Genomic DNA, 1086232 nt, shown 5'->3' with positions numbered 1-1086232 from the left:
TGGTGTTGCACAGCTGTGCATGGATCTCAGGTTGTTTCCTCTGAACTTTCCTAAGGACAGGGGATGCTGGGCCTCTCTTCATCTGCTCATATCTCTGGTGAAGAGCCTGTTCTGTCCTGCTGTCTGCTCTCCCTCATCTGAGTTGTTCATTTTCTTATTGTTGAGCTTTGGAAGTTCTTTGTGCACTTTGAGTTTATCACAGGTGTGCTTTGAAAGTATTTTATCCTAAGTTTCGGTTGTCTCCTCATTCTCTTGGATGTCTTTGGAAGAACACGACAAAACCATCCACCTTCAGTAGACCTATTGAAACAAAATTCCACTTTTATACCACTCTATCAGAAATCTCACCTGGAAATGTCTTCATAACCTATAAAAACAGGTTTTGTTTTCTTTTGTTTTGTTGGTTTTCCTTTGGATACAGGGTCTCATATAGCCCAGATTATCCTGGAACTCACTATATAGCTGAAGATGACCTTGAATGTCTAATTCAAAAATCCTGAGATAACTGCCATGTGTCACCATTCCTGGTTTTATGCTAGGGATCAAACCCAAGACTCCCCGGATGCAGCAGCTAAGTACTCTTCCAGCTGAACCATGTCTCTAGCCCTTGTTTTGTTTTATTTAGAGACGGAGTTTTGCTCTGTAGCTCAGGCTTGCTTCAAACATAGCTCAAGGGGGCCATGACTTCACTGTAATTCTACTTTGGCCTCCTGGATGCTAGGACTACAGGCTTGAGCCAACACTCCTAGTAAAAGTAGCTATGTTTGATTTGTATTTCCTTGACTTAAGGACTAGAAGACATAAAATAAATCACTTTTGATCCAATTTAATTATGATTTATAATGTGTCTCAAAAGTTTTTTGAGAATCAGATATCTTGGGGATGGCAGACTTCAAATCAGATTCTGAAATATTTTGCTGTATATGATGTCATAGGCCAAAGGATCTCAACTGATGGTTCATAAAGCAACAAGGGAAAATGCATTTCTTAGTGAGTGTGTATACTGTACCGTGTCTATCAGCCGTGGTGTGACTGCCGAGACAGTGAGAAGCTATGTGAGTGAGGAACACTGTTCTGAGAAGAGCTGGGACACAAAGACACGCTGGTTCCTGGAAGAGGAGAGGAGTTTGCCTCTCCTTTGAGAGTACTCGAGAGGAAGTAGTCATGGCGATCATAGGGTCAGTGCTGGGAAGAGGGTGAGCGAGGTGTGAACTGCAGATCTTTTTATAGCTGTGTGTTCTTTTACAGCTGCTGAGACATGGTGATAGGAGTGGAGTGATAGTTATTGTTGATTTGCTTGGTAATGTTTCAGGTCTATGAATTCCTTTGAACTGTGGGTTGTCTCCAAATCCTAGACTTTCCAAGCTCTCTAAGAACTTTCAGAGGCTATGGAGCCAGAGCAGGCCAACCACAAAAGTCAATGGCAATGTTGGCCATCTTCAAAGAAAGACTGCATTATGCATTCTTTGCTGGACTGTGAAATCAGAAACTGAGATCCATTTCAATAACAAATCTATCTTTTTGGAGTCTAAGCTAATTGGAAATTATCATATTCTATTATGGTGATGGAGAAGAAATATTGAAAATGAAGGTCATATTCTGGTGACTGATAATTTTAGACACTTGTCATGTGAGAAAAAGCCCAAAGAACCAGACACATACACTCAGAGAAGACCTGGAGGTGCTGGGGATATGAGAACCTACAGGAATTCTTCAAATATTTGATGAATCATCATATATATGGAAGGAATTAATTTCTTTCAAGAAAAAAAATGTAACTGTCAAGAACTGACTAAAAGAAAACAGCTGACTGATTAAGAGCACTCACTGCTCTTCCAGATGTTCTAAGTCCAATTCCCAGCAACCATGTGGTGGCTCACAACCATCTGTAATGGGATTTGATGCCCTATTCTGGTGTGCAGGTGTACATGCAAATGAAGCTCTCATACATAAAATACATAATTAAATAAACATAGGAAGGAAGGAAAGAAGAAAGGAAGGAGGGAAGGAAGGAAGGAAGGAGGGAAGGACTGGCAGGCAGTGATGGCACATGTCTTTAATCCCAGCATGCAGGAGGCAGAGGCAGATGGATCTCTGAGTTTGAGGCCAGCCCGGTCTACAGATCGAGTTCCAAGACAGCCAGGACAATACAAAGAAACCCTGTCTCGAAGAAAAAAAATGAAAAGAAAAAAGAAAGAACAAAACCTGGAGCCGGTAAGTGTAGAGTAGCAGATGAGTTCATTTTATTTCTGTGTAAAAGACACATTTTAGCCGGGCGTTGGTGGCGCACGCCTTTAATCCCAGCACTCGGGAGGCAGAGCCAGGCGGATCTCTGTGAGTTCGAGGCCAGCCTGGGCTACCAAGTGAGCTCCAGGAAAGGCGCAAAGCTACACAGAGAAACCCTGTCTCGAAAAACCAAAAAAAAAAAAAAAAAAAAAAAGACACATTTTAAGCTATTTTCAGGGTAACTTTGTTTTCCACTCTGTAAGAGTGATAGAAAATGAAACATATCTTACAGTGCACTCTGAGAGAGCAGTACTGTGACTCCCACCTGTGTGAGGTGAAAGAATGGATAACTTGGCAACCTGTAACCCATTGCAGCAGTGAAATTAGAAAGACCTACTTAAGGGGGGATCTGTGACCTCCAAAAGCAGTGAATCCTTCATCACAGGAAACTTTCATGTAAGGTCTGGCAACAACACAGACACAGCATGATACAGTAATTAAAAAAATATATCTAGCAGCATATGCTTTGTGATGTATTGTTTTATGAGTTCAAATGAATGCATAGACTCAAATGACTACCACCCCTGCTGTGATAGTTAACTTCGGTCATTAACTTGACTAGATCTAGAATCACCTAAAACATAAGCTGTGGAAACATTGGTGAGGAAGTTTCTAGATCAGATTATTTGTAGTGAGAAGACTCACCCCAAATATGGGTGGTCCCTTCTGCCAGATAAAAGGGAGATGGAACCAGAAAACTTTGCTTTTTGCCTGTTGGTCTTCCTTCACTCTTGCTGGCAGCTTCCTCCATCCTGTTGGCTGCCACTGTCACATTCTTTTACTGATATTATTAGAATATTATATTATAATAAAGACCAGTAGCTCTCCAAGAAGTTTCTAAGCCTTCAGCACCAGATTGAGTCCTGAGGCAGCTTTGTCGACTGAGAAACTGCTGGATTCTTGGTCTCTCCAGAGCGAGACAGTCATTTTTGGATGTCCCAGACCATTGTCATTAAGCCACTCTAATAAACCCTCCTTGAATATGGACGTGTATTCTATCAGGTCCGTTCCTCTAATGAACCACGACTAATACAACCCCAGATTGTCCTGCACCCTCTTCCACAGTCACATTTGCTTTTGATCCTAATCACCTGTAACCACTAATCTGTTCTTCATCCCAAACGTTTGCCCTTTCCAGACATCATATGAATCAAATCACACAACAGGCTGGCCTTTGGAGTCAGATTTTTTTCCCACTGAAGAAAGTGCATCTGAGATTGCATGCTATTGACTCACCCACAGCTTCTTACTGCTGAGAAGGCTATATCGTGTGGGTCTACCACAGCCATAGTGCATGGCTGTTGGTCTTCTACCCTGACATTTAAGGAACTTGGAAGTTAACACTCCATCTTAACACCATATAAAAAACTGGGCAACTTGAATTAAACATCTTGTTTTCCATCCTTCAGAGAACTGAGATCACAGGAAATGCTCCTACCTCCAATTAGAGAAACAGATAGGTAGATTAAAATAACACCACAATTTAGACAAATAAAAAAACCCATGAGTAAAAACTCCCATGGAAATCAGAATGCAATTATTTTACCAGAATACATCGAATTTGCATTGTAACAAACAAAAAAGCAAGGCATATTATATTCTTAGGCTAAACAGACTTGAAGAGAATGAGCAAGCAAGCATCAGACCCCCACTGGAATACAGCAAGTGTCTTGGGCTGAGTAGACTAGTAATTTTAAATAATTTTCATTCATATGGAAGGGGAGCATAGACAACATGCAGGAGTGGGTAGGCAATGTGATCAGAGAGATGGAAACTCTAAGTAGAAAAAAGAGATAAGTCCCATAAAGAAATGCAGATTGCCTTTGGTGGGACCACTAGTCCATAAGACGCAGGTGAGAAAGATTCAGTGAGCTTCAGCATGTGGTTACAGACTCCCCAGACTCAAAGCAAAGAGGAACAAATCTGGGAATCAGTGGGATAGAAGAGTTGAACACTGTGGGTCAGCCAGGAGAGATGCTAATCCACAAAATGAGAACACCAGATAGAAGAGAGGAAGGGATGAGAGAAATGTTTGAAATACTGATGACTGAAAATCCCCCCAACTTAATATCAGACACCACAGGACACACCAACCATAGTAAGTGAACAGACACTTGATTTTCTTTTTCTAGTTGGGGACAGTTATGAATAAATGTACCATGACTACAGGGTCTTATAAATTGTCTTTTAAAAATGCCTAACTCTTGGCCGGGCAGTGGTGGCGCACGCCTTTAATCCCAGCACTTGGGAGGCAGAGGCAGGCGGATTTCTGTGAGTTCGAGGCCAGCCTGGGCTACCAAGTGAGTTCCAGGAAAGGTGCAAAGCTACACAAGAGAAACCCTGTCTCGAAAAACCAAAAAAAAAAAAAAAAAATGCCTAACTCTTTACTTTTAAAGGTAATGTCTGAGTAGATATCCTGAGTGTTTCAGTAAATCAGTGTTGAGCTTCACAAGAAACAGCCAAGATGCTTTCCAGTGGCTTTATACTGTGTGATCAATTGATCCAGCTGTGGGCATCCCCATCAGCACTGTGTGAGTGAAGAGTGGTCCAGCTGTGGACATCGTCATCAGCACTGTGTGAGTGAAGAGTGGTCCAGCTGTGAACATCCTCATCAGCACTGTATGAGTGGCCCAGCTGTGGGCATCCCCCACTAGCGCTGTGTGAGTGGTAAGTGGCCCAACTGTGGGCATCCCTACCAGTGCTTGGTAGGTCAGTTTGTCTGTTTCCTGAGTGTTAATTATTCTGATAGTAATACAACAGTGTTTTAGCATAATTTTAGCCTGCAATTTCCCAATAAATAGTGACATGGCACCTCTGTTCTGTTTTTTCTTTTTCATATATTTATCGTCATAGCATTTCTTCTGTAATAAATCAACTGTTCAAATATGTTGCCTATTTTAATGTATTGGAATTGTTTTCTTTTTCTTTTTCTTTTTTCTTTTTTCTTTTTTTGGTTTTTCGAGACAGGGTTTCTCTGTGTAGCTTTGCACCTTTACCTAGAACTCACTTCGTAGCACAGGCTGGCCTCGAACTCACAGAGATCCGCCTGGCTCTGCCTCCCAAGTGCTGGGATTAAAGGCGTGCGCCACCACCGCCCAGCTGGAATTGTTTTCTTATTCTTAACTTTGAGAGGGTTTTTTTTTTTTTAATTTTGTTTTGGTTTGGTTTTTTGTTTTTGTCTGAATGCAGGTCCTTTGCCAGATGTGTGATTTGTAAATATTTTTCTCAAAGACTAGCATTTCACTTTTAAATAGTATCTTTCATGGACATTCTTTTTCATTTTAAAATCCAGTTGAGCAGTCTTCTTCTTTCATAGGTTATATTTTAGGGGTTGTACACGAATGGTTTTTATTTAACCCAAGGTAACATTTCTTCTAAATATTTGATAAGTTTCTATTTTATACTTAGGCCTGTATCTACATGGAATAGATTTTTGCAAGGTGTAAGGTGTAGACTGGGGGTCATATTTTCATGTGTGGCTACTTGATGAAAAACACTGTCCTTCTTCTCCAAAGCACAACACCAACTGACCAACTGGCCACAGTTACTGTGTGTTTATTTTTGGACTCTCTAGTCCATTCTATTGGCTCTGGGCCTAACAAAAATTTCTGGAAAGTAAGGCATTATGCCTGCTTGTCCAGTTGAGACAATCCAGTGAATGTCTTCCTTTCAGGTGTATTTTAAGGTCTAGAATTCCCACTGTTCTTTCCTTAGAGTTTCTATTATTCTGGTGAGAGCCTATGTTGCCACTCATTTCCAGAGAATCCATCTTTGTTCACGAAGGCATCACCATAGCAGTCACTTAAGTTTTGTTTTGTTTTTTTTTTTTAATTGTCTGCTGCCAGTTGATTCTCTTCCCTTCCCTTTAGGGCTGGCCAGACTTTCCTTTCCTTTTGCTTTCTTTCTCTTTTACCTTTATATTGGTCAACTAGTTTCCAAATATGCCCTACAACTTTGGCTATTATGTATGAAATACATGACCCCTGTTAAAATCTTCTAGTGGCCATTTTTGTTTGTTGTTTGTTTGGGCAGCGATCTACCTGATGTGTCACCTTCTGAGGGTGGAGGTTACAGTGTCCCAGGGGAGAGATCAGGGAGAAAGCAAGAGCCCAGCTCACTGTGGCGTGGCTCGCTTTTCCAGGTGACTGCATTTGCACTCCGTCAGTGGAGTCTGTGATGGGTTACTCTGACTTGACTAATGTCAGAAGTCTTCAAATGACAATTTGGATACTGGAAGATCTCCCCTAGATTATTAATCTTCAGAGTTAGCAACTACAAAACACAGGCTCAAGAACCCTACCTTATGCTAGCCTCGGGAAATAGAAACCCCAAAATCTGTGGGCCACATGTTACTGATGCCTTCTGGGTGCTTTTGATACACCCAACCTAGCACTGGTTTGGTGGCCCAATGTTAAGGGTGAAATTGGAAGCCTGTGAACTTAAGGTAAGCTCTCCAAGGTCCTTTAAGGTTCCACATGTTCCAGGATGACTCACTCACACAGCTCCTCCTCAGCTAGGTGCCATTCTACCGACTCCCTCCAATCTCGATCACAAGCAAACTCTAGATCACATGGGTCATAACACAAAAGATGTTCTAAAGAGGACAGAACAGTTCTGGAACTAAGAAGCAAAGTTAAGGCATTAAACCCAACTCGAGAATGAGGGAGATCCCAGTGTGTAAGATTCCTTTCGTGGAAGCAGCCACTTCCTGAAATAGCAGCAGCGGTCAACTCCAAATGTGCTTTAGGTGGCATTAGTCGAGAGGAACGCCCTGTGTGTTGAAGTCTGAGGATTAGTGGAGGCCCGGCAACCTTCCTTCCCTCCTAAGGACCAGGCCTTCCCCGTATGCTTGTCAACATTGGCAGAACGCCCTTCCTGCTTATGCACCCCGAATCATTAGTGAGTTTGAATGAGTTTGCTTTTCATAAGGGAGCTCAAAAACAACCCCCTGAGATAGGTTTTTTTTTTTAAAGGTAATATAATTTCTTTTCATTTTCCAAAACTTTTGTAAGCACATATTAATCATGCATAATAGTGAGTTTTGTTCTATTTTCATACATGTCTATAATTATGTTTTTGCCTTACCCAGCACCCCAACCACACTCTCTTGTCCTCCTGCTCCACTGATGCCCTTCCTCTTCCTAACTAGTCACCCTTATACCGTCACGTCTTTTGTGGGGGCCAGTGAACTTCACTGGGGTTGCTCACAGAGGAGACAATGGGTTCTGAGAGGTTGAGGACCTTATCTAGAGCACCGGAGAGGCACTAGAAACCAGACTCCAGCTCCTAGGCCATGCAGTTTCTACCTCAGTGAACTGAGTGAGCGCTTGGACGCAGTAGCTCCAGGCGTTTTAACCAGCTGAGTCAGAGGCTGCTGGGAGGTGGCTGACCTCTAGGTGATGCATTTATAAAGGGCGCTTTGATCTAAGAACACTTCAGCTCTTGATTTGCAGCTTTGAAAGTACTGGCCAGTAAAATGGCCCACAGCTTGCCAAGTTGTGACTTGGTACATCCTATTCTCTGGGCTTTGGGATGGCCTCTGGTTATCTCCCCCCCACCCCCACCCCATTTCCTTTATAAGTCCCACATGATATATTGGGGTTTAAGAAGGAGAGCAGAACCACTGTGAGTTAGAAATAACTTTTAAAGGAAGTAGACTTTAACACATTTGGGGGAGGAGAGGGAAGTGAAGGTTTGAAATGGCAGGTTGCTTGATCCGTGAGGCTGAGAAGCCAATGTCTCGGCACTGAACAGAGCTGCAGAGATAGCCAGGAAAGAACAAAGTTTCTGGTGATAGGCTGCAGCCACCACTCAGAGCAGAACCTGGCACCTTGAGGAAGTGAAAAACATGAAGGTGGAGCCCACAGGCACCTGTGTGTCACTGCAGTAAATGTCAGTGACCTTCAGAGAGTAATGGTAGCTTTGTTTCTGCTTCCAACCCCTTGTGCAAATTCCTACTTGGACCAACTCAAACCACAGCATCACAAAATCTTATGCAATGTTCTGGAGTAAGCTACTTGATAACAGAGTCAGTCGACTCTTGATATGGAGCCTGAGATAGCAGCTGCCACACATTGGGATTAATACAAGTGCTGTTCTCATTTGTCATGAGCAACTTGGAGTCAGCTTGTTTCTCCACAGTGGGAAAGTGTGTGACAGACAGAGGAAGCCTCACCTCTGGAGTGTGAGAGGGTGGGATCAGTGCAGGTGTTGTTACCGGGCACATCTGCACTTACACTCTGGCTCTGCAGGCCTACTGTGTGGGGAGACTCTCAAAGGGGGTTTGATAATAATTCTTTTGTAATGCTGCTTTCAGGTTGGCTAACAGAAGCCCAACAACCTTTATTTCTTACAGCTTCCAAGCCTTACCACTTTCCCCAAGGGCTTCTAGAAAATTGTTTTCCAGAATATCTCCATGTAGAAATGACTGTCCTGTCCAAGGGTTGAACAGATAGTGAATATAGACACAAAATTTATATTTGGCATACTTCCAGTACTATTGTGGTTTATATAGCGCTCTGGTGTTCATACATTTGGGCCTGAGGAGATAGTGAGGAAAAACACTAATTGTCGGGGGCGGGGGGGGGGGGGGGGCGGGGATCTGACCTAAGCTATGGCCCTGTACCCCACCAGAGAGGAAAGAAGCCTCACTAAGTGGTCAGAAAGAAATATACTGATTTGGAATGGTTTATAAAGGCAAGCGTGGAGACATGAGTTCCCTTGGAAGGCTTCAGATTTTCTGGGTCAAGAAAGCTATCCATCATGAGGGAAGACAGACAAAGCAAGTAGAAGCCGATGTCAAAGCTGGGGGCCAAGAACTATGAAACAGACTAAGGGACCAGGAGATGGCTCAGCAGGTAGAGACACTTGTCACCAAGCCCGGTAACCTGAGGTCAATCCCTAGGTCCCACAGGGTGGAAGGAGAGAACTGACTCTGCAAGTTGTCCTCTGACCTCAAGTCACAGTAAATAAATGAATTAATTAGTAAGTAAAGACACATAATAAAAACTTAACATAACTAGGAACATGAAATTCTGGGCCATTGATCTCAGAAAGATGTTGATTTGCCCAATTAATAACTTTTGAAACACTACTGTATCTTCAGTCACCTAAGTGTTGTTCATTGCGTTTGTGTTCAGAAAGAGAAGTCAGGAACCTAGGAACCATGAAGAGGAGTTTAAACTGTGGAACACTCCTGTTTAGGAGTCCAGGAACCACTGTCATTTTAGGTAGGTCCTAACCTATTGTATATGAAACAAAGAATGTTACTTTTTCCTTTCTTTCTCATTAACTGAAGGTCTTGAGTTCACTATATAGCCTTGAGCTTCTGATCCTCTTGTCTCTACTTAAGTGTTGGAGTTACAGGCATATACCTCCATGTCTTTCTAAAGGAGGACTGGGGTCAAACCCAGAGCTTTGTGCATATCAGCTAAGCATACTACTAAGGTACATCCCAGCCCTAAAAATATTTTCATTCAGGATAAAATTTGAGAAGATTTTCACACAGAGAATATTGTATGAAACAGGATAAAAGACATTGCTTCATACAACAGACCAAACTGTCTATGTGTGAAGTTGAATGTATACTTTAAAAATAGTTGCACACACATATGCCTCTGATAAGGATGGGATTCCATCCTGGTAGATCATCCTATCCTAAGATGAAAACAAATAGTATGTTTATTCTCCTAAAAGCATCATAGATCAGCAGTACAATGCTCTGTGGAAAAACATCTGGTTTCCCTCACAATCCCATGAGCCTGAGAGCTGCAGCGAGAGTCTATTGCAATGCATATCACTAGCCCAGGACATGATCAAAATTGAAAATCCAAAGCCCTGTTTCTGATGAATGCCTATAACTTTTATACTATAATAAAGCACCATAGTCATAAAGCGAAGCACAAACCAGGGACCTTCTGCAGAATCTAAGCATGTTGCAAATGGTTTGGCTGAAAGATGATCATAGTATTTCCTATCTGCTTTTCTACAAGTTGACCATTGTGACAAGTCCTCATTTACTGTCTGGTCTTGTCAACAATTCCTTGTAGCTTACCAAAGTAGAACACGGAGGTGTGAAATCTCTTCTTTAAGTGGATTAGGATTGATAAATTTTAAACCTAAAATGATGTTTCCTTTGAGAATTACATGGCCATCGGCCATGAGTATGGAGCCTCTACAGTCAGCTCCCACTGTCATGCAGGTAACTGGTTAGCTCTGCCGTAAGTTCTAAGTCTCTTTCTCCTTCATCTTGAGAACCCTAATCACTTGAAAAAGGCAAGGTTGAGGAAACTGGCTTTATAGCTAGTTTTAAGTGGGTGTTTGTGGTTGTAGTAGTTTGTTTTGTTGTTATTGTTTGTTTTCTTGCATCAAATGTATTGCTCTGGTTTCCTCGATCTCAGACCTCACATTTCAACTGTCTTTGAGTTGGCATTTGTACCCGAGTGAGCCACTTATATCTTCTGGTGAGACAGGAATTCTGAAGGCCTTGGCTGTGGTTTCTCTGCATGATCTGGTGACTGGCTGCTCTGAGCAAGAGAAACTGGAGAAGTAACCAAGGCTCAGGGGACCTGCAGATGGCTGCAGCTCAGGTTTACACATAGGTGGATGCTTGTGCAGAGGCTGAGAAACTAGAGCCATGCTGCAAAAAAGGAGACAGAATGGCCAGGGGACTGTTGGAAGGAAGTACAGCACCGGACTCCAGGAGTTCAGGTGAGGCTGGATGTCTGATCCACTCTTTGTAGGCATGAAGTGGCCTCCAGTTGCGGCCCACTGGGCTCCATCCCCATGGAAATAAAATTCCGTAAGAAATGAGCTGAGGACACAGTTCAGTGGGTAGAGTGCTGGTTTAGCACACACAAGGCCCTGGTTCGATCCCTAGCGCTGCATAAACTGGGAGTGCAGACACAGGCCTGTAATCACAGCACTCCAAACTAGAAATAGGAGGATCATAGTTCAAGGTCATCGTCCTCTGCGTAGTGAGTTTGAGACCAGCATAGGCTACATTAAACCATCTCAAAAAAAGGGGCACAGGGAGGGAGAGAGGAGGGCAGTTTGGGAAAGGAAATTGTTGTTTGGATAAGTATTCACTACTGTAGTGCCTAGCATCTTGAAAGCTGATCCCAGGTGAGGAAATGGAGTACATTCCCTAAGTCTGTGGAGTCACGTTTCTTCCTGTGAATACTATCACACAATGAAGGAAGAGAATATTTATGAACACTGGTGGGCTGTGTGGCTGCACATGTCTACTGCTGTTCAACAGAATTATCACAAGTTAGTGTCTTAAAATGGCACCTATGTGCTGCTATCTACTTCAGTGTGCCAGGCGCCTGGTATGGCCCAGGGTCCTCTGCTAGGTGTTCAAGGCTTCAGCCAAGGTAGCAGCTGGGGTTGTGATCTGTTTGAGGAATAATCTTGTCAGCCTTCTATTGCTGTGACAAAATATCTCAGAAAAAAATAGAGAGGTATTGTGACTAGCAGCTTCAGAGGTCCCCCATACATGGCCATTTGACCGTTGTTTGGGGTTGTGTGATGCAAAGCTGCTTACTGCATTGTAGCCCTGAAGCAAGAACTTTAAAGGGGCCAGGACCAGACATACCTTTCAAGGACTGCATTTCCCCCAGGGAACTATTTTCTCTAACTAGGCCCCACCTCCTAAGGTTCCTTGTATTTCATCAAATTATGAATTTGTCAATGGTCTAATCATTCATACTCTAGCCCACCTGCTAGAGATCCCTACCTCTGAACACTGCTGCACTGGGGACCAAACCTGCATTCAACACACGAGCCTTTGGGGACCCTTCCTATTCTCATCTCCAGCCAGGTTGTTGGCAGAATTCAGAATTCTTTGTGACTGGCTACAGGTAGAACTAGAGCTGTTTCTGGTTGTGCTAGTTGTCGGCTACCTTTAGTTCCAGGAGGCTGCCCACACTTCCTTGCAGTGCTGGACTCTTGTAGATAAGTCCTCCAACCCAGCAAGTGGAAGTTTCAAGATGTGAGCTAATCTGATAGAATCATCTAAACAATTAGACACCCCATTCTTTTACAGTGTCTTATCAGTGGGAAGCAAGGCACAGGACCTACCCAGACTCAAGAAGGGTGTAGACACCACGAGGGGGTGGTCAAGGGGGTAGCTCCACAATTCCATGAGTGACACAACTGGGAGACTCAGTTCCCAGCTTCCCAGCGCGGTCTTGACATCTAACGTACCTCTTTTCTTCCTGGGTATCTGATTTTTCCAGGGAGGTTCTTCACATGGACGGTTGATAACAAGAACAGAACACAACATTGCTTTGCACCCTGTCCACATGGGCTGCCAACGGCAATTTAAGGAGCCCCATCTCCTAAGAGCTCTTGTCTGTCTGGGTTGGTGTCTGTGCTGTGTTAAGTCTAGTGGCTTCTGTACAACTGTTTCCTCCATATCTACCAGTGGGAACTCTAGTGCATGGAAATGTTTTATGGATTTATATCAAGTATGTACTCAAGTACTTTAAAATTTGCAAGCTCTGCAGATATAAAAACAAAGATGAAGTTTCTTAGAGGAAATTCCTTACATTGGTTCTCTAGTGCAGAGGAAGAAGGCTAAGACAACAGGAAAATCTGCCATCTTGCCTATCTGTGCTTAGCCACACAAACAGAAAGGGGGTGACCTTATGAATGTTCAGAGCAGCTCAGAGCCTCCCCAGCTGGATGGTTTTACCCACTGGTGGATGGGAAGGTTGAGTCCTAGCAGTGATTGCGGACTGGTTGCCTTAAATTCTGTTTCAGTGGTCTTGTGGTCCTGGCTCATAACATGCAATTCAAGTGTCCTGTAGTTCCTGACATCAGCACATAGGAAGAAGATACGATATTCCTGAAAGACCCTGGCCAGAGGAGGCTCTTATCTTCTCAACATGCAGCTTGTCCCTTACTGGCTCAAGAAGATGCACACTGAACACACCACAGCTTATTCTTTCTCCTGGAATTCACTGGGGGTGTAGTGATTGGCAGTTCCCTGCCTAGAGGAAAGCAGCAGCCATTGTCCTGCACCTCCCCTAGAGCTGGACCAGAGAAGGTGTAGGACAATGGCTGCCGCTCCTCTCTGTAGAGTAGGCCTGGGATGGGTGCTGGACAGAGCCAGGGTTGCCTCAGCTCCCCCTGCCTTCCATTTGCTCTCTCAGCCTCTCCACGTCGTGTTGTTCACGACTCTAGCAATGCTCAGGACCATGGTAGGGCAAAGAGCTGAGAGAAGGTGGAAACTTCCTATGAACTCCGAGTACCCAAGAAAGCTCTTCCCAAGAAACTGCCTCTGAGATTAGGTAAGTTGTCATTTCCACCCAACAGTGAGTGCCCTCAGTGGCCCAATGAAAATATTAACTACATTTTAGAAGAGTTTTAATTTCAACAACTTATGATTAAAAATCAATTTTATAAATAATTTTTTTCATAGACTTGATTGAGGAGGGTTGTAAACTCTACAAAAAGACAGACTGCAACAGCAAAGGATTAAAGAAATTACAAAAAATAGAGCTATGGCCTCCTTATGTAAAAATACATTATACACCACACAGCATTTCCTTTGTGCAAAAACTTTGAGCAGGTGCTGTGTTAGGTAAGTCAAACATTTACTGAAAGGGAAGTAAACTGTAATAAAGTTACTTTGCATAATAATACAGGCACAGGTGAAAAAAATTAATCTTTCCCCCCCTAGAAGTTAAGGTACCTTAGTTCAACATTTTACTTTATAGTCCTGAAGGCTGAATTTAGCCTTGTACAAATGTGTGTGCATGTATTTGTGTATGTGTGCGTGTGTGTGTGTGTGTGTGTGTGTGTGTGTGTGTGTGTGTGTGTGTGTGACATGTAAGCATGACAAATATCTGCTATGATATTGAGTAAAACCCCAAAGTATTTACAGTATTTTCAAAGGTGGTGGTCTCTCAATCTGTGTGTGTACATTGTCTCATTAAATAGCTCTTTAGAAAATTAAATTACACCACCATCTTCTGTCAATCAGTGGACATCCTCAGTCGAGACTTCCAGTTTACGCTGTGGGACAAAGAGGGTTCCTAGGGAGGTTTTGTTAGCACCATCGAAATCCATGTAGGGTGAGCTGGTAGGCTTGGTTGGTCCACCCGGCGTACGGAAGAAACTTTCAGCCACCAACTGGGAGCCTTTGGGTGTCACAGGAACAGGCTGATTGGAGAGAGCAAAAAAGGTATCAGACCTATGGCCACCCATGCCCCCTAGCAGACTCAAGACAGGGCTGGGTGACTGATATGTGGCATGTTGGGAGACTAATATATCTTGATACCAGCAAGGGGAGCCTCAAGTCCCTTTGAACTCTCAACTGTTGTTGCTAAAAGGAGACAAAACCTCATGACAACCCAGTAGTGTGGATTCCTTGACCATTCTTCTAGGGTCTGGAAGGAAGGTTTGCCTTCAGTCATTCACCCTGTCATACTTCCCTCTCCAAAGAAGGAAACAAGAGCCTCCTATGATACAGATGATTCAATATTTAAAATAAATAACAATGCCAGCACTTGGGAGGCAGAAGCAGGAGGATCAAAACGTCAAGGTCATCATCTTCAAGTGTTAGGCCTATCTTTAAGTTAAATGTAAATACTCTTACCTGTTGCGGTCCTGTCCCAGCAGCTGATTGTCCATTTAGTTGGCTCTGGCCCAAGACTGGCGAGTCATGGTTGGTGGCCCTCCCTTGCCGAGAGCTCAAGTTATCTGGTATGACACTAGCTGCTTCAACACGTGGGGACACAGGGACTGTGCCAGCTCCAGGCCCGGGGCTGGCAGACATCTGCACACTGGGGGAGATGAGTCCCAAGTGCTGCAGGGTAAAGTTTACAATGGCTGAGCTCGGGTTCTGGGCAGGAACAGGGTGGCTCGAGTTGAGAGCCGGGCTGTTCCCAACAGGTACGGCTGCCACAGACGTTGGGGAGACCATAAGTTTCAGAGGTGTCACATGAAAAGAGGGAAAATTCACAGCGGTGAGTTCAGACGATGCCATTGGGATAACACCTGGAAAAAAAAGGGACGGGGCTAAGTCTTCAAAGCAGCCATTTGTTCAGGAAACTAGCGAACTGCAGGCCAGCTCATGTCTGGCTGTGTCTGAATGGCATTTGGGGTATACTCACCTGCAATTGGGGAGCCGTAGATCCTGTGGTTTGGGGAAAGTGTACCTGAGTTTTCTGTGCTAGACAACACGGATTCTGCCCCCAGGGGCGAGCACTGGGTGAGAGGGATAAGGTACCCTGATGGGAACAGGGTCTACAAAATAAGGAGAAAGCATTTATTTCACACACATACCGAAAGAAGAACAGGGTCAGGTACCCCTTCCAGAACCACCTCTTGCTCACTTTTCAAGAACCATTTAGGCCAGAGCAGTCCAGCCACTCAAGATAGCCCAGGCTGGCCTTGAATTCTGGGTCCTCCTGCTTCAGTCTCCCTAGTGCTGAGACGACCTGTGTGGACCACCATTTTTGACTCAGAATATACGACTGAGTTGTATACAGAATATGCATACTGAGGCTGCATTAAGGGTAGGCTCAGCCAGCACATCATCCTCACACTGATATCCAAATTCCCCGCAATCAGATTTCCTGATGTGATGGAGAACTACCCGGAGCAAAGTTTAACAGTGATAAACACTGTATATGACCCTATTGGGTCATTACTGGATTGATCTTTATTTAATTCTGAAGGCTGGTATTCCCCTAAGAGTATTCAGAGAGAGTGCTGTTTCTTGGGGGATTGTAAACAGGCACTTCTTGAATCACGGTCAAACAGGCTTTGGAAAAACTTACACAAAATGTCTTTTCTGAAGAACTCTGAAACTTCAATGATGGATCTTGTTAGTAACCTGATGGGGGAACACTGCATGTAGCCTTTCTAGTTGATTTGGCAACCAAGTTTTTAGTGGGCCATTAAGGGGGACTAATATGCAAAGAAAAAGTTTCAAGCGATACTGACTGATTTAGTAAAAAGAGCCCTAGACCATGCCCAACCTTCTTCTTCTTCTCTCTCTCTCTCTCTTTTTTTTTTTTTTTTGTTTCCAAAGGCTTCATCGGAATGGGCCCTACCCTTTGCATAGGGATAATTGTATCTCAAAAGGGTCAGAGCTGCGTGGGTGCAGCAGAGACCCTATGGCCTTGGAAACCAAACACATTTGCTAGCTGGCCGTCCGGGTTTCTGACTCCCGATTTAGAACTAAGGAAGTGCACAAGCAGGCCGTTTCCTTGGACTTTTTGTTCTGACGAAACACAGCAGTCTGTTCACATTCAAAGCAAGCTGACAGGCAGCAAAGAGCACTGATTGGTTCCTATTAGAGACCCAGATGCCAAAAGGCACAAGCTTCCACTGCGGTCAGGTTGATGCAGATCCCACCCCATCAGATCACCGCTCTTTCCCAAACACAAAGGGTGTGTGGGTGGCTGGAGAGCCCCCGGAAGTCTGCTCTCCCCTCCCCGTGCTGGGACTGGGGAATCTAAAAGCAGCTCTTAGAAGCTGGGGGCCTCCTTTCATCCTCCTTTTCTCTCCGTTGTCAAAACAACAGCCCACACTTTGATCCCTAGCTCTTGGTTGGTCTTTTCCTGGGGAGCCAGCGAACTCAGAACCCATAGACTGACACATTTAAACTGTTTCTCAGGTGCCTGGTACTGTTCAAAGTCGTTGGGAGTTGGCACCTTGGAAGCTGCAGGGATAGAGAACTTTTAACCGCTGGGCTTGGGTGTTTTACACGGGGCTGCTAATACGATAGTCATCCTCTCTGATGGGACAAGTCGCTGTGATTGCTGGCTTGACTCATTCCAATCTTTAGTAAAGCCTGTATTACCCTGAAATAATTAAGCGCCAATTTCAACAAATTACATCTACTACAATTCCTTTAGCCCATAGTTTTCTCCCTTGAATACCATCTCTTCTAGCCTCTGAGCCCTCTATCTACTGATCATTTATCTCGTTTCCTCTGCCCTTATGACCCACTCTCAGATACCTTTGCATTTATTTGAATACTGCCGTCTCTTCATCCCTACAGGCCTGGGGTCTCAGAATATATTTATTGAATGAATTAAGGACATGAATCATTTTCTTTGTACTGTTTAGCCCATGCTGAAGTAGAGTCAAAACAAACTACAGAGATGGGAACTCGGGGACACAGAAAACCTAAAACCTCTGATCTGGGTTAACCAGGGAACACCAGGAAACCATTGCAAAATTACATACACTGGCCCAGAGACGTTATGGCCCTTCCAGAATATGGAATCAAGCCAGGGCCTTGCAATTTCCTCCCAGCATGTACATGAAGTGCAGAAGAAGAGCACACGAGACCGTGGATAATATGAATGGCTTCCATGAGGCCGTCCTCAGGGAAGATTCCACAGATTCAAGCTGCCTTAACAAACACAGTGCCAGATAATGCCATTCGGATGATATGGTGTCCTAAAGGGATCACAAAGCCCTTTGTATATATCCTCATGTAATAAATTCACTTAATCCCACAAAAACTGTAATATGGCCATGGGGTAAGCACACAGAATCAACTGCCATCAAAGGTGGGTGCTGGGTTAGACTTGATCTGGGTCAATTTTTTTCTAACCTAGTAGATGGCAGGCAGAGTGGGGGGGGGGTGCGGTTATGGAGGAATAAATTCATGACAGACAAAGAAAAGCAAGATGTGGAGAAATAAAATAACTTAATAGCAGGGGCAAAGGAGAGATTAACTTCTGCGTCTGTGTTTAGATGTATCTGTTAATAATACTGTACTTCATGCACCCTGTCCTGCAAGTGAAGTGAGACTTCTGTGTCTATGATACCGATGTGCGGGTAGGTGTCCAATAAACACTCATTCTTACCTGATCTAATCTTACCTAAGGGGGGAAAAAATCACCTAGAGGGCCAACATCTTTAGAAGCCAATGTATCCACTGTACCTTCGAGCTGGTAACATCAGCTTGACTTTTCCACTTACACAGAAAAGATTGTGTTAAGTCTGAGGTAGATGCTAAAAAGGGGGATGGGCAAATGCTCTTCTAGGCAACAGATGCCAGGTACATGACATCAAGCAAACGCTGAGGAATGACTCAGAAGGCACGAGTTACAGGAGGCCCACGTAGCCCTCCGGTGACAACTGCTTTTAAACTATTTATGACTCTCATGACAGGTGTCTGTGTTCCAGTATGGGACAGCCACCTGTGAGGCTTTAAAAAGAGACCAAGTCAGCCCCTCCTCGGTAGGTTTAAAAATGTCCCTGCCGTCATCCCTATGTGAGGATTAGCTGTCTGGGGCCTCGTTTGGATATGGGATGTTAAGGGACAATTCTTTGTCTTCTGAGAGACGGCTCTGTGCTTCGGCAAACGTCACAAGCCACCAGCTCTTGCGGAGTCAGCCACGGGATGGCTGAAACTTCAAAGCACCGTCCGAGGCTGTACTCACCGTGGGGACATTCTCAAGCGCTTTCAGGTCCTCTTTAGGTTTCTTCACAGAGCCACTGTCCTCCAAGGCGCTTGTCCTCTTTGTGCCTCGCTCTCCAGCTGCCTCCTTGCTGCGGTTCTTTGCACTTGGCCTTTCCGGTGCTGGCTGCAGGCTTCCGGGTCTGCAGGAGGCACCGGCCTTCGTGGCGTCTGTGGCGGTCCTCTCAGTGGGGCCATCTGTAGGGTCTTTGGATCCAGTAGCATTAGAGGAGTGGGCGGGGCAGACGGCTGGGTTCAGGCCGTGGGGCGGTGTCAGCATGTGGGCTTGGGAGGGTTGCAAGTAGATGGCATAGGACGGGCCCGAAGGGGCCTGAGGTAGGATCACAGGCACGGCAGATGACAGCGGGCTCGGGATCAGGGGGACCACCCCCAGGGGCTGGATGAGGGAGGGTGCGGGCAGCTCCAGCTCAGGGTTCACTGCAGGGTCCAGGGGGGCCAGCGGTTTGTAGTGCCCAGATCTTGCTAGCTTCACTTTCACTTTCTTCCTGGGTTCACTAGAAGAAGAGATTTATGGAAACGTCATAGAATATTCTGTGTGTGTGTGTGTGTGTGTGTGTGTGTGTGTGTGTGTGTGTGTGAACATGCACGTGTATAGAGGCCAGAGGCTGACAATGAGATGTCTCCGTCGGTGCATTTCACCTTTTCAGTGAGGCTGGAGTTCATCCATTTAGCTGGGCCAGTCAGCCAGGGAGCTACAGGGATCCTTCAGGGGGTGTAAGGCCCCACTGGGATTAAAGACTGGGTGCTGCTATCAATTTAGCTGAGGCGGCCAGCCAGTGAGCTCCAGGGAGGAGCCCCCAGTGGCCATACCTTCACTTTGCAGTTAAAAATGGGTGCTGCCATAGCTGGCCTTCTGTGTGGGCATTAGGGATCTAAGCCCAGGTCCTCATGTTTGAGCAGTAGGCACCTTACCCACCAATCCATCTCCCAACCCCTGCATTCTACCACTTTTGCCCCAGGTTAAAGCCACACTTTTATGAAAATCGCGGCAGCCTTCTGTTTTTAATGACAGAGGACAGATATTTTAAAGACCAGCTCTCCAGTTTCCAAGGGCGATGCTCCTCTTTGCATAAAGTGACCGGTTCTAACACAGCACACCGAGACAGCGACCCATCCTGCTTCTGGCCGTGGTGCCAGCCTACCTCGACTGCTCTTCCAGTTGCATCTTGCAAATCGCAGCGAGCTGAGCCATCTTGTTTGGGAAGGGTGGAGAACTTTGAGAACTCTCAGCTGGCGAAACAGAAAGTAGAGGGAGGGAGGGTGGTCAAGGCTGGGATAAAGTACTCCCGTGGAAGAGCACGCCGCAGGTGCCAAGGCAACAGATCATACAACCCATCTGCTCCCCTAGCTGCACAGCAGTTAAGCATTAAGCCCCCCAAAACTGCTTTTGACCCTCAACTCATATATAAGTTAGGCTTCTGAGGGATCAGACAGGGGAAAAGAAAGCAGACCAAAAGTAATCCTGAGCAGAGCCCCGGCTTGCCAGGAAAACATACCTTTGGTGCTCTTGACAGGGCTGCTGGGAGCCGAACTGATCTTTCTCCGATCACTTTCTATGCTTTTGACCAATTTGATCAGGGATGGGTGTCGAGTAAAGCTGGGCTTCCCCCGCGTGGAAAACAGGTTTTTGGCACAGTTCTCTTTCGCAGACTGCTCCACCTCTAGGAAGGAGGCGGTAAGCGGTGTGACTGGGCTGGAGCCTGAAATGGAAAAGGCCAGAGTGTTAAAGCCCAGTTGCTCTTGCTTCCTTCTAACAGAGGAAATCAAAACGCAGCTCTAAAACCATGTCAGGGGCAAAAGGCAACAGCATAGAGCACCCACTGTGTACACCTGCTCTAAACCCTATGAATCTGGAACCTCAATCTTTTTCAGTGACTTTAGAGACAGTGTTTCAATGCCGCATCTCTGACGCCGCGGTGCACAGTTGGCCCTCCACATCTGAGGAGGACTCGTTCCAGAATCCCTCCTACATGCCAAAAGCTGCCAAAGCTCAAGTCCCTTACATGCAATGGCATATGCATGCATCGAAGCTAGCCACATCCTCCTGTCTACGCTAAACCATCTCTTAGTCACTTGAAATACCTACTATAACGCCCATGGCTGTCACATGACATTGTTTAGGGGACAGTGACCAGGAATCATTTGTACATGTCTGGTACAGACCAAAAAATATTTCCATTCCACAGATGACCCCTTCAATATGAAACTTGTGGATATGGAGAGTGGACTGTATCTCATAACCAGAGAAATGCCAGTGTGCATTCACTATTGACTGTCCTCTCTTGGTGATGTATAAATCCTTGTTGATTTTCTCATCAGGGGAGGGTTGGGGCTGGTGGAAGGTGGTGACTTTCACGCCTGCTCCACTTGGGCAGTCCCTCTCAAGAAACGCCCTCCCTGGTGAATTTGAGAGCAGGGTCACAGAAGACACCGGCTAAGGATACACTCGTACAAAAATGGTGGGCCAAGGTTATGCAGCTGTCACTATGGCTCCAGAGCCTCCATTCCAAATTCCTGCACCTAAGGACCTCTCTCCGAGAGTGTCCAAAGTCAGAGCAGCCAACTTCTTTATGAGTGAACTGCTTTTCCAATCATCTATATATGATCTTCCCATGGGTGGGGATGGTAGGAAGGAGAGGAGAGAATCCTCTAAATTAAAAAAAGAAACAACAAATGAAAGGAAAGAAAAAAACAAAACCCCCATACACACCACTAGCATTTGGGCTGATTTCTGGGCCTGTCCATTTAAAAGCTGGCTTCCGACCTCTTTCTTCTGTGACATGGACTTTCTTGATGAGATCCAGGCTACTCAGAACATTAGCAATATCATACAACCTCCTAATTTTTGCTGGGGAAAAAAAAAAGAGGCATGAATAGCATTAAATAGAATAATGAAAGATCACAAAGATTTTTGCTTCCTCAGTAAGTCAGGTGTATTCAAGAGCTATCCTGGCAGCACCAGGCAGGGACCCCCTCCCAACTTCTTTCGAGTTTTTCTAACACCGCTTGAATTAAAACAAAAAAAGGAGTTTTAAATATTTCAGCAGTCACTGCTGGTCCTGAATTTTGAAAGGACAGTGGTACAGGTTACAGTTGGAAGTGACTCAATGAGATGACCTGTTTATAAAAAGTCACGTTCCTATGTGTTTTCTAATGTGTCAGAATAGGTAGAAACAGAAACAGGGCAGCACTGGACAAAGTATGGCTCGTCTACCCACAGCAGTTCATAATAAGAGTCACACAGTGTCATAAACTTGCAAAGTTCTGTATCACCACAAACATACACACTATCCTTGCAAATACGCAAAGCACAGATCTATTCACTCTACACACCTCACTTATCTTGAAAAGCTTTGCATTAACAAGTCTGCCTTTATGTCAATGTTCACAGGACAGAGTTACGAGCTGACTCTCCTGCTTCACAGCCCTGCCAGAAGATTCTGCTTTCCCCAAGGATTCGGCAAGTGACACATGAATATGTCCAGGGCTATGACCGACCAATGGCAGTGTCGATCGGAAAAGCACCTGGCGACTCAAGAGAAGCATCAACCTGTTGGCAGTAGTGCCAGGATGTGTTTCCTCAAACTGTACTTTTCCCGAGCGCTGCCAGAGTGCTGCCCTACTCTCTCCTCAATTCTGTCTTGTAGATGCACTATCAACCCAGGGATATCGGGACTTAACTTCTACAGGCTAGTGCCGCTTTACAGAATGTGGCATCTCCAGCCAACTGTGCCTTATGGACAGCCAGTTCCCCCCATTAGTTCATATCTGGGTTAGCCTCCAAGGGAGACATGCGTGTGGAAGGTTGCTCTTGTCTGCTCGGCTCTTTCCTCCACACCTTTTTCCTGTGCCAGTTTCTCCAATGTCTGCATAACCATAGGGACAGAGCTGGTTAGGAACCAGCTAAATTCAGAGAAGCCATCTGGCCAGAGCTGTTTCAAGCCATCTGCACTACAGCACCATCGGGGGACAATTTAGTGGGAATTATTGATGCCATCACTTATCAGTATTAGTGGAGAGATGAGATCTAGGAGCTGGACCTATTTTACAACTGATTGCTCGTTTAGGGCCTGGGAGTATCTACCGTGTAAAATGGGGACAGAGTTACAGCATCAGATGGCGCCGTAGTGTCGGACCAGTAAGAAGGTTATTCGTCTTGCTGAATCCCACCAGTTAGCAGAGGCGACAGCATCACCACTGGGGCGGGGAGAGTGAACACAGACGCGGACCCAGAGATCTGCTCGGTAGGTGAAGCTCTGTTGTTCACGAATGGATCCCAAACCTCCCGGGCAGTTATGACACTTACTTTTAAACTTGCTTTTATCCAGATCTTCCACATGGTCCTCCCCAATTAAAATCTTGGCAGCGATTTCCAGGCTTACTATCTGAGGCGTCGACACCAAGAACAGCATCACAAACTTCTGGCTCATCACTCGTAAGGACTTGTCTTTGCGGCTGTTTACGGAAGCTTCAGAGAAGGACGAGGGATTAGAGAATTAACAGTCAAGGGGAAGCAACAAGCCTTAAAAATAGCATCACTGGGCCATCCAGCCAACAGCCGTGGCATTCCCAGCAGGAAAATCTGCAGTGGTGGCTGGGCATGGTGGTATACGCCCAAAACCGAAGCACTAGGAAAGTAGGGACAAGTGGACCATCAGAAAGGCAAGTCCAGACTGGGCTCCAGAGACCCAACCCCAAAACAAGTCACAGTAGCTGCAGAGGAGCAGTCTTCACGGCATTTTTTTAGAAGCACCATGGGACATCGCCTCTCACCTGCCCGGAATTCCACTCCAGGGAGTTCTACAAAACACACGTCTGAATGCCCATTCTGGCCAGTGTTTGACTTGATCACGTGGTCCTCTATGCCACAGCTCTTAATAAAGTCAAACTCTTGTTCGTATTCTTTCCTTTTGATCATCATGATCTGCTCAGCATACTTGTTCTCTTCCCCGACGCTCTTCAGAGTCCCCAGAGTTTTGGTGAGATTGTGTCGGCCGTGCCAAGTGTACCTGTTTTTGGCAAGGCGGCTCACCATGTGCAAGCTCTCTAGTACATTCACAATGTCATAAATCCGTCGGCGTTCAACATCTGCAAAGAATGTATGATGGTGTGTTACCGGGATCAGACTTTCATTGTGTGTCTGTCACAGGTGCATCTGAATAACACAGTAATATAATACACACAACAAGCACCATGGAGGCAAAAAAAAAAAAAAAGACATGGCTCAGGTAGAAATGAGCTTGTTTAAATTACAGTTACCATCTACTGAGGGGTGTACATTGCATCATTCAGGACAATTATATTCTAATGTGTGTGGTGGCCATTGTCCACCAGCCCTTTACTGTGAGGATACAGAAGCTCGGGTCTGCCTCAGTGATAGCAAGGAAGCAGCAAGGCCAGGCCTCTAGTAGTCTAACTGCCACAATTGTGAACCCATTCCTTTATTCCCCTCGTTGTACCCACACCTGCCTGCCACAGTCATTCACAGGCAGAAAGCGCTGAGACTTGGGGCTGGAGAGACGGCGCAGTGGTTAAGAGTGCTTGCTGTTCTATCAGAAGACCAGAGTTCAGTTCCCAGCACCATTCTTTTCTGGTCTCCAAGACCACAAACACACACACACACACACACACACACACACACACCTTTTTAAAGTGCTGAGATTTCAGAAAAGTATAAAATCCATGATGTCATTTCTTAAAAACGTACATTAAAAAGCAGAAAGGTACATCTCTTTGGGGTCTAATTTGGCCAGTGTTCTGCCTACCACCAGTGATGGTAAGACTAGCAATTCTGTGCCTTTTATAAATCCACAGGGGGTTGCAGTGTTCTGCATGGTGGGATTCTCCTTATTTCAGAAATTTACCTTCACTGTTGGTTTCAACTTCAATACTGGACAGAATCTATCCTTGCTGGATAGAGCACCCCCTAGTGGCCCCTTGCTGTTCCTGGTGACTGCCAGGTGAGAGTGAGCATAAAGGGTCCTGGGCTGTTCCTTCCCCAGGAACCGTTCTCCCTGATGTCCTCACAGGCCTCTCTTCTTTCAAGCCCCGGACATCAGCTCCCCAGCAAGGCTTGATCTGAGCCCTTGGTTTATTGTCAGGAAGCACCGCTCCCACACACCTGGTCCTTTCACGATGTTCTGGATATCCCCCTCCTTTTCCGTAACATGCATTGCCTGACACACACCGTCAGTTTCTACCAGTTGCTCTGTAACCACTGTTTCACTGAAAAGGGAATTTTGCCCTTTTTGTTCATGGATCTGTACCAGCTCCTATTGCTAGGTCAAAAGAGTACACACACACAGACACACACACATACACACACATACACACACACACACACACACACACACACACACACACACACACCACATGCATGCCAGATGGAGTGTAGTGAAGAGCAGATGGATCCAAACAGCACAGTCTTAAATCATGAATTAATGTTCCTGCTTAGAAAGGTAATCTTTTCATCACGGGGTGATAGCTAGCTACACATTAAAACACTGTCCTTATTAAGATACTTTCAGGCTGGGGAGATGGCTCCACTGGGAAAGTGCTAGCCTGAGTTTGACCCCCCCCAGCACCCAACAGAAAAGCCAACCTCCTTTAATTGGTGAGTCCCAGCTCCCAGTGAGACCCATTCTCAGAAACCAAAGTGGATGGCTCCTGAGACACCCAATGCTGACCTCTGGCCCTGTGCACACAGGGACACACATGCACACCCATATTCACCCATGCCCGCACACACACAGAAAGATTTTAATGACATCAAGGATACCCTATATCTGTCAGACTCCTTTTTAGCTCCAGAACCAGGTCTACACACTGCAGTAAAGAGGGAAGAACACCCATAGCTTTTGCCAAAGAAAAACAAAATAACCCCAAACCACTCCATCCCCAGTCTCAAATGGCTGAGAGTCAGAGTCACAGAAGCCATCTCTCTGTGTGGTTATGGATACGCTGGGTCCTCAAGGACAGGGCCAAGGTGAAGGTCGGTCACAGCTATTTGTGAAACAAATCATAAAACACTACTTCCTTCCTGTACAGCTTCAGAGACCACCTGAACCCAGAAACAGTGTCCATCGCCGTTTGTGAGACTTCTAACTTCCACATGGCCTGAATCTGTGATAATGTGACTACGTGAGCTCAGATCCAAAAGAGATAAGTCCACAGGGCTGCTCTAATTATTAGCCATCCTGGCAACCAGCATACTTACTGAGCTCTTCGGCCACCTCATCCAGGCAGATGTCGTTATTCACAGCAGGGTTGGGGTACTTGGGGTACCGCGCTAGGAATTTGTGGCACAGCAAACCCAAGCTTTTCTCTTTTCGACTTGGCTGGGATTTCTCAAATTCGTCTCCAGATAAGTGTTCCTACAGAGGAAAAGGTAAAGAATGTCTCATCCCGAAATAAAGTTTGACAGAGTTATCAGGGACATCTGGGCTAGGTGACTAACTAACACCTCTTACCCACACACACACAGCTTGGACCACTGCAAGGTCAGGGATGGAATAAGGATGGTCTTAAAGAGAAGCCTGGAATGAAGTTCACTCATAAGGTCCAAAATTCCCAATGCTGGCACAAACTCTTTCTGTGCTCAGCAGGTCAACAGCAGCCTTCCCGTGGCTCTTGACTGCTTGACCCTCCATATTCACCTCCCCTCTCCCAACAAGCCCCCAGCTGACATTCAATCCCTTGCAAACCTACATGCAAACAGTCTCTAGCTTCAGGTAATCCACAGTTGTCAGACAGCCCCCTTTTCTGATCTCGGCTTCTGATCTCTGGGCTCACGGCACTGATAAGCATTTTCAGGTTGGCTGTGGGTGTCCATGGCTCTCCTTGGCAAACTTCCTTGGGCTTGGTTGGCGTGGTTAAAGGGCCCACATCAGGTTGGATCTCAGCCAATACTATGTTGGCCTTCGAGGACTCCTGCAAGGGGCTTTTCATCAGTCCCCTTTTATGTGGCTCAGAAAAGAGGTTTTCCTGGTTTGGAAGGAAGGAAGAGCTGAATTCATTGTAAAATAGAACCTACCAGAGAGCCTCCTGACTTTGAAATTGACTCAAGTAGGTTAAACTAAGTATATTCCAATCATCACTTGACAGCAATTTCCTTTTTCGTTTGAGACAAAGGCTCATGCCCAACCAGTCCGGAACTTACTATACAGCAATAAGCTGACCCTGAATTTATAATCCTCCTGCCTCAGCCTCTAGTGTGTTGTGACTAAAGCAGTACCACTATACCTCATTGCTACTGTCCATTTTAATAATTAAACTTCCCACTTTTAATTTGGCAGAAGCCACGTATCCCTGTGATCCAAGAATTAAATAAATAACTTTAACTACAGGCTTTGCTTTTAAATTTTATTTTGAAACAGGAGAATTGTAAAGATAGCTTAGCACTCACACCCTTTCCTTAATAGAACTGTGATCCCTCTAAGTGACCTAAATTCCTAGAAGCAGCCTCTACTCATGTCAAGTAAAGGCCTTCAGGACCAAAACCATTCTCCACCCAGTGGAGTGGCTATACACAGTGAGTGCTCACTAACACGTCACTGACCAGGAACAGAACCAAGCAGTGAAGGTGAGGGTGCCCTTATGGCTGTACTTATCAGGAAGGGCCTCATGCCTACCAGCAAGACTTTTGACCAGGAAAAAAAAAATCTGCTTTCAACATCGACTCTTGAGGCATACAGATACAGAAAATGGGGCCAAGGTAAGGAAAATTAGCCATAAAGGCCTCAGAGTTAGTTCCTGCTTGGGAGACACAGGGGTAAGTTACTAGCAGTTCATAAGGCTAGTGGAGACTGAGTTTTGTTTTTTTTTTTTTCACTGTGGGGACTGCACCATTTTTAAAAAAGAAAATACTTGGAAGGCAATGACTCAGAGAACAGAAACACCCACTGTTCCCTCTGGAACGTTAGGAACATGGGTTAACAACCCTGCATTACATGACTGAGACTATCAAACGCTTTCCAGTGTGTATTTCTGCTGAATCTGGCATTGCTCCTTAGCAGAGGAGGACACCAGGGGTCAGAGGTCACACGGGGCTAGTACCTGAATTTTCTCAGTTCAGCATGGTGCCATCAGGAGAGGCTGACCCAAGGGTGGGAGTTTCAGTGAACACTGCCAGGAACAGGGTTTAACTAACATCTTAAAATCTTCGGGGAAATTTATGTAAGTTCACTTAAAAAAAAAAAAAAAAAAAAGGACCACCAATCCACACGACCCTACTGTCAAAGTCTTCTGTAATTTTACAGAACATTTGTTGTAAGCAGCATTTTCAGGCCCAGCAATTTAAAAGACTGACAATTTAGAATGTTATCTTACAAAGAAAGTCAGTATCAAATTATGTCCTTTCCAAGTTCCAATGGTTCACGCAAAGGCTGTAATACAACATATACATGCTATTTTCTTAAAGTATTAAAAAATGCCTCCCCCTGTGTATGTGAAACTTCCACTAAACTATCGAAACAGAAAGATTAATTTAACCCTACTCCTCTTCAAAAAGTAAAATTTCCTCCTGGATTTCTGTAACAGTCAACCAAAAAGGGACAACATTCAGGGCACTATTAAAGGAAAAACTAAAGGGTGACACCGCAACAGTGTGGACTGAACTTTGAAAATACCTTTTGGTTCTCCATTTTGTCAATTTCTCATACATTTAGTGTGTCTTTAGAAACGAAAAATCTGAAGTTCCTCCCCAAATTCGAATGTTTCAAGTAGTCCAATCGATCCTGTTAAAGTTTTTTAATATCCTTAAAGGAAAAAAGGAAAGAAAGAAATAAGATCTGCTGAAAATGCATTCACGCACACAAGAGGCCCCGGAAACAAAGAAACGAAAAATGACAAACCAGGTTTATATGTGCCCCCTCGAGCAAAGACCGCACCTCTAGGCAGACCGCGCCAACAGACAGCAGTAAATTCCTCCATCAAACCCATCTCCTGTCACGAGACTTCAAGCAAACACAGAATCTGCAGTGACAGTCCTCTCTCACGCTCAAAAATAGCTGTAGCAAGCACCCACCTGTGCACTGATCCGGGCTGCAGACGGAGCGTGCGAGCCCGGGTACCGACTGAGCACACACCGAGCCTGCATCGGGGGATATGCTGAAGTTTTTCGTCTGACACACACGTGCACAGGCTCAGAGAGGAGGACTTCGTGAATGGACTGAGAGCAATCCTCCAATTCAGCCTTTGCGCTCTATTCGCACGATGGGGCATGTACAGAGAGCTTTGGGATTTGGATCCCCTTTTTCAAACTTCTTTCAATACGCGGGAGTTGGCGGAGGTGGTCTCCCTAGATGCCTAGATCACCGCGATGCACAGGCGCACAGTAGGTTGCGCTCCCAGCCAGGTACAGTCCCCTGCAGTCCTCCGCTTCCCGCCGGGCGCACACACTAGCTCCTCCTCCCCGAAACTACACCGCCCCCGGGAGCCGCCAGACAGCATCTCACGGTTTCCAGGACGACGGCTCCCAGCCAATCAGAAAGCCCACTACAGGCTTGCGATTGGCTAGAGGCCCCCAGGGCGGGGCCGGACCTTCCGCCTTCGATTTAAAAATTTGGCGCGGAAAGCAGAACCGTGGCTGGCGCCGCCCCCGAGTGCGCGGGGCTGGAGCGCGGACGAGCCCCTCCCCCGCCCTCTGCGCGGGAGCTCGGCTCCTCCCCACGAGCCCCGGCTGGGCGGGAGGCGGGAAACGGCCGCCTTCACCCTACCCTGCCCGGGATCCCGCAATCCCGCCGCGCCAGTCAGCTCCCCGCTCACCTGTCAATCCTCCTCCGGGGCTGGCGGCTCGGGGCGGCCCGGGCTCCTGGCTACGCGTCCCCGCCGGTTCCGGGAGCCCGCGCGTCTCAGGGTGACTCGCTCAGCCCCACCGCTCAGAGGTGGGTGCCCGGGGGTGGCACCGGGACCGGGGCTGGGGGGGGGCGGCGGGCGGGCCGTGGGAGCGTGGCCGTCCCGGAGCAGTCCAGCCCCCGATTTGAAATTAACCCGCTCCCGGCGCGAGCCGCTCCCGCGGGCGCGGAGCCTCCCCTCCCCCCACGCCCGCTCTCCCGGCCCGGGGCCCCGCGCGCCAATCGGCGCCTCTGCACCGCCGCCGTGGCGAATCAGACTGTAGTTACCGCCCTACGACCCCGCCTCCAGCCAGACTTGGGGAAAAAGTCCTCAAAAACTTTTCCTTTTTTTTTTTTTTTTTTTTTTTTTTTTTGTCTTTTTGCAAACACCCTTTATCCGAGATCGAAGTTGGGGGATGAAATTTGGCTTGTCCAGGGTTGGCTGGCAAGGGCACGCGGGATCCCTGCCATCCTCTTCTTAGGGCCATGTCAACCGGTGCGCAGCCTGGGGTCTGCTCACCTGCCCTCTAATCCCCAGCGGAACCCTTCCCACTGCCACCCTGTGCGTGACTGTGCTCCACTTCTGCCCCGTGGCTTCCAGAACGTGTGAGGAGGAAGGAGCTTCGATGTCCGAAGCTGACGGGCGCGGGGCGCTGGCAGATCTCTGAACACGCAGGTGTGGAAGAAGGCGGAGTGACGCGGAAAACCCGTTAAGCCTGTCCCCAGCGTCCCGCGTCCTCCTTTCCCTTCTCTTTGCTCTTCCCTAGCTTTTCCCGCTTTTCCCCCTTTCCCATAACGATCCTGATGTGTCGAGCCTGGTGTGTCGTACAAGTCTAGGGAACTTCAAAGGAGACCCTCTTGCCCAAAATCCTCATTTTGCAAAAGTGGAAACCAAAGTCCCGTGCCCCAGCGCTGTCCGTGCCCGAGTTTTTTTTTTTTTTTTTTCACCCGCCTTTGCCTCACAACATTTCCCCTTGTCTGATCACTCCTGGGGTCGCCTGGGCCGCATGCCGCCTAACCCGCTTCCATCTAAGACTGTGGTTTGGGCTCTTCACACTTTTCACTTCGTGTCTTCGGGACCATTCTGTCTAAGTTCCATCACTGAGCTTGGCTATCAGCGAAAACCATTGCTGACTCCAAGCGAAATGCTGTGTTTTCCTCCTGGTGGGTAGGGCGGCATCCCGATTTGGGATCCCGGTGCGTAGGAAATGCACACCGGGCCAGGGTTCCTGAGGAAGGTAAACACAGGGTGGCCTCCAAGACACGGTTACATCTTTGTGTCTCCGTTCAATTCTAGTAGCTGTCAGAAGTGCAGGCGCCAGGGGTCACCCAAGTAACCCCAAGATCAGGATTGCCCCCAAATGCTCCGATGCTGTGCAGAAGGGGCAGAATGCCTGTAGCCTCAGATGTGGATGTCAAGTAAAGCCCCGTTGTGGGGCAGGGCAGGATGCTCACAGAGCAAATACATCTTCCTAAGCCCAGGTACACTTTTTTAGAGCAGAGTCGAAGTTTAAACCTATCACTTTCTGCCCGAGCCACTGTCTGCCAGGTTACCTCTCAAACCTCTCAAACCTCTCACCCGTCAGTGCTTAGAGCCCCAAAGGATTAAGTGATGTCCAATTTATATCAAGAGCCAGAATTAAAACTCAGGTCCCCTGTGTCACTTCATATATCCCAGTGCACTACCTCAGAAAATTCTCAGGACAGAGAAGTCAGTGACTTGTAGGCCAGGCCACAGCCATTTTAAGTCCTCCCTCAACACAGGAGGAAAGGCAAGATAATGTAATTTTTGTTTAATGGTGGCTGCCACGTCAGTTATAATCAAGCTCATGAAGCAGGATGAAGAGAGGTTTGAAGTCTTGATGACCCTGTCTGTCATGAGACTTTGAAAAGGAAGCAAGAATCTGAGGCTGTAGCTCACGGCAGAGTGATTAGTTAACACGCCCAAGGCCCTAGGGTCCACCTCCAGCATCATGCACACAAATCTAGCGTGTCAATTTGAAGTAAGGCATGGATTATAAAGGAGAGATGACTGCAGAAAACCTTCATGCTTACTGCTCCAACATGAAGGGTCGGAGGACAAACTTGAAGTCATCCTTCCTACTTTCCCTTCAAATATGTTTTCCAGTTATTATATAATGCAAGATTTCCGTGCTTTTGTGTCTGGTCATTGGGTTACATAACAGACCATACCTCACTGAGTTAGGCCAGTTTTTCCGCTTTGCTGTCATCCTTCTGGATTGCACAACTGAGAGAGTTGGGTAACATATTCAACAATAAATCAGGTATTATGAAAAAAGATATCAAAGGTGGGGGGATGATGGATGTCATCTGAGGTCCCTAGATTCAAAGGTAACCTTTGGGGTTTCTGAATGATGTCCCTTTCTGATCATCGATGGGTGTGAAAGGAGCAGGCCAGCCCTCTCCCCCTGGCCGGGAGTGGGGGGAGGTGGGGGCAAGGAAATGCTTTTTTCTATTGGTGGGCTCTGAGACTTTTCCATCTCTCACAGCCCCCCACCTCCCCGTTTGCTTTTGTGACTAGCTGGCTCAGTGTGGAGATTGGGATTTAGACTTTGTCATATGCATTGGCATATCCACCCCAAACCAGCTGTTGGGAACAAATCACCACAGCTGTTCACAACCAGCTCTCAGCCCTCCCCTGTCCCTTGAGCAAGGTGGTTATTCTGTGAGTAAATGGTGTCAGGACCCAAACAGAAAGTGTTTCAGAGAATCAACGGGAGCAAGGGACCCAGGAGGTGGGAGAGCTGGCACTGGTCTGGCCTTGCTGGCTGGCTTGGCCAGAGCTTGGCCTAGCTAGGGCTGAAATCCTGCCTGTTATACTTGCTACCTGGGCACAATTCTGCAGCTAGAGACTCAGTTGCAGCAGCTGCCATGGCTGCTGTTCATTGAGTAATTACTGCCCCCTACATTTTTAAAATACCTCCAGGGAACAAGATAAAATACCAAGGCCCCCTTTACAGAACTGGAGTCTGTATTCTGTCACTGTGTGAGAGTGTGCATAGAATCTGAAACTCTTACAGAACTGAGGTCACGTCCTCTTGTGCTCATCGGGAGGTTGGAAGGACAGAGTTCTCCCAGTTCCAGGACACTGCAGAAGTATGTGTACAGGTTGTAGGGAGTAGAGGTCACTACTGGCCACACACAAAACGTCCCAGTCAAAGCTGAACCCTGTAGCCTCCCGGATGAACCGTGGCTGCTTTTCCTCAAAGCCTGGTGGGAAGGAACATCTGTGTGGATCGCTTCTGGGCAGATGCCTCACATCCTGTCGAGTGAGAATCCCTAACCCTGTGCTTGCCTTTCTGCTATGGACTCCTCTCTCTGACCCCACTGTCCTCCCAGGGAGCAAGGAAGAGGACTCTGTCCTCGCTTGGTCTCCCCAGCATCTAGCCAGGAGCCAGACCCAAGGGAGGGGCTTGGTGAATGTTGGTTGGTTAAGGTTCTACCTTAGAATGTTATCCCACCAAGTAGGGCGGGAGCTTTCTTTTCCATCTCATAACCTGCTGTGTCAAGTCCAATTGTGAACACACACTGAGCGCTCTATAACGTGAGAAATGTGACTCTTGTAGTGACCCCCTAATTAAAAATAACAGAAGGCACATGCGCTCGCACGCACCTTAGCTAGGTGCTTCTTACTCGGTCCCTAAAATGTATCTGAATGTGTGCCCCTTGCTCTGGAGCTGGGAGCCTGTGTTCAGTACCAGCTTCCGGATGAACTGGCTTTCCTGGGATCCCAGCACTAAAGCCAGCTCCACTTACTCATCGCCCTCTCTTTCTCTTTTCCTTACCAGGGTTATGAATCTATTTTGTACAAACCGACTGCTTGTTTGAGTTCTTCAAAATCGAGGCTTCTGAGTCATTGAAGGTGGCTCTGCCCCTACCCCTCCTGAAGTGGTTGCTGACATTGGTATAAATGGAACTGTCGAGATTGGGCGTGTTCTCTCTGGCCTTGGAGCTGGGTCCTGCAGAGGGAGAGCAGGCTCGGATGATCTTGGCCCTTCCCAAATGAGATTATGGGCAGTCCCCAAAAGCTTCAACAACTCACTCCTGAACCCTGGGCGGGTCTCTGCTCACTCCCAAGCTCTTCTGAATACCCCTTTAGGTGTGAATTTGAAGATCTGATTTGACTATCAGCCCCAAAATGCTCAGGTCTGTTGTGGGGTTTTAGTCTTCATCATATCCCTTTGTCATATGGTAAGCAGAACAGGATCTACCTTACCTCTGGAGACAGAACACTCAAGGTCTTTCTAGCTGAAAAGGTTCAGAGAAAGCTCACAGTGTTTGTCAATGTGGAAACTGGTTGGAGTACATTGATGGTCTCATGGCCACAGTCAGGGATGAACAAACAGCATCTGGGTTTGCCCATGTGCTTTTGGAATAGGCTGCACTTCATCACACATTCAATCTTTGGAATAAACTGTCACCATTTTAGTGTTAGTTGAAGTATATACAGCAACACACTGGACTAGGATAGAGCTCAGAGGCGGAGTGTTTGCCTGGCATACATGAGGCTGTCTGTGGGTTCAGTCACCAGCACCAAAATAATCATAATTTTATTGATAGAGAAAGATGTTTGCTGGGCTGGCTTCCTGTCACTGTGCTAGCTGTGGTCCACCTGTGCCAGCCAGACTGTGGGTGGCTGCTTTAGGAGGGACTCACATTTGGAAACCAAGCATCTTCTAGTCAGTCATCTCTCTTTGAGAGTTGAAAGTTAGGATGTGGGTCTGGAGTGATGACTCCACAGTTAAGAGCACATACTGCTCTTGAGGATCTGAGTTCAATTCCCAACAACTCCAGCTCCAGGGGATCAAATGCTTCTGCTTCCGAGGGCACTTGCACTAGCATGGGCATACTCCCCCCACACGTACACACACACATACACTAAAAGGGGAATTAAAATATACCCCTGGCGGGGCCTCGTGAGGAATAGATGAGTTAATCCCTGAAAAACAGTGGTGTTTAACACATACAAAGTACTTAAAGAAAGTTATTATGTATCAATATATGATATCAACATATGATATCGAAAGTTATTATGTATCGACATATGATTACCTAACAAACCAATCCATACACATGCATATCTGGGCTTGTTTTTGTTTCTGTGTGTTCTAATTACCACAGTGAGATTCCTGGTAGCTAGATAGATCATGTCCATGGAGCTTTGGCCAGGAATTGGCTTCTTCTGATCGACTGTCTCTGCATCCTCTGTCCCTTCCCCACCTCTCTGTTTTGTCTGCTGCAGGTGCCCTGAGCTCAGTGCTCATTGTAGGAGGGACGTCCAGTGTCTCAAAGCCTTACAACCGGAGGCTTTAGGACACTGTGGGTCTTAAAGACTTAAGACACGCCTGAGCAAGGCACCCTGAAGAGCACTTGGAGATAATGTGTTCTGACTGGAGTCAGTGAGTGGGTTGTGACTGGCCTGTCTCATTTGTGTGTTGGTCAGTGTCCTCCTCTCCGGGGTTTTCTTCTGTCTGCCCTTGCTCCCAGAACACAGACACTTCCATGCTTCAAGTTGAAGTCTGGCCGTTGAGTTGGAGTCGGTGATGGCTTAGGATCCAGAGATCTCCTGTTCTCCCCCTTACTTCAGTCCCTACCAGGCCTAGGACCTCAGGAAAGCTCATCACTCTGCACCCCAGCATCCTCCTCTGTGAAAGGGGCTTCATTGGCAGTGTAGGAGCCAGGCTGACACCTGGGGAAAATCACTGTTTGGAAGACTTAGTTGCTGTTTGATGATAAGGAAATAACCTCAGCACTCTGGTCAAGTTCCTTCCTAGCTCATTAGCGCCACAGAAGAAGTTGGTGTTCATGTGGTCTTAGATTCCTCTGAGCTGCGCCTGTCTCCTTGTGACATGAGGAGGCCTCCTGATGACTTGAATCCCTGGACCCTGTTCAGTTCTGTGCTGGTGTCAGGCTCCCTTGGAAACCAGAACCCACTCGGCTTTGAAGCCTAGCGACCGGGGCCTATCCCTGCTTTGTAGGTGGACAGCTTTCTGGCTCTTAGAGAAATGCCTCAGAGCATTCATGACATTTCTTTTTTGTTTATTTTTGAGATTATGATTTGATTTCTTCCCTCTAAGCCTTCCCATATAACTACTCCCTGCTCTCCTTCAAATTCATGTTCTCTTTTTCCATCAACTGTTATTACATGTATATTTGTATTTGTTAATACATATACATTCCCCAAATAACCTGTTGAGTCCACCTAATGTGACTTGTATGCATGTTTTAGGGCTGACCATTTGGCGGACAACCAATTGGTGTGCTCTTCCCTGAGGAGGGCCATATCTCCCTCTCCCTCTCTCTCTCTCTCTCTCTCTCTCTCTCTCTCTCTCTCTCTCTCTCTCTCTCTCTCCTCACTTTACTCAGTTGCCTGTACTTCTTTGTGTAGGGTTGAGGCCTCCTGGGCTTTTCCCCATGCAGATTGGCATGTCCATTGCTGTCATGACATTTTTTTTTAACTAGCAGCTGTTTGTCTCAAGTGGGTAATGGCCTGCGATGAGACCTCCGCTGGGAGCAGACATCTCCAGTGACAAAGGTCGGGGGGGAGGATCTGGTCAAGATTTTTCTCTGTAATTTCCAAATTCCAGTGTCCTGTGAGGTAGGTTGCTTGTATGGAATTCCTGGTGACTAAACCATAGTGCTTTGAGAGCTGGGGTAGAGCACTGGTCCCCTTGGGTGGGCTCTCGGGGAGTGGCAGCAGCCACCTTTCAGGCTGTTCTGGGCCCAGGCTCAGGAGCGTGCAGCTGTGTCAACAGACCTTTGAAGTTCACATACACCGGATGACTGGTCAGCAGCCCCTGGGACTGTGGCCACAAACTCGGTTACAAGAAATTATAGAAGGCATGTGGGGGGGAAGCTTTGCCAGAGGGAGGGGGGAAGAGGACCCGACCCACACTCGCAGATTCGTTCATTCCACAGGGGTGGCTGTCAACTCTGCCTGCAGGTCCAGGCTGTGATCTGGCTTATTTCATTCTGACCGGAGGAAGCGCTTCAGTAAGTCTCGAGCGGGTGGTAGGATCCGGGAAAAACCTTGAGTCATCAACACATGAACAGACACGAGCAGGGGAGCTTTTTAAGGCGTTCTCTGATGTTTCCTGAGCTGTCTCCCATGTGTCAGGCCCTGCCACAGGCACTTCCCATCAGCGCCGGCTGGGTCACTCATTTGTTCTGGAGAAGGTGGAGGTTCAGTCCCCATTTTTACAGAGGCGACAGAAGTGCCTGGAGGTTAGAACCTGGGGAGGGAGCAGCTAGCCTCCTCCTCTAGGAAGAAAAGAGGGCTAAGTTCAAAACCACAGAGTCATTTCTTTTTTTTTTTTTTCCCTTTTCTCTCTTTTTTAGACAGGGTCTTGCTGTAGCCCCCTCCCCCGACAGGGAGTAGCTAGAGTTTCTCACAGTCCCCGGGGTTTCCTTCTGTGTGGTTCAGACTGGGCTCAAACTCACAGCAAACCTTCCTCAGATTCCTGAAAACTGGAATTATAGGTACGCACGGCCACACTGGGGCTGGCCATCTTTCTTGCTCTGTACAGCCATCTGGTTACTGAGTCACATCCGCTTGTCTCAGTGTCCCTGCATCCTGTCTTCATTCTTAACCCTCAGTAGCACACTTTTGGACCAGTGCAGCAGCCTGTCTGCTGCCTTTGTCACCAGCCTCTCCATCCTGGCCAGATCCATCTCACTGTAACCCTGGGTACCTGGGCCACACACACTGCACAGGATGAAGTCTTGACATGGACTCTCCCTTCCCAGTCCTCATATTCTCTGAGCTCTTTTTCCAGGCTTGCCCACCCCTATCTGTGATCATTAAAGTTGTCTTGATTTTGTTGTTGTTGTTGTTGTAACTTTGTAATCTTTGTATATGAAGTATCCGTTCCTAAAATGTTACGCACACCCCTACTCTACATCTTTCTCTGCTTAGACTCTCCCAGCCAGTTTTTAGAGCGATGATTCTCAACACTTGGGTCACGACCCCTTTGGGGTGGAAGGACTCTTTCACAGGGGTTGCATATCAGCTATCCTGCATATCAGATATTGACATTGCCATTCATAACAGTAGTAAAATTACAGTTATGAAGTAGCAGTGGAAATAATGTTACAGTTGGGGGTCACCACAACATGAACTGTATTAAAGGATCGCAGCATTAGGCAGGTTGAGAACCACTGCTGTAGAGAAGCTTCTTCTAGCTGCCTTGCTGGAATGATCTTCCTCCAACACTTTGTAACATTTAAGCAGTACACCTCACATGCTGCTTCAATGTAATTATTTGTATGCCAGAGTTTATCTCAAAGTGAATATGAAGTGTGGTGTGTCCTCTCTGTATGTCCCAGTGTATATGTGTTCTCCAGTCTCTCTCTCTCTCTCTCTCTCTCTCTCTCTCTCTCTCTCTCTCTCTCTCTCTCTCTCTCTCTCTCTCTCTCTTTCTTTGTGTGTGTGGTGTGTCCTCTCTGTGTGTCCCAGTGTATATGTGTTCTCTCTCTGTCTCTGTCTCTGTCTCTCTCTGTGTGTGTGTGTGTGTGTTGTGTCCTCTCTGTGTGTCCCAGTGCATATGTATTCTCCAGTCTCTCTCTGTCTCTCTCTCTGTGTGTGTGTGTGTGTGTGTGTGTGTGTGTGTGTGTCCCAGTATATGTGTGTACCAGTTTGATCACTGGCATGGTGTAATGCGCATGGTGGGCCCTTTTGAAGGGGTCGGACTAGTGACTGGAGGAAACGCAGTCCTGAGGAACAGTCACAATGCCATGAGTGTTTATGCGGCTGACAGTTTCCTTAGCCCGAGTAACGCGTCACTCCTTTAAGCTCCGCAGCAGCCTTGACAGGTAGGTGGCCCTGTGTCTTGGTGGCAGAAATAGGAAACAAACTTGTCAAAGAACTGATGGTGGCTTTGGGATTCAAGTCTCCAGAGCCCCGGCTCCCACTGTAACCATCTCTGTTGCTTTTCTCATTCCTGCAACCAAGCACCTAACAAGAGAAAACTCCAGGGAGGAAGGCATTATTTTGGAAACAGTTTGAGGTAACAGTCCAAGGCAGGCATGGCAGGGGAACATGAGCAGCTAGTCACATGTGTGCATAGTGAGGGAGCAGAGAGGATGAGTATGTGCTTTCTCCCTTTTCTTCCCCATGGGGCCTCAGTCCATGAATGTGCTGCCCACATTCAGAGTGAGTTTTCCCTTCACAAACCAAACACCCAGAGGTGTGTCTCCTAGGTGATTCCAAACCTAGTGACGTTGCCTGTGAAGATTAAACATCTCACCATCTTTCCTGGGGCTCTTTGCCTCTGCATAAAAGGGCCTGGCAGGTTACTAGGCATGCACTCAAAACAGCTGCTTCACAGACTCGGTAACCAACATGCACTTGCCAACTTGGGACATTGTAACAAATGGACAAGATCAAGGACAAGCACCGAACAGGAATAACGACCACCAGATGTCTGCAAAATTGAACTTGGGTAAGAAGGGAAGAAAGGAAGTGTGCTGATCAACATGAGATGTGCTCTTTTTGTGTGTGGAAGTTGGTGAGCCAATATAGCCAGCTTGCAAGTACTGATGCTCCTGGGTGGCAGGTGCTGTGTGAAAATGAAGTCTGTTTTTCACATCCCATGAAATGTGGTATCTTCATTATGCAGTAGTCTGCGGGCTTGGGACTTCTATAATTCTCCACCTTTGGCGTGAGATGATTGCTCGGGTTAATAGTCCTAATCTGCCCAGTGCACGTACGTACCCTGTGCTTATCGCTCCTGTCTTATAATTAACTTTTATATTTTCCCTAACTTTACAACTCAATCCGCGCACCAGAGTGACTGCAACCCAGTCTTTATCTAATTTAGCAAGCATTTGCCTGCACTGCAATTAGACTCACATGTTGTATGATCAACGTCCTTTGCTAATTGCATAATTCCTTTTGAGCTTAATCATCACATGACAGCCTTCATTTTTTTTTTAAACTGTCTTATGTGGTTTGCTGTCGGTTGCGAGCCGCATGCAATGTAGAATCTCAGTCGGAGGCGTCTGCAGTCACACAACTAAAGGTCTTCTAGAGTCAAAGATAAGGGAGGGACTGTCTTCCTGTGCAGTGAAGAAACAGGGATGTCAGAGGGCCTTGCCTCTCCAAACGGCTGGCTCATCATTAGCAGGTCCTGAAGCTGTGGAGGGATGAACACATCTGCAGAGAACGGCACTCACACCACCCCAGTGTGGGGACTCATGAATAATTCAAATGGGGCCTGACAATTAACGCAGAGCCCGAGTCTGGACAAAATTAATCTGGGTCTGAAAGACATCAGGTGACAGGCCAGGAAGGGTCCCAGGATAGCCTGAAATTGTATCCTTCAGTAACTGTCCAAGGCTCCAGGCTGCTCATTGCCAGCAGATGTGCTGCTGTCGGGGAGGTAGGCTGCTGTGGTCTCTCCCCTTCCTTCCCGCCTCCGTGCGAGTGTTTGTTATTCCATGAAGGTAGAAGCGAGTAGACGCTGCACTCATCGTGCTGAAGTGAGTCTAAGATTCGGCTTCCTGAGCCCCCTTGTTTGTTGGGCCCTTTCATAATAGGCTCAGAAGGGCCTCTCCAAAATTACAGAGCTGTTGAGCTACAGTCCCTGGACTGGGGTCCATGCCTCAACTCCAGGCTGGGGTCACCACAGTGACCTAATGGACAGGCCAGTGGCCCAGGTTTTCCCTGACTTCTGTGATTCAGCACCTTGCCGGGGTTTAGGACTGAGCCAGGAGTGAAGAGATGCAGAGGCTCAAACCTTGATCTTGGCTGAGATACAAGAGTCAGGGAAGAGGGTCAGATGGAGAAGGTACCACTCCCTGGGGAGGACCTTCTGAACTCAGGTTTTAAGAAAGCACCGTGGACCCTGCTGTAGAACCTGGCCTATTGTAGGGACATTACCTGCTTGGTGAACATGGTGCACTAGCCAGGGAGGGCATTGTTAGGCCAAAATGATGTAATATTTAAAGTTTTTTTGTTTTGTTTTGTTTTGTTTTTTGTCTGCCCAGAAAGATCTGGTCAGCAAGGGAAACATTAAGAACCACTGTGACTAGAAAACACAATCCAGAGGTGTGCTCAGGAAGAAAGGGTGCAGAGGCTGGGGAGACAGTAAAGTGCTTGCTTACCTTGCAGGCTCGAGGACCCAAGTTGGATCCCCAGAACTCCTGGAAAAAAGCTAGGCAGGGTAGCAAGCATTTATAATCCCAGTGTTGGGTGGGTGGAGCCTGACAGATCCTCAAGGCTTGCTGACCAGCCAACTTAGCATACTTGTCAAGTTCCAGGCCAATGAGATACATTGGCTTAAAAAGACAAGATGGACCACATCTGAGGAATGATATCCAAGGAGCCTCTGGCCCTGTGCAGATGCAGTTTTGCATGCACACAAACACATGTACACACATATACAAGCAAACAAAGGGGATTTCAGCCTCCGACACACCTGAGCTGGCAAGGCTATTTGCTTGCTACTTTGTATGCATTCTGCACTCATATTAGCAGTCAGGGCATGCCTCTGTCAAGGTACTTACCACTCTCTGTCAGACAGACACACCTCCAGTATCTCCTGACTTCTAACACAGCATCCAGGCCAAAGTGTGGTAACTTTGACATATAGGAATACATCCTCAGTAGGTTGGATGCTATTGAGTTGCTCAGACCTCACTATATCTGCAGGGTGAGATGATACATGGACTGGGCAAAGAAGCTTTGTGATGTTTTATAGCTGGGTGTGTATCCTAACACACCTGGAAGACAGGCAGGAAGATGGACGAAAGTTCAAGGCCAGCCTGGTCTACAGTGTTACATAGTGAAACTACCACATAAAAAAAAGGAGAAAATATGTATAGATAGCAAACAAAACAAAGTCTAGTGGAAATGCAACCTAAAGTCTACATTTAAGCTAAAAATAAATCAAAGAATGGATAAAACGTGAAGGGGTGGGCCTGTTCAAAAAGACAATGAAATGAATTCATGACTGAATTCTTCACACAACTGCAGAATGGGGTTGTATTCCATAAGGAAGCAGGTGCACGCCCATACAGGCTACATATACCCTGTAGCCTTTGTGTGGGGTCAGGTCACACCCCAGCATGGTGCTTGCTTGGGGGAACTGGTAACTATATCTTATGCTGAATCCCAAGCTTTATTTCACAAAGGATTTTCATGGTCATTTTCTTGTTACATCATCCTAATGAAATGGTTTGTGTATAGTCAAGGGCAAGGTGACTTGTCCAGGGTCACCGAGGCAGCGAGTGACAGAGCTCAGCCTTCTGACCCCATGGTGGCACTCCTCTTCCACGTCATGCTGCCTTTATGCAGACCACAGCTCCTGCTGGCAGCATCCAAAAGCAAAGCTGCTTGACACTTGTCAAGAGCCATCAACAATGGACACGCTCAGATGGACACCTCACCGTCAGCCTGGCTGACAGTCATGGTTCAAAAACCACTTTTTCTAACTCGGGGCCAGGGTGTGTGGTGGGCCAGCTCACATCCCAGACTCTCTCATTTCAGAACTGACAGCAGGCACTGCTTATCACTTTCCCTCGGAGTGAGCTCAGGGGAGGCACATCTCTATGCTTTAGATAGTGGGAAGGATCTGTGAGTAGAGCTGAAGTGAGAGGAAGGCGGGGGACCTGTCCATTCCCAGATGCCTGCTAAAAACATGGATGGACATTTGGTACATTTGTCTAGGTTTCTTATAAAACTTCTCTGGGTAGCTTTATGCTTGTCCTGCCCATTTGACTCTGGTACATACTCACATTGTTTTGTCATAATATTATGTCATAACATAAGGTCTCTACCAGTGGTAAACACTCATTCCTCCTGGAACACCTGTAAAACAGGGAGGGCAAACCCGAGCAGTGGTGGCGCATGCCTTTAATTCCAGCACTCAGGAGGCAGAGCCAAGTGAATCTCTGTGAGATCGAGGCCAGCCTGATCTACAGAGCGAGGTCCAGGACAGGCACCAAAACTACACAGAGAAACCCTGTCTCGTAAAACCAAAACAAACAAGCAAAAACCCAAAACAACAACAACAACAACAACAAAAAAAACGGAGAGCAAGAATTATTCCCTTATTTTCCATGAGGAACAATGATGTCCATCCATCCATCCATCCATCCATCCACACATTTTGCTTTCACTCAGCTAACCTTTATTAGTGCACTCCTGTGTCCTAGGAACTGTGAAATGCAGTGGAAACAGGAGGGTTTGGAAAGCTCCTGAGTGAGTATACAAATTCATTCAGGAAAAGGGGCCACTGTGTCCAGCAGGGCTTATAGAAAGGCAGACCACAGAGTGGGAAGGTGGCATGTCATGGCACACAGTGGCCAGTAGGTGGCACTCGGAGGCCCAGGAGGTTCCAGAGTATACAGGCCAAAGCTTTCCTTTCATATCCATTACTGTGCTTAAAATCAAATTCTAAGACATATTGAAAGACTGCATTCAATTTGATTTTAATTCCATTTATTTGCCGTTAATTGTTCCATGCTTTTCTAAAAAAAAAAAATGGTCAAATTAAATCTGGTTGTGTTATAGCTTCCCGGTAAGTGAAAGGCATGGCCAAGGAAATTAGCTTCCTAAATACATTAGCACCTCTAGTGAATGGTATTAGCAAATGCTTGTGAAGAGCCCATGCTGTCAGGGAAAGATCTGGAAGGATGTACACAAAAATGTTAGATATCGCTCAGGGTAGAACTCCTCCAGATGGTTTTAAATTTTCACACTCATCTAATTTAGGCCAAAAAAAAAAAAAAAGTGCACTCTAGTACTTTATTTTGCCTGTGTGTTTGCCTGCCTGCATGTCTATGTGTCCACAGAGGGTGGGAAAGGGCATCAGATCCCCTGGAACTGGAGTTACACTGTTGTGGGCCACCATGTGGAAGCTAGGGATCTCACCCGGGGCCTCTGAAAGAGCAGCCAGGGTTCTCAAGCACTGAACCATTGCTCTACCCTTGCAAGCCAGCATTTCTATAAAGAGAAGTACTAAAGTGACTGGATATGTGCAAAGTCCTTCCTGGATGGAGGCCAGGGGACACTTCATAACCAGACAGCACTCAGGATGTGGGACTATCGCCACGGCGGATTGGCTCAGGCGCGGCCGCACAGGGCCTTTGAGAAAGGAACAGAATGGTGAGGGGCAGCATGCTGACACACACGCTTTGAGTCCATTGCTCAGCAGCGGGCAGGACTTGTCCACACTCTCCGGTTGTGCTTTGGGGGCCTCCTTCCCTGATTGTGCTTTGGGGCAGATTTGGGGTTTTTGTGTTGTTGTTTTTGTTGTTCCCAGTGGCCCAGTTTTCTTCTCTTAAAACTCAGGGTTGCCAGAATTGGAGAAAATAGGGAAGAGGGGAAAAAAAGCAAAAGACTCCAATCCCTTTGGATTTCAGACAAGCAACTGATTGATTCCTCCTCTGCGTAACTCAGAATGCCAGTTGGTCCCTTCCACGTCCGACTCCTCTGCATCTCCCTGGCAACCTTAGGAGCAGGTGTCATCCCGCCCACATGGTGGCACAGCCATTCGAGAGTGTTTGTGGATGGGAAAGTGCGCAGGGGACAAGAAAGGGCTGGAAGGCAGGGAGGACCAGCTGTGTCTGCAGTTGAACCCTGGGACCCACCAGTGGGGAGGAGCTTTCTCCATCCACCCAGGCACCAGCTTGGCAGCCGAGTAGAGGAAGAAGTGCTCACCACATCTGCCCAGGGGCTGAATGATTCGGTGTCCAGGATGGGCCCTTTGCTGTGCTGATCTCAGGCCAGTGCCCTTTACTCCTCAGCCTCCTCACTGCATTCTTCCAGTCCTGCAGAAATTCAACGTGGTCCCCTACATCAGAAGAGGAGACACAATGAGTGCGGAAGAGAGTTGGCACGGAGAAACCAATAGGAGTATCCTTACCTGGGATGCAGCTCAGCAGCACAGAGCTCACCTAGCACATGAGGGGCCCTGCAATTGCTGTCCATGCTCACACACACACACACACACACACACACACACACACACACACGTTTCCGTTTCTGGTAGTGATGAGTGACATGGTGGTAACAGGCTGACAATGTCATTTGATAGGCTGTTGTGGGGGAGCAGTCACTGTAAGGAGAAGACCCCACAGCTGACTAGGAGTCACTCCATGAGGTGCCCAGGAAACCACATTCTAGACTGAGGAAAAGCACATTTTCTTACCGCAAAATGAAGAGAGGAGACCTACCTACTTCCTAGAGCAGTAAGAGTCAGGCAAAGGAATTTCAAGTTCTCCCAGACTTTCCTCGTGGCTCATTGTCTCCAATCCCAGATGACCTAGGACAACTTGATGCTTGAGGTTTAGGGTGGAGCTACTCCACAAAGCCTGTGCCCCTAGTCGCTCCCACCTGTTTGGGGCAGTCAGACCAGACTCCTGTTCAAACACTGTGATGTTGCTATAACAGCTGAGCATGCATCTTGTTCTGGAATGTTCTGCTGTGGGATTGTCTGTATGTCAAATTACTCTGATTGGTCAATAAATAAAACACTGATTGGCCAGTGGCTAGGCAGGGAGTATAGGCGGGACTAACAGAGAGGAGAAAAGAAAGAACAGGAAGGCGGAAAGAGTCACTGCCAGCTGCCACCATGACAAGCAGCATGTGAAGATGCCGGTAAGCCATGAGCCACATGGCAAGGTATAGATTTATGGAAATGGATTAATTTAAGCTATAAGAACAGTTAGCAAGAAGCCTGCCACGGCCATACAGTTTGTAAGCAATATCAGTCTCTATGTTTACTCGGTTGGGTCTGAGCGGCTGTGGGATTGGCGGGCGACAAAGATTTGTCCTGACTGTGAGCAAGGCAGGAAAACTCTACCTACAATGTTCCTCCTCTTTATTTTTCTTTCACCAATCTCAATTGCCAGAGGAGGAGGAAGAAAAGAAAGAGGAAGAGAAGAGGGGTGAAGAGGAAATGGAGAATGAGAAAGAGAAGACACCTTACATTCATCACAATAAAGAACTGGGGTTGTGGCTTTCGAGCGAGAAAAGGCTGAGGTGGGCTAAAGTTCAATGTCCTTAAAGTGCTGACCATAAGTTGCCCTGGACCCTGGTCTCTTCACCTGCAGAGGACAAGGCAGCTCTACCTATTAGGGGCTTTGAGAATTCACTGAAGTGAGAGCACCAGACACGGGAACTGTGGGGAAAAAAAACAGTTTTCACTTATTATTTCTAGTTTTCAAGCTTCATCCATTTCATCAGTATTTATTGAGAGCCTAGTGTGTGCTTCTAGGGCTAGGGGAACCAACACAAAGCCCCCCCCATTTGGATGGGGGAGACAGTAAATGAACAAAGTGGTTCTAAAGCAGGAGGTAATAACTGCTATGAAGACAAAACAGGGAAGAGAGAGATGTGAGTGAGGGTGGGGTGGAGAGGAAAGGAGCCAACAGTCCATACGTGCTCTTGGCAGAGCAGACAGCAGGTGCAAAGGCCCTGAGGTGGGGTCGTCTTTGCTTGGGGTGTTCCAAGGAACAGCAAGGAAATCCGCATGTCAGAAGCAAGCCAGAGGGGAAGAGCGGCAGAGATGAGGTAGAACACAGGGGACATTGGCTTCTCAGCTGCCTCCAGAGCCGGGCTCAGCAGACATTTGAGAAGAGCTTGGTGGTACTTCCTCCCGGTGGCTGGCAGGACACCAGCTGAGGCCCAGGGATGATTTCCACCCAAGTCCAAGCATGGGGCCTTTAACTCTCCTTCCCACAGTGCTCAGCATGAGATGTACAGCAGCTCTAAGAGTCAGGCCCCATTCTGGGTCTCAGATGTGGCATTTCCAGTGAAAACAGAATTCATTCAGTCTTACGAAACCAACTCCTCTCTTTCAACATGAGTGACTGTCGAGGGCTCTACACTTTATACAGTGGACTCTCGTTTGCTCTGGCTTCCAAATCTGTGAGTTTACTCACTTGCTAGAGTGAATTTGTAACCCATAAGTCAATGCTCATTGTGCTTTCTGGCCAGTTTTAGGCATGTATACAACAGCAGAGAACTCGAGTCACTCTTCAGGCGTGTTCCCAGGGGGGAGGGAAGCCAGACGATGGCTTCCTTTGTGCTTCAGTTGTTGCAAACAAGTGCCTTTTGTGTGATCTACTTAGTGCAATGCTTTTGGGATTGTTTCTTTTCATACTTGCACATTCACGATTCTGCTGTTTGAAACGTTCCCGAGCAGGCTGCATGCTCTCCAGCGTTCTTAAGTGCAACAAGCCGTAGTGTGCTTTACGGAGGACTCTTGTGTTTGACAGGTTTTGTTCAGCTCCGTGCTACAATGCTGTTGGTGGAGGATCGATGTTAATGAATAAGTATGTGGGATAAGGTGTCTTGAACAGAAACACATCCAACAGGGTTATTTATTGATTGACAGGTGAAAATATGACCAGCGGCTGAGGATATGACAAGATCCTAACCCTGCACTTCAGCAGGGTTCTGAATCACAGCTGGTGATTTATAGAAAACAGGTACCCGGAATCACAAAGATTGACCACATAGGGCCAAATGCTTCCCCGCAGAAGTACACTGGGAAAGGCTGTATAAGAATATTAGTTTCACTCCACACCTGTCCGCATCAGACACCAGGATTTGAAAGAGTCCTTTCTACTTTGGTAGACAAGAGTCCTTTCTAATTTGGTAGACCAAAGGGCTATCTCACTCTGTCAGGTGTTTCTGGACTGCAGGTGAGGGTGGATGTGTGTGGCGGTTTTAGTGAGACTGTCCCCCTTAAACTCAGGCATTTGAACACATGCTTACAGTTGCTGGTGCTCTTTGAGGGCCTTTAGGAGATGCCACCTTTCCCAGACATCATGAGGGATAGAGTTGAGATTAAAAAAATCTTGCTCCACTTCCAGTTTGCTCTCTCTGCGTCATGCTGTGGTTGAAGCTATGGGCTCTCAGCTTCTTGTCTCTGCCACCGTGCATACAGCTTGCTGCCATGCCTCTGCCCCACCCACGGTGCATTGGAATCCCTCCGGAACAGTAATTCAAAACAAACCCATCCTTCTGCAAGTTGCCTTGGTCATGGCATTTCATCACAACAGAAAAGTAACTAGTACAATGTGTCTTCTCGTTTCTAGGACAAAATTTGGTGGATCTTTTGATGAGGAAGAAAGGATCAAAGTGCTATTGGATGACAAAATAGATCACAGGATTTGCTTCAAACCAACAGAAACCACGCTATGTGTAAGCAGAGGCCAAGCTTCCTCTTCACCCAGGAAGGTGACTTCTTCCCTGGGGAAACATAGCCAGCTCTGTCTGCTGCCACTGTCTTAGAATAGTTAGAGCACAGTTCTCAACCAGACGTTTTCCATCAGGAGACAGCAGCTGCTCACTGGATGTATGGGCTCAGGCAGCTTTCATAACCTTTGCCTCAGTGTCCTCCTTTGTAGAGATTGGGATAGCAACCTCATTTCCTTGCCTCATCGACCTGCCACGTGGGTAAACCATGTTAGTACCCGATGAGAACTGAGCACAAAGTTTGGCAGAGTCTACTAGCTTTGTATGTCTTCCCAGCATCCACACAACACCCCTACTGGCTGCTGTTCTGAATGCCACTAAGACTTTCAACCCGAGAAATACTCAGTGCTCTTCCCAAGTGGGTAGCATGGCTTAGCCCACAAAACTCAGAACAAGGAGTCAGGAATTCTAGTTCTGTTTCCCATTTGCTGGTTGTTGGACTTTTGGGACCTCATCTTTACCTGTTAAAAATAGAAGCAACAGCTGGGCGGTGGTGGCGCACGCCTTTAATCTCAGCACTTGGGAGGCAGAGACAGGTGGATCTCTGTGAGTTCGAGGCTAGCCTGGTCTACAGAGTGAGTTCCAGGACAGCCAGGGCTACACAGAGAAACCATCTCTCAAAAACCAAAACAAACAAACAAACAAAAAATAGAAGCAACTGTGACATCCTCCACTGCATGCTCGCATCTCTTATTAGCCTTCTAAATATCATGCGACATCCCTATGGGCTGTTGTCATTAAGTGCAAGATTCACACCCAAGAAATCCTCAAGTTCTTCCCGTACATGCTGCAATGGCTTAAAGGAGAATACCCAAGTTGAGGACGATTGGAATGCCCACAGTACAGAGAAGGAAAAAGCAGCTTGGAGGGCAAGGGCGTTTTTCTGAGGTCCTGGAGCTTCTGAGAGGATGACCCTTTGGACAGACAGTGTCCTTCCTGTCCTATAGGAGGGATTTGGTTTGGGGTCTCTACCTCCTGTCTGTAGGAAGTCTATGATCACTGTGGAGGGTGGCTATGATTATTGTGGTTTGGGGAACCCAACTTACTTTGTAGGTGCAACTGTGGTTCATCTTGATGTCTGCTGATGCTGTCTACAGTGCTACAATGCACAGTCCTACAGTGCTACAATGAACATTCCCACAGTACTACAATGGAGGTTCCTACAGAGCTATAATGGACTTTCCCACAGTGCTACAACGAACATTCCTATAGTGCTACAATGGACATTCTCACAGTGCTACAATGGACATTCTCACAGTGCTACAATGAACATTCCTACAGTGCTACAATGGACTTGCCTACAGTGCTACAATGGACTTGCCTACAGTGCAACATTGTACTTACCACTTTTCTTTGTTTTAAAGTACTACCCATCCAGTGGGGGCCTCAACACATGCTACACAGTTGCCCTAATTGGGAGTATCTTCTCTGCTTCCCTCCCCATTATTATTACTTCCTGTTTTTTGAGACAGGGTTTGCTGAGTTTCTCAGGGTGTTCTTGAACGTACTCTGCAGCCCAGGATTTGTCATGCTCCTTAAGTAGATGAGATCATGGGTGTACACCACTAGGCTCATATACTTTGCCTCTTCTGAACATCACCTCTCAGGTCTCATGAAGTAAATGACCGAGTCACCACCTCTACCATCATGTCTCCCGAGGAGGCTCCTCTGGGCTGAGAATGTGCACAGAATCCATGCCTGCCTCCTCTTCTTTCTGTCTCTTTTTCTGCTGAAGCCAGAGTAAAGGAGTCTCCCTTGGGAGTGGAATGCTCTTTGTACAGTTGTGCAAATCTGATCTTTTTATTCACAGCTACCTGGGCAACTGGCTGGTAAATGTGCTGCCCAACCCCCAGGCATGGCTGGACAGAAAGCTCTAAGCCCTTTCCTTCCCCTGTGCTTCCCATCCTGAGCACAGCAAGCTCACTGTGACCACTTTCTTACAGCACGGCTCTCGGCTATTTGACAGACACGTGGAGATTCAATGCTCCGTTGCCTTTCCGATGCAGTACAGGTGTGATATTAAGACTTCAGGTTTTTGTTTTCCCTCAGTTCTGGCTGTTTGACTGTCAAGGACCCTGGGCCTGTCCATTCAGAATCTGAAATGAGCTTCATTTACTCAGTGTCACTACCAGTTCGGTAAAAATGGCGTCCCCAGGTCTGTACTGTCACTGGAGCCTGTTCCAGGGCCTTGGTCTGTCCGGGGGGGAAGGGTTGTATGAGAAATTAGTGCTGCCTTTGTGCCCTGTTTATCTATTTAGTTTAGCAGTGAACCAGGCATGGTTAATAACAGTGTGTGTGTGTGTGTGTGTGTGTGTGTGTGTGTGTGTGTGTGTGTGTACACCCACATCCACATGCAGAAATAAATATATCTACCAGTAAACAAAACAGACTGAGAATGCTGTAAGAGTCCCCATGAAGGTAATTCCTTCAGGGAGCTGTCCTAGCATGCACTGCTGCTGAGGCTCCGTCCTCCTGCTCCTGGCATAGCCTTGACCGTCATCGCTCTTCGTATTGTGATACAGCTCTCTGCACGCACGCGTTTCTCACTGGACCATGGGCTTCGTGAGATCACATGCTACACTACCTGACACAAACTAGAGTCGCCAGGGCAGAGTGAGGCTCTGCTGAGAAACTGCCTCCATCAGATTGACCTCTGGCACGTCCATGAGGCATTTTCTTGATTGCTGATTAATATGGGAGAGCCCCGTCCACTGTGGGTAATGCCAGCCCTGGGCAGGTGGTCTTGGGGTGCATGAGAAAACAGGCTGAGCATGAGCCCAAACATGAAAGCCCCTACGCGGGCTGCCCTGTGGTTTCTGTTTCACTTCCTTCTGGGTTCCTGCCCTGCCTTCCTTCAGCGAAGGACAGTGACCTTAGAAGTGTAAGTCAGATAAACGCTTGCCTCCCCAACTTGCTCTTTGTCTCTATGCACTCCCACCCCGCCACATCTCTGGGCCTAGATGAGTGCCCTTAAGTGCATGTTGAGGACCCAAACTCAGGTCCTCACCCTTGCCCAACAAGCAGTTTACTGACCCGGTTCCATTCTGTGGCTGCTATGGCCGGTGCTGCGACGAGCATGAGCTGAGGTGTCTCTGGTACACTGCTTTCATTTCCTTCGGCTGCACAGTGGTTGGGTATCAGAGTCATATGGCCAGCTTCCTTTTCAGTGTTCTGAGGAATGTCCACACTGCCCCCTGTATGGGTGCACTGACTCATCTCCCACCAAGAGCACACGAGAGTTTGCCACTCCCCATGTCCTTGCCAGCATTTGCCATTTTCTCTTCAGGTTTCCTCAGAGCTATTCTAGCTGCTGAGGGAGGAGGATGTCCACACTGTGGAGGCGAGTTCTGATGGGCTCTGGGGGAGCATCCATGGCCTAGAAAGACTGGCCACCACTCCCAATGTTTCTCTTTAGTTCTGTTTCTCAACACACACACACACACACACACACACACACACACACACACACACACACACACACACACACACACACACACACACCTCTAAAGAGAAGCACACTAGGTATCAGAGTCAGCTCTCACACTGAGAAGAAAGGATACGTTCTAGTCCCAGGAGTGGGAGGTAGAGATGGGAAAATCTCCCTCCCGCTCCACCAGCCTTCTTTGTGACACTGATTCAGGGTGAAAAAAGTAATTTTAAACTATCAGTGTTCGTTTATGACTCCTATTAATCACACTTTAATAGCCTCCCAATTATTAAAATATAGAGACATGTATTCCCTCACCCAAACAGAATAATTATTTACCAAAATAAATTAACATATAGAAAAGCCTTCATTCTATGGAGGCTGAAACTTAACATAATGAGTTTATCAGGCTTAAAAGAAACCCAGTCAGGCTTTTGGGGGTGAAATAAATACAGTGATCATAGTGAGGCTTATCCCTGAAAGCCCAAAGCCACTTGCTGTTCCTTTAATAAACACAGCTTAAGTTGTTTATCTGTTCCATATAATTTATCCAGAGGCTCTGCTTCACAATTAAAAGCCTGGGTCGGGGTGGGAGAAGGATGTGTTCATACAGTTTCCCCTTTTGGTCCCCAAAGTTGCTCATTTTGGGTGCTCTTTGTTTTTTAATAGACCTGCCAATCAGCGTGCTACAGTGCACAGATCTGATCTACACTGACAATATACTTGTCAATGGGAAATGCATTTCTAGGACATCAGACTTAGCAGGGCAGGGGGAGCCAGTCAAGGGGAAACAATTATGCAAATTTAAATTTTAAACTCTCTGGAGCCCCTGCCACAGCCCGGGAGAGGATAAAGGTCTACTTTCTATCTCTTTCTCCAGGGACAGTAGTCTCTCTTGTCACAGACAGACCTTCCAGGGGGATTCCTGAGTTATTCAAAATGACCCCTGGACACAGGGTTGGGAAACAGGACTTGAGGGTAAGTTGCTTAAATGCTCTTGTTTTTTGTGGCACTCACAAAGCCACTGAGCCACCTAAATGCATCAACGTTCACCGAAGGATGTTCATTCATTCAACAAGCATCTGATAATGTATGTACTTCGAAACCTCTAAGAAACCGGCTGGAGAAATAAATGGCTCAGCTGTTAGGAGTGTATACTGCTCTTGCAGAAGATCCTAGTTCAATTCCCAGCACTCACATAGGGTGGCTCCCAACTGCCTGGAACTTCAGCTCTGGGGGCCCCAACACTCCCTTTCTGGCCTCTGTGGGCCCCACATTTACATGCATATACCCACACACAGGCACACGCATTTACCAATAATTAAACACATTTACATATAATTAAAAATAAAACAGTTTTTAAAAGATAAGGAAGATTCTAAATGTTTTCACTTCCCCAAAAGTGTGGAGTATGTGAGGTTATGGACATGTTAATTATCTTTATTTAATAATTCCATGATGTATACATATATTAAAACACAACATTTACCCCCAGAAGTATATTTGATTATTTCTCAGCTAAAGGTAAAAATAAAGTAAAGAAGCCAAACATGTATTTTAGGGACAATACGAGGATCTTATAGTTTACTTTGTTCCCTTAAATATGTATGTCAGACATATACTGCACCAGGCACTAGAGTAGGAAACTGAGGGAGACATCACGAACTCATGGCAGCCTTTGTTTGCATGGCAGGTTCTTCTGTTGCTTGAAAGTGTCATCAGAGAGCTTGAATTTGGGGATGATGGGTAAAGGAGCGTGCAGATGCTCATACCCTGGCTAGTGGAGAGCCATGGGTGTGTTGTGACCACAGCCTTCTGTAATTCTCTGCTCTCCTGACTCATTAGGCACAGAGCAAGGGGATGCCACTTCTGATGAGGTGACATGGGGTATATCTTTTCCTCTTGCTAGCTTCCTTTGACTCTGACTTGTTTTGACGAAGCAGCTGGCATGCTGGAGGACACTCTGGGAGAAAGTGATGCACAAGCAGCCAATGGCAGCCTCTGGCTAGCAGCCTGTGGCACAGTACAGGCTCATTGCAACAACCACCGGAATAGACCATGAAGCAGGTCCTCCTAGGTAGCTTTGGGGGCACAGTGGCCCCAGTGGCCCCAGTGGCCCCAGACTCTCCAGTGCAGCCTGTGAGACCCAGGTAGCTTCTCCTGGGCTCTTGCTCCAGACACTGAGCCACCGAATGTCCTCAATAGCCAGTTTGGGTTGCGGAAGCAGAATGCCATAGTTGGCTCAACAAAAGCAATAATATCTATGTTCTAGATGCTGAGAAGTCCGAGGTCACTCTGCTAGGTCAAGTGTTGCCTTCTGGCTTCCTCATATAAGGGGAAAACATGAGCCTGACTTTCCTTCTCTTCTCAGGACACCAGTCCCACCATTGGGGCTCTCCCTATGATCACAAAGCCCTACCTCCACATGCCATCACATAGGAATTAGGACTTCCACATGTGAATCTGGGGAGGACACAGCACAGTGTCCATGCAGTCTGTTTTTGTGGCAATAGATATTAATATGGGGGAGGGGAAGGAGGGAGAGATTATGAACCAATACACAAAGAAGGAAATAACTGTTGGTGTCAAGGTGCTACTGATTCTTTTCTTATTTATTTATTTATTTTACATCCCAACCATAGTTTCCCCTTCCTCCTCTCCTCTCATTCCTTCCCCGACCCCCTCCACCCTGCTCCATCCACTCTTCTTCTGTTTCTGTTCAGAAAAGGGCAGGCCTCCCATGGACATCAACAAAGCATGGCACATCAAGTTATGGTAAGACTAAGCACCTCCCCTTGTATTTAGACTGGGCAAGGCAATCCAATATGAGGAATAGGTTTCCAAGAGTCAGCCAAAGCATTAGGGACAGCCCCGCTCCCATTGTTAGGAGCCCCCCAAATAGACCAAGCCACACAACTGTCACATATACGTTGATGGCCTAGGTGGGTCCCGTGCAGGCTCTGTGAGCTCCTGTGAACCAGGTTTAGTTGATTCTGTGGGTTTTCTTGTGATGTCCTTAACCCCCTGGCTCCTGCAATCCTTCTTCCCGCTCTTCAGCAGGATTCTCTAAGCTCGGCCTAATGTTTGGCTGTGGGTCTCTGTATCTGTTTCTATCAGTTACTGGATGAAAGCCCTCTGATGACAATTAGGGTAGTCACCAATCTGGTTACAAAGGATGGCCAGTTCAGGCCACATATTGCTAGGAGTCTTAGCGGGGTCATCTTTGTAGCTTCATGGGAGTTTCCCTTACATCAGGTTTCTACCTGACCCTGAAAAGCACCCCCTTTCCAGTCACTTCTTTCAGTACTCTCCCTCTCCACTCACCCCTTCAACCCGATCCCTCAAGGTCCCATCCTCACCCGTCCCCAGTCCACCCAGGAGATCTCTTCTATGTCCCCTTCCCAGGGAGATCTACGCATCTGGAACCGTTCTTTCTTCTCTACACAATTCTGTCATCTAGTCCTCCCTGGGCCCTCCTTGTTACCTGTGCTACTGATAGTTAATGGAGGGTGATAGATAACAAGAGTCAGAGTGGCTGGTGAGGGAGCATGTCAGAGGACATTTTGCTGAGATCAGCACTTCTCTCCCAGGTGGAAGATTGTTGGTGATAGCAAATCCATGTCTCTGTTACTTCGTCCTATATTTAGAAGAAAATATTTGCTGCTGGCCTGCCAACTGTATCCCTATGGCTGTATATCTGGTCCTGGCTCTTCCTTCTGGGCTGCTGAGCATCTATCTATATACCCAGCCAGATGCCCTATCTTAACCCTTTCCATGCTAATGTTCCCACTGCACCATGCCACATCCTTCACTCACATGGCAAGCCCCTCTGTTACCTGAAAGTGACTGTTAGACGTCTCCTGAGCATCTTCATCCCCAGGCTAAACATGCCCACCTCCCCAGCATCCTACCCCACTCTGGGGATTTCCTCCCTCTCCACTGGCCTCAATTATCACCTTTGTAAAGGGATCCCCAGAGGATGGCTCATGTAGCTGCTGCTAGACGTTGTCTGTGACAATGCTGTTAGCCCCTTGAGTACATCATGCCTCCCACTTTCCTGCCTTTCATCTGTATTCCTGCCCCTGCTTTCCATCATGCTGAGACTAGCTAGGTCTGGGCCATTTCCAGACACCATCTTCTTTTCTCTATCTGATGGGTCAGACGCTACTGTAGACCTAACCTCAGGCCCATCTGGAACCGTTCTTTCTTCTCTACACAATTCTGCCATCTAGTCCACCAAAGTTTTTTTCTCAGGGTATCTTTTCTCCTGCCACGTTCCAGCACCATGGTCTCATCAGATCACCCTTAATAGTCCATCCCAGGGGACGGGCAACGTCTCCACCAGACAATGTCTAGAGGTAGCTAAACAGGGAGCCATCCTCTGGGGACCTCTCTGCAGAGGTGATAATTGAGGCCAGTGGAGAGAGGAGCAGAAATCCCCAGAGCAGGCTGGGATGCTGGGGAGAGAAGAAAATGCTGCTTAGCTGGCATCCAGTGCCTACTTTCAGCCAACAGAGGGACTTGCCCTGGGAGTGGGAGATGTGGCGTGATGCACTAGGGATGTTAGCGACACAGGAGCAAGCAGAGACTAGGGAGAGGATCCAAGAAGGAAGGGAAGGGGGTATTACACAAGCATTTCAACAATGCCAGGCATCACGAGTACAGTGACAGGAAACTCAGACCTGGTCCTTCCTCACAGAACGCATAGTTTACCTAGGGCATGCACACCTGCACCCATGGGCTTGCCCTAACACCCCCAGTGTTACCTTGTCTGGTTAGGTTAGATCCATGACAGTTGGAGATAAGGTCTTCCCAGATGAACCGAGGCAGAAGGTTTGGCAATTGCTTTGATAATTAGCAGCAGTAAATGAGAAGTGTGTCTAGGAAATCACACTCTCTCTCACACTATCTGCCTTAGGAACTAGAAAGCTTCTGGGCTGGACTCTTACCTGTGGGTCTAACTCAAGACCAGAAGCACCAGAGTAAGGCCAGAGCTGGGGTGGTAGCCTTGCCAGGGCTTGCCTCTGTGCCTTTTGGATGCTGGAAATTCTCTCATTGTGGCCTGTCTTATTCTTGTTACCTGTAGCTGATCCACTTCAAGTATCTGCATTGTCCTGGCCTTTGGGAGTGGGGATGTCCTGGCTGTTTGTGCAGGGAGCTAAGGTCACGTAGGCAGCACCCTAGAGGTCTGTGACAGGACAACTATCTGAAAGCTCTTGAGAAAGACCCTGGGCCAGACAGAAGTAGAGTGAACATGGTGGGGGAGTAGGTGCACATGCTCACTGGGACGTGTTTGTAACAAAACGAAGTGGAGAATGTTCTGAGAAAGCTGGATGTCAGATATGCTTGTAATCATAACACTTGGGAGGACCAGGAGTTCTAGGTCAACTTTGGCTACATAGAGAGTTTAAGGACAGCCTGAGCTACACAAGAACCCATCTCAACACACACACACACACACACACACACCACACACACACACACACACACAATGTGCTTGTTTTAGTGTTTTTACCATCAGTTTGTTGATGTCCTTCATCTAATGATCTCCTTTCTCTAAGTAGCATCTGTTCTTTGTCTTGAGCAGAACCAATAATTCCAACTTCAGAGACTTTACACGAGATAATGTAGGACATGTCTGGCATGGCTGATGGATGATTGTTATGTGGTAGCTGCTTATTGCTGTAATAGTCGAGTTGAGTTAAGGTCAGTTACAAGGAACTACCAGATGGCAAACCAGAGGGAAGCCTCTGAGAACACTGCAGCTCAGGCTGAGACAACCTGAAGATACAAAGAGCAGATCTGGGATGGCTGGAGGCAAAGCTCAGGTAAGAGAGGTGTGGAATCAGAGATACAGGTAGCATCCCTAGGCTGTGGCCTGGAATTTTTCTGGATTTTTAGCAGCTGTCTTGGTGAGCTGTCTTGTAGGAGGTTGGAGTAGGCAGAAATTGGATCACTGGGCCAGGATGGTTTCCAGAGCAAAGAAGAAACTCCAGATGACTCTAAGTAGCCCCCAGACAGTGGATGCTGGTCTGTGAGGCCCAGAGAAGGCAGCCACATACATATCTGATCCTTGGCATGAGGGGCTCACAGGCAAAGTGCCCTGTGGGCTCGCTCACTGGCATCCAGCACTCCTTCTCTGTGGTCTAGGCTGGCCGAAAACAGGCTCATCTATCTCATTGTTTCAAGAATGCTTATCTAACAACTTGAGTGCTCATAAATGACCAGAGTGTCCCCAGGCTACCCACAGCAACTTCTGTTTCCGTAGCTCTGGCCTTATTGCCTAATACACAGGTGTGGCAATTTTTCCTAAAGCAACCATGTGAGGTTTATGTTGTTCCTACTCCACAGAAAGGAAAAGTGAGGCTTATGCAGGTTAAGCAACACTGTTAGGACCTTACATCCGGGAAATGGCAGGGCCAGGATTTAAAAACTGGTCTTTGAACTGTACAATGCCACATTCTGTTCAAGAACCAAGATATTCCAGCTCCTGTTGCTGATAACAAATTACCCCACAACTTAAGGGCATAGGGTATTCCCTGGTTAGGTTCACAGACTCCATGGGTCACAGACAGGGCACAGGAAGAATGATCTGTGTCCAGTTTCCAAAGTCCAGAGTCTCTCCAGTGTCTAGGACACCTAACAGCTCATTTACTCCCATGTCCAGTGTCTGAGGCTGTTCCTCTCTATGCAGGCCTTTCCAAGAGGCCTGTCTGCGTGGACTTATTTGTGCTTCCTCCCCACCTGTGGGTGAGGCGATCCCTAAAGGAAAGCAGGAGGGAGTAGTCCTGTCGTCTTCTATCTCTCAGCTCCAGAAGATAGGAAGCATCGGTTCCGTGGAGTTCCACTCATCAAGGTTGTCTGGAGCCAAAATGAGGGGAACAGATTCCATGTTTGGACAGAAGATTAGCAAAGCTTTGAAAGAAGATCTATGGCCAGAACTATTACTATAGCTGGCTACTTCTGGGAACTCTGATACACCACACAAAGGAACCTGAAGCTTGGAGAGTCAGCCCACGAGGCCAGACTGGTACTAACGTGATTTAGCACTCAGCTTACTGAACCCATGTAGCGTTTGCTGGGTAGATGTAGCATACTCGAGTCTAACAGATCTGAGGGCTCCATGATTATTCTTCTGATTTCTTACTTACTGTTTTCTCTTTTACCCTTACAGATAGAACATCCCGTCTTGGGTAAGAAGGGGGTTTGGTTCTCAGCTTTACCAAACAGGAATGGCATCCCATCATCAGCGTCTGCTTCTTACTTGGGATGAGTCTGTGAGAACACGCTAGAAAGGCTCTCAGGCTTGGAACCTCCGTCAGAGCCAGAAGTTCTTAGGACCCTGTTGCCTTCTCTTTGCTTTGTCTAGCTATGCTCAAAGCTTGGTTTTTAAATTTTTCTGGAACTTTCCAAGGTCTCTTCCTATAGGCTCAGGGGATCCTGAAACTGGATGATGATGATGATGATGATGATGATGATGATGATGATTTTAGTGAGACAGATCTCACTATGTAACCCTGGGTGGCTTCAAACTCACAGAGATCTGCCTACCTCTGCCTTCCAAATGCTCAGATTAAAGGCCTGCACCACCATGCTGTCCTTAAACACTGTTCTTGAGGCTTAACTTCAGGATTACTTTCAGCTCCAAATCATATAGGAAAACATGGGCAGAGCCTCAATAGTGTGCTTTGGATTGTGCGTTTTCTATTTCCTTCTTTTTCTTCCACCTGCCCACTCCCCCTCACCCCCCTCCCCACCTTCCCTACTCCCCCACCCCCACCTCCTTCACTCACAGCTCTGTTCTTTATAGCTCAGCACTCCCCTCCTGATCCCCAGTTGTGAGAGAAATTACAGTTTTGACCTTGTTTCCTGCTCGGATTGCCGCTTCAGGAACTCTGACCTCAGCCCAGCTTGAGGGAGGAGCCTGTATCGTGCTGCAGCAGAGTTAGGTGAAAGACCTGCTCTTCACCCCTCTGAGCCTCACTTGACATCACTCATGTGTAGAAGGCAGGGACATCTCTTGCTGCCTCTCACCGAGGGCCGCTGTGAAGACAGAATGAGATCCAGATAGGACGGGGTTTCTGCAACTCTTACCAGCCATGTGGTGCTCCGCGATGTCAGCAAAGTGGAGGGTGAAAATAAGCAGCCAGGCAACCTTCACCTTGATACATCGCCTAACTGACCACAGGGCCTTGAGAATGAAGAGGAGGCTGGCGTGGAGGGAGAGGAGAGAGGAAAGAGAGACGGAGAGAAGGGAGTGGAGAGGTGTGGGGAGAAGAAGAAAGAGAAAGTATCACAGGCAGTACTCTGCACTGATGATGGCATATGGCAGCCAACATCAGGACCACATTCCAGCACAGGGGGAGAATGCTGTTGCTGGAAGGATGCTGTAGGGAGTTTCTCAAGCTTCCTGTGTCTTCTTCACTGGCCAGGAGAATCCTGAAGACAGAGGTTGAGGCCAGGCAAGGAACACCCACATAAAGCGGGCCTGGTGAAGACAGCCACTGCCTGCCCCTTTCAGAAGTGCTCAGGCCTCTTTCAGCAACACTCATGTGTTGAAAACCAAATGTTGGTTCTCAAACCACAAAGACTTCTCATTACAAGGAAATTCAAAAGTGTACAGTAAAGGGAAAACCACACAAACAAAGAACTAGACAACTAAAGAACAAAACAAACACTCCCCTTCCAGGGTGTTTTGTCTGTATATATGTACAGGTAGAAAATACCTCATAAGATCAATGTGAGTTGAGTTTTGGAAGCTGGAAGCTGGTAGCTGGCTGCCCCTCCCTCTTTAACCACAAAGAACACATTTCGCCAGTAAGCACCCCAGTTTGGCAGTGATGTGAGGAGCAGTTGCTCGCTGTCTGGGTGCACTATGATGTGTTTTGCCCTGTCCCATGTAGGGCACTTGGATGGTTTCCTGGCTTCAGTTAGAGCCAGTAGGTAATATGGTAAACATCCTTGTGGCTTGATCTCTTCATGCATCTGTTTTTATTTCTTCAGTGTGTATTTCTAAAAACATAAGGAATTTTTTAAAAGAAAACTTCTGGAAAAACTTTAAAATGTTTTCAAAATATCTAATTTCTTCAACTGCAGCCGGGTTTGATGGTACATAACGATCGCCAGGCGGTGTTTGCAATGTTGCGGAGGAGGTGTGGCTGACTCCGCCCCATCTCTCCACTGACTGACACCATGAGAGGGCGCTGTCATTCCTATTTTAGATATGGGCAGCTGGGGAGGGGGGGTGTCAGTTGATAAGGTGCTCTTCTCATGGGACCAAATACATGAGGGAAGCAACTTAGAGAAGGATTTGTTTTCACTTGCAGCTCAAGGGCGTACAAGCCCGTCACGGTGGAGGAGATGGTGGCAGGAGCCGAAGGCGGATGGTCACGTTGCATCTGCAGTTAGGAGGCAGAGAGATCCAAGCTGGTGCTCAGTTCCCTTTCTCCTGTTTATTCAGTCCTAGAACTCCGTGGGACAGTGTTGCCTGCATTCAGGGCAACTCCTCCCACCTTTGTTAAAGCTCTCTGGAAACACCCTCACAGACATATCCAGATGTGTTCCCATGGTGATTCTAAACCCAATCAACTGACTAAGGAGATTAATCACCAAAGATGGGCAACCTGACTTGGTTAAAGTCATGCAGCCAGGCATCACCAACTTGATACTCCAACCCATCTTGGGCAAGCTCAGGATGCCCTCTTCTCTGTAAGCTGCTCTGCCTATACTGAGCATCCTGGGCAACTGGTATCCTAGGACACACCTGATTCATCTTCCTTTTCTGTCAAGCTACATGTTCCCTTTTGGCTTCTGCTTCCACAGGCTAAAGAGGCTCCAAATGACTGAGAACCAGCTTTGATTAATTAGATTTTTGTTGCCAAGGAATTAATTTGCTTCTCCACCCCCTCCTCCTGCTCAAAAAGCACACAACAAAATGATTTTAGCAGCGGGGATAATTAGAAAAAATATGGCATTCATTTGAATGGAATGCAAATATTTTGGATTTTTTTTTATTGTTCTTAGGACCACCAGTGTGGAAAGAAAAGAGGATAAGGCCTAGCGAACCTCAGGGGAGCAGACACCAAGCTGGCCGCTCAGGGCTACTTCTGTCTTTACCCTTTGGAAATCTAAGAGGGACAGCCTTGAGATTGAACCTGAGACTAGCTGAAGCCCTTTGGAATTGCTGAGCCTCATGCACTAGGGAGGGTTCCTCAGAGGCGGAGGCAGAGTGTGCACAGGCAAAGGCAGTTGGGGCTCTTCCTGATATCCTGCTCACAGGGCCGTCTTGACTTCTCTGAGCCTCGGCACGGGTTCACACTTGTGGCTTTGGAGGGAGGCTGCACCGATGAAAGGCAGATGTGCTGGGGGCAAGGCTGACCTCACCTGCAGCTTAGGCTGCAGACCTGGGCGCTGGACTCCTCCATTCACTCACCCCCCGTGGATCTGTGCTTGTGGTCGACTTTTGATTTTCCCCTGTATTGTGCTGGAATACCCCTTAGTTGCTTCCTGAGAGAGGAGTCAAGAAGATGTGTGGCTCACAGTATTTTAAGACTCAGCACGCTTTCCTTCTGCTCTGACCAATTCAAACCACAATTTCAGTCCAGAATTGTGGGTGGAGAACTAGAATCTTGAAAGCATCTTTGCAGATGTTTCTGCTACCACATGCTGCTCAGTGTGGCCCAGGCTCACTCTGTAAGCTGTGTGCCATCCATCTGCTGTGGGGAGCACAGAAGAGAAACGTTTGAAATTTTTATGTTAATTTGATTGAGTCCTTTTTTTGTCTATTGAGGCTGATAGTCAAACTGTGGGTTTTTAATTTATGCATCTTCCCCGAATTTATTTTTGCTCGTAATCCTTTGGTGTTGGTCGTTAGTCTGTATTCTGTTTTGTAGCGCTCTCTGGCAGACTGAGAACAAAGTCCGGTCCTTGGCCATATCTTAGGATGGCGCTTGAGAAATAATGTCCCAAGATGCAACTTGGTCCTGAGAGTCTTTGCCCATCTGGGCTTGGTTTATAAGTAGTTTCCTTTCAGGCTTTTTGGTGTTTGGTTGTGAATACAGGGCTTCAAAACCTTAATGGGATCTTCTGCGATCCCAGTAATGGGCCCATGCAGCTCCTTCAGCCAAGTGGTTCATTCATTCAGTCACTTGTTCATCCTGGTCTTAGGGCTCTTCTTTAGGAATTCTCTCTGGCCGCTGCTCCTCCTCACTCCCAGTGAGTCTTCTGCTTTACCCTCATATGTTTAGTCATTTCTTTTCTTCTTAGACTTTTCCAGCTTTATCCCCAACTCTTTGAATATATAGGCTGTCCTGTTTTTAATTTAAACATCTCTCTCTTATCCTTTCTCACAGTTGTCTGTTCCTTTGGGTGTGCAATAGCTGCTTTTTTATTTGTTTGTTTCACTGATTGTTTGAGGCAGCATCTCACCGTGTAGACGAGGCTGGCCTTGGACTAACAGAAATCTGCCTGCCTCTGCCTCCTGGTGCTGGGATTAGAAGTGTGTGCCTGGCTGCACAATTATCCTTTTAAAAGGAAAATTACCCCACGTCTTTGCCTCCTTGGCTGTATCTGTTTCCTTCACCTTCCTTGCTGTTGGTCAACAGCCACCTCTTCTCACATTGACTCTTTCCAAAGAGTGTTCAGGTCATCCTTCATATCTGATAACATGGCATTACAGTTCGGATGGATGGTTTTCTGTATCACCACGGTTTGTCTTCTAGCAGGCCTTGGTCTGGGGCAGTTGGTGAGGAGGCTGGTATTCAGGAAATCCAACTTTCACCGTGAGTCTCTTGTTTGGGATTGTTCAGTTTCTTCAGAAAAGGATTTCCCCAGAGGAAGGATGGTGATGGGTGGGGCAGCAGAGGTAGTTAGCTGATGCTCTCTGCATGACCAGTGAGAAAGCCAAGCCAGGGCTCCTGGGTTGACTCAAATGGTCTTCAGCTTTGCCTGCCCTTCCTCATGGCTGCTTTGATTGAATCTTAAATTTCCCCAAGATTCCGGGGCTGGACAGGTAAACATTTATTGAAATCTCACACCCATGGACATCCCTTTCTAATTCTCTTTACCTCAGAAGAAAAAAAGGTCAGCATCTGTGGTCAGTTGCCTATTTGTTTATTTTTTCCGAAAAGGTCTCACTATGTATCGCTAGCTAGCTTGGAATTCACTATGTAGATCAGGCTGTCCTCAATGCATAGAGAATTGCCTGCCTCTGCCTCTCAGGAGTGCTAGGATCAAAAGTATGTACTAGTCCAACTATTTTTTTAAATTTTCTTTGTATTTATTCTTTGTGTCTTTCACATCGTGTGTCTTCATCCCATCCATCTCCCCATCCCTTTGTATCTACCCTCTGCTCTTGCAATGCCCCCAAATAAAATGAAATTGAAAAGAAATTTTAAAAAAGGAAAAAAAAAATCTTCTCATGGAAGCTGTAGTGTGACCCAGTGAGTCACGCCCGCAGTAAACCCTTTGTCCATATATCTTTACTTGCAAAGTGTTCACTGGGAAGAATGAAGGTCTGGTTCTAGGCCTCTGGTTTCTGCTACACTATCAATGCTGGGCCCTCACCAGGACTCCTCTGGGATATCCTGTTGCTGTCCTGTGTCATTGGAGATCCTGCAGTTTTGGGTTTGCAGGACAGGCCCCTTCATGTGCTCCTGAAGATCATAGACCGGGCGGATGTCGAGGAGGGCCAACTCATAACCCTGATTCTGGGCCTGGGTAGCTGCAGGGTTGTTCAGCCAGCCAGCTCTCTCCCCTGTCCTCACCCCTAGGGTGAGCTCTCCAGCATAGCCCCAGCTAGTTCAACCCTTGTAGCAATGAGCGAGGGGCAGGCCCAGTTCTCCTGCCTTCACACCCTCAGGGTCGGTTCTCCTACACAGACACCTTCAGGGGCAGCTCTACTGTGTTGGCCAGGCAAGGTACAGGGGCCACTCTCCTGAATGCTGTAGCAGCTGGTGAGGGATGGGGACAGCTCTCCTGCTCTTATGGCCTCAGGACCAGCTCTCCCACCCGCCACGGGTAGTTGGGGGGGGCCTCTCTCCACACCATCATATGGCAGATGAGGGGTGGGGTCAGATCTCCCATGCTCACATCCTTGGGCTGGTTCACCCACACCCCTGCCAATAGGGTCAGCTCTGCTCTGCTGCCCAGAGAAGGTACAGGGCCCACTTTCCTGAGTGTTGCAGCTGGTAAGGGGGAGGGTCAACTTCCTTGCCCACCATAGGTAAGCTCAGCTATTTTTAAGCACTTATACGTTCAGAGCTAACTTTTGCAACAGTGAATGCTTATGTATCCATTAGTTTCAGACAAATAAGGACTTCATCACACAATGTATAATTGGATGGGGATGTCTCCCAGATCTTCATCCAACTCACTGGTGAAGATGGGGGAAAGATAGGATTGAGCAAGATCAAGGAGAGAGCTGGTGGTGTGTTACTAAGGTTTCTTCCTGCACTAATGAAGACGGACATGGTGGCTGCCTCACGCAGTGGGTAACCTGGTGTTCAAGTTCAACACTGGGATAGTCAACTGCGGTTGAGTGTGACATCCTTCAAAAGGGTGAGAGGGTAACCTGGTGAGTTTTGTCTCCATGAGTCACACTGCTTGCTGTGATTGCTTCTTCCCTATTGCTCATTAAAATGGAATTTGGAGAAAAAAAAAGAAATCACCCAGTACTTTCCGACTTGTCTGGAGATTGGTGCTCAACTTGTTAGTGGTGGTTTTGGAAATACGGGTCATTATCCTTTTTGAAAACAGCATCTCCTGTTTGGGACCCCTCTTCTGTTCTCACAGTTCTAACAAGGATGCTGAAGATGTTCTCTCTGCCTGTGGTTATCTGCAGTGTGGACCTGACCTGTTAATCTCATTTACACAACCTTAGACTATCTTATCTAGGTTTCGGTGTCTCCTTAACCTGCATATTATGTGATTTCTGCTTTGAAAATCATTGATTTGGCAGTGAAAATAGAAACTGAAGGAGATGGCAGCTTTTGCTTTCTCTTTTTCATTCTGTGAACATGACCCTGAACCAGGCAGCTGGTTTCTTCTGTGTCTCAACATTGATTTTCATCAAGGAAGACAATAAGATCACACTTGGTTGGAGCTTCAAATCTTACCCCGGGATCAATTTCTTTTACTTAACTCCATCTTCAACTACCTGGAGAGAAAGCTCTTGTGTTGACTTGACAGCATGTGCCCTGGTAATTGCCCAGCCCCAGGACTAACCACATCTAATGCAGAAACCCTCCAGCAAGAGCCAGAGCCTCCAAGTGCCCCAGGTGAGGGTCCTGTGGGAGCCAGCTGAGGTCAAAGAGATGTCATCTGACTTGGAAGGTGCTGTCAGCAGTAGCCTTGACCACATCTCCTTGTTTGTTATGGTCTTCATTCCAGCTCCACTGGTTTTCTGTCCTGCGGAGGTACTCCACCTGTCCCTGCCCGAGGCTCTGTCTTTGGGTTCTTGACACTTGATAACCCATGCTTTGCCTAAATATCCTCATTTGCAGCAACTTTTCTTCACTGTCATGTGAATGGGTAGTTTGCATAGCAGTGGACCCTGACCATGCTAGGCAAACTGTCCCACCACCACCACCACTGCATTAATCTGTCACCTTTATGTCACATATCTTTAGTAGAAATGTTCTTTTGCTTGCTTCCTATGCCCTCCTCTCTCCAGTATAAACTCCAGGGACTTCACTTAGTGCTCAGACCAGAGCCGGGCTTACAGGATGCAGTGCCTTCATGGAAGAAGCCAATGAGGACAGCTTTGCCAACCTGCCAGTTTTCCTCAAGGTCATCCCTGAGTACCACAGGGACACCCCGGGGATCCCATCCTACACTCTAGAGAAAGCTCACCCAGTGACTGCCCACGGACCACATTTGGCATTGTCTGTTTTCATAAATAAAGTTTCACCAGAACATGGTCATGATCACTCCTTCTTACATAGCATCCGTGGCAGAGCTGAGTGGTTCTGGCAAAGCCCACACATTCTGCAAAGCTGGAGTATTCCGTGTCTGGCGTTTAACAAAACAAGGTTGCAGACAATTGCTCAGAGGGAAGATTCTCGGACTCCCTTTCTTCTGTGTGAGTTGGCGTGGTGGCGGCAAGCTGCTTTGTGGCTTCTTGTGCGGAACAGTCTCCTTTGTCCCAGTATTCGGTGTGGGGCCGGATCTGTTCACCGAAGTGCTGGCCTTCTCAGGCTGCTTCATTCCACTTTGACCTGTGTTACCCAGAGAAGAGAGAACAGTGTGTTTTCTCTAATTAGTAATTATCTGGGTGAGTCACAGTGTGAGCCACTGTGCCTGCCTGTCCTCTTATCCAGAGGACGAGGTTAGTGAAATACCTTGGTGGCACGAAAACTACACTTTCAAGTGTGAGATTTTATTATTTTTATTATTTCTCTTTGCTTAGATCTCTGTAAGAATCATGATGTTTCCAAGGCAACACATTGCTTGGGGGAAATCGGAGAATATTCCCGATGCAGAGGATAACATCCAGCTAGCAGACACTGGTATCCACACACAGATGTCGGTGTTCAGAGGGACCCAGCTGTCTTGATTAGGATTGGGAAGGCTTGGGTTTCATAGTACAATGGTCATGTTCCCATCCAGCAAGTCTGAACACCCTACTTCACATGCAGAGAAGGAACAGGCTGACAGCAGGGTGCAGGCGGTGGCTCCTGGTTTACCTGTGTGTGTGTGTGTGGGGGGGGGTGACTGTCAGTTGCCGCTCATTGTCTCGCTCAGGCGAAGCACACACTTTTGAGTCTCATTTCTGTTGTGCATGTCTACTGGGGACACAAGCTTCCTCTGTTTTTCATCCCAAATATTACAGAGTTGTTCTAAGTGCCAGACTGTTTTCTCAAGAAGACTCGTTTCTTTAAAAATCTTTAAAATGTCGTTACAAAGACATTAGTGTAGAAAACCATGTTGTTACTTAAAAATATCCAATCACCTGACTGAGCTAACCTTTACTCGCATTTCAAGCCTTCCCAGACTTTGCTCCAAGGACTGAAAATAAACATGTATTCACACTGGATGCACAAGGTACAATACATACACTGTTTTACAAACTGCTTCCTTAATGACCGAACAGGACGCCATGAGGGTTTTCTCACTCTCCTGGAGTGAGGTGGTACAGTGGGTAGTGCATGCTCTGGGCCCTGTGACGCTGTGCCAGATGGGATCCTGTCAGTGAGCAACTCTTTGACCTGGAGTTATAGAGCTTCTCTGGTGCCTTGGCATCCTCCTCTGTGAAGTGATGTGTCAGGGAGGAGACCCATGGTGTTAGGTTGCTATGACAGTAAAACATGTAAAGACACACTAGACCTCAGCGCAGTGCCCAGCACACGGACCTCCCAAGATGTGCATTGCTGGCATCTTCCAGGTATCACATCTACCTACAGCACAGTCGTATTGGCTGTGTCGTGTACGACTGCACTGGTTTGGAGCCCTCCTCTCTGCTTTCCCTTTGGTGGTGTGGTGTGTAATGTGGTGCAGCTCTGTCCTGTGTTTTGATGAACCGCAGACCTAGAGTTATTCACTGCACATGGGTGGACAATGGAGAGGAACCCAAAGGTCTCAGGGGAGGGGGTCACGGGAGTGTGGGAAGGGAGAGCAGATACTGTAGCTGTGGTGCTTAGCAGATAAGAGGGGTTGCTGGGCCCATGCATGAGCTCTATGGGGCCTGATCTTGAGTCTCCTACTCTGAACATTAAAAGCAACCTCCTCAACATCTGGAGAGCTTACTACTCAGATATGAAATGAAAATCCTCTGTCTACCTCCTTGGGTCCTCATGAGGGATGGATTAGGTCATTTGTCTAAATAAATATTACATGTGATTAGAAATTGGGAGCTAGCATTTTACACACACACACACACACACACACACACACACACACACACACACACACTGTTTACACATGGCTATACATGTTCCTAGCCTATTGCTTCAACAATCACTTGGTAAATTGTAAGTTTATGTCTCTTCTCTTTCTATTTCCATTGCCCCTTGCAGGGTAATAAGCTTCTGACTCACAAGCTGTTGTTTTATTTTTAATCTTATTTTTCTTGCAGACAGGGCTCACTGTACAGCCTATTCTAGCCTTAGACTTGCTATGCAGCTCAGATCAGCCTACCAGTACTTCTGCCTCCCTTTCCTGAGCTCGGGGATGACAGGCACATCTGGTCTCAAACACCCTTTCGTACCCTGCTTATCCGTCCCTCCTTTGCCGGCTGGAGCCACAGTGGGCTCTACCTACTATGGAAGCAGGAGGCGGGAAAGGGTACGGCTTCGTCCTGTTTGTTTCTGGGCACTACCACCCATCATCCCAGCCGCCCAGCACCCCATCCCTCCACCACACCTGCCCTCTGTCACTCCAGTCACCTGTCACTCCAACCACGCTGCTTCCTTCACCGTGGCAGCGGCAGCTCATTTCAGTAGAGCAGTTGGCCCTGGTTTTATTTTCCCCACATTCTCACAGCGTCCTCATCAAACCACCCCGGGCTGTGAGCCTCCCTCCTCACGTGTGTGGCTCCATCTCTGAGGGCCTCCCTTCTGTTCCTGGGCTCCTGAGGGGTGACAGTGCTTCCTGATACCTGTCTCCAGGCAGCGTCAGCAGTCCCTTTGTCTTGCAGTTCTCTGATTCCTGGTGAAAAACTATTCATGTCTCCTGATGTGGTTTCCATTTCCTGGCTGGACTTTCTTTGGTATCCTGTCCAAACTTCACTCTGTCCAAATGAGCCAGTCGAGAAAGGAATGTTATTTTCAGGAGCAAACTTTGCTCTAAAGGAAGGATGTGGGGTGGTAGCAAGCCCTGGATTCGGTCCTCAGCTCTTTAAAAAAAAAAAAAAAAAAAAAAAAAAAAAAGGAAGGATGTGGGTGCTGTGCCTGTCCCCTGGCTCTGGACAGACTCCCTGTTGCACTTGACATGACCTAGCATGCCCCAGGCCCAGAAGATGCCCTGGAGGCCTGGCACCTAGTGGCTGTGCTTTGGGGCTGCCACCAGGGACACAGGCAGAGCTAAAGCCTCCAGTGACTGATCGCAATTTGGAAGCAGAATGGTCAGTCATTCCCATGAGAATGAGAGAAAAAAAGTCCCGTGTGGGAAGGGTTAATGCCTAGCAGAGAAAGATGGGGCTCTGGGAGAATGGTGAAGTAAAAACTAAGAAGCTCAGTGTGCAAATGTCACCAACAGGATGGAGCAGGGGGAGGCAGGAGTCACAGAGACTATTAGCCTGGGGACTGAAGGAGGATTCAGTCCCCCTTACCTGCTGGTAATAAAAGGGCAAGCACAGTAGGTGGGGCAGCACCACTTCCCTGCCCTGCTGGGGTGTTTCCAGAGCCTGTTTGAGACCACTCACCATGGCCTCCTCAATCAGATTCAGGCCAGCCCCCCCTCCCCCACCTCCACAGCCTTCTGTCTGTTTGTCCTTCTCTTCTTCCTCCTTTCACCCCTTCCCTCCCCCACCACCCCACCACCCATCTCTCTCTCTCTCTCTCTCTCTCTCTCTCTCTCTCTCTCTCTCTCACACACACACACACACACACACACACACACACACACACACACACCTTTACGCATGAGGCACACTTGGCCTCAGATGAGACACGCCTTTGCAATCTACCCTAAAGCCATGATCCAAGCAGATCCAGCCAGTCAGGCTTTATGAGCACAGAAGAGAAAGTGGCCCTTGCCCTCTGAACTTCAGTGGGTGGATCCCAATGTGAGCATTTGGTTTTATTGATTCAAGGAGCCAGGTGGTGCTGCTAGCCTGGGAGAAGGCAGGCAGGGCCTCTGGTGAGAGGAGCTGGTGTGTCACCATTGGGATGGATGCCTTGTGTGGGCATCTGTGAGTTCCTGCCCTTGACCCAAAAATAGATTATCCTGATTGAAAAGAAGGCATATCCTTTGCTTTTTGGGAAGGGAGCATCTCCTGCCTCCACGGAGATTCTTTGAACTAGACAACTGTGTCATAATTTCTGTGTCATGGTCAGCCCTACGGGTAGCCAGGTCCTCACTTCCCCTTGTATAAAATCTTTGTCATTATGGTACCTTCAACACCTTGAAGAAACAGATATTAACATGCTACTGTTAGCAAACTCCAGCCTCCATTCCTATTTCCCCATGCTCTCCGTTAAAGACCTCTTCTGTCCCAGGATCCTATCAGGGATGGCACACAGCACTAGGGAGCTGAGTCTCAGTTTCTATCTTTCCCTGGTTATGATACCATGAGGAATCCTGGCCAGGGATTCACAGGCATCCCTTAATTTGAGTCTGGTGATGTTTGTCGTAATTAGAGTGTGGATTATGGATCTGGGATTACCGGGGCACCTTTAGCTCAGCTGTGAGACACACTGACACCATTAGCTCAGTTCATCAGCGATTCTGTGAGCAGAGCTCAGGGTCCAGCTCCAAGGACCCTCCTCCAGGATGGAGCCTGGATGCCAAGATTGTGGATTGCCATCAGGAAGAACGCTGTGAAGGGGTGGGCTAGGGATGGGCAGTGTGTGTATTGGGAAGACAGCCTAGAAGCCATGTGGCTGACAAACTGGAATGCTACTTTCTTCTCTGACCCTACTGAACTTACATCCAAACTCTCACCATGTTCTGTTACTTGTGTGGCAATGCCTCTGACTATGGTGAGGCACTAGAGGCTTCTTGGGGTTGGTACTAGATTTGATGAAGTTATTCTTAGGTTTCTATTTACTCGGAGTCTTTCTTTTCCTTATCTGTGAGTTTAAGACGGTGACATGGTACCTCCCACAGGATTAATTTGGTTTATTCCCATAAAGCACTTGGAAAAGAATCTTAATGGTAAATACTTCACAAATGCCATCCACCTTCATTAGCATGGTTATTACTGAAAGGACTTTAAAGGGCAAAAATTATAACCATCCCTGTAGTCCTGTGGCTCTGATGTCTAGCATGCTGGGCATAGGGAAGGAACCCAGGTATTTGTGGAAGTTTTGATCCAGGGACCCTTCAGCAAATCAAAGGTTCCGGTGAACACTTCACGCATTGCATTCTTGCTTGTGATGGCTGGGCTGTTAGACAAAATAAAAACAAACCAAGACAAATCTCCATACAAAAAGCCACAACTCCATTGGGAAAACGTGGTCATGGTAAGTCTGTTCCCATGAATTGCAATATCATCAACTGAAATCTTTAGAAAACTGAGCAGAATCTGCCAACTGTAGAGTGTGTGTTGTTCATCTTTAATATGGCACTGGCTTCAGAGGCAGGCAGCTGGGCTCCACACTGGGAGGGTACCATACTGGCACAGGGAAGGCTGGAAATGACCTGTCAGTGGACATCTACCTCAGGGAAGAAATCTACCAGCTTGTGGCAGCTGATTAGTAAATTTTCAAGATTTTTGCAAGCCAGATATTAAACACCAAAATTATATAAAAAATTATATAAAAATCAATTTATATAAACATAAATTTAAAAGAAAGGTTACTAGATCAGGAAGGTGGCTCAGTTCATAAAGTGATTGCTGTGTCAGCATTGGGACCAGAGTTCACATTCTCAGGGCCCACATAACAAGTCCAGAACAGAAGTGCACATCTGTAATCCCAGCACTGGAGAGGCAGAGTAGGGGGAACTCTGGTGCTTGCTGGCCAGCCAGTCTAGCCAACGCAAGAGTTCAGGTTCAATGAGAAACCTTGTCTAAGAGGACAAGGTGGAGAGCAAGAAAGGAAGATAACTGACCAACCTCTGGCCCCCACATACATGTACACACATACATGTTCATCTACACACACACACACACACACACACACACACACACACACACACACACACACACACGATAAAAGTCAATACAAAGTCAACTATACCCAGACTGACTATAGATAGTCAACTATGGAGTAAAAAAAATGCTAGGTAATAGTGTGTTCTTTTTGCTCCTTCATGTTTAATGAATGCTATGTTGGAAGTTGGAAGTTGGCCCTGGGGCAATATTTACATCACAGATACAGGTTTTTAAGTGACAGGTGAGTATTCAATACAGAGCAATGTGCAGAATCATATTGGGATTGTAGAACATTTAAGATAAAATCCTTTGTAACTGTGCATTAATTTCTGGAAACTGAGACAGCAAACTAACATAGATCTTAAGGTATAATGCAACAAGAATCCATTCTCAGTTCTGAATCTAGAAGTACAAACTACAGTGGGTTCTTGAGGAGAATGCATTTGCTCCCATCTGCTTACAGCGACTGCCCTGGAGTTCCTGACTTTGTGACCGTACCCCTTCCATCTCGGCCTGCATATATCCTTTTGTGGGCCTTCCAGCCTGGGTCTATCATATTAGGATACTTGGGATGGCCTAACAGACTACTCAGAAAACGAATATAGTGTCGTTTGAAGAGTCTTGACTTATTCCTGTCTTCAAAGACCATTTCCCCAGACAAGGTATCATTCCAGGGATTAATAAAAAAATTAGTATAGTGCAAATGCTGTAATTAATAACATATACAAACTCGTCTTAAAATGAATGAGTGGATGTTTGCCAGGCACACAGGAAGGGAAGACTGTACACAGGAGAATTCTTGCTGTGGGGTCCTCTGGGGATTGTAATGTGTTCCCTTGTGTGCTCGCCCCCTGGCTCTTTGACCTTTGGTTGGATGAATGCATGTGTTCACATACACATACCCTGCTATTGTTTGAGCTGCATTTGGGGCTAATGTTGGCTTTCCCAGAGCCACTCTGTAGCCCGCCATTCCCAAACCAAGTGGGAACCACCAAAGAGAAAGCACTTTTTAACCTATTGTGGACAAGTTTGGCTTCTCAAACAAAAGTGCATTGTGTGTAACAGACACAAAAATGGCTGCTTCTCCCAGAGTCCCCTTCTGCTCCCTTTGACTCCTGTCCCCTCCTCCAGGAAGCTCATTTAAAAACTATTATTGTCTTAGCTCAGAGCTTGGCAAACATTCCTAGGAAGGGGGCAAAAAGTAAATATTTAGGACTTGTCAGTTTACATGTCTGCTGCTGCAGACACCCAGCTCTGCTCTTGTAGTACAGGGTAGCTTCGAACAGTGCCAAGTGAGAGGCATGGCCGGGTCCTAGTAAAATTATATGAACACTGAATTTTGAATCTCATATAATTTTCACATCATAAAATCTTTTATTCCCCACCCCGACCACATAAAGACATACAAATGACTGTTAGCTTTAGGGGTAAGCAGGCACCAAAAATGGCCTCGACTGGGCCTGTAACTTACTTAGGCAATAGCACCTAACCTGTGGAAGTTTACTGCAAGATTTAAAATCCCAGACCTTCTGGCTCTCAGAAAGCACCTTACAGGCAACGAGTCCATAACTCCCGCCATCATCTCTAATTACCATTCAGTGTCCTTCGGGGTTGCTCTCCCACAGTCCTGGAGCCCCTGTGGGTGCAGCAACACTGCCCTGTGTCTGCAGACCCAATCATCTCGCCTCCCCATCCAGCCCCTGCTGATGGCTGGAGTTCTTCTCCACACAGGATAGATAGCACCTGTCTCCAGCAACAGGAGTCTACAGGACACAGTTGGAACTAGGAAGCACAATATCAACATATCAGGGTAATTTCATGCTCTACTTGTCTTGGGCTGATATTAACGAAAATTAAATTTTGTGCTAATCAGCCTTAGCATTTGGTGTGCACGGCACTCAGGTTTCTGGTCTCCGGAAATGGTGGTTAAATTGTATTTACGCTATTTGTATGGTATTCAAGTAACAGGGACACGCTTTTACCAACAATTAAACTCCCTGGCTGACAGATGTCACCAGGAGCAGACATGGCTGAAGGCATGAAGAGGTGTTCCTTAGCAAATCGAGGCAGAAGAACACAACTCAAGGAGCACAGGTCATTTTGTTTTCCTGCTTTCCTTTGGATGGCTGTCTGGAGGTTCAACCAAAGCAAATGATTTTTCTTTATGCTTTCCTTTGGTTCTTCTTCTTTTTTTCCCTACTAGCTGTGGCAGATATGTTTGCAGAAACAAGCAAGGAAGGATCTTCTTCTTTCCTGGGTGTGAAAAAAGGAGGTGCTTGGGAGTGTGGAAACAGTATCTCTTGCATATTAGATAAGAGCAGTTGACTGGGATGTTAGGGTGGGCAAAACAGTTCCAAAGAAAGGAAGGTGCTGGGTGACTGAGACTTGCCTGATTCCCAGTGTGTCCCTGTGAGTAACCAGCAGAGGTGCCATGTGGACCGTCTCACGGATCTCATTTCCGGCAGCAGGTAAGAGCTGCTAAGTACCAGGCTCCAGATGGCTGTCTCCACCATCTTCCTGCTTCAGCCTCAATTGAAAAAATGCCTCTATAAGATCTGGCTATAGAGCGTTTTTTAAATTAGTGACTGATATGAGAGGGCCCAGCCCACTGTGGGTGGTGCCATCCCTGGGCTGGTGGACCTGGGTTCTCTAATAAAGCAAGTTGAGCAAGCGATGAGGAACAAGCCAGTAAGCAGTATCCCTCATGGCCTCTATATCAGCTTCTGTCTCCAGGTTCTTGCTCTGTTTGAGTTCCTGTCCTGACTTCCTTCAGTGATGAATAGCAACATGGAAGTGGAAGCCAAAGAAACCCTTTTCTGTCCAAATTGCTTTTGGTCATAATGTTTCATCGAAGCAATAGAAACCCAAACTAAGACACTTTGCAGAGTCAAGCCAAATGTCTGGTGCTGTTGGTGTTCAAGCCTGCAGCCTCTCTTTACCTGGTGACATGGCTGAACATCAGCCAAGGAACAGCCCAGCAGAGGCCTCCTACAAACAACTGCTCTTCCTGCTCTCTATGTTGGGGGATAGCCTCATGCCGGGACACTCTTGTGGGCATTCCTTGGGACCAGGGAGGAGAGGCAACACCAGCTGTTAAAAGACCAAAATGGAACAGGGTGTGATGCCTACTGGTACCTAGCCTTCTTTTTCCACCTGCTCTATCCAACTGATAGGGCCATGGCTGGCATAGATGTGGCCTCTAGGACTGCTCTGAGAGATCTGGCATCAGCACATCCCCGTGTTATGTCCCACCCCCAGTGTCCCAGCTATAACCTTTCTCTTTCCCTCCCGATCAGGAAGCGTAGCAGAAGGTTTGTGCTAAACAGGAAATGCCTGGACTTTGCCTGCGGAGCCTTTCTCACATTCACCCTGCAGAGAGCAAAGAATGGGAATGACAGGCACTTCTGCAGTGTTCTGGGTGATTCGTCTTCATCAGCTCACTCAGTTTCCAAGGCAACCCTGTGACACAAGTACTCTTGCTGTGCCCCTTATGCAGGAGAGGCAGTTGAGTCAAGGAGAGAGCATATAGGGATTTTCCTGGGCTTATACTGCCTGTGAGTTAGCATCAGGTCCCAGGTGATCCAATGCGGGAGCATGTGCGTGCGAGTGTACACACACACACACACACACACACACACACACACACAATGAAAATTAATAGAAACTCCCATACTCCTGACTGAAGATGGAGATTCTTAATCCACAGTCACTGGAGCAGATATCTGTGGACTGGACCCAGAGACTAGATGAGGAACAGCTCTGTAGACGACAACAGGATAAGTGATAATTAAAAACAGACTCCTCTCTGCCTGCCTGGGTGCCCCCACGCAGATTAAACAGCACCAATACCACAGAGGAGAAGAGTGACAATATCCCAGGCTCTACAAAATCTCTCTGAGCTGAATGAGGTTAGGTTCTTGCCTCTCTGGTATTAAAAATGTTGCATTTCTTGCCATAGTATCTACTGGTCTTTATTTGTCTGCTAGGTTCCAGAGGGAGAATTCAGCCAGATTTCCACTTGCCCAGGCTTTGCCTGGAAATCACTCTGAAGTCATCTCCAGGGTTGCCCAGCTCACCTGGCATGGCCTGGGTGCATATGGACCAGGTTCCTGCCCAGGGAAATTCTCTCCTCTGCTCACCACTGCATGCCACATCTGAGTGGGTTAGAAGAGAGGTGAGGAGTGGTTCAGACTGGTCCCAGTTTCTTTCAGGTCTACCATTAAGGGCATGAGCTCTATGCAGACAGCTGCAGGGGCAGACGCCCCCAAGTCCAGGCCTGGCAAGGAGAACCTTGAAAGATTTTGTGCCTTTAGCTCATGGATTGGGTTCTCTGTTTCTTCTCTGTTCTGCTGTCATCTCTGGAACGTCAGAGTCCAGTTCAGCTGCTCTAATGTGGCCTCAGGGAACACTGGAATAAAGGACATGAGTTGTGCTGGCTAGTTTTATGGCAACTCGACACCAGCTAGAGTCATTTTGGAAGAGATAACTTTGATTGAGAAATGCCCCTGTCAGATTGGCCTGTGGTGCACTTTCTTGACTGATGACTGATACGGGAAGATGCAGCAGATGCTACGGGCAGTGTCACCCCTGGACTGGTGGTCCTGGTGCTATGAGAAAGTGGGTTGAGCAAGCCATGGGGAACAAGCCAGTAAGCAACGCTCCCTGTGACCTCTGCTTCAGTTCCTGCCTCCAGGTTCCTGCCTTGCTTGAGTTTCTGCTCTGACTCTCCTTGGTGATGGACTGTGATGTGGAAATGTAAGATGAAATAAATCCTTTTCTCTCCAAGCTGTTTTTTTTTTTTTTGGCATTTTTTTAAATCAACAGAAACCCTAACGAAGATACCAGTTAATGTTATCCCTATCCCCACTTATCTGCTGCCCCCTGGCTAATTAGCCTGGCATAAGTCCTTTGTATCATCAATATTCACATCTTAAGAAAACCCCCAAACATCTGGTGACTTAGGGATGATTCTGAGCAATGATTCCTGCTCTTTATGAAACTCCATAAACAGGCTAGCTCATATATTTCAAGGAGTGAAACCCACACTTTGACTTATCCATTGCAACTAGGATGTACCCCATATCGGTTACTTTTCTATTGCTGTGATAACACACCACAGCCAAGGCAACTTAGAGAGGAAAAAGTTTATTTGGGGCTTATGGTTTCAGAGGGTGAGTCCATGATGGCCTAACGGAGGCATGGCGGCAGGAATAGCTGAGAGCTGACATCTCAAAACCCCAGGCAGGAGGCAGAGAGAGCACTGGGGATGCTGGGGGGCTTTTGAAGCCTCAAAATTTGACCCTAGTGACACCTCCTTCAACAAGACCTCACTTTCTAATCCTTCCCAAATAGTTCTTCCTGCTAGGGACCAAGTATTCAAATATCTGAGCGTTTTGGTGTGTGTGTATTTGGGGGGGGTATTCTCACTCAAACCATCACATACCTAGACCTCTAGAAGAGATCTGACACAGGATTGGGTTTAGAGCAAGACACTGATGTCCATAGCCCCTCTCTGGCTGCAGGTCCCAGAGCAATGTGTTTCAAACCCCTAGAGAAGAAACAGGTCTATGTTGGGCAGGACATTTATGAGAGACTAGGAGTCTCTTTGTGGAGCAGGCTTTGTGGAGAAGGATTCTGGGGGTGGACTGTGCTCACTGGGAAGAGTGAGTAACATGGGCCCGGGGGTCAGGAAAGGGCGGGCTCCTGCCTGTTCAAATCCATTTAAAATGCATCATGGTTAATCTTGACAGTCAATATGAAGAGGTCTGCTGTCAACTGGGAGACACACCTCTGGGCAGGTCTCTGGGGGGTATTTCTAGGGAAGAGTAACTGAACAAAGACCCTACTTTGGAGCAGGCACCACCGTCCAGCCGGTGTCCAGAAGTGAAGGGGTCTGGAGGAAAAGAATGTGGCCTGCCTGCCTTCTCCTTGCTGGTGAGTGTGTCTATCGGCTGCAGCAGCTCTGTTGATACTGGACTCTGGCTTCTTCTGTCTCTCGTCGACACCTCCCAAAGCTGGATTTGGGAGCCTGATTTTCCAGTTTGGATGGAGCCTTACACCACAGGGGCACCTGATCTGTTAGCACCCCAAAGCAGACAGCATGACAGGGTGGCGCGGGCGCTGGGACCTCTACAGATCCCACTTTGAGCTACCTCTGTGACCTCACTTCCACAACAGGCACAATAAACAACAAAGTAGCTGTTCAGGCTCTGCACCAACAGGGGGCGGCAGAGAGCAGAGATGAGTCAGGCCCCAACAGATTTCATTCCCGTCATTCCTGTGTGTCTTTCCACCTTGTCTGGACCTTCACCAGGGCTGGGCAGCCTGTGACTCCTGTAGGCCTACACTCCTGACACTACTGTCCTCACAGCAGGGTGGTCTCAGAGTGCAGAAAAACACCAGACTGACAGACAAAGACTTTCACGGGGGGTCAGGAGAAGAAAGGCCTTTGTTGGGTAGTTCACTGCATTAAGAAGAGAAATAGGGAGAGAGAGTGTGATAACAGCAGAAAGCCTATAGGATCCCAGATTTTGTGGATGTTCTTTCTGTCCATCTTTCAAAGGATCAGGGGAAGAAATAGGTCTCAGAGTGCTTAAATGCCTTGCCTAAGATCTTATAATGAGGAAGGGCAGAGCCAGACTTTTGGCTCCTGTCTTCTGGGCTTAGACCCTGAAGCCCTTTCAGGAAGGAAGTGGGAAAGTGGATCTGGTATTAGGATATTCCTAGGGGGAGTTCTGTGCATGGAGGAGGAGGCAATGGCCTTTCTAGTACAGCTTCATCTCTCCTGATCACTACAGACGCCCTTCTGTGCTGACCAAACTCACAGGACATATCTGCCCAGCTAGGTGGATGAGGAGTGCAGTGGGATGCCTGGCCCTGCGCCAACCTTTCTTAGTACCCCAATTCATTCTTTTCTTTTCTTTTCTTTTCTTTTCTTTTCTTTTCTTTTCTTTTCTTTTCTTTTCTTTTCTTTTCTTTTCTTTTCTTTTCTTTTCTTTCTTTTCTCTTCTCTTCTCCTCTCCTCTCCTCTCCTCTCTTCTCCTCTCCTCTCCTCTTCTCTCTCTTTCCTTCCTTCTTTCCTCCCTCCCTCCCTCCTTCCTTCCTTCCTTTCCCTACTTTTATTGATTCTTTGTGGATTTTGCATCATGCATCTCAATCCCACACATCTCCCTGCCCCTGCCCTGCCCTCCACCCTTGCAACATCCCCAAATTTAAAAGAAAAACCAAAACCCAAACAAACAAAACAAACAAACAGATGGGCCCTCACTGGGGCTCCTCTTGGATATCCTGTTGTTGTCCTGTGTTGTGGGGATCCTGCAGCTTTGAATCTGTAGGGTTCGTCCCCTTCACATGCTCCAGCAGTCATAGATGAGGTGGATGTTGGGGTGGGCCAACTCAGTCTTGGTTCTGAGCCTGGGTGGTAGCTGGCCTGGTCAGCCTGCCAGCTTTCCCTCATCATCACCACCTCAGTGAACTCTCCAGCACTGCCTCGGCTAGCTCACCCAATGTAGCCTGCAGCAAGGAGAGGGGGCCAGTTCTCCTGCTCTCGGGACCTTGAGTCCTGCTCACCCATGCTCACACCACCAGGGCCAGCTCCACTGTCTTGCCTGGGCAAGGCACAGGGCACTCACCCTCCCTCCCTCCCTCCCTCCCTCCCTCCCTCCCTCCCTCCCTCCCTCCCTCTTTCTCTCAATTGCTATAGAGCGCTGTAGTGTGCTACAGCTGGTGAGGGGCAGGCCTAGTTCTTCCATTCTAGTGACCCTGGGTCCAGATCTCTCACCTGCCACAGGTAGCAAGGGTCCCTTACCCATGCCATCACATGGCAGACAAGGGGTGGGGGATGGTGTCAGTTCTGCTGTTCTAACACCCTCAGGGCCAGTTCACCTGCACCACCATCAACAGGGTCTGCCCTGTTGGGGTAGAGGGCCTGCTCTCCCATGTGTGGCTGCCAGTGAGGAGACAGGGCTGGTTCTCTAACTCTCATGATCCTGGGACCAGCCCTCTCACCTACCATGGGTAGCAAGGGTTGGGAGAGGGAGGGCATCTTTTCCTCACCCATGCCACCACATGGCAGACGAGGTGGGGTGGGGTCAGTTCTGCTGTTCTCATGCCCTCAGGGCTGGTTCACCTGCACTCCCAACAACTGGGTCAGTTCTAGTGTGCTGCCCAGGTGAGGTGCATGCCTGACATGAGGGGTGTGGCCTTTGGTGGCAACATGGGCCACAGACATCAATACAGACCCTGGCTGTGGTAGGACCTCAGACCCAGACATGGTCTTGGGCCACAGTCAGGGCTCAGACATCACAATGGCCCCAGGTGGCAGTGCAGGCCACTGGTTCAACATGGCCCCTACAGCACCATAGTCCTAGGACACCAATGTGGCCCCAGGTGGCAGTCCAGACTCCTGGCATTGTCATGACCGTCAGTGGTCTCGGAGCTATGGACATCAACTCAAACCCTGGCTGCTATAGGGCCGAGGACCCAGGCATGGCTCTCAGCAGCAGCCCTGGCAGTGATGACATTCTGGCCCCAGTAGACAGTGCTGACCACTCAACTCGGCATGGCCCTGGTGGCAGCACAGTCCTCGGGCACCAATATGGTCACAGGCTGTGGTCTAGACCCTGTGCATCCATGTGGCCTTTGGTGGCACCGTGGGCTACTACTGGACATCAACACAGACCCTGGCTGTCGTAGGACCACAGACCAGACATGGTCCTTGGAAGCAGCTGGGGCCAGATGTCACCATGGCCCCAGCTATCAGTGCAGGCCACTCAGACTGGCATGACCCACTGCTGTAGCATGGCCTTTGGACACCAACCTGACCCCAGGTGGTCACCCAGACCCCAGGCCTCTGCATCAGGAGCCACAGACATCAACTCATGCCTCCTCATCTGCTTCAGGACCTTGGGCCAAGATTGGCCCTTGGCAATAGCCCAGACATCACCTTAGACTCAGGCGGCAAGCAGGCCATTCGCATTAGCCTGTTTCTCACCCCCCTCACCTCTTCAGACCTCTCTCCCCACCCCATGGACCATTCCACCAGTCTCTCTCTTCAGCCTCCTCACTCTATACTCGATCACCATAATGGTGTCTGACTGCCCCACACCATAGGCGCCAGGTGGCACTGAGTTCAGTCGTGCCCCCAGCAGTCATAGTTGAGTCCTGCCCCATGCCAGCGACATGGCATGGAGCTATTGCTGTATCCTGGCCCAAGGCTGGAGTCCCCGGGCAGCTGCTGGTTGAGTCCTGTCTCCGCCAGCCACATGTCATGGCACAGAGCTCTTGCTGTGTCTCAGCTTGGCTCTGCCCATTTTTTCCTGTGCCCCATGAGGCTCTTATTAGCTCTCATACCCTTCACCCCAACATCTATTTCTTCTATTCTTAATTTTCTGAGCCATCTATCTATTAGGTGAAGAACAAGGTTATGGCAAAGGACAGACCAGAAAACACTAAAAAGAAACACATAGGAATGTCCCAGTGCTCATGGAAGTCACTGATATAACTGCCCACCCTAGGAGGGAGTTGTTACTGTGGAAGGTCACACCAGGAACAGGCTGATGATGTTGGAAAAATACACTAAAATTTAAAGGAGAGACCGGTCTTCCCGCCTTCCTCCCTTGACTCACATTCCCGGTCTGCACTGTTATGGCTTCACATAGGGTCTTCTCCTGAACTGTTGGGGTTTTTCACCGGGGAATTTTTATTTTTTTAAAGACAGGATCGTATGCAGTCCAGGCTGGCCTCCAATTTGCAACTAAGCATAACTTTGAGCTACTGATCCTCCTGCTTCCACCTCCTTAGTATTGGCATTCCAGGTGTGCACCAACACACCCAACTTACACGGTGCTGGGAACCGAACCCAGAGCCTCATGCACACTGGGCAAGCACTGTCCCAATGGAGGCACATCTGTAGACACTCACTGGTGATTCATTAGTGCCCAGGATAGTTAGTCCAGCATGACATTAGTTCATGTTGTGAATTCAGAGTGAGTGTATTAATTTGTAATGTTGTAAATGCATGTACGATGTTATGTAACATTATAGAGGGAGCTGTTATGGTTGATATGGCTTATCTGTTGAGTAGCTTGCGTGCCGAAGCCTTTGTCTGCTGGTGGTGCTATTTCGGGAGGTTCTGGAAACTTTATAAGTTGGGGCCTATTTAGAGGAAGTAGATCTTTGGGGGAAATATCCTTGGTGGCTTTATCTTGTCCCGGGCCTCTCCCTCTCTTTCTCTTTTTGCTTCCTGGCTGTGGTGAGTTGACCAGTTGTTGTTTTTTTTTTTTTTCCCATAATAAATTGCCTCCTTACAGGACTAGGAACATGGGCCCCTCTTGTCATGGATGGCAATCCCCAAAGCTATGTGTTGAAATTAATCCTGCCTCTTTAAGTTGTTTTCTTGGGAATTTCTGCGACATTAATAAAAAAGTCTAACCAACGAACATAACTGTAGTGAAAATTCTTCAAAAGCTTCATTTTAAATGCCAGATAATAAACTCTGCAGGGCAACAAAGCACGTGGCGGCTATTCCTTGCAGTTTGGGACACTGGAGGATTATAGAGACTAAATTGATTTTCCATTTATCAAGCTATGACAGGGCCCAGATCTGCTTTGTTTGGTTTCTTAGTTCCTTGCTCCTGGTCAAATGAACAGATTTGAATGTCCAGTGGCCCATGGAGAATATGTCATGCATTGCCCTCTCTGGTCTGGACGGAGGGCTGGGATTCCTCAATTCAAATTGCTGAGTGAGCCAGCTGGCCAGCTCTGTCCTGAAAGGCAGGTTGCCTGGAGTCCTCACAATTGGTGAGAGATTGCTTCCATGGTGCCCACCTGTGTGACAGGAGGCAGGGGCCTTTTCTTGTCTCTCTCCTCTATAACACGGCTACTTTTCTTTTGTCCTCCTCCCGAAGGTGAATCCCCAGGAAGTGTTTCAAAGTATTGTGTAAACAGTCTGTTACGGTTCTTTAGACACCCATCCGCCATCCCGTTCCACCTCCAGGTCCAACTGCAGGATGGTCCCTTTACCAGAACAAAGAATTAAGGGCAAAATAAGGAACACTGTTAAGTAGCCCCAGAGCATGCAGGAGCCCTCCCCTGCATGCAGTTTGAAGCTGATTTAGCCTTCATTTGTAGACCCTGAGAGCTCAAGTCCTGTGTCCCAGTAGGGTCTGGCGCCTCTAGATCTCTACTCAAGCTGCTCTCTGGCAGGGGTACCCTCCCTCTCCCCGATGCCTCTACAGGCTCTGCTGCCTTCAGGCCCCAACTTCCAAGCAGCTTTTCTGGAATCCTCCCCAGGTTGGAATTATGCTTTTTCTTGGGCACTGTGCATATGCACGTGTATTCAACACCAACTGTTTCGGATAGTGTACTTTCCTTCTTAAGGGACTTGAGCTCAGGGTGCGGTGCCTAGGAGATGGTTCTCTGCTTATCAGCCACACCTGGGGAGCATAGGTACCCCCAGGGGAAAACAACATAGTTTAATCTCCCCTGGTGACTCTAAGGCAGCCATTGTTAGAACCCTTCGGCACCACCCCCCTTTCGTGGGGACTCTCTTGCAGTTCATTCTTGCCATTCTTTCCCTGCCCCCAACCCCAAGGGGGAGACGAGTGCTCTCTAAGACAAGTCCTCAGCTCTGACTTGATGTGGTAAGCAGAAGGTGGCCATCCCAATTCAAATGTCAGCAGGGTCTGCGTTTTTGTTCCAACCCTTGAGGCCACCTGGCAGCTTGGACTGGAATTGGTGACAGATGTCTCCTGGGCAGGATGTACAGGTAAGCATATGGGTCTCTATTCCAGAGACTGGAAAAGCAGCTCGTGTCTAAATGTGGAGCTCTCATTTGCTGGGAGTCCAGTGAGATGGCAGTGCTCAGCCTCTGCTGCAGACCTGCTCGGGTCCTTCTCCCAGGACACCAGGCCATTGTGTCATTTTCGGTAGATCTGGCTTCTGTGTGTATTCTGGGCGTCGACTAGGTTTATTTGCTCCCAGGATCTCAAGGAGGAAGACAGAATTTGAGTCAGTGAGTATCTCCAACACATAACCCTTTGGCCATCCACCTTCTGTGGCTTTCCACACCCAACTGGAGCCCGTTGCCTACAATCTCCTGTAGACGAAACCTCTCCTACCTGTCCAGATTGAAAATGATGCTTAGAAATCTTTTAACCTGAGGTTGTTCTCTGAGGCCTCTGGCACACAGGGAAGGATAGGGCAGTGAGTGGTAATGGAAATAGCTTATTTTGGGCTAAACATGGATACCTTTTTTTTTCCTCAAGGAAACTCACAGCCTTTGGTTACTAAAGGGGTCTATGTCCCTCGGAAGGATAAAGACACTGGTATCCTCTACATCCTTTCTTCTACAAGGGATACAGCTGAAAGGCAGAGAGGCAGTGACTTTGTCTAAGATCACACTGAGGTATAGAGGTATAGCTGAGGCCTCTGGCCACCCAGCTGTCCTCTCAGGCCCTGCTGGTTCTGCCTCAGTTCTCCACTCCATCTGAGCCCTGTGTGGACCTGTTGGAGCAGGTTGTGGCTGGAACAGCTCTGCAGCCTTTGCAGACCTCCAGCCAAGGTGTCAGCAGCCAAGGCTTGCAGACACACATTATTCTGGTGTTTGCTCTTCCCCGGGGTGTTTAGGAGCCCCTACGTTTATGCCTATGCCCTGGTTTATTCTGACCGGACATTTCCCCCACTGTTGGTGCATTCTGATCCTACCTGGACAGGGCTGTTACAGGTCCATTCTCTTCAAACACTGTCAGCCATCTTCAGCCCTTGGTGTGCAATTCACCTTCGTTTGGAAGGTCAGATCAGCTTTCAAGCATTTTTACTTCAAAATTCTACGTTTTAAGGGTTTCTGGATATAGCTTACCATCTCTTGATCAACAACAGGGCACTCGGCAACCTGAGGCTTCCTTTCTGTTTGAAGCTCTAATGACAGGTGAACTAGTTAGTGTTATGGTAGTTGTGTTTCAACACAAAACCCTGAGCCATGCCTTCCCAGTGACTGTCTCTGCTGTCTTGTTTTAATGGCAGATGAAACAACGTGGACTAATGGTGACAGATGGGCACCAATAGAAGAGACATTGTGTATGTATGTGTGTTTGTACGTGGGTGCACAGGCGTTCGGGTGCATGTGTGTGCGTGCATATGGGGGCCAGAGGGCACCCTTGGGTGTTGTTCCTCAGGGCCTGCCTACTCTGCCTGTTGAAACATGGTGTCTCACGGACCCGCGGCTCACCCATTAGGCTGGCTGGCCAGTGAGCCCTGGAGAGCCACCTCTCTCTGCCTCCACAGTCGTGGGCTTGCAGGCAGGTGCCTCCGTGCCTGTCCTTGGCATGGTGCTAGGGATTAAACTCCTGTCCCTAAGCTTATGTGGGAAGCACTTTACCAACTGAACTATCTCCCCGGCCTCCAGAGGCATTGTTTCTTGTTGGGCTCCTGTGGTTTTTGTTCTTGTTGAGATTTGTAAATTTCCCCAAGGCAGGAATCAGGTGTTCAGTGTCCCTGCAGTGGGCACTTCCAAGCTGCTTCATCTGTCACCCTGTGCAGATCCTCAATGGGCTTTGCACCAGGTAATGACTAGAGAGGAATCGTGTGTGGGAAATGCTTAAGGGAGCACTTCCAAGCTGGTCAGAGGAGGTCTGCATCAGCTCCGAGAAAGGTGGCGGGGGAGGAGAAGAAGAAGGAGAGGAGAAGAAGAAGGGACTCCTCGCTGGTGAACAGCCTTTCTTTGGAAAGCACAAAGCTCATTTTCTTCTTGGACCCAGAGGCAAAAGTGGATGTGGCTTGCTCAAGGCCACATCTCAGAGCTGCAATTGTGTGATCAGAGGAGAGGAGGAGCCACAGGTCCCACCAGGACAGGCCCTCTGACCAGTGACGCCCTCAGTGTGCCTCTACCATCACCCCTAAATGGTACCTTTGAAGAGGAACAGACCCTGGGTTTATGGCATATATTCAGGCTGGGGCTGGAAGTTTGGACTTCTAGGGTCTTTTGATCTGGTGCCTGCTGCTGGAACGCGGAACACAAAAGTGACTTGGTGATACTGAGTCCTCACCCAGGCCCAGCCGCCCTGGCTATGTGTTTAAGATCTCCTGCCCCAAGCAGTTTTCTTAGATCTCCTGTTTCTCATTCTTTCCCTCCAATCAAAGGCACTGGGTGACCTCTCATGGAACCACACCCCTTCCAATACTGTGTCCCCTCCTGCTCCCCACCTCTCCCCACTCCTGGCCTGGATGCCCTCACTCCTCCTTCCTGAGTTCTTTTCATTCACTCACCCACAAGCTTGGCAGTAGTGACCCAGGTCTGTAGGGACATACGTATGGGGCAAAGGTGAATTTGGAGCCAAACTTCTCAGCAGTTTTCAGACTGGGATGACAGACACACCGACACCTGAGATCAGAATCGAGTTCTTCCACTCGCTGCTCAGAAGGCAGCAACTTCATCTTTTCTGCAAAATGAGGCTAACAGCGCTCCCATAGGGCCGTGAGAGGCTGAAGCGATACCGAGTATAAATTAACATCTCCATCCACAGATGGCAAGGGGAGCCATTGGAGCACAACTTTACTAGCCAGAGTTCAAGAGCCTGCATGTCCAGGCCTCCCATCAGTTCAGGAAATCCAGGGATGGGTGGGGGGAGCGTCATAGACATCCCTGCTTTCCTCTTTCTCACGCTGTCTCATAGATGTATCTAGGGACTATGGTGTGACACTTGGCCAGAATACTGCCCTCTGTATCTCCATTTCAAGTGAGACCAGGAGGGGAGGCCATGTGTGTGAAGAGGTAGAATGACCGTAGATGTGATACAGGGCTGGCTTCCTCTCTGAGTCCGAGGTCCAAGATTTAAACCTCATGTCCTTGCTATATCTACTGTCTGAGAGGGAAGCTTAACATTTAGAAGGCTTTCTGCCTTTGACACAGATGCCAGTACTGTGGCACAGTTCTTGCAAATAGGAGGAGCTTTATGGAAGGGCAGGTGACAAGGTGACAGGAGGCATGCTCACATCTGTCTCTCTGGCTGGCACAGGACAATGCAAGTGGCCCCGGGTGAAGGGCACTGCACAGTGAGTGGTCTCAGCAGGAGATCTTGCTGAAGCAGTTTGTACCCTGCAGTCTGGGTCAGGCGGGACTTGTGACTACTTCTTATGTTATGTCCCCAACTGTTGATGGCCTCCCTCACCTCTATTCCAGATTGGTGACACCCTTTTCACATTCCTCAGGTTCTATTCATGAGGACGTTTGGTTTCACTGGACTATCACGGTCTCTTTAGGCCATATCTAAGGGATTGGTCATGTTAAAAAAAAAAAAAAAAAGGAAAAAACTCAAATTGGTTTCTAAGAGCAAGGTGATTGCCACTTAATGGCTGGGTTTTAATCGTGTGCCTTGGGTGAGCCTCATTCTGCTTCAGCTTCTGCTCCTTCTGCTTCTACTTCTGATTCTTCTGCTTCTGCTCCTTCTGCTCCTTCTGCTGCTTCTGCTTCTGCTGCTGTTTCTACTGGTTCTGCTCCTGCTTCTCTTGCTGCTTCTGCTTCAGCCTCCTCTCCTTCTCCTTCTGCTGCTTCTGTTTCTGCTGCTGCTGCTTCTGCTGCATACCCTAACACTTGAACCCTGGTTACAGCCTCAAACTGCCTGGGTTCAAATCTAGCTCTGCCACTTTACAAGCTCTGCAGTGTTGAACCAGGGAGTTTACCTTTTATGGAAAGTAAGCACCCGTCCCCACCTCAGTTCTTTCGGTACAGCTTCATATATACAGTATTACTTATCAGTATGGAAACATCTTTGATGCTAGAGATAGCACCTGGTACAGTGCCTGGCACACTGTAAATTCCTTTTCCTATTCTTCCTGACTCCAGGACTATTATGGTATGTAAGCATTTGGTGCCAATGGGGTCTAGAGAGACACAGGACAAGGACAGAGATGTTCCTTTTGAGTGATACTGGAGCTGAATCCACATGGGAGATGGTTGAGCCTGGGCATGGGAGTGAGCAGCAGTGGAGATGGGAAGGGCTGAGCAACATCACATTTGAATAGCAGCCTGGGTGCTTGGAAGTATGCGGAAAGTGCTGGGATGAGTACCTTAGTACCAGATGGAACCTTTGTTCTTCTAAGGCCCATAGTCTGGAGGAAAACATACCCAGGTGTTCTGGCCAGATAGATATCAGAGCATCTTCCTATTCCTTCCCCAAGCTGTCAGCACATGTGGTCCACTCATGAAAAATCCACCCAGAAAATTCAGGCTGTTAGGTGTGGGAGCTGGGGAGTGAGGGTCCTGTAGTGCAGTAAGACCAGTGCAGTGAAAGAACTCTGGAGGTTTCTCAACCTCATCTAGAGATTCAGAACGTAACATTTCTCCCGGGCTGCAGGAGGCGTGAATGCCTAGCTTGTTTGGATATTTGCTGATACCATGCATGACCCTGAAGGGGACCATGTGTACCCTATCCTGTATAAGGCATGTAGATCCAAAGAGAGGGCCCCTCAAACCCACTCCTTGTAACAATACAGCCAGCTTTGTAGGTGTGTGCAGAGTGATCTCTGGTGAAGCTAATTCGATCATTGTCCCATCGGCACAGGTCTTAGGACCACAGAGAGGCCAGGATACACCGTGGCTGTGAGGAGAGCCAGCAGCTCACGGCAGGGGACAGTGAGGATGCAGAGCAAGTACATCCAACTGCAGGGAGCTAGTGCAGGGAACAGAGGAAGAGAATTAAATGCCTAACGAAAAGTCCGAGGTAATCTAAAGATACCAAACCAAAAAAGCAAGAGAAAGAGGGGCAACCAGGCAACAGGAACCAGTCTGATGAAGAAAATCAAACAAACAAACAAAAAATGAAGATATAGTAACTCTTAGAAAGAGCATATAGATGAAATTAGGATCGATGAATTAGAAGAATTCCCCAGAATATAGAACAAAAACAAACAAACAAACAAAAAACAAGGTCAAAGGAGTAGAAATTATGAGGATAATAACAATAGTAAAAACCTATAAAACAGAGCTTCCTGTCCAAGATCATTGGAAGGAAGACAAGCAGAAAATGGAATGAATAAAGAAATAGCAGTCAAGGGGAAACTATTAAACAGTCTTCAATAAAAGAAGTATGTGAATGTGAATGTGAAAGTCTCATTATATATAGACTTATAATAAACACATATGTATATGTAGCTTGATAACATTTATGTAAAATTAATAAAAATGATATTAGTAACTATATAAAATTGAGACTTTCACATTCACATAGTTCTTTTGTTAAAGGCTGTTTAATATTTTCCCCATAAAGTCTTAGGCTTTAAACCAATAGAAAAATCCAGCACCACCTTTAACAAGGAAAATAAACCAGTCACAAGGAGAAAGAGAAGCTTTCTTTGGCATCAAATTTACCTGCAACACCAACCCTAGAATGTGACAAAGGAAGACTTATGCATGCAGAGGAGCAAAAACAGAGACTACCTTCAGAAAATAACTCCATAAGGAACTTCTTCAGCCAGCTAAAGAGAAATTAGCACAAGATGTGCCACCAAGAGGAAGCTAAACATCCTGAAGCCTGCAGAGAACAAAACCCACAAAGTATTCCCAGGGTCTGATGTGGGCTGTGGGTAAGGCACGCCTGTGCATCCGTCTTGCTTCTGTTCTGTTGTGGTTAGAGATGTGGGGTTCCTTAGCTGGAGCGTGAACAATTCTCATGCAATTGGGGGCACGTGTGCTGTTCAGAAGCCGAAGCATGAGAATCCCAATACCCTCATTAACACTTGTGCAAGGGCTCTGCGTGAGAGGAAGCCTCGCAACAGCTGCAGGTAGCATCTGGCTTGGGTCCTGAAGTGGGCCTTTTCCACTGTTTTCCCTAACGAAATCTAAATCTTGAGAAGAGCAACTCCACTTGAGTCGGAGGTGAGTCAGAGGTGTAGACTCTCTCAAGGGTCTCTCAGTATCAAGAGCTGCAGAGATCGTGAAATCACGTCCTGCTCGCTACCCTCCTGCCTCCTGTGAGCACAGAGTTGGTGGAGCAAAAGTCAGCCAGGGGCATTTTTGTGAAGGAATTTGCACTTGGAGGTGAGAAGCCATCAGGCAGCATTGTGTAAATAGGGACTGACCTTTGAAGACAATATTAGAGAGAAGCCAGGCTAGTGAGTACAAGGGCTAAGCATTCCCTGGCTCTGCATTGCCTTCCCGTGGTTTGCGCTGTCTTCCTTCTCTGGCTGCAGCAGCAAGCCCAGGCCATTGGAAAGGCTCTGAACACACTGATGAGGGGCTGCTCACCTGAAACTCTCTGCTGTCCCCTGGGACTGGTGACTGTCAGGCAGTTCTTAGCCAGAAGTCACTCTATCCCCATGGTTCTCAACCTTCCTAATGCTGTAACCCTTTAATACAGTTCCTGGTGTTGTGGTGACCCCTAACCATAAAATTATTTTCATTGCTACTTCATAACTGTAGTTTTGCTACTGTTATGAATCATAACATAAATATCTGTATTTTCCAATGGCCTTAGGTGACCCCTGTGACAGGATCATTCAACTCTCAGGTTGAGATCCACTGCTCTATCCTAATAACATGCTGGGAAATTGCATGTCTGTCAACCTTATCTTTTATATTTTCCATCTCAAGTGATGCTCTACAAAATCTCCTATTCTCATGCAAAAAATGCAAGGAGCTTATACGAATTACTTTTCATGAAGAGCAGCTTAGGAAAGGAAGACTGAACTGTCCCTGAGAGTTCAGTGTAATGGTGGAAATATAGCCAGCTGGTCACATGGCAGCGGCACTCGAAAGGAGAGGACAGACAGGAAGTGGGGCAGGGCTATCAAGCCTTAAGGCTGGCCCAGTGACCCACTTCCTTCAGTAAGTCTCCAGAGGTTCTGCAACCTTCCTAAACAGTGCCCCCTGATGGGGACCAAATGTTCAAACATGTGAACAGAACATTAAAGTCACAGCATGACCAGAAGTAGTCTAAATTACAGTATGAACTCTTTCCCTTTGTGCAGATGCTACTGAGAATTCAAACATTGGGGTTCTCTGTTTGCAAAACCCAAGTAAAAATACCCGAAATATCTTCCTTTTTTGTTTCATTTTCTGCCTATTTGGAGCCAGAGAGTTCTCACCCAGATACTCAGGTATAATTTGTGATTTTAGCTTCTATTACCTTTCATTAAAATGACTGAAACCTCTTCAGCATTAGCACCTTCTAAGTTCAATTCAACAAAGCTCAAATCACCCCTATGTTCCGGTCCAGTTTACTTTCCTTCTCTCTCTCTCTCTCTCTCTCTCTCTCTCTCTCTCTCTCTCTCTCTCTCTCTCTCTCTCTCTCTCTCTCTCCCTCCAGGGTCTCACCATTTGCTCTGGCTGTCATGGAACTCACTATGTGGACCAGGCTTGCCTTGAACTCACAGAGACCCAGCCGCCTTTGCCTTCTGAGTGTTGTGATATTAAAGGCATGTTTCACCACGCCAGGCCCCATTTAAAAAATTTTTGGATTATTTTAAATACAGCTTTATTCTGATTCTAAACAAAAGAAAAGGGGATGACAGTAACAAACAAGATCTCACCACTGAAGATTTCGCTGTGACTGTAGCAGCAACCTTATCTTTGAATTCAGGAAGGAAACAACTGCGTTCCAGACAGTTAAATACACAAGTCTAAACTAAACTAAGGTATGTTTAACTGCCACATTGACTCAGAAGCCCATTCATCTCCTTCAGCATCCCATAGGAGCACATGCTCTCCATAGCTGAATGAGGAGGCTCCCACACTGACACCACAGGACTGTCGCCTGTAAAGCTGGACTTCCGATGCAGGTGTCCATCTGCACTTGCTCACAGGTCATCATCTTCATCCTGCAGGACAGTCATTTGAGCAACCTCTCCATCATGTGCCTACTCTGCTGCCAAAGCTGGGTCCATGACCACCTCATGTGGGGTGGGGCAAGAGCAGGCATGGCAACAAACTGCAAGTTAGGATCTCCAATGAGCTCTCTGGCAAGCCAGAGGAAAGGCTTTTCATGTTGTCGTTACGTTCGGCAGAAATGCCACAGTGCTGAAGATTCTTCTTTCGGTGGAAGACAATAGATTTTGCCTTCATTTCCCTCTTTAATACCCACTTTGTTGCCACACAACAGGATGGGAGTGTTTTCACACACACATACCAAATCTCTATGCCAGTTAGCTATGTTCTCATAAGTAACTCTAACGTTATAGCAAACTTTATAACGTAACACTAGTGTTATGTGTTTTGGGTCTTTTGAGGGGTCTGCCACCCAGGCCCCAAATAAATCACACATGGAGGCTTATTCTTAATTATCAATGCCCGGCCTTAGCTTAGCTTGTTGCTAGTCAGCTTTCCTTAGCTTTAAATTATCCCAGCTGTCTTTTGCCTCTAGGCTTTTCCCATTCTCTTACTTCTGTAGATCTTACTCTTACTCCATGGCTTGCTGTGTAGCTGGGTGGCTGGGCCCCTGATGTCCTCCTCTTTCTCTGCTACTACTTTTTTCCTCCCAGATTTCTCTTTTTATATATTCTGTTTGCCTGGCAGCCCCACCTATCTTTTCTCTTGCCTTGCTATTGGCTGTTCACTTCTTTATTAGACCATCAGGTGTTTTAGACAGGCGCAGCAACATAGCTTCACAGAGTTAAACAAATGCAACATAAACAATAGTAACATACCTTAAAATAATATTCTATAACACACTAGGCTTGGATGTAGTAGCCATCGTGCAGGCCCCCAAGTTTCTCCTGGCCGACTGTGTCTCACACATTGAACTTGATAGGTCCTCTGTTGGTGTGGAACATGAGGGTGCACCTCCACACCCAGGGCGACTACATACTCCACACTCAAGTGGCGCTCCATGAATGTTGTCTTCCTGGTGCAGCCGTCACTCACCAGGATGAGCTTCAATGGGACCTGAGCCTCTCCCTGTGCCCCAGTTTTCATTTTTGGCTCTAGAAGATTGAAAGGATTCAGGGATGCCTATAAAGTTAGCAAGTAGATTAGCATCAGAAGGCTTGGCCACTAGCTTTAGATACACCTCAGAAGTCTGTTCCCTTATTCTATGTTTCTTTTCAGTTAGCCACTTAGTTCATGAAGATCCATAACTTTCCACATCATGTTTTCAGGATATTCCAAAAGATTTCAGAATATTCCTGGCCTTGAACACCAACCATACAATTATGAATGTGGTTGAAAAGAAATTCCGTACAAAACAGCAAATATGATCCAGAAAAGCATTGCAAGAACAACAGACCACGAGGAAGTAAGGCTTTGTCCCATGAAAGTGAGTGTGGTCTGGCCTTTGGAAATCTGTTAATGATTCCACTCTATTAATAGGTTAAAGGAGAAAACCCACGTGACTGCCTCTGTGGATGTTGAATGCACATTTTTACAAAACTAAGCATCGCTTCCCAGTCAAAACTTACTTAGTGAGTTCTGAAAGCTATAAAGCACAAAGGACATGAGACAGGAAGGGCAACCTTGAATTTAATGGTATAATTATAGAGGCCTCTCCAGTAAAGATAACACAAAATGGACACGGTCCCTGAGGTCGGCTAGGATGAGACTAGATTCCTCGTCTAAGCAGTAAGATAAGATAAAGTAAAAGATTCAAATATTTGAGGGAAAGAGGCAAACATCCTGGTTATCTGAGGATGATAGAATTGTTTGGACTGTGTAACAAGATTAACTATTAAGAGGTTTCTGTCTTTTTATTATTATTATTATTATTAAGGCTTTGGGCACAAGGAAATATGCAGAACAATAACCCTCTGGTATGTAAATCACCACTGGTTAGGTAATGGTATTGAACTTTTGTTACTCTAACAAGCTCCAGAGACAGTCAAGGATAACGAGAAGGGTTTTACTTTAGTTTCCAGTTTTATAGGCTTTGGCTCCGATTGGTTGGGTTCACTGCTTTGGGCCTGGGGTGAGGCAGTCCCTTGTGATGCCAGTACATGACAAACCCTTCACCTCACAGTCAGGACAGGAGAGAGAAGAGGAAGACTGTTTCTGAAGGTACACCAGCTCCCGACAGCACCGTGGTCTGCAGACCAATCCTTCAACACGGGCGTCTTTTTGGGATATTCTAGATGCAAACCACCGCAGCAGCCAACAGCTGGAATTCGGACAACAGCAAGCTCTTTAACACACCTGGGGATAATGGCAGACAGGAGCTGTCAAGGCCAGTGCTGTGGTTTCCCCCGACCAAAGCACAGTGTCGGAAGCCGTGCCTTAGGGAAGGATGCAGGGACTGGATTGCTTATCTGGAGAGCAGGTTGATACAAAGTTGTTCCAGCCTCCCAACTGGCTCTCCTGCTTCCTCATTTGCCTTGTGATCTCCCACCCAAGCATTCCTGCCACCGATGCAGCTGGCTGCCAGAATGCACCAGAAGGGCCACATGACAGGCCAAGCAATTGAAGTTGCCCAGTCTTGGGCTTTTACCCTCAAACTGTGACCTAAACAAACCTCTTCTTATAAATTATTCAGCCTTGGGTGTTTTGTTATAGCAGCATGAAGCAAACTAAGACAGCCAATGTAAGGAAAACCACATCTTTATTATGTAAGCAAAAGAAGAATAAGAACTAAATACATTGTATCTCTAAGGTAGGCTCAATATTGTAAAGGGGGTATTTCTCAAATTAGTTCATAAATGTAACTTTAGTAAATAAAACACTGAGATAGTTTTGGTGAAAGGATAATTTGTTCTAGAATTAATCTGGAAGAATAAATGGAAAGAAACAGTCAAAAACTGAGGAATAAAAACATAATGTAGGGACTGGAGAGATGGCTCAGTGCTTAAGATCCAGAGGTCCTGAGTTTAATTTTCACCATCCACCCGTGATGAGATATGGTGCCCTCATCTGGCCTGCAAGGACACATGCAGGCAGAACACTCTATACATAATAAATAAATAAACCTTTAAAACATGTAAGGACAGTTCATTATTAGCACAAACTATAAAGCTCCAGAGACCCCTCCCCTTCTCAAAGTGACCCTGGGGTAGGTAAAGCTATCTCAGAGAATGGAGTAGAGAATGCATAGGAACACAGCAGAAAGGAGCCTTTTACACCACCAGCAACAATAGGCAATGGAAATATTGTGACAATTAACGATCCACTTAGAAGAAAAAAAAAAGAATGGCAAAGAAATATTAGAGCATGTTGTTTTGTAATCCTGGGATAGAGGAGTTCTTTCTTAGTGTATAACAAAGCCTCAGGCTGACATATTTGACTAGGTACAAATTCTGAATGTCTGTGGAACAAAAGACAGCTACAGAGAGTTAAAAAATGAGCGACAGACCCAGAGGAAGTATCTGTGATGCCTGTAGCAGACAGCGATTCATACCTAGACTGCAAGGACTTGGTAGAAAATGGACCAAAGGTAATGAGTTTGTTAAGGAAATAGTTGCTGACATAATAGGCAGACCTCAGACCTCACTGGGAACCTTAGCTAGATGATCACCCAGTAGCTTTCCTCCAGGCACTGATACAGGAACCTGGATTTTGTGTCTTTGCTATGTGGCTCCCAAGACTGAAGTAGGATACACAGCAGCACCATATTGCCATGACAACAGTCTTCATCCTTGGCCCAGCTGGAATGCCTCTGATTTCCAAATAAATGTCGTGCCAAGGGCCCCACAATGATGAACAGCCACAGTGTGTGTAAAAATGTGGTCAAAACAGAGAAACTCTTCACCCTTCATCCTTTCAGTTATTGCAAGATATTGACTGAGTGGGTGTTGTGGGTGTCAGGGACAGGGTCTCTACTCTCATGGAGTGTGTCCAGAGCATGCTGGGAAAAAGCCCTAGATAACCCATGCATACATTCTTCAGTATACTTTATGATGGACTTGGGAGATAAAACACGAGCCTTTTGCTAGGTGATGCTTTTATTTTAGTAAGGAAGACAGAGGAGGAAGCAGAAGACCAAGCAGATCTCAGAGCAAGAGCATTCCACAGTGCTACAGGTTGGGAAACCTTAAGCAACCAGCCCAAACCACCTCTCTTGGGAGGTGATGTCTGAATTGTGGCATTAGAGAGGGGTGCCAGCCAGTCATGTGAGCATCGGAAGGAACAGCATGTGATGCAGGGGAATAGTAGGAGTAAAGACTCTCAAGTGGGAGTGAACTTAGCATTCTTGAGTTACACAGAGAAGGTTGGCTTGGAGAAGTGAGCCACAGGGAGTTTGGGTAGTATCTACAATTGTTCTACAGGAGGAAAAAAGATAACAGGAGGCAAAGGAGACTCTTTTAAAAATGCTTCTGAAGTCTGTTGGGAAGCACTCTGTCTCCTGGCTAGCCTTTATGCCACAATTTGCTGACTAGTCATTTGACAGTTTTCAGTGCAGTAGAGTAAGTCAATATGCAGAACAAATCACAGGTCTGTGGACATTTCATCACCCTTGATTCAATTAGCAAAGTTCATGCCCACACATGATTTATCCTGGGCTGGCTTCACGAGAAACATTTCAAATCCAATAAAGACTTAAGTGGTTGTTGATATTGTTAAGTGCTGTCTGTTTTGGTCACTAGGTCTAGTTGTAATTTGGAGATGTGTCTTCAGTTTCCCATTAAAGCCCAGAGAGACCATTCAACAGAGCCCCTCACACAGGATCTGGCTGGCCCCTAGCCCCATGCAGTATAGACCAAAATATGCACACATGGTCTGTCTAAGACTTCTCCCCAGCATGCTCTAGACACACCTCACAAGGATGGTGTCCACGTTCCTGACACCCATGACATCAGCTCAGGCAATATCTTGCAATAATTGAATGGGTGAAGGGTGTGAAAGGCAAGGTTTTCTGTATTTTGACCACATTTTATATATTCTGTGACTATTCATCATCAAGACATTTCTTTGGGAACTGGAGGCCTTCCAGCTGGCCCAAGAATAGACTATCGTCATGGAAATCTGACTGTTGCTTTCCCATCTCACCACCTACCTCTCATCATACCTTCCTCTACCCTACCCACAGTGTGAACCACTGGTGGCTTCCCCAGGTCTTTCCTCCAGGCTTTTGCAAACACGAGTCCTCTGTGTGGAAAGGGCCACAGTGCCAGAGCTCAGCTTACAGACTAGCCGAGTAAACTGCTTACCCAGAGAGTCGTAGTTCAAATGTCACGGAAGAGCATTGCCTGACTGTCTCTCCTTCCATCCCTGGACACATCAAATTTCCCTGCCATCCTGTCTCCCTGCCTTTTTCACAGTGCTAGAGAAGTTCACAGTTTTATCCTGGAACAGTTTGTGCACAGTGTATTGTTGTGAGTACAGAGACAAGCCCTTGCTGGGTTTAATTTCAGCTCGGCCACTCACAAACTCGGGGGAAGCATTTCCTCTTTCTATTTCTACTTTTTCACGTAGAAAGTGCAGGGGGAGGGTGCTAGGATTGCTTCAAGTAGAGTTATGAACATTAAGAGAATAAATGACAAGTCAGAGCATTAGCTCATACCATTTGATGAACCCGTTTCCTCTATCACACCGTGCTCTTTATGAGACCCTTCCCTTTTTGCCTCCTTATGTGCTGGTCCCTGTTCTCTGTCAGATTCTCAATAAGTGTGTGTGTGTGTGTGTGTGTGTGTGTGTGTGTGTGTGTGTGTGTGTGCGCGCGCGCGCACCAGAGATGTTTCACTGAACCTGGACTGCACCAATTTGACTAGATTGGCTGCCTAGAAAACCCCAGGGTTTTTCCTGTCTCTATTAACCAGCTGCAAGAATTATAGGCATGCACCACTGGCCCTGGGTTTAAGAAAATATTTATTGTTGTTATTTTTAATTATGTCTGTGTGTATGTCTGTAGGTATATAAGTATGTGTATCCTGGGAAACAGGGCATTGGGTAATAGAGATAGACCTACAGGTGGTTGAAAGTCAACCAACCTGGGTGCTAGGAATTGAACTCAGGTCTTCTGCAAAATGAATACATACTCTTAACTGCTGAGCCATCTCTCCAACCCTGGCCCTGACCTCTTATTTTGTGGGTGCTGCAGATCAAACTCAGGTCTTCATGCCTGCACAACAAGCACATTGCAGACTGAGCCATCTCTCCCAACCCTTTTGACTCTTCCCCTACCCACTTCTTATTCTGCTATCGGATCAGATCCAGAGGGGTTTGTAGTTGGAATTTTCTTTGGGCCGACAATCAGCTCCCAAACAAAGACATGGAGACTTATTATTAGTTATGAATGCTCAGCCTTAGCATAGGCTTGTCCCACTAGCTCTTTTTAATTTAATTTAACCTGCTTCTCTTCATCTACCTTTTGCCTTGGGGCTTTTTACCTTTCATTCTGTATGTCCTACTTTCCTGCTTCCTCTGTGTCTAGCTGGCCCCTGGTGTCTCCCTTCTTTCTTCCCCTGAGCCTAAATTCCTCCTCCTACTTACTCTTCCTGCCTGGAAGTTCTGCCTATACCTCCTCCCTCACTATTGGCCATTCAGCTTTTTATTAGACCAATCAGGTGCCTTAGGCAGGCAGGTAAAACAACAACACATCTTTACATAATTTAACAAATGCCACACACACTTCCATAGTTAAACAAATACTCTGCAACAGGGATAGGCGGTGCAATTTTGTGGCCCCTCAAACTTCCCAGCAAAGGGACTCAGCATGATTGGAGGTATTCTTTGAAATACTGGAATTGGGGACGCCTACTCAGATGAACTGATATTTGTAGAGAGAAAGGAGAAAGCCATGCAAGAAAAATAAAACAAGCAAAAACAAAATATTGCTAAAGGAAATGTGTGTGTGTGTGTGTGTGTGTGAGAGAGAGAGAGAGAGACAGAGACAGAGACAGAGAGAGAGACACAGAGACACAGAGACAGAGACAGAGAGAGTGCCACATGGCCACAAAGTAGTGAAATAAGGGGAGACTCTTCTTAAGGAGTCCCAGGCAGGTATTTTTCTGGATTAGGAAAAACCAGCCATTGTTGGACCTAGTACAGCTGGAATAAGGAATTAACTGCTTCTGCTAGAAGCCCTCAGGCTATTGTTCTGACTTACTCAAAAGTTTCCCCAACCTCTGCTGAGTGTCAGGACTCCCCATGAGTGCCAGGACCCAGAAACATGTGCCAACAACCCAGACTGGAAGGTGTGTGGTGTCTCGAGAGAGATTGGCTGGGAGGCAAGACGCACAAGATAGCAAACAGAGGTGACTCTCGGTCGAGAGACTCCAGCCTAGCCGGGTGATTGATTGCCAAGAACCCGCCTTGATTTTGTTCTCTAATTATGGTGTTTATTTGGTGCATTATAGCGGACCTGAAACCCCTCGTAGCAGCCGGTACTGATTCTTGTTACAATGTCCTAATTAAGCTTTGATTTATATGCTAATTTTATTCCAAGTGTGTTCAAAAGGGGGAAAGTTATTAGACTTTATTTTGAGATTACATTCTAATCCCGAGGTCTGCCTGAAAGCCGCTTGCTTGTTCTGTCACCTTTTGTTTCTAGGATGTTGGTGGCAATTGTGATGATTTCCTCTGAGGGGAGAGATGATGAAGCGGTGAGGGGCTGTTTGGAGTCGGTGGGGCTTCTGCTAATTGGAATTATGTAACCTCTCGCCTTTGTCTTGACAGCTTTGCAGTGAGGCTTGGCTTGACTGCCCAGCTGGTTATGAGGGACGGGACGACTGGGGTGTGCCTTAGGGATGTCACAGGCTGGCGAACGCTGGGTAGGAAGGCCATTCCAGGAGGGAGGGATTGGATTTGGGAAGGTGATCGGAAGTGGGGCTTTAGCACATGAGCCCCTGGAATTGGTGAGGGTCACGCTACAGCAGCAAGGGAGGAGGCAGCTGGGCTTCGCTGCAGAAAGGATGCGGCTTTTTGTTTGTTTGTGGTTCCAACAAACAGTTATCCTATGTGGCTAACTTGAACTTTTTCCGTTCATGGGCTCAAAAGTTTTGTCATGAAGCAAATTACCTCAGATTAGAAGATTCATGCAGGTTCACAAAAGCCCTGAGATGGGACACAAACTAGAGGATGTATCTGCATGGGGGCATTTTTCCCCCTGGAGAAAACACTCAAGTTCACAGCAGATTTTTTAGTACTGGCCTTTGGCAGTGTTGAAAAATCCTAGGATGAGTCATGAGATGGAGGCATCAGGTTTGCGTCTGTCCTTTCGTCTGCTGCATCTGGCTGTGCAGTCCCTGCCTCTCTGCCTAGCCAAATCTCTGGGTGCAGTCTGAAGGAGGAGGGCCTGGGGAGCGAGGTGGCACTCTTCCCTGAGCTGGTCCTCCTGAACCAGCATGGGCAAGAGCACAGAGTCTCTGCTCTAAGCTGGCGGAGAGCACTATTGGCTTTCATGTTATGGGAAAGTAGCTTCTGACCTAAGGGAGGCTCAACTGGGAAACCCTGGAGACCCATGGTATCCCATGTCCTCCCTAACACAGCATAGCTCTGTACCTGACACCATCCTTGGCCCTACTGTTCCTGGCTCTAGAGATCCTCCCTCTAAACACCAGTGAGAATATAGGTGGTTTAACATGGTCAATTAATTTCACCTTCTCCTTTTGTGTTTAATATAGGCTCTGCATCCCACTGTGTTGCCTTCAACATCTTTAGTTTATTCTAGAAAAAAAAAATCTTAAGGATTGAATTCTGTAAAATCAGTTATTCACACTGTTAGGTGACCAGCATCATCTTGTTCACTGTCCTCACAGATTCTCTAGGGGAGCCTCTTGTCACCCCTATATATAGATGGAGAGACAAAGGCCCCAAACCATTGAGGCCACATAGCTTCTGCGTAATTAGTGATGATAAAACTGATATGTCAGTCAGGCTCCGAGTCTGGGCTCAGCGCTGTCTCTGGCTGGTTCCTTTTTTCATGCTTGTTCTTTCTGTGTATATAGAACAGGGTCCCCGGTGTAGCCCAAGTTAGCCCAGAACTGGTGATTCTCCCACCCCAGCTGTCCAAGAGCTTGGATTACAGATACAAACCCTGCTCAACTCCATCATTTCCTAAATGTCTCCTTTGTAGTCTTCGCTGTAACAACCATGCACCTCTTCCCTGGGTGTGTAGACATGAGGTATGTGTTGGCCCTTCTAATCCAAGATTATATTGCTCAAGGGGATTCTAAGAACTGTTCTCTGACAAATCAGGACCATGCCACTTAACCCCAGCTGGTGACCTCAAGTTGAACAAGCCCTACTCATTTCTTGGTGCACCTAGGGAGGGTCTGCACTGCTGCATACCCCTGTGCAGCCAGAGTTTTGCATCTGACCCAGTTGGGTTGTGCTGTGGCTTCGGGAAAGTTCAGCACTTGCTTCAGATGCAGTGTGTTAACACCTCTGCTAGTCTTTCCTGCCTCCCTGTATTTTTAGCTTTACACCTTGGGTTCTGTGAACTCTTCCGTACTGTTAAAATGTTAGGTGGTGGCTGCACAGAGGAAGGGTATTCGATCTTGCCTCCGTCTTTGACGCTAAAGCAGAGGAGGTGGCTGCTCCACTAAGACTTGGGTGACCCATATGAGTTAGTCTATCACAAAAATGCATGTTTAAAAGGGCATTGGGTAGGTACAGGTGTATCTGTTGGTAGAGTGGTTGCCTAGCGTTCACAAAGCCCTGAGTTTGATCCCCAGCACCACATAATCCGGACATTGATGGTGGACATCTGTAATCTCAGCATTTAGGAGGTGGGGAGGCAGGAGGATAAGAAGTTTAAGATAATCCTCAGTGACATTGAGAGTTTGAGGCCAGCCTGAGCTACATAAGACCCTCATCCTATCTCACTTAAGACTGCTGTTTTTCAATCCTCTTTATCGACATTCAGACTGTTTAGTCAAAATGACCGCACATATCACTTAACATTTATACTTAGTGTGGTGGGTAGGACTTACACAACAGAATATCCAAGCACACTACCGCCATCTTAGTTTTCTTTAACTCTGACTCTAGTTTTAACTGCCTAAATCTGATGGTCAAAACAAAAGCATTGCAAACAAATGAACAGAAATATCCAACCTACTTTAATCAATTCTATAGACTACAATCAGCTGAGTTTTCAAGGCCTCCATTAGTTAGGATGCTCTAACCTCCCAGCCCCAGGTCTGTGGTAGACTTGATGCATCTCACCTGGCATGAAGCTCTCAGGTTGGGGCTGGGGTCATCTGGTCCTGCCTAGTCCCAGTCTAGTGAAAGAACCAGAAGCCCAGTGCAGTGTGGGGGATTGGATCTGCCCAAGGAGGGACTGAGAAGCCCGAAGGGACAGCAGCTGGTGTCGCTGCCATGAGGGCCCCAGGGGCATTGGGAGCTGGAGGTTGTGCAGAACCCATCTTGACCTCTAGTGAGATTGAAGCAAAGGCCACAAGTCTGTGCTACAAGACCAGGATCCCAAAGGATGCAGGGCCCAAGAAGAACAGGAGCTGGGCATTCCTCTCACACACTGCTTGGTGCTCTGTCCTTGGTCAGCCCTGCCTAGACACAAGCATACAAGGAAGTCTGGGAGACAATGGAGTTCCCTGTGTGGAGAGCAGAGGCAGGGTTCCTTACAAGTTATGAACAGATCTGGGACTAGACAAGAATCTGGAGAATTGGTGTCACCTGGCTGTGCAGACATGTGACAAGGAGAAGCCAGGTCTGCTCTCACCTTCGGGATTGTGCATGTTAACACTGGCCTCTGACACATCCCTGGGCCATGTGGGAGAAGCTGGCCCTTGCTCTACATACTGTGTGTTTACCTTCACCCTGATTCCTCTTTAGATTAGAAGATCACTTCTCCTTCATATACTTCCCTCAGCTGTCACCACAGAGTCTGGATTGCTCATCATGCTCTGTGGGCTGGGGTGACGAGATTCAAGGAGTCCCTTCAGGCTGGCTCTGTGAAGCCATGCTGGGGTCCAGTCAGTGGGGACAGGTCACTCAATGTTCTACAAGGAGAAATGGGTCTCATCACCTTCCCTTCACCCTGTCTTAGAAGATCATTTCCACCTGCTCCGGGATATGGCCATGGAGGTGGATGCCAGGACCTGGGTCACCTTCTCTGCCTTTCCATCCAAGAGTCTGAGGAAGGATGAGGAAGAAAATGAAGTGTAAGCTAGCATCTTGAGGTTTGATCTTCATGACATCTACAGATAAGCAGGAAGAGGCGTGTTAACTCACTCATCGCCTTACTTTATGTTGACTTGGCCTTAGCATTTCAGTATTCATCAGGGGGCTGGTAGGCTCAAGAAGGTGGAGGAAAGTTCTCATGGCCCTGTGTCTTTGCCTCTTGCTGACCTCATTCCCTTGGGAGACTCTGGGAAGGGCTGACAGACTTCAGTTCCATGCTACAAAGCTGGGTCTCACCTTGTTAGCCATTTCCCTCTCCCCTTCCTGGCCCTGGCCGGGGCCTTTTACCTGCTTCCCCCTCAGGCCTGCCTGGATTTGTGGCCTCTGCTAGTCAATCCAGGTCATGGCTAATGTTCTGCAACTCTTGCTCACTGGCACCACTTCTTCTAAGTGTAGAGGACATTGAGTGACTAATGGCAGCCAGCAAGTCCCAGCAATTCTCCTGTCTCTGACTCCACAGTTCTTGGGTCATAGGCATGTGTATGACCATGTCTGGCTTTTTAATGTGGGCTCTGGAGATTTGAACTTACGTCCTCAGGCTTACACAGCAAGCACCCTGATCCACTGAACCATTTCCTCAGCACTGTCTTGACCTTTCATTTTGTTTTTGGGAAAGTGAATGGCTTCTGCAGCTCAGACTGGCTTCAAATTTGCCTTGATCTTACTGCCTCTGCATCCCCAGGGCTGGGATTACAGGCATGTGCTACGTCATTCAGCTAGAATAGATTTATTTTTATTATTTTAGATTTTGGGTATCTGTGTGGAAGTATGTGCACGCTATTGCAGGAGCCCCTGGAGGCTGAGTTACATGCAGTTCAAGCTGCTTAATGTGGGTGCTGGGAATAGAAGTTGGGTCCTGTGCAAAAGAAGCACATGCTTCCAATGCCCAGTCTCTCTCTTCAGCTCCAGAATGGGAGCCTGCTGTGGGATGGTCTGTATGTCAAATTGCTCTGATTGGTCAATAAATAAAACACTGATTGGCCAGTGGCCAGGCAGGAAGTAGGTGGGACAAGGAGAGAGAATTCTGGGAAGCGGAAGGCTGAGGCGGAGAGACACTGCAGCCACCGCCATGACCAGCAGCATGTAAAGATGCCAGTAAGCCACCATCCACATGGCAAGGTATAGATTTATAGAAATGGGTTAATTTAAGCTATAAGAACAGTTAGCAAGAAGCCTGCCACGGCCATACAGTTTGTAAGCAATATAAGTTTCTGTTTACTTGTTTGGGTCTGAGTGACTGTGGGACTGGTGGGTGACAAAGATTTGTCCTGACTGTGGACAAGGCAAAAAAACTCTAGCTACAGGAGCCTCCTCCTCCTCTCTTCCTCCTTCTTCATCTCCTCCTTCTGCTCCTCCTCTATCTCCTTCTCTTTTTGTGGTTGTAAAGTAGGAACTTTTTAATGTTTTTATTTATTTTTTTGAGAATGCCATAGAATACATCTGTTCACATTCTTCCCCAGATCCTGAACTCCAGATTCCTCCACCCACCTAACTTCACATTTTTTTCCTCTCAAAATAAAAACAAAGACAAAACAAAATAAAAAAAATGGAGTGTGATCGATGTTAGTCAACTACTCCTGAGCATGGGGCCTGCCCTGGGTGTGCTTTATTATATACCCAGTGTCACTCCACAGGAGAAAGCTGACTTTCCCAGGAGCTGTCAATTGCAAATAGCTTCTTGGTGAGGGGTGAGACTTTGCGCCAAGATCCCCCAATCATACATCTTTGGTTATTTTACACAAAGCTAAACCAGCGACCTGGAAGAAGACAGTGTTTTGAAATGTTCTTTGAAGCCCATCATGGTAGTACACGCCTTTAATCCCAGCACTGGGGAGGCAGAGCCAGGCAGATCTCTGTGAGTTTGAGGCCAGCCTGGTCTACACAGTGAGATCCAGGACAGGCACCAAAACTATACAGAGAAACCCTGTCTCAAAAAACCAAAAAGAAAAAGAAAAAAGAAAAAAAAAGAAAGAAAAGAAAAAGAAAAAAGAAAAGCATTGATGGAGAGGTGTGAGCAAAGATTCCAAGTGAGTCTACTCATTGTCATTTTCAGTGATACCACTCTTGAGAAATGCTGGCCTGCTAGAATGCCTACTGCCTCTGTGGTCCTGCCTCTAAAAATGCATCTGACTCTCCCACCCACCCTAGAGGTGAGCAAAGATGAGCAGAGATGAGATGGTCCCTTTCAGTGCCTGGATGAGGTAGACCCAGTTAGCAGTGGGTACTGTGCCCAAAGGTGCCCAGGATAGGAGACAAGCCCCTGTGGTAGTTCAGTGTGTGAATGCAGGAGCCTAGACAGGGAAGGACAGGATGCTGTGTTTGGTGTTTGGACAAAGGCCAAGTAGACGGGGCAGGCAGTTCCTACTGCCACCCAGGCCCCTCTGGCATTCCCTCCCACCCTTGCTGATGCCTCATTCCAAATGGCCTGAACTTGCCTTCCCATCTTCACTGCTCTCCAAGCCTGTTGAGGTCTATGACTCTCTAACTGGGGGTCCCTGCTTCCTTTCAGCAACGCGGCCAAGGGAACCTCTAGAAACGCCCTTTGCAAACCTCCCTGGCTGACGGGCCTCCCGCTCTTGTCATCTCGGCACACCCTGGCTCTACTTGTTTCCTGACTACTCCTAACTCACTGTGGCCCCGGGGTCGTGGCACGTGTTATTTAAAAATTGTTTTCTCCCCAAGGACTTTCCCATGGCCAGATCCTTCAGGTCTGATTTGGATTGCTACCCTTCCAGAGCAGCCTTTCCTTGTCATCCTACCTATAGGGTGTCAGTCTCTCTACCTGCAGTCCCTGTGTATCACAACATCATACTTCATATTGGATGACCCAGAGTGTGCATCTGGTTCCCTGATTGGCTCCACTGTGAGGTGGGGGTGGGGGATGGAGCACTCTACCACAGTCACAGTAGCATTTCCAGTAGCAGAAACAGTCCTTGTGTGGAACTTGGTACATATTCATCCAGTCTGCTGGCAATGTGTACCCCATTTCCATTACATTTACACCCACCCTTTCTTAAGATATCTTGAAAACCAAAACACCCTCTACAATGCATGTAGAGATGGTGTCGGTACCCACCCCAGCCTCCCCAGAATGCTCCCCTTGGAGGAGCATCTTTCCTGTGATTCTACTCCTCTGCAGCCAGCGGGATGTGGGTGTTTCTCGGCAGGCTGTGTTTACAGTGTCCTCCCATGCTTGTAGAAGTTCCAGAGTCAAGGCCACGTAGCTGTCCACCCTCTGCTCCCACCCTTGGCAGCTGACAGAAAACTCCCACAGCACTGTCTGTTTCTGACACTGCTATATTGTTTCAATTCAGTGTGAGCTGGGTAAACATCTCCTCATGCCTACCCTACCTGCTCAGGTCAGCGTTGGGAGTGAACAGTGTGCGGAGTGAAGATCGTGAGATGTGTATTTGAGCAGAACCCACTTGGGGGAGGGCAGAAAGACCCAGAGTGTCACAGCCACCTCCCCTCCCATCACTCTGCCTGTGTGCTCTGCTGATGAAGATGTTGGGACCCAGAGAGAAACTAGAGGCGACATCCACTTGGTCACCTTCAGCAAAGCTGTAGAAGAATGGCATCTAAGCACCGGTACTGTGGGCTCCCTGGTGACAATGGAGGTGGGGTGTTGACTTTCCCTCACAGCCAGTCTCTGACTTCACTATCATCCAGCATTTATTCTTTCAAGAGTGAAACTCCAGCTGATTCCCAAAGGTCCAGAATTGCAATCTCATGTCATCGCAGTAAACATAGTGGGGTTTTCAAAGCTCGGAGCAGATCCACCAGTGTTGCTCCTGGAGGACAGGCTCATTAGCTTCCTCTCAGATGCATCTCCAGTGCCTGCATAGTTGCCCAGACTAGGGTTTGAGGTGCTAACCCCTGAGCCTTCCTTTGAAGACATCCTTGATACCCAGATCTCTGCTATACATTCTGAGGAATAAAACATAGGAATATAGTTTGTGCCCTACTCAGTGTTTGATTGGGTTACAAACGATCTGCCATCAACAAGTGTTGTGACCAAAGGCAGGCTAGTCAACTCCTCTGAGTCTCCTCTTTGCTCCTGTAGAGCATGATGATAAATGGAGCCTATTTATAGTTACAGAGGGTTTAGGTGGGGTCAAGTATTTAGATTGACTGGCATGCCTTAGAGTTCTCTCTTAAATTCAGAGGAGTTCTGTTAGCATAAAAGTGTTGCTGTCCAGAATTTGAGACATTTTAGACAGTTGAACTTTTTGGTAGCCCTGGGCCTGTCCATTCAAACCCACTTAGCTGATTCACAGGACAGGCTAGCATACTAACCTCTCCCCTGTTCTGTGAGACTGTCACTGACTTCCAAGTCAGCATTCTGACGAGCTGCAGCAGTGTATTTAATGAGAGGATTAGGTGTGCAAAATGGATAGCCAACTCATTAAGGAGATGTTCCTCAACTCGGGAATCATCTTCTCTTTCCTGTGACTGGTTCCCAGCAAGTCAGCAAGAAATGCCACACCTTGTTCTGTCTGAGCTCAGACCATCCATGCTGCTGCTTCTCATGGGTTTATGGTCTCTAGTCGAGCCACCGGATTGTGGTTTCTTACAATGATGGCTGTCAGTTCAAATGTATAACTGCACTCCTTTGATTTGTCATGGGTTTACAAACTCAAGAACCAGCTTTACTAAAGGTGTGAGGGGTGGACATGCAGGCTGAGAACAAAGACCAGAGGGAGGCCAATCTCTCAGCCATGTCTTTTGACTTCTCAGGACTCTAATTCTTTTGAAATTCTTGCCATTGAAATCATTGAGAACAGACCTCCACATATGGAGGCACTCCTAAAATGCATCAGAAAAGTGACTGATGGCACAGGATCAAGCTGGTGGGTCTGAAATCTCAAAGAGGGAAAGGGTGAAGTGAAGGAGTGCTGAGTGGGGGTACACTGGCAGCTGGAGGGGAAAAGAAGGGGGGATAAGAAAGGAGAGGAGAGGAGGGGAGGAGAGAGGAGAGGAGAGAGGAGAGGAGGGGAGGAGAGAGGAGAGGAGAGAGGAGAGGAGAGGAGAGGGGTGGAGAGGGGAGGGACGGGAGAAGGGAGGGAAGGGGAGGGAAGAAAGGAAAGAAAGGAAAAGAGGCCTGGGATGGTAAAGTTGGTATCATGTAGGGGTTTGAAAAAGAGAAGTCTTGTGATCCCACAGGCTTGGTTCCTCAGGTTTTCCCTAGGCTGACGTGAACAAGGTGGATCTGTTCTTTTGTTTCCTCTAAAAAAAAAAGATTCATTTATTTTTAAATTTTGTGTGTGTGTGTGTGTGTGTGTGTGTGTGTGTGTGTGTGTGTGTGTGTGTGCATGTGAGCATTGGTATTCTTGGAAGACAGAGGTGGGACTCTCTGGAGCTGGAGTTTCAGGTAGTTGTGATCCACCTAATGTGGTTGCTGGGAACAGAACTCTGGTCTTTTGCAAAAGCAGTATATACTCTTAATCACTGAGCAAGGAGGCATTTTTTAAGATATATTTATTAAGTTTTAAGGTATATTTTTAAAGTTTTTTTTAAAGATATATTTATTTATTTATTTATTATTTATTTATTCTGGTGTTCTGTCTGCACACCAGAAGAGGGCACTAGATCTCATTATAGATGGTTGTGAGCCACCAAGTGGTTGCTGGGAATTGAACTCATGACCTCCAGAAGAACAGCCAGTGCTCTTAACCTCTGAGCCATCTCTCTAGCTCCCGCAAAGAGGCATTTCTAAAAGACCCATCCATACACCCACAACCACCCCCACACCTACCCCATCCATCAACTCACCCACCCACCCATCAATCCCATCCCATCAATATCCATCCACCCACCCACTTACCCATCCATCTATTCATTCACCCACCTACCCACCTATCCAAATGTCCTCTGAACATTCATGTACTCCCTTCATTTCTAAGTACAGAGCCTAGGAAAGAAGAATACGAGAAAATCCTTGGAATACCCCCTTGTAATTCAAGTAAAGAAAAATCTGGACATACATGATTTTTTTTTTTTTTGGCTGCACAAACCTTCAGAAAGTCTTATTGCTTCCAACTCCAAAGTCTTCCTTAATTCCATCCATTTATCTTGATCCCAGTTGCCGCTGTCCTCAAGGTTACTACCTGCTTCCTTTCTTGTCATTTCTCAAGGAAGCAGCTAACAAGGTCCACTGCATCATAAATGCTTGTTTCCAAACTTGAAGTGCTCCATGGATTCCAGCTGTACTTGCAGTAAAATCTGATCTACTTCTGTGGACTCACAAGCCCCCCACGATGGGGCTCTTCGAATCTCCCCAGTGCCACTCTCGTGATCTGTCCTCTGCCGTGGTTGTGTGGACCTCTCTCTTGCTAATGGGCATGCGATCTTGTTCTACTACCCACCTCATGGACTTCACACTCGCAGCTGCCTCTGCCTGAGTGTTTCCCTTTGATCCTTGCATGGGCAGGTCTTGCTCATCACTAAGACCCTCCTTTGAACTTGGTCTTAAAGAAAGCTCTCCTACAGTTACCATCCTATTTTTATTCCCCACACAGCTTTTGTTCCTCTCTCAAATTATCTGCAGGAGCTATTAGTCTATTTTCCATTTGTTTATTTTCTCCCCCAAACCCCATGAGAACAGGAACTTCCCTGCTCTGTCTCAGAATGCTTGCTGAGCCACACAGTTCTCAGCTGAATTGAGTGAGGATCTGAATATATGAACTGAAGATACGAGCAGGAAGAGATTTGGTTATGATATGGGATGGAAGATGCTAGAAAAATATGCAATGAGAGTCTATGACATTTATTCTTGGTTGTCAACTTGATTACATCTGGAATTAACTAAAATCCAAATGACTGGACATACCTGTAAAGGATGTTTTCTTAATTAAATCATTAGGAGTGGGAAGACACACTTCTAACCTTGATCTTTAAGGAGGAGGGAAATGATACACCTTTAATCCAGATCTTTTGAGGTTGGCAATTCCACCTTTAATCTGGACCACACCTTTTGCCAGCAGCCTATATAAAGGACATGGAAGAAGGAAGCTTGCTCTCTCTTTGCCCGCTTGTTCTTGCTTTCACTAGCAAGCTCATCCCTTCTATGGCCTTAGAGCCTGCTTTTTCAGGATTTCTGCATACACTGAAGACCAGCTGAGACAGCCAGCCTCATGGACGGAACAGCTACTGGATTCTTGGGACCTGAAGATTGGGTCCTCAAGGGTAATACAAGGGTTCCCATCTTACTGCTAGCTTGCATTAATTATTGCAGAGTGCAAGGTTCCGCTGACATTTTCATGTATGCATATAATGTACTCTGATCCGTTATACCCACCCCTCTATTAGTTTTAAAGGCATGTGGAGGCGTGAGAGCCTTGGGTTCAGGTGTGAGAAACTGAACCAGGTGCCTCTGCTTGTCCTCTTTCCACTTCCCATGTGAAGGTCCCTCTCTTAATTACTATCCCTGATTGGTACCTCACCTGACTCCAGGGTCACTAACCAATCATATTCTTTGAGAATTTTAACCGTTCCAGAAGCACTCGGCAGTCTGTATGGGACTCTGGTGCTGAGGCCAACGTGGACAGTCTGGGGGTAAAGTGGCGTTTCGAGTGCTGCTGCAATCTCCCAGCTGTCAGTCTTAGGACCTGGGAGACTTAGGCATGCCCTGCTCCAGATTTTCCATGTCTGGGAAATTTCAGCATTCCATCTTGGCTGACATGGGCAGATTGAGGGTTGGGATTCAAATGATAGTTGGATGTAAATTTTTAGCAGATATTAGTCAATTTTTGATGGTGGAAACCAAAATGGTCTTTTGATAGACATCTTCAGCTCTCACTTGAAATCACAGAGTGTGTGTTTGAGTGGGGGAGGTGAAGAGGAAGGGGAAGAGGAACAGAGATGAGAAAAGAGATATATGAATGAATGAATGAATGAATGAATGAGCATGCCTACTCCATTCCTGTATCTGGACATGTCTGGTCTCTCTCTCTTAATTCGTGTCCTGGGATCTTAGGTAAGGAGATGAGAAAAATTTTGTTTCAATCAATTCGAGTTTTATCCTCCCACTTGGGCTGTTAGATACCAAACCACTCTGTGAAAAGGAGACAGCTGGGCAATCCACTCCAGTTTCAAGATGATACTGGAGAAAACACGGCAATAGAATCACCCCCAGATGGGTGACCCGAGAAGGACATGTCCTCTTCTAGTTTCCGAAGGTCTGGCTGTTAAATGGCTCGTACACCCCTGTTCTGTGGGTCCAAGAAAGCAGACGCGGGTCTTGGCGTGGAGATTTGAGTTTGGTGTTGGGAAGCACTCTCCAGACCTCGGATTTGCTCAGGAAGGTGCTAAACACTCTCTGTGGAGATCGAGGTGTCCGCCAAGGAGGCGACTTCACACAGTCTGGACAGCTCCCTGGCGGTGGGATTCTGTCCCGGGGAATTTTCGATTTTGGAGGGAGCTCTGAGAGGTCGTTCCCTCCTCCGGTTCTCTAGTTGCTCTCTCTAGAATTGTCAAGTGCATCTGTCTGCCTACATACAGGTGCTAGCAGAAGACCCCACCCAACTCCCGAAGAAACGGCCGCTCCGGAGGGGCCTTGTCTATCTCTCCAGTCCCCGGGCGGGCGGGGGAGAGATTCCGGACCCTGAAAGGGGGTGGGGGGACCAGAATGGCGAGGCTGCCCATTGGTTGGGAGGTACCATGTGAACTACACTGGTTGGCTGGGGGAAGGGAGGGGGAGGCGGTTTCCCGGGCAACGGGAGGGCAAGGAGCGGCTGTAGTGGCAGAGCCCGGGCTGAGGAGCGCTGGTCAGAGTACAGAGCGAGACTGGCGGAAGGCTGTGGCTCCAGAAGCCGGCGTGGGCGCAGGTAGGACCTTCCTGGGTTCAAGCCTGGTCAGGCTGGCCACTAGGACCAGGTTGGGGAAAGTTTGCCACCCAATTGGATTGACAAAAAGAAGAGGACTTAAAGATGCTCTGGGTGGGCTTGGAGGTCCAGGCAGGGTGGGGTTGCAGAGGGGACGGGGCTAGGCTGGGAGACCGCACCCTTACTCCCGGACCTTGAAGTAGGACCAGGAGCCTGCGAAGCCACCAGGTTGCATTACAGAAACCTCACGGACGAACCCTCAGCTACCCGCATAAGCAGGCCGGCGAGTCCATCCACCCTTGTTCAGAGATGATCTGAGAAACTTCCCTAGCAGATGCCGGGCTAGCTGCCCTGCGTCCTGAGACTGTCGCTGTGAGCCCCGCTGTGTACTTTCTCAGGCCTCGCGGGAAACTGCGCACGCCCCCATTCGGAGTGGGCGTGTGCCCCGCTCAGTGTATGCGTCCAAGGCTGCCCATCTCCTTGCGCGCGTTCTTGTGTTTTTGAGTGCTCTGTTTTGCGTTTCTCTGGCCCCACTCTGTGATTGTGCCTATGGGTTGTTCAGGCGTCCGTGTCCCTGTGAATTTGTTGTCATGGGCGTCTGTGAACACTCTCTGGGATGCCGAGGGCTGGTTACCACTGTTTCTGGCTTTTTCTGTCAGGGTCTGTATTTTCTCTCTCTGTGTGTCCTTTCTGTGCTGGTTTCTCGATATGTTTACGTGTGGTTTTATGTTGGTGCCTCTGTTTCTGGCCACATTAGCCTCCAAATATAGGTCTGGCACTCATCTGTGTGTGTGTGTGTCTCTCTCTCTCTGCGTGTGTGTGTGTCCGTGTCCCTGTGTGTGATCCGAGTAGCTATAGGTGTGTGTGTGTATGTGTGTGCTTGTGCGTGTGTCTGTTATTGCCTGTGTATGTCTTGTCTCTAGCCCACCTTCTCACTGGGTCTTCCCATGTCAGCAAGAGGATGGGGCTAGGTTGATGGGAGCCTGAGCTGGGGCACCAGGCCAGGCCCGGTTCTGTGGTTCGCGCTCTCTCTCATACTTCCACTCCTGGCAGCTGTGGGCCCCAGGCAGAGCTGGAGAAGAGGCACCCAAGCACCGGCCCTCCCTGGTGAGGGGTGCGTCCGCCCAGCCAGCTCTTTTCTTGCCGGCAAAGGGACTTCAGAGGCAGCAGCAGAGGCTGCGTGCACCGCCCAGCTGGGGCCCTAGTGACTTATTTTTGTGTGCGATCCTTTCTTTTCTTGAGGAAGAGGCGGGAGCATGCTCGGCTCGCTGGTGTGCTCAGATAAAGGCGCTGGGGTTGGCGACTGGGTCAATCCTCCTGGCAGAAGTGCCTGGTTCACAGACTCCTTTGGGAGCATCCCGCCCTGCACCCTAAGTCCCCAGCCCACCATACCTCCTTGGTACTCTTTCATACACCTTGTGCAACTTGCCTATCACTCTGTTGATAAAAGGTTAGGTCTGTAAGACGCGCCCCTGGCTCTCCTGTTGGCCCCAGGAAGCAAATGCTGAATTAGGGACGCACTCCTCTTACAAAACAGCACGGGTCAGGCTTCCCTTTCACATCTCTCCACCTTCAATCCAGGCTGGAAAACCAGGAGTGGGAGCTGCTCCAGAGAGGAGGGAGAAGACCAAACGGACAGTGCCTAATTTTGAAAACTTAGGAGAATTAAGCAAAATGTAGAAAACAGGCTCAGGCTTCGAGCATCTCAGCAGGAGTGGGTCCAGCTCAGAAGCTTAGACTGCTGTTGTTCAGCGTTGGAATCCCATTGGCCAATTCAGGGGGACTGACTGGGGCTCCCTACAGTAAAGGAGAGCCTCAGTAACACTCTGGGGGAATCTCTGCCTTGAAGACTAGACTCTGTCCTGGTACCCTGTGGCCTGAATCTGCAAACTGGTCCTCTATACTCCCGTTGTGATTGTCCAGAGGCAGGAGTAGGATTGGGTGCAGAATGGGAAGTTGAAGCCCTGTGGGATCTGTGTTTGGTTCAGGACCCCTGGCAGTGTGTTTAAATAGCTGTAATATGGCTAGGCTTCTCTTCTGAACTTCTAGATCATGGAGCTTGCTCATAAGGCTCCCCAGCTCACCTGATGGTGACTGCCCCAAGCTGACTGGCTGACATCTGGCTAACTTATGGCACAGAGGACAAGCTGGTGCTGAGCAGCTGCATTTGGGGATCAATCCAACAGGCATGTCTACTTTCTAATGATCTAATTAACGTTCTCTTAGTCTTGTCTCCTCCCCTCCTCCACCTCCAAGCACACTTCAACTTCTGGAGATGTCTCTGGCAGTAAGAAAGCAGGGCATTTGCTCTTACAAAGTTTCCACCCCTTGCCAGTCGGAACACACCTCAGAGATGGCACTGAGAGCGGCATCCTGGAGACTCCCCAAACATGGCACAGGACAACAGTGGCCCTGGAACTGGTGCAGGCTGCCTTCTAGAGAAAACAAAAGGCTTGCAGGAGGTGTGGTACATCTGCCCACTCCCTGCTGGCGGGGAAGATATTTCTGCGGGGAAGGCGGCTGTCCTCATGTGCTTTCAGGGTGTGTGCGTCTGTTGGTGTGATGGGATGTGACAGGGACTCACCCGAGAGAAGGCTGACTCAAGCCTGGTGGAGGAGCCAGAACTGTTCTCAGACACAGGCAGAGCCCAGGGCTGGAGAAGTCCTCCCAGGATGAGACCCTTCTGGGCTGTGCTTTTTTTTCCATTATTATTCATGAGCACAGCCAGGAGCTCCAGGAAGTATAGGATCTGAACTAGACAAATGGCAGTGATAGTTCCAGAGCAGTTTGGACATAGGTGAGAATTTTAAAGCCAAACCTGGGTTCAAATTTCTAGACACGTGGCTTCTTAACTGTCTTTTGTTTTGGGGAACTTGCTTGACTGCTCTTGTCCAGTCTTCAAAAGAGGCAAGATGACAGGCAGATGACAAAGGGATTTGTTGAATACATGGATGTGTGTATCAGTAGAGAGCACAGAGACACAGCAGGCATTCAGTGACCTTAGCAGGTCACATAGTAAATGGATGGCATCCTTCAGTTGTTAGCAGTACCTGCACTTTCTAGATGAGCGAACTTAAGATACTTGACCAAGGTCACACAGTGAGGCTGTTGCAGAGTTGAGACTCAAACCTACCCAAACCCAGCACCATCTCCCTGAGTCTTCTATTTAGGTCTCAGCTCAGCATCTAGAAAAGGCAGTACTTGGAGGTGGTTTGGTAGTTTTCTTGCATTGTGCCCTGCAACTAACTTTCCTAGAGAGTTCTTGGAGCGGTGATGTCCACAGTGCTGGGTGGGCAGCTCAAGGGTGCTTAGCTATTTCCTGGGCCCATAGAGAACTTCTGAAATTTTGCCCTCAGCTTGCCCTTTTCTGGACTTTCAGCTCCTTGTTGATATTCTTAATCCAAATCAAAAGGGCCAGTGTGACTTGCCGAACTCTGTTCTGACCAAGTGTGTAGCATAAGACAAGGCACCCTTCTCAGGGGTGCACCTGGGAAGCCACATTTCCTTCTGCGGCATCTCTCCCAAGTACCACCCGGCTCTGGTCTTTCTCTTCTCCCGAGTCCTCTGCTGCCAACTCTCACGTCTGCCGTTCAACCTGCTTTGGCAGTGAGCTGCATCGAAGCCTGACAGAGGGTGACTTCAGCCTCATTTCAAAGTGGCTGCTGGTCCGGCCAGCTGCAAGGAAGGATCTGGGGGCTCCTGTCTTTGCTAACTCTGGCTGGATCTGGTCACAGCTCTCCCAGAGGCTGGCACTGACTGAATTGCTAGGAGGCTAGTGTTTGGTTCAAAATATTGGCGAGAAGCTAGTGCTTTTTAATAAGCCCTCACCACCCCTTTGGCCTCTGTCTCCTGAGATGCTGGTGTTGAGAGGAGAGACATTTGATGTTGCTGACTGATGGATCCTTATGGTGCACTCAGATCGCCTCTCAAACCACCCAGGGAAGTTGCACTCGGTGATAGTGTTGTTCTGGGGTGCTCTCTGCTCTCCCCTCCTCCCTGGATTTCAGGGCCTCTGTGACGTCAGGTAGGAGGTAACTGGTGTCTACTCTGCCTGCAGGTTCCAGCAGGGAATGCAGCTCTGTTGCATAGTTGCTTTCCAGCTGTTTGTCAGATTCATGCTGCACTTTTCCCTCCCTGTGGCCAGGGCGGGAATGCTGCCGCTTCCGGCTTTGCTGAGCATTTTCCTTCCCTTTTCTCACCATCCCGTGATGCCTTATTGCTGCCTTGACAGTGAACCCCACATGGGGTCGAAAGATAACTCCTTTCCAGGACTGCCCTGCTATTTCAAGAGCAGGAGACACGGGGAGTCCATGAGCCACCCCCCAGGTTGCTCGCCCATGGATGTGATCAGTGTTGGATTCAGAGAAAGACTTGCTGGCCACGGCTGGGCCCGGGCCTTGCTGTGCGGCTCCAGATGGCAGGCAAGACAGCTCGACTACCACACTTCACCAAAGACAAATCTGACCGTTGAACATTTTCTCTTCAGGTCTGGGTCTCTCTGCATGAAGGAAGATGACTGCCAGGAGGGGAGCCACCGTGGAGACAAGCACTCACAAGAGCTGTGAGGAGCGGCTGGCAGAGAGGCGTTTGTGGTGATTTATAGGAGCCAAAGGCTGCTGAGAGGGATGTGGATGTTATCAGCTCGGTGGATTAAATGCCCATTTACATTGTTATTGACATATAAATTATCCGTGCCAAGCAGACAGTGAGGCAGAGAATTCCTGGGGCAGGAATGTGGCACACGCCCCAGGATATGGACTCTTCTTTGCCCAAAGCTGTCCTTTGGGCTCTTGTAAAGTGAATTGCAGACCTGAAGTGAAACCCTGGTCCTCATCCTCAAGATGTCAGCAGCAGCCTCCTTCATCCTTCATCCATCTTTGGTGGCCAGCCAGGTTCCCAAGTGGCTTTCAAGGAGATGGCAAGACCTGTGAAGAGATAACGCAATCTCCCTTCTGGTGGGACCTTGTCTGGTGTGCACGGGTCACTGCCCTGTGGGTCACTTGGATCTGCTGTGGATTTAGAGTATCGCTGAAGGAGATTTTATGCCTGGGAAATGGAATCGGTTTCTGAGTCAAGCCAACAGCAGAGGAGAAAGCCAGTCACTCACGGACTGGAAGATCAGAAGAGGGTAAGTGGCGGAACTCGGCTTGTCGGCTTGTCGTTTGCTGCCTGGAGGTGGAGTTGCTAGGTGTCGCTTAGAGCTGGATGGCCAGCGGAACCTTAGTCATTGATTAGACCTGTCTGTCTTCCTCTGCTGAGGAGATGATGTGGTTGCTCCTGACTTGGATGTCCTGGTGTTATGCTTTTTGCTTTGGGTTGTTGGTGGTTAAGTCTTGAGATAAATTAGGGAAAAAGAGGAATAATTTAATGCCAGGAGCTAGGAAGGCAAAGACTTATACACACTTAACAGAAGTTGGCAAGAAGTCCTGGTGTTCTCAAAGCTAAACTGGTTCCTTTGCCCTGTAGTCTGGGCATGTGCATACTTAGCCTTTCTGGGCATGGTGCTCCTGACTGACCTGGTTTTGTTTAAGGAATTTTTGTGTTGTCTGCTGGCTTTTGTGTATATGGATCAAATATGCACCCTGTAGACTCTCTGCTCCCATTTGTGAGAATATCACAGTCATTTAAAGTGGCCCACTGAGTGCAGGTCACCGGCTGTGATTGGTCTGAAAGCTACAGTCACCCAGGACTTGGGTCTGCCAGTTCACTTTCACCTCTTCCACAAAAGCCAGGCAAACTGGGGGAGACACACTGGCATGCTGTAGCTGATTGTTCAGGAAGGAAGCTGAGGCTGGGTATGGCCAGGAGCTATCAAGGGTTAGACTTGTTGATATAGAAGCAGAGCCTGTGCTTATCTGCACATGGGCCCTGTGTTTCCGTTGCAATGTTGGGATGGTACCCAAACGCGTGGTGTTCTATCCAGGTGATGAGGTATCATGTTCCCTCCCCTTGTGAGTTCAAAGGTCGACTCTCCTAGTGTGAAATACCCATGGCTTTTTAACTCGTCCTATTATATTTTAACTGTGGTGTGTGTGTGTGTGTGTGTGTGTGTGTGTGTGTGTGTGTGTGTGTGTGTGTGTGGCTTTTGTATTGGGATTTACTCCATCTTTCAAAGGATAAAAGTAAATTGAAATTCATTTTAAAACACAGACACTGACTCTGTTCCTTAAAAAAAAAAAAAAAGAATCACTCCTGAGACTGGGCCCCCTGTGATTCAGGAAGAATGCCCCATCTCAGGCACCTAGATACGTGGGATTTGTTTTGTGGTGTTTGCTTTGCCAAGTACAAAGCCTGCTAGACCTTCTGCTCCAATATCGGTAGGAGATTTCCCAGAGCTAGAAGGAACATTGATTGCACTGAGCAGCCTGAAGAATGCCTGCATTTAACTGAGTGTCAGCCAAGTTTGGGATCCAGACACTTAGCAGAGGAACATTTGATACCTCGGACACTGAAGAAAATTTTAATTGGGCTGGTACACTAAGATAATATGCAATTATGATGGCTCCTCCTTGGCTAGGTGTAGCTGTTTGCATTTCCCATCTGTTCTTGGCTTGGGCTAGGTTGGGTCCACATGTACCACAGAGCCTCTGGAAGGAGAATACAACCCCAAGTGAGGCTTGGCGGCAGCTGGGGTAACATCAATTGGTCATGCTCAGCTGACATTCATTTTAACTTGAACTCTAGCCGTCATGGTGATTATTAAATTTATAATGATATATGTAAGATCCATTTTAATGGCTCTCCATGCTCGGGTGAGCCCTCGCTTGTGCTGGGAAAATAAAGCTTAATAGAGTATTACATTTCATTTTCTACTGAATTTTCTGGGCAGAGGTTGAAACTTGGCTTAGGAGGAATTAGATTGTTTTCTCTGATAGTCGTTGTGAGGGAGTTCCACGTTTCGGAGTAAGCCTGGGCTTCCAGAATACTGCCACTGCAGCCGCTTCCATTGGAGGCAGCAGCTTCTGTTGTGTGCATGTGTGTGTTTGTGGGTAAACACACGCCCCATTTGCGTCAAGTGTGAAGCTAAACAAGCCTCACAGCATGCAACCTGGAATGTCCTGTCCACAGAGCTGAAAGGCGACTCTGCAGTGTTTGGCAGATAAGCTGAGAGCGCCTCTTTTGAGGGGACTGGCTGAAAATCCCACAAAGACTAGGCATCTGTTGGGGAGCTGGGGAGCAGGGGAGCCTCCACCAGCATGCCTGAGTTACTGTGGGCCTTTGCAGGATGAATGACGGCCACAGCAGAGGGCTCGGCTAGCAAGCTTAACTTTTGCTGCATTTCCTACTCTCTTGAGCAACAAAAGATGCTTCTCCTGTGCTTGGTGGTGGCTTCATTCTGCTTGCAGCTCCCCTGGGGACGGAGGGGCTGGTTCAGGGACATCTGGGATTTGGTCTTTGGAGACCCACATCTGTGGTTGAAGAATGCCATGGACTGCAGAAGGAGAAAGCTAGACTCACATGCTAATGCTGCCGTCCCCTCACTCTGTGACTCTCTCTGACTCTCTCTGATCTAACAGAAGACAGTAATACCTAAAGGAGGACAAGGATAGGGTTGAGATTAAATGACATAAACTAATAAGGAGTTTGTACTTGGTAGACATTTAAAAAGTGTGCTGTATATCTTTGGGACAGGTTGAAATGTTGTGTTCTTTTTGTTTTAGAGAACTGCATGAGGTTGGATTTTAAATACTCAAGCTATACTTACGTATCTAAATTCAAATATTGCAGAAGCATATAGAGTAGAGAGTTCTTTCCCCCAGTTCTAGCCAGCAGTGATGACTGTCAGCAGTTTGTTCTGTTCAGGTGTCCTACCTGGAGCTGGTGGATCACATGTGTCCCAAGGTAGCTATGATGCAGCCCAGCACAGCTGTAGACCTTAATGTCACATCACAATCTCACAATGTTGGACACCCTGGATCATGCCTGGGGTTTAAAAACATTTCTTTTTAAACTGTTGGTTTGTTCTCCTTAATAAGATGAAATCATATTACATGACATCCAGGAAGCTTGCTTTTTTACTTAGCATAGTGTGTGTATTTGACCCACTGCACACACACCTGCCCTGCCTTTACTGATGGCTGTTGGCATAACAGCACTTCATGGCTGTTCCTATACAGATGTACCTGTAGGAACTTTCTGGCTCTGGGATTTTGTTTGGTATTACTTTGTTCCATCACTCATGTATTCTTCAAAGATCAAAGAGGGATCTCCACATAGCAGGCATGACTCTGGGTTTAGGAAAAGCTAGACAGCCATGACCTCCTCCTCTCTGAAGATTGCATGTGGGACCTGTGCTCTCCGATGTCACCTTCTGACATGATGGGAGTGTCCTTCTATCCTGTTATCAGTGGCTAGTGGCCACAGCTGACTGTGGAACACTAGAAATGTGACCTGTGGGGCTGAAGAACTGGGATTTCTGTTTTATTTGTTTTGGTCAACATAAATCTAAACAGCCGCATGGAGTTAGTGGCTACCATGTTGGGAAGTGGCTTTCTGAGCAGTAAACAACAGGCAAATAATGTCATCTGTTTGTAGACCATGATCTGTGCTAAAAAGGGGGGCGGCAGGCAAAGGAGTGACGTGAGGGAACAGTAGATTTCATTTTGGGGATCAATTTTAAACTTTCTTTTCACTGAAGGTATGTTAGATCCAGTAAAGCACAGGCTTCTAATGTTTCAGACTGTTGGATTTTTATGCATCTTATATACCTGTGCAGACACCCCACAAATCAAGATATATAATATCTCTCTTTTTAAAAAAATCAACTAATTTTGTAAATGTGTTTTGCCTGCATGTGTTTATGTGTACCATGTGCATGCCTGATACCCATGGAGTTCAGAAGAGGATGTTGGATCCCTTGGAACTGGAGGAATTGATGGCTGAGGGCTACCATGTGGGGCTGGAAACCGAACCCAGGTCCTCTTGTAAGAGCAACAAGTGCTCTTAACCGCTGAGCCGTCTCCCCAGCCCAGATATGTAACTTCTCTTGCTCTGAGAGTACGGGTGAGCAGAGTTGGGATTAAGGGGATGTCACCCCGAGGTAGGTTCTTTGGGACGGAGACCTAATGGTGAGCAGCAGCTGGTCATGAGAAGATCTGGAGGAAGCTGCAGTCACTAAGTTTCAGCTGGACTCTGTAGTGGGGGCCGGTGTCTTTCAGAGCTCACAAAGCTCATCCCTCCTGCTTTGGGGACATCCCTTGGTGCCACCTATGAATAACAGATCCCTCTGCCTCTCTGTCAAAATCAAATCCTGTGCTGAGTCAGGAGTGAGGCAAAGAGGCCCCGGGGCTGCAAATCACCACAGGCAGAAATCCAGTCGGTGAGTGTGGCTGTGTGCTGAGAGCATTTATCCAGCACAGACGGGAGAAATCAGACTTCCTGACAGACAGCTATTGATCTGTCATGGGAAGGACTTTTGGATTGATTTTTTTTCCCCTTCTACTTCTGCACAGAACTGTGTCCTCCATAGCAAGCTTTCCCATGAAGGGTGAATGCTAGAAATAAGCATCATTTGGGGCACTTCAAAGATGCTTGATGACTGAGCAGTGACAAGGATAGTTTAGTCTGAATATTCTCCAGGCTGTCACCTTCTCAGCATGAAAGCTTCCTAGAGCCAGTTTTTAAAATGGCTTTGGAGAGAGTCGACTCGGGCTTTATGTAATTAAAATTTGTAGAGTTGGCTGAGCTGCTCTAGATTGTAGGAAGCAGTGTCCCATTAAGAGGCACACATCACTCGGCTTGCCTTACCAGCCTTTCCTTGTCATTTGTATACTCACATCCCTGACTGCCCTGTTACCTGTGGCCTCAGCTTACAATTGTTTGCCCCAACAAGGCCACCTCTTTTCACCTACTTACCCATTCTAAACCTAGTTGGCCTGGCATCTGTGTCTCCTCTGACCTCTCTTCCCTTCCATCCCTAATTTCATATCAAAGACGTCTTGCTTGGAGGGTGGCATAACATTCTGGCTAGTTCTTTACTTCACTGTCCACTCCTTCCCAGATGACTACACAGTCTAGCTGCTTTCATTCTGATCAGTGATTTCTCACTTTTTCCTCCACAGAGGCCACCCTCCTCAGTCCTGACCACTTAATGGCATGTCTAGCTTTTAGGGTCCCATGAGTGATGCTGAAGTCCTGCTGGGATCTTTTCAACTTCAGTCTAAACCTGGAAGTACTTAGTGACACTCCATGGCTATGTCCCTTAGGTTATTTGTGCATAGTTTACAAGATGTCGACACTACATCTTAGGAGTGTAGTGGGTAGGAGTTGCTAAGACCAAGCTCTCCCATTCCCTGTACCCCACATCTCTCCTTTCTAAACCCTGATGACTCTCCTCAACAGGTGACCCCCATTTCTGAGTCTTTACTTACATGTTATAGTCCCCCCAAAGGACTTCACTCCCAGGCCATCCTCCATTCCTCAAAAAGACTGGATCATCCTGATGGTTCTACACCTCACTCAGGAGCAGCAAGGTAGCCGCTCACTGCACCCTCTCATGTCCTGGGTACTTTTTCATACCATATCCTCTGACTAGACCATTGACCCTTTAAGGGAGGAAGCTGGTCTTGTCCATCACTCACCTCCTGGAACACAGGAGGCTCCTATACAACTTATTGAAAAGAATGAAGGTTATACATTTGAATCCTCTTTCTCTTTGATGAAGAAGCTGGGTTTGGTCCTTTTATATTTAATCTGTTTCCACTAATGGAGAAAGGAGGGGAAAGTATGATTCAAGCAGACATTCAAGGGTTCTGTGGAGGACTTGAAACATTTGATAAAGAAGGACCAGACAGGGTCTAGACAGAGAGTGGATTCCAAGCAGATGAGGTGACAATTGGAGTTAGTGCAGACCTGGTGACATGGTGGGTAGGGTGAATCTTAGGTACAGACTAGCGCCGTTTCTTCTATGGCTGGAGGGAGCAGTGGTGTAGGACAGAGCAGCTGAGCTGTGGGTGGAACGTCTCGGAACAGTGGTGTCTTCTCACACTTCTCATGGTGCAAGTGCCCTTATGTTCGGTTTGCACCCATGAAAGCAGGGCAGTGGTTATTTCTTCTAGTCACAGCGAAAACAAGACTCACAAATGTCCTAATCTTCATGAGAATGGATGCCACCCTTGATGAACTTCGTTGAAAGTATTAAAAACTTTTATCAATAGGCTAAGAATAAGGAATGTGACTAACATGTATCAGGTAATGCCCTGTGCCTAGGAGCTCCCAGGAGTGCCTTTACTTCAGTTCTTCCTCAGACATTTGTGTAGATTTTTGTTTATCTGTTTGTTTGTTTCATTGTTTTTCAAACACCAAGCTTTGTGCATGATAGATACCCTAGCACTGAGCTGTTTGCCCAGTCTCCTTTATACACTTTTCATAATCCTTTTCATAGAAGCAAAAACCAGGTTAAGGGTTGAATAGCTTGCAATGTCTGCTGGGCTCCAGGACTTCACTGAAATCTTACCTCTCCATAAAGTTTCTATGTCTAAACTTTTAAAATGATCTTTTGAACTCTTTTGCTGTTGTGCATAAGTGTGTGTGTGTGTGTGTGTGTGTGTGTGTGTGTGTGTGCGTGCGCGCGCGCGCGCGCGTGCATGTGTGCTTGCCCAGGCATGCATGCATACATATACACTCTGTAGTGGGACTGGCCCATATGATATCATACAGGTATCACTCACCCAGGATTGTGCCCATGGCGGTCTGTAAATCAGGCTCATTTGACACAGCCCTCCCGAGATGAGTTGCAGGGGGCTGGCAACACATATCTTCTATAGAGGAATCTTCCTCCATCCAGTGGACTGAGTTCTGAGGTGCTATTGGTGAGGTTGAGTCTAGGGAGACAGATCCTAATGCATCTGGTGAGGATGAGGCCACAGCCCACCTTTCAAGTCTCTGCACAAGCTTTCCTGGATTCTTGGTCCAGCTGCCATGCTGGTGCCTCCTGTGGCTGGGGATGTAGCTGTTGCAGCTTGATCTGCCTTCTGGCTGGCCCACCTGTCTTGCTGGCATGAACGGAAGATGTGTCAACCAGGTGATGGGGTTGGATGCTGAGGCTGTACAACAGTGCATTTCACACATCAATGAAAAGGGAGATGGAAAGAGACTGGAGCCATATGTGATTTGATCAGTGGACTGTGAGCCATCATTCAGGTGCAAGGCAGTGGGAGAGGACTGAAGAGGGGCAGGCTTGGTACCTGCCCTCATCCCTAGTCATCACAACCCATCCATCCAACATTTACTCATGAGAGGATGATGGGTTTAGGTTCTCATGTCATAGAGGTAGTGTCAGTTCAAGCAGTAGTGTCAGAGATACTAGGCAGGTGTCCTTCTGGTTTGGAGAAGCCATAGAAGTCTCCTTGGAGGATAAGTAACCCAAAATCTACGTGGAAGGGACAGAATGAAAAGCACAGTAGAGGCAGGGGAGGGGGCTGAGCAAACATGGTTGCTCTCTGGTGGGGCTGCAGCCGGGGCTGCTGCCATTATAGACTGAATCTGTCCTTCCAGAGCTCAAGTGTTGGAACCCTAACCACCTCCCATTCCCACCCAAGGTGACAGTTATTGGAGATAAGACTTTGAAGAAGGTAGTTAAGGTTCAACAAGGTCCTAAGGCTGTGGACGTACTCCAGTAGGATTTGAGTCCTTATAAGGAGGAAGACTCCCCAGGGATGGAAGCACGGAGCAAGGCCATGTGAGGGAGGATGAGAAGGCTGCTGTCTGCACACCAAGGGGAGAGGCTGGAGAGCATGAGCTCTATGACATCCAGCTGCAGACCTTTGAGGCACTGTTCCTGTGTAAGCTGTCTAGCCTGTGGGGCTTTGTTGTGGCAGCTAATGCCAGCTGAAGAGAAAGAGAGCAACTTACAGGTAGTCTGCCCACAGCTGCCTGATCTGGATGTCCCCGATGACACTTAACCAGGTCTGATGTCCCCCCGACACATGGAGTCCCAGGGATGCAGTATGAAGTCACTGGGGTCCAGCAACAAGTTTCTAATGTCAGGGAGGACAGAGGGGACAGGAGAATAGGCCCAGATACAAGGGGACCACCTGAGGAAGAGGATATGCAGGGTCTAGATGTGGTCTACTCATGTACCGGGTGATAGGGTCCAGAACTTACCTCTGCAATCAAGGAGGATAATGGCTGGTAGCCTGGTGGCTTTTTGTATTGTGTCCTGTGGGTGTGTATGTGCGTTTGAGTGTATGTGTGCATGCACATGTGTGTGCATGTGTATGGCGGTGGTTATTTGTGCATTTGTGTATGTGTGGAGACCAGAGGACAACCTTAGATAACATCCTCAAAAACAACTCCCACCACCACCTTTGAGACAGGATCCTTCACTGGCCTAGAACCCACTGATCAGGTCAGGTTTGCTGGCCAATGAACCCCAAAGAACCTCCTGTGTCTGCCCCCTCAGTGCTAAGATTGCAAGGATGTGCCGACTAGGTCTAGTTTTGTGTGTGTGTGTGTGTGTGTGTGTGTGTGTGTTCTGGGGGGTCGAACCCAAGTTCTTATGCTTGCAAGGCAAGCCCTTTACTGCTTATTTCTCCAGGCCCTGGGTTGTGTTTTCCCACTGCCTTTGGGTACACTGTGACCTGCACCTGCCACAGGGAAGCAACTGATGCGACCTCCTTTTGGTGGTTGAGGTACAAGAGCTGCAGGCAGACACACGACTGGCCAAAGAGCACATGGCACATTAGGAATCGAAAGTGGGTGGTGCTGCCCCTTCCTTCCTTCCCCACTGACTGTTACTCTTCAGAGAGTAAAACAGCTTCCCTCAATCAGCAGACATGAGTGTTGGCATCTTACCGCTTTAGCTAAATTTTCACTGGGGAGGAAGATTTGGTAGATTTTTTGGAGATCTCATTTGGAAGACACTAGAAAATGTGGGTAAAATTTGCTTTGCGCTAAAAGTTGAAGTATAAGGCAGGCACCTCATGCGTGGCCACTCCTTTATTTACAGCTCCCAGAAGTCCCATGAGGACCCCTTAGCACATCAGTGTTGGGTTCCCTCTTGCCTTCCTGCTCTGCCCACATGGGCTTCCAGAAACCTGGTTACAGAGCCCTCAGACTGGAAGAGGGTCCGGTGATGAGAAGTAGTGAGCGGAGCTGTGCCACCTGCATCTTTAGTTGGCATTTGGGGCAGGCACGCTTGTCAAAGCCTCTGTCAGTCACTGATGTCTGAGAACTCGCTTCCCCTCTTGGTCAGTGCTGTTTCCATTTGCTTCTGCTTTAAACTAGCATCGGTGCGGTTTTCAACGAGAAGGGGACATGTGGCAAAGCCACTTCAGTTGTTTGGTATTGTTACCCATGTATCCGTGGGACTGTTTAATGTTAGGTAATTTATCTAACCTTTCTAGCATTCATCTTCAAGATGAAATCTAGGAAGCTAGTAATGGCACCCTGGGGAGGACCCCAGACACTGCACTGCCCATACTTAGCACAGCACTGAACTATTGAATGAAAGCTGTCAGAACTTCCCTGAACTTAGCAGACACCCTATCTGTGTCCTATTTGGGGAGTAACCGGATTGACTTCTGGTACTGGGGATTGCTTTTGGTTAAGTGTGGCCACACAAAATTCCCTCTGGTTTAAACCTCTGCTGCTGTGCAGCTTCTGGACGGTAAGTTCATGGCCAAGCCCTCTTTTGTGTGCCACTGCTATAGGGACGCCCTTGACCCCATCATTCTGCATGCCTCTTTGCATGGGGGACTGTAGGCTTCTGTGCAGGTCTGAGATGCCCCTTGCAATCTGAACTTTTGCTGCAGTATGGCTTTATGAGTATCATCTGTTGTGCTTTGTGGCATCTCCTAAAAGCTAAGCACCAGAGGGAAGTCTGGTTACCTGGAGGTGCATTTCAATTCATCAAGGTTCTCCAGAGCCACCCAGGTTCTGTTCGCTGCAGCTTAGATCAGATTCTAGCATGCCTGGGGTTTGAATCAAAATAATGACATCTCTGACTCCCATCCTCGGGGCATTAAATTTTAATCTTCCTTCTCTTTGGGATAATTAGAAAGAGAGAGAGGGAGATGTGGGGGCTGGGAAGCAAACCGGGAGTAGATGTGGATGGCAGAGGCCAAGTTGGGGGGGGGGGCGTGTAAGGCAGCATCTTCTTCTTCTGAAGCTAGTCAGCAAGTCTGAGGCCTTGTGGCTGCATGCTGAAGCCATTTGCAGGGACAAAGGACTGGGCCTGGGACAGATGGCAAGGAGGTCAGGCCAGGGTGGCTCCTGACAGGGACCTGGGGCCAGAGCTGTGCATGTGTGCTAGAGAGGGAGATTCTAGGGTGACCATGGGACTATTGCTTTTGCTAAACTGAGTGAGCAAAAACCAGGCTCCTCAAAGCCTTGCTTGTTCTCAGGATCCATACTCCTCGGAGGACTGGGCAGAGGACCTCGTGAGGTTAATAGTCTGCATCTTGATTATAGCTAGTTCAGTCCTTTGACCCTTATCCCTTGTAATTCCATCACAGAGACAACAGCCTGGCCTTCTAGGAATGCCAGAATCCAGGCTTCTGTTGACTTCAGAGGTAGGAGGGGGAGGCTTCTTGTGGACTCCTCAAAGGGTGGGCTGGGATGAGATGAGAGGCTTCCTAGGAGATCTAAGTGCCTATCAAAATTTTTCTCTTTATTTCCTCCTGTGGTTATAGTTTAAAATTTCAATAAGCAAAAGTCCTCAATGGCATGAACCATCCTCATGGGAAGCTACAAAATAGAACAAAGCACTGTAGCTTCCAGACTCCATGCGTCATAACATGTATAGCCTGCCTGCCATGGGTTGCTTAGGCTTGCTCTTGCCTGGGTCATTCAGTTTCATGGTGGGTTCTATATCAGGACATGCAGTACAGTATTTGTCTCATGGCAGAGGATCAGTAAATGCTTGTTGAAAGAATGGGTGACAGACAATAGGCACTCTGAATGTGAATGGGCACAAAGAGGAGTTAGGACTGCACTTTGCTTATGATCTAGAGTTGGTGTCAAAACAATAGCAGCTTAAAATGGAAAAGGGTTTAGCTGTCTAAGTGTATGAATGGAGAGAGGCGTCTGGTCTGGGCGCACTGCTTAGGTGTGGCTGTCTCGAATTCACGAGTCTTTGCACATGTGAGAATTCTGAACTGCCTCGTGATTATGAATCTGGTATTGCTCTGCTTCTGCTGCAGATGTCCCTATCTCTCTGAGCTTCCATATGTCTGTGGTGATGGCGGCCTAGGAGGTCATTCTAAGGATGTCTATTTAGGGGGGCAATAAGAGGGAGGGCAGTGGCTCATGTGCACTCCAAAGGGGGAACACTAAAGGGATAGGTATAGAATGTCCCCTTCCACGTTGTAGCACAGTGGAGCAAACTGAGAGACTTGGTAGAGGGGACTCTCTGTTTCCTTGGGGGAGGGGCCATCCCACCAAAGCCCATAGAATGTCAGAAATGGAGACAGACAACAGAATCATCGGTAGAGAAATGCCTAAACTCTCCTAGAAGGGAAAGTCTGTGGAACTGAGTTTGTGGTGCCCTTCATCCCAGAAATTCTGAGAAAATGAGAATGGCCTTCAAGAGAAATATTCTGAGCATAGAGACAGATTCAGGTGGGTACTATATTAGACATGCCCCAGGAAGTGCCTGAAATCAGGCAGCTTAAGGTTCTGGCTGCTCATACCTCTGCGCTATGGGGTCCACTTTCTGCATTTCTTACCACTTCCATCACCATCCCACCCTGTCCTTTTTCCGCAACGTTTTTTCTCTGCTGATCTTCAGGGCTGACCCTCAACAGCCCACCAGCCCTCCCTCATCGGCTCCACCCTCACTGTCTGCTCCATAGCGGAGTCCTTAGACGATCTTGTTAACTCATCTCTTCCGAGTACGCCTGGTGGCCGACTTCCTCCTTTACCCTAGTCAGGCTCTGTCTGTTGGTTCAGTCTTGACACCTATCCTGACTCAACCCAACCTTAGCAAGAATCCCTCTTTCAAAGCAAAGCATGGTAGTGTATGACTGTAATCCTAGCACTTAAGAGGCAGAGGCAGGTAGATTGAGGCTAGCCTAGGCTATTTAGTGAGACCCTGTCTCAGAAAACAAGACAATGAGTAAAAAGAAAAAGCCTGTTGTCAGTTTAGTAAGACTCTCCTCTCCCCCAATATCTGATCAGGTTTTTTTTTTTTTTTTTTTTTTTTTTTTTTTTGCCATTCCTTGATGAATGGACCTGCCTTCAACAAGAGTCCTGTTAGGTCAGTTTAGCAAGAAGCCCCCACCTCTGATGTTACCCAACTTTCCTTGGTCCATGTAGGTTCCCAAGCTGTCTTTAATATGTTCAGAGCTGAACCCTGTCTCTGTTCCTATTTCAATTTCTCTCCTGCCCTAGTCTCGAATGAACTCTTTTTTGTTGTTGTTTTAACAAGCACCAGGAAGTTTACATTTTTTAAACAAGATTTATTTATATTTATTTTGAGCGTTTGTCTGTGTATATGTCTGGGTACCACATGCATGCTTGGTATCCTTGGAGGCCAGAAGAAGGTGCTGAATGCCCTGCAATTGGAGTTGCAGACAGTTAGGAGCTGTCAGGTAGATGCTGAACACAGGTCCTCTGCAAGAGCAGCCAGTGCTCTTAACTGCTGAACCATCTTGCCAGCTCAGAATATTCACATTTTAAAAACAAAGCCAAGCTAGAGAAGTGTCAGCTTTTGGATGCACTACTTACTAAGTTCTGTGTCTGTGTCCTGCTTAGTCAGTTGTGGCTAATGTCAGGCAGTCACATGGTGTAGAACCTCACCTTTAAGGGTGAATCACTCCCAGGAGGCATAACTGGATAGGCAGTGATGGGCATCTCTATTTAATTGGGTAAGATTTAACATAAGAGGGGCAGAAGAGGGTGAGGGGCAGGAGGCATGCTTGGTAGTAAGTGGTCCAGAAATTGTCTTGTGAATGTCTTCTCACTGGACCATCCCTAATCTCACACATCTCACAGTGGGACATCGCACGAATGAATGACATCACATGAATTAACATCAACCCAACATCTGCTTAGGTTTCATGAGCTGAGAAGAGGCACATAGCAGACAAGGCAAAGCTTTCCATAGCGGAGAACAGGAAGCAGGATGGTGAGTGGGAAGAACTTTGGCAGTCAGAAGTTCGGGTTTGGATCGCATCTTAGCAGTCTTTTTTAACCTTAGGGAAGTCTCTTGATCTCCCAGAAGCTTGCTACCTCACCTACAAAATGGAAATCCTGACAGTTTCATTTATTAAGGACTTGATAGATGTAAAGTACTTGGTGCAGCGCCTGGTGAGCTCGCTTGCATGTGTGTCTCAGCTCACATGGAGCTCCGACAAGCTGCACTTTGCTACTGAGGTCCTTGTGGGTCCCTTGTCTTCAGGAGTCTGGAAAAGTCCACTGGGTTCTACTCTCAGCCCGCGAGCTCCCAGAGGTACAGCTCTGACTTGGCAGTCACTTTGTGCCCGTGTTCCTTCTCATTCTGTTCTGTCATTGGTTTAGCTTTTTGCTGGAATTTGGGATATAGATCACTTTTAGGGGGGATCTTCTGCTTGGGAGGCAGGGCTGGTTACAGTCTGAGTGTTTTGTTTTTTTTTGTTTTTTTTTTTTTTTTTGTTTTGTTTTTTTGTCCTGGACGCCTTCCGTGATCTTGAGTCATTGCAGCAAGCTGAAGGAGCCAACTCACTCTGTAGATAGAAATCGAGGGGGCTTGACAAGGTGAGTGGCGGATGCACGCTTTCTCCCCTCCTGTGGTCATCAATCATTGGCAGGGACCAGATAGGGCAGCGAGAAGGAAACAGCAAATAAGCAGTTTGCATTACTAAAACCACGTGAAGCCCGTTGCCTGTGGTAATTGAAAAATATCTAATCTCTGCTGCCTCCCTGGAGCATCTTCCCCATCGGATTCCTGTGGTGTCTCCAAATCTTATCAACACATCTGAGGAGGTGGCAGGAGGTGCCTGCTGGAGCTGCACTGTGAGGAAAATGGGCTGCTCTAAGACTCATGCACAGAGATCCCGGTTGCCATGGTTCAGGGGAGGAGGCAGAGGCAGTGTGGACTGGGTTAGGGGTGGGCTGGGGGTGGATGGGCAGTGCTGAGGGGGTGCTATTATACCCACTTTACAGATAGGGAATCATGCTGAATACTGCAATTCCTGAATCCCCTTTTATTACACCCTGTCACCAGGCATTAGTCCATCAGTGACCTGACTTCTGGTCCATCATTACTCTCTGTCTTTACATTGGTTCACTTTTTAGAAAATTGGGCTGGTCACAAGGATCATCTCAATGGCGTTATGGATTTGATGTGCAACTTGTCCTTTCTAATACATATTTAAATAAAATTATGGTCATAAACATTTTAAAGGGTCTCTAGTGTACCTCTTAAAATGATGGTGAATGACGTGAGGTGTACATGGATTCCAGTGTGGGAAACATGCTCCATGGCATGAAGAATAAGATGGCAGACAGCAACTATGGTAGCTGTTATTATTGAGTCCTTCTATATGCCAAGCACTGTGAGAAGCCTCAGAGGGCACATGAGCTTCAAATCTGCTTCTTTTTTGATGTGTGATCTGAACAGCTTGGCTACCTCCTCTGAGCCTCAGTTTCCTTCACTGGTAAAATGGAGTAATAGTGGTGTTTCCTTTCTGGACATTTTTGAGCCTAAAATAAGCCAGCAACACTTGGGAATGTGTCTGGCACATGTAAGCATGATGTGGGCGTAACAACACAGAGCCTAGAGCTGCTGCACTTTGTCAGAAGTCAGGCTACACTCCCCGCCACCCCACAGCTCTCTCTGTGGGACAGACTACTGATAAAGTGTGCTGTGGCCTTGGATTCTCTCCATTCTCAGAACTGCAGCTCTGATCCCCTCCCTGTCCCCAGATCCCAAACAACTTTGAGTTATAGCTTGTCTTTATCAGTGTCCTTTTGACATCCAGCTCATAGACTGGGTTGTGTTATGGAACGTGCCCTTCCCTCCCCTGCTCTGAGAAAACCTAGAGTCAGACATTCCCTTTGTTCTCAGAATATGGAGGAAATGACTAAACTCAAGACGTGTGATCTGAACAGCTTGGCTACCTCCTCTGAGCCTAAGCTCCCTTCACTGGTAAAATGGAGTAATAGTGGTATTTCCCTTTTGGACTTTGTGTCCACTTAGGGCCCTGTCATGGTTACCTATGTCCATAATGCTGTCTCTCTTAATGCTCTCCGACCTCCAGGCTATGTCATAGACATGGCCATGAGCTTATAAAACTCCTAATACAGCCATTCTGGAGGTAAATTTCATCTCATTTTCTACAGACCCACCATTTCCTTCTACCCAATAGTAAGCATTGGCATTTATTCACCTGTCTATCCATCTGTCCATTTATCCATCCAGTTCTCCTATCATCTGACAGTTAGTTAATAATGAAACACAATGTAACAGCCCCTGTTTTATCATTGCAACAGTCGTATGAGGTGGTCACCTTCATTTAGAGTAACTATGTAGAGCTTGCCCTGAAGCTGGCAAGTGGACACAAGATTAAACATATTCAAACCCAGGTGCTCTGTTTACAATGTTTTCTACCCACAGAGCCCTGGGACACCCACCATCCAGACTGCCACATCTCCCTATCCTGGCCAATCCTCTGGAGTCGCTGTCTTGAGGGTCAATTTAATTCTGGCATTTTTCTACCAGGAACTTTCATTAGATCCCACAAGATAATGAATCAGCTCTACAAGACTGCCTATGTTTCAGGTGTCAATCCCAGGGCCTGGCTACCCCATCTTTCTGACTAGCTGCCTCTCAATCAGGGGTTTCCATGACCACCACCTCTTGGGGTTTTATCCCACCCTAGAATGGCTTACAGAACTCTGGAAGAAGTACAGAGAGTGAGGGGGGTGGGATGGATCATAGCACTCTGCAGGTGCACAACCCTGTCAGTACCTTGGAATGGTCACCACCCTGGGCTCTCCTCTCCACTGTTTGTGGTTTTGATGGAAGTCCCATGTTAGAAGCATGGCTGGTTAAATCATTGGCCATTGGTCATTCATTCTATCTCTAGCCTTTTTACCTTCTTTAGAGCTTGGAAAGTGATCATGTGATTGGGCACTCTGGCAGCCAGCCTCTGTCCCAGAGGCATCTAGGGGCTCACTGATAGTCACCTATTAAATATCAAAATATAAATAAAGAAATAGCAAAAAACAAAAGTACAAACAGCAGTTACCAAAAGATAAATGACAGTAGATACTCTTTTCCCCCCATCACCTAGGAAGTGGCCAGCCATGTTAGATCCTCTGTGCCAGGAAGCAGGGACACCACAAGAGTCATGGCTGGTGCCCTTACTGCCCCCTCATGGAAGGAAGGCTGCTTCCTGACAGAGACCCCACTGCCACTTAACCTCTCAGGCATGTGGCCCAGGCTTAATTGTCTTCTGGGCCCCCCTGAGCTTTGCCTGGCTAACAGAGAGCAGCCAGTGCCCCTCTACCTGCCCCCCTCCTCCCAGTTTGATTCGTTATGTGTGAGCTGATGTTCAGCTCTTGTAGCTGGTCATAATATGTGTGTCCCCCATACTGACTTCCCAGAGCTCAGGAGCTCCTGCATGTAGACGGAGGTCAATATTTACTGGAGCAGAGACCCACAAGGAGTCCATGGTAACCTCAAGCAGACAGACATCCCCTAGTGCTCAAGTCTCAGGAACTGAGGACTTGTTTTCAATCATATAAAATAGTTGCTTGTATTATAGGTGATGTCACCATGGAATTCTTTCAAATAGCTTCACTAATATCACTACTTGGATACTTTTTATGAAGTTGTCCTCTGTGGGAAGCTAGGTTTCCCTACATAACAACAGTTTGGTTTTTGTTTGCCATCTTCCAAGGATGGTATTTGGGTAACATGTTATAATTTGTGGCCATGGAGCTTTCTTCTTAGGGCAAGAAACACATCTATTTCTCTTTGGGAGAGAACTTGGGACAAATGAGCCTAACTGGGGTGATGTTCCAGGAATGTTCAGGGCCTTCAGGGGATGGCCATAGCTGTACTTGGGTATCTGTGAAGGGAGAATCCACAGCTCATCCTTTACCAGCCCCCTCTCCTCCAGCCAGCTGCCCCGGCCACTCTTCAAGATGCAGCTCACACTTTTGCTTGAAGCTGCTCTCTCTTCTCTGTCCTTTCTTCTCTGGTTCTCTTCAGTATCTCCTTTGTACTGTATTTTTTTTCTACCTGCAGCAGGGTTTTACTGAATCCCTTGCAGGCTAAGCATGTCAGCTCCAGAGTGCAAATGACAGAAATCCCAGCTCAGTGATCCGGCTCAGCAATCTTCAGAAGGTCACCCTTCCTCTGTGTGACTCGGCTTCCCTCTTTGTTAAGTGAGAATAGCAATACCTGTTCCGTTCGGAGCTTAATTGGAGGGTCAATGTGAACACTGAGGGAAAGCCAGCAGATGATAACCATGTAGTAGAGAGGATGATCGTGAATGGTAGCAATGGCAGACACAGTGTTGGTGCTTCTGGGAACTTTATAAGGTGCTGTCAGGCAGAAACCTGCTTAGGGATAGTTTCCTCCCCCAGAGTTGATCTTATGCTAAAGGGCAGCAGTGTCCTGTAGTTATTCCATGGGTTTAAGCAGGATTCAGAAGGATGCTTCCATCCTCCATCTGCTTTATCCAGATGACATTTAAATACATTTAGCTTCGGACTGGTACTTAAACCCATTTTAGAGGGAATGGTCAGTGACTAACAAACAGCTGATTCATGTTTGTCTTCCTGGAGAACACAGCTTCTATGCAAGGCCTTGTGTACTTCCAGCCCCCACACTTGGCCAACTAATAACCTCCCAGAATGAATGGGGGTGTCGTCAATCACTAATCAGTAGGAAGCAATAGTAGCCGGGTTCGCCAGGGATGGGGAACTAGGGGCAGCTGAGGGTGGGAGATATCAGTCATCAAAATTATCTCTTCTTTCACAGCCACTCCAAAGAGCTCCAGCTGCCCCTTCCCCTGGGGGTGACCTTTGGCCTGAGCCAGCATGATGGTCCCAGCTGGGAGAAGAGGGAGCTGTCATCAAGGGTCAGGTTACCAGTCTAGTCAGCATGACGTCAGGGTGGCTCATAAGAGCCCCATGCTGCTGAAGGGCACAGAGAGGCACAGCTGTGCCCAAGGAGGGCCCCCTTCCTTCCTGCAGAGCCCTCCCCGGTCCTGAATCCAGGTAGATGGAATCGGGGCTAGAGATGGTTTCCCCCGACTGCCTCTTTCCTGCCTGGCTTTTCAGCTTGCCCAGGAGAACAGTTTATAGCTCAGGTGTGTCAGAAGCCCCTGGCAGGAGAAAATTATGGGATTGGGAGGCTAGTGGACTTTAGTATCCTAAAGTATTTCAGAGGAGAGAGACAGAGGGATGTCCTGCAAGAGCTAAATGGAATCAAACCCAACTGAAAACCCATGTATCTTACAGTGCAACCAGGCTCACACGCTTCCCAGCTCATCTGTAAAGCAAGGGACAGTAACAATTTCCAGGGAACTTGGCAGTCTTTCTCTAGGAGCAGGCTCTGGGGCCATCTGAGAGCCAAAGAGAGAACCCTGGGAATGGACGGCAGAGAGGAGAGCTGGGGGTAAGAACTCCTGGGGCTGGGGATTTAGCTTAGTGGTAGAGCGCTTGCCTAGCAAGTGCAAGGCCCTGTGTTCGGTCCTCAGCTCCAGGAAAAAAGAAAGAGAGAGAGAGAGAGAGAGAGAGAGAGAGAGAGAGAGAGAGAGAGAGAGAGAGAGAGAGATCTCCTCTCCCTTTCCTCTTCAGGGTAACTAGACAGGTAGCTGAGGCTGCTAGCTGCCATCCAGCATCAGCTGCGACGTTGCTCCCGTGTTTATGACTGCTCTTCACTTTGCCTGGGGACTGTCTGTGCATCTTCCCTTTGATCCAAAGATCTTTAAATTCACAGTCATCGTCTTACAGACAAAGCACCATTGTTTCTGGAGGCATTGAACCGGGACCTGGCCAAGACCCACAAGACCTTTGTCATTCTCTTGGGCCCTCCGGATGCTCTCTCATCTAAAGTACTCTTCCTTCTGCCAGGAATCCCATCTGCCATCCTGACCTGTTCACCTACCCAAGTTGACCTCTGTGGTGGCACTTGCCACATGGTTGTGTGACAATGAGTATGTCAAGATTGCAAGCTAAGTCTTAATCATTTTTGTGTTTCTATGGTCATGTCTGGCACATTGTGAGTTCTCCAAGAAGTATTCACCAGAGAATAAAAGGATGCATGAACATAAAGAGCATAAGATGCTTATGGTGGTGGCCTTTTCAGAGAGGCTGCCCTAGCTCTGCTTACAGGTCAGCAGAGCCCGCCCATGGCTCTCAGAAATGTTTGCCTTTTCCATTGCTATGGTCTCACTGTCTCAGGACTCCACACAGCAACCGGCACCATCCCAGCTATATGTCCACCCTTGAGGGCAGAAGGACTAGGAAGTCTTCCTCAGTGACACCCCAGAGCCTGAGACTGGGGGATCTGTAGGAAGACAACTTCTGCAGTTTTCTTTTCTCTGTCCTTGTCTGACATCCTTACAAGGGTCTAAGCCCTCAGAGGTACTTTAATGAAGACATCACCGCATCGCCCCCAGAGCCCTGAATAAATAACCCCAGTGTGTGTTCATTCATTCACTCATGCATTCATTCAGTAGCTTCCCTTCCATTAGGGCCCATAATCACAAAGTGACTGTCTACAACTTTATCACTCTCACGGCTCCAGTGTCACTCAGAGCAGGCAATTAGATTTTCCCAAAGGCCATATTTGGGGGTCAGGAGGGCAGGCTGATGGGGCATTGACAAGTACTCTGACGCTGGCTTTAAAATAGGCAGCAGAATCCTAAAGTAATAGACCACCACTCCATACACACATGGGTCCCCAATATCCGGTGGCAGGTTTGGCAGTATGGCTGCTCTTTCTCCCACCCCCGTAGGCAGAGAACAGCTGGCCAGACCAAAAGGCTCTGCGGGAGTCAGAGCCTTAGGCATGGCACTCATACTAATTTGCTCTTGTGTAGAAAAAAAAAAAACAACAAGCTTTCTCCAGCCTCCCCGTTCAGTGCTGGATAAAATAAAGCAAGATGGCAGGACAACGAGGGGATCCAAGCTCCCTTATACCTGAGCAGGACTGAGAGGAGCTGGAGCTGGGCCACATGTCCCAAGGAGTCCCTTGACGCCGACAGCCTGCCTTTTCACCTATTTGAGAAGGCTGTGGTCTTAGTCCTTTCCTCCTGTCAAGAGAGTTGGATCAGGTCATGTCTTCGAAGAAGGAAACTTCATCAGTACCTATGGCACGCCAGGTGCTCTTGCACTTCACGTTGTATAGATACAGGGGCCTTGTGGCCGGGCAGGGAAGCACTTGGCACAAGTCATATAGCAAATGAATAATGGTGCGTGGATTGGTTGATAGCCCAAGAGCCTAAACTTCTCATCACTGTCACTCATATGATTTTAGTTTTTAGCTGCGTGGCATCAAACAAGCCCTCTCCTCTCTGGTGTTTAATGGTATTGTCTGAAAAGGAGAAGTGTGGAGTTTTGCTAAAGTCCCTTTCTCCTCTAAGTTCCCGGTCCTATTTTAACCGTGGATCCACACAGCACCTTACAAATCTCACTTCCTCCAGCCTGGAAGTTCCTGAGAATGGACGGTAGGACCATTTACAGGCTGAAGCTGAGCAAGTGTGCTGGAGGGGTGAGTGGATCGAGACACAAACCTCCACCACTGAGCTGCACCTCCTGAGTGGGAAATGGATGCCGAAACACAAAGGCAGTTAGCAGCCTCCTTGGTGGGTTCAGCAGGATGCAATTATGGTTCTTAAAAAGGACTTGCATATGTCTTGGAGCAAACTTAACAGATGCCTGGATGTCATGTCTGTATTCTTCAGGGAGTGTGGGATAACTGGCTTGTCTATGGCAACTTTGTACACCACATTGCAACGACTCATTGCAAATCAATTCCTAGGGTGCAGTTTAATGAAACTTGCATCGATGATTCAGATTAATAATCTAAAAACCCTTATAAAATGACCACAACTTCATCTCTGCCTAGTCTACACAGTTGGATAAACAAGATGGATAGTTCTCTCTGTAGTTAGGGCCTAATGCGATTCTCTTTAAAAAGAAACTCTTGGCCAGGCCTGTCACAGGAATTGAGGGTTTGATGCTGTGTGGTCTGTGTGCGGCACAATATTCTTTGCAGACTTTTGTGACTTCTGGGAGATTTTCTTTGAGCTATGTGATGTAGAGATTGTCCTAGAAGCCATCTAGCACATGTTGATCTAGGCAATCAGTGACCACTTAAGGCAGTTGGGGGCTTTTGCTTACTCAGCACCCTGTGTTCCAGAACAGCGTCTGGGAATCCTGGACCTCCTCAGACCTTTGAGTGGACTGAGCAACTATGCCAGAAAGTCAAAAGATAACAAGTCTAATTTTCTTTGGTGCACACCTGGACATCTCTCCTTACTGGAGTTTCAACCAGTCTGGAAAACGTCCCATTGAATCTACAGCATTGAGTAGTGGCTCTGTTTTCTAAGACAATGGGCAGGCTCCTGGGTTTGTGTCTCTGCACTGAGTGCTTCAGCACCAAGGAGAGCTAAAGATAGAAGAAGCCTTGGACATGTTGGATTTGGGAGAAACATCAGCCTTCTGGTTACCTCCAATGGTTCACAACCCTTCATGATTTCATAGCCATCGATCGCCCCTCTCCCCAACTTGCTCTCTGATTGGCTTGCTTCCCACAACCCATAATTGCACCAGTCACCCCTTGGCCTTTCCCTTGCTAAGCCTGATTAATAACACACTGGATATATTTCCTTGTTGCATCAAAAACCAATTTGGCCCGAATGGGTGAAAGATTGGCTAATGAGGACATGGTAAGATCTTCATGTTGGATAAGCCTTTTTACTGGGCTGGCCTTGGGAGATGGAGGTAGGAGAAAGGGCCATGATGTAAGCTTTGTTCAGCAAGCTTTCCTCTGACTCCACAGCAGAGTCTGATTCCCATGACCTATATTCAGTTATTGTGCAGGTTGGAGTGTCACCTGATGCCTGGGGACTAAGTGGTAAGGATCCCATTGCGACAGGTGTTTGCCCACACCAAAGTTTAGGCTAAATATTTTGGATCATAGTTGTGGTGTGAGGAAGGAATGGAGGAGGGGAAAATGGAAGAGAAGGAGGGAAGGGATTAGTTGTCTCTCTTCTCTCTATGTCCTAAAATGGCCTGGGCACGTGCAAAGTCAGAAGTGGACAGATGCGCCTGGAGTTGCCCAGCCACAGAGAACATGGCACCTGTGCTGACTGCCTCCTCACCATGCACAGGTCCACCATTTACAGTTGCTTTGAAGGCCTGCTTCGCTGACAGTCCGTGTTGAGGACACTCACACCAGGAGACGGAGCTTCCAATCTTGTGTAACGGTAACCAGCCAGGCTTTCCTTGGCATCTTGGGGAGGTTCCACGATGCTCCTGGAAGGGGGTGTTTCCTTGCCTGGTTTCTTTGAGCTGCCCTTCACCTCATACTCACATCACAAGAGACTGATGCTTCCTTAAGACCTTCTAGTCCAGGCTCCCAGTTCACAGATAGAAACTAGGGGGTGCTGACAAAAGCGGCTTGATAGGTGCCACAAGCAGGTTGGCGTCTGTCATCTCTGGTATTGTTGGAAAATACTTTCAGGTAAACAGAATTACAGTAACAAACTTCATCAGGTATTTAACATGTACCAGGACCTGTGTGACATATGTTATTCAATGTATCTCCTGAAAAATCTAACAGGTTAGCACTGTTTTTTTTTTTAATCTCCATTTCTTCAGTGGGAAAACGCAGTTCTGAGAGAAAAACTGGGGGATCCAGCCTTCTAAGCTTTGCTGTCTGCATTTGGAGTCTCCATGATCTTCCAGCTCCAGGCTGATTCTAGTCCCACCCCCACCCCCCCACCCCGCTTCATTTTATGGGTGGTGACACCTGCAGTCCCCAGAGAAGAGCAACTTGCCCAAGGCCACTGCCATCTAATGATCTTTGGGCAATATTATTACTATTATTACTACTATTATTACTACTACTGAGAGCCACTAGCCTGTCCAAGCCTGAATCACATGCTGCATCCTTTACATCCCCCTGTTAGATTTTAACCATGATCCAGGTGGAAGTCAGCACTACTGGAAGAGATAGCCGGGAGCTGGGAAGTGATGAGTAACTCCCCCCCCCCAGAAGTTATGATTTGAGCAGAAGCCACCCAGTTCTAAAACTGATTTGCCTGATTCTGCTCAGCAAATCCAGGCACCTGTCCATGTGCCTTTAATCCTTACACCACACTAACCCTGCAGGTACTAAAGCAAGAGATCTAGGTACAGTTCTGGCTTTCTGTTCAGTAAGTGTCTCCTGCACTCTTAGGTGCCCCCACACCCCTGTGTGCCTCGATTTCATTGCTGGCACCCTTGTTCCTGCCCCAGTATCTTGGGAAGTCGTATGTACGCATGCCTCCCCAGCTGAAAACTGCTGAGTGGATGTTCTTCTCCTTCCTCCCATTAGGTCCCTTTATCCCCGGGTCTGAGAGCTTTCTCCATTGCGCCCTCCACTCGGGAGGCTCGGCACTGGGGATCCACATTTGTTGTGAGTTGGATGACAGCTGGCTTTGCATTTTCTTCAGATGGAGCACGGGCTGGTTATTAAGTGGTTGTCAGCAAGGCCTCTTTTCTGGCCAGCTCAGGAGGACAGCAGAGCCAGGCTGGGGATGCTCCCTCCAGATGCCTGTGGAGGGGAGCACTGAGGCCCCCATTGTAAGTCCTCAGCCCTCTGTGCTTGAGGGGCACCCATAGAGAACACTGGCTCATACAGGCAGGCTCACTCTGGCTTCAAAACCCTGCCCCATGTGCAAGAGACAGGAAAGAAGCAGGCCCAGAGAGGCTATAGAGCAAACTAAGACTGAAAAATAGCCATGGTGGCCGAGGAGACAGATCAGTGGGGAAAGCACCCGTCACACAAGTGTGAGAACTAGAATTCAGACCCCTGGAACCTGCCAGTCATCACATAGGGAGACAGAGACAGGGGTCCGCAGGATAACTAGTCTAGCCAGACTTGGCAAGTTCTGGGTTCAGCAAGTGGCTAAGCCTCATTGAAGTAGAAAGCAATCGAGGAAGATGCCTGATGTCAACTTCACACACACACACACACACACACACACACACACACACACACATGTGCCCCCACTCATGAGAACATGCACATGCAACACATGTACAGTCAATGGCCACAGAGATCAGGTTCCAGGAGGCCAGGCCTCATCAATACAACATACTGATTATTCCAAAGTGTATGGCTGTCAGGACTGCTGGGATTTCCAGAAACAAAGTTAATTTTGACCTTAAACAGTTTTACCCAAGTGGGGGAGTGTTGCTTCTTTCTCTGGCCTGCTCCAGTTTCTCCTTATTTTAAATCCTGCAGGATTTATGATTCCCTGAGGGCTAAGAGAGACAAATACTGCTCCTCACTGTGGAAGGCTGAACCTTCCACAGAAACAGATCTCTCTCCTTACACGCTCACACTCCCTTGCAGTCTCTGAAGATGGCTCTGTCACTGGTGGGTGTCCAGGCTCAGGCTGTAGTCCTGTCTTCTTGGGACTTGAATGCATTGTGTCCCTTTGATTTTTTTCCTTCCACCTCTGCCAAAGAGTCCCAAATTGGATATTCTGGGTGCCACCATTTGCCTGGACTCCGGACTCATACACCACCTGGATGTCTAAAAGGTCACACCAACTTTCTTACTGCTCCTGGAGGCTGCCACCTGTTCCCTCCTCATGGTCATTGCCTCTGCCACTGTCTCCACTTGGGAAATGGTTTTTCCTCGGGTTCTTATGACAGCCCCACTCTTCATCCATGTCTCCTCCTTGGCAAGACCACTGCCAAGTGCATTACCTAAGTCAGTCCCCATGCAGGATCCCACCTCCCACAGTCAATCCCTTTAACCTGCTTTTTCTTGGTTTTGGCCACATCATTCGTCCTGCCTGAGATGACATTGTAGGCTTAGGTACATACATATGATGATTCTGCTCCCCTGAGGCACAGGGGAGAAATGGGCAAGTGATAACGAGAGGCCTGGTAACATGTGGGTGTAATATGATGCTGGCGTCCATCCTTCCTCTATTCCTGCAAAAAGCCTTCCTTCCAGAAATGGCCATTTGACTTATGTTTCACATCTGTGCTTGTCGAGGAGCAGAGCTTGTGCCTTCATCAGCCGAGGTGCCGCTCTCCCAGCCTCTTCTGCCTGACCATCAGTCGGCACTGCTCAGGGCTTGAGGTCTCTGCATCAACTGCTGGGTGCTGTGTCTAGGAGGGACCTGACTTCACGGACAGCAGTACATGAGAGCCTCTTGCCTTCACCCGCAAAGGTGTGCCGGTCTTGTAACATTGCTAATCAGACACTAACCCACCTCAGGTCTCAGCTGGAGAGCCCCACGCTGTTATCACTTGTGATCTGATAGCTTTTTTCATTTTGTATCTTCTGGTGCAGATGGTGTGTGTGTGTGTGTGTGTGTGTGTGTGTGTGTGTGTGTGTGTGTGTACACAATCATTTTTATTAGCTCTCCTCACAATATCCTCTTTTATTAAAAACACAAATATCACTATAAATATCTTGGTAGGGAAGTTGAAGGGGGTTTTGAAAGCGACTAGGCAAAATGATAGACTGTCTATAGATGTAGGCTGCTGTTCAGACAAATGGCTACAATATCATAAGAGCCTTTTTTCTTCAAGGCAGACTTCATCTATTCACTTTCAGATGGGGTGCAACAGCATGCTGGTTTAAACTAAGACATGTCACAGGGGAAAAGGCAAGGTTAGGGAGACTATCAGTGTGGGGCTGTGAAACTCAGGCTGGTCTTAAACTTGTGATCCTCCTGCCTTGGCCTCCCGAGTGCTGCGATTATAGGCATTTGCCATGACTCTTGCCTAATGAGATAATTTTAAGGAAAAAATTGTATTTAATACAATTTGCTTTCTATTTAGCTGTTTCTTGCTCAGCAATTTTATTTCATTTTTCTCATTGAGAATGTGAAGGCCTTTTTGTTTGAGAATATGCATGTACATATGACATGTTCTGATCAACTCTGCCCCATCTCTTCCCTTCCTGTCCCTCCCCTATTGACCCATCCCTTTCCCCTCCCAACTTCACTGCCTTCCCTTAGAGCTGCCTGTGTAGTCTCAGAAGCTGAGACCTTCTGAGGTGGGTTAGTGTCTGATTAGCAATGTTACAAGACCTGCACACCTTTGCGGGTGAAGGCAAGAGGCTAGCCTCATGTACGGCTGTCCATGAAGTCAGGTCCATCCCCGACACAGCACGAGTGCTAGACTGTCTGCTGCCTCTCAGGCCACCCAGGGCCACATCCCTTCTGTAATCCATTCATTCTCCTCAAGCAGCCATCAGTTGACAGTTTTTTTTCCTTATTGTTTTATTTCTGACCCAGAGTTCTCCCTTGCTGCTAAAGTGGGTTTGTCATGGGGTTTCTGCACTTATGAAGCACCCTGACTGGTAAATACACATGTTCTGTCCATATTTGGCAAGGTACAAAACACAATCACATTGACCGTCCCGGGCAACTTCATGAGAACTCTGAGATAGGTACACGGAGACACCCCTGCAGCAGACAACAAGAACAGAGCTCAGAGGGAGCGTGCAACCCAGCTGCTGTCAGACTGGGACCAGAGGACAGGCACTTGCACCCAAGTTCTTCCCTATCAAATCGTTCCTACAGTACATTCATTTTATTGTCCGTTAATCTACCCAGATACCCAGCCACCATCTATCCACCCCCCCCCACACACACACACATCCATTTAAAACTCTTTATTGAGAACATACCATGTACCAGACACTGCCTAGAATTTCTAGTTTGGCAGGGAAGACAGAGGTAAATGGATACTTTGGTTGACTTGTCACTGGTGCTGACATGCCAGCACCCAGTCTTTTGTTTTGTTTTGTTTTGTTTAAGGAGCTCTGGTAAAGTTTTATTAAAGAAAAACTTTCCTGGTTAGCTTTTCACCAGTCTGTTCTGGCATGCTTCTAATAAATATCAGAATCACCTGGGTCAATGATAGCCAGTGTGCATACTCTGTAGTATTTTCCACATGCTGTGCCCAATTCAATGTTATTGCCACTGTAGTGATGGACAACAGTTTTAGCCAACATGGCATAGTATTCTATTTCAGATTTCCTCAAACCTGGACAGTTGTTGGTGAGGATAACCAATTTCGCTTGGCCCTGTCTGATCACCTTCAGAGTCTGTACCCCAGCACGTACTTTCCACTCTTCATAACAACTTGGAGCCTAGAGTTGATCAACTCCAGAGACTTTTTCCTTTTCTTTGCGGCCACCATCTTCCTGCCTTAGGTGTGGGACTGCCGCTAACCAAGACCAGCCACCAAGATGGCCAGGGAACGAGAAAGGCAGCACCCAGTCTTAGTAAAGAAAAGAGGAAGGCTTGGCTTGGCACACTGGTCAGGGAAAGCTTCCTGGAGGAAGTGACACCAGAGGAAAATCTTGACGTGTGTGTGTGTGTGTGTGTGTGTGTGTGTGTGTGTGTGTGTGTGTGTGTGTGTAGCAAGCATTTATTCTTCTGAGTGTTATCAGGGTTTGTTTGTTTTTTTTTTTAATCTGTCACTTTCTGGATGTTCCTTATGCCATTGTCAGCTGAGTCCATTGTCAAGAGCGCAATGGGACAGTGCTTGCTGGAAGAGGAAGCAGGCTTCCAGTGAGGGTGACTGGAATGGCCAGATGACCCGAGAAGCCTGGAAACACCCACCATGTGGACTGTGCTTTGCTTTCTTATTGGCGGTGAGAGAGGCCGTATGCTTTAAAGTATATATTGCTCTGCATTTGTTAAAGTCCTGTGGCTGTTATAAAACACCGTGGCTGAGGCAAAATATAGGAAGGAAGACAGATTTGGACTTATGGTTCCAGGGTTCCAGAGTGTAAGCCCCTGTGATGGCAGCAAGTGCCAGGCATGGTGGCGGGAACAGGAGCAGAGGGTTCACACCTAAGCAGAGAAAGCAGACTAGATACGGCACAAGTCTTTAAACTCTCAGGGCTCACCTTCAGTGGCATACTTCCTCCAGCAAGGCCACGCCTCCCCAAACAGTGCCAGCAACTGGGGACCAAGTATCCAAGTGTCTGAGACAATGGGGGATCTCATTTAAACTACCGCGTGCACGTGCCCTGTCCTAAGGAAGCGGTGGGCCAGACAATAGGACGGTCACCAATGCCCAGGCGCTTGCACCAGCGTCTCTTCCTCTCAGCGTTTGCCTGAGCTGCCCATCGCTCACTCACCTTCCACCTGCTTTTCTGTTCTTTGTCTCTCAGGCTGACACAGAGCCCTGATCAGCTCCCACAGAGGTTCACGTGTCGCCCCAGCTACTGGGCTTGGGTATTTGCAAACCTGATTCATCTCTGAGCCCCGGGCTCCGTGGGAGAGGCATTGTAGCACACAGCACCATGCCTGGCATAATGCAGGTGAATGGATGAAGGGCTGTGCACTTGACTTGACATAGATTATTCAGGATCAACTGTTTTCTTGCCCGTTACACAGATCTCAAAGCCTTGAAAGGTAGAAAGACATGCTAAAAGGACAGGACAGGCCCCATGCTTCCCAGGGCAACAGTTCTGCCATCCCACCAAGAACTGTCATTTCATTCCATTTGTTTGTTTGTTTGTTGACAAGCAGAAGAGGCCTATGTGCTGCTGTCAGGTAGAGAAATGGGAGCGGAGGTGGACTGACCCCTCTCCACTTCGGAGCATGTGATGGGTCACAGGGGCCTCGGCCTTTTGAATGGATTAAGGGGGCAAGGCCAGGAGGCCCTGGCAGGTGGAAGATCAGAGCAGGCAGCATTTGACGAGGTGGAGCTGTCTGGGGCCGTAGCAAACAGCTCCTCTCTGGAGAGAGGATCCAGGCTTCACTGAGCATGTACGAGGAGACAAGCTCCATGTGCGGGGAAGTGATGCGGACCGCAAACACATTTCTCCCCCTTGGCTCAGCAGCGCAGCCCCTTCTGGGCATGCCATTTATCTTTTGATTTCTGAGAAGCAGCGAACTCTTTCTGGCCAGTGGGAAACAGAGGCTGGGCTTTGGGAGTGGGGTGCCTACCTCAGTCTCATTTCTGGTCTTCCCTGGCTTCCAGAGACCGTGTTGGACTCTTTGTTTCCTCGCCTCAGTGTCTCTCCTTGGCAGTGTGCCCCAGGCTTAGTGGGACCCCCAGTGCATTCTCCCGTGACGCTGCTTGTCAAAGCCCCGTATGAGGCACCTTATCAGTTCCCGAGCAGACTCAAGGCGGCTGCGCCCTGCGCACACCCTGAATCACTGATAGGCATGCTGCTGGAATCACAGCACTTTAATGAAGCCCAGAGCCTCCACTGTTCACGATCATAGGACTGGCAGTCAAATTCCCATTGGGAGAGCTGAGTTCAGGGGTGGGATAGCACTCAGCAGATGTCACCTTCTAGGGAACCCACTCTCTCTCAATAAGTGCCTGGTGTCCAGCAGAGGACAGGTTTAAGTTAAAAAAGCAAGGGGAGGGGTGATGACTGTGCCTCCCTGGGTGCTGTTAAAGGAGTCTGGCACCTAAAGGAGTCGGCACCCCAGACACCCATATCCAGAAGGCAGGTGTCTACCTGTCCCAGATTCTAACATGGCCTTGCCCCTTATTTGCTGTGAGATCTTGGGAAAATTGCTCAGCCTCTCTTTGCTCCCTCCCCAGTGACAGCAGAAGCATAAGGCAGAGGCCCTGGAGAGGGTGCTGTGCAGGTAGCACCTAGAGGGAGGGGAGAATTAGAAGAGTCAGGTCGGCTCTGTACGCTTGCAGTTATGGTGAGATGGGCAGCGGTCCCCAGACAGCTCAGGTGGAGTAGATCGATCGGGAAGCGAGGACATGGACCCTGGTAGTCAGGTGTGGAGCCACTCAGGGAAAAGGTACCATGGGAAAGCCAAGGACACCAGGAGAGATTTTTGTTTGTTTGTTTTTGGTTTTGAGTTATTAAAATCTGGTGCAGCCTGGGCTAGCCTTGAATTTGCTGGTAGTTGAGAATGACTGTGAACTTATCCTCCTGCCTCAAAGAGTGTCCGTCCACCACACCTGGCTGAGATTTTTAGAGAGCAAGCATGAGGAAGAGCCTTCTGGTGAGTTTGCCATGGAATAATATCAACCGGAGCCACTTTGGAGGCAGGGGCAGGTGGGGAGGGTGAGAGATGCCATGTCAGGTCCCTAATACTCTCCAGGCTGATCGCCTCAGTTGCTGTGGCTCTTTCCTCCACTCTGAGCTGCCGTAGGGAGAAACCTGTGAACACTTCAGAAGGGTTTTCCCAGTCTTTTGATGTTCAGAATGCTCCTCTTAGACCCACTGGTACCTTAGCCCACATCCTGCCTGTGGCTTCCCTGGCTGCACGCAGATGCCAGCCACGCCACACCCGCGCCCCTGCTGACTACACTTCCATACTGTTTCCTCGTCCACCAGCACTGAGCATCTAATCACCCACGACCACCCACTGCACTGCCAAGTCAGCTAACAAGCTATCCCCAAAGCAGATTGAACAAGGGTCATGGGTAGCTTTCATGTCTCTATTAATGGACACATAATGAAGCTATATAATTAACATCATGTATTACTTTCCAGGATCCTTAAAAAAATATATCCGTTTGTCTTAACATCCCTGCTCCCTACTGTTGCTAGCTGCTGGCAGGTAACCGTATGAGTGGAATCTTTTATGAAAACAAATAAAACCATTGAATTTTAGCATACATCTTCACTTCATTCTGGCGACAGATGAGATTTGAACACAGTGCGGCAAGGTTGCTATCTGTCAAGCTCCTGAGGCGGATTTTTCTCTGTGTTGCATTTCCATAGGTTTCAGCTGTTTCTTGTAAATGTGTCATCTTTGGGGTTCTAAAAATCTGAAAGGCAATGGCTAGGGATTATGCTAATCTAGGAAAGTCATGGCTTGCCAGAGCAGGACTCTCCATGACCTGAAATCTCACAGTTGCCATAGAGTGGGGTACTGTCGAGTAGCCTACTGGGAGGAGGGGTATGCAGAAAGGGAGAGCGCCCATATCTGGGGTGCCTTTAGCAGGAGAGCAGGGTGCAGCAAGACATCAATTACCTGGCAGAGGCATTCTGAGCCCCCTGGGCAGTGTGCTCATGGTGGACACAGGGACTAGGTATTCTGCATACTTTATACATGTAAACTCAATCTTCCACTGACTCTCACCATCTTTGTGCCATGTCAGGGTTCCCTAGCATGACAAAGACTAATTACTATAGGGTGGTCATTCACCCCACCTTGCCCAGAACCAGGAGGGTTCCTGGAACATGGGACTCTCAGTGCTGAGATTGGGAAGTCCGGATATGCTGGTCTCGACTGTCCAGCCCAGTCCCAGTGACACAGCCCAGCTCTCTGCAGCCCACCTGCCCCCCACCTTGATCAATGGCTCCAGGGGCCCATGGTGGAGGCAGAAGGTCCCTGCTGTCACTCACTCCTGTGCTCTCTGTAGTCTAGAAGCCCACCCTGACACCTGAATGTCATGACTGAGGGGTCCCTGCATTTATTGAGGCTCAGCAAGGCACCCCCAACCCCAGGAAGCCTTTGCTCACTCCCTAGATAGGGTAGCATCTCTCCTCCATGCTTACCCCCTTGTAGGCCAGTGATGACTGCACCTTCCATGCCTGTTTCTGGCTCTGTCTTGTTTCTCTCTCCCACTGGAGCTTTGTGAAGGCAGGGATGTGTTTTATTACACTTTGCGTTTCTGGCACAGTGTGTAGCCAGCTTCTATATAATCCAGATATAAGCATGCAGTAAACATTTGAAGATTCACTTGTATAAATATTTCAGTTAATGAGCAGATGGAAGTACAGATAACAAACTACAGGACAGGTGCCGGTGACTCTAAAACGTGCGTGTGTGGTTGAAAAGCAAGAATGGAGTGTCATTCTTGTGAGATTGGGAGGTCAGGGGTCTTTCCTGAGACAAGACAGGAAATGTCACATCTCGATGCTTTGAAATGCCCTGACCATGGAAAGGGACACTGGAGGTAAGGAGGAAACAAAGAGAGAGGCATTGGCAGGCCAAGGCTTGGTAGACACTGGAGTCTGGGGATGTGGGATCCGGAAAGGAATTGGCCCCACCAACCACATTGGGAGTGAGCTAATCAAATACAACATGAAGTTAATGTAGCCTGTTGGCTTTGGTGCCAGGAGACACTTGGAACTCAGTCACTCAAGGGGGGGCTGGGGTTGGGGAAAGGAAGGCAGAGGATGTACGATGATCAGGACCCAGAGCTCAGGAGGCACTTTCAGAAAGGCCCTTCCTGGGCTGCTCAGAGCAGGACAAGATGGGACAGCAGTAAGTAAGACCTAGAGATCTAAGGCTGCTGTGGGCAATGCTTGTGATGCCAGCCTGCTTGGGGTGGCCAGAACTGCCTGGCTGCAGTTGGAAAGAGAAGTACCCGGGCCACCTTCCCAGGGCCCACCTTCTGCACTGGGATCTCTATGGATGGACTCTCCAGAAGGCAGCTGGGAAAGCCAGTGCCTTTTAATCTGCTCTGAATGGAGCCTGAGGGGGAAGGGCACAGTGACCTCGGAGTGAGTAATGTGCATGCGACTCCGTGTCCTGCGCACAATGGGTAGGGGGTGGGTGTGCATGGGAGACCACGCTGCTCATAGAATTCCTTCTCTCTTGGTCCACACCAAATGAGAGGCTGGGATTGTCAGGGTGACCTTCGGTGCCTGTAGCCCAGGGTGAGGCCGACCTTGATGAATTGAACACTGGGGGAAGCCAGCAGCTCAGCTGCTCCAAGCAGCCCCCCTCCAGCCAGATGCTTGGCTTTCTTTAACAACAGCCCTTTGGATAGAATGATCTCCCCCTTTTCATGAGGGCAGAAACTGGCCTCAGGAAGCCGAAGGACTTCAAAGCCGTTAGCACAATGCCTGGCCCAGGATCCCAAGAACAGCTGAAGCAGACCAGGTAGAAAGCCATCTGTAATATGGCTTCCACGATCAGCTTCATTTTATGGAAGAGGAAATTAAAACAGAGACGTTTAAATCGCTTGCCCCAAGTCACGTAACTGGCAAGTGGCAGAGCCAGCATCCCACTGAGGCAGTTTGATGCTCACATTTGAGTGTGTAACTGTGCACCATGCCTCCTCATGAACAGTGCAAACAGTAGCCGTTAGTAGCTTTTGCTCTTACCACACAGCTTGTGACACAAATCCTGGCCCTGAGGTACCTGCATCGGGCCTTTACGTTAAGCTCAGAGATGCTTTTGGGATTTTTCCAGTTACCTGAGGGTCAGAAAGCCCATCTGTCTCCCACCCTGCGGTGGACACTGCTACACTGGCCACCCGGCCCGTGCTGACTCTCAGGCTCCCAGCACGATGTACGCCCGTCTCCCTGTGCATCAGGCTCAGTGGCAGCAGTGCAGTTCAGCCAATGGACTTTGAGTGGAAGGAACACCTGGCTTGCCCTACCCACTCCCCAAATAACCCTCCCACCCATGATTCTATGGCCTTCAAGGAGAGTCATAAAATGAAGAGCCTGGGTGCCTGGGTGACTTCATGGAACTGAGCCTCCTACTCCACTCCAGCATCAGACCATGACGTGTGCAAAAGATGTCACAGCAGCCAGCACCCCACCCTGATCCTAGTACTGCAGACTCTAATTTGCCTGGACCTTGCTTAACACAGAGCCTCTTCTGTGAGATCCAAGGCTGGGTTGTTGGGGAGAAAGCCAGTACAGTTAGCATCCCTCATATATCACCAGTGATGACTACTACTGATCGTCAACTTGGCAGAACCCAAAATCACCTAGAAAACAAATCTGTCGGCATGTCTTAAGGGAGTTTCTAGATTGGGTTAATTGAGATGGGCAGAACCACCCTGATGGTGGGTAGTGCCACCTCATAGGCTAGGGCCCCAAACTGAGTAAAAAAGAGAAGGCGAGCTGAACACCAGCATTAATGTCTCATCTGCCTCCTGATTGTGGGTGAAACATGACCAGCTGCCTCAGGCTCCTGCTGCCAGACTTCCCAGTCACAATGGACTGTGTCCTCACACTGCAAATCCAAATAAACCCTTGCATTGCTTTTGTTCATTGAAAAGCAATAATGCAGCACCACTGAGTATTTGCTCTATAAATGAGAAAGACTTCTCATTGGTTTTTAATTTAGTGGTGCTGAGAGTAGAACCCTGGGCCACCTGCATGGGAGGTAAGGGTTCCGCCATGGAGCCACACCCCAGCTCACTGTTAACTTTTAATGAACACAGCCCTAATGACTGTGTTCCGGGTGACCCAGCAACTCTACTTCCAGTCTATTGGAAGAACTTTGTCTTGGACACCCAGGGCCCCAGTTGAAAAGTTTGCCCTACAGATGCATTTCAGCGAAAGATGGGAAACAAGCTGAATGTTCAGCAGCAGCAAATTGGTTAAATAAACCTCGGTGCAGCTGTCCAATTGAGAAGCAGCCAGCCGTCCAGCATGAGATAGCAGGGGCCTGCACAATGATATAAAAAAGGCTGTCACAGCAAAAGGGGGCAAACAGAGTTATAGGATTATGAAGTCCCACGAGTCCACCTTTAAAACAAAAATAAAAACACAATATCAAAGTGTTTGTTTCTAAGGAGTGGGCTTTATGCATTTTTCTTTCTTCCATATCTGTATTTTCCAGTTTTATAATATGCAAGCACTACATTGGAAAAAGAGAATAACTCAGTCCATAGAAATTCATGTTAGGGCCTTGCCCGCCTTAGTTAGGTATGGCACTGAACAATCCTCCATCACCTTTGCTGTGTGACTCCGGCAGCATGAGCGACAGAGACAAATGTGCATTGGTACAGGGCACCTGTGCATGCCCTCTAGAACAGGGCTGGCTGCAGCCATCTCTGCTTCCACTGAGTGCTGCTTACTGGGTGTTTAGGACAGACGATGGGACCTTCCCTCTCTTCCCCATCAGGTTCCACTCCTAATGTGAATTCCTTCCTGATGGGACCATGGGTACGGAGACACCGTCCTGGTGGACGTGAGCCACTCTAGACAGGCTGAGGACCATGAGAAGAAAGTTGGAAGCTCTCAGCCTTGATCTAAAGTAGCATCTCACGCTGAAGTATTGGGTGGAGTCATCTTCTCTGTCACTCGGACCATGGGCTCTCAAACCCTGGGCTGGGATTTTTGATGGGTGTGCCTGAGTTTGCCTTCAAGCTTACCAAATGGACACTTTGGCAAGAATCAGTGAGCCACAGTCTAGGAGAGAATATTTACAGTGCGCATATACGACAAAGTATCCAAATCCAGAATATGGCAAGACTTCCTCCCGAGTCCCCCAAAAGGACAACTCACTAAGTGAGCAGTGGGCCTGAGCACTTCACGGAGGAGGATGCACAATGACCACTTAGCACATGAAAAGCTCTGTCACATCACAGTGGCCAGGAAAACACAACTCTCGGCCGCAGGAGGAATCTGTCATTCCCACCAGCATGACCGAAAGAAAGTCGACGAATCCCAATGTCCGCCAAGGGTGGGAGCAACCAGGATCACAGGTTGGGGCTGTTTGAAATCTGTTTAGGTTTCTGCTCATGAGAAATGTTCTTTAATGAGAAACCATTTCTGTGTAAATATGATTGTTAATGTATTTACTCAACAATTATGTACTTAGAGTTCATGCTGTATAAGGTTGTCGGTGCCTCTAAGGGACAGGTAGACAGCTTGCAAAGGCCACTGTGCAGTATTTATAGTATTCTCTTAATTCTGAGCTATACATGGTTTTGCAATCCTTTTCAAAACAATCTGAAAAGTTAAAAAAAAAAATGCATGTGTAGCCAAAATAGAGGTGCCTGTGGTTGGGGTTTTTTGTTGTTGTTGTTCTGTGTTTTATGCTAGGCCTGGCTTCCCAGGAAGGAAGGTTTTTAAAGTAGTGTCTTTATTTCATATGAATGTTAATATGTTGGTAATGATCTTGGTCTGTATATTGAAACTTTTTATCTCAGTTTTCCTTATTTTGACTCCTCAATTAAAAAATGTTTAAGTATTATAGTGTTTAAGTTGGTTTGATTTCGACCACAAGGCAACGATAAATCCATTTATCCAACTTTGAACCAGTGGCCGTACTTAGACTCTGACAGAAGAAAGCAGTGTCATTTTAGAAGAAGAGCGTGGGGTCTGAGGCTGGCCGGATTGGCTCGGTTGTGACCCTGCAGCATTTTACCGTGTGATCTCGGGCAAGACCCTTTAATGTCCCAGCTTCTGTCTTCTCCTGAGTAGAATGGATACAATAACACCCCTGTTTTACTAGATGATGTAAGTGAACCACGGTGGTACACACCCACAACCCCAGCACTTGGAAAGTAGAAGCAGGGTGATCAAGAGTTCAAAGCCAGCCTTGCTGACATAGAGAGTTGGGGGTCAGTCCAGGCTACACGAGACCCTCTCTCAAAAACAAACAAAAAAACCAAACCAAACCAAACAAGCAAACAGGGTTGGGAACGTAGTTCAGGGGGTAGAGTCCGTACTCTGCAAACGCGAGGACCTGAGTTTGGTCCCCCAGAACCCAAGGAAAAACTGGGTGTGGTGGCGTGAATTTGTAATCCCAGCCCTGGGAAGGTAGATCCCCCGGGGCTCAATGTCTGGCTACTCTAGCCCACTTGGGTGAGTCACAGGCCAGTGAGAGAATCTGTTTCAAACAAAGCAAGATGGAGAACAGCTGTGGGATGATGGCCAAGGTCGTCTTTCGGCCTCCTCATATACCTGTATACATACAGACACATGTGCACCTGCACACACAATGCATACACATGTATATACACACAAAACAAACTATCAAATAAACTAATAAGTAATAAAAAAAAAAAAGTCCCACATGATCATGAGCTAGATGCTCAGAGGCTGAACCTAAGCTTGAGTGGAGACACAGATTGGACATACCGCTTAAAAAGATTTTCAGAGACAGAGAGTGGAAGCCACCATCATGAAGTACAAATATGAGCTGACACAGCATTTTTGAGTCACTTCTGGTCTGTGATTTTCCAACAGTCTTCACTGAGGTCCAGTACACCAGGAAGTGCCTTGATAACTTTGACCTTGGTTTGATAGACAGAAAGTGTGACTTAGTACAACCAAAGTGAGCTTTGGAAACAGGTTCGATGCTATTATTTCCATGACAGCAGGTATGGGCCGTAGTAGGTAAGGGGTTTTAAAAAATGAGGACAGATATATGCTTCTCAGAAATCCCATCTGGGGAAAGGATCAGAGAGATGCCAGGGCAAACCTAGAGAGAAGGTAAGCGGAGACCCCTCAGCCTCAAGATGGGCAGTGGGTGGGGCTTTCTTTTGGGATAGAGTCTAGGCAAAGGCTCACTGGGGTGGTGAGAGATCCTGTCCGATCCATGATTTCTCAGAGCTCACCCCCCTCTAAATCCTTTTAGGCCCCGTGTCAAGACAAGCTTGTGAGAGCAGCGCACTGCACAGAGAGGTGGCCAGGGCAAGCCAGGCAGGAATAGGGAGGGCATGGAGTCCCGAGACCTGTGATGTGAGAAAAGCAGCCTGCGGCTCGGGCTGCTGCAGTCTGAGCTGGAGGTGGACCGTGGAGAAGCCATGGGACTTTTTCCTCCATGAAATGTTTGGGTTTTTGTTTTTGTTTTTTTTCCCCCTCCTCTGAGTGAAGCAGAAAAACATCTTCTCCCTCGGCAGAGCCTAGTGAGAGGAGCTGGCGAGCTCTGAGGGAGCTGTCCAGGCTCAGAACTGTCTGGCCAGCCTGGAAGGTGTGGCAGGGTCAAGCCTTGAGGCTTATGCCCCACAGCATCCCTGAGACTACAAGGAGAAGGCAGAGGCCTTCCTCACGTCAGCACGCCCAGTTCAGTACAATAATTGCAAAGGGATTGATTTTCTCTAAATCTTCCTCTTTACTGTAATTTGATTTAAATGGCATTCCTTAATTTTCAAGCCTAATTTAAGAGTTCTATTTATAGAAAAATAGCTCAGTGAAGAGGAAATCTCTGCACTTGGTTCCTTTCCATGAACTCTGGGTGTCTGGGTTTCTAGCCACAACTTCCTCATGCTTCTCCAGTTCAGGTGTGCACGGCCCTGGAGCTTTGTAGAAATGCAGGGCCCCAGGCCCTTGGCTCAGCCCTCCTGAGTCAGCCCCTGCCTGCCAGCAAGGGTCCTGGGAAGGTGAGTGCATGTACTCCGACAACCACAGAACAGGAAACTAACTGCTCAGGAAGTCAAGCCCTGTCTGTCCTAAGACTCTGGGGGTGGGGGTGGGGGGAAGGGAAAGGTTCGGGATTTGGGAAACAATGTGGGAATCTGCTGGGGTTCAGAAAATAATGCAGTATGTTTTATATAAGTTGAGGGTTCTAGGGGTGACGGACATCCGTGGCTCTCTTTAAAAGCCTGTCACTCAACTCAGAAAACCAGAAGGAACTGGCTCTGCCCAGCTGTCCCGAAGCCAGAGAAGCCAGCCTTCTGAGCTGCATCGGGCTTCCTCATAGCCAGGCTTCTCTGGGACATGGAGATCTCCTCTGCCATTTTGTCTCCTTGAAGGGTTGGATCGCTAGGTGTTACAAACACAGAAACAATGTCTACCCATCTGAAACACCGTTTTCCTAAACTTCCTGTAAGATAATGTCACAGAAGGATTGTACTAGAAGATGCGTGGAGATTAGGGGCTGAGTGGAAGTCTGGGAGGGCAGAGGGTGCTGATGAAGGACCTGAGGAGGGTAACTTGGAGAATTATGTTCAGCTACACAGAACGTGGCTTATCTGGTGCTTATGAGGAAATAATTAGTGGGAAAATGTGAAGTTGTATTCCATCCTAGATGTCATTCTGAAAATTCACAGCCACTGTTTATGAAATGCCTGCTACGTGGTAGCACAGACGTTCTGTACATCTTCTATAATTCCTACAGGAACCTGATGAGGCAGGCAGTGCTATTCCCATTTATAGGTGAGGACACTGAGGCTCTCCAGCCTAAGCCCAAGGCCACAAAAGCTGGCACTGGAATCCAGGCTGTTTACTCCAGGAGCTTGTGTGAGGAAACAGAAACCTGTCCTGCTCTCCATTCAGTTGGGAAACAGTCAGTCTGCCCAATAGTCAATTAGAACGACATCTAATTAATAGCTGCCCAAGGCAGGGCCCTGAGCCCTGGGAGGTAGAGGTGGTTATGGGGAGGCGGGCTGCAGATCCAGGGAGCTGGGAAACAAGCACAGTGCACTCCTGATGTGTGAGACTGAGCATGTCCTATGAGTCTCAGCATCCCCCTCTGGATCCGGAATATCAAGGATGTGTCTCTCAGAGTGAGCATATGAATTAATTACATGCCTCGGTAAAAGGCCAGTGCAATGCATTGGTCACTGTTTAAGACTGTTTGGGCTATCCTGTGTCTTTTGTGTTTCTGAATGACATTTAAGATTATTTTTCCAATTGTGAAGAATTGTGTTGGAATTTTGATGAGGTTTACACTGAATCTGTAGATGGCCTTTGGGTAGCGTGGCCATTTTCACAATATCAGTCCTAACCCACGAGCGTCGGAGATCATCTCCATTCTAATGTCTTCTTCGATTCCTTTCTTAGCTTGAAGTTTCCATCGTTCAGGTCCTTTGTCTCCTTTGTTAGACTTATCCTAAGATATTTAAATGTTTTTGAGGCCACTGTGACAGTCCTTGCATTTCACAGGATTTGCTGTGACTGAGGCCTCCTTTGGGTTCTGCTGCCTTTCAGGCCTCTGGGCCATAGAGCAAACCTTGCCCATCTCTGGTCTCCAGAAGACACACCTCCCAGGTCTCACCTACCAGAGCTCCCACAGGCTGCCTCTAGCTTGTCCTACTCAACTTTGTTTCTGCTCTGTCATACTCACAGATGTCTCCATCCCCAACCTTGAAGGTATCTTTCTTTCTATGAATTCAGATCCAAAGAGATCAGCTATTGTAAGCCTTTATTCAGGGCTAGTGAAATGGTTCAATGGAGGAAGGTGTTGCCTCCAGCCTGGACAATCAGAATTCAATTCCCAATTTCGAAAAAAGGCAATGGATTCCAAGTTGTCCTTTGACCTCCACACTTGTGTGCCCACACATATACATACGATAAACGACTTTTTCAAAAGAATTACTTCTTCAGTGCTTTTCCAGCTGAGGCAGGAGGAGCATGAGTTAGAGGCTAGCCTGAACTACATAGAGAGCCTGTTTCAAAAAGCCAAAGGGAAGGTTTGTTTTGTTTTGTTTTTTTGTGGTTCCTTTTATATCCTAGACATGAGCTCCTTGTCTGGAGTGTAACTAGTAAGGATTTTCTCCCACTCTGTAGGTTGCGTAAAAAGAATGAACCTTGCGTCTGAGCCCCTGCAAGACATCCACAGAAGCAGAAACAGTGGGGTGTGGTTATGAATTTGGGTGTTGTAAATGGCATCACAGTCAGAAAGAAATAGGCATTTTAACACCTATCTGGGGCAGGGGGAGGGGGCAGGAGCTAGTGGGGGATTCTAGTCCGTGTTTGGCAACAAACTTTAGAGTTAAATCCCAAATAGCAACCAATCGACCTTTCTTTTTCAGTTGTTTTTCCTCAATGCTTCTAGAAAACAAATGACCACCTCAGAGCCCAGCGCTGCATAGGTAGATGGTGCTCTTTGTCCCTTCTGCTGTTCCCACTTCCATCCTCAGAAGGTCTCCTGCTATGAGTTTATTTTAATATTGCTCTCCTTGAGCAAATGATATCTAAATGAAGCTAAAAATAAGTAACGAGCACAAATCATCACCAAGTCAGGACTATATTAAACTCTTGATCGGAATGCCAGGGGGTGGAGTTTGCTTTAGTGTTTCAGAGCTGAGGGTTAAACAACTGATCTGTGCATAAGCCTGCCCCTGGGATGCAGGATGAGACTGGGAAGGTAGTGTGGGGTGGTGGTCAGGAACATAAGCTTTGCCAGCTGGGTTTGCGTCCTGGCGATGCCTCCTGCAAGCTGTGAGGAAAGAGACTTGGTCTTTCTAAGCCTGATGTTCTCCGATGATGACACCTGGCCGAGTGGTACCCTACATAAGGAGCCAACACCGAGACTTCCAGCAGTGACACTGTCTTGATTGTGGCCCCGTGTTCTGGGCAGTTCAGTGGGTGTTTCTTTGTCCACCCGGCACTAACGAGATAACTTGAAGCTTGGCTCTTCTGAACGTTCACTCTCACTGCCTCCCAGTTCCAGGAGTCGACGCTGTTAAAATTCCTGTGACTTTCCTACTAGGTGCCATTGGCAGCACCCCAGCTCGGGTTCCCCATTCCTGCTACTTACAGGTACACATTGTGAATACTCTGCCCTCCCTTATGTCCCCCGCAAATGTCAGGGTGCATTCTTCATGTTAGTCACAAGGTTCAAAAATACCCAATCTCCTTGAGATGCAGACTATCCAAACTCACAGCGTGGGATAGGAGTTCACTTCAGTCTGGGTGATGTCACCCGAGAGGACCGACCATTCCTTCTCATGTGGGAGGGTGCGAGGATTCACCCCAGCAACCATGATCTTCTCAGAAGAGGGTACAGAAAGCTGGCCCATGTAAAAGTGAGAGGTTAGGATCTACTTTCTTCCTTTCTTTCTTTTTCTCCCTTTTCTTTTCATGCTGGGGGTCGAATCCAGGGCCTTGCACATGCAAGACAAGTGCTCTGCCATTGAGGTCTACCCCAGCCTAGGCTCTGCCTTTACAAAGGAGAGTTGACACATAGTCTGCTGCCATATTTAAGTCAGCTCACAGTCCAGTGTGATCTTGCAGTCATGCTGATGTAAGCAGGATGTAAAGCAGCAGCCTTCTGAGGTATTTTAGGTTAGATTTCTGTTCTGCAGTTGAGGAGACAGAAGCTCTGGAGGTCACTTGACTTGCACAGTCCCCTGTGTGCTGAAGGATTTGATTTAGGGGCCACTCCACGATGCTCCCAGCCCGTGTGCCGCCGCCGCTGCCCCCCCCCCCCCCCCGGAAACTACTGCATGTGAGATGCATCAGGCACTGGTAGGTAAAAGAAGTGGTGTCGGGAGTGATCTGACTTGTGCAGCCCACAGGTCCTGCTTTCTCTTGGAAAACGGACTTCAGGTTCTCTAATGAGGCCTGGGATAGTTTGTTTATTTTTCACTTAGACTCATTTTGAACCGACACTGGGTAGTGTGTAGTGCTGTTTTGATACATATGTACGCCATGTAATTTTTAAGTAAGGTTAAAGGTATCGATACCCTCCAAGGCTTCTCATTTCTTCCTGGCAAAGGCTTCCCAAACCCTTCTTTCTGGCTTTTGGAAGTGCTTAGGCCACACCCCCTGCTGTGCTGGAGTAGACCTGCCCTTCTTGCTGTATCTAGCTCTAACTTAGTGCCCAGTGATGGCCATCTCCCTGTTTTTCTCACAGAATATGCACTTTGGCTGTGTCTTGGACACCTAGCTTCTGGAACTTCATTCTTCTCAGGTCGTTGTGCAGAGAGGCCTTTGATGAAGGTGCATTCCAGCCTGAGGGTTGCAGCCTGCTGTGCCCTGTCCTGCTTGCTCCCCGGGAGGCCTCTACAGTCCCCAGGCTTGCTCTGGAACCTTCTGCCCGCCACTTTAGCTGCTGTCTCTATTGGGCTCATCTGTAGCTTTAAAACCCTCCCACTCCCCTATGCTGCGCCCCATTGATTTAGAGGGAAGGTGTGGATCTCTTTGTCTGTTTACAGGGCTTGTAAAATATGAGCTGTATCTGCAGTATGAAATTATATATGTGTCAATAAAATATAAAAAATCTGACAAAATGTGTTTTAATTTTGCAGTGGAGATCATAGCAGCTGTCACATTAAATTTTATTCCTCCTCCTTGAAGGGAAAAAGCACCTTCTGCAGACAAAACGCTGGGGAAGAAGACAGTGTAATTGGGCCGCACCCCCAGGCTGTTTAATCTGGATTCTCCTCTTTTTGCTGCCTTCTCTGCCTGGTTATTTCTTTTCCCAGTAGCAATTTACTTGTTTTAAATACAAGACATACTGGATCTCAGGTCCTTTGGCTCCAATTTATTAGTTGTTTTAAAAGGAGAATTTATAATTAAAACTTTTTTTTTTTTTTAAAGCTGGAGTGTGAACCTGGAACACTTTATGGCAGAATATGTCATGGGTCCCTTCTGGATGCTGAACTGCAAATGGATTCTCACCCCACAGACCACATGACAGTTAGGAAAAGAGCTTCACACTCTAGGTGTTCTGTGCTATAAGGGGCCTTTCAATCTGAATGTTGAGGGAGAACTTTGGGTGTTGAGAAAGAGGATTTTCTCCATTTCTATTTCTTTTTTCTGTAAGGTTTTCGTGGCACTTTTATAATGGGAAAGAAAACCTTTGATTTTCTTTCTTTTCTTGAGAGAAAATCACCTCTCAAATCACTATTTGGAGTGATTGTTCTTTCCCAGGATTGGTAGGTGTTCATTCATTCCATAAATTGGTTTCCTCTAGGGCATCCTCTTGGTCCCAGTATTATGCTAAACTCTGGACATGTACAGCGACCCCATGTGCCCACGGATCCCATCATCCCAGAGCTTACAGTTTGGGGCCAGCTACAGCAGTAATCATAAGGCTCACAGTCAGGGAATGACAAATCAGACAGGGTCACAGAGACCTTGGAGAGGAGATGGATGGCCCAGGAGGGAGCCTAGAGATAAGTGTCCCTTAGTCACTCATGGAAAGGGGAGGGAGGAATGTTCCAGAGAGAGGGACCAGACTGATGAAAGCCTGGTCCTGGGACCTCGAGGTGCAGATGGCCTGGGGATGCTTGGCATGCTGGGAAGGAACTCAGAGATGGGGCAGGCAGTGGGACCACAGAGTGGAGGACTTAAATGGCTCCAGGAAAGCAGCTTTTCTCTGAGACATACTGAAGCCAAGCTGGGTGTGAGCTGCAGCATTGAGGGCTGAGCAGTCCTTAACCCCCAAAGACCCACAGTGCTGCAGCAGCACCCATCTGCTAAGGCCCCTCCAGAGGCAGGACTTTCTCAATCCGGGAAGAGGGAAGAGGGAGGAAAGCCAGTGAAGTCCTGGGTATGGACACTGTGTGTGGGGGTTCTAGGGTGACTTGAAATGGGGCGCTGTGCTTTGGATCAGTGAGGAAGAGTGAAGCTGTGTTTCATGGGCATGCCCCTAAATGTGCATATGAGAGTCCATGTCTGTCCTTGATCCGGCACATGCATGTAGCTTCATGCCTACCCACTGCTCAGCAGACTTTTGAGGGAAGGGAAGGAAGCCTTGTTTCTGCCCCTTATCAACCCTGTGAGAAGGGGAAGGACAACCCACCCAGTAGCAAAAGCACCGTGTCCCTGAGAACAGCTAAGGAAAGTCATTTATAATATTGATTACTAGGGTCTATGCCAGGATATAAAAGTGCTTGCTGTGGAGAGAAAGGCAGGGAGTTCTGCGGTGAACTACAGCCCACCGCCTCACCTTCACTGGTTGATTTCTGTTGACCATTGTGAACAGCTGGTTTGGTGATGTTTTCCTGTCTGTCTGTCTGTCTGTCTAGCTCTTACTGTTTATTCCTTAATGTTAGCTGGCTAATAATACTTAATGAATGCACTTGTTCACAGTTGAAACTATGACTACTGTGATCATTCTCCAGACCATCCAGAACGGAGAACTGGGTTCATATGAGGCCAGGCGCTTTCTGAGAGAACATTGTGCAATGTAATGATTATTTAAACCTCAGGCTCCCGGTCACAGCAGAACTGTCACTCTGTAAAGGAATTCAAAACGCACAGAAGGCCATCCTTCGCTAAATTGGGCAATTCTAGGTGAGCTTGGAGGTCCCGGATTTTCTTAAAGTGGGGCTCACATGCAGTCACTGTGAGTGGTTTCTGAATCTTTTTACAGGAGGAATTGAGGGGTGCAGGGTAAAGTTTGTTTCTCCCCTGAGGTTCTCTGTGACTTGGGATCCTAGTGCAGCCTGTGAGTACTGGGAGAGCCCAAAAGTGCACTTCAGGACAGGCCTGGTGGTCTAGTGAGGAGAAGACTCAGTGTGTGTGTGTGTGTGTGTGTGTGTGTGTGTGTGTGTGTGTGTGTGTTCATGTACACGTCTTGTGTGTATGTAGGTGTGTGTATACATGTGTTTGTGTGCATGTATGTTTGCATGCATGGAGGGTTATGTGTGTGTAAGGTGTGTGTATGACTAGCTACTATGCATAGATACTGAAAGGCCACTATAAACAAGAGGAGACAGATGAGCTTGGATAACAAAATGGATGTTACTTACTTAGATACTCGAGTAAGTGAGGAACTCTGACTTCTGACCTTCTGGCCATTACTCAGCCCTTTAGGAGCACGTGAGTGTGTGTGTGTGTGTGTGTGTGTGTGTGTGTGTGTGTGTGTGTGTACATGTGCATTATGAATACTGTTTTCTTTGTTGTTTTTTTGAGACAGGGTCTCATAGTCCAGGCTAGCCTTAAACTCATGATAATCCTCCTGCCTCAGCCTCCCCAGTGCGAGGACTAGAGGCCGTGAGCCACAGTGTTTGGTGTGAGAGTCCTCCTCCTTCCTGGTCTCCTGAAGTGGGTCTGCAAACACCTGAACCCTACAAAAAAAAATTACAGTGGTCATTTCTGCTGTGTATGTTGGTGGGTGAGTGGGGGTGTTATCTCAACTTTTTATTTTAGTTTTGTGTATTACTTGGTCTGCACTTTTATAACAAGCAAATATTGATTGTACAGTTTTAAAAAACAACAGCTTAAAATCGCATCTTGAACTAACTTGGCCTCTGAACTATATGTCACAGAGGTCTCCCCTTAGCATAGCCGCTCTTTTCATGCGATACAGCTCCATTCTGGGTCTTTGGTTTCCCGGTGTAAAATGGGAGGCCAGGATGGCACATGCTAAGCATGGCCCCAGGCAGCTCTGATTCTGTCCGGGATGCAAGGAGCATGCTGAGGGAGACAGAGAGAAAAGGCAACATCCATGCCTCTGTGATGGGGAGGAGCTGATAACAGCCAAAGGAGGGGTATCAACCCTCACTCTGCTTGACCTCTTCTACCTGGGGCTGAGTAAGGGGTGCTCCAGAACCACACGATGTTGGAGAGTTGCCTCTGAGGAGACAGGCCTGGGAGATGGCATGGCTACCTCCCTCTGACAATCCAGCTCTAGTCCTTCAATTCTAACTGGCTTTCACAGCACAAGCTTTTCCACCAGGAGAACTGGTGTTGTCTGTCATGGTGCTCACAGTGTCTTGTCACTGCACACAGCCACTCTGGGCTCCACTCAGCCCCTCTACATTCCTTCCCCTGAACATCTGATCCCTGTTGCTGTTTTCCACCCAGCAGCCCCTCCTAGCTTATCTAAACTCACGTTTCCTGCTACTCTTAGCTCTGGGTAGACCCACACTTTGAGATTAACAGGGACTCTGCCCAGCTCTTGACAGGCAGACACTACTCCTAAGGATCTCAGCTGTCTGTCCTTCCATGCCAGGCTCCTAGCGGGTGGGTGTCTTTGGATGCAGACCCAGTCCCTGGCAAACACCCATTCTGAACTCCGGGTCACCATTGCTTAAGTCACAGCTGTGTGCTGGCTTCGGAGCACACTGATTTTTCCCAGGACTTTAATAACCCCAAGTTTCAGCTTGCTTATTGGTTCTCCATCCTATATCAGCCTCATAAAATGGTCACTTAGGGTTAAAAGATCTTATTACTGCAAAAAGAGATGTTGAATCACACTTTCAAGGTCGCTGGTGAAATGTGATCTCTGAGACTCATTGGCTGTGTTCCAGGGCACGGGGAAGTGGATATTAGAAAGATAAATTAGAAGTCAAAACACAGCTCTGTTTCCCCCATGTCTTAGGCTGAGTGTCTGTGATTAATTTTGTAAGGAAAAAAAAATATATCAGAACTCCCTCCCCTGTGATGTATGCCTGCCACCTTCAGAAGTGAGGTTCTGATTGCCAGCAGCCCTTCATTTCAGCTCTGACACACCCAGAATGGCAATCTCCCTGGCAGCAACAGGGGTGCCTTCCCAATCAATAGGAGGTTCACAGGCAGGATTGACTCCTTTCATAGCCCTTTGCAATTCCACAGGACTCAGCAAATCCTCAAGCCTAGGTTCTCTCTGCGCAGGCCAAGTGGAAATGGCCAGGGGACAAAGAGGAACAAAATGAGACTCTTCTACCCTCAGGGCCTCCAGACTCCCGTGTGAAGGAAGCAGGCACATGTAGCTCACTTGTTCAAGTGCTGCTGAGATGTCGGGACCCAGTCAAGCATTTTATGTTGGTATTTCACTGAGTCTAAGCAGCAGGCATTATGATCAGTTCCATGTATGATGAGAAAACAGAGGCTTAAGTGCCTGGAGCCTGTGTGTGTGTGTGTGTGTGTGTGTGTGTGTGTGTGTGTGTGTGTGTGTGTGTGTGTGTTGCCACTGATCCTAGAACATGATCTGCCTGACTCCACAGTTAGCTAACACATTACCGTGTACCTAGAGAAGGTTGAGGCCTCGGAGTCAGGAGATGATGCTATGAATGGTTCTTCATAGACTGACATCCAAATCAATAACAAAGCTGGAGATGCTTCAGGAACAAACCATACCATGGGCCAGTTCCAGGGAAGGTGTCAGCCCTACCCGCTCATCACTGGCAGAGGGTGCAGCCAGTGGGCCATTTAGATGTGAGAGCCCTATTTGTATGAACACAGCATCCTGAAGCTGGGGCAAGCTGGTTCCGTGCCCGTTCTCTACAGGTTTATTTGAAGAAAGGTGTGTGGATGCTGCGTGGGTGAGTCCAGTAGCAACAATGAAGGCAGGCAACGTCAGAACTCTGGAAACTGGTGTGGAGCATCCCAAAGGCTACCTGTTCCTGTTTCTCCACACTAGCCTCACCCCCCCCCCCCTTTCTCTGTTACTCTTCCCACTCACCTCTCTATTAAACACAGAGCCAACTGCCCACCTGAAGGAGGAGCCACGGGCTGCCTTGCTCCTTCCCGGTAGTTGTGCTTTATTGGAGGGAGGGTTACTTCTTTCTCGTTGGCCAGGAACGTAAGCCTCAGGCCTCTAGGGTTTTCCCTCTGGACTGTAAACGCCGCAGTGGTGATCCACCATTGTGGCTTTTTACTTCTTCTTACAGAACTCCTCAGAAAAAGAGAGAACTTCCTAATCAAGCTGGAGTTGCCTCAGGGCACATAGTCTCTACCTACAGATCACCTCCAGGGATGGTATCAGGCCCCTCCCACTGTCTCTGACAGAAGGAAAGGAACAGTGGGGTGTGCGTATGAGACCTGTGGGGGCATTTTCAAGGCTGGCGGGACTGCTTCAGTCTGGGAGGTGTCTTTGGTTGGTGGCCCTGGTCTCTCAGCATTTCACCTGCTGTCATCTAGTCACACGTTTATGCATTCAGTGCAAAACAAGTCTCCCTTTGTCTCTTGTGCTCCAGAGATGCTGAGATGCATGCTATACAGCAGACAGCGAGTCCTGCCCTGATGGAGCCAGTGCTCTAGGAGGGAAAAAGGGGGGGCAGTCATCAAGAATAAGGAAGCATAGCATAACAGATGTTTTCCCTCACTGTGGAGGCAGAGAATAGGCATGACAGTGGCAATGGGTTGGTGGTGATGGCACATTCTGCAGACCAGATGGGAAGGCACTGGCCCACAGGTCAGGTCAGAGCTGAACAGGGTCCTGAGGTGGGAGAAAGGCGTGAGGTTCTGGGGCAAAGGGAACAGCCAGTGCCATAGCTGTGCAGGGGGAGGATAACTGCAGGGGACGTGGGGACCACCTTGGCAGACAACCCAGATGACAAAAGGTGTCGGTGGAGAGGACAGATTCTGACGTGCACCGTGAAGAATGAATGCACTTGGGGGCTGTAGTGCAGGGAGGAGGAGAAAGCAGAAGCAGAACAGGTCCCTGCTATGGATGAAGGTGACTGGAATTGTGGTTGTAGTCATGATGGTGGAGGGAAGGGGTTTCACTCTGCAACTGTGTTGAGCACATGAAATAGCGTGTGTGGGATTTACTGGTGCATTGGTCCTGGATTAATATGCAAATGTAAGTTCTGAGGAGTCTCGAAGCTCTGACCTGAGCAAGCTTGAACAGTGGGGCTGGTAATGTGTTTTGGCGGTGAAGTGGCAGCTGTGGGGGCAGCTGTGGAGGTGAGGTCAGGATGCTGGGAGAGGAGTGCACAACCTCCGCCTGGAGACAATGAGCAGGCATGTGGATGCCTGCGGCTGAGGGTCAAGATGGCGGGAGGATGCAGGAGACCAGTGAAGGGTACAGATGGAATGGCCAGGAAGGCGAGCAGAGGCAAGATAGTAGACAGACTCAACTTGTTTGCTGCCTCTCGCTCTCCACCCATTTCAGGCCTCCCACTTCAGACATCCCATACAAAGATGGAGCTTCTCTGGGGCTCACCTAAAATCGCATCCCAGCATGTTCAGAGATGCAGAATGCCAGCCCCAGGAAAGGCCTGAGTGCGTCCCAGGGGGACCCCCAGAAGACCAGGGGAGTCAGAACTAGAATTCAGGTGGCAAGCAGCCTCCTTAGGCCGTCTTAATAGTTAAGGTAATAGAGTTTGCTCATGATTGAGAGGAAAGGCTGAGCGTGTCTACATCTGAACAGCGAAGCAAGAACATATGGGCATCTTTCAGCTTGGAATCTGAGCTAAGGTCTGCTCTCCGCAGAGACATATGTGAAGTCTGCCGATGTTTGGGGAACAGTTAAGGAAGCAGCTCTTTGATGGTGGATGGTGGCTGCTGCTATCAGAACTGCCTTGGCTTCAATAGAAAATACTAGCATAAAGGGGCCCAAACTTGATGTTAGCCTAGGATGCAGTCTGGAACGAGTAAGAGACCTGGTCTGGGTCCAGAACATAGTTATCTGACCATATGCCAATTACTCAAGATCCCTGGGCCTCAGCTACTCATCTCTCAGATGGGTCCAGATTCCCTGTGTTTGTCGAGACTGAGTGAGGATTTCATAGGTACCCTCACCCTTAGTGAGGTTCATCTAGTGCCCTATGCTCTCCTCTGTGAGGGAAAACGGGACCTCTCAGAAGGCTCAGTAGAGACCACCTCTCTGAAAGTATTCTTCTCCAACAAGGAGACCCAGGCTGCATATAGAAGAGGAAGAAGGAGACCCTAGGTTTTTGTCAAGACTAGAGGGGCAGTGTGATGGCTTTTCTCATTGTCAACTTGACAACATCTGCAATGAACTAAAACCCGAGCAGCTGGCTACACCCGTGAGGGATTTTCCTTAACTAAATCATTTGAAGTAGGAAGAACTACCTTTCATCCAGATCTTTTGAGGTGGGAAGAGCCACCTTTAATTTGGGTCACATTTGCTGTGTGCAGCCTGTATAAAGGACATGGAAGAAGAAAGCTCTTTGCTCTTTGCCTGCTTGCTCTCAGCCTTGCTGGCAAGTCCATCCCTTCAATGGCATTAAAGCCTACTTCTTCGGGATTCCAGGGTATACTGAAGACCAGCTGAGCTACCCAGCCTGGTAGATTCCTGGACTTACCATTGATAGACAGCCGTTGTTGGACTAGCAGGACTATAGCCTGTAAGCCACTCTGATAAATCCCATATATGTATTATGTGTTTTCATTCTATCAGTCTGTTCCTCTAGAGAACCTTGACTAATACAGACAGCAGGTAAACAGGTCTTACCTGCCTGTTGACTCCCAGAGGATGAGGGAGATGAATGGAAGACCAGTTAACCCAGAGCTTATTCATTTAAGAGACACTCTTTGACAGCTCTGCTGGAGAATGCAGTCTAAGAGGCCTTCGGGAACACCCTATCTCTACCATTCCAATATTGCCTTCTATGAGTCTGATTTTAAATGCCTCATGGAGTGGAACCAGGCAGTATCTGCTTCTGGGACCAGCTTAATTTGTGTACACAATGTCCAGGGCTCACCCAGGCCATCCCCCATTGCAGCATTTCCTTCTCTTGGGAAGGTCTGATGAACATGTGTCTATAGGTTAATGCTGTATTGTGCATCTGAATGTTTGCTGAGGGGGTTGGTCTTATGTTATGTGTCCTTACCACCAGCAGACAAAACTAAAGAAGAAGTTAAAGGCTCCTAGCAGAGTCCCCCTTGGAGGAAAACAGCTTGTACATGTGAGGATTTGATTCGGTAAGAGGTTTGGAGACTGACACCCATGATGCAGAAGGAGTCATGAGGAAGGGGTAGCTCAGTTATCTTCATCTGTGGACTGGATGTCTGTTTCTCTTTCCTGTTCCAGATGGAGCCTTGATGGAGGTGGGATTCTCCTCCCACCTCCATCAAGGCTCTGTCTGTCTGGAGAGTAAACATTGGTCTCCTGCAGTCCTGTCACTCCCCCTGACTGGCCAGATCAGGGGATATCATGGATCTGAAGCCAAGGCAGATCTCACCTTCACCTTGAATGACAGTGTGGCTTCAGATCAGTCACTCCTGCCTAGATGCATTTCTTCAAATGCAGAGTGGAGATTCTAATTCCTATCCAACCTGACCTGGGAGGATGAGGCAGTCGCCAGATCACAGGAAAAGGCACTCCTCCCTCAGCAGGCTTTACAGCCATCTCTCAGCCTGTGATGTGAGCAGGCCTCTGGGATGATGTAGGATGCACATTCACCATTTTGCAGATGAGGGCAGTTGCTAATGCAATCACAATGATCACCTGGATGTAAATGGCTCTGGCTTGATCCTTAGCTGGGCTGGTTGGACCAGTGTGAGCCTGATTAACTCAGTTCCTCACAGGAGGGTGGTCCCACCAGCTAGCAGGCAATGAGGGTGAGAGGTAGGGCTGTGTCAAAGCCAGCCAGGTTTTCTGATTAGAGCCTCTTTAGCCCTTCGTGTCAGAAGGTGAAGGTCATGGCAAGTTGGCCCTACATTATTCTGCTGTCAGAATATCTCCTACCACAGTGCAGCCTGCCTCCAGCCACTAGAAATCAAAATAGAGCCTAATGGGTCAAGGAAACAATCAATGTTATCAGTACTGCTGATGGCATTTGTGGGCTGTAGCCCATGAAATATTAATTCTTCCTGTTTGTCTTTAAGGATACATTTTATATGTTAATGTACCATTGAAAGATGCTCATAATGTTAAGTAGCTTAAGATGCATGCCTTGAATAGGCAGATCTACTTTCCCTTGGAATAGCAAATGTAAAATATAAAGACAAAAACCCAATCCCACTGACCATGAGTCAACAGCCATGGAATCCTACTGTCTGCTTGTAAAAGGAAGTTCCCCGTTCATGTTTCAATGGGCAAATAAATAACTTATGTATGGCATTCCCCACCTAATAAAATGTTTTACTGTCAGGTTTACTGAGCACATTTATGAAATCACGCTGTGAGGCTCAGCTTTATTTGGCCTTAATGACTCAGGGGCCAGGGAGAGCTGCCTGAATCGTCAACATTCTGAAGGAAGCAGTGGAGGGAGGCGAGCTCACAAATCAAACAGCAAATCCGGAAGATGCAGGGAAAAACCATTTAAGATCAACTCAGAACGTGCCCTCCATTCAGGGAGCACCGTGCATACATTTGTATTCTGAGCGCAAGTACGGTGTGCCCCATAGAAAAGCACACACAATTTGTTTCTTGGTGTCTTTCATGGAACACTAACTTCTAGAAGGAATAATTTACTGCACTTTTGGGGAGGCCACAGGCCTCTCAGGAAAATGTAATTTAAACTGTGGTGTCATACTGAGAAAATGTGAGCGTAGTCATTCACGACCAGAATTCTTCCTGGGATGTCAGAGGAGCCTTTGTTCCCAATGTAAGACGTTAGGGCTCCAGACTGTCCAATCATCTTGCCGAGATTCAGAAGTCCAAAGGAGCACTGGTCCTCTCAGGGTCACTGAGCTCCTGAGACATCATCCCAAGGCCACCTCTCTAGATGGGAGAAAGATATTGCTAGGGAACACGACAATGTGTTTCTATGTATACAGTAATGTGTCTTTAGGACAGGGCATTGGCTCAAATCTACATTTGTTATGCTCTGTGATTGGCCTTGAGCAAGCTATTCACCTTTCTAGGCTGAAACATCCTCGTATGTAAAATGAGGGTGGCAATAGCCCCTCCTTCATAGGACTGGCTTGTGTGATGATGAGTGGGCTGACCCAAGAAGAGCTGGGTGCCCTGGAACATTTTGCGAGCCGCTCCTTTGGATGTGGAGATCAGGGCCTCTGCCATGCCTTGTATATTTCATTCACTACCTCCTTCCCCTCGTTACTTTTACAGTGTGATCTACAGTATTTGAAACCGTTTTGACTGTTTGCTGTTTTATTTTTGTCCATTTGAGAATAAACAGTAGCTGCTTTATCCCTCTCCCCAGGGTGGATCCAGCACACACAGGCACTCGCTGCACAGTCATTGGTGTTCGAGAAATGAGTGAGTAGCCCGTGCTCTGGTTCATCCATGTGTCCCCGTGAGCTGGAGTAGTGTCTCTCTGCCTCTGTCGTCAGCCCCTGTTACCAGCTCCATGCCTGACACAGGTCCCAGCACAGCAGAGGTCCTCAGGCCCTTATTAAATGAATGTGTGAAAGTTTATATGGAGCAAGAATGAGGGAGATCAACAGAGAGGACGCCCTGAAGAGGAGGGAGACCAAGGAAGCAGAATACGAAGTAAGGTCCGACACGAATCCCTCATTCATTCCTTACTAAGGTGATGGGGTGGTTGGACTCCAGACTGGAGAGGTGCAAGCCCTGCTCAGCCACTCACCTGCTGGAGACGTGGGACAGCTTTTCTCACTTCTCTCTGCGTATGCCACATTGCAGTATGGGGTCATATCAGCACCTTATGGGGCATTAAAGTGATGATGGGCTAATCTCTGCAGTTGTGTGAGGCAGATAAGGGGCTGAGGCTCTGGCAGAGTGCTTGCTATATATACTCAGTTCAGATTCCCAACAGCTATGCAATATGCGGGGTATGGCAGTTCACTTGTAAGCCCGCCGCTGGGGAGGTGGAGACAGGAAGACCCCTAGGGCTCCATAGCCAGCCAGTCTAGCCAATCAGTGAGCTCCAGGTTTCAAAAGAGACCTTGCCTTAAAAAAAAAAAAGAAAGAAAGAAAGAATGATAGGGGAATACACTAAACCATCCCATGGCCTCCACATGAGCACACATACATGTGCACATGCACACACACATGCACAGCACCACTACAATAGCTGTTTATTTGCCATTCAACCAACAAACACTTATTATATATACATCTACTGAGCCAGGCCTCTATAGGCTGCTTAAGATCTGTAGAAAAGTTAGCCGCCCACCCTCCCTGGTGGAGAGAGCTGGTGCCTTGTGCAGTGGAAGCTGAGGCTCCTGAGTTGTGGGCCCTCTAAACCCAGGAGAATGTAAGTTAGAAGCCAACCTCCACAGACACAACTGCCACAGCTCGAGCCCAGGTTCAGGGGGAGACATTTTCATGTGCAGACTGCATTGCTAATCAGAACATTTCTTTAAAAAATTAATGACATCTGTCACTTGGACAAACTTTAAAAGTGCCTGTCTCTACTCTTAGAAAATACTAACTCTTAATTTTTATGCTAAATCAAGTGATCATAACCCAAGAACTTAGTGATTTTGCACTTTAAACACTACTCCGTGATTTATTTCCCTCCAGTAGATAGATTCATGATTACATTTTAAACCCATGCTCCTATTCAGGAGGCAGTCACAGAATGAAGGGTAAAATGCTCCCCCCCCCTTTCTTTAATGTGTAAGTTGAGTTTGGAAGAGCTGTCTTCTGGTTCTCAGAGCTCTAGGCAGAGCATCTGGGCTGTGCCCTCCTCCCTCTGCTCCCCACACATTGCAGGGAGCATTTACAGGCTCATGAAGCAGGGAGTGCAGAGTATGGCCCAGGACAGGGGTGACACTGGGTAACTGTCCATCATTAATGTGTCATCCTTTGTCCCTAGAATCTAAGAGTGGTGTCCATTGTCCTGAAAACCCAGAATCCTGGTGCCTCTGAACACTTATGAGTAAGCAGATGTGTTCTCTGAAAGCTGCTTGATTTAGACAAACCAGTACCCACCGCCGCCGCTGCCCCCCCCCCAAGCAGACGCATGGGAGGAGCCTGCCAGCATATTGATGGCCTTCCCCACAAATCCTGACAATGGACTGGCTCTCTCCCCTGCTCTGTTCCCACCTGGCTCTCCTGCTCTCCCCTCCCTTCTGATGTTATTCTTTTCTACTGAGTTCCCTTGGCATTCTGTCATGGCATGAAGGGATGATGTGAAGGCTGTCATAAAGTCCATCTGCCCTGGAAATCCCTCCCTCTGCATGCCACCAGAGCACCCTGACCCCCCTGACTCCTGTCACCCCCTGAGCGGAAGAGACCACAAAGCTGAGTGTCTGTAGGCCAGATAGCTCAGGTTGACAGCTTTGTTCTGCCGCTTTCTGGCTGTGGATTGAAGGACTTAGAGACTCTTCTGGTCCTCAGAGCCCTCTGCCTCTGACAATGGGATTCTATTTTTATATTTACAATTTCTGTGCAAACGCCTAGTGCAGAGTAGAGGTCTGGGATCAGTGTCTGTTCTCATGCCTCTGATTTTATTAGGCTTCAAAGGAAGGTATTGGGCTGCCAAGGAGAACCCCTGAATGTGCCAATGTCACATGACTGTCATCATGTACCAGCCATCCAGAGATGGGCTGATGAGATAAGTTAAGGTCATGGGGTCAGAGTGGGAGGAGCCTGGCCTGGGGGGAGGGGTATGCAGCTTGATGTTAGGTGTAGAGAAACAGATTCAAGGAAAGGGCTACTAGATGCCTGCTATGACAGAGAAGTGCAGCAGCATGTTTCACTAACTTCTGAGGTCAGCTAAGCTGGTTTGACTTCTGTCCAGGCCCAGCCTGATGTTTGGGGCTCAGGGCTGCTGAGCTTGAGGGAACAGTGCAGACTTTGTCTTGTCCTGGGTTTGAAGGGGCGTGGCCACCACTAGCTAAGTCGGCTTAAATTGGACCCTCTCACTGCTGGTCCACAGTCTGCAAAATGGGTCTCCTATCCAATAGACTGTGGGAAGGCTTGGGGATATGAATGGGAAAGCCCCTGAAGAACAGCAAGATGCTAAAGCACCATGGAGGGGAGTATTCTGCAGAAGAGGAAAGAGAAGACAGTAGGTAGATAATCTGGAGTCATGGGGCAGACACTCTGTTGTCCAGGCTGGCCTACTCACAAACTTCCTAATACTTCCTTGGATTCCCCATTCGCCACCTTCCTTGGGATGGGCTCATGTCACCATAGATCTTCTTTTCTTTCTGCCTATCAATCCTTTTCCCATTAGCCCAGCTTTTCATTCTCATGGAGTTTTACTAGTCACACTGCCCTGTGAAGGAGCAAACCTCCTTGCCTCCTGACTTCCCTCTAACTAGGCAGGCCTGCTTTGTTCCTGCCCCAACACCTACCCCGGAAAGTGTCAGCACACATCCCTGATGGACAAGGACATTCCTTGGAATCACTTTCTCCAATCACTCCTTCTATTCATTCTCTTTCCCGTGCTTTGCCTTGACCCAAATTTCTAAGGCACATGACAAACTCCTACCCACATCTTCTCCCCATTAGGGGTTAACTTTCAAACTCCTTTGCAGGGATTTTGTTTTTGAGGTTGTGTGTTTTAACTTCACTAACTCAGTCTCTGTTTCCTGCCTGCCAGATGGAGGCTCATTTGGATGAAGGCAGGGGAGGAGATGGAGGTCTTGACCCTGCTTGGCAGGGTGTGTGCATGTGTGTGTTTCCTGTTAGGAGTGCTATTTCCTACAGGTAGAAAGTGTTCTGCATATTTACTGGGTCATTTCATAAGCAGCTCTGAGCTTCTACTCAGTGGTAAGCATCATGTGAGATGTTGGAAGGACCACCAGCCATTCCTTGCCTCCGTGTATTGCAGAAGAGAAGTGGTTATAGTCTGGACAGGTAATGGAGCACCGATGATCCAGACAAACAGAGATATACCACGAGAAGCTGGGAGGCATACCGGAAACCCACTGGATGGTGGTTCAGGAAGACTTCCTGGAGGAAGCCCATCTCATGTGAGACATGGGTATGTCTGAAGCTTGGATGGAGAAACGTGGAGAGGGTGGCAGGTACAAAGAGCAGCTACCATTAGCTAGGTTTGGGATAGGCTGAAAAACTGCTGGGGAGGAGTGAGGTGGTGTCAGATGGTTCCCAAACACAAAAGCACGGTGAGGAGTTTGACTTCCTCTGTGGACACAGAGGGTTGCCTACTGCTGTGTGGATGCAGAGCCAGCCGCACAGGTGTTGGAACTTACACTCATGAGCCAATGATCCATCCACCTGCAGCCCCGGTACATCTTCCAACTCACTACTTCAGCTTGCTGCCGCTCCTCCTTCCGCTTCTGCGCTTGGCGTTTTTTTTTTTTTTTTTTTTTTTTTTGTATGCCACAGCTTTGTCCAATCAGCATAGTCTGTCTTAGCGAAGCTCCCGGTCTCCGGCTGGGGCATGATAATGCATGCCGTCCTTTGTTTCATTGTTCAAATATGTGTCTGTGATGTGGTGGGGACTGATAAGTAAAGAAAATTGTGTAGGCTCGTAGCAGACATCTCATGACCTCAGGAGTCCCCCAAGATGTGCTCTTCCAGCGAATTGTCGGCAAGCCCATTTATCACCGCACTGACCTGGGACTCTGCACATTTCCCTATGAAAACAGCCTGGTGCCGTCAGCTCCCATCTGCCCCAATGCCACCATAATGAAGCAAGCTTTAACTAACCCTGGTACCCACTGAGCAGCCCCACACAAATGGCTTTCGAGAGCCAGACATCTGCACCAGGGACACAGCCTCTTCCTGATGGTGAATTCAGGGAAAGCCAACACACCCTTGAAGCTTTGTTTATTTTTGGCTTGGGTAATTGGATGGTATTAATTATTTATGTTTCATGTTGCAAGCAGGCAGAAAAAGGGCAGGAGGAAGGGAGGCTGGAAAGGGCTGGTGGACCAATCCAGACTGTGGCAAGCAACTAAAATATTCTGAACCTTGATTAGGTATGGAGAAGTGTGCATCCTTGCTCTGAAGCAATTTGCTGGAGTGTTTCATGTGGTTTCCTATAAACCATTCTGTGTTCCCACAAGATAAAAATAACACTCTGCCCTGTTTGGAAATCCCTTTGCATACTTCAGTTCCTGCTAGCTAAAACTCATTGGTTCTCCATCCTTGAAACTTTAGCAAATTGCATACCCTTCTTGGGTGCCACAGAGCAAATGGTACCTGCTTCTGAATTCCAGAACCCTGGGAAATAATCCAGCTTATCCCCATTTCACAGGAGAAGAAACTGAGACTCAAAGACATTGAGGCTCCTTCCAAAGGAAGGGGAAGAGCAGAGATGGGATTTGAGGCCAGGCTTTGCTGATGCTGGCTCCACTGCTGTGGGATGGCCTTTCTGTGTGCTGTGAATATATGTTGCTGTGATTGGTTAATAAAGAAGCTGCTCTGGCCTATGGTAAGTCAGGGTATAGCCAGACAGGAAATCCGAGAGAGAGACGGGAAGAAGAAAAGCAGAGGCGGGAGAGATGCCAGCCTACCACCCAAGGAGCAAGATGCCAGCAGACTGGTAATGTCACAGCCATGTGGCAAAACATAGATTAATAGAAATGGGTTAGTTTAAGATGATAGAGCTAGCTAGCAAGAAACATAAGCCATTGGCCATACAGTTTGTAATTAATATAAGCCTCTGAGTGATAATTTTATAAGCAGCTGCGGGACCGCAGGTGTGGGTAGGACCAGAGAAACTTCCGGCTACACTCCACAGCCTCTTCTCCGAGAATGTTAATACCCGAAACTGAAGATGAGCATCCACAAAAGCTCCAGTGCCCCTGGGATTTTATGCTGTCTGGTGGGATCTGGTCAGGGATGCGGCTGGGACCGCAGCTCCCTGATTGTCTCTATTTATGCGTTGTGAAGCTAAAGGTTGCTTCGTTAATTACAAGGAGAAAATAAGGGGTTCTTGGAGGATCAGTGGCAAAGTGACTCCAATTAAACCCTTAATGAGTATATTAAGCCATGTAAATCACATGTCTTCCTTTTCCCCTCTGGGACATTGCTTCCCTTGGTGAGCAAATCCTTGGCCCAGCCGATGCAGGCTGAGCCTCTGGGAAGCCTAGAAGGTGGGTTTATTCTGCAAACACACCAGGCCCAAGAGGGCTTGAGAGGTTAAAAAAAAAAGCAAAGGAACAGAACCTGCTGGCAATCTGGTGCTTTCCAACGTACAGCTCCCAGATTTAACAAAGCAGGGAGACCCATGCAGGCCTCGTCACTCTGGAGCTTCATGAGGAGGGACTGGCTTTTCTTTGGTCTCCTCTTCCTCCCCCAGCTTTCAGCCTGGCTCACTGGCGGCTGAAGTCGGGAAGCCTCCACTTATGTCCCTCAGATTTGAGTGGCCCTTGCCTGCCTAGAGGACCTGGGAAGGCTTCAGAGGAGGAGATGAAATGCCCGGCTCCCCACTGTCTACGTGGAATCATGGGAGCTGTGAGCAGCACAGCTCAGAGACCACCTGATTGCCCTTGGGTCCAGGGTAGCCCTCCCCCTCCCTCTCTCACCCACAAGCATATATCCGGAGTCCCTATGGTGTCCTGGGCTCCTGCCTCAGCCCTACTTAATCTACTTCTCTCCAAACCCCGGGAGGAAGAAGCCGAGAGGGACCACTCACTAAAGAGCACATACAGCAGCTGCCACAAGGTCAGACCCCAAATCGACTTGGTGTTTTTATCGAACCGGAGAAGAGGAAGTGATGCGGTGTTCTGGACAGGAGCTGCTCAGGACTCAACTGGGAGTGATATGAGCCCCAGGGAGATGGGAGGAGGGGCTGGCCTCCTCCACGAAGCTCTCCTATTTGGCTGCACAGGAAACAAAAACCCTACTGAGAAAGGGCCCAGGATGCCCATGGGATTCCCTGCCCTAGAACCCTCTGCAGAGGGCTTCTCCCCTATCACTGTCTTGCTTTGGTTCAGAAGCAGTTAACACAAGGGGAATCTCCCTCGGTCCTAGGGAACTTTCCAGAGCTACCGAACAGGTAGGGACAGCCATGGCTGCCTATAAAGGTGGCCACTCCTGTGCCCCTCATCTGGACCCCTTCTCCCTGTCATCTTCCTTTTCATTGGGGACCTCAGAACCTTGACCTGACCCATGAATGAGTTCCATTTCAGCCCTCCCTGTACATGCAACACATTTATCCAGTGTCCAGGTACCAGGCACCACATTAAGCACTTGAAATACACTTTCAATCCATACCAACTCCCTCGGGAGATATTGTTATCCCTATCTTAGCAGTAAGAAAACAGAGTCCCAGGGAGGTTGAGAAACCTGCCCAAGGCCACACAACTCATGCCAGCTAAGCTAGGCTGTAAACCCAAGGATCAAGATCCAGAATCTTATTCTGTCCACAGCCCCATGCCAGTGCTTGCAGTCACCTCCAGGTGGGTGACTTTTCAGTGTTCCTTTTTGTTAAGAAGAAAGGCACATTAAGAGATGCTTAAAGAAGGCCAACAGGAGGAACAATAGGGAGCAGGACTGCTGTTGGGAGGAGAGGACCCTGGACCACTCTCCCCTTCATCTGCAGACTGCAGGATGGGACCTTCCTCAAAGATTCCCAACACAGGAGGCCTCTGCCCATCAATTATCATTGGCCATGTTGTCCTGGGCACTCAATAAAACCACACACTTTACTGGAGTGGGGATTTCAGTGGAGAGACCTCCGAGGAATGTCACAATAGAGAGTAGAGGAGCAAAAGGGGGTCAATGTGTGATAGAAGTTGGGGGCCGTAGAACCTAGTGAAGAAGAGAGCCAGCTTCCACTCCACACTTACCCGAATTCAGTCTGGCTCCATGTACCATCTCAGCCTTGGATTCCTCATCTGTAAAGTGGGGTCATCTCATACCAAGATCTACTTCTCTGTTCCCTTTCTAACCTAGTCCAGCATTGAAAGGCTGCTGCTGCCTCCCTTAGACAGGGTCAGCAATGAATAATTCTGGATGTCCAAAGATGCAGACAGGTGGGCCAGTTCTTAACACTGGTGTGACAGAATGAAAGTGGGTGCCTCACTCAGGCGAGCTCTGTTCTCATTCAGCTGATCAGGAACTCTCTGTCTACAGTTGAGGCTAGCACCCTCTGTCTGAGGAGGACCTGGGTGGGCTCCTTGTGGCCCACAACATTCTGATCCACTCATGTTGCAAGTTCTTTTGTACCAGGTTACTGTTTGGAAACTAGGGCCATTCATTCATCCATGGCCTAGCCACCCCACCATCTCCATCTCCATTTCCAGTTCCACATGGAGTCTTTCAGTGGAGAAGCCTTCCCTGCCTGGCTTGATCAGAGCAGTGTGCCCAGCACATTGTCCCCACAGCCCTGTGCTCACACTGGTTATCAGACTGTATTTTCTGTCCCTAATAAGCTTGGTGAAGCACTCAGGCACCATTTTGTCCAAGGATCAGCTATCACCATTAAATTCAAAAGTTGTCAACTTAAATTAAGAAGCAACTGTACTCCCTTAAGTCTACTTCCTGGAGACATTCAAGAAACTGGTGCCCTCACCATCCTTGGAGAAAGACTTTCTTACTTTCTCTTCCTGTCAAAGTGCTAAAATATCATGAGAACAGGAACTTAGGTAAGGAAAAGGTATATTTGGTTCACAATTCCAGGTTACAGTCTTTCATTGCAGGGGAGTCAAGGCAGCAAGAAACTGAAGCAGCTAGACACATGACATCCAGAGTCAAGAACAGAGAGCAATGAATTAATGCATGTCTGCTGGTGCTCAGCTCAGTTTCTCCACTCCAAGGATCTCAAGCCTAGGGCATGGTGCCGCTCAAGGTGGATGGGGCCACATCTATTAGCATAATGTAGACACTCTCTCATAGTCATCTCAGAAGCTCATCTTCCAGGTGGTTCTAGAATGTGTCAAGTTGATGATTAAAACTAACCATCCCAGACCCTCTGCGCTCCCCTCTAGTTTTCTTGTGTCCCAGAAGGTGCCTCTTTCCTTTCCTATTTTCTCTGCTCCTTTAATTTATAATTGGTCTCTCCCCTGGCAAGCGAGACTCATTTCTCTGTGAGAGGGAGGAGGCCGCAATGAATATAAACATGGAACCTGCCCTAGTATGGGCATGTAGACATAAACACTGGCACACAGATCAACAGCTTTCTGTCCCACACTTATCCTCCTCTCCTCTGTGCTGGGAGATGCAAGAGTGCCCAGCCTATCACAGACATCCCAAAAAAGCTATGAATGTGGAAAGACTGGTCTCTGCAACAAGTAATGAAGAAGGAAAATGTTATGCGGATGTCAGTCTTGTTCGCTCACTGAGCTCTTGTTCTCAGTGCTCTACTTGGCTGCCAGGATACTTGCTTTTTAGCAATGAAAAGAGTCACAAAGGCCTGATGTACAAAGCAACTAGAGATCAAACCCTGCTTCTGTAGGTCTGAAATTCAGGGAGCCCATGTTGGCAATATCCAGGGGCATTGGTATGCCTCAGCTAGACAGGGAAGGTTTAACCTGTCTCCGCTTCCCTGTGCTTATAGGCATAGGGGTTCTCACGTGTGGCTTGTGGATATCACTGGCAGGCTCATAGAAACCCGGACTGCTCAGCCCTTTTTCCAGAGATTCTGACTCACTAAGGCCAGTAAGGCCACCCCAAGTGACGCCACAGTGACGGCTGTGCTGTGACGATCTGCATGAGACCTGTCAGCTAATTTGAACCCTGTAAGCCACTGAAGCTCCTGGGATACCGGAACACAGAGGACTTTCTAGCCTCCCGGAGAGTATTCTCCACTCAGATGCCATCAGGAACACTTCCATCCCCTTCCTGCTGGGATTCAGCCTTCCTGCCTCCTTCGTTAACAGACCCCAGGGATCAAGCAACCAGGAATTTATTTAAATTTTTGTGGCTTGTGTATCTTTCTACTGCTTCCTGTAAGTCTCATCCTGCTTTTTTGTTACGTATTGAGAGACTCTTAGGTCAATGTCAGGGGGCTCTGAGGTTGTCCTAGTGGACAGAAACTGGGGAGAGGGTCCACAGATCCTCCTACCTCCCTTCTGAGTGGAGAAAGAACTGAGGTGGCATTTATTCATGAGCATAGCCTTGTGTTTGGACCTACCTGCCAAGAGCATCTTCACTTGCCAAGCATCCTCATAATTGGGACCCTATTACTTGGTGAGGCGTTTATGAAGCCAAAGGGCAATGACTGTTACTGTGCTTGTAAAGGTGGAGAAACTAAGGGCAGTGAGGAGTCATGTGTCCAAGGTCACTAGGTGATGGCTCCTTCTTAAGCTTGGAAAGGACCCCCATCAGATCCAAGACCTTTCAACTTCCTGGTACTGAGTTCAGTGATGAAAACCAAGCTGTTGCCATATTGCTCACCCGCCTTCTGTCTCTGGGTAAATCATGTGAGCCTCTCACTGGCAGAATTGAAGGTGAACAACAGAAGAGGTGTTTTCAGGGAATTTACAGTCCAGGAAGGGGACTTCCATCAGCGGCACATGAACACTTTCTGAACTTCTGCTATGTATACACCCCAGGGGCTGGGTCATCTCCCTTGCTGCTTAATGGTCATCATTATTCACCTTGTCTTCAAAGCATCTATTTCTAGAATCCACACATCTGTCACTCACTACTTACTGCCGCTGCTGCTAAGCCTGGTCACCCTCCTCTTCCCGTCTTCCAGCCCCCCACAGTGGCCACTCCCCAGCCCAGCAGACACAAATTCCCTGATGGTCTTGAGTGACCCTTCAAAACTGCCCAGCAACTCTCAATGGTCCACCAGGCCTGCAGGGAATCAGCTGCTGCCTCCCTTTTCTGCCTCACCTCTGGCCATTTTTCCCATGGCTATTCATGCCAGCCAACACATTTCCAGCAAAGCCTCGTGAGAGCTGGGAGAAAAACGCAGTCCATATGGTCTAAGCCTCACAGCATCTGCATGTGGTGTGCTCACCCCATCAATGACTCCTGATGGTTTGGGGTCAGTGGCCCTTGGTGACACTGTGCTGGCATTTGGGTACCTTCCCCTTCTTCATGGCCCTGTCTGTAAGCTGCCCCACCCCCTCTGAAGTACTTGCCATTTCCTTGACATGCCATGTTTGGCAATCATTTGCAACTTTATTATCTTTGGAAGCCAGGCACCACAGGTGAGCCTCATCAAAAGCTCTCTGCAGAGAACGCTGTGTACAATTAGTAAATGAAGAAATGTGTCAAACACAGAGGAGTCTCCAATATGGTTCTCCTTGGAGTGTGGACAGGGCTTGTTTCCCAGCTGGGGGCACACATCAGGACCACTGAGAAAGGAGGTCAGCCCAGCAATCACCTGCTCTACCCTCTGCACTCTAGTTGGCAGGAGGAAGGAACCTCAGCAGGTGAAACTCCAGGTCCTTATGCCCAATCCAGCAGGAAAGGAAAAGAATAAAACAGAAAATTCTAGAAAGACAGAGTGTGACTCTTTAGAGTTCTCAGCAATCCAGAGTCTGAACAGTCATAAAATGTAGCTTAGCAATACTTTCCATTTATTCCCGTGTAAGTGCATGGGTGTGTGTTCATGTGGGTGTACATGTGTGTATGGGTACACATATAGGTATGGATGAGTGTATGTGGGCCCAAGGTCAACCTCTGCTGTCATTTCTCAGGAGCCACCCACCTTGATTTGTTATTGAACCAGGGTCCCTGGTTGGTGAGTAGGCTAGGCTGGCTAGCCTTGGAGCCCCAGGGACCCTCTTGCTTGTCCCTCCAAGCACTAGGATTCTGTGCACCCAATGACGCCTCACTTTTTATAAGGTTTCTGGTACTGAATTCAGGTCCCCATGCTTCCACGGCAAGCTCTTTGCTAACTGAGCCACCTCTCCAGCTCCTCTAAGTAATGTTCTGTACCAAACTTAGTCATAGCTACTGGGGGCCTGGGATAGAGCTGTCTGCTAGCCGACAGTATAAAGAGGTGTCTAATAGCCATCCTTGCACTGGTTGAGGTTCTCTTGAGTGCAGGGATTGATTCTGATTAATTTCTGAGCTCTCCCAAGCTTGTGCAGGACTTGCAGAGAAGGGGTTCAATCAATGCTTGCTGAAGGAATGGACAGATTGATGGTCCATGAGTGTGCTGTGTGGACAATGACTGGCTGACATGCTCTAGGTACAGGGAGTCCTGAATGGTAAAACATGTCTATAAAGTTCACTTGTCACAGTCAATCTCATGTCCTCAATTTACCCTGAGTCCCACTGAGACTCCAGCTTCCAACAGTGGAGTCTTCACAAAGATCCTGCCTCACTTTGTATTTGAAATACTGAGTGATCTTGGCTCAGTTTCCTCTTGGACCAGATTGGCTAAGATTTTCCATTTGTCAACACACTTAGTCTTGAAGTTTATTGGTCCAATGCATTTAAAGTAGAATGGGCACCAGAGTCCGTGTACTCCAGCAGTTTCTGCTCAGAATGAGTGCCTTCTTCAGTCTGCTGGAGGGTCAGAGGGATGAGCAAGACCAGGGGAAGGGCTTTGCAGAGGGAGGAAGGCAAGAATAGCCTTCTAAGACACGTCAGAATGGATGAAAGTTTAAAAAAAAAAAAGAAGTCAAGTGCCTGCAGGAGATGGAGACGTTTGTTTCCTTGAGATTGCTCTTGCTTGCCTAGAATTCTCTCTGTAGCCCACAGTGGCTTCAAACTTGTGATGCTCCTGCTTCAGCTTCCTGAGTGCTGGGATTCTATGAGATCACACTTGAGACGGCTGTGATACTTTCCCTGTCTTTCCACTCATTTGTTTTGCAGATATTCATGGCCTGTATTGAGCACAGCAGGGCCAGGGGATAGAGATAGATGAAGCCCAGCCCTTACTTTGAGTAATTTACCACCCAGCAAAGTGTTGGGCAAGAGGCTTGTGAAAGTTTTGTGTTATGAGGGGAAAAGAGTTGAGCAGCTACAGTTTTGGACTGGAACTTTTGACTTTGTCTTAAATGTCAAGAACACTTATTGGGAGTTTGTTCTGTATCAGGCACAGTCCGTGTTCTATCACTTAGCTCTTAGACATCCTTGGAAGCCAGGTCATAGGGTGGGAAGTCACTGGCATCAACTGCTTAGCTCCAGACTTCATCTTCCTGCCATCTTCAGCTGTTCCAGGGAGTAGAAGTGACCAGGAGCAGACAGCTAGGAGTAAGCTTGGATGCCTGGCCAAGCTTCACTCCCCTTGAGTCATCCATGAATCTGCAGAGACATTTGGGGCCAGGGCCAACGTTTGACACTGTTTGCCTGTGATGGACCATTTGTGGTCTATAAACAGCTGAGTGTTTCTGTCGGGACTGAAGTTGGAGCTGACAATGACTGGATAGTGCTATTCCTATTGTGACCTGCTGCCCCTCCAAAGACGTCATGTTGGTGGGTGGTGGTGGGATTCCTAAAGTCCATTCTTTTGCAGGAGGTGACCTGAAATGGGTTGCAGCCCACAATGTGATAGACTAATGCTCTTGAGATCTTAGCTATTCATTCTGAGAGATGCTTTGGTGGTAAATTAGACATGCAGAATCTTGAGCCCTGGTCTTAATTCAATTTTTAATTAATTTTTGCGTAATAAGCTGTAAGCACATTAATATCAATGAGATACTTCCTGCAGTGTGGCTAGCATATGGCTTTCAGGAACCAGGGGTATTGTTTTCCCCTTTATTTGTGTCAAATAAAGATTACTGGTTCCCTAAGTATTATTTTCTGGTTTCTTTGGAGGTGGGGCTAGAAGAGAGCAATTACATTGCCTCGGCTTGGGTTGAAATGTCACAGACACATAGTTGAGAGCAATGAGAAGACTCATCTTCTTTGCATATAGGACTCATCCAAGACTGACCTGCCAGAAAATAAAATTTCCTTCCAGTTCTAAGTGGACAAATGCAGAATCTGTTAGCAAATGCTCAGCAGAATCTGCTGGAGATGAATTTTAAACTGAAGGCATTTAAAATATTTATGTGGCACAATTTGGCTATGCCTAGATACCAGGATCCTGACCCATCCTTTCTTCAGGCAGGTGTGCTTGCGCCGTTTGGGCACCTCTGATGCACAGATATAGTGTAACCCTTGTGTCTGGGAGGCTGCCCTCTGGGATGAAGTGTTTTCACACAAGCACATCGGCAAGTCTCACATAGAGCTACAGATCCACAAAAGACTCATCAGTGAGGGTACCATTCACACAGAGTTACAAAGGGGATGCTTGTGAACTGGATGTTTATGGATGAATGGGATACAGATATAAAGGAAATGGCAGTCATTCCTGGAGACAGACAAAACCAAACCATACTCCAGAAGAGTGCAGGCAGAGTCTCCAAGTCCAAGGAAAGTCACTAGCATGCTTTTGTTTCTTCCCGCCAGTGGGGTGTCTTGTTGCCTGTCACCTCCCTGTCACCTCCCTGCCTTCCAGCCACAGGTGTCCCATGCCAGTTCAGCCAGCATGCCTGACAGTGACAAGACCAGGACCAAGGAACGTCTTCATGGCAGCCAGGCCTCCTTAGGCCTGGTCTTGTGCATTTTTGTATCATGGCTCCCTTATGTCCAGGGCCACTGCTAAGAATTGTGCCTCAGGAATGAAGAGGCGAGGTGCAACCGGCATGGAGTGCTGAAGTCAGCAACAGGCATGAGTGGGATAATGGAAGTTTATCCGGGAAATCTCTTTGACTCAGCCTTGCTCAAGTCTGTGTTATTCTGGACGCTTGGCAGGTGCGGTCCCAGACTCCTGTCAAATCCCTTCGGATGATTGAGGATATTAAGGCACCCCAGGACTGTTTCCCGGTACCTCAGTCCCCGTGACATTGTGGTTGATGTCCAGCTCACGAAGCCCTGGGTGCTTTCTTGTCTTTGGTCTTTTGGTCTCAGAGAGAACAAGGGACCCAGATAGTGTCTCTGTGAAGCCACTGAGGACTTGGACTGAGCTAGGTCTGATGACCTGGAGTAGCTTTATTCCAGAGAAGAGAGCTGTTTTGGTGACTCTAACTCAGAGACTCTGAGTATACTGAGAGGAAGCTCCAGCTTGGGTTTGGATCGCTCCAGCAATGTGGTTTTCAGCAGAATTCACAACTTCCTGTTTGGCCCCGCCCTTCCTCATTGCATCCATCCCATGAGAGCGGGCCGACTGTATCCTGACCTGGATGTAAAGGTTGTTCTTCCCCTGAAGAACACAGAATTCTCAAGAAGGCTAACCCATGGCTAGCTGTGCCCAAAGGACTCCGAAGAAATCAATCAGGATGCTCCTTGATAGAAAAGAAAATTGACCTCTTTGCTCTAATCCCTGACTTCCAACAGTGTTCTTTGCTAAGGACAACAGCATCTACCCACAAGTGGTTCCACTGACAAGTGGGGACCAGTCAGCAGGGTTGTAGCATCTCTCACAGTAAACTGGCCAAGAAAGGTCGGTGATTCAGGAAGAGGAGAGGGGAAGCAGAGGCTGTGAGCAGCCAGAAGCTCTTCACAGCCTTGGCACAGACAGTCTAACCACCTTTGTTTTCTCGTTAATTTGTTCTGTCTCCTCCAACTGTGCTGTCAGCGGGACGCTCATGTCCCTCCTGAGGGCCGCGCCCCTCCCCCCTTATTCACAAATCTGATGATTGACTCGGTGCAAAGGGCCAGCCATCCTTTCTCCTCTAATCAGAGGCAGCAGGGGCATTTGATGAGCTCATCACTGCTTCACACAGAGCATCTGCTTAAGACTGGTTTAGAGCCCCGCACCGAGGCTCATGCCTGTCACCCACCATTCAGGAGCAAGAGTTCAAGGCCAGGCTGGGCTACGTGAGACTAAAGTCAAACTAAAAATCAAAATGATGCAAGGCTGCTTTGGGCATCAGTCTCACTGGATCTGAGGATCGGAGGAAAACACAAATTAAGTCCCTGACAAGAGCCTGTACACTGTTAGTGAGACAGTGGGGTGAGGGTGGGGGTACCACCAGGACACCCCAGCCTCCAGGCTTCCTTTGATACATTCGACACAAATGACCTGAGCCAGAGCAGGCTACGGGGACCCCAGCTGGGCTCCTCTGTTCAGTTCTTCCCCTCCTGTCTGTGGATGAAGTCTTGTTGGGTGGCCCCTCGGATTCCTCCCCTACAAAAAGCGGGTGTCAACTAGGCATGATGGGGCATGCCCACATTCCCAGCTCTCAGATGGAAGCAGTGAGTCCTCTACTTCAAGGCCAGCCTGGGCTATGTATCTAGAGTAGGAAAAAAAGAAAAAAGAAAAAAAGAGAAGAAAGTTATAAAAACGGGCTGGTGGTGTTTAGCCTCAGGGTTGGGCTCCAGTGAGATCCCAGCACTGCAAATAAGGCCCTGTGCAGCTCCTGGTGAAAATGAGCTGCAACGGAGCTGGGCTTACCCTCTCTCCTGCAGCTTCTCCCTGGCCCTTCCTCCTTTAGTAAGAAAACAGGGAGCACATGCAGCTAGGATTGCTAACTAGATCTTTTCCCCAGTCATAGAAGAACAATGTGTTCAGGTTGGATACCAGCTTAGATCTGGACAGAAACCTCTGATTCTTCTGTAGAGTCCAGGTGTTCATGTGGCTGGAGAGGTGGTTCAGTGGTTAAGAGCACTGGCTGCTCTTGCAAAGGACCTGGGTTTGGTTCCCAGCACCCACATAGTAGCTCACAACTATCCATAACTCCAGTTCCGGGGGACCCAATGCCCTTTTCTGGCCTCTGTGAGCACCAGGCACACATATGGTCCGTAAGTATACATATAGGCAAAAACAAAAATACATCTTTAAAAATTCCCAGGTGTTCATCTCAGAGGAATCCTTTCTTCAGGACACATGATTAAACATCAAAGGGTTTCTGGTCTGGGGCACAGGGAACTGTGTTTTAATTTCCTGGGGCAGGGATCAACCCCCCCCCCCCAAACTTGCCAACAGCGCTGGTCTAGGCTTGGGATATTACCATGCTAATGCGGGCAAACGGCATCTTAGTGCGGTTTAATGGTTTACTTTTAGAGTGTGAGTGAAGCTGAGCCTGGCTCTGTTCTTAAAAGCTTCTCCTACTTCACTCTTGGGGACCCGTCGGCTCTTGTCAGTTGCTTTCTTCTCATTGGCTTCTTGACCTTTTTCTTACTGACTTTCTGAACTCATTATATATTTAGGGGATTATCCCTTCCTAGCACAGGCTGTGGTTTCCCCCAAGGTCATTCTTTGCCTTTTCTTACTGTGTCTGGGGTGACTTTGATTCTTTTTGTATAGTCAAGTTTATTAATCATGTCCTTTATAACTTCTAGATCCTGAGCCTGAAGTAAAATGGCCTTCTTTGGGGATAAAAATAGTTCTACGATTTTCCTTTTAATATAAGTTTTTTTTTTCTTTAATACACACTTGGGCTCTTTCAGGTTTTAAAGAAAATCCACAAGTTTGCTTCATTTTTTCTTTTGAGACAGAGTCTCATGTAGCTCAGGCTGCCCTTAAACTCTCTGTGTAGCAGAGGATGACCCTGATATTCTGACCTGGCTGCTTCTGCCTGCCTCCTAAGTGTTAGGAGCCTAGATTACAAGCCTGTGCTGGTTTATGTGGCACCTGAGGACCAAACCCAGGGCTTCATGCAGAGGCAAGTGCTCTACAACTGAGCTACATTCTTGGCTCCAGAAGTCAACTTTATGTAATTGATGTTAAAATGTTTATACTGACAACTAATTCAAATAACACACAAGACTCACACACATAAACACACACTCAGACAGACAGATACACACACACACACACACACACACACACACACACACACACACACTTTTCCCATTTTGTTCCCAATGCTTCATTTCCCTGTCTCTAGGTGGCTTTGGTTTGGAAGGGGCAGCCTGGCTACCAGCCTCAGTGCTGAGTTTTGAGGGCCAACCCTGAGAGTTTTGCCAACTGCAAGATGGGGGCTGACCTAATCACCGGGATTACTTCTCAGACTCATTTTGGCTGCATTTATTTGGCAAGTGCTTGTCCCTTGTACGTGTATAGATACTGAATTCAGATTTCGATGACCTAAGTTAAGAAACAACAGTTTGCTGGCTGGAGAGATGGCTCAGTGGTTAATAGCACTGCTGCTCTTGCAGAGGTCCTGGGTTTGGTTCCTAGCACCCAGATGTCAGCTCACACCTCACCTGTAACTCCAGTTCCAGGGGAACTTGACAGATACTGAAAAGATGGCTCAGTGGTTAAGAACACTTACAGCCCTTGCAGTTTGGTTCACAGCATCCGAACAGCTGGTAACTCCAACTTCTGGGGATCTGGTGCCCTCTTCTGGTCTCCACGGGCACTTGCATTAACATACACATACATACACAGTACACACAGTTAAAAATAAAATACATTTTAAAATGTTTTCTAAGTAGAGTGAGGGGGGAAGGGCTGGCAGGCAGGACTATGAAAGTGTATAAAGAACAAAGAAGTGCAAACTAATCGTGGGAGACCTCTGCCCCTTGAGGTCCCATCCTCTTCTCACTTCCAAGCCTTGACAGGAGCAGAAAAATGGGAAGGCACATGGAGGCAGCAGCCAGGTTAAAATATGTTCTTCTATTGGACTATAGAGCATGGCCTCCAAGCTGGTGTTCTTACAGGGGAGAAGCCACCTAGGACAAAAGAGTCCTGGAAGATATTTTTATGAGCCTCTATTCTTTTCTACCTCTTGCCTGCCATCTGTGAAACCTTTCTAGACTCTTCCAGGCACATTTATTCTTTTGACTGACACTATTGGGAGCCAGATGAGGACAGAGAGGGAGCTTTGGGTCAGATTCCTGCTCTATTCCAAGTTCCTAGCGCAAGGCTTTTTCTGGGTGAGTGAAATGGGGTATGGGCACTAGTGCATTTTTTATCTGGCAGCTCCTGGCACCACCATGGGTGCCACATCCTTGTGTAACAGCCCCTGGTCATTCTTTAGCCAACTTCTCCACAATGACAGTAGTCCCTACACATTGGAGGCCAGAAGATTTAGGTTCCTATTGTGAACCTGTTGTTAGTCCAAACAACTAGACTCCAGTCTTCTGAACCTTGGGTCTGGTTTTGTACTATCTCATGAGGATGCTGGGTCACAACCCTCCAATCTCTTCAGCTCTGCTGTCGTAGAAGCCTCTTAACTCAGAGGTGACAAGCTGGCCTTGCCCAGCGATGGCTCACAGAGGCAGTAGGAATACCATTGGCTGAGCACAGCCACATGCCAGACATCATGTTTTCCAAAACTCCTCCAGGAGGTAGGAATTACACTATCCATTTAACACAGGGGACATCTAAGGTTGGGGAAGATTGGTTTCTGAGCTGGTGTGACCAGGCTCTCAAGTAACCTAAAGTTAGCAGGGTCTGTCAGGAAGGCACACACTACCTTTGCCCAACTCTCTTCTGTAGCAGAGATCTTAAAAGTTCTTATTAATAAAATCTAACCTGAGGCCAGTTATTAGGGTGAACTGGAAGATCAGAGAGACAGAACAAGCCACAACTAACCTCACTTGGCCAACTTCTCAGCTGATCTTGTTTCCTCAGCCTGGAAGCCTCTGTGTCCTCATATCTGAATGGCTCTCATCTGAACTGTGCTGCTCAAAAGCCTAAAAGCTTAATCAGCCAAATGCTTAACCAGCCAAATGTTTCTAGTTTCTGGTCCTCACGCCTTATATACCTTTCTGCTTTCTACCACCACTCCCTGGGATTATTGGCTCACTTTCTGGGATTAAAGGCATGAGTCACCATGCTTGGCTGTATCCTTGAACACATGGATTTCTGCCTCTGGAATGCTAGGATTAAAGGCGTGTGCTACCACTGCCTATCCTCATGTTTAATATTGTGGCTGTTCTGTCTCTAACCCCAGATAAGTTTATTAGGGTGCACAATATTTGGGGGGAACACAATACCACCACACTCTTCCTCGTCTTATGTACCATTTCCAGGCCCTTTCAGGAAAAGCAGCAGCAACAGTCTCATCTTGAGTTACTGGGAGGGCCAGCCCATCCAAACTGAAACTTGAATCTCACATTCACCTCACAGTTTCATCTCTCCAATCATAACACACTCAGTGGGAACTCAGGGTGGCCCACCTGCCCTTTACTTCTGCTCTTCCTACCTCCTACCCACCAGTTCCCTGGGTCCCTAAATTCTGGCTCATTGGGACTGATCACAGAGCAAGGGAAGGAAGAGACTCCTCCCCAGGTGGCTCATTCTAGTGTGGAATATTTAACTATGTAAAGATGTGTTACATTTGTTCATCCTGCAGAATATTACTGTAACTATGTGAAGGTGTGTTACTTTTGTTTATGCTGCCTTTGTTAATGATGTAAAGGTGTGTTGCATTTGTTTCACCTTGCCTGCCTAAGGCACCTGATTGGTCTAATAAGAAGCTGAATGGCCAACAGCTAGGCAGGAGAGGGATAGGTGGGGCTGGCAGGCAGAGAGAATAAGTAGGAGGGGAAATCTAGGCTGGAGAGAAGAAGAAAAAGAGAGAAAGAGGGAGAAAGAGGGGGAGATGCCTGGGGCCAGGCAGGTAGCCACCAGCCAGCTAGACAGAGTAGGACATACAGAAGGAAAGGAAGGTAAAAAAAACAAAAACAAACAAACAAACAAAAAAAAAAACCCTGAGACAAAATGTAGATGAAAAAGAGCAGGTTAAGTTATAAGAGCTAGCAAGAAACAAGCATAAGATAAGCATTCATAGTTAATATTAAGTCTCCATATTATGACTTGGGAGCTGGTTGGTGGTCCAAAGAAAGCCTGTTACATCATTCTCTTCGGATTATGTACTGTACAAGCAGTGTCCCAAGGTCATCCCATCAAATGAGATCATCTGGGACATTCTTTGATGTCCACTGCTCTGCTTCTTCCCTAGAGTGGGTTCCCACCTGCTCTCTCCCTGCTGTTCCCTCTCTCCCAGCCTCCAAAGGCTGAGTTCTTTGACAATAGTTCAAGCCCAGTAATCTTTGCCTGCATCCCTGGTCCAGAGTATAGTTGTGTGCTTGCCCAGCAGTGGCCCCATCCCACTATCCCATCATCGCATGCATGAACAGTCGTGTTTATTTACATATACTCTTAACTCCTGGAGACATCTCAAGTTCCCACACTTTGTGTTTGGTCTGCTTCATCGACAGCAGTGATTGTTTCTATAAATCTCTGGAACTCGTGGCATGTCTTTGCATGTCCTTGTGTGTCTTTACATGTCTTTTCTCCAACTCTGTGTTTCTCACAGTGTGCTCTAAGGCTGGTAAGGGATGGGTATGACATTACCTGTGTCTTTTTCTCATTCTCTACAGATGTCCTCAGAAGGTACTATTCCTACAGCCTCCTCTGATGGGGTCTGAGGATGAGCTTGGCTGTCTTCCAGGACATGCTGTTGGCCTTGCATAGTTACATAAAGCATCTCTCTAGGATTTGCGATCCTGCTACCCATTATCTTTTGCTTGGGGCTCTAGCCAGGATTCAGATGGGACAGGAAAACCCTCTTCATAGCCTGTTAAAGTTTTATAAGGTGTTTCTGCTCGGTTGAGTTTTCTTATAAGCAGCATAAATGAATATGGGCGTCTCACCTTCTGCCCAGAAGCTGCCAGTAGCCAGTGCCCACTACCGTCTCTCAGCCAGGTCTGATGGTGTGGGAGATTACTGCTTCCTCCCTGGAGCCATGCTGGATGTGGCTAGCTGAAGCCTGGCATGGGAAACAGTGAGGGGGCTGTTACTCCCTGGAGCAGGCAGGTCAGTAACCAGTTTCTCCAGCTCTGTGCCACATGTAATGACAGCTGGAGCTGTGATAGGGAGGTGGAGGTGACCACCTCAACCTGCCTGGGAAGGAAGCCCAAGGAACTGTGTAAGATGGGAAATGGGACCAACTGCTGAGCACAGGAGTGGAAAAGAGGCCGGGCGGTTTCCTAATTTTATTTTTGTTCTAGGAGTTCTTGCCTGGAATTACATCGCATTATTCCATTTTTCTGGCCCTAGTGAGTCTAGGGCTGGATGCTGACTTCTGCTTTCTTGGTTAGTTTCCTGTCTTCCTGGTTCTGACAGAGCTGAGAAATCTTTGGGGTTTATTTGACAGAAATGAAGGATGCATATTCAGTGTCATAGATAGAGATGGGAATAAGAATAGACCTGGAGGATCTTCCACGGCCCACCAGCAGGAGTTGCAGCAGGCAAAGAGTTGCACACATTTGCAGTGTGGAAACAGGTTGCCAGCAGTGAGAACTAGAAGCTTACAGTATGGTGTGCCTGTCACCGCGTGGAAGCCTGAATCTGTGAGTGACTGCAGTCAGGGCCCTCTGGCATGCAAGATCAGATCTACTTGCTCAAACCCAGACTGATCCTGGAGGATCTTCCCGTGCCCTGTCCTGTGGCCATCCCCTCACCACTGCGGACTAGGCAGGGGAGGAGCTGAGAATGGATCTGTTGGCTAGCCAGCATCAGTTGGGGCAACTGTCGCCAACCATTGCCTGAATGGGTTGGCGATGATTGAGTGGAGATGGCAGGCTCTTTCTCATAGAAGTTTTCAGTTCAAATAATGAGGAATATTTTGTAAAAATGAGGCCTCGCAAATAGGCAGGAATGCCAAGAGACATCCAGGTGAGTGAGGAGGGTAAGCCTGGAAGAAACAGCTTCTAAGGAGCAGGAGGGTGGGGGATGGACGGGTGATGTCAGAAGCAGCAGAAGCTGAAGTGGGGTGTAGCTGAGGCCCCTGAGGGATAGTTCAAGAACTTGGTAGAGGTTCTTGAATCTCCCTGCAGTTCTCCGGATCTGTTTGCAGGGCTCTGGAGAGACTCATGTTCTTGTGGAGATTTCTCCACAAACCTCAGTGGAGCTGAGGAAAGCCGTTGTTGTCCTCTGAGGCCACTGTTAGGTCGAGTGCCAGCAGTGCCCTGATGATGCTGAGTGTTGGCCTTTCCTGTCCGTACTGTCCACATGTGGCCAGTCTCAGCCACTTCAGCTCTGTGAGGCAGTGACAGGCTGGCGGAGTGTAAGGAAGGCCCCGGGTGGGGACTATGTATTGTGAAAAAGAGGGGACTTTGGGCAGATAAATGAAAAGAAAGACTTGGGGCTCCACTTCTGCTTTGAAATGCTGGGGGATCTGTATGTAGAGAGCCGGTCTATATACAGGGCAGATGTGGGGGGACTAGAGAACAGGATCTTTGTAGAGGTCAGTCAGAGCTTGCTTGTTTTCTTCCTTTCCTTCCTTTTTTCTTTTTTAATGTTTAAAAAATGCGTTTATTGGCTTTTTTTTTTACTTTAATTTATGTGCATTGGTGTGAAGGTGTCAGACTCCCTGGAACTGGAGTTACAGACAGTTGTGAGCTGCCATGTGGATTCTGGAAATTGAACCTGGGTCCTCTGGAAGAGCAACCAGTGCTCTTAACCGCTGAGCCATCTCTCAGCCCCTAGTCTCAGCTTTCTAATTGGCAGCACTCTGAACTAGAATGTGTCTCTTCATAAAGTGCTGAGCCCTTCATCAAACAGGGAAAGCAAGCGCAAGCCAGATGCTCCACAGGAAATGCTGGAGAAGAGGTCACTGCAGTTGAGGGGCCCTGAGCCCCTCCCCTGCCCCGACCCAGTGCCCTGTTCCCAGGCTTTCTAATAGGAAACGGAGGTCTTGTCCGGCTGTTGACCTGCCTAAAGGGGGAAATGGGGTTTGTTGACTGCTGCTTTTTAAAACTGAATTTAGAAGCAGGCAAAACCCAAATCTATTTTCAGAGCAGCACATGCCAGCACAATTTATATCAAAACTCCCATCTGCTCATCTGAAAGGCAGTGGTGTGGACCTAGCATTCGGTGAGCCAGCAGCAGGCTTACTTGTTGAAGTATTCCACAAGAACACTCAGTTAGACCCCTGAATCTAATCAGGGTCTTTAGATGAAGGCCCAGCAGTTGTGGTCTCCATGATCAAATCACAACTGCCCTCCCAACTCTCAACTTAAGGGTAGAGTGCTGCACTTTAAGAAGTCTCAGTACAGTTGAGATATGTAAAATATCACATGTGCAAATAGAGCCTGCAGTAGCAAAAAATATCAAAAGACGTATTCATTATAGTCAGTAATCTTAAGGAAATCTGCTGTGAGAGATGAGTCTTCAACCTTGCATGGGTTGATACAATAAAGGGAGGTTGATTGTTGATGCCCTGGCTTAAAAATGGGTGAGCAGGGGCCCTGCTCCATTTGAACGTTCAGGGACCCAGGCTTCTTCCTCCTCACAACTTTCCTGTCAAATACATCACGTTAGGCCTTAGTCTTTCACGGGATCTTTAGCAGAGCAAAGGAAGAGAGGGGGCCAAATTATGGTGCAGGAAGTCAGGTGCCAGGCTTGGAGGCAATGTTAGTCCTGTTGCCCACACTCTATTACTGCAAACTATTTTGAAGGCTTCTGTGAAATGACAGAGACCTGGAGGATAAGCTGCCCATGAAAGGAGACTCCAGAAATTGGCGAATACAGGAAGCCTCTGTCCTAGGAGACCACTTTGCACAGGTCTCAAGCAATGCCTTCTACAAGTCTCTTGTGAGCTTCAAGTGAAATGTCGGGCTGGCACATGGTCCTTGTCTGAGGCTGTGGGCAACGTGGGCAACTTCGAAGATGTTGCAGCACCCTGGCCCCTGAAGGGAGAGTGCAGCCTTGGGGTGCCATTTTGGGCTACTTGGTAATGGGTGAACGAAGTGCTTTTCAGGGAAAAGTTCGTGTCAGGATAGTTAACAGTGTATTATTTATAGTGAGAAAAAGCCTAATTAAAAACTTGGAAGGAAGAAAAGTGGGGAGCTTGCAGACAACCTTGGGAAGAAGAAAGCTTCTGGAGTCCCTCTGGAAGCAGGAGGCTACAAGCCAACTAAGCATTGCTTTCCAGTGCTCCTGGTAAAGTTACCAAGAATGGATGCATCCTGGTGGTTTGACCCGGGGGTTGGGCCCATTGGTTAATATGATACAACCCACAGCTCCAGAGAAGATAGCTAACAAGGAAGACCCTAAGAGGGACGCATGGATTGCCCCTGGAAAGAGGAAATAGAGGAGATCTCCATGAGTAAACTGGGGGTGGGAGTGGGCAATGAAGGGTAGGGGGTGGGGGATGAGAACCTAAGGAAACGGAATGGTGGAGCTGGAGCAGGGACAGAGTGGGGGAGCAGTGAGGGAGATACCATGGCCACCCATCAGAGCGTGTTTGTGAGTGAATTGCTGCTGTTCAGCCAATCTCAAATGCCACGCGGCCTTGGAATCACTGTGATCTTATGCACCACTCGGGGAAAGGAATTGCTGGCAATGAAGCTATGACATGGTGCCTGCTCACTGCTTAGGATTTTTGCTTGTTTCTCTTACATGAACTTAGATATGCCTTTCTATGATGCAGATAGAGGGCATAGGCCCTGTGAATAGAATAAGGATTCTGAAATGCCCACCTAGAAGCTGACATCTTAGACTCTCTCTCTCTAAGCCATTGATATGTGTGTTTCCCCACATGATATTCTCAGTGCCAGGATAACCACTGGTCACTTAGCATCTCTAAAATTAGGCCATAAAAAAAACCCTAACAAGATGTCCTCAGTGGTGCTCAGCTCCAAGAGACCTCCTTGGCAATTCAATAGGAAAGAAAGCTTTTTATTATTTTTTTTTTTTCTGGGTACTGGAAATGGAAGAACCCAGAGGGTTCTCAGGCAAACTAGGTAAGTGCATTGTGGAGTGACATCACCAGCCTGGGAACTTTTACTCCTGGGAAACTTGTGTTTTCTTCCTTTATTTTAGTGTATGTGTACGTGTCTGTGTGTGTTTGCCACGTGAGTGTATTCACATATGTGTGTGCAAGTTCCTACGGAAGCCAGGAGAGGGTATCCAAACCCTTGGAACTGGACTTACAGGTGTTTGTGAGCCCCCTGGCATAAGTACTGGGATCTGAACTCTGGTCCTCATGATCAACCAGCAAACGCTCTTAACTGCCGAGTCATCTCTTCAGCCCAGCACTTGGTTTTTGACTCACCATTCTCCATCCCTTAGCTGCACAGAAGTCATTTGGTTCTTGGGGTTAAGTGACATGTCACTTTGGTTTCATCATTAGATGCCCTATACGGATTACCTCAGATGCTGACAATAACCCCGTGAGATAGGCACCATTGTTACCCCAGTTTACAGAGGAGGAAAACAGGGGCTTTCAAAGTGAAGTAGAGCCTAGGACACAGTGGTGGGATCAGGGTCTGAACCTGGCTTTCTTTCTGCTCCAGCCTTCAGTGTGTTTCAGTGTGGACATCACTGAACACCCTTCCCAGAGTAACCAGCCACCCTGCGTAGGAAGCATAGGTTCATGCTCCCATCCTCAATACCAACCCAGAGAAAGCAGCCTACGTCTCTGTTTCTCCAGCCACTGTGATTCGATTTTACCCAAACATTTCCGACACCAAATGTGTGTGGGCTTTCCACACCAAAAATCAATCCTCCAGCTCTCCAGATAGCAACTAGGTGTCCAGTGATTCAATTGGATTCTGACACTAACTGCCTGGAGTTAGTGTCACTGACCAACGGCCTATAAATTAGTGGCTCCCACACCGCTTCCCCAGGTTCAATAATCTGCCATGATAATGGTGCTAAGATGCGGGAAGACATTATCCGCGCATTTAGTGGCTCATAGCAAAGGATTGAGATAACTAGCGAGGTACAGTGGTACCCAGGGCAAGGTCTAGAAAGATCCTTGGTGCAGGAGCTTCTGCCCTAGAAATAGAAAGTGCCACTCTCCTGTCACCAACCTGTAGCCTCCTCAAACCCCATAGTTTAGGATGTCTTCTAGGGGCTTCATTAAGCAGGCATGATTGATTAAATAATTATCCATTAGCCCATTGACTCACGCTCCAAGCTGTCTTCCCTCTCTGGAGGTCACAGGGTCAGGATATAAGTGTCAACCCTGTAACCATATGACTGGGTTCTTTGTCAAATAGTCCCTGTTCAGAGCCCCTCAGATGTGCCCTCTATGGTGGAAGTTTGGGTATAGCTAAACTGGCTTCTTACGCACCCCAGAATACATTCCTCTACCCTTAGCATTCAGAAAACCCTGAGAGTTCCTGCAGCCATGTGCCAGGGTCCAGGACAGAGAGAGCTGTAAGAGTGTAGTGATGCTATGGAGCTCACAGATGGTCTGTGAGCTTCGGGCAGCATAACCTGTATAATGGGACCAGTATGGTACCCATGTTTATTCCTCATCCCCCAGAGTGGCCATTCAGACTCCATGATCAAGGCACATCTTTGTGTGAATGGATGCTGTGGTAGATGCAATTTCCTAGGTAACTGGGGGTTAATTATAAATCCTCTTTTGTTCCAACCCTTGTTTAAAAAATCCTTAGGAAGTGTCAGAACTCATTTTTCTTATATGCCATGAGCATGATGTAGTCTTCTGCTTGTTCTGAACACCGCTTCTTGTTACTCGGGGCTGCAAGAGGAGTCAGGAAGGATGTGGGCATTGAGGAAAGCATGCAAATCCATTTCAAAACTTACTTTGAAATACAAACAAATTTTTGAAAGTAGTTTACCTTCCTGTTTGGGTTTTCAGCAAAATTCCCATGTGTTGGAAGATGTAAAATTGAAAGACAGGTAAAGACATTCTTTCCTCAGATGCAGTTGTCCCTCCAATATCCATTCGATCATTTACTTGAAAAATATTCCTTCAGAGCCTGGTACATGCCAGGCAAGGACCTGGAATGCCATGATAATCTTGATTGCCTTCCACATGAAGCTGCTGTGTAGTAGGGAAGAAAAGAATTGCCAGGAATTCTTGGAATTGTGGGAAGCCATGGCAGAAATTTAGACCTGGCCTCAGTCTCAGGACTTGGGGCAATGGCACCCAGGCAGGGAAGTCATTTTGGAGAAAAGGACACAAGACATTGAATGCAAGATAGGTCAGAATCAGGCAAAGAAGAAGGATTTGTGTAGGGATGGCTCTGGGCGAGCGTACCTGGTGTCGTACAAGGTTCTGCGGTTAGTGAGGTTGGGACAGCCAGTAGAAGAGGGGACACACAGAGAAAGGAGAAGAGAGACAGTCACAGCCCTGGCCGGTTGTCTAAGGAGAACTGTACAGCACCAGTCCTTCATTCCTTCAGTGGGCATCTATTTGATACCAGGAATGATGCCGGAGGCACCGACTCCTGGGCACCTCATATGTACAATGAGCAGGTCATGGCCCTGGGTCTTGAGGTCCACACAGTCAGATGGAAGAGACCACCCTAGAAGGATAATCTAGCACAGCAGGTGAGAGAGGGAGAGACACAAAGAGAGAGCTGTCATGTTAATGGTGCATCCTGCGTGCCCAGCCCTCATGCTCCTGGCATGAGGCAGGCAGCCGATGGTGACCCGGCTATTGAGGGTGTGAATGAAGAGAACGTGCCCCACTTTGCCCACTCACCAGCTGCTTAAGTCATTTCCTGCAGTCTGTATTATCGAGCGATTTCAAAACATCCCTGTCTCGTCACAAAGCAAGTGAACCTTCTGACAGAGTGTTCTGGAAACCAGTACGGGACAGATGTGATCTGACCTTGCTGTCACAGAGCTTGCAGCATAATGTGGACGACAGGCATTAAATAACTAGCCACACAAATAATTATGCATCGTAATTTAAAATGATGGCGTGGAATACAAGATGTGTGAGGTGATGTCAGGAAGCATGAAGGGACCCAGGAAGACTTTCTTGGGAAACTGATATTTGAAGGAGGTGCTGAGGGGCAAAACCTGGGGGTGGAGCAGGGAAGAGTGTCCCCATATTCAGAAGGAAGGGCGGCTATGCAGGCTTCACAGGCTCTGGGATTGGCATGGAACACAGTATGTTCGAGGCAAAGACCAGCGTGGCTGGGCCACAGAGGTTAGCTAAGAAGGCTGGAGGGAGTCTGGACTCCTGAGAGACGTCTCTGCCACTTTAGAGACATTCATCTCATGACAAAGAGAAACTGGGAGTCATCAAAGGCCATTTAGATGGGGGAGAAATGTGTTCAGATTACACTGACTTCTGTAAGGAGAGTCCTGGGAGAGAAGCAAGACAACAGGAAGAGACACAAGTGTGCATACACACGCGTACATAGATACATGCACACACATGTACATACACATGCATACATCCATGTACAAATACCTACATACATATATATGTACATGCACTCACATACATACACATTTACACACATACATATATGCACACATATATACACTAACGTGCATATGTGTACACATACATGCACACATACATACTCACACAAGCACACATGTACACACATGTATGTACATATACATACATCCACACATACACATGCATGTACACACATATACATGTGCATAAACACATGTACACAAATGTATACACACACACAGACTCTGATGACTGTCAATGCCCTGTATATAAGCAGCCATGTCAACAGTAAACAAACATAGTTACAAAATGACATTATTTCTTCCAGTCTCTCCAAAATGACCTCTTCTTCCTCCTCCATTAAGATGGGAATTAGAGACGTGCCTTGTGATCTGTTTAACCGATTCTATGAAATAACAAGCACAGCACTTCTCTTGAGGCTGGTGTTCTCTAGAGAGGATGTGGGTCAGCAGATAATTTAGTGGAGTCTGTTCTTTAAGGGGGTTGAGGGGTGCTGGGGCGCACAGTGCGGCAGGAATGGAATCCACCCTCTGTCGGCCTTTGGCTTGAAAGCAAACATTACCACATACTCAGTCCGGCCTGGGAGCTCTGCTTTGGACAGCGACGCTCGTTCTTATCTCATTTTCTCCATTAATGATGAGCTGTTAAATTACATTGTTCGTGCTATCTGCAGAGAGAGTGACGTGCCGGCCGAAGGCCTCACTGTGGCTTCCCTGATGTCTGTCACCTCACCCTCTCCTAGAGAGGAAACAGCGCCGCTTGGGGAAATGCCCACACAGCTGCCACTGCCTCTTCTCAGGGAGTCTCCAGTTTCAGAAACAGGGCTGTCATGGCTGGAACAGTGGCCTTTGAGGGTAAGGGAACACCTGGATGGGGGATTACAGCTCAGGCATCTCTGTTTTCCCCCTCCCCGTCTCCCAAGAGGCCTGGGGAATGCTAATGGTTGAAGAGAGGCTGGCTGATGGGGAGGCTGGGCTCCATTCCTTTTGCCCACCCCGTACAGTGTTTGAGCTTTTCAGGCAGGTCCCCAGCTCTGATCTGGTTTCCGTGGGCAGTCTGGACAAGCTGCTGCTTTCTGGGGGTTAGGCCTGCAGATAATAAGGATAATTACAGCTGTGGGTTTGGACTCACTCAGAGCCACAGGTAAACTAGTACACGGCAGGAAGGCTTTCCCCCAAGCAAGTGGACAGGAGTGGCTGGAAAGGATGAATGAGTCTCAGGTATCTCGGGGTCATTTGGATCTGCTGCTGCCCAGCAAACATAAGCATTGGAAGGGTTCAGGGAGGGGTCCTCTGCAGAAATCTGGAGGGATGGAGGGAGGTGGCCCTATAGAAAGGGCCAAGGACTCTGGGGCCACCCTTCCACCAACTGGCTGTAAGGTCTTTGACGATTCTCTCTTTCATAGTTAGGCACGAGAGTCATGCATTTCCAGTGGTCGTGACAATGAACTAAATGAAACACGCCATATTTCCTCTTGGTGGCCAGCTTCACTCGTGTGTCACAGCTTCTCGGTCACATAAGCAGCCCAAGTGAAGTGTTTGGGGAACAAGGCATGAGCCACAGACATCACATTACACGTGCCGCCTTCTACTCGCTGCTCTGTGTCCCAGCCTGCTTCTCCCTAGAGCACTGCCCTTGCCAGATGTCCCGAGTTGAAGCAATGGGCCATGTTGACCTTCTTGTCCTGGAACTCTTGTTGACTGGCCTGTCTCCTGTGAAACCTGGTTGAAAAACCACGTTGAGACGTGAATGCCAGCCTACTCCAGTGGGTGAAGGGGTTAGCGCTAACTTACAGAATAATAGTACAGTTGGGCCAGTAGAGGAAAGGGATTGGCAAGTCCACCCTCGCTCTCTGTCCTACTGTGGGCAGCTCTGACATGCAAGTTGGCTTTGCGAGTGTCCCCTGAAGAGCCCTACCTGCTGAGCAAACACACCTGCCCAAGAGCCAGCTGCAACCCCCCCCCTCCCCCCCGCCCAGCATGTGCTCAACAGTGGCCAGCACAGCCAGGCGTCCTGTGGTAGCCCTTTGTGCCTCCCCTCAGTATCCTTTATTCCTTGTGTGCACTTCCCACACTGTCTGGACTTCAGTTTCCACCCAAGCTCTGCTTTCAATCAGGCTCTGGCTAAGTCTTCTGACTTTAAATTTGTACCTGCCATTTGCTAGCTGAATGAGACTGCAAATTCCATACACTGCCTCTTAAGAAGTCAATTTTCTTCTCTGTAAAGTAGGCATCACACTCTCTTGGATGTGGAAAATTGAGAAATAATTTGTAGAAAATACTTCGTGCAGCACTGATGAGCATGCAAAGTAGCTGCTGGGCAGCATAGCCCCTTCATCGTGACCTCATCATTGCAGCTAGCATCTGCTAGTACTGTCTGTAACAGCAAAGGCTCTCTATCCCACAAAGATCTGTGCTTCCATGGTGAAGTTATTGCTCAGAAAATCTATCCAACCAGACACTTCATTCTTCAACCTTCCTTGCAGCTAGGGAAAACCGTGTGACACAGTTCTGGCCAATGGAATATGGATAGAAGTAAGGTAATTCCCCCCACCCACACTGGTTATAAAGTGTCCTTGCTGCAATGTAACTGTATGCCAAAGAGGCCAGCGCCCCCACCAGCCTGCATCACATGGTTGTACACAAGAGCTCTCCATTCACCAGATTCTCCTCTCCACACCGGAGATCTCTAGCTAAACAAGAAATTCATCTTTGTGTTTAACCCTAAGAATTTGGATTTGGCGTTATAGCAGTTAGTGTCACTTTAATAATTACAATCTTGTTGCCATTGTTGTTTTAATTTACTGGTATTGGCATTGCCATCGCTAACCAGTCGGGGAGGAATTTCTCTAGGATGCCCTTTTAAGGCTTTTCTAATGTCTAAGCATGGAGGCTCTGGATTTGAATCCCAGCCCCCTCCTGTTAGGAGTTCCATAGCCTCCATACTAAGTCACAGCAACCCTAAAATGGGCCACATGAGTACTGGTAAGGCCATCTATATAAGGACTGTTCCTGGTCCAGAGTGAGTACCAACAAAAGTCAACTGCTATGACAAACATTTTCATCATCACCACTGTCCTCTCCATCCTCTTCATTTTCTCCACCATCACCATCCTCCTCACCTTCATTTCCTCTACTACTCCCACCTTCTCCATCATCTTCGTTATCTCAGTCAACACCTCCTGTGATGTAAACCCAGGGCCCCTGGCCCGACCTCCTGTGACGCAAACCCAGGTTACTGTGCCTCACCACAGTGCATCTTTAATACTTCCCCATCGGAACCTACTCAGTCCCCTCTGTAGAATCCATTTGGGGGTTAGTGCTAAGAAAATGACAGCCTGATTATTTCTCTGTCCACCTCTCCTCTCCTTAGGGGAGAAAATGGAAATGGGTTGAAAAGCCTCCTTGGAAGGACCAGGGATCTGAGCTCTCCCGGCTAAGACACCCTCACATGCCCGAGAACCACAGCTCCTGCTTCCTCAAGTTTTTGAAGGATGGAAGCACAATCTCCATGCTGCTTCTGCCTCTGTCACTGCTTCCCTCTGGGTCTCCTGCTGTGTGTTCTGTGTCATTAGCCAGGGCCCAGCCAGCCCAGGAAGCGGGGCCAGGGTTGTTTCGTTTAAATGAAAGTTGACACAGTCTTGGTTTGTCTGCTTCACCGGGCAACTCTCCAGGTCAGAGTTTGGGGCATTTGAGGGGCGTTTGTCTCTTCGTAAGCTGTTTCCAGCCTGCCAGGTGATAGCCGGGGGTTGCTGAGTGCTTTAAGGGTCTGACGACAAGAACAAGGACTGCATCTCAGACACTGCCCACCAGGGTTGTCATCACTGCAGAAAGCTGAACTGGTAGATGGCTCAGGGATCTGGGAGCCAGAATCTGGAGGGAGAGAGAACCAGGTCACTGTAAGAGTCAGTGTCCTTTTGTCCATATTGTCTCTGGACATGATCTGTATGGTGACCTGACTAAACAGATGTCCCAATAGCCTGGGCCTGATGAAGGTAGATCCCTTATCATCTTGGCCTCCTAAGGACTAGGGGAGCCCTCCAAGTACCTATGAGCCAACTTCTTTCCAAGGAGGGGGCATGATGAGTGAGCAGAGCATGGTGCCCGGCACCCGAGGCAGGTAGTGGGACTGATGCAGGCTGGTCTGATGGAGACCTAGATACCCCTGAATCCAAAAGGGCTGGGTACCACATGCTGTGCAGTTTAGGATACCAAAGGCTGCCCCCACTGAGGAGGCCAATGAAAAAGCACAAGCCTTCCAATCCTAATCTGCTCTGTGTTTCCTACTCCTCTCTCATGGCTGTGAATGGATGCATGAGATGGGAGCTCTGAGTCTAAGCTCTGGAATCTAATAGAGTGGGTCTCAATCCCAACTCCCTAACTTCCTGAGACACACCAAAACAAAAGCACTTAACTTCAGATACCCAATGTGTCAGGTGGGGATAGTAATTCTCCTTATCGGGGTGTGGAGGAAACAAGGACAAACATTGAAGTCCCATTAAATTCTTAGGCACCAGGGTTTCTCCTGGGAAATAGCAAGGGTAGACATTAGGCAATCCTACCTTAGAATGGGAGCTTACCTCACGGGCAGACATCCAATCATCTCTTTCCCTTGCTACCACAGGAAGGCAGGAAGGGCTCTTTCTGGACCACGTAGGAGTTTGGCTGATTGTAAAAACGTCTTCTGTTTTCATTGTCCTTGATGTTCTTTGGACTTCAGTTGGGCTCTTGTGATGAGACATGAGAGATGAGGCACAGGGACCCCACACCTACCCTAGCTCAGATGAGTCATCGTAAGACAAATCTTGAAAGGTCTTATTAATTGAAAAACCCGGAGCCAGATATTGGGGTGAATTCTGAGAGATCAGAGAGACAGAACAAGCAAGCCACAGCCAACCTCACCTCGACAACTCCTCAGCTGATCTTGTTTCCTCAGACTGGAAGCCTCTGAGTCCTCACCCAAATGGATCTCAGCTAAACTGCTCAAAAGCCAGAAAGCTTAAAATGCCTGTAGTTCATGCTTCCTGCCATCACTTCCTGGGATTAAAGGTGTATGTCTTTCCCAAACAAAGACATGAGATCTCAAGTCCTGGGATTAAAGGTGTGTGCCACCATGCCTGGTTCTGTTCCCAGTGTGCCATTGAATTCACAGAGATCTGGATGAATCTCTGCCTCTAGAATGCTAGGATGAAGAGTGTGTCTGGCCTCTATGTCTAATCTAGTGGCTGTTCTGTTCTCTGGCCCCCAGATAAGTTTTACTAGGGTATACAATATATTGGGGAAAACACCATATTACCACAAATCATTCAGAACATAGCTATCCAAACTACCCTGCCTCCCCTTCTTTAAGCCGGCCAAACACCCTGGCACCCAGATTCACCAGCAGGTGAATGGTTAACAATACCTGATATAACTGGGTGTGACTCAAGCACCACCATTGCATGCATCAGAATACATGCAGTACTCTCAGAGGTGGTACACAAAGACAGAAGGTTACTGTAGGAGTCCTAGTGCCGGGACACACTGCAGGCTCTGTCCTCCAGCCCAAATCCACTCTGTGCAAGGGTGCTGGCACATGGATCTCCTTGCGGAGGGCACTTTTTATTTAATTGGCATTTTGTTGTATGGAGTCTGAGCTATGGGTATCAGTTCCATGACCTTGACTGAGTCCAGAGTCCTGCTGATCCTTAGATTCTCCATCTGTAAAATGGCATAATGCCCTTTACTTCATACTGTCAGTGCCAAATGCATAATGTATATAGAACATGTTGCCCCTGGCCTGCCATATAACCAGCACTCAATAAATGACATCATTTTTCCTTTGTTCACATAAAAAATAGTTTTATAAGTAAAGCCTCTTTGGCAGTAAACTCATGGTCTACAAAGGAGGGAGAGAGGGGAGCCAGAGTGACTCTGCTCTCCAAGAGTGATCACTGAGGAAATAGAGCTGTTTAGATTCTGCCTATTTATTTGTAAAATCAGCCACCCAGGACTGTGCACAGTGTGGGGGTGAGTGTGTAAAACTGTGAAATGCGATTTGTATAACATGATCTATGGATTATTAAATTCACTTAGCTCTGAGCAGGCCTGAAATTGAGTGATTACTTTGGGTTTTCCTGCCTCTGTCTTCCAGCCCTGGACCTAATAAGTCATTGGAGAATTTGTCCCCAGTTTGGGGAGCCGGTCCCAGGTGGGCTCTGGGTTGAGGAAAGACATATGGCCTGTCCAAGGGTGGGAATAGAGTGGAAGGCTCTTGAGGCGTCTCCTGAGGGACATCTCTGGGGTCTATGGAGAGCTGGTTTGAAAGGTGGGGGCCGGGAAGTCATGGCTATGTGCAGGATGCCACTCAGGGAAGGCTGGTGAGCTCAGGGAAGCAGCTTCCCCTGAAACTGCCTCCCCTCCCCAGCACGGATAGCCGCTTTCCAGTGCTGACTTGTGGATAAGGAAGAACGGGGAAAGGAAGGTGTGTGTGTGTGTGTGTGTGTGTGTGTGTGTGTGTGTGTGTGTGTGTGTGTAGGAGAGGACACACACAATGGGTGAGTAGGTGCTACTGTAAATCTCTACTATCACGGTCTCTTTCCACATCTGCCTACCGGGTGGCTCTGCACACTTCTGAGGCAAGGGCTGGACATGTGCCTTCTGTGTCCCCAATGCCTGGCCCAGAACATGACCAAGACTGAGATAGGACTAAAGACTGAAAACCGTCCCCTCCTTCCCTCGACAGACCTCTGCCCTGCAGTTTGAAGAGTTGTGCTTTGCTCAGTGATAGAGAGAATTACCCAGAAAGCATAGCAAAGGGCATCAGAGAGCCTCTGGCGTGAAAAGAGGAGATGTGGCCCTGAAAATGATATCATTTCCAGTCACCCACCGGGACCTCATGAAAACCAACACAGCTGCCCATGTGCTGGGGGAGAAAAGAGGCATTCTGGGATGACAGAAATGGTCGGGACAAGGAGCTAGGAAGACCACAGGACTGGTTGTTCGAGTTGTGGGGCCAGCAGCAACAGCCATGAGGTCTTTGCAAAGCCTCTTCCAAGTTCTCACAGTGTCACCCAGGAACTGATTTTTCCATTCAGAAGGTCAGCTGGAGTCCTTAAAAACACAGTAACATGCAGTCAGCAGCACCCCAAACAGCTGGCACCTACCCGTTTCTCCTCTCATTGCCTTGTCTCAGCATCGAAGACCAGACCCCCCAAAGTTACAGCTGAAGGAAACCATTTGGTAGCGAGGAACTGGCTCCATCCATCCTTCTCCGGCCAGAGTGGCTCAGGCAAATCAGGAGTGTTAAGCCCTGAAGTCATTTGTTAAGTCCTGTAGCATAAATGGGGAGCGGGGGGAGTCTTCTAATCCACTAATGGCTTCCTCAAACAGTGCATAATTCAGAACCTTTGCTATTTCCCAGCTGACAAAACGCCCTGTTAATAAAAACATTTGAAACCAGCCCATTCCCGATCTTGTTTTGACTTTGGAATTAATGTCTAGTCTCCCGAGTTTTGAGTTAACAAGATTTCCCTGCATATCCTATGCAGCTCCATCCCTCACAACTAAATCAAGCACTGGCTTGGCTTCGTCTGTGTGGTTGCAGGCAGGGGAGTGGCCACAGACAGTTCTCCTGAAGTGGCATGGCTTCTCCTTTCTCAAGCACAGAGCCCTCTGTGACAGGCAATCACATACCTCATCCTAGGCTGTGGTGGCTGTAATGGGCATGCTCAGTGGGGCGGAGGTTTGGCGTTCAGGTCAAACACCTTGTAGGTTTCTGACACAAGCAGTGATTGTCACTTAGTAAGGTTTTCTCCGGTCACCGTCCTGTGAACAGAGAGCTTCAGCTCTAGCCAGGTTAGCTTGGCCCTGCAGCGCAAAGCATGCCGGAAGCTCACAGGACACAGACCCAGCTCCAGCTGCCTCTTATTCCCACCTGATCCTTTTGTTTCCCTCTGTCCTGGAAATCACAAGTCACAAGGGCCTACTCTGTAGCCCAGGCTGGCCTCAACCTCCCAAGTACTGAGATTACCAGGGAGCGCCACCATGCCCTGCTCATAGGCATGTTTGAACCCTGAGCCCGGAGGTGGGTTGTAACTGCTACATCATATTGTCCGTGCTTATTGCATTAGCCAGTCTGGATTTAGAGAGCAACCACCGGGTGGATCCTTACCCTCCTCTGTCCCTCATGTTTCTATGAGTGGCAATCACGGGTATTCAAAATAAAAGCATGGAGGCTGCCTGGTGATAAAGAAAGGCAAAGTAAGATGTAGGGCAACAGATGCATGGCTGAGGCACAAGACAGCCTTTGGGAATGGAGGCATGAGAAAGCTGGAAGACCTCAAAGAGGGCTATGGGTGGACCCCTAGCCAAGTTCTGGTATGTACTGAGATTTTAAATGAACTCAAGGGAGCTGATCTTTCAACTATATGCTATGCAAATATTACCAGGGCCCCCATCCATGCTAATGCTTTTTGGAATGTGTAAGTCAAACCTGAGACCTCAGACACCCCCCAGGAAACAGCCTGCATCAGTCTGAAATGTGTGTTATCTATGGAAAACCTTAGGCCTTGCCTGAACTAAAAATCAGGCATGCTGACCCCACCAAAGCTTGCTGAGCACTGTCTCTTAATCCAGAAAGCCTCCTCCCCCAGGGCTCTCGTAGATGCTTCCTCCCAGACCTACCAGGAGGACCCAGCCTGAATGTCTGCCATGTTCACATCACTCCCTCATATCAGTGTGAGACACTCCCAAAGTGACATGAGACCCCACTGGGTGTCTCTTGAGCCACCAAGGACTCCTAAAGCCATCTGACTAGCCGGGGGCGGAGGCTGGGGCTTCGTACATCCTCAGATCCCTGTAGATCTCTCTCCTCCAGCAATCCTTTGAGCCACCAATCTGAACCCTTTACTAAGAAACACTTTACCCTTTTAAGTAACGGCCTTACATTGTGTCCCCTGCTCAAGGCCAGGGACAGCCATTCAGAAAAGGCAGGAGAGAGCCCATCTGCAGCCATTGGTTGACTTCCCATTACCATTGTGCCTTAATTGAACTCCTTTATATGGGGCGAGGCCACTGCCATCCGTCTTTGTTATTAATTGCTCATCCACTTAGGCCTCTGAATGGTCTTCCTGGGCAATTTTGGATGTGATTATCTGTTGCTGACTGGGACACAGATTCTTTTCATGGAATATGCAGAGTAGAAAAAAAATAGGGGTGCTGGACTCCGGTTGATCATCTGGAAAAGTAATTTGCTTGCTCCCTAAGCATTGCCATTCAGAACACCAAGAGGCTAAGCGCTGGATGATGCTAGTGCAGGCCCCGAAATGAAGCCAGACAAAGGGTTTGCCCTTCCAGTCCTGCCTCAGCAGCTTGGGGTGATGCAGTGACCTGGAGCAGTAGGCATCTGCAGAAGGAAAACAACCCACCTGGCCTCAAAGGATGAGAGGCAAAGCCAGCTGCAAACAGCTGCCCGAATGCTGGCCCAGGAAGCAGGTCCCAGGTGAGCTCTGAACTCATAGCTCTGAACAGGTAGCTGCTGTTGAAGGAGGCTGGCTGTGTGTGCAGACTACCGCCAGAGGAGTGGATGTTAACTAGTTGTCTTGTTCTGGGCCCTGGGCTGGGCGTCCTGGACTGGAGGGCCGTTAATGTCAGGCACCCTGTTCCTCTGTAGCTCTCCCCACTCCGAGTCTGCTCTTTGCTCGCCATGTACCAGCAGCATGTGGAGTTGGTGGTGAAAGCAGACTTCCCCATTCAATCCCAAGTGAGGCCGGTGATGGGCACAGACCTCCGACAGAGATCCTGCATTAATGGGACACATCACCAACAGCAAAAGAGGAAGATGGGCCGAGAGTAACATTGTTTAGGAAAAGGAAATTAATTTGAAAAGAAGCCAGGCAGAGGAGAGCTAGGAGACAGGGGAATATCCCGACAGAGAGTAGCCTGTACGAGGGTCCTGAGGTAGGACAAAACTTGGCACCTTCAGAGACCAAAAAGAAAGACCTGTTGCTGAACAAGTGGTCTCCAAAGTGAGGCCAGCAGCACCACTGAACCCCGAGAACAGCTGAGAAGTGAGCATGGTGAGGTCCACCCTTGGCTTACTGAGTCAGCCCCTCGGTGTGGGATCAGAGCTGGAGGACCCTGCACTTCCTCCTCATTTGCCTGAGAAGAGATAGAGAACCAAGTAGAGCTAGCAATGCATCCATAACCAGTTCATATTGGGGTGTGTGTGTGTGTGTGTGTGCGCGCGCGCACGCATGCCCGGGCGTTGGGTGCCTGTCTCAGTTCTTTTCCCTCTTATTTTTTGAGACCGGATCTCTTACTGAGGCTGCACCACACTACCTAGGAGGCGGGCTGGCCAGAAAGGCCCAGGAAGCCTCCTGTCTCTGCCATCCCAGTGCTGAGATTACAGGCGTGTGCACCCATGTCAAGCTTTTTACGTGCTTCTGTTTTCCTGCAAACAGTGTAACCTCATTTTTCTTATAGACGAATATCTTCCCTGGTATGCATGTGCCACATTGTACATATGTGCCCCCACTTTCCTCATCTGGTCCCCTGTTGATGGCCATCTAGGTTGGCTCTTCACAGTGAGTGCTGTGCCCAGTGCTGCAGCAAAGGTTGATGTGCGAGCATCTCTGGGACACGTTGAGCCGGACCCTTTGAGTGTGTCCCCAGGAGTGGTGTGGCTTGTCATACTCATTTCCACAGTAGCTGGAGGAGTTTACACTCCCGCCAGCGATGTCTGAGGCTCCCTTTTGTACACACCATGGCCGGTGCTTCCAGTCAGTCTGCTGATGACTGCCATTCTGATCGGGGGAGATGGAATCCAGCAGTCTCTGTGGTCTGGGTTAGGGTTTCGTGATGGCAGAGGAGGCGGAACATCTTTTCACATGTTTGTTTATTGGTTGTTTGTATTTCATCTTTAGCAGACATTTATTTTTTGTCTTAACTTTTCCTCTGCAGTCCAACTCGGACTCTGGCACATGTGAGGCAAGCACTTTGCCACTGAATTGCACCTCCAGCCCGGGTCAATACTGATAGGCAGAAGGACCACATTTCAGGTCATTTGGGGCTCTCCCAGCACCCTGTGGATTTCATTCATAGCAACTGTCAGCATTCTGTACACTCCCAAGAGTGATCTGTGATCTCCATACTTTGAGTGGGCGAGTTTATTAAGTATATAGTAAGCACAAGTAAAACCATGAATAGTGAGTAACCAATAGAGAGAGGCGGTAGAGAGACACTGAGATGACTAATCTTCCTTGTCAACTTTGACCCATCTAGGAAGAGGGAACCTTAATTGAGGAATTACCTCCATCATATTGCTTGTACCATGTCTGTGGGGTATTTTCTTGATTGCCAATTGATAGAGGAGGGTCCAGGCCTCTATCTGTGGAAGGTAACCATCCCTGCAGGAGGGTCTGGGCTCTGTAAGAAAGACTGTGAGGCAGCAAGCAGCATTATTTAGTAGAGGTGTCTACCCCAAGTTCTCTTCTTGAGTTCCTGCCTTGGCGTCCCTTGATGATGGACTGTAACCTGTTGTATCAGTGGTTCTCAACCAGTGGGTCACAACCCCCTTGCAGGGTGTCGAATGACCCTTCCACAGGGGTTGCCTAAGACCATTGGAAAACACAAATATTTACATTATGATTTGTAACAGTAGCAAAATTACAGTTATGAAGTATCAATGAGATAATGTTATGGTTCTGGGTCACCACAACATGAGGAACTGTATTAAAGGGTACAAGCCTTAAGAGGGTTGCGAACCACTGTGTTAGATGAAATAAATATTTTCTTCCCAGATTGCTTTCAGACTTGATGTTTTTCACAGCTGCAGAAAACAAACTAGGACAGATATCAAAGCATCACCAAATCAGGGGCCCAAAACATCGGCAGAGATGATTGGAGTAGCCCAGTAGAAGAGAGCAAACTAAGGAAAAACTTGAATGGGGAGGCTCGTTGGAGGGCAGCCAGCCAGAGTTCTTGCTCCAGAGTCCTGGGCAGAGCCGAGTGTTGCATTGGATGAGGCTTTCGAGTACAAGATCAGATAACAGGAAAGAGAGGTATCGGATGCATCATCAAACTGGTGCTTACAACACCCAGCAGAAACCGCCTGGGAAGCTGAGGCATCGGCTGGAGTTCCGGACTGACAGAGTTCCAGGCAGAGGCACTCTCCATGGATGAGCATCTGGCTTCCTGTCCCCACTAGAGGCATTTTTGTTTTGTGGAATAAGCAACAATAACACCAGTCAAAAATCATTTACCTTCTTGCTGCTCTAGGGGACGTACCAAGATGTTTTTCAATACTGAGCTGTTGCGGGGGGAGGGGTTTGTCTTTCCTTTTTAGTGAGGGCACCAGTTTGTCCCAGGACAGGGAGTTTTGGAGGCAAGGGAAGCCTTCTTCACTCCCAGAATCTACTTTATCAAGTGTAAATAATACCTGATGATTTAGCAATATGATGCACACTACACTCAAATATGAAATGAATTGTGCATAATGATTGCTAAGTCTCTCTGGCCCTTCTCGAACTTCTCCCAGGCAAGAACAGGCACCAGGTGCAATGCCCAGCACGTGGGCCTCAGTGAGCATGCTCAGTTAATGGACAGTGGAGCTCAGCCATAGCATCTGTGTGAGTGGGCACTGTTACCACTGCATCTTACAGAAGACGGACCGACACAAGAGTAAGAAAGTTGTCTCGGGACGCCGAAGCTGGAGTCCTAACCTAGACTCTCCAGGACTCAGATTGCCCCTCTTTTTGTGTCCTGTTCTCTTTGTGCTATTTAAGAAAAACTGTCAGTAGGACTCCAGGGTAACGTCTGCATCAGGAGACAGCCCCTTTGTGTATCGCATCAGAGCCCATTATATCAGAAAGGCAGGAGAGTCTGGCCTGCTCAGTTGCCATGGCATTTGACCTATGGAAGGCAGAGCCATCCTTCCAGGCTGGCTGAGGCCTGAGTGTGCATATTCATGGTGGGGCTCGCCATGCAGCGGGGAGAGAAGGATGCTGGTTGTGTCTGCACCTCAAGGGGTCTGTGACCCTCACAGCATGGTGCCCTGTGTGCAGGTGAGGATCCAGCTCTGAGAGAAAACATCAAAAGGCTTGAATGTTGCAGCCAGCAAGAAAGTTAAAGAGCATGCACTGAAAAGGTACCTGAGCTGGCCCAGGTACTCCCTTGTACCAGCGTAAGGTGTGGCAGCCATCTAAAGAACACCACTGTGAGCCGGGCCACATGCTAGGTCTACACACCATTTCCTTTCTCCCTGAGCACTCTGAGACTAGGATAATGACTGCTCACACAGAACAGCCGTTGTGTGGAACAGCAGCAAAGCAGCCCTGATGGATGGGATCACCAAGGCTTGGGAGCAAACAAACAGCAAATTTCCCAGGTGGAAGTGTCGCAGATCTGCCTGGAACCTGGGTCTCTGTCTCCAGAGCTCCCTGGCTTTGCCCCACTCCATGCTCTTCCCTTGGCTCCATTTCCTAGGCTGGCTGAACTGTCTCTTCTCAGGCTATACTTTATCTTACCAGGACCAGGGAGTCAGAAAAAAGGTCCTGAAGTCCCTTAGCCAAGCCATCCCATAGACCCAGCAAGTAGCGGCCTCTTCCCTTCCCCTCCCCTTAAAGGACTCAGCTCTTCCAGTGTGTCCTTAAGGCAGCTGAGACATCAGCTGACTTATTAGCACCTTTATTTATCCAAAAATTTCAGTCTATTGGGTTTCCACTGTGTACCACCTGTCCAAGGCTCTAGGGTTGGACAGGAAATGAGACACACTGTTTTCTGCTGTCAGCACTGAGGACAACAAAAACCATGAGCAGAGCCGAGGCAAGAAGAGAAGGAAGAGCATGGCATTGCTGTGCAGGGTGATGGAAAGCACTGCTGAGAAGCCAATAGAGGGAAAGACAGAAATGCATGTGTGGCAGCAACTTCCTGCTAGCCTCTCAGGAGACTCACACTGTGTGGGGCCTCTGAGGGCCTGGGGACAGCATGTCAAGCAGAGAAAACAGCAAGTACAAGGTGTTAGGAAGCAGAAGCTGGCCTGGTGAGGTTGAAAGAGAGGAGGCTAGAATGGCTGGAGAAAGAGACCAAGGGGAGGCACCGCACATCCTGCTTTGGACCTGATTGGCTGTAGTAAGGAGTTCCAGCTTACCGCTAATTCAGACACAAAGCTGTGAGCACCCTTTAAGCTGGGAACGGGACCAGTCGCTTTCTATTTTTTATAGGCAGGACAGGAACTCCACCCCTCTATGGTCCTCCCAGCTCCCACCCCCTGCTGCAGGATGATGCTGACCTGGGGTACAACAGACACATGAAGAGAAGCAGAGTTGGTTGCCAGTCCTGAGACAGGGCTGTCCTGGATAGGGAAGGACAGAGCTGTGTGTCAGGAGGAATTTCACAGATTAGCTGCAGACTGGCGTTTACCCTTGGATTATTCAGTCTCATGATCTCGGTGGCCAATATTTTCGCAGAAACAGCTTGAGGGGCAGATACATTTGGGCTCATGGTGTCAGGTTTCACAGTGTCAGGGGTCTCAGTCCATCAAGGCAGGAGAGTGTGGTGGAGCAGGGCACTTCTCACACTGGGTGGCCAGAAAGCAGAGAGAAAGCAACAGGAAAGGGCCAGCATGTCCCTAAGAACCTGCCTCCAGTGACCTACTCCCTTCCGTGAGATCCCACACCCTACAGTTTCTTAGACCTCTCAAATTAGACCACCATCTGGGGACCAAACTTTTAATACACCAGCCTTTGGGGGAGCAGTACTTCTGATCAAAACTGAAACAACCCCAGGAAAGAATCACGAAGGCTTGAAGAGAGTGGGGTCAGGGGAAGGCTGTGGGGCATACACGCTTTGTAGATGCACTTAAAGTCATGGGAGATAATGTGTCCTCCCTTCCAGGCCCGCTGGCCACTGCCTGCATCTTCTCTGGCCTCTCAGCCCCCACCGGCCCCTCTTCCTTGTGCCAGAGCGGCAGCAGGCTGTGCCGTGTGCCAGCACCTGTGTGCTAGGCATTCTGCTCACACGGGTCCCCGAGCCCAGCCAGACAAGAGCATCTGGGAGGCGGCAGCTCCCTCGGCAGAGGGACCTGCGGTGGCCTTTGGACAAGTGCCCAGAGCTGACGACCAGAGTGGCTCACGCTCTGTTGTGAAGGGAGAGGACCACCCAGTGACACAGTGTAGGCAGCACATGAGCTGGGGACCAGCCAGCTGACACCGCCCTCAGGACCCATGCCCCTCATGTCGGAAAGCATTAGGTGGGGATCATCAACAAAACCCTTGGCGCTCACTCAGGAGCATGCATGGCTCGGTGACTCCTACAGATAACAGTTGTAAGAGCATAGATTCAGACCGCACAGGCTGTCTGTAGTAAAGATCTGAGTCTTATCTCTAAATTACGTAATAAAGCCTTCCAAGGACTTTACAATGACCTCCATTTCATAGGTTAGGAGCCCAAGGCACCAAGAGGCCAGCCTGTCCAGTCCCACAGCAGTGGAAGGTAGGGTCAGGATTTGAGCCTGGAGTCCCTGACCATAGGCTCATGACAACCATCTCTGCACCCAAGAACTAGTGTGAAGCCTGACTGACCAGAGGTGCCCCCTTTGTTTTCTAGACCAGCCCCTTCCTACAAGAGGTTGTTGAGGGGCCAGGGGGGTGGCAGTGAGCTCAGCTCTAATCCTGAGATGGGCATGGCAGGGGGAGCACACTTGATCTACTGACCACCAGCTGTGGGACTGTGTAAGACAAGCGGGGAAAGAAAGGAGAGTCCTTCCTGCTCAGGCCTTCAGGAACCCTCGAGACACCAAATTTCACGTTGAAGGTAAGTAAGAGCAACCATGGCTGTAGCTCCCAGTGCTGAAGAGACTTCTAGTCGAAGCCTTGGGAAGAAGCCCAAACAAACTGACTGAAGCATAAAGTATTGACTTTTGACATGGAACATTTAGGGATACCATCTCCCTCCTATCAACTGTGCTGCCCTAGGATGACAGGCATGTCCTTAAGAACTTGTCTGTTTGCCTGTGGCATAATGCTCAGACGCCATCTTCCCTATGAGGCCACAGTGGCTGCCAACAACCCTATGTTTATGTTTCCCATTCCTGTGGAGCAGAGAACTCTTTTATCTGAGCCAGAGCCCCAGGATTGGCTTGGCATGGTTCATTTGCTCATACCTGAGCTCGTTACCATGGCCAGAGTTGTGATGGATGGTCTACTTAACCAAGCCTGAGGTAGACTTACCCCAACATGCAAACAGTCAATTCTATTATCATAGGGTACAATGAATGTGGCCAGTATGATTCGTGGCCTCATCTCCACAGAGCTGTCTAGGATGTTCAAGGCAGGACGTGGCTTAATAGACTACTGTCTTGTAATGGACGCTTTGGTGGGATGTGGACTTTGAGCCAGGAGGCTGTCGGGGGCGGGGGCACACTGGGCATTGGGTGTGATCACTGGAAAGGCTGCTTAGAAGGCAAGCTAAGAGTTTGAGCTTTGGTCTCTCAATGCCTTTCAGTACTTGGGAATATTTTTGAGCAAGAGAGTACCATAGACTGAATTTGATTAGGACAATTAATATTACATTAACAATGAGGCAAGATTGGAAATGCAGAACAAGAAAAATCCATTCCAAGATTTCTTGCCTGGTGTAGGCAAGATAGCTAAGCAGCTGTGGCTGGGAGCAAGCAGCCCTGGGGTGCTGTGGGATGTTCTGTATGTCCTGTGGGAGCCGGTTCTTGGGTTCCTCGTGGCTTTACCCAGCAGGTCCGCATAGAGGATGATGGGCCTGAGTGCAGGTGTCTGAGATGGTCTGCACTTGGCTGTGCTGTGGGATGGTCTGTATGGCAAATATGTTGCTCTGATTGGTCAATAAATAAAACCTGATTGGCCGTGGCTAGGCAGGAAGTATAGGCGGGACTAACAGAGAGGAGAAATAAAAGAACAGGAAGGCAGAAGGATTCACTGCCTGCCAGCCACTGCCAGGACTAGCAGCATGTGAAAATGCCATGAGCCGCGTGGCAAGGTATAGATTTGTAGAAATGGGTTAATTTAAGATATAAGAACAGTTAGCAAGAAGCTTGCCATGGCCATACAGTTTGTAAAGCAATATAAGTCTCTGTGTTTACTTGGTTAGGTCTGAGCGGCTGTGGGACTGGCGGGTGACAAAGATTTGTCCCGACTGTGGGCAAGGCAGGAAAACTCTAGTTACACTGGGGTTCAAAGAGCTTTGGGCTAAAATCCTGGTTTTGGATTGCATGACTCTGGGGAAAACCAGACTTTTAGACAGGGTCTCATGTAACTCAGGTTACTCCTGAACTATATAGCTAAGGATGACCTTGAACTCCTGATGGTCCTGTCCCTACTTCCAAGTGCTGGGGTTACAGGTGTGTGCTACCACACCAGGTTTGGTGTGGTGCTGTGGAATCAGACCCAGGGTTCTGTGCATGCTGGGCAGGCACTCTACTAACTGAGCTACAACTCCAGGCCCAAGCGTTCTTGACCAGGGGTTTTTTTTTTCACCTGGAAAATAGGATGAAAATGAAAATCCATCCTCATGCAAGTGTGGTTAGGGAGCCCCATTGCATGGCATTTTGCATAGCAAATACTTAAGAGGTGTACTTTCCTCTTTGCTTTCTCTTCCTGGAACCAGGGTCTGAGGGACCAGTTTTTGCTGACTTTACAGGAACATGGGGTCAAATTTTGAGCATCTCTGTGATGGAGCACATCGGTTAAACTCTGAGATACTTTTCTTATCTGAAGAATTTCATTTACATTTCTACTTTACCTACTCAGCACGTGGCATAGAATATGTGCCCTCCCCTGAAAAGTAGTTACTAGAAATCATCATTTAAAAATGCTCTTGGGGAAGCCGGGCGGTGGTGGCGCACGCCTTTAATCCCAGCACTCGGGAGGCAGAGGCAGGTGGATCTTTGTGAGTTCGAGGCCAGCCTGGGCTACCAAGTGAGTTCCAGGAAAGGCGCAAAGCTACACAGAGAAACCCTGTCTCGAAAAACCAAAAAAAAAAAAAAAAAAATGCTCTTGGGGGCCAGCAAGATGGCTCACTAGGTACACTCACTTGCTGCAAAGCCTAAAGACCTGAGTTTGATTCCTGGGACCCACATGGTGTAATGAGAGAGCATACTCCTGCAGGTTGCCCTCTGACTTCCATGTGCACACAGTAGCATATGCATAACCCTCCCACACACAATTTTTTAAAAGGGCGAGTCTAGAAAATGTCCTTGGTGTGGAGGGAATCCAATGGGAACCTACCACATAAATGAATACCTTATCTGGCCCTCAGAGAGGCTCCCTTGCCTGGCAAGTGGGTTCCTGGCTTCTCCTTATTTCTCCCCAAGGGGCAGAGAGTGTGGACAATTACAGCACACGAATGACAGGATCCAGAATCTGGGGCCCTTGGCCTTCAGCTCAGGTCTGAGTCCTCAGGAGGGGATGATTAGCACAGTGGCAGAGTTCAGGTGCCATGACTGTGATTTATAACCGGCACCTTCCCATGCTTCCTCTGCGGCCATCTGGTCACCTTCACGGAAAGCTGTGTGTTGGCAACCGTGGTGCTGAGTAAATTCCACAGGAACCTTGAAATTTACCCATCAGAGCTCAGTATCCCTTAGAGAGTCCCTCCTCAGCCCCACAAAACCCTCAGCCCTGACATCAGCCATTGTTAGCACACCTCCAGGAGGGCTTTCCGGTGTGCGGCTGTTTTATTACAGCCATTGGGGAAGATGCACAGAAGTTAGTGCAAGAGCACCCGGCAAAGGGAGGTGTGAGACGTGGGCACACACTTCAGTTACAGCAATAAGCTCCTATCAGCTGCAGAATGTGTTAACAATAACAGTGGCAACAGTGGCAGCCTTTACCTAAGGAAACCTTTCATAGAGGTTAACTAGCTTTCCCCAAGTCATAGAGGTGGCAAACAGTGAAGCTGGAATAATAAGGTAATCGGCTTTCTGAAATACCTTAGGTATGTTACAAACACTGCCCTGGTCAGCCAGCTCATTTAGATTCATGAGTTTTCACATCAGTGATGATGACCCACGAAGGGGTCGTGAAATCATTTGGATGATGTATTTGTTATTTTCTGTTGCTGTGATAAAATACTGTGACCATGGTAACCCTATGACCAAGGTAACTCATAGAAGAGAGTTTATTTGGGCTCACGGTTCTAGAGGGCTAGAGTCCATGATGTCGAAGTGGAGGCAGCAAGACAGGAGGCATGGTGGCTGTCATCTTTAACCACAGCACAAAGTGGACAGAGTGAACGAGAAATGATAGGAGTCTTTAAACTCTCAAAGCCCACACCTCCTCAGCAGGCCACACCTCCTAAACCTATCCAAACAACATCTGGGGACCAGGATGCGGGGGAGTATTTAAATTCAAACCACCACAGATGGGTTGAATCCAGCATCTAAAAAATACAAGTCACAATGGTGTGGGATGCAATCAAAGAGTAAATATCCAAAAGCATTCTGAGAAGCAAGAGGCAGAGATGGGTCTGACTTGAGTCTAAGTATAGTGTGTGTTTGAGTACAAATCTGAGAAAAAAACAACTGATTTAAAAAACTATATGTGGGAGGGGAACGCATGCACATGATGCCTGTGTAGGCCAGAGGAGGGCATTGGATCCTCTGGAGCTGCAGATGGTTGTGAGCCACCCACTGTGGGTGCTGAGAACCAAGTTCAGCTCTCTCGAAGAGCGGTGAGCTCTGTTAACTGCTGAGCCCCCTCTCCAGCACCTAGCTTTTGACTTTTTTTTAACTCTTACTCTGGGAGGTGTTGACAATGGTTTAAAAGCCACTGTGTTAATTCAGGGTTCTCGGAAATGCCCACAAAGCCTGTCAGAGCACAGCGGCTGACTGTCGCCAGCGCTCCTGTAGTGTATTACTTTCTCACTGTGTGGACAAAAGTCTGGCAGAAACGCAAAAGGAAGGGAAGTTTGCTTTTCCTCGTGGCTTCTGGGAGGTCAGTCCATGCTTCCTCAGTCTCACAGGCCTGGGCATCATTGTGGTAGGGAAAGGACTGTAAAGGGCAGAAGAGTCTCCATCCTGGCAGATGGGGAACGGGAGGAAGAGAGAGGAAAGAGTTTGGAGAGGGAGAGGGAGAGACAGAAACAGAGAGAGAGGAGGAGGAGAGGAGGAGGGAAGAGGAGGAGGAGAAGGAAAAAGAAGGAGGAGGAAGAATGAGGAGGAGAAGGAAGAGAAGGGAGAAGAGAAGGAAGGAAGAGAAGGAGAGATACTGAGGCAGAGGCAGCAAGTGTAACCCCCAGGGACCTACTTCTCCTAGAGCCAAACCCCATTTCCTAAGGTTCTCACAGCCTCCCAACACAGTGCTCCAGCTAGAGACTAAGCATGCCACACATGAGCTGGTGGGGGATACTTTGTACTCAAATCATGACAGTCAGTCTCCATAGGGCCCACAAGCATTTAGTGACATTAATGCTGCCAGTCCCAGACCGCATGCTGGCAAACCTCCCAGTGGGTTCCCCTGCCTCAGAGCAGACAAGGCTGAGATTCACCCTGGAACCACAGCTGCTGTGGCTGAGAGCTAGGAGGCAGGCACAGTCTGTCTGACTCCGGCACTCCAAACGTTGCTGCGCTTTCTTTGGTGTCTGGAATAATCTGTCTCTAATGAGTGCATCTGGCAACCATTCCTCGATGTGTAGTTTGTGTGGGGGGGTTCCCCCCCACATTTTGTCTTAAAATTACATACAGACTGAGATAAGAAAAATTGCTACTTACAAGCCAAAGCCCCTTATTTTGATAATACACTAACACTCAGGATGCTGAGTGGGATAAAGATCATAGCACATCTGAGCGGCGCAGACTAGAGGCGGGACCACACAGAGACCTCCTCCATCCCACCGCCTCTTCATTCTCCTCCCTGCAGACACCTCCATGCTTGGATCTCAGCGGACTCTTGTTGCACGTGCGACTTGGTTTCTGGAGGACACTGGGCCTGAGAGAAAGCCCCAATGTTCAGGAATGCATTTGTTCTGTCCCTAAAAGGGCGGCAGTAGAGGCTTCCTAAGCTGGACACTGAATACAGCAGAACAGTGCTTCAGGACAGACAGACCCAGATCACATCTGGGTCCAGGTGTACTGTTCTGTGATCCAAAGCCTTATCCAACTTTCTCAGGTCATGCATGTCACCTTTTTTTTTTTAAATTACATCTATCTATCTATGTCTGTCTATCTATCTATCTATCTATCTATCTATCTATCTATCTATCTATCTATCTATCTATCTATCATCTCTCTATCATATATACATCTATCTATCGATCAATCTATGTGTGATGTATGCACCTGCTATGGATGTATATGGAGGTCAAAATACAACTTGCAAGAGTTGATTTTCTCCTTCTTTTACCATGTTTTCCAGATGTTAAACTTCCAGGTCTTCAGGCTTGATAGCAAGTGCCTTTAAGGCCCGAACACTCTCTTTCATAGAGGACTCAAAATACCTATAATCTCATAGGAGTTTTCTGAGGATTGGGTAATACATATAAAACACTTAGCACGGCACTTGGTACTCAACAAACTCTCAGTCGTCATAGAAATTGTACTGTGCATCCATTCACGCACCGTCTTTCCTAAGTCCTATCATATTTTAATGCCACACTATGTGCACAGCTCATGGCTGACTGCTCTGTGGCATACCTTGTGCAGCTCTCGTCTGAGGCCTGTAACAAACACAACAAGTTGATCCCTGTGCAGTTTTTGCACCAAGCTCATTGCCCCGTGTTATCATCCTCCCCTGTCCAGCAGTTCAGGCAGCACTGCCCTGGGGGAGGACGAAGCCTAACCCACTTCCATCCCTCTTACTTAGAGATTGACACCCAGAAATGGACACTTTCTCTAGTGTGTGGTAAATACCACAACAGGGAACGACAGAGACTCCCGGGAGCCAGAGGATGGTTACTGAATTCCCAGGAGAGGCCCTAGTAAGCAAAGCTTCCAGAAAGAGTTGAACAAACAGGAGTTCACAAGGTTTAAAGGAATGGAGACCAGGTGAAAAACAGCCTAGGTTAGGAAAGAGCACACATATAGAAGATTCCAGAAGCAGGAGGGGGAAGGAACTTTGGAGGGCTGTAAGGAAGACTGTGGGGAGCTGCTGCAAGAGCTGAGGCTGCAGGAGGAAGGGGAGACCAGATTGGTGTGTCCTCCCATGAGTGTGTCCCTGAGAACACACAGAGACGATGTATGTTCTGGCTCTGCAGCACCACAGAGAAGCTCAACAGATGAGAATTAGCCTGGAGAAAAGAGGCCAACAGGCAAGCAGTGTTCCTCCTCTGTGTGAAATGCCTGAGTCTGGAGAAAGATTTGCAGGCTAATGTAGGCTTTTCTCCATTTCAGGTGTACCGTCTGAGTTCCCTAGCACCAAGCCCAGAACATGACTGTAGCTGGGCCAAAGCGGCCCAGAGCACCCATTTCCATCACAGGCTGGCTACTGGCTACATTCTAATGGGATTGTTTGGGAGGTGGGGGATGTCATCCCTGCTTTCGAAGAACATCCCTTTCTCTGAGACTGGGCTCTGATCTGAGGCTACCATAAGAGGTTGGGGCCCCAAACAATATTTAAGGTTACTCTCTTGGGAGTGATTGGCCTTGATTTTTTGTTGTTGTAGGAAATAAGCTTTAGAGTGAAGGGTGATTGAAGGGAATGAAAGCAGATAAAAGAGAGTAGCCGGAGATGGCACAGAATGCAACACACAGTCTGGACCGTCACCTTCAGAGAGCTGAGTGGCTGCACACCCTGGAATGTGGGAAAGGCCCTTCCCCACTTTGGGCCTTGGCTTTCTCATCTGTGGACGGGGAAGTGGAAACTGTCTGTAATATTCCTTGCTCAGATAGCCAGAGTCTGGAATAGTCCTGATCCACTGAATTGGCCTAGAAGAGTCCCACTTTTTGATGGGCTAATATATGATGACCTAAGCGCAAAGGAACCATTTTTGTGTTTTCTCCTCCTTGAGCCTACTTTGGTGGCAAGGCTAATGTGCTGCTGATTGCCCAAAGAAGAGGGAGTCTCCTGATGACAAGGCCTGCTGTGGCAGCTCACAATGTTTCTATTTTAAGATATACCCAAGTACAGTAGAATCAAAGATTTTAAACATTTTTATAGGAGAATATCTTTGGATTAAGTAATCATTATCTCCCTGCCAGATTTTAATCATCCCAATCATTATTAAATAAATCTATTTTAATTAACCAGCTCAAAAAAAACCCCTCTCTATACTCCCGGAATTATTATAAAGTCTAAGAAATGAAATGAGACGTCTGTGTTCTGGGAAGCTGGAAGGAGAAGAGATGGGTGATAGGCTTTGATTAGGAGAGAAGGTGACCAAGCCAAATGTCTAGTTAGAGCCCAAGACTGGACGCTGACATTGCATAAGGCATACTCACCAGAGAGGCTGCTCTGGGCCAACACAGTTTAAACCTGGTGTCCCCAATTGTCACCAAAGCCACCTTGCACAGTAGGTACTTTTCACCTCCATTGTACAGCAAGAGAAGCTGAGACCTCACTAGTTAGTGGCAGAGCCTCGTTTTAAACCTAGTGGTTCAGTTCCTTTCATCTTTCTGATACCTTCAAATTAAAAGTGATCTCATTTGATTGGATGAACCCAGAAGGGCAAGAGTAGAGAGGAGGTGAACAGCATCTGTGGATGAAGGTAATATCTTGTTGGTCCCTGCAGAGTGTGCCGTGTTCTGAGGATAAACCTGCAAGCACACATGGATGTGCTTCATCACAATGCAGCTCCCAACAGAGAGTTATTTAACTGAATTTCTTCTTTTGTGAGAGAGGAGAGAATGGGGGTGATGTTGGCACTGTCTTTGTGGCAATATTCATATTGTCCTTGGTATTTTATACATCTTGTAGCCACACACCAATTGGCAAGGCAGACATCACTGGATGATGGGCCAACATGCCAGGTTCAGATATTTCATTTTGTCTGCCCTTGTGGGGTTTCTTCTCCTGGAACCCCACTGCAGAAATGCCATGCATCTGTCTACAGTCCCCTACTTCTACCAAAACTGCAATTGTGCTAATCTCTGAGATGTGGCTGGTAGAAACACACTCAGGAAGAATCATCTCCAGTGTAGAGTTGAGAATAGACTGCAGTCTCCCCTTGTTCTTCTCTCCAAAAGGCTGGGAAGGGTTACAAGGCATGGAGGTACAGGTGCCAGCAGCTGCTCTGAGCGGACGGGTCTCCCTTGGAACTAGTCCCAGACTATGAACTGCTTATGGAGAGCAGAAATCTGTCCATTCCTCATAACCGCTATTGGACTTCTGAATGCAGCACACTGATGCTTGCTTAGTCTACAACTACACAGAGCCCTGGAGGGAGCTCTGCATGGAGGATGAGCCAGGCATAGAGACTGGAAGAGTCTGAGGACAGGTGTTGGTGATAGACATGGATTGGGAGGGTAAAGGGTGTCTGTGGATGTCTGGCAGGGCAGAGATGGCTCCTCAGCCATGCTTTTCTCCAACTATTAAAGTGTTACTTTAAAGTTACTCTAAAGAGAGCAGAGAACATGGGGAATGTCACTCTGCCAGTTGCTTGCCACATCACTGTGACAAACGCAACATCAGGAAGGATGGGTTCATATTGACTTGTGGTTTAAGAAATAATATAACCTGTCATGGTGGGCAGGGCGTGGAAGTGGGAATGTAAGGCAGGTGGCCACACTGCATCCTAGTCGGGAGGCAAAGAGATAAATGCTAGCACTCACCCTTTCTCCTTGTCACTTAGTCTAGGACCCCAGCCCACAACATGGCACCACTCCCTCCTAGGGTGAGTCTTCACTCCTCCATTAACCTTTCTAGAAATTCTTACAGACATGCCCCAGAGGTGGGTTCCCATGGTAATTCTAATCGAGCCAAGTTGACGATCAAAATCAACCATCGCAGCTCTACCCTTCATCAACCTGATGCTCAAACACATCACCTTAAATCCTAACACTCCACCTTTGACCTATAAAGTCTCATTTTCGTCTCACAATACAAAATGCATTCAGTCCATTTCTGGAAGTCCCCGTAGTCTTTAACAGTCTCAGTACTGTCCAAAGGTCCTGAGTCTCTTTTCAGACACAGGGCAATCTCTTACCTATGAGCCCTTCTACAGTCAGTAATGAGTAAGCTACAGGCTTCCAATATACAATGGCGTGGAAGGAACAGCCCCTTCTTCAAGGGAGGAATGGGGGAAAGTTTCGAGGAGAGAGGAGCCACAGGGAGGCTGAAGCCCCTGTGAACAGGACACACACCAAACTTCGGGGCTCCATAACTGACAGTTATGGCTCCCACAGCCTGGGGAAGCCACGCCCTCCACCTTGGCCACCTGCCGCACACACAGCTGCCTGGGCCAGGTCTACTCCATGCCTGGAGCATCTGTCGTCTTGACATCTCCAGCTTCCCTGGATCTCCACTGTAACCTAGGCGTCACCTTCACAGCTTCACACAATGGCTTCTCACGGTCTCCTTGCAGGGACCCAGACCTTGCTACATGTTGCCTAACCGTAACAGTTTTCTGGAACCTTGACATACATTCCCTTGATCCTTTATTCTCTGGAACTCATCTGGTGACCACAGCTGGTAGTTTCTCGTCTCTGGCCACTTATAGCCTTTTATTGGCTCTTGACTCTCTCCCTCTCCCCCTCTTCTCCCTCCTTCTCTCCCCCCCCCACTCCCACCCCTGGTCTTCTCTCTACTTCTGCAGCATTCTTATTCTGGTTTCTCTCTAATTATTCAACTGCCTCAACTGTCAGGCATTCCTTCCACACCTTAGTGGCTCAGTACTTGCCTGTGTTTGGATGGTGTTTGGGAACTGAGTGCAAGCTGGGGCATTGGCCGCTATTTAAGAACTGGAGTGCCTGGTGGGCACTCAGTTATTCAGAAACAGGATGCTCGATATGGCTAGTATCACTTGAGCATGGGTATCTGCTCTCACTGGCCTGCAGTGGGATTTTGTAGCTCTGTTTTCCCCTTAATATAACATTCATATTCCCCCATTGCATTTTCTTTCTTTTTTTTATATTTACTCATACATATATACATATATGTACACATATATAAAACACAACAATCATTTTTAAAAAGGAAGCCATGTATTTGAGAAGGAGAAGGGGGTGATGATACCAAAGGGATTAGAGAGAGGAGCGGAGGAGTAAGGCAAATACAGTACACATATATGACATGGATTTAAATAATCAGTTGTTAAATAACTTGTTTTATCACTGTGGGAGCATTTTCCTTCGAATGAACACTTTTACTACACCAAGTATTATATTCAAATCAATAAAACCATTATGAATCCAGTCAGTAAGGCATGTTTCCTCCATGGGAGTACTTTAACTTAACTGATAGGCCAGGCTGTTCTCAATCTTTTCATAATAATATTTTAATGGGTTTATATGAACATCTCAGATAAAATTTCTGGTCATTTCCTTAGGGAAGATTTCTAGAAGTGGGCTAAAATCCATGAACTTAAAAAGGAAACATCCACTTATGGTGTTTGTGGCATGCTTGTGTTCTAGAAGTTTCTACTGGTGTAGCTTTCCCTAGATTGGGAACAAGCTTGTTTTCTGGTCAGATACAGATTTTCCATGAGCACAGAATATAGACTAAGTGACGGTAACCACTGCCCGGTGTGTTCGGAGACATCCGGGAAGCACCCTGCTCCATGAGGCCCCTGAGCCAGGAGGGCCAGGCTCTTCCTGAAATTTCTGGGGAATCCCTCTTCCAGTACCCATCCAGTCATCCTGAGCATCTCTGGACTCTTCAATGTCCAGCCAGTCATCCTGAGCATCCCTGGGCTCTTTCAGTGTCCAGCCAGTCATCCTGAGCATCCCTGGGTTCTTCCAATGCCCAGCCAGTCATCTTGAGCATCTCTGAGCTCTTCCAGTGCCTAGCTGGTCATCCTGAGCATCCCTGAGCTTTTCCAAACATCACACCAGCATCACTCCTGTCTCTACTCAATCTTGAGTGGGCCCACATGGCATTCTTCTCTTTCTCTACTCTTATAAGGACACCATTCCTGATGGGTCTGCTCTGATATGACCTTTGTGATAATCACAAATGCCCTCACTTCCAAACAAGGTCACATTCTTAGCCACTTGGGATTGGGTTTCCACATATCTTTTCGAGTTCACAGTTCAACCTTAACATGTTAGGAAGATTAAATAGAAACTCCTAGTCCAGCGGCAGGCTTTCAAATGCTAAGATTTTCAAAGCTATGGCTGATGGTACTGTGTGGCCTGGCTTTTGGTGATAGTATTTTATTTTAGGCAGTGTTTTGTCCTCTCCATTTTAGAAGAGGAAATTGCAGTACAAATGGGGCTGCATAAAAGACAGATCATACATCATGTAAATGTAGAGGTTTGGGAGATAAGGAGCTGAGGTTTGAGTCTCCACATGTTAGGCATTAGACCTGTTAAACAATAAGACTGTCAAATGAGGGATGACCAGTCTTAATGCATAGAATTGCGATACTCATGAGAATTAGATAAAAAAAAAGATTATGTAATCTCCCTGCAATGTGACATGGCATGTAAAAACTACTTATTAACTTGAAGTCATCTTCCCCAAGTGGCTAGGAGCAATCTTCAGATAACTGTGACACCCAGTCCTTTCCAGAAAACCTACTGCCTCCTCCCAAATTGTTGGCTGCTTCCTCAGTTCCAGTTTTGGCCTTATAGATGCCTATATGGAGATGTGAGTCAAAAAAGCAGCCGAGGCAAGGCTCGGGGTGACAGGGAGTGATGGACCAGCCGTCTCTTTGGGGTGTGGTTGCAAAGTCTCCCACCCATCCTGAGGGAGGATGGAGTAAGGTGAGGGATATGGACAGCGTGGGGCTTAGACGCTTGGCCGTGAGCCTCCAGAGGACTAAGTTTTCTCTTTTTCTCCCCAGTGGATTAGAAAACTCACCATTTCTAGGGACATACACCTCTCTCTGCCTGCTGCTCTCTGCCCCATTTTTTACATACCACCCCTGTAAGCTGCCCATATTAGTCTGTGTCAAAGCGTTGCAGGGAGCCCTAACTAAGAAAGGGAGGCTGTAGGGGATAGCAGAGGTAAGAGGATGTGGATACATGCAGTCCCAGTCACTGGCCCGCTTCTCGTATCTGCTCTGAGGAAAGGCTTGCTGATATGCCGAGCGACAGCACAGCCCCACACTGAAGCCTGGCTGGGCTCACAAGTGTGAAAACTGAACACCAGCTGAGCTAAGGTGACACCAAGCTAGACTGACTAAGTCCTGTGTCATCAAGTGTAAAATGCAAATTGTGACACACTGTAATAAACATTTTACTTAAAAAAAAAAGAAAAAGATTGTTTGTGTGTGTGTGTGTGTGTGTGTGTGTGTGTGTGTGTGTGTGTGTGTGTGTGTAGCCATGGGAAACACACAGCTGGTAAACACTTGGCAAGATGGTGGAAGCTGGGATGTGAGCCAGGGCGTTTCAGCCTTCATCGTGTTGGGTTGTTGCTGCCATTGTTTGTGGTGCTAGGTAAGGAACCAAGGCATGGTGCTAGGCGAGCATCCTGCCACTGAGCTATGTCCCTAATCCCTAGTCTAACGTTCTAAAAACAATACATTCATAGATTATTCGCACAGTTCAGCTAGAAATACATTGTCACTCTTGAGACTAAACATCAAAGTCATTGCTTAAGCTTTGATCTCCAGAGAGAACCCTTGTTGCCATTTCTAGAGAGCTAGGGGACTCAGGTAAATCCTCTGCCTCTGAGTTCCAGTTTCCCCATCACTGAAAAGACAGATCCAAACCCCATCCCACATGTTATAAGGGAGACAGGAGGCAGAGCTGACAAAGTTGGTTGCCCAGCGGGCACCGCTCACTCACAAGTTGGGGATGAAGGTGTCCCAGGACGTCACAGCCCAGTTAGTCTCCACAGACTTGTCAGTCAAATGAGCCCCAAAGCCAGGCCAGCAGCTCTGCGGCCAGTCAGCTGGGTCCTGGCTTAGCACAGAGAAGGGAGGTCTGGGTTCCCGGTTACACTTGCATCTTCCAGGATGAGGGAGGGGGGGTCTATCCTGGACCACTCCGGGTACTCTGGGATTGGGTGTGTGCTTCTGGGACATGAGCAGTGAGCATGTGAAGCTGCTGGGAGGTTTTGTGACAAGTGAAATGTCTGGGGGTGGTTTTCTCTCCTCTCCTTTCTTAGAACTGAGAGGACAAAGCTTCCCTTCTCAGTGAAAAGCAGCGGACCAGCAAGGCGGGCAATCATGCAATGCAAATAAAGGCCGCTTTTGAAGGCAGTGAAGGCGGGCCTGCTGAATTAAATTAACATGGCCCATAAATACAGAGGTTAAAAAAATGGGAAGCCAAGTGTTCACAGGCTTTTGTCCAGAGCAGAAATAATCACAGGACAATGGTCTATTTTGTTTGGATTACAGGCCCATGATATCACATTAGCCTGAGCCTGGCAATATTTATGTCAAGAACTGCTGTTTGTGAAACCCTGTTGTCCCAATTTATCCCTGTGGGGAATCCCTCAAAGCAAAGCAGGCTGGCCTGGGGAAAACCTCTGCCCCCTGCTGACCAGCCACGGAGAAGAAAGGCCCAAAGCCTTGCAAGAAGGACGGAAAGTTGTAGTCCAGAGGTGATAGGAGGCACATGGGTGAAATTCAGCCCTAAAACAGAATGGCTCTTCAAGAGGCAGGCTGTCACATCTGTCTGGCCTGCTTCTCTTGAGAAATAAAAATGCTAGCTGCATTCAGTGAGTGTGCTCGCAGAGAGCGAGCCAAGAGGAGGCTGCCCCTTCCAAAGGCGTGCCTGTTAGCCTGGGTCTGGTCTGGACACTCCAGATTGCTGCCTGAGGCCGAGTGCCAGTTGCTGCCTCCATTAAGAGTATAAAGCTCTTACGCTGTTGTTTACTTTGTGGCCAAAAAGTACTGCCACACACACAGCGCTTATAATGGAAGCTCTAAGCTGGGGCATCTAGAGCCCTGCCCACCAACTTCTCCCTTCCCTCCCTTCCCCTCCTCTCCCCTCTGCTTAGCCTTCCACTCTCCCCTCTTCTTCCCTCTCCTTCGCTTTCCCTCCCTCTCTCCTCTATTCCCCTTCCTTCTCCTTCCCTTCCCTTTCTCTTTGTTCTCCACTTCCCTTTCTGGCAGTCTGTAGGTATCCACAGGTATGTGTTCCTTATCGGTATCCATGTGTCCAGTGACTAGCTTCTGCAGGCCTGCATATGGGTCTCATTATTTCATCAACAGATCTGAGTTAACATCCCTCCCTGCTTACCACTTTGGGCCCCACTCCCCAGTGTCCTTATCTGTGAAAAGGAAATACAACATTCCCCCCACGCTACATCCCAAGTGACCATAGCTCTGCAGGACGTGTTAGCTACAGTGAACTTAATAGGAAAGCCTCTTTTCCTGGGCCACTAAGGTTCTATGGCTGCTATATAAGGAATCTGGGGTCACAGTCAAGTTCCTGCCTAGTATGAAGCACCAGTACCCAGGCTGCCTCTCCCAGTCCTTACCCCTAGGTCAGGACATCTTGTCAGCCCCGGCAGGACCAGTGACTGCTACCTTTCCATATAATTTCTTTCTTTCACCCCCTTTTTGACTTTACCTCAAGCCCCTCTGTGAAATCAGGCGGTGCTTGAAGAAGAGAGAGACCATCCCCTCCCATCATGTTGCATTCTTGGCCATCTTTTGTTTTCAAACTAGGTCATGAGGAGATCGATATAGCTGGTCTTGGGATACAATGGAATGGCCACCTTGGAGGAAAATATCAAAGGACATCCTGAAGCTAGCCAGGTGCTCAAACAGACCCAATCCGTACTGGCCAGGGGGCACCAATGAGAGCATTACTATGAGGTCGCTTATGTTCATGGCCCTTTGTGTCTGTCCTACTCTTCTGTCTCCTCCAGTGCTTCTTGGTTTCACAACACCAAAGCCTTCTAGAGGGCCCGGGGCTACATCCACTTCCCTTACATTATTTATTATATCTTACACATTCAAACGGTTGATCAAGAGGAATTTGTTGAGTAGGGTTGCTGCCCGCTGGGGGATGGAGCCCACCTTCCAGTCATATAAATAATAAAATGCCCATCTCATGGCAGAACAGAAGCTTGAACTTCACAGTCAAGACAGAAAATGGTTTACGTGGCCTTGGCCATGTCAGTTCACTCCAAGTCTGTTTCCTCATCTATGACACCAACGGCATACTTTGAAATTCCCTCCTTTGGAATCCCCATTATAGGGTCTGACACCTAGTGGCTCCAGGAAAACTTTTTTCATGTGGTGCCTGAAGGTCAGTCTGGGCTTCTCTTTGAGTCCGTCACCTCAGGACATCTCCCGGCCATTTCCCAGGCAAGGGAAAGCCAGGACTGTACACCGGCACCTTCCTTATGGGAACCCAGAAGCTCAGAGAGCCTGAGGGTCTTGCCTGACATTATCTAACTAAGGCAAGAACTAAGGTTGAGATTTTGAGCCTGGGCTTTTCTGCCATGTGCAGCCTTCAGCACATTGGTGCCTTTCCTGTTCCAGGGTTTTGCCAAGCTGTAACCACGAGTCAGTACCAGCACCAGGCAGCAAGCATCAGGACTAGTTCAGCACTGATCTCTCTAAGCAAGGATCCTTCCTAGAAGGTGTCCTAGACCACCCCAAACGCTGGAGAACCCTGAAGGGCAATCTTCTATGTGTCATTAGGAAAAAGCAAAATCAGAAGAGGTCTAGGGTCAATTAGAGAATGTGAGGGGAGAAGGGTGGAGGAAACTGAGCAAGCATACTCCATATTCACAAGGCCAAGGGGAGCCCTGGATACTCAGGGTAAGCGGGCAGGCAGACCTATAGCTAGAATGGCTGATGGAGAGTATATGTGTGTCTGTGTGTGCGTACACATGTGCCTTGGTGTGCACTGATCGGTCTGAGGACAACCTCACATGTCAGTCCTCATCTTGCACCTTGCCTGAGGTGAAGTCCATTGTTTGGGCTGCTGTGCTCTATACACCTGGCTAGTTGGTCCAGGAACTTCTGGGGATCCTCCTGTCTCCACCTCTGTAGGAGCATTGAGATTGCAATGCATGCTACCATACCTAGCTGTACCTAGCTCTGAGAATTCTAACCCAGTTCTTATGCTTGTGCAATGAGCTCTTCACCCATGGAGCCATGTCCTCAGCCCCAGCGGAGAGTTTTCAATGTGAATGGCACTAGGGGGAAGGGCCAGTCCGGGACAATGTCAAAGCAATGTGCAGAGCGTTCCAGCCCAGAGTGTGATCCAGAAAACAATGAGAGACTTGCAGAGACAATGGAAGAGGGGCATATAATCTCATCATTAATCAGCTTATCAAATATCAGGTCAGTCTATGGACACTCACTGAGTGCTTGCACTTTAAGTAGGGAACAAAGATAAGGACAAGGGGGCACTGCCCAATCAAGTCTTGGCCCATCAAGACAAAGGGCTTTGATTTTGCCCTTGACCCTAACTCCTATGGCCATATGTGCATGGACGTGTCTGTGTGTACGTGCTTCTCCCAAGCTCTTACCTTCTGCAACCTCCAGAGATGTTACCAGCTCTTCTCCCCTGTCTCAAGACTAGTACCCCTTTCTTGTTAGGCCACAAATTCTGAGGCAAATGCAATGTCTACTTTAGAAACGAGAATTTCCTGTAATGAGGTAATTAAAAAGGAGGCTTGCCGGGCATCTCAGAGATGATTTTCATTCACAGAACAGGTGCACATTCTCAGCATGCCTTTAGGTTGCCAAGATCTCAGCTCTTGGAGCCAGGGTGGACATTTACACCAGGTCACCCAGGCTGGCTGGCTGGCTGGGGCTGAGTTTGGGGGATGATTGAGAGTTGAGCCACAATTTATTTGGGGGCCCAGTCACTGTGTCAGGCATCATTACCCCAAAAGAAGGAAGGTTAAAGAAACTTCTATGGCAGAGAGGTTAGGAGATAAACTCTGATGGGAAGTTAATGATGAGAATCTAGAGGCTCTGATAGAGGCTCTGCCAGGGAGCTCTCCTGTGATATCAGGAGCTAGGCCTTCCCACGCTTCAGACTCAAGCCGTGAATGACCTTTGGGAGATTGCTCCTGCTAAGCATTTGAGGGATGTAAGACGGCTGGGCAATAATGTAAATGAAAACCAATCTGCTCCCAATAGGCATGAGTAGCTATTGAGCACTGCAGGCCAAAGGCTGTACTGTGTACCTTATGTGTGGTCTTTCAATAAACTGTTACATTTGGCCCTCACCACTCAGGAAAGTGACAGCACTATGCTGGGAACTGTGACATGGCTTACATTGTCCACCCAAGGATTGACTCACTGACTGTTTGGGCTGGAGTTTGGACCTGTACTCCTTCCTGCTTTGCTGAATAGTCTATGTGCTGGTCTCCCACAAAAGGGAAGGCTGTGGTCAGGGTGGGTGTGGTCTAGGGCAAAGACTGGCAAACTATGGCCAACTCATTGTTCCTTTAAATAAAGCTTTATTGGAAGGCGGGCAATTTACATAATATCCATGGCTGCCTTTGTACTACAACAATAGAGTATGCAAAAGACAGATAGCCTGCCAAGTCAAAGTCTTTCCTATCTGGCCCTAGACAGGACAAGGTGTCCTGTCCCACATGGTGGTGCATGCCTGTAATCTCAGCCTTTGAGAGGCTAAGACAGAAGGATTAAGAGTTTGGGTCCAGCCTGAGCAAGGCTGTGTCTCCGAAAGAACAAAGGAAGGCTGCTGATTCCGATCCAAGGAAACCCAAGGTTAAGTGAGTAAGCTGGTTTCTCCCCTGCATGACTTCTCAGAGGCTTTAAGTCACCCCATGCATTGTCAAGCTCTAGAGAAGGAGATGATGCAGTCCATCTTCTGACCTACTAAATAAGGGCTTCCCTTTTTCTTGAGGCATCCTCAAGACAAGTGGGACATTGCTCAAGGAGACAAATTTAGAGAGGAAAGGTGATGGGCCAAAGGATGCAAAGCTTTAGTGTGGCTGACAACGACCAGATAGGGACCCTGTGGAGCTTTACAAGGCAGTGCTGAGCAGTGCACCTTTGCTGTCTCCAGCCAGAGTAGCTGGCAGGTGCATCCTGGGCAGCCCCCACAGCCCTGGCTTTATTCAGCTGCCTGTTTACAATGGTGTTCAACAACCCTGTCCTTACGTGCTGTGTGTTCCTCAGGTCCAAGAAGAGAAGGGAAAAATCATGATACTAATAACGAGTGTCAGTCTTCATCAGCGTCATCCGACATTATGAGAATTGAATCTCCACCTTTCACCGCACACATTAAACAAGGGGCTTTATCTCTTCCCGCAGAACTGATTTGCCATAATTCCCTCCTTTGGCCCTTGTCATGTAAATCATGGCATTTCTCCCCTACTGGCTGCAGGAGCTCAGATAAGAAGAGAGAGAGTCCAGCCGCCCAGACCTGCAGCTGCTCTGTGCTTTGTCTGTCTGTCTTTCCTCTCTGGAGCTCCTTCTTGGGCTGCTCACTATGCGATTGTGCCTTCTGCAGGTGGATTAGGGATGAGAGAGGGCAGAGCAGATGGCCTTCGTGGGACCTCAGCCACAGGGCCTGCAGCAGCTGCAGTCTGCACAGATGACTATTGAGAGACTCGCAGGGGACAAACCAGATCACTGCCACCCTGGTACACCCCCACAGTACCCTGGGGGAATCTCTAGATGCCCCTGGCATCTGTGCTAGACGGACAGGAGCAGAGGTAGCCATGGGCTGCTACAAGAGCCAAGGACCAGGGGACTGCCTGGGGCTGTAGAGGAGAGGGCTTCTAAACTGTGGGTTGAAGACCAGCCCAAAGGCTCTGCAAGAAGGAGCAAACTCTTGGTAGAGCCATCCCTGACACATAAATGTTGCTCAGTGAGACCAGGTATGGCCATGACATCACTGCTCTGTAAATGCCATAGTCACCATGTAACTGTCTCCTACCAATTATGTGAGCAGAGCTAAGACGTTCTGGAGACAGAAAGATGGGATTCAGTCCTAACTAGAACTGGGTAGATTATCTCATCTATCAGAAACTCTTTCTGAACCCCATCTCTAACCTATGAGATGGGGTTAGAGTCACATGCCGGAGGCTAACACGAAGACTGAATGCTGTAATCCAGGTGAGATCTCTAGAGCAGACCCAGAATATGGTAAATCATCTGTTACATGTGGCTTTCATGCATCACCCTTAGCATGTCCCATGGTGATGCTATCACAAAGCACCTGGAAAATACATAGGAGGTCTGGCTTGAGTGGGAAATCCTTGATGGATCCCATGGGACTGAGTACTGACTGTGTCTATTTGTGATTTTAAATGTATTATCCATCTATAGAAAGTCTGCCCCATATAAGAACTAAGCCCAGAATGATACATTTGTTATAATCAAATTACATTTTCCCAGTAATCTGGGAAGACAAGCTTCATTGTTCTTCCCATTTCACAGACGGAAAACTGAACCCAACTCCATGGAGCTTGGGAAACACAGATCTTCGCTCCAGTGTCAACTCCAAGATCAAGATCCCTGTAACACGAATTGTTAGAAGGTCTTATTAATAAAACCAAACCTGAAACCAGGTATCGGGGTGAATACTGAAAGATCAGAGAAACAGAACCAGCCACAGCTAACCTCACCTCACCAATTCCTCAGCTGATCTTGTTTCCTCAGACTGGAAGCTTCTGTGTCCTCATCCAAATGGATCTCAGCTGAACTGCTGCTCAAAAGTCTAAAAGCTTAACCAGGCTGGTTCCTGGTCCTTATGCCTTATATACCTTGCTGCTTCCTGCCATCACTTCCTGGGATTGAAGGCGTGTGTCACCATACCTGGCTGTTTCCAGTGTGGCTTTTGGAATGCTAGGATTAAAGGTGTGTGTGCCACCATTTTCTGGCCTCTATATCTAGTGGCTGTTTTGTTCTCTGACCCCAGATAAGTTTATTATGGTACACAATATATTGGGGAACACAATATCACTACAGATCCCTCTAGGCCCTCTGCCACATCTGTGTTCAGCTGCCAACCCTGCTCTAAACTAAGAACACCTGCTGAATCATCCCCCAGTGCTAAGGCCTCCCCAGAAAACTCAACTCTCCTGGACCATAATGAGCATCTTTGGAATGCCAGATTATTGTTTCCCATGGGTTGGGGAGCTGCAGTTTTTCTGCAAAAGAGCCAGAGCCAAAACAATACTTGGGAACACATGGAAGTGGAGGCTGCATGTTGATAGTGGTGGATGGGAAAGCTGAGCCTCTGGGAAGTTAGTATGAGCCATGCTGTCCCCTCAACTTTGCCCTCCCCTAAAGGCTTTGCAAGTTACAGATGTAGGAATGGACTGAGCAAGGTCTCCAGAGGACAAGAGGTCAGCCTGACTGGGCAAAGTGGGCAGTGATGGGGAGGGCCACCAGAATAATGGTAGCACACCTTGGTACTGTCACAGGGAGTGAGCAGATATTCTGTCTTTAAGGCAGGTGAGATATATTGCAGAGCCAGCACCCTACCCCCACCCCGTTATAGTAAGCTGGGGAGGTCAGGGTTGGCAGGCAAGTGTGTGTGTGCATGGGAGTGGATGGCGAGCCACTGAGGAGGGAGGCTGAGGAAGCTAGCCTTTCTCTGCTCACTGCCTGGCCTCCCAGTCCTTCCCTAAATCAAACATCAGCTGTGACGTCCATGCCAAGCTTGCCAGACTTTATGCAAAGTCCATAAGCCGGCTCTCGATCACTGGGAGTCTCAATGCAAGGTCACAGGAAAGAGGGTGCCAAGAGTGGGCTTGGTTATCAGAAGCAAAGGCAAAGCACATGGAGGTGTTGTTCAGCCAGAGTACACGCCAAGGCCTCTCAACCTCAAAGACTCAATTTTCCTTCAGTAGAGCCCGTCTGAGTCAACCCGTCCAGAATGTCACAGGCCTTGTGGGCTGAGCGTCACACCCTTGCTGAAATTCAGCCTCCTGGAGTCTTTCTGTGGTGGTCTCTGTAAACTTTCCCATGAGCCACTTCACCAGGGAAAGCTGTTTTCATCTGTGTTTTTCTGGTCTAGTTGAGATAATTTATCTAAGTTGGGGTTCACTCAAAACTTCCCCACCCGTGCTTGGGTGTCACTTTATCGTTCCATGTCTCAGATCACCCTCCTGTAAAGCAGAAAGAGGTAATAACCACCTTCCCAGTAGTTGGGATATGCATTTTTGGCCCATCCCAGTGAGCACCCAGCTCCAAGCTTAGACAGGAGCCTGATCTTACTGCATACAGTTCGCCACTGAGCGAGTTTCTGCACCCCTCTGTGCTTCTTCCTGCCTCTGTATGAGGACAGTGCTATGAGGACTAAGTGAGTTGACTTCTGTGACGTGTGATGTGGCCCTGGCTCTGCACCCAGTGAGTGCTACATAAGTACCATGTGCGGTATCCGTATAGAGAAGGCATTCAATATGGTAGCTCTCTCTCCCTACATCCAAGCTTCTGTCTCCCCATAGAGACTGAGCAACAGAACCTGAGGGAGAAAGCGGCCTCCTCCCCTGGTGCATAGGAGCCTTCCTGGGGTGTTCTGATGATGAGCTCTTCTCTCTCTCTCTCTCTCTCTCTCTCTCTCTTTCTCTCTCTCTCTCTCTCTGTGTGTGTGTGTGTGTGTGTGTGTTTCTGTTTTTTTTTTTTTTTTTCAAGACAGGGTTTCTCTGTGTAACAGCTCTGACTGTCCTGTAACTCACTTTGTAGACCAGGCTGGCTTCCAGGTTGGCTTCACATACTCAGAGATCCACCTACTTCTGCTGCCTGAGTGCTGGGATTAAAGATGTGCACCACCCCCGCCCCCCAGCTCTGATGTATTTTCTAACCCATGGCTTTTTGAAAGCCTCTGACTCCCCAAGAATGTTTCCTGCTTTGAGAGTTTCTTCCTTTTTCCATGATTAGAAAAGCTTCACCCTTAGGTTCACACAGAGATGAGCTTTCAGCCATCCTTAATCATAGGAAGTAATTGCATGCATTTTTCAGACCAAAAGGTGAGCCAGTCACCTGAACATGTGACCCGATTCCCTTTCAGAACATCTTGGCCAACCTCACCGTGTTCTCGTCCACCAAGCATCATTTGGGTGAAAGGTCTCCTAAGGACACCTTTTGCTCAGTGAGATGTTGAACCCAGAGGTCTGTGAGTCTGAAGCTCTGAGCAGCACCCAGGCCAGGGTCAGCAGATGCTGAAAGGAAAGGAGAGCAGGGTCGCATCTTCTGAACTAGACGTGATCAGCATCCACCAGAGGCCATGGAATCCTAGCTCATACTGCAGAGCTGAGCTCAGACACTACCTGGTGGCTCCAGGCTCCCTGGACCACACACATCTACCTGGTGGCTCCCTCAGAGAACAGGACAGCTGTACCCAGCTCACTGTCCTGTCCACACACAATCCCACTCATGTGCTTAAATCACCCTTTCCCCCACCTCCGTTTCTGCACTGTCAGACAAGGATATTCTCTCCAAAAGCGGATGCTCACAGGCCTTAGGGAATTGGAAACCTTTGGTTTGAACCCTGCCTTTTGGCTTGATTCTCTAAGCAATTTCTCCATGTTGTGGTGTCTTTTTCTATAAAGAGAGGATCATTAGGCCAAGTCAAGAAAAGTAGGATTAGATCCAAATGAGAAAATACAGACATAAGCAACAGACGTGAAAACTACATCCTTCTTGTCCTAGTGAGCAAACAAAACAACAGATTCCTTCATTTGTCCAACTAGTTCATCCCCACGTTTATCCCGCTATTTTCTTCATCTCTCCATCTTCCTACCTGTGCATTGCCTCACTCAGATGCTGCTGGAGCAAGCCAAGGTCTTCGCTCTCCGCGAGCTGAGAATCTGAGTCCAGCAAATTCACCAAACTGCTGGAGGTTCCATCCCTTGGGTGACAGCTGTGTTATTAAGGCGGCTTCCCTAAGGTTTGCCCTCCCTCACAGCGAGGCGCCACCATTAAACCATTAGTTTAACCTCTCGTCATGTTCAAGTATGATTTGTTGAAGTAAATCCAGTCAGCATCTGTCTGTGGCTCATTCCTTTCACGTGAGCCACACGGCCAGCCGCCTGGCTCTTGTCTCCTCTGGATTGCTGACTTCTTAGGGGGCAGAGCCAGCACCTTCAGCAGCCTCAGCTGGGGAGGGTGCTGCATGCAGGAGTGCTAACCTCATGTAATTGGCCAGAAGAGTGAGCAGCTAATGACACAGAACCTCTGTGAAGGTAAGTAAAAGGCCGGGGACGCGCGGCTGAAGCGAAGCAGAGGCTGCAGTAATGAAGATGAAGAGCCTAGGAGGTACGAGACTGTTGCTGCCTGCATTGTTTAAAGGAGCTAGTTAGTGTCATCAACTGTAATGACCTCATGCCAGGGCAAAAGTCAGAGGGCATAAGGAGTTGGTGTGTGTGATGGATGCTGACACAGAGGTTTCATGAATCATTTCTAAGATGTGAGCTCTGCCTGGCACATAGGAGACATGTAAACACCAGATGAATCAGAGAATAAATGCAATCTGGTGCTGTGGAATGCACAGGGTTCTGGTGTGAGATCGATGGAGCTTGGCATCTTGAGACCAGACATGCACACAGCTGAGTCCTGCTGGGCCTTCACTTTGTCGTACATTAGCTAGGGCTGTGCATTATGCTTACTGCTGGGCAGAGGGCTACTGTGTGCAGTGGATGCCCCATATGACTTGCTGGTGTCTCCTTAGTACTTGACCAAAATCTGCCCCTTTGGAGGAGAATAGCCCACTCATTGCAGACATCCTGTTAGAAGCAGTTCCTGAGCAAGGTGGGGGATGGTTCACTCCATGTCCTCTGGATGAGATCCAGGTATTCAGTAGGTGCTTAACCAAATGTCCACAGAAGATGCTCTGGTTTCTTATGTTTACTTTTCTGTACTAGGTTAGCTGTCGCCATAACCCTATTATACACACACACACACACACACACACACACACAGTACCTATATTCACAAATACACTCTCACACACATTTGTACGTACACTCACATGCACCCACATTCTCACACACTCATTCTCACTGTCAGCACCTTCAGCCACTGCATTGCATTTACTCCCACTTCAAGATTCACTTGGTCCTAAGTCTGGCCAAGTGACATGTTTTAGCCAGTGGTGTTTCAGGAGACGTGATTCACACTAGAGGCTTAAAAAAGGTCTTGCACATTCCAAGTCACCTCGCTGCTGCTGCCCATGGCCACAGGAAAATGCCAAGCTAGTGTGGTGGACAGAGAGAGGCTAGTGAAGGATAACCAGTCACCTGGTTATCTTCCCACTGGTCAAGCATGAGCAGAGCCCCTGAAAGCTCCACCCAGCCAAGCCTATCCTAATTGCATAGTTACAGGTACGTGAGCAAAGGAAATACCCGTTGCTTTCAGCTGCAGGCTTTAGGACAGTTTGTTCCATGGGATTCTTATGACAAGGAACTGCTGATACATCAGCTACAATTACTGTCTGGGATGAAGCTTGAAAAGATGAGGCACTTTTCCTCATTTCTGCTTTTCTTCTTCCTTGTGATCACATAAAGTATACGTGAAGTGTGTATGTGTGTGTTGAGATCAAGCAGGCATTAATTGCTTAAATGTTAGTTAAGAATCGTGACCCAGGACTGGAGAGCTACCTCAGTCAGTAAAGTGGTTGATGATTCCCAGAAGCCATGTCAAAAGCCAGGAGCAAGTGCCGTGCACCTGTCTTTCTAGTGCTGGGGATGCCGAGGCAGGCAGAATTCTGGGGCTCTTGACAAGCTCCTTTTACTCAATCAATGACCTCTAAGTTCAGTAAAAAACTCTGTCTCAAAAAATGAGATGGGGTGGGATAGAAAACACTGTCCATCTCTGGCCTTGTGCACACCCTCACCCCCCCCCCCCAGAATTGTGATTTGTGACCTGCAAAGTCCTGGCCGCCCCTGCTGGGCTGTCTTTTGTGCAGGTGGGCTTCTATGACAGTTCTACCCAAGGTGCATGTTAGGGTTTGCTGGAAGCCGCTGACGCTTGGTCTGACCTACTCTGGTCCTCCCAGTGAGGTGGCTCACAGGAAGGGCAGACAAGGCATGTTCATTTCCTGTCTGCTGCGAGAAATTGCCTCAGATTTGGAGCTTAAAATGGCGTAAATAGCACCATGGGGATGTGTAGGTCACAGGTCTGATGAACATTATGAGCTGAAATCCGGGTGTGAGGAAAGAAGGTCTCTTTCTGGAGGCTGTGGGACCAATTTATTTCTCAATCATCTTCAGCTTCCAAGGGCTGCCTATCTGCCTCAAGTCATGACCCTGCTGAGGCCTTCATATTTGTGCCCCTCCCAATTCGTATATGGAAACCTGGTACCCAATGCGGTGGAGTTAACAAGTTATGAGTATGCTATGAGTGCTCCCTATCATGAATGAGATCGTGACCTTATAAAGAGTCTCCAGAGAACAGCTCTGTCCCTTCCACTAAGATAAATGTGGCATGAAGCCACCATCTCTCAAGGGGCTACAAGTCCTTTAGACTCTCCAGAGTCCAGAATAGTAAGCAACAGATTTCTGTTGTCTACAAATCCCCTGGTCTAAGGTATCTTGTTACACAGACAAAAACCTTCCTTCTTCTGTCTTTAAAGCTGGCAAAGTGGCATCTCTCTGGTCACAGCTCTTTGCCAACTACAATCTGCAAGCTGTGTGTGTGTGTGTGTGTGTGTGTGTGTGTGTGTGTGTGTGTATTTGTGCATGTATGTGTGCACATGTGTATATGTGTGTATATATGTGCATGTGTATATGTGTATGCATATGTGTGTATATGTGCATATGTGTGTGTACATATGTATGTGTGTGAGTGTGGTGTTTATGTGGGGGCATGTGTATGTGTTTTTGTGTGTTGCACATGGATATGTTTCATCATGTGCTTGGAGGCCAGGGTCAACCTTGTGTGTGGTTCTTCATGAGCCATCACTTTGTCCTTTTTGTGGCTGGCTAGTCAGTGAGCCCAGAGATCTGCTGGTGTTGATCTCCCCACCGATGGGATTCCAAGTGCATATTGCCTTGCCCAGCATTTTTATATATGGGTTCTGGAGCTCAAATCCAGCTCCTCAGATTTGCATGGCAAAGCACTTTATTGAATGATCCCTCTCCCCAGCCCTGGAATCAGCAATGTTTCTTTACTTCCGAGGCATCATGCAATTAGATTTGGCTCACTGGGATAAACCAGTATATCATACCTATCTCAAGGTCATTAATCTTAATTACATTTGAAAAGTCTCTTCTGTTTGTCCCCAGTTCCGTTGGGTGGGGTGAGACATCTTCATAAGAACATTTTTTTTGCCCCAAAGGGTCATGTACATTTCCAATAACCCCTCTAGTGGGGATACAGGAGGCTACTCCCCTTTCTTCTTAGGGCCCCCCTGCCTCCATCTATCCCAGTGAAGCGCACTTCACTGTGTATAAAATCTCAGTGTGGAGCTCAGCAGAAAGGACTTCTCCACATTCCCTAAACAGATACCGCAGCAGAGTTGCATTTGAATATGTTGAAACTAAGACGTTTTAGACTCCTATGAAATCAAGTTCTTGTTAGCGGCAGACAAGTTTCTGATTGAAATGGTCCAGAGGGCGTGTCCCCCAGCACGCGCTGCTTCCTCATCTCTCTTGGTGGAGAGCGCAGATCCTGGAGGAGAAATGGATTTATTTTATGGTGGATTCGCAGCCACAGAAATTGCTTCATGCAAATGAAGCTAGGCAGTGTGACTTCATGAATAAGAAATGAGCTGATGCCTCTTCTCCCCACAGGCAATGTCGCACACTGGGAAATTAATTGTGGCATGCTTTGGGTGGCCCTGGCTGCTCTATGTAGGGATTCAGCAGACGAGAGTGATGATTTCCTTCACCAAATTGGATAGGAGGCATTTATGTCCTTTTCAGCTTTACTGTGTATTATAAGTGACCCATGGGTGGCTCTCCACTCTCCGAGGAGCTTATGGGACCTTTTCAGACTTAAGAGTTCATGGCAGAAGCCACATGTAACACTGAGCCTCACATTGAAGCCAGAGCCTTAGGACCCAAAATGCCTAGGTTCAAATCCCTGTGTTTCTCTTCTCTAGCTGTATGGCTTTGGGAATATTCTTACTAAGTTTTCCTACTTATAAATTAGATACTATTATAGCAGCTACTTTGTTGGGTTGTTAAGAGGATTGAATCTAGCCATGGAGCACTTAGAATAGAGTCTAAGAGCTCTTCTGGCCCCAGGCAATGGCTGGAAGGGCCAGATCATGTCACTGAAGTTAGAATGGAAATTAATAGGGCTAGAAAGCAAGCTCAGCTGATAATTTGTCTACCATGCACAAAGCCCCGGGTTCCATCCTCAGCACTGGGTATAGTGATGTATGTCTGTAATCCCAGTACTCATGAGATGGAGGCAGGAGGACCAGGAATTTAGGGTCATCCTCAGCTACATAGTAAATACAAGGCATCCTGGGCTACATGAAACCCCATGCCACCCCCTGAAAATAATTAAGATTAATAGCTCTCTCTGCTGATGGTTACAAGTTTTCTTAAGTGTTGAAAAAAAAAAAACTAAACTAAGTTGTGGATCCCAGACGCACTGCTCAGCTGTCTGGACAAGTTATTTCCTTTGTTTTAATGATTTCCTTGTCTGTTGCAAGTGGTGACAATTGCTTAATAGCAATTTTATTACATAAGAAGGAGGCACCCTACCCTAAGATATTTATTGCTTAAAATAACCACCATTTGAGAGTTAGCTTAGCAATGTCTACTGCTCTTGCAGAGGACCTGGGTTCCATTCTCAGTACCCGCACTGAGCAGTTTACAATTGAAACCCCAGCTCTAGGGAATCTGTCACCCTCTTCTGGCTTTTTTTAGGGGGTGTAGTAAACTTTATTGATGGTATTCAAGAGAGTAGGGCTCTCTAAGCCCCTCCTGTTATTCTGGGGGTCTGGGATGGAAACTATGAGGGAGATGCTCAGTGTTGGGGGCTGAGATGGGACAGGAACTGCTCAGCAGCTGAGGGCCTCTCTCTTGCTGTCCTTGCTTGGGTGGGTGGTCCAGGGCAGGCTTCTTACTCCTTGGAGGCCACGGAGGCCATGAGGTCCACCACACTGTTACTGTAGCTGTATTCACTGTCATACCAGGAAATGAGCTTCACAAAGTTGTCATTGAGAGCAATGCCAGCCCCAGCATCAAAGGTGGAAGAGTGGGTATCCCTGTTAAAGTCGCAGGGGACAACCTGGTCCTCAGTGTAGCCCAGGATGCCCTTTAGTGGGCCCTCCGATGACTGCTTCACCACCTTCTTGATGTCATCCTACTTGGCAGGTTTCTGCAGACGGCATGTCAGATCCATGACAGACACATTGGAGGTGGGAACACGGAAGGCCATGCCCGTGAGCTTCCCGTTTAGCCCTGGGATGACCTTGCCCAGTCTTGGCAGCATCGGTGGATGCAGGGATGATGTTCTGGGCAGCCCATGGCCATCACACCACAGGTTCCCAGAGGGGCCATGCTTCTGGGTGGCAGTGATGGCACGGAAGTGGTCATGAGTCCTTCCACAATGCCAAAGTTGTCATGGATGACCTTGGCCAGAGGGGTTAAGCAGTTGGTGGTGCAGGAAGCATTGCTGACAATCTTGAGTGAATTGTGGTACTTCTCATGGTTCACACCCATCACAAACATGGAGACATCAGCAGAAGGGGCAAAGATGATGACCCTTTTGGCCCCACTCTTCAAGTAGGCTCCAGCCTTCTCCATGGTGGTGAAGACACCAGTAGACTCCACAGCATACTCAGCAACAGCATCACCCCATTTGATGTTGGTGGGATCTCCCTCCTGGAAGATGGTGATGGCCTTCCTGTTGATGATAAGCTTCCTGTTCTCAGCCTTGACTATACCGTTGAACTTGCCATGGATAGAGTCATCCTGGAACATGCAGACCATGTAGTTGAGGTCAATGAAGGGATCATTGATGGCAACAATTTCAATTTTGCCAGACTGGAAGGCAGACCTGGTAACAAGGAGTTCAATTGTGCCAAATCTGTTCACTCCAACCTTCACCACCGTGTCTCAGGAACGAGGCTGACACTGCATGAAAATATGTGGCTGTCTCTGGGACAGGGAGGAGCAGAGAGCCCCTCTTCTGGCTTCTGTGGACACATGCACTCCCATGCACATGCTCATACCACATGTACATGATTTAAATATATGTATGTGTATATATATCCCCTACTTTATTTATTTATTTGTTTGTTTGTTTGTTTGTTTGTTCATTTTTGGGTTTTCAAGACAGGTTTTCTCTGTGTAGCGGTCCTGACTGTCCTGGAACTCGCTTCATAGACCATTATGTTTTATTATAACTCTCAACCTTGTATGTCAGAATCTCAAGCTCAAGCAAGGCTCAGCAGAATGAATCATAGGTATTGCCTAAGGTCAGTCATGGAGTTCAACTGGTGGTGAGTTCTGGGTTTATTCATATGTAACTCTCCTTGTCTCCTGATGGTGACATGTAAGAGCTGTCAAGGGTTCAATTCTGTTACATAATAGAAACATGGAGCTTACCTGCCAAAGGTTCCAAGCTGTAGAAGAGCAATAAACCAAATGCTCCTTCAAGACAGCTATAGAAAGACGGAATCCTGCCCTTGTAAAGAAGCTAGCTTCCCTTCTAATCATATTCACATCCCAGAGGAATCACACCTTTTTGGAAGGGTCCAAAGTGAATGGCTGATCTATGCCATCTGTAGGTTATCCTTGAAGGATAAGACTTCTTGAAGTTTTGATTTCTGGGGCAGACCTTTTATATTTTATTTTCTTTACACAAGATCTGGGAAGGAGGAGTGAATAGCAGAGCTTTGTAACCAACCAACATGGTGTGGAGCTGAGGGGAAGCCCATCTTTACCATAGTCCTTCCCTCTACGTGAAAGAAGGGGGAAGCAAACCAACCTTTCAGCAACTACTCAGTGTGGAGTCAACGAAGCATCTTGTGCACATGGTCTCATTAAACCCCATGCCTGCCTTGAGAGATGCATTACTTAAATTTCTTAAATAGGACCCTAAGGTTTGAAAGGGTTAAGCTTCTTGCCCTAGTCTGTAGATCAAACATGGCAAAGTTCAGGGTTTGTATCCATGTCTGTCTAGTCTCAAAACCCAGCCTCTGACTGGCCCCCATTCTAGCTCCCCTGGTGGGCATACACTAGGCAAGCTGGGCCTCCTTTGGTTGCAGTTGACTAAAGCATATTAGAACAGGCTAGGCAACCGGGGACATTCTATGGAAGGATACTGGGTTAGCAGATAGAGGAACTAAACCTCAGCTGGGCAGAACAGTCCCTGAGCTTGGGGACAGAAAGCAGACACCATGTTGCTTTCACAGTGTAAAAGCTTTCAGTCTTGGGTCTTCAGACTCCTCCTATTTACCCCTGTCTTTGTGGTGATAGGCCTTTTTTCATGCTGAAAATATCTTTATCCACTTAACAGAAATCATGGCATTGCCCACTCCCAATATTTCTTACTTAGCCATGCATAAATTGGGGTGGGGGCAGGGAAGCAGGATGTCATAGAGAGTGACGGGTGTGAGCCAAGCACAGGAACAGCCTGGACTTAGGAAACAACATCAGTTCCAGTAGAGTGCAGAGCTGGGGCCTAGCAGCCATTTAACACAGAGCAGCCACTGTCTACAGGGAGAGCCTACGCTTGATTCTGGTGACATTGGCATAGCTACATTTCTTAGGGGATGTCTTAGCAACTTCTCACTTGACTGCAACAAAATATCTGACAAAAGGAATTTAAGGAAGAAAGAGTGTATTTTGTCTTGGGATCTCAGAAGGGATACAGTCCACCATGGCAGAGGAGACACAGTAGCAGACACCAGATCATCCTGTATCAGTAATCAGCAGGCAGGAAGTTGGATTGGTCTGTAGATCCTCAAGTCCCTTCTTCCAGCAAGGCTCCACCTCTTAGAGGTTTCACAATCTTCCAAAACAGTACCACCAGCTGGGGACCAAGTATTAGAATGTGTGAAGCTGTGGGAGACCACAATTGGGAAAGAGCATTGAATTTTGAACTGGAGTATTGGGTGACTTAGCAGTGCTCTGAGGGAGAAGAGAAGGAAAGGTGATGTGGCCTAGGAAGCAGAGGCATACATATCCCTTCACTGCCCTCTTCTCACTCAGGACTGGGCATGAATTGTGGGGCTCACTTCAAGGTGGACATGCAAAGCCCCTTGTTCAAATATCATTAACAATTTCAAGATGGCGCCAGTGAGAACTAAATTCAGCCTTTTGTAGCACAAGGCCCAGGTGATCGTTGACACAGGTCATGTGACTGCAAGGCCAGCCTGGCTCCTCACTGGCACACTGACGGAGAGAAGCAGATGGGGCCAGTGTGGGATATTCTCTCTGGCGTGAACTCTCCCTCACTGGACCCAGCTCACTGAGTTCTTTGACACATCTTTGAACCCCAGCAGCTCATCATCAGGAAGTCTATGGGTGTGTAATATTGCAGTTAAGTGTACCTATCGAGCTTGTGTGTATATATAAATGTTTCCCGTTGACTGGAGTCTGTAGTTACTGGAGTGTTGCCATGGAGATTGGCAGGGCCAGCTGTTGTCTCATTTTCCCCCAAAGAATTGTATGCTAATGAAGGTCCCCTGGAGAGTTCTCCAGGGGCAAGATGAGCTACTGAAAAATCTGCAAACCAACCACAGGTAGTGGATGCCAAGCTCATGTTTGTCATTAATAACATGGTTTTAGGGGATTTTGCTGAGAAGTGGATAATTGGGGATAGGAATCTAGAAGTAGGCTCCTTCGAAAGAGAAAGACTGAATCCTCACTCAAACACTGAAGAGCCATGTTGTTAAATTTTTGAGAGCCTGTTTCCTCATTTAAAAAAATGAGGATTGCTACCTCAGATTCATGGGAGCTTAGACATAAAGTGTGTGGAAAGCTTGGCTGAGTTTCTGGATCAGGCGTGTGGGTATGACAGAGTCATAAAAATACTGCTGATATTAAAGACATAAGCACCATTAAGCTCCCAGGCTTCACCCAGGGCCCTACATGTATGTGCATTGGGCCATCTAATCCTTAGACCAACCCACCAGTGAGGAAACTGTTGTCCTCATTTTATAAACAGGACACAGAGTTCAAGAGAGTTGCCTGAGGTCACCCAGCTAAGAGAGGACAATGTCTAGATTAGATTCCGAATCAGGCAACCTGTCTCTGGAGCTCATAACTGTCATGCCCAGAGCTCCTGAGAGGAAGATTAGCAGTGATGCAGAGCCCAAGAGACACAGCCTACTAGACTTCCCAATGGCTCTGGAAGCTCCATCCACAATGAAACAACCAACAGATTCCCCCTGCCAGAGCACTGGGGCAAGCTGGAGGGGCAGGAGTTTTATTTAACAGGCAATACGGATGGGGCTGTTCAAAGGCCAGAGGTCTCATTAAAGCCCATCCCACGGACTCCCCTGAAGTTGCAGTAACTTCTACCTTCATCGATCTGTGGACTGGAATCAGGATCTGTAAACATAGCTTGGGATTAGGGTCTGTATGTCTAGCCTGACTCATTTACTACTTACTGCAATGGTCCCCCCCCCCCCCCCCCCCCGGGCTCTGGGACCACTTACCTTGTCCTCCTGTGAACTAAACAGCTGCAACACATAGGTGCAAAAGCACAATACCAACCCCTTTGACTTCTCATTAATCCTATCTCATTCCTCAAATACGGCAAGCAGCTTGTCCTCGCAGCCTTTGCAAATGGCACCCTTCTGCCCGGGTTGCAAGTCTGCATCCTCACTCTGAGCTCCATGCATCACTGGCCAAATTCTCGATCCTTCTGAGTATAAATGCTCCTCTTTCAGGGAAATCATCCTGCCCACCCCATCCTGGGGGTTAAGTCTGCCTGTTATCAACTCCTATGGACACCTGTCTGCTGGGCTTTAAATGAACTGGTTGTGAACATAGTGAATGTTTTATTCACTCTTGCGTCATCGATGCCTCAATGGCTGGCTAAATTTGTTGAACAAATGAATGAGAAAGGACCTACTCAGCCCCAGCCTGTGCGCTGGGGAGCCCAGGCCCTCTGTGGCCATCCCAGCTTCTTCAGTGTTTGGTAGGGAGCTGTGGTCCCACTAAGTGTTCAGGAGAGCACCAACAAAACAAAAGGATTGCCTGTTGTGGGAAGGATGCAGGGATAGGGTGACTAAACAGTTGGAGTGTCTCAGGCCTAGGATCTCACACGAAGTTCTCAGTAAATGGCCACTGGGAACATTTGACAATGGAGAAAAACAAGAGTCAGGGTGGAGAGAGGTGCAGGTGCCTGTTCGTTACCTCGGGTATCCACGTCTGCTCTGCCAGTGGGAGTGGGGCAAGTGGTTCAGACAACCTTGAGGTCTCTTCCAACTTGGTCATCCTCCTCTTGAGATTTGGACTCCTGTTCATTTGCGCATGTGCGTGCCTGCCTGCCAGTGCTCAGAATCCCCTTGGACGGGAACTATATCATTAGCTGAGGCTGCAGTCTCAAGCTCCGAGACCAAGTACCTGCCCCTGGGTACTGTAAATATCAAGGAGTTTGGGCTCCAAGGTCCTGTCCCACGCACCTGGGGGAGGCTGCACCATCTTGTTCAGCCGCTGTGCCATTCCACAGAAAAGGTTAGGAGGGAACTGGAGGCAAACGTACCTTCTTGGTGGCTGAGCCAGGCTGTCTTCCCAGGGCTGGTTGGGGTATTTATTCAACTCACTATCAGCAGATGCTTTTCCAAGGCAGAGGCAGGGGCTGTGATAAATGATAACACAGTCAGCAGCCACAGGCGAGATGGGAGATAATCGGCAGGCCCACCTCCCTTTGCTGCCTCTCTGTATTTCATCTGTGATTCCCCCGAAGCCTCGGCGTCACTGCGCCTAAAACTCAAAGGCAGAAATGGAATTTCATTCCAGGCACCAGGCAATGGGGTCACTGACATTTGCTGGGATTGCTTTAATCTTGCCTGAAACATCCAACAAGAAAGAAATGTGGTAAGCTAGGTCTTGCAGGCAGATACCCTGGGGAATGGGTCCCTGGTCTTTCCTCATGCTGGGTCTCACCCTTCTCCCGAACATTTGCATTCTACAGGAGGAGCTACACCAGAATGATTTCACATTTTCAAAAAACTTTTTTTTTGGGAGGGGGAGTGCTGCTCTGGGAATGGATCCCAGGGCTTCATGTGCTTTAGGCAAGCATCCTACTTCTGAGCTGTGTCCCGGCTCTCAAGGCTTTAACTTCTGCGGTTGCAATCTGTTGGAGGGAAATGGAAAGCAGGAGGCTAGTTTGTATGTCAGAGAAATAACAGAATGGGGAGCAGGCAAGGAGAGAAAGCAAGAGCAAGATAGCCAGCCATGTTGGTGATCAGGAAGGTTCCAGGAAAACTGCTCAGGGATGGCAGGGGTAGCTCTATGGATCTATGTGTCTCCACTGCTCAGGGATGGCAAGGTGGCTCTATGGTTCTGTGTCTCCACTGCTCAGGGATGGCAGGGGTGGCTCTATGGTTATGTTCCCCACTGCTCAGGGATGGCAGGGTGGTTCTATGGATCTATGTGTCTCCATGGCTCAGGGATAGCAGGGTGGCTCTGTGTATGGTTATGTTCCCCACTGCTCAGGGATGGCAGGCTGGCTCTATGGTTATGTCCAAGCATGAACTCATTTTTCCTCAGCTACACCTTGAACTTGACATTATTTTATGCCTATTTTAAGCATGGGGAAACTGAGGCACAGAGAGGTGTTTGTGCCTGACAGACACCAGTGCTTTTCAGAGAGTCTTTGCACCCCTCTCTGACAACAGTCAATAATATTTTTAAGGCCACAATGGTATACACACCTATAATTCTAACACGGGAGATGGTAGCAGGAAAACCAAAAGTTCAAGGTCATACTCAACCACACAATGAATTTGAAGCCAGCTTGGAGTCCATGTGACCCTGTCTCAAAGTAACAATGATGACATCACTAAGATTTCCTCACAGTAGCTGAAGCATCAATGTTCGTCCAGTATGTGACTCACGGTGCCATCAACTGTTTTCATCATAAATTGATCAGAGAAAGAGACTGATGAACAGGAGGGTTGACTCTGTTAGTGGTGGCCTAACAGAGCCAGCCCGTCACTGAGGACCATCTCCACCCACTAGTTATCAAGTGACAATCCAGGTACCTCAGGGTACATCACGTGGCAGTGAGACACTCTAGATGGCATCGTGCCCAGCCCAGGGTCGATTGGTTTGCTATTTGGTCAGGGACTGTGGGGAGGGACAATGTCCCTCTGGAGATTTATGGTGGTGTCCCTTCAGCTCTGGAGCACCCATGGCAAGATGCTGAGCTAGAGCTGAGCAGAGGGAGGGCTTCAGGTTAGTGCGGTAGGAAGAGGAGCTTTTCCCTGTTTGATAGACTCAAAAGAGCTAGGGTTCTAAGGCGTTAGCCACACGTGGCTGTGTGCTGGCAGTGGGTTCACACGTCTCCCTCGACTGAACCCCATGCAAGGCAAGGAGGAGGACTTCCTGGAGGGATCTTAGTTTGTAGCTGAGAAACAGCTCCACAAGGGTTTAGACACTTGCGGAGGTCCCACAGCAAGGAATCGGCAAAGCCACCCTGGCCTCCATGCCTGTGGATTCTGTTGGTCTAGGGTTTTCAATAGAGAGTGACCAGGAGACTCGGAGAGAAATCAGATTGGTGCAGATGAGGAGGCAGCAGCACTATAGACCTGCGTCCTCATCCAGCTGCCCAGGCATCCCAGCTGCTCCACGGCCCCCAAGGACAGATGCCGAAACCAGACTCTGGGAGTGCTATGGAAGTCCAGCAGGCCGGCCTGTGGAAACAGAAATATGGCAAGGTGCCTGGAGTTGGGGAGCAGAGAGGAGTATAGGCCTGCGAGTGCTCAGGGTATAGATTTGGGGAAGAGTGGGTAATAAATATATTCTAAAATTGATCATGGCCATGGCTACAGACCTCTGAAAATAAAAATAACATTGAATCATATACCTTACATAGAACTGCCTGAGAATTATGCAACATAAAGCTGATAATATAGTTTTTAATGCAAGGTGGTCCTGGGAGGACCGCTGGCTGAGCAGGAAGAGCCTGGCTCTGCAGCTTCCCAGTCAACAAAGCCTTCGAAAGTCAATGCTGTTTCCTTCTCAACAGGGTGGCTGCTGTTCCTTGCCAGGTTCTGTCTCCCGTTCTGTGCAGGTCTGGCATGTGGCACTGGAGGGAAACTCTATCACCAGGGCACCACTGCCCTCTGTCACTTAGCTCTGGGCTTCTTGACGGTGACTCCACTGGTCCTCCTCACCACCATAGATCCTCTGGAGCTGTACAATCCCTCCCTAACCTCGAGCCCTGCCATCTGGCCAGATACCAGCCTTTTGATTCTGACCCAGGGTGCTTTGCACATTAAGCCCAGACTGAAAAACAAAATCTGGTCCAAAGACCACTTGCCAAGTAGGAATGGACGTAGCCAGTAACAACATATTCTGGAGTCTGTGGCCAGAACTGTGCACACCACCCTCTGGGGTCTCTGCCTAATGCCTTTTGTACCCCAGCCCGGTCAATAACGTTGTATCACCTGGGCAGATTCCAAAGGAAATAGACAAACTGTTTGCCTCTCCATCGGCAAGCCACTCTGCTCCCTGGAGAGCTCTGTCCCCACAAGGTTCTACTGGGAGCCTGGGGCGCCCTTCCCAAGGGATGGAGAGGGGAAAGTGCCCTGTCTGCCAAGAGGAGGCTGTGGGCTCCATGGGAAACAGCCTGCTCTGATGCTAGTTGTTAGTGGAACCAAGGCTGTCAGCTTCCTCCCAAAGTGGGGAGACAGCCTGAGAATGAGGCTGGAATGTGCTGTCCCCTGGGCAAGGGGGTACAGTTGGAGCTACAGAGGTGCCTGCTCTGAGCAGCCCAGTGCCAGAGCAGAGAGGGGAGAAAGGGTGAGACTTGGTTTGGGGAGCCAAGGGGAAGGGAAGGCATGCCGGCCTGCGGGAGGCTGAAATCACTGCCTATCCTCACATTTTACTTTAGGAAGCCTGGCTAGTTCCAATGGGGCAATGCAGCTCCTCTGAATTGATAGACAGCTCGGAGGTAGGTGGAAGCCACGCCTGTGTTTCTCCCTTTGCCAGGAAATGAAACACAAAGTCTGCTAGTCATGCCTAGGCTTCCTGGTTCTCCATGCTGAAGATCATTATCCAGTTGTGTGCCTTGGGACCAATGTCCCAAGTCCACACAGTCCTTTATTAGCTGCCACCAAGCTTCTGCCACACTGAGGAGCTCGGTAGCTAGATACAGGTGCCGCAACCCCAGGACAGTGGGACCCACAATAAGTGGAAAAGCCTGGCGTCCATGAGAAGAGAAAGAGTCCCTTCACTTGCCTTGTAACAGGTGACGGGTTTGCTTGAAAACCCAAAGGAGCGCAGAAAGGACCATGAAGAGTTCCACTCACACAGCCACCTGGGTGGGGACCAAAGAGGCGAAGGGTGGGCCATGTGATTTCTGAGGGTGCTCCTACAGACGGCGAATGACAAGTGTGCTAACCACGTGCTTTTATAGGGAAGGTGAGACTCGGTTCTGCCGTGGCAAACAACACGGCTGTCACTGTCACCGACTTCCCCCGTGACTTTCGCACCTCCTTCCACTCTGTCATGTCGTCCGTGGTGTCGTGTCAGAAGGAGTGCTATTCTCACAGAGGAGGCTGAGATCAGAGAGGGTCTTAGAGCCCGAGAAGTGTGTGACAGCTGGAATCATGTCAGGGTGGCTATTTATGTGGAGCGCTTGTGCCCCTAGGGAAGGCCTGCTGGTTGCCCGGTCCCAGAGTGGTGGCACCCTGGGTGGCAGCCGTGCTGGTCTCATTGTCTCCTCCCCCATAGGGTCTCCACAGACAGGACAAGCTGGTGCTCCAGCTCTGGGAGCAGCAGGGGGGCCCTGTGACTAAAGGCAGTCTGGATACGTGGTCTAGATGCCCCTTGTCCGATTTGCATATGACTTGGTAGGTCGGGGTTTATGTTTGCTCACCAATTAATGTGGGTTAATCGAGTGTCCCAAGAGATATATCGAGGTCCCAATCCCTGCTGCTTCAGGCTAGACCTCACCCGGGTACAGGGGTATCGCAACTGTCATCTTTCCACAAGACAGCCAGCCCTGCTTTTAGCCACCTAGCATGGGGCACCTCATTGACACACATCTCAGGAGTGAACACAAGCCTCTTCCTAATCTCAGCTTGGCCTGTATTTTTCCTGAAAGCACTGTGACCTAGCACAGGGGTCTAGACTCTGTTGGGCCCGGCTCTACACTAGTCAGGGTTGAGTTTACCTTCAGAGGGCCTGGAGCAAGAAACCGCTCATTTCTCCATTTTCAGGTGCGCCATGGGACCTCAGCAGGAGAGCAACACACTTCATCTATAGTGTAACCAACGTTTTCTCATGCGACCCTCTCAACAGCTGATAGTTCTTTGCTGCCCCTTCCCGCTGGACTTAGTTTTTCAGGCATCGTAAAGATGAACTGCCACCTCGGATCTGCCACATACATCCTCAGGAGGCCCTAAGCAGTGCCATCCCACCAAGAAGCTGGCAGTATGGCCAGAGGGTACCTCCCCTGTGACTGAGGGGCGCCACTCACTCCCTTTGGTCTTTGTGAGTTTGTGTTGGCCACATGGCTGCAGAGCATGCTTCCTCTCTCAGTTCTGCACATACCATGTTACACGGACTCAAAGAGCAAGAAGGGTTCTGCGTAGCAGGCCGGGCTACCAGGCAAACACCCATCTCCCGGGCTGGTCCTCTGCACAAACCTGATCCAGGTTTGGGGGAAACCTCTTGCCTCCAGGAGCTATCCCTCCTGTGAGGGAGCGCTTTGAGGACAGATTACAAGGGCCTCTAGCACGCGCTTCTTCATTCATTCAGCCATTCCAGTTCCACGCCTGTGCACAGTTAGCGTCCTGTAGCATTGCAACCCATGCTGGGTGTTGAGGATGCACGGGAAGTGAAAAGCAAACACTCCTGTTCTCCCAGGGCTGAGAGAACTCAGGCAGACTGCCAGGGAAGCCAGGCAAGGAGTAACACCGAGGGCAATAAGCGCTCTGAGAGGGGATAGACAGTTGTTAGGGGCCCTGGGCAAGCTTGCAGAATGCAAGCTCACACACACGCCCGGACGTGTTGCACACAGGCTCACCCTAAGCCTTGGGAGGGAGACCTGCTGTCACCCCCACGTGGCTGAGCCCAGAAGGAAGAGCAACCTCCCCCCAGGACCTGCAAGGCTCTCACTATATCCAAGCCTACCCCTACCTGCTGCCCCTACCACTCAAGTACTAGGAACTCACAGCAGCCGGGGACCTGTCTCAGCTCTACCTCCTCACACCCCCTGCCCAGCTGCTCTGACACGCTCACCATTCTCCCGCTCTCCAGCCAGTCACTCCAGGTGGATGACTTCACCTCTGTGGTTCAGGGCTGATCTTGAGATGCTTCTCTGACAAGTCCCTTTCTGATTAAACCCCATGACTCTGGTCTGTGTTGGAGCTGTGTACACCAGTACACCCCTTACACGTGGTCCATCTCACAGTGGTGTGAGTCTGTCGATGTCTGTGGTTGTGACAGAGGCCCCTCCCCTCAGTTGAGCATTTCCTTTGAAGCTATAATTAGTCTTGTAAGTCATTCATTTGTTGGTTCTTTCAACAAACATTTAGTGATTTAACATTCCTCTCCTAATAAATGGAGCATCTGATGAAATCAGAAGTCACGCCTGACTTACCCACCTGTGCATTATTTTGCAGGAAACAGGAGAATCAGTACTGTTTTAACCAACATAATGATAGTGCCACCCCACCCCAAACTAACATGTTCAGACTGGCACTCCCAACCTTTGCGAGGTGATGAGGCGGTGAAAAGGGACTCTGTAGAGTTCTTCTGTTTCCCAACTGTCTCGTGGGAATTCAGTGGAGAAGGCTGTCTCCAAGCCAGAAGAAACCAGGCCCAGAACCTTGCCCATGCCAATGCCCCACTCTTCAGCCTCTAGGATTGTGGGAATAATTCCAGCATCCAGGAGAGAGTCCTCTGGCTGTTCCTGTCCTGTAGGTCATCAGCCCAGCACACTCATACCCTACTGCCCACCCCAACCCCCAACCACCACCATCTCATATTAGCAGACCTGGTCCTGGGGCTGGAGTTTGTAAGCTCAGAAATGACCAGGCCAAGAAAAAAAAAAAATGTTGTGGAGCAGATGGCCCCATGGAGGAATAAGTTAGCTGTGTGGGTACCAGAGGGCTGATGAGTCCACAGGCACTCAGGTACCTCTCAGGGTAGACACTGGGTCCCCTTCAGGAATGCTGAGGCTAGAGTAACTTACACATTGGATCGTTCAGCTGTAGCACAAGCCTGCCAATGAGAGCTGTATTTATTTTGAGCTACATAAAGCACATTTGATTAATTGAGCAGGAGGGAACCTGGCTGAGACCTTCTCTACTCCTCTCTTTGGGCCCGAGGACCTATTATTTTTGCTGCACTGAAGAGCAACAGAAGCTTGGCTCTCCTCTGTGATCCTCCAGGCTTTAGGGATGCTGCAAGCACCAGGCTGCCCCTGTGTGATGTGCTCTTATGCAAGCGGGCACTGACATTTTAGCAGACTATAGCTGAGGGCACCCCCCGCTCCTTTTCAGGGGCATCTTTCTAACTGCGGATGGATTTTAAAGTGCTGCTGCCATCTCACGAAGTGTCCAAAGGCCTCTGGTGCAGAAGGGAAGGAGTCCCACCAGCATGACCCGATCCTGCGCCTCTGGGCTAGCCACTCCATCTGCGCTTTCTACTCCATGCTACCTCCAGAGCTTCAGTGTCCCCCCCTTCTCTCCATCCCCGCCCTTCAGGGCACCTCCCCTATTTCACTCTTCTCTATAGACCATGTCGGGTTCCTATAGACCACATAGGGCATGAGCTTGCCAATAATATCGAGTCCAGAGGGATCTCAGGAAAGCAGAACAGGGAAATGCCTGCTCCCCAGCGGGCCCAGGGGCGTGTCTCCAGGTGCTCTGGGTACCAGGTGCTTGGCTCGTTCGTGTCCCAAGCTGATGCTGGCAGGAGACAGAGGTGTGGGCCTCTGGGGAGCAGGGCCTGCTGCTGCTGCTGTCTCATTAATCATCTGCTAATTGTGGCAAATGGGATTTTACAGCTCCCCAGGCCCTCACTGTGAGCTACTCTGCACCTCAGAAGATGGGGTTGCAGGCCAGCCTTGGGGTCCCTTCAAGACCTGCCTGGCTGGTATATCAGGCCCTCTATGTGACTCGGGGTACCACAGCCATCCGGTTGGTGGAGGGAAGGAAATCTGGAATCTACACTGAGCCTTTCTTCCTCCATTCCCTAGTAACACCCTCAGTGAGTCAATCACACTGGGTGTCAGGGAGCCCATGGGCCAAAAGGATGACTTAGTCACTTAAGCGACCCTCTGAGTGGCACATGCTTCCTTCTGGAGGTTGGGTTCCCAGGGCACAGCCCAGGTCATCCAACTCCATAGGCCAAGGTCCTAAATCTATTGAAAAGAAGGCTCTGGCTCACTAGCTATATATAGCCATTTGGTCTCAGGGTCTCTACTTCCTCACCTGCAATGTTTGAGAATAGTAATTACCTCTCTAGGGAATAGAACAATGAAATTAAACGGCAGCATCTAAGTGCTTCTGGTAGAGCATGCTTCTCAGCACCCATCCTAAGGGCTCCCTCACGTGTCTACCTCTTGTCCACCCTTGCTTTTTATGTGCTGGTGGGCACAGCTCTACAGTAATGAGCAGTGCTTAAAGCAATGAGTGCTTGATGATGTCTGGGTTCCACACTTTACATCTCTGCTGTCTGCTGCACCCTGCAGGCAGGCCCTCCAGAGCAAGCAGGAGCAGGGACCCGGGACGGGAGTACCCTATTTCAAGGTGCCCTAGCAAAGACACAAACCTGGAGCTGTTCTGCTTGGCTTTGCGCCTCAGGGGTCGGCTCAAGCCTTCCTTTCTCTGTGTCGACCACCATCTGGACACTTTTGCAGCTCCCTCTCTCTCTGTCCCCTCTCTCACCCCTGCTATGTGACGCAGACTGGGGCAGGGATAAAGCTGAGGTTCCTGTGTTCATGCTGTAGCCTCCTCACTGAGTGGCTTGGATAGCCATGTGCCCCTCGTGGGACCCCAGGTCCCTGGTCTGGCGAGTGAGGCCTTCCTCACAGAGCAGCCATGAGAGAAGGGAGGAGCTTGAGAGTATGCTGGGATGTGGGAACACGCAGAAGGACAGTGCCATTCAGGCACAGCCACATAGCAGCCTACAGATGGCAGGAAGGTACGAGGCTATTGGTAAAGCCATAGCAGATCCTCACAAAGGTTTGTGTCTCGCCCTGTAGTCTCCACACCCACGCCTCATCCTGGCAATAAAGGGAAGACCGGCTCAGAATGCTTCTGTTTCTGTGGTTAAAGGAGCGTGGCTTCCAGGGGCTTCTAATTGGCTGATGAATGATGGAGAGGATGCAGCTTCCAACCTCACGAAGTTGACAGGGTTCATCAGGAAGGGGGCCAGCCACAGCAGTAACTCCAGCATCTTGCCTTCCACACAGCTGGGAGGGGCACCCCTAGCTGCCCTGGCTCTGGCAGGAGCCCCTGAGGCCCTCAGCTTCCTGTGGTGCAATCCTAGCCTCTGACAAACCACTGTCATCCCCTTGGCATCCGTGACCATCATTTGCAGGCACTGAAAATATCTGCCATTTCTTCAAGGAAATTTCCCTGAATAGGAGAAAAATCATGAAATGTCTGAAGAGGGAGTTACATGTTTGTTTGTTTGTTTGAGAATTGAGGATGTTTATCTGAGTGTTACTACATGGCTCTGCAGAAAAAAACATCCACAGGGACCCCCTGATGGTGACAAGATCAAGGTCACAGCTGACCATGGTGGCTCATACCAGCACCCAGGAGGCTGAGGCAAGAGGACTGCTGTGAGTTTAAGGCCAGTCTGGGACACAGAGTGAGTACCAGGGCAGCCAACGCAAAAATAAAGATCGCATGTCTTCCAGTGACTTAACCATCTCCACGTAAATTAATTCAACCAGCCTACCTCTGGGGTCTCACTGTTTACTATCGGGTGTGAGGACTCGTGAAGGTACAGTGAAGGTCCTAAGCATTTACTCATGCTTATGAATGTAATGCCAGTCACAGAAAGATCACAGGATGCAGTCTTCATGAAAAAACTGAAGCCTGGAAGGGTCAGCCTCTTACCCACAGGCTGCTGGGCTACAAGGCTTAGACCTGTGTCATTCTGACACACCTGAGGTCCCAGTCCTCTGGGAGCCCACACACATACACCTGTCCAGTAGAAACCACCTCATGCCTGCCCTCCCGTTCTCTCAGACATCCTCCTGCCTCATACATACTCAGTCTGTTCCCTCTACCAGGAAGGCTGTAGGAAGCAGCCTCCCATGATGAGTGCATCACAGGCTGAGTCAAGCTCCTGGGGATCCACATCTGAGCTCTGCCCTTTCTCAAACTGCTCAAGTTCCCTTCCCCAGAAAATGGAGAGGTGCCAGCACCTTGTTGCTTGATGATTCAGAGCACCAGCCATGCTCTGCCTGAAGTCGGAGGCCCTGCTCTGGCTCTGAGGCAAGTCTCTCTAACCTGGTGGTCAACACTTCTGCTGCTCTGAGATGCCTCCATGTCCCTTAAGGGCAAGGGCCCCACACTGACCGAACGCTATATCCTATGCTTAGCAAGAGCTTGGCCACAGTTCATGGAGTAATTCTCTGGGGGGCTCCCAGGCTCCCTTGCCTCCTGCAGCCTCTTCACTGTCCACGCTGTGTCTCCTCACTCCATTCTCAGCCTACCACACTCACACCCTGGGCCTCCCAGCAGTCAGTGTGACCCCGTCTGGATCCCTCCGCCCATACCACCCTGCCCTGTTCTTTCCCTGGAGAGCTTCTGCCCTTCACAGACTGTTTGGCGCTTAACTCGGGGCTCCTGTGCTCCCTAGGAAGGTTTTTAGATACCCCAGGCTGACCAGATCCCCACCTCCATGTCTTCGACGGCTCAGAACTGCCTTCTTACCAGAGCCTGTCTCACTGTACTGGCTATACTCATCCAGCTATCTGCTTTCCCTGTTTGGCTGTGACTCCAAAGACTGGGCCGCCTCTGGATGGAGACACTCTCGACATTGGTTCTTTAGAGCATCTGCCCACTGAGACAAGCACCTTCTGTGGCCTGGGTGTGACTTGGCCACTGTTCCCTTTGTGTTCTAGAGGCTGTGTTGGTTGTAAGGGGGCAGGAGACAGTGCTTACCACAGGGCTGTGTCTATATGTGAATGTGCATTTTCTGCTTCAAGTTCAAACCTTGCTCATCAGCACAGCAATTAAGAGCAGCGCCGAGTGACAGATGGCCCGGCACTGAGCCTGAACCCTGGCTCCACAGCAGGCCTGGAGCAGGGCAGACATGTCTGGCATGGTGGATGCTTTCATTGATCTAGAGTCCAGCTCTAAGGCTGCTGCTGTGGAGCCAGCCAGATGACATCAGTGCCAGCAGTGGGGGCTGGGCCTAAAAGGGCCAGGCCATATCACAGTCTCCTGGGACGACTGGGCAAAGTAGCCCATCTCTATTCTAATCTGGGTGCTTTTGTTTTATGTTGTGTTATATTGTTATCTAAAATTTACGGTAGGAGGGTCCAGAATCCCGCCTTCAAAGTTTCTTCAATGTTAAGGACACCTCCCAGGCAATGGAGTTCTGATAGTTCCGCAGGCATTTCTGGATTTTTCAGTTATTACTCAGAATCGTGGTGTCCAGGCCCTTGGGCCTCACTTAGCAGACAGTCAGGGTTTCTTGTCTGGAGTTATGTAAGATCAGTGTTCGTTGACACGATTCTATATAAGAGACTATAGTGGTGCCTTCCCTACTTCCTGTTAGCCCCTGGCGTGACCTGGCTGGATGGTTATTACTCTGTGGATGGTATTGGCTTCTCTATAAAAGAAATACCAAATTAGCATCCACATTGCTGCCTGGGCCATAAATTTAAGGTCAAGTACAGTGCCCAGCACCAGCATGTACACCACAACATTGAGTTCACCAGTGTTAGATTCTACCCTGGCCACACGGGGAACCCCCGAGGGGCATTTGCATGCCCTGGGACATACAGTGGGCAAACAGCCAAGCTGAAACCACGTGCTGGTCTCTAGAGGCCTCTTCCCCTCTGAATGTTTCAGGTCATCAGAAATGTGCAGGCCCTGCCATGTTCCCACCCCAGCCACTCCAGCATACAACCTCTAAGCAGAGTCGGGGCTGATTCTCAACGATCTGCCATCTCCATCCTAGTGAAACAGAAAAGAGAGGTGCAGACCTGGAGGTGAATCCTGCTGTCTGTTGTTAGTGATGTGGAAACCATACATCTTGTTTAAGGAGGTGCTGACAAGTCGTGTACACAGAGAACCACGCTGAAGCCAAGGCCGGGAAGTCCCTCAGGCGAGAGGCAGCCTCAGCGAGGACCACCACAGCAGTGGCACTCCTGGGGTTGCAGACAGAATACCAAGAGGGTCTTGCTCCCTTGGAATTAGTAGCTTTGGAGATCCCCATGCCATCAGGGAATAGCCTGCCCTCACCTGCTCTTCTCATCCAGCAGTGGATGGGGAAGGCCTCCTTGGGACCACCCCTACCCTGTCCTTGCCAGAGATGTCCTCTTCCTTCTCCCTCACCGACACAGAGCACTAGCCTACATCTGATGACCTTCTGAGGCTGCTGCTGGGAGGACCTCAGTCCAAAAAGCATATTCTTGGACTTTGTACCAGCTGAACATTAGAGGTTATAAGGACATGCTAGGTGAGTATTTCTGCTGCTGACATCCCTATCTTGCCATCAGGTATATAGAGGGAATAGTGGGCATCACAAAACATGACCAGAGAAAAGCATTAATTCTCTCCCAGCATCCTGATGACAGTGTCCACACATGACCCTATTCCCACACAAACGGACCCCATGGAATGCCTGTCCTTTCTGTCTTTAATTACCGCATGACCATAACAGCTGGAGGAGACTCCAGGCATCCATTCTCCTCTTGGGAGATAAAAATATGATCAAACTTCATGAAGACTCAAGCATGACTGCCCATCCCTCTTTCAAGACAGCTATCACTGAGACGTACAGATGACAGGCGCTTCAGGGGGAGCTATCCCCCTGGGAGCCCGTCACCTGACGGTGACTCCCCCTCCCAGCCCTTGCAAGCACATGTCTCACATCCTTCTTACCCTTACTATAAATATAAAGTCCTGGTTCTTTATTTGTAAGACTTAAGAATGTTCTGCTAATATGATCTGTTCAGGCATAGAGGAAATCTTTTTTTAAACAAGAAAGTGTGTTTTCTCTCCAAGGAGTTCAGAGATGCTTCCATTTCTAGAATTCATATTATAGGCTCAGTAGCCTCATCAAAATGGTTGAGAAGAGTTTTAGAAATTTTTTTACCAGATTTTGGAATATTTGTATGTGTACAGTGAGATAACTGATGAATAGGATCCCAGATTAATTTATATTTTAAAAGGATGTTATATATGTATATACATATATATGTAGTTTGAAGGTAATTTTATACAGTATTTTTTAATAATTTGTGTATAAAACAAAGTTCCATGGTGTGGAATTTTCCACTCTGTCATGTAAGTGCTCAGAACATCTCAGACCTGGGAACAATCCAGATTTCAATTTTGGGTTGAGAATGCTCAGCCTGTGTTCCTAGTTCTATTCCATGCTAGGAATGTCAACTACTTGTCTTATGACTGTGACTAGTTACCTGACAAGAAGCAAATTAGGGGCAATTTTAGCTCATGGTTTGAGGACACAGCCTATTACCATGGAGAAAGCATGCCAGTGGGAGTATGCGGCTGCTTGCTCACATCATGGTTGTCCTGGAAGCAGAGAAAGATGGATGCTGGTACTCAGATGCCTTTCTCTCTTTTCTCTTTTTATTCATGCTGAGGCCTCAGCTTATGGGATAGTAGCATACATTCTCAGGCATGGGGGGCGGTCTTCTCTGGAGATGACATCATCAATATGTCCAAAGGCATGGTTCACCAATGCCCTAGGCATTTCTTAATGCAATTAAGTTAGCAATCATAACCAAACATCCTGGAATAGAGAGATGGCTTAGCAAATGAAGGTGCTTGCCACCAAACCTGATGGCCTGAGTTTGACTCCTGGGACCCACATGATGGAAGGTTAGGACCAACTCCTCTGACTTCCACACTCACACTGTGGCACTGGTGCTGTCATTCTTAATCTTAGTAGTAGCATCACTGAGTCAGGGTGTGACCCAGCCCGAGTCTCCCCATCAGTAGGATATGTCTACAATGTCCACTTTACCCTCCTCAAATTCCAGAAAACAGTCAGTGTGTTCACTTCTCCAGGCCCCAGTGTGTGCACCTGTGAAATGAAGAAGTTGTTTTGCTGAACTCCAAAGCCCCTTCTTGCCCAGCATCCTCATAGTGAACCTCACAGCAGTATCTCCAGCACTTACTATGTGACTCATACTCTTAATTATAAACAGCCATATAGACGGCTGGCATTCCCAGCTCACAATGAGACAACTGAGGCCAGACAAGGGCAGGTCACTCATGTTGGATGTTGAAGGATGTAGGCACTGCATGCTACCAGCACAGACCTCCCTACTAGGATATAGGAGGTAAATTTAGTAGCACTGTGGCCAGGGCCCAAGGGCACCCGAATCTAGTGATACAAAGTCACTTCGAGGGTTGGCCCACATATGCGTGGAGGGTAGTTTGTCTTGAGGGCTGACATACTTTTGTTGGAATGAAGTGCTCCCTAGAAAGGTCATCAGAAGGGAAACAATGGCATTGGCGTGTCAGAGAACTCACCCACTCTGGGGGATAATCGTTTCATGCCTATGTGTTCAGTGTTGCCCTCACACCAGTGGAATGCTATGATTGATTGGAACATCAGGAGATGCTGAGACGCCTCCCCAGCACCCACCCACCAAGTGTCAGTACTACTTTGACTACCCACCTCCCGTTTATGCCACCTAAAATGTCTTTGCGCATCACCACATGCTCCATCCCCAGGGTAGACACCCATTACTATAAACAGCTGCCTTGTGTGTCAGGCCGGTGGTTCCTGAGACTTCTCCTCTGGGTGGCAGCTGCTCTGGCTGCTAGGGGAGAGCAAGCAGTGAAGCCAGGACCTCCCTGTGACTGCCTCCTGCTAAACTCTACCCTGTCACCACTCTGTCCCTCTGGGCAGGTGACACTTCTCCTTGAACATACCAAGTGTGTCCTACCTCGGGACTTTTTACCTGCCAGGCCCACATCTATGGAGCTGCCCTTGTTCCATCTGGGACTCTTACTCACATGATGTCAGCTATGGGTTCCTTTGCTTGCATGTCCTGTGACTCTCCCATCGCCCTTCTGTTTGGGGCACAGGAGTCCTGGCCACCTTCTGGTATCATCTTCATTTGTCTGCCTGTTGCGTTCATGATTGACTCCCCCAGTCAAGTGCGCATTCCCTAAGAGCAGGGACTCAGTCCAGCCCTGCCTTGCTTGACTTCAGTGTGTGGCTCTTGGTCAAGTGACTTGGGTAAGCATGTCTCAAGCCCCCACTTCAGGTCAGGCACCCTATGAGGAGACAACAATGTCAAGGTGAAGGGCAAAGCCCATGCACCCTAGGAGCTTGCTGTCTCATCTGGGTAGAGGCAAAGCAGGCTATAGGGCAGAGAAGAAAAGGAGTTCAGAGATGGGAGCAAGGAAGGAAGGATGTGGAGAAAACTCAGCCTGAAGTCGGGGATGAAGGGCAGTGTGAAGAAGAGAAGGGGCGTGCCCAGCATCTGATGAAGCAGGGAAGATAGGGAATTATCATGGGGAAGGCACAAGGGCACAAAGCTCAGAGCTGCAGGGGTGTCTGGAGCCTGGGAAGTGAGGATGGAGTAGAAGAGGCCCCCTCTGAGAACACCGCCCCACAGCAGCAACCTAGACATCATCCCTGCAGAAAAGAAGCCATGTAGACAGTCCAGGCTGATGGCTGAGGAAGTAGGCTCCAAAGTGACTCTCAGGCCCACATCAAATGTTCACTCTGCTGCTTTTTTTTTTAATAAAGATGTATTTGTTTGTTTACTTTGTGTGTATGAGTGTTTACCTGCATGCATGTCTGTGTATCGTGTGCTTGCAGTACCCATGGAGGGCAAAGGGGTTAGCTTGCCTAGAACTGGAGTTACAGATGGTTATGAGCTGCCTTGTGTGGGTGCTGGGAACTGAACCTGGGTCCTCTGGAAGAGCAGCCAGTGCTCTTAACTACTGAGCCATCTTTCCAGCCCCTTCACTCTGCTACTTATGCATTGCACAACTGGCCCAGGAATTCTTTGTCCCTGGGCCTCAGTTTCCTCCTTTTGGAAGCAGGTCAACATCTGCTAATGAACGCCGAGTAGTTGAGACTTCTGTCGTTGGTGTGGTTTGTAAGGGGCCAGCAGATGGCATGGGGAAAGGGGACAGACTTGATTTAGGCTGGATCCCTCAGTCATGCTGTGGACCATGGCTTGGCAGTGACTCTGGGGAAGCAGGTGAGACAAGGATAAGAGGAACAGTTAGGAAAGCACTGAAAGACCCAGGAAAACTCGGATTCAGAGGCTCTGTGCTAGAAACTTGATTAGGAGAGGCACAGCCATACTTTACCCTACAGAGTAAGGGGACAGGGGACAGAGGAGTCCCAAGCCCGTCAGGCAATAGCAACTAGGGTGAGGACTAGGGGGAGACACAGTTCACCCTGGCACCAGTTCCTCTGCCAGCTCATTGCTTCTGCACCCTTGGAAGATGGAGCCAGCTCTGCATCTCAGACAGCTCTTGTGCTGGGAAGGAGTGTCCCATCATTTGTACTGAGTGATGCATTCTTAATTAAAATGGTAATCATTGGAGCATTCCCTAAAGTTTTACTTGCCTTCTTGCAGCCTCTACCTTAATTAGCATTCTATTTATCCCTTATTAATAAATGATATCCAAGCAGTTTCTTCTGCCTCCTTTGATCTCAGGGTCTCATCATTCATGAGCCAAACTCTGTTCCTCATTGACAGTCAAGGATTAGTGGGCCCAAGCAGACCTGATTTGGAGTTTGAGAACTAGGATTTTCAGTAAACTCCCAGCAACATGGAGACAATTATTTTGCTGTCCAGGTATAGCAGTCATCATGTGCACCTCCAAGGTTGAGGGTGGCACCTTTAAAAAACACATCTTTTTGATGAAGCTGATAAACTGGACAGATAGACCCTAATTAGTAGCCACAGATCGATCCATCGGGACCCAGCCCCAGAAACTGGATGCCAAGGAGCCTTGGTGCCAGCTGATGGGCTTTTGCCCAAAGTCAATAAGGTTCAGTAACTCCTTCAGGGTCACAGAGCTAGGCGGTAAGTGCCTAAGAACCACAGAAGGCTGGCACTGCCTTAGTACCTGTTGTATACCTCACACTGGGGGCTGACATGCAAGGTCCCGCTAATAAAGCTAAGCCAGCTAATAAAGTAGAGATGGTTTTCCTCCAGCCTGTAGAAGAGAATTTCACCAGCCATAGTGAAATTCATTAACCTTACAGCTCCCCAGCTGTTAAAAAAGCCCATCAGACATTTAAGTCAGGAATTGTGGACTTCAAAGCCCTCAGTTTCGGTTGTTGGCTGTATTCGAACTACTCTTTCCCAGTTTGAACCCTACCACCCTACTAATACACCTTTAGAGGGGACATCAGATCCTTTCTGCTCAGAGTGTGCACACCAAAGACCAGCAGCACCTGACCATGGTTAAGATGTGGAACCTAGACCCCACTACAGACTCATGAACCAAACCCTACACTTGAAGAAGATCCCAGGATGTGCCAACACCTACTGAAGCTTGCAAAACAAACTGGAGATCTGACTTTGGGTTGGCACTTGCTGGCATGTGTCTTCTTAGCAGAGGGCAGGATGCAGATGTGGTCTGAATCCTTGGCCATGAGCCAGATTCTAGAAGCTGTATTCACATGTTGATGCTCTTGGACTTTTGGAAGATGATAAGGGAGCCAGGAACCATTCTTAGAATCCCTTGACATCAGGGTTGGAGAAATGGTTCCAGGGGTCCTGAGTTCAATACCCAGCGACCACACGGTGGCTCTCAACCATCTATAGTGGGATCTGATGCCCTCTTCTGGTATAAAGTTGATAGAGCATGCATGTACATAAAATAAATAAACAAATCTTTAAGAGAGAGAGAGAGCCCCATAACGTCTAGCAAGTGTCTTTAGCTTTAGCATAAGCACACAGTAGGACATGGCATTGGGTATACAGATCTTTGCTTTTGTCAAGAGTTATAATAGGCCCAAAGTATAGCTGGTTATTTAGGACAGTGGAGGTTGGATTAGCAATCACATGTGCCTTTAATAATTAATTAAAACAAACAAACAGCAACAAAAAACCAGAGCTATGCGTTAATTACCTTTCAGATATTGACTTGTCTAGGAAATGCCTTTCAAACTGTGAGGTCCATGGGATGAAGGGGATTAGAAACAGGTCTCTGGGGGAGTGGGGTGAAGAGATGGCTCAAAAGTCAAGAGTGTTCAGTTCCCAGCATCCGTGTCAGGTGGCACACAAATGCCTGTAACTCCAGCCCCAGGGTCTGACACCATCATCTGTACTGTACCTGAATGCACATACACACACACACACACACACACACACAGAGAGAGAGAGAGAGAGAGAGAGAGAGAGAGAGAGAGAGAGAGAGAGAGAGAGAGAGTCCAAAAACCGTGAGAGGCAGCTGATGCCCCGTGCAGTGTTTCAGCAGCCCCGTGGTTACAGGAGCATCAACTGACGCTGGTGACAATGGCCAGCAGGATAAACTGCCCCCTCTGTGTGGTCTGAGCCGACCTCCTGCAGCCTCCAGAGAATGGCCTTTTCCTGTCACCCCCTCCTAACACTGAGGAGAAGTGAAAAGCCTGCCTCTGAGTTTCCTGCTTAAAGAATGACAGGGCCCGGGTTCCCAGCCAAGCCTCTCAAGCCCCCTTCCTTCACATAGTCCCATCCCGCCTGCTACCCGGATTCTGTCTGCTGTCCTGCTGTCCTGCTGAAGCTGCCCAGCCATTTGGCTGAGCCATCTCAGTGACAGGCGCTGGAACTGGCTAGCTCTCAGCAGCTGCCAAGTGGACAGTGTCTCCTCTTCTGTTGGGGACTTTGAGACAGAGTTGCTTCTACTGTCTGTGTTCAGGTTGGCTCTCCTTAGTGCTGAGCACAGGTGCAGCCTTTCTAGCCAAAGTGTGTGTGTGTGTGTGTGTGTGTGTGTGTGTGTGTGTGTGTGTGTGTGTGTGTGTGTTGCACATGCTGCTATTTACATGCATGCTATTAAGCCAGAAGTTAACCTCATTCCTTGGGTGGTGTACATTTTATTTTCTGAGGTAGGGTTGCTCACTGGTCTGGGCCCATTTGCTTAGTCTGGACTGGCAGGCCATGAGGACTGGCCAATAAGCCCCAGATCTGCCTGTCTCTGGCTCCCCCAACTCTGAGATTACAAGTATGTGCCACTGTGCCAGCCTTGTACATATGTGCAGAGCATCATGCATTTTTCAACTAAATTTCATTAGCACTTAAGGTCTCTAGAACCAATGGCTTTATCTTGTTTAATACAGTATTCCCAACATATAGAACAAAGCTTGACATACTGTGGGTGTTTAATAATAAATGCTAGCTGGATAACCTAGGCTATGTAGCGAGGCCCTGTCTGAAATAAAAGCAAAAATTAATAAATAAGCAAACAAATGAATATATAAACATGAATAAACACATAAACCAAGAGCCCTGTGCCACTCTCATGGCCTCCCCTGTGGCTTGTATCTCTGGGGTCCAGTAGCCTTTACTCTGCAAAGTCACAGTGTCCATCAGTCCTGTGGCCTGAGTCTCCTTAAGGTCAGGTAGAGCAGTGGTCGGCAGTCTAGGGATGTACAGCTATGTGTAGGACGTGTGTGCATATAAAAAAGGTATCAGTTTCCGGACACAAAACTTAATTTTCTACTCCTTTCCAAAATTGATCTGACCAAGATCTACCCAAGAGAGGCTTCCAGGGGACCCTCTGCTGGACAGAAAGTAGACCGCTCCTCCATCCTGAAGTTTGCTGGATGACTTGCTCAGGAGTTTCCAACTGCCACAGTGCCAAAGGGCTGAAAGGAAACACTGGTTCCGAGTGAACATCTTCCCTAAGCTGGGGAACCTCAGACACACCGAGCTTCCAGGTTTTACTTCCTGTCAATTCTAGCCACAGGCAAGGCTTTCAGGCTTGTGTTAGGGGGTCCGAGCCCGGCCCAGAGGAAACAGTACATGGAGGGAATGCTGATTCCCCTCAAGGTTTTTTAAACATTTTTGAGTATTTTTTTTAAGCCATGTTGGACAAAATTTATGGATCGATTTGTTTCGTCTTTTTCCAGTGTGGTGTACTCCACTCAATCAAGCTCAGACTTTCTTCTCTCCAGTCACATAAGATCTTTATTCTAATTATATTTCACCTTAATTTTATTTCCTTTATAAACTGTGTGTTCCTTTCTACAGTCTATTGGCATAACTTCAGCACCCAGCTAGTGACAACTTTTAGCTGCCGAGTTTAAAAGACTCTCAGAGCTCAAACATTTCCCGGCATTCTTCTTCGGGGTAAGAGAGCAAAGGGACGGAAGCCCGCAGAGACATGCAGCCGTGTGGAAAGCCATTATCTGCTGCCATTCTGATTCAGGATCAAATGTCATGGCCATTTTGAAGCCCTTGCACTCCATCTGAACGTGATGCAATCAGTGTCTTCCCTGAAAAGTTATCAAGAAGCAGACAGGCTACAAACGCTCAGGCTTGAATGGTTCCCTTGAAAGAGGTCTCCCTGCGTTCAGCTGATAATCAACCCACTGGCCGCATTGAGGCAGCCACTGCCACCGCCACCGAGGGGGACTCACTGTTGCCCTCCCGATAGGAGCACATAATCCCATCAGCGCCCATGGGAGGTATGTGCCTGCTGCACTAGAGACAATAGGCCCACAGAAAGGGGCCCTTGTTCCCAGCAACTGAGGGAGCAAACACGATTGGCTGTTCCCAGCCACCGGCTATGAAGGGCCTTGCTGAGCCCTCAAACGCTTCCTTTGTCGGGCTGCAGAGTGGGGGAGACTCAGCCTGCCTTCTTCTACCACACGGCTGCCACCCACCTTCCCCGAGCAGAATTCTCCCCAAGTCCCACCAAGACTGGCCTCTCACCTCTTGCTTCTTCTCTAGAGATAAGCCCAAGGATCCAGTGCCAAAACTGTGACCTGGGTTTCCATGGCAGGGGGGGAAAGCCAAACTGTTCGTTCTTCACAAAGAACTCACAGCAATAAGAATTATAACCATTTACTGTGCACTGGTCACTTCTGGGCACTAAGCATTTTTAATACACTGTGCATTCCACCACAAAGCAGTTCTGCCAGGCCACTATTGTCACCCCCATGAAGTAAGACAAAACTGGCCAAGCAGCGGGTAGTACATCTGGTGAGCAGCAACATCTGGGCACAAGGGCTGCGTCCCAGGAGGCAGACATATGGGCTGTGGTTTGGGGTTTAGGGTGACTGGTAGGGTATCAGAGCTAAGTCCTCTTCGGGGCCTCACAGCAGCGTTTCATCTACTATACCACACTCTGTACCCCAAAACGTGACTTGAGTTTCCATTGTATAGACAAAGCCAAACTGAAGATGGGGAAGGGGAGATGGAATGGCAGCGTGTACTATTGCCCAGGGTGGGGCTGAAATGCAGGGACCGGAGTGTGAATATAGATTCGGGTGCCAGTCATGTGGCCCATCTTTGAGGAATATGGGGAGCTGATGTCAGGATCTTCTTGGCAAGCTGGATGTCCTTGGGGCTATCTATAGCAGCAGGCTGAGGCCAGGACTCCTCAGCTGTGCCCTTGGGCTCCTCCCCTGCTGAGGGATGGTCTCACAGCTGAGGCCCCAGATCTCCTTGTCCCATTAGAGAAAGGACTGAGGCCTCGGGCATCAGGCTGAATGCAAGGCCCAGACTGACATGGGACATGCTAAAATGACATGTCATGGGGATTTGTGGGCCTCGCTGGAGCTATTTCCTCCAGGGGGTCTTTTTATTTAGTTCCAATTGGACCCTGTGATTGGTCTCAACCCTGGGCCAGCTGGTGTCCAGGCTCCATATGGCAGTGGCTAGGAAAATGCCATGTTCCGACTGAAATACACTCTGCCGTCCTAAGGGTCAGTATATAATTGCCTCTGGCTGGAAAGGGGCTTTGATTTTTAAAATGAAGCTAGGAAGTAATTTCTCCACTTTGGATTTGCTGTAAGATGGGTCAGCATCTTCCCCATTAATTCAGACAGACACAGCATGGAAAAGACAGGCAGGGTCTCAGAAGCCAGCAAGGCTCAAGATGGGCTTAGTGTGGGAATCCTTACAACCTAGCCTTAACATGTGGTCTCAGCTTCTGTCACATTCTGTAGTGGACAGCTTTTAGCAAGTCCATCCCCATGCAGAAGTACTAATAGATGCACTTTAAGGGACATGGTCCATCTGCCACTTACCATTCATAGCATTTTACCATATGGGTACTCTCCAAGAGAGGAATTATGATTGTACCCATTCTATAGATGGAATATAACAAGTCACAGAGAGTAAAAGAATACACTCACAGCTCCATAGGCAATATACTATTGCAAAAAGGGTTACCCCAGAGCCCAAACTCTTTTGCATTTTGCCCTGGGCCTTGTTTAAGAGAGGCCATCACATCTGGGCTGTTCCCTGGAAGGCAAACTCTGCTGAGGGTTCTGCAGATCTTGTCTGCTTTCTGAAACACTTCTTGTTAGAGCCACTTTAGAGATAAGGACCAGACCAAGCAGTCAGAGCTGGGAGTTAGCTGAAGCCCTCATCAAGGTCCCATGGATGAACAGCGTGGGAATTCAGGGTGTGGTCCATCGTGAGCTGGAAAGTGGTTCTGCCAGGAGGTCTACCTGGATCAGACCCCAAGCTCTTCTTTGCTCCCCTGTTCACTCTACGGTTTCCCAGCACCTGGGACGGCCCCTCTGACGTGGAGGAAAGTCATCCCTCTTTAGTAAGCGCTCCCTGTCACTCACCAAGTGTGTGTCTAATCACTCATGAGAACTACTTGACCAGAGAAAGATGTGGTCCACTCCCAGAAGTTTGTGCTTCCTCTAGATCAATAACGGTCCTCAACCTGTGGATCACAACCTCTTTGGGGGTGACATATCAGATATTCTGCATATCAGATATTTAAATTATGATTCATAACAGTAGCAAAATTACAGTTATGAAATAGCAGTGAAAATAATTTTATAGTTGAGGGTCACCACAACATGAGGAACTGTATAAAGGGTTGCCGCATTAGAAAGGTTGAGAACCACATGTTTTCTCCCCTAGTTGCTGGGCCAGGAGCCATGTCTAGAGCTGCTGATGTCAACCAACATTATGTGGTTATAACTGTCTCTGATAATATCCTGTGCTGCTGCTGTTGGTTGTGTGTGTACATGTGGCCTTGCATGTACACAGAGGCAGAGGCAGTCAGATGAGGGAACCCCGCCCCCGTTTTGAAAGAGAGCTACTATGAAAGAGCTCTCTGTAGCTCTTCCCAACTCTCAGTCAGAGTCAGGGTCACTGAGACCCTACAGAGGGTCAAACTGGCTTCTGGGGATCCAGCTGCTGTGTAATGGAGGTCCCCAGGAAGGCCATCCTGGGACCCTAGGTGGGGAACACAGTGGCAGCCACCAGGCAGGAGCTATGCTGGCTGGGGGCAGTGGAGGGGGGGCGGCAGCTCTGCAATAGCCCAGCTCCCCACATCCCCACAGCCACCTGGAGGGTAGTAACTTCATGGAAGTGGAGGGAGGGGATGGTTACCCTGGAAACCAACTCTGGTGTCTAAACTCCAGTGCTAATCACCCTAGGCATTTGGGAGGGGGGCTCTGTTGTTGAAATTGCCTTGAGAGAGTATGTGGAAGGTTTTATTTCCCCAGCTGAGGGTGAATGCTCTCTCTCTCTTTCTCACTAAAAGTTACTGTAACCATCTCCATTGTTTCTGTACCCACTTTCTCTTTCGTCCTCCATCTCTCTCTGCCTAGAAGAAGCTACAACTTAAATATGGCTTACTTTCTGAACCCCAGGCACATCCCTTTCCTCACATGTAAATAAAGACTCTCTAGGTGCTTCTGTCAGGAAAGCTTCTGTCTCACCTTTAGCTCAGGGTCCTAGAGACTAGCTGAGTCAGGCCATAACTGACTCTTGGAATCCCAAAGCTCAGGGGCTTGTGGGAGGTGTAGAATCAGGGGCAATTACACGTGGACAGCATCCTACCGCCTTTCCTATTGACATTAGCCTTAGCGTAGCTGTTTCCAACAGCACCTTCCCCTGCCCTGCCCTGCCCTGCATGCAGTGAAGACAGTTGAAGATGCCACCATCACTCTGGGGCCACCTCTCCAGGTTAACTGAGAGCCATGGCTACCTAAAGCAGTTGCAGAGGCCGGTGGAAGCCAGAAGTAGATCCATGAAAACAGAACTTGGAGGGTGCTGGGACACTTGCCATCCTCTTGTGTCCGCCCCCAAACGGATGTCAGTGTCTGTCACACCAAAGCCAGGCCTGACCGTGACATGCAGAGCTGCTGACAGGAAACAGCTTCTTCCTGGGTTTTCTAATTGCAAACTCTGGACTCATCCCTTGAAGCCAGCCTTTCCTTTTCCTGCTCCCACGCTGCTGTTCTAGGCCTTTCCTTGGTTGCGGGCATCTAGAAGAGTTTTCACGTTGCACACTGGGCGCTCAGGTGCAGAGGGGAGGCCATGGGCTTCCAGCTGCTTTCTGCCTTTCCTGCTTTCTGTCTTGGCCTGCTGAGCTTTGGTTCCTGTTCCCTGTCCTTGGCATCCTTTACTAAGATGGGATGGGGGCTGAAAGCCAGGGAAGAAGTAAGACTCCATCCATTCTTTTTTATTTTTATTTGATTTGTTCAGTTCTAGGGGGGTCAAACCCAGGGTCTTGGGGCTATTAGGCAAGTGCTCTACCACTGAGCCATACCCCTAGATCCTGTACATTTTTATTAGCTCCAATATTTTCACTTTGGAGAAAGATAAAATGTCCTTAAGTGATGGTGGTGGTGGTGGGGTGGTAGTGGTAATATTGGTGATGATGGTGATGGTGGTGGTGATAGAGGTGATGATGGTGATGGTGGTGGTGATAGAGGTGATGATGGTGATGGTGGTGGTGGTGGTGGTGGTGATAGTGGTGATAGTGGTGATAGTGGTGATTGTGGTGATAGTGGTGATGGTGGTGGTACTGATGATGGTTATGGTGGGTTATGGTGATGGTGGTAGACTGCAAATGTACCTTTATACAAGGAAGGGACTGGCTTTTAAGGTATTTCTGAGTACCAGTTCCATGCCTCTTTAAGCAAAGCAATGGTATCCTCGATGATACAAGCTTCTGTGCCTGGAACTTAGTAGGTGTACAAGAAAATTGTGGGGGATGGAGAGAGGGGAGTCAGCATGGGTGTCAACCATCTCTGATTGGCAGATGGGAAGTCAGCCTTGGAGAGCCTGCCAACCTGTTGCAAATGGCCCAGCTGTGGTAGCAAAGGCAGTTAGGTGAGGGAACCCTGACTTTGGACTCAATCTCAGGACCTGGCTCTCCAACTCCTGATTGTCCTCTGAGTAACTCAGTTCACAGAGGACACTTAGCAATGGTGTCTGCTGCTTGCCGGGTTCATCACTTATCCAAGGGCAATGAGAAGGCTGGAGAATGAAGTCACTGCCATTCGCCTCCAACAGCAAGCACTCCTGTGAGCCCTACACCGTGCCTGGCCTCATTCCAGGAGGCCAGCCTATATGCTGGGAGAAAGAACCATCTATTTCCATCCTATAGGTACCATCCCTGTGGCCAAGACACAGCAAATCACTTGCTCTAGGTCATGGTGAACACCACTGTAGGAATGGGCCTTTCTGAACCATGTGAGGCCAGGCAGAGTGGCTCATGCATGGAATATCAGTACCTGAGAGACAAAGGCAGGAGGATCTGTTCTAGCTCCAGGCCAGCCTGAGTTACAGAGAAAGTTTGAGGCCAGTTGGGGCTCTATGTCAAGATCCCTTTTCATACAAATAAAAACAATGAATCCCGTCGTTCTGGCCAGAGTGTGCCCTTACTACCCGCACTATCTACAGGTAATGGAGTCAAAAATGGTCCAGACATGCTCCCTTTTGGTTTGTGGGTTTGTTGTTGCTGGCTTGTGTTGTGTGATTGGTTGTTTTAAGACAGGTTCCAGAATTTTACATTTTTAGCCTAAGGTAAACTCAAATTATTTATTATTCAAATTTATGACATCATCCTCTTAAGTGCTGGATCATGAGTGTGTGTGTGTGTATGTGTGTGTGTGTGTGTGTGTGTGTGTGTGTGAGAGAGAGAGAGAGAGAGAGAGAGAGAGAGAGAGAGAGAGACTATTCCAAACTAAACATTCCAGTTTGTGTAGACTCCTCAAAGACAATGTTGTGGTTTAAGAGAGCAAGTTCCTCCCTTCTCTTCTGCATCTGAGCTGGGGCCACAGATAAGAAAGATAACCTACACCTCATTAAATTGTTTCCCAGAGCGAGAAAAGTCTCACCCTTTGTGGTCAAGAGTCACCCTCTTGTTTCTGAATGACACCAAGAGGGACATTTCCTATGTTCGGGAAGTTTGGGCTAAGTTGCCAACGCTGAGGCCTAATGTCCACCTTCTAAAGACATGGGCGGGGCACCCTCATCAGACTGGCCAAGAGGTGGCCAAGGCTAGTCAGGCTCCTGCCTGCAGGGGGTGGCTATGAGAATGGAGGCTATGCAGATGTTCTAGAACAGCTGAGAGAGACATAGGAGACTTCAGGGAGGGGTGTGATATTGTGTCTGGGAAGTACACATATTTAAGATACATTTAATCTTAGTCTAATCAGGAATGGTGTCGTGCATCTGAAATCCCAGCTGTTTGGGAGGCTTCCTCAGGAGACTCTTGGGGTTGACTTACATGGGCTACAGAGTAAGACCCTGGACTCTGTCTCCTCCTATTCCAGGATGAGTACTTGCTGGACCCTTGGAGATATTTAATACCCCTCCCCAAGCTTGAGCTACCTCTCGGCACTGACAGAGTTTGGGGGGCCACCTAATGAAGATCCTTGACAGAAGGGGATACTCCTAACTCTGGAGCAAAGTAAGCAGGCACCATGAGAGTGATCTGCCAAAGTGTGGAAAGTGAACAGTGACTGGTGGCCAGGCTGAGCCAACTGGAGATGCCCACCTTGGAGGCTTCCTGACAAGTTGAGGGCTCTCTAGACACAGAAGTGCATGCAAGTCATGCAGGCAGTAGCCCAGGCTATCCCGTGATCCTTCCTGAGTCCCAGAAGATGCACTGTAGGTTCCCAGGCACCCAAACTACTGCACAGCCTGAAGCCGGCTGCCTGGCTGGGGGCACCAGAAACCAGCAGGTGTAATAGCATTATGTCTGTGAAGTCTACCTACCCTTCTCTGTAGCCCGCCCCACCCCCCCAGCCACTTCTTCTCAGGACAACAAAAACAGGAGATACAGCATGACATCAGGCCAACCCATTTCTCCCAAGGCTATTTTCTTTTTTGGTTTTTCGAGACAGGGATTCTCTGTGTAGTTTTGATGCCTGTTCTGAAACTTGCTCTATAGACCAGGCTGGTCTCGAACTCACAGAGATCTGCCTGGCTCGGCCTCCCGAGTGCTGGGATTAAAAGGCGTGCACCACCGCTGCCCCAGCTTGGCTCTCTTGTTTTCTAATGTGGAATGGAAACAGAAAGGCTACACATTTATTGAACACTTGCTGTGTGCAGACCAGGCTAGACCCTAATATTCAAATTTCACTCCTTCCTCCTGGTAATCTCATGCGGGTTTGGCTATTCCCTCCCTGATTATGAGAGCAGTAAGACCCATGGAAGTCAAGTGAATGGGCCAAGGTCATGGGTGCATAATAAATTCTGGGACAGAGACTTAAGAACACTGCCCTGACTGCTAGACTACACATCCATTCACTCTCGTCTACAGCCACCCTGTCTTCAAGCACCCCAAAGAAAGCTCCCTTCTTCCGACATGGCCCCATGGCTTCTCGGAGATGAGCATCACCCACTGTATCACTGTTCCTGCTACAATTCCCTTAAGAACAACATGCAGGGAGGGGCTAGCAGGCCTACTTGGAATTGCAATCATACTCTCTGCTCATGTAAACCAGACGGTGAGTACCACTGGGGTAAGGACCACAGGGACCTTCTCAGAGATCTCCAAAACATGCTCCAGAGGTGAGTGTCTGAGGGCCAAACTGGCCTGACTGTGAAGGGCCATGCCCTCGCCACACAAGTTCCCTTTGCTGTGTTGTGGCCCCAGGTGGCTGTCCCTGGCCAGTGCCCAACTGAGTACATTCACACTTCCCCCATCTCCTCATCCCCCCCCCCCCCCCCGTCCCCGGCTTCGGCACCCACCAGGTGTGCACTTTCTCAGCTTCCCAAGTGTCGGCTACTGGAACTCAGAGGTTGCACACAGGCTTTAAGAATAGCAGCTTTAGCAGATGTCTTGTCAAAACAGAACGAGAAGCTGTGAAATAGTCTGTGAAGGCAGCCGCATCCTGCTTCCTGTTCTGCAGGAAGGGGGGGGGGCGGGGGGGACACCCAGCCTTTATCTCTTGAAGCACACTGAACTTCTAGAACTGTTCCAGATTGGAGTCATTGCCTTCCTTACTCTTTTGTCCCTCTTCTCTCTGCTTCCTCCCTCCCCTCCCCTCTCCTCCCCTCCCCTCCCCTCCCCTCCCCTCTCCCCTCCCTTCTCTTCCCTCACCTCCTCTTCTCTATTCCTCTCCTCTCCTCACCTCTCCTCCACTGAGGATGGTGGTCTGGGACTCTGCTCTCCCACATTCTGAAAGCGTCTGGATTCTTCAGGTCCCCTACCCTATGTCTGTGCAAAAAGGGGGGACAGTGAATTACTGATGAGCGGCCATGCTCCTGTGGTTGAGCTGAAGTGCCCCACATCTTGATAAAGGCATCAGACCTTGTTGGGGGTGGGGGCACAGAGCAGAACCAGGGAGCGGGTGGCAAGAAGGGGTTGGACTAAGGGTGGGTGGCCATTTGCCACTCCTGGGGTTGGGCAGGGCAAGAGCCAGAGTGACAGAAATCCAGGGACAGATGGAGCCACCAGAGGGTGCAAGGTGTCCACTGGGAATTCACAGTTCATAGTCACTGAGGGCTCGGGCCCTTCCTTGGCCTCCCTTTGACACAGTCTCTAGAAAACTGGAGCAGTGCCATCCTGCCTGGGAATGCTAAGGGCCCAGCACCTGCCTCAGTGGGCCCTGGGCTGAGACTCTTGACTAGCTCCCCTACTCCCTCTCAGCCTCCCTCCTTCCTCTCAGCCTCTCCCAGCGCCACCCTGGCATAGCAGAGCTGCCTAGCCTGAATCCCATTTGGACCAGAGATCTGTTCATCACAAGGCCGAGAAGGAACTGCTTTGTGCCATGAAGGATAAGCAGAACAGCATATTTTTCAGGCTCACGGATATTATTGGCACTTGGGAGAGAAAATGGGAAGGAAAAAAAAAACGGATTTCATCACTGTGCTTGAGAGAGCCGAAGCTCATTCGTTGGCCAATAGCATTCTGTGAGGCATTTCCCCTGAAAACTGCTGTCTCTGAAGGGCTGTTTCCCGGGCCACAGTTCTGCCCACAGAGGAATTTCCGAGTTCTCTAGTGTTAGCACTACAGCATGAATGTGTGTGTGTGTGTGTGTGTGTGTGTGTGTGTGTGTGTGTGTGTGATGGGGGAGGGAGAGGGGGTATTGGTGTTGAGACCATCCTGCCCCTGACAGTGAAATGAATGTGAACGGGAAATCCTTTCTGTGGTTTATCATGTCCATGGCAAGAAAATGAAGGAGAGGAGAGGATAAGAACAGGAGCAGGAGAGGGAAAGACAGGAGGGGAGGGGAGAAAAGAAGAAAAGAGACATAGGTTTTGAGGCTGCACTGCCTGTGATTCAGCAGGACTGTCACATGCTCTTCATGGACACATTTATACAGGGACATGCCCCTTGGTTTTTTTTTAAAAAAAAAAAAGGCTGTCCCTGCCCGTTGAATGAATGACTGGAAGAGACCCGGGAGGGCCACCTGTCCCATGTGTGACCAGCTCCTGCCCAGTACATGACCCTCCTCTTAGAGTCTCCCCAGAAAGCTCAAAGGAACCCAGGCACCTGGGGTCTGTGATACAAGAGGCCAACAACCCTTCTGCACACGTGAGCCCCAACTGAGGGACCTCGCCTGTCAATTTCACTGCTTGGGAAGAACTTAGTGGTCAGGGGAGACATGAGCAGTCAGCTCCTGGAATTTGTCCCAATCCTTGCACAAGGGAAAAACAGTGGAGAGTGCACCCTAATCCACGGAATCCCCCTTCGCAGAGGTGGACAGCCAGGCTGAGGGCCTGCATCAGACCTGCACACGCACAGGTTCCCCACAGCTCCCAAGGCTGGGAGAGGGAGGAAGGTGTCTTTCAATAGACTGAAGTGTCCAGCAAAGGCTGAGCTGGAGCTGCAGTTAGTCTCCAGCCTGGCAGCTTTAGTTGTAAAAAGCACACTCAACCGCAGAACATTTCCGGTGCGCAAACAGTCTAGCCTGCTGGTCTGGCCATGCCCCTTCTGAGGGTACACACATCTCCAGAGCTTTAAGGCAGGAGCTTGAAAGCAGTGCCCACCTGACCGTGTGATGCCAGTCAGTGGGAAATTATCCGATGAGGGAGGATGCCCTGAACAGCAAAGCCCTGAGGGGATTCCGCAGAGTGGTGCTGCCCCCTGCTGGCAGGTGCAGGCTGAGCCAGTGGGTGTGCAGGGCAGACTCCAAGGCCCAGCTGATAAAAACACAAGGAAGGGCCTGGGTCCAAAGGGTTCCTGTTTTCCAGCAATGAGGAAGGCTGGTGGAGCATTTCATACAGAAAACCTCTGAGAGTTCTCATTCTAAACCATGGTCCTTCAAGGTCAGGAGACAATGTAGGTAAGTGTCGGGACACCAGTGAGAGACTGGAGCCTTCTATAGACTGGAGGCTGCTGTAAAGTCTGCGTGTAGGGGCCTTGCTATGCCTGTAATAAACGTGAACTGATTTATCTTAAATTCTAATTTGACTGGATTTTTTTTTTTTAGGGAATTACAACTAAATTTTGTTTTCCTGCTGAGTTTATTTTATTGTTATTTAAATGTGTTCATTGTGTCCATTCCTTGCACATGGTGCTTGTTATATAAGGACGGACATTTCACACGTATATATAATGTACATTGAGCATATTCCTCCCACACCCACCTTCACCTTTCTTGCTCCTCCAGGAAGGTCCCCTTGTGCCCTAGACAGTTGTACTTTTCCTTTCGTTACATACATGCATGGCTTTGCGTATCTACATTAAATCTAGGAATCGCGTAAGAGAGAAAACAGTCTTTCTGAGACTGGTGCAATTCATTTATTAGAATTATCTCCAGTTGTATCCAGTTGTCCTGTAAATGACAGAACTTTGTCCTTCTCTGTGGCTGAAATCGCTTCCATTGTGTGTATAAGCCACACTTCCCTTATCCACGCCCCTGTTGCCGTTGCCAGGCACCTAGGTTGGCTGCATAACTTCATGTCTGTGCATGGTGCTGAGTAAGCATTGCTGTTCAGGTGTCTAATGTGACGAGTCAGTTTGGATCCTCTGGATACATACCCAGGAGTTCTGTGGCTGTGTCATGTGGTAGATCTACTTTTAGTTTTCTTAAAGACTTTTATTTCTTAAATTGTGTGTCTGTGTGGGGTGTGCATGTATGACTGCATGCACCTGCAGAGTGCTGAAGAGGACAGCAGACCCCGCCTGGAGCTGGAGTCGCAGGCCGTTATGAGCTGCCCAATGTGGATGCCCGGAACAGAACCTGGGTCCTGCACACAATGACGATACACCTTTAATCACTGAGCCATCTCCCTGGCCCCTAATTTGGGTTTTGAAGGCATTTCCACACTGATTTCCATAGAGGCTGGCATAATTTTCATCCCCACCAGCAGGGTTAAGGGGTCCCTTTTACCCACATCCTCATCAGCATTTGTCATCACTAGCATTTGCTTTCTTAATGCCTGCCACCTGATGGGTTCTCCATGTAATTTTCATTTGCATTTCTCTGATGGTGAGTGAGGTTGAACACTCCATCGCATGCCGAGTGGAAATTTGTGCTTCATCTTTTGAGAGCTCCGTTCACTCCACTAGCTCCTTTACTGTTGGCTTATTTGATCCTTGTTTAGTTTCTTGAGGGTTTTTGTTTTTTTAATTTTCTAACTAATTCTCCTCTGTTGGATGTGGAGCTTGCAAATCTATTCTGAAAGCTGTCTCCTTAGCCCATTAAACTGTTTCCTGTGCTGTACAGAAACCTTCCAACGTCAGGAGGTCCCCTTTGTCAGTTGTTGGCATTATGTCCTGAACAACTGGAGTCCTGTTCGGAAAGCCCTAGCCTGTGTGTGTATCTTGAGGTATTTTCCCTATTATATTCCTCTCTGGGTTTTGAAGAAAGATATGTGGTTATTTGGGGTCAGATTCCCCCCCAAAAAAAAATGGCTTCTGTGATAGAGACTAGCACACAGGAAATTGGCACCACCTATGAAGGGTTAGCCAGTGACCCAGGGAAACAGGAGGGGGGCTGTGGTGTATTTGTAACTGGTCCTGGGCAGTGCAGAGCTGGATGGAGATGTCCAGGGTCCTCTGCTTGACAGAGACTGGGCTGGCATACCCCACAACACCTGAGGTGAGAAGGTCCCTTTAGTCAGGCCAGCTGTGGAGAGACTCCCACAAGAGAACACCAGTGAGTGGGGAGGAGGCCCTTGTCCTTCAGGGGTCTGTGTACCACACCACAGCATACACTCCAGTGACTTTGTGTGCTTATGAAGGGACGGATGGCAACGCTCTTCAACCTGCAGGAGGATCCCACAGAAGTCCTCTTGAAGGCAAATGATCCATCGTCATTGGGTGTTAGAGAGGTCAAGATGGCTTTCCAACTGATACTTGCATTTCAGAGTTGAGGTCTTGGAACTCATGGTCAAAATGTGCTTTCTTCTTTCTAACATGCTCACGGGGTGTGGTGTGGCATAGCCTAAGTGCTCAGAGGAGGTGCCACCATCAAGGAACACAGATGTATTCCTCGGCTGTTTGCCTCTTTCCCTGGTGCCTTCTTCTGGCTTGCCCTCCCAACCCAAGCCTGAGGAGCAGAGGCAGAATGAGTTCACCCCACACTCAGCACCCGGTCAGGTGCCCTTGAGCAGTGCATAGCCCTCATGCCTGTCCAGGGACCCTGCTCTCCCATTCCTTCCTCCTCTGCATCTTCCCTCTTTCAAATGCTCCTCTCTCACCCACCCTCCCAAGTATCCATGTATCCAGCTTAGTGGGAGCCAGAAGAGGCGTCAGGCAGAGTCGGGGCAGGATGCACCCTGGGAACACTGCTGAGAAGCTGTAGAAAACCATCTAAAACAAGTGAAACCCCTCAGAGAAGATGCTAATGCCAGGATCAAGTATAAAACCAACTGATGCAGACCATTCTCAGTGGCAAAGCAGAGGGTGTGTGGAGAATGATGGTGTGGGGACCAAATGGACCGCATGCTGCCATTAACAGTGAGGTGTGTAAGAAACAGCATGCAAACATGGTTATGGTGGCTTGACAACAGTCTACAAAGTTATATCACACAACCTGTTTGCAACAGCACGGAGAATAAGAAGTGAACTGGTGACAATTAGCAGCAAAACCTACAGTGTCGGGGCTCATCTGGGGGCCACAACTGTGGTCCTTGATGATAGTCTGTGTCTCTAACCTCTTTTGTTAGTTTGTTGATGTTATTTACATTTCAGTTGGTTTCTTCTTTTAAAGGTTGATTTTATATGCATACATATGTGTGTATCTCTGTGTGCATGTATGCATATACATTTGTGAGTGAGTGTGTGTGTGTGTGTGTGTGTTCATGCAAGTGCCCGAAGAGGCTAGAAAAGGGTATCAGATACCCCTGGAGCTGGGGTTATAGGTGGTCTGAGCCACTGCACATGAGTGCTGGGAACCAAACTCAGGTTCTTCTAAAAGAACAGGAAGTCCTTTTAACCAGTAAGCCCCCTTGGTTTGATATTTTGCACAGCATCTCAGGTAGGGTAGCTCAGGCTGGTCTCAGACTTGCTATATAGACGAGGATGAGCTTGATCTACTGATCCTCATACTTCCACCTCCTCTGGCATCATGGGCAAGGGACACAACACAAGGCATAAAATAAGTAATAGGGGGATTTTCAAAGAAAGCAATGATAATGAAACCCAAGCATCAAGATATTCAAACAAATGTGTGTATGTGTGCTTCTTCTCCATGCCTTAAGTAGAAGGAGGAAGCCGGGCACCCTGCCTGCATGCTTGATGCTTGTGTCAGCCTTCCCGAAGTGTTCTCAGCATGAGCGTCCCTTGCTGGATGAGATGTGGTCTCTGCACATCTCGGGAGATTGATGGCAGTCTGGACTCCATGTGAGAGCAGGACTCTCTGGTTGCCACAGGAATCCTGGGGGATTTGGTGGAGACGTTTTTGCTTCTGAGGATGTTCTGACAGCTCTCTGAGAATCCACTCAGGTGGGATGCTTTCCTCCAGCTCTGGTCAGACCAAGCTTTGCTTCATAGAGATCAGAGTCGAGACCGCAGCTCCTGTTGGGGCTGACAGAGTTCCTGAAGGGAAGAAGACAGGTTTTCAAATGCGAGTCCTGCAGCCCAGGATGAGCCAATTCGAGAGCGTGAGGGTGCTCGCTGTCCAGATGGGGGCAGCACTGAGTCAGTATGCCTGAGGGGGTGAGGTCTGGCCTGAGGGACATTGGGAGGGACTCTGAGGGTGGCTGGTCCTTGGCGAAGGGCCTTCTAACAAGCTTGTAAGTATGCACTCCAGAGCTCACCTACTGTTTAAAACCACTCTGCATTTACTGTGTAGCTCAAGCTTTCTGGGCCTCAGTTTCTCCTAGGATTGATCCGAAGAGCAAATGAATTAACACATGTCCTTTACTGCTGCACAACAAGGTCAGACGGGGTGGGTGAGCAGGAGGCCAACCTCAGGTTCAAGTCCTCAGCTGGGGGGGCGGGCATGGTGTCAGTCTCCCCATTAGGGTGGCGGATGCCTTCCCTGAGGTTCTGAACTCGGAGGAAACAGAAGGAGAAGCTGGGCTGTAACTCCTGTGTTGGCAGCTGGTACAGCTCTCACTCTACCCCATTCTCCAAGTCAAAACAAGCTACCGGGTCAGATCAGTTTCAAGGCCAAGAGAGATGGGTCCCGCTTCAACAGCAATGGCAGGCATTGTTGGGAGTGGTGCTGCAACCAGACTCCCCCAGCAAATCAGAGCTGAGCCTGGCCCCCCAGGGGCCCTCAGTGTGCCCAGCATCATAGCTGAAGGGACCAAGAACCCTCCACTACAGGGATATTCCCTGTGGGGAGCACAAATGGAAAGGAGTGGGCTGTTATGTAAGCTCAATTCTCTCTCAAGCCACAGGCCATTCACTTATCACACGGCGGCGTTACCAGTCATGAGCTCTTGGCCAAGGCACTGAAGCCCCCTGAGCCCCACAGTCCTCCTGTGATAGCAGCAGGTATCATGAAGACAATATGAGACCACTATGCCGATACCAGTGGGGGAAAGACCCATGGTGGCCGCGAGGGAGCGCTGTCTGCACAGTTACCCCGTAACCACCGGGAGTGAGCCAGCTGACCTGGCTAGGCGGTTGTCCCTCCCTCCTTTGTGTCCACCCTGAAGCTGTGGGCCTGGAAGAAAACAGCTTTCCTGACCAGCACAGGATGGCTCTTCACCTAATGCCACATAAGTGGCTGCACTCTCTGCTAGAGCCTCCCAACAGCCCTGGAGGAATCCCCGAGAAGGATTTCCTCTTTCAGTGCTCATGCCTTGCAGAGGTACAGGTTATTTGTACGTTACGGTTTGAATCCAGTTCATTCCGGAGCTGTCTCTTGCTGCAAAGATGTGCATTTGTGTTTACTTCTCTTGGCTCTAGCCAGTCAGCTAGGGTAACTGAGGGGAGCCTCCGGAGGAACCACGGTGCCCCACCCACCAACAAGCCTCCCAATGGCAGCCATTAATGTGAGTGTGTGACGGGTCCTTATCTCCCTGGGCATTAAGGAAGCTCCCAGGGGCCTGGTTGCACAGAGAAGACTCCAGTACTTCCCCTGGGAGCTTCTGGCCCCGCCTCTCCCTTTCTGTTTCCCAAGCCATCTCCTTGGTGAGTCCCCAGGGCCCCTTCCCAGTAAACCGCATGGTGCCTCGAATCCTTCTGTCCCTGGAGGGCAGGTGGCCCGGCCGCTGGAGGTTGCCTGTCACCCCTGGAATCTCCATTCCCACTGGCTCTTCCTCAGCAGTTTTTACTCCTGTTCTGTCCTGGTACTAACAGAATCTGTGTTTTTATTACATTTGTTCCTCATCAAAATTGCGTCCGGCGGTTTCCCATGTTATGACTTCCCGGTTAGCTCTCTGTTGAAGCTGATTTTGTGGCTTTGCTCAGATGTGGCGGTGGTAAAAAGATCCTATGGTGAAATCACCCCTGTGTTCTCACTGTGTTGGCTTCCTTTGCTCCCCAACCCTCACGTCAGGTGGTGGTGGTCGGGGGGTGGGGGACAGAAAGCCAGGGTGTGTTTCTGAAGAAGTCTGAGAACTGATCACAGGCTTTGGAAGCACCCCACAGGTCCCACGGTACCAATTCTACAACAGCCACAGACACCTGCTCCCAGCTTCAGGAAAACATCACCTTTGAGCTGGGGTGGCTGAGACTGGGCTCTGAAGGCAACTTCCTGGGTTCAAAGCAAAGGTTTTCTGAGCCTCAAAGTCTTCGTCTTTATGAGGAGCAAACCAAGTATACGCCTGGAAGGTGACCTGTGTAGCTCAGCTGGGAAAGAATACCTGTCAACACCCAGGTCCCGTGCATCCTCCATAGTGCATCCTCCTCCATGGTGTAATGGCTGCGGTCAGCAAATGACATGCTGGGAAAGCAAATGTGTGTGGAGAGAGCCTGCTACCGCATAAATACCAGTTTCCTTCTGTTAAGAGTAGCTAGCATATGACCTCGGGCCAGTCACTCTGTCTGGGCTTGCACGATCAGGTAACACCAGGAAGTAGGAACAGGCTGCAAATGAGAGACGTGGTCCAGACAGAAGGTGTGTCACACTGATCCTTGCAATGGAGGGACCTCTACAGAGAAGGAGGTTCCCACGTTAAATGAGTTTGGGACTCTGACACAGTTTGAATCTGTGATGTAGAAATGGCCTATCAGACCGATGTTTTAAGAAATTGCTTGTGATAATAGTTTACGTTGTTATTTACGTGTGTGTGTGTGTGTGTGTGTGTGTGTGTGTGTGTGTGTTTGCGTGTTTGCATGCATGTACACACCACAGGTGTTCCGATCCTCCAGAGCTAGAGTTACAGTTGTGAACCATCCAATATGGGTGCCAAGAACTGAACTTGGGTCCTTTGGATTTTTGGTTTTGTTTTTGAGACAAGGTTCCTCTGTGTAGCCCTGGCTAGCCTGAAACTCAGAGATCCACCTGCCTCTGCCTGGTCAGTGCTAGGATTAAAGGTGTGCACCACCACCACCACCACCACCACCAGGCTGACCTTGGGTCCTCTGGAAGAGCAGCAAGCACTCTTACCTGCTGAGCCATGCCAGCCCAGAGGCTGTGGGACTGTTGAGGAGGCCCTGTGAAGGTTATACTCTGACCACACTGCCTACCATGCTCTCTGCTTCCGGTTCCGCTCTGATGTGAGCAGCCTCTACCACTGGGAACTGAATTTCCCTCTCGTGCTGAGACCTTGAGTCAGAATAGCTTCTTCTCTCAGGTTGATTCTGCCAGGTATTGTGGTCACAGGAATGAGAAAGTAACACTGGGTTAAACAAAACAGAACAGAACCCTTCAGTCTAGATGTCTCAGGGAATTTAAAGGGTGCTGCTGCATGGGATGTATTGCAGGCAGGAGAGTTATCTGACCACCAACTCTTCCCCCTGGATGTAACGGGTAGATTCTGGGGAGGTGCCTCACCCACCTTCCCAGCCCAACCTTCAGCATGAGTCTCTAAGATCAGGCCGGGAGGCGTGGCAGATGGATGACCCATGACAGGGAGTTTTCTCCCTTTGTTTTTGACTTTCACAATTATGTCTGGCTCTATTTATGTGATCCATGGCATAGCCTAGTCAGATGTCTGGGTGTAGACACCTCTGCATGGCTGGAGTGTCCCTGGAGCCAGTGGTGGGGAACCAGGCAGGACATTGGGGAAAGGAGGCAATGCTGGGCCCCTCTGTGGTTTAGAAAAAGCAAGGAAATTGCCCTAGCTCCTGTTCACTGAGCCCAACCTTGGTGTAACCCGTGTGGGATCCAGAAACCCAGGGCTTCCAGCAAGTCCACTTGAGGCAAACATCCGCTCGCATCAGCACCAAAGCCTCAGTGACTTTCTCCCTCTGTACTTCAGCCAACGGCTGAAGAGCACCGGCCATTGGCAGGCATCGACAGGCCACTCAAGCATGACCACCCTGTTTCATTTAGATAGATGTTAGAAGAGCCCTGAGATCTGGGCTGAATTGCTGTGACCAATTTCCCCAGCCTAGGGCTTTCCAAAGTCACCTGAGGCTGTACGCCCTCTGCCTACTGCTCACAGGGCTTCTGAGCTGAGAACTCTCCTCTGTACCCTGTCCTGTTGGGGATCAGAGAGGTTAAACTTCTTAGACCCCATGGCCTACCTAACTCCAGGTTGGCATGGGGCTCTCTAACTAGAAATCCTTGGTCACTGCCCAGGTTGTCCTCCCTGAAAGGACAAAGGGGGCTCCTGCACAGGTGATCTGGAGTCTCTAATGTGTCTCTACTCTGGGCTTTCCATGCTACTGCTCTTTCCACTACAGAGAAGAAGGGGGACCATCCCACCCAGAGACACCACCACCCAGCCTCTGAGAGAGCCGTCTGCCTCCTCACTTCATTCATTTGCTCTTCCACCCACTTCCTTGATAGCAGCAATTTTGTACCCATTTTACAGATTACTGTATAGAAGTTTGTCAGTAAAAATAGCAACCCCTCTGTCAAGTGATGGGTAGGAGTCCATGCCAAGACCATCTCTACTGTTCATTCAGCTTCACAGCATCTGTACATAGGAAAAGACCTCACAGCACCCCTTGTGGGGCAAATTATAACAACCCCTAGCTCTCAGGGATGGTGGGAAATCTCGTTGGCAATCATAGTAACTCCTGAGGCCTTCCTACAAGCTTTAGGACATCTTTGGAGGTCCTTCTTTCTTTAGGACAGAGCAGTCTTTAACACAGTCTCTGCCTTTAAGGGCTTTGCTGGACTTCATTTTACCTCTTCAATCCTTGCTTAATACTTTTCTTCTTTATCAACCTCAAGTTCCTGTGGCCCTAGAGCTTGGACGGGGCTTGGATGGCAAATTAGCAAAAGGATAGGCTGTTAACCATGACAAAAGGAGGGACCAACCTCTGGGTTGACCTGAGGAGACTCAGGATTCAGGAAAGATGGGGCCATGCAAAGCTCTGCCCCATATCACATCCCCTTATGGAAGCAGTGAAGGCCCAAACTGGCAAGGATTCATCAGCCTGAGTCCCAAGATGCTGTCCTGTGAAAAACTTGGAGCAAGTCCTACTATGGTGCTTTACATACATAGAGGAGATGCTAACCTGGCATCTGGGCACAGAAGAAAGTGAGATGCTAAACAGCCAAGATGCTAGGAGAGCTCTTAGGAGGCAGGGGAGGAGACAGGAGGGAGGGAAGAGGGGATGGCAGAGGCAGGGCAGGGAGGGGAAAAGAAAGAAGTGAGGGGGAGTGCACAGATCACGGTGTGGGCATGAAGTAGGATCAGAGAAAAGCAACCGGTTCAATTCCGTGATCTGGTCAGGGTCCCCTCTTGCTCGCCATCACTTCCACAGTGCCCTCCTTTCACCTGACACATCTCTGAGCTGCTGCCAGAGGGCCAGTGCAGTCCAGCAGAATTTAGGCACAGGGGGACCCTCCTAGGCCAGAGTCGATTACTTCCTGGCCCTCTGTGCACACCACATCCCAGAGGGACCCTCCTAGGCCAGAGTCAATTACTGCCTGTCCCTCTGTGCACACCACATCCCAGAGGGACCCTCCTAGGCCAAGATCGATTACCTGCCTGTCCCTCTGTGCACACCACATCCCAGAGGGACCCTCCTAGGCCAAGATCGATTACCTGCCTGTCCCTCTGTGCACACCACATCCCAGAAAGACCCTCCTAGGCCAGAGTCAATTACTTCCTGGCCCTCTGTGTACACCACATCCCAGAGGGACCCTTTTAGGCCAGAATCGATTACCCGCCTGGTCCTCTGTGCACACCATATCTGTTGGTATTTGAGCCTTGGATCCTGTCAGGTCCTGTCAGATGCTCTGTGAAGCAACACTGGTGGTCTGAACCACTCCTTCCAGGGATACACCACCTCTGTGCGTGTTATAATGCAGATTCCCACTGGGCTTACTGGAGACCTGGATCACCTGGACCCTGGATCCCGCATTTTCACAAGCATCATCTGCAATTTGCATGTCTTCTGAAGTCACAGAGCCTCCACTGAAATGACACACGGGCCCTAGAGTCAGACTTACCTGGACTCACACTCCAGCCCTGCCCATTGCTGCTGTGTGGCTTTCAGAATGCTTCGGGGCTGTGTTCCATAGTGATACAGGGAAAGTAACACTAACTCGCAGAATTACGACAGAGTTAAGGAAGACAGATCAAGAAAACTCTGTGGCATGGGGAAAATAGACCTTGCCCATGAATATTAAATAAACAAAGAGAAGCAGATACATAAATTGAGCATATATGGTTACCAATCCTGAAATATTAAGCAAATAAATGCTAGCTGGTACTATGCTATTATTTGGAAGCATGCTCAGTTATTAACTGTCTGCATGGAGGCCAACAGGGTCACTGCAATGCAGAGTCTGGGAGTCAACCTTCCACCCCAACATCCACTCCTGAGAGGGAAATGAGCAAACATAGCATCCAAGTCCATCGTCCCCCCCCCCACCAAGGTTAAGGTTGCAGGCATTGGGTGGGTGCAGTGACAATTGGCACCAGCAGAGGGCGACATAAACACAAGTTTCAGAGCAGAGCTTGCTGGGAATCCTGAGGTTGGGAGGCTCTTTTGGGGAGCATTAGGCTAAGACTAGCATTTGTTCTAGAAACACCCCCTCTACACACACACACACACACACACACACACACACACACACACACACACACACACACACACACACAATGTTCTAGATAGTCGTACCGGGGGATGTTCACCAGGCGGAAAGCATTTCCCTGGGGTTGCCCAGAAGCCAACCCTGAGCCAGCTGCATGCCCATCTCTTCCCCGAGGGCTCAGAAAGCACCTCGTTGGCTGTTGATTTTATTTTCACCACCCAGTCTGGCCCTGGCAGGCCGTGGGCACAGTGCTGGCTGCCATGCCTTTCTGAGGAGGCTCTTGGCAGAGCTCCAGAGCCGGCCTCCTGTTCTTCGGTTTGAAGGAGGGCTGTGGCAGGCGCTTCACCCAGCGCTCTCAGCAAACTCTCCTCTCTGAAAGGTTGGAAGGGTGAGAATGGGTGGGACGTTAGGGTGGACACGCCTGCCCTCCGCTCACCAGTTCTGAATTGGAGGATAAGGAAGGCCGTGGCTGGAGTGCGTGCTACGCGCCACTCAGCACCAGACACCCAGAATTTCATGGACCTTCTATAGAGGTGAAACCTGAGGGCTCAGAGAGGTCAGGTGACTTGCCCAGAACCACACAGCTAATAACAGCCAAGATGATGATGATGATGATGATGATGATGATGATGATGATGATGACATTTACCAGCCATTGAGAGCCTAGCATGTTTATGGGCTCAAAGGTGATCACCCCATGTTTGTTTGATCCCATCTGTGAGTTCAACAAGCCCTTCTGTCTGTCCTGAAGTCTATGCCTTCCTTCCGCTCCACATTGCCTCAAACAGCCTGGGAAGCGCTGTTCTCCCTTTCCCTCACCTTCTGAAGTACTAAAACCCCCATTTATTACATACTCAAAGTCTTCTTCTTCACTCAGTAGCAGCCTGGTGAGCTGTGGCCTTGGCTTGCGTACACTTCTGCTGGTAATCGCCAGTCCTGAAGACCTGGCTGGCTGGCTGGCTAGGCTCTGCCCTGAGTGGCCCAACAGGGCAACGGTGAGGAGGGGACACACTGCTCCCGCATCTCACCTGGTTATCTGGGACTCCAAAAAGTGTATTGTCAAAAGTGATGAGGTGATGTCCTCTCTTTTCCACAGAAAGTAGGGCCAGCACAGTGATTACTGTCACCCACCTCTTGTCACCCGCCCCTCGCCCAGAGACACAGTTGTAATAAATGCTTGGTGGTATGCAAATGCTTGTCCTGCCGTACACATGGCACCATGCAGACATGTCGTCCCCATGCAGACATGTCACCATGCAGACATGTCACCATGCAGACATGTCACCGTGCAGACATGTCACCTTCTTTCTGGCTGACTATCCCCCTCCCGAAGAAATATCACCAGTGGCCAGGTGGCCAGCGGTGACGGAGGAAGAACACTGGTAGCTTGTTTTCCTCCCATGAGGGCTGGGTTTGTCCCTCTCCCACCCAGGCTAAACAAGGTGGCCATTTGAACTGACACTTGTTTGGGGCAGGAAAGGGGACTCTGGCCCCGTAAAGAGCTTCCTGCAATAAAATCTAGCTCCGGCTGGATTCCACCTCCACCTTCGGGTTTGACCATAAGCTGGGAGTTCTGTGAGGACTCCATTGCTGAAATTCCACCTGTGGCTTTGGCAGCCACCACCTGGGCATGGTAGGCGGATGGAAATGTTTGAGAACTCCTGGCCGTGTGGAAGTTCGGTTGGTGGAGGGGCGGAGTGGTAAGGGAATGAAAACCCACTTCGATGAACCATGAAGACATTATCCTGGGCTCCATGTCTATGCTCCCTCATGGAGCCAGGGACAGGCCTGAAAAGGAAACTGGCCGTGGTCACCTGAGGGATAATCCTGGCTGCCCCAGCTCAAGCCCGTATGCTCTCACACTCATATTGCACAGGTGCTAGCTTAGCCACTTTTCTTGTTGGGTGACCAAACACCTGGCCAGAAGCAGCTTGAAGGGGGAGGGACTTACTGTGGCTCACAGAATAAGGGGACACAGTCTGCCATGCAGGGAATGCATGCATGGTAGCATGAGCCCCAGGGCAGGTGGTCACATTGCATCCACAGTCAGGAAACAGAGTGGACAGGAAGTGGGGCCAGGCTTCAAACCCTTTAGTTCCACCCCTAGTGACACACTTCCTCCAACAAGTCTCCACCTCTAGAGGCTCCACAGCCTTCCCAAAGAGGAGCACAACTGAGGAACCAAATGTCCAGACACAGCCTGTAAGGGACACTTCACAGTCAAGCTGTCACAGGTATGTTGATTATTTCTTTTGTGAAAAAGCAGCTACAAGCTCTCTTGCCATCATTTTTTCGGCACTGAGGATGCCTTCCTGGTAAGAAAAATCTACATCAGACCAGAGCCTGGAAAACGGAAAGTTTTTTCTGTAATGTTTATCCCTGCAAAATAAATATTTATACCTCCATCCGGGTCCATACTGTATGTCTCCATTGACAGCTTCCCAGATCCTCCTCCTGAACATCCAGTCACTCCAGGGACAGGGGACAGGGGACAGGGTGACCGGGCAACTGGTCCTTTTTCATTTTGACTGGCTTTCTTGCAGCTGGAGAAGAGGCTGCCAAGTGACCCAATTCATTGACATGTCTAGGGAGGGTGGAGCCAGGGCTGGGAAGGGAGAGGAAGCACTGAGTGTGATCCTGGGGAACACCGAACCCCAGAGAGCCAGGCTGGGGCTTTCTACACACGGGTTTGGAGCAATGTAACCTGTTCCCTGGAGTCATCCTGCAGATCCATTCCACATTTCCATAATGGTTCCTTTCCCCTTCAACACTGCTCAGGGGGGTGGATAACGTGCCTGGGTTGAAACTAGTAAGCTCTGAGAGGGCATCAGTTCCACGATCTCTGCCTCCTGGTCCATGGGATGAATTACTGCTCTGTGGCTGGACAGTCCTCTATGAACCAGGCATGACTTTGTCCTTAGCTGTGGCCCTGTGGCCTGTCACTCATCCCTCATGGGGTTTATTTCAGGCCTTACAATGTAGATGCTCTTTCTTGTCTTTAGACTTTGCACAGGCTGTTTCTGCCATCTGTGATCGCTCTCTCCTTCCTTCCTTCCTCCCTCCCTCCCTTCTCCCCTCCCTCCTTCCCTCTCTCCCTCTTTCCCTCCAGGGTCCTACTCACAGAGGATCCCCTCTGCTGAAGGCTGACCCATCACTGACCTCACCACCCACCCCAGCACACACTCTGCCTCACACCTCCTTAGAACCCCATACACCTCCTACTCCCACTGAGCACACTGGCCTATTTCTTGATGTTCATTTTATTTTAAGTGTCCCCCGACCTGCATTCCCTGAGAGTAGGTGCATCAGAGCAGCATCTTAGGTAGTGCCTGGTTCGCAGGATGTGCTCAGTGAACACTTAGTGGTTGAAATTACAGCTGAACAGCATGAATTTGCCCCTGTGTGTCATGGGGTCTGGCACACCCTCCTCCATACTTCAGCACAGGTCACAGCCATGAAAACTCTTTGACCAACTCCTCTCTGAAGGCCAGGAGGCCAAGAGGCTGTAAGTTTAAGACAAGGATGCCATGTAAGGGGAGCATTAGTACAGGCTGTAGTTCTAGGTCCCAGGAGGGCAGCCATGGGAAGTGTCTAGAGCAGAGCTGGATAGGAAGCAGCGGGGGGCTGGGCTGAGCCATGTTTGAGTCCTGGTGCCAGGTCACAGGCAAGGGCCATACAGTGGTGAGCTTGAGCAGAAGTTCAGCACACAGTAGGACTTTTCATCCAGCACTGCCTGTGTGTCCATGATCTGAGCACTTCACAGGCTTGATCACACTGACCTCTCATGGAAACACCTCTTAGGGGAGCCCGGTCACTCTTCCTAAGTCCCCCAGTGAAGGAATGAAAGATCAAGTTGGGAGGGGGCTTGCCCAAAGTCACAGGTTTTGTCAGGCCAACCTAGGGCTTGGGACCCAAGTCTGTGGTGAGACATGGGCTCCCTGTCTCCAGCCACACTCAAAGCTAAGGTTCTTTAACTGCAGCCTAAGTGGTTCTGATCCGGAGGATGAGTTAAGCCGGAGTCACCGAGTTTCATGTGGACATCTGTGCGTCCCCTGAGCACCCTCAGTGGCAGTGGTGGTGGTGAATGAGGCTGTGCCTTCTGTCGAATGCTGAGTGAGGCATGGTGGAGCCAGGGGATCAGGAAAGTCAATGACTCACCTCCCACCCACTCATGAAGTTAGGGGTGATTTCTCTTGGTTTTGCATCTTAAAATCTTCAAGAGTGAAGTATATGTTTGCTTTGTTTTGTTTTAAATGGGAGTAAGGAAGGAAATAATGAGAGATTATCAGCCCTTCTCCTGGGTCTTGTTCTGGAATGTTCTTCTCTTCCTTCTCTGTGTACTGACATCTTCTCTACCTTGCAATTATAGCTCTGGTGCTATCTGCTCACTACCCTTCACTTTAAGATCCATGGGGGCCACGGCTGGGGATGGGGGCATGGCAGGGGATGGGGGGCGTGGCTGGGGATGGGGGGCGTGGCTTCAGTGGGGCATGGCTGGGGATGGGGGGCGTGGCTGGGGATGGGGGCATGGCAGGGGATGGGGGGCGTGGCTGGGGATGGGGGGCGTGGCTGGGGGTGGGGGCCACGGCTGGGGGTAGGGGTACTGCTGGGGATGGGGGGTGTGGCTGGGGGTAGGGGCACGGCTGGGGATGGGGGGCACGGCTGATGCTGGGAGTGGGGGGCACGGCTAGGGATGGGGGCTGTGGCTGGGGATGGGGGCCACGGCTGGGGGTAGGGGCCAAAGTTAGCCTCCTCAGTTGCTTTCTACCCTGCATTTTGAGATAGGGTTTCTTGAGGACCCAGAGCTAGCTGCCTGTCAGCTGAACTGGCCCCTGAACCCCATGGATCCTCCTGTCTCAGCCTCCTGAGCCCTGAGATTACAGGTGAATGGTCCATGCCTGGATTTTTTTTTTTTAATGGGTTCTGGGAACTCACAAGATCCTCAGACTTGCAAGGCAAGTACTTTACTGACTGGGTGTATTGGTTACCACAGCAATAGTGTGTCTTCTGTTGCTGGGATAGAATGCCATGGCCAAAGGCAACTTAATGAAGAGTTAGGCTGTGGTTCCAGAGGGATAGTCTTCATGATGGGGAAGGTATGGTACCCTCTCAGGAACCAGAAGCCGGCTGATCACATTTTCATCTATATGTATGAAGCAGAGAGCAAGAACAGGAAGTAGGAAAAAGGCTAGTGACGCACTTCCTCAGGAAGACTCCACGTCCTAAAGGTTATAACCTCTCCACACAGCACCACCAACTAGGGACCAATATTCAAATATATATAAGCATAAGCATACAGGGGATGTTTCTCACCAAATCACCTGACTGGGCCACATGCCAGCTACTGCAGAGACTTTTTAGTAATCCCGTGTGCATTCTTCTTTGACTTTTAGTCTCCCTTTTGGTCTCTCTCCCTTTGGTCTCTAATGGCTTGGGAGCTGGTCACAAGGCTTAGCTCTACATCCCACAGCACAGAGCCAGCCCCTAACAGGCTTCAGGCTGTGAGCCTTGGTTGTGCGCTTGAGGGCAAAGCTTACCTCAGGGTGCACAGCATTGCATCTCACTGCTTCTCTGGGGTGATTGTAATGCCAGGCTTTATGTGGGGGGGTGTCCCCCAAGTTCCATTGAAGGGAAAGCTAGGGATGAAGAGACTTCCGGAGCTTGCCCCACGGTCACTGCTTTCTAAGGTAGGAAGTTGCAAGAATGCAAGTGGACAGCAGGCTGAGTCGACGGCAAAGGTAACTTTCCGCTTGGAATGAGCCTGACGGCCGTTCTCACCCAACAGCCTACCCCCCCCCTTACACACACACACCAGGATTACCCCACACAAATATCACCTGGAATCTACACTCCGCAATGGCTGGCCCTTTGAGAAAGAGTCATGCTGTAGACAATGAGGGACCAGGGGACAGCAGTAGGCTGGACCTTGGCAGCCGAAGGACAAACATCTCAGGCCCCAAGGGTAGAGGCAAGGGAGCAACCCCTGCCCCTGTTTGACACTAGCTGTGTGTGCTCTTGAAGTCCTGACCTCCACAGAGGCAGCAAGGGTACCTGCTTCTGAAGGGCAGCGGATGTAGTTAAGGGTGTCTCTTGTGGTAAAGAGACACCATGACCACAGCAACTCTTATAAAGGAAAACATTTAACTGGGGTGGCTCGCTTACAGTTCAGAGGGTCAGTCCATTGTCATTATGTTGGGAGCGTGGCAGCGTTCCAGCAGACATGCTGCTGGTGGAGGGGCCGAGAGTTCTACATCCTGCAGGCCACAGGAAATGGCCTGAAAGTCACACTGAGGGAAGCTTGAGCAAAAGGGACCTCAAAGCCCACCTCCACAGCGACACACTTCCTCCAACAAGGCCACACCTACTAATAATGCCATTCTCTATGAGCTTACGTGGACCAATTACATTCAAACTACTACAGAAATTATCTTAATAAGTAGTGTGAGGAAAATGGGTTATCCATGTGCAGAAAATGAAACAAGACCCCAGTGTCTAATCATATGCAAATCAACCCAACACGGTCAAAGGTTGAAATCTATAACCCCAAACTCTGAAACTGCTAGGCAGAAACAGAGGGAAAAGGCTTTAGGACACTGGTCTAGGCAATAATTTGGGAATATAATGCCCTTAGTGCAGGTAACAAAAACAAAAGCAGATGAATAGAGTCTGTCAAATCAGAAGGCTTCTTCATAGTAGAGGAACCAATCAACAGGCTGGAAAGGGAATAGAAGGAGGTACTTGTGAACTATGTGTCTGGTAAGGGGTTAATACCCAGGGCTTATGGGGCTCTTAAAGAACTCAACAGCCAAAAAGTAATCTGATTAACAATGAGAGAATGACCTAAATAGATATTTCTCGAAAGAGGATATACACCAGAAAGAAAAAAAAAATCATGCTCAAAATCACTCAGCAAATGCAAATCGGAACCACGAGAGAAATAGTCTAGCCCCAGCAAAGACGGGTATTGTCAAAAAAGAAGACAATAGCAATGCTGGCATGTTGGCATGCTGGCATGCTGGCATGCTGGCACAGGTACAGGAAGAGTGGGGGACATATATGCCCAAGCCATCCTGCTGCTGGATGTAGCCAAGGAATGGAATTTGTGTGTTGAGGAGACATTTAAACCTGAGAACCGACTCTGGCATGTCTTACTTAGCCTTGTGTAGACACAACCTCAGTTTCTATTGGATAGATAAAGAAAGTGGTTTCTATAAACATGAAATAGTATTCGGGCATAAAGTTGACTGAAATGCTATCGTTTCCAGTAACACAGATGAATCTGGAGGACGATGTATAAAGTAAAATAAGACAGGTCCAGGAAGAAAAATGTGGAAGCCAAACCATTGACCTCAGAGAAGCAGTAGATGGGATGTAGTTACTGCATCCTAGAAAGGCTACTGGGTAGGGACAGGGGAAGGACTGACCGTACAGGGTACAGCTAGCAGGAGGTGAGTTTTAATATTCTATTTCAGAGAAGCGGCATGAGCCCGAAGTGACTGGTACCCTTTGGGCTCACTGCACATTGTGTGAGTGTGTTGATTCCCATTGCATCTCATCACGCACAAATCACCATGTGCTTGCTTTATTTCTTTCTTTATTTTGGTAGTGCTGAGGCTCTATGGATGCCAGGCAAGCGCTCAGCCACCATGCTACTTCTCAGTCCTTTGCCTTTTTGAAAACTATTAATTGGAGCCAGCAAAATGGCTTTAGGAGGTAAAGATGGCTGTTGCCAAGCCTGAGTTCAATATCCAGAACCCACATGGTGGAAGGAGAAAACTCTATAAGCTGTCCTCTGGCCTCCACATGCATGCTGTGGGGTGATGCTCTTGGACACTGTAAAGATTTGTCACTCCTATTGGCTTAGTAAAACACTGACTGGCCAGTAGCCAGCCAGGACGTGTAGGCAGGGTGACCAGACTAGGAGAAAGCTGGGAAGAGGAAAGACATAGATGGGGTCGCCAGCCAGACACAGAGGAAGCAAGATGAGAATGCTGGACTGAGAAAAGGTCCCAAGCCACGTGGCTAAACATAGACAAGAATTACAAGCATAATTATAATTCAATTTAAACATAAGAGCTAGCTAGTTGTAAGCCTGAGCAATAAGCCAAACAGTCTTAGAATTAATAAAAGCCTCTGCATGTTTATTTGTGACTGAACAGCTGTGGAACCGGGCAGGACAGAAGCTTCCATCTGTAGTAGTGTGCACACACTTATGCATACACACAAATAATAAAAAATGTAATTATTTTAAAGATGAACAAAAAACATATGTTAATTAAAAATTGAAATGAATGTTTTAAAAGTTTTGGCCCACAGTTTCTAGCTGGGGGTGGTGATCTTGTGGACCCTTCTTTGGAAGACTTCAGAAAGATTCAATGTAAAACATGGTGCACAAACCTCTTAGGATCAAACATGGAGGCAAACATTCATGACCCAGAATTCAGTAGATTGACAAGATTTTTTAAAATAGATATATTGGATTTCATCAGCAATTAACACTTTTGGGGGGGAAGAATTTATTTCATCTTACATCTTCTAGATGATAATTCATCATTGAGGGAAGTCAGGGCAGGAACTAGAGGCAGGAACCTGAAGGCAGGAACCAAAGCAGAGGCCATGGAGAAAGCTACTCATTGGTTTACTTCCATTGGCTCACTCTGCTTGTTCTTCTACGCCTCCGCACTACCTTGCCCGGGGTGGCACCACCCACAGTGGGCTGGGCCCTCCCACATCCAATCATTAATCATCTCCATGGCCAAGTTGATGGGTTCCTCAATTGGGGTTCCCTCTTCTTAGGTCTCTCTAGTTTGTGTCAAATAAGTAAGAAAAATGAGACATTTTCTATTGTTTGAAATATTTGACAAAATATATTATCATAACTAAAGCTCGCCCTGTGTGGAAGAGAGGAAAAGGAAGGTAAAAGTCTTAGGTTATGAAACAGAGAGTTGGCAGGCAGGTTTGTGAAGCTCGCACTTTACTGCTGGTGGCAGTGCTTTGGTGTGGGCTGTTGTTGTTGTCATTGTTGTTTTTAAGAAATTCATTCATTCTTTTGTTTTACATCACAGCTGCAGTTTCCCCTCCCTCCCCTCCGCCCTGTCCCTTCCTCCCATCCCCCATCTGCTCCCACCCCCCAATCAACTCCTCCTCAGTCTCTGTCCAGGAAAGAGCAGGTCTCCCATGACTATCAACAAAACATGGCATATCAGATTGCAGCAAGACTAAGAATAATTAACACCTTTGAACCCCCAAAGGCTACCCACCAGTCAAAGAAGGAATTTGAAAATCCTATATATGATAAGGGTCTAGTATCTACGATATATAAAGAGCTTCAGTATATGAAAAATCTTAACAATAAAAAGGCCAAATTAAAATAAATAAACCAATCTGAAAGTGGACAAAGAATTTGTATTAGACATTTCTCTAATGTTCAAAATCACTCATCAGGTGCAAATCAAAACCACAAGAGAGATGGTCTAGACCCAGTGAGGATGAGCATTGTCAAAAAGGAAGAGAATGCTGGCAGTCTGGCACTGGTATGGAGAGAGCGAGAGACATGATCACAGAAGAAATTGTATTTCTGAAGTAGAAATACAAATGGCCAAGGAGTATGTGCAGTGATGGATGATGCCATCAGTCAGTTGAGAAAAGCAAATCCAAGCCATAATGAGAAGCCACTGTACATGGACTGGGATGACTGTAGTTTTCTAAGTTGAAAATCACAAATGTTGGTGAGGATTCAGAGAAATGTGAGCCTCTATACAATGCTGGTGGAGATTTAAAGGGGTTCAGCTACTGTGGAAAAGTCTGAGGGTATCTCAAAAAGTTCAACACAGAATTACATGCAACTGTCCAGCAGCTTAATCTTAGCAATGCACCCAAAATATCTGAATGTTTTAAAAATTGAACATGGAAGTACTACTCATAGTAACTAAGAGCTGGAGACTACCCAAATGCCCATCAATAAATGAGGGAATGAGCAAAATATGGTATATCTATTCAATGGAATAGTATTCAGGCATGAAGGAAGTGAAGTACACTATGCATGAATATTAGAAACATCATGCTGGGGGGTGGGGGGGGAAACCAGACACAGAGGATTGTGTAGCATGTGGGCCTGTTTCTATGAAATGAACAGGATGGGCAATAAGATGACAGAGACAAAGACGGGAACTGATTTCTTATTAGGTAGCAGGGTTCCATTTGGAATGATAAAGATGCTTAAGAGGCTGGTGACGTGGCTCTGCTGAGCACTTCCCTAGCATGTACAAGCCCCTGAACTAGATAATGTGGTTGTTGGACAGTATTGTGGATGTTCTGAACATCCTATAATAGCTAGTTTTATGTAGTGTGGACGTTCAATGTATAAAGTAACACATAATACAGAGGTGGCAGCTGGGAAGGTGTGTTCCTTAGAGGTTTTTTTTTTTTTTTTTTTTTTTTTTTTTTTTTTTTTTTTTTTTCTTACTATAGACAAAGACCTTGACAAAAGCTCCTTGAGAGAACAAGAGTTTCTTTGGATTTATAGTCCCAGAGAGATAGTCTATTCTGGCAAGGAAGATGTGGTGGCAGGTACAGGAGGCTGGCTTGATCACATTGCACCCATACTCAAGAGGCAGTGAATGGACATAAAGTGGGGCCTGGCAATAGAACCTTCAGGATCTCTCCCTCAAGACTCCCTTCCTCCGGTGAGATTCCACCTCCCAGGGCTCCATAAACAGCTCCACAAACAGCTGCAAACCAAGTGTGGAAACACAGGAGTCATTTCACATTCAAACCCCAACCGTGTGGCTTTCCCATCATCGGCTCTGTGGCGTACCCTCTCTTCCTTCTGGAAAGGCTGGAGATGGAAAGGCTGTGGGGAGAGCGGATAGCGCTCCCGTTCGGTCTCCCTGACAAGCCCGGGTTGCATCAGGAGCACCCTGTGGGTGAGTAGCCACACAGGTGCAAGGATTTTCCCGGCATGCTTGGAGAGCCACAATGATGACAGACACTAGGAAATGAAGATGGTCCGGAGGCTGTGTTGATCCATCCCCTGGTGCTGTACCTGTCCTCCCACAGTGTGAGAGGCTCCCGGTGTGACTTAGAAAACCTTAGGAGGTGGGGCCTGGCTGGAGGATCCTTGGGGTACATAATCCTGAGGTCACCTCCTGATGAGAAGAGCGGCTTCCACGGCACTCATGTGTTACCCGAGTGTGCACAGGCTGAACGCTCACTCTGACACTGTGAGCCCGAAGGAGTCTACCAGCTCTACGTTGTTTCTGGGGAATCTGGTCTCAGAAATGTCACAGTAACTAACGCGGGTGCGAAGGGATGGACTCACTGAGGTGAGGCCTGAGAGAGAAGAGAGGGAGCAGCTGTGCTGCACAGATGCCTCAGGACCGTGAGGGCTACCTCCCAGGCAAAGGAAAGGACATGTTCACATGTAGAACCCCAGAGCAGCATGACGTCCTCATGAAATCTCAGAGACAAGGCATGCCCCAAACAAGGCCCCGAGGAGACTACATCCTGTCCAGATGCATCTGTGGGCAGTGGTTCCCTTTTAGCTCTACAGTTTGCTGGTTCTGGGAGCCATCCTTGATGAGGGTCAGCCCAGTCGCACAATTAAACCAGCAATAAGAATTCTAATCGTGTAAGACTCCACCATGCTCTACGTTCAATTCTAGAAGCATGTTTTGTATACAAGTACCCTGTTTTACAGACAAGGAGACTGAGGCAGAGAGAAGGTAAGCTTTTAATCAATTATGCAGCTCACATATGAGTCTGAATGTCAGCATCAGCATCAGCGAGAAGGCTGCCTTTGGCCATCTGCGCTACCCCATTCTATCCCAGGAGCCATGGTGTCTTCTCAGAATGCATGTCTCAGAGCACCTGTCTTACCTTTTAAGGAAGTTCAGACATCCACTGAAGGGAAACCAAGCGTTTAGAACTCCAGCATGTAGGGGGCATTTAGATTCAAAGCCTAACAGCACTCCCCTCAAGACCCCAGTTCTCTCCCCCCTCCCCTCCATTTGGATCTTCTTAGCTCCTCATCATATTGTTCGTTTATTTATTTAGTTGCTTACCCATCCCTTTCCAGAAGGTCTCTCAGGGATTGTGGACACTTGATTCCTTACTTCTTCTCTGGGCACAGAACACCCCCAGGCACACAGTAGGTCTCAATGATTGTGTATTCCCCGGGGGAGGGGGGAGATTCGCTGATGGCCCTTGATTTTAGAAGTTACCTGCTGCCGGTGACCTCAGTGGGAGCAACTGACCTGTACAGAGCTGCCCCACCAGCTGCCTGAGAGATTCGGGCAGGCAGGAGGGCTCATTGGCTGGTGCTTGGTATTTCACTTTCATCAGCCTCTGCTTGAGCATCCAGGGCTCAGAGGGGTGAGGAGGCTCACCTGCTCGCCAGCCCACAGGTGACAGAGTCCAAGGACAGAAAGTGACACCTTTGTCCTCCCCTCCTCCAGCCTATCAGGGAGCCTCCCTGGGTGGCTTCTGAGCTGGTATCACGTGGGGCCCAGAAGGCCCATCCATCGCTCCTCACCTGCCTGTGTGCGGGGGTGGCTCTTGGCAAGGGCCCAAGTCAGGCGCTTCACTGCTTTCAGCACCCGGGGGTGGCAGGCTAATTAACCGCCAAGCAGCTGGTGGATGTGCCTGGACTGTCTGAAAGATGCGGGCAGGCGGCAGGGCTCAGTGCACCAGCTCCCTGGGGTGGGGCAGGAGGGGAGACCAGGTTATCCTTGGGACAGCATGAGAGGTGGTTTCCATCAGAGGAGGATGTGGAGTGGGATTGGAAGGTCTTTGGTTCTCGTCTTGGCCTGACCATTGATGGTGTGAGACTGAGAATGTTCCTGAACCCTGGGAGGTCAGCCGCAAATGCTTACCATCCTGCAGAAGTAGGTGAATCAGGCAAACCACTTAGCCTGGCTACAAAATCAACACCGGTGTGTGCTCAAACAGTTCACTCCGCTTGAAGAGGCTCTGCTCAGAGGCCAAGTGCTCAGTAAAGGCTGCATCCTGGCTTCTCCCCTCTCCATCCTGCATTGGTTGCAAATCCGTGTTTGCCTCGGGGGTCCAACAGCCCTAGCCCAGCCTTGGAGCTTTTCTGTGGATTCCATAATGAGCCCTCTTCCCAAGCAACGAGGCTGGGTCTGGAGTGTGGTGCTGGTTACATAGTTAAGCATGTCTCTCCCTGCTCTGCTCCTCCCTAAGAAACAGCAATATCTTGGAACAGACTGTGTTCTTCATCGGAGTGGGGCCCTGCACCCAGGAAGCCCTCCATTCACGTTTTTAAAGGACCAAATGACCAGAATGACATCACGCTGGCACACAGCATGCATGTATTATCTCCATAGCTCCGTGATGCAGGTCTGATGCTGCCCTTCATCGCCTGCAGGAGCAGAGGCTCCTACATGCCACATGCGTCCTTCTGCAGACATGGATCCTAGGGAAAGGGCTTGCAGCTGGCCCTCCTCCCTGTTTCTAAGGCTAGAGAAAAGGCAGAAGCTGGAGGCAGCTGAGATTGGGGTGCAGCGTCCATCTGTCCGTGTGAGCATTCCTGCCACCTGCCTGTGCTGCGCTCCTGCCCTGCCGTGGCCTGGCTACTTCTCCCTGTGTGTCTGTCACCACCTATCTTATTCACAGCTCCGTTTCCCCTCGTGTCAACGGATCGCTCAACAAAATGTTTTCCATCGTTGCCAGCTATTTTTATCCCTTTTATCAGAGTTATTTCCTTTGTAAATAGCTCCCTGGCACGGAGTAGGCAGCCTCACTCAGTCCCAGCAAGCACCGTGGGGACAGGGAGGGTGTGGGCACCTAGGGAGGGAGAGAAGAGCGGAGCAGCCTTGGGCCTGACTGGTCTGGGGACTGCTTCTGCTCTGATGATGGCAGCAGGGGATGCTCATTCCTTCCATTTCCATTGTTGGGACCATTCTTCGAGCAGGCAGCGTGTGCACAGGCCTCGGAAACACACAATTAGCCACAGGCGCCCAAAATAGACCTAAAATCAGCAGCGTTTTGTTTAGCTCAAGGCTTTTCATGCCCACAGGGGAGGGCATTTCTGCCCCCCAAATACACATCTATTTTACAATAAGACAAATGCTTCATACCCCTGCTGTTAAATCCTGCCGCATGCCCTTCCGCGCCAGCCAGCCCTGTTCCCTGTTCCTCGCCAGCATTTCCATTTGTGGCTGTAAGAGATGCTCACAGCAGTATTCTCATCTCGACGCACTGAACGCTCCCAATCTGCAGCGCAATTAGCTCTCATGAGCTGGGATTTTCATCAGCTAACGCTGAGGGCTGCTACAGCTGTCCTAACAGCCCAGTTTCAGAAGATGCTGCTGATGCCAACCTTGCTGGAGAGAAGGAGCCAGCACAGCACTGGTGGAAGTCTCCCTGCCCCGGAGGTTATACCAGGCCACTGCAGAGAGCCAGGGCTGCTCTGAGAGTGGCTGGTTGTCATGAGCTTATAAAAGGTCATGAACTTCCCAAGGAGTGGAGTTGGGGACTGAGTCCAGAGAGATCAGGAAGCCTGAACTTGGAATCCTCACCACTGGGTTTACAGTCTCAGAGTCCGGTGATCCCGCCTACTCTCTTTGCAACATTTTCACATGGAATGTAATATTTGTGAAAATCTGGGGCCCTGTAGATCTGGAGCCAGGGCCCTTAGGCTAGAGGGTCACATCTGGCCAGATGGGTTGCTTTTCACTCTGTCTGTGGCTGCATTGGTTCCTTGGCAGGTGTAGTTAGCAAGCAGAGACTAGATGGCTGCCACATCTGAAATCTGTACTGACTGTAGAGATTTCTGTACTGGCTCTTTTTGGAGCAAGATTGCTAGCCCCAGCCAGGGTAGCAACTATGGTGCGAGTGGAAACCAAGTTCCCTCTGGGAGGCTCAAGGGCATGCTCAGGATTACTCCACCAGTGCCTTGAACACCTGAGACAATAAGATGTGTACCCAGAAAATGAGATTTTTGACAAAATAGAAATTCATCCCAAGAAGAAAAGCCTGGTGTGCATGTAGCTGTGTAAGCTGTCCAGTGTATTTCTATACAAGGACTATGGAGGCAGAGTCACCACCTCCTGTCTGTGAGCCACAGTCATCTCATCTGTCAAATGGGTACAATAACAATGTGGGGCAGGTACAAGGATTTAGCATAGTTAAGTGAAACACCATGATTCTTTTTTACTTTTGTTGAAAATAGATTTCTTTCATACAATATATTCTGATTATGGTTCCCTTCCCTAACTCCCAGCTCCTCCCCTCCTCCCCTCCCATCCAGATCCACATCCTTTCTGTCTCTCCTTAAAAAACAACAGGCATGTAAGGAATAATAATAAAATAAAATAAAATAAAATAAAGTAAACCCAAACAATTCAGAGTAAGACATAAACAACCAAATGAGAAAAAGAACCAGAGTAAAAGCACACACACACACACACACACACACACACAACCCACAGATACAGACACAGGACACATATAGGAATCCCATAAAAACACGAAATAGAAGTCATAATATATACACAAAAGGCCTGTAAAAACTGCTCTGACTTAACATTATGAGACAAAGAAGCTCCAAAGATGCCATTGAGTTCATTCTGTTTTGGCCATCTACAGCTGGTCTGTTTCCCCAGTGAGATTCCCTTGGAGAAACCTGAATTTTCATTTGCAAGTGACTATCAGTTGGAGACAGCTTCAGGTTAGAGATGGATTCCTGTGTCCACTTCTTTCAGCTCTAGGATTCCATCAGGCGCAGACCAGTGCAGGGCCTGTGCATGCTGCCTCGGTCTCCCTGAGTTCATATGTGCGCCAGCCTGGTTGTGTCCAAAAGGCCTCAATTCCCTGAAAACACCATGGTTCTTTCCCAGACCTGGCTCCCCTCCTTGGTCCCTACTGACAGTGGCATATCCTGTGGCACCTCCAGCTGTTTGCCCTTCCCAGGACAGCTCATAGGGCTGCACAGAGTGAGGGCAAGGGTCTTTGGAACACACTGTACACAGGCTGGGGTCTTTCAGAATAGCAGACTTGAGTTTAAATCTTCACCCTTGACCCTGCTACTAATTGAACCACATGCCCTTGAGCATACGGATTCCCCACTCCACACCTTCCTTTCCTTATCCGGAAGGTGGGAGGGAGACGGAGCCTTGTAGGTAGTAACAAAGATTAAATGCAACAATGTATACTGTGTATTTAGGACCAGATCCCACTAGATAACCGGCATAGTAGTCTAACTTGTTCCCTCAGCTGGCCTGATTTGGGTACAGTTTTCTGAATTTGCATGGGAATAGTTCATTTTGACTGACTGCAGGTGGACTCTGACTTGAGCACAGGAAGCCCTGAGCGGCCTCTGCTTTGTTGCACTAATGAAACCCAGGAAGCTAGCCCAGCCATGGCCCTGGCTTGGGGAGCCACCCCTGTCTTCAGGCACCTGCACTTTCCTGGCTCTGGCTCTAACTGGGCAATGGTGGGTCTATGGTTCTTGTGTTGATAGTCCGTCTTTGGAAGCTCTTAAGCTGGAGAATTTATGAATGGACCTTCTTCATTTCTTGTCATGCTGACTTGTGCCTTTGGTCCAACTGGGAGCTGGGTTGCTGCTACCTGCTAATTTCTCCTTGTTAAGTGGGTGTTACTCCACCCATACACAAAAAGCTATGGCTGCTCCACACTGAAACCTCTGTGCCTCAATGAGGGGCTTCTGGCTACCTGGAGGACTGTCCTGTGCCTAGACTGATCTTCTGGGAAGGAGATAACACTTGGGATTTTCTGGAGGAAGTATTGGCTTTCTATCAGATTTGAAAAATTTGTTTTATTTCATCATTTTAGTTCTTCTTAGCAAACCCTTCCATGAAGCTGGGCATAGTGGTACACTCCTGTGTACCCATGCATGTGGGAAGTAGGAGCAGAAGGGTCAGGAGTTCAAGGCCATTCTTAGCTATACAGTGAGTTCAAGATGAGCCAGAGTCATGTGAGATCCTGTCTCAAACATTAAGAAAGGAAGTTGGAAGCATCTGACTTGGAGGTGGGACTAACCCCCAGCTGAAACCAGGTGAAAGGTTCCTTTGGGAACTTGAGTTCAAGAACTTTCAAGAACAGAGTGTGTGTATGTGCATGCATGCATGTATGGAGGCCAGAGTTGATAACAGGTTTCTCCCGCAATTACTCTTGCTCTCTACCTTTATGTTTGAAATGGTCTCACTGACCCTGGAGTTCATTGACTTGGGAAGACCGGCCAGCCAGTGAGCCCCAGGAATCCACCCGTCTGTTTTCCCAGCACGGGGACTCCAGGGAGCATGCCTCCACACCCAGCCTTTTACATGAATGCCGGGGGACAGAACACAGGTCCTCGTGTTCACACAGCACACACTTTACTCACAGCGCTTCCTCCCCAGCCACAAGAACTCCCTCTAAAGGCAGTCAGTGGAGCCATGAAGATGTGCTAGGCAGGCGTGTCAAGGGGCCTGATGTCACATAATATGTGTGTTAGTCAGGTGAATAGGCAGTTCTGTAGCGCAGAAAGCCCGGGGCACATCCAGATTCCAATGCGAAAGAATGTAGTTCTCATTCCCATCATAGTCCAAGACTGACATTTCTTGGTGGATTGCTTTCTCCATCCACTGATTTAGAAATCCAGGCTCCTGTAGTCCTGGACTCCGATACACTAAGGAAGGAGAGCATGGGTTTTGAAGGACTGTTATCTGTAGAAGAACAAATGGACCCAAACTGATGCCGTAGAGGTTAAATGGGGTGGTAGAGAGAGAATGGATGCAGCACCTAGCTGGCAATAAAGGCTGTCAATACCTCTGTCTGTGAACCTCCAGCCCACAGAGGAGTGTTAGGCACACAGTAGGTATGTAAAGACCGAGTGGCTACCCAGCAGCTGAGTTCTATTCCCTGTCTTAGACTGCAGGCCAGTTCCAAGGTGTGCTTGTTGAGAGTCCAAGTTTCCTCCAGATAGCTAGGCGCTTTTGGTTACATGGCCATCGAATAAGTTGCTTTTACTAAAGAGCAATTTAAAAGTTGTAAGTGGGATATGGCGGTGCTTGGGAGATAGAAGCAGGAAGTTGAGGAGTTGAAGACCAGAGTCAGCTACTTGGCAAGTTTGAGGACAGCCTAGGACTACTGAGACCCTAAAACACTGAATGAATCAGTGAATGAAACTCGAGACTATCTACACCATTCTGACATATGGGTTTGGGATACAAGCCTCCATACGATTCTTTATGAGAAGCTCCTCAGAGAACTTCTAGATCTACAACAGCAAAATCAAAGCAAAACAAAAAAAAAGCATCGCATGAGCCAACACACTTGAGCATGGCACCTCGGGGCTGGGTTCCAAAGGGAAGCAGGCTGTGGTTGATTAGCAATGTTGGCCGTGGACAAGACAGGAAATACTGACTAAAGCCACGCAGAACATGCTAGATTATCTTGTGTCTTCATAAACTGCAGTTATGAATGAGGCCCAAGGGAGGAACCTAGCAAGTGACAGCCAGTATAGACAGAGGGTCTTTGGCACTGGGCAGAGCCAGCATGAGAAAGGCCAGGGGATGGCAACCTCCATTGGAGAATTCTCTTGTAGTTAAAGAATTCCTGAGTACAAGGGCCTAGCTAGGCTGTAGCAGCTGTAGGAACTTCTGAGAGGGAAATCCAACAGTGGGGGCAGAACACAGGGTGATGTGAGTTGGAATCCCCGCCCTCCAGGTTGGTCATCTTCCTGCTCAGCTGTGCCAGATAAGACAAGATGAGAGGCCTGCAGTCATGGGGGACAGGCAGGAACCCAGCGGGCAAATGGCAGGTGATAGTGGCTCTCCTTCCCTCTACAGTGCCTCCTATGGAGACTTGGAGATGAAGACTATCGCCCCCGCCCCCACCCCCAGTCCCTAGGTACCAGGACTCACTTCTCAACTGGTCCGCCTCTGAGCGTCCTCTGTGTTGATTGCTTGGGGTCCTGGCTTCCAACCACGGGGACTCACAGTTGGGAGGAAGAGAAGGGGCCTGTATGTCCTGGGCTCTGAGATGAAACTGATTTAAAACACCCCATCAGTTCAAATAGCAGCATCTCCAGAAGCAAGAAATGCTTCCAAATTAGTCAGGAGCCTGATTGAGAGAGCTGACTTGATTTTTATAAAGTAAAAATGCCACCACCTGCACACCAATCAAAGAAGTGGAGTCAGTCAGTGGTTAGCCATCTGTGCCCGACTGTGGAGGATGCTCGGAGGGTGGTGCTGATTCTGCCTTAGAAGGGATGCTAAGGATGTTGGGGCCCTGAGGAGTGTGCCAGGCCCATAAAACAGGAATGCCTGGTCCAGGGAACAGCACAAACAAAGGCTCATGGTATTACTCATCTGTAACAGCAAGTGTACATACAGGTGAGGCTGGACAGACGGGAAGGACAGACTGACGAGCCTCAACCTCCATAGCTGGGGCTTGGAAGTGAGGCTCCAGGCCAAGTGTGTCCCAGCTCCGCAGAGATCAAGAGTCCTGAGCAGAGCAGCCATCACAGCAGTCTCCTGCCGCGCTCAGTGTGGGAGCGCAGATGCTCGGTAACCACGGATTGTCTATTTAAAGACACTGTGACTAGGTTCCAGAAGGCACACTGGAGGATGGGGCAGGGAAGAGAGGGGTAGATCAGGAGGAAGAGGCAGCTGGGGCAGGGTGGGCGGAGTGGGGAGGCTAGATGCCATCCTGGACCCTGCTCAGACCCCACTGTGGGGGCTAGGCAAGTCTATCTTTCTTTAAGATTCCTGTATAGTAAATCACACAGGCTAGGGACTGGCTGGGTTCAAGGCTGGGCTCCATCGCTAGCCATCGGTGTAGAGGATCTGTTCACATCACCCCTGTCCTGCTTCCTCCTCTGTCGAATGGAGATGATAGCAGTGCCTCCCTTTCAGAGTTGCTTGAAGACTAGATGAGATAAACTGCAGGCAACACTTTTAACCCACCTGGCCCATAACAAAGGCTCACAAGCTTCTCATGAAAGGTGTTCTATTGTCATTGTTAATAGTGCTGGATGAGGTACTAGTTACTTTTCTTCTTGCTGACAAAGCAGCCTGAGGAAGGAAGGCTTTATCTTGGCCCGCCGTGTGAAAGTGTACAGACTGTCGTGGGATTCTCTGGCAGTGGGAACTTATGGCTAAGACCCCCGCCACTTTTCACATCTCAGCAGAACAGGAAGCAGAGAAAGGATCAGAAGCCAGCTACATGCCTCAAGGCTCTCCCACTCCCAAAGCCACTTCCTCCAGCAAGGCTCTGCCCCACAAAGGCTCTACAGCCTCCCCAAACAGTGCCACCAACTGAGGACCAAGTGTTCACACACATGACCTATGGGGGACATCTCACACCCACATGGGGACAGTGCTGAACAAGCTTCGTGGGTATTCCTTCTCCTGGGGCACACAGGAACATTCAGAGTTCATTCACAAAGCTCGGGTTTCAAGCAATTATCTCAGAGTGTCTTCAATATCTCTGACAGTTGCTCTTTCTAATCCGATTCTTCCTCTCCAAAGCTTGAGCGCATATCTGGAAAAGCTCTTTTTCGAGGCAAAAATCCACTTTCCTAGCATCAGCTGAGCCAGGCCCGGGGGGGACAGTCAGACAGAAGCAATCCAAAGTGGCCGCAGTGAGGAATCTGCTCAAGTAACGGTCCAGCCTGCAAAAAGCCGGTCCCATCAGATGCCACCTCTGCATTCTTTCAGGTCAATAAATCTTTGAGGAATTATCTGTGTTGTGATTCACTCCACGGCCAATCTTAGCCACATGGTTTCGCCAAAGTTAGAATCAAGGTTGACCTGTATCGCTGCCCTTTCCAAAGGAAGCCATTCTGTGTCCATAGTCGCCTGCTGGATTTTGCCTATGCCTTAACTGCCCTCTGACCTCTCCACCTGGGCATGGAGATACTGGCACCATGCTTTAGAAGCACCCACCTGGAATCCTTGGGTTCTGATTTCTTCAAATTAATTCACTTTAAGACCCTAGAAGTTGAATCTTAGAGAAATTTCATTATTTTGTTGATGTGTTTCAAGTTATAAAGTGGTACCATTGTTGACATTTTACTCATAGACCACATAAACCTATGGGTCTCGAAGTTCCCACTGCAGTGCACTTGCTGTGTATGGCAAAGCATTGCCTGAGATCCAGCTCAACCCAGGAATGATTCCTGGATGGTGCAGTCACTGGAGCCCAAGCTCCTTCAGCATGAGGCTCCACCTCTGCTGTTCTCAAGAGAGGCTGTGCAGATGTGTTGATTGTCTACAATCCAGCTGCCTTCCTTTCCTTCTGTGTCTAGACGGACAGGCTCTGCCCCTGCGCTGTGGGCTGTCCACCAAGGTTGCCTCTTCCCCTACACAGAGGGACTGTGCTTATTACTGTTCCCCCAACCCCCAGGACAGAGTTGAATCTGGCCCCTCTGTGTAGCCAACTCCAAGTCATATTCAACAGTGGCCCAGACAGACCCTGGACCTGACCACACAACCAATAACTGAGGTCTAACAGATCAGGACCTACTGTTGAAAGATGGATGTCCAATGTCCTCAAACCTGCAAACAAAGGTTCTAGGCGAGCCATAGAAAACTGTTCTTAGAGGTCCTGAAATGGAAGATCTTGCTTCTAGGACCCAGGACTCTAAGCACTCTGCTTAGCTCTTCCACACAAACAGGAGGCTGGCCTCTTGCTGCATCCCACCAACTTCACCATGTCTACCTTTCAGATACTCGCTGCTCAGCTTCCAAGGCAGGCACTGAGACTGGCCTGTGTTCTGTACTATAACACAGTACTTGAGGCTCAGCGATCTGTTTTTAAAAAAACAAACAGATGTATCTAGCTCATGATCCTGGAGCCTGGGGAGTCCGAGAGCCTGGCTCTGGGATCTGATCATGCTCTGCTGTGTGTAGTAGGAGGCTGAAGGGCAAGAGTGACAAGATAAGCAGGGGCTGACTTCTCCCAGCAGCTAACCCACCCCTGAGACGCTCCCAGTCCAGGCTCTGTCCTCCTGACCCAATCCCCTCCAGCACCAGCTCCCAGTCCTGTCACACCAAGGCTAAGTTTCTAGCACATGAACTTCAGAGACACACTGAAGCACTAGAATAGCCAGCCCCCCATCACCAACCGCCCCTGCCTTTCCTCCTCTAGGCCTCCCTTCTCCTCACACACCGCTGCCTCAGACACCTTGGTCTTGGCACATCCTCCATCCCACGTCTTCCCTCTTGTGTTCCTGCTGCCAACATCACGGCTACCGTCCAGGGCTGCCAAACTCCACAAGGTCTCCTGACCAAGCCCTAGTGCCCACTCTCTTGACCTGTCCTCTGTCGGAGCTCACACAGCACATGTGACAGTCCCCTGGAATTTGAGCTGGATCTCATATTATCCCAACGCTGTCCTAAAGCTCAGAGGGGGCAAAGGTTTTCAGTTCACTTGTCTCTATAGCACAATGGATGGTGTTTTGATTCCCAAGTCTTCCTGGGTAAGTGAGCTTTGATGGCCTATCTAATCGATCCGTGTCTCCCCCTGGAAAGTGGGAACCAGGCCCCCTTTCTTACAGCCATATTGTGTGACCTGTCTGAAGTAGAAATGGAACTGAACTAGGAACGAGAGCAGATGTTGAGTCAGGGCTCGCAGGGGCACTGCTCTGAGCTCTTTTCGCGCAATTCACTCAGAATGCTTTTGAAAGTGCTGGCAATAATTGTGCAGGAAGCTGCAAAAATAGTTCAGAGAGATGTCACATGCCTCTCTCCTGGGTTTCTCCACAGGCTACATCTCATATAAGTAGAGGCCATACTAAGACCAGGACACTGACATCGGTCTAGCCTGTGGGTACATGTCTATGTTATATTGTCACCTACTAGAATTGTGCCAACAACAATATGACAGAACACCTCCATCCTCACAGGGCTGCCCAGTGCCATCCCTCTAGTACCACACCACCTATTTCGTTCCCCTCTTCCACCACTGGCAACCACTAGTTTGCCTTCTCTCTGAAAATTTTTGTCATTTCCACATGGCTAAGTAGAATGTCAATGTGTGACCTTTCAATACCGACCTTTTCCACTCAGCAGAATGTCTAAGATTCATTCAAGTTGAAGATCAATAATCTGTTCTCCTCCTGTTACTGCTCAATACTGGTCCATAGACATGCAATCATCCCCCGATATCAAAGCCCAGAGGATTGGTGCAGGATCACCCTCAGACGTCAATCACAGCAGATGCTCAAATCCTGTGCTGATCACTTTTTGCTGTCAACTTAATACAACGTATAATCACATGAGAGGGTCTTAATAAGGATTGTGTAGATCAGGTTGGCCTGTGGGCATGTCTGTGAGAGACTGTCTTGTGGGTGGCACCATTCCCTAGACAGGGGGTCCTGAATTTTATAAGAGAAGAAAAGGCTAGCTGAAAGCAATCAAGCAATTAAGTAGGCCCTACATGCATTCGTTTCCCTTTGCTTTTGGCCAAGGGTGTGTTGTGACTAACAGCTTGAGTTCCTACCTTCACACCCCAAAATGAGGGACTGTAACTTGGGATTATAAAATGAATAAACACTTTCTCCCTTAAGGTGCTTTTTGTCAGAATATTTTATCACAGCCACAGAAATGAGATTAGAACAAATCCCTTGTAGAAAATGGTGTAGTAACTACCTATAGCCTGTTGCCATTTCTTTTATACTTTAAATAATCTCTGCATGACTTACAATACCTTATTAATTTAATGTGATTGCTGTGCAAGGAAGTGTTATACTGTACTATTTAAGGAATAATGACAAGAAAAAACCCATACAATGTAAACTTTCCCCCCTACCCCTGAACATTTTCAGCACACAGTTGGCTGAATTTGGGGGTATGGGACCTGCAGATATGGAAGGACTCTGGACCACCCACATACTTTTACCACAGGTCATCTGGCCTGTCTCTGCATTTAGCTATAATATGTAAAGCTGCTATCAACGTTTGTATATATTCTTTATATGAATATAAGTCTTGGTTTCACTAGGATAAATGCCCAGGAGGGCTATTGCTCGGTTACATGCTAACTATATGTTTAGTTTTTAAGGAATAAGGCAACCTGTCTCCCAGAATGATGGTAGCACTTCTTGCCAGCAGTGTGGGAACTTTTAGTTAATTCAGTGTTTCCATGTCTTTGCCTGCATTGATGTGGTCACTAGCTTTTATCTTAGCTGTTCTGACAGGTGTGTAGTGGCATCTTACTGTGGGTCTTATTTCCCTAGGAGCTGTGCCTCTAAACCAATTTTTCTACTTACTGGGCATCTGTGCATTCTCTATGGTGAAATGTCTCTCTGTGACTTTGCTTATCTTCTAAGTGGATTGTTTGTTGTCCTTTTTATGTGCTGTTTGGAAGTCCTCTCTGTATACCAGACAGGAATCCCTTCCCAGTTCAAGCATTGATGCATACACCTCTCTAACCCTGAGATAACCCATAAAGAGGGTTTGAATTAAGATTGCCTCAGTCTGACAGAGGAGGAAGTTTAGGAAGGAAGTGGTGAGTAGCATTTGATTGTCCCCTGGACCTCACCCAGCACTTGAGCTGAGGATATTTGCATACTCAGGAGAGACTTGAGTACACCCTAGTGGCACAGGAAAACTGAGCCTTCCACAGGGCTCAGGCTGGCTCAGGGGACATGGGTACCAGCATCCACTCTACTTCCCAATGTTGTTTACTCTATACACAAACAGACACTATTATTATCCCCAACTTACAGATGAGTAAACTGAGACTCAGAGAACCTGACCACTGGATAAAGGTTCTACATTAAGTATCATTTAAGAGTCTATGCTCCTAGTTCAGGGCTTTCAAGATTGTTTTTTAAACCATAATCCTCTGTAAAAACACATTTGACACTGAAATCCATCTCCTAAACATGATTGCACACACATTAAAGAATTAACACTTCTACAAAACAATATTCACCCTCCCCACGTGCCATGCTCTCTGACATTTCCTTGTTTTGAAATCATGCTATTTTTAAAGTGGCATTAGTCACCCCCTCAGATGTTTCCCTGACCCAGTAATGGACGCAAGCCATGGTGCAGGCAGAGGCAGAGCCCATGCACTGGTTTGTAGGACAATGTTGATGGTGTGGATGGTGTCCTGGGCTGGCATTGGGACTGGGACCTGGCAGGTGCCCAGAGAAGCTGATCTCCTTTGATTGAACTTCTTGGCAAACTGGTGGTCCCAGGCACTGCCTCCTAGGCTCCCATAAGGCCTTGGGCTGGCTCGTGTGTCTCCCATTGTGACCCAGATTTGCCCCAGTGAGATCTACTCTGCCTCTCTCTGGGGACAGGCACCATCTTGGACCATGTCTTTCAGTCCCCAGCACCTCAGAAGCCAGTGCCTCTTTGGAAGGTGGGGTTATGCCCTGTCCCCACGATGCTGTCACTTCCTTCCCCAGAGTCTTTCTGTGTGGGGATTGTTCCCCTAATCAGGATGGAGACTCGGCTCATTACAAGCTGGTGAGGCAACGGCTCTGTGCTCCAAGCCGAGACAGGCTGTCTGGGAGCTTGGCCAGCCTCCCACTGCCCCGGACACCAGGGCAGTGGCCTCTGCATGGAGCCAGCCTGCTGGGTTTGTCTGCCCCTTCCCCAGGGACACAAACTGACAGACACTGTTTGCTGAGGCCTCTCTGTAGCTTTTATTATTGCAAAAACTCAGCCATGACCATACAGTGAAGTCCAAGCCTTAGGACTACCTCTGAGCAGAGCTGAGCAGCTGAACACCTAGAACCAGAGGTAATCTTTACTGTGGACCACATATCATGAGGAAAGCTTCCCAGGCAGCCTGGTGTGTAGTCTTTGACAACACACTCACTAGGTGCTACTGGCTACTCCATTCCACGGATGCAGACACTGAGGCACAGAATGTTTTTGGAACTTGACAAGCTCTCCAGGCAGCTAGGAAGTGCCACCCCGGCGTGGCTGCTGGACCCAATGCTCACCTCCCAGGCCATTACTGCTTGCAGTAGCACGACCCCAAGCCTTCCTTCCTTCGCTAGGTTCAGCAGTCAGGTGAGTCTCCGTGGATGATGTCACACCCCTCACATCTGGGCAGCTAGGGAGAGAAGATGAAATAAGGTATGCAGTGAATCCATTCTTAAGAGTCAGCTGGGCTCTTTCCCCATTGACTTGATAGTGTCCCTTGGGTGTGATGTAGGATCCTGAGAGGAATGGCAACCAGTCCAGAGGCCCGTGAACCTCTGGGGTTCTCATCCAGAGGTCCCGTGTACCCTGGGAGTCTCACACTGTATCTCCTGACTAGCACCAGTCACACGGACTTTTCCACACAGAAATCTCCAACATGACAAATACCTATTGAGGCTGCAAAGATGCCCGCTGCCTCCTTCCTCTAGCCACAGATCCCTCTGAAGGAGATGAGGGGACGGTCCTGTGTCGAATGCAGAGCCTGTGTGGAACTTCTCATTAACTACGGTTTAATTACTGCCTGCAGTAGAGGTTTTTAATAACAGTAAGTCCCAATTAGTCGCTTGTTACTTCAGAAATAATTACTGATAGTGGCCCTTTGTCTTTGTGTGTGTTATTTCCGGTTTCATTCCCAAGCCCCAGAAGTCTACCCAAGCAGACATCTTTAATGGAAAGAATTGGAGTTCCAGGGCATACGAGGAATGTTTGCAGGGTCTGTGGGTTCAGCTGGGGCATGTGTGTCAGCCTGAGATTAGTGGGGGATGGCAGTGGCCATTCTTATGCATGAAGACATTTCTTCAGGGAAGAGCCCTGGTCTTCTGTCCTGAGCTGGGGGTGGAGGTTTGTGAAGACATGCTACTGACCAGGAGGTCACAGGGATGCCAGCCCTCTAGCTACAAACTGGGCGAGGCCCCAGGCACTGACCTATGAAAAGACAGAGTCCCCACCCCTGACAACACCAGGCACAGCCGGATGCAAGGACTGCTCTGGAGGGAGGGGAGAGCGTGTGTAGTTTCCCATGCCAGGGCAGGGTCCCAGCCTTAGCCGCACTGCTGACTGACGGTTCCATGAGGAGTTTCTCCAAGTAAAAGGTAGCTTTGGCATGCCACTCGGGCCTTGGAGCTCACACTGAGCCTGTAGGTCATCTGTGTTCCTCAGAGACCGCCCACAGGTAAGATGGATGGATGCGTGGTTTTGTTGGAAGTAGCAATGGTGTCCTAGCTCCAGTGAGTAACTCTTTGGTCTGACCCACTTTTATCAAACTTTGCTTCTTCTGAACCTTTATTCTGTTCTTGGGCAGGGAAGCTGGTGTGGGTTTGACCAGTTGTCCACTGACATGGTTAGTCATTAGCGCTGGCATGTGTTGGTGATCAGCTATTGGTGAGACGCCCTTTAGGGTGGTTTACATTTATTATTTTTAATTTTATTTTGGGTTTATTGAGACAGGGTTTCTCTGTCCTGTAACTTGCTCTATAGACCAGGCTGGCCTCAAACTCACAGAGACCCACCTGGCTCTGCCTCCTGAGTGCTGGGATTCAAGGCGTGTGCCACCACCACGCAGCTTATTTATTGCTTTTTTTTGTCCCACAGACAACTGTCTAAGTGCTTATTTGCATATAAGGAAATTCAGGTATGCGGAAGAGTTGAGTAATTTACCAAGGTCAATCAGCCTGTGGGTGACAGAGCTCGGCAAAGCCCTCTCAGAATCCCTCCACAGCTGGGCATGTCCTCTAGGGCACCCTGTCGCTCATGGGAAGGACCTGACCACAGCCTCGGTCTGTGTCCTCCTGACTTCATCTGTGGCTTCTGAATGAAATCTTTTATGGGAGCGGGGGGTGGGGGGCAGTTTTTATTTTGCTTAACTGTACTCTCAGAAAGCCTTTCCTGTTTGGACCAGCCGGGTGGTTCTAGCTGGCAGCTTCTGTTCTTCGCAATTCTACATTGAATGGTGTGGCAGGAAAACATTTGAGTCCAGTTTAGAGGTTGTAACTCTGGCTACCTGATTTGGAGGGTGACAAAGTTTTCTTTGCCATCATCCTAGCCAGCTCCTGGTCTTCCCACAGTGCCCTGTTCCCCTCCATCATCCCAGCTGGCTCCTGTTCTTCCCACAGTGCTCTGTTCCCCTCCATCATCCCAGCTGGCTCCTGGTCTTCTCACAGTGCCCTGTTCCCCTCCATCATCCCAGCCAGCTCCTGGTCCTTCCAGAGTGCTCTGTTCCCCTCCATCATCCCAGCCAGCTCCTGGTCCTTCCAGAGTGCCCTGTTCCCTTCCATCATCCCAGCTGGCTCCTGTTCTTTCCACAGTGCTCTGTTCCCCTCCATCATTCCAGCCAGCTCCTGGTCCTTCCAGAGTGCCCTGTTCCCCTCCATCATCCCAGCCGACTCCTGGCCCTCCCACAGTGCCCTGTTCCCTTTCCCTCATGACCAACTTGTTAAAGGAAGAAGCCATCACTGCTAAGCCAATAATTTTATTTTTCCCTCACTGTAGTCTTTGGTTTCTTTCCCCTGAGGATCCTTCCCAGTGAAATCTAAACCATTGGCTAGAAAACCCTACTGAAAAAAATCCATCCTTTCTCTTGTTTTCCTTCTTACCTCCTGTTCATCTCCTCCAATGGGCCATATTGCAATGTTGTCTTGTTCTGAAGCTGAGTTCCTCTGTGTTTGGAAGCTCATTTGGAAAATCACATCTACAAGGCAAAAATGCCCGCCCTCATCCCCCACACAAAGGGTCCTTTGAAGGTGCAAAGGGCTTGAGATTTAAAAAGCAAGTAGACAAGCGTGGCCTTGAGGAGAGGAGCTGACAGGGCAGAAACAGAAACCTGTCTAGTAAAACCGTCCCTGAGTCTCTTTAGACCAGGGCATCCATCGTATTTGTGTTTATTCTGCACCCGTGGCCCAGAGCTGCAGGCGGCACTTGTGTGAGCACTGCAGAGGCCGGGCGCTGGCCAGCCTCCCTTGCCGGCCAGTCTGTTTGAAGCGTCGGGTGAAATATGGGCTGTCTGAGAACAGTGTGGAGATCTGGCTCAGCCCTCCAGTTGCTAAGACTTCCCCCTTTCTCTAAGGCTAGTGCCCACTCCAGCTCTTCACTGGCAAAGCCTCTCCAGAGTCATCTCAATCCTCTGGGCTCTGCCCTTCCTTCCTACATTCTCTAGAGCGAGTGTCTACTGCCTCTGTTTTGAGCTCTCCCACTCAGACCCTGAGTGAATTATCTTCCTGCTTGCTGTGACAAAACACCCCAGACAGAAGCAAACTGAGGGAGGTTTATCTTGACTGGAGGTTTGAGGAGTCCATCTTGGTGGGAAGGCATGGTGACAGCTTGCTTACATTGTGTCTGCAGTCGGGAAGCAGAAAGGTTAATACTAGGGCTCTGCTGGTCCCCTTTTTCTTCTTGCCCAGATGTAGGTTTCCTCGGTGATCCTAAATTGTCAAGTTTACACTGAAGATTAATGGTCACACTGTAGCATAGGGATGCGGGTGTGAGTGGGTTGTTGGGAAGTGCCTGCAGGAAGCATTTAGAAGGAGGGTGAGGCTGGGCAGGAGAAAGCCCGGTAGTGGTGTGCCTTGTTTGGACGAGCATCCCCTCTCTAAGAGGGTGTTGGTGACTACAGCCCCAGGCAACAGGACACTGTCACTGTTAGTGAGTGATATCTAGGTAAGGCTGGTAGGAGACATCAGATGTCACATCATCTGCCAAGGCAACCGACTTCTCTAACATTGCCAACAATGGACCAAATAATCATCAGCAGTACTAACTCAGCCCTCTCCCCAGCTCCGTGGGGACCAGCCTCCTTGCCCCCCAAAACCTTTGAGGGGGGCTGCTGGTCTTATCTACACTAGGGCTGTGTGTGACCTCTGTGGCCAGAAGCACTGGATTCCCAAGTGGCTTTGTGACCTGGCCACACTCCCTAACCCCTCAGAGCTTCAGTTTGCATTCCTGCCAAAATGGGCCACAATATTATGGGGTGGTTCTGAGTGTCCAACAGGTCAGCACCGGGCAGTAGTGTCCTAAGTGACTCCTGGTGAGGAGAGGGTGGGCTGTCATTTACAGGGACGAACTATGGATCTGGAGTGAGAACGTGATTCTAAGAGCTTTGAGTGTGAACTCCTTTGGAATTCCCAGAAACCGTTTGAGGCAGGCACGTTAGCCCCCATTTTACAGGCAAAGAAATCAAGGCCAGCAAAGGAAACCTCTCTCTCAAGTCCAGTAAAGGAACATTCCTGCAACAAGCCTGAAATTCAGTCATTATTTTTAACTCCTTAAGATCATATATACTACAGGGAAAGATGTTTGTATTTATGGACCCCAAATCTGTTCAAAATATTATCTTAGAAAAAGAACAATTTGCTGGATGCAGCAGTTCATACCTATAATTCCAGTGTTTGGGAGGCTAAGGCAGGAGGATTGCTACAAGTTCAACACTAGCTTAGGTTATGGAGTGAGACCCTATCTCAAACACACAGAGAGGGGGTGTGTCCTGAGCAGTTAGCTTAGACTCTGCTTAGCTGAGGGAGGGAGAAGGAGAGGAGGGCGGGAATGGGGGGAAGGAAAGTGTCCTGGTGTTAGCCCAGAAACCCTGCTTCCGCTGCTAGAGAGGACCCATCCCAAAGGCTGCCCTTCCTAAGGCTTCTGTGAAGGTCCCCTCAGACAGGTGTCCTTCCTGGTGTCACCAGATTTAGAGGATTAGAGACATAGGCGAGACTTAAGTGTAGGCTTGCTGATTCAGGGGGATCCTGAATGCTCCCTGAATGTGCAACTCAGGGCGGCCCCTCTTGGGGTCCAGCAGCGGCTGGCGAGAGCTGGCAGAGTGTTCCGGAAGTGCAGAGGCCTGTGGAGTCAGACCAGTGTGGACTGAGGCACAAGATCCATGCGAATTAGCGAGAGGTCTGTATCCAGAGCTGGTTTGGAACGCTATAATTTCATCTGAGTTCCATTGAAGAACTCCGCGTTGCCTGGAGGCAGTAAAGGAGAGATTGCTGGGAGGAGCTTGCTCGATTGCAGAGTTAGAAACAAGCTGTGACTGGGCTGCCTGGCAGCGCAAGCCAGACTCCTTTGTTTGGCTGTCGGGCCCCTGCGTAGCTGGAGCGTATTTGATATTCTTTTCTTTATTTGAAAACACATTGGATCATACACATTGCTGTGTGCCAGGAGCTTGCCACAATATCTCCTATTGCTGCCGTTAACCCTCCTCTGACCCGGAGGCCCAGGAGTCACACAGGCTGAGCAGCCATGATCTGAAACACTTGAATCCCAAAGTGTCTTCAGTTTTGGAGTTTGGGGATTTGGGAGTATTTCTACAGATGATACTGCTTAGGCATCCTTAACCAAAAATTCAAACGTCCGAAATAATCCGAAGTCTGAGACATTTTGAACAATATTGTAACGCTCTCATCTCAGGTTGGAGCATTTTTTTTTTTTAGGCTGTCCATCAGGGCTGCTCAACCAGTGCCAACTTGCTTGTGGGTGAATAAACAGGCCCAGAAAAGTCAACTGGCCCCAAGGATGGGCTCTCAGCATGGTGTCTGTGCTCCTATCTGATCCCATGATGCCTTGCTACATCTATCTCTCTTTTACACTTTTCTCACCTGCGCTCAGGTGCTTCCACGGGACATCCCAAGTCCCAGCCTGTGCTCCCAGTGTGAATCTCACCCAGATCTCCAATCCCTGTCCCAGCCGCCACAGCCTTCCTCCAGAGGAATCCACGGAGGAGAACCCAAAGGCCACAAGGGAGTAAAAACACTAACTTACTCTGCAAGGCTGCTGGGGTAGTTGGGTTGTAGAGAGCTTACCTAGTATGATCGAGGCTCTGGGTCAATCCCCAGCACTAACAAAACGAAAACAAATACCTCTGCTAAGAGATCCAGCTCCCAGAATAGCAATGACGTGGAAAGGTCTCAGCAAGAGCCAAGGCTTGTTCCTGTTTCATTCTTTCTTTTCATGCTTTATCAGGCTAACTGCAGTTCCAAAGGCAGGCTGGCAGTGTGGCCTTCTTACCTGGTCTCGGCACGTGTGCAGAATCTCAGGCCCCATCTCAGGTCTATTGACTCTGTGTCCCTGGGAGAAAAGCACAGGCACAGCTGCACAGGCCCTTCACACCCACCTGCTGAGGCCATGTAGAGGAGAGGAGTGCACCACTAGCCCACTGCGTGGTCAGCCTTCTCCAGCCACACAGCTTCCTCTGGGGGCTTCCGCTGGGGCAGACAGACAGATCCCACCATTATTCCCATCTGGTCTCTCATCTCTTACTCAGCCAGGATCCTGGGCATGGCTGTAACACCAAGTTTTAACCTTCCAGATGGCATCCTGGTCTAACCCAGGAGCCCTCCCCACTCAGAAGAAAGACAGCATGGCTGGCCCTAGCCTCCCCAAGCCTACTCAGCCAGGCCTGAGGACAGTTCTTCTCTCTGACCATCCTGAGCTCTGGGGAGGCAATACCACACTGTGTGCATCGTAGGGAGGCACCCTGGTTCCCAAGGTCATCTGAGATGGCAGCGGGAAGATGAGCAGGCCGTTGGGGCTCCCTGCCCATCTGCTGGCCGAGGTCCTGCCCCAGAGGAAGCATGGCACAGGTACCTCTTGCTGGCTGACTGAGCTCAGCTCTTCCTTGTCAGCCTAAGTGGCTGTGAAATGGGTAGAGCTGGGCTCAGAGTTACTATTGTGGGGAGAAGAAAAACAGCACCGTGGAGCAGGATTTGAGATGCAAACTATCCCAGGTGTCTTGGAAGAGGATCAGTGACAGCCACAGAGATGTTCCACAACTTTGTAAACCCTTCTGGAGAATCTTCTGACCAGGCACGCCAGTCCAGCTGCTCTATTCATCTCATTTTCACCCGACTAGGAGCCAGCATGTGGTACTGGCTTCCTTTGATCCCAGGAGTGTACACACACACACACACACACACACCTTTCATAGCCAGACCTGTGCATTCTCCCATTGGACAGATGGTGAGGAAAACTGTCACAGGTACAGTTGCTCAGCCGATAGCCCTGTATAGCCATAGACACTGCCTTCCTCCACCTGGACATCAGCCCCATTCAGGGTGAGCCTTTCTTCCCTAACATGCAAGTTCCGTGTTGCCGGTTAATCCTCCCTGGTCGTGTATTCCCACCTGCCCCCATGCCCAAACAGCCTGTTTGGGATACCTCAGAGCTCTCTGTTTCATCAAAACCTGGGGTCCTTTGAGCAGGATTCACGTTTGAACTGTTCCCCCATGTGAGTGTTTATGACATGATGCCTTGGGACCACTGCTTCTGCCTCTCCTATCACCAGCGTGCCCTGTCCTGCGCAGGATGCCGGATGCCAGGCAAAGTGCAGTAGGTGGCACTTCAGACAGATGCGCAGCACTCACTGGGGTGCAGTGCTCAGAAGCGCGTGGCCGCAGCGCTACCCCAGTGCTCCCAAAGGGAGGGCGTACAGGCCAAGTCCACCCTGCAGGGCTTCAAGAGAATTGCAAGTGTGTCCCGAGTCAGCATTACTCTGGAGGACAAAGATGTATGGTGGGTCTGGCAGGCAGTTAAGAGCACTTGCTGCTCTTGCAGAGGACTCAGGCTCAGTTCCCAGCACCTGTGTAGTGCCTCACAACCATCTTTAACTCAGTTCCAGGGATCTAATGCCCTCTTCTGACCTCCACGGGCAGCAGGTATGCACTTGGTACACAGATATACATGCAGGCCAAACACCCAAACACAATTAAAATGGCAAATAAATCTTTAAAAATGTTTAAGATGTTGTATATGAGCAAGTCTCCCTCACCTCTTACACACACACACACACACACACACACACACACACACACACACCCTCAAAACACACATGAACTCAAATGCGTGTTCACTCCCAGGAAGCCCAGTGTTATCCACATTAGAAAAATGTCTTCTGTAAGAAACAAGGTTTCCTTCCCACTTCCCCGCAAAGCCTGCTGTATTCATTTTCCTATTGCTATGGTAACAGATTACCACCAACTCTGTGGTGGAAACCATGCAAATGTATTCTCTTTCGGAGGTCAGAGTCCAAAGTCAAGGTGCTAGCAAGCTATATTCCTCCTAAAGGCTTGTGTTGGGTAGACGGACAGAACCAAGAGAAAAACTGTGTCTCTCTGTTAGTCTCTGTCTGTCTGTCTGTCTGTCTGTCTGTCTGTCTCTCTCTCTCTGTCTGTCTCTCTCTCTCTCTCTCTCTCTCTCTCTCTCTCTCTCTCTCACACACACACACACACACACACACACACACTCACACCCCTGTCTCACAGCAGGGGATTCACTTAGTAGCCTTCCTTACACAACAGTGGCCATCTGCACTCTAGAGAAGCTCTGCAATGCTGGAGAACGGTTTCCCTGGAGACCCAGTGGTGTTGGGTTCATGTTGAAAGGTGGAAGAACTGGAGTCTAATGTCAGGGGACAGTGGTGGCTGTGATGCCTCAGTCACTGGGGAAGAACAGCCAGCCTGCATGCGGCTGCCGCTCCTTCCTACACCTTCCTCCATCTTCCTCCCTTCAGACCAGCAGCCCAGCTGTCGGATGTTGCCGCTGTGCGCTGTGGCTATGGAGGGTAGATCATCCCTCCCTGGTCACTGTTCCACATATCAGTCCTGCCTGGACAAAGCCCCTCCCCCGCCCCCCCCCCCCCCCCCCCCCGACACACAGTTGCACAAGTCAAGTTGAAAACCCGGACCAGCCAGCAAGAAGCTCTGAGGAGAATCTGTTTCCTCATCTCTGCCTGTGTCTGGAGCCTCCAGCATTCCTTGGCCCACTGCCCTTGCTACCAGCACTGGGATCTCAGCCCCATCACAGAGACGTCAGCCCATCGTAATCCATTTTCTTCTCCTATTCTTGTGTTCCCCTCTCCCATCTTTAAAGCCACTGTGATTACCGTGGGCCCACCAGTTAATCCAGAACCCTCCCTCCTCTGAAGGTTCTTAATTTTATCAGTGAGATTGCCTTTGTTGTACAAATTGGCCTATTCAATGGGTTTAGGGCATGAGGTCACATACATTTCTAGGGATAGCATTATTTTCCCTACCCACACCATCACAGACCCTTTATAAAGTAGAGAGCACCATGACACATTAAGTAAAGGTAGATGCAGGCATAGTTTAGCTGTTTGCCTTGATACTAAAAGGAAGCCTAAAAAGTCAAATATAAAGATTCAAACCAAGCTTGAAGCTGAGACTTGAGTGTGAATTCAGAAAAGATCGAGAGAGGTGTCCGTAAGAAACAGATTAAGGAGGGAGAGAGGGACAACAGATGAAAAGAGGGAGAGAAGACAGGGATGGAGCAGTCAGAGCACTGTAGTATGTCCTCAACATGGATGAGGCGATGCCATACAGTCATCTCTCAGGGGCTGCAGTAGGTGGCTGCTGGTGGCATCCTTGTTGACATCCTTGGCTGGTGAGGGCAGAGGTGTGTCTTGAGTGCCATGCACACTAGTGCTTTGCAGAACTAAGCACTGCCCTCAGCATGGTGGTGTTGGCTTTCATTGTCTAGGACCAGTTGGACAATCAAGTCTTAGCTGCCACATGAGCCTCTGCTCTCAACGAGTCTGCTGGCACTCACCCTCCATGCCCCAGAGGAAGGGAGAAGAGTTGTGCCCAGTCTGTCTACAAGGGCTCCAGCACTGAGATGTATGCATTGAGCCAGGACAACATGGAGTCAGCAGAGGTACCAGCTTGTTTTTAGTGAACTCTTCCTGCAGTCACAAGTCCCAACCTTGTCCCCATAGTGCTGCAGGTCAGGGACAAGTCAAGTCTCAGTTCACAGTGTGTGTGTGTGTGTGTGTGTGAGAGAGAGAGAGAGAGAGAGAGAGAGAGAGACAGAGACAGAGAGATAGGGAGAGACAGAGATAGAGACAGAGGGGGGAGAAAGAGAGAGACAGAGGAGAGAGACAGAGAGAGAGAGAGAGAGAGCACCAAGACCTGGGGGGGTGGGTGCTTCCCCATCAGTGGGGCCAAACCAGACCCTAGTAGGCTGCTGCCTGAAGTTTTATCACCCAGAGGGCAGAAGGAATGGCAGAAAGCGGTGGCCCTTCCTCTGATAGCTGTCCTGCCCACAGGGATGTGGGTGGGAACTCCGGGGTGTGTTGGATTTGAGTTTGGATGCTAAGTTGGGCTCCTGAAATAAATCTTATTTTATATGCATTAGATCAACTCAATCTTCTCTTTTTTCTCTGTGATATGATTATTCCAAAAACAATTTAAGGAAACTTACAATGTTGAAGTTAATATGAGATGCTGATGTGTGTGGAGAAGAACGTTGAGTAAAGAGGGATCGAAGCAATGGGGAGACAACTTGACAGGATTTAGCGTCATCTGGGAGACACACTTACAGGCTTGTCTATGAGTTTTCAGAGAGCTTTATTGCACAGGGAGGACACATCCTGAATCTGGACAGCACCGTCCCTCAGGCAGAGGTCACTGGCTGAATTAAAAAGCAGAAAATAAACTTCACACCAGCATTATCTGCTTCCTGACCACAGATGCAAGGCAGTCAGCCACCTCACACACCTGCTGCTGTGCCCTCACTGAGACAGACCACACCACACCATCAGATCTTGCACCAAAATAATCAACCCCTCCCCTCTCAGCTTGCTGCTTTGGGAGCAATGAGAAAGCCCTGACACAGGGGCCTTCTACACACTGCCAGGGGCTCAGCCTCACTCAAGCCCATCAGACGTCAGCCAGCAGCAAGCATCATGATAGCTGTAAACACGGCAGCTGGGAAGGCGGCTCCGGGGGACGAGAGCAGACACGAGGATCTGAGTAAGACCCAGCAACCACATAACAAGCCAGGCCTGGCTGTCGTGTGTGGAGTGTGGGAGCAGAGACAGGAGGATCCCTGGGGCTTGCTGGCCATCAGCCCAGCTCCAGGTCTGATGAGAGATCCTGTCTCAAAAGTGTAAGTTGGAAAGTGGCTAGGCAGGACACATCCTCTTTTATTTTCTGCACGTGAACATGGATGCATGCAATCACACACATACACACACATTGCACACAAACACACACAAATGGAAAAATAATGGTAAATATGTGATGTTAGTTATATGTATTTTCTATAACCTATTTAATAATTGTATAATTATTATTTTGGGTAAAGATATTGCTAACAATCCATGGAGTCTGCTTAAGGGCAAGGGAATTTTTTAGGGGGTAACTCACTATATCATAGGTATTTATTGTAGAGTCCGGGAAAGCCGGGCTATGTCCCATGCTGATCTTCCTCCAAGATCTGTCTGGTCAGTCCCAGCATCCAAAACCATGAGGGAGTGAAGAGAGCCGCATGCATGCATCCCAGGTCTTAAAGGTCCCAAGAGGCCACGCTCCAGGGGCATGTACTTCAAGGTCATAGAAAGGTGTAACAGTTACCTGCTATCTCACTAGGGGTGGTGCTTCAAGGTCACAGCTAGAACAGCTACCCACTACATTATTATATAATAAGTGGCTCCACATTCATATTCAAACTCCAACACTGATTAATTATACACTAGCTGACTTGGGGAAACTTAGGTCCACTGGGCCTCTATGTCCCCACGTGTATAATGGGTATAGTCTCACCATGTGATTCCTGTGGAAACCAGCTATGTGAAGCCCTCACAGTGACAAGTTTGTGGCTGCTGTTATTATCCACATTTCATGTGACTATCCTTTGCAACATATTTCTGAGCTATAATGAATCAGCCCCAAAGGGGCAGCTTGGGTGGCAGGAGAGTGGCGTGAGTCCTCTTGGTAAGATTGGAACTAGAAGCTTGATTGTAGCTTCTGGTTCAGGCAGGGCCTGTGGTGTGCTGGCCAGGCCCTTCACTTATTTAGGGGGCAGCCAGTTAGATGGGCTCATTAGGTTTTCAGCATGTGAAAGTCATAAGCCCCTCAGCCACTCAAGCCAGCTACTTGTCTCTGCTCCCTGTCCTGGGGACCTTGTCCTGTCCCAGCCCTAACCCTCATCCCACATGGTGTGTTCTCGTGATCCCCGCTCTACCTAACAAGTTCATGCAGCCTTTCAGTCTGCCATTGCTTCAGGCTGAAGCCTTTTTACAAGCAGCCCAGAGTGGAAAACTTGGCATATTGGCTTTGTTCTTTCTTCCCCAAAATTCGGTCTGGTGGATTGAATATCCACACTTAGGCAAATGTCCAGGCAGAGTCCAGAAGCCTGGGATACATGGAATCAAATTCATGTTTTCATTTTAATGTGGGCCCACTTCTTATCACTGTTCAAAGATAACCAGTTTTGCTATGTGTGTGTCTGTAAGTGTATGTGAGTGTGTGTGTGTACGTGTGTGTGTGTGTGTGTGTGTGTGTGTGTGTGTGTGTGTGTGTGTATGTGTGAGTGAGAGAGAGTATTCGTGTGAGTCTGTATGTGTCTATGAGCTACTTGCCTACTAGTGGCCAAGGGCTTGCTCTTTCCCATTGACATGCTGAGTGTGTATGCATGCCTGGACAACAGCATACACCTCTCCCAAGGGTTTCAGAGATACCTGTAAACTATTCCTTGCCCTGTCACGGGGACTCCTGGAGGACACTTGGTCCTGGTAGAATGTGAGCTGGGTAGGGAATGTTCAGTCTGAGAGGCAAACAGATGGAGGCTCCCTGGGAAGCACCCAGAGAGCTGGACCCAGGCTGGCTTCAAGTGTCTTGAGTGGAGGGAAGGACGGGCCTGTCCCCACATGGCCCTGGACCTGAGTGCACACTGCTCCTGCTTGGCCCTGGACAGCTCCTCTGGCCTAACTGCAGGGAGGGCTCTAGGCCAATGCTGCCCTGTGGGGACTGGCTCGTTATTGTCTTTGTTTTCTGTTCTTGGTTCCTCTCAGCCCTTGGAACAGGTTTCTATGCTGAGTTAAGGACAAAGGGTTGGGACAGAAATGGGAAAAGAGCATGGGTCTCCGCACCAGGCCTATCCGAGGCTGAGTTCTGGTTTACTACATGCTGATCATTAAATCCTGAGTCAGGGGCCCAAGCTGGGTCCTCATCCATAAATCGGGTCTAGCGGTATTCCACAGAAGGCTCCTGTGAGGCACCAACACTGACACTGTGTGGGTGCCCACAGACCCATGTCCTTCTCCCTCCTGTTTCCCTCTGGTCTCTGAGTGGTGCAGCTTTCTGACGGGGGCCCATAGCACACTGTGATGCACTTCTAGGGAACTGCTTGTGTTTATGGTCTGGCTGGGAGGTGGGAATGGGGAGAGAAAGACTCAGCTTTCCACACGTTCTGCTCACCCTAACTTGAGTTTATGTTCAGATTCTGTTTTCCCGAGCACTGCGTGGGAAGGGGGCACTGTAAGATGGTGGGGATGGCTGCAGTAGGGGGGTTTGGGGAGAGAATTCATCTACCTGTCTTCCTAAGAGGCTCAGGCTCGTTCCTTGGAGGTGAGCACACTAGGGTGTGCTGGCAGCCAGGGGACTGTCTGGGAGTTGGGGCACTGCCTGAAAGCTGGGGGTGGGGACCTGCTGCTTGAAGCTTGGCCTCACAGTATTCTGCCCTACACCATACACTGTTCTGGGCTGTGCAAATTCTGTACTAAACAAGATAAACACAGGCTGCTGTCAAGGAACTTCCTGCCTAGTGGCTGAGACAGAGGAGTGACTGGAATGGAGAAACCCTTCTCTATCTGGCTACCAGTGGGTGGGGTGCAGAAGAGGAGACGTGGCTGCTACAACAAGAAGCCCACAGGGAGCAGCTGGGGTGCCACTTAGGAGAAAAGGGTGTAGAAAAGAACCCCTTCAGAGCCAGCTGTGGTTGAGACCTAAACCCAAAGCTGCAGAACAAACATCTGGGAGGGAGACCATGGTAATTTCCCTCCCTGACGAACACACCTTGGGGAAGGAAGGGCTGCTTTGGGGTCACAGTTTGAGGGGGGCATTCTATCCTGGTGGGGAGGCCAGTGGCAGCTGTAGCAGGATTCAGAGGTCCACAAACACTAGCGCTCAGCTCACGTTCTTCTTCTTATTCCGTGCAGGTCTCCTACCTTACTCAATCTAGATAATTCCTCAGAAGCATGCCCACAGGCTTGTCTCCGCATAAGTCTATATCCCTTCAATTGACATCACGGGGACCTTCCCCCCCCCCCCCCCCGCACTGCACCCAAACCCCCAGGCTGGCTTTGGACTCCTGCAGGACCTGGCTTCCTCTCCTGTCACTGCCCCTGCCCCAGCCACTCCCATCCCACCACACTCTCAGTGACTTACCTCAGGGCCTTTGCACCTGCTGTCATCTCGGGATGCTTTTCACTGACATTCCTCTAGCTAACTCTCTCCATCAAGTCTTGACAAATAGTCATCTGTTTGATGGGTTCTCTCTCTCTCTGGTCACTATCTTTCCACTCACCTTGCTATTTATTTATTTATTTATTTATTTATTTATTTATTTATTATCATTTTCTTCTATAAAGGTGGGCATTTTTGTATGATTTTATTTTTCTGTATAAACAACTACCTGGAATGTGGTTTGAACACAGTAGGTGCATAGTAAATATTCAAGTGCTTGCTGGCTACATGGATGGGCTCATCTTTGTCTCCAAGAGCAGCAGTGGTTAGAGCCCCCGTCTGGCCATGTGCTGGGCTGGAGTGTGGCAGAGAGGTGGGGCCAGGGTTAGTCTGGGACATCAGCACTCTTGAAGGAAGCATTAAGTGGCCTCTGGAGACCATAGGATTCTGAGAGGGGGGAACATTTCTATGTGGAAGGGGACAATGAGGAGGATGATCTGGGCCAGCAGAGATGGCTGCTTTATCTAGAGATGAAGGGTCAGTATAGCAGGAAAGGAAGCAGAAAGAACAGCACACACACACACACACATACACACACACACACACACACACACACACACACACACACCTCCACCATGTAGCATTGGGTGTCCACACACATACCCACAGTGACACGCCTGTGCAGCCGACAACTTCATATCCTGCCTCTGCCTTTTAGTATCTGTTCTCAAATGCTCAGTCCTCTGTGCCCTGTCTCCTTCCAGGAAGATTAAGGAGGCTCAAATGTGATCCTGTAATGATTTAGAACCTAGACCCAACGCCAAGCATGGGCTCTGTGTCCCTGGGAAAGTAACTTGAGCCATTTGGTTCTGTTGCCTGAATTGTAAAACGGGAAGAGTGCCAACCTCATAAATGGTTATGGAGGCTCAATGAGATGCTAGATGGAGAGTGTAACATACACCACACGTGGTGTCCAGTGGCTGGCTACATGGCCAGACGTGTAGCAGGCCCTGGGTGTTAATGGAGCATTTAAAGACCATGTGGCTAGCCAGGCATGTAGAAGCCATTGGGTGCCAAAAGATCTGTTTGGGGCTGGAGAGATGGCTCAGTGGTTAAGAGCACTGGCTGCTCTTCCAGAGGACCCGTTTTCAATTCTCAGCACCCACATGGTGGCTCACAACTGTCTGTAATGCTGATTCCAGGGGATCCAACACCCATTTGGAGCCCAAACATACATGCAGATAAAACATCCATACAAATAAAGCAATAATAATAATAACAATGACCATAATAATAACAACAAAATTAAGAAGTATGTGTCTATTGACTTTGGAACTGTGCAAACCTTCAAAGAGGAAGGGTTTTTCTGACTGAAGGTCACTAACTAGCCACTGGCCACAGAAGCTGCAGTCCTGTGCAAAGGGGGACAATTTACACAAAGGCCACCATGCCCTGGCCATTTAAGTGGGGGCATTCCCAAAGTAGGAGACAGGTCACAGGTGTCTCCGCGTCCCTCTCCGCTGCTGTTTCGTTTGCTTGCTTGGGGGGGTGCTGGGATTAGCCTATGGATGCACATTCTAGACTATCGCCCTACTACTGAGTTACATCTCCAGCCCCCTTGCCAGAGCCTCGTGCACCCAGCTTCATGACTTCCTAGAGGACAACTCAAGCGGGCTGGAGAGTGTGGTCCATCCTGAGCCTCGGTTTGTGTCGACTGGGAGTGAAGGGGGAGAGTAGGAGCCCCTCAGATGCTGCTCACCACTAAGCCACTGGGGTGGGACCGGTTCTTAGCCTGAGCCTCAGTTTCCTTGTCTGCCAAAAAGCGCTAATGGTGCCTCCTAGCAGGGGGGGAGGGGCGCGGGGGGGGGCACGAGAGGTCTAAATGGAGGCTGTGCACGTGAGGTCACTGCAAGGGCAAGGACATGGCATACAGTAAGTGACAGTACTTGCCCCGGTCCCAGGGAGAGCCTCTTGGTTGACCCCACCTCCCTTGCTGCCCTGTCCCAGCTCCAGGTCTTGGGTGCTCCCTGTCACAGTCGGGAAGGCCTTCACAACTAGGCAGCAGGAAAGCTGAACTCCCAGGGCAGGGGCAGAGCAAGTGGACATTATGTTCCTCCCCAGGAATAGGAAATGGGGAGGCTGCATCCATCTTCCTTCCAAAGTAGGCTCTCACGCAAAGATCTTGAGGCTACCAGCCTTGGCTGAAATATAAGATGGTAGAGCAGCAGTGTACTCCTAACTGTAGTGGCCATCTTGGTCTGCAGCTCCCAGCGCTACCACAGAGGTCCCCCCCCTCAGCCCTCATCAAAACCCCTTGCTTCACCACCCACCCTGGCCTCAGCCCCCCCCCCCCAAGCCTTCCCTCATCAAGCCTCAGGGAGCTGCCAGGGAATCAAGCCCAGGTCTCCTTTTAGGCAGAGCAACTGAGCTGTCTTATCCCCCCCTCTGCTTCCTGACCAGGGCCCCAGGAGGTGCTTGAAGACATTTTCCTAGACAAAGAATAATAATTATCAAGAAACTATGTAAGAAAGACTCCTCGGAACTGAACCGTGCCTCACAGAAGGCAGAAGTGGCTTCAGACGGTGTTTGATGCCAGTGATTTTTTTTTCCTGACATGCTTACACTTGCACATAGATGCATAAACACACAAGCCATTCAGCCTCAGAGGATTCATTTAATGCCCTCCCTTCTTCTCTCTCTCCCATCCTCAGGACGGTTCTAGAGAGTGGGGGTCTGAGCTCTCAACAAGCGGGGGGAGGGAAGGCAGACAGACAGGTCTGCAGCAAAGTGGGGGGAGAAGGGTCTGGATGCGTCCCTGTGGAGAAGGCACCCCTGTGGCCCTAAATCTTGTCCGCTGTTCTGTGATTCAGCCTGGCCCTCAGCACCTCCCCTGGGATGGCCCCATGACCTTCTCCTTTCCCTGTCTTCAGCCACCCATGCCACCCTTCCCGCAGGCACAGACCCTGTTGTCCACAGCAAGTTTCTCCCATTCTTAGTCTTTGTAGGCTGTCTGTAAGGGGCACTCCACTAAACTCCTCACCTTCTTAGGGGGCAGCCTTGGGGCCACTGCCCACTTCCCGGACTCTATTGTGGTGTTTGTTGGTGTTAAGACAACAACTTACTATGTAGCCTTGGCTGAAGTGGAACTCACTCTGTGTATCGTGGTTGGCTTATCAGCTGATAGGTACAAATGTGGTCCCTAGGAGGTGTCCCATGAGCAGTGACCCCGTGACCACCAGTGTTCCAGGAGACGGCTGTATTACTGGACATCAAGCCTGGCATGTGGCTGAGGTTCACAATCCAAGGGTGAAGATTGTCTATGATTAGAAGATTGCCTTGCATGCTGTGAGACATCTAATTAGCCACCATTTTCCCAGGAGACGGCTCAGTTGTGTAATTTTATTTCCATACTTTACACCCCCTCCATCAGCGCACGGCTCTGAGCCCATCTTTTGCCAGGCTCCTTGTTTGTTTGCATTCCATCCATGCCAGGTGCCCCCTTCTCCTCTTTCCTCAGCTCCCACCCACCAGGGCACATGCCTGCAGGCAGCTGGGGGAGGGCCCAGGGACGAGCTTTTCCACATTGCCTCAGACCTCGCTCCAAGACCTGCACACTATGAACACATGGTTGCATTTCCCCTGATGGCACTGGGCTCTGTGGTGACTCCCCTTCCCTCAGCCCCATCACCATCTGTTTACAGGGAAGGTGACTAGAAGCCAATGGCCGTAGAGTTGGAGATGGGGTCTCTCTATGTAGACCAGGCTAGCCGTGAATTACAGAGATCCACCTGCTTCTGCCTCCAGCGTGCCAGGATTAAAGGCATGCACCACAGCAATTTAATTTACCTCTGAGCCCCGCCCTCGCCAGAGGCGTGGTCAGGACCCTTTGCACAGGCACATTCTTCAACCTTCTCTAACTGGTATGCCCCAGAGGAGACAGGATTTACTGCAGAGCAATGCTGATTCAAAGTGCAATCTAAATAGGCTTGGTCCTCACAATTGCAGGCTGCCTTTCGCTATCCAAGGGCTCTTATGAAGCCTGGATTATCCTGCTTCTTTACTGGGAATTACTAGACAGGGCAAACTCTTTCCCTCTGTTACACAATTTGACCTCTGTCAATTCAAAGAAGCCGGCCTGGAGAGACACTTACCCTGGAGCCACTGTGATGGCCCTTGTTCTTTCTCCTCTGGGTTCATGTTATGCTTCTCTCCTACCTAGAAAAGTTCTTGGCTCTAGGTAAGACACCATGCATGTTCTTTGGAAGCCTGTGTCCCTGACTTCTACCCACTCCACTTAATGGAGGGCAGAGCCCTACATGGAGTTTAACATCAGCCTTTATGATCAGGGCAGATGGCTCAGCACCATCATTTATGTTTCTCTCCAGCCTCTTCTGTAGATACTATTAGTCACATTTCACAGACAAGGAAACTGAGGTTTGAAAATGTGCCGCTTGATTAAGATCCCACAGCCAGTAAGGGTGGAAACTAAGGAAGCTGGCTCAAGGCTTCTGACATTGTCCTAAGCTTGTCTGCCTGTGTCCCCTGCTTCAGCTGTGAATTCCCTGGTGTGTGTGTGGGGAGGGGAGGGGGAGGGGACAGGAGCCACCACGTCCATCCATTCCTGGCAAGGCCCCATTAAAGCCCTTGTGATCAAGAACATGGTTGACGGCAGTGCCTGGCCTCCTCCCGTCTCTCCCCCTGGGCCTCTCCTTCCACACCTCTCTGCCAGCAGCACATTGGGGCCCTCTGCTTGGATGCCAGGCTGCTGAAGCAAGCAAAGGCTTGACCTGGGCCTGGGGCTACTGGCCCGGCTCCTTGCCCTGCCTTGCAGACAGAGTGGGGCCTGGCACCCAGGACCCCCAGCCTTTAGCTGCCAGCAGGGCAGGCAGCTGCTAGACCAGCCAAGAGGCTGCTGTTCGTAGCCACCAGTGGAATCAGAGCCCAGGAGGCCTGGTCAGCAGTTCCTGCAGACTGGGAAATGTTCTGGCCCCAGCCGGGCTTCACCTCAGGCATCAGGGGAACCTGCCGAACAGTCTGGGCTTTGTCTCCACAGTGTGTGGGTTTCACACACCAGGCCTGCCGGTCTGAGCTCAGGCTGTGCAGAACAGCTTCATGGCCCACCATCCACAGCACTGACCACTGCTGGGGTCAGCCTCTATGCATGGGCCTCTGGGGTCTGCTGGGTCTAGGTACCAGAAGCCCTAAGAAAAAAATCCTTTGTCTTTGGAGGTGTATTTGGGGGAGCCACCCCACCCCCTGCGCCCAAGGGACAGATGGGTCTGGATTCCAAGGCCTGCTGGTTACCAGCTGTGTGGGTTTTAGATTGTCACTTGACTTCTCTGAGCTACATCTCTAACTGCCAGAAGGAGATATTCACAGAAAACTTAACACGGCTGTTGTAAAAATAGAGTTCTTTTTTAGTAGTTATCATTTTTCATTAACATGTATTAATTATACATACTAATGAGGCTCAATGTGGTATCTGAACACATGCATACATTATACACTGATCAAATCCAGCCTGCCTTCTCTGCACCCCCCACCCACCCACCCAGGACTCACGATATCAGAATCAGGTCCTTCTGCTATCCACGTAAGAGAGGATGAGCATGTAGTCCTCATCTTGCTCCGTATCAGGCTCATTTTGTTCAATGCACTGTCCTCTGGTCCCATCCATTTTGGTGCACCATAGCTGACGAGTGTCCACCATGTGTATGTGCCATATACTTGTTGTTCCCTCAACCTCTGACTCTATAAGCTTACTCCACACCACAGTGGCTGATAACCGTCCCACAGTAAACATGGGTGTGCAAGTGTCGCTCATGCTGACTGCATTTCCTTCGGGTGCCTATGCAGGAGGTGAGCATCCGAGTCACGTGTGGAAGTTCTATTTTAGTTCTGAGAGGGACCTTCTCGCTGATTTCCGTAGAGGCAGAACTATTTTACATTCCTGCCACAGTAATGAGAGCTTGTTTTCCTTGACTCTTTATCAGTATTCATTTGTTTGGTTTGGTTTTGGTGACTTTTAAATCATGGCCATTGTACCCTGGGTGAGATGTTTTTGCAATTTTGATTGCATTTCTCTGATCGCTAATGATGATGGACATTCATTCATATATTTACATCTATGTTTTCTTGAGACGTATATTCAATCATTTGCCTGTTTTTAATTTCATGACTTGGTTGTGCTGTTGCTGAGATATTTATTAATTTCCTTACACATCCTGATGTTAAATCCTCATCAGATACAACACTGGCAGAGGTAGCCACCACTCTGCTGAGAGTTTTTAGCTCTTGCTCTAACAAACACTGCGGTGGTTTGAATGAGAAATGTCTCTCACAAGCTCATGCACTTGAATACTAGGTCCCCAGCTGATGGTGCTGTTTGGGGAGGTGATGGAACCCTCAGGAAGTGCCATCTTTCTGAGTGAGGTGTGAGTCACTGAGGGAGGCTTTGAGAGTTCATAGCCTTGGCCCTCTTCCGGTTCCTTCTCCCTGCTTCCTTTCTGTGGCTGAGACGTGACTTCTCAGCTTCCTGTTCCTGCCACCATGCCTGCCCGCCCTGATGAACTCTTTGTGCTCTGGAAGTATAAGCCAAGACAAACTCTTTCTTCCATAAGTCACTCCTGGCTACAAGAACTCATCCATGCATGTTAGAACCAAATAAGTGCTTGAACAAACATTCTCCAAGTTTCAGTTATTTTATACCATAAAAGTTGTTTCTCAGTCAGGCTTTGTGGGGTACATCTGTAACCCAAGCTTTTGAGAGGCAGAGATGGGAGGACAAACCCCTCAATGCCCCCAGCCCCCCAGTCCCCCATCCTGACCCCATTCCACAGCTACAGAGTGAAACCATGCCTTTCACAATGGCAGCAGCAGCACAAACACAGGTCCCTGGTCCCGTGCAGTCCAGCGCTGGCAGCCTTGGTCACGGAGCTCTGTGTGGTCTTTTTCCTGACAGCAGTTTCGCCAACCAGGTACTTGAGAGCCTCAGACTCCATCACTCACAGCCACGCCCCCAGAAGAAAAAGGAAATGGCTCTGGATGTGTGCATGGCAATCTCTCCATCTTCTATGTGAAGCTTTTCTAGGAACTGGGGAAGTTGAAGTAAGAGTTATGTGACAGGAAGTGACAAGAGATATGATTGTGCCTGAAGGCAGAGCAGAGCACTGGCCTTGTAAGCCAGGCTGGGCAGCTCCTGTCTTACCCTGAAAATAGCGCGGAATCGTCAGATGTGCTCAGACAGCGGAGTGATGTGATCAGACTTTCCTTACAGTGTGATTGCTCCTCCAGTGTGGAGGAGAGGCTGGAGAGAGAGACTGGAGGCTGCAAAACAGGACAGAGAAGCATCCCTTAGAACAGCAGCTCTTAACCTGTGGGTCTCAAACCCTTTGGGGTCAAACAACCCTTTTGCAGGAGTTGCATATCAAATATCATACATGTCAGATATTTACACTATGATTCATAACAGTCACAAAATTACAGTTATGAAGTAGAAACAAAGTTAATTTTATGGTTGTTAATCACCGCAACATGAGGAACTGTGTTAACTGGTCACAGCATTGGGAGGGTTGAGAACCACGGCTTTAGGAATAAGTGAGCAAGGAGTACTAGGAAGGAGAGGAGAGACGGATGACTGTCCTCACAGGCACTGAAGGTCGGGGGTTGGGGTCTGCACTTCTGTGAAGCCTCAGACGGGACTTGGCCCAGGTCCGTTCACTGTCTAATGGAAACTCACGTTTGTGAAAGCACAATAGGTCCATAGCTTGGAAGCTCTGTACAAGTTTGAATCTCGTTAGTTAGGGTCCATAGGAATCAAAAGACAAGCTTTGTACCTGAGGATGCAGAGTGTTCTGGAAGCAAGTTGGAATCTTATCTATTAGACATTGTTACTGTTCTCTTAATATCCAGGTCTGTGGCTGTGTGCTATGCTGATTTCCATATCCATGTCTCATGTCCTTGTCACTTCCTGGACATGCAAAGGCTTGCCCCTGGACACTAGGGGAAGCTCACCTTACTCTTAAAAGGGACTTGGAGGGGAGGGTGGGGCGAGCACAAGATGGCTCAGCAGATAAATGTACTCACAAGCTTAATAGCCCTGAGTTCCATCCCCCCATTCACTTAAAGGTGGTAAGAGAGACTCATCTCCACACATTGACCTCTGACCAACACACATGTTCTGTGACACACACACACACACACACACACACACACACACACACACACACACACTAATAAATACATTGTCTTAGTTAGGGTTTCTATTGCTGTGAAGAGACACTATGACCATAGCAACTCTTATAAAGGAGAACATTTAATTGGGGTTGGCTTACAGTTTCTGAGGTTTAGTCCATTATCATCATTGTGGAAAGCATGGAGACATGCAGGCAGACACAGTGCTGGAGAAGGAGCTGAGAGTTCTATATCTGGATCCTTAGGCAGCAGGAAGAAAATGCCACATTGGGTATGGCTTGAGCATCTGAGACCTCAAAGCCCGCTCCCAGTGGCTCCTTCCTCCAGTAAGGTCACACCTACTAATAGTACCACTCCCTATGGGCCTATGGGGGCCATTTTCATTCAAACCACCACATCCAAAAGTTGAAAAGTTTTAAAGGGGGCTGGGGTCTGTGGCTCACTTTGCTCAACATATTCCAAAAGGTTCCACTTGTAGCTCATCTGACAGGAGGTATATTAACCAGGAAGAGGCTGCACTGGACACAGGCTGAAGGCTTACCTCTCCCTGAGAGAGATGGTTCAATTTTTGGGAGCAGTTCTATTGGTTTAAGAAAGGAGTTATTCAAGTATCGCCTCCTTCCATGTCTTTGGAGAGTGCTGGGACCCAGGCTGCCTCACAGCTTTCAGGCTAATGCATCAGTAGACTTGGAACCCACCTGAGATAGACCTGTGCCCTGTAAAATGTGATGATATATTTCCTCTAAAAAAGTGGGAGCTTGGATCTCTGTGAGTTCGAGGCCAGCCTGGGCTACCAAGTGAGCTCCAGGAAAGGCGCAAAGCTACGCAGAGAAACCCTGTCTCGAAAAACCAAAAAAAAAAAAAAAAAAAAAAAAAAAAGTGGGAGCTTCAATATTAGAAGCTGAAAAACTTCTTATGGGCCCGATGAGGTGTTCGGTGGTTAATTTCAACTGCCATCTTGACGAGATTTGGGATCACCTAGGACACACATCTCTGGATTTGTCTGTGGAGGGGTTTCCAGGGAGGATGTCAATTGAGATGGGAAGACTCACCCTGAACACTCATCCTGTGGGCTAAGTACTCGCACAGAATATAAAGCAGAAGGCAAGCACAGATTTCCTACAGAGTATTATGCATTGCAATTATTGCACACCTACTATGCGCTAAACGCTCTGTGTTACCCTATTTCATGCTCAGCTAACTCTGGGAGATGTGTGTCCCTGCACCACTTGTGATCAACACTTCACAGCATTGTCTGCTTCGAACCCCCTTTTCTTAGAGTCCCCTCACAAAGCCATCTGCTCTCAACAGTTGGTGCTAGCTTCCTGTGCACTTTCACTCTTGAAGACCATGTGACTGAACTGAGGGTGACCACACTGGTAAAGATTAAGCCTGTCTATCCCTTCCTTAGAGGCTCAGTACTGAGTCTGAAAGCAGAGCAGCCTCACTCAGTGTCACAGAAGTAGTAAAGACATCCCAAGGGACTACAAAACCATGCTTTGTGCTTGAGAAAGCAGCAGAACTCCCTGGAAGCCATAATGTAGTGAAGTAAAGCAGACCAGAGTTTAACACGTTGCCTATAATTAGCCATATGATTTGGACTGACAATCCTAACTAGTAGTCGTATCTAACACTTAAACAAATTCATGCAATGTTCTACATACTCTTCCCAATGCTTCAAATACAGGCAGTTATACATGCTGACTCATTTTCTCATCACTGTGACAGTAGAAGGTGGTTTCTAGGATGGAACCTAAAGAAACCCAGGCCCCAGTGAGGTAGGCATGCTCCCACATGTACGCCAGTGTTTGGAACACATCTGTTGAGGTCAACTTACTGATCTGGACATGGAGAGAATACTTGCTCTTTTATAGAAGCAAACAAACATGGCAGGCTTAAGACTGTTATCCTTGGACCATCCTACTCATAGGGCTGACTCTCAGCCTGCATCTAAGAGCTGGGCCTTCGGGAAATTTCTGCCATTCCGTGATAGGGATGGCTCACAAATGCTGAAACCTTTGCTCAAATAATATGGCTTGTGCTTGAAGACCCTGGGTGCAACTCCTCTCAGCTTCATTGTTGGACTTAGTAAGTGACGCCCACATATTGAAAGAAGTGTGTTGGCCACAGAGTGCTTATGAAGCAGTAAGACCCTCTGGAAGGATCCTCCTTGGAGAGTGTAACCTGAAAGTCCATTTCAGACTCCCCTGGTGTCCTCTCTTCCGATGCCACTGCTATTCTTAGCTTTCTAACCATTGAGCTACAGGACCGGCACCCCATGCAGGATGGTACAATGTTCCTAGGTATTTTAACAACAAAGGGCCTATTTATTCCTAGAAGTTTTCCCACTTTTGAATAAGATGGTACGTGGGAGAGATGCTTTCTGCTGATGTATTTTTAGGTTGATTCTCTGGGGAGCCAACTGTACCAACCCACTGATCAGAGGGAACAAAAATAAACCGTTGCTGGCAGGGGCTCCCAGGGTTATCTGCTTCCATGCTGGATCCCGGGCAGGGGAGAGACTGAGGAGCACGCTTTCCTGGACGTCTTGGCAGCAGCACACTTAGTGACGGCCGAGGCTAGGGTTTGCCTGAGGTGTCCTCCCACGCCTGCCTGGCGAAGCTGGTGCTTTCACCTGAGCTGGTCCTATGTGTGGCAGGGAAGTGAAGAGAGGTGCAGGAAACATGGATGAAGAGGCTACAACCTGAGGCCCATCAAGGAGTTTCCCGCACAGTGTCCTGTGGAACCAGTGCTTCAAGGCCTGCTTTGGGATATAGCTCGGCATGCTGTTACCCATCTCCAACCCTAACAGAGACATTTAGAATACAAAGGTCATTCTGGGAGAAGACAGTGATCCTGCCAGAACAGAATTTAGCAGCCAGTTTTTCTGGGTTGCATGGCTAGACTGGAAGCTAAGGGATATAAATGCTCACCTCAGGAGAGGTGACGTCTCCCTTCAGACTCTCCGGGGACCCTCTAAACCTAAACATGTTGAGATCTAAGACTCACAGCAGACACCACACTGTGCAGAGATATCATGGTACTGGTGCCAAGCATGCACTGGTTCCTGGCCACTATAGATGCTGGGGATGTTTAGCCCAGAAAGCAGATAGCCTGGGTGACATGGACACTGTCTGCCCTTCTCCAAGTCTCCAGCCAGGGAAAGGCTTGCCTTTGCCTCTTAGCCTCTGGGCAAGAGCATCCTGGTACCATGGGTGAGCATTTTGAAGAGGCAGAGGCCTGTCTACCAGAGGAAAATCCCACAGGGACTGTTGTAGTACACTCAGCAGACAGGCCCTGGGACTGGCCAGCTCAGAACGACTCCTGGAAGCAAGGGCTGAAGCCCAGATGGAGAGGGATTAGCCCTGGAACTTTTGATTTTAGGCACCTCGATGTTGTAAAGATACTAACCGCATTCTCCCATCCCTTCCTCTTCTAAATCAACAAGGTTATCACTTCTCCTTAGAGAGTGATACTTCTGCCAATCCATCCCCATTCTCTTCCAGCACCGAGTCTGCCCCGATTCAATTGCCCATCATCTTCAGACTGGAGAGCCAGGAGACTTAGCTGGTCTCTTTGCTTTCCTCTTGCCCTCCTGTAACACAGACAACCAAAGCCTGTGGAATAAGGGCAGCCAGCTTCCCAGGAGACACTGGAACCAGCCAGAGCCCTTACGGCCTGTCTTGGCTCCTCCCACCTTCACATGGCCAGCAGGTGCCATCGGATTTGATACCCAATCCCTCTGATCTCCACATGCTGGCTCCTCTCAACCTTCAGAGTTTCCTGGGGCTCCAGTCATTCCCTAGAGGGACTTCTATGCTGTCTGTGCCCACAGCCTCCACTTACTCTGCCTTTGTTTTTCTAGAACTCTGTATCTTTCCAGAACTTATGGCAATCTGAATATTTATTCACAACATGACCCGTCTTCTCCCATCACTGCCGTTTTTTTTAATGAGCTGCCTAGAAGCAGATTCCATTTTGTCATGACTTAAAACATGGCTTGGCATATAACAAGTCCTTAATAAAGACTGGTGAGTTTCTTAACTAATTACAGCACTATATTTGTTGAGGGATCAAAGGATTCTCTCACCTGAAAACCTTAGTTCAAGAATGTGTGTGAAAACTCTCCCGTGGAGGGCTGGAGATGTAGCTCAGTGTGTAGCATGTTTGAACCCTGGGTTCAACACAGAGCAGCACATAAAACGAGGTGTGGTGGTGCACACCTACGGTCCCTGCACTTAGAAGGTGGTGGAAGATCAGAGCTCATGCTGGGCTTCATAGGAGCCAGCTTCTAAAACAAAGGAACCAACAAAAAGCCCACAGTGTTCCGTACCTTCTCCTGGGTGGTCCCTATGCCCTGCCTCCCCCTTTCCACAGTGGGGCAGTACCCACAACTTCTCCACCACCTACGCTTCAAGTCCTTACCAGCCCCAGCCAGTCACACTCCAAGATAGTTCTGGAGTTTAGACTTCTACCTGAAGGAAAAGCCATTTCCGAAGTGTAAGAATTGCTCCATTAAGCATTGGGAAATTTTCCTCCCTGGAGGGTGTTTTAGCAGAGATTCTCTTTCTGGGGCTCTCCAAGCTGACTTGGGTATAGGGATGGAGAATAAGAAGAGTCAAGAACATAGATGGCCTCCTTTTAGATCCCCTGATCCTGGCCACCGGTTGCTGTGAGACCTTGGACTCAAAGGCTGTATCCCCATCTATGGAATTAATTCTGGACTATTTCCGCACCTGGCTCTCTGAATATGCCAAGGTGCTGTGCACCCAGTCGGCAGCTTTGATTGGGCAGCTTTGATCTCTGCTGAGCATCTCGGAATAATATCTTTGTTCTCAGCATCCTTGCCAGCTCCCGAAATAGCTGAGCCAGAGGGGGGCCTGGATTTCGAGCCTGTTCTATGAGAGGCTTAAAAGGAAAAGGCAGCTGCAAACGGTCAGGGGTGTGTGTGATGATGTATGCTCATGCTTGTGTATACGTATCAAGGAGGCAGCCATGACCCCTGGGAAATGATCACCATGCTATCAGTGTGCACCAACCCTGTATTCAGCATGGCTGCCTGCTGTGGAGAGTGGGCAGCTCTTGGCAGTCAAGTCCCAGAGTCAGGTGGCAGAGCTGCTGGAGCGATAAAAGCTTAGAAGGCCTTGGCTTCTGTCTGTGGCTTCTGCTTGTTTTCAGTGAGTTGCCTGAAGATCGTGCATCAGCTTGCCTTCTGCACGTCTCTCCCTGTGCTGTATGGAGGGAACTTTCCATGCTTTTGAGATGCTGGTCCTCCAAACAATTCTATATATACCACAGATGGAAGTTTCTAGCTCTAAGTAACTATGTTGGATCTGGGCACATGCATCCTGTGACACTGGTGTTTAATAGTCTTTATGGGAGGCAGGTGTGCGCACCTCTGGCAGTGAATCAGGAAGGTTTGTGTGTGTGTACCTGTGATACCTTCCTCTCTGAGTGCCATCTCCTTGAAGACTGTGTTTTCAAGCATCTCGCAATGTTTTGGCTTGCTGAGATGCCACACACATATGCACATTGCGCACACAACTCTTGCAGCCTTTCTGTGGCTGGAGGAAGGGTATGTATGCACATAGCAGGAAAATGCATGTGTTTACATTTGCATGGAGTGAACTCAAAAGCAAACCCTGGAGGAAAGGTGTTTGATGTCAGAACATTTTGAACTGGAAGTCATTATTTGCTCCTCTTTGGTGTACACCCCGGGAGCCCTGTCCTCGATGGGGCTTCTCTGTGTGCACATGTAGAAGAAAAATGTCTCTCTGAGACCCTTTGTTCCTTGCTGCTGAAGCTGCCTTTGTTCCTACCAGTGGCCCCAGACTGGTGGTTATAAATTCATGCTTCTATTCTTACCCCCCGTGGGGAAGGCCTTTTTTTTTTTTCAGAAGCTGAGGGAGTGGGAGATGGGAAGAATTTTTGGTCCAGCAATGCATCTGATCCAGTCGTTCATGGGGGTTCCTTTGCTCAGAGCACACCTCAGCTCTGGGTCACAGGGCCCCTGCCAAAGCCTGGTCCTTGTTGAGACAGGGAGAGAAGCCCCAGGAAGGAGCTGCTCTTAATCCGGCCAGAGGAAGGTCTGAACCTGTAGGAGGCGATGCAGAGAAGGCTTTTTAATACGGACATCATCTTGTTGGGCAGGCAGCAGAGGAGGACTCAGGGACAAGGTCCTAGTTTAGGACAGGAGGACTGCCTCCAGAGCACTATGGTCTAAACAGGCAGATATGCCATCCCTGACCATGGTGAGGCTCTGATTGAAACTGCTCCTGGTGTTTTGCAATAGCTGACTACGCTTGGCTGCCTAGAGCACCATATTGACAAGAATCTCAGACCCACTTCTTTCTCAAGAGAAAGAGAGTAGATGGATTGTTTTCTGTCAATCTCGGTGGTTTAAGATTGCGCAAATCCAACCTCTTAAATTCCCCAAATCAGAAGCCAGTGCAGGTCTCCTAGTTTAAAAACCAGCCCCTTCCTGGGGCTGTAGAGGAAAACCCATTGCTTACTGTAGAGCCTAAAGGCTGATGTAGGCCACTGCCTAGAGACGAGAGCCAGCAAATCTTCCCCATGCTCTGTCACTGAGGCTGACTTTGCTGTCCCCCGCCTCACTGTAAAGACCCCTTCGGTCTCACCGGCCTCATCGAGATACTACAAGATAAGCACCCTATCTCAGGATCTAAACTAATCACGTCCACCAAGTCCCCTTCACCATACCAGGGAACACAGCCATAGGCTTCAGAGATTAAAATGTGACTGTCTTTGGGGTCCATAATTCTGCCTGCCACAGAAGGGATGGATTAGCGATGTCTGCCACAGTGCTCCATGCTGACTGTCTGTCATGGAGACACCTGACAGAAACAACTTCAGGGAGGGAGGATATATTTGGTCAACAGTTTGGGGGGTTTCTGTGCATGGTTGCCTGGACAGCTCTTTCTGGGCACATTAAGACAGAACATCTTGCTAGAAAGATGTGGCCTTTTCTTCTCACGGTGGCCAAGAAGCAGGGTTGGGGGAAGAGTGCCTGACCCATGGACTTCGACCTTCCTCCCCTTCAGTTCCATCCAGGACCACAGCTTTTTGCGCGGTGCTTCCCACATTCAGGGCAGGTCCTTCCCCCTCAGTTGCTGCCCCACATGTCAGTTATCCCTGGAAATGTCCTCATAGACACACCCAGAGTATGCTTTACTAATCTCCTAGGTGTCTCTCAATCCAGTCAGGTTGACAGTAGCCATCAGACCCCGGTAGGGGTGGGAGGTGTTGAGAATAGGATGTGCTCACTATGTCTTAGTCTGGTAACTAACCACCAGTAGAGTCTGGCAAGGAATATCAATGGCTGGTGGTGTAGTAAGAGGAACTAACATTTAGTGATCCCTCACTATGTGTCAGGCACTTGCTGCCGAACTCAAAAGCATGTCTCATGCTTTTGTGATCTGACCACATGTCTGATTAGATGCGGAGGGAGCTAATATTCTACAGATCAGGAAATGGAAGCACAGAGAGGCTATGTGGTGTGTTGGGTCACACAGCTTATAAACAACAGAACAGAAGTAGAAAACCAAAGCTGACTCGAAAGAGCCACTGAGGCTGGGGAGGAGAACATGGGTAGCTCCTTAGATGTACTATGATGATACTGATGGTCTTATGACTGGCAGGACAGTGATTCAGCATTATATTGGAGACAGCACCTGACCCCAAGCTTGTCCTTTGGACCTGAACCCACCCGGATGATTATCCTATGGTTTTGTAAATTGGGTTGAGTGAGAGGCCCAGGCTGGGGGCTTCAGCCCTGTCAGCAGAAATGCTAATGGCCTACCTAGTTGAGGCCAGAAAACGCATCTAAGGGTCACTGGAATTGGACGTGGCTTGCATTCCAATGGTTCACAACTGACCTTGAGGGGCTATGAGAACAACTGGAGGTATGAGGTGGGAATTCTGTTGTTAATACAAATATTCTTATCATTATAACAGGCTGCTTTAGCATGGGCTGGGGAGATCCAGCTGGCTGGTTCCTCTGCTTTGGGAGTTTTGTGCAGATGGGCATTGGGCAACCTCACATGCAAGCAATAAATTGAGATGATGACTCTGTCTGAGCTGTGTCTCTGCAATGCTGGGTACCATGCCCCTTAAACTGCTAGAGGTCAGAGAGCAGGAAGAACCTTAGTTTCCACAGAATTAGAGTCCAGGGCCTGGGGAGCTTCTTAGGATGGATTATGTATGAGAATGTTTTTTTGTTTGTTTGTTTATTTGTTTGTTTGGTTTTGGTTTTGTGAGACAGGGTTTCTCTGTGTAGCTTTGCGCCTTTCCTGGAACTCACTTTGTAGACCAGTCTGGCCTCGAACTCACAGAGATCCGCCTGCCTCTGCCTCCCAAGAGTTGGGATTAAAGGTGTGTGCCACCACCACCACCACCACCACCACCACCACCACCACCACCACCACCACCACCCAGCAAGAATGTTTTTAAAGTGAGGACAGTAGCTAAACAAAAAGCTTGAGAGAGAATCAGTGCAGTTCTCAAACAGCAGCGATGTTGCAAGCACAAACCTCTAATCAAACCCAGAAATATAGAATAACTTTAAAAATCACACAGCTTCAGTGTGGTGGAACCAGGACTTGAACTCAGTTCTGACTTACTCTGTGTCTGCCCGCAGGCACTGCAGACTGCCTGAATGAATGGTCTGCTATAGACAGGTGGCAGGGATTCCTGGAAATGCTGGCTGCTCCTTCACCAGTAGAGGCTGCGTGAGAGGGCACTTACCCTTTGGGGCTCAGTCTTTAGCTGTGATGGCTGCTGTGGTCAGGGACAGTCCCCTTGCCCTGCTGCTAGGAGCACACAGAAGACACAGCCCTGCTGGGGGAAGGGCTGAGCACACACAAACCTGTACACTATATGTATGTTCTCAGAAGATGGGTTCCCAGTGGACATGGAGAAGCTGACACCGATACACAGTTATCACCATGGCAGGCTGTGGAGCAGCCTTCAGATCATGCCGAGGGTTAAATCTCCCCTTTGCTTCCTGTATGGTCCCACCTCCTCCATCCTCCCAAACCTGCAAATCTAAAACCCTGATTGCAGTACAAAGTGAACCCCTGCTGGACAGTTGGCATCTGGGCCCCTCTCCTCCAGCATCAGCATCAATTCTCATCCTTATAGCCCTGTGAGGCAGACAACATGAGTCTTATCTGTCTGAGGGAGGCTCGGTGGCTTGGCCAGTTTCTGCAGCAAGGTATGGGAGCGAGGAGCAGCCTTGTACCTGGATCATTCAGCTTTGACCTTGGACTTGTCTCCACCTCTTACTGTCTGCAGCCAGCCACTTTTGGTGGGGAGCCTGGCCAATGATGCACACAGAATGGGTGGAGAGAGTCCAGCTCCAACCCACCCTTTTCTATTGTTGAAAGGGAGAGAGATCGAAGGGCCCCTCTCATGGGACTTCCATCCAGCTCTTTCTATGCCTCCTCCAGAAGTTTGGAAATGCTCACTGAGCAATGGATAAGGGCCAGATGTGGTGCTAGGACCTTGACATACAGCTTCCCCTGAGTGAGATAACAGTTGTTTCTTCTTGCATAGAATGACAGCCCTGAGGCTCAGGTGGTTTGTTAGCTTCCCTGTGAGTGTGCATGGGGTGGTCTCTCTGCAAGGCACTGTGGCTGATGTGGAGTGGTGTATGGGGACTAGGGCTGGGCTTGCACTCCAGTGCAAAAGCCAACTGCTCATTTTCCAAGAATTCTGTGGGCTACTTTTTAAAGACAGTCATCATTAAAAATTAAATTTTATTGCCTGATGATTAAATGCTTTTACATCAAAAAACGAAGGCAGTAAATCCCCCAGACTCATCCCTCTCAGTGGTTTGGTTGCTGTCTGCGGCACTGGAGTCATTCAGCTCTGCTGCAGCCCATGCTAGGCATGCAGATGAAACAGCACATATTGGTTTGCTATGCGCATCGCTCTTCAGTGTCCTCTTCCACGTGGTCATACATACGGAAGCATGAAATCAGCCACAGCGGGAGCATTTTCACAGCAGCAGCTACAGACCCCTACTGCTCTGTGAGTCCTGGAGACCACGCAGGCTGTGTACTTTGCAGACTGCCCTGCCAGGGAGGCCTTGGGCATGTCTTAGATCAGCACTGGGCCCAGGGACAGGTGTCTGGGTAGTTCACAGGGTCCTTCAGTGGTAGGAGAGGCAAGGATCTCCCATGGCCTCTTTCATACAGTGGATATAAAGTTATGCTGCCCAGATTGGGGCTGGGACAGGGGCTGGGCTGTGGGAAGCTGGAGGAGGTTGGAGAATCCTCCCACAGGGCCCTGGAAGGAGCTTGGCGCTGTGGACTCCTTGACTCCTGGACTCCGAAGCTGTTAGACAGCAAGTTTCTGTTGCCTTAAGCTGTGGTACTCTATCATGGCTGCCTTTAGCAAGCAAAGAGACCTCCATAGGACCGAACCCTCACAAATTGAGGTGTTAGGTAAGCAAAAAGAATACAGGAAGTTACTCAAAGACTTGTTTACCTGTGACTGTGGCAGATTCAGTTGCTATAGGCCAAAACTGAAAATTAGCCAAGGGCCCAGCAATTAATAAGTGGGTATACTAATTATTGTGTCTTCTACTATGGAATACTATCCAGCAATGAAGAGGACTGGCCCGCAGGTCCGTGAGTAACACAAATGAATCTCAAAGACATTATACAGGAGACAGCAGCCAAGGAGAAAAATCTGCATGTAGAATAATCCCATCTGCGCAAAATTCTATAAAAGGGAAATTGAAGCTCTAGGAATGAAAGCTCAGAGAGCTTTTGGGGTAACGGGAACACCTATATCCGGATTGTGGCTGCGACAGAAGCCACACATTTATAGAAACACTTCCAATGGGTGCATCTTATTCCGCGTAAATCAGTGCTCAGCACAGTTGTCCTAAAGAGGAAGAGCTGCCTGCTCTGGTGACAAGGGGCTGAAGTGTCATCACCCAAGTGAGTCATGGGCTCTTGGGAGAAAAATCTATTCCCCTCCGTTCTGCTGAAAGGGGCACACTGTGTGGGCCCACTGGAAACCTTGAAGAGATTTTTCAGAAAGGTGTTCTTCATGGCTGGTCTCCAGGGAGGATGGGTTTCCTCAGGGGGCTCTGGGAAGAGGGAGATTAAGTGAAGGCTAACCTCAGGCACTTCTAGCTTACCAGGCCCCTGTGGGGAGGAGGCCTGAGTGCACACCCTGGGGGACAGGTGACTGGGATGCTGGTACTCCTGGCAGGGCTTATTATGTGCCATATCTACAATGAACATCTTCTGGAGGAAGTGACCTTGGACCATTGCAGGTGGGTCATTTTGCCTAGACTTCAAGAGCCCCCCTTTTACCATATGTCAGGCCTCAGTTTCCACACCTATCAAAGAAGCGCCTGGTGTTGGCTTTGAACTGCCATTGTAAAGAATTAGCTAGGTAAAGTGTGTCAAACACTTAGTGCCTGTAGCAGAGATGAAAGCCTGGTAAAAGGAGCTTATTGGTAACCTGAGTGATTGAAAAGCCCACAGAGGGTCCTTGTGGAAGCAGAACCTGGGAAGATGAACTCGTCACCCACCTTCATCCTTCCAGGAAAGACGGGACAGATGGGAGTCCTGGCAGATACCATCTGTTTCCAAACACCATTTCTGGCAGGGCGTGTCACAAAGCAGAACCAAACCTGCTTATTTTCCCCAACCTTAGAAGGATGGAGTTCTAATTGGGTGGGTCTCGGGGGTCCCAGGTGCCTGAGTGAAGAAGCTGATTCTTCTGGATGGCGAGCCACCAAGCATCCTAAGGCAGAGAAGGATCTTACCTCATACTAACTCAATGTGTGAGCTGAAGGTAACATGTTAGCCTATTAAAAGAAGCCAATTGCAAGATATACTGCCTGTGCCCTTCTGCCCCCAGCTAATGGAAGTCTCCCTTCAGCATCTTCAACAGGCTCTGGAGCTCTGCCAGAGTACTTGGAGGGGTCTTGGCAAGGCAGAGTCCATGAAGGCTGCACTTCCGTGCATTTCTCTGTATGCAGAGAGGAAGAGGGGGTTCACAGACACCAAGAGCCTTGTCTGCCTGGGCATACATGCATGAACAGAAAACCATGCATTTTCCCTTCCTTATTTTGTTTCTTTTTTCTCTCACCTTCTAAAGTAATGCATGTGAAAAACAATCACTAGCAGAGACCTGTGTGTAATGAAAAAGGGAAAGTGGAGTTTCAGCCCCTACTCTGACCAAGTGACAGCTCTGGGTCTGCACCCCTGTCCCGGGGGGGGGGGGGGGGGGACGCATTGCTGTTTGTGATCCTGCTTGTACATCTGTGTGTGTATGTGTGTCCATGCACAACCACAGAACTTTCCAGCACAAAGAGAACCAGACTGTCCCCAGCATCCTCCTTCCCCCTTTCACCAGGTGGCTTCTGTGGCAGCACATGTAAATTCCCTCCTTTCTCCCTCAGGGATGCGACATGCCGGGTAATCTGCACAGACTACAATTTGTTCAACCCATTGAGCTGTTTGGGGTGTTGCTGTCTCCCTTCCGTCTACAAAGCATTGTTTTTCCGGCTTGTGAAAGCTCCAGGGAAGGCGGAGGGCTATCCAGCAACAAGCCTCAGCTCGACACTGCCCTCAGTCACCATCCTCCCTCCACCCCACCCCGCCCCTCGTGGCTCTCCCCTCTCGGCTCAGCCTCTCCTGCCCTCGTCCTTAATAGCATGTGACACTTGGCACAAGAGCCACCCAGCCGCAGCGGAGCTTCGTTCTATCCTTGATGCGTTTCTTTAAGTGCTCTTGTTAATGTTTCATGATAGATGGCGGAGAAACCTGGGAAACGCACCAGCCTGGATTCTGAAAGTCTGTGCACTAACTTAACGTATTCATTTATTCAGTGTGACAGCAGAGAGAGAGAAGTGCCGGAGTGCAGAGACAAGCTTCAGATGCGAGGGGGGGAGGAGGGACAGGACCAGCCTCTAGTAAGCCTCTCCTGCAAGGGCTAGGGGGTCTCACAATGCTCTCACCATGCTCTCGCCATGCTCTCACCATGAAGAACATCCCATCTTGTATATGAGAAAAGAGAGAGGAAGCGACTTACCTAAACCCAGACAGACAGACAGAGCTGAGATTTGAACCTGGTGGCAAAAACCTCACAATATTTCCTATGTGCGGGGCCTATCCTGAGCTTCTTGTGTGTGTGAATATACTTGTACTTGTTTGAGAAAGGTGACCACAACTATACCCATTTCACAGGCCAGGAAGAGAGGCTCAGAGTTGAAGTCACCCCTGTGGTAATGCAGCCCTCGCAGGCAGAGCTGGCAGCTGAGCCCGAGGAGGCCTCTCCTGGGCAGAGCCACTCCCCCACCCCACCTCTTGCCTAGGGACAATTCAAGAGTGACCTAAGACATGGGCCGGCACTCTTGAGCTCCTCTGGGCCCCTGGTGGAGAAGGAAGAGAGCAGCTGCTCCTTGATGCATGTGCCGGCACCGGTGTTTTGAGAGACCTAGCTCGGGGTGGCTTTCCCTGCAGAGCCAGGGCAGTGTCGGCTAGACTTTCCACACTGTGTTTGTCTCACTCCACAGCTCCAGGCCAGGTGTCTCTCTAAATAGCAAACAGAAATGACAAAATGCAGAGCCCTGACAGAGGTTGCGGGGACATCCCCGCTTGGGGAGAATGAGGGCTGCAGGCGCTTTGGGGGCCTGAGTCGGCAATGGAGATGAGATCCCCAGAGGCGCCTCAGGCTGGTTTGTGCTGGGAACTCTCAAGCACAGCCTTTATCAGCAGAACAGCTAGCAAACCAAATGCAAAACCGAGGTGGGTGGCTGGATGTGCTGCCGGAGCGAAAAGGAGGTCACTGTGGCAGTGTGCAGAGAGGAAGAGAGACCGCAGACATGGTTGTGGGGGGAGCCTGGCCAGGGCAAACCAGGGCTGCAAGTACGGGGCCTTCGATGAGTGTGAGCTGATCCCTCTGGCTGCTGACCGGTGAATAAAGGGTGAGAGGGGAAGAGGAGGGACTTAGGGACAGGTCAGCCCGGGGCCGAGACACAAGCAGGGTGTACCGAGCAGGTAGGCCCATCCATCCGTGTTGTGCTTTGACTGTGAGGCAGGACAGAAGGAAGGATCCCGCGTACTGTCCAATTCCACCCCAGCTCCTTGGGCGGATGGCAAATGGCAGAGGTGAAGGCCGTGGGGAAGAAAGGAGAGCTGAGCGTTCTCCTGGCTGTGCTGCAGGTGCCAAGAAGGTCTAGAAGCAGGTGGCACCGTGGAAGGGGAAGTTGGCTCGACAGGTCCAGTGGGTCTCAGGTCCAAGTCGAGAGAGCAGCTGGAGCAGAGCAGAGCCCAGCCTCACTCTGGCCTTCTCACAGAGCGGAAAAGGCAGGCGAGCAGAATGAAGCCACCGGGTGGCTTCTCTCCGAGTGTGCTCTCTGTGAGGGTGTGCGCTTTGTTTCTATGTATACACAGTAGAGCAACCAGAAGTCGTTTCACCCACCTAGTTCACGAAAATCAAGCGAACCAACCATCGCCAGTGCTCCGGAGAGGGTGTGTGGATGCGTGTTCCCGATCTGAGTTCAACTCAGGTTTCCATGCCCGTATAGTCCTCTGATTTTGCCACTCTGGCTGGTTGTTACTAAGGCTGTATGTACCTGGAAACACGCCTCTGTGTGCCCTGTGTCTCATCACCTACTGTCCTCCCACTGCCACTTCTGTGGGCTCTCTGGAAGCATCCCATCCCTGAATCTAAATAGAACGAGGACCACATCCATCAGGGAGGTCAGTGACAGCTGCCAGCGCAGGCCACCTGGGCAAGGCCTCAAGAACAACTCTACTAACACCCCTCGCCTCCCAGGGAAATAGCTGCATTTAAGCACATTCAGCCACCCAAGCAGCCTTAAAATGACCATTATTGTCTCAGTTTGATAGAGGAGGAAAATTAGTTTTCAGAGAGTTATTTGTTCAAAGAGCACAGAGCTGGGGAACAGGGGAGCCAGAATGTTGAAAGGTCTCTCCCTGAAACAAATGCCCAAACATCTAACCATTGGCCATATACCCATACCATGCAAAGCCATACCACCTGGCCAAGCTGGTGAGCCCTCTGACCACAGACGTCAGACTCGTGGAACCTCACACACCCACACTCACACTGCAGATAAGGTTGTTTTGTATTGATCCAGTGGCTGCCATGTGCTGGACCAGGCTCTGGTCAGCTGAGAGCAGCCGTGTGCATCTATTCCCAGTTCTGCAGTCAGGCTCTTCCTTGGGGCTCACTACGTTGTGGAAATCTATAGAGAGGTAATGTATCAGTCACCAGTGATCAGATTTGAACTGATGTTAGAACAAGGGTGTCCATCTGGAATGCGAGGAAGGTGGTAGATCTAGGAAGGAGGAGCTCTTCTTGTGCTGAGGAAATGGAAAGCTCTCGAGCTGGGTTTCTAGCTCAGCTGTACGCTGCCCTCCTAACTCTAGGCTTTAGAGAATTCAATGGACATGCCTAGTACAGTGGGGGAAGATGGATAAGGAGGAATGAAATATGTGCCAGCCATGGTGGCATGGGCCTTTAATCCTAGCACTTGGGAGGCAGAGACAGGCAGATCTCCCTGAGTTTCAGGCAAGGCCAACCTAGTCTACGTAATGAGTTTCAAGCCATGCATGATTACATAGTGAGAACTTTCTCTCTCTCTCTCTCTCTCTCTCTCTCTCTCTCTCTCTCTCTCTCTCTCTCTCTCGCTGTGTGTGTGTGTGTGTGTGTGTGTGTGCGCACACACACACACGCATGAGTGTGTGCGTATGTGTGGTCACACTCACTTTCAAACTGTGATGCTATAGAAGATGCATCAAAGGGCATGATGGGTCAGAGAAGGTGCCTGTGAAGAGCAGACCTGGGTTGTTTTGCTTTTGGGACAGGGTCTTATTGTGTAGCCTAAAATAGTGTACAACCTAAGCTGGTCTTAAACTCAAGATCCTCCTGTCTCAGCCTCCTGAGCACTGGGATTAGAGATACATGCCACTGCACCCAGCTTCAGAGTTGCATAGGTGGGCAGCTGCTAGAAGCCGGAGCAGGCCAAGTGTGCAGCAGCAGTCAAGGGAGAAACAGAGAAGGCGCCAGCCAATGTCAGATGACGTGGTGCCTTGCTGGCCAAAGATGGGAATCGCGGCAGTGGGCAAGCCCCAGGAGTTCGTAGGGTGGTGGGTGGCTGTGTGCTGTGACAGTAGAAGGTGATTTTGACTTGTGGAGGGAAAGTAGGCTGGGAGGAAAGTGGCGAGGGCAGAAGCATGGGCAGGTCGGGAGCTCACATAAGAATGAGAGCGGATAGTACCTGGGCTGTGCCGAGGCCCGGTGGAGATGGATGGAGGACGTAGAAATGCCAGAGCAAGCTGGTGCGTCAGTAGAGGCTTCAAAGGAGACGGGGTGGTGGCGCTGAGGACGAGCTAGTCGTTAGCCAGGATCTGAGATGCTGAAGACAAGAAAGAGGCCCAAACTATATTCCCTTAGTTCAAACTCGGACCCTCTATTTACTACCATTTTGGCCCTAGGCAGGTGACTCAGTCCTTGAGGGCCTCAGAGTCCCCATCAGTAAAATGAAGATCACAACATATTCATAGGGTTGTCTGTGGGGTTTTTACAAGGGACTCTGTGTAAAATGTTTAGACTCACACCTGAGTATAGTAGATGCTACACAGAGGAAGCGTGTGCTCTTAATAGGAGTCTATTGGTAGGTCTCCGCCCCACCATTAAGAGACAAAGACTTTCCAGGCCCATGGCCCTTGTTTGGAAAGAAAATGTTGTGCAGAGCAGGACCCTGGGGAGGATCCTTCTTTCAAAGTGTTTGCATTCCCTTCCCCAGCGTGAACTTGGCAGGCGAAGCTGTTCAAAGTAAACACAGGTTCCGAGCTCCAGCAAATACCAGGTTAGGCAGCGCGGAGGCAGCCACCCCAGCCCCAGGGCCAGCAGAGGAAATGGGCTGGCTATGCTGATCTCACCAGGCCCATGACTGCTGGCTTTCCCCGGAGGCAGGGCCTGGGCACCTGCGCTGTCTGGTCTTTTGACTGGAATGGCTAGCGATGAGTCACCGCTATCCCTCACTGCATCCTAGCCTGGGCTTGGTGAATCACAGTCTCCCAAACTTAACACCAGGTGGCAACAAGAGGTGGAGTCCAGGAGGGAGCAAGTTGGCATGGAGGGACAGGCGTACCCCAGGGTCACAATGTCATGTGAGAATGGAGGTCTACGGAGCACTGGGAGCAGGGTGGCGGGTGGAGGCGAGGCGGTAGGCGTGAGAGGAAGGAAGGAGGGAAAGCTGCAGATCTTAACAGAAGTCAACTCTGATTCAGCATCTTCCAGCTTCTGCTTCAACTCAGGTGTCCCTTGCCCTCCGACTCCACGACCCACCAACCTAGAAACTGACACAAAATGAATTAGAAAGGTAACAGGCTAACCCGCTTTCTTCCATAAACTTAAAATGTTTGTTTTCGTTACTTTTCTCATGCCTGCTACAAACCTCCTGACAAGAAGCAATTTAGGGAATTGCTGGTTTATTCTGGCTTATGGTGTGAGAAGACACATTCCACCATGGTGAGGAAGGCATGGAGGCAGGAGAGGGAGGCCGCCTGGTCTGCATGTGCAGTCAGGAAGCAGAGAGCCTCGGATGCTGGCGCTCAACTCCCTTTGTGTTCAGTCCTGGACCACCCCAGCCCACGGAATAGTCCCACCCACATTTAGCATGGATCTTCCCATCTCTCCTAATCTCGATAGTTACTCACAGACACCCCCAGAAACTTGTCTCCCAGGTGACTCTAGATCCTGTCAGGTTGACAGTCATTATTAACCAACACAATCTTCGATACAATTGCTGAGCTACCTGCATGTGTTACTTACTCTGTAAGATTCTCCTGTGAGCATGAGAGTGGCCAATAGTATGTGGGGAATTGTCCTTTTAACTAGAGGAGCAGAGGTAAGAGAGGGGTGTCTGTAATATTGTATGTGGGTGCCATGGTGCACATGTGGAGGTCAGAGAACAACTCCAGAGCAGATTCTCTCCTTCCACCATGTGGGTTTCAGGCACTAACCTTGGGTCATACTTGTTGGCCCTTGCATGTGTTCTTAACATTAGAGAAAGATGTGATTTTTGTACAGTGCCAGTCTTTATGTGGTAAAATATATACAACATGACATTTACCATCTTATCACTTGGGGGCTTACTGCTCAACGGTGTTAGTTACATTCACTTCATTGTATATCATCACCAACTGTTCATGTCCAGAATGCCCTCAGAGCTGACACTCTGTTCCCACTAAAGATTTTGCCGGATCCCCGACCCCCAGCCTCCGACAACACACTCCTATGCCATATCTCTAACTCTGACTACTTTAGATGTCCACAGGGAATCACGCATGCTGTCTCCCTTCCTGTCTGGTGTATTGTGTTTTGGGGCCCATTCATACTGTGGCACATGTCAGAATCCTCTTCTATGGGCGCACAATGTTTTGCTCATTTACTCAGCCAGCAATGGGCAGCTGCTTTGCCTCTGTTTTTATTATTATTGTTATCATTATTATTAGTATTGTGATGCCTCTTTTAGACTAGGTTTGAAAAAAATGATTAAAGTAAGAAAATTCCTTGACAATAAAGACATGGCTGTCTTTCCTCTATCCTGTGTTTTCACGTATTGCAGGGCATTTGCAAATAAGATTTAAAGGGAAAATGGAAGTTGGGAGACCAAGAAGACTACCGTGTGCTTTAGGAGAAGATCCCCCAGTGTTCCATGTTTCAGAATCCTTAACATGTTGAGAAGTGAGGCTAAGTGTGGACAATGGCTTGTAAGAGAACATAGCAGAAGAAATATCTGTGGAATGCTCTGAACCCTTCCCCTTTCCTTCACTGTCCTGGAATTCACTATGACACCCAGGTTGGCCCTGTGGTGATCATTCTGTCTCAGCTTCCCAGGAGCTGGCATTATGGTGTGAACCACTGTAACTTACTTCTACGCTTACTTCTTATCCTTCTCTGTCAGGTAAGCACAATGCTCCTATTTTCCCCCTCCTTTATTCAAAACAATTCCAGTCTCCTAGCCCTTTACGCTCTACTTCCTTTTCCTTCTTGGATACCATCAAACTGCTCAGCAGAACAGAAAGCCCGCCCATACAGGAACATTTGCACACTTTGGATGTGAGGCATGCAGACTCACCTTCGAATGCACATTCTCTGATATAGGGTGGGGATGACAGCTGTGTGGCATGTGGCTGCCACTCCCCACTCCCAAACCCTAAGGCAGACATCACTAATTAATGGCCACACTCCTTCCTGTTGGAGCAGACTGGCCCAGAGTCAAGAGTGCAGAGCACCATGAAGCCATTCCCTGACCGCCTGGTCTCTCGTAGGAAATGCTACCTGCACTCTCCTTTCCCATAAGGTTCTCTTAACTTTACATATAGGAAGCCCACCCACCCTTGAAGGTAGGAGGCAAACCCAGTCTCAATCATTGGAGGAGACCAGAACTTGGTAAGGAACCTGAGGCTAGAATCAAGTCCTTTCTCTGGCCCTCCATTGCTTTTAAACTAGGCTTTTGGGTCAGGGGGTTCTTTCCCCTGAGTGAGAAGAAAGTGAGGCTCCTGACATGGATACAGTTCCATAGGTGGGCATGGAGGAACCATCGGGGACCCCAAACTGAAAACCCACCAGTTTCATGGGTCTGCCTGTTTTGCCCTGCTGTCTGGGAGCTGTCAGTCATCATGGTTCCTATCTTGACTTGGGTATGACTGGAGCATTGCACATTCATGGAGAGGTCACGGCTTAACTCAGAGCCATTTATGGGAAAGACACTTTCTAAGCCAAAACAATGACAACAGACTTGGCCAGAGGAGTATGTATCCCGGAACAACAGGTTCCCCTAGCTCTTTGCTGAGTCGCTCTGCCATCCTTAAGGCCTTCAGCAAGACCCAAAAGGAGCAGGTGACAGGGTTCCAACTTGCCACAGAAAACAGACATCAGGTGCCACCCACTTCTTGGGCCTCATCCTACCTGTGTCTGGACCATTTGCCACATCCTAAGGGCTTGAGGTAGCCAGAAGGCCTACTGTGGAACATCGTGTCTGCTTGCCAGAAAGGGTGTGTGTGTGAATAAACCCATATAAAGTGCTTAATATGTGCTTATAATTTGTAGCCACCCTCACATTCCATCTTCAGAACAGCTGTGTTAGAAGAGAACCATCACCACCCCAAGGAAAACCTAGAACTCAGAGAAATCAAGGAGCTTCTTAATCACCCAGCTGGTAGGTAGGTAGGTAATCATCCAGAACTAGGATGCAGACCTAGACACTGTGGTACTAGGGATTCTCGGAGCCTATCACTTGGCTGCATTTCCTGTGGGAGTTGCTCATGGAGGGTTAGCCCTGGGCCTGCAAGGCTGAGCAAAGTCTATGGAGAGTAGGCCAGGTTAAAAGAGCAAGCGCAGCCAGTTCAACCCGAGCACACAGAGGCAGGTCACATACATTCAGGGGACAACAGCTCTGGCCCTATGCTTCTCTGGGACCCTCCCCTTCCCCAGCACCCTGTTTCCAGCATTCCTCCTGGGTCTCAGAGCTGATGCTGTTTCCCAGGCAGCCATGCTGAGAAGCAGATGGTGCTGAGGGGGTGGGCACCTGACATCCCTACTCAAGCTTCCCTACAGCTCTGCTCCTCCTTTCCTGGCTCCCTACCCTTTAAGAAGCTCAACCCAGGAAAAACCTGTGGCTCTCCTGCAGAGTGCAGGTATTGGTCTTCAGCTGAAGGGTGTAGGTGGCATTCAGTTCCATGCTTGGGAAAGCCCTGAGGGTTTGAGCTGCTCACCACTGTCACTGGCCCCTTGATTTCTGGCTCATAAGGTGAAGATTCAAGGAGCAGCACATCTGAACTTCCCCCATCCTTAAAGAGATTGGTCATCATCTCTTTGAAGAGCAGAAATGTCTGACTGGATCAATTTAATATAAAGGAAATGTTTGGCTAGCTATTCTTATTCCTTTTTTTTAAACAAATAACTCTTTAAATCAAACTCTCAGACAAGAGTAAGGTGCTTACGATCTGTTACAAGCATAATTGAAGACGATCTCATTCCAGGGTTAGAAATCACAGCACTTCAAAGAAGGAAGTGTCTCTGGCATTCTCCTCACCCCCATCTTGAGACCTTTATCCCAGGCCATGACCTCTCCACACTGCATGGTTAAGTGAGGTATGATACCCTGCAAATAAAGTCAAACTGAGCTTCCCAGAGGTTAAGTAGCTGTGCAGGTTCGGCTGGCACAGTAGCAGTTCCCTCTGACCTTAAAATCACACCCTCCACCCTCCCCTCACTCTGTGCCCAACTTCTAATGCTTCATACAGCACACAGCATGGAGGCCAACACACATCCATCAATACCGAGCACAGTGGAGCGAGGTCACAGTGAGCATTTGCATAGACAGCTGTGTTTTCAGGGGCCGTCATGGTCCCTTCCTATTAGAAGGTTCTGTGTGGTGCCTCCCCCAGTAACCTGGGTGTGCAATGGAGATTAGCCTTTGCTTTTCTGCCATCATCCAGGGAGACCTGAGATGATGGCCTCCAGGATAGGTGGAGCTGAGTAGACTCCTCTCAGATTATACAGTGCAAGGTGTCATAACAGACTATGGGGTGTTGGTGGCTGAGGTCAAGATAATGCCCTTCTATCCTGCCTGTTTGTTTTGTTTTTTAATCTAGATGATACCGAGAAATGTTATACATGCTAGCTAGGCTATTCTTGCTCACCTATCTCCCCTTCCCCCCACCTACACCTTCATCCAGCTTATTGAGCCCCCACCTGACCTTTCCTGGTGGCCAGTTGAACAGCTTTTAAAATGCTGATGCTCAGGTCTCACTCTGGCACAATCAGAATTTGGTGGGGTGAGGCCAACACTGATATTTTTATATCATGCTCCAGGTTATTTTTACATATAACCAGTGGGAAAAGCTGCTGATTCTAGTGAATTCAGAAGCCATTCCCAGCCTCCCTTCCTCCCACCACAGCTCCCCACCCACATATGATGACACCCAGCCCCTCTCAGCTTGTTGGCATTGTTGCTAACTCTCATGAAGATGCCAGTCCCCTGGGCAGAGTGGTGAGGTCCATCTTGCCACAGCCAGGTGCTCAGAGCTAGTCCTTTCTGCAGGGGCCCTGTTCCTGCCCATTGACCAACATGGCAAGACCAAGCTGGTGGGAAAGACAGTGCCATCCACTCAGGGCCAGAGCTAGTACTGGGCTCTCTGCACTCCCCACAGAAAGCTAAGCAGATGTACTCCATGCCCTTGAGATACTTGAGTCAGGCTGGAAAGATAGACAGTGAACAGAGTCGCATTGTAACATCTGACCATACGCACATGTGGCCGATAGCACTGTCTTCAGGCCTGAGGATACTAGCAAGAATGGCCTTCTGTGGGTACCAGGAGGTGGAGAAAGAGCAGATGAGGAGGATTATGGAGTTCAGGGACCAGAAGGGCTAGATCCATCCTGGATCCCCTCTGCCCAGCACAGCACCTAGAACACAATGGGTGCTTATTGGAAACTTGTTAGGAAATGGATGCATGATAAACTAGCAAGCCAATGCTCAGCCTCTAGAGAACAGGAAAACTGACTGGGCAAGTCTCCATGTTCCTGCGGCTAGCAGCATGTACACATTTGAGATTTCTTTGCCATTCTATTAGCTCAAAGCCTGAGCTGGTAAGCAGTGGTCCATGATTAGAAACAGTTCAGAAGCCAACAGAAATTTCAATATAAGTCCTTTTTTGAACTTTTTTCAGTCAGATCTCTCACTGTCTGCCCTTGTAGCTTTCCAATTCCCCTGGAGTGAGGCGTAGCCAGCTCAGGAGCTCCCAAGCCTATGGTCCCAGCATCCCCTCTTCTCCTGCCAGGTCAAGGGGACAGCATTGGCAAAAGAGCTCCCTCCTAGGAGGGGGAAGACGGACATTGAGGGGTGGCAGGTAGCAAAATTAAAGATTTTAGAATATAAAGAGGAATATTTTTTGTGTCATAACATAAAATCAGTGTACTTCTTATGAAACATTTTCATCAGTGGCCTTGGAAAGCAAGCTTGGAATCTACAGAGGTGACTTGAGCGATGTTTATCACTCAGTTGTTATCTTGCATTGTCTCCATCCAGGGTGGGGCCCCTTTTTCCATCCATCCTCATTCAGGCCCTGACTCATCCCTGTTTTGAAGTTGAAGAGGGACGTGGAGCCGCTTTGTCCCAATGACCAAGCTTGGCCACTCAGCATCTTGGCTCTTTCCTATCAGCTCATTTGCTCATGCAGCCAAAGGTGAGCCTGTTGGCTCCCGACTCCCTCATGGGGTCTGACAAAGGCCGCCGTGGGGGCAGACTGCACGCCACTGACAGTACTTTGTTGTTGAATCCTACCGGAGTCACTCCCTCTATGTGACATGCCTGCTGGGGACCACTAGGAAGTTGTCCTGGACTTCAGTCTTTTGCCCATCCTCTTGGGATGCTAGTAAAGTGAAGGACGAGCAGACAGATGATGGACAAGTAACTGCCACATCTGTCAGTCAGAGACGTGGAAGACCCTAGTGGTACATCAGCTACGAAAAGAAAAGGTGCCGCCAGCTCCCAAAGCTAGCCTGTGCTTTTCCTTCTTAGCAAAGGGAATTACTGAGCAAAGACCATTTCACTGTACAAGGTGGCCTCCGCTGGCCACCCCTCCCCAGCTGTAGGCTGCTGCACATCTGCACTTAGGGCCCTCCCTCAGTCTCCACTCCATTTCATTAATTCTTCCCTATGCCTGAGGCTCATGCATTCCTTGTTCTTTCTGCCCTTCACCCATTCATTTCTACTGGCTCCACTATAGGACAGCTGCACGGCCTCAGGCAGGTCACCCCTTCAGGTCTCAGTCCTAATGTTAGCACTGCGCAGGTGACAAGAGCCCATTCTCACAGAGTCTGGGGTGGTTGTGAGCTGGTGTATGTGGGAGACAACAGACTCCATGCAGTGCTGACTACCTATCCCCTGAGTCCAGGCATGGCTGTCTGTACCTTCCTTTGAGGCGCCCGTACAGGGAGCAGCACAGAGAGGGGACAGTGCCTACTCTCCTGTCGCATGTCAGGGAGAAATGGCAGCAGCGCTGCAGCTCCCCACCTGCGGCAGCCCACATCCTGTCCCCAAGAACATACGGAGCTCCTTGGAGGCCAGGCCAGAAGGCGCTGCTGACCCAGCATCTCTGACTCACTGGGCAGGTGAGAGAGGGAGGAGGCGGGTGCTAATTACCTGGTTCTCAGCAACCACAGGAAGGCTCAACCTGTAAAGCTGAAGCTCAGCCACGGAGGAAGCAGGCGTGGCCAGCAAGGTGAGGCCATGGCTTGTGGGCACCGCGGAGCCCACAGGAAACTGTTAATAAAGATATAACCAGGGAGCACTTTGTGTGGATAAATAATGACACCCTGCCTCCCAGCAGCCTAAGCATTTTCCAGCTACGCTGTGGTTCCACCGCCTCTTTGGAATGCTAGCGTAGCTCATGGAAAAGACTCGGGGTCCTCTCCAGCTCCTTTCTCCCAGAGCAGTGTACCCTGAGAGGCCAGACCCCTCCAAGACCCCCTTTCCTGAAGGTCTATCCTCTGCCAAGATGCTGGGGCCTCTGCATACTCGTTTATTTATTTACTTGTTATTATTTATTTTTCAAGACAGCTTCTCTGTGTAGCCTTGGCTGTCCTAGAACTCACTCTATAGACCAGGCTGGCTTCGAACTCACGGAGATCTGCCTGCCTCTACCTCCCGAGTGCTGGGATTAAAGGCATGTGCTACCATGACCCAGCTCTGGGTACTCTAAGGATGGTCATTCAGATGCTTCTGCTATGTGGGTGCTCCAAAAGGTGGGATAGGGTCTGGGCTGAGATTCTTTCAAGGCTGTGTGGAAGCCAGTCCTTCAAGGGGGCTCTGGTCATCTGTGCTGTTGACTGGGTCTCTCTGATCTGCATCTTGGAACTTCATCTGTTTTGAATTTTCTCTTGCTCATGTCACACAAGTGATTGGTAGATGCTTTCCAAATCCTTACACCTGGTGGTCCTGGCACATTGGCACGTGCATCCTTCTGTCTTATATGGTGTGACTTGGCAGAGTGACATCTTCTTACAATGCCCCTCATCTCATTCAGCTTTTATGTCCTGCCCCTCTGCTGGGGTCACCTCCCTGTGGTGTGGCTTTGGAAAGGTTGCTTGCCCTTGGAAATAGGCTCCTACCACAAACTCCCGAAGTCCCCACTTCCTGGCCCCAGCCTAGTGTTGGATCTCAAGTCAGTGCTTAAGGGAATTGTGTCATTTCATCTCTGTGTTTTTATTCTCATAAAGCCACAGGGAAGGCCTCCGTCTGTACACAGCCCTGCTGTAGTCTGGGCCCTGTGTGTCCTCCGAAGGTCTGAGTGTTAATGGATGGTGCTGTTGGGAGGTGGAGATGCCTTTAAGAGCTGAGGCCTAGAGAGAGGTCCCTGCGTCTTGGGGGCATGCCCTTGAAGGCAGCTCTGGGATCCCAGCCCTCTCTCCTCCTTGGATTGTGCTCCCTGGCTACAAAGTAAGTGATCTCTCCCTCCATGATATGCTGATTTGCCAATGGCCCCAAAGCAGGGCTGGGACTCCAGAGACTCTGAGCCCACATCAGTGTTTCCTCTTGCTGGCTAGTGACCCTGTCAGCTTGTTTGGATGGACAATTGGCCAGCACAGCCTCCAGCAGCCAGCCAGGTCTATGTGGGGATCTGTGATGGTCCAGGTGGTGCAGTCAGCACATTTACCTTAACCTTCATTCTAAGTCTGGCTCTGCTGCCTCTCAGTCTTGGTGGAGCATATTTTTCCACTTCCCCGTGTGTTAATTTTCCTCCTAAAGAAGCTGTAATGACAGGACCTGCCTCATTGGAGTGTTCTCAGGAGTCCATGAACACTCGGCAACTGACCCCCAGATGGGGATCAGTGAGGTTCTTCTCCATCTGCTTAGTACAGATCATGGAGGGTAGGAGAGCTATGCTGAGGGGAGTTGGCATAGACTTGGGGGCAGGAGGAGATCATGGGTAGGGACCTAGGGAGAAGCTTAGAGCTACTTCCATGTCAATCAGCTAGGACTCAGAATGGACTGGGGACACGTAGTGCCCACTGTCCAGGAACAAAGGGAGACTAGGGCCAGGGGACCATGAAGCTCCAGGTTGGAAACATGTGGTATCTCTAAACCCAAAGAATGCAAATCTCAGGCAGAGGAACCAGTTCTTCTCATGGTGCAGAGCTAGTTTTTGTTTCTGTATTTGCTCCTAGACTTTCTTCAAAAAGAATATGACATGGGTTACAATGAATCTCATGCATACAACATGCAAAGGGAAACATGGAAAGGGAAGACAAACAGAACTGTAGACAAGACTGGATGAAACGGTGAGTGTAGCCAGGTAGTGGTGACACACACCTTTAATCCCAGCTCTTGGGAAGCAGAGCCAGGCAGATCTCTGAGTTCAAGGCCAGCCTGGTCTACAGAGCTGGTTCAAGGAGAGCTGTGAATGCAGAGAGAAGCCATGTCTCAAAAAACAAAAATGAAACAAACCAACAGTGAGTGTGGCTCTGCTCCCTTGAGTGTCAGGAGCTACAGAGGAAAAGAGAAAACATCACCATCACAGAGGGAGTTTCCCAGCAGGCACCCTGTGGTACCAGTGTTAGAGTCTCCATTCCACACTGTGGAATTCCACCTTAGAGCTGGAGCTTGCACATGCCTGCTTACTGAGCACCTACTTGTGGCAGGCACCTTGCACGCAGGGCTCAAATGTTTCTGTCCCTCCCAGGAAGTGGCACTCATCATTATACTCATGTGACAATGATGGAAGTCATGAAGATCAGGGGAAAAGCGACTTTCTTGGTGACACCAGGTAGTAAGTGTTCAAGCCAAACTAGGAGCCCAGATGAGCTTGTTTATAAGCATTTCCTTTCACTACCCAGTGGATGCACACACATGTTTATGTGCGTATATGGGGAGGCCAGAGGTCGGCATTGGGCATCTTACTTTGTCTCAATACTCTCTCTCTTTTTTTAAATTGTTGTTGCTTTTGTTTTTTCAACACAGAGATCTCTGTATACTCCTGGATGTCCTGGAACTCCCTCTGTAGACCAGGCTGGTCTTGAACTCACAGAGATCTGCCTGTCTCTGCCTCCCAAGTGCTGGGATTAAAGGCATACGCCACCACCACCTGGCCACTTTTTTTTTTTTTTTTTAGGCAGGGTCTCCTCACTAAACCTGGAGCTTATTGACTCAGCTAGGGTAGCTGGTCAAGATCTCCGATCTCCAGAGATCCTTTTGTCTCCACTATCCACCCACCCCACCCCACACACACACACCCAGCATGGGGGGTGACAGACACATGCCACTGAGCCTGGCTTTTAGGTAGGTGCTGGGTCTCTGAAGTTAGGTCCTCATGTTTTCGCAGCAGGCACTTCACTGACAAAAGCTATCTCCACATCAAACAGCGTGTGCTCCAAAATCTTTGGCTTACACCTTTCTCCTCCTGGGGCTAAAATCTTCCCTTTATGAGGAACTAAAGCTAAGTATGGCAGAGGTTGTGAACCACCAGGCCTGATGGGCAGGGCCCCAGGATCCTAGAAGGCTGGAGCGGCCAAAAGCTGCTGTTAGGAGCAGCATACCCAGAGTGTCCCAGGATATGGATTTTTTTTTGCCCTCCTTTCTTCCGGGGCTTTTTTTTTTTTTTTTTTTTTTGACACTTCAGTTTGCTGTTTCTTGGGGCCAGGCACCTCCTCCAAGCTGAGCCAGCCTTTTATGGTGCTGGCTGTAGTAAAGTTAACAGCGAGGCAGAAGTGCTTGGAAGGCAGTTCTGGGCGGCAGGCCTGGTTGTGCAGCCAGCTGCCTTCCCCTACCCTCCTGTTAGCCTTGCATCAGGGACACTTGAAGTCCCTTTCTCCTGAGCTACCTTACGACCTACCAAGAGCAGCCTGAGGATGGCTGTGCCCAAATGCTGGCTTCACTTCTCCCCTGGGTGCTCTCTGCATGAGAGCAATGTGAAGATGGAAGGTTGCAGCCTCAGGGTCAAGGCCACCTCAACAGCCAGGAACGGCAACAATTTTTTGTCGGTAGAAGGTTACAGTCCCCCAGGGTAGAGAAAGTGAATTTCTCAGGCTCTTTCCTGCAACTTTGTGTGAGCCAGGCTTACCTCCTCCAAACAAGGCAGGGGCTAGCCCTGAAAAGGACTCTCTCTGTAGACATGCAGGGCCAGGTGGAGGTTTTGGTGAGTGACATCATCCAGAGAGCAGGTTTCCCGGAGCCCTGGGCTTCTTTCCTGAGTTCCCTGTCCCAATGCTTATGCCCACAAGCTGCCTGGCATAGAGCTAGCAGAAGACCCTGTGAGCCTCACTTTCCACATCTGCAAAGCAGGCAACAGTGGGACCACCTTGTGGAGTGTTTGGGAGGGGTATGTAGGGAATGGAGCTGGAGCTGGGCCTGCACCCCAAGAACAGGGAAAGCCTAGGGGGGACAGCCTCTCTTCCATAAGCCTGGGCCTCTACATGCCTCATGTCACACCTGCACCCGGATAATGGCTCCTTCCTCTTAGAACCTTAGCATAGTGTAACAGGAAATGGCTCTCCCTTCCTCATCTCTCATCCTCCCCTACTGTCTAGCTTTTTCTGACGCCATGCCCTGAATATACGCTACCAATTACAGTTCTCAGAAATGGTGTCTTTATAGGTATTCCCCCCCCCCCCCCCCCCCCCGTCTCACACGCACACACACACACACACACACACACACACACACACACACACACACTTCTCACTTGGTAAAGTCCTAGCTGTCTATTAGGCTTTGTTGGAGCATGCCCTGATGCACACTACACAGTCATACCTGTGCACACTCTCCAAGTAGGGAGTGGGTACTAGTCGCTTGACATGCACTGCACACACTTGTGGTGTGCGCATATGAGGCATCACTCTGTGAGTGAGCAGTGCATGTGAGTGTTCTTGCTCTGTCGAGTCTAGATGGTGAGCTCCTGGAAAGCAGGAAGCATTCTGCCTGCCTCATTAGGTATTCAGTAAACACCTATGGGATAGAGGAATGCATCACTGCTCTAACTGAGCAATATGTGGCAGGAAATTTTTTTTTAACCTATCTCCAATAAGTCAGGGCCACCATGCACAATGAATGAGTTGGAGAGTGTACCATCTATATGGCCATTCCCAGAGCCCTGGGTGTTCATCAGTCACTCCTGCACTGGTTAAGGCCACTGGTATCCAAGGCTTCCTTACTGTAATTAATATTTGCACAATTCATAATTTACAAATCAATTTTCACAATAGCATAATGAGATGGCTCCTATTTTGGGGTCTTTCCCTGGGCTAGCCTTATCTCTTTCAACAAAAGTAGAGGCAGGCTCAGAAAGGACCCTCTGGGTGGACATCAGGTGGAAGCTGGAGACCTCTGTGAGTGAGGTGCACAGAGTTTGCCAGAGTTTCCCGGGTGCCGTTGTTATTTCAATAACAGTTTTCCTGGGTGACCTTGGTATTTCAATGTCCTTGTCACAATCTTCCCGGGCAGCCATGCTTGTTATACCCTCTTCACCAGTGTGGAAACAGATTTTTCACTGAGTGTGGGAAGAGCGGTCCTGACATTTAGGCCCTCTCACTCCAGCACGCCTCCCCCGGAAGCCACCAGAGGCCTCGCGCATTGGTGGTCTGAGCTCTCCCCCAGGCCTTGCTCTCCCAGCACACTCCCTGTTCTGAAGCCCCACAGCAGTAGCACCATGGCTGAGGGATTCCTGACTGGGAAGAGAGGAGGCAGTGCATTATAACCATTGGGGGTCAAACCTGGGTCTTCCGCCTTAGCTGCGTTTCCACAAGCAGGTATCTTGGCCCTTCTGTGCTTCCATACTCTCCTTTGCACGTGGGAGATAGTACCGCCAAAGCCTGAAGGTTTGCTGTGAGGATTGAAGTCTAGGTGGGTGCCCAGTTTAGTACACGTTAAAATCAGTGTCTCTCTCTCCCTTCCTCTTCTGGCAGGCTAGGGGAAACAAAACAGAAATCATTTTTTAAAAAAAAATTTTAGAAAGCAATTTCTATGGCACTACCCTGAAGGAAACCATAGCAACCAGCTTCCTGCAGTTCGATTTCCGGCCTTCCCTGCTGTACAATGGCCCTAGGACACAGCCTTTGTTGTCCCGGTACCCCAGGGAACACAGGGACGTCACAAACTCCGTGGGGTGGAAGCATTGCAGGCAGAACTGCCTGGGCTGTCCAGGCATGTCCTTCTGTGGTCAGGCCACAGAGTTGCTGTGGCCTCCCACTGGCGACTCGACTCATCTTCTAAGGAACTCTCATTGTGGTCAAGCCCAAGAAGCTGGCCTCTCTTTTTTACGGGGATAAAAGCGAGCAGCATTCTATTGGGACCAAAGAGCTTCCTGACTCTCTTTAGATCTTGAAGATGTTTCCTAGGAGGCAAAGGCCGCAGAGTGTCCTGTGATTATGTATTCTTAAGCATGTGTGTGCATGTCAGCAACATCGAAGCAGGGCAATGCGTTTGATGGAAGGATGCCAGCCACAGAGGATGGCCAGCTGGCCCTGTGGAGTGACAACCGCCCCATCCTCAATGGCCTCGGAAGCGAGCTGTGTTCTGATCCAGACCAGGACCTGGCCTAAGCCAAGCTGGGTTCTGTGGTCTGGCTGTGTGTGATTTCCAAGGGGAGTCAGCTCGGGCATCCAAAGGCATGGCTAGATACTGGCCCAATCCAGATCAACTGCTTATAGAGGTCTGGGGCTATAGGGACCAGGGCCATGTGCTACAGGGAAGGGCAAGATGTGCCCAGGTTTGATATCCCTGAGCTTCTGAAATGATCCCTACTGCAAATGGAAGGTCCTCCCCATCCAGTCCTCCTAGGTGCATGGCCAGAGACCACTAATAAATGCATTGCTTTATTTTACAAAGAAGGAAAGTGAGGTACCGGCTTTATGTCACACAGCTTACCAGGTACACAACCAGGGCATTTAGGGAAAGAATCACTCTTGAAAAGTATTATCCCATCTCTTCAACTGAAAGATAACAAAACTGGGGTCCAGGGAGGAAAAGAGGCTTCTTGGGGTCACAGCATGGGGAAGACAGAAGCCTCCTAGGCTCTGACCATGTGAGTTAGTGACTGGCCTATCCAGGGGACAGCAATCTATGGCATGTGGGCCAAACCTGGCTGGCTGTGTTTTGCAAACAAAGCTTGAGTAGAAGCAAGCCGTGACCACTCATTTGCATATTGTATATGGCTGCCTCTGTGCTGTGACAGCAGGCCTGAGTGCCTACAGCTTAAAATACTCACTATGAGGCCCTTTATAGAAAAGGTTTCTGACCCCTGGTCTAGCCCTCTGAAGTTTTTCCAAAGGCCTGAACACTGCTGGCCACACTCCCAGCATCCTTCCTCTCTGAAGGGAGACTCCATCTTCACAATCAGGCTGGGGCCTGACCAGAGAACCTTTCCACAAGGAGAGACTGTGTCAGTAACGGGAAGGAAGCAAGGGGGCAGAGGAAGCCCTCTTCTGAGGGGAGCTTCTTCCCAGCTCATATCTGGAGAAAGCACAAGACAAGAAGAAAGCTGGGAGAGATACAATGGCTTGCATGTGTGACTATGCACTTTTTCTGTTACAAGGTCCTGGAATGTAGGGTTGAGACTTTGTGGTAGCCTGTGTAGCTGGGTTAGCGGTCCCATTTAAAGTGTAAGAAGGTGAGGCTTGGAAAGACTAAATACGTGCCCAAGCCTTGTGTGTTCACCAACTTTCCATTACAACGCCTAAGATAACTGATGTAAAGAGGCTATTTGACTCTGGGTCTTTGACTCAGTATCGCACAGCTGATTGGTCCTTTGCTTTGGGGCCTGGGAAGAGGTCTTCCTCATGGGGAGGCACGAGATAGAGCAGGTGGTTTCCCTGGCAACCTGTGTGTGTTTAAAATGTGAAAAATCCCTCATCGGCTTCTGTGTTTGGTACTTGTCTCTCAGCTGGTGGCACTCACTATATTGGAAGGTTGTGGAATATTTAGGAAGTGGACACTTGGTGAAGGTAGTGGGTCCCTTGGTGTGGGTCTCGTAGCATTTTTGCCCAGCCTGAGTTTTTTCCTGAGCTCAGTTTTTTCCTGAGCACTGTCTGGCCACGGTGTCTTCCCCACCCACCATGGTGGACCATGTCCCTTTGAACTGTGAACCAAAATAAAGGCTTCCTTAAGTTGCTTCTTGTCCAGTGTTTGATCACGGCAATGAAAAAAAGAGACTAATGTGGCCGAGAAGCAAAAGAGGGAGAGACAAAGGCCCCACACACTCCTCAGGGGCATGGCTCCAGCGGGGCTTGCTCCAGTGACCAAAAGCCTGAGCCGGGCCCCACCTCTATAAGTGAAGCTCCAGACTACAACACCTAGCGTGTGTTGACAGTGGGTCTGAGCTCAGGCACAGAACCTGGATGACGGAGGGCATCTCACCCGCCTCCAAGGACCACACTGTGAGCCTGAGGCTTTTTTTGTTCTCCATCAATGTGTACTGAAGTCTCTTTCTTGTGCCCCGTCACTGTGGAGATGTCTGGGCTCTGAGGTGGACAGAAGGGAAGGGAAGACAGAAAGAGACACAGAGGCTGTCTGTGAGAAGCCATCCGTAAGGAGAGGAGGCCATGGCTTCAGGATCACTCACTGTCCATGATGGAAATCGGCAGGGATGGAGGGGAAGCCCTGCTGGGCTGTGTGAGCAGCCTGATCCAGAGCAGACACTAAGGTGTGAGCTTATGCAAGGCCCAGATGCCCAGAGAAGCAAGTCTCACTTGCCAAAGATACAAGACAAGCCTGTGGAGAAGAGCCTGACACAGTCCATAGCATACACAGTGAACCAGCCTCCTTCAGTCCATCAGGAGCCGGGATAAAGTGACCTTTTCTTTGTGTAGACTAACAGTGATTGACATGGAAAGATTCTATAATGAATTGCTGTATACAAAACAAAAGAGTCACAACATGTTTGGGGATTTAAAAAAAACTCTCTCTCTCTGTGTGTGTGTGTGTGTGTGTGTGTGTGTGTGTGTGTGTGTGTTTATCTATGTAGGTATGTATGTACATTGTGTATATGTGAGAACAGGTGCCCATGAAGTCCAGAAGAAGGCATTGGATCCCAGAGTTACAGGTGGTGCTGGGAACTGAACTCAGGTCCTCTGCAAAAGCAGTGCTTGCTCTTAACCACTGAGTCATCTCTCCAGCCCTCTCAAAAGCAAACTTTTAAAAACTGTTTTAAAGTTCAACTCAAACATCACAAGCCCCCGGGCATCCTTCTGGCCGCCTCAGCGCCGCCCTCTACCTGCTACGACCTTCTTTTGCAACCATTGTCCACAGTGACCCAGTGACCCAGACCCTTGATGTGAGCTTCCTGCGGACCGGGGCCTTTTCACATGGAGTGCACAGAGTGAGTGAGCTACACACACCCAGGAGAATGGGACAGAAGGGTGAGAGGCCAGAGAGCTCTCACACCAGGGGCCTAAGGCAGATGAAGAGCGGGAAGTGTCACCTGGAATGAGGGGCGAGGTGATCGTGGCAGGAAGGGGTAGGAAGGTCTTCCCACTTGGCTGGGTCTGAATTCAGAGGTTAGGCTGGAAAGCAGGGGGAATGTGGAGAGGGTCTGGGAGTAGACTGGGGAGCTTAGAAGTCCTGCAGGCCTGAACCTCTTCCAGAATGGCTCCTGCTCAGCTCCCTTCCCCCTCCCTCCCCTCCTCCCCTTCCCTCTCAAGTGCCCCTGGCTGGAGCCTCTTCCTGCCTTCTTGGCACCAGAAGACCTGCTGGCTTCTGGCCTGAGCAGTGTGACCTGCTGCCCATGAGTAACAACTGGGCCATTCCGAAGTGACTAAGCTGTCACTTAGCCCCGTTTCCCGTAACCGCCAAGGGAGGACTCACTCTGAATCACTGTTTATTGTTTTGATTTTTTTTTTTTGTCCTTGGCTTCCCGATTTTTGAATTTTTGAATATCAACCACCCTAAGCTGGCTAACAGAGCTGAATAAATACTAGGAAACTGCCAGACACCCTCCCTACAACCTATTCATGGAAGAGAGACTCCGAGCTCCCTTGCCCTTACAGAGACAGGGCTGACCTGAGTAGGAACCCTGCCTGTTCTCCTAACTGCTCTGTTCCCCTGGGCTGTTCATTTCACTTCTCAGAACTTCCATTTTTCTTCTATAAAAAGGGGTAATAATGTTGTCATGTCTATAAAGCGACTGGCTAGGGCAGGCTTTCCAGTATAGGGAATTAATAAATATAAAGTGTAGCGCCTTAGATCCCACGTGAACACACCTGCCAGAAAGGCGTGTGCCCCAGACCCTGTCCACCTGTCACCCCACAAAGGCAATGGTAGCCTTCTCAAAGCACATGTTGGGAGTGCTGCTAGATAACTTAATTCTGTCCACAGCAGCCACCATTTACGGAGCACTTGCTCTGAGCCAGGTGCCATACAGAGCACTTCCCATTAAGTTATTAAACGGATTAAAGTTAGTTGTGACTGGTATTGGTTGGCTAACTTCCTAATGAGAGACAGAGCCAGGACTTGAACACAGATGGGGTCATGTCATACATGGAGACTAGGTTTTCTTGGGATGTCCCATGGCAAGGGGTAACTGTCAGGCAACGACACCACACTAGGAACTCAAGTATCATTCATGCCCAGCTTAATGTGCACAGCAGTTGTGTAGTTCTACTGTGCCGTGGAGGGAAGCTGAGCTTTTACACAGTGAGGAGACACCCGATCTGAGTGGTGGAGCTGACGTGTCAACCCAAGGATCTTCAAATCCAACATGGTTCCAGCACTGTGTGTGCAGTGTGGGAGCTGGGACGTACTGACCCGGTCTTCTGGAAGCTCATTGGCCTGATTGTTCTGTATCCATGGCTTCAGTCTCTGACTGGAGCGAGCAATGGGATCCCATCATGATGAACCCCTTGTTCCTTCACACCAATGGTCTCTGCTCTCAGGCTCTGGCCAACCTCCAAAATGCCAGAATTTGGGGTCCAGGAAGTAGCTCTGCAGAGATCAGCAGGCTCACCAAGTGGTTTTCCTGTGGGGACAGACCATGTCAGGTGTCTGACAGATACTTCCACATGAAGGAATGTCCCTGCAAGGAAACAGCTGCGGGCCTGGATTGTTTGGGTACCGTGTGTGTGTGTGTGTGTGTGTGTGTGTGTGTGTGTGTGTGTGTGGTGTGTCCGTGCCCCTGATAGCTCATCTCACAAGGGATAGGCTGGGGAATAGACCTGGCCTTATGGACCTCAGGTAGAATGATGCCACACACCGTCATGTGGTCGTCCCCCCCACACATACACACACACAGTCTCACTCACACAGAGTCCCACATGCACAGTCACACACAAAGTCACACACACAGTTTTACTCACACACAGTCACACACATAGTCTCTCTCACACACAGTCACTCACACAGTCTCATACACACACAGTCACATACAGTCTCACACACACACACAGTCTCACACACACACACACACACACACACAGTCACACACACACAGTCTCACACACACACACAGTCTCTCACACACACACACAGTCTCACACACACACAGTCTCACACACACACAGTCTCACACACACACAGTCTCACACATACAGTCTCACACACACATGGCTCAGGACAGGCCTACTTATCTAGATTGAGTGTTGGGAATCTTGGGAGGGAGAAAGGGGACTGGGAGGAAAAGGCTAATGGTGATAATATGCTAATAACAGTTCCTTCCCTGCACTTGCCATGGCTGAGTACTGGGTTAAACTGCTTATACACACGCATTGCCTTGTATAATCTTTCTTTTATCCCCACTTAGTGGATGGGAACCGGGCTCTAGAGGATGAACAGACTGCCAGACAGGAAAAGCTGAGCACCGTGGCAAACATGTCATGTACCAGCATGCTTATGCACATGGTTTGATTAGTCCCATGAGGACCTAGGAACTTGGTATGGTAACCATTTTCTCAGAGAAGTGCAGGTATCCCATCGTCACCCGATGGGGTAAAGAGCCTGGGTAATCTGTGAATCGCTTGTGGTACTCCAAATCCAGCTAGGACTGAGTACTTATGGCCTATAAAAAGGTACAAGGACTCCAGTCCCGAGCTCAGCCAGCCTCCTGTGCCGATGTGCTGGCAAACCTCTTGGCCAAATCTTTAGAGACAATCAAGCAAGGCCCGGCTGCTTCCAGAGTGTCTACAGAACATTGTGGTGGCTCTGAGAGTCTCTACTGCTGTGGCCTCAGGAGAGCAGACATAGCAGTCTTCCTAAAGGGCAAGACTGAGTCAGGTGTGAAGAAAGCCACCTCTCCTCCTGGTTGTTGGCTTCTCTCAGAAGTGGGGTAACTTCTCAGACATGCTCCCTGTATCTGCGGTGCTCGGGCACTATCTAAATCTCGATGGTCATTGTCTTTGCCGCCTTGTAGCAACTACTCTGGCCACAAAGTGGAGCTGAGGGTCCCAGGCGGCTCCCACAAGTCCTAGAGTAGCTCAGCACCTGGGCCCACTGAAGGCTCAGGACAACTCACATTGTATGATGAGGGGGACATTTCTCTCCCATCCCATCCTGATGGTTGTCACATTTCAGACCCTTTCCAAGATTGTCAACAACGGAGACATCTATCGCCCTCAAGGGAGCAGTCCTACCTCATGCTCCAAAGTGGATGACCTTACAGCCCAAAGCCCCAGCTGATACAGCACCAAAAGCTGTATCACTGCAGCTGGGGATCCCCCTGCATGGCATCTGTTCACTCCTAATCCTGAGCTGCCACTCCCTGGGAGCACAGACTCAGGCCAGGCTCTGGGACGCTGAAGGTTCTCTCTGGAGTTCTGGGGAAGGGGGAAGCAAAATGTGGACAAGATGCAAATGCTGACCCTGCTCATAACCCTCCCCGGAGGTCTTAGATGCAATGACAACCATGGGTCTGCTCCCCAGAACCCTTGGCAGCATCTTCCTCCTAGAGGCCTCAGCAGGTGGATTTAGTCATCCTCGGCAGGGGATCGGCCTTGCCTTAGAGTCACCTTCACTGATAAGACATCTGTCATTTGGGACCAGTTGAGCAAGCCTAGGGAATTCCACACCCAAGAGGAGAGGGAGAATGGGGATAGAGAAGTCCAGGCAGTCCCTGATAGAATCGGTGCTTGTGGCCATAGCCTTCCTTGATCTTCTTGAGCAGGGCTGCAAGGTTGCCCAGGCGGGGAGGCAGGCTCAGCATGGCCCAAGTTCATGCCAGGAAAGCGGTGAGAGAAGAAGCAGATGGAGGACAAGCATTCCCACGAGGTGCCCGGATTCCTCCATCTCTCAAGGACATGTGGAGAGTCTGGCAGTCCAGCCAGGGTTGAAAAGCTGGTCCACAAACTTGTGAGACAGTGATGCAGGACAGGGTACAAGGACATGTGTGGCCTGGAGGCCTGGAGAGCAGACCGAATTCTGCCTCTGGTTTGTTGAGTGACATTGGCTAAGGCACTCTTCCTCTTAGATCCTCAGTGTCCCCATCTACAAAATGAAGATGCACCCGTATGTACAGGTCCTGCTGCTCCAGTCCTGGGAGATGTGCGAGGGTTAGGAGCCTTCCACACTGTGCACTAAGTGCCTTTGGGGGGGGGGCACTCAGGGCTGAGAATTTTCTAGAAGGAAAGCCTCTTAGTTTTGTCTCCCAGCCTTTGACTCTCAACAGACTCCTCATCCCTGCAGAATGGCATGCAGTGTTCTTCTTAGCTTGGCTCTGGCTATCTTGCTGGCTTCCTTTGTCAGTGGCAGTGAAGGCTGGAGAGGTCTCAGGTACAGAGACAGCAGACTGAGTTTCTAAGTTCTTCTTATCATCAAAAGGACTCAGTTCTCAGTCAGGAACTGGGGTGGAGTGTTGTTACAGAGCAGAAATACACACTCAAGAGTCACATGGCCATCAGATTTGGGGTTGCCTTATGGGTCCATTTTAATGGAAGGAAATTTTACTCACAAGTCAGGCATGAAAAACTGGGGGAGTCTAAGAACGGGTTGAGATTTTTCTTGGAATAGGGTTTATTCTTCTTCTGTGTCCTGTGAGGCTTGGGGGATTCATGGAGTCAGATGCATGGTAAAAATGTCGGTTCTGAAGGCTAATGCCATGGAAATATCCTTCTAATGAAACAAAGTCAGCTAGTTGGTTGTCTCTGAGGGGTGAGTTGGTCCTAGTGGGTTTGTCTTATCTCTGTTTGAGTAGTCACAGGATGACAGTACTGCTCTGTGGTGGCATCTGCCTCCGGGTCCCATGCAGTCTCTTTCCCCCCATGCCTGTCTAGCCCACCTTGCTAGGCTGCCGTACACCAGCAACATTGCCTCTTCCTGTTCCCCAGTTCCTGAACTACCCCCAGCATCTTCACATGAGACCTTTCTGGCTCTTCCCTTCCCTCGAGTGCCTCCTGCTCAGTTTCATCAGTGCCTTGACCTCCCAGGTTCTTCTGTGAGATGTCATCTTTGCTTCCCCTTTGTCCAGCCTATCACTCATAGTCATCCTTCAACATGGCCCCGGTGACCCCATCCAGGTTGTGAGCTCCAGAGGTGGGGGGGGGGGGTGTCCTGCTCACATGTCACCTAGCCCCTGCACACAATGGAGGTAATCTGCATTGGCTGAATGAGTTTCAGCCTCCTTGTAGCACCAGTGTGAGTCGTGTTGGGGCCTGGGGCCCGGTGGCCACCCCTCCAGCCCTTGCCAGCTTGTGCACAAGGCCTATCAGCAACACTTCATTCAGTTTCTGCTGGGCAATAGAAACCACTTTCCCTGGATGATGCAGGCCTATAGCACCCAATGTGAGGAAAAAGCAAGCTATATGGAAGAACTATAATTCTAAGATACCAAGTGACCTGAATGCTGGCTCTGTAAACTTCAACAAGATACTCCTTCTCTGGTCTAAGTTAACTCACATAAAGTGAGGGGGTGGTGCTCGATTATAACATTCAGTTTTAATGGGTACTTGTATTTTTTTTTTTTTTTTGGCAGGCCCTGGGCTAAAACCTGTATATTCAACACAGGTGATTCCCACAGCATTCATACGAAGCAGGCACTGTTATTAGCCCCATTTTGCAGATGTGGAAACTGAATATTAGAAAGTTTATGTAACTTTCCCAAGGTCACATGGCTAGAATGAGACAGAACCCAGGTCTTAACACAGGTTTGTCTGGCTGCCTCCAGCTGCAGAGTTGTCCAACTTGCCTCCTCTCACAGGATCCCCTGACCCTGTTACCCAGGAACACAAGGCTGTCCAGAGCCTGAAGAAGAGGTAGCTCCGGGTCCACCTCGTTCTTGGGAAGCACGGAACCTGTGTGACTTTCACTCGTTTCCCTGCCCCAGCGGAAGCCCCAGCAGTTCTATGGCAGCTCTGAGCTGCATTGACCCTTAGAAGGCAGAACAGCTGGAGCTGCAGTTGGGGTTCGGGTTTGTCTTTAAAGTTCAGTTCTCACTGATGCATTACAGTCAGAAATCATCTCAAGTGAGCAAGCCTGTGTGGCCGCCACCCTCATCCAGACAGGAGGAGTACTACCTGTGCCGAGTCCCCATCCTGCCCTCCCCATCATTACCTCCCAAGGAACTGTGCATTTCTAGCTAAGAGTCCCTGGGGCCGTGGAGAAAGGCTGGAAGAAGTTAATTTTCAAATTATCTTTTCATCTCCAGGGAAATTGGAAGTCTGAAGGAGTGGGGGAGGGGTGGATTCAGCACAAGATGTGCTAAGCCCTCAGACACAGCAAAGTAGTACAGGTGCAGAGAAAGGAAAGAGCGGATTGGTGTTCTTGGGGCAGACTGTCACTGTGTGTGCATGTGTATGCAATTGTGTGTGTGTGTGTGTGTGTGTGTGTGTGTGTGTCTGTGTGTGTCTGTGTGTGTGTGTGAGCATCAGTGTGTCGTGACAGGCACAGACAGAACCTTGCCAGGGAAGCCCAAGGTCACTGCAGCAACACAGGAGATGAGTGCTTCACCCGCTCTGGCTATGTCAGGTCTTATTGAGAAAACAAGCCTCCACCCAAGGTCTGCCCCCCCTACACTCCAGGTCTCCCCCTACATCCTAGGTCTGCCCCCTACACTCCAAGTCTGCCCCCATACCCCAGGTCTGCCCTCTATACCCCAGGTCTCCCCCCAACATCCTAGGTCTGCTCCCCTACACCCCAGGTGTGCCCCCAGACCTCAGGTCTGCCCCCCAAGCCTCAGGTCTGCCCCCCATGCCTCAGGTCTGCTCCCCAAGCCCCAGGCCTGTCCCCCTACACCCCAGGTCTGCCCCCCAAGCCTCAGGTCTGCCCCCCAAGCCCCAGGTCTGCCCCCCAAGCCCCGGGTCTGCCCCGCTGTAGGACCTGCCTTCTGGTTTCCACTGAGATCACTGAATGGTCTGCAAAGGGGGCATAACAACTACACAAATGCTTCTCATTGTTCCACAGTTCAACTTCCCAAGAGTCAAGGCAAATCAGAGGAGAAAGCTCAAGTGAAGGAAAGCTCAAGAGCAGGTCCAGACCCAGAGCCAGGCCTTGTGCACTGTAGCGAACACCTTGGACGTGGGAGTGTCCACCCTCCACCCTCACAGGTTGCTGTCATACCCTGATCCCCAGGTGTAATGATCAAGAGGACAAACCTATGGTAGGCATCTTCCTGGGCATCGGTGTCAGCTCAAAAATTGAGAAAAAGATATATGGAATAAAATAAAATAGCAAACTTTTATAACTGATGGCGAAAGATATGTCCTTTCACATTTCAAGGCCAAGTCTGCTATGTGGGAATGTGTGCACCAGTCACTAAGGGGTCCACCAGCTTTCCTCTGTTCTTTAGATCCTCTGCGGACACATATGAGTGACTCAGAAGAAGGAGTGAGGACCATGTGCCCCAGAGTTGGACACAGTTGTGGCCAGGCTACTCCCACGTTAGCCTGCACAGCCCCTGTGTGGCCCCTCACCCAGTCATAATCATTAATTAATAGCACCACTGTCCAGAGAGCTCAATTGGGATGAAAAGCTATGTACACCATGTGGCTGTCAAGGGTAAGAGGAGGCAGCCTATAGGTACACTTCCTAACAGGAAGACTCGTCCTCAAGGCTCTGGGACCTTAGAGGAGGGAGGGTCCAGTGTGGCCCTTCTCAGTGTTCCGTTCCAGGTCCTGCTCAAGACAAACTGTGTGTCAGTTCCAGGACAGAGACACAGAGGTCAGACTAAGCCAGCTCCTGTCAGAGATGGACAGTCTATGGGAATGATGCAGGTTATGGACAGCTCTGGAAGCTAAGTGCAAGGACACTATTAGGAAATGGGATCAGAGCCAGGAACCAGGAATGAGGCAAATTCTGGAAGAGGAAGTAGGGGTGCAGAATGAGCCCAGTGGATCAGTGTGTGGGGGCGGTAAGGTGGGGGGTACTGATGTCACTGTAGCATACAGACATACAAAAAGGTGTCTTTCTTCTGGACTTTGAATTTGAGGGCACTGAATCAGAATGGCGAGGTTGCCTGGCAGCCAGACGCATGCTACTGACTGTCATGGCAGAGGACATGTATGTATACAAATGACCTTGTATGCTGACTTGATTTTCTGGGGTCTAGTTGGAGACCTTATGTATGGCTATCCTCATGTCCAGTTATGCCTGAAGTCCTAGGGCCCTGGGCATGGACCACTTATTAGCAATGTAATCTTGGGAGACTTAACAAAAGCTCACTGTGCTTTAATTTATACATATATAAAAATGTTTATTGTGGAGCTGGAGAGAGGGTACAGGAGTTAAGAACACCTCTGGCCTTTGAAGGCACATGCACATAACCACATGCAGATATACACACCTATCACCTATACATAATTAAAATGAATAAAAAAATCTTTAAAAGTTTGTCATGAGCACCCCTTCTCAGAGTCATGTGAGCACTAACATGAGATTATATGTGTAAAGCACTCAGAGTCATTCCAAGACATAGGAACTTGCTAGTATGTTAAAGTGAAGCTCACAGGTCTCAGAGGAGGCCGTGATGATGGAGACATAGACACTGGTTCCCTGCTGTAGGTGACACCTCTGAATTGGAGCAAAGCAAAAAGCAAGCTGAAAGCAAGATACTCTCCCTAGGCTCTTGGCTCTCTTTGTACACCTTGGTAAAGGTGCTGGTTCCGTTGTACCAGCTGATAGAAGAAGCAGCTCCTTGGGGGAACTCTGGAGGCCTTCTGGTCCAGCTTTTCACTTGCAAGGTGGAGAGAATTGGCCCCAGTGACTCAACCTCAGCAATTTCAAAACATAGTTACTCAGAACCAAATCCCACTTTCAAATACAGTCTGCTGCCATAGCATGGTTCAGACTAGCAATCGCTCTGAGGCCTGAGAACTGTGACACCAGGCAAGCCAGGGAATAAGCTGGCCAGGCAACCTCAAATATTCTTTTTCTTCTTTATGCAAGTTTGTTTGGTATCTGATTGTGTTAACACATACTAACCATACAGATGAATGGCTTCACTGGGATATTTCCATGCATGCCTTTAGTGTGCATTAATCACATATCTATAGCCAAAGGAAATGAAGTTAGTGTGCAAAGGGATGCCTTCATGCCCATTTCAATATATAATCAACATAAAATTATCAATGCAACTGACATTCCCCCACACACACACATTTGGTGTCTTTACACTGAGAGGATGTCTCTGTCTGGAATGACAGATGGTCTCCCATCTGCAGTCCCTGTGCCTGGCCAGTGCCTGCAGTTGGGTTCTAGATCATCTCATAGTAGCTCTCCTGCCCTCTGATACCAGTCAAGTCTGACTATCTTCTTGAGGCCTTCCTCACATGGATATCCCCAAATAGTGTGCCCAACATCCTTGCAGTGTGTGTGGCCAGGTGATACAGCCCTAGACCAGGGGTAGTATAGCTAGCCCTATGCTCAGTACCAGAAGACCTTCATGCCCATACTCAGTGTCTGAGGGTACACCTGCCCCATGTTCAGCACAAGAACGGGGCTGAAAATGCCTTCCACGTGGCTCATGGCCTGCCCTCGTCTGGCCACATGTTTGGAAGGGTTTTGTGTGTAACCAGCCATGACCATGAAATATACAGGCTTTGATTCCATGGCCAGGTGCCAGGATGACATGTGTGGGCCCTCTGTGACTTTGGGGATGGCTCTTCTGCTGGAGAGACATCAATAGAATGAATCCACCCCACAACTCTGGCAACACAGGCCGACTCACAGGAGGAAATCCCCTCTGGTCTATGCCAGAACAGAGCCCACATTCATCTTCCCTGACCTGTGACTTGCATGTGACTCAGCAGGCTCTTCTGTTTGTAGGGACCTCCCGAAAGTCTGTGTGCAGAAAACCGGGTCATGTGACTTTTCAGAGCTGTATTTGGTGTTGCTAGCTCTTGTCTGAGAAAGCTCATGTGCATTACTACTTAATGCCAAACACACAATGATCTGGAAAATTCGAATATGCTGTGGCCTGTAGAAAAAGCAGCCACCTCCGTGGGGACGCTCCACAAATGGTATTTGCTGGTCAAGCAAAAACTACTCCTGTTTCGCTCTGTTGTAGTAAAGCCTCCTAAACTTGGGTCACACTTTTCCCTTCCAGAAAGTTCTTTTTTGATGCACTGATCCCTGCCAATGATCGAGGAGCACGACTGGCTTCTACAGCATTTTTGCTTATTGACTAAGAACACAACATTCATTCAGTCAACAAGTATGTATGGAGCACCTGTGCCTCCTGAGACTGTAGCAGAAGAAAGTCCTTGTTTTTACGGAGACTTTGAATATGCGCATGTGTATTAGGGTCAGATGGAGGGGGCAGGGACGAGTAATAAAAAAGCAGCAGCACGTGAATGGCTCCAGGTGGCCACTGTTTGTGGCTGCAGTGTACCTGATGGACTGTAACCCGACACCACCTGGCAGCCAGGCTCCAGCTGCAGTAGTTCCCAGCTCCTGATGGCCTCAACTTCCCAGTTTTTTACCCAAATCCCCCATATTTTCCAATTCTTTTTTTTTTTCTCTTTTGTTTATCTGCTACCAGCCTGCCTCTGCTTGGGCCCTGGGTTTCCTCAGACCTCTGTGCAGGACTCTCCCCCTCTACGGGATCCCCTCGTGATGGGAAAGGAATGGATGGTGTGTTGGGGAGATAGGGGAATGGATTGCCATGTCACTGGAGCGGTGATAGGCAGAGGAAATATAAACAACAAAGTTCCAGGCCCCTTTTATGCCACTGGCCACACCAACACACACTTTTCATCTGCCCGGTGATTAGAACTGAAATGAGCCATAAATACACCACAGCCATCAAAGGGAAGGTTCACAGCAGCTGCCGTTAACAGGCCACAGAATCATCTTTGGAGAAAAGTAAAACACAAATATATTTACAAAACATTGGCCCCGGGGGGACATGGGGCAGCTAACAGTGTGTTTTTCCTATTAATGATCTGACCTTTTCCGCCTGACAGACATGGATTGCTCTTCCCACCCTCACCTCTGCCCTCAACCCAGTTTTAGGTGGGGCCCAAATTTGCACAGTTTTCTGCTTAAATAACAAGTGTTACTGTCCCACCCAGAGCCAGGCAGTAAAACACCAGCTACTAGGACATTAGAGGCCCACACTGTTCTCACGGGGAAGGGAGCAGGGAAGGAGGCTTCTGGTTGGGATCCTGCCACAGCAAGCCAGGGTCTTCACTAGTTTTTGTTTTTTCCCACAGTAGCTGCTAAAAGAATGTTGAGAGACTATACTGTAACATGTCATTGGGAAAATACCATTTTCAGAGTCAAAAGTAGTCATTATTGGCAATTTCTTCTACAAGTAAGTGGCTATGATCATCAGTCACTTCCCGCGTGCCATACATTAACTAGACACATTGCAGGAAGTGTGCCTCTTTACCTTCACCACACAGAGGAGCATCTGAGGTGGACTTCCCAGCTGGAGAGGCTAAGATAAGGACTGTGGTTCCGTAAAGATGTGCTGCTAGGAAAAAAAACAAGCAAGGGAGGACGGGGCAGGCTGGGGCAGGCTGAGGCAGGCAGGACAGGCTGGGGCAGGCTGGGGCAGGCTGGGACAGGCTGGGGCAGGCAGAACAGGCTGGGGCAGGGTGAGGCAGGCTGGGGCAGGATGGGGCAGGATGGGGACAGGCTGGGGCAGGCTGGGGTAGGCTGGGGGCAGGCTGAGGCAGGCTGGGGCAGGGTGGGGCAGGCTGGGGCAGGATGGGGACAGGCTGAGGACAGGCTGAAGACAGGCTGGGGACAAGCTAGGGCAGGAATTAAGCCAAAAAAGTGTGTGGTTTGGTCCCTAATCTCAGCCCCATCTGTGGAGAGTTCCAGAAATTAAGTTTATCCCAGATCAAGGCAAGGGCACTGGGCTTTCATCTACCGGTATTCCATCCTGGGCCTCAGGCTGCCCCAGTCCAGAACTAAAAATGGGCCTTAGTTGGCATGGGGTATGCTGGGGGCAGGGACCACTTGAAGATTGTTCCCTGGGTCCCTGGTCAGAGCATCTTCAAGGCTCACTGGGGTGTCGGTTTAATCACCATCTCATACAACAAATGATCCAGAGCCACTGGGCTACTTTTAGTCTTCAATAAAAGTAGAATAAAAGTAACTCAGCTTTGATTGCAAAGAGGTCAGTGCAGGAGCCCTGTCATGCTCGGCCGGCGCTATGTGGGTCTCCCAAGGTCAGCTCCAAGGTCTCTAGTCAAGCTGATGGTGGCACGATCTTCCTTTCCTCAGAGCCGACTTGGCTCACGAAGATGATGGGGCTGATGCAGCGCCTGTGATTGACAGCCATAGTCTCAGGGATCTGAGACTGTCCCTTTAGCTTCCCCTTGCACCACTCTGGGTCAGGAAGGGGGCCTTTTCACGGGACCCATACGGTCCCTGCAGCCTAGCCTCTGGCTCTAAGTTCCCTGCCTCAAGACACTATACAATGCCACAGCCTTAAAAAAAAATGTCCAGGAATATGCCTGACACCTGGGGATCACCTCAGCTACTGCCTTACCTGCTCTTACTTAGCACCCAGAAATGGGCTTCCCTGGAGGTCTGAATCAGAGCTCTCTGACCCAGGACAAGACAAAGCTTATGGGTAGATCTTGGAGGCTGCAGTCAGAATTTACAAGGGGTTCAGCCACTCTCTAATGAAAGTGCCTGCTTCTTTGCACCTCAGTCTTCCCATCTGTAAACAGGGACAGTGACCCTCTAATTACAAAGACTAAAATCCAGGTAGAGGTACCTTGTGCAGGGAGCATTTGAGAAGTGTCTCTTCCAGCCCTTTCCCCCACTACTGGCCTTCCTGGCATTTCTTCCTGTCACACCAACTCCCTAACATCTCCCAGTTTGTGCATTGTGATACAGTCCATTGTGCTAGTCTTGACTGTGTGAAGAGAATAAGCTGGAGAGGTGTACCCTTTATTAGCATGTGTCTTTAAGAGTTTTGTCCCCTATGGGTTACCATTTGAGTTCTTTCGGAGAACACTGGATGCCCTACTTTATTTCCCATTGATCTTAATGCAAAACTAGCACTCAGCCCTCTCCATTGAACCCTTATGGTCTTTATGGGAAGGGCTCCTTCTATGAGACCATCTAGAACGCCCAGCTGAGAGAAAAGGAAAAACACTGTACGACTCCGAAAGGCCAGGGCATGGCCTGCTCTGCCTTTCCCACACACATACAAATAGTGTCCTAGTTTTTGGCAGCCCGATTGAACATCAGTCACAGAAGATGGGAAAGAGGAAGAGGAGGAGGAGGAGGGAGAAGGAGGAGAAAAAGGAGAGGGAGGAGAAGGAGGGGGAGGAAGAAGAAGAAAAGGAAGAAGGAGAGGGAGGAGAAGGAGGAGGAGGAAGAAGAAGAAAAGGAAGAAGGAGAAGGAGGAGGAGAAGGAGGAGGAGGAGGAGGAAAAGGAGAAATAACAATCATTTCTTCCACCATGCCACTGTGTTCTGACCATTTGTGTCCCAGCAGGAGTAGTAGAACTGTTTTCACCTGGAAAGCGGTGCCAGGCTTCAGGAAGTGCCATCGACTGTAAGTCTGAACCTGGCATGATCTCTGTGCTTGGGCAGACACAAAACTGAAAAACCCAGACTTCCAAATGCTGAGTCACCCCCAATCCTACCCCTGAATGGAGCCCCCTTCTCTTTGTATGTGACCTGACTCGTGTAGTTTGTTTCAGAAGAATTTGGCTCTTCATAGTGGCTGGTGACTAGCTTTAAGGAAGGAAATCACTCACCCCTTAATCCTGCAGATAAATATAATTGTACATTCATTCAAAAGGTAATCCCAGGATGCTGAATTTGCTCCAAGTGTTGTGCTACCTAAGCACCTAGAACCCAGAGCACAAGTCACATTCACATGCATCTCTTAGAGATTGTGTTGACTTGGTGGTTCCTAATCTTGGCTGCACAACAGAACAGCCTGGAAGCTTTTAGGAAAGTACTGTTGATGGGGTCAAAAACTTCTAGCATTGTGACCAATGGGCCCACAGCCCACAGACCACAGGTTGGTCATATCTTTGACCTCACAGTACATTCTTCTGTAAAACTCATACTAATCCTATAAGCAGCAGCTACACCTGTATCTATAGGTGTCTATGGAGAGCTGTACTATACCACTTTCAATGATGAGGAAACTGAGGCACAGGTTGATTGCATCATTGGTCCAAGGTTGTACTACATTGCAGAAATAAAGAAGGACTAGGGAAACCTCTGGCCTCTTCTACCTCTGTGTACATGGAGGCATGAGAGAAAGGTGATGCCTATAGAAAAGGTTGGAGCAAGCAGCCAACAAAAGACCTGGGAGAGAGAGCTAGAGAGGGGCCAAGAAAGGGCAGGAGAGCCTTGGTATCCCAGAACTGAAGAATGGATGTATCCAGTGGGTAGGTGGGGTGGCTCTTACCTGTGACAATTAGAGGGAGACAACATTTCTTAGGGATACGTCTCTACACAGCAAAAAGTAGGTCAGTGTTTTGAGGCATTCAGTGATGACAGTGATCTCTGATAGCAGCTCATCCTTGCCTAGCAGAAGGAATGTGAAGATGGCATGTTCCTTTTCATATAAAATCAACATGTTTGGGGCAACTTCAGGGTCAGCCATGAAGCAGCTGGCTCTATGCTTTCCTCTAGAAGCCACCTTGTCCCTGCTCACCTGTGCCCTTTCTTGTTCATCAGGCCACCAAAACCTTTAACAGCTCAACAAAGCACAGCACAGGGTGAGTCCCAGCAGGGTGGCCACAGAAAAGCTAACAACTGCCTAAGAGGCGGTGTATGTATAATAGTCACCCTTGTGAGCCAGAGTTCAAATCTCAGCTCTTTCACTTACTGTGTGATTGTGGGCAACTCCTTGACTTCCAATGAGTTGTTTTCATGCCTACAGCATGAGATAGCCATTGCTACCTTGCAGGCTTGTTTTAAGAAGAGGGAATGGGCTAACTAGATGGCTCAGTGAGTAAAGGTGCCTGCCACCCAGACCTTATGACCTGAGTTTGATTCCTGGACCCCATATGATAGAAAGAGAGATCCAACTGCCATTATCCTTGACCCCCATACTTACACCATGGCATGTGTGTATATATAAACACATACATACACACAAACACACACACACACACACACACACACACACACACACACACAGAAATGTAAAAAAGTAAAAAGAAAAGATGAGCAGGCATGGTGAATGCCTTTAATCCTAGCACTCAAAAGGCAGAGGCAGGTAAATTTCTATGCATTTGGGGACAGCCTGGTCTACATAGTGAGTTCCAGAAGAGCCAAGCTATGTAGTGAAATGCTGTCTCAGATTGTGATGGCAGAGAATGGTACCCACAGGCATCTAGAAGTGTGTTTAGAGCCCTTAGTAACAACAGCTGCTGCTATTCCTGCTTTGCCGCCATTAGAAGATTGTGTGACAGCTCAGGCTGAGTGAAGGCCACTGACCTCCCTTATGTGTGTGTGTGGGGGGGGGCGTAGGGAATGGGGGATGTCATAGGAACCCCAAGTGTTCCTTAGGTGCCTGCCATAGACCTTTTTTCTGAGATGGGGTCTCTCACTGACCTGGAACTTACAAATTAGGCTAGGGTAGCTAGCTAGTGAGCCCCAAGAGTCCACCAGTTTCCACATCCCCACTCCTGGGATTACAAAGCAGGCACCGCCATGCCGAGGTGGATTCTGGGAATCCAAACTTATGCCGTTATCATTGCCTGCTCAGCACTTTACCAGCAGGGCGCTCTCCTCAGCCCGACCCTGACCCTTTACCTTAGCTTTTTGTTTTTTGAAACAGGGTCTCTCTACATAGCCCTGGCTGTCCTGGAACTCACTGTGTAGACCAGGCTGGCCTTGAACTCACAGAGAGCCATCCACCTGCCTCAGCCTCCCATGCCTGGCTCAATCAACCACCACCCCCTTTTTTTAAACAGGAAAGAAAGCTGAGGCCTGAAAAGGGCTGGTCATTGGCTTTCCCAGGGTTACTGGAATTTGAACAGTGGCATCAAACAGGAGCTACCACTGCTAGGTCTTGTGGTTCCTGACACCCACAGGGGTGACAAGTTCAACTCCAGATTGGCCTTGACCACCCTTGGCCTTTGCTCTAATTTCCTCTCTCGGCAAGCAATGGCATAAGCGTGACCTTTCTGGAAAGGTTGTGTGCGTGAGTAAGCTGTCATTCCCAAAGTGCTGAAAAGCGCACCCCAGGTGCCAAGCTCTGGCTCTCTGTGGATTTCAACACCTCAGTTGGCATGCTTTCCCGACAGCTGCAAGGTGCATGAGGACAGTGTGCATGTGTGCATGCGTATGCATGCACAGGAGGAAGAAAGGGAGGAAGGGGCAGAAGAACACAGGTTTCAGATGTCCTAGAGTCTCTTTCCATAAGGCAGCCTGTGCCTTGGCCCATGAAGAGCACAGATACGCTCTCTTCCTCCAGTCACCTGAGCCCTTCTTGCCATTGGCTGAAGGACAGCCTGAACAAAAGTTGCTGGCCAGGCCCTGCTGAGGCCCTGCTCTGAGCATCAACACCCCTGCTGACAAGGGCAGAGATTTGCTCACTCTTCAGCAAACAGGCAGTGCATAGCTTCAGGCTGTAGATGTCTAGTGCAGCATCAGGAAGAAGCATAGACTTTGGAATCAGACAAGCAAGGCTTTGAATGCCAGTCCTTCTGCTCCCTAACTGTGTGGCTGTCTGTTACGTGATCTCTTTAGCCAGAGTGCCTCTGTTTCTTCATTGTAAAAACAAAAGGAGGGGGAGGATGCTATTTCCAAGCATTGTCTGGAGAGATTCAATGAGAGGAAGGTCTTGACATATAACTGTTTCACTCTCTCCCAAACCCTGCCACTTCCGTTGGTGTGTAGCGTATGGGTCCTGGTGATTTGGTTTTCACTGCTGGAAGCATCAGAAAAACAACAGATAGAGAGACAGTGGTGGAAACAATTCCTGTTTTCCAAGAAGGCAGCTGCTCCCCAAGGTGAGCCTTGGTGACCTTGGGCTTTGGGGACTAAAGCAGCCGTCGGTGGGGGAAGGAATATTAGCGTTTGACACTCTGGTGGAAGGATAGGGCCAGCACCTTGAACTGATTCCCTGGAGAAAACAGCTCTTTTATGAATGGAGTCAGGGAGGAGTGGGCAGATGTATCTGGGGCTGCGAGGGGGGAGGGGGATGTTTTCAGTGCTCTGTCTGACCTGTGGATGTTTATAAAGAGGGTCCTTCACACACACACACACACACACACACACACACACACACACACACACACACACCCTCTTTTCCATGCCTGGATCATTCTGGATATCCCAATTCTGAGAATGCAGATGGCTTCCCCAGAATATTAGATGATGCCCCCAGCCCCTCTCAGAAAGCCAGGGATCCCCAGGTCCAGGGCCTAAAACCCAGTGCAGTAGCTTACACTTGTAATCTCAGCACCTGGGAAGATAAGGCAGGAGGATCACCACAAGGTTAAGTCCAGCCTGGGCTACCAGAGTGAGTTCCAGCTTGTCTCAAAAAAAAAAAAAATTAATTAATTAATTAATTGGCCCTAGACATTCAACTTATTTTCTCAGCCATGGAAATTTCCATACACTCAGAACATACTCTGGTAGATTAAGGCAGGGAAAGAGCTGGGCTTGAAGATGGTGTGCTCGGGAATATGATGACTATGTGATGGTAGCGGAGCTGAACACACAATGCGTTTATTCCTTCTAGCGACTCTAAGAGGGAGATGCTGTTATCGACTTCATTCTACAGAGGAGAAATCTCAGGCACAGAGAGGTTTGGTGACTTTCCAAGGTCACACTGTAACTCAGTGGCGGGGCTCAAACCTGTATAACAAAATGCATGGCGTAGAACCCTCCTTTGTGGACGGTCTTTGTTTAACCTCCCCTCCACAAGCCAGGAAGTGCATCTCACTGGTGATATGGAGAGGAACATAGGCTCAGAGTTGGCTCACCCAAACCTAGAATGCTCTCGGTTGAGGTGATAAAAAAACACTCTAACCAAAAGCAACTTGGGGAGGAAAGGGCCTCTTTCCTCTTCTACGTCCAGGTTAACAGTCCGTGACTGGGAGAAATCAGGGCAGTCACTGAAAGTAGGCACCTGAAGCAAAAAGCACCAGGAAAGCTGCTTTCCTAACTTTAGTGTATAGTCGAGGACCACCTGCATATGGAGAGCACTGCCCATAGAGGGCTGGGCCCTGCTAGAACAATAGCGGTCCATGCAATTGCCCCACAGGGGCAATTGCAGCTGGGCACTCTTCAATTGCTCTTCTCGGGTGACTGTGGATTGGGTCCAGTTGACAATAAGAACCAACAAGCACACATCCCTAGGTCGAGATCACTCCACCAGTTGAACACCCGTGCACACCCGTGCGACTTTCACTCCCCTAACTGACTTCCAGAGAGGTACTCCAGACTCTGGCATCACCCCTAAGTCCATAGGTAAGAGATACAACTGTAGGGCCGGGGACCAAGCTCTCTTCTCTTTCCTGTGCAAACCTCCACCTACCCTCAGCATGCTGGCAGGTGGAAAGGAATGGCCCTTTCTGCCTTCCTGCTTCTGCCTTTCAGTTCTTACCCTGTTTGTCCGTTCTGTAGAGAGGCCTCAGCTGTTTCCATGGTCTGAAGGGGTCTAGGACCTTTATCTGCTGATACAGCATTCCCTCATGTAGTGATTACACAGTCACTAATATGTTCATGCAACTTCTATTTCCCTTCGTGTAAATTCCCCGAGGAAAGAACTTTGTGGGGCTGGAAGAGGAGGCCTCCTTGCTATTCTTGTAGAGGACATGGGTTCAATTCCCAGCACCCACAAGGCAGCTCGAAACCTCCACAACTCCAGTTCCAGGGCATCTGATGCCCTCTTCTGACTTCCTCAGGCACTAGGGATATACATCGTACACTTACATGCAAGCAAAACATGCACACACATAAATTAAATAAATCTAAAATAAATAAAAGAAATTTATTTTACTGCATTATTATATTGACCAGCATGTTGTCTATATTTGCTGGCACTAAATTGTCATTTGAAGTCATGAATCTGTAAGTGTCTGGATTCATCCCTGGCTGTCATCTCGTCATCTCAAATTCTTGGGACAACTCCACTAAACAATGACATTCTTCCCCATTTTATTGATGAAGAAACTGAGACTCATAGAAGTGGGGTGACCTGAATCAAGCCGTGAGAGGTGAAGTCAGGGTTCACCCGGAGCCCTTCCTGACAGCAGCCTTTTATGCCTCCTTTCCTCACTCTGAAGGAAGGAGTAGGTGTAAGGGGGCTGTGCCAGGTTCCTGCAGGGGGCGCCAGACAGGACCAAAAGTGAGGGCAAAGGATCCAAGGGGAGGCAGAAGCTGGGAGGGCCATGCAAAGGGATTCTTGGAGCCTCTTCCAAGGCCCATCTGGAGGTGCATTGCTAGTCAGGTGCTGCCTCTCCAATCCCCTCTTTTGTCACTATATGAGGATGAAACCTGACTGGCAGGAGACTGTGGGGAGTCCATTCCCCATTCTGGTTTGCCAAGATGGTCTTTGGAGGCAGGCTGCTGGAGCTTGCTAGTCTTCCACACAGCCTCAGGGTGTGCCTGGGGGAGAAAACCAATGCAGCTGCGAACTTCTAACATTCTTGGGCCACGTAGAGCTGCTGTTTTTTGGGAAACAACTGAACAGTGTCTTGCCCACCCTGGTTTGTGAACCGATGTCTTTCTAAGCCAAACCGTGAAAGACAATTCTTGTATATTTGTTCTTCTCAGTATCAAGCGCCAGGATTTTATTTGCCTTACATTTGGGAAGGGAAGCGGAAATCAACGCAGCTGTTTGTGATCTTGAATCTTCACACAGCTTGAGCTGATCTTGGAGTGCAAAGATCCTCATGGGTGTCTCTGTTTTGTTGACAAGTTTTAGCCCAGCCTGGAGCTTGGCCAAGGGCGATGGTAATGGATTCCTTTCGGCACGTGCCCTGGTTATCTCTGGCATTCTGGGCTCACCGTCTTTGCTGTCTCTCGTTCTCCTGTAGCCAGCATCCTTGATGTCACAGACTGTTACTTCCAGAGCAACTGGAATTATTTCTAGTGCCTCTCTGTTCAGGGGTAACCCTGGAATGTCTGAAGTGAATGATGCTGTTAGGGGCCAGGCTTGGTGGTACCTACGTGTACCAGCACTGGGGATACTGGGGAGACTGGGGTAGGAAGGCTGGGAGTTTGAGTCAGTTTGAACTTCATAGTGAGACTTTGTTTCAAGAATAAAGATGAGGAGGAGGAAGAAAAGGATAAAGGGAAAGAGGAAGAAAAAAAAGAAAGTTGTTCCCAGAGCCACTTTCAGGCAAGGCCTCTAGAATAAGTCTCCCTGTGTCTTACAGAGACCTTATCAGTGACCTTGTTACATGGACAACTGCCACAGCGTTTTTTGTTGGTTTGGTCAGTTTGGGTTGGGAAAACGACTCCCTAAAAAGGCAGAGGGCAGAGACAAAGCCAACTGTGTCCTCATCACCAAGGCCAACATTGGCACAACGGTTGGCTTAGGATAGGGCTTACTGAGTGTTGCTTAGATAAGTGAAAGTTTCAAACAAATATATTTGAAAAACACAGACAATCCCACTGAGGAGTACTTAAAAATCACCCCATAATGGAGAGCCTTTGGATGAATGATGTGAATAATAATACAGACCCTCAGCTCACATCTCAGAAGAGACCTCTTCATAATGATTGGCGTGAGTGGCCCTTCCTCTCCCTTCTTTTTATAAACAATTATTTCCACATATACAATGGGACAACTTAGGCATATCTAAATACTTCAGGAAACTGTTTTGCATAAGTAAGCTAGTAGAATACAAATAACAAGAGGAGGTCTTCAGGTTTTTCATTAAAGGAAAGAATCAAAAAGTACATTTCAAAACTCTACATTTTTAGCAGTTACACTCAGCAGAGGTCTTTTCACACCAGCAGACCCTTCGATCAGCCTGGAATCCCCCGAGAGTTAAATTACAGCGTTGTCTCTGAGTCCTGCTGCCTGGGCTCCCTCCCCGATCCCTGGAGGTCACACAGTGGCCAGGAACCTCTCCTGACCATGAGATGCAATGCTAGCCAAGCTCCTGCCTGGGGTGCCATCAGAGGGTAGGCACACAGGCTTCCAGGAGGGCAGCAGTAACCAGAGAGGAAGTGTGGTCTAGGGGGTGGAGGAGGAAAGGTGTCTGGGGGCCTCCTGAGCAGTGAGGACCCAGCAACTGCAGGCTGCAGGGTGCCGGGGCGGCTGCCTGGGTTGCATGGGCTCCTTGTGGCTGAGTGTCTTCTCTTTAGAAGCAAATCTAATCAGGAAGTAGCAGAAACCCTGGAGCTTTCCAGATTGGCTTTTAACACTAATTAAAATTATCTAGCTATTGCTTCAGTACCGCCACTCCCCGCCACGAGAATAAAGCCTTTGCGGGTGTCTTCTTTAAGCATATATTAATTGCACAAAGTGATGGATTTCACGGTGACGTTTTCATTCATGTGTAGCACTAGTTACCATCCTCATGGCTGTGACCAAAGGCCTGACAGAAAGCCAATTTAAAGGGGAAGCGTTTACTTAGGCTCACTTAGTTCAAGGGGCATAGTCCATCATGGCGTGGGAGCGGGAGAGCGGGTAGCTGGGCACACTGCATATGGGGTCAGGAAGTAGAGAGAGGGATGGATGCTGGTACTGAGTTCACTTTCTCCTTTTTATGAAGTCCAGGGCTCCAGCCCACACAATGGTTCAGCCCACATTTCGGGTGGGTCTTTCCACTTCAACTAATCTAGTCTAGAAAATGCTTCACAGACATGCCAAGACATTTATAGCCAAGATGAATTCTTAGACATAATTATATAAATAATGAATTCTAGATTCCATCAGGTTGGCAATCAACATAAACCATCACAAGAATACAGTGAAGCAGAATGGTGGTGGTGCACATCTTTAATCCCAGCACTCAGGAGGCAGAGGCAGGTGGATCTCTGTGAGTTCGAGGCCAGCCTGGTCTACAGAGCAAGATCCAGAACAGGCTCCACAGCTACACAGAGAAGCCCTGTGTAAGAAAAAACAAAAAACAAAACCACCAACAACAAAATGTACTTTGCTCACACTCATGCCCTGCTCCCATTACTTGTCCCCATTTTGTTGTTTTGCCTTTGGCAGTACTGGGAACTGAACCCAGGACCTTGGGCATGTTAGCAAGCACTCAGCCCTTGAGCTAAATCCCTGATTCACCACCACTTTTACAGCAGCACTTTCCAGTTTGTCTGCACCAGGAAGACCTTACCATCACGCCACTGTCTGGCCACACTACAGAGTGGCTGCCTTCCTTGGTGCTGCACAGTGGTACTTGGCAGCTTTAATTTTTTTTAACTCTCAGGAGGACTATAAAGTATGGCCAAGGCTTCATATTGAGAGCAAGTTCCAAGCTGGTTCCCAGTAACTTGAGGGCTTGTTTCAAAGGTAGATTCCCAGACTCAGAATTCTAGGCATGCTGGAAAAACATAGGGCCTTTAAGACTCTCCCAGTAACTCTCAAGCTTCATGTTTAAAGAACCCGGGTCCAAGCTAACTTCATCCCTCATTGAATAGTAGCAAGAAGCTCTACCTCAGAGGCTGAGCATCTCTCAAATGCCCCATTGACTGGCATTCATTCTTTGTCTTAACTTTAGGACCTCTGCATTTGGGCTGGAGAGATAGCTTAGCAGTTAAGAGCACTGTCTACTCTTCCAGAGGATTCAAGTTCAATTCACAGCATCCACATAGTGGCAGATTCCATAAATTTCATGGGCTCTGACAACCTCTTCTGGCTTCCATGAACATCAGGCACACAGGTAGTACATACACGCTAGCAAATCACCCAGATACAAAAAATAAAATTAAGTAAAATTAAAAAATAATAAGGCCTCTGCCCTTTACAACCTGTGTGATTACTTGGCCCTCTAGTCTATCTTTCAACTGCGGGGTGCTATGGGAATTGTTCCGTGTCAGGGAGTGGCCTGGGGACTCACATTAGGAGCAGGCAGTTGTGGTATTGCTTTACCATCACTATCAGTGAGGTACCTTAGAGGAGATGCTAGATGCTCTCTGGGCCCTTTTCCTCTTCTATAAATGAAAATGACAATAACCATTCATCCCACGGGGATGCTGGGAGACTCCGAGGCAGTACGAGTACGGTGCTGACCTTGGTCCCTGACACAGAATAAGAAAGGTTCTCAGACTGTACCTCTTATCAATATCAGCATTACTACTGAGGCCACTCTGGTAGTAGAGACTGATGTGTGGGAAGAGTGGGTACTGTAAAAGAAGGAACACTTTGTTAAAGGACCAGTTGGAAGGTCAGGAGCGTGGCTCAGTTGGTCAAGTGCTTGCCTAGCATGCATGAAGCCTTGGGTTTGATGCCCAGTATTACATGAAAATCGGTTATGATGGTGCACCCGTTTTCCAGTACTTTGGAGGTGGAGGCAGGAAGATCAGAAGTTCAAGATCATCCTCAACTACATGGGGAGTTCAAAGCCAACCGGGGCTACATGAGGCCCTATCTCAACAAAACAACAACAGCAAACAAAACAAACAAACAAAAAACTAACCAAACAAACAACAACAAAAAAAGGATATATATACTTATCTGTAAGAGTGATTGTGAAAAGCAGGTGGAGAATTAAAATTTTAAAAGCAACAAAAAAAGCTTGCTGGTGGGATCACCCTAGATCTGGACAGATTAGAAGATTTGTTTTTCACCTTTGCTTCCTGACTTCAAAACAGTGGATGTGCCGCCCTTGAGTGCAACCTCAGCCACAGCCCACTGCCTGGGTCAGAAGACCCATGCAGTCTCTTTGTCTACTTTCCTCATTGTCCTCTCATGCAGTTACCACTCAGCCCTCATCCCAGCCACTGTCAAAAGACAGATCCCCATGATAATCCTGCCCTAAGCCAAACAGGAAACTTGACTCTATATTTCTGCCACTCAGGAGTGGGGGACCAGGCAGGTGGGAAGCAAGCCCAGGTTCATCTCCTGGGCATCCCTGATTTTGAATTCCTGTTCCCATCAGAACCAGGCTGTTCTTGGGTCTGTTTCTTTTTCCCATCTTCATCCTTCTGCTGCTAAACAAACCCAGATTCAACATATGGACCTTTGTTTATAGTTCTCTTTAATTCCTTTTAAAATTAGCTTACAAAATAATAGCTTTCCTTATGGCGCTTACATATATGTGGGTTATAGTTCCCCTCAATTGAGGGGAAAATGTCACTCCGAGTAACAGCTCAGTACAGGGCTTCACTTTGTGGTGTGGTGGGGACAAGCGTCACCCAAAGCATGTGAGTTGCAGGCTTCATCCCCAGCCTGTGTCACCACAGAGAGGGCACAGACCGTCAGAGGTGGGGGTCTGTTGGAAAGAGTCAGGTCACTGAGGAGACTGGGACCTTAACCTCTTCTCTGTCATTGCTTCTTGGCTGTTCTGACCAGCCTTGGCCCTCAGCATGCTGTGTGACGATGTTCTGTGCTACGTGGAGCCCAAAGCAACGGTACCACCGACAGAATCCTTCAGAACCATGAGCTGGAACAAACCTGCCTGATCTTGGGTGTTTGTCAGTGACAGAATACTGTCTTACCACCTTGGGGAGTCTGCACTCTGCTCTGGCTTACTCCATCCCCAAGGGCCCCTCACATGAAATGTCAGGGAATAGAATAATTCCTATTCAGGAGTCACAAGACAACGGCTTGACCCCTGCATTTGGGGCCACTCTTTAGATGACAAGACACTCAGAAGTCACTAAGGCCATGCACCCAGAGGCTCACTCTTGAGCAGCCTGGACCCAGCAAGTGTGAGCTCTTCGTCTCTTGTGGTTTACCAGTGCCAGCATCAGGGAGGAAGTGACAGGTGGCTTATGTTCCCATTGCTGTCGCTGATTGATACAGCCTTCTCTCACTGACAGGAGACGAAAGTAGCCACACTCTTAAGTTTTAAGGAAGACATGTTTTCTATGGTGATTGCACTAATTCTTAATTGTTTTTAGCCACTGTTTCATTGGATGTGCGCTTTATAAAAATCCTCTGTCAAATGAAGCAGGATGCAAGCAAAACAACCAAACAACAAACAAACACCTTCCTAGATGTAGCAAGGCAGCAGAGACCAAGATCTCTTAAGGAAGAAGCAAAAAAAAAAAATATCTGTTACTCTTTTTATTGTCGTTGTCAGAAAACTAATGGGCATGGCAGGTAGCCCCATGACTACATGACCCTCCCTTGTGCCCGGCTCTTCATGCTTTGCTTTGTTCGGCTTCTACTGGAACACTGGTTATGCTCTTTTGTTATTTTTCCATTTCCCCCACCAGACCGACAGGCAGCTCGCTGAGCTTTTTGCTGGGGAGAAAGCAGGTAGAAGGACAGCAGTCACAGCACCCTTGGGACCTGAGAGGAGAACTTTATCTCATTCACTTCCCAAAATACACCCAGAGTCTAGGACCTAGATCATGTTAAAATGTCTGTTCTCTGAGTTGATGACTGAGCCCCTGATGAACCAATGCTTTGCTAGATGTTTGACTTTTAGTCAGGGCCATTGCCTGGGGAGGTGGTGAGCTCACATTCACACAATGCCAAGGCCTGCAGATGGGGGAACCTCAGTTTATGACTCTCAAAAACAACCCAGAGATACCTCCGTGTGCAGTGTGATTTACAATCACACCCCTTGCTGGAAGGACACAAGAGTTTAGAAGTGGAGTAGGGAGGATGGATATTGACAGACTTCTCTCTCTGGGGTGACTAAGCAATGTCTACTACCCCCTCTTTAGAATGTCCCAAAATGGTCCAATTCCACCAAAATTCAACCTGGGGAGCCAGGGATTTTACTTGGCTTACTTGGGGAAAATAGGTGTGAGGTTATGGGCAGGAACATCAAGACCTTAAAGCAGCCTGGACTGTCTACACCCAGTACGTGGTTGTGCAGATGGATCCTCTTCTGTTTCCCAGCTCATATACTCTACCCCCCTCTCCAAGATCCCTGAGACCATATGCAAAGCTGCAAAATTTCAGATAACTAGCTGGGAGGCACGACTGAATATTCAGGAAGGTCCAATGAGTCTCCCCACCCCACCCCCTTCAGTGAGGGAATGTCAACAGTTAACAAGCCCAGCTGTGATGATCGTTTGCAAGCAGATACAGCTGGTCTTACAAGATGGCAGTTACTCCACTGGAGGAGAGTACTGTCTACCTGTAGATAGGCAGGGTTCTGAAGGTCTGCGACTCCACAGTCTAGGATGGGTGAGCTCTTAACTCAGCTACTACTGAAAGTGAGCATTTGTGCCATCCCTGGGACATGTGTCCTAAACTGACAATTTATGCCTTAGGAAACTAGGAACAAGCATGTTTTCCCAAATAAACTGTTGTGCTTTTTTTTTTTTAACTCCCAAATAGTCTCACAAAAAAATGTTTTGCTTTTTATATTCCTTCAGAGCATTGCAGTTTCTTTCTCCTTTATAATTGAGGGTCTGCAGGGGGCAGCTGACTCTCCTTGCATTTTTTTCCCCTGACAGGCTGGAGTTTAAGATGTTTTTGGCTTTTTACAGGACTGTCTTCTTGGGAGGTCAGGCAGATGGGGTCTGTAACTACATGAAGGATGGGTTGATGGGACTGGTCACTTACAGGTCAGCGCTGAAGCCCAATCCCCACTTAGCAAACCACCAGTGGCTGATGTTGAGATTACAGAGGGAGGGGGGCAGTTGGTGCTTCCTGATTGGAGGCTGGCTCTTGCCCCCAGGGGGCATCCAAACACAAGATCATCCAGTGGTCCTGAGCACTTTGGTGTTCCCAATTGGCCTATAGCTGACATTTGGGCGATTTTGAAAGTTTAGAATCCGAGAACCAAAAAAAGAAGTGTTGCCGGTGCCGGGGCTTCACACAGGGCCTGTCTCAGTGTTGCATCTTTGTCTATGCTGCATGTAATCAAAATGGACAAATGTTCTTTAGAACTAAGGAAGGTTCTTCCCAGAACTGCTTGCTCTTCTCTCAATTACCAACTCTTTCAGCTGCCAGTGCTTGCTAACTACATTGATTTAAAGTTCCCCTTTCTCATGTTAACATAATAGCCACGCGGAAGCAATCTACTTAGAGATACTTTTGTAACTGGCCACAATCTGATTTAAATAGAAATGTCTGTAATTATCTGATTTTGCCTCCCGTTTGCTATTTTTCTCCCTCTTCTGGTTTGTGTGATATTTTACTTTAGGTAGGAAAAATAAAGGAGAGAAAAAATGAAGAGGAAACTGTGCAGGGAAGAGCAACGACAATTACTGAAGGGATGAGGAGGCAGAGAAAGACATTCGGAAGTTTGCAGGAAGATGTACATGCCTTCAGTTATCTAAGACCTCATCAGACGTCAGTCATTGGATAACCCTCAGTTAAGACAAATAGTGTGCCTCTGTTTACCAAGAGATAATATTATGAGTGGTTTGGAGTGTGCAAGTGCACAAGTGTGTGCAGATGTGTGTGTCTGCATGTGTGTGCATGTGGAGGGCAGAGGTTAAAAAAATCATACACTATCTTTTTTTTTTTTTTTTTTTTTAAACACAAGAGGGAACTTAGGTCCTTGCACTTGCAGGGCATTTTACCCGAGTGACCCCTTAGCCTACAAATGCATTTAATTCAAAGCAAAGGATTACTATTTTTTTTATATTCATACAGATTTGACTGTCTCAGAACCCCCAAAATGGCTTTGGTAGCAATTTTGATTTACCTGGGAATGTTTTTTTAATGGGCAAACACATATGGTAGCCATCACTACTTTCATGTCTGTGTCCATGGTATACTTCACCGACGGACTAGGCTGCTGTCCCCTGCGAGGTGGATGAACCCTGAGACTCTTCAGAGCAGAGTTACAAAAGCCACTTAACTTCAGCTGGGTCTTGAGCTGTTACACCCCTGTTGACAGTGGTCTGACCTCACAGCCTACAGTGTGGATATCCGGACTCCCAGCAGGGGTATCCATCACCTGGGAGTTTATTTGGCAGACAGAATCTCAGCTTCTTGGAGATCTGCTGAATTGGGATCTGTGGCTCTTATGCATATGAAGGCTTAGGAGGCACCGGAAGTGCACTGAATGCACCCTTCATTTGGCTAGAATTCTTAGCTTTAGCATGCATTAAAATGCCCTCATTAAGAATTTGTTAAAACACAGATTGCCTGCCCCCACTACTTACCCTCTGGGAGTGTTCATTCAATAGCATGGGATGAGGTGGAGTGTGTCAAAGTTTTTCTGCTGCTGCTCCAGAAACCAGATTTTGGACACTCACTGCATCTGAGCTCTGAGGATATTTGGAGATAGTTCCACAGTCTTAACAACTGATGATGGCAGTGTCTTTCTATAACTCTTCATACTAGAGTTCAAGGTGGACTGTAGCATAAGCCTTTTTCATTTTGGTATATTCCTACTAAAAGGCAATCTCACCATGCATTCATATTCAGTAACAATTTGGGTAGCTTTTCAGTCCATAGCATTCTGCTCAGTTCTGACAGAATCTCATGAAAGTCAAAATATGGTTCTTCAAAACATTTATTCCTTTAGAAGAGAATGTATGAAACAATAAATAAGTTAAAGCAAGACACCAGCATAGGAGGTCATTCGGATGGTCGAGGTCAGAGTGCACCGTGTCAGGGACCATTTGTGATTAATTTCAGAGAGTGAGACAAAGAGCTAAAACAGGCTATGTGCATCTCCCTCTAGCTAGGGTCAAAAGTCCCTGCAAACAGAATGGATGGGGGGTGGAGAGTACCATCTCACCTCTCAATGCTGCAGGGGCTGTTTTAAGACTGAACTTTTACTTTGGTCTTAGTTTTCACTTTGGATTTTAATTTAAGCTACAATAGAATTTAAGCTGTAGACAGGACAGTTTAAATGACAAACATTTATTTTTTCCTAGGCGTAGAGGCTGGAGGTCTGGGACCGGGATATAGCCATGGTCAAATTCTTGTCAAGGGCTGTTTCTGTGATCCAGACAGGCTGCCATTTCACTATCAGAAAGCAATCATCTGTCTTCATCCCATCTCCTCTAATATCAGCATTGATCCCATCGTGAGGATTCCTTGTCATGTGCTTACTACCTGCCAAAGGCTCCACTGCCTGATACAAGTTGAGAATCAGGGCGCTTATTTATAGTCCTGGGCACTGAAATCAGACTCTTGCTTATGCTAAGCAAGCAAGCTGTCCACCACTGAGCTACATCTCCAACCGTTTTTTGCTTTTATTTGGACACAAGAGTCTCATAAAATTGCCCTGAGCTTGGGATCCTCTTGCCTCAGCCTCTGTAGTAGCAGAAATTACAGGCTTGCACCACCATTCCTGACCACGTTAGAGTTTTGCCAGGGATACAGTCAATAGCATTGGGACGATAGAAAATTAACTCTATGGATCTTGTAGATCAGGCTATAGGGTAGGAATAAAGTGACAATTTGTATCCTACACTCAGAGAAATGTGGCTTATATGGTGGGACATGCTGGCACATTAATAACAAAGACACAGCCTTTTCTGGTCCCCTACACTGGCAGGCACTACCTCATTTAGCCGGGGCAGTACATTTTAGAAATGTACTCAAACCTCCACTTGACCGCATGAGACACCCGCAGTTTTAGAAGATCTGTGAAGGTGGAGAAACTTCCCAATTCAAATCCAAACCGTTCTCCAGGTTGGCCTCCTCCACGATCAACCCCAAAGCAGCCTGCTTGGATCATCTATCTATTTTTCCTTCAGTACTCAGACTGTGTCAGAGAGGAAGAGATACTCCAGCGATTCCAAGTGGAAGAACCTGTGGTCTTGGCACGTCCCAGGAGCAGCCAGCCAGCCAGCCAGGCCAGAATGAAACCATGAAACCGGGGCAGGTTTGGCCTCAGCCTGCCCGGGTCACCAAGCCGCTCTAATTACAGTCTGTGGTAGGTGGCGGGAGGAGCTGTCTTGGGGCGCGAAGCTTCCCCGGCCATTGTATCAGCCTATAAATACTTCAAATACTTAAGTGCAATGTGCTACATTTGAATGTCCCAGAGGAAACTGTTGGGAGGCCCCTGGGCCCGCCCGGAAAGGAGAAATGGCTGGAGTGTCCTTCAGGCAGGGGACAAGGAGACCTGCCCTGTCAAATCCCGATGAAGGTGCAGGGAGGCTGGGGCGTGTCTTCGAAACCCGCAAACCGTTGAGATGACCCAAGCCATTTTGAAAAAGGGAAACCGATTTCCCCGACACATGCCAGGGCGGGAGGGGTGGGGGGACGGGAAGAGGCGGGAATCTGCGTTCCAACGGCGTTTTCGGGCGGCTCCGGGGACGCGGGGGTGGTGGCCCGCAGGGAGGCGCGCGCCGGGGCCGTGCCGCAGAGCGGCCACCAGCTCGCTTTGTACTTGCGGCCAAGCGCGGCCCCAGAGTTTCGGCGGCGGCCCCGGGAGTTGAGGCCACGCCCCCTTGCAGTGCGAGTCGCGACCTCGGATTGGTCCGCCGCGAACCAATGGGCGCGCGGGAACGGCCCGGGCTGTCAGCGCGCGCCGCAGCCGGTCCTCCCCTGCGTCCAGCCCTGCCTGCAGCCCGCGCTGCCTTCCCCGGAGCTCAGCGCAGCGCAGCGCAGCGCAACCAGCCCGGCCAGCTGCGCGTCCCGGTGCCCGCGCCCCTCCGCCACCGCCGTGCTGCTCTCGAGCGCACGGAGCATGGGCAGATCCGCAGGCGCTCAGGTGCTGTTGTGTTCCAGGGGCTTGTGAACAGCGGTGACCGGCTGTCACGCCCAGACAAGACCTTTCTGGGGAGATCGTCGTGCGTCCGCTTCGGCGCGGGTGACACTGCGGCGTGCTTGCAGGGTGACAGCCGCCCCGCGGTTGAGACCTCCTCTGCTCCGTGAGCCCTCCGTCTCTCCGTTCTCCGCTCATTTGCTCCGCGGTTCACACCCGCAGCCTCCGGAGCGCGACGTGTGCGTCCCTAGCCTGTGTCTTTTCCTAAGGAGCCTCCTCACTTCCGAGATGCAATGACAAGTTAATATGGGCGTCCACGCCACGGTTTCCCAGGAGAAGAATTGCCAAAGGCGGCGGTCCCCGAGCTTCTGAGCAGGCCGCCCGCTGCGACATACGCGCAGGTGGAACCTGCTGAGGGCAGTGACCAGCCCGCCACCCCCGCAGGCGCACTCGCAGGATTTCCCCTGCTCCCCGACCCGGGGATTTTATTTTTTATTTTTTTCTCCACTGTTGGTGGGCGCCTCGCGGGCCGAGGCCCGGCGCCTGCTCGGCTGCCCGCGCTGCCTTTAGCGGTCGCCTCCGCAGCCGCTGCCAGGGACGTGCTGGGAAAACCGAAGCCCCGGGAGAAGATGCCGGCCATCCTGGTAGCCTCCAAAATGAAGTCGGGACTGCCCAAACCGGTGCACAGCGCCGCGCCCATCCTGCACGTGCCCCCGGCCCGGACTGGTCCGCAGCCCTGCTACCTTAAGTTGGGAAGCAAGGTGGAGGTGAGCAAGACGGCCTACACTAGCCAGCTCCCCCTGAAATCGCAGGGGCTGCAGGAGCCGACGGGGGAGGGGCTCCCGTTGCGGAAAAGCAGCTCTCTGGAGAACGGGTTCGATACCCAGGTGAGGGGTGCTGTGTGCCAGGGCACTGTTGGGGGGTGGGATGGTGATGGGTGATCCTTCATGGGGGAGGGAGGGACAGGGCTGCCTGGAGGAGAGGCTACCATAATGTAGTTGGGGAGAGGAAGCATACCCCTTCAGCTGGCAGATTGGAAGGATACACTGGTCAGTGGGTGTGGCCAGGGTGCCAGAGGTTCGCCTAAGGAGCTCCGCAAATCTAAGGGGTGCTGGCAGCCTGCGGCTTCTTTGGGGTTGGAGCAGGTGGTAGAGGTAGTCTCAAAAAGCGCATGCTGACATTGGAAATGTTAGGGCCTGAATGCTGAGTGCTTGGCCCCTAGGAGACAGTATCTCCTGCTGTGATGTGTGTCCGTGCTCGGGTGGTAACCCGTGAAGGAATGGACTGGTGCCTCTTTGGATTGGATACCACCTGGCCCAGCTATGAGATCCAGGACAAGGGATGCTGGGTGGTTGCCCCGAGCCTGCCCTCCTCCTAGCTTGAAGATAGCTTGTTCCCGTTCCATCTTTAGGGGGAAAGGATTCTGGCCAGGTGCTGCTGACTGCTAGCTTGCTGGAGCAGCTAGTGACTGGGCTTGCAGTTGCCATAGGGGTGGCTTGGCTGTCTCAGAATGGCTGCCGAAGCTAAGCCCCTCCTTCCTGGGTAGTCTATGCTACCCGTGTTGGTGGCTCTGGTGATTAGGGAGATGATGGTGTGGGTGAGAGAATGCCTGGAAGAGAAACGGTGACTTGTACCTTTCCGGGCAGAGCAGGCATCCCCCTACTGGGCAGGGTGACAGGCCCTGGCCATGCAATCTCTTTTAAGGAAATCCTTAAGGGCCAATCAGTTTCTCTTGGACTGCTGCCTTCCTCCTCTTCTGGCAGGAGGGAGCAGGGGCATGCTGTATTTTCTTGGCTGCCACTCAGCAGGGACTTTTAGGGACAGGCCGACCTGACGGATGTGACTGTCCCAGTCAGGAGAGGAAGGCAGTTTGGGGTTGGTATGAGAGAAGTAGCAACAGACCAGCTGACCTTTTGGGCACCTACTTCTCCGCTCACAGAGTCTCTACCTTCTGTAGCTTTCTTTGATTGGCGGTTAACACTCAACACATTCCTAGCTTTCTGATGGAGGAACTGGAGCTAGAAACTGGTTGGAGACAGACTGTTGGAACTCAGAGCCAGAGAAAGCCCTCCCCACACAAGCTCCCACACCCGGCCCATCAGCATGTCCCTCTTGATGCCGCACTTGCTAAACGTTTTTGGAAGCTGACAGCTCTGACTGATGGTGTGTGGGAGGAAGGCAAGATTTCCTCCAGTGCTCCTGGGCCCTGGCTCTGCTAGGCTGGGTACTCTGCTCTTTTTCTTAGAGCTTCAGAACTTGTCCAGAGGGCTCTGAAACGAGGGTGAGCACCGGGGTGCCTCCTTCATCGGTGGGGGTGGAGTGGGTGGTATTTTGGAGCAGTGACTGAGAATGTGACACATGCCCTCAAGCCTGATGAGGAGGAACCTAGGAATGAACGGGAAGGCAGATGCTGGGCTCATTCACAGCCAGACTGCTGCCTGCTATTGCCCATTTGACCCTTCATTTAACAAACATTGGCAGAGGACTGCAGTGGGCAGGCTCGGGAAGGTGATTCACCATTTAAAAAAAAAAAATTTTACTCCTGGACTTCTCCATGAGGGGCTAACTTGGCGCTGCTTCCCCTGTGCCCCACTGTCCCCAGCACCCCACATTCCACTTCTCTGGCTCTCCATGGGTCCTCTGCATCACGAGGGTGATCTGGAGAGGTGGCTCAGGAAACTGGCCACTTTCCAATGGACAGTCCTGGTTTCCCAGCTGGCCCCTGCCTGCCAGCCCCTGGGTCTCCTGGGAGCTCTTCTATGTAACATCGCCCCACCCTGACATCAAAGGGGCTTTGGCAAAAGGATTTCTCCGTCTTTGAACAGGGTATCCCCATGGTGACAGACAGTGCACATTCACCTTCCAGAAAAGTCCCTCGATTATGGCTTGAGGACCTTGGCTGACTTGGCACCTGGTAATTTCCTGATCCCAAACTTAATGTTTATCATTAGAAGACACTCAGGAAATGATGAACTCAGTGGCAAATGATATCTTGCCATTGGTTAGGGGATTTTTGGCAGGAGACTGGCTGGGTTGTGTAGTGACTAATAGCACAGGTTTTAAAGCACTGGCTATCAGTGGTGCCTTGCGTATGACATATGTTAGCTGAGTGGCCTAGTCTGCTAACTACTCCCCTGGACCTCATTGCTTCCATCTGTAAAAATGGGCACAAGCAGCCATGGGAATTATGAGTATTAAGAAAAACTTTGTATCCTTTAAGTGAGAAGACAAGGCTCTGGGAAGGTGTCAAACTGTTCACAAGTGTTTACAGGCCTCTCTCCCTGCCTGGCACAGTTCCAGGCTCTGTGGGAGGATGAGGGGTGGGATGACCTGTGGAATGCCTGATGTGTTGGGCTCTTTCCATGGGATCTCATTGGTCTTCACAGGAACACTTAGAGTGGGTGTGGTGCATTTGACCATGTCCTAAGATAACAAGAATGTAAAGAAGGCACCCTTGCCTTGGGCTTCATAGGTGCCAGGAATTGTTCTGGATGTTCTGCATTAAAAAAACAACAACAAAAAACCCTCCTTTTATTCTCTTAATAACCTGATGCAATGAGAATAATTATCCCCGTTTTACACACGAGGAAATCAAGGTTAAATGGCTTTGAGAGCAGCGGAGGAAGTAGCATTAGAACTCAAACCCCTTAACTGTGATGCTGGACAGGGAGAGAGAGCCACAGCAGCTGCTGGCCAATTACAGACCTTGAGTTATCAGACCACAGATGGCACCACTGATCCACGTTGTCCAGGGTGGCAGAACAGGAATCCCAGCTCAGGTGCTGGGCCAGTGACACGCCCACTCTCCATCACTGTCTTCCATGCTGTGGCAGAGCTCAGGACAAATACGGCATGGAAGTCTGGGTCTTGGGGATGAGGTATCCCACTTGGACGGCATGACTTCTGTATCCAGCAGAGGGCAACACTGGGAGAGCGGAAGATGTCCTGGGGCTGAGGAGTCAGGATGCTGGAAGAAAGGCCAGGATCTCAAGGACTGGAGAAGACCAGGGAGGCTCACAGAGGAGGCGGGAGATGGGCTGGGCCCCAGACAGGAGTGCCTGCTGGGGAGGACAGAGGAGGCGAACAAGGACAAAGGAGGGGAGGTTAAGCTGCCCTGCGGTGGTGCAGAGCCCAAGGGGATGTTCCTCTGTTTATGTTCTAGACTGGGTGCTTTCCATTTTAGGAAAACGGTGTGAGGAGGAGCAGAGGCTGGGCAGTTACTGGATGCTCGTGCTGGCCTCTGTTGGGCGGTAACTGCATACAGGCCAGTGTCGAGAAACTGGGGAGATGGTGTCTCCTACAGAACCTGGCTCACAACCGACTCCTGGGATGCAACAACAAATGACCGTTGTTAGCTTGGGTCTCGGAGTGTTTGACATGGTAGTTATAGGGCAAAGCATTCCTGTTATCTTTTTTCATTACAAGGCCTCTCACTCACTCTGTAGACCAGGCTGGCCTTGAGCTTGAAGAGATCCACCTGCCTCTGCCTCCCAAGTGCTGGGATTAATCATGCCAGGCTCCACTCCTGTTTTCTTACCCAGTAATTCCATTTACTCAGTGAGTTTTCACTCCTCTTCCCCACCCCACACATGTTCTCTCCTACCGTGAAAGACTTGTAAGCCAGTGGCTGTTAGAGGCAGCCGGACTGTCAACCTCTGACTCCTCCTGGAGGCCCCTACAGGCCTGCAGTTTGATCTCAGTCTCCTGCAGTCCCCACGCTGCCTCATTCAGGTCCTTCTGGCCCCCTTTGTGCTACTGTGCTACCTGGGCCTCCCCAAGATGGACCATTTATAATATCTGTTCCGCTCTCTCACATGTTGTGAACTATGACCATGTGTAAGGAATCGCTTTTTTAGACACATGCTCTGGGTTAGTGTGCAAGCCTGTGGCCGACCATCAGATCAAGGAGCAGTCCTGGGCTATCTGAGGATGAGGTTAACCTATTATTTTTAAGAAGCAGTTGCAGGCGGAAGAGATGATTCACATCATACTTTGATATTTCCTGTTTTTAGGAGCTAGTGTTCAGCCTGCAACTTATTTCCTAAAAAAAATAATTAGAAGTGATTGAAATCCTGTGTGAGCGTTTTAGATGTTTAAAAAGAAAGCGTGGGTGAGGCCCCTGGGAAGAGCACAGCTCCAAGCTTACAACCTGTTGCTGCTTCGCTCCACTGTTTTGATTAGAATCTTTGCTCCGTCATCAGAGTTGATTATGGATTTGATTAGTGTGTTTTTCTGCCATTGTGTTATTCCCTGTCTTCTCTTTCTCGGTTCTTGGAGGGGAACTCACATTGTGGTTATCTGCCATCATGCAAGATTGTTTACAGTTCACATATTATTGCCTGTCCCCTGGGTTAATTCTCTAGAGACACTTTAAAGGTAGAACTGGGGGCTTATTTGGGCGATCATTCAGTGTGTATACATCTTCGTATAAATACGCCTACATCTATACACACATACACAGCTCTATACACATGGAAAAGCTTCAAGTACGGCGCACGTATAATCACACACATACATCAAAGAGGAGGCTGGGGGAGTTATAGCCCAAATTTTAGCTTTGATAATGGCTAGGTTTACATTTTGCTTTTCACACTTTCTCCTTGACCAAGACTTGAAGCACCGTCTCCCTGCTCATTTTTATTTACTTACACGATGCGAGGGCTGCAGCCTCATGAGGGGCGTTTTCCTCAGACCTCTGTGAATCTCCCAAAGCCAGTCTGCAAAGCCAAGCCACCCAGCAAGATTTTGGCTGAAGGTCAGAAATTCTTATTTCTTAATTCAGCCTTGCCTCTGGGAAAGGGTCATTCACAGAACATTTGCTAGCTGCCAGGTCATCTGTGCCAGTCCTTATACCTTTACCATTTAATTTGAGACACAAGAAACTGGGCAAATGGGAAATGGTTGGCGTGCTTTATGTGAGGAAGCGAACGTCAAGACAGACTATCAGCTGGAAACAGTGTGTGCAGTAACTCAGGCTTTATTGGCAGGCAGATCTGGATTCAAATCCAGGCTTTGGGAAAATAACTTGGTATTGATAAACCGCAGGCTTTTTTTTTTTAAATCTGTGAAACAGAAATGGTGATGCTTATTGTAGGCTATGAGGATTCCATGACATATCGCAGGTAGAATGCAGTATGCATGGTCTGGCCTGTATTGGGCAAGGAACATGTGGTACCGCATATTTTGACAACACAGCATCAAAGCGTGGCTCGTGTCTGCCTCACCTTAAGCTCATCTACCTGATCCCAAGTGCATGGCTGACCACAGGGACAGGCTTTCCCCACCGAGAACCAGTGAACATTGGTACTTTGGTTCACTGACCCAGAAACAGGAGGAAACTCAGGCCAAGGTCATCTGAAGAAGTTGTTTCCAAAGTTGTTCACCGAGACATTCACATTTTAGTCACAGACACACCATCCTTAAAATGCTAACCTGACCAAGGGTTCAGTTCCAAACTAAACTGGCAGAGGGCCTCCTCTGTGTGCCCCTCTTAGCTGCCACTGTTGAGTTGGTGGGATGAAGCCGCCCAGTCTGATGGCCCAGCTCAGGCCAGAACTCAGCAGGTCACAGGCCCATTGCCTAGGCTTCCTGATGGCTGCTTATGGTTCTGGGGGTGGAAGGGAGGCCCTTTTCCCTCCCAGCTTCCACATACGCAGTGGGAATTAAGCCTCATGACCAGTTTGGTCAGTAAGGTGCCCCAAGGCTCGATGGCCAGCTGCCCAAGGGTGTTTTACCAATAGCCACAGGACCGATTTTCAATGGCTACTCTGTCTTGTGGTCACATTGTCCGAGGGGATGGACAGTGTGTTCATAGAACATCTTGAGCATAATGGGTCATGTGATTTAGAAAAAAGAAAACTTGGTCAGGCTTTTGTGCTTCCATCTCTGCTTAGACAATAGCAAGTGACTCGCAGTTTTCACAGGAGCCCTGAGTCACCCGTATAAAACCTCAGGGTGACTTATGACTTAGTGCCCCTTTCCCAAGGCAAACAAACCTTCTCTTGTGCTCTGCAGACAAAGACCCCACAGCGTCACAAGGGTTTGTCCCACCTTCCATGTGAGCGCTCAATACTGTCAGGCATGCACCATATACGGTATTGGCAAATTTGGGGTTATTCTACCCCATTCTGTTCCTATATCCCTGATAGAAAAGAGAAAGTCAGAAATGATTCCTCCTCTACAGGATTCCATGCATTTTGGGAAATCAGCTCCCCACGACAGTGTGACAGAATATGGATAATTATAATGGGCCTGAGGAGATGGCGCAGAGAGCCAAGTTCTGGCTGTGAAGTCATGAGGACTGAGTCTAATTCCTAGAACCCATGTTTAAAAAAAAAAATAAAAAGTCAGACACAAGGATTCTTGGAGTAAGGGTTGGGGGTTGGGAGTGGTCATAGGAATAGCCATAGAGCTTGCTGGCCAGTCAGTTTCAGGCAAATGAGAAGGTCCAAGCTCAGTAAGAGACCTTATCTCCAAAAGTAAGATGGACAGCAATTGAGGATGACAGTGCTCTACACAGGTGTTCACACATGGACAGGCATACGTGAACATATACCCCCAGACACTCCTATCCCCCCCACACACACACACAAGAAAATTACAGAAATCATTGACCCTGATGAGCACAGCCTCTAGACTTCCCTGATATACAGGCTAGACACCTGTTGATGAGCATAACCCCAAAGCATCCCATGAAGGAGATGCTGCTTCCACAAAAGAATGGCCTCTCTGGGATCCAGGAGCTTTGATTCTATTTAGTTAGTTCTTTTGACCCCTGCTGACGATCTTCTAGGAGTCACCTTGCCTTTCTGAGCATCTAGCTCTCATGACCTGCTTAGCCCATGGAAAGTAAGTTACCTTTGCTACCCATTTTAAAGACTCACTGTCAGATCAATAGAGGCAAGTCTAATGGATAAGGTTCTACTCATTTTAGCATCTCGGTTCAGAAAGATTCAGCTCCTGTGCCATGTTGTGCAGCTGGTAAATAGTATACCCAGAATTTGAATCCATGTGTTTTAACCTCCAAAGTCAAGGTCCTTAAACAGCAAGTGTGAAAAATCTCAAAAGACCTTGCTAAGATGGGACCGCAGCAGGTCGCTCTTCGGTTTCCTTTGGCTTAGCAGATGGTAGTTTGAATGAAAATAGACTCATAGGAAGTGGCATTCTTGTTGGAGTAGGTGTGGCCTTGTTGGAGGAAGTATGTCACAGGGGGCGGGCTTTGAGGTTTGAGAAGCTCCAAGGAGGCCCAATGTCTCTCTCTTCCTGCTACCTACCGATCCAGATGTAGAACTCTCAGCTACTTCTGTAGCACCATGTCTGCCAGCCTGCTGCCATGCTTCCCACCATGATGGTAATGGACTAGACTTCTGAAACTATAAGCCAGCTCCAGTTAAATGCTTTCCTTTGTACGAGTTGCCGTGGTCATGGTGTCTCTTCACAGCAATAGAATGCAGACCAAGAGAGTGCGTAATTTTACTCCTCCCTCCCTACCCAGAATCTGAAAATATTCCTTTAATATTAAACAAATGTCGTTGACTAACAATATCAGTTAAGTTTTTCTGGATGTATGGAGTCCCATGTTCTCTGAGGCCCCAGGGCCCTTCAGGGTGGCTAGTGATAAGAACTGTCAGGGCAGGTGTGAGACAGAAGGGAAAGCAGGGAATTTGGTGGAAACTATTTGCCTGCATGAGGAAGCAATCAGTAAGTCCTCATTATGGAGTGGTTTTGGTTTGTTTGTTCATTTGTTCATTTGTTTTGAGACAGAGTCTTGTTAAATAACTTAAGTGTACCTCTAACCCATGATCCCCCTGCCTCTGCTTTCTGTGTGCTAAGATTGCAGGTGTGTGCCACCATGCCCAGTGCAACTTGATCTATAATAATAATAATAATAATAATAATAATAATAATAATAATAATAAAAGATTTATTCAGTTTTATTTTATGTATATGGGTGTTTTGCCTCCATGTATGTCTGTGTACCATGTGCATGCAGTGCCTGCAGAGACCAGAAGAGGGTGCCAGATCCCCTGGAACTGGAGAGATGAATGGTTATAAGCTGGGAACCAAACCCGAGTCCTCTTCAAAATCAACCAGTTTTCTTTACCACTGAGCCATCTCTGCAGATCATTCTTCATGGCAGTAGTAGCCCTGGTATCTCTGAAATAGTCAATGTCATAAAAGACCAAAACAAATAAATAAGATAAGTAAGACTAAAAGGAGAAAGTTGATCAAGGAACCATGGCAAACAAGTCCACCGATAGTTCCCTGACTGGTTCCTGGATGAGCAGAGGTCACACAGGACATTCTGGAGGCAACAGAGGTGCTTGAATGTGGAATGGATGACTAATCATGACATCCTATCAGTGCCATGGCCGTGAGTTATATAAGAGCATGTCCTAGTCTCTGGGGGATACGAGTTAAATACTTAGAAGCAAAGTGTCTTGATGTCAGCAACATTCTCAAATAGAGTGGTGTGTGTGTGAGAGAGAGATACACACAAAGACAGAGATGGCAGAGACAGACAGACAGATACTATCTCCTGAGAGGAGAAAACTAAAGTGGATATGCAGTTCTTTCGATTTTCCTGTAGAATTGACAATTTTCTGAGTAAGATGTTGGTAAACAAAATAAAACAGAGCCCTAGCTGAATGCTGCTTATTGTCAGTGCCTGTGCTGTGGCCTTGCACCTGTGAGAACAGAAATGGAGGAGGAACCGGCGTGGGTGTGTTCCCAGTAGCCTGGCCATGCATGCTTCACCTAGTTTAAATGCTCCCTCTCCTTCCTGGTGCCATGTGAACGCCTCAGCTTCATTCCTTGAAGAGCAAGAAAGTTTCCTAGTGTTTTATGAAACTCATAAGATCCAATTTCACATAGCAGTCTTTTACAAAAATCTTGCACAATTCTACCCATGTGAAAGAATTTTGTGAAAAATTATTTACTTGTTTACTTGTTTGTTTATTCTTGTTTGTGTTGGGAAGAGTCTTTGTGTGCCATAATACATGGGTGGAATTCAGAGGACAGCTTTTAGGGGTTGATGCTCTCTGTCTACCTTGTGGTCTCTGGGGCTGGAGCTTGGGTTGTGGAGCCATCTCCCTGACCCTGGAAATAAAGATTAAGAAAAAAAGTCAAACCTCCCCGATTGGGTCCCGCTGACCAGGCTCTGGCAAGACAATGAATGAGGCCGCCTTTGCTCTTACCCTTTTCTTCACCTTTTTGAGGTCTCTGCTGGCTGCCTACTCCTCCTGGGTGTCAACTATTTGCGTCCATTCTCACTGTCTCTACCTCTAGGAAGCCTTCTGCTTCGGTGATCTGGGCAGTGTCTTCTCCATGGCACCAGGCAGGTTCTGTGGCCTTTCGTGTTCTGTGGCTGCTTGTGTGGATCAGAGGCGTCTGTCCCCTGACCCTTGCTGGAATATCATAGTTTCTTTGCAGAAGGGACAAAGGATGACATGAGCCGGAAGAAAGAATGGGGAAATAGGAGTAAGTGGATACTGACCATGAACTGCACCCACCATGGTTTGCATCTAGGAAGTTCTTCTTTGAGCTATTGGGACAGTGTGGGAAATTGTCAGAGGTGGGCCTATGGGGTGGTCTTCAGGTCACCGAGGGTGTGCCCTAAAGGAGATGGTGAGGTCCCAACCATTTCCTCTTTGTCTCTTTTGCTCTCTGGCTGTGAAGTGGGCAGTTCCACTCCACTCCATGCTGCCACCATGATAAATTGCCACAAGTCTAAAAGCAACAGGGCCATCGGGTCATGGAATCAGACTGTGACCCAAAATAAGCCCTTCCCTTTGATAAGACGTTGTGGGTGTTTGTTATAGTAACAGAGTGACTAACACAAGCTGTGCTCACAAAGCTGTGCCAGAAGCCTATGGATCTTGCATGTGAGCTGAGGTCACATGACAGGGGTGACCAAGTGTAGGGTACATAGAGTTGACAACTTGCATCCTGGTGAGGCCCTTGTCACAGTTCTGCCATGGCATGTTGCCTGCCTGTGTGGAGGTGAAGGCATTTTCCTCACACAGGCTACTCACAATGCACAACCATCACGCTGCTCTGGTGAATAAGCCTTATCAGCATGTGGTGATGGTGGTATGGGCAATTCCCTCTGCCCTACCTAGACAGAAAGATTTGAGAAGAGTTTGGATGTATATTGAAAAGGAGAAGGTTGAAAAAAAAAATCCATGGATAGTACAAAGCTTCCAGAAATGAGAGCCACTCCAACGAGTCACGTGCTGTTTCCAGACTGTGTTTAGTCCATTTTGCAACAACCAAAAAAATGTACCTGAAGTAGCCTGCCCATGGAGAAAGGAGATTTATGTAGTGTATGGCTTTAGAAGTTAAAAATCCAGACAACATGTTGCAAGCTCTTTCAAGTCCCCGCCCCCACCCCCGCCCCCACCCCCACCCCCACCCCCACCCCCATGGCTGTGCCACTCAATAGCAGAGAGCAAAGGCAGTGTTTGAGGAACAAATACTGAGTGGCATTCCCAAACAGGAAGTCACAGAGGGGCCGGGGTCTGGCTCAGGCTTTCATATTATCTATCTCTCACAAGAAATGACTCCAGGAGAAGCTACACTCCAGTGACTCGAGGGCCCTACCCCTTAGAAGTCCCACCACCTTCCACTGCTACCACCTGGAGACCTAGTGTCTGACCCATGAGCCTCAGAGAGGTACAACCAGTATCTAAGCCATGGCATGTAAGAATCCTCTGATCTTCACGATCACTGTCAGAGGCGATGACCCTGCTCCTAATTTACCACAGAAGAGAAGCGGGTCAGCAAGGACGGTTGCCTTAAAGGGTTTGGGGACTCTTGCAGGTCTCTCAGGTGGTTGTTATTCAGCGGGTCACCCCTGTGCGGAGGGCCAGTGGGGCCCATGTGCCTCACAGCTGGCAGGTCCTCCTTCCTGTCCTCCCGCCTCGTGCGGCTGGCTGCTGCTCTGAACACAGTCCTCATTTCATGCAGATTTGCTCTGATTCTTTTCAGACCAGGGAGGGCTGGTTTGTTTGCGTCAAAATGCGTAGGCTGCCAATGTCCCAGAGCACTCAGGCCTTCCGGTGCATGGACTTTGGTGGTTAGCTGTCTAGAGAGACCTAAGAAAGCAAGCCCCAGAGGCCAAGACAGCATTTAGGTGACAAACCAGACTGGGAAGAAGCAGGTTTACTTTGGATAGCTGCATCGTTCGTGATCTATGCCTATAAAGCCTGGAAACTTGGGATACCTGAACCAGGGGAGATCTTAGAGGCCATCTGGTCCCAGTCTCATGGTATAGATGGAGAAAGCCATGTCTGAGGAGGCTCCCAGCCTCCAAGGACCAGAGTGCAAACTGGACCCCAGACCTCCCTCCTCCAGGACCAGATCCACAGATAAGATGTTCTGTTCAGAAGGGTCTGACAGTGTGATGTACCAGAACCAGCCTATGCTGGGGCATTTCTCTGTCTACCAAGTTTTTCAAAGGAATATTAATTTCTTCATCCTAGGAAGCCTTTGCATTTGGCTCACAGAATCAAAGGAACAGGATAACAATTGGCTGAAATCACTGAGATCCCTGGGCCAGCCCCACAGGTGGATAAGACCATCTTGGCATGCATTTTTGTTTATGTGGTTCAGGATCAGCCAGCAATATAGCCAAGCCCATGTAAAGCTAGTACTAGAATGCTTGGACTCTGTTCCATGGTCTTTATCACCAACCTTCTAGATTGTCCCCATCTCCAAGCTGGACATCTGGGAGAGCTGGGGTACTCTCCTGCCTCCCCTGCTATTTACCATGGATCTAATGTGTCTTGTGCTGATGGAGCCTGGGGCATCTGGACATTGAATAAGTAGTCAGCTGCAGATCATTTTCCCCAGGGAAAACCTAGCATTTCAGTAGTCTCTGTGTGGGGAGAGCTGTTCATATCTGTAATAGTCCCTGGCAGGGAGTAGATAAAATCACTCCTCTTTCCAGAATGGTCACTCTGTGCCGGGTGCTCCTCCAGGCCCTTGGTGTGGTGTTTCTCATTTCCCTACCCAAAAGCAGTGTGTCTGGGTGCTTCCACAGTGGTCTCCTGTTGACAGGTGAGGAAAGGCATGGAGACTATAAACAGAATGCCCAAGGTCACACACCTCCTGAGTGGAAGAGCCTGGTTGCAAGCTCAGCCAGCAACTGAAGAGCCTACATCCCCAGCCAATCTACCCTTTGCAAGGAATGAGCCTGAGTGTGGTTGAGGGTGGGAAAAAAAAAGATACAGCAGAGGGTCAAAGCCTGCTTAAGGGCCTCCAGGAGACCAAAGCTAGGACCTGCCTGCTAAGATACCAGAGGGCCTCTCCAAGGCACTCTAACCTGGAAAGAACTAACCTAGAGATGTCTCCAGCAACCTCATGGGCTTGGTGGATGGACTCATTGGCTTTCCCCTTTCAAGACTCTGCTTAATACTGACCTGAACTCCTTTTTCCTTCTAGCTAGCTGAACATAAATCAATATAAATTTGACCTAGTCCCTAAAAATGTTTACCTGCCTAAAAACAAGTCGTGTGTGTGTGTGTGCGTGCGTGTGCGTGTGCATGTGCGTGTGCGTGTGCGTGTGTGTGTATGTGTGTGTTTAGACAGAAGTAGAGTAAAAGTATATGGCTCTCCCACACCCATGTATCAGGCACAAACCGTGGGTACACTCTGTAACAGGAAGCTGCTGGTTTTCCATTCCAGAGAACTGGAACTCACTCAGAAATTTGTCATTTGCTGGGTCCAACCCTCACCACATTCCACTGCTGTTTCTGAGAGTGTCCAGTCACCTGGGCTGTGAGGAAGCAGGCCGTGGGTGAGGCCATGCTGGCAGGACTAGAGGGGTGTGTTCTCCAGGTCTAGTGACTTCTAAGTGACCCCGGCCTGCCTCTGCCCGGCCAGGTCTACTCTGCAGTGTGTTGCCTTTGGATCCACACAGTGCAGACGAGAGCTTATTTTAGAACTGGAAGGAGAGCAGACGTATCAATAAAAGGCCAGGGAAGGAACAATCCATTCAGTGGTTTTAAAATATCTCTCTCTTAACAGAAAAAGATTATTTTTATTTCTTAAAAAACAACTGGCAAGTTTCTCCTCCAAACAGTTGGAAAGAGAAGCATTGAAGACTTTGAAAAATTAAGATTAAAAAAAGGAGGCTGGGAAGATTGCTCAGTGGTTAAGAGCACCAGAGTTTGGTTCCCAGCTCCCATGTGAGGAAACTCATGACCACCACTAACTCAAGCTGCAGGGGATCTGACGCCCTCTTCTGGACTTCTTGGGCATGGCACTCACATACCCACATATTTTCCCAACTAAAATTTTAAAATAAAACCTTTAAAAAAGGTTAGAGTTTTGATGATGGGCTGAAAGTCTGTCTCCTGTTCTTTTCCTTGTCCCTGCCTTTCAGACTCTGAAAGCTTTGAACTGAATCACATGACTTCTTGCCTCTCTTTTAAGGACAAAGAAACTGAGCCTCGGGGTCTCCACACTTGCTGTTCTTCTTACTTAGAGCCTCCACTATATCAACAATGCTCATTCCTCCATCTCCACTATCTGCTCACAGGTCACCTCGTCAAAGGGCTCTTTTTGGACTACACTAGATAAAAACAGCATCATCCATCATCTTTCCTCAGACCTCCCATTGCCTTGCTTTGTTTTTCTCAAGAGCTAGAACAGGTTCCCATCCCATGGTAAACATTTGCTCATTGTGTGTCTTTTCTCTGTTATACAGTCAGCTCCATGGAAGCTCTGCCTGTCTTGGCCACAGCAGTGTCCTCTTCACCTCAAAGACTGGCACACGGGGTTTCTACTATCTCCTGCAGGAGGCACAGGGCTGGTGCATGGCCAAGCTTGAGCCAGCATACCACTCTGACTTCCAGACCCTACCTGGGAGCCCAGAGTGCTTCCCTGACAATGTTGAGGGGTGGGGATGCTGTCCCTTAGAGGGTCATCAGGAGTAGATGAGGCCAGGCACATGAAGGTCATAGCCACCCAGATCGTGCACTTTTACCTGTGGGTCAGGATGGCCTAGAGATGTAATGTGAAGATGGCAGGCCCTTTGCCTACACATACTTTTCTACTCTGACTTCAGATTGCCTCTCTGTGATCACTTCTTTGTGATCTGAATACTTCCCACTGCAAGCATGGCCTTGAATCAGCAGCAATGACTTCACCCGGGAATCTTCTGGAAGTGAAGAACCTCAGGTGTCACCCCAGCTCTCCTGCCCTGAATTTGCAATTTGTTACCATCTCAGATGTCACATGGCCTGATTGTGGTTTACTGCACAGAACTGTGCTTGTCTCTACTCTGCCAGAAGTTCTAGAAACATTGCCTTCCTTCTGCAGTTAGCTGTCATGCTCTCTGGACATGCAGACTCACCTACCCTGAATCCCTTGCCCTTGTGATGGGATTGGATATGGGAGGAAGGGACAGGGCAATGCCAGGAAAAAGTTTCAGGAGAAATTTCGGAGTCAGAGCTGCTCTGCCTTGTGTACACCTCTGATGCTGCTTATTCTTGTGCATTGACATGCAGCTAATGTTTGCCCACCATGACCAGAGGCTGGGAATCACACAGTAGCTGAAGAGAGGAGCCATCATTGAGGACCTCAGCCTCTCTCTCTCTCTGTCTCTCTGTCTCTCTGTCTCTCTGTCTCTCTGTCTCTCTGTCTCTCTCTCTCTCTCTCTCTCTCTCTCTCTCTCTCTCTCTCTCTCTCTCTGACAGGTGGGCCTGAATCAGTACAGGCGGCATATTCTGGGACCTGAATGGAGGCCAGATGTATCTCTGCCCTTAGTTCTGATGGCTGTGACTTCCTTTCTCAGCCTTCAACAAAGATTGGGCAGTCAGGTTTCCCAGAATGCAGCTCAACTCGATCAGACCCTTCTGTGGAGGGTGGTTGTGAAGTAGGCAGAAAACAGCCAGAACAGCATAGGGAGGAGACCATGGCTTCAGTACCCACAGAGGCCTCCCCACGGGATGTACAGATGGCAATATGCCCTGCTTCCTTTCAGCTACTCTGAGATTGGATATTGATTTGAGTGAAGCCTGTTGGTAAAATTCAGAACGTTATTAGTCAAACTCCAGAATCAGGCTGTTTAGTGAATGCATGAGTGTGAATGAATGAGTGTGTATGTGTGTGTGTTTGTACATGCATGTGTTTATGCATGCATATGTGTATATGTGTACATATGTTTTGAATACATCTATTTGTGTTTGCATATGCAGCATGTGTGTGAGTGTCCAGATAGTCCTGGAAAGCAAATGTTAAAAAAAAAAAAATCCATTTGCCCCCAGACAGTTCCACAGTGTGAGAGGTTGAAAGTCTTTGTTCTTTGAATGAAGAACTCTCATTCTCTTTCTGAATCCCATGTTCATAGCTTCATGGTGTGGGCACAGGCTCAGTGGTCCTTCACCAGCAGCTTGTGGGGTTGTTCAGACGTCTCCCTGGCAGAGTACATCGATCCTCTGCATCTGTGCCTCCTAGGGCTTTGCAGGGGATTCTGGAGCTCTTGGGGGGTGTATAATTGAATTTGAGACGGGCTCTAAAGAGGAGTCAGAGAAAGAGCAAGTGTTCACAATCATCCCAACCACAGTTTGAATTTCAGATTTGCCTGCTTGCAGTCACATGGCTTTAGGTGAGCGTCAACCCTACCCCCCACCCCCCCCCCCCCCCCCCGTCCCATCTTCACACAGGATAGCAGTGACTCATAGCTACCAAACTGCCACCACATCTTCCTGGCTCTGTAGACAGATAACAATGACCACTCTCGTGTGTGCAGGACTCATGGAGGGTGCCCAGTGATGAGCTAGACCTGGAAATATGGATATAATTGGCGAGATCGGTCCATGACGGATGCAATCAAGAAATGCAATGTCAGGGCTTAATTGCATTAGTGTGATTTGGCAATAAGGAAACCAATTAATTAGTTCTCAGATAGTTATTAACAGGAAAGGAAAAGTGAGCATGAAGAAAGGTCCTGTGGGGGTAAGAGCGAGCTGGGAAGGATGTGTCTCATCTCTGAAACTGCATGGGGAGCTGCTAAATATGCAGAGGTCTCGGCTCCAGCCACAGAGACTGAATTTTCAAATCTAGAATGAGGTCACGAAATTTTGGAGGTTCCTTTTGTGGAATTAGAGGTGAACCCAGGGCCTCATACCATCCGATTATGCTATATCCCCAGACCCCCAATTTGTGGTTTGGGCAGCTATAACCCGCTGAACATGCAGATGATCTGAAGCCCTTATGCTGTGGAAGACAGCATCCAAAGACTAAGGGAAGAAGGGCCATGTAGGCTCAGGGCACAGAGTGGGATGTGGGGTGGGGGTGGGGTGCTGAAGTTGGATGCCCAGAAGATCCTGAGATGGTGCAGGCTCTGGTGAGCAGGAAGCCCGACTCCTCTCCCTGCATCCAGGGTTTCCAGGTAGGGTGATGTCTCACTGGGATAGCAGCCACTGGGTGGTGTCTCCCCCGAGATCACATTGAAGGAATGAGCCTTTTGAATGGCCTCTGTTTAAGGAGCAGCTTGTCAGCTCTGGCTCTTCTTCCTGCTCAGTCAGGGACTGGGAATCATCAGGGGAGGGGACACGATGGACCCTAGAGGGGCATCTAGGAGAAAGAAAGCCTTGGATGAGACATGAGGTTCTGTGTGAGTGCTGATGGTCCTTACTGAGGCCTCAGGTGCTGTCTCAGGTCTGCTGAAGGCCCTGCGTCTCCCTAAGGAAGCCAAACCAAGATCTGCTGCCTGCAGGGGAGTAGATTTTCTGGTGTCTTTTGTAGGTAAATAAGAGCTAGAGTAAGGGAGGTTAGAAAGGGAGGGAACACTTAGACCTACTGCGTGCTGCATTCTAGATGCCACACTCTTTGTTGTTATTATTGTTGTTGTTTGTTTGTTTTCAAAACAGGGTTTCTCTGTGTAGCTTTGACTGTCCTGGAACTCTCTGTAGGCCAGGTTGACCTCAAACTCACAGAGATCCACCTGCCTCTATCTCCCTCCCGAGTGCCAGGATTTAAAGGCGTGTACTACCACTGTCTGGCTTGGACTCCACACTATGACTTGACGGGTGGGTGCCATCTGTCTGTGTTACAGTTGAAGAAAGAGAAACCCAGAGAGGTGAGGTGACCTGCTTACCCCACACAGCTAAGATCTGGTAAAGGCGGGTCTCACACTTTTCTCTACCCAGCCCCTGCGACTCATAGTCTACTCGATGGCTGTAATAGGAACCTTGTGTGCCATCCACAGCTGCCCTGAGTGGGGTGGGGGCACAGTGTGGGCTGAGTGCCTGAAATCCCAGAACTCATGGGGTATATCTGTGCCCTCTATCAACAATCCACCCTTCAGTAATGTGTGCACTGGCTGCCAGCTGCTGTCACCACAGCCAGACCCCACACCCACACAGGAGAGGGCTTTGGCCAAGGGCATGCTGGAGCAGGAGGAGGAAGTGCCCTCCAGAGGGGCTTGTTGCAAGGGCCCTGAATGGCTCCATTGAGGTACCCAGGCAGGACGACAATGGGTCTGTTGGGGGCCCTGGCCCGCAGAGGTGAGAGGGCCTGGGCTGGGCAGGCCGTGCTGGCTCAGAGGCCAGACGCTGACTTCCAGGGCGGGAAGCCAGCGCCTCTGACGTGCTCCAAAATGCCAGCTCTGCTTAATGGAGAGCAGCTGGGGCAGTTTGAGTTGCTCCCCGTGCCAGGAAGGCATTGTGAACCCAGTACACCGGCCGCAATGATGCCCCTCCTCCCTGCTGCACTCTGATCCCCTTCCTGGGCTCCGTCCTGCACAGTGGCCTCCAGGGACTGTGGACAGCCCTTTCCCGTGTCCCCTTGGTCCTCAGGGGCAGCCTTTCCAGCCCTGTGGAGAAAATAGCATCCATCCTCCCCCCCCCCACCCCCCCCCAAAAAAAACCTCAAACTAAAAACCTTGGAACACCCACAGGTAAAGTGGTCAGGTGAAGTACAAAGCAGCTTGGTAAATTTGAATTAAAATGAAATAATTTAAAAATCATGTTTACGTAGGTTGGCTGCTCGGGAGTCCTTGGGTCACCTAGCTTGTAGAAAAGACTGCTTCTGACTTTTCCTGGACACCTCTCTAGGGCTGTCTCGACTCAGTTATGTTTGGGTCCAGAGACTTGAGCATCCTAGATATCCTGGGCATGCCTGCCTATTGCCAGGCCCATCCCCAACGAGCTTCCTGAGGTCAGAGAAAAGGGTATCTACTGATGGTCTGATTTCCCTCATACCAGCCATTCTGCCATTGTTGGTGGAAATCTGAAGTTTTTATTACCCTTTTAAACCTTTTGTTTACTGAGGTCTGCACAATTATGCTAGTTTTATTGTCCTGAACATAAAAGCAGCTTTGAAATGAGCAAGGATTTTTGGGGAGAGGCTGGGGTGGGCCTCTCTCTAGAGAAGGACAGCTTCAGCCACCTGCAGTCCCTCTAAAGCAGGTGGATGCATACCCCCCTACCAGGGTCATTCTGGTTTCCAACAGCGACCTTGCCTTGCCCTTTCCCAGGGGCTTACTGTGTGTTCCCATGTTTCAGATGAGTGGAGAGAGGCAGGGGCTGAGTGGCTTGACTTGAGTCTTGTGGCTTTAAACTGTAGCACCGGTTTAGAGTGTAAGTCTGCTGGCCCAGAGCCCCTGCCATACTGTCACCCATGTGCCAAGGGCTGCATGCTTTAAGGGACACCAACCAGAAGCAGGCATGGGCCTGCCCTTGAGGTTGCTGCTGGGCACATGAAGTGTTCCACCTTCTGCACGGGTAGATGGGGCAAGACCTGCCCCCTGTCTCACTTCTTTTCTTAAAGGACACACCAAATGAAGAGATAGGGAGGGAGGGAGGGAGGGAGGGAGGGAGGGAGGGAGGGAGGGAGGGAGGGAGGGAGGGAGGAAGGGAGGGAGGGAGGGAGGGAGGGAGGGAGGAGAAAAGAAGGAAAGAAAGAGGAGGACATGACTGTTCCTTGGGCATGGTTGAGGAGGAAAAGGTTTATTGTAGATCTGAGGGAGAGCTCACTCAGAGGCATTTGGAAGGGTCCAGAGTGAACATGACCCTGAGCAGGGCCATGTAAGGAGTGGTAGGGAGAACAAGAGAGGAGCCACCGACCAAGAAGGGTAGCCTAGACCAAGAGACTGGCCATGAGACTGATGTAGCCAAAATGGTTGAGTTATACAGGGGCCAGAGGAGCTGGGGGAAGGTGCAGCCCAACTCATGGGCTGGAGAGTTCAGGGTGGGGCCAGGATATGCCGGCCGGGCGGACCCTGTAACAGGTAGGGGACTGAAGGATGCTGGGAGAATATGGCTCCAAAGTCTACTTTGATATGTAAGTAGACATCTTAGCTATTTGTCCTGGATTTGAGACCTAACACACACCAAAAGGAAAGAAGGGTTCTAGAGACAAGAAGAGCCTGTCCAGGCCAGGAGTGGCCCTGGTCATCATGCAGTGAGGACGTGAGGCAGGCTGGAGAGTGAGCGCCTTGCAAGCCACAAAACAGAGACCTGTGATGGACTTCTGAGCAGAGGAGGGGTAGCCCAGTTGGGAAGGGTGGAGACTGAGGCCCGGCCAGGGTGTCTTAAAGATGCTGGTGGTTCAGGAGACAGGAGCATGGTAGGGTGATCTGGAGCTGTGGAGACAGGATGGTGGCCCTGGAGATGGGTAAGATGGCACTGGGGTGCCACCTGACCCTCACTGAATGATTACTCTGTTCCAGGTGTAAGCCCAAAGATTTCCCACGTCTGCCCCCATCTACTGTTTGCGACGATCTTACAGATGGGGTGAGAGTGGCCTGAAAGAGGGGTGGGCCCTGAGGCAAGCGCACTCGATGGGGCTGGAATGCCTAGACACCGGACACTTGAAGGATAGTGTGCAGCTGTGAGCGCTGTCCCCAGGGCCTCACTGAAGAGTTCCGGAAGAAATGAGGGTGGGGACTGGTCTTGGCAGCTGAGGCGAGGAGAGAGTGAAGGCATGTGAGGCACTATGATGGCTCCGAATGAATAAGCTCCTTGCTCAAGCTCCTTGCTCCCTAATGGGAGCACCATCCTGCAATGATGATGGGGACCCAGCAAAGGCAAGCTAGGGATTTCCTACATGCCTCCGGTAAAGTAGAAGTGTGCTGTTTGAAATGAAAAGAGAACAAACTAACTAAGGTACATGTCTTAGCATGAATGAGGTCATTGGCCTCAGTCTGGGGAGATGGCTGAGGTGCACGGGACATTGAATGAATGGGCTGGCTTTAAAAAGGCCCTTACCTGCGGGTCCCTTTCTCTAGGGTCTCCTGCCCCCCAAACACCCCCGTGTCCTGTCTCTGCAGCCCTCTTCCCTTCTATTCTCGCTCAGTTTGATGTGCAGCTGCCTGGCATCTATGCCAACCATGGATTAAGGTTCCCTTCCTTTGAGGGCTCACATGGCGTTTTAACCACATTTTAGAAGCTTGGCTACCCAGGGGGCACGGGCATGGGCAGGACAGGCTCAGCTCTCTTATGCCGACCCTGCCCAGAATTCACTCTCCTGCCAGATGCACCACAGACGGAATGTGAAGTGGAGGAGAGCAGCCCTCAGCCTTGGTGCCTTGCCTCAGTTCTCTGTTGTCACTGAGCACAGGAGTTCTCCAGCTAGCCAAGCCAGGGTTGGGTGCTGGCCTCAGAGTCACGTGACCTTGGACAAGGCCTTTCACTTCCTGATCTGTAGTCTTCTTACCCGTGAAGTGGGACGATAGCAGCACCTCCCCTGTAGTGTTGGGAGGGGGAAATTTGAGACTTGTAGCGTGCTTTGCCTAGGACCTGGCCCGTCGTGGGTGCTCACTAAACATCCACTGCCGTTGGTGCTCTGATCCGATCTACTCCTTGACACAAAGGCTTCTCTGTGGTTTTGGAACTACTCTTGGGGCCTGGGAGCAGAGCATTGCCTGTTGCAGGCTGTCTGTGAGCTTATCTCGGGCTCCTACGCAAGTTTCTTAGCTCTCCTGGGAGGCACATGGATGGCGGTGGGCTCAGCTGGGCTGCCCGTCATCTTCCAATGCAATTGTGTAGACCTCCATCCCCCAGACACCCGCATGAGGCAGTAAAGAGCACCCGCGAGGTGCCAGGCTTGAGAGTAACGCGTCTAATCCTTGCAGCCACCCCGCAAACGTGCCCATCCTTGACTGCATCTTCCTTGAGAAGATGTGGAGCACTGCGAGACTTCCTTAGAGTGGCATGGCTCAAAAGGAGTCTGATCTTGAACTCCTACCCTCCGAACCATTCTGAAGAACGGGCTTCAAGCCATTGCCCCTGTACACGTCTGAATAGCTTTCTGGCAGCTCATGAGGGTTGCTGCTTCTCTGAGCACCAAGGACCAGAGCCATCTGTCAAGAGGTTTCACACGGGAGCTGGTGTGATGGTTTCAGGGGAAAAACGTGAAGAAATAGCATCACTCTTTCCCCACCCCGTGGTAAAAATAACCTGCAGGGGTGGAGGAACCAATGGTGGTTGGAGGCTGACTTTGTTGGGAGGAAGGAAATGGAATGCCCACCTGGGTGCCACATGCTGCCATCTGCTCCATACAGAACAGTGCCAGCCTGACCCCCAGCACCCGTGAGGCTACCAGCTCCTACCTCCTGAGATCAGGGTGCTTCCTGGTAAAGCTGAAGGTCCATGGAAGCACAGGGAGAAGGGGGGGTCCACAGAGACTAGTGACAGTTCCAAGCCTGTGGTCCACATATAGGATCATCCCTGACTGGGCCTGTCCTCCTCTGTGCCCACCAGCTCTGGACACACACTGGGCAGGGCTTCTTGTCATGAAACACAATTTTAAAAATAAAAACCACTCGCAGTAATCAGAGCAGCTGTGATCATGTTAATGCATGCAGCATCCTCTGGTGCCAGGACTAAAATAGCTTCCTGTCAAGCAAACCAGAGTTTCTTAGTCTTGGTCTGCTTCTAGACCACCTCCTGTTAGGTTTTGTTACTTGTGTGAGCACAGGATAGGGCCAGGGGAACCTCTTTGACAGCCCCAGGGCCTTGGCTCTGCTCATATAGAAGGCTGAGACTCAAGCAGACTCCTCACCAGCATGTGCCATGGACTGCAACCAACCTGCTGAGCCTGGTGACCCCAGAAGTGGGGTCTGGCTCTTCTCAGGGAGTATCATGTGCCAGTCCTGGGACTCCAGAGGCACCCGGCATCTACGACATGTGTGCGAAGCACACACATTAACTGACTTGGAAGTAAATCTCAAGCTTAGTACTGCTCTCTGTGGAGTGCTTAGTGCAGATTACGACTTGCGATCTTGTAATAAGCCGATGGGGAAATGACAGCCATGATTAGATCCACTTTATGGAAGGAATATCTGAGACTTCCTGGGTGTGATGGACATGAGGCACCCAGAACTAATTTGTACAAAGCTGGAATTTGGGCTAGGAGTCTATACTCACAATCATTTTGTCAGCCTGACTTTCCCAGTCAATTGGAGTCAAAATACAAGTAGTTAGGAAAGACTTTTAGGTCTTTAAAACTGTCCCAAGTTCCTAGGCAGAAGTACTCAGGCTGCACTGTGTTGGGGCTGGGCTTGTCCAGTGTCTTCCACTCATAAAATGCAGAGCTGGATTCAGAATCAGATCCAAGCCCTGGCATAGCTCAGGGATCTGACCACCTTGCCTGGTTCTTCCATTGCAGATGCTGATGACAGCTCCCTCAGGTGCCCATGTGAAGCAGATTTTTTTAGGGAACATCCTTGCCCCAGGATGTGGAGGGCACCTGACAAATGCTTTTGAGGGGGTCCCTAGCTATATAAAAATTCTTGCCCCACATCAGTATGCTTAAACCATTTTGGTGGCTGAGTTCATCATCCCATGAAGGAACTCCAGTACCAGCCATGCAGGGCCACCCTCTTGGCCTTTTAGGATCAGCTTGGCCCCGTGAGCCAGAACTACAGCACTGGGACATGTCCTGGAGCTTCTTGGGGTGTTGGCTGACACCTGGAGTGAGTGGACATTCAGAGTGTCCAGAAGGAACAGGTTCTGCAGCTCTGGATCAGAGTTCAGGCACCAGAGGGATTTCAGACTTAGGAAAGAGAAAGACAGCTTTGAGGGAGGCACGTGAAAACCTAGAACAAAAGAGAGAATGCAAGGAAGAGAGTGTGAGAGAGAGAGAGCAAGAAGGAGGGAGGGATGGAGGAGAGAAGGAAAGATAGAGTGGGGGAGAGAGGGAGGGAGGGAGGGAGAGAGGGAGGAAGGGAGGGAGGCAGAGAGAATGTGCATTAAATATTAAACACCTCTGGGCACTAGATACAATGCTGGAGTGGGTGACAGGGAGGAAAAAGTCACACTGTTATGGGTACAGAGTTGAGTCTTGGGACACTGATGAAGTCTCCTGGCTCTTGTGTCCTAGGGCAGTAAATTGGACCAAGGACACATGACTAGGAATGGAGATGGTTTATTCTTGGGAGAATAAACCCACTGAACTGGGGGAAAGCACGTGTTTAAAAGTGCTGGACCACGTGCCTCATGACCATGTAGAGGTCATTTATACAGCACCCACCTCTCTCACATCTGTAACCATGGCTCTTCTTGCGCACAAGCACGTTCTGTTTGTCGTATGAAGTCCAGGCGGAAAAGGGCTTGTTTCCGGTGTTTCTCCGTCAACTGGCGCCTTTTAAATGTTGGTCTCCATGCTGCCTGTCCCCCACCTGTGCTTTACTGTCATAAGATAGTCAAGGCTGATCAGATACAGTGAGAAAGTCAGGTATTAGCTCCCTACTAATACCTGATGAGGACAGGGCAAGAAGAGAGAGTGAGGACCTGACAGAAAACTCCCAAGCCGTGAACCACAGTAGAAATTGGTAAGACCTGGTGATAGAAGTTATAGGCTTTGAGGTGAGAAGGACTGGGTTCAAGAGTCATCTTGCTTCTTAGATGTCTACTCCGCTGTGCAAGACCCTTGCACAGCAAGTCCTCTCCTTATCTAAAAAAAAAAACATGATCCTGCACACACTGCAGTGAGTTCAAAAAATCATGCATTGGAAAGCACTTAGCAAAAAGCCTGATTGGCAGAGTGGCACCGTGAATGAGGCCTATTAGTTAATTCTCATCTGATTTCTGAAACCAAAACAGATCCAGAGTAGCTGATTAGAAGGACCAAGATAAGTTGGCACTCTGACAGCTCAAGCCGTGGCTGATGATGGAGCCACCAGCAATCTGACATCCAAGGAAAAGGTCTCTACTGCCTATACTGCCTGTACTGCCCCAGCAGCCAAGGAGCAATTTAGATGATTACATGGGCATTCGTGTTTGAAGTACTCATGGTTTTGAGTGGGCAGGAATGTATAATATAGAACTTCATAGGTCAGAAGGCTAAAATAAAAGTTCAGGTGCTTTGAACACAAAACTACATATCTGGAAGCTCCTCTGTGGGGGAGAACTCTTCCTGGCAGGCTTGGAGGAACCACTGCCACAGGCTTAGAGAGATCAGCTCCTCTGAGCCCCCTCCTCAGATGCTCTGAGGAGATGCACCTAGTCTGGGTCTCTCTCTGCTCTCTGTGTGAGGTAGGCTTTTTGCACTGTGTGGCACTGTCTGGCCCAGGCAGAGGCCTGGATGCTAGTCTGAGGATCTACCCAGAGCACATCAGCCTTGTCTGGGCTGGATTTTCAGTTTTTTTAGATGTGGATCTTCAATGTGGGCAGCAGATGTGGGAGATGAAAGGTAGCTCCATCTGCTCCGTTTCCCAGCAAATATGGAGACCAGAAGTGGATGGCAGCCTTTCCTAACTGGGAAGTTGGAGAGCTTCGAAGGGAGGAAGCGACGTCCACAGCTGACATAGATTCCCCAAACCTGGGTCCTAACCCCAGGCTCAGAAGGTGAAGTTGGCAGAGGGACCGGAGGATCAGAAGTTAGAGCCGGTTAGAGCAGCCTCACGGGGACCTGTGAGGAGAGCTCAGGCCCTCTCCTGGACGTCCCGCAGACACAGCAGCCTGTGGCCACTCTCCGAGGGACTTTCAACGGCAGCAGGGATGACAGGAAGTTCTTCCTTCTACTGCTTGGATGGCTGAAATCTTGGCTAGGCTTTCCTCAGCCTTTGGCTGTCTGCCAAAGCCCAGGGCCACCCTGGGAGCTTGCTGACTTAGGTTTTGGCCCCTGGTCACCTCCTAGGAGGTAGCTGGAAGAAGAAGGGGGGTAGCTAAGAGCCCTCTCCATTTATTCACACCTAAATGATGAGAGACGGTAGGAAGAGAGAGCTGGGTCTCTCATGGTCACATTGGTAGGAAGCAACCTTGGGGGGACTCATACACAGCCCCCCATTGCTGCTTTAGAAGCCACAGTGAGGCTTCTGTGCCCCTCTGTTTTAGGAGCCAATGACAGGCTTTAGGGTACAGATGGAAGCAAATGGCTAGAGCTTGGACTTTGCTCCTAGTTCATTCCTCTCCCACTTAGCCCCACCCCATGCCCTTTGCCCTCTGTACCCTATCATTAACTGAAAGTTTTCTGAAAACTGGAGTTTGGAAGTCAAATACAGAAGTTGGGTCTCCGTCCATCGGTGACCCCGGCAAGGCTCTTACCCGCTCTCAACTCCAGTTGCCTCCTGTATGAGATAGGATGTTGATAGCATACACGCTCATTGCGGTAACTGAAGGAGGTGAATACAGACACCTGACACAGGGTCCAGCAGTTGCACAGTAAAGGGCCACCTTGGTGACAAGATTCCTCCCACCCTGGTTATTCCCTAGCTCTAGGACTACCAGGATGTGGCTGTGGCTGTCCACAAGGACTTCCAGGAGACCAGTTGTCCTATGTGACCTGGCAGCCCGAAGCTCCTGGTTCCTCACTCTGCCTGGTGCATCCCAGGGAGGTTATTGATGCAGACGGTCCCTTCCTCCACAGCCTGGCCTGCCATCAGCCCTGCCTCTCTCTAGGTAACAGAAGCAGGTAGTTTTGGTATTGCTGCCCAGACAGGCAAGCAGTCCAGAAGCTACCTGACACCGACAGTGTCCTGAGCAGACCACACCTGGGCTAGAAGCTGCCGCCATGCTGAGTGGGACCTGGGGGTATACACCTGAAATCCTAGCGTTCAGGAAGCTGTGATGGGACAATCGGGAATCGGAGGTTATCCTGGGCTACACAGCAAGCTCCAGGACAGCCTGGGCTATAGTGAGACCCTATCTCTAAGAAGAGATGCAGCAGCAAGCATCTCTGAAATGCGGAACCAGATAAGAAGGCAGACAGACAGGCAGACAGGCTCGGGCTCCGGTTGCCTTTGGCAGCTGTCCTGGAATGCTGTGGCTGCTATCGCCACCTGGTGGATGTTTCCAGAAACACATGCATGGAGCCTTCTGGCATCTTAAAGCCTCAGAGCTTGGATTTCAGAACGTTGGGAACTGAAAATCCAATTAGACCACCTCACAGTCAAAGGGCAAAAAGTGAGATCAGAAGTCTAGGGCATAGCTCATAGGTAGGGCACTTGCATAGCATATGTGAGGCCATTGAGTCTATCCTCAGGACTGGGCTGGGATATGAGGGAATGGAGGATGGGACCAGAGCAGGAATGAGGTTCAGCAGAAGTGCCTTGAACAGAGTCATGTGATCTTGCTTCACCATCTCCACCCAATCTTCAATATTAGACAAGTAACTGGCCCTCCACGTGAGACCCCTGCAAGCTGCAGGGGACCCCGTGGTGTGGCAGATGCTGCCCATCATGGCTGCTGAAGTGAAGCAGAGTCAGTGCTTCTAAGACAAAGTCAGGGTCCGGTCTTGAGATCCCCAAAAGCCCAGCGTGAGGCAGGCACAGGCATGGGAGTGGCTCCCCCTCTGCTGCCGAGCATGTCTTCAGGAAGGCCAGGCACTAGGGGTTCACTCTGACTCCTCAATTCCTGCAGCTTGCTCACTAAGGACCACTTCAGGTAGAGACTGTGCTGTGCCTATAACTATCATCTCTAGAGACTGTGTCAGGGTTTCTTTGAAGGACCGTATTCTGGGTCTGAACAAGAGATGAGACTTGTCTCCACCACGAGCGCCGCCAGCCACCTCTGCAGGCCCAGGAATGCCATGATATGGGACCTGGACTCGCAGTATCAGCTTTGGTGGAAGACAAAGGGCCAGCGTGTAGTAGTGGGCATTTATCCCAGTGGCTTCTTGACACTCAGCTGCAGCAGCTGTCCAGATTGGCCCAACTCTCCAGATAGAGTCAGCCTGCCCCACCAGCCACAGCAGGCTTCAGGCAAGCCGGGTCACCTCATCCTCAGGGCCTGGTGCTGAGCTCAGGTGCTGGGAGGCCCTTTGAGGAACGTTCCCTGCCCAGCCACTGGCTGCAGGTGATGTTGGTTTTACTGTGGATCTATTGGACTGCATGTTGGAAGCTGGTCTGGAGGTATTCGCAGAGATCAGCCACCACTTCCACAGAGCAGCCCTGGAAGGGTAGCCTGGTCAGTCACATCACAGATGGAGTAACTAAGTCATGGAGAGGGTCAGACACTCATTGTGAGGGTTTGGTTTTAACCCAAAGTTCTGCCTGTCTCTGTGCAGAACGAGTTCCCAGTAAGAGACCTGGAGGAAGACCCGATGGTGGTGAATCCCAGGCCTTCGCTGAGTGGAGGAGGTGAAAGGCCCTCTCCCAGGGCTGACTGTTAGCTCCGATTTGTCCATCTCCCTGCACTAAACATAAATACCTCCAGGAATTTCCCGATGCACTCACGCTGGATCTGTTTGGACACAGTGAGTTAGAGCAAAGGGCGAGGGAAAGAGCTCAGCTCTTCTAGGAAAGCCACATTTTTCCCCTGATAGTATCTGCAGTTTTAATTCAAAAGCTAACATTTCCAAATAGTTTGTTTCATTTTTATTCATTACTCAAATTTATTTGTACGTGAGTTTGTTGAGTATGTACACCATGTGTGTGCAGGTCCCTGCCGAGATCAGAAGAAGACATTAGATCTTCTGGGACTGGAACTACAGGCAGTCGTAAGCTGCCTGATGTGGGTGCTAGAAACCAAGTCCAGGTCCACTGTAAAAGAGCAAGGCTCCTAACCACTGAGCCATCTCTCCAGCCTTCAGACAATTAACAGACTTATAACACAGGAATAAAATAAAAGGAAGCATTCATTTCCCCCCTTCCCACTGTCCCAGCAATTGCCTCTCGCAACAAGCAATTTATTCCAGAAATGAATACAATACAAACATGTCAATTCACCCTAGCTAGAATAAAGGGATTCCCATTCCACCTTCAGTATGAGAGGGTGTCTTAGCACTCTCTCTCTCTCTCCTCTCTGTGTCTCTGAGGTCTCATGTATCCCAGCTGGCAGAGGATGACTTTGAACTCCTGATCCTCCTGTCTCCCTTTCTTGAACGCTGAGATTACAGGCATCTGCCACCACACCCAATGTATGCAATGCCGGGGAAGGAGCCCACGACCTTGTGCATGTCAGGCAGGCATTCTCCCCACTGAGCTACCGCTCAGGTGTTGACGCAGAGGCAAGTACCTGTCTTTTATCTGTAGCACCAAGCCTGCCGAGTTAAGTGCCATGGCTACTGCCATCTTGAATAGCCTGCTCAGGATCTTTCCACAGTTGTCCTGCAGAGTTGTAAGACGGCGGGCTTCTGAAGGAATCGTTGGTCTCAGTTTGTGCTTTTTACGTTCATTTATTAAATTCTGCCAAATGGCTCTCAGGAGAGATGCGCCGGGCTCTCCTCCCAGCAGCAGAGGGAGTGACTGGTCTCCACCTGTGAGATGAGGCCAGTGGTCAGGTGGGAGGGCCGCATGACAGGCAGAGCTCCAGAAGCTCCTGAAGTTGCATGGAGCCTCCCACTTTAGGAATCTCCCCTTCCAGCTGCCACTGGCTCTGGAATTCTCATTTCCTCCTTGACCTGCACCACTGTCTACAGAAGAGCAGTGATCAGAGCCGCGGAGTCTTGACCCCGGAGCTGTTTGTTGTAGTTAGCCTCCTCAGTCAGGCTCTTTTATGGCTCTTACTCGGCCCCCAGTGCTTTTGCTTTCAGGGGCCTCTTACTTCATCACACACACACACACACACACACACACACACACACACACACACACACACACACACACACACACGCGCGCGCGCTCCATCGGTGGCTTACAAAGATAATCCAGGCTGGGTCTGGGGAGAAGGATTTGCCATGCAGGCGTGAGGACCTGAGTTTGGATATGGCAGAAGCTCAAGTCTATACCCCAGCTCTGAGGACGGAGCAGTGAGAGCTGAGACAGGCGGATCCCGGAAGCTCCAAGGTTCAGTGGGAGACCGCAGAAGCAGTTGAGGAAGACACCCCCCGGCTCTGACCTACACACAGGAGTGCAACTCTGCACACATGAATTCAGATGCACACGCAAAGAGAGAGAGAGAGAGAGAGACAGAGACAGAGACAGAGACAGAGACAGAGACAGACAGACAGAGAGACAGACAGACAGAGTATGAATACCCAGGATGGATTACATTCACCTTTTCTTCTGACTTCAAAACTGAAATTAGAATGTTTTCCCAGCCCTTATGGTGGGCTCTAAGCCTCGTGTCTGTTGACCCCCAACCCCAGGGTAGTCCTGCCCGCCCCCTGCTCCTCTACCCATTTCCTCTTCCTGGCTTTTACACTGGGAACACAGGGAACGCAGACAAAAGGGGGGCAGCTGCTCTGCAGGCCCTGAGCTCACAATCATCATAGGAGGTGCAGCACCCAACGGTCTAAACCAACATGGCTTTCTTACAATATTGTACCTGTTTTACAGATTAGGAAATAAAACATGGAGAGGGTCGGCCCAACTAGTAAGCAGATGCGGAGTCAAATGCAGTCCAGAGCCCTTTGCTGGCTTTTGGCCTGGCTGTCTCTGCCAACCAGGCTCAACAAGATATGATAATACAGCTTCGCTCCTGCTCCTCCTGTCCAGCGAGTGACTTCTTAGAAGACAGGACACACACAGTGCCTGTTGTCAACAGATCTGACGGTGCACAGTTGTCAACAGATTTGGGTGACATATGGAAGCCAGTGGCAGTCATGGCTACCACCTCTCTCCCCAAGTAATTGACTTCAGTTGGTTTTTTTTTTTTTTTTTTCAATTAAAGTAAAATTGATGGCCACATAACACTTGGAACCTTATTTTGATGCAAGTGGAGCATGATTAGAAATTCAGGATTCTGCATTAATTACTTCTTTACTGCAGTTTTTATTTATGGAGCGAGTTCACTGGTGTTAACTTCTTGGGCGCTGGGAGGTCAGGGAAGGAGGTGTGTCTAGTTGGATTTCTTTCTGGTTTATGTTTTCTCTCTGAGTTCTGCTAGTCTGGTTCTTCTAACTCCATTGCTTCCTTTGCCGGAATCTGGCCCCTTTTGATATCTTGTTTCCTGATCCCCATGTTCAGCCATGCCCACTTTTGAGGATGTTTCCAAGACTGTGTCCTGGTTCCTGGGGCCACAGGGTTAAGTTCCACAGAGTTTAGCTTTCCTGCGGTCCCTTCCGCTTTGTGTGCTTTTGCTTGGTTGTACGGTGGGAGGAAAAGCGTGCAGGCATGGGCTGGGGCTCCCATGCGGAGGCCGGGGGTTGGTGTTGGATGCCCTCCTCTAATGCTGCTCCTCGATTATTCTTTGACACAGTCCCTAAAAATCCTCCTGTGGTCCCCTCCCTAGGGCTGGGATTACAGATGCAGAAGCTGCCACCACGTCCGGCTGGGAATCCAAACGCCAGTTCTTGTGCTTGCACACCCAGGATTTTATAGACTGTGTCATCTCCCCAACTTGGTCCTTTACAAAACAGATATGATGACTATGTTTGCCTGTGTTTTATTGAACGCTTAATACATCCCCAGTGCCTTTTCATCTCTTGTTATTTTACCTCCCGGTAGTCATTTGGGGGATGGGGCATAATTATATCCAGCTGATAGATGAAAAGCCTGAGGCTCAGTGAGGCTGAGTCAGTTGGGCGAGGTTACACACACACACACACACACACACACACACACACACACACACACACACACACACACAGCACAGAACTCATGTGTCACCTTTCCGGGACCAGTGAGGGCCCTCACACAGGAGGAAAGAGAGCAGTCAGAAAGGGCTGCCTGAAGCCTGTTCACCAGACAGCAGGAGTGGGAGGACCCGGAACAAGAGCTGAGCCCGGCTGCTTAGCAGCCAACGTCCCGGCAGCCCTTGTGGAGGCAGGTGGACGTTTCCCGGCTCTCAACCTCCTCTGTTCTTCCCTGAGTATCTCCAGGCAGTGGCATGAATTGGTGTTTGAAAACTGCAAATCTGGTGGAGTTGGCCGAGATGGCTCACAAACTGCCACCCAACAGTTGGCTCCCTCCCAGGAAAGACACAGCACTGCTCCCTGTCCTGTCCTGTCACTCACCCACTTGGAACAGAGACCTCCCAGTGAAGAAGACCTGCTGATGCCTGGGAGACTTGTCTGGGTCATCAGGGTCTCTCTGCTGATCATCACTGCTCACGGGGTGGCAGGGAGGTGGTGGGCAGCCCAAGAAGCCTGAGCACGAGAGCATTGAGTGCAGCACTATGGGGTGTGCTGGCCTGTGGCCTCCCCTCCCCCAGGTTCTGCGGGAAGGCTGTGTGATGGGGCAGCAACTCCATTCTGCAGACAGGACTGAGCAGCACAGCAGCAGAGCGTGGAATGGTATTCCCTTCCGGAAGATTGCCCAGAGTCCTGTTTGGTTCCTCCAACTTCTTTTATAGACCCCATAGATATCTTCAGGCCCTGGGGTCTTCATGTCCAGGAGACAGCAGGGTGCACCAATTTACCTGTACTTCACAGGGAAGTGATCTGTAACACACACATACACACCACCACCACCAGAAACACACACACACACACACACACACACACACACACACACACACACACACCACATACCATCCCCCCCACATCACACCCACACCCACACCACACCCATACACTACACATACACTACATACCATCCCCCCACATCACACCCACACCCACACCACACCCATATCCACACACCACACCGCACACACACACATAGACACTACCACCACCACCCACACACCACACACACTACACACATCATATCCCACAAACATACATACCCCCCCTACACACACACACACACACACACACACTGCCTCCACTTCTTGCAGTCTGAAGAGGGGGAAGGAAATAGGTTGGGACACTGGATTGTCACAGCCCGGGCTGGGGTTGAGTCCTCCTTCTGTGACTTCTGTAATCTTTTGGGTGTTTTTATCTGTGTGTTCAATGATAGGTATTGTGACTTCTTCAGGGGAAGGGAGAGCTGTACTGTTTTCTACCCCACTGGTGTCTGCACGAAGCGGTGTAGAATATAGCGTTAGAGTAGTTGGTACATACCTGGGCAATTTATGTAGATACAGTGTTTAGTTGTCGGTTTGTGGGAAGCACCCTGTGAACGGGAACATTCAAATTCACCAAGGGGCTGAGCACCATTTTCACTGGAAGGGTTCTGGGCCTTAGCACATCATCAAGGGGGTATATACTGTAGGAGAGGGTAAGAATAGCTTACAGACCATGATGCTGATGGACAAGGATGGGAGTGATCTTGATGAAGGACATGCATGGGTAGAGATGGTCCAGAACTGGACCCATCTACACGTCTGTAACTTGTGAGATCCAGGTGCAGACTTGGAATGTCTCAATGAGGGAGCATCCTTCCTGGCCAGGCAGAAGGCTTCTCACAGATGAAGTTTCCACCCACAGATTATTTAAGCAGTGCTGTGAGGTGCTCTTGAATTTCAAACAGGCTCCTTTTTTTAGAAGCAGCATCACACTGTGCATTTGGCAGGCATGGATTCATTTCTCAGTTTGTTTTTAATATTCTCAGGGGCTATTGTTGATATTCTTTTATACACACAGTTAACACAGCCTTGACAAGCGTTGACTTCACAAGCCTGCAACATACGAGGCATGGAGCTGGGAAGATCAGGGTGTGAGAAGCAGGTTGGGGTGTCCCCATTCTGTTCCATCCTCACCACTGGAAGGTGCTAGGTCAGCTCCAAGAGCTGGCTGCCAGTGACTCAGTTCCCAGTTTGGATCAAAAGCTATGATTCTACACTGGGGCTCGAACCTGACTCTTTCCGTCCTAAGCTGGATGATGGGGAGTTTGGAAGCAGGCTTAATTACAGCCCTCCTGTCAGTCAGCACTGTGCTCCAAGGGTAATGCAATCAGCTCGCTCACTTCCCCTCTCCCCCTCTCCTGGCACAGCAAGGCGTGAGAATTAAGCTCCTTATGAGGACAATATCTGACCTAAAAATGTTGGAGCAGAGATTACCATGACAGAAGTTGGGATCAGTTACATGCCTGTTGGGACTTAGCAGATCTGTGAGCTCTCGGGCTGCCTGAAAAAGCCACTCCTCGGGAAGGAACCCTCACTTCTAACCCATGAAAGCTGTTAGGCGTATTTTCTAGGATCATGCCGGCTCCATACTCATTTGTTCCCCAAAAGAACTTGAGGCCAGTGCAAAGCCCACCCAATCTTCCCGCCCCATTTGTCATCTGTAGGCTGGCCTCCCTCTGTCTGGGACTTAAGGGAGCCGGGTCACAGTCTAGGCTCCTGCTGAAGGCCTCATGATCCCAAGACCAGCTCATGCTTTGGTCTCGATTCTTAAAAATGAGTCTCCCATGCTTCAAAAGGGGGTGGGAGGACATCTAATAGGTGGGAAGCACAGAGATTTCACCTTTGTGAATTCACTGGTTTTTTGTTTCTTTCTTATTTATTTATTTTGGTTTTCTGAGACAAACTTTCTCTATATGAACTCGCTCTATAGACAAGGCTGGCCTCAAACTCACAGAGATCAGCCTGCCTCTACCTGGTGGGATTAAAGGTGTGAGCCACCACAGCCCAGCTGTGAATTTACTTTTCAGTCCCATTGAGTCAGACCTGAGTTGATTTCTCTTTTGTCCTTTCCTGAGTTGGATGAGGATTGTCCTAGGCCTACAGGATCTTTTTAAAAATTTACTTTATTTGGGGGTGGGGGTGGGCTTAGCCTTTTATTAGTCTGATCCTTTCACCTCACGGAAGGCTTAGGTGGTGGCTCCTCTGGAGATCCCCTAGTTCCTATCTTCTCTCTCAGGAGTTCCCGGTTCCCCTTGCCCTTTAAAAAAAAAGAAGAAAGATTTTTAAAATGTGCGTACGTGTGTGTGTGTGTGTGTGCATGCACACACGTGTGCAGGTGCTTGCAGATTTAAGAGGGTGTTGGATCTGCTAAAGCTGAAGTTATAGGTGGTTGCGAGCCACTCGGCTGGTATGGGTGCTGGGAACCGAACTCTGGTCTTCAGCCAAAGCAGCAAGCACTCTTACCTGCTGAGCCATCTCTCCAGCCCCCTTCCTCCCCACCCCCCTTGCTTATCAATGCTCATCTTGTCCAAAGTCTCATCAGTATCTCCTTTCTCAATTCTGTTCTCTTTGTGTGCAAGGCTCTGCAGGGTGTCCTTCCCTTCTAAAAGGTTTTTAAAGACGTTTTCTGAGAAACTTAACCTGAGCCCTCTCATGTGGACAAATCTTCTTCTCACCCCTGCCTATCCACACCCCACCCCCCAGGTGGTGCCTGACGTGCCTCCATCTTTGCCAGGAAAATTGCTGTCTCCTACTCTGACATACGGGTCATCTCTGTCCACTTGACTTTTAATATAGGTGATTTTTAGGCAACTCCACTCACTTGCATACGACCTGGGCATCCCTCATCCACTCTTGATGCTGCTTCCAGAACATTCCCCGTAGTAAGATGCTGCAGAATGTCTCATCAAGAAGGGTTGTATAAAGAGGTCAGCCCTTCTGTTCAAAGAGAGTAACTGAGACCCAGAGAAGGAAGCAGCTTGCCTGAAGTCACACAGGGAGGTAGAGGTGAGTTAGGATAGAGCTCTAGCCTCCTCTTAGACCCATTGCTCTCTCTTCCTGGAGAATGATTCTGATACAAAGATGTACTTGCTGCCCTCTCTAGTGAGATCTGTATCTTTCAGTTCTGGAACACCAACTTAGCACATCATACTAAGTGCTTATATGTATGACTCACCTGAGTCTCACCAAGTACCCTGTAAGTTAACATCCAACTCACAGATGAAGAAACTGAGATGATAGTGTACTGGTGCTGGCTAGTACCAGCTCCCGAGAGCCCACGGTGGGCATGTGTCCTCAATCCACGTCCTGCGATGTCATGTTGATGGCTGAAGTCAGGCCCAGTGCCAGGATATACACCTTGGAAACTGGCAGATGTTACCTTGCAGGGCTTTTCTCCATCCCTCTTCTGCAGAAGGATCTGGTGTGCAAGCCTGCCCCTGGGCTTCCGTGCATGCTAGCTGACATGCTATTGTGGACTCACAAGAGAGTCTGGCTTCAAACACTGAGCTCTTAACCGACTGAACCGTGCTGGTCAGCAGGTCAAGGTTTTAGTGGCTTGCCCGCTCCTGAGCTGGAGATGGTGTCAGACTGGCACACGGAACCAGGCAGGGTGCAAGGGGCCATACCTGATGTGGAAGAGGAATGAGTGTCCCTAGTGGTCTCCAGACCTCGCCTCCCTCCACCCGCCTAGGTGGTTATGTTGCTTGCTGTTTTCAGTTTTCTCAGCACAGTCCTAACTCAAGGTTAGCGCTGTTCCCAGTGGCTGGAGTGCCTCCCACAGACAGAACAGAGCTAGCCTGTGTACTGCCTGTGCCTGTGTTCTTCCTTGATCAGTCCATCAAAGTTAATGCCCAGTAGTCTCCGTTCGTGTCCACTAGTTTACCGTCATAACCCTATCATGGAACGAAGCCGCATGAGGTCTGGACCCGTGTGAGGCTTTCAGAAGAGGCAGGAATTAAACAGGGTCCAAGTGGCAAGCTGCTCCCCGGCACCCTCCTTAGCCCTGACTTCAGAGCAGGCTGCTGGCTCAGACATTCACCTGAGAGGCAAAGGGTGCTTCTGACCCCTTGGGACCTCCCAAGTCCAAAACCATGGATCTGTTGGCCACAGCCACCTCTGCCAATCACAAATAATTGATCAAACATTTTAGAAAGGGACCTCTGATCCCAGAACTAATGACGCTGCCCATCTTGGAGGGTAAATGTGTTGGCGTTGTTTAAAGTAATTATCAGAAGGATGATTGGGACTGATTAATGTGACCTTTGGGGAAATGAATATGGAAATACCCAGTTCAGCAAGCAGTGGGAATGGACAATGAGTACTTCTGGGTATCTGTTCTTGGTCATGCCTGACAATAAATACATACACATATAACTCCATAGTCCCACAGCCCTCTTCTTTGATTGTGAAAACCTGACATTTTATCTCAGAAAAGCTCAGTTACATAGACAAGGGGAAAAGATAATTAGATCCCCTGCCATCATTACCTCTGAGGTAACAATTGAGAATTTAGTCACTTTCCCTTGACTCTGTGTGTGTGTATGTGTGTGTTTCCCTAATTGACAACTATGCATTTTATAAGCTATATTTCAGAAGACCTCACCTCTCAAGGACACCATTCCACGCTATGAAATATTTTTTAGCACAGTTGCTGTGAGGAGCTGGAGTGTTTTAACTGCTGGACCAGGGGTAGTCCTTTATTGAGCTCACCGCTGACAGCTGGATGTAAATGACATTTCCAGCTGGGGTTGCCACAGACCCACTGTGACTGAGTCTCACACTGCCCTTGTTCTCATGGTCACTAACTCCAGTTAGTGCAGCCTCACTGCTGTGGAGTCGACACCTGCATCCTCCTCACAGCCCACACTGAAGCCCAGACAGGTTCAGGTGAAGCTATGAGGTGGCACCCCATGATAGCGTCACTGCCCCACTGTGGAGGTGAAGGGACTGGAGCACCATCTGCCTAGCAGTGCAAAGACACAATGAGAAAATGGTTGTCTGTATCCAGGATGAGACCTCTTACTCTGCCCTTCTCAGTGCCAGGCCAGCAAAGGTGTTTCCTTGTGTCAGCCTCTGCAGCCCGCTTTCAGGGAGCACTTTGATGGGTTGGCACATCTCACCCGCTCCAGCTCTGAGGGGGCATGTCTGTCTGTTGGGAGGAAGAGCAGAAACTTGGTATGGGAGGTGTCAGTGAGTCCCACCTGCCTGACTACGGAGACCTCCCAGGAAAAGGCACACAGCCAGAGGCTTATGTTTGGTGCTTCCAGGATATCATGCATGAGACCTGCACAAGGAGCTTCGTTCTTGGTGATTCATAATCTACCCAAATCCAGGAAGAACTTGTTTTGACTAATTGCATCTACCAAGACCTTATTTTCAATTCAGGCCATATCTGAGGTCCAGGAGGACATGGGTGAGGGAAAACCATTCACACACACACACACACACACACACACACACACACACACACACAGCCCCCACACACATACACACTGTTGGACAGATGGCGTACACACATCGGATCAGTGTGGGAAGCATGGAGATGGGTCATACTAAGCACCTATTCTGCAGGCAAAAGCAATCATGTAGGTTTAGAAGGGACACCTGGGTCAGACATGAGATCCTCTGTGGGACTGTTTCCATGTTCCTTCTCTCTTGACACAGCCCCCTGGCCTTGTCACTTTACTATGTAAAGAGACAGTGCAGACCTCCTGGCAGAGTGCTTTCGGAGACTGGCAGCCTTTCCCCTCTGCCTGCCCTGGGCTGATAAGCATGCAGCGTGAAACTATTCCGGGCTGATGCGCTAGTCACAATAAAGCTGCTGAGAGCTCGAAACACCAATGGGTTGGGATGGGACGCCTCGTCTCTGGGGAGAGAGCGCAGGCTTGTTTATTTCCCTTCCCCATGTCACACGCATCTGCTTTTTTCCCATTCTGGGTCCCTTTGCTGAGTTGGCCCTGTGCAAGTCTAGCTGATCCACCTACGCAAATCTTTCTGTGGACACTCGCAGCTGTGGGACAAGGCCCTGTCTTCAGGGGGTGCTGGTGCCAGCTGGCCTTCAGGGGAGAGCCAGGTGTTGGGGTAGTGTCCTGTAACAGCCCACTGCGGGTACAAACGCCCTTGGTGGTCTTCAGTGCCCATTACCCCCACACACACACCTCCAGCCACTGACCCACTGCTGGGCCGCTTAAGCTCTTTCTGAGGCTGAGAGCTCACAGGAGCCTTGTGTTGCTCTAAGTGGTGGAAGCCCAGTTTCTGCCTGCCGGTGTGTACTTGCCAAGCCCACTGCAGGCTTGTGAGGGAGCAGGTTTAGTTGAGGCTCAGCTGGTCTCAGTGGGCGTGAAAAGCCCCGGGACTTCAGTCAATTTTAAAGGAGGAAAACTCAAGCAGCATGGGAGTTCTCCTCATTGGCCCGGCAGCGTTGTGCATTCAGGTTTGGGCTGGAGGAAGCAGTAGACAAATTGTGGTGATGAGAAGGGGCTTGGAACACCTGAATTAAAGAAGATGTCGGCTCTGCTGCCTTCCACTAGCTGTGTGGTGTTAGTCACTTGACCTTCTGAAGTAGAGGAATTCCTATCCCCCATGAGATTTTAGAAACACAAACCAAAGAATTTATGTAAAAATAGGCGAGATAAAGTCTGACAGGAGGTATGGAAGGTGTTTAGTCTTTTACTTGGCGCTCTGTGGCAGCAGGAGCGTTGATCTGAATACTGGCCATGGATGTTTTTATATAAGCTGCACAATAGCAATTAGTACTATGAGGGGCTGGAAGGACAGATCAGTGGTTAAGAGCAAGTACTGCTCTTGCAGGGGGCCCGGAGTTTGGTTCCTATCACCTACAAAGGGCAACTCAAAATCTCCTGTGCCTCTAGCTCCAGGGGATCTGATGCCCTCTTATGGCCTCTGTGGGCACTGCATTCATGTGCGTTTCTCTGTTTCTGTGTCTCTCTGTGTCTCTGTGTCTCTCTGTCTCTCTCTGTCACACACACACACACACACACACACACACACACACACACACACACACACACACACTTTAAAAGAGAAACAAGCACTATAATTATCTCTGTCCTGCAAGCAGGTAAGTCAGATGTTTGCTGAAGCCCAGATGGCTGCTTAGGTGCAAAGGTCAGATTCAGACTTGAGGTCCATGAGCTCAGACCCGAGTCTGCACCACCTCTCATAGTACATGCCGGAGTGATTTAGTGTCAGAGAAATCTGAGGGGATCCACAGACCACAAAATCATTTATGTAATGGTGCAGAGGATGTCCCGAGTGCTGGGGTGGAGGGATGCCCCCAGCAGAGGGTCTGTATTTGGTAGAGAGGAAGCATTAGAGTATAATAAAGGAGATGTTTACTCAAGGAGGGGGCAGGTGAGGCTCTGAGGAGTGGCATGGTAGTGGGCACAGGAGCTGAGCAATGGGGAGGGTGGGTTGGGTCGGGGGAGAAGGAGGCAACAGCTGTGGTGAACCTATTGTAAGAAGCAGTGTGGGCTTGAACCCAATCCCACTGCTTGCCGTCCTGTGGGATGAGAAAGGCTGACTGAGGAGAGGTTGGGGCCTGTGCTCGGAATGGTGGCTGGGCACTGCAAGCATGACATGCAGTAGATATGACATCTGTGTGCAAAGGTACCTGCTGATGCCCGAGGAAGGTGACAGATGCCCTGGAGCTGGAGTTACAGGAGGTTGTGAGCCACTTGACACGGATCCTGGGAACTGAATTCATGTCCTCTGCCAGAGCACACTCATGCGGTGCTATCTTTCCAGGCCCCAGACAAGTCTTTTTTGACTTAGGAAAACAGACTTTGTGTTGAAGAGGGGCCTGTGTTATAGGATGTGACCTGCTCCATGCCAGGGGCTGCTTGCTCTGTTTCTTGGACAAGCTCCTGGCCATTTCTGAATCTGCAGTGTCCTGGCTTTAAAACAGATAAGAGGGGCGCCCTCATGGTGAACTATGTACAATGATGAGTATAAAAAGTGCTCATCACACAGTAGATGATGCTGTTACTCTTGGGTCCAGGTGCAGAAGGTACAGGTGAGCGGTGATGTGGAAAAGCTGGGGCAGGGAGCATGGCCTCCACAGCATCCCTCCAAGCAGATCTTGTTTATTCCCAAACATTTTTTTTTATTATTTGCCGCTTTCCTGTTTCCTTATTTCTCTCGGTTCTTGAGAGAAACTCATTGCCTGTGAACTGAGAATTCCCACATGAGCTTGTCTTCTTCTTTTTCCTCATGTCAGGAACCCCGACTCTGTCAGAGTGTGGCTCTGCCAGAGTGTGGCTCTACCACGGTTCCTCCAGAGGCAGCTGGAGAAAGGTGTTCTGTGTAAGTCAGTGGGTTTGTCCCTGGCCCATCTCCATTCCCAGCCGAGCTCTGAGCTCCAGGGTGAGATGATGGCTCCATTGCCGTGGTTTGAGTTCAGTCCGTGAGTTGCAGATGACACGGTGACAGGGTGGTTAATCACTTCCCTTCTACTTTGGGGGAGACCACAAGCCTAGGAAGGAAAAGGAGAGGCTATACACAGCAGCTGGTCCTTGCGCCTCGGAAGCTGACCATTCAATGGCTACTGTGTCTCCATCTGTCCCTTTGGTGGGCTCTTCCAGGCCTGGCTGGTGCTTTCAGTGCCCTGTTATTTCCTGTCAAGAACGCAATCCCTAACTGTGTGTTTTGAAATCCATGCCTTTTTGAAATGAAGCTGGAGTAAGAGGAGAGCCTGCTGCATTTTCCAAAAAGGAACTGAGCCAGAAGGACCAAACCCCATCTTATAGCCCAGGTTAAAAAGAACCAGCCATGAACCACAAACACAGTTGACTTTGGCCCTGAGATCTATAGGGAAAACCAGGGAGCAAAAATAACAAGGAATCTGCGGTGCAAGCAGTATTTGCTTGGGAGCGCTCCTAGTCGTGGGCGTGGATGAGCACTACCCTAGGGGTCCTGTCCCATCTGCGCTGCGTGCCAAGGTTTGGAGTTAGAAATCTGCTCCTGAAGCTGGTTCTGCTTGGCAGGGAGGGCATGGAAACACTGTTTCTTGGGAACCTGTCACTCACCTGAGCCCCTCGTGCAGCTGGAAGCAGAATAAGCCAGGAGTGGCTGCTGAAACCCAACCAAGGGGCCCGCTCAACTCCTGAGTCCAGGGTCTAGGCTGGGGCAGGTACCCACACAGCCCTAGGAGGGGGCTGCAGGAGGCCAGGGTCTAGGCTGGGGCAGGTACCCACATAGCCCTAGGAGGGGGCTGCAGGAGTCCAGGGTCTAGGCTGGGGCAGGTACCCACACAGCCCTAGGAGGGGGCTGCAGGAGTCCAGGGTCTAGGCTGGGGCAGGTACCCACACAGCCCTAGGAGGGGGCTGCAGGAGGCCAGGGTCTAGGCTGGGGCAGGTACCCACACAGCCCTAGGAGGGGGCTGCAGGAGGCCAGGGTCTAGGCTGGGGCAGGTACCCACATAGCCCTAGGAGGGGGCTGCAGGAGGCCTTTGGTCTTCATTCATTTGTCTTTATTCACTGAGTACCTACTATGTATCACACAAACAATGGCAAGGTTTCTGTTGTCTTGGAAGTTATTCTTGGGGAAGGAGGAATATGGACAGTGTGTGTGAATGCACACACACACACACACACACACGAATAAATGAGGTTATGCCAACAAGTGTCAGGTGCCATGAGGAAAGTAGACTGAGGCCCTCAAGAAGGGTTGGGGCAACTTCAGAAGAAGGGCTCTGCAGAGGAAGGCTTAATGTGCGCGATGGTCTGACCTATGCTCTGCAGCACCCAGGGCAGAGGTCCTCAGTGATGTCAGCCTGGTCCAGTGGACACAAAATCGATATCATGGGAGCCTTGGGCACTAGAGCTAATAATGGCTGCTCCATGCCCAGTCTGCTGTCACCCTACCTGTTGTGTTCCCTTCAGAGAGCCAGCTGCTTGAGGAGGAGTAAGCAGGGCCTTTTAGGTCTGCTTTGAGGCCGGCACAGATATCATGCCTAATGGACTGCTCCTACCTCACCATCATCCTACTCTGCAGTTCAGGCTCATGCTGGCTTGCAAGTGACCCCATCATTACCTACCTACAGTCTGGTCCAGACCATCAGAATATGTACACCCACTTCACATGGTGGAGAATTCATCTCACATCCTGTACTGTATTCCTCGCACATCCGTGGACTCTTGCTACCTCTGGGCATCTTCATGCTCTAGTTGAAATGATTTCTTTTAAGAAGATTTATTTTATATGTATGAGCATTTTCTCTCCATATATATCTGTGTATCATGTATGTGCCTGGTGTCTGAGGAGGTCAGAAAAGGGTATTGGATATCCTGGAACTGGAGTTAGAGATGGCATCAGGCACACATGTGGAATTCATACATACACAGGATAAATATGCTTTACACATACAAATAAAAGAATAAGTCTTAAAATATATAAAATTTGGATATGTATATACACACATAAATGAATAAGTAATCTCCAATCTATCACCTCACACACACAGACACACAGACACACAGACATGTAGCTAGAGTTTTCCTGCCTGGCCCACACTCAGGACAAATCTCTGCCAGTCCCAGAGCCACTCAGACCCAACCAAGTAAACACAGAGACTTATATTGCTTACAAACTGTATGGCCGTGGCAGGCTTCTTGCTAACTGTTCTTTTTTTTTTTTTTAATTTTTTTTTTAAGATTTATTTATTTATTATGTATACAGCATATGTGACTGCAGGCCAGAAGAGGGCACCAGATCTCATTACAGATGGTTGTGAGCCACCATGTGGTTGCTGGGAATTGAACTCAGGACCTCTGGAAGAGCAGTCAGTGCTCTTAACCACTGAGCCATCTCTCCAGCCCCGCTAACTGTTCTTATATCTTAAATTAATCCATTTCTATAAACCTTACCACGTGGCTCATGGCTTACGGGCATCTTCACATGCTGCTTGTCATGGCAGCGGCTGGCAGTGTCCCGTCCCGTTCCCCCCCCTTCCTGTTCTCTCAATTCTCCTCTCTGTTAATCCCACCTATACTTCCTGTCTGGCCACTGGCCAATCAGTGTTTTATTTATTGACCAATCAGAGCACGTACAGACCATCCCACAGCACAGACACACACACACACCCCTCATACATCTCCCTGATACTGCCCCATGATTCCCCAGTACTCTCAGGATAAGACTCAAATCTCTGTGATGACATGGGGGGCCTTCCTCAAGCAGGTCCCAGCTTCCTGCCTGTGTTCTAAGATCTTTAGCTTTACTTTTCATTACTCTCAGACTTTCTTGCCTCCCTCTGATGTACTTGACTGACTTTGCACAGCCTCAGTGGCTCTTACCTATTCTCCTTCATACTCCCTGCTCCCCCTAACAAAGCTGTCATCGTCCTCCACACCAAGATAGCAATATGTGGCCTTCGGGTGACATGTTCCCATTAGCATGGCACTCTTGTGTACCTGTGCTGATCCCTTCCCACATTCATCCATAAGCTGCAGGTGGCAGGAACCTGTCCTGTTCCCTATTTTGTCCTCAGTGCAGGTGTGTAGAAAGTACCTCCAGCATAGTGGACACTTGGTGTCTGTGTTGTAGCAAGGAAGGAATGAATGCTGACAAAGACCTGGGTTCCTAAATGTCTCCCTTGAACACAAAACAGTAATAGGAGACTGTATTTTCTCTTCCAGTCTCCACCTATCAAGATGGTGATTGATATCAAAACTCAGGAACACACATAACAAACAGGAATCCTGGCAGAAGAACATGCCAAGGGAGCATGTCCTGCCCCCCCCACTATCAGAGCACAGCTGTTTTCTTTGGCTGCAAGGGGTTGAAGACCTTATATACACACACAAGGAGACAGATAGACCCGTGAAGTGGAGGCAGGGCCAGGGGTGAGGCTCACATAACAACCGAAGAAAGGGGTGCTATGTGAAGCCTGGGCAGGGACCCTGCCTTTCTCAGCAGCTGAGAACCTGGACTGTTCCCCCTGTGGTAGTGAGTGGTAGTGAGTGAACCAAGTTCTGTTTTATGACGTGCCTGGAAAAACCCCAGCACTGTCCTTCCTAGTTTCTGAAAAGAAGGCTTGAATTTACCGAGCACAGCTCTGTGACAGCTGCTGAGGGAAAAGAGCACTCAGAGTCTAGACAAATGTCACAGAGGTGCTTTTGGTGGTTTGTGGATGGGGGTGGGACACACGCATGGCACGGCATGCATTCAGAGGTCAGAGGACAGCTTGAGGCAGCTCACTCTTTCCTTCCACCCTGTGGGTCTTGAGGATGGGTCTCAGGCTGTTGGGCTTAGCGGCAGGTGTCTTTACCTGCTGAGACAATCTGGCAGTGTAACTTTTTCTTGAGACAACATGCTTATTTGGAGGCCCAACAGAACAAATGGATCCTTTCTCCCCTGCCCCCTGTTTCCCTGCCCACTGTGTGCAATAGAATCTTCACCACCAAGATGTCTAAAGGGCTAGAGCATCCAGTTAAGAATCTGTTCAGTGCCCAGCGGTGGTGGTGGTGGTAGTGGTGGTGGTGGTGGAGCACACCTTTAATCCCAATACTGAGGAGGCAGAGGCAGGCAGATCTCTGTGAGTTCAAGGCTAGCCTGGTCTACAGAGAGAGTTCCAGGACAGCCAGGACTACACAGAGAATCCCTATCTCAAAAAAACAAAACAAAGCAAAAAGAGGAATCCAGCAGTGGGTGTGATGGGAATCTGAGCTGAAAGAGGCTAATAAAAGACAAGGATACAAGGCCGAATGAATAAAATAGAAGTAGCATGCTGGAATCAGATACCCCACAAGCTCTCCACCTTCAGAACAAGAGTATTGGTACAGGTGAGCAAACAGGTCAAGTGAAATGAGGCAGACTCTGCCGGATGGCATCAGGGCACTCTGAGTGCCTCCCACACTCGGCATCCACCTATACCATCACTCCAGGGCACACAACATAAGCTCCATCTCTCAGCCTCTGAGCTTTCTAACAATCCTGTGAAGGTCTGCTCAGTGAATGTTCATAGTCTACATGAACAGTTAAATTGCTCCTGGCTGGCTTGCTTTATTCTCTCTTTTTCTCCTTAGCCTTCATCTCAGTTTACCTGGTTCTTTAGTTTTATTTTATCTACTGTCGATCTATTTATCTACCTACCGACTATCAACTAACTGTCGATCTATTTATCTACCTACCGACTATCAACTATCTATCTATCTGTCTGTCTATCTATCTATCTATCTATTGTATGTGGTGTGTGTGAGAGAGAGAGAGAGAGAGAGACAGAGAGAGAAAGAGAGTGATATATGCATGCATGTGTGAACATGTAGAGGTCAGGGGAGAGCATCAGAGCATCAGATGCCTTATCCTATCACTACTGCCTTATTCCTTTAAGACAGGGTCGCTCACCTCCTGTTTCTACTCCCCACAGCACTAAGATTACCAGTACTTACTGTGCCCAGCTTTTTATGTAGGTCTTGGGGATTCAAACTCAGGTCCTCAAGCCTCTGTAGTAAGCACTCTGAACCACTGAGCCATCCCCCTAGCCATATATTTGACTCATTAAAGAAATGTTGATCTAGAGATAGCTCAGCGGGTAAAGGTGCTTGCCGCAGGCCTGAGTTCAGTCTCTGGAATCCGTGTGTATCAGTCACTTTTCTGTTGCCATGATAAAACAAGTGACCGAAGGCAACTTAACGAAGAGAGAGCCTATCCTGGCTTATGGCACTAGAAGGATGAGAGTACATCATGATAGGGTGGAGGCACAGCAGCATGGCGGCATGGCGGCATGGCGGGCAGCATGGCGGTGTGGCAGGTGCAGGAAGCTGAGCGCTCGTCTTTAATGGCAAGCACAAAGTAGAAAGCCTGAACTGGAAGGAGGGCAAGGATATGCACTCTCAAAGCCTGTCCCCAGTGACACACTTCATCAAGAAGGCCATGCCTCCCAAACCTCCCCAACAGGACCACCAGCTGAGGACTAAGTGCTCAAACGCCTGAGACAACAGGGACCTTTCTCACTTAAGTCACCACACACCATGTGAGGGTGGGTGAAAAGAGCTGATCGACAGCTGTCTTCTGACCGGCACATGTCTGCCATGGCATGTGTGTACAGACGCTCACACACAGACACAGACACACACACACACACAGATACACACACACACAGATATACACACACATACCACACACACACACAGACACACACACAGATATACACACACAGATATATACACACATACCACACACACACAGACACAAACAAACACACAGATACACATACACACACAGACACACAGACATACACAGACACACACACACAGATATACACACACATACCACACACACACACAGACACACACACAGATATACACACACATACCACACACATACACACAGACACACACACAGATATACACACACATACCATACACACACAGACACACACACACAGATATACACACACATACCACACACATACACAGACACACACACAGATATACGCACACATACCATACACACACAGACACACACACACAGAAACAAACACACAGATACACATACAGACACAGACACACAGACAGACATACACAGACACACATGCACAAATATACACACACATACCACACACATGCACACACACACACACAGGCAAACAAACACACATAGACAAACAAACACATACAGACAAACACACACACACAGACACACATACAGACACAGACACATAGACATACACAGACACACACAGATATACACACATATCACACACACACAGACATACACAGACACACACACAGATATACATACACCACACACACACACACACACACACACACACACACACACACACACAGTATCTTTTCGCCTTCTGGTGGCCTTTAATTATCCTCTAGGCATCAAATCCACTGAGTTGGAGCTCTCTTCTGGAGTCTACCTCATGTGGGTTACTTCCATGACTCTGGAGCGAAGCAGCTCAGCTTGTTCACTGTAGGAAGAGTCAGACATGGTTGTGTGTCGAGGAGATGGATTACAGTCCTAAGCACGTGATTCTTGCATGCGGTTTTAACAAATGCCACCTCTTTAATTATTAACTGATCCCCGGCCACAGAGGCCATGGTTTGCTGGTGCACCTTCAGTTTCTAGACCCACAGTTCTGAACCTTAAAAACCGATCACTGTTGTCTGTACAGCAGGTAAATGTAGTCTTGGAACAGCCCCACAGTGGTCCATTATGACAATATTTAAGGACAGGGAACAGTCACTTTCTCTTCCTTTCTACTTGTCACTTTAATGAGTTTATTCTTGCATTTATTTTGTGATAGGGAAAATTATTATGATAGAAATTTATTTATTTGACCTTATTAAATTCAGAGGTAAGAAACAAGTACATTTTACTCTCTTGGGCCGTAGAAATCCTTCCGGGAGATGGGAGAACCCAGTTTGTCCAGAGGGTACATTTCAAGTAGACATGTATGATGCAGGCCAAATGTGGAGTGCAGAATGCTGACCACCTGGCTTTGCCTCCCAGATCCAGCACTGTCCAACTTTGAGAAAACCGCTCAACCTGTAAGGTTTGTTTTCCTTATTAATGAAATGGGGGACAAGTGGAAAGCTTTGTCCTTGTAGCTAAGTTAGCCAGTCAAGATTAAATGCTTCCTGTGTAAGAGTCAGCCTTCAGCACATCCCCTCCCCTTCTTCTCAGGCAATATCGAAGGCCTCTTTGTTCTATTTCGTGTGTGCACACTGTGTGTGTGCGCACTGTGTGTGTGTCCAAGTGTCTCTGCTTTCATGTACAATCTCAAACTGACTAACCACCAGCAAAGCACATCTTCTGATCCCCAAAACCTGACCACAAACTGCTTCTCCCTTGGTTTTCTGCATCTCAGCAAAGGGACCAACCTGTGCCTGGTGTGTGCCTGGTGTGTGCCAGGTGTGTGCCAGGTGTGTACCTGGCCATTCCGGTGGAAGTGCCCCACTCCCTTCCCACAGCCCTGGTCAGCTGCTAATATGTCCGAACATCATCTCTGCCTCCCTCACCTGATGTCATCACTCCAGACTGCACTAACTGCCCCTCAGGAGTGTCCCTCCCTGCTGTCACCCACTCAGGACCCTAGTAACACTTTCTCCATGGTGGAGCCAGAGTGTCGACAGGTGCATGTTGGGATATGCTCCCATCTTACTCAGAACCCTCCGGCAACTTCCTATCGGCTTCACAGTTTACTGCCCTTTAGATGGCTATCGTAGGTTGATAAGCATGCTTCCTTGGTCAAAGGCCACATAGTAAGCATGCTAGGTTCTATAGACTCCACAGGAGTCTGGCATATGGTCACCTCCATCTTCTCCACCTCTATCTCTTCCTCCTCCCAAGCTTTCAAAACTGTGAAAATGGTTCTTAACCGATGGATTAACAAAACCACATTTTGAGGACTAGATCTTGCCCAGGTCACTTGGCTGAGCCTTGCTCCTGAAAGATAGCCCCCTCCTCTCTCTTTAGCCCTCTGCCTGGCTTACCCTCCCTTCTGCCATTGGGCACTTTGACCCCTTCTTTTTAGAGCCCGTGGACTACTGCCCAGACCCCTCTTCCCCCAGGTCTCCTTGTGGCTTTCTTGCTGCCGTGGTCAAGTCTCTGCTTGCAGGCACCCTCCTCCAGCAACCCCTCCTGAGCATGCTTCCTCTCGCTCTGGCATGCTAGCCCTAGTTGGCTAGCTTGTCCTCTTAGGGATTCCCATGCCTTCGCCTGCCTGTCGCTCTGCCATTAGCAGCCCTGGCACTTCAGCTTATAGAGGACAGGTGCTTCCTTTGCCTCTGTTGTCACCGTCCCTCCCCAGCACCCAGAACAGTCCCTGACACTCAATGGTCATTGGAGAGATGCTTGTTGTCTATGCAAATTCAGTTAGCAGGATCCTGCCAGGCAGCAGGTTGATTTCAGCCCCCAGGGTGCCTCTTTACTAAAGGCCTCCTTCAGCACTGTGGGCTCTGCCTGAGTGAGGAAGACTCTGCAAGGGCAATGCCTGCAGATGGTCAGAGCTCTGCTTGACTGCTGTCCAGCCTAAAGATTTGTCCATGTGTGCATAGGGCGCTGGGAGAGAAGGCTCCAGGGAACAAGCTTTGAAGTGGGAGGGGATCTGTCCAGCTCTGAGAAAGCCGATGTCGTTGGAACATCTAAGCTGATAAGTGCTTCAGGAAGCCAGTTCCAGTATCTCTGGAAGAGGCGGCATGCTGTTTCTGGAGCCAGAGGAGTGTTGAGATAAACAGCAGTGTTTCCAGAATTGCATAGCCAACCGGCTGCAGAGCTAAGCTGGAAGGCTAGAAGGATGGTGCTTCTCAGGCCTAGGTGGGTCAGTTGGAAAAAACTGATCATTCTAGAAGCTGCTTCAGGAAGCATGGTGCCTCTAACTCCAGGCATGAATCCTGGGGAACTCCTTTTAGAGGCCTCTTGAGGGATGCATCTGGAGCAGGCAAGTATACCCTCTTCCCACCCCGCCTTCCTGTGGTTTAGAAATCCTGGGAGAAATGGGCTTAGACCAAGCCTTCCTACAGAAAATGCAAGGGTGCTTGAAGAAGATGGTTGTGTACCCCAGGAATACTTGGTACCCGACTTGCTGCAGTTCTAGCACTAGGTCAGAGGAGGAACCTCGACTCAACCATCAGGGCACAAAGGATCAGGCAGTAAGTCAGAGTCTATACTGACTCATTCCTCCAGGCATGGACTTGGACCAACCTTCGCAGCAGAGCTAGGTCAGGCCATGCAAAGGTAGACACCCCTTCTTTGGCAGGCACTCAGGCTAAGAGCATGTCTGACTCTGGGTTCAGGAAAGCTGTCTACTGTGTAGATTTAGGGCCCTAGAGCATGCATCTAGATCTGATATTAATAGACAGCTACATGATATGAGAGGAAGTAAGACAAGAGCCCAAGAGCTAAAGACAGGCAGTTTATGGTCGTGCATCAAACCTCAGCTCTTCTCTGTGACTCAGGGTCACTTAGTTGGTCTTCCCAAGCTTTGAAGTTTTCACTTTCACAGTTTCATGGGAAACCTGGACATCACCATCATCATCTTGACTTACTAGGATCAAATGAGAGGATAATGTCCTTGCAAGGCCCAGAACTCTTCATTGATGTATGGCTTGATCCCTCATCCAGTTGTATAAAGCAGAGCTGCCAATAGCAACAATAGATACCCACATACATGCCAGATACTGCCTCCCTTCTCACGAGTGTGCTTCTGCGCTCCTCTGCAGCCTCAAGAGAGGCATTGTAGAAGCCTCATGTGCAAGTGAAGCCTTGCTGAAGGACTTCCCCATGCCCTACAGCACTTGAGGGCCTCTGTCCCAGATCTACAGGCTGCCAGCCCAGCCCCTGGGCTTCCTCTGGAAGATAATAGCCCATCTGTCTAGGGCAAAGGGGAAAACAGACTCATTTCTATACTTCCCTGTAGATAGACTTGGTCCCAGACAACTACAGAGAGCCTGACTGATGTTTACCAACTTCAAGCTAAGGGATCCAACTGAAACAGTGACACATGCCCCACCCATCCCCCAATTCCAGGAACCGAGGAGATGCTAGGAAATGGGTCCCCCCTCCCCCCACATCACAGAGGGCAGGTCTGTGTGGCTTGAACTTCCCCATCTAGCTCAGGCCTCTCTCAAGGCATGTGAGGTGAGTCTGGAAAGTATTTCCTTGAGAAAACAGAAGCAGAGGCACCTGAAGGGCAAGCTGTGTTTCCTAGGTTCTGCCTCTAAGGATAAGGAATGAGAACACCAGAGACATAGCTTCCTTTCCCTGGCTGTTCTGCAGGAAAGGGCTCTTCCCCTCCTTAAACTCTGCCCTGTTTGCTCTGCTTGAATTAAGTGGATTTGGTGAGCTTGGCCAACAGAAAGTGGCAGATGAGTGCTTCTGGGCACTGGCTCATGGAAGCCTCGGGAGCCATCTCAGAGGTGGACAGAGATGGCAAAGAAAGCAGGAAGAGGTAAAGAGGAATTATTGGGGGAAAGCATGGCTTTTATTCTGACAAGAGAAGACCCAGGAAGCACGGCCACTGTCCTCAAGCATCTGAGAGCTGTCCCCATGCAGTCCAATTCTGTGGGGGCCACCAGGGGCTAGAGGAAGGAATAACAGGGACTAGATGGAGATGCATCCAAAGGGGCAGAGGGCGTGGGGTACAGGTGGGGGGATAGCAAGTAGGCAAAAGCCTGGCCGGGGAGGGGAGCTCAGAGCTCTTGCATGTTCATTGTGCTCTGAGCTGGCATGGTTTTGTGAGAGGCAGGAAAATGAGATATTGCGTTGGATGATGGTGGGAATCGTGCAATGCATGTTCAAGGCCAGGCATGGACTGTGGAACTTGGTCCCACAATTCCCATGCTGGACCTCAGGTCCTCCTGCTTGTTCTGTCTTGGCCCTCATCTGGAGTGACCAGCCTTAGCTTTTCTAACTCTGAGACTATCAGGCCTCACGATTATTCTTCCCTCCCGGAATGACTGCCAGCCTCTTCCCTGATCTTAGCAACTTCGGCCTTGCTGGTTACCTGGGACACTGGTAGATGAAGAGGCAGGTGGCTCCTTCTATACTGGTTGTGTTTCCCCTCAATGGCCCTGCCCTGGAGTACCTGCCTTAGACACAGTGTGTGTAAGAGTGTGTGTGTGTGTGTCTGTGTGTGTGTGTGTGTGTGTGTGTGTTAAAGGTAGTTTTGAAGTTTCGAACTGTCTCGTGTGGATGCTGGGGACCAAACTCAGGTTCTCTGCAAAAGCATCATGTTCTCTTAACCTCTGAGCCATCTCTCCAGCTCCAGGAACAATGGCTCTTTAGCAGGTGCTAAAATTGGCTGCTTGGCTTGTTAAAACAAATTGCTAAGACCGACCAAGTTTCTCATTCAGTAGGTATAGAATGGTGTCTAGGAATTTGCATTTGTGATAAAAGGCTGATGTTGATGCTACTGTTGGAAATCCCATTTTGAGGACCTTTGCTCGGGTAGACCTGTAGTGTCCGTGGCTGTCCTGAGGCAGGCTGGCTCTGTGTGGCCTCCACAGGGTGGAAGAAAGAACTTCAAGGACAATGTGCAGATAGGCTCCTCACACTAGGCTCCAGGCTCAGTCACACAAAGCTGCATTGAAACTCTGGCTGTGTTTATGAGCTATGTGCAGATTGGCAGTTTGCTTAACACGGCCACACTTGCAATGCTGGTACAGTCAAAAGCTAAGAGTTCCTAATTTAAAGGGTCATTATGGGATTGAGGATGGTGATTTATAGAAAGATCTTAGACCACTAAGAACACACAGAAACATTCTAGCCGTTCTTACTGTCAGGATGAGATGTGGAGAATTTTGGACACCCCAGACCGTAATACATAGGATGTGGAGTCTGAGTTGAGAGACCCACACTCTCCAGTTGTGCCTGTGTGTGAGCCCTGTCCATTGTTCACTCCCAACCTGACCCTTGTGAGAAGGGGGGGGGCAGCCGTAGTCATCTGGAGAGCCATCCTTCAAACATTGGCTTTGTGTCAGTCAGCGCTGGCCACACATTCTGAGTGACTGGCCTTTGGTGTGACTCTGCAGGAGGCTGCAGATACAAACCAGATTGTGTGTAGGACACAAGGATGGGGGGAAGGGGGTCACCGAAGGTCTGTTGTCATGGTTCTGGTGGAGTCCTATGGCCTCTTTCCCTGCTTGCTTTCTGTGGTCCCTGGATTCACAGCCATAATTGCAGAAGTGCAGGCAGATGTCTGTTGCACTCCAAACGAAGGTGACTGCAGATGGCGTCTGGTGGTTGCTCTGAAGTGGGAAGCCCTCTGGGGAAACATGTGCCAGGTTCTGTCCCTGTGGGGAACATGCCCTGATGTGAGTCTTCTAGAGTGGTACCTTAAGACTCTCTACCCCAGGGGTCCTGAGGTGACTGTAGTCCTGCCTTACCCACACATCTGTCTTCTGCGGTTTCAGCTGACCACCATCCTCTGGGTCCAGTGGTGCATGTTTGTAGTTCCACATCCATGACGCTAAGGCAGGAGGATTGTCTGCACTCACATAGCAAGTTACGAGGTCAGCCAGGGCTCCATTGCAAGACCCCATGTGAAAAAACAATTCAGTTACCATCAACTATGATCTGAAGGTATTTCATGGAGAATTATACATTTTCAGATAGAAAAATGATGCACATCCAAATAAAAGGACTTTTACTTAAGGGTCTCAGAATCCTTCCCTTCTATTATTGGCCATTGTTGTTTATTTCTTGCTGTGCCAAAGTATAACTTTAACTATCATCAATGTATGCTATAGGGAAAACGTAGCATGTATGGGGTCCAGTGCTATCTATAGTTTCAGGCATTTCCTGGGGAGCAGGGTGATAGGAATGTACTCCGTGAATAAGATGGCTACCCCATTCCCCATTTCTTCCATGGAGCCCTCTAACACTCACTCCCAGGTAGACTCCTTGGCTTCCTGCACAGTGAAGACACAGTAAGCTGCTGAATAGGCTAAGCTTTCCCCTCAACCACCTTTGAGGAACCAGGGTTAGGAGTTCATGATTTCTGAGACTCATGGCATTTGGGCTCTCCCTAATTTTTAGAACAGCCTGAGAGGTAAGAATGACCCTGCTTAGCTGGGCAGTGCTGATGCACACCTTCAGTTCCAGCACTCAGGTGGCAGAGGCAGATGGATCTCTGTGAGTCAGAGGCCAGCCTGGTCTACAGAGTGAGATCCAGGACAGCCAGGGCTACACAGAAAAACTTTGTCTCAAAAACAAACAAACAAACAAAAAATAGAATGATCCTGCTTCTGTGGCAGAGGAAACTGAGCCACAGAGAGGCTGGGGACCTTGCCCCAGGTCACACTGCTTAGGACAGGTGGGCATTGCCAAGCCTGAGGAAGAATCTGGGCCCTCTGATGGAATGTCACTATTAGTGTCAATCATTAAAGGCAATGACAGCAAAGCCACCAGACAGGGTGACAGTTTTTACTAACAAAAACCCTGCAGCTGACCACATTTGCATTGTTTATATATTGATCCCGTCCACATGGTGATGGAGGTGTGCGCTGAGGAGAGTTGGAACTTCGGGGGCTAAGAAGAAGGTCCTGCAGCCGGATGCAGCAGGAATCCAAGGGGCTCTCTTTGTAGCTGTGTGACTCTGAGAAAGCTACTCAAGTCATTGTTTTTAAGATTTATTTATTTTCATTTTATGTGTAGAAGTGGATCACATGTGTGCCTGGTGCCTATGCAGGACAGGAGACAGCATCAAATCCTCTGAAACTAGAATTACAGGTGGCTGTGAGCCACAATGTAGGGGCTGAGTTCTGAACTCAGGTCCCCTGGAAGAGCAGCAAGTGCTCTGAACCACCAGGCCATCTCTCCAGCCCTCAAGTTATTTTCTTTTAATTAATAAATTCACTTATTGATTTACTGTGTCCGTGGCAGCAAGTGTACTTACTCCCCGAGCCATCTCCTGGCCCTTGTCCAGCTTTTGGCAGCTGCTTTTCCCCTGTAAATATTTTCCCTCGAGATGCGGTCTGACTGTGTAGCCCTGGCTAGCTTGGAACTTGCTCCTAAGTGCGAGGATTAAAGGCATGCACCACCACACCGAGCCCGTAAAATGTAATTTCTCACTCTCAATTTTGCGTGTCTGTACTCAGCATTCCTGTGGCAAGATGTTAGGGGGGACAGGGGAATTTCCCAGAGGTTCACAGGCCAGCTAGCCTGGCAAACCCAGCAAGGAACAAAAGACCTTATCTAAACCAAGGCAGAAGGCCTCCAACCAACATCCAGGGTGACCCTCTGACCTCCATGTGCTGCTGAGGCACATGCATCCCTGCCTGCACACGTACACATACACACGTATCATGCACACATAAAACCATTAAAAAAAGAATAAAGAATAGTTGCCTGGGTAACCGGACCTGACAGCGCTTTGGCAAACATAAAACCAAGTTGTGGTGAGTTCTTGGTGTTCATGTTCACTGGAACGTGACTAGGAGGAAACTGTTGGGAGGCCTGAGCTGCAGAGAAGGCTGGGTTCACTCTGGGGAGCTCTTCCCTAGCTCTGATGTGGGAACTGAGGACTGCCCAGAAAGGCCCAGGCCAACCCAGCAGCAGTGACAATGACCAGCCCCGCTTCACCGGCCAGTGTGGAAGCCAGAGGCAGACAGCAGCTGCCCTGAGAGGTCTCCTTCACTAAACAATAGCCTCTGTCTGGGATTTCCAGGGTGGTCATTTGTGGACTTTCAAATAGAAAGTGATTTTGCACACGCTGTCTGGGACTGTGTCTCTTTCTTCCTGTTTACCCTCAGCTTGCATCCTGAGGCCCAGACCTGAGTGCCAGCTCCACCTGTCCCTGTAGAGGGCACCTCTCCTGCACTGGGGGAGGAAGAAACCTCAAGAGCAGGTTATATGCACTGCTGTACATGCGTGTGTGTGTGTGTGTGTGTGTGTGTGTGTGTGTGTGTGTGTGTATGTATGTGTGTGGGGTGTGTGTGTGTGTGTATATGTGTGTGAGTGCACAGGTATGTGTACATGCACATGGTTGTATATCTACCCCTGGAAGGAAAGGGTGCCGGGAAAAAACTGTAATTAGTTTATCGACTGCTGTATCCTAGGGGAGGTCTCCCACACCTCCACCAGGCATCAGTTTCTAATTCCTTTCCACTGTGTCCACCTCATTGATCAGTCACAAGCCTTTTGGGTGAGAACTCACTGTGTTCCCTACAGCCAAGGCTTGCAGGGCTGGGCTGGGCTTGTCCCCCAACAGTCCCCAGGAAGTGTTGACCACAAACAGCCCTCTGGGAGAGATGCTGTTTCTTAAACCTCCAACCCTAATCCTTAGGGACCAGACCTGGCCAAGAATGAAAGGGTAGATCCTACAGTGAGTACCAAATCCACAACTACTCCTGTGCCCCTTCTCTCCCCCAATAAACCACAGCCACAGAAAACAGAACCCAGCAACCCAGCATGCCCTGGGGGACTCCTGGAGACCTCCTTTCCATGTAGCTCTCCTGAATCATCCGATACAAACCAAGCTTGGGCTCATGGCAGTTGTGAAGTGGCGGCCTGGGGTGCTTCAGGTGGAGCCGCCCCGGCTTCGGAGCCCACACTGCCATGTCAATCTTTGTCTTTCCTTTAAGCAGCCTCCTTGGACCTTGCCTGAGCCTCTGGCCCACTGAAGTGGGCAGAGAAAGCTCAACCAAGTCCTTAAGCCACACCCCCAAAGGTCCTCACCCTGACACTTGGCTAGGTCAGAGGTAGGAGTTCCACTCCTGGCCAGTGGGGGATGGAGGCCTGGCCACACAGAGGCCCTTCAAAGGAGGGGTCAGAGGTCACCCAGAGATTGCACAACTTCAAGCCTTATCTGCCTCCTAGACGTAATGGGGGAGGAGGGTAGTGGAGGAGCCTTGAGGCCTGAGGTGTTGAATTGAGCAAATAAATACCAGGGGTACCTGGTAACTCCCAGATTGGCTGGGAAGCACACTGCCTGCTCTGGGAAGACTCGTTGGCCTCAAATAAGCCAAACCAAGCTACCTAACCTGGAGCTTCAGTCTCTGTCCCTGTCCCTCCATCCCCAGACTCTTCTGTGGGCAGCATTGCTCTGAAATCTCTAGAGACAGAAGACACAGTGCTTACCCTCCAGCCTCGCCTGTAGCCACAGTGAAAGGAAAAGAATGGGTTCTGGGTGCACGCACAGCACACTCATGAGGATGTGGGGGATTTGAAGTATCTTGCTAGGCCACCCAGGATGCCATCTTGTCCAGCACTTCCAGCCTCCCGATTCACTTGAGTTTATTTCCAGTACCTTTCTTATGATACCATAGAAGGATTTCTGTACAGGGGACCAGGTTCCTCCAGAAAACTCAGGAAATGAAATGGGGTGATCTTTAAACTTCCTTCAGGCTTACCATTTTGGACTCATTAGTCCTGTTTAACTGTGCCAAGGGCAAACTAGGTACTCGTGTGTGCACTGGGATAAGATAGAGAACTTGTTGCTAGGCAATGTATCACCCAGAAGTGATGGGGTCAACACTGGTGTTCATCCCAGGAACAACAATGAAGGGTACCTGCCCCGTCCACAAGACAACTACTGTACAGACCATGGAAGGACAAAGGAAGTATTGAGGATGGCACAGGACGGATGGATAGTTCCAATGGGGAGAAGGACCTGAAGAATTTCACCAACCAAGTTAACTTTGCTCTGGGTCTGAAAGGTCATCACTATACCACTAGGCAGGGCGGTGACTGGCTGGAAGGGACATGGTCACTCAGGCTGAGGGAAAGCCCAAACAGTTTCATGGACACACAAGAACACGCAGCCTGCTTTGGAAGAGAAAGCAGTCCAGGGGCATCAGAAGAGTGTGGGAAACACTGGCCACCTCCAATCTCCCCATCATTGCCTAACTTTCCACTGCTGGCAGGAAAAGAGGGTCTGGGTTGGGTGGCAAGCAGGAAATGACATCACCAGCTCTGCTGAGGAGCATGCTAGGTGGTGGCATTTAACGTGTGTGCTGGAGAGAAGCTTTCATATTAACTTCATCTCAAGAGACAGGCAGAGAGCTGAGGCAGGAGAGTTCCTTGCTGGCACAGTTTATTTATAGGGAGGTGTCATTTATTTGTGGGCCTGTCAGGGTGGCATTCTGTCTGCTCTCCTGAAAGCTTTGAACGTTGCTCTCAAACACTGCCTGTCCTACAGCCTCAGCAGTCCCCATGTCCTCAGGCTGACCTTTTGAAATGAGACACATGTCCCTCAAAGGCTGGTGGAGGGGGAGAAAGCATCCCCTGTGCTCTTGGCCCTCCTTGTCCCCAGGCTGCAGATAAGAGTCCTCCTTCAGGGAGAATCCGAACTTTTTCTTCCAGATGACTCTGGTTCTGAAAGCTGTCAGGCTTCATACTTCCATAAGGCTTCTATTTTCATTCTTATACATTTTCTTCCATGGATATACGGTATCACTCTGTAGCTCAGACTGGGGTGGAAGTTACCATGTAGCCCAGGCTAGCTTCTAACTCTTTGGCAATTGTCCTGCATCAGCCTTTCAAGTGTTGGGATTACATGTGTGAGCTACCATACTCAGTTACCTTCTCTTTCATTCCAAGATCTTGACCCTTCTCCACATGGGAAGGCTGGCTGACTCTTTAATCCACTTGTGGAAATACCTGCACACAAGTTACCTTCATTGTCTCTGGGAGGGCATGTCCTTTCCTGACTGTAATATGGTAGTCACATAGAGGTAGGATACTGGACAGGCAGTCCCTCATTACACTCATTTTTTGTTTTGTTTTAATGGTTTTTTGATACAAATAGGGCTTCCCCATGTAACCCTGAATGTTCTGGTACTTGCTCTATAGACCAGGCTGGCCTCAAACTCACAGAGATTCACCTGCCTCTGTCTCCTGAGAGCAGGGATTAAAGGCTTATGGCTACCACCACCTGGTTCACAGTTTTAAAGAGTTTATAAGCTGAGGGAGGAGAGTCAATCTCTCCCTCTGTGAACCTCAGTCTACAAAATCCTTCTTAGCATTGCTGTGTTGAGTCTCTGTATCTTACTTAGCAGCCACAGATGTCCAGGATGTCCACTGGCAGAGGGTGCAAGCATTTCTGGGTTTTTCCTGTTCAAGTCCAGCCACCCCAGGATGGGAGACAATCTCCTTGCATCATGCCACCGGGCTTATTTCCTCCTCCTTCTTGGATGAGCTCATCAATTCTGTTTCTTCTGAAGTCGTTCTAGACCACATAAAAGATGGCATCCCCCAGCCAGCTTTAGGAGTGACCACAAGTGTATTTGTAACAATCTGAAGAGGCTCCCCAAGCCACCCCTACCTACCCTGTCTGCTCTGTTCCCCATCAGTCACTGCTCTGGCTGAAGGAGTGGGAGACCTCTGTTAAACTGAAGCACGCCTCTGGGAAACACATTAAGCTATTGACAGCTGGACACAAATTAGTTTATCAGGCACAGAGTTGAGGCGCTAGAACGAAGGTGTATCACTTTAGGGTAGAAGAGAGGCAAGCAACTCCACAGATGGGCCTCTCTCCTAAGGAGGGAGCAATGGTATCTTCTGGGGTGCCAGGCCACCAACTGTTTCACTCCTGGCCTTCCTTGTCCCTCTTCCCTGCCTCGAGGATCAAGAGCCCCCAACCCTGCCTCACTCCAGAGTTAATCGTTAGAAGAGCTGGGTAGATGGGCAAATTCAGAGTGAACAGGAGAGAATCAGTGAGTGTTGAGTGATATCGGATGGAAAGGTCTAGAACACAGCACAGAAAAAGCAGGCCCAGGCTCTGAGTCTGCAGGAGTGCAGAGTGACCAGACTGTGCACTGTCATCACAAGAGTTCAGGAGAGGCCAAGCTGGGGGCGGGGAGTGTCACAGCCTGTCAGGGTCAGCACCGAGTTGACAGGCCCAGGGGATGGGTCAGGAGGCCAGGACTGGAAAAGAGGCCACCAGCTGGGAGGAAGTAGAGCACTGTCCCATGTCGTCCAAACAGGCTAATCTCCTCCAGTTTACATCAAAGGCCATGGCTGAGGACTACGGAAGTGAGAGGCAGCTAGCTTGGTGGATGTTGAATCACTCCCCAAGGCAAGGTGTGTCTGCAAATCTGCAGAGACTTGACACCTGCTGGGGTAAACTCACAGCTGTCGCCCTCAGGAGCCACCCGTGGCACACAGCAAGCAGCTGGTCTTGGCCGCACACGTCTTCCATTTAGGTACTCATGCCTTGTCCCCTCATTTCAACTGTCCTCTCCCTCTCTGCAGCCTCCGCCATTTCAAACGTGTCCCATTACTACAAAGGTCTGCCCCAGACAGGAATTTGGACACAGTGCTCTTAGTTTGTGGATTAAAAAAGGGTGACACCCCTCCTTTGCAGGGACCTCACTGGCCTCAGCCAAGTGATGACCCTAACTCCTGCCATCCAGTGGTCTTCATTGTGGCTGCTCCACCCCTGCCATGCCACTTGGTCCCTGCACCTCCTGGTGTGGGTGTCCCCAGATGCCTCTCTGTTTCCCTAGGTAAAGTGTGTCACTTGCGAGCGCTTCTCTGCAGGCTGTGCATGCCTTCTTCCTTGTGGACCAGTTGTCCAGTGTGTGTGCTTGCTTTCCTCCCAGTCACACACCAGACAGGCAATTTTCCTACTTCTCAGTACCCCACCCAAGGCTAGGAATGCACTACACCAGAGGGGCTCAAGAGCCAGCACATCTATCTGCTGTGAATGAGTGTGGAAGGACAAGTCCCCACGTTAGTCCCTGTGTAGAAACCCAGGCAAGTGCGTTTAGTGTCTCCTCTGTTCTCCTTCTTTCTTGCATCATGAACAATTTTTCTGTTTCTGACCAGCAAAGCCTGCATTTGGGACTCTGCAGTGACTTCCTGGAGGACTGTCTCTGTTAGTGTTGCAGCTCTCCTAGGAAGTGTCATGAGCCCACAGCAGCTTCCCCGGTGAATGCATGGGCCCCTGGGCTGGTAGCATCTACAGAGACTCTCTGACTTCTAGTCTTCCTCCCCAGACCATGGGCCCCTAGATAAAATATAAAACAGCAATAGACAGCCTCTGCTTTGCTGTCTTGGCCAATAAGATTTTTGTCAAGCTTTAGTTCTGGAAAATAAAGATATTTTAAGATTTGGCTTCTGACTATATGTCTATTTTAATACAAAACATGCATTTGCAAATGTGTGTGTGGTGTGCTGTCCCCTCCAGGCTGTACCCCTACCCTTGAGCCGCAGAGACCTGGTAACTTCCACCCTGGAGCACATACCATGGCAAGCGCTAGGGGTGGGCAGACACTGGAGGGGGTCACAATAGTTAGGGCTGCAACCTGTCTAGTGGGAAGAGGTAGAAAAGTACAAGTTCACAGAGTTAGCGGTGAGCCCAGCAGTGAGGCGACACCACTGGCAGAAGAGAGGAGTGTGGGGGCGGGGGAGAAAGTCGCTGCATTTACAGAGTCAAAGAAAAGTCCTTCGGAGCAGGTGAGCCTAGAGAGGAGACCCCAGGTGAGTTTAGGGGGACAGTGTTCCAAGGGAAGGAACTGTCAGATGCGAGATGGGGAGGGCCTTGATATACAGTCGCTGGAGCATGGAAAGTCAGGGACGGAGGGTGGAAGGGCAGGGAGCTAAGCCAAAGAAATTAAATTTAAATTAAATTAATTAGTTAACTAATTATATTAATTACATTGATTTAATTAAAATTTTACTTATTTATTATTAACAACGAGAGAAGTCAAATCCTGAAGGATGGAAGTTATAGGGAGACATTTTCATTTGCTTGGTCTGTTTTAAAAATCATTTTTCAAAAGGTTGGGACCCGTCTTCTCACTTCCTCTCATTGTGAACTTTTGGCTGCTGAAAAGAACATATAACACGAAATAACATATAATAGGTTAGTTCCAAGAATCTTAGCTCAACTCTGTCAGTTTGGGGGAGGCAACATTGCTTTCCTCAACTGCTACTGCTGTCCAAGCCAGACTAGGCTTGAGGTCCGGGTGACCAGGGTCGTCTGGGGGAGGAGTGCCAATGCCCAGAGTTTCAGAGAAAGAAAAGCCTAACCCAGCCTGCAGCAGGTAGAGGACACTGGGAAGGAAACAAAGCGTGGAAATGTGTCCTCGCCTGTCCCCTACTCCCCTGGCAGGCTACGGATGTCCTTTCTCCTGCAGCTGCCAGGTGTGTTTGAAAACATCCAAGCTCCATCCTTCACAGAGCAGGAAATAAATATCTCCAGGGGTGTGGACGTGTGTGTGTGTGTGTGTGTGTGTGTGTGTGTGTGTGTGTGTGTGTGTGTGTGTGTTCACGAGCGCGCGCGCAGGCGCTCGCGTGCACACACCTCCCTGCGTGCCTGCGTCTATCATACAACCACAACCCAGATTCCAGCTGCCTCGGGGTGCCAGTGGCTACTATGGGACAATTTGGGTGAGTTTGATGCAGAAAGTGAGATGGAGCTGAGCACATGTTGGGGGAAATACAAGCTGGTGTCCTGGTTAAGAACCAGAATGGTCCTGGAAGCCACAGCCCCCTCTCGGGATCGCAGCCCGCCCTCCTGCCCAAGGCTGTCCCGCCTACCCTCGCCCTCTTCGCAGGAGTTAAGGACCTCCCCGCTGGGCTGGCTGCTCTCCGGTTCCCCCTGCACCGGGCCCTGCGACAGTGGCCGGTGGCCCCCCTCCACCACGCGGAGCCCCAGGGGCCCCAGCGTCTGCGCGCTGGTGCACAGAGGGAGTTAATTGGATCGCGCGGAGGGAGCACCGCACTCCACAAGTGTGGGCGCAGGGCTACTCTTCCCGCCTTGGGTTCCCCCAGGGCTGGGCGAAGTGACCTCCGTAGCCTACCAGGGATGCCCCAAGGGGCTGCAGAAGAGTGGACGACCTGGCGCCGGAGCCAGACCAGGGACTTGGCCGGCAGGTGCTTCGGCTCCTTTTTTCTTCTCCCTTCCTCTTTCCCCTCCCTCCTCACCCTGAAGTAAGATGAGCGTGATGCTGTGGCGCTGGGAACAGAATAATTCCACCATGAAGCTGGTAAGGGCACACGGCAGACTCGCAAGCTCCACTTTGCTCTTTTCCCTGACAGCCTGAATTGTTACTGAAGTGGAAAATCCCCGATTCCACAGTTGGTATTTCTCTTTTTGTTTCGAAGGTAGGTTTCAGTGTGTGTGTGTGTGTGTGTGTGTGTGTGTGTGTGTGTGTGTGTGTGTGTGTGTGTGTGTGTGTGTGTGAAGGGAGCAGAGCTGAGATAGTTATCTCCCCATTCCTTCCACCTCTGTCTCTGTGCCTTGCACCACCTCCAGGGTCATCTCCTTGGTGCAAAGCCGCATTCTCCCAGGCGGCTGTTGGGTCAGCCTGGTCTGCCTCCTGGACCCCTGGCCAGCATTGTGTTGTAGTCCTTTAGAATGCACGTGGCTACTGCTCCCCTGTGGGCTGGCTCATTTGGGGTTGGGGTGGGAATATGTGCCCCCCCCCCCCTTCTTATCCTCCCTCACAGTGTTCTGGTAGTTCTCCTTAAAGCTTGCAAGAAGCCTCCAGGCTTCAGGTACTTTTCCCCTCAGTTTTCAAAAGTAACCGCCGCCGCTTCCCCGGAGAGGTGAGGCCAGTAGTGCTTTCCTTGAGGCTCGGGGAAGTTTGAATTGTTTTCCCATCCCAAGCAGGAAACGTGATCCAATCCAAAGGCTCTTCTCCTGGCTTTGGCTTTGTGAGGTTTTTTTGTTTTTTATCAGATGGTTTCAGCTGACAGGGATAGTGATTCCCCCACTGAAGTTAGAGTGATTCCCCCACTGACTAGAGTGCTACGATCTAGTCAGTGTCCTTAGCATGCAGTGGACAAAGGTTCCCACTTTGCAGATCTAGTACGGAGCTTGGTGTATAATAAAAGCTCAATAAAGAATAGGATGGACAAGCTGGAATTCATACTTTTGGGGGTGAGCTCATTAAAGATGCTGTTTTGAAACAACCCCAGCAAAATAATGGGCACAGAGCCTGAGAGTCTTCACCTAATGAAGTGTGTGTTGGAAAAGCACACCTCAGTGTTCACACTGTGTGTGTGTTATGATTGGCCTGTGTAACCTGAAGCTACGGTTTTACAGCTTGGTTTAAGGTGCAGTAACATTAGCAGACATTCCGCGCCTTTGCTGCTCCAGGTCAGGATGGCAGCTCCTTGCTCCTTTCCTGCAGCCTTCTCCCAGCTTGCTGCAGGAGAGCCAGCGCTCACCTTGCCTCTTCCCCAAGCCGTGCCTGAGCTGCCACCCCGCTATTCAGCACAGGAGGGTCGGGGCCCAGTCTGAATGGCAAAGGTTGCCAGACCTAAGGCTTTTAGGAAGAAAACTGTATGAAGAAAATTCTGTACCAGGCAGGGAAACCATAAAACTGCCCCAGTAGATGGCATCTGGGGACTGGTGACAGGTGCCTGAGGTCAGAACTGGGACGTCCTCGCTGTCTCTTTAGCTATAGAGAGGGCTTTCTTTTGCAGAGGTCAGGGGTCAGTCTTTATTGGGTCTGTCTGAGTCTTTAGACTTGTCTCATTTTCAAATGAACTGTGAGGACCACCTAAGGTGGCTGCACCCCTTTCCCCAAACAGGCAGAGGAGGGGCGGAGGAGCTCAGACAACCTGCTAGCATGCACAAGGCAGTAGTTACTATCCCGAATACCCACAGCCCAGAGCCCAGTCAGGAAAATGCATGGCCGGGTCTTGACATTCAGAGAGAGCCTCGTGTGTCCCCTAAGTGGGCCTCAGCCCTTCCACAGAGTCTGAGAAGCAGCAAATACATTACAAATCAATGTATCAAGCGACCAGCCATCTGCTGGAACTTGCTCTGCCGGGAACGTGACCTTAGTGGACACACCAGCTGCATCACTGAGGGCCTTTTCTCACACCGACTCTGGGTTTTAATTCTAACCTTGCCATTCACTAAATCTGAACCCATTTCCCTTTCTGAAAGACAGGGTTTTGCAGTTCTCTGCCCTTGTGCAAAGATGATACAGGGTGGTCTAGGAACAGGCTCCAGACCAGAGTCTGAAACACTGGTGTGGATTAAGTGGGAAAGCCAATATTCTTGTCACTGTCGTTTTCTTTAGCTATCTGTGTCTCACTTTGCCTGTGATGCTGGGGGAATGGCTTGGAGAAAGCAAACCTTTCTTATCTTTGAATCATTACTGGCTCTCAGCAGGTGGGAGTTCCCTGAGACCGCCTTAGAAGTCAATTGTGTGTGAATAACCGCCCACAATGGGGCCTGGGGCCAGAGGTGGGCGCCTCAACTTTTATCATCGATGCAGTTCAATAAACATGAAGTCGGCTAACCCACAGCTTGAGAATTCATTGTTCTAGTTGAATAGTGGAGCAGAGGTTTTACTTCATGTTTTATTTTGAAGCTAATTGGATTTCAAAAAAAATAAGGTCAAGAATCATTAGAGACAAAGTTTGAATCTCTCTGTGTTATCTCTGCAGGGGAATGTCAGAAATGCACCTGCCCACCTTGGAGAGAAGGCAGTGACTGGTAGATCTTCAATGAAACAAAGTGAGAGGAGGTGACTGCTCAGGCCTGATGCTCCTGCTGGGAGTGGATAAGCTTAGGCACAGCCAGGAGCATACTGTGGGTGACTGGGACATCCTTGTCATCCCTCAGCTCCCTTCTCTTAGATTCTTTGGTGTTAGGCAGGGCATGGAGAGACAAGGAGGTGATGCTGGAGCAGCTGGTATCACAGGAGACGTGGTAGCATCCAACCGACAGAGTGGTGGGAGAAAAGATACCCAGAGAAGCACTGGTCCCCCCCCCCCCCACACTTGCAGTCTGTTCTAGCGCAGAGCCCAGGCTCTGGTCATGTGACTTCTAGACCTTGGCTTCCAGGTCTGAAACCAGGGACCAGAGCATCTCTCAAGACTGCTGTGAAAATTAGGGAGAAGATGCTTGGGGCGGGTAATTAGTTGATGGGAGGTGAAGAGCAGCCATCTGACTAGGAGGTGATCTAGGAGTGTGTGTGTGTGCATGTCTCTGCACACAGAGAAGGGAGCAGTGCCCCTCATGGCCAGCCATGCCAAGCTTGAGGAAATATCACTCAAGACTCTTTCTGTCCAACTTTTCCTTATATCTCAAATCTTACACAGTGACCATACATTTGTGGTCAAGAAGAGATAAAAAGAGTTGCTAAAATAATCTTAATAGCCTGTGTGTAGGGAGACTTTATTTTGCAGATTACATGGATTCTATTTCATCTTCCCACAACTCCAAGAACCAGAAACTATTTGATAATAACCCCTGCTTGTCCAGATGAGGACAAGGAGGCTCAGAGTTCCGTGACTTGCCTCTGGTTTTTCAGTGGCAATGACGGGGCATCACACTGCTCGCTTCCGAGACCTGTGTGCCTCCTAGAGACCAGCAGGGCTGGGGCACAGATAGAGCTGCAAGAGTGTGTGACCTGACCACGCCCTCTGCAGTGTTTCTCTTTGTGGGCCTCTTTGTGAGCTGCTCTGGCCTATTGCCCTGCTTTCACTGGGGGCTGCTGGGAACAAGGTGCAGAGGAAAGTCAGGGTGGGTGAGTAGTCCTGAAAACAAACAAACAAACAAACAAAAACAAAAATCAAAACACTTACAGGGCCCTCCCTCAAAATGATGGAGAAAGCAGCCCTGAATGGGGAATAATGAAAAATAATGATGCTGAATGTGCCACTAACCTTTGACCTTTCCCCAGAGGCACTGGTCAGTCTGCTCCCCACCCCCCACCCCCACCCCCGAGTGCACCCTCCGCCTGCCCTTAGCTAGGCTCATAGGGAAATTAGAAGGAGTCAGGGGCTGTGGCCTCTGTGTGCCTCCTACAGTTGTTCTCCTTAGATTCAAAGCCCAGGAGGCACCAGTACTGCGGAGCCTGCTGCAGTCCCTCAGGTGCCGTCTTCAGAACACGAGCGTGCTTGCTCACTTTGGCAGCACATACAGAGAAGATTAGCATGGTCCCCGTGCAAGGAGGACACTCAAATCTGTGAAGCATTCCGTATTCTTAATATATGAGAGAAAACAACAGTAACAACAACAAACCCAAAAGACGAGGGTGCATCTTGGGGGATGGGTCAGTGGGTAAGGTGATTGCTGAGCCAGCTGGAACCTGAGTTCAGATCCCCAGCAGTCATAAAAATAGCTGAGTGGGGTGGCCTGTGCCTGTAGCCATACCCACTGGGGAGGCGGAGAGAGCAAATCCCAGAGGCGTGCTGAGCAGCTAGCTAGTCTCGCTGAAATGGTGGACTCCAGGCTCAGTGAGAGACTGTGTCTAAAGAAAGAAGATGGGGAGTGGTAGAGGAAGGCACTCAAGTTGACCTCTGGCCTCCACAACATGCATGTGGGCGGGCACATCTGCCCACACACATACACCATGCACGAACAACACACGTGCCTCTTCGGGGTTTTCTTTTTCCAGCTTAGCTTGAAATATAATTGCCACGTAAAGAAAGAAAGAAATATTTAAGGTGCTCCGTGCAATGGTTTTGACGTATGTTCGCACAGTGAAATGATCACTACCATGACACTAACGCACACATCCCTTGCCGCAGTGAGCTCTTCCTCACCTCTACCTGAATAGGCTGTTTCTCATTTCATCAGCTACATTTTTTTTTTCAGAATAAAGTTCACTGGCACTCATTAGAAGTTACTCCCGTCTTTCACTGGGAAATATCAGTTATTTCTGCTCTTGGACATTGTAAGGTTTTTCTCTGCTTTCCACTAATTGTAACTGGCACAGACTTTTCCATCTGCTGGCTACTGGACTCTATCTGTTTTCTGTTAGTCCCTTAATGCTCAAGGGCAAGAAATTCCACCCTTTCTTCAAGAAGCCAGGTTGGGGTAGACAGGAATGCTTCCATATGAATCTCTACTGTGCGTAATAAGCCTTGCTTTCATTTCAGAATCAAAACTGTCGCATATGCAGAAGGTTTAGCTTTGGTTAATTACTGGGGAAGTAAAGACTGGAATATTGAAGAAGAAAGCAAAACCCCTGAAATTAGCAAGTAACTTCTTTGGATGACATTTGGGGCAGTTACCCATTTTCCTTCATTTTTGTGTTAATAGAGGCATAGAGATTTATAATTAGTCCCTCTGGTGACCCAGCTGTGCCTATGTTACCGACATAATTGTTTTTGTATGGAGTTAGTACAAAACAGTTTTCGGTTTCTATTTCTGACCTCTACTATATAATGCCACCCACCCAGAAGACATGTGGCTAACTAAGCTCTTCCTTAGGGTCTCTAATCTATCTAGGACATGTAGGCTGCTGTCATCCCAGCCAGCCACCAGCCCAGGGCTCGTCCCAAGGGTTGTCCTTGTGATTTTCATGTCATTGCAGATGTGCTGGCTGTGATGTGATAAGGGCTACAGGCTGAGAGGTGGTAAGACAGCCAGAGAGCCAAGCCAGCCACCCAGGATGCTGTGGGGCAGGGGGGCAGGATGAGGTGATGCGGGTCTGCTCAGACACGGCAACTAGACATGTGTGCTGGAGAGACTTGGAAAGGCTGGGAGGTGGGAGAGGCTTGTCCTTGCTGCTGAAACTGTTAACTCCATCCTGTCGTGAAACTGTGAGGTGAGACACAGATGCTGTCACCCAGGTGAAGTTTCAGGATTCTGGACTCACAGACAATGGTGCCATCCCGAGTCAGAAGTCTTCAGTGCAGCTGAGCTTGTAAAGGACGAAGTCCCGAATGTCCGTGGCATTCAAGGCCTTCTGTGTGGTTGTGTTTTAGCCGTCTGTCTCTACTTGTCTGTGCTGCTTCCAGGTAGGAGCTGTTCATTCCAGCGGGCAGAGCCAGCAGAGGTCTTCTGTACTCAGGCTTTTTAGTTTTTAACTTGTCTGTATACTTGTCTATTTTCTCTTTTAACATTCATTGGTATTGTTTATGTGTATATATGATGTATATGCAAGTGTGTGCAGAACAGAGGACAATTTTGGGGTGTCAGCTTTCTCCTTGTTGAGGCAGGAGCTGTCTTGTTATTGCTGATCACCCTACTCCAGGCAATTCTCCTGTCTCGGTTTCCTATCTCACAGTAGGAATGCTGGGATTACAGATGGGTGCTACCATCAGGCTTTTGTCTTCCCTCTTCCTCCCAGAGCCGAAGACTGAACTTGGGGCCTGGTGTTTGCTAGGCAAGTGCTCTACTCCTGAACTAAATCCTCACCCCCATAATTTACTTATTTTTAATTTATATGCCTTGATGTTTTGCCTGCATGTATGTCTGTGTAAGGGTGTCAGAGCTAATACACAATCAAGTTAAATCCTGAATCCCACTACCTTAAGCATTGTGACCTTGGACAGGTCATGTATCCTCCACACCTCCTCTGTTATAAGCATCATGGGGATTCTGTAAGAGTTAAATGAGCTATTGCAAACCAAGTCTCAATCCAGGGCCTGAGTTATAAAGTCATCAAGCCGAGGTGAGGAATTGTCCTCTCTGAGCCTGGTGAGGCACTGAGGATAGGCATGTTATTGTTTGGGTTGGAACTTAAGCTGAGCAGTAGACTCAGGAGATGCGCTTATTTGATCTGTCAGTTTCCCCATATGGTCTTGTGGAGGGTAAGAATCACCATGCTTGCATGCTGGACTCAAACTCCATTTGACTGACTTTGAGCTAAGCAGCCACAGCCAGAATGGACAGCAGAGTCCAGGACTGAGAATCCTGGAATGTCATGACTGTCAGACAGGGAGTCCCAGCCATGCACTTCAGAGAGGGACCAGCCTAGGGCTTCTTGTTTATGACCCCTCACCACACACCTGCCATTACTCACCCTTTGAGTCTCTCTAACAGAGGCGCAAAAAGAAGAGCCAGGGCTTAGAACTGCGCCTGGAAAAGCCATGTTTCTTTGGCAATGGGCTGCAGATGACGTAACCCTGTGGTATCTCGTTACCCAGTTCTTGGCTAATCTTTGTATAAAACTTGTTTAGGTGAAATTTGAGTCTGGAGAAGCCAGTTAAAGTACATTACTTTCTCGCTGTTGAATGCCTCCTGTACTTGGGATAACATTTAATCTAAAGAGTAAAGTGATATTTCCTGAGATAGCAATGAGTTCATGTTTGGAAATTAAACCAACTGAGTTTATTGCATCATTTTTTTTTAAAGTGCAAACTGTGGTAGTAGATGTTCTCTCTACCAAGTAATGTCTAGCCTGGCCGCTGCACTGGGAGTGTGGGGAGCCATAGACATAGCAGTTTTCAACTCTTAGAAGCAGACCCACTGCCTCTCTGGCTGTGTATTATTCCAGCTTGAGCCATATTTTGGTCTAAGGGGGCTATTATTTGAATATGTAGTTTTCAGGTCCAGGGAAACTCGGCAGCCAGGCCTGTTTTAGATCATGCTTCCTGACTTTGTGCAACTTGTTCCCTGCCCTTTTACCCTTTGCAAGATGCTTCACCCTCTGTGAAGGATGAATGAGCAGCCACCTTATGTCTGAGAAGGAGACTGCTGCTCGTGGGCACGTGTGGATGGCAAGCTAGCCAAAGAGAGGAAAGAGTGAATGTGGGAAATCAGAGGATGAAACATCTCCCTGTCCCTTTTTTCCCCAAGTTGTGTATATTATAGACATGTGAGGATCCATTATGATTGACCTAAACTCCTAAAAGGCACTTGACAAAGATTGTCTACAGTTCCATCCCATGACATTTAAACTGCAAAATCCTGGGGCTGGAGAGATGGCTCAGTGGTTAAGAGCACTGGCTACCCTTCCAGACGACACAAGTTTGGTTCCCAGCACCCACATGGTGCCTCACAATGTAGAACTGTGAGCCTCACATGGTGCCTCACATGGAGTCACATCTGTAACTCCAGTCCCAGGGGATCAGACACGCCAGGCATGCATGCAACACAGATACACATACAAGCAAAACACCAAACATGTAAAATAAAAATGAAACTGCCAAGTCCTATTGACTGGATCTACATGGGTGTGGATGTGGATAAAGAATGTCATCTCACATGCCTTGATTTTGACTGTGTCATCCGCATCCTTCCTAGCACATGCATTTTCACAGAAGAGCTGATACTTATCTTACTTGGAGAATATGGTTTTGGGCTGAGATCCAGAGCCAGTCACCAATCCCTTTTCATCAGAATCAATGGCAGCCACAGAGGTGCCGTCCTTTCGTTCCCTAGAAGTCACCCAGCACCTGCTACATGCCCAGTGCATAGTCACCACTTTTATTTTTCAGCAGTATGCAGAGTGATTGTATGCAATCCAGGGTTTCTTATTATAAGCCTAATAAAAACAAGTAAGTCCTTGGGGTAGCTAGTGGGAAGAGCTGAATCTCTTGTGGCTCTAAACCTCTTGGTTTTAGCTGCAGCTGGGTCCCAACCCAGCAGCGGTTCACTCCACCATCAACATTGGCTAAGCATTTCCAGGGTTCTGCAGTAACATGTTATGTCCTAGATGTTTGAGGGCAGCTCCAATAATCTTCTGGCATGGCTCCTGGGTAAACCCCAACACACTGGGTCTGGGGAAAATGGAGAATGTAGACATCTACCTTGCACCTGTCATTTGGATGCCGCCTCATATGTGTCCTGCAGGCTTCTTCCCACACCTTTCCTCCTTGGAGAATGTGATCCTGGACTGAGACTGGGGCAAGACACCAGGCCCTTTACATCAGAAGCAAGTTATCACAAGGCCCCGTTACTTCTGGGTTTTACCGTGTGTTCCCAAGAAGGACCCAGTAGGTTCTGGGTCTCAACTTAGTGGATGTAGAGTTAATTAACCTGTTGTATATAATAACAGGCTATCTGATGAAGACATTTAATTCTGATACTTGCAGTCACATTTGGAAGATGGGTTGAGCCTCCTTGAATTTCTGTGGCATCAGACTGTCCATTGGAGTGGTGGCTCTCTAGTTGCTCTGGGTCTTAAATGCTTTGCATGCACCAAATGCTGTGTCCAGTCCAGGAAATAGGAAGGTGAGGAAGATCCCGCTCCCTCCCCCCCCCCCAGCATTTGTGCTCTGGAGGGCTTCTCTTGTAAGCGTGAGCTGGATGCTGGTGTTGCAGGAAAGGCATCCGCTGGTGAGCGTGCCTCTCAGTAGGCTCACAGGCAGGGCTTGCCAACTGGTTGTCAGTGGCAAGCGGAGACAAGGAGAGTTTGAAGAGTCCTGAGGCTTTTAGCCTGGGAAATGCGTACTGCAGTCCTGAGAGATCCGTAAGGCAAGAGGGAGTTGCAGCAGAGAGTAGCCAGCTAGACATGATGGATTGGTTTTGGCAGTACCACGTTGGAAGTTATTCATAGCATTTTTCAAGTTCTGTTGAATATTTATCTACACTGTGGTCCAAATGGTACAAGTGGAATGTGAATCAACGTAAGCAATGCCTGTGCCCCCATCCCTCCTCTCCTCCTGGGGACAGAACCCGTGGCCTTCACTAAGCTGCCTTGTTAGCTCCCTAGCTCCAGGACAGTTGATAAATTGCAGAGACTCTGACTGAATCCAAAGGCAAGCTGCCTTCTTACCTCGCCTGCTTGAGTCCACAGGGTCAGCCTAACCTGTCTCACCCCAGGCTCTAAGGAATGAGGAGAAAGAGGGCCAGAGGTGCCTCTCCTGAGAGTAAAAAGGACTTCATGGAGCCTTGTGCCTGGCTTTAAACACAGCAACACTACCTACTGGTGACCTGGGGTCCCAAGGCATCCTTTGGTATCCAGGTAGAACTGGTACCCAGACTCCTGCCAATAGCACAAGCTGTGATGCTCAGGTACCTGTGTAAAATGGTGTTTTCATATGACCTACACACACCTTTCTGTGTTCTTTAACTCATCTGTGCATCACTTACAGAACTTAATAATTGAATGGCATGTAATTAGTTATTACACACATTGTTTAGGTCTGGACACGTTCAGCAGAAATGCAGTTTTTAAAAAAGATTTTTGATCTGTTTGCTGATGGAATTGCAGATTAGGAATCTGTGGACACACAGAGGGTGCCCTACACTGACCTGTGCCAAGCCAGATTAGGCACAACTCCTCTTGTGGGAAGAGCAACCTGGTTATAGAGAAAATGCCAAATAAATGAGTAGAGAGTCATTTTCCTGGGAACCTAAGTGGGAACTTGGGACAAAGGGCAAAGGGGAAAAGTTCCATTTCTTTCCATGAATGTGGTTGCTTGCTGCCAAGCTTTCCACAGAGAAACTGGGGCAAGCAGACTCATGTGGACAGAACACTTCTACACACTACTCAGCATGAACCTAGAGCTGCCATTTGTGTGTGTGTGTGTGTGTGTGTGTGTGTAAACAGCATGCCAGATGGATGACTGGCTTCTCAGCAGGACATAGAACCCCTGCCCCTCCCCGAGGTGGCTACTGAAGCTGAGGAGGGAGTCTGTGATGCACTGACATTAGCAACAGCATAACTTGGTCCAGATCATCATGATCTTGGACCAATGACAATTCGTCTGGACTTCAGAGTCTCTGGTGGGAACCCTGGAAGATTAGCTGAGTCTTTTCTCATGGGGAGTCAGCACTAGTGCTCAGTAGATGGTAGATGGAGTTAAGAGGGTTCTGGGAATGGCTCAGTGGTTAAGAATACTTAGTCCTCTGGCAAAGGACTCAAGTTCATAGCCCAGCACCCATGTCAGGTGGGCCACAGCCACCTGTAACTTCAGCTCTTGGGAGGTTCAGTGTCTCCCTCTAGCCCTCATGGGCTCTATATGCATGTGCATGCACACATACCCACACACCTCTAATTAAAAATAGTATTTTTTTTTTATTTAAAAAAGGTTCTAGAAATTCGGACTTGTCTGCAGGCTAAGGGACCTTTAGAAAACTTCCCGAAGCTGGGACTTGAGGGCCAGCTGGAGGGAGGTGGGGTGAGAAAGGGGAGATTGCAGGTGGGGTGAATGGTAAGGGGAAAGGCACGGATTTTCGTGACTTTATGAAATCTTTGTGCAGCTAGCAGGAGAGCGACTCGTGCGTCCTAGGTGTTCCTGGCTCAGAGGACTAGGATTGACTCTCTTCTTAGAGAGCCTACATGCCAACCCTGACGTTTACTTGCTCCATTCCAAGCAGTGTGGTGCCAAGGATAATTTAGCGTGAATATTTCAAGGGTAATACGTTCCAGATGTAGTGCTAAATAACGCCCCCATCAGCCCCCCACCTTTGCTCTTTCTACTCCTGCAAGCCAGGGTTTCTCGGCCCATCTCCTGGTTGACATCTGCTTGACAGACAAGTCCCTGAAGCCTGTCCCACAGGTTACAGGATGTCCAGTAGTGCCCTTAGCACCTGCCTTTTGTGATGTATTTGGTGCCAATTCCGTCATCTCAGCTTTTGGGAGGTAAAAGCATAAAGATTGGGAATTCAAGGGTAACCTGGGCTACAGAAGATAATGTCTCAAAAAAAAAAAAGGCATTGTTAAGCCCCTGAAATACTAAGGTCAACTGGGTATGGTGGTGCACAACCTTAGTCCCAGCACTCAGGAGATAGAGGCAGTTGGATCTCTAAGCTTGAGGCCAGTCTGGTCTACAGAGTGAGTTCTAGGACAGCCAAGGCTACACAGAGAAACTCTGCCTCAAAAAATGGAAAGAAGAGAGGGAGAGAGAGAAAGAGAGAGAGAGAGAGAGAGAGAGAGAGAGAGAGAGAGAGAGAGAGAAGGGAAGAGGGAGGGAAGAAACAAAGAAAGGAAGAAAGAAAGAAATTCCAAGGTCCATTCCTTGATGTTCTCAAACCTTTGGTATAGGGAGGTTTGACCTGCCCTCCCCGAGCCCCAAGTAGAAGACATGGATGTGTTTGCAGGCCTCACTGTTACTGGAACTGGTATGAGGTTGGTAGCTTAGCAATGCACAGAGCCTTGGGTTTCATCCCCAGCATGCATAAAACTGGGTGTGACGGTGCATGCCTATAATCCTACACCTAAGAAAGGAGGCAGGAGAATCTGAAGTTCAGGGTCATCCTCCATTACATAGTGAGTTTGAGGCCAGCTTGGGATACACAAGACTCTTTCTCAAAAGCAAGCAAACAGCAAGAATGGGGACAGCCTAAAATGGCTTACTGTTGGGCCCTTTGTGAATATCAGCTAGGCATAGACTGGAATCAAATCAAAGAGAATCATGCAAGTTGGTATAAGAGAAGTGAACCCAGGTCTCATCTTAGAAATGAATCGGTCAGGTCTCGATTAAAGACAGAATCACTCATGCCCTCTGAGTATGGACTGTCCAATGGTGAGATGAAGAATTGGTTGGACAGGATAGACTATAATTGGGCTAAGCATCTTGGCACACTGTTTTGCACATTGCTAGTTGTCTTGCAGTAGCGCTGGGGCCTCTCTGCCCCTCCCTGGAACAGAGCCCCAGCTGTATGAAGCATGGAGAAGTCATGAAGATTCTTTACATTCTCAGACTACTTTCTGGGAATCTTGCAAAGCCCCGACTTCTTCTCTGATTACTCTTCTCATGGCTGAGTTCAACAGCATTTTGCAAACCTGGACTTTGAATCTGGGAAAATGCTTTATGACCATTTTTATGACCTCAAAGCAACCCACAAAGGCAACTAACTTCCTTCTCTCTGCCAAAGGGGAAAAACCAAGGGCCTGGTAAGTTGCCCAGGATCTCCCCGGCTCTGCCGTTCATTGTATGCAGCACTCGTGTACCCAGAAGGGCCATGGCTTGCTCCGGGAAGGAGCCTGTCAGCAGCCTTGGCCCACATTCTTACGGCCCTCATGGTCTTCCCCGGGAAGGAGGATGGCCCAGTTCAGAGAGCCATATACGGTCAGGGCTGTATGTTTTCAATGCGGAGTTCCAGTGCAAACCCATTCTTTTATACTTGAGCCAGCTGACATCCAGAGAGGGAAAGGGATTTGCTTAAGGTCACAGACCAACAACCCTGACTACAGCCCAATGCAGTTTTTACTCTCGGGTGCCCCAGGAGCCATTTTTCCTTCATAGAGGCAGAATAGTCTGATGAGTACATCCAGGGCTTCTCAGGGTGCAAGGTAGTCTAAGAAACAGAACAAGGCTGCTGGAGTCTGGTTTCCTCAGTCCCTGTCCAGCACAGCTACTCACCTGTGCAACCATCCAGACCTCAAATTTTCTCATCTGTGTGGGGGATAACCGTGGTCCCTCTTCTCCTGGGATCTGTGGAAGACTGTGGAGGGCTCATGGCAGTACCTGTCACAGCACAGTATTACTGCTATTCTGGCTATTGTATGAGTTCTCAGCTGCTGCTCACTGGCTCTGTGACCCCAAGAAAGTGATCTAGCATCTCTGAGCCTTGGGTATCCTTTCTGTAGTGATAATTCTGGTGTAGTATGGTAGCTGATCCAAAATCAGAACATGTCCGTTTGGAAGATTCAAGTATACTCACATCTCTCATCCCAAGACGTGAGGATGCCATGGAGGAGTCAGCTATAGCTTTGACTTGGCTCAGCCCCACACAGTTGCTTGGGTCTCTCCTTTCCCAAGAGTTGGACTCAGGGGAGCATCTGCTGACTCTTCGGCATCAGTGACTTGACCACTTAAAGAGAAGACTGCTGTATTTTTCAGGCACAAGGGAGATGGCTCCATCAGTAAAATATTTGCTGAGCAAGGGTGAGGACCTGAGTTGAGTCCTGTCATTTATGAAAAGCCAGGCACTGAGGCATATGTGTGTAATCTCAGCACAGGAGGTTTCTTCTGGCTCCTGGGTCAGTCATTCTTGCTGTATCAGTGAGCTTCAGGTGGAGTGGGAGATTCTATGGAACAATAAGGTGGAGGGTGACAGAAGAAGACACCAGCTATCAAACACACACAGAGAGAGAGAGAGAGAGAGAGAGAGAGAGAGAGAGAGAGAGAGAGAGAGAGAGAGAGAGAGAAAGTACTACCTGCATTTTCAAATTCAAGTCACAGTGATGGGGCACTTGCTGCATAGGCAGAACTGTTCTATCGCCTTACATGGATTATCTCATTTATCTGCACAACAGCCTTGTGGCTTATGTACTATTAGTGTTCCCCTTTGATAGATAGTGAAACCAAGTCTCAAAAGATAGCTGGCCCAAAGTTATAGACTTAGTGAAAAGGAGAACCACAATTTTGAGCTCAGATCAATCTGGCTTAAAGAATCTATACCCATAAGCCCTCATTAGAAACTATGCCTAGCCCCAACTGCAGTCAAGTCTCATATCGAGCAGACATCACTCACAGTAAGAATGCCAAGAAACAGTGGCACTTGGTCCCAGGTTAACCATTACCACCTCACCAGCTGCTGGATGGCAGGAGGACAAGCCTTCCCCTGCCCCACCCACCCTGCACTTCACATCTGCTGGGGCCTGTGAGCAGCCAGCCTGCAGAGCGCCTTTCCTTTTGCCGGGAGCATAGGCTAACAGATCTGTAGGAAGCTGGGCCTGGGAACTGTTCAGAGGAGCTCCTGGCTCCCCAGGAAAGCTCCAGCCCATTGCTGTTGGTGAATTCATATGGCAAAGCGGTTGGGGTGCTGTAGAGTCTTTCTCCCCCACAAAACAGTTCCCAAGGGAGGATATCAACAACGGTTACTTTTCTTAAGCTAGGTAGGAGCTTGGGATGGGCAAGTGGTTGGTTAGTAGGGAGGGCTGTGACCATCCACGTGGCAGCCACCCAGTCTCCCCAAGGAAGACCTGGCCAGGGGAGAGGTAGAAGCAGGTGGAGGTGTTGGAAAAGTTGTAGGACTTGGGACTGACTCCTCCAAACGTCAGCATTATCATCACTGGCTCCATGTTCTGGGCTTCACTTGTGCCTCCTCTATATGGAGATGGTCACCTGTTTCTATCTCATAAGACTGGAGGGAGGGGTAGCAAACATTGAACAGCGGTGCTAATGGGTTGCCCAGCTGCTGTGGACATTTCTCCTGCCCTCTCTGCTCAGCACAGCACTGGGCCTCCAGAGGGAGGGGCCAGAGAGTGCTTACTCCGCATATGTGTGGCAGAGAGGAAACCCATTCTGAGACCTAATGGAGAATGTCTCTGCCTGTTTTCCCAGACACATATGCCTAGGCCAGGTCACAGGCCTCAAAAGTGTCTGTGCCGGGGGCACTTGCTAAAGTTCTGTGGCTATTTCCTCTCCCCACAAAATCCCAGCAGTCAAAACTCTCACTGCCAAAGTGCATGAGTCTCAGCAGTTGGTACATGGCCCCTACTCCTACCCAGAGCAGGACTTGGCTAGTGTCTTGGCTTCTCAGGCCTGGCTGCCCCCTAGGCTGCAGCAAGGGAGACTTTTGGACTCACTATAGAGCCGTGTTCTAGCTGTCTGGATGCCATTGGCACATGAGGCTTGTGGGGGAGCAGAGCTCTGGGCCTATGGGCCTCTGCTGTTCTTTGAGGCAGCTGGAGGCAAAGGCCTTCTCTGGAAATTTCCCAGCAGTTAGGGAGCCCACTGGGCAGGCCTCGCTGCATGCCTGGTTTATGTGTCCCTTCTGAACAGCCCTTCTGCCTTATTTGAGACTTCCGGCTACATTGATTGATAGGTGCCCTTGATACTCCTATCTGGACATGCTTTCTAGGCTCACTGAAGCATAATGCCGTAGCACATTCTTCCTTAGAAGTTACATTTGGTATGTTCTGAGGAGGTTTTGGGTGCTTAACTTTAAAACTGCAGAGTAAGAATTTTGAGAATTGGAGTTGTGAGGAATGGAGGAAGCTGGTGGAAGCCAGGGAGCACCCCACAACTCCGTCTGAGTGGGTCTTTTTCTATAGGACTGTTGGAATGGGTGCCCTGCATTGTCCTGGGTGCAAACATTAAATTTGAAGATGTCTGGTTTTGGATTAGAGCTTTTTGGTGTGTGTCTAATCAGTTCCTCCTTTTATGGTAACTGAATTTAGAAAAGTCAATCAAAGCAGCTGAAATTCCAGCAAAGTTGCAATAGAATGTATTCATGAAGCTTCGTTTCAGATCTCCCTAGAGTATTCGCTCCCCTTCAAAGGCTCTCTTCTCTCCCTCCCCTCGCTGTCACCATCCTCCAGCCTCTTGTACCTGTGGCCTGACCTCCCCGCTTCCTCTCGTGACCCCACCTCTCAGGTTGACCTCCTGAGAACGGAAATGACATTGCGTTGCACACTATTGAAGCCTCTCTGTGGCTGTCCCCTGCATGTAGAAGAGACTCCATCTCACCTCACCCTGGAAGTGGCGGCCTGGGAGATCCTCTGTCATCTTTCCTCTGCTTGCCTCCTATCACCTCCTATTAGTCCCTGGAGAGGATGGATGGCATGCTGAGGTAAGATGTTGTTGCTATTGTGGTTAGATTGCAAAGTTAGGTATCTTTTTTAATCTTTGTGTGATCTAGTTTGTGGCCTACACTTCTGATTGTTTTAACCTCCTAAGGACTGCTGGGGAGGAACTCAGCTCATTTGCCTAACAAAACAGGCAGGACCTCACCCTACAGAAAGCTGGGACCTTATATGCCGCTGTTGCTGGCAATGGATATAACAGCCATTTTCCCAGAAGATGGTTCCTTTATCGAGTACGGTCTAGAATATTCTTTGTGACATCTTGCTAAAACTGGCTATGGCAGGTCTACCAGGGATTTGGCCAAATTTGGCCCCATGAGCAATGAATTACTTTCTTGCCATTGCTGCTGACCTGTGCTCCCCTTAGGACAAGTGTGTACGTTTACAGGCCGGCTGGAGAGAAGATACCAGCCACCTTTCCCTCCTGTGATTGTGAACTTGCACCTAGCGATTTCTTAGTTCTTCCACTTAGGTCTGTGCCCTTTCCCACTTCCCGCTCACGTATTTGGATAATTAATTACAAATTACCCCCTCCTGTAACTCTGCCCTAGTTTCATTCTTAGGGGAGGGAAGGGTTTGCTTGGTTTACACTTCCGGGTCACTGTCCATTGAGGGAAGTCAAGGCAGGATGCTGTAGCAGCAACCACGGAGGAATGCTCCTTGCTCACCTGTCCTCTCCCTCCCTCCCAAGGGCACAGGTAGCTAACTTCCTTTATAGCCCAGGACCACCTCCCCTGGGATGGTGCTGCACACAATAGGCTAGGTCTTCCCGAGTCAGTAATCCTGACAATTCCCCAAAGACAGACTAACCTGGCGAAATTACTCAGTTGAGATTCCTTTCAGGTAATTCTAGGCTGTGTCAAGTTGACAGTTAATGCAAACTAGGGCAAACTGAGATTCTATATGTTGAAAACTGAATTCAAAGAGAATTTTAAATGGGGTGATCATTGAAGTCAGCGGTTTAACTTCAAAGCCATGGGTGCCCTACTTAGTGTCCTGTGATGTGGGCACCACACTAGCTCCTGTCCCCAGCTCCCGACGGAGACCAAACACCCTGCCCAGTGCCCCAGGCTATGCCAGGCTTCTGGCCTGACTCTGGTGGGCCATTTCCCTGTAACCAAATTATTCCCAAGAGCTCACAAAGTGGGGCAGTAAGTTATTTCCAATGAATTGTGAACGTTCTCAGAGACGTCTCATGCTGTTTTGATAAGTCCAATAGATTAGATATTTTAAATTCTCCAGTAAATATATTTGTAATGTTTGACTTAGCACCTTGTCACCAAGTATAGTCATTCTTATATGAGATTTGCCATTTTTGCCTGACTTGTCTACAGCTTGTGTCACTTACTTATTTCCTGTTCTCTTCACATTGACTACTTAATCTGAATAACTTTATGTAAAGAGAAAACTGTTTAACTGCTCTAACTTTTTATACTGCTGGGGATCAAACTCACGGCCTTATGTATGCTCAGCATGCGCTCTGCCACTAGCCCTGCCCACTCTCCAAGCTATCGGTGACCAGTGAGAAATAAAGAGACCTAAGGGGAGGCTCCCATGATGGTCAGGATGTTTTGGTGGGGAACGTAGACACCAGTGAAAAAGCTGATTCACAAGGAGAGTGAAAGTCACCTCCAGGACAGGATTGCTTTTGGCCTTTGCCATAGGACAAATGTGGGCAGTCGCTTCTTTTCCTGGCATAAGACTTTGTAGGTGTTGCAGCCCTCCTTGGCTCTGGGCAGGGCTGGCTGGGCAATGCTCTCCTCTGTCAGTTCCTCAGATGGCGGTGCTGGTGAAAGACCCTGTGAGAAGGTGTCCACTTGAGTTCAGCTGGCTTCGAGGATGGAAATAAATCTGTTCCCCAGTGGTCTTGTGTGGTGAGCAGCTCCTAAGAGCGGGGCTGGACACTGAACTGCACATAGATGGCGGGGGTGGGGGTGGGTGGGATGGAGGTGGAGGGGGTATGAGCCTTAGGAACTGGAGTGCAACTGGAGAACTCATTATTTGGGGTTAGTCTGGAAACTAGCAACGAGGTAACACCAGCAGAAAGAGACATGAACGGGGCGCTCACAGAACTCCCAGTGAACAGAATTCAGACCTTCCCGCAGCTACTTTCCCTTTCCATCACCTCTAGACCTCTAGTATTGTAACCCTGAAACCAAGACTCCAACCACACCTGCCTGACTTCTGTTCTTCCAACAAGAAAGGTGGTCTCCATCTCATTCCTGCCTACCAGAAACGCAAGGCGATCTGGGACTTGTGTTGGTTTCCTGGTTTCTGCAATAGGTAGGAGCGGTTGAAAGAAAGCCTGGGCCCAGGCCAAAGTGGAGTGTCAACAGACAATAAAACTACTAGGAGATGAGGCGGAGATGCAGGGTGAGTGCAGAACCTATGTACATGGTACCAGCCGCGTCAAGGAAGGAGAGTGGAGGGTGGGCTTGACCTGGGCCCTGCGGAATTCTGTCAGGGTATGTGAAAGGCTGTGGTAGGGAGGTTCACGGTGTGGGGAAGTCAGAGGTGAACTTGCAGTGCTAGCTAGCCCTGCCGGCCTGAGGGCTTGAAAAGCCCCAGCTCCCTTTGTCCTCGGCCTTCTCTAGTCCTCACGTCTGTGCTCTTGCTTTATCTGCAGTAGTTTAGCCTCAGAAAGCCTAGTAACACACGGAAGGCCACCCTAGGGTTAGGCATCGGAGCCATGATGCTAAACACCAGCAGGGCTGCGCCTGGAGCTGGCATGCCCACCCCCAAAGCAACACTGCCGTGGTGTGGGTCGAAGGGAGGCAGGCAGGAGGGGAAGAGAAGCCACGTAGCAACGAGGTCTGCATGCAAGGCCACGAATTCTGGGCTCTGCCTTCCACCATAGAAAGGGTCCCAGGAGAGCAGGAGAGGAAGTGTGCAGGCGAGTGCAGCCGGGGATGTGGGCTTGGTTATCACATGGAAAAGGCCGGCCAGAGGCAGGGAGCAAGAGGAGGCAAGGCCAGGAGGCCCCTGTGCGTTCAGTGCTTGTCCTCCTCCTAGGTGGCTTTTCCAAGAGCACAACCTCCTCCCTAACAAAGCCTGAACCTTAGGGAGTGTGAGGCTTTCAGTGTGGGCAATGAAGCAGCACCTTCTGAAAAGCGTGTTTCCTTCACTCAACAGTGGTTTTGATCTTTAAGGTCAAGGGTCAGCTTTCACACACACCACTCCTTCTCCCTTTTTCTCTTCTGTAGGGCTTTTCAATGCCTTGATAGTGACATAAGCAATCTGATCCACACTTCCTCCTTCCCTCCCCCTCTCTCTCTCACCTGAGTTTCCTCCTCCCCCTCCTTACCTTCCTTCTCTTCTTTCTCCTCCTCTGCCACTCTCCCCCCTTCCCCCTCCTCCCCCTCCCCTTCCTGTGCCCCCTTTTCCTGTCTCATGTAGCCAAAGCTGATCGCAAACTCGCTGTGTACCTCAAGGCTGGCCTTGAACTTGTGAACTTCCTGTCTGAGCCTCCCGAGTGCAGTGGTTTACCTTTCCAGCTAATCTACTCTGGTCATGGTGGTGAGTGGGAACAGGTCAGCCCCTGTGTAAACAGACACTGGGAGCTGATGCTTCTGGTGGAAGAGAGCCAGTCCTTGAATTCAGAAATCCCCGCTTCAGCACCATAGCCTGCCACTTTGGGGGCAGGGGCCCCTAGAACTCGGGAACTTAGTGTCCCTGAGCACCTACCTGTCTCCCCCTCTGAGCGACCGAGATAACAGTGACCCTTATCATGTGTTTCGTAATAAGTTGGTGAAGTCAGCAGGGCAAAGCATCGTGGTGGATACGCACAGGCTAGGAGTTCTAGAAATACCTGTCACCTTCTCTTTCAGCCGTGAGCATGTGGGAGTGTGGGGGCTGAAGTCAGCTTGTGTGGCCTTCCTCCTAATGAGTTAGCCTCCAGGGCCTGCATGGCCTGATGGTCCTGGTCCCATCCTCTGCTTCCTGGCACTGTGGACATCAGACATCGACAGATGCATTTCTTCCCACACTTGAAGATGGTTCCCTGAGCTCAGCAGGGTCACGGCTTCCCTGAAGTGACTACTGCACCACAGCCTCACCAGCTGCCGGTCTGTTAGCAGATGCACTGAACCTGCTAACTTGGCTTTGTCACAGCATCTCTTCTGTAATAGACCCCCTCCCGCACCGCCCCCTCAGAGCTCCCTTCCCAGCATTCAGGGAGCTGCGAGCCTGTTGACCACCCAGATGCTGCCACCACCAATGCAGGGCGAGAAGCTTTCGCAAGACTCCAGGCATCTGGCTCATCTTATCCAGATAGCTCTTGGAATGTTAATCTTCCCGTTGTGGGTTTCCATAAATCTGGGTTGGAACTGTCACCCCCAATCTCCTCTGCTGTGGGAAGATGGCTTTGAAAAGCTGTGCGGAGGCAGTGGAGCAGGCCTAAGTGTGGCCAACCAGCAAGGATGCTCTTGGGTTGTTAGAAAGGGGCCACCAGCAGGGAGTCCCCAGGCTTTTTGCTGGACAGCCGGCTCTTTGATTTCACTACTATGGGAGCCCAAATTGGGACTTGGTGATTCAGAGGTAACATTTGCCAAACACTGTGCTCGGTTCAGTTATCTCCTACCTCCCCTGACATATCCATTTTACAGACAAAAACAAACAAACAAACAAACAAACAAACAAAAAAAAAAAAAAAAAAAAAAAAAAAACCAAGGTTCCCAGAGGGCACCTTGCCTAAAACTGCAAGGCAGATGATGGAGGAGACTTATAAATCTCTAACTGGCATCAAAGCCTATAGATTTCCAAGCATGTCTGACTCTGTGTTGGTTAATGTATGGACTCTTGGAGGCAGAAATCCTCAGAACTCCAGCTCTGAGTTGCTGGACTTGCCTAACTGAGCTGTTTTAACCCCTCTAGCACCATTCTGTCCACTCGATGCTGTGCTCTGCAGGATCTCATTGCAAGGGTTTAAGCAGGGTTGGCATGGAAGCACATTAGCACTTCCTGGAGACTGGCCCTGTGACACATGTGCCCATCATTCTCCTCCTCTGGTTGGTTATCAGCATTATTGTGTCTGAGAGAATTCCCAGAGACCCTGTTGCTTTACCTTAGTGACCCAAGGAGACTCCAGGTCACAGGCGGAAGACTAGCAGCATAGGTCATTGATGGGATTTGAGAAGGCGAGAAGAGGGAGGGGACCATGAGAGGGCATAGTTCTTCACTGAGTTAATTCTACAAACACCTGATGTCCCCACTGTCCACACTGGTGAGCAGCCACCACCCCAGTGAACAGAGAGAAACATACAGTAGCTCTTCCTGTGGATACTTTTAGCCTGTGACTTGGCACTAGTTGCTCTGTGTGATAAGTCTGGTAAACGTGGGAGCTGGCCTGCACCTGTCCAGGACTCCTGCCTGGCCAACTGAGGAGAGAATGCTACCTCAGGGAGATGCTTTTGGAGCTCAGAAAGCCTGCCGCCCGCCTCTGACAGCTTTTCCCACAGAGCATCCGCAAACTTAACACATTAAGAGGGAGGTCATCGAGTCCCAAGTGTAGTGACCATGGTTGGAGCAACTGGCTTTCTGAATGCCTTGCCTTCCTTTCTTGGTCTCCTACTAGACTGTGCTTTGAGTGGACTCAAGTGGCTTTCAGTGACTGGAACATTTCTTTTCTCAAGACTGACTGGATGGAGACAGTGTTTTAGCCTACAAGTTTCAGCCCAGGGCCTCAATGTAGCATAGGGTGGCATATCTTGCAGCTTCTTGGAGCCGGAGGAAACCACTGACATTGTAGTGAGTGGATGCACTTGGACGGAGGCAACTTTAACGTTAGTCATGGCTTCCGTGTTTCTCCAAGTCACCCCATGTGCCCTCCTCACCGAGCTTCTGTTCTCTCCCCAGCTAGATGACAGACAGTTCTTATCCCAGGGTGCCGCCCCCTCCTCACTGGCAGTTCAGTGTAGAGAATCTGACAGGGGCTACCTCTGGCCAGCCTTGGGTGTGGTTGGTCCTGTGGACATTTGAGCTCCTGGGGAGAGAGCCCACAATCTCACTGAAGAAGAGAGAGGAACCCCAGCTGGCCTCCAGGAGCTCAGGCAAGGTTGCCCCCATTCTGTGCACATCTACAGGCCCCATTGAGTTCTCAGGTGTCCAGGATTTGAGGAGCAGGAATGACTCCCATTGTCTCTAACACATCATGTGGATCAATTCTTCCCATTGCTAGGTAGATGCCCGGAGACCTGCCTGGAAAATCTACTCTCAACCAAATTGTTTCACTCTGAGAATCCAGATCTGAAACCAACTTGTCCTGAAATGTGAGCTTAGTGAAACTGTGGCTGATAGCTTTGCCATGCTGTGTCCTTTAAAAGAAAGAGGGAAGTGGAGAGAGAGAACGTGTATGTGTGTGTGTGCGCGCGCACACACTTGTTTCTCTGTGTGTATATGTATGTGTCTATGCGTGTGTGTGTCTTTGTATATGTATCTGTGTTTGTATGTTTCTCTCTCTCTCTCTCTCTCTCTCTCTCTCTCTCTCTCTCTCTCTCTCTCTCTCTGTGTGTGTGTGTGTGTGTGTGTGTGTGTGTGTGTGTGTGTGTGTGTTGTGATCCCCATGTGCCACGATTGCATCATGGGTGAGTATAGAACAAAGTAGGACTGTCTGAACACCTGGGACCCCAGTCTGTTCTTAAGCTCCCAGCTTCAGAAAATTTCCCCATAGGAGACGACGTGAGCCAAATGAGCATTAGGGCCTTACCCCAGAACCCAAGCGTGTACTTTAATTAATGTCTGATAATTTTCTTCATGGGTTATTAGGATGGAACATTTCAGAGCACAAAAGATGACTTTGTTTATGGGGAGGTTTTGTTTTTAACCCCTGAAGTAACCCGATAGTTTATTTTTCTGTCTGATCACAATCTTCCCAACTGCTGACAGTTTGCCTTTGAAATGAGTCAGCTTTGATCAGGGATATGGCAGCCAGACAGGTCCTTTGTACTGTCTGTGACTTAGCCCAACCAGTTTGGCAACAGTAAGCTGCATCTCAGGGTGGTGAGTGGAGTATGGTGAGCACTGAGGCAGCCTGTGACAATGTAGCCTCTCTTGGCTGAAGCCAGCAGGCTGGCGCTTCTCCCCCCTGCTCTCAGTGGGCCAGCCATGGGGTGTCTTTCTTTGCTATGTGGGGATGGGCATAGTGCTGTCTCACTTGAGCCTCCTCTTTGGCTGTGCACCCCCCAACACACACGCTACTGCATGTCAAAACCTTCATCTTTATGGCCTTCCTTCTGCTTTGCTTTTCCTGATCCCCCTCTAAGGCTTTTCCCTTCCCCAGACAGACCCTGGGTGGCTGGCCAGGATCTTCGACTTCTTGGTCTTGTGGGGCAGTTTGGGACTCCATCCGTGAAAACACAAGTTCAACACAGGGACCTCCGAGTCCCATGTGTCAAGTGGCAGGGTAGCCACATTGGAGACCACTATAGGAGGATGTGGGGGAGCTGCTGGCTTATGCCCACCTTCTGAAGATAGAGTGGTGATTGTGATGAGAACTGAGGGTTCTTGCTTTTGTTTTAGCCATTGCCTTCAGAGTCAGGCATTGGGGAGCACACCTGAAATCCTAGCACTTGGGAAGCAGAGGCAAGAGGGTTCAGAGTTCAGAACCAACCTGGACTACATAGTGGGACTCTGCTTCAATCAATAAGTGAGTGAATGAATGAATGAATGAATGAATGAATGAACAAATGAATAGATAAATAAAGCAAAACAACCTTCAGCCTTATCCAACATCACTCTCTATTGGAGGCACAGGGGTCTTCACAGGCTCCTGAAATGCCTGTGAAGTGCCTGTACCACAGGCTGATATGGACTCATGACAGAGGCAGCTTGCCACCAGTACACTGAGATCCAAACTCAAGTCAACAGGAGGAAGCTGACCAGCAGGAGCATCAGGCAGCTTATGCACTAGCAAGATTCTTCATGCTTGGGAGAACTTGGCATGGAGCTCAGGCTCGGGATTCTATGACAAAATAAAAAAAAATGGCAGCACTGGGTCTGGGGGCTTGAGAAGCCCCTTCCGAGCTCCAGGGCTTTCTGATCCTGGGTTCAGAGAGGTGCTGTGATGGTCGTCATATGGGAAAGGTCACCTAGCACATTTTGCCACACTGGCACAGAGACTTACGTCATTGCGAGGCCTCCTCTGACCCTGTGGTCAGTGGACTGGCCTTCTGTTGCCACATCTTTTAAAAAAGATGGTGTTCATCTTGGCTTCTTATGAATGATGAATTCAGAAAGCCCAACAAAGCAGTTAGACCTCATCATAGTGATGCTGGGTAGGAGCAGGACGGAGCAGTGTTTGTTCCTCCTGAGAAACGGCTTTGGGCGACAAGGCACCGTTACTGGGGACAGGCCACTGGCAGAATCTTTGCCACACAAACCAGGCTTCAAGAGAAGCCTCAAAGGCATAAATTTAGGATGTCTCCCCATCCTGAGACTCCATTAACCCTAACTGGAGAGCACAGACAGATGTGGCCAGGGGCTTCCTGTCTGCTATAAGCAGCTCTTTAGATCACAGAGACAGGCCATCGCTCTCAAGGCTCACCGTGCCCCCATGCACTGGGCTCTTTTTCCTCCAGCAATGCAGACACTTCTCTTCACTCACAAGATTTCATTAAAGCTCCTCCAGGGAGTTACTGTGGCGGGAGATTGCCAAGGTCAATACTGCTGCAGGGCTTTCCCTTCTGCTCATTCTTGGCACCAAACTATTCCCAGGTGGGCAGATTATGCTGGTGTCATACATCAAAACTATAGAACAGGTTCACTGGGCATCTGCTGAACTCAGATGCAGCCTCTGATTGCAATGTGTGCAGCATTGACCTTGAGGGTACGAGCAGAGCAGGAACTGCCTCCTGGCAAGTGCCAGCTCCCCGGTTAGCCGAGGCAGCCGAGGCCTGCCCTGTCTAGGACCAGGGTACGGGCCAAGAGAAAGATGAACCATGTAAAGCTCTTCCAGGCTCTCTGCTATGCTGGTGGGAGCAAAGCTTCATGATGACTACATGTATGAGTATGGGTCCTCCTTTGTGGTTTATAAGTCACTTATTTATCCCGAGTACCAGTGTCCTCGCTGTGAAATGGGACAGTGGTCTTTTCCTCACAGGATACCGTGAAGTTTCCCTGAGGTGCCACATGTGGTAAACCTAAATCGATCAGAGTTCCGGAGCATGCTGGGAGTGGCCAGACACACAGGAGGCCACTCTCCCACAAGTGAAGGATAACACTGGGGCTGAGAAGGCTCTCACTCTCCTGCTTGGCAGTGGAGAAACTCTCTGAACAACAGAACCAGTTCTACCTGCAAGCATGAAGGAGCCAAGTGAAAAATAACAGCAGCCCAACTGGTTTGGCATGCGCTTTCTCTGCCTTGCCCAATTTGTGGCTTAAAGGATTGGGAAATGGCCAAAAAAACATGGGCCTTGTTTAGGAATGTTTGGCCAGGGTGAAGGGAAACATGGGGGTGCACTAGGATTAAGGCTGAGGTGGTGGTGGATGTAATGTGGTCCATAGCCAGTTGGCTTGGTGACTTTTCCTAGCCACATCCTAAATTCAAGTGTGCTTATTGGGTCAGAGTGGGAGGAGCCAGGCTTCTTTCAATTAGGGGAGGGCATGCCTCCTCTCTGTCTCTACTGATCTGTAGCTTCCTCTGATTGAAAACTTACAGTCTAGTTTATTCATCTAGTTTCATACAACTTCACCAAAGAAGACAATTACAATGAAAAAAGTAGTCATTTTCATTTGTGGTCTCCCCAACACATGCCCAGTTATACTCTTGGAATCTTCCATGGGCACTCAGGAAGCCATCCCTCTTGCCCACTGTGGTGCAATGGTAGCCATGGTTCCCATGCCTCTCTTACAAGACAACATAATTCTTGATGAAACATCAACAAAAGATGATCTTGTTTCACCCTTTTGAAGTGCAAGGTTGATTTTATCCTGAGGTCAGTTATCAGGGATCAGATCTGCAGGTGGTGGTCAGGAGGGTACAATATAAAACAGAGTGCTGTGGTAGCCAGGGCAGTCCATTATCAGCTGTGTTGAACAACAGATAACAGAGTGGATAGTTTTTCCCCTGGCTGGTTTCTTTTTGATTCATCATCCATTCTTCCTTTTTGTCCTTCAGTCCTTCCTTCCTTCCTTCCTTCCTTCCTTCCTTCCTTCCTTCCTTCCTTCCTTCCTTCCTTCCATCCATCCATCTATCCATCCTTCCATCTACCCATCCATCCAGTACTTACTGTTACTTGTGGAGACAATTTCTAAGAAACTAATAGCAATAGTGACTGTGGATCTTAACCTCAGAGACCTTAACGGGTACAATAAGAGTCAAGAAATATGAATATTTTGATGAAAAGTACAGGATTATTTTTTTGGTGGGGCAAAGGAGTACTGTTTTAATCTAGGTCTCTTTGAGAAACCCAGATGACCTCTAATTTGTGAGGCCTGTGCATTCCAGTCATAGAAGTTGGTGCCAGGGGGCTGGAAGAGGCCACTCTCTGAGGAACTGCAGACACCTCACTGAGCTAATGAGGAGGGAAGGAGCAGGAGAAGATCAGGGCACTTGCTAACAGTGTGGGTCTTGAACAAGTCAAGAGCTGGGACTCACATGTACAGGAGCTTGGAAATGCTCTCATGGCAGGTGTGGTCCCCAGAAGACTTTCTGAACTTCATTGGAATCTGGATACATATTCAATTTCCCAGGTTCCATTTCAGCCCAGAGTTGGGGCAGTCTTGGTGAGGGCTGGCGGCTGAGTCCAGGAAGCAAGGCACATGTAGTTCTACCCACTCTCTAGTAGTTCCTGTTTTCACGTACCATGCTTCCCTTGTCTCAGTCATTCCTTTAAGACTGACTTTCCAGCCTCAACACTCCATGTTCTAGGAATATGGGAGCTTGGGGATGGGGGTTCAGCCTCCATGGCCTCTTCTATCTTTGGAATCTCTCCCTTGGCTATAAATAAGGCTGTTGCCTAGTGCCAGGATTGGTGGTATTTGCAGCTGTCCTCTGGGAGATGGACTCAGACGAATAACCCATTTTCAAGAGGACATGGCCATTAGGCAACAGCTATTTATGGTTCCTATTGACCAGAGCCAAACCTGAATTGTCACTGTCATTAAAGTTTCATGGGCTGGGAGCCCCCTTGTCTTATCTGGCTGTCTCTTTCCATTTATTTGAACTATCTGCCATGTTTATCTCAGTTCCTCACTAGGTAGCTACACTGGGTAGCTGTGTAGTCCAGTCGCTTGAGTGTCACTGAATGGACCCCCAGACCCCCGACAGCTCTCTGAACTAGGGTCTGCCTAGCTCCTCCTCACACAGGGGAACACCGAGGGTCAAAAGGTTAACCCCTTTGCCTAGACTCACCCGGTTAAGTGACAGAGGCAGAAGTCAGCCTGAGTTCTGCCGGGAATCAAAGCCTGGGTAATTTCCGTGAAACCATGCGTGTCTGATGTCTGGACCTGGAAGGCCACCTTAGAGGTTTTTATTTATTTATTTTGCCTGATGACAGTTTAGTCACTTGGCATTAATTCATTGATGGAACATGCAATGTTTAACAGCTTGTCCATGCCAACCTCCTGTGTTAGGAGCTGCATTGTCCCATCTTCAGAATTTCTTTTCCATTTCCATCTATGACAATAAATAAAATGCCGGGCCACATTCTTTGTGGCCCTGTAGCCCAATGCATTTTATAGATGACTGAGTCCTTCCAGGAGACTTTTCATCTACCAGATATTCTTCTTTGGTAAGATGTGTTACATCATAAGTGATAATGGTTTTTAGCAGCCTCAACATTGACAGTCTAAGCAGGAAATAGTCCTGCACCAGACACTTCCTCTGTTATCACATCCCTTTCGTCTCTGGTACCTGCACTTCCTCTATTTAAAATGTGCAACATGATCAGGCCTGAGGCCAGAGAGAGAGGACCCCTTGCTCTCTCCCTTCCATGTTGCCTCAGAGGAGGAAGGTGTGCAGTTGAGAACTCGATGTAAGACCTTCCTTGTTTCTTCTTCACTCTTGGACCATCTCTGAATTTCATTTATCTTATTTCAAAGGGGAGGTTTATTTCTGGGGAGGGAGTGGGGGTGTTATTTCAGCGTCCTTATGTTGATGCTGCTGATACTTCACAGGTTAAGAAAAAACAATATTTAAACCATATGTGGTAGCAAATCTCAGCACTTGGGAGGTTAAGGCTAGAGGTTCAAGGAATGGAGGCTAGCCTGGGCTACATGGTACACTCAGCTTGGGCAACACAGTCAGACCTTGTCTAAAAGATAGAAAGAGAAGGTAAATAGAGTAGGAGAGAGGAAGGAAGGGGAGTGGAAGGGAGCTTAGATCCTCTTTGATGGGACACCCTTGAACCATACTGACTCATTCACCCTGTAACAATGTTGTTTGTTTGATATTAAGAAATACCAGTGGGGTTGGGACTATAGCTTAGTTAGTAGAGAGCTTGCCTCGCATTTGTGAAGACCTTAGTGTGGTGCCCAGTGCCACCTAACCAGATGTGGTAGTGCACATCTGTAATCCCAGCACTCTGGAAATGGAGACAGGAGGATCAAGGTCATCCTTGGCTATGTGGTGAATCTGAGGCCATCCTGGGTTACAGGAGATCCTGTCTGAAATAAGAATAAGGAAAAAGGAAGCACCAAGGCTGGGACGGTAGCTCGGTTGGTAACAGCACTCACATAAAAAAGCCGGGTCAGCGGTGACGTGCTCACTTCTAATTCTAGGCCAGGGGGGTAGAGGCAGTGGGATCCCTGGGGCAAGTGGCTCTGATGCCACTGAAATGGACCTTTTTTCTTCTTCCAGAGATAATTAGCCAATGTCTCTATGTAGAATGAGATTGGTAACTGACGTTGCCGCCCATCTGCATTCTCTAGGGAACTTTAGAAAGGAAAAGCAGATGGCTGGGTCATCTAAACCTTACCAATGACCTCACGCTTCCAGCTTGGGCTGAGGCATCTGATGTGCAAGGGGAAGGAGAATGGGGACCAGGAAGTCCCAAGGGTAGTATGGGGTGGCGCACAAGCCCACAGGCTGTGCCTGCTGTGGGATGAAGGCTCTAGCAGCAGTCCGATGACTTTTCTCTTCGTTCATTGGCTAGAATATCCTTCCCTGGAACTAGGGTCAGAACCTGCAGAGGGAAGGAAGATGGGAGCAGTGAGCCTTCTCCCCCTGTCCCCATGGGGGCTGCAGAGAGAGAAAGGCATGTCCTTGGATTATGCTCACTAGAGCTGGTTTTCTGCTCTACCGGAAGCCAGCTATTTCTCTTGATGTAGCCCAGCTCATCTCTCTCTACAGACAAACTTTCCCCCCTATCCCACCGTGAGGGCATTAGCCAATTGCATCCTGTCAGAGTATCCTGGCATTACCCCTGAAGCCATCAGCCATGGTACTCTATCTCCCTCCAGATGCTCGGGACAGGAGTCAGCCCCTAGCACACAGCATCTCTGAGTACAAGAACATTGCTCTCAGCTGTCAGTGGGCAAAGGGTGTGAGGGCAACCCAGTGTTCTGCAGCGAGACGGCCCTTCCCACACTCCTACCTCTTTCCGTGCCTCTATTGCACTTGTGAGGGCAGGAAAAAGCTGTGGGATTCTCCCTCCTGTGTTTGTGGAATGCTGGTTTGCCCCTTTGCCCCATTCTTCAGTCAGTGATACAAGTTGTATGGGTGCTTCAGGTTTAAGCCAACACTCAGACACACCCACTCTGGGATGCTGAGTTTCTTTCATAGTGGCCGATGGTTGCCGAGCCAGACAGTATGGCGCTGGCATAGAATAGGGACCCTTGGTAGATGCCAAACTGAACTTCAGAGTCCCTGTAAGCCAGACAAGACCAGTCACAGAAACTAACTCTAAGATCGGGAGGGTGAGACATGACAAATGCGTACACCTGCTTTAGTGGGTGGCATCTAGGAAGTGCTCCACAGTACCCATCATGCAGTTCAGTTCTGCTAAAGGTCCAGCTATCTTAGCTGCCCTCCTGCAGACTTTATTCACCGGTGGACAGCCAGCTGGAGAGGGGCGGCATCACCATCCCATGTGTCACCCTCCTCCGGCTGAGCAACTCCCTTGTCTGGAAGTCACCAGGGAGATGGTCCCATTGAGAACTAGAACAAAAGCAGAGTAGGAACGCTAACTGAATCAAGCAAGTTACCCGGCAGCAGAAGACGCAGTTCAGTTTGCAGCCACGAAGCAGATGGCCCACACGAGATGATTTCATTAGTTTTATCATGTCGGGGGAAATTAATTTGCCACTTTATTATCTTTTCTTTTGTTTATGAAGCAAGAAAAGAGATGTGATTTTGTTATCTTTGGCGAAAGCAATTTGTAGAAAGAGCCCCCACCTTAATGGAAAACAAAGATACGGCAGGGATTTAAAAAATAATCGTCTTCCAATTGCCTGTTAAGAGTTGGCATAGCCCAGAGAATGAAGTGCTGCCTCCTGGTGTTGGTAAGACTGGCTGTTTCCTCCTTCCATACAAAGCTTATATGGTTAGAGGGGGGTGGGGTCTTTATATGGGGAATCTTTAAATCTTTAGACAATGGGCTGTTGGATGGTTCACTCATTTCAGTGACTTTCACAGCACAGATATCCCTAGGTTCTTGTGTCTGGCAGTATACATTTTTCATTCCAATGTCTAGCATTGAGTTGTGGCCTGGTAAATGTTAGGGAATTCCAGACATCTTGATTTCTGTCTTTTAAAGGTGAGAAAGAACTAAATGCAGATTCTTGACCTAAGAACAAATAAAATCTTTTGAATTTCAGGTTCAGGGCTGTTAACTGGGAGATTCCCCATACTTATTCTTCGGGCACAAATAGTTCTTTCATGGCCCTTTTGAATGGATCAAAGTTAAACCTGGAGTTCTGAATGGCTTCTTTTTTGTTAGTTTCTTTTTATCTTCCTGAACAGTTACTAATGAGCATTCTGGGAAATTCACCCCTGTGGGTGGAGTCTCTGGTACATAATGACCAGGGGGTGTAAACCTGTTTGCATAGACTCATGCACATTGTGTGTTTGTGTGTATACTAACATGAGGCTTTTCTGAAACCCTGTGATCTCAAATCAGACACCCAGCTAGCACTGCACCTTGAAATAACTAAATCCCTTTGCTAATCTTGCTAATGAAGAACTAGGTTTCAAATCTGACTGTACATCATAGCCAATATGGAACTTTGAAGTTTTTTTTTTTAACCTTTTTGTTGTTGTTTTGTTTTGCTTGCTTGTTAGTTTGAAATAGAATCTCGCTGTATAGCTCAGATCTCAACTTGCAGTAGTATTCCTCAGCTGCCTGAGTTCTGGGATTACAGGCATGCACCACCATACCCAGGCCACATTTTAGTTTAAGAATAGATTTAGCTTTTTTGTTGCTATTTTTCTCTGTAATGGATTTTTGAGACAGAGGTTCTCTGTAGCTTTGGAACCTGCCTTGGAACTCACTCTCTACACCAGAGTGGCCTGGAACTCACAGAGATCCACCTGTCTCTGCCTCCTGAGTTCTGGGATTAAAAGCATGTGCCACCACTGCCCAGCCTTTGTTGCCATTTTATTGTTGTTGTTATGATTTTGAGACATAGTATTACTGTGCAGCCCCGACTGCTGGAACTCACTTTGCAAACCAGATGGACTTCGAATTTCAGTCGGTCCTATTTCAGCTTCTCTTGAGTGCTGAAATTTAAGGCATGGACTACCATGCAGAGCTAAATTAACTTGTAAGAATAGATTTGGGGGGGCTGGAGTGGTGGCTTGGCCAGTTATGAATGTTTACAGCTCTTGCAGAGGATGTGAGTTTGGCTCCCAGTATCCTTATCAGGTGGCCCACAACTACCAATAACTCCAGCTTCATAGGATCTGACGCCCTCTTCTGGCCTCCACAGGCACCTATATTCACATGTGCACACCCCCACAACTCCACTCACACACATAGTTAAAAAGAATAGATTTACCTCTATAGAATGGTTGTGAATATGGAACAGAAAACAGAACATGATATAGACCTTACAAATTAATAGTACATTACACTTTTTTAAAAAAATAATTTTCCTGGTTCTAATCTAATGCCCTTTGTCTACTCAGGACTCTCTCCTGGGATACCATGTTAAATTTAGTAGCTAGGTGTTCTTAGGCTCTTTTGGGCTTTGGCAGTTACTTAGACTTCTTTTGGATTTGATAACCTTGATAATGTTTAAGAATATTATGGTTTTTTTGTTTTTGGGTTTTTTTTTTTTTTTTAGTTTAGTTTGTTTGATTCTTATGTAGGATCTCATGTAGCTCAGGCTGGTGTTGACTCCTGATCCTCTTGTCTCCACCTTTGGAGTGAATGCTGGGATTGGAGGCATTCACCACCACCCCATACCCCCCCACCAGATATTCTGTAGAGCAGTGGTTCTCAGCCTTTCTAGTGCTGTGACCCTTTAATACAGCTCCTCATGTTATGGTGACCCCAACCATAAAATTATTTTTGTCAGTCGCTACTTCATACCTGTAATTTTGCTATTGTCATGAATCTTAATGTAAACATCTGTGTTTTCCAGTGGTCTTAGGTACCCTTGTGAACGGGTCATTCGCCCTCCAAAGGGTTTTCATGCCCCACATGTTGAGAACCACTGCTGTAGAGTGCCATCTCCTGCCAACTGTCAACTCGGATATACTAGATTTTCTCATAGTTAGATGAAGGTCATGGGTTTGGGATAAGAAAGCCTCAATCAAAGTGCCCTATGTTCTCACAGAGTGGGGGACATTCTGTTATCTTGACTTGGTGCCTGTGCTGGCCTGGATCACCTGGCTAGGTGGTATTTTGATATTTCCCATAGAAGGTTCTCTTTGTCTTCTTTCCCATGTCATACTCTGTGTAGCCCACATTCATCCTTGACAAAGAATGCTGATTTCCACTAATTTGGAATTCTTCTTACATGAGGTGTTTTCCTGTTCCCATTTATTTGTTTACCCATTTGTAACCCTTGACATAGTATGAACCCTTGACTATTCATTTCTTACTGTACTTTATAATCTCATGCTGCTTTCTTCTTCTAGGAGGTGTGCTGATCGGGCTAGCTCTAACCATTATGAGCTTGCTCATCTGACTTCTGACCCCTGTGGCATGATATGACCCTTCTCTGTGTTTTGGGGTGGAGATAACAGTGTTACCTTTGGGGGTTAAAACAAACCCGAGCTTTTTATGAAAATATCTTGTCCCAGTGTGGGAAATCATCCAAAATTTGCAAGAAGTTCTGATTCCCTCTCTCAGAGCATGGTGTTAGAAACCAAAGTCTGGGTGCTAAAATAGACACATGTTGCTACTGGGATGTCACTGTGTTTAGATCCCTTGAGGTGACAGACAAGGACGTGTGTGTGTGTGTGTGTGTGTGTGTGTGTGTGTGTGTGTGTGTATGTGTGTGTGTGTGTGTCTTCCCTGGGTAAAGACATATATCTATAAATATCTGTATTAAATAAACATTAACTTATAGTGATATACTATGCAGTTCTTACTAACAAACTCTACTATGGTTTAGTTTAGAAATTTATTTTATAGTTTTATGTCTCCAGCTCTAACCCATTGCCTCACAGGTCCCCCAGCTTCTACCTCTGTGTGCTGGTAGCCTCCCACTCTGTGATGGTAACATCCTATGAGGCTTATCAGTACCCCTGAATTTGATGCAGAGGCCCCCTGGGGCTTGGAAGTCTGAATTTTAGAAAGTTCTAGACAGGTCCAGGTCTCCCAGCATAGGCTCTCATGGCACTAAGTACTTCACATTCATAGTCTTTGTCAAGATTGTCCTTGAACGTCTTTCTATAATTTCCATGTTTGACCTCCCTGTTTAATATCTGTCACTCCCTCAAAACAACAAGCTGCCTGTCACCTTTGCATATCATCCTGTCCCCAGTGAAGGTGAAAAGCAAGCATCTAATGAATAAATAAGTATTTCTTGACTGAGTAGAATTACACACAGCAATCAAGAGGAAGAAGAGGAGAAAATAAATGATATTTCTAATTCTTCCTACACACCAATTTTTTTTTAATTGCTTGCAAGATGTCATTCATCCCAACACTTTTAATTGAGACTGGCTGGCCTCAGAATCCATGTCCTTTGTGTTTTAGGGGTCCTTCGGAAGTTTCTCTCTTTCTGCTCTTTACGTTGGGTGGAGACATGTGGGTGGCGCTGGTGGAGGCCAGGGGGCAGAGACGGCAGCACCCATTTAAAGTGTCACTCTGGCCCCATCAGGAAATTGGCTCCAATTTGGCCTGGGGAGGGTAGGTGTTTGTTCTGTCTTTCCTGATCACAATGAAGGCGATGTTGATTTACAAGTCACTGGGTTGGGCCAGGGAAGATTGCTTCCATGAGTGGAAAAGATTAATTAAATGATTATCCCAGCTGCCACACGCTAATGCCTTTCTCATTGGGTTTCAGGACTAGGAAGCAGAAGGCCAACACATTTAGCCTTTTACAGGGAATCTAATTGACAACTTTGAGATGCCAAGTTTTATTAGATTGGGAATAGTCAGTGTTAGCGGCTGGCAGCTTCTCATATTAAAGAGAACTTTCCTCTGGCCACCTGGAATTCTAAATGACATCATTCTCTCTTCCTTTTTTGGTGCCTATGCTGAAGTTTTAAGAATACCATATTTTCACAATTATTATCTTTTGGCGATTTTTATCTGGGCTTGTGAGGACTGGGGCTTCCAGCCTGGCAGACAGGCAAGAAAATGCATTGAATTCCTAGTATATGCTAGGTCCTGGGCTAGTGGCCAGGGACAGCAGAGTTATGTTGTCTGTGGAATTCTCCATCTAGAATGCTCTTCTCACAGCTTAGCTCTTCCCACACACTAGTGCTTAAGAACCACCTGTCTATATCCAGGCTGTGTCCACCCCCTCCCCAGAGTTCTTGATTTAGCAGGCCTGGGATGCTAAAACTTTGCATTTCCAACATGTTGTCAAGCCACACTGCTCTGCTGGCTCCAGAAAAACCACTGCCCAGTCTTGGCATAGTTGTCTCCTTCCTGTTAATCAAATGTCACCTCCATGGAGAAGCTATTCTTTTTCCCCCCTTTTAAAAAAGTTTTAATTTTTAATGTGCATGGATGTGTTTGCCCGCATGAATGTCTGTACCACTTGAGTGCCTGGTACCTAGAAAGGTGCATCGGACCCCCTAGGATTGAAGTTACAAGTGGTTGTGAGCTGCTGTGTGGATTCTGGGAATCAACCCTGGATCTACTGGAAGAACAGCATGTGCTCTTAATCACTGAGCCATCTCTTCATCCCTCTGTTTTTTGGGTTCTTTTTACATTTATTTATTTTTAGTGTGTGTGTATGTGTGTGTATATACCTGCATGAGTTTACATGTACCATATGCATGCAGTTACCTGCAGAGGCCAGAAGGCAGTTGTAAGCCACCTGGAACTGGAGTTATGGGTGGTTGTGAGCCACCTGGTTTAGGTGCTAAGATCCAAACCCAGGTCTTCTGCAAAAGCAATATTTGTTCTTAACCTCTGAGCCATCTCTTGGGCCCTGAATGTATCCCACCACGTCAGCTCTTCGCTCATCACCTTGTACTCTCTATTACATTTCCTTCGTAGCACTGACTCTCTGATACTAGTTTGTGTATTTGCTCTTTGTCGTTTTATTGCTCTTGTACCGATAACACCTTGGGGAAACTCTTTCTTACTCATTATTGATCCTCTAATTGAAGAGGACCTGAGTCTATGCAGGAGGGGTCTAAAGGTGCCCTGGAGAATTACAAGGAGGGCTAAGGCAAGCAAAGACTGCATTGTGCCCGACTTAGTATAGGTTCTGGATGTGGCCTCCATGCCCATCTTAAACATCACAAGTTAGTGGTTTTGTCTACAAGGTATTTGTGTGGAGGTCATAAGAGGCCACTCTAGATTGATGTAATTTTTCCATGTTCTTGTCTACATTGAAACAAAGCCATTTCAAGGAGACCAGCATCCTACTCAGCACAGACTAGGTCAGCAAGCTGCCATGCCCCTGTCTTGGAGTTTGACAGGGTCTGAGAGCTGAAAATACCTGCTTCTGCTGAGTCTCCTCCTGGCGTCTGCTTTTGTCCATTGCTTAAACCTGTGGGGCCAGCACCCATGCTAAGGCTCCCATAGCTTTATCAAAATCCCTGCGAAGACTGAGCCAAGGTGAACTCCCTCTCTTTGCAGGATTGAAGCATGCAGCTGCTTCTCCCCGTGGGCAGTAGAAAGCAATGAAATGAAGGGCAAGGAACAGGGTGCTAGGCAAAAGGGTGAGAGGCGTGGGGGCACCCTGTGATTTGGGAGGGCTTGGAAACCTCCATGCAGGAGCCAGAAGCCTGTAGACTTCAGTGAAGTTTGCTCGGCCTGAGCTTCCAAGGTAGTCTTTGCCAAGCCCGGGCCGAGGGGGAGGGGCTTCCCAGGTTTGTTTGCTTGGTGCAGTCAAAGAAACCGTGATGTATTTCCCCTGAATGTGTCAAGAAAATGTAAGCACAGAGAGCTGGATTATTTTAGAGGGTGAAGAGAATCCGGTGGGGGTAATGGAGGTACAGGAACCGCAGCAGCGAGGAGCCAGGGCAGGGGGCCAGGAGGCCGCCCATGGGTTGGGGTAACATAAGCTGCGGCTGTTCAGGAGGTGGCCCGTGTAAGGAAATCTGACCACAGCTAAAATTAACCTCTGAGGCTTCACACGCCTCCACACTGCTTTGAACTAAACACCCCCAGAGAGGGCACCGGCCGCTGACTACTGAGGATCACACTACTGCCTGCCAGCAGGGGTCCAGTTATGCCTATAAGCATCAACGTATGGGTCCCTGCCCGGGACCAAAGTCGTGACTCCTGTGACCATTATAAAGGGGTGAGCAAGTGAGGGACATTGGCAGGGGCTCTGGGGAGAGCTGGTAAAGCTTGTTTGAATTGAGCTTTTGTTTAGAGATGGTTCTGGTTTATTGTCCATCCTGTGTGAGGCTGTGAGTTCTCTGAGATCTCCCTCTCCCTGCTGCTTCCTGTGTCGTACGTCCTGGTGGCAGGAAGGTTAGGTGTGTATTTTTAGAGCAGATGGAGAAGGGTCTGTCTGGAAGTTATTGGTGGTCAGGGGATGCCGGAGACCAGATGAGCAGGGTCGCCATGGCAGCAGGTGTAGCCATTTCCATCTGGCTTCTTAATGGGGCCTCAGCAGGTGCAAAGGGGAGAAAGATGAGCTTGTGTCAAGGTTTGGAAGTGTCGGGTAGTCCAGAGGGCTTCAGCTGTGGGAAGAATTTGAGGGGGAGCTGGAAGGAGTTCCTGCATCTTCAGACCCTGGCCCTCCTCTCTCTCTCTCTCTCTCTCTCTCTCTCTCTCTCTCTCTCTCTCTCTCTCTCTCTCTCTCTCTCCCCCCCCCCGCCCCCCCCACCTTCCAGGCTTCTCTGTGTAACCCTGGCTGTCCTGGACCTTGCTCTGTAGCCCAGGCTGGCCTCGAACTCAGATCCTCCTGGCTCTGCCTCTTGAGTGCAGGGATTAAAGGCATGCGCCACCACACCTGCCCAGCTGTGATTCTGCTGGGCATATTTCATAAGGGTACTACAACCTCTCCTGCCCCTGGCCAGGACAACCTAGCCTCGCACTTGTGAAGAATCCACATGGGAGTGTGTGTTCACAGAGCAAAGAGGCGAGGTGCACTTTTTTTCTTCAGTACCTCCTTAGCATTCAGATGATTCATGTCACCTAGGGGCTAATGGCCGTCCTGGACACTGGAAGCATGGGAGTGTGATCTAACAATCGGAGTGGTCACTTTGGTATGGTCTGAGAGAGTGGTCACAGGCTCATAGCCTCATGCCTGGGAGCTCCTCCTTAGCTTATTCTTTAGAAGTAATGTAGTGTACTCCTCCGCAAGCTTCTCTTCCCCCCTCCCCATTGAGCCTGTAGTCCAACTTCTGGGGCAGCATTAGCATCCCAAGGTGGCAAGCCTTGTTTGGGGAAGAGTGCTCTTCCTGTGTGCTTAGTGATTACTGTATCTATCTGGACTTACAATGGTGGACTGTGAAATGTTTAACCCCTACAGCGTCTGCCTAGTGAGCAGACACTGTGTTGCAGGAATACGAATGATGTAAGGGAAAACCCCTGTGTAATGATACCTTTGACACAGGTTTGGGACAACCTGCTGTGCTGAGTGGGGGTGGGGGTGGGGCACCCCCACCTCTTCTCATAGAAAACCTCCGTGGAGTCAGCGTCTCTTCTGCCTGTGTGTCTTCCAGGGATTGAACTCCCATCACCAGACTTGCACAGGAAGTGCCTCTACTGGCTAAGGCATCTTGCCAGCCCTTTTCCATCCTGATGTGCTAACTCATCAAAGCAACAAGGTTGCCAGGGAGCTGGGAACAAGTTTCCTTGACTTTAAATGTCTAACGCTGTGTAGGCCCGGCAGTAAACGTCATCTTGGGTTATATTTGTTAACTCCTGAGCTCCAGACTCCTTGCCCTGTGGAATGGATTTCTTTTGAGGTAGAGTTTTAAAAATAGACTTCACAAGGAGGAGGCTATTAATGTGTTTTGAGCCTTGACAAACACAACTAGGGTGCATGGGTGGGGATTTTCATCCCCTGCTGAGCCTGGATAGGCACAAGAGTCAATTTCCCCTTTCTTAGGAACTGCATACTTCCTTAAGTTTCTTCTAGAAAGTTCTCTCTGAGGTCTTGGCTATCAGAATGAAGCAAGCTGACTTCTGTAACTCCCTTGTGATGTGATGGTGTATGGACCAAATTAGAAGACTTAGCCTGTGGTGCTGATGCTGATCTGTGCTGGCACCAGTGGCCTTATATATTCCATGGGACATACACAGGCTTCCCAACTCTGTCTTCCAACCTGGCTAAGGGTAGGTTGTGTGAGTCGTGTAGATGGGAGGCAGACACATCTTTGATGTGAGGACGACATTATTCTTCTTGAGATGACACCATCAGGGCTTCCTTCCAGGACTCTAGAATAAAGAGTAACCTTGTGCAAACTGTCCTTTTGTGTCCAGGCCACACTGTCCACTGGGTAGGGGACAGCCCTTCTTCCTGGTAAAAACCTATTATGAAAACACAAAACATAGCAACCTGGGACGTCCTCCTAGGCCTGGGAGCTCTGACATCTGGCTGGAGAATGGCCCAGGGCACTAGGCACAATGGTCACTTCTATGGAGGCCAAGTCTTTTAGCTGTGGAGTTGCTGAGAAAGGAATGAGGCTCCCATGTGGGGAAGGAGAGTGGAATGTGTTCCTAGGGTAGGGCAGTGCCAGTCACTGCTGGGAACTGCCAGCAGTCCAGCGTTTTTAAAGTTACTTCCACACAACTTTCCCACCCACAGCACAGAAGTATGGCTGTCAGGCAAGTCCTGATTCTCTTCCACAAGTGACATGTGGTGCTTGGGCCCCTTAGGACAGCGTCAGACCTGGAGTCTGGCAGTGCCTTCCTGAGAGGCATGCCCGTCCTTCACTAACCGCCTGCCAGGGGCCATGCTTAGGTGTTGACTTCCAATGCTGTTCGTACCTGTGCTTCAGGAGGAGGCAGAAGGGTGTGTGTGACTTACCTGGCCTGAGTGTATGAAGGGGCTGAAGCCAGGACTTGACTCCAGGTTTCACTTCACACTTCACCTATAGAATTCCCTGCAGATCACTCACACATGCTTGAGAGTTTGTGAATTTCAGAATAACTTCATCATACAATGCTGGCTCTCCTAACCAAATGCCTTGGGGCTGAAACATCTGTACCTGAGCATCTCAAAGTCAATGCTTCATGAATGGCTATTAATGGTTGATACATCACTTGAAGTAAAATGATATGAATCTGTGTGTGTGCCCATACTTAGATATAATGCATATGTATGCATACCATATTCCTGGGCTCTGAGCAATCTAGCTCCTACTTTTTTGTGGGTGCAACCATAGGAGGGCCCTACTAGCTTGCCTTTGCCTTGTGTCCCCGCATCTCTCTGGACTTGCTTTACCTGCAGCAGTCTGGGTGCATCAATCTTTCTTTAAACCACCAGCCACCACTCAGGTTTTTTTCTAAACATGGTTTAGACTGGCTGTTGGAAATTTTAATCAGCTCTGTACACTTGCCTTGTGTCTGTGCGCTCCTTAAAAAACAGTTCCGGGTCTGGAGAAGTGGCTCATCAGATAAGAGCACTGGCTGCTCTTCAGAGGACCTGGGTTTGATTCCCCCCGGACCCACATGGCAGCTCACAACCCCTGCAACTCCAGGTCCAGGGGATCCGATGCACTTTCCTGGCTTCCACACCAAGCACACACATGGTCACAGACACACATTCAACATGAACATCCAAACACACAAGATAATTTTAAAAACTTAAACAACAACAACAACAAACCCCTTTTACAAGACAAAAACTACTCCTGGCAGGCTTTCCAGATCTAATGCATAGATACATCCTCCCTCCCATCCACCCTCCCAACCACCCTCCCAAAGCTAAAGCCCAGACTGAGCTGGAAATGTAAATGCCACTTGGGGAGAGTGACTCATTCTCTTCAATGAGAGAACTCTGTGGCTCCTAAGACCTCTCAGCCCTGATGGAAAGGAACAAGGGTCAGGTGAGTTTGGGTCACCCAGGACAGGCAGAGACAGAGCCAAGGCCAACGGAGGGGATGGGGAGCACCTGAGGAGGTCACTTAGTTGGCAGTGAGTGGCAGTGGGTGCCTCAGTGGGCGGCAGTCAGTTCAGGGGGCAGGGAGAGCAAAGGAGGCCAGTTCCGAGATTGAGACTTGAGAAGCATCAGCCAGGAGGGATTCCTCCCTGAGCCGGGCACAGTGGAGCTGCAGAGGGTTGTTGCAAGCTCACTGTGAACCCAGTGCATCATAGGACCTGAACCAGAAATAACCTAACCACAGCTTTGGCTTGTCCTTTCCAGTCCCTTTACACACTGGGAAGCAGAACTTGACATCTGTCTTTTTCTTCCTGAATCCTCTACTTGCCCTAGAAACCCAGGGAAGATACACAGATTTCATGGAAGATTTTCCAGGAGTGGGAAGATTGGACAGGACTTGACTGATGGGGTGCCCTCCACTTTGCCCCACCCACACAGCCTCCCCTTTCTGCTGGCAGTCCAAAATCCCACCTGCCTCCCCAAATTCTCATGCAAAACTCTTTCTTGTAGTTTCTCCTCCCTTGTATTTGCATATTCATGCTCTTCCTTCTACAAAACAAATCTCCCTCTTGGGACGGGAGGAGGGGGAGCAATAACTCATCCTTCCTTTCCTCTCCCACCTGCGTTCACTCGCGACGGTCCACACCTGGCTTCCTGGGAAATCGCCTGGCAGGCAGCACTTGCCGGGCTCCCTTGGGGTGAATCCTCCCACCCAGCCAGAAGAAAAGCAACTGCTGCTTACCCCAGGAGCTTCAGAAACAGTAAGTTGTGGTGAAATAATTAGGAGACGATGAGTTCCGAGTATTCATTACCACTTTACAATGTAATTTGATTGTAAGCGTTCATGATTTTTAGCATAATGTCTAAGTGAGCCAGTTCCCTAAGTTCTCAGAAAAAATTTTTACAGTCACCTCCGTCTGTCACTGTCCTTTTTAAACTGTGCTTTTGACATCTGTGGTCAGGTGGGTCCTGCAAGCATGAAAAGTGCCTCTCAGCAAAGTGCGCCTTCCAGGCACCTCTTCTGTGACTGGTTTAAGGTACATGAAATAACTTGTTTTCATGGGCTTTAAGATTTAGAAAGTGAAGGGCAACGGAGTCTTCTAACTCACCCATTCATCCAGATCCCCAGTCCACTGATGTCTTTTTCCCACACTCGGATACACCTGCGCATTCCCCAGTGTTCCTCTGCACCCTTTGCACGTCCACCCCCCCACCCCCCCACCCCACCCCCCCCACCCCCCCCCCCCCCCCGCCTCCCCAGCCCCTCACCCTACCCCCACCCTCTTAAGTCACTATGGTTTGCCTGTGGGTTCCGTGGTGCACTGGTCTTTCAGATGCAGATTTGCTTTTTAGGATAGCCGGGCTCCGAGCCGCTGGCCATGTGAATGAAGTACAAAGTTCTCTGTCAGGAGTTGAAAATGGGCTGCTGACGGCTTTCCAGCGAGGGATTTGAGCGGGGTTTTACTCCATATATGGAGTATGCATTTGCAGGAACCGGGCTCCAGAAGGCTCCAGGGGTAGACGGCCCCCTGGACTGCAGGCTTGTTTACGGGATATGCTGGGATTTTAGAGAGAGAAGAGAAAAGGTGGCAGGCTTGCTCTCTGATGTGTTTCCCCCGGTGCAGGGATTGGGAGGGTGTTCCAGCCGAGAACACCTGCTGAGGGACACGTGGAAGGGAACAAGTGACATTTATGGGCCGAAGGATGGCAACTGAGAAGAGGAACTAGTAGTTAAAGGTCCCAGTTCTGTGTTAGGCACCTTCCAGTAGATGAAGCAGCTGTTGCTATGAGTAATTAAGACTATTATCCCACTATACAGACGGGAAGTCTGAGGTCCATGGAGTCGTGATTTACCTAAGGTTCACAAAGCCTCAGCATCAAGCCTCTCGGTTCAAAAAAGTATGTTATAACTTAAACTGAAGGGGCTAGAGAGATGGCTCGGTGGTTAAGAGCTTGCAGAGGACCCGGGTTCAGTTTCCAGAATCCACATGGTGGCTCACAACCATCTGCAGCTCCAGTTCCAAGGGATCTAATGCATTTTTCTGACCGGGACATACACACAGGGTGTGCATACAGGCATGCAGGTAAAAAATGTCTTTACACTTAAAGCGATCTCATTTTTTTTTTCTCAAAATAAGTAACTTAAAATGCAGCTTCCTAGGAAGGAGCTTACCTGAGATTACCCTTCAGAATTACTCCAAAATGGGGCTCTGGTGCAGGAGAGCGGGCCTTCAAATCCAAGGAGCAGCTGTACTGGGATAAATAGCCACCATCTATAGCAAGACAGGGTTTCTGAAGGAAGAAACAAACTCTTCAGTCCCTGGAATATCAGGAGAGACAACAGCATGACCACAGGCAGCTGTAATGCAACCTTATAGGGAAAAAGAGAGCCTTCCCTTCAAATCCACAGAACAAAGGGGGATTCTGCTGTTAGAGGTTTTCAGTATGTGTGTGTGTGGGGGGGGTGCTTAATACCACGTGATCTAGCTTGGCCTGGCCTAGGTGCCAAGGAGCATAGAGGCAGACATTAGACAGAACCATAAGTGTACCTTGCAACTACAAGGAAGAGGGCCTGCAAACCCACGACATGGCAAGCATGCTTTCTTTGTAAAAATTTCTCAAAAATTTTATTTTATGCATATGGATGTTTTATCTGCATGCACTGAGAGCCCATGCAGGCCAGAAGAGGGTGCTGGGTCCCCTGGAACTGGCGTTAAGGGTGGTTGTGAGCTGCCACGTGGGAGCTGGGAACCAAACCTGAGTCCTCTGCGAGAGCAACAAGTACTCTTAACCACTGAGCCGTCTCTAGTAGTGGTGGTCTGGTGGGCTTGGGACTTCTATCTCCTATCCCCGATGGCCTCTCCCACGTGTCTCTTCCAGGTACTTCTAAGTAAAGGGGCATATTCTTCCTGGAAGCCCATTTTGCCTAGAATTCAGCCCAAGTCAGTGTATAAAGGCTAAGGCCCTATCCTATGTAGGGGCTGAAGTGTGCCTGTGGCTGCAAAGTTCCCTAGCGGGAAGCATCGCTCTGCACCTGCTCTCCTGATGAGGAAGGAAGTCTCAGAAGCCAGTGTGAGCTGACCTAGCTGGAGTCCACTGCTGTCTCCTAGTGTTCCTTAGATCTCCTTTTTGGGGTCTCATTGGTCAGTCCCTCCCAGAGCTAGCCTCCTGCCTAACAAGGCTGGGAGCAGCCAAAGAGGTCTGCATGGTGTCTGGGTTCTCACCACCCTTAGGTGTGGCTGCCCTGCCAGATGGGTCCATTGATGTTTGTTGTTAAAGGGAGGATTATGCTGCTGTCTACAGCTGCCCTAGCCACCTGCTGGGAGGACTTGATCCCACCCTTCACATCACAATAGGGGATGAGAAAGAATCTTCCTAACACCTCCGTACCCTGTGGATGTAGGAGGAGAGAGCCGGTACTTGGGAAGTTCTATTTGGTACCAACACCGGCTCTCTTGGAGCTGCTGGAATTTGTTGTTCATATCTGCATCCTAAGGTTGATGAGGGACCTTACTCAGAAATGTCCAGTAAGAATTCCAGTATCCATCTTCGTGGCCTTCTTTGACCTTCCCAGGAGGCCCTTGGGAGACTCAGTCTACTTTAGGACCTCCGGGGTCACCCAGAGTTTTATTTGGGATTGGCTGTGTGACTGGATTGAACGTGACCTTTCAGAGCCTGTTTGTTGTTTTCTTCGGGGTTTATACTGGTTACTTTTCCTATCACTGAGACAAAGTACCTGGCAGAAACAATTTCACAGAGAAAGCGTGTATTTGGGCTCACAATTGGAGGTCCAGCTCATTGACGGGAGCAGGAGGTAGTTGGACACATTGTATCCACAGTCAGGAAGCAGAGAGTAATTGATGCATGCTCAGCTCACAGTCTCTTTAGTATGCAGTCTAGGACCCTAGCCCATGGAATAATGCTGCTCATATTCAGAGCAGTCTTCCCTCTTCATCTAAACCATTCTGAAAACTCCTTCACAGACACACACAAAGGTGTGTTTTCACAGTGATCCCAGCCCCAGTCAAGCTGATGAAGACTGACCACCATAGATGAGATACATGAGCAGTTACTTACTCAACATCAATTTAGGGAGCTCCTGCTGTGTGCCAGGAAGCTGCTGCTGCTGCAGTGGGGAAGGTTGCCTATGAGACCACAGTCATGACCAGCACTCAGTAGACCTTGGGTAGAGGCACGTGCCACCAGCACATGGGTGGGTGGCAGTGCTCAGGTGAGTGAGTGGGGCAGAGCATCATGTGCTGTGGGAGAGCAGGGTGTAGGGAGGATGATCCTGGACATTATGTGTGGATTAGCTGGGGGTGTGGAGGAAGCAGACACCTACATGCTCATCCCTAGGATGTGGCCAGTCCCTTCCAACACCTTCAGCAGCCTGGCTTTTTTTCCCCCTTTCTTTCCAAAGGCAGGGTTTCAAAACTTCTGGCGTTGCTGTGCACACCCACCTGTAGCTTATTCATGTTCCCAGCATACAATGCCGTCATTGTGTGGCTCTGGGCTGTTCCCAGGCCCAACCCCAGCGTTCTCTGCACAGGGTCCCAAGTCAGCCTGGCCCTACAGACTGGAAGAACAAGGGGGACTTTACCCCTGAGCACAACCCTACAAAGGTGACATGTGTTACATTGGCATATTTATTTTTGTTCTCCGAATGCTGTTGTGAAATTTTGTTTGCTTGGTTCCGTGGTGACATGGGAAAGTGTCAGCGTCCCTGTGAAGGTAGGTCTGTCAGTAGCCGGTGACAAGTGTCCAGCCCCTTTCCCAGGGACGGGCGGTGGCACTGTGATGGCTATTGTGCAAACATCCCCTCTCACGGCTTTTCCCACACTGCCGTGACTTGTGACCCTCTGTGGCGCCTTGTGCATTCAGTGTGAGCCCCTCACAAATGGTGCAGTGCCCTTAGGCACCACAGCCACCACTGCCCACTTTCTTCAGCTCTGGGGAAATGCTTTGACTTCTATACTAGTAGTTTTTCTCATCAGTGAAATGAAAGACCCAGACAAAAAGCAGCGTGAAAGAAGGGTCTCTTTTGACCTGTGTTTTCATGGGATGTCGTGATGGTGGGACTGCGAGCGGCTGGTCGCATCATATCCACAGTGAGGAAGCAGAGGGTCACAGATGCAGATGCTCAGCTTGCTTTCTTCTTTCCCCCTTTTCATTTAGTCCAAAACTCCAGTCCGTAGGATGGTGTTGCTCACATTCAGGGTTAATCTTCCTTCCTCAGTTAATTCCCTCTGGAAAGACCTTCACAGGCATCTACTAGGTGATTCCAAATCAGTTGAGTTGACAATGAAGGGTCACTGCCACAAGCTCTTAGAGTCTCAGTTTGGGAGAAATGATACCTTCCTCAAAGGTGAGATGAGAACAAAGGAATCCCTTGCTTGCCCGGTGTCCATATGGTGTCGTCCACTTTCTTCCTGGTCATTATGCTCACAGAGAGCACAGTCAGCCTATACTAGGAACCAGGAACCAGTAAATGGGCTCATGACCTCATAGTAACCCAGATAGGGAGTTGACCCATTTTACTGGTGAGAAAACTCCATAATTATTATGGAGGATCACCCTGCTAGGAAGTCGTTGAGGCATATTTGAAACCTGATGGCAGTTAGCTTGCATATGGCAGTCAGAGCAGCACCCCACACAGTTTAGCGGTTCAGGAAGTGTTTGCTCAATGCACCAAGGCACACGTGCAGCGCTCAGAGGTAGAGCCCAGCTTTGGGGGGAAAGACTAGAGTTGGCATTAGTGAACAGCCATGCCACTCCAGTGCCTTGCTCGATGTGTTCCCATGCAGGTCCCTTGGGAAGTAAGGTATGTGAGGTGGTGGGTGTTGGGGAGCATAAATAAATCTGGTGGTGATGTAGGCAAGATTGCTGCAGGTGAGAAGGGAGGGAGCCAGTGGGTGGCCCCCTATACCTGCTGCCTTCTGAGTCCAGACAGGGTTCCATGCCCATGCTATTTGCTGGCTTGATTCAGAGTGTATCCCAGGAGCAGCGGCTGGCAGTAGGGTGCACCTGTGCTCACATCAGGGGGTACAGAGAACCCAGTCACATCTCAGGGCTTCTGCAGTCCAGCTTTCTGGTAGTGTCCTCTCGCTGGAGGAGCCAAGTCTTTCTAACTTGAAATCAGCACAAAGGTCCAGAAGGTCCCCCCACACCTATGTGTTTTCCTTGAGGCTAAGTCATGTCAAGACATTGAACAATCCCTGCCCTTTTTTTTTGAGATAGGCCACGATATAGCCCAGGCTAGCCTCAAATTGTCTTCTGCTTCTGCCTTCCCACTGCTGGGGTGCTAGGTCTCTACTTACCAGGCTGCTAGAGATGCATGGTGTTCAAAAATCTTTAAAGGAGAGTCCATCTGATGTAGTGGCCCTAGGGGCATCCCTGGGTACATCACAACAGCCTTGTGTTCATAGTGATGCCCTGGGCGGCCAAGAAAAGAGGAAGTTGTAGCAATGAAAAGCAGGCTCTGTTATAGTAATCTCCTTGGAAAGATTGCCAATTGAATAACTTAAAAATGCAAGGCTCTGAAAAGAGTGGCCTCTTTCTGCCACCAGAAATGACATTTCCTCTAAAGCTTGGTGTTTAACTTGAGTATTAACAACAGTTTTATTTTAGTACATTGTGCCAGACACTGACACTGTGTGATCTCATCTCGTATTTAAGGCACCTGTGTGCCAGCTGAACTGTGAGGGACACTGAGGCCCACAGGAGACAAGATCCACTAAACGTAGCTCGGCCTGGTCCACATGTAGACATGAGGCTGCAGGCGTTCCCTTTGAGACTAGAGTGATGTATCCCATGCCAAAGATGGGAGTAGAGATTGGCCATAGGGAACTCTGAGGACCCTGGGCAGAAGCGAACTCTAATGAACAACCGAGGTGCAGAGCTCGTGTTCGGGCCCAGCTCCACTGTGCTGTTCAGCCCCAAACAGAAGATTTTGCTTCTCTGTGCTCAGCCCCTTTCACTGTTTGGCTGGCGATGCAGAAATGCATATGCCACCCTTATCTGGGATAACAAATGTGCATTTTTATCCCCTTCAAGCTGGCATTCACTGAGGAAGCTCTGACCTTGCTATAGTCAAAAACAGTGAGAACACCCCATCAGCTGGTATGGTGTCATTTTTGTAGCACTGGGTAATCAGAGCCAAGACATTTGACTACACAGTGCTCGGGATGTTATCTTGATGGCATGACCCAAGTCTTGACTCAAAGCCAGACGGTAGCATCTCCTTTACAATGAACACAGGAAGCAGCTGCAGATGCCAAATGACTGCTTCATCCCATCACCAATCTCAGTGTTGGCATTTCCTTCCAAGACACCTCTTACCCTAGTTCCCCAGGAATGGCTCTTTTGGTACCCTGCCTTCTGTCTGATGCCCCAGCCTGTATTTCTAGCCTGCTTTCTATGCCTCCATTCTAGCTCTTCTGGGGCAGTTTTTCCCCCCTGTGGGAGTCCTCATTACAGAATGGCCTCCTCTCATTTGAGAGCAAATTGCAGTCCAAACTTGGAGACATTATTAACTCCCCCCCACTTGGTTCAGCACAGTGTCGGTGTTGTCTGGTAATCAGATCCTTACTTCACTGATTGTCAAAAACCTCCCTCCCCTTTGGGTTTCAACTCCAGTGACGGGGAATGATATGGAGCGAGAGGCAACTGAACTTGGCACTCTGGAATCTTGCCAGGGTCTGTAGAAAGCCCCCATTTGCTGCCTGGGCCTTCTTCTTCCCCTTCCCCTCCTATTTACTTTAACAGCGGCTTCTCTAGGAACATCACGTGTGCACACAGAAGCTTTGGGTATAGGGGTCGGGGAAAATGGAGGTCAGTGACACGGGGGAGTGATGCGGGTTCGGGGTGAGACTGTCCTGGAGCCATTTTTACCTTGGACTGGTTTGGTGATTTGAAATCTAACTGGGAATGGTGGTTTTGTCCTTTCTCCATTAAAATTGTGCTGTGTTGAAAACTCACAGTTACCCTCTTGGGGCAAAACAAGGATCATTGAGTGTCTACACAAAGCAGCAGTGGTCTCCAAGTCCCCATAATTGGGAGAATGAGAGCCTTGGAGTCATGCTTTAACTACCCAAGCCTTAGGCTCTCACCCTGCCTTGAAAACTTCCAAAGACACCTTAAACCACCGTTGCAGAATTGCTGAAGCTGAAGAGTGGATCAAGGATGAATGGTTAGGGTCTCTACTGCTATGATTAAACACCGTTACCAAAGGCAAGTTGTGGGGGGAAGGGTTTATTACACTGTCACCCCGACATCACTGTTCATTGAAGGAAGTCAGGGCCAGAACTCAAAGGTCAAAGCCGTGGAGGAGGGGTGTCCCAATCCACAATGCTGGACCTCTCACATCCATCACTAATTAAGAGAATGCTCTAAAGGCTTGCCTGATTTTTGTTTTGTTTTTGAGACAGGGTTTCTCTATGTAGGTCTGGCTGTTCTGGAACTCACTCTGTAGACCAGGCAGGCCTCGAACTCACAGAGATGCCTGCCTTTGCCTCCCTGAGTGCTGGGATTAAAGGCATGCACCACCACGGCCCGACTACAGCCAGATCTTATGGAAGCATTTTGTCAGTTGAGGTCCCCTCCTCTCAGATGACTCTAGCTGTGTCTAGTTGACATAGAAACTAGTGAGCACAGTGTCCCTTGGAAGCCTGTGTCATTTATGTGATTGACAGAGACATCAAGTAAAGGAGATGGGGCTGAGTTTATGGCCACACTTAGCATGGCCTACAGCAGCTGACTTTAAAAATAAATCTGAGTGGTTCGTGTCTTCCAAAGCCAAGAGCTAGGAATGGGAGAGGAAGGGAAATTCCAAATTATCAAGGATCCGTGTTAGATTGTCCTGATGGTTAAGCTTGAATGGGATAGTTAATTTTCCTACTCTATTAGTCAGGGTTCTCTAGAGAAACAGAACTGATAGAATAAATGAAGGAGAACCCCACACAGCGGGGGCTTCCTTCTGGACCCCAGATTAGGCACAAATACACCTTATCACCTGTTTTCACAAACAGATCCTTTATTAAGTAGGGAGGAAAAGTTAAAGTGGCTGCTTTCTGACTCAGGCAGAAAAACAACAGCAAATGACCTCGCAGGTGTACTTTTTTTAAGAGGGGGAGAAGGGGAGGTCTGTGTTAGAATAGGCTGGGGTGCTGTGGTATAGGGGAAGGGGCAAGAGAAAGTAGGAAGGGGTATTTGTCCTAGAGGGCAAAGGACTGCCTCTGGATACAGGGAAGACAGATGTGGCCCATAGGCAAATGGTGGTTTATAAAGGTAAAGGAGGAAACCCTGTGTTAGGATGAGGTGTTTAATTTTAATTGGGCATGTTAATTAGGTGAACCAAAGGGGGTGGGGTGGCGCTTTTGATTGTTGGACTTTGGTAAAGTCAGCCTCAGGAGGAGGAAGGAACCAAGTAAGAGAATAGACCTTAGTGACTATCTTTAGGAATGTAATCTAATGTTTTTAGCAAGGCAGAGGGAATGGGGAGAAGAGCAAGGCCTGCCAGAGCCACATGCTCAAGTGGGCCAGTGTCCCTTCAATAAATCTATCTTTATCTATCTATCTATCTATCTATCTATCTATCTATCTATCTATCTATCTATCTATCTATCTATCTATCTACCCACTCATCCATCTATCTATCTATCTATCTATCTATCTATCTATCTATCTATCTATCTATCTATCTATCATGTATCATCTATCTATACATACAATTTATTTGAGTAGCTTACAGGATATGGCTCAACTATTCCAACAATGGCTGTCTCCTGATAGAAAGTCCAAGAATCACGCAGTTGTTCACTCCAGGAGGAAGGGTGTGCTGGGATCCCAAAGACTAAAAAATAGGCTCTAATGCCACTGATGGAAGGGACTTGCCTGGTGAGTGAGGACAAGCAGGCAAAGAGCAAAGGCATCCTTCTTCCTTGCCCTTATATAGGCTGTCACCAGGAGGTGTGGCCCAAATCAAAGGTGATCTTGTCACCTCAAAAGATTCAGATTTGGGATAGGACTTGCCACTTTAAGTGATTCAATCAAGGAAAATCCCTCACAGGTGTACCCAGCTACTTGGGTTTTGGTCAATTCCAGATGTAGTAAAGTTGACAACCAAGAAAAACCATTATACCCGCTCTCTTCTTTAAAAAAAACAACATTTTTTAATGTTCCTGTGTGCTTTGCCTACATGTATATATATGCACTATTTGCATGCAGAGCCTGCAAAGGCCAGAAGAGAGGACTGGATTCCCTGGAACTGGAGTTGAGTAGCAGATGGTTGTAAGTCACTATGTGGGTGTTGGGAATTGAATGCCCCCTACCCCACTCCATCCTCTGGAAGAGCAGCCAGTGCTCTTAATCTCTGAGCCATCTTTCCAGCCCCCTTATCTCTTTTTAATTTATAAAGAAATTCTGGTTTGAAGACTCACCAAGAACCCTTATCCTTCGTTTTCATGGGTAATCATCTTCCCAAGGCCTGCTCTTTTTCATTCCATTCAGCTTGACCCAGCAGGCACATAATGGCCTCCTGCCATGTGCCAACTTCTCTGAGAGCCTCTGCCAGACATGCGAAGATGGGCCAGATATGGTGGTTGCCCACATCTGGTGCTGGGAACTTGAGGGTTGGATCGGGAAACGAAAAGCGATTTTATGGAAGGGCAGGCCCTGGAGTTGAGCCAGGGAGCCCCCGAGTGGGGGGAAGCAGCAGCAGAGTGGAGGCAGGAGAGCTGATGAGTTTTCCTGGGGCGGATGGCAGTGATTGCCGCTGACCACCTCCTCAGTGCAGGCATGTCAGCTCACTGGCTTGTGGGAGCACAGACTGGCAGACTATTAGGAAGAGTCAGATGCAAATATTTGAGGGTTTGCGGGCCAGAGATCTCTGTCACAACTGCTCAGCATTGCTTTAGTGCCATGAAAGCAGCCAGAGACCACAAAAGGATGTGGCTATGTCCCATGAATTTACTAACAGAAACAGGTGCCCAGCTAGCATTAGTCTGGACCACGACTTGCCAATACCACCTTATAGTATATTTGATATAGTCCCCATTTTATGGGTGACGAAGCTGAGTGTGGTGGTTTGTGTGAGAATAGCCCCCATGGGCTCATATATTTGAATGCTTGGCCCCTAATTGGTAAAACTGTAAACTTTTGGGAAGGATTAGGAGGTGTGTCACTGGGGGTGGGCTTTGAGGTTTCAGAAATGCGGGCCAAGCCTAGTCTCTCTACTTCCACCTGTGGATCAGATGTAAGCCCTCAGCTGCTGCTTCTGTGCCTTACCTGCCTGCCTGCTGCCCTGCCCCTCGTCATGATGGTCATGGGCTTACCCTCTGAAACTGTAAGCAAGCCTCCCATTAAATAAGTTGCCTTGGTCATGGTGTCTCTTTACAGCAATAGGAAAATAACTCAGACACCAAGGAATGAAAGATTATTAGGAATTAACTTGCCTTGAGCCAGACGCAACTTGGTCAGATCCCAAGGGTCTGTATTGTACCTTTCCACACGTACACTGTCCCCCCTTCCTCTTGGAGGGTTGAGGGCGTTCTGGGGAGAGTGGGCGCATGAAATGTCTTGAGTGATAATGTGGAAAGTTTACTTTTGCTGGGAAGTGGGGAGCTGCTTTGAGCAGGCTGGGGTGAACCCAGCACAGCACTGTACTGCCAGGGAGGTTAAAGCTCCCAGGAGAGCTTTGGGTTTGGTTTTACAGGGTTGAGGATCAAAGCCAGGGCTTTACACCTGCTAGGTAAGCGCTCTCCCACTGAACCGTCCCTCTGCCAACCCTTGATATTTTTTTTTTCTTTTTGAGTCAGGGGCTCACTATGCAGCTTGTGTTGGTTAGTTGTTGTTGAGTGAGGTTTTTGTTTGTTGTTTGTTTTTGTTTTTTGCATTGCCTTTTTTCCCATCAATGTGACCCAAGCTAGTGCCACCTGAGAAGAGGGAACTGTAATTGAGAAAGTACTTCCATCAGATTGACCTGTAGGCAAGTTTGGGGGACATAGTCTTGATTAATGATTGATGTGGAAGGGCCCCACCCATGGGGAGCAGTGCTGCCCTGGGTATGTAGTCGTGGATGGTATAAGAGAGCAGGCTAAGCAAGCCATGAGGAGCAAGCCGGTGAGCATCATTTCTCTGTGGTCTCTGCTTCAGTTCCTACCTCCAGATTCCTGCCCTGGCTTCCCTGATGATGATGGACTATGACCCATAAGCTTAAAAAACCCCTTCCTTCCCAAGTTGCTTTTGGTTAATGTTTTTATCACAATAACAGACTAGGACACTGGCCTTGAACTTGCTATGTAGCCCAGACTGGCCTCAAACCCACAGCCTTACTAGGACTTCTGGGATTATATGAGTGGTAAGAATTCTTATTTTGGAGTAGGGAGGGTCATTTTTGTTCACTTTGCCTATTGAAAGGTTCTGTTTACCTGATACCTGCATAGTCTCTCTATGTCTCCACCCTGTGTATGCATGCATGTACATATGCATGTATGTGTGCACATATGTATATACACTCCTGGAAAGAAGGTGGCCTGACCCTGTCTTCCCACTGGAATGTGTGGAGTCACACAAGGGCTTGGCTTTCTAAACAGCATGCCTACTTTGAAGAACTGTAGCCACCTAGGGAGGGACACAGGTGGGCTTCTCACTCAGCTGCATCCTGGGGCACATGACTTTAAATTTCTGTATTTTACAGTGGTCTCTCTCACATGGCTGGCGAGATGCCTCTGAGTTTTGAGAGATTCCTGAAGGTACTGACCTTCTTGGCTGGCAAATGTGCCCATCATCTTTCCATCACTGTGACAAAATGCCTGAGAAAAGTCAACATAAGGAAGGGTTTACCTTGGATCCAGTTCAAGGTTTCAGTTTTGGTAAATAAATGGAAGCTCAGAAAGGTTGGGTGACTTACTCCATGGCATTCAGGTAGCAAGGCAAAGAGCCAGCCTTGGGTCTTGACTTGGTTTTGAATTTGAACTCTTTCGGGGTAACTGACTAGAGGAATGAGCTTATGGGGTGTCATGGGATGAATGACCTCACATAGACTACTCAGTGAAGCAATGTTGACGAATGTGTAGGGGAGGCTAGGACAACTCAGTGTGGGTCCCCTCCTGGCCCTGCCACCTATGATGACCTTAACAAAGTATTTTACCTTTCTACACTTCGGTTTTCTCCACTGACAAGTGGCTCCTGCAATCATGTCGACACCACAGAATGTAGACAATGTAGAGACTTGGCTGAGTTCGTATATGGAGCATGGTTAGGGGAGGCTTCAAGTGTAGCAGGCACTGCGTTGTCTTGGTTGAGATTTGTTAAGCTCCAATTTTTTGGAAAAGAACTTGTCTTCAGCGGGTTCTCATGGTGCACACCTTTAATCCCAGCACTTGAGAGGCAGAGGCAGAGGCAGGCAGATCTCTGTGAAGTCAAGGCCAGCCTGGTCTACAGAGTGAGTTCCAGGACATCCAGGGCTATGTAGAGAGACCCTGTCTTCAAACAAAAAAAACAGAACTTGCCTTCAAATGCATTGATTGGTTGGTTTAGTAGCCACCATAGCCAGGAAGCACAGTACTGGTCTCATCTCACAGACAAGCAAACTTCTCAGATGGGTTTGGTGGCTCCCTGCGGTCATCCTGCTATCCAGCGTTCTGTCTGCCCTGTGCTGTTGTTCTGACTTGTGGAGCATCACTGAATTCAACAGACCCAGGTCTCTTCCTTAGAGTTGTCTTCATAACTGGGACTGGAACCCAGGTCCGTCTCCTTTCCTTTTCATGTTTTTCTTCGTCTCTCCCTCTGAATAATTTCATTTATTAACTGCTCAAATTTTAGTCTGCCCATTTTAACTGCCACTGTGGTATTTCAATCCCTTAGTTTTCTCTGAATTTATTGAATTGAATTATATGAATTGAAGATGAACCTGGAAATGTAGCTCAATTGGTAGACTGCTTGTCTAGCATGTATGAAGTCCTGGGTTTGCTGCCCAGAACTGTATAACAGCATGTATGGTGATGCACACTTGCCATCATACCACTGAGCAGGAGGATTAGAAGTTCCAGGTCATCCTTGGCTACATAGACAGTTTGAGTCCAGCCTTAGCTACGTAAGAGCTAACTGAAAACAAAACAAAAACCAAGAAAGTGAAAGGTCTCCTTCTTTACCAGCTCTCTCTCTGGTCTTGGATAATTTAGCAGTCTGGGGAAAAGTCAAACATGGATGTAAGAGCTGGTACCCAAGCTGTTAAATAGAATGTTCCTGTGAGCCTCTCTCTGTTCTGCATATGGTTCTCCTAATGGAAGATGGAATGTCTAGTGAGCAGTAGAGAAAGAAATGGCTTCTCTCACCTTGAACCAGACTGAGCAGTCTTGTTGCTTCTTGGGACAAGGGTCTCACTGTCTGGGGTTCAGCAGCTGGAGATGCTGCCTCTCCACAAAGGCTGTACCTCAGTTTTCCCCAGAAACCTTAAGGACAGCACCCCCAACAAAGTGAGGCTTCCTTAGGTCAAAGATGGGGGTCAGAGGCCGGGGCCAGTCGAGGTCCTACCCTATAAGCTTTTTGAACTCTTGGTCAGGTCCACTGGTGGAGGGAGAAAGCATCAGACCAGTTGGGAGGGTGTTGTCCTTTCTTTTGGGTAGTCATTCATGTCACCGAGAAAGATGGGGGATCTGCAAGAGCTTGTGTGTCCATCCCCTCCCCACATTCCCATACAAGCTCAGAAATAACCATAGCTCTCTAAATCATTGGGGTAATGGTTGGGGGGTCTTTTCTGGCTTTGGATGAGTTTTCTTTACTTCCCCACTTAGAAGATAATATTCTTTTGCTCTGATGAGTCTGTGACATAGAAAAGCAGGTGTTCTGAGCTCCCCAAGAGATCTGCTTTCCCATGGGTCACCCAGCTTCTGCTTTCTGGACCCCTGTGCACATTGATGTATTTAAAGATGTTGTAGAGTGCTCCCCTGAGCATAACAGCTCTCATCTCTTGGGAGCAGCCTGTGTTACTCACAGGAGCCCCATAAGATCGACTCGACTGTGCTGACATTCGTCTATAGAAGGAGTGGGTAGAGAGAATCTTTGGACCCTCCACTGAGATTCCAGCTGCTCCCCGTCTTATACCTCCTGGCCAGTTGTATATAATTCTGCCATGATTGCCTATGACTCCCAGGCCAAGGGAGGTGCTAAAATGTATAATCTGCAGAAAAGTTAATGCAAGGAGAGATGGCATCTTTGCAGTCATGGAGAAGTGGTCATCATGCTGCGATGAGTCTTATCACACTTGTGACTGCTTTGAGGTCACCAGTGTTCTGTAAGCAAGCCCAATAAATTTGCTGCTTCTCCAAGTTAGAATTGGTACACTCATACTTTTGTGGCTGGTCCTTTGTAAAGTTTGACATTATCTCTCCAGGGAGAAAAGCCCCACAGCAGGTATTGGAATTAGTTGGGTTTTATTTACAGAATCATGACAGTAAAAATGATGGCTGGCTTTTAATTGACCTGGTTAAATCTTCAGTGATGGTGAGGCCATAATTAGCTCCACTTCCACGTGTGTGATGGTAGGACTCTGTGTTTCCCTCTTGGCTGCTTTACAAGGGAGCTAGGCTCCTGAGAACTCTGCTTACTCAATAGCCCTCCTTGCCCTAAAATGGCCCGTTCAGAGATGCCCATTGGGTGGTAACCTCCCCATACGTTTTCTCTATAAAGTGAAAAGTTGAGAAGGGGTGGGAGAGGCCCCACTTGTGTCTCAAAGCCGTCTGGAGCAAACTGTTGGTTCCTTGTCCCCTGGCCTATTCAGGTCTCGGCATGTTTTGACACCCTCTTTAGCTTTTCCCCGGGCCCTGACACAGCTTTCTCAATAGACGAGGACTGTTGCAGCTAGCTGAATGCCTCGCCAGCACAATGCACTGAATGTTAATGGCTCTGGCGACTCTGAAGTTCTCCAGCTCGACAGTGCCAGCAGGACAGTGACTGTGGCACCCAAGCATGGGTCCCAGAAGCTGCCTCAGACCCTGCAGTGGGCTCTGCCCAGATTCCTGACGTTGTCTGTGTGCTTTTTTTTGCAGATCTACACCGATTGGGCCAATCATTACCTCGCCAAATCTGGCCACAAACGCCTCATCAAGGACCTCCAGCAAGATGTGACTGATGGCGTGCTCCTGGCCCAGATCATCCAGGTTGTAGGTAAGTTCATATTTCCCTTTGAGGGCCAGTCCAGAAAGGTCCAGTGGGCTGAGGAAATGGAAACCCTGACCTCTCTGCCCCTGCATGTTGACCATGCCCTTGGTTTTCTTTTGATTCTGATTGTGTGGAGCCCAGCTTGCTGTTTCTTTTCAAACGCAGGGCTAGGGGCATAGCTCATTTGGTAGAATACTCGACTAGCATGCAAGCCCTGGGTTCCATCCCTAGCACTGCATGAACCCAGTGTGGTGATGCATGCCAGTTTGGTGATGCATGCCAGTTTGGTGATGCATGCCAGTATGCCAGTTTGGTGATGCATGCCAGTATGCCAGTTTGGTGATCTAGCACATAGAGGCAGGATCAGACATTCAAGCCCATTCTTGCTACGTAGGAAGTTTTAGGCCAGCCTGTGCTTTCAAAAGAAGAAAACTCACACAGGATCACCTTATCATCTCAGAAAAGAATGCCCAGGGTCAGAGGGGAAAGCTGGGGCTTTGAAAGGGGCACTCTACCTGTTTTTTGCCTCCTGTTTGGCTCTCTTTCCTCAACTCACATGTTCATTTTTGGAAAACTTTGGACATACTTCAAAAAGGAAAAGAAAATACAGTGCTGTTTAATCCTGCCAACTCTAACTAAGGCTGAGAAATCAAAGACTAAAACTCAAGATGGTTAGTGGTCTCTGGTTTTTTAATACTAGGGCAAAGGAGCTTAAGCATTGGAATGTTCACGCCTTGGACCTGAGCTGGTAGGGGCAGGCATATCAGTGGGTGGATGCCGGCCATGGCACTGCCTTGGGCCTCCAGTCCTGCCTGAGAGTCGGAGCTGTGGAGGTCTGTTAGCGAGAATTACTGGTTGATGGTCAGGGAGATCCACAGAAACACAGGCAGTGGGCCTAGGCTGGAAGTGTGGACTGCCACTGACAGAGAAGGGGGGTCCCCTCTGCCTTTGCATTAATTTCTGTGATTGGCTTCTCCTTTCCCCTCTCATTCCTGGACTACTTTTCTCTTGCTGTTTATAGCCAGTCATCACAAAGGCAGCCATTTAAAATGTGTCTAAGCCAGCAGCGGTGGCACATGCTTTAATCCCCAGTGTTCAGGAGGCAGAGGCAAGCAGATCTGAGTTTGAGGCCAGCCTGGACTAAAGAGAGAGTTCCAAGGCATCCAGGACTACACAGAGAAACCCTGTCTTGAAAAATCAATCAAACAAACTACACACCACCACCACCACCACCACCACCACCACCACCACCACCACCACCACCACCACCACCACCACCACCACCAAAACAAGACTAAAACCATGTCTTTATTGTCTCACGGCTTCCATGCATCATTACCTAGGTCCGGCTATGGTCACAGTGTGTTCAGGGCCACATCCTCACGCAGGGACTGGCTGGGAAAGGGTTTGCTTTCAAGCTTACTTGAATTACTGATGGCACTCATTTCCTTGTGACTGTGGGACTCTGGGTCCTGGCTTCTTGCTGACTACCAGCTGGCGATCACCCTCACCTCTAGCAGCTGCTCTTATAGCTTCTTACCACACAGGAGTCTCGCTCCTTCAGTGGTAGCAAGGGAGCCAGTCTCCGGAGCAATTGTCCCAGCGGGATGGACTCTCTTCCATAATGTTGGAGTTACAGGTCCTGCCTGTATGGCTACCACAGCATGCACTGTGGGAGAACACCTAAACTGTGGTGCACTACATTCTTCCAATCCCTCCTCTTCCTCCTGCTCTCCATTATTGCACACACCAAATTCTTTAAGATGATTTTCTCGTGTAGATTCCTCTGCCCCTAGGAAGTAGGTAATAGATTTCCCATTTTACAGATGGGGAAATGGGGGCTCCGTGAGGAGTGGAGCCTGTGTGAGACTTTTTACCTGGTGCAGCCACTGCCTTCACTTCAGTTCACCTCAGCGCACCTCACTGCCTCCCTGGGGGTGGAGATGGATTCCAGGGCTCGCATCACTGGGGGCGCTGGTACCACCTTGTCTGTATCTTTGCTGAAGTTGTGATCTGGGGTTTGAGGTCAGCAGGACTGTGGCTGGCACCTGGCCTCCTTTAGGTCTGTCTAGGGGTGGTGGTGCTGTGTGATTGTGTGCTGTGGGCTGCTGGGAGCCCTCCCAGCTGTCAGCTGTCAGCAAGAGAGAAAATGGAGAAAGGATAATACTGGGGGTCTTTCTCTGCCTTAGTCGGTGCCTCACAGCTGTGGGAACTTACTCTGCTTCTGTTGCCTCTGCTTCCCCCCTTCCCCCTCTCAGTTGTTTTGGCATATACATTTGTTAGCATTGGGTATGTAAATGTGTGCATGAGGTAGGTGTACATGTGTATGTACATGTGTGTGGAGGCTAGAGGTCGATGTAGGGTACCTTACTTACTCACTCTCCACCTTCATTGAAGGTTTATTTTATTTGTGTGTGTGTGTGTGTGTGTGTGTGTGTGTGTGTGTGTAGTTGTAAGCCAACTGACATGATGCTGGGAACCAAACAACTCAGGTCTTCTGTAAGAGCAGCAAGTACTCTTAACCATGGTGATATTGCTCCTGCCTCCTCCACTTCTGTTGTTTTGTTTGTTTCTTTCTTTTTGAGTCAGGGTCATTAATTCAGCTAGATTGGCTGGCCAATGGACTTCAGGGACCCACCTGTCTCTGCCTCTGCAGCGCTGGGGTTGTAGGCATGCACCACTATGCCTGCCTGGCTTTTTTTGTGGGTTCCGGGGATCTGAACTCAGGTCCTCATGTCTGCACAGCAGTTACTTTACTGCCTGAGCCGTCTCCCCAGCTCTGGCTTGAAAGTGGGTCAGCCACCCTTGCTTTCTGTTCTTTGTGGGTGTCTCATGAAATGCAACATAGAGATCAAATAAGAAATATGTGAAATTGATGTGCTCCGGGATAGCACTCGGTAGCAGCTGTCTAGAACAGCAGGCAAAGGAAAGAGGATGTCGAGTGTCAGAGTTGATTAGTCATGCCTACCACAGACTCCAAAGACGCTCATGCTAGGACATGGACTGTCAGTTTGCTAAACACTGCTACGAAGGTGAGCGATCAGTTTTATCATTGCTCAGGAGCATCAGAGGCTTCCCTGAGTTACTCAGATGAATGGCTCATTTGGAACTGGGCTGCTGATCTGTGGTTCTGGAGGCTCAGGTTAGTACCGATAAGGTATCTCATATCCCAAGGCTTGGGTTTACATCTGTTTGGGATTTCCGATTTTTGGACTTTGTTATATTTCCATGTACATGTGATATGTTGGAAATGTTTTAAGTCTAAGCAAGACATCTTATGTTTCATAGGCACTTTGTATATATATACAATGCTTGAAGATAACTTAGTGTTTTAGATAACTTTGTATGTGAAACAAAAGGTTAATAGTGTGGAACTTTCTACATGCAGCATCAGGTTGATGCTTGAAAAGTTTCAGATTTTGGAGCAATTTGGATTTCAGATTCTCAGATGAGGGATGCTCATCACGTAACAGCAGCCTTTGGGGCACCTCAGGCTCCAGAAGAGGGCAGCTCTGCCTGGGAGGCTTCCCAAGGAAGGCCAGGTGCTGGCACACTGCTGCTTCCCTGACTGCTTCATGCCTGGGCTGACTTCTGTGCTCTGCGCATGCACAGAGGTCCACAAGATGGGAACTGGGAAGGCAGCGCCTCTCCGCCAGTGTTAGCAACTCTTAGAACAGTCGGTCTTTGTGACTTTCTCGTTGTCATGATAAAACACTTGACGGAGGCCCCTGAAAGGAGAAGCAGCTTATGTTGGCTTTCAGTTGCAGAAAGATACAGTCCATCATGTCAAGGAAGGTGTGGTGGCAGGAGCAGGAGGCTGGCTGCCCACACTGCAACCATACTTGGGAAGAAAAGGAAAACAGAAGAGCTCAAGTCCCTCCCCCCAGCGACCCTTTCTCCAACAAGGCTCACCTCCTAAGAGTTCTACAACCCTTCCTAACAATGTCCCATCTGGGGACCAAGTGTTCAGACACATGAACCTGTGGGGGAAACTCTTTTTTGTTTTGTTTTGTATGTTGAGACAGGGTCTTACTGTGTAGCACTGGTTGGCCTGGAACTTACTATATAGACCAGGCTGGCCTGAGACTCACAAGAGATCCCCCTGCCTCTGCCTCCAGAGTGCTAGGATTAAAAGTGTACTATCACAGGCTAACATTTCATATGTAAACCACACCACTATCCAATGGTGGCTCTCCTGATGAAGGAGGAGTAACACTTTCTGATCTTGATGTGCACTATCCAGCATCCCTCCTCTTGAATTCTGAATTCAGTGGTCCCCCCCTTTATATGCTCATTATGAGAAAATGTAGAGTGTATTTGTATGTGGACACCAGTGCATTCAAATGTATATCCACACAGCAGTCTTCCAGAATTAGAGTCCTACTGGCCATGCTTGTAATGTGCTGGACTTCAGTAGCTACCCTTGGGCTCTTGTTCATGCTCCAGAGTCCAGTTTTTTCTGATACTTCCCTGGCTGCCCAGCCACACTAGAGGGATCTCCATCACTCCAGCTCCTGTGGTCTTGGGCTTTGTCCTCTCTAGATCTGGAGCTGGCACATAGTGAGGTTCAGAAAAACTGAGAGGAGCAGGGGTAGGAATTTTACTCCCTGCAAGCCTGGCATGGTGGAAGGGTTGGTGGGGGTGAGAAGTCTCTCTGGAGCCTCTCTTTTCAGGGTCTCTCTTATGCCATTCATGAAGGCTTTGTCCTCATGACTAAATCACCCCACATCAGCCCCACTTCCACATACAACCACATGGGAAATTAAGTTTCTGCCTCTGGATTTGGACTCCAGGGATACATGTGTTCACACAGAAGTCCTTTCATTGAACAGAATCTCTCCTTACTGTCTCCTTCCTTCCTTCCTTCCTTCCTTCCTTCCTTCCTTCCTTCCTTCCTTCCTTCCTTCCTTCCTTCCTCTCTCTCTCTCTTTCTCTCTCTCTCTCTCTCTTTTTTTTTTTTTTTTGGTTTTTTGAGACAGGCTTTCTCTGTGTAGCTTTGTACCTTTTCTGGATCTCACTCAGTAAACCAGGCTGGCCTCGAACTCACAAAGATCCGCCTGCCTCTGCCTCCTGAGTGCTGGGATCAAAGGCGTGAGCCACCACCACCCGGCTCCTTACTGTTTCTTAAGGCCCAGTTCTGGTCTCCAGGGATGTAAAGAACAGTCAAATCTAGGGTGTTGGAATGAATTGAGGACACTAGTGAATCTAACAATGGAGTAAAATACGGACTGTACTGATAATAAGTAGGAAATTTAACTATAAGCCCAGCAGTGGAGAAGAGGGGGCTGGACTGTACAGGAGAACTCTGCCTCTGATAAACACTGCTGCATCTTCCTGGTGTCATCCTCGGTGTGGACTGAAGCTGGAGAAGGCTTGGTGAGGGTGGGGCCGGCATCTCTCTCCTCTGCAGCACCTAGATTTTATCTTATAAGGAGCATGCAAACTGAGGATGCATGCAAGATGAACCCTAGTTGCTATGGAGGGGTTATCAGCCCATATCATGGCCACATGATCAGGACTGCAGCCCTGGTGAGGGGTAGATGGGAGTCCTGGCCTTCTGATGTGGTACCCTGGGAAAAAAAGGGTATACCTTTCTTCAGTTCTGTTCCAGTTTGGGATGGAGCACGTGAAACTAATCACAAGAAGTCACAGACAAACCCAAGTTGTGGAACATTCTGTTAAAAAAATAAATAGATATTAAAACAAAACAGGCCTGTGTTTCCCAAAAACATCAACACCTTGACAGACAGAGTGGGAACCGATGCCAGGAAGAAGGAGACTAAGGAGGCGCAACAATGAGGTGGGCTGTGTGGTCTCGGCCTGCAGCCCCCAAAGGGGGATAAAATGCCCTCTCAGACATTTTTCAGTCCGTTGACAAAATTGGAGTGCTGGCATTGTGTCAACGCTAAATTTTCCGAGTTTTGTAATTATACCATGGAAGATGATATCCATGTTCTTTGGAAATCCATACCGAAGTACAAGGGGCTCCAGATGTGATCTGTGTTGCTTACTCTAAAATGATTCAAGCCAGGTGTGTCGGGACGCCTCTGCAATCCCAGCTATGATGGGCTAAGATGTGGAGACTGGCTGAGCCCAGGAGTTCAAGACCACCTAAGCAACCTAACGAGAGTCTGTCCAAAGAAATGGTGATAAAGTAAGATTTCTTTTTTAAAAATGTGCTCCTGTGTAGAGAAAATGAGGCTAGGAGGAGGGAGAGAAAAACGGACCTCAACTTAGGTAGGGGGAGGGTGGTGGCAAGAAGCAGGCGGGAGTGCTGGGCAGTGGTGGTGCATATCCCAGCACTCAGGAGGCAGAGGCAGGCGGGTCTCTGAGTTCGAGGCCAGCCTGGTCTACGGAGCGAGTTCCAGGACAGCCAGGGCTACACAGAGAAACCTTGTCTCAAAAAACCAAAAAAAGAAAGAAAAAGAAAGAAGAGAAGAGAAGAGAAGAGAAGAGAAGAGAAGAGAAGAGAAGAGAAGAGAAGAGAAGAGAAGAGAAGAGAAGAGAAGAGAAGGAAGGAAGGAAGGAAGGAAGGAAGGAAGGAAGGAAGGAAGGAAGGAAGGAAGGAAGGAAATGAGAAGAGAAGCCAGGCAGTCCCGGAGGAGGAACCCATGAGGAAAGGCTGAGGGTGGAGTCAGCAGGGCAGTATCAGGCAAGAACCCCAGATAGGGCACCAGGCATGCTGAGCTTCAGCCTGAGAACCAGTTCATTTCTGAAGCGGCGGCGTTAGATGTGTGACCTCAAGAGGAACCTTCACACTTTCTCCTTGTGTTTCTCAGTCTTTATCTGTCCCAGACACCCCGCCCACCTCGTCTCTCTCTCTCTCTCTCTCTCTCTCTCACACACACACACACACACACACACACACACACACTGAATGCTAGGTTGTCTGTGACCCTTGCTTCCCTGGGTTGCCTTCCGTACAGTAGGTAGAAAACACTGCTGTTGAAGACCTGGCCTTTGGGAGCAGAGAGGTGAGTCTCTATCTGTCCCAGTCTTGCTGGTATGAGCGTCTTGAGTCATGTGCTGCCTATTCCTTACATGCCATACCCGGGTACTGGGAATGGACAGGAAAGCTCTGTGAGTTGAGCGTGGGAGGGGGAGGGGGAGCGAGATTGGGTAGGCAGGCTGTGCATGTGAGCTGTCTCTGGCTGTAAATATCCCAGAGGATCACACTAGTACACATTCCTAAATACTCACACTCGGACCCCTGAGGAAAGCTTTGCCAGCCCTCTTGAGCCTCACTTGGGTAAGACTTTGCCACTGCTGTGGAACTGAGGCATTGGAGCCCTTGATATGGCTGCCTACTCCAGACTTGACTCACTCAGGGCTTCCTCTGCTCCCTCTACCCCAGAAGTTCAGGACAATGTGTAGGACTCCACCCCTTCTGTTAATGACCTGAGGTGTGACTCTGTGTAAGCCATTTGCATCCCTCCCTATTCCTGGGCCATCAGTAGCCAGGGATGTTCAGAACACCAGATCACAAGCTGTTAAAATGTACTGTGTGCTTTGAAGTGGTATAGAAAGGTTCAGAGTTTGGTGTCACTGTCCTGACTGAAGGTATGTGTTGACGCGTTCCAATCACTAACTTGTCACCCTGTGTGCAGACAGGTCACTGCATTAGTAGGGTTGAGAACGCCTTGAACTTGCTGGGATAGGTAACTGCCATAGGTTCTTAGCGATGCCAGTTTAATCATGGCTGAGCACCCTGCAGACAAATGTCTGCTTCTTTGATTATCTGATTTGGGGCTCCAACCAAAGACCCCCTGCCCTAAGTTAATATGTTTGGCTCTGAAGGCCCGACACCACCACTGCTGCTTCTAGCACTGTAAGTATTTATGACAACCATAGAAATACTTGGGGATTTAAGTCAAGAAGTATTTAAATTATATAAAAATAGAAACTAGGTGGCCCAAGACTTAGCCTTGCTCTTTTAAGAATTTGAGTTTGGATTAGCCATCTGACTTCCGTCTTTGTGTGGACTCTCTGAGTGCTGATAAGTAGGCTGCACCCTGCAGGTTTATTTTCACTGTTGTGAATGGCAGTATTAGGTCATAGGAGCTGTGATGTTTGAATTCACAGATGGAATGAGTACATTTATGTGACAGACTGCCAGTAAGAATTAGAGAAGTCGTTAGACCAAACTTGTTCGTTTCTATTGAACAGGATCCTTCCCAAGTGACTCCTTGGCAATCCCAGCTACCCATCCTGCTCTGTGGATAAGGAGCCAGCAACATGGGTCCTGATCAAACCCAGTGAGGTGGACACTGACTGATCAGGTGCATTTATCAGGACAGTGATTCACAACTCAGGCAGTTGCAAGCATGCAGTGGAGATACCTTCACCATCAATTGGCCAGGATGCTGGACGGTGGTGGCACATGCCTTTAATCCCAGCACTCGGGAGGCAGAGACAGGCAGATCTCTGTGAGTTTGAGGCCAGCCTGGTTTACTGAGTGAGATCCAGGAAAGGCACAAAGCTACACAGAGAAACCCTGTCTCGAAAAACAAAAAACAAACAAACAAAAAACAATTGACCAGGACTACACACTAACTCTAACGTAGGAAAGTTGATGGTCAGCCTCTGTGCTTGCTTGTTTCCCGTGTGTGAAGGAATGCCATCTGTTCAGAGTATTCGGTTGTTTTCCTAACTTCAGTATGTCCATCTGTATTTACTAGCAAAGAGGCAGCTGCCTCAAAACCAGCAGCAAAGCCTTGCTTCCTTGAGATGTTCGGAATACTCACTTCTTCATTCCTTTTGACAAATATTTCTTGAATGACGGCTATGCTGGGCACTGCCCGAAGCCCTGAGATTGTTGTAGGAAACAAGGCAGGCGGAAATCTCCGTTCTTGCGGCGTTTATAAGACAGCAGTCTGTTCTGGACACTTGTATCTTCTCGTGAACTAAAGAACAAATGTCATTCCGCTCCCTGACCAGCTCCTCCCCTTTCTCTCTCCCCTCCACGAGTGATTGAACCCAGTGCCTGCGTGTGCTAGGCAAGTCCTCTACTACTGAGCCACGTCTCCGGCCAACTGGGCGCCGTTAATCATCTTTCCTTGATATTCCTTCCGTCTTAGGGATTTCGAAAACTGCTTTCTCTGTGTCCTGACATTGAGTAGAGCTGAAAATCCTCAACTCCATCTCTGAAGATTGAAATTCCCCTGGTGGGTCACCACCCTGTACGGCTAATCATTTTGGCATGCATAAATCAAGCAAATCTGTATTAACCCAGCTGGCTCGTGCCCTGAGCTTGCTTTCCATCTTCGTGATTCTCTCTCAAGATAGAGCACAAGAGAAAATGTAATCATAATCTGAGCTGCTGGAGGGCCGGTATTCTGAACTCTTTGAAGGCTCTGATGCCATTATCCTTTTTAGATGGATTTTCGGCTTTCCTCTCTGTGGAAGTTGTAGCCATTAGAGTCATAATAGTCTGATGAGAAATTTGAGGGAGTGGGGAAGAAGTGGATTTGCAGACATTTTTGAGCTCGGAGGCAATGCAAGACATAGCCTTGGCATGTCTGCCAGGCTCTCAAAGCCTGGGTTGGGGAGACGAGAAGAGGGGGTGTTCCATGTGAGATCCGTAGGTTGGGGTTAGGCGGGAGAGCAGAGACCCCAGTACACGCTGCCCTTCAGTGACACACTTAGGGCCCAGGGATGAAGGCCGATTCCAATATGAAACTCTAGCCAAGTTTCTGAGCCTACCCCACATGGGGTCCTCAAGATGAGACTCTATCATACACAAAGCCCCTACTGTGTGCCGGGCACTGTGCTGTTTTACCAGTGTCCTGCCATCACGTTTTCACTGCTCCTCTTGAAGTCGGTGATATTAGCTCCTGTACATAGAGGAGGAGTATAGGGCCTGGAGAGGTTGAACAACATGGCTGAGGAACTATAGAGCTGATACAAACAAACAGCACTACTAGCTTTCTCCTGTTGCTCCCACTGACCCCTCTCCACAGATACCCTGGTTGTATTTTCCTAGGAATTCTACTTCTACGTGGCAAATTGCTTTCACCATAGGAAGCTGGATCTCTCCTCCTCATTCATGCTTGATTCCTGTTCATTCAATGCACCCCCTTTCTTTCACTTTTCCCAGAAGCAAGGTGCTTAGGCTTCAAGCATGTGTGATTTGCTGTGTGGTCTTGGTCAAGGTGCTTTGGGGTCTTACTCTCTCCATCTTCTCACTTGCCTCCCCTGCGTGATGTTAGGACAGCCAACAGCAGCACTGGTACTTCTGGACACAGCTGCTCTGAGCAGCTTTCATTGGCTTCTGTCCCCACCTGCTGAGTCCGAAGCGGGCCAATCCCCTCAGAACCATCCTGTCCTTGTGGAGAGGCTGCAGTTAAATCTGTGTCTTTGTAGCCTCCTAAGCAATCCTAGCTCACTGTTTCCCAGGTCAGACATTGGCAAGATGATTGTCAGTGCAGTTGTCTCTACTTGAAGTGATGATGACCTTGCCCCAGCTGTCCCTGGAGGATGGCAGCTTGATGAGTAAGTCTTGAAGCTTGCTAGATGCGGCTCAGCATTTCACACACAGCCTTGATCAGACGGACCCCAGTGTGGGCCCTAGGCCTTGTGGACTCAAGCGCTCTGACAATCAGTCCTGAATGTGTCTCCGTGCTATTTGTTTTGCTAACTTGTGTTTCCTTTTACAGCGAACGACAAGATTGAAGACATCAATGGCTGTCCAAAGAACAGATCGCAAATGGTGAGTGCGTCCATTGGTAATGTTTGTGTAAGGTTAGTAAGCTGGGACGCTAAAAGACCTGACCAGCTTGGAAAACATTCACACCAGAAGCTCTGCTCCATGGGGTTACTTAGGTTAATTCCCCATCAGCCACCCCCAAGTAGCTGTTCTTTCTGCTTCTGACACATTTGTTGGCATTCTTTAAGAAATGGGTGTGACATCTGTATAGACTGTCAGGCGGCAAACATCCTTTATGTTGAAAATAAATCATACAGAATGGGCACAAACACATGCATGCTTAGAGCATGGACGCTCTATGCCTCAAAGATCTGTGATCATTTCTGCCTGTGTGGGGTAGAGATTCAGATGGGGTGGTGAGATCTTACTGATCAGTGTGGGACATGTGGTCTGGTTTCCTGCGAGGATGAAAGGGACGTGAAGTTGGCACTGTGGTGGTAAGTGAGAAATGAACAGTGGCGTCCGGACTCTGCTCAGCAACCTTGACAAGTGAGATCCTCACTAGTGCGATGCATTTAAGCTTTTAAAAGGCAAACACTAATCTGTAGTTAGTTTAGTGTGTTCTCTCCTCATGTTGCCAAGTCTTTGAATTCCTATCGATCACTGCGTTGGGGGAAGGGGGCCTGTGATGTGGGAGCATTTACTGCTTCACCCAGAGAATGCATGTTGTCAGAGTCTGGTAGGAAGTTCAAAAACCTGCACATGGAGTCGCTTCCAGAAATCTAAAGAAGGGCATAAAATAGTTTTCCATCCCCACCCCACTCCCCACTGCTTGACAGGTGTCACAGAGATCCCAGAGTGCCTGGCATTTCTCAAGTTCTCTTTCATTTTCTGACAATTTTCTCTTTAATTTCCTGAAGAGTTGGACAGAAGGCAGCCTTTTTAGACAACTCTTTAAAATGCACAAGATGTATTTTTATTATAAAGCGCTAAAGTGCTGTGTGTGTGTGTGTGTGTGTGTGTGTGTGTGTGTGTGTGTGTGTGTGTCATTTTCCAGTTTACTTTTGAAGCAAGTTTCTTCTCTTGGGCGAGCCTCTGGAGGGCTTGTCTCTTCTGCTTTGATCCGCAGACCAGCCATTCCTTACGTAGGAAAATCCCCAGACAGGACTCTGGGAACTGCTCTGACTCTTGGGAAGCCTTGGCTGCTATTTTTACTAGTGCTGCTGCAGCTGTCTGGTGTATTAATAATTGAAAAATTTTGGACACTAGAAGACTTAATTTTAGTACAAGCATTTTTTATACATGGGGTATCTTCATGTAAAAGAGAGGCATTCCTTTCCTCTAGGACAGATACCAATGCATTTGTCCTAGCCCATTGTCGTGAGTATAGAGCTGACATTTGAAGGTAGGCAGCTCTCTATTTTATTTGGTACAAATGTATTTTCTGCACAGTTTATTGGAAATGCTGCTTGTTATTAAAGTCTACTTTCAAGCTTATAAAATATCACCATCTCAGACTCTTCTGTGAAAATTTATTTTTATCTGCAAATGTGTTTGTTATAAATACTATCACAACAGCAAGGCAATCCTGTGGCTTCCCCACAGCTCAGCTATGTTAGTACTTGGAGGAGGCAGTGTGGGGTGTTTTCTTTTTTAGAACAGCAATATAAAAGTCTACAATTGCCTGTGATAATTGGTTGCAGTCTGGGGTGGGGAGGCAGACAAAGTCTCATGGCATACAGAGCAGAGAAGGGTTCAGCAAAGATGATGGGAGTCCCGGAAAATGAAGAATGTGTCTGATAGCCATTCTATTCTGTTGACAATGTCGATGATGGTGATGTGTGCAACAAGGATACTGTCCTTTACAGTGACATAAATCAGTGACAGATGCATGAGGCAGAGCTACCAGGTCATGTAGGAAGTGAGATATTGCTTTGACTGACTGAATAATTATGTGTGTGCATGCATGCCTGTGTGGGGTGCATGGTGTGTGTGTAAACATCCACGCATTAAAATGTCTGTATACCTGTCAAATTGAGTTTGAGATTATGCCAGCCACCATCTCTAGATTTCTAAAAAGCTAATCTCTCTGTTAGGCATTATTATTATTATTGTTATTGTTGTTTTTGTTGCTGTTATTATTATTGTTGTTGTTATTTTGTGAGAGGTTTTTTGTTTTTTGTTTGTTTTTCAAGATGGGATTTCTCTGTGTTTCCCAGGCTGTCCCAGAACTTGCTCTGTAGACCAGGCTGGCCTCTGCCTGCCTCTGCCTCCCAAGTGCTGGCATTAAAGACAGGCACCACCACCGCCCGGCAACATTATTTGGAGTGATCAGTGATGACCCTTTGCTGTTTGAAGGAGAGCATCGTTTGGGTAGAGGGAAGGTGACACACAGTGAGATAAGAACTTGCAATGGCTGGTCCACAGGGAGGGTGAGTGCCTCTCTCAAATACGGAAAAAGGATATCCACCAGGAGCCTCTAGGAGAGGAACTCTTCCAAGCAGGGGCTAAAGCTTCAGCTGAGCAGTGAGCTTCGTAGGAAGAACAAACCTGGAAGAGAGGTCGCTTTCCCTCCCTTCCAATGCCCCGTGCACTGGCTGGCCAGGAGCTCTAGTTTCAGCCCCTGCTGTGAGCCCCACTCTCCTAGAAGCCCCATTCTTTAGAAAAGCGTGGAAAAGTGAGAACACTGGAAATGGGCTGGAATTCCAGGGGTAGAGGCACGTAGACAAGAGGGACATGATATTGCATCCTATCAGCTTGTCAGTCAGCCAACAGAGTGTCTCCGGGTGCCAAGCCCTGAGCGAAGCCAGGTGAGGAGCAAGCAGCAAGAAACGGTCTCTGCCCAAAGGACAGTCGGATGCCTGGGCAGGAGAACAGTTACAACACCAGGACTCTATAGCCCATCCCACCCCAGGGCAATCATTTCTGAGGCAGGTATCTGGGAAGGCTGCAGCTGTGAGTCCCTTCTGGCTGCCCTGCAGTATCTGCCCTCACCCTGTTGTGCCCATGATGAAAAGTGGGGCCTGGGAAAGACCGAGGTATGGCTGGCCTCACAGACATGGAGGCCTGTGTAGACCTGGAATGAACCTGCTTTTCCACCTCCAGATTGCTGCTTCTGGGACAGTTCCAGAGCAAAGCCTTCTCAAGGGTAAGATCCAAGGCCGTCGGCTTGGATGGCAGTTCAGCCATGGGATCTAGGAACTGCAAACCTGCCCAGCTGGAAGGAGTCGTCGATTGCTTATGTCAGTGTTAACATGTGGTGGTGCTGTTTGGTTATAAGCCCTTCTGTGCTAGGATATTCAGTCCTGGTTGGCTGTGGCTGCCACAGCACTGCCCTTTGCAGGGAGAGGCTTGGGTGCCAGATTGTTGAGTACTACCCCCCGGGACTCAGCCTGATGTTCATCCTTCAGCGTCCGTGACCCTCAGTGCCCAGCTCTTCAGAAAGTGAAGCTTGACATAGTTGAAAAAATGAAGGCTTCACTTATCAGAGCAAGCCTGACTTTGGCTTGTTTTTATGAAGTCTGTTAGCCTATTTCAGTCTGACTTTGAATCTTCTGGGGCCAAATCCTTGGACATAGAGCTCTAGAAACATCATTCCCTGCCCCACCTCCACTCCGTTCTCCCCTATCCAACATATTCCATTGACCCTTAAGTAAGTTTGTGTGTGCGTCAAAGCTGGTTGAAATGTTTTGGCTGTATGATGTTGCTATGGTAACCGAGGGGGCATCTCTTTGGCCTTCAAATGATTTGTTCAGCAGAATTAAGTGTTAGTTTGGAAGGAAAACATTGCTTGGAGCTCAGCCAGAGGGTGCTGAGCAGCCACTGGGTCCCTCCTTCTCGCCTATAACTCAATGTCCCATGAGATCTCGGGGTGGAGGGTGGGGGGTGGGGGGACTCTGTTCCCTGTGGAGCCTTGGCGGGCGGTGGTTTTCTCTTTTAATCATTATTTTAAGCAACTTGGCTTTCTGTCCTCATGTGGGGAGGCATGTGGGGGAGGTCTTTTAAAAGGGGACCCACACCTCCCTTTTCCTCCAGCTAGGCCTCCATTCCAATTGCCTGTTGGCCCCTCTGTGGCCCTCTGGGAATCTTCTTGCCTTTTCCCCTGGAATACCTGGACTGAGGACTGCCTGAGTTGCGAGCCAGGCAAGATTCAGCTCCTTTCTGCTGTTCCGGGCCGCAACTAATCATTGAATCTTTGAAGCCTCAAGTTTCCTGTCCTGTGAAGTGGGAATGATAATAATAGCACATAGCTCATGAAGGTTTTTGTGTGTGAACTAAGGGAGCCATGAAAACATTGATAGTTGATAATAATTAAAATGGTGAAGTGCACTAAAGCAGACGGCGTTTGCTCCAGGCGCTGTCAGAGTCCTGGGGAAACATCCTTAGTTCACCTCCTTGTAGGCAGCAGCTGAGCTGAGCTTGCTCCCCGCCTCTCCCTGCTTCCTTGGAAGTTGTCATGGTGATGCTGCTGATGCCATCATTTTAGTGGTTCATGTCTTTAAGGATGTAGACCTCTTGAGAAATTGGAGGGAAAATGCCAGTCCTCTCCTCCTCAAGTGATAGAGACCCAGAATTTTGCATACAGCTTAGCAGATCCCAGAGGTTGACCCATTGCCCCCTGGGGCTCTAGAGACCTCAGGCTAACCCCAAATCCCTCCCCCTGCTTAGACTCTGCCCTCTGGAAAATGCTAATACCCAGGTTGCCAAGACAGAGTCTGCACATAAGTACAGACAAGGGGATGGCAGGACTCCGCAGGCTTTTCTCCAAGTTCCATGGGAAGACACCCTCCCCCCCCCCCCCCGCCCCCGCACGCGCGTGCCAAGGTTATGTGTAGAACCCCGTTCACTAGTGCTAAAAGCTGAATTGCTGCTACAAGAGGGGTGAGCAGCTTAGAGCAGGCCTACCCTGGCCAACCTTTTCCAAGGCCAGCCTCTGAGAAGACACAGGGGTAGAGCTGAGGAAGGAGTGAGGTGGCGTTAGGCCTCGGGCCATGGCAGCAGGTGCCAGCTCTGGTCCTCATTCCTCTCTTCCCTCTGTGATTGGATTATTACAGGGTATGTCATTTCTGTTACCACCAGGATCAGGACAGCACCTGGTAGCATTGCGCTTTACAGTTTCCACAAGATGATCTGTGTGCTGGGCATGGGGTACCACTCAGTATAGTTAGTTCTTCAGATGATGAGTTGTTAGAGAAACACACAGCCCGCATTGTGTCCAGCCTTATCTATTAATCACGCCTGGCCCAGCCCCTTCTTCACATCGTGGCCCTGATAATCCACTTAGTTTCAGCTTTTCACTTCTCTGGAACTCGTGAGAGAGGAAAAACAAAAAATAAAAAACAACAAAACCCTCACAGAGCAAGGGTCGCATTTCCCCCACGGGTACCGAGTGCCAGGAGCGCGCCTGGTTATGTGCAGTTTTCAACACTGTTGGGTAGTTACTTTTCTCACCGCTATGACAGATTCCTGACAAAGGTGGCTAGGAAGGGGGCTTATCTGGCTCGAAGTCTGAGGGTACAGTCCATCGTGGTGGGGAAGGCATGGAGGCGGGAGCTTAAGGCAGCTGGGTCATGCTGTTCCTGAATTCAGGAAGCAGGGAGAGATGGATGCTGGTACTCAGCTCACTGTCTCCTTTTTCTTCAGTCTGGGATCCAGCTCATGCATTAGTGCCTCCTGGACTGGGTTGAGTCTTCCAACTCACTTAACCCAGTGTAGAAGCTCCCACACAGAGATGCCCTTGTTTCCTTGGTGACTCTAAATTCCATCAAGCTGACACTATTAGGGATCATCACGGCTTTAAGAAGGAGGCATGGTTCTTAATCTATATTTGCATATGGGAACTGAGGATTTGGGGGAACAGGTTATTCACCCAGGAGGAGGAAGAGTTGGAGTCTTTGCTGACATGGAGAAGGGACACAGTAAAAATGGTGTATTCCTCCTCACACATCCTTGTTCTCCATGTGTATTGACCTGGGAGACAGCAGCAGTCAGACTTAGCTAGGAGTTAGCAGGAAGGGAGGGGTCTGAATGTTTCTGGGAAAAGCCTGAGGTGACCTGTCACTGGGAACTCATGTGCTGCCATGGGCAGGTGGCCCCTAGTTGAGATGCCTCTGGGCGCCAGGTCTCTCAGCCCCATGCTCTACAGAGCCTCCTGGGCCAGGAGAGGGACATCTGCAACCGGATCAAATTTCTAGGCACAGTGACCAGGAGCCCTCCAGGCAGCTGCCAGCAAGCCAGCAGCTTGCCTCGGGAGTGTTTGCGATCCTCTGGCAGCTGAGTGGCCTCTGCACCAGGCTCCTGGGTCTATTTTTACATGGCCTGAAGGGCACACACATGTTACAGAACCAAGAAGGAATGGGGGAAAGCTCAGAGGCCTCTCAGAGTTTACAGCAAAATAATAGAAAGAAGCCAGGACCAAGAGTGGCAGGGAGCACCCAGAGTTTCCTACCCAGTGGCCATTCCACCGTCCTGGTTTGTTTGAGCTGTTATATTTTAAAGTGGTAGCAGTCCATGTCTGTCTCGTACCTTAGGCCTCTGTTTTGTTTTATTTCACTAAGGTTTGTTTTTATTTATGTGTGTATATGTCTGTGTATGGATTTGTTGATGAGTGAGTGCAGGTGCCCAAGGAGCCCAGAAGTGTCAAATTGCCTAGAGCTAAAGTTACAGGTGGCTGTGAGCCGCCGGACTTGGGTGCTGGGAACTGAACTCGGGTCTGTTGAAGCCCACTGCTGGCTCTCCATTCCTCTTCTGCACACTCAAGAATAGCTAGAAGGCCTTTCAGGATCCAGTCTCTGTCCTCTTTAGCCCCACTGCTGGACACCGTAAGGTGCATGAGGAAGGCTGGGTGTGTTCAGGTTTTGTACCTTGATATGTATTGTCTGGTCTCCTAGGGTGACCTTCTGCATGTCCCCTCTGGGCCAGCGAGGCCGTTAATGATCAGGTCAATTGTTTCCAGAAGAGCTGACATAACTAGGTGCCTGTTTGTGTGTGTGTGTGTGTGTGTGTGTGTGTGTGTGTGTGTGTGTGTGTGTGTTCACCAGAGTCATCCTTATAGGGAATACCTATCTCACCTGAGCTGCACAGGCCTCTGCCAGAGAAATGACTGACACACAACAGGTGACTGGTGCTTGTCTGGTAGACAAACAAAGGAAGGAGCTGGCACAGGTGTGTTTGTGGTAGAAGGTCTGCAATGCGAGTTATTCCTATTTCATCACCTCCAGCTAGGCCGCAACTGGCACCCTGGGTAGCAGCGTGGAAGCTGTTTGCAGGAGTTCAGGAAAATTTTGCAATGATCTAGAAAGTTCTTTCCTTCTCTTAATTCTTTGAGTTCAGAAAAATTTTGCAATGATCTAGAAAGTTCTTTCCTTCTCTTAATTCTTCCTAGATCGATCTAGGAGAGTTGCATAGGAAATGGCACTTGTCAGGACATGTAGCTCATTTTCAGTTTGAGTTCTTTTGTTGCTGTTTTAAGCGACATGCTGAAGCATCCCATGGGATGCTACCAGAGATTAACACCGAGCGGACAGGGATGACAAGCCACCATTCCGAGTGCTTCAGATGCTATGGTTCATTTTAGTCTCCTCACAGCTCGCAGGGTGAGGCGTCAGGAGCTCTGCAGGGCTGACGGGGGTCACTGTAAGGAGCACGCCCCCTCTTCTCTCCCTCCTCAGAGCCGATGTTCCTAGTGTTCCCCGACTGTTTACATACAGTATTGTACGGGAAACACACCTTGCACACACTGTGTGCCGAACACTGTGCCTTGACGCCTCATGTTAACTGTTTTCCCGATATCCTGTGGAGGATGGCAGAGGTACAGGGTGAAGAAAGATGGGCATGGGCTGTAACGGGGCACGGCCGTTTGATTGTGAGCTGAGCAAAGCCCAGATCTCTCTGAGGCAGCTTCTCTCTTGTAAAAGGGGGAGAATGGAAGCTGCCCCTAGGCAGGCTGTGAGGCTAGAGGGGGGCGGTATAAGGGGCTCATGTCAAGTGTACATGAGATGGAAGTTTCCATTGGGTGCCACCCACCCACTCCCTATTGATCTGTGCAACCAGGGTGAGCACAAGGATTTTTTAAGGGGCAGGAAATAATAGAGCCTGATGGATACTATACTGCCAGCTTTGGGGACAGAGGCGGGGGCCATGAGCCATGGGATACAGGGGCACTAGAAATATAGGGGTACATCCTGCTGTAGAGGCTGCCCAATGGACACAGCTCTGAAGCACAAATGGACAGAGCTTGTGAACTTAGCTCTCTGAGGCCTATATGGGATGTCCGACCCTTGTAAATTAATGTGTTGTTCAAATCTGTTAAGCTTGTGGCGATTGCTCGTAGGAGCATCAGGAAGCTAACACACTCTAGGATTCAAGCACAGTGACTTACCAGATGAGAAGGGCAGTTCTGGGGGTTCCTGGCCACAGCTAGCCAGGCTCTTTCCTGTAAGGCTGACTTTCCTGGGAGGTACCTCCATTGTTTGCATACATGAAGGAAAGCAAGGAGCTCTCCATGCCTGCACCCTCTGAGCAGGTACAGGTAGGAGGTCTATAGAGTAGTTTCAGTTCGTTTTTGGCACATTCTCCTCCCTCATCCCCTACCCCTGTATCACAGGTACCCCAGACTCTGAGCAGCCATGAAAGGCTGCGCCGTTTCATCGGAACTCCCAGAGCTGATGCTGACGGATACAGTTCTTCTGCAAATGTAAACTTGAGTGGGTCATGCTCCCCGACTCACGTGTGTTTGTCTTGTAATTGACATGATGTTTAAGCCATTTTTACGAGAGACTGATCATATTTTATGTGTTATTAAATAACGCCAAAGCTCTGTCTTGCAAGTGGCCTGTTTTCCATCTCTTTGCCTTGCTCCTGGCATTGGGCTATCCAGGTTACACGTGTTCAGCTCTTGTTTCTCCGATGGAAGAGCTAAACTGTATGTGATCTGACCACTCAGGGACTTATCAGGGGCAGAAGCAATACTGCTCTTCAGATTTTTTAATAAGTGTAATACTTTAAAATGCTTGAAGATTTGTCCAAGTTGTTCTAGGCCAAGAAATTCTCCCATTCTGTATCTTCTCTTACAGTGTCACTTAGTTTTATTTATTTTTTTTAAATTAATTTTTCTAGACAAGTTTTCACCAGGTAGCCAGGCTGGTGGGGAACCCACAAGCCACTCCAGCATCATAGCTGGGCACCGCCATTCCCGGCTCACGTCACAGTTATGAAGGGGTTTGAGAAGACACCAATGTAGCAGCAGGTCGTTTGGGTTTGGCAAAGCCTCTTAAGCAGGGCTTCTCAAACTTCAGTGAGCACGAGGAACATGGTAAATGGGATGTTCTGGGCCGGGGCCTGCGGCTTTTTCACCCTAGCCTTTTTCACCCAAAAAAAATTTGTTTTTAAAACAGAAAAGAAAAAAGAACCCCCCCCCCAGGGATATACCTGTTCAGATATGCTTTTAAGCACAGTATCTAGTCATCAGGGTGTTGAAATGTTTTAAGTTGACAGTATTTACAAAGTGTCTCCTGAGGCTGACATAGGACCTAATCTGGTGCTCTTCTGGGAGACAGTCTTTAAGAACATTGCTCATTCTTTTTGTTTTTTTTCCAAGACAGGGTTTCTCTGTGTAGTTTTGGAGCCTGTCCTGGAACTCACTCTGTAGCCCAAGCTGCCCTTGAACTCACAGAGATCCGCCTGCCTCTGCCTCCTGAGTGCTGGGATTAAAGGCGTGCACCACCGCTGCCTGGCTAAGAACACTGCTCATTCTAAGCAGATGGGGTTTGCCTTGTTCCTGTCAGTGGCTGTGGTCTCATGGAAGTGACTTCCCCACAGTCCTAGTTCCTTGGTCTCTATGACCCTTCGTTTGCTATGTGGATATATTCTAGGGTCCTAATGTATGTTTGTCTTGTAATTCCCATGACATTTAAGCAAATTTTACAAGAGACTGATCACATTTTATATGCTATTTGTTTTTCTTTCTCCCCCAAGTTTGTTTGTTTTGTGTGTGTGTGTGTGTGTGTGTGTGTGTGTGTGTGTGTGTATGTGTATGTGTGTGTGTGCAGGTGCATGCATGCACATATGAACAGATACATGCATGTCCATGGAGACCAGAAAAGAGCATCTGATCCTCTGCGCACACACTCCATGATGCGTGTATGGAGTCAGAGGATAAACTTGCAGAATCTAGTCTCTCCTTCCACTGTGTAGATTCCAGGCATCAAACTCAGGGTTTCCAGACTTAGCGGTAGTCACCTTTACCTGCTGAGCCATCTCACTGGCCCCTGGGCTGTATGATGATAACAAAGCTCTGTAATATAAACAATGCTTTAATCTCTTTAGCTCACTGTATTCCCTACTAGACATGAGTGGTTTGCAGGCAGAGGTCTTATCCCTGGTAAGTGCTCAGTGGAAATCTGAAGGGGATATTCCTCTCACACCCATGCCAGGCCTGAGGTGTCCGGAGTGGTAGCTGGCAACCTGGTGCTCAGGGAGGTACTTGGTGTATGCCAGGGTGATGGCATGGGGAGAGGGTGGGTTTGCAGCATGCCTCAGACCTTCCTGAGCAGAACAAGAAATCCAATGATGATTTATAAGCATTTGGATCATGGTTTGTATAAAAGCCATCTGGGCCCCGTGCTTGGGCCCACCTCCCCGCACATGTCCTCATGGAGTTCTTATGTTCAGCCTAGCATCAAAGGACTGGTTTTTCTATGTGTGGTTTTTAAATTTTTTTTATTTTCTTTTTATATCTCCATGAAAGAGAACTTAGCGTGGGATGCCTGTTCACATTTGAAGGCGTTCGTCGCAGTCTATGTGTGCACACAAGAGCTGGGAGCCCTGTGCTCGCTTGAGCGGAGGTGGAGGGTGGTGGCCTACGAGTCTCAAGTGCAGGGTCAGAAAGACTTTAAAAACAACAACAACAAAAAGCCCGGCTGATGTTCTCCATTTAATGAGAGTGGCAAAAATTGATTTACTGCTTTGGTGGAAAGATAATCAGGCAAGGATGAGTTAGCTCTTTATGGGAAAAATTGGCTAAAACGGGGCAGCAGCTGCTCCCTCTGGGCAGGTATGGACTGGATTTGTGACTATTCGCATCTCCACCTACCTTTTTTTCCCCCTTGCACTGTTAGGGATCAAACCCAGGGTCTTATCCATCTCAGGCCGGTGTTCTGCTACTGAACTGCACTTGTGGCTCCTCCTACCCTCTGGTACCCAGCCTCTTCTATTGGCTTGTTGCCGGTCTATCCCCCGACACTCATTTTGACTCCACTAAACGATTATATGCTTGGGAGTATTACGAACTTCTTAGGAAATCCCGTGCCTGGCCCTGTGGTAGTCTGAAAGATTCTCGTTCCAGAAGCATCTTGATTTGGGAGGAACACCATGCGAGTTTAATTGCTATGGCTGTAATAGGATACCCTGACCAAGAGCTTAGGGAGGGAGGGGTTTGCTTTGCCTTTGAGTTCATGATGGGGAAGCCATAGCAGCAGGGACAGGAGACTCATCTGGCAGACAGGAAGCAGAGAAATCACATTTCATCCCTCATAGGAAGCAGAGAAGTGGGGGAGACAGGAAGTGGGGCTGAGCTATAAAACCTCAAAGCCCACCCCTAGGGACACACTTCCTGCAGGAAGGCCCCACCTCCTAAAAGTCCCATGACCTCCCCTAACAGCACCACTAACCTCGGACCAAGTGTTCGAATACATGAGCCTGTAGGGGACATGTCTCATTCAAACCACAGCGAGTGCTTATAAATGTTTTTTTCAGGGATTTAAACTGTCTCTGCTTCTGAAGGGTGAAAATACTTCAAATGAACTTCAGACCCTCTTAGAAGGAAGCTACCTTCCTCTGTGAGGTGTCCTTTCAGGGGACAGGATTGGATGTGGCCTGGATGGATAAAGCCCTCGTGAGTTGCCTTATCACATTGCTGAAGACTCAGACTGGGAAAACGACCCAAGGAAATGCTCAGTGCTCAGCTTGGAGAAGCGCTTGCTGTTTGGTTGTTTACACAGGGAAGCACAGTTTACAAAACACTTCTGTTTATTTTCTTCTCTTTTTCTTATTAAAATTTTAATTTATTTTACATACCATCCACAGTTTCCCCTCCCTCCCCTTTCTTTCTGAGAAAGTGTTTGCATAAGCAAATCAAAAGGCTCTTCTGTGTGTGTGTGTGTGTGTGTGTGTGTGTGTGTGTGTGTGTGTGTGTGTTTGTGTGTGTGTGTGTATGCATGTGGAGGCCGGAGGGCCATCTAATATGAGAGAACAGCCAGAGGCATCTGGAAGAGTCCAGAATAAAGAGAGAAAGACATAAACTGGATATGGCCAGCAGACTGGCCAGGGTCAGGGCTCTCTGTGAGAGATGGGAGACAGAGAACACATAGTGAGAGAAGCAGGAACGGAGAGAGCGAGAGAACATAGCAGGAATAGCAGGGCTATAAGGAGAATGAATAGCTGTGGGGAGGGAAGCCTGTGAGCTGAGGGGAGTGTGAGGTAGGGGAGGAGATGAGAAGGCCTAGGATGCTAGCATGGACTTTGAAATGTGTAACAGGTACCTGAGATGCTGAGGCAGGCTAGAGGCCAGCATGAGCTTTAATATTCTAACAGGCACCACCGACAGCCATTTGTCCCTTCTGTCAGAAGTAAGGGAAATGACGCATTCCACAAGTTCCTGGGGAATGCTGGCTTTTATCTAACCACCAGAAATTGTCCTACAGTCCAGCTTGAGCCCATTTCTGGATATTTGGACTGCCTTTTGGGGTTTGGGGAATTGGAGTTTCCTTTGGACCGTAGAGCTGACTGACCAGCAAGGCCCAGGGGTCCACTGGCCTTCGCCTCACTAGTGCTGAGATTTCAAGGGCATGCCACAGGGTCTGGCTTTTTTCTGGTTTCTGGGATTGAACTCAGGTCTTCACACGTACAAAGCAAACCCTTTACCAACTGAGCCATGTCCCCATCCCTGGATCTCCGTCTGTATGTGTTATGTGTAACTGTTCTTAGGAGACTCCTTTGAGAAGGACTTTGGGCATTTGGGATTTGGTTCTTTCACATTCTACCAGTTGCTTCATTTATTAGTTGGTGTGGAATGGCCTATTTCACCATCACCCAGCAGGTAACCTTAGTCTTTGGAGTAGACGGGTGCTGTCTTCTTAGCACACTGAGAAGGAGGTGACAGCACATGAAATGGTCAGTATTCATGTTTTGTTTTTTTAGTAAACATGAATTTTTTTAACAGTAAGTGGAAGTTTTATTTGGTTCAACTGAATGCTTGCACAAAGATTTAAATAGTAACAGAGATTAGCATTGTATGACAAGCCAAACGCTGTCACTGTTTCCGCACAGGTGCACCAGGGATCATGTAGCCTTGGGAAGCTCAAGGGTGTCCTGCAGTGGAGACACCTCCCATGTCCAGTATATTTTCCTCATTCATGACCACAACATGTCTCGGACACTCTAGCTCTCCAGTAAGCTGAGTCGATTATTAATACTATTTAAATTATTTTTGTTCTCAGTTTCTGACTGAGTGGTAGGTGTCCTTACTCATACTGTAGAGTTTAGAAGTATTGGACAAATCTAGTTCCTCAGTATGAGGCATCTTGCATGTGACTTGCAAAATTCCCAACCACCTGTTAGTGATTGGTGGTGGTATATAATTCCAGTCCAACCCCTCAGCTCTCCCTGCAAACAGCTTTGGGGATAAAATGTGGATGTGCCTTCTGTTTGCTTTATTGTTTGGACTTGTGGTGGCCTCAGGTGTGGGATTATAAACAAGCAAAGCGACAAGAAGACACAGAGCATGGTGAGCCCATGACTGGTTCTAAGTGTGTAAGCTGACTCAACACGCTTGTGACGGCCAGTTTATGGAGTGGTTGTTTGCTTGGAAGCCAGTGCATGCCCAGGAGGCTGGCTGTTCCTTGAGGGAGGACAATACTGTTCTGTCACTGTGCTGTCTGCGTCTAGGCCAGGGCCTGGAAGAGAGCGGGTGTTTTTCAAGGACCGTGTGAGACCTCTGCCTTCCAGTTACTTCCCAGACAAGATTCTTCTGCAAGTCTCACTGTTTGGAACTGGAAGTCATGATTTTCTGGCTAAAATTCGTGTCTGGGTTTGTTCCTTCTCTCTGGGTAAAGCCAAAGGTTTCTGCAAAACACTATCTAATTTTTAAATGTAAATTTGCTTTCCTGGGTTAGCTTTTCGGTCACTGTAACAAATCCCTGAGGCGATCAGCTTCCAAAGAGAAAAGTTCCATTTGGGCGCCCTGGTTTGGAGATTTCACTCCACATCTGCTATCTCCTGTTGCTTCTGGGTTTACAGCAGGGCAACCGTGCATCGTGGTGAGGAACTCATGGCAAAGCAAAGCTCTTCTCCCTTCAAGGCTGCCACAAAGTGAAAAACAGATAGGAAAGGCAGTATCTACCTGGCCCCTTGTGCATACCCCTAGTGACACCCACTAGGCCCTATACTGAGTGGGTTCCACCCACCAATAGCACCAGCCTGGGCTGTGAAGCCTTTAGCACATTTCAGTGACATTTCCAAACTACAGCCGTCATTCACATTGTATATGATTCCCATCATTGACTTAATTGGCACATCTGTCCATCACCGCTCCTGCTGTGCCTTTGATCCCCAGGGACTTGCTTGTCTTAACAGCTGAAAGTTTGTGCCTTTGACAGCCACCTCCCTGTTCTCTCACCCTCCAGCCCCTGGTAACCCAAAGCCTGGATGAAGCCCTCCAGTATGGCCCCTTAGCCCTCCTCAGTTCTGTTCTGTTCATACTCTACTCCTCACTTGGAGTTCTTGACTTTGATGCCGGCACTCTGAAAAGTTAGCTTCAGCTGTCCACTTGACACAAACCTAAAGTCACCTGGAACCGCAACTGAAGGATGGAACAGACCATGCTGGCCCGTGGCCCTGTCTGTGAGGCATTTCCTTAACTCCTACCTAATTGATGGCAGGAGGGCCCAGCGCACTGTGAGCACCGCTCTGACTTGCCAGGTGAGCCTGGGATGACGGAGAAAGGCAGCTGAGCAAGCCAGAGGGGGCAAGCCCTGAAGCATCATTCCATGCAGTCTGAGTGCAGCAGGCAGTCCGCTTCGGGTCCTTCCTGAGCTCCTGTCTGAGGTCCCTCCATGATGGACTGTAACCAAATCAATCCTTTCCGAAGTTGCTGTTGGCAGTGTTTACTCCAGCAACAGAAAAGCGAACAAGAGCAGGGAAGTCACTGGAGCAGGGGGAAGGACGAGCTGGGCTCTGGCTGAATGCACCGAGCAGGGCTGTGCTGTGTGGAGGTCCCCGTTACTAATGGCTTGCCTCCACTGACCGAGCCGCCACCTGTGAAAGCAAGCGGGCAGCGCTCAGCTCTGGAGATCCGCGCTGGGAGTCTCCGGGCGAAGACCGGCTTTAGCACCTTTGTCAGGCTCGATTTGTTTCAAGGGAAGATTTGGAAAGTTGGAAACCCCTAGGAAAATGAAGTAGTCTAGGCAGTTGGAGACACAGTGGAAAAAGATAGTCACCGGAGGAATTTGAGAGGCTTGGTTTCAATTTCTCCCCCTCTAGAATTTTTTTGTATCCATATGGCCTTACCCATTTGCTAAAACATCAGAGAAACTCCTGTAAAGTTTCCTCTTCTTTTTTTCCCAAGGAATTCTTGACAGCATCTTGGAAAGCTAAAGTTATAAATATTATAAATGGTATGGTAGATAATGTTGCCAAATCGCAGGAAAGAGCTGGGCAAGGCAACAGAGCAGGGAGAGAAACAGGGGGACATGGAGCCGTGTGCCACACCCAGCCCGACCCCCACTTTCTCGGGCCTTCCAGTTTGGAGCCCGCTACCATAGATAAGCTCTTTCTGGCCCTAAGCGGCTCCCATACCTGATGACAATGGCTGGGGCCTGACAGTAGAGCTTAAGTTGCCTTTTTTTTTTTTAGGTTAATGAATTGGCTGGGCATGGTGGTTTATGCCTATTAGCCAACACACGGGAAAATAAAATGACTGTGAGTTTGAGGCCAGCCTGGACAATAGATGTGACCTTGTCCCCAAAAACCAGGGCTGGTAAGATAAAGTGGATAAAGGTGCTTTCTCTGCAACCCAGAGACCTGAGTTTGATCCCCAGAGTTCATGTAAAGGTGGAAGGAAAGAACTGACTCTACAAAACAGTCCTCTGACCTCCACACATATGTCATGGCACACGTGCCCATGCACAAACATGTGCGTGGTCACACACGCCCACACTATTAATCAGGGGGAGAAAAAGACTCTTTAGAAAGAAAGAAAATGAAACAACAATAACAACAAAAAGAGGATGAGCAGGGGCTGGAGAGATGGCTCAGCAGTTAAGAACACTGGCTGTTCTTCCAGAGGACCCAGGTTCAACTCCCAGCACCCACATGGCAGCTCACAGCTGTCTATAACCCTAGTTCCAGGGCACCAGACACCCTCATGCAGGCAAAATACCAATGCACATAAATTTAAAAAGGGGGGGAGGGGACCAGTAACTTGCTTTTAAGTTTGTGGCAGACAGTCTTTGAAATACACCCTGGTGTTTCACTATTCATATATGGTGCATTGCTTGTCCTGATTACCAACTATCCATCATCTTGAACATGAATGTTTCTTGGAGGGACAGCATTCCAGTTCTCATGTCTAGCTCTTCTGATTATACAATAGTGTTTACTCTTGTCAGCCTTCTTTGTGATAGAAGGCCGGAACTTAACCCTCTCATCTGGCCATGACTTTATGCCCATTAACATTCCTAAAAGCAGATTGACAAACCATCTAGGCAAGCAGCAGCTAGGTGATCTATAGGTCAGGCCTGGGTGCTCCTAGTATTTTTTTTTTTTTTTTGGTCTAAGAAAAGATGGACAATTGGGGTGTGATCCCTCATTTCTGAAGCCTCCTTCTAAAATAAAAGCTCTGTGTGAGCTTTGCTGGGGTTATACTGACAGAGGTGTGAGGAAATAAGGTGAAGCTGGCAGACACCTGGCATGCCCCCTTAGTGTGTTGTGACTAGTGTTTAGGAGGACATGTCCCTGGAGTGGTGTTTGGTTTTTGAGTTGATATTCTCCTTCTTTTGTGTATTTTATTTTTGTAAATGGGTGTGGAGATGTACCTTGCCTTGGGTGTGTTGGGTCCTTGGGAATCCAGGCTGGTGAGAGAATGAAGAGAAGACAGATACACAAACGCATACACACACAAGAAGGCAGGGGCCTGGAGGGCTGTGTGCACGCTGATAACGTGGCACCGAACGGTGTATTATGGGCAGCACGTGGGGGAGGGGTTGAGCCGTCTCAGGCTGTAAACATCCAGAAGAAGAAGCTGCAGTTGCTGTTTGTACACGTTGACCAGTCATTTGCAAGCGCTTGGACTTGGACAGAGAGGCTTGGCCTTTCTGAGCCTGATCCGTACGAGGAACGGTTTTCCCAGCATCTCGTGAGTCCTTGGTATGGCCGTTCCCATGTCAACAATACACATTCGCTCAAGACTTCCCTGACTCAGAGCTTCCTGGGCTCCCTACGGAAATGAGGACAGGTTATCAGAGGAGCATGGTAACCTTTGGATAGGGTGCATTCCTTTTACATGGAATCAGACGTTGAAGGCTGCTTCTGTGCCTCCTCATCTCTGTGCCTCCTCATCTCTCTTCTGGTGCATAATTCCTAGAGCTTCATGTGGAGGCTGTGGCTGGAGCCATGCCCAACACAGAATAGCCCATCCTTGGCTGGGAAGGGTGTGGCTGCAGTTGCCTTGGTGACAGAAAGTTCCTGCCTCCCCTCCTTCCCCACCTCTGCCTCTTCCTTAGGCCTGAACACACTTTCCCCTTCATTTCTTCAGTCAGCAAGTATTAAGTCCCTACTATGTAGTGGTCCCTCTCAGGGCCACGTCAGTAACTTACTGTATGTGTGTGAGTGCAGCTTTATGTGCCACAGTGCATGTGTGGAAAGGACAGCTTTGAGGAACTGGTCTCCTTCCACTGTGGGGTCCAGAGAGGAAACTCAAGGCATCGGGGTTATGTGGCAGAAACACCTTTACCTGCTGAGCCATCTTCACATCTCGATGGCGAATTTTGATGGCAAGTAGCACCGTCAGCAGTGAAGAGCACTCTCTCCGCATGCTCATTCTCTCTCTCCATCTCTCTCTCTCTCTCTCTCTCTCTCTCTCTCTCTCTCTCTCTCTCTCTCTCACACACACACACACACACACACACATCATTTGAGCTGATGTATAAATTTTAGAAGTCACATTGCTTTTTGAGTGACAGAATTTGCATGTTCAAACCTAACCTTGCCTAGGGTCTGGGCATCTTGTGATTTAAAAAAAAAAAAAAAATAACCATGGCTGTGGCTGGGCTTGACTTTCATGCAGTAGTTCCTTGCCCTCTTCCAGAGTGGAGAGCACCAAGGGGCACAGTGAGAAGCTTTGTGTGGACCTGGTACGGCCAAGGCCCCATTCTGCCAGGAGCTCCAAGCTCCAGGAGAATCAGTCATCTTTACTTGCATTCAGCATTTTCATGTGCTTTGCACTCAGCTCTGCTGGTATTCAGAGAAAGGTGTTGCCATGGCAACTGCTACAACAGATGGTATTTGATCACCGTCTAAGCTACAGAAGAGATAGACAACGTACTTCCTGTGAGGTTTGCATATTTGTTAGCATGAGACCCCAGTCAAGCCTTGATCACAACTGAAATAGGAGCTTCTCACTACATATCCCAGGCTGTCCTGGAACTTGCTATATAGACCAAGCGGGCCTTGAACTCACAGATAGGCCCCTGCTTCTGCCCCTTGAGTATGGGTCTACAGGATGGACTTCTGGGTACTGAGACAAAGACTGTAACACACCCAGCCTTGGAGGTTGCCCCGCACACCTGAAGTGCAGATACTGTAGAGAACCTATTCAAGTCGGAGGTGATGGCAGACGGTGAGGAGGGTCTGCTCAGGGTGGAGGCTGTGCTGCATTTGGCTCCAAACAATGGGGTTCTGGGGAAGGCATCCTGGCCTTCATCTGTTCCTTTTTCCTGCTCCATCCTTCAGATAGTCACCTTCTGCATCTAGGCCACATGGTGGCTCCTCTGCTGGCTTTCAACCTGGGCTGATGCTGCCCACCAGAGCAACCCAGAGCTCTTGACCCATCTCTATGGCAACAATTACAAAAGCTTCTCACCCATCCCCAACCCCCTTAGGCAGTACCGGAACGTCAGACTTCACACAGATTTGTTTTCTTTTAGCTAATTTTGGAAAGTGGTTTATATTGGCCGCACCGTGCTAATGAATAGTTCTGGTCATATTTACATATTTTTCTTGTTAAGAGTCTCTTTTTCCTCTCCCTGCCTCCCAGTGTTAACAGGAGCCTCAGCTCACACTGGGTGTCTGGATCACACATGAGCCAGGAGCCTCTTTAGAGATGGCACAGGGGCGGGCATCTTTGTGTTGTAATGAGCACTGTGATGCCATTGGGCTGGGGGTGGGGGTAGCAGGCAGTCTCAGCAGCCGCAGAGCTGGGTTGCTCACCTGAGCTGTATTTGGACGACAACCCTAAGGTAACTTGTAATCACGAGAGGACCGGGATCAAAGCAGCAGGCCCCGCTTCTGATCTCATTCCAAATGAAGCCGGCGGTTGGAATCCAGGCCTGACCCCTTCCTGCTCCCCAGCCTCACTGTGTTCCTGGGGTGCAGATGAAAAGAGGGAGGGTCCCAGCCCCCTTGTCAGGAGTGATTTCTAGCCCCAGAAGAACATGATTAAAGAGTGGATTTGTGACTTGAGGAATTTTTTTTAACTCCTCTTGTGCAGAGTTCAGGGCACTGGGGACAGTTTCAGGGGACTTGTGGGCTTGTGGGTGACATTTACATGGTGGCCAAGTTTTTAGTCTTTCATCTAATGTTTTCTGGGAGTGCAGTTCAGCCTTCTGGATGTCGTTCCTTGGGTTTTCTTGGTGCCCTAATGCTTCTTGCTCACCTAAGGAGAGAAGTTTCTGATGCTTCCCCGATTCAGGGGGAAATCAGGGTGGGCATGGAATGGCACTGTAGACCCCAAAGAGGAAGAGTATGTGGCTGCAGGCCCCTGAGCAAGATAGGAGGGCTTCCTGGATGCAATCCCCAGCACTTTCATTGACCTGGGTGATCTTGGTCTAAAGCCTGGCCTTCGTGTTCTTGCCTCACTTTCCCCATCGTGTGGTCCTCACTAAAATCAATGGCATCTGAAGAATGGAGCCCAGTCCCTGACATGTGCACAGTGAGGCTGACTGACTGAATCAACCATCAGCTTAAGGATTCTCAGCCTCTACATGGTTGGCATCTGACTAGGTCATCCTTCCCCAGAGAGGGCAGTCCTGCACACAGTAGGACTGTCACTGACCTCTGCCCGCTAGATGGCTGTGGACACCCCCACCTGCATTATGGCAGCCTTAAGATGTCGCCCGTACAGCAACATCTCCTCTTCCACTCTTTCTCCCCGCCCAGTGAAGGAATGTGAATGAAACCAGGAAGTTCTATGAAAGAATGATAGAACTTCAAAAAAATTAACTAAGGAGAAAATGTGCCTATTTATAACGGTGACCTACTTAGACTTATTCATCCTTCTCATAGACTTAATGCTATAAGGAATCTCAGCAGATGGCTGACTGAAATGTAGTAAGGCTAGCTTTTGCAAGAAGAGCCTGCCACGTGCTCTACATGATGCTGTGTGCACTGAACGTTCTATAGATGTCAGGATGTCAGGAGTAACTGCGTTACCTGATCCTTGGAAAGGGAGTTCTCTAGAAGTACGGTGTTGCAGAGCACTTTTCTTAAGTCTCTCTCTCTCTCTCTCTCTCTCTCTCTCTCTCTCTCTCTCTCTCTCTCTCTCTCTCTCTCCTGAAGTTTCACTGTTTTATTCTAGTACTCAAGTATTTAGCCTTATTACATGACCCTTTCTAGGTTAAATATTAACTGTACCACTTTTTATTTTTGCATTAACAAAAATTCAGTGAAAGACAGCTTTTTCCTTCTCTCTTTTCCCATGGGGATATAATTACCTAAGCTTCTCTCATCATCCACATGCAAGATAAAGATATTCTATTAAAGAGGTAGCATAGGATTATAGAAAAAGACAGTTATGAAACTATTTGATGTACAATATTTTTGTTTGGTTTTCAAGAGGTATTTTATTCTATATGTATGATTATTGACCTGCATGTATGCGTGTACACCACGTGTGTTCCTGCTGTCTGCAAAAACAAGAAGAGGAAGAGCAGCAAGTGCTCTTAATCACTGTACCATCTTTCCAACTCTTGTTTAAGACAGGGCCTCATCTAGCTCAGGTGGACTTTCAACTTCCAATTCTCCTGCCTCTACCTCCCAAGTGCTTGGATTATAGGAGTGTGTCATAATACTCAACAAAATTCATACTTTTATCGTGGTTTCAAAGTGATACGTTGAGCTGGAGGTGGTTGTATATACCTGCGGTACCAGCTACTCCAAAAACTGAGGCAGGAGGCTAGTGTAACTGTTCAAGTTTATCCTGGGCCACATAGTGAGAGCTTCTCTTTAAATAAATGTGTGTATATGCATATATATTATATACATTACATATATATATTATATCCATTGCATATATAAAAGTGCCTCTTTGTGGGTTCACAGCCTCCTATTAAGTAAGTGTTGTGCTGTACAGATATCAGAAACAAGCCATCACAGACAGTATTTTCTCTTAAGACTAGTATTTTCTTTTACAAGCGAGATTTTGTAATAGGGTAAAACAGTATTTGGAAGTGTAATTCTCTTATACTCACAAATGGGAGCAGATTGCCCAACACACACCATGTGCCAGGACAAGGCAGTGATCTCTTCCTCTCTGCCCGATTTCCCCTACCCCAAGATGGTATAGGACCTGCTGACATCATGACTAGACAGCAGCAGTGTGCCTAGCGAGGGCCTTCAAGGTGGGCTGGATGTTCAGAAGGAGAGGAAACCTGGGTTTAACATTAATAATAAAAAAAAAAAGCACCAGGAGAGAGTCCCTTCAAGCTGGGGACTGTGTGGGCTCTTCTAAGATGTCACAGTTTCAGTCAGGAGTCCCCTGGCCTATTTAATTAGTTAAATAGTGAGAGCCACCATCACTTTGAGACCATGATAAAAGCATGGACTAACATGTGTTGGATATTATAACACACTCCTGGAATCCAAGACCTCAGGAGGTAGATGCAGATCTACCAATGAGTGGAGAAGGGAAATGCTGGAAGTCAGTAGCAGAGCTCAGATTAGCCGAGCTAGCCTCAGATTTGAGCGATTAAGATAAAACACTTCACACTGGCTGTGACTGTGGGGACTATCAAGACATTGCCTGAGAGGGGGGAGAAGGGAATATGTTCATTGTAAAAGAGCAGTCCTTTGTTCGTTTAGAATAAACTCTGTGGAGTAAATACTGGCTTGAGTGCATACGAACCTGGGAGGTGTCTGGGAAATCCTGTTGCAGGAGTTAGTTGTGGATGAGAGCAGAATCTTCATTGTGTAGTGCAAATTCCCTCAATTCCAAAAATTGCTGTACCCAGTCAGAAGTGGTTTCTTTTTTACTCTTGGTCACCGGAGACATTCATCAAGCCAGAATAGTCTCCTTTAAAACAAAAAGTAATTAGTCCTGACAGCAGAAGTCAAATCAGACCTTTGGGAACGACCTAATTGCTTTTTGTTCAAGGCTTAGCATCGATTTGCCCTTGGCCTTGGTGTCAACACTAGCAAACATGGGCAGCCTCCCAGACTCTGGCTGTTGGCTCTGTCCTTGCCACTGAAAGGACAAAGGACAGGGACAGGGTCATAGGCCTCTGTGGTCACCTGCAATGTCTGTCAGGCTGAGAATTTTGAGGGTAAACATTGATTCCTGCTGAAACTGCCGCTCACCATTTGGACAACTGACTGCCTGCATCTTTACTGACTGGGAATTTTCTCCCAGCAGCTGGAGGATGGGTGGGTCTATCAGTTTCATCCCCACCTCTCTGTTATTGGCAACTGCTCTGGTTTTGAGGCTCACACTGTGGTGACATTGATCAAGATGAGAGATCTCATTCCACCCTGGTTATTTTTGGCATCTGTAAGCAATCCAAGGCTTCGACTTCTGGCACCATGTGGTTGGGATATTAAGTAACTGCTTCCTGTGTGAGTACAGACAACACTCTAAGAGTCCCAACCTTCTCCATCCAGCTCATTGGTCGTTTCGAGTGCATTCTGCTTGCTGTTGGTTCCTAATGAGTGTGTCTGGAGAAAGCTGAATGTGTATTCACTGTGTCTTGTGTTTTCCCCCCTCTAGATTGAAAACATAGATGCCTGCTTGAATTTCCTGGCAGCTAAGGGAATCAACACCCAGGGGCTGTCTGCAGAAGGTGAGTCAGATCCCACGCCTTTTCATCATTAGCAATACTCACCTGTTACCTAACAGTTAATTGCTATCGTCAAGACCAGGGGTGCTGGTGGGCTGTCCTGGTTGGGTGCTCTTCCAGGCAGAGTTGAGGGTGCTAACTTTCTGACAGCTCACAGATCGCTCTAAGAATTCAGCCCAGTGTGCATGCCACGTCTGCATGCCACGGAGGTTGTGCTCCAGTTGGAGAAGTGCCTGCTTGAACAACACGGATTCCCAGTCCTGTGGCTCAGCAGGCTATCCATCAGCCATTATCTGTGGGAAAGAGAACAAGCAACCACAGAACCAACCTCAACCATCCAGTGCCCAGGGGAACTGATTAGACTTTAGTGGTCACACCTTACCTTGCTCTTGAAAACAAGGAGAGTGAGGTTTGTGAACACGCTACCACAATTTAACCTCCTGATTAGCTTTTGATTAACCTGGATTTGGTGGCTAATTAGCACTAATAGTGTCTGCTAGAGGTTTCTTGTCAGGTGGGGTAATGGTTTGGAGTGGGCTGGCCCGAATTATCTGCCTCCTCGGGCAGCACTCCATTTGGAATCTTCTCAGTTCTGTCTCTCTCTCTGTCTCTCTGTCTCTCTCTGTCTCTCTCTCTCTCTCTGTGTCTCTGTGTCTCTCTGTCTGTCTGTCTGTCTGTCTGTCTCTCTCTCTCTCTCTCTCACACACACACACACACAATCTCTCTCACTTTCTTCCCCTTTCTCCTCCCCCTCCCCCTCTCCCTGTTTGTAAATACAGGCAGCTGCCAGCTCTGAAGCTGCCATAGGCCAGGCATCTTCCCAACCTCATTAGGCTGCATCTGCCTCCGGTTTTCCCCGGAACAGGTAGAGCAGTTGGGGCGTTCCAATTGCTCCTGCTAGCATAGCAGGAGTGTGCTCTGAGAAGATGTAGGGGAGCATTGGCCCTGAGAGTTGGGGTGGGGCTGAGGGGAGCAGGGAGGCCAGAATCCACAGTGGAGCAGGTAAGTTTGCAGACCTCATCTGTTCTACTTGGGCCGATGCCTTGTCTTTGCCCAGAGGTGAAAGCTTGGATCTTCTGGCTGTGTTTCTGAGCTGTTGTCTGTCCATGGTGGAGGTGGGTGGCATCCATGGCTTCTGGGCATAGTGTGCCTCTGCATGGAAAGCTGTGTCAGAAAGGGGTTGGAATTCTCCTTCTGCTAAGCCTGGCCTTGGGCAGGCACAGTCACCCCGTTCCATGAGTCTCGGGGAGTAGCTTGGCCAACCTTGATCTCAGGACTTACAGAAAGATCCCTAGAGGGTTTCCCTGCCTGGGCTGTTGGCCTCGTCTCTGTGGACTTGGTATACATTGCTGGGACCTACAGAGCTCAGCAGTAGACTCAAATTCAGAGAATAGTTCCGCTGTGCTATTCCTGTGCTGACCAGTAGGTGGCAGAATGTGTTCCTCTTAGTGTCTGGGAATGGTGTGGGCTTCGGTCTCTCCAGGAGAGCACCTGCAGGGTGCTACAGAGTTGTGCTCTATAGGGTGCTTGCCTCTTCCCTTAGGCCTGGAGGTGATCCCTGGCCACTTACCAGCTGTCCATTGTCTGCCTTTCTGCTTCGTTTGTTCTCCCTTGCGCCCTTCTTTATTCTATAAGGCATAGAAGTCTACCCAGTGAGTATTTACTGAACAAATGCCGACTGTGCTCTGGCGAGCTTCCCTGCATTGGCTCCAGTGCTCATGGCTGAAGCTGGAGTTTATGGGACTCGGGGTTTACTGACGGCGAACCTGGCTGGAAGCTGTTGTGAGTGCGGCTGGAGACATGGCTCAGGGGTGACGTGCTTCTTAGTGCAAGCAGGAAGACCTGAGCTGGAGCCCACAAAACCCATGTCATGTGCCTTGCCTATAAACCTAGCACTTAGAGTTGAGGAAGACAGAGGCTGGTGTCAGGAGGCTCTCTGACCAGACAGTTAGCCAATTGGTAAGCTTCAGGATCAATGATGAGAGGCTCTGTCTCAAAAAAAACAAAGTGAAGAGTGATGGAGGAAGACGTCAGAGGTTGACCTGTGGCCTCACCAGGCTCCTCCACAGTGCCTTTGGACACACACATACATACGTGAATATACACACAGAGAGATTGTGAGTGACAGCTCTGGAAAGCCCCCCAGGCTGCCCAGGCAGGGCATCTACCTTTTATAGCTGCACTGGACACTGTACTTCCTCAAGCGCGGCTCTTGTTAGTCATAATCAACTGGCAGGCCCAGGAACCCAAAGAATACCTAGTGTGCCCAGCCGTCAATGGACTACACTTCATTCTTGACCTCTGCTTCTCCACCACAGGGGAGGATGGACTCAGGGCCAGGAAGAACAAAGCCCAGGCATTCTCAGAAAGGCCACCCCCCACTCCCTAGGACAGGTTGTCAGATATGACAGGTGGAGTCTGGAAGGACTGTAGGGCAGGGCAGATCTTGAACATCACCCTAGGGCGGGACAAGCTTAAACTGGCAGACTCTGGCACATCTCCAAAAGCAAAGAGCTGGGCCTGAGCTTCAAGGGCACCAAGAGGGCAGGAGGCGTGGGCCAGGGCCCCGCTCAGACCAGCAGTACCTCTGTGGACTCTCGCTGCGGCCACTGCCCCTAGGCACCCGCCGTCTGGGCCTGGAACAAAGGCTCGGTGTGGCTCTCTAAAGGCAGGTCGGGGCAGGCCTGCCTACTACAGCGCCACAGGACAGGTGCACACGGCCCGGCCGTTCCAAAGCCAGCTGCAATCACTGGGAAAGGGTGGAGATCCATCTGTGGGGCTTTCCAGCTTGCCAGCGTGCCGCCTCTGAGGAGGAGCCTGGGGCACTCAATTGGTTTCAAAAGGAAAACACAAAGCATTAAAACTGCATTATTTTTGAAACATGATGATGATTTTCTGACATTGCAGGTGACTGTGAACAGGGGCAGAGGCAAGTGGGAGGCCCCGGACTCAGCAATTCCTCTAGGTGACTCCTGAAGGAGTGTGTGCATTTGAAGTGACATCAGTGGCCAACCTGCTCCTCCTTTCATCGTGGGTGGGGGAGCAGGAAGTCTCTCTGGACCCTTGGGGTGCAGGGAACAGGTGGAGTGTGTCCATTTACCATCATCTTCACATTATCGAGTGTGGCACTGAATGGCCATTTCTGTCCCTCTGCACAAGGGTCCCCATGGGCTCTACTGTGCTCTAGACCCACCTTCCCCATGGATAGTGCCATTGGTGGGACCCAGGGCCACCAGAGTGAGGTGGGTGTTGAAGGTCCAAGGCAGTCATGCAGTCAGCTCATCTGCAGGAGCAATGCCCCAGAGCCTCAGGGCTGGCAGGAGTTGGATAAGAGTGTCACAATTGCCATCTGCAGGAGCCTCCTCCTTATGCTTTGACTCCTCCTTATGCTTTGACACCAAATTTCCTTCTGCCCTCTGGGGCAGGTTTGTTTCTATTGATATTCTGATGTACATGACTTTCTGACCAGGCTGGGATTCCTCTTAGAAAATGTTAAAACAAGCCCAGGGTGGTGGCCACTCATTTAATCTCAGGCAGAAGCCTGTAGGTCTCTATGATTTGAGGCCAGCCTGGTCTATTTAGGGAGTATCAAGCCAAGGCTATATAGTGAGACTCTTTCTCCAAACAAACAACAACAAAAAAGTGTTAAAATAACTTTGCCAAAGAAGGCTCTGTTGGTAGCAATCATGCTTATTGGTAGAAAGCATGCTTATTGGTAGAATGCTTGCCTAACATGCAGGAAGCCCTGTGTTCAATCTCCAGCACCACATAAGCCAAGTGTGGAGGCACATACTTCTAAGTCCAGCATTTGGGGTGTAGAGGCAGGAGTATCACAGGTTCAAGGGCATCTTTGATTATACTGAGATCAAAGCCACACTGGGTTAACATGAAACCTTGTTTCAAAAAACAAAACACAACCAACCTTTGGCTCAGCATCATACCTGATGTCCACTTATACTATCTCTGTGTGTGAACATAGTAGTACAAGCCAATGAGAACAAAGGTGTCAGGCAGAAACCAAAGAAGGTATGTGTCCTCAAAGTAGTAACCGTCACCGGAACTGAATGGTCTGTGCCATCTGTCCTTCCATTTGAAAGGGGGTGGCCCAAGAAAAGAAAGCAAGTATGTAGCGGCCATGGTCTCCCTGGGCCAGACACTTCATGCTGGGAGTTCCTGTGTTGGAAGTCTAGGTGAACTTGGCTGATCACATGCAGAATGAGGCTCCCTTCTCAAAGCCTTGGGAAATGTCAACATTCTTGTGGGCTTTGTTTCTAGACTTCCTCTGTGGAGCTGGCTCACCAGACAAATACCATTTGGAAATGTGGCAAAGCACAATTCTAGCTATTTGGGATGCTGTCTGTTACAGACCACCCATGGGCAAGGTTATGTGGCTTTTAGAGCTTTCAACTCTGTTGAGTTCTTTGTGACATGAGAACAAAATTCAACATTTCATCAACTGGGGAATAGATAAGCAAAATATGGTATGCCCATATAGTGATATACTATGCAGCACCGTGAAGCCGATGCGTGTTCTACTGTGGCTGAACAAAGCATTATGCTAAGGGCTGGTGATGTAGCCCAGTGGTAGGAAGGCTTGCCTAGCATGTGTGAAGTCCCAGTACTATAAAAAGAAAGTTAGAAAATAACAACGACAAAACATATGTTAAGTATAAGAAGCCAAATACAAAAGACTACAAATTGTAAGATTTACATAAAATGTCTAGAAAAGGCAAATCTTTAGAGGAAGCAGATTCGTAGGTTCCTGGGAGTTTTAGGACTGATTGCCACTGAGTGCAAGAAATTACATCCATAGAAATATTCTAATATTAGACCTGATTAAATTCACTAAAAATCATTGAATTATATACTTAATTTTCCATACACAAGGTGTGTAATACCTCAGTTTATTTGAAGAACCAGAAAGAAAGGCACTGTTGAACCTTGTCCGCTATGAGGCTATTTGTAGTGATTTTCTTTTGTAGTGATCTTTCTTTCTCAGAGAAAGCTGGGTGAGCAGACTCCTTCTCAGGCTTCCTTTGGGTGGCAAGCCGTGCGAGGGGCCTGAGGTGGCTTCAGGGAGAGGGTCTGTGCTTTCTGAGCTCAAAATACACACTGAGGTGGTACAGCAGGTGTTGGCGTGCTCAGTTTCTCATGCATTCTCCTCATTCTTCTAACATCCCCCTCCACCGTCGCCGCCGGGAAGGAACATGGAGATGTACTCACTGTGTGGGGGAGCGAACGGGCTCTGAAGCTTTTGACGAAGTCTTTAAGCCATGAACTGCAGAGATCCAACCTCTGGGGTTGGCTTCTGAGTCCACGGATCTTTATAATAAAAATGCCAGGATAAAGTGTATTTGCTGGAACGGTCTCGCGACTTCCGACAGTTGGAAATGCTGTAGGGGAAAGGGAAGCAGTTATGAGCAGCAAATGGCTTGATGGCCACGGTAGGTAGAGAACGCTCAAGCCCAGTGAGGACAGCTGCTCAGGGTGGACTGGCAGGCTATGGGTGCTGATATGGACATGGCCCCTACTGCGGCAGGCAGACTCTGAGCCCCTGGACATGCTAAGGCTTTTTCATTTTCTCTTTTTTAGTTTTTCTTGTTTTCCCTTCTTTGTTTTTCTTGTGTGGTTTATTTATTTATTTTTTTAAAAATGTGTTAAGGAATGTTGGATGCACCAAGAGAATGAAGAATACTTAAATGCCCACCAGCTACCTTAATAAATAAAACATTATCTGGTCTGTTTTTAAATTCACCACATGTGATGGGCATGCAAGCAAGCCAAGTCACACAGTGTCAGGGAAACCAACCCTTGAGCTAGAAAAAACCCAGATTCAAGTTCCACCTCTGCGCTGATGACCTCGGAGAAATCCAATGCCTTGGTGAGCTTCAGTTTCTCCTTAAGTAGTGTGTGTGTGTGTGTGTGTGTGTGTGTGTGAATACCTCCTGTCAGGGGGTCAGAATGATGGACCCCACACACTTGTGACTAGCTTGGAGATGTACACTAGGCAGTCATAAAACTTGCTCATTACAAATCCCCCACCATCCTGAAAACTGGGAATGGCACAAAATAAGATTTTACATAGATTTCAAAATAGCTGTGATCTCTCCAATGAACTGATGCTTTGCGAGGAATTTGTCTGTTTTCCGAAAGTTCCTTCATAGGTGCTCGTCTGAAGGCCGACATCTGGTTGACTCCTGAGTCCCATCCTTGACTCAGGTTTCTGTGCAACTGATGACCAGAGGTGTGGTGTTTCAGCTGTTGGCTTCAGTTTTCCCACGACTGGAGTCAATGACTGAGCCCCTGGCCCCCCGGCTCAAGCCTGTGATTCTCGTGTGCTTATAAGGACATTTGGGGACATTGGGTGTCCTTGGGCTGGAGAAGAAAGCAGCTGAGAGATTAAAGCTGAGCTACACAGTTGGGGAGTGTACCCTCATCTCTGACACTTTCTCTGCTGTCCACGTTGTTAAGGGAGAGTTCCTAAGCAATGCCTGGGCACCCCAATTGGACTAGGTAAGCCCTGACTTTCCCCTGCCATTGTGGCATAAATAATTGTGCCCCATGTATAGATACTATGGTTTGGGGCTAGAGAGATGGGGCCTCCATGCTGGGAGGAGAGCCCTGACTTCCACAAGTTGTCCTCTGACTTCCACAGGTATGCCATGGCATCCCCATCCCCCACGTGCATACAAGGCAAAATGCCATTTAAAAATAAGTTATAGTGAAGAGACGTCTCAGTGGTTAAAATCACTGACTGCTCTTGCAAGCTACCTGGGTTCAGTTCACAGTAACTCTAGTTCCAGGGGATCCAACACCCTCTTCTGCAGGCAAAAGGCACAGAGGCTTTGAGTCTTGCAACATGAAGACACATATATAAAAATATAGTGCACACATATTTATGCAAGCAAGATATGCATACACATAAAATAAACCTTTAATAACTAAGTTTATTAATAATAATAAATAAGTTTGCACAGTAACTTTGGAAAAGTCATCACCATGAGAGTCATCACAGGTACAGCATGAAGCGGGAGCTGTATGGCCATTGCCTTTGGGGTTCTGGGACTGTGGTCTTTCTGTAGCACCAAGAGGGGTGGAGCGCATCATTGTTGACTGTGAATCTCGATGCAGATGCCTTCATTTACTCTGCAAGGACAGCTTTGCGTGATGGGGCTGGCTAGGGAAGTATCATTGCCTTTTCTCGGAGGCCAGAGAGAGAATGTGACTTGCACAGCTTGAGAGTGATAGGCTGGAGTCTGGATGTGTAGACCTTGTAAATCCTGAGCTTTCCCAGTCAGCCTTCACAGAACCTGCTAGCCTCCAAAGTGTGGCAGGAAGACCAGGTTCCAGAAGTGTGTATTGTCGGTTCCTTCACGGCCCGGGGAAAGAGATGCTTCGGCTTTGTCCCAGTCTACCTTGGGAGAGGGGGTTGGTTACATAACGGGCCCAAAGCCCTGGCTGGCTGCCCTGCCTTCTTTGCAGGGAACAGGGCTTGTCTTGAAGGCATACATTTTTTTTTTCCTTCACATACTCTTCTCTGCACTGGACCTCAGGAAGCCCTTGTGCCTTCCTGGGCAGATTTCCTCAGCCAGAGGCCTGCACTCCCTATAAAAGCATGGCTGCTGATTCCGACCCCTCTCACGAGTCCCCTAAAGCTTCCTTGGCCTTGCTCTGGGCTCGATTGCTCATTCACTCACCCGTGCAGCAGGAGGAGGAGGAACAGGAGGGAGTGTCATCTTGCTGGGTTCCTCTTCCTTGGTGGCCCTAGTACACCCCCTTGGGGTCAGTGTAGCCTCTGGCCATTGGCAGCTGGTATTTAAAAAAACGCTACATAAAAGGATGGATGCTTAACTTCTGTATAGAATAAATATTTTATTCCTTGCCACAGCTCTTTACTGCATGCCTTGAGGCAAATGCATTTTAATATGAAAAGTACTGTCTGGAATTTAAAATTCTTCCCTCTCTGTTCAAATTTATTTTAATATAGGAAGTATTTCATGTGAGTCCTGATAGGAGCTGGTTCTTAGTCTTTGACCCACACTCAAGCTGAATTAGATGGAATTAAGGATTCAAAGGACAAGAGAAGCTGAGCCATGAGTTTGTAAGGAAGATGACTAGGTAGAGGAGAGAAGGGATTTGGAGTCAATGGCGGCCACTTGGCACGCTCTGTGTGGCTTGAGGCTCACAATGTGGACTTGGCAGAGGGAGCTAGACCATAGTGTCTCTGCTAGTGCCAGAGAGCTTTCCGGATCCAGAGCCTTGCCCAGATCACAGACTCAGTCTTGAGGATGCTTCTTCTTTCACTGGTTCTTACTGAGAAGTTCCTCCTGGCCCTTGCCAGCCAGCCAGCCAGCCAGCCAGCCAGTTCTGACTTGCCTGGTCTCCTGCAACCCCATAGGGAGATGAAACTAATTTCTTTGTGGTTTAGGAGTGATCTTAATGGACCTCCAGGAGTGGAACTCAGGTGGGGCTGAAGAAGTCCACTGAATGTGGAAAGAGAGGCTGACAAGAATCTTATTTTATTTAAACTGTTTGTGCAAGGCATTCTTGCACATGTGTTCTAAAAACTACAATCCATATTAAACAAGGAACTTAAGTTTTATTCATGCGAACAACAAGCAGATTGACTATGCTAAGTGGTTTCCAGTTTAGACAGGGAGGGCATATTGCATGCAAAATTAGGTTTTCCTAAAAACATTTAAATTTTCATGGTAGTTTCAGCCATGCCATCAATTTGACAAGGTTTGCTGTTCCCCACATTTATGCCTCTGGTGACAAGAGTCTCTCTATTGTCTTGCAGAGATCAGGAATGGGAACCTCAAGGCCATTCTAGGCCTCTTCTTCAGCCTCTCCCGATACAAGCAGCAGCAGCAGCAGCAGCCCCAGAAGCAGCACCTCTCCTCGTCCCCTCTGCCGCCTGCCGGCTCTCAGGTGGCCGGAGCGCCTTCCCAGTGCCAGGCTGGCATTCCTCAGCAACAGGGGCTGGCCACTCCCCAAGCCGCGTGCCAGCCTCTCCAGCCAGCTTCACATCAGCAAGCAAAAACACAAGCGGAAATGCAGTCCAGGTGGGCTCCGTGTGGGGATGGATGGCACTGTCGATCTGCAGGTGTCCTTCGCCCTAACTGCCTAGGGTAGCCTGTGTGGCCTGTGGCTTTCATTTATGAGGAACTGGCAAGGCATTGACATAGATACAACAAGGCTCCTCTATGCCGGGTGGAGATGGGTGCTCTTACAGATCAGAAGGGCCAGCAGCCGGTGCTATTACCTACCCCTATCATAACTGGCCTGTAATACACACACACACACACACACACACACACACACACACACACACACTTAATCCTGTTGCCTAAATCACTGCAAACATGGACTTCAAATCCGTTTGGTGTTGACCTACAAGCCAAGTGTTCAGAGTCAGCTGCAAAGGTCATCTCACTCAGTGGATGCAAAAGTTTTGTGCTAACACATGACCTCCTTTGCCACAGGAGAAAACGAAGCAATGCCTAAGAAAAGTGGCAAGTGGTAATAGGGGAAGAGTCAGCTGCCTTCCTAAGGAGGGTGGGGGGCAGGCGAGCAGTATACTATTGGGAACAATGACCACAGATGTGCCTGGATTCTGTTGAACTTAGGCAGTGGGCGCCTTTTGCCTTGAGCTTAGTGGAGGAGAGTCATGCTGAGCAGTAACACCCCCTGCCCTGCAGGATAGGAGCCAGTTTCCAGAGGGACCCATGCCTGCCACCTACACTGACCACAGAAGGATGCAAAGTGGAATTTAGAGTAGTTATCCTCTGTGCTTCAGTGGGATATGTATGCAAATCCCTAAGCCATTCTGTAAAAGATCATCCATCCGTCATTTGCTTGAGTGGCAGAAAACAAAAAAAAAAAACTGCTGGGTTAGGAACTGGGAAGCTTTTGACTTAGGAGAAAGTCCTGCAGAAATGCCCACTATAACTGTTTTCTCTTACACCACCGATTTTCAGCTGTAAAACCCAATACCACTGATCCGATGGGTTGCTTGTTTTCATTGAATGTGAACTGAAACTGTATGTCCCAAAGCACCAGTACAGAAGACTTCTTGAACTCTTTGGAGCTTTTAATACCTGCTAGCTACAAACCAAGCCCAGAGCTGCTTGACCCCCAACTCCCTTGGAGTCACAGCTATGTTTCCCCAGGAAAAGTGCAGTTTCCCAGCTGGCAGGGGTTACAGCCAGGAGTTATGGGTCTAATGTAAATGAGGCCCCCTAGTTAATTATCTAATTATCCAACTGGTGTTATGGAAATTTGTGAAATAGGAGAGTCGCATGGACTAGCAATGAGAGAGAGAGACAGCTGAGCAGTCAGGCACTGTGTTCTTTCCTTGGAGGGATGCCTAACTGGGAACTGTCCCCTGGCTGGAGGCTCCCTAGTGGCCCTGGGTGATTTGTCTGATGAGTACGTCATTTCCCACACTGCCTTCTGCTCAAGCTCATTCCCTGAGAAGCTCACTAGGATTATAGTGCAGGGAAAAGGTTCTGTGGGGGAAGTGGAGAGAGCATCATAGTTAAGCTGTTGTGGTTGTTGTTGGGTGTCTCCTCAGAACCTTGAATCTGCCAGTGTGCATTCCTTTATCTACGTAGAGCAAAACCTTCTCTGTTAGTCATCTGGGAGTCAGAGATGAATGATAGCCATGATGCCTGCTCTCTGCATGTTGCTGGAGGAGGCTGCCCACCAAGCCTAAGAACGTGGAGGAAGATGGGAGAGGCGGTGTGTCTGCAGATGATGGGATTCAGGGCTGATAGTTTAGGTTGGGTTGATGGAGAGGCCCTTTTTTTGAGGACACCGCACGTAGTGGAAAGGGATGAATGTAAAGAAACTAACTGTGCAAACCTCCACTGCAGAGATCTGGTGGCCGGAGCAGCTAGTGTGGAGGCTCTGGGGTAGGAGAAGCTTGACATGATAGAGTAAGGAGATTCAGAACTGGAAGGCAACTGCTACCTTCCTCGTGGGGGACGATTGTAGCACCCAAGTCAGCCTGAATAAAGTGAGTGTGGACTCTGTTCTAAGGTGCCAGGAAGCTCCAGGAGGCTCAGGGTTTAATTGGATTTACATTTTTAAAGCAATCTCTTTGGTGAATAAGCTTTTGGGGGAGCAAGAGTAAAACGAAGGACTTTGCAGTCTAGGGGACGTGAGTGACTTAGATCAAGATGGTCTGAAGCAGATGGAGGAGGACCCTGGAGGGTATATTGGATGTTGAGCCAAGGGGCCTACAAACCGATCCATTATCTAGAGTCGGGGGAGAAGAGAAAGCCCAAACAACAAAGACAGATATGTAGGTTGTAAGAAGAGCAACCTGCTGCTAATGACACGTTACCTCAAGAAGAGCCACCGTCAAGCCAAGTCAAGCACATTTCTTTCAGTCCAACTGCAGAGGGGCTCTTGTCATTATAATGTAACTGCTTTCTAACCCTACACAGTGGGGACATGGACTAGGTCCTCCTCATTCACTCCTCTCTCCCACCAGGCTCGATTACTTCTGCACATGGGTGATCTCTTCTGTTGTGCTCTGTTCCTTTCCACTTTGACTTTCAAAGGGATCTGGCCAAGGTCTAGACATAGGATATCCCATACTAACACTCTAGCCATTGACCTAAGGATGATAAAATTACATCACCGGCTGGCTGGCACCGGGTTACTAGCCCCACATTCTATCTAACCGTTTACACCCTTGGTTATTAGTGTCAGGTACTGGTGCGAGCCCCCTAGATGCCAGATCTGCTCTGGTGTTTTGTTAGAACTCAAGATGCAGACATGCCCATTATGAAGACTTCTATGTTGAACAGGTCCAGGGACAACAAACACCAAAATTTGGCAGCTTTCTAGGAAGCTCGCCAATATTACTCAAGGACATCAAAGACATCTGAGACACTGGCATGAGGATGTCAGAGCAGCCATGGACTGCCTCGTCACTTCACAGTCTGCATCATGGCTGGGCACTTGATCCATGGTTCACAACATCAAGTTTCCTACAGTAGAGAATCTCAGGAAGAACACAGTTTCTAAGTCTCGCAGTACTTTCCGTTTGTGTCTACCTTGAATACAATCCATAGTCTGTGACTTAAGAAACATTCAAAAGTTGCTTGATTTCTTTTTTCTCACTCGTCTCATCTCGCCCGTCACTTCCCAAGAGCAGTGTTTCTTACCACAGGTTTTTCTGTGAATGTAGCCCAGGAAAAATGAATGTCAGAATGATAACTGTTTCAGGCTAGGAGACGGCTCTGTGGTAGAGTGTTTGCCGTCCCTAGTACCCTAACCTTCATCTAAAAAGACACAAGAAAGATAAACAGCACAAAATAACTAAATTGTTCTTGATTGAATCTGGCCAAGAGAAACCCTGTCTTGGGCAGGAGTGGGAGAGTCTTCATATGTACACAATTATGGGGCATTATCCTTTACCCCATGAACAAACTTGCCAAACAAATACATCAGTGCTATAGAAAGGATTGCTATAGAAAGCACTTGGGAGGCAGAGCCAGGCAGATCTCTGTGAGTTCGAGGCCAGCCTGGTCTATAGAGCGAGATCCAGGACAGGCACCAAAACTACACAGAGAAACCCTGTCTCGAAAAACCAAAAAATAAAATAAAATAAAATAAAGTAAACCTAGGGCCTTGCACGTAGTAGGCAAGCACTCAATTACTGAATCATAGTCCCAGCTTTCTTTTTAACTTCTTATTTTAAAACAAGGTCTCACTAAGTTGCCAAGGCGTGCCTTGAACTCACTCTGTAGCCCAGGCAGCTCTTGAACATGCCATCTGTGGTGGTTTGTGCCATTGTTGAGGGTCATGGACTTAGCTTCTGAAACTGGGGACCCAATAAACTCTTTAAACTCTTCCATCAGTTACCTTGGTCACAGTGTCTCTTTAGAGCAATAAAAAAGGAACAAAGGAAACTGTCTGTCCTCCTGCCTCAGCCTCCTGAGTAGCTGAGATTACAAATCCGGGTTTCAGATAATCTTAATTGTAATTTCTTCACATTGTGAATGTATTGAGTCATTGAAGTTAGGCCTAGAGTTTAGTAAGAAAATATACAGAGGACCAGCCCAGGCACCTTCCTCTTGTGGGTCTAACGTGTCTTCTCTCCTCACTCATCTGTTCCACCTTTTCCTTCCTGCCCTGCAGTGCCTCATCCAAGGACTCATCTCAAAGCAAAATCATCCGCTTCACTCTGGGTCAGAAAAAGATCTCTAGGTTAGCAGTCCTCTGTGTCCTACAAAGCATGGTTTAAACCCAGCCCGCTCTTCCTGTCTCCTCCTCGCTGGCTGAGTTCCCTTTTGATCCCCATCCCTGCTCTGTGTCTCCAGTTACCCAAACCCAAACATGCTTTGGCTAATGATTCAGCTTGGGGAGTTCCGAAAGTGGTCTTAGATGGGAGTGTGTTTATGTGTGTGAGAGAGGCTTGTATGTGTGTAAGTGACTGGCTCCAACTGGATGTTTCTCGCTGTATTGATTTCACCTCGTTACCAGAATCCCATTCATAGGAGGAGGTGACTTTCCAGGTAGTTATATAGCAATGTTACATGAATGCATTTGCTCCCTGCTGCTAATCCGCATCTCCTTTCTGTGTGCTGTGCTTTGGCTATGGTCATTGGTGCTCAATTACTAATTGGGGGTGGGTTTCCTTGTGAACTAAGGTCTGAAATGTGACTTCACAACAGAAGGCTGTCATGTCCTGTCTTTGTTTCTGGATTCTCCTGCCCACCATGGGGAAGTTGCCCCAATTTCTTGGAAAACAGAAACAAATAAACAAACAAAACAACCACCTAGTCTGCAGGCATCCTGTCCTGACCCCTGTGATGCATGCTTGGATGGAGGAAAACCAGGTATACTGTAACATCTGCAGGCTTACTTAATCCTTCCAGCCTCCGTAAGGTAATGAGGTAGGTCATGTTAATAGCCCCATTTTACAGTCCTGGAAACTGAAACTTCCACAAGTGTGATCATTTGCTCCCAGGCCACACAGAAGATGGAAGAGAGCCCAGGTTGTTTTTCCCTGGAGTAAACCCTTAGGCCACGCCACCCTTTCTTCCTCTTCATTCTGCTGTGGTGTGGTTGTTGACACTTCTCTGTCAAGCCCTCTTGCTTTAGCCACTGTCTCAGCCTTGTCCTTCACACTGCCCCTGTGGCCCCTGAGGAAAGCCGCACTGGGCTTGAATCTGCCCTGTGGTGACCGGGGCTGTGTTTATTTCCCAAGGAACTGTCTCCTGAAGGTGAAAGAAAGCTGGCCCTTCATTTCATCCAGGTCCAGACCTGTGACCAGCTGCCAGCTGTCTTCCTCTGCTAGGTTCTAGGAAATTTTTATAATCAGTTTCTTTTTCCGGAAATCTTGTGTGGGGCAAGACCCAACCTGAGAGCAGCTGGACCAGCGAGGGAGAAACTGCATGGGACCATGCTTGGGTGCACAACATACGCAGATGCATGCTACCCGGAAGAGATGGCTTCCTCTGATGAAGAAGGGGAGGCTGCAGCAGGAGTGGATGCCCCTGTTCCAGCAGGCTGATCGCACTGAATCTGAACATCATGGGAACGTATATTCATGTGAGAGGAAAGGGCAGCCTGGAGGAACTGTGACTGTTCCTAGGAAGCCAAGTGCTCTGCCCCAGAGATAAGAGGACAGGAGCTGGCTGGGAAGCTGTGTGATTAGAAGCACATGCCTGTCCCACAGTGGCCCAGATGCTGGAAGGAGGCAGTGGAGAGAGAGAGGAGGAGCTGAAGACAAGGGGGCAGCTACCCCAGGCCCGAACCTGTACTGCGAACAGAGCTCCCAGCTTCACCCTCAGCCCAGGCCTGGCTTCCTTTAGAGTCGTCGCATCGCGCATCCCACGTCAAGAGTGTTTTGAGTGCATTTTGTCCCTGCTGAGGCTGTGATCCTGGACTCCCCTTTCCAAGATCCCACCCCTGAGCATCATTATCAAGACTGAGGCTAACTAAGCACCACTGAGGACAGCAGTCATCTCTGGTTGGCAGAAGAGACACCCCCCACCCTTCTTTTCTCCCCAGAAAGAAGGAGACAGATCCCTTGTTGAAAGTGTAAATGCTGTTGGGATTCCTGCCAGGACCAGATATCCTAATGGGCAGCAGAGACGTTCAGCAGCATGAGAAGCCTCACCCTTGAATGTGGGCCTCATGCATTTCTGCCGTCTCCTGTGCCATCGCTCCCCAGCGTCCCTGGTAGAATCACAGACGTTTACCATGTTCTGCCTAATAGAGGCAGGAAAGCCCAGTGACACAAAGGTACAGTCACCACTTAGCATTAGCTGGGGAAACGATTTCACCTCTAGGAACGTGTTGTGTCCTGAGGATTTTGTGAAAGGTTTTCACGGTGTGGGGATATCGTTAGTGTGCAGTGAGTTGCAGAGACATCGTTGATGTTGGTCGTCTGGGTTGAGCAAGGTAAGGCAGCCAGGCCAAGTGGATCCCTGCATGGCCGGCCGTCTTGGAGAATGGAATCAAATTAGCAGGATAGTCAGTTCTCTGCCGAGCTGCTGAAAAGCAGATGCGGTGGAAATGAGAGATTTAGCATTTAATCATCTTGTCTGGCAGGAAAGCATCTCCTATCGTGGGCTCCCCACCCCCAGCATGTGCACACAAGCTGCCATATTTCCTGGGAGGGGCACCCCTCTGCTCCCGGCCTTTTGAAGTGGTTTGGGAGAGAAGAACGGCCCTCTTCCCATCAGCACGTACAGCACGTGGAGTAGAGGCTCAGGGACTCGGTTGTAGGTTCCAGACCAGGAATAAGTTCAGTCCCCTGCTTGGTTCCACATGCTTTGGAGAGATGGACCGCCGCTCTCACAGCAGCAGACCTGTGTCCCGCCTGCTCACGGTGCTTCCCCGTGTGTGTCTGGGAAAACCCACCAGTACCTTCTGTGAATGTGAAGTGGGATAGGAAATGACCGTCAGAACTGAAGTTGTACTTAGAGAGCCGCCAGCAACCCTTGTCACCGTGGTGAGTGGCACCGGGCCGATCTGCCCGCCTGCCTCCCGCTGCCTTGCATCAGTGAGGCTGTGGGGGGGTGGGGCAGCATCTGCCATTCCACCCGCAGCTGTCCCTACTGGTCAGACCCACCTCTTCAGCAAGGCAGGACTCTGATGTGACTGACAGCACATGCTTCCAGGCTGGGCTTGATCCAAGTTCCCCTGATACACAAGGATGTTAACAGTCATGAACTGCAGAATGCTTAGCCAGAGGCTACAAGCCTGCGTGAGGCCATGGGTCTGTGTCACTGGTAAACTAGACATAGTCTTATTTTTAGCTCCACTTCTGCCCTCGGCCTCCTTTAATTAGTGCCTCAACCCTGAGGGATAAGACAGAGCTCAAGCTTCCTAGTGTGGCCCACAAGATCTTCTCTCCACTTCCCCTGGCTGGTTCCCTCCACTCTGTGCCTCAAGAACCAGCACATTCCAGCTCGGTCCTCCGCCCTCTTTCAGTGTGCTTTGTCTTTTGAGATAGGGTCTTGCTTTGTAGCCCAGGCTGATGTGGAGTCAGTGTATCTGCCTCAGCCTGACCAGTGCAGGGCTCCAGGTGGCAGCCACCATGGTTAGCTCTACTTTGGTGGAAGTCTGAGGCACTGCATGCAGGCAGATGTTCAACCACTGAGCCAGCCCCTTAGACCTCCTCTCAGATCTCACTGAGGTGGCTGACCTTGAGTATACTCTATAATCTAGAAAGGCCTCGGATTTACACTCTTCCTATCTCAGCCTTCTGAGTATCTGGAATTACAGGCATGAGCCACCACGCCCAGCTTCCCCTCTGTACTTTCTGCAAGTTCTCACCACGTGTGGCCTGCTTTCCCTTCTCAGCCTCTACTTACATTCCCCTTTCCACATGCCAAAGCTGGGTCTCACTCTGGGGTCTCCCTTTTAGTCTCCCTCTGACTTCGAAAGTTATCGCTTCCTTTCTATGAATTGCCTCTGCACTTTGCATCCACACACAGGTCACCTAGGTGCCAGCTGGGGGCAGCTGGTTCCTTCAGATCCAGAGAGGGCTATGCAGACTAGTCCTGCCTCCTGAAGCCAGTAGAGTGGCCTCACGAGATCACCCAGCTACCTTGGGACATGATGATTGCCTTTGATTTTGAAATCCTGAACATGAAATCTCATGCTAAAATTTATTCTGAACTAATTCAGTTGCAGATCGGCACACTATCCCAAGAGGTGCCTTGGTTTCCTTGTGGCTGAGTTCTTGTTTCTCATACCACATTCATTCATCGTCTTTGTACATGATGTGGTGTCTTAGTGTTACTATGGTTGTAGATGAAACACCATGACCAAAAGCAAGTTGGGGAGGAAAGGGTCTATTTGGCTTACACTTCCATATCACTGTTTGTCATTGAAGGAAGTCAGGACAGGAACTCACACAGGGCAGGAACCTGGAAGCAGGAGCTGATGCAAAGACCATGGAGGGGTGCTGTTTACTGCCTTATTTATCATGGCTTGCTCAACCTGCTTTCTTATAGAACCCAGGACTACCAGCCCAGAGGTGGCCCTAACTGAAATGGTCTGGGCCCTCTCATATCCTTAATTAGTAATATCACTTAATTAAGAAAATGCCCAACCTCATTGAGTCACTTTCCCTGTTGAGGTTCCCATCTCTCAAATGACTTTAGCTTGTGTCAAGTTGACATAAAACTAGCCAGCAGGGGTGGATTTTGCTAAAATCTTCAGATGGGTGAAAGAGGCTTCAGATGATAAAATCTTGAGAAGAATGAACTTCGGAGCAATCATCTCCAACATCAGAGGAACAACGAGCCATGGCCACCATGAGGAATCCAGGACTATTCTTCTTAGTCCCAAGTGAGGTCTTTTTCACTACAGATTGAGGCACAAAGAACCCAGAAGTCTCTCAAGTGCAAGTTCTCCATCACAGAAAAAATGGTTTCTGTTCTGGAATGTTCTTCAATGAGAAAAAGAGCCCTACTTGACGAAGCCTGTATTGCATCTTTGCAAATGTTGATCTCAGATACTGATTTTTGTACTCCTCTCTTCTCAGCCTTTAAGCCCATCTGCTTCCTGCCTTGTCTGATTCTTTTCTGTGTGTGCAATAGTGTGTTCCCTTTATGAGGATGTCCTTATGCATCTGTGCGAAGCAGGGAGGATGGGAGGAGAACTCAGTGGCACCTAGTAATTACAGCAGACGAGGTATCAAGTCCCACTTCCAATGTACAGCTAGCTATCCATTGAGTAGTTGTTCCAAAGTTAGAGATGAGGAATATGAATATCAGATGTGAGGCTGGCTCTGAGTCCTGTGGGTGGGAATGCCTGCTTTTTGTCCATACACCACACTGCCTCCCAGAAAATCAGAAGGACTCAGGATTATGGCCAACCTATCCTGTGCTTGGATGGCTTGCTTCTGTGCTGTCTAAAAATCTCCTGTGGTCTTGGGTGAGCACAGTGGAGACTCTCTAGCAACTCTGAAAGGATTTATCTTTTCCTCCTCGCTGCTTTGTGCTCCTTGCTCTTCATAACCCCCTGCTGAAGCCTGCACCATGGAATACCTCTGCTGTGACATTATCTTGGAACAAGTCCATAATCCTCCTCCAGGCATCCCTATATATCGGGATAAAGACTTCTGCAGGCCATGGCTGCTTAAATCAGTCCCAGCCAAGAGCCCTTGTTTGTACCTGTTCTGCCAATGGATGTAGGGCTGTGTCACCTAACATGGAGGATTTGCAGGGCACTGCGTCGGAAGCAAGTCCAAGTCACACTAAGGTTCCATTCCAGGATCTCCTTGACTAGCTGTGCTGACACATTCGAACCCGACCCCAGATGCTGGAACTGCTGGGGATTTGTACCAGTTCTGTCTTTGTGGGAGTGGATTTCTCCAAGCCAGAGGTGGCAAATTCACCGAGGTGAATGCTCCTAGGACCGTAGGAAGCAGTGCCTTAAGACCCACTGGCTGGCTAGGGGAACAGCAACCCCCTCCACGTCTCCCAGCTTCTAGTGCGGGGACCCAGCCAGCTTTTTAACTGGATCAATTTTACAGTCCTCTCACACCAGCTCATGTTCTCCCTGTGCTCTGCAACCATCTTTCTTGCTGAGCCAACAAGAAAAAGTTGAAAGCACTTGCTGCTTACATCTAAAATGCTTCCAGACTCCAGGCTCCTTTGGTGCTCGCCGAATCGCACGGAAAAAGAAGGCTGAAAGCTTTATGGGTTGCGAAGTCAGGCTTATCATTGGGTCTAACGCTGGTCAACCGAGGCTCCAGTTGCTTTTAAACACGGCTCAGTGGGTTTTAACTGAAAGATACAACTAAATATGTCATCATGTATTCATCTTTCAACTTTAATTATTGGAAACAGCCTGCTTAGTAAGTCTCTGGACCAAACTTCCGGCTTGAGGAGTCTTCTTCCCCCTTACCTCTCTAGGGAATGCTCCTTGACATCTCTAGACACACTACAAAGAAATCTGGCAGCTTTACTTTCAGAACCACCCAAAACGAGGTTTTATTTAAGGGGAAAGTGTGCGTTTGTCTTTAGACTAACTGAATCCTGCTGTTTTCACAGACAGGATTATGACGTTGTATGTTGACTGTAGAGAGCAGCCCGGCTTCAGCCTCAAAGGGATGCCACAGGGTCAGGTTGTCAGGTGTGCAAGGAAAGTGTAGCCAGACAAGCACTGGCAGCCAGGCCTCAGGTTTGCACTGCAGATGCATTGGGTTGGAGTGTTAGCGTTTGCTTTCTTCCCGTTATAAACTGAATCCTTGCCTCAATGCCCATACCTCTGGATTATGGCAAACACTATTCCCAACATAGCGCACATGGGTTAAGCTGTTACGTTCCATGCCGGATAGAGTCGAGGATGTTGTGGGTCACTCATATTGAAAAATAAGAACACCTATCTCAGAGGATAAAGAAGATGAGTTTTCTATTTTTCATCAGCAAACTTATTCTTAGTGGATCTTCCTTCAAATTTCCTCTTTACTCAGAGGAATTGTGTTCCCATTTTGCCATTGGACTTCTCTGGTGTCTTATGTTTGCTATATCCCACCTTTGACTAGCAATCTCCACGGGCCCAGTGTCTGAGTTTGGTGTTGTTCTTTATCTCCTGCATGGTTGCTGTTCTTCCTGGGACACTATTGTACGCCTAAGACTGACTGCATGACTCTCTGGCCTTTGCATTTTAGACTTCCAGGTCCTACCACAAGGGTGGCCGCTGCAGGCAGCGAGGCCAAAACACGGGGAGGGTCAGCCACTGCCAACAACCGACGCAGCCAGAGCTTTAACAACTATGACAAATCCAAACCTGTCACCTCTCCACCCCCACCGCCACCAGCAAATAACCATGAAAAAGGTGAGTCTTTTTCTCTTGAGTTCCTCACTTGTTTTTCTTTCTAGTAGACCCATCTGACTCCTTCGGGTGAGTTTGAGTGGAGCCAAAGGCAAGCTTGCAAAGAAGATGAAGAGCTGTGGTTTAAACATACATGTTTAGCAAGAAGGTTGTTATCAGTGGCATTAATACGGTAGGGAAACTATTGTTATATTCACAGCCAGCCAGAGTAAGTTATTTGTTTGGCTATGGCCCTAAGACACTTGGCTACAGATAAGAAACAAGATACCATCTGCAATTTGAGATCAAATTTTCATAGAGTATATGATGTGCAGTAGAAGGGCTTTGGAGAAATGCAAGTGTCTTGAGGCATGCTTTGGGAGCCATCAGAAATGATGAGAAGAGCATTAGGAATGTGAGCATTTTCACCTTTGGAAAAAGAGTCAGGAATGTGGGTCGGCTAAAGTGAAGCATTTGGCTTACACATGAGAAGCAGTCAGCCTTGCTTCTGGTGTTGTGATGATGTAATGGTATGTGACCATCTATGCTACTGAGCGTTCAGGATGGAGAAAAACCAGGTGAGTGGCCCCGTGGAAGACCTCCACAGCAGGTAGTAAAACACACCTTGGCTCGTATAAGCCTACAAGACATTTGAGAAACTGAAGCAGATTAGATGAGTCTTCAGTGGAAGACAAGCCCTGCCTACCTGTCCACCAAGCGGAGAGGGTAGACCACGAAGTCAGGGCCCTCAGAAGCATTTCCCATGATAGCGTGGAAATGTCTAGAGCTTACCCTGGACCATGGCACTCCATCCTCCTGAGACACAAGCATGCTGCCCCTGGGTCCCTGAAGCAGCTTGGGAGCCCAGGCAGCTCTCATGTTGTGCGGGAACTCAGTCCCGCCCTTTCTACTCCCCATACCAGGAACACTTGGGTCAGGGAGCCCCATTACCTTTGAGAATTTACTAATGGCTACGGTTTCCCCCCTTCAGAATAGGGGAGATATTTTTATTTTTATGGGGCTGACAGATTTCTTAACTATTGCTAAAGTCTTAACCCAGGATGTATGGAGCAGTCACATCTATGCGATCCTGCCCCTGGTTTCTGCCTCACACAAAATCAAGGGCTCTTGTTTAGCCTGTGTGGTTTTTCGCTCTGTCTGTCTCACTTTGGTGGTACTGGGGATCCAACCCAGAGCCTTGTCATGCTAGGCAGAGGCTGTGTCACTGAGCTGCATGCCCCCAGTTTTCCTGTTCTTTACTTCACCATGCCAGCGTGGTAAAATGGTGCTCGGAGGGGCTGGGGAGACGGATCGCCAGTTGAGAGCGCACACTGCTTTTGCAGAGGAAACAAGTTCAATTCCCAGCATCCAACAGTGTTGGGCAGCACACAACCACCTGTAATTCCGGCTCCAGGGGATCTCGTGTTCTCTTATGGCCTCTGGGCTCTTGTACTCACATGCACATCCCCACTTGCAGACAGACATACACATAAATCAAACAATATAAAAATTAAAAAATCCATAAAATTGTGCTTGGAATACAAAAATCACATCTGTTTGCAAAATGGTATAAGAGCACATATTTTTAAAGTTCTCTTTTATATTTCTTAACAAGCACCAATATAAAGCAAACTGTACATACCCTTCCAGAACTTTCACAGTATGGCCATATAAATGCAACACACACACACACACACACACACACACACACACACACACACACACACAAACACAAACACAAACACACACATGTTTTGGGTTTTACCTCAATAAGAAAAGGCTATTTTCTTTTCAGTTCCTCCTGTGTCACAGTTCATTTATTCCCCTTTTTGAAGGATGTAACTAACATGTACAAAAAAAGGTTGGCTACTTGCCACAGTCACAGAGGCAGGGAGGAGCAAAGTCACTGGGAGGCATAAATTTTGAAATAAGACAAATTGTTTTAAGGTGCTGAGCTAATAAAGCCATTGGTAAATCTGGCCTTCTTCATTGCCATTATCGTGACTATCAGTAGCCTGGCATAGTAAAAACTCCTTTGGGTTTCTCCTTGACCTGTGAGGTCCTTCATCACCGAAGCACCGTGAAGGCTCGGCTGCCTTTGCCTTTGGGCCTTGTGGACGTGAGGACCATTGCGCTTCCCTCTAGGTCTCCTCTGGTTTTTGTCAGCTGCATCACCCCCTTGCCCTCTCCTCCTTGTCAAGAGATGGAGTTAGACGATCTTTAGCATTTTGTCATGTCTGAGTTTGCACTGGGTCCATTGATCAAGACTGTAAGCATGTCGTTTTGTGGTCGGTGACAGCTTTGAGTCAGTGATTAGAAGAAGACAGAACTGTAGAATAACCCCCCATGTTCTACTGTGCACCTGGATTCTGACATGACCTCGCAAGCCGAGTGGGTGGAATGACCCCGGTAATCAGAAGATGGTAGCACCTCTTTCATTTGCTTGTGACCATGAATGGAGACTAGGATGGGACTGGTATCAGGCTGGTTGTAGGAACTAAGGGGCTAAAATGCTGCTTTCCAGAGGTACATAGGGAGGAGTAGTGCCCATGTGTGTCGTAACAGAGAGGTGCCTGGAGTCATGAGGGCAAAGATGACGTAACCAAGTCCACCCTGGGGCGAGTCAAAAGTGGTACTTCATTGCCTTCCCTTAGTGCTGGGATGGGAGCATTGGGAAGGAGTGAGTTGCTCTGAAAAACTTTTCCTAGTATTGGTTGGGGTAAGAACAGATCTTCTAGATTCACTTTTACATTAAACTCGAATTCTGTAGTGGACTTGTCTGAAGTTGCCACAGTGATGGGTAGGCCTCGTTGGTCATTCTGAAACTGTGACCCTTGCATCTGGAAGCAGCTGCAGGATTACTGTGATCTTTGGGCTGCCATCCATCATTGGGGGGTGTCTTAGAAGACCAGCATCAGGTATGGACCAGGGGTCCGCTGTTGCATTTGTTGCCTGGGAATGGAACTCTATGTGCCTAGGCTAGCCTGTCAGGCTGGATTAAGCTACCACACACAAAGTCCTCATGGAGCCCTGGAAGAGGAAAAGGCCTAGCCAGTTAAGAAGCCACACTCATGCCTGAGGCCAGACTAGAGAAAAGGTTTTGGCCTTCAGCTAAAGACAAAGCCAAGTACTTTGAAGACCTATGACTAAATTGGAGTTCCTGGCCTGGCCACTTCCCAGAAGTGTGACTCAGAATATGCTGCTTCTAGGTAGCCATCACCAGGGCATCTACTCCAGCTCACCTTTAAAGACCATCTCAAGCCACACTGCTGCCACTGTGCTCAGAAGGCTGCAGACAGCCACTGCAGGTGCTGGCAAGCTCCCCTGGGTGCTTCTCCGCAGGGGTGGGCTCTGCAGCAGCATGCGCCACATTCCCAGTCATCCAGGTGCAAGCCCTGCCTGGGACTCCAAGAGGACAAGCTCACAAGTCACTGTGTCAAAGCCACTGGAGCTGCATCTCTTGAAATAGCTCAGTATGAGTTACTTCTGAGGCTCCTGCAGTACGAACCCCAATTAGCAGCCACAGTTCTCAGAGAAGCCCAAAGTGGTGACGTCCTCAAGAGGAACCCATACTTTAGTTATGGTTCTTCCTGGTCCAAATGTGGTTGTATAGTCAGAGGTCATTTCCACCATGAACAGTATCACTTAGCAACACAGCAAGTCTCGCACTTCTCAGAGAGTCAGCTTGCTGGTCAGTGAGGTGGCACCAGCGGACCCTTGTCCTCAGGGAGTCTCACACACACAGTGTTCTTGCTTGGATGTTTTTGTTTTTTCCCTAGCCCAATCCAAAATCTGTGCCCCAGTCAACTCTCTATTCATTGTAGATATTTCAGGGAAGGGTCCACCTGCCATCTTCGCAGAGCTGGAGTTGGTCAACATCGTGAGTGTCACTTTCCTGGCACCAGAGACCCAGAGCACTCCCTGTTAATAGTACCCTTTGTCATGTCTGAGTTGCACTGGGTCCATCGATCAAGACTGTCTCTAAACATGTAGCCATCCAGTGGTGGCTTTGGTGCTAACAGGAGATTTCTTCATTATGACTTGACTTCACACCATAGCTTCCTTTGGTTCCAAATTATGGACAGGGTCTAACTGAGTAGATGAAAAGTCCCCATATATATTTTTGGAGGCTCACCACTCCCAAACAGTGTCCACACTGATGTAGTCCATGCAAAGTGTCCACATGAGCCCAGTGAGTACACATGGGTGGCTGTCACAGTGACCGTGTCCATGATCTAGGGTAGCCTTGGTAAATTCAAAACTCTAGATTACTGTTACTCTTTTATGATGTGTGTGTGTGTGTGTGTGTCTGTGTGTGTGTGTGTGTGTGTGTACAAGCGCGTGCACACAGGTGCATACATGTGCACACATCATAGCATGCATCTGGAGGTCAGAGGACAACCTCAAGTGTGGGTCCTTCCCCCTCCCTCCTTGTTTGAGATAGGAGCTCTCGTTCCTCACTAGCTAGCCTACAAGCTTCCAGTGAGTCTTCGGTCTCTACCTTTCTTCTCACTGTGGAATTGCTGGCATTGTAGACACGTGCTACTGCATCTGGCTTTACCTGGGCTTGGGTCGCCTAAGCTCAGGTCCTCGGGCTCGCACGATGAACACTTTTACCCACTGAGGCACCTCCTCAGCCCAACTGTTATTTTATTCATTCATTCATTCATTCTTCATTCATTCATTTTGGTTTAGGAGCCCCAGAACAGTGTGTAAATACCAGAGTGAGGGAGAAAAAGTAAATAAGGAGACCGAACGCAGAGATAACGTCAGTGATCGGCAGCTGTGGCCTGTGGCACACATGTAGCCACACACAGTGGCCACAGTGCGGCCTTGGTCACTACTCAGATTTGTCGCTTTTCAATGGCTCTTTTGTTAAATATAGTAGAGAGCCTGAGTTTTAAGAATACGGAATCTTTTCCCGTAGGACCAAATTATTCCGCATGCATTTTCAGTGTGATTTACTCCCATGAATCATCCTTGGAAACAGAGGTTGCTCACCACTAATTTGTCTTATACTTTTTGTGTGTGACGGTTAATCTGAGTTTTTGGTTACTAAATTTTTAAAAACAGGTGGGGACTGGAGAGATGGTTCAGTGGTTAAGAGCACTACTGCTCTTTTAGAGGATCCAAGTTCGGTTCCCAGCACCCACATCAGGCAGTTCACAACTGCCTGTAACTCCAGCTCCAGGGGATCCAGCACATTCTGGACTTCGCACGAACCCATACTCACATATGCACAGGCCCACACAGACACCCATATACACTTAATCAAAATAATAAAATAAAAACTGTTTAAAAGAAAGAAATGGGCTTCCTTGTGACATTCTTCATATATATTCATAAGTGCGTTAATTCTTTAAAAAATTATTTTTATTTTGTGTATACATTTTCTGCTTGCTTATATGCTCATACACTACCTGTATGCAATACCCAGGGAGGCCAGGAGAGTGAGGTGTATCCCCTAGGACTGGAATTACAGATGGCTGTAAGCCACTGAGTGGACACGGGGTATAGAACTCGGGTCCTCTGGAAGAGCAGCTGGTTCTCTTAACCGCTGAGCTACTGCCCCAGCCCCATGTACTAATTTTATTCAGCCCTCCCACTGCGGTTCCCTGTACCATGTTTCCACCTTTTGGTCCCCTCCCCCACTTTACCCATCACACTACATCCCATTACCCTCTCTTCTTCCCCTCCCTCCCCTTCCTAGTCTCCTGTCTTACATACACACATACACACACATACACACACACACACACACACACACGCACACACACACACACACACACCTAGATTCTGTGGGAGTCAAGAGAGCCTGTTTCTCAAGGTGTGATCACAGATTATCAATCTATCAGCCTTCAAGATGACTATACAAGCACGGAGCCTGGACTTTATAAACTTTGCCCTTCTGATATAGGTTTCCAAGTTTGTATTTGACGTTCCTATAATCCCCGAGACTATGAAGGTGGAGGACCCCTATTCTTAGTTATACATCACAAGAAGTGCCAGTTTCGAATTGCCCTCTAGCCCTTAGCATGTATTTGATGACTTATTGTTATAGGGGAGGAGCTAGGTAGTGAGACTTCTGTCTCCCACACCAACTCAAGCCTGGCATGCAGCAGGAGCTCAAAAATGGAGACCCATAAACATTTCATATCCATTTGTCATAACTATATTTAAATATATTATCAGAGCCAGCACTTTAGATAGCTAGATTTACTGATTGCCAAGATCTTCAAAGCTTGCTTTGGTTTTGTGGTTTTTATCTTGCAAGTCTTCAGGTTGTTGTTATATTTTATTTTTAAATGTTTTCATTGTTCTAGTTGATCTCATAGAAAATAAGGGGGTGAGTTTTGATCCCTTTCTTGCCCTGGGATCTACAAAGGGGTGTAGGTATGTTAGCAGAAGGCAGACAGGGCCAGGAGGTGCTCTGAGGGTGTCTGCTTGCCCACGTCAGTTCTCTGTGCTCTTCTTGGCTCTTGAAGAGCTTGGAGTCTCTTTCTGCCCACGAGAGCGGACACAGAGGACAACTATGACAGCCTCACATCCCAGTTTTTGTCTTTAATGTCTAGGATTAAACAAAAGCCGAACATCAAGGGGAATGAAACCGTGTCTGGTGTGTTCTCTCTGGCTGTCTTTGAGGGCCATTTTCCCTATCTTCTGCATAATTCAGGAAAACCTTCATGAATGCCTGTGCTGGACCCAACCCTTTCCCACAGAGACAGGAAGGCTATATAGCCAGGTTTGCCTTTCTGGCAATATAGAATATACTTCGACACCAGCATGCAAGCTTATGATCTTGCTGGATACCCTCACTCTAAAAGACAATGAACCTGGCTTTGGGAAGCAGGAGGAATGAGTCTGGAGAAATGAAGAGAGACCGAGTCATATAAGAAGACAAAGTACCTATTTGGTTAGTCTGTGTTGGGGATGCAAGATGAGTGCCTGCTGTGTGTCCCAGCCGCAGTGATAAATCCAGTGCTTCCCCTCCCATTTGACAGGCAGAGAGCTTCACAAGTACATAAATCCAACGTAATTTAAAGCTTCATCAGAAGGGGAGTGCATTTAGGCCTCTGGGTGCTCTCTTAGTCAGGTTTACCGCAGTTTGATCTGCAACGCTCGGTTTATTCCATTTATTTAAATGTTCCTTAACATTTTTCTCCTAAGTTATGTATTTGACAGTATTCATCTAAAGAATACATTTAAAGATAAATTCATTTTGGAGTAAGTGAAACGAACCTTTCCATGGGCACGCAAGGCCTGTCTTCACAATGCAAGGTGCAAGAGCGAGGAGGGGCCACTGAGCTGTGACCCTCCAGGTCTGCCATAGCTGGCACTTCATGATGAGCTTCTCATGAAGGCATTTGAACCCTTCTCTGCTGAAGATGGACATCCTGGGCATGAAGCCAACCTATCAGACAAGATGCCACTTCCCAGCTGCAGTTCGACCCACCACTGTGCTGCTTTAGACCGTGAATGCGTAGCTGGTATGGGAGGGATCCCCAGCCTTTCTAGATGCTGTAGATGAGGGATCACCCGAGGGAGACCTGTCTGTGAAAGCTGTGCCTGTGTGAGTGCTGTGCTGTAGAAAGGTCTGCACTGAGGACACATACCCGGGGTCGCAGAGCTCCTGGTGGATTCTTCAGCAGTGGCTCTGCCTGCTTTTGTAGTTGGGAGAGCCTTTGAGCTTGTGGGTGATAACGTAGGCTCCAGCATCAGAGCAGCGCCCCCCCCCCCCCAATTCTCCTAAGATGAAGCAGGTCCCTCTGTGTTCTGAGCCCCATTACCTTTGCTTTGATGGGAGAATCATAGCATTTACCTAGAATGAAAACTGCATGGCAAGGTCCTCAGCCTGTAGTAACTCAGCTTGGGCAGAGGGAAAAAACAAAAACAAACCCCACAAACCGTCTTGACTACTGGGTAGCCCAAGACACTGAGCCTCTGCTGCCCTCTGCTGCCCGAGTCTTGTAATGACAGCTCATCTCTACCTAGTGTTCTTTTTACTTTAGCTTTAAAAAAAAAATCATTTTACTGTCTTACATGTGTAAGTATTTTTCTGTATGTATGCCTGTGTACCACTTCTATTCCTTGGTGCTTGCAGAGACCAGAAGAGGGTATCAGATCCCCTGGAACTGAATTACAGGGGGGTTGTGAGCTGCCTTGTGGGTGCCAAGAGTCAAGCCTGGGTCCTCTGGAAGGGCAGTCAATGAATGTTCTTAACCACTAAGCTAAGGCACCCTATTAGAAGATAAAGATTTGTGCGTGGTCTGCATGTTCCCATTCAGGCGTGGCTTCCAACCTTTCTCTCCTCCACTTGAGAGAGTGACTGTGGACCTAAGAATGTCTAAGTTCTTAGTCTAAGTGTTCAATAAAGTCCTAGTGGCCTGGAGGAGTGGCAAGGAACTGACAGAGGGCCTGAGCTAGTCCCCCCTCCCCCTCCTCTGTGAGGCTGTCACTGCCCTTAGTGAGCAGCCAGCTGCTGAGCTTAGCCCCTCCCCTTGAGGCTGTCACTCACTCGCCTTAGGTGGGCAGGCAGCTGCTGGATTCAAGGATCCGGTTTAACCCTAAAGAAAGGGATCTTTGCAGGCACTAGTGGATTTTTTTCTCTAAGAAAGTTATGCCAGACTTATTTGTTTTTAGTGGGTGACTAATTCCAAACAAGGCAAAGCAGTGCTTGGTGAACACAGGCGTTCACCCCACCCTTCATGTCCTGGGATGTATACAAAGTCATCTGTCCAAGGTCTCCTCTGTATTAAGCATCGGCCTAGTCCCTGATATTCAATAGTGAAGAAAGGGACTCCAGGCCCTGCCCTCATGGGACTCTTGGTCTTGTGGAAGAGACAGATAAAAAAAAAAGTCATAGTAAGATAATTACTCCTGCAAAAACTTAGGTGCCACAAACAAATGAGTGTTTCTGCACTGGGTGCCCTCATCAGGGTGAGACCCACAGAGTTTTCAGGGTCCCGTCACTGTGTTTACTCATTTTCTCACACAGTGGTTAGGAGTTAAGGATGTTTTAGGACATGGACTAATTGAAAAATCAAATGAACAATACCCAGTCCCCTGCTGAATTGAAGATCTGTGCCATAGGCTAGCATATTCTCCTCTCTAAACATAGGAAATAAAACTAAAAAGTTACAGTGATAGCTGGTAATGCATCTCAGTGATATTGTGCTCCCCTAGCATCCATAAGACCCTGATTTTGTCCTTAGTGCGCGCGCGCGCGCACACACACACACACACACACACACACACACACACACACACACACAGTAAAAGAAAAAAGTTACAGGGAAACAAATTTTGGCTCCATATTAAAAAATAAATAAAGAACTTTGATATCTGTCTTCTCCCAGTTGGATGAATCTTTGGTGGGAGTTCTTTGCTGTCCCACCCCCATCCCCCACCCCCACCCCAGTGTTCAGGCAGGCTAGATCAGGCCTGTTCTAGATGCTGTATATTAGGTTTCAGCAGACAGCAGACAGCCTTGATGATGTTGGTAAACCTATGACTTGGTTTTCAAAGGTAAAGGGTGGAGTCTGTGATTGATGTAGATTCTGGAAATGCTTCTGTTTGAATAATGTCACAGGTATATATAGCCCATAGTTTATAACCTTCCCTTAAGCCCCGTCTCCTGCAAAGATATCCATGTACCCCCCAAACACACTGTATCCTCAGTGGTGCTACTTACACTCTAGAACTTGTTTCTGGTCCCTAAGAAATAAAAGACAGAAGGAAAAGTGCAAGTTTTGTCCTGGTGACATTTGTACTGACTTTGCAGCTCTAATTGTGTGCTTGGGGTGATTTCTCTCATACGTTCAGATAAGCTGTGAACTGGTTAAGTTCCTGCTCTACAGCCATCCTTGTGGCCTCAGAGAGGATTGTTGCCCCAGAGAAGAAATCGTGACTGCTTGGTGAGAGGATCCATGTGGTGACTTGAACCTTTAACGTGGGGATTTATTTTTCTGCCCTTTTCTAATTCTAGATAGCCTGGGTTCAGTACTCAAACACCTGTTTCACATACTTCCTGTAGGGGGCATCGTTCATCAAGCAAAACCCAGCTTGCAGAGAGTGGGTCATGTCAGGCCTTATAGGGGAGAAACCAGTCTCTGCTTTGAAGATTTCTGAGCACTGAAGATGTCGTTATTCTGTCTTGTCAATCATGTGTTAGGCAGGCTGGCATCAGACAGTTTCTCTTAGGAGCCAGGATGACTCTGTATCATGTTAAGTCCATCTGATTGAGCATCAAAAGCAGAAATGGGCGGCTGGGGTGGAGGTGACTTGTCCACACAAGACATGTACACCAGGACAAAGATTCTCGCCCGTGTCACACCGTGCCAGGCCTTAGATCCCTTAGTCAAATCCAAGACATTTCATCTCAATCCCTCCAAGAGAAGTGTGTTTCCGTCCTATAAGCCATCTTCACGGCCTAGGTAATAGGCAGTTACAGAGGAACCTGTGGGTACCAGGTTTCCTCTGGCTGCTCAGCCTTGAGTTTGGTGAAATACATGTCACTTCCCCTATCATCCCAGCCCTGAAAAGTAATATTTTCAGATAACAGCTATGAGCTATTTTCTACAAGCTTGCAGGATGACCAGATATTTCTACTGAGGTGTCCCAGGCTTGTGAATGTGTCTGGTGTCATGGGGAATGGCCATGGTGGTCCTTCTTCTTCCAGCAACTTCTCAGCTTTTTTTTATGGTGTTTAGGTGAGTTCTGGGATAAAAGGTTGAAGTGTGTAAGGCCCATTGAGACCTAACCTCTGAAAGGGGCATCATGTCTTGGGTTCTTGTGCAGGCCTTCCCACATTTATGAGGGTGGGAAATAGCTTCGGAGTCATACCAGGGAGGGCGTGTGACACAGAATGAGGCTGGAGGCTCTTCCTAGTCCATCTAACACAACAAATAAGTCTGGCACAGTAAGAAGGCATTGCACTCGTCAAGATGGCAATGCGAATATTCTCAGCTCCTAATGTGGGATGTCCTACAGCTCTGGGGGTCGGGGACATGCAGAACCGAGGAACTGAAACATCCTCAGTTACCCTCGGCCATAGGTTTCTGAGTGACAGAGGCAAGCAAACTAGTGAGATGAGACAGTGGCCTGTGCTGGAAGTGGCGTTCTGCAGTTAGGTGTGGCTCTGCTCAAGCCTGTTCTTCAGCGGTGGCCCTTCATCTCAGTGTTCCCCACGTCCCTGCTTCCTCTTGCACACCACCTGGCAGGTATTAGCAGAATGTACAGCTTGGGTTCAGGACCCCTGGGGATTGGTCCCCACTTTGCTCATGAAGGTCACATGACTTTGGTTCATTAAACACCCCGTCTGAACTTCAAGTACCTTTGCCTTGCAGCGGTCGTGAGAAGAGAACCAGCCCTGTGCAATGGAATATTTGCTCAGTCAATGAAATCAAATGTACACAAGTCAAACAGGATCCAAACCACAGAGCAACCAAAGCTAAGCTGGAGAGCCCAGGCCTTTACTCCTGTATTCTGGCCTCTGGCCCAAAATCTGAAGCCCTCCGGGACTCTGCCTCAGCAATTCCAAGTAAACCAGAGTAAAGGATATTTCTAAAACCAGGGAACCTAGGGGCTAGAGAGATGGCTTGGCAGTTCAGGAACCATTCTGTTCTTCCAAGAGACCAAAGTTCAAATCCCAGCACCTACATCAGGTGGCTCCTAACTCTGTCTCCCGGGGGCTGGTGCCTCTGGCCTCCACAGGAACCTGTATCCCCATACACATACCTATACACTAACATAGACGTTTTTAAAAAAGTCTTTAAAACTAAACCAGGGACCTAGAGCCAGAAATGACCTGTCCCTAGAGGACATTCCTGGCAAAAGTATTCATTTGGTAAATATCGGGGTGGTAAGCTTTTGCTTGTGGAATCTTAGAAATGCAATGTATTGATTGGTGAAATCGCCCGGTGACTGCTTGCTTTGGAAGGGGAGTTTGAGATGAAAGAATTGATTGAGAAGAGCAAGGAAGGGAGGCCCTCAGGCTTGGTTCTCTGTCTCTCTTTCTCTCCCTGTCTGTCAAACAGCTAATGTAGAATACAGAAGACGAACCTTTCTATGGAGTTTTGAGGAAGAGGGACTTCACTGAGAGAGGTGACAGTTGGTGATTGTTCTGTAGTGCTTTAGAACAAAGGGGTCTTTGATTAGCAGATCTTTCTCCGAGTGTAATTTTATTTTCTGACTTTTCTCATCGCCCCCAAATGTGGATCCTCTGGTTATCTTAACCTATCCAGATCCACAATTTGAAAAGTCCTCCTGTGTTGTTCCTGGGAGCTGGTGACCTAAGTGTTTTGGGGTAGACTAAAGACAGCAGAGATAAACGGATTAAGCTATACGTGGGAAGGGATGGGCACAGCCCGAGCCCTGGTCTCTGGCCTTGCTTGGGGTGTTGGTCAGCAGGAGTTGGCTCTGTCTTGGCAATAGAAACGGCCACCGCTCGCTGCACACTGATCAGAACTGTTCGGTCTCATTAGGGAGCCCCTCAGATCACCTTCTGGCATGAAACTTTCCACAAATCATCAAACAGCCAAGGTGGAGGCCGATGCCTTGAAGTCTCTCCAGCCGCTTTGGCACACTTAGCCTGTTGGAAGGGCTTAGCGGAGCAGAGAGATTTTGAGGCCTGCAGCGGGGCTTGGGGGGGGGGGCGCTCCAGACACTGGCAGCAGCCCCGGGACTCACAGCTCACCCCTTGCTCCTTGTCTTGAACCCTTCCTCACGTGCATTCTCCATCTGCGTGGGTGACTCCCTGGTACCAGGAGGAGCAGCGTTTTCAGACAGTGTCTGTAAGCTGTAAAGGCTTCTGTGTCCTCTCCTCAGCCCTGCCAAGCAGAACTTTTGGCAGGGGTGCGCACAGTCTGACATGGTTATCACCCTCTGTACCTGAAACAGGGTAAGTGTGTACAGGAAGCTGGATTTGTGTGGGGTGTGCGCATGCTCTATCTCCCTCTGCCTTATGCTCTTGAGATAGCTTTTCACTGAACCTAGAGCTGGGCTGGCAGCCAGCAAATCCCGTGGTCCCTTATGTGTCTGTCTCCCCTGTCCCAGTGTTAGGATGGCAGATGCTGGTGCAGCCATGCTTAACTTTTTCATGCATTCTAGGGATCTGAACTCAGGTCCTCAAGCTTGCAGAGCAAGTGCTCTACCCACTGAGCCAACTCTCCAACCCTGAGAAGCTAGTTTTTTTTTTAATTTTTAAAATTACATTTGTTTAATTCTGTGCAGGTGGAGGGTGTGTGCATGCTACAGCACTTATGTGGAGGTCAGAGGTCAGCTTGCAGGAGTCAGTTCCCTCTGTCCGTCATACAGGTCTCAGGGGTCAAATTCAAGTCATCAGACTTTTTCCATCCTCTTGACCCAGAATATAATAAATTCTTTTTTTGGCGCGGGGGGGGGGGGGTGTGTTCTGGTTTTTCAAGACAGAGTTTCTCTGTGTAGTTTTGGTGCCTGTCCTGGATCTCTCTCTGTAGACCAGGCTGGCCTTGAACTCACAGAGATCCCAGAGATCCGCCTGGCTCTGCCTCCCAAGTGCTGGGATTAAAGGTGTGTGCCACCACCACCGCCCAGCCAGAATATAAATTCTTAACACAGACATTTTAATTCTCTTCAGTGACCAAATGGGGCTGGTGGCTCCAGTACTGACCAGCTAATAGTCTGGTAAGCAGTTGCAGTTAGAAAGTGTGTCTGAAGTCTGTCATTAAAAATTACTTTTGGGGGGGCTAGGTGTAGTGTTGTATGCTTTTAATCCAAGCACATAGGAGACAGAGACAGGCAGATCTCTGTGAGTTTGAGGTAAATCAGGTCTACAGAGTGAGTTCCAAGTCAGCTAGGACTGTGACACAGAGAAACCCCTGTTTCAGGAGAAAAAAAAAATTCTTTTGCCAGGTGGTGATGCACACCTTTAATCCCAGCACACAGGAGCAGAAGCAGACAGATATCTGTGAGTTCCAGCATAGCCAGAGCTGTTACACAGAGAAACCCCATTTAAAAAAAAACAAAATTAATTCATTAATTAATTAATATAAAAAACTTTGGGAGGACTAGAGATTTGGCTCAGTGATTAAGGGTACTTGTTGCTCTTATAGAAAACCCAAGTTTGGTTTCCAGCATCCACATGGTAGCTGGCAACCATCCTAACTCCAGTTCCAGGGGATCCAATGCCCTCTTCTGCCCTCCATGGGCAATGGGCACGCACATGGTGTACATATATACATGTAGGCAAAACATTCATACATGTAAATAAGGCTTTTTATTCCATCAAATGCCACAGTTGTGACTTGGCATTCTAGCTGAGCAGCTGTTTGATTAACATCTGGGTCCAACCGACAGCCCATGATAGCTAATGGATGAGGCCAACCAAAATCATAAATGTATGTCAAACACTATGGGAGGGGCTTAAAGCTTATCTGTGCAGTTCAAGAGTGTTTTGTTGATAACTTCATGCTCAGTGTCAAAGCCCCAGCATCCTGCATCCATCTAGTGCTGAGTGATGTTCAGTAACTGTGTGTTTAATGCAGGCATGAATGAATAAATGCAAAAACGAGAATTTACAGGTGGTTTTTTAGTCACGTGTTTTATGAAATGTCCAAAAGGGGTAAATCTCTGGAGACAGGAAGTGACCTTGCTGAGGCTGGGTCAGGGATGGGAGTGATTTCAAGTGGCTGTGGTGTTTCCTTGTGCTTTGATGAGGATGCTTGAAAATGAGATTATGGTGCTGTGCACAGTTCTGTGTTCACTGAAAACTTTGAACATGCCCTTTAGATGTGTGTGTTTTATGTTACGGTGGTGAGTTCCACCTCAGAGTGTGGTTTACAAACAGCTTCTTGTTCTTTCTGTGGCGAAGCAGGCCTTCTGACCCCAGTTCTCCTTCCCTGTGGGGGCTGGTGTTCAAGCGCCTCCCCTGCACCAGGCCTCGGTTTCTCCACGATGAAGAGGGTTGCTTGGTCTTCAAGGATGGCAAAGACTTTTTGATCTTCCTTCCCTGTATCTGTTGAACTTTAATCCCGTTCTGAAGGAATGGCGTCCTGAGTGTACTATACCAGAAACATAGATGGACACCTTTGTCTCTTCCCACAGTGTTAGAGTTTATTAAACAACAGTTGGTATCGTTTAATGGTTTACAGAACAGCCATTTGTCATATAATCCTATCTGCCTTGCTGACCGGGCTGAGGTGAATGCCGATTCTTTTATTCCAGTCTTAGTGACTAATAACTCTTACGGTACACAGTGAATGTCTGTATAACCATATGCATATATGTGGTTTTCTGACTAAATACACATTAAAGATGCTGCAGCAGAGGTCAGGGGGTTACAGAGGTGGGCTGGGAAAGAGTCTGCATTGATGAGAGAGACAGTGAACAGATCCGTGCCAGGAGGAAGCTGCTGATGACCTGCTAGAGCCAGGTTTAGGAACGAAGCTGCAGGTTTCAGAAGTGCTGGGCAAAAGCAGAACTGGGTGCAGGAAACACAGGTCAAGTTCAAGTCCAGACCAGCAAGCATGTAGAGTGGGGTCTAGTTGGTTCCATCAACAGCTGTCCAGCAAAAACTCTAGGGATAGTCGGGGAGTCCTCTGCTGGTTGGTTCATGGTGTACAGAATGTTAAGTATTCATTGTTTTATGGGGTTATACCCTTTCCTCGGTCTGGCTTGCCCAGTAAGTTTGGGGGCCTGGATATAAGATTTTGATATGGCCATGTTCCTTTATAGTCTCAATTCACCTCAATAATATTAGAGGGTAGCTCTTTTCCTATTCCTAGGAATCAGTCTGTCAGTCTGTGCGGGATGGATGGTGCCCAACAAATGGCTCAGGTCCCGGATGCCCCCAGGAGCTGCAGTCATCCTTACCCCTCAAAATGGAGCCAAGAGATACTCGTAAAATGGCGTCTCCTGGGACAGTGCACAGCCTGAGAAACCATTGTTTTATACAAAATGGGGTAGCTTAGAGAAGAGCCTGAGCTCATCAGGGGGTTTCCAGAGTAGGAGTCAGAGGCAGTGCCACTCGAAGGAACACCCCCAGAAGTAAGTGGGACCTCTGAGCGGGTAGCTGACATTCCCTCAGCATCCACAGCACCCGGGCGTCCAGGGCTGGCCCAGGCATGAGCGAGGGCCGAGGCGCTCATCTTTGGCCTTCCACCCAGACAGACCCAGAGCCTCGCTCTCTGCCGTTAGTGGAGCTGATGCATAGAGCCCACTTTCTCTGTCCTCGGGCAGCAGAGTTTCTGGGGTCACCGCGAGGTGCCTGGCTGTTGAACAGCACATGGCTTTCTGTGGTTTGCGGTCGAGGGTCCTGTGGGTTTTCTCTTGGAAAGCACGTTTCTTTAGGAATAGCTTTGAGCTGGTCTTTTTCTTCTCTCGCTTCTTTTTTTGAAGACAAAAAGAATGCGAAGCAGTGACTGCAAGGAAGTCATTCCCCCACACCTCTTCCTCCTGCCCCGCCTCTTATATTTCCATTCTCCCTTTCACCATCCTCTTCCTCCTCCTCCTCCTCTTCTCTCCCCTCCCCTGCTTTCCCTTTCCCCTCTCTCCCTCCTCTTCCCCTCCCCCACCCTCCACTCCCCCACCCTCTCTTCATTCTCTTCCTCACCCCCCTCCCCTCTCCCTGCCCCCCCACTGTCATAGGCCTACCCATGTACCAGCCGTACATGTCTCCTGCATACCCTGAGCTCCTGCTTTCCAGGTGGGGGGCTGGCCCCCGAGGGCTGCTGTCACAGTCACAGTGTCTGCCCTCCTTACGGAGTCACTCCCGGGAACACCGGAACTTTAAAATCTGTGCTGCTCATTACGAAAACGCTTCATGACTGAAACAGAGAAACTTTTTAAATGCAGTGTGTCAGAGTGCCCGACTCTTCCTCTTCAGTAGGCATGGTCACTTCTGAGCTGTATGTATGTCCCTTTACCCTGGTGCAGACATGCTTTAAATGAGTGTATCCCAGTGACTGCCATCATGAAAATGCCCCTTTAGTTTAACTGAAGATTCTGTGCGTGCGCACGCGCGCACACGCACACACACACACACACACACACACACACACCCTTGGGAGCATGTTCTTGTGGACACATGTCTTCCACCCTTGAATATAAAAAGCCATGAGCGTGGGAGGGACACTAGCTGGGAGGAAGATCAGTAGGAGGAGACAACAGAAGGTGTGGAGGGTGAATGTTATCAAAATGCATTATACAGAGTCTGGGGAGGTGGCTCAGTGGGGAGGAGCCCTTGCTGAATAAATAAGCACGAGGACTTGAGTTCAAATCCTCAACACCTATGTTAAAAAAAAAAAAAAAAAAAAAGCTGGCATGGCCACACATAGTCTAGCAACTAACTCCCGTGTTATGGGAGGTAGAGACAGCATTGCTGGGACTTGCTGGTGTGGCACAATGGGACACCCTGTTTTAAGAGAATAAGACAGAGAGAGGTAACAGCATGACACCAGATGTCATGCCCTGGCCTATATTTATGCATTTCCTAGTACTCCACATGGATGTATATATCCCTCACATACTCTAGATAGATAGATAGATAGATAGATAGATAGATAGATAGATAGATAGATAGATAGATAGGTAGATGTATAAAGATATATATATATATAAATAAAGAAATGTCACAATGGAACTAATTAGGACATATAATTAACATATGCTAATAAAAGCATGCAAATAATTTTCCAATGTCCTAGGAGTCCTAGGACAGCTCCTAGTCCCTTCTGTGCCCAGCCAGACACCCTGCGAGGGCTCACACTTCATACAGTTTGCTCACCCGGCACATTCCACCACAGATTTACCTTCCATGAGCGGGAAACTTACTGGCAACCCGGAGAAAAACTAGATTCAGCAGACCTTTGGTGCAGTTTCACTAAAGGCAAGGGCAGGCCGTGTAATCCGAGTTGTCCAAGGGAGCCCGTGCATGCCTGGCTGCTGTTTGAAGCCTCTCCTAAGCGATCCTGCCAGGTTTATTTGGTTTAGCTCCCACTCTGGGAAGCAGGCTTCTTTCTGTGCGTGGGGTTGTCAGGAGAGCAGCCCCTCCAGGACTCGGGCTGGACAGCTGCAGAATAGCTGGCATTTTTCTTTCCCCACCTCTGTATTGACAGCAGGTTTGAATCACCGGGCCCTGTTTTATGTAACATATCCAGGCCAGGAATCGCTTGAAAAACATTTAGGATGCCTAATTGGATCTTGTTTTCAATGAAAGCGGGGCATTGCCTGGTACATTGTGTATTTTTGTGTTTGGGGCTTTATTAAGAACATAGAAAGGCCTCAAATTTTCTGCCTTTCCTGTTTCCTGCTGATTAAAGTGGTTGAGTGTGTGTGTGTGTGTGTGTGTGTGTGTGTGTGTGTGTGTGTGTGTGTATGGGGGAGTGTCCTTCCCCAGTCAAGAATATCCCAGCAGCCCACCACTTCCAACCACATCCTGGCACTTTTTCTTATAAAAGCCTGTTGCTGAATAAGCAGGGCTGTATTTCATTTACAAAAGCAGACAATGGGCCCGATTTGGATTATCGACTTCTATCCTAGAGGAGTGGGCTACATCTACATGAGGCTAGTACTAATGACAAATGGCACTGATCTGTGAAGAGCAGAGGATGGGGGTGGATTAGAGCAGCGAAGGCAGGCGCTGTGAGAGAGAGAAGACAGCTACGCCCGGAGTGGGAGTCCCGGATGCGGAAGCCGAGACACCTAGATGTCTGACAGGACCTGCCTGCCCTCTACAGAACTGACAGAGCAATCTGGAAGGATACTGCCGGCTGCTTCTTCCTCTTGCCACTGTGGAGGTTGCCTCTATTCCAACCCACCACCCTGAACACAGAAGCTGACCTCCTAGGGTTCTGCGAGGCAGCGTCGGCTCACCGAGAACACCTTGTCTTCCTAACAGCTCATGGGTTACATTACACATCTTATGTCTTTTCTTCTCCCCTTCTGCCGGGTAGTAGTTATTCCCCAGGGTCTCAGCAGCTGACCCACATGACTTGGCAAGGAATTCTCTAGGAGAGGTGACTCCCCTAACCTAATCTCTTTACTGTCTTTCCAGAAATGGCTCCTGCAGTCTTCTCATCCCACGTCCCCCTCACCCCACAGCTTTGTCCCGTAGATCCGTTAATTTTTACGAACGGTAGTGAGGCTGAGGTATGTCACCCCCACACTGGACAAAGCTGGGCTTGCATGCCCCTACCCCCACATGTCCTGCTCTGTGATAGCTAGCACTCAATCAACCTCCCTGCTCCCAATTTTACTTGTGTAAAAATGGGCTCCACAGTGCCCTCTGCAGGAGGAGAAGGGCATGGCCATGCTGGACTGCCCCTGTGTGGGGCTGATGCCAGGCATCTTTTCCACCTTCATTTCCTCTTTTAATTCCCGGGTGTGGAGGATAAAAGGGCTGGTGGGTCTCTGTCACTCATTTACATCTTTAGTAAAACAAACAAGAAAACAAAACAAAACAAAACAAAAGCCAACTCTAGGCAAGGAGAGTTCAGCCATTTCCCTGGAACTGGAGGACTGAAAAATAGAATTGGCCTGAGTCAGGGGTCGGTTGGGTATTATTTGGAACCATCCATTCCTTCCTGGCCACCGAGGCACATTTAGGGAGGCATGAAAGAGCCAAGTCTACATGCTTTTTTTTCCCCAGTAGGGACTGGGAGTTCACATTGTAGGGTTTTTTCATTGTGGAAATAAATTCAGTCCGTGCAACTGAATGAAAGGCGTGTGCTTGTGCTGGGTGCTTGGGGAAGAACATTCCACTTGAGTAATATGTCCCATTTTTCATTATATTTGGATGGAACAGAGAGACCCCTGGAATCCCTGTTTGTGATTAGTGTCATGAATACATTTGGCTGACCAGATTTTTACCCTGATTAAGTACAGAATCTGTATATTTTGTTCTCATGTGTTTGATTTTAATCACTAGACGTGGGAGCCTGGACACTATTTTCTTGTCCTGCTTTACAAAGAGAAGAGCCCCAGAACTTCCACGAAGGAGACAGAGTTATTGTTAATCACTTAAACAACTTTTTCGTCCTCACACATTCCCAGACTGCGGGCCCTCTGTCTCGATGACACCTGGGTTAGTCAGCAGTCTGCCACTGAGTCAGGATGCCTGAGGTGAGCAAAAAGAAGGGAAAGCAATTTGAGATGCTGGTGAAGAGGTCTCAGTCCCTTGTCACTATTGTCTTTGGACCTGAGAGAGGCAGAGCAGGAAGGTGGAGAGGGCACAGCAGTGTCTCTAGGATCCAGCAGACAGAGATAGGGGGCATGTGTGGGCAAGATATAGCCCCCCCCCCCCCCCCCCCCCCCCCCCCCCCCCCGCCCAGGGCCCCACTCCACTCCCTCTGACTGGGTTCCAGCTCCTCAGTCTCCATGTCTGTCACTTTGCTGAGAGCTGGAGCCTGCTGAAGTTTTAAAATGTAGGATTCATTGTTCTAGCCTTAGCACCTGGAACAAAAGAAGACTGAGAAAGAAAGGACAGGCATAGGATGGGATAGGATGGAGGCAAGGAGCGAACGACATGTCTGTGGTTGTCTTAGGATCTAAGGGAAACAGCCAAATGACTTGGTTGCTGTACATCTAGAAGTTATCACTAGGGTTGGCAAAGACCCTCTAGAAGCTTAGTCGTGTGTAAGTCTGAAAAGCTACAACCTGGTCCGAGAGTGGACCTACAGGTTTCCACACTGTAGCTAGAGGCTCTATGTATCTTCGTTCACCCTCATTCTTGGGGAGAGGCCTTGTGAGTCTCACCAGAACAGACCGGATGTTGCCAGGAGTGACTGAGTCATCACATTAGACAGTGAGCTGTGTACTCACTGAGCTGCCTCCAGCAAGCCTGGTAAGGGGCCCAAAGCACATGGGAACAAAGAGAAGCTTACCAGGCATCTTCAGTCATCCCTGGATACACAGTGGTGTGGAAGATCGGAAAGAGCTTCTAGGATGCCTCCTGGTCCTGCTCAGCTTATGACCGACAGGAATGGCACCAAACCATGGTGTAGCACCTCCACTCTGCTAAGGTTAAGAAAACTTGATGTTAGTGGAGGGTGAAGGCCTGTAGGAGTGCGAGCATGCGCAGAAGTGTTGGCATTCTGCAGCACTGTTTTGTTCCCTGTGGGCAAGGAAGAGAGCCGGGCTCACTGTTCCTGCTGAGGGCAGTCTGCTAAGAAGAGCACTGACTTCAGTGTTCAAAGTCATGCTCAGCCTCATACCAGCTAGGAGTTAGGACAAGGAGCCAACATCTGAGCTGCAACCAGCTCATTTCATAAGGTGCTTGTAGGAGGAAATGATGAGTTGTTGTTATGTTTTTATCGTATTATTTCAGTGGGCATGTGCATGTGTGTGGAGGCCAGGGGTTGGAGGTCAGAGGTCAATTTCCGGTTTTGTTCCTCAAGTAGTTCCCCCTGTGTGTTTTTAGATAGGGTCTCTCCCTGGCCTGGAACTAACCAGTTCATCTAGGCTGGTTGGCCAGAGAGCCCTCAAGAGTTCCTGTGTTCACCTTCCCAGGGCTGGGCTTGCAGGTGCATACGCCATGCCTGGCTCTTTTTAATGTGGGTTCTGGGTGTGAAATTCAGGTTCTTCCTGTCTGTAGATCAAGGGCTGTACTGACTGAGCTCTCTTCCCAGTCCAGAACTCACGATTTTAGGTGGATTTGTGAAGTGACATGATTGAAATACTTAGCCCAGTAGTGGACACTCAGTAGTCATCTGGGTTTATTTCTTAAGAAGAGAGGGAGCCTCTCCAGGTGAAGTTACTCATTACTAATTACTACGCTAGTAAGCTGGACTTGAACCCACCTGCAAAGTGTGGCAAGGCCCGAGCAGCACGGAGTAGAATAAGATGGTCCTCGGCTTTCTTTGCACCTTGTCATGATTATCTGATTTGTAAAAGATACATCAGCCTCACAGAGAGTCACTAAGTGAGTGCTCCACTTCAGACACCCATTCCGCCTCCAGCTTGTCACAGCCAGGCCCACTGCGTGAAACAGAGCAGACACCTGGAGGAGCCGCTTCCTGATTCAGTGAGTCAAGCTGCTGAGCGATCTCTGGGGGTGTTTTCTACCACTGCGGATTTTTTTTCCCCAAAAAAAGAATTCCGTTTTTCCATTAAGAAGACAACTGTCAGGCGAAAGGCTCAGAAGTCTGGTAGTTCTGTGTGGATCAGTGACATCCATGAAGCCCTGAAATTATTTGATCTATCCGACACCAAGTGTCTGCATACTTGGCAGAATGAGGATAAATGACCCCCTTTTTTCTCTGGCTCCTGCACATTTGGCCTAATGTGATCACAGATAGTGAATAATGGTCCAATTCAGCGCCTGCTTTCTGCATGGTACCCCCCTGAGGAATACAATAAGCTAGTTCTTTGGTTGCCTTCTGAGTTTGATGGACAGAAAAAAAAAAAATAACAGCAGTGAGATTACATCTTGCCAGCGTCCTAAATTCTGAAGAACAAAAACCATACTTAAATTATTACTCAACCGTTTGACATTCCCATTTTTAAAATGAGCCTCCTGGAGGGGGAAATCGCTTTCCTGAGGGAAGGCCTGAAAGGTTAGCAGATGATGCTCGAGTTTCTGGAACCTGTGTCTTGTACCAGAAGAAGGGCCCAAGCTTTGATTTAAAAACAACAACAACAACAAGAATTTACTGTGTTTATATGTATGTGTGGGCATGTGCAGGTCAGAGGACTGCTTGAAAAAACTGGCTCTCTCCATCTACCTTGTGGGCTCCAGGGATCAAGCATAGGTCATCAGGCTTGGTTGCGAGTGTCCTTTTTTACCTATGGAGCCGCCTCGCCAGCCCAAACCCAGGCTTGTGTCTTACCTCAAGTTGAGGTGGGTAGGAAATATAGCTGAAGTGTGTGGACTTGGCAAAGTTGCCAAGCTCTGATCTGTTAGACCTGAGGTCCTTGACTCAGTCCCTGAGCCTCAGTGTCCCCTGGAAGAATGAGGCAATTGTTATCTGCCACAGTAGCTTCATGATGCAAATGGAAAAGCCAACAGAAGGAAAGCATCTGTTATGCATGGCTATCCAATGTTATCAATACTGACTACATGTTAATATTGATTTTACGTATGTGTGCATCTATGTATGTATGTGCTGTGGAATCCTTTTGTCAAATAAACACATGTGGCGAAAGAACTACATGGAGACATGGGGCAAAAATACTAAATTAGGTTGGCTGCTCTCCTTGTCTATGGCTGCTGCAGGTAGACCCAGCTTTGCTGCCCTTGGCTGTTCCTAGGTGTGACTGCATACCTCATCCTGTAACAGGCCCTCCATTCTCTGTCCTGCTGTCCTGTGGGCCTGCTCTGTGGGTATTTCTTCACCTTTTGTTGTTGTTCGGTCTGGTGTCATCAGGCAGAAACCTGGTATGGGCGGGCAACCTTGTGATAGAGTTCCCCTCTCTTGGCTTTCTCCTGGGTCTCCTCCCCGTCAGTTCAGCCTCTCCTCCTTCACAGAGGATTAGGGGGTGTCTTCATCCCACTTCTGGTCCTTAGAAAGCTGCAGTTGCTCAGCACAGACTTGGACTGCTGGACGTCAGTGTGTGCTGAGCCACTCAGGGGCCGCTTACAGATGCAGCTTCGTGGGACCGTCGCCAGGTGCTCGGGTCTGTCACAGAGCAGATGCCAGGATCTCCTGTTCAGCAGGGTTTACTGAGTGTAAGATGCTGGAGAGGTCATTAATTCTCCCAGGCTCAGATCCTCTTCGGGGAGAGAGAGCAACCTGACCTTCTCTAAGAGGACTTTCTAAGAACTCTAAGATTTTGCTTTCGTTTGCTCCAGTGTGTTCTGCACTGTGTAGCGGGCAGGAGCCTCAGCCTCCCTGTTCTGAATGCTACTCCCGAGTTGACACTGCCTTGGCTGCTGTGGGGTTTTGTGGTAGCCTTGTTCCCGTGACAAATCACACCACATCCTGGGTGGAAGCAGGGCCCTCCACCTTCTTTCTGTGTTGCTTCGCTGCCCTGTGAGTGTCTGTTACCTGGTGAGCAGATTCCTTCTCTGATGTGGGTTGTACATCCCACTTGGTGCCCCGCCCCCTCGTTAGTAAGTTTTTAACATGATAAACCTTTTCCTTAAACTAGCCCATAAAATCAGGCCTGTGGCAAAAATACATTTAGGAAAGACACCATTTCACCATTGGATTAGCTTCTGGATAGTCCCAATGCCAGTGAGGCTTTGAGGAGTCCTGTAGACCAAAAAGAGAGAGAAAAAAAAAAGTTTGACCACCATTTAGCCCTCCATTTTCTAAATCACCCTGACTAGGAACTCCTTCCTCCTGTTCCTGCCCGTTGCCTGGCTTCCAGGAAGTCCATATCTTAGTTAACACCAGTTGGGATGGTCCTGCTGTGGGAAGCCTCCCTTTACCCCAGGATAAAGCACAAAGAGCTGGTGTGCTGAGAGAGGCCGCTTCACGAAGATCCTTGCCTAACTGTGGCAGAGGACTGTGTTTACAACAGCACACAGCGGTTCCACTCTGCCAAAAAGCTGCTGGCCACGGACAGTGATCTCCTGAGGAACGAGGTTGTCCCCTGTAAAGTGTTTCTCGTCTCTCTGTGAAATCTCATCCACCCTTGGAAGCAAAAGGCACAGTTTTTCCACAGCCAATTTTGTACTTTCTTGTGGCCATATATGGTACAAGACAGAGAAATGGCTTGAGCAATTAAAGCACACGGTTTCTCCCCGGGGTTTTGAACAAATAAGTTGAGGAGAGAAAGGAGGCGTGCCTTCAAATGATAACAAGACAGATGCCTTCCATTGTTAATGGTACCTTCCTGGCTTTGGTACAACAGTTGGTAGAACACTTACCAATCATAGATGAAACCCTGGCTTCAGTCTCCAGCACCGCATAAACTAGCCATTCGTATATCCCTGAATCCCAGCACTCTGGAAGTAGAGTCCGGAGTATCAAAAGTTCAAGGTTATCCTTGACTACATAGTATATTTGGGGCTATCCTGTGCTGAAATCATGTCTCAAAACAGGGAAAGGAGAGGTATTATAGGGAGGGGGAGATCTTCCTTCGAATGCCACAGTTAAACCCCAGGTTTCTTCTCTTCATCCATATAACTGGAAGAAGTTAAAATGTTATGTCTTTTAATGTGCAGCATGTAGGTAGGGGGAGGTAAAAACAGAGATGGGGAGACAGACAGACACAGGTTAAGAGTTGATTCTGTTTTCAAAGTTGCAGGTAAGACATGAGCCTTTATCATTTGGCTTCCCAGTTCTTTGCAGCATTAGCAGGATTTGAAAGATGCCTCCTTGTAAACCTGCTCAGAGAAGAGGTGGCAAGCACAGCTTTGGAAATGGAACAATGCTTTCTTATTTTCTTATTGTCTTTTTGTTTTGTTTTGTCTTGTTTTAGCTGGCAGCAGAAAAACAAATTACTTCATTACCCATAGTTTCACTAGGTTTTATCCAAAACAAGCCATCAAAGAGGAATAATTACCTTGTCATATATTAAAAAGGATACAACGGAGTTGTCTCAGCCATTGAAGGCTGCGTATGCCTCTACAATGAAAAGGTCACAAGGGAAACTGGAGAATTAGTGGCTCATAGAAGACGAAAAGCTTACCTTTTGCATTTCTACAAAAAAAAAATGGTATTGGGATTTTGAAAGGCTATGCATTATAAAGCAACTTAAAGAATTGGGGGGCTGGAAAGATGGCTCAGTGGTTAAGAGCACTGACTGCTCTTTCAGAGGTCCTGAGTTCAATTTCCAGCAACCACGTGGTAGCTCACAGCTACCTAGAGTGGGTTCTGATACCCTCTTCTGTCATAAAAGGCATATGTGCAGATATTTTATCATATAGATAAAATAAAATAAATCTTAAAAAAAAAAAAAAAAAAGAACTTGGGCTCTGTAGAGCACGATCTTTGTTCCAGCTCAGACCTTCTAGGAGCCTTTGGAATCGCAGGCATGTGTGTGTTCAAAGCCCAGTTCCTTCCCACTCCAGCCTGCCCAACTTCCATGGCCATGCTCATGCTTCCCTTCCCTCCTTTCTTCAAGGGTGCTCCCCAAGAAGCAGCCAACAAAAAGACTATGTTCAAGTCTCTGTCTTGATATGAGACACTGAAGCCACATGTGGGGAGTGCACACCTGTCACCCCAACATTGGGAGGGAGAGACAATAAGAGCAGGGTTCAGGGTCATCTTCAGCAACAGTGAGCTTGAGGCCAGCCTGGATGGCATGAGGCCCGGCTTCAAACAAGCCAAGTTTAATAATGATGGTAATAATAATAATAATAATACAATAATAAATAGTTGCTCTAACTGTGTAGAGAAGGCTTCTCAGCCGGCCCCAGAATCATGCAGAACCACCAGGACACAGAGCCATATCCACATGCCCTCTGTGGTGTAGTGGCTCAGAGGGTTATAAAGACGCCAACCCAAGCTGTGCTGAAAACATACACTTAGGATAACTCAACTGGTTTCAATTATCCTCAGAAATCTGAATGTTCAAGATTGACACCTTGACAAATGATAGGAAATTGCAAACATTTTCCCAGGCCCAATTATCAGATCTGCTCCCCCAAAGGCTTTGGAAGAAGATTTAGGCAGGAAGCCCCCTTCGGGCAGGTTTCCAGTCACAGGAGCAGCGATGGAAGCTGGGGTCAGCCAGCCTGGGACACACTCTGTCTCTGTGGCCGTTGGCTTCAGGACCAGACCACCAACGGCTCCCTGACGGAAACCCGGGAACGGCGGAGTGCTAGCCAGACTGCAGCTCGCCTTTGCTGAGGAAGAGAGGGGAAAGGGCCCAGGACCCGCAGCACAGTGTTTCCATTGAGAGCACTAGATTCCTGTCAGAAAAGGCCCAGGCTGCTTGCCAAAAAAACCCAAAGGTTTTCCTTTTCTTCAAAGGCATCATGACATTTCGAAGGAGACTTTCCCTTCATGTGGTGGTTTGTCAGTTGGTGGTGAGTGGACCGTGGAAATTGGTCTTGTAGAGCCAAGGTGCCCAGACTGGTATGGGGGAGCCATGAGTGGTTCGGGAAGACCCATCAGGGGCTCTGCTGTCGTACTGTGCGTGCATGTGCATGTGTGTACATAATGTGTGCAAGTACCTGTGGAGAATAGAGGACAACCTCAGGTGAGGTTTCTCAGGTGCCACTGTCCGCTTGGTGTTTTTCTGAGAAAGTATCTCTCACTGGCCTGGACCTCGCCAAGTAAACCAGGACAGCAAGCCTGAGTCACAGGGATCTAGTGGTCTCTACCTCCCTAGCCCTGAGATTTCAAGTGAATGCCTCCGTGCTGAGGACATTGTAAGTGAGTTCTAAGGCAAGCCCTGTATACACTGAGCTTCTCTACAGTCCTTGCCATTAGCATTTAAAAAATGACACTAGAGTAGATTATGTCGTTTTATTGTGCACAATAAGAGTATGTCTTGGCCAGGCAGTGGTGGTGCACGCCTTTAATCCCAGCACTTGGGAGGCAGAGCCAGGTGGATTTCTGTGAGTTTGAGGTCAGCCTGGTCTACAGAGTGAGTTCTAGCACAGGCTCCAAAGCTACACAGAGAAACCCTGTCTCAAAAAACCAAAAAGACAAAAGAAGAAAAAAAGAAAAAGAAAAGTATACCTTGGAGGGTGGTGGGATGGCCCAGAAGGTGAAGGTGCGTGCTGCACAGATGTTCTTGGGTCCCCAGAACCCACATGGTGTAAGGAACAAACTCCAGAAAGTTGTCAACAAGCATGTTGTGACATGCACATTCCAGGACACACACACACACAGAGACAGACAGACACATAGTAATTTTTTTTACAAGAGTGTCTTGGTATTGTTCATCTTTATATACAGATACATGTTCACAAGCTGCTTAGTGAATCATGATGCTCTTATTTGAAACTTATTTTTGCTCATCAAGGCTAGGCCTAGCTGCTGACCAGCCGTTCTCAGCAGTACACTCCCTGCCCTTCAAACACATAAGTGGATCTGCCTAAAGTAGTTGTTTCAGATGAGTTTCGAAGTCAGTCTGACTTGGGCCAAAGGAATACATTTGATATAAAAATAAGTAGTTTTTGGTTTAATAGTGTTTCTTTAACTGGTATTGCTCATAAACTTGTGTGATTTTCACAAAATCTGTGAACTGTTTGTGGTTCTCTGTCATATTTTTAAGTCAACTTGAAATTTAAATGTACAGTTAAAAAACATGAAATGGTTCATTTATACATGGTCTAGTTGCAATATAAAGGGACAAAAATGCTCATTTGTGGGTTGTGCAAAGCAACTCACTTCCTACAGTGGCCATGTGTCACGGTGGGGGATAGGATGCCCGGAACATTCTTGTATGTTTTTCTCCTGTTCTCCCCTTACATTCCTTTGCTGTAAGGAAGGGGGAGGCTCATATACATGAGAAAAAAAGGAACCAAGAGCTGTTAGTTATTAGAGGAGCTCTCTTCATTTAGAGAATCCATCCATCCCTCCCTCCACCAGGCTTCTTTTCCTGGGACACCAGCATTTCTGAATTAACAAGGTTGACAATGCCTTGCCCCAGACAGCTTTCTCCATTAGAGAAGCAGTTGGGAGAGAATATTTGAAAATAAACACCCTATGCATTACCACATGGAACAGTGAAAGGCCTTGCCTGTGAGGGGTGAGGGCTGAGTGTGTGGTTCGCTGTGAAGCAAAAATGGCCATGGCTTGACCTCAGGAAGCTTCTTAAAGACTTGCTGGGATTTTAATGTGAGCACAACTGGAAAGACTCCAGAAATATAGTAGAAATAGTTCATCCTCTTTCCTTTTATTGAAAAACAGGGTCTCACTATATAACCCCAGAACTCTCTATGTAGGCAAGGCTGGCCTCGAACTCACAGCCACCTCCACGCCCTGCAGCCCATTCTCTTTCTTGCAGATCTGCCTTACTTTAACACTTATTTTCCTGCAAATGGTGTCTTAATGAGTTATTTCCTGTTTAATTTTTCTAAGATGTAAAGTTCATTAAGGTGGAGATCTTTGTTTGGTTGTGAACGTGCCCCAAGTACCTGGAACAGCATTTGGTGTATGTGAAATGTTGATGAATATGTGAACGTTGGTATGAACATGTTGGGTGTCTGGATGGAGGATGGGTGCAAAGATGAGTGAGTGGATGGTAGGGTGTGGGCGTGTTGGTGAGTAGATGGATGGGTGAGTAGGTGAATGGAAAGGTTTGAGTGTGTTGGTGAGTAGATGGATGGATGGATGGGTGTATGTTTCACTTGGCTTCTGATAAAATCCCAGGTAAAAGGAAAAGCAGTTTTCCTAGAAAAAATGGTCCTGGCTTGGAAACTTAGTTTCTTTAGCCAGAGACTCTTCCAGGGTACAGCTGCTTCCTGATGAGGGGCCCCACTATGGATCTTGCCATCATATGTAATAAGGCAGGAGGAAAGGCAGTGTCTGGAAAACAGTCTGGGCATTGGACACTACTGTTTGCGTGTGCTCTACAAGGAGGTAGTGGGTCTAGGGATGAGCTCAAATGGTAGAGAGTTTTCCCAGCATGCACAAAGCCCTAGGTTCATTTCCCAGCTCCCAGGTAGTATACACTGGGTACATAGAAGCAGGTCATCCTCAGCTACATAACAAGTTTAAAGCAGCCTGGGATGCAGAAGACAGTGCCTTTAACAACAACCACAAATAAGTAAATCGAAGTCATTACTGTGGTGTCCCCAAGAGTACTGTGTCCGGAGACCTGGGTTCAAATCCCAGGTATTTCCTTTTAAATGAGTGAATGTTGACACAAACAGCCCTGCCTGGTCTCAGTTTCCTCTCTTGTAAAGGAAGCAGGAACACCATTTAACAATACATTGAGTTCTGTGCTCCCGATCTCCACAAGACAGCCCCCTCCAGGGTGGGGGTGGTGTCAAGCCCAGGATACCCTAGGACAGGCTGGTGGTGTGGGGAGCTTTCCTCAACTGGTTTGTAAGCCAGTCTGTGGTTCTGCCCAGGAAAAGATCCAGCAGCACCCGTGAGTTTTGGTAGAGGGGTTGCGCGGCACCCTCCCCTCCAAATCCAAATTCCCCAGTAAGTCAGGAAGATGGATGTGTTTTAAAACATTGGGAGGTCTGCTTTGGATCACCCAGAGCTGTGGCTTCCCCACGCAGCTGCGGGCAGACTCCGCCAGTTCCCGGGCCGCCCGGCTCCCAGCGCTTGCGCCCCACACAGGGCTGCCTTGACCCAGCCTTAGCAGCCGTTGGCTTTTAAATCATCAAAAGGCGCTCTATGTACAGTTGACTCTGTTGCTGGAAGGCAGCAGCAGAACATAGGTATTAGGAAGGGGGGTGGTGGTGGCTGAGGAAGCAGCCGTTAATCCTGCCAGGCTTCTGGGCACAGGAGTAGTTGCGGATGACAAAAGTTAATTAGAAACATGAGCAGTTTAACTGAAAACACTTGTGACAATTGGAAGGGCAGTCTCTCGGCTTGCAGAATTTCTCCTGGAGAATCCTTGTGGGAGAAAGTGGCCGCGGCTAGGTAAGTCCTGTCACTGTGACTTTGCAAACCGTGTTCTCTTGAGGGTTGATGGGGTTAGGCTTCAGGGGGGGCCCCCGGGCTCAGGGGAGGGTGTCTCCTCCGTCTTCCGGGCACTTTCTCTGGCAGCTACTGGCACTTGGAGCCACTGGTGTATCATGCAGCTCCATCTGAAGAAGGGGCTGCGGTTTGGGGGCTCTCTGATGCTGGGCCACTGTGGTGAGTAACAGAATGGTCGTGGGGGAGCCCCCATTTCCCAGAATGGCCCTGGCACTCGTATGAAAATATCTTCATAGATTTCTGAGAAAAGACTGTGGGCAAGGAAACATGCACTGAGTGCCAGAGGGGAAGCCTTGACTTTCAGATAACCTGTGTTTTCTTGCCTTGTGTGTGTGCTCGGGGGTGGGGGCGGGTCCGCATTCTCAGACTGTGTTCTTAAGTGAAAGAAGGTCTTTAATGTCTGTCCTGTTTGTAAGCCTTTGAAAGTGCCAGCATAAGGTCTCCACCACGCAACTGGTCAGTGCACTCGGCTGCTAACCGAAAGGTTGGTTGTTCAAGCCCACCTGGGGAGGTGTGGGTTTTAAGTGTTCAGGGGAGAGAACGTCTCCTCATTTCTCTCCTCTGTGGATTCCCGAGTGAATGCAGAGAAAGGAACCACTTGCCTCCTCACCTGTTTTCCTGAACAAGCTAAGACAAAGTGAAATTCTTTAGGCTGGGTGTGGTGGCACGTGCCATTAGTCCCAGCACTCGGGAGGCAGAGGCAGGAGGATCTCTGAGTTCGAGGCCAGCCTGGTCTATAGGGTGAGCTCCTACACAGTCAGGACTCATAGGAATCCTATCACAAATAAATAACTAGAAAGAAAGGAAAGGACAGGGTCAGTACGGGTCAGCATAGAAAAAGCTTACAAGTTTTGATAGAAATTAGAAACTTTTATGGGTAAACTACTTCTCATTTGAAATTATTGGTTTCTACTTTATTTTAGTATCTATAATAAGTTGTCTTCTAGAAGTTGGGGATCTCTTGACTAGTCTGCATAAATGGAATTCTGAGTTAAATAATTTAAAGTATTTATTCCCTCCCCTCTCGCATACCACAGGAGTGCTAGGTGGTGGTGGTAAAGGATTTTCTCTTGTTCCGGTAGATTATTTACATTCTTAGTTGTGCTCTGCATGTTACTGTTAAGATTGGCATGTGTTTACAGAACAGACACAACCAAGATGTGGTGGGGCTAGGGGAGGTGCCACGTGAGCAGTGCGTGATGGGGGGCGGGAGGATGAACCGCATTGACATTTTAACCAGAGATAATCCCCGCCTCCAGTAATGGGGCTGTAGGGCCTGTGGGTGGGGAGTGACTGGCCAGGGAGCCATGGCTGACTCTCCTGCGTCTGTCTTCAGTGCAGCTCAGCAAACAGGATTCAGGTCCCTTTCCCTCCCCTGTCTCCGCAGAGCCATCGGCCAGCTCAGCCTCCTCCCATCCCGGAATGAGCGAAAATGTACCTGCGTCCCTGGAGAACAGCCCCGCCATCCCCGTTAACTGCTCCTCGGCCATCCCCCAGCCCAGCATGACCTCCAAGCCCTGGCGCAGCAAGTCCCTCAGTGTGAAACACAGTGCCACATCATCCATGCTCTCAGTCAAGCCTGCTGGGCCCGAGGCCCCCAGACCCACGCCGGAAGCCATGAAGCCTGCCCCCAACAACCAGAAATCCATGTTGGAAAAGCTCAAACTTTTCAACAGTAAAGGGGGCTCCAAGGCGGGCGAAGGCTCAGCATCCCGGGACACAAGCTGTGAACGACTGGAGATCCTGCCCAGCTTTGAAGAGAGCGAAGAGTTGGAGGCCGCCAGCAGGGCACTGCCTACCGCCGGCCCTGCATCCAGCAGCCCCAAGATTGCACTCAAGGGTATCGCGCAGCGGACCTTCAGCAGGGCGCTTACCAACAAGAAGAGCTCCCCAAAGGGCGGCGAGAAAGAGAAGGAGAAACAGCAGCGAGAGAAGGAGAAGGACAAAGAGAAGGGCAAGGACCTCACCAAGAGAGTCTCCATGACTGACAGGCCTGACCTCAAGGAAGACCCCAAGGAAGAGCTCAGTGGGGTGGCTGTGACCGAGATGCCAAAAAAGTCCTCCAAGATTGCCAGCTTCATCCCCAAAGGTGGGAGGCTCAACAGCACCAAGAAGGAGGCCGCGGCTCCATCCCACAGCGGAATACCAAAACCAGGAATGAAGAACACGCCTGGGAAGTCCCCAAGTGCCCCCATACCTCCCAAGGAAGGAGAGCGGAGCCGAGGGAAGCTGAGCTCCTCAGGGCTTCCCCCACAGAAGCCCCAGCTGGACAGCAGGCACTCCAGCTCCTCCTCCAGCTTGGCATCCTCAGAGGGAAAGGGCCCCGGAGGGACCACTCTGAACCACAGCATCAGCAGCCAGACTGTCAGCGGCTCCGTTGGGACCACCCAGACCACTGGAAGCAATACCGTCAGTGTTCAGCTACCTCAGCCCCAGCAGCAATACAACCATCCCAACACAGCCACGGTTGCACCTTTCCTGTACAGGTAGGCAGCACCTGGTCCCCCTGGGTAAAGAGCCTGACTGCTGGCTCTGCCAGCACAAGGTTCAGGAACATGTGAGCCAATAGCTCAAGTGACATGTCGTTCCATCCTGGTGCACTCAAGTGGGCCACCCCTATAGCAAGACAGTGCTGAGGTGGTGGACACCGTGAGCGGACCCCAGGATAAGGAGGCTTCACCAGGCCTGTGGGGACCAGGGCACTTCAGTAGCACTTTAAGCATGCAGGCCTGAATATGCAGGGTGACGGGTTTGGTGTCACCCAAAATGAGCAACCTATACTAAGTGGACTTAAGACCACTCTGCTATGTAAGATTTCTTAAGGCAGCATTGGCCTTGAACTTCCTGAGTCTCACAGTCCCTGCTACCTGCCGGGGCTTTCTGAGCAGAGATGAAGGAGGAGGCAATGAGACTGACAGGATTCTAGAACAAGGAGTGTTGTGTTAGGATGGAGTTTGCTGACCTTTTCCTGTCTCCGAAGCCCTGTGTCTCTGTTGGGGCATCTGTAGAACTCCAGCCGTCTGTGCAGAACCAGGTGCTATGTGTTCCTTGCTGTTCTGTCCCGAGACCCACTCTGCTCTGCCCATACCGCACAGCCATGCTAAGATGGGCACTCTAGGCATGTGGCTAGCTCTTCAGGCTCGTGGGAACCCCTGTGCGGCTGAGAAGGGAGCTGAGAGCTTGGATAGGGATGGTACACCTGACTATACTTCACAGCTAGGTCCCCAATTCCTGTGCATATACCAAAGCGATCATGTCACATTCTACCCACTTCCTTTGCAGCTCTTTTCCAAAATACAGAAACACACCTGTGCACACACGCTCGATACTTACGAGTCAACAGCTGCACATAAGTGAGACACAATTACACATTCATGTGCCAAATGCAAATGTGTGTTCTCATAGGTGCGTTTGCGTAAGCCCAGGCGTGTGCATTCAGACGTTCAGCTTCTTATATTTGTGTGACTTCCTAGAGAATTAGATGCTCCCTCTCTCCCTGCCTTAATTGTGTTCCTGTGAACTCTAATGCTTCCAGCCACTAGAAATGTCAGGAGAAAGCCAGCATCCCTTCGGTAAGGGGATGAGGCCAGGCTCCCAGCTGTCCCGTGTTGACTCTCCTCCGCCCACTTCCCCGGTCAGTGAGAGTCCTAGCAGTCTCCTTTGATTGGCAGACTGTTCTATTTTATTCAGTCGAGTCATCAGCTCAGCTAACGGTGCTGAGAAGAGCGCCTCGGCTTCTTTCCGTACAGTCCTGGTGCAGCTGCGTGCGCGGCTTCTCATGAATTGCTCCCTGAAGCGTGGAGGTGACGGAACAGCTCCCCATGAGATTGTTACAATCCTAGCAGCCTTCACAGTGTTGAGGTGAAACCCATTCAGGCTACTTGACAGCTTCTTGACTAGCTAAATTGAAACATGTGAGTGTTGGATCACCGTCAGTGCGACTCCGTCTTTATTTTGACTGAATTCTTTGGCCGACTGTGAAGTAAACGCTCACCTTCTTAATTATTATTATTTCAAAGTTTTCTGTGGGAGGAAAGATTTCTCGTGACTAATGTGTGAGGAGCAGGAGGAAGGGAGCCTCCCAGATGTTGCCGTCCTCTTTGGAGGAGCCAGTGAAGGACTGGGAAGAAGAGTGCCGGATAGGAATTGGACCTGCACCCCGCCCTGTGTTACCCACTGTGGTCTTAGGCGCTGGCCACAGGGACAGCTAGCGATTGCTTGTGAACCATGTGTGTACAGAGACCCGACTAAGGGCTTTCTGCATCCTAGTCCCCTGAGGCTTTCCCAGTTTTGTGAACTAGATTGCTTTTAAAATCCCAATTCTACACAAGGGCAACTGAGGCTTAGACTAGGAAGTTTGTTCCAAGTCACAGAGCTGGTAACTAAAAGAACCTGTGTTCAAAACCAAGCCTGCCCCCTGGGTGTTGTGGCAGAGCACTTGGGAGGCAGAAATGGGCAGATCTTTGAGTTCAAGGGAAGCCTGATCTACAGAGCGAGTTCCAGGACAGTTAGGGCTGCACAGAGAAACCCTGTCTTGAAAAACCAAGCAACAGACAAGCAAAAAACAAGTCTGTCTAACTAAAGGGATCATACTGTCTTGCTCTTTAAGTCAAGGATTCTTGGTGCCACAGAGATGGCTCAGCTGTTAGAGCACTGGCCGCTCTTGCAGAGAACTGGGATTTGGTCTCCAGCACCCACATGGTGGCTTACAACCATCTGTAACTTCAGTTCCAGGGGATTTGATGCCTTCTTCTGGCCTCTGTGAGCACTGCACATGTGTGGTACACATACATACCATGCAGGCAAAACACTCATACATATCACACAAGTAAAATAAGCATTTTTTGTAAAAGCAGAAACCTTTACAAGTACAGTAAAAGAACTGCAGTTCACATTATACAAAACAAGCCCAGCTGTTTCAGGCAGGGTTTATTGGCATTGTGTGGGATGATGGCAGGTGCAGTGCAGAACGCACCTGAGTTTAGAAGAACAGGGCTGTAGTGATGCAACAGAAGCCAGCAAGCATCGTTCCTCTAGAGGGTGCAGCCACTGCTCAGTCCAGCAGGTGGCGCCCTACAAGACTGGGCTCAATAGCTCCAGATCCTTCCTTCCTTCCTTTCTTCTGGATGAAGGGAGAAATCCAGGTGGTTTCTTATGTGAAATCTCCCAAATTTTAAAGTTATTTTTAGTTATACATATGTTGGAGAAGATATGCATGTGATTACAGGTGCCTGTGGAGGACAAAGGCATTAGATTCCCCTGGATCTGGAGTTACACCCAATTGTGAGCCACTCGTTGTGGGTGCTGGACATTGAACTTGGGTCCTCTGCAAGAGCAGTATGTACTCTTAACTGCTGAGCTATCTCTCCAGCCCCGGAATCTCACAAATTTTAAATAATGAGCTAATTTCCCAGGTGTGGTGGCACATGCCCTTAATCCCAGCCCTCAGGAGGCTGAGGTGGGCAGATCTCTATGTGTTCTAGGTCAGCCTGGTCTACATAGTGAATAGGTCAGCTAGGACTACATAGAGAGACCTCCATTGAGAAAGAGAGAGGAGAGAGAGAGAGACAAGGACAGAGACAGAGAGAGACAGAGAGAGACAGAGAGAGAGAAACCACACACACACACACACACACACACACACACACACACACACACACAGAGAGAGAGACAGGCAGACAGACAGAGAGAGAGAGAGAGAGAGAGTGCACGAATTTAATTTTTAAATATACTATGCAAACATTTAGCAGTTATAACTATAGGCTAGTTGTATACCTACCTACCTTTCAATTATAATATCTAGACTAGAGGCAGTGGACCTGTTTTATAGCATTGATAAATTCTAAGTAGATGATAAGAGCTTCAAACTCCAGCCGTGGGGTAAGTAAGAGCACTGGGATAATGACAGACCTTTAAAATGGGTGGCTACAGGAACCGGGAATAACGGCTTCAGCAGGAGGGAAAAGGAATAAAGAACAGTGGGTGGTTTGAAGTCCCCAGTTTATCCCCCGCAGTACATCTACACTTTTGGCATGTTCTTGGGGGCGGGGATATCGCCCCATGCTGGCACATGCTAGAGCACATGCCATGCATGCGCAAGCCCCCAGGGTTTAATCCCCAACAGCAACAAAAATGGGGGCAAGGGGCACATTTTTCCCCTGGTAGTGAAGTGGCTGGATCAAGCCAGTCCTAGATGCAAAGAAACTAATGTCACAGGCCTGAGACAAAGCAGTTGTGGCCAGAAACCTCCCATGCCAACCAAACATTGGTTCAATTTGCTTGACAAATAAGGGCATGGGAGAAGGGTTGGGAAAGTACCTATTTCAGTCAAGTGTTGAAATAAGGATCAATGAGACCTTTCATGTCAGATCTGAGCTGTGAATCAGAAACCTGGAGGGCAGACACAGCTGCTTGGCACCCACTCCTGATCCGCCACCTTTACAGAGAGAGCCATGTCCGGAGGATTGTGGGACAAGAGGGATGTCAGTGGTGATATCATCTTTAGGCTTTATTGGCTGGTGCTGTGGTTGCTTACCGGTTGCTTTTTGACCTCAGTTTGAATGTCCAAACCAGCCAGCATCCTCCAGCATGTGTCTGGTTTGGACCCTGAGGCCAACTTGGAAAGTCAGCCCCCATCAAGAAATGGCAGACCCTCCTCTTGGTCTTTGAACATTTCATCTTTCTGAGTTCAGTTGCTCTCTCCACGTGTGGCTGTTGAATTATTCAGAGTCAGTCTGCTGGCCAGCTCTGCACCACAGCTGCTTGCCTAGCGGGCCATGGCAAGCAGTCCAGGCGGGATGGTGTCCCCTCCCGATGATGGCGTCTGCTCTGATTTGTATGTACAGGTCCCAGACGGACACCGAAGGGAATGTCACTGCCGAGTCCAGCTCAGCGGGTGTGAGCATGGAGCCCAGCCACTACACCAAGAGTGGACAGCCTGCTCTGGAGGAACTCACTGGTGAGTGTGAGCCCTGGGTTGCCTGACTGCTGGTAAGGAAGCCCCTCATGCAGGCACCTGCTAGGCAGGCTACTGCAGCGACGCAGGAGCTGAGCAAAATCGCTTTCCTCTGTCACAAGTTACATCTCCTCTTTCCTTCCGTTTCTCTCACAACCGCTTCAGTCTTCCCCAGAACTGCAGCTAAATCTCTGACTTGTGTGTACGCCTCGTATTTGGGCCCCGGACCATGTTAATGCTTAACTTTGAGTCACATTGTTTACCCTTCATATGAAGTTGCTTTTTGACAAAATTTAGAACTCTAAAATCGATTTGTTTTTAGTTTTACGGAAGCCAAAATTGAAAGTATCTTTCCATCAGTTGCCGTTAACAGGAAAGATGGCGACATGTGGGCCTAGAGCGATAGGTTTGCAGTGAAGAGCACGTACTGCTTTTCCAGAGGCTCTGGATTCAATTTCCAGCACCTGCTCACAACCATTGTAACCTCAGTTCCAGGGGGTCCGGTGACTCTCCAGCCTCCGAAGCACTAGCAGGCATGTAATACACAGACATACATGCAGGCAAAATACACATTAAATTAATAGATTACAACTTACGTCCTTTACCAAAAACAAAACAAAAAATCCTAAATTATACCTAATTGTAGTCAAGACAGTGACTGTAAGGTATAAGGCTGTATATAACACATAACATCCAGGGACTGGGGAGATGGCTCCATGGGTAAAGTGCTTCATGCCCAAGCATGAGGACCCGAGTTCAAATCCCCAGCTCCCATTTTAAAAGCTGTATGGCAGCACACACCTGCAGTGCTAATTATGGGAAGATGGAGACTTGCGGATCCCTGGGACTTGCTGGCCAGACAGCCTAGCTGAGCCAGTGAGCGAAAGGTTCAGGGAGAGACCCTGCTTCAGAAAAGTAAGGTGGGGAGTGATTGAGGAGGACACGTAACACAACATCTGACATGAGCGTCCACGTGCACACACGTGCATATGTACCTACACACAGGCCCACGAATGTGCACACATATCCATCATAAATGCACACAAAACACAACATCTAGTTGTCCCAAGAATAATTTCATGGTAATGTGTTGATGTGCCATTACATTCTTTGTGTGTGTACATGTGTGGTGTGCATGTACGTTTGCATGTGTGTGGGCACAGGTGTGTGCAGGGGCACGTAGGTGGAGGCCTGAAGTTGATATCGGGCGCCTCTCTTGATCTTCTGCTATTTTACTTGTTGAGACGGGGTCTCCCACTGAACTCAGAACTCACCGATTGACTCTAGCTGGTCTCGCTAGCCAGCTTACCTGAGGATCCCCTGCCTCTGCCTCTCAAGTGCTGGTATGATAGACTTGGCTTTTATGTGAGTTTGTGGGGTCTGAACTCAGGTCTTTACACTTGTACAGTGAGCACTTTGTCCACTGATCTGTCCACCCCAACCACAGTGTTACATTATGAAGGGAAAGAAGAAAATCAGAAGAGTAAGAATTCACTTTGGGTGTGTCCTGCCTATGAGCCCCTCACCACCCTATATATGAACTATCATTCTTTTTTTAAAAATATATTTTAATGTGCATGTTTCGCCTGCATATATGTCTGTGTGCCACATGTGTGTCTGGTGCCTGTGGAGTCCAGAAGAGGGCACTTGATCTCCTGGAACTGGAGTTACAGCTGGTTGTGAGCTGCCGTGTAGGTGCTGGAAACAGTCCGTGTCCTTTGGAAGAGCAGCTGGTGCTTTTTACTGCTGAGACATTTCTCAGGCCTCACTCCCACCCCTATTTTTAAAGGGGTTTTATGATGAGATGGAGTTAATTAATGGAGGTAATTTGGAAATCTGAGCCTCACTACTGCACCCAGAGTGATCCAAAGCTGTGGTACCTTTGAAGCAGTCTTAATAATAAATGTGGCTAACCTGTAATGAAAGAGATTGACAGCCTATAGGGATGATGCAATCACATTCCTCTAAGGCACTTAGGAGAAGGTAGGATAGACTTTCACTGTGGGTCTAGAGACTGAGCTCAGCCTAGCATTCATGAAGCCCTAGCTTTGATTCCCTACACCACATAAACCCAGTGGTACATACCTGTTATCCCATCACTTGAGAGGTAAAAGCAGAAGGATCTGGAGTTCAAAGTCTCATATGTATATTCTAGCATGTGTATACACACAAGCATGCATACACACACACACACACACACACACACACACACACACACACACCTATGTACTTTAAAGATTTGTCTGGTTAATTCAAGTTTGAGCACAGTTCAGATAAGAGAAAAATGTCCTCCAGATTTCTCTGGATTAAAGGAAGTGGAAAATTAAAAAGAACTATACTTCCAGATTAGATATTCTGCACTAATAAATTTCTTCTGTAATAATCATGTGGTTGCCATATCTCTACCCCTACACTCCAGTCACGCCCACTGCCAGGCCAAGGAACTTGGGACTTATCTCAGGAGTGACACTTAATTCTATGACATTTCTTAGATGACAATTGTTCCATTAAAAATAGTGATTGGAAGTTCTTCTCAGTGTCTAATGTAAATCTTGCTACTGTCACGTTTGATTTTCTGTAGGAAGATTTCTTTTAAGGTATTGTCCATCTCTTGAAGAGTTGCAGGCATTTAAAGACCCTTACGAGTGTCTGATCTTCTCAGCTCTCCTTGAAGTTGCTACAAGGAGGAAAAGACTTTTTTTTTTCCTGTTTCCAATTTCTTTGTGCATGAGTGTTTTTGCCTGCATGTATGTCTGTGTACCATATGCATTCCTGGTGCCTGCAGGGGCCAGAGAGGGAGTCAGTTCTCCTGGGACTAGAGTTGCAGACAGGTAGCCACCATGAAGGCGCTAAGAATCAAACTCGGGTCTCTGCAAGAGCAACGAATGCTCTTAACCGCTGAGCCGGCTCTTCGGACCATTCTTCGTTTCTTTAATCATTGCTGTAGGTATTTCCCATCTCCTTGTCCCCGAGAGGCCAAATGAGAGAGAGAGTAGCTAAAGACCGCAAAGCAAGTTGGCGTTGGGAGGCACACAGCTTCTCAGCCTGTGTGTGCTGTTTTTTGTGTGACGCAGGAATCAATCTGTGTTCTACTCAGACATAGGAATGCAGGCTGTGTCCGGCCGCACAGAAGCTCTGCTGCTTCTCAGTGGCTTCTGCTGGCACGTGTCGAGGCTTATGATGGGCACTGTGCGCAGGGTACTGAAGGCCCAGGCCCATGTTTCCCCCACAACTGTCTTTGGATACTGGTGCTATAGCCATACTCATTTCAGAGGCACGGAATCAGAAGGTGGGGAAAACCAACTTCTCCACAACGACCGTGCAGCTGCTAGTCACTAGCACACGTGCTGGAAGCAATGGGCGGGCAAGCCTTCCCTGGAGATTATCAGTGATGAGCAAATGCAGGTGGTTTTGTAAGGAACATGTTACCCAGAGAAACAAGAGGCATCAGATTGTCTTATGGGCAGAAAGCGGCCCTGGAGGCCTGGTCAGCCCTGACCTGCATGTCTTCACAAGGAACCTGTGGAAGGATCTCTTTGGATTTAACCCTTTCATTGGGCATCCACTCATCTGTGCATGCATGCAAGCAGACAGACAGATAGACCTGTAGGTATCCAACCATTCACCTACCCATTCATCTGTGTGTGTGTGTGTGTGTGTGTGTGTGTGTGTGTGTGTGTGTGTGTGTTTATCTCCTCACATCCATCTATCCATGTCTACATGCATCTATATATCTATGCATACATACAAATAGATAGATAGATATGCAGGTATCTATCCATGTGTCCATCCATCCATGTAGTCTCAAGTCCTTATTAAGCACCCACAACAAGCCAGAATCTGGACGTAGATCAGCTTTACAGTTCCCAACTTGGTTGCTGTTTGTAAGAACTTCATGATCTTGTAGCCAGTCTTGGCGATGCACACCTTTAATCCCAGCCCTCGGGAGGCAAAGGCAGGTGGATCTCTGAGTTTGAGGTCAGCCTGGTCTACAAAGCAAGTTCCAGGACAGCCCTGGCTACACAGAGAAACCCTAAAACCCTGAAACCCTGTCTTGGAAAAATAAACAAAGGAACCTCACGGTCTAGTGGAGTTAGACTGATCTTAACCATTGCTTCTTCAGCGGAAGACCCTGAGGCTCGGCGGCTGCGGACCGTAAAGAACATCGCGGACCTACGACAGAATTTAGAAGAGACAATGTCCAGTTTACGGGGAACTCAGGTTACACACAGGTATGGGCATCGTGAATTGCTTTGCTAAAAGAACTTGCTGGAGCTCATTCTAACTCTGCTTCTCTCCTCCTCACTATGCCCCCCACGCACAAAGCGGTTTGGTTGAGAGTGGAATGGATAACCTCGTCCCCAACGGTGTTAGGATTCACAGAGAAGTCAAGACAACATACAGAAGTGAAGGGGTGAAAATTAGTGTACACAGATACCACCCCTGCAGAAGGTTTCTCAGTTCACTGCCCAGAGGAAATTGCCCCTGGCTCCGTTTACACTTTATTTGACTTGCATTATTCCGAACGACATCAAGCCGTTGGAAGGAACAGGTGAACTGTGTCTGACCTGTGTGACAAACTGAGTCACTTGAATTCCTACCAGGTCTTCTGATAAACATGATATCGATAGTCATGCACGTGTGTGAAAGACGAGAGGAAGTGTTTAGAAAACTTCGCTCTGTTTCAACAGTGGTTTGGTTGGAAGGACGCTCAGGTTGTTTGCATTGTTCTGCAAGACCCTTGAGTGCTGGCGCTGCTAGGACTTTGGCAGAATGAGGTCCTACAGTTTGTGTTTGGCTTTGAAAATCAAAGAGTCCCAGCTCCCCCCGCTGAGCTCTCAAGCAGTCTCATGGCTTCTCCAGTTTCAGTTTCTTTGGTAAATGTATGAAAGGAGGAAATGTGGGGCTTCCCCTCTGTATCAGTTACTCCCCTCATTGCTGTGACTAGATACCTAAGGTAAGTGACTTCAGGAAGAGAGAGGTCTGCTTGGTTTGCGTTTAAGGGGATATAATTCATCATGGTGAGGAAGGTGAGGCCGCGGATGAGGAAACAGAGAGAGCTGAATGCTGGTGCTCAGCTCACTTTCTTCTTCTCATTCAGCCGGGGCCACCGGCTCATAGGAAGATGTCACCCACATTCAGGGTGGGTGACCTCACTTAACCCAATCCAGAAGCTCCCTCACAGACACGCCCAGAGGCTTGGTGTCTAGGTGATTCTAGAGCCTGTCAAGTTGACAGTCAATACTAAACTGTCAAACTCACCACTGAGAGTCTTGGCCACTGTGGGTTCTGACTTCAATAGAACTCAGGCGTCCAAGATGTGAAAAAATGAGGTCAGTTCCAGGACTGGGGACGGGATGGGACAAAAACAGCCGCCGGCACCCAACTGGCTGATCAGGAGAAGGTAAACTCAAGAATTTGGGAAAGGTGCCTTCCTCACGCCTTAGGTATTGGAAGGGCTTGGCTCCTGATGTTGGTCCTGTGCATCCCTGCTTGGCCCTAGTCACCAACATTGACCCTAGGATGTGAGGTAGGGAGGGGGAAGGGGATATGAATCGTGGTATTGGGAGCGCAGGGCAGGCTGCTGTGGCCAACCCTTGAAGAAAGCATGACTCAGCAGTCTGGAACAAATGGGCCCGAGGGTCCTTTGTCCCTTCTTCACAAGTTCAGCGTGTTCTGATCCCTTTCCTGAGCTGGAAAGGAGATTCCAGTCTTCTAGCTGGACGAAGCTTGGCAGTCTGTGTTTAATTAAAGGGTCAGTGAAGAGGCTCTTACACCACATTTTAAAAGAGAACGTCCCCGGTAGGCTCTTCAGAGTGTATAGGTGGATGCGTAGCTTCTCTTTTCCCTTCTTAAGAAAGGAGCTACACCAGGTGGTCCTTGGTGCCTGCTCTTGTATCCTGCTTTGTAAATGAGAAGGGCTTTTGTTTTTGCAGTTCGGAACATTTAAAAACCATCTAACCTGCCAAGTACACGGGGGTCTAACCTAGGTTGGTTTTATGTTTTCAGTACGTTAGAAACTACGTTTGACACCAATGTCACCACAGAGATAAGTGGCCGCAGCATCCTCAGCTTGACAGGAAGGCCCACCCCTCTGTCCTGGAGACTCGGCCAGTCCAGCCCTCGGCTCCAGGCAGGCGATGCCCCCTCAATGGGCAATGGGTATCCACCTCGAGCCAACGCCAGCCGCTTCATCAGCGCGGAGGCAGGCCGCTACGTGTACTCCGCCCCCCTGAGAAGGCAACTGGCCTCCAGGGGCAGCAGCATCTGCCACGTGGATGTCTCGGACAAGGCAGGCGATGAGGTGGACCTGGAAGGCATCAGCATGGATGCCCCCGGCTACATGAGCGACGGAGATGTCCTGAGCAAGAACATCCGGACTGATGACATCACGAGCGGGTGAGTAAGCAGAGGGGAAAGCCTGGCCCTTGCGTCTCTTTGCCTGCCTTCACTAAGAGGTCTCTAGAGCTGGTACTGGCTGCCTCATCTGCTGCTGCCAGAGGCTCCATGGTGTGGTGGGGACACTGCTGGGCTGTGATTCAAAGGAGTGGGTTAGACAGACTCAGCTGGGAACCCACAACACTTCACTATATAAACCCATCTGTTGCCTATGTCCCTTACACCAGCCTTGCTCTGGATAGCTGCCTGGCTGGTGACTTAGCCTCCCTGGGCTTGTGGGACCTGGCTGTTCCCTTCCTCTCGGAACTCATGCATCTCTCCACCCTCCCTCTTTACCCTCCTCCGCTGCTGCTCCTCCTTCTCTCCTCCGTTTCCAGAACCTCCTTCCAGCCCCACCCGCCTTTGCACTGTTTCTGGGCTTGCATTCCGTCTCCTTGCTGTCTGCAGGGCTTCCTCCCATGGGCCGTTCCCTTTGAGAGGGTATCTTGGCCAGTGCCCTCGCCACATCTGCGCCCTGTGGTAGGCGTCTTTCAAAGCTGGCCACTGTTTAAAGTCATCCTGGGCATGCGGTGCTGTATGATTATCCTCCCTCCCCTTCCTCCTGTGCTCTGAGTCCCGAGTACAGTGTGCATCAGAGCTCATGGACGCTTCCGAATGGTGAACATATGGGAGGGTGGCTAGAAGGAGAAACCAAAGCTCGCTCTTTCTCTGACGCTCCTCTGTGAGTTTAACTCACCACCGCGATGCGACTGAGGGCCTTCCATAGGCAGCGGAGTGTGTACCGGCGTGTGAGGGGGAGGGGAAGCTTATTTGTAGTCTCACTTCCAGGTAATTTGTGAATGTCACTTACGTCTCTTTATCGTGCTGGCCTAAGACTTCATCCATTCACATGACTTGCTCGGAAGTTTTCTGAGACCATTTCCACCCTAGTGTCCTAGCAACGGAAATTAAAGATAAGGAAAGTCAGGGCTAGCAACCTTATTGGTGCTCCATAGAAATGGGATGGAGAAACCAGTGGAGGTTCTGTGATGTTAGGAATGGCTGGAGTACCCACTAGGTGCCACATACCGAGGTTGGTGCGTGTATGTTACCTTGCTCCACCTTACAGAGTCCTTAAGGGTAAACGATGTCATAGTCCTTGCCTGATCGACAAGGGAACAGGAATGGGAAGGCGAGATAACTTACAAGTGGTTATGTACCTGTTAAGAGGCAGAGCCCAGGGCCAGAAAGGTGGCTCACTGGTTAAGAGCATGCTCTGTTCTTCCAGAGGACCCAAGTTCAATTCCCAGTGCCTATGTCAGGTAGCTTACAAACCACCCATACCTTCAGCTCCAAGGGATCCAACACGTCAGCCTCTGTGGGTAATTTCACTTGTTTACACATACCCACACTCGGACATAGAATTAAAAATATATTATTAATAAGTTAAAAAAAGAAGCCAGGGAAAGTAGCTCCAGAGCCCATTGATTATATCCACTGTGCTAAATTGTCCTGCCAGCACCTTTTTGCTATGCTGAAATAGTACAACTATTATTATTATTATTATTATTATTATTATTATTATTATTATTAGCATTAGCATTAGCATTTTGCCTGCATCTGTGTACCATGTATGAGCTCAGTGCCTGCAAAGGTCAGAAGAGGACATTGGACCCCCTGAATCTGATGGTTCCACTGGCCCCTCAGTTACAGATAGTTGTGAGCTACCCACAAAGGGTGCTGAGGATCAAAGTTAAGTCCTCCTTGAGAGTAGTCAGTGCCTTTAACCACTGAGCCATCTCTCCAGCTCCAACTACAAATTGGCACAGGCATAGAGCTGGGGAGGTGGTTGAGTGGTTTAGGGTAATTGCTGGAGGACCTGAGTTGAAATCCCAGCATCCACGTAAAAAGCTGGCCATGGCTTTATGAAACAACTTGGCACTGTGGGCGAGTAGAAGGAAGGAGGGTCACAGAGGCGTGCAATCTCCTACCCGATCTCTAGGCTCAGTAAGAGACCATGTCTCAGCCAGAGATAGAGCGTGACACCTGACGATGTGGCACAGTAAACACAAGAAAAGACATTTAAAGAAGAAAAAAACTTTAATAAAAAATTTTTAGGGCATAGGCCTAGAGGTGTTTGAATTTTGTCCTGAAGTTAGGACAATTTTAGGGGGTAAAACCTTCAAAAGCAAGAGCTTCTAAATTCTTACAGTCTTAAATTTCTCTATCCAGAATGGCTGAGAATGTCAATGCCCTGATAAACAGTCTGGCAGAGTCCAGCCAAGTCAGCATCATTGTGTATTTCTAGCTTTCCACAAACACTGAAAACAGTGATGTGTACAGTAATAAACTGAAGTGAGCACAATTTAATCTTTTGCTATTGTTTAGGGGATTTGGGGTTCCAGCACAGTGGACCTGGTTGTTTACTCATTCTCCTCTTGATGTACTAGCCCATGTGCTGGTTCTTCTGAGATTTCTGTTTCCTGTGACGAAAAGCTACTTTGTTGCTATTGCTGGGTGCTGGGTTGAGTTTAAAGTATCAGTGTCCACAAGGTGGAGACATGCACACACACTCCAGGGGGAGGCTTAGTGATGTCCCTGGAGAAGCCCTGGTTTCCCTAGCTCCCTGAAAAGTGCAAAGGTTTGCATTGCCTTCCTGCTTTGCAAAGCTTGTGCTTTCTGTGTGAGATAGGGCTCTGAGCACGTGTAGGTAATGCAGAAGAGTAAGCACACGCCTGTGACCGAAACCCAAGAACCCTGCTCTTTCTTCTTTCAGTGCGCTTTCTACTCTAAGAATTTCCAAACCAGAAGAGGCAGCCGAGGCAATACTTGATGCTCTTTCTGCTGGGCCTATTCTAGAACACTTGCTAAGCCCGCTTCCATCCCTGAAAACACAGCTGGAAGGTTCTGCTGTGAGGCCAAATTAGCAGTTTGACTTTATACGCCCAGTGCAAGGCAGGCCACTCAATGTCTTTCTAACCCACTTCTTTACATCAACTGACACGGTTGTATCAGGACTGGCCACTTTTCCCAGAATCTGCTCAGTAAGACGTTTATGAGACAACTGATGGCGTGGACAGTGAATGGACGAGAAACACTGTCAAAGGTCCGAGCCCCACGCAGCCTCTTAGGAGCCCTGTGCTGTTGAGCATGTCGTCTAAGTTCCCTAGACTCTTCGGTTGCCAGATGCACACTTCAACCTTCTAGTTAGCCCTCTCATTGAGGTTGCATCCTGTTCCAGCCGCTTATCTCACAAAGACACAACATTTCCACCGGGACCTAGATGTCCTATCGGCCTGTAACATCTGGGTACTTGGAAACAGCGCATCGACAAGCACGGATCCAGCTGTTCCTTTGGCTTAGGGGAAACAGCCTCAATGTCTGAGCAATCTTTATCAGGTCAGAGGGGAGAACGTTTGCAGAAGCTGACAGCAAATGTATTCAGAAATCTACTGTGGAAGTAAGGTCTAGTTTCTGAAAACATGTGGCTATATTTTTTTATATGATGCAAGGTCCTAGCTTAGTCCAGAAACTGCTTTTCATGCATAACTCATGTTCTTTGTGTGTGCACAGTGGAAGCCAACAGCACTGCATCACTGGAGAGTCTAGCTAAGAGCTGGATGAACAGCGCAGTCATTTCTCTGTGTGTTTATCACACTGTAGTGTGCAAGCACATTATGCATCTTCATCTGGCCCTGCGGCTTCTTCTATCAGGCTGATATAATTGGGCACTGATTATAATGGAAAGGTAACTAAAGTGACAGATGAAGGTGTCTCTTAGCAAGTCTGGATGTCCTGAGTCAGTCCTGTGCTCAGATTCTAAAACTTCAGAGTACCATGTGGCACAGAATAAAATTATGAGGGCAGACTTAGCATCCATATGTTTTGAAGGATTTTTTTCTTTCCTTTTCAAAGGCAGCACTGGGTTGTATAATCTTCTGAAGTATAAATATACAATCCTTCCTGGAAAAAAAAAAAAAAAAAGGCCATTTAAACTTAACCTCAAAAGCTCCCTTGCTCTAAGAACCTTTGGCGGCTTCTGTGGCCTTTGAAAACGGCTCTGAACTAAACATGGAAGAGTCTGGGTGGTTTACCCCTCCTTCTCCCGCGACTTCCCCAGCTGTGGCCCCTCTGCACTTGCCTGCCAATGACTGTGCCACGTGCACTGTTGACAAAAGCTGAGTCTTGTGTCTGCAGCGCTCTGCGCTTGGGACATGCCGCTTCTCCCTGCAGCTCCTTCCGCCAGCAATCCTGTCTGAATGTGCTGAAGCACACCACCCTGTAGACATGCTCCCCTAGCCAGGGTCTGCTTCTGTGGTTCTGTTGGCCTTGGCTCATCCCTAAAATAAGCCTCATCAACCAGGTAAGCCTTTGACGGAGAAGGAATGGCTGGTGTCACAGAACAGGGGTGAAGAACAGGAGAAACCTGAGATTTAACCCTTGTTCTACCAAATGACCTGGAACAAAGTCTTAGTATTGAAAATTAGAGATGGTACCTGTTATCAGGCAAAGAGTCAGCAGTCCTTAAGTACAAGTGTGCATAGATGTATGCATGCATGCATGCATGCATGCATAAACGAGTCTGTGTGTTTTCTCTGTAGGAGCTTTCCTAAGTCCAGATACTAGGGCACAGCAGGCATTTAATATTTTGTGATCGGTCTATTTGTGGTGCCCACCATGGCAGGGCCTTGGGCTTGTGGACATTTTTCCCCACCAACTGAAAACCCAGTAGTCCTGGTCACTGAAGACTCAGGGAAAGGAAGTGTGGCCGGTAGTGCCATCTAGTGGCCAATAGGGATGTTGCTGTGGCCTCACTGCTTTTTGAGTGGTACAGGCCATGGAGGTTGCTTCTCCGCTGTGGATGTCCAGCCTGGGAGAGAAAACAAGGCTTCGAGCAGTCTTGTCTGCAGCGGTGACATCTGCATGGCCTGAGTTCCCCTGCTCAGTAGCAGGCAGTACTCTGTCAACAGAGGTGGTCAGATCTCTACAGGGAGACACTGTTCCTCAGAAATCAAGGAACCTACCCTGCTGAATGGCCTATCACTCCATCAGTCCTTCAGGACATGCCTCAGACAGCCCAGAATGATATTATAAAGTTCCTTAGACTTGGGTTTTAAATAGTGGCCATATATTTTTTACAGTTCTAGAGGCTGAAAGGTGTGAAAGGTACCAGTGAGGCCTCTCTTTCTGGTGTAAAAATGGTGGCCATTGTCCTTGCATGGCAAAAGAAGAAAAAGCTTGTGTTCCCCCTTCTTAGAAGGATGCCAGTCCCATCCTAAAACTCGTTTGTAAGGCTTCATGGAGACTAAATTACCTCCCTTCCCTAGGGTCCTACCTCCTGATAGCAGCCCAAAGCATTCAGTCTATACAGGATGTTTCTGCTTGCAGACATCACTTACATGAACAATATCCTGGCTTTCCCCTCCCCCATTACTGCCAGGTCTCCCCTCTAAAACCTCATCTGGCTACATCCAGGCAGAGGTGGTGACATTGTTCTCTCAGGTCACTTGACATTGGAGATGTCTGTGAGAGGAAGCAGTTCTACCTTAGGGTTACCCTGCATGTGCCTGTACATGAGTGTTTGAGATATGCATGCACATGCCTATGTACAGAAGGGAGATCCACAGTGGGGAGGCAAAACCATACCTGTCACATGCTCTGAAGAGTAAGGTCACATCTGTCTCGAATGCTCACACATCTTCATTGTTTGACACGGTGGCAGTCCCGTAGGAAACAGTTCATGAAATGAATGAATGCTTCAGTTGGCCTTGAGAATAGAAGACCAAGCCAGGAGGTGGTGGTGCACGCCTTTAATCCCAGCACTCGGTAGGCAGAGCAAGGCAGAGATCTCTGTGAGTTCCAGGCCTGTCTGGTCTACAAAGTGAGTTCCAGGTCAGGCTCTAAAGCTACACAAAGAAACCCTGTCTCAAAAAACAAAACAAACAAAGGACGGCATACACTTTAATCCCAGCACTCAGGAGGCAGAGGCAGCTGAATCTCTGAATTCAAGGCCAGCCTGGTCTACAGAGAAAATCCCAGGATGACCAGGACTACACAGAGAAACCCTATCTTGGGGGGGGGGCAGAGGACCAGCCCCCTTCCCCTGGATGAGTATGTGTCTGAAGTCAAAGTCCCTTTGAGCCCCAGGCCCCAGCCACCTGTTCTCCTGGCTTCTTAGCTCCCCCTGTGCTGTCACTGACAGCAGGAAAGAGAATCAGCACAGAGTGCGCCAGGTGTGGGCAAGGGCTCTTGTCCACACACACACACACCCTCCACACTCCCCCACCCCAAACCCCTTGAATGTGGTGGGCTGTTGTTGCGTGAGGTTGTCTCACCAGGCAGCCAGCAGGTGGCGTCAAGTCCAGTTCTTAGCTTGAAAGGCTCTCTTCCTTACCTGGTCAGTCCTCCCCATTGTCGGCTTAGGATGGGCCCCAAGCGGCTTGCCAGGCTGCTGGCGCAGGCAAACTGATAGGAGAGGAAGACTGTGTATGCGATTCCCTGGAGCCAAGATCAGTGACCTGTGGGGAGGCTGTCCCGGAAGGCCCTGCTTCAGGCAGTCTCCAGGAGGGTATGGCGGGAATCTGACTTGGAAAGGACCCCAGCTTGTAGGATCCTGCAAAGCTCAGGTAGTTCCTCCCGCCAGCCCCTGGACTGACTTGGCAGACACTCGGAAGATTGACCATCATGGGAAGAAAGGGGGCCTTTTTTCCTGGCACCTCTGTGTGTTCACCAACCTTGGGGTTTTCCGAACCCCGTAGTGGAGGGTTTTGATGGACATTCTCCTGTGTAACCATGACCACTTACTCACCAGTGGTCTGCTTTAAGCACCAATCACACAGTTGGTTCCTTTGGCAACCAGCCCCCATCCACAAATTGTCAGCTCGGCAGCCCAGATGCAGGTATGGTAGAGAGGGGCCTGTGAGTTCTGAAAGGCACTCTTCTCACCCCATCCCTCAGGAAATTCCTGAGAATTTGGGGCGCTTGCTAATAACGAAGAGCAGAAGCCAAAGTATATCACAGTATAACAGCGATATTGGGGTACCCTCTGGGAGTTCTAGGTTCATCACACAGTTGAGACCAAAACCAAAGGAGGTTTATTAGAGAATGACGTGTGTCTAAAGAAGAGCAAGGATGAGTTCGTGGCTCCAGTGACCCCCGCTACACAAAGGAGGGGTGTTTCTGTCGCATTGCGTGGGCCTTGCATTCATCGGCACGGGCTTTTCCTAGAATGTTCTGTCACGTGTTGTTCTCTGGACATCTTCAGGCGTTCATTAGCATCATCTCTGCCCCTTCCAGTGGAGGGATTTAGTCTGAAGTAGGTTTTCCAGCCGTCCTCTTGGCCAACTGGGTTTCTTGAATTTTATAAGGCTTGATGCAAGGCTTGCTAGGTCTCATTCTCTACCCTGCTCTCCTGCCTCTGTAGTGAGTCCCTTGCTCCAACTGTGCAGCCCTCTTGCTAGTACCTTCTGACTAAGAGCATAAGAAGCTCTGTTTAAGAGGGGTAACGAGTTGCATCCTTGGGCACTCTCTGGCTTCACAAGCTTTCCCGTTCTTCCGGTGAAGGTGACTTCCTGGAGCTAAGGGGTGTCATCAGTCACCTGTTAGCATGGAGAGCCAATGTGTGGGGCCTCTAGGGGAAGTCTGGAAACAGTGCAGGGCTTTTGTACGCTCCTGATTCTGTGAGAAGCCAGTGACCCTCATCTGAGGATAATGTTGCTTGGAGTGGCCGTGACAGCCAAGCGGAATGACACAGGCTGATGATGTCTGAGTGGCCGGGGCCCTGTAGACCCTTCTAACTCTCTCTGGCCATGGAGATAAGACACCAAGACCCAAGGACATTGAATGTGTGCATCCTGCCTAGCTTAGCCTGGTTCAGAGACGTTCTCCGAATCTATCCGCTCGCTCCAGCTCATCCCCAGTCTCAGATGATAGAGGCTAGTGAATGCTCTCCTGAGAAGGAGTCAGGGCTGAGATGGAAACCTATCGGATAGACACCTGGTTTAGTATGAGCGTTAAATACTCCACAGACAACCACTGTGCTGTGTCAGAGAACCCCATGGTGACTGATCAGCACCTCACAAGGCTCCCCTTCCTTTCCTCACCCCTGGTCTGCACTGTCAGCTGTCTTGTGGGAGAATATTCCTTTCCCATCTCAGGGTTCCATGTGGGTAAACAGTCTCAGCAAGTACGCACCCATGTCTGGAGTGATTCAGCTAGGCCTCAGGTGTTCACCAAGGGGAATTCCACATAGGAGGCATTCATCAGTGCTGCAGACACTCTTCATTTAGTAGATTTCAGCTGGCAGGTATTTAGCAGGCATCTCCGTCCCAGCCCCTGGCTGTGCCCTGGAGTGTGAATTTGTTTTCCAGGGTGGATCACTGGATAGTCTTTTCTGTACTAAGACTGGATCCTTGAACCTACTCTCTAGTGTAAACCGGCAGCCCATGAACTCACACTAGGAAGCGACATTTCCACATTCAGGGAATATACCCGACTCTGTAGCTTTGGATGCATTGTCAAAAATGGGGGATAATGTTTCCTTTGCCCTTCTGTGTCCTAACTCCAACTCCAAAGTTCAGATTTTATACGATACTGTTCTTAAAGGCCCTGAAATATTTAAAACCCCTGGAAGACATGAAAAGACGGCCTCCCCGTTTGCTGTCTGCTTGCGGCCCGGTATCCTCCTCCCTCCCTCTGCTGGAGAGCTGTAGTGGACAGAGCCCTCCTTCTCCGCCCCATGCTTTGATGAGCATATATTGAAGAGAGCACTGCTGCACAGCACGGGGTGGGACCGCCGCTCCCCAGTGTTTCTCGCTAAGCCTTTGTGCCTCTCTCGTCTAGAAATGCCAGCTCACGTTAGCTTTTATCTTAAAAGTGAGCCACTGGCGTTGCAAATCCCTTCCCAGTTGCTTTTGCCCAGCTGGCAGCTAGAATGGCCTTGACAGATTTATGGTGGCAAGGTTGGAGAATACCGGATTGGAGTGGAGATGAATCTGAAGAAAAGCACCTGGATTGAGTTGGGAGTGTCTTGGCCCTGAGACAGTAAGCCCATGCTGAAAGACTCAGAAGGGAGGCAGACGCTGAGTGTGCCTGGGCGCTGATCAAGATAAGAAGCTGAAGTTTCCTTGTGAGCAACCTCCCATCATGCTGTGCTGCAGACGCTTCCCAGTGGGAGTCACAGGACCTGCCAGCCATTGCTTAGGGAAACAGCTTTTTCTAAGTCTGTTTTCCATGTGTTACATGCCAGGGAACTGTATCTCTTTGCTTCTGAGTCCTTTATTCTTTTTAAGACATATTCAAAGATGGGGATGTGCTGCTTCTGTGCATAAGGACCAGACAGGACCCCCAGGAACTGGAGGATAGTAGTTGATTTTAGGGAATTAACCATGCTGTGATGGAGACAGGCAAGTCCAAAGTCTCCAAGTTCTGGGACCATCCACAGTTATGATTCCCTTCTCAGGATCTGCCTTTTTTAAAGTCTGCAATTGTGCCGGGTGGTGGTGGTGGCGGCGGCGGCGGCGGCGGCGGCGGCGGCGGCGGCGCACGCCTTTAATCCCAGCACTCGGGAGGCAGAGCCAGGCGGATCTCTGTGAGTTCGAGGCCAGCCTGGGCTACCAAGTGAGTTCCAGGAGAGGCGCAAAGCTACACAGAGAAACCCTGTCTCGAAAAAACAAAACAAAACAAAAAAACAAAAGTCTGCAATTGCTTAGATTTTATATATATACACACCTATAATAAATATCTTCTGGGTTAAATATGAATCTCTTTGAAGCAAGAACTTCATCACATCTAGACTAGGATAGCTAGGTATCACAGCCTAGCCAAGTTGACACGTACAATTAACCACCCAGTCTGTCACAGGCCTTATGTGGAGTCATGAGAATGAGTTGTCTGAGATGGGAGATACCTTCACCTGTATTCCTCAAACAGAGAACGTCATGGCAGGAGCTCTAAACTAGAGCAACCTGTAGGGAATCGGAGCATGGTTGAGAGTCTATGTGTGCCTCAGAGGAAGCATTGTACCCCTCCCCAGGCCGTCAGTGTCCCAAAAAGTCTCCTGAGAAGCAGCAGGTTTATTTCCTCATCTCATTGCTGAGCTAGTGGCAGACAGACACACTGGCCAGAACACCTCTGGTGGCTGACACCTTCTATGACTCAAATGTGAAATGATGCACGTGTCTAAGGAGGGGCCTTCATGTCCTAGCCATAAGTCATGGCCGTCTCTCCTTCTTGATTTTGGGAAGGGGAGGCAGGGATCTGTGGTTTCCTCTGCTGCATGTGGGAGTCTGGATCTCTCTTGCCAGAGCTGTGTCTGTAATCAGCTGGTCATCTCTTTTGCGATTAGGAATTTCATATATTTGAGCAGGAAAGGGTGAAGTCAACTGAAGTAGTCAGTTGTGAAGACCAGATGTGGTGTTGGCTCTGTGGAGGAGGAGAAAGGCTGTAGAGTCGACTCACCATGCCTGCTCACCTGTGTCTACTTGTCTCTGAGCCACAGGTTGGGCAGCCTCTGTGGTATTCCAGGTATATACAAGGACTGTCTCACCTCTTCTTCAACTGGCCAGCCAGTTCTTTGACATGGAGGCCAGTTTCATCCCCTATTTACCATTTTCATTGTTGTTGTTGTTGTTTTGGTTTTTTGTTTCTTTGGTTTGGTTTGATTTTTTTTTTTTTTTTTTTTTTTTTTTTTTTTTTTTATTCAGGGTTTCTCTGTGTAGCCCTGGCTGTCCTGAAACTTCCTCTGTAGACCTGCCTGGCCTCGAAGTCACAGAGATCCTTTTGCCTCTGCCCCCACCCCCGACAGCGAGTGCTAGGATTAAAGACATGAGCCACCACTTCCCGGCTCCTTATTTACCTTTGAGGAGACTGAAGCTGAGAAAGGTTGAGTTACTTGACTGGGCCACATCGGTAGCAATAGCTAGAACCAAGCATTTCCTGAGGCTAGATTCAAACTCTGGGCTCGCAGGCCTTCTCCAGTGTGGCTTCTCACTTGAGGAGGAAGGCTAGAAGGCAAGACTTGAAAGGAAGATTCTGCAGCCCCGGGGAAAGTAAAGCCAGCTAGCTAGGGGTGTTCAGAGGCTGGGGCTCAGAGCACTGGGCTGCTAATAGGAACTGTTTAACCCGTCAAAGTGTGTAGAATAGGTATCTGTGGAGTGCTGATATACCGGGACATCTGTATCACCTCCCCCCCGCCCCCCCCCCCCCCCCCCCGCCCCAGGGCTCAGGGACCATCGAAGAAGAGAAGGTGGGAAGATTGTAGGAGACAGAGGATGGGGAGGACCCAGGCCAACCAGTGTCTTCTAGACATTAAAGGACAGCTGCACTCCTGAAGTCACATTAGCTGTGGTTTCCTGCATGAGACCTGCACAAGATTAAACCAGTGGACATTCCAGCTTGACATCAGCCCCTCCCCCTGACTGATGAGCTATCGACCGTTGGAGGCCACTGGGGGAAGAATAGTCATCTTAAAGGAAAGGGTGTGACCATGAGCCAGGTAAATGTGGGTGGTCCTTGAGGATTAGCCTGCCCTGGAGGCCCTGGGAAGACAAGACACAGTCTAGCATCTGACAGTGTGTCATCACGCCCATCCCAGAGAACTGAAAACTGAGTACAAGAGAAGTGTCTTGTCCCCTATCACAGAGTTGCTAAGGGTTATAGCCATTGAGACCACAGCATTATCTCTTCCAGTGCTGCCCCCTGCTGGGTGTTTCTAGTGTTTTCACTCTCCGATGCCTGCCCTTCCTTGGATTGATAGAAGAAGAATGAGTAAGGGGGTTATTGAGTGTTTCCTAGTTGGATAATGTCGAAGGTTTGTTCTTGGTGCCAGGTTATAGGGAGTTCAGAGCAAGGCTGAGGTTTGTTTTGGAAATGAATGATGGCACAGAGCTCCAAGCCTGGGGCATAGCATCTACACTTGTAGAAACTAGATATGCATAGTGTAGAAGGCATTCAGTGAGTAGTGGGTTCCAAAGAACCAAGCTGCAACCACAGATGGAATTTAGGCTTGCGTTTTTCATTGCCCACAACACTAAGATGACCTGTGGTTAAAGTGCAAAAGAATGTGCTAGAAACTAGAGCTGCCAGGTTGTGGGTGGGGCTGTTTGGGGAGGACAGAAACGTCGGACTCCCGGTCCTCAGTGTTTTCAAGCCCGGAACTCGGTGTATCCAGGAGACTGCAGGGTGATTCCTCCAAAGGAAGATCTTCCAGCTGTGGATGCAGGATGCCCCGGTTCCCACAGGAGTCACTGTGTCCGCTGCCATAGGAACAGAACTGGGTGTTGCTTTCTGGACTAAAGTATCCTGGAAAGACAGGGCTCCATAGGTCAGGCCAGACTAGGAAATCTGGAGAGACCTAAAAGGTGATTCTTCTAAAAAGAAAAAGAATTAACCCATGCCTATTCTAATAAACACAAAAATCAGAAGGCCTCTTTCCTGCCCTGGGGGCTGACCTGACTGTGAGGGAAATGGAGATTTTGTTTGTTTTGAAACAGGGTCTTATGCAGCCCAAAGTGGCCGGAAACTCATATGTAGCTGAGAATCACCTTGGCTCCTCTTCCTCCTGCTCCCTCCTCACTAGAGCTGAGGTTACAGGTCTGTGCCCAGTTATCACGGCACTTGGGGTTGAGCTCAGGACCTTGTCTGTGCTAAGCAGGTCCTCTCCCATCTGAGCTGCAGCACAAGCCCCGGGATAAAGGGTTCAGCAGCACGTTGGACTATGGCTACTGAGACGGACTGTCCACACAATAGCCATTATACCGCCTTGTGCACAACGAAAGCTGAACTTGAGAAGGTGTTCAAGGTCACAACATCACACCCACTTTCTGTGTAGCTTATGGAGCTCAGCTTTGCCCCCAGCCACCTTTGAATGATCCCTTCAGCTTACCTATTCACAGCTCTTGTTTGTGGGAATAGATGCATCAGAACAAGTTAAAGGGTGAGGGAGGAGGGCGCGGGGCGGAAAAAACAACCAAAAACCATCAGGGACTCCACCCCTTAGTCTGTGTGTCACAGCTATTGTTACTGCAGCTCCTGGTGTGTTGACTGAGGGCAAATCGTGTGTTCTGAAGCCACAGTGTTAGCCCCATTCTCCTCTGGAGTCTTTCGCCCAGACCGTGCCTTCCTCCGCCTGCCCAGCAGAGGACTCCAGTTACTGTTGGTCCTCAGTATTGCCTACGGTTTGTCAAAGGAGCTGGCTGGCTCGCCTGTGTGCTTGTTCACCTGGCTTCTGAGTAATTCCGGGCTTCATCCCTCCACCCCCGTGGCTCAAGCAGCTGCCTTGCTATATAGGAAGAGAGGTGTCCACATAACCGTCTGTGTCATGTCTGCCTGCTCTGAGGACACAGCTGCCAATCATCCTGGCAAAGGGAACATCCTCCCAAGTGCTGAGAATGCACTGCCATGCTCAGCCTGTGTGGTGCTGGGAACCGAACCCAGATCCATTGCAAAAGCAGCAAGTGCTCTCAACTGCTGAGCCATCTCTGCAGATTCTGTTTGCTTGTAATATATGCAGTGTTATTATTATATGTGTATGTATAGTATATGCGTGAGAACTAGCTTCTTCACCCCAACCCAGGGCTTCCTTGTCAATACTTGCAGAATGCCGCTGGAAGGTCCCTCCTCCATGAAAGCCTCTCTGGTGCTTATCCCTGTTTTTATCCTTGTTGAGCCCCATACGGGCAGCTGTGAAGTCAAGGACCTGGATTCTTGTATCCCCAGCATGCAGGCTGGTGTCTCCCTCACAACAGCAGTTCCTGAAGTCATCGTTGAAGAAAAAAAAAATGCCACAGTCTTGAATGTGAGCCACCTCTAGAACAAATACCCACATGTAACCCTCCTGTAGGCAGCCCTTTCTGCGGCCCTCCCCTCTCCCAAGGGCCTCCAGGAATCTGGTTTTACCTCGTGACTCAGTCTGCAGAAGAGGCATGTCTCAGTTACAAGTCAGTCGCCCCTCGTCGCGTGTTCTCCGGACACCTCGGCATTTCTCTCTGCTACGGTTTTGTTAAAGACGAGGTGAAACTTGTGTGAACCTCAAGCACAGTGCCATACAGTTGCTCCCCGGTGTCAGAGAGGTGGAGGCTCTTCCCCTGACCCATCTGCTGAAGCCAGAAGAGCAAAGAGCCTGGGTGTCTTCTAATTCCATCTCCAGGGGCTCTAGTCATCTTCTGGAGAGACCATAGAAAGCTCAAAGCCAGCACACCTGCTCCTGACGGTAAAGGAACGTGAACTTGTGTCATGTGACACTTTGGGAGTTAGGGAGCAAATCAGAAACTTTGGGACAGCAGGTTATAGCCATCCCAGAAGCTTAGCCAGGAGGTCTTAGCATGTTGAATGTGCTTGGAGAGAGGACTTCATGTGGACAGGAATGTGTATGCATGTAGAGGTCAGAGGACAGCCTTTGGGTGGCCTCACTTTCCTACCTTGTCTGAAAAAGGGTCCCTTGCTTGCTGCGTTACCCAGATAACTAGCCCACAAGCTTGTAGAGATTCCCCTCTCTCTACTTTGCACTTTCTACAGTGCGGTGCCGGGATTACAGATGCTCACACTTCGAAGTCCAGCTTTTATGTGGGTTCTTGGGGTCTGACTCAGGTCCACCAGCTTGTGCAGGAAGCACTTTACCCACTGAACCACCTCCCCAGCCAGGAAGGATTCTTCTGACAGTGCAGAGGTGTCTGATTATGACATTCCTACATAGTCCGCCACCACATGTTGTCCCCGTGCTCTGAGTTCATCGTGGCTAATACTCCTGACCTCACCAGCCATCTGGATCTCCACCAGGGAGACAGCTCTAAGGCCTGGAGCTCTCTCAGTCTAGTCTACTAGTTAACTGATATTTCAGAAGGGGCCTGAGGTTGTGGGCACAGCTGTATCAGCTTCAGCCTAGGTCCTATTAACATGGGTGGACATTGCCTCTTGCCACAGCAGAAGCCAGGGCCAGGCTGGCCTCAGACTCACAGAGATCTATCTGCTCTGCCTCCCAAGTGCTGGGATTAAAGTCGTGCGCCACCACACCTGACATTTTCCTATCCCTTAAGTTAAATTTCTGTATATAGATGTTTTGCTTGCACGTGTGTCTGTGGCTAGTGCCTGCAGAGGCCAGAAGAAGGTATTGGGTTCCCCGGAACTGGAGTTAGGGACAGTTAGGAGCCACCATATGGGTGCTGGATATTGAAGCTGGGTCCTCTGGAAGAGCCCCCAGTGCCCTAACCACTGAATAGTCTCTCCAGCCCTGGACACATGACTTTTGCAGAGCTATAAACACAGACGAGTTCGTGTGTAGATGGGTGTAGGCTAACTCTCAATGAAGTGGGCTCATTGGTGGTGACCATGTTCTACATTAACATAAAATATTAATATAGGTCAGCCTTTGAGGGGAGCCAGGAGCCAGGAAACTCAATCCTTATTGCATAGCTTTCTTATAAACCTTAAAATGCTCTGAAAAATCAAAGTATTTCTTAAAAAAAAAAAAATTAGTTTCAACCCTGCTAAGGACAGCCAACAACCAAGAAGCCCTGACCCTGGAATGTGTGTTTTTCTCGGACTCCCTACTGATTCAGGCACATCTGAGTGGTGAGACTTCCTGGGTATCAGTGTGTCTCCATTCAGCATGTTTCATGCCAAGAAAGAGCTTAAAGGGGCTTTGTCTAGAGAGCAGTCTCCTGTGTGTTAGGATGCGTCTCATCTTTCACAGGGTGGACAGAAAGCTTCCTGCTGGTGCTAGAAATATTTGCTGCAATCCACACTAGCAGTTGAACCACAACAAAGAGATTTCAAGACAAAACGCTGGGTACAGGGGCCTGCCCATTTTCCAATTGGGGCAGTATTTCTTCAGAGTGATGTGCCACGGTTCCCATTTTAAACAAGCGTTCTCATGGATCGTGATGAAACTTTTACACTTGCCCATTTATTTCAATAGGAGATGCTAAGGACACTCTGGTTATAGTTCTTGTCTCTCTGTCATTTAAGGATGTGTTTCATTAGCATAGTTTTAGCTTTTCAAATGTTAAAACTCTTGGGCCAGAGAGACAGTTTGTTGGGTAAAGGCGGTTGCCACTTAAGCCTGAGTTCAATCTGCAAGCCCATGGCTGTAAGGAGGAGGGGGTTAGGGCCATGGCTCAGTGTTAGGAGCACTTGTTGCTCTGGCCGAGGACTCAGGTTCCGTTTCCACCACCCATGTGGCAGCTCACAACCATCCCTAACTCCACTCCCAGGGGATCCAACGCCCTCTTCTGGCCCTGAGAGGTACCAGACATACATTTGATGCTCACACAGACATAAATGCAAGGCAGCCACACTTAAAGACTTTTTTAAGGTAAAATGAGAGCACCAACTTCATAAAGTGGTCCTCTGGCCTACACACACACATACACACACACACACACACACACACACACACACACACACACTCACACACAAACACCTTAAGATTCTTTTCTTTTGTGTGCCATATGTACCTGTTTGTGTATATATGTGAGTATATACTTATGTTTGTGCTTATGGATGTATGTACACATGTACAGAGCCAAAGGCTGACATTAGGTTTAATCCTTTGCTGCTGTCCACCTTTCATTTTTTCCCTCCCTCCCTGCCTTCTTCCCTCCCTTCTCCCCCCCCCCCTTCTTTCTTTCTTTCAGACAGGGTATCACTGTGTCACCGTGATTGGCCTGGAACTTTCTGAGTAGCTCAGGCTAGCCTACAACTCACAGAGACCCGCCTGCCTCTGCCTCCCCTGTTCTGGGATTAAAGGTGTCCACCACCACCACCCAGGGCCACTTCAGTTTTTCAGACAAGGCCTCTCACTGGACCTGGAACTCATTGGTTCACTTAGGCTGGATGACCAGTGAGCTCCAGGGGTCTGTATCACTCCACCTGCCGCTGCCGGTACTGGACTTACAGAGACATGCCACCCCACTCCTTGCTTTTCTGTGAGTGCTGGGCATCTGAGCTCAGGCCCTCATGCTTATATAACAGGAAGTCCATCTACTGAGCCATCTCTTTAGCACCGCCCCACCCCCCACTGAAATTCTTACAGCCAATCTATGTGTGTAGATCCTTAGGTGAGCTAAGCTCAAGTCCTCTGGAAAGTAGTGTTGCGTAGACTTTTGTTAAAATACGGAGCACCCCACTTCATTTTGAGGAAGACCACAGACCATGGTATGGCGTTTTCCTACTGTGCTGACAGTTCCCCTCTTGGGTCCACCCCTCTGCCAGGAGTGTGGTAAGAGTAAGATGGCGCAGTGATGAGGCCAGGTCCCCTGGGTGCCACAATCGGGGCAAGGGAATACCGACGCTGCCAGGTGCCTCTGCTGAGTCCCCTACTGCAAAGGAGAGTCTCACAGAGCTGAAGGGACCACACGGCCAGTCAACAGCCCGTCATGCCGCCTGGAGGCCTGAGAGCCAATGCAATCGAATGCAGATGTGTAAAATGGGGGCCCTGGCTTCTCCTGGGGTCCAACGAGTTTTAGGTAGTGACTTCAAAACTACTTTTGGTTGAATTTGTTTTTAAGATTTTAATTGTAGTGTTACTAAAATATGGCCTATGTTTTAAAATATACCCCTCCCCAAGCCATAAGAATCCAAAGGGCAGGGTGTCTCATGTGGTGGTGCACAGCCGTAACCTAGAAGCCAGGTGTAGACAGAAGCATCTCAAAGTGTGGGACCAGCAGAGAGAGACCGTGTCTAAAGAACAACAAAGGCGTGCCAAGGTCTTTGCTAGAGACCTGCTTTGACGCTCGTGGGTCACCCTGTGCTGGGCAGAAGTCACTGTTGTTCTGTGTTTGGATCCTCTAGTTGAAGTGTAAGGTCTGACCTGAGCAGCCCGGGCAACTGCTTTTCCAAACACTGCCAGAGAATACTGAGCCTGCTAGTTGGTTGTGAAGAGTTTATTTTGTTGTAACCCCCACATCCCAACTGTACCCTCTGTTCACCTACAGGGTGCTCTTCTGTACATGGTTTTACCAATAGAAATAACTTAATTCTGTGACATCTGTTTCCCCGCAATGAAGGTTCGGGCGGTGGGGTCATGGGGGGATGAGACCCCGCAATTGTTCCTCAGCTCTAGCCTGTCTTTTTCTCTGTGGCCTCTGCTCCGGAGGCCTGCTGAGGCTTCATCTGATTAGCTCAGCAACCTCCCTTGAGGACTCCCTGGGGGGCCAGGCTCTGTTGACAAGGGCCAGCGGGAGGAGGCTGCAGGCCTCCTGGGTTCACTTCTACCGTGGCCGCCCCACCTGCTCGCTTCTCTGCATCCCGAGAACCAAGCTGGACCTCTCCACCTTTCATCCTGGCCTGGACCCGCTGATGGATGTGAAAGTCAGGAAAGCCAGGGAAGGAGCTGGTGTCCTTTGAGCTGAGAACCTCCCCGGGGGACAGTTCACAGCTTTGGAAGCCTGTTGGCTGAGGTTATGTGCCCCACGCTCAGAGCCAGGGTGGCTCAGCGTGGCTACAGGTGGCTGCTCCAGGGCTCAGAAAACTAAAGGAGGATGAAGCTAGAGATGTAGGTAGACCTCCCACATCCTCCTGGAAAGAAATGTTGGAAGTCTGGTGAGGTCTTGAAGAGCTAGCAGCCCCCCAGGGACAGCGGAAAGCAATGCAGAAAGGTAGGAAATGTGTCACACATCCCTCGGCCCCAGGAGGTGTTGGGAGAGTTTCCCCAAATGGTTGAGAAGAGTGTGGGTGTGTGTTGAGAGAATCGCCTATAGAAGGCATAGAGTGAAAGTTGGGAGCTTTCCTGCCTGCCCCGCCCTTGCGTGTACCTGTGGCTGTGGGTGTGTTGCCTAGTTGGGGTCATTCATAATCCCAGGCCTTTCATCACAGGGAAACCTGAGCAAGGCAGGCTGCCCTTGTATTTTCTCCAGCAGCTGCTGTTGGGCTTTGTTTTATTTTATGTCAGTCTGGGGGACCCATTGGCAGCAAGCAATGCATTAGTATCTTTGAATGGAATTCCCTTTCATTTCATTTAAAAATAAGTAAGACTGTGCTGTGAGGAGGAGAGGAGAATCACTGAGGGCATGGCATGGTTTGCTGGGTAACATAAGCCACACTACATCAGCATGCTTTACTAAAAACTCCAGGGCAGAAGGGTTCCAGAAGCAAAATGCTAAGTCTTCGCTTAAATTAAGTGCTGCCATTTTATAATCAGCACTGAAAAATTGGCCCCATTTTTTGCGATCTTATTTTTGCATTTCAGATGCATCATCTCAAGTCAGACCCAGCAGCTGCCCGCCTGCCTTTGGTAAAGGTCGGTGTCTTCAAAGGGGATTAGGCAGCTCTGCTATGCTAGTGTTCAGCTTGTCCTTCTGTGACCCAGAGGGAGGTTTATCCATCTAACTTCTAAGAGGCCCTAAGCTAAAAGGATCCTTTTACAGGTTTGTCCAGAAACTCAATTTACATCCTAATAAACTCAGAGAATCAATGTCACACTGGGCTGTAACCCTGGAGAGCGCCTTGAAAGCACATGTTGTTCGGTTGCTAAAATGTGGGGCTCTGGGGCTGTCCATCAGCTCACCTCCTGCTCTCAGCCTTATGCAGCACCGGATCTGCTGATATACATGCTCACGTATTTATTTATGTTGATGTTGGCAAGGGGTCTCGCCTACGCATAACTGTTTTAGCCCATTTTCCTATGTTCATTTCTAAACTAAAGCTGTGTCCGAAAGCTTGCAGACGAGCTGACAGGTCTTTGAAGAAAAGTAACGGCCCAGGCATGGTGTGATTTCCCTCCTCCTGTGTCTGCTAGCATTTCTTGCAGCTGGGAGGTATTTCCTTTTCAAGCACGTTCTGCTGTGAATGCGCTCTACTAGAGTGAGTCCATACCTGTTGGGTTCCTTCCCCGACCCCTTCCACCTCTTCCAGCTCTCCACAAAGGTGGCTTCTCTCCAGGTCAGGGATCCAGAGCGTGTGTGTGGTACTGAGGCAGACTAGGTTGAACTGTGAACTGTTGAAGGTGAGAGAACGTGACCCTTCCCTGAAGGTGACTCACAAAGCGAGTTTCACTGAGTGTTACATCCCTGCTCTTTTTTTTTTTTTTTTTTTTTTTTGGTTTTTCGAGACAGGGTTTCTCTGCGTAGCTTTGCGCCTTTCCTGGAACTCACTTGGTAGCCCAGGCTGGCCTCAAACTCACAGAGATCCACCTGCCTCTGCCTCCCGAGTGCTGGGATTAAAGGCGTGCGCCACCACCGCCCAGCTACATCCTTGTTCTTAAAGAGGGGAAAGCCATCTCTTTACCAAGCCTTGGGCTCCATGTCTAAAGTGTTTTTCCAACGGATCCTGTGGGATTTCCGAAGCTTTTTCCACAGCCAGTGTCAGTTTAAGAGGTTTCTTGTAGCTGGGCAGTGGTGGCGCACACTTTTAATCCCAGCACTTGGAAGGCAGAGGCAGACAGATCTCTGAGTTCAAGGCCAGCCTGGTCTACAGAGCAAGTTCAAGGACAACCAGGGCTGTTACACAGAGAAACCCTGTTTCAGAAAGAAGTTGTTTCTTGCAGCTGGCAGCTGGCACATGGCCTTTGCTGCGTTCTTGGGGTTACAGGGATGGTGATGTCTACCCTGCAAGTCTGATCATTCCCTGAAAGTCAAGGTGGCTCAGCCAGCATGAGAAATGATGTTTCTGAAAAGTCTGTGGGAGAATGTGGTGATATATTGTGCACCAAAAAAGCATTTGGTGTATGAGGATCAGGAGAGGAGGCCCAGAGGTTAAGGGTATGTACTGCTCTAAGGAACCAGAGTTCAGCTCCCAGCACGTCCATGAAGGGACTCACACCCCCTTTGATACCAGCTGCAGGGGTGTCTGGCCTCCTCAGGTACCTGCATGCATGTACACATGCCCACACACAGACACACACATACATGTAGTTAAAATTAAATGAACAGGGGTATGGAGAGATGGTTCAGTAGCTTAGAGCACTGCCTCTTTTCCTAGAGGATCCAGGTTTGATGCCCAGCACCCATATGGTGGCTCACAACCATCTGTGACTCCAGTCCCAGGGGACCCAACACCATCTTCTGACCTTCCTGGACATCAGGCATGTACATGGTGCACAGATATACATGCGAACAAAACACCCAAACACGTAAATTAATTTAAAACTGTAAATTAATAAATAAGTCTTATTAAAAATAGAGTATGAAATGATGGCGACATGGAAAAGTCAGTGTTCTCTGTAACACTGAAGCGGGCCTGTTTCTCTCCATCTTACTGCACTCGGGAGGTCTCAACCCCATCTGCATCCCAGTACTTCACCTCAGCCCATGCCTGCCTCAGTTCCCATGCAGTTCACTGTTCTCCTTTATCTCTGGCATCCCAGCCACAGTGAACTCCTCCTTTTTCCTGACTTTTCCTCTTCCATTTTCCCTGCTTTCATGCTGTGCGGTTCCATGGACCTGGATGGACCTTTCCATTAGCAAACCCCAGTGTCACCCGCAGGACTAGCTTCTACAGCACTCTGATACCTGTGGCTGCCCCGCCCCACCCCAAGCCCCTGTCCTCTCACACCTTCATGTTGCACCCCGCTATCTGGAGTGAAGAATCATTTGCCTAATTCCAAATCATCGTGAGTCTCACCAGGCAGAGGCCAGGTCTCTCACGTCTCTGGTCCCAGACTGGCATTTGTGTCCAGGAGATGATATAATCGCTGTCCTGTGATGTGGTCACTTGGAGTAGATGGTAGGAGCATTATCTATATTAGTTATAAGATGGTGCTGTTCTGGGGGTCTTGAGAAGCTTTGAAAGGTGGAAGCAAAGACCCTCGACCACTGTCACTACGGAAGCCAGGTGGGCCATGTGGGAAGGGTCTGGGAGCCTGCAGCATAGGCAGGAACCCATGCGGCAAATACAAAGTGTCACAGCTCCTCACTGGGTAATGGCAGTAATTGTTTGTGTCCCCAAGGAGAAGAAAGGTGTGATGCTGGGGCCCTGGGACTCAGCCCTGGATCAGCTGTCTCCTTAGCTTGTAACCTTCCTGTCCCCACCCCATGTGAGCCTCAGATAGAGCTGCAGAAGATGAGGTGACTTTCCCTGCTGTCTTCCCAAGCCCTCAGAGCGTGAGGCTGTGGAACATCTCTGAGCCCTGGCCAGGGTTTCAGAATGGGCACAACCGTGACCGTTCTTCAGAATCAGGGGTTCCTGTGGGGTTGGCTTTGCTGAGGCAGAAACTAGAAACACGTGCAGAAGGCCAGCAAATGGCCCCATGGATAAAGGCACTCGCTGCAGAAAGGGGAGAATTGGCTCCATAAAGTAGTTCTTAGACCTCTGCACCCCATACACATCACACACACACACACACACACACACACACACACACACACACACACACACCACATACATACATACACACTGAAAAGAAGAAACTAAAAATCCTTCTCTTCACAGTGTTGGGGGGGCGGCGCTTTGTGTGTGGGGAGGTGAGTGTGGGTCAGAAGCTATGGTCTGTCCTACCATCCCACCTCAGACATGACCGCCAGACCCACTCTTCCTTCATTTACTTGCCCAGGTGCATGTAATTGCCCAAGTGTATGTATTGTTTCACCAGCAATAAAAATCCAGCAGGGAGATGAGTGCTGCTAAAATTAGTTGTTTGTCTTTTGACAAGATCTCCCCAGTTGAAAAAAAAAATTGTTTATCCAACTGGCAGGGTGACTTTGCTAGGATCAAGATTAACGGCCCTGGTTAATGGTACATGAGATTGTGTCAGGAAGGGCTCCCCCGCGTTCTTCTGAATGTTCAGTCTCAGCCTCCCGCAGAGGCTGTGCCTTTCGGTGGAGGTGTTCTCCCCTTTCCCCAGTTGGATTTACAAGTTGCCCACTCCGTTAGACACTGGCTTGCTGCATCTGGTGGACAGACAGACAGCTGGACAGATGGATGGGTCCTGGGTACAGTGGCAAATAGACCTTCCGTGGTGTGCCTTGGTTCATGCTCTAGGTGTCAGATTTGCCAACATTGAAGCTAGACGGGGAGAAACCCTCTGGTCAGTGTGATCGTGGAATGCGTTTGCTAAACCCTCTGTGGTCGGGACTCTGCTTCATTCCTTCTTGCATTCACTTATTCAAGCAAAGAAATATTTAACATACACATGGAATTGGGATGAGCTAGAGATATGGATTTGAACAAAATAATCGACCCCGCATTCTAGAAGCACACCATCTCCTGAGAGAAAAGCATTAAAAGGCAGTTATGCAAACGAGTGTTTAATGATAACTGTGATTGTCTTTATTTTAATTTTCATTAATATATAATTCATGTACCATAAAACACACCATTTTAAAGTGTATAATTCAGTGGGTTTTCACAGATTGCTTTTCTTTAAAAAAAAAAATCATACTGCTAGGTGAAAAGTTCAGTCTGTTCTGCCTTGTTGGCACAACCACAAACACTTGGTTTGAGCGACTTGATGAACAGATTTATGTGCGCGTGTGTGTGCGCGCGCGCACACACACACACACACACACACACGCACACACACACTACTGCTCACACAAAGTGGCTCCCAGGAGGATTTTCTTCTCTGCCCCTTCCTTGGCTACCCTGACTCTGCCAAACAATCTCAGTACCTCTCAATTCTATTCTCCCAAGAAAGACGTGAAGCAGGTGCAGCCAGGGTTGGCCGGTACTTCAGGGGCCACTCCATACATAATAAGCTGAGAGGCCATGAGCAAGAAACCGCCCATGATTCAGCTCAGCCAACTAAGAACACAGTGACTCCCGGGACTCTGAGCTCCATGTTATTACACTTGAAATACAAAAGTCTTACTTTTTCAGAAACCTAGCCGATGATTTAATGGACCCTTGCAGGATCAAAAACGATCAAGTATAGTGCTCTGCTGACTCTGCCTAAGTTTACCTCTGCTACCCATTCTCCTCTGAAAATGAGGAGGACCACCTAGCCAGTCCCTGTAGGGGGTTAGGGGAGGACCACCTAAGCAACCCCTGTAGGAGGTTAGGAGAGGACCTCCTAACCAGTCCCTCTGGGGGTAGGGAGGACTTCCTAACCAGTTCCTGTAGGGGGTAGGGGAGGACTTCCTAACTAGTACCTGCAGGAGGTTAGGGAGGACTTCCTAACTAGTACCTGCAGGAGGTTAGGGAGGACTTCCTAACTAGTACCTGCAGGAGGTTAGGGAGGACCACCTAACTAATCCCTCTAGGGTTAGGGGAGGACTACCTGACCAGTCCCTCTAGGGGGTAGGAGAGGACTTCCTAACCAGTACCTGTGGGACGTTAGGGAGGACCATCTAACTAGTCCCTCTAGGGGTTAGGGGAGGACCACCTAACCAGTCCCTCTAGGGGGTAGGGAGTAGCCTAGGTAGAACAGGGCACAGATGCTCTGTGCTTGAAGCTCTGGCTAGTAGCTCTGCTTGCAGGGACTCTGGTTGGTAGACTTTAAGGCATCTCTTCAGAAAGCTCTGGGGGTTCTCCCCCAACCCCCAGACAATAGTGAGTCCAACAGAAGGCAGCTTGAAGCATGGCCAAGGATAAATGGGCGTGAGTGTCACTCCCAGAGCCTTGTGGGAAACCTCAAAGACATCAGTGTTGTAGGTAAAACTGGGCACTGTTGATGCTGTGGGACCCAGCTGCGAGGGCTGCCACTCCGGGAGCCTTTCTCCATCCTCCATCTTTTCCTGCCCTCTCCTCCAAAGGCTTGCCTGCTTTCTCCATCCCATAGTTGTTTTGCCCAGAGTGTGCTAAGGACTTGTCAGTTCTGTTTACATGACGTCAGTGAAACACCTGCTTGCATAATTGCTGACATTCAGAAGCATGTCATGAATACATCTGACAGCTGATTTTATTCACCCGTTCCCTTCTGCTTCGTAGATTCCCATGAGTTTGGATTCATTAAACTTAGCCTGCTTTCTCCCCGCCCCTTATGATCCTAGACTGAATCAGCAGCCGGGTTTTCCTTGGGCTGTAGTGACAGAGCCTGGGGAATCTTTCCTTCCCCTTAGAGCACAAGGTGCAGGGTTTCTGGATACAATGGCAAGACTATGTGCAGCTGCTTTTGACCATAGACCTGTACCATCCTCTTCTCTCAAAGGTATATGACTGATGGTGGACTTGGCCTCTACACTCGTCGCCTGAACCGGCTTCCTGATGGGATGGCTGTGGTTCGAGAGACCCTACAACGAAATACCTCCCTGGGCCTCGGAGATGCTGACAGGTAGGCATGCTGCACTTGGACTTAGCCTCATGCAGAAGCCATTTGAGAGTGGCCTGTGAAATGCTGGTCATGATAGTGGGAGAGTGTATGGGTGTGCTCTTCAGCCCAAGGAGAAGCAGGGTGGCCCTGAGGTGGTACCTGCATTAAGAGCTGGCACAAAGATAGGAGAGAGCCGCCGTGGTTCCTGGATCTTGCTTGCATATGGCATCAGGCATATGTATTGGTGTGTACGTATTTGGCAGTGGTGCTGGGGGTGGAACGGGACCTTATGATGTCAGTCAGCGTTCTACCCCGAGTTACATCCTCAGCGCTAGCAAGAGCAGAGTTCAGGCTCCGGTGGTTTTGTTGCTGTTTTGACTGTTACTCGGCGTCTCTCAACCAGCAGGCCCCAGGGATCTGCCTCACTTCCTCTCTCATTAGTCAGCTTTCTAGGTATTGCACCTTGAGATATCCAGAAGGTCTCTGTGTAGAGTGGAGATCCGGCCGTGCCTGAGGAGGTTTTTACCAAAGCCCCCTGCCGTCTGGAGCTTGGTGCTGGAGCTTGGGGTGCAAATTCAACTGACACACAGTAAGGAGCTGACATTAGTAGGGGCCAGTCGGGCTTCCAACACCGTGGTCAGAGACAAGAAGAACGTGTGTCCACCCTACCGTAAAGAATGAGTGTTTGGCCTCCGGGTTTCTGGCCCTGACTCTAACATAAACCAATTTCCTGGCCTTGAGCAAGCTAGGAAATGAGGGGTGCACTGTCTTTCTGGCTCTTAATGTACAGTCTGGGTACTCGTTAGCCACCTGACTGTTCGGGAATGTTCTGGCTCATGTGACCTCCTTCCACATCTGGACTGAGGAGATGTAGCAGGGAACTTAGAGATGAGTGATTTGAAGTTCCTGTGTATTTTAGGGTGCTGCTCTTGGGTTTTGGAAAGCCATGTTATAAGGCAGGGTCTCTTTCCTGCTCCTCTCCCAGCAGGTGAGGGACTAGAAAGATGACCTAAGGTTTAGAGCACTTGCTGTTCTTCCAGAGGAGTTTGGTTCTGAGAACCCATTGGGCAGCTCACAAACCCCCTTAATACCACTCTCTGGAGGGTCTGACGCCCTCTTCTGGTCTCTGTGGGCACCTGCACACACATCCCACATATAAACACAGTGATACACAAACACACACATGCACACTGATACACATACACACACTGATACACATACACACACAGTGATACACACACACACACACACACACACACACACACACACACACATTTTTTAAAAAATGCCCAGTGAGTTATGTAGCCCTATGGCTTGCTTCAGAGGAGCAGGGCCACGTTATAAAAGATAAATACTGAACTATTGCCCGACAATGGAAGAGGAATCCTCAAGGTCTCTAGAGCAGTGGTTCTCAACCTTCCTAATGCTGGACCCTTTAATACAGTTCCTCATGTTATAGTGACCCCCCAACCATAAAATTATTTTATTGCTACTTCATAACTGTAATTTTGCTGCTGTTATAAATCATAATGTAAATGTGTGTTTTCTGATGGTCTTCAGCAACTCCTGTGAAAGGGTCCTTTGACCCCCAAAAGGGGTCAGAACCCACCGGTTGAGAACCACCGCTCTGGGGCAAGGCTAGGAAACCTGGATGGGGGGAGTGCTGAGGTCATTGTCAAGACTGCAGGACCTGGCCCAGTGTCTATAATGCACCATATCCTCCTGAGTCCCCCAGGGTCCAGTGTGGTCATTTACACTGAGGACAACAAAAGCCTTCTTACCAAAGTTCTACCTCTAGCTTTTGTTTCTGCTATTCTATAAAATTATTGGTTTGAAAAAAAAAATCCCTCCAAAGGCTGAGGGTACTTGGTTGGTAGAGTACTGACCAAGGATGCCCAAAGGCCTAGGTTTGCTCCTCAGCACTGCATTCAAGCAAACAATCAGAAAACTAGCTGGATGGTGGCCCACACCTTTAATCCCAGCACCTGGGAGGTAGAGGCAAGCAGATCTCTGTGAGTTCGAGGCCAGCCTGGACTACATGGTGAGTTCCAAGACAGCCAGGGCTATGTCAAGGGGTCCTGTCTCCAAACAAATAATACAAAGGATGGGTAGAAGACAAGAAGGTGAAAGGAGGCAGGACAGGGCTTGGTTATAGAAACCTCCGAGACTGCTCTTTTTATTTTTAATTTTTTTGTGTATGGGTGTTTGCCTGCATGTATGTATGGTCACCATATGCATGCAGTGCCTGCAGAGGCCAGAAGAGGGCATCAGAGTCCCTGGAACTAGAATTACAGGAGGTTGTGCGCTGCCATGAGGGTGATAGCAATCAAACCATGGTACTCCACAAGAGCAGCCAGTACTCTTAGATGCCTAAGAGCCATCTCTCAAGCCTCCAGAGCTTCACTTTCTAAAGTGTAAACCTTGCAACTAAAATCTTTGTAGTGACCAGCACCAGGAGAAAGTATCCAGTATCTGCAACGCTCTCACTGGGGGGTGTCATCATTTGTCCAGTCACTCTGCTTGTCCTCATCCTGTTGCAGCTGGCTACTATGTCTGTTTGCAGCCTCACAAGTTCAGCCTCCCCTTGCAGCAGAAGCCTCTGCAATGGCCGTTTATCTAATGCTTCACTGGGGGACTGAGGGAATCATCGTGGATAACAGCCGAGCCTCTTGCCTCCTTTTGAAGATGTCAGGGTAGGATTGGAAAGATGGAAGCCACTTGTTCCATTGTATCATTACAGCACAAATTAATGGCAATGTCTTCAGGACCTCCCCATGCCTGGTGTGATCATTTAAGGACTAAGTAGAGAGGCAGCCAAGTTAACTCAAGGGGCTTCTTTTTCAACAACAACAACAAAAGATTTATAAAATGTCTTCCTCTTTTCTATAAGTTCTAGGTTGCTAGCAAGGATATATTTGTTTGTATCCTTGTGGAATGGGCTAAATTTCTGTAAGCTTCATAGCTATTGTGACTATTGTGTGGTGATGCTGCTCTGCTGGCTAGTGGAAATAGCTGTGGTTTTATTTCTTTCTGTGTGTGTAAGCATGTTAGTGTGGGTACACATATGTGTGTAGGTACATATGAATATATGTGTGTGTGCCAGGAGAGGCTCAAGAATGTCAGGTATTGGTCCTCAGTCCAGAAGAGGGTGTCAGGTACTTGCCTCTAGCACTCTCTACCTATGTCTTTGAGTCAGGGTCTCTCCCTGAACCTGGGCCTCTGGTTTTCTCAGCTAGGCAGAAAGCTGGCAAGCCCCACAGTGCCTCTTGTCTTTGCTTCCCCAGGGGCCAGTGTTATGGGTGTTTATAGGGATACTGCTTAGTACATGAGTGGATCCAAACTCCAGTCTCATGATTTCACAGCCATCGAGGTATCTACCCAATCCCTTTATTTTTTTGAGACTGGATTTCTCACTGACAAGTGGGCTAGGCTGGTGAGCCAGCAAGCCCTGGGATCCTCCCGTCGCTGCCTCCCTGAAAATGCTACAGGATTTTCAGCAACCAGACTCAGGTCCCGATCCTTGCAAGGCAAGCTCTTTCCTGAGCTTTCCAGTTTTTTGTAGACTTACTTACAGTATTCTCCAAATATTTCTTCCATGTGCCCCATGCTAAGCAAATGTTTCACAAAATCAGGGGCTAACTATAGTATAGGAAATAGTTATTTGATAGGGAACTAATTCTTTTTAACATTTATATTTTAATTTTACTGCTTGCTGGAACGTACAGCCAGCACATTATGATTTTACAAACATTGTTTATGGTAAGAACTGTGTAGGCGTGAGACAGCACAATGAACTATCAAAGGCATGTACCACAGATGGTAAGTATGCAAATTGGGTAGGCTCTTCTTCCCCTTGGGACTGAAAGTACGTTCTTTAAGTGATTTAAAGCGACCAATATCCTTCCCTTACAACCGGGAAAACAAAGGCCTAAGAACTAAGATAATTTCCAGGAAGTTTTAGGTAAAAAGAGAAATCCGAGTCCTTGCTTATGGTTTCACACATGAACAGTAGGCTACTGAGGAAATGGGAAACGATGAGGACATTAGCCCCGATTAGTTCTCAGCCAAGGAAAGATGGCACACAGAGGACAGAGCACCCTGGGCTTAGGAAAGTCACTAGCCTAGGTCCTGAGACCCCAGACAGGCTATTTGCAGCATGGCCTGATGTATCACTGGAGTCACTGAAAGTCACCAGCCGGAATGTGTGTCTTCAGAGGGCCCGCAGATAAAAACTTGTCAGCTTGAGTCTTTATGTCATCAGCCAGTTCTGAGAAACAATAAAGATGATAAATTCAAAATGCCAAGTCCCCTTGATCTCCTGTCGCTCTTCAGGTCTGTCACCCTGAGTCCCAGTCCCTTCCCGATAGTGATCAGCGACTATGTCCAGTGAAGTAGAGCCAGCCAGCTGTGGAGGAAGCATCAGCTGGGACAGATGGAGGTGGCTCATTACACATAATAGGCCCCAGATAACAATGACGGGCCCTTGCTGAGGAGGAAGAAGTGTGACATGCAGGGCTGAGAGGCTGGCTGTCAGTCAAATGGTCTCTGCACGGAGCACTGCATCCCCTGGACATGTCGGGAATTCTCGGATTCTAGCAAGTCAGGTGCTTTATAAGCAGGAAGCTCAGTAGAAAGTTGCCACTTGTGACTCTTTCTTGGACACTGCAAAGGAGTGTGTCCAGGGATCTTGACAATCCTTGTGGATTGGCAGGCAACGGACTTGGAGGAGCACGTACTTGGAGGAACACTTAGATAGATGCTCCTCCTTGCTGGCACTTCAGGTCACCAGGACAGGTCTCAATGTGTACCTTAGATCAGGCTAGGAAACCGAGCAGGAAGGAGAGGGTTTTTCCCACACATTATGGACATCCTTTCACTCTCCAGATGGTACTTGTGTGAGTAAAGCTTTGAGATTGCTTTTGAAAACAGACACAGGACACATGCAGGCTGTGCAGCCTGTACTTGGCCCCTGACCCCAGCCTTCAAAGCCAGCCCGATTCCCACTTGAATTGGGACTCTGTTGTGACAGCAAGGCTCCTGGTGAGAGGCTGGGACTGCAGCCTGATACAGAGCAGCCTGCAAAGCCAAGCCCAGCTCTGTCCCCAGAGCACAAGAGCCCACACCCTGCCAGGATGTGAGACTTACAAAGCCACCGTTTGGATCACCCAGCAGCACATTCGTCCACCCTGCTTGGCCTCCTTACAGGTTCCGAGTAGGGACACTGAGAATTCTGTCATTTTGTGGCCTCGGTAAGAGGAGGAGTTAATGATGTCAAAGTCTGACGATGCATCTTTTTAGTGACAGGGGAGTTTGCCAAGTTTCTGAAGTCATCCAAGGACTTACTTTCCCAGTCTTGGCTAACAGCTGTATGGTTCCTGTACCCGTCATTTTAGTTTTCTGAGACAGAGGACTGCCATGTAACTCTGACTGGCCTGGAACTGGCTGTGTAGATGCAGCTGACCTAAGGGCACAGTTGAAGGAGCTGCTCACTGCGTGGCTGACAGGGAGAGAGGCAGGAAGAAGCCAGGAACAGGCTGTGCCTTCAAGAGCAGGCCTCCAGGGGTTGACCCACTTCCTCTAGCCAGACCCTGTCCCCTAACAGTCCCTTCAGTGTGGACACATCAGAGGATGAGTCCATCAGTGAAGAAGCTAGTGTGCCTGTGTCCTGTTTACCTCTTCACATCAGGACCAGCAGAGAGCCTTCACACAGGAGCCATTGGGGACCAATTTTATATTCAAGCAGTAACAGGAGGTTCTCTACCTACAACATAGAAAGCCTCTCCCTCTCTCCCTCTCTTCCTCTTCCTCCTCCCACCCCACCCTCTACTTACCCCATCCTCTCCTTCTTCCTTCTCATTTCGAAGGCCAAGGGCCCTCATCACTCCCAGTGATGCCCATTACGTCCAGGAACACTTTTTCTTTGTGTCCTGCACACAGGCCTATACCCATTCTCTATAGATGGACATCTGTGGCACAGAAGCCTGTCTGCACTCTTCCCCAGGCTTCCTCCCTATCCTTCCCATGCCCACCCCTCCCTGTTCCCTTCTGTGTGTCCAGGAACAAAGTGGGAGAGAGTGAAAGTCACTGTTCCAAAGCCCATAAAAGGGGCCTTGGAGGCAAATCTCTATTTCCGTTGTAACAGGGTGATAATTACCGCATTGGCCTTCCTGGAGGGCCCCAGTCTGCCCCTGCCACTGGCTTCCTTTTTAAGGAGAGGCTGCTTCTGTGGGCAGAGGCCACCTGGGTTGAACAGGGGGCGGTGATGACAGGAAGCAGACCATCTGCACCTTAAGCTGCAGAGGAATTCTCCAGAGGGTTGTAAAGGCCTGGGAACCTACAGCCTGCCAAGCCTGGAGCACTGCCTCTCACCCGCTGCTGTGTTCCCACTTAGAGAGACAGGGCAAGAGGTGTGCTGGCCCAGTGCGACACTCCACCCCCGACGCGGCTGGGTGGGGGCTGGAGAACCTAGCCATGACCCCCAGAGACACTTTTCTGTGAGCGGTGCCCTTCCAAGAGTTGTTGAAAGAGAAATTACATGGGAGCTGGAGAGCCGACTCAGCAGTTAAGAGCCCTGGCTGCTCTTCCAGAGGACCTTCAGTTCCTAGCACCCACATGGTGGCTAACGACCATCGGTAATCCTGTTCCGGGGATCTGATGTCTTTTTCTGGCCTCCAAGGACACTGGGCATGAACACACTGCACAGACATACATGCAGGCAAATGCTCACACACATAAAAGTAATTTTTAAAGATAAGTTGTGCACCTAAAGTTGGGATATAAAGATGTCAAACCATGGTGAAAACTGGAACGAGGGACCCAAGAGAAAGGGCAGAAATTGGGAAACTTCCTCTGCTCTCAATCCCCCAGCACCCCGAAGCCTAAGCCCTGAAACCCAGCCAGAGTATGTCCCGCAGCAGAAAATAACCACATGTGATGAACCAAAGGATCAGTTAGGATAAGTTAGGTTATGCTGTATAACAAGCAACTCTAAAACTTCTCACCCTTAGGGCTGGAGAGATGGCTCAGAGGGTAAGAGCACCGACTGCTCTTCCAGAGGTCCTGAGTTCAATTCCCAGCACCCACATGGTGGCTCACAACCACCTGTAATGAGATCTGGTGCCCTCTTCTGTATAGATAATAAATAAATAAATAATTCTTAAAAAAAAAAAAAAAACTTCTCACCCTTATCATCTGGTCACTGTAGAAGGTTGGAGACCAGAGTGCCAGAGGGACCATTGTTCAGATTGAGAATTAATAATCCCATGGTGAAGAGATGGCAAGTGTGGTGAGCCACACATCTCTGAAAGCCTCAGAATAACCATGTTGACCGAAGGAAGTCATTCGGCCCCACTTACATTTCGTGTGAAGGAAAGCACAGTACCACCATAGGTGCACCAGGAGAGCTGCAGACACATTGACTTACACTGCCTCACTCCATGGGGAAACATGGACTTGGTACCCCCACACCTCCCATCATGGATGCAACCCTGCGAGAACCCAGTGCATTGCCTATTTACTGTGTATTAGTTGCAGGGTGACCATGTGTCCTCCAGGAGCTTCGTGGTTCCCTTCTATGGAGGAAAATCCTCAGGTAGACGAGGAAGACGGTAGCTGCCCCATACTGTGTATCAGCTGCGTGTCAGCAGTAGGGCAGCATAGAAGAGCTGGTGACTTAACATTTACTGAACACTTACTATGCACCTTGGAGTCTAAAGATGAGCAGGACACAGTCCTTGTGCAAGAAGTTTATAGTCAAGCCAAGCACTAGAAAGATGTGTGACCACGTGTGCACCGTGGTTCTACTATGGGGACATGTTATTCTAACGGGTGCCAGGAAGTTTGCTGGTTTTGTTTTTCTGGCAAATGATGGTTACAAAGATTCTCAGGGTCAGCAAGATGGCTCGATGCCTAAGAGTTCTTGCTGTGTCCCACAGCCCTGAGTCTGATCCCTGGAACCCTTACAAAAGTGGGAGGAGGAAAAATGCCTCCACAAAGTTGTTCTCTGGCCTCCAGACACACACTGAGGTGAGCCTACACCCTGTCTTGGTTAGGGTTACCGCTGCTTTGACGAAACTCCATGACAAAAGCAAGTTGGGCGGGGGGGGGAGGGGGGGAAGAGATTGTTTGGCTCACAGGTCCACATCACTGTTCATCATGGGAGGAAGTCAGGACAGGAACACAAACAGGGACCTGAAGGCAGGAACTGATGCAGATACCATGGAGGGGTGTTGTTTACTGGCTTGTTCCACATGGCTTGCTCAACCTGCTTTCTTATAGAACACAGGACCAACAGCCCAGGGATGGTACTACCTACATCCATCAATCACTAATTAAGAAAATGCCCCATAGGCTTGCCTGCAGCTGGATCTTATGGAGGCATTTTCTCAATTGGGGCTCCCTCCTCTCTGATGACTCTAGCTTGTGCCAAGTCGACATAAAACTAGCCAACCCCCCCCACACACACACACACACATATGTCATACTTTAAATTATAGAGAAAGATCAGTTAGTTGGCATGGGGAGATGGTTCACTGAGTGGGTAGAATACAAACAAGCATGAGGACCTGGGTCTAGATATGCAGAACTCAGTAAATCCAGGCTTACTAGTGCACATCTGAAGTCCCGGTGCAAGACAGAGAATCCTGAAAGCTTGTCACTTACCCACCTGGCTTGGCAGATGCTGTAGCATTCAAGACACCCTGTCTCAAATGAGGGAGACAGGGAAGGGGAGACCTAACACAAGAAGCTGCCCCCTGATCTCCATTCAGGGGCCTTGGCACACATGTGCGGAAACTCACACAAATGTGCATGCATATAAATGTACACACACATACACAGAGAAAAATAAAATATTCTTTAGAAACTTTACCAAAGGGGGGTTGGAGAAATGGCTCAATGGTTGAGAGCACTGGATGCTCTTCCAGAGGACCTGGGTTCAGTTCCCAGCACCCATATTGCAGCTCACAATGGTCTGTAAGTTCAGATCTCCAGAATCTGACACCTTTACACCAATGCATATAAAATAAAGTTAAAATAATTTTTAAAAAAAGGAAGAAAGAAAGAAAGAAAGGAAGGAAGGAAGGAAGGAAGGAAGGAAGGAAGGAAGGAAGGAAGGAAGGAAGGAAGGAAGGAAGGAAGGAGAGAGAGAAAGGAAGGAAGGAAGGAGAGAGAGAGAGAGAGAAAGAAAGAAAGAAAGAAAAGAAAGAAAGAAAGAAAGAAAGAAAGAAAGAAAGAGAAGAGAAGAAAAGAAAAGAAAAGAAAAGAAAAGAAAAGAAAAGAAAAGAAAAGAAAGAAGGAAGGAAGGAAGGAAGGAAGGAAGGAAGGAAGGAAGGAAGGAAGGAAGGAAGGAAGGAAAGGAAGAAAGAAACTCTACCCAAGTATCAAGTAGGCCTACTTATGGTCCTGTACACGTGGGATTTCTCTTTGCTTTTTAATACCCTTTGTTGTGTCTGTGCATATATGTTTATATGCATATTTTTTCTTTGACACAGGGTCTCACCTAGCCTGTGCTGGCCTGGAACCCACTTTATAGCTAAGGATATCCTTGAACTCATGACCCTCCTGCCTCTACCTCTCAGGTTCTGGGATTGCAAGCACATATCACTACACTTGGCTCCCTTCTGTCACTTTAAAAAACAGTCCAGACTGGGCAGTGGTGGCTCACACTTTTAATCCCAGCATTCGGGAGGCAGAGGCAGGCAGATCTGTGAGTTTGAGACCAGCCTGGTCTACAAAACGAGTTCCAGGACAGCCAGGGCTACACAGAGAAACCTTATCTTGAAAAGCAAACAACAACAAAACCATAATAATAATAATAATGGTAATATAATAATAAATAAACAGCAGCCCAGCCACGCTGCCTGTTACTGACAGGATAGCTCTGGTTGTAACTAGCCTGGTGTCTGAAGTGACCCTTGTGCTGGCCACTGCAGAAGTATCCCTGGTTTCCGTGTGACGTCTGTCTTGGTCTGCTGCTCAGCTGTGCCACCCAGACAGCTTGATCCAAGGTTACTTGGTGCATCGATGCATTTTCTCAAGACTGCCTCTCTGATCTGTTCACATCATGTGGGAGCTTCTGGTGGTAAGACTCCATGTGCCCTGGGTCATTGGTGCTGGGCTGTCCACTTTGCCAATGAAGAAGTTGGATAACAACTATCCATCCTTGGCCTCTGGGGAGAAAACTGGACTCTGTGCGTAGCCCCGGAGATCATGAACTCTGAGAAAGTCAGGTGAAAAGCACAGCCTATCTTTTTGATGGTAGTTTTGGTACAGTCCACACAGTAAGTTCGCCAGGGACCAAGAGGTTTGGCTCTAACCCTGGCTTGCTGCCACCAAATGTCTTTAACAGATGCCTCCTCTCTCTGGACCCTATTTCTTTACCTGCTACCAGACCTGTGGCTTTTAATGCCTCCTGGCTTCTGCAAGCCAGTGTTCTTTTGTTGGTGATGTTGTTTTTCGAGACAGAGTTTCTCTGTGTAGCTTTGGAGCCTGTCCTGGATCTCGCTCTGTAGACCAGGCTGGCCTCGAACTCAGAGATCCACCTACCTCTGAGAGTACTGAGAGTACAAGCATGTGCCACTACTGCCTGGCCAAGCCGGGGTTCTTGAAGACTGAGTTGACAAAGTGGTTTCTGGAAAGAGCTCATCCCACATGGAGGGACTCCTGTCTCGGCCTCTTGCATGCTAGCATCATAGTCTCACTACGCCTGGCCACACCCCTTGTTTTCATGCGTATCATCTTACCCGATGTGTAAGCATCAGTAAAACAAAACCAGGTGAATTTGTGGGCCAATCCCCTCTCCTAGGACAGTGCCCCTTTTAGAGGGTTTGCTCCTTTTATTTAGATCATAAAGAATAAATGAGTCAGAAGATTTCCTGTGTCCCAGCCTGCCGGTGATTGGGATAAATCTCTCCCACTCGCATCCCCCAAGTAAACACACAGAGGCTTATATTAATTATAACTGTATGGCCATGGCTCAAGCTTTTTGCTAGCTGGCGCTTACATCTTAAATTAGCTCATAACTATTAATCTATGTATCGCCACATGTTCTGTGGCTTTACCTGCATCCCATTACATGTTGCTCCTTGGGCGGCTTGCTGGTGTCTCCCTCCACCTTTTTCCTGTCTCTCTCTTTGAATTTCCCACCTGCCTCTAAGCTGCCTTGCCATAGGCCAAATGGCTTTATTTATAAACCTATCAGAGCAACACATATTCACAGCATTCATTTGATGGATGACATTCCTCCATCAAATGAATGAATGGAAGGATGGGTGAATGATGGCTGCGCATGTATTAGGTGCTGTGATAAACCACATGACCAGAAGCATCTAAGGGAAGGAAGAGTTTATCTGCATTTCTGGTTCCAGGGGTGTTGTAGTGGGGAGCCAGGGCAGGAAGCAGCAGGCACGGAGGCAGGAAGAGGAGGCTGAGGCCTCGTGTTTTGAACTGCAATCACAAAGCAGAGACAATGAGCTGGAGGCAGCCAGCCGCACGGGGTCTTTACACTCTCAAAGCACAGCCCTAGTGACTTACTTCCTTAAACAAAGCCCACACCTTCTAAACCTCCCCAAATAGCACCAGCAACAGGAGACCCAGTGTTCACATGCCCAAGACTATGGGGGACAAGTCTCATTCAAACCATCAAAGAACAGGCGCACTGTGGTGCGAGACTGATGTGCGGAACATTTAAATAACCAGCGTGATGCAGGCACCAAGCCCCTAGAACCGAACAGTGAAAGCAGCAGGGCTGAGCTGTGGCCCACAGAATAGGACATCCCCCCAGATGTGAACCACTCCAGTGGCCAGGACTACAGCTTGTGGTGTGCCATCCCCTCAGACCTCAGGTACTCCTCCTGCAGCCGGGACCTTCACCTTCAGTACATGGATGTCTAGGAAGTTCCTCTTGGGAGACTGAGCGACCACAGACACAATTTACTACCATTTTTAGAAAAATCGTTTCAGTTCGTGACCCGTGTCCTACTCTAGACTTTGAGTTGTGCGTTCTCCACCCTTTGCAATGGCTCCCAACAGGCTTCCAGCTACGTCTGGAGGCCAGGTGAGTTCAAGTGTGTGTGTGTTTTCCTCACTGGGAAGCTGCAAAGGTAATGGGTGTGAGACCACGCCAGTGCAAGGTTAGTGAATGCCCTCCATCCTTAGCAGTCAGTGCCTTTTGGCGATCGATTAGAATGCCTGCTTCCCAGTGCCATTTGGTAATGGATTAGAGAGCCTGGCAGTCACTGCCATCGGGTGATGGATTAGAAAGCCTGGCAGCCAGTGCCATTCAGGGATAGATTAGAATGCATGGCAGCCAGTGCCATTTGGCAATGAGTTAGAATCTTGTTGGATTCACGAATGAGAACAGAAGGGTACCAGAAACTGAAGTGACTGCATCAGAAAGCCAGGTTATAAAATGGTCCCTGTCAACCCTGCGCCCAGCAGCGTGGCCACGGTGTTCCCTGAACTACGGTTCTCTTTGGGGGAGTCTCAGTCAGCTCTTGCCCACCGGCTGCTCTTGTCCTTGTCAAAGTCTGGCGGGGGGGGGGGGGGAAGGGGGGTAGAAACAGAAACCTGAAGGCCTGGGACCCCCAGCGGGGGAAGGAGCCAAAGCTGATGTGCACCGCCTCACAGGAGGTCCGCTCTAACTCCCCCACCCCCATCCCCGCCCAGGGCAACATCTGAGGTGCAAACCTGCTAAAATCCCCAGCAGAGGTCTTGAAACAGAACATGAAAGGGTTTATGACCCTGTAGACTTGAACTTCTCTCTGTGCCAAGCTATAATTCCAGCTCTCTTTGGAGCAAAAGATCAGAACCATAATTTGAGGAGGGCCTCCGAACAGGCCCTGATTATGTTTCGAGACAGGCTGAGGACGAAGCTGCCTTGGGAGGGGTTGGGGGAGGGAGGCAGGGTGTCTGGCCGAAGCAATTAAATGTGGTTGGCTTCTCGTTTTAAACAAAGGCCCCCAGGAAGCCTCCAGAGGGCCGAAGTCTTAATGATCTGGAATAAAAGGGTGGTAAGCAGAGTCTGCAAGCCGAGGAGCTGCTGAGGGCAGACCCATCCTGAATGTCCCCTACAGGAATCTGGGAGGGAGCCCTTCCCGAACAAGCAGCACTTATCGTGTTAATGACTTGGCCTCTCTGGTGTCCCCCAAATCAGCCTTTTGTGTTGGGGTTGGAGTCCCTTCACAAAGCTGGCCCATGGCTGTTGGTCCTTGGCTGCCCTTAGTCACTGACCTGTGTGCCAGCCCTGCTACACTCCCGGTACCCCAGCATGGTCTGTGACCCTCAGATGAAGATCTGGCCCATTAAAAAGCCTTTGGGGCTCCATGTCACAGATGGCATAAAAGGCCTCCCTGCCTGGCCCTGCCGCCTCTCCAGTGTCCTCTCCACTTCTCAACCTGGGGTACCAAGCACCTCTGATGGCTTTGCGGGCTGCAACCCTGTCATGGTGTTTCCTCTTGCTCCAGCCCTTCCTCTGGGCCAGGCTAGCATGAGCATCCCTTCAGAATCCCGTCATCCGCTCCCTCCCTTGATGCATACAAAGGAGCCTGTGTGGTCCTGGTCCTTTATTCTAACTTCTAACCTAATCTTGAATTGTTTCCTTTTTTTTTTTTTTTTTTTTTTTTTTTTTTTTTGTAATGCTAGACTTAAAGACCAAGAGTATTTTACTTGTCATTGGGTTCCCAGAACCTAATAATACAGGCTCTGACACATAGCAGGCTGGCTAAGGTGACCTGGGGCTGGGGCTGGGCCACCTGTCCTGAGCCCTGCATGTTTAAGTCTACAGACTTAGAAACACCAGACATTTGCTCTCACAGCTCCATAAGCCAGAAGGCCCAGGCAGGAGCCAGCATGAGAGGTTCTGGCAAGGGCCCCCCTCCTTCCATCCTCTCTAGTAGGAACAGTGCAAAGGAATTTAGAGCCTTTTGAAAGGCTGCTAATCCCACTTTCTAAGGGCTCTGCCCTCACATCCCAAAGCCAGCTGCTACCTGCAAATTCTCTCAAGCTGGGGTTAAACTTCAACGTGAGCTATTCAGTCCGCACCCCCACCTCATGAGGACTTGCAAACAGTAGGGATCACCCTGCATGTGAGGTACTGTGCTGGGGGTGTGGAGACATGGAGGGTGAACTGGAGAGGGCTTCTGGGATACCAACACCCTCTGCCTGGTAACAGCTCTGGGAGCTGCCAAGAGAAGGGACTGGTACTCAGGCCAGTCACATTTCCAGATCCAAGTGGCAGGACAAGGGGCATGGAGTGTTGCTTGCAGCAAAAGCTGGGTCAGACCTTGCAAAACCAGTCAGGGGAGGTGAAGCGGTTCAGATTGAGTGGGGAGGGCTGGAGGAAAAGACACGATCCCAGGATGGGAGTTCCGCGCTGGGAAGAGGCAATCCCATCTTGGATGGCGATAGTTTATCTCACAGGACTCATGTTCTCCCCACACCTCACCTCTGTGTCCTTGGAGAATAAGCTCCCCCAGGATCTGGGAGCCCACTATGTCAGAGGTCAGCTCTGTGTCTCAGGAGAGAAGCCTTCCGAAAACAGACCTTGATGGACAGAGGCAAATAGCTGACTTATTTGCAGATGCCCTGGGCCCCCGGTATTAGACCCTCCACCTCCTAATGATTAAACACTATCCAAACACTGAGTGACCGGCTCTCTAAGTGAGCGGGCTGCGAAGCCAAGAGGGCACGGCTCTCCCAGCAACTGGGAGGAAGCCAGGCTGGAGAGATGCTTTCTCTGCTAAGCAACACACCCTCCAACTGGAGTCCAGGAGGTCACTGTAGGAGAAACGAGGGTGGGGGAGGTGGGTCCTGAGGTTGGGTAGGGTAGGGAAAAGCAGCCCTTTCTGCCTCTGCTGGGTGCTGAGACTATACCGAGTCAGGTGACTAGGAACTACAGCTGGTGATTGGTGGCCCAGACCGAAGTGAGCTCTGCCCCCATCTGCATCTCCATCTCTGAAGGAAGGACTGCCCACTAACCAACCCCCAGGTAGGTGGCACAGCTGACTGGGAGAGGCTAGGTTATGAATCTGGAGTCACACAGAAAGCAGGTGTAAGAAGCGGCACTCGGGCTGGAGAGATGGCTCACCTACACCGCTGCTCCGGCTGTGTGTCCGCCCGCTTCCATCTGCCTCTTGACAGCCCAGGGTGAGAGCAGAGGCCTCCACTGTGGCTGGCAGAGGCCTCCACTGTGGCTGGCTGCCCCAAGTGGCTTGAATCTAGCGCTCCTCTCCTTCAGCCGTCCACTCACTGGGTTTAGATGTTCTTGTTTCGGTTTTAGCAGAGTGCGAATCATGTCTAGTTACAGAGGACTCATGGGAAGTTGGGGTTATAGAAAAGAATCCCCAGCCCTTGCTTGTTGGTGAACCCTGAGACCCCCTGAGAAATTGGGCTCAATTTCTGGGGCTCCTTACACTCCAGAGGCCTTACAGAGGCTTACCCAGAATCCCCAAGTTCCAGTGATAGTTGCTACTCCACTGACCTAAGTCCGCTCCATATTCAGGCAGGAGGCTTGCTGTTTCTTTTGCGTATTCCCAGACAGATCTGAAGAGCCAAAAGGAGAGCCTGCCCAAGTTGAGCTGGCCTGGGAGGAACCCTGAGTTTTACAGCTGGGGGTCCTAGTGTAAGCCGTACCTTCTCTGGCTTCCACTTTCCTGCTGCCTTAAGTATACAGGGTCGTGGAGCTAGCCACACCCCCAGGAGCCTGGCAGTGTGCAGACACGGACTCTGGACAGACTGGAGTCATGCTTGCATATAGGGAAGGGCCACCTAGTGCCAGTGAAGCACAGAGCTAGAGGCTCTGATGCCACCAATCTGATGTCCCTTCCGGCCAGGTCACTGCTCCTTCTCACAGTGCTTCCTTCCAAGAAAAGGCTCAGCCTGGCTGTCCCCGTAAGTTCCCGTAAGGTGGGTTTCCTCTTGCCTCCCTTTTCCCTAATGCTTCATTCGATGGAAGACTTTGAACCCAAGGCGGCACACTTAAAGGCAAAGGCTCGAGGCGTGGGAGGTGGTTAAATGCACAAATACAAGGACCCAGTTCAGATCTCCAGCTCCCATATAAAAAAGCCAGGCCCAGCATACGTACCTGTAACCCCAGCACTAGGGAATCAGAGACAGGAGGGGGGGTCCTGGGGTATCCTGGTCAGCAAGTCCAGCTGAATCTGTGAGCTCCAGGTTCAGTGAAACACCCTATCCCGCTGTCTATCTTAACACTTTAAACACCAAAGTCTGAGGGATAACCACCCTGTGACTCCAGGTCGGTCATCTCATGCAGTCCAGAGCAGTTGTGCTGAGTCCTGACCATTCTTTGATCCTGCCAAACTCTCGCAGAGTCAATATAACCTTTTGTATTCATGTTAAGAATTAAATGGAGCCGGGCGGTGGTGGCACACGCCTTTGATCCCAGCACTCGGGAGGCAGAGCCAGGCGGATCTCTGTGAGTTCAAGGCCAGCCTGGTCTACAGAGTGAGTTCCAGGAAAGGCGCAAAGCTACACAGAGAAACCCTGTCTCAAAAGAACCCCCCCACCACCAAAAAACAAACAAACAAGGGGGCTGGAGAGATGGCTCAGAGGTTAAGAGCACTGACTGCTCTTCCAGAGGTCCTGAGTTCAATTCCCAGCAACCACATGGTGGCTCACAGCCATCTGTAATGAGATCTGGTGTCCTCTTCTAACCTGTAGTCATACATGCTGTATACAAAATAAATAAATAAATCTTAAAAAAAAAAAGAGTTCTTTGTTTAAAAACAAACAAACAAACAAACATACAAAAGAATTAAATGGAGCCTGAAGTTGAGAAACTGTGGCAACTTTGATACCAATAGCAGCCATTCTGGTGATCCTGGCTGCAGCAGCTAAAGCCTGTGCCTTAGTTAGGGTTTCTGTGGCTGTGACGAAACACCAAAATCACAAGCAAGTGGAGGAGGAAAGGGTTTCTTTAGCTTACACTTCCACATCACAGTTTATCATCAAAGGAAGTCAGGGCAGGAACTCTAGCAGGGCAGGAGCCTGGAGGCAGGAGCTGATGCAGAGGCTGTGGAGGAGTGCTGCCTAGTGGCTTGTTGCTTATGGCTTGCTCAGAACCCAGGACCACCAGCCGGGTGTGGTACCACCTGCAATGGGCTTGGCCCTCCCCCATCAGTCACTAAGAAAAAGCTCGATCTTATGGAGGCATGTTCTTAAGTGAGGTCCCCTCCTTTCAGATAACTCTAGTTTGTATCAAGTTGATATAAAACTAGCCAGCATGGCCTGTGTAGTACACACACAATGTGAGCAAGGTACTGTACCCCCGTCACAGCTCATTTTAAAGATGGGGGGGCCACTGTTCAAAGACGCTAAATTATGTGTGTGCAGTTGGCAGTGGAGTTGGGATCAGAACCCCTGGTCTCCAATGATGATTTCCTCTCCTGTCTCAGAAAGCAGAGATGGAGAGCCTACAGAGTGTCATCTTACACACTCCCTTCTGTAAGCTGTTACAGAAACAGAGGAATCAGGTCACTAAGGAATGTGGTGGCACATCTGTGTGCGCAGGGTGTGGAGTGGGGGACTTTGCTGGAGGCGCAGAAGCTGTGAGCCACTTCTGACTCCCCTGACGGGCTCCATCTGTCTGCACTGACTGGGTGGGCTGTGTTATTGTCACCAAAGAAGCCGACCTGCTCCTCCTTTGAGCGAGAGAAACGTCAAGTTAGAAACGACTCTTGAGAGTTTAAATTTAGCCAGCAGCTTGTGCCAAGGCACCAGAAGATAGGTGTGACAGGTTGGCTAGGTGACAAAAGCCAGTCCTTGAAACGTTTAGGTCTCCTTTGAAAGGCAGGGCAGGCTCATCATAGACCTGTACCTCGCCTGATATGTGAACTGCACTAGGACTTTGGAGTGGAGGTGTAGGAGGTCCAGTCAGCCGCCACCACCACCAAGGCTGCCACTGTGCTGACATGCAGTCCCCACCTCCTTCCTCTGGCTCCTCGCCATTGTCCTATTGGGCTGTGGTGCTGTGTGGGGCTTGGAAGAATGTTTTCAGATGGGAGGAGAATGCTATGATACTTTAGCCCTTGTATTCCTGACTTCTCATTGATGTGTAAAAGTACTTTAAGGAAGGCGTTATTTTGACTCATAGTTCAAGGGTACAGTCCACCATGGTGGCAGAATCATAGTTACATTGTATCTACAGTCTAGAAGCAGAGAGGTGAAAGTCGTTGCTTGGCTGACTTTCTCTTTCTTTTATTCAGTGTATTATCCCTGCCCCTGGCACAGCACAGTGTTACCAATATTCAGGGTTCGTCTTCCTTCCTCAGTTAAACCTTTCTGGGTACACCCCTGTGAACACACCTAGAGGTGTATTTCACAGTGATCCAAATTCAGTCAAGCTGACAGCGGAGGTTATCCATCACAGCGGAGGTTATCCATCACCGTTCATGCAATGCGATGAGTAGATGCGGGCTGGTGGGGAGACAGAAGCCTGGTGTTTCAGAACACTCAGCCTGTGCATTTAACCAGTCAGAGTGGGTGTGCCAATCTGCCGTCATCTGCCTCCAGGTCTTTTTTCTTTTTCTGGATTCAAGGAAAATGTCCTTGATTCTCTCTATAACTTCTTGGGGTCTGGAAACTTCTATAGCTTTTCCAGTCCCTGGCAGCTGGCAGAGCTTTAGGAACACAAGCAGAAACACCACCTCTCATGATCCATATCAGCCCGAGCCTAAGAGAGGGGAGCCAGAGGCTTTCTGAGAGATGGGGGCTCTATGGAGATCGCTTACCCAGGCAGTGTCTAGGCAGCAGTCCGCAGACCTTGGCAGTGGGGGAAGCGGTATGGGAGAAGACTAAATTTAGTTGCATGCACTGCTTTCTCGGCATCCTGTGTCTTTGATCCACTTGGCAGTTGAAGACTCAAGTTCTCAGATCTCTCTTCTGTCCCCTGGTTATTTTGCTAGATAAACCATTTGTACAGAATGGTTGTGTGCCTGCACATGCTAGACTTTTTTGGCATGTCATAAATATTTTTCTTTTTCTTTTTTTTTTAAGATTTATTTATTTATTATGTATACAGCATGTATGACTGCAGGCCAGAAGAGGGCACCAGATCTCATTACAGATGGTTGTGAGTCACCATGTGGTTGCTGGGAATTGAACTCAGGATCTCTGGAAGAGTAGTCAGTGCTCTTAACCTCTGAGCCATCTCTCCAGCCCATAAATTCTCAATAGGATAATACTGGAAGCATTTTTATTCCCTTAAAGTGATTTAATTGAATTGAAAGGATGTTTTTCTTTACTGCTTTTTTTGATTTGTTTTGTTTTTGAAACAGTATCTTTCTATATAGCCTTAGCTGTCATGGGGTTCGCTATATAGACCAGGCTGGCCTTGAACTCACAGAGACCTGCCTGCCTCTACCCTCTCAGTGCTGGATCAATTGCTTTTTAAAAAATTGTGTGTGTGTGTGTGTGTGTGTGTGTGTGTGTGTGTGTGTATACATGCATGCTTGTGGATGTCAGAGGGCAACATGCTAAAGTTAGTTCTTCTCTTCCACCATGTGGGTCCCACAGAGCCCACTCAGGTCATCAGGCTTGGTGGCAAGCACCCTTACCCACTGAACCATCTTGCTGCCCCATATGCATTTTTTTCTTTAAATGGGTAAGATTGCTCTAGCTGCTTGCCCTTCTTATCAATGCTCTTTTCCACTCCTTCCCACCTTATTCACTGGTACAGGAGTCTGTACATCCCCACACAGAAGCACAGACATCCCTGGAACCTCCCTGCCTTTATGGTGGGAATTTGGAATTCATGGTCTGTGGTGGGAAGAAACAGAGGTAAAGCCATAACCATATTTGAGGGCTGACAATCTGAGCTCTAGCCTTGAATGTACCACTAAACTGCATGACCTGAGGCAAGGTACTCCCTTTCCTCCCGGGCACACACTAGGAATTTAGCCAAAGGGCCTCCAAATCAACCCTGTGTCCAATTTGGGATTTGACCATTGAGTACTAGTGCAGGAAGGCAGCTGCTTGGCAAACTCCGTGTTGTCTGAGGCTTCTGAGGTGGGAAAGAAGCAGAGTTGTGCCAGCTTTCCTGGTAGCCAGGGATCCTGATGGTGCTTGGGTGCAAGTTCAGGTCTCAATGGCTGGGCTTCCTAAGAGATCTGGTTCCTTCTCACCCCACCACACTACCTTACAAGTCACTCCTGAAAACCCTGTCTCTCACCTCAGCCTTTGCAGAGTCCTCTCTTCCCTTGCCTCATCTCTTGGGAACTCACATTAAATGTCATCTTCTCCACAAAGCTTTCCCTGACTGCTTTTCACCAAAGACCAGGTCACGTGTCCCTCATTGGGCCCTTGATGGACTTATCTTCATCACAGCACCAATAGTGTCATCCTCTAAAGGTCTGCTCCTTGCCTGTCACTCATCATCTTGAGGGAAGGAAATGTCTTCTTCACCACCAACCACATCCTGGTCACCTGGGAGCAGACAGCAGCCCAGGGACAGGCCCAACACCTCCACTGGCTGGGGTGCCTCAGTTGTCTCTCTATGCCCCTTCCCTTTGCCACTGGGGAAGACTATCCCAGTGCTGTCCTCACTGGGAGGGCGCCTGTTAAAACTCTGGTTTCAGAAGGAGCAGGTGGGAACACATGGGATTTCTTTTGCAGAGATTTGGTTAGACTGTACTGGTTACCTTCTTGTCCCTGTGACCAGATACCTGACAGGCAGCACCATGACAAAGGACTTCCGGGGGTTTGCTGCTGTTTGAGGGGATGCTGTCAATCAAGACAGAGAAGGAAGGCCTGGAGACAGGCTGCTTGCTCCTAAGTAGTGGAATTAGCCTGCGACTGTGGCTGCAGGAGCGTAAGGCTGCCTGCTCACATCATAGAGGACCTAGAAGCAGAGGAGAAAGGGACAGGAAGTAGGGCTGGGCTATACATCTCCTGGCTCACCCCCAGTGACGACGTCTTCCACTGAGGTTGCACTTCTCAAGGATCCATGCCACCCCTGTGTGACCAGCAGCAGCAGCTGGGAGCCAGCCATTCCATCACATGAGCTTGTGGTGAGCATTTCACATTGAAAGCACAACAGAGCCTCTCCTAAGCCCATCTAGGTCTGCAGATGAAGCCTTAACTCAAGCATGCTTAGCTCCAGGGGCTGAAGCCTGGTTTCAGTCAGGGTCAGGCTCTAACCTTCTGAGAGTTTGACATGGCTCTCTCTTCCCAGGTGTGCTTGCAAGGGTAGTGGGCTCTTTTTATTTTCATCGGTGACTTCTAAAGCCAAACCTACCTTGCGCTTCCTGGATCCTAGCAGCTTAAAAAAAAATGCCCCTGGATCAGGTGTGCAGCTGTGGCCCATCAGGATGCAGACACACCTCTCATTACTGCTAATTGAAGTCCCACCATTCCACCAGGGGCTCCGGGTCCAGGCTGCCTAGTTCTGTGACTGGTGACCTGCTTTATAGCCCTGGCTAAATGGATCCATTACAGTATCTTCCAGGCAGCTGCTCTAGGTAAATTAATACCTGGAGGTCTTTTTCCTTCTCTGGGAAATGTTAAGTACTGTAACAGGCTTTCATTTAAGGCTGTGTGAGGCTTATTTCACCAGCTTGCTATTTGGAAGTTCTAACAAAACACCTTTATGAATAGCGACTGTAATACCCTTAATCCGCTAAACTTCCTGCCATTTCAAACTAAGTGGATTGCTGCGAAAGAAATCAGGCTCTCCCATCTCTGTGCACTCACCCTGCCTGGGAATCTTCACCAAAGCACTTCGTATAAACCAGGAAAGACCAGGAAATCCCACACACTTGCTCCAGTTTTTAAATATCAGCTATAATTAACATCTTTTCTTAGGGGGAAGGGGAAGGCCAGGTATCATTTACTTATTTATTTTAGTGTGGGGGCAGGGGCAGAGGAAAACACACACACACAGTGCCTCATGCATGAAGGTCAGAGGATAGTTTGTGGAGCTGGTTCTCTCCCTCCACTTTGTGGGTTCCAGGGATCAAACTCAGGCCATCAGACTTGGCAGCAAGCACCTCTACCTGCTGAGCCACCTTGCTGGCTCCCTGCAGTCTTTTTTTAAGAACAAATTTTGGAGCCATGTGGTTTCCTGCTTTGCTGAAAACAAAAACGTATGTTTTATTGTGTGCAAACATGAGAAATACAGATAAACAAACAGCAGAGCTTGAAGAAAGAGGTCGACACTGTCTGACTCAGAGACCCATCAGGGTGTCAGTGTTTCCCACGTTCTCTCTGTTCGTGAATGTTATTTTCAAAAGCTCAGACATTTCTGTTCATTGCTTCCAAGACAGGGGCCACTAGCCTAGTCTCAAGGCTGGACTCGGCTCCCTACATAGCTGAAGACGACCTTGAACTTCTGATCTCCTGCTTCTACTCCCCCGAGGGCTGCACTCATTTCTCCAGCATGTGCTATGAGCCTTGCGCAGTCTAAGCTCTTCACATGCATGGTGGCTTTAGTTCATCTCTAAAAGTAAGATTCCTGCCCACTCCCACTTACGGTTCAGTTGATGCTGCTGAGATGCACCTGCCTGAACAGCGTGGCAGTCAGACAGCTTAACTGTGCCGAGTCGGAGCTGGAACCTGTAGAGTGTGGCTCTGCAGACCTCAATTTCAGCTATCACTTTATTAACCCAGAGGAAATGAGAGGTGTTTATAACTTGCTTGTCAGTAGGTACCACAATGCTACTGCAGGAGTGTATCTTATCAGAATTCTTGAGCATCATTTTAAATAACGCATAGTTCTCCATTCAGCGAGGAGCCACCCTTTGATTAACTCTTTCCAACTACGGGGTGTTCTGGGTATTTCTTTCAGCCCTGTTGTTCTTAAACAACAATTCAAAGGCCATTGTTCGAGCTTGATGTATGCACACTAGTGTGAGCTGTCTATAAAGCCTGCATTCTATATTTCTATATTTTCCTTACAGTTCTGACACTGGTGCCATGATGTCCTGGAGCCTGTAGGACATAGTCTCCAGTATGTTCTGACTGTTGGTGACAGGGCTGGCCTGAGCCATTCACAGTCTCCATTGTTCCTGGTTCCATGTGTGGAAGAAGGTTGGCTAAAGAACGGAGTCTCTGTCTCCATCCAGTCGGCTGTCACAGCTGAATCCTATGTTAACTGTTTGCATTTTTATCTAAATAGAATGACAGTTTTTATTTATCTTTCTCTACGCCTAAATCAGAGTACAGAATGAGAATCTGCTGTGACATCACCCACTTGTGGTGTCACCTAGTCTTCTAGGCAGGGAGACGAGAAGGAGGGAGAAGAGAAGGAGGGGAGCCATGGATTCAGCCTACTGTCCCACTCTACCAGTGAAGGGCACCAAGAGGCTGGCATCCTTTCTTGTGTACCAAGTGCAATGCCAAGACTGAGGAGTGATTAAAGCTGGTCACCCTAGATTTTACCATCAGTGTGGCCTTGGACAAATTAGCCAACCCACTTCTCCCCACTGAGTTCATATAATCTGGGGGGGTAATGTTTACTACGTAGGTACTGCCAGGTGGACTAAATAAGGCAGTGAACATTAGCAGAGAAGAGCCATGGCAAACAGTAATTGAGAACTTTAGGCCCAGTTTCTTTTTTCTTCTGAAGATTTTTAAATTTTATTTTATGTGTATGGTTGTGTTGCCAGCATGGATGACTATGCACCACATGCATACCTACTGCTCATAGAAGGCAGGAGATGGTACTGGGTCACCTAGAAGTGGAGTTACAGAGTAAGTCACCACATGGGTGCTAGGAGTTGAACCTGGGCCCTACTCAAGACCCAAAGTACTCTTAACCACTGAGCCATCTCTTCAGTCCCCTGTGTGTCCTCAACAGCTTCTCTACCCTTTTTGAGTGACAGCTCATCTGTGAGTGGGGGAATGATGAGATCTCTCTTCTAGGTAAGGATGAGTTCATACTTATCTGGTACCCAAAGTTAATGTCACTGGTGCATATAGCTTGGATTTTTCTTTTCTTTCTTTCTTGCTTTTTTTTTTTGTTTGTTTGTTTTCATTCTTTTTGTCCTGGCTGTCCTGGAACCCACTCTATAGACGAGGCTGGCCTTAAACTCACAGAGATCCACCTGCCTCTGCCTCTTGAGTGCTGGGATCAAAGGCGCAGGGTAAGCGCCACAATTTGGGTTTTTAATACAAGAGAAAAAAATGGAGAGCTCTTATTGTGTGCTGGAATTCTGTTTTCTTTTCTTCCCCTGTTCAAAACAGGTTTTCTCTTGGAGACTAATGGTCAAGTGAAGATTAATTCTTAACCAGTCTGTAACTTTTCAGATGGCCTTCCTGCTAGACAAATACCTAGAATGGATTGGGCTCTCGGCCAGACTCCCCACCCCATTCTTTTGAACTAGACAAAATTGTGGTTTAGAGATTGTAGAAGGCTTTGTGAACTGATTTTATAGTTTCCTATGAACTTGGAAGGGAAATAATGAAATGCCAAGGCTCGGGCTGGAAGGAGCAGGCTTTCTCCATAAAGAGTGCCTTAGCTCATGGCTGCAGAAGGTTCCATGTGGGTGGACATTGACTGTTGCATGCGGTACCTGGCACTTAGAAAGCTAGTCATGAGCTTGAGGGCTGCTCTGTCCCTGGCAGAGGCTAAATGGCTTGAGAGTCAGTTTCTCAGGGAAATGAATTCCTTCTGAGAAGGATTCCAGGAGAAGATCCGGGAATAAACATCATGCCTGGAGGGGCCTCAGAGGACTGTGTGGGCAAGTGATTTCAGAGCCGCATTCAGAAGGTGACTTGGCCAGTCAGCATGGTGACTGGCTAGGATGAGAGCTCTATTCCCAGCTTTATTCCCATTGTGCTCTCTTTTGTGCTGTGGTGTACCTCCAAGGTGAGAGAGCTGCCTGACTCTCAGCCAGTACAGGGGGAACCTGAGTCCTTTGCCTGTTGGCTTAAATCACAGCCTGCTAGGGGCTGGGCCAGGTGATCAGATATTTTGCTTAAATGTGTATATGTGAGCCACCTGCATGCCTGGTGCCTGAGTAGGCCAGAAGAGAATGTTGGATCCCCTAGAGTTACCGATGGTTGTGAGCTGCCGTGTGGGTGCTGCGAATCGAACCTGGGTCCTCTGGAAGACAGCAGAGCTCCTAAGGGCCGAGCCACTTCTCTAGCCCCTTCCTTTGGTCTTCGTTGTCCCTGGTTCTACGTCGTCTTCTCGATTTTATTTTTATTACATCTAGTTATTCGTGTGTGTGTGTGTGTGTGTGTGTGTGTGTGTGTGTGTGTGTGTGTGTGTGCGCGCGCCTATGTCAGGCTGACAGGCTTGGTGGCAAACACCATTAGCCACTGTGCCATTTTCCTCCCCACCCCCCCAGCCTGCCTGCCCTTCTCCCTAGTTAGCACATCCTGCAGTGGACATGTTCACAGACACCCAGGAAGGTGTAGAATCTTTAGAAATCAGGGAAGGGTCACTTTGAATAGTTCATAAAGTACCTGTCTCAACTGATTGATTGATAGATTGATTGATTGTTTTGTTTTGTTTTGTGTGTCAGAGTGGCATGTGGTCTGAAGTTCCCTGTGTATGACCTTGAAAGTCTGATCCTCCGGCTCCCAAATCCCAAATGCTGGTACTACAGGTGTATACACTGTGCAGAGCTAGGGATCCTATCCAGGGCTTCCTTTCTGCCAGGCAAGCTCATTGCCAAGTGAGCCACACTCCTAGCCCCATTGCCCATCCCTACTCCCCTCTTTCTTAAAATGGTCTCACTCTGTAACGCCTACTAGCCTGTATTATGCAGCCTTGGGTGGCCTGGAGCTTGCTATTTAAACTAGACAGGCTTCAAACTACAGAGATCGGGGCTGAAGAGATGGCTCAGTGGTTAAGAGCACTGGCTGCTCTTCCAGAGGACTGGGGTTCAATTCCCAGCACCCATATGGCAGCTCGCAACTGTCTATAACTCCAGTTCCAGGGAATCTGACACCTTCACACCAATGTGCATAAAATAAATTTAAATAAATTATAAAGAAAGAAACATGAAATACAAAAATGAGAAGCTTTTCATTTGATCAATGCAGTTAAATCAAGCAAAAAAAAAAAATCTCAGAGACTTTCCTGCCTTTGCCTTCAGAATGCTATGATTAAACCTGTACACCACCATGCTTGCCTGTCTTAATGGAGATAATATTGCAGCTGCAAAACATGTATTTGAAAGCTCAGAATTCTCTGTTCACTCAGCACCCTTATAAATACAGACCCTGTAGTCAATTGTGTTCTTCTGAGCCCCCTTAACTTTTATAGTGTGGGTGCAAAGACCGAGTAGCCATGTAGGTTTGCTTCTGGGTCTTCCCGTCTCTCCACTATGTAAGGTTTATTTTCATGACTGGAGGTGCAGGGAGGTCTAGCTCCCTATTCTTCCAAAAAGACCTCCTGAACTTACTTTCTCGATTGACACCCTGGAGACCTCAGCATAGGAATTTGTGTGGCGGCTGCTGTTAGCCAAAGGGGCTTGGAAAGAGATCCCTTCTGGAGTACACCCTCCTCACCTAGATGCCAGTTTGCAATGAAATATAATCAGTTTTTTATTTAACCAACTGCCACCTCGACACATATCAGACACCAAGTCCTATGGAAGGACACCTTGCATGTGAACGCTTGCATGCCACTGGTTTCGCTGCACACTGTGTGCCCTCGTATGTTAGACAGAGTAGACACCAGTACAGCACAGAGTCTGGGAAGAGAATGTATCTCCCTGGGACCAAACCTAGTACTGAAGCAGCCAGAGGGCTCAGAACTATCCTGTTAATGACCTGTTAATGTTAATGGTCCACTAAATGTGTCATCTGTTGGCATAGTGACCTAGAGGTGTTCAGTCCTGTAAGGCAGCAGTGTGCTTAGTGTCATGTGACTGAGTTCTCCAGCCCTAGATTTTTTTTTTTTTCTATAATGTGGACTCCTGGTGCATGCCAGAACAGTTCTGAGAGTTAGAGGCAGTCTATCTTACACATCTTTTCCCTTTGTTTGTGAGATTTATTTATTATATGTGGACAAGTGTTTTGTCTGCATATGTGTATGTGTACCACACCCATGGAGACTAGAAGAACGTGTCAGTTTCCCTGGAAGTGGTGGTTGTGAGCCATCATGTGGATGCTAGGAATCCGCCCAAGTCCTCTGGAAGAGCAGACAGTGCTATTAACTACTGAGCCATTGCTTCAGCCCTGAATCTTACACACCTTAATTACTGTTATCAGTAAGAATAATTTTTTCCTATACCTAACGTTATATGGAGCTTCTAAATTTTTTTCAAATTAGATTTATATAATCTCTCTTTCTGTGTGTGGGGGGAGGTGAGAGAGAGAGAGAGAGAGAGAGAGAGAGAGAGAGAGAGAGAGAGCGAGCGCTCAAATGTGGAGGTCAGAGGGCTACTTGCAGGAGTCAGTCTCTCTTCAGCCGCGTGGGTCCGGAATTGGACTCAGGTTGTCAGACTTGGCAGCAATCGCCCTGCCTTCTAAGCCACCTCACTGGCCCCAGGGGGCTTTATTTTGTCTTGTTTGGGGAGTTTGTTTTTTATTTGTGTTTTGAGATAGGCTGTCCTTGTAGCCCGGGCTTGTCATATACTTATGTAGCCCAAGTGAGCCTCGAACTTTCGATCCTCCTGCCTTGATCTCCCAAGTGCTAGATGGCGGATGTGAGCCGTCATGCCCGGCTTGGCTTGTGTTTTCTGTTTTGTTGACAGGGCCTCACAGTATCGCTCCACCTAGCTTAGAATGCAGTCTGGGCCGGCCTCGAATCTGGGGTTACAGACATGAGCCACCACGTCCGTTTTCCTTTGAAGGCTTTGCTGAAGAGTCTAGAGTGTCTTTTGCCTTCCACTGGCTGCCTCAGGCTGCATCCTGGATATCCTTACAGCCAATGTCATGTACCCCACACAGGCCCTTTTATCTCTCTTTTGCGTTCTGGTTCATCCTTCCTGGCTTTCCCGCCTGTCTTCTCCCCGCCCTCCCTCTCCTTTCTGTTCCTAACAAGCTATAAGAAGTGGCCCCGACTGACTAGCTGCCTGGTGCTCCAGATAAAGAAGCCCAAGGTCAGAGCATGAAATGAGGGCATAGCTAGAAGAGCCAGAAACAGCTGTGCTGACATGGGCTTCGGGGGCTGGTAAGACATTAAAACGTTGTCATTGGGTGTGGAGGCACACACCTATAATACCAGCACTGAGAAGGCAGAGGCAGGAGGATTGCCACAAGTTTGCAGCCAGCCTGGTCTTCATGGCAAGTTCCCTCCAGCCAAGACTACAAAATTAGACCTTGTCTCGAAAGGCTCCCCCAACCCTCCAAAAACATCTTGTTATCTTATTTCCTATAGATATACCCCGAGTGTCTGCCCTGCTCTCAGCTGGGTCTGTGCCCAAATAAAGAATCTTGGAGCTAAAGGCTTTGGGGACACTTCACAGGCACCAGGAGGCCGCAGAGAGGTTTCAGTCCTCTGTCTGCCAGGGCCACAGCAGCATGGCTCTAGCTGGATCATCAGGCTTGGATCAGGCTCTAGGCCATGGGAGGAGATGGCTGAGATCAAATGGAAAGGTGGCGGAGGAGCCTACTGAAATGCAGAGTGAAAGCCCCCGCAAGAGGGTCACAGGGGAAGGGTTGCTGGGTCAAGAGTGTATGGAGACTTTCTCAAGAGTGAAAGGCAAGCTTCACTGGAGAACACAGCCATGTCGGAGGGGAGCGTAGAGCTGGGTGACAGGGGCAGGAGACAGGTCGCACTGAGCCTTCCTGGCAGGCAGTGATTTTGGACTTGGCACTCAGTTCCTTGGGAAGGCATCAGAGGTGGGAATGATGGGATCTGATATACACTTGAGAAAGGTCACTGTCACCATGTCTGCAGGATTGAGCCTGGGGATGGGAGAGGCAGAGGCATCAGGCTTGGATCCCGTTCTTCTTACCGGAAAGGCTGAGTGGTGAACAGGCTGTGTCCACCATGGAGCTCTCTCCTCAGACATACAGCAGCCTGCTCACGGAGACCCTCAAGCTCAGGCTTGTTGACTGGTGATGAAGGACGGGACAGAGAAGGTCACTGGACCCTCACCTTAGGTTCTGGACTACTCCCTCCTATCCCGCCAGGCCACATGTATGTAATTCTGCACAAATTGGCATTGAGCATCAGCCCCAGAGCTTGTGTGCTAAGTGAGCACCAGCTTGGAGATCCTGTTGTATTTGAAGGGACAGGTGGCATATTTCTCCTGGGGCAATAAAGAAAAGGCACCTGGCTGTGCCGGGGAAGAAGGAGGTCCCTCCCTGCAATGGCTTGAAAACAGTACTCATTAGAAATGGGCCCAGAGGCTGCACAGATGACTGAAGGGCTAAGAGCACTGACTGCTTTTGCAGAGGACCTGGGTTCAGTTAACAGCACCCACATCGGGCTGCTCACGATTATCTATAGCTCTAGATTCAGGGGATCTGGTGCCCCCTTTTGGCCTCTGTGGAGAACCTGCATGCATGTCACAGAGAGAGAGAGAGAGAGAGAGAGAGAGAGAGAGAGAGAGAGAGAGAGAGAGAGAGAGAGAGAGGAGAGGAGAGGAGAGGAGAGGAGAGGAGAGGAGAGGAGAGGAGAGGAGAGGAGAGGAGAGGAGAGGAGAGGAGAGGAGAGGAGAGGAGAGGAGAGGAGAGGAGAGGAGAGGAGAGGAGAGGAGAGGAGAGGAGAGGAGAGGAGAGGAGAGGAGAGGAGAGGAGAGGAGAGGAGAGGAGAGGAGAGGAGAGGAGAGGAGAGGAGAGGAGAGGGCTATCTTTTAGATCCATTTTCTTAATTTTCTGTCTTGTGACTGTATTCCCAGAATAAAGTTGTGTTTTACTTTCTGATATCTGGGTACAGTTTAATCAGCTTCTTTTGCTTTTAAAAAATGACAGTAAACTTGGAACCTAACATCTTTGATAACATGGTTATGAGTGAAACTGTTGTGAGTTCTAGAAGGTCATTAGAGTTTTTCCAACCTTATTTTTGTTTTTTTGGTTTTTCTTTTTTCTTTTTTGGTTTTTCGAGACAGGGTTTCTCTGTGTAGCTTTGCGCCTTTCCTGGAGCTCACTTGGTAGCCCAGGCTGGCCTCGAACTCACAGAGATCCGCCTGGCTCTGCCTCCCAAGTGCTGGAATTAAAGGCGTGCGCCACCAACGCCCGGCGTTTTTTTTGGTTTTTCAAGACAGGTTTTCTAACTCACAGCCACCTGGCTCTGCCTTCCAGGCATTGAGATTAAAGGAGTACACTCCACCACTGCCTGGCTAGAATTTGGCCAGTTTTTAGGTCAGGGTCAGAAATGACACTTCCCAGCCGAGAATCAGGGAAGTGCCCACTGGTTCCCAGTTGAGTGGCTTAGTGTGTTGTTTTAGTGTTTTGTTTGCTTTGTTTTCTCTCTCTCTCTCTCTCTCTCCCTCCCTCCCTCCCTCTCCCTCTCCCTCTCCCTCTCCCTCTCCCCTCTCCCTCTCCTCCCTCCCCCTCTCCCTCTCCCTCTCCCTCCCTCCCTCCCTCCCTCCCTCCCTCTCTCTCTCTCTCTCTCTCTCTCTCTCTCTCTGTGTGCGCGCGCGCGTGCGCGCGCGCGTTGGTCTTTCTCTTTAATTTTAAAAGAATTTATGTTGTTGTGTGTGTACAGATGTTTTGCCTGCATGTATGCCTGTGTGTGCCTTGTACCTATGGAGCCAGAAAAGGTCCTTGGATCCCCGGGGTAAACAGCTGTGAGCCACCATGTGGGTGTCAGGAATCAATGGGGTCCTCTGCAAGAGCAGCCAGTGCTCTCCACCCCTGAGCCCTCTCTCCAGCCCCTGCCTGGGTCTTTTTTAGTCACACCTGATTGTCATCTGCTTGGAGGAATTCAGTCTTTCCTATTAAGGGTATGGTTTTTACTCTGGCCACAGAAACAAGCATTTGTTCTTATACCATACATTTGCATTGTGCATGACATAACTCCTGTTATATGACATTTTGTCCAAAGGAAAACCACCACTTAGTATAACCTTCTGAGTAACTGCTCTTCCTCAGTGAAGTCAAGCCCAAGCTGCCTCCTGTGACCCACAGGCTCCACCTCCTGGGACCTTGGCCCTCTGGCCTGACCCTCTCCCAGGCTCCCTTTGGTTCCCTGGTCACTCTGCTGAGCCCTGTACTCTTGGACTCCATGTGTGGAGTGCATCCTGCCTCGAGGACTTGGCTTTTCTTGGAAGGCTCTGGCACAGGTATTCACACAGCTAGCTCCCACGCTGCTTTCCAGTCTCTAGTGGATGGGCTTGCTCAGACACCTTGTGTAAAGCATCCTGGCCGTATCACACCCTATCCTTGGCATTATATTTTTTCGATAGCCATTATCGCTAACCAACTGTATAACTTACCTTTGTTGTCAATTTACTTTGTAGCTCACAGATGAAACTCCATAGTTTCCACTAAAAGATAACTTCCCTTCAAGGGAGCTTTTTGTCTTTTCTGTTAACCACTGCGTCCTTGCATTTAAAGCAGTGCCTGCCAGGCAGGTTGCACACCTCTGTGAATATGCATTAGCCGGGTGAATAGATAAGTAAATGAATGCATAGGCAATCCCTAGTTTATTTCCATGGCTAGTTAGTGTGTGTGTGTGTATGTTTTTTAAACATGTTCTGTTGCTTAAAGCAAACAGCAGCTGCAGGGTGTGTGTGTGTGTGTGTGTGTGTGTGTGTGTGTGTGTGTGTGTGTACATTTCTTTGTATACACCAGTTCAGACCCTCAGACATATTGTAAAGAAAAACTAGTAATTTCTAGAACAGAGAAGACAGTCATGAGAGCGTTGAAGCACCCTGGTCAGTGGGAGCTTCTGTCTGCCCTGGCTTTGGGTTTCCGTAAATCTGGACTAGCCACACTTACCCTCCACCCAACCCCCACCTCTGCCTTACCATTCCCCACTGCTGAAGCCTCAGGTGGAGGAGGGCCCTGGGGGCTGAGACAGGAATGAGTAACCTCCCTGGCTGGGGCTCCTCGAAGATTGCAATCTCAGCTCCTAGACGCTTTGCCTTTTCATTCACCTGGGAAACACTCCCAGCCCCGCCCCCTCCTTCTCTCTTTGAATCAAACTTTATTTTACCCCTCTCAGGTGCGTGGGGGCCAGAAGGGTCTCCATCCCCTTCTGAAAGCTTCTGTTTGCTGAGCAAACGCTGACCCCACTGAGACCCGGCATGCTCAGGTTATTGCTTCCTCTACTCTCCACCTCAAGCCCGTTCCTCCACCCTGCCCCCTCACACACATACTCCTCAACCAGCTAAGCGGGCAGCTTGCCCCCTACCCCCCCCCCCCCCCCGCCCGCCTGAGGGGAGGGGTAAGCCTAGCTCAGGGAAAGTCTTCCTAGACTGCTGTGAGCCAGGCTGTAGGATTTGGGGAAAATAAGTAGGGGTTTGAGTCATCTTCACCCTCTCTGTGGAGATAAAAGCCTATGGCCATAACATAACTTAGTTCTTACGTTCCCAGCGGTGGTTTCCTTCTTCCGGCATCTGTTTCTATATTGCCTTCTGAGTGCTGGATTACAGGTTTTAATGAGAGATTAGCTGGGTTCAACTCCTTCCCATCCCAGACCTAGGCCCTCTCTGGTCCCATCTTCCTTTTTCCAACGCTCTACCATAAAGCTTGATGTAGCCGTGTGCGGACTGAGATCCATTTCTTTTAAAACATTTATGAGGAATTAATGCATATTTCCCTTGGTACCCCAGTACCACTGCTCTCCCTAGAAAGAAATGTGTCCCGTACAGATAGGTAACATCTCTCTCTCTCTCTCTCTCTCTCTCTCTCTCTCTCTCTCTCTCTCTCTCTCTCTCTCTCTCTCTCTCGACTTGTCATTTTATTCAAATGCTTTGAATTCACATATCCACAGACTGAACAAAGAGTTGTTATGATCACTGATTTTCACCAAGTTAAAAGAAGCACATGTTGCTGCAAAGACCTTTGATGTTTTTAGTGCAGTAGATGTGGGCTTCTATGATAGCTGAATCTGGGACGCGTACAGGACCCTCTATTCGGTGCTTTACGGTAGGGTTTCCGAGTTTGCTGTTAGATTTGCTTTGCTGAAACTTCTCACAGCTGACTTGATACCAGCACCGAGCCCTGACCTCCGCTCCCTCAGCACTTTAAAGGTTAATTTTGTTGGCGGATCAGATTTCTCTCCAGGGCTGGGGAATGGTGACACTCTCCTCTCTAGTCCCTCAGTAGCAGATTCACAGGGTGCTGTGATTGCCTGGCCTGGCGTGGGCGGGCCGGCCGGCCGGCTGCAGGGACTGTGGTCCCCTAAGAGTCACTCGGCTTCTTTGTCCACCGTTCTCCAGGGACCATAATGTAGTGCCATGCTCTGGCCTAAGAACCTTCCAAGGTAGGACAATTTCTACAAGTTCTTGGGACGAGGGGTGGAGGGGTGTGGGGGGGAGAGTGCGATGCCTGTGGCTCCTTGGCTGGTACTGAAAAGCCGGCAGGCAGGCAGGCAGGCGGGCAGTGGGGCATCTGCCAGAACCACTCTGTGTGTGTGTGTGTGTGTGTGTGTGTGTGTGTGTGTGTGTGTGTGTGTGTGTGTGTACAAATCCCGCCTCCCCACCTCCTTCCCTTTTAACCTTGATGGCTTAGAGGTGGCGGAGACATTCCCCCGAAGCATTTGACACACCTAGACATTTCTGCCAGTCAGTGTGTTCCAGTCGGCCCTATCACACTGGGCTCCCAAGCCTGAAAAACTGGGTGTTGATCACCCAGCTGTCTCAAGGCTTCAGTCCGGGTCCTTTCGGTTGGCTGGGGGAAGGGGAGTGGAGTGAGCTGGAGTGGCCCCACGCGAGGGCTGTTGGTGGCTTGATTAAAGTGATTTGCATGAAGGTTTTGTTTAGAGTCCGAGGGATCCTGATGAGGCTGCGGTTGTGTTTACTAATACTGAAAATTAGGAAGTGGGATTTTTTTTTTTTATCCTTCTGGAAATTAGGTCCCAGGTGAGATGGCATGTACAGCTTCAGCATTACACTCTAAATATATACATATATATCTATTCAGAGATGGGTATTCCAGTTTTTAAGCCTAACCAAGGAGAACAAAATGGTCATCGGCACCTACTATGTGCCAAGCATGTAGCAGACACCTTCCCCTTTACTTTTCCTTGTGAAGCCTGTAAGAGCGTGCTTGATTTTGCAATGAGTCAGAGAAGTTAAGTCAGTCAGCCAGGATCACACAGCTAATAAGAGCGTGACTGCACAAAGGGTGTTTTCTCCGGTCGGGGATTCAGCAGGGCACGCTGCTTGGCAACCTCACTAAGAACCTGCTCATTTCTAGGAAGGAGAGGGCTCTGGGTTAGGAAACAGCCCTGCTCTGCAGTAGGACCTAGCTGCTGGGAGTTGGGACCTCCTGAAGCTCCTGCTCTGTGTCGGGGCTCTGGCTCAGCCAGTGCTGCATAGAGCTCAGAAAGCTGGGATTCTAACTACTGGTCACATCTGGGAAGGCCCATGACCTTGGGGCTGGCCATGGGCGGCGGGGCCTCCTTCCAGGCAGCTGAATGAGTCTTAGAGGGAGAGGATGTCCAGCCTGCATGTTAATGGCGCCCCAGGCTTTGGCAGTAGTTGTATACATGTGTGGTTGGGTTGTCTAATCAGCTACCGCCTCACGGTTGTAAAGATGATTTTGAGTGGTAGGTGATTTTTTTTTATTTGCATTTACTGATTTTTATGTGTATGAGTATTCTGCCTGCATGTATGTGTGCTATATACTTGCCTGGAGAGCACTGGATCCCCTGGAACTGGAGTTGCAGGTGGCTGTGAGCCACCATGTGGGTGCTGGGAACTGAACCTTTTGCAAGAGCAACAAGTGCTCTTAATCACTGAGCTGTCTCCACAGCCCTAACTAAGGGCTTGTTTCCCTTCCTCCCTTCCCCCCTGGTTGTCCTGGAACTCACTATATAAAGCCACCTGCCTCTGCCTTCCAAGTTCTGGGATTGAAGGCATGCCCCACCATGCCGGGTGAGGCGAGGCGCAATTTCTTGACCTAGTTGCTTATCTTGCCTTTTACTCCAGGAGGTGGAACTTTAAAGGGAAGCCCTTGACAGCAGAAAGGAAGTCTGGCACCGCTGCCTCTCTGCCTGCTGCCCTGAGTGCCTGCCTGTGGTGTGTCTTGTGTATTCAGCTTTTTATAGGCCTAAGATGCATTGGAAACTAGGTGGAGGATGGGGTAAGAAGAGCTTATGAGGATGTTGCTACCCCACACACCCACCCACCACCTTAGACTTAAGATGGCTAACTAGTTGCCCTGTCTGCGATTGGTCTCCTCACCCCATTTTCTTTAGCTCATTGAGATGTTCTCAAATGAACTGTGACACTACAGTGTCCTCGGTTTGGAGAGCAGGTAGAAAGAGGTTCTGATTTCTTACATAACCCTCCCCTCTGCCAAAGCAGATGGATTAAGATCTTCCCTTGACATGGTTCACAAGAGCTCTGGAATCAGAGTTGTGAGTCTATTGAGCTGGACCACCTTAAGCAACAGCTCACTTGGCTTCTGTGAGCTCCCCTTCCACATCTATGGAAAGGAGACCTCAGTAGTTTGTACTTGCTAGGGCAATGGGCTGACATCTATAGGATCCTGAGGTGGTGCCTGGGACCTGTTCCTGAAACTCCCCTCCCTGGTTGTTTTCATTAGTTGCAAGGGCTGAATTCTGTGGATGCTTAGGGGAAGCACCTTCTGGGAAAACTGAAAATGAGGATGAGTTTGTCGGGAACCTTGGCCCCAGCTGGCTAGGGGCTGGCAGTGGCTCAGGCTGAGCATGGTGGAGCCTGCGAGGAGAGAAGGCTTTGTGTAGCTGAGGTCAGCAGACACTCTGGTGCCGGCTGTAACAATGAGGGTCTGAGGCATCCAGACCCAAGCCTGGAGTGTCCAACCATACGAGCCCCTGAAACCAGAGGGAGAATTTCACGCTTCCCCAGAGGGACCACCTACTGGTCCAGGACTGGGTTAGCAAAAGGGGACAAAGGTGCTGTGGGATGAAACCCAAGCCCGGAGCCTTCTCATGTCTGCTAAATCCCCTCTAAGCCTTCTTGGTGGGGTTTCTGTTTCCCCCTCTTTATCCCAAGTGATTGGGCTTGCACCTGGCTCCATCCATAGACATGCTTCTCCCCTGGGACCTTGTCCACTAATCATAACAAGAAACAATATGCCCCCCCAACACACACACACACACACACACACACACACACACACACACACACACACACACACACACACACACGACTTTCCTGCATGTTTCACAATGTCGATCGCACCAGCTGCCCTGAACTGGAGCTCTCGCACTTGCCTGGAGAGCTGTGCACACCCATCAAAACCCTTTGTTCCCACCCCCAGACCTGGTGTCATTAGCACAGTGCCACTCGGGAGACCCAAGTCTCCCAGAAATGAGGGTGTTCTAACAAGGTAATTGGCATCTGGATTCCAGCAGAGACCTATCTGGTTGTTTCTCTGCAGAGCTGGCTCAGCCTCGTGAGGTTGGTGGCACCCTTGTCCCCTTCTAGGTCAGGCTAAACTTGTTGACTTCAGGATTTAAACTCTGCCCTTGCAAAGTTCAAATTAAACTTGTGGGTCTTTTTTTTTTTTTTTTTTTTGTACCAGAACTGCAAACAGCATACGTTAGCTTCAGAGAGCAGTGGCTTGCTTCCGTTTTTTTTTTTTTTTTGTTGTTGTTGTTGTTGTTTTGTTTTCTTGGTGGTGTGCTAGGTTTTTTTGTTTGTTTTGTTTCTTTGGTACTTTAAAAAAATTTTTTCCTCCCAGGGCTGGGCTCCCAGGTCCTCAGGCTGCTTCTGAGTTATATCCACACTCTACTTATGGTTTATTTTTTTGGTTTGTTTGTTTTTTGATTTTTCGAGACAGGGTTTCTCTGTGTAGCTCTGGCTGTCCCAGAACTCACTCTGTAGACCAGGCTGGCCTTGAATTCACAGAGATCCACCTGCCTCTGCCTCCCAATGCTGGGATTAAAGGTGTGTACAACCACTGCCTGGCTCACTTATGTTTTTAATTCAAGTAGCTGTGTCTTCTGTGGTGTGAATGTCTAAGGCGGTCTACAATCGTGACTAGATGGGTCTTAAAGTCTGTCAAGTGAGGCTGGGGGGAGATGGCTCAGTGGTTAAAGCTGGTAAAGCATTTTTAATACAAGGGTGGAGACCTGAGTTTGAATTTCCAGACCCATATCAAACTGGGTGCACCGAGGAGTCTGTGATCTCATGGCTCCTGGGACTGTGGTGAGATGGGAGATAGAGACAGGAGACACTCCCAGGCTAGCTTGGTATAGACACTGGCACTGGCGAACTACAAAGAGACCTTGTCCCAAACAAGGTGGAAGGTGGATACCATGCTGAGTGTGTCCTCTGATTTCTGTTGGCTCTGTAGTCTGCGTGCAACCCTCGGGCGTGAACACACACACACACACACACACCATACACACCATACACACCATACACATATCACACTCATAACACCTGTAGTGCACACTCATTAATCCACTTCCCAGGTTCCCACTGCTTTGACCTTTGGCCTGTTTTCTCCAAGCCTGTTTCTTCATCTGAGTGATGACTATTGCTTATATCTGTCTCATGGACACAGGGAGAAAATATGTTAAATAATAGCCAGGCACAATACCTAAGAGGCTGTTAATGCTATTTATTGTCTTGACCATAGAACTATGAGAATTAAAAGAAATAGTATGTTAGGGATATTAACAGTACTTTTCCACATCAACTATAGCAGGGGTTCCTATCATCATCACGTTGGTCCTTTATGAAAGGTCTACGGGAGTTTTAGAAAGGCTTTTGAAGGATTCTTTAATGGGACCCTGGAGCAGATAGGGGTTGGAGATGCTCTGAGGCAGCCTGATGGTGGGGAAATAGTTAACATACCTGTTTGGTGGGAAATGCAGGAAGGCAACCTTTCCCCTTTCTTTTCCTGGGGTTTTCTGGTAAGCCTAGAGCTGGGCTTGCTCACTCATCCACACCGAAGGACCTCATTCCAATCAGGCCCTGGGGTTTCAGGGAACAATTGCCTTGAACAATAGCCAGAGAACAAGTTCCACCAGTCTGGGCTTTCTGCAACCGAATGCAGCTGTCTGGCTGCGGCGGGTGGGGGCGGGGTGGCAGAGTGGGCTCCACTGGGACTCCCCGGCTGAACTGGAAGGGCTGGCAGGTAAGGTCTGCTACACGTGGTGTTGACTCTGGGAGTTTAGTTAACTGCAGTGGTGTAGTAAGAGGGCAGAGAGGCCGGGATGGTCCGAGGACACAAGTCTGGGGTGGATCCTGCCTCTCATGGACTGTGCCGTGCGATTTATTTTTACAATGTCATTTAGTGCATCTTTTCCTTGTATAAATAGCATTCTCTTTCAAGGAGTCTATTTGAAAAGCTTAATGAATCCTCCCTCCCTCCCTCCCTGCCTCCCTTTCTCCCTTCCTGTAGGTCCTTCAGTAGTTCCAGAGTCAAGGCATGTAAATCTGGGTGGAAATAGCTGAGTGCCTATACTTCTAACCTTGCCAGTCTGTTTTGAGTGAGAGGCGAAGTTGTAAATACGGTACCACATTAATTCAAGATCCTTGCTGGTTCTGTTGCTTTAAATTCCCCCAACACCCCGCCCCTAGCTCAAACTTGCCTTCTCCTGCCCTTGGGGTGATCACTCCCCACAACTCTGGGGCAAAGGCAGAAGTGTGCAAAGCTAAAATAATTTACAACCCTGTTACCTGCAGCTTTCATTCAGACAGCCCACACTTGGGCTGCTGGTAGTGTGCTCAAAGCGGCTGATTGGCACTTGAATTCCCGACTCAGTGACGTCAGCTGCTGAAACCGGATCTCTGGGTTCATGGATTTTTCTAGTGGAGTTTGGGGACTCTTCTTTCTTTCACATCTGTATTTCCCCCAGGAGTGGCAGAAGTGTATCTGGGCACTGTAAGAATCTTGGTTCTAAGGGAATTGCTGGGCGCTGGCTGCCCTGTGTCCCCTCTCCATGTTCCTCTCTGCTTGCCAGGTAGAGGTTTGGTGGTAAGGATGCCGGTTGTCGGGCGGAGGATTTGAACCGCATCGGCTCTGTGGACTTTCTTCCTGATGAGCTGGGATGGGGTTGAATCCCACCTTCTGGGGGAAGTTCTGGGTCCTAAGCATTTGCGGAAACCGAGAGTGAAAAATGTCATTGGCCCAATTGATGTCTGGTGTGTCTGACAGACACGGTCCTTGGCGACCATAAATACCAGGCAGGGACGAGCCTACCCTGTTTCTGCGTGGATAGACTGTGGCCTAAATGTGAAGTGGCTGTAAAGGTTCTATAGTGGGTTTGTAGCCTTTGAGTGGATGACCACGTGGGGCAGTGGGCACAGGCGGATGCTGGATGAGAGAGCAACTTAAAAAGAGATACCTGTCATTGGGCTGCAGAGGTGGCTCCCTGGTTGGGAGCACTGGCTGCTCTTCCAGAGGTCGTGAGTTCAATTCCCAGCACCCACATGGAGGCTCACAAACATTTGTAACTCCAGTTTCAGGAGACACAGTGAGCACCAGACACAAAGTGGTGCACAGACGTACCTGCAGGCAAAAACCACTCATACACACACACACACACACACACACACACACACACACACACACACACACACACACTTTTTTTTTAATTAAAAGAAGATATCACTCAGGGCTACCTGACATGGCATACGTGCAAAACATTGTACCTATTTCTCTGTAGGCTTAAATAAATCAGGGGGTAAAGTGTGAGAGGGGGAGTTTGGATTCTCAGCACCCATGTAAATCCCAGGGGGCGGGGCCAATCCCAGCTGTTGCTAGGCAGAGGCAGGGATCCCCAGAGCAAACTGACTAATCTCGCTCTGAGTTCAAATGAGAGACATTTGAACTCAGTATATAAGGTCCAGAGTCATTGAAGAAGACTCTCAACATGACATCGACCTCTGGCCTCCACAACAGACATGCACACCACACACACTATACATGGAAAACAACATGAAAACAAAAAAACACCTCAGACTAATCTGAGTGGTGAAGTGAGCAAGGAAGAGGCTGGACATTAGGAGAACAGCGGCCTGATTGACAGTGTGGCTGAGTGGGCAAGGAGGCCCCAGGCGGGACAACAGTGTACTGATTTGTCTTGGTCTGAAAGGAACCTTCTGGGGTTTAGTCCGGTCTCTTGCTTATTATACAGAAGAGGAGCCCAGAGCCTGCAGAAGATGGGCCTTATCTGAACTTTCCCGGGGAATGGGTCTGGGGACGCAGGAAGGGGCTTGGGCTCTACCCTGTGCATGCTGGTATGAGAGAACAGGGAGCAAAGAGCCCATGGGCCTGGACTCGGAACAGGGCCAGTCTGTGCTGGGCTCGAACTTGCCTGGTGGCTGTAGAAGACCAATTTGGAGTCAGTGTGTGTCTGCCCTCTGCCAGCTCCCTTATTGGCATTAAATTTATATCCCAGGTTGTTCTCACTGGTCCCCAACACTGGGTAGGCAGTCAGTCAGGGAGCACTCTGAATCATGTGTGATCCCAAATCTCCCAGGGTCTGGCAGCTGGAAGGGCTGGCTGATGAGATGGATGAGTAAATGAAGGACATTGGCTTAGAGTTCAAAACTGTTCAGTCTAAAGTTCTTAATGAACAAGTGTTTGGTAATCTGGACGTGGTAGTCCATGCCTGTAATCCCAGCACTTGGGAGGCAGAGAGAATCAGGAGTTCAGCGTCCTCCTCAGCTTTTCGGCAGGTTCTAAGCCAACCTGAGTTACATGAGACCCTGAATTTAAAAAAAAAAAAATGTATATGTATGTATTTCTGTTTTATGGAATCCCACCCTCTCGTTGGGTAAAAGTAGATGATTATCTTCAAAGCTGGTCTCTTGTAATTTGAGGTGTTGGGTGGTTCATGGAGAAGAAAGCACAAGCTTGTACATGGCTGGGGAGCGGGGCTTCTGTGTTGATTGTTCCCGCTATCTGTGGAAGCGTCCTTGCCATTGTTCAGCCAAGAACTGCTCGCATGTATCTGTGATTTGTATTGCAATTTAAAAAGAGGTGCGGCCGCCCAGATGGTTCAGCAGGTAAGGATGCGGCCAACCCTGACTACCTGAACTACCTGAGTTCACCTCTCAGGACCCACATGGTAGAAGAGAACTGACTCCTTCCAGTTGTCCTTCTGACCTCCACACGTGCACTGTGGCACCTACACACACATAATAATAATAATAATAACAATAATAATATGTGTAATTTTTAAAAAATTAAGAAGAGGAGCTGGAGAGATGGCTTAGCCCTTAAGAGCACTTGCTGCACTAACAGAGGACCTGAGTAGTTCAGTTCCCTTGTCAGGCAACTCACCACTGGAAGGGGGGTGCAGGAAGGGAGCCCAAGAGCAGGCCAGGTTATGGAAATCCCACCTGCAGGACGCAGCTAGGAGACTGTGAAAATGCTGCTTTTGAAAGCCTTGAAAGGCAGAGCAAAGGGGACGCCAGAGAAGCCGCTGAAGAGCCCTATAGGGCGCTCGTTTGTATGAAAATTATTTGGGAAAATAAAACTTCCTGAAACAAACAACCAGCCCCAACAACAACCACCAAACCCAGAGGGTCTCAGGTTGCCTTGGGTTGCCTTGAGTTTAGTTTGTGTGGAGTAGTCTTGAACTTCTTTTTTTGTGTGTTTGTTTGTTTTTTGTTTGGGGGGACAGGGTTTCTCTGTGTCACAGCTCTGGCTGTCCCAGAACTCGATTTGTAGACCAAGTCTTGAACTTCCTGCCTCCGTCTCCTCAGCGCTAGGATTATAGGTATGTGCCACCAGGCCCTGTTTATATGACACTGGAGATCAAACCCAGGGCTTTGTGCAAGCCAGATAAGCACTCAGCCAGCTGAGTTGCCGCTCAGGTCTCCAAATCGGCCTTGACAGAAACGTGTTAACATCAGAAGAAGATCTGTGTGAGCAAGCAGCCTCTTAGAGTTCATGCAGTTTAATACTTGATAAACTTAAGTTTTGATGTTTAAACCTGGATTTCCTTACAAGACTGATATCTAAGTCAAATATTTCTGTGTAAATTCAGATTATTTCGGGGTTAAAGTGATAGCTCAGTGGTTATGGTCACTGGCTGCTGGTGCAGAAGATCTGGGTTTGTGTTCTCAGCACTGGCATAGTGACTTATAGCCACCTGTAACTCCAGTTCCAGAGGGTTTGACACCCTCTTCTGGCCTCTCGATACCAGGCACACAGGTGGCACATATATATATACTTGTAAGCTAAAGACTCATGCACATAAAATAAAAATAAATTTTAAAAACCTTTTTACAAAAATATAATTTCTACTTCCAGATTGGGACCTTGTTAATTTAGACTTGGCTGATCAAATTTACCTATTTTTCCTATTTGCAAAGTTAAATTATTAAAACTCTTAGACATTTTAAAATATGTTTATAACTTGAATTCACCTGGTTCCAATAAGGCAGATAACACTGGAATAAGCAAGGTCTTTTTAAGCATTTAACTCTTGAGAGCAAATAAATTATGTTAACTTCAGTTGTTAAGTAAGATATTATCATCGATGTTTCAATTATTTTCTTATTTTTACTTTATGTGTATGGGTATTTTGCCTGCATGTATGTAAGTACACCATGCGTGTGCAGTGCCCAGGGAGACCAGATGCCCCAGATCTGTCCTTACAGACAGTTGTGAGCTACCATATGGGTGCTGGGAGCGGAACCCTGATCCTCTGCAAGAGCAGCCAGTGTTCTTAACTGTTGAGCCATCTCTCCAGCCCCTCAATTCTTTTTGTAATCTTACTCTAGTTTTTAAATATTTCATCTTAATCTCACATCAATTAAAACTGTGAAGCTGGGGCTGGAGAGATTTTCCAGAAGACTCTGGGTATTCATTCCCATCACCTACCTGGTGGCTCACAACTGTCTGTAACTCCAGTTCCAAGGGGCAGCCAACACTCTCTTCTGCCCTTTGTGGGCACCACACACACACACACACACACACACACACACACACACACACACACACACACACACACACACACAGTGAAGACTTACATGCAGGCTAAACACTGATACACATCAGATAAATAAATAAACAAATATGTATAATGGTTTTTCAAGACAGGATTTCTCTGTGTAATCCTGGCTGTCTTAGAACTTGCTATATAAACCAGGCTGGCCTCAAACTCAGATCTACTTGCCTCTGCCTCCTAAGTGTTAAGATAAAAGTCATATGCCACCAGCCTGGCATAAATAAGTCGTGTCCCCCCCCCCCCCCCCCGTGCCCTGGTTTTCAAGACAGGGTTTCTCTGTGTGGCTGTGGTTGTTCGGGAACTTGCTCTGTAGATCAGGCTAGCCTCGAACTCAGAGACCCACCTATCTCTGCCTCCCGAGTGCTGGGATTAAAGGTGTGGGCTACTGGCCACCCAGCTATAAATAAATTTCTTAAAGATATGAATCCCAAGGGTGGTTTGTAATGTGCTCAAATGTGCCTGTGTGTTCTCTCAAGTGCATAAATGATTAGAGATTAGACCAGCTCACAGGGCTTTCTAAACTTCATGTGTTCACACTGTGGTTTACTGTCCTTTCGAAGCTTTAAAAATCACATTCTCCCAATTCTTGTCATCTCCAGTGGGCTCCTAACTATTAGACAGCTTTTCTTTGTCAGATTTGAGGCTAGAACCCAGGTGTGGCCGAATCCCACTTAAGAATGGCCATTCTATTCCCAAGTGGAAGTGGATCCCTCTGAATCATTGGCCCCCAGGATTTCATACTCATAATCCCATCTCCTTATTCTGTAGTAAATATACAACTTTTGGATTTTTGTTTTGTTTTGTTGTTCAAGACAGGATTTCTTTATAGCCCTGGTTATTCTGGGACTCGATCTGTAGAACAGGCTGGCCTCAAACTCCAGAGATCCACCGGTCTCTGGGATTAAAGGCATGCGCCGCCGCCACCGCCACCACCCAGCTACAACTTCTGGATTTCTTTCAAGTCCTAATGTTAATCGCTTCTCATAATTTGTTTCAGTATTGATTGCCCAATTTGAGTTAGACTCCGCCTCCCTGTCCAGGTTTCCCTGTACTGATTTCCTCACTGCTTGACTGCCTCCACTGATGTCTTTCCTGCTTAGCTGACATGTTGCTTTCCACATTCTTCCTGTCTGACTCTCAGTTACATGTCTGGAGTCACTTACAAATTACAGTTCCCTGATAGCTGGTTAGTGAGCATGTTTACCAAATAACAAGCCTACACACTCGCTTTGGGCAGGAACAGAGAACGTGGTCCTCACACTGCCCTGGGTATATTCTGACATGGTCAGGTGCACCAGCCATACCAAAGAACCATTCATCATCCCTCCCAGCCATAGCGCCCATGGAGCCCTTGCTCTTAGTCTCTATCCCCTCCACTATGCACATCAGCTTCACAGTTCTGCATTCTGTGCTACGTTCCAGGCTGACTTTGGAAAGCCCGATGGGCATGCTGAGCAACTGGACCGAAGCCCCTTCCTCTTCCCTGGTCAACAGACCTACTCGGCATGTAGAGGCAGATGCCTTCCAAGCTAGTGTAATGAACTACAACTTCTTTTGAGTTGTGTGTGTGTGTGTGTGTGTGTGTGTGTGTGTGTGTGTGTGTGTGTGTATAGAAAGGCTCTCTCAGCCTTTTAAAATTTCAGCCACCCAATACTTTGAAGGCTTCCTGACGCCCCTCTTCACGGTCTTTAGCAACAGTCACCATGGAAAGCCACATGGGACAGTAATCTGATTAAGTCATTGCCTGAGTATGGGTCTTCTCCTTCCTGCTTTGTGTGACCTTGAACCAGGTTCTTGACCTCCTGGGAACATGAACCATGTCATATTTGGTGTGTGTAGAGGATGTCATGGGAAGCTGTATGTTGCCACAGTGATGTCCGAATGACTGGATTCTGACCCAGGATCCTGATCCCTCAAGCTGACCTTGTACACAGCCTCAGTTTCTCTAGCTGTACAATGGAGAAATAATAATACCATTGTCACCAGCTCAAATAGAACAGTGTCACACTAACATTGGCATCCTACTTTATGGAATTCACCCATGTTTCAATTCAGCAGGTACTCACTGAGCACTTGGCTGTATACCTACCATCCCACAAACAAATAAGAAAAATATATCATATTGGGGTAATAGAACATGATGGCTTGATAGGTAATGAGATGGCCTTTCTGAAGAGGTGACATTGCCACCGAGACCTAAAAGATAAGGAGCCAATGAAAGCCTTGTGAAGGAAAACAGTCCTGGCTTAGAAAGGACAGACGTCCATGTGGTCAGAGCCAAGTGCACAATGAAGACAGGGCTGCAAGATGGGATTGGAGAGGGACACCAGCCACACCTGGGGGAGGGGAGAGGAGCAGTGACAGCTGGAGGAGACATTAAGGAAGGGAGGACCAGACCCAATGACATGCAGAAGGTCACTCAGGCTGCCATGGGAGGGAGAGTTGAGAGGAAGTCATGGAGTGCAGGCAGAGCCCAAGGGGCCATGCTGCACAGAGCTGCACGTGGATGGATGTATTGTGCAAAGGGCAGTGATAAGGTCAGGGGCTGGGTTAAGTATGATGGTGTTGGGAGGTGGGAGACAGTGACTGGGAACCAAGGATGGAGGATCATTGCCAGGAGACTGGTCTTGAGCAGGAAGGATCTTGACCTTGCCCTATCAGAAGTTTGGGAGGGAAGAGCCATGCTCTGTATGTACCCTGGGGTATTGTGAAGGCAGAGCTCTGATAGGATGGGCTGGTCTCTGGTGATACTTTCACTCTCCCTCCTCGGACATTTGTTCTAGGGAGGTGTCCAGGAACTCACACAGCAGCTCTCCCGGCCTGCTCCCCAAGGTCTGCAGCCCCTGGAGAAGTGGGACCAGTCCTTTTATTCAGGTTCCCTGGTAGCTGAGCCCCATCTGAGCAGAAGGCCCCTGAGAGACACTAGGTCACAGGCGGGGCCTTTTCTAGACCAGGCTACTCTAGAAGGTTGGGAAGCTCTGTTGCTCAGGATGTCTTTGTCTTGCCAGCTGGGATGACAGCAGCTCCGTCAGCAGCGGCATCAGCGACACCATAGACAACCTCAGCACGGATGACATCAATACCAGCTCATCCATCAGCTCCTATGCCAACACGCCTGCCTCCTCCCGGAGAAACCTGGATGTGCAGGTAAGGAACAGCATGGGTCTTCCCAGGCTCCTCCACTGTCCCTGCTAGCCCCGGCTTGTGGTGATCGGAATTCCCAGGCTAATGAGAGGAGGATCAGCCTCTGGCATCTAGTCTGTGTCTCCTCTCTGCAGGAAATGGAGGCCAGGTAGTCAGTGATACAGATGGCAAAACAGCCTTGTGCCCTTACTGTTGTGGTGCAAGTGTTAATATTCTGATCCGCCTCTTGAAATCCCACCCCTTGGTGCCGCCCTGTGTTCTGACAGAAAAAACTCCCCCCCCCCACTCCTCCTCCTTCCTCCTTCTCTTTCTTCTCCTCCTCCTCCTCCTCCTCCTCCTTCTTCTTCTATTTCTTCTTCTCCTCCTCCTCCTTCTCTCTCCCTCCCCCCCCACTCCCACAAGGTGTGCACCCCCTCTCTTTCCTTCTTTCTCTTTTTCCCTTCTTTCTCTTTCCTATCCTCTCTCTGTCTCTCTAAAATAAACCATTTACGCGCAGATGTGGCATTTGGGTTGTGAATGTGTACCCACCGCCATGCCCGCATGGAGTGGGTCACCCATCAGCCTGCCATTGCATCTGCCCAACATGCCAGCATGGTTCCCTGCATGAGTGGGATACCCTGGCCCGGCCAGCTGGGGGTTTCCCATGCATGCATAATTTGTAACAGTGAAGAGACCCTGTTCCCTCCCTGGACCTCAGTTTCAGTCTGTTTTTAAACAAACAAGCAGAGAATGGAGAGAGAACTCAGTTGATAAAATGCAAGCCCGAGGACCTGAGATCAATACCCAGAAACCACATTAAAAAAAAATCTGGGTGTGGTGGTGGCCATGTGAACTCCCAATGCTGCAGAGGCAGGGACAGGTGGATCCCCGGGGCTCATTGACCAGACAGCCTAACCTCCATAGGAAGGTCCCAATTATGACAAACCCTATTTTAGAAAAATGGCAGGCAACACTTGAGGAATGAGTTCTCAAGGGTGTCCTCTGGCCTTCACATGTGTGTTCACACATGTTCACACACACCCATGAGCCTTGCATAAGTGCACACCCACTCTTAAGTTTTCAGATAGTAAGCAAAGGGCTGTTCGCTCCCCTGGTGTGGATGCTCTCTGCCACATGAGCCATTGCTGTCTGTGAGCACTGGTCTGATCTCTAGGGAGTAAAACAAAGGTTCAGAACGTTATATTGGGAAGTCAGTATGTCCCAGCCTGAGGTTGGGAACTGTTGGGGCATCTGTGGATCACATCCCTTGCTATTGTGTATCTATTGTGTATTGCTCCGCCTACACTAATCACTCTTATTATAAATAGCATCCCATTTTTTTAGAGACAAGTTCTCCTGATCCCCACTCCACATCCCAAGTGCTGGGGTAACAGGTGTGACTCACACACATCTTCCTTTATGCAGCATTGGGGAGCTGAACCTAGGGCTGTGAGGATGCTGGAGACTGTTCTTCCCACTGAGCTACATCCCTGGTCCCTTTTCTTGTTTTCCTTTTTTGTTGTTGTTTGTTTAGGGTTTTGGTTTGGGTTTTGTTCATTTCTTTGTTTTTGAGAGAGGGTTGTTTTTTTTTGTTTGTTTTTTGTTTTTTTTTTGTTGTTGTTTGTTTGTTTTGGTTTTTCAAGGCAGAGTTCCTCTGTGTATTTTTGGAGCTTGTCCTGGAACTCACTCTATAGCCTAGGTGGGCCTCAAACTCACAGAGATCTTCCTGGCTCTGTCTCCCGAGTGCTGGGATCAAAGGCGTGCGCCACCGCCACCACCACCTGGCTTGTTTTTGAGAGTTTTTTTTAATGTGGTCCAGGTTGTCTTAGAATCCTCCTTCTTCTGCCTTAAGAGTAGAGATCCCGTGTTTGCACCACTATACCTGATTTTAATTTTTTTAATTGTATGGTTGCACATGAAAACATGTACCTAGATCCTGAAGGCGAGAAGCTGTGTCTCTGCAGGAGCAAACTCTTTGACACAGGTCACCTGTGTGCAGTGTGTCACAGTAGCCAGCAGCCAGTTCCTCTACTCTAGGATTTGACATTTCAAACACAGACAGCTCCATTTCTGTGGACTCAACTTTTGGCGCTCACTGTATTCCTCAGTAGCGGGATTTCATTCTGTAAGGCTATTTTACTGAAGGCGAAGTATGGTCTCATCCTCATGGCTTGTCTCCAGCACAAGCTGTGGCACTTCTGGCTTGGGTTAATCTCTTGGGGGGCTGATATTTTGGGTGAGCTACTGAGAAAGTCTGGGAATACCACCCCCTAACCACCAGCATGTCCCTGTCCCTCTCCCCGCTCCTACCCTCCCATGCCTCTTCCTCCTCAGTTGCTTTTTACTCTGTACAGGTAGGGGCCGTGTTGGAAGCCTCTGTTCCAAGGGTGCCTCTTCTTTGTGGGGAGGTAGGGGTAAAGAAAGGCTGTGTTAGCAATGTGGGCATTGTTTCTACCCTACAGAGACGTAGCTGCACACCACCTGGGCAAGTGTTTTGGCATTGCTTTGGGGGTCACCTGTTATATTTCTTGCACTCTTATTTTAGCCAGAAATTGCAGTAGGCGTGCGTGCGTGCGTGCGTGCGTGCGTGCGTTCGTGCATGTGGTGTGTTGGTGTTGGTGTTACCCAGACAACAAGAAGGGGCACCAAGATTTTGGGGTAAATACTTTGCATCCTGACCCGAGTGGTTGTTGTGTGAGTATGCTGATTTTCTGGAATTTTTCAAGCAATGCACTTGAGATTCTGTGCGTTATCACATGAACATCACACTTACAAGGGCTGGAGAAATAGCTCAGTTGCTAAAAGCATAGGTGGTTCTTGCAGAGGACCCGAGTTCAGTTCCTAGCACCACGGTAGGAGGCTCTTACTGCCTGTGACTCTAACTGCAGGGGATCCCATGCCTTCTTCTAGACTCTGTAGGCCAAGCACATGTATGCTCACACACACACACACACACACACACACACGCACACGCACACACACACACACACACACGCACGCACACACACACACTCACACACTATAGTGAGTGAGATAGTTTCAGGTCAGCCTGGGCTATGTGATATATAAAACATTTTCTCAAAATTATACACACACACATACACTCACACACACACACTCCTAGCATTCATATTACACCTAAATAAATAATCGTATTTAAAAAATGAACTCTAAGCCATACTTCCTGAGAATGATCACCCACTGGTGACCAGACACAAGTTAGTGCCACACAGCCAGCCTCAGTCCCTGCTGGATACTAAGTATCAGTATCACTTTTTCTCTTTGCTCCTGCCGCTCACTCTGTATTCACGATGACAATAGCCACCAAGCTTCCAGACTGCCCTTAGATACAGAGGTGAGGAGTGGAGGAGGGTCGCCACCTGGAGGGTGGGCCGGCCATAGGAAGTACACAAATCCCCGGGGCACCCCTGCAGATGATGGGGTGATCAGGGCGATCTGGGACACCAAATTGGAAATCCCTCCTGTCTGCCTCCTTCCCACAGCAGAAGTTAGTCTGCAGCCCCCGTTGATGCCAAATGAGATGGCTTCCGCACACAAGCATTTGAACTTGGTGCAGGCCAACGCCTTGCCTCTTTGACCAGCACTTTGCTTTCTTCTTACGGATGTCGCAGGGTGACGTTTCAAGGCTACTACACAGAGGTCTTAACCAAGATCAGAAGTAATTTTTAAGGGATATGAGGGTTCACTATTAACTGAGTCTGTTATTTGCTCCCTTACAAACCTACCCAAATTTAAAATATTAAAATGAGAGCCGAAGTAGGTCTGGGTGGCAGAAATGCTGGCTACAGCATTGGCTACCGACATGCCTATTGTCACGGTGCTTTTAAATGGACTTTTCGTGACATTCCCTTTGTTCCTGTCCAGGGAGCATCTCAAAATATTTGACTCCACATTCTGGCAGCCTTGCGCCTCCTCCCCCACAGGCTGTCAGGAATGCTAAGGGCCATTACCCCTCTTTGAGTGGATTGAGTCTGGAAGATGTGCCTGCACCCTCCCACTCCTTGGTACGCTCTTCGGGGATCTTGTCACACAGTGCTTTACCCTGGGCGAGTGGGCTGCACAGCCTGCCAGGCAAGACACATGAGGCAAGAGAGGACTTGGTATTCCCACAAGAAGCACAGCCTGCCTGGCCTCCCATCTGAGGAGAAGGGAATTTCTTTTCTGGAAAACGCAAGGAGCTACCCCGTGTGCTGATGGAAAGAGGAGGAGGCAGATGGAGAAGGTGTGATCAATGGATCACTGGGAGTGAAGCTTCCCTGAGGGGACTGTTTCCACTGAGACACTGAGGAGCTGCCCCACAAGGCCTTCATGGCCTGTTTATGGGTACCCCGAGCCCCTGTGCTCATGGCTCAGTGTGAGAGACAAAGTCCTCTGAGTCAGACCTGAACCCCTCCGTATGACCACCTCTAGGAGAGCTGGTGAGTCCAAGTGCCAACTGTGGCATCAGAAGTCAAGTGCTCTGGGGTTGAGTTTTTCACTCTGTGACACCCTGGGATGATCCAGTCAGACTGACTCCTAGAGCCTCTGCCTTCTCGTCCACAAAATCACGGCCAGCAGACCTGCGCCCTGGGGTATGTCTGCAGCATACCTGCTCTGAACATGCGTCTCCCAGAGTGTGCGCCGGTGAGCTGCTCAGAGGCCCCTCTTTTCTCTCTGTGCCTTGCCAGCCTTTCTCTGTCTCCCTCTTGCATCTGTGATGGTAATTCAAAGGGCAGCATGCTGTTGTGTATTTGGCTTGTAGCTCCAAAGCAATCTGCCTTCCTTTCTGCAGCATCTTGTTCTTCGGGCACCGTGTTGGTGCGCAGGGTTTTAGCAAACACACTTATGCCTGTCATGCATTCTTTATACAGTCAGTCCTTGATTGCTCAGAGTCTTCCACAATTTGTGGAAGGCACTAATCCAGGTGCTGGGGTGGTGAGCTGCCTGTGCCAAGATTTTCTTTCATTTTCAATGCCTAAAGTTTTATTCGCTTTGTTTTTTTGGTTTTGTTGTTGTTTTTAAATGAAATTCACAGTGGGCAAAAAATACAATTCTCTGTCAGTCTACTTACTTATTTTTTTTTTTAACCTCTGAAGGCAACAAAATTTTGAGTAATGTGGCCAGGGTTGTTGTCCTGTGTGTCCTGGTGTCCTCTGGACACCAGGCTATCGGGATGGCAGGTTCCCCAGTCTACCTCCCGGGGAGCCACTGCTTCTGACTTCGGGCTAGTTACTTCTCTTCAAACCTGTGCTTTCATGGAAGGTGTGTACGTGATTGACAACCCAACCTCAAAGCATGAGCTGAAAGTATCTGAGGGTCGCAGTGTCTGGGGACACAAGGGGCAGGTGATGCTGCTGTAATTCTTTATATTTGGGGGGCTCCAACTTAAAGCCCCCCTCAGCATCTTATCCTGCAGGGGACTCAGTATCTAGAGGCTCAGGCAGCTAAAACTCTGTTTTAGGTCTGCAGGACATGGAGGAGATAAATGCTAAAGACACAGCGGGGCGCTGGGATTCTCAGAGCTGGAGAGTTTGGTGAGGAGAGCCGCTGTTTATGAAATTCTTCCACGCTTAGCTCTTAAGTTCACCATCAGCTCTCTGTTTGGGGCTCTGTTCAATCCCATCTGACACCCAGTCTAACAGTCTTAGAGATGGGAAGGAACCCGAGGTCTCACACAGCGGTGAATGACAGCAGCCAGTGCTGGAACTCAAGCCCACTGGGCTCTAAAGCCATTGCCCTTCCCCTTTGGGGCCAGACTTCCCCCTCTGGGAACACTGGCCTCCACTCCAAGGTCCCTCCTGGCTTATCTTCCCTCTTCCCGCTTGCCCATTGATGACCAAGGAGACATCAAAGCTTCAAAAGGAGGTGGTGCCACCAGTGTGCTGACCTGCTGGCCTTCCTATTGCAAGCTCTGGGAACCGAGAAACAGACTCCTTCCATTTCCACATCCAAGAGATACCACCCATGGTTACACATGGCTCCAGAAGGATTTGCTAAGCATGTGTGATTGCAAACCTGTCAAGATGTCCCAGACAAACACCCAGCTGTGCAGAAGGAGGTTGGAAGAGCTCTCACCCTGCACCAAGTTAGGGGAGGTGTGATAATTGGAGCACTGTTCTACCAGAGAAAAGAAGGCCCCAGGCTGGGGACTGGGGCACTCTCTGTTATTGATGAAATTGGAGTCTGTCCTAGGGTCTGGCGCAGGGGCCAGGCTGCCCTAGGCCTGGGCTTGAGACAGCCAGACTGCATGTAGAAGGGGGGTCTGGCAGGTGTGGGTGTTTTTAGTAGGCACCCCGAGGGATGCAGAAGGTTGCATCTCTGGGATTATAGTCAAGGACTGCACTGTACTACAGTGGTTAAATTATGAGCTTGGCAATTGGACAAGTAGAATTCCCACAATGCTTTCCTCATTGTGTGAGCTTGGGCAAGTTTCTATTCCACTCAGTGTCTCAGTATTCTGTTATTTTCTCATGGGTTTTTGCTGAGAAATATAATGAATTGTATTCTCTCTGTATGTCTGTCTCTTTCTGTTTCTCCCTGTCTCTCTCCCCCCAGCCCCCAACGAGGGTCTCATAGAGCCCAGGCTGGCCGCAAACTCCCTAGCAAAGATGACTTAGAATTTCTGGTACTTCTGTCTCCGTGTCCAGAATGCTGAGATCACAGCATGCCACCTCGCTGGGTCTCTATGCTGTTAGGGATTGGGGGAACCCAGGCATCATGCATGCTAAGCAAGCACTCAGTCGGCTGAGCGATGCCCCCAGCCTCATGCATGTGTTTCCTAAATAATTGGAAACTATATTTTTATTGTAGCCAGACATGGTGAGTACATGTTTATAATTCTCACACTTGGGAGGCAGAGGCAGGTGAATCTCTTTGAGTTTGAGCGAAGCCTGTTCTTCATGGAGAGGCTAACCAGGGCTACATAGTGAGACTCTGCCTCAAACAAACAAAAAAAAAAAACAAATCATTATTTCTCTCTGTATGTACATATACCACGACGAGCGCATGGATCTCAGAGGACAGCTTTGTGGAGCTATTGTCTTCCACCCTTACGTGGGTTCCCAACCGTCTCACAGGCCCCTGGCCCACATATTTTTAAAAGCATATTAACTTGTGCCTGGAGTGCTGTAATGTCCAGTAAGCTTTAGGTTTGAGTGTCACTGTTATTAACTGCATTACAATGTGATTGTGGGAAAGAGGTCTACAGACATTAAAAAACAAATGTCACAGTGGTCAAGTCTGTAAAAGGTGCTACAGCCTCAGGATGTCTTAGAACATATCTGTATTAGGGTGTGCTCACATGTAAGCTCCATGAGGCAAAGGCTTTGAATATTCTCTGAAGTACTGTCAGTACAGATAGTTTCCCTGGCTCATGGTGGCCATCACATCTCACAGTCGTACATGTATTTATGTCTGTGTATTCCATCACTGCTGCTTTTGATGACCGTCAATTCCATGAAGGATGGGGACTGATCTGATGTTTTCTAAGACACTACCTCACATGTAGCCAACAGTGAGCATTAAGTTCACTTTAGTTCAGTGAGTGCAGAAGGATCTGGAAGGAAACGGGATGGGGTCACTGAGTTTGTGTTCATCTTTCAAATGACGTCATCATTTTTAAGATCTTGACAGTAATATTGCATGCCTTCGGACTGGCTTTAACCAACCTGTGCCTGGATTGTCTTGTCGGGTGTACCATACCTCAAGTGTGTAGCAGCTATGCGTTCGTTGTTCCCAAGCCTTGGTTGAGCTTCCCCTCCACCCCTCACATGGCTGAGTATGTCTTAGTTGTCCCTGCTCATGACCCATCTCTGGTACTTGGTATGTGGCTGAGGCTCCGTGTGTGTGTGTGTGTGTGTGTGTGTGTGTGTGTGTGTGTGTGTGTGTGTGTGTCTGCAATGAGTGGGTGGCAGTCACAGGGGAGCAGGGGGCAGGTAGGGAGAGAGAGGAGGTTGATCTTCCTCTTCCGGTCTACACTGAGCTTTCATCCTGTCAGCCCTCTATAGGAAGGCATTTGTCCTATTGCACAGCGTGCCTCAGGCCCGGTCTTGCCCAGTTCACAGTCATTTCCCACCTTGCCGGCACGGCCCCCTCTAGCAGCTTATATAGGGGGCTTGTTTCTCAAAGTGGTCAGCCCAAGAGCATTGCTGACTTCCCCTTTCCTATTGTACAAACTTCTCCCTTCCAACACCCTCCCCCCAGCCTGAGGTCCCAGAGGCCCCAGAGGCCCCAGAGCATTCCAGCTCCCTTTGTGTCCTTCAGCCTTGCAGTTCATTAACGACACACGCCTATCTCTCCCCGGGCTTCATGGCCAGCAGGACAGGCTCTTCCAAAGAAAGTGGCCTAATTATCTTACTTGTCTGAAGACTGCCGCATCGAGGGGATCCAAAGCTCAGAGACAAAGCTGGGCGGGAGAGGGCACCGTGGCTATTGCCAGCTGAGAGCTTCACAGATCAGATCGGTGGAGTTCACATGCTGGCCCGTTCCCTCTCGGGTGTTAGACTGTCTGCCGAACTAGATGCAGAGATCTCCCTGCTAGAGGATTGACAGGGAGATGTGGAGCAAAGGGACAGGCTGGTGCCAGTGGAGATTCAGAGTCAGGGCTGGTGGACCCTTTCCCATCACCTCCTCTCTGCTCTGCCCGCTCTCCTCCTGGGGCCCTTGGCCCGCTCTGCCCCACCCCTTCACTCTTTTCTTTCTCTATCAGTCGTTCCCTGAAAAGAATAAAACCAGAAGATGCTGTGACTTTCTCACCAAGGCAGCAGATGTCTGAGGTTTTGAAAGTCCTTAGGCAGTCCCTGTATGGGCATGGCCTGCATGGGTGAGCTCTAATTCAGTGCATGTCTGTCCACAGACTGACGCGGAGAAGCACTCCCAGGTGGAGAGGACTTCCCTGTGGTCTGGCGAGGACATCAAGAAGTCAGATGGGGGCTCCGACAGTGGTGTAAAGATGGAGCCGGGCTCCAAGTGGCGGCGGAACCCTTCAGACATGTCAGATGAGTCGGACAAGAGTGTGTCTGGCAAGAAGAATCCCGTCATCTCGCAGACAGGCTCGTGGCGGCGAGGCATGACAGCAGAAGTGGGTATCACCATGCCGAGGACAAAGCCATCAGCTCCCACAGGCACACTGAAGACACCGGGGACCGGTGAGTGGGAGGCCCAAATCATGATGACTTCAGTGGGGACATTACAAGTGGCTTCTTCAGATTGCTGTGTTGCTCACAGCCAGACCATCTCTATGGTGTGTATGAACGTTCCTGAGCATGTGTGTGTGGTATTATGCACACAAATAATGTGTGTATGCCAGTACATGTATGAGTGTGCATAAGGACACCAGAGGATAACCTCAGGTGCATTCCTCCACATCATCATCTGCTCTTTTCACCTTTTTTCTTGTTCTATAATCTGTCTGTCTATCTATCTATCTATCTATCTATCTATCTATCTATCTATCTATCTATCTATCTATCTATCTATCTATCCATCCATTTACCTATTATGTTTGTTTGTTTGTTTGTTTGAGGTAGGGTCCCACTATCTAGCTCTGGCTGTCCTGAAACTCACTTTGTAGATGAGACTGGTCTCAAAATCACAAAGATCCTCCTGCTTCTTCCTCCCAAGTGCTGGGATTGAAGGTGTGCGCCATTATGCCCAGCTCCACCTTTTTTTTTTTTTTTTTTTTTTTTTTTTTTGAGTCTCTCACTGGCCGGGAGATCACCAAGTAGTCTAGGCTAGCTGGTGAGCTATCTCCACCTCTCTCCTCTCCCCCCCCTCCCCAGCACTAGGGTTATCAGTATACCCTACCACAACTGCAAGCACTGTGCTGACTGAGCCAGCTCTCCCAGCCCCCACAACAGCTTCCTTGAAGGTTTCCTTCCTCACTCTTGCTGAGGAGGAATGTGTATGTGAGTCCAACTGTGGTTCCGTGCGGGTTGTTTTCACTGTGTACCAATTGGCTCAATATTTGGCTTCACCACTCACCAGCCAGTTAACACACTAGTCCTGGCTCCTCAAGGCCATACTGGGATACTGTACGCTGTCCCCTGGAAATGTCAGGGTCAATGTCATGGACATGAGGCAAGAGGGCGAAGTATGGCACAGTCTCTTGTGCCTGTGGATCTACCAACAGCTTCCTGGCTTTCTCTGTTCTAGGCCAGCATAGACTGCTTGGAAAAGAGTAAAATCAGTGACCCCTCCTAAAAAAGCCCTCAGTGACAGCAGCAGACGAGATTATCACTGTGCAAAGCGCTCTCTCTCTCTCTCTCTCTCTCTCTCTCTCTCTCTCTCTCTCTCTCTCTCTCTTTCTCTCTCTCTCTCTCCTGACCTCCTCGGGGTACTATTCTCCTTTAGGAAACAGGGTGATCAAAGTCTTTAGAAGGGTCTGCATCCTAAGCACACTAGCCAGCAGAGTCGGGTTCTTAATCTGACCTCACTGGTTTCTCCCTTAGGAAAAACAGATGATGCCAAGGTGTCTGAGAAGGGAAGGCTGTCGCCCAAAGCCTCCCAGGTCAAGCGCTCCCCATCGGATGCTGGCCGCAGCAGTGGGGATGAATCCAAGAAAACCCTTCCCAGCAGCTCTAGGACACCCACTGCCAATGCCAACAGCTTTGGATTCAAGAAACAGAGTGGCTCTGCCGCTGGGCTGGCCATGATCACAGCCAGCGGGGCCACCATCACCAGCAGGTCTGCCACACTGGGTAAAATCCCCAAGTCATCCGCCCTTGTTGGTCGGTCCACTGGTCGGAAGACGAGCATGGATGGAGCCCCAAACCAGGATGATGGGTACCTGTCTCTCAGCTCCCGGACGAACTTACAGTACCGGAGCCTGCCTAGGCCCAGCAAGTCCAGCAGCCGGAATGGGGCAGGCAATCGATGCAGCACCAGCAGCATCGACTCTAACATGAGCAGCAAGTCCGCAGGCCTGCCAGTGCCCAAGCTGAGGGAGCCCTCCAAAACATCCCTGGGCAGTTCTCTGCCAGGGCTCGTCAACCAGACAGACAAGGAGAAAGGCATCTCTTCAGACAACGAGAGCGTGGCTTCCTGTAACTCCGTGAAAGCAAACCCAGCTACCCAGCCAGTGTGCAGCTCAGCTCAGGCCACTCTGCAGCCAGGGACCAAGTATTCAGATGTGGCCTCTCCCACGCTCCGCAGGTAAGCAAGTAGAAAAGCATGGAGCCAAGCGGGGCCAGAGTATGTAGCCTGGCGCCCTGGGCTAATAGACTCCGACTTTGACGTAAAGCAACCTGTGGCACTTCAGTTCTTGGTAAGGCTGCATTCAAGGCCAGCTCTCACCTGCAGGTCTGCAGTCTGTGCGTTATTCTTCCCATGCTGGGATGAGAGACAGAAAGTTCTAGAATCATGTTTCTTGAGTTCAGACTCAGACTCTTTTAATTAGCTCCCCAGTTGCTTTTCTGAACCCTGCCTCAGTTCCCTCATCTGTTCATTGGAGCTGCTGGGACTTTCCTCAGCATTCCTACTAAAGTTCATCTTGAGGCTGTGCTTGGCTATGGAAGGCATCCAGTGAAAGTTAGCGGAGACAGTAAGGGTGGGTTCCCGGCACACTTTCAGACCCAGAGTTTAGCTCATGGGATGCAGGTGTATTGTTTTCTTATCTCAATACCATCTGTTCTTTTATAACACATGGACAGTATTTGAAATGTTAGCTTTTTAAAATACTGTTACATATATGTAAGTGTGTGTAGCGTATTTCACATGTGAGTGGTCACGTGCACATGTGCCCAAACACATGGAGGCCTGAAGTTGAAGTAGGTGTCTTCTTTGATCACTGTCCATTTTAATTACTGAGGTAGAGACTCTTGCTGAACCCAGGGCTGGGCTAGTCTGGGGATTGATTGCAGATGGGTACCACACACCTGTCCATCCTTCACATGAATTCTGAGCATCCGAACTCTGGTCCTCCTGCCTGGCTGGAAGGGGTTTATTCAGGGGACCATCTCTTTAGCCCCACTCTTCCTTTTCCTTTTATGTAAACCTCTAAAAACAGAATAATTTCTCACAGAGGGGAATTGACATCCCTTTGAAAGGCATGTCTTCCCTCATCTCTGCACTTGGTGGAAATTCTTATTGTGGAAGGGTGTCCTTTAACAGTCCTTTTAATGCATTCACTGGACCCTTTGATTTATTTATTTGTTTGTTTGTTTTTTGGTTGTTGTTGTTTTGAGACAGGGCCTTTTTACCTAGTCCTGGCTGTCCTGGAACTCACCAGGCTGGCCTTGAACTCACAGAGCTCTACCTGCCTCTGCCTCCCCAGTGCCGGGATTAAAGGAGTGTGCCATTGGCCCATTTTTGAATGGCAGTTGTATAGCTCTCACATTGCCTTCTGGGTCATAACCAGCCCCAGGATGGAAAGTTAAAGGGTGTTAAAATAGAAATGAGCCCCCGAGCTCATATTTGAGGCTGAGCAGGGATGTCTGAAGACCCCAGAAGGAGCATCCCACATAAAGGTGGATGGAATCCATGTGGTGTGCCCTGTCTAGACTTGATTATTAAGATGCCAGTAATCATTAATTTTTAAGGGTAGCATCCTGTGGGCTATGCTTTGCTGTTTTAACGCACTACCACATAAATGAAATATTTCTCTGCCGTTTGCCTCTAGTAGAAGAATTAAACACGGTCTTAAAGTCTTCCCTTTGGAGGCTACAACAGCATTTGGCTGGGCCCTCAAGCTAGTGTACAGGAATCTTTAAAAGCACATGGTTCCTCAGGTACACCCTGCTTGGGTAATCTCGCTTTTCCTAAATCATTCTGGTGGTCCAACTGTGCATTTACTTGTGTGGCAAGGAGAAGCCCCCTGTGGAGTGAGATGGATAAGTCCCTTCAAGATTTCAAGCATTCATACAGCTAGCCGAGTGACTTTGTGTATGGGATGGGAAGCCAGGCAAACGTGGTTCTCATCTTTGCTTTCTAACAATGAAAAGTGGCCATCAGATCAGCTGCCCCCTAATCGGGAGGTCCTATTGTTAAGAGTATGTAAGCATCCTGATGCCCAGATTCCAGAGTAGAATAGTGCATTCCCTGATCCTGCCATTAGATATTGTAGTGAGGGTTATACATCTGCTCATGCCATACAGATACTGAGATTGGAGGGACTGTTTCCAGGTGATCAAGGTCAAACTCAAATCACTCCAGGCTGAGGGGCAAAAAGAAGTCTGCCTGTCACAACATGTAGCGTTCTTGCCGGTTTTCAGGGCCACTTACCCCCTTCACTACTTTTGGAGGGTGGGGTAAGGCCCTTGCATTCTAGAACATGGTCCACCCTCTGGCTTGGAGCTGGTGTCACGAGAGCTGTCTGCCCTTGGAAGAGAAGGCCTCTGTGTACTCATGACACATTTGCAGAAGTGAGCAGAGGCGGCATGGCATGGCATTTCTGTGCGTCTGTTTCAGAGACACGGTTGTGCCCGGTACATCAGGTCCAATGTCTTCTGGACCTAGCATGTTTCTGTGTGTAGTGTTGGCTCACACAAGTCCTCTGGCTTTCTGTTGCACATATATATATATATTTGTGTCCATACTTCTCTCCTGGGCTCCTTCCAGGTGTAAACTTATGGTCTTGATTCTTTGTATTATGCTGAGGGATCAAAGAAACCAAGTCCTAAGGCTTCATACCTGGTGTCACAGGAAGAAGAAACTCTTTTCTTTCTAGAAGATTCCTGGGTTGGGGCAAGCTTCTAGCTATTCTATTTAGAGAAGAAAAGGGACGCAGGATCATGGAGGCATGTGGCTAGAACTGTGGAAAGCGTTCCTCTCACCTGGACTTAGAGCTGTGTCCTGGCTGCAGCCTAGAGCTAGAAAGAGGCTCCTGGGAAGCACCAAAATCCAGTCCCACTTAACCGCCAGCTTTTCTCTAGGGAGACTCTAGTGTGTCTGCAGGAAAGACGACTGCCCTTTCCAGGGGCCTCACTCCTTCCTCTGCCCCAGCCTTCTCCAGTAGCTCTGCACACCTTGGGCCCAGGTATTTGTCCCACACAACCCTTTGTCTCTTCACAGACTCTTTGGTGGGAAGCCTACCAAGCAAGTGCCCATCGCCACAGCCGAAACCATGAAAAGTGCAGTGGTCATCTCCAACCCTCATGCCACTGTGACCCAGCAAGGTAACCTAGAGTCTCCCTCAGGCAGTGGCATCCTGAGCAGTGGGAGCAGCAGTCCTCTCTACAGTAAGAATGTGGACCTCAACCAGTCTCCTCTAGCCTCCAGCCCCAGCTCAGCCCACTCGGGCCCCTCCAACAGCCTTACCTGGGGTACCAGCTCGTCGGCAGTGAGCAAGGATGGCCTGGGCTTCCAGTCCGTTAGCAGCCTGCATACGAGCTGCGAGTCCATTGACATATCCCTCGGCAGCGGTGGGGGACTGAGTCACAACTCTTCCCCTGGTCCAGTCACCTCCGCTAAGGAAGATTCCCTGATGCCTTTTGTCCGCACCAGCAGTGTGAAGACCACACTGTCGGAAAGGTTGGTGCTATACCTCAGGAGGATGTCCTTCCCCAGACAGAGGCAGATGATTAGGGATCCAGGGGCCTTTGCCTGGGAGGTTTTGTCCTTTTCTTGTTTTCTTGTTTTTCTTTCTTTCTTTCCTTCTTTATTTCTTTATTTCTTAATTTATTTCTTCATTTCTTATTTTTCCATCTGGCTTTTCTGTCTTGGAACTCTCTTTAGACCAGGTTGGCCTTGAACTCAGAGACCTGCCTGTCTCTGCCTCCCAAGTGCTGGGACTAAAAGTGTGTGCGACCGGGCCCAGCTTGGTTTTGATCTTTCTAATCAGTGTTCCTGGTCTAAGCCAGTTTGGGTTGGAGTTGATCTTGGCTGTTTCCTGCTATCTCTTTTTTTCCGTTCGGATGTTCCTGGTGCTCGGAGCTACTAGATGAGGACCAATCTATGCCACTGTCTGAAATGCCATTCAGCATTGGAATGGGTTTGTCAGCTTACTGACAACGATTGCTGGGGTTCTGTCAGCTTCAGCTACTCCTTCTCATGTAACTTAGTACGCAGAGTGGGTGACCTGGGAGCAGCTGGGGAGGTTTGCTGTCCTGTCACCACCCTGCTGCTGGCCACAGTGGTAAGAGATGGAGAATCTGCAAGATTCCTAGGAGCCCTGATTCTGCTTCAGTCTTGGGATGTGTCTGGTATCTGGAGCAGACATGGGGAAGCAGGCCGGGGTCAGTCTTGGGAATGAGGAAAGTATTCTGACCCACCATTGTGTCTAACAGTGCCTCTTCCTTCCATCTAATGCTCACTCTCTTGTTTTCTACCTGCCTGGACTTCTAGCCCTCTCTCTTCCCCTGCCGCTAGCCCTAAGTTCTGCAGAAGTACTCTGCCCAGGAAACAGGACAGGTAATGACATCGTAGATCTGCTGAGCCTCTGGGTTCTTCTGCCTGTGTCTGTCGTCAAGCCAATTGTTCTGTGCAAGGCTGTTGGCCGGAGGCTCCCGCTTGTGTCTGTGGCTCTGGTGTCCTCTGTGATAGCCAGGCATGCCAGTGAGGGTCTGCTCCACTGTCCGCTAAAGCCCGGGGAACGGTGGCAAGTGGGTGGCCACCCCAAACCCTGCCACTCATCCAGGGCTGCAGGAGCTCTCACTGGCATCCCCCGCGGTGTCCGTGGCATGTTCCTGCCTCCCAGCTTCTTGCTTTTTCCTCCCTAGCCCTCTGGGTACTGTCTGCCACCCACTGTGCAGCCTGGCCCTCACCTCTGTCTCTCCCCTGCACCCCACCCCTCCCAGCCCAGCTGGCTCTTCTCCCTGGAAGGCTTTTGCTGCAGTCTGGCTCTCCATGTTGTTCCGAGTATCGTGTTGTGTGTGTGTGTGTCTGTATTCTGCAAAGATAATGGTACAGCGTGCCTGGAGGGCTGGGGCTTTACAACGTGTGAGAAGCCTGGGTCTGCCCCCAGCCGTGGGTGGGCCTCCGAGATGGGTGTTGACCCCGAGTTTCTGGAGGAGCGGTGGCTTGGCCAAACATAACAAGCAGATGTTGTTTCATGCTTGAGGGGGGGGGCGCGGACGGAATTAATGGAAACCCCCTTCACCCCATCCACAGCACAAACTTTGTTTCTGTCAGGCTTATAAACCAAGCCTTTAAACCCCTGCACTTTAGAAATTCAAATGCCTTGACTCGATCAGCCAGCAAGTCCCAGCATGCCCAGGCTCCTGCCCAGGGCTCAGCTCCTGGCTACGCCCTTGCCGGGCAGGAACAAGGAGACATTGAGAGGGACCTGGAATTTACTTCATCACACATGAATTCCAAATATGCAGACTGCTGCCTCTTGAAACTCTCCAATGAGTCTCTGCCCCTTCTGGAAACCTTTGCCAGAGGCGGCAGGGTTTCAGGAGAGGAGCTGAGTGGGGTGCACAGGTGGGACCCAGGAAAACATAGGCCATGCTTCTTAGGTGGCACAGCCCCTGCCTTGGTCTTGAACCTGTGGAAGAGGAGGAACAATGGGGGTTCATGGCTCAGGCCACCTTGTGGTGTGGGGTGAAGTCCGCACCAGTGTGGGTCCAGACAGGACCAGGTTTCTTTTATATACTGTGTGGGCGCACTGCATGCATGGCTGGTGGGGGGAGTCTGTCCCTTGGGGGTCCTCAGGCCCCTCCCCAGCCTTCCTGCTTTCTTCCCCTGCTTCCTCTTGTGTCCTCTGAAGTTCTTGATTGTGTTTTAACTTTCCTACAGTGACCCGCACCTTGATAGGAACACTTTGCCTAAGAAAGGACTCAGGTATCTCTCCCTTCCTCGCACCCAAGCCATCTGTCGTGGCCGTGGAGCTTGGCTGTGTTGTCCTCTCGTACTGGGGGGCTTGGGCTGGGCTGAGCTGGGGTCCCTGCTTTGGCCACCGCAGCTGGAGTTTGGATGACCGAGCCCTGGCGTGCTCATCTCTCCATTGTGGCTTACCTGCTTGAGCAGGGTCTGTGCTTTGTGAAGCTTCACGTGACAGAGCTGCCTCACAACCGGCAGGCAGCAGCCTGAGCCTGGGGCACTGCAGGAGGGACGCTGAGCACCTCATGAATGTCTGTACACACGGCTGCTTCCATCTGAGGACATGACTTACAGCATGCTGCCTTGTTAGCTGCCCCCATTTTAAAACGCTAACTTCTTCTGGACTAGAGATAGAGCTTCATGGTAGAGCATTTGCCTGCCATGCATAAGGTTATGGGTTTAACCCCCAGCACCACCAAATAATAATAGTAATAATAATAGTAACGGTCTACTTTTAAAAAATAATACCTTTGTGGCTATAAAAAACAGAAATGTTGTCTTAATGTCCTACCCAATGATTGGGTCAGTTATCAATACCTACCAAGACATGGATATGATTGTTTTTTGGTGGAAAGTAAAAAAAAAAAAAAAAAAGGACCACCAGAATGTCCTTCTATCGGTAGTAAGTTGGGCCTGCGCTGCTTGTTGGGGCTTGTCTTGGTAAAACAGGATGCTCTAAGTCGCCATTGCTCGAATCATGTTCATCCCATCACCAGCGAGAGGCTTCACTTTGCTCACGCTCCCTGTGGACTCCCGTCAGTTCTGCTCTCTCAAAGCCTTGTTATCTGTAGCATCAGCTTCACCGTGCACTAAATGTTAAGTTCTTCCCCATGAAAACAAATTCGGAATGAAATGTCTGTTGCTGTCTCGTGTGTCTCTAGTTAATAACCCGCAGTTCTTAAGAGCCTGTCGAACATTATAAGCATGAGGGTCGGTGTCAGTACAAGAGGGCAGGTGTTGATGCCTCCCAGCAGAGTTCTGCCCCGTGGCCTTTCATCGTGTGTGTCAGCAGGATGTGCAAACGATTGACGCCACTGTCACCCCTTGTTTGGAGACTCGGTCTCATGAGTGACCTTGAACTTGCTGTGTAGCTGAGGATAACCTTTGAACATAGGGGCCTCCTGCTTCTACTTCTCAAGTGCTGGAATTGCCGGCGTGTACCAACAGGTCTGGTTTTTGCTGGGCTGCCTATTGAACCCACGGCTGCCTGTGCCCTCAGCAAGCGCTCCAGCTGAGATATGTTCACAATCCACTGTTACCCAAAGAGGGAGCTAACTTCTAAGTAGTTATGTTTTGAAATGCTGTGCTCATGCCTATAGTAGCTCTATTAATGTTATGTAGCCCTGAATTTTTTGGGGGGTGGGGGTTTGGAGAGATAGGGTTTTTCTCTCTTTAGCCTTGGCTGTCCTGGAACTCACTGTGTAGACCAGGCTGGCCTCGAACTCACAGAGCTCCACCTGCTTCTGCCTCCCGAGTGCTGGGACTAAAGACATGCACCCCCACTGCTCTACTAGCCCTGGATTTTTAAAATTGATTGTCTAAGTATTTAGCATGGAGTTATGTGACAACTACATACAGGTACTCCATGTGCCTCACAAGGGTGTATATCCATCAACAAGACTGAGAACTGTGTTCCTGATCACACTAGCTTTCTGTCTGCCTTACTCCCTTGACACACGCATATTGGGTAGGAGATTCCTGAAAGGCAAATGGTCCCTCTAGTGACCGGATCAAGAGCCACTCTACAGCCCCTAAGTCTGAGGGTACCCTAACCATGTGGACACCGCAGAAGTTCCAGATGCTGCCCATGGGAAGAGTAGGAAGCGACTAGATTTTGAAATCAGACAAGCATGGGTTAGAATCTAGCTCTGGTCCCCAGCTTCCCAGAGCATATAGCAGGACTCAGCACTGTGGAAGTCTGAAGCCTCGCGGAGATGATGCCTGTAAAGGGACCTCACCTATCAGAGATGCTCAGTAAATATTCCAGTCCCGTTTTGGAATACCCAAGGGGGTGGATCACGTGGCTTCCCCACATTTAACCAATATGGGGTTGTCTCATGAAACCTTTCAATGTTACTCTGTTGCAGTTAAGGGGCTGGAGCCCTGAGTTCAACCCCTCAGTATTGTAGAAAGTATGCATGATTAGATGCCTGAAATACCAGCACTCGGGAGATGGAGACAGGAGGATCAGAAGTTGAAGGTCATCTTTAGCTACATAGCAAGTCCAAGGACAGCCTGGGCTCTACGGGACCCTGCCTCAGAAAAGCTGCAGCAGTTACTGTAAACACTAGCACCCCAGGTCTCTCCGAATGCCACCCACTAACTGCTGTGATTCATGGCCATGCGCCGGTTCTGCAGTGTGCAGATGCCAGCAGTTAGCTCATTAAAACTTCCTCAAAGCTCCAACAACAACCGTTCTTGCTGTTCTTCCTGTCAAGGAGGGGTCTTGGAGGCGACCCTGTCATGAACCAGCATGTTCCAGTCACACCCAGGGATGGCTCTTTTGAGCATTCCCAGTCTCTCTCCCTTTAGATGTTCCCCTCAAGCTGAAAGGAATTATAATTTTCCCCAAATGGAGCCAAGTAGCAAAAAAAAAAAAAAAAGTTTTCAGAAACTTCATAAGTTTCAGGGTGTGTAGTGATTTTTTTTTTTTTTTTTTTTTTTTTTTTTTTTTTTTGCCCCATCTTAAATACAGTTTTTCGTTTTACATAGTCCTCATCAGCTGTGGGGAATGCATTTCCATAAGGGCTGTTCATCCCAGCCTGGTCTCTGTCTCCAGGTATACACCCACCTCCCAGCTTCGCACGCAGGAAGACGCCAAAGAATGGTTCCGGTCCCACTCTGCCGGGGGCCTGCAGGACACGGCGGCCAACTCGCCCTTTTCCTCCGGCTCTAGTGTCACTTCTCCCTCTGGAACAAGATTCAACTTCTCCCAGCTCGGTGAGTAGCCTCTTGCCCTCAGCCCTGTTGATCCACTCGGCAGGGCAGAGGTTATCTTGTGTTTTGAAGGAGGCATGCGGCCACATCCTTCTCCGTATCTGATCAGCCCTTGGCAGTCAAAGAAACAGAAAATTGCGAAGTTCTGGGTACTTTCAGTCACGTCCGGCCCCTAGGTCACATGTGACTTAGGATGGCCATAAATGAGGCCAACACTTACTTAAAACTTTATGAGACTGATATGTCTGAGAGGGTTATTTGGTTGTTGTTGGGATTCTGGACATGGCATGTATAGGATGGGAGGGGAGATTTTGTTTGTTTGTTTTTTCTTTTTTCTTTTTGTTTTTCAAGACAGGGTTTCTCTGTGTAGCCCTGGCTGTCCTGGAATTGGCTCTGTAGACCAGGCTGGCCTTGAACTCACAGAGATCCCGCCTGCCTCTGCCTCCCAAGTGCTAGGATTAAAGTGTATACCCCTGAACACCGCTGAGCGGCATAAGAGAGTTTTGTGACTCAGTTGCACTGTATGGACGTTGTAGATGGCAGCCTCCTGTGGTGAAATCTAAAGGTTAGACACACCCATGTAGTCATTTTCCTGCAGCAGGGACATACTATCCCACTACTCAGGGTACATTCTGCTTCTCGGGCCTGTGGAAAAGTCAGTTTTCCTAGCCTATTCCTCACTGCTTTCTCAAGCCGAAAATAAGTTTTAATAAACAAGCGTTCTTGGAAATGACTGCTGCTGACATAATGTGTGGACTGACACACTGGGCCGGGGAGAGGGTTTGTGACAGTCCCTGCTGGAATGCTGAGGGGTTCTTTATTAGAGACAGACGCACGGGTGCAGACCTGACAGACAGGATATGAGGGAACAGTCCAAAGGTTTGTAGTGAATCAGCAAACAGTGGAAGAGAGTTGATCTCAAGGACTGTAGAGTTACGGGAAGGAGAGCTGGGCGCTGGTATTGGCAGAGGTTCCTTGAAGATGACGGAATGTGGGTAGTACTTGAGGACGGGTCAGTGAAGGAAAAACCTTTTTTTGGTCTCAACATTTAGAACAGCAGGCTTTCCTGAATATTCTCGACTTTCCATTTAAGTCTAACGATGTGTATGTCTTGTCATCACGGAGGTATAATTCCACTCTATTAAATGTGTACCTTTGAATACAGTGTGCATGGCTAACATGGGCAGGACTTTTGATGAGAAAACTCAGCTTAGCTCAGGGAAGCGTGACCCTTTTCGCTGACACTCCTGGCAGCCTGTGAGATGATCCCCATCTGAGGCCGTGAGACCTATGTTTGTGGTGTTCTTTCCCAGCCATAACTCTTTGCAGCAAGAGGTTCTTGTCATGTGCAAATGCTTCCTATCTGATCAAAAGCCTATTTGGACTATTTTGGGCTTTTGGCTTTACAGAGGATTGTTTCAGATGAACCCGGGGAGTAATTAGCTCATGCCTGGAAGGTGACACTGGCCTGCCTGAACGTGCCAAGTTGGAACGTGAGGCCCTGAGCCTTGCTTTGGAACTGACCCACCTTCCCTCCCATATTTTTAGCTCTCAGCCTGTAACTCAAATGCTGATGTGACTACCTTTTAGAAATAGATGAGGGAGTGAAGTTGGCAGGCGCACACACTGCCGGTGATAAGCAGCCGCGGCCTGGTACCCGGCTGGGATTCAAACAGAGGTATGGATATCCAGCATCTCATTCTGCCCCTCTGCTTCCAGCGAGTCCCACCACTGTCACCCAGATGAGCTTGTCCAACCCAACGATGCTGAGGACCCACAGCCTGTCCAACGCCGATGGCCAGTACGACCCCTACACTGACAGCCGCTTCCGGAACAGCTCCATGTCTCTGGACGAGAAGAGCAGAACAATGAGTCGCTCGGGCTCCTTCCGGGATGGGTTTGAGGAAGGTAAGGAATGAAGGAACTCCACCAACTAGGTGCCCTGGCATGGCACGCTCCTTGCTCTGGTCACTACAGCTCTTCCCGCGCCTCTGGGGTGGGCAGAACGAGGGGCTCTCACTAGGAAGATCTGACCCTCAGGTAACCTTTCAGGATGCTTAGGGAGGAGGCCTCTGCAAATATCGCCGACCCTCAGTGTTGACTGAGTTCTGCCTAAGGCTCCTCTCTCTCCTGGCCTTGGGCCATGACTTCTTGGCATGCATCTCTCTCTTGAAGCCCAGCCGCTGGCTCACGCTGTTGGCAGAGAACTTCACTGAGTTCATCTCCCCATGCCCTGCAGCTCTGGGGGCGGGCAGCCCCGTTTACATCCAGTATTTCTTAGCTTGTCTCCAGATCCAGAGTCTCGGTTTTTACCCTTTTCCTCCTTGGGCCCGTCCAACCATGGACATTTATAGCTTTGCTCATTTTAATCAGAATTATGGAAGGAAAGTTCTGTGGGTTACCTTGTCAGCTGCCTTCATAACTCACTTTTCTCACCCTCTGCTCCTTCACCCCAGACATCGCATTAGAGAGCCCCATTCTCCAAACACTGGGCTTGGGGGGGGGCTGCAGGTAGGCTCAGCAAGCAGTGATAGAGAGGAGTTGGGCTGGCCAAGGATGAACCCCAACTCTACTCCTTGGGTTCGAGAGCTAAGGCAAGATACTTCACCTCTTTGTCCCTGCCCCCTCCCTGCCTTTTTTTTTTTTTTTTTTTTTGGATATAAAAATGAAAGTAATAATAGCATTGAGCTTATGGAGCTATAAGAATTAAAAGATAATTCATGTAAACGTGAGCACAGTTACGTTATTGTGCGTTGTAGCCTGTGGGCCCGACATCCACATTGGTTTCCTGGCGGTTCCAAGCCAAGGATGAGGATACAGGGACAAGTGGAGGCCAGTGGGGCTCCGTCCCTGTTGGAACCTTTTTGCTAACAGCAGGAGAGAATGTAGGGGTGAGTCATAGATGATTCCCTCAGCTCCCAGTCCCTGTAAAGGGCAGGGTAGAGGCTCGGTGTACTTGTAATAGGAAATTTTTTATTATAAGGAAGGCAATATAAGATACAGCCTTCTGCTTCTGCGTTTTCTTTCTAAGAAAAGCTTAAAGGACTTCAGTGACAGAGCAGTGGCTTGTTGGCTAATCTTGGTGACTTGGGGCTCTCCCCAGATTTATGTCCCCAGTAACCCTGAGCAGGGCAAGTTTGTAAGCCTTATATGGAAACTGCTGGGCTGGAGGATTAAGGAGGAGGGGAGCCTGGGTGACTAGGGGCTTTTCGTTAGATTTAAAGGCTGGAAATTGGTGCTGTGGTGGCTCTGAGCAATACTGTTAGGGCACATTCCAGCCCTAAGACAATGGAGGAGGAAGTTTGTCCTAGGCTATCTTCCTGGTCTACCATTGGTCAGGAATCGCCACAGTGTGTCTCTCCCTGTGTCCCTGAGGACCGCTCCCATTTGGAGTGTGTCCTGTGCTGTGCTCATCATCTGTCATGTGTATGCCTGAGGGAATCATGAAATAGTACCAGAACTTGTCCTGACAAGTATATATGGCCTCCCCAAAGGCCGGGGACCATCACGGACTCATCCTCAGCTAGCTCTTAGGCAGTCCGTGTGGAATCAGGCAGCCTGATTGCAGACCATCTGGGATATCAAAAGACAAGTAGACCTGGCCTATCCACAAGCATCACCACAACTTCTGCAGTCACATGATTCATGATAATACAGAACTGAACTGAAGGTAGGATTAGAACTTTGAGGGAAGGGAAGGGTTGTGTTACTGCACCACATAGAGGTGACCTCTTCATCTCTGGGAACTTTGCCATCCGACTGAGTTTATTCCTTGCAAGGTTATTATATGGCAGGACAGAATAGGACTTGTGTAATCAAGTTTTTAACTCCTTTGAGTGTAGGTTTTTGTTTGCTTGTTTGTTTTCATTTTAAATTAATAAATTACCAGTGTTGCAGGGGAGGTCAGATCTCATGTCTGACCAGGTAGACCCTCCTGGAAATGTTTATTCTATGCTGTGAAGCAGGATTGAATCTTAGGGAAAATTAACACAGGTGCTTGTGAGACTGAGCAGTTTCATGAGCACTTTCCACGTTTAGGCGATGGGAGTCATAGCCATGTAGATCAGGCGCAGTGTGGCCCAGGTGTAGCCTTTTGAAGTTCATTACCATACACAGTCATCTTTGGTACAGATACAGCTAAGAGATGCTGGAAGAGTCTTTAAAATGGATGTTGGGGCTGAAGAGATGGCTCAGAGGTTAAGAGCGCTCCTCCTGCCATGGAGGAGTGACAGGAGCTCCATTGTTAGCATCTACATATGGTAGCCCACAAGTCCCTGGCTTTTGTGCTTCTGGGAACATTACACAAAGTGATTAGAAATGCATTACAAAACATACCAGAAGTTCTTTTTAAATTTTCAACTTTAAGCCAGGTGGTGGTGGTGCATGCCTTTAATCTCAGCACTTACAAGGCAGAGGCAGGCAGATCTCTGAGTTCAAGACCAGCCTGGTCTACAGAGTGAGTTCCAGGACAGCCAAGGCTACTCAGAGAAACCCTGTCTTGAGGGGAAAAAAATTAATTAAAATTTTTTTAACTTTAAAATTACTTAAAAATTTAAAGTTTTTCTCTTGTGTGTGCCATGCTATGCACATGGAGGCCAAGGAGGAGAACTTTTAGGAGTTGGTTCTCTCCTTCCACCATGGGTCCTGGGTGGAGAACTCAGTTTGTCAGGTTTGGTATCAAACACCCTTACCAACTTACCATCTCACCAGCAGGATTTTTTTTAATTTTTATTAAAAAAATTTTCACTCATTTTACATACCAATCAGATCCCCCCTTCCCTACTCCCACCCCCCAGCTTCCCCCTCCCAACCCATCCCCCACTACCCACCCCCCCCACACAATAAGGCAAGGCCTCCCATGGGGAGGCACATCCAGTATAGGCAAGTCCAAGTCCTTCCCCCTGCCTCAAGGCTGCTCGAGGCGTCCCATCATAGGTCCAAAAGGGTTTTTAAAAGTGAAAACCAGAACTTAGTAACACAGGTCATAAGAGAGCAGAGTGGTGTCCATACTTCCGGTCAGCAGATCCTGCACTTGAATTCCTGTGTGGCCTTAAGCAAGTCAACTCATTAGAGTTCCAGACGTGGATGTTCTGTCTGTCTAGCTGCAGAATTCTGGAGGTATAGTGAGAAGCACCATCATGCTTTAGTGGTTTGGGAGCCGAAATTCTCATAGTCCGGGAGGATCCATGTCCATCACCCACCCCCACTCCCCAGGCTCTGATTCCCATCTTAAAGGTCGGCCAGCCACAGCAGCAGTTTAGGCAAGCCACGTTCAGGTTGGTGGGGGCTCAGGAAGTCAAGGAGGCTGTTTCTTTGGATCACAGCCTTGCCATCACTGATTTCCAAGCGAGAGGCATTAATTACAGAGCAAAGTAATGACCTCCATTTGAAGCATGCCAGATGTGCCTCCTCTGCCTGAGTCCCTAAGCTGCTCCCGACTGCCAGGAAACTGATATGTTTGAGATGGAAAAATTGGAGACAAAAAACAGCAGCCGGAGTTTGTGTGGTGCCCGGCTCAGGCCTCTGAGCCGGCCCCGCCAGTGTGGCTGGAGGTGACTACATGATACCCATGTCTTTTCCACCAACAGGCCTCCCAGGTACTCTGTCCACTTTGGTCTGTCATACAGAAGTGCCTTGGGACCTCTGGGCCTGTGGGTATGTTAGCACAGAAAGCCATTATTGGCCATTAACACCTTCGCCTGCTTTTTATGGGGTGTGAGTCAGCTTAGTCATGCTTGGTAGAAAAACAGGGAGCAGAGCTAGACCCGGGCATTAGCTGGAAGTGTGGATGTGAGTTCTGGTGGAGCCCCAGCCTCAGAGACAGAGGTGGGTAGGTACCTGCTAGTGAGAGAAGGACCTCTCGACTGGGCTGGGTTGGGGCAGGTGGCGTTGAGAAGCACTCTAGACAAAGAGCTACATTGGCAGAGCCTCAAAAGCAGGCCAGCGCCATCTAGAGTTTGCCTGGGGAAGAAGTTCAGGATATCCAGGAAAGGAAGTGTGGGAGGTCACTGGTTCCCAAGTGCCAGACAGGACGGTGTGTTCGATGTCTTGCTGGCAGGCAGCTTCTCCTAGCTGCTAAGTGGGGCTGAGCACACCGCTGGGGTGGCAGGTGAACTCGTCGTGTGTGTGTGTGTGTGTGTGTGTGTGTGTGTGTGTGTGTGTGTGTGTGTGTGTGTGTGTGTAGAAAGATGTTCCCAGCCTTCCTCGGTCACGGGTGGGCTCCTCCTCGCATGGGATGGAGGGGCATAAGGCTTTCCACCTGTGGTTGGGAAAGCTGTGCCCACTTGAAAACACCTGCCATGTCTTGACACAGGGCTAGTTCTGTCTTCCAGACAAGTTGCCAGGAGGTTGTTGAGAAAATCGGAATCAGGTTGCCTGAAAGAGAAGGCAGCCTGAATGCCTAGTCCTGGGAAAACACGCTTCAAAGTGAGAGCAGATCATGGGAAGCTCCTCCAGCTGGAGATGGGAGGGAAGGCTGAGAGTACGTGAGTGTGGTTCTGAGTCAGAACCTATGGTTACCAAGCAAGGAAGAGAACACCCATCTTCATCATGTGTCGACACTGTGCAAATGCAAGTTCTGACTTCAGCAGAAATGCTGTGGTTTCAACTAATACTCTACTACAGTGCTGTCCGAATTTATTATGACCAAATTCCCTTAGCTTCACAGTATTCATCTCTAAGCATGTAGTGGGGCATGAAGTAAGACAGCTTTGCCACACAGTCACAACACTGAAGAGTGCATCGGACAAGAGTAGGTGCAATCCGAAACAGGCACAGGCTGCCTCTGAAGAGTGCGGTTAGGATCTCCTCAGCCACATTGCCCTGTGTTTGAACCTTCAGTGGTATGAGCATTTGATTATGTGAATATATGATCCCAGAATCATGTTATTTTCCTAGTTAAGAAAAATGTGGTCCTGCAGAAATGACTTCCTTAATGGATTAGTTCATCTTTGGCTCTGACCTGTGCTCAACCCAGGAAGTATTGGGCCAAGATGACAGTCACAGCCAGGCCAAGCCAGTAGTGTCCTGAAGTGCTGGCCTCCTCCCAACTCCTCTCTCCTCTTTCATGGCAGCCAGCTGCGTCTCTCACCCCTGTTTGTTTACTCCCAACAGTTCACGGATCCTCCCTGTCCTTGGTCTCCAGCACATCTTCCATCTACTCCACGGTGAGTCTCAATCAACGCTGAGTGGCTGTGCTTGTACGCGCATGCTTTGTTATCAAGTATGTCAAGAGTAATTATAAGCATCCCATCTGCAGAGAGTATTCCCACTATAAAAAGATCAACTCCTAGGAGAAAATGATTTGAAATTCACAAATGGCTGTCATAACATCCCCCTTGGGGCAGGGGAGAGGGCTCAGTGGGTGAAGAGCTTGTTGCACAAACGTGAGGACCCAGGTTCTGATCCCCAGACCCCATGTAAAAGCTGAGTACACACAAACATAACCCCACCTTATATCTACATCTTTCTTTGGTGGGGGGGTGGGGGGGTGGTGTGGTTACAAGAGAGGGTTTCTCTGTAGTTTTGGTGCCTGTCCTGGAACTTGCTCTGTAGACCAGGCTGGCCTCGAACCCACAGAGATCCTCCTGGCTCTGCCTCCCAAGTGCTGGGATTAAGGGTGTGCACTGCCATGGCCGCCGCCGCCGCCGCCGCCACCACCACCCAGCTATATCCACATCTTCACATGAAGGCTATAATCTTCGTTGTCACAATGGTTAGAGATTACATCACATTCTTCCTGATGTGTTAGAACACTATGCTCTTCTATTTGGCCTTTCTGGTGGGTGGATTTAATTGTTCCTGTTTATAAAATTATACCAGAAAAGAAGCCACTTAAAATCTAGACTTTCAGGGGCTGGAGAGATGGCTCAGTAGTTGTAAGTAAGCACTTGCTGCTCTTCCAGAAGACCTGGGTTCAATTCCTACATGGTGACTCTAATTCACCTGTAGCTCTAGTTCTAGGAAATCCAATGTCCTCTTCCAGCCTCCATGGATACCAGTCACATAGACAAACAGGCAAATACTCATCCACATAAAAGTACAGAAATCTTAAAGACAATAGATTCTAGACTTCTCCAAGCTTGCCAACTCAGCAATCCCCATCACTGGCCTGCATTGGTCTTTTTCCTTCACTGTTCTAACTTTCTTTGTGATTGATTTGCAGCCCGAAGAGAAATGCCAATCAGAGGTAAGGAACAGTTATGGTTAGACTCTCTTCCACTATCAGTGTTAATTCCATCCAGCTCAGTCTGGAAACAGACTCCCCTGAAGCAGGTAACTGTGTGTCTGTGTCTGTAGATTCGAAAGCTGCGACGAGAACTGGATGCCTCCCAGGAAAAGGTGTCTGCGCTGACCACCCAGCTGACTGCAAATGTGAGTGCATATTTGAGAGCACACGCTCGCCCATGCACACACTCACATGCACACACGGGAGGAGCCAGGGACAGGACGAGGTGGGTGCAGGAGCAGGACTGGATGGGAGGCAAGGCTGGAATGGGAGCTGAGAAGCACTAAGTGGAAGCCAACAACAGTACTGGACAGGGAGGGAGCCAAGGGTGTGACAGGGTAGGAACTGGAGACAGGATAAAACCAAGTGGGAACCAAAGATGGGATAGAGGAGACACTGGAAGTTGGACAGGAAATAGCTATCTGCCTCCTGAGCATTATGCCTGAGGCCCTGGGTCTCTGGACACTACAAAAATAACTCTGTGCGCTCAAAAGGACATGGCCTTTAGTCCTGTGGACAATGATGCTGCGTCAGGTGCTAGCAGTATGGCTTGGGTCGCTCTCTGTACCATCTGAGTCTGTCTTTGCTCGTCTGTGTAATAGGATGATCGCCATCTCCGTGTGTTGTGAGGTGACCAAGGCTTGTCATCTTTTAAGTGTTAACTTATTTCCTTCAATCTTTCTGGAGATTGTGGTCTCAAGGGAGGTGGGGAGGTGAAGGAGGGAACTCAGGGGAAGAAAGGCATCTGAGGCTTCCTGATAAGCAGTTAGTGCTCTCTAATTACATCATGCACAGTGCTCAGCGCTGCCAGCCTTCGTTCTGTGCGACCACTCTTCCTAGTGCCAGCATCCCTGGGCTGTGCATTCAACAGTATGGCAGGTGGCATCACTGCCGCCTTCCCATGCCAGCTCAGGACCAGAAGGGAGGCAAAATGAACAAGTTCCCCGGGACATGATCACTCTTGCCATAGTGGTGAAGAAAACACAGGAGGGCCGAGCTACATCTTGGTGGTAGGTGGGAGGGAGTCAGGAAGGGTTTCTCCGAGGAAGTAACCCAGATTGATGTCTTGTAGAAGGGTGCAGCATCCAAAGTAAGCAGTTAGTGCAAGGTACAAGGTGGACTGTGAGGGGCTTATCCAGTTAGTACCTATGGCCAGGAGTGAGGAGAGAGGCATGGAAGGGGTCAGTATAGAGGGAAGGCTAGGAACACACGAGTGTCTGAGCTGCTAGACGGGACTTGGAGACCTTTAGGGGAGCCCTGCCAATGTGGAGGCTGAGCTTGCTACTTGGACCAAATAGAGGAGAGGAGAGGCAAGGATCTCCCACCATGTCTGAAAGACCCACAGAGGAGCCCCACTGAGGGCGGGGCTGTGACCCAGAGGGGCTGAGGCTCTGAAGGCAAAGCCTGAGGTTTGGGAAGGTGCTGGGTGGCTCCAAGGCCAGACTTCCTGCCCAGGAGTTCACAGCCTAGCCTCAGAGCAGCACAGATCAGGGTACCAGAGCCTGTCAGGGAAAGCACACTGCATCACCCCACTGCATCCCAACAATGGAAGCCACTTCAAAGGCTACTCGCCTGTGAGCAGGCGAATGAGTCAGGGCTCCGGAGTAGTCATTTACCTGGAGTTCTTACCCTGCTAATTCCTGCTTGAGCCTGACTGACTCCAGGAAGTGTGGCTCTTTTAAATCTGCACATGAAGCGTGAAGCGCCCTTAATTACAAGCCCGGCGAGTGTAACCGCCTTCATCATTACACTGTCTCCCAAGGTCTTGTACATTGCTGGAAAGCTCTGACTATTTTCCCCAAACTCTGACACACCAGGCCACTATGTGCTTTGCAATCTTTTTTTCTTCCCTTCACCCTCCCCATCCACGGTATGGCTATCAAGATCATTGGAGGCCTGGAGAGATGACTCAGCAGTTAACAGCATCCACTGTTCTTCCTGAGGACCCAAGTTAGGTTCCCGGCATCCATGTCAAATGGCTCACAACCACCTGTAACTCCAGCTCCTGGAGATCAGATGCCCTCTTCTGGCCTCTTTAGGTACCCACATTTAAATGTGGTAAACACACACACACACACACACACACACACACACACACACACACACACACACACTTAAAATAATAAATCTAAGAAATCATTAGAAACAATCTCAGAGCTGAATTCTCAGACTTAGATTCTTCCTATTCAAAAAGTGACAATGGTATCCTGAGTCAGTCCTCTAATTGGAAAACCCAATGTATACACCTGAGTCCAGAACTGAATGCAGACCCAGAGAGGTGAACAGTGACCCCCCTGCCCCCGGGAAATGCCTCATGATTTGTGGCAGTCATCCATGCCGCCCTTGACTCTTCAGCAAGCACAAGTTACTGTGCTTATCAGTGACCTTGGGTTCATGCCTCCATCAACCTGATCTGCTACCAGGAGCTCAGTGTTGGCCTGTGCTACTCCTCTCTGTGCTGGAAGGGTCGGAGTAAGGCCCCTTATATTATTCCAAAGTGTGTTGCACCTCACAAAAGCTGCTGAGTTCAGTATTGTTTTAAAGTAAATATTTAGTCTTACCACAGTCCACACTCCACCTCAGCCACTAGTATTTTATTATCTGCCATCTTTCTCGGAGACCAAGCTGTGTTTGTTTTCCTAGGACAAGCTCCTCCGAGCTGCCCTGGCTGGTGTTTTCATAGCTCTCCATTTGTTTTCCCTGGGAATGTGAGAATGGCACTTGGCGGGCAGGCTGGTGTGTTATGTTGTGCAGCCCTGCTCGGCCCTGCCTCCCCTGTGTTTCCATAGCTGTGCTCGGACACAAGAGCAGCCCTTTCTCTTGCCAGCAGAGCTGGGTCTCTGACCCTTCAGAGCTGTGCGGTTGCTTTCTGAGCTTGCAAACACACTTTCACAGTTTGAGTAAGTGGTGATGTTCCAGGGATCACGGGGGATGGTCAGACACAGAATGAGAATGAATGCAAGTCACCCTGGTTCACTCCTTCCTCCACCGGGTGAGGACAGCACGCTGTGCCCTGACCCAGCTCCTCTACCCACGGTGTCATCTCGAGCTGATTGGCTTTACCCAAGGCCAGGGAAACCGGAGCAGAAGGATGCCAGCTCGTGGCCAGCCTAGGCTATGTAGTGACTACCAGGCTAGCCCGAGAAAGGATGTGAGACTCAAACTCAAAACAAACAAACAAACAAAAAAACAAAACAAAACAAAAAAACAAAAAACAGAAAAAAAGGGGTTGGGCTGCAGAAATGGCTCTGAGGTTAAGAGCACTGACTGCTCTTCTAGATGACCCGGGTTCAATTCCCAGCACCCACATGGTGGCTCACAACTGTCTGTAACTCCACTTCTAGGGGACCTGACACCCTGACACAGACATACATGTAGGCAAAACACCAATGCACATAAATAAATTACTTAAAAAAATATTTTGCCCTGTAAACTAAAGAAGTAGAGAGGCATTTTCTCCATTTCAGATATATAGAGTGTGATCAAAAAGAAACCATCCATGTCCCCTTGCTGTGATGGTGTGTCTGTGCCATGACAGCAGACGGTCCTGGCCTCGTCCTCTGCTCAGACCCAGCCAGTCTGTCGTGGTGAAGTCTGGTGACCCTGGCTGACACACTCTGCAGTTCTTAGGTCGGGATCCGGGTTCACTCCACAGCCCTGCCCACTTGCATCCACCTTCATCCTTCCCTCGGGACATTGATCACCTTTTCCTCTGGGTTTTTACAGTGTGATCATGTCTCGCTTTCCTGAGTCATCTCCAGCCCCTGGTCCTTTGCATCCATCTCAGCGGGAACCATGAACCCATGTCCTCTATAAGAGTAGCTCATAAGTAGTGCTCTTAGCCCCTTAGACTTGGTTTTAATGGCATTTTCAGCTTAACCAGCAGTTGAATCAATCAATAATGACTCATCAAGTGTTCATTACTCTCCAGTACAAACAGGCTTAGTTTTGGTTTATTTACTTGTCTGTCCATCCATCCATCCATCCATCCATCCATCCATCCATCCATCCATCTATCATCTATCTATCATTTATCTTTTTATTTGAAACAGGGTCTCTATATAGACCAGGCTGGCTTTGAGCTCACAGAGATCTGCCTGCCTCTGCCGGGATTAAAGGTGTGAGCCACCACCGCTGGACTATTGTTTTGTTTTTAAAATAGATGTATTTATATGTATGTGTGTGTTTGTTCCAGTGCATTCAGGCATCCACTGAGCTGGAAAGGGGCATTGGATACACTGGAGCTGGAGTTACAGGTGGTTGTGAAGCACCCGACATAGGTTCTAAGAGCCAAACTGCATGCACTTCTCTGCTCCTGTAGAGGACCCGAGTTCAGTTCGCAGAGCCTGTATCGTGGCTTACAATCATCTGTAACTTTAGCTCCAGGGAGAGCTGACATCCCCTTGTGGTGTCCTCATACCCCTGCGTGCATATTGTACATTTATATACACATAGACAAAACACTCATATACATAAAATAAAAATTCATGAGTCTGTAGAAAGAAAACCTGAACCAGGAATAAAAAATAGATGCAGGACAGAAAGGTGGCTCCGAGGGTCAAGGCAGGAGGCAGGCAGGCGTGCTTTGTCTGATGCCCTGAGTTTGATCTCGTACCCACATGGTGGAAGGAGAGAGTACTTAACAGCTGGGCTATCCATCCAGCCCAACAGACATAGTTTTATATTGTTACTCTGTAGCATCTGAAGATTGGATGCATATTCTAATTATAACCAGCCCGGCCGCTTTTGAAACTTTTCCCTAGCCTTGTGTAAGATGTTGCATCTGGTGTCTTGTTCTAACAAGAGTGTATCAAAGTGTGCGGGAGCCTGGAAGAAAGCATCTCCCTGGGGGAGCGGGGACAGGTTTCTTCATCCTAGGGAGCAGATGGGCCTTTCAGTGGCTTTTTATTAATGAGGATTTTAACAAGGAAAATAAGCCAGCTGCTTTGTTCATTCTACAACCCTGCTTCCCATGAGCCTCTGCTTCCCATGATCTTGGTGACTGGTGAACAGCAGATCTTACTGCAGGATGCTGTGGAATCAGCCGTAAACTGGCAGTCACAGACCCCATTATTTCCAACAACAACCTCAAAGTGTGTTGAAACCACTTGAAATGGACCTGTGAGAAGGAGTGTGAGGGAATAGACCCAGGTTGGTGGCGTCATCAGTCAGACACATGAAAATTAGCTGGGCAGGGAGTGGGTAGGGAAAAGGTGCCAGGCAGGGGAAAGAATGCTTGAGGAAGAAGCATTTGAGCAAGGGCAAGGCTAGAGTAAACCATCCCAGTGAGGCAACAGGAGGCTGAACCTGTACAGGCCACGTGAAGAGGCTCTAATAAGTTTCTGTCTTGAGAACCCAGTCCCCTCGGACACTCTGGCCTTAGAAGATGACATCACTGAGGCCTCATTTTCCCCTCCAGGCTCACCTCGTGGCAGCCTTTGAGCAGAGTCTGGGAAACATGACCATCAGGCTGCAGAGTTTAACCATGACTGCGGAGCAGAAGGTAAGGCTGGAGAGATGCCATTGCTCTCTTTCATTTCAGATAAAGATGCCGATTTGAACATATGTCTTGAATGTCAAGAATAGATCTGTTGGGTAAAATACAGCCTCGATCAACCAAATGTTGGTCCTGGTGTCTCCTATGGATCTAGTGGTCTTGGCCACTCCTGTGGCCTCCTGTGCTTCCTGATATCCTTACACTGAAGTTAGATCCAGTCCATGTATGAGACAGATCCGTGACACTCCTTTGTCGCTGCCCTCCTCCGTCCAGGCCAATGTTGTTCTTTATGGAGCTGGTTTAGGACGTACCTGTTATGTCTTTCTTACCTTCAGGATTCAGAACTGAATGAGTTAAGAAAAACCATCGAGCTGCTAAAGAAACAGAATGCAGCTGCCCAGGCTGCCATTAATGGAGTGATTAATACGCCAGAGCTCAACTGCAAAGGTAACACACGAGATACACCGTAGACACATTGTAGACAGCCTCTCTCACAGTATAGGATGCAGCCCCCGCTAGGGGCGAGTGACTGTGACTCAAGCTGTGGCTCTAAGGGGCAGGTCCCAGAAGGCAGACCTTTTCATCTGCCTGCTTTGGGCCACTGTAGAGATGATGAGCATGGCACATTCCCTAAAAAATTTTAAAGATGGAAGAAATAGGTTTCTTATGGAGAAGCATCATAGTGTTTTATGGCTTCTCTCATGCCTCCATGATAATTTATCTATGTGCATATCGGAGAGAAAGCAGAAGAGGTTCATCTCATAGTTGCACTAGGAAACTACCCAAATGAATTGTTTGGCTTTGTGTGTTTTTAGTTAGTGGACATGTAGGTGAGTTTGCTCCAGCAATACTCATTTGAACAGCAGCTATGCTTGGTGCAGTATGGGTACCTATCACTTAGAGCAGGCTTGCCCTGTGTTTTCAGCACCATGCCAAGTGATCTCCTCTTTAAACTTGCTCATCTTTCCTTCTACTATGTTATGAGGCCCCTTCAGGCCCTTTGCTCACTGTTGATGGTGGCTTTCCAAGGTCATGGGTAGTTAGGAGCAGAAGTGTGCCCAGACCCTCAGGCCTTCTGGCTCTACAGCACGCTGTCTTCAGGATTAGAGACAGTTCTATCCATAGGAGGAAAGCTAACTGCAACCATGATTTCTCCCATCTCTTGGTACTTCAGACATTGGGCCTCCAAAACAGGAGTGGTGGAGTTGAGGTAGGAAGGGTTAGAAAGAGTTAGCGGTACGGAGTGGAGGGAGAAGAGCCCTGGAGGCCGAGGGAAGAGAAGGCATCATGGAAGGACTGAGATGACATGGGCTCGGTGCTTCCAAAGGGCACCAGGAGGCAAGTAGGGCAGGGATGCAGCAATCAAAGGAGCAGAGCGAGCTGTGCAGTTCAGGAGAGATCACTGGGGCCCTGGGTGCCGCCCCGAGGGTGAGAAGAGAAGAGATGGGGGGGCTCCTGTGGGAAGTACTGCTGTGTTTAGAAGCATGCCCCCGTCTCTGTCAAAGCAGGCCTGGTGTTGGGGGATGCTCCTTAGGCTTTCTAACTTCCGTTCTGTAGAGTCCAAGGTGACAGACCCCATGTGAAAGAGGGCATAGCCATTATCAGTTCAAGGTTCTTACAACCAGTAGCAGGGCACAGAGGTGGCACCTCAGTACACATGCCCTGGCGTCAAAGGAGGCCGTCCTTGGGGACAGAAGATTGCATTCCGGGGCTCAAGGGCCCACATGCCTTGCTTTGCTCTCCAGGAAATGGCAGCAGCCAGGCTGCAGACCTCCGCATCCGCAGGCAGCACTCCTCTGACAGCGTCTCCAGCATCAACAGCGCCACCAGCCACTCGAGCGTGGGCAGCAACATAGAGAGTGACTCCAAGAAAAAGAAGAGGAAGAACTGGGTGAGTGCACGTCCTGGCTCCCCCAGGGCCTGGCTCCCGGCTTCCCCAGAAGAGGTGTCCACAGATAGAGGCCAGACTGCCTCCTAACCTCAGGACCACGGGCCTTGGGGTAGGCCTTTCCCCAAAACCAATGTTGTGCTCAGCAAACGGTGGCGTTGATCAAGTCCCACGCTGTGGTTTTTCTCTCCATGAGACTGTGTGATGTGCCCGTCTTTCGTTTCATGCACACCTCATTTCTTTCTCATCTTACACTGGCCACAGAGTCCAGAGCTTAGTGAACCTCTTCTTCCTAGTTACTGTTTTTTGCCCTTGGTCCTGGGGAATGAAACTCAGGGACTCATGCCCGCTCTACTCCTGAACTACTTTAGCAGCCTTTAGCAAAACTACTCATAAGTAGTTTCTTCTTAGTTCCAAAGTCGTTTTTTGTTTGTTTTTATTGTTGTTGTTAGCTTGTATCAGTAGTTATCTCATCCATAATCATGATCTTTACTTGTTTATTTATATCCTTATTTACCCAAGGTCTCACTCTCTGTGTAGACCAGGCTAGGCCCGACTTGCAACAGTCCTGCATTTGCCTCCCAATTGCTTGGATTACAAGTGTGTACCACCATAAGGCTGTTATTTATTTATGTAATTGCCTTGGAGCATATCAAACCAACCTTCTCACTGAAATTTTTGTAACCATGGTCTATGAGATTGTTTCATAGTGTTAGTGTTTAGGGGTCAAGGGCCCGAGCTTAGGCTTGTGCCTCAGAATGTTGACTCTAATCCAGTCCCTATCCATAATCCTAAAATGCTCCTTGATTTTTCTGCCAGCACCGCTAAAAGGCTGCTTTCTTTGCTCCAAGAAAGTCCCCAGCACTTCTGCCCAGTTTCATTACTGTTACTACAATTTGAGGACAGTGAGGGAGGTCTGTTCCCAGGAACACCCTGGGTATGTCTGAAGTGGCCAGGCTTACCAAACCTCATTGTTAGCACTGACATGGTCCTGTTTCATGGTGGTGTCATGTCCTTCATGCCATTTATGTCTTGCTCATCTTGAATCATCTTGGATGGGTGGCGAGGTCTAGTTAGCAGTAGAGGAGTTGGGGTTTCATGATGCTGGTCATTGGTAGCTCACCTTAGAGGTGAGCTACCAGGCCATCTTCATGTGATCCTCTTACTATTCTGGTTAGTTTCTTTTCTTTATGTTACTAACAGTTTTTCTTAGCAACTTGTTTATTGTAACTAGAGAAGATTAGCTCATGTTGCCATCTCTAATACGCAGTTGATAAATGTAGTCTGATCAGATTTTCAAAATGATGAGAGAATTAGGAAAAGACAGGGCCAGTGAGTTGGCCCAGCAGGAAAGGCATCTGCCATGCAAGCCAGATAGCCTGAGTTTGATCGCTGGAACCCACATAAAGATAGAAAGAACCAACTCCATAAAGTTGCCCTCTGCCATCTGCACATGCATAGTGGCACACTCATTAACCCCCCTACATAAACATAAACATAATAACAATAATAACAACAACAACAATAATAATAATAATAATAATATTTAGGAAAAATCCTGGCTGTTTTTATCTAGCCAAGAAATGAAACTTGTTTATGTTGCTTCTAGACAATTCTCACTTCTCCATGAAGCCAGGAAGGACGGATAACAGACATTCTCAGCTTCCCCCAAAGCTTAACTCAGTCTAAATTTTGTAACCTCCTCATTCACCGGGCACTTTAGCTCTCTGGCTCGTGTGGCAAAGCCCGGTTCTATGACTCCTGTCTGCAAGCAGGAGCCTCAGTAGACAGCAAGAGAGCAGTGGGCCAGGCCTTGCCCACAAGCTGGACCAGCAGCTTGTCAGCTACGAAACGCATCCACTGGGAAAGGCTCACAAGTGGGGAAATCCCTAGAATATATTTTCTGAAGGAAAAAAGGTCGCAGGAAAAGGAAATGACTCCTAAAATACCTATTTTGAAGACAAAATATGATTACTTTTGTTTGGAACCTAGAAATATATGCTGGTCATGGCCCTTGGAGAATTTCAATTCTCATCAGAATTTCCATGTCTGCCTCAGGGGTTGGGGAATGGCCTTACCCCTTTTCTGTTTTCTCCAGTGTACTTAATGAGTTTCATAGACAGCTATGGGATTCCCGAGTGACAAGTGAGAGAGCCAGATTCTTTGCTTGTTAGATTATGTTCCTCATGGCAGGAGAGCAGGAGCCCCTAAGTGGACACAGCAAAGAGCTATGCAGACACAAGGGGCTGGTACAGATGTCAGTCCTCCATTGCTGAGGAAATAAGATGCACCTTCCGCTGCTCAGCCATAGAGATGGTTAAAAGGACAGACAGGAAAGCAGGGGAAGCCGTTGCAAGTGAGCAGCTGGGAAAGCCCTGGCTGTAGGGGACCCCTCAGCTTGCTCGTCCCTTCCTTTCATGATGGAAGAAGATGCTCCCCACAACCCATGCTGTTCAAGCATCCCACTCCCACCAGAAGCCTCTGTGTGGTGTTTATTATGAGCCATGTCGCCTCTGAAAAGTCCTAAGCTTTCCCTGTCACTGGCTTTCTCTGTTAAAAATTGTCTTTTTTTCCTTCCCCTTCCCTGTTTTTGCTTGCATTTTCTCTGGCAGGTCAATGAGGTAAGCGAGACCAAGCTTAATATCAGATACCAAGCTAACCCATCCATTGATAGGACTAACCTCATCCGCATCTGTCCCCACATCCGAGCATCCTGCTTTGTTGCTGTGTAACCTCATCTCCCTACACTCACCCGCTGAGTCAGGCTGTCTTGCTGTTGGCATCTATTCTGGAACGAAGAGTAGGCATGGAATGCCCCCACAGGCCCATCCTGAGCTGTCAACGCAGATAACTTCCCTTCCCCGAATGCACTGATTCCACAGAGCTGTTGGGTGCCTTGGCCATTGATGGGGGAAGTGTGGTCCAGTTAACTGCTCTTTTGTAAGCATGCTTCTGCCTGGGCCTCACCTCAACGCCGAGGCTGACCATCTTGTACATTCAGTTGCGCAGCTCCTTCAAGCAAGCTTTTGGGAAGAAGAAGTCCCCCAAGTCAGCATCCTCACACTCAGACATCGAGGAGATGACAGATTCTTCATTGCCTTCCTCACCAAAACTGCCACACAACGGATCCACCGGCTCTACCCCGTTGCTGAGGAACGCCCACTCCAACTCTTTGTGAGTCTATCTAACAGACAATACCTTTTGCTCCTGCCTTATTTAGGGTTTCTGTTGCTGTGAAGAGACACCATGACCATGGCAACTCTTGTAAAGGAAAACATCTAATTGAGGTGGCAGCTTACAGTTTCAGAGGTTTAGTCCATTATCATCACTGCAGGGAGCGTAGTAGGCAGACATGGTGCTAGAGAGTTAGCTGCTACATGTTGATATGCAGGCAACAGGAAGTAGATTGTCTGACCAGGCATGGCTTGAACATATGAGACCTCAAAGGCCACCTCCACAATGACACACTTCTTCTAACAAGACCACACCTATTCCAATGAGGCCATGCCTCCTAATAGTGCCACTCCCTTTGGGGGCCATTTTCTTTCAAACCACCACAGCTCCTAAGAGCCCTTTCTTCTATATGGAAGTCCTGTAGTACAGCCCTTTTCCCTGGGCGGAGTGGGGGGGGGGTAGGGGGGGAGGCTGAGAGAGATGGAAACCTGAAGTTTCATCAGGGTGTGCCATTGTTCATGATTAGCAGCTGCCTTCCAGCAAGCTGTTTAACTTCTGTTTGTACATCAACTGGGGTAGTGGCTCTTGTCGTCTTCTCCCACACTCAGGGGTGAGCAAGATAAACAGGTGGAAAAGAGCGTGTGAGTGTAAACAGTTTTTGCTGAAATTCTGGCTTCTCTGGATATGGTGCTGAGGTTGTCCATTTCTTCTTTGGTTGAAATCTGGTGTTGATTGTTTTCTCTGAGGATAGAACTCAAAAATCGAAAAGACTCTGCATCTCATAAAGTGATTGATTCATCCCGAGAGCCACCCCTCAGGAAGTTCAAGACCCTCTCTCTTTGGAGGCACAGCTAGTTTTTTGAGGCAGGAGCATGCCAGTAGTTACACAGAGAAGAGCCGTCTGCCCTGGCACCACCTTCCGTGGTGATTCCCTCTTTGTCGGTCCTTTAGACCTCTGATTGTGTGTAGGCAGACCATCCTGTGCCCCACCTAAGAACACAAGGCTAGAGAGCCTGGACCAGAAAGAGCTTGGGGTGGGCCAGTGGCGACACGAGTATCAGCTCAGAACCCGACACAATTGGCTTCCTGTAGCACTGAGAAAGCCTCCCCCAGTAGCATTTCCAGCAGGCCTAGGGTCACTGGTGAAGAACCACGTAACAAGCCGTCTGCAAAGAATAACAGTAAGATGAGGCTGTGTGTGAGAGAGGACCCATGGGCGTGGCCAGAACAGCCACTGAGAGCCGATCAAAGCAAAGGATGAGATTTGTCAGGTACACCTTGGTTTCTCTGTTGGTTACGGTGGAGGTCTGTATATCTCCTCTGCTGGATTCTTGAGGGAGGCGATTAGAACCTGTGCATTAAAGTGCCTCTTGTCTTCCATTCCTCATTCCCAGGAGGTCACATCTATGGAGCTGATCTGCTTAACCCAGCAACCTCCTGAGGGCTGTGGCCTACACAGTATCCCTAGCCCTACCCAGGTGCTTGGCGCTGGCTGCAGGAAATGCAGATAGGTTGGCACACTGACTGTGTGGAAGACAGGCTGTAGAAGATAGCACATAAATTAATTTGTGTCTTTGAATACCCCTTGGTGAAAAATGAAGGGTCTCCATGGTGATCTCTTCCTCCTCTTATGGGAGAAACCCAGTGGGAAGAACCTGGATTAGGAAGGAGGCAGCATTGACCAGCTGGTCCACTGTGTGTCCTTGTCTTGCTGTATTCTCTTGAATGGGAGAAGAGATGAATCTGAGAGTGTAAGCCCCTCTCACATGACCCACAGGGTTTCCAAGGGGTAAAGACAGGACAGGTCTCCATCATCCATCCCAGAGCGTCTTGACTCAGCAGTTGCCTGACCAGAGAGGAAGGAGCCCACTGTATCCTCTTGATTCCTGGATATGAACTTGGTATACAGTGGTTTGTAAGAACAGGCTGTCAGAGATGGCATTCTTTAGGGATTAAGGCCTCATTTGCCTGATGCCCATCACAGGGGAACCATGGTCTGTGACATATATCCCCACACGAAGCAATACAGTTCATTATACTCCTAAGCCCCCAACCCCCTTACCAGGAGCCATTCTTGGTTCTGCTACAACAGTGTCCCAGATACTTACAATTCCTTCTTAGGTTGATCCTATCTACTGTGGGATGATAGACACTAAGCACAGAATTCTGAAATCAGAGAAGCCTAGAAAATCCAGGCAGTTTGTCCCAACAGTTAACTCTAAGAATGAATGTGGGATGCAGCCACTTTAGATGGGGTAGTCAGGGGAGAGAGTATTTCCTTTTGGAAACCCTGTGGGTCATGTGAGAGGGGCTTACACTCTCAGATTCATCTCTTCTCCCATTCAAGAGAATACAGCAAGACAAGGACACACAGTGGACCAGCTGGTCAATGCTGCCTCCTTCCTAATCCAGGTTCTTCCCACTGGGTTTCTCCCATAAGAGGAGGAAGAGATCACCATGGAGACCCTTCATTTTTCACCATGGGGTATTTCAGCAGAGAGTTTTGCAGCAGAAGGAGCCACTGGTTCATTCTGGTCAGAAGCACTAGCAGCTGTAACAAGTCTGATTCTGAAACTCAGTAGCTTCCATAGCTCTTTCTTCCTGGTTCAGCTGGCCAAACCTGGTCAGCTGGTGGCCTGCCCTGACCAAGAACCTCTGCTCAGTAGTCCTGCATCCGGGCTGGTCAGAAGGACATATGTACAGGTCCCATGGGAGGGTTTTGTGGGCCAGGCCTGCAGGAGGCATCTGTCCGCTCCTACCAAAGCCCACTGTGTGGAAGCCAAGGCCATACAACCTTGTTAGGGAAGAAGCAAAGAAGACAATTGGCTTTGGTGATCACAGATCAGCCTCATACCGAGCAAGGCAGGCTTCCCAAGAAATCAACAGTACGAGATCCCAATGTGGAAATGGGCTGATAGGTCTTGGGGGTGGAGGGACAGCCTGCTTGTGGTAGGATGGACAAGGAGCAGCATGGCCGGCTGAGGCTGGAGCCAGGTGATACTGTAGCCTGGGGAGCTCTGAAATCAGAGTCTCGTCACATCCGATTCCAAGTATGACAGTAAGGTGCAGAGGTATTTTAGGCAGAAAAGAGACATAAACTGAATTTGCATTCTGTGGGAAGCAATGTAGGACATGAGGAGTAGAGGGAGGTCACGGAGGCAGCAGCGTTTTCCAGGCTTCACCTGCTCTGTCGTTTGAACCCTCCAGTCACACTCCTCTCCTCAAAGCCTTGGCGACTGCCCACGTGCTCTTCTTGGTATTGACTCCTCAGCTTCCTGCTCAAGCTGACCTCCTCCATAAGGCCTGGCCTGTCTGCCATGCATAAAGGAACAGCCGCCGCCGCTGCCGCCGCCGCCGCCACCCTCTTCCTCTGCTTTGTTACTTACCATTGTGCAGATCCATCTGATGGAGGGACTTTTCTCGGGTTTTAGTTCTTGCCCCTCTGTGTGCTGGCAGGTACTCTGTTGGTTTAGAGACACTCCGGCACTTGCTGCACTGGCTAAATGGCTGATGGGAGACCCAGGTGAGGTGGGGTAGTGTCTTTGTTAATGTTCTACTTGCTGTGACCAGGCACCTGATGAGAAGCCACTGAAGAGAGGAAGAGGGGCTTCTTTGGGTGTGTAGTTTTCAAAGGGCGTAGTTCATCACGGTGGGGAATGGGTTGCAGCAGGAGCGTGAGGTGGCGGGTCACATTGCACCCACAGTCAGAAAGCAACGAGTGGACAGAAAGTGGGGGCTGAGCCATCGAGCCTCAAGGCCCGCCCCCGGTGACACGCAGCCTTCCCAAACAGCAGCCCAGGTGGGAATCAAGTGTTCTCGCACCAGAGCCCATGGGCGACATCTCACACGCAAGCCACCACTGCTGGCGATCCAGAGCGCCACTCGAGTCGTGGTGTGCATGATGCCCAGGAGATAGCTGTTCCTGTGGAGGTGTCAGCCACCCTGGAGCGCCTGTGTGTGCACATCTGGGAGCTCTCAGGTGGGTGGAGTGGAGAGGGAGAGCAGAGGGCAAGGACCAGCTCCGACGTGCTGACATTCAAAGTCCAGGGAGCAAAGCAGAGTAGCCAGTGGCGTGGGAGGAGACCAGGAGCACAGGGAGTAACTGCAGGGGAGAGGTGATGGAAACCTGGCCACATGCTGCTGGGTGGCCTGTCAGAGAGGCAGAGAAGCTGCAGCATCCAGCAAGAGGAGCGAGACGGCGCCTTCCAAACCACTGTCCCCGTAGGGATGGGCAGGGCTGGCTCTCGACTCCCCAGCCCTTTTAGTACATTCCACGGCCTCCGCGGCCATGGGAGATGTTGGTTTTGGGTCCAGTTTTCCAAAGGGTGAGCTGAGGGCAAATACTTATTTCTAACCTTGAAAGGTTTTGTAAAAATGTGCAAATGTAGATTTGAGAGGGGTTTCAAAGATGAAGCCAAAGGCAGAGGGTTAGGCATGGAGAAATCCCTCCTCTGTGGGTGAAGGGGTAGCAGCTGTGAGCAGGCCACATTTCCCACACTCCACACATTTAAAATTGGGTCTGCCACCAGCCCACATCTGGAAAGACCGAGGGGGATGATAGAATAATGTGCTAGGGACTGAAAAAAAAAAAAAAAAAAAAAAAAAAGATACATCAGGTCCTTTTAGTTCATGGGCTCTGAAGTAGAAAAGCCTACTTTGTTTGCCTCCTGGGTATAGTCCAACAACCTAAAGTTAAGCGATCTCCCTTCCTGCGGATTTCATCCATCCTGATTTGTCATGCTTACATAGTGTGACTGTGGGCCCAACGATGGCTCTGTGCCTCATTCTCCCCATTTTAAAATTGGAGTCACGGCAGTGTATAAGGCGATCAAAAACTAGGCTTCAGATACCTCCAGAAAACACGGCTGCATACCTACTGTGTGCTGGCAAGTATGATCAGACACTCGGAATGACTCAAGAACAGTCTAGTCCTAAAGGACCAAGTGCCAAGCAGAACAAGTCAGGGAAGGAGCTAGGGGAAAGAAGGCACAGTGTTCTTCCCTTTTCGTCTTATGTTGTTCTCTGTGGCTGTGCTAGATCAGGTGAGTTACACACAAGACATTCATTTAGCTCACAGTTCGGGTGATGTGGATGGCCTTCTTGCTGGGTCATTGCATCGTTAGGGGGCGGAGGGGCTTCACATCTCAGGCTAGAGCAAGACCAACCATCCACTTAGGTCTGTCCTTCATCTCCTCTACAGCCACTCATTCAGTCATCTGGCCCCACACTCGTGATCTCATCTAGTGCTAGTTGCCTCCCCAAGGTCCCACCTCCAGACATCATTAAACCAAAGCTTTGGGATTGAGTCTCATGGTGAGTTTGGGAGTAGACAGGCATCCTGCCCCCTTTGTGGAAGCCATGATTAGCCAAGCTTTGCAAAGCAACCAGAGTTGTATAGTTGCAAAGTAGGCACTGAGAGAGCTTCCTAGAGAAGTCCAGGCCATGTGACCCCCACCTGGAGCAGAGTTCTGAGTACAACAAGGGAACAGACCCAAAGCTTGCAGCAAAGCCTGGAGCAGACCCCACACTCTCAGCAACATCTGGATTCAAGCGTATCTCTGAAACTAAAAGCATGACTGTAATTCCATCCTACAAACTGCAGGCTACTTGGAGCACAAAGAGCCAGGTAAAGGGTCTTTTAATTCTGAGTTCCACAGTCCTTTGGCCTCTCACAGATTCAGAAGAGGGATAACATTTTGGGGAGTTCTTGTGTTTGGTTGCTTTGGTTGGGTTTTTAATTCAAGAAGATACCGAAGTAGACTTGCTTCCTCAGTTTTTAGTGATTTTTTTTTTCTTCTGAAAGACAGGGCCTTACTCTGCATCCAAACAAGCCATGATCCTCCTGCCTCAGCTACCTAGGATTCCAGGCATACGCCTCCTGGCCAGTTTGCTAGTTGGTAACTTAAAAAGCAGGAAATGGCTTTGTCACTTAGAAGCAGTTCACATTCAGGCCCATTCAACAGCTCCAGTCAGTGTGAGTGTTAGACATTCCTTTCAGCCTTTGTTTCTCCCTGAACAGTTTTCTCACCGTCTTCTGCTGGCAGCTGAGGTTGCACCCTTAGCCTGTTTGACGGGTAGGGTTTGTTTGGCCCCTAAGCCAGCGCCTGAGTCTTAGGCAGTGGCTGGCATGGCCTCCACCTCCCAAACCAAACACATTGTCTCCCAGGCAGTCATCAGCGCCAACTCTGAAACTTGGGAGCGTAGGGTGGTTCTGGAGTTTTGGTTTTCTGAGTTTTATTGTTCCTCTCCCATCTTCAGTCCAAATCATTCCCAGTCACCCAGTATCCTTTCGACATCACAGAACTGTATTTTAGTAGAACTGGCCCTGCCAATGGCTACTGCTTACCATGGCTTTTAAGGTCTTCCACCTCACACTGACTTGCAAGAGTTCTGCAAAAAACCCGAGTACCTGAACAAGAGCCCTGCCTCGCTCTTTCTTGAGTAGAGTAGCCACACTTTGACCTGATGTGAATAAGTTGTCCAACTGTGTCATGACTCTCAGGAGCTTTGGCTTCATGTCACCTCCTTCTCTTGGATCTTGATCCCCTAATCTGCTATTGTCTTATGTAAAAAGAAAAGAGAAGCAGGCAAGACGTGAGGGACTAACAGCAGATCTTCCTAGACACCTCAAAGAGTGAGTTTTCAGAACAAAATGAAAAATCAGATTAATTTTATCTACTCATGTTCAGACCCCCCCCCCCCTCATTTGCTCAGAAGAAAGCTTTGTTCTTGAGTTTCTGGTCTTGGTCATTACCTCACTTCTGAGAGGGATGAGGCTGGCTGTGTCTGCTCTGGGAAGTACTCATACTCCAAAGGTTCCTGCTCCTGTCTACCGGTTCCCAATTACCCTATGTTAGTGCAATGTTGAGGGAAGATGCAATAGAGCTCTTCTGGTAACCACTGCTCTGCATAGGTTGAACAACAAAATCTGTGTGTTTCGGATGCTTTGGGTATGATCCTCATGAGAAAGCAATAGAGGCTGGAGGAGGGGCTGATATGTGCTGAGCTCTGAGTAATAGTTATGATGGTGCTGAACACTGTGATGGTTATGATAGAGCTGAACACTGTGATGGTTGTGACAGTGCTGAACACTGTGATGGTTGACCTGGACCACTCTCGGAGGGGGCAAGTGAGTTAATGAGAGCTTGTTTTGTCGGTAACACCCTCTCTCCCTAGAATTTCCGAGTGTATGGACGGTGAAGCTGAGACAGTCATGCAGCTCCGGAATGAGCTGAGAGACAAGGAGATGAAGCTGACGGACATCCGCCTGGAAGCGCTCAGCTCCGCCCACCAGTTGGACCAGCTCCGAGAGGCCATGAACAGGATGCAGGTGAGTGGACGGTGAGGCTGCGGAGTGGCAGCCCGGAGGTGAGGGGTACAGGTGGGTGCCCTGGCCATGGCTGCTTCCCCGTCCTCTTTATTTTTTGGAGAGCAAGTCTTCACATCAGACCTTGTGTAGCTGCACGCTGCCCCCTCCTCCACAGGCGGCCCCTACAGCCGTCCGTCAAGCCTTCCACCTGCCCTTTCTGCTCTTGGCCGATTCTGCCTATGTCCCTTTGTGTTTGAGGCCATTCCTTCCACCTGAGTATCCTCTGTCTCTCCAAACCGGACCAAGGCTCAGCCTGGTCCTCATCCCAAACCTCTCCATGTCCTACAGCTGGAAGAGCCAGTGGCTTCCTTTGAAGGTGGCTTCAGACTGGTTCTCGCAAGCCCCACCTTCTGCTGGGGAGTGAAGCCATGTCAGTCTTGTGAGCTGCATTTTGCAGCAAGGCTTGCTTGCCTTAGGTTCTTTATGGACAACTGTAGAATGACAGACTCCTATGGAGTGTGCTAAAGGTGACCTCACTGGAGAGCATCATCCCAAAGAACATTCCCTGGAACTGGAGCGACTCTGTGAGAGGCTCCTGGAAAGGAAAGCTGCTCCGTAATTAGTGTGAGAGGGAAATAACACCGTGTGCCCGTCTCAGTGTCGCAAAGCAAACAGCTCCTTAAAGCTCGGTGAAGTCCTGGAGTTGAGAAATCTGTCACTCGAAGTTCTCCAACTTCTTTGGTTGCCAGACTCTTTTACAATGGCCACTCAGGCAGCTGACCTGGGGAAGGCAATTTCTGTATACTCCCTAAAGAGCAATTCTCCATGAGGAGGGGACCAGCCCTGCCAGAGTCTTGACTAGCAGGGAAGGTGGGCATGTTGTAGAGTCTCCCCAAGGGTGTGCCTGATTTTGGCTGGTCTAACCTCCAGAAAAGGCATGCTCCATTCATGACATCATCTATTGAGTCAGTTTCTCCCTTACTTTGTGCAGAGTGAAATTGAGAAGCTGAAAGCTGAGAATGACCGACTGAAGTCTGAGTCTCAAGGCAGTGGCTGCAGCCGGGCCCCCTCCCAGGTGTCCATCTCTGCTTCCCCAAGGCAGTCTTTAGGCCTCTCACAACACAGCCTGAACCTCACAGAGTCCACCAGCCTAGGTGAGTGGCGAACAGGCTAGGGGCAGGTCGAGTCCACCAGCCTGGGTAAGTGGCTAACAGGCTAGGGGCAGGTCGAGTCCACCAGCCTGGGTAAGTGGCTCGTAGGACCAGCAGCAGGCCATAGACACCAGCCTGACCGAGTGGCTCACAGGCTGGGTATAAGCTGAGTATATCAGCTTGGGTGACTGGATTGTGAGGCTCTGGGTAGGTCCAGCCCACCAGCCTGGGTGAGTGACTCATGGCACCAGGGCCCATGGAGGCCTGCAGCTGGCACTCCAGTCTCCAGGATGAGCAGGTCCACAGATCTGACGGTGACGGTGAGGTAGCAGGCGTGTGTGCACTTGGGGTGTGTGTGTCTGGGTGTGCATCTGCTACCAACATGAGCCCAGCCATTAGAGTATTCCATGCTTTGCTCCAGCACCCTAAATTCTTCAGACCATGAGCTTGGGTTTCTCCTTGCCCACCATGCTGACTTCTGCTCAATCCATTCTAAGGAGTTGATCTGCAGGCCCAATGCTCGTATACCCCTCGGTAGTAGGTCCTCCAGAGGCCATGTCTTGGCTTTCAGCCTCCTGGCTGTTGGGGTAGACTTCAGGCTGGCACGTCATCCCAGAACGCACCTTGAGTTTTCTTTGTGAGCATTTCAAGGCTGACGCTTTTATTTTTTTTTACCCATGATGCTGTTGCTGTTGTTTGAGTCTTCCTCGCACTTCCATCCGGCAAGATGCATTGTCGGCCTGCTGGCTCCCTGGTCTTCCCCCCATTGGTTTCTGTGATCGCATTATCCATCCCGCCCTCTCCCACCCCCAGCCTACCGCCCCTGCACCCTGACACCCGTTTTGGCCTGCTGCTGTGCCCACAGGCAGCAGAGGTGTCGGGAAGCAGCTTTGCTGTCCCCACGTGCCTAAGGCTGTTGATGTTTTCCATTCGCAGACATGTTGCTGGATGACACTGGTGAATGCTCGGCTCGGAAGGAAGGAGGCAGGCATGTTAAGATAGTTGTCAGCTTTCAGGAGGCAATGAAGTGGAAGGAGGTTAGTCGGCTCCCTCTCCCTGCTCACCTGTCCTTTCCCCAGGTAGAAATGGCCTAGCTTAGTGACCGGAAACCTAAGGCGATGGATGGGAAATACTAACACCTTTCTTGATATCATAGTCCCCCTTACTCACAGGGGACGCATTCCGAGACCCAGGGAATACTGAAGTGGTGGAGTAGACCCAATACATGCTGCGTTACACTATACATGAATGTGCATGATGGAGTTTCATGTATAGAGTCTGTAAGAAATTAACAAGGGGAGTTGGTGATGTAACTCAAGTCGCCAAGTGTTTGCTAGCATGTCCAAGGCCCTGGGTTCCGTTCCTAGCACCACAGTAAAAAGCAAAACAAAACAAAAAATCAGAAAGAAAAGACGCTGTAAAGATAAAATGGAATACTTACGACAGTGTTCTGAAAACAGAAAGTGAGACCTCTGCTGGGTGGTGACTCTTATACCCATAATGCTTGGCGGTCTCTCCTGAACCCACAGTCTTCAGCAGCCCTTATACCCACAGTCCTCAGCAGCCCCCCCTGCACCACAGTCCTCAGCAGCCCTTATACCCACAGTCCTCAGCAGCCCCCCCTGCACCACAGTCCTCAGCAGCCCTTATACCCACAGTCCTCAGCAGCCCTTATACCCACAGTCCTCAGCAGCCCTTATACCCACAGTCCTCAGCAGCCCTTATACCCACAGTCCTCAGCAGCCCCTCCTGCACCCACAGTCCTCAGCCCCTCCTGCACCCACAGTCCTCAGCCCTCCTGCACCCACAGTCCTCAGCAGCCCCCCCTGCACCCACAGTCCTCAGCAGCCCCCCTGCACCCACAGTCCTCAGCAGCCCCCCTGCACCCACAGTCCTCAGCAGCCCCCCTGCACCCACAGTCCTCAGCAGCCCCCCCTGCACCCACAGTCCTCAGCAGCCCCCCCTGCACCCACAGTCCTCAGCAGCCCTTATACCCACAGTCCTCAGCCGTCCTTATATCTACAATCCTTGGCGGTCTCTCCTGTCCCCACACCCCTTGACAATCCTTTGACATAAAGGAAGCAAAAAGCCCTTCATTTCTTTGTTTAAAGGATTGGTAAAGCTGGCTAAAAAAAATGCCTTCACAGTGTTCTTTCAGCACTAAGAATCACTAATGCTCTCCAAAATAGCTTTTCTGGCTGGGTGGTGGTGGTGGCGGTGGCGACAGTGGACACCTTTAATCCCAGCACTCGGGAGGCAGAGGCAGGTGGATCTCTGTGAGTTCGAGGCCAGCCTGGGCTACAGAGTGAGTTCCAGGACAGCCAGGACTACACAGAAACCCTGTCTGGAAATAGCAAACAAAAGAAGAAAGAAAGAAATGGCTTTTCGTGAAGCATGTCCCAGCAGCTATGAACACTTTATTGGTAAGGCAGAAGAGGAAGCTGATCGGACTTAGCTGATCCAGGGCCCATTTCTGTCTCATCAGAGGCTGCAGACATAGCCTTCACCAAGCTGGGGGACAGAAGGCCCTCGACTGAGTCTAGAAAGCACAGGAGCTCAGAGTAGGCTGGGTAGGGACATCCTGACTCACTGTGCCAGAAGCCGGCGGTTCTCTGGTATGGTTTCTGTTCCGATGTATACCTGCCAGAGACTGTTCTGTAGTGGAGGTGGAGGGCTGCAAGGTGAGCTGCATTTTGGTGGGTAAGTCCTATGGGATGCCCTGGATGACCTTGGCCATCCATCACAGTGGGAAAAGGCCTCATGAGTCTCCACATCGAGCCCCCTTGATGTTTTGACGTTGTAGTTCATAGCATTTCTAGCCAGCATGCTGTTACTGTTTCAGACAGTCGGGAAACCAAAGTGCCCATCAAAACAAAGTGTCTGCAGCCAGACTTTTCCTTGCTGGCTTTGTCACTATGCGGCTGACTTGCCCGTGGTCTTAGAACTGTCTACCAGAGTTTTTTTTTTTTTTTAGAACCCAGCTACCAGAGGCCTGGCCTGTCAGGTTGAAATTCATTCTCACGACATCCTTACAGGGCAGGCAGGTGACATCCCTATGTATGGCTGATCCTCCTTGCCATTGTTCTCAGTGTCACGGCTGACATTCTTCCAGGACTGTAAGCCACTTCCCCTCATGCTGCTGTTCGGGGTCACTGCAGCATACCCTAGGGGTTCTGACCATGCTGTTGTCCCCGTTGTACAGCTAAGAAACCCAAGAGCACAAGGCTCTGGCGGAGTCAGGCCCTGTCATGGCCACTGGTGTTCTCGCTCTCTGCTGACTCTTAACTGCTGCGTGCCTGCGCCCGCCACCCAGCCCCACCCCGCCCTAACTACATCCTCACAAGCATGGGAGATATTAAAAACCCAGCAGAATGGAATGTTTTCTCGGCATCCTCTTCATTGATGTGATCAGTTAGCCCCTGTGGGTGTAGAAGAACAAGAAGTGGGGAAAAAAAAAAACGATAGATAGCTGTTGGCAGTCTTCCCAGAATTTTACTAATTTTCTGAATTGAGCTTGTTTTAAGTTTTAGTGGAAGAAAAGTAATAAATACTGTTTTTAATTATAAGAAGCCAGACTCACACCTTTAATTCCAGCACTTTAGAGGCAGAGGTGGGAGGTTCTCCAAAAAGGAAAAAGAAAGAAGGAAAGGAAAAAGTAGACACGTTCTTTCTGAAGTTCTAACAACATGACAAACTTTATTAAGTAAAACGTGAAACCCTTGAACTTAGATATATGTAAGTTGAGAAGGTTGCATTGTCTGAGTCTGTCCAGCATAGCTCTGATTCAGGCAGTTGAATCATGGAAGCTTCCTGGAAAAGGTGAGTAGTTCTTTAGCAAGATTTGAAAATGGGGTGCTGGCAGACAGGAGCTGAGGGAGGATACAGGAATCCATGCCCTGTGCAAAGCATGCACCTAGCTGATGGTTCCAGGGACCAGAGAGGCGATCTTAGTCTCCCTGACCCTTTGCAGTTTTACCAGAGCAGAGATGGGGTTTCTGGCTATTGGGTGCCAGCTCAGTTACGCCTGGCGTGGAAAGGAACGGGGTTTTCTCTCTTTTGGAAGCACTGGAATGCCCAGGCCTCTGTTCAACCAGGCCGGAAAACAGCAAGCTCCTTCTCACCTGCGTATGTCTCCTCACCCTTAGGATTCCAGACCACACCTTTTCCTTATTGGCTGCATTGGAGTGAGTGGCAAGACTAAATGGGACGTGCTCGATGGGGTGGTTAGACGGCTGTTCAAAGTAAGTGCCTCGAGAAGAAAGCCACGTGGGCGTGGAGCGGGAGGAGAGCCTTGTTCCCATAACCCGGCTGTTTCCCTAGCCGCCTCTCTCCTCCTTGTCTTTATGTTGCTAGGACTTGTCCCCTGGTCCTCTAGGGCATGGGAAGAGGATGGCATGTGACTGGTCGTTCTCTGTCGTCTGCCCTTAGCAATGGCTGACCAGCTAGTAAACATCATTTCACAGTGGTGTCCCTAGAGCTGGGTCCTGTTCGATACGATTACAGTCTGACCTGGGGTGAAGCCCAGGCAGCACACTTTTGCTCTTCGGACGGCACATGCATGACCAGCACCCCATACGGCAGGAACATCCCACCAGCAGCCAGTGTCAAGGATGTAGGCACAGTGACACCACTGGACTGGGTGTTTCCCATATCAGAAATAGCTAGGGAGTGCCAAAGTGAATCTTGGGGCCCAAGATGATTTGAAAGAAGCTTTTGTCCCCAAATAAATCAACCACACTAAGTATTAATCGTATTTCCTGAGTAGTAGTGACAGTGGCCTTTACGTCTTATGCCAGAGACCACACTAAGCCCTTCATTGTTTCATTTAAAGACAAGGAAAGTGCCTGATGCCACCAACCTAGAAGCAGACCAGAGGTCTAGCTCTGTCATCTGCCCAAACCTGACTTAGCTAGCACATTGTTCTCCCAGCACGTGGGTCAAATGGCTTCACACAAGGGAAACTCAGTTCTTTTTGTTGTTGTTCTTTTTTTAAAGAATGTGTGTCTGAATGCTTTGCCTACACCTATGTCTGGTGTCCCATGCCCTCAGGGGTCCAAAAAGGGCATTGGATCCCCAGGAACTGGAGTCACAGATGATTGTGAGCTGCCATGTGGGTGCTGAAAACTGAACCTAGAACCTCCAGAAAAATAGCCATTGCTCTTAACCACTGAGCCATCTCTCCACCCTCAAAAGAGAACTTTTTGTTTTTGTTTTGTGAGATAGGATCTTATATGTCACCCTGGCTGGGCTGCAACTCAATCTGTAGACCAGGCTGGCCTTGAGCTCACCGAGATCCTCCTGTCTCTGCCTCCCAAGTGGGACTAGATGCATGTGCTCCCATACCTGGTCTGGATTTAGTCCTTTTGACTGAATAGAGCATTCTCATCATGGAAACCAGACAGGAAGGGCTGGGACAGACCAGTTCTGCCTCCTTGGCCAACACCCGACAATCTGAGGTGTGCTCAGATGAGAAAGGCCGCAATGTGGGTGGGCTCTTAGGGTTGCAGTAAATAAGAGAGTAAGACCACTCGGGGGGCCTGTTGCTAACACTGGCATCAGCTGGCCTGTGGTACCATGCAGCCCAGAATGTACCATCACTGACCTGCTGGTGGCTGAACAAAGCCACTAGGGCTGAGGAGATGATGGCTCAGTCAGGAAAGGGCTTGCCTTGTAAGCACGAGGGCCGGCCTGAGTGTGATCCTAGAACCCGTATGGAAAAGCTGGGTACAGTGATGTGTGCTAGTAGTTCCACACTGGGGAGGCAGAAAAAGGTAGATCCCTAGGCTGCCCTGTGGCAGCCAGCCTGCTTTACTTGTCTCAAAAAATAAGGTGGAGGGTGCCTGAAGAATGACCCTAGAGGCACACACACACACACACACACACACACACACACACACACACACACCTGGCCATACATACATGTGCGACATACAGGTGGCTTTGGGAAAGAAGGGTTTCTTTTTGGCTCACTGCTTAAGTACAGATACAGCCCATTGTGGCCGTGAAGGCATGGTAGAGGAATGCGAGGTCATTTGACACGCACGGTCAGAATCAGCACTAAGTGATGCTACTCAGCTCATCTTGTCTTTGTTTGTTTGTTTGTTTTTCAGTCCGGGACCCTAACCCATAGAATAGTCCTGCCCACGTTTAGGGTGGCTCTTATCACATCAATTAACCTAATGCTTTAGTGGTTTGTCCCCAGGTGATTAGCCATCACAGTCACCACTGAAGGGCTACTTTGCAAATGAAACCCATATTTTCCTTTGGAAGTTGCACGGCTGTCCTTCCCCAGCAGCAGCAGGCCGTGCTCTGTCTCTGCCTTGAGCCAGCATGGGGGATGGGAAGAAACTGCCTGCCAGTTCCTTTTTAGGAATTGGTTAACACCATTCACGGACCCTGATGCCTTTTAGAGTCCAGCTGAATTTAGGGAAAGCGGCTTGGTTCACCCAGATTAAACGTCCATGGTCTTGCTAGGGGCTTGTTTCTCCCCACCCCTGAGCAGATACCCCCAGAGTGCGTGCCGCGGCTTAATTTCAGTTCAGGTGTCATCTGAGAAAAAGAGGGCACCCGTCAATCACCCGGTGAAAATGGGAGTCCCGGCAGGTTTTAGCCAGCTCTCTGATGGGGTCCATGTTTTATTTCTCCAGGAATACATCATTCATGTGGACCCAGTGAGTCAGCTGGGGCTGAATTCAGACAGTGTTCTCGGCTATAGCATCGGTGAGATCAAGCGCAGCAACACCTCAGAGACCCCCGAGCTCCTCCCTTGTGGCTATCTGGTGGGAGAGAACACCACCATCTTGGTGACTGTCAAAGGTAAGTGGCCGCCAGCTGGACAGTGGTGGCGCACGCCTTTAATCCCGGCACTCAGGAGGCAGAGGCGGGGGCGGATCTTTGAGCTCAAAGCCAGCCCGGTCTACAGAGTGAGTTCCAGGACAGTCAGGGCTACACAGAGAAACGCTGTCTTGGGAGGAAAAAAAAAGGCTAAGTGGCTGCTTAGGGAAGCTGGGGCTTTCAGTGGCCAAAGTATGTCTATTTTCACTGTGCACATGGGGTTTTTTTTTTTTCCCTCTTTACCTCATCCACTCCTACTTAAGCAAGTTGCATCATCAGGAAACAAATCGCTTCAGTTTACTGCTGGAATTAGACATCAAAAGGTCCCATTAGCCTTATGACTGAGATGATGAGAGACTAATAACTCCGTAATAACCCTGCTGAAATGGCACTTTACCAAAGCAATGAAGGGTACTTGCTAGCCAGCCTTGGGCACGAGCCCATTCTACAGATGGAGAAACTAGAGGCTACAGGAAAGTTTGTGCAAACATTTTGAGGCTATCACTCTTGCCCACACACCCAGCTCCTGCAGCTTCCAAAGCCCCAGCTCCTGGAGGTATCATGCCTCATAGCCTTCCACTGCTTGTCCCTGTAGACTCATGGTCATCTCATAATGCAAAATGCTTTCAGTATGATTTCAAAAACTCCCAAAGTTGTTAATACTTCTAAGACTCTTTAAAAATCCCAAGTCTGAGTCTCATCTGAGATCCAAGGCGAACTGTTAACTACTATCAAAAGTAAAAACAAGCTATATACGTCAAATATGCACAGCACTGGCGTTCCCATTCTGGAATGAAGCATGGGTTATAGCAAGGGGTGTTTGGACCAAAGAAAGACTGAAATGTAGCAGTCCTATGGCTACATGCCAAGTATCTGGGCTTGTGGTGGAATCGGCTGGGCTCCACGGGCTTGGGTGGCCCTGGCCTCCAGCTCTGCTGCCTTAGCATGCACAGTCTCTCTCTCTTGACTCAGTTACACTCCATGCCTGAAGCTTTCATCGGTTGGTACCTCATGGTCCTGGTTTCTCCAACATCCTGGGGTCCCCACTGCAGCTTAAACGTGCGTCCCCTCCATAACCTCTTGCAGTGGCTTCTCAGGGATTCTCCTTGCCAAGATTCCGACCCTGCCAATCATTGACTAGGCTTGGCAGCTCTCTGGAGCCATAAAGCGAGATTTCATGACCTCATCAATCTTAGGTCTTGCGTGCCTGCAAAACTGGTACAAAGTGGACAGTGTTGCCAAGTTCTGCTGCCAGTGTGGGAGGGACCTTTGAACTGCGGTTATAATGGCTTCTTGGTGTCTGAGTTTACTTTCCAGGACAGTTTTGTGAGCAGGGAAGCCTTTCTATGGCTGCTTTCCTGTTGTATTGTTGCAAAGCAGGTTTCTCTTTAACACTTACAGATCCTTTTCAGTATGCACCTTGACCTCATCTTTCTTTCAACTTACCCAAGCTCTTTCCCCCAAACAATTTGCATTTTCTTATCCTCCTGCCCCACCTCTTCTTTTTCACTGTAGACCTGGATAAGAGTGGTGAGCAGTAACCATACTATAACCTGAGTGCTCTCCTGCCTTGAAATTACGTCTACCAAACACGTTAGTCCATGTCTGAGTTAGGGTTTCTATTGCTGTGAAGAGACACCATGAGCACGGCAACTCTTATAAAGGAGACATTTAATTGAGGCTGACTTACAGTTTCAGAGGTTTAGTCCACTATCATCATTGTGGGAAGCATGGAGACATGCAGGTAGACACAGTGCTGGAGAGGTAGCTAAGAGTTGTACATTTGGATCCTTGGCAGCAGGAAGAGAGAGTGACACTGGTCCTGGCTTGAATATCTGAAACCTTAAAACCCACCCCTAGTGACACATTTTCTCCAACAAGACCACATGTACTCCAACAAGGCCATACTCCTAATAGTGCCAGTCCCTATGAGCTTATAGGTGCCATTTTCATTCAGACCACCACAATGGGCCTAGCTTGAGCTTCTGAAACCTCAAAGCCCACCCTCAGTGACACACTTCCTCTAGTAAGACCACACCTATTCCAACAAGGGCACACCTACTATTAGTGCCACTTCCTATGGACCTATGGGGGCCATTTTCATTCCAACTACCACAATCTCTTTTTTTTTCCCTCTACATAGCCCTAATCTCTACATAGCCCTGGCTAACCTAGAACTCACAATGTAGTCCAGGCTGGCCTAGAACTCACAGAGATGCTCCTGCCTCTGCATCCCAAGTACTAGGATAAAAGGCATGCACCACCATGCCCTGTAGCCCATCACTTTTAAATTCAAGTTTTCAGGAGATGGGCAGAAGGCAGCCAGAGGCTTGGCCAGTAAGAATGACCTCTTAACTTCTTGATGGAGTCATGCCATACTCCCCACCCCCTAAACATCATGAGCCACGCTTTCACTATCCATATTTCTCTGTGCATTCTGATTTTCCAAATTCTCACCAGAATGGCTCATTTTTATCTGCTTACTGCTTTCCTGGCCTTTTCTGTCCTGAAGCTGCAAGCACTTCCACACTCCTTCTGCAAACCAGTTCAAGAGGCCTGAGCACCAAGGAGTATGGTTATCACCAATGGCCCTACTTCTCAGAACCCATTTTCTGTGTTAGTTACTTTCTAGGTGCTGGGATAAAGTCCCTGCCAAGGGCAGCAAAGGAAGTAAGGGTTTATACGGACTCTGGGTTGGAGGGATAGAGTCCTCAACAGTGGGAAGGTCACAATCCTGCAGCCCACTGGCAGATGAAGGGATAAGTAAGCCCTGACAGAAAGAATCCTGCTATCAGAGAAGCAGGACGAGTCACCAGGCATGCAGAAACAAGAACTGTGTAACTGGAGCCCCCAAGGAAGGGAGCCATTTACAGCTGGGACTCAAAGTACATGGCATCATGGGGGCCACACATTGTCACCTCCTTGTTTCACAGTGAGCACTGCCAACACCAAGGGGTGAAGCTGACCTGGGTGGAATGAGTGACAGGATGCCCACCCCTCTGGGAGAGTGGCACTCCATAGAGCCTGACCTGTGGCTGCCATCAGTTTTAGCATTTACAAGGATCTGCCTGGGTTTTGTATTGTACTAGTGAGCACTAAAACCCCATTAGATTTTGCCAGAAGGGTCCCATTTGGTACAGCACCTCACACCAGTGATTCCAGAAGAGGCGACTTTGTGAGTTCTTTTTATTTTATCTTAATGATATGTATGTGCATGATGTGTGTGTTGGGGGTCTACACATGACACACAGTGTCTGTGGAGGTTGGAGGACAACTTTTGGGAGTCGGTTCTCTTTTTTTCCCCACCATGGAAGAAGTCCCAGGGATTGGACTGGAAATCTTAGGCTTAATGGCAAGTACCTTTACATACTGAGCTGTTTTGGGGCCCGTGAATTTGCATATTCTGAAGTCAGTCCTCTTAAAACTTTATGCCAATACAACTACATACATGAGAAGTATTCTGCTTATTGTCCCATACAGTTCTTGTTGAGGTTGCTGTTATTATTAAACTTAGGCAAGAGACCCTCCACTCTACACTTGGTTAGTAGGTTTGAGCCACTATAGGGCAGCAGGAAGCTCACCGGTTTGCTCCCAGAAATAAGGCACCTGGGGATCTTCATCATAGTCCTTTGGGAGCAGTCATTGCTTATAGGGTTACCTTGGTTAGGGGAGGGCTTTAGAGGTGTCTGGGTGCACTGAGTGGGAGGCAGGTGATGTTGGGTGACAGAGAAACATCTTCTAAGGTTTACTTCTTCACTTACACAGACCAGCTTTTTTTTTTTTTTTTTTTTTTTTTTTTCCCAAGACAGGGTTTCTCTGTGTAGCTTTGCGCCTTTCCTGGAGCTCACTTGGTAGCCCAGGCTGGCCTCGAACTCACAAAGATCCACCTGGCTCTGCCTCCCGAGTGCTGGGATTAAAGGCGTGCGCCACCACCGCCCGGCCACAGACCAGCTTTTTAAAGGGATTCTTTCAATGGAATTACCATCTACCTTGATTTTTTTTTTAAGACAGGGTCTCTCATTGGCTTGGGACTGGCCAAGTAGGCTAGACTGGTTGGCCAGTGAGCCCCAGGAATCCTCTCTCCACCTAGCACTGGTATTACAAGTGCATACCACCATGTCCTACTATTTTTATGTGGGTTCTGGGGCTTGAACTCAGGTCCCCATGCCTTCAAAGCAAACCCAATGTATAGTTGGACTTTTTCATCGGGACCATCGGCTCCCCAATAATGACAGGGAGACTTATTATTAATTATAAATGCTTGCCTGGTAGCTTAGGCTTGTTTCTAACTAGCTCTTACAACTTAAATCAACCCGTATCTTTTTTTAAAAAAAAAATTGTTTATTTATTATGTATACAGTGTTCTGCCTGTATGTATGCCTGCACACCAGAGGAGGGCACCAGATCACATTATAGGTGTTTGGGAGCCACCATGTGGTTGCTGGGAATTGAACTCAGGACCTCTGGAAGAGCAGCCAGTGTGCTCTTAACCTCTGAGATATCTCTCCAGCCCTAACCCATATCTTTTCACCTATGTCCTTTTACATGGCTCAGTTACCTTTACTTTGTAATGCCCATGCTGCTTGTCTTGTGTCCCTGGCATCTCCTTCCTTCTTCTTGCCAGCATTCTCAGTGCCTGGAAATCCTGCTTAGCTATTGGCTGTTTAGGTTTTTATTAAACCAACCAGAGTGGCACATCTTCACAGTGTACACAAAGATTATTCCACAGCACCTTTGTTGTCCAAGCTGTCTCCTTGACCCTGAGACCATTCTTTGAAAGTCAACACCTCTGGCTAGTGAGATTGTCCCAGATAGAAAAGAGGAGAGAGAAGCTTCCATTCACCACTGTTGCTGGTCCAAGCCTCAGCATGTAACATTTAGGTGTGGGCCTGCCAGTCTGTATTCTCATTCTAACGTCAGAGTTGCATCTTGCTTCCTGCCTTGTCTTCCTGGACACCAAAGTGCGGGCAGCTTGGTGCCTAGTAGGAAGGAGAGAGAAGAAAGGGGAAGAGGCAACCCAGGGTCATGGCAGACGCAGGTGGGCAAGACTACTGTCAACTGGGAGAGACACTACAGGGCTAGGAAATGCTAACAGGCGGACAGAGTCCAGAGTTAGGGGAGCAAAAACAGGAGGTGCTGGTGACCAGGAGGGTGGCTTTCTCCAGCAGCACCATTGCGCTCTCAGCCTCCAGTGTGCCTGGCTGGGCAGGACTCTTAGGACTGTCAAGAAGAAGGATGATGTCAGAGCCACCCTCCTTGCCCAACTTCAGGCCCTCTCCATCTCTCTCAAACAGGGCTCACAGAAAACAGCCTAGACTCTCTGGTGTTTGAGTCCCTGATCCCCAAGCCCATCCTGCAGCGCTACGTCTCCCTGCTGACAGAGCACCGGCGCATCATCCTCTCGGGCCCCAGCGGCACTGGAAAAACCTACCTGGCCAACCGGCTCTCGGAGTATGTGGTACTTCGGGAAGGACGGGAGTTGACAGACGGCGTCATTGCGACCTTTAATGTGGACCACAAGTCCAGCAAGGTGAGGAGGTCATCCTGAGCCTGCTGCACCTGGGGCCTCTTTTAATGCTGCTGATGCCACCACTATGAGCATTTTCAAGCTCTCCATTCTAGAAAGCCAAGAGAGGAGCTCAGAAGGGGGCTTCCAGAAAGGAAGGCTCTGAGTCAGATCCTCCTAGCCAGGCGCTCCATCTGGGGCCAGTCAGTCCTGTTCACTTATGCTTCACGGTGATGGGTCCTTCAGATGTGTCCAGTTCATCAGGAACTTATCATGTTAGCTAGGCATACAATGAAAGAAGCCTTCGATTTTAGCTTTATAACTTGAGCCGTTTGTTGCCTGTCTTTATCTGGCTGTATTTGAATTCTTTACTGGGCTTTAATGACTATTAACTTAAAGTATAGCCAGCCATGTGGTTCCATCTGAACAAGGCAGACTTGTGTGTTCCAAGCTATATACCATAGCTGCATAATATGCAATCTAAATGTCCTTTGACTTTATGAAAGTTGAGGCATGTCCTTTATGTATTTCAAGTTTTTATGACAGTGGCAGAAGTTATTCAAGAGAATGAACTGGTTTGTGTTTCTTTTAAGGAACTAAGTTCTTCTAAGAATTTGTCTTAATATTCTTTTATAAAGAACACTTTCTTTTTTAAAAGAAACTACTATTTGTTAAATGTTAGTGGCTGTCATCTTCCTTGATAGCAGTAAAATTTCTAAAAATAAATGCTTTCAGTAGCAGGGTTGGCACGGCTTATAAGCCTGAGGTCAGGACAGGTGTTTAGGTGGCGTTCCAGTGACACAAATGTGAGTCCTTTTGGTGTGAAAATGTATAGTTGATTCAACCCATATGTGGCTGTGCAAGCCATTTTTGTAGTAAAGGATATGCAGGCTTTGTGTGTATTTAGCTTATTGCATTAAATTAGTATTCTATTTAGCTTATAATAAGGATTAAAATTGCATTTAAAGAGGTTACTGAATGCTACTCTGTGAAACTTACTCATGCTTCTTAAGATCTCTAAATCAGTACTTGGGGAAAAACAATGGGGACTTGTAGATGGAGTCTGACCTGGTGCAGGCTGGGGCGCTGTGAAGAGCTTTTTTCAGTGTCCTTCATTTCTTCATGCATTTATTCACCCTCCCTCATACGGTAAAAGCTCGTGATTTCTAGCTCTGTTCAATGTTGCACAGCACACCTGAACTGGAAAGGGCTCTCTGCCTTATGAGTCACCTCCCAGATCTCCTGCCTCCGTTACCCGTTTCCATGGTTGTCTGCCCCATTTACCAGTTCCCCTTGCAGTGTTGGTGTAGGCCTGGGATGAGGAAAGCCCTCATCTCTGTCTCCAGCTTATGAGTGGGTGAACGAAGGAAGGCCACATGGTGAGTGGCTGGCAAATTGTGCCCAAGTTGATCCCACTGCCCTGGGCTGATTGCCCAAGTAGAGCATGGCTCAGCCATGCACTGCAGGCCTAGGTAAGGAGGGTGAGGTTCCAAATGAGAAGGAACCAGGAGATCTGCCCGTGGTGAGCAGCAGCTGAGAGAATGAGGAAAACCCTGAGCATTTTCATGAGCCAGCTACATTTCACTCGAAGGGGAGGCCTGGAGAGGTGTGCACGTGCAGGGGGGGAGGAACCATCGCCCACTGGGCAGCTGGGCCAGCCTCTAAGATGGGTGCTTCTCACGGGCACCCGAGTCTGGCCCAGCCTATGCTTCCCCGGTGCAGTCTCAGGCCAGCTGCCTGGCCCTTTTCCTCAGCTTCTGTGAAAAGGGCCAATCACAGCCCCTCCATGACAGAGTAACCATGCCGTGTCCCCACGTGTGTCCTGAGCAAGTCCAGCTTACAGGGTGAGGTTGATGTCATCAGACGCCCCTTAGGAGGGTCTGGAAAGCCACCTTCCCCGTTGTACTGATGCCCTGCGACAGGCAGGTGCTCATGTTGCATCCACAGTGTAACATCATAAGGGGATCTTCCGCCTCCTGCCTTGGCCTTGGTCAGTGAAGGCATGGAGCGCGTCGGTCTTCCCAGGAGGCTGATTCCAAGCTCATTCTTCTGGCCTCCGTAGGAACTTCGCCAGTATCTGTCCAACCTGGCCGACCAGTGCAACAGCGAGAACAATGCTGTGGATATGCCGCTCGTCATCATCCTGGACAACCTGCACCACGTGAGCTCTCTGGGCGAGATCTTCAACGGGCTGCTAAACTGCAAATACCACAAATGGTAAACATGGGTCCTAGACCTCAGGGCCGGGGCCAGGGGCCATGCTGGTGAATCGGGCCAGCATGCCAGTGATGTGGTGCATACACAGAGCAGGGGAGGTACCCAGCTGTCCTTGGGTCTGTAAAGCCCTGCTTTCCAGCTCACCCCTAATTCGTCTTCTCAAATTGTGTTGCCGGCAGCCCTTACATCATCGGCACGATGAACCAGGCTACCTCTTCCACTCCCAATCTGCAGCTACATCATAACTTCAGGTAAGGTCTCCCACCCCTCGTCCAGGCAGATGGAGAAGAGAGAGAGAACGAATGGACGAAAGAAGGAAGGGTGGAGGTTGAGCTCTCTCAGTGCCTGGCCTGTGCTGGACTTCCTGTTGGGCCTTTTCTCCTAACTCTCACCACAGACATATACCTTTGTGTTTACATTAAAGAACAGAGGCTCAAGGGACCTGGTGACTTAGGAGTCATACACCAGTTAGAACCGAAGCCTGAACCCGGATCCCTGTGACTCTCAGTCACTGGTTCAGGCAGAATCAGGGAGGCAGCTGTGGCCATGTGTGCCTGTCTCTGTTCAGTGTGAGCAGTGACAGCCCCTCCCTTTAAATGTCCCCACAGAGCAGGGTCTGTGGACCTGCTAACGGCTGCAGATCCCTAGAGGCTGGCCTCGCCCCCAGTGACAGTCCAGCTCCATGCAAGGGGACACTGCTCAGCCTGGCATCACTTGGCACCCCGCACCCTGCCCTCAGCGCTGCCTGTGCCTCTAGGTGGGGGGTAGACTTCATCACCTTTGTCTGGACCCTGAACACATTTTCCCTGGCCACCCTGCAGGCCTCTGTAAGATGTACTAACTGTGGCCGCAGCTGCAATGAGTGTGCTCACCTTCCGTTCCCACACGCTGGTATTTGAGGCTTGCCATGCCATGTTGGGTGTCCATGTGGTTAAAAGGCATTTCCTTTTTTTTTTTTTTTAATTTACTTTACATACCAACCACAGTTTCTCCTCCCTCCTCTTCACGCCGTTCCTTCCTCTCACCTCCTTTCTACCCCTCCCCCCATCCACTCCTCAGAAAGAGTAAGGTAAAAGGCATTTCTTGACTCCTCCAGGTGGGTGCTTTGTGCCAACCACACGGAGCCTGTAAAGGGTTTCCTTGGCCGCTTCCTGAGGAGGAAGCTCATGGAGACGGAGATCAGTGGGCGGGTGCGCAACATGGAGCTGGTGAAAATCATCAACTGGATCCCTAAGGTCTGGCATCACCTCAACCGCTTCCTGGAGGCCCACAGCTCCTCGGATGTCACCATCGGTAGGTGGGAGGCGAGGCAGGCTGCGGCAGGCTGCTGGGCGGATGGAGTGGGTAGTGGTCTCCCAAGAACCTTGGCTCCTTCATGCACTGTCCTCTGGGTCCTGGCCAGGACAGCGCTCAGCAGATATGCTGTGGTGTCCTCAGAAATTTAAAATAAAAATGGGCAGAGGGACACCTGGAGACAAAGATGAACCCAGACCTTTGTACCTATGGAGAGGTATGTCCTGGCCAGGCTGGACATAGGACAGAGCCTCTCCCCAGGAGCTACAGGCTGAACCACCCATTGGGATGGCTTTGTTTTTAAATGTGAAGTGTTTCCAGCTTTGCAGAAGGTTGGGGATTAAAATAGAGCAAAAGACCAGACTTCCCGGTCCCGACATCCCTTCAGTTTGAGTTCATTTCTCCAGGCCGTGTCTGCAGAGTCGTGTCTTCCGAAGCTGTAGTCACGGTGTACACATGTATATATGCAATGCCTGTTTCCCATCTCGTGATGTCTGCTGAGCATTCTGTGTCAGAACTCAGTTTAAAAGTTACTTTTTAAACCTGCAAAATAATCTAATAATCAAAATCACTTGTTGAATCATGTCTTCTCTCATACATTTAAGGGGTCCCTTTTTAAATAATCGAGATCAGTACCACTACTAAGAACACGTCCTCTGCAAGCCTTTTCCTCCCTTTCATTGAGGCTTGGGGTGAGAGGGCTGGACTATCTATCCCCTTTGGAGCCCACCCGCCAGCTGCTAGCCTACTACCTCAAGCCATCAGCCCTACCACTGCTTAGAAAGTCCAGTATCCCTCCAACGAGGAGGCTTCGACCGGGGATCTCCCAACACCACCCCGCTCCATTTCAATTGTGATGTGTTTCACTGTGGTCCCCAGGTCCCCGGCTCTTCCTGTCATGTCCCATCGACGTGGATGGTTCCAGAGTGTGGTTCACTGACCTGTGGAACTACTCCATCATCCCCTACCTCCTGGAAGCTGTCAGAGAAGGACTCCAGGTGAGAAGCACACCCCTTTTGTCTTCCCCAGACTGGAGTGCCCTCTGCTAGTGACCCGATGTGGTCTTCAGTGTGGCACATGGTGGGAACAGCTGTAACGGGTCTCCCTCTGGGCTGCCAGCCCCAAATAATGACGCAGAGACTTTTTATTAATTATGAAAGCTTGGCCTTTAGCTTAGGCTTGTCTCGACTAGCTCTTGTAACTTAAATTAACCCATTTATATTCATCTACGTTCTGTCACATGGCGTTACCTCTCTTTCATCTTGCACCTCTTGTTTCCTCTCTGTCTGGCTCTCGACTCTGCCCTTCCACTTTCCAGGGTCCTCTCTATGCCCTGAAGTCCCCCCTAACCTCTTTCTAGCTATTGGCCATTCGCCAATCCCAGCAACACATTTTCACACCACGTATAAATATCCCACAACAAACAGCAGCTGGCCATAAGTCTTGGCTCAGCTGTGTATTAGTGATGTGACCCCCAGGCAGGGTTTCACCTGTCTCTGCCTTGTTGAGAGAGGAGATAACGGCATTGCTCTACCACAGAGACTTGGACGGATTAAATAAAACCATGGCCATCATGCCTCCAGCACAGGAACATAAAAGATGAAGCCAGTTGTGTGGGTAGCACCCCACAATTTGCTCTTTTCTCTTATGTGGTTCAAGCCTTGGATCAGGCCCTAAGACCTAGGCAGAGTTTTATTGTTATCATTTTTCAAGAGGGGAAAAACTGAGCCCAAAGACAATGAGTTGCTTAAGGTCATAAAAACAAAGCTTCAGCTAGGTATAATAGCGCACTCCTAAAATCCTACATTTTGGGAGTAAGAGAGGTGGGTGGTGAGTTCAAGGCTACAGTGGTGAGTACTTACCTAGTACAGGCAAGGTCCTGGATTCTATCCGAGGCACCACAAAAACACAAAGCTCTGTGGATCTGGAATTTGAATCCTAGCCTTATAAACTTTGTCCCAGGTGCTTAGACCTCATGAGCGCCCAGGAGATTGCCTCCCTGGCCTCAGGACCTCTCACAGGTGGCTGTGGGGCTCCTCTGGCTGTGTGTCCCTCCTGTCCAGCAGCAGCTGTGGACCATTGCTGTCACTCAGCTCAGGAGTTACTGGGGGGGGGGGGGTGTCATTTCACTGCGGCTTGGGATGGCTTGATTGTCAGCTGCAGCCACTCCTGCTGCCCGTGTGCCGCATCTTCGGATAAAGAAAGGGGAATGACCTGAGTCACTTGGGAGAAGTCAGGGACTGCTGAGCAAAGATCTCCAAGGTGTCCAAGGAGACACAGAACATTAACAGATGGTCCTTTGGTCCTCAGTGGCCGAGAGTACCAAGGCCCCTCCCATTTGGATCTGAACTGAAAGAGGCTTTGGTCATAGCTGGGAAGGACACCCACACTTTCTTCTGCTCCAGGAGCCATTACAGAGGGACTTTTCCTGCTGGAGCGGCACCTCTCTTTACCACCAAGAGCAAGGTCCCGGGTGGGAGCTGCTTCAGGGTGGCTGCTGAACAGCCTGCCCGTGGTGGGGCAGACAGATGTGCCATCATGGCTTCTTAGAGGCCATCTGAAGGACACGTCTTCAGTGTGGATGCAGGGAAGGGAACTGAGTTAGGAGTGTACCTGGTGCCACCCTGTCCCGAGTCGCCGAGCTCTGCCTTACGGATACGTACAGGAGACGGCTCTGTAGTCTGCTGATTCATAAGGAATTGCTGGGTTCTTCCTGGCAGGGTGTAGATGGAAGTTTGAGGTTAAGGAGGACTTGCCATCTGCCAGGCATCACACCAGAAGCCTGACACTCCTGCAGTGTGAGTACACAGGAAAGGAGACCAAGGCCAGCCAGAACTTGGACCTTAATGCACTGTTGTAGGTAGCCAGGGAACAAAGTATTGGTTGGGTTTAATTAGGTTTTTGTTGTTGATTGTTTTAAGAACAGTGTCTCATATAGCCCAAGCTGGTCTTGACCTCACTATGTAGCCCAGGCTGGCCTTGAACTCCTAATCTTCCTGCCTCAACTTCCTGCAAGCTTGTGGACATGTGCTACCACCCTTGGCAGTGGTTCTGTTTTGTTTTGTATTGTCTTGTTGTTTGATACAGGGTGTCTCTATGCAGACCAGCCTGAACTCGAACTCACAGAGATCCACCTGCCCCTGCCTCCTAAGTGTTGGAACTAAAGGTGTGTACTACTACTATGCCTGGTTTAGTGTTAGTTTTTATATGGCAGAGTTCTACATGAATTTTAAAAAAAAATTCATATCAGTGGTGGTGCATGCCTTTAATCCCAGTACTCAGGAGGCAGAGGCAGGCGGATCTCTAAGTTCGAGGCCAGCCTGGTCTACAGAGTGAGTTCCAGGACAGCCAGGACTACAAGGAGAAAATCTGTCTTGAAACAATCAAACACAAACAAAAAGCTCATTTCAATTCCCCTCTCTCCGGTGACTTTCTCTGAGGACAAGCTCAGTGTGTGCCAGGTACTGTTGGGATCCCTCGCTTCTCACCTCACCCTGCACAGTGGACATGAGGGGAGCACACTGCAGTTTAGAGCATATGTACCCTTCCTTGGCCGAGGCTATAAGCCGAGAAGAGGTGCAGACCCGAGAATAGGTCCCAACGGGGCTGTCACATATTATGAGTCAGGAAGAGGACTGCCTGTGGGGTATGGGTAGCGCACAGGGAAGTCCTGCGGATGCCAGGCTTACCATCAGACTCAGCCAGTCCATGCCTGGGGGAAGCACGGCATCGCCCCCTAGTGGACACCATGCAGTTCTGCATGTTCAGGCTGTAGTGTCTTTTCTGGAGTGTGTGTGTGTGTGTGTAAGTAGACGCCTAGAAATATTTTCTAACTGTGAATGTTGGTGCACATCCAGGAGCCCCGTGCTTCCCATAGGGTCAGAAATCTCACAGCAGCCCAAATCTTAGTTTCCAGTGTCTTGGCTTCTCTTGTCCCATCACCCAGAATCCTTTCTGATCCAGTAGGACAACACCTTCCTCCCTGCCCTGGGGAAAGTGAATGCCTGCCTGCCCAGCTGTCCCTCCACTGCCCTCCAGAGTCTGCAGGAGAGCCACGAAGCTGCACAGCACTTCTCTGCTTGCGTCAGACTGACTCACGGCCACCTGGCTTTGACCATGTCCCCTGGACTGTAGGAAGACTTGTGAAGATGTTTTGGGTTCCTCCAGCTAATGTTTCCTGTGCCTACATACACCTACCTTATGACTCAGTCCGCAGTCCCATTCCCCTTTGTCATCAGAAACACTTGTCAAAGTGCCTGGAGTCTGCAGAGTGGCGCAGTTCGGCAGGCCTGGCGTTGGGGTGGGTTGGTGCTGGAAGGGGCAGGAGCAGCGGAAAGACACTCAGGGACCTTTCATCAGTTACCAAGGTCCTCTGACACCCTGGGCAGCCTCCCCTGCCAGCTGTGGCTTTTCCATCTACAAATGGAAACATTTGACCTATGGGACCCTTTGACTGGTCCAGATGCTCTCTGAACCTGTCCATGGTGTTAGGGCTCAGGATGATGAGCAAGTGGGTACAAACCACGGGGCCTCAAGAGTGCTAAGCACTTGCTAAGCTGCGGCCTCAGTGGTTCCTTGAGGATCTCCTCGGAGAGGCAGTCTTGCTCCTTCAGAAGTCCTGGGAGGGAGCGGCTTCTGGCCTCTGCCCTTCATCTGTAATATGCCAGCTGCTTCTGCGGCCTCTTCAATCCTGATCCATAAATGGGTTCACACCTGCCTCTCCGCTGATTCCTTCCTGCTCAGACCGAATTGCTTTAGGCTGCCGGACTGAATTCAAGCATGAAGACTTGCATTGCCCCGGAGGAAGGGAGCTGTAGCAACAAACTAGGCTAGAGTGGGGTGCGGGGAGACAGGGAGCTGGCATCTGACAAGATGATGTCATAGGAGGTGCTGGGGTCAAGTGAAGAAGGAAGCCACTAATACAGAGAGACGGGCTTATCCAAGTGTGTGGAGGGGGGCATCCTGGATAGAATTCCAGTTCTGAGACCTGGAGTAACTCAGGTGACATGGGCAGAGGGCACCCACCAGGAGGAATGGTGAACCTTGGTCAGGCTGATGGGCTGAGGTCTGGCAACAGCTGTTCTGAGGCTGACTGAGTCACGTGGTTTCTGCTGATTCAAAGGGATCCCATGGGTGAGGTGAGAGGGACTGGCCAGAGAAGAAAGCTTGAGTCCCAGGTTTGAATCCAGCTCTGCCTTCTAGCCTTTCTTGTTTCCCATAGTTAAGTAGTCTGGCTCCTTCCGGCTGAGAGCCTGGGTCTTTGAAAGGTATGGTTCTTTCGGGCCAGAGTTGGGCCCAGTTATGTGCTGGTCTCAGTACCTTTTTGCCTCTCCCTTTCCACTGCAGCTTTCTAGACTGTGGAAGGGGCACACACAACACGCAGGCGGGTGGGGTCTGGAATCTTCCATCTGTGTACCCCGAAGTCATTGTAGAAATACCTTTCTGCAGCCCAGACAGCGCTGCCCTGCCCTGTCTGTGGGCATGCCCTGTCACGTCTGCTTTGATGCCAGTGGCCAGTGAGTAGCAGACTTGACTTGTGGTGGCTCCTCTCCTTCCTAGGGCTGTCCCATCTGTAAACCACGGGAGGGAGCGGTGCGTCTGTTAGAGTCATCACTCTGCTCACTCCTCGGCACCTGGCTCCCAGGATGCTAAGGCCTGGCCTGAAAAGGAAACAGCCACACTAGACCTGGCAGGGTAGTGGTCCGAGCCTCCCTGGGTGTGCGAAGTAACCCAGCCAAGGTTCCGTTCTTTTTTTTTTTTTTTTTGGTTTTTCGAGACAGGGTTTCTCTGCGTAGCTTTGCGCCTTTACTGGAGCTCACTTGGTAGCCCAGGCTGGCCTCGAACTCACAGAGATCCGCCTGCCTCTGCCTCCCGAGTGCTGGGATTAAAGGCGTGCACCACCACCGCCCGGCCAAGGTTCCGTTCTTTAAAGAACATGTATCTTCCACAAAGCTGTCGGTCCCCGCCATTAAAATTGTTGCAGGGTCAGGGCCTCACGGCTTGAGAAAAGGAACATGAAAGCAGGTCATATTGGCCTTATGATCACTTACAACTAAGTCATGATACAGTTGGCTCTCGGGGGAAGAAATGGGTCACTGTGGTGGACGGGTCTGGGAACTCCAGAGTCAGCACAAACCTCATCCCTGTTGCCCGCACACAGTGTCCTCTCTTAGTGTTAGGCTGAAAAGGGGACCAGAGTGCCTCCAGAAGCACTCTGAGAGTCAGAGACTTGAAAAAAGGGGGGCTCAGGAACTGGGGCGACCGTTCAGCTGTTCAAGTGCTTGCTACACAGCAGCAAGGCAGGTGACCACCGTTCAGACCCCCAGAATCTGTGTGAATTCCCAGGGGATGTGGTGTCCCACTAGTAATTCCATGCTTAGAATGCACAAATGGGACCTGACCTCGGGCCTCCACAGGCACACTCGTGCATGTGTGGACATGCACACGCACGCACACACGCATGCACGCACGCACATTTACATATGTGTGAAAAGTTTAAAAGTTAAGGTTCATCTCATCAGGCCCATTAATGACCCCTCCCTGCCGTGCCATGTTGCTGCCCAGATCCCGATCTGAGCAGAATGTCCTCTCTGAGTGGGCTTTCCCAGTGCGAGTCCAGAGGTGGCTTGTCGAACTTAGTAGGGACTGGCGCTTTCCAGCCCAACATTCAGCAGCCGCTTCATGGCAGGAGTGTGAAGTCAGCCAGGGTGGGAATATTGACACCATGGAAACTGGCAGAGCTTTCTTCCCATCAGACTGCTGTTTCCCTGGCTGGAGGCAGTTTATCACGCTGCAAAAGCAAGGCCCAGAGGCAAACGCTGTGCACAGAGAGTCGGCAGCAGAGCGGAGAGTGAGCCCAAGTTGTCGGTCTGCAGAGCCTGCCACCACAGGCTATCTTTAGCTCGGACGACATCCTTAGTTCAAAATACTGCATGAGGCACAATGCTGGTTTGGGAGGTTTTCCATTAAGCTGCAAGACTGGGATAACAAAGTAGTCTCAGCCTGCTTCCAGACTGTATCCTCTGCCTCTTTCCAGCTCTACGGAAGGCGTGCCCCCTGGGAAGACCCCGCCAAGTGGGTAATGGACACCTACCCATGGGCTGCCAGCCCACAGCAGCATGAATGGCCTCCCCTCCTGCAGCTACGGCCTGAGGATGTGGGCTTCGATGGCTACTCCCTGCCCCGGGAGGGGTCAACGAGCAAGCAGGTGCCCCCCAGCGATGCTGAAGGAGACCCACTGGTGAGTTGACAGCCCTCAGCGAGTGAGAGCCGTGACTGGGGTGAGACGAAGCTCTCTGGATACAGGGAATCGGCAAAACCTTGCTGTGCAAGGCAGGACTTGCCCCCCCCCTAATATGGATGGTTTCTCTAGCCTTTTCTTTCATGGTATTAGTTTTCCACTAATGCCTTTAACCTCCCATGAGGCTTTTTTGTATAAGGCTAAAGTTAGATGATTTTTTTTCTCCCCCTTTGAGTGTCCTTACACATGTTCTCTGCCAGCTGTTTGTCCTCTGATTTGAGATGCCACCGTTACCACATATTGTCCTATAGAACACTGGGAAGAAGACGGTGTGCTAAGGGCCTGTCAACAAAGCCAGACAGTGAGACATGGGCAGAGGACGTGACGTCCCAAACCCAGGTCCTCTGGCTAGAGAGAGGAGACTGAGCCAAGTTTTGCTAAGACACAGGAGAACCCCCCCCACACACACACACACAAAATAAATAATAAATGAAGGAAGGGATAGAAAGAGAGGAGAGGAGAGAGACCAAGCTTGGGTAGCAGTGCTAAAGCCCCAATCAATTCTATAATTCTCTCCCAACGCAAGACCCATGCATAGTCAGGCTGCCAAGTTATACTTCACTCATCAAAAAGCCCGAGAATGGGGAAGCAAATGTGCCCAAGTCTCCACAGGTAAATGACGACCTGCCTGAAACCCAGCCCTAGCTTCCATGGCAGCTACTGCAGAAATACAGCAAAGAGTATTGACTGCATTACTTCATGCTTGAAGAGAATACTCTTAAGAAGGGCAGCGGGAAGGCAGGAGGGGCTGGAAGGCAGCCAGATGCCTTGCTCTGGCCCTGGTGGTGGGCCAGTGTACTAAACACACGCCAGCAGGCTTGGCCGAGTCCTGCCAGGAGGTGCCACATTACTGAGGCTGTGAATAGGAGCTAGTTAAAAGGATTCAATGCTGCTCTCCTGTCCATGGCCTGGAGGAAACACTGGAGCGGACATTGCTCCAGGCCAAAGCCATGGGGGTCTTCCTGAGGTCAGCGAGCTCATTGTGGGTTGTCTTACGTCAAAGCCCTTCATTCTGAAGCATTTGCATCAAACTTGGAAGGTGCACAACCCTCTCAGAACAAGCCAGGCCCCTGAGGGGGTCATGCGGGCACAAGCACCTCTGTACCCAGTCAGGCGCCTGGTGAGCTCCTGAGCCCCTCTGCCCAGGGCCACACGTCTCTGTTGTATACCGTCTTCCTTCCTGATCCCCTCGCCCATGAGAATGAGTCTGGACTGACAGGATTTTATCTCAGAACCATACGCTGTGGACACGGGTGGTGTTTAATAAGTGAATAACCGTCCCTGCTGGCCACTGTATTGCAGCCTTGGTTCTGGCTCTGCAGATAGAGAGCAGCTGATGGTGCCGTCCACCTGCATCCTCCAGAAGATCCTGCACAGTCTGGAGGGGCAGCTGGCTTCAGACTCTGCTATGGCAGCCTCCTCCTTAGCCCAGAGGGGACCTTCTTCCTAACTTACTTTGGATGGTCCCTCTCTGTTCCCAGACAAATGGCCTGTGCAGAACACAGGCCAGGGGAGGTTAGAAGCCAGGACTCTTCTTCCACCTGAGGTAAAGGTGGCAGGCAGCAGTTTACATTCCTAAAGCTTGCTCTGTAGCAGGTGGCCCATTCCTGAGTGCTCAGCATAACTCTGTCCTTTGATTCCCAAGAGATAAACCCTGTGTCGGGTCCATGCATGGGGCATGGGAGGCTTGGATGCTCTGGTATTTGACATGGTGTAGAGCTCCACAAGCTCTTTGTCCTGAGGCTTTGTTCCTGGCAAACTGTTCCTCCCCTTTCTGAAGGCTGTGGTAGTTGCCGAAGCTCCCGGGCCTCACATATCAAAGCTGCCTGGGTTCCACAAGCGACAGCTGTGGGCTGGCATCTGTAGGGCTTGCCCCTTTTCCTCGAAGGGCAGCGTATATATTGACTCAATCCACGCATCAATGTGACGGGCAAGAACTATTCATGTTTCCATTTGACCAGTACTAAATGACACAGGAAAGGACGAATGAAACCTCTCGAGGTGTGCAGCTAGTAATGGGGAAAGCTGGAGCTCGAACCCTGTGCTCTGTGCCTTCATCCTCGGCCTCTCTTGTGAGCTAGGACCCCGAGGCGAGTCTAGAGCAGGTGGCAGGAGCTCCAGAGCGGCCAGGATGGGCTTTTCCCGCGAACTGACTGGCCCTCCCACCTCTGCTGTCTCCACAGATGAACATGTTGATGAGGCTGCAGGAGGCAGCCAACTACTCCAGCCCCCAGAGCTACGACAGTGACTCCAACAGCAACAGCCACCACGATGACATCCTGGACTCGTCCCTGGAGTCCACTCTGTGACCGAGGCCCACTCTTCTCCTCACTCCATCCCGCCTGCATCCTCCATGTCGTTCTGAAGATGACTTCCTGAGCCAGCCCTGGCTGCCACAGCCTCGAAGCCAGAGCAGAGCGGCAGGAATAGGAGACCCTCATCCCTTGCGCTCTGCCCTCGCACGCACGAGCAGCCCAGGACCTCTCCCCCCTGCAGTGACAGCTGTCCTCACCTCTGTTCTACTCTCATGCCTTGTTGACGTGACCTCCGTGAGACCCTGAAGACACTTCACGGGAAAGGATCCTCGCCGTTGAAATATAAAGAGATTAAATGAAAATCTTAAAAATAAGATTCCACTTGGTGCCCTGAAACCCAACAGCATCCCTCCACAAGCTACCCCCTCCCCCCCCCCCAGACAGAAAAGACTAAATCCGACTTGGAAACACAGACAGCAGGGCTTCCCTCAGCACAGACCCGCCAGCCTGGGTCTGGCCACCAGCACCCCAGAGCCATGTCACCCACCCTTCATGGAAGAATTGGTGCTAGTGAGGGCGCTTGCCTGGAGCGCCACCCAGGGACACCAATACACACCACAGTCTCTGTTTTCCACATGGTGCTCTCCTTCCCGAGAGGTATTTTGTCTATTCCAATACACCCCTCCCGCCCCCCCCCTTCAAGCCCATCAGCCCAATTGTCCGAGAGAGAGCGAGTGAAGAGGTGAGAAAGTGAGTGAGCGGTTGGGGCTAGCAACACAGAAAAGGGCGCCCGTTTCCTCCGTCTGTCTAAACGGTCAGGTTTCTGTCCGCAATCACTGTGTACTGTGCGAGTGGTTCTCTGGAGAACTCTCGCTCCCTGCCTGTGTCTGCCTTTCTACCTGGTTGATTGTGAAGGTCCCACCCCCACCCCCAACCAGAATCGGTCCTTCCGGTGAAAGCGAGAGCTGAAAAGTAGTTGAGTGGGGCTCCTCTTCAGCCCGGGTTTTCAGTGTCCATCGTCCCAGTTCTGTGCCCTCGCCATCCTCTGCGGGGCTGTGGGCGTCCACGCGTGTCCTTGCAGGTGGATGAGGACCAGCTCTCCTCCTGTGGGTGAGCCACAGGCCTTGCCTTTCGTTCTCGTCTCCGAGAGCTGAGAAGCCCACCTCAGTCACCCTCGCCCCCAGCTGCAGGAGGAGTTGATGTGCGTCCCCTCACCAAACACTGGCCCTTTCCTCAGAACCAACCCGACACAGCTTCACCAGGGAAGGGCAGCCACTCTTCCCAGAAGCCTGGTCCTGCCTCCATCCTGATGAGCCTTGCCTGACCTCTTTGGTGCTGACCCCCCCCATGCAATGCCTTACTGGTTTTGTACTGACCGTGTCCGTTCACATGAGTGTTGTGCCTGCCCGGGGTTGTGTGTGTGTTCCCCATCGAAGCAAGCAGGGCTATAAGTCATCTATTCATCAAGAGAACACGAGCTGCCGACTTCTCATCCGAAAGACCCATCTGTGTGCATGTATGATTGTGGGAGAGAGAGGGAGAGAGAGAGAGAGATCCATTTTTTTTAGGTTCTTGTCAGTCTCCAGCCGACCTCACTGAACAGTGACCCCACAAGTCCATGCGACATTGCCAATCCATTTCTAGGAGACATAACCCAGTGTGCCGTGGCTTCAGCACACTGGTGTCCTCCTTTCCAGGTATGGACACCTTTGAGGTCTTTGTGTTCTAGAATCTTTCCTGGCTCCAGTGAGGGTGTCTCTGTTAACGATCAGGGTTTTTAATTCCATCTTTTGCTAGTCTGTTCTTGAACGTTTGTCTCTTGGTAATTTTTATTATTATTATTATTATTATTTTAATTTTCTTACCCTAAGAGCTTGAGCCAAAACTGCTCACTTTGCTTGGAATGGCACTGTTTTTCTTCCTTGTTGAAAGGAAGGAGAGTGTGTCCTATTAACTGGTAAATAGAAACATTTCCTCTCCCTGCTGTAATCCCAGACTCCGCCTCCGCGAGCGCGTGGGCGTGAGTGTCCCCTGTTGTTTTGTTTGTAATAAAACTTTCAAACCGTATGTCTAGCCTGTGACCAGGGCCAAACCCTGAGCCTTCCAGTGTCCTGAAGGGTAGCCCTTCTCCGTCTGTCTCCCAGCCACGACCGTACACTCTCATACTGTGAATTTGGGAGGTTGTAAGATCGAAGCCCTCCTGGTACATAGTTTTCTCAGTCACCTTAGGAATCCACCCTGCCAATGTTGTTTGGAGCTGCTGTCTCCCCATTCCCGATGCCCCGACGTTTCTCCCCCCACACCCAGGTCCACAACAGAAACCCGTGTACCTGCTGCGCAGTTACATAGCCCGGCCCCCGAGTGCCTCCCAGCTGGGCCGCTTTCCTGAAACAGTGGGAAGCGAGGCCGTCTGAAAGGCACATTTCCTACCATGTCATGATTTTACTTCCTCTTGCTCGACCTTGGACAAAGTGACTTTGTACTCCTTTAGGGCTCTGTCTAAAATGCTTCCATTTTGCCTTTTTCTATAGATAGGCTAATTTTGAAATGTAAGAAATCCTATGCAACCCTGATGCTGAGGTACCCGTGGGAGCCAAAAGTTTTCTTCCCAAGAGGCCAAGAGTTCTACGGGCCGTCAATGAGAAGGGAAGTCCTTTTAATTTAAGGGTGGGGTGGGGTGGGAGTGTGACAAGGGCAAGACCTGCCCAGATCTTCCTCTGAACTTGGGGACGTTTTAAATTTTATTGTTTAATGCTCGGACTCTAAAATTCGGTGTGCTCAAATTTGACCATGGCAAATCTACTTCAAAAGCAGAAGAGTCCAACTTGCGGATGTTGAATGGGAGGTTTGCTGTCTTGACCTGCTTGTTTCAGGCCGAGCGCTTTATGAAACATGTTCTATAAGATGTACATTTTTTTTTCATTGTAACATAGAAATTGTAAATAATCAATGAAACTGCTGCATTTTGATGACTTTTTTCTAGCCATTTTTAAAGAGAAAACTAGGAATTGAGTATTTTGTGTACGGTATGTTTCCAACCCCCCCTTCCCTCCCTTCCCCCCTCCCCTATTTAATTTTCATGTGTCATGAGGTTTCTGGGTTTGAGAACAATCCGCTGGAGATCTGCCCCATGTCATAGAAAATAAAGCTGATGATTGTACCACTCTTAAATTATTCATGATTCAATAAAGTTAATGCTTATTTATTCAGATCTGTGGTTTGGCTTCTGTGTGTTGGTAGAGACCTATCTCTTGTTAAGCGCATGCCAGGAGGACATCATTCTTCCCCAGAGGCGATGAACCTGAGGAACCCCAAACCTGGTTCATATCCACCTTCGTTGGGAAGTCATCAGGAGCCACCTCCCTCCGTTTCTCACAGAAGTTACCACCACTCACTGGAGTTTAAGAATCACAGCCATGACTCTGCCAACCTTTAGGAGTCAGTGGACCTTCTGGAAATGCTGTTTTTTCGAACATCCTCCGTGGCCCTCCAGACTCTCTTAATCTTCGCTGTTGTTTAAGATTATTTTAATTTAGTTGGGATTTTGCTTTTTGTGTTTGTTTTGTTTTGTTTTGTTTTGACATAGTGTCTCATGCATCCCATGCTAGTCTCAAACTCACTATTCATCTAGGGATAACCTTGAACTTCTAATACTCATGTCTTCATCCTCCTGAGTGTCGCAGTTATGTGTACACTCATGCCTGGTCCTGAGTAGAACCCAGAGGTCCCTACATGCTGTCCAAACACTTTTACCTCCTGAACCCCAGCCTGGCTCTGCCTCCCAATTACTGGGATTACAAGGGTGCACCACCACCGCCCAGCTCTATTCATTCTTGACAGGCAAATGTGATGGACACAGAGATCAAACCAGGGTCTTTCTCCTCCCCTCAGACCCTGCAAGTCTGAGTTTGTTTATGAATCATGGCTCCACTGGGAAGCTGCTATCACTGTCCTATGTTATGAAATGCAAATACTTACCAAGTAACTATCACCCAGCCTCCCTCTACCTCCCTTCTCTGGCACCTCCCAGCCTCTGGGAATCACTACTCCTCACTGTTAAAAGTCAGCTTTTTGAGCTTCTATAAGTGAGATCATGCATTATATACCTGAATCATCTCAAAAATCTTCCAGTTCCATCATTGTGGCCACAAATGATGGGATTTCACTCTTGTGTTTGTTTTAGACAGAGTATCACTATCCACAGGCTGGCCTGGAACTTACTAGGTAGCCCAGGTTTCTTTGAACTCACAGAGATCTGTCTGCCTCTTGTGTTAAAGGTGTGTACCATCCCACCCCACTTTTTTAGTGGCTGAATAGCATTCAACTGTCTATATACAAATCTTCCTCGTCCACTCACCTATCAGCTACATCTTACCTGCCTCTATAGCTTAGCTACTGAGAATGTCAGGTGACGTGAACTGCACATCTCTCTGATTCTCTAGTCAGTCTGCTTTTTATGGTTTTTGTTTATTTTATATATGTGTGTGTTGTCTGCATATATAATCTGTGCACCATATGCATGCAGTTCCACCAGAGTCCAGAAGAGGGTGTCAGATCCCCTAGAATTGGAGTTACAGGCACTGTGAACCACCATGTAGGTCCTGAGAATGATACCCACGTCCTCTTCAAAAGCAGTGAGTACTGGCTGGGTGTGGTGGCACACTCCTTTAATCCCAGTCTGTGGGGGCGGGGGGGGGCGGAGGCGGGGGCTGAAGTTGGCCTTGATCTCTTGAGTTCAAGGCCAGCCTGGTCTACATAGAGAGTTCTAGGACAGCCAAGTCTCTGTAGAGAGACCTGTCTCAAAGAAACAGAAAAAAAAAAAAAAAAAAAAAAAAAAAGCATCAGCAAGTGCTGTCAGCTGGTGAGCCTTGTCTCCAGTCCCTGTTGTAATGTCGGGAGAAACCTCTGTAGTGTTCTCTTACAGCTCTGCTGGATACATTCCCATTGACATTGTATTAACTCCCTTCTCCACATCTTCACCAGCATTTAATTGTTTTCGTCCCTTTGATAGTATCTACTCTACCTGGGATGTTTGGAACCAGCATCCTGGATGATGTTGGAGCGCAGCTCCCTGGACCACACTCTTAAGTAGCAGACATCCAGTGCCCATGTACCATCTGTTGCAAAATTTGTAAAAGACCGACTTGAGACAAAAATGTCAAATTCTTAGACATAAATGCAATGCAAGATAGACAAGGGTTTTTCAGAAGTTCTAAAAAGTACACTCTAAGCCTGGAGTCGGCGGCATATGCCTTTAATCCCAGCACTCCGGAAGAAGAAGCAGACAGATCTCTGTGAGTTCTAGGCCAACCTGGTCTACAGAGTGAGTTCCAGGACAGCCAGGGCTACACAGAGAAACCCTGTTTCAAAACAAAAATCAAAATAAAACAAATGAGCAAACAGTTTGAAGGACTAGAGACTAGAACAGATCAATCCAAACAAACCCACATACACTCCCTTTAAGATGTTGACCAGTGAATAATGCCAATGACTGCAGGATTGGAGGAGAAAAAGATACGGCAAAGCACAATGCCCATGACAGTCACTAGTCTCCATCGTGAAGCTTGAAGTTGGCCTGTTTAAAGGCTCAGTGTGCCCACCCACTTGGAAAAGACTTTCCATATTGATGCTTCCTCTCTGGGCAGTGTTCAACCGTCAACTATTAGTCACTGGTTTGTGCCAACAGCCAGAGTGCCTGGGCACCATGAATAGAAGGACACACACATCCCCTCCACTGCAGCTGTACCCACCTAGGGCACTGGTTGCTCAAGGCTCTGCAAACTCACAGTGACCGTGCCTGGAATTCCTATGGCACTGCAAAAGAGACAGGAAGGGCACAGCCAGGCTTCTGAGACTTAAGTCTAAAGCCTCACCTGCCACCCCATGGGGACTACTGGTTTTAGCAGACCAGCGTACTAGAAAAGAGTCAGGAGGCTCCAGGGTTAATGACCCTGGTTATGACAAGGTCCGGTGAGGCTGCTGCACAAAGGGGCGGGGACCAGGATATCTGGAACATGGACTCTGCTCCACTTTCTGTGTCTGTTTATAGCTGGGAATAGAACTTGGCAAGGACCACAGCCCAACGGGGGCAGGGGCAGTCACTTAGTTCCTTCCAGAAGGTTCTGTGGTCCGAGGCTCTGAATCAACCCAAGCAGACACAAGAGGTTATCGCAAGGCAAGATTTAATGCAGGACAGCACAAGAGAAGGGGGAAGGGGAGGGACTGATGGATCAGGGCCGTGGAACAGACGCAGGAGCTGAACCGCGATCCCAAGTGTCTGTGATATAAGGAGGAGGTGGGTCAGCTATTGGAACATTCCCAGCTCCCCTAGGGCTTGAGAACCTGAACTTTGTTTCACTCTGCAGGTAAAATGAAATCTGAAGTCCAAATGGCAGCACTTAGGTCAAGGCACTTCTCACCTATTCCCAACATCCCCCCTTGTCTTGGTAACTAATGAGAAGAATCTTGTCTAGGGGCTGGAATAAGGGCTTGTACTGTGACTTAAAATCATGAGCTTGACAGCACCCATGCATTCGTAAGGAAAAAAGTTAAAGTTTGGGTGCTTTATATTAGGAACTTTCACTTCTCTGGAGTCCCTTTGACCTTTTTGACTCCTTGAGGCTTACATAAATTTTTAGTTTACCAAAGAAGAGAAAAGTTCTAGCTATATTAGCATTTTCACTGTATTGAAATCCACACTGTAGAAAAAAGCAGTCAACGGGTGTCTATAAAACAGCTGGAACAGAGTTATACCTTGGAGACATAGCAAAAGCTTTGGGTTAGCCTGGAGAAAAACATCTTTAAGTCTATGCTTAGAAGACAACCAAAGGAAATTTAAGATCCTGAGCTTATGACTGAATGGTGAGCAGTCAGTGCTCTGTCAGTTTATCCAAACTCCTTTTATTAATGTCAAAACTCTGAACCTCTGAAATCTCAGTGTAACAATATACTTTTAGTGAAGTCATACAGGGTGTCTAGATTAATGTCTAAGACCAATTGTCCTGTCAAGTTTTCATGTTTCTTTGGCTACTGAGGGAACATACAGAGAAACATAGCCAGGAAAACTTATGGTGCACGCCTCTGAAGGTAGCTAGACCAAGCCAATTCCATGGTTCTCTGCAATTTCTTTTTCTATTTCGTATTTTCTCTGCATTATACTTATTAGCATTTGACATTTTATATATGAACCAATTTGATTATTATATCTTCTCCCTCAACATCATTAGAAAGTCTATTTTACCTGAGACAGGAGTAGTTGTTATTGAGAACAGCCATTTCAAGGTATGTCCCTTTAATGGAAAATTACATCTGAAACCTGTTTATTTTTTAATAGGAAGCTTGTGAGCAAGGCAAACCCATTGGCTTTTTCTTAGCAATAGACTTTTAACTAACTATGAACTGACTAATGAACCATCAAGCTGACTGCAGCCTCGAGGGAGGAGATGATTGCCGCTGTTGTTCTCTAGCTGACAGAGCTACGGTTAGCTTACCCATCAATGTCAGAGATCTGAGAAGGATTAACCAAAATGATGGAGACTAGCTAGTCCATGGATAGATACCCCAGACTCCTGTGGTCTCCATGGCCATGAGGGCAGAGATATCAGGACAGCAATCTTGGCTTCCAGGCCCAGAGGATGAGAGGCTTTCCTGTGGAGGAGGAACATGGAGGGACTGATCTTACCCTGTCTAGGTAAAGTGGGGCATCAATTCTCCGTATCTGCTTGTCCACAGTTTGGGCAGAGCCTTGGCAGCAGGCAAGGCACTGGGACAGTCTCGCCCAGTGGTCAGCTGGTTAGCATTAACATAGTCCAGGTGGAGTTTTCCCGTTGCTGTGTCCGTTGTCTTCTTGGAGACCTTGGGAGTCACTGCTAGGATCTGAGAGTCTCTGTCTCATGTAAGTTTAAATATCTTAAATGCCATATTCAGCAAATCTCTGACAATTTGAGGACATGAGCCAAACAACCCATGTTTGTTTTTAGTTATTTGTTTTAGGCTATACCTTGAACATAGAAGAGGCTAGATAAATTTTCCTGTACTTGATTACATTAGCACTTAACATGACTTAAGTATAGTTCTGAACATCTATCTCAAGGCTTAATCATCTTTAACAGTTTATAATAAAAATAACAATTTCTGAATTGAAGATATTTCTAATATCAAGATAAGACTTTTAGCTCATAAACACAGTCCACAAAGAGTCTGGGAATTTTCCTAATCCTTACGTAGTATACCAATATAGAACATAACAGTTTCTTGTATGACTCAGTTTACCAAAATAGCCATAGCTTAACAATGCCAGCAAAAACAAGGAGGTTAGACATATATCTTTAAGCCAGTTTTGTAAATCTGAACAAACCTGAAGTAAGGAGAGACACTCTTTAAGCCAGTGGTTTTCCACTTTCTGGGGTGCACTGTTAAGCAAATGTCTGAGAGGCAGGCCACCCTGGGCTATTCCTGTAAAAATGTCTTTTGACTCCAAAGGGTCTCAGGGTGGAAAAACTGCTCCATGTTCTCTGCCAGACTGTTTAAGGTCACAGTCTTACTACATCATGAGACAGAAACATCCCAGGTCTGGTGCTTAGCAGTTGTGGCCCTGGCTCCAGCTGGCCAGTGACTGCACTGGGTGTCTGGGATTCCAGTGAAGTCTTGAGCCTTCCTCAGGGTGAGCCTTTAAGCATAAAAACCATTGTTTTGGGTTGACATATCGGGTTGACAGAAACAGTCAGAAGCAGAGCTAAAGAGGTTAAAAAGCAAGGTTAGCACATTTAAACACTTGTCCAGAACCATAGACATCGGAGGACTAGATCTTTGTTTTAAGGCTACCTATGTAGCCTTCTGATTATTAACTTCTGTGTTGAAGGTTTTTTTTGTTTGTTTTTTTTTTTGTTTTGTTTTGTTTTGTTTTTTTGGTTTTTTGAGACAGGGTTTCTCTGCTGTGTTGAAGTTTTGAGTCAACCTTTTTGTTACAAAGATTATGGATTTTAACCACACCCAGTAGACTGTACAAGGCAATAATTCCTTAGCTGCTCTGCTCTTGTTCTTCCTGTCTGCCAATTTTTGACCCCGGACATAGAGACTTTAAAAAAGAGTCTCGGTCTGAAAAAGGGTGGGCCATAACAAAGTTCCAGGGCCAGCTTTTCAATAAAACAAAACAGCACAAAACAACTTTTATTCATACCCAACTGACATTTGAATCCCTATTACATAAGTTCCAATGGCCCAGAGATAAATTCTGAGCCTAGGTGACAGGCTGCAACAAGCTGAAACCAAGACAGACAGAACACAGTGAGCTCATACGCTGAAGACCGGTCAGATACAGACGTGCAGTGGCCACACTTACACATTCAACCATTAAAACAGACATAACTTTTCTACTTCCTCCAGCTGTAATTTCAAGGAAGGGTGCCTTGACACCTGTTGGACCCATTTCTCACAGGCACCGAAGAAAGCTGCCCACAAATCCAAGTATTGCATTCTGCACCCACACACCGTCATTGAATTATTTCAGGTGGTGGCTCTGGGCGGCTGTGATGCTTGGCTTGAAGGAGCTTCGGGGGCAGCGCTCCAATGGCAGAGCCAGCTTGTCAGTTTTGGGAAAGGAGCTGCCTTTTCTTTCTTTTGGAATATGAAACACGGAGCAACAATCAAGCAACCAGACAAAACTACGGGCATACACTGACAGACATGGACAGACAGACATGCTGAGGACGACCAGTGGGAGAGGAGATGGGAGAGAACCTGGTGCCCTGCTGCTCTGTCAACCCAAGAGGCAGATGAGGCGTCATCCCTGGGAACATCGTTCTCCTGAAATGTTTGTTGGCCTTCACCTGGAAATCCTTGAACTGTCACAAGACAAGGTCTAGGGGAATAGGGGAATCTGAAGAAGCCTGTGCCCTGATCTCAAAATATGAGACAAGACATAGATTGACACAGAAAAGCCAAACCAAAATACAGAGCTGACAGTAATGGACAGACAGACAGACAACCCAGAAACACTTATTAGGGGAGACTCAAACCACAACCAGATGTTCCTCCAACAGGGACAGAGAGGAAGCTGAGCATCTCCTTCCTCTGAACCCAGGAGCAGTACTGCGGCCAGTTTCTCCTTTGAGTCCAGATAGGCACTGACCAGAAACCAGAAGCCAGAAACTAGGCTTACCTCTGGAGGTCACAGGTACTGCCAAATCAGCCTTGGGGGCCCTTGTGGATTCCCAGCCAATGCACCAAAATGTTGAGGTCTAAGGCTCCAAATCAACCCAAGCAGACACAAGAGGTTATAACACAGGGCAGCCCTAAAGAAGCAGGAAGAGAGGGAACTGATTATCAAGCCGCAGAACAGACTTGGGAGGGGACAGGGACAGGACTGATTGATCAGGCCACAGAACAGACTTGGAGAGGAGGGGAGGGGCTGATTGATCAGGCCACAGAACAGACTTGGAGAGGAAGGGGAGGGGGCTGATTGATCAGGCCACAGAACAGACTTGGAGAGGAGGGGAGGGGCTGATTGATCAGGCCACAGAACAGACTTGGAAGAGGAGGGGACGGGGACAGGACTGATTGATCAGGCCACAGAACAGACTTGGAAGAGGAGGGGGAGGGGCTGATTGATCAGGCCACAGAACAGACTCAGGAGCTGAACTGCAACCCCAATGTCTGTGGTTTCAGGAGGAGGTGGTCAGCTATTGGAAGGTTCTCAGCTCTCCTAGGGCTGAACTTTGTTTCACCATAAAATGGACTCTGAAGTCAAAATGGCAAGAAGCTGCTTTTTGCCTGTTCCCAACAAAGGAAGGTCCAGTTCTGTCTCTGGGTAAGCATAGAGTTAAGTGTGAGCTAGACAACTTAATGCCACTCCCTTAAACCTCAACTCCCCCGCCCACCCCTGTGGGTGCCCCAAATATGGCAGAGCTAGCCACACCTGTGCCAGAGCCTTGAGGACCCTGACACCCTCTCTCAGTTTTGCTCGTCCCCATAACTCTGATTCATTGGCCCTCAGAGTCTCTAGGTGTCTCAGGATAGAGCTTCATGGCCTCCAAGGGCCAAACTGAGCCCCATAGGAAAGGGTGCAGACAAGTGTGTAGGAGGGGCTGTGACCTGAAGGTGGCCAAAATGGGCTGCACTGTATTGCACTGGGGTCCAGGCGGAATCTGGGAAACCCTGACAAGGTAGCAGCAGACGACCATGCTGTGGTTGGCAGGTTGGTCCTGGCTTCTCTGCAGCTTGACTTACCAGGCAGGGTGAGGCCAGAGGGCAATGGACAAGCTGCTTACCTGCCCTGCACTGTTCGACCTTTAAAGGCACCCAGTCCCCCCACCCCTGTGTGCTTCTAACAAGAGTCCGCTAGCTCCATCATTCCTGGGTAGTCACCACTGGCCTGGGAAGGAAAGCAAAATCCCAGCCCTCAGTCCAGGAGTGAACTACAATGTTCCGGGAAAGATAGAGGCAGGGGGAATCTAAGAGGCAGGGGGAATCTAAGCTTCAGCCCAGCCTGGGATGTGTAGAGACCACATGGCAAAATAAACAAACAAAAAATAACACACACACACACACACACACACACACACACACACACACACACACACACACCACACGCACCACACGCACCACACGCACCACACGCACCACACGCACCACACGCACCACACGCACGCACACAGTGTGCTGGCAAAGGTCCTTGCTCTCCCAGCACAGATACATTATTCTGAGACTGCCAATTAGGGGCCACCCTGTCTACTACCTCACAGTGACCAGCAGAGGGCAGCAAAGCCCAAACAAAGTTAATCCGGTCCGCAACGGGTCTCTGCTCTTCCCCTGCCCCCCATTCTTCCATCCTTCTCTCTGACCTCCCTTTCCAGGTGTCTCCTGTCTCTGGAGTCTTTCCATTCCCCCACCCCCGCTCTTCTCTTTTCTCTCCCCTGCTCTGTCCATGTGTCTCTCCTTCTTCTGTGCCCCATATTCCCACCTTGGGGAATGAAGCTGTGTATAAAGAGCAGAAGAACTAACAGGCCCTGGGCATCTTAAACCACCACACTGCCCTCTGCAGCTGCAGCAAGGTGAGGTTGACCTGGCCTCTAGGACGAGTAGAGAAAGGACTGTGGCAAGATGTCCCCAGTCAGGAATAGACCCCTGGGGTGGCCTGGTTCCAAAACCCAGTGTCTGAGTCCTAGGCGGAACCTTATCATCCATCAGTAGCTGTGACCTCAGCACTCACTGCCAGGACCCTAGTGACATTAAAGATTGGTCCTGCAGTTAATCCTGGAGGCATTGTTATAGTTAAGAGGGGAAACTGGTGTTCAAAAAGGAAAGAAAATTATATCCTAACAATTCTGGAGGCAGAACAAGATCCCCGGTGTCCTCAGGACCCATGGGTGCAGTGTACAGGCTATGGAGTTGCTGGCACCACCTCCTCTGCTTACAGGCTGAGTCCCTGAGCGGTCAAGGCTGCTCCGTGAGCCTCAGCTCGCTCTTCAGTAATGTCATGAGAAGCAGTCTCCTACAGCAGACGCAGTAAGTGCCCCTCACACACCCAGCATCCCTCTTCCTAAGAGCTCTATTTTGTGCAGGAGTCCAGTCCTCCTATGGGTGACCCTGGACCTAGTTCTGTCTTCTTGGCATCATCCTGAAGGTGAATCAGAGAGACTGGGGTCCCCCGGGTGGGGAGGTGGGTCTCACTCACTCACTCACTCACTCACTCACTCACTCACTCACTCACACTGAGTTGCTGACATTGGCCACAGGACCATATTCTCCCTCCGGACTTGTAGTGAAAGAATGTCCTACTTGGAGTCTACCTGAGCAGGTCCTCTACCTGAGCGGGATGTCACCATGGAGACGCCTTGAAAGCTGCTGATGGCCATCCCCAGTGGGCAGCAAGCACAGGGCCAATGGGAGCCATTTTAGGCCTCTTTTCTGTTGTTCACAGAGGCCACAGCCATGGCTGGTGACTGCAGCCGGGCAAGGCAGTGTGTGCTGGCTGAGACTTGAAAAACCTAGGACCTGCAGCCAGCCACTGGGGCTTAAATGCTAGGTCAGCCTGGTGCTAAACATGGGGGGATATGGGTAAGTCACTTAACATTGCAGAGGCTGCACTCTACACATGGTTAAGATGAAGGTGCCAGTAATAGACCTGTCTCTTAGAGGTCCAGCTAGGGTTAAATGGATTAAAAGTTGTGTGACTCCCTGAGACTAGCAAGTGCTGCATGCCACACTTGCGAATGTTAGCTATCATCGTGATCTTTTCTGCATTTCAAGGGGGCTGAGGATGTGGGCTTCCGTAGCTTATATGAAGCTTGGATTTCAGCCCTAACACCCATGATACAGGGCATGTGGTACATACTCTAATCCTAGGACTTAGGAAGTAGAGGCAGGAGGATCAGAAGTTCAAGGTCATTGTTGGCCAAATAATGAGTTTGAGGCCAGGATGGGCTCCGGGAGACCCTGTTCAAAATAAAACAAATATGTCACCAAGATCTTTTAGGCTGGAATGCACACCAGGCCACATGCCTTCTGGTGGAGTACTTTCTGGAGGCATGCGTTCTAGACAAGACACTGCTATCAAGTTGATTGTGGCCTTCAGAAACTCATTCCATGCCTCGGGGGTCAGGAGGGTTAGAGTGAAATATTGGCAGGCTGAGGTGAGAACACTTTCATGACTGGCCTTCCACCGCATCCTTGACTGGTCCTCATTCTGTATCCCTGTGAGTCCTGGGCCTGCCTGTTTGCCAGTTGAACAGCTTGGCAGGTACCCACTTCCATAGCAGCCTTGGCACTGGGTCGCATAGTTAGCCTCCTTGCTCCTTCTCCCTGGCAAATGTGGAAAGAAGTCCCAGGATGGAGGGAGCGGGAGAGTGGGCCATCTGCACTGGGCCCTGCCAACTGCATTGACGTACACACCCTGGTTATGTGTTCCTATCTATTGAGCTGGGGTGGGTCAAACACACACAGCATTGAACTGATGTCTACACATGCAATGGAGGCAACACTCTATCTTAACTGGGTGGCCACAGACTGCCTCGAAGCCTGAGTTCTTTCTTGCCTAGGTTCTGCAGGGGCATCATCACAGTGACAGGGGCATTGAGCTTGTACCTCCCGTCTCCTGCACGTGACCTAGGTTAATCATCACAGTAGGACAGTACAATACCGCGGGTATAGATGTCTCTTCTTGCCTTCCTGTTTGAAACAAAGCACATGGGGGAGTCATGTGGCACAGGAGGGAAGTAGGGCATAATGAACTGAGTCCCTGCCCTACAGAAGGGAAGGGGGTGTCCAAATAGTGTGAGTCTTCCTGGGTGATATGTGAGGAAGAATTCCAAGTGTAAGAGCAGGGTGGGCTGGAAGAACAAGGCAGGATTGGGAGAATTAAATGCAGGGGGAAAGATCACTGATGGCTGTCTACCCAGCAGCCACCCGACTCGTCTATCAGAACCCCAGTTTGGTGCAGGCAGAGAACAGATCACAGTCAGCCTGGGGGAACTCTGAGACGCCTTCACTTACCAGTTCAGGCACAGAATGGATCCAGTGAGTCGTAGGGGATGTCTGCTGGGGATTCTGGGAAGAGTTTTCCCTCCAGATTCACACAGCTAGGAAACTACCTTTGCCATGGTCCTGCTTTGGATGCCACCATGGGAAGAAGCAATGGCTGGAGCTACAGTGGCCACATGGCCACCAAGAGCCAACATGCTCAGAGCTTTGATGACACTGAGAGACTGAGACGTAACAGACCCCTGCTGGGCAGACAGCTGGAACAGGGGCCCTAAGCTGATAGTGACAACAGCACATTCCGGCTTTGCTATGGGATGTTCTGTATGGCAAATGTGTTGCTCTGATTGGTTAGTAAATAAAACACTGATTGGCCAGTAGTCAGGCAGGAGGAAGCATAGGCGGGACAAGGAGGAGAAGAATTCTGGGAAGTGGAAGGCTGAGTTAGAGAAACTGCCAGCCGCCACCATGACAAGCTGCATGTGAAGATGCCGGTAAGCCACGAGCCACGTGGCAAGGTATAGATTTATAGAAATGGATTAATTTAAGATATAAGAACAGTTAGCAAGAAGCCTGCCACGGCCATACAATTTGTAAGCAATATAAGCCTCTGTGTTTACTTGGTTGGGTCTGAGCAGCTGTGGGACTGGCAGGTGAGAGAGATTTGTCCTGACTGTGGGCCAGGCAGGAAAACTCTAGCTACATGGCTTCCTCCTCCCACTCCTGAGAGTCCTGAGACTTTCCCTGCTGCCACACGCTGTGCTCAAAATTTTTTCTGCCTTCTAATTCTTTAACTGTCAGAGAAAAATGAACCAATCAAGACCCCCAGATGGTAACAGCCAAGTGACAGATCAACCCCAGGAACCATACATCTAAATCTCTTTTTTTATAAAGAAAATATCTATCTATCTATCTATCTATCTATCTATCTATCTATCTATCTATCTATCTATCTATCTATCTACCTATCATTTATTGGGGGATATTCGATCACACTGTGAACCCCAAGTTAGCATTTGCATTAATTAAATAAAATTAACTTGGGGTCAGGAGGCTGAGTTAGCAATTAGTTAAAAGACAGTAATCATAGAGCATTAGAGGGCATCTGGAGGAGACAGAGGCACTGGAAGTAGTAAAGAGGGATTTTGAGTGATGCTTTTTTGTTTTGGTGAAGAGGAAGGACAGGCTTTTGGGAGATGTCAGGAGGCAGAGAAGGTTAGCTAGCTGCTACTCAACCTCTCTGAGCTAACAGGTTTTCACCCCAGCCTTTGAATCTCAAGTCTTATTTATAAATAGAATGGTAGAGATTTAGTTAAAGCTACCTTTAGTGACAGTGACAGAGCCAGTGCCTGTGGGAACAGAATTCCTGCCAGGCTGAGGCCTGAGCAGCCAGGCAGCTGCCAGAGAAGCAGACCAGTAACACCAGAGACACAGTTGCCAGCTGAAATAGCAGTAGATTAAGGTGCAGCCACTGTGCGGAAGATTAAATGGCATTTATTTATTTTTGTTTATCTATCTATCTATCTATCTATCTATTTATCTATCTATCTATCTATCTATCATCTATCTATCTATGTGTGTGTGCCTGTGAGTTTATGTGCACCATATGTGTATAATTGTCCACAGAGTCGGCCAAAAGAGGGCATCTGATCTCCTAGAGCTGGTTATACACAGTGAGCCACCTGATATGGGTGCTGGGAATCAAACTCAGGTCCTCTACTAGAGTCATGTGTGCTCGTAGATGCTGAGCTGTCTTTCCAGTCCCCACCCTACTTACTGTAAGAGAGTGATACATGTTTGTACCACTTAAGCCATTGCTAGCAAGGTTCGCATTGGCCAACACTGCAGCACAGCCACCTTTCCTGAGGGCTAGGGGGGCATTTGTTGTTATTGGATGTCTTTTCTTTTGATGGTTTTGAGCTGGGTTTCTGAGAGTATGATGTACTATGCCATCCAGTGCCTGTGAGGTAAAGCATGTAGGCATAGGGACTGAACATGGCATGGGTCATATTCCCTCTTTCACGGGTGCCCAGTATGCTACTGGAAAGAGAAGTCCAGGATCCCAGAGCAGTTTATGAGCCAGGAAATGTGTGGTGGCCCTCCAGACAGCTGGAAACAATAGGTGGCATGAGGCCACAAAGCAGGGAAGGAAAGTGAGGGCTGGCTCCTCTTCACCAGCAGGAGGTCGCAAGGTCTCAGGTGAGAGGTGGCTCCAGGGGAACACAGAAGGGTTTGGCGGTGGTGGGAGTGGTGATAAGGGGCTCATTAGCAGAGCTATTAACACCAGGGACCGACACAGCAGCATGGCCAGTCTCTGAAGAGAGGACATCCAGGCTTCCTGTGCCTTTCTCAGGATGCTTGAGGCTCACAGCACAGACCTGCAGCCAAGCCCTCTGATTCCCAGGCAGATGTCAGGGAAGGGGGTGCTGAGCAGGGTGTGTGATCTAAAGCCACTTCCTTGGGTGTGAGATCTGCTAGCTAGGGACTCAGTGTCTCAATAGGGTGCCTGTCTGGAGAAACAGTGAGAGAGCAGCTACAGGGTATTACAGTCTGAGCAGCCCTGGGTTCTCACATTGCAGTCCTTCAGAGGTCACCTGGAAAGAGCGCCAATGAGGAGGAGGCACTACTGAAGAAATCTGTAGTGACTGTCACACCCTAACCTGCCTTCAGAGCAGGACCATGGCCCTGCAGCCTCAGGAGCTACTTAAAAACAAGTCACGTGTGTAGATTTCTCCTCTCACTTCAAAATAAGTGTGTGATGCTATGGAATAATGCTTTTGTACACTGGTTTAATAAAACTGCTCAGCCATTAGCTCAGGCCTACCACTGACTAGCTCTTACATTTAAACTCAGCCCATTTCTGTTAATCTATATGTCACCACCTGTTTCGTGGCTTTACTTGTGTACTAGGACATGCTGCTTCTTGGATGCCAGGCTGGCGTCTCCTGACTCAGCCTTCCTCTTCCCAGAATTCTCCTTGTCTGCTTATCCCACTTATACTTCCTGCCTGGCTACTGGCCAATCAGCATTTTATTGAACCAGTGTATAAAAGCATCATTCCACAGCATTTCCCCTTTTCCGTTTAATTAAAAAGGAAAGTTTTAACTTTAACATGGTAAAATTATATATAACAAAACAGTTATCAAGCAAGAATTACAGTTACAATATCTAGTCTCTTTTTATTTGGCAAATTCAAAGAAAATATTCTATTTATCCCATATTTGTGAGCCTAAGGTTTCATATTTAACTTATCTTTTATCATAACTAAGGAAAATTATAACTATCTAGTCTTCAACTACATCAAAGACCCCAGAAGGATGTAATATTACCTAAGTAAATAAGAAGTGCATTGTAAGCAACTTCCAAAAATCTAGAATGACAGAGACATCTGGCTGCCTGGACAGTCACCTAAAATTCCTCTGTAATCTTGAGGCATCCCTTTTTAACCTACAGGCCTAGAGTCTCTCAGTTGCTTCTCTCTGTCTCCTGTACAATGTCTGGCAGTTTCTTCTGTGAAGCAGGAACCTGAAGGACCATTTTGTTTTGCAAAGTTCAATGGTCACTTTCCTGTGGGTCCTGCATGTCCAGTTAATACAGCATTTTATCAAGCAGTCCAGGCAAGAACAGTTTCTTGCCCTAATGGCTATTTTTGCCAAGAAGAAGATAAACTCCGTATAGAGTGTCTTCAATGCCCATCTTTCTCTTTGAAGTAAATCGGTGCTGCCAGGAACAGACATGTCTCACTGTCCAGAAATTCTAAGTTTTTAAAACATTTTAAATGCCATATTCTGTAGGTCTTTGAAGTGTTTGAAGATTATCTACCTAACTGAATTATATCTATGTATACCTAATTGAGTTATATCTATGTATATTGTTTTACTGTGTTAGTGTTAAAACCTTCTCTTTTTATTTATACACAAAGCGGGAAATGTTGTGGGATATTCTGATCTCACTCTGACACTCCTGAACCTGACAATAAAGTTTGCCTTGAATCAGAGGGCTAGAGCTAGCTACTAGCTGACCAAAATTAGCCAGATAGGGTTTGGAGGACCAGGACATATAGAGAGACATGGGAAGTAGTAGGGAGGGGCTTAGAAAGATTCTCAGCCCTTTTAGATCAAGGAATGTTGTTGGTTTGTTTTTTACTCTTTGGGGCCTGCCACCAGCTCCCAAATAAACACTCACAGAGACTTACTATTACTTATAAATGCCTGGCCTTATCTTGGCTTGTTTCTAATCAGCTCTTGTTAAAATATCCTGTCTACTCTTTGCCTCTGGGATTTTACCTTTCTCTGTTCCTGTATTTCTTTCCTTTCCTTCTGATTCCATGTCTGGCTGTGTGGCTGGGTGACTGGCCCCTTCTTTTCTTGCTCCTCCTTGATCTCTCTTCCTTCTTTCCTTCCCAGATTTCTCCTTCCATTTTATTTTCTCTGTCTGCCAGTCCTTCCTATCCTTTCTCCTGCCTTGCTATTGGCTGTTCAGCTCTTTATTAGACCAATCAAATGTTGTAGGCAGGCAAAGTAACACAGCCTCACAGAGTTAAACAAGTGCAACATAAAAGAATGTAACACATCTTTGCATCATTAAAACAAGCATTCCATAGCATAAACAAATGTAACACATGTTAAAAAATAACATTCCACAATAGAGGAAGGAGAGAGAGAGAGGAAGTCACTGGTTGCTTCTCTACCACTTCTCTGATCAGTCAGGTTTTTACCCCAATATCTGACTCCCAAATTTTACTTAATAACAGAACAATATAAGTAATCACTTCAATCTCACCTTTGGGGTGATTGATGGGGGATGTCACTCAGCCTCAGTTGCCTGTTCTGTCATGTGCAGACCTGGTACTATGCATCAGCTGTGACCAGTAACCTGCATGGTGAGATGTTAAGGACATGGAGTGAAACCATTAATAATATTCCACATCTGAAAGAAGAGTCATTTAGAAATGTTTTAGGTACAGCCTACATGTTTCAATCTGCTGCCTTCAAGCGAAAGCATCTACATTCTATCTCACACCCCCTCCCCCAAAGTGTGTGTTCTTTTCCCAGACAGAACAGTGCTTCTTGTCCATAGAGAGCTATATCATCCTTGAAAACTTCAGCAATTGCTCCTCAAAGTCTTCCTCACTGCTCTCATTATTCAGGGGAAGGGAGATGGGTGGGTCAGAGAATACCAGGCTGGTCTGCAAATCCAATTTCTCATCTATAAAATGATATTAAAGATAGCCACAGTGTGAATCAAAGCAAATGATGTGTACAAAATACTGACAGTGGCATCGTGCCCAAAGAACGTTCCTTAAACAAAAATAACGATGGTGGCTTTTCTTTGTGGCAGTGGCGTGTCAGACTGGGAAGGACAGGGACTCAATAAAGGTGAAAATACAGGCAGGTTTTAGGGGAGGCTGGCTGATGGCAGTAGGGTGGTTGGCAGGTGGTAGGAGTCAGGAGTGGCACCCACCTCTGACTTTCGAGCAAGAGAGACAGCATCTATGGAGTTAGGGAGAGTTCTCTTTGTTTTGTTTGAGTACTTCAGGAAACTAGAAGGTGTTAATTGCATTTCACATCATCATGGCCTGACAGGAAGCAACTTGAGGGAAAGTTCATTTTGATGTGTGATGGGGGATACAAGGCTACTGTGGTAGAGAAGGCGTGGCCATAGGTGGCTGCTAGCTCACACCTCAGCAGGTCAAGTAGCAGACAGGGGTTGGGGCTTCTTCCTTCTCATCTCTTTATTCAGCCCAGGACTGCAGACATGGGGTGGTGTGACCCACATTCAGAATGGATCCTCTCTCTCAGTCAGTCCTCTTGGGTAGTGCCCTCACAGACAGGCTCAGAAGTGTGTCTCCTAGGTGACTACAAAATCTGCTCAGGTGGACAAAGACAATAAGTCTGGGGGACACCCAGGAATGGATGTCCTAAGACTCTTGGCCATCTAGGTCTGGGGCTGAGGAGAGAGATCTCTGAGTGGGCAGATGGGGGCTCATCATCATGCGGATTTGCTTAAAGTCAGAGAGAAGAGAATGGCAGCTATCTTATAATTCACAGGGAAAGAGGCAGCAAGGGCTGAGAAGAGACACCCAGGAAAAGGGAGGGCAAGAGTCAGGGCTAAGGCCAGGTGCCTGGACCAGGAGAAACATAGATCATGGCTGGAGGCAAGAAGAAGAGGAAGGTTCTAGGGCTGGGTAGGGTTGATTGTGCCGATCAAAAGGCTGGAGGAAGGTGGCAGATGGAGGCAGGATTGCTCTTGAAGGGAAAAGATGGAGCTGAGTCTGGCTGAGGCCCCAGGGGGAGGCACATGTGCGGCAGACAGCTGCAGCAGATTTTGGAAAGCTGGCAGGAATTTTGCCTGATGGTTTTCTCCCACCCTTCACATCTGTTCTGTAGCTCTCACAGCAGGACTGGGAGCCTGTGAGTCCAGTTCCCCAGTGAACTTTTGAAGAGGCTCCGTGTGTGATGTCTTCTGACAGCAGCTAATGGGATGTGTGCTTGTCATGGAAACAAGCAGTTAGACTTGTGGGTTAGACTTAAACATGGGTGCTGTGGGATGTCTTTCTGTATGCTGTGAATATGTGTTGCTGTGATTGGCTGATAAATAAAGCTGCATTGGCCTATGGCAAGGCAGCTTAGAGGCAGGCAGAAAATCTAAGGAGAGAGACAGGAAGAAGAAAGGCAGAGGCAGTACAGATGCCAGCCACAGCCAAAGGAGAAGCAAGATGCCAGCGGACCGGTGAAGCCGCGGAATACGTGGCAAAACATAGATTAATAGAAATGGGTTAATTTAAGATATAAGAGCTAGCTAGCAAGAGACCTGCCATAAACTATACAGTTTGTAAATAATATTAAGCCTCTGAGTGATTATTTTATAAGCAGCTGCTAGACCGACTGTGGGGCCTGGCAAGACACAGGTGACAGAGACTCATCTGGACCACAGGGCTGGGCAGGACCACAGAAACATCCGACTACATGTGGGTATAGAGGTGCACACCTGTAACTCAAGTACTGGGGAGGCTGAGGAAGAAGGAGGACAGCCAGCCTGGGCTACAGAATGAGACTCAAAGCAAAAACAATCCCAGCACTCAGGAGGCAAAGGCAGTGGGATCTCTTGAATTTGAGGCTAGCCTGGTCTATATAATGAGTTTTGGGCAAGCTAGGATTACATAGTGAGACCCTGTCTCAAAACAAAATAATAAATAACTTCCTCGTTATTTAGTATCTTTTTTTTGTTTTAAAGATTTATTTTATGTGTGCTTTATTATATAAAGGTTTGCCTAGATGTGTGCCATGTGCATGCCTGATGTGTTCAGAGCCACAAGAGAGCATGGGATCCCTTGAGAGTGAAGTTGCATATCACTGTGAGCTGCCATGTGGATACTAGGAATCAAATGTAGGTCCTCCGCAAGACCACTGGGCCATCTCTGTAGCCCCTGTTTTCTTTTATTAACTAATCCCTTGGTTTGCCTCAAAGCCTTGTGACTCCCAGGCCTAAGGTCTGGATCCGTGTGTGTCTGTCCCTTATTTTCTTTCGTTCATTTCCACACTGGGCATATAGCAACAACCTACTGTGTATGAGGAGGCATCACCGACACCAGGTGGAGACATGTGAAGCTGGCACGGTCCCCTTGTGATGCTCAGTCATGAGAGACACTGAGACAACACAAAACAGGCCACTTGGATGTCTCAGTGAGTCAGGCTCTGTGCATGCAGGAGGAGCACACACCTTTCAGAAGATCGCTGGGTATTTCCTTTCTCTTTTCTGGACTTTCTTAGCACTTATTATTAATTCTTTGATCTCAATATGATTTATTAATATTTTTAAAATACTTCTGTCTGCTGTAATGCTACTTGCTTCAAGAGATAGACACCTTGACTAATACATTGCTGAATTAAAAAAAATTTTCAGTGTGTGTGTGTGTGTGTGTGTGTGTGTGTGTGTACCATGGTGTGCATGAAGAGGTAGAGGAGACTTTACAGGAGTTGGCTCTCCCTCTACTGAGTGGGTCCCAGGGATGGAACTAAAGTCGCTGGGCTGGCAGCAAGCACCCTTTACCAACTGAACCATCCCACTAGCTTGATATTTCAGAATCTTCATTTCTTCAATATGTGAGTATTTATTCCAAGTTACTTCACTTTTTTTCTTTTTTGAGACAGAATCTCATACAGCCCAGGTCAGCCTCGAACTTGCTATATAGCTAACATTACCCCTGAACTCTGAGCCTCCTGCCTCCACCTCCAGAATACTGGTATCACAGACATGCCACCATGCCTGGCTTCCAAAATTATGGTTCTGAAACTTAAAAATTGCCATGGGAAAAAAAATCTATAATAGTTGCCATTTTAACAACCTTTATTTTATGTCTTAAGACAGGGTCTTGAACTCACTACACAGCACAGGTCGGTCTCAAACTCTGGCCATCCTCCTGCCTCAGCCTCCCATGCTGGGATTAGGGGTGTATACTGCTGCTGCAGGCTTCCTGTTAACTATGGCGCTCAGCACCCTCTCTCTCTGTCTCCCCCTCCCCCTCCTCCTCCCTTCTCTCTCTCTCTCTCTCTCTCTCTCTCTCTCTCTCTCTCTCTCTCTCTCTCTCTCTCTCTCGTATGTGTGGTATGTATGTGCACACATAGGTATGGAAGCTGATGTCTGTTCTTCTCTTCCATCTCTCTTCACTGTTACTTTTTGAGACGGGCCCTCTCACTAAACCTTAAGCTCATGGATGTGTTAGGCTGGCTGATCGATGAGCTTCTGGGGTCTCATTGTCTCTATCACCCCAAGGTTGGGGTTACAGGCCTGCACCCCTATGCCTGACCTTTTACGTGGGTCTTCGGGATCCAAACTGTCTCAGGCTTATGTGGCAGGTAGCTTTCAGACTGTGTGTGTGCAGTCCTGTGTCAACCATTACTAGCTATATAATCAAGTAGTGTCAATTACACTCACGTTACCATGCAACAGAGCTTTAAAACTTTTTCGTTTTGTGAAACTGGAACTCAGTGGACTGGTTGAATGGCACCCCCTTTGTTTTTCCTCCCCGAGTCTCTTAAGACCACACACCTACTCTCAGTAGATTTCACAAACTTTGGATTCCTCGTGGAATGCAGTTACAGCATGTCACTTTGCACATGGCTGTGGTTTAGCATAATGCCCTCAAGGCTCATCCACGTTGAAGCAGTGACAGGACTCCCTATTAAAGGGTGAGTAATATCCCATTGCTCTGTGAACCACACTGTTGGCCAATGCCTGCTCTGGTGGGCACTGGAGCTGCTCCCTCTCGCCCCCCCTCCTGTCCCCCCCCCCCCCCCCCGCTCCCCCCCAGCTGCGGTGCATTGCCACAGTGAGTACAGGGCGTTCCTGAGTGCTTGAACTCCAGCAACAAACACTAAAGCCTTCTCATAGCTGGCTGTGGGCTCAGGCTGACAGGGAGGAAAAGTCAGCCGTTTCTGGCCGGACTCTCCACCTCTGAATGTGTGGGCCACAGTAGAGAAATCCCTGTCTCAAAGAAACTTGAATAGAACACTGACCACATGTTGAGGAGACTTGGGAGGTTTCTTGAATTGGAATCATTATCAAGACAAGCACATTTCTGTTCTCCAAGTTCTCAGGGCTAGGTGTACACCAACCTGGTCACAAGGTCAGGAGCAAGCGCTGAAGAAGTCAGCATGGGGTTTGTGCTATTGAAGAGGGAGAATGGGCTCACATTTCAATTATCATACAAAGGGCCTCACATTTCAATGATCATACAAACGGCCTCACTGGAGTCTGGCAACTTCTCTGACTCTCCAGGTTTGAGTTAGGCGTTCACAAAGAACTGTAGGTCTGAGGCGCATGGGACAGAGACTAGTCTCTCACGGGGCCCAAAAGCCCCCTCCAAGACTTTGATGCAGAGCCCCTTTCTCTTAGGGGATGGCTAAGAAGCACCACTGCTGGGAGGGGTCATCAGGCTGCCCCTTTCACTCCCAGACCCCAGGGCCTGGAACTGCATCTGGGCTCACAGGCCGTGACTGTGGCTGACATTCGTGATAGAGTTAGGCCTTATAAGAAAAATCAGGACTAGCTCTCAAGCCTTCTGGAGGACTAAAAAAGATTCCCCCTTCCAAGGGGGAACATGCAAACCACATGCAGTCTGGGGAGACTGCACCACACTGACTGCTTGCAGCCCATCACTCAGTCTGCAAGAACGGGAGGATCCTTGCAAACTCAACTTCTTGGAACCCTCTGACTGGGGTTGTTACTTGTCAGTTAGCATACACAGCTGTTAGAATAGCTTACCCTCTGGGTATCCACCAGACCAACTCTGTTCCTTTCAGCTCTCACATTCTGTGAATTAATGATGCCCTTCAGCCATCCAATCCATTCTACCTTTTATTTGACATTTGTTCATTTGATACATATATACATATATAAAAGCTCTGTACATGGTAAAAAATACAAAATAAGCATTTCCTTATAAGTTATGAAGTTACACAGCTATCTTTTAAACTTTAAAGACCATTGCAGAGAAAAATAATGAGAGAGATGTAGCCAGCCCTTCATTCTGGTCATTCACAATAACCTCAGTATAAAATATCCATACAAAATATATAGACACAGGAGAGCACAGCTCATAAAAGCTGCGCGGACAGCAAAGCTGTGAGGAAAAAAAAATATCAAAGAGGCACAAAAGTCCACACTCCAGTGCCTCCAGCTTGGCAGCCTGCAAACCCCCCCACCCCACCCCCCAAAAAAATAACAAAAGGACACAAAGCAGAGTCCTGAGTGTACATGTTCTACGTGTGGAGGAAGCGAAATGTTTCAGAATCAAATAGAAATAGAGACACACTCTTCTCTACAGAGAGAAATCACTTCCTCCCCCAAAGGAGCATCAGGACAGACGTAAGATGCTCATGCTCGCTGGTCCTTTCCTCTTAGGTGGGAAGGCATAACTGTGCCCTCATTCATTCTCTTTTGGAATTTCTTGTGCTCTCTACTCTCATGGTGAGAAAACAGAACGACTGGCTGCTACTCCTTGCAGGAAGATGACCATCTAGGAGGCTGGGGTCACAGGCTTGGTGTTGGACAGGACCTGGCTCACAGTAAGCCGGGGCAGGGGGGACTAGAGACGCCCTTCCACACGCACGCACGCACCCCCTGCACACCCTGTCTAAAATAGTTTGCAATAAATAGACACCATGTGGCCCTTGTGGGAGTTAAGACTGTTTGGAGGTGGCATCATGGAGCAAGGAAATGTCTCTTTGGGACAGCGGAAAGGGCTGTGGCACCCCTGAGAAGGTAGTGGGTCTGTGGTGACAAGAGGCAGAGTCCAGGCTCCTGTACAGAGGCAGTCACTGAGTGGGCGCTCCCTCTCCAATTTTAAAATCGCAGCAGTCCGGGAGCCGGGAGCCAGAGGGGCTCCTAGGACACGGTGATTTCCTCGTCCTCCTCACCCTCTTCATCCTCATCGGAATCAGAGAAGTCCGAGGGTTTACCGGGACTGCTGGAGTGCGCAGGAGAGCCCGGCAGGGGCCCTTCCAGCAGGTGTCGAGGGTCAGGGGGCACATGGTAGGCCAGGCAGGGACCCGGGATGTCTTCCTCCTCATCCCCAGGGCCCTTCTGGCCTACGTCGCTAAGGTCTGGGTGAGGGTTTAGTTTTGTGGGAAGGGTCTGCTCTCGGCAGCCCCCGCTAGACAGGAGCTCGCGCTCTTTCGAGTTCCGCCACTTCATGCGTCGATTCTGGAACCAGATTTTCACCTGTGAGGGAAGAACAGGAAAGCCAGTCAGAGTGTGCTCACTGCCAGGCGGGGGTGGGGGGTGGGGAGGTGGGGATGAGGGCGCGCGGGGGGGCGGGGGGCGCGACATAGCCCTCCGGACCCAGGCTTGGGAACACGGGGGAGGGAGCTGTCTTTCTTGCCTTCAAGGTGATTTCTGCGGAGTTACTCCTTACTAACCTCGTAGCTCCTCATTTTTCTCCTGCTGTCTTCTACCCACCCTCCCATCCAGGAATGTTGGCACTCATATATTCAGCCTATCCATTCATCCACTCATCCATGCATGTATCCAATTCATGTATCCATGTTCCCATTCATGTATCCATTCACCTACCCCAACTTTGCATACACTTATCCATGCATACACACCTATCTATGCACATGCATTTCTCCATCCATATATCTACCCCTCCATCCACCCTCTCCTCCGGCACTTGACTCAGTTGAGCGGGTGGGGGCGTTGGGTCTACTGAAATGGGAGGGGGGAAGCAGGCTGCTCTGGGGAGCCTCAAATAACTTGGCTCCTATGCTTACTCCTCCGCCAGGCCTAGGTTTCCCCAGCTGCACTGCGGGTCTAAGCCGGAGAGAGTTCTTGCAATTGATTGGCACGGGTTAGGGTGGAGTGTGAGGGTGGGGCGGTGGAGGCCGCGGGCACCTGCGAGTCCTTCAAGCCCAGCTTGGCCGCCAGCTTCTTCCGGTCCGGCTTGCTGATGTATTTCTGCTTCTGGAACGTCTTCTCCAGGGCTTTGCGCTGCACGTCGGAGAACACAGCTCTGCGCAGCATGCCCCGGCGAGGCTTCCCGCGAGCGGCCAGCGGCCAGGAGAACGTCCCGGGGATGGGCACCACGCTGGAGGACGCTGCGGGGTGGGGGAGGTGACGAGTGAGCTGGGTGTCCTGCAGAGCGGGAGCCTCCACCTCCCCGAAGCAGTTTTCCCTGGCTTTCTCCCTCCCTTTCTCTCGGGTCCCTTCATCTCTTTAAAGCACTCCTTTTTCTCCCGGTAGAGAATAGACCGAGAACCTACAACCTGCCCGAGTGAAAGGCGCTTTCCGCACAAATAACTTTCCCTTTCAACCGTGCAAACCCGGATTAGGAAAAACCACGAAAACAGAGGCCACAATCGCCTGTTGCTCCCCCAACCCCTACCATTCAAGACGCACCAACCAGCTTAAATAGCAACAGAATAAAGTAAATTTCAAAAATAAAAATAAATAATCCCTCCGAGACCACGCAACACACACTGGCGTTCCCTCTAAGACCCACGGATTCGCAATCACCTTGGTGACGTGTGTATTTTTTAAAACAAGGTACTTTGCTGGTTTGGCGGACAGGAGAAAATCCGCTTTGACTTAATCCAGTCATTCATCTTTTTTTTTTTTAATATGATTTTTTTCTGCCTCCCCCCCCCCCCAACAACGTAAAGAAATCGGCCTGAATACAAGGAAAGTGGCGTCTAATTAGCACATTGACCGCTTCCCACTGGGAATTGGTGCTATAAAAAGGGGGAGAGTTTCACTTTAAGGGAGAGAAAAAGAAAAACAAAAAGAAACAGAGACGCTAACGAAGCGTGAATGGTAATTGTGTAGTAATGAACTAACCGCAAAAGGCTACGGACAAGCAGCGAGAGCCATATATTACCGGGACAAAAGAGATTTACACTCAAGCTAAACACAACTGCAGGCCGAGACCATAGGGGGAGCAGTGATGGTAGAGGCTTCTCTACCCCCAATCTTTCACATTAAATGGACACGAAAAGCTATTTATAAAGCTCGGGTTGTTTTTGTTAGGCCATTGAGACGCGGGAGAAAGGAGCAAATTCCATTGTGGGCAAAAGCCTGAATGGTGGTGATGGGGAGTTTCTCCGCCCCCCCCCCACACTTTTAAAAAAAAATCCGTCGCTAGTTTCTTTTGCTGTTATTGGGAATTCTGTCCTGGTCATGCCCAGCCCCCACTCGTCACCATCTAAGGGCTTCCCTGCTTTCTGAGTTTTAAACAGCTGTAAAGCGTTCTAGCTGACGTTTGAACACTCAAAAATTCCCAGGATGAAAACTTTTGAGGGTGCTTCGCCTGTGGACGAGTACCCAGTGCCGGATTCTGCCAAGTGTTTCTTCATTCTCAAAAAGAGCCCGCGGGCAAGATATGGGGTTGGGAAATCAGGTTGGCAGGAGAAGGTTAAGGTCGCAGGAGGATCGTTGCTTCCTACCCCGGGGCGACCCCAGGCATCCCACACAAGAGGGTATGCCATGCGGTCTGGTGGAAAAGCAAAAACAAAAACAAAAAACCCACCCAGCCCTGAATGAGTGTTAAAGGGAAATTAGCCGCGGCTGGTAGGTGTTTCTTGGCGGCGTGGAGGGGCGAGGGCCGGTCTGCGTGTGGCTGCCCGGAGGAGCTGGCCAATTGGTCACGGTGCTGAGACCTTTGTGGCGAATGGTGGCCAAGTGCACCGACTCTGTGGGAAACGGCGGCGTGAAGGGATGCCAACAGCTCCTCGCCGGGAAGGGAACCGCCTCAAATGCCGACCATGACAATTCTTGCTAATTTGTAGAGCAGGGAATTGGTGCGTAGTGTCAAGCAGTCACTGCTTGTGCTAAATGGGGTATCAAATTGGCGCGACGGATTCGTGAATGTTGTACGCCTCGCAACCTCTGAACCAGAGAGTAACCCCGAGGGGTGGACGGAGAAATACGACTTCGGGGCAGGGAGTGACGGCCCGGACTGGGGGCGGGCTGCCCCGCCTGGAGCAACGAACGCGAAAGAGACCTACCTGGGAAATAGGAGGATCTAATGAAGGGTTGGAAGGAGCCTTCGAAGTAAGGAAAGGCGAACGTCTTAGGAGGGGGGCTCTGCAGCAAAGCCGGCGATGTTTCTAGTAAGGGAGGTGGGGAGAATTTGGTCATGTGCCTGATCACTACGTCATATACAAGATATAATTAACACTGCAGCAGGCGTATTCACCTAGTAAAATAAATTTGTGTAGCATTGTCTTATTTGGGTGAATCCCTTTAGCTCCCTTTTTTAGGACCCTCTCCATTCCAGAGACTTAGGCAAATAGGATGGGGGTGAGTGGGGTGGGATGTTGCCGATCCATCCATAATATATACCAACACACTAAACATGTTTAAATACGCATGTTGTATTTAAAGCAAAAAAAAGTCTCCTAGGTGTTGAGGGCGGGAACGCAGACACCAAAGCGCTTGCGCCCTGACGTGCCAGACTGGGTAGCTGCGCTTAGTGGTCCCGGGGCTCAAGTTCATTGGGAGGTTTTTCCTCCTCCTAAATCCTCAGTACCTAAATTTCATAATCCGTGACCTGGCCCTTGGGATCTGAGTTCCTGCGTGGACCTGTGCACGAACAAGCTCAGAGGAACTCGTTTGTGAAGGACTGAGCGGAAGGATGCTCGGTCGCTGGATGTGATCGAGGGCTTGGCTGTCACTTACCTCTTCTGGGCGCGGATGAGAGGATGGCGTTCACCCCAAACTTCAAGAACGTGGGCTCGCTGGCAGGGGAGAGGGCAGTCTGTGAAGAGCTGTCACGCCGGCTCCCGGGCCCCGGAGAGCCCAGGTCCGAGGTCCCCGAGTCAGCGAGGACTGTGGGGCCCTCCTGCCTGGGGGGTGACAGGCTGGCAGTGGGTACGCTTCGAGGCAGGTAGGCAGGGGGCCGACTGATGCGGATCAAATCTTCCACTAGGAAACTAGAGTGGCCAGAAAATGCAGATTGAAGGGACTGGGGCAGTGTTAAGGTGGGCGTGGGTCGCAGGAGGCTGGAATACCCCGCGGGGGGCGCGAGGAGGCCGGGGAACATCATGGTCAGAGCCGGGCGGGTGCAGGAGCCCCTTTTCCCGTGGCCGGAGGGCAAACGCCTGGCTTCCCGCCCCTCCCGTGGTGCCCTCTTCGGCTCAGTGTCCTGGTAACTGTCCTACTTGGGCGTCTGCGAGTTCTCTGTGGCTCTCCCCGTCCAGGAGATGGTTTTATAGGGGCCCGCCCGCTCCAGAGCTTTGAAAACTGACAGCTCTGACAATGAAGTTCAACAAAGTTCTCCACTCGGGCTTCATTCGCGGGAGGTTCCGGGCTCTCTGATTGGTGCAGAGACGCAATTTATGATTGGATTAGTCTTCATAAGCATGGCCCGCACAATGGGGCGGCAACAAAGGCCGGTGCGCATCAACCCTGCGCATCGACGGCCTCTCTACTATACAGTGAGCCCCCAAAGCTCTCGCTGGGGGTTTTTGTTCTGAAGCAACACCCGGGATAATTAAATGCCTATTTAGAAGTTTCAGATGACATCTTGCCGCATAGAAAAGGAATTATTTAAAGAACGCACTAAATTTATTTGCGCCCCCCTGCTGAGCCTAGAAAATAAATCAATAAATATTCATAGAAGTACATCTCCAGGCTATCGGTAAAATAACTCTCCCTTGTGTGTGAGGGGCCGTGTGGAAAATTTCAAGCCCTTAAGCATGAAACATACTAAGTCTCTGGTCTCCAGCTATTTCTCACTCAATAGCAAACGTAGAGCAGATGCGCGGGATGGGTTGGAAGTCCCTCTCTCACACTTCGGGAAACTTGAAAATAGAAGCCCTCGTGCTATCCGACGACACTCCGACCGGTTTGGGCAGATTTGAGGGGAGTTAGTATTGGTGTTGTTTTGTTTTCGTTTTCGTAGAATAGTTTAATTTCAGAGTTTGTGGGTGCGGAAGCAGTAACACCATCCACCTTGAACTCCCAATAACCTGGAACAGGAGGAGAGGGAGAGGTGGAGGGGAAGGGACAGGGAAAGGGGAATGGGTAGGGGGGAAGGGGAGGGAGAGGGAAAGAGAGAGAAATAGAGAGAGACATGTATATAGAGAGAAATAGAGGGATATATATATATATATATATATATATATATATATATATATATAGAGAGAGAGAGAGAGAGAGAGAGAGAGAGAGAGAGAATGTGCATGTTTCAGAGAACTTTGTTGGGACTCTGCTCAGAGTGCAGGGATCTTCCTTGGAGGAGGAGCCTTGGAGAACCTGGGACCCAAGCTGGACAGGCGATTCCACCTAGGAAGGGCTCACACCCTTGAAAGTGCTCTTCCTTCCGGTAGGTCAATCCAGGCAGCATCGCTTTTCCAACCTTTAGGAGCTCTGAAGCTCACCATCCTGACCCTTTGTTTAAGCCAGGACGCTCGAAAGTCTGAACAAAACTCCAGATACTGCTGGGCGCTTAACTCTCGAACATTTGCCCAGCTTCTGGATTCACTGCTCGAGAGAACTGTGTGAAAACTACCTGGAAGATCTAGGTACACATTGGGGGAAATGTCTCCTTTCCAACCAGAACCCCTGTGAGCCTCCTTTGGCTTTCCTGGGCCAGGGCTGAGGTGGCTCCGAGCCTCCATTGCCTGGTTTCTGGCCCGGCGAGATGACAGATGTGTTAAATGTCCCATTCATTTCTTTAGTGCGATTGAACCCTCCCCAAAGAGAAGTGTGCAGCCCTGCCAGGCCGCCCTGATCCTATTAGCCATGAACTAACTGTCACTTTCAGCTGCTTTTCCTTTTCGCTTTTTAACACAAAGCTTTCTCAAAAATCTTATTAACCAGCCTTATTTCTCTGGATGGTTTTGTTCGGGGCGTTTTGTGTTGATGATCGCCATGTCGATGCTTTAACCATTCATGAAAGTGCATCTGCAATTTATATCACATTAAACCAGGAACGGAGCGCACTAAAGCTCTCCCTTGATTCAAATTAGAAAGTTGTTTGGGCCGGACTCTGGGTGAATTCATGCTTGAAGATGGCGAAACTCCCGAGTTTCCGAACCCAGGAGGAAGAGCTATCCAGAAAGGAGCAGCTCAAACGTGGCCATTTAAACAAGACAGCACCGCAGGGCCCTGTGCGAGCGAGGGGGCAGGTCTGCTGAGGAATTTTCCAAGTTCCTCTTTTATAACGTCTTTCAGCAAAATAGGCTAAAATTCCTCCTCCTCCCTTTGCTTCATTCTCTGTTTCCCTCTCCTCTTTCCCTCCCATCTCTCTTCCCCTCCCTTCTTATTTCCTGCTCCTCTCCTTACTTCACCCCCATCCCTCCATCCTCCTCATCGGAGGCCAGGAGCAGCCCGGAAATTCTGAAGAGCGTTGTGACTACAGGTGCTGGCGTTTCTGTGCATAAGGCCTTTCCTCCTCTCTGGATGATGGGAGTTCAGCCTCTACCAGCAGAAATCCCTAGGTTTCTGCCGGTGGGAGAAAGGGCCAGTGAGCAGGTGGGTCTGAGGCTGGGCTTTCCAAGGTTACTTCCGCGGAGGTGTGGCTTTCACTGCCCTGGCAGGCTCCTGACTCCTCTCCACATCCCCAAACAGTTTTGCTTATCCACAATCCAAATGCAGCAAAACCTCTGCCTTTACGAGGCCGCCCTGACTCACTATAAGGTAGGTCCGCCCTTTGCTGAGCCACACGGACCCCTTAAGAATTCCTCTGGCGACAAAGAGAAAAACAGGGTCGGGGGGGGGGGGGGGGAGGCTGGCCGCTGTTGAAAGAGCAAAATTAAATCCGAAGGAAGCAAAAAATTGCAGGAACGGGTCTTACTTTAAAGTGATTTCTGAACGCGCCTTTTCAAACTCGTGGCCACCGAGGGCCACGCGCATGGCGGCCGCGCCTAAGTCCTGTGACTAATGCCATTTGACCTGCGCGCGAGGGGTTTTGTGAGTCCTGACACTCGCTATAATGTCGTTATCTTCAAGTTTATTTCGGAGAAATCACTCCCGTTCTTTATTCTGAGTTGAGATTTCTACCTTTTTCTCTTTCCAGGGAAAGAAGGTGCGCACACCTTTAATTCCGGCACTTGAGAAGTAAACGCAGGAGGATCTCTGTGAGTTCGAGACCAGCCTAGTATACATAGTGAGTTCCGAGCTAGCCAAGGCTTCATAGCAAGACACTGTCTCAAAAAGCAAAACAAAAGAAAGAAGATCGGAGAGGGAGAACGTGGGAGCTCGGGTTTGGGGTCAGGCCCTTCTCTGCCTGCAGCTAGCTACAGGCTGCTGGAGATACAGCCTCTGCTCCTGGCCTGAGAAGTCAAAGCTGCCAGAGGAGGGCTTGAGAATCCGTCCCGAGGGTCCCTTTCTGCTAGGCAAATGCCTTTGCAACCTCCCGACTCTCTGCCGACTGCTCCGACCTGGGAGAGTCCTGACGAAGGAACCTGGGCCACCTAGCGAGGAGCTTCCCAGCTCGTGTGAAAGACAGCTTCCGGATCGCAGGGCCCTAAGGCAGCCTTTTGCAAGATGCGGATTCCATAGGCTCTGGTCCTCGGCTCTGGGGCACATGGAAAGTGCAGTAGACGGGAGAGACTGGCAGTTCTCTGTGTGGGAGGCGACGATAGGGATCACACCCGCCGCTAGGCTTCTCCGCTTGGGGGTGGTGGGGAGTGAGTGAGAAGAGAGAGCTGACTGAACTTGTGATAGAGCGAGGAGTGAGCGCTCCGGCGCGGGCCAGAAAGCTTTACTGCGGCGCCAACCTCTATTAAGACAACTCTGAGGGGCTCACCTTTAGAATAGGCCACAAGGAGCTACTGGCGGCCCGGCCGATTCTAGCCCCCCTCCCTTTTACACCCTCTCCCCTCTTTTTCCTCGAAAATCCTTCTATTGTGCCAATCAAGCAGATGGTTTCTAGAAAATATAGCTTGGCCTCGCTGACCGAAACTAATTTTAACTAGCTTTCCAGGCCCGCGACGTTTGTTTTGCTCTTACAAAATAGCTCCCCAAACAGCTGGCAAGGGTGAATTAAACCCATTAAAGACACGTTTATAAGAAATTATATTCACATAGATTGCCTGAACCCCTTGTGCAGCCCAAGAGAAGAGTGGTATTTAAATGAAAATGTCGCCAAAGGCCCCCCTCCTTCTCGTCGTAGCCTGAAAGTCTCAAAACATTTTACTAAATAGATTAACTTGACCATTGTCTCCCATCACATTGATCAGCTTCATTAAGTGAATAGCCCAACAAATATATTACGCATGCATGAAAAGCTCTTTTTCCAAGGCCCTCATTGTATCCTCGGCCCTGACAGGTGGTTAACTGTGTGTTGTGTTTTTTTGTGAGTTTTTTTGTGTTTTCTTTTCTTTTTCTTTAAAAAAAAAATTTTTTTTTAATTCAAAGAAAAAGGCTCTCTGTAGGGCAGCCCAGTGAGGTGGCGCTGGCTTGGCAGTCCCCCCTGGGTCCCGCCCCTCCAGGGATGTACAGCCTCCGAGTGCTGGGCAGTGAGTGCATCAGAGCCCATTTGAAGAGATCAGAATTGAATCGTGGCGAGTCAAGGCTTCAACCTTCAAAACCTCATCTGAGAATTAAGTTCAGAGTGTTTCTAACACACACTCCCTCTAGTCTTGAAGTTAAACTCCTTTCTCTTTTCCTTGCCTACCCAATTCTAGTGTGTGTGTGTGTGTGTGGAAGTCAGAGGAGAGCTGGCAGGATTTGGTACTCTTCTTCTACCAGGTGGGTCCCGGGAATTGAACTTGGGTTATCTAGCTTGGCAGCAAGCTCCTTTACCCCCTGAGCCATCTCCCCAGCCCAGTTCTAGTCTTTTAACTCAGGTTTGCTTCCAATTCACTTTATGGTGTGTCTTTAAGGAAAGCCCGCCTCTCCTGGGCCTCGGTGGGCCACGGGGCTCTTTAAAGGCCTTTCAGAGGTGAGCTTGTGGAACGGAAAACACTCCTGCTTTTTGCCCAGCTGGCTCTGGGGCTCCAGCAGCTCTCAGCCTTTGGGCCCAATAGGAAGTGTTTCCCGGAAGAGGGAAGCTGGAACTGCTGGCAGCAGGTAGGCTGGCCATCAAGGAAGGGCTGCAGGGGCTGACTTTCTGCCCTACCCACTCCTGGGTCTCAGAGCCATCAACAGGCCCTCGGGCTCTATCCTGACCCTTTCCACCCTGCTCCAGCTCCCCTCAGGCCCGCTCACACCAGGAGGTATTGGCTGGACACCCATGGAAGAAGGGGGGGGGGCGTCTCCTCCCTAGCCTCTCCCTTGCCCTGGGCATCAGTTGCTTTAATCACACCGCAGATTCATTCTTTCCACCCACCCCACCCCCTTCTCACCCCAAGTGGGACCTATTGATTTTCTGTCTCTGACCCTTTCTGGCGAGAGGCTTGGGTGAAGGTGAAGTTGCCTGGCTGAGAAGGGGGCCTCTCCCTACCAAAATGGCTGCTTTTGTCCACAGACAGGAGAGAGGCAGATATCTGTTCAGCCTTCTCTGGGGTGCAGACCAGCTGCCCCTTAGAGAGGTTGATTTTTTTTTTTTAACTCAGCAGAGGCTGTCTTGGGGAACCGGTGTGTTGGGCATAGGTCCTGGAGCCCACCCCCTCCCTTCCAAGCTGAGTATAAGAAATGTGTGCTCTGTGTAGTGAGTCCCACGCCAGCCTGTCATGCTGTCTCCTGGGCAGTTCCTGTCTTAATATTAAAATGTAGTCCTTGGACCTGGGGACTTGAGAGGTGCCCCAGCAGTTAAAGAGAGCTTGCTGCTCTTCCAAGGGACCAGAGGTCTATTCCCAAATCCCCACATCAGTTGGCTCGCAATTGCCTGTAATTCCAGCTCCAGGGCAATCTGACCCCTCTTCTGGCCTTCTCTGGCACCTTCATATGCATGGCATACACGAGAGCATAAACACGGACACATTTTAAAGATCTTTTTAAGTTAATCTCTCCCAACATTTAAGAGCCCTTAAGGGAGAAGGTCTTTGAGCTGAGACTCCCTTTGAAACCAATTCTTGCTTCCTTCCCTTCTTAGCCCTTTTCTTTCATGTTCAACAAGGAAAATATAGAAGGAAGCTTGGTTACAGACACCCATAATAGCAGTACTGGAGAAATAATGGGGCTTGGAGATTGAGAGTTGGGAGCCAGCCTCGATTACAACAGGAATCCCTATTTAAAAGACAAACAGACAAAGTAGATAGGTCCTGGGCCTAGGGGGAAACTCAATACTATCAGTCTGAAGAGGAACAATGCAATAAAATGACTCCTGAAGACATATTGCTACACCCGTGTACCAGTGCCTCACTCAGCCTTCACTGGAGAAGCCTCTTCTTGCAGTAGATGGGAATTCATGTGAAGACCCCAGCTCTACAGTGTGCAGAGAGTGAGAGACTTTGGAGCACTCAGTCCTAAACAGAATGTCTTTATCAAACCCCTTCCCTCGAGGCTCAGGGATCTATGTGGAAGAGGAGGCAGAAAGACTGTAAGAGCCACAGATGATGGACAACTCCAAGGCAACAGATGCAACAGGACTGATGCACATAGGGACACACAGAGACTGTGGCAGCACACGCAAGGCCTGCCCCAGTTCAAGCCAGACTGGGTTGGGGGGGGGGGGCATGGACATGGCGTCCTGCTCCTAACCAAGAAGCTATTTGTAACTGATACCTGCTGGCAAAGGGGAAATCAGTTTTCTCCAATGGAGTCTCACTGGGCATATCAACCACACTCCAAGCAGGCCCCATGCCTAAGAGTAGTTGGCTAACACAGAATGAACTCAAGGTTTTTTCATAGTTTTTGTTTGTTTGTTTCATTCTTCTTTGCTTTCAGATTTTTTTTGTCCTATTAGTCTTTTGTTTGCTTGTTTTGATTTTTTTTTTTTGCTGAGAGAAGTTTTTATTATAATTTTCTGTATAAAATGTCCATCAGACGGAGGTCAGAGGGTGAGAGCACATGTTTATCAGGAACAAGGTGGACAGCTCCAGTGGCTTTCTGACCCTCTCTCACGCAGTCCTTGCTTAGAGTCCCAGGTGACCCACAGGTCCACAGTGAACAGTGAGGGTCAGAGGTGGCGGGCTCAGCAGGAGAGGAGAGGAGCATCAGCAGCGGTTGAGAGAAGGCCAGAGTCCAGGGTCGGGCTGTCAGCCTTCTGTTTCTTTAGGGGAGGACCCCCAGCTTCAGGGACACTGGAGCTGCTGGATGGAGGGGCGGTTGGAGGTGAGAGGACCCCAGATGTCATCTTCTTGGGCCCTTTCTTAGGTGTCTCAGTTGGAAGAGGGATGCCAGAGTCTTCATATACTTTTCGCTTTACAGTGGTCTTTATCTGAGCCACTGTCCGTTCCTTAATGACACAGCTGATTAAGATCGTCCCCAAATCGCTTCACAGCAGCCCTCAGCATCTCTATCTCCGCCTCAGTCCGCTTGGCACCGGCAGGGGGAGAGTCCGACACTGGATGCAGCTGCATCATCAGCTCGAAGAGCTGACATGAAGGCGGCGCCAGCCGCGGACAAGATCTCTCCAACCTTGGTAGACGCTGACGTCATGGCCCCGCACACCTCCTCACGGAGACGCCACCCTTGATTTTCATTTTTGTGAGTGTTTCTTGTTTGTTTGTTTGTTTGTTTGTTTGTTTTGAGACAGGGCTTCTCTATAATAGCCCTGGCTGTCCTGGAACTTACTCTGTAGACCACCAGGCTGGTCTCAAACTCACAGAGATCCACCTGCCTCTGCCTCCCGAGTGCTGGGATTAAAGGCTTGCACCACGGCCTGGAGTGAGTTTGTGTATATGTTTGCTGTTGTTGTTTTGTTTCTGTTTGTTCTTGAAAGAAAGGGAGAAAAGGAACATAAAGTTGGGTGGGTGGGGAGAGAGAGCAGATCTGGATGGGGTTGGGGGAGGCTAAAAACATCATCAAAATATATTGTATGAAAAAATCTTTTCAAAACCAAACAGCAACAACATAAAAAAGTGACCAACAACCCCCCCTCCCCCCATAAAAGGATCAGAAGGAGGTGAGGTCATTGTAGAATGAGGACCAATTAATTGGAGAAGTTGGGAGGGGGCATCAAACTCATTTCTCATGTGAAATGTAGAGACACCAGAATATTGTCTGGTCCAGACTCCCATGGGAGGATTAAAGGCAAGGCCATTGGTCCTTCATATTGTAATGAAAATTAGCTTTCTAATTATTGTTTTCCTAGCAGGTACCCACGGGAGGAAATCACAGGACAGAATCATAGTCAGTAAACAAGTCTATCTTATCCTAGGGTCATTCTGGCAATCTGGGTCTTTTAGTTGGAGAGGTAAGACCGTTAATGTTTGCAGTTATTACTTAGATGTGTACTAGTTTCCAGTCTCTGTCTTAGAGGTTTGTCGAGTTAGTCGGGATGGCTCTTCCCACTTCCTACCTCTTCTTGCTCCTGGAGATGCATCCTTTCTCGAGCACTCATGCTTGTGTGTGTGTGTGTGTGTGTGTGTGTGTGTGTGTGTGTGTGTGTGTGTGATGTGTGTGTGTGTCTGTGTGTGTGTGTATGTGTGTGATGTGTGTGTGTCTCTGTGTGTGTGTGTGTGTGTGTGTGTGTGTGTGTGTGTGTGTGTACTTTACTGCTTCTGTGTGCAGAAGCCTCTAAGTGCCTTCTGCTGTTCTTAGACTTAGTAGACCATCTCACTTGATCTTATCATGGAGGGCTTTGTTTCTCCCTTGGTTTTAAGGGCAGCCTTCCTGGATATAGTAGTCTTGGTTGAAGTTATTTTATTTCAAGGCATGGAAGGGTCAGTTCTCCTGGCCTTCAGCTTCGGCTGACAGGTCTGCTGTTATTCCAACAGGTGTGTCTTCAGAGATAACTCTGGGTGTCTCCTGCAGCCCTGAGCATGCTTTCTGATCTGTACTCTTGACTCTTTAATGATAAGATGTGGAGAGGTGGCTTAGCAGTTAAGAGCAGTTAACTGCTCTTCCAGAAGACCCGAGTTTGATTCCCAGCACCCATGTCAGGCAGCTTCACAGACACCTGTAACTTCAGTTCCAGGGAATATTACTTCTCTTACCTCAAGCACACACACACACACACACACACACACACACACACACACACACACAGAAAGAGAGAGAGAGAGAGAGAGAGAGAGAGAGAGAGAGAGAGAGAGAGAGAGAGATGTGGAAAGGTTATTTTCTTGTCATGTCCATTTTAGGTTCTAAACACCTTAAGACTTGGATACTGTTCTAGTTTACTTTGCTGTTGGGATAAACACTATGACCAAAAAACAACCTGGAGAAAAGTTTTATTTCAGCTTACAGGTCCTAAGCTGGTCATAGAAGGAAGTCAAGGCAGAAACTCAAGCAGAACTGAAGCAGAGACCATGGACGAATGCTGCTTACTGGCTTGCTTTCTGCTACCTTTCTTATACAGCCCAGGCTCACCTGCCTATGGATGGTGACACCCACAGTGGGCTGACCCCTTCCCATCAATGATCAAACAAGACAAATTCTCTCAGATATGTCTGATCGAGACAGTTTTATAAGAGAGGGTTCCCCTTTCCAGGTGGCTCTAGGTCAGGTCAAATAGACACTAAAAACTAAGCAGTGCAGATGTCCAGAAACCCAGACTTGAGAAATCCCCTATTATTCTTTCACTGAGTATGCTTTCTATGCTTTCTCTGTACACATTTGCAGGTTTGGTTCCTTAGCCTTCCCAGAGGTCTCATTTATAGTCATGATGTCTTGGAGCTTTGCTTTTCTTGCTATCTAAATGAAACAATTCTTCAACCCTGGTGGCCTTTCTTCAAACTGGTCTAGATACTAATAATGCTTTCTGTTGGATTTTTAATTCAGTTGCTATTGCTTTTAGTTTTCCAGATCTTAGGGTTTTTCTAGAATCCATCTCTTTTGCTAAATTTCTCCCCTCCGCCCCCCAAGCTGAGGACTGAACCCTAGGCAAGCGCTCTACCATTGAGCTAAATCCCCAACCCTGAATTTCTCTTAAAGGCATAGCATTTTTCATGCAGGCCCTTTAAGATGGGGCCTCACTAGTAGCCTAGGCTGGCCTCAAACTCACATCCTTCCTGCCTCAGTTTCCCAAATGCTGGGACTACCAGTGGGTCCCACGGTGTCCAGACTGTCCATTGGTTTATTTGAATCTTCTCTCCGATCATTAGTCATTTTAAAAGCTAGACTTTTGAATTCTTTGCCTGACGTTCCAACTACCTCAGAATCCTTGGCTTCGGTTATTGGAGAGCTGCTTAGGGGACTCACGCTGCTTTCTTTTTCACATTCCCCCATTCTTTATTGTGATTTGTGCATCTGTTGAGATGGATACCTGCTCTGATTTATTTGGGGTCTTCTTACTCCAGCAGCCCTTTCTTGAGGATTCACACTCCAGGGCCATTCAGTGAGGAGGCAAATCGCTGCATCACCACCCTCTGTGGTTGTGGCTTTGGCTTGCCCTCTCTAGTGGGGGATGGTTGGAGCCCCACCCTGCTTCTCCCTGACAGCCTCTCTTTTTCCCCATGCCTTTCAGCTACCTCACTGATACCCCTGTGACTCTTGGATTGTAATCTAGGATGTCTTTCACTGCTCTGACTCATTCGTGGAGCCACACCGGAGAAGGTTCTAACATACCATTTTGCCCTGGCAGCCTCCTGGACGAGTGGCAGAGGGATGCTGGCCATGCACTATCCCTCGTCTTCACACTCCCGCAGCCCAGGCGCGTCTCTAACGTGCTAGCTGCTCTCTCCCCAGGCTGTCTTCACATTTGCTCTTCCCTCTGCTTTCTTCAGTTAAAAACTTCTCTTCCTTCAAACCAGAGCTGAAACGCTGCTTTCTCACCTCTCACTTCCTGCCAACCTTGTCTTTTCATACTGGTGTTATCTGTGTATAAGCATTTCATCTATCTATAGATATGTTATCTATACAGTGTCGTGATGTACTGTGCCTGTAACTAAGCCGAGCTGTTTAGTCTTTGTATTCCTCAGCTTCATCAGCTGCCTCATCTATAATGGGCCTAATAAAACTTACTAAAAAAGAGTGTGAGGGCCTGGTGACATGCTGCCAAGCCTGACAGCTTGAATTTGGTTTCAGAGCCCACATGGTAGAGTGAGAGAGCTGACTCCTGCAGATTGCCCTCTGACCACCACACATGTGTCACAGCAAGTACATGCATGCATTCGTGCATACACACACACACACAAAATAAACAACTGTAATTTTTTTTAAAGAGCCTGAAAGACATATTACTTAGAAAGTGGCTAGCCTCTGTCTAGGTACATAAAAATGGGTCTGTCCCCTCAAAAAGCTAAATATCCTGTAAAAGTTGCTTGTTAGTTTCCTCATTTAGTATTGCGTGACAGTGCATGTGTGGGGGGGACAACTTCCAGGACTCTCCTTCCACAGTGGGCCACAGGGATCAAATTCAGCCTGTCCCGCCTGGACAGCAGTGTTCTGCCATTGAGCCATCTTGTGTCAGTAGACTCCCTTGGCTGAGGTGAGGTCGCAGTGGCCTTGCAGGCTCTCCATCCTCCCAGCCTCTTCGGCTCCTGGGCCAGGGGTACATGGTTAGCTCCAAGAAGAAAGACTTGGGCTCTCACAAGTCATACATCACAATGAAGTCAGAGGCACCAGGGATTGATATGAGTTTCAGCCTGTTCCCATGGGACTCCAGCTCCTGTCCATGGTTCTTGATCATCCTCTATTTTTATGTCTACTGTTTCTTCTTGTTACCTTCTGGCTCTAGCAGGTGACTGTCTTCTGGAGACTGTTTAGCCAACTCCCATAATTATATACATCAGGTTTAGACCTAACAACACATTCCCATCTACAGCTGTATGTGCCACTCATGAAAGACATCATATGTGTGTAGAGGACTATCTCGTTGATGTGCCACTCATGAAAGACATATGTGTGTAGAGGACTATCTCGTTGATGTGCCACTCATGAAAGACATATGTGTGTAGAGGACTCTCTCACTGATGTGCCACTCATGAAAGACATGTGTGTGTAGAGGACTCTCTCATTGATGTGCCACTCATGAAAGACATGTGTGTGTAGAGGACTCTCTCTGTTGCTCTGCCCGATCTCTGTTTAGTCCACCCTGCTCAGCATGTTTGTTCTGGAGCACACTGTCCAGCCATCACGTCTTCACGTGATGGCATCCAAAGCAGAAGGCCAGAAGAACAGTGGCAAAGGGAGCTTCATTCCCATGTGAATCTGGAAGGGGAATTCTTATACCTTGAAGTCCCACAAGGATTGAGAGTCGTTACACTCAGAGGCTAACGTGACAAGCTAGAACTAGCTTTTGAAGTCAAAAGTTCAAATGACGGAATGGTGCGTCTCCTGATAGTGATGTGACCATGCACTGAGCATGTGCAGAGTCCAAGGTCCGTGTCTCAGTGTATAGGTATTCACCCACCTCAACTCCGCTCTGATCCCAGCAGTGGCAGCCTTTGCAGCACCTGCTCTTTTCAGAGAAATAGGTACTGGGTACTTGAGATGCTAGATTGTCGGATGATTACCAACATCATGCGCTTCTATGCTCTGCACTCAAGCACGCTGTTCCCACAATGCTCTCACCAAAACCTACAGATACTCTCAATCTGGTCCTAAGGGCTAGCCTAAGAACCATTATGTTTGAGGAGAGCAGATGCCACATTTGGGACAATTCTGTTTCTGAGCAGGCAGGTGGCCCAGTAAGGTTCTAATAACAAGATGGGGAAGACAAGAGGAAATGAAGGAAACACGGGTGACTTGGGGTGGCCTGGAAAGTCTCATCACCAGCGGAAGGCAACAGCATTAGGGGCAGGCAAGGTGAAGGCAGCATCCTCTAGTGCTGGTGAACTCACGCTTTTGAGGGCAGGACTGAGGAGGACTGAGGTGGGAGGGGAAAGTTCCTGTGACCCCAACAGGTGAAGGGAGGAGGTGGAGGGAAAGGATTTGTCTTTATAACTCTTCGAAATTTCATACCTGTACACGATGCATATTGACCATATCCATCCCAACCTCATGCCCTCCCTTAACATTTATTTATTTATTATTTTTCAAACCATTGTGTCCAGTTAGTGCTGCCCATATGTCCATGGGGAGTAGGTAATTTACTAACAGCCACCTCCTCACCAAAACAAACAAACAAACAAACAAACAAACAAACAAACAAACACCCTTCTCTCCCTCCCTAGCAGCCAGCATCTGCCATAACTTTCTTTGTTAGGGGTGGGGCCTTGGGGGTCTCTTCCACCCCAGGCTGGAAGTTTTAACTGGCTTGATCTCGCGCAGGTAACCACAGCAGATGTGAGTTTGTATTCGAACCAGCCTTGTCATGTTCAAACAACAGCATTCACAGAGCTCCTCCCATCCTCCTCCAGGCTTTCTGCCCCCCTTTTCCTCCTGAGCCGAGGGCAGGAGGTTGGTATGGACGTGCCATAAGCAGGCACGTTGTCGACTGTTTCCTAAATATTTGTGTTTACGTCCACAGACTGGAGCTTCTTTACCGCGACGTGCAGTGGTTAGTGCAGATGCACAGCGCTGTTTGCAGTGCTGAGAATAACCACAGTGGCTGCCCAGGCAGAGTGAGGCCCTGGGACAAGTTCTTCAACCCAGTGCTGCGGAGAGCTTGTCACCGCAGCATGCACAGCAGTGAGCCAGTGCTGAAGGAGGGAGGGGTGAGCACAGAATGAGGGGAAAGAGCAGCCATGCTTGGTTTTGAGTAAAACTTCAGTAGAACAAGACCCTCGGGAGCCAGTCTAGCCCTGAATCCCAGAAAGCACAGAATTCGAGGACAGTTGTTCAAAGACACCAAGGCCACACTTCTGAAACAGGGAATTCCCCTCTTAGGGGACTCTGCTGTTCGCTGGAAGCCTCTCCCATTTCTAAATGGTCAATTTAGTTTATTCATTAAATTTATTAGACAGGGTCTCCTGTATCCCAGGCTGGCCTCAAGCTGCTGTGTGGTCAAAGAGGACCTTGACATTTTGATCCTTCTGCCTCCGACTTCTAAGTGTTAAGCTTACAGCTCTATGCCTCCTTGCCTGGTTTTATACAGTGCTGGGGATAGATAGGCCCTAAGGCTTCCTGAATGCCAGGCAAGCGCTTTACCAACTGAGCTACATCCCAGCCCCTAAATAGCTAACTGCATATGAACAAGAGACATCCTCGGGGGTAACAGAAAGGAATTTTTTAAAAAATGATTTATTACATATACAGTGTTCTGCCTACATGCCAGAAGAGGGCACCAGATCTCATTACAAATGGTTGGGAGCAACCATGTGGTTGCTGGGAATTGAACTCAGGTCCTCTGCAAGAACAGCCAGTGCTCTTAACCGCTGAGCCATTTCTCCAGCCCAGGAATTTTTTTTTTAAAGTGGTGCTGTTCTTGATCTTGGTCAGAGAAGCCTGTGTTTGCCGTACAGTGGTGGGAAAAGCAGGAACTCTTCTGATTAGTCCAAAGTGCTGACAATTAAGCCGGTGTAGTGGCGCACAGCTTTAATCCCAGCACTCAGGAGGCAGAGGCAGAACTCTGAGAGTTCGAAGCCAGCCAGGTCTACACACTGAGTTGAGACTCTGTAGCTAGAGTTTTCTTGCCTGGCCCAAAGTCAGGACAAATTTCTCTTACCTGCCAGTTCCACAGCTGCTCAGACCCAACCAAGTAAACACAGAGACTTATGTTGCTTACAAACTGTATGGCCATGGCAGGCTTCTTGTTAACTGTTTTTATATCTTAAATTAACCCATTTCTATTAATCTGTAAGTTGCCATGTGGCTCATGGCTTACTGGTACTTCTCACTTTTTTGTTTTGTTTTGTTTTTTTGGTTTTTGAGACAGGGTTTCTCTGTGTAGCTTTGCGCCTTTCCTGGAACTCACTTGGTAGCCCAGACTGGCCTCGAACTCACAGAGATCCACCTGGCTCTGCCTCCCGAGTGCTGGGATTAAAGGCGTGCGCCACCACCGCCCGGCTACTTCTCACTTTTTATAGCAGCGGCTAGCGGCATCTCTCTGCCTCAGCCTTTCACATCCCAGAATTTTTCTCTCTCATTGTCCTGCCTATACTTTCTGTCTGGCTACTGGCCAATCAGTGTTTTATTTATCAACCAATCAGATCAACACATTTGACATACAGAACATCCCACAACAAGACCCTGTCTCAAACAAAGAAACCAAGTGCTGACAGTTAGTGACTGTTGACATGACCTTTGCAGCCGTGAACACACAGCAGCTGTGGTGACTTGTATAGGACCTACACACACACACACACACACACACACTCACACACACACTCACACACTCACAGAGTAGGAGGGGGAATCATTGGGAAGAAGGGCCAGCAGGAGTGAGAGGGGGCGGGGTCTAGAGGGTAATGAGACTGCTGTGATCATAACACATTGTATATCTGGATGAAATTGCCAAAGACTTTAAAAATTAATAAAAATATGACAAATGTAAAGGGTGTCAGGCAAACCCATACCTTCTCTTGTAGGTAGTGGGAGGTGTTTATGTGTTTCATTTCTAGGCACTTATTTTGAATTATCTAATTTCTTAAAAGTGGCTGACATCAGGCTGGGTGTGGTGGTGTGTACCATTAATCCCAGCACTTGGGAGACAGGAGCAGGTGGATCTCTGTGAGTCTGAGGCCAGTCTGATCTATAGAGAGAGTTCCAAAACAGCCAGAGCTACATAGAGAAACCCTGTCTCAAAAGAAAAAAAAAAAAAAGCCGGGCGGTGGTGGCGCACGCCTTTAATCCCAGCACTCGGGAGGCAGAGGCAGGTGGATCTCTGTGAGTTCGAGGCCAACTTGGTCTACAGAGCGAGATCCAGGAAAGGTGCAAAGCTACACAGAGAAACCCTGTCTTGAAAAACCAGCAACAACAACAAAAAGTGGCTAGCATCTAATATTATTTAGTTAAAATAGCTTCAACATTTTTCAAATTCAGAACCTTCCAGGGGCTGTGGCTGGAGAACGCACTCAGGCCTCTACCGTTTAGGGAGTCATGACTGGGTCTCACCTGCCTACTGTGCTCACCTGCGCCCAACAGAGCCAGAAGGAGGCTCAGGAGCTTCCACGGTTTTCTCCAAGGCTGACCCCACCACCACCGCAGCAGCCCCATAACTCCTGACCCTTACCTCAACCGAACAGTCTGCGCTGACTTGCTATTGTTTTTGGAAAATAAAGCCAGCGCTGTTTTCTCCCTCATTTCCATGCTCTCCTTCATGCGGCTCATGGCTCCATATTATATTTTTCTGGCCCCATTCAGGATACTTTGCACTAGTTATATGCCGTAAATGGCATGAAGCATGAAGGGCTGCGGCTCACATGCGGCCTGTTAATCTAATTACCGGGGGGCGGGGCTTCGGAAAATGTCTGCTCACATAGCCGGACACCTGGAGGATTGTTTCCCCAGGCTTCTAGGACACACAGTTTGGAGAGGTTTTGTTTCTTGTTTTCGCCTATGCAGAGCGAAGGAAAGAATTCAGTGGTTGTCAACATGAGTTTAGCACAAAGGTAAGGCTTGAAACATAAGTTCATTCCGAGGGAGCTTCGGGTCACGTGAGCTTGGGGAGACCTGGTTTTGCTATTTGATTTTTGTACGTTTGAAAAGAGTTCCTCAGACGTCAGGGAGGGAGTGGAAGCGGAGGGCGGGCTGTCTGTTGAAGGGTGCCTACCTCAGGGGCCTTGCTGCCAGGGACCCTTGGTCGCTGTGTGAAAGAAAGGGCAGCTTTGAATGCGCAGAGCCAGCCGGGCTTGATTTTGCACTGTGTTTTTGAGTCCTTGAGTTCTACAAACAAAATAAAATACCTTGTCGAATAGAGCCCATTGAGCGGGGATGATGGGTTAAGAGTGGGGGTACGAGGTGGCAGCGTGGGTGCTTGTTATCAAGCAGAGGTTGTCCCTTGTTCCTGCAGCCTGTGAAAGGAAGGACGCCAGAGTCTGATGGCTGGGGTGGCATTGATGTGGGGGGACGGGGTAATCGGATTGAAAGGGAGCTGTGGCATGTTTGTCAGGTCACATCTCGTCAAAGGAAGAATGCGAGGTGCTACCTAGCTGGGGCTTTGGCCCGAGGTTCAGGCAGCAAGCATCCAGGCCTCGGTGGATTCAAATATAAACTAATTCTCACAGCAGCGTGGCTTGATTAGTCCATTTGCATAATAGTGGCCACTCTGCAGAGTGGTTCCTCTCTATTTTCTTCTGCTGGGATTTGGACAAAAAAAAGGTTTGAAATCATTTGAAAGAAGAGTGTGTGAGACGCCAGAGGAGTAAAGCCCCTCGGTGGCTCCCAGAGCTGTTTTCTGGGTCCAGAAGGGCTGGAGCTGAGGAAAGGCTAGTCCGTTCCAGTGTAACCCCTGGAGGCAGGCACGGCAATACTTTCTCCTCCCAGGTTGTTCATGGCCTGAGTTCTTGGCTCCCAAGGTTCAGGAAGGGACTGACTATCCCTTAGTGAGGCATCCATTTGGGTGCAGGCAATACTGCAGTCTCTGAAATTCGTGGCTCCCATTCTCAGGTACTTGGCTCTCTGGGTGTTTGTGAAGAGAATTAAAGGTCTCTTGCCAGTCTGCCAAGAAATGAAGTAGTTTGATTTTATGAAACTCACAGTTTGAGACCTGGTTTGACTCAGTACCCTGAGTTGATGAGAACTTGCTGAGCACAGCCTGGTTCTGCTGGGGTGTGGTGGAGGCTCAGTACCCTTAGTTCTTAAGTTTGTGCTGAGCACAGCCTGGCTCTGCTGGGGTGTGGGGGGGGGGCGCTATCCTCTGAGCCATGCTGCTGCTATCTCCCTAACATCAGTTGGACCTACTTTTGAGCACCTCATCACTATCAGGCCCATGGACTGTTGACATTCTCTCTTAGGAGGAGGGGGGGCTGGGGAGTCAGGAACACTCATCTAGTACTTCAGCCACACCTCCCAGCCATTTATATATAATTCTGCCCTAACTGCAAACAAGTTGGGGGTTAAGGGAGGTGCTGGAGTATAATTCTGGGTGCACGTGGGGGGAGGGGGTGGCTAAGGGAAAGGGCTATGCTGCTGTGGGGAATTATCTTTCATGCTGTGTGAAGCGTTTCCAGTGTGGATGCTTTGGGGCCACACTTCCGCCAATAACCCCTTTCCAGTGCTCTGTAAGTAAGCCCAATGAATTCACCGGCTTTCCTGTCAACAGCGGGGCATGGATGGAAGAGCATGGAAGAGTAATTTGGTTTGTTCTTAGGATCTTAGGAAGTGGGGAGTGGGAACAGACTGTGTTGACATCCCCCCCCCCAGGGAAAGAATTTCATTAATGGTGTGCTAACAGATCCCAGTCTTATTTTAAGCGATGACATTGTAAAAGCAGAATGGATGGAAGATGGCTAAGGTTAATGAGGCTAAGACTTCAAAAATTTTTAATTTGAAATAATTTTTAAGTTCAAAAAACTTAATACAGTTCTTTGGTGGTTTCATATGTGTATATAATAATTCTGATTACCCTCCCCTCCCACTCCCTCTCACCTCCTTCCTATGCCTCTCCTCCCCCCCCCTCCCACTTCACGGGTCTCCTTCCCAGATGCATGACCATTGGATTGGTATTATCCTTTGGAGCTTGGTGAGGTCACCAATGGCCACACTCCTGAAGGCAGTGATCCCCCGTCTCTCTGGGATTATCAGCAGGAAATGGTTCGGCAGGAATGGGGAGAAACCACTGTGGACCTCTTCCATGCATGCCTGACTATTGACAGGCCCGTCCTTGTGTGGACCCGCGGCAGTCCGTGGCTGCTGTGAGTTTGCCATTGCATTGCTGGGTCTTGAAAGGAAGCTGGCATTTTGCAGTCCTTCTCCCTGTCCTCCGGCTCGTACACTCTTTCCAACCCCCTTCTGCAATGTTTCCCGTGCCTTAGTCGGGATGGTTTAAATGTCTTGTTTAGGACTCACTTCTTCTTGCCACAATTTAGGGACATGAGTCTCTGCATGCATCCTTGTTTACCAATTAAGGCCGAGAGCAACATTTGTCTGTGGGTATAAGCATAAATATTCATAAGGCAGTTTGAAGCTGTATCAGTTTAGTTAAAAAAAAAAAAAAAAAAACGAGTATTTTGCTCTCCTCTACGGCCTATGGCCTATTTCACTATGGTGGTGGTTCAAATGAGAATGGCCCCCATAAACCCACATATTTGAATGCTTGATCCCTGGTTGGTGGAACCATTTAGAAAGGATTAGGAGGTGTGGCCTTGTTGGAGGGGATGTGTCACTGGGAGTGGGCTTTGAGGTTTCAGAAGACTCCTGTGATCCTCAGTGTCTCTTTCTGCCTTGTTATGTCTCAAGACATGAACTCTCAGCTGCTACTCCTGCACCATACCATACCTAGCTGCCTGCTGCCATGATCCCCACCACGATGGTCATGGACTCACCCTCTGAAACTGTAAATCCCAAATAAACTCTTGCCTTGGTTATGGTCTTATTACAGCAGTAGGAAAGTAATTATGACACCTACCATGGGTCTTTGACTGAGTTTACATGGATTTACTGTGGAGTAGCCCTCAAATTCAATGAGGGATCAGGTGGTTACCTCCATAACTGTGGTGCCACGATTGCACAAATGAGCTCATCTTACCTGGCAGGTTGGCATTGTAGTGCTTAGGGTTCGAATCTGGTTAAGACCACTGATGATGCCTTTCTCCCCCAGAAGTCTATCACTGTGTGAGCTACCTACCAGGGAGGAAGCTTCCAGCCCAGTTCTGGTTTGATTTCTCAGTATTGTGTTGTCCATGATGTCAGTGTCAGGGTCTGATCTCTAGTGCTGGTGAGCACCCAAAAGAAATGGCAAAGCTTGTACTTTTGGAGGCCTCAGGGGCCAGCAACTCCTAAGGAGGTATCTCACCCCGGCACTGGGTGTTTCTTTCATAACCCATGGCTTCTGGGAGCAGCTTTTGTTAGCTATGTGGGCTACTTCACTTTATTAAAATATAAATTATATATTTTAATTTGGCTATAAGATGTTAGTTTCCACATGGTGTTTTCATAGCCCCTTCATTTTGGTTAACTCTCTCTTTACCCTCTCAACTCCCCATCCCCTCCTTGCCTAAACCTTAAACACCCTCATCATTCCCAGTCTGTGCTTTCGTGTGACCTACATTCTATTACCTCGTCTCTCAAGGCATTGTGCTTTCTGTGGCCTTCTCCTAGTGTCTTAGCTTCTATGGGAACTCAGAATTCAACAACAACAAAAGAGTCCAAGCCAGGATGCACATAAGGAGGAACAATGTGGAATACTTGTCTGTCTGTCTGTCTGCCCCAGATTCCTCACTCAGTTTTTTTTTCCAATTCCATCCATTCACTTTCAAGTTTCTTTCAGGTTTTTGATATGCTATTTTTTCCTGAGAAACAATCAGTTATAGAAAATAAATTTTAAGTATATTTATAAATACTTCTGGGGAAGCTTACTTTGATGATTTCTGGCTTTTTCCCCATGAAGAAAGTTTTCCTTTCGTATCTGTAGGTGTTCTTTGGTTCTTCATACTCATTCTCATTACTTTTTTTTTAAAGCTTTTATTTATTTTTAATTTCACAAATTTATTTATTTATTTTATGTGTATGGGTGTTTTGCCTTCATGTATGTCTAGGTACCATGTGTGTGCCTGGTATCTGTGGAAGTCAGATGAGGGTATCAGATCCCTGGGAATTGTAGTTATAGACAGCTGTGAGCCACCATGTGGGTGCTAGGAATGGAACCTAGGTCCCTCTGGAAGAGCAGCCATTGTTCTTAACCACCAAGTCATCCCTCCAGCCCCATTACTTCTAATATTTAATTATGTGTATGCACCTGTGTCCATGCATAGGGGTGTATACATGACTGCAGTTGCCCTCAGAGCAAAAGAGGGTGTTGACTTCCCCTGGAGCTGGCGTTACAGTTGGTTGTACATCTTCTGACTGGAACCGAATTTGGGTCCTTTGCTAAGGCAGGAAGTGCTCTTAACCACTGAGCTATCTCTGCAGTCCCACAGTTATCATCCTCTCCTTCCCTCATTATGTGTTGCTGTAAGAAAACACAGAGGCCCTCAAATGAAGTCATCACGCTGGCTCTGAATGCTTCTGTTTCTACCAGGTTCTGGATGGTAATATGCTAGAAACGACGGCAGGGGAAATCCCATTTTCAAATGACTTCTAACCAATTCCAATATTTATTGTGAAGTCTTCCTGCTATGAAGAAATAGCAGCATTCTGTGCTCAATGGATGTCAATCAAATGTTTCATTTACTGGATTCCCTCCAGGATGACAATCGGCAAAGGCTGTTTTTCTAAGGAGAGTCCAAGGATGAGTGTCCTGAGTGCTTTCTCTCATCCCAGGGGCTGTGTTGAAGAGTTCCTGGGTGGGAATCCTCACCGTAAACTTTGTCCCAGATGAGAAATGTAGAGCTGAGGTTATATTCCTCCTGAGTATGGCATCACAGGTGTGGCTCATCAGTGAGATGGAACCGGTCATCGTCTTGCTGGGTGACAAATGGCGTCTATAAACAAAAGGCCAGGCAGTCTCTTGAGGTGAAGTTACCTGGCTTGGGGGAGCAGTGAGTTGGGTTTGACTGTTGATGTGGATAAACATGAGCAAGACGTGTGGAGCAACTGTGGCTTAAGTACGGTTCTGAGCCCCGAGGACTCAATAGATCAGATCTGAAGACTGGGAAGTGCAGTGAGAGGCAGACCTTAGGGATAGACAGCGCTTGTCTCTGCTATCCGAGCATCACCAGGCCCCACCCCGCTTAGCTTCCAAGATCAGGAGAGGTTGGGAATGTTTAGGGAGGTCTGGCTGCAGGCTGCAATGCCCATTTCTAAGGAACCTTTTTTTTTTTTTTTTTCCTGTGTGTGTGAAAACCCAGTCATCAATATTTGACTAAAGAGTGAGTGACTTAAGTGTTGGCTTCCAAGACGTTAGGAACCTAAACAGCTGCTGGTAAACAACCCAGGATGTTTTCTCCCAAAGTCCTGGAGAGAAGCCCTTGGTAGACAAGGGCAGCTACTGGGGAGACATAAGAGGGAAAAATTCAGCCCTTGTTTATTGCTAATGAATTGGGTGGGGGAGTCGGCAAGGGGCAGTAGGTGGGAGGGTCTGCTTTCTCACTCTTCATACTCAGGCTCTGGGCAGACTCTGGGCACCTCCTAGTCCTTAGGTCAGAGCCTGGGCCTGCTGTTCTGGTTTTCCTAGCAGGGAATTGACAGAGAAGCCGGTTATGTTCGCCTTCAGGCTGTGAAGGACTGACTGTGTACCTGAGCACCTGTCTAGGTTGCACACTTTAACATTGCAGGGCGATTTATGGAGGCTGGACAAGAGCCTGTCTGCTGAGCAGTTGCAGGGGACTGGCCTGGACTAGACTGGACAGGAAGGGCTGGGAGCAGGGCGGGTAGGGGGAGCACGGGACATATGACTCAGCAAACCTGTGCTTTAGAAGGGAAGATGGAGCTCTTGGCTCAGCAAGATCCAGCCGCTTGTCCTGGATTGGTACAGCCCAGGGGAGCTCAGGGCCTCGCCCTGCAGCTTCTGGCTGGTGATTGGCTGAGCTCTTCGTGGTTTATGTGACATCTATGCTTCTAGCCACATCTCCATGGCCCTCGTCCCTCTGTCCACTCACTCTACCCCTCCACCTTCATCACAGGGCCTTGCACAGATCAGCCCCCTTGACAGACATTCTCTCCTGGTTCTAAAACCTCTAAAACCTCACTCTACTTTGGTAATCATATAAAAACAATCCTTTTGGAGCTGGAGAGATTGCTGTGGATATTGTTCTATATAAATAAAACACTGATGGCCAGTGACCAGGCAGGAAGTAGGTTGCCAGGCAGGAAGTAGGTGGGACAAGGAGAGAGAAGAATTCTGGGAAGCGGAAGGCTGGGGGAGAGACACTGCAGCCACCGCCAGGACAAGCAGCATGTAGAGACTCTGGTAAGCCACCAGCCACGTGGCAAGGTATAGATTTATAAAAATGGGTTAATTTAAGATAAAAGAACAGTTAGCAAGAAGCCTGCCACGGCCATACAGTTTATAAATGATATAAGTGTCTGAGTGATTATTTTATAAGTGGATTGTGGGACTGCGGGGCTTAGGGAACCTGGAGAGAAGCCCTCCAGCAACAAGAGATGGCTTTGCACATTGATTAAGAAAACTAGCTGTGCTCAGCAGTGGTGACTCAAGCCTTTAATCCCAGCATTTGGGAAGCAGAGGCAGATGGATCTCTCTTGAGTTCAAGGCCAGCCTGGTCTACAGAGCAAGTTCCAGGACAGTCAGAGCTGCACAGAGAAACCCTGTCTTGGCAAACCAAAACCAAAACCAACCAAACAAAAAACCAAAAACTAAAGCAGAAAAACCAAAACTGGCTGCTCTCATAGAGGACCCATTTGATGGCTCACAAACATCTGTAACTGTGGTTCCAGGGAATCAGATGACCTCCTGCCCTCCAGAGACACCAGGCATGCACATAGTACACATGCATATATATGCAGGCAGAAAACCTATACCCATAAGATAAGACAAATCTTTGAAAATCCTTTCTGTTGAATACCACACATTCATGTGCAGATCCTAGCTTCTAATTTTAAAAAATACTTAATTAATTTCAGATCTCTGTTTTGTGTGGGTGTTGGTGTGGGCCCGTATATCCACATGAAGGTGGGAGGACAACTCAGTAGTTCTCTTCTCCCACCACGTGGATTCCAGGCGTTGGACTCAGATTGTCAGGCTTACAAGCAATCGCTGTTGCCTACTGGGTCATGTTGCCAGCCCATTTTCATTTTGTGTATTTACGGATGTATGAGTGTGGGTAGAGGTCAGAAAACCAGAAAGGAACACAAGAGAAGCCAGGAAAGAAGCTTTTCAAAATATCCACTTCGATTACTCTGTTTTTCCCTTTGAGCACATTGACTGACTATAAGTGATGTCTGATAATTAGTGAATGGAAGAAGAAAACTGTCATTTAAATGACCCAAACTCAGCACTGAAAAGAGGCACCATGAGCCTGTTTTTCGTGGTTATTGTATGGGTAAAGTGAGGTGCTATGATTGAGGATGCCCTAGACAGTGCCTGTGTTTCCTAGCATTGATATATCCTCGGTAAAGTGCTCAGTAGGAATATTGCTTGATGAGCCCCAGAAACAGCACTTAGTGGAGGGCTCCAGTTAGCAGGTCTCCCGTGATGCCTTCTGCTTGTCAAAGCTGCTTTCTGTACACAGGCTAGCAGACTGTATTTTCCAGAGATGGCCCTGCTGGTATGTGTACATCCCAGCCACAGTCTTGCCCTTACATCACTTGATACTCTGCTGTGGAGAGGTACAGCTCTCTGACCTCTCCCCTTGAGTCTGTAACGTTGGTGACTGTCCTACTCGAGGGGAAAATGGAGAAAATGGTGTTTTATGATCTCCTCCTCCTCGTCCCCTTTCTCCGCTTCTTTTTCACCTCCTCCCCTTTCTTCTCCTCCTCCTCCTACTGTCTTCCTCCTTCTCTTCTCCCCTCCTCCTTTTCTTTCTTCTTTTTGTTTTTAAAACATGTTCTTCCTAGGTAGGCCAGGCTGGACTTGGACTGCCCCTTCTCCTGCCTCTCTTTCTTTCATGCTGGGCTAACTCAGTGTGGTACCAGCCTTATGCTATGTCCTTCTTTCTTGTTTGTTTTTTAATTAGCATACAAAGCAATGAGCTTAATTACAATGTTTTCATACATTCTTTCTTTGGGGGGGCGGGCGGCAGCGTGCTGGTGTTGATCTTCCTTCCCATATTATTCTTACATCCTAGCCTCTGAAATCAGAAAACATGAGCCCAGGCATGGTGACAATACTGGCCATCCAGCCCTTGGGAAGGGCATATAGGAGGATTGTGAGTTCCAGGCCAACTTGGGCTGCATAGTAAGACTCGACTTCACCAGCATCCTCTCTGAAGAGGATAATAAACTTCAGCTTGGTGCTCTGCTGTGCCCAAGCAACCTGTTGTCTTTATCCCATCACCGGGTTGTAAAAAAGCACTGACGCTCATTCAAAAGCCAGCACCTGATGTCCCACCATGGGAAGGGATAAGCTATTCAAGATTCTTCCACCGTCTGCCTTTCTTATTTGTTTGTTTGTTTGTTTGTTTTGAGACAGAGTCTCACTACATAGCCCTGGCTGGCCTGGGGCTCACTATGTTGGCCAGGCTGGCCTTGGACTCACAGAGCTCTGCCTGCCTCTGCCTCCTGAGTGCTGGGATTAGAGGTGTGTGCCACCACCACCCAGCCTCCCACAGGCTTTCAACAGCTCCAATTGATACCAAGTGCAGTTGAGGTAAGCTGTCCCTGGGAGCCCAGTTCAGGCTCCGGATTCCAGAGCAACGTAAATGCTGTCATGGCCTCTAGACACAGTGTTCTGGAGCAACTTTTACACAGCAGTAGGCAGCTGATCCCACACTCTCGTGGGACCAGGGCAGGTGTCATTGGTCACTCCCGCTTTTCAGATGACAGTCCTGAAGCTCACAGAGGCCAGGCTACTTCCCCAAGGCCACAGAGTAGGTAAGTAGTAACCCCCATCAGCTGGATATCTGTGACTTGTCTTCCTTACACCCTGACTCCTCTCTGGAGGGATCAGAAGTAGGGGTGCTCCTATTAACTTGAGTCTAGGGGCTTGGAAGCTCCTCTTAGAGCTCAGGCTCTCTCAGCTTGTCACGGGTACGAGTGACGGGCTCCGTGAGGCGGGAGGCATAGCGGTTGAACTTGTCGAGGTGGAGCGCCCCTCTAGCCCTTGAGGGTGCCACACACAGGCTCTGGCAGAAGCCATTCACAGGCATCGAGAGACTGGGAGTGCTGAGGACAAAGAGGCCACCACAAAGGACTGTGTCAAAAATCACCTCCCGGTTGACATCAGCCTTGATGGTCACGAACTAGAGAGAGAGACCTTGGTTTTACTGGCCTAACCCTTGCCTGAGCGAGATAAGTCGATGACGGGGCTGACCGTGACACTGCACCACAGAAGATGTTCAGTGAGGCAGGGTTGCCTCACGGGCTCCTGAGACTGCCGTCACATAGCTCCCGGCAACTGAGTCCGGCTGCTGCTCAGTACCATCTTCTCTCTGTTCTTCTTCCATGTGGCACTCCAGTAACAATGAGCACGCCGCCAATGTCTCCCTCTCGGGCCCTCACCTGCACTGTTCCCAGCCTGGGATGGCCCCATCCTGCTGGGCTTGCCAAGCTTTGTCTCCTTCAGCTACCAAGAGCTGTTTTCTCAGAGAGCCAGCCTGTCTTTCCCAGGCTCACCTGCAGAGCTGAGTCTCGCGCATGGAAGGGACTCTTTACAACGGGACACATCCAGAGCAAATGCACACAGACCCTTTCCCTCCCAAACCTTTCACTTCCCAGTCCCATTTCGAGGCCTAGGCAAAAATGCACTCAGGAAAGGCTGGGTGCGTGGTCTCATTTAATCCTAAGCCAACCCCACAATGCCAGTATCTTTACAGCCTCGTTTTATACACTGACACTGAGCTGAAAACATTGAAGGACTTAGGCAAACCGATAATGCCAGGTACCAAATCCAGCAGTGCCCACTGCCGACATCTCGGCTCCTCCACCGTGCCTCACCAGCCGAGGCTGACTCTCCATGCCAGACTGGCTCCACCAACAACGGGAGGGCACCAGGAGCATCCTCAGTAGAGCGATGCCCACCAGAAGTTTTGGCGCTGGCAGGTTCCCACCTGCTGCAGGGCCCTGTGCACCTTTCACACTGGCTGGTGTGACTAAGGAGCGCCAGTGACTTCTGTCCTTGTGTAATTATTACGCTTTAGAGTAGACCGGCTTTTATTTCTAGGCCTACACTGCCTGGGACGGCGGTGGCGCTAGGAGTCGGGCTGCACCTGGCTGCCCTCGGGAGCTTTGCCGCTTCCCGCAGATGAACCTGTTTGAAGTTTTGATTCATCTCCTTCTGCGCTCGTGGGGGTTCTGAACTCTGTGCTTCTTGGAGACCAGTCCCGCTGGGTCTGTCAGCTGTATGGCTGCGGTGGAAATGATCTTCTGGCACATAGCTATAGAAAGTCAAGTGGCAGAAGTAAGTGAAGCTACCATTTCTACAAAGGGATATGCGCAGAATTGCCAGCGGTATTTATGTAGGCATTGTGCGCCCAGATACACTTGGATGGCGGTGAATTGTCAGTTACTGTGACAAAATGACGGAAGAAATCAATCTGCCAAGTATGAATAGCTCTCAATGGGTTCCAGGGTTCCCAGGTTAAGGGACCCACAAAGCTGACAGGGACAGGGGCCTCATATCGATATGACCTCCATTGGAGAGCATATAAATTAGCTGAGATGGAGGCCATGCAGGACAATTTCAATATTCACATGGAAATGAAAGGCCATTTTAGAGGACCTGGAAGGCCAGCTATGTTAATGACATTCAAATCAGGCCTTTTCGCCAGAGGACTCTGGAAGCTCTTTCTAAAATGTACACTTGCTCATCTTGCCCCTGATGTATCCTCTTCCAGCTAAAGCCATATTTGCACAAAAGGAATACATTGTAGACACATTGCAGGTCTTTCTTCCTTAGTGGATGGAAGACAGAGATGGCAGATTATAGAGATGGCAAGTAGATGACAATGACAGATAATGGAGATGACAGGATGATGAGAAATAATAGAGATAACAAATAGAAGACTGAAAAATAGACAGGCAGATAGATATATAATAGACAGACCAATAGACAGATGTTTCCAGCTCCCAGGAAGTGATTTCAGATATCACTGCATTAGGCTCTAGACAATCACTGTTTTCTCTCCAATTCAGGGTGATTTTATTTATTTATTTATTCTACAACATAATTCTTTATTGATTCTTTGGGAATTTCACATCATGTACCCTGATCCCTCTCACCTCCCAGTCCCTCCATATCCACCCCGCAGTCTGCAGCCTCCTCCCACAAAGAAATGCCCCCAAAATTAAAAACATAAGAAACGAAATAAAAACCCCACCTCTGCCACCCTTTGCTGCCTCCCCAGCACCTCTTTGTTCGTCCTAGTGGCACCAGGACCTGCAGTGTGTCATGCAGTATATATACCCTTTTGTCCAGTCAGCCACACACAGAGATGTTCATTGCAATGAGTCATTGGTCTGGTTCAAGGCCTCTGGCACACCGGCATCACTGGACCCTCACCAAAACTCCTCTTGGGTATCTTGCTGGCTCGGAGATCCTGCAGCTATCCTTCAGCAGGACCAGTCCCTTCACACACTCTAGCAGGTCATAGATTGGGCAGATGTTAGGGTGGGCCAACCCAAGGCCCAGGATATGGGCCTGGGTGGTGGCTGAGCTGGTCTGTCTGGGACTCTGGGACCGCCCCTCCTCAGGAGAGGGGTGGAGCCCGCTCTCCTGCTTGCCCATGCCATCTGAGCCTGCTCTCCACCATCCCACCCCCTGTGATGAGAGGTGAGTCCATCTCTCCCTAGTGTGTGCAGGGGGTGGGCAGCCCTCCCATGAGGAACAGGAGCTGCTCTGCTGCTGCAGGGTCCGGGGAGGGGGCCAGGCTTGCTCTCCCAGGACCAGTGAAGGGTGGGGCCCGCTCAGTATGGGCCCTCAGATTTAACACCCATGGTTCCTATGGCCCCCTGTGGTAACACAGGCCATGGACATTGACCCAGACATCATTGCAGCCCAATGGCAGTACAGGTCACCCAGATCAGTTTGGCCCAGATGGCCCTCAGACACCAACATGGTCTCAGGTGGCTGACCAGAGACCTCAGGCATTTGCACAGCCCTGGGCGGTAACAGGAGCCACAGACATTAACCCAGACCCAGGCTGCTGCTGGGCCACAGACCCAAACATAATCCAGATGTCACCATGGACCCAGGCAGCAGCACAGGCCACCCACAGAGTGATTTTAGATTAAAAAAAGAACTTTCAATGGGAGGGTAGGTAGATTGCTCAGTGGTTAGAGCATATACTGCTCTTGCAGAGGATCCAGGATAGGTTTTCACTGCCTGAATCAGACAGCTCACAACCATCTATAACTCCATTTTCAGGCAATCTGATGCCCTCTTTTGGTCCCTGTGGGCACCTGAACTTATGTGCACATGGCCACACACAGATGCGTGTACATACCCATACATATAATATTAACAATTATTATTTAGTAATAGTTTATTTAACTTGATTTTATGTGCATTGATGTGAAGGTGTCAGATCCTCTGGAACTGGAGTTACAGACAGTTGTGAGCTGCCATGTGGGTGCTGGGAATTGAACCCAGCTCCTCTGGAAGAGCAGCCAGTGCTCTTAACCACTGAGCCATTTCTCCAGCCCCTTAAAAATATTTTTATGGTTGGGCACTGGTGGAATTCTCATCCTAATAAGGGTTAAGCTGTTCATTTTGAGCACCTAACTGACTTGTAAAGATGCCAAAGCATATGAGCAAGGTTTGGAAGGAAGGGGATGTTGAAAGAATGCTTGCCATCGTTCGTGTTATTTTGTTGATTTGTGCTACGATTTGGGGCAATTCATACAACCTATAAAATTAAGTTTTGGGGAAATTTGGTATTCTTCTGAACTAGGGCTGTAGCTTAGTGATAGAGTAATTGCCTAGCAAGCCTGATGCCCTGGCTCAATCCTCAGTATCTCCAAATAAATAAACAAACATAAAATATCGTTGGTTGTTTTTGCTCTTTGGCTTTTTTGCTCTTTCGGGGGGAGGTCTGCCACCCAGCTCCCAAATAAATACACACAGAGACTTATCTACAGAATGAGTTCCAGAGCAGCCAGTACTGTTACACAAAGAAACCCCGTCTCAAAAAACAAAACAAAACAAACCCTAAATACTGTATATACATGTACATGTGCACACATACACACATGCATACGTAAAATTAGAGTAATATATACATATATTACACACTCTCTCTATACACACACACACACACACACATATGGATTTGGTTTAATAAATTATGGTGCTGGGTGTGGTGGTGTATGCCGTTAATCCGAGCACTTGGGAGGCAGAGGCATGTGGATCTCTGTGAGTTTGAGGTTAGCCTTGTCTACATAGTGAGTTCCAGGACAGCCAGAGCTACATAATACAGAGACTTTGTCTCAACAACAAAAAACCCAAAATAATAATAATAAATTATGCTATACACCACTAGTAAAAATGTTTGCAAAGAGTTCTTTAGGTAATTGAGAAATAAATACTTCTTAAGTAATAAGTAAGAAATTAGCTTCAAAGTTAAAAATGATGTTTGCTTCTGTTTAAGATGCCTCTGCGTGGGTGTATATACATGTGGATGGCATGTGTGATGGGACTAGGGATGACTTTTATGTTTTACCTTGTCTGTATTTTCTCCATTTCCCACCATTACTGGGCAGTAAACAATCCCAGTTGTTGCTCTGTATGCACTGTGCTTTTCTGCTTCCTAACTGGCAGGAATGGATATATTTGCTTCACTTTGCAGACAGCCAACCCTACTTCGTACAGCGTCCCACCTTGCTTTCATTCTGGTTGGAAACTCTACCTGCTGCTCTAGAATCTTACCATTATACCCCACTTCCCAGGGAGCTGGGGTCCCCTTGTGGGCTCAGTGGTTTGCAAACGTCCTTTTGTCCCTCTTGGCCAATGGCCTGCTCTGCAGTTTGCAGGTCTTCTGAGTCGTGTGGTTAGAACACAGTAGCTAGAGTGTGGTGTGTAACTCAGCACAGACCTCCAGGTTGGATGCGGCCTTGGGCTGGAGACTTGACTTGTACCAGACACCCCTGCAGAGGGTGAGGTGAACAGTCAAAGATGCTTAGTCCATATGTGTTAGGCTGAAATAAATGAAACAATGATGGATGACAAGACCACAGACTTTACTGTCTCTTCCTTATATACACTTCCTCTGGAGAGTTGAAATGTGCTTGCCACTTTTTGTTGTTTTTGTTTGTTTGTTTGTGTTTTTGTTTTTACAGACAGGGTTTCTCTGTGTAACAGCCTTGGCTGTCCTGGAACTTGCTCTATAGACCAAGCTGGTCTTGAACTCAGAGATCAACCTGCCTCTGCCTCCCAAGTTCTGGGATTAAAGGTGTGCATTTTCACCGCCTGTTGCTCCCCTCCAAACAACTAAAGTGTTCTTTTCCTGGTGCTTCATATAAACCCCACTTTAATGACAGGACTCCCCTCCATGGGACTTTCCACCCCCACCCCTCATCAGCAAAGCTGCAGGGGCTGAAGTTATGAAGAGAGTCCCTGACTACGCATCCATTTCTAGACTCTCTTTTCTGGTGCTTTACTCGGGACTTCCCCTTGTTCTCCATTTGAACTCAGTCTGTGGAATCAGGTGTCTATTAGACACCATTTTCTCATGTGTCACAGTAGCTCTCTTTTTGAGGTGGTTTGAAAGAAAATGGCCCCTCAAAGGGAGTGGTAATATTAGGAGATGTGGCCTTGTTGGAGGAAGTGTGTCACTGTGGGGGTGTGCTTTGAGGTCTCCTCTGCTCAAGCTACTCCCAGTGTCACAGTTGACTTCCTGTTGCATTTGGATCAAGATGTAGAATTCTCCAGCACCATGTCTGCCTGCATGCTGCCATACTGCCAGCCACCATGCTCCGCGCCATGATGATAATGGACTGAACCTCTAAAATGGTAAGCAATCCCCCAATTAAATGTTTTCCTTTAGAAGAGTTGCCATGGTCATGGCATCTCTGCACAGCAATAGACACTCACACTAAGACAGTTTTTCTCTGTAGGTCTCACTCTTGTTTTCTGGGAAGTGGTTGCTAGGTAAGTGACTGCAACTGTACCCTAAATTTGGTTGTATTTGGTCCTTTTCTTTCTTGTAGCTTCCTAAAACAAACAAACAAACAAACAAAAAAACAAACAAAAAACAAAACCCAAACCAAAACAAACAAAAAAAACCCCAAAAAGTAAAGTGGAAACTGGAGGATTCTCCCATTGCCGTTGAGAAGGTGACAATGACCGGATGTGCAGATAAACCAATGCTGGGAGGTGTGCTGTGCATAGCTATGAATAGCTATGATAGGAAAACTAGGTCCTTGGGCCTGTGAGATGGCCCTGGCCCCCAAACCTAAGGACCTGAGTTCAATCCCTGGAAACCACACAGTGGAAGGTGAGAACCAACTCGTGCAAGTCATCCTCTGACCTCCACATGCCCACGGACGGACGGACGGACGGACGGACGGACGGACACACACACACACACACACACACACACACACAAATGTAAAAGGAAAAGAAAACTAGATTCTCTCAGTGAAACACATGGCTATAACTGTTTCTGAAGCTGCCGAGTCAGGAGCTGGGGTAGGAGACAGTTCAGGAAGGGCCAGCTCCCTCTGAACCACTATTCATTCTCTAACCTCTAACCTAGGATTGCCTCTTTGTTCAAACGCACTGAAGACGTGAACCAGCTGGGCAAAAGCTGGAAGAACTGTTACTGTTAATGCATTTTAATTGAAAAATAAATCTTTTATCCCCCCCCCCAGGACTTTGGTATTTGCTTCAAAAGGCTTTTGGGGGCGGCAGTATGCATTGTTCTGAACATGATTTGTAGATTTGGGGCAGTTGAAGCCGGACTGGAAAGATGCTCTGACTTGGGGTTCAGTTTGGTTTGTCTGGAAGCAGTGGCTGCTGTGGTCAGTGTTCCCGCAGAGGGAAGGACACCTCTGACCAGTGGTCACCATTTCCGCAGCACATCCGACATCTGACAGAGCTGCCTTCTCTTGGGTTTAAACAAGACAAAGGAAATGTCTTGGTGAGAAATGCCATTCTGACTGTGAAGAGGGTTCCCAAATGCAGCAAGTTGCTGAGTTTTAAGGGAGGCTTCCATGTTAGAAGATAAACACTTGTATCAGAAATTGCCTCTCCCACTGCGGCCTCATGGGAGCTTATAGTCATTATTAATTTTCTTAAAAATTCCCCATCTCTAAAACTTCTGGAGAAAGCACCACACTTAAAAATGATTTCCTCAAAAGACTATATTGAATTTATTTACATAAAGGGTAGTTCCTCAAGCTAATATGCAAGGTATTTAAATGTGCTTTTCTAATTTTCCTTCACAAAGATGCAGATTTGGTCCATTATTGAGTGGAGGGGTTAAGATACTTTTGTAATTTCCCAGTGACTTTTCCCCTCTCCATTCCAAAGACTAGGAATGGTGTTTTATAACTTCTGCATTTTTTTTTCCATAAAGAGAAAAACTAGTCTTTAAAAATCTATCATTTTGTCTTGTGGGGTCTGGATTAAAATTAGGACATGGAAATAGAAGGCCTCTCCTGAAAGAGGGGCGCAAGAGAAGGTGATGGGTGAATATGTCCCACGTGCCTTATATACACAGCTGAAAACGCATCACTGAGACCCATCATTTTACCTTAGGAGCTGAGTTCTGTTTCCAGCACCCACACCAGGTTGCTCAAAATTGCCTTTGACTCCAGCTCCAGGGGATTCGATGCCCTTTTCTGACATCTGTGGGCACCAGGCACACACATGTGGTGCCCATATGTACATGCAGGCACACACTCATAAAAAAAAAGTCTAAAACAAACTTTGAAAAGCTCCAGTCCCACTTGTCCTACAGCACGGGGGAGAAAGAACTTTATTTATAGGGATTAGATGTGGTAGAACTTAGGTTTCCTTTATTAGAGTGTGTGGAGAACTTTTTCATTAATTCATGTTGGGGGTGGTAGGCAAGGTCACCATGGTGTGCATGTGGAGATTGGAGGACAGCTCCCACCATGTGGGTGGCAGGGACTGAACTCAGGTCATCAGGCCTGGCAGCAAGTGCTTCAGCTCACTGAGTCTTTTTTTATAGCCAGAGTTTTGATTTTTAAAGCTGAGTTTACAGTTAGAAGGTCAATGCAGGCTGAATGGCAGTGGCGCACACCTTTAATCCCAGCACTGGGGAGGCAGAGGCAGGAGGATCTCTGTGAGTTCCAGGCCAGCCTGATCTACAGATTGAGATCCAGGATAGCCAAGGCTACACAGAGAAAACCTGTTTTGAACATCCCCCCTCGCAAAAAAAAAAAAAAAAAAAAAAAAAAAAAAAAAAAAAGTCAATGCAGAAAATCAGATCAGGATTATTTTATGTTAATTTGTTCTTGCTAGTGTGTGTCTCTGTGTGTCTCTGTGTGTGTCTGTGTGTCTCTGTGTGTGTCTGTGTGTCTCTGTGTGTGTGTCTTTGGTGAAAAAAGTTAGTTAAAATTCTCTATCCTAAAAATGATAAAAGAAACTTCAAGATCTCCTTAAGGAGACCAAAGATCAAGAGCTTCAGTCTTCCTGCCTCAGTGTCTTGAGGGCTAGATTGTAGATCTGCGCCACCATATCCAGCTAGTCAGAAGCATTTTTGTTTGTAAAGACACAAAACTGCTCTTTATTCAACATGTGACAAATGAAAGGAGGAATCTTCATGGCTTTGTATTTTAGTTTTAAAACTTCATATGGTTTGCCTGTCTTGGTGGGGCATCTAATCCCAGCACTAAAAGGCCCAGGAGAGAGAAAAACAAGTTAGAGACTAGCTTGGGATAGAGACCCTGTTTTGAAAAGAACAAATAGACAAAAACCTCAAAATGCCTGTCGCTGGATACAGATCTAGGTGATAATTTTATTTGCCTTATTACTTTTGTTTAAGACAAACACAACGAGTATCAGCAAGTCACCCCCAGCCCGCCAGCTTCCCCTTGGCACTTCCTCACACCTCAGGAAGAAGTCTTTGCAGAATCTCCCAAGCCTGCCCTAGACGGAAGGCCACATATACCAAGTTCCACCACACTGCATTCATGATCTAAGCAGTTTAGGAAACTCACTCTCTCTCTCTCTCTCTCTCTCTCTCTCTCTCTCTCTCTCTCTCTCTCTCTCTCTCTCTCACACACACACACACACACACACGCCTCTCTTTTTTTTTGCAGAAGAATCTTTTATTTATTTAAAAAATTTTTTTCATTTTACATACCAACCACAGTTCCCCCTATCATCCCTCTTCCCATCCCTCCCTCCATCTTTAAAGAACAATAAATCAAAGACAACTTTGCCATGGACAGGGCAAAGTTTCTGTGGTACTAACTCTGACCCTCCATAAAAAAAAGATAAAGGAACCCCACACCCCCACACCCCGCCCCCCCAGTCCCAACTTTGGTGATCTGGGGACAAGATCTGCTATATGGCCTAGGCAGGAGTCAAAGGAGTTGATGATTCTCCTGCCTCAGTGCTGAGATTATGGGTACTGAGATTACTAGCTGGAGTGGACAGAACTTGAAGCCTGAACTCATTGTCAGGTTGGACTACAGATAGAGGGAGCTGGAGGCGCCCAGAAACCAACATGGACCTTTCCATCATCTCCTTGGAGAGAGGGAAGTGTCTGTGTCATAATTGTTCGTCTTCCCTTTTTTTCTGAGTGTACAAAAGCCTAATTGGACCTCTGAGCCTCCAGGGTCAATTCGTCTCAGATCCACACCCAGGCTGGGAAACCATCCACTACAGTCCATCCTTGTCTCTGGCCACCAGAGGCCCCTGGTTTTGACAAGTAGCCAGGGTCCCACGCATGACATGAGGGTGTTTTTAGACTCTTGGGTCAAGAGGCCAGAGTTCGGCGACTGCAGAGCCGCGGGCCTCAGGTCCCCGCAGCCCGCCACCCTCGCTGCCCTGGCGCCTGCCCTCACACCCGCCTGCCCTTCTTAGTCTGCACAAAGCGTTTGAGGTGCATTGCTTTCTTTGGCGTAAAGCTCCGGACCGGCCGGAGTGAAGTCTCCACTTTTTTCAGGAGCATTGTGGCACAAAGGGTTTAAGGGGGGAAACTGTTAAAAGGAAGCCCTTTTCTCTTCTGCCTGAATGCGGTGGGGAGATTAAAACTTTCATTTGGAATCTTGCGGTATTCATGGCAGTGGGCGGTGAATGGGGCCGCGTCAAAGCCCCCAGCGCGGGTGAGCAGGCTTTCATCTCGCTCATCTCCAGACACAGGTCGCTTTGCACTTGAAAGAAGGCAAAGAGGGGAATGTGGGATTTTGACAGCTGATATTGGCCTCTGAACTCTTGGTGGGGATTTTCTAATTAACCCCAAGGAAGCATCAGGTGCTCCACTCAGAAACACGTCTGTCAGGGGCCAGAAAGTGTCCCTGATTTGAGCCAATGGACAGGGAGGGGTTTTAGCACTTGGGGGAATTTAGAAAGGATTCCCGAATACAGAATTTGAAAAACAAAAGCAAGGAGGAAGTTGGGTGGAGAGGAGAGAGCTCACTTCAGGACAGGTGGGTGTGGTTCTCTGACTCAAACGTGCCGGGTGGTCTGGTAGTGAGGTAAAGATGGGCTAGGAGGTTCACTGCCAGTCTAGACTGGAGGGACCCCTTGTTATCTCAGTGTGAACCTCAGGCGCCCTGCCAGGCTTATAACCTGACTCACATGAACGCGCTGAAATAAACCCCCAACACGTTAGTGAAAGCACTCCAGCTCAAGAGATGGTGGTAACCGTTTTTTTGTTTTGTTTTGTTTTGTTTTTTTAAATGAAACAAAATCTAAGTTTATTGGCTCTAAAGTAAAACTGTGTGGGCTGCTTTGGAAAGAGTCCCACGAAAAAGTAAGTTTGGCTGACAACGCTGCCACATTCTCAATCCTCCCCATCCCACAATACTCAGACTGTAGGTATACAGGGAGGAGGTCCCTAGAAAGTAAGTTTCCTTTCTCCCTCCCTCCCTCCCTCCCTCCCTCCCTCCCTGTCCCTCCCTCCCTCCCTCCCTGTCCCTCCCTCCCTCCCTCCTTCCCTTCCTTCCTTTCTTCCTTCCTTCCTTTCTTTCTTTCCTTCTTCCCTTCCTCCCTCTCTTTCTTCCTTCCTTTCTTTTAAATGTGGCTGTGAATTTTTAAAATTATTATTCATTTTGTGTGTGTATATATATATATACACATACACATATATACATACACACACATACACACACACATATATGTTTTACTTGTGTGTTTATCTGTGCACCACATGTGTGCCTGGTATCCTTGGAGGCCAGAAGAGGGCATCACATTCCCTGGAACTTGAGTTAAGGATGGTTGTAAGCCACCATGTGGATGCTGCGAATGAAACCTGGGTCCTTTGAAGAGCAGCCAGTGAGTGCTCTTAGCCCCTGGGCCATCTCTCCAGCCCCACCCTAGAAGATAAGTTTAGAAAGGGCTCTCACAGATGATCCTTGCGATGGGGTCAGTTGATAGCAAAAGTAGGAATGCTTAAAAAAATGAAAAGTATTTTGGTGTCTGTGTTCACACTGAATCAGAACTCCAGCAGATAAACTGCGAGAACATAACATATTTTCAGCTAGCTTTTCAGAGGCTTCCATGTCCCCCAGATAGCCAGAGTTCCTTCCTGTGCCACTGGCTGCTCTCCTAGGGACCTTTTACAGTTTGGAGTTTGGATGTAAGTGTATGTGGCAGACCTAGTCAAGCTGATTGGCACCTCTCTTCTCCTGAGTGCTACATCAGCACCATCCCTGCTTTCACCCGTATCCCCTTCCCAAGCTCACTTCATCTAGTCTCAAGGCTTTCTGATAGATTCACAAACTTACATTCCAGCTCCGATGTTCCCTTAATGCTCAGCTCTCCATATCTTCATCCAGTGGCTTGCTTGATATGTCTGCCTGGCTTAACCTTTTGAATAGAATATTCTCTCTCCAATATGCCTGGTATGTGGTGTGCTGTGGAAAATGTCGAAGTTTTTAGTTAGAGAGGAAGGCTAAAGTCCAGACAGCAGAGAGCCCACTAAGCCGCAGGAAGGAGTCTGAGTTCTGTGGAAGAGTCATGGAATGCTTTAGGAGGAGTGGGAATCGGAGAAGCATGATCTAAGTTAATGTGTCTTGTATGTGTATGGGGTTCTCATATAGTCAAGTGATGCAGCAGAGGATGATCTGAAATTCCTGGGCCTGCTGCCTCCAACTCCCTAGTGCTGGGAAAAATGGTACATACCACACTCAGCAATAATATTTAATCAGAGGCTGGAGAGAAGCTGGGTGCTACTGGCAAACGGAGCTTCTGCCTGCTCAGCCCCCATCACCCAGCCTCACAATCACCTGACCTCACATGCTGTGGGAGTTCTTGAGTACCTTGGACTAACTTAATTGTAGCTTTGTCTCTGGGCTGTCCTGTGTAGGTTTTCCCTGCAGCCTCCCAGGCTCTCACCATCCAGTGAGGCTGATAGTGATGCATTTTGGGGTCCTTTCCGGATCTCAGATTTTTCTATTTCTTTCTTTCTTTTTTTTTTGGGGGGGGGGTTCAAGATAGCATTTCTCTGTGTTCCAGCCCGGGCTGTCCTGGAACTCAGAGATCCACCTGTCTCTGCCTCCCAAGTGCTGGTTGGGATTAAAGGCATGCGTCCTCTCTTCTTGCTGCTGGATGATCATGGCAGCTCCAATCAGCTCTGCAAAGAGGCAGCACTATGCATGGTGCACAGATGACCCACTCTGGGGGCAGTGAACTCAGGACGGGGTAGTGTACAAGGCTGCTCTGCTGTTAATCCTTCTTTTGAGCCTCTTCCTCTGCACCATGGATTGTAGGGCTCAGCCTGTTCCTGTGACGTAGCAGCTGCCCCCCACCTCTCCATGTGGACATTCCCCTCCTAAGAAAACAGACCAGCAGGGTGCATAGATATATAATGTGCCTGGACACACATAAATACACATATGTTTGTGTGTGTCAGGTTCTCTAGAGGAACAGAACCAATGGAATAAATATATATTACAAAATGGGGTCTATTACATTGGCCTACACCATGGGGCTGGGTCATCTAATGATGACCACTGAAGCACTGAAGGAGTAAGAACCCAGCAAACTGCTGAGACCACAAAGGTGGAGACCTCAGCAGTTTCCATCTGGGCCTGAAGGCCTTGGGGATTCTTGCAGAGCTGCTGATCTTCAGCCGGAGTGAGACCTGAAAAGGCAGGGTTCTGATGGCACTGGTAGATGGTGGCATGGGCAGCAGCACCAGCAGCAACACAAGAGATGCACCCATCAGCAACCAGCTCTGCGTTTTCCTCAGACCTCCACATCTGGGCTGGGCCAGAAGGTGCTGCATACTTTGGGAAGGGCTGTCCCCCTCAGTAAATCATTCCTGTGAATGCCCTCACAGACCACACAGAGGCATGTCTCTTCGTTGATTCCAGATCCAGTCAGACATACAGTCCAGAGCAACCATCACTCACCTGCACAGAGATATTGATTGATTGATTGATTGATTGATTGATTGATTGTAGACACGGTGCCACACACCCATCTTAGTATTTGGAAGACTGAGGCAGGAAGACTAGGAAGTTCCAGGACAACTTGAGCTTCAGAGTGAGACCACCATCTCAAATAAGATACTGATTTCTGAAAACCGTCTGCAGTCTGTGGCAGGATGTGTCTAGGAGACCTCGAAGACATTATCCTGATTAGATGAGGCCAGAGCACACGATCCAGGTTAATGCTCTTCGCTTTTACATGAATATAGGGTTTTAATTACAGTTCCAACATACATTCACTGTAAGATCTAGGCCATATTGATTGATTTCAATAGCTGGGTGCTGTAACCTTGCCAACTGAAACACGAAATGATCTCTTTAGGTACTAAGAGAAGAACAAGTTTTGGCTCCAACTTTTGCTTCAGTCCCTGCAATTTCTTGGAACCAAGGGGGAGGAAGGTAGTTCTGACCATTGTTTCTGCTTCTTAAATGATGTGGCCTGGCTGTGGCCATTGCCTCATTGAGAAACTAGTTTTGTCTTCAATTCATAGGAGAACCGGTCATCAGTAGCACTACATTAAAGACTGTTGAATGAAGCAACCTTGCTTCTCACAGGAGGGAAATTGTGGCAGAAAATTTTTTTACATCTACTAGACCAGAATGGCTGATGTTAAAATAGTAAAACAAAAGAGGGGGGGCATATATAGTATATGACTATTTTTTCTCAATTTCTTTAAAAGGTTATTGATTTTTGAAAGAAAAGCAGTATATGATGGTGTTTTACAATGTAATGTAGACTTAAGCCATGTAACTAGAATGTCACCCAATATTTGGGTAAGAGAAATTCTACTGTCGTTCTTTCATTGTGTCTAAAGTGTTATTAATATTAATTCAAAATAACTTGTGATAAATAAAAGGGAGGGGAAAAGATAAATTAATTTGGAGGTCAAGGCCAAAGAGACATAGAAATGAGGTGATACTGATGGAATGGGACTGAGCCGCTCCTTTTTGCTGTCTGGGAGAAGTTTCTGCTAATGTCTTATATGGTTGTTTTATTACAGAAAGAATAATCATGCAGGGAAATTCAGCCAATGGAACAGAAGTAAACTCTCCTTTCCTACTCACCCTAAATCTCAGCTTACCACGGCTGACCCATAGTCACCAAATAACTGAGCACAGGGGCAAGCCCAACCAACTCAGTCACCAAGCAGCACTAGTCAACGGATGAGGCTTAAGTCTCAAACCCTTGACCGTATTTATCTATTTATTTAGATTACTGTGGGGGAGGGCATGTGCCACAGTGCATCTGTTGGGGTCGGAGGACAACTCCATGGGTTTCATTCTCTCTGCCCACCATGATGTGGTAGTTTGAATGCAACTGGTCCCATAATCTCACAGGGAGTGGCACTATTAGGAGGTGTGGCTTTATTAGAGTGGGTGTGGCCTTGTTGGAGGAAGTGTGTCACCGTGGGGGCGGGCTTTGAGGTCTCCTATGCTCAGGACACCACCCACTGAGGCTGTCAACTTCCTTTTGCCTGCAGGATGCAGCACTCTCAGCTCCAGTGCCATGTCTTTGTGCACGCTGCCATGCTCCCAGTCATAAAAAAAATGTACTGAACCTCTGAAACTGTAAGCAAGCCCTTCAGTTAAATGTTTCTCTTATAAGAGTTGCTGTGGTCTTGGTGTCTTTTCACTGTAGTAAAAACCCTAATTAAGACACACGGGGGCTGGAGAGATGGCTCAGAGGTTAAGAACACTGGCTGTTCTTCCAGAGGTCCTGAGTTCAATTCTCAGCAACCACATGGTGGCTCTCAACCACCTATAATGAGATCTGGCGTCCTCTTCTGGAGTGTAGGCATACATTCAGACAGAACATTGTATACATAATAAATAAACCTTAAAAAAAAAAAAAAAGACACACGGGTTCTGGGGATTAAAATCAGGCCACCAGGCTTGCATGGCATACACTCTTCACCCAGGGAGCCATCTTACCTGCCCAGGCTTGTACTTCCTAAGCCACCATCACCACTGATTCAACTGTGGAGCTTTGGACCCCAGGAGATGGTTCTCAGGATGGAAGCTGACCGTTCTGTGGTCAGCTGCACCAACACTTTCTGAGTTTCTTGTATCAAGAGTATAAGAGAGATGCTTTGAGTACTGATTTCTAGCTGGTATTAGTTCCTGAAGAAGTTACCTTAAAAAGGCCTTTATGATATTTCATTTGTATATACCAGTCCACTTTGTTTTCACCCCTCCCACCATGCCCCATCCTATCCCCTCAAGTACCCGCCTCTGCTGTCATGTCAGAGGCATGAGTGTGTGTGTGTGTGTGTGTGTGTGTGTGTGTGTGTGTGTGTGTGTGTGTGCATTTAAATCTGGTTTTCTCCTATGAAAGAATGAACAATATTTTGTATTTCTTCCCCCATTACCCCCTCTCACTTCCCTATTCCCCCAGGCCCTGGCTTCCATTTTATGGTCCCCCCTTCTATTCTCAGGTCAAATAGAAGTTAGCTGTTGATTCATCCTGCTCAAATATTCATGAGAAAGGCTGGGTTCCTGTTACTTAGATTTAGAAGCTCTGATTGTCTTGAAGCTTGTCATGTGACCATCTCCAATCTTCACACCATTCTTCTGTTCATTAAGTGGAAGGATAGGATTTCGATTTGGCCACTCCTTGGAGAGCAGAAAATGTCTGAAATGATACTAACGAAGTGCTCAGTGACTTACACATTCTTTAAAATATCTCAATTATTCGTGTCCTCTGTGCCTTCCTTTGACCTTGTTCTGTAGACATCTACTTGGCACAGCTTGCAAAGGGATGTGTTTTCAGCAGCAAGGAAAGAAAATGTTCACCTGTTAGAAAAAGCTGCCACCAGGGTCCCAGACACAGGCAGAGGTCCCTTCTCTCATCGCCATGTTATTTCCCTGAACAGACTGTAATCCCGTCAATTCTCCATGCTTACGGTCATGAATGCTTGGCATTACCATATCTGAACATTAACAAAAAAGGAATTTCATGGCTCCAGTTTTCACTTGAAGGCAAGGAAGGCGTGAAGACCTCATCAGAAATATGGCGTGTCTCACGTCAGCGCACACATGCCTCTTCATGGAGGCTTTCCTTTGCCGCGGCCGGGCACCTACCCGCCCTCACAGCTCCTTGCCTGGTCCCTGCAGGTCACAAAGAGGTCACAATCCTCTCCACAGACAGTTGTTACAATACCAAAAGTACAGGGCCAGCACTTAAAGCGCAGACTTTCTCTGCTGTCTAGCATGGGAATGGGATCAAAAGGGACGCAGGCAGTGTTCATAATAAAGTAGTTTTCTTTGTGTTTTCTAGACCACTCACTTGGCTTTAAAATGAAATAAATGCATTTTCCCTTTAAAGCTTGTGACTGTGAGTTACCCATTCTGAGTGTTCAAAGAACTCTGTCATGTGGGAAAGTTCTTGAATTATTTCTGACTTGCTGTAGGATTTGGGGCAAACTGCTCAGGTATTCGGTTACACCTTGCTTTTCTGTGTCTCTGTTTCCCAGGTAAAATGATTATGCTAACTATCCTTGGAAAAGAGTGAGGGGGCCAGTCGGATGGCTCCGTGTGTGAAGACCACTGCTGCCAAGCTTGGTGACCTGCATTTGATCCTCAGGACCTCCACAGTGGAGGGAGAGAACCAACTCTGGCAAGTTGTCCTCTGACCTATACACACGAGCTGTAATGAGTGAACACACACACACATACACACACACACACACACACACACACACACAGGGTAAAGTTTAAAGGTGGCTACTAGAAAGAGAATGAGTTAGAATCTAATGCAAACTAGAATATCAATTGAAGATGTTACTCTAAGTGAAATGAATTAGACACAGGAAAAAACTACTTTATGAAGCCTATCATTATATGAAGTAGGTAAGATATTAAAATTCCTCATCCAATTGGCTCTCAGCTGAACTGCTGCTCAAAAGCCTAAAAGCTTAACCAGCCCTAGTTCCTGGTCCTCGTGCCTTATATACCTTTCTGCTTCCTGCCATCACTTCCTGGGATTAAATGTGTGTGTCACTATGCCTGGCTGTTTCCAGTGTGGCTTTGAACTCACAGAGATCCAGACAGACAGACCTCTGCCTTTGGTTGGATTAAAGGCGTGTGTGCCACCATTTTCTGGCCTCTATATCTAGTGGCTGTTCTGTTCTCTGACCCCAGATAAGTTTATTAGGGTGCACTATATTTTGAGGAACACAATACCACCACAGGTATTTGAACAGTTGGTACCCAGTTGCTGGTGCCGTTTGGGAGGTGGTGCAGCCTGCTGGAGGAAGTACATCCCTGGGGGCGGGCTTTGAGAGTCTATATCCTCTACCCACTTCCAGTTTGCTCTTTTGCTTCCTGGTCATGATTGTGAAGGAAGTGACAATCTCTCAACTCTCTGCTCCAGCCACCTGCTGCCACACCTACCCTGCCATTATGGACTCCTGTTCTGGAATAGAAAGCCATAATAAACTCTTTCATAACCTTTGGTTATGGTGCTTAATTACAGCTCATTGTGGGCAGCACCATTTCCTGGGCAGGGCACAGGGTTGGAGAAAATTAGATGAGCGTCAAATAGGCAGCATGGTGGCCTTTGTCTCTCTCTGCTCTTCATTGTGGCTGTGGTGTGACCAGCTACTTGCGTTCCTGCCTTGACTTCTCAGTGATGGACTGTAACCTGGAATTGTAAGCTAGATAAACCCTTTCCTCTCTAAGGTGTTTTTTTTTTTGGGGGGGGGGGGAGGGGGTGGCTCAGTGGTCAGAGTGTTTTGTCACAGCAACAGACATAGACATGGAGCCAGAACAGTCTGTGACATCATTCAGGCTGTTTCTGACTAGAGGCAGTTATGCATAAGGCTACCATGAGCATTCACACACAAGAGATTTCCATGACATGTAATTTCATTTCTCTCGAGTGAACATCTAAGAGTGGGATTGTTGTGTTACGTGTAAAGCATATATCCAAGTTCATAAGATGTTCTCAAATTGTTTTCCAAAGTGTTTGTATCTCCCAGTACATGACAGTCTCCACTCACACTCCACCAGGACTTCCTAACCAGGACTGGTTTTTATTGTACTTCCTTGGTAACTAATCATGCTAACTGACTTTGATGGTTTTCGGCTGACAATTGTTTGTGGGACTCAAAATTCTGTCAGATTAAATATTTTGACCAATTTACTGATCCATTTATTGTTGTTGAGTTGTGCCATTTGTAATTATTTTGTGTTTTGTTTTGTTATATATGTGGTATGAATATCTCCTCCTAGTATTGAGTGTGTCTTTTCTGAGTTTTCTTTTGTATAGCAACTGTCTTTTTGTTGTTGTTGTTGTTGTTGTTGTTGAGACAGGGTCTCACTATGTAGCCCTGGCTGGCCTGGAACTCACCATGTAGACCAGACTGGTTTCAAGCACACAAATATGCCTGTCTCTGCCTCCCAAGTGCTGGGATTAAAGGTGTGTGTCATTATACCCGGCTTTAAGTTGGTGTCTCTGTCTGTCTGTCTGTCTGTCTGTCTGTCTGTCTCTCTCTCTCTCTCTCTCTCTCTCTTATTATTTTATATGTATGAGTGTTTTGCCTGCATGTATGTCCGTGCACCACATGTGTGTCTGGTATCTTAGAGGCCAAAGGGGGCATCAGATCCCCGAGAACTGGCGTTACAGGTGGTTGTGAGGCACCATGTGGGTGCTGGAAAGGAATCAGAGTCCTTTGCAAGAGCAGCCAGTGCTCTTGACTGCTGAGCCATCTCTCTAGCACCCACAATATCAGTTCATGAGTGACTTTTTGTTTTGTTTTGTTTTTTTAATTCAGAGCAAATCCAGTTTGCTAATAATTTTCTGCATTGTTAGTGCTCTAGTATCATGTTGAAGACCTATTTGTAGGCAAAGGTGTTGGAGTACTTGCAAAAGACCTTGGGATTGGCCCCAGTACACACATACACACACACACACACACACACACACACACACACACACACACACACACACAATCAGCTCTTTATAACTTCAGACTCTAAAGCTATGGACTTAACCAAATGAACACTAAAAAATTAAAACAACAACAACAAAAAGCAAAAGTACATTGGCACAAGGCCAGGCGATCTGTTCTCATTAAAAAAAAAAAAAAGCAAATTTAGTTTTGTGAGTGTTCTCTGCTATAAAAATGACAGTTTTGTATATTGGCCCTGAGCCCTACTCAGAATTTTCTTAAATTTGCTTTTTTTTTTTTAATTGGTGAATTTCTCAAGAATTTCTCTGTGTCTGTGGAAGGGGTTCACTTCCCCCTAAATTGTATGGAAGCAAAGCATGAGAACAGATCGCCTGGCCTTGTGCTGGGCCCGCATGAAGTACTTCTCCAGCAAAAGGCTTCTCGGGGCTGTTACTGCAGGCAGGAGACGCTGCCTCGTCCTGGTTTTCTCAGAATGATTTTTCACGAGTGTGAGTTAAATTTGCTCTTCAGTCTTGTGTTTTGTTTCCTTTGTATCTTGATTGTTCTTTGCACCTGCTCATTTTTCCTCCTTTTGTCCCATTTTGGATAAATTTTTAGTGTTATATTTTATCTCGGTCATTAATTTATTACTCATATCTTTTGTTATTAGTTGCCTTGGTCTTTATAACATGGGTTTTAGTATATACTACTGCTATGTACGAGTATAAGTAATATTGTATTTCATGTAGAATATGAAAACCATTACCACTGTAGTGCTTTCCATGTGACCTAGTCCATCTGGAACTTTCCTCAGCCTGAAGAAATTCCTTTGATATTTCTGGAAACACAGGCTGCATGCTGGCAACCAATTTTTTTTCAATCTTTGCTTATCTAAGATGTTTTATTTTATCCTGATTTTTTTTAAGGCAGTAAATCTAGCATAAGATAAAATAGAGTAATTTTCACTATAGGGCAGAATCTAGAATGGTCTGGGTAATCTAGCTATTGCTGAGAGTAGAATATCAAACACCCTCTGTTGTAGTGCCTGGGTCTGTCTGTCCCTTTAGGACCAGTGGCGTTTGTTTTAGGAAATCAAGTACATTCAAACTTGTGGAATATGAGTTTATAATGACTTTTTTTGATAGATCTTGCACGTCATATAATGACCTCCTTTATCTCTTTTCACTAATTTTATAATGTAGTATATTTTTCAGATTTAAGAATGGTTACTCCTACCTGGGCATGGTGGTTCATGACTATAATTCCAGCCCAGCAGGAGATTGAGACAGGAGGATTGTCACAAGTTCAAAGCCAGCCTGGGCTAGATAATGAGTTTCAGTCCAGACTGTGCGACTGAGTGAGACTCTGTCCTGCTTCCACTTGCCTGACATTGTTTCTGGTCTTCTGACTCTCAGTTCGTGAATGCCTGTACCAACCTGGCCTGTCTCTTGCTGTAACAGCTGGAGGTAACAGCTGGAGGTTATGTTCTGATCCAACCACCTACTTTGTATCTTTTTTGTTTTGTTTTGTTTTTCGAGACAGGGTTTCTCTGTGTGGCCCTGGCTGTGGTGGAACCCTCTCTGTAGACCAGGCTGGCTTTGAATTCACATAGATCTGCCCACCTTTGCCTTCCAAGTGCTGTGATTAAAGGCGTGTGCCACCACAGCCTGGCTTCTCCATATCTACATTTAAGAGTTACTATTAAGAGGGTTTTTGTTGTTGTTGTTGTTTTTCTTCTGATTTCTCCTTTTTTGTTTTTAATGGTTTTTAAATTCAAAAGAATGGGAAAGCTTTCTTTTTCCCTAGGGCTTATTATTAGGATATACATATAATTTATTATCCAAACCTGGATTTTTTTTGAGAGTAAGAAAGAGTATTTCTCATAAATATATAGGTGCAAAAAGCAAAAACTAGAAGTCTCGGAGCAAACAGAGCATATGGCCAAACCTTCTTGAGGCTGTTTTCCATTGTTTATACCATGGTCCCTGAGATTCTAAATGAAGGTATGATAACAGGGAGTTAGGGAGTAGTGAGACTCTGTCTCCCCAAAAAAATAAAGGACTGGGGTTACAGTACAGTTCAATGCCTGGTGGCCTAGCATATGCCAAGTCCTGGACTTGATCTTTATCACTGAAAACAAAACAAAATCAGCAACAAACAAAACACTTACACACTGCTCTTGGGGAAGATCTGAGGTTTCCCTCAGGCTTGAAGCGTCCTTTCTACAGTATAGACCCTTGGTAAATATTTATTGATTCTGGGAAGAAGCCACCAGCTGGTGTATTGGAAGAGGAATGAGTAACCAGAGTTCTGGGTGCTCATCCCTCCACTAAGGGGCAGTGAGACTTGAGACAAGTTATACAAACTACCTGAAACTCTGTTAACTATTTCTGTAAAACTAGAATAATGGAGTCATTGGGAGAAATTAAACAATACCATATGTTTAAACACGTTAGAAAAATATAAAATGCTAAAGAAACACGGCAGATTGTCCATTGTTGGTTTTAGGATTATTTTCCCTGAACTCTTAACACCATGCAGTGATCACCATGGTCCCCTTAAGGTATTTGGTGATATGGCGAGGCCCATTTTTCTTCTCCATCATTAATGTGGAAGCAGTTTTTGCCCTGGGCATCACTTTTGGGCACAGAGGGCTGGTGAATCTGTTGCCTTGTATCCCATGCTTGGATTGGATACATCCATACTCATGCTGAGGTGGGTTGGCATGCATCCTTGGGACTGGTTATTACCTGATTGTTCTGCAGAATGCAACTCTCCCAGAGACCCTGCATCTTTGGAGAAATGCCACCTAGTCTGGGGTTTTTACTGTCCCTTGATGGGCTGTGAGTTCCTCAGTGGAGGAACTCACAGTTCCTCTTGTTATTTTTCTGACCAGCAACAAGTGGCCATTATAGAGTTGAGCTGTGTACACAGGACAACTATATTCTCTGGCCTGAGCACATGGACCGTTTTCAACACGTTCTCTCTGCGGAGATGAGCCTTCTGTTCTTCCTCTTCTAGGCATCACCACACCGTTGCCAGGTTCATTTTCTCCGATGCCTGCAGCATCACTGCATTCAAGGGCTTCAAACCTCTCATGTGGTGTTTCCCAGTTGCTATAGAAGAATTTGGCCAAACTCCGTCTCAGAGCCGTTGGTTGAGCCTTCTCCCGCTGCCCTGTGCAGCCGGATGGCGCTGAGGCAGCAGTGTCTCTGCTTTTGCATGGGGACCTCAGCTCCCTTCCCACCTACACGTGGCCTCTTCCTGACCCTCTTCAGGGCATAGTTTAAATGCCATCCCCTTTACTGCAAGGCTCTCTCCCTTTCTGAATGCTTATTTTCTGTTTGTGCCCAGGGAGCTGGGACTCCTCCCCTAGGGTCTGTGTATTCCCACAATTTCATGAAAGCTAAGCTTCCAATACATATCTGCAGCCGCAGGAACGAAGGAATGCACTCTAAAGGACCTTTGAGGGAGTAGTCCGTTGGAATCCACATTTAGGAGGGAAAAGTTCCCCTTTCTTTGCAAATGGCTGTTCCTGGTTCCCTGCCTGCCTGCCCCTTCACTCTGAAGCCCATGCTTACTCTTGGTTTTTTGCTTTTTCCACATTAAGTTTACAGCGCCTATGAAGCTTGTTGGAAGTTTGTTCCTGTTCTCATCTTCCTTGACAATGTCCGTGGTCACGTGAGCTGCCTTTGAGAGCGAGATCACATTCTAAATCTCATGATTAACCTTTCACATTGTGAGAGGGCTGCCTCAGAGCTCCTTGCCCCCTGTGCTGGGGACGAATTTCTCCTTTCATCTCTGCTGCTTCTGTACTTTGCAGGCCGCTGCTAGCTGAGGAGGTCCTGATGGGAAACATTCTCATCTCAAATGAACACATCCAAGGCACAAAACCAATCAAATGTGTAAACACCATGAACACCCTGTGCAAATCTGCCACTTAGGCTCCTGGAGGCGGCTGACACAGTGGCAATGTTTTTGTTATTTTGAATACAGGATCTTAGAAGATAAGGTTTACACGGAAATGTACTGAAAACACAAATTACATTTATTTACACTGAGGAAAAGATTCTCAAATAGCAACCCTTTAAACAGAAAGACTTTAAATCGGAATATTCAATTGGAAGTCATTTGTGAGTTTTGGTGGGCTAAATTTGTGGAAGTTGTAGTTTGTTTGTACAAATGGTAGATGTATACTTTTAAATCTTTACAGAAAACATTCATAGGAAACAACCAGTGTCGAGTTTAGAAGTGAACAACATGTTTCCTATCTTACAGTCACCATTTTAAGTATAGTTACAATAACTCCCAATTACATGTCATTTCCTGGCTACCAAACTAAAACAAGCATGAATAACCAATCCGTATTGAATCCCAGGAAAGGCATTTGTTTATACTAATTGGTTATAGACAGCATCATAGGCATGAAATGGATGCAAGCTGGATTTGAAAACCCCAAATAGTATTAAACTGGGAGTTGAATGTGTTATTGGTTAAACGATATTTCGTGGAAAGACACTACGGAGTTGGAGTTGCGCAAAGCTCTCTCGTCATTATTTTTTACTCTCCTAAAGTGACCCGTTAATGAAACGCGCCCGCGCCCCGCGCGTTAGGATCCGTTTCATTAATGCCCAGAACTTTTGTTCTGCGCTTTACATTGGAAACAGATTTAAGTATTAAGCGCCTCTAAGGTCTGCAGCCTGGGAGCCTTTCCGAATTTGTAACAGGGACCAGAACAGACCGCATTACACTCTCCAAATGGTGCGGCTTTGCATTTGAATGTCCGAATTATCCTGGTTTCTTAGAGACGAGCACTACACCAACATCTTAAATCCTCAAAATACTGTCCGCTTCGCTGAATGCTTGCGATCTAAGCATATGTGTAATTATTCTGTAATTCTCCCCAAAATGTGATTCCTTGGAAATGCAGACTAGGACTCCCCTATTGTAAACTATTTCTTTGTGGCCATGCCTTTAAATATGGTAACAAGCAAGTGTGTGTGTCTGTGCTTACCGCCTTGATAACGACGGTTTCTTCCCAAGCTCTCCTCGGGACACCCATGGGGGAAATTTGCCCTGCATTTGTTTAAGGGTGGAGACCCCATCACAAAAAGACCATTTAAAAATAGTATGCATTACAAGGAGGGACCTGTCTTCTGTCACTCACAATAGCCTTAGAAATAGTTTTAGGTAGGAAGCTAGAACCCGTAAATGTCCCCAGCGCCAGGCATGGTCGCTGTGGGTGCAGAGAGATTCTGGAGCAGCATAGGATCCTCTGCAAACAGCTACTCATGTGCTCAACTGTGGGCAATTAAAACATACACTTTAAAAATTGACAGCTGGAAAGGGGAGGGGAAGGGAGTGGTGTGGAAGGGGGCTCAGGGCAGTTTATAAGCTCAGCTCTGAAGTTAACGTTTTGCAGGATCTTTGAGGAGAGTCCTCGGTGAGGACTTTCCCAGGGAACAGTTTTGGCAAGCAGGGATGTCAAATTGTGAGATCCTGAGCATGCACGTCTTTTGCAAATCGGTAATGCACCGTTCAAATCTCTCTGGCTGTGGTGGCCGCAATCCTCATCGACTGTAGTAGGAGGCCTTTCGTTTGGTTGCAAAAAGGAATGGGTCTGTGGGTGATGAATGATCAGTGGGTGGGGGAGGGAGGAAAGTCAGCTTGCAGGGTCATAGTTAGGCTGTGAATAATTGATAATCACCCTGAAACAGGTGCTTGCATTGGGAAATCCCTCCTTGTGGTATAATTTTGCAAATCACTTGACTTTCTTGGCTTATACAGCTCCCCCACAGCACCATGTTGGACCATAAAGCTAAGGATGATTTCAGCACTCCATGAACTTGGAGGGTACTGATCTATCTCTTTTCTTATTTTTTCTTGGTTAAGTGGATTTTGGGGATAGAATATTGTGACATAGATGGAAAAAAAATTCTATCAATTAGCATAGGTTAGCCATGAGCTTGCTACATAGCCCAGGATGACCTTGAACTCCTGATCGTCCTGACTCTAACTCCCGAGTGCTAGGATTACAGATGTCTGCCACCATGCAGTACTGGAGCCCTGAGTTTCGTGCATGTTAGGCAAACACCCTACCAGCTGAGCCACAAACCCCCGCCGCCTCCGTATCTATCTCAGTTGCTTCAGAAGCGCACGGGCAGTGAGTGAAGAAGTTAGGGTGCTGGCCGAGGGGAAGGCAGCAAGCAGATATTAGGAAGAGAGGTCCCCGAGGTACCGGAGACCCTTTCTCTGGGCCGCCCACTCCTCGTCGTGACTGATGCGACTTTAGAAAGCATCTGTTTTGAGTTGGAGGGTGGTGTTAGAAATGAGAAAGAATGAAAGAAAGAACCTCAAGGACCCAGAAACCACTCTGTTGTTTTGAGATCCAAACCCCGTTCCACAGAGAGACCGCTATGTATGAATAGAGAGCGCCTGGATTCTCCGTGTCTGCCTGTGTCATTTTTAAAGTCCTGTACTGTATCATTTAGTTGCTTATTTGGCAATCTAAATCAGGTCAGGGGAGACTTTAATAGGGCTTTGGAGGAATTGAAACATATGTCTGTAGGTCTGCTCATTAATTTCATTATTGAGAGCCCCTTGGTGCTCAGGCAGGGGCTGTTTACTCTTACATTGCAAATACTTGTACCAAACATAGGTGTCTGCGTGCCCTCATAGACCAGATTAGAAGTAACAGCAGATGGGCAGCAAATGAAGGGAAGGTCTTAAGACACTGGGAACAGCAAGACATGATAGCTGACAGCTTGATTGTGAGGGAAAGACAGAAAATCCATACGGAGCAGGCATAAAATGATAAAGGCTTAAATCTGGACCAGCTCACAGGGCAATCTATCAACCCCAGGTCTCAGAATGTCACAGCACAGAATAGAAACTGATCGGCACAGTTATGACCCAGCCATTAAGAAATGATTCAGTGTTGTTACATGTGCTGGACTCTGAAAAGATACATTTAGAATGATTTCCATTGAAATAGATCAAAATTAAGATTGACATCTTTGTGTAAAAAAACAAAACAAAAAGTAAGCAAACAAAACCTGAGCCCTCATTGCTGGGAAATTTGAATATAGGTGGAGATTTTTTTTTCTTCCTCACAATGCTAAGTCAGTTTCTTGTTTTGGGCATACAACCAGTGCTTTGACTTAAATTTTACCACTAAGTTTTTTCTACAGTGAGAAAGCTGGTCTAGTGCTGGTCTGAGATACAGAGGGTTTAGTGGTCCCTTCCCTGTGTCTGAGATACAGAGGGTTTAGTGGTCCCTGCCCTGTGTCTGAGATACAGAGGGTTTAGTGGTCCCTGCCCTGTGTGTGAGATGCAGAGGGTTTAGTGGTCCCTCCCTGTGTCTGAGATGCAGAGGGGTTTAGTGGTCCCTCCCTGTGTGTGAGATGCAGAGGGTTTAGTGGTCCCTGCCCCGTGTCTGAGATGCAGAGGGTTTAGTGGTCCCTGGCCTGTGTGTGAGATGCAGAGGGTTTAGTGGTCCTTGCCCTGTGTCTGAGATGCAGAGGGTTTAGTGGTCCCTCCCTGTGTCTGAGGTGCAGGGGGGGTTAGTGGTCCCTCCCTGTGTGTGAGATGCAGAGTGTTTAGTGGTCCCTCCCTGTGTCTGAGGTGCAGGGGGGTTTAGTGGTTCCTCCCTGTGTGTGAGATGCAGAGTGTTTAGTGGTCCCTCCCCGTGTCTGAGATGCAGAGGGTTTAGTGGTCCCTCCCTGTGTGTGAGATGCAGAGTGTTTAGTGGTCCCTGCCCCGTGTCTGAGATGCAGAGGGTTTAGTGGTCCCTCCCTGTGTCTGAGATGCAGAGGGGTTTAGTGATCCCTCCCTGTGTGTGAGATGCAGAGGGTTAGTGGTCCCTCCCTGTGTCTGAGATGCAGAGGGTTTAGTGGTCCCTGCCCTGTGTGTGAGATGCAGAGGGTTAGTGGTCCCTCCCGGTGTCTGAGATGCAGAGGATTTAGTGGTCCCTGCCCTGTGTCTGAGATGCAGAGGGTTTAGTGGTCCCTGCCCTGTCTGAGATGCAAAGGGATGCAGCAGCCTTTGGAGTTCAGTTTTCTCATCTGCCTGTTGGGTTCTCCGACTCCATGCATTTCTACAGACACAATTTTCTTCCTTGTCTTCCTTCCCCCATCTCTCTTTCCTTTCTTGGCATGGGTGGTCTGTATATGTAAGAGTGAGCAGCTCACCTATGTGTGTGTAGGTCAGAGGCCGACTTCAGCTGGCTTCCTCTCTCACTACCCATAACCTAGCTTTTTGAGACAAAGCCCTTCACTGAACCCAAAGCTTGCCATTCAGCTAGGCTGGCATGCCCATAAACCCCATCCCCATCCCCCAGGATCCTCCTGTCTCTAAAACTAGCACTGAGGTTGCGAGTGTGTGCTACCATGCCCTGCTGTGTAGTGGGTGCTGGGGGAGCCAAACTCGGGTCCTCATGTTGGTTTAACACTTTACAGTAGGCTGAGTCATCCCTCCAGGCCAGGCTTTCGTTTTAAATAGTAGCTCAGTAGAGTGCAGGTGATCACCTTCATGTTTGATACAGAGCTGACCACCTGAGTACCTCTACCTTACAGGGACTGGAGAGGCTAGCACCTGGGTTTCTGTCACCAGCATGTTTTGAGGAATTTAAAAGTGGCTTGAAAAGGATATAGAGCCCAGAACGCTGTGGACTTTCATCTCCTAGTGGTGAGACTATGAGAAATTTAAACATATGTCTTTATGTTTTTCTTGTGTATCTAGGATGTCTAAAGATTTAATTTTTTTTAAAACTGATGTGTGTCTGCATATGCACGCATGAGTTTGTGTGCACCACATGCATGCAGGTACCTTCAGAGGTCAAAATAGGGTGTCGGATCCCCATGAACTGGAATTACAGGCAGTTGTGAGCTGCCTGATGTGGGTGCTGGGAACAGAACCTGGGTCCTCTGCAGGAGCAGCAAGGGCTGAACTGCTCTCCCGGGCCCACATCTCCAGTCTGTCTAAGAGAAAGCTATTTTTATGACATAAGAACAAAACTTAGACTTGAAATCTTTTGAACTCCCAGTGGAGCCCACTTGAAACAGAAGCTGAGCGATATTCTACTGTGCGTGACTTGGGGGAGACATCTCTACAGCTCTTCCCTCTGCTACATACAGACCCTCACAAAATCAGTGGCAGTTTCCTTCCAACTTAGGGGTCAGATTAGCATCTAGTAAGCCAGAGATAGGTGGTGTTAGAAGGGGAATTTCCAAGCAAGAAACTTCTGACAACTCCAAACTCTCCCGAGCCCCCATGAGCCCCCATCTTTTCGGTTGCTATGGTAGATCACCCTTCTTGCTGAGACCATCTCACATGATGTGACAAAGGCTGACAGAGCAGGAGGGAGCATTTTGTGGCTGAGCATCTCTGGCCCCTTTCTGCAGTATCGGCTCTCTGAATAATTCTTTGGACACTGGCAAGTCAGAGAATACTTGCCAAAAAATCTTAGGTATGTGAGATACGATCCATAGGCTAAGGAAGCTATGAAGGGTAAAGCCCCCAGCACACTGGCTTCTGGGCACAGGCAGAAGTGTGGGAACAAGTTGATTGTGGCCAAGGAAAGGGGGCCTGGCCAAGGCAGCCCCAATTTGGCAACAGCTTGTGGGGAGTAAATCCTCTCACTGAAGGTTTTGCCTAATCTGAATAAATTCAATTTCAAAATCTGCCCTTGATCTAAGCCCCTTAAGCTTCCGTGAAGGACTAAGGACCTTCAGATTCAATGCCAATAACAAAAGATAGGAAAAAACCCGCCTTTCCCTATAGTTCACTGCTGCGTTCTTTACCCTAACTGCCTGTGAAAAATGCTTTCTTTTAATCAAGTTGTCTTTGGCAAATCCCTTACCCTTATTTTGAAGGTGACATTCGACATTTCCTTTTTGGATGTTCAACACATTTGTAGAGGCAACTCTGGAAAATGGGCAGGAAACCCCAGGTACAGCCCCTAGTGTTGTGACCAGCAAGTGGATTGTGGGGAAGTAATTCTAACCATGGTGTTTGCAAATGGGTTTTAGAAGTGCCTTTCCAGGCCTGGGAGACGGATGGCACCGTTGGGAAAGTGCTTTCTGTACAAGTGTGAGAAGCTGAATTTGATCCTCACCTCCAGCACACATGTGAAAAGTAACACAAGGTACTTGTTTGTAATCCCAGTACTGAGGAGGCAGAGACAGGAGGATCCTAGCCAGCCAGCCTACCCTCATAGGTGAGCCACACCACACAGTGAGAGACTCTGTCTTGATAAACAAGATGAGATGAGGGCTTGATGACTCAGCGGATAAAGGTGCTGGTCACCAATACTTTATGGAGACCAAAACCTTACACGTTGCCGATGGCTAAGGCTGGGAAGAGAGTGAACTTGCTGAGTCAGAATCCTCACTTAGTGCTGGAGAGGTGGCTCAGTGATTAAAAGCACTGACTGTTCTTGCAGAGGACTTATGTTTGGTTCCTAGCACCCACTTGGTGACTCAGCCATCTAGCTCCAGGGCATCTGATGCCCTCTTCTGCCCTCCACAGGTACTGCACACAGGTAGTGTACATACATGCAGGCTATCACTCGTACACATAAACTAAAAATAAATGAAATCTTAAGAAAAAATTCCCTCAATGGGCAGTGCTGGTGCACAACTTCAATCTCAGCACTTGGGAGGCAGAGGCAGCTGGATCTCTGAGTTCTGAGTTTAAGATCAGCCTGGTCTACAGAGAGATTTCCAGGACAGCTAGGGTTACACAGAGAAACCCTGTCTTGAAAAACAAAAAACAAACAACAAAGAAAAGAATAAAAAGAAAAAAAAAAGTCAAACCCCTCATTAGTTTCCATGGCTTCTATGATTAACAGCCTGGAATCTGACGGCTTCACGTAACATTCTCTGGTGCTGTTGGGATTACGGAGGTGGAAAGAGTCGCAGAGCCAAATTCTAAGCCTCCACAAGGTTGTGCATCCCCGGAAAGCCAGGGGAAAGTGGTGAGCAAAGCCACAGAGGCGTGATGAGTGTGGTAAGTTTAGGAAAAGCAAGCCAATCCAGGTCAGAGCAGGTGGCAGGTGACTGGGGGTTCAGCTGCAGGCACAGCCTGTGGTCTGAGTGCTGCTCGATCACGCATCCAAACCTCGAAAAGAATCCTTGTCTTTATCCTGAAGGTGGTAGGGAGCCCCAGAGGGCTCGAGAGCTGCAGAATGCTGTGGCAGCTTGCATTAGTACCATCAGAACCCAGCTCTGGAGCTATGGGGTAACAAGGCAGGCAGCAAAGGCTGTTCATCGGCATCCCTGTCCCGGTAGACTCCAGTGATACCATTTTCCTGGCCACCTGTGGTGCCTAAAGGTATCTGCAGAATTACCGAATGGGTACTGTCTCCATGAGGACCACTGACATGGAATGGTTAGCCCTGGGATCTGGGACACCAGAAGGTGACCTGTACAGTGTCTTGATGGCTTGGGTGTGTTCTGAAGGAGAATTGAAGGAATGCTTGAATTATCTTGCTGGAGACTGGGCATGGCTTGCCTCTGACCATACCCAGCTGTCTTTAGCCTTTTTTTTTTATTTTTTTATTCTAAGCTCCTCCAGGAGGAAGAATCATTTCCAGGAACTGAGTACTTCAACTGATGGAAAAACTGATAATCCTTCCCTGGAACCACAGGTAGTGGGCTCCTGAGCATTCTTTTCTGACAATCCCTAGGTGCAGGACTCTGACTGGCTTCCGAACAGGGAGCCAAACCTGGCCTAGAAGAGGACTGTTTGATGGGCACAGTGCTTTCATGATTTAGAACCTCTGGGCAATGGCATTATGCTGATTAGTATTCATCAACTTGACACAAGCTAGAGTCACCTGAGCAGAAGGAACCCCCATTGAGGAATCACCTCCATCAGACTGGCCTGCGGGCATGGCTTCTGGGCATTTTTCTTGACTTATGTTTGATGTGAGAGGGCTCAGATCTCTGATAAATTCACTTTTATCTATTCCTTGAGCAAATAAGGGGCATCAGGTTGGGGCTTAGCTTGATTAGACCAATTAAATAAGTATAATCTCAGCTTTCCAATGGGAAGGTACAGTCAGGGCAGATCCTTGTGGGGTTAAAAGACTCCACCTGCTTCTCTTTACTCCCCAGCTGTCCTTGCAGCATTCAGCAAACAGTGTGTGTGTGTGCCTTTCTACATCTTAAATACATTAAAATATAGAATATGGAGACAGGTAAAAATGCAGCTCTCAATCACTGTGAATAAATATTTCAACATGTCAATCTTTTTTACTTACTGGAGGTATAGTTTAGCAATATATGTCACCATAAATTTACAGTAATATTTACTTACTTATATAGAGTCAGGATCTCATGTAGCATGGAGCCCAAGTTGGCCTCGAATTTTCCATGAAGCTGAGAACAATTTTGAACACCAGATCTTTCTGCTTCTATCACCTGAATTGGGATTTCAGGTAATCTCCCCCCTTTATGTGGTGCTGGGAATTAGACCCAGAGCTTCGTGCATGCTAGACAAGCCTCTGGCAGCTAAACCATGCCCCAAGCTCCTACAATAATAGTTCAATATAAATCTCATCTTTATAAATAAGTATAAGCATTTTCAAAGTCAGAAAATATTTTTCTAAAATCTTTTGAAGGGTTACATGGGGCTTCAGCTATGATTGTATAATGATTCACTTGTGGCTATTAGACTGGCTTTAGTAAAAGCTTTATTTATTTATTTATTTATTTATTTATTTATTTATTTATTTATCTATTTATTTATGGTTTTTCTGTGTTGCCCCTGACTGTACTGGAACTCAGAGATCCGCCTGTCTCTGCCTCCCAAGTGCTGGGATTAAAGGCGTGCACTACTACCGGCCAGCTAGTAAGAGCTGTTATAAACAGTGTTTGGATGACCATCTGAATGTAGAAGATGGTCTATAGATTTGATATCTTTTTAGGAGTAAAGTTATTGCGCCCAAAGTTACACATATTTAAAGGTTTTTGATATCATGTGTGTTGTTCCCTTGCTTTTGCTCCGTAGGCATCCAGAATCTGTGCGTTGGTGTTGGACGTGCATTTTGTTTACTGTAGTGAGATGGAGGCCATCATCGTGAGCAGCACTCACAGTTAATAGTGACGTCTTCCTAAGGGGTCACAGTTAGGGCTTTGACAATCCCTTTTGTTCTCCACCATGTGTTCTTCCCATCTTCTGGGGAAAGCCAATAGCTCCACAAGGGGAAATGGCTGGCGTGTTCCAACCCACCAGAAACTTCTTACACCCTTTGGTTATTGCCAAGAGACAACTTGAGGAGGAGGAAGGGAAAGAGAGAGGGGGGATGTGGTGAAAATAATCACCTAAGGCCATCAATACAATCTCACAGGACAGTGTGGGGCATTTTGTTGGTAAAGCGATAAAAATACTATTGCAAGTTGGGGTTAAGTTTGGATTCTTGGCAAGTTTTACAAATAGCTTTTAGGAATTAGGAATTCTCATTTCAATAGCTAGGTCAGTGTGTGCTTTTCAGGGTTCCAACCCTGTGGTGGGATGTCCAAACCTGAAGATGACCTTTTTGGGTGCACAGAACTGGTTTTAGATGTCCAGAGATCGTCAAAGTCAGAAGGGACTTTAGAACTCACGTTCTGTAAATGCCTCATCCATCCAAACTAAGTTTCAGCTATGAGTCAAGGTCACACAGAGAGAGTCACTCAGGGCAGAGGCCAGACCTGAATAATGGAGTGCAGATCTGGCCAGGGGACAGAGAAGGTGCCAGTTAGAAGGAAGAAAGTGATTATGGTCTAGAACAAAGGAGGTCTTACCCTACTTAGTTTAACTGACGTTATCTTCTACCCTCAAATAGTTCCAGTTCTCAAACGACACAGAGAAGCAGCCAGGCACATCGCGCACACTTGCCCTGTGGTATTTTAAATTACATTTTGCTTTTTTTCTTGCTTACCTTTGGCTAAGTCCCTTATTTCCTGGAGCCTCCTAAGTCACACAAGATAAAGCAGGGCCCTCCGGTGGAAGGTGCCTTAGTAAAGAACAAATGAACCAGGCATAGCAGAACCCAGCAGCATCTCAAGATCAGAACTGCTAATTTACAATCTTTCAAACACTTTTTGAAACTACAGATTCCTACAAGCCCCACCCCGAGATTCCTACCTAGACCTCATTGACCTAATGACTGCCTCCCAAGCTTTTTTAAAGAGAAAGTATGTGAATATTTTAAATTTTACTCGAATCCCTGAAAACAAAATTATTATGAGCTCTCAAGAATTTTTGAGACACCATGTATAGAATATTCTTTTTCTTCTAAACATCAAAGCCCAGCTACCAATCTTTAAAAATTAATCCTCAGGGTAAACTTGAAAATGTATGTCTCTTCAGCAGGGGCCTCGTACTCAGAAGTGTCTGCCGAAACATTAAGTAAAGAAAAAAGTTAACAGTGAACAAGTGGATTTTCTGTTGTGTAAATGTTTATACAGATGTTGTAAGTGAGACTTTTAAAAACCCCTTGGGTTGCTGACAGGGTACAGCTTTGCATATGCGTGTTAACAGGAGGGCGTGCTGTGTGTCGGATGAATGGGGACGTGGGTCTCAATGACTTTCAGATTAGCGGGGACAGATGGAAGGGTCACACTTGAACAACTCAACACAGCAGCATAAAGGCATCGCTGGAGTGGAGTTCATTGCCTTGGACAGATACTGTCAATCACCCCAGGCTTGCTCTCAGTTGACTAACAGCCTGGACCTTGAAAGACTGGGGGGGCGGGGGGGCTGCTGGGGGATGTGGGGGGGGGAAACGAATTTAAAAAGGAGTATTTTGAGGCAAGAACCAGAGTTCATATTGTTTGTTTCAGCTCTGAACTTCAACCCAGATTGCTCAGTCTTCTATGAACAAGGCACAGAGTACAAAACACTTTGGCAACTGATATAAATCAGTATATAACTTTTACTAAAAATAATTTTGCAAAAATTTAGACCTGTGGCTTCTGGGGTTCCGATAGCCACACTCATTAGAGAACTGCAAAATTCCAGAGTGGAATAACATGAAGGTTGCTCCGTTGACAGACTTGAAAATCTCATCCAAGTGCACATCACCAGGCACTGAACATCTGACTCTTCCCTAGTCTCTTTTGCATGTGGCCCCAAAAGACAACACTCGGCTTCCTTTCATTGTGAACTGCTTTTCATGACCCAGAAGCCACAGTGACCATGGCCTTCCAAGTTAGGTGGGGCTCAGGAGGCTTTCTTTCTTATTTCCTGGAGGCCACTAGGGGACCTTTGGAAGTCTGGAGGTCATTTTGAGGTGGTCATTGAGGTCATTCTTGAGGTCATCCTTAGGTGGATTTCTTGTAGAAGGGAAATGCTTGATTCATCCTGAGAGCTGGTTTCCTCGAAGGTTTGCTGGATGAGCAGAGCTCTTAGAAAGCATAGGCCAGGGCTGTCACTTACGTGTCTCAACTGGAGAGGAACTCTGATCTGGACCCCAGCTGTCTGTGAACCCTAATTGTTTGGCCTGAGAGCAACCATAAGTAGTAGAGATGTGAATTCTTAAAAACACAGGAAGAACTAGACAGCACAGGTCATGACTGACAGACAGGCCCTCCTCCAGGTTTCCCTGCATTTGAAACTGAGACCTGGAAACAGATGTTAAGGGGAGCATCTTTCTGTGGTGCTTCTGTGGCAGTGGTGGCTGTGAAGGTTAATTCTCATGGTCAACTTGATTGGATTTAGAATTACCATAGAAACAGATCTCTGACTGTGTTTAGGAAGATGTTTCCAGAGAGGTTTAGCTGAGGAGGGAAGGCACACCCTGAACGTGAGTGATACAGAATATGTATGCTGGGGACCTAGAACTGAGTGAAGAGGAGGAAATGACCTGAACACTAGTCCATCTCTCTCTCTGCTTCCCGACTCTGAGCACAGTGTGACCAGCCGCCTCACACTCCCTGTCGTGTTGGGTTCTGGCCCGTGTGACTGTAAGCCAAAATAAATCCTTCCACCCTGGCTTCTTGCCAGGCATTCGATCCCGGCAACCAGAAGAGTAATGAATATAGCTGTGTCTAGTACCCTGAAGGCATTTTCCACTGGACCAAAAGCTATAGCCACAACCTCCGCTAATGCTGAGTCTACACCTGTGTGAGCATTAGCATTTCCTTCCCAGCACTGTCCCAGCATAGAAAGCTCTCACACATCAACTAGAGAGGAAGCCTGGAAAATCACATGGCCCAGCCTGGCACCACTGCTCACACCATGTGGATACCAGTCCAGGCTTAGCTAGATGGTGTCTCTCCCCAGGACTTAACAAATCCAGGCAGAGGGAGAAGTTGGCTGCTGTGGGTCACTAGAACTGTAGGCATGTGACAGATGCCTTTAATCCCAATGCTTGGGAGGCAGAGGCAGGTGGATCTCTATCTCTGCAAATTCAAGGCCAGCCTGGTCTACATAGCAACTTTCAGGACAGCCAGGGGTACATACAAAAACCTGTTTCAAAAATAAAATAAAATAAATAAAATCCTCACCAAACTGGAACGTAGGGGGAAAGAAACAAAAGCTTAACAGAGGAAGTGATCTGTAAAGGAAAAAGATTAGACCTTGAGCAGGGAGCCAGAACAAGAATTCTCCAAGGCTGGGGAGGGGCCGGCAGGAGGGGGAGTTTTTTCTTTTCTCACAAGGCTCTGCCGTTCATTTCATAGTGATCCGTGGAGAAGTCCCCTCTATCCTCACACGAGACTGACTTTTACTTGCATTAATTTGACAGCGTTTGTGTTCTTTACCAGCAGAGTCTGACTTGGACATGGGATTTCCACTCAGGTTTTAAAGTTACAACGTGTGTTGAGCATCCACTCTGCACCTGGCATTGTGCCAGCCTCTGGGGAAACTGTTAACAGCAGGACCCACAAGCAAGGAGTTTCTGCTGGTGCTGGCCTCTCGCCCTCCAGGGAAGCTTTTGCTGAGGAACATTCTGGAAAGTTGACAAGGTTTTACTTCCTTCCCTCTCTTTTCTTTTCCACACATTTCTTCAGTAATCACTAGATACCCAGAAGGACTCACTGAGTAACTGGCAGGTGTCTCTTTTTCTCATTTGTTTATTCCCTGCTTTTCCCATCTAAACACATCCCGAGTCCAACACTCAGAGAGCCGCCCACTAACAAATCACGCTAATCAGGTGTTGGTGTCAAGGGGCGAAGTCCTCGGATTAGTTAATTTTTTGTTGCTGTGATAAAATACCTTGACAAATAAAGCAAATTGGGGGAGAAAGAACTTATTCTCTTCTAAGTTCCGGAGGGAAGGAGTCCACACCTACACGGAAGGGGTGGGAACAGGCGGGGCAAGCATGATAGCAGGAGCAGGAAGCTGGCAGACCACATCGCATCCCTACACAGGAAACAGAGAGAAAGGACAGGAAGTGGGGCAAGGCACAAACTCTCAAGCCCCGCCCCCCAGAGATGTACTCTCTGCAGCAAGACTCCACCTCCTAAAGGTCCCATAACCTCCACAAACAGCACCAGAAACTGGCGACCAGGTGTTCAAATCCATGAGCCTGTGGAGGACATTTCAAACCACCACAGTCCCCAACCTTCCTGGCTTCAAATAGCAGGAACCATATCATCTTGCCTATGACTCTCAAATTAGGACTCAGGTTGGCAATATAAGTTCATTATGCTCTAAGTGGCACCAGCTAGAACAAATTAATTTGATCCAGGAGACTTCATAATAGATCATTCAATTGACCATCAAGTAGGTGCTGTGTTAGTTACTTTTTCTGTTCCTGGCATAAAACACTGTGACCAAGGCAACTTCTAAAAAGAAGGATTGTTTGGGTTTTCTGTTGCATGATATTTTGTTTGTGTTCTGACAAATAGAGCTTGCCTGGAGATCAGAGGGCAGAGCCAGCCATTAGTTAACCATAGATACCAGGCTGTGGTGGCACACCCCTTTAATCCCAGCACTTGGGAGAAGTGCTGGAAGGAAGATCAGGAGTTCAAGGCCACCCTGGGCTATAGGAGATTGGACCAGTCTAAAAGAGAAACCGAGCCGGGTGGTAGTGGTTCACACATTTGATCCCAGCACTAAGGAGGTGGAGACAGGAATAGAAGGCAGGTAGAGACAGGATCTTCCCATTCAGTCTGAGGATTCCTAGAGACAGGATCTCCCCCATTCAGTCTGAGATTTCATGCAGGTGAGAAGTGACAGTGACTGGCTGCTCTGCTGCTCTGCTCTTCAGCTTTCACGCTGATATCTGACTCCGGGTTCTTATGTAATAAGACTTTAGATTCCCGCTTCAGTTTCCAGTTCTAGAGGGCCCGTCGCCATCACAGCGGGGTAGCATGGCAGAAGGTGGGCTGGTGACCAGCCAGCTGAAAGCAAACGGGAAGCAGAGGGCTCACTGGGAACAGGTGTGACAGTGTGCTGCTTTGAAACCTCAGCGGCAGCCCCCAGTGGCAGACGGCCTCCCCACCGCCCAAGCCTCTCCAAACAGTGCTGCCAACTGGGCACCAAGTAGCCAAACGTCATCAGAGAAAATAGGGGACATCTCTTTCAAACCACCACAGTGCTAGAGGTTAGTTGGAAGTCTGCCTGGGACTCAGTTCTTTCCACACAAAGGTCTCCACTAACTACTCGGACTTCTTTATAACATGGGACACTGGAGTAGGTTAGGCTCTCGCCTTGGAAGTCACAGAGTGTCATGGCAGCCACTAAGACCGTTTCCCCCTCCTCCTGGGCTCAAGGGGAGAAGACCTAGATGCCACTTCTCAGCTGAAATACAGCAGAGTTCTGGACGAGTGGGTGAAGTATGGCGGATATTAAAGTGTCTGTCTGTGGAAAATACAGCTGCCCCAGTATCTCACCTGGAGAAATAGCATGTGGTCTGAGCTGCCTTAGGGCTCACCCCGGACCCTGAAGATAGCCGGAGTTAAAGGATGTTAGCCAAGGGAAGAAGGATTCTTACCTTGTAACAGGAAGCACAGTGCTGCCTCATGGGAAATGGGCAGGTGGCTCTCTCCCACACTCTCAGGACCCTCTGAGTCTCTGACCTGCTCCTCTCTGTGCCTTTGGTTCAGCCTCCCTGATGAGGACAGGGAGGTGAGGTTCTGAGACCAGTCAAGCCTGGGGATAGCCACAAATGGTTGTCATAAAAATATCTTTAGTAATAGAGAAAGCAATTGCAAAAATAGTGTATAAAGAAAAGATTGTGAATGGGAGTGTGCTGACTTCGTCAACTGGAATGTGTTTGAAGTCAAGAAAAAATATCAATGAAATTAATAAAACAAGTTACAATTCAATAAAAATGAAATTCCCAATCAGGCATTTTTATGGGTCAGCTAGACAAGTGTCAAATCTATCATGTATAGTTTATCACTTATCATCTACCTGTCACCTACCTGGTTATGTCGTCCATCATCACTGCTCTGTTTAACTAGCTGTCACCTGGGTATCTATCTATCTGCGCATCAATCTATAATCTATCATCTGTTTATCACCTATATACATATCATGTATTTATCATTTTTCATCTATTTGTTGATCTAGCTGTCATCTACCTATCTAAGGCCAAAACTGTAGGAACTATAAGGAGAACTAAGCAGATCAAATTTTATAAAGGATGTTAATGTTAGCACTTTCTGACATCAAGTAGAAAAGAATCCAAAATGCTTATAGAGGTCTTTTAAAGCATTTATGGATGATATAAAGCATTGAAAATATACTAGGCTGTAAGGAAACTCAGTGCATTTCAAATATTAATTGTTGATAAAATAGAAATGAAACTTGGTACATAATTTAAAATATTCTTCTAAATGACGATGGATAGAAGAAAAATCCAGAACTCTAACTAGTAAGTATACAGAGGAGAGCATCATGTAGAGCACTGAGCATCTGGGCCCGTCAGACTTGAGATTTGTACACAGAGCACAGATGATGAGCTGGAAAGGCCAGCTGCTGGCTGGGGCTGGGGTTCAGCTGGTAGGGTGCCTGCCCAGCAGTCACAAGGCCCTGGATTTCATCTCCAGCACCACATAAACTGGATGTGGTGGCACACGATGACAATTCCAGTTCCTGCCTCTCAAGTGAAGAATAGAGGATAAAAACTTCAAGTTCATTCTCAACTTCATGGGGAATTTGAGGTCAGTCTGGAAAAGACCCTGTCTAAAGAGAGAGCAAGAGAGAGATTGGGGTGGGGGGAGCAGGAAAGACAGAGAGAGGGATGGAGTAGAGAGCAGGACAGACAGAGACAGGAGGATGGGGTGGGGGAGGCAGGAGACACACACACACACAGAGACAGACAAAGACAGACAGAGACAGAGACAGAGACAGAGAGACATAGAAAGAGCTCAGAAAAATGTATGTTTCAACTCTGAAAAAGGTGAAAGCATGTTCAGCTTATTTCATTAACTAACATAATTTTAAGATATTCACATTTAATGCCCAAGAAAATGCTAGCCAGAGATTCCTGGTGCTGTCGTTGGAACTGTGTTCCATTCATAGTCATGACTGGATGACTGTGCCCATAGTTAAACATAAACATGAGAATTCAAATGCTGCACCTTCCCCTTGGAGACCAGCTGTGTATACTTGCCTGTTAAAGGCTCCAGAGATCCAGATAGTAAAGACACCTGCAGAGTGCTTACCCAAGTGTTTGAAGTGATGCTCTGTGATTCTTATAACTGCCTTTCTTAGTGAAGATGAGGGAGCCCAAGATCAAATCCTAGGGCACAGAATTCAACAGCCCAGTGCGACAGAAATACAAGGAAGGACAGGACCGCTTATGTAAAGAAACAGATTAATGAAATAGCCAAGCTCCAATTTCCTCAGCCAAATGCGGGTGAGGTACCTGATAAGTTAAACAGTTATGTCTAAACTATATAGAAATTTCAGGTAGATAAATACTTCTTCAATCTAATCAAAGCATATATATGTATATATGGGATCAACAGTCGTGATCACAGTTTGAGTCAGAGCATTTGGGAGATGGAGGCAAGCAGATCAGGGATTCAAGGTCATCCTCAGTTATGTTGAAAACTTGAGTTCAGCCTGGACTCCATGAGACCCTGCCTCAGAAAACACAATAGAGATCTGAAAAAGAGGTGGCTAAAAATACAGATTAAAGAGCTGTCTTTGAGTCAGGACAAATGTGACGCTTGCTCTTAGAGCAGAAGACCTTCTGCAGTAAGTACGGGTGGATGGAGATAAGGTCCAGGCACGCTGAGGTGACCTCACCAGTCCTCATTCCTAAGAAGGCTTAATCTACACATGAAACTCAAGCCAAAGACTGGGAAGAAGAGTCCAGATATGTGTGGAAACCAAGAATCCAAATTAAAAGCTTAGAATGTCCAAAGCAGGTACTCAGAGGCACTCCAGATTTCTCCAGGACCCGGGCCACTGTTGGTGGCCCTTGTTACATTCCAATGTTCATTAACCACACTTTGCTACTCAAAAGGGTGCTGCTCTGTCCAGTGGTTCCTCTGGTTGCTGACTGTGCCTTTCCTAGAGATCAGTGGACCATTCCTGTCAGAGATGCGCCATCTTGTCTGCTTTCCCAGAGTCTGTCTTGTTCTTCACTTACCCTTCTCCTTTGAACAACTGAATGTTTGTTTACAGACCTGGGAGACTCTGCCTCATTTTGTGTTTCCAGAAAGAATTTACTAGATAGGCCTAGGACTAGGGGGATCTCGTATCAGATGCAACCTATAGACAGCTCCTTATGCTCAGATGGAAGGGAAAGACCTGTCTTACTTCTTCTGTGAGGGGAAATACCTGTCGTACTTCTTCTGTGGCTGTCATACTTCCATGTTATAACATCACAGAGACGATGTTACAGCAGCAGACACCTGAGGGAACCCATTATATTGCATCTACAGTCAAAGAAACAGAGAGACAGGAAAGTTTTCTAGTGCTTGGCTGGTTTTCTCCACTTGATATGATCCCAGACCCCCCCCCCCCAACCAGGGAATGGTCCCACCCAGAATTAATATGGTCTTCTCACATCAGTAAGTATAATCAATATAATCCCTGACAGCCTTGCCCAGAGGCCCATCTCCCCAATGATTCCATACGCTGTCATGGTGACAGCACTCAGAGTCACAGTGCTCCCTGTTTCAGATTAATGTCCTTGACATTTCTGAGTCCGTTAGGATTAGTTTTGCTTAATCAGAGATGTGAGATAAGACTGAACCAATCAGCATGACGCAGAGGCAATGTTTCATGTAAAGAACCAGCAACCAGCCACCCAGAGCTGGCCAGAGGGTTCTTCATGAGCCCTCGGCTCCTGGTGTTCAGCTTTACCACGTGAGGATGTGTTCTTGATTCTTGTGAAGTTCCCAGCATCACTCCCGGAAGTAGGAGGGAAAGGAGAAGGTGGCTCCACGAACCTCTCTGTTCACCCCATGATCCTTCTCCTTCTGTCCTGTGGGACAGAATTAGGCACATGGTCAATGAGGATGGCTGCAGACTGCAGTTTTCACCTCAGGGGAATCCCTGTGTAATCACCTGACTGAAATCTTATTCCCTAGGAAGAAGAGGGAGATGGTCAAGCCGTGGTTTCTGTCACATTTACTTTCGCTAATCAGCTCTCATGGGGTCGAAGGTGGCGGCTGCCATGGTGGGCAGAGCAGGGTGTTTGCTCTGGGGTCAGAGCGAGTTGTGTCTGTCTGTGCTGTCTTGGACTATTTATTTCTCCTCTCTAACTGTAGGCCTGCCGCTTGAGGTACTCTTTCAGTGTCTCTCTGAATGTGTAAACAGACCATCCACCCATGTCAGCCATGTCTGCACTGATGAGACTCCTCTTCCTTTGACACCACAGCATTCTCTTTCCTTGAAGTCAAAGGTCTCTTGAACCATTTCCTGTCACTGATTCCCTGCTTCGAGCTACGGAATATGATCTGAGTCACATTAATGCGTCTCCCACTTACAGCTTGGTCACCATATCGTGACCCCTCTTGTAGCATTGTCTGGCTGTTCTCACCCACAGAAATCCCCCAAAGTCACTGAATTTACAAAAACAATAATCAATGTCCCATATACTGTCTTTCCCAAGTGTTCTCGTGGGTGGCACTGCCCCAAAGCTTTAAAACAGCCCTTTGACCTCCTGGGCCTTTTTACACCAATATTTGGATGAGATGCTATTATAAAGTATCTGCCTCGGGCATGGTAAGAAACGGGGCTGTATTGGTATGCATGTCCCCTTCACTCACAAGCCAGTGTAGAAAGAACTGAATGGATGGTGGAGCAGGAGGGTGATGTGCAGAAGGAAGGACCAGCCTCCAAGGCTCCTAGGAATGTGATAAGTCAGAACAAAAAACAAAAATGACTTGGGCATTATGGGGACACAATCCATCCGTGCTCTTTATGCATGCATCATAGTGGCAATTGTACATATATCTTGAGTATGCATCTTACACATATGAGTGTGTAATCTATGTTAAGCTTTGGGGAAGACAGGCCCTATGATGAGCTCTGTTTCATTTCTTTTTCTCATATTTTTTAAAGCTTCTGTACAGGTGTATGCTCTATGTTGGGCATCTCCCCCTCATACCCACTCCTACCCTTTCTCATTCCTGAGCTCTGTTTCATAGATGAGAAGACTGGCTTAGAAAGACAAGTGACTTGCTTACAAGCTGGAGAGCAGTACAGCTGGATACAAGTTAATCTTGGGACAATTCAGCCCATGTACTTCTAGAGCTTCCTGGAGATGTGTGCCCAGACTCTCTCTGACTGTAGGGCCCTTCTCCTTTTTCTAAAACCCAAAGGCATGGGGTGTGGACAACAAAGAGGATTGTTTTTTTCTTCTATAAGACAAGGAATACTCTGTACCCAGCACCTATATGTGAAAAGCAGGCCGCAGAGCCGAGGAGAGTGCGAGCTTCCTCTCGGGGGTGGATAGCGTGTTATCCCTTCTTGCTAGGGCAGGAGGCCTGGCTGCTGGGCTCCGATTCAGAACAGGAGCGCATTCAGAAGCATCTTCTGCGGATGCTGGGAAGCTGCTCACATCCCCGGAAAATTCAGTGGGAGACTAAGTTGATGGAGGCGAGGGTTTTATTCAGCAGAGTCTGAGGCCTTTCAGAGCAGGGCCAGGGTCTGTTAAGGGGCAGTCAAGCATAGGCTGGGAATTATCTCCATTGGGTGCCTACCTGTGACAGGCCTCAAGAGCTACTAAGAGGCTCATTCAGTGCCTGGGGGACAATGGCCAGTGGGGACAAACAATTCGGAGGAGTCTATCATTCTGGTGGTGTTATCTTTAGCACTGAATAAAACCGGAGTTCCCCCTTTCTGCCTCCTAGTCAGCACTGTTTTTCGGAGCCAGTGGCACTTTTCAGCTCCCTTTCACTATTTTTCAACAGGTTCACAAGGGCACAAAGTGCAGTATATAAAAAGGATAATGACTTGGCTTGAGGGCAGGAAAAGGCCGATGAACAGAGCAGCCAAGCTTGCCAAGACGAGAATAGTTGAAAGTTTGGAGAAACGTCCAGATGAGATGGCATTGTGCGTGCAAAGCGCAGCACTTCTGAGGTGCGGTGTGGACTCTCTGAAGTTCAAATTACAGAGAAGGGAGAGTCAGCTGGGGGTGGTTGTGAGCGAGAAGTCAGAGGAGCTGGAGGTGCTGGTGGTGGGCGTAGTTCCACCTAGGGGCGATGATGCAGGGCTGGCTTCTCAGGCGAGTGACCTGTACATCCACACAGGGCCCCCCTCCTGAGAAAGGAGTGGAGTGTTGCGTTCTGTGTGCACATCTGGGAATTTTTAGTCATTTTTAAAGAAACGATTCCATGTCTTCACCTGGCCCAGCCCATTCTGCAGCTGGTTCTGGCTTGGAGAAATAACAGTTATTGCAGCCCACAGTCCCAGACACCAGGCTTTGCTGTGCTCCGGCTGTCGGGCAGTAGAGAATATGATTTATATTGTATTGACTCTCCACTTCGCTTTATGTTATACTTCTGAGTGTTTTACACATGTGTACATGTGCACATATGCATGTGTATGTTTGTGTGTGTGCACATGCTTGTGAGGGCCACAGGCTAGTCTTGGGTGTCCTGCCTCAGTTTCTTCTGCTTTGATTTCTAAGACAGGGTCTCCCTTTACTGTGGAGTTCCCCTATTCTCCTAGGCTGGTTGGCCGTGAGCCTAGGGTTCCGCCTGGTTCCATTTCCTCAGCACTGGGATTGCAGGCACACCGCCATGCCCAGTGGTTTTGTTTGTTTGATTTGTTTTTAACATTTTCCTGGGGCTCAACCCCAGGTTTCTTTGCTCACACAACAAGTACTTTACCAACTGAGCCATCTCCCCAGCCTTTTGTAATTTGTGATCTGGAGGATCAAACACAGGAGTCTGTGCTGAGCAAGAGCTACACCCCAGTCCTACACTGTGGTTTTGTGTCTCTACCCCACTATAGGAGGACAATGGGTACTAGATACAGAGTTTTCTTTTTAGTGCATGCTGTATCAAGATTCCTCAAGGAGGTAGCTGTCTGCATCAGTACTCCGTAGTCCATCCACACTTCACAGTCCACATGGGATGTTGTGGGATTCCCTCGGATGATTCAACTACGTAACAAGGCCCTTGTTCAAGTCCAGCAAGAATTGGAGGAATTCTCCCTTGGTTCCCCTACCCGGGTGAGGAGAGGGACAGAAGACAGATTAACCTTCCCGCCTCTCCGAGAACAAAGATTATACTGTCTTGTGTTTTATAATCCCGTACGAACCCAAGTGTGTAAGTGAAGGCTGGAAATAACTACAACACAGATCCAAGTTCAGAACCCAGGACAGTGTCTCCACAGTGTGACAAGGAGTGCAAGCTTGAGGTTGCAATTAATAACTGTTAGTGCCATCTTACCTGGCCACTTTGCACAAAACCAAAACCTGCCTCCCTGAGTCGGGCTGAAGAGAGAGGCATGCCAAGCAGTGTGATGAGGGAGCACTCTGCCTTTTAAATGTTCCTACTGAGGGAGTTCGTTAAGACGAACAATAATGATTACCAACACAGGAAAGGCCGGGTTGGTGATCCCAAGGGTGGCTGGCAATCAGAGTCGCACATTTCTAACTGTGACCACGGGCAGACCCCTAAGTGCACTGATCCCTGATGGTCTTTATCACACACATGCATGTGATAAGATGCAAGATTTTTGGGAGAGTAGTAACTGGCTTCGGCCACTAAACATTCGTGCGTAGAACAGCTCAAAGTCTCCACACTGAATTGCTTGGGCTGAGCCCCTCTGCCTCAGCCATCTCCTCTTCCTCCCTCAGCTCCATGTCTGCTTGTGCTCTGAGGCACAGCTGGACCGGTATCTGGAGCATCCGAGTTGCTCCAGGATCTACTGTCCCAGTGGGCCCCACTCCCAACCCCAGCACCCAGTCTTCTTCGTGGGGTGACGGTCCCTGTGGCAGCTCTCCCCTCCCTACCAGTGCCACCTCACAGATGGAGGGACCCAGTCTGTGGGAAAGAAGAGACCGTGACTTATCGGAACATATGGTTTCCTAATTCAAGTTAAAATGTCTGCACCCTGTTGCATCTGGTGCCATTTTAGTTCGTTAGAAATGCCACACAAGGCTGTGACTAAAGGGAAGAAACGGAGAAAAATACAGTTATTACACACTCAAGAGCCGGGTTTTGCGGCTCATTAGCCAGTGGCCTCCGTGACTAATTAGGTTTTGTCACTGTTGCGGGGTCATTATGCCTTAATTTTTTTGCATAGTTATTCAGCCGTCACTTGAGGAAAAATGAAGGAGAGAAATACCCTTCTCTGTCTCTCCGGCTCTGAATCACTCAGGCTAAACAACTCTTGGGGCCGAGAGTACCAGAAACTGATGAAATGATCATTTTGCCACAAAAGGACAAAGCGATGGGAGAGGATTAAAGAGGCGCTTCTTTAGCGGATGGCAGAGGCCTCATTGAGCTGCGGAGGGCACCATTCAGTGGGGGAGATCATTAACTTTGAAGTCAGTCATCCAGAGATAATGTTTGTCCCTTTACTTCATTTGTTGCCCAACTGGCCTTAGCAACCTCCATTTTTGTTACTCATCCTTGAAAAACTGGGGGAAAATGCGTAGTAAAATAAAGCCCGTGGGTCTTCCCCGGGCCGGAGGCCTAGGTTAATTTTTGCCAGCAGCAAAGGAAATTGAGAAGACCATGGTCTTCGCACAGTGGGGCTTGTGTTGGGTCCAGTATAGTAAAAGAACCCATGGTGTGAGGGGAGACATTGGTGTCAATCACAGGGTGGGACCACAATGGCTGGTAATTGGCGTGGGTCCACCTTCTACGTCTGTCCCGCTGAGCCTGAAGCCGCCAGGCTCACTCTTGAGCCCCACTGCTAACAAATAAACAATTTATCAGGGTTAGGTCTCCTGCGGGTTGCCCCATCGTAGGCTCCATTCAGCCCCCTAGACACCCCCCAACCCCCGTGCCAGCCCCACCACACACACAAAAATTTACGTACACCGTGCAATTTGGGGCAGACGCACCATGTAGCAACAAATTTACAACAGGCCCACCATGAAAATGGCTGTGTCAATATACTGCAGACTGGGGGGGCCGTGCAGCTGTGCCGGGCCACAACTGGTGGTCCCAAAGGGTGCCCGGGGGAAGGGGATGTGTGCACCGCGTCATATCAGCGCTGATTATGAGCCCTCGATTTTGACACAATAGCTCCCACAGATGCTCACGAGAGTCGGTCAGCATCTCATAAGGAGCCTTGTCGTTCCGATGTCCCTTTTCTGCTTCTGTACTCAGAAGCCATGGCTTTAGGAACCAGAGGGTGGGACTTGCTGGAAGCCTTGCAACTGACAGTGGAAATACTGTGGTGAGGATTGGGGCAGGAGTGACTTTTTTTTTTTTTTTTTTTTAAATGCTTGCTTGGTTTGTAGTGGTAGTGGGGATTGCACTCAGCATTCGAAGCAAACGTTCTACCACCAAGTTACACCGGTGATAAGGACTTCTAAAGGACTTTATTGTGTGGAGAGTGAGCTACTTATTGTGGCTTCAGATGTCATCTTTGGGAGCCCCTGCATCGTGTGGCTTGTCAAGTTAGCCTGTGCCTACCTGGGGCATGCTTCACAGACTGGATGGACTTGGCTACAGCTGTCTGTCTTAACACACAGACTGGGAAGTTACTGCATTTGAGCATCTCCTGTGTGCTGTGCTTCATGTCATTTATTCCTGCTAGGGAAGTGATTTCATCACCTGGCATTTACAGGTCGGGAACATAAGGCTTCCAAAATGAGGGGGAATGGCAAGTACTGGGAGCAGGATTTAGAGTCTGTTTGTCCCGATCTGGTTCTGGTGCCCGTATAGTCTCACTTCAGACTGATGGGAAATGAGTCTGTATCCTGGAAAAGAGCTGTTTGGATGGTTGGGCAAGGAGAGATATTCCTAAGGGCTGGGCGGAGTTCATCAATGTGGGAAGTGTTTGTGTATCAAACCTTCTGCCTCTTGCTCTCCTTGTGAGACTTAGCCAACCCTAGTCAACCTCCATTATTAGCATGTGCTTTAGTTCTAGAATCCTAAGAATACTGTTATCTTATGAGGCGTAAGTGTAATTCTAACTCTTCTCTCTATTTAGCTATTAAGACATTCCAGAATTGTGCACTTTTGAGTTAAATGTATGTAGCTGATTCTCAGCATTGTGGGGCAGATATTTTTCATGTTCTTTCCTGTTTCTCATCTCCTTTGCCAAGAAGCATCTGGGGGAACCGGTGGTTAGCAAATAGCATGACACAGCAGCCACTCAATAAACAGAATAAATGGCGGAATGACGTTTCTGGGGTCTTCACTGTCAGTTCTGAACAAGGACCAGAGCCTTCTGTCCGTCCCGTCCCCCCCCCCCCCCAGCTCTCTCTGTTATACTTGCAGCCCAGGAGAAAAAAGGTACGGGCCAGAGGAGCCATTTTGGAGTCACAGCTGGACTGGGGTTGATCCCATTTCCCTAGCTTCTGCTAAGCCCAGGGGAGTAAGGGTGAGGGAGCTATCCCTCAGCCGTCCCTGCCCCATTGTCTTTCTCCCAGATGAGACAGAAGAGCAATTTTATGCTAATCAGCATGTGTGAGATGAGCCCCTGCCTTTTTCTCTCTCTCCAAATTCAACTTCTTTCACTCGGAGACATCCTAAATGAACTGAATGAGCACAGCCTGTGCAGTCCGTGGTCTCAGCTGGGGCTCGTGGGGCCTTTGTCAGGGTGTGAGTCAGCAGTGGGGAACAGGACAGGAGCTAGCCCGACAAACCAGCTCTCTGCTCCCGGGAGCTCGAGGCACTGGTGGGCAGTGCTGCTGCGGGCTGACTTTGAGAAAGAAGATGGTTCATGTGGAAGCATAAGGGAAACTGTCTCCCGAATCTGGGCCAAAGAGAAGTAGCAAAGAGCTTGTGTTAGCCAGACCTCCACAATACAACAAGTGCAATCTTCCAGGATTAGGCAGGACCTCTGAGAGAGCAGAACACTTGGGTGGACTCTGGCAAGCATCAGTCCTTCACAGGGTGTCTCCAGGCCTCCTGTGCATGTGGAAGAACTAGTTCTCTCCCTCCACCACACGGGTCCTGACGATCCAATTCAGTTGTCAGTTTTGGCGACAAGTGCCTTTACCCACTGAGTCATCTCACCAGTCCTGGGGAGTCAATTCTTTACAATCCGTGAGCTGCCCTGGCTTCTGGAGCTACCGTGGAAGCGCATACATACCATGTAGAACAGGCTGAAGGACATTGTGATCCCAACACTGCTCACCACCACACAAGTCCCCAGGTCATAAAAGCCAAGGGACAAGCATCTTGCCCTAGAAACGGCATGTCCTTTGATGTCCCTCCCCCTGATATGCTTTGCCTTTCACCTCTTGGGATCTCAGTTTGCTCACTGACCAGCGGAGGAAGGATACCAGGAGAAGCGCTCGCAATCCGAGACCAAGGGGCAGCTTGTGGCAAATGTAAATTATTCCCACTGTCTCATTTGTCTATTGTTCTACTCACATGTTCTTGGCAATAGTTATTTAAATTAATTAATGGTTATAATGCTCTAAGCAGTATATGTGTGTGTGTATTTCTTAGACTATTATATATAAGATTATATATATAAGAGCATTATCTATCTATCTATCTATCTATCTATCTATCTATCTATCTATCTATCTATCTATCTATCTATCTATCTATCTATCTGCTCTAAGCTCTAGACATGGGAACAGTTCAATCTCTAAGCCCCAGTCTGCAGTACCTGACACCTCTCTGTCCTTCACTGTCATGGTGAGGTGGCAAAAGCTGAGCCCTCTGGGTTCTAACTCCCTGGATGCAGGACTGGAGGCCCATCCGTTTCAAGACAGCCAACAGGCTCCTGATTCATTTCAGATTTCAGTTGAATGTTGAAGAGGCCTGAGCTCTGCTTTAGAAATTAAGCCTCACTAATTAAGACTTGCCTAATCCCCCCTGTGGGTCCAGGGTTGTGTTCTCAAAAAAAGTGAAAATCAGCTAATTATTAGGGCTTTGATATGAAATTCCAGACATCAGAGGGTGGCTGCCCCTTCTCCCCCGTTTTCGGATCCCTGGTGCCTAGAAAAGGCTCTTGAGAGATTAACTAACTTTCCATCTTTTGTCCTATAAAGGGAAGACTTTGATTCTTTTCCCAAGGATGGAAAGCTCGTTGCTAGAAGAGTGCACACAACACCAACAGTCTCTCACCAGATTCACTTTATCACATCTGCTTTGGACAGTTCTCCTCTTCTGAAATCCAAATCTCCTCTTAGTCAGCATGCTCCCTGCCCTCTGGTAGATCTCTTCAATCTGTAAAACAAAAGAAAACAAAAAATTGAGCAGATTCTTCCACTTGATTGGCCCATGGCATTTGCAAAAACAACAAAATAAAACAAATAAACAAACAAATAAAAAACCAAATTGAGGATCTGAAATGAGACAGCTTTGGGAAGAGTCTGAGATAGTTCAACCACTGTTTCTGTTTATTTATGAAATTAATTCAGTAAACATGCATTCCTCCTGCCTGCAAGTTTGAAATGAAGTACAGCTCCTGCCACAAGGTCTATCCTGAGACGTGGCCATGCTGACCACAGGCTCTCCTCCTGCCGTCCCCCCTCACCAATGTCGAGTCCTCTCAGAAGTGCCTCTACCCCACACTGTGTCTGTTATCTGGAGTTGAAACTGAAGCAGCAATGTCTGGTTCAACTGCCAGTGTGAATACACACTCGCTCTGAGGGAAAGCATGGCGCCATTGTGCAGGAGTCTCGGCTTGTTCTCAGCTCCAAAGGGAAATCGTGGCGATGAGCTCAGCATTTCAAATGTTAATGCAGTAAAGTCATATACATGCTTTCCACTTTTAAGTCACCTAGTATCCGTGGCAGGTCCCCAAACCCTTGAGGGGTTAAATGACAGTGTTACACTGACTTCCCACAGCTGCAATGGGCTTTAATTAGCTGCTCATCATCACCAACCACTCATTATCTGGTTTCAGATGCTGCTGAAATGCCCACCTCTGGGTGGTTTCTCTGCACCTAGTAGGCCTCTAAGGTCCCTTCCTCTCATTGTGGAAATTCTCTAGTTTTATTTATGTCCCCTCATCAAGCCCAGATGACCTACTGTGTCCCAGGGTGGTGTGTGTGAAGGAAACTGCTCCAGTGGTTACAGGGAGTCAGAAGCAGCGATTGGTAATTGCTCCTGGTGACGATGACAGGTTGACAGAGCACGGGTATGGAATGAAAGCTTCCTACCCCCCAACACTACAGAATCTGGAACATAGTAGCCCCACTGAGGTTCTCAGACCCTTATTTAACAATCAGTGGAATTTAGAAGGGTCTGGTAAGGATAAAACAAATCTATTTGGACTATTATAAAGTCTGATGAGTGAACCAAATCTTTCTTCCAGTTAGCACCTGCCTTCTGATGACTGAGTTGGTGAGCTTTTAGATGTTGCTTGCACATTCCTGCATTTGGCAAACGGATTGCACACACCGAAGCGGGTGCTCTCCTGTTTCTCACCTCTTCCTGCCTGTCCGCCAATGCCTAGGCCCTCTGTATCCCAGAAACTTGCCTGAGGTTCTTTCCATGGCTTAAGAATTGTGATTCCCTATAGCAGTTGCTTCCAGGGGACATCTGCTCTGAGAAGCAGTCAATATTGTGGAAAAGTTCAAAGAATACCCATCATTAGCAATGTCAGCTTTACAACCAGGAGGTAATGGCATTAAAGGGGCTGGTCATAATACCCAACAATAGTGACCTCATTAACCAGTGATTTATCATGATGAAAAGACCTGTTTAACCTTTGGTCTCCACAAGCTTTCTCCCCTTAACAAAAAGGCCTATTATTTCAAGTTGTCAGGGGATAATTTGTGAGTTGTTAAAGGCCACATTCAATTACTCTTAAGACAATTATATGGAGCCCATGCTCCCCGCAAGGTGCCTACACAATAAATTTTGTTTTCCCCAGCCATCTTTTTAGCAGCACACAGAAACCAGGTGTTTGATGACTTTTCCACGGGCCCTGCCTGCCTTCTCACCGCCCTGCTGGGGTTGTCCGATTACAAACTGCGTTTTCAGACCTGCACCGAATGGTGCATTTAAGGTAGCAGGCCAAATTCTTCTGTCCGCTTTTAGTAGCATCGAAGGACAGACCATCAGAGAAACAGAGCTGGGCACTGTGGGAAAATGCAGCGCCGGGGAAGGCTGGCTCTGGCTTCTAGAGGCACATAAACTACCATGCAGATGTCATCTCAGCCGGTGTTTTCAGAGGCCTCCTCACAGCTCGAGAGGATTGTGTCCTTGAAGGTCTCCCGTGGTTGGGTCTGATGGTGTCCAAGAGCTGTTTCTCTCACACTAAGGACTCCGACCTATAACCATATCGGGGGAGGGGGGACAGAAAAACAAGATTCATATGACGGCGTGGGTTGGGCAGAGTGCCTGGTGTTACTAACTGTTCTTAGGTGAATTCTGTCCTCCCGTCAGAACCAAGGAGGGAAAAGCCGTAAACTATGCCGCTCCAGCCTGGGCCTCTTTAGAGCAGACTGTCAGTTGTGACAAATTGAGCTTAATTGTAGAGAGGCTTTTGTGAGGCAGACAAACGTCCGTCAGAGCCTCTGATGGGACCACCAAACTCAGTTCTCTTATGCCTTCTCTCTAATTTACGCTCCGGGTCTCTGAGGTGAGGGACCCCACTATTTTAATATCTGACCACAGTAAATAACATCAACTGGAGAACTTTGAATCAAAGGTTTGGAAAAAGCCCAGCTTTGCACATGCGCTGTCTCGCTCTGCACAGGGTGGCTGCTTTACTCTGTCCCTGCTGATGTTGGGATTGGGGGGTGCTGGACATAAGTCACCCCAATGAGGGTGTAGTAAGGGGCACGCCTGAATCTCATATTTTGACTAGAATTTCAAAATGTTGTTGTTGTTTTTAAATAAGTTGCTTGTTAGGTGTGTCATTCAGATATTTTGCTTCTTATTTTCAGTTGCTGTTCTCAAGGACAAATTTCAATAGTTTATATCTGTTCTTCCTTAGGGGAAGCTGTGAGGTGCTTACTTGGCTTCACTTGTTTACAAAATACATCATTTATATTTGTTAAAAAAAATTACCTTTTCCAGAAACTCAATCCTTATTTCAGTATTTCCGATTTCCTTGGGAGATACAGGGGCCCCTAACTCTAGGTAGCTTCATGAATTAGCACCGAAGGGTGAGGAGGGTGAAATAAGGCCACTCCCTAACCTGCTATTGTCAGTCAGCTTGCTTTGAAGCCCTATCACCTCCGAGGCAGGAGCTCTGAGCCCTATCACCTCCAAGGCAGGAGCTCTGAGCCCTATCACCTCCAAGGCAGGAGCTCTGAGCCCTATCACCTCCGAGGCAGGAGTTCTGAGCATGCTTAAGAAAGTGTCGGGGAGCAGGAGTAATCAGAGGTCATTCAGAGGAAGGGTTAAAGACACAATGTGTTGGGCTGAAACCAGAAAGGAAGCTGCAATAAACCGTACACCTCCTACTTCATGATAAAGACAAACACAAGACTCCATCAGCAAATCTGGGCCTCTTCGGAAAGACACGTGAGGAGGGAGATCTTTACAGATGGCGGGTTTTAAAGGATTGTTTCCAAAATGGTCATTATCTCTGGAGGCCTTTCCCGTTTAGCAGAGAAGCTTGGAAAGAAGTTCCCGATACACACTTGACAGCATCAACAACCCAGAGGAAATTAGTGTTATGCCTTAATGAAATTGTTAATGGAAGGCTTGTAAATAAGCAAGTACATGAAAAACTGTTAATAAATGGCAATGAAAAGGGCAGTTCACATCAAAACACGGTTCTTTTTCTAAGCTATGGAGATATGCAGACATTGGCCCCTCCAGGGATGGACCTGGTCTTGGCTAGCAGTCCAGATGGGTAATGAATTATTGTCTCTAGTTTATAAAAAACCTCAAGGAAGTTGGTGTCTGATGAAGCTGTTGCTTAGTTTGATGAAACTTGAGGGACAAGCTATTTATTTGGACCCTCGGTAGTAAAGAAATTGTAACTCGGTGATTCCTAGTCATTAAAGCTCTCACTGGTGTCAGGAGCTTCAGTGTGAAGAGTAATTCCTTTTATTCTTAATTTTTATCTTACGTGTATGAGTGTTTTGGCTGCATGTGTGTGTGTGCACCGTGTGTGTGTGTGTGTGTGTGTGTGTGTGTGTGTGTGTGTGTGTGTGTGCACCGTGTGTGTGCAGTATCCACAGAGGGTAGAAGAGGGCACTGGATCACTGGAACTGGAGCTATGGATGGGAGTGAGCTCCGCATGTGTTCTGGGAACTTTGTGAGTCTGACTCATCTGCACGAGCAGGCAATGCTCTGAGCTCTCTCCAACCCCTGACAAGCTGTGCTTATGAGCTCTTCCCCTCTAAGGACACAGACTCCGCCTGGCTCATCTTTCCTATGCAGTGATGTGTGTGTGCCCTTGTACATGGTAGGTGTCTGCAGCTGTCTGCTTGGATAAAAGCAGGAAGGGTGAAAGGTCTCAGAGAAAGGGATCCCTCTGGGCACTGACCCTCCCAACAGCCCAAGTGTTGTTTGCTTGTCAATAAACCTTTGACAAACATCTTAGGAGTTCAAAACCGAAAGAAGTTAGTATCCTAACCACGCCATTTCCTTACAGTGTGAGAAGCCAGGAACTAGTCAGGGTTGACAGTAGAGCTGTGGTGGGACAGGTCTTATATTTGAGACCCAGTGGAAGTTCTTGAATTGTCATCTTGCAGGGATGAGTTTTCAGGATAAGTAAGCAATGGCTCTATCAGATTGCAAGAGGAACAAACACATTCTCTCTCTCTCTCTCTCTCTCTCTCTCTCTCTCTCTCTCTCTCTCACACACACACACACACACACACACACACACACACACACACACACACACACACATACACACCAGGCCCATAGTGCTTCTAGAACTATCTATGCTGAAGTACCAAGGATTTTCAAAATTCTTAACCCATAACAAAACTAGAAAATGTATACAATCCCCAAGTGTTTCTTGCCAATATTCAGTATTCTCACATCACATTCTTTAGTCATCTTAATAGATATAAACTGGTGTATTATTGTGGTTTTAATTTGTATTTCTTTAAAGATGGGCTTTAAAAGTGAGAATGTTGACATATGTTACTTGTCATCAGAATATTTTTGGTGGACCATCCATCAGCACAAATGTTTTGTCCATTATTTCTAGTTACCATATTTATTAATCACATGTTACTCATTGTCTTCCACATTGGAGATGAATGCATCAGAAGTCCACCATGGGCTTCAGAGACAAATAGCAGATCACATAGTCAGCGGACCCTGTGTCCATAATTGACCTGCAGACTCTCAGAGGCAGAACGATCATTTCCCTCAGAGTTACTCTGCACCCAAGGATGACGCAGGCAGATACACAATGTAAAATAATCCTTTGAAGTAAAGAAATTCACTTTAGAAATTTAAGTACTACTAATATAAAAGAAAGCTACTGTTATGACAGTCTTCATATGTATCTACTCCTGTCTTCATGAGTAATTTTGTTAATTTTCTAAAATGATCTTACTATACTTTCCCTTTTTACACCTGAACATTTTTTACATGACTGACATTAGTCTTCCATAATACCATTTTAATAGATGAAGATAATGCAGTTATATAGGTTGCAGGAACATTTACACATTTATAAAACTAATTTCCTGTCATATTTGTTTGAGAATCTATAATTATAAATAATTACTTATTAGGCATCCAGTACATTAAATGTTATACACTTGAACGCTGTTTTCTATAGAATCAATTCATTATGGGGAAATTTGTTATTCAAATGATGTATTTTTTCTACTTTTTAGAATCTAATTGAAAGTGTTTAATTGATGCAGAAGAACTGCACATATTTATGGGGTACAGGTGATGCCTTGATACTTGTATTAATGTGTGGTGAGAAGACAGAACAGCTGGCACTTACCACCTCAAATAGGATTCCTTTCTGTTGGAAGTATTACAAATTCCCTCCGCTGGCAATTTTGAAACATAGCCTTAGTTTTTGTCAACCACAGTCCTCACACTGGGCTGTGGAACATAGAAGTTGTTCCTTCTGGCCTGTACCGCCATACATGTTGACTTCCAAAGGACAGAAGTAATTTTGTAATCATAGATTGTTTACTGATAAGTGTATCTTAACTTTGAAAGACCCACCAAGCTATTTTCCCAAATGGCTGTAGGACTGACATACTGCACAGTAATGTAGATAAACATACTCCATTCCCTCACCTGTATCTAGAATTGTTAGGATTTTTTTTTTGTTGTTAGAATATTGTTGTTTGGTTTTTTTACATTCCTCTTTAGTTTTTTGAAATGGAGTTTCCTTTCTTGCTTTAGTGTGTTGTCTATAATCCTCACCACAGCATAGGGTAACAGCCACGGGAGCAGACATCCTTCCTGTCTTGATTGTAGGGGAAAAGCATTCAGTCGGACCAAAGTAAGATGGTAGTGTGGGTTTTGCATAGATGCCCTTCATGAGGTTTATTATCACCAATTTGTATCAAATGAATTTTTGCATCTAGTGAGATGATTGTAACATTTCCCTTTTTAGTTCTTTGACATGATTGTTCATGTTGATTAATTTTTCAGAACTCTATTTGGTCATGCTGTCTTACCCTTCATATACTTATGAATTCAATCTGATAGTCCTTTGTCTAAGGTGCTCGGCCACTGTTCTCTTTTCCCAAGATGCCTTTCTCTGGGTTGCTGTTGAGATGATGTAAAGCCCCGTAAAATGACTTAGGAGATATTCCCCCAACTATTGCCTGGTAGAGTTTAATGTGAAATTGATATTATTTCTTCACTAAATGTCTGGTGAAATTCACTAGTAAATTTGTCTGGGCATGAACTATTCTTTATGGGAAATTTTCTAATAATAAGTCAAATATTTTACAAAATTGAGAGCAATTCAAATTGTATTTCTTCTTAAGTCATTTGTGTCTTTCAGTGAATTTGTCCTTCCTTCTGTCATCAAGTTCATTGGCAGAAGCTACACAGTAACTTTGTCCTTTTAATTGCTGTAGGTCTATGCTCATGGCCCTCAATTTTGTTGCTGGCATTGGTAATTTGTGCCTTTCTCCCCCCCCCCTCCCCACCCCCATCAGCTTGATCAACCTTTATTGACCTTATCAGAGATCCAGTTCTTAATTTCAGTCATTTTCCCTTTTATTTTTATCTTGTTTTATTCCTTTTAGCCTGAGTGATTTCTTTCCTTTGGGTTTAGTTTTATTTATTTTGAGTGTATCAAGGTGGAGTCTTAGGTGTGAAAGAGAGAGCTTGCTTGTTCCCCGACAGAAACACATGATGTGACGCCTCTCCCTCTGCTGTGGGAGAATTTGTTTAATATGAAAAGCGAGCTTGCCTTGTTTAGCCAGTCTTCCCATCTAAGTTGATTGACAGGGATGGATTTCTGGGTGCTGAGTGACAGCGTCTGCATTTCTTGTCTGGGTCAGTGATAAACATTTTGATCAGCAGATCCCATTTTTATTATCTCTGCCTTAGAGGACAGGGGACCTGGTCTCTGATTCAGGTTTGCTCACTATGTGGGTGGAGAGGTGAGGGCTGAGGGAGACCACGCCATCAGCCATTCAGAAGGAGAAATTAACACCTACCTCTCTTAGGAGAAAAGTGTGGCCCCAAGAATCAGGCCTTTATCCACCTCGGGGAGGCGTTGGGGCGAGAAGAGACTGAGGACGACTTCCTAAATATCTAAAGAAAGTTTTTGTTCCATGGCTTGTGTGACTAAGGAGAAGAGACAGTGGGCTGTCTCTCTTGTCCCTCTGCAGTCACATGCCTTCAAGACACAGCAGTGGACTACAGCTTCCTAATTAGGGCCCACAGTGCTTAAACACCACCGGCAGTTTACTATTCAATGTGATGGTGCTTTGAATCGCACTCTGTTACACTATCCCCACAGTGTTAAGCTTGGTCATTCCCTTTTGCCTTGTATCGTAGGACCCAAGTGTGGCAGGGGTGGGGTGGGGTGAGAGGGATAGGGAGGAGGCCAGAGAGAGAGAAAGAGAGAGGCCTATTTGAACATTTTGGCTTAGCTTCTAGTTAATAGAGATAACTGCCATATCAAAGGAATGCAGATTGGATATTTTGCCGATACCCAGTTCCTTCAGCATTGCTTAGCACAGCCTAGTGTTTCCTCCTCATGCAAGATTACAAGCCCTAAGTCAAAAAGACGCTTGGCTTTTGAGTCTCAAAGGCATAATGTTCTTGCTATTTCCCACACTTATATGACATCCACCCCCAGAGTACTGACCCCCGGACGCAGGGCTTTAACTAACTGCCCTTATCTTTGCTTTACAAAAGGAAGGAAGGCTTTCATGGAATAGAGGCTCTGTTTGAAGCAGAAGCTAGTGCTGACAGTCATTGGTCCTCTGCATAAATCGTCCCCAGAGCAAGAACCCGGCCTCCTCCTCCCTCTTCTTACCAGTCAGCCAGCCACCCTAACCCAAACCTCCCCAGCAGCCGCAGAAGATGTGTGTCCACCTATCTGCATATTCATTAAAATGCACCAAGTCTTGCAAATGGCTCCCCCCCCCATTCTCCTGCTGACAAAGGATTTGTGACAAAAGGCCTCCTTCCTGGTTTGTAAAACAGTTGTGTAAAACTCGGACTGTAAAGTCACAGTTGACTGCTTTAATGTGGAACAGCTGGGGGGGTGTAGACACACTGGCAGGTTGAGACAGGGACGGGGACTGGGTCCCCATTCTGCACAGGGTCGACTTAGTCACACCACCTGCTGCCCCTATTATCTCAAGAGCAAACCAGTCATGACAACCTCAACAGACGGACACACGGCACCAGACGGTGCCAGGGAAGTCAAGAAAAGATAAATTAAGTGATCCATAAAGATAAGAGCCCTGCTTTGCAGTAAACAGTGCTGACAGGCCGGGGAAAACGTGGGGCAGAGGGGCTTTTGATAACGTGGGGTTGCAGAGCTTAGCGGCAGTGATGCTTCGAAGACTCTGGGACCTTGGCAGTGCATTTTCCAGGCCGGGCCAACTCAAGTTCAAGGTGATTGTCTTTCTCCTTCTACATGGTAGAGGGTTCAGGGCCCAGTGAAGGGGTGTAGTAAGCCACACACGTGGAGGCACTCACACCCTGCCATGTTACTCCAGGCCAAATTAAACTGTAACAGGTGAATTCAGAGGCCTGTCATTCATAAAGCTGCCTCTGTGTGTGTTCATGTGTGTGTGTGTGCATGCAGGTGCATATGTGTGCATGTATGTGAGCGTGTGTGTGTGTGTGTGTGTGTGTGTTCACACCTGTGCACATATGTGTTTGTGTGTGCACACAGGAGTGTTCATGTGTGTGTGCATATGTTTGGCAGGTAGAGATGTACATGCAGGTACCTGTGGGTACCTGTGTCAGATCCTGGAGCTGCAGGCAGTTGTGACTCAGGACACTCAGGTCCTCTGCAAGAACAGCAAGTACTCCTAACCACTAAGCCCCATCAGCCCCTGCCTGTCTATCTTTTGATAAGATGAACGACACTCATTGTTGGATACAGACCCATGTCTCCATTCTGTCTAACCTCTTAGGCATAGTGGCAGGCTTGACATGGTGATTTTATGAGTGGTAGTGCTGCAAATTTTTCATGATTCTCCTGAATCCTGAATATTAGAAACTAGAAAAAGAGAGAGCTGTTTCTCTGATGCCTTCTGTTTCCACAACATTTCAATCTCATGGCTTCACTGCTGTCATGGAGGGGCATATGACTAAGGAGGCTAAAGAAAAAAAGATCCATGAAAGATGATGACGACTTCTTCTCCTCCTCCTCCTCTTCCTCCTCCTCCTCCTCCTTCTTCCTCTCCTCCTCCTCCTCCTCATTCCTCTTCCTCTTATTCTTCAACTGCTAATACAAGAGGTACCATAGAAAAACAGAGAGAGGGGACAGAGAAATGGCTAGAGGCTAAGAGTGTATACTGCTCTTGCAGAGGACCTGAGTTTGGTTCCCAGCATTCACATCTGGTGGCTTATAAAGACCTGTACCTCTAGATCCAAGGAAGTGGTGCTTTCTTTTGGCCTCCTCAAGCATGAACACACATGCACGCACGCACGCACGCACGCACGCACGAACGCGCACACGCACATGTACACACACCTATTATACACCTGTACACACACAAGCACACACAACTATACACATAGACACACATACATGCATGCACACAAACATATACACACATGCCTATATACACATGTACACACCTATCATACACATGCCCATACACACAAACACACACATGCCTATAAACACACACTCATACATACAAACACAAGCATGCCTATACATGCACACCTATATACCCAAACACACATATAAATAAAAATAAATCTTAAAAAAACCTAAAACCCACAGAGAAGACAGCTATAGTTTTTCCTTCCCAGACTTGGATTGAAGTCTTACACCTTCTAGGGGTGAACACTAAAGTTTGATTCATGTAAACAAGAGTGCACAATAGAGGACAATGGAAAACCACATTAGTCTTTACAGATAAAATGTGATTCTCCCAAGAGATTTGGTCTTTCCCTGGGTGAAGTTGAGGGCCTGTCTCTATTTACTGCTAGAGCTCGTGTGTATTTTTGTCTGCCATCACTAGGAAAGTTAGAGACGTATGGCATGCTTGGTTTGATGGAACTAGAAAATGAAGCATGTGGAAGGAGGGTTTGGGAAGAGCAGGAACAACCCTGGTTAGAATGGGTGTGGCCATGTGTGCCAAGGCCTGGACTCATGTTGGATAGACCTCTTCGATATACAAAGTGCTCCCATAGAATTATCATCTGGCTTTTACCATAACTTTCTCTGCAACTTTGAACTAGAGATAACATGAGCACATTTATGGAATTTATTGTTTGATATTTAGTTTTAAGGAAAATGCTCTAACCAGGTGTCATGGCACATGCCCATGAGCCTAACACTTGAAGGAAGGGGTGGAACAGGAGGATTAGCATTTCAAGGTTGTGTTTGCTACAGAGGAAGGCCAAGGCCAGCCTGGGCTATATGAAACCATGTCAATAAGAACGAGAGAGAGAGAGAGAGAGAGAGAGATTTGAAAAGAAGAGTGTCCACAATAGACCAAAGTCTTCAATGTTAATTGTATTATTTATGGCTGGCTCTCAACTCAAAATAAAGTTAGTTTAAACACAGCTAATTAGGGGCTGGAAAGCTGACTCAGTGGTTAAGAACACTGGCTTCCTTTGCAGAAGACCCAGGTTCAATTCCTATCACGAATACAGTGGCTCACAGCCACCTGTAACTCCTATTTTGGGGGGATCTGATGCCCTCCCTCTTCTGACCTCCACAGGAATCAGGCACACACATGGTAAGCAGATATACAATCAGATAAAATATTCATACAATAAAAATAAAGATATAAAATAAAAATAAACAGTTAATTATTTTAAATCACCCAATAAAGATATTCATGGACAGTAATTATTGCACTGATTTGTGGACCCCCTCCTTCTAATCTTAGGAACTTTCTAGTTCTCTGTTCAATCATCCCTGAGACATGAAGTTTAGTAAGATCTAGTCATTCTGATTTTGTTCAAAGAAATATAGAAGATAAAGAAAGGTCAAGAAGCACAGTTGTATCGCACTGATCAAAACTTAGTCATGTGATCACAACCTAGCTGCAAGGGAAGCTGGAGAGCTAGAAAATGGAGTCTGTCTGAGTGGGCCCCCTTTCTGATTGCCCATAATGGCCCTCCTCCACTGTACAAAAGCACCTCATGTGTTTCAAGGTCATTTTAACTTGGAACTATGATGATTCTGAATTAAGTAGAGGTTCCCTAGTTTTTCTAAGCATATTCCATAGCCCCCATTCTAGTATTTGATTATTACTTTGAATCTATGAGCCAATTAGTGATCAAGTCAACCAAAGAACTATTTCTGTTATGGCATCATCTGTATCTTTAGTCTTGAGAAGGTTGCGGTATATTAGTGTTGCCTTAGCTTAACAGGACTCTGCCATCTAGAATAACTTCATCATATAAACACAAGAGTTTGGACAAAGTGTAGCATACACCAGAGGCCACTGTCTTGGGCTTCGTTTGGCCAAGTCTTCCTATGTAAGTTCTGGTGCTCTTTTTTCTCCTTAGGTGTCAAATGCTTACTTAAATTAGGGAAATCTGGGTACAGAAGCCTAGAAAAGAGTGCTGAGAGATGCAAGTCTAGCAGGCTCTTTGAACTGGCTAAGTGACATCTTTTCCCCTAATGTCTGCACATCACATAATCTTCCATTGAGGGAGGTTAACAGCTCTGAGGCTGTTCAGTGAATTCATCAAACATAGAGTGTATTGTGAAGTCACTAGACAACTGAGGGTGTTTTGTATTGCTTTCCACACTAAGGTGTCAGCTTTTTTTCATAAAGGAGACCATTTTATATCCATCCACCTGTACCCAGGGACAATAACCCCAGCCCTACAGGAAACTTTAAAAAATAGTTAATGAATCCTAAGTAATCATTAGAAAAGTACTGACCACATAAGCCTGATTATCCAAGTTCAGATCCCTGAAATCCACATAAATAGCTGGATACAGTAGTGGGCAATTGTAATCCCAGGACTCCTACAGTAAGATGGGAGGTGAACACATGGCAAAACAAAACAAAACGAAACAAAACAAAACAAAACACACAGATGCTCATGGGCCAGCTAACCTGGAGTACATGATAGAGAAGCAGAAATGGTGACAAAGACCTGCCTCCAACACAAAACATGGTGGAAGGTGAGACTGACTCCTGAGTGTTGCCCTCTTATCTCCACACCTATACCACAGCATGGGCATGCTTGCACTCATAAAAGCATCACACACACACACACACACACACACACACACACACACACACACACACAGATTTTTTTTTAAGTACCCAGGAGGATTCTTACATAAGTCAATATTAGGTCTTTCTTACCTGGCTGTTTTGTTTTGTCCCTGAGCACATACTACCAGTTAACAACAAGGTAGATGGGTCAGCAATGAGTTAACAGCAGTGACAGTCAGAACCCTGAACAGGCTCTGCCTCTTAGGAGGTTAAAGTTCCCAAGGCATAACATCTAAAAACTAGCAAAGCCAAGATTTGAAAGCAGACCCCTTGGGCCCCAGCAAAGCTAAAGAAGAAAAGTTGTAAGAGAACAGAACGCATCTTAAAAAAGCCAAGACTTACTAGCAAAAACAAAACAAACAAACAAACAAAAAAACACCTTCAAGAGCCCCAGACCACTCCAGATGGCAGTTGACCCCAAATTTTTGTTATGTTTTTGTTTTATTTCTATTAGTTTAAATCTGTCTTTATTATATAATGTTGCTATGCTATATAAAATAAACCTTCCCGGAGCTGAAACCCTCTGCGAGGCTTCTTTGGTACTTCATGAAGAAAAACTAAGTACCCAAATCTGCAGGTTCTTGCCGAATATTCAGAAGCTCTGGGCTCAGGCTCATTTCTCCCCCTCTGCAGTAGACACCCTCACCTCCCTTTGCAGATGGGCACCCTGATGAATATGCACCACCCTGGCTGTGGCGCATCACAGATTTTGGGGACAATGTTCTACTTCAAAGTCTTGGGAATTGGTCAGTCCCGATTTGCTAAAGACGGTAGTGGTGGGAATACAAGCCCGAGTAAGGAGCCAGACAATGGCAAACCCCAACGTCACCAAGGCCTCAAGGGGCTCCATCTCCAGCTGTACAAACAGCACAGGAAGTGGATTTTGTCTTAGGGTTATTTTTTTCAGCCTATTAATATTATGCAAACCCAGCAGATACAAAAATTGCTTTGTGCAGTCTTCGAAATGTCTCAACCATTCATTTCCCGGATAAGGGGTCTGCGGTGCGTTTGATGCCCCGGGATCGTTAATCCCAAACTTGGAGGCCTAATAAAATAATCAAAAAAGTCCCCAGAAGTGTTTATAACTTCCATTATCTCCTGCTCTCAATTCCAGGATTGGTTGAGGCAGGATGGGGCTGCCTTCAAGTAGTACTTGAGTCTCTAGTATTTTTCTCCTCCAGGGGCCCCAGTGACCAGCATCCCTTTGTGGCTTGATCGCCTTGGTGAGACTGGTGTTCCTTCGAAGTGCTCAGGGCCTGAGGAGACAAAGCAGCCTGCCTCACAAAGGCGAGGGAGCCAAAGGAGGCAAAATTGAATCTCTAGTATCCTGCTCGTGAGTCAACAGCCCTGCCATTTCTCCTCCCATCCAATTACTGGGCTGTAGAAGGGAGAGGGTGGCAACATCAGTGCATACAAATTGTAAAACTCTTAATCCCTTCCATATATGTAAACCACACATCCACCCACGACTTCATCCCCAAAGCCACCCAGGCGGCAGTGTGAAGGAATGGGCTCAGCAGCTGCAGACTCGCCGTCTTCAAATTTTCATCAGCTAACGAAGGATATGCAAATGAGCAGCTTATGGGATTACGGCTTGTCGGACAGCAGTTCACCCCTAGCCATGGAGGACTAATACAGGTGTTAGTCAACGGGTTATTGGGCCGGCCCGTTCAGTCCTATTCATCCCGCCTCGCACCCTTAGCCTAGCCTTCGCACTGAGGGCCAAGCAGGAGCCACGGTAGGCCTGTGGTAGGTCTGAGATGAGTGCCTTGCTGAGCGATATGGAGTTAATAAATCCGGACATTGGGTGTTTAGGCATACACAGCCACTTGAGAGCAGCCTCTCAGGAGGGGCTTTTATCACTCCTCACAGGGCAAGGGCCTGAGAAATTGCCAGGAGCAGCCAGAGGCATTTGGTCCAAGTTAAGCCCATTCCTGCTGCCCTTCCAGCCTCCACCAGGCAAGCACTGCTGAGACTTGCCCTGGTCTCTCATCCCGGGCCCCCCTCCCCCCCCCCCCCCCGTGGCCTTGGGCAAATGTTTTCCCACCACACTGACTCTGTACTGTATCTGTCAGGGAGAATATGCAGCTGAGGGGGTTTATTACAGGGAGGGATGAACCCAGATCAGTGGTGAAGAGCTTGCAGGAGGGGACACCCCCACACACACATACATGCATACATATACATACACAAATGCACAGACATACATGCACACATACACTCAAAAACAAACAAACAAACAAAACCAAAAGTATAGGCAACAGATCCACCGGCCTCAGCAATTCTGAAATCTCCAATATTCAGAAAAGGTTTTCTTTTTTCCTGTTTGTAGGGGGATATATGTGAGTAGCTGTGTGTGTGTGTGTTGCACATGCACATATACATGTGGGTGTGGAGATCAGGGGGATTGTTCCTCAGCCACCACCTACCTTCTTTTCTTTGGTTGGCTTTGTTTCTTGAGACAGTGTCTCTAGAGCTCGCTGATGAGCCCATGCTGGCTGGCTGGCTGGCTGGCTCATCCTAGGCACCTGCCCCTCTTGGTCTCTCTAGAACTGGGATTGCATGCTGAGTGCTGGGATGGAACTCAGGTCTCATGCGTACACTGCAGACACTTTCACTGAATGAGCTATCGGCGCAGCTCGTTTCCTTCGTAACTCATTTAGCAGTGAAAACAGGTTTGACCTGACGTGGGGCGGCTTAGAGCCCCTCAGGTCCATGCCATGGTAGGCATTTTGTTGCAGAAGTATGAGTAAGTCTTGTGTTGAGCTGTTGCAGATGCTGTTGTGGGCTTTATGTAGTTCATGCTGCACTCCTGATAGAATCATTCACAGATTTGTTCTAAAGATCCGAATCTTAAGCATGCCTGGCCCAAGGGTATCATAAAATGTGTTGTGACACTGAAAAGTCGATTAAACCAGAGGCAGCCAGAGGAGCAGCACCCTGAACGAACGCTATGCCCTGGGCTTCTGTTAACAGAATTTTTTGGTGGCAAAGACAGTGGGAATCGACATGATTAACCCCCACCTGGCTGTGACGGTAACTGAAAAGCAAAACTTACCAGTTAGAGTTTGGAAGCAGGGTTAGGGATGTGACTCAGCGGATAAAGAACCAGATCCCAGCACACAGGAGGTGGAGACGTGGATGCTGGGAAAAGCCAGCTTTCTAGACTAGCCTAAGTGGTAAGCTTTGTTTTTTAAGTGAGAGATCCTGCCTCAATATATAAGGTGAAAAACAAGAAAGAAAGTCTCTGGGCTTTACGTGCATGCCCACACACATGCATACACACCTGCACACACATATACACCCACACATGTGAACACATCTATAGATATATATGTATACCATACATTCACATACATGCCAAAAAATAAATTTAAAAAGTGAAGATGTTGGAAGGTAAGATTAGAACAATTTGAACCAGCAATAAGTGTCTTGAGCTTTCAGTTCTGTTTACTATAGGCAAAAAGACCTTGGAAACAGGTATTGTCACTATTTCCATTTGTACGTGGAGAAGCTGAGGCTTACAGGGGTGACCTGTGAATGTCCTGCAAACATTTTAAGGGGTCATCCTCCCACACCTACATAAACGCATGTTACAGTTAGCTCTTAGCAGATGACTTATTCTGGTACCCAGAGCACACTCCACTTTCCTCTGTGCCCCAGATGACAGAGCAGACTCATTGGCCAGAATGACTGATAACTTCATTCTGAAAGCTACTTCAGCTTGCTCTCTTATCAATAGACTCTCTGTTTTCTCATCTATTATTCTTACATTCTTGAAAATACAGCTATCCCCATTTTGGCTCCCCCCTACTAGGGCTCTGTGTTTTCCATTTCCTCTTGCAAGTGTGCCTACATATCTTGAGATCTTAATTTAGGCTTAATTTAGCCTCATGGAACTGGTTTTAGGCTTGAAATAAGGAATCCATTCACAAATATTTCATGAGCACAAGAGAAATTAGGTAAGCATTTATTGAACATTGACGGTCACCACTGATAGACTTGCATTAATTCTCCAAAATTGCCCAGCAGGAAGAGCTAATATATCCCCACTCTAGTTATAAAAGCCTAAAGCAGGGAAGGCAGTGGCCCCAGCTCATGAAGCTTTTTTTTTTTTTTTTTTTTTTTTGGTTTTTTTTTTTTTTGAGACAGGGTTTCTCTGTGTAGCTTTGCGCCTTTCCTGGAACTCACTTGGTAGCCCAGGCTGGCCTCGAACTCACAAAGATCCGCCTGCCTCTGCCTCCCGAGTGCTGGGATTAAAGGCGTGCGCCACCACCGCCCGGCAGCTCATGAAGCTTTAATGTGGCCAGCCTGAGACTAGAACTCAGGAGATCTGACACCCAAGTGTCTGTGCCCAGCTGTTCCACACTGTGGCCACTTCACAAGACCTCCAGAAATGTCCTGCATTTTCAAGGCCAGCCTAGTCTACAGAGAGAGTTCTAGGACAGCCAGGGATGTACAGGAAAATCCTGTCTCAAAAAACCAAATAATAGTAATAATAATAATAATAATAATAATAATAATAATAGACTTGTTCATTTTCTCTTGTTTGTTTAGTAAGTGTTTATAAAATGCCTGTGTGGTATCAGCACAGCAGAGGATGGTCACTCACATGAAGGAAAGATGCCGCTCTAACTGTATCTTTAACAACTGACTGTCCAGAAGATAGTCTGCCAGTTTCTGTGAGACACACACTTCTTCCACACCTGAAGCTAGACAGCCACTGTGCCATCAACCACTTACTTCATAAACATCCCTGGGAAGGTAAGGTCAAGTTCTCACACATCAGGGCCTGTGTGCCCTGTCCTGCGTGCTTCTTAGAGCCCAGTGAAGTCACTTTGTGTACCTCCACTCTCATACACTAGATGCTAGCTCACCTGTTCTTTGTGGTGTTGACATTTGTACACGTGAAAGCAGCGATATTATACTGAGCCTCGCATGAACTGGAGCATGTGACTGACTACTAATGTAAACTTTGTGTTCTTCACCAGGGTGCATTGGCTGGAAAGATAAGAATTCCAGGTTCAGAGGGAATCTGCGCGCGCGTGCGCAAGCGCGCGCGCACACACACACACACACACACACACACACACACACACACACACACACGAGCACGTACAGGGACAGTGAGATGATTCAGCAGGTAAAGGCACTTGCTGCCTAATCATACAAACCTGAGACTTGAATGTAATCCTCAGGACTCATGTAAAGGCAGAAGGAAAAAACCAGGTCTCAGAGTTAACCTCTGTCTCCCATATATGTGCTGTGGCATGTGCCCCATAATAAGTTTTAAAGTAAATACAGCATACAATATATAAAAATATTATATATATATACATATATATATATTTGAGGAGAGGTCTTACTCTATAGCTCAGGCTGGGCTGGAGCTCACTATATCACACACACACACACACACACACACACACACACACACACACACGCACGCACGCACATGCATACACCATTTCCACAGCTGCTCTCTTCCTAGTCCTTAGCAGGGTATAAACAGAAGAGTGCTTCAAGAAGATGAGCTGAGGTCCTCATGATGAGTCTGTTCTCACCACTGTCTGAACCTGAGGGCTTAGCAGAGCTGTGAACACCTGAAACACAAGAGATCATTGGCACATCAGAAAGCAATGATGGATGTGGGGGCTGGTGAAATGGTTCTGTGAGTGAAGGCGTTATCCGCAAGCCTAATGACCTGAGTTTGATCCCTGGGACTCCCAGGCTGATAGAAGAGAACTGAATCCCACAAGTTCCCATTTGACCTCCACAGATGTGCCACAGTCCACACGTATGCACTTGTGTGTGTGTGTGCTGGCTCTACATGTGTGACTTTTATTATTTCCCCATGTCTCAGTCTTTGCAATAAAAGAATGTAATGAAAGCCTATACATTATTCTATCCTTACTATACATCATTCTAACTTTACTATACATTATTCTATCCTTCCTTTTTGATAAGACGGCGCACATCTGAGCTCCAGCTGAGTGCCAGCAGCTCTAGCCACTGTAATGAAGTTGATCTTATTAATTCCTACAATTACCTAATAAGGTGGCTATTACTCAGAGCTGCACAAAGCTGTTTGGTCACATAAAAATAAAACAGACTAATAACTGGTTGTCAAGGTAACAGCTTGTAAACGACAGGAGGAGGCTAGCTGGCAACCTCTGCTGCCAGAAGGCCTCCCTCTTTGCAGTCTACCCTCGAGTGCCACTTCATCTCTGCTGATGTAAAATATGTTGATGTCACGAGGTTGCAGTAGCTTGTCAACGACCTGAAGGCAGGAACTAGATCTCCCTTGTCTTTATCCAGTACCTCCACGGAGTCTGTCAGGCCACGCAGCCAGGATTTGTTGGATAAAGGCAGCCCCTGTGCCTCTCCTTTCCTCGAACTCCTCATAAGCTCAAGGCTCGTGAGGCCTTCCTCCAGCATTTTCTCCTTCCTTCTCATGGCTTACTTCATCAGGAAGAACTTGGTCCAGCCTCGTCAGCCTCCAGTCTCCTGATGAGCGAGAGGGGAAGAAACAAAGCCAGCGTGTCTGCTGAAGTTCAGTGGGCGCTTACAATCCAGGAAGGAGGGAGCCTGAGACAGAGAGGGAGTCTGAGTGGGGAAGCATAGAGCCGGGGCTCTGGGATCTCTGAGGATGGCTTTGTTCTGTTACATACAGCACCTACACCCCCACCGGGGGACGGGGAGACAGGGGTGTACCTACGCTGGCACATGTGCACATGCATGTATTTGTGTGTTGTGGTGCTGGCTTATGATTATTATGATGAAACACCATGACCAAAAGCAAGCTGGGGAGGAAAGGGTTTATTTGGCTTACACGTTCATATTGTAGTCCATCACTGAAGGAAGTCAAGACAGGAACTCAAACAGGGTGGGAGCCAAGGCCATGGAGGGGTGCTGTTTACTGGCTTGTTCTTCATGGCTTGCTCAACCTGCTTTCGTATAGAACCCAGGACCACCAGCCCAGGGATAACACCATCCACAATCACTCATTAATAAAATGCCCTACAGCTTCATCTCTTGGGGCCATTTTCTCAATTGAGGTTCCCTCCTTTCAGATGACTGTAGCTTGTGTCCAGTTGACATAAAACCAGCCAGCACAGTAAGGTAAGGCATTGAACTCCTGCTAGGCAAGCCCTCTACCTCTGAGTGATGTCCCCAACCCTACCTACCTTTTAAATTTGTGTCATTGATCCCAGGAGGTCTGAGACAAGAAGGGTTTCGTGGAACTAAGGGTGAGCGTCCAGGCCTGTCCCTGTTTCCATGATGTTTTATCTTCTAAATGACCCATATTTCTGGCTTCTGTTTACCATTAAGCTGTCTTACTATCTGAAAGACTTCTGGTGTTCTGCAAAACAATTGCCACTTTCCCCTTGGGTTTACCTTTTATCTGGTTCTATACTAATAGTATTTTTCATTTGATAGTATACAAGATATGGGATTAGCCTGTGTGTGACTGTGTTTAGTGCATCATTGGAAAATTAATGTAAGCTCATATTTGATGGATTTGCTAATGTGATTCCTCATATCCCATCAATACCACCACACAGGATTCAGGAAGCTCATACAAGAATTTGGACACTAGGGGGAAAAAATCAACAAGGAACTCTTCAGAGTATCTTATATAAATCCCTTTAAAAAATGCTTTTGTCGGGCTGGAGAGATGGCTCTGCCGTTAAGAACACTGGCTGCTCTTCCAGAGGTTCTGAGTTCAATTCCCAGCACCCACATGAGGCAGTTCACAACCACCCGGAATTCTACCTCTGTTGGACCTGCTGTTCTCTTCTGGCCTCTGTGAGCACTTTGCTCTGGGAACATACTCACACGCCTATATGCGCACACACACACACACACACACACACACACACGACTTAAAATAAATCTTAAAGTGCCTTTGTCTCCCTTCAGTCTGCCCTGTGATGATGTAACTACCACAGAGTTCCTCTTTGAATGAAGCATTGCTAACATCTGGTGCCTGAGGCATTGTAACTTGAAGGGAGAAGACTATTCTGACTTTGGGGTTTGTGAGGACAAGTGTCCTGTTACATTTTTTTCTCCCTACACTCTAAATTTATCCTCCTCTTTGTGCTCTTGCCCCACACCGAAGCTTCACTGAAGAACTCATTTTCCTGTAAAATTAAAAGTCGTATTAGAAGTGTGAGGTGGCAGGGTCCAGCGGCCATGGGGACATCTCAGTCATGCTGGACAGTCTGCAGAAGAGTGACTTCTAGGGAAAGTTAGGAGGCAATCTTAGAATAGGATGCTGTTTCTCGGGCTATAAAATGAATTCAAACACTTTGTGTCTGCAATTACTTAAAGTAAGGGGAAGATTTTAACCCTCTTGGTTCCCTTGGAGAAGACAGGACCCAACTAGATTTCTTGAATTCCTTCACACAATAGTCCTTCTTGTTTGCTAAATACTTCTGCTGTTGGCAGTAAAGAACTCTGCGGACTAAGTCCTTCAGCAAATGTTCTAAATACCTACTTTGGCCTGACACCTTGTCCTGGGATTGGCCTGTTAACCTTTCACCCTTTACCCAGCCTTCCATGGGGAGTGATTCTCTTTGGCTCCTCCCCAGGAAGGCCTGCTGTGGAGGCTGCTTAAGTCTGTTTAACCTGGGGATTTGGGGAGACAGCTTTGGCCTGGCGGTGGCATTGTTCTCCAGTACCATTTGTTCTCTATAGTTCCTCTCAATTAGCTGGCTGGGGCTTTGAAAACACTTTTTTAAATGGTGCTGGGGATAAAACCCAGTGCCTTGTACCAGCTAGGCAAGCTCTCTACCCTCTATCCCCAGTCCAACCCATGGAACTCTATGTCTAATAGAGCACTCCTGTCTTCTGACGGGGGAATAGAAAGGCATTTTATAGGATGGTACCACATTTAAGTATTACTAAAGAAATAGATGTCCTGTGTATTAAGACACATGGAGAATGGCAACATATCGCAGTGCTTTAGAATTTATAAATGGCCTCAAGTATCTATGGTGTAGGTGGCAAAGGCTGGTACCCACTTTCACAGACAAGGAAACAATAGAAGCCAAAGAAAGCTAGGCTAAAGAAAGTGAAGACAAATGAGTGAGTGATTGGTTGACTGGCATCAGATTCCTGTGGACTTGCTAATGCAATCCTTCGTGTTCTATTGATGCCAACATACAAAAGTCAGAAGGCAACAAGAGTTTTACCACTAAAAAACAGTAGAATATATGTACTTTTTAATTCAAATAAAAAACTTTTAAATGTAAATAATTTGATTTTTTAACTTCAAAACAAAATTAGTCAGCAGGGCTGGAGAGATGACTCAGTGGTTAAGAGCACTGGCTGCTCTTCCAGAGGACCCAGGTTCAATTCCCAGCACCCACATGGCCGCTCACAACTGTCTGTATCTCCAGTTCCAGGGGATCCGACACCCTCACACAGACATGCAGGCAGGCAAAACACCACTGCACATAAAATAAAAACAAGCAAATCATTAAAAAAAATTTAGTCATCAACAACCAACCAAAACAGGAAAGAAAGAAAGAAAGAAAGAAAGAAAGAAAGAAAGAAAGAAAGAAAGAAAGAAAGAAAGAAAGAAAAGAAAGAAAGAAAGAAAGAAAGAAAGAAAGAAAGAAAGAAAGAAAGAAAGAAAGAAAGAAAGGAAGGAAGAAAGAAAAAAAAAAAAAAAAGGCCAAGTAGCAATGTTTAGGACTTTAGGACTCTGTTCTGGCCTCTGTGAATCTGCACACAGACATGGTGTGGCACATATGTACATACACATACACACACATTAAAAAATTCAGATAGGTTAAACATTTTACTACTTTAAAATTAAAACATATTCATGCATTGTGGCACATACCTGGAACCCCAGAATTCAGGAGTCTGAGGCAGAAGGATTATAGTGAGTTCCAGGCAGTCTGGGCTATATAATGAGCTCCAGGATAGAAGCATTGGTGTACACTGTGAGATGTTGCTGCCTCAAAAAACCAAACCAAAACAAAACCCCATAAACAATATTAATAAATATCATTATTATTTATAATTTTAAATTAAAGTATAAAAATAAAATTTGAAATTCTGGGTCCAGGTGAGATGGCTGAGCAAGTACAGGCATTTGCTGTCAAATCTGAGAACTTGAGTTTGAGCCCCGGGACCCACATGGTGGAAGAAGAGAATCAGTTTTCAAAAGTTCCTCCCTGACCTCCATCTACATGCCATGGCATGCACATGTCCCCTCTCAAAAAAAAAAAAAATTAAATAAATAAATTTAATTAAAAAAAATCTTATACAAGATCTTCCTAAGAAAACAGCAAATCTAGAAGCTGTGGTGGAAGGGATGCCTTTTGAACACAGCCAAATGCCAATGTTAATAACAATAGAAAAAGAAATACAGGGACTGGAGAGATGGCTCAGTGGTTAAGAGAACTGGCTGCTCTTCCAAAGGACTTGGGTTTGAATCCCAGCACACATGTGGTGGCTCACAACCTTCTGTCACTAAGTTTCAGGGCATTTGATGCTCTCTCTGTGGACACCAGGCATGCACGTGGCACACAGACAAGAATGTAGGCAAAACATCCATAAACATAAAATAAAAAATAAGATTAAAAGAAGAAATACAATAGAACTGGAAGTACTAATTTGTAGTGGTGACCAGTGAAATAAATGAGGGTGTATGCTGCAGAGAGCATTATTCAGCCTCTAGATAGACTGAGTTAATACATTGTCCCTTAATCTAAATGGACCATGACACATTTATTAAAAACAAGAAAGCTTTGGTAGAATTTTACTTTCTCAGAACTCTGTCAGGCTACCAGAAACTAATGTCCCAAGAAAGTGGACTAGCACCCCCTGAGGATCAGACTCACTTTTCTGACAGCCACAGAGCCTTTAAACATTTTTAAAAATTCCACTAGACATGGTGGTGCACACCTTTAATCCCAGCACTTGGAAGATAAGCTGTAGGATCTCTGTGAGTTCAAAGCCAACCTGGTCTACATAGTGAGTTCTGGGCAAGCCATGACTACACAGTGAACTGTCTCAGAAAAAAAAATCCTTCCTAGCAAATTATATAAGTCTTATTATTGTTATAAAATATTTATTCTTTTAAATTTTATGTGCATTGATGTTTGCCTGCATGTATAGCTGTGTGAACATGTTGGATCCCCTGGAACTGGAGTTACAGACAGTTGTGAGCTGCCATGTGGGTGCTGGACTTGAACACAGATTCTCTGGAAGAGCAGCCAGTGCTCTTAACCACTGGGCCATCTCTCCAGCCCCATATAATTATAATTATTAATGAATATTATTTCATATTAATAATGTCATGGTGACATTTCTATTCATGCACGTTCATGCGTTGTTCATATTCAACCGCCTAGCTGCCCTCTTTCATCATCCTCTCTTCCCCCATTTCCCTCATCTTTCCCTAGCTGTCCTATTCCTTTAAAATCTTTGTTGTTTGTTTTCTTTGAGACGTCATAGACATGTACAATTTTATTACTGTTATCACTCAAGCTTCCGTACATGAAAGGGAGCATATCACCTGTGTCTTTCTGCATCTGGCTGACTCCACTTAACATGGAAACTTCCAATTCTATCCATTTTCCTGCAAGTAACTTGGCCTTTTTCATCTTTAGTTCTAATATTCCAAAGCATACACATGCTACAGTCTCCTTATCCGTCCGTATTTCTGTTGACAGACAGTGAAGCTGACTCCATAGTGTAGCTGCTGTAACTAACGCTGCAGTAAACACTGGAGGAAACCTGTTCCTTGTGGCTTCTGGCTTCATTCACTTTGAGTAGAAGCCCAGGAGCTGATCATGAGGAGCCTCTAGTTTTTGATTTTGAGGAACCCCCGGTGTCTACATTAGCTTACATTTTCATCAGCAATACTGTCTACCTGACCACCATTGCCACATACCTGAAAGGCCTTCTCTTTTATTTTTCCATAGCAGTTCTGATTCACGTGAGACTGACTCTCCATGCAGTTTGGGTGGTGGTATCGGCTTTGTTTTGAGACAGGGTCTCTCTATATAGCCCCAGCTGGTTTGGAACTGGCTGCCTGCCTCAGCTTCCTGAGTGCTGGTATTAAAGGCATGGGCCTCCACACCCAGCTTCAGTGCGGGTTTTGAGATGAATTCCTCTGGTGGCTAAAGAGCTTGAACATTTTTCATACAAAAACGACTGTGTTTCTTTTGAGAAATGTCTGTCTGGAACATTTGTCCATCTTACCAGCTGAGTCACGTATTCTTTCTCGTTGGGTGTTTTGAAGTCTTTCTTTGCGGAATGAGATGTTCATCTGCCAGATGGACAGCTGGAAGAGCTTCCCCACCCATGTGGGGGGATGTATTGGCATTCTCCTGATCGATTCCTTTGCTGTGCAGATATGTTTGATTTGATGCATCGCTGTACCCCAGTTCAACTCCCACTCTTATCTCCTGAGCTATTGACGTCCTATTTGGGAATCTGTTGCCTGTTTCTGTACCTTAGGAGTGTTCTCTCTTTTTTCTAATTTCCAAAGTGTTGTGTTGTTTCTTGAGACAGGATTCCTCTGAGTAACAGCCCTGGGTGTCCTGGAACTCACTTTGTAGACCAGGCTGTCCTCGAATTCACAAAGATCTGCCTGCCTCTGCTTCCCAAGTGCTGGGATTAAAGATGTGTGCCACCACCACCTGGCCAGTTTTCAAGTCTTATATTAAGGTCTTTGATTCAATTTAAGTTGTTGCTTTTAAATGTCCCCACAGATTCAGTATATTCCTTTTTGTCTATTTACTTATTTAATTTTATTTATGTGTGTTTTGCCTAGATGAATGTCTGTGTGCCATATGTGTGCAGTGCTGGCAGAGGTCAGGAGGAATCAGGTTCCCTGAAACTGGAATTATAGACTGCTGTGAGCCACCATGTGGGCGCTGGGAATCGAACCTGGCGACTTTGCAAGAGCAGCCAGTGCTCTTCAGTCCTGAGCCCTCTCTCCAGCCCCCGTAGTCATTTTTGTAAAGAGAGTATATGATACAGCTCTAGCTGCAATTGTCTATGTGTATATATCAAGTTTCCCAGAACTAGTTACTAAAAAAGCTGTCTTTTCTCCAGTGTTTATTTTCTTTCCTACCGAGAATCTACTAACTGTAGTTGCATGCTTTTGTTTTGTTCCCCCACCCCCAGGTCATCTGTTCAACCCATTGGTCTAGGTATTGGTTTTTATGCCAACATGGCTTTGTAGAACAGTTTGAAGTCAGATGAGTCAGCACAGCATCACTGTCTGCTCAAGATGGCTTTAGCTATTTAGGGTTTTGTCTTGGAGTTGCTATTGTGATGAAACTTCATGAGCAGGAGCAACTCAGAGAGGAAGGGGTTTATTTCACTCACCCTTCCATGTAACAGTTATGGCAGGAGCTCAGCAGGGTAGGAACCTGGAGGCAGGAGCTGATAGAGGCCATGGAGGGATGCTGTTTACTGGCTTGCTTCTCATGGCTTGCTCAGACTGCTTTCTTATAGCAAGCAAGACCACAGCCTAGGTGGTACCACTCACACTGGGCTGGGCCCTCTCCCATCAATCATTGATTTAAAAAATACCCTACAGGTTTACCTGCACACCAATTTTATGGAGGCATTTTTTTCAGTCAAGGTTCCCTCCTCTCAGATGACTTTAGCTTGTGTCAAGTTGACATAAAACTAGCCAGCACAGGTATTTTGTGTTCACATGTGAATTTTTGCATATATATATATATATATATATACATACATATATACATATATAGGTGTATATATATATATATATAATTCAGTGAAGAGTGTCATTGATATTTTGATGGAAATTGCATTGAACTTGTCAATTGCTTTCAGTAGTATAGACATTATAACAGTATTGATCTCCCTTACCCATGAATATTGGAGTCTTTTCCTCCTCTGGTTATCTTTTTCTTTCTGCTGTGGCTTCTGACTTTTGTTATAGAGATGTTTACTGCCTCTGTAGCTCTATTCCCAGATAGTGTTTTCCTGTGGCTGTTGTGAATGGGATCATTTTCCTGATTTCTTTCTCAGAAACGTCATTATCAATGCACAGGAAAGCCACTCCTTTCGTGCTGACTTTATATCCTGCTAGTATTTGCTGAATTTGATTACAGATTCTAGGAGTCTCCTGGTGGGTCTCTTCAATTTCCTGAGTATGGACACGTATCGTCAGCAAACAAGGGCAATTTAGCCTCAGATTTTCCTATTCTGCATCTCTTTCATTTCTCTTGCCTGATTGCTCTGCATAAAACTTCATATACTATATTGAATATTAAGCAATATAGCCCTGTTCCTGGTTTTAAAACCATGTTTTAGTGTTTACCCATTATGATGCTACGTGTGTGTGTGTGTGTGTGTGTGTGTGTTTATGTGTGGCCTTTATTATGTTCATGTTTCATTTTTCTACACCTATACACCTAGTGTATTCAGAATTATTATAAAAGGGTGTTGAATCTTCTCCAAGACTTTTCTTTCTTCTTCTAATAAGTTGATTGTGTGATTTTTATCCTTGATCCTCTGCCTTATACTTATGAGTTTGTTTGTATCAAATCATCCTTGCATCCATAGAGTGAAACAGCTAGATTGCTGTGTGATCTCTTTTTACTGTGCTGTGGAATTCAACTGGCAAGGACCAATGCTTCTTCTGTCTATACTCATGAAAGAAATTGATCTATTGGTTTTTTTTTTTTTTGTTTTTTTTTTTTTTTTTTTTTTTTGGTTTGTCTCTTAACCTGGTTTTGGTATCAGGCTTCATAGAATGAGTTTGATAGTGTCTTTATGTTTCTATTTCCTGGAAAAGGCTTGAGGATCATTGATGTTAGCTCATGTAGAATCCAGGGAAGAGCCCACCTGGTCCTGGCTCTCCTTTGTTATGGGTGCCTTATTACAGCTGTAATCCCATTGTTTGTTACTAGTTTATTTATATTTATAAAAATGTATTAATTTGTTCTTTGTCATCTTTATAATGTATTGTTGTTATTTGCTTTTGCTCTTTTGGGGGGCCCTGCCACCCAGCTCCCAAATAAATCACACATGGAGGCTTATTATTACTTATATGTGCTTGGCCTTAGTGTGGCTTGTTTCTTGCCAGCTTTCCTTAACTTTAAATTAGCCCAGTCTACCTTTTGCCTCTGGGCTTTTCCCATTCTCTTACTTCTGTAAGTCTTACTCTTACTCCATGCCTTGCTGTGTACCTGAGTGGTTAGGCCCTGGAGTCCTCCTCCTTCTCTGGCTACTTCCTTCCTCACAGATTTCTCCTTCTATTTATTCTCTCTGCCTGGAAGCCCCACCTATCCCTTCTCCTGCCTTGCTATTGGCCGTTGAGTTTTTTTTTTATTAGACCATCAAGCGTTTTAGACAGGCAAAGTAACAGAGAGTTAAACAAATGCAACATAAACAAAAGTAACACACCTTAAAATAATATTCTACAACAGTATATAAGATGCATTCTAATTCTTCTTAGTTCAGTTTTACAGTTTGGTGGTTTAAATAGGAATGGCCCCTATTGGCTGGGTGATTTATGGTGCACAGTTTTAATTCCAGCACTCGGGAGGCAGAGGCAGGCAGATCTTTGTGAGTTCAAGGCCAGCCTGATCTACAGAGCGACTTCCAGGACACAGAGGAACGGTGCATTGAAAAACAAAAACAAGAGAGGGGGGGGAGACGGAGGGAGGGAGGGAGGGAGGGAGGGAGGGAGGGAGGGAGGGAGGGAGGGAGAAGGAAGAGGGGGCTGGAGCTGGTTTAGTAGTTAAGAGCACTTGCTGCTCTTGCAGAGGAGCTGAGTTTGATTCCCAATGCCCATGTCAGGAGGCTCACAACCACCTGTAACTCCTGATTAGTGGGATCCAATGCCCTATTCTGGCCTCTTCAGGAACCTGAATACATGTGGCATACACACACACACACACACACACACACACACACACACACACACATACACACACGCATGCACGCACACATCAAAACTTAAAAACTAAGAATCTCAAGAAAGGGAAGGCTCCTTAGCCATTCACTTCTAGTTCCAATTCCATAATTTATAAACTGAAATTGAAATTTCTACTTCACAGGTTGTTGTGAAACCACTCCATACTACAAAGTACAAAGTGGGGTGGGAATTCTTTTCAGCCGTGATGGCAGTGGGATGAAGTGTGCTTCCCTTTGGAACACTAAGGCTTATTTCTGTGGCCACCTCCTAAGTGCAGCACATTTACTCTTTTGTGTATCTCGGGATAAAGACCCACAGAGTCATAAAACATGAGCATCTGAAGGGACCATGACATCCTGGTCCTGCTCCACCCTCCCCACCAGGCAATGAGGCACACCGAGGTCCTTGCCCTGCCTCATAGCAAGTTGGTTCCACTGAGGCTATCACATTTAAGAAGACCCCTATACCATATTTTTACCAGTTTGCTTAAAAAGAAAATTTAAGTCAGCATACAGAGTGATGGCCTGGTGGCATTGGAAACTCACTGTGTGTGCCTCTCAAAGGAAGCACTTTTCAGTAGAATTTGCCTTGATCTGGCAGAAGTACCCTTCATCGTAAGCATAGGACAAGGACTTCTTTGAGGAATTTGCTCATGTGTTGAGCGGTGAATTCATTATCGCAATGATGAATGCAAATGTCCCCAGCAAAGCGTGTGCTCCGCCGGGTCTGTTTAGCAATGAGTCTCACCGTATAGTGTTTATGGACAAATGCAGGTCTTACGAGGTCCTGGTGAAAACCACTAACAGCGCAACAACAAAACCACCACAGAAATCGCTGAATCCTGACCACAAGCAAAGCCGTGGAGGCCAAGGCTTGCCTTTCCACGGACTCTACGTTGGAGCGGAACTGTTTTGGACAGAGTCGGCTGTTGTGCTTCGAGTGTGGTAAGCTATTGATCCTTTCCGTTTGTGTGGTACTCTGAGTGTTCAAAGCACTGTCTCGTAACATTCTCCCTTTGATCATCAAAACAGGCCTGCAATAGAGGCTTGCAATTTCCCAGGAAAATCCACTCACGCTTTTCAGCGGGCTGCTCTTTGGTTTCATGCATATTGCGACTCTGGGAGCTGTTAATTCTCAAGTGCAAAGAGTCAGAGCAATTTAGGGGGAGGTGTTTCTATAAAGGATTTGTGTATGTGTGCATGTGTGTGTGTGTGTATGCACATGTGAGCATATGTGTATGCATGTGTATTGATGCACATATGTAAGAAAATATGTATGAATGTGTATGTATGCATGTGTGTCTGAGTGTGTCTATGCGTGTGTGTTTGTATATATGTGTTATGTGTGTATGCATGTGTGTGCAAGTACATGTTTGTGAGAAAGTGTGTGTACACATAGGTACACACATGTGCAAGTGGATGTGTGGGAATGTATGAGAAAGTGGATGTGTGTGTATGTATGCTTGTGTGTGTATGTGTGTGAGCAGGCAAATGTGTGTGTATTTCTCAGTTATAAACTGGTTTCTTTGAAGGTGAAAAATGACCTATCAGTTCACCTGACACTGTTTTCATTTGCTCAACTTGCTGTTTTAACTGAGCACTTTGTAGGGGAATGTGAGGGAGTCTTTGAGCTGGGCATGGTGGCACACATCAGGAATACAGGTGCTTGGGAGGTGGAGGCAGGAGGATCAGGAATGCAAGGCCAACCTGAGCTACATAGTGGTTCCAGGACAACCTGAGCTACCCGAGATTCTATCTCTTAACTAAAACAAAAGCAAATATCAAAACCCAAATGCAAGACGAATTGCTAAATGGTCTTATTAATAAAAAAAAAAAAAAACTGGAGCCAGATATTGGGGTTAAAACAAGAGATCAGAAAAGCAGAAAGAAGCCAGCCACATTCTTACCAGCCCTCAGTCTCCAAAGAGACCTACTTCCTGTATACCCATGCCTATATATGCCTTTCTGTTCTGCATCTCACTTCCTCTGTACGCCCAGCTACATCACTTCCTGTCTGTCTGTATAGACCTCCAAACCTCTATGGTTAATGCTGGGATTAAAGGCATGTGTCGCCAAGCCTGGCTCTGTTCCCCGGTGTGGCCTTGAATTTACAGAAATCCAGATAGATCTCTGCCTCCCAAATGCTAGGATTAAAGGCATGTGCTACCATTGCCTGACTTTTTCCTCTGATCCTCATATAAGTTTTATTAGAGTGCACAATATTTTGGGGGACACAATATATCACCACACCCAAACCACACACAGCAACAAAACAAAAGATGTGTTTGGGGGCTGAAGGGATGGCTCGGTTGTTGAGAGCACTGATTGTTCTTCTAGAAGACCCCTGTTCAATTCCTAGCACCCACATGCTAGCTTACAATGGTTCTCTAGTTCCAGGGCATTTGTGCTCTCCTCTGGCCTCTGCAAGCATTGCACACACATGGTGCATACACATACATGCAGGCCTCATACCCATACAAAAATAAGTAAAAATACATCTTTTAAAAAAGATGCATTCTTTGTCTTTGAGTTCAGAGTAGAGTTGGAGAAGAAAAGAAATACTGATGTTGGAGAGGATGTGGAGCAAAGGGAACACTCCTCCACTGTTGGTGGGAATGTAAACTTGTACAACCACTGTGGAAATCAGTATGGCGGTTTCTCAGAAAATTAGGAATCGAACTACCTCAAGACCCAGCCATCCCACTCTTGGGCATATACCCAAGGAATGCTGATTTATACCATAAAGATACATGCTCAGCTATGTTCATAGCAGCACTATTTGTAATAGCCAGAACCTGGAAACAACCTAGATGCCCGTCAACAGAAGAATGGACGAAAAAAATGTGGTACATATACACAATGGAGTACTACTCAGCAGAGAAAAACAATGAAAGCATGAAATTTGCAGGCAAATGGATGGAACTAGAAAAATCATTTTGAGTGAGGTAACCCAAACCCAGAAAGACAGTTATGGTATGTACTCACTCATAAGTGGATTCTAGATATAAAATAAAGAACAATCAGACCACAACCCATAGAACCATGAAGGCTATATATATAGCATGGAGGTCCCTAGGACGACTGTGGCTTATAATAAATTTCGGTTTTACTCAATTATTGAAAAAAATAGCCAAATGAATGGAAACACATGAACTATGAACCAAAGGCTGAGGGGCCCCCAGCTGGATCAGGCCCTCTGAATAGGTGAGACAGTTGATTGGCTTGATCAGTTTGGGAGGCAACTAGGCAGTAGGACCAAGTCCTGTGCTCATTGCATGAGTTGGCTGTTTGAAACCTGGAGCTTATGCAGGGACACTTGGCTCAGTCTGGGAGGAGGGGACTGGACCTGCCTGGACTGAGTCTACCAGGTTGATCGCAGTCCTCGGGGGAGGCTTTGCCCTGGAGGAGGTGGGAATGGGAGGTGGGCTGGGGGTAAGGGGAGGGGGTGGGAGGGGGGAGAATAGGGGAACCCGTGGCTGATATGTAGAACTGAATGGTATTGTAAAATAAAATTAAAAAAAAAAAAAAGAAATACTGAAACACGAGGGCACTCTAGAATAACCTCATTGGGCACCTATGGCTCTGAGTTTGTTTATATTTGCTAAGCCCACACAGAATATTCCACAGAAGAGTCTCCCAAGGGGGAACCCAGCAGAATAAGGCAAGCTCTCTGTTTCCTGTAACCAAGGGTGGGTTCCCCTGACAAGAGCTGCCTCTGTGTATCTTGCTTGCTTCCAACAGAGAGCAGTTTTGGCAGCCAGTGGGTAGTCGGTGAAGTGGGACTCAAGCTAAACTGTGCTTTCCTTATGGGGAGGGTGTACTTCTTCAGTGCTGAGACCCAAGATGGGGGCCTTTTTATATCATGGATGCTTTCCATTGCAAGCAGCATGTAAACCCATTTCAATTTGGGATTATTTAATAATAATAATAAAAACCCACTGTCTCTGTTTTAAATCCATTGGTAACTCAGCCTTAGGCACAGGTAACTGAGGGTCTGCTTCTGTGTGTCTATAGATTCCTGTTAGCGTCCCTTCATCGTGGAGTGGCTCTATCCTGGGACAAGCTTGCCTGTTTTCCACAGTACTCTTCTGTTGAACTAGAATCTTGGAGCATGGAGATGGGTCATTGGTGTCTAAGAAGTCTTATGCTGGCGTTCAGGCTCACTAAAAGTAGGTGGCTTTGAAAAAGAAGTAGCTGGGAGAATGTGGGTCCACCTCAAGCCACAGGTAGATGGTGATTACTGGCCACCACCTACCAGCTGATAACTGTTAGGTCCCAAAGAAACCCAGGACAAATGGCTAACTGGAGTACTATTTAACATATCAAATCTGAGGGCCACCAGGTTCTGTTACAGAGTTCTGGTTCCTTCCAGCACTTCTTACCCTCTACCCTAAACCTCTCCAGCCTCTGAGCTTTGCTTCCCCCCGACCCCAATTCTCTTATAGAACCCCAGCCATTTTGGCTGTGCACGCTCTTGGTCCTCAGCTTCTCCCTTGTTCCTTTCCTCTCTCCTCCCCTCTCTCTTCCTCTCCCACTCTCCCCTCCCCTTCTCCTCTCATGGCCTGGTTCATTCTGCTGGCCCAGTGTGGTCTGGATTCTTCCAGATGCCTCTAACTATTCTCTCCCTCATTTCAACAATAAAAACCTTCTCCTCAACCACACCTAGGAGCGGTCACATGCTCATTGGCGTTCACTAACATACAGATGCCTTTACTCTTATACCAATGGCAGAGAGATGTGTCTGAGGTTCTGTAACTCTCCTCAGACATTTGACATGCACACGCTGTCATCCGGGGACTTGACAGACAGGCAGGGAGTAGACTGCATAGGAGCCTTAGGATGTGTGTGTGTGTGTGTGTGTGTGTGTGTGTGTGTGTGGGGTGGGGGGATGTACATGTGCACCAATGTGTACATTCCTGTGGAGGCCTGAGGTTGATGTCAGGTATTTTCTCCAATCGCCTGTCACCTTACCGTTCGAGAAAGGGTCTCTCACTGAACCTGGCACTAGCAAAGTTGTCCTCGCGACAAGGCTACACGAGAAGAAAACAAGTGGAGAGCTGGGTGCGGCAATGCCCCTGCAGGGAAGGAAGCAGAGCAAGTCTGGAAGAGTTCCTGCGGCTCAAAGTGAGCGTACTATGCACAGTCACGTGTGTGGCCCCACTGGCAACTGCCAATGTTGGGGATGAGGCCTTGGATTCACCATCGATCCTTGCTGGCTCGTTTGTTACTGCTGTCCAGGGCCCTCTGTGGTTCACAGGAAGGTCCAGCAGACAAAGACACTTGCAATTCCTGTGAGTATCTGATTTTTGAGATTCATATTTCTGTCTGGTGAGAAAATTCATGGAATCCCAGAAAGTCTACTTAATGCAATCATCAGAAATCTAAGAGAATTTTAAACTTCAGACTCCCCTTCCCAAGGCATAATATGCAAAGTCAATTAAGGTACCGCTGCTCTGGGTAAACTGGGATGTGGTCCTGAGTTACCCTTTTCAGCCATCCTAACATCCTAACCCACAGCTTCTGGATCCCTGATGACCCCCTCCCCCAGGCCTTTGTGCACATCCTGTGTCCTCTCCTTTGGCAACAGGGCTCAGATGAGGCTGCCAGTCACTTCTGACTGGAGAGGAGGAGTCTGAGAGTGGCCTGCAGCACTCAAAGTGAGTTCCAGTTCGTGTTTACCTTCTTAAATTTATCTTTCCGACACATCACTCGATAATCTAAACAGTAACAAGGAGGAAAGACAGACAGACAGAAAGAAAGAGTGGTGGGGGGAAAAAGTAAAGAAAGAAAGGAGGAAGAAGAAAGGAAGGGCTAGAGGAGGAGGAGGGAAGGAAAGAAAGGAGAGGAGAGGGGATGAGGAGGAAACAGGAGAGGAGGGGCGGGAAGCAGGCTGGTCATTGCTGGGGATGGTTGATTTGTGAGACCTCATTTCAAAAAGTGAGCAGTGTGGCCTGATGCCAAATGAAATATGAAACAAAATGTTGAAAATTCAAAAAAATCAAAATAAATACCCCCCTCAAAAAAATCTTTCAATAGAATGAATAGGAAAAAAGGGTGGCAGAGCCATGCCCGGTGGGAATGACCTGATTGTAGGACATGAGAAAGGGAGACATATAGACGTGTTGTTCTGTTCAGGGATAATTTTAATACCTCCTTGTGCAAAATGACCTAAAAGTAAAAATGATCCAGCATGAAGAAAGTAGTTGAAATTCACAGAGAGAGACAGACAGACAGACAGACAGACACAGAGAGAAGTAAATTAAAGTGTTGTAGTTTATGTGATGAAGTCTGCAAGTCGGAAAGCCTTCCCGAAGCCCATGGAAACTGGGCTTTGAGCTGTTGACTTTAAATCATGTGGGCTGTCCCTATCCCCCGTCTGAGCCTCTGGCTCCCGTTTCCCACTGCGATGGTGCGTTCCTGTTGGTCACTTTCTGGCCTCTTCACTGGCGTGGACAGTTAGAATAGGCTCCTGAAAGGGTAGCACAGCCCCCCTGTGTTTGAGTCCCGTGGCTGAGCCCTAGAAAATTCCGTTCCTTTAAAATATCCGAAAGACAGGCAGCTGCACATGACTGGTTTTTCAAATCAGAGTCTTGGGACGTCACTTCCCTGGAGATTGGCCCTTTAAGCCGCAGAAGGACAGGCGTCAAACAGTAGCCATCCTTGGCCTCCCGGGAGTCCAGAGAGAATTTTTATGTCTCACAGCTGAACCAAACTTCACAATGCACCAGGAAAGAATCAGCGAAGGGCTGAGAGCTGGTGCCGGGTCTTCCGAGCCAAATGCTAATGGTCACCTTTAATGAAGCCTGACAGTACAATCTGCTTCTCATTGTCGCCCAAGTGCGGGCTCCCAAGCACACCCTGGCTTTGGGGCCAGGACAGACTGGGATAAATGGCCCTGCTGGTGAGCAGGCCTGGGCACAGCTGATCTTTCAGCCAGGATTAAATTAATTAAAGCGATTCTCCTGGCCAAGGAATTAGTCTTTTTATCTGTCATTATTGTATTGTTTATTAATCTCCAATGGAGGCTAATTGGTATCTGGGCTTTTGGACGCCAGGGATCTTAGAGTGATAGGGATGAAATTGCCTTCATTTGCAATGGGAATAGGAGGAAGAGATGTCTTAGTTGTAGGTGTGAAATGAGCGTGTTAACTTAAGGCCTCCATCAAAAGGCTACAACAGCCCACGGCAAGAGCAGTAAGCAGGCAAAGCAAACCTACAAGGAGGTAGTTTGGGGTGCAGTGAGATAACCACAGAGAAGCCGACTGCATCCAGAACATTGGTCCAGGGAATCAGAAGGCCCCTCAAATGGGTGCACCATGGTGAACAATGTGCCTGAGTGTCCAGCCCAGAAGGAGCTAGAGAAACGTCGATCAAACTGTCATTTCAACAGATGCCAAGGAGAGACACTGCAGCCAGTGGTGTGCCAGTCAGTTGCTCTCCTCGATGGTAGAACACCTGCAAAGACAGCTTCCAGAGGGAGGGTTTTTTGGGCTCACGCTCTGAGGGTGCAGTCCTTAGGGCAGGGGAGGCATCTTGGCAGGAAGGTGAGATGATTGGTCGGTCACATTGCACCCACAGTCAGGCAACGAGAGATGAATGAAGGTGCTCAGCTCACCTTCTCTGACTTATTCATCCTAGGACCCCAGCTCCCATGGGATGGCACTACATATATCTAGGGTGGATCTTCCTACCTCAGTTAATACAATCTAGAAACTCCCTCACAGATGTGTCTAGAGGGACACATAATTATGTGTCCTAAATGATAGCTCTAGCTCCTGTCTAATGAACAATATTAGCCAACCCAAGCAGGGAGGAAGCTTGCCAGAGCAAGGGGATTTCTTTTTTTTCTTTTTTTGGTTTTTCGAGACAGGGTTTCTCTGCGTAGTTTTTCGCCTTTCCTGGAGCTCACTTGGTAGCCCAGGCTGGCCTCGAACTCACAGAGATCCGCCTGCCTCTGCCTCCCGAGTGCTGGGATTAAAGGCGTGCGCCGCCGCCGCCGCCGCCGCCGCCGCCGCCGCCACCACCACCACCACCACCACCACCACCGCCCGGCTGCAAGGGGATTTCTTAGGTGGGAGAAAGGGCTGGGGCAGATTGAAACACCAAGATAGCACAGAGTCCAAAGGGAATTAATTCGGGTTCATTTTCTACTCTGCTTCGACTTTTAGTTCACTGAGACAGACTCTTACTGAACCTAGGAGTTCACCGTTTGGGCTGAACTGGCTGGCGAGGGAGCCTCCCCAGGATCCACCTGTTTCTGCCCTGGGGTTACAGGCAAGCCCCGCTATACTCAGCTTTTTCCATGGATGATGGGGACCCAAATTCCAGTCCTTATACATGTGTGGCAGGTACTTTACCCAGTGAGCTGCGGCCCCAGCCCCTACACCACCTGCTTTTTAAATGCTTATCACTGTCTGTAACACAGACACCCCTGGAAGTACTTCCCAGCAGATGGGCAACCCATGACTTCCAGGCTCGAAGCTCAACTCTGACTTCTAATAGCTTCCACACCTAGTCTGTTCTCAGGAAATTGTTTGCACATGAGTGAGTGAATATCACTTGGGCCTTTCTAATACAGTGAGAACACACACACCGACACACGCATGCACGCACTCGATATTGGGTTTTCAGTGTAAACTAAGATCAACAGCAGGTGAAATAGCTCCTCCTCTCACCTCAGGGATTATTGTTTGAAGCTGGCAGCGGTTCAGGAATTCTCACTACACACTTAGTATCCAGAGCACTTGCACTGATTTAATCACGACGTGTTTAAAATCCCAACTTCTAGGACTCAGCGGTTCTGAGCATTTGCTGCTCTCTCAGAGGACCTGTGTTCCATTCTCAGCACCCACATTGGCCACCTCACAACTGCCTGTAACCCCAGCTCTGGAGAGCCAATGCCCTCTCCTCCACATCATCTAAAGACCAGGTAATTGCCCCCGCAGCTTGTTCCTATGGTACAAAGTTGACTTTGTGGGAGGCTGACACTAAGATCGTGAGAGTCTGGAGAATCAAGATCCTTGGAAGCTGGATTTATTCTTAAAGGGTGTGGCTTGTCAGTACGAGGAAGAATTTGATCTGTGGAGACCTGTTAGGCCGTGTAGCCACAGGCTTCCCCACAGGTGGTTTCCCAGCTCTTAGTAATGTAGCACCAACCGTTTTCATGACATCTTCATTTACATCTTGACTCAGTTTACAAAATGCTTAAAACAAATTTAGAGCATTAGGTGGGTACTAAAGTTCTGACTCCACAGTTAATAGTAATCTGCTACAGTGGGGCAATTGTAGCTCACGCCTTTAATCCCAGCACTCAGGAGGCAGTGGCAGGCAGATCTCAGAGTTTGAGGCCAGCATGGTCTACAGAGAGAGTTCCAGGACAGCCAGGGCTATACAGAGAAGCCTGGTCCCGAAAGAAAAAAAGAGTTATCTGCTACAGACTGAAAAGCAATCGTTACTGATGTTCCCATAGAATAACTGTTTACACAAATGCTAAGATTTTCTTTCAGAGTCCGGGATCGAACCCGGGACCTTGAGCAAGCTAGCTGAGCACTCTGCCACTGTACTACTGCTCCAGCCCCCCCCCCCCAAATTCCTGGTCTTCGTTACTTTTTGTATATCTTAATACCACAGGCTTAAGATGAATCCTGCATCTGTTTGCCATATAATATCCTTGCTCATTGAGTTTTGTGACTTCTTTTGAGAATCTCAAGGATCATTAGCTTCAAGTTACACAGAACGACACCTCCGCTAGGAAAAGGGACTTCTCCAAGACCAACTGGGAAGTAGGAGCCCCGAGTTTGGTTCTAGGTACAATGATTTTCTACAACGGCGTCATTTGTGGGGACTACACAGGGATGTCAGATTGACATTTGGTTCCAGGAAAGGACTTAGAAATCTGTGTGGGATCAGCTAGCAAGACAGGAACGGCATTTCCATTGGCAGGAACGTTCCTAGAGTCTGAAAGGTCTTTGGCTTAATCTCTGCAGACACTAGAGGAGGCAGCTTTAGTTAGAGCCTCATCTAACTCCTAAGTTCTGCAATTCAGGAACACATTATTCAAAGATAGATGATCATCCAAGGGCTTTGATTACATTGTCAACAATGACTTGCCCATCTGGAAACATCTGTGTGACAATTAGCATGGTTTATGAGCATCAGGTTCCCTTTGGAACAGTGACTACAGAAGGACTAATACTTCCTGGCCATCCACCTTGCTCCAGGAAAGAGTTTGTGCTCATGTTGGTCCTGTAGATTGGGTGTGAGCTCTTGGAATTTGGTCTCACAGGACAGCATTTATGGGGTAACCCACCACAGTTGTAGAGATAATAATTTTTCTTTTCTTTGGATTAGACTAGTTTTGATTTTTAATCAATTAGAAAAAACTAGAACCTGGGCTGGGGCAAAGAACCTGGCTATGCAAGCTGATGGTCTAAGTTCTGGTCCTGGAACCTTCATGAAAAGCCGGATATGAACCAGGCAGTGGTGGCACATGCCTTTAATCCCAGCACTCTGGAAGCAGAGGCAGGTGGATATCTGTGAGTTCCAGGCCATCCTGGTCTACAGAGCTAGTTCTAAGACAGCCAGGGCTACACAAAGAAACCCTGTCTTAAAAAAAAAAAAAAAAAAAAAGTCAGATATGGTAGCACACATCTGTGATCAAAGCATTCCTATAGCAAGAAAGATAGTGGAGAGAAATCACCCAACAGCTCATGGGCCAGCCTGGGGTACCAAGGACAAGAACAAGAGAGACCCATCCTTTAACAAGGTAGAAAGAAAGAATTGACTGTGGAAAGTGTTGTCTGTCCTCCGCATGTATATCAGATATGGCACTCACTCATTTGAACACACACACACACACACACACACACACACACACACACACACACACACACCACACTCCCACAAAGGGGGCTGAGAAAGAGAAATAGATTCTGATCAAGTTTTTCCACAAATAGGACATTATTTCTCTTCCATAGCCATGTATGTTTGGGCTTTGCCTTTCATTACCTTCCACCACACATGTCGCTATAAAGAGCACAATATGTTTAATACTGTAATTTTGAAACCTATTTATTTTAGCACATTAGAAAAGCAATTATTTTGCTGTGAGGAAAGCCAATTGAAGCAGGTATTTTCTAGGTTACTCTGGGAAGTAGCAAGTCCTCTCCAGTGTAGTGTGGCCAACTGGGTGTCATTTGTTGTTCTAGCATAGCAAAAATAGCCAGATTACATCATCTTCAAAAGGGGATTTGGGGGCTTTTTCTTAATTATACATAATTAATGTAGCATAATAAGTCTGTTAGTTATTTTCTACAAAAAAAAGGGGGGGATCTGAGGCAGAATTTTACAGTTCCATTTAAAATAAACCTTTTTGCATATTCAGGCAGGAGCCAACAGTGATGGCATATGCCTGTGTCACCAGCAGCCAGAAGGCAGAAGGAGGAAGGAAGGGGTCAGCAGTTCAAAGACAGCCTGGGCTTCGTGACACCCTGTCTCAACAAGAAAACAAATCTATAAATAGCTCATTCCCGGTCCACAAAGTCAACTCCTACCACCTATTTTACCCACTTCTTTCCGTTCCTAGACAACTTGAGAACAGGATTAAGTTTTTCTACTTTCAGTTCTCAAATGAACTCTCATTTCCAACGGAATCAGTCTAGGCCGCAGGACGGGTAGAACTCTTTGAAGCTTCGGGACATTTATTGCTCTAAACCAGTAGATTTTCACGACATGATCCCTGTACCACCAGGGAGCTTGCCGGCCACCAGACTCAGGGTCCATCTCTGAATGTTCACCAGCCAGCCTTCCTTTGCTGAGCCCTCCATCCGCCACTGTGGAATTTGCCGTGGTTGACATTTGGTGGGACTGATAGATGTACAGCGAATTCTGTTCACGCACTAATGCTTGCCAATCGTGAGGTGGAAAATAAGACCATCACCATTATCATGCTTGTTGTTACTGGGTGGAGCGCTAGGATGAGGCAAGAAAAATGGGGCTGTGAATGCTTCTCTTGCTGGACTCTACTCAGAAACCTTTCTTTAACACCTTAGCACACAGTAGGACATCTTCATCCTCTGCAAGAACTCTAATTTCTCTCTTTATTTTTGTTACATTTATTTATTTCCTTGTGTGTGCACACACACATAGATGTTACAACACCCATGTGGAAGTCAAGAGTACAGCGTTCACGAGTCAGCTCTCTCCTTCCACCATGCGGGTCCCAGGAATTGAACTCAGGTCACCAGATGTAGCAGCAAGCTCCTTTATTTACCCAGTGAGCTGACTTGTTGGCCCAAGAACTCTAATTTCTGTATTCAGGTCAGTGACACCGATGTCCACAGAGACAGTGGCATTTTCCAGCCCGAGAGACAAATGCAGCAAAGCTGAGCTAAAACACTTCCCACGGCTGGGGAGGATGAAGTCAGATATCTGCACTCCTCACCAGACCATGTGCTGCCACGCTCGGAGATGCTAAGTATTAGGAAAATCCATTTGGGTGGTAACGGTAGTTCATGGTTATGTGGTAGTTAGTTACTCTGTCTCAAAGCTTGCCACTCATGGTCTCATTTAATTCTCCCAATAATTCCATATCCCAAGAATTTACAAAGAATGAATTCTGGATCCAAGTTGACAGATACCCAAGCAGGGCACAGCTGAGTGGGGCTTGAACTCAGTTCTTTTTGCCTGCAAAGCTTGTACCCTCTAGTTTGAAAGTAACAAGATATAAAACGAAGAGCTGGAAAGGAAATGCTCTAATAATCAATTCTAAAGTGTTCCATCAATAGCACAATGTCATGTCAGTACTTGGGAAGTTGAAGCAGGAGGATTGTCACAAGTCTACATAGCGAGTTACAGGCCCATTAGGCCATAAAGTCAGGCTGGAAAAAATGAAATAAAATAAAAATAGGGGAGGTATTCTTAGAAATATCCAAAGTTGTGGGCTAGTGTAGACAGAAACTACTTCCGTCCTCGCTTGTACTGCAGTCTGGACGAATGTCTCCCACCACAGTCCTGCAGCTGCTTATAAAGTAATCACACAGAGGCTTGTATTAATTACAACCTGTATGGGCTGTGGCTTCAGCTTCTGGCTAGCTAGCTCTTTCATCTTAAATTAACTCATTCCTATTAATCTATATGTTGCCACGTGGTCGTGGCGTTACCGGTCTGCTGGCATCTTCTTGCTCCTTGGGCAGTGGCTGGCGTCTCTCCTGACTCCGCCCTTCTTCTCTCTGTATCTCTGCTTGTTGGATTCCCTGCCTGGCTGTAAGCTTTCTTGCCATAGGCCCAAACAGCTTGATTTATTATCCAATGGGAGCCACACATAGTCAAAGCAGACAGAAAGACATCCCACAGCACTGGCTAGAGAGAGGTGGCTCTGTTGTTAAGAGCACTGGCTGCTCCTCCAGAGGACCCAGTTTGATCCCTATCACACACATGGTGGCTCACAACCATCTGTGACTCCGGTTTCACAGGATGTGGAACCTCTGTGGGCACTGCACACACATGATGCACAGCTCATGCAGGCAAAACCCTCTTATAAAAATAAATACATCTAAAATGTTTTAAAATTATTTTATGTTATATGTGTTTCCTGAGCATCTACACACATTTCATATACACAGTAACGATATATTTAAATTGTTACATATATATTTAATGTTTATAAATAATGTAGTCTATATAATGTGTATGTACATAGGCATGAAAGTGAGGGGAAGCCAGTCTATCTAGACCAAAAGAGCCTTCAGGGATAGGGTGTCCAGATACATCCAGTAGTCCTCCTTTGGTTACTGGTTGAAACAAAGCCACAAAATGGGAGTTTTCAGATGTTGCAATCATTTGATTATAAATTAGCTGCTAGGTTGTAACGAGGAGTTTTATTAACATTGACTAATATAGCTTGTATTTATGAAAAAAACCCCAAAACCCCACAATCTTCCATACCCTGCAGGGGTGGTAACTGAAGCAGACAGGGACAAAGTAACATGACGTCTGGGGTGGGTTTTAAAAATACTTCAGAAACAACTTAGAGAAATAGAGACACACGGAGAAGCATGAACTCTTCTTAACCAGGGGTGGGGGGAAGGCGCGAGGTTGGAATAGTAACGTAGGATTCTTGCTGCTTCTGTACACATTGAATGTTTTCATAATAACAGCACTAAAAGCCCTACGGGCATTAATTGTGTTAACGGCATCGGAAATAGGATGGTCTGCATCGTACCCCAAAGCTTTGCATGTTAACATTGAGGCATGCCAGCCTGGCTGCGGAAATGTTAGCACTGCACTGCCCTCTAGCGTTGGGTAGAGTTTACTGCAGCACGACTTCATTAAAATCCCGTCTTCCTCCCACCCACTCTATCCCCTTCTGCTTCAGTGGTCCCGTTAGCTGGCTAGTTTTACATTTAAATGGAGGTTTTTAAAGGCTATTGACAGATAACAGCGCTTCTGTCCTCACTGGAATCCTGATTGCTTCCTCCTTTGCATGCTGAGATTTCTCTCCCTTAGTTGCTCTCTTCAATAGTAAATTGCATAAAAGTGGTTTTAAAAAAGACACCAAAGCAGCAGGTTTCTAAGAGCTCAGATGTTTGAAAGGGAAATGGGACTATTTATCAAGCTGAGACACTGACTGCGTTTTGGTAATACACTTTCATAATTACCCAATTATTTAGTTGCCAGTTAGAATCACTAATCAATGTTAGTCGGATCTCTCGAGAAGAGCCGTGTTGGATCAAAGCAGGGCTTCCAGCCATTCGACTCAGAGGTGTCTGTCCTTAAACAGCAATTTCAAAACCACTGAGAGTCTCTTTATTTTCTTATTTGCTTGTTTTGGGGGTTCTGGGCATGGAGAACAGGGCCTCACGTGTGCTTAGCTTGTGTTTTCCCACTGGGCTACGGCCCAGCTCTGAGTCTTTGAAAAGGGGCGAAAAGATACAAAAAGATACAAAAAGATTCTACTTCCAAAGTCAAACAAACTGACTTTCTGTAACCAATGACAGAGAAACTAATCTCTCTCTCTCTCTCTCTCTCTCTCTCTCTCTCTCTCTCTCTCTCTCTCTCTCTCTCTCTCTCCTTGCTCCTCCTGCTCCCTCCTCCTCCTTCTGTTTTTGAGACAAGGTTTCTCTGTGTAGCCAGGCTGTAGTGGAACTCACTATGTAGACCAGGCTGGCCCGAACTCAGAGAGATCCACCTACCTCTGCCTCCCGAGGGCTGGGTGTGTGCCATCACCTAGCTAAGCTTTCTTTACTAGAATTCTACTTGGCCAACTTGTTCTAGAGTCAGTTTCAGTCAGCCAAATTGCTTCATTTAGGCTGTTGTTTGTTTTGTGGAGAACAATTCTCAAACGTGCTAAGTTTGAATATCTGGTCTCACTGCCTCCAAACCTATAGTTTTGGCATCCCAGGCTGCATCAATGTGTACATTCCCTATGCTGTGAGGAGTGTTTTAATGCATTTGCTCAGTGTTTACTGAGCATCTGCTAAGTGCCGGGCACTGGTGCAGATGGTGGTACCAGAGCTGTGGTCTAAGTCCATCCGTTCCTGTTCCGATCTTCGTGTGTTTGTGGAGTTCACATCCCAGTGCTCACAGTGAGCTCCTCCTCAACTTTCTCTTCTACTAGGAAAACCATGACCCTTTATCTCAGAGCTTACAGGGACTCTTAGCCTGAAGGACCATTCCACATCTCTCGGTTTACCTCACAACCTTCAGATGCTCATCCTCATTGGAAAGGACAAGCCCAAACTTTGTGTGGGTTTGTAGGCGTTTCCATCTCCATTGGGGACAAGCTCTGAGTCCCAGGTCTGGAGGTGTCCCTTCTTCCCCATGACTTGGCAGTTTATCATTCGTTTGATTTGATGGGAAATATGATTGCAAAATGTGAAACTATCAGCCAGCTTCTTTCCAGGTCATAGTTTGCTCCAGTGAAAGTGAGCGTGAATCTGGAATGTCCCTCACAGGCTCACACTTCAAGCACTCATTCCCCAGTACATGGTATTGTTTGGAGCTGCTGTGGGACGTTCGGGAGGTGGGACCCATCTAGCTGAACAAGGTCACTAGGGACTGGCCTTCGAAAGTTGTAGCCCAGACTGTGGCTCTGGCCTTGCCCTCTGCTTCCTGGTCCACTGCGATGTGGGCAGCCTTTGCTGAACACTCCAGTCACCATGATCCGAGCTGCGCCAGTGTCTCTTCCGGTCATGATGGGCTGAAACTCCCAGCCACCGGGAGCAGGTTCCTTCTGTCAGGAACTAGAGTGACCGCAATGCAAAAGCAACAAAGCCACTCCACAGCTTGAAGAGGCGAGCATGGCGATGTGTACTGAAGAGAGCTTCGTGTACATTACTTCATTTAATGCTTGGCAGTGGATTCCAAAGCATTTTGTAGACTTTGGAAGTTTAAAGAATGTCACTATGCTAAATTTCATCTTCTCGGTGGGTAAAATGAGTGGGTTAGGTAGGTACGACTCCACTTCCCCCTCTGTGGGAGTCTCTGGAGTATCGAAGAATAACTAAGACAGAATTGTGAGCACTCTGCGTGGGCTATCCATTTCATCATCACTGCACAAGTGTGGGAAGAACTATTCACAGATGAAGAACCCAGGACGAACCTGGAGCCCAGCTGTCTTCCTCCAAAGCCTCCATGATGTGTGTTACCTGTGCTCAGGCTCTGGGCCTGGTGTTTACAGGTTCTTGGCCTCTTATCCAAAGAATTGAGAAGAAGGACTCATAGAGACTTGAAAAAGTAGCAAGATAATTTTATCTGGAGGCCAGGCGGTGGCGGCACACACCTTTAATCCCAGCACTTGGGAGGTAGAGCCAGGCGGATCTTTGTGAGTTCAAGGCCAGCCTGGTCCACAGAGCAAGATCCAGGAAAGGCGCAAAGCTACACAGAGAAACTCTGTCTCAAAAAACAAAACAAAACAAAAATTTTATTTGGAGTAAAGGTCAGAGAAGGGTCCACCATCAAAACTGACAAAGGGCCAGGTGTGTGAATATACTCAGGGTCCCCAACTATTGTTTTGGCTTCATGGGGGGGGGGAGGTCTTAGTTAGGGTTTCTATTGCTGTGTAGAGACACCATGACCATGGCAACTCTTATAAAAGAAAACATTTAATTACAGTTTCAGAGGTTTAGTTCATTATCATGGCAGGACATGGCGGCATGCAGGCAGACATCATATCTTGATCCACAGGCAGCAGGAACTGAACTAGGTGTAGCTTGAGCATAGGAGACCACAAAGCCCACCCCCCCCCCCCCCAGTGACACACTTCCTCCAACAAATCCATATCCACTTCAACAAGGCCACACCTCCTAATAGTGCCACTCCCTATGAGTTTATGGGGGCCATTTACATTCAAACTACCACAGGGTGGGGGTGGGGTCAAGAAAAGGAGATGATTGGTCATGAGATTCATGGTTTGAGTTCTGACTGATAGATTATGGAATCACTTCTCTACTGTGCATGTCCCTCCCCACAATGCATCTGATTTTAATCCTTTGCACCCCTAATTACGCACAGGCATAAGATGGTAAATAGAGATTCTTCCTGAAAGATGCCTAGAGGACACACTTTGCCTTATTGTGCATGCACCCAAAACCAGTTTAGGCCTAATTGGCCCTTCTAGTCATCCTAGGACACACTGGGAACACATTTGAACAGAATCTGTTTAAACTTTGTCACTAGGAGTGAATAAATGTGTATGATGTTCAGAGATGAGAAAAGCCGCCCCCCCACGTGTAGGTGGAGGCTTGTGGGATGGGGGGTGTTCTGTGGTTGCTAGGTGGCTTGTCTGGAGAGGGGCGTGTGTGCATAGAGTTCATAGGGGAAGGAATAACCTCCCAATGATTATTATAAGAAGCAAGAGAGGATGCATAACCCCAAAACCAAACAAGGTCCCAGCCTAGACCTCGTGTGCTAACTAACCTGACTCAACCATTGCACACATCACTAAATAGTCTAGTAGGTGGAGGGTGTAGGCATTTCAAATAAGAAATTAGCAAAGTAGCATAAAGTTTTAAATCTCTGACAGTTGCAGAAAATGCAACTCCATCTGTCTTTCTATTTAACCTAACACCACACGCACGGAGAGCGGCTGAGTGAATGCATACATGCTTTACAGACCATCCCTTTGCTTTCCATACCCTCTAACGTTGCTTATTTACTTATGAATTTACTCCGCTCACACTGAAAGTATTAGACAGTAAACTCACACGCAAAATTGTCCCATTTGTTACCATTCTGGAGAACCAACTGTAAGCTGCTTCCTTACACAGATTAGTAGGCATTTCATCACCTGGGTGTCGTGAGCAGGCATTTCTGCCTTCTCTGGCGCCCTCTGGTGGTTAGGATCTGCAATTACTCCAGAGCGTAGAGGCAGGACTGTCTCGCTCTGTGTTCTGCAGACAGGTGCAGACACTGTGCTTACACACAGTGCCGGCCCTCCTGGAAGCCAGTCTACTCAGCGTCATGTCAGAACTGTGATGGATTTTGCAGCCATTTTCCCTGGTCTTTCCCCTCATCTGTCTGAATTTCCTTCAGCTCCATCCTGCCTATATAACCTGTAAAATGAATTTTGTCTACTGTGTGCTTCTAAATAGACTGCTTGTTCTCCCTCCCTGCCTCCCTCCTTCCCTCCCTTCCTTCTTCCCTCTGTCCTCTTACCCCTCTTCAAAGGATACTGCAAGTGATAAGTCAGTAATATAGGAAGTACTAAACAGTACTGAGTATGTATTGCTGCATATTATATATATATGTATATATTAAATATTTATTTATTATATATACAGTGTTCTTTATGCCTGAAGGCCAGAAGAGGGCACCAGATCTCACCACAGATAGTTGTGAGCCATTGTGTGGTTACTGGGAACTGAACTCAGGACCTCTGGAAGAGCAGCCAGTGCGCTTAACTGCTGAGCCATCTCCCCAGCCCCTGATTTTTATATTTTTTTTAATCAGGAGACTTGAAGCCCAGTTTATTACCAGTGACCATGTGTTCTCCCTAAGCAGAAGACGGTCTCTTTCAGGCTATCATGAGGAAATATACTGCAATGACATCCCTTCCCATAGTGAAGTTCTCCTTTAACTGAGTAGCAAACTCCCTTCAGCAGCTTTAAAAGCAGCTAGTCCTAGGGATAGCTCAGTGGTTAAGAATGCATGTCATGGTGGGTGATGATGCACGCCTTTAATCCCAGCACTTGGGAAGCAGAGGCAGGTGGATCTTTGTGAGTTCTAGGCCAGTGTCTAAAGAGTGAGTTCCAGGACAGCTAAGGCTACACAGAGAAACCCCGTCTCACCCCTCTCCCCCAAATGCATGGTGCTCTTTAAGCAGATCACTTCAGACAGCTCACAACCGCCTGTGACTCCAGCTCCATGGAATCTGATGCCTTGTTTTGGCTTCTTTCAGGCATCCCAACACACATACACAAAGAGAGACACACACGTTTAGAAACAAAAACCAAACCAACAACAGAACTTCTTACTGGTCCTGAGCTAGTCAGTCAAGGGCAAGCCCAGGCAGTGTTGTTTTCTAAAGGTTCATCTGCCATTACTTTCCTAAAGAGCTCCCCTAGTGCCGGGCGGTGATGGCACACGTCTTTAATCCCAGCACTCAGGAGGCAGAGCCAGGAAGATGTCTGTAAGTTCAAAGCCAGCCTGGTCTACAGAGCGAGATCCAGGACAGGCTCCAAAACTACATGGAGAAACCCTGTCTTGAACCCCACCCCCTCCAAAAAAAAAAAAAAAAGAGCTGCCTGGAGTAGCCAGAGCAAAAGCCCCCACTGTGTGCTTCAGCATCCAAGGGCAGTAAGAACATTGCTAACGGTCGTCCTGTTTCCAATGAACAGGAGAGTGGATGCTTTCCGGGGGAGCTCTGAGGTCATTGTCATTCAACTCTGGGGAAACCAATGTCAGAAATGCTAAGGGGCTCACCTGAGCCAGCAGAGGCCAATGAGAAAGTCTGGGTTCTGGCCCTGACTGAGTGTCCAGCGTTGGTCATACCGAACGTTATCATGTACATTTCCTTTTTTGCTCAAGACAGTTTAAACTGGGCTTCCAAACACTTGAAACAGAAAAGATTAGTTAAGAGCCGGGCGATGGTGGCGCACGCCTTTAATCCCATCACTCGGGAGGCAGAGCCAGGCGGATCTCTGTGAGTTCGAGGCCAGCCTGGGCTACCAAGTGAGTTCCAGGAAAGGCGCAAAGCTACACAGAGAAACCCTGTCTCGAAAAAACAAAACAAAACAAAACAAAACAAAAAAAAAAAAAGAAAAGATTAGTTAAAATGTTATTAAAATACACTCTAAAGTGAAGACCCATAGGTCCTCATGGTGAGGACCAACTCCATGAGCTAGCCACTCCATCCTGTATTCAGAGTTCTGAGATCTCTACACACTATGGATACACCAACAATACTCAGTCTTTACTTAGCCCAGCACTATTAAGCTTGTTATTCTTTAGAGCAAAGCACACATAATCAAACAACCTCCATTTTGCACATAGGAGAATGACAGCCAGGATCCACAAAAAGGCTTCACCAGGTCAGACAGCAGGACAAACCTGAACTTGGCAGGCAGGTCTTCTGGCATGCCCTTCTTATTCTTGTCTCTGAGTGTCCATGGCCCTGATGCTCTGATAGGCTGTCATGTTGGATTAACTCAGCTCCTTGATGAAAAAGGTACCACCTATCCTAAGAATACTTGGGGAAAGAGAGGGAACAAGAAAGAGAAGGAGGAAGCAGGAGGGAAGGAGGGAGGGAGGGAGGAAGGGAGGGAGGGAGGGAGGGAGGGAGGGAGGGAGGGGGGAGGGAAGGAGGGGGGAGGGAGGAGAAGGAATCAGGCTCTTATGTAGCCCAGGATAACCTTGAACTTCCGCTCCTCCTGCCTCCACCTTTTAAGTACCCAGATTACAGGTGTGTGCCACTATGCTTAGTTTGGGGTGTGTGTGTGTGTGTAAGGATTAAACCTAGAGATTCTGCTAACTGGGCCCCAGCCCCAGCCCCGGGGGATGTTTGATATTTTACCTGGACTTTCATTCAGCTCCCTAAGCATTTCCAGCTTGCCCCCTGGGTCAGAGTGACTGGATCTGGTACCTCACTTAGCTTGGAAAAATTTCTATTGCTCAGTACGGTGTGTGTCTGTCACAAGATACTACTTTGGCAAGACTGACTAAAAGATCTTAAATTTGGGGAGATTCTGTCTGAGCTGTTGGTGGCTCTGGCATGGCAGAGGTTGCTTTCCCAAACCCCCGCTGTGCAGAAGTGAGTGAGCATCAGGGCAGGTGGGCATCTTTGCTCTGTGAAGCCCTCCAGGACTCTGTGCCCTGCCCTGGCACCACACTCGGTAGTGGTACTGGATCTGCCCATGACCTTGGGCTATAGGGCCTGAAGGAGGTGGTGCTTCCTGCCGTTGTCCATGACCTCTTAAAAGGAGAGGGAGAAGGGTCACATGTCCCTTCTCCCTGCTCCTGCCTGAGAGGTGGATTCGCTCCCGGTCAGATCAGAGGACGACTTCGGCTGTCTACTCTGTTCTGTAATTGTGAGTGTATTTCCTCAATTTATATTTTAATAAATCCTGTTACCCATTTAATAGACTCACGTGGATTGATGGTAATAACATAGTCTATCTCAAGAGAGGAGGAAAGAGAGTAAGGGTGGAGGAGGAGGAGGCCTCCTCTATAACCCGATTCAGAAGGGCACACGTTGCCTTTGCTCTCGTCTCAAGGGTGAGGTCTTATGTTGCTGGTTGTTTCACTCTTTTACACTTTTGGGGGCCTGCCACCCAGCTCCCAGTAAATACATGGAGACTTAATTCTTTCTTATGAATGCCTGGCCTTAGCTTGGCTTGTTTCTAGCCAGCTTTCCTTAAATTATCCCATCTACCTTTTGCCTCTGATTATCCCATCTACCTTTTGCCTCTGGGCTTTTACCCTTCTCTATTTCCATATATCTTTTCTTTCCTTCTTATTCCATGTCTGGCTGTGTACCTGGCCCCTTCTTTTCTCCTTCTTATCTCACTCCTATTTCTTCTCTACCCAGGTTTCTGCTCCTATTTATTCTCTCAGCCTGCCAGCCCTGCCTAACCTTTCTCTTGCCTTGCTATTGGCTGTTCAGCTCTTTATTAGACCATCAGGTGTTTTAGGCAGGCAAAGCAACACAGCTTCACAGAATTAAACAAGTGCAACACAAAAGAATGCAACACATCTTTGCATCATTAAACAAATGTTCCACAGCATAAACAAATATAACACATCTTAAATTAATATTCCACAACAGTTTTAGTCACAAGGTCAGATGGAAAGTGATACTGTGAAACAGAGACTCAAAAAGGGCATCTATGTGTGCTACAATGTAGAGCTCTGGCTAAAAGGCCGATGATACCAAGTGAGTGAAGTCTGAAACTGGGCACCTGGGCAAGCGATGAAAACACATCCACAGTGACATGGGCACACATAAAAAAATGTTCAGATGCTTGTTTATAACAGAAAAACCTGGAAGCACTTCCTGTTTTCTCTGGTAATACTGTGTTCCTTCTCAGGTCTTTGATGAGGTTGAAGACTAGATAGTTACAGTGGCCCCAATTCAGTTATAAATCAAGCTGGCTTTGGAGTTGAAATGTGGCTCTCTCCTTCTCTAAACCCAAGCATGTTGCTAAAGAAAAATTAGTAGATTCTATCTCACATTGGAAGAGCCAAGTGGTGTGGGACAGAAGAAAACCAGTTATCTAGGCACCATTGTTGTCAAGATTCTGTTTCTTTCTGTGCTTATCCTTGACTTCTGGGAATCCTTCCTCGAATCATCCCAAATCCAAACTTTCCATTTTGATGTAAATAATGTTCAAGTTTTCCACAGTGAAAAATAAGTCTTTTCAATAGCAATCTCCGAAGTCTCCAGAAGAAAGACAGGGCCCCACAACAATGAATCTACCCGGTCCAGAATGATATCATTGTACCCAAGAACATTACTCGATGACCAGCTTTGTACTGAAAACTCTTCAGGACAGTTCTAAGATGAAATGGTCCATCATACTACACTTCTAGCCAGACTCTCAGGCAACCTTACCCATTACTCTGAGACTGGCTGCAGAATCTACAGCTAGCCCTATTGAGACCTAACTATCTAAGCTTTCTTACAAGACCTCACAGAGATACCATGGCCCAAACAACAGGAAGCAATTATAAGAAAACGACACCCCCTCTCCCAAAGGTTTCATTTTTCTCGGGGTTAAGGATAAGTTGTTATAGAGTTGGGGTGGAACAATAAAATTTAGACTCAGTATTCTCTTTAAGAAAAGAAAAAAGGGAAATGGATAGGTATAGGATATTAAGGTAGATTATTGTATCTACTAGTAAACTAATTTAGCAAACTATCAGCATTGGATAATTTGCACTGATATGAATTCTTGTATATTGTACAAATGTAATCTATTTTTATATTCCCATTTTAGATATTTTGTATATTGATACAAATGTAAAATTATATTTGTCATACTGTATTTATGTTCTACCTCTGTTTAGGATATTTTGTATTGATACATATTAAGGATATTGTTGTCATATTGCATATTGTACTATACATTTCTACCTCTGATGAAGATATTTTTGTATATTGTCTCAAGTTCAAGGTCATTGTCCCAATACTGTACATCTGTTTACAGATTGTTTATTTCTATAATGTGAAGCCTTAGTCTTAAGTTATTTAGGTTGATAAAAATTACAGGTTAACAGGCACTCATGCTTGCCATATTTATAGTTATGTTAGTTTGGTTTTCTAGATATACAGAAATATATGTTGGATGGATAGGTAATCTTCAAACACTTCATAGACTTAGAGAATATGGCATTTAAATGTATTATTAACTTAGAATGCTGTTGACCTGAGATATGATTGCTCCTGGCAGCACCAATCTATTCACGAGAGAATGTTGGGCTTCTAAGACACTCTTTCTCGAAGTTTGTATTCTTCTTGGCACAAAAAGGCCTGCTGGGCAAAGAACTGATCCTGCCTTGACTGCTGACAGTGTGAATGCTCTCCTTTCTGAATGAGCAGAACACAAGGAAGAGTGACTACTGAACTCTGAAAGACAGGGTAAGATGCTCTTTCAAAATTCCTGCTTCTGAAAGTGGTCTGTCAGATATTCTAGGCCTGTAGCCAAAATGGATGCCCCAACAGTGCTGAGAAACTTTAGGTGACTGTCTCTGTCTATTCTCACAAATTTTTTTGGAAATTCTTGCTTGCATTTTCCATTTTCTCAGGTATTATTATTTTCCTTCTCAGGTCTTTGATGGGGTTGAAGACTAGATAGTTACAGTTATGATCCTCTCATCTCTTAGCTAAGAACATTTCAGATACTAAAGTTAGATTTTTTAGAACAATAGAACAGCTATTGGAGTAATCTCTGTAACATGCCATTTCTATGTTCTGGACATCTCTGGATTTTAGTATGTGTCTCTTGTTTGATGTTGTTCTTGCTGGTTGTAATCCTATTTTTGGCTAGGTAATTACCTTTCCCCTCTCCTGGTCAATACCTAATAATTGTTCCTATTGTGTATAGTTTTGTACTAGGTTAGAACTTTCTTATTTAGACAAGAGGGGGAGATGTAGTGGATAGCTGCCCTGTCTATGACCTTGAAGCATTGCCTCTAGAGCATAGCAGGTAACTGCTCCATCTGCCTATGACCTTGAAGTACATGCCCCTGGGGTGGCCTCCCAGCCACCCTTAAGACCTGAGACACAGGGTAGGTAAACTTCTTTGTTCCCTCGTGGTTTGGATGTGGGATTGACTCGGGTGGCTGGAATAGCATTCCAGAACTTGCAACAATTCTGACTTGTACAGTGAGTTTTTCTCTCTTGCTAAATTCCTTTGCCCTTTAAGCAGATTCCATGGACTTCTCGTTATAGGGATGTTTACAGAACATGGGTGAAGAGCTTGAAGGAGTGTAGGTGACTCCCAAATAGTTGCATTACCACAGAGATGAACCCCATGGGTGGTGACCTCATCAAGTCACATCGTAGGGTTTTTCTTGAGACTAACCTTTTACTCTGAATGTCAGTCTGGAATCTCTTACATCCCTTGCAGCTGGGGTCAGCAAGGGGGTGAGGGTTTTATGACTTTTAAAACATCTGTTAGGAAGTGTTAATAGCCCCATTAATGTTATCTTTTTTTTTTTATAATTTTTTTTAAATTTATTTATTATGTATACAGGAGAGGGTGCCAGATCTCATTACAGATGGTTGTGAGCCACCATGTGGGTGCTGGGAATTGAACTCAGGACCTCTGGAAGAGCAGTCAGTGCTCTTAACCTCTGAGCCATCTCTCCAGCCCATCCATTAATGTTATCTTTACCATGAACCTGGCTACCACTGAATTGCTGTGTTCTTGTTGCCTTGGCTACTGGCAAAATCCGAGATGGCATCATTTTGTGCCCTGAGGAAGAGACAGTGCCATAGAACAGCTACTCAGAAGGAAACACTCAGGGCTGACTGACCCACATGTCACAGGGTATGGCTTTAGGGTCACAAAAATGAACTCCTAAGTTGGGCAAACGTAGGTCAGAGGCACACTTTTAAGTATATATACTTGAGAATAATTTTTATTACATATATTTATTTACTGGGAGGGGTGGGCACGTAGTGGCAAGATAGGAAGGTCAGAGGACAACTTTCAGTCATCAGTTCTCTCCTTCCATGTGGGGTCTGGGGATCGAACTCGAGTTGTCAGGTTTGGTGTCAAGTGCTTTTCCATGTAGATCCCTCTGGACAGACTATATATATATATATATATATATATATATATATATATATTTTGTTGTTGTTGTTTGAGACAGGGTTTCTCTATGTAGTTTGACTGTCCTGGAGCTCAGTATATAGACCAGGCTGGCATCAAACTCACAGAGTTCTTTCTGCCTCTGCCTCCTGAGTGCTAAAGCCTTCATGGCTATATGGGTTTTTTTGTTTGTTTGTTTTCTGTTCTTGTTTTTGTTTTTTGGATGAAGGAAGTAGCCCATGAAGTGCACAAGGCCCATGGAATTTATTACACAGCCTTATAAACAGTGATGGATATTAAACACATAAACTAGCTAAAACAAACAAAGCAAAAACCCCAAACTCAGCCAGGCAGTGGTGGCACACTCCTTTAATCCCAGCTCTCGGGAGGCAGAGCCAGGCAGATCTCTGTGAGTTGGAGGCCAGCCTGGTCTACAGATCGAGATCCAAGACAGGCACCAAAACTACACAGAGAAACCCTGTCTTGAAAAAAAAAACAAACTCCGAAACACAAGAGTAGGTGCCCTGTGATACTCAAACAAGCAAAGCTAATCAGATTGGAAAACTCTGGGCTCCCAGTGGGGGGAGGGGGTCACCAAAGCAGAAGAACAAAGGCATATTCTGGGGTACCAGCATTCTAGATCTTGTGCTGGACTGTGTACCTAGCCATGGTATCCAATGTTCTGGAATCATGACCCAAACCTTAAGGACCTGGGCATTTTATGTTATGTACATTTCATCATAATTTTGAAAAAGAAAGGAGAGAATGGCCTTGCTACAGTTAATAATCTCTGCAAGGGATTTAATTCGTGAATCTCCAAGACCATGTGGACTGACAAGAGCTGAGTGTGTCTTTTTGTATGACAGTCTCCAGGAAGGCAAAGGGCAGAGCCTCTGACAGCCTGGCACTGTGACAGGTCAGTGGGAGGTGCTCCCTGTTGCCATGGTTATAAACTGTAAGCAGCAGAGTCCGTCTGACAGCAGTGAGTGGGAAGGGAATTTATAGGCTGAGTAATAGGAAGTCCTCCGAACAGGCTCTGCAAACAGGCCCAGTTGAGCAGGCAAACCAGGGCAGGGGCTCACAGGAGAGCATCCATCATCCTAAACACTCCCTGTCCTTGCCTAGCTGGTTCCACCCTTGGCTTTCATTGATTCTTTGTATTGCTTCCCCATAGTGGAAAAACCCGTGTGGAAGCATTTGATTGGCTAAGCCTAGGCCAGGCCTCTGCCTAGTAATCAGGTGGGGGTAAGGTACATTTCATTTTGACTTCTAGATTGAGTGAGCTGTGACTCTTGGTCCCCCAAATTGTAATTTCAATCCTGTATTGGAAAGTATCGTTTCACCCCATGTTAAAACAACAACAACAACAAAACATGCCTCTTCTCAGGCTGGGGATGTAGCATGTAGGTCAGTAATTAAAGTGTTTGCCTAGCATGCATGGACCCCTGGCTTCCATCATGCTCCTGGGTTACATCATGCTCACAGCACACTCCATCTTAGTTCAGACTCACCACATTCTTGGGGCTGAGAGATGGCTCAGTGGGTAAATGTGCTTGCCACCAAGCCTGAGGACCTGAGTTTGATCAACCAAAACCACATCGTGGAAAGAGAAAACATAATCCTGCAAGGTGCCCTCTGACTTTGATACACCCACCATCACACACACACACACACACACACACACACACACACACACACACACACACACACACACACAATTGAAAAAATATCGTAGTCACAGCATTGTAATCTCTATGCATCCAAAATCAGGGCAGGCACTCTGTGGATAGCTGTGTTCTAACCATTGATCCTGGATCAAAGATCAGACTACAGGATGAGGTTTGGAAATTCTTCCTTGCTCATCCATCCAGAAGGGGGACCAGGACCTGGGCAGGGAGAGCAATCAGAAAACTCTCAGGTCAGCCTGGCTTCTGACCTGAGAGAAGAGGGTATGCATCCTTAAAGAGCAAGATATAGTTTAGTTTTTCATGGAGGTTTAGATGGAGCTAGGCTTTTTATTTTTATTTTATTTTTAGTATCTTACTTCGCTGACCGTTTTGTGTGTTTATATGTTTTGATCTAACCCGGCACTACCCTCTTCCCATATCTACTCCCAACAAATCCAATCCAGCTCTTCAGACAGGAGCTCATACATGCCAGGCTGTCCTAGAACTCAGAATTCACTAAGTTCCCAAGGAGGAACTGCCTTTCCTGGCTGGTATTACTTGTTTGTGCCACCACATCCAGTTTACCCAGTGCTGGGGATGGAACCCAGGGCTCCGTGCATGCCAGGCAAGCGCTCTACTAACTCAGAAGGGGCGCGTTTTTTAACATGGGGTGAGATGATGCCTTCCAATACAGGATTGAAATCACACTTTGGGGCACCAAGGGATGCCTTTTAGCTGACACCTGAAGGCTCTGGCACCGGGTAGTTAGGGAGAGCACGCAGGGAGGGTTATGGAGGAAAAGGCCAGGGGTGGGGGTGAGGCGCAGCGCCGCCCCCCCCCCCTCCCCCGCACGCGCTCAGCTCCGGCCCTCGGTGGGGCGGGGCCGCGAGCACGCCGTCACCCGGAAGAGGCCGCGGCGGGTAGGCTCTGGCTGGGCTTCTCGGGGGATCCCGGCCGGGAGGGGAGGCTGCGGAGCCGCATGTGGAGCGATGCCTGGCCCCTTGGCTCTGGGCGCGGTGGTAGCCGCGTTGGTGGCCTCGATGCTCCTGCTGCAGCGTGGGAACGAGGGGTCCGGGGCTGGCCCCAGGTAACCCTGGGTTGGAGATGGAGCTGGACCCTGCAGCCCTGCCCGATGGGCCCGGCCTAGTGTAAGGGGCTGGGTGGTGAAGAGATACCTGGGCCATCCAGCTGGGCACATTTGTGGTTTGGCCATCGTCCAGAGCCCCGCTGTGACTCAGCACTTCCCCTGGGCTGGGACTGTGTAGATACAGTCTCTTCTGTCCAACATATCAACCACCCTTGTTCCCCAGGGTACAGACCGTCGCCTAGCACTCTGAGACAGTACCTGTGGGTGTTGTTTCCCCAGCATGGCGGACAGGGAGGCTCTGCCGAAGCTTCGGGAAGACTTCAAGATGCAGAATAAATCTGTCTTTATTTTGGGCGCCAGCGGGGAAACCGGCAAAGTACTTTTAAAAGAAATCCTGGGACAGAACCTGTTTTCCAAAGTTACGCTGATTGGCCGGAGGAAGCTCACCTTCGAGGAGGAGGCTTATAAAAACGTGGTGGGTATTTGAGCTGGGGCTAAAAAAAAAAAAAAAAAAAAAAAAGTGTAGCAGCAATCATTTTGCTGAGGGGAAGGTGTCCATATCCAAAGGCTGACCCTTGCCCGGTGGTGTTGGAGATGGAGAAATGATCAAAATTCTAGAAGAGCCCTCCTAGCAAGCCCTGGGTTGTGCCTGGCTTGTAGGCCTGCCTTCTATCCTATAGCATCCTGCAATGCCGTTCAGGTGTCTGGAACCTCGATTGGAATGGAGATTGACGGAGCCTCTGTTTATAGTTCCCAGAGCACACTGCTTGCCCATTTTCTTCACGATGTCAGAGTGGGAAAGTGTGACAAGAACAGGTGGAGTTTTTCCCAAGCAGGAATCTGCCCCCACCTTCACTTCCCAGGCTTGTGTCTGTAAATGCAATATTGCCTTCCTTGTAAGTTACACTTTGATGGTTAAGCAAATGGTACTGCCAGACTTCCATCTGGTAATAATGCCTAAGCATCTGAAGTCAGAGCTTCCGTGTATATTTTGTTCTCCAGTAAACAAGAGTTACCTATCAACTGCAGCAAATTAAACAGTGCAGTGTGCTGCTGGGACCACAATCCAGTCCCCTGGGTCCCACAGAGGGACGTTTGGACTGGTAGGCACACTTGCAAATACGTGTTCTTGACTCCTGTGGTTTCTTGGACATTTGTTTTACAGATGCCTTGTGCGTCAGACTTGCTGATTTAAATAGACCTCTCTATTTGGGCGCAGGTTGGTGCTGGGTAGGCTCCATAGTCTATAGTTTCCTGAGCCCTGGGGAGACTCCTGTCAAGAGGAGCCTATGATTGCAGTTTTCTTTGAGAGTAGAGTCTTGGTGGCACATCTCTTAACCAGGCCTTTTTGTTTTGTTTTTCTCCAGTATATTCTGTGCCAGAAAAATCCTTAGAAAGGGACTGAAGATAGAGACAGCCCCAGGATTTCATTTCATACTGCCAGTTTGACGGCCAACCTATACTCTTAGATAGAGGGTTAGGTTTAGATATGTTTATGTTTGAAACAGTGTTTCTCTGGCTAGCGTAAGCGGGCCTTGAAGGAAGGCAGGTTCCCTGCCTCTTTCTGCCAATGCTGGGATTACAGGCAGGTGCCACCGCTCTTAGCTTGCCTGGCATATACCAATCTCAGGTAGACCAGAAAGACCATGGAGAATAACAAAGTGGGCTAAGGGATGCAGCTCAGCTTGTAGAGTGCTCGCTTTAGCAGGCACAAGGCCCCTGGTTCAATCTCCAGTGCTGCACAGAATGGATGTGGTGGTGCAAACTTGTAGTTTTAGCATTTGGAAGGTAGAGGCAAGAGGATCAGGAGTTCAAGGTCAGCCTCAGTTACTTAGGGAGTCTGAGGCCAGCCTGGCCTGGAGAGGGAGGGCTGGAGGGAGAGAGACAGAGACAGAGAGAGAGAGAGACAGATACTGAGGAGGGAGGTGTAGGACGCAGAGGCTGACTCACAGGTGTTGGAACAAGTCCCAGGAAGACGCCTTTGTCTCAGGTTCTTTCTGGCTAATTCTAATGAAGGTAGTTCATGAATTGAGCAGAAGGAACATTGTCACCCAGACATTCCAGATGAACAGAACTGAGGCATACATGGGATCAACAACTTAGCCACAGGTTTGGAGAGATGGCTCTGAAGAGCACAGGCTGCTCTTCCAGAGGACCTGGGTTAGATTTCCACCATGTACATAGTGGTTCACGACCATCTGTTAACTCCAGTTCCAGGGGATCTAAAGGGGCCCTCTTCTGGGTCTCTTGACTCTACAGACATGTGGTGCAGAGACATGATGCAGGCAAAGTACCCAAACACATAAAATAAGTTTTAAAAAATTTAGTTAAAAAATAAAAACTTGGCCACAGTTGTATGTTTGTGAGTATCAGGCCTAAGATTGGAACCTGGATCTTCTTTGAGATCCTTCTTACCACTCTGTGTCCACATCCAACCTGAATAGTTTTCTTCCTGGTAAAGTATAGTTTGGGTTTTTTTTTTGTTTTCCCAAAGGTAAGGTACACATGACCTTGATATTTCGTTGCTGGGCATACAACCCAGAACCTCACATGTACCCTACAAGCACTTGGCCACTGAGTTCCATACCCAGCTTCAGGTTTTTGTTTTTGGGTTTGTTTTTTTGTTTTTTTGTGGGAAAAGGGGAAATTGGCAAATTTGATGTTATGAGTTTAGACCCTTCAATAATCATTTGCCATTTATCCTTTACATTTTGAAGAGTGTTTTGTCTCTTTTTAAGTGTATGCAATTATATGCCACTGTGCCCTTCCTTGTCTAGAATCAAGAAGTGGTGGACTTTGAGAAGCTGGATGACTACGCATCTGCCTTTCAAGGTCATGATGTTGGATTCTGTTGCCTGGGTACCACCAGGAAAAAAGCCGGAGCGGTGAGCAAGAAATACCCTGTCTCTTCTCACTGGCCAGTACTATCAAGGATCTCTTCCTTTCTTTCTTATTTTATTTCTCTTATGTGTTTCTGGGGAGGATGTGGGGGTGGGTGGGGAGGGGGGGCGGGGAGCATGGGTTACGGCCACAAGAGAATGCAGGTGCCTGCAGAGTCCAGAAGAGGGGGCATCAGAGTTACCGGTGTTATAGGTGAGCTACCTGGCATGGGTACTGGGAACTGACTTCAGGTCCTCTGCAGAAGCACTTTGAAACCCTAACTGCTAAGCCATCTCTGCAGCCTGGAGGATTCCTTTCTTGCTTACTCTTTTTTCGTTGGTCATACTGCAGTGCTTAAGTGTAGAATGTGCTTAAGAGTCCATCTGTTGTCCCATCTGTATTATACAAGGGACATTGCAGAGAAGGTCATCTTCAGAATAACCTCTGAGTTAAGGCCTGACTACCGGCTACCTCACAGCTATTTCCATGATCGTGCCTATGGAGATATAATCATCACAACATCCCCTGACTAAGGGAAGCAGCCCACAGTCTGGGGGCGGGCGGGAGATGGGGTGGGGGGGGAGTAGTTGGCTCATGCTGTGGGCGGTAAACTCTGTGTTGCTTTCCATAATAAATGGTTTAGGCTTGAAGCATTTTCTCTCACTCATTTGCTTCATCATGCCTTCAAGCTATCCTTTAAACTTGGGAGCTAGATCATCAGAACCCAGAGGCACGATTCAGTCAGCCCCCGTGATGATTTAGCCGTCAGCAGTGATTCAGCCCAGGGATGACTCAGCCCTCACTGACGCAAAACTGCTTTCGTACGCATTTTATTTTCTCTTTAGTGGTGTACTAGATTGAGTCAGCCCCTACCCAGCAGCTATAGTGTACTGCGTAGTTAAAAGTCATGGCTTGTAATATAGATCCTGGGCAAATACTTATGCATCTTATTCAGTTTAGAGATTGAGTGTGGGTTATGTCTCTGGCAGGATGTGCTTGCTGGAGTCCACATAGCTACTAAATATGTAGGATCCTGACTCGGCCATAGTGATTGTTAGCCACTTTTTCATCGCTGTGACAAAGAACCTGACAGAAGCCGCTTGAGGCTGGAGAGGTTTATTTTGGCTCAAGTGTGAGGGCTCAGTCCATCCGGGAGGGGAAAGCGTGGTGGCAGGAACCTGAGGCAGCTGCTCATCTTACGTCCCCAGTCAGGAACTAGAAAGATGATGCCAGAATCCGGTTCACTTTCTCCTTCCCATTCAGTTTAGGACCCCAGCCCTCGGGATGGTGCCACCCACATTTAAGGTTCAGCTCTCCACCTCAGTCAACCAAATCTCTACATGCTCTCCAGACATGCCCAGAGGTTTGTGTCCAGGTCAGGTCAAGTTGACAATATTAACTTTTTTTTGAGCTTAGGATCGAACCCAGGGCCTTGTGTTTGCTAGGCAAGTACTCTACCACTGAGCTAAATCCCCAACCCTGACAATATTAACCTTTAGGGTTGTTTACACTAGTTTTGTTTTGTTTTTTTAAAGATTTGATGTGTGTGTGTGTGTGTGTGTGTGTGTGTGTGTGTGTGTGTGTGTGTAAACAGGTACCCATGGAGGCCAGAGGTATGGATCTACGTGGAACTGAAGTTAGAGGCAGTTGTGAGCCTCCTGGTGGTGTATGTGCTGGGAATTGAACTCAGGTCCTCTGAAAATGCAGTACCTGCTCTGAGCCACCCTGCCAGCCCCGATTACAGTAGAGTCTATAAACCAGTAGATCAATGTGGTTCTGAACAGCGGTTTCTGGGAGCAGAGCAGTGGCTTGGTTGTGTCTGTCTAGGCTTCCTGGCGCTACCAAAGGTGATTCTAGAAATGGTTCCAGTTGAGGTGGACATTCCTGCCCTGTGCAGTTTTGTGCTTCCACCCTTGGATTCCAGAGAAGTTCTACTTCCCCAAGAACTGCATCTCTTCCTCCAGAAGGGGCCATGTTCCTGCTCAGCTAGTGCAGTCCTTTCTGCCCCGGCTCAGCCACAGGAAGCATGTCCTCCAAAAGCAATGAAGAGCCTTTGTGTCGGGCACACTGCAGTCTCCGGGCTCAAGCCTGGGTTTGGCGATGACTCAGCAGAGTGAACTGCAGCATTAAGCACAGAGCAAGGCAAAAATAGTGTGTGGGGGAAATGATAAATGTCACATTGAGCTGGAGTTCTAACCAGAGGAAAACAGGTGTATAATCGGAGTTGGTCCCACCTCTGAAGCCACTCAGTACCTTTTGTTTGTCTTTAAAATCAGTGTGAAAAGATAAAGGTAATTAGTGAACACAAGAGAGCAAAGAACAGCCAGGTCGGTAGTCCAAGGACCAAGAGGTGACGTGTGTGTGTGTGTGTGTGTGTGTGTGTGTGTGTGTGTGTGTGTGTGTGTGTGTATGCACATATGCATGCTCGAGAGTGCCACGAATTAGGGTGCACATGTGGAGGTCAAAGGACAACTTTGGGGTGTCTCTCCCTCTACCAGGCTTCATGTTAGCCGGCCATCAAGCTTCCCGGGTATTCTCTTGTTTCTTGCCATAGTAACACACTGCATACCACCTCAGGCTTTTTCCTGTAGGTTCTAGTTGTGGCACTCGGCTCATCAGGCCTTTTAAAGCCTGGTGCTGTATGTGCCTGTAATCCTAGCACTTGAGGTGGAAGCTGAAGCCCCCAGCCTGGAGTTTGTGAGACCCCGTTTCCAAAGCAAAGAACAGAGACCTTAAACAAGAGATAATTTGGATTTAGACGATACACTGTTTGGAGGTTGCAGTACCTTAGTTTCAGAGATGACACTACACAGGTGGCTAGGAATCATGGTTCAAAGGGGTTTGTGACTCTGAGCTCTTCCCCGCTGGGATTTTGGGTTAGCAGGCCTCTTTGGAGAAGGACTAGCCAAGTGGTTAATCCGATGGACACCGCAGAGCTGGCGGCAGGCTTTCTATCTTCCGGTAGCTGTTTGTTCCACGAATACACTGTGTTTTTATCCCACAATCCGAGTTTTCAATAGAGAAGCTTGGAGAACTTCAGGTTTCTGTTTCAGTGCTCAGATTCTCTGAGTAGCTGGCTAGGTGCCCTATGACCCTTTGTGGACTGGTCTCCTAAGACCGCTCTCAGGAAGTGGTATTGGGTCAACAGCAGCATGTGTGGCCCCACAACTTTGCAGATAAGAAGTCGGAGGTCAAGGTGTTAGTGGGTGGGTTCTTTGATGGAAGGGTTCTCTCTCTGCCTTCTGATGGTTGCCTTTGCACATGACATTTTTCCTCCGTGCATGTGTCTGTGTCCACATTGTCTTGTTTTGTGAGGACATGAGTTGTTGACATTGCATGAGGGGCCAGTTTGCTCAAGTACAGCCTCTTCCCCAGTTACATCTGCAGTGACTCTTTCTCCAAGCAGGATTGCACACTGAGGTATAGGGATAGGACTTACACTGTCCTTGAACGGGTGAAGTTCAACCCTTGGATTTCAGGCTGCCCAGATTTCCATTGGAGCTGACACTAGGCAGAAGCCTTAGCTTTCTTCAGCTGTTTGGAAACCAGTTTCTTTCAGCGGTAGCTGATTAAATGCTAAACTTCTCACAGGCCACAGCTGTGTAGCTGGTGCACTGGCCTTCTCTCTTGGCCCTAATCCAGACCTGCTGCGTGATCATCTCTCAGGTTAGAGGCTTGGAGTCTGTTTTGCAGTCTCCTTGGGAGATCCTGATATAGCTTCCTTGTTGGACTTGCTTTTGGGAGGCTTGGGGTTGTATTCGTCTTCTTCACCTGCTGGTTTTCCAAGCACTGTAGTTCTAATAATCTTGTTTTCCCCAGGCACATGGGCCAAGTGAAGGCTGAGACACCCTTGGAAACCAAATGTACCTTAAAGAGCAAAAGTCAAAGACACTGCTGGGCATAATGCAGTCCCCTTGTGTGCAGTATGAGAAGGGTTTGGGCAGTGAGTGCGTAGTTTCACCCCTTCATGTAGCTCCCGTTAGCAGTGAACTCGAGCAGCCCGGGTTTGTGGATACTGTCAATGCTTGATGCTGTTGAAGTGATTAATGCAGCCACTGCACTGTTTATCAGGCATCTGTGGAATCTCGTTGCTTCTGACTCCAGTAATACACTCTGCTACTCCAGCCTGGGAGTTGACTGCCACTAGCCATCAATTTTTGTGTGGCCTGTGACCAACAGATGTTTTCAAATGCCTGAAAATTTTATACCACATGAAAACACAGTAAGTTCAAATTTTAGTATCCATAAATACATTTTGGTTAGGACACAGCCAAGAGGTCCATTACATTTCACATCACGTATGGCCACTTTTATGCAATAATGGCAGGTCCGTGTAGGTAGGTGTTAACAGTCCGTTGCAGCCAACACATTTGTTCCCGTTCCTTTGCAGGATGAGCTGCCCAGCCCTGTTCTGGGCTCCACTGGTTTATTTGATTTCAGGAGGAGGCTTATGAAATGGTGAAGTCCTTGATAGTGCCAAGGACCCGGATCACAGGACCTGTGGGAAAGCAGGTAGCGGTGTAGCCTTGAGCATGTAGGTTGGTGTCTGTTGAGCAACCCTCCTTGTCTAGCATGGAGCTCCCTTCCACCTGCAGAAGTCCCTGACCGCGAAGCGGGGGACGGACTGACTGGAGTGAGCGCAGTGATGGACTCAGGCATCCTCAGTTGCCATTTGGCTTGGGTTTCTATGCTTTTTCTCGAAGCACGAGCTGCCTCTCATTTCTGTACATCAGCTAGTTGCCCTGCAGGACACACGTGGAATTTCAGGGGATACCATTTTCCTTCTCTCAACATCTGTTTTCTACTCTGATTTAGGGTGGAACTGAAAAGAGGAACGAGAACCCGAAACAGAATGACACAGTGATAGGTCTTCTTTCTCAGGAAGGGCCTGCAGACCATTGGTGGTTCCAGAATGTTCTCTGGTCCTATCACTGCTTAGCTATCTTGTTGCATTAGTTAACTTCCTATTTTTGCACTGTGACCAAGGCGACTTATAGAAGGGTTTATTTTGGCTTACGGTTCCAGAGTCCATGCTGGTAGGGCAGAGGCAGCAGGCAGCAGGCTTGGCGGCTGGACCAGCAAGCTGAGGGTCCAGGTTTTGAACCACAGGCGGGAAGCAGAGAGCTCACTGGGAAGTGCGCAAGGCTTTGAAACCACATTTATTGACATGAGTTGTTCCTGGCCTGTTATCTCCCCACTTGGGAGGCAGAGGCAGGAAGATCAGGGCTTCAACATCATTGCTGGCTACATAAGTGAGTTTGAGGCCAGCCTGAGACCCTATCTCCATGAGACCCCATCTCAAGCAACAAGAAAATGACAGCAAAGACGAGTTGTTTCAGAGCCACAGTATTGTAGTGTTGTTTTGTACGCTTGGATTTTAATGAGACTTGAAAGTATCAGAGGAATTGCCTGTGCTCATGGTGGAGCCCCTGATGCAAGGTGTATGCATTCTTTTGAGTGGGTCTGGGAAAGAAACAGCATGGAAACTTAATCGCTTATTCTAGAAAGCTTCTCCATCTGAAGAGTAAGGCACATCGGCTGTGGATGTGAAGACTCACTAACATGATGGGCTTAGTGCTCTCAGAAGAGAGGCCTGACTTTTCTCTGGCCGTGTGGTTAGACAGTGAGGTGCAGTTGTTCAGAAAAGCTGTCTCCGGGGTATGGAGTAGCTTCAGAAGTTTGTTTTTCTACTGTTTTTAATTTGAGCATTAGAGAGCAAAAGACCAGGAGTAAGATGAAATCTAGGTCCTTCCACGGATAAATGGAATCTTCCTTAGGCCAACTGCCCCACCCCCCAAACCTGACACACATTGGTGTCTCTAGCCAGCCCCAGGGACCTTGTTTCTGCTTGCTTTTTGAGTCCTTGGGAGCCGTTGACCCTTTTGCTTTCGAGTCTAATTCAGCAGCTCAAAGGCCACGCCATCAGAGTGAAGGAAGTGAAATTCGAAATTTAGTGTGCTCGGAAAAGTACGGATTTATAATGAGCTTGAGGGCTCAGAGGATTTGTGGAGTCGGTTGGGATTAACAGCCATTGATTGCTAATAAAACAATATTTAGCTTTGTCTGGAGAACGGCCCTGGAGAAAGGTGTGGGCACCTTGTCACCAGGGCCCATTGAGAGGGGATGATGGGCTGAGGACGGGGGTCCACACGTTGGCGTGGGTGCTGGTCCTTCAAGAAGCTGTTGTCAGTTGCTAGCCAGGCTGGTGAAAGGAAGGACGCCAGAGCCTGATGGCTGGGGTGGCATTGATGTGTCTCCGCTGACTAATCAGATTGAAAGGGTCCCATGGCATTTATGTCACTTCAATTTCCATCAGACAATTGGGGGCGACAGCACTCTATGACGGAGAGCTTGATCCAGAACTAAAGCCAAATAAATTAGGGTCTCAGTTTAATCAAATTATCCCTCTTCTGGCCCTGGATTAAAGTGAGAGAGATAGCGTCGGTCTGGAGGCCTGTGATTGGCTGAGCCTCTCTTATTTTTTAAAGAAAAAAGAAAAAAAAAGCATCGGAACACAGACAGCTATAATAATCCAAGCATTGTGCTAACAGAAGACAAAATTTATGTTACTAGCCAACTATGCATTGTGAATAGTAAACCCGTTATTAAAATTGCTTTTCATTAGACAAAGTGCAAGAAATAAATATGAGAGAGAGATCCAGTGGGGATTTTTCTCTGTAGTTTGGGGTTTTCCCTGTCCACTTGCAGCATATCTAAAAATCTCCATTTAGAGAAATCAAGGGAATCAGCTTTCTCTCTCTCCCTCGGGAAAGTATTACAATTTGGTTTGCTTTACTTTTATTTATTTTTTCATTTATTTATTGTGTTTTGGAGACATGGTCTTGCTATGTAGTGCTGGCTGGTCTGGAACCTGCTATAAAAAGCAAGCCAGCCTCAAAGTTGCCACGGTTCTCTTGCCCCCCTGCTTCCCCAGGGCCGTGACTGCAGGCATGCGCCACCTCCTCCGGCTGTTCCACACGCATGTTAAAAAGCAGAAACATGAATTCGAGTCAGCACACGGGTCGGGCTGGCAAGTGTCAAGGTATAAAATACCGCAGAAGATAGTGGTGATTCCTGGGCGGAGAGATGAGTTCCAGGACTGGAGAGATGGCTCAGCGGTTTCCCGCTTTTGCAGAGGATCCGGGTTCAGTTCCCTTTGGGAGTGAAAGCATGTGTCCTTCAGCTAGACCCCATTACTATGTAGTTCTGTTTGTTTGTTTTTATCCTAACTGGACTTAACCTTTTTGTTCAGAGATTTTTTAGAGCTCTGACTCTTTGATGTAGATAAGAATGAAGATTCAGCGCTGTCCTCACTGGGCTAAACCTTGGGTGGACGGGGAAGGGAGTCAGGGAGTCGCCAGCCTTGCTGGTTTTTGTAGCTCAGGCTGTCTTCAGACTCATAGCAGTCTTCTCCAAACATTTAAAAATTGTGTGTGTGTGTGGGGGGGGCTAGTGAGTAAACCAAGCACACTTATGGAGGCCCGAGGACAATTCTGTGGGGTTAGTTCCCTCCTTCTACCTTTACATGGGTTTGGGGTTGAACACAGATTCAAGGTGGCAGGCACCTTTACCCACTGAGTCCTCTTCGTGGGTCCCTCTCCAACATTTTTATTATTACACACTTACCAGTTTTTTAAAAATAGAAAGCTATGCATGGCCATTTACTCTGCAAAGGATTTTGTACAGGCCCTACATAAACCCGATGTCAAGGTTTCCATTCTCCTGGTGCCTGGGTGTTCCGGTGTGGTACTCTGAGACCCCAGCATGGTAGAGCCGACGCAGGGAAAGGAAAGCAGAGAAAGCAGAACTGTAAAATTGTTACAAGAAATGGGCTGGGGTTGCGGCTCCCTGGCGGTGTTTGCTTGTTGTGTGTGAGGCCCCGAGTTCAATGCTGAGCAGTACAATAAACACACAAACAGGCAATCAAGAGGCGGCACACGCGTGGCTGAGAGCGAACTTCGCAGTGTCAGCAGGGCTCCCTGGAGGTTTGTTTGCTGTCGGGGTGGTCGTCCTGTGGTGTAGTGGGGTCCGTCTTTGTCGCTGAAGGTGCTGTGTCCATCTGGAGGACCACACTTTGCCCAGGGTCGAAGTCTGCCCCCAGGCCTCCTGGCCTGTTGCCCAACCCTGGGAACCATCTCTAACCCGAGCATGCGACATTAGGAACTAACGCGGGTCCTTTCCCCCAGGAAGGATTCGTCCGTGTTGACCGAGATTACGTGCTGAAGTCTGCAGAGCTGGCGAAAGCGGGAGGCTGCAAACATTTCAACCTGCTGTCCTCCAAGGGGGCCGACAAGTCCAGCAGTTTCTTGTACTTACAAGTAAAGGTTTGTGCGTGTTCTGTCTTCCACATACAGAGGGTAATTGACAATACTAAGTAACCTGTATAATCTTAAAAAAAAAAAAAAGAAAGAAAGAAAAAACAAAAACCCACATTATATTGTGGATTTTGTTTGTTTGTTTTTTTGTTTTTTGAGACAGGGTTTCTCTGTGTAGCTTTGCGCCTTGCCGCTGCCGCCGCTGCCACCACCACCACCGCCCGGCCATATTGTGGATTTTTCAAAGCTGCAGGGACTGTTTGGGGAGAAACATCCTTAGAAAGCAGTCATGGTTTAAAAGATGTCTTGCCCATGAATTATTCAGTAAACGGGGTGGAGGAAGTAGAGGCACCCTTGGCCTTGGATAGCATGGTCTCTGGGCCTCGGAGATGACGTTCCCTCCATTTTCCTCAGGCTAGGGAGACAGAATTTTGTGCCTCTTGCCAGTACAATACATGGCTGTTGGTGATTTTAACCAGAAGTTTCCATTTCCTAACCTTGAGGTAGAGTTGCTGCTGCGGGAAGGCAGACCCGGTTCCGTGCTTTGCGTCTCTAGACATGATGGCTCTCTGACCCAAGGTTAAAGCAGTGCCTGAGGGATTACCAAGCCACAGACTCCTCAGTGTGAAATCCTGTTTCAGAAGCGCACTTGCCTTTTGCTCAACTACTCCAGCAGAAGGGGCTTTCGTCTAGTTAGGCACCATTTGTCAGTGGTCCTCACCTGGACGTGGAGTGGATGCTTTGTACATGCCCGTCATTTAGAGACTCAGTTCCTCGCTGTAGTCATAGCCATCACTCGGGATTCTCATTGCCTTAACTACTTTTTTCCAGGCACAGCACCCTGAAGTCTTGGCTCCATTTTTTATTGGTTCCTATGCCTACCCACTTCACGCCTTGGTCTCTTTACTGAGTAGATTTTGAAGAACACATCACACTATAGCTCCCCTGGCCTCCCTGATTACATGCCTGGTGTGAAAATTCATGGCTTTGTAATTTAAAGCACCTTCTATTTGTAACTTCATTATTTTCCTCCGGTCTGGGTGGGCGTTGCTAATGCTTAAAAGTGATTGACACAGGGGGTCGCCTATGCCCTGCTGGGTGGAGGCTCATCTCCTGACCACCATATTTTTCTGACCTATCACAACTGCCTGTACGCTAAAAGGTGGCTGTGGGGCCTGTGGCTCTAAGGACGGACTGAAGGGGGTTGGGTTGATGCTTCGTTTACTCTCTCTGGGTCTGTTTAGACACTAATAAATGGAGTACTGTGGAGCCTGGCCAGCCTACCAGGGGTCCCACCCTGAAAGAAAACTCACTTTCCCGCCTCTACAGCTGTCCACAGTGCCTCAGTTAGGGGAGGGAGTTTGTCAGCCCCACCCACCTGCATGCTAGACTGTCGACCAGCTTGATCTTGTTCAGGCAGCCACGGCTGCTGAATTCATGAGTGCAGCGGCCCTGTCATGTCCAGAAGACACTGTCTTGTTCAGGTCCGTCCTAACCTCTGGCTCTTACAGTCTTTCTGCTTCTCCTCCTCTACAGTGGTCACTGAGCCTTGGGGGTCCTGGGGTGATGTCAAGCATTTGAGGTTGAGCATTCCACTGACGGTTATTCTCTGCGTTTTGACCGTTAGCAGATCATTCTCAGTGTGCCAGGGTTAAATGGCCTCTTCCTCCCCTCCAGGCCCTAGACTCAGGCTGTCCGTTGGGACTGATGTGAGTCTTGACAGCTGCAGAAACAGATGCCCTTCAAGCCCAAATGATGCCCGCTCAGGCTTTAGCTGAGTGCTTTGGTCTTGGTCAAACACTGATTTGGTTTTACTTTATTTTTTTTTAAAATCTTAACAGGGAGAAGTAGAAGCCAAGGTTGAAGAATTAAACTTTGATCGCCTCTCAGTGTTTCGTCCAGGGTAAGTTTTATCCTGCCAGGAGTAAGTAGAGAGAGGCTGACAGCTAAGACATCTGTGTACAAGGCTGGCTAGTGATGAATTGCTTCTCTGAGGGACCCACCCTTCAGCTTTGAAAAAAAGAGCAGCTTGGGGCTGCCTCAGAATCATCTGGAACTTTCTGGAAGTAGTTGGTTGTTACGTGCATTTTTCTTAACATTTTAAATTTTATTCACTTAATGCCTGTTTAAACCCCCACCCCTCACCCTTTATTTAACAAATCAAACTTTACAACCACATGAGCCAACTGATTTTCTTGAAGCTGGAGGTTGGTCTCTGCCGAGGTGCCCCTCCTTGTTGGCAAAGCCACCTTCTAGATATGGCCTCTCTTGTGCATGTGCAGAAAGACGTCTCATGTCTTTCTCATAAGAACAGCAGCCCTGTCCTCCCTCAATACATCTTAACTCTAATTACCTCCATAAGGGCCATCTCCAAATACAGTTACCTTTGGGGCTAGGGCTTCTGCTGACAGGTTCCCGGGAACAGAACTCAGTCTGAAGTATCTGTAAAGTCTTGAGCGTATGTGCCATCTCTTCCTCTGCCTTTCTCTGTCTCCTAGAGTCCTCCTGTGTGACAGGCAAGAGTCTCGTCCCGCTGAATGGCTGGTTAGGAAATTCTTCGGCTCTCTGCCGGCCTCCTGGGCCAGTGGGCACTCTGTGCCTGTGGTGACAGTGGTGAGGGCGATGCTGAACAACCTGGTGAGTCCCAGCAGTGGACAAATGGAACTTCTGGAAAACAAAGCCATCATCCACCTGGGGAAAGACGGTGATGTGCCCCAGCCGTGACCACGCAGGAGGACAGCTTGTTCTCAAACCTCAGTGCCTGTCACCAAGTCAGTCATCTGGGGGTCTATAAAACAGCCTCTCTCTAGTCTTTGTGGTGTTCCCCTCTCCTCGTCCATGCAGCTCTCTGGAAACAGCAGTGCTCTGGCCCAGTTGTTGGTGTACATTTAAGTCACCAGGGAGCTGTGGAAGGACAGGTTTGTGTCGCAAACCTTCTGGACTTGGTGGGTTGAGGACAGGGATCTGCGGTTTTGACTTCCATGTTCACTGGAGGCCTCTGGGCCTCTGGTTGTGAGCCCAGCTTTGAAGCACTCCTACAGAGACACCTGAGCAGTGGGGCCCTCACACTCCAGGCAGGCGAGTGCTGGTGAGGCTTGTTGACAGTCTAGTCTCCAAGCTGCATGATGCTGATGAGCTGCACGGTGCTGGGTGGACCCGGCTCCTTTTCTGCATGTCAGCACAGAAGTTATGAAATGAGCTCCTGTGATTCTTTGAGGAATAAAAGCAGATGGACAAACACTGGGTGCTGTTTCAATTGCTGAAAACTGTGGAGGTATGAGTGGGAAGGTGCAGTGATGGTCCCTGGGGATGGCGTCCCAGCCCCCAACACTGCAGGTGTCTGCAGAAAAGTAGGTTTATGTTCTTGGCGCTCCTAACTCTCTAGCAACCTTATAAAGCCATACTGTTGCCCTCACATCTTTTTTTTTTTTTTTCATTTAAAGTTCTACTCCCACCCTCATATTCCAGGTGGGGAATCTGAGGCACACAATGGTCAAGCACCTCGTTCAAGGGTCTAGAGCTGAAAAGCTAAAGCTAGGAAAAGGCGGGGTTGAGATTAGCCCCACTCAGCCTGGCCCCATAGCTTATATTTATTTTTTGTGTGTCTGCCATATGTGTGTGTTCTCTCAGGCCAGAAGCTGGTATCAGGTTCCCTGGACCTGGGGTTACAGATCCACCTATGCGGGTGCTAGGAACTGAACTCAGGTCCTCTGGAAGAGCAGCAAGTGCTTTTAACCACTGAGCCATCTATCCAGCCCCAGAAGCTGGTTTCTTTAACCACTCTGTAAAAGTACCCCATATCCATCTATTTCTAGAGGATTCCAATTAATTTAGCACATTGAGGATGCATAAAACTTAAATTCTTGGGTTTCTCCATTGGTCCACAGTCCTTACAATTAACTGCCAACAGTGGTTAATCTAAAATACTTTGGCACTAAACTCAAAGACTCAGTATGATGTACTTTTCTATTGTTTTGTTTTGTGACAGGGTCTTGGGTAGCCCAGGCTGTCCTCAAATTCAATAAATAGTGCAGGATGACCTTGAACTTCTGATACTTTGGCCTCCACCTCCCAAGTTTTGGGGTTACAGGTGTACCCCATCATGCCTAGTTTCTGTAGTACTGGATTGAACCCAAGGCTTCATGCATGCTAGGTAAGCAGTTTACCAACTGAGCTAAGTTCCAGTCTGAGCTGATACAATTTAACCAGGCTGGGAAGAAAACAGAGAGTGGGAAGGGTCAGTGCCCAGAGGAGCACATGGTGCCAGTTCCATCACGATAAAGGTGTGACTTAACTTCTGTGCTGGGGAACCAAGTCTATTGTCCCAGTTACACCTCACATTCTGGTGGACACTGCTGACTGAATACCATCCCGTACTGTATGTGGATGCACATTCTTGGAAGACAGTACACATTGTCAATGTTAAGTCTTCTAGAGCAGACCGAGATCTTGGAATGTGTGTTACAAGGAGACAGCGCTGGATGCATGCCTGTAATGCTAGCACTAGGGAGGCTGAGGCGGGAGGACCATGGCTCAAAGTCAGCCTGGACTAGAGTAAAACCCTTCTCAAAATGAGAAGTTTACTTCCTGCCAGTGGGGTTCCCTTGTGGCTGGCTGGGCTTGGAAGAGCCTGAACGTGTTTCCATCACATTAGTCTTGAGCCCCCAGAAGTGAAGCAGCCTTTGGGGGTACTCATAAGAATATGCTGAGCCTTGTAGGTTCTGAAAGCAACCAGATTCCGTGGCCAATTACTCTACCATTTCTGCACATCAAACATTAAGGAACAAGTGAGTCCACATTCAGATCTCTGTAACAGTAGAGTGATGTCAGAAGGATCTAGGTTCATGTTTGGAAGAGAAAATTAGCCCATGCCCAAGCCCTGCACCATGGTGAAATGTCAGCTTCACAGAAGCTTCTGGCACCTCCAGTCTGGCATTGTGGTCCCTGACAACACCTGGGCATCACTGTGATTCAGCAGAGAAAAATGGGCCTTGCTGGAGAGAAAAGTTACACAGTGGAAGTTGGATGGGCCCAGGTAAAGAAAGGGCATACATTCATTAATTTCTTCAGCAAGTGCTTATTAAGTTGGTGATGAATTAGTGAGCAGTGTACTAGCCAAGATTTCTGGCGATGTCCTAGAATGTCAGGGTGCTTCAGAAGTTAACATTTGGTGGGCTCCATCCTCTTCTGTGAGTCATTGTGGAGTACGGCCCTTGGGAAAGGAGGAAAAGAGAAGGGGAGGGAGAGGAGATGGAGAAGATAAGTAAATGGATGGTGGCAGTAAGAAAGACACAGGCTGTGCCTGGAATGACACAGCCTGTTTCTAGAGATGGTGGAAGACCAGTCACACAGGGAGGACTGCAGAGAAACGGTGTCTTCTGGTCATGATAGGACCTCTGCACTCCAAATCAGCAGCTGTGGCTGCCTGTACAAGATCGAGCCAGTCAACATTCCAACAAGGAGGGGGCGGGATTCACGAGCTCCCAACTGAGGAGCCACGGGAGAGGGAGAGGGAGTTTCCTTTAAGGATGTGGCCACTCCAGTGAATGTCCCCACACCCAGAGTATATGGACTCCAGAAACTGGAACCCATGTTACTATTTTTTTTTTCAAAGGATGCAAAGGGGAGGGACATGGGAGTGGGTAGATCTGAGAGGAGTTAAGGGGCGGAGTGGGAGGAATATGATCAAAATACATTGTATGAAATTCTCAATAAAAATATTTTAAAGAATATAAATGGCGGCGATGTGAGCAAAGTCCTGGTGGTGGAGCAGACCAGGAGGAACCGCCCACTGGAGAGCTTCAGAGATGAGCAGTGCACAGGCTTGAGGGTGTGCATGTTGGGGAGCTGAGCTGAGCTGATGGCGAGCTATGCAGGCCTAGCTGGCCATGTCCTCAAACATGCCCGAGCACAGTCCAGCCTTAGACTGCAGCTTGGAGGCATTACCTACCCAGAAGTACTGCTGCCCACCTGTCTGAGGGAATCCCATGGTTAGATACTAGGAATATTAAAAAGGAGGCAGCCTGAGGGGTGGCAATCACCCCATCGCCAGGGCAGACAGCCTCCTTTGCCGGCGCGTATCAAACAGTCCACCTGGTTCCATGGTGTGGGATCAAGTTAATGTCTAAACTTTTCACACACATGTAACCCTTACTATAGCCCTCAGGCTACAGCAGTCGCGATCATGTTTTACCAGCCGGGAAACTGAGGCTGAGAGGAGGCAGGGATACCTGCTCATGATCTTAGACTCCTAGCTAAGGTTGAAATGGGGTTCAAACTCTGTGTAGAGCTTATGTTCTCACTTTCCCACTTTAACGCCCCTAGTAGGGGGTGGGGCTTGGCTCCATTTGACTTCAACAGTGCACATCTACTTATCAGGAAAGTTGTTCTCTGAGCCTTCTCTGTCTAGGGACCTAGAGTTCTGAGCCTAACCTGCACTAGCCGCCGCCGCCGCCAGAGGGCGCTGCGGCAGGTCGCGCTCAACCTTGCCGTTGCGCATGCGTCCACGCTGCAGCGGCCGGGAGAGGTGCCCGGCTTCTCGCCCCACCCGGTCGAGAAGCCCACGTGACCCGGAAGCGCTCTCCCGCCGGCGCACGACCGGCGTCTAGGTTGCTCCGTGACTACCGCGCGCCCGCGCTCGCTCCCGGCTCCGGTGCCGCGCTGTGCGGCCGCGCGCTTTGGTCGGCGGCCATGTGTTCGCTGGAGGCGGGGAACGGTGGGTCCCTGGCGTGGGCGGCGGGGGAAGGGCGGCCAGGCGGGCGGGCGGGCGGGCTCGGGACCCGGTGCTGACAGTGTGCCCCGCAGGCCAAGGCGCCGAGCTGGGGCCGGAGCCCCCGGAGCTGTCGGACAGCGGAGACGACGCCGGCTGGGAGGACGAGGACGCCGAGCCCGCGCACGGCCGGCAGCACACGCCCTGCCTGTTCTGTGACAGGTTCGTGCCCGCGTGGGAAGCGCGCTGTGGAGCTAGCGAGCACGTGGCGGGCCGGAGGCCGTGGTCCACGCGTGGCCGCTGAGTGACAGGGGCCGCTCACGTGGCCCGGGGGGCGGAGCGGAAGCCGCTCTGGGTTTGTCTCTGCAGCCTAGTCAACTATCTTCTTCCACAACACACACCCACCCCACCCCACCCCACCCCACCCCCGCTTCCCGACCCAGATCCTAAACCGGGTCTGGCATACATACCATCACTCTGGAGGCTGAGGCAGGAGAATGGCCACGAATCCCAGGCCATCCTGAGCTACCTAGTTAGACCTCCCTCTCAAACCAAAAAACCAGAACTCCACACTTTAGTCTTAACTCATGAAGACACAGTATGGGTAGTTTTAATCTGTTTTACTTGGTAACAGATTCTGGGTTTACTTGGGTAACAGATTTTCGGAGTGTGTAGTCCGGAAGAGCGCTTCTGTTTCTACCATCCTATGAGGATTGAGGGAGAAATTGCTGCCTTTTGTACTTAGGGGAAATGAAGCTACAGAACCACCAACTTGTTCAAGGTCACGAAGCTGCGTTTTGTATTCGCAGAACACACCTTCTTTTCACTTAAAATCCTGCATCTTAGTTTCAAGAAAGTGACTTTGGGTGTGTGGGCAGGAAAAGGGGGTGTTTGACATTGATCAGTGCTGCTGGGCTCCCAGTATGGGGGAGGCATGGTGCAGACTGGTGACATTGGTGTTCCTAGGTGGCACCTCATTGGAGAGGAGGAATAACTGCACACATATTAATTGAGCATCCGTGGTGGTGCAGTGCCCTGTGATAGGTTGTGAGGACGATTCAAATGATCTATCTTGGCAAACACGGGTTGAGAGTTACCTGTGTGCTAGGCGTACAGAAGGGTGCAGAGTCTGTCTGCATATTCTTGTCGTTCCTGCCCTTCCGTGTTGGAGGTTACATACAAAGAGGTGTGATTCTTCACCTTCAGTGCAGGTGCTGTGGGACATCCAAGGTCGCTTGAATTCTCTGCCAGCTGGACAGCTGTGTGCTGTGTGTCTAAAAGCATGTGCTGTGCGGGTTCACAGGGAGGAGGAAGAGAATCAAGTAGGGGACTTTTGTGACTTGAGAGACACAAAATGCATCAGAGAACGCTGCGTCACCCAGAAGCCTTTGGGAGGTTTTAGGGTGGTCAGCATTTTGACTTCTTCCCTGAAGATTGTCCCATGAGGATGTTGCTTGTCTCTTCAGGTTGTTTGCATCTGCTGAGGAAACATTTTCACACTGTAAGTTGGAGCATCAATTTAATATTGATAGTATGGTCCATAAACATGGTGAGTATCTCTTAGAATAAAGACAGTTTTACTTGGGAAGTTTAGGCTCAAATTTTACCATTTTCCAGACCCTTCATTTTCTTTGTGTGTGTGCTTGCCCAAAGTGGATGTCAGGTGACTTCCTGAGTTGTGCTCCACTTCCTGGGATTGAGGCAGGGTCTCTCACTTGAACCCTGAGCTTGCTGACATGACTGGTCTGGCTAGCCAGCTTGTTCGAATGATCCCTGGTCTCTGCCTCCCAAGCACTGACATAAGAGGTGTTTTGTGTGGTGCGGGAAATTCGAACTCACGTCCTCCTGCTTGTCATGTAAGTGGGCTTACCCAGTTAGCTACACAAGTCTAACAGCCCGAGTTTGCTCCCTAGAACTCACACAAAGGTGGAGGAAGACAGCCAGCACACCTGTCGCCCCCTCCCTGACACTCATACCATACCCCCACATCATACATTATAATAATAAACAAAAAAGGCAAGGAAAGCACTTTAACACTCGTTCAATATGGCTGTTCCTCAGATAAGATATTTACAAGTATCAAAATTATAATTTCTAATTCTTAATACAAAATTCCAAATACAAGTGATACTTTAGGGGTCAGAAATACCTCATTGGAAGAGCATTTGGTATCAGTTAAAACAAATATATTGTATTAAAATCAGTGAATTATTTCTTCTTCTGTTTAGGACTTGAATTTTATGGATACATTAAACTAATAAATTTTATTAGACTTAAGGTAAGTTGGAAATGTAATAATTTTAGGAATTTATGAAGTTCCCAGAGGCTGCCATGCCCCTGGGCTGATTATTAATGGACGATGAGCGGTTGTTTCAGATTTGGCATTTTTCTTTTTTTCTTTTCTTTTCTTTTTTTTTTTTTTGGTTTTTCGAGACAGGGTTTCTCTGTGTAGCTTTGCGCCTTTCCTGGAGCTCACTTGGTAGCCCAGGCTGGCCTCGAACTCACAGAGATCCGCCTGCCTCTGCCTCCCGAGTGCTGGGAGTAAAGGCGTGCGCCACCACCGCCCGGTGGCATTTTTCATATTGTGAGAGTTGTGGACATGAGGGAAGAGGGTGTGGTGAAGTAAGTTTCCCACTTACTGCTGTCATGTTTAACTGTGTTGAGTCAGTACTGTGCAAAAAGCGGTTGTCAGGTAAAAGGAAGACTCAGTTTTTCTGTAAAATCAAATAATTTCTAGTCTGATTCCAGGTACTTTGGATGTACTTTTTTTGTTTTATTTTTTTTCACAGTTTATTCTCTTTTTTAAAATTTCTATTTTATTTTATATGTATGAATGTTTTGCCTGCATTACTGGTTCCTGCAGAAGCCAGAAGAGGAGGACGTTGGATTCTCCAGAACTTGGGTTACAGATGGCTGTGAGCCACCCTGTGGGTGCTGGGATTTGAACCCAGCTCCTTTGCAAGAACAGCCACTGCTTTTAACCTCTGAGCCATCTCTCCATCCTACATTGTTTAGTCTTTTTTCAAATGTTTTGTTCTTTGACCTATTTAAATGAATGTTTGAGCTGGGGTCACTTTGCCTGCATTAGACAATGTAAGAAACGCTCCAGCCATTTAAAGTGGCTGCTAAACACAGATGTTCCAGTCTTGTGCAGAATCGGGTTCTTCTTTTTTTTTTTTTTTTCTTCAGTTCCCCACTCTTTTTTAGGGAGCTTTGTCATTACATGCAATGAATACAGTGTGCTTTCACTTCATACCCAGAATCCTACGGTTGAGTATATGAATTCCATATACAACCCTGTGCCTTGGGAGAAAGATGAGTACCTGAAGCCAGTATTGGAAGATGACCTTTTGCTTCAGTTTGGTAAGGTGAACCTTCTTTATCTACTTTAGCCAGCCTCAGGCCATTTGTTACACCAAATGAAAGCAAAGTGCTTTGTGAAAATGGACCTTAATTGTCACCCCCATCCCTGCCACCACCACCCCCCAAGTGTTTTTTTTTTTTTCTCCTTTCCATTGTTTTACCTGGTCGATTAAACTGGATAATTCTGAAACTAACCAGTTTGTAAGTTTTAAGTTAGCTGCTGTTTGGGGAGGCATGTACTGTGCCAGCCTGCTCTCTCTCTTCCTGGCCTGCACTTTGTGGTTTTGTTCAGTATATCCACACTGAGTGTGTATGCCTCTCACTCTTTAGTTGTAGATATAGGATTGACTAGTGCAGTACCACAGTGCTCATGTTCAAGTAATCCTTTCAGGAGACTATATTCATACACTTTTTACTGTAGTGCCTTGTAATTGTTAATTTTTTTCTGTGTCTTATTTATTGACTAAACTTTATGGTGGATATGCAGTATAATAAGGAAAACATGGTTCATAGAAGGTTCAGTTCCAGGAATCCACCGTAGATCCACCCTCATGGATAATGGCTTCGTTTCATAGGACCTCAGCAGGCTGTCAGTTTTCACAGGTCTGGGGATGTAGCTGAGCCGATGAGGGCTTGCCTGTCATATCCTGGGTTTGACCGCAAAGCACTCCCAGCCTCAACAAGACTGCATTCTTCCTCCCGATCATTGTGTTACTGATTTACTCTCTCATTCCACATAGACACACACACAGAAGTTTTTATTGCAGCATTGTAGCTTGTTTCAGAATATGGAAAGAAACTAAATGCCCCCTCAGAAGAGAGTGGCTGAGTAAACTGTGGGCAGCCACACTTGGAGCAGTATATCCTTAAAGAGAAGAGGCATCCCTGTGAACTCTGTAGAGTTCTGTACCCCACAGGGCTCAGTGCTTTATGCCGTAGGGCCACGCCTTCCAGGGCTGCCCCTGTTTACTGCTTCTCTTTCCCTCCAGTTTATAAGATTAGCATCACTGAATGGTGCTGCATATTAATGTTAAATGATGGCTTTTTTTATTGTAGCTGAAGTAGAACCAAGATTGCCAAACAGCTTGAATTTGGAAATAGAAAACAAAGTAAGGATTTGTATTAGTTTTGTAGTTGATGATCAAGAGATGCAATTGGAGGAGGAAGGGCTTACTCTGGCTGACCATTTAAGAGGACCATTCTGCACTGCAGGGAAGGCATTGCAGAAGCAGCTGGTCACATTGGGTCTACATCAGAAAGTCTAGGATAGGACGTGGGGTTTGGGTTAGGGTTGGAGAGATGGCACAGGAGTTAAGAACATACACTGCCCCTTTGGTTCCCAGCATCCACGTGGCAGGTTACAACCTAGTATAACTTCAGTTCCAAGGGATATGACACCCTCTTCTGGAGGCTTCTGTGAGCACCTGCATGTGTATATACATACAGACCAGCAGATAAACATACACAAAATACAAATAAAAGTTAAAAGCTTATTGTCCTCTCCCAGTAACCCACTTCCTGTAGTGAGTTCTACCTCCTAAAGGTTCTACAACTTTCTGAACATGACCACCTAGGGACTGAGTGTTCCAAACACATGAGATGACTGTTCTCTGAATTGAGGTCAGTGATGTGGCATTGTGTGTGTGTGTGTGGGGGGGGGCGGGGGGGTTTCAGCTTGGGCTCTAGACTCCGGGAGCAGCAGTGTGTCCTGGTTAGCTTAGCTGTTGGGTCCCAACACTGAAGAAGTGTCTTCATAAGTATCACAGCAGAACCCCAAGTGGGGTTGGAGTACTGTCCTCAGTCCTGCATGGAGGACAGTGTCAGCAGTGTTTGTTGCTATAGGTAGACCTGAAAGTTAATGAAGTCTCCTGCTGGTTCTGGGGTTTCTTAAGACTCACTGGCTCTATCTCTACAGGGTTATTTCTACACTAGATGTTAATGATGGAATTAAGATTAAATCAAGATTTTGTTTGTTTGTTTTGCTTTGGTTTTTCAAGACAAGGTTTCTTTGTGTAGACCTGGCTATTCTGGACCTCACTCTGTAGAATAGGCTGGCCTCGAACTCACTGAGATCCACCTACCTCTGCCTCCAGAGTGCTGGGATTGAAGGCAGCACCACCACGTCCCGACAAGATTTTTTTTTTTTTGCCTAAGATTTTGGCTGCATCATAATATTATAATAAAATGTTAGTGTCTTGCCTGGGATGGGAAGGATTTGGATGTATAGTAGTCCTTATCTGTACTCCATCCTTAAAGAATGACCTGTCTTCCTCATTTGATGAAGGTGTGATTGAGTGTAACCTTCGGGGATGCACAGTTGTGATCCTGTGAATATAGACGTTATGAAATGGCTATTGCAGTCAAGCACATTAGCATCCAGCATTTACCCACCATTTTTATGTATGATGGGAACACTTAAGCTGTGCTGTGTTGGCACATTTCACATGTACACCAAGGCATCAGCTGTCGTCACATGGGTGAGATGTCCTGAATGTATTCATCTGAAGGGAAATCTTAACAGTCCTAGCACATGGTGGCCCAACTCTCTCTATCTGCCTTGGTAGGCTGTGTTTTAAATGCACTTCTGAGTGAGATTTTGTGTTTGCCCTTTGGTATTGGCAGGTTTTCCTTCACACACTGCTCTCCTCTTGTTTCACCCAGCAGGATTACCTGTGTCTGCATGTGCTATCTGCCATACTGAGGCTAAGGACACAGGCTGAGAGGTGGCTTTGTTAGGGTCAAGAACCTGGCTTGGTAAGGCAGGTGTTGAGTTTTCTCTTCTCCAATAAGTAACTGTATGACTTTTGAGTTGGTCACTAAGCTTTTTCGAGATTTATTTTCTCTGTGTCTGAAGTAGGAATAACTGTTTGCATTTCAGATCGTTTGAGAGTGAGGTGTGATGTAATATGTGCACACTTGAAAGCTTAGTGGTGAACACTGGAGTCTCCCACCTGTGTTTGGTTCAGTGTATCCATGCATACACATGTTCAGTTTAGCTAGCTAATGAAAGGCAGACTATCACACTCCATGAGGTCAAATCAGAGAGCATGGATGACAAGTATGTGAAAACTGCTTTTCATCATTTTTCTCACTTGACCGTGGTAGGCACTTAGGCCTGTTGGTCCCCACTATGCTGCTGTGAGGTGGCCTGATAATGATGTCCGTTTACCTTTTAGATGTAGAAGATCTTTATGAGCCAGTGTCGACTCCCTTCTCATACCCCAATGGACTCAGTGAAAGTACATCCATTGTGGAGAAATTGAAGCACATGGAGGCGCGGGCGCTGTCTGCTGAGGCTGCATTGGCTCGGGCGCGCGAGGATCTGCAGAAGATGAAGTAACTCCCTGTCCAACCAAATGCTGCTTTAGGTGTAGGGTAGTTACCGGCAAGAACACTTGGGATGCTAGACACTCAGTGCATATACTTACTTTAGGAGCATTAAAGACACGCAGCGTTTCATGGCGTGTGAATACAGATCACTGTAGCATTGCATTTTTATGTACTTGTACATACCTCATAATTACTTTGCATGTGTGGCTGTTCTAATTTCCTCTTGAATATTTGTTTTTAATATTTCCTGCCTTTCAAGTTTTTTGGTTTTTTTTTTGTTTGTTTGTTTGCTTCTAGTTGGTTTCGCCTCTTTGATTGTCGTATCCTAGTTTTTCAGAAACGGAAGAATTATTATTATTATTATTATTATTATTATTATTATTATTATTATATTTAGGTACTGGGAAAACACAGTGTTGAAATTTTGTTTTTAAAAAACCAAAATGTGACAGTAGTATAGAATTTAACCCAAGAACCAGATAGATGGGGAACGTTTTTCCTTGCTGAGTTGGCATTCTCCAGGAGTCCTGCATCTCTTGGGGGAACTTGTTAGTCTAGAGGTGGGCACAGGCCTTCACATGTGGATCCATAGCGTGTCCACCTCCCAGCTCCTCCCTTCTGGATCTGTAAGCTGGTCGCTAGTACCTGAGTTCCTATTTGATGACTGGCCAGAATGTCTGGGGCAGGGAGAGCAGAGTCCCTTCAAGTCCTGGTCCTTGTTTCTGACTGTCATGCTCGGGAACGTAGTCAGCTGTCACCAGCTCAACTTTCTGCCTTTTTGTGCTCCTTACTCTTGTGTAGCTTGTAGCTCACTAAGATGTCACCACCTGAGTGAGATCTGGAGTGGGTGGGGTCAACTTTCTTGGGTCTGCTCTGCTCTGCTCATTTAACCCGTTTCAGGAACATTCAAAGTTGAAATAGGCTCCATAGAACAGTAGGAAAAATACATTTGAATAAAGCAGTGTATTGACAGGTCACCCAGATATTACTTCAGATCCAGCAGGGGGTGCTGTTGGGGCTTCAGCTAGAAAAGGATTTAAGATGCTGGGCACACTGTCCCACTCCCCCTCCCCTTCCTCACCCTCCAGCCTTGCCTTTTCTCATGGTCCAATAAACCTGTCTCAAGGGTATATTTCAAATTGATTACAGACAATTTGCTCAGGACTTTGTGATGAACGTAGATGTCAGAACCTGCTCCTCCACGACTGCCATTGCAGACCTGCAGGAAGATGAGGATGGTGTCTACTTCAGCTCCTACGGGCATTATGGGATACATGAAGAAATGCTAAAGGTTGGACAGAGTTCATGTGCATCAGATCCTCCAAGGGAGAACCCTATAGAACAGGCCTTAATACCCAAGAGTGAGTGAGTGAGTGTGTGTGTGTGTGTGTGTGTGTGTACACCTCTGGTGCTTAGATAACTGCTCCTCAGATGAAAAGATTACAGAGGTGTCAAGTCCCTGTGAATCCTATTAACTTAAATATTCATCTTTTCTTTATGAAGTTACTTTTTGCTTGAAATTGAACATTGAAAAAAAAAACCTGCTTAGTGGTTCTGGTCTTCCCAGGAATATCTACTGTGTGAAGTAGGAATTAAATGACATGTTTGTTTTTTAACATGGAAAAGAAACACTTTTAGTTTTTAAAATAGCAATGCTGACTTGGTTTGGGCAAGTAATTATCTTAAATTTCTAATAGTTCTCACAGTATTCATGGTATGACTGACTTATAACCCACAAAATCATTGATAATATAGAAATGTTTCCTAATGTGGTCAGACCTGGTATTTGAATCTGTTCAGTTTTAATAGTCATAGTGGTAATGTCCATATAAGATAGAAGTAGTTTCTAACTATATATACTGACAGTACATTTTATCCAATAGTGTAGATTACAATAGTAAGAGTTTGAACTCAGCAAAACCGAATCTACCTGACTAGCATAAAATGGAACAAATTTTGGATTGTAAAATTGTTAGATATTTATCTCTAGGAATTTTAGATGTTACATTCTCTTTTCCTAAAATCAGTCAATAAAAAATCCTTCCTACAGCCTCCCTCCAGATTATTCTACTTAAAGTTGACCCAAGGACTTTAAAGCAGTATCATGCAATTACTAATGCCATATATCAGTTGCTGTCACCTGAGTAATGATGGTATAGCATTGCAGACAGTAGATATCATATAAATGAGTGAATTTATGTAAAGTAAATGGACATGCTGTTATTTTTATCTAAGTTGTTCTGTTACCAGTAAAGACTCAGGAGTCCGATTTTGGGGTTAAAAACCTGATAGATCAAAGAAGTGGAGGAGGAGCAGGAGGAGCAATCAGCTGACCTTCCCTTTTTTCCCAGAGACCCAGCAAGCACACCTCTGTCCTCTCTCCAGACCAAAAAGGACTGCACATCTCCAAGTCTCTCCCTATTCCTTCATGTGTGTCTTCTCTGTCCGTCTCCTGGGTCCTCTGTATTCTCTGTGACTAATTCTTGTCAACTAGTTGCTGGCTCTGCCCCCAATCCAAGGTTAATTTTATTAACACAGTCCTAAAGTTGCATAGTGTGATCAGATATCCCAAAACAGCATGCTTCATATTCGGGGTAGACTATTTTCTGTAAAGATGATAAGCTGTCATCTAAGCCCAGTTGGTTGTTTTAGATCTGTCCACTTAGTGCTTCATGCCCTTTGTATCTTTAGTGTAGAACTTGTGTCGCCTTTTCCAGACAGGTCATGGTCACTGCAAGTCCCGTGGATGGAAGTGTTTCCACTGCAGTGACCAGAGAAGGCTATTTTGCATAAAACAGAACTCTGCCTAGGACTCATGCGCCTGCGTGTCAGCACTTAGAGACTGTGACATGTGACCAATGCCAGACTCCTGGATGCACATGGGGACTCCAGCTGGAAGGCTCTTTACTTTAGAGAACCACTTAGGTGCTGTCTCTGCCTCAGTTTAACTTCCTGTGGTACAGAATTACTCTTGGAGATGTGGATGGGTTTGATATTGGCAAAGTTAAGGAGTAGCATGCCCTGGAGCAGGTTGTATTTCCTGATTTTCACCAGAACAGCTCTCAGCACAAATGAACTGTTCCATGGTGTCTTGCTACAGAAAACCTACCTAACTCCGTCAAGTCATTTCAGAGTGGGAAGCACTTAGTGTAAGGCATTTAAAGACTGACTGGTGGGTTTTCTTGTTTGGTCGCAGACATTTTATCGTAATTGCAATCTCATTTCTAGGGTTTGGATGAATGTAATTGTTCAGAGTTTAAAGACACAGTTGACAGAGGTGTGGGTTAAGTGAACTTCAGACAGCCCTTGCTACTTCGTGCCTTTGAAGAGGGGCTGTTGGCTGTGATGCAGGTCTCAGCTGCACCCCAGTCTGCCTGTGTTTGCTGTGGCAGTCGCTGTCCGGGTATGCAGGTGTTCTGTCACATGCTGTTGAGAGTGAAGTGTGGGTGCTTGTTATGTTGTCTCCTCGCACCTGCAGCTGACTTGGGCTTTGTGTTCCCTTCCTACGCCAGGGCACCTTGATGGGTGGTGTGTGGATGTAAAATTGTCTCGGTGGCTTCTCTGCCTGAGGCTCAGCTGCAGTGGTTTGTTTAGAGGGATGGAGCTGAGCTCCGGTCACCTCCACACAGCCTCCTGTGTATCAGAGCTCTGGTTTTGTCCTTTGCATCTGGTTGATGAGAAAGACGCCTTCCAAGTTTTATTCTGTACTCTTGTTGGTCTTTTGTTAGAGTAAAGTCTTCAGAACTTTTGTTCTATTTTGAGGATTTTCTTTGTTATTTTGTTTGTTTGAGACAGGGTCTCCTGTAGCTTAGACTGGCCTGAGACTCTGTGTGTAGCCAAGGATGACCTTGAACTCTTGACCTTTCAGCTCCCACTGCCACATGCTGCAGGGTCACAGGCCTACACTGCCATCTTGGTTTGGAAGCAGTTTTTAAGGCGAGTTCTTTAGTCGCTTTCCTGTTTAGGATCATGGGCTTTTTTTTTTTTTTTATAGCAAAACATCAGTTATTGAGCTGAGGCTGTGTGTGATGAGCTTCGGAACAGGGCAGGTGATGGGGGAGACCACAGGAGGAGCATAGCCAGGAGGCAGTGTGGTTAGGACAGCAGCTGGGATGCATGGATTATTTGGAGTGTGGAGAGGCAGGGTGATAGGCAAGAGCCTTGCACGCTGCTGCCCCTGGGACTGATGCACACTTAGAGTTAGTTCTGTTGTGTCAGCAGAAAATGTACAAGTGGTGTGCATTTAAAGGGGCATTTTATTTTTATGTCTTCTTTATTCTTGGAAAAGGCATAATCCTACCCACTCTCTCCTCCCCCCAATTTGCCCCACACCCAGCACTAATTGGACCAAGTGGACTCCCCCCCTCCCCCCAACAAAAAAAGAAAATTAATTTTGAAATAGGTCTGTTCGATGGATTTTAGAGGAATTGTCTTTGTGATGTAAATTTCCTGTTTATTTTGTGGGGAAATGAGAAGACAGGTCACTGGTGTACATTATTTAGGGAAAGATAACAAGGTCGAGTGGGCTCAGGACAGATTTGGTTATTTGTCTGAATCCTTAAAAGTGACACACAGAGGTAACAGAGGGTCAACTGTTTTTATTTATTTACTTAATTTATTTATTTGTTTGTTTGTTTTGAGACAAGGTTTCTCTGTGTAGCCCTGGCTGTCATGGAACTTGCTCTATAGATCAGGCTGGCCTCAAACTCAGAGATCCATCTGCCTCTGCTTCCTGAGTGCTGGGATTAAGGTGTGCACCACTACTGCCCAGCAGACTATTTTTGTTTTTTATGTGAAACCCAAAGGTAGAATTTCTCACTTGGTGACACCTATCTTTACCATACTCATTTTTCCTCTCCTCATCTGCAGGCTGTGTGTGTCTGACTTGGGGATGCAGCTAGGTCACCAGCCAGCAGGAATGTGAGGCTGCTGCAGGCCTGCATGGTAACAGCTTATGAGGAACTCCTGAGCATGGAGTCTGGTCATGGATACTGCAGGCTTCACATGAGTTCCTTCTAGGCCTACAGGCTTTGAAGCATCATTTCCTACTGCAGACATTTCTAGAAACAAAAGAGTACTCTAAATCAGATGCTGATGTGGCTTTCTTAGAAAAACTTCATCAGTGTGAATTCATGATCCCCATACCTCACCTTTTCATGTATCTGTTTTATTTTTTCAGTTCCTAATTTTCAGGTAGCTTCAGTGTAGGGAGCCAGGCTCAGCTTATAGGGTGCCTTCTCTTACTATTTATCATCACTTGAGTCTGACAGTGACCATGTGTGGAAAGAGAAAGACATGCACATTTCAAACTAATGGCTAGATCTAACTTTCACTGATACTTTTCATATAAAGATTTTTATGTGTTGCTGCTATTTTCCTTCTTTATTGCTTTCTTTTAGAAAGAAAAAACATTAAATAGCTCAGTTTTCCAGGCAGAATGTAGCTGTAGAAGCTAGCAGTGTGTAATACAGTAGCCATAAGTTCATAGAATTCATTTGCTCAGACTGTCCTTGTAAAACACAGTGCTTTGCTCTCTACTCTAGGACAAAGTCCGCACAGAAAGCTACAGAGATTTCATATACCGAAATCCACACATCTTCAAAGATAAGGTGAGTGAGTGTCTTGAACCGCCCGTCCTGGATGATTGACTCAGGCTTTGCTTCCCAGGGGCCTTTGATGCACTGCTGCGTGGTGCTGTATTCTGATGTCCAAGATGCTGATGGGGCTGCCATTCAGGGGGTCTTTTGTAAAGCTGAAAGTCGTTCATTACAAAAATAGAGCCTAGTCAAACTTCACCTATCCAATAGTCTATTCATTATAGTTTTTGATTTGTAGTGATTGTGTGCTTGGAATGTATCAGATCAACCCCATGGCAAAGCACACTTTTAGTTATTATTCTACTGTGTTGTATAGTTAAAAATTCATAATGTTGACTAGAGTAAAATATAAGAGCTAGAATTTTTTTCTGTAAGATTTAGTCCTTTGTGAGTTAAAAGCTTAATTGGGACATCTTGTAATCAGTTTTAATACTGTCAAACTTATTTAAAGACATTAGTACATTTTACTTATTTCTTCTTCTCTCTCTCTTCTTTACATGTATGTAGTGTGTATGGTGGAGTGGGCATATGCGTACCACAGAGTGCGTGTGGTGGACAGAGGATGGTTCTGTGCTTCTACCATACAGGTTCCAGGTTGTCAGACTTGGCAGCAAGCGCCCTTATCTACTGAGCCATCTCGCCAGTCCTGGTGTGTGTGTGTGTGTGTGTGTGTGTGTGTGTGTGTGTGTGTGTGTGTGTGTGAGAGAGAGAGAGAGAGAGAGAGAGAGAGAGAGAGAGAGAGAGAGAGAGAGAGAGAGAGAGAGAGAGAGCGCGAGCGCGAGCGAGCACACAGATGGAGTTCAGGGACAACTTGCCAGAGGTCATTCTCCTTTCTTTTTTTTTTTTTCTTCCCTGAGACAGGGTCTCTCTGTAGTTTTGGAGCCTGTCCTGGAACTCGCTCTGTAGACTAGGCTGGCCTTGAACTCACAGAGATCTGCCTGCCTCTGCCTCCCGAGTGCGGGGATTAAAGGTGTGTGCCACCTCTGCCTGGCTCTCCTTTCACTATGTGGTTCCCAGGGATCAGACCCAAGCTTACCTGATGAGCCATCTTGACAGCTATGTTGTTTATAAAATGATGGTCATATACTTTATGTGTGTGTGTCTCTCTGTGTCTTGGTGCATTTGTCTCTCTTTCTGTGTGTGTCTATGTGTGTGTGTATGTGTATGCACACACATGTACACGTGTGAGCTTGTACACATCTGTGTGTGTCTCTGTGTAGGCACATGTGTACATATGTATGTGTGCTTATGTACATGTCTGTGTGTGTGTATGTGTGTGTGTGTATGTGTGTAGTAATCCTTCCTCACAAGTTCTCACATTTTCTTCTCTCCACTCTGTCCTTTCCTTCCCTTTCTACATTGGCATGGTTGCCTACAGCATCAAGTTTCTGTTTGTCTTTGTTAGAAGTCACCCCAATTTGGTCAGGAGTTACCAGTTCTGCCATTGGACTACCTTTCCTGGAGTTTCTCTCCATGGTTCTTCCTTCACAGGCGTTTTTAGTTCTTCAAGCTCCTGTGGATTATTTCCTGGGCTTTTGTCTTGGAAGAGCAGAGAGTGGAGACCTTTGTTGGGAGAGCCGCTTCTGTTCACACAGTGGGGCGTGTCTGGAATGGCTTTCTATTTACTTTCTTTTTTTTTCTGTGTACATGTGTATACCTTCTTGTCTGTATGTGTGCCGTGTGCATGCCGTGTGCATGCCTGTAGATGGGATCGGCCTATGAACATGTCACTTTATAGTTCTAGTTTGGTTATTTGCAGGTTGTTATTTATTTTTACTTTATTCTTAACCTAGTAAACTGTGTAGAAATGAAGCAGTCCTTATCTAGCCAGGCATGAGCCAGCTATAAGATCCGGGCACGTGGGGAATTGCTGTGTGCCTCACCTGCAGACTGAGTTTTCAGGTCCTTTCTCATTGACGATGCTGTTGTCAGAGCGCTCTCCTGTCTTTGAGGCATCTTCTCATTGCTTTGTGATGTGAGTGCTGTAGGAATTGAGGCGGTGATTTAGAAGTTGTTCTCTCATGCACTCTGGAGTAGAAGGGATCAAATAGTTACTAGAGGATTTAGTCTTTTGAAATAAGTTTTTTGTGACTAGGAAAAGTTCTTACTAAGTTCATGAACCTGTACACAGTGACTTTTGCTCATAGTTTCTTTGTTGCAGTGCTGTGTGTGTGTATGTTTGTGTGTGTATGATGTTTGTGTGTATGTATGTGTGTGTGTATGTATGTGTGTGTGTGTCTGTACTGGGGCTATGGATCAGTGCTAAAGCACTCGCTGCATAAGCGAGTTCACATTCCCAGCATCCATGTAATTACCAAGTGCTGTGATCAGGTGCAGTGGAGGCACAGATGGGTTTCCTGCAGCAAGCTGGCTAGCTAGAAAAGCTGAGTCATTGGCTCTGGGCTCAAGTGGTGGAGAGTGGTAGAGTACGGCACCCCAAGTCAATCTCTGGTCTCTATGTACAAACATACATACATGTAAATGTACATCTGGACACACATGTGCATGCACATATGCACACACACACACACACACACACACACACACACACACACACACACACACACACAACAACAATCAAGCAAATAAAACATAGTACTTTTGCCTCATGAACAAACCATGGCAAACTGTGGAGTCGGTTTGTGATCTTCCACTTCTCTTATTGAGAGAGCCTGCCCGGGGAAGGAATGGCAGGCTAGTGTGAGCACCTCCTTGCTGCTTTGCCCGAGGTGTTAGCCATTAACTTTATCAGTGTGATGAATTTTGCTTGGCATTTGTGGCTTCTCAAAAGTCACTGTAACGTGAACTATTTAAGCTTCTTAAAGCACGTTAAGGACACACGTTTTTGTGATGAAGGATATTAAATAGCCTACAGCTTTTATCTCCCCTTGGGCTGTGGCTGTGGCTGTAGAGGATGCAGTACTGTGTATTTAAGTGCATCTGATAATGCATAGGTCATTGTGTAACACCATGGAACTAGATGGCATTTGTCTGCTTTACCTGTGGTTTGTCTTAAGTTTACTTTCAAACTGGGAGGTTAATTGATGTCTTCAAACCACAGAACTGAAAAAAAAACCCTAGGCTTTGTGTTCTAGTGTAGTGCTTACAAGCCTAATTCTTGGCACTGAGAAGCAGTGTGTCAGTGTAAAAGGGATGGTAGTTAGGGTGGGACTTGTTAGTTACAGTGTGGCTATTAAGACAAGTACGTATGTGGTTGTTGCTGTGTGGCATGGTCATGTAAGTTTTTTTTTTTTTTTTTTTTTTTTTTTTTTGGTTTTTTCGAGACAGGGTTTCTCTGTGTAGCTTTGCGCCTTTCCTGGAGCTCACTTGGTAGCCCAGGCTGGCCTCGAACTCACAGAGATCCGCCTGGCTCTGCCTCCCGAGTGCTGGGATTAAAGGCGTGCGCCACCACGCCCGGCGGTCATGTAAGTTTTTATGTGTGGTTTTAAAAGTCCACTTTTTCCTGCATTTTATTACTATGTTTCCCCTTTTATGTATTTATATGTCGTTGTTTTAAAAGTCCATGAAGTTCATTTTTTTCCTGCATTTTATTACAATGTTTTCCCTTTTATGTATTAAGTAAACTTCATGTTACAGCACTGGCTTCTATAACTGTACAGTGCATAGTAGAGATGTGTTTCTCCAAGTGTTGTTAGGGGACGGGGATGGTTTAGTGGTTATACATGCAAGCATGAGGGCCCAGTGAGTTTGTATCTCCATAGCCCACATAAAGCTAGATGCAGTAGCAGGTCTGTAACCCAAGAGCCCCTTGGGCAAAGGGAGGCAGTGCCAGGAGACTCCCAGGAGCTCTGGACAGCTTGCCTGGGGCACACAGCAGTCGATAACAGAGACGTTGTTCCAAACTGCAGAAGGCAAGGATGGCACCCCAGGTTGTCCTCTGACCTCCACAGCATCCTGTGGCACCTCATCTTCACAAGCACACAGGGCACGGTTGTTGTTTTTTAGGGTGGCTGTAATTAAAAATGGTCTTCTTCTCCTTTTCCGTTCCCTCCCTATCTTCTCTCCTTCCTTAATATTGTTTCAATTCTCAAAATTCCTGTGGAGACCATATGGTAGCTCAATTAATTTAACTTTGGGTGACATTTAATCATCCTCTCCCATGCTCATAATTAATTTGTTTGGAGTCCATTGAAGAAATTCCCAGTCAGGTGCCTTTTTTATGTTGCTGGCTTCTGTCTACAGTTAAGGTTTGTTAATTCTCTTTATTTATTTATTTTAGAAAAAAAGGAAATCAACTTCTTTTATCATTTTATATAGTAGCACCAACTTATTTTGTTATTTTTACTACTTTTCCTGAGTCAAGTTTTGCCTGTCTGATCACTCAGTTATCAGCTAGATGTAATTAACTACTAAAGTTCAGTGGAGAGTATAATTAGGCTCTGGAAGCAACTTGACCTGTATTAGAAGCCAGTCACCATGGTTCACCAGCTGTGGGGTCCTGGACCTGCTTCTTCCTCTTTGGAATTTACTTTGATCGTTTGAAAAATGAGGATTAAATAAGAGAGCGTGTGTGTGTGTGTGTGTGTGTGTGTGTGTGTGTGTGTGTGTGTGTGTGTGTGTGTGTGTGTGTGATCTGTGTGGTATGTCCCTGTTAGCACAGGCCCCAAGGCCAGTAGAGGGCATTAAGTATCTTCCTGTATCATGTCCCCCTCACCGCAGTCCCCTGAGTCACATTCCCTGGGGCTCCCATTTTATTGGCTAGGATGGAAGCCAGCAAGCCCCAGAAATCCTCCAGTCTTTTCCCCACTCAGAGATGGTTGCAGGCATGGCTGGCTGCAATATAGGGCTTGTTGCGTGGGTGCTGGAATCTGAACTCCAGTCCTCATGTTTGCCTAGCAATCACTCTTACCACCAAACTCTCTCTCCAGCTTGGAAACACATTCTTAATTGAACTATGCGTGTATGTCCTAAATCTTTTTGTGCAATTATTCTTTATAGAAATTATCCCTTATTAATATTTCTTCTCCCGTTTTCCAGTGTGATTAAACAATAGACAAATTTTTCTGTCTTAGTCATTTTAAGTATACAGTTGAGTGGTATTCAGTACAGTCCAAATGCTGTGGCCCATCACCCCATCATCTCTAGAGCTGTGTTCATCTTACAAAGCTGAAACTGTACATTGCTGACTCCCCACTTCCCCTCCCTTCGGCTCCTGTACATCACTATTTTTCTTACTTACTGCTGTGACTATTCTAAGCGTCTTATGTAAGTAGAATCATGTGCTCTCTCTCTCTCTCACATAACAGTGGCTCCAAAGACTTCATATTGGAGCATATCTCAGAATTACTTTCCTTTTTAAGGCTGGGTAAACTGATGACACTTATATGCCCTGGTATCCATCCATCAGTCCATGGGTGGTCAGGTTACTTCCATACTGCTCTCTGTTGTGGATATTGTTGCTGTTAACATGGGTGTTGAGATGCCCTCTGAGAACCTACCCTCTTTATTTGGAGATGTGCCCAGAAGTGGAATTGTCTTAAAGGCTGCCACATAGTTTTTTAAAGTGGGTTTTTTCTCTTCCATTCCCAGCCATGCACAAGGCTTCTGAGTCCTTGCTAACTTTAGTTTGTTTTCTGTCTTGTAGCTAACGTGTCTGAGAGGTTCTTATAATTCAGATGTGTATTTCCTGAATGACTAGCAGTGTGGACTATCTTTCCCTGATACATTATAATTGTTTATATATCCAGTGTCCTTAGACACCTTTGCCAGTGCAGCATATGATCAAGCTTCTCAGGCCCTTTCCAACCTTTTATTTCTAATTCTACAAATTGTATTTTAATGCACATTTTGGGAGATGCTATGGATTCTGTCCTTGCCACAAAAATGAACTTTTTGGGGAGCTTTTGCCACACCACTGTCATGCTGCATGTAGCCACAATGTACATTTGTACTATGTGCTCTACTGCTTTCTCTCTGTTTTGGTGTATTTTTTTTTTTTTAAGATTTATTTATTTATTGTGTATAAAGCATGTATGACTGTGGGCCAGAAGAGGGCACCAGATCTCGTTATAGATGGTTGTGAGCCACCATGTGGTTGCTGGGAATTGAACTCAGGACCTCTGGAAGAGCAGTCAGTGCTCTTAACTGCTGAGCCATCTCTCCAGCCCCTGTTTTGGTGTATTTTATTTGGAACTTGACAGAATTATTTAGTTTTCAATGGTATTAAAAAAAAATTCTTAGAGATTGCTGATGTTGCCCCATGGGAGGAAGAGGTCCAGAGGGTCATTGGGCCCTCACTGAGATTCCAGCCTCCCCTTCCTGCATTGTCTTGCCATGGTCTGGAGAGGTACTAGAGTATGTAGAGGGAAGAAGATTAGCTGAAGGGGGACTCCAGCTGTGTAGCTGTGGGGAAATTTTAAGTAAGCCCCATCAACTCACTGGCTTTCCAAGTTGGACTTCTGAGCCATGGTTTGTCTTGGTACCCTCAACGGGGGGTTAGATATCATTTCTATCCCTCAGGGAAGGTGTTCCACAGCAGCTGAGTCACATTATAAATAATCTCTTAACTTTAAAGGATTGCTTGTTTTATTTCTGTTGCAAGAAATTCAACCCTGTGCTGGGTGTGTACACACTCTCCCACTGAACTACATCCCCATTCCTCAGAACTCTGATGTAAGGTTACATTGGAAAGAAGAAAGTTAGCAACTCAAGAGAAAGAATGAGAAACAATATATTCTTATATAGTTCACATATAAATACAGAGGATACTATCTGTGCTTGTCCTATTGGTACATGTCTTGGGTGTTTGTTCCATAGTCTTACCTCATAGTAGACTGGCCCTGTGGATGTCACCTTAGTTATGTGTAGGCAGGGTTTTTTGTCATGACCACCGACTCCCCAAATAACCACACAGAGACTTATTATTAATTATAGTTGCTCAGCCAATAGCTTAGTCTTGTTACTAACTAGCTCTTAAAACTTAACCCATTTTTCTTATCTACACTCTACCATTTTTCAGCATGTTCATCTGCTTTCTCTGTGTTTGACTGGCATCTCTGCCCTTTTTCCTTGCATTCTCTTTTTGTCCACAAGTCCCACCTAACCTCTACCTGCCTAGCTATTGGACACTTAGCCTTTTGTGAAATGGATCAGAAGGTGCCTTGGTAAAGACACATCTTCACAGGGTACAAAAAGATTATTCCATAGCAGTTATGTACCCAGATCTTTGTATAACACAGTCCTGTTAAGGCTTGGTTCTCTAATCATATGAATCAGAGGTGTTCTCCAACCTGTTTAAAACTTAAAAAGAGTATATCCCTTTCCCCATGCTCTAATATTTATTCCAGCTTGTATTACATCACAGCTTGGCATTATTTTATATTCTTTTATTCATATTGTTCATTTCTCTAAAACAATTGTATTAAGAGAAAGACTTGGGGAGCTAGGCATGGTTGTACACTCCTATAATCCCAGCATTTAGGAGACTGAGGCAGGAGAATTGCAAGTTCAAGGTCAGGCTGGGCTACAGTAACATCCAGTCTCAAAACTACAAAGATAGGGTTTTGGCTTGCTTGGTGAACTCCTTACCAAGATCAGAACCTGGCGCTTAAAGTGGATGGGCCCTGGAATGGTACTTATTTGGGACAAATTTATAGCATTGCGGTCATGTCACTGACAATGAAAGATCTAAAGCCTGGCAGTTTACTCCAGGTATTTCTTAGGTTAGCATAGAAGGCATTAGAACTACTGTGACATTCTCAAGCAAAGTGTTTGGCAGATTCCCTCCCCACTCATGTCCCTAGCCCTTCCTTCTGGTCACCTCCCTCATGTCCATTGTGCCCTTTTGCCTTTGTAACTGTTTCTAAATTGTATGGGATCTACTTTAATTCCTTTTGCTCAAACTTGAAAAGCTTGTTTCTACCCAAATTTAGAATCACTGAGCCTCAGTTAGACTCTAGCAATTAGCAGGGTAAAGCACCTTTACATTGGCAATGGAGTTACTCAGTTTGTGCAAAATGTCTTTTAATTTAGCACTATTGGCCTAATTGTGGAAGACGGTGGCCAACTGCACCATTATTAATAACGCATAAATTAAAATAACCCATAATATGTTGTTTCTGCACATAGAAATCACCATGTTTGATCAAGTTAAACTTTTTAATCAAAAGATATTCCTGTCCCCAAATACTCTCACATTTTGTGCAGGTGGAAATAGAGGCCGTCCTCAGTAGTAGCTGTTTTATTTTCCAGGTTGTTCTGGACGTTGGGTGTGGAACTGGAATTCTCTCCATGTTTGCTGCCAAAGCTGGGGCAAAGAAAGTGATTGCAGTTGATCAGTCTGAAATCCTCTACCAGGCTATGGATATCATAAGGTAGGTGTACATTTAACACTCAGTTTATAATTAATTTTGGACTTGAAAACTTACACATTTCCTAATTTTTAGTAAATGTCTAGTAAGAGATAGTCAAGATATTTGTCTTTTTGCAAAATCCACCAGCACAATAAAATCTTAAGTTGTGTTGAGCTGGAACTGCATGCCGAATCATCCTGACAGTTGTTACGGAATTGTTTTTATGCTGTTTTGACCCAGAGGATACTGATTATATATAAAACCACGAACTATCATAGGATGATATTAACTCAAGACGCCCCAGAGCAAATCTGTCAGTGATACTTTCTTTAGGACTCAGCAGTTATATTAAAGTTATATCATATATACACACATATATTAAAGTTATATTAAAGACTGAGCTTCCGTTTTTATTCTCTGACATCAGCTGGATTCCTCCTGATTATACAAAGTAAATTCTGGAGTGTCTAGAAGTGAGCTGAAGTTGTGGCTGTGTGTATGCCATTCTGCAGTTTTGTAAACTCAAACTGCAGTTTGAGTTTTTATGTCTCATTTATAGGATGCACAGTTAAGTAGTCACTGTCACCCTAGGGGTCATTAGCAGGTATCTCAGTCGCTTGTTCAAACAAACATGAGAGACACCATCCCAAGGAAAAGCTATTTTAGAACAATTAACAAACACTCACTGTTGGTAGTAAGATTATAGGAAGGCACTTTTGCCAGAAGTTCCAGTGTTCAATACCCTGCTTCTTTGTGCACTAGCTTGATCCTGCAGGACTGGACCACCTGTGCTTTCAATTGAATTTTGTGTTTTATTAAAGTGATGGAAAAGGATAGTTTGTTTCAGTTCCCAAGAGTTTTAGATACATGTTTATACACGATCATGTTCACATTCATTGTATCTGAACTGTAGAACTCAAGTGTATAGTGTTCAAGTTTAGAAACACGTTTAAAACTTTTTTTTAGTTTAAAGGAAAATTGGATGTGTTTGGCCTGTGTGTATGTATATATGTGTACCGTGCACATACCTGGTGCCTGCAGAAGCCAGAACAGGATATTGAAGCCTCTGAAACTGTAGTTCCGGGACAGTTGTGAACCACTGTGTGCATGCTGAGAACTGAACCCAGGGCCTCTGGAAGAGCAGCCAGTGCTCTTACCTGCTGAGCCATTGCTCCAGCCCAAATTTATGTGTACATGTTCAGGTTTCAGTTCCATGATGAGCTCTGTTCTGCAGGAGAGCTTAATTCAGCTCACTGTTTCAGAGGTCATTGCTCAGGGTCAGCTGGATTTGTGTTGTTATGCTGGAGTGGAGGCAGAACACTGCTGTGGGATAATGCTAAAACCTTCCGACTACAGAATACTTTGGTAGAAGGGTGTGGAGGAAAACTCACTTGATGGTATGGGTCAGGGGAAACCCAGGGGGCAAGGTCTCGTCTTCAAGGTTTGGTTCCAGCTAGTCCCTGCTCCTTAGTCCCATGTCCCTGTGACATCATGAGGTGGACTTACCTACCCATTGATGAAGGCTGTGCCTTCATTACCCACGCACTTCCCCAAAGCCCCACCAGCTGGCAATACAGCCTTGGCACCACTGCCAGAAGGAAGGTGTCTGTGGTACACAGGGCAGCTGCTTTTTAGTCTCTTTTCCTTTGTGGTCATCTTAACACTTTGTCATGACCTGTCACTCATGGAGGATGACAGTGACATTTCAAGCAAGCAGTAGATTTTAGAGTGTGGTGTCCCTGCACATGCTTCTCTTGCATCTATGTGGTGGGAGCTGAGAGGTAGGTGGACATCCAGGCCAAGGAAGTAACTTCCTGTCACAGTTCTTAGTGCTGTGGCAGGCCACTGCCTCTGGCTGCTTGTTGAATGAATACCTTGTCACTTTAGGTTTTTTGTGTTTTTTTAAGGATGGATATTTTCAGAGGCAATAGTTGTATCCTAATACTGATGTTTCTATAGTCTTTATCTCACTGTGCTAGGTGGTGTTGCTTAAGTTACAGTGTGGACATTTGCCACAGAGAGGAAATCAGGCACGTTTTGCTAAAACTTTAATTTTCTTGAAACTGTTAGATAGCTGTGTAGCCTAATCCACTGTTTCAGCCATACATGATACATGGATCATGATGCCCAGCGGTAGCAGTTCTGACTATGTTCTTGTCTGTCACAGCACATCCTGTTATTTATCCTGTTATTTATTTTTGTGGGAGAATTTTAACATTATCTAATACACCATATCAGTAAGTGGATCATCAATCATGTATTGAATCTTAGTTTAAATTAATTACTAGTAACTTGCCAACAGTGCTCAAACTATAGGTTCTGCCATTTAGTAATAAACTACTAACATTTCTTTAGTTCTTTCTATTGAGTTTAGAGTGAGATACACTTTAGTTATTTAATTTGAGTCATTGTGTTAAAGTGTAAAAATAGTGTGACCACCTGTTCTGAGGTTGCCTGTGTGAAAAATATGCTGAGGATTTCAGAGGTATTAGTATAGCAAATAAAACTAAAACATGGAAGAGAAAGGAATTGCTTTCCTGCTATTGTGGTTTTAACTGTGCAGAGAGTAATCATTTCAGAAACATAAACTTACATGAGGGTAGCAAAGCTATTCAACCGCCAGACAGTTACATACTGCGTTCACTCTCAGATCTCTGCTGGTTGTATTTTGCCATTTCTCTAGTTTCTCCCCGACTCAGCCATGGATGGCTAGCTCATCATTCAGACTTTGACGTAGCTGGAGAGTTTTCATGGGAAAGCTGATCTATCTCATGTTCACAGTGTGGTACTTTCAGCCCTAGTGTGAAATGGAAGGTGCAGTCTTTCATGTTGCCTCTGTCTAGTGTATTAAACAAGATAAGAAAAGCCTGGGGAGGTGTATAGCAGCCAAGCATCTGCCTAGCATATGTGAGGCCCGGGCTTGACCCCAACACCACAAACAGAATACAGAGAATAACTGAGGCCTGTTTTGACCTGCTGTCCTGTTTATATAAGTGTCCTCTAGACTCTCATCTTTTCTTCCCTAACACCTGCAAAACAAAATGATGGTGGGCACTTGGCAACACTTTGAATAGAACTGACATAGACTTCCTGAAATGCCAGCTCCTCTGTGGCAGGGACATGAGGGGCTCCTGTGGACACCTGTCTGGTGAGTGAAGAGATTAATGAATTTTCAACACCTAGGACACCACGGGTTCAAAGTCAGTTAAGTTGCCCTCCTCGGATCTGGAGCCTCCTATCTGCTTGAATCTGATGATTGTTTTAACTGAGGTAGAGGTTGAGTTATTGTATTGTGACTTGTGCCAACGGATGCACTGGGAGTGGAGAACTCAAGCAGTAGCCTTGTCCTGGCCCACTTCTGAGGTGTGTGTTGTGAGGAATGGCTTTATCCAGTCTGCTGTGCACTTGAGTGCTGGGTTTTGCATAGGTTTGCCTGATTGGGTTTTTCTCTCCCACCAAATAACCAGAATTTTTTGTTTTCTGATATGCTCTTATAAAAAACCTCTGTTTTTATTATTACATTTTAAATTGTCATTTCAATATGTTTGGGCAACAAAAGATGAAGAAATAATGTGGTTTTGGTTCACTGAACTGAAAGCTCATCAGTGCTATACCTATTAGAGTATTCTCACCTGCTGTCATTCACTTTCAACTTTTGTTGACACACCTGTGTTCTTTTCTGCATTTTAGGACTGTCTGTCACCACTTTTAAATGTTATTCACTTGATTGTGAATTCCCCTGATGCTCTGCTTTTTACTTGTGTATTTTCTTATATTTCTTAAAATGTTTCTTAAAACCGTGGGCAAAAGTGGATAGCAAACTTAATGCTACACTGCTTATTCTAAAGATACATAAATGGTTCTTCATTGTCTTAAGGAAATATGACTGTCAGCCTCACCTTTCAACTCTTGGTGTGACCCCTGCCTCTTCCATGTGGTATACTACTAGCTCTTTTCTCCCTGGGGCCTCTCCCAGCACCAGCTCCACCGTGGAGATCCCATGGCACCCTGTGCTGATCATCGTCCTCTTCCCTCTCTGACTTTCTCCGTGGGGCACTGGTGTATGTCAGCTCTCTTGACACCTCCTCCAGTATCTTAATGAAGTAGATGAGGTTGCTGCTCTGCAGACAGGAATAAGTGGAGAGGGTTTTGCTCTAGTGCAGTTTCCATGCTGGAACAAATCGATAATTCGGTGCTTATTGGATTAGTTGAGAGCTACTTAAAGGGTTTTTTATTACAGAGAAATATTCCCACACGTTGAAGCTTTACTAGTTTTACAGCAGATTTTGCTAAAGAGATTCATTTAGAACGCTTTTAGGCTCAAAATAAGACTGGGGTGCACTTGGGTTTCTAAGTTCAGTCTGTAGATTTTTTCCTTAATGGGAGAAGTCAGCTGGTGCTGAAAACTGTGTGGAGCACTCTAAATCCCCCTGGGGTCCTGGGAACAATGGAACTTTGTCTCTTCTGTGTAGCCTTGAATTATCTTCTCTGCATCCATATCTGAGCAGGTGATTGCTGGTGCTAACAGCATGGTGAGTTGTGGCAAGATTATAAATTGCCCAAGCAGACAGTTGTTCACAGAGCAGGCCTTGTCTCCACACAGCCTTCCTGAGATGTGGCTGCATGGGTGGGTGGGTGGATGGGGTGCTGCTCCTTTCAAAAGCATGAAGTGTTTATAGTTGCTAGAGCCTTAGTGTTGTAGAAAACAGCAAGCAGATATATATAGTATTTTCAAAGTATTCCTTGAAGAAATTCAAAACTGAGCAGTTTTTCCTTTTTTGTTTTTGCATGAAATACAACATAGATATAAACAAATACAGAAACATAAGTGAGCAGGAAAATGCATAAGTATTCAAAAATCTCAGAGGAAAATAAACATACAGTAACTATCACTCAGGATGAGAGCCTGAGTCCGCCTTATCCTCTGCCCTTCCCCCATCAGACAGGCCTCCGTAACTGCTCTGTTACAGTTATCTTCCACCTGTGCTCTCACAGGTGTCTGTGGGATATGAACCTACAAACAGAACAAGAATCATCTGGATAGACCTACCTGCTGACTTCCTGGGCACTGCTGGCCATCCTCTAAAGTCTGTTTTGGCATCAGTCATACTTACACGTTCTCATTTGAAGTATCTGCAGGGTTGTTAATAAGTTTTTGTAGGGCCCACATAATTCTCCTTGACACCCTCCTCCCCGTGTGTGTTGGTTTTTTTGAGACAGGATTTCTCTGTGTAGTCTTGGCTGTCCTGGGACATGCTATGTAGCTCAGACTGGCCTTGAACTCACAGAGATCTGCCTACTTCTACCTCACAAGTGCTGGGATTAAAGGCGTGTACCACTACCGCCCAGCAATACCCTTGCTTCCTTTTTTTGGTTGTTGTTTTTTTTTAAAGTCATCTAAACAGCCCCTTTTGGTAAGCTATTTATTGCTTTGCTTATCCTTTCTTCCATAGAATTTTTTTCAAGATAGCCATGATGTTACTGTTTGAATTTAACTGTAAGTGAGCAGGGGCCTCCAGAGAACCTAACTCATAAGTGGAAAGCCCTCTTATCCTCACACCTACCCACGGACCTGCTAAAGAAGCCAGGCCGGGAAGCATGTGTTTCATATGATTCCCTTAGTATGAGTCTGCAGACTAGAAATTTCCTAAGTGGTGAAAGAAAGGAAGCTGCCAGGAGTTCAAGACCAGGCTCAGTTATATAGTGAGTTCAAGATGGTCTCCAAGAGGGGGACTCCTGGGAGAGGGAGAGGATTTTCTGAGAATTAGCAATCATAGTCCTCACATTGTTGATCATGGTCACCCACGTATAAGTGTTTCAGCAAAATATACTTTAAAATGAATGCTTTAATGTACAGTAATGCCTTGATGTTAGGGCGAGTCTCTTCAGCGCAGGAAAAACTTCCATGTAATTAAAATGCATGTTCTCTAATTGAGAACATGGTTTAATTAGATAGCAACTTAATCTACAGCTTGCTTCCTGAGATGGTCATTTTAATTCTATCCTCTTAAATTGCAGAAAAGGAGGGATTGAAAAATATGTGCTTGTCATCAAGCACATAGTAGTATGAGTACCTTTGGGCAAGGTTACAAGAAATTTCCTTTCTCTTCTGGTGGCTTTGTGTTTTGTTTGGTTGGTTGATTTTCTTTGTTTGTTTGTTGTTTTATAGCCCAAGTCAATCCTGAACTTGTGGCAATTCTCCTGTCTTAGCCTCATGAGCATTGTGATAACAAACACATAACACCATGCCTGGTCTGAAAATAGTATGTGAATGGGATAGGTCCTTAGTTCTTCTGCACGGTAATGACTTTGCTATTCTGTGCCATGTTTGAGGTGTGACCATGGTGTTCACCAATTTGTGTTCCCCCAGGAGCCTGTGCATTGAACAGGCCGGGTGCTAGCACTGTCTCTTACCATGATTTCCACTAGGCAGGGAGGTTAGCAAATTCTCTGAAGTGGGCAGCTACAGTAGGGGAGGGCGTTGTGGGCCCCTGCTTCCAGCTTCCTTATTGCTGTCACTCACTAGTTCTGGGAACCTTGCCTTTGTGTCCTTGTTGCTGTTTCCACTCTTGCTCTTTGTTTCTAAAGATACCATAACTACGTGGAGCAGAGTGTTCTTCATAAATGCAGATTTCTTTTCAGGCTGAAGTATTGTTGTTAGTTCATTGTTACTGCCTTGTTAACCAGAGATGTTTTGGGGCACCCATCACTAACACTTACAATACCCAAGCAAAGGGACTTTAAGCAGGCTCTTTGTTCAACAAACAGTGTGAGCATTCTGGAAAAAAATATCATGTCATTTAACCAGCCTCTAGAGTCTGTTTAACAAACTAGAACAATAGGGTCCGCAAGAACTTTCTGAGTAGAATTTTCATGGCATGGGAGCTAGTCCCTGATGTCAGCAGACAGGACTACATGAAATTAAACAGCCTTTGCATAGCAAAGGAAACCATCAGCCAAGCACACAGACAGCCCACAGCATGGAAGACAAGCTTTGCTAGCTGTGCTTCAGGCAGGGGCTAATGTCTAGAATTTACAAAGAAATGCAGAAACTAAACACCAAAGCAATAAAACTTCCAGCCAACAAATGGGCTGATGAAACAGTTCTCAAAAGAAGAAACACAACTGACCAGTGATTACTTTAAAAACTGTCCATACCCCCAGCCCATATCCCCAGGCATCAAATAAATGCAAATTAAAACTAGTTTTCGATACCACCTCACCCTAGTCTAGCTGTCATTAAGAAATCTGACAACAAATACTGGAGAGGATGTGGGGAAAGATAAGCCCTTATTTGTTGCTGGTGGGGGTACAAATTAGTACAGCCATTAAGAAAATCAGTTTGGAGAGACCTCAGAAACCTAAAGCTAGAACTATGAATGACCCAGCCGTTCACACCCAAGCATTTGCCTACCACAGAGATATTTGCACATCCATTTTTATTGCTGCTCGGGTCAACTGTCTGCAAGGAGATGGAACCAGCCTAGATGCTCGTCAGCAGATGAATGGAGAATGAAATGTGGTACATGTACAGAATGGAATATTATTCAGCTTAAAAATTAAATCATGAAATGTACAGGAAGATGCATGAGAAATATATTAAGCTAGGTGACACAAATTCATGAAAAACCTCATGTTCTATTTCATATGCAGATCCTAGCCTAAAATGTATAGTGTGTATATGTAAACAGGTGTACGTGTGGGTACCACTTAGAAAGGAAACCAAGAGAAGCTAATGTTAGGTGATGAGAGAGAACGCAGGCAAGAGGGCATGAATCGTGGAAGAGGACATTCAGATGATTTTTTCCCTAGTTTGGACTCCATAGTTTTTTTTTTCTCTCTCTTTCTATGGTATAAATGCATAAAAATTTAATTGATGGTAAATGTGTAAAACCCTAAGTGATGCTTCATGCCTTCGGAATGGCCATTCTGACTGCAGAAGTTCACTGAGGTCCATAGTTCAGGACTGGACAAGTGTTGGAGTGGCTACACTAATCTAGCTGTGCAGTGTCTTATCTGAGTTAAGTAAAATATGGTGATTTTTCTATATACAGTTTGTCAATAAATAAAATATTAACAGGCTGATCTAATTCATTATAACTTTCAGACTAAATAAACTTGAAGATACCATTATACTAATTAAAGGAAAGATTGAAGAAGTGAGTCTTCCTGTAGAAAAGGTGGATGTTATTATATCAGAGTGGATGGTAAGTAAAGTTTAAAAATGTTTCTTTTAAATGAACTTGGTCGCAGTTTTATTCATTATATTTGATAAATGATGATGGCGGCAGCTGTTTTAGATAGTGCTGACTTTGTGGCCTCTGCAGGTGTAGCAAATGTCTAGGTTTGTAGGGACAACTCCAAGGGCTAAGAAGGATAGGCTAGGGCTGTGCCTTCCGAGTGTCTCCATCCTGCTCTCTGGCCTCTCTGGCCCACTCACTGTGCTGTGCCATCAGTGGCCTTTCACACACTGTGGAGTTCATTGACTTGTGTTATGTAGCGTTATATAGGTTGTGTTAAAAGCTTGAGTCAAGGCAGAATATTTAAGTATATAATTAAATGATGGTATTTACCAACGGATAGGAATTATTGATGCAACTTGATGAAATCTTTTCAGTGACAGATTTCCTGTATGGAAGTTTGAAGTTTTTTTGTTTTTTGTTTTTTTAAGTTCTGTATGTTAAACTATATTTTCATGTAATAAATTTATTAAAAACAATTTAAGCTGCAATTTTCTATAATTCTTTTATGGACATAGTGACAATCCAGCAATATAGTAGTAACTTTTGGGAGCTTTCAGAGTGTGAGGGTTTAATAGTTGGTGTCTAGTTCAGAGCGAGTATCACCTGGGTGTGGACAGCATAGCCTTAAAGTTTATGTTTCAGTTTCTTCTTTCTTGCAAGTAGGTTTTCAGGACTTGGTTCAGCCTGGTGTATCATTCCAAGAGGCGGGCCCTGCACCCCTTGGTCTCTCATGCTGCTGGGTGTTGTGTTTCGGGTCAGCTGGTCCTGCCAGTGAAGCCCTTGCAGCTGGCACTGTGAGGATGGGCACTCTTTCCTGATCTCCTCTGCTTTAAGGGAGAGAAACTCATATGTGCATTATTATTGGGAAATTTTTAAGTAATATAAAATTGAGTGTTAAGCAAATACCACTTTATTTACCACAGTGTTTTCTGAGGTAATCTATCTAGCTGTAGTAGTGGCTCAGGATGAGGAAAGATAAAAACCAATTTCCTTCAGTGGACACTGCTTTTTTTTCTTTACAATTCTTACTTCTCTGTTTCTTCATTTGTGGAACTGTTTTACCTTGGACGTCTGCTGACGGCTTCTGCTTGGCTGTCTGCTCCTTAAAGACATGGGCAGTTTGTTCCTGTGTAAATTCTTTCTCCGTTTTATTTTATACTATTTGTATAAATGTTATTGTGATTATAATATAATTATATCATTACCCCATTTCCTTACCTCCCCAGCCCCTTTGGGGTGTGTGTGTGTGTGTGTGTGTGTGTGTGTGTGTGTGTGTGTGTGTGTGTGTCTTCCTAGATACATATATATGCTCAGTCCATGTAATGGTACTTGTGTGCATATGTTTTCAGGGCTGACCTCATGCTTACCTTTTGCACTTCAGTTGAAGCTTTGTCACAGCCGTCACAGCTCATGTTGTTATAGACTTGTTATTAAGCCTTTTCTCCAGAGGATGAACAACTCACTTGGTACTGGCAGATTCCATCACAAGTCTTGGTGTAAATAAATAGTGATGGACTCTCTTTGCAAGAGAACTTGTCCTGACAGAAGTTCACTGGCCCTGACGCAGCTGTGTTTGTGAATTTGTGAATTTCTGTACGAAGGCAGATGGTGTATGGCAGGTTGAGGATGTTGCTGGGAGTCAGACTGCCTGAGCTCAGCCTCATTTCATTACCTCTGGGGCATGTGCTGGAACCTCTCTCTGCCTCGGTTTCCTGCTCTGTCAAATGTAGAAACAGTAGCACTCATTTCATGGGCTTTTGTGAGGATCAGATGAGCTGCTGCTTACAGATGTCTCAAGATGGTTCTGGTGCATCCTAACATCTCAGGAAACAGCTGTTCAGTTTCGGACAGTAGCACAAGCGAGTGAATGAGTCACTAGACTGGGTTGTGAAGCATAGAATGGCTGAGTAACTGCCCAGATGGCTCTCCTGGACAGCAGGCCTGGCCCTGCAGAGACGGTCCCAGGAGTCATCCTGTTCTCCCTCCTTTTGGACATGACATTTAGGGTCATCCTGGGTTTGTCTGTTCTTAGCAACCCCTTTCAATTCTGGAGAACAGCTGTGACCTTGATTCCCTGGATGAGGAGGACAGTGGAAGCTACTCCGTGTTTCCCATCTTCACAGCTGATAAGTCATCCTGTGAACGTTATGATGGGGTTTTAGTGTTTGTTTCTTAACCACTGTTCACTGTCAGAATGTTGGCACCAACTCTCCTTTGACCGTGGCCTCTCCATCCTTCACTTCCCATTCATCTCTTCAGCATGACTGCAGTCCCAAGTTCTCGTTCATGTGCTCTTAAGTCCCGTATCCCTGATTTGATGGCTGTGAGTGTCTGCTCTGGCCTTAGCTGCTAGACAGTTTCCTGGACCATGCTGTTTCCCACAGAACCTTTTCCTGTCTTGGAGAGAATTGATTTCAGGCTGATTTCGTTCCCCTGCAGGTGTTTTGTCTTCATGTAGGAATGACTGAAGAGTCCTTGGGTACGATATGTGTCTGGATGTGGAGAGCCTATGTCTGGTGTCCCTGGAGGGCATGTTCTTCTGGGCTGCAGTTATCTGATTCTTCATTTAGGATATGTCTTCAATGCATCTGCTATATCACAGCCTCTGCTTCAGGACCTCGTGTGTTGAGTGTCTGGTCTCCCGATAAGATTTTTTTTTTTTTTTCAGTCTCTAGTCCTTGCCCTGTGTTAGATTTTCCTCTATCCTTCCTGATCATTGGTGCTTTTGTCTTATGTAGTGATTGCTAAGTCTTTCCTTGGTTCACTTTCCTGGTTTTCAGCATCTCATCTTGTTGCTTTACTTTCTCATCTTTGAATTCCCTTCCTGTTTTATGCTGAGTAATGTCTAAGTGTTCTATAAGTTGTGCTCATTACCAGGCTGAAATCTATATCTTTTGCTCGTTATCCTCTCGCATTCATTGTGTGGAATGATGGAAAGGAACTACCATGGAGTGTTGTGTAGCTGCTGTGCTTTGCTTTGTTTTTTCCTCCTTCTGCAAATGCATGGGCTCTGAGCAGATTTGCCTAACATTAACATTCACAGAATGTTATGTGTCACATAGAGGTAGGTAATAAATGGCTGTTCAGGGCCTGATACTTATTGTGTACCCTAATAAACTTACCTGGGGATCAGAGGAGAGTCCACAACCAGGAGAGAAGAAATAAAAAAATCCAGCCATCTGGATCCAGCTGGTTAGGGAATCTGACCCACATGGGATGGAGACTCTGGTCATGTGCAGCTCAGGACTGAGCTGGGGCAAGGGGCTTTTTCATGAATTTGTGCCACACATGTTGGGTTCCAGATGTAGCACAACTCTTAAAAGGTCTTATAATAAAAAATCCAGTGCCAGATACTGGGGTGAAAGCTGAAAGATCAGAGAAGCAGAATAGCCAGCCACTAGCTTACCTCTACGAAATCCTCAGCCTCAAGAGAACAAGTTCCTGTTTCCTCACACCTTATATACCTTTCTGTGTCCTGCCATATTACTTCCTGGGATTAAAGGCATGTGTCACCACTGCCTGGTTCTTTTTCTCTCATGCAGCCTAGTGTGGCCTTCAACTCACAGAGATCCAGATGGATCTCTGTCTCCCGAGTAATAGGATTAAAGGTGTGTGCCACCACTGCCTGACCTCAGTCTCTAATTTAGTGGCTGGCTCTGTCCTCTGATCCCCAGGTAAGCTTTATTGGGGTACACATTATATTACCACAGATACTGGCCTAAGATAACTTGGCTCTGAACGCTCTTGGAGTTCAGTAAGTCAGCCTTTATAGATACATCTTCTTGGGAACTTTCACTCACACAGCGGAACAAAGCCCCTTGTCAACTTGAAATACAGGAAGTACACAAGGAATTTACCTTATTGACTTTGGCAGGATTTTAGATTACTGGCTTTGGCTCAGTTCTTTGAGCCACATCAAGCATTAAATTAGGACTTTATTCCCTAAGGCTGATTTGTGCTTGAAAGTCCTTCAAAGTGGGGTAGAGGGAGGAGGAAACAGTACCAAGCTGCTTGGGTGGGTTACGGAATTCGTTGTGTTTGGCCAGCCTTGTTATATGGGGCAGTGTCTTGCAATCTCACCTGAGCTGCACCCCTTGCTGCTTCACCAGGTTTAGGGTAGAAGCATACCGTGCATCTAACAAGACGGTCCTTCCTTCTTATACATTTGCTGTATTTGGAAGATTCAGGTCTTGTTATTTTAATTCTCCAATCATACTGCTAGTTATCATTTCCTATAGCCTTGAAATAGTGTGTGTGACGGAGTCACTCTTAGTGTTTATGGTACTATAGCAGAGTACTTGAGGCTGGGTAATTTGTAGATATAGACAATAAAATTTTCCAAGAATTCACAGTTTGCAAAGCTATAAGTCCAAAGTCAAGGTTCTGGCAGGTTCTGTGTCTGGTCAAGGTCTGGTGTCAGCTGCCAAGACAGTATGTTTTTGTTGTGTGCCCTAGAGGGCTGGACACTGTCTTCACATAGACAAGGACAGAAGGGGGCAAGCCCACTACCTCAAATGTGAGAGCTTCCTCCTCACAGCTCAATTTGCTGTGTAAAAGTCTCTAGTTCTATTCTTTGGAGACAGGGTCTTCCAGGCTGACGTCACATATAGCCCTGGCTGGCCCTGAACTCACTGTGTTCCTGCTTCAGTCTCCTCAGTGTGGAATTGTAGGCATGCTCCACCATGGCTAGCTTTCCTTCCATCTCCCGTGTTTATAGTCAACTTTTAGTTAGCATACAATATAAAGTGCTCTATTATAGTCAACTTTTAGTTAGCATACAATATAAAGTGCTCTATTAGAGTCAACTTTTAGTTAGCATACAATATAAAGTGCTCTATTATAGTCAACTTTTAGTTAGCATACAATATAAAGTGCTTTATTATAATGTATGTCATTGTATGTTGCTCATAATCACCCACTGGCCTGCCTTCCCCTTCCCTGCTCTCCCTACACAGCTTGCCTCCTCTACATGGCTTTCATGACATTCTTTTATATAAAAGTGTGTGTATATAAATCAAGTTGACTCACACGAGAGAAAACACGATTCTTCCCCTGTTATCCCCTTAATCCCCCTTTATAGGCTCCTTTATGTTCCCTTATCTATTTTCTTGTCCTATGTATGAATTTTTTTTAAATACAAAGTCTACATATGAGAGAAAAATAGGTTTGCCTTCCTTATTTTCCGTTATACCAGTACATTGTTGGTTCAGTTTTTTTTTTTTTTTTTCCTTCCTTTTTTTTTTTTTTTGGTTTTTTTTTTATTATTATTATTATTATTATTATTTTACAACACCATTCAGTTCAACATAATAGCCACAGAATCCCCTGTTCTCCCCCTCTCGCCCACCCCTCCCCCCAGCCCACCCCCCATTCCCACCTCCTCCAGATCAAGGTCTCCCCCGAGGACCGGGGTTGACCTGGTAGACTCAGTCCAGGCAGGTCCATTCCCCCCTCCCAGACCGAGCCAAGTGTCCCTGCATAAGTCCCAGGATTCAAACAGCCAACTCATGCAACGAGCCCAGGACCTGGCACCAATGCACAGCTGCCTCCCAAACAGATCAAGCCAACTGACTGTCTCACCCGTTCAGGTGGCCTGATCCAGTTGGGGGCCCCTCAGCCTTTGGTTCATAGATCCTGTGCTTCCATTCATTTGGTTATTTATCCCGGTGCTTTATCCAACCTTGGCTTCAACAATTCTCGCTCATATAAATCCTCTTCATACTCACTAATTAGACTCCCAGTGCTCCATGTTGGTTCAGTTTTAATACATGAATTTGGGGAGACACATTGAGATCATAGCACACTCTGTTGTGTGTCTCTGTAATACGACTGTCTTTGCTAAAGGTGCCAGCTAATACTTTGGTTGTTCTCATAAGTGTGGAATACCCGCTTATAATTAATGATTTGATGTGGGGACTCTTGCTTTAGAATTACATTCTTCAGCCGTGAGAGCCGAGTCTGGAGTAAGGGTGTGTGTGTTCTGATCTTGAGATGCTGTTGTTCTCTTTTGAATTTCCTAAAACACTGCCACAGTGCAAGAGGGTCTTATACTGATCAGATCAGAGTGCCATCTAGTGGAAAAAGGTATTAAACGTCAGCATTTTCCAGTCTGAGAAGAGCAAGTAGAGGAAGGGACTCTTGCTCTCCACATGTCCATGGCACTAGAGAGGAAGCAGTGTGTGGTCAGGGGTTGGCGGGAGGACCGTGGTGTTGCAGGACAGTGGCTAGCACATCGATGCCTGGCAGGAGCAGCCTCTGCTGAGGTTCATGTTCACTCTTCTTCACACAGAAGGCAGTCATCAGATGAAGTACTAGGAAAGAGCTCCTTTGACCAATGTTTATTTTACACATATGCAGTTGTACCATCTTTTGACTACACACTAATGTAAAAATACTAGAATTGTATCTCATCTTTCCTGTCTCCTAGGACTCGTCCCCCTCTTCCACCAGAATCTGCGATTGCCCTCTGGAAGTGTGTGCGTCTCCATCCCCAGCATGCTCATCCCTTGACATCCTATGTGTGGCAGAATAAAGTGCAGGGCGCCATGCGTTCCAGCCCCACACTTACGTTACTGGACGCTTTCAGTATTTATATTAGGATGTCATGTATATTTCTGCCATTTCCCATTTTATTTCGCTTTTGTTCTTGTGGCAATTGAACCCAGAGGCTTGTGCATATACTAGGCAAGTCCTTGACCTCTGAACCATACCCCCAGTCCTTCCCTTTAGCCTGTTTCTGTATTTAAGTGGATTTCTTTTTTTTTTTTTTTTTTTTGGTTTTTTGAGACAGGGTTTCTCTGTGTAGCTTTGTGCCTTTCCTGGAACTCACTTGGTAGCCCAGGCTGGCCTCGAACTCACAGAGATCCGCCTGCCTCTGCCTCCCGAGTGCTGGGATTAAAGGCGTTCGCCACCACCGCCCGGCTTTTTTTTTTTTTTTTTTTTTTTTTTTTGTGGATTTCTTATATAACAAATACAGATGGTCCCTAACGTAAGATATCCCAGGTTACAATTTGTAGCTTTATGTTTAAAATCCTCTGGTGTTTGCCCAGCAGTGGCATAGCTGGGTCCTATTGTGGATATGGTTCGGTTTTTTGAGGTCCTCTGTACTGATTTTCATAACAGCTGTACTAGATTACACTCCTACTGTTTGAGTAAGTGTGCTCTGTGTCTCTTTCTGTTCCTTTTGATGAGGTCTGAGTTTTGATGTCAAAGTCCTTAGTCCTTTCCCCAAGAAGGTGAAAATATTTTTCATAAACTTGATCCCTTTCCCTCATACACTTGGTCTTGAATCTACTCTTGGGCTTTCTGCAGGGCAGTTTGATGATACTGACCTCAGTGTTGAATGTGCTCATCCAGAAATTTTGGTAGAGGTTAGATTCTGTAGGTGTATTATAGGTTAGATCTTACAGTCTTATTATTGAGTACAAGGAATCTTTTTTTCCCCTCTAAATTATTTCAGATGACTGTTTGTCTACAGTCTTTCTCCAGAGTAACTTTATTTTTAACTATCTCTTAACGTGGTTTTTGCCTAAGGGTGTTTTAGTCATTTGTTTATTTGAAATTAGGAAAGAGGCTGGTACTCAAAGTATCTGCCGTTATTTAGTTGCCAGTGAACCTGTACCAGGAAGATATGAGCATGTTAGGAGCAGGCTCCTGTTTTCACAAATGTGAGTCTACATCTCTGTGTTCCATGTGTTCTTTCGTGGCTCTTAAGATTTGAAGGGCGAATGCAGTATTTAATTTTATAAAGTAAATGTCAGTCTTGAAAGAAGAATGCCCCATGAGCATCATAGGAGGCAATATCAGGTATAATCCTTCCAGATGGTGCCCTACAGGTGAGGCAGCAGCCTGTGAAATTGTACTCTGAATTGCACCACAGATGATTGGGGCGCTAGGTGCAAAGCTTTCTGGTATCAGGAATCAATGACTTGATTCAGAACCAAGGACAGTTCCCAGGAAGTTAAAGGCTGTTTAGTCACATTGGAAGTCTTTAGTAGAATGAAGTCAGCAAACTGGAAAGTTAAGAAGGACAGTAGCTGTTAACACTTCATACAACATCTTCACCCACTTTTTTTATTCTTCGCTCATATATTACATCCCGACTTCAGTTTCTCCTTCCTCCTCTCATCCCAGTCCCAAGCCCCTCCCTCCGCCCCCATGTCCACGCCTCTGTTTGCCTTCAGAAAAGGGCAGGCCTCCCAGGGATGTCCACCAAACACAGCATCACAAAGCTACAGTAAGACTAGGCACAAGCCCTCATATCAAGGCTGCATGAGGCAACCCAGTAGGAGGAAAAAGGTCCCAAAAGCAGGCAAAAGAGTCAGAGAAACCCCCATCTCACTGTTAGGAGTCCCACAGGAACACCAAGCTACACAACCATTATATCTATACAGAGGACCTAGCTCAGACCCAAACAGGCTCCCTGAATGTTGGTTCAGTCTCTGTGAGCCCCTGTGAGCCCTGGTTAGTCACCCACTTGCTTTTAATGAGATGTGTTAATTAATTTTTCTCAGTGTCATGTATTAATTCTACATATAATCTACATGTCATGTAATCTTTCACGCTAGTGTTTCAGTTGCTCACTAAGATGCCACTCTGAAGTATTCTGATTCACATAGTTTAAAATTCTGATCCCATTGAACATGTTCTGTGGGAACTTTTTCATTTCAGAATCCCTGAGTCCTGCAGTACCCATGTCATCCTAATACAAATATGTAATCTTCCAGTCAAGCAAATCAAATAGAAATTCAGACCTTGGCTTCTGTCATCAGACCAGGTTCACATTCTGCTTTAGTTCAGTCGCTGTTTGTGTGACTGGATTTTTTTTAGGCTTAAGCTTATTTCTAAGCCTTGGTTTCTTCATGAGGTGATGGCAATGACAAATGTATTCTGTGAGATGATGAAATGACATTCTCTATAAAGCACAGTCAGCACCATTTTTTTACTCAGCAGTTTTAGTTTTAACAAAGAGACTATCACTTTAAATAACTTTATTTTGTTCCATTTCAAAGCAAGTCTCCTTCATTTTATCAGTGTGGATATACACTTGTTACATGCTGTTGCTCATTCAGAACTTGCTGTTCCAGACAGTGTGGGCCATGTGCTTGAACTTCTCGGAGCTTACGTTGTAGGGCCATTTATGATTGGCTGAGACAAAATAGTCAAGGAAATAGATGTGGATGAACGACAAAGAAGAGAGCATACTTAGTGACATTGGAACAATCCAATTAAATGGATTAACAATTGAGCAATTGCCTGAATAGCAGGATAACCAGTTACCAGTGAACTTGTCAAGCTGAGTCTTCGGTAGTGTGCCAGAGCTCCCAGCTGTGACATGTATGATTTGTTGTTTTCCTATTGACTGGCTGGCGCCTCTGTTTTTTGTTTGGTTATTGTTGTTGGGGTTTTTTTTGTGTATGTTGGAGCGGGGGGTGTCTCTTCCTGGCTGTCCTGGAACTCATTGTGTATATCAAGATGGTCTCAAACTTACAGAGATCCTCCTGAGTGCTGGAATTAAAGGTGCATTCCACCACACCCAGCCAACTCCCCTGTTCTGTAACTTAGGGTTTACCAAGGACTTTGACATAATAGAAGCTTATGTGGGGGCAGAATCTTGCATTAGAATGGAAACCCTGATCAGAGAGAGCCATGAAGAGAGGAGAGGAGGCGGAAATGGGAAGACCTGACTTACTGTAGCTGTCTCTCTCTGTCCCTGCATCCCTGATCAAAACCCATCACCACTGAGTCTGTCAGACATGTTGGCCTCCATGAGTGCCAGGTACTATGCCCAGTCCTGCATATTCCTGGGGTAACCCACTTTTAATAATTCCTTGACACAAATTATGATTCAGTTTACTCAATGCAAAGATGCCCATTTACAAGCATTTCTGTGTGTAGATTTGTATGAACTGGTAATTCATTGATGGAATTCTACACATCCCCTGTTCCTGGGACACACAGGGCATATTCAAGGATGCTATTGTGTAGTGTTTAGCATATGATGGACATATTTGTTCAGAAATTTCACCTGAGCCTTAGTTTCCATGGTGTAAACACATCTGCAACTCAGCATGGGTGCCTGGACATTCTCTTGTCTGAGTTTGTCGGGAGGAGGTTGATCCAAGGCAGAGGCAGTCTTCAGACCTCTTTCCATGAGTTTAATTGGGTCACTCACCTGTGAGAACAGTTCCGGGTCTGCTGCCTTTTTGTTCCATTTGTTTATGTGATTAAAAGTTTTCTGGTGGGTGTTTATCCCACCAGAAAATAATGTGTACACAGAACAAAGGAACAGATGTTAACAGCTTCAGCTAGAGCACTGATGTGAAGGTGTAGCTCACACTCTCCCTGATGCTGAGGGATATGGCTGTCTGCATAGTACATACTGTGCAGTTTGTTAATAGTATATGGCCTTTTTAGGGCCCCCAAGAGTGTCTCCTTTCCCTGTGTATTCCATTATCCTTTCCCTGGGAAGGGTTCACCACCATTCCCTGGTTACACTAGGGTCCTGCTCCTTGAGCTGGTGCATGGCAGGTAGCAGACGAACTCCAGTGGAAAAGTGTGACACTTGCTCAGAGTATGGGCAGCAGCCCTATTCTCTCAAGAACTTCTATTATGTGAATGTGCCCTGTGAACCTCTTTGATGAATGAATGTTCCTCCTGATTCTTGATTTTTTAAAAAAATTCTAGGCAATACATAGCTACAATCTGTTTAGACATATCTACCCCTCTGACATCCCTCCCAATCTCTGGCTCCCCCTCCTCCCTTCTTGGTGACCCACTGAGTCCAGTTAGTGCTGTCTGTATGCACACCAAATAATGCTCTCTAGACAGTGCTTTGGGAGATGGCACTTTACGCCCAGGTTCTCTGCCTCAGTCACTGGTCAGGTAGCACTTCCACTGTGGGCTGTCATGTACATGGCAGGATGTGTGGTAACATGCTGTGGCTCTGCTCAGTGACACCAGTAGTGTTTCCACCGTCACCCCCAGTGTGATACTGAAGGTGTCCAGTGTGACAGATCCCACAGAAGACAAAATCTATCAGGACCATTACTCCCGATGAATCTTGCAGCATTCCACGGGGTTGCGGGCCTGACAAAAAGTTTCTGCCTGAAGTTTCCCTTCCACTGGGGAAGAAACAGTAGACTGAAAAGTGGTTGCAGATGCAGATTTTGTACTTGCTCCTGATCGAACCCCCTATGTCTACCTCACCCAGGCCTGGCCTTCCAGTGCTCACTGTATAGAAAATACAGTGACTGGCAGAGTTGCATGACAAGGAAGAAAGTACTTGGTGACAGGGCCATCGGGGGCCACTGGGTCTCTTGCGGCTGTGCCTGTTCCTGATGCTCATCATTTCCTTTCTGCACAGGGCTATTTTCTTCTTTTCGAGTCGATGTTGGATTCTGTCCTTTATGCAAAGAGCAAATACTTGGCAAAAGGAGGATCAGGTAAGTAGGACATTTCAGTGTGGTGCAACCAAATGAACTAAATTTCAAGCACACTGTGCATACCTGAGAGAGTTTCAGTAAAAATGAAAGATGTTCCCATTGGAAGGAGCCTTGGTTACTTAAGATATGGGGACTCCAAGGCCATGGTTTCTTAGGACATCTTTTACCAGGTTTTTATTGTTTGTTAGCTTGCTTGTTTAATAGAAAAATAAGGACTAGGTGTGGGAAGCTTTTAGTATGCAAATTAAAATGTGTCAGAAGCATCTTTGCATTTTTAATCCTTGGGTCATTTGGTTCCTGTTTTCCACACTTAATCTTAGCCAGAGGCCAATAGCATGTTTCATACTAGGTTGGAGACTATTGGCTTTAATAGCAAATTTCCCTTACCTCACTAATTTATAAGCTCCTTCACTATGTGATATAGTTCTGGTGGCTAGAAAGGTGAATCTACGCTAAGCAGATCCTTCTCAACTTTTTTCCACGTCTGTGGGAAAGTAGTGTTCTGGTTGCATCTTCAGGCAGAAGTGTACTTCCCAGCCTTGTGCTTGGATGCCTGGTGTCCTTAAGAACAGGGAGTATGCTGTTGCTCAAGCCTCCTGCCCACAGTACCCTGCAGCTGTATAGACTGTTACAGCACAGTTGAAAGTCCTCAGGCCAAACCAGGAGAGCCAGGACAGGTCCTCCAGACAGTGGAGCACTCTAGTAGCACTCTGTGTATTCCTTCCTTCTCAAGGGACACTTGTCATATAGTCCCTGCATTCACTTTAAAGTAGTTCTTGATTTCTGCTGTGAACCTGGCTAGAATTTTAGATGTCTTACCTTGAAACAGTCTCTGCATCTTTGATTATTGTGGGCTTTTTAGTGACTGAAGGAAATAATATCACTGGATGATTCTCTAGTGGTCATCACCATCACCCTTGCTTTTGTCATACATAATCTTTACCATGGCCCTTTGAGATTTGGGGAACAGTGTCAAAGGTGTCCAGGAAGATGACACCATTAGGCAGCCAAGCCTGCATTTCTTTTCTTGTTTTTAAACTCATATCTGCCTGACCTAATCAATGTTCATGTTCTTTTCACTAAACCTTGATTTCCCTATTAAAATGCATTTAAAGCAGCTGACTCTTGCTGTGGGGTTCTAGGGAACCCCCCCCCTCTCCATACCTCCCCAGTGGTGTCCATTGATCTCACTGAAGAACTGACAGCAGCTAATGCATTTAAATCGAGTGCTCAGTGAGGTGCATTAGGCCCATAGCCATGGGACCGTGGCAGCTGGAGGGATAAACGGGAGGTTAATGATTCTAGCTCAGTCCATATTTTCATAGAACTGATTAACATTAGGATCATCTGGGGGCATAGTCAGAAGAATCGGCATTTAGCTGCCTGAGCAGTGCTGTGGAATGCTATTTGTTAATATAATTAGGAGAAAAATAAGTAAAATATGAGCAACATGAAATGAACAAATATTGCCATCAAATGCTCGTGTGTATTGTGAAGTGTTAATGTTTTTCTTAAGGGAATCCTTACCAAGCAATCATAATGGAAGAACTTTAGAAAGAATGATTGCATTCTGGAATGGGGTGTCAGTATTATGGGTCCATGATGTGAGTGTAAATTCATCTGTCTTCCTCTTCTCTCCCATGAAGAAGACCTAAATCAATGTACTAAGTTCTTGAATAAAGAAAATTCATTCCGGAAGATGTCAGTTCGCCCAAACTTACTGCAGACTATGATGAAATCCAAAACTACTAACAATTATTAAAATTGTAGATGAGAATTATGTATATTTTCCCCTTTTTTGATGTTAAAAATTATACAGTAGCATTTCTAAGTTTGTACTGCTGTCCCAACCAACAGGTTTGTCTTTAATTTAAGCTGATTATGAAATTGATATGGAAAAGTAAACAGCAATGGCAAGAAACCACCAAATTAGCAAGACCCTGTGGTAGTGGAGACAGGAGGAAGAGCCCTGCCATATACGAAGTGCACCCTGAAGTCTAGACAATAAAAGCAGCTGTTTCTGCTTCCTGTGTGGAAGACAAGCTGAAGAAAATTGAAAATCTGGTTAGAACCACATATGTGACTAGTACCTCTTACAGTGCAGGAAATTGTTTTTAATAGAAAATTAAAATAAAATTTATTTAAAAATAAAACCAAGCCAAGTATGGTGGCTTACACCTGTAATCCCAGCACTTGTGAGATGGAAGCAGGAAGATCAGGAGTTCAAGGCCAGCTTCAGCTGTTCACTGAGTTGGAGGCTGTCCTGGGCAACATAAGCCCTTGCCTTAAAGGAAAAAAAGGTCAAATAAAGTAAGGTTCAGCTGGGCTCAGTGGTACATTCTTGTAGTTCCAGCACTTAGGAGGCTGAGGCATGAAGAATGCTCAGGCCCAGAAGCTCAAGACCAGCCTGGGCAAAATAGTAAAACCTTCAGACAGCCCTTCTTCAAACAGCTTAATCCAGACAATAGATTGATCATTGCAATTTACCAGTGAATCAGATAGAATGCAAGCACATTAGGCTTGAAGGAAGAGTTTTCCAAGAACTTAAATTTGAAAGCCCTGATAGATAATTTGTGAAGTTGACTGTAAATCCTCACGTGACAGACTCTACTAAAGCGGAGTCACAAGGACTGAAGTGGGGAACCCACCCAGCTCCTACCGTAAGTGTAGTTTCTTACATATTGGTGGAGCCTCCAGTAAGTAGCCAGCAAAGCCAGAGGAGCACTGGACAGAGAGTTGAATGACAGCTCCCAGAAAGGGATGGGGACAGCTGAAAGGTGCCGCCTCTGTGCTGTTGCACGCATGTCTCAGCGGAGGACACACTACTTGAGGTCACACAGGATCTTTTAACTTCCTCCTGGAAGTTTTAGTGTTTTCATTGAGTTCATGATTCACTTCAGGATCAGAGCAAGAGAGACAGAAAGCAGGGGGTGGAGAGGGGAAGGGCGAGAGGAAATGGGAACATGAAGGCCAGATCTCGATGTGGAGCGTCTTCACAGTTTCTCTCCCGTACTTTTTGAGACAAGGTCTCATTCCTTTCACCTCCACATTGTTTTAAAAAGATGTGAAATTAAAATGGCGTCTAATGAATAGGACAGTTAGAAAATAACCAGCCTCTTTGCATTGAGCCCCCTGTGAGTTTACAATGCTGTCTTTGCAGGGGCAAAGCTCTGTACTGTTTTTCATTTGCCTGCCTGTGGCATAGAACATAGAAATGCTTTGCTTTATTAAGCGTATGTCCTATGGTATTGCTGAGCTTGGTGGTTATTTCTAAAAGGATTTCCTGTGTAAACAATCTAGTCGTTTGCAAAGAGTTTTAATGCTACCCTTCTGTACCTATGCTTCCTTTTCTTACCTATAACCCTTTGGTTAAAAACAAGAAATGGAATGTCCTTTCAAATACAAATGACAAATAAATAACCACAACTTGAAGAATGAGATGTTTACTTGCTTTCAAAGATCCTCCGTAGAATGTCTACTAATTACAACAGGGCAAAGCCAGTCAGTTCGAGTGTGAAAGCCCAGCCACCACTGAGAAATCAAAGTTGACATGCTCAGGAGTGGAAGAGATTGAAATTGCATCTGCTAATAACATGGAGAAGTAATTCACTCAAAATCAGCAAGAGTTTCTAAAATCATTTTTTGCAGAATAAAGTTGAGAAGCTATTGATCTTCCTCTATCAGGAAGGAATTGTTTTTGCGCTTTGCCATTATGCTGTCCAGGACTGTGAAAGCAGGTCCCCTCATGCTAAGATCCCAGATGCATTTTGGGCTCTTTCAGGCTTTTATTCACTTTCAAGTAGGAGGGCTACCAGCCTGTTCCAGCTCACCGCCTCTGATTCATTTTACAAGGACCAACACAGTCAGGAGGGGCTTTTCGTTAAAATATAGATGCTCGGGCTTCGTGGAGGAGGCCATTGAACACAATCAGAGGCAGAGTTTTTTTTTTTCAATGGTTCTTCTCTTTATAGCAAATGTGGTGAAAGGACTTCTTGCAGGAAACACAAATCCACCCCAGTCGGTGGAAAAAGGACTTACTGAAGGGCAGGAATGCTACAAAGTGTGAAAACTGGGAAATGATGCAGCCAGAAACTGTTGCTTTGCCAGACCTGTGGGCTTCAGAACAGAGGCTCCTGCCTGTGACTGACGCATTATGCTGTGTAGGTGCCCTGGAGATGACACTGTCTCTGTACCCCTTTACCAGAGCCTCCCTCCCCTACCGACCTGGCCTCCTTTAGACTGAAGAAAGCGCTTCTGCCATGTGCATCCTGAGGAGCAGCAAAATAGAGCATAGGAACACAGCCAGCAGCCTCAGCCCTGCCCTGGGCCTGTGCACACCAGAAGCTAGCTCACGAGCATCCTTCCCTTGATGCCTCCTGTTCTCATAGCCGCTGGGCTGTTTGCCCTTCACCTCTCTCTGGGTCCTGTCACCAGCCACTCAGCAGAGTGAGCAAGCCCATACATCTTTGCTTTGCTCACTTAGCTTTAATAATAGTTACAATGTACTTGCTCTTTCTCCTTTGCCTTCTACCAAGTGCTCATTTGCTTTAGAAGGGTGGAGTTGTAGCATTTGAAGAGCAAGGCAGTGGGCAGGCATGCAGTCCGTGGTGTCTATGGGCAGACCTCAAGACTGCGTGTCAGCTACCTGGTTGTCTTCTTAGCCAGTGAAGACTGCTTCTCCTGGCGTTACTTACCTCCGTCCCTTCAGTCTCCTGTTGTGTGAAAGCCTAGCTATAGACAGTCATCTCAAAGTCTGGCTTTTCATTATGTATTACATATCCTGTATTCTTGCTGGAAACAAGAGCAGCATTGGCTTGTGCCTTAGTGGTGAAATGGGTTTGAACATGGCACCTTCGTCCAGCACATTGAGTGTCATACTTGTACATAGATGACATCACACAGAAGCCATGGAGGTTGATTTCTGGGGCTCAAAGTTTCCTGTGCTGTTTCTGTACTTTTTTGCCACTTTTTTTTTTCTAGAAATATCCTGATAATGTTGTTTACTTTTTTCAGTGCGTAGTTTTTCAAAGCATATTCCATCTACATATTAAGTCTACCTAACTTTAATGGAGCTGACCACTATTTATACGGTACTGTGGAGAATAGGTCTAGTTCCCAAATGAATATTTAATTTCTAAGTTACTCGTGCTCTGTGAATTGGTGAGTGTTTGCAGTGCTTTGACTCCTGTTTGCCGGTGTTTTGTGGGGATTGTATTCTCATATGCCTCAGTCTCAGCTTTTAGGGCCCAGAAGTTTGTGAGGTCTTCCCTAGAGATGAAGGAGTTCCCATCTTGGTCTGCTCACCTCGTGAGTCGTTCCAGTGACAGATGAATTCTGGGCAGTGAATCGAGAAGGACACAGATGTCAGAGCCATGGATTTATAAATGGTCTGGTAACTGGCTGCTTTTGTCCAATCAGCACTTGGCCGATTTCACCTACAAGCAGGCATAATTATTCAGTTATAGCTTCTATCTGACAAAAAAAAAAAGTGACAAATGTGTGAGACTGTGAAGGTAAAGGGTTAGTAGAGTTCTGGCAGGTGGCCCAAGATTTAGGCAGCTGTGCCAAGGTGGATGCTGAACCCCATTGACCTCGAGCACTGATTACAAACCTTTATGAATATTCATGTCTTTCTGAGGGATGAAAAATCATTTCTGAGTTTAAAAATAAAAACCAGGAATTTTATATCTTTGAAATATAATTAGCTTAAAAACTATGCTTCAACACTTGGAGAAGAAGAACCATTCTGCTCTTGATTTTTTTTTTTCTCTAAACCTGGCTTGCAGTTAGCCACAGTTTTCCTTACGAAGGGGCCATCTTTGTTCTCCATGGTGTCCTAGCACACCACACAGCTTGTGGGGGTGGCAGATCAGCGGCTTTTGGCCAGGGTCCAGGTTGCATTGTCAGTGTGACCGGCCACATCCCTGCCCTCTCTCTAGCTCTGGCGCTGTATCACAGTGCAGCTGTGGATGATGGATAAGCATAGCTAGTACAGAGAGCTTACAGAGCATTTACAGACCTGTGCAGCAGACTGGATTGATGCATGGCCTGTGGTTGCCAAACTCAATGATGGCATTAAAAACAAATGCCAGACTCAGTGAGGATTTTTAATCATATTCTGAACTGCAGTACGTCACATGACTGTCCTTATCCTATACAATGCTGCAGTACGTTTAGTTCCCGTGAACTACAGGAGCAGTGGTACTCCTAACAGTAACAGTTAACCACTGCGGTAAATCTTACCATCATTGTCTTCCCTCTTTTCTCTGGCAGGGTCTCTGGGTCTGATCCACTGCCTGTCTTATGGACAAGGCTTTATTGAACATAGCCATTCTGCTTTCATAGTAACCTCAGAAAGTGGTCATTTCAACAAAAAACAAATGGCTTCCAAAACCTAAAGTGTTGACAAAAGATGTCTGCTGGCCTAACTGCCTTCCTGTGTTCCTCAGGCCATATGCAGAAAGCTGCAGCTTTGACACAGATATTATAAAGGATAGAGGAAGCTACTGAGATACCCAGTAGTGCCCTGCTGGGCTGCCTCGAGATCAGTTCTTTGTTAAGGGTGTGGCTCAGAGAACTTACTGTAGTGCCTATGGCGGGTCTGTTGTTAGTCAGCATCCCAGGAACAAATTTGTATTCCTCAGACTGGAACCAGCCAGAGAGCTTGGCATGCTACTGGAGGAGTAGAGCATGACCCTGGGCACTGGGTAGCCAGCACACTCTTGTGCATGGCTCTTGGGGATGACTGCAGAAGCTGAACTGTGAGGCAGCATTAGGGCCCGTGTCCTGCTTTGATGCAGATCTTATCCTGGCCTTTATTTTAAAGAGAACTTAGAGCTTTGACTCAGACAGTTTCTAAAGGTGAAGTAGAGGGTGATCTCTAAGTCTGAAGATTGGCTGCTGACCATGGACCATTTCTGTGGTTATTTTATGGTTGTCATTTGATATGGGAGCATATAACTGACTTTTTTTTTATTCATGAATTCCCTAAAAATTGATGCTTGAGATATTCACAGGAAAAGTTCATTTCCACGTTAGTCACCAGAAAGGAGCCGTGTGCTGTGTCATAACGACCTTTACTGTCCCACAGCATTTCTTCTAGTTCTTCTAAACTGTTTCCCACCACCCTCAGTGCCCTCTTGGCTCTCTTCCTTCTCTGTCCCCTCAGCCCCTTTTGCTACTTCTCCTGGTGCTGTTGACATACCTGGTGCTGGGTCTACAGGCGTCTGCTGTGTATGTTTCTGTTTGCATGTTCACAGTCTTCAGTTTTGTATCTTAGACCCAGATAATTCCACACCTTAGGTTTCGTTCATTGACGTTTTCATCAGTGCCGGAAGCAATGCACTCATTCCTCCTGGGTCTGTTCATATCGATGCCCTTTACAGTTGACAGTCTGCTCAGCTGCTAAAGCCGAGCACTGTTCCCGATTCCTCCTCATCTCAGCCGGTTTTGCCCGAGTTCTACCTCCCATCTGTCTGTCAGGTCCATTTCCTCTTCATGCTGTAGCCACCGGCCTGGTTTTCACCACCGACTCATTACGGCATGTTTCTGGACTTGTCTGTTCTCCTCCTAGTCATTCTTCACATAGCACTTCAAATGGTTGTTCTGAAACTGAAATCTGATCATAGTGCTACCCTAGGTGAAATTTTCACCGAGTTACCATTCTTAAAGTCTGGTTCACTGCAGTGGTTGACAGAGACCCCACTAAGCCTTGTGTCTTTCTGCCTGTCTAGTTAGAATGCAAGTGCCACCCCTTAATGGTGACTGCTCCACACACTCACTCTGCTAGAACACTCTTTCTCACCCCACTTTTGAGCTGGTTTCTATTCTTACATGGTAGCCTGCTTCCCCTGCTGCAGCCTCTTCTGATTTGGCTGATTTTGCTGGGTGATCCACAATGCCTTGTGCTTTCTCTTTTGAGGCCAGCCTGGGCTACAGGAGATCCAGTTTCAAAATAAATAGATAAATACAAGTTTCTCTCTGAGGGTAAAAATTTGTGTCCACAGTCTTTATTTAGACTGTCATATACTTAACAATCATTTTATATTAAATAAGAGTACAGTATGAGTTGGCCTCTACCTGCCCAGAAAACTCCAGTGTGGTATCCACTCCACCATGGCGCTAAATACTTTGCCAGATAGTTTGTCTCTATATGTGTACTTTAGAGGAATATATGAAATAACAGTTTTTCAAGTTGTCATATTTTAAGTTTTAATATTAGTATTTTTTTTGAGACAGGGTTTCTCTGTGTAGCTTTGAGCCTTTCCTGAAACTCACTCTGTAGCCCAGGCTGGCCTCGAACTCACAGAGATCCACCTGCCTCTGCCTCCCAAGTGCTGGGATTAAAGGCGTGGGCCACCACCGCCCCAGCTGGATGCTGATTTTATCATCATGATTATAGGCACTCGGGGAACTTAGTTGTCTCCCCGTCTCTGTCTTCATTGATCTCTCCTTGCTAGTGGTCTGTGCAGATAGGTTTGGTATTTATATTTAGTCATTTAAAACCGTCCTCTAAGTGAAAAGAAGATGCTACATATAGGAGCATTTTTTATTTATTTATTTATTTTTATTCCAGTCTACCCTGACATTTGCACCATCAGCCTAGTGGCCGTGAGTGATGTGAGCAAGCATGCTGATAGAATTGCCTTCTGGGATGACGTCTATGGCTTCAACATGTCCTGCATGAAGAAGGCGGTTATTCCAGAAGCTGTTGTGGAAGTTGTAGATCACCAGACTCTTATTTCAGACCCTTGTGGTATCAAGGTAGGTGTGTCTGTGAGGTTTGATGCTAGGACTCCCTGCACATGTCACAATCCATACATGTGCAGAAAACCGTTAGGCAGGATGAGGAAGTGTCTGCATGTGGCCTGCACGCATCCTGTCATGCACTTTGAATTACCACTCACTTCACTTATACTTATTGCAAAATGAGTGCTGTGTAAGTAGCAGGCCATCTTGTTTAGGGCATTTGAGAAGGAGTTCGGGTGAGAATAAGGTAATACTTTCAGTCCACAGTTGCCTGAATCCAAGGATATGTCTGCTTACTGACTTTCCATGTGGGCTTCCTCTGATTTTAGTTTAGTCTAAAATGGGATCAAACTTGCTTCTGGGCCATCATTGCTTAGAATCACTTCTCATTATTCCATTTATCAGCCTTCAGATCCAAGTCCTGGAGCTGGTTGAATCACTTATACGTAGTTTGACTTCCTGAAGGCAGAGGCCTGCTTCTGCAGTGCTGGCACCTGCCTCGGGACCACCTGGCATCACACTGGCTCCCACAGAGCATTATTCCCATCTGATGTGTCACAGTTTAACTTTTTACTCAGATTTCTTCCAGCCTCGTTAGATTAATTACCATGAACTTACCTGACACTGCAGGGTGACTGTGGAAAAGTCCTTATGAAGTCCTTTTGTGTTTTATTTTTGTCCATGTTAACCTGTGGGTTTGCTGTGACTGTCAGTTTTACATGAGTTCACCATGGCTTGGCAGTGAGGAGTCACATTGAGTTTCTTAGCACATTGGTTGTCTAAATAGATAATGGAGCGTGTGAAGATTTCAGCTGTGGGTTTAGGGCAGTTGTCTCCTTCCAGTAAATGACTTTTGTAATATGTAACTATTCTCTGCACAAAGGAGACTCCTCAGCAAGCAAGCTTGATTAACTGTGGGGATGCTGGGTGCCCTGGTGCACTGATGGCCATTACGGGCCTGCTCCATGCTCTGCTGCCCTGGTACCCTGGTAGGAAGGTGTGTGGAGCTATTTGAGTCAGAGCAGAGGGGAACAGTTACTGCCACCTTGGCCATGTTGCAGAATAGGGGGAGCGTAGGGAGGGAGTGCTGAGTGCTCTCCTGCTGCCCTTTTGCTTGACCTTCCAACTACTGTGAATAGTTGATGTAGCTGGTTTAGGGCTGAATCTCCAAGATGTTTAGTAGATGCTCTGTGACATCAAACTTGCCTGTTCAGCATCATTTGTGTTCCTCCATTCTTCCTATACCTAAAATCCCTCACACTGTAACTTGCTTTAAAACTTTGCTTCAACTATCTTAAAGAGAGTGATGTCCCAGCCTGTGGTTATAAATTCTATTACTTGTCAACCCTTCCCAAAGTGACCTGGAGAGCTTGAGCCAGGGCAGAAGACAAAGGAATGGGCTGTTTCTTTCCAAGATGAATCCTAATTTCTCTGTTTGAATTATTATGGCTTTTCCTACTACCTAACAAGCATATTTAAATACATTAGAGAAGAATTTTCCTGACAATCTTTCCCTTCACCAGCATGTGTTTTCAACTTGCCCTTTCCTCTAGAAGATTAATTTCATTACCTGGAGCATAGCAGATATGGGTGGTGGGCAAGATGATCTCGGTGGAGAAAAGAACACTAGGTTTTAAATTTGAAGTCTTCAGTGTATCAGCAAGACTAGCAGACAGATCAGTGTGTGACTTTGTAGATATTATTGCTTACAGGAAGTCAAAGTAGAAGAGACCAACGTGATTTAAAGAAACATTAACTAACTGTTAATATTCCATAGTTTGGAAAGAATCCTCAGAGTGGCTTGTGATTAGAAGTTAGGAAACACTGGTTTGCAGTTGTTGTATATTAGCTAGACTTTGTTATTCATGTTTACTGATCTTTTTCTTTCTCCTTTCTGATGGGAAGCATATAGATTGCCACACTACATCTATCTCAGACTTGGAGTTTTCTTCAGATTTTACCCTGAGAATCACAAAGACAGCCATGTGCACGGTAAGTCACCCTTTCCTACTTCCACAGATCTCACTGGCAGTGCAGTTGATTGGCAGAGTAATGAATTAATTAACAGGCTTGTGATAAATGAAAACGGCTATTGCCATTGACAGTCTGTCTTTGCCTTTGCTATCGCTGGACAGATCTGCTTAATAGATGAGTAGACTTCAGAAAGTCCCTGCAGCTGGGCGTGGTGATGAGTGCCCGTAATCTCAGCCCTCAGGAGATGAAGGATGGCCGCAGCTATAACACCCTGTCTCCTACAGTTAGTTTAGTTAGTAGACTGTAGTGTGCAATCTTAGTTTTTATTTTCTTTCCTTTTTTTTTGGTTATTATCTATCATACTCAATGGAGAACATTCAACTTTATCTTCAAAAACGAAAGTTCTTATCCTGTGCCTCCCTGTAGGTCCCCACACATAATTTAGATGTGTTTAAGGACTCATCTCTGGCACAGGAGAAAAGGTACAGCCTTTGAAATGGTAGGCAGATCCAAATACACATTTGTGGGTCTGTCTCCCTACAGAGACAGAGTCTCACTGTGTAGCCTAATTCTATCTGCATGGACAACATGCTTGCGAGGAGGAATCCAGGCCATGTTAAGCCCAAGCTGTCAGGGAATTGTGGTAAGTTTTAGCTGAGAAGCAGATATTCCCATATAGTACTGAATGTCAACATTTGTGAGAGTTTTCTTTCACATAATTTTGAAATAAAGTACATCTTCCTCTGGTGACAGGAAGAGTGCACATGTGCACTGGGTAGCATTCTGTCACTCAGTTTTCATAATCATTTAGGTTGACTTGGTCTGGGATGTTGCATTGTACTGATGAGGAATAGAAACGCTTGTCATGTTTTACTCATGTACCAAATGCCCTACATTTTCCCTGACCCCTAAAAAGCCTTGTTAGTGGGATTGTATGAGTCACCAAAGAACACAAGGAAGCCTGAACAAATAAGACAGTACAGATGTGCAATCAGCCAGACTATACACCTGAAATAAGTGTGAAATGTGTTCCATTGTAGACATGGGAGCCAGTAGTCTAGCAGCTGTTGATGGAGAAGAGGACGGATATGTTTGAATCCTCATGCAGTCCAAACAGAGGCAGAGTTAGATTTAGCTGAGGAAGTAGGCCATGCATCTCTCCTTTGCAGCAAATACAAAGTAAATCCTGGGCTAGAGAGAGATGGCTCAGCTGGTAAAGGGTTCAGTCCTCAGGTCTTACATAAAAGTGAAAGAGAATTGATTTCACAAGTTGTCCCCTCACCTGCACACATATAACAATAAGGAAGTCTTTTAAAGAAAAAGGAACAGTAGATCTTTAAGTTTTTAAATCCTGTCTTTTGGAGAGGACTGATGTTTGGTGAAGCATCTGCATTTCCAGCAAACCCTTTCCTTCCCGTGCTTGCTTGACCTGGAGTCTGACATGAATAGGATACTTCCATCTAATGCTTCTAATAAACTTCGTCATCTGAAGCCTGGCTCACCCCATTGGCTCTGCTTCACCTCTCTTTGGTCTGGAGCGGTTGTGCGAATATGGTCTCTGAGGCTGCTCCTGAATAGATAGCCTCTATGTTCATGAAGAATAATCCAGCATAGACATATTTCAGAGGATAGGTGTCTGAGTAGCACTGTTCCCCTGCTATTTTGGGCAGAGCTAGTGAAGGGCAGTGCCACCACTGATGGGCAGAGCCAGTGATGGGCAGACCTAGTGATGGTGGAGGGCTGAGGGGCAGCCTGGGGAGTGAGAGGAATTTGTTGTGTGAAAGTAGAGGGAACAAAGTCTGGATTTGCACTGGGAAGAATAAGCTTCAGAAAAGCTAAATGCCTTTTTCATTCTGAAACTAGAATACATAGTGACAAGATGAACAATTTCTAAGGAGTTAAGCATGTTTAAATATATGCATAGCCATTTTTCTCCTGATAAGAGTCCAAATTTGTGGCCTAATTAAAAAACTAGAGAAAATGGAAGTTTTCAAAATAACAAGAACACCCTTTGCAAAGATTTAATTTCCACAGCATGTGTGCTGCTGGCTGATAGGCTTCTGTAGAGCCTCTCAAGGTGGTTAGAACCTTCTATGCATAAACACCTTTTCTTTACACCACTGTACAACCCCCCCTTGCTTGCCCACACATGTACACACAGCATGGACATTTCGAAGCAATTTTAATTTGTTAGTTTGTTGACTCTAAAACTAAAACAAATAGCTTCATCTTGTGAATTCTAGGTTTGTTATTGTTGTTGTTTGTTTTTTATTCTCTATGGATGATGGGTGTATATGTGCATGCCAGAGAAGAACATTGGGTGTCTTCCTCAGCCACCTGCCTCCCTGTTGCCTGGAGACAAAGTGTCTCAAGCTAGGCTGAAGCCAAGAGAGAGGCACATGCCTCCGCCCCGAAGTTCTACTGCAGAAGGCACACAGCCATGTTCGGGTCTTGATGCTAGGGCTCCCGTCCCCTCAGGTCTCAGTTGCACAGGAAGTGCTCTTCCCTGCTGAGCAGCTCCTCAGCCCCATCTGGATCTCTCCTTTGTCTTTGCTTTTGTTCTGTAGCTGTGTGGTTTCTTACTGTGCCAAGCACCTTTACAGAGCAGCTTCTGAACCCCTCTCCAGGAGAGGAAGTCGTCTCCACTGGGCCTCTGAGACCAGCCTCCCTATGCCATGAGATCTGTCTTAAAAACAAACAAACAAAAAACTTTTTGGGGCACGAGGAGTTTTTTTCAAGAACTCACGCTGTAGATCAGGCTGGCCTTGAACTCAGAGAGCCACCTGTCTGTGCTTCCCTAGTACTGGGATTAAAGGCCTGTGCCGCCACCGCCACTAGCCAAAAGGAAAAAATAATTTTTTTTAAAGCGCCAGTTTTAGAAGTACCTCCCCCCCTTAACTACATTTACAATCATTTTTAAGGTCTGTATTTGCTGCCCCCCTGAGCCAACCCTAACTATGTTCTCGTGCTTAACTTCTTCTAATTATGAGTTTTCCAATTTATTTTCATACTACTTATGATTACTAACTGATTAGAAAAGTGGCTCAGTGGTTAAGATTGCTTACTGCTCTCACAGAGGACCCAAGATCTGATCCCAGCACTTAAATAGCAGCTCACAACTACCTGTAACTCCACTTCCAGGAGATTCAACACCCTCTTCTGGTACCCAACACCCCCCCCCCCAGACACATACACATAAAGAAAAGCCATGGGAGTCGTTATATAATAGGATAATTCAGACTAAAGTTCGTAGTATTCCTTTAGAAGGTCATTCTGGAGGCAGTAGTTGGGGAGAGGACTGAGTGCCATGGTGCTTGCTCTCCAGTGTCTTGAGAATGGAATCAGGCTGGCCTCTGTCCAGCTTCCTGGGGAGCTCAGCAAAATAAGGCCAGGTTCACAGTTTGCTGCAGGAAGAGAACAGTGCCCTGACAAGCACCCTCAGAGAGAAGCAAAGTCATTGTGTGCAGAGCGTTCGTTCCACTGGTGAGGTCAGGTTGAGGGAAGGTCCCCGTCAGGCACTGGACTGTTGAAGAGTTGGTAGACAGCTGAGTGGTGGGTTCCAAATTGTTCCACCAACACTGAATACTGTTTAGTTACCTGTTCTTACTCTGCTCTTGCTCACTCAGTCACTTTTTCTTGAGTCAAGTTCTCACGAAGAGCCCAAGCTGGCCTTGAGCTTACAGTTGTCCTGTGTCATTTTCTCAAGAACCAGGACTACAGGAGTTTGTGAGCACACCCAGCAGCCTTCTGTTCTGGAGAAGGTTTTCACTGCGTTAGTTAACCATCCTGTCGCTCATAAATAGGCTCTTCCGAGGCACCTAAAACAAATGTCTGTCTTGGGAGGGCATGTGGGACACGGAGAGCTGACTGAGGAAAGCCTCCTGTCAGTGACACACTGTCACGGTGACAGTGAACTGTGGGACACAACCCCCCAACTTCACCCTGCACCTGACAGTGACAACAAGAACTCTGCCCTTGGGCTTCTCTCCATTTCCCAGAGCCCCAGGCCCGGGCTCATGTCTCACTGCCCCAGCATTTGTCCTCAGCTCCAGAAGAGACTGTTGGTCTGAGTCTATGTGATCTAGAAACACCCCTCTTTGGAAACAGCTTAGCATTCAAGGCTCCTTCCTAGTTTTTCCATTAGTTTATTTGAGACATATCTAATATGCCACATAAATTCATTTTCTGAAGAGGTTGCCCCTTTTAACACGTGCTTTGTGTTCATTAAATGGCCAAACTAAAACATCCTTACATGGTTGGTGTCTTACTCCAAGAGCCAGAGTTAAAGTTTAAGGTTATCATTACTGGTATCAGCCACTGCTTCCCACTGTAAATGGCTTGTGCTTTGCCTTCTTATAGCAGTGTTGAGGGGTTCACAGGCTTGTGGCCCCAGAGGCTTGGGCCCAGCAGGTGGGGGAGGCTGCCTAGAGGAAATGCTGCCCTGGACTCTCCTGTCTGTGATCTTCATGAAAGCTGGCTGGTCTGTGTGGCTAGACAGTATCCTGAGGCCTAAAGAGAAAGTGTCTGCCTAAGAAATCTGGGCCTCCCTATCTAGGGTTTTGAAGAGTTAAAAGTAAATGAAAGAACATGAAGCAGGAGTTGAAAGTCATGTTGCCTCTCAGTTTAGTTCTGCCTCACATCATGATGTGCCTGATGAGTAGCGGAAGCGATTTTGGGAGCACAGGTCTTGCCCTTGTACAGAGTCAAGACAGGCCTTCAAGCTGTTCAGTCTTTAAGGCAAATGGCACTGCTATGAAAATAAACTTTAGAATGTTTACAATCGAACCTCAGTGATTCCTTAGTCATAGTACTTTATTTTGTTTTATTTTTTAATCAAGCTTTACATTTTTCTAATGGCTTAAGAAAGGAGCCCGTTTCTTTGCAACTGTTCTTCAAATCTTCTTTTAGGGCTCTTTGACAGATCTGATGGTGGTAACCAGCTCATTCCAAACTCATTCCCGGGTAGTAAATCAGCACTTGACACTCCTTGGTGCAGTTTGACCTAATTTTGACCTTGCAAAGCTAATCAGCTAAACAAACTAATTATTAAAACACATCTGTGCTGCTTAGAAATGGTCAGATTTGTCTTGAACTTGCGTCATAGATCTCAGTGAGACAGCTGGCAGATGTTGTAATAGGCTGCCTTCAGGAAGGCCTATGCTGTGGGGGAGAGTGGTTCTCACTGACTTCTCTGTAGCTGGTGTTAGGTCTCCCTGCCAGGATGGCCATGCCATCTAGACCTGAGCCTGACCCGTCTCTGCTACTCTGTGTCCCAAGCATCACCAGGTACTAACTGACCTGTGCTAAGAGCTGGAGTGTGTGTAGTAAGCTGACAGTAGTTCTGTGTCCACAGTCAGTACTGGGAGACTCAGATATCCACTTGACACCATGGATATTAGCTAGCACCAAAGAATGACGGAGAAGTTGGTAGACCGTGATAAGAGCACTCTCATTACTTAATAAGGCCTGTTTAGAGAGGCATGCTGTGGGGTACTTGCTTCAGAATAGTTAAGCACAAAGAGAGAAGATTTAAGGTAGAAGTAACTTGCCAGATACTGTTGGTATTGGGTAGTGGGTGCTGGAAGGCTCTATACAGTATTTGTCTTTGAAAGTCTGTAGCAGGGTGCGTTCTCCAGTGTCTCACTGAGCTGTACCTGGCAGCCTTCTGAGAAACATGAGATGGCAAAGCAAAGGCAGGGGAAGCTATTTGGTTTTTCATTTGTTTTTATTATACTTATCTCTAGTTTTACAAGAGGTCCAAGAACAACTGTAGAAGTTGACTCTCCTTCCACCATGAGGTTTCTGGGGATTAGAGTCAGGTCATCAGGCTTGACGAAAAGTACCTTTGCCCTCTGAGCTACCTCACCATCCCAAAGAGGTCTGTTTCTATAAACTCAGCAACCTTTTCGGCCACAGAAGTTGCATAGGTCACAGCAGAAGTGAGTTCATATGCATGTGATAAGATGAAAAGGGAGATTATGGAATCTACTTTTTAAAAGGAACTACTTGTTTTAAATAAGATAAGTAATGAAAATTTTTTGGTCTGAGTTTATCAGATGTTACTGGACTGGACATTGTTAATATATATAATGGAGTTTTTTATCTGAATCTGTCAAATGTTAATGGACTTGACATCATTAATGTAATTTTGGCTGTATATATTGTATATGCTTATTGGATAGTTTTTCTTGTATTAGTTATAAGCTTTTTTAATTTTAGACAAAAAGAGAGGAGATGTGGTGGTATTGTGTTCACCAAAATATTGTGTACCTTAATAAACTTATCTGGGGTCAGAGAACAGACAGCCACTAGATACAAAGGCTAGAAAATGGTGGCACTCACACCTTTAATCCTAGCATTCCAGAGATAGAAATCCCTCTGGATCTCTGTGAGTTCAAGGCCACATTGGAAACAGCCAAGCATGGTGACACGCCTTTAATCCCAGAAAGCCAGCCTTTAATCCCAAGGAGTGGTGGTAGAAAGTAGAAAGATATATAAGGCGTGAGGACCAGAAACTAGAGGCATTTGGCTGGTTAAGCATGTGGCCTGGTTAAGCTTTCAGGCTATGGAGCAACACAGTACAGCTGAGAGCCATTGGGATGAGGACACAGAAGCTTCCAGTCTGAGGAAACAGGACCAGCTGAGGAACTGGTGAGGTGAGATTAGCTGTGGTTTGTTCTGTCTCTCTGATCTACCAGCATGGACCCCAATAACTCGGCTCGGGATTGATTTTATTAATAAGAACTTTTAAGATTCCTGCTACATGCATGTGTAAGAATATTTATTCCAGCCTTCTTGTTGCCCCAAACTGCAGAGAATCCAAGCACTTAACAGAGCAAACAGGGTATTTAAATGTGGTATTTAACATTAACAGGTATTTAATAGGGTAAATCAATGTGATGAGAACATAGCAATGAAGAAAGCATGTGTGGCCACAATATGCATGAGTCTCATGAGTGTAAAGTTCACCCCAGAACAAAGGGAACACAGAGGAGAAAGTTTCATTATATGAATTTTAGGCTAAATTAACATGATTTTTAAGACCAGGGGACGTGGTGGAAGGGGAAGGGGAAGGGGAGCGAAGTTCCCAGTCAGGGAGTGGGTCATTGGATCAGTGCATGCTGTATGCATATACAGAAGTAGCTTCTGCTCAACCCCATTGGGATGAACAGGTAACATGTTCATCTTTAGGAAAGAAGTCTAGCTTGGCTGGAACATGTAGACCGTAGCATTTGCAGAGGTGGAGAGCCTTCCTGATCATCTGCTGCCTTGTGCTTCCCTCTTAACACAATGAGAAGTGAGTAAGATGCTCTGTCAGCCCAGTGATGTGGTGAGAGTGGCACTTGGAAAAGAGCTTTGCTGGATAGAGAGCTAAATGGTCCAGAGTGGGTGCAGGCGCCTGGTGGGTAGGCTAGCCCAGTATAGCCAAGAAATGACCATGATTGACGTGGGTGCTTTTGAAAGGAGGTGATGGGAAAGTGAACACAGATGGGAACTAACTAGAGATGAAACCAAGAGAATGAAGTCAGTAGAGGGGATGAGAGAGGGTGACATAAATCCACAGGACCGGAAGTCATAAAGTCACAGAGACGGATCCTTGGGTGAAGTGTGAAGTACTGCAGCACTGAGACAACGGAGACAATAGACTGAGGCAGGGATCCAGTGCTCAGCTGCTGATAGGTGCCCTTTGCCTGCGTAAGTGCTCTTGGGTGGCCTGCCAAGTAGGGCTTGCATCTCTTCTGGTCCCAATAACCATTTTGCGTCACGACATTTTGAAAATATTTCTCAAATGATGTTGACACTGTTTGACAAAGCTTATAAAAATTGCTGTTAACAAGTGTGGTTTTGTTCTGTTGTGTTGTTTTTTGTTTGTTTGTTTTTTGCTTTTTCGAGACAAGGTTTCTCTGTGTAGCTCTAGCTGTCCTGGAATTCATTTTATAGACCAGGCTGGTTTCAAACTGCTTCCTGTGCTGGGATTAAAGGTGTGGGCTACCACCGCTGGCTAACAAGTGTGTTTTTAACCTATGCTGTTTTCTAAAGGTTTGGGGATTCTGAAAGCTTCTTATTGGCAAGTCTATTAAGGCAGCATCATGTACAGATACAATGCAACAGGTTGACCAACTGAACATTCACATAAGCGGTGTCCCCAGGAACAGGAACTACCCCAGTGTAGAGGATTCTACTGCCCCAAGCAAGCCTGGCTAGTGGCCATTTTCCATTCCTTAGCATCTTGCTAAACTGCACATGCTTGTGGTCTTCAGAAGGAGCCAGGAGAGTGGTGTCATCTGTGATCCCAACACACTAGCAGCTACTGAGTACACAACGTGATATGTGTTCTTTGATTAGAATGTTGAGAATGGCCCGCAGTGTTTAAATTGCTGTTCATGCATCATCAGAGAGAATGTGAAGGTCTACAAAACAGGTAGCTCTGGAGCTGAGGGTGACTTGTCTATGGAATCGGGGTAGTTCTGAAAGTCAGCCTATGGGTGGAGTCTCAGATTTGCAGACTTGAAGAACTGGTAACCCTTGACTCCAGAATCTCCAGACAGAATTGTACTCTAGAGGCATCATAACATCATTTGTTCTGAGACAACCTGTGTGGAACCAGAGATTCATGAGCTTTGCTGGACTACTAGGACACTAGGTGAGATGGGGTGTCTAGGTGGGGCAGTGTCATGCTGGGACTCAGCAGTGTCAGAGTAGTCACACAGCCTCAAGCACAGTGTAAGAGCAGAGTATTTATTAAATAAGCAACGGTAGGTTCTGTCTTAATGCTGCCAAAAGGCCTCTCCCCTGCCCTGTCTCCCAGGCCACCTATGGGCATTGTTGGGTTGTGATGATAAGTGAGTTGACTAGGTGGTTCCTTGGAGTGATGACCTCTGAGAAAATCTTGCCCGTTTAGGTCTTTTTGACAGAAATCACTGTGAATACTGGCCCTCAAAAGGACAAGGCTAACATACCCAGTGTTTCCAGACCTCTCACATATGCAGGCATTGAGAGGAGCATCAGTCTTTGTGGAAAGACAAGTCAAGAATTGAAAACTAAATTTCTGTTGCATAAACTAGAAGAGTCACTGTGTCATTTATAATGTTCACAGAAGTGAGTCAGTCCATCTTTTTCTTCTCACAGCAAAGGAACAGGGACACTTGGATCCTTGTTCAGCTTTAGAGCCATTTAGGGCTCATTTGGAGGTAACACCACTAAAACCCCTTCCTAGGTCTACTGTGCTTGGCCCATGAATATATATATATATACTAATCTGTCCAAGACTCACAAAAAGAAAATCCAAAAGGGGCTAGGTATGTGGCTCAGTTGGTAGAGTGCCTGCCTAGCATATGAGGAGGCAGGGTTCCATCCCTGGGACTGCATCAACCAGCCTGTTTTCCCAGCACTTTGGAGGTGGAGACAGAAGAATCAGAAGTCCTCCTCAACTGCACAGTGAGTCTGAGGCCAGCCTAGGGTATGTGGGACCCTGTCAGAGAGAGGGAGGGAAGGAAGACACAAGGAAGTTAGACAGACACGTGTAGCGGCGGCTGCCCTGCAAGCACTGCCACTCAGGAAGCGGCCAACGATTTCGTGTTGCCCCTTTGGGAGCCCCCCATGCCAGCAAATAGAATGGGGTGCTTGTCTTCCTAAGGATTTGCAATGGGAATCCTGAATGACTGACATCCAGAACAGGGCAGTGCAGAGACCAGAGAACTGCCAGGACTATATGACCCAGGTGATCTAGAACCCAGCAGTGTCATAGGATGACTCTGGGTTGCTAGTTCCTGGGGCATTTCAGAAATAAATTCAAAAATCTTTCCACAAGATTATTGTTATAAGCCTAAAATTGTTTCTACTGGCAATTTAAAAAATTCAGTGTATAGAAGGACATAGTCAAAGGCAATCAGTGATTTTGAGAGAAAACAACATGGACCAAGAACCAGAAGAAACAGGAGGGGATCAGATCAGGTCTAGCTGCCATAGCTATTAGTTAGTCCAAAATAGACATCCAATCAACTAGACTTGATATGTTCAGGAGGAAAGGACTTAAAACATTTTGAAAAATAAGGTACCCAATGTGAAAAAGAAGCAAACATTCTGAAACTCAATAGAGTACAAATTAGCAGCAGGTCTTCATAGTGTTAAAAGAGTCTGTGAGCTGGGCTTCACACCAAAAGAAAATAACTCAGGAGATGCAAGGACAAGGATGAGACATGTCCTCACTACCATTCCTATTGCTGTGATGAAATAACCCTGACAGACAAACACCCAAGGAGGGAAGGATTTGTTGTGGCTCTCAGTTCATGGTACCATTAACAGCAGTTATTCTCAGGAACTAAAATGCAGAAGGATGAGTAACAAATTGAGATACATTCAGGAAAATGCTGGAGAAAGCTAGGGTTATGGCACACATATAATCTTCACGGATCTGGAGATCAAGGCTATTCTTGGCTACATAGAGAGTTCAGGGCTACTCTGAGCTACAGGGGACTCTGTCTCAAGATACGAAGGTTGAAAAATGAAGAAATGATGAAGTGCAGATAAAACCTGCAGCATTGTTCTTTGGGACAGAGACCGGGTACAGCATGGTGTGTTGTGTGAGTCCTTCCATGTGGGTGATTCAGAACAGGCAAATGTAGGCAAGGACTAGTGTAGTATGTACTAGGGCTGTGATGCTACATAGCTCTGGCTGCATTGAAGAGCATGACTTCATGCTTATTTAAATGGGTAGCTTTTATGGTATGTGAATTCTGTCTCAATTAAAAGGGAAGAAGAAACCCTAGACCCATTCTGAAAAAAAAATTCATAATCCAAGGAGAGAATTTTAAAAACAGTTAGTGGTAGTAGGTTTTCTGACTCCTGGTAATAGGTTTCTCCACCGACACAGTAAGCCAGATCAAGCTGAATTGAAAAAGCATAATAATAGGTTTATTTGAGCAAAGTAACTCCTGGGCAGGTTCTCCAGTCTCAGAGATGAGGCCCGAGAAGCTGTGCCCACAAACAAAAGCAGGGAGACTTTATAGGTTGTGGGTGAGGCATGATGATGAAGCTGCAGTTGCTTTTTGGCACCTTTCCTCTGTCCTTAGACTCTCTGAACGGGTGGGGTTTGGAGAGACAGAGACAGAGGAATGGGGCTTTCCGGAGCATTCGGGAGTGAGCTGGGGGTTCCAGCCAAACAAGTGGGGCCTGGTGGGACATGGGGTCTGTGCCTAAAGCCAGCAAGTAGACTTCTCAATGGCAGTGATAGAACCCGGAAAGAATATCCCAGCACTTGGGAAGCTGAGGCAGGAGGATTTTGACTTTCAGGTCAGCCTGGGTTACAAAGCCTAGCCTAAAAAAAAGGGGTGTGTGTGTGGCCAGGGGGGAGGGGGTGGGGAGTTAAAAGCACTCCAACAAATATTCTACCACTGTATAGTACTAAAAGAGAGTAAACCAACCCTAAGCTCTGCTCCAGTAAAGTTTCAAGGATTAAACAAAGTGCCGTATGCCTCTAATCTTTTGGGGTTTTTTTGTTTGGTTGGTTTGGTTTTGGTTTTTATAAAACAGGGTTTCTCTGTGTAGCTTTGGCTGTCCTAGAACTCCCTCTGTAGACCAGGCTGGCCTTGAACTCACAGAGATTCCCTCTGGCTCCCAAGTGCTTGGATTAAAGGTGTGCACTACCACACCCAGCTGCTTTCTGTTTCTTAATTTGAGTTTGAATTTCACAACTGAAGTTGGTTTGAAAGCTCAATGAATTGTGCACTCAAGTGCATTTTTCTACATGCACATAATACATTGAGAGACTTTTAAGCCAGGCATAGTGACTTAAGCCTTTTAGCACAGAACTTGGGAGATGGGAGGATCAGCAGTGGAGTGAGTTTGAGACCAGCCTGGCCTGTATGAGATCCTGTTTCCAAAGAGCCAAATAGGAGTAACACTATTAATATTTTAAAGGTAAAAATATTAGCTACATAAAACAATAGTTTATACATGACAGATGAAATGTACAATTAGATGTGTTATGGTAACAATGTACAAAATGTCAGATGCTTGTTTTAGGTGAGGACAGTTGTATATGTCTTTAGACATAGGTAATATAACGTGATTCTTATTTTTTTTTAAAGCAACTCTACTGTAGACTCTCAAAAGATGATTCAGTTTGCTCCTAAAATCATGTTAATAAGTAATGTGAAATAATAAAAGGATGTGATCTAAACCTGAAAAGGCCTTCCAGCCGATATCTGGGGATAAGTTAGCATTGTGGTGAGATTTTGCAGAAACAGGTCTTTTTAGGCATTTTGTGTGTTTTGTTGTCTCCCATGTTGTGCAGTCCTTTTCTAAACACCACTCAGGCTGGCGTTGCCCCTCGGGAGTTGCACGGCACTTAGCATGCATTGTCCCCTAGAGGGATCACAGCAGCAAACAGAAAGGCAAATTCACTCTTGGGGTAAAATAGAAATTAATTGAAGAAGAGTCTATAATTTAAGGCATAGTTAGCCTTGGGAGGAAGCTGTAGCTTCTACATTGGCTGATCTCTGTGACAGTCATCACAGCACTGCGGTCTGCTCAGCAGCCGTGTCCACATCCGTGCTTGTGTTTTCGTGCGTTTCTGTATTATGATATAAGCCCTGAACCTTCCCCTGTTTGCTTCAGACCCTTCCATTTGTTGGCGTGTAAATTCAGTGTTGAGATTTTGAAAGAAATACTCCACAGCAGATGAATTGTGCTTTTGCTGCAGAGATCCTGCCACATGGATTACAAGCTCTGTTTCTCCATGCTTGAATAAACTCCATCAAAAGCACATTATCCTCCACGGCTGTGGCCAGCTGCCTAATTGTATCTGCTGTAACCACGCGCTGGTGGAACATGATACCAAAGAGGAACAGAAATGATGAATTACCCCCTGCAGGTGATAGTGATCATGATGATTTTTAATTTCCTTCCTCCTCATACAGTCTAGAGTCTAGACTGATTTCATTTCATTGGCTGCCATCTTCTTCCATGCACACATGGGTGTCCCCTTTGTAAAAAGACCCATCGCACTGACACACATGAAGAAGTCATTTGTTTAATCTACTACCTCATTATTCTCCAAATGCATGGGTGTAAAATGAGCTGCTTACTTTTATGCATACAAAGTAAAACAAGCAAAAATGTGGCTTAAAAGAGACTTAAAATGATTCTGTTTATAACTGCTTAGTGTTATTTTCTTCTGTGACACCCACAAGAGACATGAGCAGTTCCCTCTGGAACAGTGTTCTCCACAATAAAGCTACACACTGACTACTTCCTCATGTGCCTCAAATGTCAGAATTAAAAGATTCTCAGCAATGTCAAGAGTGGTCACCTGTCCTAGAAATCACTGTCCACTTATCTCTCCTTTCATACTGTCCTCTGTCATCATTATCCATCTCACTTTTTACCAAGGCGTTGATGGCTGCCCATTCCCCCTCTTGGCCTCAGAGCCTTGAAGCTAAAGCCTCTGACTGATAAAGCTGAGTGTATTGTGTGTGGGGGGTGGCGGGGGTTAGTATTTAATTATCACTCTGACTTTGTAGATTAACCAGCTACTTTTGATACCTCTTTCTCCCGAGCAGTCCCTGCTGCTGCTGACGAGCTATCTAAGGGAAACTAACAGAAATGTGCTCTGTGCCTACCTTCTGAGCCTCCTGCTCTCCCTCAGCTCAGCTCTAGCCATTCACTGCTATTACCTAGATGTCTCCATTTCCAGTTCTCCGTGGTAGTAGTCGATTTTTGTGTTTGAGTGACTTCAGGGGGCATGTAGGTCATTGAAATGATCACCTGAGCCAGGTGTGCTGGTGCAGGTCTTTATCCCAGCACTCAGGAGGCAGAGGCAGGCCTGGGCTACACAGAGAAACACTGTGTCAAACAACAAAACCACAACAATGGAAGTAGGAAGTTAGTGCTTGGAGGACCCAAGACAGCCTGTCACAGTGCTGTCACAGGACGGTGGGGCTGGAATTGAAAAGCACCTTATGTTCTCTGGATGGAATAGTTTTGTTCTCAAACCAGCTGGCATTTGATTGAAAACAGCACTCTGCCCAATGGCTCTGTAGAAGTACGAGCTCCACCCATAGTTCAGCTGGCTTCCACAACTGCATTTGAGATTGAGTCTTCTTCCTGTTTTTAAGAACCGCTTATCATAGCCCCGAGTGCCTGAATCATGGACAGTACCCACACCAATGTACCTCATGTACTAGCCAGCACATACATGAATGTCTCCAGTAGTTTACCATACATCCAAAGCACAGTGCACAGTGAAAGGGCAACAGTATTAAAGGAGGACAATTATAACATTATACTATAGTAAATTACTTGAAATTTGTGACTATTTCTAGAATTGATTTACTGTTTTTAGAATAGAGTTGTCCTTGAATAACTGAAATTAAAATAAACGAGCAAGCACAGATAAGGACAGATTACTAACTAGCCACACGAAGGGAGAAGGAAAAGACTGAGGCATGGTAAAGCTTGCTCTATCTAAGAACAAAATATAGTCCCAGCACTTGGACTGAGTCAGGAAGAGCATGTGTTTAGGGCCAACCTGGGCTACACAGTGAGACCCTGTCTCAAACGAGTCCAGAAACTGCCCCTTTGGCTTTCCAGAGCCAGTGTATTCTGTATTTTTGGTCCTGGGAAAGCATACTGAAGAGCATGCAGATACTGCTCAACATTTCCTAAGTCCCCTCAGTTTTCTGGGGTCTGGGTCTCCAGATGCCATTGTGACGACAGGCCTGACTGAGGAAGCAGAGGCAGACGCACATCCAGAGGGGAGTAGGTCAGGAAGGTTCCAGATGCTGGTCACCAGAACAAGAGAAACATTGAAACTTTTCTTCCTTTCTTTCTTTTTTGTTTCTTGTTACCCCAAGTTCATCAATATTTCTTTCACTGTTTGTGGTGGGGGTGGGCAGATCAGCTTCATCTTTGATTTTTTACCTGAAATTCATAGGCAGTTGTTTGAGGTTAGAAGACAGCTCTAAGGTATCTTTGTACTTTGAACTCCCTCTTCAGACTGGCATTCTGTCCTCATTCTGGCTGTCCTGCAGGTGATTGGTTGACAGTCTACTTTTATAAAAAGCAGAATTAGAGAAGTAGTTTTCTTTGTGTGTGTGTGTGTGTGTTAATGCATCTCAGATTTGAGAAATGTCTTTCTTATTGTCTACACTTTCTCTTGCCTCTTTCTGCTCTCTCTTAATTGGAAAGTGTTGTTATTATGGTGTTGTTAATTAGGGAAGCGGTGACTCCTCCCAGGTCAGTCAGTTCTTACTGCATGTGAAACAGTTGGCCCAGTCTTTGGGGGAGCTGAGATAGGGATGGTGGTTGAAGTGTATGTCTGTGTAATGTTACAGGTAAAAAGAAGTAGTAGTCACAGTTACCTATTCCTCATAAGCTGTTGTTTCTGTTAGAAATATCAATGCAGACAGATACAGCAAACACAAATAATTCAAAGTTGTCACCCGCCCTCCCTTGGTGAGCGTCTTCACAGGTGCATTGTGGTCACACATGCACACACCGGGTTTGCCTGCCACTTAATAGTGTGCTCTGACTGTTTCACCAGTCCGCAGTCACCTACAGAAAACCATTTCATTGCCTACACACTGAACACCAAATGTCTGAGTTTTCCACCAACCTTCCCATTGTCAGACACCTGCTAGATGCCCTATGATTTCATTTCTGAACTACATGGTTTATTTAGTGCAGATTCCATGCGTTAAGGTCTTGGTCTGAATAGCCCCACATTTCATTCACCAGTGGTAGATTTCCACATCACCTACACGTCTGTCGAGCTGGGCTACAGATCCCTCCCCTCCTTGGTTTTAAGCAGTTTGCTTTTTCCAGTGTCTTATGATAGACACAAGAGCAGGTCTGGAAGTTCCCAGCACTGGAGTTGCCCTTGCCACAAAGGCACTGTGAGCCACTGTTCTAGCACACAGATGCATCCACCAGTCTGAATGTTCCCTGAATCTCCTTCTTAGGGGTTTTTAATGAAGATTCTATTGTGTGGGCATGGTTGATTAAATCTTTGCCCATTAGTACTTGACTTAGTCCTGATCCTCGCTCTCTTCCCAGAGGAAGATTGTACCCAGTCATTCTCCTTCTTTTCTAAATAAGCCAGTCTTAAAAACATACAAGAAAACAGAAACAAAAAGACATAGTAACAAAACACGAGATTCTTATCAATTTTCTTTATTTCTATTCATTTCTGTGGTGAATCATCAATATACAAAGTACAATGACTTAGTCAGTTATCCTAACTACATGAGGCTAGCTGTGTTTAAGAGACAGAGAACTTAAAATGTATCTAATAATGTTTGAGAGCTACATAAAATGATGCTGGGTGAGAAGTGTAGAAATTTGAGCCATGCCTCAGCCCTGCTCTTAAGCAGACTGCAGCCTGATAGGGCAGAGTGTGATCAGTGTGGTGAGTGGTGTACTCAAGTTGTATCTACTCAGCACCATCCAGCAAATCTTCATTGCATGCAGTGGGCCAGGCACCAGGAATGTAGTGGTGAACACTGCAAGCACGCAGGAATATACTTACAAAAGCAGCTCCCTCATCTGTAAGGTGCTGTAGGTATTTGAGACACAGAGATGTGTTATAGAAGCTCACGATAGCCTCATGGCTCTTCAGCATAGTCTGTGTCTGAGAACCTCTGCTTGTGATTCTGTTTGGCAGAAGTATCAACAGCATTTCCATTCCCTCTTGGTGTCTAAAATGTAATGAACTTCAAGGTTAAGTATTGGATTTGCTTCGGACTCAATGTGAATTAGCCCTCCAAGATCAATAAAACTCCACATTCTTTGCAAAAGCAGCAGTGCACACAGATTGGCCTGATGGTGAATTTTCAATAATCAATGCCTTGTTTTGAACACTTTGTAAGCTTAATTTAATGCCAGTTTTGAAAACAGATTAAGTCCACCTAATCCATTATGAAAGAAAAGGGAATGGTAACATTTAAGTTTTAAACAAACAAAGGTAGAATTGGGCTACAGAGATGCCTTGGTGGTCAATAGCTCATGCTGGTCTTGCCCAGGACCCAGGTTCAGTTCCCAACACCCACATTCCAAATCTCACAACCCCTGTAACTCCAGTTTGGGGGACCTTTGCCCTCTTCTGGTTGCCACAGATGTCAGATACACATTGAAATGACTAAGTAAGGCCATCCTGGTCTGACTCCATTTTGTGTTTGCTTAGACATTTCTCAGCCCTCTACCTTCTGCCCCCCACCATTCCTCTTTCTGCCTTGGCCACACATTTGAAATTGCTATGGCCTTGATGGTCCAGGTATATTAGCCAAAATAATTGGCAAGTTATGTCTAAAGTAACTACTATCCTCTGCCAGGAATGAACTTTTCAAGGTTACTCTGACCCTCATTGAATTCTGATGTATCTTTGTGGGTTTTGCCTGTAAAATGCTGTATCCCTGAGCATGAGCGTGAGCACCAAGATACTTTTCAGAGGCTCAAGCCCACCTTGGTCTGGCCATCAATGAGAAAGACTTAAACTTTCAATTTTGGATTATTCATCATGTTTATCAATAATTGTTTCATGTGAATCATTACCATATGGTGCCCATACCTACATGCAAGCACACATTATTAAAAATAAATCCTTTTTCAAATGTGAAATATATATTTATCTGAATGTGCTAATTTTTTTCTGGAGACTTTCTTGTACTGTCCTAATAACCTTTAGAGTTAATTTTAATGTTTTTCCTCATATATATGTTTTCCACATATATTTTGTCAAAAACATGTATATATTTATAGTAAGTGCAGTTTTATTTGAGTACTGTGATTTATGCTCATTATATTTTTATAATAAATAGTCACATTTAAAAATTACATCTATAGCCGGGCGGTGGTGGCGCACGCCTTTAATCCTAGCACTTGGGAGGCAGAGGCAGGCGGATCTCTGTGAGTTCGAGGCCAGCCTGGTCTACAAAGCAAGTTCCAGGAAAGGCGCAAAGCTACACAGAGAAACCCTGTCTTGAAAAACCAAAAAAAAAAAAAGAAAAAGAAAAAAAATTACATCTACTAATCCCATCACAAAGCTATTATAATTTGCTTTAAAGTTGGGTAAACTAGATGAAAGGAAATTAAGTGAGTTGCGTAAGAGAGCTTTTCTTGTAACCCAAACCAAACTGTAGCCATGATCTCATAGACCCTGTTTTTGTGGCTCACAGCCTGGCCTGAGCTCTGGCATTCTGGCCTTTCCTAACCTGCCCTCAGCTACAGATGTCTGAAATCTGAGGAGAGCTGGAGGGTGCAGGGTGTGCCCTTGCTGTCTGCCAGCTTTTCAGCTGAGGTCTGTTCAGGCAGCCTCGCTGGGCCTCTGTTCCTAGCCTCCTATGTTAGGCAGTCTTGCCTGACTGTTTCTCTGAGAAGCCATTTACTGATTGTGTGATTAGCCTTGTTACCCTTATTATCACACTGTTCTATGGGGAAAAGCTAATTATATTCTTCATTTTACTTACAACATCTTTTCCCGGAAAGATAGTGACAAATAAATAAGTTTGTGAGGTGTCTAGTCTTTGAGATAGTTTCTAATTTGTCAAGTCTTAAAAGGCTGAATAGTTAATGATTGCATCATGTAATTAGTTTAATAATCAATCATATTCTTTTTTAAAATTACAGGCAGTTGCTGGGTACTTTGATATATATTTTGAGAAGAATTGCCACAACAGGGTAAGTATCATGAGTTATTCATAAGGATTAATTATGCGGAGTACTCTGTTTGATTTGTGCCCCAAGGTGTTTGATCAGAAGCATTTTGCTGTTGTAAGCAGTCACAGCTTGTATTTGATGTAGTAGATTAATGTACCATGATATTAAAAATCGTGTACTTCATCAGATACTTCTGAACTTTACCAATGCAGGTCGTGTTCTCTACGGGCCCTCAAAGCACCAAAACACACTGGAAACAGACAGTGTTTCTGCTGGAAAAACCGTTTCCAGTTAAAGCAGGTGAGTAACATTGCCTTCATTCTGGGGGAATGGTGGTCACTCATTAGAAGAACATAAGAGATGTTGAGGTAGGAGGTCTTAGAGCTGCCCACCTATGTGTGTTTAAAGTATTTTAGTATTTGATTCCAAATGTATTTTAAGGAGTGAAGAGATGGCTCAGTTGTGAATAGCATTTGCTGCTCTTCAATAGACCCAGCTTCATATTCTAGCATCCATATCTGGTGACTCACAACCACCTATAACTCCCAACACCAGGGGATCCAGTGTTCTCTTCTGGCCTCAACAGATACCCATACATACATAGTATACCAACACACACACACTCAATAAATAAGTAAGTTTAAAATAATCTGTATTTTAAGAAAAGTTTCAAATTTTAAGTCTCTGGTTTGTTGCTTGTTTGTGTGTTTTTGTTTGTTTGTTTGTTTTTGTTTTTTTTACTCTGTGTTTAGGAGCTAGGGATTAAACCTATAGTTTCACACATGCTAGGCAAGCATTCAGCCATTAAGTAACATGCTCAACCCTTACGTCTAATTTTTACCTTCTAAAATAAAGAATATTATATACCTCAAAACTAGCAGATAATTCAGAAAAAAATTAAAATTTATTTTATGTATGTGATATTTTGTTTGCATGTATATATGTGTACTACATACGTGCATATGCCTGTGGAGATAAGAAGAGGCCTTTGGAGCCCCTGGAACTGGAGTTACAGATGGTGTGAGCCACCATATGGTGCTGGGACCCAGGTCCTCTGCAAGAACAGGAAGGAAGTGTCTATGCTGAAGCTGGTTGCTTCAACTTTCTCCATATGTGTATGCAAATAGTTAAACTCATAAAACTGCATGTAAGTGGGGTATTGGAAGAGTCTTTCACCGCCTCGGTTTTTCTCATTCTGTTTGTGATTTACACACACAGCATTATTTATCTGACCCACATCTGTTATTTTTTTTTTTTTTTTTTTTTGGTTTTTCGAGACAGGGTTTCTCTGTGTAGTTTTGGTGCCTTAACTGGAGACCAAGCTGGCCTTGAACTCACAGAGATCTGCCTGCCTCTGCCTCCAAGTGCTGGGATTAAAGGCATGCACCACCATCACCTGACCTTTGTTACTATTTTTGAGGCAAGATTTCATTCTGGAGCCCAGGCTGGCCTCAAGCTCAGAGCAATCCTTCTGTCTCAGCTCCCTGTATGCTGGCTGCTCTACCTCTTCTTCCATGTAGCTGCCAGATTTACTTACTCATCTTTTCTCTGCCATCATTCAGCTTATTTTCTCTTTTCTCATTTCTACAAAGCACTGTAAACATTTCTGTGACCATGTGCTGAGAGACTGTTGAAAACACACCCAGGGAAGGTGTGGAGAGAGAACATCGAGACTTGGTAGTGTCCAGCAGCAGGAGCATGAGTTCTGTTGTGATAGATGGGAATGGCTCCAGATAGGTGTTCAGACTTAGCAGGCTGCAAAGGGGTTCAACGTCAGAGATACTTAGTGCTACTTTTAAAACTGAAGAATCTGTGTTCCAGTATTAGGATTTGATGAAGCCGAGCAGGGACTGCATATCGCCATTATGCTAAGCTCTGTATCCTATTTCCTGACCCTCTGAGATGGCTTTGATTTCATGGTTGCTGCACAAATAGAGTGTAGGTGCAGATGTGGCCATTAGAGGAAAGCTGTATGTCCTGGCACCTCTCACTTCAGGTTTCAGTGCTGTCTGTGGGAATGAGACCTTGATAGTCTCTGAAGCATAGCCCAGCGGACCCAAGACTAACAGAGACGAGGACTTTGGATGCCCCTTGCTTTCATTTTTGCAGTTCCTGTTAGCCTTGCATGAAAACTTGAAAGTCTTTCTGTGGTGAGCTTGCCATCTTAACTCTAGGATGTTAAAAGCATGCCCCCCCACCTCTTGTGTTTTAGACTTGAGGGAGATGGAAGGTAGCCTTTAAGCTTGCTTCTCCGGTCTCTTTTCTAATTTCAAAGGAATGCTTGATAACTGGTAAGAATCTGAAATTCTACCTACTCTTGTAGTTACCCTTAAGATGACTGGTGCGTGCTTCACCTCCAGGCTTTTCCTAGTGTTATGAAGCATGTGTGTGATGCTAAGGCTGCCCTCTAGCCTCACCCACTTAACACCCTTTAATGAATAGAGGCTAGAAGTTTGTTGGAGGGCAGGGGTCTAAAGAGGACAAGCAGATGAGACAAGAGCTCTAATGCTGCATAGACAGCTGATGAGAGAGCACATCGGCTAGGTGCACAGGGCAGACAGACAAACCCAAACACTGCAGTCCACCGTGACTCCGGCGGCTCTCAGAGGTTGCCTGAATACTGCTTTTACCAACTGTATTCCTTCAGTAGGGACTCAAGAAAGTCCATCCCTTTGTGGTGGGAATGTGTCATTCCCATTACCGGCATGCATCCAGCAAAGCTTTGAAATGAGCTTCAGGGGACTAAAGTGCAAGAAGCACCGTAAGGGAAATGATGAAACCCGCCACTCCCCGTGAAGTCCTTGATAGCAGCATTTGGTCAGATACCAAATGCAGGAAAATAGGAGCTCATAAAGACCCAGCAATGACAGGATTAGCAGAGAAGCACGTTGAAATAAGTCTATTTTCTACATGAAATGAGTATGTGAGAAGACATTACACCCAAATGTCACTCTCTAGGTGGACAGAGGTATCTTAGTGGAAGACTAAGTGAGATTAGTAGCAGGACAGATAATTAAACTTGACAGTCCATGAAAGTGCTTTGAAAATGAGCTGGGCACTGGCAGATGCCTAAGGTAGAGGTGTGAGTGATTAGGGTCATCCCTGCTTCATAGTGAGTTCAAAGCCAGCCTGAGCTATGTGAGACCCTGCCTTGAAAAAAAAGTATCTCTCAGGTAGATAAATAGATGGATAATAGAGTGAGAGATAGATGCTTGAGTGATAAAGATAACAGATTGATAGATATAGATGATTGGTAGATGTCAAAATGAGGGGGAGATTTAACAACAAGCATTGAGTTTCTCGCTGTGTAGGGAAATTCTGAATGCCCTGTCCTCAGTATAGTAACAGGAGTCCCTAAGAAAAGCAGGAAGAAGAGGCATAGGGCAAAAAATAGTTATGACATAATAGTCAAATTTTCTACACTTAATAATAACTGGAACCCACAAATTGAAAGTCCAGTAAGATAAACTCCCACATAAAACAAATAAATAAATCTGATCAGCAGATTGAACCAAATACCTTTATAAGGCAGACCAGAAGGAAATACTACATAGAGAGAATGAAGAGAGAAGAGACTCAGATCCACATCAGAGGCCTGACAAGATGGCTCAGTGGGTCTGGTGCTTGCTGTCAAGCTTGACAATCTCAATTCAATCCCTGAGACCCACATGGTGGAAGGAGAGAATCAACTCACAGGTGTGGATCTCTGCATGTGCACTCACACACACACACACACACACACACACACACACACACACAGTGATGAACGTGTGTCCACATATACACATTAAATAAACAAATAAATAAGTAGTTTTAAAAGAAAAAATGTTTAAGACTTGTACAATAGAACTACAGAACATTACTGAGAGAACTTAAATCCTAATAAATGGAGAGGTGCACTGTGTGGTTGGTTCATTCTCTGCACCATACACAAAGGCGAACACAAACACTCAATGGATTGTAGATGCCATCTGTTTTTGTCAACAAAAACTTGTATTACATTTTATTTATTTGTATATATAGGTGCACATGTGGCAGTCAGAGGATAGCTTAGGGAGTTGGTTCTCTCAGTCCACAATGTGGGTCCCAGGGATTGAATTCAAGTCCTCACTCAGCCTTGGTGTCAATGCCTTTACCTGCTGAACCAACACCAGACCTAGACACATAAATTTAAAGGCTTTAACTATAAAGCACATGGTCAATAGATCATCTTTTGAGAGTTTTGGAGTGGCAGGCTTATGAAAGGGAATGTTGGCAAGACTCTGAATTGTATATGCCATCAAAATTTTAAACTCCCTGGTTGGACAGTTTCATCCAGATAAAATTCAGACTTTCCCAACGCTGTTTATAAAGAATTTTTGCCTTTCATCCTTACCAGCTGCACTCTTTCAGGGCCCCAAACTAACGCATGCTCCAGCTACATTTTCTGGTTGGGGGTTTTGTGGTGCTTGGGAATCAAACCCAGGGCTTCACAGATGCCTTGGCAAGCACTCTGCCTCTGAGCTGCATCTCTGCAACTCCTAGACCGGCCATTTCTTATAGCTCGTTGTCCTATTTTCTTAAGAACTTCCTCGGGTTTAGTCAAGATAGTCTTGTACATAGCAGCAACTGGGACTTTTCTGTGTGAGTTTCACTTCAGCTCTGCTCACTTTGGGGAGTCTTACTGGTTGTCCTCAATCAATGGCTCCCTACTCTCTTCTCCAGGTCAACTTGTACATACATCTGCTGCTGCATCCCCTTAGGCTGTGCTGAGTTCTATTGGCATGAGTCTTTAGCCTCTCGATTTTATCTGTTAGTGTTAGGCATATCAATATTGCTGTGTTGAGGGACCACAGTAAGAGAGTAATCACTCGCTTAAGTCCAATTCTTCTGACACTTAGGGTGGCACAATGCCAGGGCACTTAACTCGCTGCTGCTATGTGGCCATCTTGCCAGCTCCATTGTGCTTGGGGTCCTTAATGTGTTGCTGGACTTGAACAGGTTGTTTGGATTTTATCTTGCATGGCTGAAAAGAATTTTCTGTGTGTGGTTTTATGCATGGCAGGTTTTTAGGTAGAGTTCGAGCCAAGAGTCTTCTATTTTGAAAATTATACAACATAAGAATTTTGGTATCCATCATGTAACATGCAAGCTATTTGTTTGAAGCAGGGTCTCAAGTAGCCCAATCTGGCCTTGAACTCACTGTGTACTTGAGGATAACTGAACTTCCGAGGATAACTTTTGCCTCCTCTTGAATGCTGACATTATAGGTGTGCACCACCATACACTCATGTAATACGTTTTAAGTATAGCCATGCAGTTATTCTTCCTAGATGGTTTATGTGTGCATATATCTGTGTCTGTGCTTATATCTTCAACAATGGCCAGTGTTGTTTGGTAAACTAGATTCACTCCCTGTGAGGTAGACTGAATACCTAAAAAGCAGGAAGATGGCTGGACCCCATGGCAGGTAGATCTCTTGAGTTCAAAGCTAGCCTGGTCTACATAGAGAGTTCCAGGCCAGTCAGGGCTATACAGTGAGACTCTGTCTCCAATTTTAAAAGAAAAAAGAAATAAAAAGAAAAGGAAAATAACAAGGGAAAAAAAGAAAGATATAAATAAAGAATTTCTCCAATTAAGAACATGTCTGAAATAAAAATTCAGCCAAAATCCATTTGGATTGGAGCAAAACTCACTAGGTTTTTGTTTGTTTTATTTACAGACTAGTTGTAGCTAAAGTTTTCCTGGCTTGCCCATAGTCAAGACAAATCTTTGTCACCCGCCAGTCCCACAGCCACTCAGACCCAACCAAGTAAACACAGAGACTTATATTGCATACAAACTGTATGGCCATGGCAGGCTTCTTGCTAACTCTTCTTATAGCTTATTTATTGACCAATCAGAGTAATTTGACAAACAGACCATCCCACAGCAACTAGTTCTAAAAATAATTATAAAGAAATGGCCTACTTCAGAATTTGGGGGCGCTCCAGCTTGATGGGGGGCCTGTCTCCAGGATGGAGGGTTTAGTTGCAGAAGACTTCCTATTAATGTATGGTGTTTTTTTGCATCTGAAAATAATACGTGCTTTTTTACACGGCTTGCACAAAAATTTTGTATTAAAAAATCCTGATCTGTTTCATGTTTATATTTGAAAATATGATTGTGATCAGGCTGTTTACACACACAGTGCACTTGCTTCATATTCACACATACAGTGAGCTTGCTCAGGTTGTTTACACACAGTGAGCTTGCTCAAGGTTGTTTACACAAGCTTGCTCAAGCTTTTTCTCTATGTACAGCAAGAGCTTGCCGTACACACTCCTAGCAGCATCGGTTATTTATATCTGCCTGACACTGACTAATGACTCTTATCTAGCCGGCAGTGACAGCCACTGCCTTGGCACTTTAGTTAGGTATGGACAGTTGAAGGGGGCTCAGCAGTATGAATTATGTGTTTACCACTGTGACCCTTCACACCATTTAATTAACTTCAGTAAGTGTGTATTGCACCCTAATCTTTGAAATTATTGCTGTGGAAGAGAGGTCTTTTGTTTTATCTTCAAACATGGGAACAGCAGCAATATCCGCTTCATATTTAAAGCAGTTCATGTTTAATGTCCCTACCAGTGCTGACTTCTTACCCAGTTTGTTTCAAATACAGTTGGTTATTTTAGCAATTCTATTGGGTGCATAATTTTATCTGTACTTTCTTTGTTGTCTTTGTGTCTCTGAGACAGCCCCACTCTGTGGTCCAGTATCTCCTGCTTCAGCCTCCTGAGTGCTGGGATTATGGCTGGGTCACTGCCCAGCTTTGTGTTTGTATATGTAATTTGCATTTGTCTGATTACTAATGACATCATTTTTCATCTGTTATTGGAATCTGTGTGTCGTTTTTGGGGATTTTTGACACAGACTATGTATCCTTGCCTGGCTTGACCAGGCTGGCTTTGAACTTGCTATCCTCTTACTCCTGCCTTTGCCTCTTAAGTTCTGGGCAATAGTCATGCGCTACCACATCCTGCCCTTTTGCCGAAATTTCGGGTGTGTTATTTATTGTCATTTAGTTGTGAGAATTAATTGTTTGCATAAATGGAAACAAGTTCTTTATCAGACAGGGGCATTGAAAATATCTTCATCCCAATTCCTGTCATGTCTTTCCAAAGAATAGAACATTTTTATGAGTTTTACTAGGTCAGTCACCGATAGCATGTGCCTTTTGTGCTGATTCTAAAACTTCGGCTGATTCCAACAAGGATATCATGTTTCTTCTGGAACGTTCAGGCCTGCTTTCAACATTTAGGTCTATAATCTATTTCGTGTTCATTTTAAGAGTTAGTGATTCATCTTCTCAGTTGTTCCATCTTCATTTCTTGACAGAACTGTCCTTTTCCCATTTAATTACCTTGGCTCCTTTGTCAAAAATTAATGGGCCATATGCATATGGGCCTCTTTCTGAGCGCACACTTTGTTCTGTTGATCTATGTGTCTGTCCTTAAGCCAGGAGGACACCATCTTTATAACTGTTGAGTCCTCTTGCTTGTTCAAACTATTTAGGCTCTTTCAGATTCCGTTGACATAAACTTTAAAGGCATCTGAATTTCTGCCTTAAGCCCTCGCACTGGGGTGCTGATGAGGATGCACTGAGTCCACAGACAGTGGGGAGAATGTGGTCCACACAGGGCTAAGTCCATCTCCTCATTCATTTTGATCTGTAGCATATTTCATGCTTGATGTTGATACATGGCATAAGTTCCATTTCTCTATTATATACCAAAACAAGTCCATTTAAATCATTAAGCAGTAAACGAAAATTTGACCAAATTTGTTAGTATAAAATAACAGTTTAAAACTACAAAAAGATATGGCTCAGTTGGTAAACTGCCTGCCCTTCAAGCATGGGGACTAGAGTTCAAATCCCCAGCACCCATGTAAAGAACCACATGTGCCCATAATCCCAGTGCTGAAGAAGCCAAGACAGCTTGATCCCTGAAGCTCACTGGCCAGTCTAACCCAGTGTAGTGAGAGGCTCCCTCTCTCCAAGAAATAGTAAAGTTGGGCCAGGAGTGATGGCACATACCTTTAGTCCTAACATTTGGAAGGAGGCCAGAAACAGGTGGTCTCTATGTCTTCAAGGTCACTCAAGGCTACATAGTATAAAACCCTGCCTCAGAAAACAAAAAATAACATAAAGTAGACCCAGCTAAGGAGCTATTGGCAACTGATAGTTTCTGGGAGAGAAGCAGTCAGTTTTCTTTGTAGCCCCTGGTAAGTCAACCATGTTCCATATAAGGCCAAACAGACATCTAAGAATATATGAGCAGCCCATATTAGACTTGATAGAGTTGCTTTTTGGTTTGGTTTGGGTTTTTTTTTTGTTTTTGTTTTTGTTTTTTTTTGCTGTTGTTTTTGTTTTGTTTTGTTTTAAAAGCTGTGCACTGTGGAGCATGGCTTTAATCCCACCACTTGGGAGGCAGAGTCAGGGGAATCATTGAGTTCAAGGCCAGCCTGGTCTACAGACTTGAGTTCCAGGAGCAGTCTTAAAAATAACAACAACAGCCGGGCGGTGGTGGCGCACGCCTTTAATCCCAGCACTCGGGAGGCAGAGCCAGGCGGATCTCTATGAGTTCGAGGCCAGCCTGGGCTACCAAGTGAGTTCCAGGAAAGGCGCAAAGCTACACAGAGAAACCCTGTCTCGAAAAACCAAAAAAAAAAAAAAAAAATAACAACAACAAAAAGGACACAAAGCTAGGTGGGAAGGGAAGGAGAATGGATCTGGGAGGAGCTGGTGAAATAAGGGTGAGTATGATCAAAACATACTGTATGCAACTCCTAAGAATTAGTAAGAAATTAAATTAAAAAATTTTAAATGGGAAGCAATTTGAGGAAGACACCCAACCAAGGTTGACCTCTGGTCTCCATACACACAAGTACATTATGAGATATATATATATATATATATGGATTTTCAAGACAGGGTTTCTCTGTGTAGCCCTGGCTGTCCTGGAATTTGCTTTTTAGACCAGGCTGGCCTCAAACTCACAGAGATCTGCCTGCCTCTGCCTCCTAAGTGCTGGATTAAAGGCATATGCCTGACTGAATATACATTTTTAAAGGGATTGGTAAGAAAAATCAACAACATTATTATGTATTTTAAATTGCAATTCTCTTAAGATTTAGTGAAAATATTAATGCTATTGTTTCTTCTCTTAAGTTAATGCCATAATAGATAAGTATATTATAATTTATTAGAATTGTATAATGTAGACACTATTACCATTACAGGAAGATGTGACTGGGTAGTGAAACTGAGGGTGTTTCATGTCCTTGCTAGCATATTTATTTGGCTGTAACATGTAGCTATACAGCAGAAGGGCACAGACTTGAGAATCAAATGACCTCTTTTATTAAATCCTGGTGCTTGGGGCAGGGTAGGCAGTTCAGTGGTAAGCGCTGGCATAGCACGTTCAAAGCTCAGGGTTAGTCTTAGCACCAGAAATACAAAACAACAACAACTTTTTTCCCACTTGGACCATTTGACTAGGAACTCGGAATGGTGGTCATGCTGCTGTTGGTGAGCATGCCGACTTGAGATCATTTCTTTCATTTTCTTATTGATACAGAGAAAAGGCTAGGTGTGAACCTGCAAGGCCAGCCTTGACTGCATAGTGAGATCCCAGTCAGCCCTGGGCTATAATGAGAGCCTGTCTCAAATAATAATCACAACATAGAGGAATATACTAGCTATCAGAGCCATAGGTGCACAGAACTTTTTTGTTTTGTTTTGGTTTTTCGAGACAGGGTTTCTCTGTGTAGCTTTGCACCTTTCCTGGAACTCACTTTGTAGACCAGGCTGGCCTCGAACTCAACTTACAGAGATCTGCCTGCTTCTGCCTCCCAAGTGCTGGGATTAAAGGCGTGCACCACCACTGCCTGGCCTGTTGTTTGTTTGTTTGTTCGTTTGTTTGTTTCGAAACAGAGTTTCTCTGTGTAGCTTTGGTGCCTGTCCTGGATCTCACCCTGTAGACCAGGCTGGCCTTGAACTCACAGAGATTCACCTGGCTTTTACCTCCTGAGTGCTAGGATTAAAGGCATGCGCCACCACTGCTTGGCTCAGGCACACATAACTTACACATCAACATATAAGTCACTTTTAGATTTTGATGAATGGATTGTGCCCTTTGCTCTACCTGTGAGTCTTGCCTCATTGCAAAGATGAGTGGAGTATGTGAGTAATGAAACTATCATATCTCAAGAATTGCTGTCTATTTTAGTCCAATTGGAATGGGGGAAATTAGTGCCGGGCTTTCGTTTTTAAATGTGGCATATGTCATATGTTCAGTATTCAGACCGTTTTACACACACACACACACACACACACACCTACCATCATTCTTCCCCCCACATTGTGTCCATCCACAGTGTGAAGCTGTGCCTAGGGCTGTGGTGTGGTCTTACTAAAGCAGCGAATGCTGAGGATACCACCGTCAGCCTTGCTTTGTTGCTTGAGTGACTCTGCAGAGAGACGGGGAAAGTTAAATGAGAAGGTTTCGCACTAGAAGGCACACAGCCATTCCTTTGAGTCTTCAGGAAAGCCTGGCTTTGCCCTGTAACAGGTGTCGTTTGGTGGCACTGGTTTGTGTTCACTGTTGGACCTCTGTTGGTTCTTCCTGTTTACAGTGGCAGGACTCGGAAGGCCAGCAGCCATGTCTTGTGCCTCTGTGATCACAAAAAAAGACAACCACTGGATGTTATGTTCACAACAGCCTGTTCTCACTCTGTGCTTTGCCTTTCTTTGTAGGTGAAGCCTTGAAAGGAAAGATCACAGTTCACAAGAATAAGAAGGATCCTCGTTCCCTCATTGTGACCCTGACCTTGAACAACTCAACCCAGACTTATGGTCTCCAGTGACCGTTATGGTCTCCAGCTGCCCCAAAGCCTGAAGCACACATGACTCTCATCTTTAAAGAGGGGTCGGATGGTCAGTGGGAGGGCAGGCTCCACGGAGCTGCAGCTCCTGGGTAGTAAGTGTAGATAGAGTGGGGAGCTCAGTGGAGTATGGTGCCCTCCCGCCTCTGCTGTGGGGATCCTAGTCGCAGAAGCTTGCTTGGAAGATTAGCTGAAGGGAGTCATTTAAATTGGCTTACTTTTGGACCAGTAATAGTCCTGGATTTTTATATATATAAGTTTCTTACTGTAAATTTTGTTTTTAATAATGAGCAGCACAGAGCAGTGTTTTGTTGTAGAGTTCCTTTCTGGAGGAACAGTTTCTAGTTACACTCTTGGCTGCAATATCAGGGTATCTTAAGGCTCCTGCGGATCCTCTTTGCAGAAGCCGAGCCAGTTCTCCAGCCACCTGCAGCTCTCAGCCGTCTCTCCTCAGCATCCGCTAGCCATACATAGCACTGCCGGAGGGTCTGACTTCAGTTCTTAGCCTAGGTGCCGTAGATCCTCTTAAGGCTGAGGTAGATGTATGCCTCTCAAAAATGCTGCCTTTCAGACCAGGTTTGTGTGCCAAGATCACACACCTCCTAAGATTATTAAATCATGTTATTCAGGATGAAAGAACAAAAATATTCAATAAAATGTATAACTATTGGAAAATTGGAAGTGTCTTTACACTGATTCCTGTTGTGACGTCATAAACATTTAACAAGTCAAGGAAGGAGTCAATTTCAAGAAAATAGTGACTTCAGCAGGCCAGCCAGGCATGTTCTTTGTCTAAACTGGACAGCAGCAGGAACTCAGGCTAGTCCTGAAGTGGGTAGGTTCCCATGAAGCTGCAGATCTCAGTGTAGTCATAGTCTCTTTCCTTAGCCCGACTCCCCTTCACGAGATGCCGGGTACGTTAGTATAATTCAGGTGTTCAGATCAGGACTTCCATAAGTGGAGGTGACGGTATTGTCACCAGGACCACAATGAATGACCAGCCTCAGCAGGCTGGCTCCTACCCTGCACAAGAAGGGTAAGAAGACTACAAAAGAAAAAAACTGGACTGTCAGCAGAGAGGAGACTGCCCATCAGATTTTTTTTCTTGTGTTTTGTTTTGCAGTATTAGAATTTTACCCTGGATCTCACCCATAATAGGGGAACACTGAGCAATGCCCCAGCCTTCTCTTCCTTTTTTTTTCTCTTTTCTTTCAGTGAATAAATATTTTCTACTATTTAAAAAAGTATTTCTCAAAAATCATCCCTCTTGCCAAGCATGGTGGTTCACACCTTTAATCCCAGCCCTCCGGAGGCAGAGGCAGGTGGATTGCTATGAGTTTGAGGCCAGCCTGGTTACATAGTGAGGATGACTTCAAGCAGGGGCTTTGTGGCAAAAGCAGGGAAGGGAAGGGATTTCATTATTGACAGAATAGGGGAGTTGGCTGTTTTCCTTAGACAAGCTTGTTCTGAAACTGCAGTCTGTTGTCTCTCTGCAACCACTGGGTGTTGGCTTGGGCAGCCACTTTTCTACAATTTCCACATAGCTGGTTTCTGGGAGCTTTGAGCTCAGTTATGTCCTTGGCTTTTGGGGTGTATTGGGGAGTGTTCCTTAGGGGAAGGTTGTTTGTTTTTTTGTTTTGTTTTTTGTTTGAATCTCATGTAGCCCAAGCTGACTTTCAACTTGCTTCGTAGCCAAGGATGATACTGGACTTTGATCCTCTTGAATTCACCTCCTAAGTAATCTGTTTCTTTTCTTTTTCCTTTTCTTTTTTTGGGGGAGGATGGGGAGGAGGGTTCAAGACAGGGTTTCTCCGTGTAGTTTTGGTGCCTGTCCTGAATCTTGCTCTGTAGACCAGGCTGGCCTCGAACTCACAGAGATCCTCCTGCCTCTGCCTCCCAAGTGCTGGAATTAAAGGCGTGTGCCACCACCGCCCAGCATGTTTCTTTTCTTATCACATTCTTGGAATTAACCGATGTGCCCCACTTGTACCTGCCCCTTAGGGTGGAAGAACCAGGATCTCATGTGAAGTTACGTATGTAAGATCGGTCTCAGGGCTCTCTCTGTACTGCCTCTTTCAGCCAGAAGTAGTGGTACACTACTGCTAAGAGCTTTTAGCCAGAGAAATAGCAAGGCATGTGAGCCATCCCACACTTTCATGGAGACCAGGAGGTCATTTGTAAAGACTGAAACTGTAGCTCACAAAGCCACAGATTTCATCTGGACCTGCTTTCTTCTCATAGGGAGACCAGTTTGTGATGAGAGGTAAGGTCAAGGATTGCCTAGTGCACACTAAGTGCCACCATTTTGGTTAGTGCTCAGGTCTGCCACCTTCTTTATCTGAATTTCCTTCAGTTGCTCCTGCACCGCCTTGTCAGATGTGGCTCCCACAGCTAATGGTACTTCCCTGCTCCCAACTGCAGTAGGCTCCCCAGCTCCTCTCATGCTCCGTAGTTGGTTGTGGGCTTTCTACTTTGGTGAGAATAACAGGGTAACTCAACGATAGTGTTTAGAGACCATGTTTCCTCAGCTGAGACTGAGGTAAAATGTGGGTGAAGTAATTTGAGGTAAGGTTTATAATCTGTGCAGAAAAGCTACTTAGGAAAGGAATAAATGTATTTTTAGTGACAGCCGTGAGAAAACAGCTCCCTCCTAGGACTCATGACTGGTCACGGCAGAGAAGGCAGGCACAGCAGGACAGAGGTTACAAGGACTTTGCTTTTGAAAATCAAAAACATGGATTGAATGAAGCAATTGGAGGTCCATCCATCTGTGCGGATGGAGGGTTGACTAGAAGGTAATGTTTGCATTTGTCTACATTAACCATGTCTAAACAGTTACAGTTGCTGCTCAGTTTAAAGAAATTTAGGAAACTGCAACTTTGTAGCTCATTATCCCTTCAGTTAGAACGCTCCAGCAGACTGGGTAGGCAAGAACCAAGCACAGTACTCACTGGTAATCCTCGTACTCAGAAACAAAGGCAGGAGGATTGCAAGTTTAAGGCCAGCCTGGGCTACGTGACAGTACGGTTTGATGTGCTTCCCAAGGCTGGTATTGGTCTCTGGTCCCAGCTGGTAGTGCTACTTTTCAAAGTATGGAAACTTGAGGTGACAGAACCTAGAAGTAGGTCTCTGAGGCCAGGTCCTTGTAGAGAGCTTATCCGGCCTCCTTCCTTAGGGCCAGGTCCTTGAAGAGAGCTTATCCAGGCTTCTTCCTTGGGGCCAGGTCCTTGCAGAAAGCTTATACAAGTTTCTTCCTTGGGGCCAGTTCCTTGCAGAGAGCTTATCCAGGCTCCTTCCTTGGGGCCAGGTCCTTGTATAGACTCCCTACAAGCACATGGAGACAAGTGAGTACATGCCAATCCTTTGAAACAGTGAACCAAAAAAACAATTTCCAGGCCAAGCGTGGTGGTACACGCCTTTAATTTCAGCACTCAGATGGGAGCAGAGGCAGGCAGATCTCTGAATTCCAAACCAGCTTGGTCTCCATAGTAAGTTACAGGGCTGCCAAGAGACCCTGTCTCAAAAGAAAAACACCAGCAGCAAAATGTAATTCCTCTGATTTTGATCAGAAGAATGAGAAAAGTTAATACATATAGCCAGGCCATCTCAACAAACCAAACAGAAATGTGTCACCAGAAGTGTTAAAAGTTGCGGTTATCACAGCGCTACCATAAACTACGAAGTGACTCAGCAAATGAATGGCTTCAGAGTCTTAAGGAACTTTCAGGAGTCTGGCTGACCTCCAGATCTCCAGGAAGGGCTCGGGGAACGTATGTCATGTCAGCAGTGTTGCCCATGCTGCTAGGCCGTTTCCTGACACCTCCGACCCTGAGGCAGGATATTTAGTGCGCCCTTGCCCACCTGTCAGCAGGGCATTGTTGCCTTGAAGGCTCGTCTGGTTTTTAACCTTGTCATGATTTCAAGTGTCTCCTTTCTAAAGTGAAACTTTCCAAGCAGAATGATAAATAAGCAGTTTCAAAATACCTTTACAACTCACTTGACCTTCCTGATACATTTTTCATATATTGTCTGGGCATCTTGGCTGATAGGAAGTAATTCATATTCCTCTAGGTCCAGATTGTAGCTGAATAATAGATAAAAGCGTTGTCACTGAATTCATGGGATTATTGAGAGTTCACAGTGAAGAAAGGAAGAAGGCAACTAAGTCCCAGTGCATTCTCTGCATGGAATATGCAGTCAGTAAAAACCAGGTCTCCATGACAACGTGAACCTTGCCGTGGTAATATTGAACCCAAAGGTAACTTGGGATGAGCCCAATTCATTTATTTCTTCATTCAAGATTTTTTTTTATTCATTATATGTGTATGAGTATTTTCCTGTATGTATTTCTGTGTACCACGTGAATATGTGGTACCTGGGGGGCTAGAAGGAGGGCATTAGATCCCGTGGAAATGGAGTTATAGATGTTTGTGAGCCACCATGTTTTTGCTAGAATGGAACCTGAGTCCCCAGGACGAGCAGTCAGTGTTCTTAACTGCTGGCCCATCTCTCCAGCCCCTAGCCCAAATTTTTAAAAGGCTACCTATGCCAGAACATTAAAAAAGAAAACAATTACTTGTTCAAGTGTTTGCATCATGCTTGATTCTTCATAGCCTCACTTTCTGTGGAGTGATAGAAATTTGATCAATTTTTAAAATTCTCAAAATAAACTGAGTAGCTGTTGTGTGGACTTTTCCAGGGGCAAAAGAGAAACATTAATCACTCCAGCTCAGGCTCCAACAGCAGACCAAAAAGCAAGTCCACCGCTGAATCAAGACTGGTGAAACAATGAGTTTCATTCGGGTTACCTGCAGGAGCATGGGCAACTTAGAAGTGGCTACAAGCCCTAACAAAATCTCTTCCCTCTGCCACCGATAACTACCTGTATGTCCTGCAGTGGAGAGGCCCGATGGTGGTCTGTTAACAGGTCTGGGCTGTGCATGTGATCCCTGAAGCCCAGAGAATTCATGAGGGTAGAATTCCAAAATGGTAGCACTTGAAATCACATTGCCTAGTGTTGATAGTAGCAGTGAATCCGAACACACCAGTCACCCTTCAGCTGGAATGTGGAGGCCCAAGAGCTCACCTAGAAAGATCACTGAGTCTCAAAATTTACTAAACACACTCCTGATGAGACCCCTAAACCTTTCAGGCCATGCAGAAGAACAGAGCTATTGCTGACAATGAGAGGATAATTGCCCTTTATCCTGTTCACAGCTGCACTGATATCACAAAGCAACCGTGGGGAAGTCACAGGCCCCCAGAGAACGGCTGTTTACATTTTGTGATCTCTTTAATTATATATGAAGTATTGTATGAAGTATTGACATCTTTTTTTTTTTTATCACTTTTGTGTGATGGGGCGGGGAAATGCATGCCACACACAGCACAGGTGGAGATCGGAGGACGATTACTACCTAGTCTCCGTATATATTCTGAGCTGGGCATGGTGGCACATGCTTATAATCCTAGGGCTTAGGATCCAGAAGCTGGTGGATCTCTGTGAGTTCAAGGCCAGCCTACTACAGAGTTCCAGCCTAAGCAGCACTGCCCAGTTGAGACCCTGTCTCAAAAACCAACACACACACACACACACACACACACATACACACACACACACACACACTCACTCACTCACTAACTCACTCGGCATGGTACTAACACGGTGCCTTTGCCACATGCCACAGTACAGTATTCGTCTCCAGGGAAACCACCTGTACATGGCATTGTGAATCCATCTATCTTTTGAATACATCATCATTTTTACTGAGAGAATGACTCACAAGCTGTAACAAGTAAAACAGAAGGAAGAGTTCCTTACTAACGAATAGTAAGACTCAAGAAGCTAAAATTAGAATTTTGGAAAATAAATATCCCTCCTGCAAGCTCCAGGCTTCCCCGGGATTGTCTTGTGCAGGTAACCACAGCTCTAGTGAGTGCCACGGTGGGTGGCTGTGGTGTCCTGAAGACACTGCTGGGCAGCACTCGGGCTCCCTGCTAGGCCAGTTGAAGGCTGCAGCGCCCCTCACCTCCAGGCCCATCCTCTGTTCTTCCCATGGTTCTGATAGCTCTCCCCTGTTATCTTACCAGTCTCTCGTATTTTCTCCAATGGAGTAAGAGCCCCAGGAAGATGGGGTGGGGGATCCACTTTGAGATTTAGTGGTAATATTAACATGATTTTAGTACTGAATAATAAACTATACCAGCACTGAAAGGTCTACATAGCTCAGTGAACTACTAACACACACACACACACACACACACACACACACACACACACACACACACACACACTGGTAATGTTACAAATGCCTTTTCAAAGGGCATAGTAAACCTTGAAGTTTCATGCCAAACATTTGTTGGTGCAGTTTAAGATTCCACACTGCGAATGACCTGTAAGATACTGTTGTGTGTTAGCTTTTGATGAGGTCATTTTTCATAGACTCAACCAGAACGCCTTGCCCTTAACTGTGTTCTGTGAGATTTGTCACCAAGACAGGCACTTCTCACTAGATGGTGGGTTTGAAAAATAAAGCTATTTTCATAACTATTATTTCTGTTCCTATCTATGTGCTTATCATTTTAATTAGTAAGCACAAAATTTTCTATCAGAAAACAAAATGACTCACACCACAAGGGCCTGAGCTTGCACACCAGGCTGGAGGGTCCTGTAGTCTGCATGTGCACATGTGATGTAAGACTGGCAACAGCAGATCCTGCCATAGGAAACTGGTTGCCCAGATACGAAGCTTTCCTTAAAAGATCTGATTATTTCTAATTAAAACGTGTAAAAAAACTGGGTGTGTTGGCCAATGCCTGTAACCCCAGGAGGCTGAAGAGGACAGATAGAGAAGCTGAGGCCAGCCTGTGTTCTATAGCAAGATCTTGTCTTCAAATAACAATACTAATTCACTTAAAATTAGCAAGTAAATAAAAGGGTGCAATCCTGAATGACTCAGCAAAATCTTAACGTACTGCATAGACAGTTCTAATAATTAGAAACATTTCAATACGGTTCTGAGCAGGTCATGGGAATTGTTTGAAGTGGTTATCTTCCCATCTCTGTTCAGAGTTTTCAAAAGAACCAACGGCTTGTGTAGGCTGGGAGTGTGTTAAACATGAGGTCTTCATTAGCATGCGTCTCCATGTAGCCCTGCTGAGATCTCTAATAGGATTCTTCCCACGAACCTTCGCTGTGGGCGCCTCTGCAGTTCTCCAGGCTGTGGCTTAATGATCCTGCCTTTTCCTTAAATAGACACAGGTGTGGCTGAGGCATTCAAAATTCTGCGGTATGTCCTGCCATTTTGTTAGACTTTGATGGCATCTGGACTATGCTGAGCCAGGAAGGTCACGGTAGCCACCTAGCCTGGGAAACGTGGGCAGGGCTGATCCATTCTCACCACCTGGAAGCTTAGTAAAGTGGAAAGGTGAGAACATTCTGGAAAGTAGGAAACCCCAAAACTGCTTCTTACTAAGTGAGATCTTGAGACAATTCTAGTGCTTAGGAACTAAAGAATTTAAGTATGGTGTCATTTAAATTTATGTGTATTTGCTTTTGTTTTCCTTTTATTGACTGAGGCAGAGGCTTGCTATGTAGCCAAGCCTAGCCTCAATTCAAATCAGTCCTCTGATCCAGCCTTCTGGTTGCAGGCGCACAGCCCCATGCCTTGCTTTGTTTCCTTTTGCTTTTTATGTTGGTTTTTATTTTGAGACAGGGTCTCACTCTGTACCCCAGACTAGACTTGTAGTGATCCTCCTGCCTCAGCCTCCCACATGCTAGGACTGTAAGTCACCATCTTTAATTCATATATAAAATGTTTTAACCAATAGTTAAAACATAGCAAGTACAAGGCCCTTGGTTTGACTCCCTGTACCATCAAATAATAATCAGTTGTGGAGTCAGCATAGTAATGAATACCAGGAAGGACAGGGTTGAATAAATACATTTAATTCTCTTCTAGCATAAGAAAAATAATCATAGGTCCCATTTAAAATGATGTGTCAGAGAGAGGGGCCATTTAGGAGGTGTAAGCAGTGAACACAGAAAGGTTAAACACGTTGTTTGTAAGGTTGGTTCTGGGAGAGGATGGGGTTGGAGAGGACTGAGGCACAGGCATCTTTGTGAGAAAGGCTTCAGGCTATAGTCTAGGTTGACCTGGGACTCACTGTGTAGCTCAGGCTAGTGTCAAACTCCCAGCGTTTGTTCTGCCTCAGCCTCCGGAGTGCAGGGTTACAGACGTGAGCCACCATACCCCATAAGGGTGTCTGTGTGATGATCAGTTTTTGTTTTGTGTTCTTGATGATTAGAACCAGCCTGTGTACTTCATAGGTAATAACAGCAAAGCATTTCAAACGGAACCATAGCTAGCTAGACCTGACCTGCCTATCAGTAAGCTGGGCTAGATGGACAAGGGGAGCCTGATGGGACACATGTGACTCTGGTCTGGTAGAGTCCCAGCTTTGGCAGTTGGCCTTGTTGAGACAAGAATGATGGCAGGGAAGCGCAGCCTCCAGCTGTTCGGGAGTGTGGCCTTTCTTTGAAGATTTGTGTGCCAGGCCAGAACTCCTGCTGGACAGAGCCTTATAAAGTGGGCCTTTGTAGCTGAGATTTTATCCTCTGGATGGCCTGGGAAATGGCTCTGTTCTGGCTAAGTTACCGGTGGAGGACTATGGGAGCCTGTCTGTGTTCCCGAGAGCCGCTTGGCCACTGCCTGTACAGTACATCCTAGGAGGCCACCCCTGTTTGTCTTCTCAGCCGGATCTCACTTGGTAGCTGTGACTGTTCTGGAACTCATTTTGTTGACCATGCTGGCCTTGGACTTGTGACAGTCCCACCTCATCCTCCTGAGTGCTGGGATACTGGTGTGTGCCACCATGCCTGCCTAGTATTTTATGTGTGTGGGTTTTGTTTTGTTCTGAGATTATGGGTGTGCCATTATACCCAGATTCCAAGTTGTTTCTTTAGAACCCACAGTTTAGAGCCTTCCTAAGAAGTGCTGAGTATAGGGATCTGTTCCTGTCATCCCTTGTTCTCGTTGTCATGTGATAGCAGTCAGCGTCTTGCAGCTTCAGTATTCCTCAGGATCCAGTCAGGGAAGCACTGCATTTGGAAAAAGACCGGTGAGGTCATTAAAACTACCTGCTCTGAAGCTAGAGCAGCCCAGGCTCATCCTGGCTGTATGCTTTCCCACTGGTGTCTCCTTCCTGCCTCAGTTTACTCTGAGCCAGAAATAGGTAGAGTCTGTCCCTGCAAGGTGAGCAGTGTGTGTGTGTGTGTGTGTGTGTGTGTGTGTGTGTGTGTGTGTGTGTGTGTGTGGTGCTGCAGTGCAGAGCACTAGGAAAGTGCCGTGAACACAGTGACCGTTGACATTTCCCCATCATCAGCCTCTAGCATGGCCACAGAGAGTCTCCCCCACTCCGTGTCCTATCAGACTGCACCAGGAAGGTGACGGGATGGAAAGAGCTCCTGATGTCCCCCTGAGCTAAAGCATTCCCAGCCACACGAGAAAGGTTGAAAATTTGCCGTTTTCTTTCCAGAACCTGCCAGCAGGGAAAACTGGTTTCTGACGTGTGTGCATTTAAATTAAAGTTCCTTAAATAGAACCCATTTAGCTGTCCCATGGCTATAGAGGACTTCCTGTGGCATCAGGAATGACAGAGCTTTTGAGGCCAGCCTCTTCTGTCTGCATCAGCAGCATCAGGAGCAGGATTCGTCACCCTTCACACAAGACTGGCCTGGGTTCCGACCTGCACCAGCCACCTCGTAGCCCTGGCTTTCCCCAGTCCAGTGAAGGGCATGAACCCCTCAATGCTTTGCTTGCTGCCGACTTAGCCAGCTTGTAGCAGAGGAGATGAGATTGTGGCATGTAGAATCACAGAAGAGTTGGGGAGGAGAGACCAGCTGCATCCTACCTTTGTGAAAGTTGGATTTTATTAGGGAGAACAAGGGTGAGCTTAGAAGGCAGGAATGAAGAAAGGCATCATAAGAAGTACAAAAGGAAATAAATGATATTTTGATCTTGAACCGGACTACAAGAGAATGTCTCAAAAATATAATAAAATAAATGGTTTCAATTTCACTAGACATTGAAAACATTTAACAACCACCAAGACGTGTTTGCTTGTCAGGATAAGCAAAGATGGCTTTAACTCATAAAACCTAATGTTGGCAGAAGTGTGAGGAATCAATCCAGCATGGTCTTGCATAGTGGTTAGGATTCTGCCATCTTCCTGGAGCAGTAATAGACAGGATGTGTCACTGTTGGAGATGCATATGCTGTTTGCCGTGGATGGCTGACTTGAGAAATATCTCTGAGAAGGTGATCAGTCAAGTTAGCCAAGGTGTGTGTCCAAAGAGCTTCAAATAGCTGATAATAGTGAAATATTGGATGGAAACCAATAGTAGAGTCAAAATTAATCCCAATAATAAAAATTTTAAAAAGAAATCCCAACTGATGATTCATGTGGTAGAATGAGCTATTGGTCTCGGGATTTGAAATGGAGTTTTACTATGTTGTTCAGGCTAGTCTTGAGCTCATCAGCTACAGTATCCTCCGTTTCACCCTCTGAGTAACTGGGACCCTAGGGGACCCCACCTCGTGGCTTGGTCTCAGTACCTCACCCCTGTTTAGTCACATGTGATCCTCACAGGCAGAATCAGTCAGCCTCTGCATCCCTTTACCTTGGATTTGGCATATGATGTCCCTTGGCGGGTTGTTATGGAAGTCTGGCCACTGTTACCAGTATATAAGTAACATCCCTAGTCAGACCCTCACCTGAAACTCTAGTCTGCTCCCCCCCCCACATACACACAGCTGCAGGTAACCTACCCCAGCTGTGGGAGACCGGCTCCCACTTTTTCTCCAGGGTACTCTAGAGGAGTGAGGGATAAGAGATTTAGATAGAAATATAGAGGGGAGAGAGAGAGATAAAAACACGGGATAGCCTTGGGAGGACCTCGATCCTAATCCACCAGCCCTTTCTGTCGCTTCTAAAGGGCTTTTTAAAGGAATGCCAAGGGGTGCAGCAAAAGACCTCCCCCCTAGCACAGCCAAGTACAGACCCTTCCAAACACCTGGTAACTGCTCATGTGGTCAATCCATCCCCGTATACAGCCCCGCTGTGTAAAGCAAGCTCAGCTCTCACTAGGAAACGTCTGTGGGCTCCCACACCCAGCTGCCTGTGGTCTTGGTATTGCTCGAGTCCTTAGGTGGTGGGAGGTTCACTGCAGATGGGGATCTCATTGGGGCAGCCTTCATACCCCACCCCCAGTGCTGGAGTGGACGGCTGGGGCAGCTGCCCGACTCATCCTGCTCCTGTAAGCAGTAAGCCCAGTGAACCCACTGGTTCCCTGAGCTGGGCTTGGTTATTTGTCTTCAGTGCCCTCTTATCTGTGGGGAACGTGTGTCTGTTCACATTGTCTCTGGAAATGTCACATAATACAAACGCTGTTAGACCGACATGACACAGGCCGTAAGAAATCTCAACTTTGCATCCCTACTGTATTTCCTGTAAGAAGGACATGCTCCTGTGCTTCCTTTCTCCAGGAAGGGTCAGCTACCCAGGCAAGACTCAAGCTAGCCACTGTTGTCGAGCTGAGCACGTGTCCAGATGCGGCTACTCCAGCTCAACCAAACCCCAGCCATCTTACGGTCTGAGCTTGCTTAAGTGTTTGTACAGTTAGTAACTGAGTGTGGGGCAAATGGTTGTGCAGCAGTAGTTGATGATACAGTCCACCAGTTGCAAATATCTTATACCATACTAAGCAACTGTTTCAGTGGTCAGCATGACTTCAGAACACAAGCTTTCTAGGTAGAATTACATATAACAACATGGGCACTCAGACATACGGAGAGGTGAACTGTTGTGGGTACTTACACAAAATGAGAACCAGGGAAATACTGGGTTCTTGAGCTGGAGTCTTTGGTTTTATTTTATTTCAGTTTTCAAAGATCATGGGTCTATTTCATTCATATCTACTAAGAAAACAGAGTAGCCTGTCTAGAATGAAGAGGTGTTCTGCTAGCGACTAGAGGAGCCCAGAGGACAGGCAGTCAGGAAGAAGGCTGGAGCACAGGTCCAGTATGTAAGGAGGCAGACAGTGATGGGGGCAGGGAAGAATGCTTGCCAAGGGCACCGGCTCTAGATCCTCCCAATACATATACAACACTATTATCTTAACTGGCTTCATTTTGAAGGGAAGAAAATCTCCAAGATTCGGTGGAGACATTTTTCTGTGACATGACTTCAGAGGGCATCTTCTTGTTAGTGTGCACATCTATTCCCATTTTATGGCTTTGAGCAGAGGTAGTGACGTATGGGACTGACAGGAAGCACCAGATTTGGAGTTGTAGCATCTGAACTCTCGTACAGGAGGGACATGGATGAAGGTCAAGCAGAGAGCATATAGCACAGGGGATGGATTGCAGAATCAGCCAGAAACAGAGGTCACGTGCTCCATCAGCCCTGGCAGCTGAGTCATCATGTTCCAGCTACAGGACATTTCTAACCTGGCTTTGTCCTGCCATGAAAAGCAAGAGGCACCTGCTTCACTGTTGTGAGAGTTCCTTCAGTACCTGGAGTCATCAGTCAATAGCTGCTAAGATTTAATACACATGAGATCACTTTGAAAATTAAATGCTAACCAGATACTAAGAGCTGCAACCTGGGTTTGGAGGAAGTTGAAGGAGAGTCTGCAATCTTAAATCACACACCCTATTCTTTGAGAGCAGGAAAGGAGTCAACCGGAGAGACACCCAAGGAACAGACACACTCTACAGGCCAGTGACGGGCTGGAGCCTCGAGATGAGTCAGTGTGACAAGATCAGAAGGTTGCCAGGGTTTCAAACCAGAAAAAATATTGGTGAGTGTGATGAAGACCCACTTCATTAGGAATTCATCAGAAGAGTGTTGACAAGTCAGAGGGGCAAAGTACAGCTTCTGACAATGTTTTCTAGACTACTCGTAGAAAACCCCCGGGCTTTGTGTGAAATGCTTTACACAGATTCAGTGTTAATGTCGAGGATTCAACCTTCCCATCTGTATTTGAGAAATAAAAGGTGAGAAACAGAAACTCTTGCTGTAGTTTGGGCATGACCCTACAGTCAGCTGAGTGCAAGCCAATGTCAGAGCCGTGACAGCAGCGTAAATGGAGTCAGCTGAGTGTCTGGCCTCCAAAACTCCAGGGAGCAGAGCCTGCCAGGACACTAGACCTGCATGTCACTGTAATTTATGGCGTAGGAATTTTGCTTCATGTGGGCTGGGAGAAGTGGAAGCTGCCAGACATCACTTGCTTATATATTTTCATATGCTAAAAAATAAAATAAACTCTTCAGCTGCTATAGAAATTGCTCAGCAGTTAAGAGCACTTGTTGCTCTTGCAGAGGAACTGATTGATTCCCAGCACCCATATGGTGGTTCACAACCAACCATAACTCCAATTTCAGGGGATCTGATGTCCTCTTCTAACCTCTGAGGGCACCAAGCATGCACAAGGTGCACATACACACTTACATCAAGCAAAACACATAGAATTAAAATGAATCAATAATTTATAAAAATTTTATTTTTTATTTACTTGGTTTTAAATTTTAGTTTATTATTAGTGTGTGCATGTGTGTGTATGTACACGAATATACTCATTATGTAGGGGGCACACGTACTGTGACGTGTGTGGAGGTCAGAGCACAATTTCTTAGAGTCTATTCTGTATGCCCACCTTTATGTGGGTGCTCAGGATCAAACTCAGGTCTCTAGGCTTGCACAACAGGTACCTTTACCCACTCAGGCATCTTGCTGATCTGTTTACTCGGAGTTTTGAGACATGCCCACAATATAGTTCTGGCCAGTCTAGAACTTTCTACATAAACTGGATTGGATTTTAACTTGCCATGACCCTTCTACTTCTGCCTCTTCCAAAAACATTTCATATTTTTTAAAGGTTGTCCAAGCAATACATGAGTAGCTTGCCCTTCTCCCAAATTAAAACAGTACCAGGAAGGTGAAGCCTCTTCAATGCCAGTCCCTGGCCCTACATTGTTGATTCAGTGTTTGTGGTTCCAGGCTATCTTCTAGTGAGGTTTCCATGACAACTGATGATCGTCCTGTGGGATGGCATCAGACTCTGTCATTCCATAGCTTGCTGTTTCCCACTCGTGGGTGTGTCCTAGTTCTACCGTGTCCTTCCTAGTTCTTTTGCACATCATCATGGAATAAACTAACAAGGTTTGCTTACAGGCAGAGGCTCTCCTCTTTCCCTGTTTACTTTTTAGTGGTGAAGAACACAGGCTTATAGGTACCTTTTCTGGTGCCTCTTGTCTTCATGTCCCATCCAAGTGCTCCCAGCCCATCACACAGATCAACACATTGAGTGACAACCAGTCCATATCAGACAGCTAGCTTTTCAGCACCAGCACCCTCACACCTTCTATTTCCTGTCCCAGACCATCTCTGACCCCTGTTGGAAGAAGAGGACCGTTGACACCCAAGGACCACAGTTGGCAGATGGGAAACCTGGCTGTTAGCCTCCCCGGTATTTCTTCAGATTCTCAGGTCGGCTCACCAGCTACATTAGCCTTCATGTGTGTTAGCCTTTGTTTATTTCACTCTGGCACATTTCTGATTGCCACTGTCTGAGAAGCCATTCCAGATCCTGGCGGAGAGGCCACATCCTCCCCGAAGGCACCATCTCCCGTGGAATTGGGCTGTGCTGTCTTCCTAGAGCACCCAGAAGAACAACACAGCAATACTGTGCATTAGAGGGAAGGGCCCCTGCCCTCTTCGGTCTCCTTGAAGCAGGCTGCTCATGCCCCAAGGACTCACATAGCCCCTCATGAGACCACTCTACCGACCTCCGAGGGCTCAGACACAAGTCTGTGGAACCAAGGCCAGGGACAAAGAGTTGAGCAGACATCTTGGTGACAACCAAATGTCACTTCTCATTATTATGATGATTCACATGTCACACACATCTGAATCCCATTCTAGGCTCCATTAGCTGAGTCTCCCAGGTATGCATGAATGATAAAAGGTCCCATGAATGTTACAGAAACCCATATCTGCTTCAGAAAGAATCATTTCCCCTGGCCTGAGCTGGCAATTTTCACTCATTCTTTAGAACTTAGCCCTACAGCCCTTGAGGCCCCGCAGGCAGATTGGGAGCCCCTTTGATATCTTGAAGGTGTCCATGTAGGACACTAACTCCTTCCCTTCTTTGCCATAACCATTCAGTGCTGACACTCCCATGGGGCCAGTTGAACGTTGAGAACAAGCTGCCTGGCTTGTCTTTAAATTACCAACTCATAGCCTGGCCTGTCTAGGCAGTTAGAAGATGCCTCTCAAGGGAATAAATGAAGGAATGAGACATTGAGCTCTTCCCTGAAGCAGAACCATCAGTGCTGGATGGACTCCCATCCGACTGGCTCAGGCTCAGAATGGCACCTTCAGTCACAGGCTGACCTCACTCAAAGGAGGATCTGAGCCAGGTACAGAAGTGAAGGGGGGGTGGGGGGATACCAGAGGCTAGTGAGGGGTGGGAAATAGGGGACCCTACTAGTTTATTTTTCTTCTGCTATGATAAAACACTTGACTAAAAGCAATTTGGGGAGGAAAAGGATTGTTTGGCTTACAGGCGTATTTCATTGAGGAAAGTCAGGACAGAAAGCAAAGCAGAGACCATAGAAGAATGATACATTCTTGCTTGCTCCCCATGGCTTGCTCAGTCTGCTTTCATGTACTAACCAAGCCTACCTGCCCAGGGGCAGTACCACCCACAATGGGTTAGACCCTCCCAACTCAATCACTAAGAAAATGCCCCACAGGCTTGCCTGCAGACCAGTCTGCTGGAGACATTTTTTCCAATCAAGGGTCCCTCTTCCAATGTGACTCTAGTCTGTGTCTAGTTAACAAAAAACTAACCAACCAGCACAGGGAGAAATGCAGCATGTGTCCCAAGTGACAAGAGTAACCAAGTCTGGACATTTTGCACAGACGAGGAGTATAGTCTAAAATAATGAAGTCTGTACTCAAAATAGCTAGAAGATAAGTCTGTAAGTAAGTTGAAGTAACTTGCTAATTAGATGTAGCAGAATATCACAGCACACCTCATAAGTTCCTATCATTATGAAAATGGAAGTCCCTGTTGGACGTTGCCCTTCTCACTTGAGCAGACACTTCATGAAAACATTCTACTTACTGCTGTGCTTATCTCTGGAAGAGTGGTTCTCAACCTTCCTAACACTGTGACCCTTTAATACAGTTCCTCACATCATGGTGACTCCCCAACCATAAAGTTATTTTCATTGCTACTTCATAACTAATTTTGCTAACTGTCATGAATTGTATTGTAAATATATGTGTTTCCCAAGGCAATCCCTGTGGAAGGTGTTGCAATTCACAGTTTGAGAACTATCTGGTGTGTAGATGTAATTCTGAATGGTTTTATTAATAAGAAACACAGAGCCAAATGCAGAGTTAAAAGCCCAAGAGGTCAGAGCAGTAGCTAAGAGCTGAAACTAAAACCTCCTTCTTATCACATGCTACCACTGCCGTCCTGAGAAAGAGACCTACTTCCTGTGTGTCTGTCTTTTTATTCCCTTCTCATTGGTTGTAAACCCAACCACATGACCTCCTCGTCATTGCCTGTCTATACAGACCTCCAGGTCTCTGGTTGGTATTGAGATTAAAGGCGTGTTTCCATGCTGGCTGTATCCTTGAACACACAGAGATCTGCCTGTCATGTGATCGGGGATTAAGGGTGTGTGCTACTACTGCCAGACTTCTGCTATGGCTTGCTAATAACTCTGACCCCCAGGCACTTTTATTTATTAACATACAAATAAAATCACATTTCAGCACAAATAAAATATCACCATACTGGTGGGCAGTAGCTCTTCATCAGTGTCCAGGGAAAAATTCAGTGAGATACATGTGTATTCCATGCATCTCCTCCCTGGAGACATTAACTGGCTTGATTTTCCCCAAGACATGGAGCTAATCTCCATCCCCTCTCCCAACAGAGCAGGACAAGGAACTGTATTATTGCATACACAAGCCTATGCCTCCATGGCAGCACAGCAGAGGCAGATGAGTGGCCTCCCAGAGGGATGGGCAGGTGGGATGTGACCACTGAATTGAAACTGCCAGGCAGAACGTAGAGGGACTTTTCTTTCTATCAATTGCATTTGTAAAAGGTGGTCCATGATCCCCAAGAAGGAAGAAAGGCAAAATCCACTACAAATCCCCCAGCCCTGAGCTGCTGCTGCTGCAGGCAGGAGTGTCTACACACACAAATGTTATGTTCAGCTAGAGATGACGGTGAGGAGAAAGGTGATGGTGTAACTGTGGCAAGCTTGTTTCCTGTGTCAGTCACCCATGCTCACTCTTATCTGCTACTCTATAAATTGTGACCCCATCTCATAGTCCTCAGGACAGCAACTGCATTCTAGGAAATAGGAAGAGGCAAACTGATAATGAGAAGGAAGGTATGATGTTCTCAAGGAAGCATCCATTTGGTCTTTTCACTGAAGCTTCTTTGGCCTGAACTAGGTGATGCAGCGTGTCCAACCACAAGAGACTTGGGAAATGTCAGGTTCCAGCAGCTATGTGCCCAGCTAAAGCCCCCTTTGCCATGAAAGAAGGGAGGGGGCTGGAGAGATGGCTCAGAGGTTAAGAGCACTGACTGCTCTTCCAGAGGTCCTGAGTTCAATTCCCAGCAACTACATGGTGGCTCCCAACCATCTATAATGAGATCTGGTGCCCTCTTCTGGACTGCAGGCATACATGTGGGCAGAACATTGTATACATAATAAATAAATAAACCTTAAAAAAATAAAAAAGAAAGAAAGAAGGGAGGAATGGCTGCCTATGGGTATTCTAGAGCCTCTGTCACATTGTTGATGTAATATCCTGTAACAGTAGCACTGGTGCCATGTGATAAAAGGATGACGACATCAGCTCTGGACTTGTCTGTGGTAGGAATCTGCCTAGCACCTGTCCATTGATGCTCTTGTCTATAAGCCACTTCTCAGAAGAAAACAAGCTGCCTCGTAGGATTTCTGCGGGGATCCAGTAAGCTGACATATATGAAGAGAGTCAGGATGATGCCTGACAACAGATACTATGATCTTGGGAGAGTGAGCTGGGATGTTTGTAGCTTTCCCATATTTTGTATGATCTGTCTGTCTATCTGTCTGTCTGTCTATCTGCCTTTCATTCATACATACATACATACATGTATACATACATACACATACATATCCTAGAAATATATAATCTTAAAAAATAATTCAGGAGACAGAATTCCAGAATTTGAATCCCAGCATTTAAAAATTAAAAAGTACATTTATTTATTTGGGGAGCATTTGCATGTGCCATGACACACATGAGAGGCAGAGACAGCTTGCAGAAGTTGGTTCTATCCTTCATTGTGTGGGTACCAGGGCTCAAACTTGGGTCATCAGGCTTGGCAACAAGTACCTTGACCTGCTGAGCCGTATCAGAGGCTACAAATTTTAGTCTTTTTTTTTCTTTCATAAATTCATCAATTTGATGTGTTCAGAGTTCCATGTAATCCTTGGTAGCTCTACAGATCTTTTTGTGTGTGCCCAAATGGTCCTGGGGATTTAAAAGGGGGCCTTGTGAATCTAAGCAAGTGCCCTATCAGTGAGCTACATTCCCAGCCATCTTTACGTTTCTTTTTGAGATGGTCCCTTACTCCACTGACCAAGCTGGCCTTAAACTCATACAAAACTCAAGCAAGCCGACATGCTGTCTTCTTGCCTCAACCTCCCAAGAAGCTGGGCCTACAAGGCTTGTGTACCATACCAGGATGTAGATAACCTGGAGATTTTTCTTTTGAGTGTGAGGCTGGAGAGAGTTCAAATTTCACTGTCTTCGATCACCATCATACATCCTTCCCACTTTTTGCCGTTGTCAAAATATAATTTTGCACTTCAGGCTTGCCACCGTAGGTCAGTTCCTAGAAGTGAACATGCCCAGCCAAACTCACACAAACTTCACATCATCATCACCAAACTTGAGGAAACAGCTTCCACCACAGGGAAGCATTCCACTTAACCAGAAGTTTTTGAACAATTGCTCTTGGCTGAGCCGTATGCTGGATGCTGAGGAGAACCCAAAGAGGATGAAATACATGCCCTGTGGCAAGGAAGGAAATGACTGCCGGGATTTGTGACGAGCTTTGGGACACTGAGTGCCAATGACCAAGGCTTGGTCTAGGATGGGCATCTGGGAAGGTCACTGTAAGAAGGTGGTGATTCACCTGAATTCATGATCCAAAGCAGGTGGGCAGAGGGAGGACCACAGGGGAAAAGTGTGTGTAGGGAGAGGGAGTGTGTGAGAGAATGTAGGGTGTGAGATCAAGAGCACACATCTGGGGCAGTGCACTTAGGTCCAAACCAAGGCTATGCCACTTTAGTGCCTGAGAATGACCTCTCTGGGCCTCGGTTTACTCACCTTGGCAATGAGGCTTACACCAAGCTCATGGCAGGTATTCACTGCAGCTAACACCAGCTCTTCCATTTTCCGGGAAGTCACTGGTCAGCAACAGAGCACCTCATGCCTGTATGCCTCCCTCTCCACATCCAATATTTCTGAAGACTCCAAGGAGACCATGCTGAGCAAGAACCCTGGGGCAGGCTTCAGAGAGCTGACTGCTGCTAGTAGGAAAGATTTTCAATTAAAATCCTACAGGTAAAGGCACTGAATTAGCTACAAGCCTATTGGTGTACTATGGAGAAACGGGGTGCCCTGCAAGGGCCTGTCAGGGGCACAAACAGAGGAGGCCTGGGAAACAGCATCACTGGACACCAACTGCAGGCTGAGAAACATCCCAAGCCTTTTCCCCTCAGTTCTCATTGTTGTGAGGAAATACTTGACCAGAGGACCTTAAGGAAGAGTTTGTTTGGCTCAGAATCCATCATAGTGGCAGTAATGCAAGGCAGCTGGTCACTTGTTGACAGCCAGGAAGCAGAGAGAGGTGAAGGCTGCTGCTCAGCTTGCTCTCTCTTCTTTATTCATCCCAGGACCTCACCCCATGGGATGGTGCTGCACATAATCAGGGTAGGTCTCCCTGCCTCAGCACAGCCTAGAAATTCCCTCACAGACATGCCCATGTGCTAGGAGATACTAGAGCCTGTCAGCTTGGCAATCAGTGTTAACCATTATACCCACCTTATCTTCTCCTGTCCAACACTCTGTGAGTTGAACATGCTGGATAATGAGGAGACAGAGATTCCAAGAGCTCAGCTACCAAATGGTCAGGCCTCTGAGTGCCAAGTCCTGATTGCTTACCCCGTGATGCTCAGACCACTGGAAAGGCCTGGAGCTTGCTACCTGGGTCCTTGAGACTCTCAGGGAGGTGTTGCCTCATGCAGGGATGTGGTTTCAGGCAGCAGAGAGCTGGAAATTGTGGAAACATCCCTTCAGTCAAGTGCGCAGATCATTAAGCTGCAGGAGCTCTTAATATCTTCAGCATATCGCAGCAGCCTTGAGCTCTCCGAATACAGAGAGCACCTGTACCCATCCTCAAAGGTGAATGAAATCACTAGCTCACCACAGCACCTAAGCATCTTCCTATTTGCCTTCAATTACCTCGGTCCCCAGTTACATCATTGCTAGTGAGATGATTAACAAAACCATGGTAATGTCAGCAGCAGTGAATTAAATGGGAATAAAGGGAGCTCCGTTTCTGTTCAATTTCCCACTTGGGGATGACTCCTAACTGTGTTCTTTAGCTTCCTATTGGGCTTCCCATGTGGAAGTAAATGTGCCTGGTCGAAACCTGGACATGTATGTGTCGGGCACTGGAATCCAAGCATGAGGTTACTTCCCCATCTAAGGGAGAGTTCCCAAGGCTGGTGTCATTGAAGATGGATGTCCTTCATCAGACGTTCTGATGAATCATGTAAATAGAGGCAGACACCTTCCAGGACTGACTTCTGCCACAGATGATGACATCCCCCTTGCCTAGCCAAACCAAGTGGAAAATTGGATTTGAAGAACAGGGCTTCCATCACAACCCAGACACTTTGTGGTGTTTGGGTACCAACTACCACAGATCAGCACAGCCCCACAAGGGATGTCGCCAACTGATGTGGCAAGGAGTGGACAAAGCAGCCAGGGTCCAGTTCATGTCATGGACAGGTTCTTATTATGCCAGAGACCCTTTATCAGGATTTCTGTGACAATCATTACTTTTTCTAATAGGACACCCTACAAGGAGAATGAGAGAGACCTGCCTTTAAAACTTAGCATTGCCTCTGATCACCTGGGATTTCAGATGTGTTACTTAAAAAGCTTACTGAGCACCAATTTCCATACCTTTCAAATATGGGTGATGATGGTAGTGTTCCTAAGATAGCTGTGGAGGTGGGGAGGGAATCCTTAGGAAAGCTGCCAGTGCCTTATCAGACTGATCTCTTAGGAAATGGGAACTGTGCTTATTACTGGATGTGAATTAAAGTTGATTATCATATTTCAGGGTAAATGTAAATTAGGTGCTCTCATTCTGGTTGGGTGCTTAGACTCCAATTTGTGTGTGTGTGTGTGTGTGTGTGTGTGTGTGTGCATGCATGCATGCGTGCGTGTACGTGTGCATGTGTACATGCACCCATGAAGAGCCCTATCCTAGAGAGATGAGCTTGAATCATCCCACCACTGGAAAGAGACTAGTGCCTCATGTTACACACCTGTGTAACACCTGTGCTGTGCCTAGGAGGCCTCTGCCTCACATCAGAAAGCTGGGCCCCATTGTTTTTTTTCTATTGATTAAATTTGTTGTTAGACAATCACACTACCATCCACTTTCACTTCCACCTCCTTTCTACCCTTGTCTACCTTCCCATCTCCCCACAAATCTCTCTCATGTCTATTAACTAAGGCCACCTGTGTGACCGTGAGTTTGGAGCGGTCAGAGCCGGGGATGGGGGGCTCAGCAGAGGGCGCACAACTAAAGAGATGGAGTTAATGCTGCCTGTAATTGTTGAGTCTAGAACGCGGCATTTCCTAGCTCTCCATCTTATCTTCTACTCTTACATACTTCCCACCCTCTCCTTCCCAGTGTTCCCTGAGCCTAGAGGTGCTAGCACCCTTGTTTTTTGAGACAGGCAAACACATCCCTGTTCCTGGAGCTGGAGTTTTCGCTAGGCTAGCTAGGCAGCAAGTCATCCCCCTGTCTTTGACCCTTCGATGCTGGAGTTCCAGACATGCACTCCCCGCCTGGCTTCCGTGTGTCGGGATTCAGACAATGTCCTCCTTTTTTACAAGGACATGCCTTTAATCCTGTCACTTGGGAGGCTGGGACCTGTCTGGATATATGTGAGTTCAAGGCCACACTGGGGAATAGAGCCAGGCGTGGTGGCACACACCTTAAATTCCAACAATTCCAACACTAGTTAACCATGGAGGTCTGTAGGTCTGTACAGACAGACAGGAAGTGACAGAGCTGGGCAGGAAGAGGAAGTGATGTAGCTGGACAGAGAGCAGATCAGAGGGCAGAACAGCAAGGCATATAGGCATGGGTAGACAGGAAGTCTTGCCTTTGGAAGCTGTGCAGTTGGTGAGGTGAGGTTAACATGTGGCTGTTCCTATTCCTCTGATCTTTCTCAGGTTTTTTCACCCCTATATCTGGCTCTGTGTTTTCTATTAATAAGACCATTTAAAAATTCATCTACACACAGTAATAAAAGAAAAATAGACACATTGGACTTTGCCAGAATTTAAACTTGATGCTCTAAAGGACCATTAAGAAAGGCAAAGGGGGGCTGGAGAGATAGCTCAGGAGCTAAGTACCCTTGTTGTTCTTGCAGAGGACCTGGCTTGATTCCTAGTGTAGTTCCATGGCAGTTCACGACCATCATAACTCCAGTTCCAGGGAACCTGATGCCCTTTCCTGACCTCTGCATGGTGCATGTGCATACATGCAGGCAAGGCACCCACACATAAGATAAATGCCTCTAATATAGCTTTCAAAGCAAGTTAAATGACAGCTGGGCATGGAGTCACATCCCTGTCATCCCAGGGATGTGGAGGAGGCTGAGGCCAGAAGATTTGGGCAAGTTCAAGTCCAACCTGGCCCATATAGTGAGACTACATGTGTCAGAAAAAAAAAATGAAATAAATAAAAAGCATGATGATATATTCCTATATTCTCCGTACTTGGGAGATAGAGACAGAAGGATTAGGAGTTCAAGGTCAATCTAGGAAATATGAGGACTTGCTTCAGAAAACAGCAGTTAAAGGACAGGTCCTTAATGGTAGGAAATACTTACAAATCCAGACAGATTTCAAGGGACTCGAATTTGGAATAAATAATACTGTCACTTCAAAACAAAAAGATAAGCCAAGTCTAAACACGGACAAAAGATCTGACAAATTACTTCTCTGAAGAAGATGGGCACGAGGCCAGAAAGATCGTAGGTGTCATGAGCCAGCACAGAGGCAGAGCCAAGCTGCCGAGGTCACGCTTCACTGTCCCCGAGTGACTCTGTAACAAGTGGGGAGGCTCTGGGGAAACTTGAGACTCCCCCATGTTGCTAGGGCATGTGTGGATCTGCCAGGATGAAATACATTTCTTTAAATTCTGAACTAAAAAAAATCAACAAAGTAATAAAAGATAGAGGGGGTCTGGATGGGTGTGATAGCCCCTCCCCCTTCCCCCTTCCCCTTCCCCCCTACAATGAAAGTGCCACCACCCATCTGCTTCTTGCTGTGTGGCCCATGTTAGAACTGCACACAGAAGCCACACAGGACCTTTAAACTGAATTTGTTGTAATATGTTTTTTTCAACAGTAACAAAACCTCACCAGTCTCTTGTGAAAGCTGTTGGACTCACAGATCAGCAACTGGAGAGCTGAGTGCCCTGTGACCGCTGAGATTGGGTGGGGCCCTGTTCTACGGACTTCCCATGAATCTCGCTTAACCCTCATTGCAGACCTATGGGGCTTCAAGCAAGAAACTGAGGCTCAGAGGGCTACAGAGACAGGAGGTAGCAGGGTCTGCAATTGCGGGCAGCCTTCCTAAGAGGCTTGTTCACACAGCTACCTGGATGCAGGCAGAGTATGCTTAGTCAGCGGTGAGCAAATAACAGTGGTAGAAATAACCTCAATGCGTCTTATTCTGCTTTTTTTAAGAGCAGGGGTGTGATGAATTCAGCTTTCCCTGATGCTCAGGCAGGCACTGCCATTTACTTGCAAGGCACATGTTCCTGGCTTCCTGCGGCGAGATGCGTTCCTCTTATCTAAGCCAGGCCGGCTGGGTTTTTTCTCCGTTTGTAACTGTCTGAAATACAGCGTTCTCCCAGCGGGCTGCTGGAGCTCTCTCTGCAAGGCTCTACACCTGAGATATTTGCTGCAAGAAGAGCCCATTAGCCAAATGCCTAAGGCCTGCTGCTTGTTTTCCCGCTTGCTTGCTTTGTTTTCCTTCGGACATAATGCTTTGTTTGCAACACAGTAATTGTTCCACGGCCAGTGATTCCTCCATCATAAACAGGAATGAGAATCCGAATGTGCAGGCAGGGGGAGATGACAAATGTCACTGGAGGCTGGTTCTGATGTCAAAGCTACACTGCAACACTTCCTCTGCAAACCTTGCCCATATTGCCCGCACTGCCTGCCCAGTCCTGCTGTTACTCTTAAGTGGGGGCCGAGGTGCAAGCCTGAACCCAACGGAGGCTGATAAGCCCAAACATGTGCTTTTAATTTGGGGACCTCTGTCTAGCCTTGCAACTTACCATAAAGGCACAGCAGGTCAATGCCCAACCGTGAGCAAGGGCTGTCCAGTTTCACAGGGGACTCTGAGTCTCTGGGTGGATGCTCAGCCTGCTACAGGAAACCCTGAGCTGTTTGGTTACCTGGGGCTCCATGCAAGCAATCAAGCTTTGGGACAGTCACGCCCGCCGATGTGGGTACAAAAATCTTTCAGAGGATCACCAAGACTGAAGCCAGCCTGGATCTCCAAGCCTTTCCAAATGAGGCCTGGGAATACCTCAGCCAGCAAGAAGACAGTGGCCCAGAGTGCGGTTTTGCTTCCCAGAGGCCTCTGGGAGAGAGTGACAAGGAGCCTCCCAGCCCCATCCCGGTCCAGAGCCAGCCCTGGCATTTGGAAGATGAGGTAGGGATGTAGCTCAATTGATAGAGCGCTTGCCCAGCACAAAGGCCTTGGTTTGATCTCTAAAGCCACATAAACTGTAATCTACCCGTCAGAGAATACAGGCAGGAAGAGGGAAGGTCAAGGTTATCAGTGGGTTCTAGGTTAGTCTGAGCTCCGAGACCCTGTCTGAAAATACCAAAAACAGAAGAAGAATAAAAGAGAACTGATCAGCAAGAACTCCCTGCTTCTCACCTCCACAGTCATGCTCCTCCTCCTCAGCCCACCTTCCCTGTACTCTGTCCATTTCCTCCATCTTCCCTCACGGTGGTGTATCCCTTCCCTGCCCTCCTCCCCCTCCCCTGCCCTCCTCCCCCTTCCCTGCCCTTCTCCCCCTTCCCTGCCCTCCTCACCCTCCCCTCCCCTCCTCCCCTTCCCTCCCCTCCTCCCCCTTCCCTGCCCTCCCCTCCCCCTTCCCTGCTCTCCTCCCCTTCCCCTTCCCTGCTCTCCTCCCCTCTCCTCCCCTCCTCCCCTCCCCTCCCCTCCTCCCCTCCCCTCCCCTCCTCCCCCTCCCCTGCCCTCCTCCCCCTCCCCTGCCCTCCTCCCCCTCCCCTCCCCTCCTCCCCCTCCCCTCCTCCCCCTCCCCCCCCTCCCCTGCCCTCCTCCCCCCCCCTGCCCTCCTCCCCCTCCCCTGCCCTCCTCCCCCTCCCCTCCCCTCCTCCCCCTTCCCTCCCCTCCCCCTTCCCTCCCCTCCTTTCCTTCCCTCCCCTCCGCCCCCTTCCCTGCCCTCCTCCCCCTTCCCTCACCTTCTCTCCCACTCTCTGTGGTTTGGTCTTTGCCTTCCATCTTGTCTTTTTTCCCTCTGTGGGCGCACTCTCTCCTCAGTCCTCCTCTCAGCGGAAGCCCCTCTTGGCTACCTTACCCTGGTACACCACCCTGGGGAGGGAAGGCGTCCTTTTGCCCAATGGCCCCTTGGAAGGACATTTGTTTTGTTTTGTCGATAGCTTGAATTACATGCATTCAGTCTGAGAAAAAAAGAAACAAAACAGAACCAGAAGGAAAGCCAGTTCAGACCGGAATGGCCAGGTAATCACCCCTGTGGTGCCACAGCCTCTGTCTGGGCTCTGATCCTGCCCTTCCAGCTTCCACTACCTGGTGGGGGTCTCACAAGGGTGCCAAGTGTGGCCTGAGGCTCCACTGCACAGGTATAAATTCAAAGGCCGTGGATAGAGGGTCTCGGGTTCATACCACCACCTTCCTGCATGGCTAGACCTCCCTCCCAGAATTCCATCCACTGTTCTGATGAATGTGCTTCTCCTCCTCAGTGGACCAGGTAGCCTGACAGTGAGACATTTGTGTAGATGGGGCGAGGGGTGAACAGCTGTCCCCAGCCCCTTCAGGGAAGGTGAAAAACATGTGCATGAATCATAATGGGGAGATCACTGGGCTCCATGGGATGGGGGAGGTGGGGGAAACCATGTAATCCCTGGAAGTGGGGACAGGCAGTGAGACCTCCCAATCCAGCATGCCAGCTCATTAGCAGGTAAATGCTGCCTTTCACAGATCAGAGAGACTGGGTGTGGTGATATTTTGTTTGTGCTCTAACAAATAAAGCTTGCCTGGAGATCAGAGTGCCCAGCTAGCCACTAGTTAACCATAGAGGCACAAAATACCTCTGAACCCAGGGCTTGGGATCTCATGCCTTTGATCTCAGCACATGGGAGGTGGAGACAGAAATATAAGGTGAGTGGATACAGGATCGCTGCTTTACTTCTCTGATCTTTCAGCATTTACCCCGATATCTGGCTTCGAGTTTTTATTATTAAGACCAATTAGAATCTGTGCAACAGCTGGGCCACAGCTGATGGTTTGGGCAAGGTGAGAAGTGAATCTCTGCTCCTTTCTGCTCTCCAGAGACTTCCCAATGTCTGAGTGAAGAGGCAGCTAAGCATCCCGGCTTCCCCAGGGATGACTGCATGGATGCTTTGGTTCCCTGGTATATTCTCTTCTGCATTGGAGAATGTGGGGCTGGACTCCACAAGTGTCTCAAGGCCCACCCTACTGGTCCCTTTGCTAGCTGGTCATGATCTAACCCCAGGCTGCATGATGGACTTGGAGGATCTTCCTGTGTTCTCATGATAGCTCTCTGGGTTTGCTCACCCACCCCAGCCTGCATCTCTCAAGTTCTGGCCACAGTCTGACAACCAAAGTGACCATATCATAAGACTATCACTCTGATGTGTTGTGGCCTTCACATCTGGATTACCCAGTGCTATTAAGTAACCTTCTCTAAGCACAGGCCTTAAAAACCTAGGCATCAGGGCCCTAAAGTCAAAGTCCTTTCTGGTGTACATCAAGACATTTCTTCCTTATTTTAATAAAGACTGATTTATTCTATGTGTATATGTGTGTGCCTGTATGTATGTATATCATCACATGTGTGCAGGTTCCTGAGGCTAGAAGAGTGTTAGATCCCTTGGAAATAGAGTTACAAGCACTTGTGAGCCAAAGCCACCTGATGTAGGTGGTGTGAACCAAACTTTTGCAACATCAGCAAGCTTTTAACTGCTAAGCCATTTCTTCAGCTCTGAGAGCTTTCTATCATAAAAGTTTATCATAATCTTTCTCCCATCCCGAAAGGGGAATTCATAAATAGAAGCCATCTTTGCACACAAATTTAAATAGCATCTTGATGTCCTTGTTTAAGAAACATAAAAATAATGACATTCGTTTTAAAGACACATTTCAATAGGGGAGTGTTTGGGGACGCTTATACATTTTCTCAGAATCACATATGTTCTTAGACAATTACACAGATAGTGTCCCTATACATGGAGTGACACCCACATCACACACAGGATTCTGTCTATGGCTGTGTTCTGACAGCTCTGTGAGCAGAAGGACACCAGGACACCACACTGCCATCTCAGGTACCAGGAGCTTTGCACTCCCCCAAAGATGAATTCCAAGTCTAAACTCTCATTAGAAAGAGGAGGAGGAGGAAGAGAAAGAAGAGGAGGAGGTGGCAAAGCAACCCAGCAATTCCACCCCTAAGGATATGCCCAAGAGAAGTTGAAGCCCATGAAATTCACACCAAGACTCTACTGGAACACTTCCAGCAGCACCAGAACCCCGAGTAGAAACTGTCCACTATCGACTACTGAACAGGAGAACCAAGTGCAGCATCCCACCGTGGAAAAGTGTGAGCCAGTGAAAAGTAAGGAATGATAGCAGTATGTGATGGGTTGGCCTAAAAATCAGTATGCTAAATGAAAGAAGGGATGATGTCATTCTGTTTAAGCAAATCTTTCATAAAAGACAAATCTAGGGGCCAGAAAGATGGCTCAGCAGGTAAGAGCACTGGATGCTCATACATAGGATCTGGACCACTCCCAGCACCTAAATGGAAGCTCACAAACATCCACAACTCCAGTTCCAATGCCCTCTTCTGGCTCCCATGTGCACAGCACACACGCAGGGGACAGACAGAGGCTGGCAAAACACTCATGCGTGTAAAAAGTATTTTTTAAAGAGACGAATCTAGGGAGAGATTAGGTGGGAATAGGTCCGTGCTTGAGGAGCATGAACAAGACTTTGACTCAGTCGTGAGGGAGAGAAATAGTCATTGCTTGTGGTTGGAGTGGGAGGAACAGTTGATGGCAGGCAAGTCCGAAGGGCCTTCCTAGAGTGACAGGAGTGTTGGGAATCGGCCTGAGTGTCAGTTGACCAGCTCTATCACACTCACCAAAGCCACAGAATCGGTTAAATACTTAGTTGGATTGACAAGCCTTTGTTTGGGGGATTAGACACAGGTTAACCTGGGGGTCACTTCTGACTGAACAAGCCTGTGGGGTTTGCACAGTCATTTTAATGTCGCTGTGTCTCAGATGTGTCATCACTGAGACAGGAGTGAGTAACAATGCCAAGCAGGCTGGGGTTGAGGGTGAGTCATGCAATTGCCCTGTTAAGGCTGGATGCCTGACACGACACATGGTAGGAACAAAATCCAGAAATTCTAACATCCTCTTCCCTGGGCACCAAAGAGACAAGGAGATGTGAAATAATGGCCATCGCTGGGTTTTGTTGAGCTTAGTCAGAGGCGACCCCAGAAGGGGGCAGCCAGGAGCTGGCCTTCAATGGATAAAGGCAAATAACTTCCTGGGAGAGGGTGATTCAAGAACATGAGTGGAAAAGAGATGAAGCACCTCAGGCAGATGTGATGGTGCATGCCTGGGACCGCAGAACTCAAGATGCTGAGACAAGAGTATTGAATGGCAAGGCTGTCTTTGGCTACATAGTGAGTTTGAGGCCAGCCCAGGCTACCTGAGACCTAACCAAGGAAAAAGACAAGGAGGGAGGGAAGGAAAGAGGAGGAGGAGGAGGGGGGGGGTAGAGTCCTTAAAAAATAGTTTCCAGAGCCAGGAAATAATGAGCAAGATTTTTTCCTCTTTAAGTGTTTATAAGAAAGATCACAGAGTGTGGCTGGTTCTTTTTTTTTTTTTTTTTTTTTTGGTTTTTCAAGACAGGGTTTTTCTGTGTAGCTTTGCGCCTTTCCTGGGACTCACTTGGTAGTCCAGGCTGGCCTCGAACTCACAGAGATCCGCCTGGCTCTGCCTCCCGAGTGCTGGGATTAAAGGCGTGCGCCACCACCGCCCGGCTTGGTTCTTTAATTAGGAACTATCCTGCACCCTTAGGACAGCTAGCCACCCCACCCCTGCCCACTAAGTCTCAGAAGCAGCCATGAATCTGCAATAGTGAAAATGACTCTGTAGAGTTCAAGTCACTCAGAGGAAGTGACCTCTTCCATTCTGAGCGCTTGCCTGCAGTCTAACATCACACTGAGGGGACCCAGGCCACCCAGGGGCTGAGACCTGCCCCCAGTGATGCATCAAGTGCCTAGCCAGATTGAGGGCAGCCATCCTGATGGAGTGCAGACATCATGGCCCAGGAGAGACATTTCTCTTTCTATACTTCTCCAGCATTCTGATACCAAGAGCGTGCTCAGTGTCATCCAGAGCTCTGGAAGTGACTTCTGGTGAGGAGGATGGAGATTGTCGGTGTTGGAAGTCACTGTTGGAAAGTGAGGCAACAGGGAATGACTGCTGCTGTGAGTCTCAGTTTTGAAGGTGGCATGTCTGAGTCCGGGAGTGTCAAACACCCACCATTCAGGCTACAGTTCCATTCTCTCTTTCCACAAGAAATGCAGGTGGATCAGTAATTCAAAGCTATCCTTGGCTACATAGTAGTTTAAAGCCAGACTGGGCTACAAGAAATGCTATCTCAAAAAGACAAATATAAAGCCAGGCGGTGGTGGCGCACGCCTTTAATCCCAGCACTTAGGAGGCAGAGGCAGGTAGATCTCTGTGAGTTCGAGGCCAGCCTGGGCTACAGAGTGAGTTTCAGGAAAGGCGCAAAGCTACACAGAGAAACCCTGTCTCGAAAAAAAACCAAAAAAAAAAAAAAGACAAATATAAATAAAAAATATATAGCACATAATATAAATATATAATAAATACATAATATAAATATATAATATACAATAACGGTCTGCCTTGTTTTAATAACAGCTCTATGGACTTCTACAGTATGGATGATTTCTTAAACTTTTTAGTTACATGTATTGATGTGTGTGAGTGCACACAGAGGTCAGTGGCAACTTGCAGTGGTCAGTTCTCCCTTTCTACCATGTGGATCTTGGGGATCCGACTTAGGTCTTCAGGCTTGGGGGCAAATGGCTTTACCTGTTGAACCATCTGGCTGGTCCTTGATATAGTTTAGTTACAAGGTGGTTTATGGATTCACAGTCCTGCTATAACAAATTCATGACCCAACACTGAGTATTACAGTAAAAAGTGTCTTGGCACACCCAGAATGTGCTTTGGTTTTCTTATTGTGATCCAATGGCATGGCTCTCTAGGACTAGAGAGGATAGCATGGGAGGCCATTTCCTAACAAGGGCCATTCTTTTTTCCAGACACACTGCTCTCGACTCATTTCTCATGTCCTCCCAAATCGAGTCCTGAGCAGAGACCCTCACCAGCTAGACTGAGGCGGCTTTGCTCTGCTTTTCAAGATGCCCAGCTGGCAAATGCCTTGTTTCCAGTAACTTGAAGTGACCATCAAGTGCCTTGATTTGAACAGTAGTCTTTTCTGGAGGGAAAGAAGGAAAAGGCAGTGCACAGACAGATGGATCTAAATTGAACACATCCTCAGTGCTTAATTTCCCTAATGCGGAGCACAAACAGCCTTCTGGGAATACTTCCCCAGCAGTGCCTGCAGTCTTAACCGCTCACAGCCGTTAACCATATTGAGTCTCAGGGGCTCCACTCCCCAGCACCACCCAGGAACCCAGCCAGAGCCACCATTTACTCTGGTAAGTGTCCTGTAAGGAGCACCAACCAATCTTCCTAGTACGAGCCGACCACAACACCGTGCTCAGCAGAGCCTTGGTGTATAGCTCTGATGAGAATAAGAAAGAGCCAGCACAGCCCTCCAGAGGCATGTGCTCCCTTTCCAATTAAGATGTCCATCCTTTGGTGTCTCTGTCAGTTGGCCTATTCATTAACAATCATGGGGTCAAAAAAGATCAATATGAAGGACTTCTCAGGCATCATTCTCTTTTCTCAACCTATATCCAATTAAGTCTCCTCTGTGATTTTTGCCCTGCTTTGTTTGAGACAGGGTCTTAGTGTGCACACTGGGCTGGTCTTGAACTGGTAATCCTTCTGCCTCAGCCTCCCAACTCTGGATTATAGGCTTGTGCTACTATAACTGACCATGATAGTACATTTGGTCTTGTACAAATCTTGACATTGGCATACAGGCAAAACACACAGAAAATGAATAAATCTAATTTAAAAGAAGAATAGAAATATCAGAACCAGGGCTGGGGATGTAGCTCAGCTGGTTGAGTGTTTGCCTACTGGCTGGAAGCCCTGCCTTCAGTCCCCCAGGACCAGTTAAACAACACTGGGTGTGGTAGCACACACCCATACTCCCAAAATTCAGGACATGAAGGGAAAAGGATCAGAAGCTCAAGGTCATCCTTGGCTACTTATTGAACTTTTGGCTAGCCTGGGCTACTTGAGACCCCAGCCATAAAGACAGAAGAAAATAAAGTAGGAAGAGGAGCAGAAGAAGGAGAAGGGAAAGGAAAGGAGGAGAAAGAAAGAAGGAAGAGAGAAAAGAAAGAAGCAGGCCAGGATGGGAATTAAATCTCCCCTCACACCCTGATCTGTTAAAAACAATAGCAACAACAAAACCAGCAACAGCAAAAACTGGTGCATGGCTGACAAGATTGCTCAGTGGATAAAGGCATATGCTTTGAAAGCCCAATGTCCTGAGTTCGATCCTCCAAATCCACTTAAAGGTGGAAGAAGAGAATTAATTCACAGAGTTATCCTCTGACCTGCACGTTAAAGTTGTAGTGTGCACACACACATTACAAACTGTAAGGCTTTGGGTGAAGGGGAATGCCAGGAACGAATTATAGACCAACCTGGTAGACTACATGAAGCTGGCAACCATCTTGTATTTGTGTTCTTTGCAGAGTGACTTTTTAATTCTTCCATCAGGAGAGGGAATCTGGGTCCCCAAGATGGCTGAGCAGGTAAAGGCACCTACTGCCAAGCCTGATGATCTGAGTTCAATCCCTACAACCCCTGTGGTGGAAGGAGAGAACCACCTCCCACAAGTTGCCCTCTTATGACTACATGTGGGCTGCACTTGCCCCCCACAAGCATCTATATGCATGCACACACACACACATAATAAAGAATAACATTTTACTTTAAAGGCATGAAATCTGCTTTCGAACCCCTTGCTTCTTGACTGGTGTGTGCCTTCTTTGGCCAGTAGAATGTGATTGGAAGAAGGTAGTTGCAACTCTAGTCTCAGTCCTGGACCTTGGATATTTTTTCCTTCCCTTCTCTGTGTCACCACCATAAGCTCTGAGATGACCCACTGGAAGGTACAAAAGCATGAGAAATGGTGGTGGCTAGGAGCTAAGAGCTGACTGCTCCTCTATTCTTGAGAGCCACATAACTGAGGTCAGTTTACTGAAGACAGCTGTAGAAATCTAGCCCAAACAAGGAGGACCAGCCCAGCTGGCCAACCTGAAGAACTGTGAGCTGAATAGCTGACTGCTATTTCTAAGCCCCAAATCTTAGGGTGATCTGTTCAATAGAAACAGCTACACAAACACAAGAGCCCAGAGAGCAGCCTGTACACAGGAATCTGAAGGCTGCAGGACAAGACAGTATTCTGAAATACAGTGAACGAATATTTACGTATTTAGTGAAGAATTGTACAGTGCTTTGCTTTGGTTCATGGGAAGGTTGGCAGTTTGCTATCAGTGAGCTGGAATAGGGTTGGGGATAAAGTTCAGTGGGAAAGAGCTTGTCCTGTTGGGCACAAGACACTGGCTTCAACCTCTCTCTCTCTCTCTCTCTCTCTCTCTCTCTCTCTCTCTCTCTCTCTCTCTCTCTCTCTACACACACACACACACACACACACACACACACACACACACACACATTTGTATGAGAATAGACCTGTAACCCTTTGGTTCTAAATGTCTCATTTAAGAGCATTCACATGACCACCATAAAACAAATGCTGGGTAGCATTTCAACCCCATTTCTGATACCTACTGATACCAACAAGCTCAGAGGAGGGAACTCTTGTTCATTTGTAGGGGAAAGTGAAGTGACACTAGGAAGAAACCCAAGTTCTACCTTCCTTAGAGGTTAAGAAATAATAGAACAATTGTTATTTGTTAGATGCATGAAGACAAACATCAGAAGAAACAACTCAGAGATTAGGTAGACAACTTGATCAAGCTGCATGCACTGTTGGAGGTATTGAGACAGAGGACAGTGGATTTTTATTATAAGTCAATGGAATTTCTTTATAAACAGTTCTTGACTTACAAATTCAATGTACAGTGGTGGGCTATACCATGCACTCAGAATAAGCATGCTGCAAGCTTGGGAATTTTGGTTTTATTCCTGGGTTAGTAGCAAGGGGCACATTTCTCTCCTGGTGCCAGGCAGCTTCAAGCCACCACTTTCATTCAGCGTTATGATTGGGAGATAGACAATAGACCATCCACAGTGTGCTGTATTGCTAAACTGGTATATTTGATCACTGACCTGTGTTAAATGCACTTGACTCCAATATTTTCAAATTATGACAGACTCATTGGGGGTATGAGTCCATATGGGCATACATACACATATATAACAGGTATAAATAAAATTCAAATTTAAAAGCAGATTTGATAGTTTTCTTTTTTCTTTCTCCTCCCCCCCACCTTGGTCATTTTTGTCAATTCAGCATCAGGAGCCTGGACTGGCTATGAACTCACAGTCTCCCATCCAGCCTGTGAACACAAGACTGTAGGCCTGCAATGCCGCTCATGGCTCAGCAGCCATGCTGATGTGTTTACTAGTGGAAACCCAGATACTATTTATCCATAATGGTCTTCAGTTCCTGGACCCTCGCTTCTGAATCCATCATCGAGATTTGACCTCCTACAATGACAGTCTCCTTCTCTCCATCCCCATCCTCTGGGCGACCCAGACACCGTCAATCCTCCCTTCCCCTCCACAGCATCGCCTCTCATCCTTCTTGTCTTCAAATAGTCTTAATGGAGGTGTCAGGATGACTTTTCTAAGCAGTCATCACAGACCTTTGACCTGTCTAAATTCCCTGTGGAGTCCCCTTCATCTTCGGGGTCCATGGAAACTCCTTAGGATGCCATGCAGGGCTGTTCAGGCTCTGTTTGCTGCCGGTCTCATCCCTCACACTTGTCTCCCGTACTGGGCTTCTTCTGGCCCCTTTATCTTGCTATGTTCTGGTTGGTTGTCAAGTTCTTACACATGTGATGAGGTAGAACTTCAGTCTAGTGTGGCAGAGGTCATTGGTTGCCTACTCAAAAACCCACTTTTTTTCCTCCCCAACAAAATCCTGGAGACCTTTTGGTCTCAAGGAAGGAAGTGGGTGGTCTGGAGAAAGGCATATAGACCAGTGTGGGCTAATGGTTTATAAAGGGGACCCCGTGAGATGCCTCTCCTCCCTCCTAAGAAGTAGGTATATGAGCAAAACCTTTCCACCCCAGGTTCCCTTTCATCTGCAGGAACTGGTTATGTATAGAAGTCAGGAAAAGGAAAAGGTTGATACCCAGAGCTGTGATTTCCTGGATCTTACCTAGGACCACTGCTATTGTTAGGGTCCGAGAGAAGACCCCAAGAAAGACCAACAGCCACGTATGCAATTTAGCAAGAGCGTTTATTTTCAACATGTTGATGTGGCAAATAGTGACCCCCAAAAGAAGGTCACAAGTTCCTTTTAAGCAGAGTTAGGGGAATTCCAGGGAGGAGGGATTAACCTGGTGCTGATTGGTGGAGGAAAGATTAGTCTGGGGGCTGATTGGTGGGAGGCTGTAGTGGTTAGAGACTGATTGGTGGAGGTAAGATTAGTCTGGGAGCTGATTGGTGAGAGACTGTAGTGGTTAGGGGCTGGTGGGGGGGGTCTAGTATCTAGGGGCTTGTTGACAAGATGGTAGGAAAAGCTGTCTTTAGCTAGCAGAAGTCTGGGGCATCTGCTGAGCCAGTAGAAGGGGCTTGGGGTGCCTGCTGAGTCAGCAGGAGGCTGGGGGGGGGCGCCTGTTGATTGTTTGCTGTGGTGGTATTGTGTTCCCCAAAATATTGTGTACCCTAATAAACTTATCTGGGGTCAGAGACAGAACAGCCACAATATTAGACATGAGGATAGGCAGTGGTAGCACATGCCTTTAATCCTAGCATTCCAGAGGCAGAAATCCATGTGTTCAAGAATACAGCCAAGCATGGTGACTCACGCCTTTAATCCCAGAAAGCGAGCCTTTAATCCCAGGGAGTGATGGCATGAGAACCAGAAACTAGAAGCATTTGGCTGGTTAAGCTTTCAGGCTTTCAAGCAGCACAGTTCAGCTGAGAGCCATTCAGATATGAGGACACAGAGGCTTCCAGTCTGAGGAAACAAGATCAGCTGAGAAGTTGGCCAGGTGAGGTTAGCTGTGGCTTGTTCTGTCTCTCTGATCTTCCAGTGTTCACCCCAATACCTGGCTCTGGGTTTGATTTAATTAATAAGACCTTTTAAGATTCATGCTACAGGTTGCCCCTAAGTTGTGATTTTCCTGAGAACTGCTTGCTCAGCTCCAGCCCGTTCTAGTAAACCAAAGTTAAGGCCTGGTCCATGTCAGGGCTGCCAGGGGAGCCTGTCATGGCCTGGTTTGGCCACCCAGTCCTCTCACTAGAAATCACTTACCAGCAATAACTCTGTACAGCAGCTCACTGCATGGCAGGCTTCTCTGATTTGCAGCTGGACACAGCTGTCCCTCCGAGGCTAAACCTTGTCTGTCTTGCAAGGTTCAGCAGAATTTCTTCCTTAAGTATATAGGCCAGATTAAAGAATTGGGTCCCTTTACCCTATATGCCCAGAGCTCCTTCAATCACAGCAGAGGGACTAAAAGCATCATCCCTGAGGGCAATCATGCCAGTTCATAGCCCAGCTCTGCAGTACTACCTACAATCTCTCTCTCTCTCTCTCTCTCTCTCTCTCTCTCTCTCTCTCTCTCTCTCTCTCTGTGTGTGTGTGTGTGTGTGTGTGTGTGTATGTGTGTGTGTTTGTGTGTATGTGTGTGTGGTGCTTGTGCATGTAGGGGGTGATGCACATGCACGAAGAAGCCAGAAGAGGACATCAGGTGTCTTACTCTATCACGCTCCTTTGAGACAGATTCTCTGAATCACTGGCAAACCTAGTGATTCTCTTGTCTCTGCCCCCTCCCACTGTAAGATCACAGGCCTGCTCAGGACCACATGCAGCTTTTGAAGGTGCTGGTGTGAACTTAGGTCCTCATGCTTAAGCAGGAAGTTCTCTCATCCACTGAATCCCTCATCCATGTGTGAAACAACAATAAGAGTATTACCAACCTTCTCTACCTTAAATGAGTTAATGCATGTTAGTGTACTTTGTACCTGACTCCTGACAATCATTCAATTACTGTTAGCTGTTAACACTAGCTTCATTATATTCTTATCACAATAGCCTAATAGTTCCCCCTGGTAGATCATAAACTTAATGAAGGCAGCCACTGCATCTGTCTAGTTTATTGCCCTGTCCTGTGGAATACCTGGCCCAGATACTACCCAGGAAATGTTTGTTGAATAAATAAACACTTTATCAACAGTATGAGGCATATATGCAAAGTCAAACATTATCCCAACTGGAATGGATTTCATTCACAGTAAAGAGTTAAAAACCTACAACTTGGTGAATTCTAGAAGGCTACTGTTATGTTGGCTCATAAAATCCCATGTGCTCATAAAAATCCAAGGCTAGCTACACAGAGAAACCCTGTCTCGAAAAACAAAACAAACAAACAAAAAAAAATCCAAGGCTAGAAACCTTCATTTGATCAAGAAAAAAGAAATCACCAGATCAGTCAGGAGATATTCAATGCCAAGTCAATGCCAATGGTCCATAGACCTCAGCCTTGTCCAAATCTGGCCTTGTGGAGTCTGATCAGAGACAAGACAAGTGGGGAACAGTGAGTCAGAGTGTACCAGACCCAGGTCAGGGTCCCCCAAGACAAGACAAGTGGGAGACAATGAGTCAGAGTGTACCAGACCCAGGTCAGGGTCCCCTAGCATCTCCCTTGTTACATTTTTTTGTACTAGGCTTTTCCTTGCCATTCAGTCAGCAGAACTTCTACCCGCTGGCCCTCATCGTTCACTTGTTTGGACCCTCATGGCATAGTTATCCCTTGCAGCATCTGTGGATGTGGAGGTGGGAGAGAAGCCTGCCCAAGGATGATTGCGGCTAAGTATTTTCTGGTGAGTCGTGCCGTTTCATTCCGTCATGTCTGACAGGTGGGATGGGGGAGAAGGCGCCTGCATTTTTAGTCTCCTGCCATCGATCCTCTGGATAATTTACTTCCTTATCTCTTCCCTTGCCTTCACCTTGAGCAATTATGGCGCCTCTCTCTGCAGACGCTTAGTAATTGGAAAACTGGTTTACAAATCTGGTAACTTTTTCTTCCCTAAAGTTTTTTTTTTTCCTTATCACACAGAAAGGAGAGACAAAGATATGAGAAAGAATAAGAAGCATTCATTTCAGTGAGTTTTAAAGGATGAGAGTTGAATTTAACAACCCCACTTGTTACCTTTCAGACAGAATTTGAAGGTCACAGGAATTTGATCTTGGATATTACAGGGCTGATTTTCCATTAATTTAATGATTTTCCTTTAAGATACACTTTTTTTTTTTTGGTTTTTCGAGACAGGGTTTCTCTGTGTAGCTTTGCGCCTTTCCTGGAACTCACTTGGTAGCCCAGGCTGGCCTCGAACTCACAGAGATCCGCCTGGCTCTGCCTCCCGAGTGCTGGGATTAAAGGCGTGCGCCACCACAGCCCGGCCAAGATACACTTTTAAAGAGGGCTGAGGCCACTAAAATACTTACCTTGCAAACTTTATGACCTAAGTCTGATCCCTGGAACTGATGTAAAAAAAAGTCAGATGTGCTAGTTATGGGGCGGCATGCCCTTAATTCCAACACTTGGGCAGGGAGGCAGAAGCAGGTGGATCTTCAAGTTTAAGGCCAGCCTGGTCTACATAGTGTGTTCCGGGACAGCCAGTGCTACATAGTAAGGACCTGTCTCAGAGACAAAAGAAAAATTCAGATGTGGTAGTGGTAGTGTGAGTTTATAATCCCCATGCTGGGGAGGCAGAGACAGGGGCTTGAAGGTCAGCCAGCCTGGTACTTGAACTCCAGTGAGACACCCTGAATCAAAACAAACAGAAAAAAAGATGTTACCTGAAAATGACAAGGATGCTCCTGATCTCTTTATGCATATGCATATAAGCAACACACACACACACACACACACACACACACACACACACACACACACACACACACACTCACCCACAAGCATGCACACACACTGTTTTTTTTTTTAAGTGCTTGCAACATTTGTGCTGATTTGACAATATCTTTGTGCATGTTTGGTGCAGAGATTGCCTTAGGACAAGGAAAAATAATAGTAGCAATTACAGCAGTAAACTTGAAGATGAAGACGGCTTATGTTCACCAAGGGCTGTGCCAGGCACACTACTCCCTTCTCTTTCAATTGCCCTAAGATGGAGCTTTGTACTTTAGTTTATACAGGGTTTGTCCCCGCCCCCCAAAGCATATGATGGAGTCCAGTCATTGCTGTGAACTGTTCACAAGAGTGGAGACCATGGTCTTAAGAGGCTGGGTCTTTGAGGGGTGATATGAAGCCAATAAGATTGGAAGGATCCCCTATAATGGGATCTTTACAAGAAGAGTCTGTAAGAAGAGGGAGATAGAACAGAGGAATCAGCTACATGGATGCTTCCTGTCTCTTCCTACATGTTTTTTGTCCCACAAAGACCCCAGATGTAGCCCTTAGACCTCAGACCTCACAAACCATGATCCAAATTCAACTTTGTTTCTTGAGGCCTTGCCTGCTCTGTGGCCTTGTATTGTTGGCAAAAAAAAAAAAAAAAGAAAAGAAAAGAAAGAAAGAAAGAAAGAAAGAAAGAAAGAAAGAAAGAAAGAAAGAAAAATGGCCTAAGATAGCTTTGTAATTATCTCACTTCCAAAAAAGAAGACTAACACTTAGAGAAACTGTAAGTGACTTGCTTCCAATCAGGTAGTTCTGAAGTCAAGGCAATCCAGTCCAAAGCCCAGTCTTTTTTCTTTATTTAGAAAAATTATTTTATATGTATGAGTGCTTTGCCTGCATGTATGTGTGTCCAGTGCCAAGAGAAGCCAGAAGAGGGGTGATGGATCTCCTGGGGCTATAGTTACAGACAGTTGTGAGCTGCCATGTGGGTGATGGGAACTGAACCCAGGTCCTCTGCAAGGCCAGCCAGTGCTCTCAACTTCTGAGACATCTTTCTAGCCCCCCCCCCCAACAATGCCCAGTCTTAACCTCTTTGGTGACCAACAGAACGTGTATGACCTGCATGCATACTACCTTTACCAGTCACCTGGGCCAGGTACAAAGCCGTCCCCGGCTCCTTCAGAGTTCTTCCCTCCTAACTGCCTATGTTTTGGGAAGTTGGTTTTGAGGGAGTCACATGGAGACTAGGTAGATTCCAGCCAACACATGCACCTTGCTGCTACAGAGTATTTTTGTTTCATTTTGTGTGTGTGTGGGGGGGGGCAGAGGAGGGCAGGTTGAGACAGAGCCTCTCTCTGTAGCCCAGGCTGACCCTGAAGATTATAGGTATGTGCCACCACACTAATCATGGAAGTCTTTTCAGACAGCATCAGCCAGTGCCTATTCTTCCCAGCACTTGTTTGGAGATACATCTCACACATCTTCTACCCGTCTGGACGCTGTTGACATCCCAGTTTGTAGTTTTTTTTTTTTTTCAGAGCTAGAAGAGTACCCTGAGGATTGTTTGTCAGCTGTTCTTATTTTACCCATTTTGGTCACTGTTTTATTTATACAGTCTACCCTGGTTTCCTTGTGCACGTCATGTCTGGGCTCCCAGGCATCATCTAGCTTTTCCTAAGTCAGGTTTCAGGAAGGGCCCCAGTCTCAGCAATAAGAACAGCAAAGGCAAACTGCTTGTTTAGAGTTGAGTGTGACTCTACTCTGTGTGCTCTCTGCTTGGGGATGTGGGGGGAAAGCCAGCTCTATCTGGTTATATTGGTCTCTTGATGGAAAAGAGAGCCATACAATGCTTTTTGTTGTTTGGGGACAGAATCTCCCTATGTATCTTACGTTGGCCTCAAAGTCACCAACCTTCCCCCTCAGCCCCCTGAGTGTTTCATGTGTGAACTACCACCACCCCAGCTCTCATAGAGTTCCTTGAAATGTGTCTAAGCTGCTGTAACAAACCTGTCACTTGGGCAGCGCATGGTGTCACACTCCTTTAATCCCAGCGCTTGGGTAGCAGAAGCAGGCAGATCTCTCTGTAAGTTCTCTGCTGTGGCCTCCATGGGTGTTCTTCACAGTTGAGAACATTCTATCAGCCTCATCGTTCAATGCAGGACCTTAATTACTCCCCCGGATCCTTGAAAATAACATTATCATTTTCCTTTTTGGAGCTTCTCAAGCTTAAGTTACTTGATTTCCCTATTTAATTTCTAAGTTAGCTTACTGTAGATGATGTATCTTTGTGCATAAAGCTGTGCCTGCATCTAAAATACCCTACATATAAAAATACCGCATGCTAGCACTAACTGATGGTACCAGAGAGTGTTCTATTTGTTAAGGGAGATAATTAGACGATGAGCTCCTATTTTTCAGATGAAAACCCAGTAGTTGAGAAATAAGTACATTGAAATGTCATTTTCATGATAAAAGGCAGGCTACTACCAACTTAGAATTGCATTTAAACAGTGTCACACTTCTGTCAGCCTTTGCCTGAGGGTTGCAAGGCTGGGTGATGTTCACATCAGCTTGATCTAAGAACTTCTTTTTGGTCCCCACCTGGCATAGCAATCAAGTTCCAAAGTCTTATCAAGCAGGTATACCTCGGACCCTATACTTACATGTAGTCCCCAGCATGAGGATAAAGGGGGAGGGGGATGAAGACTATTTGGTTCTCAGCTGGAAATGGTGAGGCAGACAGTCTGCTTGATGGTAGGACATCCAATGAGAGCAACATAGGCTGTGGAATTACACATCTTCTGTGTCTCTGATATCTGTGTGGCCCCAGCTACCTCTCTAAACCTCTCTAACAAGGCACTGAGCAGCACTGAGCTGCATCCCAGCAGCCAGTCCCATCTGGGGCTGCTAGAGTGAGCAATGCTCTGCCCTGCATTCAAGAGCCAAGCAGTGGTGGCAACGCATGGCACACTCAGCCTTCATTGGGAACAGACACTGCTCACCTCACAGAGGTGACCTTGACAGGTTGATAGAACTGGCTTTCAAGGAGAATGGCTGGAAGGTCTGCCAATCAAGCAAGGTGACAAAGAGTACTTCAGTGTCACAGACACTGCTTCAACTTGGCAAATGTCTGCTTGCTCCACAGTGGCAGGCTTGGTGGGAGTTTTGCAAGGCAAGTCCATTCTATGTGTCACTAGAATCCGAGCTGCTGTAACGAAGATGCCAGCTAACACTGGATCACCTTTTCTCTTTGTATCCCACACTTTTTATTAGTGTGTTCATCTATGAGGATGGGAGCCCACACCTTGGAGTGGCCTGACTCAGGATGCCAGAGTTTGAGAGAATGAGACAGAAAAACTGACAGAGATCAAGACCCAGAGAGAAGGTGGTGCTGTGGGCAGCCTGGCAACTGTCTGCTGTGACATTTTAACCATGACCTATCTGTCCCCTGGTTCCCTGAGAGTCAGCCATCTTTAAGTTGGGGTTCTGCCCCTTATAATTGTGAGTCCTGATGAGAAAAAGTCCTTTTCTAAATTTTTCTTTCTAAACCATAAAACCAAGACTTACCAGGGCTGGAGAGATGGCTTAGCAGTTTAGAGCACGAGCTGCTTTTCTAGAGGATTCAGCTTCAACCCCCAGCACTCAAGTGGTGGCTCACAATCATCTGTAACTCCAGGTCCAGAGAATCCAATGCTCTTTTCCGGCCTCTGTGGGCACCAGGCACACATGTGATGCACAGACATTCATAAAGGCAAAACACTCATATGAACAGCAAAAAATTAAATTAAACAACATCATAGAGCAGAGTGTGGAGGAACGCACCTTGAATCCCAGCACTAGGGAGGCAGAGAGGGTGTCTCTCTGTGAGTTCAAGCCCAGCCAGGGCTACATAGTAAGACTCTGTCTCTAAAATGAAAGAAAGAAAGGAAGGGAGAGGGGGGAGGGAGAGGAAGAGAGAGAGAGAGAGAGAGAGAGAGAGAGAGAGAGAGAGAGAGAGAGAGAGAGAAAGAAAGAAAGAAAGAAAGAAGGAAGGAAGGAAGGAAGGAAGGAAGGAAGGAAGGAAGGAAGGAAGGAAAGAAAGAAAGAAAGGACACAATAGTACAATAGTGCCACAGATCACAATAGAAATCTCCGGAAACCAACAAAGCATTCTAGAAACACAGTGTAGATGCACTCCTTGAAAGCCTGGTCTCACAAACAGCATCCTGAATGTCTTTGCTGGCATCAGGTTGAACAGCCCACATGGGGCACAGTCCACCTTTCTCTCTCAGTATCAGTGAAAGCAGGCCTCCGAGGAACAACAGGAGCATTGAACCATGCCCATCACAGACGCTAACGTTCCCCAAATGCTCCCTCAGGGGTCAGTGACAGAGGGTCTTTTCTTTGTTGGCTCCACCAATCACCCCGACCCTAGGATGGTTTGCATGGAGCCCTTCATTCTGCTCCCCCCCAGCCGTGCCCAGGTTAATGACCTGGAAAAGCACGTCATCATCAAACATTTGCAGAAAGCAGAGGGAGCCCTGACCCAGGCATTTTCCCTGCAGAGGAAATGCTCACGAACCCTGCTTGTTCTGACGACATTTGCATCATTTCTCAAAACTGTGTAATTAAATCCTGTGTAAACAGATGGGCTCATTTGTTTGGTCCTAATAGCTGTAAAATGTGGATATTGTGTGTACTGACAATTATGAATATTTATCTTTACCAAGAAATATTCTTTAATTTAAAAAATCCTTTATACTAAAGAGAAATTTTTTTTGTTTGTTGTTCTTTATAGAATCACACAATGCCTTTTTCGTCAGCCAGAGGCAGCCACGGATTGCTGGGCATCCCTGGGAAGAAGCCACAGAGCACTGTCCCCCTGTGCCCAGAGTGCATCTTCACACACAGGTCCATGTCAGGGTCTACAAATGAACTAATAAAACTGGATTCCCAGATAGGTGCCGTTTCATGTTTAGGAGCCCAACACAAGAGTCCAAAGTGGAGATGTGGGCAAAGATACACATAGATGATGCAGAGTGCTGGGTTAATGGTTCCCAGAGCAGGGAGAACCATATTCCTCATTGGCGTAGCCACTGGTAAGTGGTCCTTAATCAAGCAAGTAACCCCACCACCCCATGCTCATGCAAGACCTCTAACGAAGTACAGCAGGACTCACACACATCAAGACTTGAAGGTGGGAGGGAGGCTTACGGAAGAAGGACTTCAATGGGAAGAGATTAGAGGTGACTACGGGGAAATATGACCCAAGTTCATTGTGTGTGTGTGTGTGTGTGTGTGTGTGTGTGTGTGTGTGTGTATGTGTGTGTGTGTGTGTGTGTGTGTGTGTGTGAGAGAGAGAGAGAGAGAGAGAGAGAGAGAGAGAGAGAGAAATGAAAGAATAAATGTTTCTTAAAATCATGCCTTCTGTGTTTGAAGGGCTTGCAGTTTAGACCAGAATTTCACCACAGAATCTCCTCCAACGGCAGTACCACTCGGTACTATCCAGTACAAATAGCTGGCGGACACTAGGAATTTATTTACTGTGACTGAAGAATGGAATTTTACATTTAATTTCATTTTAATTAATTTACATGTAAATAGAAAAAGACACTCGAGGGGTGAACAATTCCGATGTAGTGGATGCTAGAAAGACTCAGAGTGCACGCAAACTCTGCTCATGAAAAGCTAGGGAGGAGAGAAAGCAAGGAGCCTTAGGGAGGAAGACTCCAGAGGTTTCTGTAGTTTCAAAGGCAGAGTGAGAGCAGGAGCTGGCATTTTCAGGGGAGCGCGCACGCGCGCACACACACACACACACACACACACACACACACACACACACACACACACACACACACCACTCATGTCCTGTTAAGAAAGATGAGAAGAATAAAGACTTGACCGACAAATCCAGACATACTGGGCTTCACCTAAGAAACTGACTTCTCAGATAACTTCCAAATCCAGTATCGCAAGGAAACTGTCCTATTCTGTCAGTCACTGTGCTGAAGCCTGCAACATACTCATCAAATTCACTCCCCACAGTTAACCAGTCTTGCTGAAAGGACATACAGCTAAAGAGTGGCTGAGCTTGGTCACATCACTTGCATCTACTGTTCGGAGTTCACTACCCAGGCAAGGGTCTAGACAAGAATGCCAGTCTTAGGAGACTGTTTAAGAAGATTCAGGATCATTTCCAAGCCCTACTGGTGACATTAGGGTCAGATTCTTCAAGGCCATTATTTGATTGTGTGCTACAGCCTAATAGAATCAATAGGCATGGATTTGGCAATAATGTCCATGGTCCTTTCAACAAACATTGTAAAGGTGCATGCAGTGGAAAAAAACAGAAGGTTCTAATTCATCCTAAGTGTCGTGTGGCAGTTGGTCTCAGGGCACCTGCATCAGGGTCCAGGACCACCATCCCATCCTTTCTGTACTTTACATGACTGCACTTAGCTCCACAAACTACACAACCAGTAAAGCTTCCCAGCATTTGTTCCGCTGTTTGTGGGGATTCCTACAAGGTTTGCCTAGCAGTGTGTGGTAATATTTTATTTGTGCTTTAATAAAAGCTTGCCTGGAGATCAGAGGAAAGAGCAAGCCATTATAAGTAAACAAAGAAGTCAGGCAATGGTAGCACACGTCCTTAATCCTATCACTTAGCAGGCAGGATCTCTGTGTGTTCAAAGCCACACTGGAAACAGAGCCAGGTGTGGTGGCACACGCCTTACTTCCAACACTAGTTAACCATGGAGGTCTGGAGGTCTGTACAGACAGACAGAAAGTGACAGAGCTGTGTAGGAAGAGGGAGTGAAGTAGCTGGACAGAGAGAGCAAATCAGATGGCAGAACAGCAAGGCATATAGGATTGGGTAGACAGGAAATGACTCTCATTCGGAAGCTGCAGAGTTGGTCAGGTAAGGTTGGCTTGTGGCATTCCCTATTTCTCTGATCTCTCTGAGGCTTCCACCCCTACATTTGGCTTTGTGTTTTTTAGTTAATAAGACCATTTAGACATCCATCTACAGCAGTGAACTCAAACTTTACCCCCAGCTAACTAGGATAGCAAGAGAAGACTAGATGGGGTAAGGGTAGAGTCTTGTTTACCAACATGGCAGGCAACAATGTCAATTAACTTGTACCCAAAGCATTAAAAAAGATTGTCCCCTTCAATACTGAATGTGACTAAGACCCAACCTCTCATGGGAGCCTAGATCTCCTACTTTTAAATTTGGGAATCTGAGCAGATGGATAATCACAAATGACTTACAACTGGAAAATTACTAAACAGATACCAAACGCACAGAATGAGCAAAAGACACTACCAAGAACAAGAAAACAAAGAGCTTTATGTATGGTGTTTACCAAAAAGGCATTCATGTGTGGGAAAGAATAAAAATTAGAAATTTTCAATTTGGTATCATTTTAATTATTTTCACCTTTACTGAACACGGAAGATGGGATATAAAGAATATGACAGCACTGTGAGGACAGTCTGTGTCCTCTGAAGGTCTTTTTTTTTTTTTTTTTTGAGACAGGGTTTCTCTGTGCAGATTTGTGCCTTTCCTGGAACTCGCTTTGGAGACCAGGCTGGCCTCGAACTCACAGAGATTCGCCTGGCTCTGCCTCCTGAATACTGGGACTAAAGGTGTGTGCCACCACCGCCCGGCAAAGGTCTTAATTAGATTCCGCTTCCATCCCAGCAGAGCAAGAAGAGGGGGAAGGATTCCAGATGCCGGATTAGGACTCGGGAGGTATCTCAATTGGGAGCATGCTACCCAGGCTGAGTACAGTCTCCAGCACCACATAAACTGGGTGGGGTAGGCACACCTGAAATTCCAGCACTAGGTTGTAGTGTTAGCAAGATCAGAAGTTCAATGGCTTCTTGGCTGTGTAGCAGGTTCAAGGCCAGCCTGAGCATCCACTCTGGCTTCAGAATAAAAGGAATTGACACTTGGCCTTACTTAACCGACTTCCTTGTTTTGAGCTCTACTCCTCAGAGAAAGGCAGTGGCTATGGGTATTGACTAACATGTGCTGGGGGAGAGGCCTGCTTGGTGGGTGTCCTTGCTAGTTAGGGTGACAGGTTCTACTGCTGAATTTATTCTCTTTAAAGATGTATATACAGCATTTTGGCGTAACTTTGTGTAAGTGTTATTGTCCAGGGAGGCTTCAGGGTCCAGCCTTCCTATCCTTCTGCTCTTTTTGCTTGATGCCTTTCATTGCCCCGCTCTGTTCCTGTCACAGCAACGTTCATCGCGTTAGTCAGTGAGCTTCACTCCTAACGTCTCCTAATATGTGTGCTTCCACATCTGGCTGCCGTATGTGCACACATACACTACTTTAACTTTCATTCACCTTCTTATTTTATATTTACTTATTGATTTTGTTTTTACATCCTTGACCATAGTTTGCCCTCCCTCTTCTTCTCTCAGTCCCACCCCCCACCATCTCACCTCTTCCTGCCTGTCCCCTCTACTCTTCTTCTGTTTCTCTTCAGAAAAGGGCAGGCCTCCCATGGATGTCAACCAGCCATGGTATATCTAGTTGCAGTGAGACTAGGCACCTCCTCATCTGTTAAGTCTGGATGAGGCAATGCAGTATCAGGAATAGAGTCCCAAAGGCAGGCAACAGAGCCAGAGACAGCCCCTGCTCCCACTGTTAGGAGTCTCACAAGAAGACCACGCTACACAGCTGTAACCTATGTGCAGAGGGTCAGTCCCAGGCAGGCTCCCTGGTTGGCAGTTCAGTCTCTGGGAGCCCCTGGGAGCCCAGGTTAGTTGATTCTGTGGGTTTTCTTGGATGTCTTTGACCCCTCTGGCTCCCACAATCCTTCCTCCCCCTCTTCAATAGGATTCCCCGAGCTCCACCTAATGTTTGGCTGTGGGTCTCTGCATCTGTTTCTATCAGTTGCTGGAGGAAGCCTCCCTCATGGCAGTTGGGCTAGGCATGATCTATGAGTACAGAAGAATATCATTAGGAATCATTTTATTGACTCTCTTTTTTCTTTCTTCCAGTTGTGTTAGCTTCTATCCTATGTCTCTGGGATGTCCAGACTGTGGGTCCTGGCCCTCCAGGCAGTTTCATTTACTTAAAAAAAAAAAAAAGTTTATTTATTTATTTTGAGACAGAACCACAAATATCCCAGGCTGGCCTCAAACTTACTGTGTAGCTAAGGATGACCTTGAACTTATGATTCTCCTGCCTCCACGCCCAAGTCTTGATATTACAGGTGTGTACCACCACCCCCACATTTTATTGTGTGTAGGGGATTGAACTCGGGTCTTTGGGCATAGTGAGCAAGTAATCTACCAACTGAGCTACATCTCTAATTCCCCCAAATAGGATCATTTTATACATATTTTATATATGGCTTATCTCAAGATTTTATGAAAATCTCCAATATCCATCTGATTCTAATTCATTTTTTTTCTAATTCATTTTTAACAGCTGCAAAATATTGCTTACTAATGATCTAATGTGCATATGCTTTCATTTTCTTTCCTTTAGTCTTTCACTTTGTCAATTGTGCCATAATAAAAAAAAAATTTTAACTGTATGTACTATATTGTTAAGCCTGGTGTTGCTAACTCAAAAGATGGTACTATGTATTTTTCAAAGGAAGATGCTAATAGCCTTTGTTTCTATTGTTACAGTGACTCTCAGGATGCTTTTCACACTGGGAAAGTAAGGTGCGGGACTGCAGATGCCCTTGAAGGTCCTTTACAGTCTGTTCTGAATTTCCCTGCTTCTGTGGCCCTGCACCTACTGACCTGCAGGCTGCTGTGGTGATGTGGGACTCCTCCCTACTGCAGCATCCCGCAGGAGGCTCTGGATCTGATACCTGCAGTTGGTACACAGAGTCCTCAGTGTGGACTCTGGGGGACGGTCTGGGGAAGGAGGCTTACTTTGATCTGCCTGTGTCCTGATATGGGGGTCAAAATGAGAACTGGACTGTGAGGCTGATCACTAAGCTCCAAGCTTCTGCAGTATATGCTGTATTTTACCTTAACAGAAGCCAAGGTGCTTCTGGACACACCCATAGCAGCTTCAGTGTTTGGGCATTTTTTCTAGGGTAATTCTATGATTTTAAAAATAAACGTAAACCCTTGATATATTTTCAGAAAGTTTACAGCTCTTTGTGTCTATCTGTCCATATTGCACCTTCTGATCCAGGTACAGAGATCTAAACCTATGAGTCTTCAAGCATACTGTCCATCTAGACAGAATAATAGCACTAGGCAATGCTCAGGCATACCAGGTAGCCAGCTTCAATCCATTCACTTCATGTGCACACTCCCATTTATCCTGAAGCCCCTCCGCACCCCGGGTTAATTCCTGTCTTTATTTAACAAATGAGCAATGTCCTTCAAGGTCACAGAACCAGGAGGTAGTGCGTTCTGTATGCAGAACTCAGATTCTTAACCCAAGGCAAGACTGCCAAGGCAGCAGCAGCATACTGCATGGCTTCTGGAATACTGCATGGCTTCTGGAATGTCAGCAATGTCACCCGAAACTCACATAGTGCCCTTGCATCCATCATCTGTAGAGGCTGTAAGTGTTGACACACCCATAAAAACACCAACTAAACACAGACAGACAGTTCACACCACATTACATTTTTTCTGTGTGGTATGGGGTAGGCTGGAATCCACACAGATTCCAGGTTCCAATTCCAGCTCTGCCTGCAGACCCTAGGCAAGTTCCCTGGCCTTTCTGATGAATCACACTGCGGGTTCTTCCTTGCAGAGTCTCGAGGAAGCACTGGGTGAAGAGCAGAGCTTGCTGTAAACACACCCTTTCTTTCCCCTCCTCTCCTCCTTCTGGGGAGAAGACCGGCAGCGACTTGGCTCAGCGTGGCTGTCCTCTGGGTGCTCTCCGCCCGATTTCCAGCTGCACAGGAGCCAGCCTCAGTGCTAGAGCCAGACAGTTCTTTTTCCACTAGGCTGCCCCAGCCGGGTGGTGGACATGGTCTTCGCAAATAGCTATTTATTTGCTTATCTACAGGGAAGGAGGGGAGAGGGGCAAGTGATAGAGGACAAAATCAATTACTATTTTTCATCTTTGACAAAGTAATTAAGGCCATAGCGACTGGCTAATTCCGACCGAATGGCTGCGCACTGATGGATGCGGATTTACAGCCTCCTTGGCTGTGGTGTGCACCGGCCCAGATTATCACTCTGAACAGCCGGCAGAGGAGGCAGGGGGTGGAAGCCTATGTGGGGTGGGTGACAGACTTTTCACCCCGCCCATTTCTGCTTTTTAATTAATTTATTAATTTTATTTAATTCTGCCGCCCCAGCCTATGAGCTTCACAGGCTCTGACACACAACTGGACTCCAGATGATGCGCCCCAGGGCCAGGCCTCTACTTCGCTGGGTTGGGCGGGGGCGTCGCTTTTTTTGGCTGGTCACTGTCCTTTCAGAGCATTTCCTGTCAGGCCTCTGAGCCCTGCCTCCACTCTATCTGCAGCCCCTCCTTTCTGGAATCTTGCGGCTGGAGGAGGGGGCCTCTGTGGAGCCTGAGCTTTAGCAGCTCCTGCACGTCATCACCCGCCTCTGCAGGGCCTGATTAGCCCCATGCTAACCCAAATGCGCACTTGACCAGGCGACACGTCAGGTCTGGAGACTGAGCGGGGGCGCTGGGCATCACTCACGCCCAGCGACAACGTAGCGGGGGTGGGGATTAGGACGGGGGGGGGGGGGAGGGAGAAGTCCTTCACGACTCGGCCACCTCGGTGCAGCCCTCCCTACTGGCCAGGTGCATTCAGTCCAGTCCACATCGTCAAGTGTTTGGCGGGGGCTGCTCGAATGCAAATTTGGAGACTGGCCAGAGGCTTTGAAGTCGTGACTATTCGCTGTCAAAGTGGCCCATGGACCGCAGAGTCAGACATGTATCTAACTAGGTGCGGAGCTCACTCCTCCATTGAGGCCAAGGCTGCCCTCCGCATTTATCCATTTCCCTTCTTGGGAATCTGGAGTCTGTTTCTGAAAAAGAGTAGATATTTTTTTGGGGGAGGCGGGGGTGGTGGTGGTAAGAGATTCCGGAGTTATCATCGCCTCCAGAGCTGCCTTCTGCCAGAGGACCCCAGAGTCCCCCTCAGCCCCTTATTCCTCCTCTGAGACCTTCCCCATTTCTTGGTTGAGTAGGTGTCTGGCGCAGGTGACAGGCTGTGGAGGGGTTAGTAACCTCTTGGGGGAGGCGGTTCAAAATACATCTTCTGACCTTAGCTTCACAGCGTTAACATTGGGATCGTTTCTGAAAGGCTGTTGGCAAACTTAAATGCGATAATTTCATGGAAGCCTTGCAGATGGCCCAATAGTGAAAGTTCAGTTAAACGTCTATAAAAGGCTGCCTGGAACCTAAAAGGCGCTGGAAGGACATGGCTCCCTGGCTACCTACTCACCCCTTCCCGTACCACCCCCATCTCCAAATAGTGCAAACCCTGAATCCTGGTAGAGTCAGGCTCACAGAGACATCTACCGCTTTTGGCGTCTTGGAAGGGTGAGGGAGGAGACCAGGGCTGTCTCAGCAATGCCCCCGGCGCCCACTGCAATCTGCCTCCGCAGCCTGCGCCCTCGGCCGGCGGCTTTGTCCTGGCTCCGTCGGGAGACAGCCCAGTCGAGTGCGACGGCGCGGACCCGGAGGCAGTAGGTCCCCGCTGAGCTCAGCACCGTGCTTTCTAAGCTTCACATTCGGGAGGCCGCGGTTCCCTAGCTAGGCTGTCAAGACGAGAGGAGGGAGGCATATTGCTGCGAATCCCCTTCTAGTCTCTTAATGACATCTTTGCAAAGGGCTTTCCCTTTTTGTGATTGTAGCTGTTGCCTAATACCCTAGGTAAAGTCCATGGTCCACCTTTACATAACCCTGGCCATTCTAGTCCCCGGCGCCCGCCCATTTTAGGGTTGATAGTCTTCTTACGGTTTCCCAGAGGACCAGATCTGCCCCGGGTTGCTGGGGGTTCCTGGCTTAGGATAAAACTGCACTTTCAAATCAGGCTTGACTTTAAAGGATTTGTATTTAAAGGACTATGGAGAAAGGATGTGTTTCTAAGGGGCTGAAGGGCTAAGTCGGTGTTTTAAAAAATCGTATTTTTCCCCCAGAAGAGCCTAAAAATACAGTGAGAAGCAGTAATTGTACCAAGGATTAGCAGAGACAAAACAGGGATGCGAAAAAAACTAGATTTAATTGTTTACGGAACGAAAACTAGGGATCCTTCCCAGACTGGCTTTCCAGAAAGGTTGGGATGTGGGGATCTAGACTCCACGCACTGATGAGCCAAGTGTACCCTCACCAAATGCAGGACCCTAACCGGAGATAGGCATTGTAGATCTGGCTGGATACCTGAGCAGGCCCGCCATTATTTGGGGGAGTGATACCTTGGATTCTGGATGAGATTCAGGGAGGCCTAAAGCGAATTTGTTGGAAGAGGACCGATTTAACCCCCTCCCTTACTACAACCCAATCTACTTGGTTGGCCACTGCGCCTGCCTGGTCTTGGAGTCTTCGGCGCAGTGGGACGTGTCTCTCCCATGTTTCCCTTAATTAGGAGGAGGCAAACTTTTCTTGTTCCCTCCCACCAGCTTTGGTTTAGTAATCAACCCGCATGAGTCACGCCAAGCACGCAGCCCCCTCCTGCCCGAGTGACAACAGGACAGCGTACTCCAGGCTGTTGTCCCTTTAAAATCCGAATCCAAAGGGGTAATGATTTATCAAACGTGTATTATCAGGAAGATGTCAAACGAAGGGCACCTTGCTTCCCACTGACGCAAACCCGGCCTTTCCCGGGGAGATATAGAAAGTGCCTCTTGTTCCCGGGCCAAACCTAGTCCAGTAGCGGGTTTTGCTCTACGGTTCAAGCTGTTGTCCGCATCAGGCATGGTGAGTGCTTGCTTTTCTTCTCTTAAGAGGAAAGGGTGGATGTGGGGATCAGGATGGCAGGTTCGTTTTGGGGTATTTCTTTTTGGAAATATCTGTGCAGTAGGCGAGAGGCAGAGAACCATTTTCGAAGGTTTAAGTCCGGGTGTTCTATTCGTACCTGGGAGCTTTGCCTGAGGGCAGAGAGAGGTTTACCTAGTCTGTGGAGCTGAGAATTCAGCGGCACCTAAATCGGATCCCAGGCACTGTCCCTGGTGCTGAAAGTCAGGACCGCGCACCCGCCAGTGGCTCTCGGTCCAGGAGCTATTGAGAATGCCGTCTGGAGCCCAGGTTTTGGGTTTGCTACGCTTAAGCTCACTCTGTGCGTTTGTGAAGCAGGTTTAAGGTGAGGGAGGCTTTCAGTTGAGGAGAAGGTAACTTGATTAGCTTTACAGTGAACGAATTATTTATATTAATGCGGAACTCTGGAAGGTAACACTAGCATGAAGAAACCAAAGGAAAACCTTTGGCAAGTCTTTACGCTTAAAATTCAAAGGGAGAAAGCTAATGAAAATTATTGGTGAATTTTAGTTCTCAGTCAAGATCAGGGGAAAGAAGAATATTAGATTCCCAGGAATGGACAGCAAAATAAAAATACTTGGCAAGCTCCGCATACCTTTCTAGGGTCTGGAATCAAGTGTAGAGTGTGTAAAGGTCAAAGCCAGTTCCTACTTTGCGTGTTCTATTTGGTTTATTGTTTCAGTGGTGGGCTGTTTATTGTTGGCAATATTTTGATAAAAACCCTTCATCATTGACTTTGCTACCTGGGCGACCAAGGTAGGTTTGGAATACTGGAGTTTGAATTTACCCATGTGGCTTCCAGCCCTGGTCTAGGCCAGAGCATCGGTTTTGTGATCACAGCTTGTCTATGAGAAAAAGGAAAAAAAAAAAAAAAGGCAATGTGCATTGTTGAATGACAAAGGAAATGGGGCGGAAAATTAAAGAATCTTTCCACAATGGTGAAGAGGATGTGGTACCCATAGCTTTGATTTGAAATCCACAGAGGGCAGGGAGCTCCTGTCTGTAGGGTTATTTCTGCACTGCCTGCCCCCTTTCCCCTTCCAAAACCATAAGTGCTTCTTTCTTAGTTCATCCTCCACCGGGGGAAATATTTTCGTCTTCATGTCCCAGGGTTACAGATGGCACTGGCGAGTTGAGAAACACGGATTCCATTTACTCCCCTGTGTATTTTGCGTCTGGACCTGGAATGCGTGCATCTGTGTATGCAGATGCATATATTTTATTTTTAATGCTGCCATGACCTTTTTTTGTTTTGCACGAACTTGACGTTGTGTTTGCAGGATTGCAGTACTTCCAAGGAAATGAATAAGCAACCAGCCAACAGCCTGGAGGCAGCAGTGCCGGGCCACCGGGATAGCCCCCGTGCACCCAGGACCAGCCCTGAACAGGACCTGCCTGCCGCCGCCGCCGCCGCCGCCGTGGCTACAGCCGCGGCGCCACGTGTGCCCAGGTCGGCTTCCACCGGCGCCCAAACTTTCCAGTCCGCGGATGCGAGAGCCTGCGAGGCCCAGCAGCCCGGAGTAGGCTTTTGTAAACTCAGCAGCCCCAGGGCACAGGCGACCTCCGGGGCCCTCCCGGACTTGAGCGAAGGGCACAGCGCACAGGCCAACCCCCCTTCCGGGGCCGCTGGGGCTGGCAACGCGCTACACTGCAAGATCCCAGCTCTGCGTGGCCCGGAGGAGGACGCGAACGTGAGTGTGGGCAAGGGCACGCTGGAGCACAACAATACACCAGCTGTGGGCTGGGTGAACATGAGCCAGAGCACAGTGGTGTTAGGTACCGATGGCATCGCATCGGTGCTTCCAGGCAACGTGGCTACCACTGCCATACCGGTAAGCAAGTCACCAGAGGCTGCCTGCCTGCTGCTCTCCAACCGCGGGAAGGGAGCTGGGCCCTGGCGGGTGCACGTATGCTGATGGGGAAATGGGTTGGCAATGCCAGGTGGTGGATGCTGGAGGCAGCTTTGGGGCTTTGGAAGCTCGCACTGCTGGGGGCGGGGGTCAGGCCGTCAGTTAAGGTTTTGTGTGTGTGTGTGTGTGTGTGTGTGTGTGTGTGTGTGTGTGTGTGTGTGTGTGCAGCGACCGTGCCAGCAAGGTTCGGACTTGCCCTTCTCAGCCTCAGCGGTAGAACCGGTGCAGAACCGCTAAATAAAAGCAGATAGATTCTACATCTTGCAACAGACGTCCCCATCCTATCAATGTCTGGGTCTTTTTGTTTCTTCAAAAATCAAAATTCCGATTCAAAAAGAAGCACGGAGACAAGCCTGGCTTGGTAGGGGAGGTGGATGTAGCTTATTCTTGAGGGCTTTTCTGGGTGAGCCAAAGTTGCAACCTGTGAACTCTTTTAATGGGAGGCCGCTGAAGTTTATTAAGCATCAGGGTCTCTTAACTTGGGCCCTTCCAAATCTCAGTATCTAATTTTTAATTTTTTCCCCTAACAGAGACTCTCACTTCCATAAGGTTCAGTTCAGGCCCTTCCCATTTGTATCTCTCCTGCATTTACCCCTTAGCCAGAGATAGGAAAAAGCCTCCAGAGCGGACCCCCATCTCCGGACCAGTGATAAAGGCAATCTTTCCTCCACATAGGCTTTGTCTCACCCCAGCGGCTTCTCTTCCTTTTCTGATTTCTTCTTTCCCCCATGCTGTTTCAGACTCCAGCTCTTCTCCTTCCAGGGCCTGCCTTTCCTCCAGCTCCCCTTCATCCTTGGACTCATGGGCTAGGTGTGTGGCCAGAGCTCAAGCTGCGAGTGGGCCAGATTACCATCACACGAACCATGTAGGGCTCAGAGCTTCCTGTCCCGAATCACCACCCTCCCCCAACATACATAGTAGGAACTCAGTCGTCCAGACATCAGGGTAACTGGAAAGAACCTTACATCTGCATGTTTCTTTGCTTTGGGCATTTCTTTCTAGACCCTTGTTCTGCGTATATTATGTGCTTTTTAACAGCATGGACCCAGCAGCAGAATAGAAAATATGTTTCACACACCTCTCTTTACCTCTGCACTGCGACAAAAAAGAGCTGGAACTTGTCAGCATACCTTGTCAGCTGTGTTGGAGGGTGGGGCTAGGGGTGGAGACTGTGTGCGGTGTGCCGGTGGAACAGCAAGGGAACTTTAAAGGGCCAGAGAGGCCTTAGAGTACCAACCTTTCAGGCCTTCTGACACTCACTCAGCCCTTCTTCTCCTGCTCCTAGGCTGTCTTCTCTCTTGACCATTACCGCTTTATCATCCGTGACCGGGAGGCCCTGAAGTACTCCCAGCTGGCACTGGCTAGGTGATGGGTGGCTGGGGAGCACCTCCATGTCTAGGTGTCAGGAACACTTTCAGAGTTCACGAAGGGTGTCCTCCCCATTCTTGTGCTGAGGCTTTCTAGAATCAGGTACACATGAGCTTGGAGCCATGAGCTCTGAGAGTTACAGACTATTTAAGCTGACAGATGCCTCAGAGACAGGTATTCAGAGCCCCCCCCCCACCTTTGTCTAGATGTGGACACAGGCTGAGCCCAAGCCACTTGCAGGGAGCTGCCTTTGCTTAGTAGGAAAAGCTAGATCAGAAGTCATGGTTTTGGCTGGCCTGTCTCTTACCACATCAATCTTCTCTATTCTCTCTCTTGTTCCAACCCCAGTTCTCTGTCTTGCCCATTTCCCTTGCTCCAGGTTTGAAGGATGCACCTTTTGAAATTAGCTGACTGGACAGGTTTTGCCTGGGAGCTTTGGCAGAGAAAGTGAGGCAGGGGCTGTGGCTGGCTTTAAGCATTGCAGTTCTTGTTTCGGCACACATTTTGAAGAAAGCGCTGAGGAAGGATGTGCAGTGAGGGCTGTTTTTAATGGTGGGGGGAAGAATTGGTTAGGAACTTGCTTGCTGGGAACTCCAGGCATGATACTGGGGGGTCTGCTTGCCATATGAACTCCTGATGAGAGGTTGGGTATGAAGGGAGAGATGTGCTTGCTTACAGGAACAGGGTTTGGGGGAAGGCTGCTTGCTGGTGTGCCCTGACTGTAGGGTTTGGGAAACAGGGTCAGAGGTCTGATTAAAGTGGATCTTTACAATAAAACTTGGGGGCCTGCTTGCTAAAAGACTCAATGCAGGGGTGAGGGGTGAGGGCTCTGCTCGCGGTTGCATCCGTTCTTCAGATTTGGGATCCTGCTTGCCGATGCATCCTCTGTTGGAAATTGGGGGTCTGCTTGCGGGGGAAGGACCCTCAGCTGTGGGGGGAGGGCGGAATGGGGCCTGCTGAGGACCTACCTGGGTCTGCTATCCGACAATGTGCTTTTCCGCCCTCAGGAGGACGAGCAAGGGGATGAGAATAAGGCCCGAGGGAACTGGTCCAGCAAACTGGACTTCATCCTGTCCATGGTGGGGTACGCAGTGGGGCTGGGCAATGTTTGGAGGTTTCCCTACCTGGCCTTCCAGAACGGGGGAGGTATGGCTTTTCAGCTCTTTCCGCCTGCGGAGGGGGCGGGCACTGGAGGGTTGGGGGAATGCATCCGAAGACCTTAGGCAGCGGTTGGGGGGAAAGCTTGGGACAGCTTGGTCCTCTGCAGGCCGGACTGCAGGAGCGAATGGAACCCGCTGGATTTCAGAGCGGAGATGGGCTCAGCTGAGGCATAGGCCTCATTGGGGGTCCTCTACTGGCCCAGACTGGGGACTGGGGCACAGCCAAGTGTACAGGGAAGCAGGGATGTTCGAACTCTAGTTAGATGTCGAGTAGTCAGGAAGCATGGGCTTAATCGCAGGAAATGCACCTTAGAGCCAGAAGTCCTGCCGTCCTGGAGGTCGTCCTGGAGGTCGTCCTGGAGGTGTTTGCCTTAAGGTTGTAAGTGGGAAATGCGAGCCTCCTTCTCGGTTGGAGACTGCGAAATGAACAACCGTGGCAGAAGGCAGGGTGCAAGCAAGCAGTGCGGAGCATGGGGGCGTACCTAATCAGAGGCTCCTTGGGAGCACCCCACCCCAACTCCCCTTCTTGGGAAGAGGCAGGAGGTATTTTAATTTTAGTTAAGTCATTTAGCAAAGACGAATCTTCTTCCATGTGTCCTCACTGTGTGAAAGACGCTGCCTTTGAAAGAAGAGTGGGGGCGCCATGGAGCACGCATTAGAACTCACAGGATCTCGGGTGTACCCACCAGGAAGGGATAAATACAAACAGGGTCCCTTGGCTTGCCGTCTGAAGTCGAGGCGAGGGGCTGGCAGCATGCCCCAGGCCAGCTGACAAGGACCCTCCAGGAATTCAACCTCTACAGGACCAAAAGTGCAAGAAGCGCGCCCCTCGCCTAGTCCTCTGGCCCGGGCTTAGGCTCGCGTCAGGAGGTATTTGGTGTCTGGAGTGGAGCCCGTGCTGCAGCAGGAAACAGTTACGATGTAAAATAGAAGACACTTTCCTCCATGCCCCGCACCTCCAGTTTCGAACAAGGCACTTGACAAGTACTAATGCGGCCTGCGGAGTGTTGGCAATCAGGGGTGCTCTGGAAAACTAAGAGGACTTAGGAGCCCCAGCTGGGTTTCCATTATTTTTATTTTCCCCCAGCAGGGCGTCCTTAGGGCTGAGTGCAGGGGTGTGGGAGGAGGTGCTGGTCCTTGGGTCGCAAGGACCTGGTGGGGGGTTTGCGTGTTGGGGATGGAGCGAGGGGAGGGATTCCAGCAGAGAGCTTTTGCCCATGCAAAGGCTTGCCCTTGATTCTCCCGGTCCTGAGGGCCTTAAGGGGCTGCGGAGAATAGCGGAGGCTTTGTCCGCAGTGCGGCTCAGGCGCCCCACAGCCTGCAGCAAGAATTGGGAGCTAGGCTCTACCTCCTCAGGACAGGAAGGGTTGCACAATGAACATTTTTATTTTATCGTAAAAAAAATTTCTATCCAGAGAGAGTAGAAAAGGAGCCCAAGCCTACACCCTAGTAGTTCCTGGCAGCTGCTGGGACCTTCCCTCATGGAGGCTCTGGCAGGAAACGCCCTTCTGTGGGGCCAACCCAGAAGAAGTCAGGGGAAAGAGGAGGGAAAGAGGAGGGAAGTGGTTACTTCATCTGGGCAGTCAGTCTTATGGACTCTGTTATCTCTACTCCCCAAATTGACCTTGCCTCCTGCGAGGGTATTCCCTGGTAATTCCCTCCAGGCCTGGGAATCCTTGCAGAGAAAGAGCTGCCCAGAACCCAGAAAGGCAGTAGGGGCCCTGCCTCTTCCTCTGGGCCTTCTGAGGAATCAAGTTGAAGGAGAATCACTTCTGGGGGCTCACAGTCTGGACAAGACAGCCACATAAATATTCTGAAGAGAAGGACACTTGGGGCAAGGGACTGTGGGAAGACTTCTCCCCAGAAGGAGGGCTGAGAAGTGAGCTCTACAAGGAGAAGGAAGCTGAGACGTTTGCAAAGGTTGTGTGGTGGTGGTGGTGTGGCCAGGAACTTGACTGAGTGAGTGGCCATCCAGCTGCCCTCAGGAAGAGCAGGCCAAGCTCTGGAGGGGCTGGGGGTGGTGGTGAAGGGGTGTGATTCCCTTGGATTACTCAACAGGAGGCTTTCTAATTCCAGTTTAGCTGAACTTAAGTCCTTAGAGGGCCTAGGCATTGACGGGAATCCACAGAATCTGCCTCCAGTGAAAGGCATGGATTTATGGAACCATGGAAGGACTTAATTTGGAGGGTGGGAGTGGGAAATGAAGCATTGTAAAGAACAAAAGACCATTAGCACACAACTTCCTGTCCGGTAGGAAATTGAAGCAAGTATTGAATTCCAATGTATATTTCTATGATTTTTGGAAGAAGACCCCAAACCACCCTGTGGGTGCCTTCTGTTAAGCTGGGACACCAAAAGCTTCTTCAGTTTATTATAAGGAGCCCAGTCCCAGTCCAGAGGGTTAAGTTGGGCCAGAGCCCTGCCATGCCTCCTGACTCTTCCTTCCCACTTTCTTTCCAAGGTGCTTTCCTCATCCCTTACCTGATGATGCTAGCGCTGGCTGGCTTGCCCATCTTCTTCCTAGAGGTGTCGCTGGGCCAGTTTGCCAGCCAAGGGCCTGTGTCCGTGTGGAAGGCCATCCCAGCTCTACAGGGTGAGTGCAGTTCTCCTCTCTCCCTCCTGGCCCTGCCTCCCTGCCTCCCTGCCACCTTCTAGATTTAGGGAGGGCACCTGCTCTGTCCCTTCTCCCCTTGATCATCTGCCATTGTGGGGTCCTGGGCAGATTGTCTCCATTTCCCTGGTAGACAGTGTCCACTCCACTGCCTGTGCTTCCACCTGTGTGGAGCGTCTGTGTGAGTCTGGCGTGGGGTGTGGGACGACATGAACACGGGTCCTTCACCTTTGCAGGCTGTGGCATTGCGATGCTCATCATCTCCGTCCTCATAGCCATATACTACAACGTGATCATTTGCTACACACTCTTCTACCTGTTTGCCTCCTTTGTATCTGTGCTGCCCTGGGGCTCCTGCAACAACCCATGGAACACGCCAGAATGCAAAGATAAAACCAGACTTTTACTAGGTAAGTTTGGGCCTATGTAGCTGCATGTCTTATGCAGTTCAGTCATACAACAGATACTCAGCACTTACTATGCAGGGAAGCCAACCCCCCCACTAGGTTGTGGGACAGAGAGGCGAATTCAAACATCCAGACATCCTTAAACTCTAACACTTAAGAAAAAAGCTCATGGCAAAAGGGGCTGGGAGAGAGGAAAGTCTTGTTTGCTCCCAGAGAGCTGGTGTGTTTGTTAAATGTGCAGGTTAACACTCCTACTCGGGAGGCTGGCTTTATTACTGAAGCCAGGAAATTTGCATTTTTACTCTCTAGGACCTTGTTTTGTTTCATTGAGTGCTTGTCGGCCCAGCTGTGTGATTTTTTTTTTTTTTCCAAGATCCTCCTTGCAGACTTCTCAAACCAATGGCACAAGTTTTAGATTCCAGGAGCCCCACACAAGGGATTCCTGAGCTCGGTGTGCAGACTGTGACCCAGACTCTGCTAGACATGCACATAGTACGAGGGCCAGGGAGAGGGCCGCCTGCCTGCTGTGGGGAGAGAGGAAAATTGTACTGGGCATATGAAATCCACGGGATCCAGGAGTCTGGGAATACATTTTCAGTTTATTGGGTGGAAGGAAGGAGTGAATGCCAGGAGACTTGGGAAATAGAAATAGTGACTTTTCTGTATTCCGTACCCTACTTCCTTATGTTGACCAGAGAAAAGATGGGGGATATGACAGCAGCAGTGAAAGTGTTACATCCGTGGCAGCGGCGGTGGGAGGCTGGATAGTGTTGGTCACTTTGGGAAACTATGGTCACTTTAATAGGTACCTATAAGCAAAAGCTCTCTCCCAGGATAGCATGGTTTTCCATGTAAGGTGGGTTCTCACTGAGGACAGCTGTACATGATCTCTGTGATCTGTTGGTAATGCTCACTCACTTCCCCAAACAGTTCTTTCCCCTACAGAGCCCATACCTTGCAAAACTTGGACACTATTTGCCCCTGTGGGTGTGTGAACAGCATAAAATGAGTTCTTCCTTCCTGAATCAGTTACTTTCTGTTGCTATGATAAAACACCAAGGCTCGAGGTGAGTTTTGGAAGAACGAGTGTATTTTGCCTTATGGTTCGTTCCATTGTGAGGGAAGGTCCAGCAACAATTGGCAGGCATCACATCAGGAAACAGAGAACAAACTGGAAATGGGGTTTCTTGTAAGGGTTCTAATGCTGTGATGAGACACCATGACCACGGCAACTCTTAAAAAGAAAGTATTTAACTGGGGGCTTGCTTATAGTTTCAGAAGTTTAGTTTCCCATCAGGGTGGGGAAATGGCAGCATGCAGGCAGACATGGTGTTGGAGAAGTAGGTGAGAATTCTACATCCAGATCCCCAGGTGTGCAGAGTTTGGACTGAAGGGACGCATCTCTATTGTTCCTCTCTTTTGGTCTCATTCAGAACTTCTCCAGGTGGAGGCTGGGTGTGGCGTGTGTGTGTGTGTGTGTGTGTGTGTGTGTGTGTGTGTGTGTGTGTAAAAGCACTACAGTGTAAACTGTGTCCTTAGCTATGGGATGATATCTTGAGACTACAAAAGGCAGTAGGAAGACAGAGACTGGGCCTGGTGTGGGCTTTTGAAACCTCAAAACCCACCACAGTGACACACTTCCTCCAACAAGGCCACACCTCTTAATCCTTCTCAAGTAGTGCCACTCCCTGATGACTAAGCATTTAAATGTATGAACCCATAGGGGTCATTCATATTCAAACCATTACATGAGGCAATGCTATAAACCCTCAAGCCTGCTCCTCTAGCAAGGCCACAGCTCCTAAACCTCCCCAAACAGCACCACCACCTGGGGACAAGAACATGAGTCTATGGGGGACATCTCTC

General features: G+C 47.9%; 6 protein-coding genes, 5 long non-coding RNA genes and 5 pseudogenes across 32 annotated transcripts in view; 6 read left to right on the top strand and 10 right to left on the bottom strand.

The window, feature by feature from the left end:
• Positions 1-13639: 13639 nt before the first annotated feature.
• On the bottom strand, positions 13640-29741 carry E2f8 (E2F transcription factor 8). 2 transcript variants are annotated; one of them, XM_006997624.4, is made up of 13 exons: positions 29504-29741; positions 28366-28494; positions 26447-26722; positions 25956-26112; positions 23513-23827; positions 23046-23207; positions 21450-21587; positions 20236-20439; positions 19882-19969; positions 18702-19233; positions 15408-15540; positions 14891-15291; positions 13640-14454 (listed from the first exon to the last, which is right to left on the bottom strand). In XM_006997624.4, the coding sequence occupies exons 2-13, from the start codon at positions 28378-28380 to the stop codon at positions 14272-14274; spliced, it is 2604 nt and encodes an 867-aa protein (XP_006997686.1). In that variant the 5' UTR covers positions 28381-28494; positions 29504-29741; the 3' UTR covers positions 13640-14271. The 2 variants fall into 2 exon arrangements, with proteins under 2 accessions (XP_006997686.1, XP_006997685.1); XM_006997623.4 differs by lacking the exon at positions 29504-29741 and adding an exon at positions 28764-29144.
• A 62029-nt stretch (positions 29742-91770) lies between these two features.
• On the bottom strand, positions 91771-92255 carry LOC102916408 (GTP-binding nuclear protein Ran pseudogene; annotated as a pseudogene).
• A 19432-nt stretch (positions 92256-111687) lies between these two features.
• Positions 111688-766024, top strand: Nav2 (neuron navigator 2). Of its 15 annotated transcripts, XM_076543375.1 has the most exons (40): positions 111688-111798; positions 116282-116923; positions 521109-521226; positions 531876-531928; positions 555117-555189; positions 563987-564251; positions 568342-568410; positions 575342-575508; positions 607345-608443; positions 612803-612915; positions 617036-617144; positions 618922-619311; positions 644309-644431; positions 690353-690491; positions 699322-699613; positions 700916-701618; positions 704475-704933; positions 705747-705812; positions 707142-707186; positions 710005-710165; positions 711882-712070; positions 717276-717328; positions 718327-718350; positions 718461-718535; positions 723809-723892; positions 724222-724333; positions 725632-725777; positions 728776-728948; positions 736125-736278; positions 737249-737411; positions 738345-738445; positions 741554-741649; positions 744056-744224; positions 749537-749772; positions 751811-751965; positions 752145-752216; positions 753062-753258; positions 754138-754256; positions 760295-760498; positions 762742-766024. In XM_076543375.1, the coding sequence occupies exons 2-40, from the start codon at positions 116849-116851 to the stop codon at positions 762865-762867; spliced, it is 7167 nt and encodes a 2388-aa protein (XP_076399490.1). In that variant the 5' UTR covers positions 111688-111798; positions 116282-116848; the 3' UTR covers positions 762868-766024. The 15 variants fall into 15 exon arrangements, with proteins under 15 accessions (XP_076399490.1, XP_076399497.1, XP_076399521.1 ...); XM_016008376.3 differs by lacking the exons at positions 111688-111798; positions 116282-116923 and adding an exon at positions 401051-402052; XM_076543371.1 differs by lacking the exons at positions 111688-111798; positions 116282-116923 and adding an exon at positions 401052-401932.
• LOC143272031 (large ribosomal subunit protein eL30 pseudogene) lies at positions 143741-144117 on the bottom strand (annotated as a pseudogene).
• On the bottom strand, positions 242524-244471 carry LOC102905822 (glyceraldehyde-3-phosphate dehydrogenase pseudogene; annotated as a pseudogene).
• LOC143267016 (uncharacterized) lies at positions 245371-254756 on the bottom strand. Of its 2 annotated transcripts, XR_013041910.1 has the most exons (4): positions 249425-254756; positions 248796-248844; positions 247902-248346; positions 245371-245597 (listed from the first exon to the last, which is right to left on the bottom strand). It is a non-coding gene; the product is annotated as an uncharacterized LOC143267016 (long non-coding RNA). The 2 variants fall into 2 exon arrangements; XR_013041909.1 differs by having other exon boundaries at positions 245371-248346.
• LOC121829008 (uncharacterized) lies at positions 381908-398804 on the bottom strand. 2 transcript variants are annotated; one of them, XR_013041903.1, is made up of 3 exons: positions 398665-398804; positions 384908-385026; positions 381908-381989 (listed from the first exon to the last, which is right to left on the bottom strand). It is a non-coding gene; the product is annotated as an uncharacterized LOC121829008 (long non-coding RNA). The 2 variants fall into 2 exon arrangements; XR_013041902.1 differs by having other exon boundaries at positions 381909-381992.
• On the top strand, positions 468221-468320 carry LOC121826962 (U6 spliceosomal RNA; annotated as a pseudogene).
• On the bottom strand, positions 655739-660253 carry LOC121829010 (uncharacterized). Its single transcript, XR_006071774.2, has 3 exons — positions 659496-660253; positions 658854-658951; positions 655739-655855 (listed from the first exon to the last, which is right to left on the bottom strand). It is a non-coding gene; the product is annotated as an uncharacterized LOC121829010 (long non-coding RNA).
• Positions 766025-788676: 22652 nt separating the features above from the next.
• On the bottom strand, positions 788677-792832 carry Dbx1 (developing brain homeobox 1). Its single transcript, XM_006990106.3, has 4 exons — positions 792466-792832; positions 791793-791894; positions 789685-789887; positions 788677-789012 (listed from the first exon to the last, which is right to left on the bottom strand). The coding sequence occupies exons 1-4, from the start codon at positions 792830-792832 to the stop codon at positions 788677-788679; spliced, it is 1008 nt and encodes a 335-aa protein (XP_006990168.2).
• A 6789-nt stretch (positions 792833-799621) lies between these two features.
• On the bottom strand, positions 799622-800277 carry LOC102905200 (BPTF-associated chromatin complex component 1 pseudogene; annotated as a pseudogene).
• A 59738-nt stretch (positions 800278-860015) lies between these two features.
• On the bottom strand, positions 860016-869433 carry LOC121826046 (uncharacterized). Its single transcript, XR_006068374.2, has 3 exons — positions 869300-869433; positions 868391-868492; positions 860016-860154 (listed from the first exon to the last, which is right to left on the bottom strand). It is a non-coding gene; the product is annotated as an uncharacterized LOC121826046 (long non-coding RNA).
• Positions 869434-925263: 55830 nt separating this feature from the next.
• Htatip2 (HIV-1 Tat interactive protein 2) lies at positions 925264-939934 on the top strand. 4 transcript variants are annotated; one of them, XM_006990104.4, is made up of 6 exons: positions 925264-925332; positions 925723-925974; positions 928277-928384; positions 936566-936703; positions 938536-938597; positions 939193-939934. In XM_006990104.4, exons 2-6 carry the CDS (start codon positions 925780-925782, stop codon positions 939416-939418), a joined length of 729 nt encoding a protein of 242 aa, XP_006990166.2. In that variant the 5' UTR covers positions 925264-925332; positions 925723-925779; the 3' UTR covers positions 939419-939934. The 4 variants fall into 4 exon arrangements, with proteins under 4 accessions (XP_006990166.2, XP_006990167.2, XP_006990165.2 ...); XM_006990105.4 differs by having other exon boundaries at positions 925270-925332; positions 925779-925974; XM_006990103.4 differs by lacking the exon at positions 925264-925332 and adding an exon at positions 925339-925499 and having other exon boundaries at positions 925779-925974.
• A 3285-nt stretch (positions 939935-943219) lies between these two features.
• Prmt3 (protein arginine methyltransferase 3) lies at positions 943220-1024651 on the top strand. 2 transcript variants are annotated; one of them, XM_042277033.2, is made up of 16 exons: positions 943220-943409; positions 943499-943625; positions 944870-944952; positions 945632-945681; positions 946664-946766; positions 949943-950102; positions 951246-951387; positions 955640-955705; positions 963905-964026; positions 972113-972212; positions 983614-983692; positions 992268-992455; positions 994346-994432; positions 1013039-1013089; positions 1013281-1013368; positions 1023849-1024651. In XM_042277033.2, exons 1-16 carry the CDS (start codon positions 943385-943387, stop codon positions 1023956-1023958), a joined length of 1581 nt encoding a protein of 526 aa, XP_042132967.1. In that variant the 5' UTR covers positions 943220-943384; the 3' UTR covers positions 1023959-1024651. The 2 variants fall into 2 exon arrangements, with proteins under 2 accessions (XP_042132967.1, XP_042132969.1); XM_042277035.2 differs by having other exon boundaries at positions 943378-943409; positions 944870-944904.
• Positions 1024652-1061528: 36877 nt separating this feature from the next.
• Positions 1061529-1067929, top strand: LOC121826044 (uncharacterized). The gene is made up of 3 exons (XR_013049416.1): positions 1061529-1061672; positions 1061803-1061958; positions 1067770-1067929. It is a non-coding gene; the product is annotated as an uncharacterized LOC121826044 (long non-coding RNA).
• An 8543-nt stretch (positions 1067930-1076472) lies between these two features.
• Positions 1076473-1086232, top strand: part of Slc6a5 (solute carrier family 6 member 5) — a 56535-nt gene continuing 46775 nt past the window's right edge. The window contains exons 1-5 of the mRNA XM_006990100.4: positions 1076473-1076853; positions 1078191-1078742; positions 1081196-1081334; positions 1083810-1083941; positions 1084196-1084369. Coding sequence (XP_006990162.1) covers positions 1076851-1076853; positions 1078191-1078742; positions 1081196-1081334; positions 1083810-1083941; positions 1084196-1084369 — 1000 coding nt within the window. The 5' untranslated portion in view covers positions 1076473-1076850. The remainder of the gene's footprint in view (positions 1076854-1078190; positions 1078743-1081195; positions 1081335-1083809; positions 1083942-1084195; positions 1084370-1086232) is intronic.

The sequence above is a fragment of the Peromyscus maniculatus genome, chromosome 1 (genome assembly GCF_049852395.1).
Source record: "Peromyscus maniculatus bairdii isolate BWxNUB_F1_BW_parent chromosome 1, HU_Pman_BW_mat_3.1, whole genome shotgun sequence".
NCBI lineage: Eukaryota > Metazoa > Chordata > Mammalia > Rodentia > Cricetidae > Peromyscus > Peromyscus maniculatus.
This window is presented reverse-complemented; position numbering and strand designations above follow the sequence as displayed.

What these genes read in the sequence shown, in the direction of transcription:
- E2f8 (XM_006997624.4), bottom strand. An exon ending in AATCAGCCCAAATGCTAGTG is followed by an intron (nt 20,440 to 21,449) that starts GTGTGTATGGGG and finishes TTTCCATTTCAG; the next exon opens with GCTCCAGCCCAGTCACACCG. An exon ending in CGCTTGAGAATGTCCCCACG is followed by an intron (nt 15,541 to 18,701) that starts GTGAGTACAGCC and finishes CTTATTTTGTAG; the next exon opens with ACCCTGTTCCCATCAGGGTA.
- Nav2 (XM_016008376.3), top strand. Translation starts at nt 401,795, where the DNA reads ATGCCGGCCATCCTGGTAGCCTCCAAAATGAAGTCGGGACTGCCCAAA. An exon ending in CCGGGATGGGTTTGAGGAAG is followed by an intron (nt 712,071 to 717,275) that starts GTAAGGAATGAA and finishes TACTCCCAACAG; the next exon opens with TTCACGGATCCTCCCTGTCC. An exon ending in CACAGAGTCCACCAGCCTAG is followed by an intron (nt 737,412 to 738,344) that starts GTGAGTGGCGAA and finishes TTCCATTCGCAG; the next exon opens with ACATGTTGCTGGATGACACT.
- Dbx1 (XM_006990106.3), bottom strand. Translation starts at nt 792,832, where the DNA reads ATGATGTTCCCCGGCCTCCTCGCGCCCCCCGCGGGGTATTCCAGCCTC. An exon ending in CTCATCCGCGCCCAGAAGAG is followed by an intron (nt 791,895 to 792,465) that starts GTAAGTGACAGC and finishes CTCCCTTACTAG; the next exon opens with AAACATCGCCGGCTTTGCTG. An exon ending in TAGATCCTCCTATTTCCCAG is followed by an intron (nt 789,888 to 791,792) that starts GTAGGTCTCTTT and finishes CCCACCCCGCAG; the next exon opens with CGTCCTCCAGCGTGGTGCCC.
- Htatip2 (XM_006990103.4), top strand. Translation starts at nt 925,402, where the DNA reads ATGCCTGGCCCCTTGGCTCTGGGCGCGGTGGTAGCCGCGTTGGTGGCC. An exon ending in GGGTCCGGGGCTGGCCCCAG is followed by an intron (nt 925,500 to 925,778) that starts GTAACCCTGGGT and finishes TTGTTTCCCCAG; the next exon opens with CATGGCGGACAGGGAGGCTC. An exon ending in TCTTGTACTTACAAGTAAAG is followed by an intron (nt 936,704 to 938,535) that starts GTTTGTGCGTGT and finishes AAATCTTAACAG; the next exon opens with GGAGAAGTAGAAGCCAAGGT.
- Prmt3 (XM_042277033.2), top strand. Translation starts at nt 943,385, where the DNA reads ATGTGTTCGCTGGAGGCGGGGAACG. An exon ending in CCCTGCCTGTTCTGTGACAG is followed by an intron (nt 943,626 to 944,869) that starts GTTCGTGCCCGC and finishes TTGTCTCTTCAG; the next exon opens with GTTGTTTGCATCTGCTGAGG. An exon ending in TGACCTTTTGCTTCAGTTTG is followed by an intron (nt 946,767 to 949,942) that starts GTAAGGTGAACC and finishes TTTACCTTTTAG; the next exon opens with ATGTAGAAGATCTTTATGAG.